At 24.7% G+C, this 838,827-nt stretch overlaps 14 protein-coding genes and 1 long non-coding RNA gene across 37 annotated transcripts in view; 5 read left to right on the top strand and 10 right to left on the bottom strand.

Moving 5' to 3' along the window:
• LOC122719066 (uridine phosphorylase 1) overlaps nt 1–17,835 on the bottom strand; it is a 29,398-nt gene extending 11,563 nt beyond the window's left edge. The window contains exon 1 of one of the 2 annotated variants that reach the window (XM_043944597.1): nt 17,186–17,835. In XM_043944597.1, coding sequence (XP_043800532.1) covers nt 17,186–17,220 — 35 coding nt within the window. In that variant the 5' untranslated portion in view covers nt 17,221–17,835. Of the gene's footprint in view, nt 1–4,533; nt 4,847–17,185 lie in introns of those variants that run through there. The other variant, XM_043944596.1, reaches the window with a different exon arrangement.
• On the top strand, nt 11,579–12,237 carry LOC122719067. The gene is made up of 2 exons (XR_006347494.1): nt 11,579–11,846; nt 11,943–12,237. It is a non-coding gene; the product is annotated as an uncharacterized LOC122719067 (long non-coding RNA).
• A 3,058-nt stretch (nt 17,836–20,893) lies between the features above and the next one.
• LOC122719095 (guanine nucleotide-binding protein G(q) subunit alpha) lies at nt 20,894–72,636 on the bottom strand. Of its 6 annotated transcripts, none has more exons than XR_006347498.1 (9): nt 70,214–72,631; nt 29,613–29,797; nt 29,358–29,512; nt 28,075–28,203; nt 27,098–27,227; nt 26,840–26,993; nt 24,196–24,303; nt 22,150–22,431; nt 20,894–22,020 (listed from the first exon to the last, which is right to left on the bottom strand). XR_006347498.1 is itself a non-coding variant. In XM_043944656.1 (9 exons), exons 1-9 carry the CDS (start codon nt 70,329–70,331, stop codon nt 22,349–22,351), a joined length of 1,191 nt encoding a protein of 396 aa, XP_043800591.1. In that variant the 5' UTR covers nt 70,332–72,634; the 3' UTR covers nt 20,894–22,348. The 6 variants fall into 6 exon arrangements, 5 of the variants coding, with proteins under 5 accessions (XP_043800591.1, XP_043800588.1, XP_043800587.1 ...); XM_043944656.1 differs by adding an exon at nt 28,785–28,913 and having other exon boundaries at nt 20,894–22,431; nt 70,214–72,634; XM_043944653.1 differs by lacking the exon at nt 28,075–28,203 and adding an exon at nt 28,785–28,913 and having other exon boundaries at nt 20,894–22,431; nt 70,214–72,634.
• Nucleotides 72,637–73,555: 919 nt separating this feature from the next.
• Nucleotides 73,556–74,366, bottom strand: LOC122719050 (the record flags this gene model as incomplete). The annotated part of the gene is made up of 3 exons (XM_043944578.1): nt 73,556–73,797; nt 73,868–73,998; nt 74,083–74,366. Coding segments are annotated over 3 exons (504 nt in total), but the record flags the coding sequence as incomplete, so codon positions are not given.
• Nucleotides 74,367–74,427: 61 nt separating this feature from the next.
• Nucleotides 74,428–75,222, bottom strand: LOC122719071. The gene is made up of 2 exons (XM_043944603.1): nt 74,918–75,222; nt 74,428–74,831 (listed from the first exon to the last, which is right to left on the bottom strand). Exons 1-2 carry the CDS (start codon nt 75,152–75,154, stop codon nt 74,529–74,531), a joined length of 540 nt encoding a protein of 179 aa, XP_043800538.1. The 5' UTR covers nt 75,155–75,222; the 3' UTR covers nt 74,428–74,528.
• A 1,051-nt stretch (nt 75,223–76,273) lies between these two features.
• Nucleotides 76,274–144,965, bottom strand: LOC122719027 (amphiphysin). Of its 3 annotated transcripts, XM_043944528.1 has the most exons (9): nt 144,774–144,963; nt 88,948–89,083; nt 80,598–80,788; nt 80,169–80,441; nt 79,961–80,079; nt 79,781–79,824; nt 79,439–79,612; nt 78,523–78,665; nt 76,276–78,301 (listed from the first exon to the last, which is right to left on the bottom strand). In XM_043944528.1, the coding sequence occupies exons 1-9, from the start codon at nt 144,840–144,842 to the stop codon at nt 78,221–78,223; spliced, it is 1,230 nt and encodes a 409-aa protein (XP_043800463.1). In that variant the 5' UTR covers nt 144,843–144,963; the 3' UTR covers nt 76,276–78,220. The 3 variants fall into 3 exon arrangements, with proteins under 3 accessions (XP_043800465.1, XP_043800466.1, XP_043800463.1); XM_043944530.1 differs by lacking the exon at nt 79,439–79,612 and having other exon boundaries at nt 76,274–78,301; nt 78,523–78,701; nt 144,774–144,965; XM_043944531.1 differs by lacking the exon at nt 79,439–79,612 and having other exon boundaries at nt 76,274–78,301.
• A 3,006-nt stretch (nt 144,966–147,971) lies between these two features.
• Nucleotides 147,972–155,778, bottom strand: LOC122719094 (acidic leucine-rich nuclear phosphoprotein 32 family member A). Of its 2 annotated transcripts, none has more exons than XM_043944651.1 (8): nt 155,053–155,778; nt 150,258–150,401; nt 149,873–149,992; nt 149,672–149,784; nt 149,451–149,557; nt 149,296–149,372; nt 149,036–149,126; nt 147,972–148,841 (listed from the first exon to the last, which is right to left on the bottom strand). In XM_043944651.1, exons 1-8 carry the CDS (start codon nt 155,098–155,100, stop codon nt 148,780–148,782), a joined length of 762 nt encoding a protein of 253 aa, XP_043800586.1. In that variant the 5' UTR covers nt 155,101–155,778; the 3' UTR covers nt 147,972–148,779. The 2 variants fall into 2 exon arrangements, with proteins under 2 accessions (XP_043800586.1, XP_043800585.1); XM_043944650.1 differs by lacking the exon at nt 155,053–155,778 and adding an exon at nt 152,349–152,905.
• Nucleotides 155,779–159,365: 3,587 nt separating this feature from the next.
• Nucleotides 159,366–165,202, bottom strand: LOC122719056. 4 transcript variants are annotated; one of them, XM_043944584.1, is made up of 5 exons: nt 164,961–165,202; nt 164,656–164,837; nt 162,617–162,775; nt 161,359–161,587; nt 159,366–161,253 (listed from the first exon to the last, which is right to left on the bottom strand). In XM_043944584.1, the coding sequence occupies exons 2-5, from the start codon at nt 164,830–164,832 to the stop codon at nt 159,770–159,772; spliced, it is 2,049 nt and encodes a 682-aa protein (XP_043800519.1). In that variant the 5' UTR covers nt 164,833–164,837; nt 164,961–165,202; the 3' UTR covers nt 159,366–159,769. The 4 variants fall into 4 exon arrangements, with proteins under 4 accessions (XP_043800519.1, XP_043800520.1, XP_043800518.1 ...); XM_043944585.1 differs by having other exon boundaries at nt 159,366–161,250; XM_043944583.1 differs by having other exon boundaries at nt 159,366–161,587.
• Nucleotides 165,203–169,061: 3,859 nt separating this feature from the next.
• LOC122719032 (aminopeptidase N) lies at nt 169,062–180,393 on the bottom strand. 2 transcript variants are annotated; one of them, XM_043944542.1, is made up of 15 exons: nt 180,193–180,393; nt 179,841–179,922; nt 179,157–179,419; nt 177,516–177,722; nt 177,286–177,441; nt 176,328–176,657; nt 174,514–174,664; nt 174,325–174,451; nt 173,528–173,618; nt 172,705–172,888; nt 171,134–171,341; nt 170,655–170,932; nt 170,330–170,529; nt 169,755–169,931; nt 169,062–169,612 (listed from the first exon to the last, which is right to left on the bottom strand). In XM_043944542.1, the coding sequence occupies exons 1-15, from the start codon at nt 180,225–180,227 to the stop codon at nt 169,180–169,182; spliced, it is 2,922 nt and encodes a 973-aa protein (XP_043800477.1). In that variant the 5' UTR covers nt 180,228–180,393; the 3' UTR covers nt 169,062–169,179. The 2 variants fall into 2 exon arrangements, with proteins under 2 accessions (XP_043800477.1, XP_043800479.1); XM_043944544.1 differs by lacking the exon at nt 180,193–180,393 and adding an exon at nt 180,028–180,151.
• A 1,640-nt stretch (nt 180,394–182,033) lies between these two features.
• Nucleotides 182,034–206,073, top strand: LOC122719033 (thyrotropin-releasing hormone-degrading ectoenzyme-like). 4 transcript variants are annotated; one of them, XM_043944547.1, is made up of 17 exons: nt 182,037–182,284; nt 188,352–188,539; nt 190,472–190,799; nt 191,913–192,324; nt 194,730–194,885; nt 195,816–196,127; nt 197,035–197,212; nt 197,291–197,438; nt 198,251–198,332; nt 199,515–199,689; nt 200,914–201,100; nt 201,243–201,520; nt 202,080–202,258; nt 202,357–202,524; nt 204,143–204,283; nt 204,359–204,440; nt 205,849–206,073. In XM_043944547.1, exons 1-17 carry the CDS (start codon nt 182,236–182,238, stop codon nt 206,017–206,019), a joined length of 3,234 nt encoding a protein of 1,077 aa, XP_043800482.1. In that variant the 5' UTR covers nt 182,037–182,235; the 3' UTR covers nt 206,020–206,073. The 4 variants fall into 4 exon arrangements, with proteins under 4 accessions (XP_043800483.1, XP_043800482.1, XP_043800481.1 ...); XM_043944546.1 differs by having other exon boundaries at nt 194,727–194,885; XM_043944545.1 differs by having other exon boundaries at nt 194,712–194,885.
• A 9,222-nt stretch (nt 206,074–215,295) lies between these two features.
• LOC122719062 (acetylcholine receptor subunit alpha-like) lies at nt 215,296–486,947 on the bottom strand. Of its 2 annotated transcripts, XM_043944592.1 has the most exons (12): nt 486,906–486,947; nt 478,323–478,611; nt 393,392–393,436; nt 379,815–379,924; nt 330,582–330,762; nt 286,500–286,615; nt 285,272–285,440; nt 264,007–264,143; nt 221,318–221,464; nt 220,579–220,737; nt 217,168–217,417; nt 215,296–215,928 (listed from the first exon to the last, which is right to left on the bottom strand). In XM_043944592.1, the coding sequence occupies exons 2-12, from the start codon at nt 478,524–478,526 to the stop codon at nt 215,737–215,739; spliced, it is 1,710 nt and encodes a 569-aa protein (XP_043800527.1). In that variant the 5' UTR covers nt 478,527–478,611; nt 486,906–486,947; the 3' UTR covers nt 215,296–215,736. The 2 variants fall into 2 exon arrangements, with proteins under 2 accessions (XP_043800527.1, XP_043800528.1); XM_043944593.1 differs by lacking the exons at nt 330,582–330,762; nt 486,906–486,947 and having other exon boundaries at nt 478,323–478,443.
• Nucleotides 486,948–492,717: 5,770 nt separating this feature from the next.
• On the top strand, nt 492,718–493,454 carry LOC122719070 (U1 small nuclear ribonucleoprotein C). The gene has a single exon (XM_043944602.1). It carries the CDS (start codon nt 492,844–492,846, stop codon nt 493,354–493,356), a length of 513 nt encoding a protein of 170 aa, XP_043800537.1. The 5' UTR covers nt 492,718–492,843; the 3' UTR covers nt 493,357–493,454.
• A 594-nt stretch (nt 493,455–494,048) lies between these two features.
• LOC122719081 lies at nt 494,049–498,786 on the bottom strand. The gene is made up of 5 exons (XM_043944620.1): nt 498,595–498,786; nt 496,727–498,511; nt 496,445–496,653; nt 496,242–496,370; nt 494,049–496,152 (listed from the first exon to the last, which is right to left on the bottom strand). The coding sequence occupies exons 1-5, from the start codon at nt 498,614–498,616 to the stop codon at nt 494,254–494,256; spliced, it is 4,044 nt and encodes a 1,347-aa protein (XP_043800555.1). The 5' UTR covers nt 498,617–498,786; the 3' UTR covers nt 494,049–494,253.
• A 381-nt stretch (nt 498,787–499,167) lies between these two features.
• On the top strand, nt 499,168–790,337 carry LOC122719085 (CCR4-NOT transcription complex subunit 6-like). 6 transcript variants are annotated; one of them, XM_043944630.1, is made up of 5 exons: nt 499,223–499,338; nt 500,337–500,652; nt 500,745–500,920; nt 788,216–788,283; nt 790,200–790,337. In XM_043944630.1, the coding sequence occupies exons 2-4, from the start codon at nt 500,345–500,347 to the stop codon at nt 788,221–788,223; spliced, it is 492 nt and encodes a 163-aa protein (XP_043800565.1). In that variant the 5' UTR covers nt 499,223–499,338; nt 500,337–500,344; the 3' UTR covers nt 788,224–788,283; nt 790,200–790,337. The 6 variants fall into 6 exon arrangements, with proteins under 6 accessions (XP_043800561.1, XP_043800565.1, XP_043800563.1 ...); XM_043944626.1 differs by lacking the exons at nt 788,216–788,283; nt 790,200–790,337 and adding an exon at nt 546,174–546,415 and having other exon boundaries at nt 499,168–499,296; XM_043944628.1 differs by lacking the exons at nt 788,216–788,283; nt 790,200–790,337 and adding an exon at nt 569,094–569,201.
• LOC122719082 lies at nt 592,946–599,832 on the top strand. The gene has a single exon (XM_043944622.1). It carries the CDS (start codon nt 593,368–593,370, stop codon nt 595,363–595,365), a length of 1,998 nt encoding a protein of 665 aa, XP_043800557.1. The 5' UTR covers nt 592,946–593,367; the 3' UTR covers nt 595,366–599,832.
• Nucleotides 790,338–838,827: the final 48,490 nt, after the last annotated feature.

The following is an 838,827-nucleotide window of genomic DNA, read 5'->3' as shown; positions in this document are numbered from 1 at the left end:
ATATATATATATATATATATATATATATATATATATTGCATATGTTTATTATTAAAATTTTTCTTTTTTTGATAATATTTTAGATTTTTTAAAGGATTTAATAAAAATATTTTTTCAGTATTTAGAAAACCAACAAGTTTTAAAGATAATATAGCATGAGGATAATTAATTTTAATTTTCATTATTCTTTATTGCTTCTCTACCTTGAACTTTATATATCTTATATATCATTTTTGTTATTGTGTTGTTGCTGTTTATTTTTACTAAAAACAACTTTTGATATCTCCAGATTAATTCTTATTCTTAATATAAAAACATACCTTTCTATGTAATTTATTTCTTTCTCTACAGAATTCTTCTTAGTTATCTTTTTTCTTTTGATTCTTTTTCTTCTGTCTTTTTTGTATTATCCATAGTTTTTGTCTTTTATATTGTGCGTTCTGTTTCTTCTGTCATCTATATTTTCTATTTTTTCTATATGTTATCTATATATTTTATCACATCCATATTTTTTATTTTTTTTATATAATTTTACATCACTTCAAATTCTATAAAATTCTTTTTCTATATTATATTTTTAGCTTTTTTATTTAAATAATCTAATATAAAATTATTTAATTCTTTCTTCCTATCAAAAAGATCTATATTACATTTTTCTTTAATCTTAATTTTTTGATAATCATGGCTTTAAAATTTAATATATATGCTCAAGAATAGTCAATTCATAAATGTGAAAAAATTCTTCGTTCGAAATATCTGCCTTTTTTTTCCCGAGATATTTCCGGGTATACAGAAATGTTATTCTTAGACATCGTATATTCATCTTTGATATTTTGCTGCGTAATTGATTTTGATTTTTCTAATAGTTTTTATTTTTTTTCCCTTTTTTTTCATAATTTTTATTCCTTCTTTAGTTTAAAATTATTTTTTAAACTTTTATTTGTAAATATTATTCCTAAATAAAATATATATACATTCTTATCTTTTCTAGCCTCAACTTCTGTTAATAATCTTATTTTCAATATTTTCAAGGTTGGCAATTCTTCTTATACTTCAATAATGATTCTAAAATTTTCGTATTTTCGTCGAAAATAAAAAATACTGCATAATAATAATATTATTAATATATCGTTAATAAATTCTTTTACAAGTTCTATTTCCATTTCTTTCAATTTGTCAATTATATCAAGTTTCTTATATGATTATTCATATCGTTATTTTTTTGCATTTTATAATTAATTGTTTTAGCAACATTGTTTTACGAATGGGATCGATCATCTGATGTAATTATTTTATGTAATTATTTTTTCTTCCATATTTTTTTTATAATATGCAATTCTTTATCTGCCACAGGATTCATCAGCTATAATATAATAATTGATCTTGCCTTGCGATCTAAGTTAAATCCTATTTTTTAGCATTTTTTGCAATTCTAACCTTCACTAGAAACATTCTCATGTATCATTCTTTATTAATAACGCATTATTAATAATGTATTTAGATTTTCCATATATTGAAATTTTCCTTATCCAAAGATTCTATTTTTACTATTGTATAACTCGTTATTATTTTATTTTAATTATATACTTTCCAAATTTTGTTTTCTTTCTTCATTTTTTTTTCAAAGATAGCATACTAATAAACAATCAAGAGGGCGCTTGCATTGATTCGATTATTGTTTTCTCGCTATGATATAATTTGATTCGTTGATGTGAAAATTTTGATCGAATTATTTTATATTAGAAATAATCAATCACTTCTTTCTTCTGTGTATCTTTAACATTACAATTATATTTATTTAGATCTATAGGTTTATGAAAGAAATAATATCTCTTAATTAATAATTTAATAAAATAGAAACTTTATTAATTAACAAGAATTAATTTATTGAAAATATTTGAAGATATTTGAAGACAAAAAGTATTAAACATTTAAAAAGTTCATTATTAATTAAAAATAATAGGATATAAATAATGCTTAAATCAAATTTTGCAATAATAAAATTCAAGTTAAGCATCATTAGAGTAATAACCAATAGAATAAATAATAATAAATAATAAATTATTAATATTAAATATAATTATTATTAATATAAAATAATTTGACATATATGAATAACTTATTTTTAATGTATTATAAATTATTGTTGTTGGGATTTTTTTTAAATATAAATAGAAGTCTTAAATATAAATTTAAATAATAAATAATAAATAAGAATTTAAATCCTTGTTTAATTCAAAAAGAATTATATATATAATTAAAAGAATTTAATTAAAGATATTTATCTAAATTTATATTATAAAAATATAAAATATTATAAAATTAATATATATATCATATTGCTTAAAAGTTTTGAACTTATCTAGATTATATTTATAATATATGAAAAGAAATAAAATAAAAAGCAATATAACAATATACTTTGAATAAATTTATTATTTTATTAGGTTAAGTTATTTTATTTACATGAATGATTTTATATGAATTAGAAATCATTTAACAACGCACTATCATATCAATTTATATATATATTCATTATTATATATATTTTAGAAGAATGTACTTGTATATGGTCGTTAAGTGGTATTTTCATTGAAATATATATATATATATACACATAATAATGAGAATATATCGATGCTGATTCGATCCATTAGATGTATGTAGTTAGACTCTTTAAAGGGCAACAACCTTTAAGGTCTATTTGTACATAATTATATCATGTCTATTCCATCTCAATTATGTTTCGGATTCGAATAAGACGATTAATTAATAAGATACTTTAATAATTTAGAGTTTAATATTGATTCGATATTTAAAAATTATTCCAAACATTTGGTATACGTATATACAAGTATTATTGAGAGCATACAATGAAAAATATTGAAACTTTTATAGTTTTTACAATAAGAATATTTACATGATCTTAGGCATTAAAAATAATATAATTATTTTATTGTCATTTCGCTTGTGCGTACTAGACTTTATGCTTTAAGGCTCAATACACATGAACGACTTTCGTCATTGCAATTATACGATTTCTAGTAATATAATATAGTAATGCACATCATATGATTTCGTTACTAATTGAAAAAATGTCGAACTGTCATTGCAAATCTGCGATGATGTTATATTGTGTGCATGTAGCCTTAATATTGATACATAATCAAAACTTTGTCTTCTAATTAATTTAAATGGACCATTCAATTCACGTTGTATTCTTTATTTGGTCAATTAGAATAGTTTAAAAAAAAATATTTAGGAAAATAAAAAATTAAATAAAATTATTTGAAGACATAATTATTCTTTAATTGAAAATTGATTTCTGAAATATTTAGAATTAATATTGAACATGTTTTATGATATAAATGTTATAATAATCATAATAAGTATATAATACTGTTAATAAGAAATTAATAATAACAAATATTTGACATTGCATCAAGAAATCAGTTAATTTTATCAAAATATCAAAATATCATCAAATAATAAATAATAATAACAAATAACATAGAATTCATTTGAAGTGAAATAATAAAAAGAGAATTATATAAGAATTATATAATAAAGAATTGTATATATTAATTTAATTTTCGTATAAAATTATGTTATTTTAAAAATAAATTGTTTTCCAAATGATTTAAAAAAAAAATAATTTTAAGATAAGAAAATTTATCAAAATGTTGATTTAAAATTATATATTTGTCTAAAATCCATATACACGAATTGATGTTTCTAGAAAATGTCTGCAATGAAAAGTCTTCTTGAAAATGTCTTCTTTGGCGCAAATACAATATGTACGTAATATATTATATACATTTAAACGTTTGCATCTGATACTTATACAAAATCCTATCTTTAATTAATTTAAAGTCAGATAAAATAATATGTAACAAAATATAGAATAAAAACGAAGAAAATATTAAAACGGATGATATATATACAATAAACTATTACACTTAAAACTACAGTAATTAATTCAAATCTCAAGTATTGTATATATATAAACAAATTTCAATTCGAAACTATTTTAATTTTGTATTATAATAGACAAAATTTTTTTTTTTAATTAATTGAAATTTTAATAAAATTTTAAATAATTGAAATGAATAGAAAGAATTAATAATATATAATATATATATAATATAATAGTATAATATAATAATATATACATATATAATTAAATTATTCAAACATTTTTAAATAAATATAAGTAATAATAACAATTTTTTCTGATAAATTTTCTCTGATAATTAACAAGGAATAATATATACATATAATTAAATTATCTAAATATTTTAAATAATAATAGATAATAATATTTATGTAAAGTTTCCTATAAAGTTTTTATAGGTATTTTGATATAAGAACTCATTCATTTATATTTTTATTAATAATTCATTTTTTTTATTAAATAAATAATTCAAATTTTTTAAACGATAATATCATTGACAAATTTATTCAACATTTCTTTTTATCCATTTTCATATATCTTAGTCAAGAAAGAACAAAAAGAAAAAAAAAATCAAATACCTAACTGCAGGATCATATTCTTGTATCTCTTCCTCGTCATTTTCAATCGGCGGTTTCAATTGACATACATGACTCTCCTCGTCCAAGAAACGATTTTCACACGCGCAAGTAGGCATTTTGATCACTAAAGCTTTTCGATATATCGAGTACAAATATTTCCTTAAGCAGAATATTGAAATGACACGATGAATCGTACAGAGAAAAAAACGAAAATTTGAAAAGAATAAAAGCGTGACCGATTTCACGACCTTCGCACGATTACACGTCGGAATCTCGCCAAGAGTAAAGCTCTCTGAACGATGTCGACCAATGCCGGTCTCTGAATAGAATCTTTGCGATGCTTCGGGAGACCTTTATATCTCGATTCCCCTCTGGATCGAGCCTCGACCATTCCATATTCCCACCACGTCGTCTGTTGGCTGCCAAACAATCACGTGTACACGATGTTCGGAACAGGTAGAAAAGAGAAGTCTTAGAAATTAAAACGAACAAAGAAAGTTGGTATACAAAAACATCGATTGGGATTTATGAGATTGCAAGTAATTTAATTTTACGGTAAATGAAAAGAGATAGAATTATGAAACTAAAGCAACATAACATCTTATTTTGTTTAACGTAAAATTAAATCGTTTCCAATTTAAAAATGAAGCCTTGACATAAGTTTTTGCATAATAATTTTTCGTACTTGTTTCAGTTTTTAGAATTATTCTTCAAATTTTATATTCGTTCGAACACTCTATAAAACATTTGCATCGAATATAGCTATATAACTAGCACCTATAATGTGCGAATGGTTACAAATATATGTAAATTGAATATATTGGAGGGAATTGAGATTGTATAATCATTGAACCATTTTTAATGCATGATTCTTTCGGAATTATTGATAGTGATTGACTAATAGTTATGCGATAGAGAAATTTGATATTCTTCTTAACTACATTTAGTTATTCATGTGTTCACCGCGTGCATCACGGATTTAAATCGATAAACATTCAATAATATATGATATTGATTTAAATGAGAGAATATATACATGTTTATATATAAATTAAAAATTACATTTATAATTTAGAAATAAAAAACTATCATAATAATTTATAATATAAAAATAGATTTTATTTTATTTTAGATGGAAAATTATTGTTAATATATTAGAATATAAAAATTTTGTAAATATGTTAAATTGAACGTATCTGATATGTTTGTATCTAATCCTGAAAATATTCCAAATTCAAATCTAGATTACACATTGCAAATTTTGTAAATACATATTATTTATAAATATAAAGATATCGCATTAATCATGATTTGAAAAAAAGAATTATATTTTTTGATAAAATGAATAACTCAATAATATTAATAATAAAAATGATTCATACATACAATTCATAAGAAAAAGAATTAATATTAATTAATTAAAGTATTAATATATTTTTTAATTATTTTTAAAATAAATATAAGCAGATAACAAAAAAATATTTTGAATATATTTAAATTTCATTATCAATCTTTATAATTAATATCATATACTTATTAGTATCATATATTTATTCATTATTAATATATTATTATTACAATTATTTTGCGTTGAATATTATATTATATATGTACATACCTATCTTAAAAAAAAATTAATAAAATGTTAAAAAATTAATATATTTTTTAATTATTTTTTAATATTATTTAGAAGAAAATTATTAAAATTATATTTTTATTTTTTCGATATTTTATAATTAAATATATAAAATATTTTATATAAATCTATAAACAATGTATACTACTTTTTTTTGAATTTCAAAAATATATATATCTATTATCATCATTTTTATTATTAAAAATAAAAATAAGACAAGAAATTTTATTAATTTATTGATAAAATAATTTTCCCAAGAAATTTATTATAGTTTATTTCCAAGTAATTTATCAATAAAATAATTTTCCTAAGAAACTGATAAATAAGTAAATTACCAACTCAACAACATTTAATTCTGAACTAGAAACATAAAACATAAAACTTTTAATAATAATATTACTATATTTTTCACTAAATTTCTTTTTTCTTAAAATAAAATAAAAAATGAAAATAAAGAAATTTTCTCTAATTTATACAATGTTATAAATAACATAAAAATATATAAAAAATATAAAAAAAACTACAATATCTATACAAAAAATAGATATTAATTATTTTAAAAAATATAAAATATATTTGTTATATAATCACGCGCATATAATCATAATTAACGTTGCCAACGTTTATATATATATATTTATATATATACGTATAAACCAGTTTAACCTAAAACGAAAACAAATCTTTCCGAATTAAAATTTGTGAAAAGAAACACTGATGTTACGTGCAAAGATTTAAGAATCTTACGAAATTTCTTTTTTTATCGGTATTCTGCTTAATATCTTAATTTATCTCTAATTATGAACATATTTGGTGAATTAACGTCAATTAATGATACATTGTTTGCATTATATTCATAAAAAATTTATTAACAGCAAAAAAACTAATAAATTAAAAAAATATATAATTCCAGTTTTAATATATTTATATATTTTTACAATATTTTAAAATTTTATATCATTTTATATCATACATGTTAATAAATGAAGTTGATTATTTTAAATTACTTTTAAATATATCGATTTTTTTTCATTAGGATTAAAACAATTATTAATTGTTAATAACAAAAAAAAATTTATAATATATATGTTCATATTTTATTAAGGTTTCGTGGAGTTCGATAAAAATCATATTTTATATTATTTGATTTAAAACTATTTCAGCTATATTTATAATAATTCATGTTATATTTTTAAAAATTAAAATAATCATTAAAAATAATTTTTCTTGAAAATAATACACGAATGAAAATTTCTTGAAGCAATATTTTTCTTTTAAAAAAGTGTTTGTTTGATTAATTATAGATATATATTTTTATTATAATATATTTCATTGAATATTTGAAATAATGATCTTATAAAAAAATAAAAAGTCTCAAAGATTACGAAACGATGAATAAGAAAAAGGAAAATACCATAAGTTCTAAGGAATACTTTAGAATCTAGGGAATACCCTCTAACCATAAAGTTATCTTTAACAAGTTTTCTTACAGTTAAAAATTCGTTAATAGATAATTTTAAAAGTATAAAAAGATAATAATATTTATAATAATGATAAATACCACTTATAAACTAATTGAAATAAATATATATTTGCAGTTTTAATTTTTATCCATTAATTCATTCCAATTCATTTCACTTAATATTTTATTTTTTATTTCTGCAATTATTTATAAAAATAAATAGTATTATGTAAATAATAGTATTATGATTATTATATATTATAGAGATTAAAATATTGTCAATATATTCGCTGATGTTTTTAGAAAGTTGATTCTAAAGACCAAAATAATTACGAAAATTGGTACACAAATCGATTAAGCCTTACTTATTATACTATATTTATAATATTATTATATTATAAATAATTTAAATTTGCGTTAAATGAAGCAAGATGGAAGTAAAAAAAGGTGGCAGTATGATGAAAGAGAGAGAGAGAGAGAGAGAGAGAGAGAGAGAGAGAGAGAGCTAACAAATCTATACATTAACATTATATAAAAAAATATTTTTCGTTAAACACAAAAAATAAAGCTTGGCAAATAAAATCTTTAAAAATTCTTTGAAAATTAATTTAAAATATTCTTATGGAGGATTTATGTCTCGCTAATTTTATGTCTCTTAAATTTATTACAATTATGTCTTGCTAAATTTATGTCTCTTAAATTTCTGAAATATAAATAAAAATTTAATATAAGGACAGATAATTTATTATTATCTTATTAGATTTACTTTCAATTCTTAATACAGAATAAATATTAAATATAATAATAATAATAATAATAAAATTATATATATGTATATATTATAATAAATAATGTAATAATATAATTTTTAAAACTCTAGATATCTTAGCATTAATATACATTTTGAAACATTATGTTATCGATTTGTCTATCAATTGTCTGGTCAGTGATCCAGATTCAAGTTTACTCAACATATTTTCAAGATATATTATTTGTTTAATGTCTCGTGAATGCAAAAAATGAAATCAAAAGTATTTAGATTCAATAAACTTGTTGTTTTAAACATCTGGAAAATGGTACAATTATATGTAAAATTATACAAATATCCTTTAAAATAATATTTTATACGAGAAGATAAAATAAGTAATTTCTTTTAATTTATTTATTGTGATCACATTTAATTTTAAATTTAATATCCAAAGTAAAATATCAAAAAAATATTGATATTTATCTATATTAATATCTACATTGATCATTCATCACTAAAGTAATTAAAATAGTAAACTTGATAATTAATTTTCCTTTGCAATTTTAAATAGAAATTAAAAAATAAAATATTATTTTACAATCATAATAATGAATTTAATATGAAATATTGTTATTTTACAAAGTAAAATTTTTGCACAATAAGTTGCACAAAGATTATTTTAATTTCAATCGATAACGTTATCATTTAGAGGAGTGCCATATGTATACCATCAGTGATATACGTATGTAATCATTGACAAGGTGTGATACATGTCTTAATTGCAAAATATTTTATTATTATCGATAATTAGTATCAATAAATATATATATTTTTCACTTTCTTCAACAATTTTTTTAATAAATAACATAATAATAATAATAATAATGATAAATTTCTTTAAATTACTAGTAGTATTATTTTATTAAAAATATGGTAAAAAAAAGAAAAAAAAAATACTCAATACTAGAAAGAATAAAGTAAAATCGATAAAATGAATCAGTTTTAATTTATATATTATAATGAGATTATTAATGAAAATAAAAAGAAGAAAAATTTTAAAATATCTTTCATTAATGTTTTTTTTAATTAATGAATATTTTTTGTTTCTACAGTTACAAGAAATTTATAAACATATATATTTAAATGGAATTTATTCTGGTTTATTGTGTGATTTTTAAAAAATCAAATAAATAAGTTATTATAAAATAATTATAATTTCAGAATATTAATGGATATTTAGATTTATATTGTGTTTTTAATTCTGATTCAATGAGAAAAAATAAAATAATTCATTGATAATAATATATATATAGATACAATTCACTAACAAATAATTAAAATGGATTATGTTGAAAAATAAAATTGTTATTATAAAAAATTATTGAAATAAATTTTAATCAGTAATTCAGAATTAAGGACAAACTTGAAAAAAAAAACAGACTAACAACTTTTTTATAATTTTTTTTAATTCTATTCCATTACCTATAGTTATTCTGAGATTTCCTACTTAAAAAAAATTAATCTTTTATATTTTTTCATTGTCCAATAATATATTAATTATTATCTATACTTTCTATTTTAAAAATTATATTTTCGTTTAATTCAATATATTTAATTTAATTAATTCAATTAATTTTTATAAATAATGATTTTTATTTGGCGTTTTATAAAATATTATTTATTCGAATAAATTTAATTATATTTATATAAAATAAATATTTTAGTAAAAAATATGATATTAAGATAATAAAATATCCGCAACGAGAAAATTTTAAATAATAGAACGTTTGGATTTTACTGTAGTAAAATATATACTGATATATCATTTGATTTGCTTTGTATAATCTATATGTTTTTCTAAGTTAAAAATAACATTTTATGCTTGCAGATATGTTTCTTTCTCAGTTGCAAAGCATTCCTATTTTGTGAGAAATATAAAGAATGAAAAGAAGAATGCGTGAAAATAACTGTTATTTATCAAACGAAATACGTTGTTTCATGTTTATTCTGAAAAAAAATATGTACACTATTCATATCTAAAAGAATAACATAAGTTCACGTGACACTTCCTTTTTTTTTGTTTTGTTACTTAAGTATACCAAATTATCTTCCAACTTAAAATTCATAATATAATTTGATAAGATAAATTTTAATTAATTTTACTTAAGATGTATATGTTATATAATATATTAAGTTATTCGTTCTTTTATTAAGTTTCATATTTTATATATGCATATACATCACCTATATACATGTATACCTGTATTTTTGTTCTTGTTCAGAATTATACTAGGGTTGGCGTGCTGCTTGTTTCATCGATAATTTCTATGCTGCACGAACAGTTTCTATTTATTCTCTGCTGGAGGTCGATTAACATTTAAAGTAAAAGTCCAACTTTGTATAACATTATCACCTTTAATATATACATATAATAATGTACCTCAATAATTTAATTTTCATATTTGATAATGTAATTTGATAATATATATATATTAATGAAAAATTATATTGTATATTTATGTATTTTAAAAAACGATTAAAATAACGAAATATTTTAACATGATTCACGTTATATAAATTTTTCATTAATTTATAATGGAATAAAGCATAATTTAACAAAAATTGTAATAAAATAATATAGAAAGTTATGATAATTTAATAAAACAAAAAAATATAAATATCTTTCATTTCTTTCTATTAATTTTTATATTTTTATTTTTTATGGAATAAATTCGAAATTATATAACAACTTATGATCGAACGCATAAAAATGCGAATAATAATTCATAATTGAACACTTTATTATATTTCTATTTATATTATTTTTATACATAAAAATTATAATGCTGTTTTTTTTTGTATTAATATCTTTTATATTTTAATTATATTTTATATACTTATAATTAATTAAAATAAAATAATTAGAGAAAAAATAATTAAAATAATTAAATAATTATATTTTCGTATTAAAATTTTATTGCAAAAAAATATGAAATATAATTAAACAAGAAAAGAGAACAAGATAAATATAATAGAAATATGTACATCTATAAAAAATTCTTATGAAGTCAATAAATAAGTGAATGTTGTGTCTAAATGATAACGCAATCAAGGTATGCGAGATAATATCAATTGCAGAAAAGATAATAAAATTGTTAGTAGTTCTTTGAAAATCAAGAGAACAACGTGCAGAATTTTTTCGCTAAGATTTTTTTCTTTTGTAAAATTCTCATTTAGACAAGATGATTAAAAAAGGTAGTTGAAAACAACTTGTGAAAATTTTTTCAAAAAAAAATTTAGAATAAAACACAAAGCCTCTTGTCAAGATTACTTGAGTTCAATGTTTCTTAGTCTTTCTCTGAATCTTAGAAGTCATATTTAAGAGCACAACAGAACAATAATAAAAATTTACTTTATTATTTTATTCTTTTTAATCAATCTTCAGGAAAAAATTATCACAAATTCAGGTACATTACAACAATATAAAATGAAAATAAGCAAAATTACATAAATATGAAAGAAATATGTAATCATAATTATATTATTGTTTTTTTTTTTTTTAGTTTTCTAAACATATTTAGTGAAATTGAGATGATTAATGTAAGAATAAATGATATTCTGTTCAGTTCTATTCAAGTTACTATCTTTTATTCGTTCGTGTAGATTACCTTGTACTTATTCTGTCTGTGGAAATACAACAGAAAGTGGAAATCAATAAGGTTCAGTGAAATCACCATAAAATACTTGAGACTTTCTATTCAGATAGAAAATGATTGTTCGAATACACGCAAAGAGATTTTGGATATTTTTTATTTGAAATAAAATAATAAACGGAAAAAATAATTATTTCAAATAAAATAAAAAATAAATTTATTTAAAGATATTTATAAATAAATTCTAAAATATTTAATTATTTTAAATAATCAAATAATAAAGTTCTTCTTATATACAAATTTCGTTTCAGATTAAAAAGTACATAAAAAAGTAATTAGATTTAAATAATATGGAAAATGAATTCTAAGAATAGATTTCACGTAGAAAAACTATTCTACCTTTATATTCTTGTTGTTACATCAAATAAAAATAGTTAAACGAAATAAAATGATCATTATTCAAATATTATTTAAAGTAAAATAATAAATGACATTCAATTTTGATTTATATATATTTCTTTTTATTTTACAAATTAATTAAAAAATTATAGAGAAAAATATTTTTGATTATTTTAAAATTTTTAAATTATCATATTATATGTATCATTAAAATACAACATTTTATTATTATTTATTCATATTGATTATAGTATTATTATTATCATTTATTTTATTTTTCAGTTTAATAACTCATTTCTCATGCGTCAAAAATACAAATATTTTTCAAATATTAGTATATCTGATTTTTTCATATAACTCTAAAACAGAGCACTTTTCAAATCGGATCATGTCTCATCCTTTCGAAACACAATGAGACAATTCTGACATTCTATCCTCGTCGTCATAGAAACCGAAGAATCAGACACATCAAGGGTGCGGCCAGGTATATATTCAGATATATATTCATGCGAAACAGTGCGAAATAAAATTTTAAATAGAGATGTTTGCTTGCAATGGAAAACATGGAAATTATGATTTATGATAGCCGAAGTATTTAACGAAAACTACTCTTGTCAATATTTTGTTTTTTTTCTTTTCAATAGAGTAAAAATATATTGTAATATTTATACTTTTTTTCAATTAATTTCAATGTTACATTGCATAACTAAAATAATTATCTGTAATTATATTACAGAAAATTTAAATAAATCACAAAATTTTCATAATAAATTCTTTTCATAATAAATAATTTCATAAATTCTCATAATTTATAATTTGTGAATTAAATTAAAAAAATCTGTAAACAAAATATTTCCAAATTATATTAATATGATTAATATTCAATTTTTTATTAAATTATAGAATTGATTTCTTTCTCATTGATATTATCATCGATTTATTAAATCGAGTTATTAAATCATTTAGAAAAATGATGATATGCGATAAAATAAAAATCTTGCTAACAAGTAAAAATAATTCTAACTTGATAAATGAAAAATAAATTTTAAAAAAAATATTTTAATATTATTAGATAATTTTAGATAATTTTTATTAAACAAATCTACATAATCTAAATGAATCTACATAGGTATAATTTGATTAGTTTAAATTCGATAATATTATTTTTAATTGTCTTTGATGTTTATTTATTAATAAATAAATAATTAAATATACGTATTGATTTTTCTTGTGCGCTGTAACAGATTCACGATAGTTATAAATATCCTTAATGTGTGACATAATTTATAAAATTAAGCAGAAATTTTCTAGATATTCTATATAATAATTAATTTCATATTAATTATTTTAGGAATATTATTATATAGTATAATTATTTTACGAAAATATACTATGCTAATTAAATTTATTTTGCAGTATATAAATTTATATTATATGATATGTACATATATATTTATATAAATTTACATTTGCGGTTATAATTAAATTTGAAATTTGTATTTATTAGATAATTGCAAATGCTCGAAAATGCTTGAATTTTTAATGAATTAAGTCAAATTTTGATTATTTTTAATAAAATAAATATTAAAATGTTTGAAATGTCGTAAATTAAAAATTGTAAATTTTTTAATATTTATAAATAACAATAATTTTTAACAATACTATTTCTTTTTTTCAATTATATAATTAAAAAATTCTACTATCGTGTTCGTATAATAGAAAATACAGAAAAAGAAATTATAATCTATATTTGAATAATCTATATTTGAATATCTTTTATAATATCTGAACAAGATTCTTTATGTAACTTAAAGTTCTTAAATAAAATGGAATCATGTTGATAAAAGTTTAATACATGCGTTGTCTATATCCTGGAACATATTAAAACATGCAACCTTCTTTTATTTTTAGCGCAGTTTATGTAGTTTAAGTATCTCGAAAAAAAATTAAAATTCAATTCTTGTTTATATCCAATAGATTTTTAACCAAAAAATTACATTTTTTAAAAATAAAAAATTGGAAATATTTAAAATAATGATATTTGTGTAAAAGGAAAGCAAAAAAAAAAAAAAGAAAACTTGAAAAATTTTAATATAATTAAACAATATATTTAGAAATACAGATTATTTAGAAATATTTAGAAATATTTAGAAACAATATTTAGAAATACACAATATATTTTTTATAGACAAAGTTTCCTTTTAATTATTATTATTAAACAGATATTAATGATCGATTTTTTTATCAATAAATTACGTACTTGAGATTCAAATGCATTTAAAATTTTTAGCACACATTTTAAAATAAATCTATATATACATTTATAAAAAAAATCAGATCGATTTTAACTTTAAAAATCGATATCTATCAAATTAACAAAAATGGTATTTGTGAAATAATATTTAATACATCGCATTTTGTAATTTCAAAAAGATAGATATATTCAAAAGTGTAAAATACTAGTGAAAACAAAAAAAATATATGTATCGAACATAGAATTTATATTTATTAAATATTTTAATACATATAAAAATAAATTAATTGTATTCGTGTTTTAATATCGTTGGACAATTCTAATTTGTTAAAATGTAAATTATTTTGAATAAATTTTGAATAAAATATTATTCATATAAAAAAAAATGATGAATTATAAATGAATTGAATTGTTATATAAAAATTTTTAAATGTAATTATTAACAAAAATAATATTTTATAAACAGTATACTATATTAATTTTTTTATATTGCATATATATAATTAATATTAATTAAAACTATTCAGAATTTTTTTTTACTCTCTCTTCTTTTTAAATTAAGAATTAAATAATTTAACATAATGTAATTAGTTATCTAGTAAAATGATTATCTAGTAAAATGATTTAATAAATATATTAGAAATTATAAAATAAGAATATATTCAATATTTTTTTTAATAATATAAAATTGTATAATATAATAAGATTAAAAAATTTTAAACTAAGGATTCTTTAATTATTTATCAAATAGAATATTAAATATGATAATATCAGAATAATTTAATAGAAAAGAACCAATTTCCAAACTGTTATAGTATGAAAAATAATATATTTTAAGAAAAATAATTTCAATGTAAAAATGAAAATTTTAATTTTTAAACAAAATATTTTAACAAGCAATAGATTTTCAAACAAAATCTATTTTGTAATTAATATTAGAATTATTTTTTAAGATTTATTATTCTATTAAATCTTTTTATTTTATTAAACACTTTAAATAATATTATTATCACATCATAAATTATATAATTAAATTTTCTTAAATTCAATGAAATACGATAATTATATTAAGGATATTAAATTTTTAAAACAGAAAATTTATTTATATATATATACAATTATATATGTATTGAATGCAAATACAAAAAAACATTAATGTATATTTCATATAAAAATTTTGGTAATTAGAATTCAATTATTTTTAATTGAGAATCTAAAAATATTTATTGACTATATTACTAAAATTTGCGTAAAAAAATTAGATTTCTTAAAAGAAAAATCAATAAAAAAAATTATTTATATATAAAAACATCATATTAAAATACTAAAAAATTGTTTAAATGCAACTTCATATTATATACTAGTCATTTAATAATGAAAAGCATATTTTATAAAATTCAAAATAAATTAATTAAAAGTTAAAAATAGTCAGATTATTTAATAATCGTATAATTAATTAGATAATTTAAATAACTTTTATTTTTTCACAATTTAATCAAACGAATACATGGACTTGAGGAAAAGAATCATGACACATGCATGTTATTACAATACATGGTCATATCACATCGATCGTCCATTTCGTTGCTGACCATTGATAGCTAAAATATATATGTATATGAACATGAATTCAAATATTTTTTTTATCTTTCTTTTAATGCAAAAATTTTTTAATATGTTTCAATGTAAACAAATAATAAGTATTTTTCATTGATATAAACTTAATTTTGCATAAATTTTATTTTTCCGATTTAAATTCAATTATACATGCTATTATCTTATAAATTTATATATAATTTATTTATTATATATATTTTTATATAATACAATTTAATATTTCATTTTTTCTTATTTACTTTGACGATATTTTTTTTTTCATCCATAAAATTAAATCTTTTAATTTTTCATTTTATATTAAAAATTTTAAATAAAATTTCATTTTATATTAAAAATTAATATTTTATAAATTATTTTTTATTTCCTATTAAATATCAATTTATTTATACATAAAATCAAAGAAAGATTATAAAAACATAAGAACAGAACTTTTTACTTAAGAAATAATTCTAATTGTATTTATACTATTGAAAAAATTTATCGTATGTATCAAACAATAAAAGAAATATTGACATCACGAATAAGAACACAATGATTTTTTAGTATATTGTATCATTATTTACATCATAAATTATATTTTCGAAAAAGACTCGATTTTCGAATCACATGTCTTCGCAATTATACACTTGTAGCTTCTATAACAATCTCATAAAGTTTCATAGGAAACATAATCATGTAAATTATTAAAACAGTTATTATAAACAATCTATCATTAACAACTATCGTAATGTTACTATTCACGCATCGAAAATTGTTTATTATCTCATAAAATTTTGCGCATAGCCAAGCCCTTTTTTGCAAATTGAACCAAAGGGAGGAAACACTCTCGTGGAGACGAAACTTAAACGTAGAAAATATGATTACAAATGACAGAAACACTCACTCGTCAATTTCTTCCTCTTCTAGCAGAAGACTCATTTTTTCACTGCGTGGTTTTATTCACTATACAAGTATAATTCAGTGACAAAGCTTGACTCTCTCTACTGTAGGGGTGTAGTCCTTTCGATGATCCTCCGCAGGATTATACTTGTATAAACGACACCGCGATCATGTACATACGTTGCGCGCGCGCGCTTTCTCTTCACCGCATCAGACATTCTTTTCACAGTACATTCTCGCCTTAATTCAACGGCATGTTTGGAAATGCGCCGCTAGGCGACCCATTTTCTCATTGGCCTACGTTTTACAACAGTCTTGTGCGCGAATTACAAATTTTTCTATAAGAATCTAATATTATTTTGGTTTAAATTCATAATTCATTATGTATTTTTGATAACAAAATTTATACAATACAATAGAACATAAATTATAAATAAAGAATGAATTATTTAAATTCGATTATACAAGCTAAGTGAATATATATATTTAAGCTATTTAAATTTAAATTAGTATATCTAAAAATGTTTACATTTTCGAAAATGCATTCTACATTTAGTTTGGTGTACTCATAAATTTGGTTCTTATTTTATGATTATTCGAAAAACTGCTTATCTAAGATTTGTCTCTCAATTAATTCGGATAATCGACTATTGTATAAAATACTACAATGAAATATACTTGTTAATGTATTTTTTTATATTATAATATTATAATAATAGAAATGATATATAAAAAGAATATCCAACATATTATATTTTTTAAATAATAAAATAAAAATTTACGATCATTAAATTACATTAATAAATTATTAACAAATATATATTTTTTAATGTTTAAATATTTCCATTCTTAATTTTATTTCATTAAAATGATTATCTAAATAAAACAAAGAATATATATTAATATAACAAATTAATTGTATATAAATTTTATTTCACAAATTCATGTAAAAATGATAATATAAATTCCATGTTTACATTTTTAAACGAAAATATATATATTTTTTTAAATAAAATTATATACATATATTATTTTTGTATATATATATTTTTATAAAAACTATTACATAAACAAAATATAATTGAAAATAAAGTACTTTTTTTATTAAAAGCCATAATTAAACATAATTCACAAAATAGCATGAATAGGATCAAGGATTATTATTATATTCAAGGATTACTATTTTTTGAGGTAAATATACGAGGTAAATGCGGTATCATGCATTGATATTACTGTCACAAACTGCGTTTATTTTTATCATTAATGTATATTATTTATTATAAATAAGTTAGAAACATTGATTTCATTTTGGGCTTGGTAGGTGTTTACATTTTATACACACAGAAAGAATACCCAACATATTATGCTTTCAGAAAAATGTATACTTTTGACAAAAAATGATTTACAAATGAACTATAGCCACAAATTTGCGTGTCACTCGTTCGTTCTCGAATCAGGCGAAAGAAAGCCCGTTCGTCTCAACCAAATTTTTATCTTTTGTTAAAATGTTTCACATGCTGTGCATACATATCATACAGCTAACAAGAGAACGTCAGTAGTTGATACATGTCGATTTTTTAATAAAATTTTGCACAAGTGTCCATTTAAGAATTTAATTTTTGTTTCCATTTTTTAATTTAAGAGAAAAATCATTCTCTTTATCCGAGTTATCCTTTTTATTTTAGTATCTATAAATCATAAACGACAAAAAAAATAAAAAAATATTTAATAAATTGTATCGTAATTCATAAATCTAAAAAAATTTTTGATTATTTAAAATATAGAGATTTAATAATTCATGACATGAATATTCGAAAATAATCTTTATAAGTGAATGAAAATATTGATTTGCCAATATTTTATTATATTGTCAGATAGAAAGATAAATTCATATCGAATTTTTTTAAAAAAAAATAAATAGTTTCATAAAATAACGAAATTTGTAATTTATTGAGAATAAAAAAATTCAATAATGAAATAGATATGATAATTCTATTATAATAATAAAATTGAATATTAATATCGTATTACTCAATACCAATTACTTAATTAATTATTCAATACCAACAAAAATGATGAGAATTGCTTTCATCTCTTTATACAATTATTATTTTAATTATTATTATTATTTAAAGAAAGTAAGTAGTTAATTCGAACTAAATTGAAATCTGCAAAATAATTAACTTGTAATTTTATTTTTTTTATTTAAAAATTTGATTTCTTACCATTTCAAATTATTTAAAAATTTTATTTTAAATGAAGAATCTTGAACTATATATTGTATGCTAGATTTATGAAATAGATATTGTTTACAAAAACACTTATAAGATCTTATTCCTCATAAAAAGGAAGTAAAGTTTTTCTCGCGATATTAAAGAAGACAACAGGAAGACTACACAGTCTTTTAATGTTTTTGGTTTTTAAATATGGAAGAATTGTGAAAATTTTTTTAGAACGAGTTATTTTATTAAATCATGATGTTAATTTACATCAAAAAAATAATATTATAAAACTGCAATTTCTTAGAATTGTCCTTGGTTAAATTTCAGAATTTGTTTAAACATACAAAAGTAAACATATATAGAAGAATCTTCGTCTTAGTATGAAAATTTAATAAATTATATTACATTTTACAAAATAGGCTAGGAAAATTTATGTAATGTAATATATTTATGTAATATAATATGAAGAATTAGCTAACTTCGTTGTGCTTGATATATGAAATATTTATATTTCAAATACTTTTTTAAAGAATTTAACTATTATAATAATTATATCGAATAAATTTTCTTCAATCTTTAATATAATTTATTTCTTATAATATCTCGACCATGTTTTCCATTGTGCTTCCTATTATTATATTTATAGATTATATTTTTATAGATATATATATGTATATATATATTATAGAAAGAGTACAAAATAAACTTTGTTGTAAAACATTACTGATAAATTAATTTTATGGTTATATTTATATAATGTTATGTAGAATATATGAAAAAATTATATAAATTAATAACTAATATAGAGAATATTAAATTTTACAAAATTTAAGATAATAATTTTATACACAGAATAATTATAATAATTATATATTTTAATATTAAATTTATAATGAATAGATATTTTTATTCACAAAAAAATTAAAATTTTCAAAAAAAAAAAAGATTCTTTCAAAAAAATGTTTGCAAAAATTTATAAGTTTTAAGAAATAGTATAATTTATATACATATAATTTATATTTTAGATTTTTTTAATATCTTTTGTCGTTTATAATTTATAAGTACTTAAATAAAAGAGATAATTCGAATAAAAGATTAATTTCTTCCTTAAATTAAAAAATAGTACAAACAAATTATAGCTAGATTCTTAGATAAATCTAATGAACACTTATCCAAAGTTTCATTAAAATTAGTTGCCGACATTCCCTTGTAAATTACATTCTCTCACTTTCACTTTCTCTTTCTTTTTCTCTCTCACTCATTCAATCTATCTCTCTCTTTCTTTTTCTTTCTTTCACTTTTACTATCATTTTTTCTCAGTTTGAGAGAATACACATTTATTTCCTCTCTTTCATTGTCATTCATTCTTTTTAATTATACACTCTCACTGAAAACCAAGCAGTATTATTATTATTATTAATATTATTATTAATATTATTATTATTAATATTATTAATTATTATTATTATTATTACTATTATTATTCAATATTATTTGTTATTATCTCTTAATATTATATTTTATTCAATGTATTTATATATTTTTTCTTTCATATAAACTCAATGTTTCAACCAAAGTAGGTATGACATATGCTGCCCAGTGTGCGTGCAGTGTTAGTAACATCAGGGTTAGACATTCAGATTATATATATCTAAATGTCACACCCTAATTCACTGATTTGACTAACACTGTCAATTGTGCAAGTATTCTCTAGATTTATGCAAAGCAGTTTCTATCATCTTTATACAAATGTTCTTTGCTTAGAACATTAAAAGGTGACACAAACAGCAATTTATTGAACCATTAGAGAATACAAGCAGTGGGCAGCGCGCTAGCCAGCATGAGCGAGCGCAGGCAGTGAGCAGTTCATACATACACTGTAATGTGGATACAATGTGAACTAGGGCCACATGTTCTTAAACCATGTCCCTAGCTACACAATGCTGTGTCAATAAGCGAGGGCTGGATGAAAGGAAAAGTATCATGATAAGACTTTTACATCGTTTGTAACTTGCAGGATTATAATTGTATGGTATGAGATCGCAGCCCTCACATTCCGTACACAGCCTATGGAGAAAAAAGACAGCAGAAGAATCTGCAACCTTTCAACTCCTAATTACCTAAAATCACATCAAACAGATGTTTTCTAATAATTTCTTAATATTGAAGGGTGGTAAAGTTTCCTTCTTGTTGGTTTTATGTTGCTTTTTTCAATGCTAACCTATTTTTCATTTTATATATTATATATAACAATATTTATACGATGAATTATGAATTTGAGTCACATGCAGAAAAAATTTTTACTTGCTTCTGGCACAGATAAAAAAACACTTTGGCTTTTTGCATCTAAGAAGGGACTGCAATAAAAACACCACACTAGTAAATGGCACTAGAATTGCTCTCACTTGTGTCACTGACTATTTGTGATTAAAAAGTATTTGTCCTTCTTCTCTTCAGTTTCTTGCTGAGATCTCTCGATTTGAGATGAACACTTGGACAGACATTGTATCGCATGGCTGCATTCTATCTTATATGTTTATTTATGTGTTGCTCATGGTATCATTATATAAAAATTAGACGATTACGCAGTCAGCCAGGCATGATTGACTAAACTAATCTATAAAAAGGTAATAAATTCAACAAATAGAGTATGAAACTAAATCAATTTGTTGGTATTGACAGTGAGAAGGTTAGGAAAGAACGTATAACGCTCAGATTTAGGTCCATATTTGTTCATCGCTGTTACCTCCGTTATAAATTTTACTAATCAATAGTTGGTACACTTGTAATGGAGCAGCGACAATGTTGATGGCACCATAAATTACTATTCATTTTCTGCTTTTTTCGTCTCTTCTCCATTTCTAACTTAACAGAGTTCACACTGATACCTTGGTCAGGGTATAAGAAAAATTCTTAAGTCCATCCTGAATTTTATGTATTGCCATCTAAACCAGATTATATTCTTTTAAGTTTAATTGTAGAATGGTGTCTTTCACTGCTGCAAATACAAATCTGATGTTTTCTGTATCTGTAAGAGAAAACAGAATTAACATATATAATTTTTTTTAAGCAATAATTAATAATAATTAAGAAATATGACTAATGAATTAAATAAACAAAAAATATTTAATCATCTTTTTATGAAGATTTTTTTTATAAATGTTAAAATTTTCTATAATTAATATTTTTTATTAAATAAGAATATAATAATACACTGAACTTACCTTTAAATTAATAATAAGCTGATGTTGATAGACATGCACATGCAATTTTTTTTAATGTATAAAAAAGTATATAATATAATATAATTCATATTATAAGAATCATTTATTAAATTTTACATTAAATGAAATAGTTATATTGTATAGTGATATATTTAAATTAAATAACTGAAGCACATAAATTTATAACAATGTTTATCAATATCATAATGATTAATTGAACATAACAAATTATAGAAATTATAATTAATTACAGAGATTTTATAAAAGTATATATAAAAGAAAGTTATATGTAATGCAATAGTTATCATATGCCATTAAAGAACAAAGTAGCTTATACACTTCCACAAATATATTATTATTGTATACACTTAATTATCTTTTGTTATAAACAAATTAATAAATTAAATTATTATTAAAAGAATTCATAAAATTATTAGTATTTTTCAGAGTAAAATAAATTTGATGTTAATTAAATTTGCTTTTTAATTAAATTTAAAAAAAAATTATAAGCAAACATTCAAATTATAATCATGCAAGTAAATATGATTCATATAATCCAAGCATTAAAATTTTGTACAGAGCATTATATTTCTTCCAATGATATTAAAAGTAACAATTATAAATTAAAATTAATTTGTTAAAAAATTGTTGTTTCTATATAATGTTCTACATAATTAAAATATTAATATTTTAAAATTCTTTTAAATTTTTTTATTAAATAAATAAAAATACTTTCTTTTTACTGAAATAATATAATAGTTTAATTACTAAAACTTTACTTGATTTATATTAATAAATTTGATAATATTAATAAATATATAAAATATTCTTTTATTTATTTACGAATATATTTATATACGATTATATTATTTATATGTAAATATATTTTTCATTGCATTTCATTTTTTTAATTATAATTGAATAATAAAATGATTTATGTATGAGTAATATTATATGGGAAACAGACTGGCAGTTTTAAAATTTTACTACACAGAAAATATTACTCTATTTTCAGTTTTGATTTACCAATACTTAGTCAAATACAATCATTTCGTAAAAAATCTACGTATATATTTTCAATAAAAGAAACAAATTTTATACATAAATGCAAAAATTGTTCATAATCACATTAAGCAAGGTTGAATTCTTTAAGTGCAGTTTGCATAATTGTATCTTTAACAGCACAAAATACAAGCTTGATGTTTTCCGTGTCTGATGTATAATCCCATAAATGCAGCATGCAATAAATAAATCACATATTGTTATAACTATTAATTTTAAATATAGAAAATCAATCTGATTTTGAAAATAAATATTTACATTATTGTCGTTAAATAATATATATTCACAAAATATAATTCTTACAAATTAATAATAAAAAATTTAAAAATTTTATCAATTCCTTATATTACACACTATAAATTAGATTGATTTTCTTGTAATAAATAAATATTAGAATAAAAATTACGCACCTGATATATGCTGAAGAATATAGGCAACATGCAAATTATCTTACACAACATTAGAAAGCAAAAATAAATGAATATTATCAACTACTAGCAGCCTACCTGTGGCACACGTAAAATGTGAATATATAATCTTCTCAATATCAGGATTCAAGTCGACAAACATCTGTAAAATGAATTCTCTAGCAGGTATGGCATCTCTTTGTGGGCCTGTGAAATATATAAGCAAGCATACGAATTGAATTTACTTCTATTTTTATTCAAAAATATATTATTATCATTTTCTCCCAATTAAATTATCAGTAGGATATTATTATTACTTTAGCATTAGAATAAAATCAATTCAAATAATTAGTATTAATGACAAAATTACAAGATTTATACTATCTACAATAAAATATTTATTTTAAAAAAACATATAAAATATAATATATAAATAACTTAAAAATATAATTAAAGATTTAAAAAAAAAATATAGAAATTAAAAATTATGTTTTCATATAAAAATAAAAAAATAAATCTTTTCAAATATAAAACTATTATTAAATTCATTTTATCTTTTTTACTGAACTAATTTAAATTTAAATTCAATAAATAGGAAGAATAAATTATTTAATTAATTCTATCTTATTAACTTTCAAAGAAACCTTTTAAAAGTTTTACCAATCAGATAAATGTCTTATGTAAGTTTAATATATGTTTTCATTTTGCAGCTTATAATATAATGTAATAGTATATTACATAATATCTTAATTATATACTTTTGATAAAAAATTAAAGAATGTTTATATAAAATGCTTAGATAATTAATTATAAAATAAATAAATTTACCTAAAGGAAAAATTAAATCTAATGATTTATTTATATAAATTTTGTTTTTATATGCTTCTAAAAAGTTGTATTATTTATTATTGATAAAATGAATAATATTGAAATATGAAAAATAGCTGTTCTATAATATGGAAAGGGTTAAGCTTTAAGAATACAGTTACGATTTTATAATTTATAGTTACTGGCTCGATGTAGAAAATTGTCTACAAAACATCTACAATTTTTGCCAGGATGCGTTATACTTAAACCGACCTGTCGCACACGTGAAGTGAGAGTAGCACATGCGGTCAGGATCAGGATTCGAACTAAGATACACCTGTAAGATGAATTCCCTGGCTGGTACAGCTTGCTGTTTAGGGCCTATACCATAAAACTTATTCATTTACTAACAATCAATTGAATAATATATTCCAAAGCAATATGAAATAATTATAAATCTGATCCTCTAAACATTTATTGACAATTCATCCTAAGGTGTTTTTCATTTAATATTTTGTAATATTTAAAGGGATATAGATACCTTTTATAGTTCTGTATTATTTTATAATGAGTATTGAATAAAAAGTCATTTTCATCGCTTTTAACAAATATAAATTACAATATTGAATTAATTCATAAAAATGTAAAAAAATATATTTAATAAATATTTTTTTATCTAAATGCACAAATATATATATATAAGAAATATTATTATAAGTAAGAAAAACTTTATTAGTTGATTAGAAATGTTTTTGTACAGAAAATATTATATAGTATAAACATAATATTCAAGAAAAAATATATTTTATAAAATATTTTATTAATAATATTTTACTCCCTAATTTCTCCATATTCTTAATAAATTTTTATTTTTTATTTTATTTAGGAAAATTTAGATCAAACAAATTTTTTGAAACAAAAAAATAATTCAAGATTTAAATTGTTTTTAAAAATTAAATATGAAAAAATTTTTTTTTATTTACAATTACAAAAAATTTTTCAATATAAGTTCCTCAAGTTATGTTCATTTTTCCGAGATTTATTCAAAAAATAATATTATAAAGTATTAATAAATATTACTAATATCTTTAATATTATTTGACTTATAATTATCTAATTTTTTTAATTTGTATCAAAAAATGATTACATTTTTTGAATTATTAATAGAATATGACGTAAAATTTATGATCATAAAAATAATTAAAGATATTTTATATATAATAATATAATACTTTGTATATTATTATACTATGTATAATAATATATTTATTATATAATTATTATACTATTATACTATTATTATATTATTATATATAATAATATAACTGTTTTAATTTTCGTTAGTTTAATTTGTATATGTAAATTTATAAATTTTATTTGTATAAAATGCAAATATATTAACTGTAATTAGTTATGCAACTTTTTTGATGATTATTTATATCGATGCATAAGATAATATTTATTTGCATAATATAAAAAAATACGTGAAAACTAGCAATTTTCATTAATAATTAAGTTTTGAAATATATTTGTATAACATTTTCTATTAAAAATTTTCTGAATCAACTAATAAATTTTTATTTACGAGTGATACATAGTATTTCATAAATAGATCGCGGATGTTTATGCAAATTTAAATTTTTGTGAATTGTGAATAGAATTACAATATTAAAATAAATATTTGTTTCATTAAATAAAAATAAATAAATATCTGTTTTATTAAATATTAAATATATTTATAAGATATAAGAAAAATATTTTAGATATTTTCTATTTTTAATTTATATTATTTTAAATATTTTATAATTTTTTATATTATAAGCATTCTCTAGATTTTGGATATTTTTTGGATATTTTTCATAAATATCCACAGTTTATTCATAAATCTAAATTATTAATGATTTTCAAAAAAAAAACATTAATGTTATATACCTACCATTATATTCCGGGAAATAGTCAACAAGGTGAGAATACATAATCTTCTCTTCGAGTAAATCTTTCTTATTTAGGAAAAGAATAACAGAGGACTGTTGGAACCAAGGATATGTAATAATTGTTTTGAACAATGCCTTACTTTCTTCCATTCGATTCTGAAAAATAATAATAATAATAATTTATATTATATTAATAATTTCTAATTTCTAAATTCTTCATTGTCTATAGAAAAAAAAATTTTTTTAATAGTAATATTTACCTCATTTTCTGACTCAAACAAAATTTGATCATATTCACTTAAAGCTACTAAAAAGATAATAGAAGTAACATTTTCGAAACAATGAATCCACTTCCTTCTTTCTGATCTCTGTCCACCGACGTCTACCATCCTGTAAAATAAACATTATTTTTATAATATTATTCAAAATTTAACTTATCCTATCAATATATATATTACTACATATTAATAAAAATAAATTCTATTTTTATTTTTATCAATTATTAAGTACAATTTATAAATTCTATTTTCAAATACCATAATTAATATTATTGATATAATTATTAATTAAAATATTTACAAAAATATACTTTGTAAACATAAATTGCATGAAAAAACATGCAAACAATAAGCTGTTTCAAGCAAATGAAAGGTAAAAATTGAAAAAGAAAAGAAAAAAGAAAAAATCGATATAATATATATTAAGAAAACATAATTTTATTCTTTTAAAAAAATATATTTTTATAATTACTCACCTTGTAAACGTATTCTAAGATACAAATATTATTATTTATATCTACTACTATTATTATATGTTACTATTATTATATGTTATTATTATAATTATTTTCTACTGTTATTTTAATTACCTTAGTAGATCTAAAATATTCTGAATATCTTTTATAATAATATGTAATAATTTTTGTACGTATTTATGTATTAATACGTACAAGAAGATGTCAATACTGTTACAGTCAATGGATTACAGTAATAACTTAAAAAATATACGATCGAAAAAATAATTAACAAAAAGAAGCGGTTTTATGACAATATATTAAAAAAATATATATATGTATACAAGATAATACGAATAAAATAAACCAAAGTTTCTATTTTTTTAAAAACACACAGATATTTTTCATACTGATCCACATACTCCAAGTTAGTGTAATATTAAATTAGTAAAGTATACATACTTCTAAACGTATAGTGAAGTTTCAAATAATGTGTGTTAGTACCTAAATATGATGGAGTCCAGATCAAACGGATATTCTATAATGCCAGTAGTAGGAGCTCGAGCCCGAAGAATGTCTTGTTCAGTAGGAAGGAAGTCAGGCTTTTCAATACGGTCTAGGTCACTAAGATAACTGCAAAATAAACGAAGCCACAGTCTGATAGTGCATGCCATGCATGTATTAAAGGTGATTATGAGGAGAGGGATATCGCAAAACAGCTCACACATGCTCTTGTTGTCCCTGCCTGTAAGAATTTTCGAATATTGCAAAGTTCATTGATTTATTCTTACAGTTTTATGACATCCAACCGATAACGGGACAATTTACATTATTTTCCGCATTATTCCTATCATGAAATGGAGAGAAGAACATGTATTCTTTATTTCAAGAAGAAAACAAAACTTCTTGTAAATAATAAAAATACATAATGTATAAATATTTTATTCCAATTACAAATACAAAAGTTTGAGAAAGAAGTTTAAATTTGATTTTTAAGGTTAAGATAAGTCATAAAACCAAAGGGATCAATAGAACTCGCGAAACATCACCGACAAAGGGAAAGAAAACGTAACAAATGATGGATTTCAATGTACAAATGTGAAATCGATGAGTCACAACGCATGCAGCCACGATGCAGAAAGAGTCCAATGTAGTATAAGTAGTAAATCACAGGCACAGGCAGCGTCTTCCTTTCTTTGCATGGCGAGACATACCTAAATCGAATTTCTTCCAAGTCAAAGGGATATTCAATTATACCAGTAGTGGGTACTCTCACGCGAAGAATGTCCTGTTCTGTTGGGAGGTAGTCTGGTGCTGCGACTCGATCTATCTCCAATAGGTAACTGAAACATTATGCTCTCAATACCTGGTACGGCGAGAAATCGAGCATTCTCAAATCATAATCGCTTGGTGGACAAATATCAAGTAAAGCAAAATCATATAATACACTTACAGAAGTACCTATGATGGATCGAGAATTGTTAATTTACTTAATAGAAATTTATCAAGAAGCAACTCGAACAAATATTTTTAATAAAATTTTTAAAAGAAACAATTTAATTTTATGCAATTATATACTCGTACTTAATTGTATTGTCTCGCATCAAACCTGTACTCTTCTTGGCGTAATCGCGTTTGAGAATTGGTTTAGCTGTGCATTTGTGAGAAATTATTAATTGAACGATGGCATCGAATAGTATGAGATGAAAAAAAAGAGATACACTCTCCTCAGGACAAAATAATATGATGAGTTATAACGAAGATACGAAGAAATGCACAATACTTACTATTTAGCGGAATCTGTGAGCTGATATTCTCGCCTGCGGTCATAACACTCCTGGATACCACCATCTGCCCATAAATCTTTAATTGCCTCTACGTATGGGCTTTCAAACGTTGTAACCGTTTCGAAGTCCACGCTTCGCACAAGTTCTGCTTTTTCCTACGATCGGATGGGAAGAACACACACGTTGCACTCCAGTACCATAATTAAACACGGCAAAAAAAAAAAGGGAGCCAGGGTCATCGTTAAAAATACTCACTATATTCGAAGATTCGGTGTACTGGATCTTGAGGAGGTCCATCGCTCGGATCATGGACTGCATGGCCATGAAAATGTTTTGGTATACGAGTTTGATGAACCCCCTCTTGTCATCATCCGAGTAACCAGACCCGTGGATGATTCTCATCTGTTTAATAAAGGTGGATTTGCCGGATTCACCAGTACCTGTAACAAAATTCGTTAATTATTAACGAGTCAATTATTATCTAGCTAATTGATGTTTTTTATTATTTATTTTAAATTTACGTGATTTTAATTTAACTCGATGAAATTGCACTATTATATGATAATCTATAAGATAAAGATATGATGGAACATTTCTCATTAAATATATTTCTCAAATTAGTTTACATTTAATTATAATTAATATTATAGTTTTGATAAAGTTATAAAATAAAATATTCCTGTTTTTTGTTACATGTGCAAAAATAATTTTGTTATATTATATGGACAATAATGTTTTATTATTACACATATAACGTAAAATATACTTATAGACCTGCCATTTTATGCTTTTGTTTATTTGCAATAGTTTGATTTTATATCGATGATTCACGAATTTCTTTTTATATGTATTTTTCTAATTTTACTCATAAAAATTAATAAAATGTATTGCATCAGATATAACAAATAAGATTAATAAATAAAAATTAAAAAACTTATTATATATTTCATAATATATTAATATATTATGAAATATATAAATATTCAAATAATTTACTAAATATTATATATAGTGTTAGAAATATAACAATATTTTTTATTTATTATAAAAAAAGATTTCACTTTAATTATTTTTTCACATCATACTTTGAAATAATTATCATAATTTAATCATGTATTTTATCTATTTAATATGATGCATTAAGAATTATAATTAAATATTTATATAAATTATATTTTATAAAATTTTTACAAAAATTTTTGTTTCTAAAAAAATATTGTAGTATAATAATTGTTCTAGAAATTGTAGTTCACGTAAATTATTCAGTGTATTCTTACTATATTCTTACTATAATTAATATAAAACAAAATAAAATATATCAATTAAAATAAAGTACTAGAATTAAATAATTTAATAAATTTTTATAGATTATGATTGAATGATATTAATTAATGGTTAAAATTAATTACATTTTTTTTGAATCTATTATATTGAATTCATTATTTATGTAGACAAAAGAATAATATGAGTAACTGATTGTAAAGGTCGTCAATTTCAATAGACCAACGATAGTAGTTAAATCAACATACTCATACGTATATAAATGGCATTTAAGACGTAATTTTAAAAGGCATTAACACGTAAATTTAATTATCCATTTGCTTATACCTTGTCAATTGCACCGTATAAACCGCATTAAATCAGAAACTAATAATTTCAAATATCATTGGTACTTTTTCGATCAAAGAACGGGAGAAAGTAGCAATTGTAACAAAGCGTTTTGCATTCGATAATTAATACACCGATCCAATTAATTCGTTTCCGTCTCTATCTTGGACTCAGAAAAAGAAACAACTGAAAAATAGATAATATTGAACCGGCATATTTCTATATTGAAGCCGTTCCAATGACAAATATCGTATTACATTATCGTATTGTTAATACAATACGCTCGAACCGTCTACAAACATTACGAGTTATTAACGATTGCGTAACATGGTTCGTTGGATTGCATATTAATATTTGCATTTGAATGATCCGTTGCTTGGTTCGTAAAAACAAGCAGAGTTCTTGTAAGAACACGTGGACTGAAAAGCCGGGCGAAAATGATTTCGAGGCAATAACGTATTGAAAACCGAATCGACGTTGGAGCGTGCTAGAATTGGCCGACCTCCACCGACCTCCATATCTTTCGTTCGACAATTTCCGTACAGCGCCCGACGCACGCCTCGTGCTTTTCCGGATCGCAACGGAAGGATACGAACATCTACGACGAAAAACGAAGCCACCAACCTGAAATGGGAAACGACACCAAGGAACGTACTACAAGAACTATACCATCCTTTTCTTCATCCTCTTTCATCTTTCTTTTCTCAAATTATGAAATTTAATAGATTTATATAATTGCAATTAAAAATTGAATTATTTTTCTAATTATAGCAACATATAACTGTATTTCATGTTTATAATTCTAATTAAAACTTTCAAAATATTATATATATATTCAACTTATTTTTTTATGCAAAATGATGCATGCGTAAATAAATTTTTTAATAAATTGTAATTAAATACGTAAACATTATTAGTATTTTTCACAATTCAATTTGACAAAATTATTTTTAAATGTTATAAAATTTAATACAAAATTAAATTAAAAAAATAATAAAAAAAATTTGTATTTATCTTTTTGTGCATTTTTTCTTCAAGCAACGTTCTCATAGCGATTATTTAACGATATAGTATATTAAAGAGAATATAAATATAATTATTATATAATAATATAAATACTTTAATAAATATATGCGAAATGACAAATTCTCATAAAACAAAAAAAACATATCTTAAAAATTCCATGAGAATTTTGAAAATTAATTAATATAAATTTTACGAGACAAATTTTCGGTGTTATGATTCTTGAATTTCGCAATGAATTTGATAATCAAATAATAAACCATTATAAACTAATACTATTTTTTGTCACAACTAGTATCATTTCTTTCCTTCTTTATTGCTAATAATAACGCCGACATTAAATAGGTTGCAAGTCGATTAATTCGACCCTTATCGGATCATACGCTCGGAAGTGTGCAAATTAATTTTTTCCGCAATGAACTACTCGAGGTATTTAATCAACCATAAGTGAACTGTTCAATTTGATAATCCATAAAATTCCTTTTATCATTCTTATCACAAGTAAGAAAGTTATTCTCATATTCCTACTTTTCTTACTTCACTTTATTCCTTTCTCCAACAATAAGTTGTACCTATTTATTTAACTTTCTAGAAACATTTTTTTAATTTCACTATCAAGTATTTCGAATTAATCAATTTTAATTAAATCTTAAAAAATCAATACTTTGAAATCCGAAAAAAACAGTGTTTTTTTTTTTTTACTATGTTCACTTGAAATTTATGAATCCTTATTTGCAATTTATTAAATCATATTTGGAAATTGTAACTTCGATTCAATAAACAATTCGTAAAATTCCAACTTCAAATCAAGAAATAATATAAAATATAAGTAACAAGAACATGTTCTTCTTTAAAGAAATTACTTCGATTAATTTTACACAACATGAAAAAAACATAAAAAAGAAGTAAAAATCTTTAATATATAGTTAGTTTTGTGGTACAAGAAAAATTTCACAAAAATCAATAATATTCGATAAATCAACAATATTCGTCATGAAGAATTCCTACTTGCCGCATAAATATATGAATTCGTGGCAGCGAAAATGTTGAAATTAAGAAAGAGAAATCAAAAGGAGAAAAAAGAGAAAAATGAAACCTTAAGAAAAATAAAAAGAAAAAAAATGGAGGAAGGAAAAGAAAACCGAAATCGATCCAGCTCTAAGAGAATTAGACAGCGGAGAGCCGGGTCACGCGCTCGATTCTAATTGTACCTTTTAGCTTTAGGGCTCTTACCCGTTCTCCCTATAAGGAACAATAACACTTGCGCGCGGATGTGTACGTCCCTGAGCGTGGTGGGGCGGCAACACTGGAAACGGGGCAAAAGGTGGGGTGGCTTAACGGTAGCGGTAGTAGTGGCGGCAGTGGCGACAAAGGAGGACGCGCAGGTGGTACACACGGGGGAGCAACGGCGCCAGCATCGCCCTCGCGAAATCATGAATGAAAACGGGCGAGCGGCCAACACTACTGCGTGCTATCTTGCAGCCACCGCGTATGGATTTCTCTCTCTCTCTCTCTTTCGGATACCGGCCAACAACTTCTCTCTCGCGTTCTCTTTAGCGAGCCTCGCACACTAAAGCCGCCGTCTTTTGTCCGCGCTCCGGAAAAGGCGATTCGCTCTTACCAACATGCCCTTCTTCATCGTTGGCTGACTGTCGTGCGCAACGAAGGGCACGAGTAGTTTGTACAACGGTGTGAATGACATCCCTCGATTTAAGAGGTTTATTTAGGCACCTATCTCTCGTCGCGCGTCGGATGAATTGTTCGAATTGTTAACACACCTATTAAACGAAAATTTCATATCTGCCTTTAGATATTAGATATATTCGTATTGAAGTTCAGATTTTCTTTTTAAAATATCTTTTTCTTTTGAATTTTTTTTGCATAGTGCGTGAATGAAATATAATAATTCAGAAGTTATCTAACTTAACCTAACTTAATCGGTATATTTAATTTTTATTCGTTGAAAATTGAAAAAAAAAATATAATAAAAGAAATTGGGTTAATGATGTCATCAGATCGATCATTTTGACGACAAAAGTGACGCAATAAATATTCACATATTCGATTATCGTGAAAATAACTTTCTAATCCAATTCTTTGCAAAAGTGTGACGTTGACAATATAACTTTAATTTAATTTAATTTAATTTAGTTAATTTAGTTTAATTTAATTTATTACAATAAAAAATACCAAATTTAAAATACATATAATTTTTAAATCAATGAATATTTAGATTCAAAATCAATATATTTCGTTTCTAATTATCGACTATTATAATAAAAGGCAAAAAAAGAAAAAAAAATTTAAAGGTAAGATTTAAAAGTAAAAAAATTTTCTATACGATATAGTAAGTTATAGTTTAAAGTTCCTTTCAGAATGCTGTACAACTCGGAAGTTACGTATTTATAGGTTCTATTTCTGTAACCCTCGGTCTTTTATATATCTAAATTTAAATTCTTTTATTGTTTTAACATTTCAAGAAATCTGAAAAAATTCTAGGAACACTAATATAATAAAATTAAATGTAATATTACATTATATGTTCGTTTGTTAAATTAAATGTTTGAAATATTTTTTAATAAAAATAAAAGATCAGTGTAAATTAAAAAATTCGGAGTGAAAATTTATTTTTTGATTTATTAAAAAATTAGGTTAAGCTACAGTATTAAATTTTATTTTATTTTGTTTATTTATTATTATATTATTGCATTGGAATATTGGAATCATTGATATTTTAGTGGTGGTATTAAATCCAGTTACAATAATTATTGATTAGCTTTTAAATTAAAGCAAAACAGTAATTAATTTTGTTTTTGTAAGAAAATAAGCTAATTTTATACATATACATATATAGATATTGTTATGCAGCTTGAACTAATTCGTGATTATTATATAACATTTAAAAAATTTCAACAATTCAATTTATACATATTTCTAATTTTTTTAATCTATATTACATCTCAACTAAATGCAAAATTGTATCTGGTGTAAACTACTATATATTTATAATATTAAATATTAAATATTATATATTTTATAATATTTCTCGATTAATAATAATAATCAATTTATTTTATTTACATTCAAATAAAAAATAGATACAATAATTGTGTATCAAAATTATTATTTTTTATAATTTTAATTTTTTATACTTTACTATTTAGAAAAAATATTAATTATTGATGTTTAATATAAAATTATTTAATCTTTCAAAAGTATTCATTTATTAATTATCATTTTTAAATATTGAAAAAGAGAGAGACAGAGAGAAAATTCTAAAATTTGTATATAATTATTTTATAGATACATTATTATGATATAGGTATATATTTTGCTGCGTATATCAATAAAGTCATCGAATTTAGTTTCACGAATTGTATATCGTTATAATTACGAAATATGTATGTAGAAATTGTACGTATTGCCCAATAGCATACCATTCTAATGAATAGATTATTAGTCATAAGGACATACATATAATGCAAACCGCTAACAAGTAGATATTTGATACATGATATAATCAGTTGAAACATAAGTAATATTTTTTTCATTTTTTTAAATAATAATTACGTTCGACAAATTTGTAAATTAATCTCTTTTGATACATCGATTTGATATCTATTTAATGTTATGAAAGCGGTAACAAAATTGAAAATATTAAAATTCATTCAGTAAAAACAAATTTTTCTTTAAATTTCTAATAAAAATGATTAGCAAAAAGAATTAAAATAAAAAATGGATCGTTAATCAATTTAAAAGTTTTATACGCATTAGTGAATACCAAATAATTTTTTACAACTTTTAGAAATAATTAACTTGTTAAATTGATGAAAAAAGTATAATAACTTTTAATATTTATTATCGTTTTTAATTATAAATAAAATTATTTATAGATTTCCAACTATCGAATTTTTCAACTTAAAATTAACGCAAATATAGATTTATTACATAATTAAAATAAAAATTCCAAAAATAGCATTTTGGTTAACACTTTGTTCGATTATGCAAAATGTAATGGAAAACATAAGAGAAAAATTCTTGCCGAAAATTTTATGTAAAAAAGAATCATATGAATATGTTAACGTAATTTACTTACATCTATTTGTTCTAAAAATATCAATAAACGTTCGATAAAATTTCTAACAAATATACACTTGCAACAAACGAAATGAACGACGATAAAATTTTCTTCGCGCGATCTATGAATTATTCTCGCTCAAATAGCTCGATTCAGAAAAATTTTCAAAACAATTTTTATCCCGTATATATATCGAAAATTGTAAGTGGAAGGAAGAAGTTGGTTCCTCGATGTATGTACGTTGACTTTACGGTCGATGAATGTCGAAGAATTGCGAGTCCGACGGTACGAAGTAGCATGGTAAATTGCTATGAAAGACAGGGCTGCACGAGCCTCGAGCTGGTTTAAAAATAAAGGACACATCATGAAAGGATGAGGGGAAGAAAGACAGAGAGAATGCATCGAATGACTCATGCGAACGAGATATGAGAAAGGAAGTTTGCCCGACCTTTCAGCCTTCTAATAAATGCGAATATCAGATTCTCGAAATATAAATATCTCTTTGGAAAATCTATATATAATGGAATGATATGTTTGAAAATTTTTGATCCGAAATTTTGAAATAAGGAATTATCCAACATTTTGAGATAAGGAAGAAATCATCAGTTTTGTAATGGATCAATAAGATATTGAAGAAACGTTTGCGATAAATATAATGTGAAAATGTGAAAAATTCAAGATTTCTAGGAAATTATATACAATTAACATTTTTAAGTGATAATATTTTTAAATTTCATATAAACTGTATGTAATGTTTTACAATTGAAATAAAAATAATTTAATAATTTAATATATTACTACTTTTATTATTAATTTAGACAATATTATTTGTATGAAAGTTCGTGTTTACTTTATACGATATTACAATCAAACATCGATAAAATTATAATACGCATAAAAGAATTATTTAAAAAATTTTTTTATCATTAAGGTTTCATTTAACATTTATTACAAGAAATTTTCATAAGAAAGAGAAAAAAGAAATTATCCTAAATAACATATCCTATCATTTATTATTATGCTATTGCAGACAGCCGGTAAAATAATCAGCGCGGGATCTCTCGAACAAATACTTCACACTTTTCCCCTATGCACGAAAGAGCAACACGAAAATGGCAAAACAAACCGAGAAAGACTAACGATTGAATAAATGGAGCAAGCAGTTAAAGAAAGTAGAGAAAAATGAAAAGAAACAAGAAGAATAAAAAGAATATTTAAGGGTTGTGCAAAGTGTGATAATCATATATACAATAATATTCTTCATAGTAAAAATGTAAAGTCATCCTTACTATTTTCTTCAACTTCGGCTGAAGTTTATTTTTTATATACCATGTCAAAAAAGTCGGATGTTTTTATCTCATTCAGACTTATTCTCATTAAAGAATCAAAAATGATAACACTGGTAATTCCCAGAACATTTATTTATTTTTCTCATTAGTACATAATTTTAGATAAAACTAATCGCGAATATATAAAACATGTAAAGTATACATAAGAAACTCGAAATTCTAATTTCATTTTTTTTGTATGCTAATTATAAAGAATGATAGCTAATGAAAAACAAAAAAAAATTGAAAATCTGAGTATTTTTGGAAATTCAAAGATTTGTACTGTCTTCATGATATCAATAACTTGACTAAATTCAAGAATCAATGAAAGAAATAACAATTCTTGAGCTCAAGCATAAATACTATAAACGATGTGATTTCAACATGCGTCTATTATCGAGGGATCAAGTTACATACTGTATTTCTCTTTTAATTGACTTAAAACCGAACTCGGGAAGAGTGGCGATGAAACTGCGATGGAGACACCGTAATAGTGCAACTTCGCAAAGAATCGAGACTATGAGCAATGACAAATAAGCGAGACAATACGTGTGAGAAAAAGAAAAAGAGAATAAGGAAAAGAGTCAGGGAAGAACGGTCGGTAAGTGCGAGAGCGGGCAAACATGCTAGCCAGCCGGGCAAACAAGTTAATGAATGAACGAACGAACTAACGGTAGGCGGGGCAGCGACGTTCTTCCGTTGTACATATTTTCCGCGTCGCTGTCACCATCGATCCCGGCATTCTCGCTTTAATCGAATTTCAGAAGAAACCAGTGATGAGAAAAAAACAATGAAAATCGGCGCTCCGTCTTGGGAATTACGCTGACCACGCGCGTATGCGTCGCGTTCGAACCTAACCCCAAATCAACATATGTGCAACCATACCTACTATTGATTTTGTTCGGATACTCGAGTACCCGAGTACCTATGGACACCACCACCAATGATATCGTAATAATCAGACTATATATGCAATTTCTTGTTTATTACGTTGCATGCTAGTTCGATTGTTCCATTAACCTTTAAATGCATGCTTGTGAGTATATTATATGATGGCAAACATGATATGTTTGAATATATTTATGCTGTTATTCGATGGAAAGTCGATCTATATAAATTATATTTCAATTTTTTTTACGAAAATATTTTCATTTTAATTCATTATATAAATGAACATTAGGAATTATTACAATATACAATTAATAGAATTCATTCAATTATTAACTTGTGATTTTTAAATTATCTTTTAACAGTATTATGATACGTAAATTGATATCTTTGAAATAAATATTTTATCATATTTGAAAAATGTATCATTCTTTATCAGAATGGATTGATTGTTCTTTAGAAAGGAAAAATTTATAACCTTAAGATATTTTATCTATTTTTAATAATATCAAACTAATATTTTATAAAAAAAATATTATTTATTACAAATAATAAAATAAAAAATTATTGTACATTTGTCTCAAGAGCTAATAATAAATTGAAATTTTTCGAGTAAATCTTTCTTATTTAAATTCAACACATAGGAAAAAAAACTGTCGATATCGTGTAAATACACGTGTAGAATTTACCTTGATATAAGTGTTCACACGTTATGAAAAATAAATATATGCAAAAAGTTTTATTAATGAAACCATTTGCTTAAATATTTTTTTCTGAATATTTTGCGACGTATTTTTTTATCTCAATCATTTATTGCTTAGTTATTTTATACATTCTGTTCGAAAGATTATTTATCATTTACAGATACATTTAATAGATACGAATAAGAAATTAAAATATAAATAATAATTAATTGTAAAACTGCCTAATGAATAATATAGAAAATATATTTTAAAAAATGAAAATACAAAAAACATCAATATAACCTGGTAAAGAACAATCTTATGATTCAAGAATTTATAATAAACACAATTCATATTAAAATGGTTAATCAAAATAGAGAAACAAAGTTAGAAATATTATAGTTTCAAAGCAAATTTAATCTAAGAATTTGATTATAATTAATTTTAATTTGAGTTTGAAAAAGTACATATTTTTTATTATGAAATTTGTTATTATTATTCATTTACAAATCCTTCGATTCATCCTTTCCTTTTTAAATACACATCTGCATCAATAATTTACTGTATACGTAATATCACATAAAGGCACAAGTGATGCACGGTGCATTCGTATGAACGCGATCAGGATTTTAATTAGATGGACATCGAAATTACCCATCGTAGTAACGTATTCGTATACTGAATTTCTACGATCGTATTCTCCGTTGATTAGAACATATTACACCCAGGAGACTACATACAATAACACTCAATTTAATAATTCATGTCTATATGCATATACTTTGATTTTACGATGAATTTAAACGAAGATACGGTTGAACCAATTAGACGCAATACCCGCAATTGCAATATTTAATTATCGAGAAGAAAAATACTATGAGATATAGACGAAATATAGATCATCGAAATTCGTCCCCCTGGATGTTTAATTAAATAATTATTATTCGCACAAATATGACTGCTGAATTTATACGAGTTAAATCGCATCACCCATATTACTCATGCAATCTTGATCTTGAAATCTCAAGAGTAGAACTCTTCCCCATGTCTATAATTCTTCGAGTTATGGAAATTTTTTCTCATAGAAATTTTCGAATAAAGAGAAATATCTCAATTTAAACAAAAAAATAATGAATTTATTGCGTATAATTATCATTCATATTCCAAAGACAGATGAACAAAGATTCGACTCTAAACATCTTTAAAAAAACGCAAATTTATAATTTAAAAAATTTATAATAATTATTCCATTTATTAACCGCATCTGAAGTGGAACGAACAAAATACACGAGTTTTATCTTTAACAAGCCTTACACTTAAAGATTCGAGTTATCAAGATTCAATTGTACTTAGATGCTGAAGTGCCTACGAGTTTCGTATCAAGAGTTCGTAGCCCATCGATGTACTGCACGAAGGTTTCCAGGGCGGTGGAGGCTCCATCGTCGTCGCCACCACCGCCATCGCTATCGCTACCGCCACCAGCACGAGGGGTGGGTCGATAGATGCCGACGTGGAAAGCAGGAGCGCTTTAGCCGTCCCAGCCGCAGCACCACCGCCCCGATATATTTGCGCGCTACTCTCTCTCTCTCTCTCTCTCTCTCTTTCTCTTTCTGCACTTCTTACAGTTCATTTTTCTCTGTCTATCATCCTCTCGCTACAATTCTTTCTTTTCTTTTCTTTTTTTTTTTGCCTTTTCTTTGCGTACCAATTTTTTCGCAGTGTTGCTTCCGCGTTTTATTTTTAACCTTTCCTTTGATTATCCGGATACCAAAGTTCCTGATATTCTACGTGGCAAAGTATCACGTTTTCGCGTCGGAAGCATCGGAAACATTTCGTTCCATCGAACAGGAAACGAGTATTTTTGGGGAGGGAAATCTTTGATCCGTTTGCGAAGAAATTATAATTCAAAATTTCGTCGAATATAAGTAATTTTGTAACGAGAAGAAAATCGATTGAAGATAAATTTTGAGATTTGATCGATGAGAAAATCATAATTTATGATTTATCGACTGTTCAACGAACGAACGTTCGATAGATAAAGAAACGTTATTTTTTCTCTCTCTCTTTATTCTTAAATATTAATTCGACATAGAATAGGATATATCATAGGGGAAAAATGGCGGATTTTTGTAGAATGCTTGACGAGATAATTTTCTCGATTACAAGCGCACACGTGTCAGCATTGAACGCGACATTAATTATTATGCTCAAATTTAATTAAACAAGTTACAAATTAGGATGCCACGATGGATGCTCGAGGTACTATCGCATTATAATTACGCGAAATTCGATTGAGGCGCATCACCGTTGGGCCAGATTTGTAAAACAGGGAATACATAATCGGTGGAAAGAATTATTACACCCAATGACTAATTCGGTATTGAATGACCCAATTGTGTATTACGGCTCACGATCACGCTCCGCCAGTATTTAGAACGGCCTGTACAAAGTATCGTCGAAATCGTTTTAATTGTTACGGTTAGCGAACGTTTATCCCTAGATTATCTCTATTCCATTTCCTTTTTTTAATCGGGGAAATTCGCTGTAAAAATTTCGTATCGATATCTCGATACGTTTAAAAAAAAAAAAAAAACACAGGTAATGCTCGTTTTTTTCAAGATTAGAACAGAACGTCGATTATTCGAACACAGAGAGTAAGAGTGTGTGTTTCAGATCAGATTTGTTATCTCAAATGATGATAATTTAAAAGTAATTATTTCAAATAATTATTTGCTATTTATTAATTCGATAAGTAATAAATTTTAATCAAAATTCTTTATTTGAGCAATTAGGTGAATATTTTTAGAAAGAAGAATTTATTATGTGGAAATATATAATATATGTATTTCTTAATGGAAAAGTTATTCTTAAAATAATTTTTTAAAATTGAACAATAAATGTGATAATGATGATAATTATATGTATGATAGTTATTAATCAGAAGCAATAAATCTTTGATATTATATGTTGAAAAAAATTATTCATTTTCAAATAACAAGATCAAATAGCAAATAACAAATAATTTATTTCGTATGAAATATTTCTGTCATTTCGAAAGATAAAAATTATTTTTAAAATAATTATAAAAACTAATTTTAAAATAAAACGTTTGAAATGTCTAAGTCAGTTTAAAGTATACCATATATCTAACAATATTTTTAAAATACATATCGAACCGAAAATATCTTGAACGATATCTAAAAGTTTTAATTAATTAATTCATTCTTCGCAATACGTTTCCCTTACCACATATTATTTCACCTGATAAATTATTAAAAAATTTAATCCTTCTTGGCCGATTATCATTCGTTAATTGATTCTGTTTTGTTTAAATTTTTTTTTTCTTTTTTTTAGATAATGACAGAAAATATCCTTTGAAAAAATAATTAAGACGGTGAAAAAGAAAAAAAATTATCTCGAAGAAGAAGAAACGTCCCGACAGAGAGACAACTGAGCAAATTAACACGAGATATTATCGTGTTATAAATCTCAGTTTGTAATCTTGACAAGCATGACAACCGTAGTTGACTAATTCTTTAAACGATCATTCCTAAGATTCGAGAATGACGATTTTCTCTGCTTTCGCGATTTTTTCACGATATAAAAAGAAGAAGAAGAAGAAAAAAATTGGAGTACACTTTTATATAATAATAAACGACAAAGATTGATCGATCGATGGATGCATTTAACATAGAAGACGTATCGCATGCCTATGTATTAGCCAGTTTAGTCGTGTAACGCGATTAATTACATTATTCGCGGAAATCGTGTTACATAAATTTTCATTTCTAAGGATAAATTAATTATTCGAACTAGTTTAATTAGGGGCATAATGAACAACCGAATCGCTTATAAGTAAATTATTTCCCCAATTATTTCAATGTAACGTAATTTTCTTTGTAATGTTTATCTTGTACGTATATTCGATGCGTAACATGTCGTGTATCTTTGCAATTCTGTAGATAGTAGATAGTTAAGTAAGAATTGTGCAATAATTTTTAAGATGTAAAGTTGTGTAATTTATTGCCACGCTATCTATAGCTGAAAATTATCTTTCTCGTTTTGGCTAAATTTACAATTGTTAATATTCTCCTTTTATTATTATAAATAATATTGAAACATAAATGGATTGATTTAATTAGAAAAAAGAAAAGAATAGGAGAAATTAGATTCGGTGAGTGAATTATTTTTATAATTCGAAATCTCTTAAAATCTAGATAAAGAATTTGATTTACAATTCGTATAACAAATAATGCAAAAATGTTATATTACATAAATTTATTTATCCAATAATATAAGTTTAAGTTTTTCAATAGCCTTATCTTAATTTTGTTAATATCAAAATAACAAATGAAAAATACTTTTCGTAAGTGAAAAAGACGAGCGTTATTGATCGATGTTGAAAAATCAAAATTTTGTTATGACGTTAGTTCTCAATAAATTTTCCTTCCTCGAAAGGAGGAATGAAAAGTCTCGAATTTGGAGAGTTAAAAAAAAATCAGGTTTCGATCCATCTCTGATTAATATTTTTGTTTTCTAACAGTGTTTTCAATGTTGTTTATCACTATATACACTCGTGAAAATATAAATATCTTGAAACTAAGATAAAAAACAAGAAATGATCAAACCTCTTTAATCGCATTCTCTTTTTTTTTTTTTTTTTTTTTTTTTTTTTACGCTAATAGACTCGAAGGAAGTAAGTTTATAATAACTCGTTATGCAATTTCTAAATTTAAAATCGGATATGTTATGAATGAAAATCGATACTAAACTTGTGCATTATGTGACAGCGTCAGATGTCATTCCAATGTTTCGTGTTTCTAGCTTCTAGAACGTATTTATAATACGCTGACGTATTAAAAGTTGTATTTTCTCGTCATCGTCGATACATAAAAATCAAATTTCGTATAAAAACAATTAATCCACAATCATATAATATACCGTATAATATTTTTTTTTCGATAATCGAGAAACGTAAATTAATTGATTATTAAAAAATTCTGGAGCGCAAAATAACGTGAATAACGTTAATATATTTGATTGAATTTTTTTTTTTTTAGTAAATAATATTCATTATATTTTAACAAATTATTCCATCAGAATCTTATGCGAAAATGACGAGTGGACAAAAAGTTTAATATATGATATTGAATTTTTTTTCTTTTTTTTTTTTTGATAAATAAATAAAATCATCGAATCAAATTTTCGAACACGAATAAAATGTAATGAATAGAAAAGCTTTCAAAGAGTTCCTTCTAAACAGGACTTTGAATCTATATTTCCGTTTTCGAGGAACTGATATCGAATCACAAATTGTAACTGTGTTGTAAAAAAAAGATAAAATATGTATAAACAATAAGTATCAAAAATATTACTATTTTAAGAATCATATAATAACAATTTAAAATTATTTATTACGATGATTTGAATAGAAATATAGTCGGGGATATATTGCGATATAATGATGAAAAAGTTGACAGGATGATCGATAAATTCGTAATACCTGTCGCATATCTATCTATCAAATCTCGTAGTTTTTACATTTTAGCCCGAGCCAAGGTATTCGAGTATTCAATTCTACGTTATTGTGAAGGAAAATTCTGTTTAGAGCATTTTGAAAGAAATGAAAGAAACGATGGCCACATGTTGGAACAAGATCGAGCAAGGGAGGGGAATATTCCATCTAAGATCTTGAATGCCCTTCGTTAAAATTTTTCGATACGATGCGTTATCGTAGCAGAAAGAGTAGTAAATGTCTTTTCTGCCGATTCAGATGTTTTCCACGGATTGCCGAACCTTGTCCAGTTGTACAATTCTTCAGACAGACTCGTTCAATAATTCATAATTCGTTCGATATTCCAAATTCAAATGTAAACAATAAGATTTTTTTTTTAAGTTTTATCTACTTAAAGTCGTTCAATTTTATTTATTTATTATTTATTTTTTTAAATTGATACGAAAACTATCGTCTTTCATCATCTGCAGTTACGTTGCTCTCAGACTTGAGCAAATTTAAATTATACATAAAATGATTTGATTTGAAATGTTATTTGAAGGAAGGATTTTTTAATTATTTTTTTTTATTTTAAACTTAGAAAAATTGTCAAAATAATTCTAAATAAAAAATTGTGACATATCAAAGGAAAAAATGTATAGATTTAAATATTGATAATATTGTTTCGATTATCTTAAATAATTATAACTATAATTATATGATTTTAATATCTTTTATTAATAACTTATAACTAATTATCTAATTTTAAATGTCCAGATTTTTTTTACTAACATAATAATAATAATTTTTGTCTTCAAACTATAAAGTATTCACATACTTTGCAATAATTAAACTTTTATTTGAATTTGAGGACTCTTATTTTAGAATAAGATAAAATATTGTCAAGATATGCCAATAGTTGATTGTGAATGAAAAATTAATTAAAATTGTATAACTATTTCTATTACATTTTGTATAGTATGTTTCAAAGAAACAAATCAAATTTTAATCTATGTAAAATCATCATTTGTAGACTTCTAATAATTATCAACTTTCAAATCTTTATTATATTTTTCATAATAAAATTAAATAATGTTAAATTAAAAAATCGAATTTTAACCTAAAAAATCACTTGCACTAATCCGTAGTCTACGATTTAAAAATCATTTGATCTATCATATTATATATAAATATTTCACCACTATTTTAAACGAGCTTATTTTATGTTTTTAATCTATTCAAAATTGCCCTTCTTTTTTAATGATTTTTAATGATATTTAACAAGCGAAGTTATCCTTTTGAAAGAAAAATTTCGATGTTTCGCAAGCTTGCAACACATTTCATCAGATCGAAAGATACAGTGATAATGAATTATTGCGAAACGTTGGAATTTTTATTCTAAAAGGAGATGATTTACACTTGGAAACGTCAATAATAATTCCAGATATCGAATCGAATGAAAGTATCTCCAATCTTTAATTTGAAAAAAAAAAAAAAAAAAAAAAAAAAAAAAAAGAATTTTTGACAAAAATTTCTGAACCCTCTTCGTGAAAAATCCAATACTCGTAAATTATAATTTAAGAACAAAATTGCTTCCTTTAAAATACAGAGATTTATAAGAAAGTATAATTAATAAATGAAAAAAAATGTAATTTTTATAGAAATACATTTACAATTAAAATAATTCAAAACGTATCGAATTTTATTATTTTTTTTAATATATTCGATGTATTCGATGTATTCGATGTATTCGATGTATTCGATGTATAGTGTGCTCGATGTATTATAACTCTTTCATTAAATCTGGATGACAGAAAAAATAGAAAATCAATAAAAATTGACTTATTGAATTCTTCTTCCGTGGTCTTCGTATGAAATAGCAATATATTTTGGCGGCTTTCGATAGTTTTGCAATTCCGGTTAAATTCACGGTATAATACAATTTTTTTTTCTTTTTTTTGGAAAAAATGTTTGCTTTTATCCACTTGAAATTCCAACGTGTTATAACGTAACGTTTTATTGTTTCTAAAGGAAAACGAAAAATTAATTGTGATAGTAAAATAAAATATCGTTGAAAAATAAATAAACGAAAGTAAAATTATCCTTTAATATTTGATTATCTTCTTTTTTTTTTTTTGTTTTTTAAAATATAATTTTCTGATGATACAAAAAGATGATGTTCAAATTTAAAGTGTTTTAAAATGTAATGTTCTATCTAATCTTATTGTAAATTAAAATATTTCTAAATAAAATTATATTGAAAATATAATGGAAAAATAATGTAAAAAAAAAATCTAAGAAGCTTCGAAAATCGATTTCACCGTCGAGAGATCTTCATTATACTTCTATACTTTGCATAAACTTTCATTGCAATCAGATAGATTTTTGGATCAATAAAATTTGAAAAAATTCTCTAAGATAATGTCTCGAATTTTTTTATATAGATCTATTAAAATGTTTGTCGATATAGTTTTCCTAGAAAGCTCTCTCAAATTGGCGTATCGCAAGTTTAATTTAGTTCAGAGACATTATTTATCATGTTTATTCGGCTATACTTGTAAAATAATGTACGAAGATTTTTGTATAAATATGCATACTCGGGAAAATAAAATACGATAAATAATATATATAATCTCGTTTCGGAAAAAAAAAAAAAAAAAAAAAATATACTTAATCACTCTGAGATAAACTGCTCGAGAAGACATCGAATACTTCCTCCTATTCGACAAAAATATTATTATCCTCTCATTCGATAAAATTGTTCAAGAATCCCCGAAAATATAATTATACTTAATTTTTAATTCAAAAATACGATCACTCACGTTCCTCGATGAGTTACACTTATTAATAATACAATAATTCGATAATAGAAATTCGAGCAACGAAAAAGAATTGGGTGAAAAAGTAAAATTTAATTAGCTCCATTTATTATTTTTATCTTTTAGACTTTCGGATAACCTTCGACTTTTCGCCAACGGGGTTAGAAACAAATTCTTGTAAAAATTTCTACTCGCACCATCGTTCAATAACATTTTATCGCGAGTTGTTTAAGCGCGCGTGAATCACAGTGTATACACAGAGCATTCGGTTTGCTGGTGATTATCGGTTTTAATGGTAAATAATGGACGAGGCAAATCAGTCAAGATATCTCGCATCGACCTCGTAACCTATGGATCTCTTTCGTTCCTTTAAACGAAGTTTAAACGACGGTCGAGTCGGCCGAGTCGTTGTCAATTAAATGTCATATTACAACATCAATGCAACCGGATACAATACTATTAACGAACGACCGACCTCACGCGATTTACGATTAACTAATATCGCGTCGAGGATAATTCGAGCTAACGAACACGGTTTTTTTATTTATCTGTCCATGTTTCCTCTCCAATTTCAATTCCGTTATCCGTTTCTTCGTATCGGAACAAACAAACTTCTTCTTCTTTTTCTCTCTTTTTAAAGTATCCTATATATATATATATATATATGTATATATATCGAGCAGTTTTTTTTCTTTTTTTTTTTCCTCTCATTTTTCGAGATAAGAATAAAAGTTGAAGAAGAAATGAACTAATGTGAAAAATAGTTATGAATGAATATGAGAATGATAGTGAAGTGGTGAAATTGAAATAGCGATGAATGAATGTGAGAACGATAACGAGGATAAACGAGAAGAGATAAATTGTATATGTTTTTTTTATTTTTTTAAATAGATTAATAAATAAAATTAGAAAACATCAAATAATAATTAAAAGTAGAAACTTTATGGAGAATCTAATTTATTATTATTATTATTTTTTTAAATAAGAACGTTAGAAAAGAAATGATTTTGGTAAAAACGAAACGTGTATCGAATAGTAAAATTTTAAGTACAATTTTAAGAAAAGCAATATTGGTTTCTCTTGATTATGAATTGTTAGAAAGAAATATAAAATTTAATCGACTTTATTCTTTTAATTCGGTCAGATTTTTCGTTTCAATTCAATAGTAAAAAAAAAAAAAAAAAAAAAAAGAATAATATTTAATTGTAAGAATTAATCAGAAACTTTAATATAATAAAATTTACTATATAGAATTTTTCTTAAACGGTACATATTTCTTTGAAATGAATATGAAATGTTAAAACTTACATAGCAATGAAGAGTCATTTTATGCATAAATAAGAATATATTTACACATTGATTAAGACACAAAGTATTAATATGTAGACACTTTGGAGGTTCGATTCTAGAGATTAAAACGAACATAAAAGTTGATACATAAAAATGTAGATTAAGGCTTGTTTGTCAATTAAGATCTCCTTCATATCTTGCTACGTACGACTTAACGAATAAGGTTCGATCGATATTTTTGCATATCAACGTTTTACTTTGTTCGTTTTGGCTTCTCTAAATTCAACTCTCTATTTCCATGGATATATTAATAACCATCTCGCGTATAACAATATTAAAATATTTCTATTAATTTTATAAATATATGCAAAATTAACATTTTAATTGATATAGAAATAATACAATACACTGAACGAATAAATATTCATACGGAAATATAAAATATTTAGATTAGAATTAAAATAACCAAAAGAAATAACCGTATTTCCGATTGAATTTTCTTTTACGCGTTACCCTGACATTTTCTTCAAACTAAAATTTTAAACAAAACGCAAACTTCGTAATATCAAGAATAGCCACCCCTCTTATTTGCCGCATGTATGACTCGAAAATCGATTGAAATAACTTGCAAAACTGCCTCCTTCTCGACACTTGTGCAAAGCGAAAGCGGTGTACGCTTTAATTTATAAAGGAGTCGGTGCAAAGGTGTAAAAATTATTTTTAGGAACAAACTCTCCGTACATTGCTCGACGAGTTTAATACTAAATGGGCATCGATAAAAATAAATAAAAACATTCTCAATGTGTGTAGAAAGCGAAGAGTTATTAGTTTGTTTATAAAAAAAAAAAAATCCTTTTAATCACTTTTGTATTCTTTCCTTGGACAAAACTTTTCGATTTTATTTCAATCGAAATTAAGAAGGCTAATGGCAAAGAATTCTTCTTCGATCAGTCTTCATTTTTTATCACGTTTAAACACTTTTAAAGATTATACCACAAAATATAAAAATGGGATTATTTGTGCGAATTAAATTTTTTTAGATAAAAAAAAATTTATATACCATTTTCAAATTAAAACTAAGAAGTAATAATAAAATAATTTGTTAAACTTTGTTTAGCTCTTACGTCAACAGCCAAAATTGTAAAAATTAAATTTCTGATTTTAATAATTTCCTAATAAAATTCCAAGCTTAAAATATAAATCGATAATAAAAGTAATAAATAACAGGGGTATTTGAAAATCTTTCGAAGAAAAAACAATAAATTTTTAATCTTAAGTAAAACAGTAGCTAGATATTGCTAGATAAGGATCAAATAAATAATTATTGTATTCATTTTTGCGAGAAGTCCATATGTTTCAAGTTCTTTTGAACTGAGAGAAAATTTTGATTTACGGAATAATATGTTAATTTAAACAAGGATAAATAAATATTAAGTTAAAGAAATCGATCGTGAATCGAAAAGAAGTGTACAAAAGCGGAATACCATCGAACAGATTTCTAGTTCGACACGTTTCCGGTGCCCTCGTTGCCGTGGCAGCTATACAGCCGTGCTAAAATTAATTTCGTCGAAAGAAGAAAAAGATTAAGATCGACGAAAGAAGAAGTAGAAAAATTCGCAAGCGATCGGCAAACATTACGTTATACGAAAATAGCTCGTTGCCTTACATCTATATACATAAAAATTTTTCATTTTTGTTTATCTAATTATTTTCTTTTTTTTTTCTTTCTCGCGATTTATTTCCTACGATAAACAAAATAATACTTACCGACGCATGGTAAGTATTAGTATTAGTAAAGTATATCTCACACTTGGCGCGAAAATTTAAACAAAATTTCGATTTTCTTCATTTTACACGCATTACAATCGTGCATTGTCCACGCGTTTTTCTGTGTTTCCAAAATATTTGAGGACGGATTTAACCCTGTGCAACGGTAATGCGCTAGTAAAACTTGTATTCTTTTTTAAGTGATGATTCGATGTTCTTGAAATGTGCAGATAAACGAGAGCAAATAATAGGGGCGAAATTGTATACAGAGTGGCGGACATGAAGAATACAAATTAGTGGCTCTCAATGAAAACTCGTGTAAAAAAAAAAAAAAAACAAGGGAAAAACAAACTGAACAAAACTTTTCAATATTCTCCTTATTCGAATATTTTTAAATGGTAATAATGATCGAAGTTAATTTTTCTTTTTTTATTTTTTTTTTCGCTGTTGCAAATATTGTAACACTTTTTGCATCTGTGTAACTTTTATAATATTTGAAAGTACTGGTTTATAATATAATCGCATCAAAGGCGACTCTCTCTCTCGACTGCTATTATTGGAACGTAGATGATTACAACACTTTGGATTCGATTTGAGTTATATTAAAAAATACTTAAACTTTTATTTACATCTCGCGTGATAAATATCATTGATGGTTTTTATCGTGTAAAATATGTAGATAATAAAAATAGAGCACGAATGAGAATTAAGTGCTTAGCAATTAATTATTTTGTTTTCATATATTTGTGGGTTACCTATCAATTAAGGATCAATTAAAGAAAGAGGAGAAAAATTAAAATCTTATTAAGAACGTTGATTGTAATTTAACAAGGGACTCGAAGGGAAATGATTGTTTTTATTTTAGAAAACTATGAGAATTAAAGTAGAAATAGAAATATTTTGTTGTCAACAGCGATACGATTAAAAAATTAAGTGATTTATTTGTAATGAAAATGATTTTAAACATTTTATTATACGACTGCGTAACAACTATAAATCAAAATTTCAAATTGGAAATGCATATTTTGAAAAAGCAATTTAGAACATTCTAGCAATAAAAAATACAAGTAACAACAATTTTTTTCTGTATCAAAATTCAAAATTCAAAATTTTGTATCCTTGTTATAAATATCCTTCCAAACATTAAAATATCTCAATATAGATTTCACATATAGATTTCACATATAGATTTCACTATATTACATTATATTACAGAAATATACATATCTCTTATTTTTAAATAATACGTACAAGGATATATTAAAATTGTTACATTTAATTGTCATGTATTGTTACGATTCTATTATTTATTTTCCTTATTTATGTAAAAAAAAAAAAAAAAAAAAATAAAAGGAAAAGAGCTCCTTGATCTGATTCCTGAACGAATCTTTACTATATATGAATACTTCTATCTGTACTTTTACGTATTTTCCTGCACTTATTTGCTGTTTAATAAGCTGTTTGTTTTTTTTTAATAACAATAAAATATGAAAAAAAATTAATATAATAATTAAATTGATAAGATTAATTAATTAATTATAAATTGATAAAGATTAACTAATTAAATTGATAAGTTAAATGGAAAAGTATATACAATATAATGTACAGGTATTTGAACATTGTGTATGAGCAACAATGTACATAAAAATAATGGTATATCTCGAGGTGAAAAAGATGGAATAGGGGACATGGAAAATTTATTGCATGAGAAACTGGATATCATGCCGATATACACGAGTGGTCGTTTGCTATTATTTAACACTTTCGCTAGCGTAAGCGTTGATTGCTATCTTCTGTTACGTACGTGTCACCAGGCAAGATAACATCAATCAGTATTCTTTTCATTTTTACTTTTAGTTTCGAATCGCCCCTTTCCCCCCTTTTAACGAAATAAAAACTGTATATTTCAATTGTTATAAAGTTACTCATAGTCAAGTGTAATATTAATTACTCGATGATTATTAATTTCATAATTACTCGTGACATTATGAAATATATTTTTTAAAGATTCTTTGATAATTTCTATCTTATGACTATTACATGTATAAGAAATATTTGAGGAAATTTTTATTTGAAATTTAATTTAATTAAAAAAAAAAAAAAAAAATTGTTTCGTTGTATATTAGAAAATATTTTTTTCTTGAATCACATATTTTTTTCGAATTGTCACCATTCGAATATTGTTAACCAACGACCTTGATAAATTAGATTACAGAACGAAACCTGATCGAGCAGAAGGTTAAATTTCTATTTCGTTAAATTTAATTCTTATTCATCGGTTTTACAGTATTGCATAACAATCACTAAGCGCAAACTTTCCAATATTCTACTTTATGACAAAGGTCACGCATTAGATAGAGCAATATGTTCACATAAGCAGCACGGAAGCGACCGCAATCTTTAATGTCACTACTTCCGGATCTGCGTTTACAAGCATACTAATAATATCCAGTTTTTAATTGTTGTCTTTTGCGGAGATGAATCTGGAAAATTATCGAATGATTATAGTAAATTTTTTTCAAAAACCAACATATATCTATTATTGTAAAAAATATAATTTTGAAAATAATATATTATTATTTTTTGAAATGTCAGAATTTTTGTATTTATTTAATTGTATTTTTTATTTTAAACTGGATTGTTCGTTTGAAAAATAAAATTAATTTTAATTAATTTAATGTAATTGATCGTTATTTTATTTAATTCAAGCTAAGTTTAATTTAGAAAAAGCAATTCAAATTGCCGATAAATGTAATAAGTTTAGAATACTTGTAATTGGTGTTTAAAGCAACATATTAATTATTTACATATAAGATATTTAAATTGACCAGAGAATCTAGAATCTTTTTCTTTTTATTCGATCGAAAATTAAAACGAGTAAGGATCAATAAAACAATTATTTTTGATAAATATACAAAAATATTTTTTGAATTAAAAAAATTCGAAAAAAGTTACTTAACATTTGATGAAAAAGAAAAGTCGAAAAAAATATTAAAAAAAAAAGCTATACAAAAACAGCTCTATTTTTTAATTTTCAATCCAATTTATAATTCTAGAAACGAATAGGATTCCTTTTCATTTCATTTATGTTATTTATAAAATGTGAATCTCACTATTTGAATTAAAATTTAGTTTAATAAAAATATATCGATACGAAGAATCATTGTATTATTTATGAAATAAATTATATAAATAATTATTATAACAATGCATTAAAATTTCGAGGAACATTTGAAAATCGTATTCTGAATATGAAATTTTTTTGAATAAAATATCGAACGTTACTTACGACACAAAAGATTAATTAAAAAAAAGAATTCGATAATTAATAATATTTTATGTGATATTTTTAATTAAAAAAATAAACTTAATTAAAAGTATATATAATAGAAAAATTTTCATTCAATTGGATTTTATGTAAATAAACTTTAAGGAAAGTAGGTATATCACGTTTGATTCTCGATTATCTTTCTAATTACTGAAGCATTTTATCGACAACTTCCGCCACTTACCTAAATGCTTCCTGATTAAATATTTCATGATAATTTTTTACCATCTCTGAGCATATAATTTTTCCAATATCCTTTCACCGAGTAGACATTAATAATTTATTCATTTCTTCAAACTCTTTAATGTCGAATATTAGAAAATATATTAGTTAGAAATCGTAATTTTTTCCACTTAATTTCTATTCTCGATTATATTAGAAATATTAAAGCAAAAATTATAGGATTAAATTTTATTAGAAATTGAAATAAAAAATAATTATTATTATTACCCAATGATCTAATGACTTTAAGAAACAGAAAATATCTATTAAAAAAAACACTTTCATTTTGTTTAAACAAAATATCTGAAATTATCATTTTAATTATTATTCGTAATCAAAAATATTTGATTGGAAGTTGAATGATTTTGATGAAGAAGATATTCTTATGTTTTTAGTTTTATACATTAAAGATTTATAAAAATCAAATGGAATTACATGTTTTTTAATACATTGTTTGATGCAGCTAAAAATTATACATTTAAGAGATATTTTAATTTGAAATGTGTAAACTTATCGTATGAAAGATAAAGAAAGCACGAAGAAACGAATACCATGATTTTTATTTATCCTTCATACAATGCCTAACTTTTACAAAATTAAAATATTTTCTAGACTAATGACTTTTAGATCCATATAGGTTAACTTTTTACAGATAATGTCGACACTGCACGATAAATTAAAAAACATATGATTCCATTTGAAGAAACAAAGTTGACCTTCGTATGACCTTTACATGTCTATGTACAGAAAAATAACACCTCTCGAATATGCACAGCTCTCGAAACAGTTCGACTTACATCCAAACATTTGTCATTACGAATAATAATAACGAGAAAAACCAAGATGATAATTTGAGGTGAGATATTTGTACACAACATGTTTGTGCACGATCGTATAAGTGTTCCATTTTACTCCAGCCTAAAATATTTTCTTTTATCCAACACTCATTTCGAAAAAAGTTTGATATTTACGCTTCAATTTGAGATAAAGAGTCGCTTAAACAACGTTAAAATACAATGTGAGACCTCTTTCACACGGCAATGCAGGTAACATCGTCATATGTTATATATGATGGATACACAAACGCGAACAGGATCTTTCAGACGATCGCCATCTGAACGATCCTATTGAGTTTGTATATGCAATTGGTATCCATCTTACAAGTATGATTTTACTCGCATTGCGAGTACGAAAGAGACTTGAAAATTATTAGAATGCAATGCTTTGTTCCAACTTAATGGTTACTCAATGTCCAAGTAAAAAAGATAGCTGTTTTACGCCATCATTATATTGAAACTCCTACACTTCAAATTTTTTGCATTCTGAACGTACAAGAAAACGTCTTCACGGAACTGTGATTAATTGCAAAATACTTGGACGAATTATAATTCAAATTTATGCCATGCAATATCTTTTCATTTGCATTTTTTGTTTAAAGAGAAACATTAATTTTCTGCTTTATTCCACTTTTCTTTACATTACCGGTTCACGAGAGTATTTGAAAAATACTATATTGCAAGAAAATTCACCTAATCTTAATTAAATGAATATTTGCATGTGTGTAATATAAAATAGATTATACATACATGAAACGATCTAGAAAAAAGTAAAAACAATTTCCAAAGTTTCAACATTATTTTTTAAATGCTATTTTGTCTAGAAATTTTTCCTACGACGGAATAATAGAATATAAAATTCTGAACAATTTGTAATTTAAAATTTTCTCCGTCTCACGTCATTATAAAGTTATATTTAAAAAAAAAAATTAAAAAAACGCACTAAAACTTCGAACACTCATTCCACTCAGTCCTTAAAACGTGATATTTCAGTATAAAAAAAAAAAGTTAAATATTATTATCTACTTCAAATAATTATAAAATAAATAACATTATTAATAACATTGTTATTATTTGAACCTCAAATCACACATTTATTTCTAAGTTAACCATAATAATTAATTTTGTATTTTCCTGATTGCATCAAGGACAGTGAATAACTTTTCCTGAAATGGATATGAACAATTCATGAACGATCAAAAATTCAAAGTAACATATTTCATATAATCCAAGAAAAGAAAAAGTTAAATTAGGACATGAAGCAGACGATTTTCTTTCGTAAAATCTAGAATTAATTAATAATTAAAATTAAGTTATTAATTAAAAAATTAATTATAATTAAGTAAGAAACTATTCCAATTTTTCGCCAATAGCGTACGAGACAGTAACAGTATATAATTTATAGAAAATAAAAGCAATACCATAACCTAACCTAACCTAACTTAACTTAACCTAAATATTGTAAATCGTAAAATTGACATGATCATGGCTCCCTGGATCGGCGCATAATACATATGCACGCAAGGAATCCTCGTATGGCGACGCTAATATGGTAATACCAGTTCGACGAAGGTTAAGAACTTAATCGGTGCACAATGAATAGAGTTATGAGAGAATGTGACCGAGAAAATTATTCCACGCTCGCTAGGCTACTCACGTCCTCATGGCCGGAAGAACAGAGTCCGAGTTAATGCTTGAAACTTATTTCTGCACTTACTCCAAACCCTGAGACTAGAAATACAAACGATCGTAAGAAAAACCGACCGACATTCCGATCTAGTAAGTAATATGCTTTGTTTACGGAAACCGTTTAACGTTCAATCCTAATTTTCGTCAAAACTGGCTGGCCGTATTTGTTTAAAAAGAATTTCGTAACGTAAGCTAATAGTAAAATCAAATATCAAACTTTGTGTTTAAAAATTAGATTTCACAGATGTATTTATCTCTTTTTCTATATATATAATATATCAAAAAATATATATATATCAAAATCAAATTTCGTACGAATACAATTAAAATATTTTTGTTTTGTCAATAAAAAATGTCTTATTATTATCAATTCTTATCATATCAAAGTTTTGCTCCATCTTGCACCATTATTACAAAATTAAATTTAAAAATTGAGAAAATAAAACAACTTTGTATATTTTAATTTCTTTTTTATGATTATACAGAGAATGATACGTTATATTTGAAATAATTTTCCTTCAATAGAATATCATTTTAAGAATATGAAAACACTCAAATTTATATTTTTTAAAATAATACAGAAAAATTTTTCATATGAAAATGTTTAATTTGTTAACGCTTTATTATTCTTGCAAAAAAAATTCAAATCAAGCAAAATGGCATTAAAAGAAAAAAATATTGCATTAAAAAAAAAATATAATTCATTATACCGTACATGCATACAAATTTTCATTAAAATCAAAAATAGATGAATTTGTTTATAACATATATATGATTTCGTGAATCACTGTACTGTACAATATCAAAATTTGTAAAAAAATGTGTGTGTAAGGAAAAATTGATATTTCTTTGTTTTTTATTTTATCGTGATTAATCGTGAATTAAATCATCATTGTCAATTTTTATTTCAAAGCTTTTATCCAAAGGATGAAACAAGTGAAATTGAATGCTGAAATTGTGAACTATGATTTATGTTCAAACTATCTTTTTCGTATGCATACTGCAAGAATTCTTGCGAATTTTCAGAAACGATCAAATACATTGCTGAAACTAAAATATTTTCCTTTCTGCGCCTGTTGAAAAATTTTTGTGTTTCTTGGCATCAACAAATTTCCGATATATGCACTAAGATAACTACTATTAAAATACACATTAGAAATTAAAATTGCATTTTGAAAATAATAAATAAGTATCCTTCGATTCTATCCTTTGATTTTTTTTTTTTACACGTTAAAAAATTTGAATATGTAATTATTATTTAAATGAAGCGTGAAAATTGTATTAAAATTTAATTTTAATCTAAGAAATTATTTCAAAAACATTAATATGAATTAAAAGTATATATTTCTAGATAATTTTGACATTGAACGAAAAATAAATTGTGTCAGTTTAACAAACGAATTAACTTAATATTTCTTTTTTTATATGATCTATATTCATTCTTTTGTAATGTTTTTTTTATTTTTTTTACTTTATGTTTATTTACAATAATAATCAGTCTAAAATTTTTTTTCTTGAGATTTTTATCAATTGATTTCAATTGATTTTGTAAATATGTATTCATTGTCTATATTGACAATTACAACTGTAAATATTTATAAATTCATACATAATTAAAAAGAAATGGAACTTATATATTTTTTATTAATTTTTTTTTAATTATTTGTTGAATAATTTTCATTTTACATTTAATAGTATTTTATAATATGAAATTAAAATTATATTTATATATCTAAAAAAAAATTTTAAATTTAATATTAATCAATTAAATATCATAGCAAATATTCTACTTTAAAATATTGTTTTAAAAAAAAAAAAACATTTAATTTAAATTTCCTGTAAACATTCATAGTCTGTTGTATATAATGACATTACTGGGCAGATACAGGATGTTCACATAATTAATTTTCAATGTTTTTCTCTTAAATGTGATATTATGACAAAAATAAAAAAAAACCAAAGTATTATTTTCTATATGTAATAGGATGGTATAAATTTTTTTACTTTCTTATGATAACACTATAAATGTTTTTAAACTAAAAGTTATATTTTATTATTAATAACAAATATTTTTTTATCAATAAATATTATTATTTCATAACAGTGTATTTATTTATGTTGTTAAAACAGTGATTCAATGGAGATCAATAATCTACAATATATAATAATAATATTCAATGTAAGAATTACATTGCATTTCAATATTATAAAATCTTCAAAATATTTACTTTCTTCTTATTTCCATGATCTTGCATTGTATTGTGGATCATTTAATTTGTCTTGTCGATTTAATGCAAAAAGATCTAAAAAAAATAATGCATACTTGAGTACAATTCTAAAGTAAAAGAATGTACAGAACATCATACGTCATCAAAATGTATATTCATTCTTTTTCCACAAATATGCAAAACATTATTTTGTTTACTTTAATTGTTTATGAATAGTAGTATTTCGTAATGAAGACTAAACATATCTCATTAAACACGATCCTCTGCTTTAAAGAAATTAAAAATTAAAATTAATTTCACATCAATTCGATATAATTTCTAATTCCTTTCATTTCGAAAATTATCTTAAAAATGAATTTCGTTCCAGCATTGACAATGAAACGAAGGAAATAATAGAATTTTTGGATTCAAAATAGATCAAAAATCAAATTTTCAAATTCGAAAATATTTATATTCCTAAACAAATAAATATTTCTATTTTGATTTTCTTTCTTTTCATTTTCAAGACTCTTACATAATATGACAAAAAAAAATTATAACAATCAAATAATTTAGAAACATTCATAATTTCATCATTATACAAAAATTAATTACAAATTTAAAAAATTTATTCAGACTATTCGATATTTCATATAACAAATAATAAAAAAATTATTATTGTTGTTCTCTTCTATTTTTCTTTATTTCATAAATCTACAATTTATAATTGTCACGATGGGAGCGAATAATTTGGACACCCTGTACACACCGAGTTAATTCTATTTAATAATATCTTTTCTTCATATCAAAATAAAATATAAAAACATATAATATATAAAATAGCATTCTATACTATTCAATCATTCGATTCGTATATTTTAATAGAATCTTTCAATTAGCTCTCTTTTTAATAGCGTTTAATCCAAAGAAAAATATACAGTTAACACTCGAAAACTTTTGTTGCTTGCGATTTGCAACAAAAACGGACTTTTTTTCATGAATTTGGAGCTACAAGTTACATTTCATATATACATCCAACACAATGGTTTTTCCATTGGGTTCATTTATGTACATATACGCGAATGAATATATAAATACAATGATTACAAGATATATTTAGATGTGAATGTACTGATTACAGCATTTATATGATATTAGAGACAATTAAATAATAAATAGAATATTATATTTCATGCTATTATTACATTTACTAATGGTCATATACGAATTTGGTATGAAAATGAAATAAGATAATATAGAACATGAAAAAAAAAAATTTGAAAAATACGTGTAAAAATCTTTTGTAACTATTCTATTTTCTTTTCCTCGAGTTTCTCTTAATTAATTTTTTAAACTTATTTAACATACGTGTATGAGTTATGTATACGTATAATGATACATAAGCATAATATATTATGCACGAAAATTATCATGATATGATCGAAAAATTTTAGTTGACGTTAAAATGTTACACGTATTTTCGATTATATAGCACTGCCATTACTATTCCTCGTGTTGATCGCAGGTCAAACTATATTTTTTTTTTTTTTGTGTGTGTGATTTTCTCACATTGTTGAAATTCATTGGAAAACAAGCGATTGCCAAAGAACAAAAATGAACGTATCGTTAATGAGCCATTAAGAATTATTTAACGATTCTATAAGAGTAGTTTCCGGTTCTTCCACGATGTTTCCACGAAGCGATTAAATAATCGAGCATGCAATAATCGAGATGTTAATTATATTCGTGGGACATTTTTAGAGAAAACAGATACAAAAGTTGGTATACTGAAGTGTCGGTCGAGGCTTGTTTATTAAATTACAAGCAATTCAAGATGAAGAGAGACAATAATAGAGATGATCGATGGTTAAAATTGAACTAAAAATTACGATTAAGGTGCGATTTTTTTTTTTATAAAAATATAATATGTGCATAAAATTTAAAATTTTTACACGCAATTCTGCGAACAAAATGATTTTCAATATAGTTACACATCTGATGCGCTTCCATTTTTACTGAGAAAATTTTCTCATTATTTTCGTGGCGTAAAAGGGAAATGCAAAAAAAAATAAATAGAAAACAAAATTCTCTAAAAATAGCTATTCTTAACAAGGAGAATAATTCTAAGTAAAATTATAAAAATCAGGATTGCAGGAAATAAAAAAATTCTTTTTTAACAAAATTTTTTTTCTATTTTTAGTCATAGAGACGATTGTTTTATGATTTAACATATTAAATTATGTAAATAATAATTCAAAAGAAGAGAAGAATGAGAATTGAAAAAGAAAATTTTCATTCACATATTTCGAGGCAACATTATTTTCAGAAATCCTATGTAAATTCACTGTAATAGAAACGCATAATTCTAAATACGATCCATCGAATACGCAATTTTAAATTTTCACGATCAAAGTGTTTATAGAATTGAATTACGTAAATTTTATAAATCATTTTTATTGTTATCGTTCATTCGTTCGCAATTCATAATGTCACATCTCAAAATTTGTTGAGTTATGCAGAAAAAACTACTTTCATTTTTGTATTTACTTTCCACTCGTAAAATTGATACCTCGATTTTTATACAATCTTAAAATAATTCGAAAATATTTGAAATTATTTTCGAGTGATTTTTGAGTTACGCCATTGCAGCAAACAACGATATGTGTGTTTTTCCGTCATAAGAAAAACTTTGGTTACCTAACACAATTATCACTCCGTCAAATCTTATTGAAATCATTGAATGCAAAATATTTTTCACGAGTCGAAACCGTGATCGATGAATGGAATCATTTCCGACGCTAAAATGATATCGTGTTTCAACGATTTCAAGGTTCATCGACACAGGAAAAGGTCACTACGTGTATCGTGAGGAATCTAATGGCAACCAGCTAAACTAATCGATGAATCTTTCGAGTTTCATCAAAAGCTTGCTCAACTAACAATTCGATTAACCCCTCGGTCATCCAACCTTGGGTCATTACGATCCAACTTTATTCTTTTATCAAAAATCCATAAATGGTATAATAACATATAATTTTTGTAGTAAGTTATTCTTGAAAATACAATGGAGCTTCGTTCGTATCAATTTCATTTATATCAATGAAAATTTAATAGTTTGAACTATCATTAATTATATATTTATAATATAATATAATTGGAAATATAAATTGTTTCTTTAATAAAATAAATAAAAAATTAATTCGTTGAAATAATTATTATGTTCTCTTTAACAACACATATTTTATATAACATAATTATTAAGTTTAATTATGTAGAGAATCATAGTATACAAATTACTTGTATTTTTTATTAAATATATAAAAATATTGAAAATTGAAAATTTTTATTTTACACATTATATCTGTAAATAATAAATCATTACTGGTCGAAATAGTTTTTGTGTATCACTTGTTTGTATAACGAATTATTACAAAAAAAACTAGATATACAAATATTTCTTTGGTTATAACTGGTTCATTCTTACTTTATGAACAATTTAATTATACGAATCTGCTTGCTCGACAGCTTTATGAAAGTTCGACGGAGCTCTGCCATAGGTACAGATACTAGATAATAACACAGGTATAGAAGGAGGCATTATAGTAGCATAAATCATAAATAATACAGGATGTCATCTGTGTCACTCTGAATCGGCTAGTTATGATTAAATCAACACCTGGCATAACAAACAATACCTCTGTAATTTTTATTTCAAAATATCAAACATTATCTTTATTCCCAACCTAATTCAATAACACGCAATAATTAAAAAAAGTGAAACATAAATCTCATGGAATAGAAAAAAAAAATGCAAACTTTAAGTTAAACATATACATAGTGTTAATATATTCGTGAGATATGTTTGCAAATTCGATTCTAGAGAAAGCAAACACAAAAGTTGGTATATTTAAATATATACACTCAATTAAGATTTATTAACTTATTATTAAGCAATTTAAGTTTATGCTATACTTAACAAATAAATATCGATCGAAATTATTGTATGCTAACTTCCATCTTTGTTTTGTAAAATTGAAAGCTATGTCGTGAATATATATTAATATCCTGTATAGAAAACGAATAACAACACGACAAGAGATACACAAATTGCGAGCGAATCCTGTCGATAACTGACCGAGAAAATTGCAGCTTTGCGGAACAGTGACAGTCGTTTTCTAGGTCATTATCTCGGTGAAACATGGAATTAGATAAAATTGTATACGCAAACCAAAGTCGGCTGTTTTCATAACGAGACTATAGATATATTGTTCACGCGAAATCTTTTGAACGAATGAGTAATACAGTAATGAAAAACGTGTGCACTTTGAGTCCAAAAATCTATCTACAATGACAAATAATTATTAGTAGATCTTGTCACATATAGTCCATGTATACTCATAGAGAGTTCCTAGATATTCTAAAGCTAGAGAATATAGAGTTCATATAACATTCATATATTTTATTCCACAATTCAATTATGTACAGAATGTTCGAACAAAATATAATAATTAATTGTTGCACGATTGAGATCATGACTTAACTTATTTAAGTTATCTTATATATTAATCGTTAATATAAATATATTTATATTAATTATTTAAATTAAGTGGATGTTTCTAATGAAAAAGATCTTTTTTTCATTCGCTTTATTGTGTCGTTGATTATTTTTGTAAAATCCAACTTTTATGAACACGGAATTTGAATAAAAATTTTCATTATCTTTCAAATATCATGATGCATATTTCGATATTTTGTTGTTCGAAGATTATTGTACATTTAAATTTTGCATAAATATTCACAGTCTATTTATACGTGGATTTAAATATAAAAGATTTCACAATACACAATTTTAAGTTTTTAAAGACATATGCCTCAAGGACTAGAGTTTCATTTCTAAAAATTTATGGAGATAACCACATCCGATAGTTAATCGGGCAGTTGCCGTAGACTTAAGAGAGTATTTCTAGAGAAGAGTAAAAACAGAAGCAAACGTTGATAATATCCACTGAAGCTTGTCTTTCGAATCATAAGCAATTTAATTTTGCACTAGACGAAGATAGAATAAGAATCCGTTTATATTATCCGAGGCGACTCACACGACATTTTTGCGTGTTACCAACCGAGAACTGTTTATATGTGTGGGGCGTGACCAACATAAACAGTCCCAATTGGTGACACGCAAGAATGTTGTGTGAGTCGCGTCGGATCGTATCGTGTCGGATAATATAAACGGATTCTGAAACGTCTTTCCGGTAGGCTCCGTCTTGCTTCATCTAGCGCAAAATTATATCGCTTACAAGTTGAAAAATAATCTTTAACGGATATTTTCGAATACCAGAACGTTTTTTACGTTGTTTTAATCTCAAGAATCTTAAATTTTCTACCTACTTTCTGTATACCACTTTTTCATCGTTTTATTTTTAATATAATACAAATGAAGAAGTGTTCATCAATATATTAAATAATAAAAATACATTATAAACTAGTCTAATTCTGTAAATATGATTATTGCAATTTTTCTAGAGTGAAAAAAAAATGAGTTAATCAGTCAGATACAATTATTTTTCAAGCTACAGAAACATGATCTATAAATAAAATAATAGAAAAAGATATAAAGTTATAAAGAAATGTTAACAGTCTATGCCAATTGTAATTTTAATTTACAAATAAATCATAAGTGTATATTTTCTAAATGTGTAATAATTTATTTAAAGATAATAAGACTTCTTATTTTACTTTTTAAATAGGAAAATTTAGTACGAGTTGAAAATGACTTGGTACTACTTTCTAACTATCCATTGTTCATTGTTAAACGCAACATGAATACATGCGAAATGAGAATTGAAAGCAATTTTCGTAAATTAAGAAATATTATATCGTGTACAGATAAAGTAAAAACAATCTCTTTACATTCATTAAAACCAAATATTTATTTATAATAATGATAATATATTTTATAATTTTAAATCATATATTTCATATACTTCATTTCATATAATACAATAAATGATAATAAAATGAAAATAAAATGATAATCTTAAAATAATAATTTTTATAATAATTATAATAAAATATAAATTGTTTACACAAGACAAATTTACATAAACTTCATACAACATTTATTTCTTATTTTCACTTGTAACCTATTCTGTAAGCTCTTTTGCAGCTTAGATAGGAAACATTATATACAAGATTAAATGTAATATATGATATACATAGTAGATATAATCTAGTATAATTGTTAAACTGTTGACTAAAAATTTACGCGTTTAGAGACAATATCTTTCCGTATGAATCAGATTTAATATCAGTGAAATAAAAATATATATATAAAAATAGATATGTATATGTAAATATTTAAAGATTGAGATAAAATTCATTGAAATCGAATACAATTTTTCAAGGAAAATATAGAAACAGTTAAAGAAATGATAATAAAGAACAAAGAAAAAATGCATACAACTCTAAATCAATGAATTGAACTAAAGGAAGTAAAAAGTGTCAATATTTTTAAATTTTTTGAATAAATTGAAAAATATGAATTTTGATACTAAAGATTATTAAGAATTGAATATATAATTGTATTGTATATGGATTATATGTAATTGAGAATCTTGTTATAAAAAAGTTATAAAAAAGTTATCCATTTATAATAAATTAGAGAAATTAAAAAAAACTGTTTATAAAATTATTGCTTTGATTCAACATTAGAAAAAAAAATACTAATTGAAAAAAATATATTTTTATATAATCATATAATCATCAGTAGTTATTATTTTGATAATTTTTTATTTCAATTTTGAAATAATACTTGATTTGTGTTAAATTATTAAAAAATTACTTTTCCTTAGCAATAAGTAAAACACAATTTATTGATTTATTCTTATTTTATTAATGAAAACGACATTTTTTGTTAGATGCAAAAAAATTACACAAAATAGATCAAAATCTATAGTAAATTGCTTCCTTAAATCGACATCTGCATCTTACATCACATGATGTAAAACTTCTTTATAAATATATATCTCTACGTATATTATCTCTTATGAGATTAATATAATTAAATAGAATATTACATCCCAATTTTTATATATATATTAAAATTGTTATTGTTATAATTTTTCCAATAATATTAACAATCTCATTAAAAGATAATATTCCATTAGAATTAAAATTATTAATCTAATTTTGAAAATAAGATCATTTTTAATTTATTTATTATATTTCGTGCTATTATAATATTGTATTCATTACCAAATAAAATCTATCTCGAAAGCATTAAACGTAATAATTCAAAAACTATCACAAATGGATGTACCCTTATCAATTACATTACAAAATGATAATTCTAATCAATATTTGATAATATCTAATCAAATCATAAAATTACGTTCATCATTGAAATCGAATAAGAGTTCTATTATAAATCTTTCAATTAAAAAACAAGTATACATATAAGCATATATAATAAATTAATCGATATGTATGCATCATCGTCCAAATTTATAAAATTTAATTATTTAAACATCGTATTTCAAGAAGGAGAATGAAATTATCGTAGGTAGCCCCAATTCGATGCACCATAGATATTGCACTGTTTCCAAGCGAGACTCGCATGAAAGAGCACTAGGATACTTGGATCGCTTGTACGCGCTGACACTCGATAAAAAACCGCTTCGAGCACGTTTAGCTCGGGTTTCATTTTGCGGAATAGCTAGGTAAATATGCATACACTAGCCTCGTGTTGAATCATAAAGCCACAAAGGCATGAAAATCTCGGAGAGACAATACTTGGTAACGAGCAGCGACTTCTTAGATCATAAGCAAGGTGAGTTTCATGGTGCGAAGTACGAAGAGTGACAAAGGGATTTGAAACCGACCGGCATGGATCGTATTACCGATTCTATTACGTGTCATGTTAAACACCCGAAGAGAGGAAAGTTTGAATGCGCTAGTTAATCTTACTCGATGATATTTGCTGGATGATTATTTCATGGTATCACTCCGTAAATGCAACCATAAATATATGAATTCTTAACAATTTTCGACGATATGATGATTTTCGAAGATCAAATATGCGATTAAATTCTATGTTACGATTAGGATCTTTCGGAGGAATGAAACGAAGTGCGAAATGATTAAGAAAAATTTTTAAATACATTTCTTTCTCATTGATAAAAAAGCGATGAATTTGATCTTCTGTAGGCAAGTTAGGTTACTGAAAATCGAAGGGAAATTTCAATTGTTAAATTTTTCCGAAATAAATTTGTATTTTTATTAAAAAATGCTTTAAATGTTTTAAACATTCTTAATATTTAAATATTAATAATAAGTTAGTAAATTAAATTAGAAATTTCAAATTCAGAATTTTTTGAAATATCTTAAAATTTTTTAAGATTTTTCAAAGATTAGAATAATATAAAATATTCTAATATCTCTATAATTAAACAGAAATAAAAAATCCAAATTGTTCACTGTGTTCGAAAAATTATTATAATTGCTATAATACTATGATTGATTAACTATATTTCCAATTTTGTATTTGGAAAAATTTCTTATATTTTAATTTAATAAAATGATTTAAAAAAATATCACATTTCTTGTTTATATTCTATTTTTATTAGAAATAGATAAAAATTTAAGTTATAAACCTGAAACTTTATGAGATCTCGAAATTTTTTTTATCTAATATTTATTTTAATAAATTTTGTTTTTTGGAATTCAATTAAAACACCATTTTTCTAAAAATTTTTGTTAAATTTTATTCTAAAAATAAGAATCTTGAAAAAAATCCAAGAAAAGATTCCTATAATTAAATTTATAAAGATAATAATCATCAGGTTAAGTTATTTTTTTAAATATTAATATAATATTTGTATATTAATACAAATATAAAAACAATGTAATTTTAAATTAAATTTTATACAAGCCAATATTGTTTGAAAATGACATATATATAATAAATAAAATTTAAACATTTTCTATATTATTTTTTTTTCTTTTTATATTAAAAATTATGAAATATATAAAGATATCTAAATAGATAAACGATAGAATAATAGATGATAGAATAAATAAGATTTAGAGATATCTTATAATAGGATATTTTTTGTTTTCTGGCTAATATATTATCATTTATATAATTATGAAAAGAAAATGAGATATATAGTTGTCTTAATATTTTCGATTTTATTGTAATATATAATAAATACATAAATAAGTTTCCAAATTAAAACAATTAAAACATTATTGATACTTTTGATTGATTATCTAATTAAATTATTTTATGGATCAATAAAATACTTAATGCTCTATAAATCCCATTATGACATATACATAAACAATATAATGTACATATATATATTTATTATATCATTATTGGAAAAAGAATTTTTTAGAGAAAAGAAAATTTTCTCATCTAAAATTATTCACATTTATTCTATATTTAAAAAGAAATGAAAAACTTCAAAAACATTGATATTAGAATTATATATTGGAATTCCCTAAAATTTACTTTATTTTGCTGTAATATTAAAAAAATTTATCTTATTTTTTAATATTAAAAATAGTGAACAATTAATCGTGTACAATAATCGATTAATATTTCAAATATTAAAAAAAACTAAAAATAATAGTATAATCTAAAAATCAACTTATTTTTCTTAGTGTAAAAGTAAATATCATTCTTTTTATTTTGAATAAAATTTTTAAAAAATGAGATAGAAAAATTCATTATTTAATTTACATAAAATATACGTTATATTATCAAGAAGAAGTAAAAAATACTTTATCTTGTAAAATTTAATAATATCAAATGTTTTGAAATTCAATTCTAAAACAAAAAAATATTTTCAAAAACAATTCAAAATATTTCAATGATAAATTAATTTCAAATATAATTAAAACATCAAATATATTAAATATTTAAAATATTTATAATATTTTACATTTTTGATGAATTTATTCTCTTATATATTCAAAAATATATTGTGCCATGCACAATAATTAATAATTTTATTTTTCAATTATTTTTATAATTTTTGAAAAATATGTTTAATGTAATATAATCCAGAAAAACACAGTGAAAAAATTTCTTTTTAATATAAAATATTAAATAATTCATTTCCATTTGAAAACATATATGTTTAATATAATACAAATCAAGTATTACACGTGATTCATATCTTATTAAAGAACTTGAAGATGATTAGATATTGTAGTTACATATAACTGAACATGTATCTAATTTCAATAATATTTTAGAAATTCATTTCTCATTTTTTTTTTATAAATAGTATGCAGATTCATTATATGATTATTATATGATACTATTTTACATTTATATCTATATGCGCGTTATCTAGATATTAAGATAAGCAAATTTATTTTTTCTACAATTTTATTTTTATTTTTTATTTTATGAGTAAAAGATATTTTTAAAAACTATAATAATGATTGATTATTTTATTAAATTAGTTCAGTAGTATCATTAAGAATTTTAAAAATCTACATAAAAACATCTACAAAATAGATGAGTAAGATATACGAGTACACTGAAATTAGCACTAACTTCACGATAACTATACTAATTTTAGAAAAACGGTTCTCCTTCTGTCTTTTGTAAAGCTATCGTTCTATGGATTATTGACAAGATATCACATCGAATTAATTTTCATCATTGAAAAAAAATTTTCTTACGATATTTCTGTTAATTTCATTAAACTAATAAAGTGCAGTATGAAACGAGAATAAACGTTATAAAAATCATATTCACGATAATTTCTCATATGGGAAAATCGATTTACTCAATCAGCAGTCCACAAAGCAGCGATAATAATAAAACGGCTTTTAATATCTTGGCAATTTTCTAAAAATGTTCACGTCTCTTTTACATACCGCTAAGCTCGAAAAACGTGTGCATGATCGTTAACAAGTACACGACAATGGCAGCAATGTAGCAACGCAAGATAACCTAGAGGGCTCGCGACGAAACTTCGAAAGCAAGAACTACAATTTTTCGTTCATTAATTAATCTCGCTAATGTATTAAGTAAGATAAAATAGACGGAAATAAAGACAATGAAAAATATAAAGATTCTCATTTCGAAAAACTTGTATACAGTAATTGGCCGGTAGAAAAGAAAATGTAGTGTAGCTATGGTCGAGAACTGTCAAGCGCACGCCGGTTAGACTGGGTCAACTACACTCGTGCCCTCCGATCGTTCGTCAATCTTACTCAGAACAGAAACGATGATCTAGTTGAGATTCGTATGATTTGAGACAAGCGTGAATGAAGCGAAAGAACGAAAGAAGTGAATGCATTGTTATCAACGATAAAAAAAAAAAGACGGCACACCCGATAATTCGATCGCGACGGTATGGCAGCCATGGGTCGAAATAAGATAGAGAGAATGGATCGGAACGGAACGGCACTGCACGGTACGGCGTAATTATAGTAAAAAAAAGAATTACCGAACACTAAACACTAGAGTATTGAAATATATAGAAAAAATATAGCATCTCGTAATCGATAAAGATAAAAATGATAGAAAGTGTTTTGAAAAAGAATTTCTCCGTAGATCAATGATTAAACTCACCCAAAAGTAGCAGCTTAAGTTCCCGCCTGGCATCTCGTTTATCCTTTCGGAGTTGCCGCTCGATCTCCTGATTGATTCGTTTCTGCTCCCTCGCCTCTTCCGACAGGCAGCACGCCATAGCTCAGGACGGCAGGATCCTCGATAGATGGAGGAGGAAGAGAGGAGAAAAATGAGGAGGAAGAGGACGAGGAGGAGGAGGAAAAGGAGGAGGAGGGAGGAGAGGGAGGGAGGAAGGGAGAGAGGGAACAAGCGATTTGCGGTGGTAGCGAGCGATTGCCGAGCGGCGAGGTTCGTCGTAGACAGCAGCGGGCTCGACGGCACGATATCGTCGTCGGGCCGATATTACCTTGCCACCGCGAACGAGCGACGACGTCTCGTCGCCGTCCTCGTGGTTTCCTTCTCTTCTTCCTTCCTTTTCGTTCTGGTTAAGCCGATGAAACCGATCGTCTGCACCACCACTACCGCCACTAGCACGAATCACTAGCACTTGTCCACGCTGACGACGACGACGACGACGACGACGACGACGACGACGACGACGATAACGTGTATGAGGACGACGACAACGTAGATGTAAATGTAGACTTGATAGTCGCGTCTCCGAAATCCCCGTATTCTCAACGACGTCGGCACACGCGGCGACGGAGCACTCCTGGCAGGGCTCGACGACGCCAGCGACACATCAACACATGTACGCACACGCACGAACCTCGGCCGGTAGCTTGTGTCTGTCCTCTCGCCTTTCCTTCCCTTCTTTTTCTTTTTCAATCTTCTTCAATTCTCTCTCTAGCTTTACTCTCCCGCTTCTTTCTATATTTTTTTTATGCTTCTCTTTTCTCGTTTTTCTTATTCTTTATTCACGCACGCACGTTCTGCGACGAAACGTGAAACGCACTCGCGAGAGACGTCGAGGAAGCGGGGGAGACACGCGCGCACACGTTTAGCCTTTGCTCACGGCGTGACTTCGACGATTCTGGTAAGAGACGCGAATTTCGCGAGAGCGAGGTCCGTTGGATCGAGATCTAGAGAGTCCCGACTGTACTCCGTCGAATCTCGATCGTCGGTCCCTGGGTCCCCCGCTGTACCCGCGTACTACTCGCGAGAGAGCTCTCGTACGGCTCGTTCACTCGTTCACTCGGTCCCCGGCGCGGTTGGGTGTGGTAACCCACCGGCGCTCTATCTCCTTCTCTCTCAGCTGCTCTCTGTCTCTCCCTTACACTCTTTCTCTCTCACCCCCTCTCTGTTTCGTTCTCCTACCCTGTCTCTTTCTTTCTTCGATTCACGCTTTCTTTCTCTCTCTTTCCTTCTTTCTCTCTCGCTCTGTCTCTCTTTCTTTTTCTTCCTCTCCCTCTCTCTCTCGCTTTAGGGTACTCTTTCTGTACCGCACACGCGACGAAATAGATTCACACTGAATATGCACCGTGTGCGCACACACGCAACCTATACGCGACGTATGCCAAACGACGAACGCGATTACGAGGTAACGTAGACGGAAACAACGAACCGAGAACGATAGAATAGAAGACGATGACGAGGTCGTCTGCTGTTATTGCCGTTGCTGCACGAGCGCCCACACCTCGAGCGGAGCAACTCCTCTTGCGATTCGCGCCGCGCCCGCTCGGTACGCAGCCTTTTATCAACCCTCGGTCGCTCGAGAATCCTGTTAGACCAAACCAGATTGGCGAAGCCCCGACACGGTAGGTCGTCGTATAGTGGTGTATAGGCGCGGGGCGCGCACGTGTCCGCTAACGAGATTAAAATCGGCGAGAAGGAGGAGGTGCGGCCGCCACCCGCTAGGGAGGAGGCACGGAGAATGTAACAGCGCCGCGGTGTTTCGGATATAGGTTATACTCGTTTCTGTACAACCGACCGATTCTGACGGTTTGCAGCGACACGGCCACCGTCGCTGCTCGCTCCAAGTGATCACGCGCGCACTCTCTTATTCTGTCTCTTTCTTCTTCTCACTCTCTTTATCATATCATCTTTCTTCTTTTTTTATTGTCGGATCACCCCCGATTACCCTGTCGTTCTGTATTTCTTTCTATCTCATGTATATTTCACCTCTATTCTTACCCTTTCGTTTTTTACGCCGGTTTCTTGCATGTTATGGGTGCGTTTAAAGCAAACGTCGTGTTTTTCCATCGATTCTACTTCGTCATCGAAGAATATATACATATGTACTTTCTTGAAAGACTGTCAAAGTATCTTCGTGTGAATGCACTTTGTACACCAAATGATACGTGTCAATTGCTGATCACTGAAAATATACCATTGAAATTATTGTGGAATCAATCATGAATTTGTCCGATAGCGATAATATTTTTACAAAACATAGTTTACGGAATTTAAAAATTATTATCGATAATTTTATAATTTTATATTATAATTTTATAACATAAGATATATATATAATTTTTATGTATAAATTAATTTTTATAACATATACACACATACACACAACGCATACAATTGTATGGATACTAAAATATATACAATAAATGCATTCTAAAAATATAATTATTTTCATTTCATAAATGAATACTTTATTTGTATATAATGTATATAATATATTCATAATAGATACACATATCTATTATTTAGTTTCATTGTTAATCGTAAATTATAAAATATTTACTTAATTCCAGTTTCATTTTTTATTTATATGTAATTATATATGTGAAATAATATATTATATAAATAATAAAATAACAAATTAATATTTATTAAGATATTAAAATTCAAATGTATTACATTTAATTAAGATGTCTTTTCAATAATTATTTTAAGTTTTTATTTAAATAACCTTAAAGAGATTTTTTGAGATTTCTAACAATAGATGGCGCTTAAGATATATTACGTTCAAAATATAAATTTTATAAATTTTTTTCTATAAACAATTAAATAATATTTTTTAAAATGTTATATTTTATCTAATTTGTATGATTAATATATATAACTTTTTATATTTTTTCTTTTTTCTCAATCAATTTTCGAATTTTTTCTTTTTAGATTAATAAATTATTAAAAATATAAATGCTTTAAGTAATGTAATCTACTTACTATGCTATTTACATAATTTAAAAATAGATTAATAAATATTTCAATTTTTTGTATATTTTTTTATAATATTATAAAATAGAAACAATTGTCCAATTTGTGTCTATCTAATGATCATATTTGATTAAGATTATAACAAATAACTAAAATATGAATTTCATTTAAAAATTATATGAATTCTTGTACATTAAAAAACGAATAATTGTAAATGTAATGAAAATTATAATAAATGAAAATAAATAAAATATAAAATATAATGTTTAAAATATATTTCTACAATTTAGATTTTAGTAGCATGGTTAAACCTATAATCATTTATAATAGGATTAGTATATATGTAAGGTTTCATGAAATGTATTATTTGTGTTTTCTATTTTCTTAAACTAAGGATAAAACAGTTGCTATACTATCAAGGCCAATGTTATTTTCTGGTTTATTTCAGCATTGTTCATCATCAGTAACATAATTTATTTTACATTTTTGGCATAATTTAGGTTTGGGTGAATCTTCATCATGGGAAATTGTTACTATTAAATATAAAAATAAATCTATGATAAATACAAATATCATTGTATAATTTTATCATATGTCTATTACCTGTATTTGTATCATTTTTATGAAGTTTTTCTCCAATTGATTTAAATAATATTACAATTTTATTATCATCATCTGTATTATTATAATATTTCTTAATCTTTTCAAAACCATCACAAAGAGCCATTAAACGTCTGTAATAATTAAATTATTTATAATTTATAGAATTCTTTTCTAATTTTTTGAAAATAAATCATAAATTCTTATTTATACCATACATGTTTATTACTTTTGGTAATTCCAAGTCTAATATACATCTACTTTGTTGATAATTATTTAAAATATCATCATATTGCTGATGTAATTTCTCTAATTCTGATATAGATAATGTAAAATTAGTAAGAAAATTTTTGAAGTTTTTTGTTGCTCTATAAAAATCTTTTTTTTTTATATAATGATTATTCATCAATTCATTAAAATGTTTTGGAAGTGTTATGAATTTCGAACAATGTTCTATCAAATCTTGTAAGATAATTAATTTATTTTCTTTTTGTGCTTCCAACTATTACATATACATATATATTAATATTTAGTAAATTATGTATATTAGATTATATAAATAATCGATTAAAATATATTTAAAAATATATTGTAATTATTTTTATATACAAATTATGATTACAATTTTCAATCTTATATTTTATATGTATGATAATTAAAATCATTATACCTGTTGAAGATGCATTGTTAAATGTAAAGAATCAGATTTGGAATTTACAGAATATGATTGAGGAAGTGTCAATAAATGACTAATATTGAGCACTCTACATGCAGCTAATTGAGATGATTGCAAAGATTGTCCATACTGTGCAAGAGCTTCAAGAGCAGTAATACTTAAATTTAGATGTTGTAGTAAAGCTGCTTGTTTATCTTCTGCTAAAGATTCTTCTATTTGAGTTCCTGTCAAATGTAATTCTAAATTTTCTCTTATTTTTTCAGATTCTTGACATTTCAAACATTTCAGTTTCTATAAGTAATAGATACAAATATGTGTTATAAGCTTTTTTATTCTATCTTATATACATAAAATATGTAATAAAATATTGCCTTAACATTTTGTGAGTCATAAGATTTCATTTTTTCATCATAATGTTTACGACATAAACAGTAATTTGATGAAGTTTTTTTATAAGATACACATTTTTGTGTTGTTGAAAATAATTGTGATGACAATTCTGATGGATACAGAGAAGGTACTATTTCTTCTTCCGATATTGGTGTGCAATAAAAGCAAGAATTATATAAATTGGGATCACTCCATCGTTTATATTTTTCTTGAAATCTTGACATTTTCTAACTTTTTAAAATAAATTTCTATTCTTTATATCTTTAATATTAATTTTTGTCATTTAAATATAACAATTTACTTACATAATGAAATTATTTATTAAAGAAATATATTATTATTTTAATACGTTTCGAAAACTGAAATTTTTCATAATTGAAATTTCTTCATTCTTATTATCTTATTATCTTATAGAAAGTAATATTTGATAGATCGATATAAGGAAGGAATTTTCAGGTTGAATATTAAATAGAACACATATTTAAATCATTAACACTTATGTTACAAACCAGTAATTGTTTATTATAATCGTCTTCAATTGAAAAGAACAATTAAAGCGATAAATATATATACGCATTATAGTTTATATTAAGGTTATAAAGATATGACTAATTGTTTCGATAAAATAAACAACAAGACATAAAAATGACAAATGATATAACAATTGATTGTTCCACTGCTACACTAAATTTTAGACCTCAGTATTATTACTTGAGTGAATTAAGAATTTTAATATTAACAGATGTTGTTATGTTATATTAATAAATAAATAAATACAACATAAAGAAGATAAGTAGACACAATTATTATTTTTTAAATATAATTTGTTATTTAATTATTTATTTTTTAAAAGTTAAATCGATTTTATATAAATATATTAAAATGGTATATTAAGTATAATTTTTTTTGATATGATTTTTTAATTATAATTTATACTAGATTATATAGAATATTATCAAATTTGTGATATACATTATTTTTATTAAAAATAAGAAGAGAGATATATTTATTACTTATCTTCCTTAAGTTAATTAAATGCATTTGCTTAATTTTCCAATAAATTGAATAATTTATTATATTAAATATATATTGATAAATCTACTGCCAAATAATTAACACTATTTATATTATTGCTAAAATGTGTATAGTTTTAAATATTTTTATAAAGATTTCTGTTTTTAACATTTATAACTTTTTAAAATAATATCAAAATTTTAATTTTAATTCATTTTTTGACTATTATTTGTATAAATGACATCACATTCTTGATATATAAAATACTGTATCAATTTGGCACGTTCATAATATATATTAAAGATATTTGTTTTTTAATTGTTGCACATTATATATAAGAACGAAATAAAATAATTTAAAATAAACACTTTTCATACTTCACTTTTAAGTTATGTAAGTATTAATTGTAGTGTAATATAACAAATACATATATCAAACCCAATGAAACAAATTATGTTTAAATTTTATATTGATTATTGAAATAAAATTTTAACAATTATTATTTATCAACAATTGTTATGTTAACAATTATTTATTTATCAATAATTGAATGGAATGTACTTATGTATTTATTCAAATTATATAATAAATTAACTGTAAAAATAGTGAAGCATGATGTGTTGTATCATAAAATTATTGTTATTATTTTTTTGTATATTAAATTTATTATATATATATTTTTGATATGAATTGAAAATTCATGGAACTTTTGCACGAATTACTAGTCTAATTACTAGACTAGTTACGTTTAGTTAAAAACAGAATACATTGATGATTATTGGTTTATTATTATTATTATTAAAATTTTTTTTTATTTTTTCATATATTTTTCTGTTGGTCCACTTCATAGAATATAAATATTAATCCATATATCAAACATATATTAGTCTGTTCACTATCATTATCATAATTACATAATTGTAACATATAATCAATATATTTTTTTAATCATGCACTTGCAATGTTTCACACTTTAATTAACCTACAATTTCGATTTGTACATGGGGTTAATAGTTAGTGTGACAATGGATCAATCGTTCAACCATAAAACTTTTCATTTATAAACAATCCAACTTTCTTATGTTCTGTATCTTAGATCATTACAATAAAATAAAAGGACACACAACTTAATGGAAGCTGAAATCAATAGTCTCCTTGTACTATTTTATAATCGTCTATTATCGTAATACTAATTTTTATGTAAAATTTTCTTAATAAATCTATTTAACGAGTATTAATTAACACTACAAATTGTTTATCTTGATTGATATTAATTCTATTCTTGTTATAGTAAAGGCAGTAATAATTTAATTAATCACCACCATCCTATTTTCTATACGTATACTGGAAAAATATCATTGAATTAGTCACTGAATAAATATAATGTATACATATTATTAAAAAATATAAATAAAATTTTAGAAACACAAATCTTCAAATATGTATATATTATTAATTGAATATATAATACTCTTGTCAATAGAATTATATAGAAAATTCTGTTGTTCTCTCTTATTATTTAAATATTTTAACATATTGCATTTAACAAAGTATCAAACTAGGGATGTATTAATTGTATGTTTCATTATACACATATTATCGAAAATTTGTTGTTGAAAATTTGGCATTTGTCATTTATGTTAACATTTTAATTTAACTTTCGTTTTAATTTTTTTTTCAATAAACAAAATCTTAATGCAAATAGGTAATTAAATTTTTAAGATTTGATGATTCTCTGCCAAAAGAAAACATTATAATATTTTAAACATTACATTAGCTCTTACTAATAATTTCAGTAGCCACAAAGTTATTTCATAAAATATTCTTAAAATGTATAATTCTATGTACAATTTCATAAAATAATATTAATTTAATATATAAGATTTATATTATAGTACTGCATGATGTATTACAATATATTATTTAATTACTTAAATATTTCATTTGATTATTAATGATGTGTATTCGTACATTGGATACAGGGAGAATAATCCCATATTATAAACAATGAATGTTGGCACAGACAGTGGCTGGGTTAAGGCACTTTGGGGTGTTTAATTTTCCACAGTACCTCCAGCATAACTATCTTATCACACCCCTTTCTCCTTCCCATTGCCCCTCATTGTTATTAATATTAATTATTTTTTTTTTTTATATATATATATAATATCTCAGATGACTGTGTGATTCTCACTTTTAATCTTGTAACTATTCTTAAAATAGAATACGCCGTTTTAGTGAGCATTGGAGTGTAATAGACGAATTTAATAAAGCTTTCACAGTGGTTTCGTGAAATTCGCTGGAAACATACCCTTTTCATTCGTACCTTCTTTGATACCCATTAACCAACCTTGTTCCTAGATAATAAAATATTTTGTTATATTTATTATTATTTTAATTATAGTATTATTATACTTTATTATATATTTAATAATATTATTATTTCTATTATAAGTATTATATCAAAAATTATGTATATATTGTATATTATATACTTATATATCTCAAGATATAAATATATAAAGACATAAAATGACAAAATATAAATTTTAAAATAGATTATTAAAAAAATATAAACCTGTTCTTCTGGATCATCATATTCTACTACACGAATAATATCACCGACATCAAATGACAATTCATCCACATCTTCGCGTCTATATTTGTAAGTAGCCTTGACTCTGTATAAAACCCCAGGTGGCAAGTTGTCAGTCGTTGCCCCTAGAGAGAAATTGGTACCATTTTCATATTCCACCTCTAAAATAATTGAATCCGCCTCATTAGTCATGGACCTGTGATATAGTTCTATTTAAATTCTAACTTTCATTGATCAAATCAACATACAATTATTACAATTTTTGTGTAAAAATTTTTATGCATAACTGAAAGTCAGAATTAAACAAATAGTATTTCATTATTTCAACAAGACCATGCATAAATGGGCAGGCAGCATACTTATATGGACACAATATAAATTTTACATATACATTTTTCACATATTACATATTATGTATTTTGGAAAATTGTTTTATTTTATTTATTTTTAATCTTGAATGAATTTTAATTCTTGTTTTAGAGATATCAAAGATAGCAAAACTAATAATTTATATTTACATTCTATTAGATATTTGTGCTTACATGTGCTTATATATGCTTGCTAAAAGTATGAATGCAATAAAGTATATTATACTTACGAAAGAATAGTTGCGCAATAAATTATTATTATATAAATTATAAGCAAATGAAATTCATTCAATAATATATACTATTATTTTCTTACATTGTATATTATAAATTTAAATCATAATATTGTTTTTTATCAAACATAAAACTGTCCAAATTTTAGATAATCAGAATCAAATTTAATTTATTAACATATTAAAAAAATATTTTTTATGAAATTATTTTTATACAAAAATTCTTAATATTAATGTTCATCTTTAAAAACGAGCGTCGCGTAATCAATGACATTTACTCCTACGTTACATACTTACCAACAGGAATATCATACAACTCTTCTACTCGCTTAGAGGCCGTAACTGTGTTTTGCGGAGATGCATCCTGATTATTGAGAGAATTATCATTGCTGTTAGCATTGCTGTTAGCATTGCCATTTAATTGAGTAGTCGGTGATGTGTTTCTTGCTGCTGGAGCAGAATCATCCACGGCTGTAACATGCAATAAAGCTCACTCAAACTAAACATTTAGCCACATAATTATGTCTGCAGGAACGTCTTATGTGGCATTACAACTACATTACACTCATGCACAAAATATTAGTACACAAAAAATTCAAATGCACAAAAGACGCATATAAATAACAGGTATATATTTACCTGGTGAAATGTTATTCTGAGCTGGTTGTGTATTGATTATTAAACTAAAACATAAAATATCTAGTATGATATATCATAATAATATTGAATAATAATTATATGTATATAAATTATTATTTTATTTTTTATATATAAATTAAGTTTTATAAGTTAAACTTTCTATTCAATTATTGTACTTACGCAGAATTGGCGTTAGGTGATTTTGGAGACTGAGGTTCTGTATTCTTCTTCAGTGTATATGATCCTCTCTGGCTTTCGTTAGCAAGTTTATCGACGATTGCTTCTAACTCAGAATATACCTAAAATATAGGAGCATAAAATAATATTGAACAAAGACGAATAATTTACAATTTAAAATACAATATATTTACAGAATATATATACATACCTTAGCACTTTCAGTGTGAAATACTTGTTCAGCAGCAAACAATGTTTGCAAATTAGTAACAAGAAAAAGAACACGTGAATCATATAAGGCAGGTAGTTCATCATGAAGTTCGGAATTAAGTTGTTCATATGTACGCTTAGCTTCTTCCAATAATTCTTTTCCTCGAGAAACTTTGAGTTCATCCCGTTTCCTTGGATTACATTGTAGTGATTGGAAATTATGTCTTTGACTGTCATAATCTACCAACTTCCGTCCACGTTTGTCAATTTTTTTCTGCAATAAATATAATTATTCCCATTTTATAATTCATATTAATTTCAGATTCAATATTAATTTAAGATTCTATTAAAATAATATTAATTCTATTAAATACTCTGTAAAGAGTTACACAATTTTGGGGATAATTTAGAGTTAGAGTGAAAAGTATACCCTCATTTCTGGAAATTGGCTCTGATATGTGTTGAGAGGCACGAGAACTTGATCCGCAAGTTTGTGAGTAAAATCTTGCCACAACATATCGAGATTTTGAGCTTGCACATATAAAAGATCATGGCCAGTCCATTGACTTTCGTAAATTTCGTTTAAAGAATCCATGAGAGTTTTAGACGCTGCTTGCACCGCTGTTAACATAATTAATAATTTCATAAATATTATTAAATTACATAATATTTCTACAATAGTTTTAATTTTAATTAGGGATGAATTCTCAATTTCCTGATTCTCAATTTCAGATTCAGATTTCGTGAAATTTGAATCTTAAAGTTAAGGTTTTGAAACTTTTCGAAACTTTTAAAGTTCGAAAAAAGTCTCGAAACATTTTTTTTTCCTTTTTTCTCTGTTTTTGAGAAATGCTATTTTGTCAAGAATTAAAATTTTAATAAATTTCTAAAAGTTTTTAAATTCAAGTTTGCAATTAGTACAACAGTAATGATAATGGGCGAATAAATTTAACCATAAAATAAAAATGAGTCAACAATTTAAACACAAATTATTATTAATTATATAATATATTATATAATATAATAATTTACATAATATAAATTATTCTTTCTATAATTTGCACAATTATAATTCTTTTGAACTTCGATTCATCATAAAAACTACAAATAAACTCTATGAATTTCAAAAGATCGAGCTTCACTAAAAAAAAATATTCAAAAAATTAAGTTTTCGGAACAAGATCAAAAATTATACGTTTCAAAACTTGAAATAGAATCGTAGTAACACTAACTCGTCTGTCGAAGTAACTTCAAGGTTACATAGCGCGTAATCGTTAAATTCCTTTTTCATTTAAGACGTCAACGTTGCGTCGGAAATAAGGAATTGTTGAGAAATTGTAATTAAACGTGTAGGCATAACCAAACCACGCAACTGAAAATTTTTTTATATCGATTTTTTATTTTTCTATTCAGGAAACTATTTCTTATTCAGGAAACACGATTTTGTTTCCCTAACAAACGTATGATTAAAGTTAATCGCTTTATTAATCTACTTTCGCTCACAAGTGCATTCACTTATTGAGGTATGACAATTTTACGATATTATTCATGGATTCAAATCGTGGAAACTCAGAGCATGTTAATTTGTTTGTGAAAAATCTATTTTTGTTTATGAAAAAAAATATCTTTTTGGTATCATTGAATGCTTTGAAATGATTAAAATGAAGTGTTCGAAGGATTTTATTTTCATTGGAGTTTCAATTGGAAAAGATATGAATGAATGGATAGATAGATGCTCAAAAATAAAATAATAGATTCATTCAATGGCAATAAATAATGATTGAAAATTTAACAAAAAAATGAATATATAAATATCAGTAAAAAAATAAAGAATTGAGAGAAATTATATGAATTTTTTTAATTTCAAATGTTTCTTCAATTGTTAATACGAATTCTAATCGATATCGATATATTACAATATGGCAAGTGTATTGATAAAAGTTTCAATGTTTTGATCAATTAATATAATCATCATTTTTTTCGTCACTTATTTAACATAAATTTAATATTTTTTTAATATCATGATTTTTTTTTTATTATTGTGATAGTGAATTAAATTTTATTATTTTGTGCAGACACATGGTTTTTTAAAATTGATATCAAATATTAACATTTTCTTTTGTTCAAACTATGATAACCTATGTTGAAATAATTAATTCTGCGAAATATTATCAATAATTGGAAATGTAAATAAAAAAATTAATTCTGATAAATTGCAAATATCTGTTTCAATTATGTTTTAATGTAATGTAAATTGTACACTTTATGAAGTAAATTGGAATATTTTAACGAATCTTGCATATTCATTTTACAAAATTTCAATGCAATTATTTATAAAAAATTCCAATCTTTAAAGTTTTAAAAAATCTGAATTTTGAATAAAAATCGAGTACTCTTTATAGTAAAAAAATTCAATGTCATAACAATGGAACAAGATCGTCAAGAATAATGACGATTATATAAATACTTAAACGAAAGTTATATATTTGAATATTTTAAAAAAATCAAATATTTTTTATAATAAAAAAATAAAATTTGTATAACAATGAGAAAAGATCATACAAATACAAAACTTTTTATCACTAATTAAGCCATCAAAATTTTTCTAGTTATCTAATAAATATTCTCCATGCTTCTTTTCCCAATGTTTTTTTTCAACACAATATATTCTAAATGAATAAAAGATCTTTGCATTTTTCAATTCGCATCGATAATTCCCACCGTGAAATTTTGCTTCGTGATTAGACTTCCGTCAAATTTTTACGATTCTCCTCTAATGCATAACAAGTAAATATGTCTTTAATAATTGTACATAGATATTTGCTTTAGAATTTGCGAGAAATACGATATCTTGAGTTTCAAGATCGGAAAAAGATTTGAAAAAATTCTCGATTTTTAGGAAAAAAAAAAAAAATCAATTCTCTAATGGAATTTCGCGAATTCTTGAACAACGCGATTTATCAGAAAAAGCAGAAAGAAGTCGCGAACGTGCGTATCTATCGACAAGTTTTGCGTTGGCCAACCATTGGTACAGCGCATGCGGGTATTTATGTGCGAATGCTGTTATGTGCCGTCTCGACTGATAAAAGGAAAGGTAAAAGGCATCGGCGTAGAAACGAATTTCCGTGAAAACTTACGAACGCGGCACGATTCTTGAAAACTGATCGTTTCCTTATTGCAAATCCTGTCAGTGTAACGAAATCTTTCCTTTCTTTTTTTTTTTTTATTTTCTTTTCTCTCTTTTCATGAAACTCTTTTCTTTACTACGCTTCAGGCATAATATGTTAATAGTACAGTTTACAAGGAAAATCTATAAATCAATAACACAAGTTCAACAGGATATGTTTATCGCTTATGAATGATGTAGACAAATTTTACGATCATAATGGTTGAGGAGGAATTGAGGACTTTGCCAACAAGGAGCGGATAATCGTTTATAATGATTTTAAAATTAGAAAATTATTGTTTGGATTTGTAATTTTTATAATTACTATTTTGACTTAATATTATCAGAAAAGTTTTTAATAGCTGGAAAAATATGTATTTATATAATTTTTTTACAAAAATTTGATACATATTAAGAAAAATATTGTAATCTTAGTTTTCCTGTAGATTCTTTCATTCTTTAAATGGAACTTCAATTTTTCAAATGGAACCGTATAATTTTTAATGCGCTGATCGATGTAGTTCATTATTTGCTATAATATAAAAATATTTTAAAATTGTTTATATCAAAAAATTATTTTATAAAAAGATATTTAAATTGAATATTGTTTACAAAACTTATTGTATGAAAGATAAAGAAAGTATAAATATATCACTTCGCGTGTTTTTTTTATTTTTCATACGTAAGTTTTATAAACTTCGAAATAAAAATATATTTTTTAAATTAATGATGTTTTAGATAAATAGTTACTTAAAAATTTTTTTAAAGGAAATAAATTATTGTTCTATCTCTATTTGTAATTATAATAAAAAACAATAACACTTCGATTTAATTTATGATAATATATAATTTATAATAATAAAATGGACAAATTTAATCATGAACTTGTTTAAATTTAAAAATATTATAAATTATGATTTACAATTTTTATATTATTTTAATATAAAAAAACATTATATAATTTTAATCAATTTCAGAAGCTAAAATATTAGTTGAGACTATTTATTAAGTTATAAGCAATTTAAATTTTCATTAAATGAAGCAAGACACATATAATATAACAAGTGTATAGACGTGAGACAATTTTATTCGCATCATACCATCATTATACCTTTTTTCATCTAATCTTAAATCTTAAATTTTTTATAACTAATTATATAAATCTTAAGTGATATTTTTATACATCAACTTTTATGTTTGTTTTAGTTTCTAGAATTAATCTAGGTTCTATATATTAAAAAATATGGAAAAAATACGATATTATTATTTTTTTAATATCTAATTATTAATTTTTTTAATTATCTAATAATCTTAAATTGGCTTTACCTATCGTAAAGTAATGTAAAATTATAAAAATAAGAAAAATTACTATTTGTTGCGAACTACGCCATTGATACAGACGAACAAGAGGTTCAAAGTGCTCGATGCTGTAAGTATGTGCACATCCTGATATGTAAATTTTTTCTGTTCAACTGTGATTTATTTGAATATATTTGCTTCTTTAATGCAAATTGCTTAGAAGCATACATTTGTGCATTTTGAAATGAAACTAATAAAAAGATCATAAGATCGATGTGTTCATCGATATTTTTACAAATTGCTTAAATTTTATACTGAAATTTCTTAAAATTATTCGTTTGATATTATTATTTGTCCTATTTTTATGTCTTCAAATCGAAAGGAAATAAGATATTTTATATTTCTATTCTCTCTCCTACCTCCTGTCTCCGATTTCGTTAATGCTCGTAATTCGTAATAAACGTTTCTCTCGAAACAGCGCTATTAAAATGTCAGATATGTTTCCCTCAACGATTGACGTTTCTACGAGTGCCGCGTAGGGCCTGCGCAGAGACGACGGTCGTTATTCAATGTCTACTATGTTATTCATCCAACTGTCATTCATCCACGAAACTTGTTGACGAAATGGAGTAGCGCACTATCCACAACTTTTTTCCAACGGTATTGTAAACGGAGTTGTAAATTTAATTTCGCCGATATCACGACCAGAAAACTATGTATCGGACGTGATTTGTCCCATTTATAACTCAAAATGGTCGATAGGATTTGATCTGCAATAGAATTAGAAATTCTTTCTGAAAAATTGTGACGATTTTTGATCGTCGAGTTTGAACATTTGTTTATTTCATATATAATTCCATCGTTTTATGGTATTAACAGTATCTCACTGATTTCTTTAACAAATGAAAAAGGGAGAAAGAAGGGAAAAAATGATTATCTCACTAGAGATTCTGAAAGCGTGGTCGCCATTTTTTCGATTTTAATTTTTCATTATTAATTTAATCTTTTTGTTTTCTAAAAAAAAAATACTGTGATGAAAGAAATTTTGGTCAGTGAATATTTTGCAATAAGTTTAAATATGAAAAAACAAAACAGAAATAGATGAAAGAAGATATATTAGAAGAAGATTATATTTGATTGGCAAAAATATCAGAAGAATAAGCATTATTTTTTGTGAATTCATAATAACAAATATTAATAATCTAATATTTCTTGATATTTCCATGTATATTTATTTTCTTTTACGTATATTATCATTACAGTTATTAATTATATAACCAAAGTTCTTTTTATTGTTTTGATAAAAAAAAAAGTTTAAATTATTTTCTTTTTTTTTGTATATTTTTTTTCTTAAGACTAATTTCTATAATATTTATATTATATAGCATTTCAAATATATAAATTTCTATAAATATAAATAAAATAAAATAAATAAATAAAATATAAATAAATAAAAACTATAATCATTTTTTAATAATAATTTTTTTAATAAATTTTGCGTTTTACTAAGGACAAGATATGGAAAAGAAAAAGTTGCTCAAAATAATGTCTTTAACAATATTTCAAATTAATTAAAATCGAATAAGAAGTTCGATTTTTCAATAAATCTTACTTTCAATATAGATATATTAGTATTATTAGGTCGAATAATATCATTCATTTCTTTGATTCTTAATATACCAAGATATAACGATTCAAGTTCTTTGATAAGAGCTCTTTAAAAACCTTTTGACCCAACTTTTTTCCATTCCGTTTTTATTCTTCCTTTTTATTGAAATTTATAGTACTATACATATACTAACTCTGATGACGTATATGCATAAGAAAGTTTAGAAAACTTGAAATTTCAGATATATCTTCACTTCTGAAGTAATAATACACTATTTGAAAATACTTAAATTTAAATTAATTTAATGAAATTTTTTTTCTACTTTCTTTTAAAGCCGCGATTTGACCTAATTGCAGGAAACAAATAATATAAACATGTATAACAAACATGTATAACAAATCTCGTTATTATATTTTTAAAAAAAATGATAGAATGATAAATGTTTATAATTATAATCTTATATTAAACTTCTATCATAATTTAAGTTTTTTCTGACTTATTATTAATTTAAAAACCAAAAATCTTTTGAAAGGTGTTATTAGATTGTGGAATTTTATATAAATATATAAATTTATCCAAATATATAATTAATATATATAGAAAATATATCATATCATTTAAAATAAATATATATTAAATAATAAAACTTATATATATATATTTTTGCAAAATATTAATAATCATATTATTTAAATTTATCTATTCTAATTATAATTTGCATTTTAGTATATAATATTTCTTTAAAAAAATTCTTTAATTAATTAAATTAAAGATACAATATATTAATATCGTTTGTGAAAACTGAATTTCATTATATAAGAAGTAATGAAATACATATTTTGCATTAGTTAAAATTTTTTAAATTTTTACAGATATTATGATAATTTTTTTATTTAGAATATCATCTTTTATAATATATTTCTTCATTTCTCTTCTATCTAACTATAATGTAACAGAATTGAATATAAGAAAAAAAAAACATATTCATTTATATTATTTATGCAAGATATGCAAAACATATGAAAATATAAAAATATATTTTCGCATAAATATCGGGGATATTAATGCAAATTTATATTATAATGAATATGATAAAAAATAAAGCATAAATAATAATTTATTTCATTTAAATATAATTAATATTTTTATATATTCCATATAGATTTTTGATCTTTTATGTTTCTTATAAATACATAATTCACAATGTAATGATAAAATTTTATAATAATTTAAATTGTTATTGAAGATATACCAAAAAATTCATACGATATCATTATTGAATGCGAACTTATTTATATTCGAATGAGAACTGGTTTTCATGTCGATATAGGACTCCAATATTTATACTAATTTGAATAACTTATAATTAAAAAAAAAAAAAAAAAGCATATATGAATGCATATATTAAGATTATCAACGAATATTTTGATAAATAATATATAATATAAAATATTCTTATTTGATCTTGAAAAATATCTTAAAATTTGTTAAATTTGACAATTATAACATACGATATTTTACCAATATTATTTATGAAAAAGAAAAATAATATTCATTTTCACATATGAAATTTACATTTTTTATATGAATAAATTTATAGTATCAAGTATTATTATTATTCATTTTTTATTTGATTATTTTTTTAATAAATATTAAATATGTACAATAATTTAATGAATTAAATTCAATGAATTTAATAATTTACAAAAAATATATAGAAAAATTTAATAAAACAAGATATATGATTAATAAAATGAAAATGTACAATGTACATGCAAGTTTTTCATATGCTAGAAATTTAATCTTGTATATACATATTTAGAAAATGTATGAAAATTATAAAGCACGAATATTCAATGAATATTATGAATAGGTATTTGAGCAAATCGATAAATTGGGACTAAATGCAATTCACGGAAAATCAAGGTTTATTCCTCACGCCCATCTGTTAAATATTTAACTTATCGTAAACATTCATTTTTATTACTAGATTCAGTATAAGCGATAGTTGCTAATATTGGCAAAATTTCATGCATGTTTGAGATAATAAATAAATTATTTAGAAAAAAAAAAAAGATTATATTTTTAAGTATCAAAGATATATACTATGAAAGTATTTGAACGTTATTTTGAATAAAATTTAAAATTTTTTGAATATGAGGAAAGAATTTGTCATATATGGAATAATTTTTTTTTACCAAAAGTAAAATTACTTTAAGAAAATAAAATTAACATTTAAATTTTCACTGCACTTTTTTGTTTTTTTATATATAATCTATATTGATGTAAAATAAAGCAAAAACTTTGAATTACAAAATATATAGAATTTAGTATTTTTAACATTCTGTGGTAAAAAGAAATTCCAGGCATGTACATACGAAATTTTATTTAAAATTTAATGAAATACTGGAATTTTGGGAGTTGATTTCATTCCCTCAAATAAATTTTTCGTCGATAAAAAATTGCTTCATAACTCATTATGTTTCACAAATTTTCAATGCAATCAAAATTTTTATAAGAAAATTTTCCTATAAAATAATATTCAAATGCTTTTGCATGAGTCATTGTAAATAAAGCAATTTTATTTCACGTCCCTTTCTTGATATGAATTTCAATTTATTAAAAAAAATTATATTTATATATAATATATATAATATATAAATATATTGGATAATATACCCCAATATGATTTTCAATCGAACTTACCTCGAACACACCTGATGTAATTGTTGAACTCTTTTTGCAACCTATTCGCGGCATTTTGTTGTCTCATGAAATTCTGCAAATGTTCGTCGAATATGTCATCTGCGGTTCTATCCACTTTGCCCAAATTTTGAAGAAACTATAACGAGAAAGAATAATCTATTGCATTATCAATTGCATTAAAATTATTACATATTTATTTAATATTTTCAGAAGAGAAATAGTCCAATTGATATAAAATTACGTAATTAATAACCATAGAGGTTTAGAGGTTATAAACTTCAATAATTTAAATGCATAATTTCATACAGCATAAAACTATTAAATTTTTATTCTAATGATCTTCTTATTATAAGGAAATAAGAAAATTCGTATTAACATTTGAGAAGTATTTTCACCTTGAAAAATCGAATTAAATGTTAATTCCAACTATTACACGATAATGTATACGTTTAACCTCTTAAATGATTATACTTAAATGTTATATATCTTTATGTTACATGACTTATTTTATAATTTGTCATGACCAAAGATCACATAGCAGATTAATATAATAATGTAAAAATATAATAATAATAATAATAATGGATCATTTATATCGTTAACAAATAAATCTTCGGTGATTATATTATTTTATAAAACATTATTTTACACGATAAGACTTATTTTAATATCTCTCAAATCTTATTTCTAACCATGAGATCTGCCTCGAATAAGAAATTAGATAGATATTAATTAGCATCGATAGATATAATATTTTTTAACACTAAAATTTATTATTTATTTCACAAATGAATTTTGTGAAAATAGTTATATATGGTGTAATATTATTTATTCTATGCTGAATTTCAAAAAGTTTATAAAATTGAGATCGATTATAAGAGAAGTAAATAACTTATGCGAATTCAATTATAATTATAATTATAAGGCCTTCTGTTACAAGGCCACATATGTTTTCATAGAATGGTACCAAGAGGGTGGCAGCATATTGAATGTATACGTGTATGCGTGTGATCGATCGTATAAATCGATTACTAATTGGTGAACTTATCGAGAAATTTCTCGATTTTCTTCAAGAATTAATGTATTTATATATAGACGAATGATTGAAAGTTGATCATTATAAAAATAATTATAGATAAAATGAAAATAATATACGTTTATATATTTGAATAAAAAATAACGAAAAACAAATATCTTATATAAAATAACGAATATAATTAAATATATATGTTTCTATTTGAATAAAAATTTGATATTAATTTTGTCAAAAGCGCATTTTTAATAATTGCGAACAGAAAATAAATTTAATAATTGTAAAAATCTGAAATCAGTCAATTTGATTTGATTTGATGGTATATAGTGATTTTGAAATATATTGTATAAAAAACGAATATGTGGAAAAAACGAATATATTCATTTTGAATCGTTTGTATAGTAAATCTAATGAATATAATTCAAAAAAGAGTATAATTTTTTTTAGAAAAATTCAAAAATTCTTTATGAACGTATAAATGAATTATGAATTTATTAAACATTAAAAAATATTAATAAAAATAAATGAATAATTAGCAAAAATTCTTAAAGGGATAAGATTTATGTTAGATTTTTAATTCAATATAAAGAAATTTATTGTTGTACAGTGTAATGGCAAACATACAATCTAAAACAAGTTCAACACGTGTTACATTAAATCTTGGATACAATGATAATCTCATACTAAGTTAAAATAGATTGTGTAACACATATAATAATAAGAAGAATCAAGATCATTGAGATTTAACGAATTTTTTTTATTATTTTGATATAAGGAATTTTAAGGAGATTTATCATAGATGATGGATTCAATTTTAATTAGCTCGAGTAAAAAAATTAAGTAGTATCTTGTTGTAAAATGATCTGAGATATAGAGTACTTTCAATGAACTGGCACAGATTTGGCTAGACGAAAATGCCAGACTACAATCCCTATGTCAGAGCTTATAATATCTCAGAACTATGCCAAAACATATGCATAATAATATATGATGTGAAAAATATTTTTGAGTATATATCTCGAAAACTGTCTAGTGCTTATATAATAAAAAGTTAAAAAAATATTCGAAAAATGAGCCTGACTTATCGAAAAGAAGATAAATCATAGCGATAATTATATAGAATATCCAATATATCTATTTTTTAAATTTTCATAATAGTATTTATATGTATCATAATATACTTATTGTTATTAAATACATAAGCGAGAATCGTAGCGAAAATTAATAATAAGATACCCTATATATTTATTTATTTTCATCATACAACTTTATTTATTTTATTTGTACATATAATATGTTTATATTCAACAAATATAAGTAATACAAAACGAAGATAAAAAAGAAAGATAAATCATAAATAAATGTAGATAATTATATTTATTAAAACATTTCATATATATCTAATTATTTTCACGATAATTTAACTTTAATAATCGGTGCATAATATTATTAAGTACAACATAATAGATAATAACAAAAAGAAAGTAAATCTTAATTATATGGAATGCTCTATTTCTTTAATTATTTTCATAATAGTTTAATTTTAGTAATCCATGCATAACTTACTTATTCTTAAATACATAATCTTAAATATAAATAATATGAAACAAACATAAACAAATTAACAGTTACATAGAACATTCTATATATTTGATTTTCAAAATAGTATTCTATACATAATTATTATTAAATATCTAATCACGAATGCAAATAATATGTTAAATATAAATAACAATAATATTTTAATTTTATTTATATCATTTGTGCATAAATATTCTCTAGCTAAACATCGAAACATGGAATATCCTAGAGTTATATCTAGTTATTTTCACAATCATATGTGTAATACACTTAGGTACATATCATAGGTTGGTAATTCTAATATTAATACGCCCTCTAGATTGAGACTGTGCACGGTTACTTTGTCTCCTTACTGTCGCTTCCCATTTTATTTCACGGAATCATTCTCGTGTTCTAACGTGACTTTCAATTCGTTTTAAAATAAGAGCTGCCATTCATCTTTGTTCAGTATTAAACGTAATAGACGCTAAATTACACGAACGTCGCCATTACCTTGTCACTTGTATCCTACACATTGCGCGATCCATTGCCGTTAGCTCCGCGAAGATTTGCATTGAAGAGAATCGTGATAAAGGGGAGCTTTATGAAGGTGCTGCGAATTACTCATGAGCTATCATATATTCGTGACTTAAAGGCGGATTTTTATTGAAATTTGATGCATGAAATAAATCGTTCTTAATTACTGATGAACAAATTGAAAATTTGTTACGTTTTTTTTTAAATTTAAAATTACTTTGAATTAAATTTTGTAATAAACAAATAATGTGTATTATGTACAATGGCGAGCATATAAAAGAAAATGCTTATTTTTAATTCAAATAATATTATCAATTACTGTTTTGTAACAATAATTTCATTTTAATTTCATTATATGGTATAATATAATATAGAATTAGAATGATATGTATGAAAAAAAAATTGAAATATAAAAATGTCGCTTAAGTCTTATATTTGTAACTTATTTATTAAATTATAAATAATTTAAGTTTGTATTAGATGAAATAAGATAAAGAGATAACATAACGAAGATAAAATTATATCGCTATAATATAACTCTTTAAAAATGTTCTACGAATATATTATATATAATAATATATATAAATATATATAATAATTATATATCAATGTATAAAATATTACAAACTTTTTTTTTAATATTTTAATCATTAATATTCTGACTATTGTACATTGTTTATTTATTATAGTATGATAAATAATCTGCAATGCAAAAACTAATATTTTTTCTTTTCAATATTAGTTTTCCTTTAATTCAACATGAGTGTCCTACAGAATTCTTGGATTTTGTACTTTAATTTGTACTTTAATTTTTAATGAAAAAAAAATATATATATTTTCATTGTATATTGTATATTTCATTGTATATGTATTATATATTTTTATTGTTAGTTTTATGAGTTATAAATTATCATTTTACTAATTTTAAGCAAGTTTAATGTTAAGCAAGTTTTTCTTGTAAAAATGAAATTTTTACAAGAAAAGATAAAGAATATTCTAGAATATAATCAGAACATCAGTTTTGTAATAATTTTATACATATCCACAGATGTATTAATTATATTTATAATTACATATAACTAAATTAATCATTGAAATGAAATCATAAATGAAACAATATTATAAATTATTCTATTAGACTTATCATATTTTTTGTGTCAACGTGTTCGTGTAACATTGCAATAATTTTACAGATATCACTTTTCCTCAATTACATATATCCATCAATTATACTGAATTACTATGAACAAAGATTATATCTTGCACGGAACAAATAAATAAAGCAGATATAAAGAAAATTATTAAAATATTCGATAAGAGAACAATCAGGATTGAAACCAAAGAATTCAATATAACAGAGATTTTATTACTTAAACCTAAAAATTTTTATTCTTTATAACGCTTAATATATAAAATTAATTTTCAGATTACAATTTTTTTTTTATAGATAATCAAAATTCACTAATTTCGTCATAAAAAAATAGGTGATTAAAACGGAAAAGCAATTATCATCCGTATCGATAAATGAAACTGTGTAACGTATCTATTAAATATAATCTTATCCATAATAATTACAGCATAATGATGCACTTATGTTTACGTCATTTTGATAACCAGCAGTTGGTACGATATCTGTATCCCGCACCATTATCCAGCGAACCTCCTCCAACGCTATTTATAAATTCAGCTCGTCAAATAGCAATTATTTCCAGTAAATTGGTCTAATATCTTGGCAAATTTCAAATGAAAATAAAATAAAAAAAATTTCACGAAAAACGTACGCGCGTGGGCAACAATCGCAATGATTCGATTTTGTTACATCCATATTTGAAACGAACAACAACAAATTTGACATAATGTGGTTGTGTGTGTGTGTTTTTTTTTCGTATCATCGATCAATTACGGTTATTTTTCTTTTTAACTGTGACTCAACTAAATTTGAAGTTTGATAAATGACTGAACTTTGTTTTGGGACAGTGAAGAATCCTCTATTTGTTCAGAATTGAATTTGAAAAATATTACTATTATAATAATATTACTAAAAAAATATTAAATATTACTAATATTTGGAATTAGAAAATGTTAAATTTGAAAAAAAAATTATTGATTTTATTTTTAGAATGCGTAGATGTAGATAATGATAATTATATGATAAAAGATATTTTTATACGTATAATTGCTATTCAATCGTATAGTTTTCGAGATATCTGCAAAAAGTATTTTATATATATATTTTTCAGTTTGTTTATATGAAATTTGATAAAAGATATTTTCGTTACTAAGTTTTCAAAATATATAAATTATAATATTTTTTCAAATTAAAAAATAAATTTGATATCTTATCCTTAATTTTACTCTAATTATCAAAGTGATTAATAAAAATGTATGAAAAATAATTATAATTAAATTATAATATAACTTAAATGTTAGAAAGTAAGGACTTACTTAATAGAGAATGTAAATTTTAGTTTAGTTAAAAATTATTTTTATTTCCTTACAATTATTATATTTACAGATGGAACAGATTTATAAAATTACTACAAGGTAAAGATATATTATAGTTATAAAAATACTAATTATATATTTAACGAACAATAAATTAAATAAATGATGACATAATTGATTTAATATACACATCTCAATTTAAAATAAATTTTCATCATTAAATAAAGTTTCATTGTTTTCACTCTTTTAACTTATTGCCTGAATTTAACTTCTTGAAGAACTATTTGTGTAGTAGACTATGAATAGGGGCAGATATAAAAGATACACGGATCTTATGTCCGTTGATTGCAGATTATACACGTCAATCAACCTGCTAAAGAAATAAAATGTTAATATGACTAATAAAAGCGCTAAAGTTTTGTGTGTATAGAATGATTTTTAGACCATTGACTTGATGATTATACGCAATTATAATAATAGATTAATAATGGCATTGATAAACTAAAGTTTTTTTCAAATTTATATCTCAAATTTTTTATTTTTTTGATTTGATTTAATAAAAAAGTTTTCTAATCTTTCTCGAATCTTTGCGAATAGCTAAATGTAATAATTTTTGTAAGATGATTATACGTAATATAATTAAATATTTACATCAACTCGAAAACTCTTTGACACTTATATTTCTCTACATAAAAAAAATATATTGACATTTTTTCTAACATTTATTATGGTTATTTTCTTTATTTAAAAATTACAATTATTGTTAAAATGTTGAAATAAATAAATGGTGAAAATATAATGAAATATTTTTAAAATTTTTTTTTAAAAATAAAAAAATAAAATTCTAAAGATTAAAACAAAAATATCGCTTATTTGTTAAATTATAATAAATAATGCAATTGAAATCAAATGAAACGAGATAAAATTAGAGCTATTTCATTCTGTGCTTCATTTTGTGCTTTATTCTATGCCAGAAAAGATAATCTTTTATTTTTTATTTATTTTTTAGAGTTAGTTCTTAGATCTTGTTTATTAAAAAATTTTCATAATTGTTTTCATTTTTTATTGGTCTCAATAGTATGATTGATTTAACAACGATACGACTAATGGAATAATTACCATATACCGACATTTAATGGTATAGATATATATTATATACATATATGAATGTTCTTTCAAAAGAATATTAATCGCAAAGATTTGACAATTTATTTGAAGCTTTTTAAAATCGAACGAAGAGACAACTTTTCGACAAGTTATCTAAATTTATGAACTCAAGGTCATTAGATATATAGAACGCCATCTATCCACGAATCGTAATTCTAAATGTATTTTTCGATATTTTTAAAAGTACTTTTCAACATTTTTTCAAATAATTCAATGAATCAATAGATCTAAATAACTAAATCTTCTTACAATTCTTTCGTGTGTTTATAATTATTATAAATATTATAATAATTATAAATACGTTAAAATAAAATTCTTGAAAAAATAATATTGTTACAATCATAATACGAGTCAATTTTTAATGGAACGAAATGGAAATAACATTATTTAAGATAGCACAGACGTAGCTTTTGAATTACGGTTTGTCATCGACCGATAAGAAGAGAACACACGTTTCCTTGATTCGAGATCGAGTGGTACTCGAGTTAAAAGACTTGACTATTGTCGGCTCATTATATCTAAGGATATAATTAGAGTTACGTCACGAATAGTACAGCTGTGCAAAGTATAAAAAAAAAAAAAAAAAAAAAAATATCAATTTATATATGCATTTTGCATCGCATCAACATGAAAGAAACAACGCCACAACACGGTTCTGTGCCCCTGTTTTATCATGGGCATTGTTTCTTTATGCTATTTCCATATGCTTTGCTAGTACAGTAAACAAAGAAAGTAAGATAATTACTTGGGTGGTATTTAAACTCATGAATAAATGGAACGAAGCGTAAATTGTTAGTTCAAATCGTTAGTCATCGAAATTACTAAGTATAATTTTCTTCGAATTTAAGTATTTATTTTGTAAATTTTGTGGAGTTTTTTTTGTAATTTTCAATATAATGAAAGAATCATAAATATTAATTTTTAATCTTTATTTATTATTAATTTTATATATCTTAATGTACTTATTCTTAATCTTATTTATTTTAATTTATTAATATATGCAATTATTTGATAAAGAAAATAATTTAGCAAATATATATAATGTTGACATATATTTAATTTAAGTTTCAAATATATTTATTTATTATTATATTTATTATTATTAATATATTATATTTATTATTGTATATATTTAAATTTTAAATATAAGAGAAATATAGAATGAAATGACAAAATGATGGGGTAAGATGATGAATATTTCTATTTATTAATAATATATATAATAATATATAATAATATATAATAATAATATATAATTATAATGTAATTTAGCAAGTAAAGTAGACCAATTAAAAAATGCAATAAAAAATTAAGAATACAAACATATAATCATTTAAAATTTGATAGTTTAAATAATGATAAGTTTCATATGATGTGCAGTCAATATAAAAATGCAGAATTGCATATTAATAATTTAAAATAAATTTGATATCAATAAATTTCATCACAAGATTCATTATGATCTAAGTTGAATAACAGTTTAATATTTTTGTATTCTTTTTAATTTAAAAAATATTACAGATTTTAATTTTTAAATTATTTCTGACTTAAAAATATTTGTTATAGTTTTCAAAAATTCACCAAGAAAGTGAGTTTTCTTCTCAACAATTCTTCTTTTCAAGTAATTTTCCACTACTGTAAATAACTTAATAAAAATCTTTGCATTAATCTCAAGAAATCTTACAATTTGTTTAATAAAGATATTTAATAAATTTATTTAATTTTATACTATATTTATATCAGACAATAGATGTACTAAATGAATTCTTTAGAATGCATTTGTATTAAATAATTAAATATTGTTGGGAAAAAAACTTATTAGGATATTTTTTACATAGTCTTCTCTTCTTCTTCTACAGATTTAATTCCAAGATTTATCTTTCATCTTTACACAAAGGCATGATGCATCAACTACATGAATATTCCTATCTAAATATGGTATAACTGTAATGCTTCTAATTTAATTATATAGTTTTTATTATAGTAATCTTGCCTCACAATTTAATCTGATATAGATTGATGATTTATATATATAGATAAAAGTTGTTAATACATTCGTGGAACATTTTTGGAGAGTTAATTTTAGAAGCCAAAACAAGCAAAAAAGATGATATACAAAAATGCTTGTTGTTATTAAGTTATAAAGTTTGCACTGGATGAAAACAGAAATTCTATCTCCATGATCTTAAATTATTTATAACTTGATAAATAAACTTTAACTGACATTTTTACATAGTGTAAAATTATTTAAAGAGAAGAAGAAAACTTGTTGAGAAAAAAATTTTCTTAATGAATTTTTGAAAGTTACAATATCCAATCTTCATTCTTGCTTTGTCCTTTACAGAAAATCGATCTTTCAAAGATGTTCCAATATATTAACATAATAACAAGATGTTCCTCTATATTACAAGTTTGTTTGTGTTTAATTTCGTATCGTTGGAACAAATATGCATCTCTTCTTTTATAATACAAATTTTATCTGTCCAGTATTAAGAGATACACGATCGTTGGTTGTTACTGTATGTAGGTTCCATCATTCCGCGCAATAAGGCGTGACGTTACGAAAGGGTATCTAGTGACGAAACAATAGCCATCGACCGCGAAGAAATTTCGCATTGTGAATGTAACCTGTTCGATACATAATTCTTATATGTATATAAGATACTTTTCTTCCAACACCTGTTAAGTATTAGAAGAATTATTCATACAGAACATCAGTCATTATACACTGAAGAGGTAAAAAATCTATAATAATTATTTTTGAAAGGAACATGATCAATAATCTTTATTTATAAATATACTGTATAAGTATTTATATAATATGTGAAATGTGTCTTTAATTGTAAAAATTATTTAAAAGAAAGTTATGAAATTATTGTTAAATTCGATATTTACATTTTATACAGATGTTTATTTTTTAATGCATTTATTTAATATAATATATTTAATATTTTTATCTGAATAAAAGGATAAAATAGAAAAAAATTTCAAGTAAACTAAGCATTCAAAAAGATGGATGATATTACAATAAAGATATGCTGTACAAATTTAAAATAATTATTTGAATTACTTAATTTAATATTACAAGATATCATTAGGTATATAATACACTTTAACAATAATTTTATAACGTTTAAATGTTAAATTTAATAATATAATAAAATTTATATTTAATATTAACAATTTACATTGTATAAAATTAATAATCCACATATTTATGAATAGGAGTGTATGCATATAATACCTAAATCTAGAAATTAGATTAAAGTTAAATTATTAAAAAATATCTCAATAAGATAAAATTCAAGATGACCTTTCTTTCCGAAGAATGAAAAATCAATAATAAAAAACTGTTTATTTTATCACATGATTATATATTTAACTTTTGTTCGTAACTATTTTTTGCACATTTCAAAACGCAATGTCACTAATTACGAAACTATTAATTTTTTTTTTTAACGATTTCTAGTCTCTTTATGCGATGTGATAAACTTCAAGCAAAATCGAATCGTAAGTTTACGCGAGATGACAGAATACAGTTGAAATAATTACATCAATTATATGTTAATCGAACCGCGTGACAAGTCGCAGTTATACTCAGACTTCACTTTAATTATTAGTTAAAGTGAACACAACGAGTTGGAAGATGTATAATTCGATCGAAAGTTTACAAGAATTATCATAATTACGGACAATTGTAAATTTAAACAGTCTTCTAAAATATTAAAATATTAACAAAAATTATTGCTATTACTACATTTAATTTATATACGTTTGTAACTGCGTATGAATCAGTATATGATTTGTGTATTATTTTGTTTATAAAAAATGGTCTATATTTCACGTGGTACAAATATGGTTAGGAAGATTTTATGGCTCGAAATAAGACGAAAATTAAGAATAACGAAATTGCATGAAAAATTTAAATCAAGTTTGAAAATTTTTGAAATACAAGTTAACGAATTGTTTGTAAGATATAAATGAATTGTTATTCTGTAAAATAAAGAATAAAAAATGTAGAATACATTTAAGAAAAATTATCAAGGAATCGAATTTGAAAATTCACCAATACGTTTATATATTCAATCTCGATTTTTTAAAAAAAAAGAAAAATTTAACGATCGAGAATTATACTTGAAAAATTTTTAAACTTGATTTTTATTTTTTATATTTTCGTATTATTTGTATCATTAATTACAGTCCACATCTACTGCATCCTTTATAATCCTCAAGACACACGCTTTCAATCAAGCGATCACATGTTCTCCACAACTCTCTCCCTTCTCCCTCTAACTAAACTCGTATATCTATTGTTTGTGCTGCGCAAAAAACGTGTTTACTCTCAGGCAACCGGTAACGTGCGCGTGAAGAGGAAAATAAGGTTGGAGGAAGGCCAAAATCCAAAGAAAATGAATCCATTGAAAATCGATTCTTCACATTCATCTTCTAATCTCCAATTCTCCGTTTCCAATTCTCGATCTTAACCATCGCATAATATTTTTCTCGAAAATATCCTATTATTCTCGTTCCATCTGCGGATGATCGCGAATATCGTGTACGATGTTCTCGGAGACGACGATGGAAATCGCTTATACGCCATTACGTAAGCTTCTCTACCGACTCTATTTGCGGAACGGTCGTCCGTGTTCGAAGGTGAGAGGTACGCCGACCTTCTCTACAATGTCCCACTAGAGGCGAGGATCGAATAGAGGCAGACCAGACACCAAGGCGGCCAGGGCCGAGATACCGTTCGATTTTCGAACGATGACCATTCTTTGACTTCCATGATCGCAAACAAACTGGTCACCGCCACGAGCCGATTTTTTTGATTCTTTTTTTTTTTTTTTCGTCTTTTTTTCTTTCGTAATAAGGCGCATGAATCTCGATAAGGTCGTCGCTCGCCATTTTATCTCATTTCTCTCGATGAATGCAATGAATGCATTAACGTTGAAATATAATAAATCGATTAAAAATGAGTCGAGTTTAATTTTTAAAATTAATAATGTTATAATCTAATATTCTGTGTCGATAGACCTTTCGTCAAGTCAATCAGAAAAATCGTAATAAATCGAAAACCTACGAAATAAATTACTTTAAGAATGCATTAACGTGAAATGTAAGAAATCGATCAAAAATGAGTCGAGTTTAATTTTTAAAATTAATAATGTTATTTCTAATATTCTACGTCGATAGACCTTTCGTCAAGTCAATCAGAAAAATCGTAATAAATCGAAAATCTACGAAATAAATTACTTTGAGAATGCATTAACGTGAAATGTAAGAAATCGATCAAAAATGAGCCGAGTTTAATTTTTAAAATTAATAATGTTATTTCTAATATTCTACGTCAATAGACCTTTCGTCAAGTCAATCAGAAAAATCGTAATAAATCGAAAATCTACGAAATAAATTACTTTGAAACGTAATGTGTTGTTATTAGTTTCAGTTAAAGGATGTAATTTGTAGTAACTATATAATATGTCTTAAAAACATGTTCGACTATGATTTCGTGAAAAACGATAAGTCGAGAAGAAAGAATAAAATTTCTTTGCCTGAGATTTTTGAATTAAATCAAGATTTTGTATTCATTTTTCGAGTACAAATAGATAGCATATTATTATCTACATATATGTAAAAATAAAAGATGTAGAATAAATTTTGTTAACCTTTTTGGCACTTTTTAAAATAGATATATTATTTCATATGTTGAAGAAACATTATTGCAACAATTATTGATTTATGCAGATAAACGAATATTTAAATTTTATTATAAATTTATAGTAGTTTTAATTATGTTGTGCTCCTTTTCTTTAATTTTGAAAAAAAATTAATCGATCGTCTGAAGTTAAGAAAGTTAAGAAAATTGAAGAAAGGCATCAGGTCATTTACATTATTTTAATTATGTTTTGAAATAGATTGTACATTATTATTCAAAAAATTATAACACTTATATAATATTGAATGATTTGCGTTACGTGTATAATTTATAAAAAGTTTATTTATATATTAATTTATTTATATATAATTATTTATATATTAATTATTCAAAAAGAATTTTGTTTAAATTCTAACATTTTTCTCTTAAATTGTATTCAACAGCATTGAATTTAAATAATTTTCGAAAAAAATTTTGATAAAAATGGTAAATAGGTATGAAAGAGAAAGAGAGAGAGATAAAGAAAGAAAGAGAAGAAGTATAATTTTTCGATCTAGTTTAGAATTGTCAAGGACGATTCGATTCGATTCAATTGGATGACGTTAAACTTAATTAAATAAAAATTGGATATCAACATGCGATTAATCTACGAGTATTATCTGGGACAAACGTTTCTATCTTCGGTTATTTGTATTCTATTATGAATTGAAATCAATTTCTTTCTTAATTAATACAAATTAAAAATAATGTATTAAATAATGTTAAATGATGTTATTTGTAATTTTAAATATATTAAAATACATTAAGAAATTTTTTCTCTCATTCTAGCATTATTAGTTATAATAGTAATTTAAGAATTATAAATATTGATAAATTCGAAAATTAATTTTTTGGTTCACGAGTTCACAAGCTTTATTGACAAGTTGATATATTTTATTACGAATGAAATATTTAAGCAAATAAGATTATTTTTATTATCATATTCATTAAAAATATAAAAATTATTATATTAAAATTTCTTTTTGAATATAAATTGTAATGTATTATGGATGTGTTTACATTCTACTTGATATGAAATATGTGCATCAAAGTTTCGTAGAAGACGAGTAAATTGTTGTTGATTAAATTTTTTTTTATAAAATTATAAATGCACATGATACGCAAAAAGAAGATATAAAATATTCGATGCAAGATACGTATTATGACATTTAATAAGATAAAAATCTTTATTTCAATTCCATTTTTGTTCAAATAAAAATTTAAAATTGGATAAACATCTGTATCTAGTTAAAAAAAATTTTAATTTTCTCAATCACAGTCATATTGTGGGTAATCCAGAGTTAAACTTGGCTAAAACTACTTAACGTATATAACCGTTATCTAACATCTTGAGCACTGGAGAAAGAAAATGTGGGATCACCGAGAAAATTCTTGTAGCCATCGTGTTTTATAAAATGTTTCAAGAAAGAATACAAAAGAATCTTCCTGACGGTTTTTTTTTATATGATTGTTGCGCATTTAAAGAATACATATAATTTTCAAAAAGATAGTTATAAAAATAAAAAAAATCAAACGAATAAGAGAAATTTTCAAGAAATTTATAAATCTTGTAAAAACCTTAAAAAACTTGTTTTTATGATTTCCCTAGATTTCTTAGATTAAATGAAAATAATAAAAATTCGAATAATGTAAGATACAATAAATGTGCGTTAAAAATGTTAACAAATTTTAATGACAATTTTAATTCAAGTTTTAAATACAATAATATATTTACACAATTTATTTTTTAATAATCATATATGTAAAATTCATTCTGTACAATAACAATAGTATCATAATAATGAAAATCTCATTAAAATTGCATTTATAGTTCCAAATTTTTGTTTTTTTATATCTATATTTCTTTTTTCAAATTTATTTTTCCCATACGAATAATCAAATAATTAAAATTAATTAAAATTAAAATTAATATAATTAAAATTATTTTAATTAAAATTAAAATAATTTTATTATTTATTAACAATTTTCAAGAATCTCTATTAATGTTAACTCACTTACTTTTATTTTATTTTATTTTATCACTAATCAAATTATAATTATTCTTAATAATATTTCTTAGAATATTCTGAGAATAAGATTACAAGATAGAATAATTGAAATTCTTTAAAATTTTATAAAAATCATTAAATAAATTAGAATAAATTCAACTCGTAAAAAGTTTGTAGTTGTGGAAAGAGAAATGTGCATTAAGAAAACAGCTGTGAGAGATCATTATAATCTTTATTTCATTTAAGTTTTAATCATTGTTAATGATCTCATTACAATCTATATTAAATCTTAGTATCTCATATTTCTACTTTCTCCACTATGTATCAAAATTATTTAAGATTTTATGGGAAACATATGAACTATTTGAAGCGAATACTGGCAATGATAACTGTTTTACCAGTAAATAAATGTACTGCTAAATTTGCGTTATTAAATTTATCGTTTTTCCTTATGAATCATCATTCATATTTATATCTAACACATACGTATCGAGACAGAAGATAAGCTAACGACTTCTATTAAGTTATGAAAATAATATATTGTTTATCGAAATGAGTCATTCTCGAGTTCTCAGATTAATTTTCTTGCTTCCTCTTTCTGATAATGAAAAAAAGAAGTAAAAATTAAAACTTTTTCAAATATAAAATATTTCATTATATTTTTACTTCATGTGTTTTCATAGCTGTGTTTCATATTATCTCGATAATAACATAACATTGAGTTGATTGAAAATTATAAATTTAACTACTACACGGTATCCAACTCTTAAATTACCTGTTGTATAAAAATTAAATAGAATTTACAGTATTTGATATTGAAAATGAAAATAAAATGAAAAAACTATTATACAATTATATTTAAAAAATATATATATATATTTTTTTTAACAAAAGTTGGATTTGCATAAAGAATCGATATGATCGAGAAAACATTCTAATAATTTGTATTAATCAATTAATTTCACGTATAAAATGATTTTTATTATATAACTCTTACTATAATTTATAAAATAAATTAATTTATATTACAACTTCTATTATATAATTTTTATAAAGTAAATTATTTCGTATTAAAAATTTAATATATTTAACATTTGTGAATTCGTATATATTTAAGGTCATTATAGAAAGATACAATTTTTTTGTCACGGTGTTCGGGCGTGTATCCCGTTAGCCAGTTAACATGTGTTATACCGACCGAGGAACGAAATATAAACCCGTTTACGTTAAAAGCTGACCTGCATATGCAATGTCTGTCTTCACTCTTCCACGTTAATTTGCTTTCATATGGATGGCATTGAAGCAGGTTTTTCTTATTCAATTACACGGTATATTATAAAAGCAAATTATCCCTTCATTACAATTGACATTAACTGATCTCGTATACAAATAATAGTCAAGATTATTAAAATTAAAGGAAAATATTATAGCAATATTTATATCTGTGGATTGTAATTTTATAATTTATAGTTTTTCTTTATAAAAATTACGACAATATTCTTTTCTTGTGAGAATGATACTCAATGTTAGGAATAATCCATGTTAGGAATAAGTTTTATTTTACTTTTTTTTATGCGTGTCGAAAGAATATGTCATAAAAGAAAATATATAAAATATTATAAAAGCTGATTTGACTTTAAAAAGCCAACGAAGGCGAGGAAAAAGAAAAAGAAGAAAGAGAATGGAGAGAAAGAGAATAACGAAATCGTTTGTTCAAAACCATAAAAAATAAATAAAAAATTAAAAAAAATTAATGAATAATGAAATTATAACATGTTGATTAAAGATAGATAAATTTTTAATACATTTTTTAATTTATATTTGTAATGTATATATATATATAATAATGTTCCTTACCAGATATTTACTTTCGATTTATTGTTATTGCAATTTGTTTCAATTATAAAATAAAAAATAAAACTAAATAATATTGAAAACATATCAATTATTATAATTACACCTGTTCTTATACTTATTCTCGAGTATATATAATTAAATAATTTACATTATAATATTTTTAATTATCACGTTTCTTGTGAATCATGCTCGATAAACAAAAATGTAAAAAAAAGTACACAATTCTTTTTTTCTTTTTTTTTTTTTGAAAAAAAATATTTTAACTTGTAAATGTGAATATTTTATACTTATATAATATATAACTTTTAAATTTTTTAATTTTTTCAAATTTAAAGAGTAGAATTTATATATAATTGATCACAAAAAAATATCTAATTATATTAAATAGTTGATACATAAAATTAATTAATACATTTGGGAAAATCAATTCTAGATATTAAAATAAAAATTAATATACAAAAATATCAGTTGAAACTTATTAGGCTATAAACAATTTTAATTGCTTATAATTTAATAAATAGAAAACAATTATTTATTTATTTATTAATTAATCAATTAATTAAAGTATTATGTTACATATACATTGAGAATTATATTAATTCTAAACTAATAATTTGTTATTACAAATAACTTACTTAAAAAATATATGATTCATAGATTTTGCATAAAACATTTTTTCATACAATAAATGTTCTCTATTTCCTGTATGAATAATGAATATTTTAACTAGAAATGGCTACTGTTGCAAATGATAACGAATAATTCATTCTTTTTTTTTTTTTCCACTTTGACGAAAGAAGATTCGTGTCTTCACGAGTTCTCGTCTTCCACGATGATAGCCATCGAAAAATGCTACCATCGTGGAAGAATGCAACAATGTTCATCGGACAGTGGTAGTACGTCGGTTCGAGCGAACATATCGTTTCCAAAATAGATGGTCCTCTTCTTAATTTATTAATAGACGAGCAAGACGACGCGAATCCGCCGTTGCACCGCTATTATTGTGCCATGATGGCCCCATTTCGCCATTTTGTAAATAGGTACGTATGCACCCGGACAAAATCATCGCAAAGGTGTTCAAAATTCAAAATTTCTATGCAACGTGATTAAAAATCGTATCATGTGAAATATTATATTCGATAAAATATGAATAGTTCCATAGGTAAACCTTTGAAATAATTCAAAGGCTTGTTTTTAATGAAAATAATTAAATACGTTATGTGCAGTTGAAAGTAGAAAATAAGATAAAACATCTTTTCATGAGAATAATTACATACTAAAAAATGTATAAAAATAAAATGTGTATAACACCATTAATCGATTACCTCCCTATAAATGTACACTTTTGTATTTTTCATGCAATGATACCTTATTGTCCTTTTATGCTATCTATTTCTAGCTATTTTATGTATTTCGTTAAAATTATATTTTTATTTATTACGTGTCTTTAAATCCGTGTAACGAATCTTTAAACCTGTTCTTCTTGAAAATATTAGAGATGGACGTACAACATTTAAGCATTAAACATAATCCAAATGATGAAACTGACATTGAATTTGATATATTTTATATGATGTTTATGTAAATAAAATTAAAAAATTGTATATATATATCTTTGCTTAAAATATTAGAACATTATTTATCAATTGATATTGATATAAAAATTAAATAATTAATATAAAAATTTTATCTTAATTGCTTCTTATCTACATGAAGATATGTCCTAAATTTGCGAACATTTTTAATTTTTAAAAAAAAAATATTATAATAATTTTGAAATACTACATATCCATAATTCACAAATAAGACATTTAATTCATATATTCGCTACATTGAATCATAAAATAATATCCATATAACGTATTGCATCATATTATCGGAAGTATACATGAAGGATTACAACATTTGAAATATCAAAAGATGACTTTTAGGAAAGCTCGTACTCAAAGCTCTTGCGACATCTTAACTGTCTTTCTTGTACAGTCTCCGAGGGCTACGTTATTCCCCATTATGGAGGCCAATATATGAACGGGTATAGTTTTAAAAAACTTTTAATATTCCTTCGAAAAAAAATATAAAATATTATTTTTCGATAAAGGATACAAAAAAATTTTCATTTTGCGGATTAAATTATTTATATTTATATGCTAACTCTAACTATTTCTCACTTTAATTAAATAAATGAAACAGGTTATATGAAACATCATGTTTATGCAATATATCTTTTGTTATAAATATAATATAATATTTCATTATAATATATTTTTATTAATTTTTTATTATAATATATTTTTATTAATTTTTATTATAAATATAATAAAAATCATAGGGAGGCTATTTATTAAAGATTTATTATTTATTAATTTATTAAAGAGCTACCATATGGTACAATCGAATGTTCGATACAATTATTTGCCCAATAAGTGTTCAAAATTTATTTGAAAAAAATCATTATTTCAAATTAATTATTCCTTTCTATTTTCGATCAAATAATATCCAATCTTGATCAATTATGAATTTTTCTTAATCGAAACGAAACAAAAAGCGAGCGAACGGTTTAAAAATCGACCTATTTATCACTTGGCACGGAAGAGCCGCGAGAAGAGCAATCGTGACTCGTCGTCTCTCGAGTGCAAGCAACAGCTCTTAACGAAAGTGAGGCCCTTCCAGTGTGTTTGTCGTGTATTCCTTCGGCCTAAGCGTTCTTCCAGAACTGGGAGGGGCTATCAAGAAGCACAACAATTTGAGAATTATATGAGAAAATTGAAAAATCAATTGATTAAAATTTCCATAAATAATCTATTCGTGGCCGCTTATATACTTCTGATATTCGTATATAACTTGTCCGCCATAATTTAACTCGATGCTGAATGATAAATTGTCAATGAGAAATTCGCGAGATTAATTCTTAATTTCAACCGTTTGAAATTTTCCCCCTTCCCCCAACTCTGAAGAAAGGAACGAGAAATTGGAATGTTGGCGCTTGATTCGGACATCAACCTCGGCCACCTCGTTTCACACTCGTCGGTCAATCCATTTCTGTGCCGTGCGATTCGTGATACCGCCATACAAGTACAGAATCCAGCTGAAGGGGAAGGCTTGCTGATTGTTTCCTCTTATGCTATTATCGAGTCTTTCGAGTTGGCATTTTGAAGAAGAAACGCGTGGGGTACGAAGGCGCGAGATGAAGCGAAAGATATAAGAGAGGAGTGGGAAGAGAGGAATGCGGGAAAGAGAACGAATGAAATAGTGACGATCGAGCCGTACGTTTCGAATATTCGAAACATGATGCGTAGTGTATAAAGGGTGTGTTCCATTTTTGAGAATCATTTATTTTTTGGTGAAGATAATTTTTTTACACGTCGATGAATGGATTGAATAAAATTAGAAAAATATTGAGCATTAATATATATATATATATATATACACACAAAAAAATAAATTTAAAAATAGAATTAAATAAGAAAGAAAGATCATTTCGAAAATATTGGATGCATTTGGAAAAGATCTGTGATCATCATAAGATATCTTGAAAAAGTAAAGGTTGTTGACCATTTGATAACACGGTATCTGCAACAACGATCGTAAGTGATTGGTATTCGCAACTATCATTCATGATAGACTGATACAGCAATTCTATACATGAGTGAGGCATCATATATGCATCATATTTTATAATAAATAAACCTTCGTTGTAAATGGAATTATATATCTTGTCAAATGATATGTGATTGTGTATAAAGATTCAAATGGAACACCCTGTATATGAAGAAGAATGTTACACGTACAAAAGTAAATTGCTTAAAATTCGATTTAACAATCGAAATGAAATACGAAGAGAACGAAGATTTGCGGTTACTATGTATAATATGATGAAAGATAAAAATAATAAAATTAATGTAATCATCGAGATGGAATATTCAAAATGTTTGTTGATAAAAAAATATAAAATTGATAAAAAAAATAATATACGTTAACTTTAATATTATAATTTAAGAATTTTGATCTTCTATATTGAATAAAAAAAACAATCGTTTATTATTTATTTGGAGAATCAATAAATTATATACACAACAAACGATGATTTATTTTTATAAAATTGCCAGATAAAAAGATCAGATAAGAATTTTGAACACGAGCACGATTTGTTTCAAACAAACAGATGATATTCTTTTGTTCAAAAATAAGAACAATAACTTTCGTATAAAATATCATATTCATTTAAAAGAAACGATATATCTTGCTTTTACTTTTGCAAAGATAAATATTGTTTCCTGTTAAATATGCATATATGTACAATTATTCGTGAAAATATTCGAATGTATGTGTATATAAAATTATTAACAAAAATAAAAATAATGTAAAATAAATATTATTGAACACAAATATTGAGATTAATGTCAATTTTTTTTCGCAATTACTCTGAAAGATGAAAATGATTTCTCAAAGTTGTAATCCTTTTTTCGTTTTTTCATATATAACTTTGTTATAATACGAGATAAAACAAAAGTTTAAATGTACAGTAATAGACTAAACTTTATATATATATATGTATATAGTTAGAAAATATTCCTAGGAGAGAAAACAGGAAAAAATTGTGGAACTTTGAGGCTATATTTCACGTCCTCAAAGAAACTTTCCAAAAAGATATTACTAATATATTTATAATTTATTACGTGCACACCAAGTTTTATTATAAGCCAAGATTTTTGGGTTATGAATTTTTTCATACAATAATGTTAATCATGTTCAAATACTTTTGTGAACTAGATTATATTATACATGTATATATGTATATATAATGATAAACTAAAACCTATGAATCCATGTCAAATATCTTCTTTTGATTGTTGATGAAACTCAAAGCGTAGCTTTTATCATTGAAAAACATTTATTCTTTGAGATATTGTTCAATGATTATACAGACGAGTCGAAACTTGATTTTCAAATTTGTGAAATTGGAAATTTAAAAATTTTGTAACATTTCGAAAACATTTATTAAAGTTCTAAATTTTTTTTAGAAAATATTCAATGAAGAATTCATTTATCAAGAATTAATAATAATTTTTCACGCTTAATATTATTTTAAATATAATAATGCGATATAATATTTTAATTAACATTCGATTAATTACGAGTTATTATTAAATAACTTTTTGGCTCGCAAGAAAAATTAAAACTTTCTAACGTTTGCATTTCTAATTAATCTGATTCACGAACGATTTAGTTTAAAATGAAAATTTAAACAAAGAGAAGGCAGCAAATAGTGGAAAAGAATTTTCGAAGTGAATGGAACAGAACTAGTCGAGTCTGGTCAAGTTACATGGTAACATATTTTCTCCGAATAAGGTGTCGAATTATCGGACAAAGTTATGTCATGGCGAACGAGAGCACGGCGAACGATAGAAAGTGGAAAAAATATAGTAATGCATAATAGACATATTCCGTGTTATCGAGATTTCGTGCAATACGAAACTAAAAGCGTAAAAAAAAATTGAATTAAATTAGAGTTAGAATTAATATAACAGAAAATAACATGTATTTTAATTTTATTATAATTATAAATGTTATTTTAATTTCAAAATCTTTGTTCTTTATTTTCTTCTTCTAGAATTTCACTTCTATACTTATTTACCAAAGCTTTCTTAATCGTATTATAAGAGTATATTAATTTATATTAAAAGTATTATCTTATTAATAGTGACGACACATTTGAATTGTATCGATATTTCTTATAGATATAAATAATGTACCATATTATCGATATCAATACTTACAATTAAAGATAATATCTCACAATGAAGATAAATCATTTATTTAAATTAAATGTTTTGTTAAAAATGTAACAGCACAATTATAGAATATTTATAAAATTATAGAAATTTTCCGAATAAACGACTAGAATCTAGAAAACAACAACTGCAAATATTCTCTGCTCAAACAATTTCATATTTCTTCTCCACTGATTCTACTTTCCTAAATTCTATCTAACCAAGATATTAAGGCAGATTCTCATGTCAACGTATCAAAATACACGTATATGCGTTACAAAAGAAATTAACCACAATTAATCACAAATTTCAAGGAAAATTGGCGTTACATCGAATGCACCGAAATTAAATTTCGATATTTGGATTTGAAAAAGAATCGATGCCCGAAATTATCGGCCACACGTATTTGGAAAACGCGAGGAATTACGAGGCAACGATATTTATCCAGAGGAGCCGCTACATCCGTTCGGTCTCCTTCCTTTCCCACCTCGACCACGAGGGCATCTCGACTCGGCTGGTCGAGCTAACGGAACCATCCCAGGACGTTTTGTCCATCTTTTCTTTCGTCGAAACCGCCTCTGGAAAGTTGGGTATACCGAAACAGCTGACCGACAAACGGTGATCGGCCTTCCTGCATACAAGTGATATTCGAATAGATTTCCGTTCGTAAATACTACGCGTGTACTCGCCGCGTTTAACGACTCGACGTTGTACAATGTAAATTATTATTATTATTATTATTATTGTTATTATAAAACGATTCTTTTACTAAATTTTAATATAGATCTATAACTAATGTAACAATTTCGTAAATAAGTATTCGAGCGTGCGTATATATAATATTAAGATGAAGGTTATATATATATATATATTAAGTATATTATAGGTATATTATAGGTATATTATAAGTATATATAAATATATTATACGAGATGTACTTCGCGTTGAACATTTTTTTCGGGCTCAATTAAGTGTTATTAAAATAATATCTTGCAACTATTACTTCGTCACGAATAAATATTATTTGAATAATAATGTATTTAGAAAAGAAATTATTTTAAGTTTTAAATTTGCACGTACTTAAATATATTTTATTTAATTTCACTATAAAAAAAGTATAAAGTTTGTTTGTTTTCTGTGCTGGAATACTACTTTCAATAGTCTCTGTGTTATAGGATATATGTAACGTTCTTTCTGTATGATAATTATATAATTAAATTTTGTTAAAGTATCATTTTAAGATCATTCATCTCCATTTCAAATATTCTATTCTTCTTCGAATTATAACATGCGAATATAATATGCAAAATAGTTTTCTCAAAAATATTTATCCAAAGAAAATGAATAATTACATGTTATTCATCAAAATATAAACATATCAAAATATAAACACAAATAAAGACAATTTGCAAATTAATTTGAAAGATTTACAAGAGTCATAATTTTATAAAGAATAAAGTATTAAATTTAAGAGGGAAACAATATTGTTATAGAAATCGTAAATTTTTGCTTCGAACGAATGAAGATGAATGAACTTTTGAAAGAAATTCCAAAGTATATAACTCTTTCTCAAAACGATTAATAATGGGTCAATGGTGTACGGTAAAGGCGTTTATATTGCGCAAGACCTGTAACTTCCCTTATTTACAACCGAGTTGAACGTGGTTACGATAAATATTCGTGTAGTATCCAGACTTCCGCATTCTCTTTAACCCAGCCCTGACCGCAAAATTCAAAAAATGAGCTGAACTGTTTCGATGCACAGCACTCGTGACCATCGTTAATAAAGCAGGATATCGGCTTCGTTAACGTCACTTGTGAACTTAGTAACTCGGCTTAATGGTGCCTTATAGATGTATTCAATCTTCCACAAGGTGTTTCTATATAATATATATATAAAAATAAAATAACTATTTAAGCGGAAATTGTATCTGTAGAAGACGCTTTGAGATCAATTATTAGATTGATGAGAAATTAATTTTTCTTTTTTTCCTCTTCTTAGATCGATCAAATTTCGATTTCGAAATTTCTATTTCTAACATAACTTCTAGTAACATAACTTGACAGGAAACGTTTATTGTTACTTCTGTGACTTCCTTCTATCGATATATTCTCACATGACTGTTATTAAAAATATAAACGTTGTTTCTAGCGTATTATTTTCTGGATTTTATTAAACTATTTTATTAAACTGATTCCCCGATATTTTTATTGAATAAAACGAAAGATGGCGCTACTTTTTAAATCAATCTGTTATTTTTTGTTTTAAGAAGAGGATCGAATCTTTTATTAATAATTATTAAAAATTATTTATAATATTATAAACGAATTGCGAGAAATATTTTTCGAAAATAAGTTATCTATCAAAGTGTTTATTATATATTCAAAATGAGAATAATTATTTGAAAAAAATAAAGAGTAAAAACAACGATTTTATATCACGTGTGACATCTGTTCATGTTAGAGTAACAAAAAGATCACGAAAGGAATATGTATATGCGTTGCATCTGAAAGATATCAACTTTTTTCGAAAAATAAGTTATGTATAAAGATGTAAAAATTGTTAATAGAGATAAATCACTAGCTTCTATTTTTTTTCCTTTTTTATCTTTTGAATAGATATTTTCAATTGAAGGGAAATAAAAGGATTTCGAAATGAATATTTATACGCGTTGCATCTGGAAGAAATCAACTTAATTAAGCAACGAATATAATTTCAACACTATGATGTTCCTGATAATTATCATCGTGCAATCCGATCTACACTTAAGGACAAGTTTCTCAATTGTTAATATTGTAATGCACATATAAATGAACAGTGATTATGTATAATTAAAATTATACAAATTATACAGTTTTTGATCTTATTTTTAAAAACCATATTTTTCTCAGCACAAGTGATTTGTTATTCTTCTATATATACCTACTTGAGAATGATGAGGTATACTGATTAATGTAATAAAAGAACGTTGAGCTTTATTTTACATTCTACATACACATTTATTTATTAAAAATTTAATATCGGATAATATTATATATATATTCTACTTTATTTAGATTATTGATTTATTGTATGTATCTTGTGGAAAGAATCAAAACAACATCATTTATTAAATAAAGAATTAATTTTTATATGAAAAAGTTTCCTTTTCTCGATACAATATAATTAAGTTGATTATCTTTAAATAAATTATAGAAATATATATGTTTAATTTATTTGTAAATTACAACTGATTCCACAAATTTTTATTTGTTTATTCCAATACACATGGACCGATTAAAAGAATCTACTGTACATTAATAATATAAAACATGTTCATATAATAGAAACTCATTGTCGATTGGAATTCAGATAATCAATCATTATTAAAATTTCGTTCGTATAGATCTACATAAAATAGATTTGTTATCATGTTTCACTATTTAAGACAAATTATAAAAACAATTTAAAATTGATATCATTAGAAAAAACCTATTTTCAATATTTTTAAACTTTCTTTTTTGTGATCTAGAATAAATAAAACAATCCAAGCAAATCTGTAAAAATATCTGCATAACATAATAAATAATTTTGTTTCTCTTTTAAACATTGAATTACCTACTTCTATTTTATTCCATAATTAGCTGGATGAATCGTATGTGTACGAACCATGACCTATCTTACCATTTCCCATTTCTAACTTTTCTGAACTCTTTAACACATCTGGCATTTCCCCAGCTACAAATCTGTTCAAGCTCCGTCAATATCTGTGTCACGTGCTGCGAATAAAATTACAGAACGTTAATTTCAACGTATTCGTTATAACTTCGCAAACTTTGAATATATCATGTCAAAATTTATTTTATATTTTAATATTAAATTTGTTTTATACGTTGAATAAATTTGTAATATATTTGAATAATCTATCAAATAAAACTAAATTTCTCAATCTTTATTAATTTAATAATGAGATTAATGATAGTATTAAAAGTTAATCGAAATTAATATTAAACAACGAGGTCGAGTAAATATTTCGATTAAAACGCGAGGAAGGAAATTCGTGCAGAAATCAATGTTCCAAGAATCTCGAATATACCGATTAAATATTTCATTTCTAGATTTATTCCACGTTACGTAATGTCCCCCATTCTTCTGAATGAATGGTGGCTCGAACAGCTTCTAGGAATGTGATTTCAACAATGAAAATCATGGGTGGTGTTTCTTGCACGGTATCCTTGTAAATAACGGTCGTCCGTATTGAATTATACCACAGATTCAATAGAGGGTATTTGAAATGTACAATCTCGTATAACAATAAGTAATTATATATTCCAGTCTCGTTTAATTGATTCCATCAACATCTGTGTCCAAACATCAAACAACACCGAGGAAAATTGAATTGCGAGTTAAACGGTAGGAAAGCTATTTCTTATCTTCTTATGTATCTCTAATATATTCTACAATTCCTTTATTATTAGGGAATGAAAATTTCACAGCGAAAATTTTAATCGAAAAAACGATTGCTGCTCTTCATATCATTACTCGTTGATCACAAGTAAAAATATAGTTTAACAATTTCGTACAAATAAAAAAAATATAATTTAATAATTTCGTCAACAATCAAAATTTTCGTGTAATATCCAGTATTATATTTTTAGAAATTAAACGAATATAAAATTGAATTTTTTAAAACATTTTTATAATCTTGACGTAATTTGGAAACGACATTATTCGATCAAAAATCGATTTTAATTAATCATTTTGAGAAATAAAATATTGTTGTCAAAACTTATGAAATTTTTTATGAAAGCAAAATATTTCTGTGAATTATACACGTATATATGAAACAAACGATAAAATGTGAGATGTATCATACAATTTATTTGAACAATCTACATGAACTGAACAAAATTCGCGTATCTTATTACGTCATCGTAACATTATTTGTCCAATATTTAACCACCCACATGATTAGATAAGACTTTATTTACCAAATCACTACTTGATTTATTACCTTTACGAGAAATCTTGGCAACAATATTCTGCACACCAACGATGACAAGATAAAATATCTTCTTTTAATCCATATAACATTCGTTATTAATCGATACGACACTTAAATTTTTCTATTTACTTTCAATAATAATTTGCACGATCAACACGTTACTTTGCACGTTTCTGGTTCGTTAGGGGAAAAAATTAAATCACTAGATGATAGAGGGAGCTAAAAACTGAATTTCACGAGTGTCAATGGCTTGCAGTTGGAAGAACTGGAAGTCATGTATGGTGAGAAATTAAATGGAAATCGGAATGACGTACTTGCGTGTTTGGAATATATGAACATGTTCTATAGTTGAAACAATGATCGAACAGTGGACAATTGAGGAAGAAAGGAGTGGCTCGTATAAAGCGTATTTGCGACATTGTGTTACCTTGCTACGTATAAAACATCATTTTCTTGGATAAAATTTTTAATACAAATAATGTTTTTCGTAGAGAAGATAGAAATATGAGATAAGATAGAAATGCGAAACATTGAACTTTTGATACATATAATAAGACAATTATCTGAATATACATATAAATTAGCATATCTGAAGATATGGGGGCGTATCTAAAAATGAGTAATTTATTTTTTATAATGCATTTCTCTTGAGATTTTGATATATATGTTTATATATATAATTAATTTTATATTTGAAAATTGTTTAATTTGTTTTGTGTATATATTTATAAATTTGGTTTTTTTCTAAAATAATTTTTTTATTATTCAAAAAGATTTATTTTTCAATTAATTTGATTAATTTATATTCTATTATATATAATCATTGACTATTAAATAACTAAAATTATAATTTAATAAATTAAATAATAAATTAAATAACATGAAGACATATATAACAATTTATCGTATACAACAATAATTATCGTTCATTAATATTTTTTATTTAAATATCTTATAATAACGTTTCCAAAACATCATAAGTATATATATCATAAGTCTATATAAAGATGTCAAGTTTTCATCGTAAATTTTATTATATTTTACATATAAATAAATCTGATCGAAAATATCGATAATTCTAAATATATTTTCATCTCTTTAAAATTTCATTTTGATTGATTCATGATAGTTTTGAACGAAATATTTGATGAACGAAATCTTGATCCAAAGATTTTCAATTAAAGGCAAAAAATTAATAAACGTTTCTTGTTTTTTATAAATAAGACTTATAAGAAATTCTTAAGCGACTATATTTATTACTAGAATTTGTTCTGGTGATTTTTAAAGAATAAGTTATTACGCAATAAGTTATATTCTTAGTTACTCAGAATACTAATTGGAACTTAAAATATATTGACAATTCTTAATAGTTTCAAAATATTAATTGAAATTTGAAATATATTTACTATTCTTAGTAAACCTGTAATTTCAGAATATTAATTGAAATTTGAAATATGATAAGATATTGTTCTTGATTGTGATAAATTGATATATATATCACAAGATGCTTGAAATTTGTTAATAAATAATGAATGTCAATCACTTTTTTTAGTTTAGTTGTTAAAAATTTGAAGAAAGAAAAAAATTGCAAAAAAAAATAAAAATTTATATTTATGTTATCTTATAAGGAAATTCATCTATCTTGAAAAATTTGATTTTAGTGAAAATTTAAATATATATATAAAATATAATGGATTGTACAAAGCAATTTATCTTTCGACTAAAAATCTTTTCAAATATGTAAAATTAATCTCCAAATTTTTTCATGTTTTATGTATAATTTTGTTTGGAAATATTTTTTCAACAGGATATTTCATAGCTTAAAATTTTACTCATTACAAAATTATGTAAAAGGAAATTATATTAAAAAGAGAAATAATACTTTATTTCACTCTTATTATGGTCTCATTAATAAGCCAATAATTATCGGTTTTAATAACATATTAATTGAATTAGTATAAATGTATGAAAATTTCTGTGATATTTTTTCAATACTAAAAATTAATTTCATTATTTTAGATGCATATGAGAAATTACATGAAGAAATTAGGTAAAAATAAATTTAAAATTCAAAAATTTTTTCAATAATATTTCACAATTTTAAATTATTTTCAATTTGATTTCTTAAATAGTTGCTTATATATTTATAAAATACGAAATTTTATAAATTAATTATAAATAATATTAATAAAAAATAAGAACAAAATTTCATAATCTGGTCTTTTCCTATATTAAAAAGATAAAATCTTACGTTATTGTAAAACAATATTACTTTCTACTTTTTTGCCAACGCAAATTCTTTCTTTTCACATGCATTTCACTTATTTGCTTACAATATCTATCTAATTGTATGTAATTGTATATAATGTAGTTATAATACATATGTAGTTATAATACATATATAGAAAATATTAATGAATATAAGTTTCAAATGATTATTAAATAGTCGTCAGTATTTTCTATGAATAAAACATATTCAAATATTTTAGTTAAAAATTTTATTATCATGGAAAACTTGATAAACGTACTTGTATACTTACATAAATATTATTTTGAAAGATTGACTCGTATCTACCGCAATTTTTAGCGATGTCATAAGTGTTACACCAAGCAATATATTTTTACTTAAACATTCGATTCGAAGAATTTTGTTTTACGCATCTTATCTTATAATAGAAAGTGAGATGATTGAAAAACATTTGAATTTGAATTCTCATATAGGGCGTGGCCGCAATAATAATATTTTAAAGTGCACTTTCTTTGTAAGAATAGAAAATTATAAATTTTGGATAAATATAATTTTGATCATTCGTAATTTCATTTTTGGGAAAATAAATTTTCACAATATTGTCATTTTCATTTATGTTACTCGTTACAAAGATATCTATGTAATTAATTAATTTAAATTTTTCTTAAATGTTTTATTCATAAGAAAATCAATTATCATGAAATAAATTTTAATTTTATTCAAACAATTCTAAACAATTTACACGAGCAACTGAGTATTTATATTATATATATTTATTAAAAAATTTTAAACATTTCAAAAGTTAAATTTTTATATTATTCTTTTTTTTTACGTCATAAATAGAGAAAAATTTTTTTTTTTAATTTCGTAAAATATAATATTTATTTAAATGTATAGTAACAGAAGCAGCAGAGAAAATATTGCTGAGAAATATAAAATGCAATGAAATAGAAAAAATTATTATATGCAATATAATCTTGCAACATAATCTTAATGTATAATATAAGCTGCAATTATGACATTAATAAAAATAAGATAGAATATAATAACGCATACAATTAAAATCACAGGTATCCGCCAACGTGTATGCTAATTGATAGAGTATTAGATGGCCACCATATTAGGTACGATGGAATCACTGTGACAACATCGTGGAAGACGTACTTATTTGGAATTCAAATTGTGGAAGAATATATTCTATCACTTCGCAACAATTTACTCGTTGAAAATAATATTTTTCTCAAAATTTATCGATATAATTTCACAAAATTGAACTTAATCATTTGTAAATATTAATAAATACGAAAAAATATTAATAATACTATTATTAACAATGTCATACAATGATATTATTACAATTTATTATTAAATATTAAAACTTTTAATTTAAATTTTTAGAATTTCCTTATTCTTTTAATGTAACTGTTTCAGCAAAGATATAAAATACTGTTCAAATAGTATTCAACTAGTTTCAAATTGATGAAATAAATATTTAATAAATAATTTAATTATTAAATTTTGAATGGATTTGCAATAATTTGTAAGATTAAATATATTTCATATTACAACAACCTAATAAATATTAATAAAACTGTTAGTTTTGTTTCTTCTTCAATTAGCTAACCAAAATATTCGCTTGCTACTAAAATTTTAAACAATAAGTATATTTTATTAAAGTTGATCGATTTTTCAAATCGATATATATATATTATAATTGGAATAAGATATCAAAAATATCAAAATTATGTGTATAAAGTTTGAAGCGAATTGGACGATATTTATCGAACGTTAGAGAACATTCGTTGGAGAGATGTGATTTTAGTAAGTAAACAAGTTGGCATTTTGAAAATGTGAAGAATGATATAAAAATTAAATTCGTATATATTATGCTTAAAGGTTAATATTAATTAGACATCGATGCATCTTCCTATTGGAAACGTGTTGAATGTTCTCAGCGAATGTTATAATATAATGTTATGCAATGTCTCCCATGATGAATAAAACTCTCGCAATGAGTCACTGCCTCGTGTATACACTTATGCGCATTATTGTGCGCAATGTAGAGAGAGAGAGAGAGAGAGAGAGAGAGAGAGAGAGAGAGAGAGAGAGAGAGAGAGGGAGTTATATAGATTTTCGTATTCAGAACGATATTCGTGAAAAGTAACGAACAAGTGTCTATTATGATTGTAGCGGTCGTCAACATTGACAGAGCATGAATAGCGTCAGTGATACCAGTGGAACAATACACGACAACTCTATCACAACATGGACATTAGTCCTTGACAGTAAATAATGTTGTGCCCGATAATAGATAAGAGTCAATTTAGCGTCTCTATTGAAGAGTGAATTGGAACAATTTGTTGAACGCTTTTGTTCGAATACTTATAAAAGCGTTTAACACAATGGTGGTAATTTATTAATAATTACGTATTAGTTAAACGACTATTGAAATTTCAGTAACTTGTGGAAATAAATTTTTGAATATATATGTACGTGTAAAGTTAAACTTTACGTAAGAATAATATGAAAGGAAAAAAAAATAGAGAGAAATATTTTAACGTTAGAATATATGATTAATATTTTTATTTTAAATTAAATCATATAACGAAACAAATCAAGTACATGTATGCAATCATGTATATAGATATAATTATACATGATATTTGATAAATATATATAGATGTAATTAAACAGGAAGAAAGATATTTTACAAGATAAATAAAACTTCACACTTTCAAGTTAATATGGTTGATTGTACGTAATTCATGAGGATACTATAAAATTTTATTTGATTTTATATTTTATATTATCATATGTATTTAATTTGTATTATATTTTGCGTGATAAATATAATCGATAAAATCGTACAAAATAAAATTCTAATTTATATATAACGCAACTTAAATCTTAAAGTTTTGCAATTATTTATGATTTAGCTTTAAGAGAATGAAATTATTTTATTTTATGAAGGCTAACTTAATTAGAATGTTTCGAATAAATACACAACTAGTTGAGTCAGCAAAGTGAAATGGAGATTACAGCTATATGATCTGAAATTCTATATTCTCATATGGCAACAAGGTTATGTTTGTATAAAATATGCCATGGACAAATATTTTAAAAAATTCGAAGGTAATTTAATAAAATAATTATTATAAATATTTGACGGAGAAATCAAGTATTAATTTATCATTATTTAAAATTAATTTAAGAAGTATTATAAAACAATGATATATTGTTATTATGATATTCACTGTAAGTACAAAATATTATACGAACGAACTATTATATTTCTTTAGATTACTTGTTTCTTGCGATCATCTTGTCACGCTATAATACGATAATAATGAAGTCGTAGTAATTTATGATTTCCCACGAGTCACTAAAGCGAATTTAATATTCTATGAAATATATATGTTATAATATTCATAGAATATTTATGGAAAATCGGTTTTAGAGGTCAAGACAAATATAAAAATTGAGATACATAAAATAATAAATTGAAGCTTATTTATTAAATTATAACAAATTGAAATTTCTATTAGATAAAGTGAGATCAGAGAAAAGTGAGACAAAATGATATGATAGAGAAGATTTTCATCTAACGTAAATTTAAATTGCTTATAACTTAATAAATTGACCTTAACCTCAACCTAATATTTCTGTTTATTAATTTTTATGTTTGTTTTGACCTTTCAAAACTGTCCCATGAATATATTAAAACAATAATATGTATAGTACAAATATGTATAGTTTATTAATAATTATTATAATATTATATATAATATTTATTTTAATCTTATATTATTTGTTATTTCATTTGTTATTTTATTTGTTATTTCATTTAAATAAATTAATTTTTTATCAAAAATATATATTTACACGCTAGAAAAAAGATTATTTGATAAAATTTTAATATATTTTTTTTTTAATATTATTTTTAATGTAAAAGAAAAAAACAATGGTCGATAACAATACTACGAAATGTGAAATACTAAAATAGCAAGGCGAATATATCGGTGACCCAGTAGTTACGTAACGTCTTATAACAAGTGAAACTTTCAATATGAATACGTTGTATAAAGATTTATTTACCTCTGTTTATTGCGTTTGACAAAAGAAAATTTTCTATCAAAATCATTTTTAAACTTTTTTCAATTGTAAATTTCATTTTCTTAAATTTTTAAAATTACGATAGGAATAAAATAAAGAAATTTTCAAAAAAATGATTACGTCGTTAAAATTTGTTATTAATTTTCCAATTATTTTAAAAAATTATCGTTTCGTACAAAATTTTTATTCTTTGAAAAGTGAAATTATATCATATATTGATAAATATTTGAATTAATCAATAAAAACTATTTAAATTATAATTAATATCTTCATATAATATAAAAATATAACATAAATAAATATATAAATAAAATATTTTTTTGCTTTAAACAATTTATTTACAAATAGTCAAATTGTATATATTATTTATATATGTTCTTTAAATTCTATATTTTAAATTCTATAAATTCTATATTTTAAAATAAATTTTTAGAAATCTTTCTTATATAAGAGATGTAAAAAATATAAACAATTCTATTTCTGGGAATGTGTTTTACCAATAATTACGAAGAAAAAGGTTATATAAACATAATGTTTTGATTCTAATGAATCATACATCTTAAATATCGAAAATAGTTTTTAATTGAAGTTTAAAACTTGCTCTCTATTTAACAAAATTATATCAAATATTTGTGCATAATTTAGAAAAAAAATTGACAAAAAATAACATTTTTCAAATTTTATGCAAGTCAAGTTTGCAAATATAGAAAAATGCAAATCATTATTTTCCTTTTAATACATATAAAAAATATATATATTAATGAAATTCTGATTCTAAAATATAATTTGTATTACAAATATAATTAATTGCACCTGAAGATGTTTCAAAAGAAAATATTTAATTAATTTTAAATAAATATTAATTAAGTATATTTTTTAAATATATATGCTATATATTGAAAGACAATATCTTGACATTGAAACTCTTTATTAAAATAAAAAAAATGAAGATTTTTATTAAAAAAAAAAAAAAAACGCGATTTACTCGTTTAATTCTTTTAAATTTTTCCTTCCCTCCTGTCTTTCTCGAAATAACCGTACAATTAATCAATATTCTCGAGCACAATGTAAATAAGATACGACAAATGATAAATATATAATATAATATAATATTATATTATAATATTGTCTTATAATATTTATATTTTGCAAAATATGCGATTAATCAAAGACAATTTTAGATTTGTAAACTCTTTTTTTAGAGAAAGCTTTTCAATTAAAATTATTAAAATCGCATAATTGTCAGATGTTAAAATTTTCGTGCAAATCTTTCTCTAAATTTTTTTGTATCTTTAAACACGATACGTTTGAGAAGTAGTCTGTATGGGTCCTTAGTACCCTAACTTAACGTACCCTATAGTCTCCAGTGCATACTGATCAAGTAAAATTGCCGTGACGACGTGCCGTAATCGGGTGGCAACCGCAACGAAGGTCAATTCAATTATGCGCTTATCCGCAGGACAAATTATCCGCACCTATCTCTCCGCAAACACATCTATTTTAAAGTTTTCGTAACGAAACATGATACATTGTGTATTCTGCTTCGAGTTAAACGGAACATACGAATATACTTGTTTCCTCGATACGTATATGTTTATGGTAAAGACGTATTAAGATGTAATACTTTTATCTCATCCATTCTTAACTCAAAAAATTGAAATAACAAATATGAAATAAAACATGATGTAAATATTGGAACAAACAGAAAAAGGAATTATATATGTAAGAAGATTAATTCTTCAAATGTTATTTTTCTTTATATCCTTTCTAAAGGTAATCGATAAATAGAAACGAAATATTCTAGTTTCTATTGGTTTAAAAATTATATATATTTGAAATTTGGCACTTTTATCGGAAATACTATGTAGAGTTTAAGTTAAGTCAGATTAGATTATTGACATTACATTGGCGTTGGGTTGGAACCGTATTTAAACGATAATAATACACGGTAATAAAATACACCTTATTTCTTTATTTCTATTTCTAAGTAATATCACTATTATTACACTTTTTTTTACTTCTCCAATAGCCAGATCTTTTTCTTATAATCGTAATTAATATTTTATAAAGAATAATGAGAGAAATTAATTTTCATATTGATGAATTTAGAGATTATGGCATCAAAATGACTTCATGACAATTTAAAATTTTTATTGTATTTTCTTATAGCATTCAACGGACAGAAGTGAACAATTAAGTTAGATTAGATTAAATAATTTTTTAAATAGATTAAATAGATTCGAAGTTGTTATATTTTGTTTCTATTCGTCGAAAATACAAAAAATTTTAGGAAAAATTTAACCGAATAAAAATAAAAAAAAATATATAATATCTTTATTTAAAATTATAATAATTTTAAATAATATTTTCGAAATGATTTCCAAATCTATAAAGAAGAAACATTAAATTAAAAATTCTACAATATAAAAAAATATAAAAAAAAATTATGATTATCACATCTTACAAGCAAGAATTATTATTAAGAAAATAAAATTAAAAAGAAAAAACCAATTCTACTTTATTGTAAATTTAAAATTCTCAAGATGAAATGTATCGCATATTTTCGCACGCAACTCCTAAGTGAAAGTATAATAACGAGGAAAAGATTTTTACCGTAACAGATATCCTTCCAGATAAGTATTATATCGTATACATAATTTATAATCGCGCTAATTCGTGACTAGAAGAAATAATTTCTCCTTATATTTCGTGTACTTTCATTTCTCCATATTTCCTATCAACTTTTCTCCATATTATATCCTTTTTTCTTCTTCCTTTTTCTCGATTGTCCTTCCTATTTTATCTTGTATTTTCTTATCGATTTTGCAGAATCACGGAAACACAACTTAATTACCATTAAAATTAATTTTGCGCATCAAGATACGAATAAAACAAGCGCGACTCGATTTTCTTAATTGGATGCAATTAAATTCTCTATCTGTAGAGATAGATTTAGAAACAAACTTTATTCATCAATCCAAATTGATAAATTAACCGACTTGTATTTCTTTAAATGTTTCTCCGAGTGAAAGGCACTTCCGAGTTTCAACACTTGTCAGATTGGAATATTTTGTGACGTAATATCTTCTAAGCAATTTCATGGAACGTGAATATTAACCCTTTAATGACTCAATATTCTAAATACAGCATCGAATAACGTTATTCTAGGTTTGTATATTTCTTCGCTATGATAATAATGTTTTTAGATGTTTTGAGATAAAACATTTGAAATTTCGAGAACTTGAAATGTTTTGAAACTCAAGTTTTATTTTTGTGATTCGAAATTTTCGAAAGTTGAATAAATAATAATTGATAATAAACGAATTGTTTATATTAAACATAAAAATTTTTTAAACCATTATGAATCTGAGTTTGAAAATTTTCAGAAATCAAAATTTGTTAATATTTTAATTTTTGATAAAAATAAAAAAAACTAGAAAAAAAAGAAAAAAAATATTTTGAATTTTAAGAAAAATCAATTTTTCACCCATTTAGTTTTTATTTTATTTCAATTAAAACAATAATAATACGTTAATTAATATTAAATTAAATTTATTTATCGTACATTTTCAATTCACGAAAACGCCTGGACAATTACATAATCAAAATTTATGCGCATATTTCATTCAAATCTTGGCAGAATTACATCTCTAAACAATACATTCCACGCATTTCTTTCTCTCGCTGGATAACAAGAAAGAATTCAAACCCACCTAACTTAATTTATTTTCAGTTCAAGGTAGCAGAATCACGTTCGAAAAAATTCCAACATTGCTCGAATGTATTTAACCAATATACCGGTAGTTAGCTACTTAGAAATGTGCGAATTTTGTACCAAATCGACTCGAAATGAGAAAATTATGAGAAACCGCTATTACAGGGAAGGAAAATAACTATTCTATTTATCACTTAACGAGATCATAATGGAATTATAAATTTTCGTTCGGTCGCGTGACTTCCACCGTGAAAATGATTAATACGTCCGGGCTAACGCGTATCTGTTCTTCTGAGCATGCGCACGTGCAAACTTGCGAATATTTAGCTGACGTAAATTAAATTCACGTCTCGCAACGACGCAAGATCTCAGATTTCATCAGAAGGTTTTAAGTTCAACTAGACTCTGCTTCTTCGGCCTCGAGATTTTTTTTCTTTTTCTCTTAAAGTTGCCCACCATGATTTCTGGAGCACATCTTGCGCTTTATTCTTTATTCTCTTACGGTGATCATAAGAGCTTTTTACCCGAGAGGAAATTGTAGATTGATGTAGGCAGAGAAAGTGAATTAAATGTTACCGACGGATTCAATGAACGAGATTTTTATTGGAGGAAATAAATCATTGTTACTATTAGTATTATTTTGATGGAGGATAATTATAATTCGGATAAATCCGAATGAACCAAATCATCCTTTGTGTTTTTTACTTTTCTGTCGATCAATCGTTAATTTTTTCATTTTAATATCTGCATTTTTTCCATTGAATCTTTGTTTCATAAGTAGGGAAAATGTAAGGCAAAATTAACTATCTAATAGTATTCTTCGTGCAATGAAAAATAATAATTCAATGATAAAAAAACTTTTAGGCGTGACAAGAAATTTTAATTTTGGATCTTGAAGAATCGAGAAATGAGAATACTTTTTTTAAAAAAAAATTATTTGGTTCAAGGGAAACAAGATTGACTGAAAGTATTTAAGTATATATTCTTCTACTTTATGAATATAAGTGAAAAAAAAGAACGAAATATCAAAAATATATAATTATAAAATCTTTTCTTCTATTGTTTAGATTATTATAAGATTAAAAAAAATTATTTCAATTGATTTTAATATAATTGACTTATTAATTAAATATACTGTAATAAATAATAAATAAAAATAAAAGAAAATAATATATTCAGCTTATTTTCAATGTAATTTCGTAATGTAAAAATTATTATAATTCACATGAAAGATAAAAATCAGAAATAAAAGTCCCATTGCAATTGTCTCGACATTAGTGGAAATTTGATAAGGTCAGCTGTGACATGAAAGCAAACTGGTTACCCATTTTCACTCTACGCGAAGTAAATTAGTAAACATTAAATGCTTACATTTCAACATGCAATAAAAAATCAAATAAAACGTCAAAATATTATGTAAAAACTGCAAACTATAGTTCAATATTTATCGTGATAGATATCTTTATAAACGGTACATAAAAGTTACAAATTAAATTTTTAACTCGAAATTTCTTTGAATATTTTCCCCTTTATGCTTGATCTCATATTACATAAATGACTATTACAATTCTTATATTATTATTACAAAAACAATGAGATTCTATCTCCTCTAATATTCTCCAAAGCCAAAAAATTAAGAAGCATATATATATAAAATTTGTTAGTAAATTAATAATCCAAAAATGATTTGTTACTTGTACTTTTTATATATAGAATTTTATAAATGCGAAATTTCTTTGAATATTTTAAAAAATTTATAATTTTAGAAATATCTTTTTCAATTTAACATTATTAAGACTCTTACACAATCTCTTAAAAATTCCAGAAAAGTCGCTTTTCTTCCCAGAATCGAATTTAAAATTTAAAATTTCATTTTAAAATCGTAATTTTTGCAACGAGATACATTCAAAAGGAAAGAAATTTAAAGACCTTAAGTATCGCGACAAACGTGTAAAAAAAGAAGGGAAAGGCCGAGGATCGATTAACAGGATCGATCACAGGAATCATAAACGGAGTAAAGATTCTTAAATTCAGTATTCGACGATGATAACTTGACGGAACTGTTAATTAAGTATCATAAGTAAAACCAGACAGCGTGTTGATCTCAATTTTGAAACATTCCCCGAGATATCTGATCACACCTGGTTCACCCTGAGACCGAACCAGGACAGAGAGATAAATCGGCTGTGCCACGCAATCACGGGCAGTGCAATGTAACATGGCCAAACGTGGAGAAATGCAACGCTCGAAAGAAACGCCTTTTAATGAAACGTGTTCCAATAATCTGTCTGCGCGCGAAAACTGTATTCTTCTTTCTTTTAACGATCTGAAAATCTTGGTTCTTTGTTCTTTGTTCAAGGAGTCATAGATATGTGATAGGTAGATAAACTGATTTTTGAAAAATTGTCTATTTGAACGTATTAGAGTATCTAAATACTTATATATTTATTTTTGATAAGAAATATGTTTCAGAAATTAATGTATACAGGATATCTGAATGCAAGTGAAATATTTCTTAAGAATTGGGAATGTTATGAAAAAAAAAAATGTTCCTATAAAAGTTATTAGTGTTTATAAAGAGACATTTTAATTTTTTTAAATGAAATATAATTTTAAATAGTAGTTTGGTCGATGTAATTCGTTATTTTCTACAAAATATATTTAACTGTTTACGAAAAATCATTAGTTTAGAGGAAGTTATAACTTGAAATTTGTAAAACTGTATTAAGAAAACAGAAATTAATGTATACAGGATATCTAAATGCAAGTGAAATATCTTTTAAGAATTGAAAATATTACGATAAAAAAAAAATGTTCCTACAAAAGTTATTTTATTATATAAAGAGATATTTTAATTTTTTTAAATGAAATATAATTTTAAATAGTACTTTGATCGATGCAATTCGTTATTTTTTACAAAAAATATTTAACTGTTTATGAAAAATCATTAGTTTAGAGGAAGTTATAACTTGAAATTTGTAAAACTATGAAAAACGAAAAAAGTATCGTTCGTTCCTTACAACATTCTGTAGAAAATTATTATTTGCAATAATTTTATTCTTTATTAATTATTTATTAATATTACATCTATAATACAATGTAATAGAATACATTGTAAAATTAATTTGAGAAACTGGATTCTTTTTTCAAAATTTTCAGATAATTATCAAAATATATAGAGCGTTAATATATTGAACGATGTTTGAAGACGTTAAATTAAATATAATATTTATTTATATTAAATTATCATTTAATTTTACACCAGACGAAGCGAAACGAAGATATAACTATTTCATTCTTTTTTTGTCTCGCCTCATTTAATTAAATTATTTATATCTTGATAGCATCAAATAAACTCGAACTGACCGATTTCTATATACCAATTTTATCTTCAGATTCTAGAATCCACTTCGAGTCCACAAATATATTAACATCTAAATTACAGTATGAACTATTTAATTGTAAAATAAAACAAAATTTTATAGCGATAAAATTCAGGTTAAATCTATCTATCTGGCATAATTAAATACAAACCGCTTAGATTATTGCCGTTAAATTTTGTAACAGATAATTTTAATCGTTTGTCTCTTAATTCCCGTTAGGAGGATTGAGAAAATAATAAACACTGTCTTTGATCATCTCTCTATCTCAATTCAATTTATCTTTTATACTTTAAATAAAATTCATTAGCATAAATCGACCAAAGTGTTTACAAACTTATGAACATATACGCATAGTATATATTTAATTACAATGTTTCACAGTTAGATCTAGTTCTCATTCTAGGACAAAGTGGCGCCAGCAGGGAAAAAGACGCGACACGTAAACTGTTTAAACGGCTGTCCAGATCCGCGTACCAGATTATTCCGAGAAATTTAATTAAATCCTTTGCACTGTAACAACGTGAGAATGACTGGGCCGACAATAGGCCTAGAACGCAACGCGGCAATTGCACCTTGGTTCCGAAGCATATCCGTCGGGACACGAAGAATAATAGTTTGGCCAGGAAAACTCTTTCTAAATCTGTACCCAGCCATCGACCCTGTTCGAAATCTGCGAAAACTTCGAAATACGTATCTGTGCGAACTATATATCAGGACCGAAAATCGTACACCGTACCTATTTCGGTAATTATCTTTTTTAAATCGCGCGGGCATTCGCCATCATTTTCCGCCATATTGAAATATCGTTTATCGCTCGCATCTCGTGGAAATGTTAAATTTAATTCGTTTCATTTTTTTTTTTTGATCTTATCGCTTTAAAAAGTATACTGTATTGCTAGAATTTTGATAATTTCGAAGATCGAGAGAAATAATAAAATGATTTTTGTTATTATAAATATATAATGCGAATTAATTAAAAGTGAGTGATGAATGAATGATTTTAAAAATATCGTTGTTATAATGGTTAAAAAAGAGATTTATACATATCATTATGTTTGAACTTAATTAATTGATATTGTAATAAATATACGATATATCTATCAAAGACTATATTTTATATTAGATTTTGTTTGTTTATATACATACAGAATAAAATTAAAAAAAGAAAAGATATTGGATATCTTTAAATTTAATAAATTATTCTGATTATTTTAAAAAAAGTATAAATTTAAAATTTTAGATATTTTTTTTATAAGAAAATTATAAATAAACGAAAAATTCATTGAATACGATACACCAAGTGTCGACTATTAAAAGGCATAAAATATGAATGTTTAAAAGAATAGTTTAAAATAAAATCTATTTTTAAAATTGCATATTTTCTTTTCTTTCCATAATTTTTAAACTGTTTTTTAAAAAGTTTCATTGAAGAAATATTTTACATAACTAAGAAATCTTTTCAGAAGGTTTTTCAAAGTATAAATTGCGACTCGATTATCGAAAAAACTCACGAGTGCAAGGAAGGCAATCACAAATGACTTAACACATTACATAATTTAACCTAAAAAAATGCGTGAAAAATCACCGAGCATTAAACTTGAGAAAAATGATAAATAATTACCTTGTAAATGATGCATGTACTTACAAAATATACGAATACATTTGAAAGTATTTTTTGACATATAATAAATAGATACTAATGTTAAGAGTGATTATGTATCCGATAGAAATTTTCACTGTAAAAACTAACTCTATTGCACCATCAATATATCATATCCATTCGTGAAAAATAAAAGTGGAGAGTTTTTAAGTTTCTTTTTCACACAACAATATAAATATTATCATATTTATATGTAAATCTTTGAAGGATCAATTCTAAAAGCCATACATAAAATTAAACATCATAAACAATTTAATTTTAAATAAAACAAAATAAAGATAGATTGAGATAGTTTTATCTCCATCTCGCTTCATTTTTCAACTTTACTTAACTTTTACGTAACTTAATAAAATAAACCTCGATCGACATTTTTGTATTTCTTTTGATCCCTAGAATCGATTCTCCAAAATTATTCCACGTGTTCTACGAATATATCAACACTTATATGATACGATCGATAAAAGGATCGTGTAAAAGAGGATAAAGGCAAACGAAATAACGATTAATTATATCGCATTAATTTGTTTAGAGATATTCTAATTGGAGAACATTTGAACGACAGATATGCCGACATTAACCTTTTTTCTGGCGAGGAACGAAGTGTCTGCCGTAGTTTCGCTGAGAATAGCAGAACTGGGTCGTAACCCAGTTGAAAGAATCGCGCGGCCAGTTTCAATCGCTAAACACATTTACCGTTTGTTTTCCCCTAAATAACTGTCATTTGTTTTCCCTGTTCAACAGATCAACCTTTCCCTCCAATTAACCGCTATCTATCGTTTTGCATGCACAACCGGCAAACTGTTAATCAGCAAACCGGGTGCGTGCGTTTCGTAGATTGGCGTGAAACTGTTCGACGAGAAATTACATACATTTATTGCAACGGTGAACTAAGAAATTACGAAAACGTTAACTGTCAATCATTTGTTATTAATTCGCTTCTTGTTTATCCGAATGGATTTTGAATATCTCGTTGCCATTTATCGATAGATATATGTCAATGATTTTTTATCGAATAGCGATCTTAATAATCTTATCTTAATAAATTATAATTAAAGATGGTGCATCGTTGGAGATAAATCAGTAAAAAATTAAAAAAAATTTTTTAATTTTTTACAACAATATTTGTCGATGAAATGAAATCGAATACGTATCATGAATATCAAGTGATTAATAATTATATTTTAAAATTAAATGATTTTGAATGTTGAACATTGTACCGGATATACGTAAGAATTTTTTATTCAGATTAATATTGTTTATCATATAACGTTATATTTATAAATCTTTGATAATATCTTTATTTATAAATGAATATTTTTAAATAATAATTTTCTCATAATAAATTTCCATTGTTAATAAATGAGAATTAAGAATTAAAAACGAGATGAATAATCATTTTTCAAGATAAAATTTTTTCAAACTAATTATATATATATTTTAATGATATTTTGTATGAGTATCCTAATTTCAGAATTTTATTTCCTTAAAACTTTACTAATTCATTTATTTCATTTTATTTTTAAAATATATTCAAAATGATTTTAATGTCAAGAGAATCGAGTTATACGATTTTTCTATTCGATGTAATTGTGATAATTATAAAACAATATTCATTCTCCAATATTATTAAATTTTGCCAAAGAATCCAGGATTTAATAAGAAAACACGCGCGCTTTTTTGAAAAGTGGTCTTAAATAAACATCGATAAAAAAAAATACGTCAAAGATCATCGAAACTGAATAGATCACTTATTAGATCACCAATAAAAAAAAATATTTTTTATACAACAATCTAACATTCAAACTCGTTTATCGAACGTCCGAACGAAGAAGCAAAAAAGAGAACAAAGTAAAAAAAAAAAAACTCCAATTCAACTCTCTCGCTTCAAATCCTCGTTTTTCTTCTCTGGAAACGTCTAAACTGGAAAACGATTTGACGCTGGGCAGCAGGTGATCTCGACCTGAATTTCCAATCTAATTGAACGAAACGAGGCGAGCGAAGATTACAATAGGGCGACGATGATTCGTCCCATTTCCGTTCCGCTGCGAATAAACCGAACACCGTCTACGTCCCCTTCCCTTTATCTTTCTCTCCTCCACGCTCGTCCACTCTTTTCTCCCTTACCGACCGGTGTATAGCGTATTTCCTGCCTTCGTCGACTTGTTGCATTTCGTATGCAATGGGTGTTGCACCGGTTGACAACGGCACTCCAAATCCTTTTGCCTTCGTGAAAGCTCCCGTTACAAGTACAAGGATAACAGACCGGTACCGGAGGATCCTGTTCCTTGGCCAACTTGGAACTAACCTGCATTTCCTTCTCGCGCAATGAGGTTGCGAGATTGTTTTACGGCGCGCCGCTTCGTTCGGGTCTTTAGCTGCACGGGACTATTTAACGAGCATTTAACGATAATTGAAAAGTTTTTGAATAATTTTATAGATGTAATTCTTAATTTTTAATGGATCAGTGTCAGTGCGAAGAATTGATTGATTATATTTCGTTAATTTTTTCCACGTTGTTTCTTTCTTCCTTCTTTGATAATTCTATTGGAAAATTTTAACAACATGTCGAGATTGTTGCGCGCAGATCTTCACGAATTCCATTTAATCTGCTTGTATTTCTTCGTGTTTGGATAAAACTATTTAATGGCGATTGAAAAGTTTTTGAAAGATTTAGAAATAATTGTTAACATTTATACAGGATGTTAATACATTCGTGAAATATTTTGGGAGAGCTTGTTTGGTAAATTATAAGTAGGCTGCGGATGTTTATTGCGTTTGTAGAAAATTTGACTGTATTAAAATAATGTGTACGTAATATACGAAAAATTTGAAATATTCAAAATGTGATGTTTCTTATGATATTTAAAAAAAAGATCTCTATTTAAGTTCCATATCTAATTTTATAAATCAAAATTTACATAAACATCCGCAGTCTAGGTATAAGCAATTTAAATTTATTTATAGAGTGGAATAACGATAGAGTAAAATGTTCTATCTTTGTCGTATCCTTGTCTCATTTTGTCTCCATCTCACTTGATTTAATGTAAATTTAAATTATTTAACGAATAAACTTCAATCAACTTTTGTGCTTAAGCAGTAATATTATTGGTAATAAAAAACGAGTCATAGATTTCTTTTTGTAAATTTCTCTTTCACATAAATAATTTCCCTTAGGAGATCGTGATCATTGAGAATTATTATTCCGAACATTTTATTCAATTCATTTTATAATCATTTTATAAATATACTTTAATTTGAGTCTTTGTTTGAATAATTTAATAAAATTAATAAAAATTATATATTAAATATTTATCAACATCATATTTTAATTTTACTTATTTTAAATTTGGTAGAATTTATTTTTTTACTTGTCCCCATGTTTACGAAATATATGCAACAAATTATGTCTGAAGAAAAAGAAAAATGAACGCAACAAATTATATCTACTTAAAGAAAAAGAAAAATGAAAGCTCTCTCTAAAATAAAGGTATTCATTGCCACTTACGCAATACTCCATTTATTTTTCTTGAGAAGCCTCGTTTAACAAGTGGATAAATATACACTACAAGTTTATTACGAGCAACAAAAAAAAAAAAAAAGAATAAACGAAACAAATCGATGAGAGTATATTAGTCGTTGCACCTGTTCCTCAATACGAAGGCAACATGGTGCACGGTATACAATTCTTGGCACGATTTCAACTCGATCTTTCTATCTTTTTTATACTTGCGTGAAAACGCCAGAATTGTTTCGCAACAGAGATAGAAAACATATCTTGCTCATATAATCTCACAGATAAAATTTTTAATAATAATCGCTTCTTTCTTTAACATTGTATCAAAACTAACACAAATACGAATTAAAAATTGGATTAACAAATAGATAATAATTTATTATATATTTTAAGTTATTCTCATTTTTCTTTCTTATAATTAACCAGAAAATTTTAATAACCAATTATTCAAAAGAATAATTTTCTTAAAAAAAAAAGAAAAAAACTTTACTTACTTGAACAATGATATTTACCTTACGAATTTAAAAATATTCGATAAAAAATTTATAAGAAACTATTATAAGCAAAACTGATAGTTTAGCTTGGAAATTATATCTCAGTGAAGATTCCCCTAATCGTTGGATTAAGAAAAAAAAATCAAGTTCGCGGTTTTTAATGGGTGGTTATACACTTGTCAGAAAGGCATTTACGAGGAAATTCAATGGAAGGGGAGGTAAAGTGTTACGTAACGTCTGTTCTCCATTTGCTAGCCGTTTCACGAATGCGCGATATCAGTGTGTTCTGCTCTTTCTCTCTCTCTCTCTCTCTCTCTCTCCACCGATGACCGCCTTTTCTGTCTTTTTACTCGGCCGGAAAGGACGATGGAATCGGCGCCGTTTATTAATATCTATAAGGTTCAACGTCATCCTCGTATCATCGAGCTCGTGTGACGTTTGTGCTGTAACGCATATAGCCCGCGGTGAATGATGTAAGAAGAAAACGTTGCCGCTTACGTACGAGATCGGCGTACGATTTGGCTCTAAACGTGGCGCGAACAAGAAGAAAAGAACGGAAAAAAGAAGGAGTTGAAATGTGCGCGGTAAAGCGAGAGAAAAAGACAAAAAAGATGCGCGCGGTTCAGTTGAAGAAACGCGAGAAAGAAGAGGTCTCTGCATTTATCGTTAGGCGTTCCGTATTTATACCCAGTTAACCAACTGTGTTGGACCCGAGCCAGCGTTTTTCCATTTTACCTCCCTTTGATTTGTCTAGCTGATGGAGAATCCTTCGAAGAATAAGGTCTCGGTTAGAAATATTTGTCGTTGAGGTAAATTGTTATGATTATATATGAGGTATATGTTGTGGTCAGATTGTTCCAAACGAAGTGACCGAATTCTTAACACTTAATAACTATCAATCATAACGTGCTTCTGAATATTTAGGAAATAGATAATAGAGATTATAATGATAATTAATTGAAATAAATAAATTGTAGAGCGAAAATATCTAATATCGTTCAGCAAAAGTTCTGTCAAAAAAATAATTGTCTAATATTTAATCGATCTCAAACTAAATTATTTGTACTTTATATAGAATAGATTAGAATTGTTAAAGTCCACACATTTTTAATTAGGATTCAAAAATAAATAATGGAAAAATTAAGATCCGAAAAAATATCTAATATAACCTATTGTTCTAAAATAATTTTTACACATATCTTTATTATTTATTATTATATAAATATTATGTAAAATTCCTAACATTTTTATTATTATTTAGAATTATATTTAAAATTTATATTATGAAAATACTATAGATAACATTTAACTATAGATAACATTAAGATTTTAAAATATTTTATTTTTTAAGAAAGTTTGGATTTACATGCTGGACAACAACAGTTTATTTTTTGAATTTGCACAAATTTTATGCCCTTGAAAAATCAATTATTGAAACCACAGATCGTACTAAAAGCATTTATATTGACAATTAATTTGCTCAAACACATTATTAAGAAAGTTTTAATAGATATAGAAGAAGAATTTCACAGAATTTATAGATTTACTTTTTCGAATGTAAAATTTTTCTTATTTACTTATTAATTATATGACACTAATTTCACCATTTTCTATGAATGCTTGAATATTAATTTTTAAACTTTTACATACGTACTCTTTAATAAAACACATGAATTAAAAATTACAATATAAAGATTATAAATACTCTGAAGAGTAAGAAAAAAAAAAAAATAAGTAATATAATTTATCCGCTAAAATACCGTTTTTCAAATATAACGAAAACGACGTCAATTAACTTGAATTTGTGCTTTCCTTCCCGTGATTTAAATTGGACAGCATTCAAAGATATTGAGAAAATTAAGAAAGAGTAAAAATATCTCTGAGGGAAAGTTACTAATACTATAATTTATTGCTTACAAGTGTTAACACAGATACAGAAATCGATAAATTTAAAATATAAAGATAAAATATTTATCGACATAAGATTTTCAAATTGGATATAAAATTATTCAAATTGAAATAAAAGTATTGTACAGTAATTTACTGCATAATAAAATATCTCGACAATTTATGAGATATACTTAATGAATATTATAGATAAGCATTATTTTAAATATTATAATATTAAATATTATGTAACATATAATTTAATAGCGATTATTATTGAATTGTTTCGTTCCTATAACAATAAGTAAATACTTTCTTTAATTCATTAATTTAATAATATCAATGAATCGAAAACTTAAATGTAATAGACTTTTATTATTTTATATGAAATAGAACAATAAGCTATTTAAATCGGATGAATTAAAATTTATTTCCAAACTTATTATTGTTATGAAATTAGATTTACATCATTTGATAATAATAACTTATAATATGTAATTTGTAAAATTTCACTAACAATGTTAAGAAATAAAAATAGATCTTATACAAATTATGTTAGAAATACAAGAAATTTCGAAATTTTATCGATTAATATATATTAACAATATATATTGATAATTTTTATACATATAATAATGTTTAGAACTTTAAAATATTGATAATATATTAATCATCTAAACTCTTCTTATATCATAGTGTACTCATCGTGTACAAAAATTCGTTTTCGCTATTTAAAATTTATATATAATCTCCTAAAATTTAGATAAAATAAAAAACATTGGAATAACTGCAAAGAAAACCATCAATATTCAAACATTTAATAAAATTTCAAGTTTTCTTCTTCACGAATTTTTTAAATAATAAAATTTTTCTATTTCTAAAAAAACAAAACAACTGGAAAAATTTATCATTCTGTCACAATTTATTTCAATTCTACGATACATTTCCTCTGTTTCCGTCGATTAATATTCGCTCAAAAATAATTAAGCACATTTTCAAAAAAGGATTAAAACGCTCTCATCATCGCTTAAAAATTAATTAAATGCACGTTTTCCTAAAAACGTTCCATCCTAAAACACAGTACATCGTCCGCCTTGCGGCTTACGTTTCACGGAAATTGGGATATAACCGCGAAGGGAGAGGCGCGGTATCTCTCGAAAGCTAGAAGCTCGTAGATATATTTGCCGACAGTCACGGAGCAAAAGCGTCCGGGACACGGAGACGAGAATAGTAACTGGTAGGCGAAGTTGACACGATAGAAATCGTAGCCTAGGGAGACTATGAGCATCGAGGACTTCCGTCTCCACACTTTCATGCGATTTTCTCGGTGCACGATCGGTTGAAACAAGCAGAATCATCGCACGGTGATACGGCTGTCCAAAGAAGAACGGCAAAACTGTTGAATAAAAGAACGAAGAAGACAGAGAAAGTTCGATGCAATCCATTATGTTTACTTTCACGATTCGAAATCACCTTCATCACTCTCCTTAATTTTTCTAACTGAAACTGCTTCTAGGAAAGATCTTAGACGATTAACTTGCTCGCAGATGTGAAAAGAAAAATATTTATTATTAATGAATTCGCGAAATAAAATTTATATGATAATTTTGGTGATTTTAAATTTTATTTATATTTATATCAATTTTGACGAATATTTGTTCGATTAAATAATAAATGTTGTGACCAATTATTCAAATATAGCATGTCTTAATTATTAACTAGTTGTTGCTAAGTGTCTAATAACGTTTTTGAAACGTTATGAATTTCTAATGCTTAACTGGATGACTTAATGTAGTTTTTAAAAGGTATTATTACAAATTTTATCATAAATTATGAAATTATCAATAGTTTTGAATATTCTTATCTTCCTCTTTTTTTTTTTTTTGATCGATTAGTACGAAATTTTCATACGAAATTAAACAATAGATTTCTCTTATTAAAGAAAGGTGTTAACAGTACAACAAGAAAAGAAAGTTTAATTTTACATCAAAATAAATCAATCCCGATTTGATACAAATGAATCACTTGGTAGTTATTTTATAAATATAGAATATAATAATATAATAAAATATAAATATAGAATAAAATTGTTTCGCTATTTTTCGAAATTAAATTCATTTAATTAAATATCTTTTGACAGTATATATTTAATCTCGATTTTCTCGACAATAAATGATAAAATTTTACTCTATTTTTTTTTGTTATTTTTACATATAGAATAATTACGTTTCCATAATTCATTGTATTAGAAAAATTTTCAAATTTAATTTTTTTAAAAATATTAAATATTTTTCTATATTTTCAATGTATTATTATTTTTTCCTCTCTAAGTTATCGATATTCTGTTCATCATATATGGAAAATATTAAAAAAATATTATCTATAAATTATCGAATGAATATAATTTTAGATCTTTGTATCAATTAATTATTTATAGTAAAATTTATTCAATTTGATACACGAGCTCGGCTAACATTATAAATAAGCTACTTTTTATCTTGAATTTTATTTCAGTAAAAATCTCTTTGAATGTTTACTCTAATCTGTACAGTGTTGTGCAAATCTTTTCAATAACTCATTATTCCACGTTTTCAAGGTATGATCAGAAAACAAAGTGTACAAAGTGTACAATACAATACAGAAAAATTTTGATATCATCTATAATACTTTCAGTTAGCGAAAAAAAAAAAAAAAACAATTTATTTTATATAAAATCCTTTATTTTACCAATGATATAAATCTAAAAGAATTACAAGATAGATCGGTATTTTAGATAATAAAATTATGTGAGAAATATCTTTTATTCTAGTAATCTTGAATAAAAAATGGAAATGACATTCAACTATAAATATTCAAATGATGACTCATGTATAACAAATGTAGAACAAAATTAAACTTGAAATAAAATACAACGAAATATCTAATATTTCATTAAATTTATTATTTTCTAATCTTTTTTTTTTGTAAAATTATGATACAATCCTGTGCGTTTTTTTTTATACAATAGAACTAATTGAGAAACAAATTTATGCAGATTAAAAATTAAACAATTTTTAAATATAAATGTTTATTATTGAGAAAAAAAATTTTTAAATTCCAGAAAATATGTTAAATACGCTAATTTAAAAATATGTAAATTCATCCTCTGATCAATCAATTATTTGAATAATCAAATAAAGAGAATTGTTGTAACATCAATGATATATATATAATTTTCGTACAATTCTGTACGTTTTAATTATTATCATTTAAGAAAAAAATCACAGCCCAAGATGCAAAAATCATCGTTTACTTATCCAAGAAAAAAGAAAATGTTAACGTAGAATAGAAACATCTCTAACAAATCATGGATTTATCCTCAAGAAATTTGAAAACACGTCATGTTTATGTATACGTGTGTTTTAGTACTGGACTCTGAAAAGTTAAGATTCAATCTAAGCAAAAAAAATATATTATTCAATAATAAATAATCTTATTTACATTCTTCTAATTTTTAATTAAGAAATAATTATCCAACAATAATTTAAAATTCATATAAAAGAAGAAAAACAATCAAGCACACGAATTTCACCAATTTACAGAGTGATCATACGACACTTTCATTTCTAAGCTCGATCACAGAGGAATACTTTCGGTTTCACCAGCAGTCAGGCAAATGCGAACGTAAATTCCGATATAAATGCACGATACCGCAGCTCGATACGCTGCAGTTATACGATACGAGAAAAGGCACGAGATCTTTTGCTATCTTAATGGTTTTTAGTTTCTCTAGTACATAGAAACACTGGCTTTCCTCGCCTCAAGTGATTTGGGGAATTTTTTCACGCGCGAATGTTTTTGCAGATCTTTACAATTGATTCGGTTTATATATATATATATATATTTTATCATATGAAAAAACATATAAGTCGCTCGAAATATCGAGATGATTAACATTATAATCTGTAGGAGTGAATTTTCTTAGATTATATATAAGTGCAAGTCATATTATAGATGATTTTAATCAAATATTTGGATAATTTGAAATTATTAAAATTCATATGTAAAAAGATATAACGAGAAGCTCACGGAACTTGCTCGAAGAGCTAGTCAAAAGTCTTAGAAGGGTTTCACGCAGAATACCTTGAAGAGCTACTTTAGAACCATTTGACAGCTCGTTATCTAAAAGCGGGAGATAACACATTTTCAAACCAGACATTTCATCAAACCTTTTTTTTTTTTTAGAATTCACTTAGAATTCCAATCCTCGACAATCTTTACGAAATTCTTGTAACGCAAGATTTACGAGGAGTTAAAATGTTACAAATTATTATAAATTTTTAATTATAATTGTTTAAATTTTTTAGGTCATGTCAATGTCACGTTACATTGGTACAACTCTCATTTCGAAAGTATGTCAAATTCAGTCTCGAATTAATAATTAACTTTCCTTTTGCAAAAATTGACTGCACTATATACTAACTAAATTGACCTATATAACTTCTTTTATTCATGATTAAAAAATTAAAAAAAATTTTTTTTTTTTTAATAAGGATTAGCAATGAAATTTCTGACTAATTTTTTTTTATACTGGATTTACATTAGCTAAGTTACACAATTTCAATCGTTTATTTCATCTAATTGAAATTTAATTTACATTGTAAAACAATTCGAGTTTGATCTATTTATTTGATCAAAAATTGCTTAATGCAAATGCATAATGTGGTTTTAAAAGGAATAATATTATATTTATTCAACAATTGTAATAGAACGTTAAATAATTTATATTTATAATTAATATAAAAAAAGATATATATAAGATATATATATTTATAATTAATATAAAAAAAGATATATATTAGATATATATAATTTTCAGATAAATATTTAAAGACATTAAATTATTAAATACACCTTAAACAATTGACAAAAATAATTCCCTTTTCTATTGTTAATAAAATCTTTTTATTTAAAATTTATTGTATTAATTAACAATTCATCATTAATCCATTTCAATTTCATTCCATATGTTAAAAAAATTAATCATGTTAATCATGTTTAATTGAATCAAAGATATTGCACCGTTCTTTTAATTATAGATATTCAAAGGCAGTCAGAAAATACATTGAGTACCATAGGTTTTTAAATTGTAAGTTTTCAATTGGATGTTTGATTTTATTTATTTTCTTCAATTTGAAACTATTCGTTCGTTTGGACGAGAGTGGTAACTCTAGCATAGCAATACCTTAGACCGGTTCTACCAGATAAGTCTGTATAACCACCATCAAGAAAGCAACTTGGAAACACCTACGAATTAAACGATCTTACGGTATATTGCACAGACTATCGTGTTTTCCTTTACTGAAAATCAAAATAGAAGAGAAATGTAGTTTCTTGTATTTTGAGAGAAAAATATCTTTGATTCTTTTACTTTTGTACTCTACGCGATGACTCATTTTTTTATGATTTTGAAATAAAATGAGAAATGTTGTTATTATTTTATTATAAATTTTGTTATATATTTTAACCCAATATAATGCTAATGAATAGATTGCAGATTTTTATGCAAAAAATATATATGTTCATATTTTATATATCTTAATAAATAAATATGTTTTTTTCGTATGATAGTTAAATAGTATAAAGAATCATATTTTGAATAAAAATATTACGTTTAAATAATAAAGACGAAAAAAAAAAATTCAATTATTACTGAACTACGGATGTTTATCATAAATTGAGATCTTCTTGATTATGAAAATGGAACTTAAATAAATATTGTTAAATATTGTTAAATAAATATTGTAATATGTTTCACCAATGAAATATATATATATATATATATATATATATATATATATTATAATATAATATATATTAATAATATATAATATAATAATATATATTATAATATATACTTTACTTTGAATGTTTTGTATCACATGTGTATTATATATATTTTTGTTCATTTAAAATTTCCATAAATGTATGAAAATCCGCAATCTAATTATTATTTTTTGTAATGTAAAATAATCATTTTCAGTCTGCAAATTAATATTTTTAGATGAATGATATTAATTTATCATTAAAAAAAATGTTATTGTATATTATAATGCAAATTATGATAATAAAATAATTATAATTATAAATATATAATAAAAAAAAATATAATAAATAATAAAATTATTAATATTTTGAAAAAATTCTATTTTGTTAATATCTTATATTGTTTAACATATATTTATCGTCAAACATGTCTATTTTAAATAATTTTAAATAATTTCAAATAATTTAAATTTAATATTTTAAATAATTTTCTACATATTAATTATATATTTAAACATATTTTAATTATATAAAAATTAATAATACTATAATTTATTTATTGTTGTTAAGTTATTGTAATTAATTTCAAAAATATTTTTAGGATATGGTATGAATTATTGATTCAAAATAATTAATCGTAGTGCGTTTAATAAAACTTGTACGAATATTGATAAACTTTCTTTAAATTTTAAATATAAAATATATATTTATAAAACTTAAATAAAAAATTTGAATGATAAAATTTGATAAAAATAATTATTACTATATTAAAAATAATTTTACATATTTAAAATTTCTATTGTTTGAATATATTTATAATTATCTTGATCATAATTGATACAAATTCGAAAATCGAAAAGTATGGTTTGAGTAACACATTCTAATTCATTAAAATTAGTACAAATGTCATATATTATAATATATTACGTAGTCAACTATTATGTAGGTAATACAAATATAAACGAAATGATGTGTCATTTTTTTTTCTCTTCAAAAGTAAAATATACATGCACCTGTTAAGCGCTATTACATAATAAAACATTGAAAAAAAAATCAAATTGCAGTGAATATGTATAAAAAAATTTAATGTATACACACACGCGCGCGCGCGCGCACACACACATACACACACATATATGTATGTATAATGAAGTATATATATCATAATCACATTAAATTATATGTCAATCAATTTTGTATAATTTTATGATTTGCATTGTAATTTACTATTAATATCCTAATAAATTGTTGCATTGATGTATAAAAAATAATTTAAGTTTAAACGAAAATTCTAAAGAAATTAAAATATTTTTTTGAGAAAATTACAATTTATTTTAAAGAAATTATATTTTAAAGAAATTAAATAGAATATAATAAATAGAAATCAAATATTTGACAGATAGTGAAAAATTCATACCACGTGATAATCTAGGGTTCACAATTATTTCATTTAGGGATATGCTAGTAACTAGCATTGAAGATACATCTCTATTTAATATATGCATTATTACACTGAACCAGGTCCAAGAGTTGCATAATTGTCATTTTAAATGAAACTTTGCTACACAAGTGATACATGTGTACCGCTTATATAAGTCATCTTTATAAAAGTAAAAAAAAAATCTAACGAATTACCGACTTATTCGCAAAATCGAATATGATCTCTTAGAACAGTTGTCAATAACAACTATTGTGATATGTCAAATTTTACCATTCATAATCTTATATGAAAAAAGCAAATTACCTGAAGGGTTATGAGACTATATATTAAGATATTTAAATGATAACATTTATTTATTGGATCATACAGAAATATAGAATATATAATTATAAGTGTAAAATTTAGATGATTTGTAAAAAAACAAATTCGTTCCGAACGTATGAACGACTGACATGCTTTTTGAAGAAACCTGTTACAAATATGTATATGTCTTTTCGTGGTACTTACCTTCTCTTTTGCTCTGCCTGCATGTTTTTGCACTGTCTTCGCAATCAATGCACCCTTACTTTCAGCCATTTTCTTCAAATTATTCGAAAGGCGATGACTTATAACTTCTCTCCGCAAAACACAATTTCAACTTCTAAGCTTAACCGACTCTCTTTCACAACGAATCACAACCAAAACGCACGAACGGAAGCGCGGAGAAACACTGAAGACTCGACACGAAACTGCGCGCCGAGGTTGGATTATCACTTTTACAAAGCAGTGCCTACTGGCAGCACTGTACACACTCGTAAATATTTTACCTATCGATATAGTAGAGTAAAGATGACAATAACAGTAAATAAATAAAAAAAAAAATAGATTATATTAAAATTCGCTTAAACTGATTTTGAAAAATTTTTTAAAATTCATAATTTAAAATAATTTTCAGTTATAATTAACATTTAAAGAAAAAGAAATTTCAAAACAATTTCTTTAATTTTTAAATCCATCTTTTAAACAAAATATTAAAAGATATAATTTAATTCATATATAGTTAAATATAATGTTGAGTATAAAAAATTCGTTATTTATTAACATAATTTCAATAAATATATGTATTCTATATGTATTCTTAGAATTACAAAATGATTTATAAAAAAAAATTGCAATATTTATATTTATTATTAAAATATTAATATATATATTTTATTTTTATTATTAAATGTAATTTATATAATCATATACATAATATAAAATAATAAAAATATACAATTAGTAAATATATAATTGGTATTTGTATAATCATCTTTCATTAATATATGATATAAATATTATAATTTGAACATGAACATGAAAACAAAAATTTATTTAAAATATCACGTGTTATAAAGAGATGTAAAATGAGATAATTATGAATTATCAAAAATCTTAACAATGCAAAGATCTTAATAATGCAAAGAGTAAAAAATTAGTAAACATAGTAATTTTATTATTTCTCCATTAATAAAAATAATTCAAAAATAATTTGAATACTAAAAAATAAACTATTTATTAACTAATATTATATGCCAATTTTGTATTAAATCAAATATATCATAGTAAAATAATTTATAAAAGATATTACATAAATAAGAAGATTAAACAAGAAATTATTAATATTACAATTTACAAATACGATTGAATAAAACAATGAGGTTTCAAAATATTATAATAATATAAGTATTGTAACATTAAAATATCTCAAATTTATTTTCATCTAAATAAATTAAACTATAAAATTTTATTGCATACTTATGTATTTTTGTTTTATTGTTAAATAAGTTTATATTTTTTTTATATTTTCAAATTATAATATTTATGAATAATGAAGTATGACTATATGAATAATTGTGCATATATTTGTGCAATTTTTTAAATATTTATTAAGTATATCAAATATATTGTTAATTAATATTATACACACACACCACACACACACACATATATATATATATATTATATATATATATACATGTATATGTATATTTCACATTTTTCATTTTTCTTTTTGCAAATTATTCTATATTTATAATATTTATAATTTCTACAAGAATATATATTTATTTATTGAAATTATGTTAATAAATGAAATTTTGTCTATATTTTTGTTGAAATTAATTACTGTACGAATACTTTTAATATTCACATAATCAAGTTACTTGATTATAATTCAATTGCTAATTATAAATATGAATTTTTAATGATTTAGATCATAAAACATTAGTTTGTATAAAACAAAATATAATTAATAGAATTTTTTAGTTTGTAGAATATTAAAAATTGTAATTAAAATCATGAATATAATAACTTCATATATATATGAATATTAAAAAGTGAAAAAAAAGGATAATAATATATATAATCACACATAATCCTTGATTTGTAAATGATTTTATTAATAAATTATTTTTTCTTATTTTGATGAGGATTGTTCGAAATAAACAAACGTTATGATAAAAATCCACTTTAACAACGGAACAGACAGACAATACAGAGATGTAATAGTTCTGATAATAGAAGGTGATAGATTCCCTTACATAAATGGTCTATCCAAAATTGCAATTGACAAAAGTGTATGTGTCGCGGGACGCGCGGAATGTTTAATTATTTATAATTTAATTTTTTAATTATTTATAATTTAACTTTTAATATGACATCCGCGCGAGCCGCAATTACAAATTGCAGATTGGAAATTTACAGATTGGACCTGTACATGTCATATACTCATTGTACCTAATATAAATTTGCTTTAGTCTTGGAAAAATTGGATAAGGCCATAACCAAACTGGCGACAAAGAGGCGCCAGATCCTCGACTCTACCATAATTTTTTTCTTATAAAACCGATCCTCTCTTGCACTCTCACTCGCTATTTCACTCCCATCCATTCTCACGATCACGTAGTTAATTGGTAGTCCGTCCAGTAACTATTTACCACAGTCTCACCATTAACTACATTGACTGATCCATCTTTTATTTTTGCGCCTATTTCTCGAGATTTTGTCTTTCCATTCTAATCTAAATTTTGCGTTTCTGACTTTTTTTTAAATATAATTCAAAAGTGCGAAAGCGCAAGTGTAAATATTTGTTTTTTCAAATCATAATTGTAATTTAATATTAATAATAATATTAATGATCATTATCCATTAACTTCGCACTTCAATCATCACGAGATGTGTCAGCGCTATGGTAACTTCAGAGACAGAAATTAAAGGTAATTATGATTTATAGCAATTTTGATTTTTTTTCTTTTTATTTAATATTATGTTCCAAATATTTAAACTTGTTGTTATGTATAAACGATACAAATGCAACAAGTAATTCTATTGTTATCGTATAAAATCGTACGATTTAGTGATATAAAAACATCTAACTGTTATAGATGAATATTTATAATTTGGTACAGGAAAATATTACAATAATTTTACTAATCAAATGAATTTGTTATATTATAGAGCATAACACATAAAATATGGAATGCCCAAAAGTAAATAACAGTAATCTTAACAGCCATGTTATGCATGGCATATTGCCATTATACACATAAACATTTGGAACTTAAAATTTATAAAAAATTACAAAAAGTACCACAATATCAATTGTGTATTCTTATATTATTTCGCAGTTTCGTTCAAGATTTCTTGAAATATTAAAACTTTTTAACTTATATCAAAATAATGAAATTGAAAATACTAAAATACTTTTTATGTGTTAAACTGATTTGTTTTTTTTTTTTTTTTTCATATCAATTATACATTTCAAATATTATTATTCTAACAAACGAAACTTCTTTTATTTTTTCATTCTTATGATGTAAATTCCTATCTTAATACATCTTTCATAGATATAAGCTCAATATATGAGCAACATATATTTATCTCTTTATTTTCTGTCCCAAAAATCACAGAGGCATAATGCACCTCAATGTATGGTGTAAACCTGTACAAAAGTTGTTCCTCATTTACTCTATACTTATTCATGGTACAATAATAATGTATTTAAAATGTAACTTATGTAACCTTAGTACTGATTAACGATGACTGCATTCCAGCGTGACCAGCCTTTGGCCGACTGGAGCTAACAGACAAATATGCTCCTTCAAGTGTAAAACTTCACTGTTGCTTTTTTCCGAGTCTTTCAATATCTGATCTTTCACCCACTATGCAACACCACTAATATTCTAACTATATACTCTATATAAAATATCGTTAGTATAACTAAAACGCGCTGTGTCCAGCTGGAATGCAGTCCTATTTTATGCCATCATTATCCTCTTTTTCATTTTCATTCACATTCCTCTTCAATGGTATTTTTTTGTTATCCCACAGACAATTTGTCAGTCAATGATTTAATGATATATTCACACCACTAACTGTAGTCTGTCATTGGTCGGTCAATTAATTTGATTCCCAGATGGTCACATCTCAATTATTATTATTTATATGAATTTTACACTCATTCAACAGTATCAGAAGCCTGCTCTTTATGGTTCTAATTCCCTGAATCTCCACCGTCTTCATGTTTTCTCTTCTTACCTCTAGCGGGAGACGATTCTATAAAAGGCAATAGAACTATATAATAAAATCGATAGTATTACGATTCTTTTGATTCTTAATTAATTAATCTGATCTTTTTTATAAATAACATTAGAAATTATGTTTTAAAATAAAAAAATATAGTTATATAAAATATTTTTTAGATCACAATAGATATATTTTAATTCAAACATATTTATAAATTTATTTACCTTCTTCTTCATCTTGTTCATCATCTTCATTATCATCGTCATCCTCTTCTTCTTCTTCATCACAAAGAAAATCATCTTCATCACTTTCATCCTGTTATATGAATTAAATAAATACAAATTCATGAAATTTATAATATAATAAATAATTTAATAATTAATAAATAATTTATTAAATGTGAACAATACTATTATTTTTAATATTACAATAATATAATTATTTTTAATATCGTTATAATAAAATTTATAACATGATGACTTACTTCAAGACCATCTTTGTATACAGCTTCTAATCCTACACCACCATCATCAAAATCTTCTTCATCCTCTTCATCTGAAACTAAAAATTTTATATTTATAGTTAAAAATGTATCATTTTATTTTGATAAATATTTTTAATTGTGAATTTCTAACTAACCTTCCTCACTATCTTCTTCATTGGCATCACCATCTCCATCTTCATTTCCATTTACTTCATCATCTTCCCCTTCACTATCATCTACTTCACAATCATCTGTGTCAAATCTGTTGTATATATAACAAAATATTTAAAAATTTATATTTTAATATATACAAAATATAGAAAAATATTAATGAATTAAATAAATGAAACATATACATTTCTTTTAAATTACATACCCATCAAGACATCGAAGACTGGGAATAAGGCTAAAAACTTTCTCTCTATAATTGTCCAAGTTTGTCACTTCATTGTTAAAAAGATCAAGATTTTTCAAATTCTTAAACTCTTTCTACAAAAAAATTATTAATACTTAACTTACATTTAACACTTAAAACAAAAATATACATATAATATATATTAAAAATAATAGAACTTACTAAAGGTTGAAGTGTATCAAGATCTTTGATCTTGTTTCCACTAAGATTAAGATGAGTTAATTTGGGACTTGATTGAAGAAGATTTAAACCTCCAGAAATTCTGTTGTCGCTAAGTTCCAACTATGCAAAATAATAAGAATAGTTTAACATTATTTTAATGAGTCTTTTATAAAATTTTATATTGCATTCATAAAATATTAAAATATAAACTAAAATATTATATAGTAATAATTAAATAGTAATTAAAATAGTAATTAAATAGTATATATTTAAGTATTATATATATAATATATAATATATATACAATATAATATATAATAATCAAAAAATAATTACACAAAATATATTTCATATTTTTTTAAATTTTATTGATATATTTGTTTACCTTTTTAAGACTTGATAGTCTTGGAAAGCCTTTTAGACTGGTAAGACCCACATTAATGAGACTTAGTGATTCTAATGCAACAAATTCATCTGTTAGACCAACTATATGTGTACTTCTGCAATTGTCAAGAACAAGTTCTTTGATCTGAAAAAATAATAATTTTTATATAAACAACAATTAAATTTTTTTTCTAATATTTTTAATATTCTAATTTTTAATTTTAAAATAATTACACATTTTATAAAAATAATAAATCACATTTTATTCAATTATACAAAATAGATAAAAACTACTTTCATTTATTAAAACCAAACATAAGTAATCATGTTTTACAATAAATATAATTTTATATACAATATTAGAAATAAAAGTACATAAAAATAAAATTTAAAAACCAAAATTAAAATCTTTTTTAATTAAAAATAATCAATTTCTAAATATATTGTTTCTGCATTAATTATTTAAATTTTAATGATTTGAATAAAGATTTTCGAAAATCATGAAACATTTTGATTAAAAGAATTATTTGTGAATAATACTATTGCATTTTTAATTATATAAGCTGACTACAATAAAGATGTGAATGAAAACTTAGTGATATAGGTGAAAAAGGTGATAATAATCGCTAAAATTCAAACGAACGATAAGCTTTCGCGGGAGATGGGCTATTTTATTGATCGGAGAAAGAGAAAGGTGAGAGAGAGGGGAGATAGAAAGGAGACAGGAGAAACAGGGGAGAGAAGTGTGAAGGGGTGTTCGGGATACAGGGGTGATGGTAGTAGAGTGCACGACGCGTCTTGTTTAGCGGCATCAGAAAAGCCGGCAAGCGATAAGTACTGACTGTGGCACGCGACAGAAGCGAATCCGAGCAGTCTCAAGTTCTAATGTTATCGAAATTCATTTTATCTCAACTTATCATAAGTTAAAATGAATTTCTATACAATTCATTTTGTTTGAAATTAAATATTATTTGAAATCAAATATTAAAAATATAATTACGCTATATTATTTACTTTTTTAATGATTTGAAAAAATTTTACATAATAAATTAAAAAATTAATTTGTTAATTGCTATTTCATAAAATTTTGATTTAAGCCGAATAAATTGATGCGTAGCAAATTTTAGTGGCGACAAACCGCTTTCACACGAAGCCTCGAAGTCGTCACATGTCCTTATCTTAGATTCACTGCCCGACATTCCGACCGGCCGGCTGATTGGTTGCGTCGTGCGTTGCACTGATCGTAGTGGAAGCGTTTATGAGAAGTTGCCGTGGCTTATAGGAGCGGATCAATGACAACTACAAGTTAACTGATAATAAGAGATGGATAGAAGGAAATATTTCACTTAAATTTAACATTAAATAAATGAAAATAAAAAATCTACTTTTATTATATATGCATTTTATAGAATAGGTATAACAGATTCGTATAGATATAATATTCATAATAGATATATAAATTGAAATGAGATAAAGATAATTTAGAAATAAAAAAAATAATTTAGAAATAAATATTTTTTCAAAATAGAATTTAAAAAATTATTCTATATAATAAATATTTTATATTAATATTAGATTAATAAATAATTATATTATATTAATAAATAAATAATATTATAATATTAAATAAAATTATATATTTTTATATAATAATAATTTACTATTTATTTTTTTAACATATCTATTTAAAATTATTAATAAAAAATATTTAATAATATTAATTTTAATATTTAAAAATATATTTAAATAATATTTAAAAATAATATATAAAAAATATTTTCAATTTTAAAATAATAATAATAAGATAATATAATATAATTTTTCATATTAATAAAACATGCTACTGTATAATATTGTAGCTTTATATACAATAGTTTATGAAGTAGTAGCTACGGCACTGCTGAATGAACTGCATCGCAACGCCGGTGGTTTACGTGATGCAAACGCCCACGCATATATATTTTATATTAATGTATCAAAAGAATCTAAATGATAGTGTTGAATGTGATTCAATTAAAATAATAAAATTCATTATATAAGATAAAAATGTGAAAAATGATTATTTTGATTTTCTTATTGCTTCGAAACGTACGCGTGTCAGTTGGTGACAGAGTGGACTCGTCCAAGATGGCTGCACAGTGATCAGTAACACGCCATAAGACACAGTCATAGATTAGATATATGAGAAATCTTATGATCAATTCAGCATCAATTATATACATTATAATGAGCGAAAATAACTTTAGAACATAAGCTATCCTAAAAGATGTAGCGAAATTTAATTGTCAATAAGAATACACCCGCGCGCACCGGAAAACAATGGCGACGTTCACTCGCACGCGCATCTCATGGCAGCACCTCATGGTACACACAACTCTTCCCGCTGGTAGTCGATTTACATAATATACTTATGCTATTTGTGAAAAAAATATTTAAACCATATAAAATATAAGTTGAAAAAAAATATCACAACATTAATTATTACACACGAGCACAATTATATTTTTACGTATGCTAAGATCTATATTAAGACGTAAAAGAATGTTTATCATTAAATGATTTCTAGCATAAAATAAGAATAATAATTTGTTGCTTTTTTATATCAAATTGTACATAATAAGCATATCTTTTAATTTTTACACAATAATTTATAAATAGAAAGAGAATTAAATTTTGTAATTATATTTAAATATTGTATCATATGTCACTTAATTACAATGTTTTCATAAAAATAATAAATCAATTTATATGTATATGTAACAAAGAAATGAAATACGAGATAAAATTACGATCTTCAGATCTTATTGTCCCATAAATTCTTTCAAGTTCAAGTTTTCATTTGACCTTGATGGATTTAACGTTCTTAGAATACCGAAAATCGCGGTCAAAGGACTGTTAACTTCTGACATAATACTTTATATGTAAGCAACTGTAACTTGTCAGCAGATGTATATGAGATTGCATATGTTTCAAAACTTGTTCGAAAGGGGCACCATCTTGTCAAAGCCTTTTTGTACTTCGTTATTGCGTTGTACATAAAATCAACGAAAAACAATGAGAAAAATATTTTAATAGCTATATGTATTTAAAATGAAGTCTTCTTATAAATGAAAACACCTTGTAGACAATCTGTTAAGATGTGGTTGCTCCTGTTAATAGGAACACACATACGATGCACGGTAGTTTAAAAAGAGGGACTCCTAGAGACAGCCACGCCACGCTATAATTTGATCACACGACTTGCGTATAACACGGCATTTAAATGAGAAATGATTATGTTTGAAATTATTTGATTCTCAAAAAAATTTAATTTTTATAATTTTTAATTAATATAGCGAATACAAATATTAGTACTAAAACTTTTTGAAATATTATTTTTATATATTTCTAAAAATATCTTTATAATGAATCTTTTATAAACTTACTATATTTTATAATATATTATACTATATATTATAAAATTACTATATATTAAAAATATTTATATTAAAAAATGTTCTGTTTAATTCTTTTTTATATTTTGAAAAATGATTTTTATATAATATTACATTAAAATTTTTCTATAAAATTAATATAAAAAGTTACTAATTTATTAATTTATTAAAAATTTATTAAAAAAATCTTTTTACTTGACTGTTTTCCTTTAATTATTTCAATTTAAAGAAAAAAATTTAAGCAATATAAGTAATATATAAATTTGCATAAAAGTTTATTATGAAATAATTTAGAGATTTAGAAAAAGTTTAGTAATTATTAGTATTGTAAATTATATTATAAAAATAAAAATGAATTTACAACATATTTAAATATTTAATATTTATAAATATAATAATAATAAATAATATTTATATAAATTTATATAATTTATATAATATTATATAAATATATTATTTCACTAATTCATTAAATTGATTGAAATTCGTACAGAAAAAATCAGCCATTACAAAGAGTAATATCTCCATTGATTAAACATGTTTTACTTTCTATGCCAACGACGCTGATTCTACGATGTATTACATCACAAATCAGCAAGATGTAGTATATATAATACTATATATTTTGTAGTAAATGAAATAATTCAAGTTCAAATGTATTTAACTGTGGGTTGTATGGTGTTTTCTCTATAAACGTAATAACATCTGCGGCGCGATAAGGGACACTTTGTAATTCAGTAGAAAGCTTCATATGCTAGAAAAACTTAGGAAAACTTGATAAACGATTGGTTGATCAACTATTCGTTGAATTCAGTCAACCAATCGGATCTCGAGTTTCTTAGTTTTCCAGCTAATAGGATACAACTGGCCTGGCAATGTTCTTAACTGGATCGGTTTCTTCGAGTTTTCCGCCGATCTGGTAAGAAAACACACACGATAACAGAGTACAAATTCTAAATAATAAAAAGAAAATAAAAAGGGAAACAATAGAAAAAAATGCGTCATGTCGAGACGAAGTAATGAAAAATCAAGGAGACAGGCCATTTAAGCGAACCACGCCATGCCTGTTACTCTTGTGGCAATCATAGCATCTCGTGTCGGCATCGAGAACACGTCTTCTTGTCCGATAAATCGTCGAAGCCACGCGGTCGCCGTCAAGAAATCCGAGTTCTCGTGCGTCTTCGAGTAGCCAGTGGCGTGCCGCAGAGCGAGTGCGTGGTGTCGGTGTCGCGCGAGGGAACACGATTCTCTCTACACTCGCTCTCAAACCTGCACACGATAGAACACCAAGCACGCAACAACCCGCGGTATCGTCTCGTGTCGAGCAAAGCAATATAATAAAATAAATGGGGTTCGGCTTACTTCACCGGGGTTTCTTCCCCGTTTTTCGAGTTCTATCCGCTTCTCCATGGCCGGCAGACCCGTTCGTAGCTCTGTACACAGATCACTACACCTTCCTGCGTCGCAACAACTAGTCGCAACCTTGCTTTCAAACCCGGAATATGACGGACGGACCACGGTCGGTCACTAGTCGGACAGAGCCACCACCGTACCGAGGAGCCAACCCAACGGCGGTTCGATTCTGGCCTAGGCCCTATGCTCTCTACACTCGACTCACCGGACTGGCGGAGCCCCCACACAATAACAACCCACGAGGCGGGAAACGAAACACATGTCTGGCACTACTTTCGAAGCGACCAATCCTGTTCTTTTGTTCGCTCGCGGTACCGATCGACTTGACATCTTACGGTCTTTTAGACAACTTTAATTTAACGCGCCTAAATTCATTTCCTTTATATAGCTGATTAGAATGATAGATTTTTCGTTTATACAATGATCGAGCACTTTTATAGTTAATACTTAAATATTTTATTACGATCAATCCAAATATTAATTTTATGAAAAAATATTTCAAGACTTTCGTTTTTTTTTATTAATGATGAAAGAATTTAGTAGTTTGCACCCGTTACCGCAATCATTTTGAAGCTTCCGGCGCTCGTGTTAGACTATGAAATTTCTTATGCTTACTTTATTTTATATAACATTACCTAAGAAAATCCGTCGTAATTTTATGAGTAACTGACAATTTGACATAAAAATGAAGCAATACTCTTTACTCTAGTATTTGATCATATTAAACAATTGCATATGCGAGGTATCGAAATTGATATCGAAATTCAAATATCGATAAAAAGAAATAATTTGAAGTATATTTCATACTTTTTATCATTTAATTACTAATTATTATTACTTAATATTTTAATTACATATTTTTTAAAATAACAAAATTAAAATATTTAATTATAATATATGGTATTAAAATATTTCTTTTAATATAAATATATATTTATGTATATTATGAATATAAATAATATTGTAAATTTTATATTATTATAAAAAAATAAATTAAAAATTTTGTTTTTTATATTTTATTATATTATTTCATTTATAGATTTATTTTTAATATTGTTATTATTATTAATTAAACATTATATATAAACATTTTTTTAAGACAGTATTACTAATAATTGTTAAATATTTTTAATAATATAATTTCTGCTATAAAATTATTTAAACAAATAAATATTAATTATTTAAACAAATTTTTAAAACATAATAAAAAATAATTATGCTATTACTTAATAATAATTTTAAAATAGAAAAAATTACCTTTATTTGTAATGTATGCATTTTAATATGATATTCTTAATCAAATCATGATATTTGGTGCTCATGTGATCCGCCCCTGCAGGTATAGAATCCGTGAAGGGTTGAGATCAATATGCATTCATTGATTGCTCTGTAGCTGCGCTGCGTCGGTCTCGTCGAATTTATCTTCTTTGTAACACTAAACATTAAGCATGTAGTACCTATCTGTTTGCTTGATTGCATCTTGCGTGCATCTTTTAACATTTGTATAATTGAATTGCAATAATTAAAAAATATGCGTTATAAGATGCTATGTAAGATGCCGTATGTTTTTCATGTTGATACAGCCCCTATGTGGTAAGCAAAGAAGATTTCATAATTTTAAAACTACCTGTTTCATCGATCATCACGTTATGTACAAAGAATTCATGTAAGTTTAATGTATTTTTTAATTAACAATGAATAATTTAATAGTCAAATATTTTAATATAAAATTATTTTTTGATTATTAATTTTATTTAATGATAGTATAAATAGTAATATAATTTAATATTATATTAAAATTTTAAATTGAAAATATTTTAAGAATATTACAATATACTACATTGTATATATTTGCATGTTATAGATTTAAATGATGTATATATATTTTAGTTAATTCAATATTTAAATTAATAATTAATGAATTAAATTATGAATAATTAAATAAAATTAAAAGTTACGTATATGTATAATATATTTTATAATGTATTTTGATTAATATTTGTATTTATCCGATTTTTTATTATTTATATATATATATATATATACATGTACAAAAAAATATTTTATACATGATATAGAAGGCATCTATGATTCGTCAATGTTTACATATAATATAGATCGTATATTAGTTATGAACAATATATATATTGTTCATTTATTAAAAAAACACTATTATGAACAAGATTATTTAAATGAAACATAATGTTTAAAGGTTTTAAATATTTTTATAATTTTTAATCTCTCTTTAATCAAGTATATTTTATTAATACATGAGCATCAATATATTATTTTAAGATATTTAATTTTATAATAATAAAAAACAGTTTATTGCTCTTTATTTCGCTGACTTCTGTCAATTCTATAAGAAATCAGAGAACTAAATTTATGAAAACTACACTTTTCTTATATTGATTGTATATGTATGTATCATAGTGTATTACACGGCCAATCAAATTACTAGTTATAAATAAACATGGCACTCTCTCTTTATAGACTGTTTTCGTCCTCTACGCAGTGTCAAGAACATATTGAGTATATTATATATTTCTATACAGATTATAGTTTCTTATTATGATCATTCAGGTAATATATAATGTATTCAGTCTATAAAGTAATAAAATATCGAATGAGAATATGAAGCATAAAAATGTAACTACGCAATTCGATATAATTTAATTATAATTTTAACTATTTTATCTTATTTGTAAAAATACAAATAAATTCTATAATAAATATAATGAAAATATAAATATTCTAAAGATACTATAATTATATATCATATAATTATACAAAAATTTTATTAGAAAAAAAAAAATATATTTCTTTGTCAATGTATATGTATACATAAATTCATGTAAAAAATACTTATATATTATTGCAATAAACAATCCATTTTGTTACATTGTGCATTAGTTAGCTACATCTCAAAATACTATAATATATATATATATATATATTATATAATACATAATATATAATATATATATAAATATAAATAATTTTATTTCAATTTAATAACTATTTAAAAAATATAAACAATATAAGAAAATACATAATGAACTATTATACAATTTATAGTTTTGAAGTTTCATAGTAATCGCTTTTATAACACAAATTATTACACTGGATTATTATGAATTAACTTACTTATTAAATGAAATAACTATAATGAAATATTAATTATCATGAAATAAAGATATTAACCCTCTATAACGATATGTCACTTGAAAATTATACATATTCACATATTTATATTTTTAAATCTTATTTGCATCTTATTGCATTCATATTTTTATGAATTATGGCAGTAAATAATTCATTTTACATTGTTATATTGTGCAATAAATTCAGAGCTTACATTTTAAAAGTATATATTATAAGTAATAATATATATATATATATAAATATAAATAATAGCAAAATTATTAATTTTTTAATTTTCAATAAAAGCAAAAGCACTACAGAGAATTATAACTTTTTCTTTATAAAAAAATAAAATTCTTAGTTATAGAGAGTTAAAAAAAATATATTGATGAATAAAATTATAAATAAATCATTATATAAAATATATAAGATTTCTTTCTCTCCTAAAGGCATCTATAACAAATCATAATTTATACTATTAAGATATTCACATTAATGTAAATGATATGTATGTATTTTTCACACACAGCAAAAAAAAAATTTGTTAAAGTTTTACTTAAATACAATAAACTAAAATTTTCAAAATATTTATGTACAATATCTCTAGAAATAAATCATTATATGTATATACATATTATTTATATATATATATATATATATACATACATATATACATATAAAACTATACGTGTATCAAATAATGCGTTTTTATTTCAAATATTTATAATAAAAATATATTATTTTATATTATTAATTAAATAGAATACAGATTAATTAATAGTCTTATTTCAAATATTAATTTAATTAGATATTAGAAACTTTAAAAATATAATAAAAAAAATATTATTTTGTAACTATTTTATATTAATTCATTATAAATAATTTATAATTTATAAATATGTTGTTTATGTCCAAAATAAAATTTTATTTTCGAATTTCTTCAAAGAGATTTTTATTTTTGATGATAAATCTTTAAACATTTGAATGGATTGAACAATTGTATAATGAAGTAGAGTTTTCAATAAGAATAATAATAACAAATATCACAGAATTTTAAGAAGCTATAATAAAGAAAAGGAATTATGAATATACACAATTCAAATTATTTTCGGAAGTTACAAAAAATATATTTATTTATCGAGAATTAATATTTCTTCATTCAATGAAGAAAATAATTATATTTATTTTCTTAATAGTATTTAATACACGTATAGAAATATTTAATATAAATTAAAAAATATGGCCAAGTAAGCACATGCGCGTATACATACACGCTCAAATAAAATAAAAAAAATATATCTTGAATTCTTATAGAAATCAAGGAACTACATGTACCTAAATAGTTTATCGCATATCTATTTTTTATATCTGTGTTTTATATACAAGAAGTTCCATATTAAAAATATGTTTTTTAAAATATAAAATAACATGCATAAAATTATGCGTTCTCTTTTATCCTTTGACATTCACATTCAAGAATATTATATTGAATTATTATCATTATGTAATTCTTTAATACTTATTAATTTTTATTAATTATAATCGGCGATTCCAATGAATTTATATCTGTCGAAAGATATTTTTTACGAGTTCGTACGTACTGTGATGGCGCTGTTCTAATTTGAATATGACAAACTGCTTTTGCATTTTCTTTTGGATCATTAATACACATATTTTGTTTTTTTGAATCTGTAACTTTAACTAAATGAGTACAATTCTTTCTCTTAAGGTTATTAATTTCTTGTCTTATTGGTGCTACAGATGAACGAGTTTTGCGAGGTTGATAATCTGGTGTTGCTTGCATTTTTTCTAAAGCAGTACGTAATGGTAATAAACCAACTGCAAATGGAATTTCTGTATTTGGTGAATTTTCTAGCAAATTTATTCTATTTTTATAATCTTCTGCAAAATCTGTCATATCACCCCATAATGCACGATTTATATGTTCTATTGTATTTAATTTAGGTAACGTAAAAATGGAATCAATATTTGCTGTTTCTGATATGCCACATTTTAATTTACTTGTTATTTTAACTGTTTGCTCATTTTTTTCTTTATTAGATATTATACATTTATTTTTTTTAACAATTAATTTTGTATTTCTACGAGAATTATTAAATGTTTTCTTAATAGGTTGTATTACATTATTAATAACTTGTTCTGGAACTTTACGATCTATGTCCTTTATTTTACGTTTTCTTTTAATACATAATTCCGTTTTATTTGAAAAATTTGATTTTTTAAAATGTTCTTTTCTTTCAGTAGAAGTTTTAATAGTTTCATTATTATTTATAGTTTCTTCTATTTCTTGTTGATTTAATCGTAAACTTCTTCGTAATATTGGTTTTGAACAATTAGAAATTTCAGTATCTTGAGTATTTAATTCTGTTTTATTTATATTATCTTGTTGTGCATTACATTCAATAATTTCTTCTAGTTCTTTACATTTGCTTAATGAATGCTGTTCTGTTAAAGTAGCTCCTACTATAGATTGAATATTTTTAGTATTTAAACTTATAATATATTCAGCACTCTCCATATCTAATGATGTTAAAAGTGTAACTGGTATATCAGTAGTGGACGGCTCATCCAATAAGTCTATACAATCAGTAGATGGTGGATTCTGAATTATGTTATTCATATCTGTTAATTTATTTTTTATTTCATCTATAGATTTTCGTCTTTTATGAGTGTAAACTTTAATACATTTTCCTACTTTATTAGGAACATCAGCACCTTCAAATTTATATTGTGCAAAGTCTTTTTCAATTTGTTGAAGGCAAGATTGTGATAATGACATAGAACTTTCTTCACATTCATCAATATCTGAAAGATCACAGCATTGTTCATATAATATAGGTTTTAATTCGTTATTTGTACACAAAGTATCACTATTTATTATTCTATTTCCAGGATATTCTATTTCCTCATTTGATATTTCTTTCATTTTATCATTTGTTAATAGAATTAAATTTTCATTTCCCATTAATTTTGTAGAATTACCTACTGAAAATAATGTATTAGTTTGTTCTGCATTAGTTTCAAAATCTTGTAACTCTTCATACAATATATGTTCTAATTCTTGTTCAGGAGAATCACTAATTGTATTACCTTCTGAAGATTGATTTTCACTTGTATTCACATCACTATTACTCTTATTACAAAGTACAAAGCACTCGTTCTTAACAAGTTCATTACACTTTACATGTATATAATCTGTATTATTACATGTATTGCTTATAATCTTTGTTTTAGTAACTTCTTTGTCCATGTCATTGATTTCAAAACTTCCTACATTAGAACTCATCATGGCATCAACCACAGTTGTCAATTCTTTAACCTATATGTATACAAAAAATTATTAATATTGATATTGATAGTTTTTTTAATTCATAAAAAAAATTGATTTTTACAGAAAAATTTTATGATTAGTTCTCTAAAAATTTAAATGAAATTATAGTAAACATCTAATAAGTTCAATAATAAGGACACATAAAATATTTTATTCTAATATAGATTTTTTACAAACAAAAAATAATTGATATATGTAATAAAACTTCTTATGTTTAACCTATATATAAATATTAAATAAATAGATTAATTGAATGAGATTACAAGATGATATATTTTATAAACAGAAAATCAAGTTCTAATCTTTATATAGCTATTGATAGTGCTCTTCTAATATTATTTTGTTAGAATTTTATATTTCATAAATTTAAAAAAATATTATTATTATCATTTATTAAAGATTCTACAATTTTTTTATAATAAATGTTTATTCATTTTTATTCAAAAATAATTATGAATTTAAATTTTTTCTAGTATACATTAAAATAAAATTTAAAAAAATTTTTTCATTTATTTTATATATTTAAAAAAATTTATATTTTTTATAAGAAAATCCTATTCTTTAAAAATTTTATAATAATTTTTAGAGTACTAATTATTTATATCAATGTTTATTTTAAATATAATTATATTATACAATATATAATAAAATATTATAACTTTTCATTATTATTTCATTTTATTTCATAAAATATTTCCTTTCATAAAAAATATTAAATATTTCAAATATTAAAAAAAATTAAAACAATTTAATAATACAATTAAATACAAGATGAAACTGATTAAAAAAATAGAAATAAAAAAGAATACATTAAATTATAATTTTTATAATAAATAATATAATATTTGTATATAATAATTATATAATTTATATAATAATATAATTTACTTAATAATAAATATTATAATATGCAATATAAATTTTTATTTTTAAATGTATATTATAATTTTATTTGAAATAAAATTTATATTCAAAATAATTTTTGTTAATAATTATAATATATATTATAATACCAACCTTAAATTTTTTTGTGGCAGTTAACAAAGGTGATAATAATTGATAAGGAATTGTTGTTTCTCCACAATACATGAATTCAACCATGGCCTTCAAAATTTCAAAGTTTAAGTCTTTCAAAAATATAACTGGTTCTTGACCCAAATCTTGTTGTAGAATCTCCTATTACATCAGAAAGTAGAGCAAACAAAACATATTAATAGACACAAATTTTTCATATATATATTTTTTAAATTATGATAAAAATAAAGTGATATTCTATTATTACCTTATTATTTTTTTTATTAATTGTTGTTTTTATAATTTATAATATATTTAATGTTACAAAATTTGATACAATATGCAAAGAACACTTTTAATAGTGTTTAATTTTTTTCTTAGAAAAATTAAAAAATATTTTTATTAGATATATTAGATATATCAGATAGATTGATATTTCATTTAAGAACAAAACATTAACTTTTTAAAACAAAAATTTTATGTATATAATATAATGTAATATAATATAAATATAAATTATAAATAAATACATGCATATTTTAAAATATATTTGATATTATTTTAATTTATTTGGTAAATAAAAAAAGTTAAATATATTCCTAAGAAAACTATTTATTTATAAAAAATTATACTATATTTATTTTTTTATTTTATTTTATTATTTTGATTCCATACAAATTAACTCTTTGATACCTTTATATTCAATAGATCTTCTTCATAAGTTGTAAAAATTATATCCCACAAACATGGTTTCTTCAAATACTTGTAAATAAATAAGGAAATTCCAATATATAAGGTTTTCTTTATTTTATATGAATATTACATAATCCCTGTAAAATTGTCCTTTTATAAGTATTTTATATCTTCTATATACATATATTACTGTATTTATATATATATATATATATATATACACATATACATGTAATACAATTATTATATAGAAACAACATACATGTTATGTAGAAATAATAGATTAAAATTTGAAATTGATATTTAATTAAAATATATTGTAATATTAATAAACTATATATTGATAATTATAATGTAAATAAAATGAAAAGTATTTTCACTATTGTATGTGTTCTTTTTCAATCATTTAACTTAATATTAATTATAATAAAAGGAATTTTTGAGACTAAAATTATATTTATAATAATTAAATATATATTAAATATATATTTAATAATATAATTAAATATAATTAAATATATATTTAATAATATATTAAATATTAAATTTGAAAAAAACTTAATTTCAATTTTCTAAAATTTTTTCACAATTCACAAATTTTTTATATAATTTTTAAAAATAATGAAATTTTAATAAATAATTCCATATATGATATATATAAATCAAAAGATAAATATAAATGTAATATGATTTTTATATATTTGAATTAATATTTTATTAAATTATAAAAATATATAGATTTTTATTATTAAATATAATAATATAAATTTATTTTGAACAAAATTATTTTCATTTTTCAAATAATTTAAAAATTATTTTTAATTAATTTTAAAAAGATATTTCTGTAAATTATAATTACATAAGACAATTAATATTTATTGATTTAATTGATTATTTTTAAAATATAATAAACTTTGAAAATGAAAAAAAATGAAAAATAATATTTATATTCATTATAGCAAAATAATATATAAAAACATAAAATTGATATTAATAATATTATTAGATAATTAATATTCTTTAATTCTATTATGATAACTATACATATAAGTAATTAATTATACAAATAATTTGAGAAAATTAAATTATATATTTTTATTAATCTTGAAATAAATAATATTGAAATTAAAATAAAAAGCTGTATTAATAATATAGCTTTAAAAAAATACATATTTATTATTAAAAATAACTATTAAATATTGAAAATATTTTATCAGAAATTTCACTCATAAATAATTAAATTACATTTTTTGAGCATACTTCGAAATATATAAAATAACTATTAAATATTAAAAATATTTTATCAAAAATTTCACTCATAAATAGTTAAATACATTTTTTGAGCATACCTCGAAATATATACTATTTGATGCTAAAATCAGTTTATGAACACGTAGCTTCTGATCTTCACATACGAGTGTTACATCAACAAGTGCTTGACGTGCCAATAGTCCACTAAATTTTTCTGTAATATATTTTGGATGATCAGTCCATTGTAGGACACAACATTTAGCATTTTCAACCATTGTGTCTATAAATTTTGAAACAGAAAACTATTAGAATTGTAATAAATTAAATAATATAAAAAATCATAATTTTATAATATTTTAATCAACAAATTATATTATATTTCATAAATAATAATATTACATACCGAAATATGATTAAAATGTTAATCTTCCTCTATCAAGAGTAGTTTGAAAAAAAGCACTGAAACCTTTGATGAAATGTATGCAATCAATTTCGATTAATGATAAATAATGATATAGCGCCTTTATACATTTTCTAGTGACTTTCATGAAGCACCACCGGGAATGTCGGTTTATAAAATCACCGAGTTTACACAACATTTGCTCACTAACGTACTGAAATGTACAAAATTAGGACGTAAACGAAACTCAAAAATTAGCCATCTTACATTACGATATAGATATTTTAACCTACGAATATATTGTTTGACATAGAGCAATGATGAGATAATCTTGAACAATTTCAAATTAATTTAATGTGGTGCCATCTTACGTCTCTTAACAGAATATATAATCGTACATAATGAGTTATGAAATTATTTCAAAAATATTTATATTTTTATGTAAAATACATTATATATTTAATAATATTTATGTAATTCACATAGATCAAATATTCATAAATTTAATTTTAATAATAATAAAATTTAACATATTATTTATAATTAATTGAAAAAAAATAATTTAAAATTTAATTTAATTAAATTTTGGTTATAAGTATAAATAAATGAAATAAAAAAATAAAAAAAAAGAATTATTTTAATATTTGTTTATATTATATGTATAATAAACGATTAAAATTAATGAATTTAAAAATAATAAGTCATATTTAATCTATACAATTTATAATTCATAGTTTTAAGTTTAGTAAATTTGGGTAATATAATTAAAGATATGTTCATACATTGCATATAATAAATTTTACTATATAATATGCTATCATATTTTATTATTATATTTAAAATTGCATTATAAAATATAAAGAAACATATTATATAAAAACAAATTTTTAAAAATTTAAAAATAATTTTTTTATTTATTACTTGTTGAAAAAAAAAGATAAAAAAAGATTAAAAAATATTGTAATGTAATATATTATCAATTAATACAATATACTTATAAAACATTTGTATCGACTCTTTATCTTTACTACTCTCATACCATACACTATTTACAATGTGTATGCTTTGAATTTGTCTTTTAATTTTATTATTTCAGCCTTAATAGAAATATATATAACAAGAAACATGAAGAGAATATTTCTAATATAATTATAAGACGCAAAATATTACATGTGATATATTAATGGATTCATTTTGGTAAATAGATGATGAAATTAAAAGAATTAATAAATTATAACAAAAAATTGTTTTTATTTGTAAAACATTAAAAAAACATTAAAACATTAAAAAATTAACCTTTATGTTTGTAGTTATGAATTAATCATGGTATCTATAGTAGAAAATTGATACATTTTTATAGAAAAAAATATTATTAATTACCATATATTTCAAAGTTAATTACAAAAAATTAAAAAAAAAATTTAAAAAAACGTAAAAAAAATTGTTCTAATTTGAATCATAAATTATTTCATACGCAAATTATCTTGTCAACAGCTAAATATTTATTTAGTTAATAAATAATAAAATTTGTTTATATTTTTAAAAATTATATTTTATATATATATATAAATATATATAATAAAAATTAATTAAAAATAAAAAAAAAGAATCAATTGGATTTTAATTATTGATAAAATTGAAAAAAATTGATTTAGCATGAACAATAATCTAAAAGATTGATTTAATAGAAAATCTTATTTTTTTCATATATATATATATTTTATAAAATTAAGAGTATATTATTATACTTAAATATGTAACTAATTTAAAATACAATATATTATATATTTTATTATTTGCAAGTCCTAATAATATCTTAAATATAAATATAATAAATAATATTTTAAATATATCAAACATTTCATGAAGAAGTAAAAAAAAATATATTTAAGTATACTTTAATCTTTATTTCATTTGATGTTATAAAATTTTATTTTACAATGTTTTAGTTGTTTATAAATATTTTTATTCATAATTATTTTCATTAATTTTTCATTGTATTAATGAATATGAATATGGCATAATAATATGAATGAATGATATGAAGTCTCTTATTTGCTTTTTATAATATAATATATGTATTTTATCTTAAGAAAATTTTGTAATATAGTTTAGACAAATAATAAATTTCAATGTTTTATGCTTTGTGTTATATTGAAGTGTTTTTGCATTATATTAATATGAAAAAATTGACAAATTATTTATAAATATATACAGCTAAAACTTTGCATAATAAAACTTTGTAATTTTAACTGAAATAAGTATCAAAGTATTTCTGTAAAATATATTGAAATATTTTTTATATTAATTATTTATATTAATTATTTTAATTTAATAAATTAATATTTTATATTAATTATTTATATATTAATTTTATATTAAAAATTAGAATTTATTTCTCATAATTTTCAAATATCTTATATAAAAAAAATGAGATATTTATATAAATTAGATATTTCTATTAAAATTATAAATAGATGTAATAATATATTATATTATATGAAATACTCTTCATTATAATGTAATTATTTAATGTATATATATATATATATATTATTTAAAATATAATTATTAAAATATCTACTCTATATTATTTAAGAAAAATGTTTAATTGACATTAATATTTAAATGTAAGATATTGGTAGATTATAATTAAATTCTGAAAATTCAAGACATTTTTAAATAATAAAAGTATTAATAATATCGTGCTTCAAGTTAGTTAAATAGATAAATATACTAACAGATTTATAATTTTGTAAAATAGATATATAAAAAATATGTTTTGTTTCATTAGATCAGCGATTTAGATCATTATAATAGTATTAAAAGTATTAAGTTATGATGGAAAAAATCTAATATTTGTAAACACAATCCATTCATAAAGTGTTGTATTACTATAAATTAAATTTTTTTATTTTTTTTAAATATTAATATATAATATGTTATGATATATATTTTGATTTATGTCATATTTCTACTATTGATAATAAATATGATTATCATTTCTAAAATTTTTACTTTAGAAATGAAAAAATTAAACAAAAAAAATTTAAAGTGAAATTTTTTAAAAAAGAAAAATTTTTATAAAAAAAATAATTTTATAATCGATTGATATTTTATATACATATAATAATACTAAATTGCATTTTAATATTATATATTATTAGAAATATATTTTTATTAAGATTTGGTATCATAGAAATATATTATAATAAAAAAGACATAATAAAAAACATTTCACTTTATAAAATTCTTTTTTTATCTTTAAATCAACTAGCAATAAAACATAGATTTGTTAGATATATATAAATTGATTAAATATTAGTTAAATTTATCTGATTATAACGATTTTCAATCATGTTTTTTAATTTAAATGAGAAATTGCTATTAACAAGTTACTTAAAAATATTAAATTATTACATTCAAAGAAGTTAAATTTGATTAAAAAAAAGAATTTAAAATAGTAAATATTTTATAATTTACTTATACCAAAAATGTAACTTATGCCAAAATTTATCTTTATTTTGATATAGTCTGTCAACGAATTGATTAGCCAAGTTTTATAAGTCAATTGATTAAATCAGTCATTTAATAGACACACAAATAGAAGTTGGCTTATATTAATACTTTTAAATTATGTTTAATATTATGTATTTTTCTAAACAATAAAAGAAATATTTTAAAGGAATAGGAGTTTTCTTATAATTAAATTGCAAAAATTGAAATTAAAATTGCTTATTGTATTATTGTTAAAGTTTTATTTAATTAAGCAGATAATTAAATTGATACAAACAATATTATATACTTTAAACAAAAATTATTTAAATAATTTTTTATATCTTAAATCAATAATAATTGATATAATTACATTGTTTATTCAAATTTAAATATATTACATATCTAATAATAATTATATATTGTATAAACTTTATATTTTTTTGATAAATAAAAAAAATATAAGCTATGACATTAAATTATTATTAAACTTTCAAATTATTAGTTTGATTATTTCAAATATTTATTAATTTGATAAATTTTTTATTTTATTTTTAAAAGTTATTTTTGCAACAATTTATTTATATATTTAAATTTCAAGCAATGGATGATTGATATAATATATAACTTATAAATATTTTAGAAATTGTAAAATTTTTTTTCAATTTCTAAATTTATATTTAAACATTTTCATTTAATTTTCAATTATGAGTCTTCTTTTTTTAATTTATTCCGTGCTAGGAACTATAGTAGTAGTGACTACATAAGGTTGAATACCTTCTAATTCTTCTTTTGGCAGATTTTCCATAAGCCAAGCATCAATTACTGGAAGATTTTTTTCACTCCATTCTTTTATTTCCATTTTGCAACATTTTTGTGTCATAAGATCGGGTGGGAATTCATCTGAATGACTTTCATACAATTTACGCAATATATCTAAACCTTTTTGATTGCTAAATGAGGAAATTGCAGATTCCACTATGCGGTACCAAATATGTTTTTTATCGTCAAATCTTTCTTTCACAGTATCCCAATTATCTGTTAAAAAGTTGAAGAGGGTTGTATAACCAGCTGCACCACCACTCAATGTAACAAAAATTAATTGGATGTCTGAATCAGTAAAGTTTCCATTTTGATTGAGAATTGTTACATTTAACAATCTGTAATATTGTTATTAAGAAAATGAATAATTATTATTTTTCTAAATGAAAAAAATATAAAATATAATTTTTATTATTCAAATTTTTTTAAATGTTTTAATACATTTTAATGAATTAATCGAACATAATTATTTATGATTACCTTTCGATTTTATATGTGTCTTTTGGACAACCAGCTAAAGATTTTAAAAGATAAGTTCGTTCATTTTGTTTCCTTTCTGGACTGTTTTGAGGGAAATTTATAACACGTTGAAGTCCAAATTCCCATTCTTCTTCGGTACCCCATTTGAATACCGGACAAATAAATTCATTGGCAACTCTATAAAATAAACAATATTAATTTTTGTATTATTATTATAATAATAATTTATTATCATAATCATAATAATAATTAATAATTAATAAAATTTAATCTTTAAAATATAATAATATTTGATTGATAGAAGTTTTAATATAATTTTAATATAAAATACATAATTTTCAATCATTTATTTAAGTTATTTTATAATATAATATTAATATTGCAATTGAAATCATAATTATCTTTTAATTTTTAGGAAAGATTGTATACTTCTATTACAAAGAATTATTTTCTGAATAATTAATAGCATTAAATGTAAATACCTATTAAAAATTAAATATTTTAATTATCACTTGCGATAAAATAATTATAATTTTTATTTTCAAAATAATAATAAAAATAATAAATTTACGAACGGATTTCCTTTATCCGGTTCCTTATCAGTCAACCATTTTTTGTATTGATCCCGCGCTTCATTAACACATGGTTCGTATCCAGCACGACAAAGAAAATTTTTTGTCATTCCTCGCATGTGAGTTTTCCAAGATGGTTCATCCGTCTCAATATTTTTATTAAGTTCCTCGTACAAAGGCTTCAATAATGTCCGTATGTATGCCTAAATGACAATAAATTTCTCATTCATTAACTGATTTTATGAAAATTTCACATTTAATTTTTTTTTTGTTGCAACAAAAGTAATTTATGTTAAATATCATATATAGAGAAATAGAAAATATTTACCTCGAATTTAGGATATACTTCAGTTCCCTCTATACGTCTACCTATGTGATCAATCATCATAAAAACTGGCTCCCATACAACGTGGCTCCTTTCTTCTTTCAAAAAGAGCGTCATATTTAAAGCGATTCCGAAACAAAGTTCTCCGGAATATGCTAAATTCCAAGAATCATGAAGAAGTTTTGCTCTAGTTAAAACAGGAATCTTTTCTCGATTTGGACTTTGTAAAAATTGTGATAGCATTTTCCAATTACAGGAATCATAGTTTACCGGGAACATGCCTATAAAATCATTTCCTTGAATATCATACGTTACAATGAAATTGTTTTATTAAATCGATTTAATTATCCAGTAAAAAATTATCAAAGAAAATTGAAATTTATTAAAGAGAAAAGCGATTATTTAAATTATTTATCGAAGAAATGAAACGGATTTAGATTTATATATTATTTAAATTTTAATTTATATTGCTATTTTCATACCTATTTCCTCTGGATTGACAATGATAAAATGATTTTCGTTAGTATTATCTGGAACAGTGAGATTTTTTGCTGAATTTCCTTTCGTCAACCACAGGTGACAAGGCTCTTGAAATGTTAATTTTTCTTGGGTCATTATCACTATCGGTATATCCCATTCATAAGAAACTTTGGGTGCGGAATCTCGTGTAGTTTCTCTGAGGTAAACTTTCTATAAATATATCTCAATGTGAATAATATTAACTTCAATTAAATTAGAAATGAACAATATATTGAAATATTTGAATAATAATGAATTAAGTTCGAATTAAGAATAATTTATTATTTAAAATATTAAGAATAATTTATTATTTTGTGTATTATTTACATATATAACTATCATGATAAATATATTATCATGTACAAATTATATATAACTATTTGTGTTACTGTTTCTTTCATAATAATGAAACGATGTTATCTCAAGAACTAAAGAATATCCACCATCAACGACCTAAAATAGTATGTAAATGTATTCTATTGTACATTTTTATTTGGATTATACCGTTAAGATTACTTTAATGGTTTTGTTAAAGATGGAACAGCATTTTTTCGTTCTTCAAGGGTAAAATCTTTATTGTATTGTTATGCTCATGCAATAATTGCACATCCGTCCGGTTTAAATTATTTCTACATTTTAAAAACTAATTAAGTATTTTTTATTTAAAAAAGAAACGAACCTTGGAATTTATACAGTCACTTGTAATTCATATATCATATATATATATAAGTAAAAAAAAAAAAAAATGCTTTTAAAAATTACATTAAGATAACATATCTAAATCTTTTTTTATGATATATATTAGATTACTAAGAAAAAAAAAATTATATGTCAATACAAAATATCAATAACAATTAATTTGCAACAAAATATAATTTATTTATTCAAATAAACTATAAAAAAACAATTTAAAATATAGAAATATATTTAATAAAAATATTTTATTTTTAAATGTACAAAAAATACTTTAAAGGAATTAAAAAATAAATGATATGTATGATTTCCATGATATTTTCTGCGAATTAATTAATATACATTTTTTGTATATTGAAATAAATAAAAATGTGTTGAAAAAATTGTAAATAAAAAATTGTGTAAAAAAAATCCTATAAAAAAATACCTCATAAAAAACGACCTAAGTGTATCATATTTCTTAATGTTTTTTTATATACATGTAACATTTTTTTAAGATTAAAAGATACGAACAAAATTCTGACTTATCGAATGATTTCATTATATAAAATTTAAAATTTATTTAAAAAATAAATATTATTGATCGTGCAATTAATTATATTATTCTTTTTTTTTTGTTGCGTTCATTCTCGATTTGCATATCCACATCGTTACGTACTTATGCAAGAGGAGAACCGATTTCATTCAAAGCGTCCATAAACAAATACAAGATTGCATTTCGTATTCATTGATGGTTTTATCCGTGTGAAAATCACCACTATCTTTATGCTTTTTTGCGTCTCTGAGGTAAGCAACGTTTTTGCTCGGTAAGATTGTAAGCAATAATTATAAGTATACATACCTGGCTAAGTGTAAGAGTTTGTGTTTCATAATCGCGGATTACGGTGACTAATGGTACCCTATCTCGATTGGTCCACGGGCCTGCAATGCTATTCACTGTCAAACCTTCTGGCAAAATGTTCATTTCTTTCGCGACATCGTTTAATCGGCTGTAAATGTCATCTGCAAAAAAGGTTCGTAGGTTCCTGAAAAAATTGTATTTGGTGGGTGAACAGAGGTGAATAAAAAATTCAGTCGAGAAAAATAGCCGGGAAACAGTGTTTCTGAAAATGATTTATAGTCTAATAAAATGGGGGAATTATTTTCGAGATAAAATTATTTTTCTTTTCAAATGTTTATTGAAATAAGAGGATGTTTGAAGATAAAAACGAAAATAAAATTCAAATAACTAAAAGTGCTTCTTGTATGAAAATTTTGAGAAAATTTGTAAAGTTCAAAATAATGCCAATAAATTAAATGATATATATATATATAGACTAATATAAAAGATAATATAAACTATATAACATAATAGAAGAAATTAAATTCAAGATAAAAGTTTTTCTATAATGATTTTTTCTATAATGATTTTTCTAAATGTTTATGAAATAATAAATTAAAAATATTTTTAAAATGATTATTTTGTAAATTATTTGACATTAGAATGTAATTAAAGAGATTGCAAGAAACATTAAATTTTCTGTTTTTTCCATAATATATAAATATAAAGAATATTATTATAATTTTTTTAATAATCATTAATTTAAATAATATTTATTAGAATTTAATTATTAAACTTGCATCTAAAATCTGCTTCCCGGCTAACTGATAAAAACAATTACTACTCTTCTGAATTCTGTTGAATGAAATTTCTAACGCCTTTCTGGAATAATTTCTCTCCAAGGGTGTAATTGAACATCCGGAATACCAGTTCCGCTATAAGAAGAAAAAAATAATGTGATTAGACTTACATAATTAATAGAAATTTGATGTGCTAATTACATGATAATTTTTTTTCAATAGTATATAAAATTGTTAAAATTTTCAAACTGATCATTTAAATAAAAATTATCAAGTTTTTTATAATCTTAAATATCTTTTATAATCTTTTTTTTATAATATTTGAAACTTTATTACATCATTTATACATCATTTTTAAATACTAATAATTAATATTTCTTTATTTATTATATAATATATAATATACGTTCGAAAAGTTTAAAATATTTTATAAAAATTTTCGCATATATTAATATTTTATATATATTTATATATTCTGAAAAATCAGTTTATCAGTAAAAGAAAAACGGAGTCGTAAAAAAATACATCTGCATAATTTGGTTTTATTTTTTACAATATTTTTTATCTCTAAAGATTAAGTTAAATAAAAAAAATCTAGTCATAATGTATAACTTATGTTATAGAATATGCTTTAAAATTTATTAGAAGAATGTATTTAATAAATAAGATATATATACTATAAAATATAAATGAATAAATTATTCTGAAGATATCTTGTTCAAAATACTATCAAGAAATTATTAAATATAATTGTTTTAATGCATTGTATTATATATTAAATTATATATTAAATAATTATTATTAATGATAGCTTTTATAAAATAATTTAATTAAAATTTACTTTTCGCTGATGTAGCTTCATTCCTGATTCCCCCAACTCTCGAAAAAGGTTCAAATTTTCCAAATTCGTAATAAAGAGAATATAACAGAGTCATTGGCCATTTTCCTTCCATTTCATCTGGATTAAGCTGCAATAAATATATCATTTTCATAAATTAATTTTCGTGCGTGTACGAATTATAATACGTACATTTACGGTCGTCATTGAAGCTAAGAACGAATTAAGTGCTTTGTTAATTGGTGCATCACTCCAACGGAATGGTGTAATATATTGACCGATCCATTGATAAATTAGTTCATAAGCTGTATTCCAAATTGAAGAACTGCTTATTTCACTTTCCCTATTAATAATCAAATTATTAAATACTTAAATAATTATTTGTATATTTGTACCTGCAATAGGTAACTTAATAATTTTTAACTTATTATCATATGAAAATTATTTTGGTCAAATAATTAGAATACAAATATATAATATTCAGATTTATATATAGAAATTTAACAGAAAACGTGATTTATCATATATTTTTTTCTATAATTTTTATTTGTAAGTAAATTATTAATATTTATTTTTGATTAATGTTTTATAATACATATTTAATAGTAATACAGTATATCAAGTAATTCATAAAATTATATGAAAAGAATTAATATCGATTTTAATAATATTGAGAATTATTTATTTAATTACAAAATTATGTGCGAGTTATCGATATTTTATATTATGAATCGAATGTAGATAATTTTGGATACCATAATTTCAATGGTTGATTCATACTTGTTGGTAATTAATCTATAATATAGTTATCGATAGCGTTATTCATTAAAAAAATATTAATAGAACTAATAATTTAGAAATTATAATAGATTCAACGAATCAAAAAATTTGATATGATTTTTTTGTAAAATTAAATGTTAAATTTTACATTTTATTCAAATTTTGAATAATCTGCCGAATTCTATTACTCGACGGTCGGTGATATCAAATCCTTTTTATCAACGAAAAAAAAGCTTTTTATATAATACTTTATTGATTATTTTCCTATATACATATGTATATATACTTCGTTTTTTTTTTTCTAATTTTCAAAAAAATGTTAAATATAATTTTATTTCATATTTTAATATTATATTTCATTTGATATTTTCTCTATAAATAATCTGCGAAATATACCATTTTAAAAAAAATTAAATATGAATTTTGAAGATATATAATAATTTTTAAAAGATAAATTTCTCCACAATTATCTTTTTATTATAATTAAAATTTAAATTATAAAAATTTTTTTATTTAATAAAATTTTAAAATACACATTACTATACAGACATACATTATATATATATAATATATATAATATATATATATGTTTTGTATATTAAATAATTAATATATAAAATTATAATCCATAGATTATATATTATTATTTTTTAATAGGCTTAGATTCATATCGATAAATTTTATTGTTAATAATTTATTTAAGTAAATAAAAAATATCTACTTATTAACATATCTAAAGTCAAGATCATTTATGAAGAACGAATATTTGGAAAATTAATATATTTGATAATATATATGATATATTTAAAAAAAATATATTTAAAAAAAATATATTTAAAAATAAAATATATTTAAAAAAAATTATTAATAAATCTAATTATGTATGTATGTAATATATTGTAATCTATCTATAACTTAGGATAATGATTCATGAATGAATATATGTATCAATATTTTTAAATAAAATTTATAATATAATGATATTAATTTTAGCATGCAAATAAAACAAACAATCAAATTTTTCACTTATTTTAAATTTTGTACATTATCACGTAAGTAATTTTCTCTTAAAATTTTTATTCGTTTCTTTATAATTTTTCAATAAATTTCAATAATGTTGCAATAGAAATAGTTAATAAAACTATTATTGTTTACAAAAAAATATATAACACTCAAATAACATTTATTTTTTCATGCTCGAAAAAAGTGTAATAAACGATACATACTTGAAGAACATCAAACCCCAACTGTCAGATGCTTTGGTAGCACTGTACAAAGGAACTGCTACCAAGTCGAGTTTTGGCAAAACAATCGAGCTGTTGAAGTATTCTTGTAAATAATTCATAATCCTGACAACTTTGTCAGGTACGTCCTTTAAAGAGTCCAAATACTCCTTTCGACCCCACACTTTAATCTCGAGCTTTCTTCCATCCATTTCATTGATTTCCTGTGTGGGCGAGATACTCTCGAAGTCCGATACTATCAAAGCCAATTGATACGTTGATATTTCCGGTGTCTTCGAGAAATGATCCCAGATTAAATCCGGCTCTCCATCTCTGAGTAAAAAAAATATATTTTAATTGTAAACTTTTTTACACAATTGAAAAGAATTTCGAGCTACTTTAATTTAATTAAAAACTTTGAACACTGATTGTGTTCGATAATTAATGACAAGAATATTGTTCGTATAAGAGATTTAAGATATCATGCTTTATATATACTTTAATTAGATATTAGCCTATCAATTTAAGGGCACAATTAACTGATATCGATTTTTTTACAATCTAATGAATCGAGCGCAAGAACTTGGGGAATTTTTTGTTTCAAATTTTTAGATTTTATCATTGCAACAGAAAAATATAATAATATAAAATTATAAATATATATATTTAATATATTTAAAATTTTGTTTTGAATATTTTTGATTCATAATCATTTGCGGGTGAATATCATCGATATCAAAGTTACAATATTAAAATTAAATCAACTTTTAATACAATGTTCAATTTTTAAAATGAATTTTCTTAATTCAATATTTTTCCTTATTTGAAATATTTTTTAATTTATAATTTCGTCTCGTATAAAAAAATATCCTCAACTTGCCATTAAACAAATTTATTCATTCGCAAAAGATTAAATAATTAGGATGGAGGAAAAGAGAATATTATGATACAAATTACTTACATTTCCGTACTGCTCTCGAGAGGTGTGTTCGAAAGGGCGATCATATTTTTCGGGCGTAAGACGCTCAGTTTGAAGGTCGCTTTGTAAGGAGGTTCATCCATACAAGGGAAGACAGTTTGCGCGCTATCCAATCTGAGATTGGTAGCCACAAAGGGACTGGAAAAGAAAATATATTACGCACGTTGCGAGATTCCTTTTCTCTTAGATTACGTGTAAAACATTGCAATTACTGTTTCTTTCCATTGGCGTCGATGTATTCGTTTTTGAAGAAACCGCTACTCTCATCGGTGGTAAGGTTTCCGGTGAAAATGAGATCTACTTCGCAGCTACTTCCCTTTTTTAGCATCTGCTGGAGATGAATTGCGTAAGAAGATGGCCATGAATTAGGACGAGTGATTCTCGCAACGTTCACATCCATCAGTGGCAAACCTTTCTCCCTTTTTTTTTTTTAATAAACAGATATTAGTTTTGAGAGATAATTTAAACAACCAAAAATAGTAATAATAGTGATAATTAAATAATGATAATTAAATAGTGATAAAATTAGTTAATTATTTGGAATTAAATTAGTTTATATTAAATATAAAATTATATTACGTATATAATATAATTTAATTTATATAATTATTACACGAATTAAATTTGATTGTATATAATTCTTTCGAAAAATTATGTATTAAAGATTTATTTAAGAAAATAATATTTTTTAATATTATTATTTATTGATAGCATATACTTTTTTACTTTTTTTTGATATATTTCATATACTTGATATTAATAATGTAATGTAATAATTATTAATTTTAGTTTTTAGTATTTGTAAGTAGAATTTTATTTAATTAAGTCGTATTTCATTTCTTCTATTTTATTAATTTGTGACTGAAAATTTCTTAATAACAATTTCATCTTCGTGAAATATAAAAGTCAAATAAAGTAAAAAAAGTATATATGTATTTTGATAAATTTTTTTATTAAATTTTTAGAGTATATTAATTAAAAAATTTCCAATGATTTCTATCCAAAATATGTATTTTCACTAATTATCTTTAGACTGAATTCATTTAATTATTAAACATTACTTTTTAATTTTTTATTTTAGAGAAAAGTATTGCAATTTTTATTGAGCACTGTTAATTTAAAATTCGTTCAATATATTACATCACGAGCAAAAGACTCTATATTTTCTTCAATTAATAAAAGATGTAATTAAATCTTAAAAAAAAAATTCGATTCTCCTAAAAATCTCCTATATTATTTAATCTTATTTATATATTTTTTAATATTATTATTTTAAATACATAATAATATTTTAAATACATAATATTATTTTAAATACATAATAATATTTTACAAAATTGGACATTTTTTAATAAATATATTATTCTGATATTACTATTAACATATCTTATTCGTATTCTGTCATGTTCCAAATTTAAATTTCTCTAATTAAATTCGCTCCACAAAGGAAAATTCTCTTTAATAATATATACTATAAATAATTAATATAAAATTATCATTATTAAAAAAAATTAAACATCAATTATATTCGTATATTAATAAAAATTATCCAATAGAGAATATAAATTTGAATCAATAAGATGTAATAATTTATATTTTTATCTTTTTAAAAACTTTTCGAAATATCTATTTCAAAATTATTGCATGAAATATAAATAATATATAATAATAAATATAATTCAATTTAAAAAAAAAAATGATTCATTTCTAGAATTATTATTTTATATATAATCATAACTTGTTTTCTATCATATTAATTAACCAATCATTTAAAGTTTTATTCAAAGTTAAATTAATTCTTGTTTTTCAACTTTAAGTTTACCGTTTGCTATTCATTCATTCAGTAAATTTACCTTTCCTCCAACGACATCTCCGTGGCCCTAACATTATACCCCGAGATGTCAAGATGTGGGTGAGCATTTAAAATAATTGTGTCGCTGGTATCTGTCCAAGTGACATTGATCTTAATTCGACCTTTGAATTTATCGTTCCCAATAAAAGGTTGAAGTTCCAGGTGGTAGCTGGTCGGCACCACTTCCGTTGGCAATCTGCGCTGGCTTGCTTTCGACAGATACACGTCGTTCAGATCTATGCTTCGTTTTGATTTCCATGGTATCTGTAAATTATTTTCTATTTCTCGATCTCGAAATTTATCGCGATATCTTTTCCTTGTATTATTGAAATACGTAGATTGGAATTAGATATATATTTTTCAAACAATTAATATATATCAATATTATGAATGACGTTCTATACGAAGAAAATAATTTTTCCTACCGAAAATTTCAATCATGGAAATAGTGTATGTATTCCAAATGATTAGTGAAACAAAAAAAAAAAACGAATTTAATTTTAAAGAAAGTCAATAAACATAAATATATATATTATTTCAAATTATAATTATTTTCCAAAAGTTTTATAATATCTAAAATTTATTTTTATTTATTACATGAATAAATCTAATAAAATATAATAAAAATCGTTATTTTATTGCACACACACAAACAAGAAATTATATTAATAATAAAATTACTTACACTAGAAAAAGCTTTGGTATCCTGTGGAAAAATGAATATCAGGAAGAACCCAGTGATAGCTGCTATCCACCTCATAGTTCTCCTGTGGAGTAAGTCGAAACGATTATTCAACGGGAATGAATCGTGAAAGATAATATAACTGGATGATTCGCGTGAAAAAATAACGTTAAATACAAATAATTTTTACATCGATGAAACGAAACACTTCGGAGTTACTACAATTTAAAAATTTTCCATAAACACATAAAGATCTTCTTCCCACTTTATCTCTTATTATCGGGCACCACGAGTTATCAAGCATCGATCTCAATCAATCGAACGGGATCTGCCTCTATCGAATTCGAACACTTACTTCGCGATCCTTATCCAACACGTCCTTACTTGCATACGGTGGACAACGATCTAACCGATGCAATTCGCGTATTTTCGAATATCACCCACTTCTACCCGTAGCCAACCAAGGCTTGTTGACGTTTGACCTTGATACCGCGATCCCAATATCCGTGTCACAATGCCACCGAAAGACCAGGTCCGAATGTAGTCGTTGGCCAACTGTCGTCCAACATTCCGTTCTTCTTCGAACCAGGATCAGGCCTGGTTGGATTGTGCGAAGAAAAGGTACAAAAAAGATAAAAAAAAAAAAAAAAAAAAAAAGAAAAGGAAAAGAAATTGCAACAGAGAATAGAGAGAAAACGTGGACGACCACGTGATGGAAGGAAGATCATCCCTCCCTCCCCCCCGTGGATCGGTGTCCGAAGCACGATGTTCAAAGCGCTTAGATCCACTTAGCCGCGTAATCGGTGGATCGTCCATTATCCAATTCCATCGGGCAAACGTCACAAAAGGGCCTAATCACGCCTGCACCCGTCGGTGACGGACGGAGAGGCGTAACGTGAATGGCCAATCCCGAAAGCATCAATGGAAATTGAGATGCCACGAGCCTACTCTGTGGCATCTATCCGAGTCTGGTACCGTTTCTGCAACCAGGAACCCATTGTGTATTCGTTTAATGTTTGAAAAGCGGCCAATTCAGCGGCCTCTGGGCAACCGACGAGTTCGTTTCCGATTTGGTGTCAATTGGAATTGATAGAAAGAAAGAGAAAGAGAGAGAGAGAGAGAGAGAGAGAGAGGTTTTGTGTATCGCGTTTTTTTCTTCTTCGACCTCAACTTCAACCCGTGCCACTCGTCAACTTGTCTCCTCCGACTTTGAGGGTGGGTCGAGCGAGGGAGAGACCTCCTTTCATTCGGATTCACGTCGTATGATCTGGAGCAACGACGATCATTCTAATTCCCTTTAACCGTGTTGCGTGCGTACCGTGTGTGTACGAAATCATGCCCTCCCTTTTGGATATTTGCGACGCCCCAAATAAATTGTATTGAGCAAAATAAAACAATTATGTGCAATTGTGTTACACAACAACGTTCGTTTCGTTGTTTTCGAATTTGTTAAAATTAAAGTTATTAATGATAGTAATGAGAATGTCATGCAAATAGTTATATAGTGCTTCCTCTTTAGGTTGACGATGATTAATTTTTAAGATAACATTTTCTTGAAATATATTTGCTAAAATTGTTATGTAAAACGGAGGATGTATATATATATTTTTTAAGTATTTTATATAAATAATTATCCTTTTTTGTTATTTATAAGTTGTTTAATTTTTCGATTTTCTAAAATTTTTAATTTTACATGCACAATGTTTAAGGAAACATCTTTCAGATTTTAGAAATTGAAACGAAACGTAGAAATTGATATATACGAAGAAATGTCAATTTGATGTTTATTTTATCAAGTTATAAGCAATTTAAGTTCGCTTCGTTAGATGAAGCGAAACAGAAATAGAATCAAATGGGAAAGACCAATTATTTCATTTCACGCATATACCACTTGTCAAGAAGTAACTATTGGTGCAATTTGTTTGTAGATCTCATTGAATTTTCCTTCGAATAGATTTGATAAATACGCATATATCCTAATAGAACCGCAATTATTATCGATAAATCAATAAATTTATTTTCTAGTTTAACTTCAAACTTCAGCTCAACTTGGACGATGATGGAACAACGAAAAGAAAAAAAAAAAACGAAGAATTACACGCGGTGTAGAAAGAATGAAGAACAATGCGAAGGCAATGATTGAAAAAAGTGGGGGTACAACGTGCATTCGAAGAGTTCTGGCCAGTATTCGCGTGTTGCACTGTAGCTAGAACTACTAATTGCGTTGCACCTGTACGAACGAAGCGCGCCATCGTGGGCATATAATTTTAATCTTGCTTTTCGGGACGACTCCTTTTTTCGCCACGGTTCCTCCCGCTTTCTTCCGTCCGCGATTTGTTTTCACGTGTAACGATATCGTTCGTTGGTTTCGAGACCGAGGAAACCGGAAGTTGTTCACATGAGCCGAGGATCCATTTCCAGTTGGCAGGATTATGGACGCAGAAATTGTGAGTGAATTGTGATTTTGTTTTCTTTTTTTTTTTTTAACTCTTTTCATTTCTTATATCTGTTCATTTATATCCATTAATTTGTACGTTACTTATTTATATTTATTTATTATGTATCGATGAAGACGATGAAGAATTAGATTTCAAACTAAAGTTTTTACGAAAATTTAATACGAATGGTATCTGTATTTATTGGATTATTTATTTCGATGTTATTTATTTATTTTTATCACGTTTTAATACGAGCGAAAATTATTTTTTGAATGGATAATTATTAATTAAAGAGTAATGTGTAAAATTGTATGTTATGATCATTTCTTTTATATTATTATTATGATCATTTCTTTTATATTATTATTATTACTTGTAATTTTGAATACGAAGTAGTAAATATTTTAAATCACTGTTCAATTATAATTATTAACAAAGTATCGTTGAAATTCTTTTATTGCTATTCAAGGAATGTGTATAGTTACCAGAATATCTATTTTATAGGTAGCTATTAAATCCTATCATCAAGTAGTTAAGAATGTAATAACGATGATTGCATTTTATCTTTCAATGATCTCTTTATATTTTCATGATCTCATGTAACAAGCACGAAACGATTGTTTTTTTAACGAGTAAAAAATTTGTAACAATGGATGGGAACAAAAAAAAAAATAAATATATTAATAAAATGATAAAAGTATAACAACCTTGAAAAGTTATTTGAACCAAATGAAACATCACATTTATTTTGACACAAATATTTATGGCTTGCAATATTTCTTTAATTCTTGAATATATATTCAAACATGACTGTTAATTTAGTTTTTTTTTCTTCAATATTTATCGTTCCATAAATTTTCAAATTAACTAATAATAGAGATCTATTAAATCTTATAATAATTATAAATTTTTTTTATAAGAAATGCATGCAAATTTTATTGAGAATTTAAATAATGTAATATATTAAGAAATTCTTTTTCATAAAATATATATTCATTACATGAAGTATTAAACGTTATTTTTAAATTTATTATTTCACAAAATATTATGTTGATAACTTATTATTTATATTTTACAACTAAATAATATATAATATATTAGGTTTATAATTAATTTCATTTTTTAAGTAAAAAGTAAAAATAAAAGGAAAATTGAATAAAGAATTTTTATATACAGGATGTCTCAACTAAAGGAAACTAAAATCAGTTAATTATTGCATCAATTTTTTTTCAAACTCATTGATATTTTTTTTAAAGAAGAAATATACCTATTTATAATACAAAAAACTTTTTCTTTTCTATTATTTTTCTTTCAAAATTATTTAAATATCATAAATATTTTTTGTGTTATTAAAAAACAAAATATTTAAATGATTTTTAGCTAGAACATTCTGTGTACATACAATAATATATGAGCTTTGACTTCAAGTTATTTTTTTAAGAAATTCTTGGTTCACAACACTGTACATATATTTTTGTTTTCTTTTCTCATACAAAGCATTAAATATTTTCACAATCAAAATTAATCACTTTTTGTATATTATAAAATTATTATTTTTATTATATTTTGTTTGTTTTTTTTATTATTTATGGATTCATAAATATCCATAAAAATAAATGGTTTCTTGAAGTAGAATCAATCAAACATAAACATTAGTCAAACTCGTGAACAATTTAGTTACTACTTTTTTACGTTTTGATTGCTTAAGTATATTGCTTTTCGTGTCTCTGAAGCGTAACTAATACCAGTGCCTATAGTAACTATCATTAAAAATCGCTTCTTTTTTTCTCCTATTATTCTTTTCATTTTTTACCAAAATTAATTTTGATTCTTCTTTGTACAAAAAGTGTGTATGTATGAAAAAAATTATGAATTAGTGGAAGAAATTAGATTTGTGATACATAATACGAATTGTATATAATCATGAATCAGTGGAAGAAACCAGATTCATAGTACATAATACGAATCGTATATAATCTTCAGAGGAAACGTACGATCGTAGTTATTATGGCATAATTTGTAAGTACTTGTGATGATCTCTGCGTTACATGTATATGCGAGTGGAAGAATTTTCCTGTGTACTCGATATCAAAATACTTTAATATCTAATGTAATCTCCACAAAATCTCTTTATTAAAATATTTTCAAATTTAAAATGATATTTTGAAAGTAAAATTGAATGTGCCGTGAAAAGTTACTGTAAAAATTAAAAAAAAAAAAAATAAATTCTTTTTTCAAATTTAATTACATACAATATTTAATTAAATTAAAATAAAATAAAGTTAAAATTAAATTATTTCTTTTTTTTTTATTTTAAGATTATTAAAATATCATAGTTTTCACTTAAAGAAATAATTACAATTATTGTAATAATATAAGCATCAACTAATTGAGATTCTATTAATTCAAATCTTCTTCGTGAAATTTAAGTCTACAGAGTTTATGTAGAAGAAATATAGTTCATTTAAACTAACTTCAATACGATTCTCATAGTTTTGCCATTCTCAACGTTATCCTTGTTAAAGTTTATTAAATATCGATGTAAACAACTAGATGAACGTGAATTGGAGAGATTTTGAGTTTCGTTTGTTTAGAGATTGATCACGTACTATGTGACATAACATGTAACACAATCTCATAGCATATATATGCCATGAAAAACTATACATCCTATTCGCATACGTAATCCTGTGAAGCACTGTAGTAACCTTCAGCCATGTCGCGTGCGTTATCGCTGTTGATGTATCTTTGGTTGAAGTTATTCAATGTCATACGAAAGTACACATTTCTTTCCTCACAAAATTTCTGCTTATAATCTATGAATTATGTTTCTTATACGATAAATTTTTATTTTTGTTGAAATTTAAAATTAAAAATAACATTTTAAATTATATTCCTAATATTTATTTTTTAATATTTATAGATTTAAATATTTATAGATTTGACTTGAACTAATTAGATAATTAGAAAAAATTAATATATTCGTGGAAAAATTAATGTTAGAGATGAAAATAAATATAAAAATTGATAATGCAAAAATATATAAAAATATTGAAACTTAGAATAGTTAGAATAATTAATTAAAATAAATAATTTTTATTAGATAAAATTTGATAAATAAACTTCAATTGAATTAAAATCAATCTTTCAAAGATATCCTATAAATATATTGTATATATACATATTAATATCTTATGTATCATCCAAATGAATACAGAATATTAAAATTTCGAATATGAAAGCATGGATCGATCGATATTATAATATTTTATGGTGGATTATATCTGTAAATTAGGATTAAGAAAATAAAATATTAGCTGTAGAAACGAACTAAAGGAAGTATATTAAGTATAGTGATATTAGTAATCGCGAATTTGATTTATGGCTGCTCGTAATGATTAGCACTAGGTCATGTGATACATTTACTGCATAGTTTAGAAAACGAAAATTGTTCAATAACTTAGTATTGAGTGAATTTCATACAAATATTAAACATGCATCAAGCACTTTATGCAAAAAAATCGAATTAATCTTGTGTGACTAATGTATCACTGTATATAATTGATTAAGTACATGCATGATAAGGTACTCAGCATAATATTTGATTATGTAAAATTTGTTGCCAATTATTTTGAAGTTTCTTATTAGTTATGTATTTTCATCTTCATTTCTTACGAATATGAATTGTATGATTGCGTAAGAAATAAAATTTTTAATTTAACATTCGTTTTTTTAAATCAAAATATATTATAAGTAATTTATTATAAATAAATAATAGAATTAAAATGGAATAATGAAAATTAATATTTTTATCTGTTAAAATTACTAATAAAAATTAAGAATAATTTTAGCATTAATATAATTGCAATAATAAAAAATCTGGAAATCGCCATTTTGACAAATTTTGAAAGTTTTAACTTGGAAAAAAATTCGATCAATATTGCATTATGAAAAAATTTTTTTATCTGCTAAGTAAATTGGCAAATGAAGTGCGATAATAATAATAATAACAAAGTATAATATTATTTATTTTATCATATAAATAAATTTATCATTTTCAAATAATATAAAATTTAATATTTATCGAGAATTTAATTACAAATCGTTAGTTATGTCAATTTACAATTCGATTCGTAATTCAAAGATTATGTTATTTGAAATATTGAAACGTAATCATGAGGCATTATATGATCATTATACAGGCCAATAATCATTCATAGTATTCAGGATTGTACATGCACATATATATTGATTAATAGTTGAACACGTGCATCAACAATGTTATGATATATACTCACATTCTTGAGAATTGAATATTATGATATTAATGAAACAATATGATATATTAATGAAATTGCGAGTCAATGTACTTTATTATAGATTAATTTCTAATAATGAATTATTGAATATCAATTACAATATTTTATTTATAAATAATAAGATGCAACAGAATCTTTTATACATATTTTATTTTTTTAATGTAACGAAACTTATATGTAAAATAAATTTATTAAAAAAATTCATTTTATTAGAAAATATCTTTGTTTCTTAAAAGATTCTATAAAATGTTATTCAATTCATTTGATGATTTGATTTATTCTTAAAAGATGTAAATTAGCTATTTTTATGTACAATTTAACTGTGACATTCCTTAGACACAAATATTTAAATAACATTTGAATGGTAAATTAATTTTTGCTCATCTTTATGCAACATCCAATCTGTGCCTCAACTTCTCTTAAATATGAATACATGTATAAATGACTGAATATAATTTCTTAAATATTAAAGGAAATAATTGACATAACTTGATCTTTAAATACATCTCTAAATATATAAAAATGAAATTATATGATTATAGTAAAGTAAAAGAAAATTTAAAAAATATTTTTCTCCATAAGATTGTATTAATTAGAACAAATTTTATATAAACAACTTTACATTATTTAAAACATTTTAAAAACATTTGATCCATAAACTTTGTAGTTGTAATATAACTTAGCCTAATAATGTTCAAGTGTACAACTACAATTCTAAAGATATATGCAATCCAATATACCAATTTTATGAATATTAATATACATATTTAATATCATTCTATAAAATATTACAACAATTATTTAAAAAAATCTCTATTTCTCACGACAAATAAAATTCTTCTTATCGTTAACATATATAAAGAAAAAAACTATAGCTTTGTCAGTTTGGTAAACGATTATGCTGACCAGTTAACGTGGATATATACGGCGGACCTTGAAAGCCAAGGTACGTTTCTCGATTTACGAGCGTGCACAATCGGACTACCTTATGGGATGCGTATGCAGAAGTCAATTTCAGCAATGACGCTTCATGTCCTCCCCGAATGTTATGATAACGCGAATTCGTCACGATTATGACAACGTCGTTTCGAACTGTCAACGTTATTTCTGAATATCGATTTATCGGATGACTTTTGACCGATAAACGAAAATTCGAAGCGGAACGTTTCTATGGATTTCTATGGAAGAATATTTCGAAGGATGTATATTTGTTTTGATTTGAATGTTTTTAAATTATTTTTTTTCAATGTCATTTGTGAAGAGTATAAATATTCGATGAAGTATTTCGTACAAAAAGGAAAATAATGTAATCAAACGATTTATTCGTTACTTTATTTCATTTGTCACTTGCTTCATTTATTATTTTATTGCTCGTTATTTGATTTTAATGAAAATAATCATTTGTTGGTTTCTTGATATAATATTATTATAATTATAGTAATTAATATGCTGTAATAGTAATAGTAATATAGTAGGATACTAATTAATTATTATTTGAAATTATTTTAAATTATTACTTGAAATAAATTTTTCCCAGGTTTGAATCTATGATTGTAAATGAGATTTATTCATACCGGAATTTCTTTCCTTTTCCATTACAAGTTAAAGATTAATCAATTTTAAGTATATTAAAGATAAAATACGTCCTCTACTATTTTAAAACTTCTTTTATCGATTTCTTTTTTTTCAAATCTTCTCGATATGCGCTATGGTATTTTTGCGAGAATTTATACCTACTTTTCAAATATTTCTTGTAGCTCAAATTATGCCACAATTTAGTGGCGCTCCCGTGGAATTTATGACTAGCGATGACATCGAGTGTAAAAGAGGCGATGGTTGGTTTTTATCGTACACAAAGATAGCGGGGATCGTCGTAGTTTTTATTATCGGTGTCGTTGCCGCAGGATTTCTTGGATGGTACATCAATTCGTTACCCAAGAAAAAAGTAAGTAACATGGGAAAAAAAGAAATCATAATATTAATCCATTAATTCATTGTTGAACTTGGAAAACATTGTAAATAATTCAAGATTTATTGCAGCTGTTTTTGAAAATGTGTAATTGAAATATTTATATTTTAATACTTTGGTCTCCTATATACTATTTTTTACTATATATTACGAGGACATTAGTGACATCTGTTCGTTTAAACATAAGCATATAAATTACGGATTTTTATGCAGAGGTATATCTTGCATATTACATATAATTTGCATATTTTATAAAGTGTCCTGTAACTGGTGATATGGTAATTATACGTGAAAAAAAAATAAGTCGAAAATATAAAATGAAATTATTTTATTTGAGGGTTTTTTTTCAAATAAATAATAATAAATTCTTAAGTAACTTGAAGAATTGATTATTTCTTGATTAAATACGAATTAATTATCGTGATTATGATTATTTTTACTCTATATAAAATAAACAAATAAATTTTATCATTTAAATTTTTGTTTTTGAAAAAATCGAAATTGAAACAATAATCGATAAATTTTCAAATTTGATTTTTTCGAATACTAAATAATCTTCTGTTGATAATTTATTCTGATCAAGAAATTTAATTTTCAAATTTAATTTTTAAATTTCACTTATGCTTATTATTTGATTTGCTTATTATTTTATTTTATTCATTGAAAAACGAAACTTTGAATGAAAAAATTTTATTCTATGTATATTTTTGATTTATTTTTTCATGTAGAATTATTTCTGCTTTGTTGTATATCATTTCTATAAAACAAGCAAAATGAATATGTTATATATTTTTCTAATGTGACATAATATTGCAAAATTATGGACATATAGAAGAATCAGAATACAGAATATAATATGAATGAATATAATATTCCATTATATTTTATGACGAACAATTTTTTAACTTAACTTTTTCAGATAAAGTAATAGATCAAAAAACTAATATTGAAAATATATCATAATTATAATAATTAATATATTATTATAATAAATATACATTATAATATTATAATAATGTATTATATGTATAATATTATAATAATGAATTATAATAAATAAATATACATAATAAAATTATTGATATTTTTCGTATAATTTAAATAATATGTTACATTTATTATATATTAATTGAATATTTGAATATATTTATAGCTGTATATATTAGCTGCATAAAAATCCACAGTATATTTAATGAATATAATATAAAAAATAATATTAGTCCCTTTGATTTGTGATTATTACGAATTAGTTATTAATTTTAATTATTAATTTTCTAATTCATGTGAGTAATCAAAGCGTACTTATTTAATTATAGTTTCTCGATAATTATATGCTATTCGTATCGTTGAATATTGATTGAACTAAATGCGATTAACGAATCGTATTTCACGTGCAGGATATGTCACTATTTTATTTTTCATCAAACAGTAAATACGTTTTATTAATATCGATAAATAAGAGAAAATATGATATATAAACAATAAAATGCACTCTTAAAAATATAAAATAACAACGGAATAATATTTTGTGCTCTGTCCAGCAAAGGCCAATATTTTATAAGAAAAAATAAAAATATTGGAGCAAATTTTAACTTTTTTTATTTCTTTTATTACAGATATTAATATTTAAATATAATCAAAATAAAGTGAAAATCGAACAATTTTTCAACTTTTAATTTTTTATTGAATATTGAATTAAAAAATATAATATTTTAATTTATATTTATATCACACAAATATACGAAATTTTTAAAAAATACAACGAGAAAAGACAAGTAGTCTATTTGCTCCATTTTAGCTACGCCTATGCAATACATTTAAATGAATAATTATCTGAACGATGTATAGGTCGAGAAATTCCAATTTCCAATTTCTTAACTTAAATATAACAAAATCTGTATTTGTTAGCCTTTCACGACTCTAGATTTGCTCAACGATGAAATCGAGGATACTGAGGGCGTCGGTGAAAATGCGGTTTCACCTTTCATTCATCCCTTGAAATATCGTCTCGAATTAACACCGATTATCGATATTAACGGTCCATCAAGGGTAATGGGCCGGATGGTTATCGATTTTCTCGTAAACGATACAGCGGGTTTAAATAAATTCTCTCTAAATGCGAAGAACATTACGGTGACGAGATATAAATTATCATCGTTGGATTTAGGAAAAAAGACGACGAGAAAAAGACGAAGAAGAAGACCCAATGATGTTGTTAATGACAACGCGATGTCTGGTAATTAATTTTATTTGTTATAATTGTAATTGCAGTGATATGTTGCAATCTTTTTTTTACAGTTACAATTTTTTATAATACAACATGCATGTAATACGATTGCTTCAAATGAATTCTAAATTGTTATTTGTTGATATATAAAAAAATGCAGTAAGTAATTATATATGAAAAAATGCAGTAATTCAATGTAATTCAGTATTATTAATTTTTTTGGAAATGAAGATATAGGTAATGTGTGAAGTGCAACTTTGTTTTAAGTTAAAATTATTAAAAATATAACTTTGATGGGATATATTGTATAATAGTCAATCTATGTTAGTTTTAGAGAAATCTCTTATTTCGCATATCTGAATTGCATTTTTTAAGAGAATCTTTTGTATTGGAAAATGAAATGGAAAATTAAAGGTAATTTAAATAGAATCATGTATTTTTTTAAAAATTATTAAGTCACTTATAATAAAAATATTAATTAGTTTTTTAATTTTATATTACAAAAATTTTGTGTTATAAAATTTATTGTGTAAATTTATGTAATTTTTATTTATTTATGTAAAGAAAGCAAAGATAAATAAAAGAATTCATATGATAGGTTTTACAAAATTTAAATTAAAATATTTCCTATGTAATAATTTTTTACCATAAATGATTTAATAATCTTTTTATAGGCAATAATCTGCAATTCTTGACCAATGCTTAATGAAAAATAGATACATGCCATATTTTCATAACTTTAAAAAAAAATTTTATATACTCATAAAAATCATATTTGTTTTAAGCTTTTTTTTCTATTGAACAAAACAAAAATTCATGTTATTATACTACAAGAAGGAATGATTGAAAATTTGAAATAATAAAAACTAATAAAAAGTTGAAATTGAAGTACATACATGTCACTTGTTTTGCATTGTTCTTTTCAATTACATGATTCCATTTAAAAGACAAAATTGATCTCTTCATATGACCTTTTATATATTTCATTTGCAAAAAAATTAATAATTGTATTCCCTTCTATATCACACAACTTTTGCACGAAATATTTCTTTCCTTAAATAGTTACAAATTATTTGAAGTGATCACATCATATGAATCATTCTGTATTCAATTTATTTCCAGGTAGTAGTGTATATTCCATAGAAAATGACGTCTTGGTAAGCTTGACGGAAAACGAAACGATTCTGTACGAGAAAAATATTGAGCATCTATCGAAAAACGTGTCCTCCATTGAAAAAACCAAGCTTTCCTCGTTAAATTACGCCTCTGTTTCCAATATCGATAAAATTAAAAATTCGAACGTGGATGATAAACAATATGAATCCATGATGACATCTGATGACTCTTTCAAAAGTGTCTCATCGAATGAAATACAGATTGCAGAATACAATATAGACGAGGATAAAGAAGTTCACACAATTCAATTAAAAACTCGGATATATCAAGGAGTTTATTCATTTGAGATCGAATACGAGGCGTTAATCGACGAAAATGTATTCTTCATCGCAAATTATAGCACATCTGGCGAAGAGAGGTAAATATTTTTTATTATTATTTTCTATATATTTATTACTTTTTTTTTGCTATTCTTAGACATTTTTATTTCTCTTTTATTAATTGTAAATCGAGTGTTGAAACTAGTTTATTTTTAAAATTTTGTTGAATATTGCAAATTAGGAAAGCTTGATGATTTTAAATTGAAGCTTTTTAAAATTTTAAATTTTAACATTCATTCAAAAATGATCGAAGAATAGATTAATTAATCAATAACTCTCCCCTTCCTTTGAAAATCCTTCTTGGATCGATGATTACTTAGTTCATCAAAGGGTTGGGAGTTCATCAATGGAGAAGTCAGTCTCTAAAGGGAATAAGGTTTACAATAGGTTTGTCAATACATCGTGTTTATTGATATGAAACTTGTGTATAGGGTAATATAGTCGTATATCTTTGATAATCGATCGAAATAAATTTAAAATTTATTATTTCATTAATTTATTCATAAACAATTAAAGATACAATAAATCAATTTTATTTTTGTACGTTTTCGATCGCGTATAATTTAATAAATAAATCTTACTATTAAATTAATATTTTTTATTTCTTAATATTTTTTTATAGTTTTGTAATTTTTTTTGTAAAAAAAAATTGAGATTGAATTAAAATCTAGATTCATTTTCACGACGATTAGAAAAATAGAAACTTTTTAAATAATTTAAAGATATTTTTTTTCGAATTTCTAAAGCATTGATTATTTTTCTACATTTATTATATTTTTTCTGAATAAATTGTTAACAAATGAAAGAAACAAAAATATCTCAATATTAATCAAAACATTAAAATAAAACATTTTAATAATAATAATTTTACTCATTTTTTCATTCATTTCTTCTTAATTTTTTATAATATAGAAATTTAATACTTCTTTTTTAACAACTTTTTGCATCGTAACTTGCATCGTAATTAATCTTTGTTTCTTAATACTTTCCATATCGTGAAAACACTTAAATAACTCAATTTCAGTGGAATAATATTTTCAGCGAACGATTTAACGATTTTCTACGTTAAAAATACGCAAATAGTAATTTAATCACTTCGCGTTCTTTTCTTAATTTTCTAATTAAAAAAAAAAATAAAAATAAAAAAAAAGAAGAAGAAAAAATTAATCGTCCAATGGCTCGTTTATCTCGTCTGCTGCAATCTTTGAAAAGAAATCTTTTTCCAAAGCGAACGAAAGAGATATATCGACCGTGATTATCTATTGGCTATATATATATATATATGTATTTGTGTGTATATTTGCCTGTGTGGGGGTGCAAAGTGCTCATGGGCAACAAACAATCGCGAATGATTACAAATATTTGCGTGTTTCCAGATCCTATATCGGTATAAAGAAAATTCCTTTATATTCAATAGGGACAAATAGATAGGTATGAAATAACAATACTATGGATCGACACGAATGCTCGCGAAATATGATTTCATTTGAGAGCATTTGGTCCGTGGCAATATTCTGTAACGTTATGACCATTTCTGCAAATGTTTAGCAGAAATACACGTTTAATGGATATCCCGGCTTTTAAAATAAACAGTCGAGATTGGTCTAAAGCCTGGTATTTACCAAATGGTGTTATGCTAATGATGGGTTGCATTTAAACAAAATTCATCGTCTCTAGAACAAAAAGCAGGAACGTGTAAATTGTTATTATAATAGTTAATAAAATTTATTTGATTTATTGATTTATTGAAAATATAAAGATGTCTTTTTTTCTTATTATGAAATTTCTGTTATCTAAAATATATAGATTTTAAGTATTAAGATGATCTCATAAGCAATACTATTTTATGAACATAATTTTATGTAATATAAAAATAATATTTATTTGTAAATATTTTTAATCGATATAAGTAGAATTTGCGAGGTTTATTTTTTTTTTTACGATCGAGAAAAATTTTTATTTTTCCTTTTAATTAAAAATTTTTGCTTAATTTTTTTTTAACTTATATTCTTAAAGAGAAAGATTGCAATTAATAAAAATTAATATAAAATTTGTTTTCAAAGCTGCATATCGTCTATTTAATTTTTTACTTTCAATTACTTTCAATCATCATGATTTAATTTTGTTTTAAAAGCTTGTAATAAATGATTCTTTGCAATTTCAATTGAGCTTTTAACACACGACATTATTTAGCGAGTTAAAACATATTACATTTGATAAATTATTTGAAAATAATTATGAAATAAAAATCGATGGAATAGCTAAGAAGTCAAAAAATATTTCGGTATCAATTACAATAATATGAAATATTTAAGTTTCTATATACATGTAAACATTCTTATTTAATCCATATATCTAAAATTGCTTTATTATTCCGATAGATTTGCAAGAAAAAAATTCATGTCATGGAAATTTTTATTAACAGTCCACGTTTTCACAGCAGATGGTTAATGGGGACGAAATTGAAACACTCCGGTGCTCGATGTCTTTTCCCAGTTTTCGACGATACCGTGCACAAGTCAGTTTTCTCGGTATCCATAACACGTTCCAAAGAAATGATAGTCCTCTCAAATATGCCCCTCAGGACTTTAAGGGATGTGTAAGTAATTCATGCTATGCTTCTCGCAAGATATACTTTTAAATGATCTGCCCTGAAGATACGTTTAAATTGAATCTCTATATATCTATATATATATATGTCTCTCTCTAATAGATTATGAAAATTTGTTTGTATTTTTTTTATTTAATGAAAAAGATTCGCTAATATTTATTTCGAATTGTGTATATTACAAAGTTTTATATTTCTATCTCTTTACTATTTATTTTATAGATAAATTGAATTTTAAATAAGGTGAATTTGAAATGAAATTTGCATGCGTTTGTTTGATGTTCGTATTTCTTATTCTTTTTATGATCAATGTCTCTCTAGAAGATTGGTCGTTGAAATTTTGTTTACAGAATTATAATGCATTATATATATATATATATGCATTATTTTGATTTTTAATAAATATTTGAGAGAATTTTCTTATATATATTTAATAAAATCAAAAATTTTGAATTTTATTATACTTGTTGGTATTTGTGTTTTCGCATTGAAATCATATAAATAAAAAAGAACTTTTATATATGAATAAGAGAATTACTCGGTTTTAATTTGATTTAATTATTATTCAAGTTCTATTTTTTATAACTAATTTTATTACAAAGATATAGGAATGGAGAAAATAAAATAAATAAAAACATTTTTTTAATTATAATTTTATTTATAAATTTATGTTTATAAGAAATCTTGCTTAAACTTATAAATCTTAAGTCTGTATTAAAAAATACATAATTGAATTAAATATTTGAAATAGCATTTTATTTAATATAAAAACAAATTTATTATTTCAAATTAATCGTATCTAATCAAATATATATTTGTTAGAAATTGAGATAAGATATTCTTAGATAGAAATAATTGATTTTGTTTTCAAATTTATTTCCATAATTTTATCTTTTCTTTTTTTATTTTTTTTTTTTTAAGGACAAATACTTTAATGGCAGTTAATATTTTTGACGATTCTCCGCCTATGTCTCCGCATAATTTGGCCTTTATAATGGGTCATATCGAGACTATAAACGCGACGTTTGTAGGAGACACTGAAGTCTTGGCAACGTTCTGGTGTGATTCGAACAGAAGCTCACAAGAGACTTATTTAATCGACAAACTGAACACAGTTGTCGTTAACTTAATCGACGTATTTTCGACGTCTTATCCCTTGCCTAAGATAGATATAGTAAGCCTTCCTCCAGGGATTGACGAGAATATCGGAAGTTTGGGATTAATTGCACTGAAGTAAGAGATTTGTGCTTTGTATTTAGTTCTAAGATAAAAAACAATTTCTAATTTTTTTTTAATTTTTTTTATATTTTACAACATATTTATTCTCTTTAATTTATTGCAATTATTTCATAATATATCTGTAATATTTTTACAGTAGAGAATCTTTTATTAATAGTAATTTTTTAATCACAATTTTGTCGAAATGATATAATATTTTGAAAATTTAATCTATGTTATAATTTTTTTAAAAATCTATTACAAATAATTATTTCAAATAATATTTTATGTAATTATTTTAATTATCATTTCTTGTGATAATTATTTAACAAAGAAGAGACAAACAGAAACAAAAAATATTTATTTAAAGAATTATATTCTTTGATCAATGTATAAATTTATGTTATTAGTGTTAATATATTCTTGAAGTGCTTTTTCAGAGTAAATTCTAAAAATCAAAACAAACATAAAAGTTATACATTAATATATAGTATGAAAATCAAATATCAAATTAAATATAAATTGAATCTTATTTATTAAATTACAAATTTAAAATTAAAGAGTGAACCCCAAATATCAATTTTTCAAACATATCTCATTTTATATATAACTAATACATATTGATTATTAATATACATTAATATTAAATATAATTAATGTACTATAAATAAAAATTTTTAGATATAATCTCAATTGCTTTATAAACAGATATTTCATTAACGAAGAAATTTATTAATCATTTCAAATTCATATTAAAAAATTAAAATATTTATCAAATAATTCTTTCAAAGATCATTTAACTTAACAATAGAAACGATGAATTGAAACGAACATTTTTATGCAAATATTTTTATCTCTCATTTCAAATACTAATACTATCAAGGAATTACCGAATCTAACCTAAGACGATTAAATTTTCAAGGCAGTCGATATTCTATACGACCGATGAATCGCCACTAGTCACGAAGAACAACGCTCTGAAGATTCTAGTCACCTTAATGGGGCAGCAATGGCTCGACGAATTTATGAATGCGAATCGAACGGATGCTTGGATCTTCGAAAGTTTTCTCATATACATCCAGCACGAGATCGTTCCAAAGGCAAGCAATTAAATTGATACCCGAATAAAAAGGAAACCGTTGGTGTCGTAAACCGTTGTAATAAAATTCCATTTTCAGATAGATTCGTCATTGGGCTTGAGCAATTCTTTCATCGTGGATGTCGAGTTTCAAGTGATGGACACCGACGGGTACAGCATCTCGAGGCCTCTTCACGAGAACATCAATTATCATCTGTTGCAGAATTTTAACGACGAACACGCGAAAGGTAAATCAGGTTGATTCAATCGTAGACGAAATGCAGCATATTTGGAATGTCAATCTGTTTAATAAAAAGAAAAAAAATTGATTAAATGAATTAATATATTTTAAAGTTTGAACAATATTGTAAAGTATCTGAAATTTTGGTTTAATTAAAAAAATAACGCAAAAGGATAAGGATTTCGTTAAGGTGCATCTTCATTTTATAAAATTATAAATTTTAATTATAAAATTAAAACAAAAAAAAATAATATTAGATAAATATTGGTTTCTAGTCTTTATTTTCATAAAATTTATTCTCCATTATTACATTACAATCAAGTTGTCTTTGAAATTAATGAACAAATTTATGGTTAATCACTTTGTTTATAAGTTGATTATCGATATTCTCCTCATCATTTATTAATCTGTATGATGTAACCTTTGGAATATTCCAAATTACTTTGGCATTAAAATCTGAAATCTTGTATCACGTTTTATATTTTAAATTATATTTTATTTGTAAAATTAACATACGAAACTTTATTTTAAAGTGTTATATATAATAACTATGAAATTTCAACGCTGGAAAAATTTTTTAAAATTGATTTATTTTCTTCTGCAAATTAAATCAGAAGCATCGAAATTTCAATTTTTTTTTTTTTTTAGATAAATGTTATTCCCTCTTTGTACGAATTAGATAATGGTTTTTTTTTTAGATTTTTTTTAAATTAATCATCAATAATATTCCAAATATGCTGTATTTCCTCTACACGTTTTTCAAAATACTCGCGGATAGCCGAAGAGAATTGTTTCTGCATTTTCAATTCCTTCTTGTAGGTGCATGCCTGATACGCATGTTGCATGGCGCGATAAACGATACCGACTTTAGGAACAACTACAAGAAACTGATAAACAGGTGGTGGGTATATTATTCGCGTTTTATGATCTCGATATTGATGATTAGATATCGCTTGAACGGGCATGGGTTTTAATTAGTTGGAGATTTGATGGGAATTGACGGTTAAATAGGATGATGGAAAACAAGTTAAATCGATAATCAAATCGCCTCGAAGCTAATTGTGATTAATCGCCTGCCTCGAGATTATCAAGTTTCTTATTTACGCCGTTTTTCTCTATTCTCTTTTGCATTTATATATGTATATTTTTTCCTAATATTCTATTAAAGATATTATTTTGTTGTTCTGTTCTTTGTTGTATTAAATAAATACAATTGGAGGAAATGAAAATAATTAGGATCATAATTTTTTAATAAATTGAAATAAATTTTTATCTCTTAGATTTTGTGATAATGATAAAGATAGATTTCGTAAAAGCTAATTTCTGTAAAATTAACTTTTGAAATATAGAGATCTCATAAGAGATTTGAAATTTTAATTTTTTGATTTTTCGGATTCAAATTCTGATTTTTATTATTAATTGTAATGTTTTTTCCTTAGTTGTTGTATTATAAATTTATAAAAGATAATTTCCTTTTATATATAAGTTTAATTCAAATTTCTTTATCATCAAAAATTTTTATTTTTATTTTAGCAAGAAATATTATTTGTTGAATGCAGAAATTAAATTATTGAACAAGTCAATGAAAATTGATAAAGTCAATGAAAATAATAATCCTTAAGTTATTTATTGTTTTAACATGTTAAAAAATTTACTAATCAAATTTATATTTTTGCAATTTTAATATTATATTATAAAAAGTGAATTTGCTATTAGGGAGATCGAGAATAAAAGAATTTTATCTTTCTGCAGTAATATTTCCTTAATTTATAAAAATTATTTTATATTATTTTATTACAATAATGCAACATTTTTCTGTTTTGTTATTTCATTTGGTGAAAATTATTTTTAGACAATAGAATTAAAAATTTAAAAAAAGAGAATTAATTGATTTGGTTGAATTTAATGAAATATTTTTAATTCAAATAAATACAATGATTAAAAAGCGAAAGATATCTGAAACGATAAATTATCAATTCAAAATATTAGTGATACATAGGACAAAATTAATTCGTTCTTTCTTATTTATAAGTTAATTAGAACGAGTTTCATTGTATTAAAAATTACTTCATTATTTGATCAGGAAATATAACAGCACGGATGTAGCCGATTTCGTGAATATTCTAGCGGAAGATGCGATTAAATTTCCATTTGAAGTCTCGTTGGAAGAAACAATAAATTCTTGGATCTTTCAAGGTGGATATCCACTCGTAACTGTTATAAGAAATTACGAAGAAGAATCCGCCATCATTTATCAGGTAATTTTAATAAATAACGCATAACAATTTTTACGTATTATGATTTTTATATATTATTTATTTTATGCATCTTTCTTATATTTCATAAATTATATTTATATTATATATTGACATTACATTACAAAAAATTTTTAGGTAAATATATATTCTATATATTACAAATGTTTTGTATATTTTACGTGAGCGATATAAAGATATTCAATTATCTGATTTTTCAAAATTTTTAACATTGTTTTTGATTATTAAAAATGAATTTAAATATCCTTGAATACAAACAATCATATTTTATCATAAATTTGATTTAAAATTAATATTCAAAATTAGAACAACTTTGAATTGATATAACTTTGAAGATTATTCCAATACGATTTTAATCATTTATTTTAAATCTAATAAAATTCCATTAAAATTAGAAACAATTTAAATTGTCATAACTTCAGAAATAGTAATTTCTGATTAACGGATAAAAGGCTATTAAAAGTGTGAATTTTTGCCCTTTAAAATGCTTTTTCATTTATCTTAATACGACTTCCGGTTCCCGAGATATCATCGCGTAAATAAAATAATAATTTTTGATCGTTTTCTATCTCTATCCTTGTCGGACACTTGGATCTCTTATTTATCTATTTATCTTAAAACCTCGATTAAATCCTATTAAAATTAGAAAAAATTTAAATCGCTGAAACTCCGAAGATAATGATTTTCGATCAATGGATGAAAGATCATTGGCAGCATGGAACCTTGCCCTTTAAAATGCTTTTTCATTTATTTCGATATGATTTCCACTTCTCGAGATATCATCGCGTAAAGAAAAGGGTAATTTTTGATCGTTTTCTATTTTCATCCTTGTTGCTCTTTCTTTGTCTAACTGACTATTCTCAAAGTTTAGACAAGTGACAGATGTAATTCTTGAAAAGACATAGTACTCATTTCCAGGAAAAAAAAATAAATTATTACGTCTCATTCATAATTTGCATTATTTCAACCAAATTATGAATAGTTTAAATCCTTATATTTCAGTATTTAATTGAAATATCGGGATGAAACAAAAAAGGAACTTCAATGGCATGATTTCAATGACATATATGCGATGTATTTTCTATATATCACTCGAGTATTTGAATTTTACGCAATTTTAGCTACAGCTAGTAATCTAATTATAATTGAAATTAAGATTTCTAAATAATTGAAGTAAGAAACGTGGTAATCGAATAATTGTTTTAGGAACAATTTGCAATCGATCGACCATCAGAAAGTGTTTCCAAATTCTGGAATATTCCATTGAATTACGTTAATGAAGACGGGGATTGGTCGAATCCAATAAAAATATGTTTTCCATCTGAGCCTAAAATCGATTTGCATGATATTGGTTCCAACGAGTCTTGGATTCTTTTTAACATAAATAAGACTGGTACGTGACAATTTAATCATTGTATTCACTTTTTTTAAATTTTGCTTAAAATAATTATGGAAAATCTTATGCTTAAAATTTATTAAATTTTAATAATTTAATAATTTTAATAAATTTATTAAAATTTATTATGCTTCATAAGGATATTATCGTGTTCATTACGACGAAAGAAATTGGATGCTGTTAAAAATGGCTTTTTCGAAAAATCACGAATCGTTCCCACCGGAAACAAGAGCCTCGATCATAGACGATATTTTTAATCTAGCTGCGATAGGTTTAATAAAATACGAGACCACCTTCGATTTTATTAAATATATGCAAATGAAAGAGAGGCATTATTTACCATGGAACGCGCTTATGAGACACTTGTTCAAATTAAATAGGCTTTTATATGAAACTTCGATCTTCAATGATTTCCAGGTGATTCATATTAATCGATTTCAATTTTAATAGTATATTATAGTATATTATTTATGAGATTTTCTATTAAAAAAGAAGTTCAAAATGTTAAAACATTTATAAGTTTGTATTAATAAGATAATAAGATAATTAATAATAGAAAATATGTAGGAATATGTAGAAATATTTTTTGTTTTTCAATGTATGTAATTATTACAAATGTTATAATAATAACTTTAAGATGGAAAAGGATAAATATATTACAATAGTAATCTTTTTTATATTTATTAAACATTGTTGTTTTATATTCCATTTGACAATTTTTCTTTTATCTAAGTTTTAATCATTATTAAAGATCTTACTGTTATATATATATATATATCAAAATTAAGGTAAAAAGTTCACTTTTTCATTATTATTTTATTATTTATTTATTACTTTCTTTTATCAAAATTATATATATATATATAATATATAGACTTTCTTTTATCAAAATTAAAATTTTCGTTACTCTCTAAATATGATTGTTAATTAAAATAATTTATTTAAAAATATACGATATCATTAATGTTCATTTCAGGAATTTGTAGTGAGATTCGTGTCTCCGTTGTACAATGAAGTAGGATCAATGTTGCAGCAAGGCTCGCATTTGACAATGATTGCTATAAAATTAGCATGCACGTTCGAGCATACGAAATGTTTAGATTGGTCGAGAAACATTTTCGAAAATGCCAAGTCCAATAACGAGATCCAAGAAATGTAAGTGAGATTTGTGAAAAATTATTACAAATGTTATCTCTTTCTCGGCTAATTCGAACCAATCAACAATTTGTAATAGCAGGATCGAATTGTTCTAGAATCCCTTCTTACATTCGCGAAACGTTTTATTGTACTATCGCTCGTTACGGCACAAAAAAGGAATGGAACTATTTCACGGAAAAATTATTTTCCACAGTCGATGAGGAGGAAAAGAAACGTTTGTTATCGTCGTTCTCTTGTTTCCAAGCTTCTTGGATTTTACAATCGTAAGTTTAAAAACTTTTCTAAAGCGATATTTTCCTTTCGTATTGACGTTGTTTGCACAGATTTCGTCTTCAATTCTTTTATTTTTTTTATTAATAATTAAATTAAGAATTAACGGTTATTAATGTTATTTAAAAACGTGTACTTTTTTTTGATATCTTAAATTCTTGTATTATTAAATAATTTTTATCTTTAGTTATTTTTATAAATTTGTACAGCGTTTTATTAACAGCGTTTTATTAATATGCTTTTTAGAAAATGCTTTTTATCAAATTTAAGACAATATTTTTTGACAAATATTTCTGACAAAAATAATGTGTTATTAATTATTAATTTTAGTTATTATTTTCAAAAAATTCAGAAAATAATTTTATAATTCAAATTACAGTTCTTAATTTTAATATCTCTCTTTCTCTTTTTCTTATCAACTGAATCAATTTTCGAAAAATTCGATTTGATTGAAGCAATGATTGGAATTCCTTTATAATTTTTTCAATAATTTGATAAAAAAAAATTCATTACAAATCTCTGTAAGTTTTTAACTTTTTGCTCTTTAACGAACAAAAGCGGTTAAATGGAAAGGAATACATAAAATGGAAATGATGTGAAAGGAATATCCCATTTTATTTGGAAGCGCTTTTTCGAACATTTATTGCTATACATATATTCGTTACGATTAAGGATTCTTTAGTATATTTTAAATAAAGCAAAGATTAAATTATTATTGTCAAAAACGTTTATTTACAATTTATTTAATCAAGAATATTTTATCGCAACTGTCTTTTAATAAAAATAGGTTTTATAATTAATTCAATTCACGTTTTAATCTTTCAACCGTGTTAATTTCCGCGGACAATACGATTATCACAATGTCGCAACGAGTTTCAAGTGTAATTAAACAACGTCAATATTTCTCAATTTTATTTTATACTCGATATCATATAAAATCATTATTTCGTTAATTATTCAAGTTTTCAAGAAATGTTTATACTCGTGTTTCGAATTGTGAAAAATAATTTTAACATTTCGTTGAACGCGATATTTGCGATAAGAAAACAAATAAAAGTATTTCGATATTTTTTTTTTTTTTATATTCCAAAATAAAAATTTCAGTTTTGCAAGGAAAATTCTGAAAATTGGTTGTAGTTGGAGATTTAACGTATATCTTTTTTTTTTCGCATTAGCAATATTTCCTAAAAAAAAAAAAAAAAAAATTAAACAACAAAATATATATTCCACGAATGAAATTGTATAAAATTCTTTGTCCGTCTCTCTCTGTTTTCATTAATAAATTGGCATAGTATTAATTTAATCATTTTAATAATGTTAATAATATATAAAATTTGAAATTAAAATTTAAAATTAAAATAACATGGAGATATTGTTGCTAGAAAATTATGATATTTGTGTAAAATAGAAAAACAAAAAAATATAAGGGAACGTGGTTGATTTTAGAAAATCTTATATAAATGAATATTTGGAAAATTTATTCGTATAATTTGTACGATATATTTAAGGTACTGTATTACATTTAAAAATATTTTAATTTATAACTTGTATTTCTTTTACACATATCATATTGTATTGACATTTGTAATAATGTTTTCTTTTGGAAAACAGTATTTTCAACGAAATACTTCATGCGGAACGATTCAAAGAGGACGAAATATCAGTAATTTTAAAGGCATTTCCACAAAATCCTGCCGCGGCTCAAGTTGCATCTCGATTCGTTCGAGCAAATTGGCAGGAAATTGCGCAGAGGTACTTTGGATTCTTTTGTGGAAAAATTCATTGTAAAAGATAGAACGTGGTAACGAAATCACTTTTCTGATCTAGGTTTTCAGGATCTTATACGATTCTAAAATATTTCGTACTATCTATGGTTAATGGATTAACTACCGAACAGGATTTGGAGGACGTAAGAAATTTTTAATACTTTCACCATATATATCTTTTATATAGAGTGTTAATACTTTGAGACGTTATTTTTAAGAAACACAAAACTTTCTATACAAAAATATTAGTTCATATTTATTTATTAAATTATAGATAGACTGTGGATTTTCATGAAAATATTTTTTATGTTACATATAAGAATTTGGCGCACTTTATATATTTTATAAATTATATAAATATTGTATATTCGGTTACAGATATCCAAAAATTAAAAAATTGTTTGATTATTTAATATAATTAATATCGAAACCAATCGATTAAAATAACGATATTTTATTTCTTCAAGCAAGTACTTTTTAAATCAATATTAAACTTCTAATATTATTAATAAGATCACTATAAATAATATTCTTTCAGAAATAAATATATTTATTCTATAATTTACCTTAAAATTCGATTATACGTTATTATACACTATTAAAATTAAGAAAAATTTAAACCTCTATAATTTCGATTTAATAATTTTCTGTCAATGAATAAAAAACTATTAGAAGCGCGGAACTTTGCCCTTCAAAATGTTTTTTCATTTATCCCGATACGACTTCCGGTTTCCGAGATATAATCTTGTAAAGAAAATAATATTTTTAATCGTTTTCTATCTCTATCCTTGTCGGACACTTGGATCTCTTATGTAATTTATCTTAAAACCTCGATTAAATCCTATTAAAATTAGAAAAAAATTTAAATCGCTGGAAGTCCAAAGATAATGATTTTCGATCAATGGATGAAAGATCATTGGAAGCGTGGAATCTTACCCTTTAAAATGTTTTTTCATTTATTCCGATACGATTTTCGATTCCCGAGATATCATCACATAAAGAAAAGTGTAATTTTTGATCGTTATCTTCATCCTTGTTGCTTATTCGGACCTCTTTCTCGCATCTCGTTTAACTGACCATTCTCAAGGTTCAGACAAGCGATAGACACAATTCTTGGAAGTAGTATTCGTTTCCAGGAAAAAAATGTAGATCATTGGATCATGGACCCATTTATAATCTCTAGATGGTTTTTAAATACTATGACACTTTGAGTGCTTATATCTCGCTAATGGATTGTGATATCGGAATAAAACAAAAAGTGACTTTAACAGTTTTTTTTATCTTCTGAGTGGATTTTAATAACAAATTTTTTTCTCATAATTTTTGTATAAAAAGTTGAAGTTTTATTTGTGATTTTGAATGAATATAATCTGATGTTACAATGTAAGATATATAGGGATTTAATTTTATATTTATTAGTTGTATAAATTTTAGATGTATAAAGATTTTTTTGTTTTGACCGCCAGAAACAATGCTTCAAAGATGATTCACAAATGTATTAACACTATATATGAACGCATGTATATTATAATGCATTTGTTATTATTTTAGCTTCAAATATTCAGAGAGAACCATTACGACAGTATGAAGGGAACGAGATACGCTGCTGCGCTTGTCGAAGCAAATGGAAATTTTGTAAGAATATGGTTCAAGAATTCTTTACCTCAAATTGAAAATATATTAAAAGAAGAAATGCAAAAAAATTCCAGTTTAATTGTATGAACAGTACTGCGTAAAATACGAAAATAAATATTTCCAAGAATTTTATTTCGTAAAGCTCAAACAAATAGTTTTTGAAAGACTTATAGTCATGTTTATTGTATTGTTGTAATGTAATTAGATCTTCTTAGATTTACATATTTTTTAAAAATATTTTTCAAGTATTTATTTTCAAAATTAAAAATTTTTTCTTATTATTAATAATTCATTAATTTTTTCTCAATTATTAATGACAAAAATACATTTCTTATGTTTTTTTTTATAAAAAGAATAGAATATATTAAAATTTAAAATCTTTTACTTAAAATAAATATGTTTATTGTTTAGTTATTTAATGATAATAAAATACTACATTGCATATACATAACTTTAAGCATGAAACGATATTGAACTTTTTGTTTTTTTTATCTATTATTAATTTTTTATTTCAAAATATAATTATGAAAATGTATAAAAGAGCATACTTAAAGAAAATTGTGAAAAAGATTAATTGTCTTCATTCTTTTGCATAATAACATATGTATATATTATATAGTTAAATTTGAATGATACATGTTGAAAATTTTATTTAAATTAATATTAAATATAATAAATTAATATAAATAACGAAATGTATTCTAATACATTTATCATTTATGGATAGTAGATATACTGCTATGAAAAAAAATAATATTTGAAATATTCATATATGAAAATTATATGGAAATTATATTTCTTTTCCAATCATTAAATGTTTTACTATTTTTCAATATTCGATATTTCTTAAAATAAATGCTATAATCCTCATTCTTTATAATTAATTATTATATAAATAAGAAGAAACATTCATAAATAAGAAGAAACAAATAAATATAATAAATAAATATAAGTGAATGTGAAATTTAGAGAATATTGAAACTTACAAGAAAAATATTTTTAAAAAAGAATATTTTACTAGATAATGTAAAAAAAAATTATTTAAATATATCCATAAATATTTTTTAACATATTGGAATTTTTCAATTGTATGATGTATGTACTTTCAAATATCTATTTGAAATTTCTTTTTTCTATTTTTTTTTTAACAAAAATAATTATCTTATTGAGGCAATGAAAAAATTTTAAAATATTAAAAACATTCAAAATAATTTTTACATGGATTTTAAAATTATTACAATTATGGTAATATTACTAACAAAAGACTTATTGAGATATAGTATTCCATTAAAAATGAAACTATTAATCTTATTTTGAAAATTAAACAATCTATCAATCTATTTTTAATTAATTTACTATATTTCATTACAATATTTTATTTTTTAAAATTTGTTTACAAAGGATTAATACAAAATAAATTTTCCTTTCTTCGTTTCATTGACTTTGTTATAAATATAAAAATCATAAGAGGACCAACTTACCATCAAGATAATACATAATAAATATAATCTTTCTCTCTATCAAGGAATGAATAGGTTCTTAAAAGAATAATCGAAAAAGGATTTTTTCTACGACAACAAGTTTTATTCTTCGAATGCTTTTATCAAGCATGATTACAAAACCAAGCAACAAGAATTCTCGTTCTTACATCGTGTAGTCTTAGAACGACGGTCGTCAATAATTTATAGGTACATATTTAACAAACGATATACATAGTAGTTGTATCTAACGATAGTAGTCCAATATTCGGATAATTTTCATCCTTATTTATTTTCTGCTTGTTATCTTTTCTTTCATTTTTAAATAGCACTATTGCTATACAGTACATTTTTTCTTTACTATTAATTATCGTTATAATGTAATCATATCTTTTACTCATCTTAGCCTAAGTCGCTAATATTTCTCAATTTATGGAATTTTTTTTTTTGTTTTTTTTAAGCTACCTTTTTATTAAATGTTACGCATTAAAACGTGTGTCAAGTGTCTCTGGTCAAAGATCGGGACGCGGGTGTCGATTGAAATGATCATTTTACTGTCAAACTTACAACGAAGAAAGATAAATTCGATTAAAATTTCTGGTAGCGACAAATTATTTTTATATCCATCCGTTGAATATCTTCTTAAAATGATTTTACAATTTTTTTTTGTCGCTTCCAGAATTACAAATGATTCCAAAATTTACATCTCGATTTTTTTTTTTCTTTTTTGAATAAATGAGAGAATCGAAAAGAGCAGATTTCACGATGACTGATCGATTTGGTTGTTCTTTATTGTCATTATGAGATTTTTATGCTCGTCTACTTGGCACTGTAACATACGAGTACACGTAAAAATGAGGAATTAATCGATGTATTACCATTTTAATCCATTTTATGGTATCAGATATGGAAATTCGAATCTTTTTAAGTTAAAATGCGATGTCTTATTATTATGTTGAAAATGTGTATACATACATTTAAAATTCAATTTATCCGCTCTTCCTTAACTTTAATAATAATAATAATTATTTTTCCCCCGTTTACTTAACAATGGTACGATACTTCTAATGAGCTTCGATTGGTTTATTTAATTCCATGGCATTTTTTTTTTTTTTTTTTTTATTAGAAGCTTTCAAGCCTTCTAGAGAAACGTTTCTTTGACATTTTGCCTAATCAACGCTTGTTTATCATCGTCGAATCTTTACTTTTCATAAACTTAAATTTTACAATAGAAAAAGATGTTAAAAAAATCTTAATATTTTAAATAAGGAAATATTACAGATTAATAAAATATATCAGAATAATTATATATATAAATTAGTGTATCTCTTATTCATTATATATTATTCATAATATTCGCTTTTATTATTTTCATTAGTAAAATTTATTAATTTAGTATTTAATAAATTTTTTTTTTAATTAAATCAATTTAAGAACATCTGAGAAAAATTTATTTTTCTTGAAAAACCAATCAGAGATTACATTACATTACTATCTTGAATTGCAAATGAATTGAATCAAATGTCTCGAGGATACTCGAGAAAAATTCGAATGAAAACAATTTTCGAATTTCGTTAAACGAAATTATATACAAAATTTGCAAAGTTTCGACACTAAAATCCTCTCGTAACACCCGCATAACGATCGTTTTTCGAAGTATATGCAGTTTTATTTAAATATCGATCGAGTTACGGGCAAACAAGCAAGCCCGTATTCCATCCTTTCGAGCACTCCCTTTAAATCCTGTATAAATTGTGCTTCGAGGAACGATTTGAATCTGCGTCGATTTTTCTTTCGTCGGTGACACGCCACGTTATTAATTTTTTTTTTCTTTTCTTTTTTCTTTCTTCCTTTTTTTTTTTTTGACGCTGGAAAAAACCTTTTATATAGTATAAGTTCCAGGCGAAGGCCACGATAACCAATGATCTCACTTAGCGAATTATCGTCTGCAGCATTGCGATTTTATTCTAGGATTATATAGTTAAACGAGACCCGTTAACGTTTACATATATATATTTTTGTTGCGTGAATGAAAATATACGATACGTGAATTATAATTAATCGTCGAATCAACTTAAATACAGAAATTATGTCGCGAGGAATAATTATTGGCAGACTGCAGATTTTTATGCCGATACATATTTTTCGTATTGCATTTTATTTTATATTTTACGTATTGGAGTATAATTGAATATTGTAAATAAATTTTTAAAATCATATTTTAAATAAAATTTTTTGATTACGATTTAATATCTGAAAATTTTGAATAATTTTTTCAGATGAATAATAATAGTTTAGTTAATTATGAGAAAATTTTTTTATACGCATAAACTTAATGTACATTTTGAATAATAAGATATATTTTGTATATATTAGAGTTTGAATATCAAAATATCTTATTTCAATTGCATAAAAATCCGCGGTCTAATTATTAGATAAACTTTCAGACAAATCTTATCCAATGAACCATCGTTTACTGTACAATTATTAAAGTGGATCTTTTTCTCCTTGAATTATTCGTGTATAAAAACTTGAAAATATTACAATCGAATCTCTATAACTCGAAAATTTCAATAAAATTATCTTTAATTTTTCAATAAATTTTTTTTAATTTTCTTTCACTTCACTATGAAAATCTTTGTAAATCGAAATTTAAATTTTTTATAACTTGAACTTATTTGCTATATATATTTATTGAGATGTATTTTATCTCTATAATAACATAATCATAATTAAATTTTCTTTTCAATTATTATAATTGTTTCTTGCACAATATCTCTATATATCAAATTTTTGTTTCTTGAATTTTTCTTTTATTCAAAAATAAGCCATGAATTCACAAAAATTCGAGAATTTTAATTGTATCTTTGAGATTCGAATTAAGATTCGACTGTATATTCGTAATATTAATTTAAACATCGATTAAAATTTTACACGCAAACGTAGAAATTTATATTATATGTAAAAAAATAGATGACGAATTAAAATCTCAATAATGAAAATTAAACAAAAATGATACATTATATATTTATTATATTTATTTTACGAAACAATTTCGAACGAAATTATCTCGACCAGTTCGTTGTCATTGATAAATGAAATGACATTCACTTCATGAATCTCATCTATCGACCATCGTCGCGTTACAATGATTTTTTTTTAAACAATTTCATGGGATTCATCTGTGCAACATGTGATCCCAGTTTTTTTCAATAGTAAAAAAACTTCAATCGCTTTATAATCTTTGGCTTACGTTACGTTTAGCTATGTACACGTTATTTACACCTTAAAATTACAGGTATATATATATATGTATAATATATATATATATATTTATTTCTTCTATCTCGCTATTTTCTTACTAGATACCGCGCACTTATTCTCCCATTCAAGAACGTTTAGTTTTTCCCTTCGATTTTGGACAATTATTATTTTGATCGCCTCATTTCACGTGTTAATGATAATCAGACTGCGGATTTTTATGCAAAATCAAATCATTCTTATAAATGTAATCAAAGAAACGGAGTTCAACGAATATTTTTTTTTTATTCCTCAAATAATCTCTATCGTATTTTAAATATTTTTTTTTTTTTTTTTGCATTTTGCAGATTTTTATACGTTTAAATTTTACGCAAATATGCATAAATATCCGCGGTCTAATGATAACTAAACAACTACGATTTAACAACTGTTAAAATATCAGAGTAACAATAGCCGACTATCGATGAAATAATCTACTATTGTCGAGGTGAGACTTTTAATATCGATGGGTTGCGGGAACGAGACCTACAGATCGAATACAGCTGCTTCGACACACTAATGCGTTTAATAATACGGTGTAAATAAATAACTGACTCTATCATAGAAAATTGTGTGCGTTCTTCCCTATCGTTTTAGTGCAAAGTAAAATTTCTTACTTAGTCTCGTTCGTTCCTCTAAAGGAGGCTCTTCTAATCGTGTGTGGCTTAAGGGGCATTGCAGCGACATCTGGGATCGACTATGCGAATATCCCATTCGTTCTAACGTACGTTCGGCGTTCACTGGACGATTTTTCAATCAGGTAGCAAATACGTTTAACTTGTCTTCTGACACTACGAGCTCGGTTCTTCGATCAATCAGCAACTGTAATTACATCTTAATCGTTACATCGATTTTAATCGTTGGTCAAAAGTTGAATTTGAAATTTTAATCGATCGAATTTTTTTCACTCGATAGTATTCGAGAGTAAATTTAATTAAGAATGATTTCTCGAATAGATACGAGAGAGTTAGTTACCGATTGAGTAGGAACCGTAGAGCTTATCGACGATTCAAAAAACGTCTTTCACACTAACAACGCTTTCTAATGGCAGTATTTACGGAACCCAATACTTCTCACCCTACGAATTTATTTACAATCCAACGTGACGTAAGGCATCGTACCTTGGATGCGTTAAAATTATCATTCCCAGCTATGAATTACGTCTAACGATAAGAGACGTCGGAGAATTGGAGATTCATCGTGGAGATTCGATCAGATTTTTCTTCATTCTTTTTTCGTCTCGAAAGAAATTAATCGTAATTGATTTAACGATCATCATCGTGTTATTAATTTTGCCGAGGGATCGCAGATTCTCCGACATTGAGTTTATATTTCTCGCGAATATCAGTCCGCTCGCACGAGGCGTAACTAACAATCGTTTTAACCGCGATAGTACATGTTTATAAATAGCGCGTGATTATATTAAAGTAAGAGGAAAAAGAAAAAAAAAAGAATAAACGAAGGAATAATGAAAGGAAAAAGAAAAAAAGAAGGAAAACGAGAGAAAAGAATATAAGACAACTCACAGTGACATCAACCACGTACTACAGCATTGAACAACAACGTCAACGGTTGTTCAATCAGCTACTATCTATCAGCTTTAGAATTCGTATGCTTTACTTGTTCTTACAGAACTATCGGTTATTATTATCGTAATGTTTCGCGGGTTTCGACTCTTGTTACAAAATACAATATTTTTACAGAGGCGAAGTATAACACGTGTGCAACGAAATGTCCCTCGAGATCATCGAATTTGTCAAATGGTTAATATAAGAGATATTTAACATGACCATTTCGATTATTTTCATTATTAATAGATCGGTCGATAAATTTTGTTTCTCAAAGATTATTTCGAAAGATTTTCAAGATTATATATATTTTATAATTTTTTTTTATTATTTTATATATATTATCCAATATATTGATCTAAATATATATGATATATTATATATATTATCCAATATGTTGAACCAAAATATTGAATAGAAAAAAATAGAAAAAAAAATAATAAATAATAGCAACGATAGATATTAAAGAAAATTTGTCTATTTTACGAAAAAAAAAGTATTATTAATAAATATATTACAAAAATAAAATTATGTCAAAACTAATATTTAACTTTTATAAAAAAAGTTATTAATTATTTTAATATAAATTTGTTTCTTATGATCTCATTTAATTTTTAGAATTATTTTATTAAATCAAATTAGTTAAATAAATTGCATATATTTATAAAATATAGATACTTTATTGAGAAAACTTATGAATTTTCAAATTCAATATTTTTATATATATAATATTTTTATAACCATATTGAAACTTTTTTCTTTAATATCGTTTCGATTATAAATTATAAACTTGAAAAAATTGAAGGTGATTTCGAAATTTAAAATCAAAATTTACTTCAAAAGAGACTCAAAAAAAAATTTTAATTGATCTATTAATAACGAAAAATTATATCGTATTAAATAATCCATTTTGTAAACTATATATATTAATAATATAGAAAAAAATCCATTATATTAATTAATTATATTGAAAATTAAATTTGATTATTCAAAGATATTTTTCTTTATATTTTTTATTCATTTTATATTAAATTATGTAAATATAGCACTATACTATTCTATGAGATATCAAAATAAACATGTTTAATAAAAATATTTTTTATTTCATTATTGCATGCTTTTTGCAATATCTATAAATATATCATATTTTTTATAAATATTCTTTTGCAACTTAAGGTAGTTAACAATTTTTTTATTTCCACAAGAATTTTAAAAGAAAAGATTTTTCTATTTTTAATTATACATTATTTAGACAAAAATAGTAATAAGTTATTGAACATATTCTTCTCAACTTTTATTCTAAAAAAAAAAAATGTTTTTATGATTCATTTGTATTAAAATTACTTAAAATTGATTTTAAGTAATTATTATTAATAATTAATATATTGAATTTCATTAAAAATTACTATTATATTGTACATAGAGTGACCCAAAAATTGACAAGATTTAGATTCCTAAATTAATTTCAAGCAATTTTTTGAAATTAAATCCAAGAATCATCAATTCAAGTTTTAAAACACTCTATATATGCATATACATTATGAAGTAATTTTCTAACTTCCTAAATTGCATTATTTTCTACATATTTGTAATAAAATGCTTTTCAAATTATTTAAAAATCAAAAATCAAAAAAATATTTTTCTTAAATTAAAGATCAATTGTTTCAAACTCATTATATGCATATTATCTTTTCACAAACATCTCAACGATGAAACGTGACAAACAGTAATCCCAAGTGACATTTCGATGCACATACATTCAAATCATTGCTCTTTCCTTCTCCTCTTCCTCCTTATAGATACATTCGTACAAATGGGTACGTTTTCCTAAATATTTTAAAACTATAATCGATTATACGATAAGTTACACGCTAAGTTCGTGTCGTACAACGAGCTACCTACGATCGTGATACCTAGAATAATTTCTCTTAATATGTCGGGTAAACAGGATATATAAAACACGCGGCCGCACGACAGTTTATTCGTGAAAGTTTTAACTCCTAGTCCGGGACCAATCACTTCGATCCTCTTCCCGTCTCCCTTTCTCTTCTCTTCCTCACGTATTCCCCATTCTGTCAGACATCCCGGTAGTTTAAACCGCCAAGGGCTTAGCTAAATTATTATTACAGTTAATTAGCTTGTTGTTTTTAATTTAATCCGATTTTTAAGTAGTGGCAGCTTCATTTTACGATTTACTTGAGCATACTATGTAGATATACGTTTTGTTTCAATAATTGTTCGCGATGTATCGACGCGTCGATGGTTATTTCACAATTGCGACACTTGAACGAAGCTAGGAATGGATCCAAGGTTTTGAAACGGCCGACAGGTGTCGCAGTAGCTCGTTCGTTTGCTTATATCGGTGATGCACTAAGTCGAACTTAGGAAAATTTCGAGGAATATTTTTTCTTTTCTTTTTGAAAATAATTCTGATAGATATTTTTTCGTATTTTATGTAATAGATAGAATTTAAGTACGATAGAACATCGATTATTCGAATTAATTGGGAAATCATAAATAATTGAATAATTTTTTAGATATAGATGTTTATTAAATGTATAAAGAAATACCTAATAAAGAAAATGCATCACAAAATTAATATTGTCTCAGAATAGAATGTAAACATTAAATAATATCATATATTATGTTATTTAATTTGATGATTCTGATTTTAATGAAATTTTTTATGCATATAAAGAATAATAATTTTTCTTTTATTAATAAAAAATTGAAAGAATCAATCGCTAAATTTTCAACATCTTTTCATGTTTTCAAATATAATTTTTCCTGGGAATTCATTTTATAATAGGAAAATCGAGCATCTTATTATTTTAATTTTTTAAATATAATAGTAATTTTGTAATGACGTGAGATACAGCAAAATTTTTTATATAAAAAACGTTTCGTTTTTTTAACGCTCTTTTATCCTGTTGTAAAAAAATTCTCAGGCTACATTGAATTCAAAATAAACGAAAGAATGCTAAAATTTTAACAATTTTAACAACGAAAAAAATATTTTATTTATAACTCGTTATTTGTTCTATTCATACAAATTTTCATTAAAATCAGAATTTTCTTATACCATGGATTACGATCAATTTCATTTAATACATATCGTATTCAATAATCAATCGTTTGAATAACCTAAATTCAAGTAATCGACGTTCTATTATATTGCTCGTTTGTCAATTCCGTGTCCAAACGAGAATGCAAAGATTTCGTACTACTACTTTCCTCGAACCATTCGTCGTTCCATTTCTTTTCGTGAAACATTTATGTGCATGTCGTATACTTAACAATCGCTTCGTGGGAATGGAGCCCTTTTACCGTAATTTCGTTATTGGACAACGATGGAAGTTGAAAGTTCCTAAGACTAGGGTGGGATTCCGGGTTGATAGCAAATTACATCCGGATGTTGGTCCTTAGTCTTTCTCTACGGTGCAGGGCTCGGGCATGGACTATTGTGGCGGACAATTTACCACCGCCGTGGTTGCGAATTCGCTGAATTTTTTATCAATTGGTACCCGGTCGTCGTAGAGGGTCGGTGCCTGTAGGATGATCCCAGCAGTGCCTACCAGCACCGCCAACGTGAAGATCCAAAGGAACAGCCTGTCTAAGACCATCGCCACGTATTTCCAGTCTTCTTTCACCTTTTTTTTTGCAAATTGTGCGTATTAGATTCTACAGGTAAATCCTGCTATGATACGGAGGGAACGAATCTTTTATCGATAAATTAATGATTTAGATAAAAATGTGCATAGATATATTTCTATTTATAGAGGATTTGTAGATGCATACATTTGATTGTGCAAGAAAGAGAAAAAAAATTAGGGATGCGATGTTCGAAATTATGAAATTTAAAAATTTTCCAGTTCTTTCTCTAAAGTAAAGAATATTAATATAATTTGTTCGTTTACGAAAATTTTGTGACGATATGAAATTATTTTTATTTAGATACAACTGAATTGTTTAGACTTTTGATTCATTTCAATCAATATGATATTACATTATGTGAAATAACAAAAAAAAATAAAAAGATAAAACGTAAAAATTTGATTCTTTATAAGTCAGAAAAATTATTGAATCTAATTATAAGTTACACTATCTTATATTATTACTTGAATTTCTATTTATTCGATATCTTTTTCATTTAAAATAAAAATAAAAAAATTCACAGGTTTTTTAAGGTTTTCAATATATCCTCGAACTTCGAACAAATTGAAACTCGAACAAAAAATTGGAGAAAATTCAGACCGCCAAACTAGAACAAAAAACTTAAAACTCGAATAAAAGAGTTTAATAACAATGTAATGGAAAGTTTCAGAAAAATTTAAAAAAATAGAAAAAACAAATAAACATTGCTAGATATTTCTCCAAAGAAAAATCAATATACATAATATCAATTAATCATAATCTTCAAATGTATTAAATTTCTTAAACTGCAGATAAAATCTATTAATCAATTGTTATATATAAATAAAAATATTTATTTGTTGAACTTATTTTATCATCGTTTATTAATATGATTTTTCGAAATTAAGCTCTTAAAATGTCATGTATTATATACATTTAATTTATTTTAATTCGAAATTCGAGAATCTATTTATGTTCATTCACATCTTTTTATATTTTCAGATTCCTTATATCAGAAAAAAAAACAAACAAACAGAGTATCCTCATATTCCTATTTTTTTCTCCAACAATATTTTTTTTCTTGAAAGAAGTTTTTCTTTTTTCTTGAATAATTCGTTTCGTAATCATTGTTACGAATGCAATTCAAGTTTCGTTTCGTTTATTTCATCGAAACTTCTCAATTGTTGCAATTATCTTTATCTTCAATATTTGATTTGATTAATAATAAACTTTTAAGGAAGCTCGATTAAAATTACCTTTGTCGAGTCTTCGAGCATTTTCGTGTGTTCCGCGATGAAGCGCACACAGATGCAGGATTTGTGAATTTCGGGAGGGCAGCGCGAATGCGAGAAAGCAGGAGGGCTTCGAAGAACAGGACTTTTAACCTCCTCGATCCCTGCCTCGCCGGAAACAGATAGGTCTTCGCATTCCGTGTGAAGAGGAAGCGGTGGTAATGGCGGCCCGTGGATTAAGCAACTTCCGCCGAACCTTGCGCCATCAGCGAGACTAAATTGCAAACAAGATAATGGTAGGTGAGGGTAATAATAGTTTTGGACAGGTATTTTTTTTTTTTAATGAATGAATCAATTGCATGTCTTTCTTTTGTATGCTGTTTTTAACAAATTTGTATCGTATTTGTTTTTATTAATTAAATTTATTTTAATATAAATGATGATTTCCTGACTTTTGTCGAATTGCAATAATTTTTTTTCACAATATAGAGAATTTATTATTTATTGTTAAATCAATAAAACAATTTTTGTAGCATTATTTAATATATCTTTTACAATTATTATATTATTTTTCTTAAAATACAGAATTATAATCACAAGAAAACACGAGTGTTCTGAAAATGTATCTGTAAATTCTTTCATTTCAAGTGTTTACTAATTAATTTGGGATATTGAAATTTCCATTTATGTTCCAATTATATGTTATAATTATAAATTTAATTAAATTATAATTAATAAAGAAGTAAAAAATAGATTAAAATGGTAAAATAATTTTTTCAAAAAATTCTAATGTAATATTTAAAAGGCTAAGAATATTTATACATTCTTATTTTCCAATAAGAGTATCAATGTCAAATTTTAATGATCATAGTAATAAGAAGTTTAATATATCTGGATTTAATCAATTAATATATAAATATGGATTTTTTTTCTTTCATGTTTATTTTACAAATTTTTAACAATCATAATATATATATATATATATATATATATATATATATATGAAAGTACTATTAATTAAAATATGATAAGAAATTTAATATATTTGGATCTAATTAATATATAAATACTGTAATAAATATAATTGATGATCAAATATTTTTTGTAGCCATTTTATATATTTTTTTATTATTGTATTGGTAGATTTATTAACTGATAGATTTGTTATGCATACTAGATATAAAAAAACTATTTGACTTTTAAGATATTTTGTATAAAGGAGAAATCCCATTGTATCTAAAAGTTGCTGGTAGTATAATTTTGGAGAATAATACAAGTTTCATTCCACGTCATGATTCATTAGATTTTCAGTCTGTATGTACTTGATTATATTCATTACAAACTCAATTTATGCCTTATGCAAGTTACAGAAGTTTCTTTATGGTACTCCAACTTTATGCTACTGTTTGAACTGGACTTTGATCGTGTAATCTTGTTAGTTAAACCTCATAATATTATATCTCTTTAATACAATAGATCATCCTGCCAATTAGTTGGTTAATTATCTTTTAAAAGTGATTTACATTGAGAGAATGTAATTAATAATGTATGATTATTAATGAAAATCCTTAATTAGTAGATCAGAGATCAGTTTAAACAATATTGAAACAGAATAAAAATTGGAAATAAAAAAATGGAATAAAAGATATATATGTAGAAAATATATATATGTGTTGTTTCAATTTATTTCATGAAACAGAAAACAGAAAAAAAAAAATTTGAAAAATTCACAATCAACAAATAAAAAAAAACAAAATAGTTATATGATAAAATTTTAAATTAATTTTGGAAGATAAAAATCATTGATGAATAAAAAATTATTCACAAATTTACAAATTTGTTTGCAATATTATGAATATATAATTATATTATAAAAATAATTTATAAACTAATAATTAATGCGAGTATCAAATTATTACTTTATTAATATATATTAAAATTATATTTAAATAGAAAATTATTAATTTATTATTATTAGAAATAGTTATTTTGTTAATAATATATAATACCTTTTTACAAATATTCATAGTACAAATAGTAATAGTTTATTATAGTTTTATAATTATTTATTTATAATACCGAAATTGAATATAATATGGAAAAATATCCCTGCTCGGTATTAATAGAATGTAATTTAAAAAATTTTAAATGTATTTTTATTGAATATAAGATTTATATTATTCTATTTTTATATAATGATTTATTAATATAGCAAAATCATAATAATTCAATAATTAATAATAATTAGTAATTGTATTTAGTATTTTCAAAAATATAAATTTTAAAAAATCTTTTTTTTAAACCAACAAATACAAAAATATAATATTTGAAATATTGTATGATTTTATACGAAAAAATTACATATTATTATACATTTAAATCATTTTTTTCATATCGTTAAAACTATTTGTTATATGAAATAATGTTTCAAAAAAATTGTATGACTTTAAGAGAAAATATTTTAGTATAATGAAATTTTTTATTAATAAATCTACAGAGAGTATTTGAAAATTAATTTTTTAATTTTTTTATTTTCTATAAAAATTATATGATTTCAAAAAGAAAATAATTATATGATTTCAAGAAAAAAATAATTTGATGTAATGAAATTTTTTGTAAACAAATGTACACACAATGTTTGAAGATCAATTTTATATTTTTCAATATTATCGTATTTTTTTTAAATGCATCAACTATTATTCTATACTATCAACTACTATTTCCTATAAAAAAATATCCAACTAATTACATCGAGAAATTATTCATTAAAAGACATTTGAATATAATAAAATAAAATAGAATTCCATTTATTGGAACAAAACTTATATCAATATCTGACTAAATGAATTTTAATCGAATTCTTATCTGAATAGTTTCTTCGATTATATGAATATTTGAAAGAAAATAAAGACATAATACAATTGATGAGTTACAAAATTGAAAAATGAGCTAAATGAACTTAAAGTTTACTTATTTGAACGAAAAATCATAAATAGCAGATGAAATTAATAATTTTCTGACATATGAAATATTTTCTGACCTATTTACATGAACTACTTATCTTCTAATTGATTCATATAAATAAAGTTCTACTGTATTACATTGTACTTATTATAATGGCAATAAACGATCCTTCAATATTTTCAAAAGTATGTTCTTCAATATGAATACGAAATTACTTCTGATTATTTCCTAATAATTTGTCTCATACAACTTTTAATATCAACTCTTTCAAGTATTTTCTACAATCATATATCATATAATAAATTATTTCTTTTTAAACCATACAAATTTGAAACGTTTTTAATGATATTAATAATAAATAGTTTAAAATATAGATTTATTTAAATGATTCATCATTTTCAAATATTCATATATATTTGAAAATACAATAATAAAGAATAAAAATTGTAATAATGAGAATACGATTGATACCTGGAAGGTGAAAGATCTTCTTTTGATGCGGCACGACTATGAAATCGTTTTGGCGTTAGATGTTCTTCGCTATCCTCTTGAGTAGATGGATGATAAGGATAATAACAGGTTTTTTCCTTTCCTCTGACTGTTCTCATTAATACTCTGCCAGAACTATATCTGTGAATATAAATTACCAAATTTAATTCTTTTTTTTTTCTTGATATAAAAATTTCTTTTTATCCTAAATATTAATAGAATATTAATAGAAATATTAATAGAATATTAATAGAACTCAGAGTAACTTTTACAAAAATTGAAGGATTGTTATAATTTTTCTGATATTGTATTCAAATCTATTTTTTTCGATTTAATTTAATGATTTGAGATATTTTATTATTTTGCAAAGCTATTTCCAAATATGTAATGTTTGGCACGTGATTTTAAAAAAAAATTTTTGATGAATGAGTATACTTTTATTATATGAATAATTTGGTTGCATAAACTAATTATTTTCCAATATGTTCATATAAACAGAATTCTATTTTTAAAATATTATTAAAATGAATTAAAAAAAAGTAAAAAAAATATAATTTTTAAAGTACGACTATAATATGTCAAAGCAAATATATAATTTCTATTTAAGATCTTTTAAGATATTGCTATAACATATTATTAACTATAATTAATCCAATGTTTATGATAATGATTTATTTTTTTTTTACTTCTACTGCTAAAATAGACAATTATAAATATTCACCTATTTGTTTCGAATTTATATTGAGGCCTTCGCATGACCAACAAGCGAGGAAGGATATGGATGAAAACCCTCTTCACCCAAGGAGCCATTTTGTGAGTTTGTGGTGATCGGAAATGGACATTAAGTACAACCACTGTCACGCATATACTGTAAAAAATAAACAAAGAAATAAAAGATTTAATAAGTATTTTTTAATCGTATCATATTATAAAAATAAAATTATTTGTTTAAAAACAAAGTCAGAAAAACAGAAGTTTTTAAAAATGTTCAAAATAATTATCGTTCATTTAATTATCCTTATTTTATTTCGAGTGTTTTGATTACGAAACTGTGTACGTTAACAAGCGTTCCGACCTTTTCATTAAAATTTTAATAAGCGCGCAGGCAAGTAATTGGAATTTTTGACCGATGACTTGGTGAACACTGTTTCATATTTAAGTATTTTATAAATAACGATGCAGTGTTTCCGGGAAGTTTTGCAATATTTATTCACTTTAGAATCAATGGAGAAAGATTTTTTGATTCAATATCGTTTCACGTTTCGTTATAGAAATAATTAATATTTTCATAATGTATAATATGTATAATGTTTTGTTTCAATCAAATGATATATTTATTTATTTCATCAATTTACCATCAATTCCCTTGCAAATTTAGTTGAAAATAAGAGTTTTTTTTAAAATAGGATTTTTAATGATCTTTTTTTGATATTTGAAGAAATTCTTTCAATAATTTTAGTATTAAAAAAATAAATATTCTTTAATGCATTAAAAGTGAAGAATTATATATATAATAATATATATATATATATTTTTAATTTTTATTTGAAATGTCTTCTACATTTTTGACAATATTCGATAAAAAAGTGAATAATTTAAATTTTTAATTTCGCCTATGAGAATGTTACAATCTTTCTTCTTCTCGTACTCGAAATTCCTTCAATCTTTCTTTCTCTTGACATGTTATCGAAACGAAAGGAAATCTTTGAAATAAGGCAAATTGCCATAACATATAACTAAGGATGGTTGCGGCGGAGCGACAGAATGTAAATCTCACGAGGCCATTCATAATGGAGATCCATTCAAGGATGGCTGGGCTTAGCAGCAGATGCTAAGGGACAAACTACGATTTAAATTGAACCAGCCTCCTTTGAGTTTCTCGGCTTGGAACCATTTATCGGCACCGAACTCGCCTTTCTACGTTTATCTTCGAACACCTACCGCCTTCTTTCTACCGCCCTTTTCTGTTTCCTCTTTGTCTTCCTTTTCGAAATTGTATTAGCCGATCGGAAGTGAATTAAACTTCCAATGTTTCTCTCACACACGATAAATTCGTGTAATCGTAATGGAAATTATAATAATAAATATCTTCTTTTTTTAAGAAAAGATGGACAGTATATTCATTTTGTATGACTTGTAGAGGAAATTTTATTATTAATATTGTCTGAAATTTATATGCAACGCGGATTATTAAAGGTAGTAACGTGTAGAAAATGAGATTTTCGTGAGGACAAATGAAATTAATTAAAACTTTTTCTAATTAGATTTTATATTCTCGAGATTTTGTTTATTGTTTATCTTGCGAATTGGATTGTGGTAATTATTCTATGTACATATAAAAATAAATCGAAAAAAAGGGAAGAATTAAAATTATACGAAAAAAATATCATTCCTACTTTTTCATATAGAATTTGTCTGCTCTTACTGTAATTATTTTGTAAATTGTATTTTGTCATTTGATATTAAAATTTTACGCTAATATTTTTTGAATTATTAAAAAATCAAAAGCTCGATGATCAACTTATACAATATCAATATTATACAATACTCAAAATTAAAATGGATAAATGAATAATTTTGATAGACTGATAATTGATACATTTTTCATTTTCAGCTTTTATGATTTATTCCATATACTTTCTCTTGAAATGAAATAAATCAATAAGTTACTTATTTTCAGACAATTTTTAATTTACATTTTAAATATATTTCCTTAAACATTATAAACAAAAAATAGTTTCTCTCAATCTCGAAAACTGATCTCATTTAATTTTATTACCTTGATAAATATTTTTATCTGGTAGCACTTATAAAAGTTTTATTTATGAATTATATTTACGACTCCTTGAAAGATATTTCATTTTTACCTTCACTAATCTTCACGTCACCTTTATTCATTTCGGCTCCAGTATCATTAAGACGAAATAATAATTCAGAGGAATAGGTCAGCTGTTTTAATACTTAAGAGAAGTACTCGACAAGAACATAGGGCGGTCGATCTTGGCTTTAATAGCGGCACAATGCCTCTGCCTTTCTTGGAAAAAGCAATAACGGTGTGGCTTAATGCACGAAGGAGCCGGCCATCCCCTTGAAATTCAACGAAGAAAAGGGGTCGGTTTCTTGGTTGGCCTCCGCCTTCGGTGGAGGCAAGTCTCGGTCGATGCTGCTACTGATTAATGTGTCACACCTACTGCATCTTCTCGCCCTTCGAATGTATTGAAAGGGTTAATATATCGTCGCGGATATATTAAACAGAAAAAAAAAAAAAAAAAATTAAAAATTGTTTGCTTGATGATGGTGGAAAATCGTGGAAAATTATATTTTTGAAGTGTGACAAGGATTTTGAAGTTTTTTTTTAATATAAAATTTTTATCAATAATATTCACAATACAAATAAACGAACGAATTAAAGAACTTTTGTTGTTGAATATAATAATATAATTGAATATAATTTGAATATAATTTTCTTGAATTTATTTGATAGTTTGAATTAGTTTGTTAAAAATAAAAATTAAATTACGCGTGAAATTTTTAAGATTGGTTTAAGATTAAAAAATTTTTTAATTATAAATTAGACACTTTTATGCATAATTTCAAAATGTAAAATGGTATAATTAAACTCAATATTATTACATTAGTACTAAGATCGTTGTTTATCAAAATTGCATGTCATTCGTTTAATATTTCAATGTAAATTACAACTGTGCGTTTCAAAATATTTTAATAGAAAAAATAATATGAAAAATTGCTATAAATAATATAATAATGCCTTTTTTATACGAAATAAGAAACCATCAGATTACCAAATATTTAATTATTAGAGGATGTAAACAATTACCTATTCCGATACATCATTTTCTTTTAATCGTTTATCGAACAAAAGGAACACCAACAATTTATCGTTGAAAAGCAAAAACTTCTCTATCCAATCTATTACATAATACTTAATTATTCATCAATACAATCACTCTGTTCTTCCTGGCTTCTTTATCTCCTCTCTCCCTAAGGTCTATCCCCGTCTATTTCCTATCGGTCGTTCCTCTCTCTCATTCCCTCTCTCTCTTTTTACTCATTACCTCTTCCACACTTTTTGCAAAGCTTCGCCACTGAAGAGTTTCTTTCTTGATGACTGATGGGCAACGATGATGAAGCGACTTGGAAATTTGTAGGACACCGCCTCTTCCCCGTGACGTGGAAAATTCCCTGGGCAAGGAAGGTAAAAAGCATTGCGCGATCGAAAATGCTGAATCGAGTGTCCAGATCCATCGATCGCTTTATCACGGGTTACGCCCACCTAGACGATTTATGCATAACAAGCGGGCCTCGATTCTGCATTCATGCGTCGATTCCTTTATTATTTTTCGGTTATCAAATTCGGTTTTATATTTTTTTCTGCTCGAATCACGTTGATAATAAATTTGCAAATTGAATCGATTTTTTAATGCTATTTCGAATTGAAATTTATCGGGATAGAAATTTCATTATTTTCGTGTTGTAAGTTTTGTATGTCTTTTTTTTTATAAATTTTTAATAAATTTTTATAAATCGGTTAGATAATTTTGAGATTTTTTTAATTTTTGATTTTGGTTTTGTATTTAGTTTTGTAAAGAAGTTAAAATGGATATTAATTTGGAATTTAGAAATTTAGAATTTAGAATTTAGAATTAAGAAATGGATTTGATTTATACAATTAACTAAATTTAATAATAAAATTAATTTGTTTAATTTTAATTTTTGTTTATTTTTGATGAATTTTATTTTTATAAATAAATTTAAAAATTTAATTAATATAATTAAATTTATAAATAAATTTAATAATGATATTATTTCGTTTAATTTTTGACTGTATTTCTATATTTAATCTGTAAATTGAATGGATATTAATTTGATAAATATTAATTTGAATTGAATAAAAAATTGATTTAATAATAAAATAATTTTAAATCGAAATTTAATAATCTTAATTTTTAATTTTATTTCCATATTTACTTTGTAAATTACATTTATTTTTTAGTTTAAATATAATATTATATTTCATATTAGTAATGTAATATATGTAAATATATATCTCTTTCATTTATTTTAATACTATTTTGTTAAAACAATCATTGATAAATAATGTATAATTTTATAATATTTTTATGACGAATGAATGAATAAAATTATTTTTGATAATTGATATATTTAAAGAATCAGTTTTCATAATTTATTATATAATGGCAGTTTTCTCCCTATAAGAATATTTCAATTTTTTTTAAGAGTTCTCAAGATTTAAAAAGGTTTCTTCTGTTTCAAAGAAATATAGAACGCGAAGTGGGTTCATTCAAAGAAAGAACTGTTAAGTTTCGAACGTATATGCTTGCTTTCTTTTTAAAAAAATAACTTTTAAATATCTATTATATTCTATCAACCATTATTATTAAAAAAAATATGCATATAAATATTTATTACGTATTATTTGTTTAAAAAATATCATCAATTAATTTTTCAGTTTGTAACAAGAGATTATAACTATATCACGAATCTCATGCTACGAAAAAAAAGAAAAAAAAGTTATAAAACGTATTACAAGCATGCTAGCTAGCTATTAAAAATTTCATTTAGTATGTAATTACAAAGTGATTGAAAGAAGTCCGAAGAACAAATAAAAAGAGAGAGTTCTAATATCTTTGGATCGTTGATTTTAATGAAATTTTTAGAACATGTAGCAGGCTTCTTTCTCTTTTAAAATTACTTTTATATAATGGGAAATACTTGTAAGTTTTCGGGTTATTTAAGTACTTTCCAAGTTCTGTACGTGACTTTAATATAAATTGTGCAAGATTACCACTACATCGCATATCGTCCTATTTCAATTCTTACGAAATAAAAGATATTGATTAGATGGGAATCTATAAATGTTCGTTTGTTATATATACATTGTTTGATTAAAATATTAGAAATATATCAGTATTCATATAAATTTAATCTTATAATTAGATTAGTCAAAATATTTTTTTTATAAAACTTTTGAAATAAATATCACGAATGAACATTCATTCTTGTATAGAACAAACAAATATAGTATAAATTTATACTTTAAACTTTTTTAAAATTGGAGAAAATGATTTGAATTTTTTTTTAAAATTATTAAAACCTTAATTTATTATATGATATATAAAAATTGAAGTTGCAATTGATCGAAATCAAAGAAGAAAATAGCAAAGATTTTTATCCGAGTTAAAATTTAAAAGATACATTTTATGTTAGTTATATAATATTTCATTTTATCGAAAAATTACAGTTCTTAAATTTTTTGTAATAAATCTAAAGATTTTTAGATATCTGCCGCTTGTTTCTGACTAAAATCTACAAAATTTCGATTGATTGCAACATTTTAAACATTTATTTTAAATCACACGATAAACTAAACTTTCTAACTTTTTCAAAAACGTTTGATTTAATTTTAAAATACGAACTTTTCTCCACTAATTATTTTTAACGAATATATATCGAGGATTCATACTAATCTTCCTTATACTCCATAATTTTTTTCCATCGCCGAAATTTCATTTTCAAACTCGTGCGTTGTTCGAGAAAACCAATTCACGAGCGCCACACCGAGAACCTCGGCCAAACAGGGAACTCATGGCGATAACAGGGATTGGCAGCCAGCAAATCCGCGAGATGTTTCTCGACAAAGTTTTAACGGTGTACGGATAAGCAGGCTGCACTTTTGTTTTCTTTTTCCATCCTCCTCCATCTTGGGTAAGAAAATGGAGGGCGAGGAACGATTACAGCGCTTTTATCCGGATTGTTTCCCGATACTTGTTACAAAAGGGCTGGCCCCTCTTGCTTTAAAATACAGTTTAATTAATGCGATCGATACAGAGAGGATGTAGGATTGCAAATGACGTGTTAAGTGTGAATTAATTATCCTCGAAAGTAGGATAATTGCAGTGATTACAGTGGTGTTCTTGCCATTAACGGGATACCCGTTTGCCTCCGTATTTTGTCAATGGAGAAACGTTGGAAACGTTGGTTGTAAATTGAAGCACGTTTGAAATTGCTTTCTCACGTGTGAGCGAGCTGCATTCCCTTTTTGTCCAGGAATGGAGGTTATACGTTTTATACAAGGTGTCCTATTTTGACATTTTAATTTTCTCAATATTATTAGTTACAATGAAATATTTTTCGGATGAAAGTTTGAAAAATGTTGAAGGGAAATATATATTATGGTGTTATTAATTCTTATGAATGTCAACTTTGGTTTTTTAAATGGTTTTTTAATTCTATATTTTGTTAATATATCAATCTCTCGATTTTAACAAAAAAAAAATTTATGCCTAAAAATTATTAATTTGATAAATAATTCTAACAGTTTTAAAATTTATTTGAAGTAATTGTCGTCTGTTCATTTTTTTTTTTTTTTTATGAATTAACATGTTCATTTCAATATTATTCAAGTTTTTCATCTGAAAACGTTTTTTTGTTGCAAGAAAATGAAGATGTCAAAATTGTAAGGCGAGACATACTATATATTTATTAACATATTTATTGCGGAGATTATTTCGACCCCATTTATCATCAATTGTTTACTTATATTACTAACATTACTTTATATTAAAATTAATCATGAAGTGATTTAATATAATTAATTTTATTTCATTCCCGGATTGATTTACATTTTGTCATACATTACACGTTTTTCAGTTATTGTTAATTAAAATTAATTATGATTGTATAAATATGTAATAAGTAATTGCGTGTCAATTTTTGACTCATTAATATAATACGTGAATGAAAAATTTTATGTCCATCATTGATGAAATTATTATGTTTGATTAACACACTTAATTAGGAAAATTAATTAACACATTTATTTTCTTATGAAGATTAACGATACGAACTTTCATTTTTAATCATTGATCAATTGATAATTTTAAACAATAAATTTATCAATTTATTAATGGTTAATTTATAAATTTGTTTTCTTAACAATAAGTAATTAATCTTATTAGAATATTTCAAAGAAGGCTTAACTGAAGATTTTTGATAGACTTTAAACGTCTAATTCCTTTCACAAATATATGATATAAGAATTCTTAGGAACATGAAAATTAAATTAAAATTTCATCAATCTAAACTAATCCATAATTATTAGAAACAAAAAACAAACAATTTTCAAAAGAAGACATTTAAAGTTTAATCAAATTTTTGAAAGTCAACCAAATTGCTCAATTGAAGGATGAAAAGATTTAATTAAAGATTAGCCTGGTATAGAGAATATGGAATTCAAAATATAAGGCATGCAAAAATTCTATTGCACGAGACTGTGACAAGATGTTCTTTTTTTTGCTTTTTTTTGCATCAATAAGCGAATAGAGATTCACAGGAGAACATCTAATGCGTTCAGGTGTCGAGTGAAGAAAAAGAAGTTTTCAACTACTTAATTTTATTTGATGTAACGGATTGGAAAGTACAAGACTGTAAATCTTGAAAGTTCGTTCCACGAACTCGTATAAATTGATAACTGCCACTGTTGGAGAGTTTCTCCACTTCTTGTAAGGGTGGTCTCTGTGCCAGACGACATTCTTTCAATTGAGAGTGATACTGGTTCAATAGAATCGAAAGCCTTGATATTTCTGCCCTTATTCTTTAATAATATTTAGCAATAGCAATGCAAGAAAATTGTTTGTAAGAGTGCTATAAATATAGATTATAAATATAAATCAAATTCAAGACAAATTCAAATACGAAAAACATAAAAATTTTATACTTCTTATAAGATTGTGTAGATATGTATGAAATTGTATTTTATACATATTTCATAAAACAAATATTTATGGATAGTAGTCTATATTCGATTTATCATATTTTTCAATATTTTTCAATTTATGAATCAGATAACCGGATCCAATATCGGATCCCGTTCAATTTTTAATGAACCGCAGAATGATAGATGTGTGAACTACCCACAAATACATCCAGATCAAGCTCAAATATGCATAATTTTATTTATTCATGCGATGCACAGTGATTCGAGTGTTTTTAAAAATTGTAGATAATAAAATATTTGGATCAGTGACAGTGTCAACAAATATATCGAATCACGCGTTGAAAAGGATTGAAAAACATGAAAACATGCACAAAAATAATTTATAGAATTTTATCATTTCATTAATTGTTATATACGTTTTAGATTCACTTTAACGTTTCAGATTCACTTAACCCTTTTACGGTTAAGCATTCGTCTAGATAATATATTGTCTTTCACTTCACAAAGTGACCACCGCAATGATATTACAAGGGAAGATGATCGTCTGACACGAAGCTTTCACTAAGAAGCTACAATGCACACAGTTTGTGTTTTGTCATAGCTACAATAGAGCATAGATCAAGGCAAGATCCATATAGCTTTCCAAAGCTAGTTGATTGACACTTGCCAATGCTAGAATTTCATCGTGAAACAGGCTAATTTGATAAGACAAGAAGGGCTCGTTGCTCTCTGGATAAAGCATTTAAACGGAAGATGGATTAGGTTTATTTAGATTTCTGAATCTATCATAATTAATAATGTAATTTATAATTGGAATGGAAACGATAGAATTATAGATACAAATTCTAGATTAGACAAGACCTGTGGAGCAAACTTCAAACAGAGTAATGGAATATGGTTTGGAATAAACCGAATCGAATAAATCACAATGGTACGATTAATATCAAAGGGACAATTAAGCTCGAGACAGTATGGTGTAAGGAAGGCTTAATGTAGTCGGATCACGAACTTGGGGAACCATCATTAGGATCATTAAGTTTGAGAAGTATAGATAGATAGTATTTAGATTTGGTGACTTAACTTGTATTATGTCCAACCAATCCATGTATACACACAGGTATATGATTGAATAATATGACAAGTTGCACATGATGAATCTTTATAAATATAGAGAAGAAAAGATTGTATTTCTTTTAAGTGGTATACTTTTTTTTAAATCAATTCTAGAGATTGATATTCATTTAATAAGTTACAAATAATTGAAATTTACGTTGGATAAATGAAAGTTGAATTTCCTTTTTATTTAATAACATATATATTCAATTAAATTCAAATTATTAATAAGATTCATGACATATAGATAGAAATTAAAGAAATGTATATGTTTATAGAAGAAAATATATTCACTATTATTGTTATATATAAAATTCATGTTTCAAAAGATGAATATCTTCTGTTATTAGATGGATTATCATTTTAAATATTAATTTCTTTTTTTAAAACGTTACACAATTTCTATACAATGCATCTATGTCTTGCTCTGACTTGTTTGAAGCAAATCAATTGCTTCAATAATTTAATGAATAAGCCATAAACGATATTTTTCTTTTTGATCTGTTTTTGATTATATTGTATTAGAAATACAATGAATTGGTATAAATTTATGCGTACATTGCTCATATTATATTCTTCAATTGTATTATTAATTATCTCAAAAAAAAAATAATTTATAGCTCTAAAATTTAATTCCAATAATTGATCGAACTCCTTTACTAAGATATTTCATTATGACGGAAAACTAAATGTAGCAAATACGAATTATGTCTTGCAATCTCGTGCAAAACAAATAATTTTTATCGAGAAGAAGGAACAGGAGCATGAGGAAGAGAAAGAGAGAGAGAGAGAGAGAGAGAAGATCTAACCGAAGCATGAAAGTTCGTGCTAAAAAATTGTAAAACTTCGCAACACCTTCGTCTCACCATTTAATACAACGAATGACGTCCGAACAGGTGCCATGGCGAACATTCAAGTTTCGAACTTGTTTAAAGTTCGGATGCGGTCCTATCAATTGCATGAAAACTTTCTTTTCACTCTTTTCCTCCTTTTTCTGATCTTCGTTCTTCACGCTTCGCTTATGTTCCCTGCCATAAGTTCCTTCTTCTTTGTTTTTTTTTTTAAACAATCTCTTTCATGCGCCATTTTTTTAAAACTATTTCTAATTTTTTTTTTAAAACTAGTTCTAAAAGTTTTTAATGGCATGTACGATAATTCTTTTTCAATAATTTTAATTTACTTTTTAGGGTTCTTTACAAGTGATTTTTTATAATAAGAAACTATAATTGTTGGACAGAGTGCTTTAGAGAAATAATTAAATATATGTATACATATATATTAGTTTTATATATAATAGTTTTTAAATATTATATTCTAATGATGAAGAGAAGATATATTTAAACGTAGATCTTTGAAATATAAACACTTTTTTAATTTGAAATTTTTTAAAAATAATTATTATAAATTACAAGTATTATCAACACTCCTTTTTATTAAATAATTTATTAAATAAATTTTGTTAGAACGTTGATTATCAAATTAATTGAAGCATAAGTTTATTGGATAATTCATTAGAAAAAATAAAAAAAAGTTATTTATTCCTAATTGAATTTATTTTATTATTTCTTTAATTTATTTAATGTAATACTTATATAATAATATGATTTATTTCTAATTTTTCATAATGCAGAAATTTAATATTTTTGGAATACGTAATTTTTGTACATTATACTACAATTAAATCTTTATTTTTAGCTTTTTAAAATATTTTCTATCATAAAAATAAATAAATTACAATTACTTCGCCAAATAATAATTTTAGCAAATATTTTCCATAAATTTAAAAAAAAAGTAATTTATAAATAAAAACAATTTTTGTAATTTTATCTTAAGAAAGAAACAACTATCTCAACAAATATCTTTCATATCTTGAAAAAGACTCGAGTTTTATCTTATAAATGTATAAATTGATTTAATTACTTTATCTTTCATTTCTTGTCCTTTTTCTGAAAAATTAATCGATCATCGTAATTGAGAAAGACACTATGTTTGAATCGTTAGTATCACATTTCGAATAAAAAAGTTTTTAGATTTTTGGAGCACCCTATATTATCATTATGTACAAAGTACTCAGGTAATATTGTATAATGCGCTACTTGTACAGAGTTTTGATATAACTATATGATATTTTTAGGATATAAACCGATTGAGTCTTGCATAATGCGATTTTTATTATGCGGTCTGAATCTAACTGACATCGTTATACGAGGCTCGGTATGTATTATGCATGTGTATTCGCTCGTTTCGTATCGCGCAAGCTATCCTACGCAGGATAGGAATGGCGATAGTTGTGCGAATGACAATTGACAGGATGGAGTGGATAATGACGTTGTTTTCCAACTTTTGGAAATCCTTGAACTATCTATATGGAATCCTATATGACAGGAAAATAGAAATGAAAATTTTTTTTTCATGTAATTGCAATTTACAACGGCATGTTTTCGATTTTTCCCTTTATTTTTTCCTTTTCAACTTTACTGACATCTCGCGACAGAACGATGGAAACACTACGGATTTTTGCATTTTTCGAAGCGATTGCAATATTTAATCATTTTAATAGTTTAATAATGTTAGTGTTAATATATAATAATAAATAATAATAAATTATTATATTGATAAAATTTAATTTCTTTATAATTAATTAACACGATTTATAAATAATTGAAATATAATACAAATTATTTCGAATCATTGTAACTTTTATTCATTTTCAACAAAGAAAATTTTTCTCTAAACTAGAATCTATTTATCATTGAACAATATCAATTGTAAAAAATATTTACATTAACGAATTACTATATTATTCATTAAGAAGGATGATGAGAATCAATAATATATACTTTCTTATTTTTCCTTTAAATTAATAAAAGATTGCAAAAAATCTAAAATACAATAATTCATAAAATCAATTATATATATATTACAAAAAAAATTCATCTTGTTCGATAATTTTGATTTTATTCAAATTTTTGTGTGCATATAAAGAATAATCGATTTTTATATTTTCTCACGTTTTAATATTAAAATTTATAATTTTAAAAATGAAAATTACAAATTTTTCTCATAAGAATAATATAGCGTTAAAAATTCACCGTTTTTTTTTTATATGGAAATGTTTTGCTTTATTTTGCACTATTTAATTTTTTCTTACACAAAGCTTTGTGACCATATAATTAAGAAATGTATAATTTTGCAGCAAAAATTTTCTATAAAAGAAATTTTATTTTTAATGCTCTATCATCCTATTGTAAAAAAAAAAAAAAATTATCAAGCAAAATTGCATTCTAAATAATTATCTAATGCTGAGACATTCAGATTTGATTTCACTTCCTCAAAGATATTATACTTGATAGATATACCCACAAACTATTATTAACTGACCCATTAATTACCAAGTTATTAAAATCAGAATTATTGGGTCAAGTAAATTTTTTCCCCAACGCAATATACGATCAATTTCATCCCTATCACTACTTTCACTTTTCCATTACCTTCCAAACCGATTAATTCACGAAAGCTTTTCGAATAATGATAAATTTAGCATTTGTATTCTCGAGTTAAAGGAAGATTAGTTTTCTTACGGTGCGGAAAGGGGGGGGGTGGAGGGGAAAGAATAAACGAGGCCGATCTTGCTGTAACCATTTGAAAGTTAAATCGTGTTCAACTTGCAAATCGTTCGTTTCGGCTCCGTTGGGAGGTGGAGTTCGTTGATTACTCTGCACCACCCCTCGATTGAATCTTAACCGGGACAGTGACCGGATCAGAGCTCGATTAGCCAGACCTGCGAGTTTTTTCTTCTTTTTTTTTTTTTTTTTTTTTTATCTCCACTTTCAATCGTTATTGCTGTATCGAGATGGCATTGATCACTTTTATACCGTTTGTTATGATATGGAAAAAGAGTCTATGCCAATGGGTCGTGAATACATTTTCAGGAGAGAAGTGGCCGCGAATCGATCCTCTGAACGAATAAAATATGGAGGGAATCGAGATTTCGTAATATTGAATTTAATAAATTAACGGATTATTGACGTAATATTGATAATTGTTAATTGAAATATACGAATTGTTCAATATCTCAAATATTAAGATGCTATTTTTTCTTTCTTTGTATTATTATCGTACGTATGTATGTATATATCAGACGATAAAATAGAAAATTAAAACACAAAATTACGATTTCAGGTTTATAAAAAATTTGACGATTTAAATTTATTTAAAATTTATTTAAAAGAATTGAATATCGATATTAATTTAAAATAAATTTGATATAATGAATTTATCAGCATGATAATTGATTAGTTTTATAATTTGCATATTTTATAATTAATTATTATAGTTAAATTGTAATTAATATTAATTTCTATGATATTATTTTAAAAAATTTAATAAAAATTTAACTTTATATAGATTCATAGTAAGTGCTGTACAGTTGAAGTAAGATGGCAGATTTATTTAGTTTTTAATTTTATAAGAATGTCAATTAAAAAATTATTTTTATTTTTATTTGTATCATTGAAATATGTCACACGATAAAATGTGATATCATTTCTTTGTGCAGGAATAATGAAGTTACATTTATTTTTATTCAAGTATCTTTCTTCATTCAAATTATCGAAATAATTCAATTGCTACAGAATTCAAATAAAATAATAACCTCTTTGTAATATCATTGAAATTGAAGAGTCTTTATAAATTTCAGTACAATTATTTAATAAAGACTGACAGATACGAATGATAGATGTAATTATTTTTATTCTTAAACTGATTTTCAAATGAAACTCGAACATTTATCTGGTCAAATTGCTGTATCTACAAGGTATTTTTTTTTATTTCAATATAGTCAAATATCTTCTAAATATTTACTAGAATGAAAAGTTTTTCAAAAAAATATTCTTACAAAAGATTGTTTGAAGACATATTAAGAAGATATTTTAATATATAATATTAGCAATTTTCTTGTAAGTGAATACTAAAGTCATATTAAAATCGTATGAAGGTCGATTTTATTTTCCTAAATAAATAATAATTTAATATCATCAGTTTAAAAGATATTTATAATTTGAAGTTTATAAAATTTCAAATCATATAAAAGACGAGGAATATGACATTCTATTCTTATTAATTCTATTCTTATTAATACTTATCTTTCACATTATAAGTTTTACAAATTTCAAATTAAAATATCTCTTAAACAATTTTTAATAATTTTCCATAGAGAATAAAAACTTGTATTTTTAATTCCACTTAAGAAGAGAGAAGAAAAAGAATAAAAATAAAATCCCTTAAAAGACACACACGCTTCTGTATTCAAATAAACGAGACACGATGCTGTACGATCTTCATGGAGGAATTTTTTAATTGCTCCATAATCGTACTCGACAGTACACTATCGACTCTTTATCGTTCCTCTACATTCACACTTACATCATCGCGATCCTTTTAAATGTAAATGCCACTCATTGTCCTCTACCCCTTGGGGTAGATCCAGCGCATTTCCAGCGAGTGAATGCGCCTTTGTGTCGACTTTTGTGCCTCCGTCGCCACGTTTTGACATCGTGATTCTAAATCGCTCCCGCTTAAATCGTGACAAGTCGAGAACCAACGAGGTAAGTACTCAAGGCGATGAAATTTATTTAGCGAGAGTAACGACGTCACTGTCCACTCGAACATGCTATTGGATGGAAGAGTGGAACGCCATCTCTTAAGAAACTGAAGAGAGCGTGGCTCAATAAACATTTTTTTTTAGGTTTCGATTTATCGTGCTTCACCCGATGACTTTTAATTTAGGCGTTTTTTTTTTTAAATTTTTATTCTTATCATTGATTCTGCAAATATCTTATTTTATCTTGTACAAATTCTACTTTGTTTTAATATACATATAGTTATGATTATAAAGTTTGGATAATTTTTGAGCAAATTTTTTATGTGCAATAAACAGTGTTTAATTTTCCAATTATTTTATTTGTAACACTATTGTGGAATGGAAAAATAAAATATAAACTAGTGATCAAAAATATGATAAATTAACGTGCAATCATTAATCAAGTTTGATATTAATGCATTGATATATTATTATTTGTTGCACATGTTGTATGGATATATAATAAGTAAACATAAAAAGCAACTTTGGATCGGTGAAGATCTGTAAATAAAAATGTAAAGATGAGCTTGACATGGAAATCAAAATTAAACCATAGTTTTCTTTATATTTATTTTTTATTACATTTATTACTCTGAATATATGATAAAAAAGTATTAATAAATTTTTTAGTTGCATAAAATTAAATTAAATTTCATAGATAAATAAGTTTGTATGAAGAAAATAAATATCTTTTGACGATAATATATATATATATAAACATTTATTTTTGTTTAATTTATTATTTTTGTTTAATTTTAATTTAATTTTTATTTAATTTTCTAGATGAGTTTTTATTAAAAGGAAAAAATGAATTTCTTTTTTGATAATAATTTCTTTAATTATTTAGAAAAAGAATTCTTTTTTCTTCTATTTAACAAGTTAAATAGCGACGTGCCAGTTAAATATTGATTCTGGTGAAAAGAAATTATTTTTCGATTGATCACTTAGTTTGCTCATCATAAGAGTATTTGAACACGGTATTCATCAAAGGAATATTTCATTGGAAACGTGTAAATTTCTTTTCAAAGCTTTTTTCTTTAATTGGGAATGTTTTATTGGAAAAAAAGATTGATCGAAACGACAGATATTCCAATCTTTTTAAAAGTTTGAGATTTATGCTTTGTGTAAATATAAAAACATAGAAATTCTTTTTATTTTTTTTTTCTTTTACGTATTATGAATTTTCTAACAAATATTATTCATATAAATTATTATATTCAATATGTTTTTACATATTAAATATATATTAAATATTTTGCATATAAAAGATATATTATAATACAAAAATTAAAAAGAATTATTTAATGTTTGTTTCAATAAATACTTATAAATACTTATTTATAATTTTATAAAATTCAAAATTTCTATTATAAGTTAATCATAATAACATTTCAAATTTATATAACATTTTATATTATTAATTTTTATATTATGTTAATATATAGACTTATAATATATTGACTTTATAATAAAACAATATTCTATAATTTTATAAAATTCATGAATTAACAAAATATTTTTTTAATACTTTAAGTTTTATCTCTGCAATATATTAGATATAATTAGATTTTATATATTTAATTCTCATTAAAAAAAAATTCTTATAAGATGAAAATAAATATATAGATTTTTCCAAATACTTGAATATTACATTTAATCATTTTTGAATAGCAAAATAATCGATATTTAACGATTACAAAATACCTACATAACCGATTTTCTATTATTTATATCTGTTTAAATTATTATATCTTTCGTTTAATCAATACAAACAGAATTTTGTGACGTATTTCATCCTGGTTAAGTGTAATGAAAGCATAATGGATGTATAGTCTATGCAGCCGTTAGTTGAATCGCGCCTAGTGAAGGGGAACGACTCTTCGAGGTGACAAAATTTACTTGTTAGCACGACTAACGACGTTATTGCCCACTTGAACCGGAATGCCAGTGAAAATGACAGAGACGGTGGCCTGAATAGAGACAATAGGCGAGGAAGAGAGAGGAAGAAATTCACGGTATTAAGTCACGTGTCAAGGCATTAATATTTACGTGGTTCATTTAATACGGTAAATTAGATTCGAAATAACTTTGCCTTGATCTCTTAATAGGAATCGATTTCGTTTAATCTTTACAATCTTTCCACAATTTACGAAATTTTATCTGTATTGTTTTAACATATTTTATTGAAAAAGGAAAGATTTGAAAATTTAATAAAAAAGAATTTTTTTAAAACATATCTCAAAATCTGTTAATTTTTATTTAATGTGAGATTTTTATTAATTTTTCGTTAATCAATTAATTGTAATTTTGTAATCAATGATTTTATGAATGATTTTTTGAATGCCCTTTCTTAAAATTCGAGATATCTTCATCGCACGAAAATTTCGAAAGCTATGTTTAATCATTATAGTATTTTCTTTATTGTATTCATTGAATTATAACTATGGAACTCGAAACGTACAGATTTTGATTTTGTATTATTTAAAATGCAATATATCGAAATGAATATCAAGATTATTATTACATTTTGCTTTAAATAAATTAAAATTAAGAATGGGAATTCTTAAGGAAGAATGAATTAAATAAACTACGATTTAAATAATATAAATATTTGTACAAAATTACTGGAATTTTTGAAACGTGTAAATTTAATTCACTTAATTTAATTTCGTATAATGTAATATTTCATCCTCAGGTCATATAGATATTATAAACTAATATAATGTTGTTGTTAATGACTCATGATGTAAATGTAAATTTAAAAATATATAATAAAAATATTTCGAATGAAAAGCAAAGTTAAAACGATTTTACATGTAAATAAAAATAAATAAACTTGTATATCATAGATATATTGTTACATTTTTAATATTCAAAATCATACTTCAATATAATTTTCAATAACATTTTAACAAAAATGAATTTCATCCAATATTAATAATCCTCTCTATAAAAATATTAATCATCAGAAGCTTTATTTCGTTATTAAATTTTTATATTACGTAGAAAAAAGCTTAGTTAAAACTTTCAAAGTTTAAAAAAGAGGAGTATTTTAAAATATTAATATGACGCAGTTTTTGTCGGTAATGAAATATATTCTAAAATACAATTTCTTCTGTTAAAATATTTACACGTTTCTCATCCATCACTTTTAAACGGGATAGCGCATCTAAAAAGTTCAAGAGTTTCAAAAACTTTTATATTTTTTTTCTTCTCAGATTAAAACTTCTTGTCTTTTTTTCTTTTCTAAAATTTTTAAAATCTTAAATTCTATAGGTAAGTTTAAAGATTTTTTAGGTTCATTTATAAATAAAAAGACAAAAAAAGAACCATAAATGACATAAATATGATTCCTTCTTTTTAATTAAAAAATATTTATACATTTATTTATTCACGTAGTTCACAGAAATTTTCATAATTTCATGATAAGGTTAATTTTTTCATTTCAATGTCAAAAAAATCTACAAGATATTAATACATTCGTGGAATACTTTCGTAGATTTATTCTAGAAGTCAAAAATAAAGGCGTTCGTATGCAAAAATGCAATCAATTAAAGTTTATTTATTAATTACAATTTAAGATAAGAAAGACGAAGAAAGACAGAGATAAAATGCGACGGTGGTGTGACGGAGATAGAGCTGTCACTCTATCTGTGTTTCGCTTCGTCTAACACAAACTTCAAATATTTATAATTTTATAAGTAAACAAAAGTAACAAATTTTCAATTGAAAATTTTGTATAACAACTTTTTTGTTTGTTTTGATCTTTAAAATTGATCCTTTAAACATCTCATGAACTTTATATTATATTACTTTATATTAACATTATGTATGATTTAAGGTTTAATTTGAACACGAGCTACTTTCTGAAATTGAGATTACATTAATTTATTAGATTTATATAATTCATTAAATTTATAGAAGATTAATTTGATGAATAACAAAAAATTTTTTCTTATTTATCGAGATCTTATCATGTATCACGTATGTATTTAATTAATACATACATACATAATATATAATTTAATACATTGTCGAATTGGTTATATTGGGTGTATATTTAGTTCCATTCGATTAAATTTGTGATAATTATATCTTATATAATTCATAGCAAAATATAGTTTATTGAAATTGATAAATTTTTGAAATTGATACTTTGATACATTGGACATTAATATGATAATGATATGGAACAGATTGAATTATTTTAAGTAAGCTAAATTAATTCTATTAACAATTGATAATTATTAAATTACATTTGATAGTATCTTATTATTCGATAAACTCGATTATTTGATGCTGAATAATATAAGGAAATTTCAAATTTGTAACACAGCGTAATTAACATTTAAATATATACATATAAAGGAAGCAAACAAAATTGAGATCGATGAGGTATCATTGCAGTTCATCGATTTCAATAAACCTTGAAATATGTTATGCGAAGGATATTTTGAATAATTTCTCTTTGTATTCTATGGTCGATTTAAAATATTTTTCACATTAAGTATAACGTATTAAAGTAAGATTTATTCATAAATAAAAAAACAACCAATAAGATATAAATGATAATTTTTAATTAAAAAATATTTATATATATATATTCTTTTTATACAAATAGAATTTCCATAGATTATAATTTTAATATCATAAAGAGAATTTTTACAGAATTTTTTTATCATTAATTCATTATTTGCAAACTAATAATGTGATATTTTAAATATAAAATTAAATAGTTATAAATAAACTTTGAAAAATTGCCTATGAATTTCAGCAGTACTCATAATTTCAATTATGAGATTCACACATCATATATACATATATAGATAATTTCATAATTAATTAGACACAAAAATATTTCTTTTTCAATATGTTCTATTCCAATTTAATATGATCTTAACTTCAAAAACGTCAAACGAAGTTGCCACAAAAATTCTTTATTTCCTCCATATTGAATAATCTTTCTATAATATCTGGAACGATCAAAGGGAACAATTTTCTCCACCCACGCAAAAAAACGGTGATAAACTGGCAAGTTAAAAGTACCTGCCTATAAAAGTAATGTATTCCAAGACATAAAAGATGTATTTCAAGTTGAAAGAATGTCCATTTGTGACAGAGATTGACTCATCTTTATCACGATTCGACATAAAACTTAATAATATTTACAGATCAGAGACGGATATCTCGTTTTCCAGTCCTTTCTCCAGATCTTGAAATGATCTTCTTCGAAGATAGCTATCTTTCCGCAAAAAATCCGCTTAAATGTAATCTCAGAGTTATGAGAAAAGTTACGCCACGAATTACCGAATGGAATATTTTTTACTAAGTATTCGATGAAAATTAGATTTTACTTTTATCCAGTCCCTTTTAAAAGAGAATAATAAATTACTTGAAATTTTTCGAGCAAGAAGTAATTTCGTTACATCGAATGATCGTATAAATTATTTATCGTAAATTTTTCGAAAAATATTTCATGTAAAAGTTGCATGATATAGAAAAGGATATTATGATTTAACGTTATTGATTTTGTGATAAACTATATGATTCTACGTTATGATTTTTTCCATATTGTGTGGTTTTATTTTAATTGCAAATTATACAAATAAATATTAATTAGTATTTATTATTACTATTTATTATTACTATTTACTATTTATTACTATTTATATATTACTATTTATTATATATATATTACTATTTATTATAGTATTTATTATTAATTAGTATTTATAGTAGTATTATTAATTAGTATATCTTATAGTCTTACATAAATTTTTGCAAATAAGTACAACTTTTAATAATAATAAGTTACAAGTACAAGTACAATAAAGTACAATTTTCAATTGTATTTTATCATTCAGTTCTTTCGTGTATTTTAGTTTAATGAAGGAGTATATTTTCACTGTGAAAGAAAATAATCATTTCGTATATTTGTCTTATCAGAGAGAGAATTTTACGTTCTTTTGTTAACCATGGGAAACGTCAGTCATTTACGATATAAAGTAAAGTTGCAAGGGCATTCAAGGATTTGTATCGTGTTCTAGATTTGTTGCTAGAGAAATTTGGCATAGTTTTTGAGTTCAATTAATTCTAATATAACTATTATATTTATATAATAGTATAATTAATAAATAAATATTATATTATATAATATTGTATTTAATATATTAAAAATTAAAATCTAGTATATTAAATAATTTTTAAATGTTATTCTTGGTAATACGTTTCAAAATTATTGAATGATATAATATCGATATAATTATTTAAATAAATAAATAAATGGCAATATATTAGCAATATATTATAAATAGAAAGAATATGTAGAATTGATATATCGTTATATGTATATTATCTGAATTTATTCGAAATATTGACTTGACAACTATTTACTAAAATAATATTTGAATTTTTCCATTCATTTTATAATTACTTAAAATTAATGATATTCAATTTTTCGCCATTTATAATAAGTAAAATTTTCAATAAATAACTGTGTTTTTGCAATTCGACGAGATTTATGGAATGATGTTGTATTATTTAATACTCCAAAGTTATCATTTAGATCATTTTTTATCATTATTCTTGAAAATTAAATTTATCTTCGAATATATACATGTAAAATCAAGATAGCTTTAATATTTTTCTCAATTTTTTATTTTTTCCAATTTCCTTTCTTTTCTTATTGCACATAATTATATATATGTTTAATTATAATATAAAAATAAATAAAAATATAATTAAATAAATTAGCAAATGCGGAAGATAAATTATTTCACAATTGATTATAAAAATTTCATTGAAACTAAGTAAGATTAGAAGATGTTTGTAAAAGCCTTTTTCCTCTTTGAAACGCCATTATCATCATTATCGAGAAATTGTCAAAGATGGTCGATTGAAATTGCTCGAACGAATTCCTTCTATTATCTGAACGATCGATCGAATACATAGTAGCGTCTAAGAATTCACTTTCAATTTTTTTAATTTTATCGAAGAAAACGATAATTGTTCTTTGAATTACATCCTTTAACATTTTGATCATTATATTTTTTTTCGTAGTTTTTAAGAAATAATAAAAATGTAGTAAATTTCATATGTATTAAATGATAAGAATATTTAGAATTCATAAAACTTCAAACTTAATTAGTTAAATATAAAAATACTGATAAATAATAGTAACAGTAAATGTATTGGTTTTGATAAAAAATATTTTGTGCCAAACACAACAATAAAATATTTTTTAAAAATATATATTTAGTAATTTTTAAAAAATATGATATAAATATATCAATCTAATGTGAAGAAAAAGAAAATTTTTATTTATTATAAAAAAAAAAAAACATATTTTTTGTTAAGATTTTTGTCGATCAAATATTTTTTTTCAATATTCCAAAAATTTAAATTATTCTTTTTAAAAGAAATTTAAAAACAAAAAAAAAGTAATATTAATATTTTATTAGTATACTAGATATGTATAGTAATTAAAAAAAATATTAATAATAAAATTTTATATCATATATAATTATTTTTTTTTCCTTTTTACAAGGAGATATATTACAACTTTCAAAGAAAGACTTCTTTTGAAATATTTATATTACCAGATGTATTAAGATTTTAAGATTTTATTACAAGATGTCTCTGTACTCTCCTATTTCGTTATATTCGTGAAGCCGGTATGGAATAATTAATATCTCACTTTGTATTATCGTTATTATATCGTTGCAATGATATTATTTAACGATATTCAATCATCGATTCATTTATTCACTAATCGGTCAAAATTAATTCGATGGATGATTGTTCACAATAGGATCAAGTAACAAACATTGTCTCAAATTTTGTGCAAAAACAAAAATCCCCATAATTTAATTCGCCATTTCGTTTACGCACAATATAATTACACCAAGGCAATGATATTATCGCAACAATATTACCAGTGCATAGATATACACTACACAGAGTGACATTATTATCGATTATTTATAAACACGTAGACGTTATTTATCAGAAATAATTATTAATAATTATTAATCAAATGTATTGTATCGATTTATAATATTACTCTAAAAATAATATTACTCTAAAGATATTAATCGATTTTTGAATACATAAAAAAAAAGAAAAAATGTTAGAAAACGCTTGATTCGACGCACTGAATAAAATTATACGATGTTATAATACGGGACAGAAGTGACGAAAGGGAAGAAAGCACGAAATTCTCTCGTTCAATTTTACGATAGAGCGAAAGCACGTCGAATAATCACAGATTTTACGCGAAACGATGTTATTTTCCGCCTGCTAGTCTCTACTTCCTTCCAATCATTCTCTCCGCGTTTCGTGGAAATTAAATTCAATTATTATTCTATGACTTCGGTCCGCTAAGCTTTATGGAAATTCCCGCGTATTATTTCCTTATTCGTTTCACTCATTTCACGTTTCACTCATTTCAGATGTTTCGAGAAAACTTAACATACTTGTCTCTTAATGCTCATCGTAAGTCATGATGGTTTTTTTTTTTTTTTTTTTTTTTTTAATTGAAATATAATATCGTATATTTTATTACTATTCTTTTTAATCAAATAACAAATTCAAAGGTAGGAATGCGTTCTAATTATTGTAAGTAAAAGAGAGAGATGATAGAATGATATTTTAGATTTGTATGTTCTTTTTTTAAGCTTGAAAACATGAAAAGATGAAACTTTGTAAGATAAAATTCGAATATTTTCGTAACTTATTAAATATTGTTAAATTAGAAAGAAATAGATTTGTATTTATAACAATTTAATATAAAATTTTTATTAAGTATTAATTGTTGTAATTTTTCATTTACACAAAAAGTTTAATATATTCATTGTTGAAATGATATTTTTAATGCAGCTATTATTCTAAATGTAGATTATAGAGAAAGAAGTAATATCAAGTTTTATATATTTTTTAAAAATCTAATTTAAATTATTTTAAATGTTTGTTTAAAGTGTAAGTAAATTCATAAAAATAATGTGCTAAGAGATGAATATAAGAAGAAAAACAATTGAATTGAAATTAACACTTTATTGTGAATCAACTTTGAATTTCCATTATTATAATAAATAAATATATATTATAATAAATAAAAATCATTTGTATTTACATAAATCATAAATAAAGGATTTAATTCATAATTTGCCATTGGTTCACAGAATAATAATATATCCATACTATATATATTATATAAAGAAGTTGATCAGAAGTTGCACAAAGAATTATTAAATGTTCAAAAAAAAATAAGTTTTGAGATTCTTCACTTATTTTTGATTAAGCTGCATTAACATTATTCAATTAACATCATATTCAATAACATAATTCAAGTAACATCTCAATTGTTCTTCTTGGCCTCCATTATAAAAAATCCATATATCAGCATAGTTTTGGAAATTTTATTTTATATTTGAAAATATGAAATATCAAACAAACTTACTTATAAATATATCCCAACAGTAATCAATAGCTGTTTAATTTATTTAATTTACAAGAAATATTTATTTTTTCAAACTTTAATCATAAAAATTTTCATTTTGTAAGTTAAGTTATTTATATCCATAAGAGATATTATAAGAGATTATTCTCCATTTAATTTCATGTTTTTTTGTTTAACTAATTGATAGATGAAATAAAAAAATTTTCTATATATGTGATATCAATAAATATTATATTTTTACTTTATATTTCATATTTGACAATGCATTTTAATCAAATCAAAATATATAGCGAGTTCAATATCCATGAAAGATATTCATCATGACAATAGACTTCAACAAAGAATAGAATTAAATTAAGTATCAAAAGCTATTGGATACAAATAATATCCAAAAAAATATTAGAGATAGAAATCGTGCAATTTCTGCCATCTTGGATGTTGTCAAAAGTTCCAAAATTTTAATCTTAAATGAAGGAAAGTATAACAGAAATAGAAAGAATGGAAATACAAAAGCATACGACTACATTTTGGTGCATAAAATTACATGCAATGTATTTCATAATATGCAGAATATACAACAGATGCAATCTCTGCATGTATTAAAATAAGAAAAAAATAGATGACATTGTTTTTCGAGTTACAGCTTATTTTATGTTGATAAAAATCTATTTTATATACAGGGTGTCTCATTATATCTTTATAAAAATAAAAAATATATTAATCTTATGCTTATTATCTTATTCTTGTATTATTAATCTTATTCTTGTATATTGATTTGCATTTGCAAAGTAATCGTACTTTTTTAAAATAAAACTATATAATTTTTCTTATGTATACAAATGTTAATAACAAATGTTAATAGTGTTGATAAACTAAACAATCTATAAGATATTTCAATATTCTGCTAGAAACAGTTGAATTTTCGAGCTATGTTTATTAAAGCTTTTGTATAATGTGTCTTATACATTATACGAATCTTAAACGATTTTTCTTGAACACTCAAAGGAAAGATTCTTTTTAAATTGTCGCCTTCAAAAGATGCAGAGAATCTCTTTTTACGTCTGTTCGACAATCACGGAATTATCATCATTAACCGTGCTGGAATTCGTGGTAGGGTTCGTCGTTCGCAATTTGAAATTCGTCGAGTTTCTCGTCTTTGAAGAAAATCGTGTAATCGTTCGAGACTACGAAGTAGATTGTTACACCGGAACTGGAAAGCTCTCGAGTTTGACAAACTTTCCTGTTCATTGAAATTCTGCTCGATCTCTCCCCTGAATCAAATTGTTTGCTTACTTTTTTTCCTTACGAAGATATATACATTTAAATATATTATTTTATGATAATTCATTTACATTAGTATTTAATTTTATTTATTGATAATTTGTTGATCAAATTTTTTCCACTTTCTAGTACTTTTGTACATTCCATTTCGTGATTTACTTTACATTAATAATTCCAAACAATCATAATACAATTCACGTATATTGGTAATGTTATGAATTCAAATAGTGGATTTAGGAAGTCATTGGTACAGATTTATCATAGGTCATTAACTTGTGCAGTATAAACTCGGTTGAATTACCTGTATATACGCAATAATTGAATATAATGAATTATGCATATATTAGCTAGGTAGATATAGGTGGCTGTCGTTGTTATCAAGTATAATGAACGAGAATAATATGTATTTCTTAAGATCGATGCATTGATAATTGCTTCGAACAAATAAAATTTCCGAGAGTATTCCAATTCGATCTCTCTTGAATAAAAACTGAATTTTTAAATAAAAATACGATGTTAGAGACATACTTATGATATATATACCTATCAGAAGATAGAAAAATTGATTTTAAATTAAAATTATTCGAATAACGCTTGAATTTCTTATTTCTATTTACTCATTTCTTTCTTTTCTTTGAATCAGCTAATATAGTAACTTATATACAAATTCTAGTTTTAAGATTAAATTTTAGAGATTCTCAATTGGTATCTGAAATAAAAATAAAAAAATAATAAGATATAACATGTTTGTAATTATTAATATTGTAAGGATTTTGATTAGTTATAAAATAATAGATATTCTCAGAATTCTTTTACATAGAATATTTCAAAAAAAAAGATTTCTATTCCAATTTTGCTTCTCTTCTAACTTTTACTATAATTTCTGATTATGCTACGATTCACTTTATCTCATATCCTTCGTCAGGATTTTCATGAGCAAGTCAATTATTTTCTTACAAAATAATATATTAATAATTAATATTTTAAGTTTTATCAAAAACCCAAGGAAAATATTAAAAATCTAAAGTGGTTTCAATTTTTTCTTTCTTAGAAGCAAGAAACTTAAGACGTATGACTATGCAAGAACAATGACTTCAAAGCATTGGCGTAGACTCATAAGCAGAATATTAACTAACCGACAAAATATATTCTAAAAAATCCGAAGAACAAATGAGGATCAAAGGATTTGAGGGAAACTCGAGGAAACTCTAATAAAAGAAAAGAGAATCCATTATTAATGATTATTAATCATAAGCAATTGTTATTTAGTAACTATATATATTCTAAAAAATCCGAGGAACAAATAAGGATCAAAGGATTTGAAGGAAACTCGAAGAAACCCTAATAAAAGAAAAAAGAATCGATCATTAACGATTAATAATCATAAGCAATTACTATTTAGCAACTATTGGTATGATCATGTCATCAGATAAGGGGAGAAAAATTTTAATTAATTCACCCTCTTACTGCCGAGCGAAGCAAACAAAGATTCCCCTCAACGCATTAACAATTAATAAAATTTCCAATTAAATTTCATCGCTTCATGGGCCGAAAAAACGTGTTTAATGCTCCCAATATCGTCTCGACCAAATATAATAATTCGCTTTTCATTGTCGCGCGCGTTACATTCTCTCCCGAGAAGCGAGAATTTCAAGACGTACACACACATACATATATATATATATACAGCAAATTTCGAGCTTTCGCAAAAGTAACCGGGCTAGTGTGCGCGCCAGTTAGGCCGAGTCGGTATCACGACTTGGGAATCGTGCCATGCTTAAATTGGATTCTATTCTCGAAGGGGTAGCCGAGCTAACGGGTTCGCGGTTGGCAAACGGAAGTCTCCTGGCACTTCCTTCGTCTTCGTGGAATTTCCAATCCCTCTTGCTGGGGAGGGGAGGGGAGGAGGAAGGGGAGAGGAAGAAGCCGCCATATTTAGAACGATCCTCGTATATAGAATTCAGGATCCGTGGCTGGGTCTGTTGCGCTGGAGCCAGCGATTTTGGAAACCGCTCTCGACTTCGTAGTATCAACCGGAACCGACCGGCGACTGATGGCGTTGATGGCAAGGGACTGGGGGGAGTGTGTGTGGAAATCTAGAGTTGCTCTCTCTCTCTCTCTCTCCCCTCCTCCCTTCTTTCGTTTTAATTGCGTATACGTATGTGCACACCAAGTGGAATAAAGGGAAATTGATTTTCTGGAGTGTATTAAGGGGGAAGGGGTTTGATTCTGCAGGTATTTGTTTTTTTTTTTTTTTTCTTTGACAAAGGGAAAACTTTTAGGCGGTGAAATTGAATTTTTCGTTACTCGTCGATTCGTTTTCGATGATTGTCAAAATTATTCGCGGAAAAAATCGATTCGATACTTTTCATGTTGTAATGTTTTTTTGTTTTTTGTATAAATAAAAATGGTAACAGGCTGTTAATGGGTAATAGGCTGTTAAAGAAATATTCTTTTAAATCGAAGTTTGTTATTCTCGCGTTAAAAATGTAGAATTGTTAGGATCGAACAAAATAGGATAGAATTTCGATCGAATCGAAGTAATAGAACGAGTCACTTCTAATCAAAGTGAGATGGAATAACATATTATACGTTATAATCAAGAAAACGAATAGAACGGGTCAGTTTTATTATGATCAGGACACAAGTAACAAATCAGGATAAGCAAGTGTAGTAAGCCAGTTCTAATCAAGCAAGTAGAATAGATCATTTATAATCATAGAAGTAAACTGGGTCACTTCTAGTCATACAAGTAGAATAAACTAGCTTTTACCGGGTAAAGAGAATAAACCAGTCACGTACTGACAGTAGAATAGACCAATCATGACCAGTTGTCCATGTCTTAGTTTACGCAAGTTATCGAGGAAAATTTCAACGTTCACGAAAAAAATATTTTATTACTTCGATATGGAAATAATAATTTATTTAATTATATTGAAATATTGAATTTTAATCCATCATTTAAATTATATCAATTATCCCAACCGTTGAGGAAATTATGAATGTTTTGCATTGATTAAAAGTTATCTCTTATCAATTTTACGTGTAAAAGAGAGAAAAAAAAAATAGATAGTTCGATAAATGTGAAAGTTTCGAGACTACTGTACACGAGATAGAGACAGAGTCAATTTTTACGAGCACGTTAAAATCACGACCAAAGTCTATTCCACAATTCTTTCATCAAACTTCTCCTTTTTACGATTACGAAAAGAGTCTCTGGCGGCTGCACGGATATTTCAGTTGTTTCGTTTCCTCTCAGTCAACAATAATCTTGGTAGATACGGAACAGGAACAGGTTTTTATTACATTTCCGTGATTCACATTGCTTTGTCTCTCTTTTCCCGTTGACGTTTTCTACTTTCTATTATTTTCTTATATAAATCGTTGTAGTTTTACTTTTTTTTTTTAGGTTGAACTTTGTCAACAGTGCATAAATATTAAATGAAAATTAATAAAGATTTAGAAATTTTATTATAAAAAATTACAATAATAATAATAAAAAAAAGTATCGAAGGAGTTATTACAAAGAGAAAAGCATATTCTTTTCATTAATAAATATAAATATTTTAATATATATTAATATAATTTATTAATAAATAATATATATTATATAATAATATAATAATATATATTATATTATAATTAATATTATATATAATTATATTATATAATATATATTATATTTATAATTAATATTATTTTAATATATATTAATATTTTAATACATTATAATATATTTAAAGCGTTTAAACGATTTTATATTTATCATTTTTTTCTTTCTCATACTTAATAAAGTATAGAAAACACAAAAATAATACTGAGAAAGTAAATGACTAGAAAGAATGCATCACAATACAATTGCATACAATTGCAATACAATGCATACATTTGCTTCTTTGTAACAAGAAAATTAATAAAATAATATCCAAATTGCATTCAATTATAGTGTAAAAAAATTAAAAGAATGATTGGAGATTTCAAAAGAGATTTCCTTGCTCCACATACACATATTTTTCACATAAACACAAACATTTCAGAATTTTTCGGATAAATTTCAGATAAATGAAAAGAATATAGAAACATTTTTGATTTATACTTTTGAAACTTCAAATTTCACTTTCAACTTAATATCTTCTCTTTCATCTCAGTCATGTCAATATCCTCTCGTTACTTTCAACTTGAGCTACGTGTACGCCATCGCGGCCTGGCACGAAGAAGATCCGGATAAAACACATCGCTGCGCTTTGTTTACGCAGTGTGTGCGTGTGCGTGTACGTGTAATGCAACGTGGCGAGAAATTAAATTGCGAAAACTCGTTAGAAGGGATGAATTATCATTTACATTCTGGGAATTTTAGGATAGGCGTTTCCCCGCCTCGCGTGTTAAAACGTTCGTGTTCATTCCTGCAACCGTTGCGCCTCTCACGGAGACCGTTGAACAATGCAGTAATCAGAGCGATCTCCCAGGAACGTGAGCAGAGTATTTAACGCTAATATGTACGTACGCGCGTTAAACGAACGACTCGTGAACGTAGTCGCGAAACATTCTTCGATTAAGCCTCTATTTATCCCCTATTATGCGGGCTATTCGAAGGATATTGTTACGATACGATGGTAATTTTTTTATTTTAATTATTATACCTTCACTGAAACGTTTGAAACTTGTTTATTCGAGAAATTTTGTATAGAAGAAGAAGGAAAGTGCGAAATGTTCTTCTTCTTTTTCTTTTGTTTTCAGCCATATAGATTAGGAGAGAGAAGGTATAAAGAAAATGAAAATAATTTTGAAAATAATATAAGAGTGGTGTAATTTTTGAAATAAGTTATGAAAATGTGATAAAGTATTTATAAACATAAGTTTTGATGAAGCTTTAAAGAAAAGGCAATTATAATTTAATTAAGTATATCATAATTTTGTATTATTTATTTTGAATGAATAAATTCTATTTGAATAGCAACTGATTATTTTATCCATTGTGTGAATAAGTATTATAATTCGATATAATTTTTTTCGATAAAAAATTATGTTACATTCACACTTTCTTCGACTTATTTGTTCGAGTTCGACCACGACACATACCTATCGCTACCGCTTTAGCACAAAAAAGAAAAAGAAAAGAAAAATATTTTTGAAATTGAGAATCTCAAGAATTTACAGTTAATCGATGGTTTCACATTTTTGGAACACTCTGTATAATATAAAAAAAAAATTCCATCAAAGAATTCATTATCCCGTGGATTAATGAAATAGAAAATTGCTCTTCAATGCCACGTGTATATAAGGTGTTAAAGAAACAAAGTCCAAGATTTTAAGGGCTTATATTATTCATTGATTGATTCCAAGAAAAAGAAGATAAATCTTGCAATCGATCCTTTCAATGTAAAATCGATTTTTATCGTTGATGATTTGATCATCATGGACGAGTTGACAACACATTGAATATAAAGAAAGATTGATTTGATTCAAAAGAATATTATATCAACATATTTGTCTAATATTAATTAATATTAATAGAAATCTTATGGAATATGGAAAATGAATATTCTCGATTCACATTTGTTTATTATTCGTATCACGTGATAAATATTTTTTCTTTCCAATCATATTTATTTTATTAACATCTACTATTACATCTATGAAGTAATCTCTCTTGCTCTCCTGAAATCTAATATCTATCCAATATTTTCAATATATCATTATATCAAAAACTCACGATAACGTCTCTTCATCAATAATAAAATTAATCCATTTTCGAAACGATTGATTCCAAGAATACGAAGAATTGAATTTTTCTCCTCTACAGGTAGAACCATTGTAAAAATCCTTTTCAACACCCTGTACATCGATACAAATGCGCGCGATTCAATTTCGAATATCGACGTGAAACAATTTTCATTACGAACTCCCCCTATTCCCCCCTTCCTCCATCCCTTAATTTAACCTCGGCGCGAGGTTAAAAAAATTCCAGTTAAGTACACAGATTTGCGTTCGATATACGGGTCAGCCGGTCGTCGACATTCCGGAACATTAATTTCAGAAGTGTTTCTATTCACACCCCTGTATAGGTTCATTGGCCCGTAAGGGGCTCTTTTCAAAGGGCGCTGCCTGCCTCGCACGAGAAGGGAAATCTCTTTGAAACTGGCACCGGGCCCCGTTTAATATTAATAGCAGCATTTGCGGGCTCTCGTATGGACGATATTTAAATAACGAGACGAGCATCGATTCGGCCATATTCTTCTTCTTATTACTCTTTGCTTCGTTTTCTTTTCCATTCTTTTTTTTTTCTTTTTTTTTTTAAACGGCTCTTTAGATATTATCATCTATTATGCACTATAAATTTTTGGACGGAAAAATCTTGGAAATTTTGATTAATTCGAAAAGTTTGAAAGTTTGAAAGGAAATAAAATGAAATTTTTAATAATATTTAAAGCGATGGTATGATTTCATTTACAGTCTTGTCTTGTATTACAGATAAGAAGAATTAAATAATTTACCTCGAGAAATTATCGTGTTTTTATGCTTAAAAAATCGTATTATATCTGTCTCTAAATTGGCAATATTATATTGCAATAATTTATTTAGATCTCATTTAAAATTAAATGATGCATCATTAGTTTTGTCTATATAAAATTATGTGATTAGAATAAAAATAGATTAAAGATTATTAATAGTTTATTATCATTTCTTTACAAAAATTATTCAAAATTAAATTTTAATACATAAAAATTTATCATTATTTTTTCTATTTAAAAGATATTTAAAAAAATCTCTTATCTCTTTTTATATGTAGTTAAATATATAACCAAAATTTGTGCTTTCAATATGTATTTTCATGGGAAAATCTGATGTTTTTGAAAAAAAATCTTCAAAGTAATTTTTTTAAAGTTTTGTTATTTTTTATTAAAGATAAAATAATCGATCTTTTTTTGTATCATTTTATTGTACATTTAATAAAAATAAAGTTTATAAAATCGTATATTTCTCATTAATATCATGATTCTAATTAATTTTTAATTTTGAACATTTCAAATTTTTAACATAGGCAATAATTTCTCAATTAGAAAAAAGAAAAATTCAAATATTTAAATAATACGATAAAATATTTTATATTTTTTTTAACAAAAATATGTATAAATTTTAATAATTTTTATTTTAAATTTTTATTTAAATTAAATAAATTTATTTTGTACAAAACTATTACAATTTTAAACATCATCGGTGTAGAAAGCTACAAATTATTTCCAGATAATTTAATATCACTATCATTACATATCACTACATTGCATTTTTATTTTAAAATGTTTTTCGTAATTTAGAAAATTCCACGTATTCCACCCTACTTACCGAAACGTTGTAAGATTACAGATTTTCATGAATTCATGAAAAATATAAATGTGCAAAAATCTAGAATGCACATAACATGAAAAAAAGATGCAAAAATTTTAAAAATATTTGAAAAAAATTCGATCTCGCATAAACATTTTCTCTATTTTTATAATTCGTAAATTAAAATTCGTTGAATAAAAATGTTAAAATTTTGTCATGATTTGAAAACTTGATATATCGTTATATTTGAATTACACCTTTAAAAAGATATGTTTAAGTAAGCAAAGGTATTATACGAATATAAGGGTGTATACTCGTTTATTCTTCACTTTTATAATTGAAATTCCGAACAATAAACTTTCAGTGAATTTAACGCTCGCCAATACGATTCCACTAAAAAGCGTTATAATGAGAGCAATGTGGTTTACCTTATAATGGCATGCCATTGTACCGTATAAAATTTATTTCTGTTGTTTGCGTTAATAAAGCGGCGCAATTGAGAAAGAAACACATGCACACATATACAAGTTAAGTATCAGAAATTTGAATTATTATCAAATGAAGTTTTTTCACACGGAAACGATTTTCTTAAAGCAAAAATATTATATTCCAGAGTCGCATTAAGAAATTTGTTAAAAATTCAATGATAAAATAATACTGATTTATAATAATAAATCAATTTTAAATTTCATGTAATATTTTTCATTTTTTGGATATTAAAGAACTTTATATAATTATTGCCAATCATAAATAGATTAATAAATTGTTCCTTTTGCTTTATATTGAAACATGTATTTTATTAGACAGATATTATTTTAACAAATTCTTCAATATTTAATATAGAATAATTTTAGAAGATGTAGATTAATTAATTCAATATTCAATTATAATTAAATGGAGAAATTTCTTTTTATAATAAAAAAAATAATATTGTTTTTGAAAATGGACATCTGAATTTAAATATAATAATAATAAAGCAACTAAATATGAGTAAAATGATTTTTAAACTCTTTCAAACAACTAAATAAACGATGTAAACATTATATTGTTTAAAAAATTATTTTGATAGAAGAAGATAAAATATCTGATTATTTATCTCTATCAATCTTTAATTAATAGATTTAACCAATCCTTTCCAATCTGATTCAAATAAATAAATTATTTAACAAGACAAATGTAAAAAGTTTAAAAATGCTTCGAATCAAAGAATAAAATGATTGAAAATGGATATCTAAATTTAACTATAATAATAATAAAGCAACTAAATACAAGTAAAATAATTTTTAAACTCATTCAAACAATTAAATAAACAACGTAGACGTTATACTGTTTCAAAAATTATTTTGATAGAAGATAAAAAATTTGATTATTTATCTCTACCAATCCTCAACTTAAGAATTGGTTAATAAAACTAAAAAACTAACCAATTCTTCTCCTTCCTCATAAATTTTTCCCCGATTCAAACAAACAAATTACTTACGCAAAGCAAATTTAAGAATTTTTAGAAATATTTAGAAATCCTTCGAATCAAAGAATAGATCTAATCTAGGAAACATTTACTAACAAAAACATTTACATAAAACAAAATCTATCATCTACAATCTAAATTAATCTAAAATCTACCCTCTAAATTCGTTCAAACAACATATTTATTCTCTCTAGGCCAGAGAACAATTCCGAACGCTTTCGAACGAATGAAAAAAAGCGACGAAGGAAATTAGAAGAAATCAGCCGGAAGAAGTACAATAATAATAATTCTAATAATAATAATCCCCGTTCAACATGAGTACACATCATCCACGGGACACCGTGAAAATTAAATAAGATCTGAATAGAGTAATAGAGGCGCGGTTTCATCGTGCCCAATCATCGATCCACGTTTCCATTGGCGTTCGACCGTTTCGGATCAATTCGCGCGGTAAGCACGCGGCAATGCTCATAAATTTTTTCCTGCCGCGGCAGACACGGCTTCCGTTTCATTTCCATTGTCTCAGAGCGTGAGCGTAGAAGCGTAACCGGGATGCACGCGCGATCGATCGGGGCCGGCCCCCATTGTTTCGCTTTAGCGTCGGTATCAGTCGCGAGGGGCGTTCATTATAACGGCATTAAAACGCTTTCTCAAGGGGGAGGGGGCGATCTCCAGAGACGGAGAGGAAATTGCAACGAAAGCGAGGAATGGAGGAAGAAGAAATAAAAAAGAAAAAAAATAAATAAAGGAAAGAACGTTGCGTTAGAGGTGGCACAATTTCACAGGAGTGAGGAGGGGAAAGAAGAAACGAACGAGAAATAGATGCTGGTCTATTTGGCGACAAGTTTGAGTTAGGAGTTGAAGTTGGATGATGATAAAACGAGGAAGGAGAGGAATGAATAAACGGAGGAAAAGGATTGTCGTTTATTAGTTACGATAACGTGTAAAAGATAAAGGATTTAGAAGAATAACGGAAGAAGAGAAAGAGGATTGGATGATATTAGAAGGAATGAAGAATGGCAAGCGAGCAGGAGGAATTTAAAAGAGGAAAGAAAAAGGAAACGAAGGAGGAAAGAATCCTTGTTGATGGCGAGATAGCGTGTTAAGGATAAAGAGTTGGAGGGCTAAAAAGGGTGTAGCTAGGAGGAAGATGAAAAGCAGCCGGAGACATTTAGCTTCTTCGACGTACGAAGATGGCGAAGAGACGACCTCGAATCGTAAAAGCGGTAAAACAAGACATTAGCTTTATGGAGTGGAAGGCGGTGTGGAGGGAGGGGAGAAAGAGAAAGAGAGTGAGTAACCATAGAGCTGGATCTTCTCCAAACCTACAGAAACTACCGGTCGTGTTTCTCGTTGTTAGAGCTGCTCATACAAAACTAAGATTTTAAAGTCGGCAACAAACTGCCGTAAACTGGGGCGCAACGATTTCTCCGGTTTCCGTGTTCACTCGTTCGTTATTAACGTTTCAGGACTTTTCAGAGGATTCTATCGTCGTCCTTTATTCCCTTTCTATCTCCCCTCCTCTCCCAATTTTATCTCTTTTATCGTCTCCTTCTTTGTCTCCCGCGACGGATGTTTATTTTACTGCACCCGTAAAAAGAGAAGAACACCCGTGTAACACGTTCAAAGTCCCTGATACACGCAACGAAATAACTTTCTCTCCGTGCTATGAAAACTTTTGTCCCTTTTTCGTCTCTTTTCCCTCGTTCAGACGCTTTTAATTTCGTTTCGAAGCGGTGATATTTCACTAATGCCCCTACTTTCCTTTCGAAATAAATCCATAAATCATTTCCTCCATTAATTGGAGGAACATCTGCTAAAAAATGTCTGCTCTTGAATGGATGTAAAATTATAACGTATGATAAATTACTTAATTTGACGAAAGAAAATGAAGGGATATAATATTATATATAAAATATTTTTCATATTGGATATGCAAGATTTATGTTTTTAATCCGAAATAAGGAGGCTTAATCGTTGTAAATGCTTGGGATATTTACCGCAGGCATATTCGAGGCTCGAACCGTATCGTATTATATATCCTTTACATTAATAATCTCATGTGAAACTAACACGGATTGTAATGTGTAACATTACAAGTTTGCAATGTGAAGAACAAATATACACGTATATACGTGATGAAAATCCATGAAAATCCATGATGGTGAATGCACTAGACCAGAACAAAACACGTGATAATAATGTATTTGCTTCTTTTCAAGATTTTAAATACAATCTAATTCCTTTTCTTGTATCTTGCATTGCTACATTACAATACAATTGCATTGCATTGATACATTAAATTTAATTAATAAATTTAAATAACAATTTGATTTAAAATATAAATATCATTTTATTTATTCGTTATAACAATGAAGAAATTGATGTAACATACGTTCTTCTTTCTTCTTGAAAAATAATAATCTGGAGAAATTGATTTATTGATTAAAAATAAAATTGGAGGATTCTACGAACTAATTAATGATTTAGTTTTGTTTCGAAAAGGGCGAATATTCATGAGGAAGAGCAAAGCGATTGATGAATGGAAAGAGAGTTAATGAGGAAATTACTCGATTCAGAATTATGCATTGAATTTCTCAATTGTTTAAAGTTCATTGCAATTGAAAATGAAGAATATTAATGCATTGGTATAACATTTTTTGGTAACTTCCTTATCGATATCAAGTTAAAAAAAAAAAAAAAAACTATCAGATATAAAGAAAAACTTGAAATTAAAAAATTATATGTTTGACAACATATTTCGAGCTCATTGAAATCAATAAATTGAACACAGCTCTGATCTCGAATTTGCGTATATTTGGTCTTCTCTTTCTATTAGATCATATTAAATAATTTAATTTAATCGAGCAAGCAAGAAAATGCCTTCAAATACTTTAACAATTTAATAAATAAATTAATGGAAATAATTTGCTTCACACGAAACGATACAAGTCGATTAATTATCACATTAATATTGCGATTTCAACAATTCGAATTTTACATTATTAAAATTTTACGAATTGTGCGAGATATAAATTATCATTTACATACGATGAGAGAATATTTTTGTAATTCATCGAATCAACCATGATACGTACGTAATAGTAAATTCCACGGAGCAATTGTGGCCCATGTTCAAATCATGGCTCTGTAAATTACGGCCTGTAATCACCTTTAGGCGGAACTAGCATGAAACTAATCCTAAAACTTGTTTCTGGTTGGATGAGACGCGTTTACTCTATAGCAAAGGTAGAACGTATTTATCTACGTCTGAATTTATAGGTTTCAAAAGTAACAAAATTGAACGTATGCTATATAAAATAATATTATTTATTCATTATAATTTGTTATTATTATAATATATTCTCAATTTGTACGATTTGATTGCAATAAGAAAATTAAGAAAAATATATTTGTATCGTTTCTTTTTGTTTTTTATTGTTTGTAATGTTAATTCTAATGAACGTGATTGTTTTTAATAAAAACTTTGGAGGTAAGATTAAGAAAATTGAACAAATTTTATTGATTAATAAGTATTATATCTTTTTCAGAAAATACATAATTTTTAATAAAAATTATTTTTAATCTTTCAGTTCTTAATTATTCTCATATTAAATAGTAGTTATTAAATATAGTATATTATATGAATATCAATGATTGATATTGATGATAAAATAAGTACTTATATAACGAAATTATTAAATATTCTTTATAATTAATAACAAATTACAAGTTAATTAGAATAAATTCTTATCTTTTTGTATAACAATCAAGTAAAAATAATATGTAAAATTAATTATTAATTAATATGTAAAAATTCTTTCAAGATGTATAACACTTCTGTTAAAATGATTTCGAATTTTGAAAATAATTCTCTAAAAGTGATAAACGACAAACAAATAGATATAAAAATTCTAGAAAGATAGAGAAGATCAATAGAATGAGAATGAAAAGAATTTTTCGAATAATATTTCTGGAATGGAAAATAGTACATATGCGACCTTTAGAACTCGATCATTGACATATCCATGTTGAATTAATATCGGCACTGCACATTATAAACGTTCCACTCGAACTAGCCTGCCTACCTGTTCAGAATAAGGCTCGTATGGTCCATTTGTGTGTGATAACCCAGATCCGAAAACAAAAACCTTTTGTTTGGCGGTTGAATATCACGATGACGCACTTTGATAATCAGGAAGACTTTCGAGAACTTCGATAAGGTGCGAGGAAATGAAACCTTGAATGGTTTCAAATGAAATCGGGCCATTTTTCTCTCCATAAATATATGCATATTTACATTTCTTTACATTTTAATCAAAGCTTTTTCGTGTATCATATGTCGTGAAAATAAAGAATTCTTTTTTGAATATGTGCGATTACATATTTTATTATATATATATATATCTTTCTTTGCATTTTAATCAGTATTTTTAGCTGTGTAAGATTTACGTTACAGAAGTGGAAAAATAAAGTAATATTATTCTAAATATTGCACAAAGAATTCTTTTTTAAATATATACGTATGATTAGATATTTTATCAAATATCATGTATGTGTATGTATTCTTTGCGTTTTTAATTGCATTGCTGGAAAAGAAAATAATAAATAAAATGGAATTATTCTAAACAAAAATTTTCTTCCTTTAAATATATCTTATTTATAGATATTTAATTTATAAATATCTGAAATGTATACAACTTTGATATTTGATATACTATTTTTTTAAATTAAAAATATGACAAAGCGTAACAAATTTTTGACAAATTTGATGTATCTTACTTTCTACTATTTTCTTTTTTCTTTTTATATGGAGAAAAGAACTTTTTAAAAAAATGTGACACATAAATTCTCTATAAAATATCCTTCACTATAAATCTTTTAACTAAAATAAAGAATTAAAGAACAATATTCTGAAGTGAATGAATATAAACAATAAAAAATCGACATACCATTCCATTTAAAAAAATTAGAAAATGTTAAAATGTTAGAAACAGAAAATGTTAAGTCTCATTAAGTTAAGATATATTCTAGTAATTTATTATTTAATTTAAAAACGAAAATATGTTACTTTTAAAGAAAATAGATTATTAACACTTTATAAAATTATTATCATTCAAATTGATAAAATCGTATCTTTAAATAGTTTCATTATCACAATCGTTTCTTTTTATACATTCAAAATGATGAAATTGAAGTTCCATGTTCATGGACATGGCACGTTTGGTATCTTGTTTAAATATTATATGGTCGAGATTGAATCGTTTCGCTAGAAACAGCGTGTGCATGGAAAGTAGAAAGATCACTGTAAAATCTGACGCATTTGCTGTGAAAAGTTTTGCGGTTTGATTATTCGACGTGAGAACGTTGTGCCATTAAATTGGAATTGCGTCGAGATACGTACAAATTATTTCATGTAATTGAACCAAACATCTTGGAAAAATAATAATAATTATAATAATAATAATTTAAATTTTGCGAGGGAAAACAATATTTCAAATGAGACATCATTGATGCATGCGCTGAAGTGGATGATATTTTAGAGATTATTCGCAAGATTATTTCTATTTTTTAAATGGAATTGTACATTTTTTAATATAAAATATATATTATGATTAATCATTTACGAATTTATTTATAGTTTTTCTTTTAACTTAATATGTGGATTATTAGTTTCTTATATTTCTTTTTGTTAATTTTATTTTTCTAATCTATTTTCATCTTAAAGATATTAATTATAAAAAAACTTCACTAATTTCATTAATTTTTGTAAGTTTTTCTTTTGTATAAAAATTTGATATATTTTTGTCGATATAAAAAGTATTTGATATATATATATAACTTGAAATAAAATTTATGTTTATACAAATACAATATTATTCATTTACATAAATAATTTTAATCATATTTACCTATAATATGCATACTTTTCCCATTAATAAGTTACTGACTCAAAGAGATACAAAAGATACTCAATCTTCTAAATTTGCAAAATTTAGAATTTTAAAAAAAATTAAAAATGTAAAAATAACTCATCAAGTAATCAATAATATCAATATAAGTTCAATTCGTTCATACATGAATATAAATAATCTCAAAGAAGCATATAATTCAAATTTTGAAATCTTTCATTTTTAGATTACATATCGTGAGGAATGCATCGCGTTTAATTTGATTTCGTCCCATGAAATTTCGTTCTATAAAATCACGTCTGGACCTAATTACGCGTGACAGAATCCGTACATCTGGCGTACGACGAAAAATTTCAATAATAAGAAAGGCGAATCTATGCAGGAGAAAACGTCGTAGAATGACGAATGGCGGAAAATCGAAGGGGAAGAACTCGGTCATAAATCCTCCCTTGTAAAAGCAAATGACTATCGTTGTTACGAAACGCAAACTTCACCTGTGTGTATTGTTCCTTTCTTACCAAGAGGAATACCAGGACGAATAATTGTTACGATTTGCATAGTTCTCGTGCAATGCAAATTTGTAATCTTTATTTTACAACGTGTTGTAATTTATATCACGATGAGAAATGTAATTGCAGTTGTAAAAACACAGAAATGCGAAAATTAAAACGCAGAAAAAATATACACAGAGATGTATAAAATATAGTAGCTCGCTAAAATTAAAGAAAGTTTTTTGAATGATATATTATAGAGAAATTTATTTTAATTAACTCAAAAATTCTTTTTTGTTGATCTCTGATTTTTGTTGATCTTTTTAAAAAGATGGAACCAAATTTTTTCATTAAAATTTTGCCTGGAAATTTATTTTATGACAGAGTGATAAATTCTGAATATTTATTGTAATTTAAAATTTTTTTCTACTTTATATCTTTACAGAATTATTTAAAAAAAAAATATATGAAACTGAAATTTTAAACATTGTTTTCATCACTTTAAAATGATATTGTGATAAAAAAAATTGTTCTATAACAAATTATTTTTCACAAATAAATTTCATGAATAATAAACAATTTCTTTAAACGATTAAAAATCTATCAAGATAAACGATCATTAAGAAATATTCTTGAAAAATTGAGAAACTTTTAACGTTAAAAAATGATCCTTTTTTTGCGTTCATAAATTTGAATTTAATCGGTCAAACTTTTTTTCGATAATGTCAATTCAAGTCAAAGAGCTTATTATCTTTGCTCTTGGTAATTCCAAGTTTGATCTTCATCTTAAATATTAAAGCAGACTCCCCTAAGTACTTTGAGTTCTCTTGACCCCTTACGATATCTTCTGTGGCGGACTTCATATCGAATAATGAGTTACAAAATTCAAACATGACTGTGCAAGAAAATTTCAAAATAATTTCATGCTCTTCTTGATTTATTTAATATTTTAAAATAAACATGAAATTTCATTAAGTTGAAGAATAAAACAAAGGAATATAGAATGCAACATTCTATGAAAATTTACTTCATATTCGATAATCTCGACATATAAAATCGATGATTTAAAGATAAATAGCAATTTATAGAAATAAATAAACAAGTTATAGAAATAAATATTTTTATTAATTCACTATACTCGATGCTATCATAAGATCAAAAAATATCTGTTTACGATAAATTCAGACAGAAATCGACTAGCAACACAGAAATGTATATTACTTGTTTCTTCCCTTTGGTAATTCTAGAATGTTTGTACACGAAATATGTACATACGTATATAGAAGTTTGTTTCTGAGCAAGAAGATGAGCGACAGTTATGAGAGTAGGAAAAAGGATGAAATAAATTGAAGATTATTGGTTTTTTTTAGAGATAAATTCGATTTTAGATATTTGCAAATCATTATAAATATTAATATTAAAAGATAATGATATTATGTACTCTTTCAGATTGAATAAAATATGGTACATCATATTATATAATATTCCATATTATACTTTCTTCTAATCCCAATATTAATTTATATAAAATTTATATAAAATTAGTTAAAAATTAAATTATATCCATTGAATAAAAATTATAAATATTGTACAAATTGATTTTACATAACTAACAAAAAAATTTTCTTAGTAGCAAATTTTTTTTTTTTGAACACTTTAATAAAAATTACGTAAAATAACTAATCTTACGTGTATTAATTCTTTCTAAATAATATATATATCTTAATACAAAAACAAATTTTTCAATTTGTCCACGACTCGTTCGACATTCGCATCTTCATTTAAATGGTAAGAACGAACAAGTGTCGAGCTCGATCGATTTCAAGCATTTCTTAAAAATCTTCATCGTTTCTTGAAAAACACTTTGGATTTTTTATGCATATTTTTTATGTGATATACCCGAGAAGTATCTTCGATAACAGATGGCTGTTTGAGTTGCTTCCAATATATCTGGAACACTTACCTTATCGAAACGAGTATCATGGCGAATATCAGGTACTTTCCAAGCAGCGGCACGACCAGCGACGTAGGTGGAATGATCTCGACGACCAGCAGGAAAAACACGTGAAGACTGATGAGAATGGAAATGGAGAGCGTGACCTGTAACGATGAGTTATTCGATTAAAATTTATCCTATTTGAATTGTCCAACGTTAATTGTGGAAATATTGACAGATTTTTGTAATAATTTTCCATAAAAAGAGATGTTTGTTTTATTACATAAGCACAATGAAATACTATTTTTAAGAAAAGTGTGTTAGAAGAAATTGTTGTTGTTAACAATTTTCGAATATTTAAATATAATAATGATAAGTAAGATTATTGTGTATTATTATATAAAAAAATTAAATTATTATTCTTCTCTCTTTTCACGAAGTAGGTCACTGATCACGTTCAATATAATATTTTATATTTAGAGTTATAAAAAAAAATTTGTTTACAAAAGTTGTATGGTAAATAGAAGGTAATGATATGGGAGTAATATTTTTTTTTATAGATAGTTCAAAATAAAAGTTTATTTTTTTATATTTATTTTTCTATTTTTAGTTAAATAGCAGATGTTTATACAATAATTTCATTATTCAGCGAATTATGCCTTATTTTTATTGATAAATTTTGAATTAAAAAGGGAAAATGAAATTCTCATTTATCAAGAATATCAATTAGATATTCAGTGCTATATCGATGTGAATGTGTATTTTTTCACATATTTATTGGTGTAATATTATTAGATTTATTTTTTTACTTGTTGCCAAAGAACTTTGACTGATTATTAGAAATCATTGAGTGGATTAGATTCTTGTTATTTTATTAATAACAGAGAAATATTATATTTAAAGTAAACAAAGAGATGGTATTTTCTTGGTATTTTCGAAAATCCTTCACTCACAAAAAAGAATTATTTTCGTCTCATAGCTTCTTTTCTACCATGTAATTTTTTATAGACAAAGTTTCTTTATGATTCTAAAAATAACGGAGATATTCAAGGTGATCAGAATTATTGCCCCACTTTATATATTAATTAATAGTTAATGTTATAATCACTATTTAAATTTATTTTTTCTCATATAATTACATTCTCTTTTCATTTCTATTTATTTATTTTGATAAATTATATTTTATATCAATTTATTTTATTCATGTTTAATAAAGATTAATTATTGTAATGAAAGATTTTATTTCATTTATATTTTAATTAAAAATAATAACTAGATTTATATTAATGTTATCTATTACTTTTATATTATCTTGATATTAATATGATATGAAAATATTAATATGAAAATATTAACATGAAAAAAAAATAATTTGAATTATTCAACATATAATATAACATATAATAAGTATGTTGAAAAATATGAATAGATATAATATTGTTTCCTAAATTATTTTTGTAGCATAATGTTTTTAAAGACAAAATATTTATTATACTCTTAATACAATTTATTTCAAGAAGATATTTACTTTTATAATTAACATAATGTTACCAGTTAAAAATTAATTTAAAAAAGAATATTATAATATTTAACTATTATTATTTATTATTGTGACTTTAATTTTATTTTCTATAAATAGAATGTATATAAATTGAATATTTAATTTGTTTTTCCTTTGAGAAAAATTTTTTCAATTATATCAAAATGAATTTTCATTCTTCTTGTTTTGTCAAGATTCTTCTGACAAGAGACAAATTAAATTTTATTCAAACAAGACATTGTGGATGTAGTGGGCTGGAAAATTTGATATGAATAAAGAATATGAAACAGGAATAAAGAATAAATAGATAAGGATAAAAGAAGATGAAATATTAAGTAAAGTTATCAAGTTATTAAAATTACAATTCAATTATTTAATAAATAACACTATAATGTGAAATTATTATTCTGTATATTTATATATAATAAATATATTATTGTTTTTTAATGTATTAAAATTGTCAATTTTAATTAATAAAACCAAAAATTTTATTTATTTAATTCGTGATAAGCAATAAACAAAATGATGATCAACTTTATAATATCAAATAAACAATAAACAAATAAATAACTTAAATTTACGTTATAATGTATTTTAAATTTAAATATTCAGAGAATCAGTAAATTGCATAAATTTCATATTTATATTGCCAAATGCTATAAATTAATTATATAATTAACTGAATACAACAGCTTATTATAGTGGCTTAATTACTATTGCATTGAAGTATTTTCACATTTTCATGTTAAATTTTGCCATTATATATTGCTTATTGTAGAAAAATTTATGTCAATTAAATAAATATTTTCGTTTTTACTAATTATAAATTATTATAATTCAAATGCGACAATTAAGTAATTGTCAGAAATTGATAGAAAATAATTGACAAAAAATTAAAAAACAATTAAAGAGTATTATTGCATATATCAATAATTATCAGCACACAATGTATTAATATCAATCATTACATTTCATTTATTAAAGAGAATTTTAATCTTAATATCTTTACGTAATATTGCTAATTTTCTCGGTTTCTCTCATTAAATTCACTCATTTATATTCATTCAAATTCATTATTCTTGTTTCATATTCTTTATTCGTGCCATAAATACAAATTTTATATTAATGAGAGTTGTTGTAAATAGATGGCTAAAAGAACGAGGAAAAAATATTGCAGTTATAATAGAAAATTTTGTAATTTAAAAAAATTTCTTGATTAATGAAATGTTGCAAACTTCATATGATATTTCATTATTTTAAGGCTAGTTATTTTCACAAGAGAATATTATTTGTTATAGGGATATTCTGATGAATATTCATAATATATTGATGATACTTTTCATAAAAATAATTTTTGATTGCAATTTTATGATTTATAGAAAGACAGAGTTATTTTTATAGGTTTCCAACATATGTTATACAACAGATTTCTAGATTTTTTAGATTTTTTTTGTCAAATTATGTTAGCATTTTTTGCAATTATTAAAATCTGTAATTATTTAAACAAGAAATTTACTAAATTTATTTTTGCATAGATTATTATAACAAAAAATATTTGTTATAAACATTTATTATTTTTATTTTTATTTTTTACTTCAATGGGACTTTATATTATATCAATGTTATTTATGAATAAATTGTAAATTTTGCAATTGTCAATTTATGCAATTAAAATAAACTATAAAATATATGATATATATTTGCAAAATATTATTAATTCCATTATATTCATTTATTTGCTCTAATATAAAATTAATTTTTCCATTTATTCTTTCTAATAAATTTTTTATCATTTATCTGAAAAAAATTAAAAAAAATTGTTTTTTACGCAATATATATCATTATATCATATTAGAATCTCTCTTGATTCTTTTATAAACAAACCTATCAGAATTTTTTTAGTTTTCAATCTTATATCACAACTAAAAGTTTCATAAATATATATACATATTTATATTTCATTTAAATGAACAACAAATGTTATCCTAAATTATTTTCATTAATTTATTATACCATTTTTATTAAAACCTGTTGTTTATTCAAACCCTCGAACATTTTAAAAAATGTGTCTCTTCTCAGAATTATTAAGTTAAAAAGTCATAAAAAAAGGAAAAAAAAAGAAAAGAAATGTTTGCTGAAGAAATAATGCCGCGGTCACGAAAACACGAAACTTCGAATATCTTACACAGTTACCTCGTCGCGACACGTTTCGCCGTTATTAATCCAGAATTTCCGAGTTACGTTTCCGGCCACGAACAACAGAATCCATCGGGTTTATAATACGTTAGCACACAGAAGTGTCTTCACCGTTACAATTGGGTCAATATTGTTCTATATTGATAGTTGACACACCTTCCGAACTCACGGTAAATTGGATCTTGTCTAATATCGGGAATAAAGAGAACGCCATCACCACCACCACCACGATTCTGCTAAACTTGAACGTATGACACATTTGCGGGACGGTCTTGTAATTCGATTTATCGGCAAGATGTGCTCCTTATTCGATGTCACGGAATAATTGAAGCGTTTAGCTAAAGGAAAGAAGAGCAAAGGAGACGTTCAATTTCCCCCCTCCCCCATTTTTCGAATGTTTTTTGATTCGATGTTTTAATCTTTTTTTTCGAGAACAAAGTAAGAAGAGAAAGTAGTAATAAATGGGAAGAATTGAATTCGATGATTAGTGAATCTTATTTCTCTTATATCTCCGTGAAGAGATATTTTTTTTTTATTTTGTTATTAAATGAATGAAATGAAAACGTTGAAATCGATAATTATAATTTTGTCGTGAAAGAGTATTTTAATTTTTGTATCATTATTGTAATTAAATAAAAAAAATTTATTATGTTATGAAAATAAAAGTACGGAATTAAAGTAATTTTACATGTTCTTTTAAATGGATTAATTGGAACGAACGATTTAATCATTTCTTTGCAAGATAAATGAATGTTGTACCATTGAGAAGAAATTTTATTTGAAAGTAGTTCGAGTATGTAATTGGTCAGACGCGTAATATTGGACATAGAATATATTTTATGAAAGGATTAATCGATATTAATTTTTAAAACATATATTCACTATACAATTGTAAATATTAAAAAAAAAATAGAATAAGAATAGAAAAAATAGAATAGAATTAAAAAAAGTTTATATTTCCATTGATTGATATTCAATTTCAATTATGTTTTAAATTGTCTCTGTTTATAAACAAGAATAAAAAATGAAATAATATGTTATTTAACATAAAATTATTAATTTATTGTTATTATTAATATATCTAAATTATATATTAGATTAGATTTTAATTATTAAATTAATTTATTGCTTTTTTTTTATATACAACAGTTTTATTTCAGAACTTATCCATTTTATTAGAACACGAGAAATAAACATCTATTATTTTTAAAATGGATGATTTATAAAGAAATTTTTATTTCATTTTTATCAATTTTCATGAAAAATAACTTTATATCACTTTTACAATAAACATCATATAATTTCACAAATTATTTTTAATTATTCATATTACAACGAAGAAAAAGAAAAACTTACAAATTTTATCAATAAAAATGAAAAAAAGTATCCATTAAATTTACATTCTTATTTACACTTTTTAAAGCAAACATTTTCTTCTATCTTATTACATTTTCCGTGCTTTTATGCACGATGATATACGAGGAACGTGTCAATGTGAAGAGTGAACGCAACTAAATTAACCTGAAAATTACCAATATCTATATATTCTCATATTCAAGGATTATATATGTCGCTACGTGTTATGGTCGGAATCGCCATTAAATGCTACGTGATCATCAACTGCAATGGTCGTTAACTGACAGTGCATTTTGTACATGGGTGTGGCACGATATTGCGGAACGATTGGTGAGCCTTCGCGTGATAACACCGCTGTCTATTTTGCTCTATTACTAGTTAATCAGAACTCACGACGACCGATTGATAATATCATAACATTGCGTTCTTAGTTCTAGTTAGTTATTATTAATTAGTTATTATTAATTAGTCAGAACTATGTATGTACAATTTGAATTTTTTAATATATATTTTAAAGATATATTTAAATATTTTTTTCTTATTTAAATATATATTAAATATATATTAAAATTAAAATATATAAAAAATATAAATATAATAAATATATAAAAATATATAAATAAAAATATATATAATAAATATATAAAAATATATAAAATTAAATATATATTATATATTAAAATCTTATTTAAATATATATTAAATATATAAATAATATTTGTAATACGTTCAGAATATGATTTAATAAAATTTGTATAAATCTTAAAAGATTCTCATCTTAAAAAATGTTCTACCTAGATCATTGAATTTGTTCATTGATCATTGATTATTAATATTAAATGATAATCATTGATATTAAATGAATTTTTGTAAAATGGAATTGTAAAATGGAAAATTTTGATATCAATAATATTTTAATTACATGGAAGGTTCAGAAGCCAATCAATTTAGCTGTATTAAATAAAATGGGTCACATAATTCAAGAATATCTTGATTTTTTGATTTCAATTGCCAAACCAATTAAGTCATTACCTAATTAGAAAGTGAAATTGAAGTAGTTATTTAACTGATTTATTAATTTTAACAATAAAACAATTTTTAAATTATGAACATCAAGAAAATCGTTTCTTTTATAATAGAAATGAAATTATGAGAAGATAAATTTTGATTATTTATATTATTAAATAAATTTTATGATAGAAGAGAATTTATCAAATATTTTCTTCATTATTATTTCTTTTTTCTCCTTGAAAAGAATAATTTGTTCTTCTTTGTCGTATAAATTTTACTTATTCTTTATTCATTTAAGACATTTACTAATGCTATCATTTTTAAAATGATATAAATGATATCTTTTAATAAATAAGATATATTAATATTAATTTTAGGATGTTTAAATATTCAGAAAAATTCTTATGAAATTGTTTGAATAGTCAATGATATAGTTCACATAAAAGATTACATTTTGTACAAGTTTCGACTTAGCCATAGTGTAACATGTCGCAAAACATACATATTCGGTTTACACTTGACAAAGTATATTGTGACAGTTTGTATTTACTATCAGAGTTTACAGAGTTTCTCGTTGAAAATTTTAGACTTTGAAAAGAACGTTCAACATGTTTATACATACAGGAAACTGAGTTAAATGGGGAAAAATTTAGAAATTTAGAAGAATCGACATGTATTTAATATTTAGTACAAGAAAAGTTTTTAAAATAAGATTCGTTCGCAAAGAAGAACAATATCACGATCATAATAAGATTATAATCAATTATACAACAGATATAAATATTTTTGTTTGATAATTATAATAAAATTTATTTTTATAAAAATAAGTTAAAATAAAATATTTAATATCAATTAAAATAACTTTTTTTATTATTTTTGAAATAACAAAAGAAGAAATTATATATATATTTTTGATATTTTGAACAATTTTATCTACGTGTATTTTTAAATAATTTTTTCAATCATTCTCACTTTTTGATATAATTCAATTAATTCAATTAATGAAATGTATATATAATATTATTCATAATGTTATTCATGCTATATATTTTTTAATAAAATTAAGAATATCTTATCCAATAATTTGAATAAATAAAAATTTCTAGCAAATCAAAGTTTCTTTTATTAATAAATATATATATATATATATATGTATATTAAATGAGTTAGATAATTATTTCAATTATTTTATTTATCATTTCTTATACAAAAAGATTAATATATTGTTGAAAAATTATCATCGATAATAACAATATAATATATCTAAAGATAAATATAACAAAGTCAATGTTGATAAAACGACAAAAATACTATTAGTAGATAAAGATTCTTAAAAAAGTCATCAATTCATTTCTAAAATTATTTATCATCAATCTACATTACATACTCGATTTTCCCATATTTGTCTAGATATTACAAAACTATGCTTTTCGACACAATAATAATTGAATCAAATTAATCAAAAGCATCGTGTACCCAAGCCGAAACTCCAATTGGCATATACGCGGTTATATTAACACAGTCTCATACAAGTCATTAAACTTATCAGTGGCCGATTCCAACTGATTAATCAATGTAACGACATTCCTCTATCAGCTTTAATGAACGAACTCAATTATCCATCGAAATTCCTATTCCTATTCGCCTAGGTTAGGTTAGGCCACGCTCTACGAATACAAAATGAAACCAAGCGCTAACCGCAGCCACGACGTTATCGCGGATGTAATGGCTACACGGTGTAGCGGTAACGAAATGGAATCCATGAAATGTTGAAACGTTAATAGGTTAGAATTGGCGGTGACGGCGATAGAATCCGGGCGATTCGAGCTTTTGTAAATCGAGCGGTCGTTAAGACTAACTATTGGGGTGGCGCCAGTGTCGCGCTTCTTGCGCCACGTTTAATCAACGGCGATTAGCGTAAACGATCGTAATTTGCGATAAGCGAGTTCGAACGCCGAGGATGTTGAAGACACTTGGAAGACGTTGGTTTGGTAAAATGTCGTGACATTTGACTCGTCTGTTCGGAAATGTCAAACGATTCGACGCCTGACTGCACATTCGAAATCTTTCCTGCATTTGGGGTGTGGCCATTGATCGAGATCCCTTTTCTAGAAATTTATGGAATCAGGACACCGAATATATGATTATTTTGAGAATTGTTTCGTTACTTTGTATGGACAAAATTATTTTGTATTTTTGTTCCGATTGAGTGGAATATTTCTAGTGTTCAAAAATTCAGATCTTTTTTTTTTTTTTTTGCGTCTAAATATATGTGTTTTATAAATAGTTTTTTTACATAATTAGTTGAAATTGTCTTTTTTTCATATTTTGTATAATTCATTAAATTTTTTTGCTTTAATACATTTTTATTTATAAATAAGAATAAATTATTGAGAATAAATTTTATTGATTTTCAATTAAGGCGAGAACAAGATTTTTTGATTACTTTTTTGGAAATTTTAAAATTATGATTAAAAAATTGACTAAATAACTAGAAAATTTCATGAATTTGTATGAAATATGAAATAAATATTAAGGAATTTATGAATTTTCTTACTTTTTATAAATTCAAATAAAATAGGATAGAAATTTGGATATAATATGAAATATATAAAAAACATAAGAAACTATGTATTAATAAAAATAAAGTTTTAATTTTATACAAATACCAAGTATATAATAACATGACCAGAATTTATTTTTTAATTATATATGTTCTACACAATCATAACAAATTACAATAATAATAGCAATATTTTTCACAAATTTTAGTTTCTTAGGATTTTAGTTTTTTTCTTTTTATATTTTTAACATCTAAATAAGTAATTGAATTTTTATTATTTTATTTCACTAACAACATATTGATTAGAATAAAACGACTAAATATAATATATTGTATAACAACATAAGCAAATATAATTAATAGCAAATAACTTAATTTCATCTCTACGTCTTAATGAAGCACCAGACGAAATATGTATGTTTAATTTCCTGCAAATACAGTAAATATATTATCTAAACCACGAAACAGAATTTCTAGAAATGGATTGGAGAAAATGAAGAATAGTTTCATCAAATTATCGTTTCATAAATTAGGCAATATTGTTATATAGTCAGTGCAAAATATACTCCTATTCATCTTTTCCTCTTTGTTTAAATATTATATTTAACACGATTGTTTTATGCATGCTATATTGTATTTTGTAATAATAAAAAAAATAAGTTATTCTTGTCTTGATAAGAAAATAAATTCAGTTTGATTTAAAATAATGACAGAGAGGAAATTTATTCCAGATATAACCAAAGCAAAATGGCTGAAGAACCAATATCCAATATAAAATAATCTCCCAGTCTTGAAAGATGAATGAAAAGGACATTTGACGAATACTTTTTAAACTTCTGTTATGCAACCATAAATTACAAAGTTCATTTTCTATTCCACTTTCTCAATGAAAGACATTGTCATTACTAGACTGCAGATTTTTATATATATTTTTAATATTACATATGTTTTGTATATTTTATATTTTATATTATATATTTTTGTCTATCATAAATTCTTTATATACGATATATAAATACATTATATTGATAATATTTAATTCATATTATTTACATTATTTTATTAATTTACGTAAATTTATAATTTACTTTATGAATTATATATTATGTTATTGCAGTTTTGACTTTTTATTATGACTTATTTAATAATATCAATTGTGTAATAAATATATTTTCTATGATAAAAAGTTATAATTAATTCATTAATTCAATTGTGATACAAAATTCAAAAAGTAATATAATACAATACTGAAGAAAATTTAAATATATTTTAAACGATCCCTTTAAAAAAAATACCATTTTATTGTTTGTTACAAAAAACCTTGAAAATTTATTGTATTATATTAATGTAAATTATGATAAAGTGTATATTTATATAATAAAATTATTATTTCACAAATATATATACATATTCTGCAAATATATTTATATTATGTGCATACTGATTGACTTCTTAAACATAAAGTATTCTTATCACGACTTGCACTATATTTCTAAAGTTACACCACATTCACTGAGTTTCTGTACAATCATCATTTTGTACGAAATTAAGGTCTATGTATAAAGTAGACAATTTCATTTCAAGAGTATGTTTAACAGCTGAACGTCGTAACGAGAAGGATTGATAACGATTTTCTTCTCTCTTTCGATATTCCTTAGCTCAGCATAATGCTTTCTCGAATAAATTATATAAAATAATAAACATTTCTCCTCTTTGATTACGCGTTTACAACAAAAGTTTAAATAATATCCATGATATCTTTCTCATTTAACTTCCTATTTAACTGGAAAATTATTTTGTTACATTCTACGTTTATATTAATCCTAAACTATATTATTATTAATCATATCAATTAATTAAATAATCATATCAATTAAATTCTTATATTTAATATTTAATATTATTATATATTATATAATAGAAAATTTAATTTATCAATCTAATGAAATTTATTTATTTACTTTTATTCAATTTTGAGAAGATTAAATATAAACTCGGTTACTTTAAAATTTGATTTTAAAATGAACACGAATGCAAATGCTATCTCGTTTCAATGGAATATCACTTTAAGGGGATGAAATCAGCGCTCAAAGTTTCAATACTTTTTCTTTTCTCTATCCATTTACATGTAACTTACGTAAGATAGAACAGAATTTTAAATCGTAAAATCTTTAACTTCTTTTTTTTGCTATTCTATCAGTCTGAAATTGTGAAGAATATTCACAGATAAAATTGTATTTAAGATTGAAAAAAATTGCCTTGAAACTTTTGAGAATTGATCTCGCTCTCTCAAAAAGAAACTTTCCATCGATGAAAAGATCGCTCCGCATATTTTCATTCAATAAAATCAGAATTTTCGAAATTTCGAATTCCCTTGTAATGCGAATATTTCTCTACGGACTGTACATCACGAGCAAATAGGGGACAATCAGAGGTTATTAACCATTGAACCAGCCATGATATTGTATCCTTTGCATCAGGAGTATCGCCATAAAAACGAAGGTAAGTATGGTGCATGCAATTTCGACGACCGTGCTGACTATGGGTCAATCACCGGACCGCGATATTGCTTATCGATTCTCTCGAATTGATTGACATGCCTCGAAGGGCCAAATAGCTACGCGTTCGATCCTCCATCTTTTTTTTTTTCAGAAAAAATCCACCATCACTCCCAATCTTCTCCACGTCTATTTCCAATCTTATTTCTATCTATAATCGCCTTTTATTTTATCATTTATGCTAGTCTATATTTAACGTTTATTCATTAGAATAATAAATTACATAAATCGTAGTAGAAATCAGAAATTATTGTGGAAAGTGAATTGTATATTGAGTGAATAGAAATAAAATAATGTTAAAATATAATAAATAATTATTTTTATGGTAATTTCACACGATCATATTTTGTTAAAAGTAAATATAAAGAAATTTATTTCCTATGGATAATGGAGAATTTGTCTTCCCTAGATAATAATATCATATTGTACATGCATTTATGAATTCTATGTGTACATCAAGATGAATTTTTTGAAATATATGAAATTATTATCTACGTGTATATAATATAATTTCATATAAAAACTTTGGAATAACTTTGGAGAATTTTAACGAAAGAATTCTGTGAGAAAAATAGATAAACCCATTGATTGTTGCCTCGCTACAGAAAATCTGTTCTTTAATCATCACTGATGGTTCATCATCAGTAATCCTTTGAGCTCAACAGCTATTCAAACAAAAGTTAGTTTCATGAAACTTTAATATCAAACGCTGTACATTAAATCTTCTAAATTGATACACTTTGAGAGAGAATTTTGCATTAATTGTTGTAAAAAGAAAACATACCACTATGTAGTTAATTGAGACATAATATACATTCAAATGAAATGAAGAAAAGAAAGTTTATATTTATATGTGTAGCAACAAAAAAATATTTAAATATGTGTAAGAAAAAATAATTCAAGGAATGTATAATAAAATTTCATTTGTACATGTAAATATACATTCAATGATATGTAAATAAATTACATAAAATTTTTCACTAACTAAATATACATATACATAGATACATATAATATATAAGAAAATACTGTCTGTGCACAATTTAATAATGACTGTAATAATTATTTTAATATATTAGTGGATTAAGATTGTTTAGAGACACAAATTATAAAGTTTATTACGTTATTATGTAAAAATACTTTTGCTATGAATTATATGCATTTAATTATTAATTATTGCACAAATTTAATAAATTTATATACTATTTATATACTATTTATATACTATACTATTATATACTATTTATATACTATTTTTATACTATTATATACTTATATACTATATTTATATACTATTATAAATATTGTTAATATTATTGTTAGTAAATTAAATATTTTAATAAATTTTGATCATGTATATTTTTCATTATATATTTTAATAATTTTATAAATATATTCTTTTAAAAATTTATTATTTCATATAAATTCATTTTCTACTTTTTATTAAATAAATAACAGGTTTGCAATAACTCTAAAGTTAAAAAAATGCAAAAATGTATAAAAAAATAGCGAAGATTGATTCAAATAAGCATAAATTAAAATTGAAATCTTTGAAAAGTTTACTTTAACCCGTTATCCTATTAAATTTATTTCCACCATCATTTCCTCTTTTTCCACTCTTTTATACGTCACTTTGAGAAGCCAGTTTCTTACACTGGAAAGAAACTTCATTTCAATATCTAATCATTTACCCCGATCTTCAATTCCTCCTCTTTATTTCCCCTATATTCACCAACCATTATTGAACAGATATACTAAGAAATCATTTTCTTCTCTACTTATGTATTTCTCAAATTTTACATATAAAGTCAAAATTTCATAAACCGTTTAGTCTCACAAATACATTTTTCATTAATCTTTATAAAATCTTTCACAAAATTAGTTTGACATGCATTAAAAATTTTATAATTCTACAATTTGTATAAAACAAAAGAATCCAAAACTTTAAGTTATTTATAATAAAATAATATTCAATATTATATTGAAGGGAGTAAAATATCAAATCAATCCTGACTGCAAGCTGCGATCAACCCTTTTTAAAATAAATTTTCATTATATTCGATATTATATATTATTATATTCATTATATTCGATATTATGAGTGAATTTTTTCGCAACACATTGTATATAAATGAAGGAATTAGTTTATAAGTATATTCAAAATTGTCGATTATTAATATAGAAAAATATTATTTAATACATGTAGTAGTTTTTAGTATTCATTTAGTATGATAATTTTTGCGAAATATATTTGAGATTCTTTTTATAATGTACTTGCTTTATATGATTCTTTTTCACATAGATTTTTTTTGAATATGTTTTATTCGTTTTTACACCGAATTTTTTTTTCACTTTCACACGTTCTTTTTCCACATTTTATTCATCTTTACACGATTTGTTTATTTATTTACACAGTTTTCTTACTGCCTTTTCTCTTGCTTTTACACAGATATTTTCACAGATTTTACTTCTTTTTATCCTCAAACCGAGAAAGCTAACAAATATTCAAAGAACAATTTTATTATCACTGTGATAATATAGATAAAGGAAAGTTGTGTTTCAAAATTGGAGTAAGAATGTAAAGATATCTAGATGGTGTTGTTCATTTGCTTAATAAAATTTTGTCAAAATTCTGAACATTCAGAATTTTATTTGAAAAGATATATGTATATTTTTTTTCTTTCTTTTTTTATATAGTTTCTTTTTATATGCATCTATTGTAAATATACGTATATTTATACACAAATATAGTAAAATAGAATATGTACAAATATAGCATATTTGTATTAGTATTTATTGAGCGTGGTGAGCGTATTATTCTCATGCAATATACATTACATGTTTATCTATGAATCGAACAATGATATATTGAACATTTACATACAACATACAACAAATAAAATTTATATTATATTTGCATCTATAAAATAATCAATATTGACAATTTAAATTAACTTTTAAATATATTTTTAATAAAATAATTTTTCTATTTACATTCAATGTACTGTGAAAAATAAATATTCGAATATTTAATTAAACAATAAAAACTGATTTTATAATAAATGGATTGATTATAGAATCTATGTTAATTAAACATTTTTTTCTCATACAAAATTTACGTGAAATAATATAATATAATAATATAGTATAATTTTTTAAAAGAGTTTTGTTGTATAAAGAATATATAACTATTTATATTATTCACATATTATTTATAATATTATTATATCAGTAGAAAAAAGATTTCTTATCAAAATTAAATAAAAATTCGATGATTATAATAATTTCCTGCCATATCTGATACTGTGATATTGATGAATTTATACTTACAATTCATGATGAATATTATTTTTGAAGTCTTAGAAATTTTCTTTAAAACTTTTGTATTGTAACTTATGTAAAAGTTTAGTATTACAAAGAATTAAGAGAAAAAATTCTGTTATCTAATCCCTTATCAAGAACAATATATAATATAATTTGTAAGACGATATATCTCATTCATAACATTTTATGAACGATTGTTTGACGAAATATATTATCCATAGCATCTTATGATAATTTCATTGATAACTGAAAATCAATATGAACACGATAAAAGTTGAAATTTTCTTTGAAATTATTTTTTTCAATTGAAAGTATTGTATTTGTCGTTTCTTTCATTTAATTCTTTTAAAACTTCAATATGTTTCATGGAACATAAAACTCTTGAACGAGAATAAAGTACAAACAATTCTATTTTAAAAGTGTTCCAAAAAGTGTCAAAAATATCATTTTTCCTTGGAGTTGAGAAATTTATTGAAAATTTACAACTAGAAAGATAGAGTAGAATAAAAAGAAGAATAATGCGAAAGCGTGATCTTTCGAAGCTTTTAAAGATTGGAATTTGTTTTTTCCTGTTCAAAATATTTTGTAGAGAATAAGAGAAATAAATAATACTTTGACAGAACTATCTCAGAATATAACGAATGTATAAATAATATTCCAATTCCAACTTTACAAAATTTATTTTGGATTGCAATACAAGTATAGAACTTGATATTATTTTGATGAAATAAAATCACTTTATTTTATTTGTCAACAATTTTTTTGAATCGAAATTTTTATCAATTAATCACAATTACAAAATGAATTGTATTATAATATGAAAACGTACTTGATGCAACATAGAAATTTTAATTTTTGGAAGCTTTGAAGAATCAAAAATGTCAAATCTGCATTTCTGATTCTTTTTGATGAAAAATAGAATATTTTTATATTTATTATATTTTATATATTATATTTATTATATATTTTTTTCATAGTAAAAAGAATTTAATTGTTTATAATATAATTTATATTAATACAATTTTTTTAACGAAATCTATCAAAACTACATACCAATTATTTTTAAATCAATTTATTTATCATTACATTCTACAAATTTTTCAATTTAAAATGAAGAAATGTCACAATCCAACAATATATAATGGAATAAATCTTTAAAACAATAGCACTACAATGTGAAAATTTTTCACTAGCAAAATTTCAATATATCAACAACAAAACTCTCTTCTCTCATTCTTTAAATCAAAAAAAAAAAAAAAAAAAAGTTTTTTCGAGCTACATCTCGAACACAGGTATTTTTACTTTCAAAAAATCAACGAATAACTTCGACAGCGGATTGATTTCACGAAAAACGAAAAAGAAAGAAAGAAAAAAGAACAAGAAAACAAATACGAAAAAGCTAGGGTGACGCGTGTTCCTTCGTGCAAGATCGAGAGGGGATGGAGAAAGAAAGGTGGAGGAGCGTCGAAGCGCGCGCGGAAAAGCGTTCTGCAAAGCGTTCCTCTCGCCGAGCACGTCGATAAAAACCACGCGGTTTTTCCTTCGAAGAATCCAGATCCGGAGATAAGAGTCTGTCGAAGGGTGAAGATGAAAAAGAGCATCAATGACGGAACCGCGTTCAGCGGTTCCTCCTCTTTCCTCTATTTATTCTGTCGCGTATTGGAGGAGGCCTCGTACAAAGAGGATCGTTGCCTCGAGGGGGGCAACGATTTTCGAAGGAGAAAAGGAGAAGAAAGAAAGAAAGAAAGAAAGAAAAAAGGAAAAAAGGGGGAAGGGGTGAAAAACGGACACGAAGAGGCGAAGGCGAGAAATCCTTGGATGGATGAAACGATGAGGCGAGAAGAGGTCGAAGGTGAGGGGGATGAGGAGAAAGAGAGAGAGAGAGAGAGAGAGAGAGAGAGAGAGAGGAGTCGGCGGTGGAAATGAAAAATAGTCTCGAGCCAAAAGTAACTACTAGCTCCTACCTACAGATAAGGGAAAATAACGAGGCCGACAGCCGCGTGGAGGGGAACTAATTCGGCGCATATTTCACACACGTCCGCTTTACGGACGTTAAGTATAGGTAAGCACGACCGTTCCTCGGGATAAAGGAATTAATTGCATTGCCCCTCCGTTCCCCATCCGTCTTTTTCCTTTCAACCTTTACCGACTTTTTGCCCTCGGGGCGCCCTCCCTCCTCCTCCTCCTCCCCCCTCCTCCCATCTCGTGGCTCGCACGAATCTTTGGTGACCTAACTGTCCACGGTGGGCGCGTGACTGGCATCTGACAATTTTTCGCTCGATATTTTTCTATGTCTATGTTTACGCGGTGGTTTCGATGCCTCTCGTTTCCGGGAGAAACCAGAGACCTTGTTTCCGCGCGTTGCGTTAAATAAATACACGATATGTTTGCTTAGGTGATCCTCGACGTTGATCAAATTTTTTGTTAAAATAAACGATTTTGGAAAGGGGGCCTTGTCTCGTTTTTTTTTTTTTTTACGGTTGCTTATCTCAAGAGAAAGTTTGTACTTTTTAAAATATAATTTTGACTGGAAATTTTCCCTGTAACGACAAAGTGCGAATAAAGCGCAAAGTAAATTCTTCATTTTGTGATTTAAAATTTTGAAATTGTTGATTTCTCACATCTGCGGCTTTATGCTCTATATACATTACTTTAAATAAAAATTTCGTGAAAAGTAACAATTTACGTTTATTAATGTTTCATTAAAAAAATAAAAATGTATTCGGATTAAAAAATTTTTTTTTTCTCTTTTTCTTTTTTTTTTTGAGTCTTGTACTATTTAAATCCTATTTCGAAAGTTCGAAAGTTATGAAAGTTTCAAAATCATGGGTAATCCATATTCGTCATTGTTTGTTGCTCGTTTAACGAATAAATTTCATCTTATATAGAAGAAAATATTTTATATACTTACATATTATAACAGAATGTTTTTATGAACATTCGTTGCTCGTGATAGCACAATGGATATTCATAAAGAAGATTCTATTGTAGACATTTTTTACCAAGCAAAATATTAAAATAATTTTAAATGATAATGGCAATAAAAAAATATTTATGAGCCAGTTTCAAAAGGTAAATTAATATGTTCTAAATACTATGCTATCTTTCTATTAATCTATTATTTTTATATACATGATGTATATAAAGATTTAATAGAATTTATTTAATAGAAATTTTTATTCAATAGAAATCGTTATTATCCAAGCTCCGAGAAATTCCAGTATCTATTTCAGAGTTCAATTTCACCATCGTTGTAGTCTAAAGTTAAGAGTAAAAAAAAAAAAAAAAAAAAAAAAAGAAGAAAAAAAAAGCGATGTTCCTATGCTTACTCAAAGAGAGAATTTGCACATTCATGTCGCTGGCATCACTTTGAACCTCTTTGAAATCATATTATCTATAACCAGAAAGTCTTTGATCGTTCCACTAATAGCAAAAGTAATTGAACCGGCTTTATAGAGTATTAATACATTCGTGAGGATACTCTTGGAGGATTCAAGAGATCAAAATAAATGTAAAAGTTGATACAGAAGAATTTTTAATTGATCAAGCTTATTTATCAAGTTATAAGCGATTCAAACTTTTCTTAGATAAAGCGAGATGAAGAGAGAAATGAGAGTGCAGGACACAATATATTGGAATTATAAAATTACGGATAAAAAGATCTAATGATTATTATTAAATATAAATTGATATTCGTAATCGTGAAATCTCTCTTTAATTTTTAAGAAATTTGAAAATTTGAAAATTTGAAAACATGTTTATTGAAATTTTTATTTCATTGTACAAGACAGATGCTTAAAAGATTTTGTCAATAATAATTCCTTCGAAGGAATTGAGATGGCGCTGCGACGAAGATAGAAAGTTGTCTCACTTCGTCTAATGCAATCGAAATTTTCGTACCAACTTTTGCATTTGTTTTACCCTATAAAATCGATTTTTCAAAAGTACTCCACGTATCAATACAAACTGTGATGAAGAAAAAACGTTTTTAACGCTTGTCACATAAAAATCGAATTATTTTAAGGAAATCGTGTATCAACGTTTGAAAAAAAATTAAAACAAAAATCGACCACAAAAATCGTATTGCGGATCTATTCGAAACACATGCAGATCCACACCACAATAGGATTCGGTTCAATAAAACTTGCATTCCACGAAAATGCAGTTCTGCCAGTGAAACTTTTAGCGGGATGATTAACGACCGCCATAAATTCAAAGTTTCTCCATCGGGGATTTATATTCGTTGCACTGGTTCATTCTCCCGCAGAGAACGCGAAAAAAAACTTAGGAAACAAGCAATTACTGTCTTTTCGTTGATTCGTCGTTGAATACGTTTCGCTGTATCAAACCTAACCTAACTTAACCTAACTTTACGATACATTTAAAACCTGAGCCGAGCCTTGGCGATATCCTTTCACGAATGATTGTCCGTTCCATTCGAGACTTTTGTACCAAAGATTGAAGGGCTATCCGCCTGACGGATATTGATTTTCGCTTTGGAAGTGCAAGAAACAGTTGTAAAATGGCGAAAAATATATAACGGGATGCAAAATGGCTGTGCCATGACGAATCTTCTGCTTTCCAAAAAAAAAATCGAATGTGCGAATAATTCTTTTTCATCTTCTACCCTTTTTTTTTTTTTTGGAAAAGTTTATGACGCATATGTTGCGTCACAGGTTATATCAATGTTTATTAATAATGGCTATTTTAATAAATTTCAAATAATTCAAGTAATTATATATTTTCTATGTCTTCACTTGAATAAATACAACAAATACATAGGAATTGAAAAGAATCGAATCTCAAGATCGTATATACGTATTCTGTACAGCGATATATCAAATATTGTGCGATAAACAAGAATATGGAATGAAAATATCACGCTTATACTTTTGGTAAATAGATGTGAATTGCGAATATACCAATTCCTTTTAAAATTTACTTACGAAAATTCGAAATCGATCATTAAAATTTACAATTAATCGTTTCTAAAATAAATAAAATAATTACAAATAAAACATCCATTATTCGAATGCAAGAAAAGTATGTATTTAAATTGTTATTTTATAACAATGTCTAAACATAATTTATTCTTTCCAATATATTTCTCTTATTATGCATATATTCTTTTATCTAATAAACATTCATATTTGAAAATTGTTCATTTTTTACTTTATGATGGATTGATGAATGTGTCTCTTCCTGATAAATTATTCAAAAAATCGCATGTTCATATTTCTCTCATAATTAGTTCAGATGATCGACGGATTTCTATTGTAATATTGTGAACGACGATCATTAATGGTTATGATTGATATTAAGTAGGCATAGAGATTGGCTATATCTTTGAATATTTGTGTTTTAATTACGATCGATACTTTTTAATGCAGCCTTCCTTATTGTTTGCCAGAAATATTGAAATATTCACTATTGCAAATTGCAAACGATCGTTTTTGATGAAAACTTTTCGCCTGTCAATTTAAAACCTTGAATTGGGGAAATAGCAATTCTCTATTCGATGGAAGATGAAAAATTGTGCGGTGTTTCGTGATCAAGATTAAAATTTTTAAAAGGTTTATAAATTCATGAAAATTATTTATTAAATTTCGTATATAGTGTCTCTAATTAATTATTAAGAGATGATTGAAAATACATAAGATATAAAATTTTTTCATTCGAGGCTTTTTTTTGAGTATTGAATTTGAATTTTCAATTTTTCAAATTGGCTAACTTTTGATTAAATGAATTATTTATAAATAATTCTACACGATAAAAATAGACAAAAAATGTGGAAATAAATTTTTCTTATTTGAAAATTAATTTTCGAAAAAATTGAATTTAAAAATTCATTGAATATATCTTTGACTTTCAATTTCACTTTCAATTCCAATGGAAAAGGTATTAAAATATAAATAAAAAATTTTTATTCTTTCTTTGAGATTTATTTCTTTAGGAATCATCTTTCGTTTGATTTGATTACAAATAATTAGACATCCTGTATTTAAACTTTCATTTTTCTCTGTATCATTCCTCCATTTCAGTGAAAATATCAAAAAATTCCCTTTCAACTTATACATTTCAGTAATGAGAATTCTTTTCTCTTCATTATATACATTCTTTACATTATTTTCAACTATTATTTAAATTTCATTTCTTTCTTTTTTTTTTTTTTTTTTTTTGATCAATTCTTTTTCCCACGAAAATATCAAAAATTTTCGTCGAAATTCGTATTTCAGTAATGAGAATTCTTTTCCCCTCTTTATATACATTTTTCACGTTGTTCTCAACTATTCAAACAACCCACTGTTTCTTCGGTTATTTTTCATTCTCGTTCGTGCTTTCCATTTTAATACTTTTTCACATGCACGCGCAAAAGGATTTAGCAGCAGAATATTTATCGTTAGACGACAACATTTTCAAGTTTCTCACGTGCATAACGATTAAACATTTTGTACAGGAATTGTACGATGTACATTATTGAATTTAATACTTTTAACCTATTAGACACACGTTTCATATTTACGAATTTATATATATATATATATATATATATATATATTTGTTATAAAATATGGAAGAAATGAGAAATAGAAATTCTGCCGTTAAAATCGCAAGAAACACGAGAGATAGTTAAGGGTTTAAATCAAAATAACATAAAAATGTTTGAAATTCGTGCTTTTCGCGTCTTCTCGTGATTTGAACTCGTTCGACATTAAATTTTCATGAAAAAAACATCACACTTACCTTTTCCCCGCTGTCGCTAGGTAGATAAAACGTCAGTACCGTAAGAAAGGAAATTCCCATACATGGAATAATTATGTTCACAGTGTAGAAAAGTGTTTTTCTTCGCATTGTTATATTAAATGTAATATCCAGGTACGGCTCGTCGCAGCAGGTGTAAAATTTTTCGTTTCTGCAGAAAAAGAAAAAGAAATGGGAAATTTAGAAATTAACTCGATACAAGAGAGTAGTAAATTGGTATTTAAATTATACTCATCACTTTAAATATATCGATGAATTACTTAAATTAAAAAAATTTTAAATTCACGATAAATTATTTTCATATTTGATTTTTCGTATTTATCATTTTTTTTCTAAATTGAAGAAAATTTATCGAAACGCGTGTAAAGAAAATATTGTTTCATCGTTTTCGTAGAAAAAAAGTAGATAAACGAATTTTATATCGAAAATTTTTCATTAATGCTTCTAACAGACGGCGATTTTTTTTTTTACAGCGAAATTCTGTCAAACGACAAGCAAGATGTCCATTCCCTCGTCCATTCACTCGATCGATTGAAATTCCGGTTGCAATTTAGAAGCGTCTGACCATTCCTCCGACTGTCTGACCATAGCAACGATATTCCACTTACGCGACGAGTCGTTTAAATATCTAACAGAAACCTATTCGACCGAATGTCACGTCATCCTTCGAGAGAAAAAAAAGAAAGAAAGAAAAAAAAAAACTCGCAAAAATATCAGACATTGAATTTTCCTTGGGTCCAGACACGTTTAATTGCTTGTGACAATGCCCGCCTGCCCGACCTGCTTGATAAAGGACATTTAATAAACGCCAAACTGTTTTCGTAAAAATTTCAGCATTCGCATTTTTATACTTCTTTTTTAATCTTTTCTTATTGTTATTATAGAATTATTTTTTTCTATACACAGTGAATAACAAAAGTATTTGACATATTATTTCACTCGTTTACGAAATTTCATTAAAATTATTCATTGAAATTAGGGAAATGTTCTTGTAAAATGATGAAAAGATATGAACATTTTCGTAACTGATTTCAATATTTAAAAATTCGATTAATTTGAAATAAGTGAATATTATTTTTATTTTACGTGCAATGAAAGTTAAAAAATCGTGGAATAATCGAGCATTGAAAATACGTAAGAAATATCGAGAAACAGTTAAAAATATATATATTTGGAAAATTTTTATTTATGAATAATGTAATATGCTCACCGTACTGCAGGTACTTCTAAAATATCCCATTCTACCGACATGTAGAATTCGGAGAGGTCGACTCCGACATCCACCACATTGCTTCCCGATTTCTCATCCATATGCCTTAGATCGACCTGCTCGAAACAAAAGAGTCGTCTGCATTAGCATCTTTCTCGCATAGACTTTTTTCTAAATTATTAATTTTCATGCCCACGTAGTTTACTTTTTAACAGACGAACCTGCAGCCTAGATGACAACACTCTTTTCTTACTTTTTGATTATTAATATGGATTAATTAGAGTAGTTCGATCGATTGAAAGATTGAAAAAAATTAAAATATTTGAATTTTTAAAAAATTTTTTAAAAATAGCATTCTTTTTTTTATTTTGATTTCTATAATTTTATTATTTTGTAATATCATTATGAGAGAGTGAGAGTTTAACAAATATTTTTATTCGAAGGGAAGTTTATTTCTTTCAATTCATCAAAGGCAAATATTTGTAATTTTTATATATATTTATTTTCCAATGAAATATTTCTTTTATTTTACATTCATGGTATCAAAAATATTATTAAATAAAATATAATAATAATAATCGAATCTACTTCATTAATATTTAAATGCTATAACAAATACAACAATAAATAAATATTTTTTATAGTTTTATATATTTCTTTCATATTTCTTTTAATATATTAAAATAATAAGAAAATATGAAAACAAATTTTTCTAATTTTTCTAGTTATACGATGAAAGGATTATCAAATATTTTCTTATTAAATAATTAACTCTATCGTATTGTTAAAAATATCAATTTCCAATTCTTCGATCCAGAGTATCAATATCATAATTCATTACGAAAAAAATTTTAAAAAGTGACAAATAAATTAATTTACAAAGAAAGAGACACAGAAACCAGCTTTCAGAATTCGGCTAAAATTCTTGGTATCGAATTAATGGAACCTTATTAAAAGGTGTTTCCTTGGCTGCAAGTTAGTTGTTACGGGCTAAGTACGAACAATAAATTCCGAAATGAAAGTTAAAGTGCATGTCTCGTGATGCACTTAGTGTTCGCAAAAGCGCAACGGGAGCAAAACACTAATAAATAGTCTGGATGAAAATGGACCGCTCAATCGTGAAGGCCCAGAAAGAATCTATATAATAATCAACTATCAGCAGAACGTCCTCATTAACTATGCCTTCGCTTTCAACTATTGTGCAGCATGACGAACAAACAAATTCGACACTGAAAAAATCAAACTAATCGCTAAGCAGAGTTCCTAATTTGTTGTTGTCGGAGAAACGAATATTATTATTTTTTTATTTTCATTTTTTTTTTTTTTTTTTAATTACACGACAATTTTAAGACTAAATCCTCACTTTATTTCCATTCAATCGCGAGATTTGTATCGCGTGAACGAACCGAGTTTACGCGGCAAAATTAAACTAAATGTATCGATGACTACATGTTACATGATTTCTCAGCGTTCGATTTGATCTCTTTTGCAAGAGCTTTTTTTTTTTTTTTTTTTTCTCTCTAAGCGATTTCAAGCGAATGCTTCGAATTTAAAGCGGTAAACTTGGATGCACAATACCGTGCAAAATTATTGCTGTTTATCTTCGTTGATGTTTGAACGAGAAACAAGTAGATATGAGAGTGGTAAGAAATATAAATATCGTAATTCGTTTTATACGCAATGCAAGATGCAATTATCATTAAGAAGGAATATTTACATTTTTTAATCATTAAATTGGTGCAAAATTAATTAAATAATAATTTAATTTAATTAAAAAGTGCGAATTATCATTCGTTTGTCATTGAAGATAGAAATAATTATAACTAATGAATTGAATCAATATAGTGGATAAAAGATAAGAGTTTATCATGATAACGTGAATAATTCAAGATTCCAAAACATTCCGTAAATAATATCAGTGCATCATTCAAAAAGTATTTTACAATTATTATTTTACAAATATTGTCATTTTTTTTTAAAATGGAATGACATGTATATCTTTTTATCGATTATGTTTTTGCACGGTATTGTTGTTCGCTAACTGTTTAACTCCTTCAACGTTGCACATTCAGAAACATATTTGTATGCACGTAAACGGTGCACACAAGCAAAACTTCATACATAAAAAAGTATCGACAGAGAAATCTTAAGCAACGATAATACACAAGAACGTCTGCACAACTAGCGCAATATATAATATTAATAATTTGTATGCAATTGCTTGGCTATCGGCGTTCAATAATTAAATATAAACGAAGCGGTGTGCTTCATTTCGAAACTAAGGGAAATTCGGATGGTGTATGATACATGTAAATAGAATTTAAAAAGAATATTTCGAACAAATGTAAATTTTCGTAACGATACGTATTTAATCATGAATGTCATGTATTCATAATATACAGAGTTACCGACTGATGGTACAAAGGGATGAATCTATATATAAAAATAAGTCAAAAAAAAAAAAAAAATAACAAGGCTTCATTTTCGAGTAAATCGATATTGGAGATTATTCGTGCATTTGGCTATATCGTAAAAAAGTTTTTGTTGCGTTTGCATTCATGAATGCCATAAATATTATCAAAGTCAAATTTTTATTTGTCATTCTGTTAATATGACAGATAATCAACATGGATCTTAAATACATCTAAGTACATCTAACAATATATTTAAAATCTCTATAATATATCTTTATTATGCATAGAATGTTATTAATTGATTCTATTTTTTCGATTTATTTCGCATATAGAATCATTTCTTTTCAACTTATACCATCAGTTTGGTAACATCCTATATATTTCTATGCAAAAAATTTTTACTAAATATTTCAGGACGCATGCGAAAACGCATAATTTCCTAAATAATTCTTATTTTTTTTATTAAAATTTCGAAATATCGAAATTTAAAGAAAATAAATTCTAAATATATATTTATATTTATCTATTAACGATTAAATATTAGATAAATAAATTATGAGACACGAATGAATTGTTTTTTAATGGCCAAATTGAAATTAATACTTTATTTTAATAATTAATGATGTATTTAATATTTATTTTTACTTTATTATTTTTAAAAAAAATTTAATAAATTTATTTAATATATTCATATTTAATTAATTCTCAACATTCTATGCAAAATATGAAGAGAATAGTATTTTATCAAGAAAGAAATTATATTAAAAAAAAAAATACACTTTGAAATAAAGGTATTTTTATCGAAATTAAATTTCTATCCAATTTATCGACAGTTTTTGTTCAATTATTTAAAGGATATAACTTGAACGAAATTACGTTAGAAGTAATTAAATTGATATCTGTTAATTTACAATTCGGTTGACCTTAATTTATTTCATTGAAGAGTTTAAAAATTACTTATTTTGAGGACAAAATCATGTTTTTAAATTTTCAATTATTAAACATTTTATTATTTTTAAATTTATTCTTCCACTTTCATTACTTTATTATTTCTTTGATATATAGAATATATATATATATGTATTTTTATCAAACATTATTTACAAGTTACATTTATTAATTACAAAAATCTTCGTATATTACAGAAAATTCATTTTAACTTGAAATTTCTTTTAACAAATATTTTTTTAATAAAATTACGAATCATACTCTTGACAACATATTTCAAAATTACTGAAAAAAATAGAATTTCTAAATAATAACTAAAAAAACTTCTATGTTCTATATGTTCATAATACTTCATTAAAAACAAATTTTTTTTTCTTTGTTAGTTTGAATAAATTATGCAAAATTTGCGTCAACGTAGAAAAATATACAAGATATCTCACGAATGATACAATCGTGAATGAAAAAATAAATTGAATATATTTTTCATGAGATTTCGAATAAATCAAATCATTTTTCAAAAATTTTCAAGTACGAATGAAATTATCTGTTTGTCAATTTTGACATATAGTCACTTATCAAATTTGACATATGAATCGATAGAATTAATATAAAATATATTAAAAATATAAAATAAATTTTTTCCATGTAAGAATTAGTTTCTCGAAAAAATTGAAAATTTGGAAAACTCGAAAACATAAAAAGTAGAGCTTCAACGATAAATAAATTTTGTTCTATATTTTTTGCTTATTTTTACACGTAGAACAATTCCAATATCGATCTCTATCCAATCAAGAAATTAATTAATTTTATTTCCATTTGAAAAACTTTCAAATTCGAAAACGAATTTTTCAAATAAAAAAAATTTATATTCTATACTTTCAACTTATTTTTCCGCGTAGAGATCCCTTCTTCCATGATCGTGCCATCATCCGTGAGACATTCTGTATATCTATCTATCGACGAATTCTTGGATTTCTGTTCAATCGTGATGTATCCGAAGAATGGATTCGCATCAGCAGCGCGGAAGCGAAGTCCAGAATCTCGCAACGAATCGATATTGGAGATGAAACGGTAAAAATATTCGGAATATATTCTTTTCACAGATTTTCCGCTAAGATTCGAAAAGCACTTTCATCTTGGGTGAAAGCACTTGGAGCCCGACAACTTTGCCAAATGTCTTTTTTCGGTGCCTGCAAATCTTATCGATTGTTTCGTACCAATATTCTTTCCAATATTTCTCCCTCTATTCTTCTTTTCTTTTCGCACAAGATGTTCTATTTTAATCTCGCCATACCATATAATTTTTAAAATTGTTTCTTACAAAGAAATGATTTAGTGACAATGAGTTATTTTCGATGAAATCGCGTCTCTTCTGAGGTAAATTATTGTAATAATTTAGGAGGTAATTTAGGAGATAGTTGAAATGAAAATTGAATTGAAAGATTTAATATGTAAATAATATTAAGTATAAAATTTTATTCCATGCTTTGTATTAAATCTTTCATCATATAGTCGATCGCTATGTAGAAATTAATAGTTATTATTGTATATTTAGTTAATTAAATATCTAGTTAGTTGAATGAAGTAAAATGTTTTTCTGGAATAAAATTCTCTCATAATTATTTGAATATTAATTGTTTTTTGATATTTTTTTAGTTCTAAAAATTCATTAAAACAATTTATTGAAATTTATGGAAAAGTTATATCATTTATATTAAATCATTTTCATGAAATGTAGAACAAAAAATCCATTTAGTGATTTAAAAATTTGAAGATATTTTTTTAATTTCTCATTTGTATTTAGATCTATAAAAAATTTATAAAGTTGATAATTATTTTTCTACAACAACTTGTTGCAATTATTTGATATGTTAGTAAATTATTATTCTATTTATATATTCCCTAATTTCATTAATTTTTGATCAAATTGTTAAATTATATTTTAGCATCTTCCATAACATAAATTAAATTATTTGATCATATTATAAAATTTTCACTAAATATTTCGAAAAAACGTTATTGTAATTTAATACAAGTAAATGAAGATTTAAATTTTATTTTAAACAATATATATTTTTTATACTTTAATTATTTTTAATTTCCAATTAAAAAATTAATTAATTACCAGATAACTGAGAGGAGGGCAGATACGCTAATCATTTTATAAACTACAATATAAATTTTTTAATATTAAATGCCAATGACGATAATTTTACCGACGTAATTTATATTAAAATTCAAAATTAAAAATAAAATACATTTTATATTATTACTGCCTTTGTATAAAAATACGTCGATATTTTTATCTCATTTATCCTTTATAAATTTCAATAATGATAATAATCATTCATTCGCGATAAATTTACTCGATGAATATTTTCAATATTGACTTATTCAAAAATATATTATTCTACATTTTCATTTTCTTTTTTATCTAAATCCCAAATTGACCTTCTTCGGATTATTTATAATTCAGAAACACCTTGTAGAATTTTCATTCAAAATTTTTCCTATAATAGGACATCGAATATCCTAATTGATGCCGACTTGCCCAAGGGTCAAACCTTTATCTTCTTTTTTGGCAGTCATAACGAGTGCTTAACTCGTACCTTTAAGCTGCCTTTTCCTGTCGCTCATTTACATTCTTTCAATCTAGTCGATCGCTATTTTTCATTGTCGCTATTTTAATTTTCCTGCCAATTCCAATTTTTTTTTTATTTTGCTTTATTATTTGCTCAAAGATAATTCGTCTTTAAAATTTGTTCAATATTCTTTTGCTGATGTTTCTTTGAGGATAGATACTTTTTCTAACAACGGCCAATTATATTTATAATCTATTTTAATTCTTTTTTGCTAAGATGTATAATAATAATTTAAAAGTAATTAATAATAAAATAAATTTTTTAAGGAAAGATTTCGTTGTTGATAGTCCAAGTTTGTCGATCGACCCTTTAAAATAATCAAAAATATGTTGCAATATCAGATAATTTGTGCTGTGATGTATAAAAATATCTCTAATGAAAATAAATAATATATTATGCATTTATGCATGATGAATAAAAGTGAATTTAGTTTCTCATAATGATTCAAATTTAAATGATATATCACGTATTTTTTTAAATTATTTAATTATTTTTCTTATTTGTTAAAGCGAAAACAAATTTTAATCATTTAACAATATTCATATTAAGATATACAATTCTTTTGATCAGATTCTTTTTGTAATGTACATTAAAAACGATGTGAAACATTTGGAGATATATAGAATATAGAAAATAAAAAAAAGATGATTATCAGATTGGAAATTGAGTTTTTTTTTGTACATCGTGAAAGCAGGAATGATCGATGTTGCCAAACGATTATAAATGCTGACAGAGGAATATGGCGCATAAATCATTTCGACTGAAATTTCGACATTCGTCTTCATTTTATGATGAATAAGGAAATTTTTGTATGACGTGAAAGTTGTGCTTCTGAGAAAAATGAATGAAATAAGATAAGTTTGAATAGAAATAAACATTAATATTTTTTATTATTTCATTAATATTCTTTAATGTAAGTTGCAGCAGTATTAAATTATGTGTTATTTTTTTGGATTTTTCAATTTTTCTTTTCTTAAAATGAAGTGATAAGAAGCAATTAAACAAAAATTAATAAGATAAAAATTTTATTGTGTTATGATTATAAAAATTTATACGAATGTTAAAAGTATTAAATAATTTTCTCAAAAAAAATATAATGAATGTAGAAAATTAATAGCGAGAAAAATAATTTAACAATCAACTCTTTGTAAATCTCAATTTCAAAAAGAAAGAAGAAAAATTAAAAAATATCTTTTCCGATCTTTTTCCGAAATCATTTTCCGATTCAATTTATTAAATATTTATTAAATAGATTATTTACATTTATTATTACATTTATTATAAAAGTAGTTAGAAAGCAACATAGATATATATATATATCTATACTTTGAATAAATAATGGAAAAAGCAATAGAGAAACATAAATATAAAACATCGATAAAAATTGAATGAATTATGATAAAGATTAAAATATAATGTATCTAGAATATGAATGTAACATAAATACTTTATAATATATATAATATATATATATTTAAAATAATGCCATTTGAAATCGATATTAACTTCAATATTAATTCTGATCATTCTATTAAAATTTATTTCTATTCAATACTAATTACAAACTTTATAAACAAATATATGCATTGCAAATAATTTAATTTAATTATTTTAATCTCCACCGCGATTTTATCACAATTTCCAATCGTAAATTTTACTTTTTCACCGCTTACAATTATCAAATTGACCAATATATTGTAAATATGCATTAAACTTCAATTTCCACCCAATTTAAATATCCTGATATTTATTATCCGAATATCTTCTTCCCGACAATTCGAGAATTTCGATTCTCATCGAAATAAAATAGCCGAATATCGCCGATTTCTCGTAATGGCGAATAAAACGCTTACGGATTATCATTTTCGGTTCATTGCCGATAGCGAGATTTTTCGACGAGGCGAACGTAACGAGTTTCGCGAGTTTCCATTATCACCGCTTTGTCGCTATCATTAGGCGAAAATTGCGATCTCTCGTTGAAGTTTGGATCCTGGGTGCAATCTCTGCCGGTCATGGCCGCACACTGCACAATCGCCTGTTAAATGGAACATGCGACCGCCCCGGTGAATATTTCACTTTCACTCCGTTCGAGGAGTTCAAATACGTTTCTCTCGAGCATCAGGCGAATTACCGTGAATTTCCATCCTTCTCTGTCGCCCCCACTCTCGTTCCATCCAGCTCGATCGTCCGTTCCGTTTTCAGTGCGGCGTGGCGCGGCGTCCACATATTTACAGTGTTGTTCGCATTGATGTTAAACAGGGTATAGATTGCGCGAAATCGTACGGCCAATAATGAATCGATTGTTCCAAACGTGATATCGTGGAATTAAACGTTTGTGCTTGTTCAACAATACCGCGCGATATCCGAATGTTTAAATGCAGAGACATTTGCCATCGTTGGGCAACGAGTTTTGAGTGTTGATGGGAAGAAATTGGACCAAGTTGAACCAAATATCAGGATTATTTTAAATTCTTATCTTAATTTTTGAAATAATTCGAATGAAAGTTTTATTTTACGTTATGTCTGCTATACTGGCTATCTTATAGTGGTTATCTTAACGTTTTAGTGCATATCCTTTTAAAAGGGTATTTTAGGTTAGATTTGCTCTTTTAGGTTATCTTAACATAGCTTTGATAGCCCAATATTCTTTTAAAATAATATTCATATTTATAGATATTTACATTATTGAAAAATATTTTTTCGCATTTATCGTTCTAATAAATGTCTTATGTTTTTTAATGATAAGGTTCAAAAAAAAAGAATAAGATTCAATGAATAATAAAGGATTATATTTATTTATGTTTTTATATTTACTTTATACCTTTCTTAGCCAAATAAACATCACAAAAATATTTGAAATAATTAGTGCAAGTTATATAAAAAATAATATTTCAAATAATTTTAATACATCTTAAAAAATTATTATTTCAATTATTATTTCAATTAATAATTTTATTATTATATTGCAAATAAATATTTTCCATAGATGTATTTTATCATTGATTAAAAGTGAATTTTTGAATGAATAAATTTCATTTTAATTAAATTGTTTCAATAAGATTTGAATTTATATAGTTCGAACAATATTGATATTCGACTTTTTTATTAATCATTTTCAATATTTGAAGTTTCTAAAGTGTAATTAAATTTAGAAGTATTCGTTTTATATATTCAAAAGTTTTCTTCGCATTCATTATAAATTCAAGTTTTGTCAAGTGCAATATTGCATGCGTTTTCAATGTGGATGGGACATTTTTTATTCTTCAAAAATTCAACAATTTAATTTAGATATTTATTTAAATTAATCATGTTTTGTTAAAATGAATAAAGTAAATAATTAAAAATAAAAAGAACTTTTTTAAAATTATTACATTTTTTTATTTTTATTCATAAACATATTTTGAATATTCATTATCAATTTATTTTCTCTTCATTTACAAATTTTTTCGATAAAAGTGAAAATTAAAATTAACTTTGCATCTAATGAAAGGCAATATTTACATTTCATTGGTAAAATTTAAAAAGCTATGAATATATTATGAAAAACAAAATAATAGCATATATGCCATATATTTCAATATATAATATATAAATATATACGTATATTTATTGGTATTTACAACAATGTAAAGCTAGTTTATATTTTATTCATGCTTATGTTATGTTCCTATCAATGAATTAATAACGAGATAATTCAATTGTGAAAAAAATTCATTTGTTTTAATAATTTATAATTAAAGTTTAAGTTTATTAATTGTAATATACTTTTTAATTATGAATTCATATTAATTATAATTCTCCTCTTTTAATAATATGATCTTCTTGTTAAAAATTATTAATAAATATATACGTATATATAAATACACAAATTATTTTAATATTTCTTTCCATATTTCTTAAATTATCCTATAAGTTATAAAAAATTTTTTTTTTTTGTTAAATAAAAATAGAAGATAGTAGTTAAAATATTGTCAAAGCATCTTCTAATATTATTAGTTTTTTTACGGAAAAAATAGTTTTAAAAAACTTATAACATTGTATATACTTCTTTTTCTTTACTTTATATAAAAAGAAGGATGGTTGATTAAAGTATTATAAAAAAGGAATTGCAATTTAGAAAAACATTATATTGAAATATAGAATTTGTCAACAAATATTTTATAAATAATTGTGAAAATATTTGATATAATTTTTACAATAAATTAATTTTTTTTTTGTTTCAAATTTGCTTCAAATTGTTTTAAACAATTAAATAAAATAAATAATTGTTATAAAGAGATAAATAAAAGTTATATTCATTTAGGAATATTTCAAAATAAACTTTATTTTAAATATCAATTTGTAGAATATATTTTTATTAAGAAGAAAATTGAATATTTCTGCTCAATCAACTATTATTAATCGATATGTTCGTTGTATTGTATAAAATTTTTTATTCAATGAAACTTCGTTAATAACTTTACTTTCCAAGAGATTCTATCTATTCTTTAAAATAATATGAAAATCAAATGAAAAAATTGAAATTATTGAGGAAATTATAAAGATAATAGTTCTATGATACAAAATAATTATATAATATTATAATTTATAAATAATATAAAAGTGTTTTTATAAATTAATTTTTCATTTTTTAAAACTACTCACATAGAATCAACAATTCAATTTTTTAAAAAAATTAAACCTTATAAAGAAATTTTATTTTACAATTTCTATTTTTATTATAATAAAATAGTCTCCAATTAATTATTTACTTACATCTAATTGGAAATTAGACTTTAATTAGTTGTTCATTTATTTTCAAACGCATTTCTCTCAAAAACTATGCATCCAATTCAATTTTCTTATCCTAACATCATGATTTTTCAATCATAACATCTTCCTTTACACCATGAACCAAACAATCACATTTTAATAATAATAAGTACAATAAGTACAACATTTAATAATAATAAGTACAATTAAAGTACAATTCTTCGAATTTCTTCAACATTTCAATCTTAATCAAAAAATTGATTAATCGACCATATTTTTTTCCCCTTCATCAATTATCGTTAACGGAGTTAAAAATACAGAACGATTCAATTTCAGGAGGGACCTATACAGAGATAATTTGTCCAGATCCCGGTGCCAAAACCCTATAGGAAACCGCAAAAGTTGGCAGACTTTCGCGCAAGATTCACATCGGTGTGAATTTTGCCTCGCAAGTCAAACCGAAATTAATCGCGTTCCTTTCTGCCAGGAACCGCAGACGTATGCACGTCCGTAGTAAACGTAACAAGCCTCCTGAGACCACTCAACAGGTATATACTGCTTTATGAGCCACATCACAGGCTTTTGGTTGAATGACGTCGTGTAAATAACATATAGAGGCTAGACATTCCATATTTAACGCTTACGTATCAGCGTTATAATTTTATGGATACACGAGGCTCGAAACACTGCAAATAAATGAGATTACACGTTCATCTTCGATTTCACGAATAATTAAATCGACTTCGCGTCGCATTGTTTTACAATTACACGTAAGGTGAGGTTACTTTTCAAAATAATGCAAGTAATATTATATAGTATATATTATATACATCTAATGATATGGAATTTTGTGAATAAAAAAAAAAAAAATGGAATTTGAGACGAATGAAAATTTAAATCAAATATAAATCTTCTATGTAATTAAAATTATATAATTTTTTAAAAAATATTTTCTATCATGATTTATCAAATCATGGGATTATTATTTTTAGTTTATTTATAATAGTAATTAATATAATTAATAGTATTATTAATATAATAGTAATTAATTCAACTTTGTATTTAATTAATTCTTTATATTGATTTGTTCTATGATAACATGATTACATGATAAAGTTATCTATTTGCTTTCAAAATATTGTAATTAATATCAAGGGAGATGTTCTATGTGTTAATTTTACAAAGAAACGAAGATTGAAATTTAGTTTTATTTACTTTAATATGTTTTACAAATTTGAATTATGGAAAATATATGTACTTTCTATAGTCATTATATTTTTAAAGACCATAAAATATTATATATTTCCACGTGTATGTATATTCGTACAATTTTATAAGTATGTTTATAAGTATATTTATGATAAAGTTATCTATTTGCTTTCAAAATATTGTAATTAATATCAAGGGAGATATTTTATGTGTTAATTTTAAAGAAATGAAGATTGAAATTTAGTTGTATATATTTTAATATGTTTTAAAAATTTGATATTATGGAAAATATATAATATATATTTTCTATAGTCATTATATTTTTAAAGAGCATAAAACATTAAATATTTCCACGTATATGTATATTCGTACAATTTTATAAGTATGCTAGAATAAAAAGCAGTTTAAATTTCGAGTTTTGAATAAAAAAAAATATTTAACCCAAGTTTCATTTTCTATCTCAATTATTTTATTTGCGTGTATCTAAAAAAATCTTTAAAAAAAAATTTATTTATATCTATTTTCAAAGCCGTTTATAATTTGAACGATATCAAATTTTCGAATTCAATTTTAATTTCAAAAACAATTCCAAATTTGTATTGTCAAAAAAGTCAAAGCAAACAGTATTTTAGAAATAAGACACATATATTTTAGAAATAAATATTTAAATCATTAGAAAATTATTTAGAAATAAATTTGATACTCTCTATTTTTTCAATTCAATAATTAAAACCAATTTTAAATTTGCTTCTATTATTGTTCTAGTTCCAAATGATCAAATTTATATATTCCTCGTGAAAAAAAAGTTTTAGTAAAATATAATTTCATGTAATAAGCAAAAAGTGTATAGAACATAATATGCAATAAAAAAGCATAATAATTGAACAATAGTCTTCCATTAATTGGTTCTTCTTTTATTTTCATTATGAATTTATTTTAACATTTAACTTGTAAAACATTTCCAATAAAAAAAGATTACATTTTGAATACATTGGAAAAAAGATATTCTATTAATAAAGAAAATTGCACCTCCAATATAATTAATAAGTAAGAAATGAAACACTCAAATTCGTTTCAACAAAAATTCTGAAAATGAGAGTGTTATAGAATACCGGTTACGTCATAAAAAATGATAAAAATAGCTTTACATTATGCACCACTTTTTTCATCTCATTATCTATTTCACAAACTAATTAAACGCAATTTGACGTTTAAAAAATGATAAATGTACCTACATCGCTACCTCTCCATGGCGTTTGTCGCGACGATTTAACACCGCGTTCGCTATCGTATGGTGAACTAAAACGCAGTGAGACGGATTGAATTAATTAAAAAGGCTCGCGCATGAGAGATTGTTTTCATCGCAGTGAAAATTTTAATGAACTTCAACGGTGGTCGGCCGCCGTCATAGAGGCTTAACACGCTAGAAAATAGCGTCAAAGTTGGATTTAAGGCAACGGTGTGTGCAATTAATCATGCCGCGATTAATCGCCAAAAAAAGGAACTAAATTCAAAAAAAAAAGTGTTCAGAAATTAATCGAGATTGGGTGTGATCAAATATTACGAACACGTTGATAAAGACGTTTCATCCGATTGAATGAACACATGGATATATGCTGTTATTTTTCTCTTGAAAAATAAAATAAAATGTTGAAGTTTTCGAAAATTTCTCGACACATGAATTGATTATTAATAATAGAATTAATTTAATCGATTTTCTCAAAGGAAATTTCTTAAACGATATAATTTCGTTCGAAAAAATTTTATTATTCTTATTATTTCTTCTTTCTTATTTTTTAAAAAAAATCGTCCTGTTATTCTACAGATATAATATGATGAACGAATTTAATAATTTCGGTTGAAAAAAATATATAATGCACGGGGTGTATAAAAAGAGTTTTCGGTGAAGTTTTTCGGACTGCATGCGACTCACGTGGAATCGATTCGGGGCGAACGAAAAAAAAAAAAAAAAAAGAAAGAGATAGGAAGAGGTGAAAAAAAGGAAGGAAAGGCTAGGGCAAACAATTAAACTCCGTATGGAGGCACGTAGAGAGAGGCAGTGGCTGGCTGCGTGCCTCGAGAAGAGGGAATAAAGGGCGCTATTTTAGAATTTTAAATTCGCTTGCATCACGACGAACGACGAGTCAACTTCCGCCAAGTATTGTTTACGTGTTACGCGTCTGTAAATAAGCAATAAACTTGCTGTCCTTTGTCGCTGGAGCGGAGAGAAAGAATGCTTCTCGCGATAAAACATTTTTCTTTTTCAATAATAATTGCTACTAGTTGAACTAGTGAAAAAGTTTTAGTTCAAGTGAAAGTTATTTGTTAAAACGTTTTAAATAACATTTATTCGTAGTTTTGTTCTTCGTTATTAATCTCGTTTGAAGTTATTAAAGTTATTTGCGGTTCGATGCTTCGAATAATAAATTATTCGAGATAACTTTATTATTCTTAATTATCAAAATTTTCAGCCTAAAACTCTGCTTATAGGTTTATTAGTAGGATCAATTATATTTATTATTTTATTATTACGTTTGTCGAGATCGCTTGAATAATTCAAGAATCTCTTTATTTAAACTGTCCATTGATAAATCAATTAAATAATTATTTCAATAATTTAATTGATTTGTCAATTGAAAGTTTGAATAGTATAAAGAATTAGGTAAATAATTTTCAGAAAATGTGAATTAAAAAATACAATGACTCGTTCGAATATCTTTAGAGAAATTCATCTAATCTGATTCTGAAATGAAAGTTTGTAAAGTGCAATAAATTATACATGGAGCAATTTTTTATCGACAGGAAATCTCTATGAAATCAATCCTCAAATTTTTAATATGTATATTTTTGAATACAATTTTAGTTAAAATTTTTTTTGCAATAAACCTTTAAAACGTTTGTAATTTTATAATTTCGTAATTGAAAATTCGTGATTCCACATCGCAATAAAGTTATATTTAAAAAAAAGAAAAATCCAGTATTGATATTACTTGTTTAAAATAATATTTCAATAAAAGAAAAATGGCTTCACGTAAAAAATCCATTATATTCTATATATTTGTAAAATTTCATTCATAAAAAAATAAAAAAAAGAAATGATTCGAATATTTTTACGAGCCACCGTATCTCTGTATAATTATCCTTCCATTTTAAGTATTACTTGAAAATAAAAAATGCTTTTAGAAGAACATTATAAAAGAGAGTGATAATAAATTATTTTAAATTATTTCACGTTTTTAGATAATTCGAGGAAATCGAATTCGATGCAAACTTATTTTATGAAAAACGATTGGATTTCAATTAAAATTTTTTTTGACAAGTTTAATATATTAAACTTATTTATTAATACATATTTATTAAGATATTAAACGCGAATAGAATATTTATTTTAAATTTTTAAGTAAATTATTGTAATTACGCGACAATACTCGTTATATATCGCATTCGAGAATAATTATTCAAAAAGGATTTTTATCAGTTTTTGCTCTTTAATTATTCACAGCTGATTAAAGCTCCGATTCTCTGGAACATTTTCATTCCCGCCGTTGTTCAAGAGAAATCATGTAAAAATTTAAAGCGTATTTGCATCGTTTTGGATCAAAATGAGCTCTTTTCCAGAATCATTTTTTTTTTTCTTTTTCACTTCGCTCACGATGAATGAATACGCGGCGACAAAGAATGGTTTATGATCTCTTGGCATTTGTCATCGGTACACTAGGTCTAGTGGAATAACTCTGGTGATGAATTACAGAAAACAAATGACGGATGTGATTTCGATTCTGCCACGGTTTCCTATTTTTCTGCGAAAATTCATGATAAAATGCTCATTATTAAATCAATATATTCTTTCTCTTTATTCTGATATATAATTGCGAAAATATTTTAGAAATACTCGTTTAAAACGATAGAAAAATCTCTCTCTTACTTTTCTATCGAAAAGTTTTTACAAGTCAAATGTAAAGAAATATTAAAATCTTTTTCTAAAATAATATCGTTTATTAACACAAATGAATTAGCAATCTTTTACAAGAATATTTATAAAAAAAATTATTTAAAAAAGAATAACTTGAATAGTTCTATTTAAATATGACATATTCATATATAACAATTTAAAAATATTCTTCCAATTTACGGAAGATTAATTTGCGTGGAAATGACGTAAGAAAAAATAAATGAACGAATAAAACCTCACAGTCACATTTTTCACAGTTTAAATCTACTCCTATAACCAACATGTTGTTGCCTACTACATTAATATATATGATGAATCATCATACAGGATATCACGTCTATATATGCATTTTTAAAAGTTTTATGAATTTTAATTCTCGCACAGTGACGTCTACAACTAAACCGTGGCCAAAAGCGTAAAATCCATTTATAACGAGAATTCTAAAAAAGTCGTTATCGGTTTTTCCTCCCAAGTCCACCCCTATCAGTTTTCCTCTTAGTTTCAACGGGGGACAAATTGCATTTGATGGGTCGATCGAGTTCCGAAAATTGTATATTCTATGAGTGAGGGTAATATTCGTATTTATTACCCTCGCACGAATCGAGGAAGAATAAATTTTAATCCACCAAAAATGGAAATTAACTTTAACGATCTTCTTCTTTCACGACGTTTTCATTCCACAGCCTACGTTTTTCACAATTCCCCTCCCCTCCCAAAAACGATGGAATTTAATTTCGCCTCCCTTAATTCGAAGAAAATACAATTTTTTCTTTTTTTCCATTCGATCTCGAACTTTTCAATCTAGCCCCCACCAGAGCCGATAACACGTGATAAATGAGAGATCTGCGAAACGCTGCAATGCTCGCAGCATTCCAATAAAATTACCGGCACAATCGAGTTAATCTGTATTCCTTGTAGCAAGAAAGAAAATGGGAGGAGGACACGTTTCTCAACTTAACTCGATGTTTCCTCCACGATCCCTTCTCGCCACTACTCGCCTTGCACCCTCAAGAGCTTTTTAACGTGTGTGTTGTAATATGGCGCCAGATAAGCCAAGCCTTCCAGTATCCCTATTAATGCCTCTACTTTGTTCACATCACGAGTACAGTACGATCGAGATTAACGTAAATTGCTCGACTATAATCTCTGCTTGATACACTCTTGCTCTTGGTGGACGAGTATTTAAGTGATTTTTTTTTTTTTTTTTTTGAAATCGTTTTTGAAACGAAGAATCAAAGATTTCTTTACTTACGAGTAAAGATCAATCTCTGACAGATTCGGTTAAAGAATGGTTGGTTGAAACGATATTCTGAGAGAAGGGAGAATCCTTCGTTTTTCGTTTACTAGCTTCTTTTAAGAGGCCATCAATGAAAGACATTCTAAGCCCTGTTTTATTGAATCGCTGTGCAGCAACGAACGAATTTAATGTGTGCTAGGCTTTATATGTTATCTTTCACACGAAATTTCTGTTTAATTCGTATAATATAATTATTATTGCTAGACAAATACATAAGGAATCTTTTAATGTTTGTTATTTAGATTTTGTATGCAGAGGATAATTTCTTTTTTTTTTTTTTGTAAAATTAATTTTTGAAATGAACTAAAGATTGTTTTTACATCAATGGATTTATTTTGAAAACATTTTTCTTTCATTTATTTCTATTCTAATCCAAATTTCTTCATCCTACATTATTTTTACATAATAAAACGTTATTTTTTGAAAATAAATCATTTTAAATTTGAATTACATGGAAAGCGAAGGAAAATATATAAACTTAATGAGAACAATAATTGTTGATTGAATTTAATAGAAATTAGTTCAATAATAAAAAAGAATTATTCTTATATATGTTAATTTCATACACAATTATTTATAGATACGGATATTTATATATTTATAGGAAATTTAAATGCGAGAAAATCTACGAAATACATATTACAATATTTTAAAGATGATTTTTATTTCAGTTCCATTTCTATATTTATAAAAATTTTAATTAGAATTTTCTTCTTGAATTCAATATCAATAATTATATCATAATTGATGATAATATCAACTTGCAATTATGTAAAATTGCAAAAACTTTTTATGCGACAAAATATCAATTATTTATACATTTAGATTTTATTTAAATATTATTAATTTTTATTAATTGTCGAAGAAAACCTAATTATTTAGTGGATATTCGAAAGAGAGAGAGAGAGAGAGAAACAGAGAGAAAGATAAGTAGAGATAAGTAGATATAGTACCGAAAAAGTTTTAGTAATAAAAATGAGGAGAGTTTAGAAACGAAATACGAAAAGTTATGAGGGAAGAAGACTGAAAAGTCGAAGAGACGAAAGAAAAATCCGTAGCAAGGTGCCACAAAGCGAAAGTTTCAGCGCGTCCTTTCAAGAGGGATGAAGAATACTCTATCTGGTTTTGAAAGTAACGGTCTACTTTGACATGGATTTAATATCTTTCGATGATAAATAAACCATAATTGAAGTATATTTATTTAGAAAATTAAAACTTCTTTGAGCAAAAGAAAAGTGAAAAAAATTTTTTTTTTTAGGTAAAATTAAAAATTTGCATATTATCTATTACATTATACATGTTATTTCAAAAATTATTGATAGTGATTTGAGTATATAATCTAACTTGTCTTTCATATTTTTGATATTGAAACATTCAATTTTTCAAAAAATAGAAAAAAATATTCTTTTGCAAACCAACTAATAATATTAGAAAATTAATAATAAATTATTAAGATTAAATTACAGATTACTATTATATTTTGTAATTATTATTTTAAATGAAAATAATCAGATGACATAATTAAAACGAATATTGAATATTTCTTTAACAATACTTAAAATTTTGAAAAAGTAGAATAATGAATATTTCAAGCAGATAATAAATTTTATAAAATAACATTAAAATTACTTATTATTATTACATAAGTATGATTTATTTCAATCACTGTTCGATCAAAAAAAAAAAAATAATTTATTCAAATTCTATTAAAACATAAGAAATTATAAGAAAGTATTTTATAGAAAAATATATAATGGATTTTATACATTTGTATATTTGATGAAAGTTAAATTTAAAATATTTTCCACGAAACTTTAACAATTCATTTTAATGTTCTTCGCAACATAATGGAATTTACTTGACATTCGCATATTTGTTTCTGAGTTGGAGTTTGTATTGTACCATGTATGTGCTAACTGCATACCACATATGCATGAACATTTGTTGGTGACATTCATTTCAAACAGATTAATAAAAAGCAACCTATATTTTTTTTCCACTTTTCCTTTTTGTTGAAAATAAAATTTCTCATTTAATTCTAGACACATATCAACGCGTATTATATCAATAATAAGATTATAATTTATAATAAATTTATAGTAAGTCTAAACATAATAGTCTGAATATATATGTACGGAATTAATCAATTATAATAATAATAATAAGAGTTAATTAGAGTTTCATTCTAAATATTTTATCTAATATATGTTTTTATTGTATTTATTATTATTATGCATTATTATTATTATGACAATAATCTGACAGAAGATGAAAATATCAATAAATCATAAATCATATTATATAATGCAATAAATCATATTATATAAAAAATAAAAGAAAAATTGTTTTCATCAATGGATCAAGAATATTTAAATTTAATTATTGTTCAGAAATAAAATGTATATGTCTGTATGACAAAATGATTATTCTCAAAATGAAAACTTACTATCTTGGTTATTTGCATTGGATTTTCTTTTTTTATACATTTTGATTCATAATAAGTATACACAAATAGTATGGAATCATATGATTCCAAATGTTGTGCAAGAGATAACTAAATTAAAATATGATTAAAATATGATGTAAATCATTACTGCAAAATTATACTTGCACATTTTTCATTTTCATAAAAAGTATGAGAAAAATAATTGTATATATAACACGTTATAAAAATTGTTACATAAATCTTATCAATTTACAATTCAATTCAAGAATTTTAAACAACTTGAGTTACGAATCAGAAGAAATATATTTGAGCATTGGTGTCATTCTACGACATTCTTTGGAAAACAAATATTTCTATGACAACAGATCTTATTTTTATTAACGTTAGAGAAACTCGACGACTTTCTATTTGAAGTATGAAGAACGGGACATGCATCACTGGGAAGAAAAGGAAGTAACCTGCCGGAAATAGCGCTGACAGAAGCTGCAGATCGAGATAAATCGAGTTAATGAATTCCACATTGAAATAGCTTCGTCCGATCAAGCGGAATTATCGAGCGACCTACATTTTACTCTTGTTATGGAAGATTCACAGATGCTAAACGTCTATGGCTTGGTTTTTACACACCGTGAAACGTGGACAACGTGTGTCAAATGTGAAAGCTGTTGATTAACGATCACGTCACATTCACCTAGCTGCCTTTCGAATATTTATTTAATTTATCTCCCATTATTATGGAATAATTGAAAATAAAATAAAGGTAAATATTGTTATTTGCGTATACAATATTAATAAATAAATAATCGATTTCAAGAAGGTATCGCAAATTAATTGAGTAAATTTAAAACGATAGAAAATTCAATCGAAATGAGTGACGATAATTATTTATTCAATTTGTCTTTCTCAATATTGGAATAATTGGAAATGAAATAAATGAATATTGTTATTTTGTGTAGTTAATAAATAGATTAGTTAATATTTAGAGTGACAGAAAGTTTAATAGGAAGAAATAAAAGCTTGGACAATTATTTATTTTATTAAACTATTTGTGTAATAATTTTTCTTTCAATATTAAAATAATTGAAAATAGATAAATATTACTTTTACATGTAGTTAATGAATAAATAATCGATTTTAGGGAATATTGTAAATTAATTAAATAAATATTTAAAATATTTAAATTAATAAATTATAAAAAATCAAAATATGTGAAGACAATATTATTAAATTGAATATTTAATTGGATAAAATATAAAAGAATCGTTATGAATGATTCAGTTTATTTTATATTATTTGTTTTCAATCAGTTAAATCACTTTTTAGGAGGAAAAGTTTAATAGATATATTAAATAAAAATATATATATTATATATTGTTTCATTTTCTGAAAGTTATATGAATGAAACGTAAAAGTAAGCAAGAAATAATAATAGTTAAACAAGAAAAGTTAGATGCAATTATAATCATTCAACCACCAACTCGACACCAGAGAAACAAATTTTAAATTATTTTTCTTTTTTCATTATAACCACGGTATTATTTTACTATATTATATTTTATAAATTATAATTCAATATTTTATTATCAAATGAATTAAAGATCCAACTGATAATGATAATTAAAGATAATTGCAAGACTAAATAGACCTACAAATACCGAAAACTAATTTTGGCACAAAGTCAATAGAGCAGATTTGGCAGATCGCCTTAGCATTCTATGTGTTAAGGAAACATAATAACATAAATAAAAGAATAACATAAACTAATAAATGCGATTTTTTTAAAGTCATCAATATATTATATAACGAGTTTTCTTGTTAGATATTTTATTTTATACACATGTCCAAATATATTATTACATAATTACAAAAAAAAATTAATGTGATAATATATATTTATATATATAAAATATATATATAATATATATATAATATATATTAATATTATAATATGTATATATAAAATATATATAATAGATAATATATATATAAAAATTTAGATAATATATATTTTTAAAATAAAAAAAGTTTTATTTTTGATACTTCAAAAATTCATGAACATATTTATGTTTGTAATATATTATATTATGTATTGTACATATAAATATATATCTATTTCAAAAATGATAAATATCTAGTTTAGTAATTTCTCTCAATTAACAAAATCAATCTTTCTTTTTCTTAAAGCTTTCTTAAAGTTTTTTATTTCATCACTAAAACAAGATTTTAATCGAAGAAGCTTGAAAAAAGAAATATTTTTATTTATTTTACGAAATAATTTGATCCTTATATATTTTGCTACATTTTGTGAATGAATATTCTTTTAGTGAATATATCAATACAATTTATAAATTCAAATATCAAAAAACTTCTGATTATTAATATTATAATGATTATGATTTCAAATATTATAATGATATATGATTTCAAAATTCATTAGAACATATTCTTTATTGTAATAAGTTTTGATTTTTTTCTCTCTTTTTAATTTTTGAATAATTAATTTCTTAATTCCAAATCTTTTTGACGATTAACATGTGACTAATACGTTCTTTTTTAATTACTTTTCCATATTAAGATTCAATTCTAATTTTTTAAAACTTTTCCATTAGTGCATCAAAAACTAAATAAAACTTGAAAAGAAATTCTATTCCACTTTTCTAACCTTACCCTCTCCAATTATTATCTTTAAAAAATTTAATTCCTCAGAAATAAATAAAGCTCGATTAAAAATATTGAATAAAAAAAAAATAAGAAAAGAATAATTTTTCAAACATCTAACACTTTTTCTCAACATTTCAATTGAAATTTTCTTTTAATCATAAAAGTAATCTTCAAAATTAAATTTAATTTTTGTCAAAATCTGTCAGAAATCTAAATTAGACCTATCAGATTTAAAATTTTCCAGCATAACATTGCCAAGGTGTCGGTATTATTATAGTCCTAATTGTGTCGGTAGGTCGGCGACCCGGGTGTACAAGTCCGCGTGCACGAATCAGATTAGATCGTAAGCACCTGGCGGGATGGTGCTGTGAGATTGTAGGGAATTCAGATACGAATGGCAGACGGTGAGCTTCGAAGCTTGGTCTTGTTATGTGTATATGTATAATCCGTGTTACGTTATTTGCCTTGGTAATCCTGCCTTGGTCGATATTCACCATTTTTCTTCTCCACTGAATAAATAAACTCGCATTATTCCACTGAGCTCTGCCATTCACGGTTGTATACATAATCGAACCTTGAGAAAGGCTTCCATCTTCAGCGAGAAGACGAAACGATTTCAACCGTTTCTCCCTTTGAGTTTGATTAATTGATGGATTTATTTGAATCCTTTCTCGATTCTCGATATCATCGTGCCTTATGGGGAGATTTGGAGAAGATTTGGAAAGTACAAAACTTCTGGATATTTTGTATGATGTAAATTTTAATTCTGATTTATATATATATGTATATATATAATTGAGTGAATAGTGTAAAAATAAATTTTGTAAACAAATTTTAAAACAAAACTTCTAATTTTAATAAAAATTTGGATATATATAAATATGAAATAATTGTAATATTGAAATAATTTTTTGAAGAGGATGAAAACAATTTTCAAAGCTTCATTATTCTTTCAATTTTTGTATGTAATTATGTACTGTAAATAATTTGTGTAGAAATTTTTTTTACAATAATAAAATAAGATAGTATAAGAAAATTTAATAATATAATCAATAAGAAAATTTTTTATTTAAAAAATTTTATTTCTACTCATTATTTTATTACTTATGAAATAATTTATAATATATAAATAAATATAAATATATTATTAACATATAAAAAGTCAAAAATAATGAAAGACTAATACTATGTATTATAAAACTCATATCTAATGATTCTATATAAAAAAATAATTAGCGGATATCCTAAACAAAATTTGAAAATTGAAATAACATAAAAGATAATAACATTTGTTTTTCCAGTCGTCTCTAATTTCAAAACAGTCTCGTTTAATCAAACCGACACAAACATTGAACAGAATAGTTCACAAGAGAGCATGAATTTGAAGAAGATTCACCGAAATGTGATATACGAAATAAACAGAAAAGAAAGAAAGAATTTTGAAACTTTGGGATATTGAGTCCTCAAGTTGTTTACATTGCGAATTTCTTTTCCTGTTCGTTGCTGTTTATCGACCTTGAACGAAGTTCTCTCTGGAAGCATTGCAATACTTCCTCAATATCTACAGCTAATATAATTTTGATGTTTATTGGTCATTAATTCATTAGTGATTATATTACGATACGATTCGTTGGTCACCAAATATAAAATTATAATAGATAATGATACAATTGCTAAATCATGATAAGATTATTGATCATTATGACATGATTCATTGATGATCAAATATAGAATTATAGATGAAAATAAAAAAAAAATATATAAAAATATTATTTTATTTGTTTCATGTAAAAAAGATATGTAAAAAAGATAACATAAGATAAAATTAGGAAAAATAGATATTAAAATAGAATAAATAAATTTTTCAACTCACATACCAGACAAGTAAAAAAAAAAAAAAAATACAAGTATATAATAGATGGATGGAGTACATATATTTTAATTTGAACTTCATAAAAAAAAAAACTAATATTAAATGATATTAATTAAAATTGTCATTACATTTAGAACTTTAAACGTAAAATTTATGAGATAAATTATTACAAGAAATACTTTTAAAAACTTTAAAAGCTCTTAAAAACTCTAAAGTATTATCAATTTTACAAAAAGATATTGTTTGTAATAGCAATGGAACAGTTACAAAAAGACACGTAAATAATGAAAGAATAATAAAAGCTTGACACGATATTCACTTAACCGAAGTTGAGTGAGAATCCGGTTCAAAGGATAAAGAAATGTCATGAGATTGATCGAAAAATAAAATGACAATCGAAACCGGAAAACTAAAATAAAATATCAATCTGAAAAAAGTTTAAAGAATTTTCTCCTTTTCCCTATATTGTTAAACTTGGCAACGATTGAGCCAAGTTTTCAATACAGAAGTGATACATTAAGAACAGATTTCCTATATATTTGTACAAAAATCATTTTATACTCGATACATTTCTTCGTCAAAATACAAATTAATTATAATAGAATTTCCATTATACAAACTAATAAAGAGGCAAAATAGTTTTAGATAAAAGAATTTTTTTAGAAAAATTATTCTACATTTTAAGAGGAGAGAAAATATGCTTATTTACAACAAAATTATGATAATATGGTTTTTATCATTCTTTAAAATTCTTAATTTTGTTCAATTAGTTTGTGCAGTGAATAAATAATTCTCAATTAAGAATAGTTACGAGTAAAATTAAGGATTCCATATTTTTTTTTAAACTGCCAAATTGAACAAGTTCCTTAATATACAAAGTACTGAATAAAATTGCATTTCATTTGAGTTTCAAACCAAATTTATTTTTGAAGTGCTTTTTTTCTAATGCCTCGAATGTTTTAAAGTAAAAAGATATATTTCGTTTCGAATAGTTAACAGTTTATGTTTCATTATTATACGTATGTATATTTATGAACGTGTCCAATATCATTTTCAAATTACATTTTGTTTCCATTGTTGTGATAAGAAAAGGTGTTTTGTTTAAATTATGAGAAAAAATAATACCAATAATTTGAATATTCGATTATTAAAATATTCGAATAACGGAGATTTTACTGTAAATTTATTTTAAGAAAATAATTTCTCTTTGTCAATTAAAATAAAATTTTATGGTTTTAATTTAAAAAGATTTTGCGACGAACAAAATGAAAAATGAAAAAGAGAGATTTGATCAATGTTATCAAAAAGGAATATAGTAAACATTTTCGTTCAAAATAACTTCTAAGATAAAAAAAATTCTTTTTTATGTTTAGATTTTATTAGATGTCACTATTTTTAAGATATTATTTAAATAAATACGATAAATATAATTTAATAAAATATAGAATTTTTATATCTATCGTATTATAATTTATATTTTTATACAACTTTTATTATCTATGTTAAACACGCGATTAACTCAATGTTTAATTGCCTTAACAATAATAAATATACGAAAGAAGGAAGCAGCTTAAGGCGAGTTAGAAACGTACAAAATTAATCCGGTCTGGAACAAGTTACAGGGGAGCAATTCCATTAAAAATGAATTTCATACTTTTGCTCGGTACAAGGGAGATCCTTGAATTTAGCTTCAAGAATAAGAAATACCAGAAACAACACCCCATGGGCTTATGAAACGAGATAAAGAAACGAGGTTAAAGCACAACAATTATTAATGTTTACCAAATTTACAATATATTTAAATACTAGTAAATATTAAAACAATAGTAATACAATTATATGTAGAAAATTTTCGTTAATTATTTCTCTGAAAAATGGATAGAATTATATGGAGATTATTTTGATTAAATTCGAAGTATTCCACAAAAAGTATTAAGATTAAATTCTTAATACTTTTCTGAAATCTCTTTTCTGAAATCATTACAATTATCGACTTAAATTATTATTATTATTTTTAATTCAAATGAAAAAGAAATTACCATTTTAGAATGCAAAAATTTTGAGATTATATAACACATATTTGAAATATTTTTTTTTTTTTTTTTGATTTTGTAACGAATCATATTTTAATTTATAAGAATCACAATTAATTTTAAAAAAGGATATTCAAAAAATAAATTTCCTTTATATTTCATCTAACATATAAGATACAAATGATTTGTAAAATTTTTTTGGAATACTCATGAGTTGACAATTTTTATTTTAATAGATATCAAAATATATTAAAATACCAAAGTGACAATTTATCATGTGACACCAATTTATTTCGTTATATTTCTCGATAACTAGCTTTGGGATTGTTTTTCCAGCAGATATATCCATTATCATCATATATTGCCTCATAGACAGATAGGATGTCGTAGAATTACAAAATAACGATCTCATCAATTCAGAAATAGCTTGAAATTTAATAAAAATTCAATAAAACAAATTATGGAATACAGCAATACGAAATGATTGATTTATTTCATTACTGATTTTGAAGCTCATTGAATACTTGAATTTATTTAGAAGCACGTATTTATGCAATAAAAAAATTTATACAGCGTTCCATTTAAAAAAATTGAAGATCAAAATCAAGATCCAAAAAAAAAATACAATTAATGAATCATTGTTGTTTATAAAAACCAGAATAATAATAATAATGCGAATACTCTGTATAGAGTAAATAATACGTATAAATATTTGTATAAATGTACACATTTATCGTAATGGCTGAAAGTAAAACAAAAATTAAAAGCAACAAAATTAGTATCGTTTTCGAAAAAATCAAATTTAAAAATTGATCAAATACGCATAAAATGATTGAATGTAATTGAATAATTGGTAGAAGGACATATCTATATACCTATACGAAGATAAAAATGAATTTTCTGTACGTGGCATTTAATAACAAGTGGGGCAATGCTGCTGCTATTTATTAAATGAATACAACACTTGACGTCAAAATGCTATTAAAAAAAAAAAAAAATTTCAAAGTACTGCCTAGCAATTTTCGAGCATTCGCGTATTCGAATAAATCATTTGAATTGATCGTTACACTAAAATCAACAACCGTGATGTAATTTACGTACGGATGTTTACGTTGATGTTACAATCTATTCAAGTGAGAATGAGTAAATGTTCGAGAGCTGATGGACAGTCGTTTAAATACCTATTGTATTACATTGTAGATATTCAGCATTTAACGAGTATCAATAGTTACCATTTACTAAATTAATCGTATCAGTAAGAAATAATGTAGACTGTTAAAATCATTTGTTCACTTTTGCATCTGATAGTGTGAATTAATGGTAATTATAACAATATGATCATTTCCTATTGAAAACCTACATTTTATAAATTTTAAAATTAAAAAATTTTTAAACGTTGGTATTTTGATATTTTGCTATATAATATAAAAATAAAAATGTTTAAATAATCTATTATATATTATAGCACTTTTATTTAATTGTTATTATTTAACTGTCAATTGATGTAATATTGGCATAGAATTAATATTAAAATAAAGATAAACAAATAAAAATATAACATTAATATAACGTTAAAATAGTTGAAAATAAAGTAGTTGAAAATTTTTTTTTACATTTAATGTATTTTCTTTTTATCTTATTTATTTATTTGTATATTTAATTTATTTTTAAATTAATAAGATATAAATAAAGATGTAATTAAAAAGTACCAAATGATTAATCATTATGATTTAAATTTATATATATATATAGATTTTTATACAAAATATTAAATAAAACTAATATTTTAATTATTTACATCTTAACAAAAATATAAAATTGTCAATTTATAATTACAAATTAGTGTAAATATAACTTTTATTTTTACTAATGTTATCTAGTACATATAGAATAATACCAATATATTTAATTTTCATACTTATTATAAATTACGTTTATAAATCCATTATTCTTTCCTCCTTTTTCAAATAACTTTCATTTAACGAGTGTAAAAGCCAACACTTTTCCAAAGTTAAAGAACTTTTTAACATTTATCTCGTTCCAAATCTAAACACGATCGTTTCAATGAAAATATACAAATTCATAATCGATAATCGATAAAAATAGCACATGCCATTTCAAAAGAAGCCTATCTAGAAAATAACTTTTTAGTGGCACGATGCGAAGATCTCCTTTAAGAGGCCCTTAGAGGAAAATATAGTGCAGTCGCGGCTTTAAGTTGGCAACGGCAAGTCGCTGACTTGTTGAGTGGTTCGTGTCAACGTGACCCGGTCACAAAATGGACTGGTATTCGCTACATCTATGACACGCCACTCTTACATTAATCGAGCATATGAAATATACTCGACAATGATCTTCCAAATTGTATAAATATACAGTGACTCAAAGATTCGTTGAAGCCAATATTTTAACATGAATCAAGAAAAATAAACGATAAAATCGTGAAATAATTATAATGTGACAATATTTTTTTCTAAATTTATTTAAAAATAGGAAACATGTATATTTGTTAATTTCAAAAAAAAAAAAAAAATAAAAAATAAAATATAGATAAATAAATTCTTATTCGTAAACTGAATTTTTGAATGATATATTTCGAGTGACATATTGCATTTGATAATTAATATAAGTATTTAATTAGTGAACAGTAAAGTATTTATTTTGTTAATTAATAAGTATTAAGATTGGATCAGGAATTTTTATTTGAAATATAGAAGAAATAATTACTTGAAATAAAATAAAAAATGAATTTATAAATTCATAATAAAAATAAATTCTAAGAAAATTTAAATCAAAATATGTTACGTTTTATCAAAATGATATCAAATCACATTTCTTTAGTAACACAAAATAAAATTAAAAAGAATATTTATGTGAATATCTTGATATATTCCCTAATTTATATGATTATGATTTTAATACTATTTTAATATTATTATTTATTTTATTTCTTACAAATATTTTTTTCCAGAATTTAAAAAATTTAAAAAATTACATATTTATGTATTTTAAATGAATCTAATATCTTTCAAATTTTTTCAATAAAGAAATTCAACTTCATAATGATAAAAGGATCATCAAAGCTATGACGAGTATATAATTCACATATTAGATTATAAAGAAATTGATTAAAAATTTTTTGTACGCATTTAATGTTAATATTAAAAGAGAATTTCTTAATCGCAAATTGAACATCCTAGAAGATTTCTCAGTTAATTTATAGATACTTAAATAAACAATTATATTATCTGCCTTAAATTTAATACTAGAGATTGCAAAAATTAAATACTAATCCTTGAGTTATACAATTTAAATCAGAATCGTAAAACGTATAATTGAATTCTAGAAGAAGATTACTAATTCGTTATTACTAACAATTGTTTTCTCGTTGAGAAAAATAAAATAAGATCCTTAACCTAAGAAAAATTATGTCAATTTTTGATTAAGGAATTCCATTTCGCATTATCTAATGATATTAAAGAATTTTTTGCAATATAACTGTTTTTAATGAAGTAAATGAATTTTAAAAAAGAATTCTAAATCATTCATTTGAAAATTCAAATATAAAATATCTTACATTTTAATTCAATTTTAATTTCCATAAAAATGAAATCTTAAACGTAAAAATGTTATTCTTTCGTTTTTTTCATTCATTTTTACATAAAATCTGCTTTGTTGAAACATACTATATAGATGTTTGCCTGGATTATGTGTTTTATTATGCGTGGAATTAATTATTTTTGAAACTTGTATGTTTATACATTCTTATTGTACTTTAAAATTCACTTGAAAATTCTCTTGCAAAAAAGTAAAGTGTTTTGAAGAACGCTTTATAAATTGATAATACATTCACAAAATGTTTTTTACAACATGTTTTTTACTAACTATTTATAAAATAATTTTCAAGAAAAGATAAAATAAATATGTAATTATACAAGTTTCAAAAACAAGTTTAATATTTTCTACATACTTTTGTAAAAGATTAAAAATATTTAGTATTATTTTATAATTCATTGAGATTGCAAAAATCTTCATCTTAAAGATTTATAATAGTAATAACTAATAATATTACAAGTAATTTTTCTCTATTATTCTAATTTTTCTTCTTAAATATGCATTATATTATTATATATAAGGATTTTTGAAGAGTTGATTTTAAAGATTAAAACAAATAAAATGCTGGTTAAAGCTTATTTACTAAGCTATTAACAATTTAAATTTGCGTTAGATAAACAGAATCATCCCTATCTCCCTTACTTCATTTAATGCTCAATTATTAAAACTCAAATTATAACTCAATAAATATGCTTCAATTAATATTTTTGTATATCAACTCTTGTCCTTGTTTTGACTTCTAGAATCAACTTTCCAAGATATTCCACGAATAAATTGTATAATATCCTATATATACAAACTTTAATGACCTAAGACTTTCTCTTTTATTATCCAAAGAACAATATCACAATCGTATATTCTTTTTTCGTTTCATACATAAGAATAACAGAATCGTATTTCAATATATCATAATGAAAAGAGTCCACGTCGCATACGATCGACACAGTGTTACATAGACACTGCCTTTTGGAATAGAGCAGCGAGAAAATCGCTCTGTATTTTCGGTTAAGGCGCTTTTCTCTCATTGACCTAAGTGACTGCAGCTGCAAAAGTCCCACATTGCAATTGGTCGATCGACAGTTGAAAGTACTTTATAAATCCTTCTGTCACCCATTTTCCGATTCTTACTCCATTTAAACCAATGTTTTTCAATTTTTTTTTTTTTTTTTTTTTGCATTTCGTTTCACTTTAACGCTTAAAAGATTTTCACAATTATTCGTTCTTTCTACATATTCTCATATATTGACGAATGCAATAATCATTTGTTAATTGCTCTATGGTTAGGAAAAACTTTAGAAACTTTATTTTTATCCATCGTTGGATAAGTTATATATATCACTCAAATACATATAATTGAAGATATTTTACAAATTTTTTGGACCCAATCACAATATCTCTAAGATTCTGATTCCTTTTCCTTTTTGTTTTATTGAATTACTCAAAAAGAACTGATTTTGATTAAAATTTGTTTACTTTTGTTTTTATAATTTCAAATAAGATTTTCATAAAATCATACATTAGATAAATTGTACCTTTTTTATAGAAGGGATATATAAGAGAGAAAAATAGAAATACATTTATAAAAGAGAGAAAGTAGAAAAATGTTTAAAAAGAAAATCCAAACACTTAAATATCAAAAAAGTAAAAAATTGAAATATCACATCATTATTAGAGAAAAGGATCTGATTAGAAAGAAATACCTATGAATATTGTAAAAATTGGTAAATTACAAAAATGCCAATAATAGAAAAAGTTACTTAAAAAGAAACCGAAAGGATTTCTGCAGGAAAAGAATCCTGCCAGAATCTGACACGTGAATGTATAAATATTAATGGAAATGCTTCGACATCTTTTAATGGACGAAAGCAATGTCATTGTTCAAATATCGTAATAATATTTGTATATTAATGATGTATTGATAAATATTGATATCACGATATCACATTGAAATAATTTACATTCGTAGCGATATTTTGACAGTGCTTTCGAAGAGAGAATCAGGATAATAATCAACCAATGAATATATCACTGATGAGGCGACGAATGCAACATCAATTAACTAATTATCCCCTGTAGAGAGTGTGCTCCACGTTGGGGAACACTGGCCTAGATTTTAGGTCGAGTTTCCACTTTCGCTCACAATCAATCAAGTTGTACACGTATATATGAACTTCTGAACCGATTAATGTCACAGTTTCTGAAACAAAAATGTCGCAAAGACGCTTTCCAAGATTTCGAAAGTAAAAATTTCGTGATAACAAAAGAAACTTTTTCAAAATAAAGTTGCAGAAAAATCATCCCTTTTCTTCGATTTCGATGACTTTTCAAGATATTTGCAAAAAAGAAAAAAATGCTACATGGAATATTCTATATGTACAGACAAAGTGTGTGTATTAGTATACGACTATCAATTGTTTATACAAATGTACATATCTATTATTGGTATCCAAAATGCATAAGGATGAGCTAATATTTAGTATTCAATCATCATATTGAATTGAAATTTTGAAAATAGAATCTCAAATATATTTATTAATTTCTGAGATGTGTACATGTATATATGTAACGAGTGAATTATTACATTGAATTATTATATTGAATTAGATTAATATCTGTAATAATTCACTATTATTGTAATTTCGTCCAACGATTACTTTATATTTTATTTTTGCATTCTGCGATTCTTTGGATGATTGGATAGATCTCTAAGAATAAACATCGAGAACACTGATAAATGTGATAAATTTTATCAACTGATATAAAAGGAATTGAAATATTTTAAACCTGTCACAATTCATCCATTTTGTATATATAAAATAATCATATGCTACGTAATAATAATAAGAATCTTTTGTTTTTAAATATTTTTATGTGATCTTTAAAATCTTTATAATATCAGTCTTCTATAATATTAAAAATTAAAAAATTAAAATTAAAATTTAAAAATTATTGAAATCGAAGAGAAGCTTTCTGCAAGTTTACAAGAATTATTTGTTCGTTATTATTGTATTAATTTGATTACTAATCTTAACAGGATCGCTACGTTGTCGATTATGTACTTTGTTACACTGTTTAGAGGATAAAGCAAATGTTGCTGCAGCAAGCAGTCTTTGCTTGCTCACTTGTTTCGAAGCTTCCTTGTTCCCTTTGCACTCGATTCTACCGGTTGCGTGTATTCTCATGCAAGGGCTCGCATGATAGATTGAACAGTTTCAAACTACATTAGCCCTTAGATCGACGAACTTAATGATTTATCGATCGATTAATTGAAGAGGAAGTTATTCGAGAAGTGTTTATATTCAACGTATGCGAAAAGAAATATAGACACGTGTGAAATTATTTGGAAAAGAATATTATTATTGTATAATTTTATTGTAAATATTAAATTGCATATGAAACGAATGATTTGGTGGCTAAATGTATTTTTTAGTAATATCTTGCACGTCAATTTTAAAATGCTTTCAAATTCGGATATCTTTTTCTTTTCTTAAATTTAAAATTTAAGATAATTTGTAAAAATTTTTAATGACATTAATGGGGTCTTATCAGAGGTTATGTTATAAGAGCTAATAATAATATTTGATTTGGCTAATATAGAAATAAAAAATGAAACAATGATTTATTAATTATAATAAATCAAAGGTTTTAATTATAATATAATAATTTTATTCTTGTTCTTTAATGGATAATATTTGTTGAATCAACAAATGTTAGAAATTTAAGAATTCTATCAGTTTATTTGCAATTTAATTTAGAAAAGAATATGAATGAAGATAGAAATATGAGATATCAAAATTTTAATTTAATAATAAATGTAAGTAATTAATAGCTGAAGAAAACATAATTTCAAAAATCATATGACGATAAGATAAAGACAAAAATTATTTAAAATTAATATAATGTTGTATAATTATAATTCTTAAAAGAAAGAAATTTTTCGTTTCTTTAAATAATTTCAATCATTACCATGACTAATTTCAATGAAAAATTCAACTATTTTATTATTGGTAATGATATCTTCTAATATATTAAATTAAATAATAGAAGAAATGCTTCTCTTTTTTTTTTTTTTTTTTTTGAGTGATTTGGTATCTTCTGTTAAGAAAATATTTATGAAAACTATGCTTGATATTGAATGTTATTAGAGAAAATTAGCAGGTATTCCATTGTTATTTTATCAGATCTTAAAAAAAGATAGTAATTCTTAAAATAGAAATATTTTACGTCATGCATTCATGGAATATTTAAAAAAAAAACTTTGAATCTTTGTGAATGATTTTATTAAAATTTTCAATTTATTTGTTCGAAATTCAAAATACACGCGAATTAATATTCGATTTGCAAAAAAATACTGTTTCATATATTTGTTTATTATAATTTAATTGAATTGATTATTTTGTAATATATTAATATACTCTAATGAAAGAAAAATGAAAGATAAATTTGTCGAGAAAAGAAATAAAAAAGTAAAATCCATTATTGATAATAAATGATTGTTAACTTTTATAATAATTATTTTAATTAACTTAAATTTATCAAATGTTTGAATATTCTTTCAATGTTAAATTTTATTATCGTTTAATTCATCGATTATTGTGCATTAAACAAATAAAATCATCTATTAACTAGAACGAACGTGTTTTTATATATTAAAAAACAATCAATTCAATTTATTTATTGAAATATAATGAATATATAAATTCGAATTACTGTAGAAGTAATTAAAAAAACATATACGTATTTTCTCGTATGATTTTGATATAATTTGACATTCATGAATTTTTGTTTCCAAAAAAAAAAAAAAACCATTTGGACAATTTTATGACAGCGAAATTGTAATATTTATAATTCATAACAATTAACTATATTCTCCGCTATAATTATTATTTAAAGTTAATTTGTGGTTGCAAATATTAATGCTGTAATTACGTAAATCGTGATAATTACTGAATTCAATATTAACATATGATTCTAACATAGATATCTATAACAGATGTTATGATAAAGATATTGTAAATATTAATATTTCGAGAGGAAATGTTTATTTAATATTATAAATTAGAAATAATATAATATAATTTTGATTACATATCCTCGTTAATGAAAATAAAAATTTAAAAATTTCTAATCGAATAATAATTAAATTATTTATTGTCAAATAATATAAAATATTATAAAATTTATAAAATTTTATCAACGCGATATATTATATTTTTGGAATTTTCAATTATGCAATATGAATATATTTTAATGGTATATTACAAATTAAATGAAAAATTTTTAAAATAAATTTTGTTTTTTATTGGCATTACAACTTGGATAATATTAATAGAATCGTTGAATATATCGTTTTTTTCACAAGATTATAAAAGATTAAATTCAAAAAGCACATTACATGATATTTTTATTATCTCGACATTAAATTTACATAGAAATAATGATATAACATTTGTTAATATATTTTATTTTGAAGCTGTATAAACATATCTAACCAATCATTGAATGTAAACATTAAAATATCTAATGAATGTTTCTAAACTTTAGCAAAAGAGAAGCATAGTACACAATTATGGAAAGTAATATGTGATTTGAATAAATGTTAAAATAAATAAATATTGTAAAGCTAATATTGATAATGAAAATATTAATAAAAATATCGTGTAATATATTTTTTGAATGATTGCAAAATAATTCTACAACCCGATAAAAATAATAACATATCATCTTATTAACGATTAATATCTTTAAACTTCTTTTCTCTTGTTATTTATTAATGCATTCTTCGAAATAAAAATTCAAAATTCATTCTCTTTGGATGCATATAAACAAAATCGTATCATATTACTTTTTCCATCAGGGTTACAGAACAACATTCGACCTTAAATTCAAAAAACATATCACACGATATTTTCATCAATCAAATTTCTTATTACGCTTTGTTATAACGTTTACGTTTGAACCGATGCATATTTTTTTCATAAAAAAATGAAAAGCCCGGTTATAAATTCGAACTGATAAATGAGCCGATCAATTTTCCCTTTAACAAGTTGCAAACATATGCACAAGGCATGGAAGCGGAATTATTGCACGTTCGGAATAACTGCGTAACGGAGGTTGAAATTATTCACGAGAACCCACGGGGGCTTTTGTCGGGGGATTACGGTGTTCCGGTAAATTTAATAGAAAACCCTCGATGCGAAAGCCGAATTCGAGTGTCCTCCCACGCGTGGCCAAAACTTTCAAGCCTCGACGACTGGCAGTCTGGTCGGAAGAGATACGCTCTCGTACAAGTGTATAGGATTCCCTCGTATAGGTACGTGGCGGAATATCGATTTTCCCTTTATTGCGCCGCCAGGAGAGACGCGAGAAATCGCACCTACAGCCGTAAAGTGTGCAACTTTTACTCCTTCCTTCCCCTGATTAAACGTATACATTAACCGATACCTTTATGTTATAAGCCATTAAGTAACGTTCTAAGAGCCTAGACCTTTTAAATAACCTTTTTGCTTGAGTTTGCTTTTGTTTGAGGAACTTGTAAAATGAAATGCAAATGTAATGTAAATGCAAATGTAAAAATTTTAAAATAAAAAATATTGGAAAAGTATAGATTCGATCTTTTCGAGACGAAAGTTTCTTTTTTTTAGCAATGAGGATGATATTATAATTAGAAATAAGTTAAATGTAATTTCGAAATAGGTAATGAGCAACATCGATATAAAATGTAAATTTAATCAAAAAATAAAAATTTGTATTCAATAAAGGTAATATTATAATGGCGTGAAATATAATAAATTAATAAAGTTAATTCATTGATAACATTTAAGTCTCATTTATTTTTTTATCTTTTTTTTTATAAGCATTATTATAATTTAGAAAACATTTTTTGCATGCTCGTTATTACGTTATTAAGATCGTATGTTATCTATTTAATGCTTCGCATAAATTACCATCGTGATTTGTTTTTATTCCAAAGGCTTGTAATAAATGATCCTTTTATTTATGGGATGACATAATATCATCGGATAATATAAATTTCTGGAAAGAAGCACATGTACGCACATCATTAATTATAATCATTTATTATATATAACCATATATATAATTATTTAAATTTTATGAATAAAATATAAATATCATCTTTTAATAATATGATATGTAGTTGTTTATAGTATAATTTATAATATCCAATTTCAAGTCAAAATAATTTGTAAAATGTACAAAATGAGGAACAATTATAAGGGAATTTTAATATATTCGATTTAAAATTTGTAACCTCATAATGAATGTGTTACATACAATATAATATAAGGAAAATTATATTTAAATTACGCATTATTGTTTTAATAGCAGAACTCATTAAAGCAAGAATTTCGTATTAAATAGGTTGCATAGTACACTGGATATATATCGTGCTAATATTTCTCATGTAATTCTATTATATCTCAACCCTATTAAAGGATCTAATTACACTATTATATAATTAATTCAATTGGTATGTGAAAGTATAACACTATTATTTAGTAATTTTTTGCGCTTAATAATTGATTATTAAATATTAACATCTACACAAATCAAGTTTTCATAATTTTTAATAAAAATAAATCATCTCGATATTTCTCTTCTTAAGTAAGAATGATGCTTTGAATTATTTAATTTTCAACTCTTAAAAAGAATATCTTTAAATTTCATTAATTTTTGTAATTTATAATAAAAAAGAAAAAAATATTTGTGAAACAATGATTCTTAAAAAAAATATTTTTAATCCTTATTATTTTAAAAATTCGCAATAATAATTTATTTAAACAAATTACTTCTGAAGTTTTTTATTCTAGATTAAATTTAGAATATTCGAAAATGTCATTTAAATTTTTCCAGATTTTTTTCAAAGATCTTTATTTATTGAAAAACATGTTAAATATAATATAATCTCTATTTTCGAGGAAATTGTAAAAATGTTTATTACAAAGTAAATATAAATTTCAAGAAAAATTTCAATTTGTAATTTATACTTTTTGATAACATTGCATCTCATTACAATTATTCTTCTTTTATATCAATATTACCTACATGAACAAAGCCACTTGTTATTAAAAAAATAAACTTTAATGAATTTCAATTATAATATAAAATCTGTACAAATCTGATTCTACGTATATACCTCTTTGATCCTTATTTAACGCGATATAGTAATCCAACGAATTAAAGGAATTTTTACTGTGCCAATCTGTGTGTTTAAGTGAGCAAAACGAGCTCTTAACAAGAGAGCATGAAAATCTGTCTAATTTAATTTAACCGCTTCATTACGTACTCGCGTTTTAATTTCTATCCTTCGTGTCTCGTTAATCGAATAATGCCAAAAAACGAGGAGGAGAAAATTCTTTAATCGTATCGCGCTTCGTTGAACAATCGCTTTTGTTGGCATGTTTAATTACGCTTTCCATGGTTGACAGAAAAGTTACGAACGAATCGGTGTTGATAATATAACAGATCATTCGCTTAGATTCGAAATATAATCGAGTTGTTTAAACTAAATGACATACGTTGAATCTTTTCGTTACCACCATTGCCGCCATTGTGAAATTTATGATTGGGAGCTGCGTGGGATATATACGATTGCGTATTCGATTCATCGTTTGTTCTCCGATATACGACTGCTTGTGTACAAACTGAACGTAACTTTGCCTCCGATTGTTTGAGTTAGAACGTTGCAAATTATGAAAGCCAATATTACATATGTATGTATACGTTTCTTTAATGCGATATTTCGATATATATATTGGTATAAATAATTTTAAGATAATAATAAGTTAATATATGTTAGATTTGTGCATGTTTTACTTGAAAATAATAATGAATTAAATGATGAATTATTTCAAGTATAATTTTTATTTTTATTTTTATTTTATAAACTATGGAAAGGAAAGTATGTTATTTTGTGTGAGATATAAATGAATTGTTTCTAAATAATTTGTTAATTTTTTAATTCACTTAAGTAAAATGAAAAATTTTATTTTAATCACGATAAATAAATTAATGAATAAGTAAATTATCTATCAAATAGTTTAAAATTTGGAATTTTTTTGTACAATGTAATTATATTTGGATTTAGAATTATTCTTGATTAATTAAAAAGATTTTTAGATTATAATAAATCTATTATTGTAATTATTAATAAATATATATATCTGAATTTGAATACATGAAATATTATAAGAAAATTTGTATTTCTGAAATAAAAAATAATTTTATTTGAGAATAAAATAATTCAGAGAAAAATTATTTGTCTGCTCAAGTAAACTCATTATTTCCAATCAAAGTAAAAATATGTATATTTTTAATAATTATTTTTCAAATATTTTATCTCAGTCTGAAACCCATTCTCGATTATTTTGATTTCATAAATAAATTATAAACAAATAAACATTTCTGAAATTTAAAATTATATTATTGTATTTCATTATATGTATGTATGCACATTAGCATATTATTTAAAAAGTAATTAATAATAAAACTTGTTTTTAAATATTTAAACAAACTATGCTATATATATTTTAGAAAAATTTCTCAGATATAAGAAATTTAACGAAATTTTTCATAAATGTGCATCCTTTTTTTTTAAAGATACAACAACGACCAATGATTATTTTATATTATTTATTCTACACTTTTAATGACAATCTAGAAGTAATTCCACTAATTTAAAACAGTCTCATAATTGGCAAATATAAAAGCTGCAACTCGCAAAAATATTCTAAAGCATAATCCACAATAGGCATCTTTTTTCTAAATCGAAATATCTTTCACGCCGCACATTTCTCCTCTATGATACAATTTTTCATCAACAACATCGAAATCTAATTAATTGGAAATACACGTAAATACGAACCGCTATACTACCACAGATGACATCAAATTAAAAACCAAGATAAATACTTTACGAGCTAAAAATACTTCGATCGAAGAATTTTCTGTAATTCGATATTTTATCGTATATACTATTTCATGCTCCATCCTTATTCTCTTTTCTCTCGTTTTTATACCATATTTACATGCAATTTATACTGTGTTATGTTATTATCATCGAATATTTCAACACATTTCTTTCCTTTCATCCTATTCGAAAACCCGATCGATAATTCATACAACGCCATGAATATTTAATTCCATATTTTATAATGGTGAAGGAGATTAAAATTCAACGAGCATTTCATAATCACAATCCGGTATATTTTCAAAATGCGTTTGAATGGCCAAAAGGTTACATTTTTCTCGTAATAAATGGCAATCTTTTATTCTTGCAAAATGGCCGGAAACCGAATAGGGAACCACGTTTCGTTATCCTTATGGTTTTGTCATGGAGATCGTTTTATCTCGACCTTTAATTCGTTCACAAATGGCGGAAGAGATAAGTGGNATAATAAATATTTAAGTTAACTTTTTTTCATTAATCTCTTATAAAAAATGTTTTGGCATACCTTACTTTATGATAAATATAATATATAATATAAGTATAGTATCTATTATACGATGTATAAAGTGTTAATATAAAACAATTTTGAAATTTTGAATCGACTTTAAATATCAAAAGAAACATAAAAGTTGATATACATAAATGTTATTGAAACTTATTTAGTAAGCCATTTAAAATAATGTTTGTATTAGATAAAGCGAGATAATTGTATCTTCGTCATTATTGTCTCACTCTGTTTTCGCCTCGTTTCATCTATCTTAAATTGTTTTTAATTTAGTAAATAAATTTCAATTTTAATATTTTTCTATATTAAATTTTGTTTACTTTTATTTTATTTATTTTGTATATTATTATTATTATTATTATTATTATTTAATTCTATAATTGATTTTATTAAATGTCTCTTCCTATATCTTTAAGTCACAATATATTAAGAAACAGCACAGTAACTGATTCATAAACTTTTCTTATTATTGTTATTTGAAGTTTTTTTTATTTGCAAGAAATTTTTTATTAATAAATAAAACATTGAATTATAAAAATAATATATACAAAAATGTTTATTTTAAGAAAATTATGTTAAAGGACAATAACTGACAAAAATTATAATAAATTATAATATACTTGTTAAGTCTAAAGATTAAAAACGATAAAAATGGCAAAATGTTTTAATTGATTGTCATTCTTATGACCATTATTCTTATGCCATTTTTAAAATATTGTTGAATTAGATTAAAAATTTGAATATTTGCAATACTTGGTTGTTCAAATATTATTTATTTTACAAATTTGTATATGAGCGCAGATCAATATTCAATTTACATTAAATTTTCGTTAAGATTCAATTTCTCTTTATTTCAAAAATTAATAAAAATATGATATTTTTAAAATTTTTTTCTATTAAAATCTTGTTCCAACAATGAAATAATATTTTTACAACGAAACTAAGACGATATTGTCAAAACTGAAAAACTTATAAACAAATTTATCAATAAAATTTTTATAAAGAACAATAGAATTATTAATTATAGAATAATTCACTGACAAAATTTCTATTAAAAATAGAAATGGATTTCATTTTTCTGGATTCGTCTAAAAGTCGAGTAAACGAAATGGACATTTTTCTGTTAAACTATCAACGTTGCTTTTATCAGATGCACAGAGTTAAAAAATTTCGTGAGAGCGACCTAATTATGATTCTTCTATCTTTATAATAATCTTGATAAATGGAAGCGGAACTAACATTATTATACAGAATGTTAAGAAAAAGGTTCCAATCTTCATTATACAATTAAGAGGAGTAAAAAATATTCTATCAACATACAAACCTGTAACCAATTTTTTCAACATAAAATTTATTTTTATCATTCAACCAATATTCGATATCATGAATGAATTTCTTCGCAACGCCATTGAATGTAAACAAATTCAAGATTGTCGTAATTATTATTGATATTAATTCATATTAACAAGAGATCATTGTATACACGTAAAGTGAAGAAGTTTTCATTAATTTAATATCGTATGTGGAAAACATTATTCTCATCTAATCAATTCACATCTGTTTATTATTCGAACGTTAAAATTAGCATGAAATATTTCATTTTGTGCATAGCCTTACCAATGGTTTTTACTTTATTCTACAATCTCTGTTAATATTAATAATTTTATTAGAAATCTCGAATCAATCTCTGTTCACATTCAATATTAGAAGAAATTCATTCGCATCGAATGTTCGTCAATGATGAAAAATCAACTTTACATTCGACTGTCGATAAAACAGTTTTTCCTCTTTTTAATAATTATTACAGGTTTTTAAAATCTTGGTCCCTTTTTTTTAACCGCACGTACGAATTTTGAACCGATTAGATTTGGGATGTGATTTGTTACGTATTTCACAGAAGGTTTTACGAGCACGAAAGGAACGCGGAAAGAAAACGCGCGTGATTTTGCGATAAGTTTTTCAACAATAAAACCGGAATCGAAAGAAGACAAAGGGAGCGAGAATAGATTCATTTTGCTCGAGATTTCCTCGAAATTCTTTTTTTTTTTTTTTTTTTTACATTCAATTCTTCATTTGGCTACACAGTTAGCTTATAAGCGATGCTTCCATGAAACATGCTCGATCATTTTCATGCGATGTATGCATATAGATATGTATGTATATGTGTGTGTGTGTGTAAGGATATATAAATTGACGAATGAAAAGAACATCGAACTTCGTAGCGTTCCTTTTCACATTTTAGAACACAAACTTTAATTCAATAAAAGTTATATTCAATTATGAAAAACGCTGTGATGACACATATTTGAAAAAAAAAAAATTCTTGAAATAATATAATATGAAATAATATAAAATTTTATATTTCTTCAATTTCTGTTATATATATATTTTTTTAATTAATTCGAACAACAGTTATCATATAGTTACATGTGTGTTATATACCTGCTATATATAACCGGATTATAAATTTAATCAGATAAATTGATACGTACTGTACAAAATCTTAAATAAAAAAAAAATCAAAACATTTCACACGAAATATGAATATTTCTTTAATATCTAATTTAATAAAAAACTGTTAAGATCGTTAAGAAAATTTTTATTTTTACGTATATCTCAATCTCGTTTATTGGATTTTTCTTTCTAATAATTGAAAAGAAAAAGAAATACATTAAAATACATTTCATATAATCAGCGTATCTCGCTCGAAAAATGTTCCATAATTTTCCCTCATGTGTCATGTACAGTGGCAGCCCTAAGAAACTTGGAAACCTAAATTATTTGACGGATAGTGACGGTCAAAAGAAATAATGAAATCCCCGCGACAAAATGTTTTGATCATTCGATCGAGGTGCAAGTGTCAAAAGAGGCGCCTGACCGGGTTTGGATACGCTCCGAAGCAGATTCTTTTCACCTCGATTCAAAGTTGGCGATCGAGGCATCCTTTGAAACCTTCGACGTATCGCTCTTTCAAGTCGTTCGTCGAAGCGAGGATCGGACTAACATTCTTAATAAGAAACATTCACACAAGATGAAAGAAAGGCGGAAAGAAAGAAAGAAAGAAAGAAAGAAAGTAAAAGGGCAGGCCGGTATATTTCAACTAATAATCGCGTATTTAAGCAAAAAAATACGTAAACACCGAACGACGAGAGGTCTGTTAAGAAAAAAATGATTAGTAAAAAACATTATCGGGGCACAATCCGTCTGAATTTCCTAATTCAGATCCTCGCAAAAACGACGACGCGAGCCGTTTTAATAGATCGCGTTGAATATAATGCGAGCCTGTAGGATCGTTCGAGCACACCGCAGAAAGTATATATGTATATATATATATATATATATATAGTATATAAATATGTATATATAAATATATATACATATACATATGTATAAAAACGAGCTGACCGTACGATATCACGACGAATTGTCAATCAAAATAACACTGCAGTCCACATCAAGTAACAATATTAAAATATTATATATATATATTTATATATATGTATAATATATATATATATAGATAATATATAAATATGACGTATGACGTCCAAGACCAGCGCATCGCAGAAACGATAACGGGTAATTAAGGTGGCATTCTCATTGATCGAACATATATATATAAAAAAAAAAAAAAAAAAAAAAACAAAAGTGGTAAAAAAACGAAAGGAAGATAAACTGGGAAAGACCGATCATATATATATATATATATGAGACGAGCAAAAAGGTTCAATCTTGGCGATCGTGCTCGTTGCTGTTGCGTGGCACCTTAAAACCGTCATAGGTCCAGGAGCCTAACTTCAAAACACAGGTCTGTACGTCGTACGGAAAGAACTCAACGTCGATGGAGCAGGAGGATTTATATACGGCCGGCGGTTGCCAGACGACCAATCCCGAATAGTAGACCGTGGCCTTGGTCATCAGCGTCACCTCGTAGTTCCCGTCGGCGCTGGAATCACCGAAGAAACGAGCCGAGCGTGATCACGATTGGCTCCTCTTTTCAAGAGCGCCGGATGCTGCCCGGCTGCACAACAATTCTCTGCCTCTCTCTTAACATTCGCAGAATCATTCCCTCACTACTCCTCTCCATAATTTTCGAACATTTCCCTTAGCATTCCGTTCAACTCGCTCGCTGTTAATTTCTTGTTCTTAAATCTTCTGTCTCCTCCGTATTTCTACGTATTTTTTTCTTTTTCGCGTAAAAAAAAAAAAAAAAAAAAAAAAAAAGATTGGAGAAAAGCTGGCAGCATCCGTCTCCTGGCGTGGGTTTCCCCCTCAACGACAGTCGAAAATTAGGAATGTTCAAGAAATTGCACCGGGGAGGAGTTTAGACGAGCCGATCGTTCGGATCTAATCTAAAAATCTTAAGGGCTATGATAAGGCGGATCCGTCCCCGACGCATCACGAGCGGTCGTTCCACGTCGCGGAGGATCCACCACCGTTTCTATCTGCCACGAACTTAGCGGCTACCATGCAAGTTTACCTTAAAGCCGTCATAGGTCCACGAACCGAACTTGAGGACACAGGTCTGCTCGTCGAATGGGAAGTACTCCACGTCGATCTCGCAGGATGATTTATAAATGGCGGGGGGCTTCCACTCGACCAATCCTTGATGGTAGATGGTGGCCTTCGTGGCCAAGGTCACCTCGAAGTTGCCGTCCGCGCTGCGAGCGAGCACATTAGTGGTTCTGGGCGCTGCGGCGGTCGAGCTTACTTTGTACTTCCGATTCGATACCAAGCCGTATTTTTTTTTTATTTTTTTATTTTTTTTTTAATTTTTCTTTTTTCTCCACTTTTTTTCTCCTTTCCCTCCCTCTTTTTTTCTCTCTTTCTCTCCCTCTCTCTCTCTCCCTCTCTCTCTCTCTCTTTCTTTTTCTCTCTCACTTATTCACTGTTGCACATGTGCTTTTTCTTTTTAACATTGCGACGTGGTAAAATGAGAAATACGCCCTTTTGCACGATTATTTCGGGATATTCGAGAGGAAAAACGAGGAAACGAAACTCGAATCGCGCGAGAAATATTCGTTTCGTACGCGCGAACGCGAAGGGCTTTCAGCGGTTTCGAGGTTCTATCGGACAAATAACAAGCGCGCGCATTGAACACAGGATCGAGAGCAAATTATCCGAGAGTGTTGCAGAATTTTCAAGCGTTCACTTTTTCTTTGTTGTATCGATGGGTAAAAGTGACTTTTCGCGTGTTTATCTCTTTTCGAATCGGCGCCAGATAATAGGCCAATAAAATTATTTCGCACCGTGAGTGTCGAAATGTATACTCTTCTAGATGAATAGATACATGCAAATATATTGCGATACGTTTCGCTGTGATTATTTACTTTGAAACTTGAATATATTTCGAATAAATGGTAAAATTGGAAGGATTTTCCGATTGAAAAATACGAAGTTAAAAATTCGTGTTTGATTTGATTTACTTTTTTTTTTAATTCGAAAAATACGTGTGATTAAAGATTTTTTTCGATATTTATATTAATTGTAAATATTATAGAAGAAGGGCTCTTATTTCGATCGTGTTTGACTAGAATGATATGTTTAAAATTTATAATAGAATTTTTTTATAAAAGTAATAAATTAATAATATGGTAATATTTTTTGGATTTTATTATAGCCATAGATTTATTAACATATTATAAAAAAATATAAAAAATATATTACATAAAATCATGTTTTTATTTATAATTAGGCACTCGTATGAAATTTAGAAAATTCTCATATGTAATGAAATTATTTTTGACAAAAGTACAATTTATTTACAATTTGTTCAAAAGTATTAAAAATTTTTTTTTAATACAGTTATTACATATACATACATATAATAACAAAAACAAATGCTGTTATTTAAAAATAACATTTTAATAATAAATATATTAATAATAATAAATTCGTAAGTATCTCAAACTGTTTTTTAGTTATATCCTTAATTAAACTGAAATTATTTTAGTTTTATATTATCATCATGTTTTCTTTTTCTATGTTGTATGATATTATTATAGTTATTTTATACTCTTTTCATTTAATATAAAAATAATTATAATATAATTTAATATACTCAGTATTATTCCTTAATAATTATATCATATTATAAAATTATATTATTAATAATAAAATGATCATACTTTTCTATTGATAAAATAATAAAAATTAGATATTTAATTAATATTAAAACAAATTAATTAATATTAAAGTAACACGAAAATAATACAATTAAAATTTTAAAATAAACTTTATTAATTAATTTTTATTATTAAAAATTAATTTTTATTATTAAAAAAATATCAAAAATATTTTTAAAATAAATATAAGTCTATACATAAAAATTGGATAGATTTTATAATTTAATTTAACGTTCAACAAATTATTTTCATATTTGCATTACAATATTGCAAATATTGTAAATATATATGAAACAATTTTTTTATTAATATTATAATGAATCTTAAAATTTCCAATTTTTTTTCTATTTTTTAAAATATAATTTTATAACGATTTTATAACGAATTTTATAACAAAAAAAAATTTTAAATTATAAAATATTCACATTTCAATTTTCTATTATCCTAGAGTTAAAAACTATTCCCAAATGAAATTGTATAACGAAAAAATAATGAAAGTTTGAAGGTCGAGTTCACACACTCGAAGAGACGTAGCAATAATAATCAATGCACTATATATACATAAACTTTCACTAAATATAGAATTTCTGGATTAGGTAAATTTCATAATTTTTTAACAATTTTTTAATATAAGTTTTATAATTGTATTGTTATTGTATGTATTGTATTGTTATAAAATTTTTTCATTTTCTACAATTTTAGAAGAAAGATGGAAGTTTATTTCTGTTTTTCTGTTGAATTATACATTCTTTTCGTATTCGAAACGCGAGAGAGGACTCGAATGCTATCCTTTAGGGCATTCATGCCTATTAACAATCTAGCTTGAACTGCCTTTGTTTACCTACCGGCTCTAGTGTACACTCAGTTTCGTTGAATATTTCAGTGTACAAACAAACATCGATGCATATGTGCACATGCATCGTGAAAACAAACGAGAATGTATCGATCGCGGTGCGTAAAATTAATAATATCTTTTTTGTCTATTATGTATAATATTTCTTTCCCGTTTAATAGCAACAGGTATGTCAATATATTAAAAGAATCGAGGTAAGTAGTAAAATGTTTATGTAGACTGAATGGTAGACGAAAAAGTGGAAATGATTTTATGTGCAACAGTGAATCGAAAAGAAAAAATAAAATTTTTTAGTTTTTGAATAAATCATATTTTGAAGACGATTTTTCAGAACACATGTGAAATTGGCTAAATTAATTACGTGAGTGAACATCGATAGAAATTTATTTTATATTTGAGAATGAGCAAAAAATGTAGAATTCATCGATTATATTTATGATTTATTGTATACACGTGTTGAATCTCGATTTTCTCAAAAATATGAATTTAAGTGATAAAATTTTATTCTATATTTTTTGCTTATTTTCATATGTAATAACCTTCTATCGATAGTATCCAATCAGGTAATCAAATATTAACCAATTCATTTTTTTCATTTTTATTCAAAAAATTTCCAATATTTGAATAAATTTTCAAGATTATTCAAAAAAATGGAAAAATTGTACGTTTTTTTCAACTCATTGTTGCATAAAGAATAATTTTGAAGAATTGATTGTCCTTGATTTGCAAAACACCCTGTATGTGAACTAGTTTTCAGAATTATTTTGTATTAGTTTGTTCATTTGAAAGTAGAAAGGCAAAGATATTTAACAAATATGAGAATAAACTAACATAAATTGCACATGAAAATACGTAGATTATAGATAGAAAAAAAAAACGAAATATACATATAATTACACTTCAATGGAAAATTTCTAAATAGAAATAAATAGATACTTCTGAGTAAAAATGATGCATTAAAAAATAATATACAAATGTGCAATATGTAAATTCTACTAGCATAACTACTAAAAAAGACATAAACCATCAAATTCGAAATAGTAAAACATTGAACAAAAAACAAAAATACATAAATATATATTTGTGTATTTATTTGTTTTTTTTTTTTAGTATCAAAAATAAAAATTCATTTAGTATATTAATTGAAAGTAAAACTTTTAATTAATTTTAAATGCCTCACAGACTTCTTTTCATTATTCAGAACCAATAAAAGTGAATATAAAATCTTACTAAATATTTTCTTTCAGAGAATTTGAATTGAATCATGAATTATTTATTTCTTTATTCGAAAAATTTAATTAATTTTTCCATATAAATCTCATTCATTTTATTGTTATAAATTTATTTTGATTTAAGTTCTTTCGAATAGAAATTAATAAATGAAACTGAAAGAAATAAAATTTATCATCCGCATTAGAATAAGCAAAACCATCAATTGTGTCATATGCAATTATTCTAGGTTACTGATCCATCATTATACATGTTTGGTGCATGTAATAATATCAAATTTTTTCAAATAACCAGATTTTTCAAATAATCCAGATTGAAGTGAAAATTTTTTAATAAAAAGATAATAAATTTTAAATAGTATATTACGAAGAGCGTCCAAATCAAAGATTTTTCTTTTTTTTTTTACAAAGAATATATAATTTGGTTATCATTTCTATTAATGCTACTATTAAAGCTATCGTTGATAACCTTATGATATAGTTAATTCATTTTATATCGTATTAAAATCGTATTGAAGCAAAATTTAGAAATTTAAAAATTAATATAAATTATGTGTTGAAATATATGAAAAAAATATTGCTATAAAGTTAATTATATCAAGTTTAATCATATTATAGAAAGATTTCGACAAAATCGCAATTTCTACATTGTATTATATCGAAATCATGTTTTCAAAATATTTATTATATTATATACATATAAGAGAGATAACTGTAAATAATAAATTGATGAAATTTTATCCCATTTTATTGCCTTTAATTTAATATCTATTACATCGCGGTCCATAGTACACCTTATATTCTGACAGGAATTTTATTTCACTGAGACTTTCAATTTCTTCGAAATCATCGATCAAACATTCTACCCTACATTCTGTAAGTCCTTTATCAAAAGAACACTCTACGATCGTTGAAACCTATCTAACACGATATGAAAGATTGCGAACACGCTAGAACTATGATTATTTCTCGACAGTGAACGGTTTCTATTTCATAGAATTTTCTTTTAAAAGAAAAATAGCGCTTCGATGCTATTAACTTAAATACCGTTAAATACCGTCATATCATATGAAAGTATATTTAACAGAATATTTTATGTTTTTCCATTTGCGTTTAAAATATATTCGTATATTCAAACAAAAAATTATTAAAGAGATTAAAAATTGAAATTTTATTAATATATGTATATATCATATGTAAAATATTGAATGGTTAATTATATCTCTTTTAAAGATACGATATGAACGTTATAAAGTTTATTGTAAATATTGGAAAAAAATAATTTGCATAAAGGTTATACGTAGAATTTATTTCAAATGTAAATATCATATCGTATTTTGTATGTGTATAATAATTTACATATTATCTTATGGTCAATCGAGTTCGACAAATGCATAGGATTTGCGCAAATATATAATATTTCTTAGTATAGTTATGAATTTTTTTTCAAATAAAATAAAAATTCTTTAAAAAAACTTATTCAAATATTTTAACAATTATAAAATTGATTTAATCATATATCATATGATAAGGAAAAATTGTAACTATGAATAAAAGAGAATGATTCGATTTTGCCATGAAATATGAAGATTTGATATAATTTTATTTCTATAATTAAAACACAAAAATTTGCTAAATATTGAATAGATATTGGAAGATAACTAAAATAATATAGATGTTTGACAGAATTAACAAAAAAAAAGTATATAAAAAATATAATATTTTTTTTAAATCTATGTTACTTGTTATATATATGTACTTATATAAATATATAAAAATATATATTTTTCAACTAATCAAGGAACTCAATAAAAAAATCTAAATATTAATATAACTTTTTATGAATAAATAATTCATCAAAATTCATATTCAGATATTTCCATTAAATATACTGACAAAATACCTGACACTATGTTGATATCGGAACACAGTAATAAATCGTGTATGCAATCATACCGCGTTAATCCCCATTTATATTGTTCGTGGTATACAGTATCTCTTAAATGGAACGTTGAAAACGTCCGGGAAACAACAATGGCCGGTCCAACACGTGCAAACTTATAAATCATTTTCCAACAATGGAGAAATTGAACCAATGCACGTTCCCTTCCTAGAAGTTAGCATGGTTCGATTAACGAATCCTCGTTTCAGTTTTTCTCTTTGCTTCTTTACGGTATAAGATTAACACAACCACACGGAAAAAACGCACAGATTCGCGTGCAGGTTTCTTTCAACTTGCTTCCTCTGTTCGCGAAAAATGGAAGCGGAATTAACAGTCTTCCCACTATGGTTGGCAGAGACCCCTACCGAGATTAAAAGGAAACGAAACTATTGCGAAGCAGACCCCCGCCACCTTAGATCCCGCAAGCTGTTTTCATCAGTGGGTTCAACTTCAATTTCACTTAACCTCTGATCTCCCTTTCTCTTCACCTATCTCACCGCCCTACTCGTCTCCTTTTATCCCCACCACGATTCTTCAACGCTTTCATCGTTCTTTCGACTTCGTAACGTTACTATTTAAATTGTCGTTGTGTCTGCCACGAGATTCGCGGTATTATTTCTAGAACTTTCTTTACTCTTCGAGAAAGAAGGAGAGAAAGAAGGCTTGAGAAATTTTGATCGTTTCGTCCGGTTTATTTTCTTCCTTCGTCTTAATGGAAGAGCGATATGAACGTGTTCGTGTCGAGTGTTGAGAGCTTTCAGCAAGAGAATCCCTTGTGGAATTTTTCTCTCTAGAACGCGTGTGTTGTGTGTTTGTATGTACGAAAAAATTTGTGATTTTAATGTTACAGAATACATACAATATTGTATATTTATAAATTTAGAAAAAAAATAAAGTATACTAGAAAATATGAAGTATACTTTTTGTTTTTTGAATTGAGAATATTTATAAATGAAAGGAATTGAATGAAATTTTTACGTGAAACATGCTATATAAATATACAGAGAGGTTCATAAAAGTATTTATAAATGCTATTTTATGAAATCTGATTTCAATAAAATTTAAATTTGTGTATAGAGCATAATATATTATATATAAAGTACATTTTTATTTTGACTATAATTCTCAATTCTGAGTCTGATTTTTATTGTACATTTCTAAACATTTATTCTACTTACATATTTTTTTCAAAATCTATTTAAAATCTAAAAAGATTATACATTCTAATCTTAAATAATTAATTCAAATCTTGTTATACATTTCGATCAATTTAGATTCTAAATCAAATATATTTTATTTGTACATTTATTGTTTTAATTTAATTATAGTAGAGTATATTATTTTATCATTTCAATACATTCTAGTATTAATTATTTATTAATATTTTTATGATTTTTAAAAAAGAATTTTAAAAAATAATTTTAAAAAAGATAATCAAAATTTCTAGTTTTAGATTTTTTATTAAATATATTTAATTAAATTAAATATATATAAGTAAATCTTCTATGTGTAATAGCACAATTTATACAAAGTATACTTGCTTTCCTAATTATATTAATAGTGTGGAATATTATAAATAATGCATATAATATAATATATAATTTATAATTTTAATATAATATTATAATTTTTATACGTGTATTTCTAATCTGAATGTGCAAATCACAAGTGGACAAACAGAAAATTTGTATCAAAACAAGATTTAATTCATATCCGCGGAAATGAGAAATTCTGAACTCGTATTATGCAATGAAAGCAATCGAAATTTGCGAAATTTGCAAACTATATTATAGATAAAGAAAAAATTAAGTTTGTTTAAGAAATTCAATAATTTTTTACAATAAAGAGAGAAATTTTATTAATATTTTAGAATATTTTTTTCTTTGTAAATTATCTAATGATGTTTAAAGTGTTTATACTTTATTTGATCAAAAAGTTTATTATATCACATATGTTTTCATAAAAACCTTTTTTATATTATATTTTTATATCTGTAATTATAATGAAAAAATAAATATAATAATAATTTAGTTATTTAATAATAATAATAATTTAGTTAATTTAGGAAAGAAAAGCTATAAATCCATAACCTAGATCTATGATCTAGAATCTCTCAAAAAAGTTAAAATCAATTTAAAAATAAATATAAGAATATAAAAGTATGTTGTTGTATTATACATTTGAAAATTATTTAAAGTGCATTCTTTAATAAACTAAAAATAAATTCTAAAAAATTAGTAACTTTCCTAAATTATTGTAAAAATAAAAATTATTGAAATTTATTAAATCTCATTTTAAAGTTAATTTATGTAAATAATTTACTCACTGATGTTTTAAATTAATAACGAATATAAAAATAATATCGATATTATAGCAATAAAACATTTATATATTTTTTAATGCTTAAATTACGTCATTTGCTTTATCATATAATATAAATCATATAATTTATATTAATTCAAATAAATTATAACGTAATAAATAAATTATATCTTTTGCACAAATAAAAAAAATTCCAAATAAGCATGTTTCTCGTTCAGTCGAAATTAGAAACAATCCAGCTTAAATTTTAATCCGGATTTGTACGTGACAATCGTACTGTGACTAATACGAAATATTAATGAATTTTGACGAATGAATATAAATCAATACGATTCGTTATTTCGTTAATAATACAAAGGAAAATGTTAGCTTGTTTCCGTTTAATAAAGTAGATAAATATTTGGTTTCTGTATCTTTTTGCTTGCAATCAATTTAATTTAATTGCTCATGAATCAATCATAACTAAATTCCAGTAATTAATTCCATTCATAAATTTATATTCGTTATCATTCATCATCATGACTATAGATATACTATAATTGAAAAAATGTAAAAATATAACATAAATATAAATAATATACAAAAAATATTATAATATAAATGTCCATTTATATTATATTAAACAATAATTTAATAGAAAGTTTTTAGTAAAATAAAAAATTTGTTTAAAAAATTTAAAAATAAAAATTTCTTTTATCTTTGAATGAAATTTTCTAAATATATAAATGTGCATATCGAAAAAATGAAATTGAATTTTTGAAATTTTGAATTCTTTTATATTCCGATTTACAAAAATTTTCACAATAAATCATGAAAGAAAATGAACAAAATTAAAATCTTCATCAATGTTTTCGAATTATAGAAATCTAAATTAAGAAGATTAGATTATATAAATTACAAAATTCCAATTTGCTTCAAAATCTATTTTAATAACGTTCAATATTGTTTTCCTGATATTCATCCTGTTCGACAACGATATATTTCAACAGTATAAGTACAACTTGTGCCGCAGATAGAAAGAATTCGATTTTAAGAAATCGCGTCGTAGAACAAATTGGTATCTTCCAATCGAAGTGATTGCCCATGGTATACGTGTATACTCCCCAGGGAAATACTCGTGTCGTTACCTTGAAAATCCGGATTGTAGACCTTGTTCACTGATTTCCAGCGGCATGGCCACGTAATATTTTTCAGTGACATGGGACTTGAACTCCCTTGAAATTCTGCTCGTTAATCTTGCATGCAAATAATAGGTGCCGGTATAAGACACGAGAAGAGGAAAAATGACGGCGAGTCGATATAATCAAAAGTATTAATCACGCCAAAATCCAACCGGTAATGACACACTGACGTTGAGCTTGACTTTGCTATAAATATTCCGTTGAATTTTTCCGTTGAATTAAAATTTAAAAGAAATATATTAGAAATATATTTAATAAGATTTTTCGCATTTTTTTAATTCTTTATAACTATATATTTATTCTATTTCCTTATAAGAGAAAATATTTTTGATTGCTCAGTTTTAAAATAGAAAATAATTATAATAAATGAATTTCGTTAATATAAATATAAATTGATAAGATATTAATATATTCGTGGAAAATTGATTCTAGAGATCAAAATAAAGATTAATATATAAAAATATCATTTAAAGCTTATTTAATAAATAATACCAATAATAATAATAAACCAATTTAGATTTGCATTAAATGAAAAGAAATGAAAAGATAGAATAAGATTGTTTCTGTCACTTTTCAATTGCTAATAATTTAATAAATAAGTCAATAAATAATTCAATTAACATTTTTGCATTTATTTTTTTATATCTAGACTCGATTTTCTAAAAATATTTCACGAATAAATTAACATCTTATTTATATATATTGAACATTTTTATCTTTTTGGTAAATTAAAACGAAAATTTGTAAAAATTTTGCAAATAAATTATTCTGTCATTTACATAGAATATTTATTATAACTATTTCTATCTAATTTATTTAATTTCTTATAAATTTTGTAATCGTATAGAACATTTTATGCAATATCGAAATCAAGAGTGTACCACAAATTCCATACTACACATAACATTCCTTTCTTTATCATCGAATCGACATTGACGATAAATCTGAACAACGAATCATACGCCTTTATGTAAATTCATAGAACGATAACGATACAAGGTACAGTATTAATTTACAATTTGCTTTCTGTATTTCCTGTATCAAATTTATCATTCCACATCCGTATTTATTGATGTATTCATTTTCTCATATATTACGCCCTTGTGAAATACTCCAATACACAGCACGATATTTAGCGATAACGGAAAAGCGATTAATTTTGAACGAAATATATGGCCAAATAAATGTCTTTGAATATAACATCCAACTCGCATTTGCAGATTTGATTCAATGCTTACTTTACAAAATTATAATTGTAATTTAAAAACTCGAAGATCATAGAAAAGAAATTTGATAAATAGATTTTTTATGTAATCTAATAGCTTTATCTAGACATTTTTCAATGCATCGGTGTTGAAAAGATAGAAAGAACGTAGCCATTTTAATTATAAATGTAAAAAAGAAACAACTTCATTATTTTTATAATTAATTTTTTATAAAATATAACAGTGTTTCTCAATACGAATCTATTTATTCTGTTGAAATCTAAATTTGATGAACAAATTTTTCAAAATGCCGCAATTCATTTAAAAAATTATTTTTATTGATTTATAAATTTTCGTCCATTTGGTAATTTATAATTTAATTTTTGTGTCGAGCAAATAATATTTCTTACTTTGTAAAGATAATTTTTGAATTAAAAAATTGGGAATAAATTAAAGAAAATTATCATTTGACAAAAATTCTTAATTTATTATTCTTTATATCATGAAAAATAACATAAAAAATATTTTTTAAATCTGAAAAATTTTGAAATTTTAATTTCTTGAGCCTTTTTTGCATCTAAAATCTCGAAGAATTAGATGTAAATTTTTCTCAGAAAATAATCGCACAAACTTTGAATATTTACACGAAACTTTTTATCCTAGCACCCAGTTTCGTTTAATTTGTTTCCATACCTAGAAAAAGAAAGTATCGTTGGCGTGAATTTCAGGCCATTGATCGATTTCGCCAAAGGGAAAAAGTTTCAAGAAGTAAAGTTTAAAAGTAGGAAGGGAGAAGGTTGAGAACAAATTGAGATGCTAGCCTAAAAAAGACGAATAAAAAAGTTCCTCGAGTTACGTCGTAATTAAGAACCCTTGTAATCGACATCGCTGCTTATACTAATGACCACCGAGACTTGGAGATAATTGACGGAGGAAAGAATGAGAAGGAAAAATTCCATCGCGTTCTGACGATATCAAAGTCGTATCCGAAATTTATTCTTCTTGATTCTTCTCTTTTTTTTAAAAAAACTTTTATATATTTGACGTTGTCAGTCGGTTGTAAATTAAACGTGGAACGTTACACGGTAAAAATGGCAACTGTCATGAAAAATTAATACGGTGTACTGCAAAACAATCTCTCGAATTTCAACGTTTATAAATAAAAAGATATGTTGCGAGGTTTTTAAAAAAAATATTTTCAGAATATAAAATACGCGTAATATTTCATTTTCATCTTGTTTGTTTCAAATTTTCGAACTTCTTATCTTGATAACTTGAATTTCATTGAGAGAGATTTATTGAAATTTTCTAATAAAAAACTAAATTTAATAGATTCAATGAAAATTGATATAGAATATTTTGAAAAATATCGATATTGAGATAATTTTCCAAATAACAAAGAAAAAGAAATTCAATTTTCGAATGTGAATTATTCGTACAAATAATGAATATAACAAATATGTTATTGATATCTTTTCTTACTATATATTTAAATATTTATTTTTTTGAATATTTTTTGATCGATTGTGTACAAATATCAGTTTTTATATAATTCGAGAGAAAAAATTAGGCTAATTAATTTGATATTAAGTGATTTGAAAGTTCTCTTAAAATGAATGCATCATTTTATTATATATAATTTGTATAATTTGTTTATATTATTAAATAAATGAAGGAAATTTTTACAGATGGGTAAAATTAGACGATAATATGATTCGTGAAAAATAATGAATGAATAAAATTCATATTTATTATTTGCATTATTTATTCAAAAATTTTGAAACATTTAAGATGAATAAAAAAAAATTATTGTTAAAGTACAGAAATTTAATATTTATAATTCTAAAAGTATTTATTTCATTAATCTATTTGATATGCAGATTTCGAGAAATGCTAAAATTTATTATATACAATATCAACATCAAAATAAATATCGAAATTATAGATTTTACTTTTGCATTTTCAATACAAATAAACTATAGTAGAAGTTTTCCAAAGTTCAATTTGATCTTCGTAAAAGATTATTCAGAAACAGATGAATTTTCGTTCTTAGTTTCAAAGTCGATTATAAAGTTTAGCATCACAGACAAAAAGCTCTGTCATTGCAGCAAGCAGTTTGAAAACACTTCTAATCTTTATAAATATGAAATATTTAACGAACAATTCCCGACAATTTTTTTATTTTGCATGTTATACAATATGCATGTAAGTTAAATTTCTGTAATATATTACAATGAAATCTTTATTATACGAATATTATTTAATCCAAATATTTATTATTCGAATATTTATTAATATGATTTATATATATAATTGAAATGCAAGGTGTAATAATATTTGCATTTTGAATCTTCCTTGTTATGTAATTTGCAATTTGAATTGTGCTTTAAATGCTCGAATGTCTGTAGTTCTAGTAAGTTTGAAGTTGCAAACGATAATGATAGTTATTTCTTCGTCTTGCTAGAAAATAATTCTTATTTTGTAGATAGAAAATGTTTGAATTGTGCAAGAGAATTGATATTTTATTATTTAATCGATATTTTATTTATTCATTGTTTATTTGATATTATGCATTTTGAAGAAAAACATATATCATAACTATGATACAAAATGAATTTATTAAGCGTATTTATTGCGCTTGCACAATTATTTCTAAATTTATAATATTTTATATGTTGTTTTAAAGAAAATCCTTTCATACGAACTCCTTTTAATTGAACGAAAAATCATAGGTTAAAAAGGTATTAGATGCACTTCTATTATAACAACCTGATTATACGAACATACTTTTCCTCCAAATTCATAAAAAAAGAGTGCTGTAATGCCATTTAATCTCGTTTTATGGAATTTCTTCTATTTTTAATAATTTTAAGAATATTATTCTACATAAAACATCTATTTTTAATATATAAAACGGTAAAACTATTTTTAAAGATAAAATTTTTATCTTTTATCTATTTTTTAAGAAAAAATTCTAGATTATTTTGCAATTGGTTTTAAAATTACATCTATCGTTAGAGATAACTCTTTCCATTCTAGAGAAATGCTCTAGAAACTTCGATGGATTCACACAATTTTTAATTAATTCAGTCATTAATTTTTTTTTTTTTGTAAAATAAAACATAATCGAAAAATTATACAAAAAAATAGAAAATAATATTGCATTATCTTATCACTGATATGATTAATAAACGAGAAATTTTATATTAAATTTTGTGTTTATATAATGACACAAACGAAATATTTTGTTATTTGTTAGTAACAACAATAAAATATCTGGAAATTTGAAGAGATAATTCCTCTTACAAGCAGACAAAAAGAAAAAAGAACTATAATCTGTGAATCACAGGTTCGACATTGCTTTTTTGTTTATTGTTATTTATTCCTATTTATTTTTTAATACGAAAAGAGATAATACTATAGAAAGAAATAGCAATATATAATCTTTATTAAGGTCATCTTTTTTAAAGTCACGAATAAAAAATGGTGGATTATTATATAAATAAAATACTTTCTAAAAAAAACTTTAAAAATATTGTCGTCAATCACAAAAAAAAAAAATATCAAATACTTCATTTTAACTTTATTTTAACTTCAGGAATATATATATGTATAAAAAAAATTAAAAATCATTGAAAAATTTTTCACTACAGAACCTTTTAATAATAAAAAACTCAGTTTCTTAATATTTTATTTTATAGTTTGACAACTTGACAATCATAGTTTTAAAAGTATTGCAAAGATGTTTTTGATGTCTTATAATATCCCTAAAGAGGTTAAAGAAGCAATCATCTTTAGCAATATGATAAAAAAAAAGGAAAGGAAAATATTCTATATCCTCAGAATATTTATCAATGGAAGAGAATCGAAATTAGAGTGAAATTTAATATCCAAGTTTGAGGCAACATTCTCACGTGTACAATTTAGAAGTCTTATAATCAAGAGTTCAGCCAATAGTTATACATTCAAGACGACGATTCACGATACATAGATAGCTTGAAACAAACAGCACACAGTCGACTATAGGTTATCATTCGCTATCCCTCTGTTCACAACTAGTTTCTCAAAATTAATTCGGTGGCAATCCTTGCGATAGAATCGTGTTCCCAGTAAGGTCAACTGGGAATTTACAAGCCGTTGCTCGTTGAAATACTAAAATGTTTCATACGCAAACAGGAAAGATACACGTACGAAAATCAACTTCTAATTAATGAGAAACAAATGGTCAAGAGATTGAAATATAAGGAATTTCATTTACGATAGAGAATCAACGATAAAAATTATTTAATTAAATATACATATACATTGTGTAACGACATCGAAATGAAAGTTGTAAAAAAAAAAATTAATTACTATTATTACAAGATATAAAAAAAGTTTTATTTACAATTTCTTAATAGAAAAGTTTGAAGAATTAGTTATTTGGACAATTACTAATGTTGTATCGAAATATTTAACAAAGAAAGCAATAGATACATTCTCTATTGAAATTAAAGAATGTTATAAATGATGGAGAAACTTCTTTCAGCGCTTGATAAAATCGTAAATTTAACGCAACAAATAGAAAAAAGTTGTACAAAAAATAATAGCACATCCTATAGTTTTCAATGGAATAGTTTTGAAACTGTATATGTCAGCAAGAAAAAAAAAAGATTAATCATCATGATTACAAATCAAATTTGATTTTATAAAAATTTTATACGATACAATTGATAAAAATATTGAAAAAATTACTATTTTAATATTCTAAATAAAAATCCATTATTTTTTTTCTATTTACCTTCTAAATTTAATATAAACAATTTTTTATAACCATTATTTTTAACACATGTAAGAAATATTTCTATTCTCAAACAACAAAATTTTGATGTATTATATTTTATCTGCTATTACTTTTTCTGTCTATTTTCATAAACAGTTAGTGAAGTTAGTCAAAACAACAATAAAAAAGAAATATATAAACTGCTATTAATCTGTTTTCATTAAAGAAAATATATTTTATATGATATATTTTATATGATAAAATATATTTTATATGAAAATATTTGAGAGATTGATACATGGAACAATTTTTTTGTCTTTTTGAAAGAAGAAAGAAAGAAAGAAATCTTTTTGAAAGAATAAAATTTTTAATATTTTTTGAATTTTTGATACAATCTTTCTATCTGAAAAATTTTTGGTACTTTTATCTATGAATTTTTTTTTATAATGAAATAAAAAAGCGAAATAAAAAATAAAAGAGCACTAAAACATTTTATAATTTAAATTTTTGCTCTATTTAAAAAAAAAATGGAAAACTTTAATTTCACCTTTCGAAAATAATATTCGACCAGGAAAAAAATTGCTCTATATACGCAAAAATTTTTTTTTTTTAAATTAAAATTTTCAAATTAGATTAAGTTTCTTGCAAAACAATCCAAATATCACCAGTATAATTTCCGTATAATAAAGTTTCACATTTAATAACAACGTTTTTTTATTTCTCAAAGCAATCTTCTAACAAAAACAATCGAAACGTCTCAATAACAATCAACACAACAATAGTAATTCGACCAATAGTGTACTATACAGAATAAATGCAAGTTAGCTATAAAAGAAGAGCGGAGAAGTACTTCCGGCGAATAGTAACTGTTCACAGATACATCAGGAATCAATACGGACAATTTCCCTTATAAGTATATTACGTGCAACTTGGAAACAATACGTACTATCTCTCCTCAGAGATAAACGAAACTAAATGTTAAGTGTATTGGAAAAGTGCATGGTATATCCGTCCATTTCGCCGGGAATGAATTGGAACAAGCTTTTCCTCATCGACGGAAAACTGCTCGCCTTTAACTGCCCGTTCACGAGGTAACTATAAATTTTTCTTACGGCCAGACACTGAGCGAGCGTATTGGTCTCGATTCCAGCTCACGATTTATTTCCGGTGATCCGCAAGGTGCACGTTTCTTGTATCTCCAAGTGACACACTTTCTATATCTAAGATTGTATCATGCGCGAGCGTTATTCTTCTTTTTTGAGCAGTTTGACGCGTCTCTTTTGTTTTGAACCGATTGTTGTGATTACATCATAGATGGTGCTTGAATCATCAATAACGTCAAGGCAGATATAATGAATATAAGATGTTAATGAATGGAATATTAAAGCCTTATTAATAATGTGTTTCATGAATTTTTAATTATTATATTGTTATTATTATGAAATATTACGATTAATAATAATAATAAAAATTGAATTTATTTATTTTAGAAAAATTTTAATTGTAGTAAATTTATTTGGAGTATTAGTATTAAGATTAATATGTTTAATACAATATGATATGAAATCAATTATTGCAATTTCTTCAATTGTTCATATGGGTTTAATAATTATGAGAATATTAACATTTTTAAAATTAAGATTAATTGGTAGATATATAATAATAATTTCTTATGGATTAATATCTTCTGGATTATTTCTTTTAGTTAATATAATTTATAAACAAACTAATAGTCGATTAATATTTGTAAATAAGGGAATGATTAATTTTATACCTTCTACATTTCTAATATGATTCATATTATGTTCATCAAATATAGGATCTCCTCTATCATTATATTGTTATTATTATATTCAAACGTTATATAATATATTATTATATAGTTTTTATTATATTAATTTTGTATTCTTATTCTTATGGGATTTGAATAAAATAATAAGGGAAAAGTCTCAAAGATGATGTGAAATAAAATTTGAAAATAATTCAAATATAAATAATAATTATAATATGTTTATACATCAAATTATTTTATTTTTTTGAGCATTATATAGAATTATAATAATTAATACAGAATATATCTCGCTAGATCTTTGCTCTAGGAAAATATTAATATTACATGTAACAAATTCTTTGATATTTGTCTATAATAATTATTTATTTTTTATGTTATATTTATTTAATTTTCATATAATTTATTTTTTTGCAACATATTTTATTTTTCAAAAAGTTTATATAGATTGTAAGCTATAATAGCAATATAAATAGTTTTATTATTATATTTTAAACATTCTTTTATATTTTTTTTTTTATAAAAGAAATTTTTATAATTTTATTAAAGAAAATATTTTAATAAATTAGTTCATTAGTAAAAAAAAAAAGATGATATTTACTAAAATAAGTAATAAATGTTAATAAATTTTTCTACAATTTTTCTGCAACTTCATTTGAATAGAAGGATATAATTTGATGAAATATTTTGTATAACAAAAGTAAAAAAAAAAATAGTTTGAAAAATAAATTTTTTTTTAATAAAATAAATAATTTTAGCAAAATAAATTATATTCGATTTCTTTTATAAAAATTATATATAAATTATAAAATGACGTTTATGGATTTCATGATTACAATATCACGCGTAATTAATCATTTCGTTATTTGAAGGTAATATATCAATCTAAATGACTTTGCAAAAATATGAAAAATATAATGTAATAAACGAATGTAATTAATATAGATTTAGATTAATGATTTGTTTGGTACAAATATTGAAATTTAATTAATTATTTTTATTAAATTAAATTTCTTTATTTAAATTTTACAATTTTTTCATTCTATATTATAATATTTTCAATGTTTTATTACTTTCATTATTTTAATTTGCTATAACATCCTAATAATATTCTACATATTTTTAAATTTAATCCTTAAATTTAAATTATATATTATTATTATATATATGAAATAAAATTGTTTTCTAAATATATTGAATATTGGACATACTAAAATGAAACCCATTACGCTGAATATAAGATTACAAAAAACATTGTATTATCTTTTATGTTTGATCACTAGAATCCATTTTTTAATGAATATATTAATGCTGATGAATATATTACCATCAGTATTACCTTATAGATATATTTGCTATATTCCATAATTTTATTTAATCTCTCCAATATCTAATTAAATTACAAAAAATAAACTTTCAACATGAATAATTATGCATTTATTAACGAATTTTATAGATCAGATCAAAGAATATGGATATTATAAAATATGAATTCCATATCGTTTCTAAGTAAAAAGTTCACATTAAATAATACATAAATTATTTTTTTTTTTCATTAAAATTTAAATTTAGAATTATTACATTAAAATATATAAATTTCGCTCGAGGACAAACGAGTTAGTTGCAGTTCTTCATACACGGGACAAATTTCTCTATCGATAAAACATTTACCACCATATTAACCACGATAATAAGCTCCCCATAATAAGCAAGACATCTTCGGCTGTCTGTAAACTTCTCGCGAGTAAATTAATTTCCGCCAATTAAGGGAGTTAATTTCGACAAACGTTGCGCCCCACGACAATGCAAAGAGGCAAATACAGAATCTCTGACGGTAATTAAACACTATGGCAGGAGGGAGGGGGAGGAGAGAGAAGGAGGAGAAGATACGTCGCCTCCTTTTCTCGCGTCCCATCATTCGTGGCCTGAAAGGATCCTGTCTTCGTCGGCGTGATCAACATCGGCGTAATTAATCACGTAGCGCCCAATAACGATGGCGGTGGTGGTGGAAATTCGATTTCCACGTTGTAAGCAGATTTAATTCTCAGGATATCAATTTTCGGGAACAAGGGAGGATAAAAGGGGCACAATGGGGCGACATGGCACCTCGCATGGCCCTGTCACCGAGACGATAAACTTTTCGAGCTCGAGCGTGGAAAACTTGGGAGAGGAGTTTGCTGAGGCGTGCGAAAACCGGTTCTCGCGCGCTTAAAACGAGAGCAATCGGGGTTGGAAGATTATGTACAAGGAAGGAAGGAAGGAGGCCGTCGAACCTGGGGAAAAAAAAATGAGAAAAAAGGACTAAAAGAGACGTCTCTTAGGGGAGGGGGAGAGGGAGGTATCTCGTTACCTTCGGTCTCGCTTCGACATTCCGTCTTAGCCAAGGTTACGTGCCAAAGGATAGATTGAAGAGGAACCCCCAGAAGGGATGGAAAAGGGAGGAGAAAGGAGAGAGAATGAAAAAGCGCGACACCAAGCGAAGGTGAGGCGGAAAGAAGCAAAAAGTGAAGAAAAGAGCGGCTGATTTAGCAGAGAGTGCACTCTGCATCGTACAATGGGTCGATGCTACAGCGCCATGCGGTATTCCAACCCCTTTTCTCACAGGTGTGTCCATGTATTTTCGCGTATCCACGCGTCTACAAACACGTGAAATGCTCGTAGGTCGCGACCGTATACCGTGTATACAGGGTGTCCCAAAAATCAAGGATAACAAATGAGTATTTGGTGAGCGAAATGAATACGATAGGTATATTGATTTGATGATATTAATGTCATATGGAATATAGAATTTTTATATAAAAAGTTTATTGTTTATTATTTGAATACTTTTGAAAATTATTTAATTAAAATAGATAATATCCAATGTCTATTTTACAATATGGAATGTAGAATAGATAATATCCAATGTCTGTTTTTACAATATGGAATGTAGAATTTTTATATTAAAAGTTTATGTTCAATATTTTTGAAAATTATTTAATTAAAATAGACAATATTCAATATAATTCTTCCAATTATAATTTCTAATGAAAAGAGAAATAATTCCAAACTTATGAAAAAATCTTATGAAAATCTGAAAGATTTTCGTAAATAGAAAAAATGAGAGGATTTCATGATCAATTTTGAATAATTTTGTTTCTATATAGTTTATAAGAATGCTTATTAAAAAAGCTTATTGAAAAAAAAATAATAAAAAGAAAATATATATAACAATCAAATAAATTAAATATTGAATGAATACAAATTTCGATATTTTCGATACGATTTAATACATTGCGTTTGTGTGTATTACTTTTCGATGATATTTTATCTGTAATCAATTTAATGTTACGCGGAAATCTATCAAAAATTAATTCAATGCTAAGAAAGAATATCCAGAACTGTTTTATCTACTTATTTAACTTTACTTCCTTACTTGACAAATTGTTTTCGATTTATTCATCTTACAATAAGTAATTAATTTATTCATTGTTTCCTGAATAAGATATAATTCGATATAATTTTTTTCCATATTAAACTTGTTTGTTCGAACTCGACCAGTGTCGATACCCAATGCTACCAGTCGCGACTCGACGCGCTCCGTGATTAGTGGTCAGTGGTTTTTTGTCAATAATTCGTTAGCAAAACGAAAATTTTTGCAAAGGGAAATTTTGCTCGAAATTATCTCATATAATCGTCAGTTAACCAATGTTCCATCATTTTTTAAACACTCTGTACACCTGATCGTACACGATTGTGTATATTTCGTATGCAGGTATACATTCGTGTCGGTGGCCTACCCATTTCACCCGTTTGCTCCTGGTCGAAGGCAGAGTCCCGCTTTTGTTCCCCTTGTCACTCAGTTTCCACTCTTGTAAAAGGCTTACTTGGTGAATCTAATACACTCCGGCCTCTTCGACCGATTCTCCTCTCTGTTGTATATCCGCAAGAAGGAAACAGTTGGCGGTGTTTTGTAGCTTCAAAGTCGTTTGTTCACGAGTTACGTCTCCTATTCTTCTCTTGTCGGAATGAAATGCAACTTCGTGTTCTTTTTTTTGTCTCTCTCTTTTTTTTTTTTTTTTTTTTTGGTTCGGACCTGATGTAATTATTCCACGTACTCGTGGCTCGACAATAATTGCGTTGCTTGTTTCTGAGAGATTGCTTTCTTTTCCTTTCCTCTTTTTTGCATTGAGTTCTAGAGTTAGTAAGTAAATGTATCTTCCGAGTATTTTCCGTGTAATATAAGTTAATATTCGATTAATCGTAATTAAAAATGGATTCTTTCTTTCGTTTTTATTTTTATTAAGAAATAGTTGATGGATCGATCGATAGATTTACATAAGGTGCATTTGCATAAGAAGATTTATTTCGTAAATCTTGTAATATGTACATTGTAAAGAAATATAAACTTAGATTGTGTTCGAGACAGGATACGTTGTACTATATCTTTATTTATTTATGAATATAATAATAATATAATATGAAACTAATTTTAAGATGGATTATAATGTATGACAATAGTTCAACATTTATGGAATTATTTCATGTGTGAATATATATTGATATAAGTCACAAAATTCATAAGTGAAATAAATTTGTAGGAAAAATATATAGATTTTTCAAAAAAATATACTTAGACAAATTTTCTTCATTGGTATTATTTTATTATTTCGATGTTAAATTCTAAAAAATATCTGTCAGTATTTTTATTTAATTCAATAATTTATTAAAAAATGATATAGAACATAATATGATATTCTTTAATAAATTGATACTGATTATATCAGAAAATGCAATTATTTTAAGAATATAAAATTACGTATGTAAATATATGATTTGAGATTCGATTCTATAAGTGAAAATAAACACAAAAATTGAGATTCACTTATTAAATTAAATATAACCAATTTAATTTTACATTAGATAAAGTGAGACAAAGATGAAATAAAACTATGATAAAGATAAAATGTCTTACTCTATCGCTTTCGTTTTATCTAACAAACTAATTGTTTATAGCTTTAACTGTTTGTAATTAAAGATATCCCATAAATATATTAATACTTTGTACATATATAATAATACATAATATGAATAATATTTTTGCATATAATTCAAAAATTAAAGTTAATACTTATATAAAGAAAAATTGTCAAAATGTTGTTCTTAACAATATATTTTAAAATTATTAAAATCAATGAAAAGATAACTTTCGACAAGTTATCTAAATAAAAAAAAAATTAATTAATATAGATACATCTTCAGAATAGTTCTACAATATTAATAAAAAAATCAAAAAATGGTACTGCACGTATAGATCAAAATCAGTATTATTTTTTTATCAGAATTAGGGACTAACTTACTAAGAAAGTAATTAATTAAAATTTCGAATAAAATTATTTTAAATAATACACTCCTCATATAATTTGACGCTTTTAATAAATTTTCTAATCCTTCATTTTTTTGTTTTCAGAATTATATTCTATTTCGTTTTTTTAAAAAAAAAATTCTCATTCGTTTCAAACAACAATACATTAAAACACAAAGAAATGATCACACACGACAAAATAAATAACACGAACTATTCCCACGAGCATTTCCCATTTCAGAGGATCAAAATTTATATTATACTTGCGAAATTGGCAAAATTTTAACGATTGAAGTTAAGAATAAACTTATTTCAATTCATCACTCAAAACATCCAATAATTGCTGACAACAATAAGTATGAAATCAGTTACGAATAAATATAATTATAAATTACATAACTTTATTCGAAATTTTAAGTGTTTCAGATTGGTGGCCAATTCTGGTCTCACGGAAAGTGAGCGATTACGAGAAGGAATTCTGGGATCTTTCCCTAGGGAAAGTTGCGCCCTGCATCCCTCTCGAATCGTGGAATAATACACGAGGAGCTGAGTTCTTCGCGCTCAGAGGAAACTACACTCGCCTCGTATATTCGACGAGTTGGCCTCGCGATACTGCGAGTTGAAGATTTTCCGGATGACCGAGCATCTAGGCTCCAGAACTAGAACTGCCAATGGGATTCCCTCTGTTCTTTCTTTTCACTCGACGACACGCCGTTTCGTTTTCAATTTCAGGTGGTGACGCGACGGATATGGTGGAACTCGAGGGAGGGGAGAGGTGTGTGAGGATTATGGGAACGAAGCCTATTTTCAAGTATCTATGAAATATTCCTCGTGGAAAGAGAATATCTTTTCTCGTAACAATGGAGTCGCGATTTTGTCGTTCCTTTCTTTCTTTCTTTCTTTCTTTCTTTCTTTCTTTCTTTCTTTCCTCGAATGCAATTACATCGCGCTGAGAAAGATGGTTTTCATTTAAAAAAAAAAAAAAAAAATGGAAGAAAAATTTCTGTCTAAATATATCTTCCTATTATTTACAATTAAATGTTCAACAAAGATTCTTTTAATATGCTTTGTGTAATATTTTAAGTAAAATTTTTACGAAAGGATTTTTCTCGAGAACATGTTTATCGAGATTTTAAGATTATCCAAGTTTTCTTAAACAGATTTATATATTTTTATTATCTCATTATGATTGATAAATTATATAATGTTTGCACATTTTTTATCATAAAATTATAAATAATATTCTTGTTATTTCGTAGAAAAAAAAATTTATTTTCGGTTATTTAATATATGATTTATTTTATTTATTATAAAATTTAATGGTGATAGAAATATCCTTGTGAGGAATATAATACAAAATAAAAAACATATCTTATCACAAAACAATATTTCTTCACCTGACGAATATATATTATAAATTTTCTCGCCAATAAAAAAAGACATTGCATTAAATGAACGATAATTCATTCGTATCTCGAGTTAAATATTATTTGCTTTCTTTCACAAAATTTGTTATTCAAGGCACCGCCTCGTTGAAAAGGAACGAACTTACGGTTCCCGATCATCAGAATGCTTAGCGCAGCGAGAATTTAACACGAGAAGAAGATAGAAACTGAATTTCACAGGAATGTTTCCACTTCATTTGAAGTATCAATATCTACCATCCAGTGTCTTATGGAAAGAGCCGAGAATCGTGGGTATTGAATCGGAATGCGCGCACCCTTCGATCTCATATTCGAGATATTCCGTACGGAGTGACAGTCACCTGGCTCCCGTATCCTTCCCTATATACAGTGTGACGAAAATAAAAGAGAATGGAGATGTCCGCCCGCGTGATGCGCCTCCCACCTCGATGAACTTCGAACCTCAACTTTAAGGGAAGAGAAAAGCCGTGGTACAAGTAAAGTCCTTTGTAAGTTAACGCGACCTCTTTACGGGACGATTCCCTTTCCCGCTCTCTTTCTCCTTTTCTCTGAGGCGCAAGAATGCGATAAGAAAGGTGCCAAAAGTTACATTTGGTACGTTACATTGTCTTCTTTTTTTTTTCTTTCTTTCTTTTTTCTCCCTATTTCTTTTTCTTTTTTGTCTCAAGGGGGAAACAATTTTGAGATGGGGAAAGAAGAATCACGTAAATGGAAACACGCGTGTGAAAGGGGGACGTCGCTTTTCACTGGAATTTACGTCGCGCATTCGAAAATGACACATCCAAACGTTTTTATCGCGAGCATTGTTCCTTTTTCTTCTATTGACCGCCTGTTCTTTTCTGTGCAAATTTTTAGATAGCTCTCGATAAAGATTAGGGCGGAACGAAATGTAGAAAGGAACGTGAAATTTGAGAATTATTTGAGAAAAGGATACACGTCAATGTCGAGGACATGATTTTTTTTTTATAAACATAGATATTTAATATTTTCGTAAATATCTTTAATGTGATATTTAAAATTTGAATATTTTTTTTTAAGTGTAATGATTTCATTGGTTTCTGTTCAATAATATACGATAATTCAAGTTTTTTTTTCTAAATAAGAAAATATTGTTTCTTATTAAGTGAAAATAATTTAAACGAAATACAAATTTATTTACAATAAAAAAAATCGTTATTTTATAAAAATTCCTAGATTGCTCATTTACATACGTGCATTCATCGTTTTACATTATTCAATTTAAAATATCGACAATTTAATAAAACTAAAAAAATATTATAATTGATAATATATTAAAAACAAATAGTAATTAAAAAATAATGAAATATTTGAAAAAAGAAAATTACGAAACTTTTGCTTTTGATTTCTCAGAAACTATTTTTTACATAAGAAATCTGGAAAATAAAAAGCAAGTTTTTTTCATTATTACAAGAATCGTAGAATTTTGTCGTTCCAGTCTATAAACGTAAAACTAATAATAAAATCTAAAAAAGAAAACGTGAAAAATGAGAATGCAAATAAAACTAAACAAGCAAATTATAACAAAAGAATTTATAAATAATAAAATATTGCGGTTACAAAACTGAGGCAATGGAAAATTGATGACATATATTATTTTTCCGTTAACTTTGAAGAGAACAAGAAAATCTAAGACATTTCTAGGGATTGTCATAAGAATCACTGTAACATAAAAATATAATATAAATTATAATTGCAATAAATAATTAAAAAAAGAGAGAAAAAAATGTACATACAAAAATATATAATTATATTAAATATAACTTTAAAATAAAAAGTATTTTTGTTTTTTTGTTTTTTATAAAAAGCATACTAATTTTAGTGTTGTGATGATTATCCTTTTGCTCCCAGGCTTCTTCTTAACGAAGTATAATTTTCAAGCTTGCAGAATACTATGTTAATAAACTATAGATTCCAGGATCGAATTCATAAAATAGAATTTATTAATGATGATTTAACGATCTTCTTCAAAACTTGTTCTCAAAATAATATATTAGAAATTTCCCTATTACTCGAAGAAATCATGGTGAAACTTTTGTTAAATCTTAAACGATAATTGAAGTCATTAATATCTGCTGTTTGGGAATCTTCAAAAGATTTCATAGATCTGTAAGTTTTGCTGTACATTTCACTGTCACTGTACCGTTTCTTACACATATACGTCAGCCACAGATTACGATTGGTTTCCATGTTCGCTGACCTATTTAAAATAAAATTATTTATTAAAGAAATAATTATTAATATTCTAAACATTAATTCAATTTATATAAATATAAATTCATGTATGTATATAAATATAAATATATTGTCTATTTTTCAATATTTTGATTATTTAATTATATAAGATGAATTTTATTTAATAATTATTGATTGATAAATAATATGAATAAATTTAAACAATGTTAAATTCACTTAAATTTTTCTATATGTGAAATAACATGAATGAAGTGATGAAAAATGTAAATGAATTATCATAGAAAAGAATGAAATCAATTGGAAAAAATAAATATGTATATTAAGTGTAATATAATAAATAATGAAAATCAATTAAATATATACGAATTTAGAATTGAATACTTTATCGTATTTACACGAAGAGAGAATAAAAGTCGAAATAATATTACGTTCCATTTTACATGAAGCACGGATAAGAGAATCAATACAAAATGGATGAGATTTTAAAATGATTCGACCTTTGAGAAAAATATACATCCTTGCTTCTTTCTGTATTCATCGGGAAAATCTAGCTAAATTTTCGATACATTTCGTCTAAATTTCAATCAATTTGGCATTTGATCCTGTTTATTTCGTATGAATTTCGATACAAAATAAATATGTTATCACCAAACTTTTCCACTTTGTCTCAAAAAAATATATCAAAAAAAAAAAAAAAAAAAAAAGAAGAGAAAAGAAAGAAATTCTGATAAAATGTTGTACATCTCAAAATTTAAAAGTGAATATCGTAAATATCGAGAAATATATTTTTTCATATTATGATAATATTATGAATTTTAAAAAAACTTTGAATATATAAATATATTTCAATACTGATTCTTTAATATCACTTTTTTCAATAAAAATAACTTTGTAGCAATTTTAATTTTATGTAATAATTTCAAATTACTTTATACTAGCTCACGAAATTATTCGAATACTTTACTTACAGAGAAATTCATCTAATTTCAAAATCTAGATTTTAATGAAAGTTGTAATGAAATTTTGTGTACAATTTTTTCTCAGTATCCTAAAAATACTTCATAATTTCATGGGGTGAAATTAGCCCTCAAATATTCTTTCATTTTTTGTATAATTCCATCTAAAAACATTTTAGAATAATAAAGCATTAAAATCTGAATATTTTATATGTTTAAATTTTAAAAATCCATTTCACTCTCTCATAATCTCGATATCCATATCTTAAAGTAATTACAAATAATATTATTAATTTAATAAAATTATTAATAATAAGAAATATATTAAATTTATGAAAAATATTTCTTGAAATAATATTCTGAATTTATATTTATATTTTCATATAAATTCAAATTTGAAATAAATATTTTATTGAAATATAAGAAAATAGTAGTTAAAATAAACAATTTTTAACTTTAACATTTTATAATACGATATTAAATTCTTAATATTGTAATAAAATCTATAAAAATCTTAATTTATATATATACGAACTAAGATAAGATTTCTAATTTTCAAATTTGTTTCTTGTGATATTTACATCTCCAATTTCGATAATATTCGATAAATAGTAAATTAATAATATTTTTAAAATATTCATATAATTATTTATTCAATTTATTTCAATTTTTTCCCAGCTCTGAACAATAAGCATCCGAATACTTTCGCGAGCTAGTATAATTCAAACTACATATCTAACTAACTCTAATCTGCTTGTCCGACCGAGATACAATTGCAGAAGTTAACACAACGATTAAAAATGAATCGATACGAAATAAGTGATGAACTCTCCTTTCGCAAAGCGCTAACAATCCCTTTCAACTCACGTGAACGGCAAAAATAATTCGTTGATTGCCGTGAGCAATAAAACTATTTTCCCCGTATAAAAGTGCATAGTGTGCGTGTTCGAACGTACTTGGAACGCGGTAACGATCGCTCGTGTTTGGCATTCCTCGTGACTGGCCTTTCATGCCGGTAAGCGTTCACGTTATAGGCGGTTAGATGGTTCTTTGAGCAACGGCAGATCTCCGCGCCGATCCTCCGCGAGCGTGGCTCCTCAATCGAGTCAATCGTATTCTCGAAGGCCTGAAGGGACCTCACGAACCTGGACTTCACTCTGTTTAGATCAGCACAACAGATCGCCTCGAGGTCGTAAATTTTCCTTTTATAGAAGGCGGTCGTCGCCGATGTTGAAAGACGATGCTCGAACGAGTTCAGCTCGTCTTGCAACTCGTCCACGGTTCTCTGATACATGGAGCTGCCGAGGCATGCGAGGTACTTGATCTTGGCCATGTTCTGATCAACCAGATTTCAATATGGATTATCGAACTGGGCTAACGGGGAGGGGAGGCGCAACTTGCACAACTTACTCCTTTCGAGCTCACTCTCTGATATAATTTCGACGGGGTTGCCAGAATCCATGAGTTATATCTCGTGTGATCTGCGGGCCGAGTAATTGTTTCATACACTTTCCTATCGGGCAAATCGTTGGTCGGATCAAAATGCAACGGTTTAATTCCTTTCCAGCTTTATTATTGCTCGATAAGGCAGATCGGCCTTATCGAAATTTCGTCTAACTTTAATATCGACCGAGTTACGTAATGCTCGCGTGTTCTTTTAATAACGATTCGCGAGAATGGATATATTATATCGATTACTGCGCGTTTGTATCCTTTCGCGTGATGATAAATCGAATTGAAGGTAATGAATTTTTAAAATAAATTCTCTAATATGTCAAATTATTTGTATCATTAATTAATTTTTATAATTAAGGATTTAAGAGATATTTGTTTTTTTTTCCTTTTTTTTCTTTCTCTAATTTCAGAAACAATATTTCAATTTTGTAATGCTTGATTTGGTATGATTTTTTTTTGTAAATTTTGTAAAAAGGTTAAGAACAAAATGGAGTTGCAGAAATAGGAAAATTGATTAATTTTGCAGAAAATAAAAATATATTTTAAATAATCTACTATGTTACAAATATCTAATATAAAATTTAAATATAATATTTAGAACATATCATAATTTCTAATAGCTTCTGATCTTTTGAAATCTGCAATAATTGAAACTAACGTTAAAGAATAGAGTAATCGATACATATATCTCAAATTATGAAATTTAATTAAAAATATATACGAAATTAATATAATACGAATTAAATATAATAAATTGATTAATTATCTAATTTTTATCTTATAAAATTATTTTGATTTAAAAAATTCATTATAATATTCCTAGAAACGAATATTAGATATATCAAGTAACCAAGAAAATTTAACATTTTTTTATGATGGAAAAGAAAAATATAAATTTTTACCTATTGAATTAATTACTAATATAATATTAATTACTAATAATATATAAATTCTCAAAGTTACTAATAAAGAAAGAAAATATAAATATCAAATTTATAAAAGTCACAGTTTTGAGAAATAAAAAATTATTTTATAACATATTTTTAATTTTGAAGATGATTATCCAGATAGAATCGTTTATATAACAATCCAAAATATTTATTCATAAATTTTATGAAAACTTTTTCCAAAAATTTTTTCATTAACATAAACATAATAAGTATGCATAATTCTAAATAATATAATAAAATTAATTTTAAATTATTTGCAGCTAACTACAATGCTATACAAATTTTATCAATATTTCTTTCATCATAAAAAAAGGAATGATAAAAAACTTTCTTGGTTATGTCCAATTGATTATAAAAAAAAAAATTGATCATAAATATTCTCGTTAAAATTTTTTATAAAATTATTTAAAAATAATATACACTTTTACCTCAACTGTGTTCACTACAAATTACAAAATTAACAAATTAACTAAATAAATCGTTATTAATAAGAAAAATTATGAACCGATATAAAACATATTAAAAAACATAAAAAAAATTCTAATTTCCATTTACTAACTATGTACAAAAAAGTTTTATATTTACATAAGAGGAGGAAATAGATAACCTGCTAAGCTATCGTATTTACGTTGCAAGTCGATAAACTTTTGCAATATTGTCATTTCTATTTCTTGATGAAGATTTAATCTCTCTTCTCGAAGAGCATTCCGCAATTCTCGAAGAACCTTACGAAGATTCCCCACTCGCGAGATGATGGATGTGGCGTATTCTAGGTTATCTACCATTACGTGATCGTCGAGACTGGTCATTTTTCTTTGGAAAAATCGAAACGAACTGATGATATATAGAAAAAAAAATATATATATATATATGTATGTATGTATAGTATATACACTAGTGTCGTAAAAGAGATAAAGAATTCGAGATTTCGTGTCACTGTGTTTTTTCAAGATTTTGTCATCTTTAAAGCGGTGTTCTTCGACTCGATGCAAGTTTCAACCCCTCCCCCTCTCCCCTCTTCCCCCTCTTTTGACGTTTCTCGAGAGATCGACGCCTCTATTCAATCGCGAAAGGTTATGATCGCCCTCTTCTGACACTTGCATCGCGTTTCGTTTAACGATAAATATTTATAACGAGAGGCGCGTTTTCGATCGATCACACAGCTTTATGCCCGAAACGTCGAGCAATCCGTACAAACGTGGGCTAATTAAATTATTGTTTAAATACACACGCGACATCCCGTCGAAAAATTTAAACAAGTTCGCGGGGAAAGAAATATGGGACACGTTCCACTTTACGCATTGTTAATTTCGCCGTTTCAAACATCTCGTGTTTTTTATCCGATATATATTTTATATTTAAATCCGATTTTATTCGATATTTTTAACGGATATTTTTTTTTTTTTTTTTTTTCATTTCCATTGCGATTTTACGTAAGTTTTCGATTGAGCCATTGTATCCCTTTGATAAATATTAATTCGCCATGTTTCAACGCGACATTAATAAAATTAATTAAAATCCGTAGCCGCCTTTAACCTGTCAGAATCACGTATATACGCACGCTCGCTCGCGCATCCTCGTTTTCATCCTCCTGGCAATTGAAAAACTGTTGAACCCCTTCATTACGTTTCCGACACGTTCGTAAAGCAATCGATAAGAGCGCTGAGCAGATGTATTATCTACGAAGAATTATAGCATCGTATTTATAGGTATTACGTTCAACGCGTGAAACGTACGTGATAGTACGACGAATCAGTGTGACGAACTGTATTGTTGTCAGTGTAACGTATCTGTATTGTTTCGTTTAATTGGTATGATACTTTAGTAAAGATTTTTAATAAGATTTTTAATAAGATTTTTTAATAATAATAATTAATAATAATTAATAATTAATAATAATAATTTTTTAATAATAATTTTTAAATAATATTATGCACATGGATACAGATAGATAGGTATCTCTTAAAGAATATTTTGAATAATTTATAACGAAGAATAATTGATTTTTATTTGTAAAATTAGAAAGATACTTTTTTAGAGAGAAATTTTAATAATATTAATAATTGTGGATTTTCTATAGATATCGTATAGCTTTGTTAATTCTCTAACATTCTTATAATATAGATTTTTAATAATTATTCAACTAATTGAGATATATCGTGTCGAATTAAATTTTATTTTTATTTCTATGGTTAAAAGAAAAATATTTATTTTATTATGTAAGAAGAAGAGATTCTATGTAATAATTTTTAACAATTTCTGTAAAATATATACGAGTTCAATCTAAATTAATTTAATTTTATTAATCGTTGAATTTTCATTGCAATTCTACAAAATCGACTAATGAATAATAATCACTTCTCGTGTAAAGGATTAATATAATACCTGTAATAAATTCTCAACAAATATCAGAAAAGAAAAATATTAAAAAAAAAATAATAATAATAATGGTAATAATAATGATTTTCCAATTTACATTAATACTGGAATGATTTAAAAACTGGATCCACAATTACATTTATTTCCAATGCCGACATAAAAATACAATTTTAATTTATAATTACAGATAATAAAAATCAAGATATAAATGATATAAATTTATCGAAATAAGATTATATAAATAAAATAGCTGATCCTTCGATAACATCTATTAATATTATAAAATAATGTATTAAAATATATTCTACTATATAATAATAATAATGTATCCCATAATGTTAGAAGATAAATATTACACAATTTGTACTCATAATTGGCGAGTATTGTAAAACTTTGAGAAACACGAAAGCGTTTCACAAATCGATTCACAATTACTCTCCCTTCCTCCGTGGGTAAATTATTAGAGATTAAAATCCCTGTTGAACTTGTTCGAAATTCAGTCGTGTGGCACGTACTCAATTTTCACGGGAACTTTTCATGACAACAAGGAAGTGCCAGGTATCGATTGATTCGATATGACTAATTGCATCGAAAATTCACAGGGCGTGTTCCAAGTTCCCGATCATCGCCACTTTGCCGATCCGCCGATCTGCTTTTAACAAGTGGACAATTTTTAATCAATGCTCGTGATTAGATCGACATAAAAAAAGATAAAAAAAGGACTGATATCTTATTAATTTTCAAAGTGCGTCTTTATTTTTATACTTGAAAAAGATGACTATATTGCTCAAATGTGAAGTAAATATACTTGTTGTAAAATTGAATTAATTATATAAAAATAGAAAATATTATGAATTTTTTTAAAATAATCAGTAATTTTATTGTTTAAAAATTCATTAATAACAAATATTATTATAATGTTAATATATTTGTAAGACATCTCTCTATTCTAGAGATCCAAAAGAAAGATGGTATGCAAAACTGTTAAAACTACATTCAAAATATAATACGCATTATTATATTTAACGAACAAAGTAATTTCTGTTTAAGCTTCATTTCTTTTGTATAAAAATCTACAATAATTAGATGTAAATTTATCAATTTGCATTAGATAAAACGAAATGGAGTAATTTTTGTAAAAAGTTCAACTTTCATCCTCCTGTTATTTTTTTTTAAAATTAATGCAAAAATATAAATTATATAATAATACATATTATTGATTGAGTCTTATCGTAATCTAAATATCATAACAAAAGTGCAATAATAAATTATATAATGCAAATGAAAAAAATCAGAGAAAACGTAATAATAATTTTCACAAGAAATGATTTCAATTCGACTACACAATAATCGTTCCACAAAAATGAAAGAGATTATTAAAATAATACTCATCCTTTTCAAAAATTTCAATTCTCATAACAAAAGCCGTTTTATTTATTTATTTATTTTTCCACGAAAATACTCGTCTTTCGGCCGATCCAAAAGATGATCATTTTCCTATGACTCGAAAAAGATTATTAAAATAACATTCATCCTTTTCAAAAATTTCAATTCTCATAAAAAAAGTTTTATTTATTTATTTTTCCACGAAAATACTCGTCTTTTGGTCGATCCAAAAGATGATCATTCCCCTATGACGTATACTCGTTAGAGGGTTAAACGGTAAGTCGATAAATCGATACGTCGCATCCATATGATGCAGTACGAATTTTTAATGGCTGCAGTTGATTGTCTACGTCGCCACCATATTAACGAACCGGTTTTTCTTGGCAATGGATATCGTTTAATCGACCGGGAGAAGGCCTCGAATGGTCCGCCGAGGAATGAAAAGGACAACGGCGAATGTGGGGCGTAAAACGGAGGCTATGCGAGTGATTTTCATCTCGCTAATGCATGCAAGAACATCCACGAGTGTAATGAACGCTATTACGCGGAGTGGATGCTCGCCTTTCGCGAGGTGAACAAAGAAGGTGATGACAATGATGATGGATGACAAAAGAAGACAATTGGTATTCCATTGACACGTACCTTCGTTAAAACGGTTCCGATATATTCTTTTACCTTCTTTGTATACAGAGAGATTGTTAACTCGTGGCTCGATTCCAGGGATAAAAACGAAAAAATTGATATATACAAAAATGTTGATTGAAGCTTCTTTATTGAATTATAATCAATTTGAATTGAAGAGAGATGGAGCTGTTTTATTCTATCTATTTTTGTGTTTGTGTTATTCAAATATTCTATGAATATATTAATGTATATCTATAAACAATTTTAATCTATAAACACAATTTCCAAACTCTCAGAAAAACGTTTATTAAATTATGTTAAATTATTGAAAAAATATAATTTATAAAATCAATTATTTGAAAAATGTTTCAAACTCTCTATTTCGAAGGAAAAATATTTTAATGTGATTTAAAAATTACACATTGCCATAACAGTTTCATATGTAAAATAATTAAAGGAATCGATTTATGCAAAAAAAAAAAAAATCATATTTTCAATTAATTTGAATTAATCATTTACCTTCAAAAATGTACAAGAGTATAAGAACAATATAAAAATATAAGAATTTCTTCTGATGATCCTTTAAAATTTTTGTCTTTAATAATTTTAAGCTTTGTATACATAAATGATGATTATGGAACTCTTCAGTTTCAAGTGAACGTGTATTCATAGCTTGCATAGAATTTGCATAAAAGTCGCATGAATATTTATAATTAAGTGGATTTCAGAGTATATAGCGGCAAAATTGTTTTTCTGGCAAATGCAAATACTATTTCTTGAAACAAATACTATTATCTCTGTCTACCACATAATATAATATACCAATTCTATTCTATGTATAATATATAACCTAAATATTTACATGTTGAAATATTCCGTATTTTTTTTTTTTCTATTAAAATCAGATTAAATTTCTTTTTAATTTTATTTTTATAAACGTGTATTTGTAAATTATCAAACGTATAGGTGATGTATCCTAACAGTAGCAGAGTAATCAGAGCTGAAAAGCGGCCAATTTGATATTGAAATTTTAATCGGTTTGCACGATACGAATAATGCAAATTGTTCCCATTGATGTGGTAGAAGGGAGTCAAAGGATGACGCTTAACTCCCTTAGCCACCATTAATCTGCAAACCTGTAATTACACTTGATTATTTAGGATAGCTATGTAAGCCATGCGAATTAGACGAGATCATCTTCCATCTGCAACTTGTCATTATTCTCGAAATATTGCAGTTATTTTGTTATGCGATACTTTCAATCTTTATCTAAATTATTAATAACGAATAATATTAAAATTTCTAATTTTCTATTTTTTGTTTTTTGATATGTAGAGATGACTTTTTAACATATGTATATTTATTTAAAATGAGAATTGTTTTTCATTTTTTATTTTTTATTTTTTCAGTTTTCATTTACAAATAACAATTTTAAATTAATTTTCATAGGATTTTATATTAAAAAGATTGGACCAAATGTCATTCATATATCAATGTATGAGAATATTATATACAGAACTTAATATATAGATGAGTAAATTAATTTTATATTTTTAAAATGTTTTAAAACTATTTTAATTCAAAATAATAACTATTCTTAATTTTCTGTCTTCAAGAGAAATTATTAAATTAATGTGTAATATTTATTATTAATATAATATATTTATTATTAATATAATAAAATGATATACATTTTTTCACATTTAGTGAATACATTGAATAATGAATGATATATTGATTTTTATATTCATCATCTGAAATTGTGAAATTGTTTCATGATATTTTCTGTTCAAAATAATTTAATTTCTAAATTGGTAGATATAGAAGAGAATGAACAATTTATATCTTTTAACTATTTTTTGAACATATAATAATAAAAGAATGACAATTGCTAAGAACAAAAAAAAATGATAGATATAGAAAAAAATGAATAATTTATATCTTTTAACTATTCTTGAAGATATAATGATAAAAGTGAATGACGATTGCTAAGAACAAGTATTTAAGAACAAGTTTCAAAATTGTAGATTTACGTGAATTATAAATCACACAATCTTGAAATTTGAACTAATAATAAAAAATTAATAATCTCATCAATTTTTCCATAAACTTTTTGTCCATACATTATCTTTCAATTTCATACTAGTTTATTATGAATATAATTTAATTATTAAATTACAAGTATTAAATTATAAGATAAAATAGAATTGTCGAACAATTTCGATTAATGTTATAATCCCAAGTGTTCCATCTATCTTACTTCTACAGCTCAGAGATTGTAAGGTGGTGGCGCAGATAAATGGAAGATTTAGATCCAAGGAGAAGCGACACACGATTTGCTCGTATCCCGTGTAACGAGTTTACGACTATCGTTATCCAGGATGAGGACACAGGTTTCAATTATTTATATTCTCAAAAATAATTTTTCTTCTTCGAAATTGATTTCTAAAAATGCATAGAGAATATAATTGTGAAATAGTATTATATATAGTATTGAAAATAATTATAATATAATAATATAATTTAATAATTTAATAATAAATTAAATAATATAATTTTGGTATTAAAGTATTAGAAATAAGAATTGAATTATATTCTATTCGAGTAAAGTAAAAAAAATTTTAAAGTAAATTCTTTATTGATAAGATGATTTTTTTTCTATATCAAGTTTCTATTGTTTATTTTTCGTTTTCACTCGATTGATATTTCTATGTATAAAGAATTTTATTAATTTATAACTTATTGTAATAAGTTTTTTATTATTTATTTCATATTAAAATAATCAAACATTCGAATAAATTATTCGAAAATAATTTGTTTGCAAATAAATTTTTAGAAATTATTTGCAAACCTTTTATTATTTCGAAAAAAATTTTTTTTTCTTTCAAACAATTATTTAGTTTTACTTTTATCTTTCATTTTTATTTTAAATAAAAATATTTATATATGTATATTTAACACCAGAATCCTTTTGCACAATTTAATCAATATCATCAATAATATTTTATAAAATGACAAGTCATTATTGTAATCTTATTGTATAATGTAAAATTGCAAATAGATTTTTCTTCTAAGAAATCCTTGTGTTTATATTTAGACTCAACGTTATATTTACATCACAACAGTATCATATTACTCTTTCATATATTTTATTTCATACTTATTTATATACATTGAATATAATAATAAATCACAAATTATAATAATTTTCACCGCAATGATACCAACGAATGATATTTTTAAAACCAATCCGACCAATCTGCCCGATCTATAATTACATAATAACGAAATTCTCGTCGCTCCTCAATAACATCTAATCGACAAATTATCATGCAAATCGAGCCGTATTCTATCCAGTGTAAGAAGAAAAAAAAAAAATCACGTATTCAGTCGATGTTTAATAATTTAGAGCATATATAGATCGAACGTCTTATCATTAGTGCTGGATCTGATTATCCGAGGTAAGAGGATTTTCCGTAGGATTTGAATTAACTGCAGAAGATTAAGTTAAAGTTAAGCGTCTAAGAAGGTTCTCGTGGAAACTCGATTGCCTTCTTCAGAATTCAGGAAGCACTTGAGGGAGGGAGGGAGGGAGGGGGGGGGGGAGGGGAAAAAAAAGCAAATCCTTATAGCGATCTCGGTGTTGGTTTCGGCGTCTCCCGTTTCCTTGAGAGTCGGCTCGAGAAACGAAAGGGAAAAGGACCGATAAAAGGAGAAAAATCTTAATTAAAAAGGTATATCGGTCCGGAGCGAGCCTTGTTCTCTCCACTACCTCTTTCTTTTTTCTTCTTCTTTTGTCGAGGAATCGATGACGCTCACTTCTCGATGAAGAATTAATAAAATGGAATATGGAATGGGATCCAGTCCTTTTCAATTGGCAAAACAAAACGTTGGAGGGGGGAAGGGCTAAAGTGTTACATCGGGGGGAGGTAAAATCCCGGTTACGAGGTAGCAATCGTGAAGAGAGCTGTTGCATCTATGGAGGAAAGTAGGTCAGCCATCATTGAGGAAGACATGTTTGTTATTATTGAAATGGAAAGGAATGTTGTTCCACTTGTTATGTAAATACTAGTAGTGTGAAATAATCATAGAAATTGAGTTACGTTATTTTGAAATTCGTAAGATTTCGTTACTTACTTTAAAATGTGGGAAAGGAAGAGAGGGAAATAATTTGTCTTCGTCATCGAAACATTATTGAGGTTATCGTTTCTTTCCAAATTTCTACGTACAAATGATTTTTAAAATATCTGACTTTTTAAAATATTTTTTAGATATAATTCCGCAATAATTTCCATTATTTAAGGCGAATTATTCTTTCTTTCAACATGATTATCGCTCATTGTACTTGATTTAATAATGCGAGATATCGTGTTAAAGTAAAATAAAATATTTCAATCGCAAAATCTCGCTTTGAATCGATCCCTCGATGCATGTATAAGTTTTTAAGACTCAGAAAATGTTCAAGAAAATTTCTAGAACAGATTTAATTCCATGCTAAACGAAAAAAATTTATGCCAGAACTTTCATTCTTGTACGAGAAGCTCGAATTTATTAATGCGAAAAGATTATTTGTTAATGCTCTTATATTCAAACAATCTCGTTGAAATTTATAATGAGATCGCAACTCTTCTCGGATAATTATGACCATTTCTATACAGAACAGATATATAAAAATATAAATTTAGATAAAAAAAAAAAAGAGGAGAAAATAATGAAAATGAAAAATCGTTATATTTTTATTTTATAATATTTTATATAATTCATTTCATAATAATATATATTTTTGTATTTATATTTTGCAATAATCAATGTGCTGTGTTATATTCAATGCAGAGAGCATCAAAGTTATTTCCAATAGATGTAAACAACTTTTTATTATTGCAAATTTTACCATCTTTGCGATTCATCTGTTTTTATTATTAATTGAAAAATCAAAGAAAAATATGATATATAAGTATTGATAAATATAATCTTTCTATCGAAACAAATAATACTTATCAATCAACCTAAAAATAATAAAAAGATCTTAAACAAAATTGTAAACTTTTCTTTATTCAATATCTTCTTTAAAATACCTACTTTCCAAACAAAGGGAGCATATTTCTCCAAAATCCACCTATGAATTCAACGCCAATTGAAACCTTTCCACAAAGGAAACGTCGAAAAAACGAACGGCCAATTTTCCCCGATAATCGCCACTTTAGTCTTTATTGTCGAGTCGGAACAAGATCATCGCGAACGGGCTTGGAAACAACATGGAGAGACATCGACGGCAGACATGCCGTACTATTCGATGGAACACGTAGCCCTATGCGCGACCATGCAGACGAATATTCAGGTCAGTTGGCCCTTAATCGATATATAAGCGTTCCAGAATGACCTTTGAGCGGTCAAGTGAACGTGTGTGCACATTTCCGTATGCAGTCGAGGATGCGTGGGCGTGTTATCTTTCGTACGTGCGCCTGGCACCGCCACGTACCGTCAATCCGATTCTCGAGGTGGTGGTGAGCTAGAGAACTGTTCATGTTGATCTTCCTAACGATCCACACCTTCGTTCCAAGTTACCAATAAACCGATCCATCAAGATCCATCAACATCTATATCATTTCGTTTTAATCCTCTGAGAACAGAACGTTCTCCATGCGAAATGATCGTGTTTCACAGCTTGGAATATTTGGAAAGATGTCGATGGAGGAGAGATGTCGAGGATATGTGAAAGGTGGTTAAATTGTGATATAAGATAGAATATTTTATTTGCAATATTTTTTTTTATAATATAGCAGGTATTTGTATTATGTTTTTTAAAATTATAATTAGAGAAAGGAAATTTTAAAAATTTGTTGGATATTTTTTTCATTTTTATAATTTCTTTCTATTATTAATTGATCTTAGGCGAGAAATTTGTCATAATCGTATCCATAAGAAAAATTAATTTCAATTAAATTATACTTCAAGAGATTAGATTTATTAAGTTTTTTCATGGATTATAAAAAGAAACAATTTACGCAGAACATATGAAATTCATGATATTTTAGATAATTTTTAATAAATTAATGTTTAGTTAAAAGATTCGAGATAAAAAAATATTTGAAATATACGGTCACTTTATTTGTAGATAAAAAGTTTATTTTTATGCGAAGATTTTTATAGTTGGTGCTCATAAAATCTTGTATAACTGATATTAACTGCGCAATATTGCATAACTGCGCAGTATCGATACTGTTTTATAAATTATATTTCATTAAGTAAAGAAAAATTTTTATTTAGGATTTAGAAAATAATTTTAAAAATAATTTTAAAAAAGTGAAAAAATTACACATAATTTTATGAAAATCCAAAATAAAATTCTGCTAATAAATTATATTCAGTATACAGAATGAGACTTACTCTCAGACAATGATGAATGAATATAACAAGATTTATATCTTAAAACGTATAATTATAAAGAAAAAGTTAAATTATTCAAAATTATAATTGTTCGAGGAAATTGAAGTAAATTAAGTAAAAAAATGGATGAATATAATTCATTAAATTAAATAATATTATGAAAATTATTATTATATTTCATTGATTTCTAACCTTTATTTATTTACGTTTGATATGACATTTGATTGATTACATATATACATTTTGATTAAATATAAAATACACTGAAATGTAATAATTAAAAAAATATTGTATTTTTATTGATTATGTAATTTATTATGTAATTAATTATGTAATTTATATAATTTTGTAATAAAATCATAGTTAGTATAATTTCTTCAATACAAAAGCAATTAATATCTAATTTTTTAAAAATTTGATTTTAGATTTCAATGATTATTTATTTATAAAAATATTCAAAGTCTTTTATATTCAAAATCTGATATATGATTATCACGTTATTAGTGATTAATTCTATTTTTTCATATGTAAATACATTACGAATATTAATTTCTTTTTATGATTCTGAATTACCAGTTGGAAACGTAATAAAAAAATTTTAACTTTCATTATATCTAATATTTATCTTTATTCGTTTATTTTTCATTATATCAGATTGTTGAGAAACTAGTAGAAATGTTTGAAAATTGTCCCATATAATAAAATAATCTCGCCTATCTTGGCGCATAGAAGTAATTAGCGAGGTTATGAAGTATCCATTACGCGTATACATACTGCATAGCGAGTTTATATTACTTCAATTACTATAAATAACAAAGGAACAAGTTTGTTCGTAATCAAATAATCAGTACAAGCATAAACGTTTTCGAATAGTGGATAATTCTATGTTATAATCAATATAATATGAAACTTTTTTAAATATCATTTAAAATATGCAAATGCTTGACCATTTCCTTTGTACAAAATAACGCGTATGTTATTCTATAAAAATGAAATTTCATTTTACACATCCATACGATGTATATATTTCCCGCGTAAAATTAGCTGCAAATGGATTAAAACAGAAAGCTTGATGCGATCGTTTCCTTTGTACGAAACAATGCATATATTATTCAAAAAATGAAATCCCATTTCATAAACCTATATAATATATTCCCATCTACAAAAAATTATTTAAAAATGAGTTATAACAAATACACTTAAATAAAGATATATATATATACGTCATAAATTATCTTCTCTGACAGTGTACAACGAAATATCTTAAAAGCAGAGTAAAAAAAATACAATTTTTCTTTTATAAATTATTCTACTAACAATTTCCAACATCTTACAAAAAAGAAAAAAAAAAAAAAGAAAAATACAATTTCCTCCATAAATTATTTCACCAACAATACACTGTACAATGAAACATTTTACAAGAGAAACAAAAAAGAAAAGAAACGCAATTTCCTTCATAAATTTCAATTTTACGTTGTCGTCTCAATAACAAGAGATTCAAGATAATACGAATTACAATTTATTACATTTATAAATCGTAAATTATGTAAATCGTATCGCGTAGAAAAACATTAACGGCGGCAATGCGTGCGTGGTGGTGTGCATAATTTGCATTATGGCGGCGTATTAAATTACGTTAATACACGAGGGCTGAGCTGAGGGCGCGTTTGGCGCTGGCCTGATAGGAGACAACTGTTCCACGATACACCACACCACGATACAATACCCCGTATACAACCTTTACGAATGCTTTTCGAGCCACTATTCCATTTAACGGAACATCGATTTCGAGAAGACGACCAGTCGGACAGATTGGCCGGTGTCGTTTGTGCCGCAGGCCGTAAAGGCAAGTGCCACGTTTTATGTTTTACATAGTTGCGCATCCATCGTGAACAAACGCGATTCCCTTTCGTCCCTGCGTTTTAATTAAAGCAGAATTGCGCCTTTGTACATCGAAAATTTCGGAAATGAGAAACTTATGTTTTTCATATTGTAATTACGGCACTGCGCTTCGCTTATTTTCGCGTGAAAGCTTGATCCTTGGGGCAAAGTGCGCGGATCGTTCTTTTTTTTGAAAAATTTATAAGAGAATCCGTATTTGGGATCTTAATGTAGAATTTATTCGTTTTCAATAACGTGTAGATGAATGTATTATTTGTTTTATATATATGTGAATAATATTAGAGTCGTTTACGTTGGTGAAAACAAATTGGAAAATACCACTAGTGTCCTCTTTAACCGATTTATAGAACTTAATTCGATAGCTTGCACTAGATCATTGATGTTAGTTAAAATTATTCGAAATAAATTTTTTTCTTATATATACGTTATTTCTGCTTATTTTCAAAAAAGATATTTTCAAAAAATTTTTACAAAGCTTGTTAGGTTAGGATTATACTTGATTGCAGTGCAATGATCTAATAGTTAATATATTTATAATTAGGTTAAGTTTTATTGGTTTGTTATAACCATGAAAATTATTTATATTAAAAATATATAATAGAAATAATATATAATATGTTAAATATTTTTTCTTTTTTGTCTATATACTTTTTAACTTTCTTAAGACTAATAATATATTCCAAAATAATACAATCGTGAAACTGTTATAATTTTTCTCACATCAGAGTTTACGTATCTCATTTATTTTTCAATATATTTCCATTTTCATTGTTTAATTACAAAAAAAAATCAATCCTAAAAAGATTCAAATTCTTCAAATTAAGAAGTTCTGATCTTGTTCCTTCCCCACCAATCAATTGGATATTCCAGATATTCATCAGCTGTTGCAAAGTTAACGATTTCATTTTCAGGTTTTCATTCGTTTTTCTTTTTTTCGTTTTTTTTTTTTTTTGGCCCGATATCAATCGATGAATCTCGTCTCACGTTGACGCGATAAATCTTCGCCTTTGTAGGCGGCGAAAGTCGTTGGAAAAAGTGGGGGGAAAAAAGAGGAGGAAAGGATGAATGCGATGAACGTGAGACAAGCAATAGTGGGTGAAACAGAGACAGAGAGGAAGCGAGAAATAAGGAACGTGAATGTCGAGAGCAAAAGGAGAAATAAGCGGGAGACTAATGGAACCGCGAGAAATCAAGTTAGTAGGAATGGTGGAATCTGTTGCCAGAGAAATTCAAGGAAGGAAGTGTAGACCGTGGCATATTCCTCGATCGGGAGAAAAAAGAATGATCGCCATTCGAGGACCATCGAAGAAGAAGAGTTATATCGAGAACTTGAGAAACTTTATTTCTATCGGATCGGATAGAGTAATAAACGGATACAGGGTGATTCTTTGTGAAAAAAATAAGGGAAAAAAAAAAGAGAAAGAACAGGATGAAATCAAAAGTTTTGAAATTGGAAAATTGGCTAATTTTAAAATTGGAAATGAGAGAACTATCGATAAAATTATTCAAAAAAATTGTATAATCGACGATTTCTAAAATTCGCATTTTTGAAAATCAATTTTTAAATGAAATTAATGCTACATTTTTTGCTTATTTTTATATGTAAAATATAATTATATGTAAAATCTTTTATCGATAATTTATTTATATTCAACTGGAAATTAACTAATTAAATTTAAATAGAAAAACTTGTTAATTGGTCTGGATCCTAATGAAAAAAATTTCATATTAATCAAGAACAATCGATAATATTATTTGATTTTGTTTTTGTGAAATTTAAGGAAATTTAAAAGTAAGATAATTTATTTGCTTTATTTGAAGTTAAATATTGATTCGAGAAGAAGAATTAAATATTTATTTAATTTGTTATAGATTGTGTAGAAGTTTGTATCGTGTTTGAACTGTAAACTTTGTGTAATTTAGGGAACCAAATTGATATTTCTTGTGTAACTTTCTTAACTTTATTAAAATTAAATTTTCAATAGTAAAATATAATATTTTTTGAATTATCTTAAAAATCTGTTTTTGTAAAATTCATGTAAAATATTTTTATATGCCTAATATTTTTATTATCTTTGATGAAAATACGAAAAATCATGGTAAATCATCATTTCTGATTTATTTCTAACAATTATTATCAATTTAAAAATTAAATTACATCCAAAAGGAAGACATGAAGCAATTATAATTATGAAAATTATTTTATACGATATATGATTTTTCTTTTTCGATATATAATAAATTTTAATATTGTTCTATAAATACAGAAATTTCTAAAATTATCTACTTATGTTTTACTTAGTATTACGTATCAATTATAACAATTAATAATAGAAATTTATTATAGAAATATTAGTAAAACTTAATATCTATAATTTTCAATTTTGATTACAATCTAACATACTCTAAAGGTAAGATATATATTTAACATCTAAAAAAAAAAAAAAAACATATCTAAAAAATGTCAACGAAGAATCAAATACTAATTTGAAAAAAAAAATCAATATATGTGTATAATTTTCAATTCATGAATATACGAGAATACTAAATATATGTATGTCTGTTTCTTCAAAAATTTTTTATTTAACAGATCGAAATAAGGGCCCATTTCGTATTCATTCACTTTTTACACAATCCAACCTCATCCAGAATAGTTATCGAATGATCGATGTATTTTAATTTTACATATACCCACCTTATCAAATTTAATATCGCGTAACATCGCATCGAATTAAAATAGAAACTAGACTGCGGATTTTTATGCAAATAATATATTTCATAAATGAATACATTATATATTTTTATTCTCAAATTAATTCTATTTATATAAAAATTTAATATCGTGAAATTCAATATTCTTTATTCTCTGAATAAAATTGCTGGTAATAATATTGAAAATTGGAAAAATTTTTTCAAGTATCGATATCCAATTTGATATTGAAACAATGTATCGTATGACTTATAGAAAGATTTCTTTTTTTAAGTATTTTAAAATAAACAATTATTTAAATTATTTAAAAAAGCATGAGAATTAATAATATGCAGAATAACAGACATATCTTTATTTTTAATTTTCAATTTTAAAACACATTATCAAACGAATAAATAAATAAAAATAGCTTGAAGAAATTGATTTATAATTGCATAATATGCAATATTCATGTATTTTGACTGTAAATATTTATTCTTAAATTTATTGAGAAATAAAATATTGAGCATATACGAAAATATTTCGAAAATTAAAAGAGTCCGCCCTTTATGATAATAATATTTCATTGAAATTTTCATTAGAGATATTATTCCGTTATTCCGCACAATTCGAATAACACGATATATTTTGCCAGTCGAATATAATTGAACGTGTTTTTAGACTGCACAAAAAACCACAACCTAATTACAACAATTACAAACTCCGCAATTCGAAGAACATGGAAACGGATAAAGAAAACGACTTTTTCCTCGTTACCATTCCATACGTAAGATAATTTCACGCTAGAGATCAACAATGAATGTCAACGATATCGCGTTACAACTAATCCCAATGGTTACCCAGAGACGGTCAGCTGAAAAACAAGTTCGAATCTCGAAACGTACTGTGCACGATCGTTAAGAGATTCTCGGAAGTGACCGCGGCGTCGAACGAGCGGAAACGGTTTCTCTCGTGACCTCGACCCGTTTGTCAAGAACCATTTACACGAACATTCGCCGCAGCGCCCATGTTTCATGCGATATGAATAATAATCTATCCGGTAACTACATCGAGAGCTCGCCGTGACTGTCGAACACCGAGCCAAAAACCGAGGAAAAAAAGAAGACTCGAACAAGCTCGTTGGCTCTGGCTCGTTTATCAGCGAACAGGGCAAAAGTTACGCAAATATGTGCAGATTGGAGCAAAAGGAGAAGATCACGAATTATTATTTAGAATTGGTGCCTTTGTTCCTCCTCGATTTGCTTTATTATTGTTCCTTTTTTTTTCTTCTTTTTCTTCTCTGTGTGTATGTGGGTGTATATATATATATATATGTGTGTGCGTTATTTTGGTGTTCGTTGAGAGATATTCATTGGAGTAGACGGATTCAGGGCAGAAGTGTGAACGAATTGTTCGAATCTACGATATCCGTATTATCGAGGCCGATGGTTGGTATCAATGATAGCTGCATAAAAGGGGCGTTCTCGAGCTAGATAAATATGCTGGTAATGGGAAAATAATGATCTGTAAAGCGTATTTCAATATTCCAGCAGATAATTCGCTGCATCCGCATAGCATTGTAAGTATAGTTTATGAATTCTCATTGATGCAACGCTGAAAATGAAATTTTCGTAACTAAAAAAGAATAATTTTGAGTGAAAATAAGATATAAATGTTGTAAAGTTTGTTATTTTTTATATTATGAAAGTTATATAATTAAATATTTTGAATATGTACATAACACATTCGATATTAAAAAATTTGCTTTCTCATTTCAAAAAGATTTTATATTTTCTAAAATTATTATTGTTATGTATAGTATATTTAGATTCAATTTAAAATTTTTCTATAATTTTGTATCAAAACTTTCATAGATAAACTTTAACTTAATAACATGTTTTTCTTATTTTTATTTACAATTTCTATAATTTGAAATTTAAGAAAATTAGAAAATATCCTGTACATTTATCAAGATTAAGCTTCGTTTCAGGGCATCAATTTTTTTTAAACTTTTTTTTTCCTGACAGGAACGAAATAAAAATAAAATACATTGATTTTTGAATTTAGAAATTTGTTGGTCTAAAAGTTAAAATAGGTTCAAGTTTAAAATTTGATATTCTTAGCAAACTGTGTGATATAAATTAAGTGAGATTAGGTCATGTTATGACGCCATATTGACATTCCGTAGAAAACTGAACGAGAGGAAACCGATTGTTTTCATGATGATGAGATTGACTATGTGAATATTTATGGCATCACTTCTGTCATTAGAACGATCGATCTGATTATTAAATGATTCGAGCTTTTTTCAAAACTTTTATTACATTTTGTGACATATTTAATCAATAGATATAAAATAAATCTCAATGTATTTCTAAACTCAAAATCGTTAAATTTCATTTCTATTTATTGTATGGAAAAATATTTGTGATATCATTATTATCGTCCAAATCGATCTAGTAATATTATTAGAAGTAAACCAGGCTTTCTTTAAACTTCTATAATAGTAGTTTCTAACAATAATCGGTGGATTCAGACAAAATATATTTATTTTGTTATATTTTTTTTCGAATATTAATATAAAATATTCAAAAAAAAAAATTTAAAAAAGAATCGTGCCTCAAAATGAAACTTAATTCGCTTCAATTTGAGTTAATTATTAAATATTTCAGTTTTATAATACGTAATAAAATAAATAATTGGCAATAATTTTATATTCGATATAAAATTCTGAAAGTAAGAAAAAGAAAATTAAATTTCAATTATTTTATCATTTTACAAATTTTTAATCTAAAATTAACTATTTTATTCAACGAAATATACAAATAATTGATTTTTTCCCGATAATCCACGATATTTTAGATAGAGATACAATATAAAACGTAATATATATATATGTATATATATCGAATGTAAACAAACTCGAGTACATAATACGGATATCATCAACAAGACTCGATTGGATTCGGTCACAAAACTAGTTCTTTTATTTCATACAGTAAATATTTACGTAGAAGTGTTTCGTCCTCTCCAACATTTTTCAAGCAAACGAACACCAACTTTAACAAACTTTGGACAGGGTAAACAAACAATAATAATGCTGGAAATAGATGAGGGACGTCGATAAATCTGAGATTCACCATTTAAGGTGTAAATCTTCACGAGGAGTTTGAATTTGGAAAATCTTTCTCAAGACAAACAATATAACACATTTTTCCGTAACTTTCGAAACAACGTCGCGATACGAGATGCACTCTGACATCAAATAGACTGTTCTACTTTGAAATGCAATATGCACGACGATGGTACCTCTCTTGTTAAGTCGAGTGGACACTCGTTTCTCTTTCCGTTTGTTTGTTTGTTATAATCTAACATGCGCGCAAACACATATTAAGGAAAAAGATATATTTACACAGACAGGCAAATTTTCATTCTCTCCTTTTTTTTTTTTAGAATAATTGAGAAATTGAGATTAATTTCGCACACAGCGGAAGTAAATATCAGTAAGAGTTTCTAATTTTTTTTAGAGATATTAAGTTGTTTTTCATCTTTATTTTATCTTTATTTATTTATTTATTTATTTTTTTTTTTTGGTCTTTTGACAAGGTCTTTTACGAATATCAGATATTTTTAGAAAGTGAACAATGTGAAGAAGAAAATTCTTCTTCTTTTTCTTCGATCTTAGCTTGTTTTCGTGTTGAACAAAGAAAATTACATCATAAACGACGACACGACGACTTCTCAAAGAAATGAATGTCCAAACTGATTCCAATCTCTTGGCAGCATGCTGTGCCACTACTATATGTATAGAATGTATGTAATGTGGAACTATAGAAGATGTAATTAGAATATTGAACAAAGAAACGGCAGACAGACTCACTTGTTGTAGAGGACTATATCGGGCCGCCATATGTGATCGGACGGCACGTGTAACATGTGAACTCCTCCATACTCCTTCGGCTCCCATCGTAGCTTGTAATCGTACCATGACTTGAAACAGCCAACACAAAAAATATAACCATATTATTGTCTCTCTTTTTTATTGCATTTAATTTTAAATAAAAATTTTTTAAAAATATTTATCGATATCTTTGTACAGTCGTTGATTCGAAAGAAAATATTTTTCTAAAAGTTTATGAAAAACGACTTAGATTGTCCGTGAAGCATAATTAAAAATTGAAATCTTATGGTCCAGTGGAAGTAATTTTTTTTTAAAATGTCTGATATTATGGATTATTTAAATTATATTTATTTTGTTATGTTTATGCATAATTATTGTTAATTATATTTCTATAATTTATTTTTTTATTTAATAAAATGCAGTAATATGATAAATTCTTTTTTAATATATTCTAATTTGAAAGATATTTAAACATTATCAGACATCTACATATCTTCTTACTTAAACATTTTATTTCCTCGTTCAATATCAATAATATGTTTCATAGTTTATATTTAATTTATTAATTATGACAATATCATTCTTTAATTCATAAATGCATAATATATTTTTTTATTATTCACTTTTAATAATTTATTTTTAATTTTGAATAGAGCAATCAACCCTATAAAGAAAAATTAATTAAATTATATTTGTTAACTTTTGTGTTTGGATTAAAGATTCTTAAAAGATATCAATCCTTTAAAGATATTCCACGATATACTAACAGTATATCGATAATTTATAATAAATTAATTTATATTTGCATTCACAAAACCAACTTTATTTCTCATCAATTCGATATAATTTACATTTAAGAAAAAACACATAATAATAAACCGTTTAATATATATTTCGAACTCACTAATAATCGTAAACAAGTAATGTTAATTATAAAATTATTAATTAATTGATTTAAGAAAAAAAAGAGAAAATGATAATTTTAATGATACAATTCTATAATTGTAATAAATTTTATTCATGCACTTTTTGTAAAATTAACTCACGAATATTAATAGGGAGCAAAAGAAAGGATATATGTAATGGTGATTACCCAAGCAAGACTTCATCTTCCACGAAAATAATTTAATTTTTGGATGGGAAACGACGAAGTCGTATCGCTTACTCTTATGCACGCGAAGGGAGAAAGTTGCTGGAAATTCGATTGCCTCGCGGCCATTAATTAGTGGCCAATTATCCCGCAGGGGTTCACGGGTACGAAACTTCGCCCAGAATTTCTTCACAGAGGATCCAATCAGAGATTCTCTTTTGCCAAGTAATTCTATGCCGCGCGTAGAAAGCGTTCACCTGTAGCGATTGCATTTAAATTTTCTCTTTTCAACATTCCTTGTGTTCTTATTTTGCAAAATTTCTTTTGGATAATGCAATCCATAATGCACATTTGGAATTTGAGTTTCGACGTGGATGTTGCAAATTTTTATCGCGTTAGATCTTTGTATCAAGTCTGATACTAAGTCTGATACTTGCTCTAATAGATAATTTCAAATTATATGAATTTGAGAATAATAATTATAATCAGATTTATAAATTATAAATAAATAGTACTTCTTTGTAATATTGTGTTATAATATTATTAAAATAATTATTTATTGATTCTATAAAAAAATGTTTTAAATATTATATTTGAAGATAGTTATCACTATGGATGCAATTTAATTTTTTATATCTATTTTTTAGTGAAATTTCATGATAAAAGAAAGAAATTCATAGGAGCTACAATGAAATGAGTTTGACTTGATTTTGAATCTTAATATTAAACAAAATATTGATATTATCAATTACTTTTTGTTCAAAGAAAAAATTAAATTAAATGTAATAAAAATTAATGTTGTGATAAGTTCCTTTAAGCATAAACATTTTTTAATTCAAATAATAAATTATTAATTCAATAATAAATTAACAAATTTCAACTAATAATTCTTATTTTAATTTTAATTCTTAATTTCAATTAATGATTCACCATGTATATAATGCAATTTTCAAAACAATATTTTCCATGATTTTTCCATTATTTATTTAATTCGAATTATGAATTGAAGTTGAATTAATTATCTTAAGGAAATTTTTTTGTTATTAAAGTAATAAGAATCCTAAGTGCGTTAAATTTATTCTATTACAAAAAATTCCTTCTAGTAAACTCGAGAACAAATTTCTACTTTAAAATTTTTATCGATCCCTGAAATACTTTATTAGAAAAGTAGGTTAATGAAATTAGTTGGGAAGATGGTAGAGGACAGAGCAAAATATCTATCCGGATGGCTGTACAGATAAATGCGAATCATTTTTTTATGTCGAATAAAAATGTAATTTAAAAAATATATTCGAATTATAAATAAGTTTTCGTTAAAATTATATTCGTAATAATTTAATTTCCAAGCTACTATTACATTAGTACTTATATTTTACTCGAAATATAAATGATTCGATATTCGAATAAAAAATTATCAATAATTTCTTACTACTATAAATTAATTTTAATTAAAAAAAATTAAGAGTTACGAACAGCATATATACATTTCATTCAAAAATATTCGTTTTATTAAAACTTCATGAAGTTTTATTATTTTCACTACCTCTGGAAAGTTTTAGGAAGTTAATATCACAAAAGTTCCAGTATCGAATAAAAAAAAACCTTTATATAGTTATAATAAAATAAAAAAAATCCATGTATTAAATAATTAAATATTTCCATGTATATAAATGAAAGGGGAAAAACGTGAAAATAATAAAATATCAGAGAAGCAATTATGTACGTCAATTTAACGCACACCTCCAAGACAAGGAATAAAATATCATATTACATAAATATAACTCACTTAATTAATTACTCGAACGTGCAAGAACATTTTATCGATTTATTTCACTTGGAGGGAAACAAAGGCGTTCCCTGTTTCTGCGATCTAGCCGCGGAACAGCAGCGCAAACACATAAATCCAAGTTTCATTTTCGTGGCCTGGTGGCCAGAAAAGTGGAAGAACCATTAGTAGAAGTTGGTAGATCATAAACAATCGCGAAGTCACGTATCGAGATTTATTTCTTTCGTCAATGACCCACATACGATATGAATTTGTTATTTCTTCTGCAACGAAGGGAGATAAGTGGAATAAACCCGAGTCAAGGTCAGGAAAATGGAAGAACGCAGTCATGGCCAGGCCAGTGGAATAAGTCAATCGTGATCGTATAAGTAGAAAAAAAATTATGTTTTATTTAAGAAGTTGTCGAAAAATTCGATTTTTGTAAAAAGTATGGATGTTTGTAAACAAAACTTATTATTAAAATTTTCTGTGCTGCACGTAATATTATGCATGCATGATGGAATGGAAAAATGATATGTATAATGGATGTGTAAGGAGAGATCGTTAAGGAATGCATGGAAGAGTGAGATATAAACGTGGAAGAAAAACAGAAAGAAAGAAAAAGGAAGGGAAAGAATAAAAAGAGAGAGAGAGAAAGAAAAATGAAAGGACAAGAATATATGGACTAAATATTTATATGTAAATAAGATTTGTCTTTTCTTTTTAACAAGTTTTTGGAAAATAAATCCAAAATATTATTTAATTTAATTATTAATTATTATTTAAATGATTCTAAAAAAATAATTCTAATAATATTTTATATATATTATTTTTAATAAATATATTATATTATTATTCATGAATACATATTTGAATAAACGAGAAATCCTAAGATATAATTAATTGTATAAAATAAATTTGAAAAATTAAATGAAATATTAGACATAATAAAGATTAAAAAACATCATAATTTGACTCAAGAAATTTATTGAATTTCGAAAATAATTTAATATAATATATTGTATGATTACATATGATATATGAACTCGAATTATCTTTAACTGCAATCTTTCACATTGTTTACTTCATCATTAAATTTGATACATAAAATATTATACATTTACATGTAATGTATCATGACTTTATCATTATATTTTGTCAAGGATTATAAATTAATCCAAGGATTATAAATTACTTAAAATTTAATTAAATCCCTTAAATTAATTAATCTCATGTAATTTACATATAAAATAGAAATTATAAATATTATTATAAATAGGATATGTATGATTTCAATTACTTTTTATAATTATGATACTATAGATATATCAAATCTGATCTGAAAATAATTCTCGATAAAGAAAAGAATTAAAAGGTGTTTTAAAAAAAGAGAATGATATAGATTGAATGAAAAATTTGAATTATTTTCATTCTTAGAAACATTTTAAAATACGTGAAAATTTGTTGGATCGAGATTTCTCGATCTTCACTTCGTAAATTATAAAAAAGCCCGGTTCATGGATTAGCACTAGCTTTTTTTTCACAATCTATTCATAAAAATACCAGAGAGAATTTGCCAAGTTTTCTTTCCAAAGATATTGCGCGAAAGCTATAAAAGTAGTCGAGGTGTGAAGAAACCGATGAATAACATGTTGACAAATTTTGCGCTCCTGACATCCAAATTTATTACTATGTATATAAATACTCATATATCATAGCCACGATAAACATTACCAATATATTATTCAGAGAGAAGAAAAAAATAAAAGAAAAAGAAATTAAAGGAATAAAAATTTTGATTAAAATCAATCAACAAAAATTAATCAAAATTTGTAATCAAATTATCGTTTTATAACTCAAGTGAAATAAGTGATTGGATATTAAACTGGAAAGGATTAAAATTGGAAAGTATGAATTATCGATATGTAAAAAAAAAAAAAAAGTTTACGAATATATTTTAAAACTTTGATATACATCCTGAAAAAAGTGAAATGAATAAAATTCTGTCGATATCGTACGTGTCGATTGCTATTGTAAGTGACACTCGACCGCAATCTTGAAACATTATATTTCGAGAAAAAAGCGATGAAGATGATACCGGTTTCGTTAAAACGTTGGACAATATCGATAATAACATTCTATTTTATTTGTTAAATAAATTATTTTTCTCTGCAAATTTAACTTATATCTTTTAGCAATAATAATTCAAATATCATATATATATATTGTAAGATTACTATTTTACAAAACCAATAATTTTGTAATTATTATCATCTGCGGATTTTTATGTAGCTAAAACATTTTTTTTAAGATATATGTACATGTTATAATAATTAAGAAATATCATTTAAAATATATTTAAATTTTCTCTAATATCATTTTTTTAAATAACATTATATTACTACAAATTTCTTTTATGTATTGTAAAATTTAATCACTTGTAACATTTTATTACAAAATTACTTGCTCATTACTTTACTTAATATTACTTTATTCATTACGTATATACAAGTTAAAAATTTGCGAACGATTCTCACCAATAAAATAATTACGTTTCTCAATTATTGAAAGTTAAAAATCGACAGACAAAATATCTTTATTCGCGTATTCCATTAGTATTTCACCAGACTTTCTTTAAACTCTAAACGTTGACAAAGTGCAATTCTCTTCTCTTTGACAAGTGGAAAAAAAATAGAGAGAGAAAAAGAGAGAAATCGAATATCGAAAAACGGACGAGAGATGCGATAGAGCCAAGACGGTTGAAAAAGCAAGAACTGAGACGCGAGATTCAGGGCGATGACCAAGTTCAAAGGGGAGAGGCAACGCAGTTGGAGAGAGAGAAAGAGAAAGGTGAGCAAGCGGTACAAAGAGGGAAGTAACCGATACTGGTGAAAAAGGAAACAGAGATATCAAGTGGAAAAGGGAGTTGAGATATGTCCATAGGATAGAAGGGGCACCGGTGTGCTACTATTGTTATCAATTTATTTCCGATGTATTGACTGCCCGCTAAAAGGGATGCCGTCATCGATATGTGATTGTGAATCGTCCACCCTCCCCCCTCCCTCCCAGAAGCTTCTACGAGCTATCGATTCCACCACCTGTCGACCGCAGATACGACTACTTACATCCACTTGCCTCGAGAATCGTGTCAAAGATTTTCGATCGTTTCACAACTCGGCGAAACTAAATGTAATTAAGGCTCGGTGAAATATTAATTTCCACGTACCTCTGGATCACGAAGATGGGGCGATGTCTAACGAAGAAATTCATTTGCGCTTGGAGGATCAATTTACGCTCAGACTACCCAACGAGAGATATTTGCACGAAATGAGATTTTTAAGTTGTCGAATTTTTTCTTTTCTTTCTTTCTTTTTTTTTTTTTTTTTTATTTAGTTTTTTCAGGTTTTAGGGAAGAATTTGATAGAATAAAAGCATAGACAAGTTTGGTCAAAGGAAAATTTAATTATTAAGTATTCGTTAATTTTTATCAAAATGATATATAATGATATAAATATATATGTAGAAAATAAAAGGAACAATTCACAGCGGATTTTAATCTTTAAAATGTAATGTGAGGTTTCAATCGATCGACTTAAACGAATTTAAATTTTCGAAATAGAATAAAAATCAAATAAAATTTTATAAATTTTATATTAAAAAAAAAATTGTTTTCTCCATCGATTGTTCGAAACAAATAGAACGTGGAATATCTAGTTTTTATTCAGTCTTGAAATTTACATTAAAATGATATCATTCATCTAATTTCCCTCTCTTTAATTATTTACAATTTTGAAATTTACGAATACCAATTAAGAAATATCTAAATCGAAAATTCGAATAAAAATTCGTATCAATCTATCGACTTAAACGAATTTAAATTTTCGAAATAGAATAAAAACCAAATAAAATTTTATAAATTTTATATTAAAAAAAAAATTGTTTTCTCCATCGATTGTTCGAAACAAATAGAACGTGGAATATCTAGTTTTCATTCAGTCTTGAAATTTACATTAAAATGATATCATTCATCTAATTTCCCTCTCTTTAATTATTTACAATTTTGAAATTTACGAATACCAATTAAGAAATATCTAAATCGAAAATTCGAATAAAAATTCGTATCAATCGATCGATTTAAACGGTCGAATTAAATTTTCGAAATAGAATAAAAACCAAATAAAATTTTATAAATTTTATATTAAAAATTTTATATTAATTTTATATTAAAAAAAAAATTGTTTTCTCCATCGATTGTTCGAAACAAATAGAACGTGGAATATCTAGTTTTTATTCAGTCTTGAAATTTACATTAAAATGATATCATTCATCTAATTTCCCTCTCTTTAATTATTTACAATTTTGAAATTTACGAATATCAATTAAGAAATATCTAAATCGAAAATTCGAATAAAAATTCGTATCAATCGATCGATTTAAACGATCGAATTAAATTTTCGAAATAGAATAAAAACCAAATAAAATTTTATATTCTAAAAAAAAAAATTTTCTCCATCGATCGTTCGAAACAAATAGAAAATTGTCCCTTATACTGTATCTTTCATACATGAGCCACAAATTAGTATTAGCATTGCACACAAACAATTAATGTAATATATAACTTATTTAATTAATTTAATGCAATTAGTTGTGCAATTTTGAAAGCAATTAAGTGTTCCAAATTAGCAAAGTTTAATTCATACTGTATAATGCGAAACCGGGACCTCTGCGTCATCCATACGAGGGGTAGGGAAGAATTGTGCAAATTAAATAGGGAAAAGCGCGTAATTGTCAATTTTCTACCAAACAAGATAACAGGCGGGATCCTATTGTCGTTTTATCGACTTTCAGCGCGCGCAATGAGAAATGAATTTGTCACCATTTCCGTTTTCATGGTTAGGAATAGACTCGATTTTACAGTGGATTGCAACGAAATTGAAAAAGTTAAGGGAAAGGCCTTTCAAATTGGCCATCTGAATTACTACATTTCGAATAATAGAAAATTTCAATGGGAATAATTCAAATGATGTGATTCCTTCTTCGTTGTTTACGAGATCAGATTAAAATTTCGTCTCGATTATCTTCTTCTCTTTCTCGTAATCCGTTTCTAATATCTATTATCTTTCAAATTAATCGTTCGTTATGTAGAAATGATGTTCCAAACGATGATCATACTCGTTACATGAGAATGCTTCAACCATTTTCAGGAACTTTGGTTATGGTTTGGTTCGGATCGATGAACATTTCGAAGAACATTAGATCTTTAACCTATCGACTAATTTAATCTACATTATACGCCGAAGATTGTACTTGGAAAGTTTACTTTCAATCGATGTACTTAGCTGCTTGTTAACATTATATGGATTAATTCACTGTGTATTAATTCACTGTTAAGATATAAAATATTTTTTAAAAAATATTATTAGGAAAGTTTCGTCGATTGAAATCAGATAAAAAATAAAAAATGACGAATATATTTTTCTTTCTTTTCAGTTTGTGTTACAAAATGATAAATATAATAATTTATAGCAGCGGATTAATCTAATCTAAAGCTTTCTTGATTTTATTTGTTCTTTGATTGTGAGAATTGTGAAAAGATAACCATTTTAATCCATTTGTAAATGAAAAACATTTATAAATCTGGTGGATTTAGAATAGACTCTGAATGTGAGAGAATGAAAAGCTTAAGGGAGCTTTAAGAAATTACAGTTTAAGTTAAAAAATTAAAAAATGCAGATTGCAGATTGAATTAAATATAAGAAAATGTTGGATATTGTCTTTAAGAATCTTTAATTTCTTAATTCTAGAAAAAGAATTCTAGAAAGGAATTTATAAAAGTATTCTATTTTTATTTGTAAATCAATGTGAATTAAACAATTGAAAGAGTGAGATTTAATAATAATATTTTCTATTTTGAAATAAATGTACATATCAATAAACAGTCCAACAATTTTGTTCAAATTTTGTATTCGAGAGAATACAGAAAAAGAATCTTTCTTTAAGAGACTAAAACAAACACAAAAATTTTAATTCACATTTATCTATGAAATTTTAATCAATTTATCTTAAACACTCCGCTTTATTTTATTATTTTACATTTATTCCAAATCTTTCAGAAAAATATGAAACAACAACACAACATCAATATATTATATTATACAATGAATTGCAACAATATTTAAATATTAAAAAGATTCAAATAATTTAAAAACCAACAATTGTAACACAAATATTGACATTACTTTCTCACCACTATTGTATTTCACACTACTATCCATCGCAAAAAACGATTTTTCCATACGACTCTTCGTAACAAATTTGACAGCGATGTGTAAGAAGAAAAAGAAGAAAAAGAAGAAATAGGAAATTAGGAAACGGAGGAGAGCGCATCGTTTCGAGGATGGACGAGGTCCGTGTCATTACCTTGTGTTACACGTGCAACGCGTGTCGAGTGCTGGCCGAAGGCAAACCGGTTGTACGTAGTGGCTGGTAGGTTGTCGCAAACGGAGGGTTGGTCGGAAGGTAAAGAGGGTGGTTTCGACGTTGAAGGATGGCGTGTCGCTGGGAGACACGTCCAGAATACCTCACAGCGCACGTACACGCATAAGTACACACGTAGAAACGGATGTGACTCTTGTCGGTGTAACGATCTGTAACATTACTCCCCCTCCCCCCGCCCTCCTCCCCTCCCCTCCTCCCGCTCGCACTCGCTCGCCCACGTCTATTCTCGATTTCAGATCCTGTCTTTATCGAACGTCACGGCACCGACGCTAAACAAGTGTTCAGCGTGTGGTACGGCACGGTTATATGAATCGTCAACCGGTGACGATGCTTGCTTGTCGCCTGTGAAAAATTGCAGGTGGAGGGGAGAGATGTCACGGAATGCCGCGAGACAAGTTTGCCGTGTAAACGGGAACGATTAAATTTGTTTCCGTGCAGAAGGAACGGGGGAAGGAAAAGGAAGAAAAATGGGAATGGAAAGTGAATGGGAAAGGGAACGAGGAAGATGGATATATTAAGGATGGAAGGTTGTATAATTAATAATATGTAATATATATATAATAATATTTATAATAAATGGATACATTATTTTCTATAAAAATTAATGAGCAACATGTATCTAAGAACATTTTTTTTTTATTATTTTAGTTTTAACTTTAATTTTGTAAAATTTAGCGTGTGAAGGATAAGGAAGATAGATAAGGATAAAAACATTGATAGTTTCAATTCTATTATGAGTCTATATTCTATTACATTTTTCCTCTCTCGATATTTCTCTAATATGATTTTACTTCCAGTTGTACAAGTGTTTTATTTGTTATGAATGGGGGCACGACGTATAAGAAATAATCTTTATTTTTCCAATATGTACTATTTATATTTTTATAGTAATAATATATCTCTTCGAACATATTTCTGATAATTTTTTTAAAAATATAAAAATGATTTTACAAGGATATAGAAACTCATACTTTTTTTCTTTTTTTTATTTATTTTACGTTTTTTGAATCATCGAAGAAAAGTTAAAACTTTCGATTTTCGATTAAACGTTTATTTATATTACATATCTTTATCTTATAATTATGTAAAAAAAAAAAGAAATAATAGAAATAAAGGTAAAATAAATAACACAAATTTTACAGGGAAAATAAATATGTAAAAAGATGAAAAATGAAATACACGAGGAAAAATAATACGAAAGTAAAAGAGAACGAGTAAGGCAATACGAAGAAAGAAAACGAAGTGTGCATCGGTAATGAGTGCAGGAGGTTGGTTTGCAGAAACTATGAAACAGTTTATCAATGTTGGAATAGAAAATAGAAAACAGAAAGCTCGTGCGTTAAAAGAGATATGAGATCGATATTCTTTGTGCTTTCAGAATAATGAGCTTTTGTATGAAAATATTCTATGAAAATATTGTTTGTTGAATCATGTATGTTCTTCCCGTTACTGATTAAATTTTTCAAAATAAATCGAAAACAACTTTCCTCGCCATATTTTCTCTCCTTCCCTTTTCCTCATCGCAACTTTAATACGTTTTAATAAAAACACAGGAGTAGGTAATGCTGACAGAAACTTTTAGCTTGGAAAGTAATTTTTCAACTATGTAACTTGCTTCATGAAACTTGTCTTGGCGTAAAAGTAATAATTAACACGTTCTCCGTTGTTTAAAGATAAACAAAAAAAACTTGTTAAGAAGAAAATGTAAACTAAATGTAAACTTTGAACTTTGTAATTATTCACTTTTCTATGTTTTAATTTTTATACTTAAATTCTTGTGAATAGGTAATTTTCTTCTGCTTTATATATTACACAATATACTTTTTTCTAGAATTTTTATATAATACTACTATAATTATATAATTTTATATAATTATATAATTATTTAATTATATAATTTTATTTAATTTATTATTATAACTTATTGTGTAAGTTATATGAGATTAAGTTTATAAAAGAATAAATATTTAAGTAAGCTATGTTTTTTTTTTTAGATCTAATGCATTTTTTGTTCCATATTCGAATTTCAGAGTATTTTTTTACTATTTTCTTAACTTTATTAATTCAGCACATAATAAGATCGCAATATTTCTGGTTACAATTAAAATTAAATAATATGAAATTGTAAATGATAAAATATCCTATGAGGAAAATTTGAAAAGAAAAAAAAGAATTAAGAAAACAACTTTTATATTTGAAATTACAAACTTTTATATTTGAAATAAATTCTTTTCTTGCATTACTAAAATAGCAGTTTGCAAACAACTCACAAACAGCCAATGTGGCCAATATAGATTAACAATGCTTTAAAAATAAATAAATAATGCTTTGTATAAGCTAGAATTGTTCACAATTATTAACTTATACGTTTATCTTATTAAATAATCTATCACGTTTCACAAGTTGCTCATAAAAAATAAAAACAAGCCTATTTCTGAACAAACGCTTTATTTTATGAAAATAGATAAAAACATTTTAACAAAAAATTTTCAAATCGACCTCAAAAATTTAATACAGGAAAAAATTACAACAACTTTGCAAAAGAAACGAATAATAATTTCTCGAGTAATTATTCGCGTTAAGACTCTTAAAGAGTCTTAAGATCTTGACCAAGAAATTAAATTTGCTGTTAAGAACGTGAACGTTTCAAGGGTGTAAATTCTATGTTTATACGAATAAGTTAACGAATTTAGCAGGATTTATCTTTGAAGACATTTTTCAAGTTGGCCACGGAACGAGGAATAAGATGTTAATTGGTCTCGCTTAATTATCCTTCAATTACATTTGCCACTGCAACTTACTGTCTCGCCTCTCGTTCTTCCTTGGCTTGATTCTTTCCGGCAAAAAGCCGTGTAACGATGTGCAGTTACACGAGTACGTATTACTTGGCAAGCAATTTGCAGTTACCGCTACGAATGACTCGAAACAGCTAAACGTCTGTTATTTCCCATGTACAAATTATACCCATCTTCATTCTGTTCAGTTGGTTCGTTTGTTTTCTTTCGAATCTCTCCCAAAATCTTTGATCGACAAGTTTATTATTTATTAACGTTTGTGACATTAGAGAGTAGATTGCCAATTTAAAGGCAAATATATATTTTTTATATTTTCATGTATATTTTGAATAATATAATAACAAATGAATGTATAGATTTTTTTAGAAATAGAATAGAAAGAGATCTTTATGTTTTGAAACACAAATTTAATAGATCTTGTATGAGATAATTCAATTAAGATTTCTTTGTAAAAGAAAACAAAAAGAAAAAAAAAAAGAAAAGAGAAAATGAAAGTTATAAATTATCAAAATTATCATAATATTGAATACTAGTCAAAGTTTATAAAGTGAAATTGTTTACATAAAGTAAATAAGAAAGATTAAAAGAAATTTTTTCATTAATTTCTAAAAAATTAACTTTGAAAAATGAAATTGGCTATTCTAAATTCTAAAGTAATTAAATATGAATGAATTAATGATAATTTTATGTGTGAAAATAAGTAAGAAATATAGAATATTTTTTTCATTTAAAAATGAATTTTATGGATTATACAATTTCTTGACTATAAGTATTATACTTCTCAAAAATATTTTTTGCTTATTTCTACATGTTTCATCTAATATATATATATATAATATAATATAATCTTCATAAATTACTCGATTTTATTTGAAAAATTTTAACAGATATTCGAATTTTAATTTTTCTTTTCGATTTATTTTTTTATAAAAAATATTTCTGAATAATCAATCAATAAGTTAAGTACTATATTTCATTATATTTCATTTATATTATATTTCAATTTATTAAAAAAAAATATAAAAAACTATTATTGCATACATATATATATAATTTATAAATTTATATTTAATATATATGTATCGTATAAATTCTACATAAATTTATTTGATATATTTTCTACGATTAATTAAGTACATTTCAATTATATAAAAATTCCCAATTTGCTAATGAGCTTCATTTAGAAATTATTAATGATTATTAATATTTCTTCTCATAAAATTGTGAAAATCTTGAATACATCATAGTAATTAAATTTAAGTCACTTCGCTCTGAAAAATTTCAAATTTCACGGTTAATAATTTGTTCCACAACAGATTAAGATATTAATCTAATTTATTTACTTTATTAATAGATATTAATACTTTATAATAGATATTTCTTAACGAAGTAAATTAATATCACTCACCTGTTCCACCCATAGGTTCGTCGTCATGATTTGATTCTTCAAATTCTGTAACACATAAAAAATAATTCATTATATTCATTATCTGAGTTTTTATCAATTACATACTAACTAAATAAGAATTAAATTTGCTCTTTTTATTTTGTTTTATTTATTAATTATTATTATATTGATTCGAAATTCTTCCTTTAAAAGATAATATAATATTTGTAGGGAAATTAATTACTTAAAAAACTTATTTAGAACATTCTTTCTTTAGTTAAGAAATTTTATTATATCCATTTCATTATTGCTTATATTTATTATTATTTTATAGAATTATAATCTACCTTAAATATTCTAATAAGTCAATTAATAAAAATTGAAAATCTAACTGTTAAGTTTGAATAATGGCAAACAAATCTCAACAATTTTGATAAATGTATCTTTATTTTCTTTTTAAAATTAATTCAATAGTACTAACTGTTTACTAAAATCGATTTATTCTATGATGCATATTCTATACAAAACTTAACTGTTACTATGGCTTATGGTATATATGCTTAACATTACCATATGCATACAGGATCAAGCTTAGTTTCCTATGAACAGTACGCAATTGGCTTTTCGAAAATGGATAATGGTGATTTGTTAACGTTAAAATTATACTATAAAAAATATCTTTATTCTTGCTGTAAATTAGAATTTACAAAACCAATCAATCTTATCAACCAATCAATTTATCTGATCAATTTTAATAAAAATATTTTTATTTTCTTTCCAAAATTAAATCACTTTAATTCTAACTAAATTAGTTACTATTAAAATCAATTTAATTTATGGCGCATATTCTTCACAACAGCTAGATATTACAACTACATACATAATATATATTATTGCATAAAATCAATCTTACTTTTCCATACAAATGCTTTTTTGATAAATGACAAAATTGTGACTTATTATTACCATGTTAATCTTATATTAGAATGTATAACCATTTACTTATCATCTACAACACTTACGCCATTACGCCACACTCATTTGTGCAGTTCAGTTATATTTTCTATATATAAATAATGTTAACGAGAATCAAGGTGGCGCTCGAGACCACTTAATGGTGAGTCAGTATTATGATAATATCGGTATGCAAACTTATCACAACTTCAATGTGGCACGATACTTTGATCATGATCAGAGCTACCTAGTAATAATAGCATATATTAATGACAAATTGATCAATTGATGTCAGCAGAGCATGATGTCACATTATAATTAAAATAAACAAGTTAAAAACAATTCTAATGGAAAATTAAAGAAGTTTTATTTAATGATACATATATTATTGATTGTATTGTTGGATGTTTTATTTATGTTTTATTATAATTTTTATTAAACAATTTTTAAATTTTACTAGTTATTCGAATGTCAAATAATATTGATTGATTTTCGTTTTTACACGACTTTTAATGATATTAACAATTGCATTCGTATTATTACATATACAATTCCGCCAATTGCATTTGAAATTGATGGTATTGGAAATTGCGTATGAATTGCGTGATATTTTCAAATCCAATCAACACATGATTATTCCCTTTCTTTTTAGATCGTGAATCATCAATCAGCGACTCGTTAATTTGACATACAATGTACCAAGAACATTGCGTTGTGTAATCATTCCAATTATATCGGTATCGATACAAATTGGAAACATCACAAAAATTAATAACTAGTATCGTATATATAAAAAATAAATGCAATAATGTATTTTTTATATAGGAAAAAAATATTAATAAATTCATACATATAAATTAATTATATTAATTACTATACGTTCCAAATGAGTCAAATATTTCGAAAATTATTAATAATATTAAAATTTTTGTTTTGAAAAATTAAATGATTTGAAGAAATACATCATTCGATATAAAAAATTTTAATAATTTTAATAATAAAAAAAGCATATCTCATTTTAACATTTTGAACAATATATATATATATATATATATATATATATATATATATTGTTTGTAATTAAATTTAAGTATAATATATATATATAATCGTCATTCGATTTTATTTTTCGAAATATTAAAAAAAATATATTTAATACTATATATTGTAAATAATTATACAGTTTAAAGAACTCAGCTTTCAACAATCTTGATCTCGACATATTAGATATATTATCTTCCTAATTAATCTGTAGAAAGTTTTAATCGCCATTCATTGTTTGTAATTATTAAAAAATAATTAATAAAAAATGTTTCAATATATTGTGCAAAAATATTAAGTTTGTATTAATTATACACAGTTGACATAGCATACTATATCTTAATATTATAATTTAATTTAAAGGAAAAAAAGGAAGAGAATAAATTATTTTCATGATATATATATAAAATAAAATATTCAGATTTATTTAAATAATTAATTTAAAAGATATCACATATAATACTCCTACGTTATAAAATATATAGCATTATAAAACATTATAAAATATGTAGCAATAAATCGATAAAATCTTATTTATTATTCTGATTAAATACATAATTACATAACATTTATTTAAAGTTTAATTTTAATTATAGAATTAAAACAAAACGATATCTAATAAAAAGGGATTTATTTGAAAGTTTAATTTGAAAAAATACCAGATTAGATCAAGCGAAAAAATTAATGTGAGTAATTTTATATTTTGAATTAAAATGAACTATTTCTATAATTAAAGTGTAACATAATTTATGTGAAACGAATTATAAGATATAAGTTACTTTCAATTTTATTATTAACCATAGAATAATTACTAAATTAATAATAATAACAGTATTGTGCATCTTTAAAAAAGATACAAAAAGATATGTTTTAATGAAATAATAATTATAAATTTACGATTAATTAAAACTTTACTATAGATTTAACTTCATTTGTAAATTATTCATTCTTTGAATCAGTCTTTACGAAACATTTCAAATATTTTTTTGGTCTGCTAATTTAAATCCGTCGCTGTTCTAAGTTTTAACGAGTTCGGTATCTGCTCAAGAAAGTGAACGACAGCTGTGAAATGTAAATGCCGCAGAGACACCAAAGGAACAAGAATCATGTAAAGACATTGGTTCAATGAATGAACTATAAAACAATTTAAGATACTTTCTTCTTTTTTATTATTAATTTTTCACCTAAATATTTTTTACATTAAATAATTTTATGAAACATATTACAAGAAAATTTTTTTCTCTGAAGTATAATTATTCTTTAAATTCCATAGATAAATTGTAGTTATTGTGCACATTCTTTGCAAGATTAAGATCCCAAAATCATTTCATCTTCAATATTTTTTATTGCTGCGTCAGCTTGGAAAAGGAACAAATATTCTTCTAGTCGACTAGTTACTTATTCAACCGAAACGTTGTAATATTTGATTTACGATAAAACTTCTTCCTCGATCGTCAACGCCAAGTCATCGAATCTTAGGTTATGCTATTTTAGTTCACTTTCATACCAACATACTAGCTCAAATCCTAAGAAACAACTCAACTCTTTTCTTTTTTTATTTTCTCAAGAGAAAAAAAATTTATTAGAAAAAAAGAAAAGAAATAGTAATTCTTTCTCATCTCAGAGATAGTATTTGAAAAAAATATTTATACCATAGGGTTATATATCTCTTTAAATATTTATATATATCTCTATAAATATTTTAATTTTATCTTGAAAAATTTTTTAGCAAGATCAAGAATAATATTTTAGAATATTTATATTAGAAAAATTTTTGTTAAAATATATTTTTTTATATCATTTCTTTCAATGCAAAATACAATTGTTCGATTGTACAATTTAATTTTTTTTTTCTTTTTGGTAAATATTTTTCGCAAATAAAATGATAGATAACAGGTAAAATGACATAAAAATAAAAAAGAAGCTATGCTGATGCAAATTTTAAAAAGCGAAAAAGTTACTATACGTCAATTACTCTTTTATTGGATATTTTGTCCTAGAAACTGTGCTTCATATATTGTTTACTTACTATGAAGTAAGGTTATGTTTTACTAAAACATTTTTCAAGAGATATTGTAACTGACATATCATGAAAAATTCAAATATTTGCTGTACGATACAGTAATAGAAGCGAATCTAAAATTAATTTTAATAACTGGATTGCTTAAAAAAATAATTGATTTTAGCTATTTAAGAAAAAGAATTTTATTTTTTAAGCTTTATTTTCTGCCTGTTTTTTAAATTTTCTAGAAAGATAAAGTTTATTGAAAAATCATATAAAATTTGAAACCCTAATTCTGTAATTGAAAAAAAAAATCGTATAAAATAATCGTAAAATATAAATTTTAATTATAATAAATAAAGTTAAAATTTTTTTAAACATTTATTTTATCACAAAAAATAAGTCAAAGTACAGTATAATAAAATGTCAATTATCCAAATATATTATATTATTTATATCTATAATATGTTTATGTATTTAAATTAACTTGTAAAGATTATTTATTAAAAAACAAACATGTAATTAATCTTTTATAATGTCTTTACCTTATTGAATTTTTTTACGTATAGATAATAGAACAATTATCCAAATTATTTAATACTAAGTATCTGCCAATCATTAAGCATCAACAAAAATTTTTATTTTTATTTTTAACCACTTAACCTAACATCACACGAAATGTCAAATTTCTTTAAAAAAAAAAAAAAAAAACATTACAAAAATGAGACAGAGAAGCATAAATGTAAAACCTGTCACCATAAATTTCATCATCTCTATTAAAATCGATCCTAAGAATCGTTCATCGTCCAATGCTCCCCCGGTTGCATCGCAGATCAAATTACATTTCTATCGGCGAGTAACACGATTACGATGACTACATGTCGCACGTTTCAGGGGATGGCGCTCGAAATAGTTTCCTAGCGAATTTTGATCGAGCTCGCGAATCTCATTGTCGCTGGTTGGTCACCGTTAACGACGTTCGATCGATCGATTTGAGCAGCAGTTACAGCTTATCGTTCACGGTAAATGTATAGTCTAAGGGTTTTAAATCAACATCCACTGCGTAAATAATAAAATCAACGCGAGCTACGCGAATCCAATCGTTTGCATTACACAAACAATATAAAAAATATTCGTTCCTTAATCTACACTAAATGTAGCTTGAATTTTATACAGAATTTAAATTTAAAAATTTTACAATCATTGGAAAATATATGTGATGATAAAATTTATTTATTTATTTTATGAATAATATAAGATAGAAATATGAAACATGAAGTTTTGATAATAATTATATTTATTATGAATAGTATAGCAAATTTATCAGAGCAATTTCTTTTTTTTTTTTTTTTTTTATTTAATGAACAAGAAGATTCTAACGTTAAAGTGAAATTTATTTACGTTTCTCTTGTGATTTGTGAAAAGAAATTAGAATAGATAAATTATATTGTAATAATCATAGTTTTAATATTTTAAAATATCGATTGGTTAAAATATTGGTTAAATTATTTTTAGTGGACATTTATCATTTCAGTCATGGCTACGAATGGCTAGGATTAAAACATATAAGAAGATAAATTAGTTATTTATTTCGAAAATCGAATTAAGTGATTTTATTTAAAGGAAAATGTGGAATCTGTATTCAATTTTTATTTAATTTAATTTAGGAAGAAATTTTATTTAAATTAGGAACTTAAGATTTTCTTCTTTTATGTCACGCTCTCGACTTATTTTAGATAAATATTGTTAATAGACTATTTATTTCTGAATAGAATTACATGGAATAACGTTTAAGAAAGTTAACGTTTAAGAAAAATTTGGAGTTAAATCGTGAATTTTAAAAAATTAATATATTTTATTATTGTCACACTCTTTGAAAAAAAAAATCATCAAAAATAAATGATTTATTTTTAGAGATAGATCAATATTGAAATTCGAAATTGAAATCTCGAAATTCAAGCAATTTTAGTCTCGAATCTCGAAATTTGTTTATAATTCTTCGAAATTCGTGAAATCCAAATAAATAATAATTTATCTAGATTGATTAAATTTTTTATAAATCAAAAGAAGAACTACTGACTGATTACGAGTTTGAATTTGAAGAATTTTAGAAATCAAAATTTATTAAAATTTTAATTTTTGGAGAAATAAATAAATTAATAATCTTTGAAAGTTTCAATTTTCGAGACTTCAAATAAGATTTTGATTTATCTTTATTTATTTTTCGAAAAATAATTTTCATATATATGGATGCTACACAAATCCATGAAAATCGATTCATCACAATGGCTCAAAGAAAGTATTCGAATACTTTTTTATTTTTTGGTGAAATGTTGATGATCATTTTTTTATTTTTCAACGAAATTTTTTAACTTAAATGATTACACAGAACAAATTGTATATGAAACAATTGTTTTCTTTAAGATGTCATTCAAGGGAAAGAAAATGAATCAATTTTAATGATAAATTTTCGTTTCTTATATAAATATAATCTTACAATGATATTAAACAAAGAACAAAATTTTAAATTAACAAGTTTCCAAAATTTAATTCTCTATTATCTTGCCTTAAAAAAATTGTATCAAAAATTGAAAAAAAATGATAAAAACTTAAGGGATTGATTTTAGTTTCTGAAAAAGATTTTTCATCGACAATAAAGTATTCCATGTGTTACATATTATATTCTATATATTTCTACAAAATTTCATTAAAATCAGAATTTTCAAGTTAGATGAATCTCTCTGTAAAATAGTTCATGATATTCATGAGCCATTGTACGTGTGGCTGATAACGTGTTAATAAGTCAAAGAGATCAATCGAAGCTTTAATAAGCATTATCATAGCAATTTTGTAAGTTAATCGAATAAACTTGAATCGCAATTAATTAGTGATGATCCTTCGAATACTATATATTAAACAATTGTACACGTGATGAATATTTATATATAGAATATCAAAATTATTTATTTAATTCCAAATAATTTCAATATTTTCGATAAATTTATTAATATAAAACGGAATCACGGATATTTATATATTCATATTTATATATTCATAAACCGTACAACCGAATTAATTTAAAACGTTCGTATCAATTATAAATTTATTCCTGTGTTAAGCAAGTGGCAAAAAAAAAAAAAGGAAAAGGAATTTTATACGTGATATTTAATTTCGAATGAAAATTAAATCGGAGAAAACAATTTTAATTTATTCACGTAAAACAAGTTGCATGTTTATATAAATTGATTAAAGTTTTGCGTATTTACATATTCGTTTCAATTCGTTTACACACTTTGAAAATAAAATACGCCTGTAATTTAAAAGAAAAAAAGGAAAAGAGTATTCTCGTAGAGGATTATTCGTTTATAACGAAAATGGTTAGAAGGAAATAACCGAGACGAACAATGTTTCATGGAAATCTCAGATATTAACGTCATTAATCTTCGTGGATTAGGAAAAGCCTTTGTGTTCACTTCATGTAGAAGATTGTGAACAATACCAAATGAATATGATTATATCTGTACTAATGCACTGACAACATGTATCTAGTTGTCTGTTAGATTCCTTCGAGATTGAAATTATTTCTACGAAACATTAATCTTATATGTCTCTCTACATATGTTCATACTTTTTGTATTTTGTTTTTATTATTTGACAATGTGATAATTCGTGATTATTGTATATTGTTGAGAAAAAATTGAATGAATATTTCAGGAAATTAATTAATATGTTCTATTATTAAATATAAGTATAAGTTTAGTTTAAAAAATATTTATTAGATATAGGTTAAGACTGGATTTTTAGATTTACGAAACTCGAAATTTTGAAAAAAAACCTTAATACTTTTCTTGAAATCCAAAAAGCTTTGTAACAATGGCTTACATTTCTTCGATATGTAAGAGATACTAATGAGCAATTAGCTACATTAAGATATTTTTGTAATAGAAATTATGATTAAAATTTCAATATCGAAATATATCATTACTTTTCTTTAACTACTTTTATACCATATAAACTGATTACTTTCTACTTAAATTAATTTATTTTACAATAATATGATCTATTATGATTAATGATTAGATTTATTGTATAGATCTTGTAATCGTTATTCGACTTAGGTTTTCATATAAAATACAATTTTCATTATTCGATGAGTAATAATATAATTTCGTTTAAATTGGTAATAGAATTAGAAGTCCGGAAAAATAGGAAATATTAAGATTAATCAAACCATTATCGCTTTATTATACGATGAATCAGTCAATTGTTTAGTCTGATGATTATATCTAGCTAATAGTGTAAATAATACCAACGAGAAACATGATAGTGCTTGGTACCACCTAGTGGCGGTGATTGGTACCACAAATCAACGTACAGACTGATTACAATGGCTTTTGTGTGACATTTGATCATGATAATAATCACCCAGCGGCAATGCTCAATTGGTCGATCAACGTATCTACAGAGCGTGACATTACATTATAGCTTTTTTTTTTTTTAAAAAGATATTCATCTATTTTTTTTAACTTAAAAAAATAGCTAAAATTTTATAAAATTTCTATATCTGGAATTTTTCAAATTCATTATTCAGATTTGTAATTAATGATAATAATTACCATTAAAAATCATTAATGATAATAATTATTTTTTCATTTGAAAAAAATTTAATATTTATTTTTTATTTTTACTATTTTACAATTAATAAAGTATATTTAAAAGTTTAAACACAAATTCAATTGAATTATTATTAGTTTTTATATTTTTTTAATATTACTAATTCAATTTGGAGGTTTTAGTTGAATTTATTTCTGAATATATATAAAAATAAAGATAATGGATAAAGAGTATTAAAATCAATTTTTTGAAAAGAAGAAAAACAATGTATAATATGATAAATGATTTATTCTGAATTACACTAATGATTTCAATTTCATATTTATATTTAATCATATAAAATAAAAAGATACCAAAAAAAGTTGAAAGCCATTACGATATAAAAAGCAATCGTCATTTATAAATAAGTAATCAACAAAAATAAAAGAACTGTTACTAATTTACGGATTGTCAAATATGACGAGCATTCACATAAAAAATCCTCGATACTGATTATGAATTGAAGAAATCTTTCTTGTTGTCAGGTATCATATATATTCTAAAATGATCAAAATACTTCTTAACCTAGTGGTAGAGAATGCTAATACGAATTAACTTCTTCAGAAACTTGAGAATAAATCAGAATATGTATATACACACATATACATATTCGTGTAAGTATATCCTTGAAAAAGAATCAATTTATTCTTTAAAACAAACGAAAATTCGTAATACAAAAATATCGATTGAGGCTTTATTTATTAAATTTGTAAACAATTGACACAGAAATAAAATTATTCATTTTAGTTTCTAAAATCTTTAAGAATATTTTATGAAGTAACATCCTGTACAAAGTGAATAAAATAATAAAAATCATTTTCTTCCTAAGTATTACAGATATCAATTTCTCTTTTATTTATTATTAATTAAACTAGAGCAAAAAAATTAGGATACAAAATTTGTCAGATCAGATGAGGATGAAAAAGTGCCACTCATTTTTTAATATTTAAATGTCATTAATTTTTCTGCAGATAATTATTATCTTACATTTTCTTTTAATGCTGCATATATAATGAATTTCAGTGAAGAATATTATGAATAAAGAAATATAGAGAGAAAAATTTATATTCTATATTTTTAGTGATATAAATTCTTTTCTCTACTTCTTAAGCAAAGTATTTTTCGCTATTGTTCTTTAATTATACAAAATATTACTAGATTAGACAGTTATTTGTATAACAAAAGATTAGACATTTTCTTTAAAAAAATGGGATAGACAGCAATCTTCTCAATCTTCTAAATTAAATTTATTGCATCCCAAATGATTAGATTCTATACGATTTAATTTAAAAACATCATATCGATCCAGTTCATTTATTCACTCTATTCAGCGAATATTCTCTGAAGAAAAAAATTTGCATTTAGAATACCTTCGAATCTACCTTCTATATATTGATACAATAAAAATTTCAATTAAAATCCTTTATAAAATAGGCATCATGTATAATAATATAATATCGACGTGTAACAATTACTTCTAATAATAAAAAAAAACAAAATAATATATGTTGATGGAATAAATGTAAAATTATAATGCATAATTCACTTATTTCTGTTCCTAATAAGGATTATGTATCAACCCGTGCAAAAATAATTACAAGTTACTAAAAGCGTACTTGATAATACGATCCTCGAGATAGCTGATTACAAAAGTAAATTTAATTACGTCGATACCAAACTCTCTCACAGAGAAGGTACCACGCGATTATACCATTCGTTAATTAATTTCGTTTCCGCTTTCTGATCATAGCAAATCGATTTTCCGGCGAGACGTGTAAATGCTTTTACTGAATTCTTCGTTTAACCTGAAATTAATATAAAAATATTTTGAATGAATAAGTAGGACAAACAAGTGAAACAATTTTAAGAATGTTTTCTTTACGACAATATTTTAAAAAAAACTCATTTAAAATTGAATTTTTCACGCGAATTATTTTCTTTTAGTGTCTGTGATTAATTTCTTGCTAATAAAAAGTAGTATTTTTATAAATTTAATTATGTATTTTTAAAAATATCAAGAGAACAGAATTTCAATGATGGAGAGAATCATAGAATGCAATTTGGAATTTTGTAATAGTAAATAAATTTTTTCATCACATAAATTTAATCACCTATTTTTAAAAATGCCAAGAGAACAGAATTTCAATGATGGACAGAATCACAGAATGCAATTTGGAATTTTGTAATAATTAGTAAATAAATTTTTTCATCATATAAATTTAATCACCTACTTTTAAAAGTGTCAAGAAAACAAAATTTCAATGATGGAGAATCATATAATGCAATCTGGAATTTTGTAATAATTAGTAAATAAATTTTTTTTAATGAAGAATTTGATCAATGCTTTATTGCAAAGAAAATCTTGATATTAACAAACAAAATGATCTATAGATATTTTTTTAAGATAAATCCTATATTGTTCATTTATTCTATGTATCTAAAAAATTTATAAAAAATATTAAATATAAGAAATAAAATTAAAATATTAAAAGTTAATTTATATACCATTACTAGTATTTATAATATGAATGTAATACTTAATATAATAGCAGAAATTTAATTATAAGATATTATTACACGAGTGTATAAAAATAATTAAATACTTAAAATAATTAAATGCTGAAACAATCAAGTATCTAATAACATTCGTTAAAAAGTTTCATTGCATCTGTCGAGATATCTCACGAATTTTCAAACCTGCAAAATAATTAGAATTTTCGAATTGGCTAAGTTCCCTTGTGGGCTGTCACAATTGGCCATTTAATTCGAATGCGTTTGATCCATGTCCTGTTACCAACTCAATTCGGTTTATGCCATTAATGGCACATTGATTATATGGTGCCCAACTGTCCAATTGGAAACTTTGTCATGTGTTGTAACAGATGTTTCGAATCTCATATAATTTTAATCCCGCTAACAAAATTCCTAAGGCCTTTGTCACTTGACTTTATTCAACTGATTATGTTATACAAATTTTTATCTTTAACGTTATTTATATTTTTAAATAAATAAAATTATGGATTAAAATAATGAAATTTCTAATATCTGAAGAAAAATATGATTATTTGATTAAAGGAATTTTTGAATAGTAAAATTTTTCTCATAGTTATTGTATATTTCAAAAAGAATAATGACAATTACAAAGAGTAAAATATAATGAAATATTTTCCTTCTTTCTGATTTGTAAAAATTATTGATAGCAAAATCCACATTTTTATTTTTCCATTAAATGGAGGCATTATCTTATTTATGGAGGCATCTGAATAATTTTCAATTACATTAAAATTAAATTTTAATAACATTAAACGTTTTCTCTTCGTTGTCATTCTATATGAAATTATTATTAATGTAAATAATATTAACTTGTATAATATAACAATAGGGAAGATATGTGTATAGATAGATAAGAATGATATTCACATACATTATAATTATAATTTGTTAATACAGGTAATGTAGGTAAAAATCATAGATAAAAAAATATAACATTCGAATAATGAAACATTTGATACTGAAATGTTCAGATACTAGAATATTCGAAAAGTAGATTTTTGGATACTAGAAGATTTCAGTGTAATACAGAAATATAGAAAGAATTTAAATTCTGTTTCGATATTTTCAGAAGTTAAAATTTTTACTTTATAATATTAAACTTTTAGAAGTGAATTAAACTTATTCAAAAGTCAAGAAAGAGAATACCAAAGTTTCCAATTTACAATAGTAGAATTTGGGATACTACTCTTAAAACTTTACCCATAAATTTGAAACTTCACGGATAATAAAAGCAGAAATTTTCTTCATTTCACGAATTCTCAAATCAAAATTTATTTTTTGTTAATCTCAGCAATCGAGCATAACTGTAACAACAAATTTTAAATTTTAAATAATTTCATAATTCACAAAAGAAAAAATTTCGTTAAGAAAAATTTAATCAATTTTAAATGTCTCAATCGATCGATCAATTATTGATAAATTAAATATATAATTAATTATATATTAAATATTTAAGCAAAGAATTGGTGAAATGGCGAAAAATTTGACTCTATCTTATCACACAATAGAGTTGCAATAGAAATCCAATTATCAATGCCGAAATTGAACAGCAGCAATTTGCAAACCATGAAGCAGATTGATTAATGGGCACATTTCCGTATTCGAACTTCGTAGTCTGAAACTTGTAAAGCTGCCACAATATATACCTGAAGAAGAAACTTGTTCGGCAAAGTTTAATATCCATGGAACTGGCACGCGAGTCTCTGTGAATGTCGCGACTTGTCTACGATCTGTTATACCGATACAACTCTTCAACGCATTCTACACACATACACACACACACACACATACACACAAAATTTCATATCGTGCAACAAATTTTCAATGAATCAATTCATTATATACCCAAGAATAAAAACAGTAAGTTAATAAAAATATACACGAACAATTACAAATTTTTTTATATATGTGATAAATTATTATTTTGAAATATTTCGTATTTTGATGAATATAATTAAATCTTTCTATATTTTTTTTTAGAATGGATTGGTGGGTGATTTTGAATGTGATGCTGAATTTGAATCTGGTCCGTAAAAATTATATCAGCTTTAGAAAATGAATAGATTCAAAAAATTAATTTTTGCGAATTTATTTCGTGAATATAGCCAAAATTTATAAAAATCAACCTATTTTTCACATGAATAAAATTTTTATAAAGAGAAAGAAAAAGAGAGAGATTAATATCTTTTCCTTTTTTATATTATACATATTGTATTTACAAACGTTGAAAATATCACAATCGTAAGATTATTTTTTTCATTATTTTTTCCAGCACCATATGCATGCATGCATTTCTCCATATCTAATAAAGATCAATGTCAACTGTGCCACGCGTAAAACAAAAGTACAATACACAAGCAAGAATATCCAAGAAGATGTATACTCCCGCATTGTCACATATTGAAAGGCAGAACGTTATTCGAGCAATATTCCATAAAAGTTAGTAAATCGCAGCCTTTATACGGCCGGATCTCCACCACGGTGTACGTCAATGCGCGATCCGCAACAAATGTACCATGTACCAAGGATCCATTTCAAACGTAGTAAACGGAAAAAGTAGAAAGAAAAAGAAAAAAAAAAGAAAAGAAAAGAAATATAAGCAATATCCCGAGTTCTACAAGGCGATGGAATCGTTCATATCCGGATAAAACCACGGGAAAATGGATCGAAATAGGATCGATACAGGATGGAGATACGAAAGCTGGTTCGATAATATCAGACTTGTACGATGTAATTTATGGACAAAGGCAGATGCATGTGTGTCGATATGGAATCGTTACTGTATAACGACTGACCCTGTAAACGTGAAAGCTGTAAACTCGGAAAGAGCATAATGAGATGATACTCCTTTCACACTTGCAGATACGATACGTGGAAAGCGCAAGGAGCTCATGACGGGATTAATTTCGACATGCGAATAACAGCCAAATCAGATTAAATCCTGTACAAAAAGTATAAGATACGTGTACAGCGATTGGAATTAATATTCGTGTATCATTATTGTTTTAAAATTTTCTCGTTGGAACTTTGTGAAAATTTTGAGAAAATCGAGTTTGAAAATTTTTTGAAAATTTACAAATGGAATTGGCTGATTTAATCAATTGTATATATAAATTATCAATACGAGATTATTCTATATTCAATTCTATGAATTGTAATAGAAAATATAGAATTAATTTTATTTTGTTAAAAAACTAGTTTTCGAAAATACATTAATTTTATATTAATGCGATTACGTAACTTTTGTATGTGTTCGATTTCAATTTTCTTAAAAACAAGAACTCAAGCAATCAAATATTTTATTTCATATTTTTTGCTTTTTTCACCTATTATTAAAAATATTCATTTGTATCCAAAATTAGCCAATTTCGTTCATAATTAAAAAATTCAAACTTAGTTTTCTCGAAAATGAAGTTAAAATTTTATTCTACATTTTTTTCTTATTTTTTTATAAGAAAAAATCGATATTTTGCATAACTTTCAGATATTTTTGTACAATAAATAAAATTTTTTCTATAATGAGTGTTTTAATATATTAAAAGACAATGAATTCGATTAAATTATAATAAACAAATATATAGAATAATAATTTCTTGCAAATTATATTCAAATATTGAAATAAATATTTATTGAATATAAATACTTTGAAAAAAATTTGATACATTTGATAAAATTGAATCTTATAAAGTTTGTATAAAAACTTTGAAAAATGCGATTTTGCTTGAATTTATTGTTTAAAAAAAATGTGAATAAATTAAAAAACAATTCTTGTAAAAAATAATATTATATTATATTGACAGTGATTAATTAAAATTTCAATATTTTTCTTGTTATAATATTCATAAAAAATTCGATTATTTTTTTTTTTTGTTTCCTAATATTTAAATAAAATGACTTATATTAATATTCGAATATCACGTTGCTTTACACATTTATTTCATATATTTTATGAATATTATTATTAAAATTGTTTTTTAATATGTTAAAATTAATAGAAACTTGAATTCACATAGTATTACATTTTTATCGATTTTTGAATTTGAAATGCAAATATCTGATACAATACAATTTTTACAAATTTTTTAAAACTTATTACTTATAATTTCTTTCTAATGGAAAATTTCTAAACTTGAAATCAAGAGTTAGAAATTTCTCGAATGGAATCTAGCTAGATAAGTTATCTAGCTTTTGCCTTCACATGTTCAATGGCGACGATGTCATAAACCCGCAGCTCAGCACTTCGATGCAATCAGTGGCCATAGTATTCTCCCTTGGGTCTGACTTACACCCTTAGCTTACTGACTTTGAGACAGATTCGTGAATCGGGCAAACTATCCAAGGGAATAAGATGGCCATTGATTCGTCAATCGTGTCAACGCCTTTATTGAACATTGTTACAAAGACAGTTATATTGAAAGAAGAGCAGAGGACAGAAATTGATTAGAATTTTCGAAACAAACAATTCTTTTTGCATATTTGTATTATAAACATTTTCACATTGTAATTAAATAAAATTAAATACTTTTTAAAATACTCGTATCAATTACTGTGCATTTTTCCTTAAATAAATATTTTTATCTCTCTATCGTTTCCTTTCTCCTAATCTATTTAAAATGTAATTTTCCAAATAGAATATTTATAAAACTTCAAACAAGATTGAAAATAAGAAATCAATTAATGCTATCTTTTTATTCAAATTGTTAAAATGAAAATATTTTATCCAGAATTTTACCTCCTGTTTAAAATACCATCTCATTTAAATCGAACAAAATCCAAGATATTAAATAAGAAAAATATTCTTCTCACCATTACCTTTGTAATTTCCTTAGCAAATTTTACAATTTTGCCCCGCCGATTTTCCCACGTAAACCACGTATATTAAACAAGTGTACTCGAAAGTGTACTCGTTCCAGGTTTTCAAAGTACTCATAAAATATTCGAGGCTATCCAGCCAGATTCGGATCTCGTATTTGATCCCATCACTGGAGACGACCCGACGCAACGCGATACAACACAGCGCGGCTGGCGCAACGTTACTCCAACGACCCAAGCCTATGAATAATGCAAAACGAATCGAGTGGCGTGACGCGTTGCTTTCGTTTACTCGTATGCGAAAATCGAAAAACGTCATATCCTATGAATCGGTAACGAATTCTATTCGCGATTCTTAGTACGGCTTTTCGTGGACGAGCTTACAGCTTTGCGAAACGGCCGCTTAGAAATTTGTATTTCCTTTCTTGTAAGCGAGTCGATACACGCTGTGTGAAATCCACGTGCATAGAAGAAGTTTTGAAAAATGTTACATCGATCGATCGAGGTGGATGTAACGATTCTTTGTTGTTTTGTTCACAAGAAATTATGTATAGGAGAAGATAGAGATTGTTATAAGAGTTAATTAGTTATGAATTTTATTAGTTTTGATTTTGGATTAAATAATTTTGTTAATTTATTGCATTCTGTTTTTTAAGAAAATCACTTGATTTGCAATTGGTATCTCATATACTTTTCTTGTAAACTTATATTGATTAATACCAATTTTATTTATTTTTGAAAAGAGAAGTTTGATAGTTATAGGTCGTCATTCATTAGCTTGGCTCTCAAAGAAAAAAATTTATAATATAAAAATGTTTTGTTGAAAAAGGATGTGAAGGGATTAAATGAAGTAGTAGTTTTTTAAATTTTGTCATACACTATCATATATGTAAAAGATAATTTGATCTCCTATATCTTTTGTCGATAAAAGAAATCTTTATATTCATATAGCATTTTTCTTCATGTTAAACAATTTTCGTCGAATTTTTTTTATTTTCATTATTTTCTGAGATATTTGATTGTATGTAAATAAAAAAATCATTCTATGTATATGGAAAGTTAAAAGTTTAAGAAAAAAAATCGAAATGGCGATCAAAAATCGATATTGAGCTACCTTTCGATATTATATTATATTTGTATTCTGAGGTACAGATGATTAGAAAGCGAATAAATATTTGCTGTTAAATACATTTTTTTATTTATTTATTTGATCATGTAAACTTAATCGAAAGAATATTTTATCTTTGTCTTTTACAAGTTTTTTTAGATTTAAAATTTAAAAAATAAAATTATTCAATAGTGTGATCATGTTACGAATTGATTACTTTTTAATATATTAAGGTAATTGTTATAGTAAATAGGAAGAGAAATTTTATTTAATACATGTATTTTTTTAATAAGATAAATTAAAATTCACGTCAACATGAAAAATATTCAGACAACGAATAAATTAAATAAATATTATATTTAGATATATTTACATAAGTGTACAGTACATATCAACGATAAAATCAACTTAATATAATAACTTATTACAATAAATAAATAGTTATATCCGAATTTTATATTTTCGCCAATATTATTAATTTATCGCTCAATATCTCATGTGAATAATTAAATGAATTAAATAAATAAAATTCATATTTCTATTAAATAAAAAAATTTTATTTTAATGCATTAAAAAACAAATATATAAAACAATAATGTTTCATAATGTAATGCACTGTTCGAATATTACTGCAAATCATTGTAATATTTTATAAAGAAATTCCGATTTATTTCTCTCATATTTATCATTCTTTACCTAAAAATATCTGGAAATAACATTTTTTAAATATTAGTTCAGATATCAATTTATGTGTCACATGACAAGAATTGGAAAGAATTTGTAACGTTTTTCTATTCCGTGTTCAACCAACACTTTGGAAGTTCTCCCAAATGTAGGTAAAGAACCATGCAAAATGTTGCTGACACCTCAGGCATAAAAGTCAAGTGATATCCCGGCTGTTTTGGTTTTCATTTAAATTCTGTTTCCGTATAACATAAACTATATTTTTCCAAGGAAACATGCTTTCGAAATCTACACGAATATAAATTCTGTGTTTGCAATATATTTCTTGTTAATATCAAATTCATTTACAGGATATATAAATTTTTTAAAATATATAACATTTTGCATACACATATAATCATTATAAGATGTGTGTATTTTATATTATTTTCTTAAAAACGATTTAATATATAGTACAATTTGTAACTCATTATTTTTCTTCATTGAGTTTTTAAAAAATTCTTTTTTTTTCTTATTTGTCTATTAAAAATTTTGTTATAAATTTAAAATTAAATTAATAAAGATAATAAATAAAATAATAATCTCACTTGCATAAATTTTTCGTGAAATCATTTTTTGAGGTTATTGAAATTTTTAATTAGTTAATTTTTTTTTACACGTTTCACAGATTTCAATAACCTTAAAATATGGAAATAATCAGGAACAACATTTTCTTAAAAAAAATTGTAATTTTTAATTTTTTTATTACTGCAGCGAATGTACAAATATATGTATATGACAAATGCAATGTGTGTATTTGCATATCTTTATTATAGTTGCAGATACGAGTTGTATGAATGCTGAGGCAGAGAATTTCTGTATAGCGTATAGTATTGTACAAGGCACAATAAAATCACGTCTTCCATGCATTGAAATCCGTTAATGTTACGGTTTTGATAAAGGAACGCTCGATCATAACATATCTAACCGACATAGTTATGTATGCTTATATATATATGCTATATATGCTTTGTCATCATTATCTTACAAGAAAATCTTGAAACTCGAAAATCCTAATTTTAAAGAGAATGTATTATATGATGCTGCAATTTCTTTTGGAAAATTTTTTTTATCCTAATTTTTTCATATTATGAAACATTAAAATTTGAATATTTTTGTTTATTTAAAATTTAACTGTGTTTTGTAATATTAAATATAAAATTATACTTATTTAGAAAAAAACAAAAGAAATATCGAAATTTTAAAGATTAATTTTAATCCTTTAAAGTGATATTCTGTTATTGAAAAAATTGTTTTATATATATATTTATAAGTATTGATATTTGTAGAACATCTTTGGAATATCGATATAAAAGCTAAAACAAATATAAATAAATCTCGATATTTTTATGTATCAAGCTTTGTATTTATTTTGACTTTCAGAATCAACTTTCCACATATTGTATTGGAATATATTAATTTTTTGTATAATCTATTTTACATACAATTGTAAATATGTTTTGTATAATAAAAACAATTATTGTTAATTTTGATAGTATAAGTTATTAATCGAACTCATAAAAGGATATAAAAATTCTTTTGACTATTTCTTTTCTATAGAGATCTTCATAATGCATTCTTAAAATTTTATTTCATAATTATAATAATTATTACTTATATAAAATAGAATAGAGGAAATAGATGATTTTGAAAAAATTAAGAATTTTTCTTAGTTTTTATAATAAAACAATAGATTTGTATAAATTCTAATAAGAAATAAAATAAATTCCACATTTAATTTCATCATTCAACTGTAAACTGTATACTACTCAAACGAAAAATCTAAAATAAAAATTAAAATACAAATTCATTGGTTAATATACAATGAGAAATATTGAAACATTACAAAAAAAAAAAAAACAATTTTACCATTTCACTCCACAGTTTTCCGTTTTTCACTTCACTGATATTTCGACGAATGTATAATCGACGTTCAATCGTCAGTTTGAAGTCCTTGTAAATCGTCTCAAAAAAAAAAAAAAAAAAAGGAAAAAAGGAAAAAAAGAAAAATCTCCAATATTGCTTTGCATAGGAAATAAAAGAAAAGAAACAAAAACATGGAGAGAGTATCAAGTTAGCCGAACGTACACGTTCACAACCTGTTTTCCGCCAGCTTTCTCGAGTGCCTTTGCAACGTACAAATACTTTCTCTCAAAGTCTCGCAAACGGTACAAATCCACCGAGATCGGGTGGTCTAATTAATCGTAATTACGAGTGCTCGTGGCAATAAGAGCCCGCACCGGCCCCACCAGCTGGCTGTAATTATCACTATAAACCACTTAAGAGTGCGTTGGCATCGTGGAAAGTAGTTGCTGGTGGGTAGAGGTTAGGTAGAGACAAGGTGTAGGAACGAGATTACAACGAGTGTCGATAGCAGTCAGAATAAGTGGAGGAGGTTTAAAACAAGGTATACACAGGGGAATGAGCATGAATGGGCAGTGTTTGATCAATGAATCGCAGGACAGAAGGAGATGAAACAGTTTCCAGGAAAGTAATGTTTGCAGAACAGATAGCAGGATTTTAGATTGTTCCAGAGGGAGCCAGAGGAGTTACACGAAAATCCACTCAACGATTGATCCGGCTATCGGTGACGAGGCTACGGATCCTTCTCGAATTTCTTATCATCCAAAACAAAACTGGTCTCTCTGATTGAGATATCGCGCAAACAAACTTTGACGAACTTCGATCAAAACCAATCACGTGTGAAACTTTTTATGATTATTATCCTTTTTTTGAGACAATGTGAATAACATTTAGTTCAACTTCACGCTGACATTTTTAAATTAAAATTATTCTAAGTAAAAGAAAAAAATTTTTTTAACGCATTGAAGAACGTTTCGCTATAAAATCTTTTAATAATAAAAATAAAAAACTCGAAGGTAAATTGTTTTACAATTTTTTTACAATCACTCCTTTGCAAGTATTGTAATGGTGCCTTTGATGTCTTGTAGAGGTTCTTGAAGAGGTTAATGACTTTTTGAATTATGTGTTTAATGAATTGTTGATGGAAAAGTAATGTTAAGTAACTTGTGAATTAATGAATGCAAAAGTAAATTAATATAATATAATGTATTTACATGATCTCTGAAATTTGAAATTTCAATATAATTATTAATTTATCATCTTTTAATCCTTTTACTTATTAATCCTTTAATAATCAAGGTCAATTTTTTTAAAGAGTATTCATATATATGAGTTATTTAAACTATTATATAGTAATTTGGTAATTATTATAATAATTACTTCGCAATAATGTTAAATAAATTCAGATAATTGAATTGTTAAGAAATTAAAATAACTATTTTCGTTTCAAACAAAATTTTATGAAAATGAAAAAAGTTATAAAAATTGTTCAATATTAGAAATTAAAATTTAAATTCCAAAGATTTAATAATAATGGTCTAGTTAAATCAAAATTGATCTTATAATTTCTTGTCTTACGTTTTCTCGCATCAATTGATATAATTAATTATTTTGATAACATAGTAAATATTTTTCTTTTAGTAGTTTTATTTTGATTTACATTGATTAATAACTTCTTAGAACAAAAGAAGGATAATCTGTGAACATAAAATATTATCCTTAAGAAAATAAATTTATAAAAAGTTATCAATTATTAATGCTATAAAGATGATGTTTTATTATAATTTTCACGATTAATTTGGATTTGTACATTATATGATAAATTAATATAAAAGACTTTAATATCTGAAATAACATGTTGTCCTATATTTCTGTTATTTGGTATCGACAGATGAGACTTTGTTTTATGTAACATTCAACAGAATTTAATTTTCAGTTTGAAAGGTTTATCATCATCATAATAACATCATAATATCATCATGTGTTTTATTAAAAAATGGATTAAATACACTTAATAATTAAAATATTATTACATTGTTTCGAATTTGTTAAAATTGTATTAATTAAAAATCTTATATTTCTTGTAAAATTAGAGTTTCCAAAAATTAAAAAATTATTTGCAAATACGTACGTAATTTCCAATACAAAACTTATTATCATAATATTCTAATATCTAAATATCTAAATCAAAACATAATATTTAAACATTTTATTAATTAAATATTCTATCCCAATTGTGCTTTATTTCTTTTCCCAATATTGATATTTCTTTTTCTCATAGAAGCAAAAATAGAATTTAATATTGAAATCGATGAGAATAGTATATGTAACTGTAGTGTTAATTGTTAAAGTGTCGAAATCAGAATGTGTTTTTTCACTTTGAAGCATTCGAGGAATTAAAAAAAAAAGATTTGGAAGCTCAAGATTTGGAATGCAATTTTATTTAGCTTTGTGTATTAAATATCTTGTACAATTTGATAGTTAAAAAAATAAATAATTCTTAATTTTATCATAAAAATTTTTTTATATCGTTATCCCAATTTTGTTATAAATAAATCTATTGATACTTATTAGTATTATCTATTGAAACGAAATCAGGAATACTTAAAGAATTAAAATAAAGTGAGAATAGTGCAAAATTGACAAAAATATTTATATAATATTGGAAAATCCAGAATGATTGGATTTACATAAGAAATAAAAAATGAAATTGAAAATTATTTGCAATATTTTATAATATATATTTTATAATATATAATAATATTTTTAAGATATATTATATAAAATTTATGCAATTTGATAATTAAAAAAAGTAAATAGTTTTTATAATAAAAACTGTTTCTTATATCATTATTCAAACTTTGTTATAAATGATCATATTATTTCCTTCAAAATATAGAATAATTCATCTAAGAAACTATATCCTATTATCCAAATTGTTTTGTTACTCCCTATTTAGTTCAGATGATAAAGATTCTATTCAAATTTCTTTAAATATTGATTATCTTTGATTTAATAATATTTACCATGATGACTTTATATAAATAAACAAAAGATGCAAATACAATACAAATATTTATTCCTATTTTTACTGAAAACTGAGGAAAACAGTATTTTAAATAGTAAATAATCCTATTTATTTTAAAATATATGTTTAATTTTGAAAATGAAACATTTTATCCAAAATATCTTTATCCAAATTGATAATGAAGATTTTCAATAATTAAAAATATTATCAATTTTTATTTATCTCGCATAATATTAGCAATCAAATTAACACATTCAAAATAAAACGTGTTATAGAAATTTTCTATTCTATAGTAGTACAGTCACGAACTTTTCCAAGTAACATAAAAGATAAAACAGAATTTTCCACTTACATATCCTGCTTTCCTTTTGCATATACGATTTCAATATCAAGCCATCAGTATGCACAGCCATTTGCGATTCCGATTTTTCGCCGTTTTACGACTATTTTTTTACACTCATGAAACATCAATATTCTCAAACATGTTAAATACCATATTTCTACATATATTCTGTAAAATTATTTCTTAATATTCGCCGCCCCTCAAAAAAAATGAGATTTCTTAACAGAAACTTCGCACCGTTAAATGAATAAGCTGAAAGAAATATGGCCGGAGTTTGAAATTATATCTACGATTTTTCCAAGTAGAGTGTAACTGTAGTTCGAAATTATTCCGAGCAAACAAAAGCAGCTGGCTTGTGTTCCTTTAACTAACGTAGAAACTCGGATGGAAATTCATTCAACTTACGGACGTCGTGCGTAACCGCAACAAGCCAACGTAATTCCAACGGTGCGAGGCTTTTTATGCTTTCCACCACGATTTTTCTTTCTTTCATTTTTTTCCGTCTCCCTCTCTTTCTTTTTTTTTTTTTTTTTTTTTTTCTTTATTTCGCCACTCTAGTCACGCCTTTCGTTTCCTTAATTGATCGACATGTATGGGCGTGGAATGATTTACGAGTAAATCACAGCCAGTAAAAGTTTCCTTTTTTCGTCGTATCGTTAGAAGTTTTTCTGGCAAAATATACGGCCTCGATGGGATTTCGTATCGATCCTTGTGAAACGACACTGTCCACGTGTGCAAACGATACGGATTTCGATTTATCGACTTTTCGTCTTTTAAAAAATTATTCCTCTTTCGAACAAATGTATGCAAAAGATATATCACAATAAATGTTACTTAAATATATAAATATCGTGATTAAGATTAATTTTTATTACTTTTTTAAAAGTCACGTTTTATTCAAATTTGTATTTATTAAAATTGTATTTATAAAATTGTATTTATTTTAGAATTATTTATTTAAATTATGTATTACTTATTTATCGATTATTATAATTATAGTTAATTATGTGTTTTATCGTGATTAGATATTGTTGCTTGCATTAAAAACAGGGAATTTTTCTATCAATTTATTATTTCCATAATATTAACGTAGTATTAACAATTATAAAAAAAGAAAGTGATTGTAAATTTTCTTTGAAAAAACTCAAACTATTTTTTGCGATAAAATAAAAAATTGTTTAGATATTTTTAAGAGCTAGTAAATGTAATTTGATTTCGATTTGTTTAATATTCGCCACAATTATGATTTGTTTGAAGAATAAGAAAGACACGTGACCTCATTTAATATTTCGATAATTTCATAGAAATTAATAATAAATAATAATAAAAGTGATAATAAAAGTTTTGTATAATTTATTTGTAAGATGATCAATAAATCATAAATTTTTACGCAAAATCAGATTTTAATAAATGTTATATAAAAAATATTATATAAAAATATAAAAATTTTAAATAGAATTATTTTATTTTTATGCAGCGTATGCGTACTGCATATTCAAATTTTGCATAAATGCATAAATATTTACAATTTATCATATATTATATGATTAATCTCATCGATTTCAGTAGTATTTGTATTATCACCGTCGAGATTCTGAATAATTTTATATATACATATTGCAAAGATATTTAAATATTTATTGGTTTAGAGATTGAAGAAATTCATTTTGAATTTATTTATTTAGCATTGAGTGTAGTTATTTTTGCATATTAATGTGCATTTCAATATGAAGATCGAGAAAAATAATTGAAATAAAAATGATCCATATATGTAAATTTTGCATTGCATCGAAAGAAAAAGAATATCGAAAATTTTCTATATATCATATTATAAAAAATAATAAACAAAAATTGATTTTATAATCAATTGATTGTAGAACTTATGTTAATTAGAAACTTTTCATTCCTCACGATCAATATTATAAATGCTTCCTGTTTGATATAATTGTTATAAAAATAAAAAATGTATCTGATTCAAAACTGTTATATTCTATTGCATATTGTATTTCTTTGAAATTGATTTTAAAATAGAAACATTTAAGATTAAATAATACATTAATTTTTAAAGGATATATTATAAAAAAGAGATTTTGATTTTTAAATTAATAATTTGAGTTGAAAAAGAAATAAAATCTCCTTAAAATTGTTTAATTTTATGATTGATTACTTACAATAATATAAAGAAAGATGATGTAATTTATTTATAATATAGAATAATGTAGAATCCTCGTAAATACTAACATCAAGAGTTATAATTGAGTATAATTTCCTTCTATGATAGTAGTTTGTAAAATTGAAATTGTTGGTCAAGTTAAACTATAAACTACTATAGGGAAGTAAATATTCATTAAACACATCGCAACGCAAACACGCTTAACAAATTTCTCTTATTTATATATTCTACTTATAATAAGCTAATATTAACAAATCAATTTTGTTATAGAAATCTTAATTTATAATATGCAGTTTAAAAATGTCATTAAAGTAGTGTTTTTAAACTTGATCAAGTTTTGAAGATAAGATTAAATGGATTTTATGTCACCTTATTCAGGCTTTTGCATACATGAATTTTCTTGACGTGGGTAAAGGACACTTAAATGACACGCGACTGAAGCATAACGATTTTAATATTACATTCAGATAAGTACTTTATCAACTTAACGTCGCATGATATATCTGTCTCTCTATTTATCATGCACAATTACTCACAAAAATATTCAGGTATTATAGCATACGTTTAATTTTAACGATTTATATCTTTGTTAATTATAGAAGAAATGAATTCAAATTTGTTTCTTTCCATTTTGTTTTACTTTACTTTTAATATGAACAATTGTTTGTTGTTGCAACTAACTTGACAAAATAAAATAATATGAAAAGATGAATAAAATCATGATTATTTTTTATTTTAACTTAAAAAATTTATAGTGAAAGAAGTAAAATAAGGAATCATTTATAAAAATTAAATATTTGTTTTGATATCTTCTTGACGAATTTATTATATTATCTTATATTATATTTATCTTATTTACGAATTTATTATTTTTCTTTAATATGTTTTATTTTTAGATAATTGAATTGATTGCAATTTGTAGATATTCGTGCAATTGTATAAGATTTGTTAATTTACAATATTTGTATATTTGTATATTTTACAAAATTTTTGATTATATTTATAAATTAAAAATATATTTTCTTTTTATTTATATTTTAATACTGAAACTATAAATCAGATTTGTTTAGTATCTATATATATACAATATTGTAAGAATATATTATATGTCATTTTACAATAAAAAATATAGATAATAAAAATAAAAAGTTTGTTGATTTATTATTATTGCCAAAAATAAAAAATTTGCTGATTTATTGTTACTGTTTGATTTATATCATCAAAATTTGCAAATAAAATTAATACAAGCAAATTATTTATAACATCATACATATTTGTATTTTTTTCAACCAATTTTCAAAAATTTATTTTTTCTACTATTTAATCTTGACATTCTTTTTTTTAAAAGACATATTGAAATAAATAATTAAATAAACAAATTATTAAATAAATATTAATTTAAAAAACAAACAGTGATATAAAATAACATTAATATCATCTCTCTTACTCGAAAACTTTGATAAAACAAAACTTTCACAGTTCGAAAATTTCCCCTCTTTTTTCGAGTCATCAAGATTTAACTACACTAATTAATTAGATTATAAGAAGATTCAAGATGTAACTTTTTTCCAAATAGAATTAACGAAAAAATGTTTTTAATATTTCCAATTTTACGTTATATTTTACAAAATGTAGATAATTATATTTCTCTTTATGGAACAACATGTAAATCAAAATGGTAATCCAGATTTGTATAGATTTAAAAGTTAAAAAAAAAAAATACAAAAACAACAACGACACGTAAAAATATTCAACGTCATTTGACGCAATATTCATTATATTCCATGCACGTATCATGCGAGTCATAACAAGTTAATTTGTTGCATGCATATACGATTAAAAGTTTGTATTCGTATTCGAAACGCGATATTTATTCCGAAAACAATCGGGACGAAAGGTATGTGATTGAAATTTCCATGGTAAAAATTCGCAGACGAAATCGATTCTTGCATATAGGGAGGTTTCAAACCAGAAGCGTTGTACTGTGGGATATTTGCCCGCCAAACGTGATAAAATATTCTCAATATTCTAAATATTCTAAAATATTCTCAATATTCTAAAAAAAAAACTATAAAAAAAGTATATATATAGTATATATACTCAATATTCTAAAAAAAAAACTATAAAAAAAGTATATATATAGTATATAATACACTTAATTCATCACAAAAAATTTTAAACAATAATTTCAGTTTCGATCATTTCATAGCTGTGAAAAGAAATCATATTACGATCCTCAATGTTTAATCAACTATACATATACAGGAATATTTAAATGCGAATATAAAAATATCTGAGATATTTTTGATTTTAACAAATTTGATTAATAATAAAAGTACATTTGGAGAAATTTCGAAGATTTCTCTGTTTTTTTTTTTTTTTTTTATGAATTGAAAAAGACAGTAAAAATGACTTACTGAGTTACTAACTAAAATTAGACACGATAAATTTATTTAACCGAAAAATAAAAAAATTTTACTAATTTTATTCCGCAACGAAACACGATCATACATGCCTCAATTTAAAGAAAATAAAAACGAGGGACGAGCAAATATACATATATATGGTTTCAATCAATGAAACTAATTTTCACCGTGTTTTAAAAAAGCAAATACTCCGCTATTGCGGATGAAAACGATAAAACTCCACCCGGTATCGATGCGGTTATTAGCCAGGAGAACTAATCCTAGCCGGCTTTTGCTCCATAAACGTGGTGTATTAACTGTCCCATAATGTATAATCCCGCCTATGGGCCACTGGAAGCACGCGGTGCCCACCAGCTTTCCATTACTACTAGCCTTTGCACATTCATCTGTGTACCTATAACTTCGGCCAGCAACCGTACAAACCTGCATTAGGTATTCATATCGTGAGATAACATCACCGAATTCTCTGCCTTCAGCCTTCTAGGATCAGCCTAGCGCATTCACCCCTTTTAATACTCGCCGGTTTCTACACGCCGGGTCGAAAGTTCTTACTTGGGAAAATGATTTTCATTTATGCACGAGCACGTCCGTATATCATCCCGTTCGAGCTTCAATTTTCAACTCTGTTACGATTGTTCTTCGATCGAGATTGTTCATCGAGGTTGTTCGTTTGATAAGATGAATTTCATCGAGTCGGTATCGATGGATAAACGGATAAACTTACGCGTTTTTGGTTCTTGGCTTATCCAATAAAATTTGAACGCGAGATGGGCCATGCATCGTTGATAAAATGATAAATTTATTTTATTGAGCGTGGTAAATTTCCGCGGTCGTAAAATATCGTGGTATTGTCTGAGCTTAGAAATCAATACACGGGGTGTTGATATATTCGTGGGATATTTTCCGCAGGATTTAAAATCCTAGAGAGGGTTTAAAACAAACGCAAAAGTTGGTATACATAAATGTCGGTTAAGGTTTATTTATTGAATAAGACAGAGACAACTCGTGTTCTCGTCTCGTTTCGTCAAATTTCGATTATTTATAATTATATAATAAGATTCATTTGATTAATCAATATAGTTAAATCCGAGTCAGTCGAATTAATTGAATAAAGATTTAAAATTTTTTTTAAATCAATTTAGAGTCTTTAATGTATCATTGATAAATCGTTATGAGTAATATTCTATCAGAAATAAAAATATTTATTTTAAGACTCAATTAAATTGTATTTAAATTAAAAAAATTTTGATTCGTTACAATTTAGAGTGTAAAATATTGCCCTTTGAAACGTTTTTTTTAATTATTCTTATACAAGATCCAATTCTCGAGGTATCATCTTGTAAAGAGAAAATAATTTTCAATCATTTATTCTAAACGAAATTAAATTCTATTAAAATTAGAAAAAAGTTTGAACCGCTATAACTTCGAAGATAATGACTTCCGGCCGATGAGCGAAAGATCATTAAAAGCGCAGAACTTTTTTCTTTGAAATACTTTTTTAATTATTCCGATACGATTTCCGGTTCCCGAGATATCGTTGTGTAAAAAAAAGAAATGATTTTTGATCGTTTATTATTTTCATCCTTGTCGCTTATTTGGATTCCTAGAAAAATGATATATATATTTTCAGAAAAAAATATAGATTATTGAGTCGTTCATTTCTTGAGTTGTGAACACTTATATCTCTGTAATGGATTGAGATCGGGATAAAATAAGAAACAATTTTAATGATATAATTTTTTTTATCTTTTAAATAGGTTTTGATAATAGAATCTTTTCTTCTCGCTCTTTTTATGAGAAAAATCAAAATTTCATATTTGTAAATCCAATGAATCTGTTATGTAACATATAATAGTATAAAATATATGAGGATATATTATATGATTTAACAATATGTTTTATTTAACATGATATATTGTTATTATATATATATATTATTATATATCGTATATATATTTAATATAATTATTATATATTATATATATTGTATATTAATTGAACACGTTTTAACTATATATCATATGTATTAGTTAATTACTTTTATTTTGATATGTGAAGTTGCAAAATGAATTTTTTTAAATAATGAAAAATGTTTAAAAAAACAAGCTTTTATAGAATAATATAGAGATAATAAAATCATGTTGAAATTCTTAAAATATGTGATAATTATTGAAAATATTTTACAATGTCTAGAACAAACATAAAGCTTAGACACTTATAATTAAAACAAAATATTCTCTAAAATATTCATCTACTGCGTAGATATTAAATCTAAACAATTATGAATTCAATTAATATAAATTAGATATGTACATGTATGTACGTTGCAATGTATCTTTCACTAATCAATAAAATATGTGTACAGTAATGCATGTGATTGGAACTAATCCTGCAACTGTTAAGCATGCAGATACTGTAGTAGGAATTATTCCTGTTATCTGTTTCTGGCTGGCTCGGTTTAAAATACACAGGAGATTTCATTGGATAACAGTTGGAATGAATAAAATCCGATAAAACATTATTTAAATAATGCTAAGTTTTATTTTTTGAACGAACTGTTTAAACTTTATATTTCAACGTTATACTTTTAATTATTAGATGATAAAAAAAACAAAAAACCAATAAAAATAAATTTATCAAAATGCTTTAAAAATTAATAAAAACACAGTATTGAAGATTTGTGAAAAAATAACACAGATTTGAAGCAATTTTTTTTTTATTATTTTAAAAGCAATACTTTATAATGCATTATTATCCTCTTATTCACTAAAGCAATATTATATAAGTATTTTATTCATCTTTCTAACAAAATATTATATTTTGCTACTGTTAGAATTAAAATAGTAAATTAATTAAAAATTTCGAATAAAATTATTTTAAATTTACTTATTAAAATGCTTGAATAACATTTATTCCTAGCTATTATAATTAATCCTCTTTTCATATAATATTTCGGTCATTTGCCCATTTGACACAATTATTACGATTATTATTATTATGTTTTGAACAATAAATTATTAATATAACTTATCAAAATAACTTTATTATTTATATATTTAACTTCAATTTAAATTTTAATCGCTGTACAGCATTGAACAAAAATTTTAAATTATCCAAAAATATAGAAATACGTTTTTTATTTTTTACAATTTCTTCTTCCATATTTAAACAGTATAGAATGTTTTTAATGTTTTTACGTGAAAAATATATAAAACAAACTCTAATAAGCTTAATGAACATAATGGTTCTAAGTACATTCTAGTCATTGATCGTATAAGTAATGGTAGTCTAATGATGATACATAAACCACGAGGTAATGTCGGAGAACAGTTGCAGGTGGATAGCACAGAGAATGGATAGCCCAATAATTACGCAAATATCAAGCATGCTCTTGTACCTTTTATAATGCAAATAATGCAAGGAATTTTAATCTACAATATAATATTTTACGAACCCTGCATTAAATACTCTAATTTTTCACAATGATCTATTAATAAATTTTGATTACTTTTTTTTTTATATTTGCTCAATTATACGTCTAACTTAATCTTTATAAAAATAGATTTATACTTATTCTATATAGAAAAATATTTAATTCGAATTTATATCGTCATAATTGAAAGTTGAAACATTGGATATTATTATTAACATCTAGATTATCAAGTAAAAAAAGAGATTGATAATATTTAGAGTAAATATGATTTCAAAATCCAAGCAGAAATAAATAATTAATATGCATGTTTAAAAACAACTATCGATCATATAATAAAACAATATGAGAAGAAGATCAAGTTTTATACGATCTCAAAATATAATATAAATCTCATATTTTTGAGACTTCTTGAAATTGTAAAATCTAGCTACTGGCAGATTTTACGACAGCAGTATATCGTTTCCACTATTATACGCGAAGAAACATCACTTGTTGTTCGCTTTCATGTAACGGACAATGTGAAACAATAGGTATCCGTTTCGTGAATAGAATGTATCTACACATATGCCTACCCTTTTCTACAGCAAGTGAAACAATTGGAAAAGAAAAATCGAAAATCTTTAAAATGGAAAATTTAAATTTCTTTATCGTGTTTCGTAATTATTAAATAGAATGAAATATCTATATTCATCTTCTATATTGTATTTTTGTATTCAATTGATATAAATCTAACAACAAGAAAATGCTTCGAGATTCTTTTAGAAATCCAATATTCGTAATTCAATCTTATTGATGAATAACTGATTTTTCAATGAAAGTTAAATTTTTACTCAAAATTTTTATTTGAGTCCCGACTCTAAGCTGAAAATCGATTATTTCTCCTTTCTTTTTGGAAATTCTTATTGGAAAAATTAATTCTATGTTTTGTCTAATTCCATATTCGCTCATTCTTCAGGATAACAGATTGATAACAAATACGAAAGTTCTACTGTATTATTAAATGATATTAAAATAAAATTAACTGTAATGAATTTTTATAGATGATAAGAAATGAGAAAAGTAAAGTGGATTGTGAAAAAATGGCGAGCAGAAATGGCGCTGTAGTGCACAGATAGGTAAATGCTTACGATGAGCATTAAAAAGATAAAAAAAAATTTCAGGTAAGATAATTCTAATTAAATAACGATTAGAAAATTAAATGAAAATTTTCTAGTAATTCTATCTTGATAAGAATTTCCAAATTAAAGAATTTCCAAAAAAATTATTTATTTTCATTAATTTAATTTCTTATCTTTCTTTTTATTTTATTCTACTTTCTATTTTTATAAATTGATATAAAATTTTCGGAACAATAATCTTTGTTTCAAATATATTTTCAATATATTAATGGAATATGCATACGGAATATATATATATTATATATAGAATATATATACAGAATATTATATACAGAATATTATATTATTTTTATAAAAGTTGTTCTTATATTTCTTATACGTTCTTTTAGTGTTGTAATTGCTTAATTTTCGAATATTGTATATTTCATTTTTTAGAAACATTGTAAAAAAGACAATTATTAAATTTAAAAAATCTGATAAATAATGATAATGAGTGTAATAGAATTCTTTATTTTTGTTCCAATTTTGCTATCATCATTTACGATATGTAATCGAATAAATTCAGACATCATTTTATTTTTTCGTGAAAAACAATTAAATAATCACAAATAACAACTTTATAAATGAAAAAAACATAGAAAAATGATATCAAAATGTGAAAAAAAATTTAAATCATTTATAATAGAATCGTAACAATAATAAATTCATTTTTATTTATTCAAAAAGTAATAATTTTATATGGTACATCTTAATCAAAAAAAAAATAATCAAAGGTTATTAGTTCATGTGCATTTATACTTTTAAAAGTATAAAGAATTTTAATTTTATAAAAAATAATAATAATAAATAAAATAATAACTAAACAATTAAATTTAAAAAATTATATAATTAAAAGTTATTATCTCTTGATTTTTTATTATTAAAAAGATAAATATTATTCTATTTTTAATTAATAATATGAAAAGCCAAAATTTTCATAACAATTTTATTACTTCATTATTTATTATTTCATTCGTTTTATAATAATTTTATTTGTATTAAAAGGACTATTATTATTGAATATATAAATTTTGCCAATAAGTTCTGAATTTAACGAGCAAATAATGTATCTCATCCCATATAATGTATCTCATTAATGAAAATACGAAATTCGATGCATACATCCCTATGAGCATAATTTCCAGGAGGCATACAGATTTATATACTATATATACTACATCGTAATTATAGCAAACTTTAAAAACTATATACAATATATATTTTATGTATATAATATAAGTATTATTTATAGATTTAAATTTATAGAAAAAAGAATACGCAAAAATTGAATTTAAATTAATTTGATAAAAATTCTTATCTCCAAAATATCTCTCTAAGATTCGAGATATATCCTGAAAGATTTATTATATACATAATTTCGCAGAATCTCTGACGTAATTTGCACCGTGACAGAGAGACATAAGAATGAGTTACTGTTATTTCGATCCATTTATATTCCATATTTCGAATTGTTCTACGTAATGAAATTCTCCAAGAAGCATGGCACTTTCTAATTTAACAATTGTCAATTCATATATCAGATAATACTCTTTAATTATTACATTTGAAATAATTTTATCGAATTATGAATTATGTTTTCATTATCTTTATCAATACAAGCAAAAGGAAGATTGTGTTAAAATATAGAAATAACTGAATTTCCTATTTTTTCTTATTGAAATTATTAAAATATATAAAAATCTGCATCTGTATAATAAGTTGCAACAAAAATAAATAGACTTTATTGAAAAACTTAATTCTATTCGATATCTTAAGGATATTTTAAATATGTGTATAAAATGTATCTAATTCGATTTTTGATACAAAACATTTAATATTCATAATCAAAATCTCACTTCTTTATTTCAATTATTTTATCTTTAAAATAAAAGTGAAAAAAATTAAAATTAAAAATTATTAGAATATAGAAAAAAATAAAGAATAAAAATATAGAATATTATAATTTACAATATATACTTATTTTTTTTAAACTAATTAATTTTAAAACTAATTAGTAGTTTGAATAATTTATTAAACAATTTTCTAAACTTCTCCAAATATAAAAAGCAACAGATTCAAGGAATTTTTTAATTCTAAAATTAATAACAATGAAATTATTCAATTTTTTTTAAATGTAATATTATATGAAAATTATTTTGATTAAATATATGATGCTTCGAAAAAGCTGTGATTAAAATTTAATTTGAGATATTTGAACAATATTTCATATGCACCAATAACAATATTTTATCTCATTTTATTTTATCTTTATTCTTATTTTATTTTTTAAAGATAGTGTTTAATAATATAAATAATGAGGAACTCCTTTCCCTTATAATAATCGAAGAATAAAAACCTATAGTGGATTTATATCGAAGAAGAAAAGAAGATGTTCCCCTCATTTCGTAAATGAAGGAAAACTTATAAATCCTTTGTCATTTGCATCACAAACATTATACCATGGAATATTCAACGACTGCAAAGTGAAAGAAAAAGAAAAAAAAAAAGAAAAAATTCCAGGCAATTTTTGTGTAAATTGGATGTCGGCGACTGTAACAAGAGGTTAAGAGCGAGGAAGCTTTCAGCAGGAAGATTTTTCAAGATAGTTCCGGCTTCTCTCTGCTCTACTCTCATCCTTTATTTCGAATATTCTCTATAAAAAAAAAGATAAAATGTAACAAGGTGAAAAATAATTTATAATTTTTCAATCTTTATTTAATATCAATTTGAATATATATATATATTTCAATTAATATCAAATATTATAATATTATTATAATTTTACGTATATCAGAATTGAGGAAATTTTTTATTGAAAATAAGGAACAATTATTCGAAATAATTTATTTTTCGAACAGTCATTTTTAATATTTGGTAAAATAGATAATAACAATTTCATTTGAAGCAAAGAATTATTTTTTGATTGTTAAATTATCAAAAGAATAATAATAAGAAAAAGAATAACGAACAAGAGAAAACATGATATTATACAATATAACAATAATGAATGATGTGTAAGTACAAATCAGATTCTATTAGAATCATAAACTCTTATGAAATGATATTATTTAAAATAATAATTTCAAATGTGCTCAGATTTGTTTCTATTATATAGGAAAATTTCAATTAAAATTAAATTAAAATATCCAATAATTGTTAAAAAAAATTATAAAAATTGCAGCATATTAGAAAAAAAAATAATTTTAAACATAAACTAATTTATATGCTCATTTTATATTAATTAAATTTCAGTTTCTAGTAACCTAAACGAAGCATCTAATCTAATCTGGGCTAACCATGCCTCCAATTTAGGAATGCCGAGAATGCTTCTAGTTACCTGCATATATAGACGCAATATCCTGCATGTATAAATTCTCATGCGGTTATTTAATCAGTTACATGTAATCAGTCTGATATAATTGAATATCCTCACATCAGCAATCCCAATCAACCACATTCAATAGTTTAGTAAATACATAGTTTCTTCTTAGATAATCAGAATTTTCACAGTCAAATAATAATAATATAAAAATATTTGGAAAATAAATATTTTTGCATAAAACATTGTTATTAACGATATAATGACTAAGAGAATTATAATGATTTATAGAGATATTATATATATCTTATTTTTCTGACATGAATAAAAAAGATAAAATCATGAAATATAACAATTAAATGTAATGATATCAATACTTCTCTATATGTTTACTTAAAAATAACTGTATTTATACATCATTGAATTTATTATACTATTCAAATATTAATTAAATTTTTATATCTTTTTGAAGAATTCTTACATAATTAGAAATATTTAATACTGTAAAAATGAAATACAAAATTCGGTAAAAAAAAATTTTATTTGAAAATAGGAAAATATACAAATCTATTTCTATTAGTCATCATAATGTTTTACTTGATATCATATTATTATGTATGTATTTATCTAAATAATTCTAATATTGAATTGATAAATCTGATATTAATAAGAAAACGATTCTACGACACTTTATTAGAAAAATCAAGTACACTAAATTTATTTCGAATAATTTGATGGCTCCGTTATATCAAAATCCAGTATCTAGAATTTTCAAATGGAAATGTCTCTTCAGCACATAAATAATCTACAAGCGCCCTCATATTTCGAATGTTCACAGAAAAATTTTATACGTATATAGCCTGCCTGAAAAACTACGATATTATACCAGAAATATTCGTGAAAAAATTTACATATATTATAGAAACCCATCAAAATGCGTCCATAAAATTTGACACAAATTATAATGACGTAATAATATTTAAATATCAATAGAAAATTTCATACGCATTATACAATTCATTTAAAATTCACATATGTATATTACAATTCTCGATGAAATAATATAATGATAACGCGCATGCAACTCTACGTAAATAAAAATGTAAAAAAAAAAAAAAAAAAAAAAAAAAAAAGAATACTCGATCACGGTGCATCATTTTACAAATACATTTGACATTTGAGGTGAGTTATTGTGTCACCATGTTAAAAGCATTTCGATTCAATGTATCGTCCTTTGTTCCGATGTAATTTTTACGATGCATAAAGTTTTCACAATTTTCATATAAGAAATATATAGATTTTTCTATCGATTACTTGTACATGAATTGTTCCACAAATAATTGTGTTATACGTTGACCTACTTAACGAATGAACGATTTTATTATGCAAAGATTTTGTAAACATTATTGATATGTTTACTTGTATATATATATATATATATATATATATACAAGATTTTATTCATTAAAAAACAGTAATTTGATAGTAGTGAAAAATTCTATCAAAATAAGAAAAAAATGTCGTATAAATATATATATAACATTATGTGCATTGTTTTACAAAGTATATAAATAATTATATGAATATAAATTTATTATATTCCTGTTAATATAAATTTGGAAACGATAAAAAATTCAAAATTCAAAATTCTTTAAAATTTATTTTGAATTTGTTTTCGACGAACATTTGTTTAACAAACAAAATGGTAGACATTTTGAAATAGAATTAGAATTGTGTACTGATCTCCTAATAAATAATAATTTAATATTTCCAATGATTTTTTTTATTTTGATTTATGATATATATTAATATCAATTCATAATTTCATCTAAATTATAAATGTAATTATTGAATAATTATTAATATCACTTTTTTTTCACGAATCGTTATGTTCACAATATCTTATTTGCCTCTGTATAAATAAAAAATAATGTACATTTCATTCCGAATAAAAAACATCATATGCTCTATGAAATATTCGTTCACTTCGATTTATTTAAAAAAAAAAAAAAACGATTCTAAAGCAATTTTATAATTTTTATATATTTTCCGATTTTTATTATTTATACATATATTTCGAAACTGAGATATTCATAGGTTTCTCTGGTAAACATTACTCTTATTATTCAACGTAGAAAAAAAATTTCATTTCAGCTTGAATCAGTGCCCAGTATCGTAATTTTTCACATGTTCCAGGATTACCATTGCTTTACGCATTTCGATTTCATATAATCCCAGAAGAACAACGGGATTAAATCCAATGAACGAGGAGATTTCCTATCACCCTCCTATCATCTGTCTGGATGATGGATATTTAAAAAGTTGTGACGTTTCTTCCGATACGTGATGATACTTCATCATATTGGAATCATATTTTTCTTCATAGAGGGCGAGCGAAATCTCGATTGCATAAGAAGTTTTTTCTTTTTTTAAAAATCTTTTTTTCTAATTTTTTTCGACATTCATACAATACGTGTAATCATATGGTGATGCTGGCGACGGAATCAGAAATAAAATTTCTCAAATGCAGTGGCAACACTCATTAGAAGGATGAATAAATTTACATACGTTAAAGAGGATCTTCTTTTTGAATATCTCGTTTAAAATATATTGAAGATAAAAAATTATCGTTTCGTTCCAATTATGCGTATAAAATCTCTTCTTTCTTTCTCATTTTCTTTTTAAATTAAGTACACTAACTAAAATCTATAATGAATTCTCTTTTATTTAATGTAATGTGTCAGATATGCCGGTAAAATTATTTGATTTTTATTTGAATATAAAGATAGGATAAAATATTACATTTTTTATTAATAGCTTTTATTCGTACGTTTCTGATATCTCTATAGAAATATCATTTATTATTCTCTATTGATATTCAGAAAATTTTTACCTTGATGTACAATTTTCACGTTTTTCTATCTCTTCTATTAGTACGAGATATTAGAAATTCTACGAGAATTGTAAATGTAATATCGCGGAAAATGTTATCCGTTAATGTCTTACTTTGAAACTAAAATGCAAAACATAAATTACTTGAGATACAGGTAATCGCTGGTTTAGTCGTAAGTTAATTAAGGGAAAACTTATAATTATAAAAGTGGATACTGTAGAATTTTTGTTACGATTAGTGTCATTGAAGATGAAATCTTGGAACGATAACGATGACGAATAGAGTCATCTAGTTTGAAAATAAGTAAATAATGGCCTTTCAAAATTCGCAATAAACATAATTGTATTCATACTAAAGAAAAATAAATTATTTTTAATTTATAAATATATAATAAAATTAATAATTTATATAATTTAATAATTTAATTATGTTACAAATAATGATATGTTTTTAAATTAATTCTTGAATTTCCATACCATTTCAATATCAAATTACCATATCGAAATCGAAACATTTTTCATTGATTATTTTGATCCAATCCATTTATTTCTATTAATTTTTAAAACGATGAAAAATATACGATAAGAGAGAATTGAAACATTGGAACAAAGAAAATTTTAGAAAAAAATTACATTTGCAATTTTTACAAGTGTTGCAATCTGAATAATTCATTTTGCCACATATCCAAAATTCATTTCAATTTCTTCCAAGAAAAAATTTATATGTGAGAAATATGAATCCAATTTTGAAATATTTTTTCTAAACCATATTGATTTTATTATCTTTTATTTTTATCTTTTTTAAATCACATTTTTTTTTCTTTTTCTAAAAATTCAAAAATACTTTTCAAAATATGTTTTCACGTGAATTTTGACAAGGCAGATTTTCAAATAGTTAATTAATGAATTCTATTTTCATTGAAACTTCAATTTTAACGTTAATTTTTCATTCAAAAGTGTAATAAAACGATAATATAAAATCATATATCGACTTTTAGAGAACTGTTAAATTTCTGATCCATTAACTTTGCCAAGTTATATTTGTTATCGAAACAAAAGAAAAGTTAGCACCTATTGCTCACTTTAACATCCTGAACACCAATTAACTCTCCACTCTTACTTTAGGCAAAATACGAACTACTAACGAAATAAAGTTTCAAACTTCTTGCAAATATTCCTTGGCAAAGAAAAACCATACTTTAGAATAAACGAAATACATTTATACGTTGTTTAAAAGTAAATTTTATGAATACTTCAATTAAAAATTTATGGATCCATATTCTTGCAATTTTAATTTTCAAATATTTAAAGATTCAATTTTTTCGAAATATTATAGTGGAATATTTATAAGTACATTTAAATATATATACTTAAAAAAAAATATTTATATACTTTGTGTGAATTCTAGTAATAAGCTAAGTGTCATCAAAACCAATAATAATTTTATTTATATGAAACGTTGATATAATAGTTCTATTATATAAAGAATAATTTTTTTAATAGAATATCATTTCGAGAAAATAAAATCAATTCTCGAAGTATTATTTTTTTAAATATAATTTCGTAATAGTAGATAGATATAGATGTTTCATATAAAATATTTGGCAATTTATATATAGAAAAATAAATTTATATGTAATATATTATGTTATAGCCTGGTATTTTTTAACATTTTTATAATATTTAAATAAGTATATATGTAATTCTTATATACTTTTCATAATAATTCTTTTATAAAATAGCGTATATGAATAATTTTGCGATTAATTGTACATGTTTTCAAATAATCATTAGTTATCTGAACGAAACAATAATATAATTCAAATAATCAATATTCTATCATCAGATTTTCAAAAAACTAAAGTTTGTATGGAATATTTTTTAATTCTGTTTCGATTTAATAAATGTTTATTTATAAATTTATTAACAAACTTCACATTTAAAAATTAAACTCGCTAACAATAAAATTTTATTTATTTTCGAAACAAATTCTACGTTTACTTAAGAATATTTGTTTTTACCCAAGCTTATCGTTAAACCAAGTTTCAAGCACTTGGAAAATAAGTTTTAAAAACACACAAATATTGGCATTATCTCGTGGAAATGAATTTTAGAACATGATAGGTGTTTGAAGTTAGTAACTGGTTTAAAAACTTAATACACGTATATCCAATAAAATACAACCATTTCGCACATGAACAACGTGTATACAAGTTTTCAGAAAAAAATATTATTTAAACTCGAAGAACAATTTTCGAGATATTTTTGTTAATATGATAAATGTAAAATTTGATACCAAACTATGTTAATACCAAAATATTTAAGTATGGTCTGGAACGTGTATTTTCATTATAGATTTATATTATTTACGATTTTATATTTCGAGCACAATATAAATTGTTTGCCATGAAAAAAATTGTTATTATTTTTGAAAAAATCGAAATTTATTTTATCGAAATACAAAAGAATCCTCTATCAATCGCATCACTGGGTCATACAGATGGCGAACAATCAGACAATAGCATAGTAAATCAATATCTTTCGCCTTCCAAACTTGTGAAATAATATATTTTTTAAATTTTTTATAAAATTGAAATTATAAAATGCTATTGTAAATATTGTATGTACAGATATTATAGCGTTGAATAATATATTCTTAAGTGTCATTTAATATAGAAATATATTCAAAATAGACACGAAAGATCATATAAACATAATTTGTTATTATCATAATATGTTATGTTATTTATTATTAAGATAATATATTATTGTTGTTATTATCAATTATGAACATATAGAGAACATATGATGTTCAATTTTTTATTTTCATGTATTTTTCAATTTTTTAAATTATTCAGTGCAAACTATTTCCTGTAAAAGAAATGAACTATGTCACTCATAATATAAAATTATTAAATTCACTTGAAATTAATTTATTATTTTAATTAAAATTTTATAAAACTTACAAAGATAAACCAAGTATTTTTTTTCCTTGAACTCATACATTTTTTTTTATTATATAATTTTTTATCACATTTTTCATACCATATCTTCTTACGTAAAAGTACTCTTTAAATAACTTTGAAAATAGATACATATTAAAAAATCAAAAAATTCACTCGAATCCTTTCTCAAAATCACACCTCCAATTTTAATTAATTGTCTTCGAGATGTTTCATTGAGTCGATTTAAATAACACATCCTTATTAAATTAAATTAATTTACTGTGTTTATTAAATTAAATAAATACGTAAACAATCAAAGAAACGTTCAAAAAAAGAGTCAAAGAGAAATCTTAGCAACAGCGCCTTTTCAATATTAATAGATCGTGCAATAATGTTCACGCATCCAACGATAAAGATAAAAAATTAAATTCGTTGAATTTATTATTTTTATCGCGATTAAATTACAAAGCAATTATCCGTCGTTCGTTATTTCTGTCGATAACGTTACGTGTATGCCAAGCACGAACTCGTCCCCCTTCAATCATATTCGGATTAAAATTATAATAATACCCTCGATATAAAATTCGACATGGAATAATTTCGATTCGCGAAAAAGAAAGACAACGGAATTGCATCCCTCGTAATAATAACACTTCAATTAGTACATTGAAACAGGTCCAATTATACGATGATTCGGAACATCTCCGATTGATCGCGTCGGTAAAGCCGGATTTCCATGTATATATATATATATATACGTATCGTCGATTTTTAATATAAATTCAAATAGCCGAACCGAAGCGCGCTTCAGAGAAACTGGGGCACAGATGCACGAGGCGCAGAATGAAAATTGTTAACAGACTCGAGCAGAGTTTTTAATACCGTCGCATCGTGTCTCACGTCGCCGATGTTCTCGAAACTTTACCACTCGAGTTTTACACGAGGAGACGTTGTCGAGTCCTGGTGTATAGGATGGTCTTTCATGAAATATTAAAGCGGCCGTTGCAATATCGCTTGGATAAAGGATTTAATTGCGTCGAAAAACATCTTCTTCTAAATCGTTTAATGACCCCCTCCCCTTAAAGCTGGAATTAACGAAGAATTAAAAACAGATGGTAAAGTCTGTCTGGCTGAGAGAATCTCGTTAGCTTTCATTGTGTTTATTCAACATGTTGCTCGTATGTTTATCTCTGTTTCTCGTATGTAATAATTTTTATTAATTCGATTTATTAAGTAATGTATTTCGTTTATTTAAGATATTTATATACAATTCACCATATCTCGCTGATGAACAAAAAAATTCTGGATATTTGATAAAATCGTTCAAAAATAAAAGAAATGATGAAGCAAAGAGACATGTGCATTAATAATTAATAATTAAAATAATAATTAATAAATCAAATTTATTAAATATCGTATTAAAAAAAATACGAAAAGTAAATTGAAAATTGTGGATGATTCTAACTTGTTACCAGAAACTGTACATATTATCCATTGAGAAGAATAATCACGAATAATAGTAAAAGGTAATCGATAGATCAATAATCAAATCATTTGAGTGTCGATTCGAACATTCCAAGAATCATCCACCAATTTTTATATTTTATAACTATTATAGTATCATTCGATCATAAATCGAACTCAATCTCACGTTATTAAAAAAAAATATATGAAAAGTATAATAATTTAAATTTAGATAAATAAAACGTGTAAATTCAAATTTCGTGTCAACGCGTTAAATCATATTCCTTCCACCATTAAAAAAAATAAATAAATAAACGAGAAAGAAACCTATTTTACTATTTTGATATATTAATTTCAATTTTTCTCGTAACCTCTTTTCCCCTATATTACATCCGCGCGAAGAACGTTCAAAAACGTTTCGTACAATAGCTCAAATTGAATTCATCCAGGGATACTATTTTCGCGACAAAGACTCAGCTCCCCGAAGGGAGCGAAAGGACGTGTGAAGCGCGATGAAGCGCGATTTCAAAGAGAAGCCGCAGAAAGAAAATTTGAGTATGTCTCGCGAACCTATCCTCTCCCTATGAGGATCCCACGGTTGTCCTGTCACGTGGCGAATGGCCGGCCTGTCTGAGAAAGTGTGTCATCGTTGCTCGTCCCTCCCTTGAAAAATACGAACAAAAGAAAGGGCAAAAGTGCAGCGCCGCGTCTTCGCGCAAAGAGAGAAGAATGAAACGACGCCCATCCTTGTTCAAGATGCATGACTAGCACGTGAAAAGAAGGGAGGGGAGGGTGTGCGCACATCAGTTGGCTCGAGTCCCGACACAGAAAAGAATAAACTACCGATACCTTTGGATTTGACCGTTTCTCGCGAATTAATTAATTATGAAGACAAACGAAATTAAAGCTTGTCTCTATAACAAAGAAATTAAGTTTCGTAATGTTTAAGTAACGTGCTTAATTTTATTTATGAACTGTGAAGAGAAATTTTTTAATTTGTTTTCATTAATTGGAAATTATTAAGGAAGAAAAATGAGATAATCTGAGAAGTGAATTGGTGTGGCTATGATCAGACATGTAGAAAAAATGGTAGATGGAGAAAATCAGTCGTAATTAGATAAAAAAAAAAAAAAGATAAGAAAATAATTGAGACAAATGAGAAAAAATAGATCATGAACGGACAAGTAGTATAACTGAATCACTTTGGGGCAAGTGAAATAGATCAATCATAGTCGGAATAAGAGAATCGTGATTTTATCAGTGGTATAATATAATTGTGATCAGACAAGTAATATAAGAACGTCATAGTCAGACAAATGGGATAAAATAATGAATGATGGATAAGATAATATGTGATGATGAGCCAAGTGGAAACTTTATACAGTCCAATTGTCTGAATATATATATTTATCTGATTGGTTAAAAAAATAATCACAATCAGATATAAAAATTAAGTTTTCCAAAAATATTTAAAAATATATATATATATAGTCCAATGTATAGAATTCAAAAAATTTTAAATACTATTAATATAATTTAATACAATATATTTAATCCATTTAATAATATTTTCAATACAAATTTTTATTGCAAATTCAAGTTTTCTCCATTTTCTCCGATATTTCACAGAATGCTAATTTATTTTTACATTATTTTTACATTAATGATAAAAGAATTATTTTAAAATTCTTTTTAAATATATTTTAAAATTTTCGACGAGTAAAACATATACAACGAAGTTCTCGAACAGATAAAATGCTTAACACGTTGATAACAATTTGCCTTTTGAAATAATACGATTAAGTGTTATCAATACTTTGTTAAATATTCCCCAAGAGTCATTTTCTTTTTTAATCGAACCGAAATTTTGAATTTCATTTTTATTTACCGTGCAATTGAAGCGCATTGAATATAAACGTAAAATCGAGAAAAATTTTGTTGAAACGTCTCGTTTCACGGCTTTAACTCATACGCATTGCTTTTAATATACATTAAAAAAAAAAAGTGTATCGTTTTATCCCCTCACCGAAATTCAACACAGATGAAATGGAACGTAATACGAATGATATTTCACCGAATATTTATTACAAGTGAAGGTACAGCTGACTACTCGTATTTCAATATTAGCAGTGTTCGATACTTATATACATTGGTTACCATTCCACCTATAATTCCCAATGGAAACATATTGAATGAAACGAATGCGTAGTCAAAAATTATTTTCCTGTTGTTTTTCATTCCAGAAAAAAAAAATGTCAATTTTAAAACTGTTCAAATTGATATTACACAAAATATCTCTTAATGTGACTATTTAAAATAATTATCAAATAATATCATCATATACTATTGACTTAATCCATTAATACTTGTTATACTCAAATATAAGATATTTCAACTACTATTGTCATCTGTGTGAAATTTCAAGATACTTTTTTACTTTGAATTATTTTCTTGCTTGCTATTTTAACAATATAAGATTCAAGAGCTAATCGTTGAGCTATATCAGATCAACGACCAATAGCATCAACTCTGAATCTAAGGAGGACCATCACGTGAAAAATGTCCTCTTCAAGAATCTCCAAGCCTCCTTCTGATAGAAAAATTACGTGAGAGAAATTATTCTTTTTTCTGAACCTTTAGAGAGTATCTTAAGAGATGACTCTTCAGAAATTAATTCATTTCGATCAATTTTTTTTTCTTTTTAAATAATAATTTATTGTCTTCAAATTCGGCTGAAGAGTCAGTCAACTACCAATCATGATAATATTATTGAATTCTAACATAGTCAATTATCGATTTTGACATTTGATCACAATACATAATTTATCAATCATCATCTATCAAATATAGTTAACTGTCAAATAGTCAACTGTCAATTTTGACATAGTACTGTTGATCGATCTCGAGCATAGTAACATTTGCCAACCTCAAAACAAACTAGTAAATTTGTAAAAGCAAGTGTTCAATAGTCAGCAAATTTTCACCATAAAATAAGTCAGAACAAACTGAAAATCGATCTTATTAAAATGCTCTTTGCTGATATATATATATACAATTACTTATTTACTTAGTTATTATAATACTAACTGTTTAAAGAACGCTTTTGATGAATATTAGGCAGAATATCAAGCATGAAAGAAAATTTTATATTAAATATACACTTTTTTTAACAATAATAAAAATATGTTTATTTTTAAATGTACATTTTTCATTTAAGATTTTTTCAATGAAATTTTGCAACAAATGCAATCGCACTAATTTATAGATTTAAAAAATGGGCGTTAATGGATTAATTACACGTCAGAGAAAAAATATAGATATAAAATCAAGCGAACATGAAAGCCATCGAGTACCCACAATCGGAATTCACGATCGATCCAACGGAAATTTGTGGAAATTTTTGGTTTAATACTTGACAGACTATTGATGTATTACGAGTGAAACATTCTTCACGAGTTGAAACTAGATTCGATATCTTTGAAGTGCGGAAATTTTTTTTCGTTAAGCGGTCAAAAAAATTTTTGATTATTTGAAATGGCGTCGATAAAAATAGTCGAAATATATATAATATCACCACGTGTGTAATTATTTGAGCAATTTTGGATTCTTAATGAATCTATGTATAAAACGTTATGTGTACTTACATTCTGTAAAGAAAATTTTTATTCTTTTGTATATGTTCTGATAAAATAAAAAAATGTAACGATTCTGAAAAAAAACATTAATATGAAGTTTTTGTTACAAAAGTGTTAGAATATTGAGTGGATAAAAATTTATAAAATATTCAAAAAACATTAAACAATTTAAAACTTTTCTTCAATTTACACTAAAATTATTTATTATTATGCAAAAGATACTGGAATCTGTACATATTTTTTTATTCTATTTATTTTTTATTTATATTTTTCAATATTCGTATAAATATTTATCATATTTTTCATTTATATCTTCGAAAAATCAATCTAATTATTGCAATGTGAAAAGTAACAAGACAAATACAAATTTTGAAAGAAAATTTCGAAGATTTCTATATTTTTGTCCGATATTAACATTGAAATGTATTCTCAGTGTGAAAACGCATAATTTCGCTATAAATTAATGCAATCAATGCTTGTTACGGAATTGTTACGTAAATTAGGGCAGTGATTCAACGAGTAATTATTTATGCAAATAAATCACTGAAAACAGATCGCAAACGATGTTACGGTTCACTGTACTGTTTCCACGATACAAATAATATGTTTCGTTACAATTGAATATAAAGCATCGTAGATGGTCTATTATTTGTTCGATGAAAATTTACAGAAATTTTGTGAACGTATTATGCATTCCAAGAATTCAATACGAATTTGCTTTCATCGACAATTTACGCTTCAATTGAGCAGATAATATTTTACCAATCGTATTTTCCACATCTGTTGCATTGTAAAATAACGTGGCTATTTTCGAACATGAATATTATATATTTTTTATGTGATAAAAAAATAGTAAATACATAGAAAATTTTTCACAAATAATGTTTATAGTTCTAAAATAATAAAATATAGAAATTTCACAGACAAACTGTGTACTATATTCTTACATATTAATACTTTTAATATCAATATCTTTTTTTATTCTTTAATTATTAAAAATGTATTACATTATAATAAAAATATACATATGCATAAATATATATGCATAAAAATGTATTATCGTTATATAATGAATTATCACTAATCACGAAATGTTTATTAAAAAATAAATTAATTTAAAAGAACAATTAAAATTTTGAACAATATAATATCTATGAAAAATAAAAAAAAAGCACGAGCATAAAAAAATATATTTATGCAAGATACGCAAACATACGAATAATACGAAAATCTGCAGTTTGCTAATTAGTATCTAAGCTGATTTAATTTTAAAAGGTAGTTAAATATTAAACAACGTCGATATTATACAGAGTACTTAATCAAGCATTACGTACACTCTTCCTTCGTTACAGTATATGTGATATATTCTTCTTGAACCGCATCAATCTCTATGGCCATCATCTTCGCGTTTCCCTTGAATAGATCATCAACCTTATCTTCGGTCCCGAGGCCTTATATGCATAAACCACATTTACTCTCGTTGTTCCAGTAACATTTAATCCTCAAGACTTGATAGCACAAAGACTCGTTGATACACGAGTAAGTATAAGAATTTTTCTTTATGCATTCATTTATCCATACTCTAATAACACTTTTAATTAAAGTTGAGAACTTGAAAAGTGTTTAACAAAAAAAACAAAATAGTTTAATTTTACGAAATGAATAAAAATAATAAAAAATTGTAAAAAATGATTGTAAAAAACCATTGGCGAAAAATGTAAAAAAGTGTATGCTCTACGTACTACTGATGACAACATTTTTACATGTGCAAGAGGGAAACCAGAAAAGTGAAAAACTTTCTTTTTCCCATTTCTTGAAAATGTTCGTGTCACGACTGAACTAAGATAGAAAATTCCCATGACACGTATGTTCACGTTATCCATATTGAGAATATGTTAAAATATAATACATATAGAATCTTTATGAAAATGTAAGACATCTTTGGGGGAAAAAGGGAGGAGAGGTAGATTCTAGAACCACGATTCGAAATGATGAAAAATGTTCATACGCACATATGTCTGTTAAGGTTTAGTTAACGAGCTTTAAGCATTTTAAGTTCACATTAGACGAAGCAAGATAGGAATAGAATACGACGGCAGTGTAACGAAGAGAGAGAACGGTCTCGTTCTATTTCTGTCTCGTTTCATCTGATGCGAACTTAAAATGCTTTAATAACTTGTTAATTAAATTTTAACAGATATATACGTGAACTTTATTCTTAATTTCGATAGAATCTATCTTTCAAAGATGTCCATATTTTTCTAAATATTCTGTATAAACTAATTTAAATATAATTTTAATGGAACAATTCCATTAAAATGGAGGATATATATGGATTTTTAATATATATTTTTAATATAAATTTATTTCTTCTATTCTTCTATATCTTTCTATTTTCGTTTAAATTACAAAGATAAAAATATGAATTGCGAGGAGAATAAAAATTTTATGTTAAGCTGATATAAATTATATTTCAAAATTTATTGTAGCAATTTCCCGAAATGTAACCTTATCACTGATAATAACAAAGTATAGTAATATATTTTTATTTTATTACCTTCATATTCACATATATATATATATTTCTAAATAATAAATTTATTAAAACGAAACTATAAATATAAAATTATTCAAAAAAGGAACATTTATATTGATTGATTTTAAAACATAAAATTTGTTTACCCATGATATTTTGGAACGTAAAATTTTATTATAATCTTATATATATATATTTATTTTATGTATATATACAATTTGTTTACAATTTTTATACAATTTTTATACAATTTGTTTTATAAATTACATTATTATAAAGATTCTTTTAAGGATACAATTAACTTAAACAACTTGAACAACTTATTTTAACAAATACATATAATATTTATTTTATCCAGTGATCGTACCTCCATTTTATTTTATTACATATTATAATATCATGCAGAGGTTAACCACAAAGATGAATAATCTGTAGTGAAGTATGTCTGTCCAATTATAGTCAGATAAAAGTGGGATTTCCAAGAATAGTTAGGATCTTGGTCAGTTAAAGGATTGGATTATTAACATGTTTATTGAAATTCATTGTTTGATTCTGAAGGACTGGGATTTCTCTCGAGTTTCATCAGGGATTTTTATTAAATAGCTATTTATGCTCATGCCATCTCTGTAATCGTGCAATTATACTGATTTCTCGTTATGTTGTGATTATATTAAATGTCTTACAATTTAGGATATAATATATTGAATACTCAGTTACAATAATTTTTTCTTCAAATTTATGTAATTATTTAACAAATAAAATCAAATATAAATACAAATTTTTTCTATGAAAAATATTATAAATTTCAAAATTCTATAATGAAAATTCACTCATGCATAAGATAAAATACTTTTCTTTTTAATAGATAGTAAAAAATAAAAAGAATGAAATTATATTAAGCAGTAAAAAATTATATAATATATTGTATTTTTTTTTAGAGTGTTAATATATTCAAAAAACATTTGATTCTAAAAAAATAATTATTTATTAAGCAATTAAATTACCCACATCTTATTTCATAATTTTATTTGTTTACAATTCACTAAATAAGCCATAATATTTTTACATTTTCATTTTTTTAGAATCAACTTTTTCTGAATTATTATAATATTAATATCACGTAATATATACAGTAACACTACATGAAATAATAGAATATATATTATTTAATAAAAAGAATAAAAAGAAAAAGAGAAATTGGTTTCATACGAAGCTATTAATTTTCTCACACAGATGGAGGCAATTTAATCATCTGCGGAACGAGAATCAGCTAATTAAGCGAATATACATGATGACAGGTAAACCTCTACTCGGCATGGCATGTTGTACCGTGTGCAACTTGTGTGAATCAAACAGATGCGATACATGTTATCTGGGTAAATCAAAAGCACTGTAATTCGTATTTCTCATACAATAAGAAGAAATAAATATTATCAAATTTCGAAATTTCTTATTCGAAATTTCTTAAATAATTATATTTGCCACGCGTTTCACGATTTTCGTGAAAAATAATAACCGATCATTATAATAGTAGAATTAATAATAGAACGATTATTAATACAGCGGAACATCGATTTTATCCGAATTTCCAAAATGACTGAATATTCCAAACGCAAGGATAATTCATGTATGCGCGTATTTCAATTAACAACGTATCTAACAATGTTTACATTTTGAAACACATATATCGATAACATCTACAAATGATTAATTTAATTATTTAATTTTTAATTGTTTCACGAAACATTCACGAATTTGATTTCTTCCTGATCGATTGTCCAAACGAATTTGTCTTCCATTTAGATACAAATAATCTTTAATAGTAAATTCTAATACTAATAAAACATATGAAACAAATTTTTCATGCTTTTTTTAATTCTCGATATAAAATACGAAAAAAAAAAAGAAGTTCCTGTTTTGAATTTTTAATTACATTTTTGAAACATAGTTTAATCTTATTCTCTAGACCGCACAATCGAAATTGTGCAATGATAATATTAGTCTTTTAGGTAACCTCCTTACATTCGAGAAATTGCATTCGATGTTCATAGTTTTGTATGGCGAATAAGAAACAAATCTCGTTAATAGACACAAGTACGATACTTGAGGTAGATTCTTGTAAATTTCTGATCAAAGTTAAAACTTCTGCTTCACGAAATCGTTGTTTAATGAAGAATTGGAAAAGAATGTTTTTCACAGAAAACTTTGTGACAGTTCACTCGGGTTCGCAATGTTATTTATAACTTTTTCGCTGGTTAATCTTTTGATCTATGGCAACGTTGCACAACTTAATCTTCAAAGCTTGCAGAGTTTGCCACTATGGCTGCCCTATACACGCACGCGATCGATACAATGTTTTCATCTAATATTTTCCATCTTAACTGGAAGTAAGTGGAAAGTAGAAAAGGAAGAAAAATGGAGAATCGCGTTAAATCCATTTGATCTCTTTGTTTTATACTGATAAGAAGTTAGTACTGGTTGGTAATGTTGATTCACGGAAAGGTGAAGGAAGAATGAAAGAAAATAATGAGAAGAATGGAAATGGTGACCAATATTTTTTTTTTTTTTTTTTTTTTTTTTTTTTTTTTTTTTTTTTTTTTGAGCTTAAGAACACTACTTCTCGTTTAATGATTCATTGAGAGTACATATTACAGCTTATGGTGTTTTCTTGGAAAAAAACAATGCTTTTCCACTTAATTATTTAATGTTATACATTTTTGTGTAACTCTAAAAATCAAAATGAACACAAAAGTTTGTAAAAATCTTTTGTTTGAAATTTATTTATTGAATTATTAAAGTTTTTTAAAGGAAGACAGAGTTTTGTTTTCGTCTAATATTAATCGATATTCATCTAAAGCAATCTTCAACTGTTTATATGTTATATGTATAAACATATTTTCAAAATCAAAGCTACTTAAATAATCTCTAACATATTATTGTTTTCAAAAATCAATGCTAAATATCTGTAACATATTTTCAAAATTAAAAATACTTAGATTTTACACGTTATAAATACAAATTTTAGAAATTTATGCGGAATATTTTTCAAAGTTAAATTCAAATAAAGAAGCATCGTTTGAATCGCGTCGAAATGAATCATGTAAAAAAAAATTGGATTTTTTTTAAATCGTGTTAAATTGAGGAAATAGAATTGGATGTATTGTTGAGTGATTGAAATGTTAACAAAACCTATCTATAATATCTCGACCTACGTTCCATATATATTCTAAATTCAGAATTTCTATTTCTATTCTCTGCACAGATATGTCATTCAAAATTAAAAATATTTCGTAAGAATAAAATTAAATTGTACATATTATTAAAAATTACATATTTAATATAATTTCTTTAATGTTTATAACTTATAAATAAATATTGTTCAATTTCAAAGAAATATTTATTTTGCTATAACAATGATCAAAATTATATAATAATGCGTAGAATAAATTGGATTGCGTCAGAATCAATTGATTTTCTGAAAATTCATAACAAAGGAGAAATAGAAAGAATTAGCTTTTACTTGTACTTTATGTTACTACTTAACATAAAATCGTTTCTCTTAAATTATAAAATAAATCATTCCATATTTATTTTGCATATGAACATTATTTCAATAGTAATTAAAATATTAAAATTAATAAAAATACCAAACAATTATTATATATATTTAAATCAAATTTGTTGTAATTTAAATCCGAAAAATATCTTTATAATTCTTTTTTACGACCATAAAAATATCTCATTCACAAGATTATAGTAAAATAAATTATTTCATGTTACAACGATAAAAAAATAAGAAAAAATATAAAAAGATAAATAATTAATCCCTTTTAGACTCTATATACTGAATCGTAATAGAATCCGTTGTTAAATAACACTTCCATCGATTCAGTGGTACCAAAGTAATAAAGACTCTATATCGAAATAAAAGCTCGAAACAAGGGCGAACGGGGTTAAAGTAACCGTTAAGAAAAATTATTACTTCGGTTAGACATCAGGGTCCATTTTAAGAGCCATGAACTATGACAGGAAGGGGAGATTGTTCCTTAGTTCTTTTTTTTTCTCCCCAGATATACGTGACCACAATATGGTGCTGTAACCAGAATATCTTCCATGTATCACTTTCCGGCAGTGCATTTTTCATGGTATACGTGGGAACATGCTTCTTCTTTTCGATCACAAATCTTCGTCAAGATTTCAAAGCTTTCTACGTTATTCTTTAATCCTTTGGATATGGAATAACTTCACTTTTTTCATCTTTTTTTAATTGTTGTATTTTAAATTCGATTTACATAAATATAAATTTCAACGATACGCTAGGAAAGACAAAAATATGATTGATACATCTCAAAAATTATTTTTCTTAATTAAAATTAATTATTGTCATTTTTAATATGCTATTATAAGTAGATACAATTGAAGATTACGCAGCAAAAAAAGATCTATTTTTGACAATTTCTTATTATTATTTTATTATATTATTGTTATTATCTGATATATAAATTATAATTATAAATTACAATCAATATAATAATATATAGTTATATATTGTGTAGTCAATTATAAATTATGTTCATTATAAAATCTACTTTATTTATAATTCGATCTATTTTTATGCTTGAAAAAAAATTATAATCTTGAAATTTTGTTTAATAAATATTCCGATATGAGAAATAGAAAATAGGAGATATTAGAAATAAACATTTGGTTATAAAGAAATAGTATAAAATTTTTAAAATTTATTCTTTTTATATTTTAAATATAATTTTGCTTGAAAATATTTTTCATAATCATAACCATATTTTTCATAGTGATAATATGATAGAACACTGAAATCTGAAAAATTTGCCAAAAATAGAAGCCAAAATATTGATTAACTGAATAATTAATATTTCTGTATAAAAAAACATATTTTTTTTTAATATCACATCAAAGCAATAATATTTTACAAAAAAATTTTTGTACATTTTCATTCGTTTATTACATATTCATTCTTTTATTCTTACATTTTTATTACTTCGATAATTCTTTGATGTATCAACAAACTGCAAAAAGAAACGAAACACGAAATACATTCATAAATGTCACGATTCAAAACATTTCGATATATTAGACAGCGTAAATATCATAAAATTACTTGCGCTAAAACGAAAAGCCAAATTTACTTCAATCTAGATTTATTAACATGATAATACTTCGCAATGATCATTATATATACAGAATTTTCTGAACAAATATAATTTGGTCGTAGTGATCGTAGCTTTCTAGAATGCTCGCCCAGATCTCTTGATTTAAAGTCCATAATTTTCCTTCTCTGGAATTATACGAAACAACAGTTTCGAAAGAGCGGATTACAAATGCATTCCACGATATCGCTCTCTAGAAATCTTTCGATATGATCCTTCTTTTTGCAATAATTATCGAGGAAAATTCCTGTAAATTTTTCGACCACTCTTGAATCGCGTTAATATTTACATTCACTTTTTTCTCATCCAAATTCGTTCAAAAAGAATTTTTTAAAATTAAAATCACGACACATCGTAACACAATTAAATCTATTTAAATTTCCATTCAAATTATACATACGTATTATAATATTCCGAAATTTGTCGGCCCTCGCGTCTTCGAGTCATTAACCAGAAGAAAACCCAACTCCCCCAAACCGTCGAAGAGGGGAACTCGATTAATCGTGGGGATAAGAGACGAGGCAGGGATTAAAAGAGGAAAGCAGGCGAGAAGGATTAGAATATCTCGACTCGAGTCTCGAGGCCTCCTTACTTTCCGAATCCTCCTCATTCTCGCCATTTCTCTCGGCCTCCCCACGAAATTATTACACGCTCAAGTGGAGTTTTGGCGAGTGTCCGCTCGCAGTAATTAAATTTCACTGTGTATATGTTAAAGAGGGCCAAGGAAGGATTCAGGCTGGATGGAGAGAAATTGCGTCTGACGAGGGGGAACAAGTACAAGGAAAATGACTGCGACTACCTCGACCTGCTTTATTATCGACTTAAATAATTTCAATGGGAAAAACGTGTACGGATAAAACGTGATGTGTTTAAAGTAAAAAATGAAAAGGATGTGTTAGCTGTCAGGAAAGAGAGTCTATGGAATTTTATATTGGGTATTTTTGAAAAATTATCCATTTTGGAAGAATAATCTGGTAATTTTATCAGTATTTTGTAAGAACGTTTCAAGTTTCTTATAAGAAAATTTATTTGGAGAGATATTTGGAGGATAGGGAAAGTTTCTGTGATTTATAAGAAATTAGGTAAATTTGCAGAACACTTGGGGAAAAAACTCGTTTGGAATAAAAGTAAAATTCATTAGAAAAGAGAAAGAACAATCTCTAAATCAAAGAATAGCAATTGAACAAACTAACGTTGAATCAACACGATATTTCGTGTGATATAAATAAAAATTAGAAAACAAACTACATTAGAATCTTAATTAATCGCGATTATACAGGATCTGTTTTCTGTTTCAAGAATTATTTTTTAATTTACTTTAATGAATAATAATTTTTCAGTATTCATTAACAAAAAATACTTTCTTGAGATAGTAATTCTCAAAAGTTTTACTCACTCGTCGTTTTTTGAGATTGATAATTGTTAGAGAATCATTATATCTGATATATATTATTATTTATATATATATTCAATAAAGGAAAGCAATTTTGTATAAAAAAAATCCAATAAGTTTCAATTTATTTGGATTACTTATTGATTAATTATTTAAATTGGTTAATAAAAGTTCTATTATATTGATACACAATTTTAAGATTATCTTAAAATTTGTTTGGATTTATGATATTATATGATACAATTAAAATACAAAAATTTAAAAAATTAAGTGATGTTATTTTATAGTAAGCTTTTAAAACAAAATTAAATCATCACAATTATAGTTTATAACGGAAAATTAAATGTGCAATCCTACATTTACGTTCTAAAAAAAAAAACGAAATGAAATATATATTATACATATATATGGCAGAATCAGATTTTAGTCAATTAATAAACATGGTTTTATAAATATAATCATAAATAAAATATTGCAGACAGATTATTTCATATATAATATTTGACACATAAATACGAATATTGTTAATGTTGATAAAAATGTTAATAAAAAGATACGATTAAATGTAATTAAATAATGTTATTAATTGACTAATTAAAATTAATAAAAAAAATTAATAGAATCTAAAAATTTAAATAAATAATACGGATTGATAATATTTTTTAATTTATATCGTATAACTTTTTTTTTTGTTATATATTTTTCGAGAGATGATTTTGAGAGATTGAAATATTATATTAATCGATGAAGACAACTTCAACTAGAAAAAATTATATTATATTGCTTTTTCCATCAATCACGAGTCTGACTTTGATCGATGAAAATTCTTTTTTAAATTAAATTAAATGAAAGGTGAATATTAACCTATTAATAACAAAAAGCTAATGATAGCGAACGGAAGAAGATATTACCTTGCCGATAAAAACAAAGCAACAGTTAATTAAGATTCAAACGTAATGGAAATAATTATCTTGCTGCAAATAATTTCTCATAATTAAAGCAAAAAATGGAATATTATCTCCAAAAGAATCGCCAAATCAATTTAATAATTTGTTTCGAATTAGCTCTGGATATTGCTGAATGAACCATTAAAATAATGATAAATTTAAAAAATTTATTTGAAAACAATTTCAAAAATTTTCTGCTTAATTTCTCCTAATGGTTAAATAAATATTATAAATCGCGAAAAGCTGGATATCTATAAAAATTTTAATCGATGTAACTAATTAAAGTTTATTCGAAAGTATATATTGAAATTATCGAAGAATTTTGTAACGAATTAAGCAAATTGAGAAAATAAAAATTTTCGAAACGAGATGTGTCTTCTGAAAAGATAAAAAACAGAAAGGAGTAAAAGGCGCATGGGCAAGGGAATGACGAGATCATAGATATTGGAAATTACCAAAGAGGAGATCTTATGCGACAATTTTACGAGCTTTGCAACTCGGTCGTTCGTTTTCCGTTGATTTAGGTCAGTAAAACCCAGAAAATGTTTCCGGTTACCCTCATGTGCTTGAGTCAAAAGAACTGAGTCAGCGAAAGCGTAAGAGTGCCAGTCGTAGTAAAGTCTCCTACAAAATGAAAAAGTTTCAATCTTTTAGCATTTAAATTTCAAATTAAGCCATCAGGGTTAAAAAATAATTTTCGTAAAAATACACATGGTTTCAATTTATTTTTCAAATTCGTTCGAATTTAACGTGAGATATTTCTCTGAATAACGTTAACATTTTTTTTTTTTTTTTCACGAAATAGAATTACTTTCTTTTTAAATGCAGACCTATTTGAGTTTTGCAAGTTTCACAAATTAAACGAAGACAGGATTTCTACTTCAAATTTTCAAATCAAATTTATCCTTTCGAATTTATCACATATTCACGGAAAATTCTCTTTCCTCTAAGTGAGAATTTCAAATAAATGTCAATGTCTCTCTATCTTAATAAAAAATTTTACTCTACATTGCTGTAAAGATATTTTTCTCCTCGTGCAAAATACGTAAAGTATAATCGTTATATCGATATTTATCTCGAAGAGGAGTTAATTTTCTAATAAAAATACTGATTTGAATTTATGAGGCGAAATGGTGTGGACAAAAAAAATTAGAAAAGATATAAATAACACAAGATCACAAGACAAAGGATTATCAGAGGCAATCCACGAGTACGAATGAACTTATCCCGAAACGATGTCCTGCAATTCGATTCGTATCGAATATCTTTAATACCAATGAAACGCTGATCCCTATAGAAAAGTGTGCGATTATACGTGTAGATATTGATATTCACGTTGTTCCCAGATTCTCAGTTAAATCGGTTGGGATCGTACCCTGGATAATTTCCAACTGGGACGACAATAACACGATTCAATGCGGGGTGATAAAAATGCTCAATAGTAAATACGCGGTTTCGCCTTAAAGCATAATCGGAATCAACGACAGATGTACGATGAAACCGGGCTCGTTTACGCAATTATCGTTGAGCGAAATATCAATCATTTTCATTTGCTATTTTGGGGGACGAAAGAAGGCTGAATCATGGAGATAATCACGAACTCGTAATCTCAGAATTTACGAGCGAGAGATTGAGAAATAAAAGTTGGGAATCAAGATTTGAAATGCAGAATTCGTCGAAAAATTCAGGAAACGTATATAAAGTGGTGTTACGGATATTTTTACATTTTGAAGTAAAAGTATGTAAATAAGTTGTGATTTCGTAATTATAAATTAGGCATCTTTATGGTGTTTATGTATATATTAATTTTTAAATTTATTATATTGAATAGGATTGAAAGGAATTTATTTTATTTATTAAAAGTAGATATAGAAAATATAATTAATGATATGTAGCTTATCGATATATCGATATTTCGAAGAGAATTGATTCCTTTTGATAGTTTTGATTTTAATGTCTGAATCAAATCGAAATAATTCGTAAAATATCATTAGTATCGATACTATTTAGAATCGATCACATTACTAATTATAGCTATATATAGTTATATTCCAATCTCGATTTCGTTCAAAAATCAGAACTATAATTTACTAATGGAGAATTTGATGTATTCTCTTATTATTATATTTATTATTATAATTATTATAATAATACTTGATAAGTCATTTGACAAATAACTTTTCGAAAACAAATTCAATCGATTCTTTTTTAAATTACAATTTTCTATTTTTTAAATAATATCTTTTATATCGAACAAATAATTTAATTGTAAATTTTATTTTTAAACGAAAAATTATATTATCACTTTAATTATATTATATTAACAATTAATAATATGTACAATAACACGATTAAAAAATAAATCGATAATTTTAGATAAATTTTTAAAAAGTAATAGATGAAAAAATTCGCAAGTTAATTATTAATTATTATACAGAATAAATTATATAATGTGTTATAATTTTTTGTATCAAAATTATTAAATATAGATTTGAAATTTGGACATATTAGAACTGTATATTAGTTTTCCATTATTCTCATTCAATCTGAAACATTTTTTTTATTTTCCATAATTAAAATAAGTTTACGATATAAACATCAATTATATATTGATAAATAGGATTGAATTCCATTTCACTGTAAGTATCATTTTATTTTTATGAAGGAAAGCATGAATTCTTCATCAAAATTTACACTAAAATGTATAAATTACACCAAAATATAAATTTTCGTCAAATCGAGAGAGAAAACAGATTGTAATACATACACTCTTTTCATTCTGTTGACAACATCATAATGTATACAAATATTTTTCATAATACTTAATAAACATAAATTTTAAAAGATTAACCACGTAACACGAAAAAAAATTATATTATTCCAATGATACTCTATAAATTCAAATTTATATCATATTCCATTAAATATTGATATTTGTTTTGAAACTTTGAAATTCCATATATTCCATATAGAATATTCAGTGGACGTTACGTATTTTCTTACACAACTGACACAAGGATATTACAAACGTGCGAAAACTGTCACAATTCTGGAGCAAATACCGAAACATTATTCCCGAGGCAAGTTGAAGGAAACATTGGCCTGAATGGTTGGAGCTACATACATTCGATACACACTAATACACTAGTACAGGCGTGCAATAACGTAACGCCACGCCATGTCCTTTTCGTGGTCGAATGCATGCCTGCATTTCTACAAATATTTCACGCGTGTTTATACCGGTATCCCTTTACCTAACCCGTTTCTGTAAACCCAATCTCTTCTACCCGTTGACTCGTGTACTCCTCCATGTATTCACGTGTTTCTGTTTGCACAAGCGTAGATTGCGCTTCACTACCAATTTTCAAACACCTCTTTTTATAGCTACGATTTTATCCCATTCCGTGGTATATGCGAGAGGGAGAAAAATCAAATAGGGAATTAAACGGATAGAAGATGAGATAGATAATTGAAGAAAAATAGAAAAAGTTGTGGATATAAAAATTTTGGAATTTAGACGAAATTTATATCAAATAATAATTTTTAATTAATTATTTGAAATATATTTTAATTAATGATCAATAGTATTAATAATTATAATTTATGAAAAATTATACTTAGAATTTATGAATTTATTAAAAAAATAATTATTTCAATATTTGATAAGTAATGTATTTTAATTGAAGTTATGATATTTAATTAAAAGAAATAATAATAATATGTATTTCTTAATGGAAAGCTTGTTTTTAAAATAATTTTATATTTAATTAGTATTGAATAAATATGATAATAATCGTATTAAGTGTATACTTCAGAAGCAATAAATATTTCATGCTGTACATTAAAAAGTTAATCAAAATCATTGAATCAACAAGAATATTAAAAATTCATTTTCATCGAAATAATAAATAATTTATTTTGTGAAATATTAAATAAACTATTTAATTGAAAATATATTTATTTACTTTTCGTATGAAATATTTCGTAAAATATTTGTATCATTTCGAAATAAAATAAAATATTTCTCAATTTTATTAATTTTAAAAATTAATTTAAAAATAATGCAATTTGAAAATTTCTTTAAAATGCCTATCTCGTTTTAGAAAAGAATTCATGGAAAATAAAATAAAAACCAAGAAAGAAAAAAATGCGTGATGCACGGATATATGGGACACTATAGAATTTATACTGAACAATATCGAGGACAATCTAATTGTCCCATTGCCAAGTATGGAAATGCATATATTAACATGTGAATAACTCGAAATCTAAATCAGTGAATAGTTTATAGACACTATTAGCAGTGCCCACTTTCAGCGTCTAGACTAATCCGGATGCTTATTTGGACTCTGCAAATTCAACTCGAACGAGAGAAAATGAATATGAATAAAATGTGAATAATGAAGGATCAGTGTCAAATTTCGTTCAGCAATTTATCACATTCGGCACACTTGAAGCTTATTCTGAATTTTCGTTTCCAAGAATTAGTGAAAACAGTACGCTAAAACAGATATTTATTGATTCTGAAAGTATTCAAATATTCTATAAATAAAATTGTTAATAATATATTAAACCTAAATTCTAAAAATTCTGTTGTAATTACTATAAATATGATAAATAAGTCGCAATCATAAAATCAATTATTTAGTCAGCTATTTTTCTATGCAATTACATACTGTCATTTTAATTGACTAATCACTTATGTCACAACTGCTATCTATTATTAGATTATATATTCGAGATATGTAAATTTTTTTAGCAAAATATCATTGCTTATGTTAATATCCAGATATTTCAACTTAAGGTAAAATTAAAAATTTATCTTTAAAAAATTTTCAAATTCAATCATTATTTTGATTTATATTCTTAGCAAAAAAATTATTGAAATCAAAAATTGAATAATGTTAAAAATTTTGATTAACGATATAAAAGCGAAGAGGATGAAATAGGTCCTTAAATTTTCCAAATTTTCTTCACTTTTCTTGAATAGAATTTTTTAATATTGAGCAAAATTAAAATAAAATAAAATATTCAGGCTTTAATACTCTATCATTCTGCTGTAACAATATTTCTAGAACAAAATTATATTTAAAACATGAAAGAACCTTTGAAAGTAGATTTCACCACATCAAAGAGACATTTTACCATAAAAGATTGCTTCACGTGTAACTCATTATACTCCGCATGCGCACAAAATTTCATTAAAATCGGAATCCTTGTAAGACGATGTATCCATAAAGTAAATTGTATACAATTCATTAACGATTATTATCACAATTTTTTTTAATTACTTAGCTCTTAACGCTTATTGTTATGATTAAATTAAATTTTGCCCGAGAATAAACACGAAAAAAAATTTCTGTGTTCCTAGAGGAGCAGAGAATATTCCCTGAAACAAAAAGCAATATTTAGCTGCTGTCTGTACGTTTCTTCTATCACTATGCACTTCGAAGTGCACGTTGATAGGCATTCGCCTTGTGATAGTTGTTGGCCTCTCTCATTGTTCCAACCATTCCCATTACATTGCATTGTCTTTTGACCATGCTGGTAATCAGTATGCTTTGTTTCTGGGCTTCATTTTCTCGAACGACGCAGAGGTCCACTTCAAAATAACTCTGAGAAAATTTTCGATTGTCGAGGAATCACAGAATAAGCTTCTAACTTTCTAATATTTAACGTTAATATATGAACTATATCATCGTTGTATCATTTCCAATTGTAATTTGTAATTATAAAATTGAATATAATGCTCTAATCCAAATTGGAAATCAGATATATATATATACGTTGAGAGTTGAGAAACATAATTTACAAATAAAAATAAAAAAAAAGATATATAAAATTTTTCTAAATAATTCTTTGTTAGAAAATTCGATATTGAAGATATTTTATATAAAAATCTATACTTATATTTATCTAATATTTCTTATAATTTATAAAGATAGTTCAAATTTATATTTCGAAATGAAATTTCATATTCTCTGACCAAGAATATTTATACATGTAACATATATGTTTAATATTTATCTATATAAATTTTAAAAATTTACAGATAATTTATGAAATATTCTAATTTTCTTTTTTCGCACAATTGTGTCAAGAAAAGATCATATATCTAATATATTAAATAGCAATTTATTGCAGATTGTTTTTCTCAAAAATTTTTTTTATTCCAATGTTTAGATTACTTATCAGCAAGTCTAGAGAAAATAAATTTTTGAAGTGAAGAAAAATATTTTTATTTCCTGGAATGATACAAAACTTGGCAAGTAAATTTTTCCTTGAAATAATAATTACATCAAAAAAATATTTCAAATATATATTTTATATATATTTTAATAATAACTGATAAAAATATTATTTTGAAACTCATTGTAATATTTTTTATAATTTATTATAATATAAGAAAATAATATGTATTTTAAATAATGGTATTTTAATAATAAGTATTTTATTTTAACTTTTATCATATATTTTATTATAATGCAATATATTAAACTCACTATTGTATATAAAATAATTAAATAAAGAATTGAAAGAATCATTTTCAATGTTTATTATTTCAATTATGAAAAATAAATATTTTATTTAAATTTAAGTAAATAATAAATAATGATTGCTTATAAAAATATTTTATTTTTCTAATATATATTTTAATTCATATCAAATTTTCTCTAATTCCATTTTTTTTTTAACAAAATAATATGTACAACTCTGTAATTTTTGATTTAAGATAATAAAGTTTTCTAGTTTGCTTATTACTTTTTACACTCGTGGTGGATTAAAACTTAATAACCAAGATTCTCTAGAACCTCGTAAAATTCAAATAAAAAATACGATCTTTGAAATAAAATATATCCAAGTGTATTGCAGACTTGTGCAAATATATTCAAGTAATATTGTATTGCCTGAAGTAATAAACTTTTTGTTACACAGCTTGTTAGGTGAAATGCGCAAGTTGGTTAAGAATGCAGTGACTTCATACGTGCCTCCATGTTCATAACTCTGCAAAGAAACATGTGACATCAGAAGGAAAGTTTCTTGGGAAATAAATAAATAACATTAATGGAATAAATAACATTAGATACTTATTTACTTACTTTATATATTTATTAATATGAAATTATATTTATTATTATATTTATATATTATATTTATATATTATATAATTATATTTATAATATGAAATTATTTAGGAATAGAAACAATAGATTCTATCTGAGCATAAAGTTACTTCTCTTTGAAAATTATTCGTTCAATGATTATAATTTAAAAATATTTAAAAATTGATTATTTTTTTATAAAAATGTATAAAATAAAAAATAAAACAATATGAAAAAAAGAATTTTCTTATGATTTTTATTATAAACTTTGAACAAGTATAGGAGATACTTAATTTTCTTATGATTTTTATTATTTTTATTATAAGCTTTGAGCAAATAGAAGATATTTAAGAATAATAATAATAATTAATAATAATAAAATATTTGAAAAATTATTATTATGTGATAAAAAAAGCTGTAGTAGATATAATTAGGAAAAATATTATTTTTTATGCGAAAATAAATAAAAAAATTAAAAGTGGAAATTAGAAAAATTGAGTAGAATAAAATTTTTTTATTTAAAATCTCGTTTTCAGAAAAATGGAAAAAAATTAAATTCATTCTGAAATTAACGAAATTTATGCATGCTTGACGAATTCAATTTCCTTGAAAATGAAGTTTTAAATGAAAAAAATCTTATTCCACATTTATTACTTATTTTCATAGAATGCTTCCCTTCATTATTCATTCATTCACATTCGAAATTCATATATATTTAATAAATTTTTAAAATAAATTTTCTCGATAATAAAGCTTCAATTGAACAAATTTTCAAATATTTTCAATTTATGTTTACATCACGTTTTTACAATTTATATTTAATCTCTAATATATGTAATAATTGTCCATGTTAATAATAATCTTGCATTGAAAATTTTAAATCAATGTATTATTTAAATCAATTTACATTCTATTCTATTTCCTTACATTCTTCCTTATTATTATTTATATTCATGAATTATGAAGCAACTCAAAACATCGAATATTCATAAATAATAAAAGTCGATATTACAACAAAAAGATTGATTGTAAGATCTATAGTGGATATAAAAAATATTCAAAAATTAACAAAAATATATATATATAATAAATATTTGTAGAGCCATGTGTTTTATGTTATTTATAAATTTGACATTTTTTATTTCTCATAAATCCTTAATCTCGAACTTGTATTTTAATTTTATTATATACTTTTATCTAAAACTGTTTATTTACTTATTCTCAGATGTAAATAGTTCTCAAAATGAGATTCCCCTTGAATCTAGTTAACTGATATATATCTATCTAAAGAAAAATTTAAGTAATAACAAAAATATTATGCATAATCTTCTTAAAATGGGCGACAGGCTAATGCGTACATAGCGTAGAAATGCAAAACCAATTTTTTAAATTTATTTTAGCGCAGTAGAAGAAAAGTATGGTGGAAAGGGAGGCGCATATAATAAGCGTAGAGCGAAAGGAAAACGAAGAGATTTCACGCGGTACAACTGCGGCTTTAAGCGCGAACATTTCATTTCTCTTTTGCCACCTTTTTTGCCTGTTCTTTCTCGACTGCCTCACGGCTATCAAAAACGTAAAGAAGACAAGCGTTTAAAGCTCGCTGGCTTAAGCCACCTAAAATATTCGCTTTGAAATAAAAAAAATTATTAGAATCTTTTTCCAAATGTAATTTATATAATTTTTTTTCATAAAAAAAGAAATTAACTCTTATAATTTCAATCTCCATTTCTTGACTTTCGCTTAAACTAATACATATGTATTTAATATTAATTTTTTCGAATACTTTTATTCGTTTTAAAATGAATAAATATATAACAGTTAAAAATAATTTTTATTTGTCGACCTTCTCAAATATTCATTTAATGATAATTTCTTTTAAATATTTAAAAAATTATTTATTATTTAAAAGAAAAATAATTAAAAATGTATAAAATATTCATTATTTTTTTTTTTAAAGAAATGTAATTTACTCTGTGAAAGGATACAATTAACATAGCTCTCCAATGGAATTGCACACAAAACAGTTTTCCTTAAATCCTATTTCCTCGTGTAACGCTTCGTTTCCAATGCTTCTCACTAATCTACAAAATTAATCGTTTGCGGGCTGAAGCAGTCGTCGGAAATACTCGTTCATCACGTTGATCACCGATTCGACTTTACCTGTTATCTATCTTGCCAGCGTTGATTAATTAAATTGTCGCAATTACGAGTTAACTAATTCGAAGGAGGAGATAAAAAAACTTTAACAATTCCCGTTACAAAAAATTCACTATGTTTGTAAATACTTTTATTGTATCGCCATTGATCTTTCGCGCTCCTTTTTTTATATATATTTTTTTATTAATTTATTTATATTTATTTTTTTATTATATATATTTTTTAATTATCTGTTATATTTTATTGAAAATATTGTCGACAAAAAAATTAATGTCGAGTCAAAAAGTTCAAAGAGTTAATTATCTTGCCAAAATAAGATTAATAGTGTAAATCTAATTAGTATTAATTATTAGTATTATTATATATTAAATATCTGTATCTAGTAACATCATCTCAGCAATATTAATATTATGAATATTGATAAAGCATTATAAGCATTACAGTTGTAAAAATACTATAAAAAAGAATATTTAACATGAAAATTATTTTTATACATATACATATAATTCTTAAATTAATAATCTGATGATACGAATATTTAATTATATATTAATACTTGAATATTTTCTATTAAAGAAGAAAGTGTATCAATTACAGAACGAAAAATATATAGTTCCATTAAAGAAAATTAGATTAACTTTAATTCTACGACAGTCATGACTCTTGTGAAGGGCTATAAAAGAATACATGTGCCACTTTAATATTTTCATTTTTACTTTTTTTCTTCGCAATTTTATAAAGATAATAATAAAAATATATCGATGTAATATAAAATTATTTATTACATCGATTAAAATTTCGTTCGAACAATTGGAAATTTTTATTAATATCATTTTAATTTAATTCTAATTTATTGAAACTTAAATAAATTCGTTTTCTAAAAAGCTAGTATTATTTTCGTTTAACGTTAATAATTAACGTTAATTAATAATATTTTTTGGATGCAATTTATAAAAAACTTTTAAATTTACAGAGAGAGAAAACTTGATATGAATATCTCATAGCTTTTCCCTATTTTTTTTTTTGTTATAAAAAATACATAAATTTTTTCCTTTCTCTTTTTTCAATGATTTTAAGATAAAATTTACTTATTCTTAGTTATTCTTTTCATTTTCTGAAAGACAAAATGTTTAATTTTTAATTGAAATTTGAAAAATTGAAACAAATCTTCTGATTTACTTCTTTTAAAAATTTTGGATAAAAGTAATTCAACTATTAACCAAATAAATATGATAAAAATATCAAATTGAACTTGATACATATCAAAGAAAATTCTTCTTCCCAAATTCCAATCTAGTACTCTTATTAGGACAGTTAGAGAGTGAAATGTAATTTATGTTTTATACTTTTTTTTCCTACGTTGTATTGAATGTAAAATTTTGAAAAAATCAGACATATTCTACTCCATAGGATACATGTTTGTAAATTTTTTCAGAATGTTTACTTACAAAAACAAAATTTTACAAAATTCAAAAAGTTTAAAAATAAAATAAAGATTCCATGGTGAAAATATCGAATGACCAAGTTTATTTTCTTCATACTTATAATCTTATCGAAGTTATTAAAATTATATTCAAATTTTTCAAGAAGGAAACACAAGGTTAAAAAAATTAAATATCGGTAAATATTTCCGAACGCTATCATTTTCTGATCAATTTTTCTTGTGATTTGTGAACGAAAGAAATGCGGTTTAAAATATTTGTTTTATATACAAAGCACAACGAAAGTATTTACACGTTGAAATTTCACCTATTCGAAAGTTCCGTGGAAGGATCTATTTCTATTTGCCTCCCTGTCTCCGATTCAGGTCAAACTTCCGGGGCAGTCGGATATCGAAAAATAACGAGAGAGTAAGAGCACTTGAAAAAGATTACGATACTGGGCCATTTGTTCAGAGAAATGGATATCGTGGCTCACGTGGAAATTTCTATCGATTCTCAGTTAACCAGGATTCCCAACTGTAGTTTCCATCTCGAATCTCCTATCTTCTTCTATTCCGCTTCTCTTCTGCTCCCATGTCCATCGATATTTCCTCAAATCGGTTATTCGCATAAGGATTTTCTCACTTTTTTTCGCCACTCGCTTCATCAATATCTATTTCTTCCTATTTTTATTTATTTATTTATTTATTTATTTATTTATTTATTTCGTTTGTTATTCCGTTTTTAATAGAGAAAAAGAAGTTTTCAAGTTGTACGAATAACAATGATTTTTATCCTGGATGAATGATTTTGTGAAGCTAGGATTTTTGAGCTACGTTATTTTACTATGTAAAAAAAGATGAATTTTGATGAGAAGAATGATTAATCAAGGTTAGAGTCGAACGTTATTGGTTGGCGAGGAAAAATTATTTTACCTTTATTTCGATGCATATTAAGTAGAAATAATATGAAGGTATAATCTATTGTATTCTTTATATTTTTTATAATATTGGTTATAATAAATATTATGTAAATATTAATGAATCCTTTTGTTATTAATTAATCGAGTTCTAATGATTTTTAGAATAATTGAACATTTGATTCTCATTGAATTTTTTTTCGATTTCTTTTCTTATTAAGAATACTTAAGGATTAATAAATTTACATTTCTCTTTATGAACAATCTTTTGAAAGATTCATGTTAATTTTATTTCGTTTCATATCTATTTTGTGTTTATTTATATGTATTATAAATTATAATAATGTAATGTAGTGTAATGAGTAGTAGTGTTTCACTTTTTCGATATTTGTATTGTATTTGTATTGTATTGTTTGTAACTGACTTAGAAAAATATTTAAGTACTTATCTGTTTAAGGAACACATTAAACTTACATATAATTCAAAAAATTGTTTAATAGTTTATTATAAAGGCAAGTATATATGTCAAACATTTTCGACACAATGCAAATTATTAATATTTTTATACAGTTTTTTTTTTAAGAAATTAATATTTTTAATTTTATTAATCTTTTTTAAAACATATTAGGATTAATTCATGAAAACAGAATATTACAAAACCACAATGAAATTTTGAATTACTATTTCTGTGCTAAAATTCAAACTCATATCTAAATTCTCTGCATTCCAAATTCTAAATTACATATTACGACTGTATAAAACTTATGTGGCAAAGCTCGTTGAAGTTGCAAAAGTACACATAAGTACACAAGTAGATTACTCAACTTTCTAATTTCAAAAAATATTACGTTTGAGTATCTTATTTGTTAAATTTACATAATTTTTATTATTTTTCATACTTTATTAGATAATATTCATGTTATATTAACTTAAAAATTAACTTAAAAAATATTGGTTTTCTGAATGCTAAAAATTAATATAATAAATCAATGTATCTTCGTCCAAAAAAATTTATTTCAAAAGTATAATTAATATTTTATATTATTACTTTATTATAACAAATTTTTTTTAAATTCAAATGATACGAGTAACTGAAAACCAAAATTTTATAAATATCTAATAATTGGTCTATCTACATTGTCTTCTAAGTTCGAATGAAAGTAGAATATTTTTTAATGAAATATTATTCTTATAAAATGAATTTATTCTAAAAAATAATATATTAAACTATTTGAAATTGTTATATTTAAATCAAAAACTCATATAACTGTATTAATCAATACTTATCAATCAATACTTATAATATTTTACATGTAAATTTATCAATTGATTTTCATCAATTCTTGCACAATTCGTTAAAAATCTCAAGATATAAAAAAATAAAAAACAAAATATATATAATAAAAGTACAACAAAAATAAATAAATAAATTTATCTATCGTATAAATTTCAATATCGAAATTTCGATTTCGAATTTTGTTTTTTAACAGAATATGTAGAAATTATTTCGTGATAAAAGAAAAACGAAGACTTTTATTATTATTTTTATTATTACTATTATTATTATTATTATTATTATTATTTACTTTTAATCAAATAAATAATTTAACTTAAATAAATAAAAACACTTTCAACGATTTAATAAACCATACGTGCTATCTTTTAAAAAGTAAGATTACATTTGCAATGTATTTTCTGGACTTTTCAAGAATCAAAGTGATCGTATTCAAAGCAGTTCTCTTGGGAAACGATACAACGATAGAGATATTTTTCCTTATTTCTTGGAGCAAGGTTGGAAATTTCCATCCCTTAAAAGTCTTACTTGGACGATCACAGCTCTTCAATCGTATGAAAAACGATGAAACGAAGATTTTGAATTTTCGAAAATAAAACGAAGTTCAATCACGCAGATTGAAATGCGAAAAACGGATGTTATTGCATGCGAAACGATACAGGATTAATAAATATGCAAATTTCTAAATATAAAAAATTTACAGTTTATGCAAAGTAAGATATTTTCGAAAATTACACACGATTTCGAAAAGAAAATAATTTAGTATATAAAATTTTTTAAGAAATACAATTTTGTTTTTTTTCTCCATTAAATTATGTTTTTAAATAAATAAATTTATATCATTAAAAATTCATTGGAAAAATATTTCAATTTATTACTAATATCAAACTTTCTTAAATTCTTCAAAAATATGCTCTGTAGTTTGAATACGAAAGATTATTCGATTCGTCAAAAATCTATCTATTTTTTTTTTTTTTTTATAATCATATTAGAAAGAATTAACAAATCATTTATTAAGAATAAGTAAATTTTTATGATTGAAATACTTTGAACATATCTTTGAACATTTATGTAAGAAAATAAAAATTGATTATTTCTAGATCTATTAATAAAAGTTTAAATTTACATAAACATCTTATAACGAATCCACTATTTTGAATAATTTTTTTTGACATAAACAGCTTAATACTTTTTTTTTTAATAAAAAAAATAATAAGTTGGATTAATACATTTCAATTGAAAAAAATGAAGTTCACTTTCAAATACTATTTACAAAAAAACTCTCTTATATCAAATAATTTCTTCTCAAAAAGTAGGCAATTTTTATTCGAAACATTTTCTGATATAATAAACAGTTTAAAAAGAAGATTTTGAAATCGTTTTATCCTCGTATAATAAACTTATATCTTATCAACAGCAAAGTCAGTTTACTTTTTCTTAACCTTTATCACGACTTAAGCGTAAACTATCTGTAACAGGAAGCAAACACCGCATATATTCTTCCATCATATTGCAAGTACGACGTCCTTCCTTCGTTCTCCCTTATAGTAAATGGCGTAGAGTGTTAGAGTACGATACAGGGTTATCTCCTTGCCTCGTATGAGACGTTTCAGAGGCAATTTAGCTGTGATAAGTCTTCGGTGCGATTCTAACGCATCCTGGTGTAGACACAGAAGGAGTTGGCATCTAATGCGATTTCACATTGTTATACAGTAACAGTTGCTATGATTTCAGTGCAGAATATTACGTTAAATATCGAAGAAAATGTTATTTTTGTAATTTCATTTCATAAGATTCATGGATTAATGATAAAAATGTAATAAGATAAAAATATTTAATTTGGCAAAAATCTTAATTAAAAATCAGTATCGATCGAAAGATGCATGTAATTGATATTTTTGTATTTAATTGGTATCAAAGATTAATTATTTTTTATTATTTGCATTACATATTTTTAATTGAAATTTAAATAATATATGTATCAGAATCTGAAAAAATTATACGTTAAATTATGCTTATGCAACAATTTATGTACATATGAATTTGTACGTAATCATACATTATTTCTTGATATGTGAATGTTTTAAACAATTTTTTATTCAGATTGAATATTTTTATTATAAAAATCTAGAAATAAACAAGTTTTATTTTTTAAAACTTAAAAAATTTACATATTAAACAAAGTTTATTTCTTGAATTTTATCTATTTCATATTTCATATATCATTTGTAGCATTGTAAACATTGTAAACTTATATATAATATTGAAAATACGAAAATTTCATAAAGATAATCTCTTTACGATTTATATATCTGGATATATATTTCCAGAAAACACGTCGAATATATAAAGAGTAATTTAACTTTGATAGAACAATTTAGGTTCCCTGCATGTTTATCGCGTTTCACCTCGTTTTCATGTACGAAAAATGAACAAGGTAACGTTCACAACTCCCGATAGAATTTATAAGGTAATTATCCTTTGAGGAATACCTAGAATACCATCGAGTTAAAGGAAACCACCTGTAAGTAACTAATAAAATAGAGTAAAACATGTGCTGCCTCTTTGACAAAAGAGAATTGTACATAATTTTCTGTGTTGCCCTATGTAATTAATAAAAATTAAGAAAATTCTTTTCGACAATAATCTCAAATTATTGTATTTAAAAAGATATGCGTTATATAACGATGATAATAATTATTGACATAATTTAGATATAAAAAAATTATCCAATAAATTTAAACATTGAAATACATATTCATTTGTAATATTGCAATCATAATTAAGTTTTAATCGAGATGTCGAAAAAGAAAATTATTATTAGAGCATGTTATTAACGAAACCAATCTCAAATGTTGATATAAAAATATTAATCGACGTAAAAAGGTACAAAATTAAAGTTATTGTTCCTTAATTGCAAAGCAATCTTGATTTTGTAGCAAGCTCAAAGGAACAGTAATCAAAGCAAAAACAAAGTCAAACGACTAAAATAATTCTGTACATATATAGAAAAGATTTGATTGCAAGCATTCCACAGCTTTGAGAATAGTTCTCGGCAAGCGATCACTCCTTTAAGGGTTCTTGAATGGCAGAGCATGCGATGTGAATCTCGGCTAATTAACGTGAGTTCGGCTGTTCGGATCGTTAAAGTGGACGTAGCCATCAAGGTCTACTTGCGATAAAGCAGCGGTTACCTTGTCGTACTTTTAATGAAACAAAGTGCAATTACCGATTAAATGGCGAGTGGTTCCCATATTTAAATTAACTTACTCTATTATTTTGAAAATCGAGATTCCATGTTGGAAAATTATATGTGAATCTATTGAACGATGTCTCGAAAACATATATGTACATTCAAAACGATTATGAGAGAGATCATGATAATTTACGATTTTTTGAATATGATATTTACGGTATGATATATTTGATGAATGTAATATTTATGAATAATATTTACGAAAGATGAATGAAGATTAATTATTAAGTTATCTTATTAAGTAATGTTCGTTGTTTGTTAGAAGTTTAGTTGCAATTTATTATCAAGTTTTAAATGCTTATATTGAAAAATTAAACAATGCATAGTTTTGATACACTGATTTTTTTTAACTATGGCAATAATCGGCCATACATATGAAACTTTTTAATAGCAAAAATTGGACATAACTCGTATTAATATATTCAATCCATTATATATTCTTCTAAAAATTAAAATTAAACATTAAATTTGAAAAGGCAAGGATTTTTGTAAAAGAAATCAATTATCTCAATTATACGAAATAATTCTTGTAAATAACAATTAATAGATTAAAAATAAATATAATATTGTCTTTACTTTTCTATACATTGAGAATTATTTTTTTAAGATGACATTTGAAAATATTCTGGAAAACAAATTTTATATATGTATATATACTTTTACATAATAAACGTTTCATGATTGAAAATCGTTTAACTTCCAATTGTTTCGTTTCACATTTTCACAATTTTCTAACTGACTATTATGAAAGGATTTATCTCGCGATTAATTCGCATAATCGATGTTTTTCTAAATTTACACGATAACCTAATGTATCCTCAAACTTGTAAACCTCTTTATTCCCTCGAATCATCGTGTTTTATTAATATTTAATAATATTGTAATGGCTCGCCACAATTTGAAAGAAGAAACAGAGGAGGAGGTTAAGTGGTCGCTTAACTGTATTTGTCAGACGACTTTTCTGTTTGCATGTCGGCTGCTCGTTTGTTCCACGTACAGGCAGTCATTGTTCTCCCAGATTATTTTTCCTCTTTCGTTTCCTGGTTATCCCCTTGTGCACGTAGGCGGCACAATCGAACGTTTTTTTTTCTTTCTTTCTCCTCCCCTTCCCCCTCTCTCTTTCCCTCCCATGTCTTCCTAAGCTCTCATTCGAATTGCTACGTAACGAAATTGTATTAATCGTGATCTCATTTCGAAACATTTAATTAAACAACTTCGGTAGCAATTCTTATTGTACATTTTATATTTACTTTATTTCCCCACGTGCAGATGAAATACTTTTGAATACGCAAAAGAATACGATTGAATCAATTATTGTTATAAATTATATTGGCATAATATAATTATTTTCTTTGGAAATTATTCGAAGATATTTAAATCAATTCGAATTTCTTTTTATTTCAGAAATTGAGAAGAATACGATGAATTTTTTAAATATATTTTAACATGTTCGTATTTTTTTAAAAATTTACAAAATTTTTTAAAAAAGTCTTCTTAGATCGAATCATCAATTGTTTTGCAAATTATAAATTTATTAAACGATTGAATAAAAAAAAATTTTCAGATAATCATAAAATATAAAAATTTCAATAAATTATATTTTATCCAAATTAAAAATATAAAATAAGTGTTATCGTTACAAAATTTTCGAATATTTTAATCTACGTAACGTTCTGTAATTTATGAAACGATAGAAGAGCGGAAAAAATCAATTTGCAATTTAGCATTGATTCTGTTAGGAAATCGTTTCAACGATTGCAATTTTAATAGTGGATCGTGATCAACCGTGATATTTACATAGCCATTTCTCAATATCAAATATCGCACGCTATCCTCTAATAAATGATCGTCGTAATAATGGAAATAAATTTGTGCCAAGTTTATAAATCTTGGGGCTGAGGATCAAAATATTGAAAATTCGATTATTCTGCCCTACTTAACGTTAATAAGCTATTAATAGGGACAACTGCCAATATTGACGTGCGACAGTTTTCAACTGAAACTTCGATACATTGACCATATTGACAATTTCTACAATTTTAATCGATACACTGAGAAGATTCTTATGAATAATGTAAATATTCTCAATAAGCATCTTCTTATTACGAATATTATATTAGGAAAGAATTTTTAACAGATGAAACGAACGATAATGTGTATTTATAAAATAATATAATCACTTGAAATATTCTGCTTGTTTATTGTGATAATATTAAAAAAAATTTTAGAAAAAAAAATAATAAAAAAGACTATTGAAAAAGAATCGTGCAATTTTAATTTTTTCATTTTAATGGTCATATCTCCATAAAAAAGTTGTTATTTTAAAATATCGATAACGCTTATCAAATTTAATCGAATTTATTACATTAAAAGTAATCGATTTTTTAGATTAGTTTTTTACAAGTTTAATCTATGGTTAATATTTAACTTTTCAGGAATCAAATAATTTTTATGAAGTTTGATAAATTATTACGAGAGTTGAGAATTTTTGTTATTAAATGGTCGATGGTAAACGTATGTAAACACTTTTTATTTAAGCGAAAGTAATTAATTAACTATATGCAAATATAGACACGCAAATATCTCTTAAACGATATGATTAATATCCGCAAAACATGTAATACTTTTCGTACAAGAAATGTTTATTAAATCCAATATTATATTTACAAACATGTTATAGAAATATTATAAAATAAGCATGACTTTAATTTTTACACATTACGTAATAAAATAAATGAGAACAATAGAAGACCATTGTTTCGTGCATTCCTTTATATATTCTTTTATATATTATAAATTTTACAATTTTACAAATTTTGAAATAAAATATCTCTAAATTTTAACGATTTTCGGATATAAATAAATTATTTTTTTTTTTGTAGAGAGTATCAAATTGTATCAATTAATATAATACAAAATTTATGATTATAAAAAAATTATTAATCTGACAATGTGATAATCAACAATGATGAAAATCGAGATGGTAATGTACGAACCATCCTCATTAATTGATCTGTGTGTGTAAAAATCACGATTGTGGTTTTTTTAATTGACTAGAGAAAAATTTTAGAGACGAGATAATAAAACTCCGCGACAAAAATTATGTTCGTTTCAGATGTGTGCTTAAAATCCCTTGAAAATATGCCGACACACACACACACGTGACGACACATGGACGATGAAAATGCATGCGTGAGAAAATTCGGAGCGGGGGGAGTGCGTGGAGGGAACAGAGAGAGAGAGAGAGAGAGAGAGAGAGAGAGAGAGAGAGAGAGAGAGAGAGAGAGAAGTAAATTGTCCAGGGAAATATAAACAAAGAACGTTTTCTGTACGTGTCAGCTGAATGAACAATAGTTATGGGGAAAGTTCTCTAACATATATGGTACGTTACTGCGAGTATCACGAATGCGCACCTGCATTTCTAGATTGTCAACTATTTGTCAAGGAAACCTTCCTTCGTTGAGAATCAAGTATCCATTTCTCGTAGGGAAACTTATGATACGCGCGAAAACTGTATCTATAAAGTAAGATTTTTATATCGTGAAACAAAATATTTACTCGAATAAATTTCCGCGGATTTTTTTTTTAACCTCTTTCCCTTGAGAGTAATTTTTTATCGCATTTTCCTTACACTGATTTCTTTACTTTTTTGTATTTATTTTTGTTATTATTTCGTGTATCAAAAGATATTGATTGTGTTTTGTGTTTTGTTTTTTATTGTGTTTCTGTGAGTATAAATTATATAAATATCATAGCAATATTCAGATGCTTATTTTAAAAAAATAAAAATAATATTGAAAGTTTAAGGAAATTCGCTCACTGTAATAATATTTCATTAATAAAAAGATTCAGATTTATATAAAATTCATATTATAATCTATATACTTAGAATTCCATATAGAAATAGAAATATTGTTGATTTTGATAACTTTTTGAACTTGAACTCGAATGAGATATATAAAGAATTGTATATGTATGTATAGAAATCGAATTTAATCTAATGAAAATGAATAGAAAATTAGTATTTTTTTTTTGTTTCTTAACATTATTTTTTATCGACAAAAATAGTTTTAAAAAATTGAACAATATCAAATATCTTTGTATTTATTTTACAAGATATTTTATTGTAAAATTTCTATTGTAGAGTTATTAAAAAAATATAATATGTAAGTATTATAGTATTATATTATTAGTAAATATTATATTATTCCATCGTATTTCAAATTACATAAATGTCGGGAAATATAAATTGAAATTATGTGCCTTAATGGAATATGGAATTATGCTTGAATTAACTAAATTAAATGAATTTTCCAAAATGACAATTTAATGAAATTAATTTATCTTCATTGGTTAATTATATATCTGTCACAAATGTTGTAGATTTTTTACGCAATTTCTGTTGTTTTACTGCGCAAGAGATAAGAACCTGCGCAACAGTTGTTGAGTTAAGCTAACGATCTGGAAATTTTTTGATTAATTGAAAATTAAATAAAGAGTGAATGAGATTGTGTATTTTTATTAAAACATCGAATAATAATTAATCGATAATAATTTATTTGTACGATGTTTTGAAAAATTATATGCAATTTTAAAATTTTATTTGCAAAAATAAAATATTTGATTTTAATATGATTTTTTATTTTTTTAATATGAATAATATTATTAACCTAAATTATGAGGCATGTTTTTTAATAAGATGCATTTTAAAATAGAAATGGAAAATTACAATTATATAATATCTTTTTCTAATTTTTTTTTAATGCGAATAATTTATGATGAGAGCTATAATAAATAATATTACTAATCTTGTAATATTTGTACAATTTATCCATTTCTTTATACTATTAAAACTTATTTAGTAGTATTACTAAAATTCATAGATAACTTTGTGAGGGCTTATTAAATATAATTATATAAATACAATTATGATAAATGGTGTTATTGGTTAGTATAATATGGTGTTATTTAAGAAAAATAAACAAACACGATGAAAAATGAAGTACTTGATCAACAATGATGACGAATAATTTAATATAGAATGAAAATTTAAAAAAAATCACAATATTAAAATTATCTATCGACTTTTCCAATATTTCATATTCAGCAATTGAAATCAAAAAACAATATGCATCAATATATGATATAAAGTTTTCGTGGCAAAATTGATTTAGATAGAAAAAATTATAAATATATTAATATTTATATTTTTTATAGTTTTTTTTTTTTATTTATGAACTAATCTTCTTCTTTTAAAAACAAGTCTCGTATTTAAAATTTCACGTATTTAAAAAATATATATCATAGTTTGATCATCTCTGTTTAGAAATAGATATTTTTTCGACTTTACATTTTCAATTATTTCTTCTGATAAACTTCTTCGACTCAGAATCGATGGATCATTTCACCATAGGGATTTCGTAATACGTCTTAATGAACTCTAATGGAATTCAATCGGCAGTCCTCGAGAACTTCAACTCCGACGACACATTCGTGTTGCGAATACCTGGCCCATATATTGCGAGGATAAAGCACAATGCTTATGATAGATCATCGTGATAATAGAGCTTCCCAGTACCTTGCCAGCATCATAAATAGCTCTGTGTGAACGTGTGTGAATTGATATGTTCTTCGTAAACCCCATAGAATTTCTCGAAAATATCTTCGACGAATTTTCCTATTTTTTTGCACTTTAGAAATTAAATTTTCTTTCTTTTTCTATATAATATATAATATATAGAATGTGTAGATGACTGATTTCTTTGAAACTATTGTAGATATCGACATTGATTATTTTTATTTTATTTTAAATTAAATAATATAATTGGAGTTATATTATAATTATTATAGTTTAGGATAATAGATATATAATACAAATTTTAAGAATAAATATTAGAATAATGAAAGAATCGTTGCTGCCATCTTTTAAATGGAATATATATTGATTTTCTGCTATTTAAATAATTGCTATTTACTTGAAATATTTCTTTCTATTTATATAAAAGTATCTGAATAACAAAAAATTAATATACTTAATAGTTAATATTAAAATTTCATTTAGCATGAAGATAGTTCTTTTTCTATTTCAAAATTCATTTCTTTGCACCTAAAATAAAAATTATCTTCTATATTGTTTAATTTTATAATTTTTATTTAATTTAAAACAAGAAAAAATCATATCTATAATAGTTTTAAATAAAAAGATTTGTAATTATACTATACTACATTATATACATGTATATTTAATAATATAAAATTCATTAAATTGTACGATATAAATTATGTAAAATTTCTTAATATCCTATGCTATTTTTATTAATTTATATATTTATAAATTTTAGAATTATATAAATAAATGAATAAATAATAGATAACAGAAGAGTAAAAGAATAACAATTAATATAAAATTTCAAGCATTAGAAATTTTTTAATAATATGAAAAAATATTTCCATTTTTTTTTTGAATTCGGGAAAAAACAGTTCCCATAATAAGAGTTCACGTTCAGGTAAGTAAATTCAATCGATAAGGTTTCGGTTACCAATTAAAATTAATTAGTTCGGTTACTAATTAAAATTTCATTTCAATAAATGGAATTCCATCGTATATTATTGTTTTATTCATGATTCGAAGGTTTTATATTCAGATATGCAACAAATGTCTTTTAGAAACTAATATTTATATTTAATTTAATCGCACACCGATAGATTAATTTTTATACGTAATAAAATAAAATTGTTTTCTAAAAACAATCTTAAAAATGATTAATTTCTAATAAATTAATAACTATAATAAATAATTGAAACAATTATATGTTACGTTTATATATTTGTTTTCTTATGAAATAACAATAATAATAATAATAATTGATTAAATTTCATTTTTGAAAATTATCAAAAAAAAATTATTAAAAAAAAACACATATGTATATAAATATATATTTTAAAAATTTGAATTCTTTATACTTATATATATAAAAATGAATTCCAAATATTTACGATAAAATATAATAAAACAATAATTTCATTCTATTATATGATTTCATTAATAATAATTCCAAAGTATACTGAATAAATATAATAATTTAATAAATCAGCTGCTAATTTAAGGTCAAAATAATATCCATTTCTAATCAAATTAAAGCTAGTTAATGATGCACCAACAATTATTTTATAAGTGGAAAATTTAATAGAGCATATGAACTATAAACATTTTTTAAAAATAAATTTATAATAAAACTATATGAATGAACTGAACTGAATATGAACTATATATGAACTATAAACATTTTTTAAAAATAAATTTATAATAAAACTTTCCTTAACAATTTTTCTTTTGTTTCGAATTTTATTATTATAAATTTTCACTGTTATTTAAATTCATATAAATCAAATGTTATTGTGAAAGTTCGTCAAAGTAGAGAAATATGTAAATTTTAGATGATAATACATACTGCGAAGAAACTTCTGCAAAACTTGAAATACAAAATCGTGAAACTTCAGAGTGAACTACCAATTTCTCTATGGGAAGAATATAAAACTTTTCGCATTTTTTAACATGTTTAACTTATATTTAATCAATTTAAAAATGTATGAATAACATACAAATTCTATTCAAAAATCATAAAACTATAAAACAAATGATAGAAATGATTTTAATACATACATTGTTTGGCTGGATGATAGATAGAAATGATCGATTGGCTTTATTCTCCAAAAAAATATGAAAATAGAAACATATAGCAGATATATGTGACAAAAATTCTAAAATTTCGTATAAATCATCTATTATACAGAAAATTGAATTTTATACACTTTGACAGCGAAATGGAGATATGCAAATTAAGTGTTAAAAGAATATTAAATATTAATAAATTGTTTATGCAATTATAACATTTCAAAATTTGAAGATATATGTGAAATATATTCAAATATATATATATATAAATAAAATGTAATATAAAATATATGAATTATTTTACTGATGTTATTTATTATTTGTATTACAATAGCTAATTATAATTTTTTCTATATTTTTATAAGTTAATAATAAATTTAATAATAAATTGTGTAATAAAATGTATAATACAAAATATGTATAATATAAAATTATTTATAATTAATTATGTATATATATATTATTTATAATTAATTATGTATAATATAAAATATATATAAATTATTTTACTGATGTTATTTATTATTTATATTACAATAACTAATTATAATTTTTTCTATATTTTAATTTAATAATAAATTGTTATGTTTTATCCGAAAAAATTAATTTGTAAAATGTTCGTTCAGAGCATAATAAATGTATACCTTTATTCTTTCCAATATCGTGACAATTTTGTTTTTCATCAATAACTGAAAATTTTGCAAACATTGTTAATTACATTTTTATATTTCATTTTAACTTTTTAAATGTGGAACAGAAATTCTAAATTTTTACTCATATCTATGACTAATTTAACAAATTCACACTTTTTTTCCAAATTTTTTTTACAATTCATAAAATTTTAAAATTAATTTTAATAAAATTTATTTACATTAATATGAGCAAAATATTCTAAAAATATATGCAAAATAAAAAACCCCTTTTTAGAATCGTCTAATAGTAAAACATTTCTTTTTCAAGTTTCATTTCTTTATCTATTTGCTGTTAAAATACAATAAACTATAAAACAAATGATAAAAATGATTTTAATACATTGTTTAAATGGATGATAGATAGAAATGATCGATTGGCTTTATTCTTCAAAAAAATATGAAAATAGAAAAATATAGCAAATACATGTGACAAAAATTTTAAAATTTCGTATAAATCGTATAAATCGTATAAATCTATTGTACAGAAAATTAAATTTTGTATACTTGCATAAAATCTATTTCATTAATATTATATTTTAAAAAAATATAAAAACGAAGTAACATAATTTCCTTATTAAACATCACATCAATTTCCTACTTACTATATCGTATACGTTACTATATCGTTTCGAAGATTTTAAATGTTGAAGTTGCGCATAAAAATCGGATAATTTAACGCAAAGTTTGAAGAAAAGGGAAAGAAAAATTCCAAGGAAAGCTATCAGAACTCATGCTTTCCTCAAATCGACGTAATAGCAAGCAGAAACCACGCAATCTAGCTGTAGAATTTACACGTATATATATGGCATATAGCCACGCAATTTGCTGCCACGCCATCCGAATAACCGGCACATGCTAATGGAAATAATTCCACGACTTCCTTTAAACTTAGTACTTCATAAAAGGATCGTAATTCTTCTTTGATCCACAATTTATTTTCCTTTCGGCGCATTCAATGTTTCTTGAAATACTCTTTGTCAACGATGGCATCGAGAAATCATTAAATTTTTTCAACATTATATTGGTCGTTTAATAAATTAATACGTTTTATATTAAAATAATCGAATATTAATTCGTTAACATTAATACGTATTTGGTTAATCTATGAAATTAATTTTGCAAGTATTATTAAAACAAATATAATTATTTATTTGTTTTGATCTAATCTATAATAATAGTTATTTTCAATCAAATTATAGAAGTATAATCTACATACAGAGAAAAAATAGAAAAAATGTTATTGCTGTATGCATGTATTATAATGTTGCTTAATGGAAAATTTTATATAACAATTTTTTTATTTTTATTTGCATTATTCTATCTAATTTAGCTGGAAAAATAAATTTAAATTTATACAATAATACAATTGATGTATGATATACTTGATACGATAATTTATTTATATTATGTTATTAATTTTTATTAATTTATTTATTATGTTATTATGTTATTAATTTATTTAATATGTTATTAATTGATAGTAGAAATAACAGTATAAGAAAAATCTATTTAAATCAATTCATCCAAATATCTCAGAAATTGTTAATGAAAATATTAAAAAATATTTTAGATAAAAATTTAATGATTTAAAGAGACGTATAATTTGATGTAAAAGATATTTTCGACATATACAGAACATTTGAGCATCAATTTTATCTTTTTAAATCAATGAATCGATACAGTCAGTCAATGTCTATAAAAAATTACGAAGTCATTTGTGCCAAGAAATCATTAATTTAGATTATATTTTAACATAAATTTTAAAAAATAAGAAAAACACGAACAGAAAAGTAAATATTATTTCTTATATATTTTGTCTTTCAAATTTTAAAATTAAAGTTAAAAAAAGTAATTGCATCAATTCATGTGTTATTAATTAAAAATAAAAATTACATTTAATTAAAACGTTAAGATAGTATTTAAAAATATAAAATTGACATCCAAATATCGTCTATAAATCTACATAAAAAATTACATAAAAAAAAAAATCTTTTACATCAAATTACATGTCCTTTAAAACGATTAGATTTTTATCTAAAATATTCTACAGAACTATTATCGATAATTCTCGAGATATTTAAGATTAATTTAAACATTTTATATATTTTTATTTATTATTAATGATAATTCTATTTTTTATATATATATTTATTATATATATTATATATATTATATATTATATATATATATTTTTTATATAAACTTATATTTAATATTTATTATGTAGATAATTGTTATTTATTACAAGTATTTTCCGACATTTTTCGTCGAAAAATTATGACCAATTCATCAGTGAAAGTATCTGAATCTTGAAGACTCGTGATTTTGTATCGAGAAAAGTAAATAGGTTGACTTCCCCCTGTCGATTAAACCCCGATAAAACCTCTGGTATGCAGCATTTCATCCTCGTGAATTATGAAAATCGTATTCAAGTGGAAAATTATTACGAAATGAATACTAGAGATCATGCAATCTAGATAATCTGCGAATTTAATTTCTCCAACAAGAAATAAAAGTATAATGGAAATTGACAATAAGATTGAATAAAGAATCGGTATAAATGACATTATTAATATTAAGAATATCTTTTTCATTAATATCATCATTATAATTATTTATTTTACAATTTATAGCGATATATTGATTCAATGAAAATAATAATAAAATATTTTATATTGTACTTTAATTTCGTTTTCAATATTAAAATTTAACAAATATATTATTGTTATTAGAATGAAGTACATTATTGAACACATTAATTTGATTAATTTTATTATATTAATAATTTGATTATTTTTTATTTTTAATTTTACACGATATAAAAAAAATAAAAAAGTATGAAAATATAGTTAATTCTTCTTTTCAATATGCATAATTATTCATAATTAAGTACAAAACAAAATTTCATAAAAATTAATAAACAATATTCGTTAAAAAAGACATATGGTAATGAACTTATTAATAATAATAATAACAAAATACAATTTAAATAATTTCAATAAATATATATATAATAACAAATTCTACGAATCCGCTACATTTTATAAAATAATTAATAAAAAAGAAACAATTATTCATCACGTATTCATCATCATCAGATCATAAATATGTAAAAAGTTACGAAGGAATCTATTTGAAAGAAAAAAAAAATTACGCAATAATGGATAACGTCACGTAATTTCCAATCAATTTTCAATATTTAGTTAGTCTTCACCGACCAGACATCATATAATCAACGACTAAATTCATTTCGATGAGTGATGACATAATAACCGTGTAATCGAATAATCGTATCTATCCATTTTAACCCAAATACGGAAATGTTATGTACGATTTTAACCACAGGACATCGTCACGATTCCTCGTTTCCTCTCGTTGGCGACCGATTATATGCATGATAAATTGCATATCAGCCGACAGAAAACTTTCTTCCAATTTTTCTTCACTCTGAGATGAACACTCACTTCTTCGATATCATTATGGAGAAATTAATTGCACAGACATTAATGCGCGATATTATTCTACTTATAGAAACCACAAATACGAATAAAACTAGTAAAGGCTATATACATCGAAATACGTTTCGATCGATGCATCGATGGATTTAAATCGATAGCTCGTATACGTATCAGAGATGGTAACAAAATTTTAACGAATAATTAAATTTGAAAATAAAATTATGCTGAATAATTTATTATTATTTAAACAACCTTTATTCCTTTTAATCGATTTAATTTTTCAATCCATGTCCAATTTCTAAGTTCATACGACGCTAATGTTAAATTGTGCGAGCCATAAATTAAATCCAATTACTTGAATCGATGCCTTAAGAATGAGATTTTTACTCACCACGTCGATGAGCTGGGAGAGTTTTAACTTGATGCACACGCGTAGCACGTCCGAGGTATTCACAACAGGGCGCACTAGTTTGTTATAGTTAGAGAGCAAGTCGTCGTAAAGGCGTTTCGCGTCCGGATTGCCAGCGACAGCACCGTGAACCACCAACGCCGAGAGGAACCATACACGCAACGTTTCCCCTATTATGGGGGGCATCGTGGACCCCTGTCTCCTCCACTATGACCGACGCACTAGTCCCCCTCGAGCCCCCGCTCGGGTACACTAACCGCGGACCACGAATCTGTGAAATACGTACAATGTTAATTTCTAGAGATTTTTAACAGTTTTCATTTCAAATTGTAATTTTGTAGATCAAAAGTTTCATAATAAAGAAACGCATATTTTATCTCGAGGATGGAAAAAATTCATTTAAAAATATAATCATTTTAAAATATTAAATACTGATTGTATTGATTCTTTTTGAAAATAATATATTTTTATAGTTAATATTTAAAAAATAATTTCAAATAATTAAGAAGACAATGTCATATTGCGTAGACTGTTGAATAAAAAATAACAAAAGAAAATTTTGTTATTTAAGGCAAAATGAATATTATAAATGTAAAAATATGATGGATAATATATTGATTCATATATAGCTATTGAAATAAATATAATAGATATTGTTATACGATAGCTCCTTAACCATTTATTTATTTACAATAATTAATTTAATCGTATATTCAACGATATACAACAGGCAGAAACAATCTAAGAAACACGACATTAGATACAGAGTGCCGGAAACGCCTCTCGCTCCTCCAGTATTAAATCGATATCCCTGATATTGTTGAGGACTGTGCTTCACACTATGACTATGTGGCTATATGAAAAACATTCGCAACATGTACAAAGTTTTAATATTATTGGTGAGGCACCTTTGGAGAGTCAATTCTAAAACGAATACAAAAATTGGTAATACAATATAAGATAAAAATATGGATTTATTATAAATTATAAGCAATTGAACTTTGCGTTGAATGAAACACAATGCAATAACGATGTAACAAAAATAATACAGTCTTATTTTATCTAATAAAATTAATAAATAAACCTTAATCGATATTTTTAACCTCTATCGATTTAAATTAAACTTCCATTTTGATGAATATATTATAACATCCTGTATACGTATATATCGCTGTATATTATGCAAAAGCAAACTATATTTTTAGATAAATAGAATAATTAAAATTGGTTTTATAAATATTTATATTATATCGTTGCATATAAATATCCTTTATTTTGAAATAAAACCTTGTTTCCTACAGTATTAATCTATGCAGTTTATTATACTTACTTACTTTATTATACTTACTTACTAGTAATTAATAATAATTATACACGAAACAATACACTTATATATTTGTAAAGATATATTATAGAGAAAATTTGCAATAAAATTTCAAAAACGAATATACATTTAGATTGGAAATAATAACCGTTCTACATATCTAATATCTATCTCAATAATATTAGACGAGATTCATAGACAAGAGAGATAGGCAACAGATATAGAGTATTTCTCCAATTATCTGAATTGTCATGATTCCAGATTGTATTGGTATGATGGGTGTGCGATCAATCTAACCGTGGAATGTATTGAAGTATCTATGAAATGCACGAATTTCAATGCCTTTAAATAGCGCTGCAATGATATTGATTGTATCGATATCTTCACTTTATGAAGATATTTCATTGATCTTACATATTCAATGAAATATAACAATATAACATCGGAATGTGTATTTGACAATATGTATTGTACAATAAAATAATAATGAAACTTCAAATTTATATAAATATTTATATAAATATATATAAAGTAAATATTTTATAATATCTATTTATATTGCATCATTATATTATAATGTATTATCAAAAGATAATCCACATAATAGTTAGATACATCTGTTATATGTATCCTATAATTATTTGTCTCTTAAACAAATTTTGTAAAATGATCTGATAAAATATAAATTAAGTTATAAGTTTATTAGATATTAACATATAGTATAACATCCTGTAGTATAGTATAATATACATAACTATAAAACAGACAATTAATTGAATATATAACTAATTAAAAATAGACAAATTTATCAATTTATTATTCATAATATTTATGGTGTATTTGTAATATAATATGATTTTATATCATCGATTTTTATCCGTAACTTTCCGGTGTAGAATGTTGACAACATTTTTCTGAAAGTATTATTCTCATATTTTATGAGATAAACTGAATTTAAATCTCGTACAGGATAAGTGAAAAAAACTTGGCAAGAACTATCGAATGGTTTATCTTTTTTATTGGCCACGGCACAGGCTAAAAAAGTACTAGATGAACTATCTCAATTGAACGCTTTATCTTCAGAAATTAAAACGTTTCATTTTTAAGATCTAAAAAATTTTATCCCAAATATCTCTAAAAACTCATAAAAAATAATATCAAAAATAAGAGAAAAAGAGAGAGAGGGAGAGAGACAAACAGAAATATTAAAATAAATAATTTTAAATTTCAATCCACAATAAGAAGAAAATATATAAAATTTATTCATAAATGAAATACACAAAAAAAATATTTTGTTTATAAGATCATTAAAAAAGATTATTTTTAAGAGGTTTAACTGACTGACAGAGTCGTATATATTGACTTATACTACTTATACTTCTTTTAATGCCTTATATATTAATATTTATAATATGAATAAATGTATATTATACATAATATTTTTAATATTACATTATATAATAATATTTACAATTTCTTTCCACTTCCTCTTTTTTTTATCATAAATGCATTAAATTTAATATATAATACGTCATTTAAGAAATAAATAATGTAATAAGAGAAATATTTTACTGTGATCTGTTATTCAATTATAACAGGTAAATATATTTCTCCAGATCATCCAAATATTAAAAAACTACTTAATAATTACTTAATAAATTAAAAATAACATTCAAAATGGAATAAGAAGCGAATACGTTAAGATCTATTAAAGATACTTAACTTTATTTACTTACTATATGTACATCAAAGATTACCAACTAATTAGGAAAGCATACTTAACATAAGAGCAGCAAACACGATCTTAATAGCTGTTCTATTCTTATCGGCAAAGTATGTGATGTATTATATATTAAAGATGTTATCATATCAAAATCTATATTTATAATGTAAATATAGATTTTAAGATATTTTCAAAATGAGAATTATATTATACTCGTCAAAATCAATAAAAATGTAATGTCACCATATTCCAATGACGATTCAAATTCGAAGCACAAGATGAGATAGAAGAAAATTGTCTTCGTGCTGCGAAGAGAAATAAAATGATGGAAGGGCGAGTGAGATTAAAAGGAAAGACAAAATACGCCTTCGCCTATCGTTGAAAGGTACAAAATTAGATACCTAGCACGCTCTAAAATATAATTTAAATAACTTAATTTATCGCACATCGGGTTCGCGTTAATGTATATTAGGAGAGTTGCGGTAATCATATTTTCCCTGACATTAAAAAGCTATTAATATTGTCGTGCAGCTTACTTTAAGTTTCAAGACTGCTCCATTTGCTATGCATCTGCGCCATAATAAAATTTCCATGTTTCGCACAATGGCATGATACTTGGAATCAACTTGGACGCCATTCGTAATTACATTAATTATTTTACAAAGAAAAACTATAATCATCTAAGTTATTTAAAATTTTTTTTTTTTTATACTTAAAAAAAAGATGATTTGTCAATCTGCACGAATGATTTATTATTTTCAATTCAAATTTATATACAATCATTTTTTTAAATTCGTATATTTCAACTTTGTTTTGAAAACACAAACAATTCTATATATTATATGTATATATATATATATTAATAACAATCTTACATATTTTCTTCAAACTTAAGAATTCTCAAACTAAGAAAGATAAAAATAAACAATTTGATCGAACTAAGTTAAACTGAAACAATTACAAATAAACAATAGATGTTGAAAATACAATATACATATTTTAACTGATATTACATTCATTTTTAATATTATTTAATTATAATTAATACATTATTTGAATATTTTTATTAACCTTTAGCATAAATTACCTCTTAATTAATAAACACTGTCCATATATAAAAATGATAAAATTCCTAGAAACCACAATGGCAATAATTTTTATTTAACCTAACCTCAAATGCAATAGGAATTAACATTTTCTAAATTACATCTTAAATAAATGATTCCTCGATTGAAAACAATTATCGCGAAAAATTATGGAATGAAAACGAAGGTTGGAAAGGAAGATAATTTATCATGAAGCAAATAAGAATTTAAGCGGTATTAAAGGACAACGAAGTGTTGTGCTCGTCATTTCCGAGTGCTACATTGCGAGTTGGCAAGCGATTGATTGATTCGCGTATTTCGCGAAAGGCCATTAGAGGAAAGTACGTTGCAATTCAACGAGATAACCGCTGGATGTAAATTCAAGCCTATACCTGACAGCATTTAATCCGATTTTCAACGATCGTTATGCAGGTAGTCTGATCAGTCCAGGTGAACCACTCATCGGTGCTGGGATTAGGATTAACTCAATGGATTTTCCACTTGAATATCAAGCTGGCAACTCGTGCATTTTTCACTTACAAATTACACTACAGATTAGCATTCGTGTAAACGAGAAAACAATATCGAATCATGAATAACTACTTGATAGATAGATAGAGAGGATGATAAAATGATTGCTAAATGGAGATTCTTAAATAAAAATAATAGAGAAAAATAAATGATATGAAATAATATATAATATGAAATAATATATAATAATGTAAAATGGTTAAGAATCTTAAAAGAATCTTAAAAGAATATTTGACAAATATTATTATATATTAGTATGAATTCATATTAGTTATGAATTGCTCCACTCAATTTGGAATTGTGCATTGCTGCGATTTGTCAATCGAAAAAATTAGAAACGTTGAAAATGAAAGTTCCCAAATATATTTAATATAAAATATTTATAAAGTTACATATATTTTTTTTAATAAAATATTGATGTGTTTATAATTCTATAATTACATTACATTTTTTTGTTATAGTTTATTTATTATTAGAAATCCAGTGCAACGAAGCATTAGCAAAAGCTATGGAATGAAGAAAAAACGGTTGAAGCCATAAAAATGGTCCGAACAAACATACATCATGTGCCTAATATGTACGTTAACTCTAACACAACTAGCTGGTGCAAAGTTTAAAATATTTATTACAAATAACTATTTTTTTATTTAATTTCATTTTATTAAATATTATTAAATGTGATATATAACTAAAATTTTATAATAAATGTTGTAATAAAAAGAAAAATTTTTTGTTTGTTTTTTATGAAAATATTGTTATTTATTATTAGTATTCTATATTTAGATAATTATTTCATTTAATTCAATTTATCTTTCTTTAATATTAATAATTATTTATAATGTTATAAACTTAAATTGTTTTAAAATGAAAATAAAATTTTATATAAAATAAATATGTGATTAAACTACAAAAATCTTTTATTTCTTGCAATTGATTTGCAAGAATTCGAAAAACAATATATATATTCCATATTTATTCTATATTTGACTATTTTCTTCTGCATTGTCATTTTTTACAATAGCTCAAAAAAATATTCGAAGATTTTTTTATTTTTTATTGAAATATAAATTGATTTTTGACAATTTTTTATTTTTAATAGAATTTTCTGATTGTGCAGAGTATAATGGATTGGATATGAAGCAATTTTTTTATCAAAGTATCACTTTAATAAAGGAAAATATAAAAAAAATTTCCAAACAAAATGTATATGAAACTTGACAATTTTGAAACTTTAGGGATTGATTTCATTTTCTGAAAGATATTTCTCATCGACAAAAAAATTGTTCTATGTAATCTATTTTTTCTATAACGTATAAACTTTCATTAAAATCAGAATTTTCAAGTTAGATGAATTTTCTTGTAAAATAACTCTTAAATATTTTCATGAACCACTATATAGTTCTAGTATAAAAAATAAATAATAGAAAAATAAAAGTGAACAAGTTTCAAGCGTAATTTTCTGCAGCGCTTTAGTATCTGCATTAAATTAAGAAATTTTCTTCAAATTTTTTCAATAATATAATTTTTATTTATTATCTTGATAAATTATAGTATATTTAAAAATTATGATATATTTTTATTTTATGCATTCATAGATATCAAAAATATTATCAACTTTTATACATAATTATCTTATGTTTTTATATATAATAATAAGTAAAATTATTAAATACATATATATTTAACAGAAAAATTAAATTTTTTATTCATAAAAATTAAATTTCATATTATCTCCAAATTTTTTCAATATAAAAATATATTTTAAAATAAGATATAATTTTTTAATTAAATTAATAAATGAATTTTCTAATAAAGTTTATTTAAAATTCTTAAATGTTTATTTAAAATTCTTAAAAAAAAATATGAAGATTAAATTAAAATCAAATTTAAAATAATCAATGTAATTTTTTAAAAAATACTGAATAAACAAATATTTCATATTAACACTTTCGTTTAAATAATAATAAATATTTTAAAAAATCATATGATAAATTATATATATGATAAATTTTTATAAATTTTTATAAATTTTTATATAATTTACTCATATAGTATTATATATGAATGCATAATAAAAAATATAATTTTTTCAGTAAAAAATATAATTTTGAAACAAATTTATGACACAAAAAGAAGAATATATATATATATATATATATATATGTATATATATATTAAATTTTACGAGATTAATAATTATTATGAAAAATAATTTCTATTTACCAACAAATCATTTGTCACATATCGCGATTTTGTCATAAATGAAGATTATCTTGAACAGCTGAAACTTCCATGCGACTAATTTATGACGTTTGATGTACCAATTATGATTAAACTAATTTCGCTTGTTACATTTAACATTTGAAGCGTATCACGGAAATACAGTTCAATTAATCAACACAAATATATTAACAACTAATACAGGTAAAACATTGAATAACATCTTCAATTGTTTAACATAGATTTTAATAATTCAACTTTTCAAATATTTTACGTTTTGCATCATAATTATAAATTATAAGTGATTTAGAAAAAGAGAAAATACATAAATATTATTTCAGATAAATAATATATTATCTCAACTTAAACACAATTTTAATAAAGTTAACAAATTATCCAAATTTTTATTTTTTCATATAAGTAAAGAAAAAATAGATATAAAATTTTTCGATATTAGAAAAAAATATCATTATTCAATTACCAAAATTATAAATAAAAATGTCTTTGATCGATCTGAAAACACCAAAAGACTTTTAAAATACGCAACGTAAAATATCATAATGGAAATCGAAAATGCATGATCGATAGTGGAACGATCAGATGAGGGAAACAAGATTTTACTATCAACCGTCGAGAGACAAAAAGAGGTGAAAAACGAGAGAGCGAAGTAACGAATATGAATGTCGTTAGCAAGAAAATCCGGCTATTCATTCGCGTCTCGTACTTGGTTGGGAATTTGAATTACCCGTACGAGACTAAATTTCCTCCTCTTCTAGGCATCGTAACTTGCCGATGGGCGGCCCGCGTGCCGTATTTCAAGTCGATGTCACCGCACGCACCGATACACAAGTGGAAACGTGAATTTACGATGGATCGTGTACATGCGCTCGACAACGACGAAGGATCGATCAACACTATGCTCTCACCTACGGTCCCTGTTAGTCTACTCCACCACGAATGTCTAATTACTTTTGCGCTGCTAACTGGGTCAATGATATTTTATTTCGGATAATCGCAGTCCGCAGAAAAGATGACCTTCTTTTACGAGGACCGCGCGATGACTTGGTTCATCGTAACACAACAACACCAAAAATCATACATTTCAACAATGTTCACACGAATACGCTGCAATTCGTTCTAACTTGTCTCACGCGAACACTTTACGTTATTTTCTTCCGCCGTGTTCCGATTCCTGAACGCCACCACGTAAATATACACGTATGTTAAGTTTATGGCGCGCTTCGCTATTCCACAAATACACGTATCGCGATTCTTCAAAGAGATTAATGGATTAACCGAAAAATAGATGAATAAAATTTTCGACAAATTTGATTGATCGTTTAAAAAATCGTGATTCGTAAAGAAATTCAATTTTTATCAAATTTTGACGATTTAACAACAATTTTTCCATTCTCGAAAGTAATCGTTGCAAGTATCCCCATCAAGAATGAGTTACGCGGTTATTTGAATCTCCCTCATACAAAAATAATAGTTATATATTATCAAGTTATATACTATCAAACACAAAATTTTAAATATTCCCTTGTCATAAGTTGTATTTGTACACTTTTAGAGAAAACGAATGGCAAGTGACAAAAAAATAATGTTAATACCGTGAAAAAAATCAGCGAAAGTTCGATGTATGTACGAATGTCAGCGATGCTTGACAATTTAACACTGACCTAACCTCGCGCGCTGCAGGCCACGCCGGTTGTTGAAGCAGCTCCCGAAACCACTGCACACCCGCACGCACTGCACCCACGACTGAACAACGGGGGGTATCCAAGTCTCGGAGTCTCTCGTTCTAGGGTTCGAGGATTTTGCCCGATCGGCGGCGCCACTAGGCATGCACACGTACCAGGAGAATCGCGGAAGAGTAACAGGAGAACACCAAGAACCAGAGAAAGAGAAAGAGAGAAATGGAAAAGGACAACGAAGACTCGGGCAGGAATCTGGACCAATCTTGCGCGCGCATAAACGATCCCTCTATGCATGCACGCAAAACGAGATATGTATTGGTACAATATACGATAGTCTGCAAGGTGTGATCTCAAAAAAAGGTGTCGATGCTCCGCCCACGAAAGGCTTCGTTGTTGAAAGGATTAGGCTTTTTCTTTGATCTATAGAAACGACACAAGTAATTGAATCACTAATAAGTGAAGAATAAGGAAGAGATAATGGGATTTAGTTTTCGCAGATATTCTGTTATTAGAAGCAAGAATTCAAATCTTATTAGAATTAGAATAAGTGCGTTTCTTCATTTCAAACGATTCCAATAGATAGATGGTTTCAAAAACAAGATTTATATTTTCGCTTAGATAAGTAAATAACTTTCAATATTAATAATTGATTTTTTATTATTTAATTTGTTATATATGATTATTTAATTAAGAATGTTTTTTTGTATGATCAAAAATAAAAAAATACCTATCTTTTATTTTAAAAATAAAATTTTAAATAAATTAAGATTTTAAATGATAATTAAAAGAAATAATAAATTATAAAATATTAAAATATCTACCGAGTAACAAATTGAAACAATACAGAAACAACTGAATATCTTAAACAAATTCCGCAAAAGTTATAATGTAAAGACATAATTATAGTTTTATATTCTTTGATCTAATTTTTTATCTTGGAATCTAAAAAACTAATCTAGGTACTCGCCAATTACCTTTTATTTTCTTGTATTAATAACAAAGTTATATAAATAACTTTAACTTCGTATATTTTATAAAACTTGAAATAATTTTTTAAAACTTGAATCGCATTATCTATAAAAAATTGTTTTATATAAATAAATAAGCTTTAGATGTTTTTAAAAGAAATAAAAAAAAAAATTCGGAATAATCATTTGCTTAAATATAAATTCTTATAAGAAAGCATAGATTACATTACATTTTTAAAAAAAAAAAAACTTTAAACAAAGACATTTTAAAACTAAAAATTTTCAGCTTCAAAATAATAATATGCCGCCAAGCCAACAAATTAAGATGAATAGAAAGAAATGAGCAACAAAGTAAGAGTAGTTCATGAAGTGAGAGAAAACTCTAGAAGAGAAAATAGCAAGGAAGGGTCGTTCCAATTCAGCGCAGCTCATTTATCATTGAACCTCGAATGCCAATCTCCTTCTCCGCGAATTGAGAAATAGAAAAAAAGAGGGTAAGCATAAAATGAAGGATGGAAAGACTTGGGAAGTTCGACCGAATTATTTGTCAAGTATTAAAGTTCTTTTAATTCATCCGGCGTCTATTGTACTTCGAAACTGCAGAATAGGCCTGGTTTGACCTGAAAATCGATGAGTTCAAATTCGTAAATCAATCTGCAGCTTTTAATTGGGTTGGAACAATTAGAGTTTATTTCATTTCAAGCGTCGTTTCATAATTGGTAAAAATAGAATAATTTTCTTTTAGATCTTCTTATTTTTCTTATTTTTTATCCTTATGTTTCTATATTTCTATTAAATACTATATATACAAAATTTAAGATATCCCATTATTATATATATGTAATTTTTGTTACATACAATAAAAATATTAAGATTGTTTTATATATATATATATAATACATACATACATAATAATATATATAATACATAATACATTATATATATATAATATTATACATAATAATATTATATATATAATACATATATATATAATACATACATACATAATACAAAAATACATATATTGTTGTAATGTAATAAAAATACTATAAAAATGTTGATAATTCTATTATATTCTATATATATATATTCTATATATATATATTCTATATATATATATATATATATATATATATTATATTATATTCTATAAAAATGTGACTAAGTAATAACATAATAAAGAAATTTTTATATTTTTATTTATTTTAAAATAGAAATAGTTCATATATTAAATAATTTCGAAAAATTTAAAACACACAAACTATTATTATATGCATTTTTCATTATTCGAAAATTCAAATGATTATGGATTGATAAAGATATTGCTTTTAATGTGAGCGGATATTGAAGAAAACTTGGCAAATTACCAATAATCCTTGAATCATTGTTATCGATAACATTGTTATTCTACATTTTGCAATTCAACTCAAAAATGAATTAAATTATGCTATCAATTCAAAATGATTTTATTTAAATATTAAATGTCGTAAAATTATTTATTATTTTATTATTTATTTTAATTGGTTCCATCATAATAATTAATAAGATTTATAAACAGAGAAATTTAAAGAAAAAATTATCTTATAAATTTAAGTTAATTTAATTTTCTTAAATCTTTATTAAAATATTTATATAATTTAATTGATTGCATCTATTTATTAGACTTATTAGATTTAATTAAATAAACAATCAATATAAAATTGCTTATCAAAAAATACCTAAAATTATTCATACATAATACTCAAAAATTTTAACTTCATTAAAATTCATTCTTAACTGTGAAATAAAATCACAAATTTTTGTCTATCTTATAATTCGAATAATAGTTAAATTGTTCAGATCAATTTGCCATATAGATATAACTTAATCTAACCAAAAGTTAAACTTCTGTCAGTGAAATACATAACATGCATTTGAAATTAATAGTTAGTCCTATGTTCACAGAAGTAACCACTAGATACTTCAACCGAATATACGAACCAAAATCTATCTGAGTGTGATATGCACTATTTTCTAACAAACTTTACTCTCAAAGTTACATTTGTTATGTGAATGAACAGATATATACATATACAAAATTTGAAGATTAAAAGATTAAAATAATTGCAATATAATAAAAAGATATTTGAAGGTTTACTAAACTGAATATAAAATATGTTAGGAATAATTACAAATTATGTGATTTTATTAAAATTAATACTAAAATTTTAAAAATATTTAAGAAAATAATACATTTTATTATTATAATATATCTAATATAATATATCTTAATATATCTTAATTGTAATAAACAATTGTAATGTAATTTTAATATAAATATCCTAACCTAATATAACTTAACCTAACTTAATTAAAAAATATAATATCTTAATTGAATAATTTTCACGTGTTTAATAATAATAAATATAATGATATAAATAATAACGATATAAATAATTTTTAATTTTAATTATTCTTCAGGTATAAAACATTAAAAAAAAAAATAAATCAACATTAAAGCATTGCTGCTAAAGTGAAATGCGCGTTTTATATATATATACAATTTATTCTGTTAGGAAAGAGAGATAAGAAATGGCATTTCTGCAGTGATTCGGCAATCTTCGAGAACTGCAGTACGAGTTTGCACGTGCCAAGCAAAGGCTACCGATAAATTACTAGTAAGTTCAGTTTTCCCAAAACTCTTGCAGATTTTAAGAATTCAAGAAAAGCCAATATGCTATCGAAACATGTTCATAAAGAATTTAATTTTATAATTTCGATACAATTATTATTTTTCAATGTCGTTATATACGTAATAATTTTAATATATATATATATTATAATATATAATTTTATAATATATAATATATAATTTTAATATAATATAATATAATATAATTTTAATATATATAGATAATTTTAATATAATATATAGATAAGCATACTTTTTATTTTTATATTATATATATATAATAATGAATAAAATATAATATTTTTTTAAACGAAAATAAATATAACATAATATAACACTAGAATGTTATAACATTTTTAATAAATTCGTATTCTTTATATAAAATTATTTTTTTAAATACATATAAATATTATATAAAGATTCGTTCAAATTTCATTAATATTAATACAATATGTTTATTAAATTTTCGATATTAAAAATCTTTGTTTATAATGATTATATAATTAATATAATAATTAGAATTCAATTAAACTTTTCAGAAATTGATCTAAATATCTAAAAATCTAAATATAAAACAAATTTTATATATATTTATATTTGTTTAATAATATTTGATCTTGTTTATTTCTGCAGTGATAAATTATTATTTATAATAATTTTTACAGAATGTTAAAAGCCAAAATAAACACAAAAATTAATTTACAAAAATATCGAATGAACCTTAATTAGCTTACAAGCAATTTAAGTTTGCATTAGATGAAGAAAACAGTGATAGAAATAGAACTAATTTACTTCATTTCGTTTCACAAACTCGTTTTACAAACTTAAAATTTATATATCAATGATTCTGATTCTTTCATTTTGATTTCTAAAAATACATTAATACTTGTATATGCATGTCCATATTTTTATAAAAAAAATAAAAATAAAAAAAATCAACGTAAACAATTATTTAACAAGATATAAATCTACATTACGAAAGTGATAAATAAGATAAAAATATTTAATTGGATTTTTCCATCATAATTGATTCTGAATAATATATATTATTTTATTCTTGTCTATCTTGAAATGTTCTATCAAAATATGAATAAAAAAAATCATTCTTTTAAAAAAATAAAATTTTCATAATATCTTTTTTATCTATAAAAAATCCTTATCTATAAAAAATTATATATATCGGATTATTATATTATCAACATTAGATTAAATTGAAAACAAATAAGTTTAATCTAATAATTTTTTGTTATAAGTGGATTCAAATAATAAATATCTGATTTTATATAATTATACGAACTACATACTAATTAAATACAAATTTCCAAGTTTGAATTTTCCGTAACATCTATGTTTTTTATTTATATATTTATCTTATAATTTTTTGTTATGTATACATACAAATGAAATATAAGTATGAAATATATTTCACAAGTGAAAGTATTATAAGTGTAAACAATATAGGTTAACAGAATAAATATAAATACAATAGGTTATAAATATTAATTACATATATCAATATTTCTTATTTAATCCAAAATTTTGTATAAAATGCCATAAAAGAAAGGAAGTAAAACAAATTATTTAATTTTGTAAATTATTTATATAATGTTATTAGAAATCTTAGTGAATTTTAAATTAATAAGAAATAGAAATTTTTGTGAAAAAATGCATTTAATTATATATATATATAAAAAGTAAAATTTTTAGTAAATAAATTTATCAATTTTTAATTCAAAAAACTTATATTTTATATTATGTTGTTTATTTTTATACTATGCAATAAATCCATAAATAAACTAATATATAGATAAGTATACTTTCTATTTCATATTTGAAGATTATAAAACCATTCTTGATTCCCCTAGATTTTGATCACGTGATATTACTTACTTGTTCAGTGATTCACTTCAATAAATGTAATAGTATATGGATATGAAATATATTTTTTTTTATATTTGATTATATATGAATAGTTATATTGTAACAATTTTTTTTATTATTTAATATTAATATAAAACATTAGTAAAATATAAAAAAATTGTCATAGTAATATATTTATTCTACGAGTCGATAGATGGAGCTAAAAGAAAAGATTTTCATATATAATTTGTTCGTCTAAGTTATAATTATAATTAAGGTTTGATTATAAAAGACGCATGTATATAACCTATAATTAATCATTAAGATTGAAAAATTGATACAATAATAAAAAATTGTGTAACATATTGTAAAAAAACATAGTTTTTACGTTATTTAGTTAATTCATTAATTCAAATGAACAATGCCAAAATATTATTGTGATTATTGTGATACATATTTAACACATGATTCGCCGAGTGTACGAAAAACTCACTGTCAAGGTCGTAAACATAAGGACAATGTTAAATATTTTTATCAAAAATGGATGGAAGAACAAGCACAACATTTAATTGATGCAACAACGGCAGCATTCAAAGCTGGAAAAATCGCCTCTAATCCTTTTGCAGCAAACAAAGGAGCAGCAATTCCACCACCTCCGAATCTTGGCCCACGACCTGGGGTACCACCTCAGGGTCCACCAGGTATGATGCCACCTCCAGGCATGCATCCTGGTGGTCCAATGGGTCCTGGAGGTCCAATGATGATGGGACCACATGGACCAATGCCACCTATGATGGGTATGAGACCACCTATGATGGGACCTATGGGACCAATGGGACCAATGATGGGTCCTATGGGACCTATGGGTCCAATGAGGCCTCCAATGAATGGACCACCACCACCTATGGGAGGACCTCCACCAATGAAGAAATAATGAAGAAGATATATAATTTTAACTATTATTTTAATTATATTGATATAAATAATTCATCAATTCATTATATATATTAAATAGCATGATATTAACATGTATGTAAATATGATTCATTAAAAATTTGAATTCCCTTCCATAATACGTAATATATTTTTGGAATATTAAGATACAGAAGATATTAATTTTAAAAACTAAAAATAAAGTTAAATATAAATATAATATTAGTATTATTTTTATAATTAATATAATAATTCATTATATGTATTAAATAATATTAAAGTGTCCTATTATAATATAATTATAGGATAAGGAATATAAAATACATATTTGTTTAAACAAAATTTTTTTATTTACAAAAAAAAATAGACAAAGATATAATTTATATGTACTAAATTTTTTAATACATATAAATATTTTAAGATATTATTAAATTATTCTAAATAAAAACTAATATTATAAATGTATTATAATTGAGATTATTGTTACTGTCAATTAATAATAAATTCTTAAAATTTATATTTATAATACCTATTTTAAACTTATTATTTAAATATATAAATTAAGCATTATTGAATAATATTATTTAATTAAAAATATTATAAGTATAATCTTTAATAAAAGGTATTTAATTGTAAAGATATTAATTTAAATGAGAATACAATTATGATAATTGCATATAATGTAAGGCTTATTGCAGTTTTATATAAAATTATTTAAAAGTGGATTTTATTTTTTATTTAATTATGAATATTAATAATATTAAAGAATATTTGAAAAAAAAATTATAAGTTTATTTTATTCAAAATGCCAATAGATCTTTATTTCATCCATTTAGCATATCAGTATATAATGAAATCTTTTAATAAAGACTATTATTTCTTATTTTAAAAATAAAATTTATTGCAAATAATTACAAAATGAACTTACATATTTCCTGTGATCTTTTTCCAAATTTACTAGTCTTATTAAAGTATCAATATGTTCTTGTTTAAGATTTTTATCATTTATTCTTTTCTTAATCTCTTCAACAGCTTTATTCATATATGGTACATTAAATTCAAGAGCTTCATTTATAATTTCATTAGCTTTATTCTCTATAGATGTACCAACATTTGCTACTTGATCTTCTATAACATCTGAATTATTTTCAAGATCTAATTTTGCTTTTTTTGCTTTCTTAGATTTTTTCTTTTTGAGGATATTTATTTCAGAATCAATTATATTATCTTCTTGTTGTAAATTATTTGTTTTTACTTTTTCATTACTATTATTCATTATTTCTAAATTTTTTTCTGTACTTCCTGAGGGTTTTATTTTGGCACAAGGTACATTCTTAGATGTCCTTGATGTTACATTAGTACATATAGATTTTTGAAGAGTTATAGGAATTAAATTTGATGAAATAATTTTTAAATTTGATTTTTGTATAGGATTTGTTATTTCATTATTATTTGAAATATCCTGATTATGTGGTAATTGTATAGGCTTATCAGTAGATTCTGTAATATTATTTCCTACATTGTGTATTTTAACATTTTCTGCATTATATGTTTGCATCTTATTTATCAGAACATTTTCTACAGAAAGAATGGTAGGTATTTGTTTATCTTTTATTTCAATATTTTTTGATGAACATGCATCATTATTTTTTGTGATATTACATGTTTTTTTAGAATTAAATTTTTGTAAACTTTCTATGAATGATTCATAAGAAGAAAGTTTCTTGTCTTTTTGCTTTTTAATTTGAACCTTTTTTTTTTCATTTTTAAGTTGTTTTTCTTTATGTTTATAATGTACTTTAAGAAGACGTTTTAATTCAATGTCTGTCAATGCACGAGGTACAAATATTTGATTATAAATAGCAATAATATGTAAATATATTCCTATACTTACATCATTATTTGGTGATCTATCTAAATATCTAATCATTTTTTTTAATTTTTTAAATAATTGATTATAATTAGGTAATGTATGAAACACTTTTAGCAATTCACTTCGAAGACTTATGATTTTTTTTGAAGTAGAAATCGATATTGCAGAATCTTGAATCTCAGTCATTGATTTCTTTAATTGATCTATTTCAGTACAAAGATGATTAGGATCTTTTAAATTTCTTTTTATTTCACCTATTTCTTGTATCAAAAACTTAAGTAATTTCTTTCTATTACGAGGTAAATTTATATGCATCTTTAGACTCTTATCTTCATCATTAAGTTTAAGCCAAAAAATGAATATTTTTATTATATTTACAGCATTATTTGCTATAGTACGAACTCTTAACATTAGTTCTTTATTTGAATTATAATATATTTTAATTTCAAATTGAATTATTTTTATTAACTCATCTAAGAAATGTGGAGAAACTCGACCTTTTAAAAGATTTGTTATATGAGAAGGTTGAATTTGTTCACCCAAAAGTTTTCGTTTAATTTCCTCGCCGTTAGGCTTTTTTGTATAAAATTTTCCATATGAGTATACAACAAAAGAATTTTCTAGATCATCTTTACCTTCAAGAAATATCATACATTTATTTTTTTTATTAGTTAATGGTATTATATCTTCATTTTCACGAACAGAAATTTGATTGGTTGTTTGTTCTGATTGACTGGATTTTTCTTCTGGTTTTCCTGTATAATCTGATACAAATGCTGGTGTCGGAAAATGTTGTGACCATCGATATTCGTTACATGTAGAAGAATCATGACCTCGCTTCGTACAATTACAACAATACAATAAGTCTGCAGGTTTCATAACTTCAGATAAATTTTGTGGTATATTTATCTCTGATGTTCGTGTCTACAATATATAAAATTAGCAAAAATATTAAGACATTTAAATTATAATTGTATAAAGCATTTATATATAACATTTATATGTAAACTTACTGTTTGATGAAATCTTCTCCAAAGATCTGGACATTCTGTTGATTCATGTCCTATAGCATTGCATGTATTACAATATAATACAACACAAGACTCACAAGTTTTTCTAAATGTATTTTGTTTTCTACCACACTGCAAAGAATTTATATGTTATTATTATAATATAATATATTTTTTATATATTTTTTAATATAATATATTTATACCGTAAGACACATTTTTTGAGGACATCGAGTTTCTATATGTCCTTGAATACCACACATATAACATCGAAGAGGTTTGTATGGTTCTGGACAATTATGTTTTTGGTGACCTGGTTGATGACAATTAGTACATTTCATATTCCAATATCTTTTATTTTTTAATAAATTCGGCATCAGGTCTTCATCTAAAATAGCCCAAAGTCTTGGGTCCTCTATAATTTATTTAAAATATAAAACATTCAAAAATAATAAATTTATAAATAAAATTAATTTTTAATAACTCACTTGACATTTTACTTTGAATTTCTCCTATATCAAAATTTTCTTGTCCTTGGAATTCATAAAAAGCTTTAAGATCTTGTGACATAGGGCGAAAAAAATATTCTGCCCATGAGTCTTCATTAGTTTTATCTTTACTATTATCTTCTTCACAACTTAATTTAGAACGTTTACTTTCACTTGTGGAAGGTTCACTATCATTTTCATGGTGTCTTTTTCTACTTGAAGTCAATTCTTTGGAATTAAGGAAATTTGATACTACTACATCTTTTGCAAAATTATTTAATTCTTTCTTATCTCTTTCATACATAACATTCTTATCGTTAATTGTTTTTGATGGTGATTGAAAATTAGATTTATTGTCTTTATCATTGTTAGATATGAATAAATCATCAGATTTATTAAAATCTTTAATATAAATTTCTTTTTCATTAGAAGAATTATGTTTCTCACAAGAATTTGTATCTTTGTTAAAGTGTTGATCTGATTGAACAATTTTACTCATTTCCATTATTTCTTTTATACTTGAAGCACCTTTCTGTACTTCTGTACAGTTAAGTACTATGTTTTCTATTGTTGGTGTATCATCAATAAAATCTATAACTGAATTACTACTATCTGAATTCTGGTCAATTACAACAGTTTTCTTTTTGGTATTTTCTACCAAATCATTTTTTTTTTCTATAATAAATGAAGATTCTTCATCTATGTCACTATTATCACTTGATGTTTCAGAATTTTCATCTGAATCTTGTAAATTTATGACAGGTGGTTGAGGTTTTGGTGGAATAGGAACTTCTAAAATAGATTCTTCAGAATCACTTTCTGTATCTGATGATAGCAATGTTATTTCTTCTGAATAATTAGCTTTCTTTTGTAACTTGTCAGATCTATTAAGTATTTCATATTTTGTATTCGCTTCTACGTCATTTATAGATTTTGCACGTAATTCTTGTTCAATAATGATTTGCCGCTGATTTTCTTTGTTTTCTTTAACACGTTCATTTTCTCTTAAATTTTTTTGTTTTTCTTCTTCTATTTCTTGCAGTCTTTTTTTTAGATTTTCATATTTTTTTAAATACAAATTATTAATAAATGATTTGGAAAACTCATATTTTTTAAAAATGTTATCAATTTTTGTTTCATTATTCATAATTTCATGACATTTCTCATTGTTATTTTCAATATTATCTTTTGTAGAATGTAAAGTATCTTGATTTGCAATTGCTTCGTTATTTAAGCATTGTAAAGGTTTTAATTCTTCTTTAATTTCATTTTCTGATTTTGGTCTTATATTTGTATCTTTTTCAATATTATGAATGTTTTGATAATCTGAATTATTTTCATCATGTTCTATCTTATGACATGTTATTACTTGTCCATTATCTTTTAAAGGTTCAATATTTTCTTCTTTCAAAATTTTCACATGAGATATATCTGAATTACTTTTGTTATTTGTATCCTCACATGTTTGATTAATTTCATTTGTAATGCAAATAGATGCAATATCTGGTTTATTATCTTTTTCTATTAATGTTGAATTATTTGCTGATTCATTTATTGGACAAGTTTTTTTATCAGGATCATTTTTTATGCGAATATCATTAATTTGACTGCTATTTGTATCTTTATGAAATGTTTTATCATCATTATTAATATCTTCTAATTTAATATTTGTTTTTGTATCCACATTCTTTGTATCATTTGAACTATAATAAATTTCAGCATATAATCGTGACTGTAGATCATGATTCATTTCTTCATCTTCACTATTTTCAGCTTTACAATAATCTGCAAATTTCACATTAATTTATTAAGACTGTTTTATTTTATTGCGTGAAATTAATAAAGGTTACATTGGAAAATATTCTTACCTCGAAAGGCATTATATTCCATCTTTATTCATGCACTTGATACGCGTGAAAGTTTTATATTGAGTAAAAGTATATTTTGTAATAAGTGAAATGAAAAAATCAATGTTCTTAACAAAACATTAATGCATTTTTAACAAAAACACACGTGCCTATCTTCTGTAACATTAACATTATACTTACATACTTTTTCTTTGTATAAAATAGCTGCTATCTAGTAATATAAAGATAAAGTTCACAATATTTGAAGTAAAATAGTATCTTAATAGTTCCTATAGAGAGCACTTATAGTAATCTTAAATATATATATATACACACATATATATAATATAGCGAAGTAGCTTAATAATAAAAGTTTTTATATTCTTTATTTCAATATGAAATTATTACTTTAACTCACTTTTACAATTGTATTAATAGAAAAAATTTAAAAAGTTATGTATACATATTGTGAATATGATATTCATTAAAATCCCTAGATGTGCTCTGTTTAGTACAATTTTAATGTAAGATGGTCATTTGGTTGTGTCGGCTGCTTCGCGAAGATTCGGAGGTAACGCGACCAATCACGATCACTTATAGTTTGCGATCAGTGCAGTTGATAAATGGAGGATTTGTGTTTGTCAAGGTAGTTTTGTTTACGCGTAAATTTTCATTCGGTATCAACACATCGTGCGTTTTGTGTGTGCTAAGAGGTAGATGAAGGTGCGTAACAGTTTCCTTCGGGTTTCGTATTAAATTTAAAAGGTAGGGAAACTATCCGGTTAGAGAAATGTATGTTAATGCGAAAATTTGTCGTGCATATGAACTGTTTAGAGATAAAAGATTGTTCACATTAAAAAATACATTACTTTTTACAGCATTATTTAAAAATTATATAGTATTTCTCATACACTTTTTGTTCAATACGTTCGTAAGAAATAATACGGTTATCTTTTGAATATCAAGCACTCAATAATCTACATTTTTACTTCATAGGTTATGAATGTACTTTCGTAGTATTATTAAATGATGTATTTCAAATTGAATAAATTATTCTTAAATAATATAAAACATTTAGTTATAAATGTGAAATACTTTGTATTTCTTCCCTGTAAAAAATATAATTTAGTTATATTAGAGAATATGAACAAAACAAATAACATGTATGTATAATACTTTATCTTTCATGAAAATAATTTTATATTTAGTTTAATGTATGCAATAAGAAATTATTAAATAATTTATCATATCAATAATCAAACATTAAGCAGTTTTATGTATTATTTTTAATTAATTTTTATATTATTAAATAATTTTTTTTAAGGTCATAATATTCATAATACTTATGAAATATTGAAAAATATATATATATATATATATTTTATAATAAAATAATTTGCATATTTTATAATAAAAAAATTTTGCAGTTAATATAATTATAATTTTATTTATTTAACATATAAAAATATTATTGTATATTATTTTAATATTATTATATTTTAATTTTTATAATAAATTATATTTCATATATTGCGTATTTTCTTTAGATTAATTAATTAGATTAGATTATTTATTTTAGATTAATTAATCTATTTATAATCTAATAAATTATATTTATATATTAGTACATAGCAAATAAATTAGAAGTTTTATCTAAATATTAAAGAAATCTATTTAAATGATTATATTTATTATAATTTATATATTCCATAGCTAAATTATAATATTCGATTCTTTTAAATATTATTTTGATATCTGTCTAGGATTTAAAATGTCTCGCAACCATAAAGACAAGTATGAAAACTCCAACCCACGACGTACACATACTTTTATGTCTACGGAGGATGCAAATTCTGGAAAAAAATCTTATTGGCCAGAGTTGGAGATAACAGGCAGTATAAGAAATTTAAGCCCAAATTTATGGCAACTAACTCATCTAACAGCTTTGTATCTCAATGATAATAGTTTACAAAGGATACCATCTGAGATTGGACGTTTAGTCAATTTACGTGCTTTAGATCTCAGTAGCAATAAATTACGCAGTTTACCAGCTGAATTGGGGGACCTCATCTATCTCAGGTATAATTTATATTTGCATTTATATAAATATATATAAATATAATGAATTTATATCTTTCTGTATACTAATTTATATTTTGTTTATCTTTCAGAGAATTGTTATTAAACCAAAATTACCTCCGAGTGTTACCATATGAATTAGGAAAATTGTTTCAATTACAAGTGCTTGGACTTCAAGGTAATCCACTCAGCAAGGAAATATTGGCGTTGTATGGAGAACCATCAGGGACTCACAAGCTGCTATCATATATGCTGGACAATTTACAAGGTATGTGATTAAAATATTTGTTTATTTAATTAATTATTTTTAATTTTACAAAGAATTTATAATATTAGAATTATATTTAGAGTTTTCTCTGTCATTAATATAATATGATATTATTTACTATTAACATTCAATGATAAGTATTGTAAGCGATGACATTTTATAGTCATCGTTGATCGATATTAACCGTTCTTACATTTGAGTATTGTACCGCTAGATGGCTGTATATGTTTACTTCTTTGTAACTTATTAATCGTGAATTATAATTACGAAAATATAATATATAATATAAAAATTAAATAGATATATTTGAGATTATTATTGTGATTTATTTTTAAATTTTATGCAAATTAAAAAATATGGTTTAATATCATAAAACATGATATATTTATTTAAATTATAATTATTGAAAAAAATTTTCAATAAATGCATCCAATAAATTAAACAAAAATAAATAAAACTACATGATGAAAATTGAAAAATTCTCTTATGTGGGGAAATTATATTCATTGATTTAGATAGAATAAATATATTTGTTTCAATTCTATTCAATACTATTCAACCAAATGTATCATTCAATTTATAAATATATTTTCTATAATGATAAAAAATTATATTTAAAAATAATAATTCATTAGTAACCAATAGTTGGTACTGTTGCATGCATCAGGTGATCAATTTTATTTATCTCTTAGATTCGTTGGACAAATTATATACATATATGTAAATTATTTTAATTAGTATGTACGAAATTTGAATAAAAAAATTAATTTAATTTTATACAAATTATTAATTAATCCATTTATTTTTTTATATATAATTTTATATTTAATTTTTAAAATAATATATAATAAATTATCTTATTACATATAATAACAAAATCCTATTAAATAATACATTTGATTTTATTAAATACAAAATAGAAATTTTTATAATTTTTATATTAAATTTTTAAATATCTTCTAATGTAATTCTAATTTAATAATTTTAAATCATACTATTTATTTATTTATGTTTGTAATCATTGCTTATTATAATTATTGATCATATTAATAAATAATTTATGATAAACATCATCGTTATCGATTGCAAAATTAACATAAAGATTATTACGCGATGATAAAACATTTTATTTAATTTATTAGAATTAAAATATTGTTGATAAAAAACGGTCCATTTAAAAAATCGTAAATTTCGCAATATCGATGGAATTTGGAAGTTAACCGGGCTTATGGAGATCATTTAGGGGCTTGGAGAACACATTAGAGCCTACATAATTTAATTTCTTTCAACTTCGGGGTCAAGTGGGTGTGCCGGGGCGCAGGCGCGTTAAGTTGTACGAGTGGTTACGTTAGGGAATGCTCGGTGAAACGTGGGGGAATTGCAAAGCGGACCAGAAGGGAAGGCGTTCTTCTATCCATTGTGTTTCACGATTTTTGCCAGTTACCCGTATTGCCTGAAAGGTCTCGGCTGCACCATTCCATTTATCCATTGTTCTCCGACTTTTACTATTCGGCACTATAGTACCTATGCCTGTCATTTCCTCTTCCAGAGAATACTACCTCGTCATTATCGTCCTCCACTTTCTTCGCTTCATCTTTCTTTATGTCAAGGGTCGTTTTTCGTATCTAAAATCGTATTAAAAATATAGATATTGTTTATTTTTAAGAAGATTATTATTAAAAATTAAAATTTATTTAAATTATTTTCTTAAAAAATATTTGACTTGAATTTTATAATAACTGAAATGACTCATATTAAAAATATGTCAATATAATAAATTGTATAATATTTATGGATTCGCATTTTTTAATTCTTCATATTTGAAATTTGTTTTGTGTCAAATATTTATCTATATGTATATATGAAATTTTACTAATAATGATTTTCCGTATTTTACACGATATCAATATTATATGCATATTATATTTTATGCAATCTATGTTACAATTAATTTTTTTTTTAATTCGAGCTATTTATTCACAAAATATATATTTTAAGTTGTTATCACATTCTATGAGCAAGTTAAAAAAAATTAAAAGTTTACAAAAGTAATTTTCAATATTTAGAAGAACTAGCTACTTGGAACTTATAATAAACTCTATAAAAAAGTTGTAAAAGTAAATTGATTTGTTATTGTTTACTTTTTAATATGGTAAAGTTGCTCACTAAATAGGTTATATATAGGTTAAATCCATATTTTGTTTTGTACGATAATAATAAAGTCAAGTTTTTAAAGTAGTTTTCTTCTAAATTATTCAAATGTTTTTTTTTTAATTAAATTTGTTATTGTTGAAAACATTCAAATTTAAAAATTTTTTTACTCAATAAAAAATTATATATGATTAATATTTATTATATTATAAAAAATATTTAGTACATTTTTATTAGAATATTGCGATAAAGTTTTAAGATTAAATTTTACAAAATATCAATTTTTCTTAAATATAACTTTAAATATATAATTTTATTTTTATAAATTATAATAAATATAATTTCATATTTTCACTTTTAATATTCATACATGAACGTAGTTATGCAAACTTTATTTATTTTTGACTTACTCAATCTCTTTGAGATAAATTGAAGAATTGTGTGTACGTAAATTTCCTTCTTCCGTAATTCTCTGTAACTCATGTGTACCGCAATGTCTATATTTGTTTCTCAACAGGAAAATCAAGTTGAAAGTTTAGTTCTCAGCCTATGATGAAACTTTCGAATAGACATTACAAACAGTCATAGAATAATTAGTGCGAGTAAAGTTAATTATTTTCGTTATAATTGATTCCTTATTATTTTAAAAATGATAAATTATTATAATATTTTATGATAATAAATATTTCTTTTAAAACATTAAATTTTAATAAAATACTTATCAAAATTCTTAAAAACTTTTGTGATTTACTTAGATATATCTACATAATATCATTTAATTAATTTTAAAAATTTAAAAATATATTTTTATTGTGAATAAATTTCAATTTCTCTTTGAACACATTAATTAAGTTTTATACAATGTCGTTAATGTCGTTAATTATTACTTTAATATTTATTTTTAATTATGAAATAAATTCTTTAAAAATTTACTAATTAAAAAAATAAAACTTTTAAATTATATTATAAATTTAATACAGAAAGATGTAGAAACATTAGAAAGAACTCTCTTTTATAACAAAGTATGATTTATATCATGACAAATTATTAAAGTTATACAAATTTTAAGATTATTCACAAGTTAATAATTTACATGATTAATCCATCTTTATTTCACGAATTCATTTTATTTCATTTTTTTCATTTCGGTTCGCTAATATTCGTTTTATTTTTTTTATCCTCTTTATCAAGCAATGTTGCTCAAGTTTCAATATTTGTAGTACGTATAGTGGAACACGCACGGAAGATATTCAATTCATAGTGGGGAAATAGAAAGCAGAGAAACGCTTGTCACAAACAAATAAGAAAATGTTCGTTTTAGTCTTTTCGGGAAAAAGAAAACTAGGTCTCGGTGACGCGAGACGAGTGAAAGGGGTCTCTCCCAGTCTGAAAAAAAAAGAAGAGGAAAGAAAAAATATATGCGCGATTCACTAGGTTGCCCGGTGCTACCTCACCCGTATAATTACACGAGGCCTCGGTCTCGGCTCCGTGTAATTGAGGACGACTCTGAGAGGAGAAAGTGAACCGCGGTTTCGTGTGTACAGCGTGGCGAGAGTTCCTATGATTCATTCGTTATTCGGTGTATACGGTGTGTACTCGGTTAGCCATTGAAACACACGAGCTGTGAATCGTGATGACACGCGTTGCGAATTCGTCTCGATGCCTTCTTGTTGACTCCGTTATATCCTTCTTGACAGCTTTTTTTCCCTTACTGGGGATGCGAATAACACAATGTTTCGAAAAAACACTTCCGGGTTGTATTGAATTTGAAATGAATCGAGATCAAAAAAATATATGGTATATATTAATATATTACTTAATATAATTAAACATATTATATTATATATTAATTAAATATTAATTAAATATATTAATTGATTATACATATTTCATTCAAGCTCTTAGAATTCTTAAATAATTCTTAAATTTTGACAGAGCCTCTCAAATCCATATTTTTTTGTTATACATTTATTCTACGGATAAATAGATTTTGACTGATAATTGTTTTTTTTTTTTGAAAATTGTTTTTTATTTATAATTTATAATATATATAATTATGATATATATAATATCTTGAAAAATTGTTTTTTGGAAAATAATTTATAATCAAGGCAGTATATGTTTTGACATTCAGTGCAATTTATTTGTACTTATAAAAGTACAAATAAACTGAAGTATATTATAAAATAGAATAATGTGAATTTGATTTTTGTGACTTTTTTAATGATAAAGATGAATGCAATATTAAATGAATATTTTTTATAGATATGATTTTTACATTTATAATAATTAAAATTTGTTTGTTATTTTGAGATTGATAAGTTATTATATTTGTTACACGTGTCAAGAATTACTAAGAATTACTGAATATCAAATTTAAATATAATATTGAAAAATTATTTAAAAAAAATTTTTACAAAAGAGAATTTTAATTTAAAGTTTTTCAATTTGTAGATTCAAGGAATTTTAGTTTAGAATTTTTCAACATTAAACCATTGAAGCTATCGATTGAATATTGTTTAAATTTATATTTTTTTTCTTTTTTCAATTTTTAATATTCTTTTTTTTAATAATCCATTAATAGTACAATAACATATAATTTTTTTAAACAAAATTATATATATAGTAACATGGATTAATGTATATTTGGTACATTTAATTTAATTTAATAGTTTGATTTTGAATGTTAAAATACTGGATACAAATTAAATTAGACGAAGCAAAAGCTTAATGTAATCTCATTAATTAAATTATCTTCCGTTATTATGCTTATGGATGGATGAATTTGAATAGATTTGGATGATAGAAATGCAAATATCGTATTTATTTGATTTTTATAGATGTTCCGCGCCTCTGTATTTCGCATCGAATCGCATTTGCTGTGGTTTTTGCGATTCGCTGAACGATTCAGTCGTGGGAAAGCGTGGAGTGTTTTCAGGCGGAAAACTCGTTGCACGTTCCTTGGTGGATACTTCTTTTTGAAAGTTGAACGCTTTTTATTGCCTCCTTCCGGAGGTCGTTCAAAATTACTTCGTTCGTTAAGTTGAAAGGTTCATTTCAAATAAAATTACATCGATTCTCGCTCACGTTACATGCTAACGTGGTTGCTTCTTCAAACTTTGCGTAATGTATCGATCTTGCTCTTCTTGAACGAATAAAAATTGCTTCACAATTAAATCATTGAAATCTTCAAATTGAACGTGATATATTTTATACATTCAATGAGAAAACTATGACTATTCGATGATTTTTAATATTTCTAAAGTAACTTCCAAGCTGTATATTTAAAAAGAAAATCTTATGATGATAAGTCAAATTTAATTTCAATTGAGGATATTACCATACTTGAAAAAATTGAAAAAAAATATATTTTCTTTGACTATATTTTGTAAATTTTTGTATTCATTTATGTTTCATTTAATGAGATAAGTAATATTTTTTTGAATTATGAAAATGTCAATGTAAGAAATCATTCTATTCTCAAATAATAAAACTTTGTTGATATATTTTATCAAACTTGTCTTATAATTTCATCTTATCAATTTTTCGCATAAAGAAGTTAAATTTATAAAAAAAAAAATGTAAAAAAACTGTAGTTAACTTTTTTCTATATTATTAAAAAATATTTATATTTATGTATTATATATCTATCTATAGTGGAATGTATTTATATATCTATTATAGTGGAATGTATTTTAAAAGAAAAACATAATTTTACATAAAAAAATCTTGCGTATAATTTTTGGGAATAAATATCGAACAACGCAAAAGTCGATCTATCAACGAGTATATATATTTATTGTTTGCTTTGTTAAAAAGAATCATGTGCTTGGGCTTTCCACTCGAGCGATTTGTACAGATCGATGGGTTTGAAAACTGACCCCTAATAACTTTCATTGAAGCTCGCCATATAGAGGATTATGCATTTGCATGCCATGCAATGCAATGCTTATAGTTATGTTTTATCTCGTCGACGAATTGTAAGTTCATTGAACGATAACGAAACGATTAGTTCGTTACGTGTACGTCGAATTTCTCTATTCGTCGTAACATTTCCTGCCGATCATTGGCGGAATCATACGACGGCTGTAATAGTGAGACACGTTTCGATAGCAACGCCAACTAGACGCAAGTTGTGTTCACGTTCTCATTCTTGTTCTTGAGTTCCAAGTATACAGTTCACTTTCTACGAGCCACCTGACCCGTGCCACCCAATAGGCTGTCCAAGTACTTTCCTTGCTCGAACTATTATTAACCACGAGTAAATTCGCCGTTAAATCGTTTCACGGAGAGTAACCACTGGCTCGTTTTCTTCGACAACTTATCGCCGTTCTCAAAGCCGCCGACGTTCGTGGTTAAAGGGCATTCGTGCATTTTTTTTTTTCTTTTTTTTTTTTTTCTTATTGTCGTCGATCTATGCTGATTCCTTGTTATTACTATTCAGCAGTTTTTTTTTCTCTGGAAATTCATTACTCTGTTAATTCAGATTGCTTTTGAAATGTCAATGAATTATTTATATCGAGTTTTTTACGAATAGCGTGTATCGTGGACGATGCAAAAGATGCCCTTTTATTCGATACATTATGAATTGGATTCATCTATTTGCAACTGTGCGTTTTTCGATGAAGCGTGAATTGGTAATAAGTACGTGATGTTTTGTGTTCATTTAATCTTTTAAGCGGTTGTGCTTATATATATATATATATATATATATATATATCTACTTATGTCAAGATAATTATAATAAGGATAAAAGGATATAATGTATGTAATAATATAATATAATAAAGATAAAGTATTAATATAATAATAATATAATGTAATAATATTAATAATATTATAGCGATAGAAAATTCGTGTCATCATGGAATATGCATTAGTGATAATCTATGATATTAATAAAGAATCATATTTGATTCTGATGTTAAATTCATTATTATCATAATATTATAAGAGAAATTTTATGTGATGTAAATAGAATTCAAAAGAAAAAGTAGATTTTTTAAAATAATTTTTTATGCTGTTCAAATATACTTTCGTTTTTATCAGAGATTACTTGGACAATGAAATAAAATGAGCATGTATCTGACCTAGAACTTGACATTCTTTAATAATGTTCCTTTTCATAACGCATGAAATTAACTCTAACTGTCAATGATTAATGATGTTAATGATTATTTTTTGTTTTTTATTATTTTTACATTTTCATTTAAAATATAATCGTTCTAGAATAGATTTCAACGTTTTGAAAAATTTTTAAATTTCATTATTTCGAAATTGCTTTTTTTAAAAAATTATTTAAAAAATAACATATTTTTGAAATAACAATAATTGAAATAATAAATATTTTATAAAATCACTCTATATAGAAAATAAATTGATATATTTGCAATTAAATAATTTATTTATCATTTCACTAAATAAATTATTTATTATTTATTATTTATCATTTATTATTTATTATTTATTATTTATTATTTATTATTTATTCATTATATTGTAATATTCAATACTTATTCTGAATGGTTTATTTCAAAAATAAATTTTCAATTAAAAAATAAACGTTTTTTCCTATCAAAAGAAATCAGTTTTTCGATTTATTATTAACTTATTTAAATAAAAAACATAACTTCAATTGAAATACATTATTTATCGATAATTCTTGTTATTTAAAATAATTATTTTCAAATTATCATTTGAAATAAATTTCGCTCAGATCTGTTTTAAAATTCACTATTTAAATTTGCATCTTATATTTCATTAAATAAACTAAAAGGAAAAAATTTACAAGATATTTTAATTTTGTTTAATCGCAGAATATAAATTCAAATTTGAAAATATATATTGTATTAAAACTTAATAACTTGTAAGTCATAATTCATCGTTTAATCTGCATTTTTCTTCTATTATTATACTTATCAATTTTTTTTAAATAGACTTTCATAATTTCAATTTGAAAAAAATTCATATTTTTATATTTTTTTTCTTATATTAAAAATAACTAAAAACTAATTGTATTTAAATTTAAAATACATTTTCAGAATGTGTATTTTCAGATATGCTAATTTAAATATTAAACTCGTTTTATATTTGAATAATTGATTATTGATAATCTAAATTCGAATAACGAATTTTTTAATCATTCTACTATTTATATTATTATTTTTATATTAAGATTAAGTAGTATCTTAGTAGTATCTTATTAAGTAGTATCTTAAAATAAGAGACGATCTAATATAATACAATAAAAATAAATACAAGATAAAAATAATTTTCAATAATTATATTCGAAACTTTTGAAAGAATATGATATTTAATACTATAAAACAAATCCGCTTTCTGATTGTTATATCTTATCCATAAACTGTCACCAACGCCATGCAATTAATGTCGTTCAAATTTTCTCCCGTAATGAAATCGAATATATGGTCGATTAGCCCGCTTCTGTTAACTTTCTCAAACTGGTCACGGCATAGAGATCGGCTTGCCGTGATGCCGTGCGATCTATAACATCGAATCTATTCTGTTCAACAAATTCTGTTATGTGTATTCCCCGGGTCATGTGCCGGCATATGCGCGCGCACGTGTGCCATGGATATAATCACACGCGATTTCCTGCCTTTCTCTACTAGCCTGGCGAACCCGGCAAACGAAGCGAATCAAACGATAAGGCATTCACTTGACATACACACTCCCATACCAAAGACGCGAATGTGGGCAGTGGGCAGTAGCTATTATAAACGAGACTCCTTATCTCTGAGAACTAACCGGCACCGTTCTTTCCCACGTTTTGTTGCTCTTGCGATCAGAGAGGGCGTTTTCTTCGTACTGCACGAACAACACCGAAAGATAGCTTGAATTTTCGTATCAAACTCAACACCACGCGAAGTTTCTCTCATTACCATTTCTCTTTTCTTGGAATCTTTCTGATTTCAGCTTTAGAACCGACCACCAGTTTTGCGTGCCACTGATTCTTTTATCGTCTCGGTGAAGTTTAACGAGGGGCTTTTCTTTCTTGGCGTTTTTTAACCGCGACTCGACCCGTGGATACCTCCTTTCGATTCTTCCGCAAGAATCGCTTAGACGACGATTATTTTTGTATTAAAGAAGATTTGAACGCTACGTAATTTGTTAGATGTTTAAATATTTTAGATTTAATAATTTAAATAATAGATTTAATAATTTTAGTAATGCTAGATTTCAATGTTATATATAATGTATACGTTGAAATAAATTGTTTAATTGTGATGGAGTTTTATTTAACCCTTATGTCCATACCCAAAATTTTTAACGTCATTCAACTTTTGATTTCATAATTTTTCAGTGAAAAAATAACATTAGAATTAATAATCCGAATTAATAACAGATATGTCAAATAATTTGATTAGTTTGAAAATCTTTTAATGGGAAATTTAAAGTGTAAAATCTTAAAGTATCTGGGTATTGATATAAGGGTTGAAATATTCGTATTTAAATAGCAAGACTTGATATATGCAATTTATAGTTTTTGAAAATTATTAATTATTTTTGTTCAATTAAAAATTTTTTTAATTTTTGTAAGAATTTTTTGACATGTTAAGTATTGCCACCTTCTTTTTTATTGATATTTATATATTCATGGATCACAATGATATAAAATTCCTAGGAAATGCAATAAAAGAGAGAAATATTATAAAAAAATTAATTTTTTATTAGTTTAAGCTAATTTTTTTAAAGTAAATTTTTTCCAATTAATGGAGAACATAGATTGTTACGAATAGGATTCTGAAAATAATATTCGCAGACAAATTCATTAATCTTATTTCTTCGCATGTATGTACATGTATTGTAACGTAATTTTATTCATGCCACGTTATAAATGAGATATTTTTCTATGATCTAACATCATTTATCTGAGCATCATTTGTTGTAACGAAATTTTAGATAGTACTCGATTAACTGAAATCCTACCGATTGAATCCACTTATCCAAACATTTGTGCTATTTGAACGAGAAATCATAGGTAATGGAGGAATTGCAAATTATATGAACTCTAGTTATATGAACTGACCCTCAGTGATTCCAGATATGTAACTAGTTCTGCTGTATATAGTACGTGATAAATGAAATATCTCGTATATTTATTTTCCAATATTTAGAATTCAATTTTATAAAAGAAAAATAAAAGAAATTAATTTTTACAAATTTATTCTATGTTTAATTTTTTCTTCTTATTATAAATTATGCATAAATATTTCAAATTTTGAGAATGAAAACACACGAACGATATTGATTCATGAGATATCTATTCAAAGCGTTATATGAGTGATATTTCATTACGAGATATGTTGTCTAAATGTAAATACAACAAAGTTAAAAGAGTTTATAGTATATAAGCGAATAAATAACAAATTACTATAAAAATACAAATATTAATGTAATTATTAAATATATAAAAAATTTATCGCTAATTATTTAAATATAAATTCAATACAATTACAATATAATTTTAATAATAAAGTCTTAAAATTGGAAGAATATTGAGATATTCAGCGAATTATTTCAGTTACCACGTATATAAATCAGAGTTATTATGCTGATCCAAATTTTTCCAATAAAAAGATAAAAAGCGTAGCAATAGAATTGAATAATTTATTAGGACATTGAACATGGATATTAAACGAAATTTTTTTCTATAACATGTCGATCTTCCATTAATAATTGAGATGTCGATTCGATAGAATTTAATCGATTTCATTCTATACGCTTGTAAAATGAACTTTATTAAGAAATTGCATCATCGGCAAAGGTGAATATGAAAAATGTATGTATGTAGTTCAGTTTTACGAGGGGACATATTTAAATTCCTTTGTCTGCGCGTCCTGTTCTGTTCATTTAGAGAGGCGCACAGAGATAAAGTATTTCAGACGAAACTTAAGTGCACTTCTGTATTTAAACCCAGACGAGATTGTATCGGTGATGGAAAATAATGCTGACTGTAAGGTGTACACGAATGAATTTGCACGGGTGCAAGTTTCTCGCAGACCGTTCGGTTCAATTAAGCCGCGATGAAAAACCTTTGAAATCCAGCTTCCATTCGAGCTATTTTTTCTTTTTTTCTTTCTTTCTTTCTTTCTTTCTTTCTTTTTTTTTTTTATGCAGATTTTTTTCTAGCAATTGAAATTACTCAAATACTGGCTCAATAAAAATGGAAAATGGTCTTCGTATGCTTAATTTTATCGTTAAAAAAAATATTTTTTGTTTCTTTTAATATTTTCGTTTTGTTAATTTAGTTCCTTTATTTAGTTAGTTGTATATTATTGTTTAGACTAATTTATTATCTTTTTAGATAAGGTATTCTACGTAGTATTTTTTTTATTTTTCAAAATATTTTATTATTAGAAAATTTATAATATATTAGAATATTTTAACTTTTAACAAATTGCCAGTTATTATATTGAATAGCATAAAAATAATTTTAAATAGCAAAAAATAAAATTTGTTATTTTTTAATATTCAATAAATTATAATGTTATAAATATTGTTACTATTTTTATTATTATGAATATTTTTTTTATAAATTTATCGAAAATTTAATTTATTCTTTTCTTTGATAAAATGAAAAAATATCGATTATTAAAAGTTAAATTTTACTAATTTTAATTTTTAAATATTAAATTTGAGAAATATAGGAAACTCTATATTCTTTTTGAAGGTGAAAAATCTTTATAAAGATCTGATTTATTTTTCCTAGCAAAAATGATACAAATAAAATAATAAAAATTTTAGTTTTTTTTAATATATATGAAATGTTAAACAAGATAAGAATTAGAAGAATAAGAATTAGAAGAAATTAAGATAAAATTTATTTAGAAGAGCAATTTTAAAAAAGTTTAAATTAGAATAATGTTGGGAGAAATAAATCTTCTTTTTAAAATTTGAATTACATTAATTAACGGAGAAAATTTAAAGATTTAAAGACTTTATAATTTGAAGTTTTTACCCTAATTATTCCAAATTTTTTTTTTTTTTTTTGATCTTCATATTTTATGCAATTTTCATATAATGATTAAGATGAATTAGATGAATTAGATCGAATATTTCATTCTCATAATTATTTCATCCATTTTCTTCGTTATATTATAATCTGTCCAACATATTCTTTTTCATATTAATTTTTGTTGTTATTTTTTTCCAAGAATTCGTATGTTCTGATTCAGACTTAACTAACCCTTCATTTGTTCATTTAAAATATTTTAAATCGATATTCTATACAGAAAAACATAATAAAATATTATGTATCTATTTGTATATTTCATGAAGATAAAATTTTAAACAAATTTTATAATTTAATGAGAAATAAATTTACAATAAGAAATTTTTGTGTTCAATTGAAATTAATAAAATGAAATACTTATGTGTTACGTAAGTACAATTTAATTAAATAAATTTTTATTACACCATATGGAATTGAAATTAATTATATCAATCAAATATTTTCAAGTTGTGCATATAGGATTCATCCATTTTTAAAGCTTTGGAATAATTGATAAATGTAATTAACTATCTCATTGATTATTTTGATCAGATGTGAATGAATTATAGGTTCGAAGTTAATTTATATGTGAAAATACATAAAAAATGTAGAAAAAAATTATTAACAATTATAAATTAACAAATTAAATCTTCATTTCTGAGAAAATCGAGATTGAACATATATGGTTAAGAGATAATTATGTATTCGTATATTCGACGAATTTTAAAATTCAATTTATTCGAAAATTAGTTTTTAAATAAAAAATTTTATTTTACATTTTTCGCTTATTTCCATATGTAAAATAATCTTCTACGAATAATTTATTCACATCAAATCAAGAATTAATTAAATTTACTTAAACTGAAAAAGTTTTCAAATTTGATTTACTTAAAAATGAAAAAGTTGTATTCTTTTCTTTTGATTTCTTTTTGCATGAAGACTGTCTCAATTGTTGTACTATTTCATTTTGAAACATTCCATATCAGAAAACAACATTTTCTGATATGAAATATTTCAAAATGAAATATATTTTAAAATATTAATAATATTTATTAATAATTAATATTTATTAATATAGTATTAAATTAATATTAAATATTTATTAATAATATTTTAAAATATTATACAATGAAACTTCTATATTCGTTCGTTTCTATATTTGCTAAAGATTTCTTAATATATAGTTTGTTTTCTGCCATAAGTTTTCAATAAATTTCTGAAAAATAAATTTTTATTGATTCGATTCGAAACTAAAAACTAATTATTTCTTTTTTTCATTAATTTTTCAAGTATAGATATTCTCGAATAGAAGATATTCTTTGATAATTGATTCTATATTCGATCATTTTTCAGGGACGAATATAAAAATTCCGATTCCATATTTTAAACTTTATACTTTATATAAATATATAATTATTTTTATATAAATATATAATTATCTTTATTTCGATGATTATTTAATTTCATTATTTCTCTTTCTATATTTATAAGAATTATCAAACGTGAAATCTTGCTTTTTTTAATTGTAGTAAATAATAGAAAATATACTGTTTTATGATTTTTTTTTTATTATAAATTTTAAAATTATTAGTGTTACATAAAAATTTTCTATTTATATATATATATATATATATATTATCGTTATATATATACACATATGATGAACTTGTAATTAATTCTCAATAGTGTTAAATGATCTAACGATTATTGCTAATGAATATAAAAGAAATAATGTAAAAGTTATATTAATTATATAAATATATATATGTATTACATAAAGTTATTACATACGATATTTTATGAAATGAATTACTAAGAGAATTATTTTATTTGTCTTATATTATATATAATTAGAATTAATCATATTTCTTTTAATGTGGCCAACTTAAACTATATTGGAGATATTATTGGAGAAATTAATTAACTATTATATTATACAACAATTTATTCATGTTATCATGGATAAAAAATTAAATCATTGATAATTAATTAATTAAATTAAAAAAAATATTCAAAATTTGAAATAAATTTTCTTATTTTTAGAATCGAATAAAAATATGCATATTTTTCACTATATCTTCTCTCTCTCTCTCTCTCTCTCTCTCTCTCTCTCTCTCTCTCTCTCTCTCTCTCTCAGATCAGATTAGATCAGATCAGATCAGATCAGATGTTTCATTCCCGATATCTGTGAATTTAAAATTATTTTAACAAATCTTTAGGCGTTAATCTTTCTCATTAAAATTCTAATGAGAGAACACTGTTTAATCAAATGATACTTTTTTTCATCTGTATATAATTTTGAATTAAGAAATTGTTAATTAAATGTAAATTTTAATTGAAACACCATTCCAAATTCACATTTGGATAAATTCTAATTACAGATGCATTATATATCGCATTATTAATGGATTCGCCAATGTATAATCTAAATGTGGATCAAACGTAGCTATAATAGTGGCCATAATATATATCGAAGATATGCGATTACCTTTAATATTCGCTAACACCTGTAAATAACGATCGATTATCAGAGTAGATCAACCATCATTTGTAACTATCGATTAAGCAAGTTCTCGAATCGACTGACAGCCATGAGACGAGGACAAACACGAGTTACATAGGGTTGAGAAAGCGAGGCGAAACCTCATTTATAATCTGCACTCCTTACTGAAGCGATTTTACGACGCTTTGACAGAGTTTCACCTGTCACGCTAACGGCTTGTCAGGCAACAAGATCGCTCTTCCAGCCTTACAATCGAGCCACTGAACTTTCATGCCTTTGCCGAATTTCCTGCACAAGGGATCATTGTTCTTACGCGATCTGGAATAATGAATGTATCAATTTTGAAATAGTACAGATTAAAAATCAAATTAGAAATAGTACAATTTTACACTAAATTTTATTATAAGCAAGTAATATTCCTAGTGAAGTGATTGTGATATCCCTATATCCTAGGGATCTTAGTGATATCTTTAAGAACAAGGCATAATTTTTTAGAGCATCGATAGAGAAATATATAAATAGATAAATATAATAATGATTTTGTGCAGAAAATCAGAAAAATTTTATTTATTATGTTTAATTTAGATTTACATAGAAGAGTTTTTTGATAATTTAAATCGATAAATTTCATACTCAATTGTGTGAGTATTTTTATTAGTTTTTAAAATTATCGTTATGATTGATAGTTAAGTAATTTTTAATCCAAGTTCAGTCTATGTCTTCTAATATCCTTTCCGTTCATAATCTAATTTAAATTTAATCTAACTTAAATCAGAAGTTTTCGCACGAAAACATATAATATTTCGAATTTAAAAATTAGATTTTTCTTTTCATATTTAATACCTAAAAACATCTTATTACAAGATTTATCAGACCGGTAGAAATCGAAAATTATTTATCGAATTAGTTACGACAGAGAAATAGTAACGAGCAAAAAATGTAACAAGTTAGGTAATAACAAGGGAAATTGTAGAAACGAAACAACTGAAAGGGAAAGAAGAAAAAAAAGTGATCGTTAATTTTTATTAGTTTTATTTTACGTAATACGCTTTGAACAATTTAGCATTTTTTTCTCTTTTTCTTTTTTCTATTTTTATTGTTAGGTATGGCAAATATTTATTAAATTATATTCATTTCATGTACATGACTAATAAAAGTTGCATATTCTATTTTTCTGATGAATGAAAAAACAATCAACAGGATTAAAGTAAAGAAACTGTCCAGCTAGAATTATGGTAATGGAAGTTGGAAGGAAATTACATTGTAGAGATAGAAAACTACAATTAAAAAAGAAAAAATAATAATAATTAATCTAGAATTCTATGATATTAAAAACTAATTTTTTCCGTAAATGGTGTACATTAGCTAGATTGTTTTTTAAAATCATATTAGATAGATTTTGATCATAAGTCAATAGATCTCAAGTCGTTCAAAATCATCTTGTAAATTGAAAATTTCAATCTGTAAAATGAATGGAAATTTTATTTGTAAATTGCTTAATATATAAAAGAAAATTAAAATATAAATTCAAAACAATAATTTTATTATTAATCTTTATTGAAAAAATATTTATGTAAGATACTATTTGTATTATTCGAACAAAGAATGATTCTTTATCAGCACTCAAAAGAAAGCAATTGAAAAAAAAAAAGGATAAAATTTCATTCGATTCTTTTGAATAAAATTTGATTAATTAATTAATTGACAAACTGTTGATAAATATCTAGATAAAAATAAAAAAAAATAAAAGTTTATCATTTAATCATTTATCATTTTTTATTTTTGAGAAAATCGAAATTAATCATTCACGCTCAAAAAGTCGTACAATCATTAAATTTAAAAATTCAATTTTTTTGAAAATTAATTCAAAAAGAATGAAAAGAATTATTAAACTTTTTTCATTTTTATGGGATACATTTTCACATTTAGAATAGTCACACAATATTTGGTTGTATCACGAATAACGATACACCTTATATATATTTTGTTGTAATTAAAATACTTGTACAAAAGAAGCTGTGTACAGTTAATTATCGTAAAAAAAAAAAAAAAAGAACATAATCCAAGATTAAATTTAATACTCTTTCTTTACCGCAACACGAAGCAAATTAAATTATGTACTTGGTACATCTATTCTTTTGACAATGATTGAAATAATAGACGTTAATAAAGAGAAATTAAGGATCTATTAAAAATATCACAGTTTTATGTAATTTTCATAACCTGAATCGAGGTTAGTTAGCGATGTCGTTCATTTATCGCGTTGAAGCCACATAAAAAACGGCTGCATCCTGTTCTCGATTAAAATTTACGAGAGACTTCTGTCTCGCGTTGCAGTTGCATCGATTTACCCGTTCTTTACTGTTCAGAGAGTGCTTTTTATCCCCGTGCACTGATTGCGCTACAACACCGGGAATACGGTTTATGGAACATTCTTTTCTTTTCCATCGAACCGTTCTTCCCATCTTTAGAAGCAACACATCAATAATAATATTCGTATTTGATTGCATCGATTCCTGTGAAATTAATTATCAATTAATGTGTCGATGGCCGCTCATCTGGATATTCGTGATACACAGTGATTAGCTTCACGGAATTTACAAAAAAAGGAAAAAATCGCTTTTGACGTATAACATAATACGAGTAATGCTAAAGAAAAAACAAGGATGTAACAAGGAGTCATCGTTTAAATATTATTTGCTCGTATTTAGCTTAATTAAAATGGAGAGGAAAATAGGCATCCGTCGCGGCTATTTTTTTCCCGCGTGGACGTTAATTGAATTGTCGAAGATTATACCGTGCATAGTGATTAAACAGTGAATATTAACATGGACGTTATTAAATTCTGCTAATAACGTCCCTAAGAGATTTTAATCTTCGGTTTAATTGCACGGTTTGTTGCGTTGTAAATGCTACGATGAAGTCGAGGATGTTATGTGGAAGTAGCGCAGGATACAGGTAAAATGTTAATATTCGGTAAAGGTAAACCGATCGAACGTAAGGTTGATGATTCAAGAGGGACGAACATTGGTTGGTTGAATTGGATCGTAAATCACTCGTGACTGTAGAATGTTGCAATGGTGGAAAATAAGGCTGTGTTCGAACGCCCACGCGATTTGAATCGATGACTTCTTTCGCAGTTTATAGAAATTGGAAATTGGAATTTGTAACAGAAATATTTCAATTTTTGTTTCCTTTCGAAGAACAAATAAATTTCCTTGTTTTTCCATTCGAACAAATTTTAATCCATTAAAATTTATGCGATTGAATGTATACGAGTTAAATTAATGTTTATATTGTGTCTTTTTGATTTCAATAATCCAAATAAATCTCATATAATTACGTTTATGGTACATTTTCAACAAAATATTTCGTGCTTGGAAATCGATGATAGATTCTCTGAGAAAAATAATTGTTAAATGAATGGATAAAAATAATATTGTAAATGAATGGTATTTTTCAGTAAACAATTTTTCGGAATTTAATCGAATATACAAAGAATAAGAATATAAAATAATATCATGTAAGAATAAATAATAAAATTATTAATATACATAAGTTCTTAAATATTTTAAAAAATATAAAAAAAAATTATTAATATATTATATACACATGATATCATAAATTAATTTATTTTTACAATCATAAAATTGACATTAATTTTCCATCAACTCAATTTCTCTTTATCTATGATTTTTAACTTCTTCATAAATCACCAATATCAACTTTCACAAATTCTAGATTAAAATAATTAATTCTACGTTAAAATATTAGATTTGTATATGTACATAAAAATTGTTATACGTTAAAAATTAATAATATTTAATTTAAAAAATTCATTGCTTTTTAACAGAACAGTAGATTTGGATTATTCGTAATTAAGAAAGTCATATATGAGAGGAAAATTTTTGTGCAATACATTCGTTGAAAATTCTTCTATATTTATCTGCACAGAAACTAACAACATTCAATTATATTCCTGTCCAAATCACATTTTTATACTGTAAATAATAACGAACTTTTTTTTTAAAAATCGCCATATTAAAATCAATCATATCGTGATAATTATTATACATTGATTATCATATAATCACAAATTTACGAACCTCGTGATTGAAATTGAGCAATGATTGTTTCCGTTAACGCCTCCATTCCTTTCTAATTCTCAAGATTAATTGCACTCAAATATGTCGATAAATTTTAAATTTAAAAAAAAAAAAAAAAAAAAAAAGAACGAAAGAAAAAAATATCTGGTATCCTTGGAAGTTCTTTTTGTCAAACATGTAGCGAAACCATTGGTTTTGCAATATCATAAATTGTATCGAACATCAGTCGAAAAGTAACGCGAGACCTGTTTTTTCTCAGTAGCTGACAAAATCGTGATAACGAATGGGACGGGTGTTATCAATCACGATAAATTTCCGGCCGCGTGCTATCCTAAAAATTTATCGGTAATTTCGTATCTCGTTTTACGAGGCTAACGCGTATCTCATCGGTTGTTTCGTTTTTCCACCTGTCCCCTTCTCCTCTCCTCCCTTCCTCCCCCTTCCCTTTTTATGGACACACTTTCGCCCCTCCTCCGCTTCCCTTCACCTTTCTCTTCGGCCAATTCCACTGCCGTGACGCGAATCGATAATCAGCGATCGGCAACAAAGCTGTCTCCCGCGCACGTTTCGGCTAAGATGAATATTCATTTCTCTCTCCCTCTCTTTCTCTCTCTCTCCCTTCGTGCGTGTCATCCCGGATATGGCACCGATCACCTTTATCACGATTTCGATGAATCGATTGAAATTTCAGTCGCGAAATTATTGTTGCCACCAACGAAACTTGGCCTCGTTTATTCTTGTACTGCTTGTTGATACATCGATCCTCTGTATATGGATTAGATCTCTGATTTTGTCCTTTTCGGTGTAGCGTCGAAAGATCACGATCGATACGAAAGTATCGAAGGTAGGGAAAAAAGGTGGAGAATTCAAATATGAAATTTTAAAATGTTAATAATTATATTTACGATTGATAAAATATTTTTATAAATCGAATATTACGTGTATAGAAAATAATAAAATGCTTGTCCAAATGTTATTAATTGTCTTTGGTGTTTTAGTTATTAATTCATTGTCGAATATTCGATGCTATTATAGTATTATAAGATGTAATTCTATATAAAATTTCAATATCTGATCATCCTATTACAATTCGTCGATCTTTCGTGTATCTTGTCGAATTTTCTATTTCAATGATTTATTATTTTTTTTTTTAAATTTAATTATTCGTTGTTAAAGAATTAATCATACTTGATCAAATATCGTTACTCGCGTAAATTTGGATTAGAATTATTTTCATCACAGGAAACGTATTAGAAAGTTTTTTTATTAATATTTTGGAAAATAATAATCTAAAATTTTATATTTGGCATCCATCTTCGATCTTTCAGAACTTTTATATATTCTTTTTTTTTTTTTTTTTCAAATCAGTAGACTATCGATTTTATGCATTTATGCAAAATTTAAACACATCTAATCTAAAAATCTAAAACACACATGACACGCGAAAAAATGTAAAATATTCAAACTATAATATGCATTATGATATTTGAAAAATCTCTGTTCAAATCCCATTTCTTCATTCAGTCCAGAATGTTTACGAAAGTTTTTTTTTTGTATAAATATCCGTAATGTAATTATCAGTGATTCATGAAAATGCAGATAAAAGTGGTCACATAGTTATCAGTGAGAATTTCATCTATTTATATGCAGATACACAATTTCGATCATAAATAAATAGATAAAATATATTTACTGTTAGGTGAAGAAAAGTAAATGGGAGATATACCAATAGAATATCATTTAAATCCTTTTTTTTTATTATTATTTCGTGATAAAAATCGTATCGATAGACATGTTTATATTGCTCAAATATGGAGGAAAGCACCTGTTCGTGGCAAATCAGTAAATTTCGAAATCCATTAATATTTTAAAAAAAATAATATTTTATAATTACTCTTTTTATTTCTACACAAAAAAATATATCGTTAATTTTTTTTCTGACAAAATATCACGTTTTATTACAGTTTAGCATCAAAGCAAAATTTAAAATTTAAATTAACTATTTAATATAAAATATAAAAACATATTCATTTTATATTTTTTGCAATTACTATCTTCTTCCATTCAGTTGAAAACGTGATATTTGATTAATATAACATGATAAAACAGTAAAAAGAAATGTTCGAGATATTTTTACGTTGCATTTTGTAAATAAAACAGTACAATGATTTTATGCCATTGTGCACAAATTTTCTTTGTTATTGTGTTATTGTAGGAATCATTATTTCTATTTTGAAAACACGAGTTTTGCTTTTCTTTCTTCTTACGCATTCTATATGATATTTTGATGAAAAAAAAATAAATAAATAAAAAAACCCGATATTTCTACACTTAAAAAAAAAAAAATTATGCGAAATATTTATATAATTTATATATAAAGACTTGATTAATTAATCTGAATAATAACGAAATACTAAATATCACTCGAGTCATTTATAACAAATATTTCTTACATAAGTAAGCTTAAAGCACTATGGTAAACGTTCATTATTTGTTAATTGTATTTGGTAAACGTACAATATAATTAAGAACAAATGTATCCTTACTTGGCATTACAGAAATGCACGCGAATCTATGAAATGCATATATTTGTTCCAAGAGCGGTTAAGAGGATTGCGATCTAATCCTCGTAACACGATTATTCATTCCTCTTTTCCTCTCTTCCCCCTTGTCTACATTGTGATCCGCAAGAGTTTTGTTTGTCGCCAACTGTTTCTCCAAATCTTTCCGCCCGCCTGTGAAATATGTACTCGAACGTTTACAGAACTTCGGCTGTTTCCGATTGCGTTTATTCCGCGAAAAGTTTAGATGCATCCATCGTTCGCGCGTCGACACGAAATTCATTCTTCTCTCCTCTGCTTTTTCCCTTTTTTTCCTTACGTCTTTCCACCATCTTGTCCAAGTATCGATTCGTTTCTTCGCCCTTTATTTCGTATTTTCGTTCGCCATTTTTCGACTTTACTTTCAACATCCCTTGGATATCCTTGGAATATCCTTGGATGTTCACGTTTCGTGATTTTTTTTTTTTTTTTTTCTTTTTATTTTTGTAACCACGCGCAATCATCCAAATTGTTCGCAACTCGTAGGAAGATTGTTGCAAATTACTTCAAAATTTCGATTGTTAGATCCGCTGTTGCAGTTGGAAAGTTACGAAGCAATCCGTGAACTTGTTATAGAATATAACTTTTAACATGCCGCCGATCCTTGAGCGTGGTTAAACTTGGTATTTCACGTTTGCAAGTAGATTGCTATTATTTGATCAGAAACAATGTTATCGGCTTGGTCGATCGACAGATTTAACTTCGAACGCTTAACTTTTAGAAAGTTTAAGGTCGGATTAAAACGCGCCATTTTTTTGTTTGAATTTTTACTTATGCATAACTTGATAATACGAAAGAAATTACGAATGTATTTATTGATTGAAAAAATAAAATATCGAGAAATGCAAAGCGATAACATAACAAGCAAAAAATTTTTCCATTAATTAACTGATCGAAAAAAATGATCTATCTTTTTTAAAATTATCCTAATTTTATTTATTTTTAATTATTTTAATATCTAAAATGAGAGACAAAGATATTTATAATTTCAAATATGTAATTTATATTGATTAAAACTAAAAACTTGTCTATTCTCAAGATTTTTGAATAAAATTTGAGAATAAACGCCATTCGTATCAGTCAACAAACAATTTTGAAAAAGGTTGACAATGAAAAGATGACTGAAACATTTATTAAAGTAAAAAAAATTACCGATAACGAGCAGATTAATCTGTACAAAGAGAATTTATATTTGCAAGAAAAACAAAAATAGTAGACTAATAAAAACTTTTTATTTCGTGTAAATATATATCTATATTATAATATATTAATTCAAAAATATATTCTATCTATATACTAAATCTATATATTAAAATAATTAAAAATATGTAATATTTTAATTTTCGTTAATTATTTTAATATCTAAAATGAGAGACAAAGATATTTATAATTTTTGAATTGGAATTTTGGAATTATTTATTAATCTAATTATATTTGACTTATTTAAGATTGAACTTAGAATTTACTTTCAAATTGGATCATTATTATGTGCTATTGATTAGATTTGAAGATTACAATTTTATTAATACAAATTGAAAATAATGTCAAAAATTTTAAATATGTAGGTAGGATTTTTATACAAAATCAAATTTTTATTAATGATTAAAAAACTAGAGTTAGAAACTTATTTTATTCTTTAAATATCATATATATATATATAATTTTAAATATAATAAAAATATATATATAAATTTATATTTAAAATAAATGAGTTTACTACATACAGCCACTCTGATTTAATTTCAATTCATAAATTTCTGAAATTTTAAGAAAAAATATAAGATGTCAAGATTATTCAACAAATAACTAATATTTTTGAATGAATTAAACAATTATTGAAAAGTGAACACTTCGAAAATATAGTTTAAATAATTCAAAAATTAAGATATATTAATATTACATATTTATATTCAGGAAAAAGGATAAAAAAGATAATCCTTTCCTTAACTAAGTAAATATATTTTAACAATAATATTAATCTAATAAAAATAATAATGACAATATTAATTATATTTTATTATATTTATTAATTATATTTTATTATTAATTATATTATATTATATTATTAATTATATTATATTATTATATTATTAATTATATTATATTAATTATATTTTTTTAATTAATAATAAATAAGATTTTAATATTACGCATCGATAGATTGATACAAAATTGAAAAATGCAAGAGATTTTTGAAACAAAGATACGAAAAAGACTACTAAAGAAGAAAGAAAAAAAAAAATAGACATGCAAGGAAAGCGAAAAAGCGTAAAGAGAAAGTGAACTCACTGGGGATAACTCCGGTTATCGTCTGGATCCAAAACTGGAATTTTGTAAAGAAACATTGAAGACAAGACAGGAAATAGAAACAAAAAAATAGAAATAGGATTATGGAAGCAGAAATAGAAATAGAAAAACGAAAAACTCGTGAGAGGATTAATCGCCAAATACGCTTTAGATAAAACATGCACGAAATTTTGCAAAGAAAGTCGCAGAGTTATGGAACGAACACGATGATCTGTAATTGCTATATTATTATTGAAATATATTGTACAAATTGGAAGATCGAAAATTGGTTGATAGCACCGCTTTCCATAAATATTGATGTCTGATACAATATGGAAATTTTAGATGTGCATACATATAAGTTTGCAAATCTATATGTATATCAAAATCTGATATGAGAATACCACCAAGTGGATACGATGATATGTATTATTTATTTCTTAAAGTTACTTTAACTCGAATTATTTGCCTAATGTCCAATCATTTTATTATCTTTGCAATTCGAGTAATTAGAATAATCAGACTTCTAGAAATTGAAGTAAACCATCTATAAATTTACTATCGAATTTAAATATATCTCTCTGCAACTCGAAATTTATAACTCATGTATCATATCCTTTTTTTCAATCATTAATTTCAGCTCTTTTATGCCTACTATTTTAATAAATAAGTTTTCTTAAGTATTTATATATATATATTATATTTATATTTTATATATATTATATATATATTCATCTCAATAATTACTTAATATACATGTATGAATATGTGCTAAAAATATTTATTCACGTCGTTAAAATGGAATATTCGGCCATTTAGAGATTGTACTGTAATTATAAATATATTTTCCATCCTTTATAATCTACCAAGTTTTCAAGAGCTCCAAGAGCCAAATTACTTACTGTTTTGTCTTCGAAAACGCGATAATTTAAGCCGTAAAATCTGGGAGGGGAGGGGGGAGACAAAGTTCGGCAAACTTGCCCTCCCCCGCCATAAGACAATACCCGTTTGAATTTCTACGACTGGATCCGCCTTCCTCCGATTCCCGATTCGAACCGAGAGAATTGTTTACCGAACGTGACATCTTTCTTGGGCAACTTCCTACGGCGGTTGATACCAATGGGGGACCAGTTTTTGCGATCGGCTGCCTCCGAGAATTCGAAATTTCTTCGATGGATTCGCTTTTCGTGCCACGGCATAAGCCTTTTGGAAAGGGGGCGAACCGTTTCACCTCCGGGCTATATGAATGCAAAGGATTTTGCCTTCCGTGTTATAGAAACGTTGAATAGATTCTTTGATACTGTAGAAATCACTAGGGAAGCAATTTGTATGTAAAAGAGAAGAGGGAACAATTTTTGATGGATAGTGATTCCCATTCTTCGAATTTCTTTCAATGATTCTTTGGATGATGAAAGAAGGCAATTAGACTCGTCGTGAGAGAAATATCGATGATGATTGGTATATTTGACGGATGGATATCGTCATCAGTATGGATTGTGTTTTATTTTTCGTTGCTCGTTAAAAAAATGTTAACAAAAAATGTATTTTCGAAAAGCAGTTTAGATGAGGTCGGTTTTAATTTAGGTTTATTGCTACGGACAATGGCGGCCGTATTAAGATAACTAGCTTAATTATGCATAACATTAAATCGATTAATAAGTTTTAAATGAGTTTTTATTTAATTTTGAGATGAAATTAAACTTAGAATTAACATAAATTAATTCAAACGAAATGTCAAATGAAAATTTACTTAATTTCTGGTTTCGTGGTTTATATTGGAATTAGGTTAGGTTAAATTAATAACTTTTTCAATAAACAACAGCCATCAAGTAAAACTTTACTATTCGCTGTAATAACGAGATATTAAAAATTCATCGAAATTGGAGAGTATATCAATTTATAAATATCTACCATTGATTTATTATTTATGGATTTTTAATGGAGGAGTATTAACCGCTGATAAAAATTAAAAAAAAGTTCTCAGATATGTCAACACTCTAAACAGTTTCAAGGGAAGATTATTTAAGTCAATGGAGTCGCAAACTTTGAGGAATGGAAAACTTTTGTAATTTCCCAATAATCTCTTTCTAAACCGCGACAATTCCAAAGTTTAATTTTCTTCGTGACCCTCGAGAGACAAAGCAATATCACTTAGAGAAAATACGGTGAAATACGATAAAAGTGTTATTTGTGCTGCAAATTTCGATTCGAAACTTTATAATCTTCTTTACACACTTATACAGCTCGTTTAGAAGGTGAATATTATTTTAATGATCTTTTTAATGCGTTTTTTGAAATGGCATATTGACTTATGCCAATTTATGAAGTTAACATAAAAACAAATTTTATACAAGTATTACTCATAAATATCATTTAATTGATTATTAAATTTTTTTTAATATCTGAATAATAAAAAAATTGTATTTATTATAAATTATTTATTTGATAAAACTAAATATGCATCGTAAATTTATTTTGATAAATTTTAATTAGATTTTAATCTTTTTAAATACAATTTAAAAAAAAAATTTAATAATTTTAAATACACTCGAATGAATGCAAAAGAATTAAAATTTACAAATAATTTTACAAATGGAAAAAAAAATTATTCTAAGTACAAATGAAAATTGATTAAATAGATTTGAAACTTTATGAATATCTTATTATTAGAATTTTCTCGATTGTCTTTAAAAATAATTCTATATCGTAATTCTCATGAAACTATATTATAAATGAAGTACTATTTTTAAACAGTATCTTTTTTAATTCTAATAATCCAATTACTACTATCTTATAAATAGATTTTCAAAACTTTAAAAGTACGAATCAAAAATTATTATATTTGTAGCAAATGAATTTTTTCATATTTTTGAATTTAATTTATAAATACACATAAATAAATACACATTGGATTTAATTCCATGAATATATTGCAAGAATTGAATATTAATTTTTATGAAATAGATAAAAAGAATATATTTCATAATTAAATACCGCATCAATACCAACCATGTACACATTGATGTACAAAACGATAATTTATTTTTCCTTTAATATTTCCTATTTTCTGGTCAATATAATACAATTGAAGGCAAAAATCAAATTGAAGAAAAGTGTCAAATCTGTATCTTTTATCGCGTACTCTGTATTGTATTACGATTCCGTTTCTAAAAGAAAGCTCATCCCAGAATTGGATTTCGATTTCTCGTCGAGTGGAGAAAAAGCGGCGAAACGAGGGAGAGTGAAAGCATCCACGTGTCCTTCCGTTTCTTTTTCGCGACTCTGAATACGAATTACGGCACGTGGCGCTCAGAGTTTGTAGCTCCGATTGCGACGAAACGTTCGACGACGGAAGGATATTTTTCCCCGTGGAAACAAACGTGCTACGTGATCGGAAATCGCGAGCTTCGATATTCCATCGTAGATTTTTCCAATTAGCCTGTTTAACGATTCATGACGATGCATCTTGTACTCGACCGGTTTCACTCTCTTTTTTAATTTTTTATTTTTTATTTTTTTTTTATTTACAATTTGTTCAGATGGAAGATTATAGCCAAATTATTATAACAGTACAGAATATAGAGAAGATATTTGGAATATTATTTCACAAACTGCGTTAAAACGTTATTTGATTATAAAAATGTAAATAATAAAAGGAAATGTTAACGAAATTTGTAAAAATTTTAATTTTTTCTAATTTAATCTTTCAATTTTCTTTAGAAAAAAAAATTGATTACATATCATGATTAAAATATAAAACTGAAAACTTTAAAGTAAATTGTTCGATCTATTCATTTTTATTTTCATTTTATGATTTCGTGTGAATTTTGTTAATGTGGAAGATCGAAGATGAAGGTAATTTGAAATATTCTGTATTATAAAGGTTATATTATGAAAAGATATCGATTAAAATAAAATGATTGTAGGTAGGTTAATATTATGAATAATTTAAGAAGATTTTGAGAAACAGAATGGTTGGTTGATTATGTTGTAATAGAGAGTAAATTTTATGGAGATTAAAACTGGGAATCAAGATCTTATCTAATGTTTTTTATATTTGATCGCAAAAGAGAATAATTTTAATGAATATTTATTATTATTATTCAATATTTTTAATTTTGTAAAATGAAATTTTAGCATTATTTTTTAATGAAAACAAAGTTTCAAATTTAAGTTTTTTATTGTAATATTATTCAGAGAATTTTAAATATAATAATTTATTAATTTTCTTACAATTTCATATAGTTTTATTTATTTTCAATTTTTTCGATAATTTTTTATTAAACAAAATAATATTATCTGTCTTAAACAAAGTAATATTCCAAATACGCTACATTTCCTCTATATGTATACGTTTCCTCAATAGAAAGCATCTGTATACTCTTCATCCAAATACTCTTTACAACTTTGTTACAAGTTGTAGAGATAGTTGATCAAAAGAGATAGCTGGTATATTTCCTGTAAAGCCTTCTACGTAAATTTTCCGAATATAGACTCTTGGCCAAACCGCTTAGCTATCTTTTAATCTTATTTGGTTTAAATATTCTATTTCTTCAGCAATAGATTTGATCATGAAATCTTTGAGACTATCTTAATCATTACACATATTATACATTTACTATTCTGAGTTCTCTATAATAATATATTATTTATTTGCTTTCAATTTAATCATTATAAAATCTATATAAATCTATATAATTTTATTCCACAAGTCCAGATCGATTTAATAATTATTTTATTTAGAGAAATTTGTTTTCCATTTTTGATGTAAATTTATGATATTTTTATCATTTTGGTTCGAATCTTATATCGTTATATCGATATTCTGGATTTCGATTGATTAAATTTGTCGAAAAAGAAAAGAAAAAAAAAATAAGATTTTAAAGGGTTGCGGTTAATTTCGTTAGAGGTTCCGTAATTTAATTGAAAAAAAAAAAAAAAAAGAATGGCGAGGCAGGCAAGCGTCATTAAGCTTTGAAGTACCTCTCTCAGCTTTCGCTCAGCTTTCTATCTTCTTCATGGGAATTCTAGCGGAGTTTTATGTCGTTCATAAAATTCACTGCTCTCCACGTTTTTATTTTTTCCTTCTTTTTCCTCTGTTATGAAAACGCAGAATTTCACTCGTACATTTCTCCTTTTTCGTCCTTTTTCTCCCCCCCCCCCCTTTTATATATGCTCCAAATGAATTTAATAAAATGATCGAGCGAACATTTTTGAAGTTTTAAAATACACATGTATTTATAAATTTGTTAAAACGATACAACGGTGAAAGTTTGTGAAGAAGTAACAAGTGTGGTATCATTGGTTTCGATCGAATTTTTTTCTAGAAAATTTCGTATGAATTATGGATTTGTTTAAAAAATAAAATCTTATTTTTATTACTTATTTAATTTTTTAACAGATGAAAATAGTAAACAAATATTTAATTTTATTAATTATAAATTTATTTAAAAAAAAAAGATCTCGAAAATATATGTATACTTTTATTATTAACATAATTATTTTATTATTTTATCACAAGAAAATATTTCTAAAATAAAATATAGTTCTTCATCGATTAAATTGTATTTGACAATATTTTGACAAAATATTATTTTTGTCGCAATTTTATTCCATCGAAAACTTTAGCATTTCCTCGAAATATGATGAATTAGTTAGGAATTTGAATATATATGTTAAAATAGTATATCCATTTTGATTTATTATATGAAAAATCATTATAAATTATATATAATTTAAGGAAATGGAACAATATAAGATAAATAAAATATAAGATATGTTTAAAAATTAAAACAAACACAAAAATTATTATGCAAAATAAATCTTATTTTTCATAAATTATTAACAATTTTTTTTAATTTGACTTAAAAATTAAATTTGAATGAAATTTTCTACTTCATCAAAGTATTCTTTTTTGTATATATAAAGAATTATTGTAACATTAAATATTCACATCGAATTAATTGTTTTTTCAAAAAATTTTAACAAGTCCTATCCTACTATTGTCAATTATACGTGTAAATATCGTTTTTCGAAAAATTTCAGCTTTCTCATTGTTCTTGTCTCTTCGATAACAGAAAGTGTTTAGACAGAATACAATGTCTTATCGATTCACTAAGACCTTGTTCAATTTAGATTACATTTAACGAAGTATGAATAGGAAACCAATGTGCACGTAATTAAACATTATCATATATATATATATATATAACACGTATTAAGTTAAAATGCGATTGAAAATTATTTTTTCAATAATGTCGTTTCCAATTTTATGAGTCCAATTTTTAATAATTTTTTATCTTGCTTTAGTGTTTGGTAATATTCAGAAATCAATTAATTGTTAATCCAGTTTTCTGCACAATTCATGTGATTTTTTTTTACAAAAATATAAAATTAGTTTTCGATAATTTTTACATTTAACAAACTTAACAAATTACAATCACAAAACTTCGTGTCTTTTTGGATTTAATGCAGCATCAAAAGAGGATCTCTCGTGAATATTGATTTTCGATGAATACAAGAAACAGTCGTAAAACGGCGTAAAATGCAACGAAATTCAAAATAGCTTTGAATACTGACGACAATACTTGTACTGAACATGTATGCAAAAGAAAAGCCGGATATGTGGAAAACTCTTTTACATCTTTCACATTTTCTGGAAAAATTCATGACGCGACCGTTCACGTCAACCGCCATAGAATAGAAAATCCATGTAACATGTATATTCGCATTGAATGCGTTAAATTTCTTTGTATTTTTTGATAAAATTCAATAAATAGAAATGAAATACATCGGTTTTAAATTCATTGTTTCAAAGATTATACGAAATTTATTTAAAATTAACTCTTACTATATCGTGTGATTTAAGTCAAGTTAGATTAGGTCAAGTGAAGTTATTGGCATTCTGAATAAGGAAGAGGTTTTCACAAATGATGGATTTATATTAATGAATTTATAATTATGCAAATATTTAGCATCACTTCCGTCGTCACATCGAATGACGTAATGACATTATTAAATGATCTTTTTTTAAAATATTTCTTATGATACTCGATCGATATTGATGAGATAACTTTCATAATTCTTAATAACATGTAATTCTTAAAATCATTAAGTTTCGTTTCTACGTTTCGTGTAAAGAAGATAAAAATACCAAGATTTTAATTTATGTAAATATGTAAATACATAATATGTCATATTAATGATTAAAATAAAAATTAAGATTTATAACATCTTTCATAACATCAATTACTGATTAATGTTTCTTTGATGGTTATTTTTTTTTTGTTTCTGCAATTACAACGAAGTTTTATGTATGCACATTTCAATGAAATTCCTTTATTTTATGATTTTTAAAAAATTAAAGAATGACAATGAGTATTTCAAGTATATTGTTTTCTAAAAAACACAAATAAATATTGTAATAAAATGACAAAATGGTGATAATATTTAATATAAGGTACTTAAAATTTATTAATAAATAATGAAATAGGATTTCTATTATAATTATGCAAATTGGAATTTACATATCATGATTATAAAAAACTGATGATTATATATAAAACAAGAAATTGTAATTGTATTAAAAAAATATAATATAAAATAAAAATATAATATGTTTAAAACATTTATATCATTAAAACTGTTATTTTTTATTAACAATTTAATAATTTTAATAACTTTTTTCTCCCAAAAATTACATTGTCTGTTATTTACCAATCTACTTCTTGTACTTAATATCCAATTTCTATTTATCCAATTTTATTTTAATTTGGAAAAATTTCTTAAAATTTATAAAAAAAATTTTTAAAATCATTCATTCAATTATTCCTAAATTTTTTAAGACAAAAGAATATCTTATTTTCTCCCTTACCATTTCTTTCTTATCATCAATGAATACAAATAACAACTTGAAAAAGAAGCGGTAACGAAATTTAAACATTCCTCAAGTTTGGATTAGATCTTCACACTTAAGTTTAACAAATTTGAAAATTCAAACCGCATAATAGGTATTTCTCAGGTTCGAGATGTATAAAACTCATTCCATTTAAATGGAAACGGAGCGTTTCGAGGTACATAGAGTGAACCGTAAAAGGAGGGCAACGGGAGACGAGAGCGGAGAAGGTTTCTGAGCACACAGGAAAGGAGCCAGGTCAGTTAGGGACGAGACAGGAAAGGGGGAGGTAACTTTCTCCGGTGATCGTCCCACTAACCGCAATATTATCGAGTCAAAGATTTTTATGTATTTCTACTATATTCCCGGTTCGCTCATAGATTTCCTCTCTCTATGTATTTTTATCCTCTTTTGATTCGACCTCCATTTTCCGTCTCTTATCTATTTATCGACTAAGTGAAAGATTCATGTATATATTGAAATTGCTATTCGAATGGATCTGATAGAAATTTGTGTCACAACTGTAGAAAATATTATTACTCGTTGTAATTTACATAAAATAAATATTAAAATTGTTACATAGAGTTGAAAGTGATGCACATTTCGTTTATATTTCAAAAACGAAAAAAGATATTTCAAAAAAATTAAAATAGGAATGAAAGTATTGATTCATAAGAATTGTAGTATAGAATATACAAATTATATTAAATTATGGACATATTCTGAAGCTGATAAAAAATCCGAAAAATATGATTGGAACTTAATTTTAAGCGATTCTGACAATGATTAAATTATAATTTTACCTACTTTTCTAATGTTTAAGTTAATCTATAATGTACAAAATATTAATACAATACAAATGAAATGCATGGAAATAAAGCAAAATGGAAATAGATTGAAATTGCTATTTTCGTCCTGTTTCATCTAATATGAAAATTGCTTACAACTTAACAAAGAAATTTTAATCAACATTTTGACATATCAAATTTTGTTTTCGTTTTTAGAATTAATCCTTCAAAGCATCTCAAATATATTAAAAATATATTAACATCCAATTATACATACAAAAAATGTATTAATAAAATGTTTTATCATTTATCGATGTACTTAATTTTGACATTTTGATCTTTTTATTCTTTTTTGGGATCCTACTATATATATTTATTTTTTAATATAATCTTTATTTAAGAATATAAATTTTCCGCGTGGCAAGTTTATTTATTCCATTACTAAAATATATGTTCTTGCATAATGTATAAAATAATGTACAAAAAATGTAATATTTACTTTTTCTTTTATTTATAAAAGAAAATACATTCTCCATTTAATTTTATAATAATCAAATTATTTTACATATATGCAAGATTATATTTTCTATATATTTAGCATGAAAGAATTAAATAAATATTGATATAAGACTTTCATGAAAAAATTCATTTTTTTTTATGCATATCTGTCCATCCGATTTTTATAACAAACTAACTTCAATCTGTTTTCGTTCATAAACGTAAATAGCAAACAAAACGCATAGAAAAGTTTTCACTAAATTACACATCTATCAAATCGTTAGTTTCACTTGTCAGTTTCTCTCCAAAAATAGATTTACACGGCTCTCATAAAAAAACGATCCACGTAAGGATTAAAAAAAGAAGAAGGTAAGTCGACAATTAACGAAAAAAGTGCTCTCGTCTCTGTTTTAATGTTTGCTTTGTTGAGCAATTGTTGAATTGCCACCGGTTGGACGATAGTTTCAAGTTAATTCCCCGGCTAGATCAAAGACGACCAGAGCGCGGTCGCGTGTAATCCCATGCAGCTTCCCGGTTATACACTTATATACACACATACACACACATTCTCGAAATTGCGGCTGCTCCGACTATTAAAGTGAAGTGCGAACGTGGTCGGAGAAAATAAGTAGGTTATTCACGCACGTTCTATAATCGTCAAAGCGGCAGACACCGCGAAGTGCCTCCGGAGCCCTGTGTTATTTCCTGCGACACCGCGATGGAAGACGGAAATCCGGCGGTGTCGTGAGGAGAGAAACTAAAAAGGGATGGTGTGTGTGTATGCGCGGAGGAAGCGCGATTTCACGAGGTGACAATTTCTTTGAGTGTGGAACGTGCAACGGGAGTTGGTCGAGGCCGTGTATTAGGCGTGATACCCGACGAGTCTCGTGGAGGATGCCTTTGGCTCCCGTCATAGTTGCCAGACGACGAGCGTTATCCCCACTCAAGTGGATTCCCCTGTGGCGAATTTCCGCAAGAGGAGAATACCGTGACGTCACGTTATCCCCCCCACTGCGATTAGGCATGTCACGTGACCAGACGTTCACCAAAGTCAAGCATCGCGTCACACCACGTGACATGTAGCGGTGGATGAAAATATAAATCTAAAACGGTGGTAACTTTCTTAAAATTCGATCAAATGAGTTAAAGTTTTGTTCGAGAAATCGAAAGGATTATTATTTAATTGATCAAAATTTTTATATTATTTTATTCTTTTTATCTAAGCCTGTAATGAAAATTTGAAATATATATTTTGTAGATTTATAGTCAGTTATATGTATGATGAAAATTTCGTTAAAATAAAAGAAATAAGCGATGGACATTTAGATTTATTAGGATAATTTTGAAAAATTACAATTTTCATCATTTTTAATTATTTGTAACTCATAATATCATTAATTGATAAATAATTTCGATGAAATTTTCAATATATAGAGAAAAGAATACGAATATTCAGAATATTTATTTTATTTTTTTGTTGAGCTATAGAATAGTAATAAATAAAAAAATTAAATAAAATATTTTGAGGAATTTTATACATAATGAATTTTGCTTTAAAAATAAATATTATGGATCTTACAGAATTTTTGATTTTTTATTTTTTTTAAATAAAGGTAAAATTGTATTGTTACAAATTTGAATAATAATAATAATAATAACACTGTTACTTTTGAAATAAATTATGAAACTATGTTAAAATATTAATAATAAGATTTTATTAATATATTAAATCTAATAGATAATATCAAACATAATAAAATAATCTTAATTAGATAAACAATTTATTTTATTTTGTAATAATTACATATATAAATTATACTTTTTGTCATTCATACCAATTTATTATTTCATTTGCTTTTATCGTATTATCATCAATATTATAATCAAAAACTAAACTAAATACTTTAAATCGTCATTGATATATTAAAATTATTATAATGCAATTCATCTATTACTTTAAAATTTCACTTTAATAAACGCGCATAAAAACTTTTTATTATTATATTTTTATTATTATATATAATAATTAGAATAGTATTTTAATTATCATAACATTTGAAATATAATCATTGTCTCTATCTCATATTCGATGCTCTTTCCTCTATATAATTGATATAAATCTACAAAATATATCTTTTTAATTTTCATTACTAAATAAGATAAAAAAATTCTAAAAAGCGATCTATTTTACGATTAATTGCAACTTCTTTAAAATTTCTTTTATACGACATCTTTTATAATAAGTAAATCAATCTAACTTTTCAACGTAATTCAAATCATTTGGTTCAATTTTAAGAAAGATACGCCGTTTTAAAGAATAGATTTATATTTTTATCAGCTACTGTACCTCACGTGACATAATGCGACGCTTAGCTTTAATGGATGCTTGGTCACGTGACGTACCTAATCTAGCAATGGTAGCGGGGATAACGTGACATCACGTATTCTCCTCCTGATTCATCGCAGGGGAATCAAGCCACTTTCGGTGGCAGAGATTGTGGTCCCCGTACGCGTTCAAGGACATAGTCAAACGTGTGCATAATGGTTGACTAGAGAAAAATGAAGGAACGTACGGCTGCAAAGCGCGTTATTCAGGGATCGTAGCGCGTTTTGCTACAATAGGCCAACCTATTACAAGATGCAGGCACCGTTTCTGAAATAAATGCGCTTCCTTTTGAACGTGTGCTCAGAGGAGATCCACTCGGCCTGTTCCGGGTGTTTTGTGCCTGTTACGGCCTCGCCATCCTGCCCCCTTACGAGGTGAAAAGCAAGAAAGCGAGAGAAAGCAGACGAAAACGTTCGGTAGGAGAATGCTTTCTCTCTCTCAACCCCTCGAGATTTCCATACTCCCGGCCTTCTATCTCTGCAGCTTCTCTTTCGTACGAATTATTTATTGTGATGGATACCTTTGTTCGTGATATTCGAATGATGTATTGTACGTTTTCTAAACTTCGCTGTAATTTCTTTGTGCTGTGTTTCTTATATTTCAACGTCCGTGGAATACTTTCTTTATTCTTGCTTTTTATGAAGATTTCCTTGTAATGTACGTTCGCTTGTTATTTTTAATATTCTCTCCTTTTGCTGATATTTCGATATTATGGTTGAAATTTATGTTGATTTTATGTGCAGATATTTTAATAGTTTTAGAAATTTGAATTTGGTGAGTGATATCGTTCGTTAAATTTTAAAAAATTTTCTTTTGGAAATGATATGTTTATCGCAGAGTAAATAATATATTAGTTATAGATTTTCGTTTTTTATAAAATTATTATTAATTTTTTTATATTATTTTATAAAATTATTATTAATTTTATAAAATAAAAAACGAAAATCTATAATAAACGATTTATAAGAACCAATGAATTACAAATTTTTCACTTTGAGATCAAAAAGATTAAATGAATATCATATACTAAACTAATAGCATTATTCGAAAATAAAAAAAATTAATGAAATATTTTATGAAAATTTTTAATGAAATAATTTTGAAAAATTAGAATTTATCGAAAAAAATAGATTAAAAAATTGCTTGGATATATTTATCAATTGATTATTCTGACTATCTATAGGAAAGATGCCATTAACTTTTTAATTTTTTAAAATATTAGATTTAAAAAATTCATTTTTCTATTTTTTTCTGTAAAGAAATAATTTAGTTTATTAATATAATAGATATTTATCATTTTATTTTTTCCAATTTAAAAATCAGAGAAATATTGATTAATTAAAATAAAATTGGCAGCGTATGCTTATTTATTTTTTATCACTTTGCATAATTAAATAATTATTGGAAATAATATTTTACAAAATATCGAATGAAAAAAGTCTCTTCTACTATTTTCGTACTCTTATTCTTTCATCTCATCCTCTTTCTAATTGCACCACGACTAAATCATTCAACACGTAACAACTCTTCTCTTGCAAATAAATACGCTCTCGCGCGCGCGCGATAATTCGAACTCCATATTTCAGCATAGTGCAATGTAACGACACGATACATTATTTTACACTCCACATTATTTTATACGCGTGTAATACTATCACGAGTACTGGTTATAATCTTGAACGCTAAATTAATGACGATAGAGTTCATTTGGTATGGGAGGATAATGAAGGTAGCTGCGGTATATCTTTGATTCACTGTATTCGTTCATTATGTATACGCTGCTGATCAAAACGTGTAAGATATATGAATTTTAATCTTGCAACAAGATTTTCAGATTTACAGTGGAAAATTAATATGGAGATTTTAATTTTTCAATGAAGTAAATATTGATAATCCATCCATAATTTACCTCTTCGTTTATTCAAAATTGGTTCATATATGTGGAGTATTATATCGCTACAAATTGATTCGAGCAGTTTCGTGTCACTTCCCTTGAGGAATATTCTATAAACACACTCTTGAGAGTAAGGAGCATAAAGTGAATTTGCCTATGCTTCCATTTGATCGAGAAATTTTAGAAAATGTTTGATTGACATATTAGTTAAGAAAAGAAAGATTATAAAAATTATAATAAATATTTACTGAAAGATAAGCCAGTCGAAATCTTCGAAACTTTTTATTATTAATAATTTTTTGTGATTCGAAACTCTTGAAATTAAGAACGAGTTATTTATTATATATTGTTATATATATAATCTGAATTTATTTTTCTTAAGTTATAATTCTTATATAATTCTTATATAATTTCTTAAGTTATAATATTTTTCTTAAGTTTATAATTTAAATATTTATTTTAATTGTTACGATGTCATGATACATAATAATTAAATTTTTTTGTGAACCAAAAAAATGACTTTTTAGTCCATATATTGACTAAGAACTAAATTTGAAGATTTTCAGAAATCAAAGTATATTAAATTCTTGATGAAATAAATTAGTGTAAAAAGAAAAAGATATAAAAAAAGAAAATGAAAAAAATATAAAAATAATATAATAAGATGATGCTCTTTTCGATTCTCTTACTCATACACTGTTGTTAATCGATTTATTGATTTTTATAAAAACATTCTCGATGTACATATGAAAAAATGTCATTTTCAAAAAAAATTGGCAGACATCGAAATCTTCACTGACAACCAAGACATTCTATCAATTTTTTTTAAATCACATAATTTAGATACTTGTAGACATCAAAATATATTGCAATGTATGTATCAAGTGAGTTTAAATAAAAGAAAAGTGGTTTTAGTCTTAAACTATTGACTTATTGTTTGAATTAATGCATAAATCATAACATGTTTCAACGTATATAAAGAGTTTTTTTCGCTTCTTTTTTACATTAAAAAAAATAAACATTCTAAATCTTGAAAGTTGTAAGAGTTTTTAAATCTTAAAAATTTCGAAATCACGTGATTTTTCATCAAAAATCAAATTTCAATATATCTTTAATACTCAGTATTGTCCAGAAAATTTTGTTGCAGATGTATAATTTATTATTTCTTAGAATGAATCGATTAAAATGAAGTAAACAACAGTAAAGAACAGTAAAGAAGTTAGTAATAATGAAAGAACGATAAAGAAGATCATAAAAGATATATTTACAAAGTGTTATTACATTCTCTACAATTAAATTTTATTTTCTCACGACAAATTTACCAAATTTTCAGAGAAGGATTTTTATTTTTTTACGATCTAAGAAGGAAAAATAAACATTGAAATTTCTTAGATCATTCTTTAGAATTCTTTAAATTTAATGATATTAAATATAACTATGAAAAATAAATATTAAATCAAAAGTAGGTCAATATAAGAATAAAAAAGAATAAAAATAAGAGAATAAATTTAAAATCAATAAATTTTAAAATATTGAAAAATTTTTGTATATCTAAAATATCTATTATTATCTATTATTATAAATTATAATTTCTCTTTTGTCAATTATTCTTTTCTGTAAAAATTCTTCTTTTGTAAAAAATTAATCTTCTAAATTAATTTGATCTTTTTTATTTGAATTATTAAAATTGTTTTAAATATTCAAAAACAAAGGAAAAACAAAGAAAAATGGAAATTTTTTTTCTATTGTAATTAAAAAATTATTAATGCTTGTGTAAAATCTCTGTATATTAAATTTTCATCTATTAAATCTCTTTTACTTAAAAACTTTAATAAGACGGAAGCTCTTTAATTCGAAGATATTACTTGTTCTTCTGAGATTTCAATTACTGATCTTCCATTGTATCACCAAATAACGTTATCAAAGTTTATGAATGGAAAATAAGAAAAGTAAATATCCAACGAATGGAGAAAATTTGTTTTAAATATGCTTAAATTTTCATTTCATTATTGCCAATTTTAATTAATCGTTTAATCCTTTTTTTTTTTTTGCCATTCAATCCTTCAATATTAACTCATCCTCAAATTGGATATCATGTTAATTAATGTTTCTTCTGGAAATATTTTACACAATGCAAAGTGCTATTATGTCGAAAATCTATCAGAAATTTAATTCAGAATATCGTTTCATTGTTCCATAGAATTTACGTTTAATAATATACTATAGACAACCCATCATTTCTCGACAAAAGAGCTGGGCAGCTATTAAATACACGCCATCTAATTAACCTACCAACCCCAAATCTCCATTTTCCTCCGAAATTTTCCTTAATCATTGCCGAGAAAATTAATATTCACGGTCCATGTAACTTTCTCCTTTCTCTGACAGGAAAAAAGAGAGAAAGGAACATCGTGATCATCTGTTCGAGTTTCGTCATTACTTTCGAATTTATTTTTAATTATAAACAATCTATCACAGTGGAAATTATCTTGAGCTAAATTTCGCTATATGCAAGAATAGAACGATCTCTGCGAACAACCATTCATTACAGCATTAATAAAGAAATGCAAATATACTGATGGCTTTGTGCTAGACACTGTAATAAATTAAAAAACAAATTTTGTTTATTATATTTCACTCAGGTTTACATTCATTTGTTTTTTAATGATTTGTAGTTGCTAAATAGATTTATCAGTTGCATCAGAAAACATATTTTTATGAATGTTGCATTTCTAAATTTCTCTCCAGCAGATCTCAATTGTCTGAATATTTGTATCAGTTTCAGAACTAACAAAGTTATTGCTATGATTAACAATATTAAATGAACGTAATCCAATAGGTTTTAATCTTCGAATATTCTTTTCATTCATAATCTAACTTAACCTAAATTAGAAGTTTTTGCACAAAAATATATATATATTATCACAAGATTTTGCATGCATAAAATGAAAAATCGAATCTTCTGCTTAACACATCAGAGATCGATGATGCAATATATGCATCATGATTTCTTATTTTATTGAGGATTAACGTGTACGATCATAAACTTTCCGATTTTTCTTTCCATATGTGTCAAAATATTGTCAGTATTTCATTTTTCAATTATTTTATTCTTTACTTGTCGAAAATCAATATTCGCCATTGGAAATCTCCATTCAAATTTTGGCTTCGAATGTATTAATATTCACGGTCGACGTAATCTTCTGTGACAATGAAAAAAGAATTGAAAGAAGTGACAGCTGAAAGCAGTTATAGCAGAGATAGCATTTTTATGCAGCAACATTCTGTTAACTATGTATTATTATAGATTGCGACATATTGATAAAAAATGCAAACGAATAATTTGCGAATTTAAGGTGAATAATCGAAAATGCAATAGCTGCACATATTTGTTCTAATCTTAAACAATAATAAATAATAGTAAATAATAATAAATAATAAATAAATAATAATAATTAATAAATAAATAATAATAAATAACAAATAAATAATAATAAATAATAAATAAATAATAATAATAATATAATAATAATAATAATAAATATTGTATTTAAATACATACACTATAATACTTATTAATATTATTATTTTAATTTTTAAACTCAAATATTTCGATATATACGAATCGTCATTGCCCGAATCACGAAACAAAATGTTCTAATGACTTTTTTTTTTAATTCCGCCGCTGTTAAATTTAATATATTTTGATCACGATGGAAATTGTGATGAAGATCCACGAATATTTATTTCATACTATTCAACGATAATAAATCATAAGTCAAGTAAAGAGATTTTATGCTTAATATTCACAATCTCATAATAATACGTAACTTTTCCTCGACTGCGATAAAAAACAAAACATTCGCGCAGAGAAAAGCATCACGGATCAGATTTATTTTTAATTATACCCAGTCCATTACGGTGGAAATGGTGTCGGCCAAGATCCGCGAATACCGAGTTGATGTTATTCAAAGATTGCGCATTCGTCGAATAGGAAGAATCTCGTGCTCGTGATAAGTTCACTGAGACGATATTACAGGCGTAGCTGGTGCATCCAGACGTATGCTCCGTTCTACGGATGGAAACGTATCTATTCGACTCTGGAATTTCATATCACACGGCAGAAGGGATAATACGCTCGAGCATTAATTTCAAAACGTATCGTGCTGATGGGAGTTTGAGAGATGATGATGCATTCTGGGACATCTTTTGAAATTTCCAACTCGGCACTTTACCAAACCGTGTTTCAATTTTGGAATTATTCACGAAGATCCACCGATATTTTTATTGGATGATGAAAAGATTTAACGTAATACATATAATTTTCTTTCTTTCATATTGAAATAATTAAAATCTTTGACAAAATTTGTATGAAAAGTTAAAATATGAAAAATTAGTAAATTTAATTTTTATTACTGTTTTTTTTTTTTTTATAATTTTTAAATGTTTTTTGGTAATTTAGTGTAAGTAAAGTATTTATAACTAAGTATTTATGTGTATAAACGCTGCATGAAGTTCAAAAATAGGTAACTACATTTTGATATCGTATTTTATTTTTTCTAAGGATAGAAAAAAATCAAATAAACATAGATTCGAAAATTATTCTATTTTTTAATTGCATTTATTTATTTCTATTTTTTGGATGTCTATTTTTTACACGTATTTTTGCAATTTCCATAAGATACTTGAATTCTATACCACGAGACTGCGTACAATGATAATGTGTAAAAGTTTAGCATGCAGAGAATTTAGAATGCGAATGTTAGTTCGAATTTACGATAGTATAGAATAGTTTGAAAACCTTGTTGTAGTTTTATACTTTTCTGTGTTTCTCTTAGAAAATTATGTAGCCATTTGTACCAATTGTTACTTTCAAACTTTTTATTGAAATAAATATTTTTCTATTTCATTTTTATTTTTCAATATATTCAAAGTAGATTTCTAATAATTAGTTTTATTAATAAAACTTTTTTTCACAAAATATTAAAATAATTTTAAATAACAACAATGAAAATAAGAAAAAAATTATGAACAAATATTAATTTCAGAAAGTAAAAAACTAATTATTGTTCTTCTAATACTAGTATGATTGTATATATCCATACCAGATACTATATACATTTGCATATAAAATAAGATTATGCTTTGTTAAAAAGCTTTTTATAGAAGGCACAAAATAAATTGACAAATCAAAAAATTTGAGAATTTATTGTACAGCAGTGATAGAAGCAGAATTAAAATTTATTTAATCACTTTAAGCTTAATTCCTTAAAAAATATTAAATTTCTAAATTAATTCTTTTTCAATGATCTAAACATCTCATGGAGATCAAAAATTTCACAAATAGATTCGAAACTTTTATTAGCCTTTTCTTATAACCTTTTAAAAGATGAAATTAATAATCCATATTTCAAATATAAATTCTCGAATGAGTTTAAAACTTTTATAAATACTTTATCAGATTATATTAACTTTTATATGTAATTCAACTCTACCATTCTATTTTTTTACAATGATTTTTTTATATAATAATAAAATATTATAGATACATTTAATTATATTTTAAAATAAAAATTCTGGTTATGATATAATATTGAAAATAGAAAAAAATTTTGAATAGTTTAAAAGTAATAGAAAATTCAACATATGTAAAACAATTTCTTTCCAGATAAACAATGGCAATTTATAAGAAAATCATGAGAAAATTTTTTTATACAATATTATAATTTTATAATTTCATATTTTAAATCTATGTAATAAAATTACCTACGTTTTGTAACTACTATATACTTTAACATATATTTTAAGTATATATAACACGACATATTTTTTACGTATTAATTAAAATTAAATACGTGTTAATTAAATTTGATCTTGTTTATGTGAAAATGTAAGCTAAGAATATTACTAATTAATCAGAGTATAATAACTGATTGTTATACTATAAGAATAACGATTTGCTGTTACTACAGCACACTTTCTATACTCTCCACTCTCTCTCATTAAAGATTCGTATTTATTCAAGAAGCAGAAACACTTGTACGTCCAATAGATGTATCACATGATTGATAGGATCGTGCTAACGCTTTATTGCGAATTAATCGGTACCGTTATGTCCAGCTACGATTTTGATATCGTGGTACCAACGTTGTTAGCAATAGAAATGAAGGATTAGAAGCGATGGAGCGTCATCTTCAACGGTCTATAAATGAATCGCATTTCTTTTAGACCTGTTTCGCACGACCCTTTGCACTCGATACCGTACGCTTCTGTCTTCAACCATGATTCATGATCTTAGCTTTTCTGACTAATGAAACTGCGTATCTATTGAGAAATTATATTCTATTTTTTTAAAAGAATCGAATAATTGAATTGAGAAATGGATTTAAAGAAATTATTATTAATAATTGTATTAATATATACATATAAAAATAATAATTGAAATACAAATATTTTTATTATAATATCTAATACTGTAAAATTTATATTATATTAAAGTTACTTAAAAAATAAAAAAAAATAATGTATTGTTATATAATTTATATTTATAATGTATTGTTATATATTATAACATAATAAATAATCTGTTGTAAAGATCTCATTTAAATTGATCAATTGCCAAAAAATAAAAATTAAAAAAAAATAAAAAATAAATAAAAATTACGTGATTACAGTTAAGAAATTAAAATTGTTCTTTATTTATTCTTTTTATATTGACCTCTACTTACAAAAAAAACTAACCACGTCGAATTATATGTCTTTTGAAACCATTCAATTTTTACTCGAAGCATTTTTTTGTATCTTCAATAGTTTGATAAATATTCGAGTGAATTTAAAAACATTCTGTATAAATATCATCATAATCATATCGAGTTTTGTAATGTTAAATTGTTTTTAAATTTTAAATAATGTTAAATTTAAATATAAATAACGTTCAGTAATTTTTCCATTTTCCATTTAAGATTACACTAGAAAAAAATAACGTAATCATTAATATTTAATTTTAATTATAAAATAGAATGATCGATCTAGCTATAATTTTATTACGTTTATATTTAATAATAGCGAATAATTTCCAATTACTAATGATACCGATAATTAATAATGATTAATAATGATACCGAAATTAATAACTGAAGAACAGTTTGTCACAACAGATTATGAAATTTGTGCAATTTGTTAAAAAGATCGGTCACAGGTGTTCGACCCCGATCAACATGTAGATGATGCATTTGTTCCAACGCATCGTTGATTCATCTATTAGATGTTGCTGCTGGCCGAACATTACGCCCGTTCACATTCATATTAATAAATGGAAATTAAATGGAAATTTTTCATATTATTTCGCGGATATTGTCATCATCTGAACAATCTTGTTCTATTATATCTTTCCAAGAATACAAATAAAAATGGAAGACGTATAATTTGAATATAATTATAAATATATAAATATTTATGTATAAAATAAGATTAATTTTGTTTAGATATATATCTTTTTTCTATTTTATTAATATGTATTAATATTTTAATCTACTTAATATACTAATATATACTTAATATATTAATCTACTTAATATTAATATCTTTAAATTTGAATTACATCAGTTCTGTATTTGATATATTCTTTTTTTATATTTTTTTTATTTAAAGAATTTAGGATATTTATAAATCACTTTATAAGCATAAAATAAAAATTTCATCTTTCTTAGCAAATTTTTAATTTGAAAATTTAAATAACATTATTATATAAATATGGTAGTTGTAATTTATTTTTTTTGGATTTTAAACAAAATTTATTATACATATATTTATATTATTATATAATTGTATATATTTGTATAATTGTATATAAATATTTATATAATTGTTTAATATTTTTTTATTATTTAATTTTTATAAAATTAAAAATATATATTAATATTAATATCATTATAATAAATTATGATTTTTCAAATGATAAATAACTAGAGTATAATCATAAGTTCTAATAACTTAAATAATATTTTTTTCTTAAAATACTTGTATGTGCATATACTTGATCTAAAATGATCTTAAATTTAGATATAATTAAACACACACAAATGTTCGTAGATGTAATGTTGAATATAAGTACTGTTTCTTTCTTGTTTCAGGTAAGCTTTCTAAAACCAGAATATTAATGATTGAATTCGTGTCCGCAAAGATTGATACGGTGAGTAAGCAAGTTTTACAGGATGTATATAATTTGAAAAAATGTGAGGGAACAATTACGTTTTTAATCAAGTTATTTCTATCGTGTTTAAATTTCTTGCGATCTAGTTTAAATTATTTTATTTTCTATTGCCTTTCACGTTTAAGCTTTTACATGTACATTACTATTATCGATTATTCTTGAAGATAAAATATTTTAACATACTTTCATAATGATAAATTACTCTTTAAATTTATTTATTTCGTAATTTATTTAAATATTTGCTAAGGGAAATGGTATTTATCATATAATGTTCCATATTTATCATATAAATAAGTTGGTTGATGAACATTCAATTTTAGTCATTAGCTTGATAATTCAAATGAAATTAAATATTCGTTAAATCTTTTAGCTAAAAGTAATTATATGCAGTGTATGTCGATAACATTTTACGATAATTAACTTTTTATTTATTTAATATGCGTGTGCAAAAGTTTTAATCTCTTTTTTCTTCAGCATTCAGATTATATAATTATCCAATTATCGAAATATTTTCCAGCCTTTTTGTGCATTTGAAAGGCTGATATCGATTTATTTGAAATGCAATATTTTACAGTTGAATAGAAAATAATAGTGAAAGAGATTAAAAAAATTAAAATTTGCACACAGTTTAAAAAATAAGCAAAAAACAGTTCCTCAATTTTACACGTATAAATATTTATAATTTTTAAACATTCAATTATCTTTAAATACTCATAACAGATATCCCTTGTTGAGTTAGCGAATGATTGATCGATTCAAAAGCAATTACTTGCATCTTGGGCTAACTATAGCCATGGATTTGTACCAATTTACAACGTGATTAAGTCCACTCAGTTTTGGCAATAATTTAACAAGATTAACAGGTTAACGATGGTGCTCTAAGTAGAACATTTACGTTCAAATACATGTATTCAAATTGCCAATGTCAATAAATATATTAATAAAACGTATGATAAAATAAATTTGAATATGTGGATTAAACGTATCATATATTTTACTACAGATAAACAAATAAATAAATAAAATATATTAAACTAGCTATGATTATTGAATAACTTTTTTTCCATTTTCATCATTTAATGTTCAAAGTTCAATAACGTAAAAAAAAAAGCATAGAACAAATTTTGAAGAATCATTGTAAAAGGAAAACTTCATTTTTCAGTTTATTGTATATTTTACAATCGATTAAATTTTTCAAATTTTTCAGATCGAGCATTGATTCGCTTATGCTCTTTATCGTATATTCACTGAACACATTAAACCACATTTTTAACTTCAAATCAAGTGTCTTTATATTACTGATTGATTAAACATTTCATCAAGGATCGATTCATTTATGCTCTATATATCGCATATCGACTTGAACGCGTTTAAAACACGTTTATATTTGATAACTTTTAATCGATTAACCGAATCGATCAACTTCAAATCGTACATTTCGAGTAATCTTTTTCGAAAAAATGCAATCTATCGATCGATCGATCGAAAAAAAAAAAAAAATTTCCTACTGAAAATAAGCAACTTTTGCTTATTCGTCGAGCTACCGATCGACACTCTGTGAATTATTTCTGCTCGAATGGATTGACTCTAGGCCTATAACGGTATATACGTTTTGAAAGGAGAAGGAAGAGGCTGCACGCATCATTTGCAACTCCAGAGAGAATTTTTGAAATGGCTATTTGAATTTTTGAAAGTTGTTTAAAAGCGTTATTGAAAAGATACATTTGTCTCATTTGGCGAGAGACAAGAGAGTTGGAACGCGCCCTGTCACAGGCCCTGAACATGCAGGAATGAAGCTGGGACGACGACTGTGCAACACCAGCAACGCAACAACAACGACAACGTCGAACGAGCGTGTCCCGTTTGCAAATGGCAAGGCATTTCGTGCATCCTTGGATAATATGCGGCGCAATGCCAAATGCCAACACGTCCGCGGCCAGCCTTCCAATATGCATGTGTGCAACCTGCGCTTCGCACGCGCATCCTGCGACTATATGCACTTGTATCGCAAAAACAGCTCGCACATATTGATGCCCCCAACCCTCTTCTCCCAACGTGATTTTCACGAGCGAGATATCATCTGAAATCGAAACAAGAAGACTTAGAGCTTTCTTTATTAAACCTCGATTGATCTGATCCTATCGAATATTTGTTGTTTTATCTTTCTGCATTTATTTATATTAATCGAAGAGACAGATCCTTTTGAATTAATGATTTCTTATTGATTTGATTTGACTCACGTATCAAATTATCGAATATTTATGATCGTCTGTTCACAATAAAACAGGTGATTATTCGAACAAATTGGGGAACAAATGTTTTGAAATGGATATGCAGTTTATACAATCGGTTAGGAAGAGTCAAATTTCGTAAATACGTCACGAAGTAAATAGAAGTAATAAAATATGGATAAATATAATTAATATATATAAGAGAATATACAGGATATTTTGTTTAAATAACAATCAAATATTTCATTAAGGGGTTATTAAAAAAATTGTTTTAACAAAACAAAAGTTGTTTGGTTTAAAATATTTTATTATGCAAATAATTATTTTGCAGATCAATTAGTGAGATTTTCGAAGTTAACTTCATTTTTTTTTTTAAACGAAACAATATAATTTTGAATATATTTATTGATTTATTTTATATCGAAGAGCTATCATCCTTGTGCATTATTACATGCCGAATGATCACATCTATTATTGTTCAATCCGTATATTATAATTTCGTGTTTTGTTTAATTAAAAGAGCTGTTTTGTTTAATTAATAGCCAATAAAGAAAATAATTTTTATTATTTGTTTATTAGAATCAGAATATAAATTTTATGAGTTAATGGCTTTGGTACTTAACTATTTGTGACGTGATGAGAATTCATTTATTGATGAGTTTTTCTTAACCATTAATTAAGTCTATCGGCCATAATAAAAAAAAATAGATGTGTTTTATGTATTGAAGATTGTTCTGCCTATTCTAAACTGCCAATCAAAAGCGATTATCTTCTTGGGTTTTAATAGCATGAAACCATTAAATTTAGATTGAAATATCTCCTAAATCAATAGTTTTTCATTGATGTATATAAATAGATTAATATTTTTTTTTATAGAAAATATTCAAATAAATAAACTAATACATTCAAAATATATGAATGGTTCCATTTAAAAGAATGAAATTGACTTTAAAATTTACTTGCAAAAAAAAATAATTTGTTAAAAATTTTCTTTTGTGTTAATTTCAACCCTTTATATAATTATAAGATGTTCTTTCTTCTTACTCAAAAGCCTATATTATATGAGCGTTTATAATATCAATTTTAAATTAAATTCCATTTCTACTGTGCTAAGAAAAAACATTGTTAATATTGCAAATATTAAGTGCAGTTTGGATAATAGATTGTTCGATTAATATAACTTTCGAATATTAGAATATTTAAATGATGCAAATTCTATCGTATTTCTGTTTTTATAGCTCATTAAAAATCAATGAAACATTCCTGTTTGATTTGACTTTAATTAATACTTTCACTAACACGCATCAGACATACGTGACATATTAATTGTTTTTCCAGCATCACATTTAGTATGAATAATTTATTTGGAAACGTGTAAATACCTTGAAAATAACATTTCATATATTTCTTCAAGGTCATTACAAAGTCAAACAAATATCACATCATTGTGCTTTTCGATACCCTACACATATTTTTTTTTTATTTGTTTCAAATATTTTTCTGTATCATTCATATTTGTTCGTTTCTTAGATAATGTTACGTATATCTGACCTATTTTGCATTTTAATTTTCTTTAAAATAATATATCTTATTTTTTATTATCTTTATATTATATTATAACATTATCACATGGTGTTCAAATATATTGTTTATGATTATTTTAAAACTATCTTCTTTTAACAATTTTTACATTTGAACGATTTTTTCCTAACCTAAAAAACGAAAGGATTAAATTTTAAGCAAATAGTAATTCTCCTATCGTACAAACGTATTTAAATACTCACTTGGATTCATCTTCTCTGACGATTTCAATCGAACTTTCAAATTACGACGTAATGCGTACTTAACGAACACAATGACATTCGTATGAAACGATCGCATCATCGATCACGCACACTTAGCTACTTGCTCTCTGTTCGGCACTTAAGTTTATCCTTTTTTAAAACACCTAACTCTCGCTAGATGACCACTTGACACCGAGAGGATCGTAAGCTCGATGGAGTCGAGAACGAATGGCCATTGGCCGTTACGAAGTAAGCTTAGTCAGCTACTCGAGGAAGCACCTGCACGTAATGTCTTGTGTCGCAGCATAGATGTCGTAGGTAGTTGACTTCGTCTGGAAAATTCGGAATACTCGATTTCACGGACGACGAAGCAAGCGGCGCAACGCGATCCTCGCTTTTTCCTCGCCTAAAATCGAGAAATGTCACTCTTGTCTCTTATCTTATGACCACTACACTTGATTCTATTGACTTCCTTTACTTTTTACCTTCAAACTATGTTACGAATTTTACTTTATATTTGATATTCACCTTTATCGGCAATTTTGTTTCTTTAAATATCTTGCTTTAATTTTGCTTGTGGATTAGCGATGATTGATATGTGATAATTCGTGGACAATAGAGATCTTGATTTTGAAAATATAAGCACGTAAGTGCTATATTCTTATTCGTAACGATAATTTTTAAATTGAAATTAATTAAGGGGATCGAGATTATATTTTCATAAATTATTGGAAATATAGAAAAATTATTGAGGATATTAATTTTTATTTAATTATTATTTATTTAATTTTTAATAATCTAATTGAATTTATATTTAAATTCTAAATTTATTAAGCGAAAGATACGATTTTACGAAAAAATAAAGCGTAAAAATTGAATTTTGTAAGCATGAAATATTTGAATCTTTTTGTAATTCGAAAAATTCTCGAATGTAAAAAATAATTTAGATAAATAACTTAAGAGAATATTTTAACAATGAATTTATTCTTATTTTTTTAATAACAATTTAATTTAATTTAATAATAATACAAAAATTAAAATTTAATAATAATACAATTTGTGTTTAAGATTTATTTTGCTAAGATTTTAAGATTTTTCTAATCAATTACAACGAATGCTCCTTATTTCTATTACAAAGAAATGCTATTGTGAAGATTTATGTATATTTCACCATATATTTTTTATTCCTTTATTTATTTTTTTGATAATATGAATAGAAATTTTTAAGAAAAAATATATTAACATATATTAAATTTTGCACTTACATAACTTTATCCATAAGAAAACTTTTTGTGTCCTTTTAGAGAGAACAATTCAATATTAAAAAAATTATTAACAAAAAATTAAATCTTACTATTATATGTGAGTTTGTAAAATCCCAACAATCATAATTTTTTTTTGAAATTTAATCCTTAACAGAATCATTGTTTTTATGTCTTTCAAAGTCAGGTTTCGATTCTTCGACATTTTTACATTTATTGCAATCGTTCATTGAAAATCTTTGGTCTTCGTTCCCGTCAAAATTCCTGTGAAAGGACGGTAAAAAATTCAATTTCATTCATCGCGTAGTTTTTACACCAACAAAGTTGCAGTGACAGAGTCGTTTCGAATTCTCGAAAATTTCGTCACTTGATCATTCGCCCGGTACATGTTTTCACATACTTGTACAGATCAAAGGTTTCGAAACGGCTCGTAATTTTCTAAGGTATGCTGTTCCAATGTAGCAAGTGGGTGCTACACGTGGGGGTACACATTTATAAGCCTGTCATTTAAACATTCTAACCATTTCGCGTGAGATATTTCTTGGTAGTATTACGAATTATCAGGCACGCGTAATGGGGAATATTGGTAAACGAGATAACGTGGAAACGGTTTTGCTTGAAAGTTGCATTAAGCTCTGTAAATTCGATGCGGCTTGAATTAATTTTAAACAGTGATGGTAACGCGTGCGATTAAAGTAATGAAAACGACGCGATAGGAAATAATTAATCGTAAAAAGTGTACAATAGAACGTGATCTATTAAAATAAATTGTATTTACATTGGCGTATATATGTAAATTTAAATGTATGCAAGAAGGAAAAATTCAACGTAAAAAAGAGAAAAAAGAGAATTGTGCAACTATGCAATTTATTTAAATTAAGTGCGTATGATGATTAAACGTTGCTTTGCGAGTTTTTTATGTAATTTATTATGTAAAAGCAAAGATAGTCAAATAGGATATTAAAACGCATTACGATTATTAAATTGCACGTAAAAATCTTTTGTTATATGTTATGTCTATATTGTCTATAAGTTATAGACTACGAATTTTCATGTCATTTAAACAGGTTTTATATATTCAAGAAATTAATGTAAAGAATGTGTCGTGTTATTTAAAATACGTGTCATACGTAGTACTTGTAAAATATTAATTTTTTATTCTACGTAAATATAACATTTTTAATAAATTGCTATTTACTTAAAAAAATTGAGTTTAAAAAAAAAAGATTTTTTACAAGATGATATCTATTCTTTTTATACATAAATTTATTCAAAATTTTTCCATCTTTCGATATTATATAATCAGAAATTTTATTTAAAATATAGTTTATAACATTCAATTATCATATATAATAAATAAAATATAAATATCAGGTTATTATTGTATTACTGGAATATCTTTGGATTCTACAAATCAAAATAAATATAAAAATTTATATATTATGAAATATAATACGAATGTTTGTATAATACGAAAATATCAGTTACTTTATTTGTTAAATAATTTAAGTTCACATTAGATGAAGTGAAACAAAAATAGAATGAGATAGATGATATGACGGTCTCATTCTCACTTCATCAAAAATTTTCCATGAATATATTAACATCTTGTATGTGATAGTATAATTTGTTTCAATAAATATCTATTATATGATCAATTATAACGTTATACGTATAACGTATATACATTTATTAATTTAAGTATTTATTCAATCGTATTTATCGAAACAATTTACTATATTTACTTTTCTCCTTTTTAATTTTTATTTTCACGCATCTAATTTCTATTAAATTATTGTATCACGTTGATAGAACAGAATCGAGTTATACAAAAATTGTTTGAAAATCTCTTTGAAATCCTTTCGATATTTTCCGTTCCGTTTTAATTTTAATTCAACTATATCTATCGATCAAACATTCAGTTTTGGTATCCGTGAAAACATAATAGCGGTACGTAATAAGCACGAGGAAAACAATGAAATGCAAAGTAATACAGATTTTGATCTTGAACGTGTCCCGATCCACCATGAAACATTAATTTTCCAAGTTTGCAGATTAAACGGATAAAACGTCCTTTGATATCCGTGAAACAAAAGGCCATACGGTAGCTCTTCACACGTTTTGACACGTACTTTGCAAGACAATGTTTTTTGCATGTCATTATCATAAAGCAAATCGAAATTTTACCTCGATGTATCTTTTTCAATTCATATATCACGAATGTCATGCATCACGGATCACGTGTACATATATCATTTCCAATAGATTTTCTCAAAATATCTTTCTCTGTACGCCGTCGTGCATCATGAATTTCACGCATCACGAATTTTCTTTGTCCACTATTCGCTTCATTCGCCGATGGATGGATGAACCTCATTTATTGGCGCACACAAGTACACTTATTAAAGGCTGTATTCCCTTGTATTCGAGTTGTGTGTTTTCTTGTGACTTGCACGTTCTTCTCCGCATTTTTCAGATCGATAACGAGACACGATGATTCTGCGAATTTTTTTTTTTATTTTATTTCTTTCGATACTTGTGTGGTCTTTGCTTGATCGATTTATCCTGAGATTTATCTGCTTTCACTGCTTGCTCAACAAATCCGTTTCAGTTTTTATAATTAAATAATTGTGAAAAAAAAATATTACGTAAAATACATTAAAATTGAATGTAAAATATATTAAAATGGAAATTGTTGCATAATTTGTAATAAGTATTAAATAATTGTGGAATTTCGATATTCTATGACTTTATTCAAATTTTATTCAAATTTTTATGAACAGAAAAAGCAAATTATAGTTTGAATTTTGTTAAAATTATTAAATTTCTTATTCTTTTATTATATTTTATATTTATAAGCCGTTAAATAATAAGTAAATTTTTTTTAAATGGAATTTAATTTCTACAAATTTTTTGTTCATCTTCTTCTTGCAAGATTATTTGTATTTAATATTTCGAAACATATGTAAGTGGAAAATGAAATTTTTATCATTGTATATATAATGATGTATATATAATTTAATTAGAAAAATTCTGATTCTAAATCCTTAAAAAAGGATATATAGGATTTTTTAACTTCACTTAAATGTTAAAGAATGTATAGAATTTAAAATATTTCAATATATCTTGAAAAATAAAAAATACTAGGATATTTTAATTAATTAAGACAAATCTGCATGCAACAAGTTTCACAATTTCTGTATATAGTATCAAAAAGTTCTTTATCTTTAGAATAAACGAAACTTTTATTTATAAGTTTTTATATCTTCTTATTTATAAGAAAAGATTTTTTTAATAAAGTTATAGCCATTTAAAAAAAACTTCATGAATATACACGAACAACAATATAATTATTAATCGTCGAGAAAAGTTCCTGTTATTCTTTAAGCTAAGGATTAAATCTCTGATACGAGCTTTAAAAAGCTTTATCAAGGCAATGTCATCTTACTTGGCATTAATTATTTTTATCGTTAATCTTAAACTTTCATTGAATTACAACATTCGTGCACTAAATTTATTTTTATGAAGTAAAGTTTATTTCAAATCTTGTAAACATGTATTGCCTTGCAAATATACTTTTTAAAATTGCAAAATAACTCTTGACTCTTATGGTAAGAATTTTTAAATAAAAATGAAAATTTCGATTTTTGAATAATATTTACATGATTTTTATATTTCTTTTATACGTAGGAAAAAATTATTTATAATTGTTCACGAATGTATTCAAATTTTTTTTTATTTTTTATTGAAATTTTTTATATATGTTTTTCATTTTAATGAAACTTTATGATTTAGAACACAATGAGTTGTAAATGGATGCTCATTTATCCATACAATTTTAAAGAACTGAAATTAAAGTTTAAATTTCGTATTTTCGTTTTTTTTTAAATATAATTTTGTAATCAGATAGAACAAGATTTTAGGTTAAAATGTTTAAAATTTAGTTGCAAAAAAAAATTTCAGGCAATTATATTTAAAACTTATCACCATGCTAAAATTTTGGGAGTTAATTTTACTTTCTGAAATAGAAACAAAGGAATTGCTCTGTGTAATACATTCTACATACATACAAACTTTCATTGAAATCAAAATTTTCTAATTAGATGAATTTTCCTGTAAAATAATGTTCAAGTACTTTGTAAACCATTGTATGTAGCATATCATATCCCTCTCGAAACAAAGTAAATTCTATTTATAATATATTTTGGAATAATGAATATTTTTGATAATTACCTCTAAATATTCAAACATTCTGTATGTATATATTTAACTATGATATAAAGTTTGAAACAACTATAAAACGTAAATATTTATTATTTAAATTATTTAAATATTATGTTACTTATGTGCAAATAAATATAAAATATTAGTATAATATAAAACTTCTTATTCAGTTAAAATAAGAAAGTATTTGGCTATTTCTATTGAAATATTTTACAACTTAAGACGTTTTATTTAAGAATGACTGTTCCTGACTTTGATCCTGTCAGTGGTTTTCTTCTTTGCATTGAAATCACGTCGTGCGCGTTTAAAGGGGTTGCTTGATATAGTACATGTGATGTCTTACCACAATGGATAGACAACTAAAATATAGTTGCAGACAAAATTAAATGAATAAATGACACAAATGCTTGTTATGCAATTTTAGTCATTGAATAATATTAATTAATTTCTATTGAAATTTTATGCTTTATAGGATATGTAAATTATTTAATTATTCCAATCTTGAAAGTTATATTGAGTATATAAAGATAAATAATTTGATAAAAAAAACAGTGATATATAATAATTACAAATTACAAATAAATATATTTTATTTTTCTAAGATTAGATTTCTCCGTCTTAATATTATTCTTCTTGAAAAATAGAAATTTTGTAAAGACTATTAGTTCATTTTAGAATTTTAGAAAAAAGTGAAACTATTATAAAAGTGATATTAATTAAATGACTAAGAATTGTGTAATCATTAAAATTGATATACTTGCAATATTAATCCTTTTGCATTTGCAGATATTTATTATGAGAATGATAAAATTTTTTGAAACTAATATACAAATAAATTCAATATTACATAATAATGCAAATAATTTTCTATTAAAATTTTAAATATAAATTTTGTAAATGTAAAATAGAAAAAAATTTTTTGGAATACGAAAAATTATATATATATCAGTGCTAAAATTTGTGAAAATGCAAAAAAAGTAAAAATTTAAATCAAAGTTTTGCTAAAATAATTAACTGTTAAAAAAAATATATTTACTCGCCTATTATTCAAATTAATTTATTCTTTTGTAATGCATTTCTCTTATGAGATACATCTTTTTTCATCGCTAATCATTTAATTTCTACTTCTTTCTAATTAACATATTCATAAATTTCTTTTTTCAATCAAATTGTTATTCAAAACAATCGTTATATAAAGGATTTATCTATCTACGATTTATTGCATTGCAATATTTATTAATTTTTCCTCTGAATTTTAATTTGAATCTTGTACGAAACTAATCAACAAACAATAATTATCTTTCGAACATAAAACATTAATTTACAATCCATAAAATTTTTTCTACCATTCAATATTTTTACCGAGAACAGTACCTATTCAAATAGTAATGCTACAATATTCTTTCCTTCTTTACTTGCTTTTGCAACGAATGGAGATTTATATACAAACGAATATCTAAAAATAACGTTAGGCTTTAAACTTTCTTCCTTTCTCCTCGAAAGAATTGCAACACATTATACATAACAAGTCGAAGGTTAGAATATTTTACTTTCAACTTTGCTTATTTCCCTTTGGTGTATTCGCCAATGCCAAGGTTGTAAGACAAACAAACGCACCGTATACGCAAATCCGAGCACGTACATCTTGTGTTTGCATATGCGCGCCCTCTACGACCTCACAAGTTGGCATGCTTGGGCGCTCGCGTCGCTTTTATGGCTTACAATTTGTCCGGAAAATCGCCCTTACCAACATTTTACTAGGAGATGCACGATTTTCGACTGATACCAACAATTCCTTGTGAAATGTTTCTTCGTCTTAAGGAGGAAAAAAAAGTAAAAAAAGAAAAAAAAAAAAAAATACAGCTCTATTCTGTTATGCCGGTTGCATTGTCCACTGTGTTCTTGCATGAGAACGACTTATCGTTGTTCTAAGCGAGTTTTTACAATCAGATTCCTGGAAAAAGGAAATTTGCGTTTGCCCTATGGCGGTTTTGGAAGAGAAGAAAAAAATAAATTTGAATCGATTTAAATAAATTTGTATCCATTACCATTTTAATCGTAATAGTTCTGTTTTTCGTTCGCTATACTTTGAATTCATTTTAAATTCACATGTTCAAATTATACGTTTTGTAAACAAACGTTTGAAGATCATATCGTCTCGTGAATGGTCAACACAAGGAAACAATATTAAAATAAGTGTCAAAGTTTAAATATTGTTATTCATAGATTTTATACGTATCATGTTTTCTGTAAAAATTTACCCTTTCTTAGTATTATAAGATTTTCAAGATGTACATTTTATAAAAATATGAAAATTAAATTCATATATTTTTTCAATACAATATTGAATAATAAAAATTGCAAATTTGAATCAGATCCCGATACATATTAAAATTTGTTTTTGTATTTTTGTATTCTATTTTGATTTTCAAAGAAATAAAGATTAAATTTGTCTTAACACGTTTCACACACACACAGAATTTACATGATATGAAAAAAGTAGAAACTAATAATTTTTTATAATATATATAATTGTTTTTATTGAATACGAAAAAATTTCGTAAAAATTAATAAGTAAATAAAAGATCTGAATATGCATATGATGTATAGTAATAAACATATTAAACGGTTATTACTATCATAATACAACGAGGATATATAATGCATAATGCATAAAAATTCTTATATTATTTTATTCAATGTATATGTAATATAATGAATTAATATAATAACATTTAAATACAATAATAATAAAATTAAACAAAATAAATATTAATAATAAAGTAATAATAGCAATGAAAAATTTATATTACTGTAAAATACATTTTCAGTGATGAACCATAATACTTGAAGGATTAAAAAAACTATGAAAAATATTGAATTTTTTTAAATAAAACCAAATGAATTCAAAAACCAAACTTCATTTTTTTTTTAAATTTCTAATTTTTATATCAAAATATCAATAATATTTTTCAAATATTTAACTTATGAAATGATTGATTAAAATTGAATAACAACAATTAAAAACAATCAAATAACTCTTGTATAGTTTAATTATATTATATTAAGCTACAGCATATAAATTTTTTTCTTTTTTGGAATTGTTAATGTGAATTGTTAATGTGAACCAAGTAAAGATGAATAATTAATAATCAATTTTTGATTAATATTAATAATTGATATTGATTAGAATTAAATTAATTACTAAACAAATTGGTAGAATGAACGTGTTAATTTTCGATGGACAATTAATGTCATTATCAACGTTCAAATGCTGGATTATTTTATATCATATAATCGTTAAAACAACTCGATTGTCTAAATATTAAATTTATGAATAACTGTTTCAATTAAAAAATCTATCTATCACTTTTTCAGACTGATTGCTGTCGAAAACATTAACTTGAATTAAAATAATCGTAATATCGTGTAGATGTCACCAGTGCTGAATTTGAAATAAATTAAAACAGATATTGGAAATCTGAAATAAAAAAAATGTTAAATTATGATTTCCTTAAAATCATTCAATTTTTGTTTGAAATTGTTTTCATATAATTAACAATTTCAAAATTATTTCAGCATTTATTTTTAGATAATTAGAAATTTTGTATAGTAAAACTGACTTTATATGCATATTTTGAGGAATAAATACGTTCATATGAACAATTTATATGAACAACTAAGTTGTTCATATAACACGAATTCATGAACTGATTCTCCTCCTCTTCTGCTATGATTTTTTATTTATTTAATAGCAGTTATATTCATATAAATGATTTTAATTTCAACAACATTTTTTTTAATATATAATTAATATATATATATAATTATTATATTATATTATATTAATTTATATTATTAATTTATATTAATAATTATGATATTAATATAACATAATTAAGTGAAGTGATGTTCAGTATTAATTAATAAGTGTTCAGCTAGAGTTCATATAAGTGGAGTTCATATTTTTATTGTATAGATTGTTATGTTTCATTTACAACTAATTGAAATAAATCATGAAAAATCATGAGCTAATTATAAATTAAAAAAAATCAAAGATAAATGAACTTTTCTTATAGAATAATTTCAAAATAAATTTAAAGAAGTTTCACCTCGAGAAATAATTTTATTAAAAATATTGAAATAATTTGAAATATGTTAAAGTTTTCTGGAACAAAAAGGATCTTTCTGCTCGTTTTATAGTTACAAAAGTCGGGATTACAATCAACAACAATTCGTAAGACCCGACAACTTCTAAAATCCAACTCAACTGTTAAATATCAAGCTTGAAAAACAAAAGTTGCGGTAACTGCAAAACACATCTGTCAGAAAATGAAATTCGCCAGGATCACAATCTTGGACCATAGAATGGAAAAAAGTATTATTCTCTAACAAGAAAAAATTTAATTTCGATTGTTTCGCTAGTTTTTTTATTATCATGACTTAGAGAAAGATGAATTCTATAAAGAAGTTATGTTGCTAGCGGATAATTTAGAACATTTAATTTAGAACAACATCATATTGTGCTCTAACAAATTCAATAGATTTAAAAAAAATCATTATTCATTTTTATGAATTGTCGCTTTATGAACTCTATATTATAGTGTAATATTAAAATATTTTATATTTTAAGAATTAATGATTAAAATTAATCTTTTATATTTGGAATGTCCATCTGTATTGAAATTATGTAAATTTTGATATCTTAAAATATTGCGTTGATGCAAAAAACTTCTTTTTGAAGTTTTCAAATATTCTTTATGAATTTTTATATATTATTAAAAAAATGCAATAAAAAAAAAAGATCACATCTAGATTGTAATATATAAAATATTATATAAGATATATAAGATATTAAATATAAGATATTAATATATAAGGTATTATTGTTTATTGTAGATTCTTGAGTACTTACTGATATTGAACAATGCCTCAATAATTGCAATTTATTTTTCAATTAAAATATTATAATTATAAACATTATAATTATATATTTCAAATATTATAAGCCTAGAGAAAAAAGAGAAAGTAAAAGGAATTGATAAAAGATTCAAATTCTATCTAGAGAATTTAAGAGATGCTGTACAATAAAATTATTAGATTATAAAATTGTAAATTAATTAGAGAAAAAAATTAATAAAGATATTAATAAAGAGAAAATCTCTTGTTTTTTATTCATATTAACTTATTAATTATATATTATACTATATTAATTTATTCTAAGTTTTTTTTTTGGTATATACTACAATAATTAAAATTTTCGAAACTATGGAAATAAATTTGTAGTAAATTCAGTAACATAAGTAAATTCATTAACATACATATTATTATTTTATTTTATTATAGAATTTCGATATAAATTTTGCAAAACGTTTTTATATAAATAAAACATTGCAATTTTATAAAATATAAAGAATTATAAGTATTATTAAATTTTCGACAAAAATGATCTTATAGTTTTTGAAAAATAATAAACTTTATGAAGAATCTCTGTGATGAAATGAATTGACGGATAATCGACTCTCGAGTGGAATGAATGAATGAACATAATTGTATAATTTTTAGCCTAAAGATCTTCAATTACAAATAAAACGCTTCCAAATGCAAAATGTCAATTCTTCGGTACCAATTAAAATTATCCGATTATTTAAATAATTGCATTACTGTTAAATTTTCATTGGTAAAACGAATAAAATACGAAATGCAGAAGAATCGGATAAAAAATAAAAAATTTAAAGTATTCATTCTGTAATCCATTAACGATGCAGCTTTGCAAGCATTTACGTGCCATCGAATATTCGACGTACAGATAAGGCCTAGGTTGGCACGACGCTACATTTCCAAAAGGATGGTATTTAGAGGATGATTTCGAGGCACGTGCCAGTACGCAGTAGCGACCATCGATACCTACGTTCGGTATTTTCAAAGGAGTTATTCAACGAGGTATGCTCCAACCTGCCCACGAAACCATCTGAATAGAATGCCAAATCTCCTATTCCCTTTGCATACTATGCTTCGTTCTCTCTCTCTATCTCTGTATTTGACCTTTCTGTGTCTCTTTCCTCTTCATCCAACTCTCTTTCATATCTACTCCGTTAAGTCTTAGCATTTAGAATTTAATTAGATTTAGAGAAATTAATTTTGGCCTTTTTAAAAATGAAATTATCATTTACAAAGAAATCATATAATTTATTTTATATATATAATTATTTTTTGGAATATTTGTTATTAATTTCGTGATCCTATTCTGTTTATTTATCTTAGATAATTTTAGATAATTTTCTTCTGGCTAGATTTTGATAATGAAGTCATTAATATTTTCTTATATCTTTTCTAATATTTGTAAAATGTCTATTAATGTTGGAACCTTCTTTTTGTACGATAATCAAATAAAATAAAGTTATGAATATATGAATTATTCACATGGATGGAGAGGATTTCTTGGTTTGAAGTACAAATATTTTTTTATCTTTTTTCAAGTGTATTCGAAAAATTTGTGTTATATGATCGATAAACTATCTTTTTCTCTCAAATTCATCACTTTTACAATTTACAATTACAATTAATGTTGGAAGTAGTTTCTATTGATAATTTAAAGATTGAAGCAAATCTTACTATATTTATTTAATCTAACTTTTACTTTATTTTTTATTACATCTTTTATATTTCATATCAAATATATTATTGCTATTATATATAATATTTAATCCAGAATTATAAATTATTTAATATAAAAAATATCGAATTAAATTCTAGATCACTAAATAATACTTTATATCTGATCCTTCATTTTCTATTTCTATCTTAATATCCTTAAATTAATATCCTTAAATCGAACATCGAAGTCCAGGATACGTAAACTCGGTTGCATTTGAATATAGCATGTTTAACGATCTATATCGATCGATTTTATAATGATGTAACGCGAAAACGCAAAAATGGTATAAGTTTTGATTAAGTGACGAGCTTTATTGGATAATAACACATGCGATATAAACGTTTCGTGAAAATATACGAATCGATTGTAAAGTGAATTTTCTGCTTTCTTAAAGTGTATTTTTTTTCTTATCTCATTTTATCTCTCTTTTTTTTATCGTCTGTCAATAAAGATTTTCTATTGAAACGATGTATCACTACGAAAATATTTTATAACCATAAAGAAAAGAAAATCTATTAGTCATAAAAATTTTGATAGATACAAGATATTGGATGATTTGAAAATGAAACAAATTCATTTATTTTTATATTCTATTTATTATACAATTCATATTATATTATATATACTATATCTTATATATATCTTATATATCTTATATATTATACTATATCTTTTGACAAAAATTATATTTTAAACTCTATTTGATATTTTATTGCATTTTTAATTAATTAATTAATATTGAGGTAATATATAATAAATAATATATGCATTATATAAAATAATAATTAAAAAATGAATATTGTATGATTATTTTTTAATAATGAAAGGTTCTTTCTTATTTTTTATATTTGGTATATAAAAAGTTTAAAATTAATTTTTGAGATGTTGCAAAAATTTTTAAAACAATTTTATTTTTATTATCAAATATCTAGAAATCTGTTCTTTCCAATATTTTTTTAGATTTTAATTAAAAACGATAAAAATTTTAATGGATATCTAATATATTATCAGTTATAATATCTTTTTCTTTTAGTCTTATATTACAAATTTATTAATATTTCAAAACAAATATATAAAATGACATTTACATTCACAATAAAGAAATTAAGAATTCTTGTAAAGTGATAATTTTCTTTGATTTGTTTATGTTGTTAAATCTAACCGAAATTTCTTTCGAAATTAAAAGTTATTTTTCAGAAACATTATTTGCTGAAAACTTGAAAATTATTGTAAATTACAAATAAATAATAATAAAATAAGATATATAATTTTTAACTCATGTCTCAAAAAATTTGTTGATCAAATTTAATAATTTTTTTAATAATTTAAATATTACTACAAAGAATAATAATAGTTTAAGCGTTTCTATATTTCACTTTTTTACGAAATCAAATTTTTCCACATGAAACTTTTACCAAATACACTTATATCTAATTAAATAACAAACAAATACGTATTGCACAAATATTTTTGGTAATCACTATACATATAATTCCACCGAATAACGAAAACTATAAATATAAATTGGCGTCGAGAGATCAAAACCTGAAAAACGAACTTGTATTTACGCTACAATTCAACTACAATTGTCGAGGAAAAACGAAATTCGAACAAAAATTTTAATTCAACATTTATGACCGCGATTTAGATCGATGATTCCCCGCCATCTGTCTTTCCATAACATTAAATAAATGTTAAGGGGTGATAAAGCACTGTGCCGGGGAAGAACACAAAGCGTGCAGGGAAAGAAACTCTCAGTCCATAAAGTGCGAGCCTGATATGGAAAGGCAGCGCGATGCGTTAAACTGTCCGCGAGTTTTCGATTTACGACGTGACGGGATCGAAGTTTATACAAGTATTGGCTTTAAGACACCATCGTTTTTCCGCGGTCGGCCCTTTTTATTCGATCCCCCCCTCTATACACGTTAGATCCTATTTGCATAAGTGGGTAGAATAATGGCCGATAAACGACGTGCGCATATAGAGTTAATGCACCACTCTTTTGCAATATTTTTCAGCGCGGAGAATATCGTCGAGGAGGGAGAATGCAAAACACAACCATGAAAGGTGTATTATTTAAATGAAAGATTCCTCCCCCTCGTCGAACGTTTTATTGGGATAGAATTTTCATTAAAGGGTTTCGTGTACACGAACCTTCAACGGGAAATATTTCTAATAAATGTTACAAAGGAAAAATCGATGGCGACCGGTATGTATGCAGTCGGTGGCTGCCTGTTAAATTGCTACAAACATTGCATAGGCCGGCAAAAACAAGACGTGGGATGGCCAATTAAATCGAGTGCTTTGGGGCTCTAGTTATTTTCCACTTACACTTGTAATCCATACATGAATATTTTAGTAAAGTATTGTATTATATAGGCGAACGATTTTCAGAGAAGACGAGAGAAAGAAAAGTTTTCCTTCGATAGATTTTATTTTTTTTTTTTTCATTTTAGTTTTTATTATGATATTATTTAATTAGAAATTAAACTATTAATTTAACTATTAATGATAACTATTTGATTTTTGAAAAATTAAATAATAATTATATATCTTGATATTGAAATTAAAAAGTTTTCGAAAAATGGATCGATTTATCAGTCTCTGAATGACTCATATATCAATTATAAATATATTTTTTATTTTTAAAATATATAAATATTAAGTATTTAATGAGTTTTATTCGAGGAATTAATCAATGAAATCGAAAAACGTGCAGTATATTGCAATTTTAATTCCAATTATCTAACGCAATTATGATATTGAAAAAAATTGAAATTAAAATTTTTTTTTTGTGAAATTGAAATTTGAAAATTGTTAAAATTTCCGTGAAAAATAATAATCTTACAAAAAGCAACTCGGATAAAAAGAAGTTTTTTATTTTAAAAATTTTTAGATCATTGCAAAATTCCATTTTCTATCGAAGCAAATCTAAGTAAACAAATAAATATATTTAACTTCGACGTTTAATTAAATTCTTATGATATCTCTATTTTCTAACTTTTCTTTTATTACTATCATTTAAATGTTGTTTTTAAAACAGTGGAATTTTATAAGAAACGAATAAAAGATTTCTTTCTTAAAAATTTATAGATAGTTCGAAAGCACGTTATGATAATGAATTACATTTATTTGCAACTTCAACATTTCATTAAAAAGTTCTTAATAAAAATAATATCTTATGCTCACATTATTTTAACATATTTTATAAAAATATTTGGATAAAAGAGTCAGTTTTTCTTTTAAAAATTTATAAATTGTTCCAATATCCAGCATTACAACGTTCAAGCATCAAAATTGTGTACACATTTTTCTTATCAAAGCAACTCTAGTTTATCATACGCCTGTTGCTTTATACGTTATATTTACCTTACATTTGCAATGCTGACATTCGATTAGGAAATTCTAATGAAAACGATATTCCATCTTATCTTTTATATAAGATATTTATATTTTATATTAAAAACAACAGAATCTTGCAAGAAAACGACTCGTATAAGAAAGATAATTTCTCCATTCCAGAGATCGTTCCAATGGATGCATAACATTACCAAAAATTCCACCAAAAACCAAAGTATTTACATAATCCCTAATACATATTTTCTTTATCACTAAAAAAAAATATATCAAGTATATCCAGTATACTTAATTACCTCTAATTTTGCTCATTTACTTGCACTTATCCTCGCAACTTTGACGCTTAATTAAGAAATTCTTCTGAAAATTATTAAATTATTTCGCATACGTTGTAAGTATGTGCGGTGGTTGGTCAGTAACGCGAGATGAAACAGCATCACGGAAGAACACTCATTCCGTAATTCCAACGCCTCTCCATAATGCAACACGCCAACTTCCGTCAACCGAAGACACGTAACCAACAAGTTAAGCGCAAGGACGTCAGGTATTTTCTCTCCCCGGCCATAGTTTTCTCATCCTCGTTATGCATTCCCCTGATGGCCGTTTAAACCCCCCACATTTCACGGCCGCGGGACAAAACTTTGCGCCACCTGAAAGTTCAATGAAATTAACTCTGCTTTGCATACACTTAATAGCCCGTATCGCGCTACCGCGATCTATGAATGTGGTGGCGTAAGGTCTCGACCTCGTTCTCTCTCTCTCTCTCTCTCTCTCTCTCGCTCGGCCCCCGTTTCTCTTTCTCCGTCATGATTTTCCATGCGAACGAATTTCCTCGAGAACAACGAATTTCCTTCCTTCCTGATGGCATGTGCGAACGTTGTTAGCGCTCCATCTCCATTTCATCCCGTCCCTTCCTTGACAAGTTGATTAAACTCCTCCTTCCCTCGAATTTCCTGTCATTTTAATTGATTCGATTTACCTCCGTGATCCAATCTCTCATGCTTCTATCGAATTCCATTGATTATTGTATTTATGATTTTATTTGTGAACACGTTATGATATTTCGTTGTGGTCGATATATATATATATATAATTTTTCTGAATTTGTTTGAATTTATTATGCATGGGATATCGTGGATATCTTTATCGTTTCTTTTATTATAGGGAAATGTATCGAAGTGTATTCTGTATATCAAGGTTCAAGCTTCGGTAATCGTGTGCGATTGCAATCGATGAAATGGCAATGAAAAGTCATATAGCGAGTGGAAACCGTTGCAAAGAGAGAATCGATTTAAAAATTTAAATAATAGTTCGTAAGAAAAATTGGTCAATATCCGTAGAATTATTTAAGTGTGAAAAATTTTAAAAAGGAAAAAGTATTTTCGATTTTCTATCTTTCTTATATGATGAGAAAAGAGAATTGTGTTTGGAAGAATTGTCATAATATTCTTAGAAAAGATTTTACTTAGTTTTAAAATGAGTCCGTGCTATGATCGCTGCATGGTTTTTTATTATAAAATTATAATAGTTTAAAAATCAACAATTTTTCAGCGAAAATTTAGTAATTAGTAAAATTTAGCAATTTATAAATAAAATTTAGTAATTTAGTAATCTTTTAATTTTATATATTAGTATAATTTATTTTAAAGTAAATCACGATTATATAGTAATAAGTAGATAAAATGTATTTTTTATAAACAAATCAAAAATTCTTTTCTATTATATTATGAAAATATTTGATCATACATAGTAAGAACAATAATATAATTAATACAAAATGTATTAAATCCTAACATCTAAGAATTTATTATTTTAAAAAGAAAATCACAAATCACAAAAATTATTACTAAACAAATTTTCTAATTGAAAAAACAAAAAATTTATTAAGAAGGAAATTAAAAAATTGCCTCATTTGTAAAAAGTAAAAATTACTTATCTAATCTACATATATATAAAAGTTTATTATATTTATTACATAACTATGTTTTATTATTTTTGAAATTATATATTGAAATTATGTTTTTAAAATAACATTACTTAAAGGAATATAATGAAATAAAAAATCATTTATAAAATCTATTCTACAGACAACTGCAAATGTTTATTGAAAGTTAAAATTAAATATATAATGAATTATAATTATATTGAATTCAAACATTTTTAGAAAAATTTTTATCACAAGATAAAATTTCTTGTTTATTTCTAATTCTTCTAAGATATATTAAACCTGAACTATCATTTTCTAAACTAAAAATGGAGGTCATTAAGAAAGAATAATTTTTATTCTCAAAAAATGACAAAATTATTCTGATTGATATTAAAATAAATGAAGATGTAAAACATTAATGTATATGTATATACGTATCTAATTTAACTAACTCTCCTACAATTAATTGGTTTCATGTTGTATCGAATTATTACAAATCAGGGAATGTCGAAAATGTCAACAAAAATAGTGTAATGGAAACATTCATGCTATATTGTCGACAATTGTCCAATTTTATTAAATCGTGTTATATAGAAATTGTATTATAAAAATGTCATATAGAAAATTATCGTAATTTTTGCATCATGTTACATCGAAATCGTGTTTTCATTATCATATATTATATTGTATCATTAAAAGAGGATTGATTATACATAATATGATATAATTTTTCAAAGATAGATATAGAAAAAATTTTAAAGATATGTTTTCAATAATATTTCGATAATGCGCGCGAAAATATATATTTATATTATAAATATTTTTTAATGAGAAATATTTAGAATGGTGAAATATTTAAACACAATTCCACTATCATGTGTTTCTTTTTTGTTTCATTTATTTATTATACAATTTAACAATTTAACAATTCCACAAAAAAGTGAACGCTTATATAACAAATTTGAAACTATTATACAACTATTATACAACATTACGAGATTTACTATTAACTTACAATCATGTATGGTGGAAATTGTTGTAAATGCGATTAACAACCTATATCAGATGGATAAAACAGAATAGCATTTACCAACCGGTTTCCCATTCTTTTCCCCAATATTCATAGCTTTAAGTTTTACGTAATTAACGACGAATCCACATCGTATTTTCAAAGCTTTAACTTTCTAGAATACTTTTACTATTATATGTGCGAATCTTGAATAATTTCCACGCAATTATACAATAGAATTTAACATTATAGAGGTCTTAAAAAATTTATTCATGTATGCCGATTATTTACAGTGTGTTGTATAAAATTCGCGTTTTCATAATATTTAATTAAATCTAAAATAATTCCAGTGCGCTCGATCTGATTTCTTTTTTTTTTCTCGTTACAGGTAAGTCATTTATTTGTTTCAAACGGTGCTTTTTGTGGCTCGAGAATTCCATGATTAGGAGCAGATGAACGTGTAATAAAAAAGTTTAATGACCCCTCTACGTGTCGCTTGTGTATCGATGTTAATGTCCCATATCCTGAGAACTCGTCATTTCTTATATCAAAGAACTAGTTGTCCAGATTTGTATTTAATCAATTTCGATCAATAATCATACAATGATGTAGATATAATTTATAATTGTAATGTATTATTATATATAATTATAATATTATAATTTATAATTGTAAAGTACTAATTAAATTAAAAACTTCATGATTATACATTAGCATAAAATCATTAGTAAATATAAATCTTAAAATATTTATATTATACGTTATTATAAATACAATTATTTATTTTTCTTAGCATTTTAAGACGTCAAAATTATTTAATTAATCATTAACGTAACGATTAACATAATTAAAAATATTATTTTATTATAATTATTTCAAAAAGCATTTAATAAATATATAAATATATATTATTTAAATTAAAATAATCTAATCTAAATTACTATTTTATATTCATTTTATTACATTTATATTACATTTATTATATTTATTCCATTTTCGCAATATTTGCGCAGCACACAATAAAGAGTTCGCATCCAAATTGCGAAGAATTTCTCATTATCTATTTCTAGTGGCAATTCAAAAATGAAGTCTACTTTAGTAGACTCCAATATGCCAATAGCTTATAGGAAACTCTTGAAGAATTTTATGTTGCTCTTATGAATGCAAATTCACGATCGATAATTTTTCCAAAAATTTGGATGTTTATGTACTCTTTTCACCGAGACAAAAAGGATGGGGCTTCGTTTTATTGATTCAACCAATCACGTTTGACCACGTAGCATTATCTGTACCAATTACATAGGAAAATCATAGTATAAATTTATATATTTATAATTACAATTATTTATACGTTATATACATTAAATTAAAAGTTCATTAAAAGTAATAAATTCTTGAATAGTATATGATAATAAGTAAAAATATTTATAATTTTGTTATATTGGATATAATAATTTCATAGTAGATAATTAAAATTTCTTATCGATTTCGATCGCTTTCGATTTCTTATCGCTTCACAACTTATGAGAACCAAAAATGGAAAACATTTCTTATGAGTTAGAAAAAAAATGTTTTTGTTTTTTTATATATGTTATGTTTCTAAAAACATATGCGTATCTCAATTCTTTCCAGGAATTCATAGAATGCCTTTGTATCATTGTATTTTGTGTTCTTCAAAGCTTTTTTTCCTTAAAATATGGATATTTCCTTGATATTTATGTAAGCATTATATGTTTATATATCATATTATTATTTTCTTCGAATATAAATATAATATCTTTTAAGATTAAACTTTTATTTTTAAATTATTGATATAAAAAATTATTAGAATTTAATTAAAAATTTATTTCTTTAGAACTGGAAATTTTTCATTGCAAATAAACCATCAGAAAATTTATTATTAGACTCATAGAGAAAATTTACAATTTACGGCACAAATATTTATTTATTTATTCCAACATGGTTTTCACCATTGAAAGTATTCTCTTTGATCCCTTTTTCATCGATTGTCCTTTTTTATGTTTGGCAAAATTCTATAATAGTGCAATAATTAATTTTAAATTTCAGTATTTCACATTTAAACGAGTCAGATAATATTACAAGATAATTCTTTCGTCAATGAAATATAATATCGTCTAAATGCCATAGGAATAATCCAATGTTTCCACATTATCAAATAGATGCTTTGTTGTCATGGTTTTGACTTCAATCTCTTCAACCGACAAATCAATGTATACAAAAGCAAAATTATCGCCGACTATTTAAACGATGATGTCTTCAAATTACTGTTTGTTTTAAGTTGTCTGGCAGAGAAATATCTTGTAATTTTAGTCCAGATTTTACGTAGAAATATTCCACAATCGTATTAGGGTATATATCATGAAAAATTTTTTTAAATTTTCTAAATATTTCCAAAAATTGTTTTTGCATCATATATAGAGATATTCGAATATCTTTAATTTGGGATTATAGTTATTATTTTTAATTTAATATATATTATTTTTATTTTTAATATTGTTAGATAACAAATCGTTAATTGAAAACGGAATGGAGATGGCGTGATATGGCTCGTAAAGTTTAGGAGAGCATGAACAATTTATTAGTCATCTCGATCGAGTTATCTCTTACCTCAAACTACAATCGATTAACAATCACCGTTGAACTTATAAAGCACACCATTTTAATCAACATTGCAAATTTCGATTTTAAATTATAACGTAGTAAGCAATCGCGTTATTTTATGTCAAATTAGATAAATAAAATATAAAAAGCGATGATTCATACATATGGAAAGATGATCGAATCTAGAAGCCAAAATAAATATAAAAATATTTATCGAATAAATTTATTAAGTTAAAATTTAATATAAGAAATTTAAATTTGCATCAGATGAAGCGAGACAGCAATATGGTAGTATGATGAAGATATAATTATCTCATTTTATTTTCTTTCGTTTAACGTAAACTTTAATTATCTATAATTCAATAAACAAATTTCAACTGAAATTTTTGCATATCAATTTTTGTGTTAATTTTCTAAACTCGATTCTGCATATAGTAGTTATATAAAATTCGTAAATACTAACTATTGTTTTTTTAATTGATATTTAAATATTTTTTAATATACCTATTCACCATTTATTCAATATCAATATATTTCTTTTTTATTTTTCATAAAACTTTCATCACGAGTTATTGTCATCATACATTCTAAAGCAAAGGATTGCCGAGAAACCAAATTCATTTGTGATAATTCGTCGATATTAATCAAACGGTACGATTGTATATATATTCCTTTGTGGAACAAGATCTGTATTGAAATTGTCAATTGGTATGTATATATATCTATACATATTCTATAGTGTATCGTTATTTTATTCACAATTTACAATGTCCTTACCATTCTCTTCTCTGGTATTCGATAGTTATATTCTATAGAAAGTCTATAAAAAGTCTGATTCTATATCGTTGAAGTTATATCCATTAAAATATTGTATATAGATATTGCACTCACTAGTTTATGGATAACCAATTTTCGACTTACTTTTAAGTCTATGTTGAAACTGTATTGATTACGTATACACTTGACGCTTAAACAATATTATATGCAGATTTTTTTTTTTCATGTTAGATTTTATAGTATTTTATAATATTTTATGGTAATTATTTCGAATTAACTTATTAAAGATATCTGTCGTGAAGTGATATTTGTAAGATAAACAGACAACTGGTCTGATTTCTTTGTTATAATTAAATTGATATGTGAATTCTTTCTTATCGCCGAGTGAAGTCATAGATTTGCATCATGCAAATTTTCTTTGTTCCGTAAAACTGATGTCACTATGACCTATTTTTCTTTTGATACGTGCATATAAAAGTTGTAATCAATCTATCAAAGTTGTAATATTATCTATCGTTTTCAATAATTTTTTGTCAGGATTTCCAAGATTATTTATCTGCTTATATGAAAACTATTGAAAACTTGATCTTGCTTCACGTAAAACAAAATCCAAAATACACAGGATTCGACTGAATAATATATGCAATCACGTAACGATTTTTTATAACAACAAAATAAGAAAAAGAAATTTTTTTTTCCAAGATTTCATTTTCGAGGAAATTAAAGTTATAATATTTTGGAAATCTTTCGAGTGCAATTAAAATTGGTTAATTCTTGATACGTGAAAATGAAAAATAGAATTAATTTTATCTTGTTTAAAAATTAATTTTCGAGAAAAGCGAATTATAGAATTATATTTCTTGATTACACATATTACACTTCAATTTTCTCAAAAAACAAGGACTTAAGTAACAACAAAATTTCTTTTTTATTTTAATTTTTCACGATTGGAATAATATCCTATCGATCATTATCTTTGTATCCAATTAAAAGCCAATGAGTATACAATTCAAGAAAATTAAATATGAAATAATAATTTAATATGAATAATCTAATTTCTAAATAAAGAGCACAATAAATAAATTGAAAATATAAAAGATACTTAATCGATATAAATAAATAAATAAAAGTAAATTCTTAAATTCCTAATTAAATTAAAAACTTTATTATTATGCATTGCATAAAGTCAATAAATACTAATTTCTAATATTCATATCATATATTATTCTAATACAATTATTTATTTTTCTTAGCGCTAAGATGTCAAAATTATATTTAATAACTATTTCTTAAAATGTAACTTAACTAAAAATGTTATTTAAATACTTCAAAAAAATTATAAATATATTTAAATTTATAAGATCTTAATCCAATCTAAATTAATATATCATATCCTAAAACATTTACGAAATTTTTTTATTTGAAAAACTACTTACTTTTATATTATATAAACTCCATGTTGCTCCGACGAGTATCGAAAAAAATTCACGATTGATAATTTTTCGAAAAAATTCGATGTTTATATACCCTTTTCTTTGAGACAAAAGGTGCGAGGCCTCGTTTATTGTTTCATTGATTCAACCAATCACGTTCGACGACGTAGCATTATCTATACGTAACCATTTGATATCTTTTTAGAAAGTAATAGATTCTTGAATTGTACATGATAATAGGTAAAAATATTTAAAATTTTTTTTTTCTTATATTGGATATAATAATAAAGTTTCATAATAGTTTCATAATAGTAGATAATTAATTTGAAGTATTTATAAAAAATTAATAAAAAATTATTTGAAGACAATAATATCACCATCTTAATGATAATATTGTAGTAAAGGAACATACTATGTTGAACAATTAGTGTTAGCAAATGGAAATAGTAACATTCAATTTTCATTTCAATTTCCAATTAGCTTTGATTAGCTTAGACTATGATTTTCAATTACAATTATGATGATTTACAATTAAAATAAATAATTCTTTGATTCTTAATTAAATTGAAATCTTTATTATTATGCATTGCATAAAATCTATAAATAAATATTATTTAAATAATATTATAAATTTATAATATTCGTATCATATATTATTCTAATACAATTATTTATTTTTCTTAGCGCTGAGATGTTAAAATTATATCTAATAATAACTAATTCTTAAAAATTAACTTAATTAAAAATTTTATTGAAATAAATTTCAAAAAATTATAAATATTATTAAACTTATAATAACTTAGTTTAATCTAAATAGGATATATCATATCCTAATAGGCTTACGCGATTTTATTCTATTTGAAGAAGAATGTCTACTTACATATTTCTCGGTGGCGGGATCCTAACTCTAGTAGTAGCTCTATTACCAAAGACTACTGCCGCTTCTAATCTTACGTTTGCTACGTTATATTGCTTTGCGTATTTCCTCATCTCCCTTATCCTTCTTAACGATTCGATCCTTGACGGTGAATCTCTTCCCAAAATCTGTTGCCTCATTTTTCTTCTGATTTCCCGTTTATGGCGCCTTGCAGTTCGTTTCAAAATTTCATCAGATTTGCAGCCATTTTCGCGATACTCGAGCGGCACGCAACAAAGACTCCGCATCTAAATTGCGAAGAATTATATAATACTTCCAATGGCAATTCAAAAAAAATGAAGTCTACTTTAGTAGGCTGCAATATGCCAATAGTTTGTAGGAAACTCTTGAAGAATTTTATGTTGCTCTTATGAATGCAAATTCACGATTGATAATTTTTCCTAAAATTTTGATGTTTATATACCCTTTTCACCGACAGACAAAAGGGGCGGGGCCTCGTTTCATTGGTTCAACCAATCACGTTCGACCACGTAGCATTATCTGTACCAATTACATAGGAAAAATAATATAATATAAATAATATAAATTTATATATTTATAATTACAATTATTTATACATTATATTATAGTTATATACATTAAATTAAAAGTTCTTTAAAAGTAATAAATTCTTGAATAGTATATGATAATAAATAAAAATATTTATAATTTTGTTATATTGGATTTAATAATTTCATAGTAGGTAATTAAAATTTCTTATCGATTTCGATCGCTTTACAACTTATGAGAACCAAAAATAAAAAACATTTGAGTTAAGAAAACTTATGAGTTAGAAAAAAAATGTTTTTGTTTTTTTATATATGTTATGTTTCTAAAAACATATGCGTATCTCAATTCTTTTCAGGAATTCATAGAATGCCTTTGTATCATTGTATTTTGTGTTCTTCAAAGCTTTTTTTCTTAAAATATGGATATTTCCTTGATATTTATGTAAGCGTTATATGTTTACATATCATATTATTATTTTCTTCGAATATAAATAATATCGTAATATCTTTTAAGATTAAACTTTTATTTTTAAATTATTGATATAAAAAATTATTAGAATTTAATTAAAAATTCATTTCTTTAGAACTGGAAATTTTTCATTGCAAATAAACCATCAGAAAATCTGTTATTAGACTCATAGAGATAATTTACAATTTACGGCACAAGTATTTATTTATTCCAACATGATTTTCATCACTGAAAGTATTCCGTTTGATTCTTTTTTCATCGATTGTCCTTCTTTATGTTTGACAAAATTCTAGAATCGTGTCATAATTCATCATTAATTTTAAATTCCACTACTTTACGAGTACACTACACTTGAACGAGTCAGACATTTCGCCAGTAAAATATAATATTGTCCAAATACCAGAAGGATATGATGCCATTCATGACCTGTAAACATTATAAAATAGATGTCTTTATTGTGTGGTTTTGTATTCAATCTTTACAACCTCGACAGATCAGTGTATACGAAAACAAATATCGAGTATTTAGATGATGATGCCTTTGAATTACTGTTTGTTTTAAGTTGCCACAGACAGAGAATTATCTTGTAATTTTAATCCAAACTTTACGTAGAAATATTCCACAATCGTATTAAGATATATATCATTTTTCTTAAATTTCTAAATATTTCTTTAGAAAAATTATTTTTGCATCATATAGAGATATTCGAATATTTTTAATTTGGAATTATAGCTGTTATTTTTAATTTATTACATTATATTATTTTTATTTTTAATATTGTTATATAACAAATCGTTAACTGGAATAAAAACGCGATATGATTCGTAACGTTTACAAAAGCGTGAACAGTAACATTTATTAGTCATCTCGATGGACTTATTTCTTAGCTCAAACTACAATCGATTAATAATCATCGTTGAACTTATAAAGCACGGCAGTTTAACATTGTAAATTTTGTTTTTAAATTATAATGTAACAAGCTATTTTATGTCAAATTAGATAAATAAAATATAAAAAGTGATGATCGATTCATATATATGGAAAGGTGATCGAATCTAGAAGCTAAAATAAATATAAAAATTATTATTTATCGAATAAATTTATTAAGCTAAAATTTAATATAAGAAATTTAAATTTGCATCAGATGAAGCGAGACAGCAATATGTAGTATGATGAAGATAGAATTATCTCATTTTATTTTCTTTCGTTTAACGTAAACTTTAATTATCTATAAATCAATAAACAAATTTCAACCGAAATTTTTGCATACCAATTTTTGTGTTAATTTTCTAAATTCGATTCTGCATATAATAGTTCTATAAAATTCGTAAATATTACTATTGCTTTTTTAATTGATATTTAAATATTTTTTGATATACCTATTCACGTTTATTCAATATTTTTTTTTATTTTTCATAAAACTTTCGTCACGAATTATTGTCTTCGTGTATTCTAGAGCAAAGGACCGCCGGGAAATTAAATCCATTTGTAATAATTCGTCGATATTAATGAAACGATATGATTATATATATATTCTTCCGTGGAACAAGATCTCTATTGAAACACATGTCAATTGGTATATACATACGTCTGTACACATTCTATAAATTATCGTTATTCTATTCACAATTTTCAATGTCCTTATCATTCTCTTCTCTGGTATTCGATAGTTTAGCTATATTTTATAGAAAGTCAGATTCTATGTCGTTGAAGTTATATCCATTAAGATATTGCATATAAATATTGCACTCAGTTTATGGATAACCAATTTTCGACTCACTTGTAAATCTATGTTGAAACTTTATTGATTACGTTTACATTTGACTCTTGAATAATATTATATGCAGATTTTTTTTTTTTAAAAATTTCGAGTTAAATTTTATAATATTTTATAATATTTTATGGTAATAATTTCGAATTAAAGATATCTATTGTGAAGTGATATTTATAAGATATAAACATACAATTGGTCTGATTTCTTTGTTATAATTAAATTGATATGTAAATTCTTTCTTATCGCCGAATGAAGTCATAGATTTGCATCATGCAAATTTTCTTTATTTCGAAGAGCTGATGTCATTATGACCTACTTTTCTTTTGATATGTATATGTAAAAGCTGTAATCAAAATATTATCTATCGTTTTCAATAATTCTTTATCAGGATTTCCAAGATTATTTATCTGCTTTTATGACTATATTGAAAACTTGATCTTGTTTCACGTAAAAAAAAAATCCAAAATTCACATGATTCGACTGAATAATATATGCAATCGGGCGCAGGATGATTTTTTATAAAAAAAAATAAGAAAAAGAAATACAATAAAATTTTTTCTTCCAAGATTTTATTTTCGAGGAAATTAATATTTTAGTATTTTGAAAATCTTTCGAGTACAATTAAAATTGGTTAATTCTCGATACGTGAAAATGAGAAATAGAATTAATTTTATCTCGTTTAAAAATTAATTTTCGAGAAAAACGAATTATTGAATAATCATCTATATTTCTTGATTGTACATATTTCATTTCGATTTTCTCAAAAAACAAAGAAAAGCTAAAAAAAAATAAATAATTTTATTAGAATAATATATGATATGAATATTAGAAATTAGTATTTATTGATTTTATGCAATGATAATAAAGTTAAGAATAATAATAAAGTTTTTAATTTAATTAAGAATATAAGAATTTACTTTAATTGTAAATCATAGTTACATCATCAAATCAAAAATATACAAGAAAAAAATTTCACATTACAAATATTACAAGATAATTCATCACTTCATTCTATTTTTCAATTTTCGAAATATATCAAATTTTTGTATTTGTCTTTCCAATTTTCCATAAATAAATTAAAAATTGAAATAAAAATTGAATGTTATTATTTCGAATTGATTCGAATATTAATTCTGAAACAGACTGCAAGGCGCCATAAACGGAAATAAAAGGAAAATGAGGGAACAGATTTTGGGATGAGATTCATCGTCAAGTATCAAATTGTTAGAAGGATAGGGGAGTTAAGGAAATATAGCAAGTATAAGATTAGAACCAGCAGTAGTCTTTGGCAATAGAGTATCCTCCTATCGAGAAATATAACAATTACATAGTTAAATTAATTTTCGAGAAAAACGAATTATAGAATAATCGTCTATATTTCTTGATTATACATATTTCATTTCGATTTTTTTCTCAAAAAACAAAGAAAAGCTAAGAAAAATAAATAATTGTATTAGAATAATATATGATATGAATATTAGAAATTAGTATTTATTGACTTTATGCAATGCATAATAATAAAGTTTTTAATTTAATTAGGAATCTAAGAATTTATTTTAATTGTAAATCATAATCACATCATCAAATCAAAAATATACAAGAAAAAAATTTCACAAATTACAAAATATACAAGGAAATTCATCACATTCTATATCTCAATTTTCGAAATACATTAAAATCAATTCCTTGAATTTGTTTTTTCAATTTTCCAAAGAAAATTGAAAATTTAATGTTACTGAAAATTTCCATCTGTTAATATTAACTGTTCATCATAGTATGTTCCTTTACTATCATTAAGATAATTAATATCATTAAGATATTATTAATATCATTAAGATGGTGATATTTTTGTCTTCAAATAATTTTTGAGTTAAATATAAATACTTCAAATTAATTATCTGCTATGAAATTATTATGAAACTATTATATCTTATATTTTGTTATGAAACATAAGAAAATTTTAAATATTTTTATCTATTGACATGTACTATTCAAGAATCTATTATTTCCTATGTTATAAAATGTTTATGTACAGATAATGCTACGTGGTCGAACGTGATTGGTTGAATCAATGAACTGAAACGAAGCCCCACCCCTTTGGTCTCGGTATAAAAGGGTATATAAACATCCAAATTTTTGGAAAAATTATCAACCGTGAATTTGCATTCATAAGAGCAACATGAAATTCTTCAATAGCTTCCTACAAGCTATTGGCATATTGGAGCCTACTAAAGTAGACTTCATTTTTTTTCAATTGCCACTGAAAGTATCTCAGATAATTCTTCGCAATTTAGATGCGGAAAAATTATTAATCGTGAATTTTTTTATTAAAGCAATATGAAATTCTTCAACAGTATCCTAACCAAACTATTGGCTATATACTACTTTAGTATATTGGAATTTACTAAAGTAGACTTCATTTTTAAATTGCTATTGGAAGTATCATAGATAATTCTTCGCAATTTGGATGCGGAATCTTTGCTGTGTGAAATTGCAATACTAAATTTAAAAATAGGCCAGATATTTTTTATTAATATTTTTTTCCTTCTTCGTTTTGAATATGATGTGATTTGATTACAAATAGCGAATACTCAGAACAGATTCGAAGATTATTTGATCAAACAAAATAGCGGAATGGTTTTAGAAATACTAACATTACAAGTTCGATAAATCTTTGTGTCAACGAACGGCAATCGTCTTCTGCATGTGTCCACAAACTTATTATTAGTCATCATAGTCTAGCTTCTAAATTCTACACTTTCTTATTCATTTATGTACACAGCCAGATGATAATGACATATACAATTTAATTTGTTATTTGATGAAAATGGGGACAAAGTGAGTCGATAATATAATGAAAATAGTACTATCTTTCTTACTTTATTCTACTGTTATAAGAACCGTTTATAATGTTATAAAGCTTCGCTTGACACACAACTTTTTTATTGCATTTCTAATATTATATATTCTCTAAAATATATATATATTCTCTAAAAATATGTCGAGAATATATTAACATCCTGTAAAACAATGTTCGACAAAAAATCACAAAAATTGAATCGGCAAAGTATAACGCTGTAAAATTACAGTGAGAATAAATGATTTTGTTGGAAGTATTTACGGCCTTGTTCGAAGTTATATTTTAAGTTGGAGAAATTATACGGAGTGAAAACTTTCATATTTTTGCATTCTTCGATATTTTTCACTTGATCAAAAATTTTGTTACTTTCTCGATACTATTTACTTTTCTTCTTTTAGCTTTAAGCTATTAATTATAATATTTATAAATAATAATTCCAATATATATAAATTAAAATTTATAAATTATTATTTTTGTGTTTGTATACGGAAGAAATATTTTTAACATTGAAGAGAATAACGAATAGTTCAGTTTTTTTTGAAACGAAAAGAAATGAAATAATTAATTTAACAAGTAAAGTAAACAAAACTGAATGAAATTTAAAATAAATCTATTGAATTTAAGTTGATTTATTTCTTTTCAAGACGTGTCTAAAATCTTATTATATATTTTATTAATAAGATATTATTATATCTTATCTTATTGTATTATCATATACACATACACACAAAGGAATATTTTTTGTCTAGTAGAAATACTTTTGATTTTGTCTAGTTACTGTACGTTTGTTACTGTTTGAGCGTGAACTTAGAATCTTCGTCAATCAGTTGGCTAATACTCTGGAGAAACGAAGTTTTCCCTCGAAAGAGGGTAGTTAGAGTAATAGGAGAATCGTTGGAAAGAGAGGAGCATCTAAAACGACAAAAATAGAACACTAGATTGGCGTTCATCGATTTTCTGTCGCTTTGAAATGCAACGTCTGCAGTAAACTGCTTTGTAATACTTGATCAACTGACCGAATTAAGGAAAAATTACAAACGAATTATATTCTAACTATATTCAATATAACGACACGCATGAGTTGAGATTCAGAATAAATTATTGAATAGAAAAGGTCTTTAGAATTAAAACTTTTGATTTTGTAATTTATTTTACCGTTTATTTGTAATTAACATCAAATTATTAATTAAATAAGAATACCAGAATTATTTTGGTATCCTAAAATTATTTTTCATAACATAATTTATTAGTTAGTAAGTTATTAATATAACAATTAATTCAATATTTCATATTTGCAATATTTACAAGAAAAAGATGAAAATGTTAATAATTTGTTTATAAAATTATATATATTTATGTAAATAATTAATTACGTTACGTTATTGTTGATAAATATGAAAAAATTTATTTTTATCTTTTACTTTTTATTTTAGCAAAGTGTTCTTTTCTCAAATTTCTCTTTCCTTTCTTTTTAGTAAAATTGTATTTTTTATTTTGTATGAAGAAATAGATTTTTATTCTTTATTCTTTATTTCTTATTTCAGTACATTATTTTTCTTTTTCTTTTCATTGAAATTGTATTTTCGTATATATTTACAATAAAAATATCAATTTTATTATCGAGAAAATGTACGTATAAATGTATAATTAATAATTCAAAGTTATTTGTTATAATCAATAATATATTCAAGCATATCGATTAGAAAAATATTCATTTTGTAATTTCAATGTATTATAAGATATACATATATTTTAATGGCATTGTTTTGATCGAGCTGTAGAGCTAGGAACAATCGTATTTATTTTAATCTGTTCTATCGTCGGTCGATATATAGGCACGACCTTTTATTTTCCCGACGAGAATGGACGAATCGAATCACGAGTTTTATACGGTGTTCATTCATTTCTTCCAATTAAACCAATCGAAACATCGAACGGATTCGAAATATTTAGTAGATCCGAATCCGTTCGTTGTTCAGATTTTGTTTGCACCAGTTTCCCCCAAGTTTGGAAAACGTTCCAATGCGTTGACACGAATCTCAAAATTCGATTGGTATCGAAGCAAACACAATCTTAGTGTAACGTAAATTAGATTTGTGACTATTGATTTCCTTATCGATAAATATCGATGTATTGATATTCGATAATTCAATATGTTGGTAATATCATTAAAATATCGATAACAGATGAAAATAATTAGAATTCCTTTTTTTTTTAATTTAAACTTACTAAATTTAAAAAAATTAAGAATAAGGGATATTTCATTTTTGATTTTTTTATTTTTTTTAAAACATGTTTAAAATCTTTAAGATATAATACGAATAGAAATGTTAAAAATCTATTTATTTTTACTGCAACTTATTATAAATAATATTTTTACATGTCTTAATAATAATTTTCAATAAAAAAAAAAAGATAGAAATCATCACTTTCATATATCAATAAAATACCGATAATCGATAATAAAAATTTTAAATAGATCCTTTTGCCTGGTCAAAAATGTTATTTCATTTTCAATGATCCTCGAATCTTTGATATATACCTGTCGAATGGCCGGCTTTCTCCCGGTAACACGTGTCTCAACTCGGTCAGAGCTTTCTAACGTGATGGAAATCGAAATCCATTCAAGATACTTGTTTATACATTGTTCAGAAATATTCGAATATATCTGTTTTTTTTTTTTTTTTTTTTTTTTACAAAATATATTTTAATTACAATACAGTATATAGAAGAATTTATTCTTATATTGTGAATAATGTGACGTTTGTAAAATTAATTAATAATAACGCGGAAAAAAGCTTTATTTTTTTTTAAATTATGTTTTTTCAGGTGTTTTTATTATCTACATGCAGTTATATAAGTTTTTGTATGTATTTTATAAAGAGGTGATTTTTATTCAATTAAATTATAACATAGCATAATAATATAATAACACATTTGTTTTTTAATATATGAAACGAAATAATTTTCATTTATATTTATGTAGAATATGCTAGCTTCGCAATGAAATGTTGCAAAATCTTATTGTTTAATGTTTAAAAATGTTTTATTAATTTAGAAAAATCATGTTGACTTTTGTTACTGATTAAATGAAGAATTTTAAATGATATATAAATATTTTATTTACGAATATATCGAAAATTTTACAATAGAAGAAAGCAAATTTATATTTGAGTTATATAATGTGTAATATATTTAAAAAAAGAAATGTAAATTTTATAAAGAACATTAAATTCAAATAAAAACATATGATCTTTTTGGGGAATAAAACTCAATTCTAATCTTTTTTCGATCTAATAGAAAATTTTTATTATTAATAAATTTTATTATTTATTGCTAACATTTTGATAATTCAATCAATATCAAAAATAGTTTTAAATTTGAAAAACTTAATAATTATTAACAATCATATCGTATGAAAATATATATTGTTTTATTTAATGTTTTTTATTTAATTAAATTAAAATAATAATTTTATAAAATTTAGTTTTTTTTAATTTTCTTAAAATTGTTATAAATGAATTTGTTATTTTTATTATGAGAATAATTTTTTATTTATTCTCATTTTATTTATAAGACGATAATATTTATTTATAAATATTCTATGTTCAAAGGATGGTATTCTATCTTGTTTTAATTTAGAAATCAATTTAGATGAAGTAACTATTGCAGTTAGATATAAAAGAAGATAATTTTCGTTTTCATGTTCATATTATATATTAAAAAAGATATAAATACAAAAAAGAGAAAAATATATTTGCTACATTTTTGAAATTAAAAATATAAATAAAAGTAAAGCGAACACGATATTATATATAATATTATATCTCAGAATGAGTGGTGAAATTATTAATATACATATTTAAATTTAAAATTTTCCAAAAAATCTCGAAAAAATATAAAGAACATTTACTATTAGATTATATAATAGTTTTCACAATATTCATAATGAATAAAATTAAATATATGGACGTTATAGCAAATCAATTGTTTTTATATTTTTAAAATCTATATATATATGTATATAAACATATAAATATAACTTCAACTTTTGTAATAATTTCAGTTTTTAATTAGCAAAGAAAATTCTGGTTTTCATTTCTTTTATCAAATATTAACCCTTTCTTAAAAATGTAACATGCTATACAGGATTTCATACGTATTCATGAAATATTTTTAGAGGATCGATTTTAGAAATTAAAAATATAACAATTGATATACAAAAATTAAGGCTTATTTATTATATTATAAATTATGTTTGCATTAGAAAAATGGAGAAAAAACAAAATAAATAAAATGAAATCATTCTGTCTCTCTTGCATCGCCATCGTATTCTATTTCTGCCTGACTTCATATACAATATCATATATATATATATTTCTTATTTAAAAAAAAATAATTTTATTAATATAACAAAAGCAATAAATTGATCGATACTGCAAGCTCAATATTCGATAATAAAATTCTTTCTTAATTCTTTAAAGAAACGATAATATTGCTTCTAGTCGTCAATTAATAAACACACTTTTAATAAAGTTCAAATACCACTAAATAGTACGTAATTTGACAAAGTATCCGGATACTCGCAAACAGTAGTTTCTCGTGATACTCTCCCTCTCTTTCTTTCTCTTCGCGAAGTAGTTGCATTCTCTATACTGTCGACCGTAAACCCGCGAACAATCACGATAATGGATACCTTCTAGGAAAAGTTATAGTCGTTTCGGTGTAATAATCGTCCCTCGAAAGGAGCAAGCGAAAGAGTAGGAAAAGAAAAGGGAAAGAAGGGGGGGGAAAAAAAAAAGATGAAGCTTTTGGCCGGTCCCGTGGAGACAGATCTGAGAAAGTGTGCGGAAACGTATCCCACGGTGGTTGTTTTCGGCAGTACAAAAGGTAGAAGGTCTGTGTTGTTTTTGGCGCGGAACCGAGGCATGTGGTCGACACTTCTCGTAATCGATGTACTAACTTGCCCAGCTTTCTTCCCCAGGATTGGTCCGCGTTTCCCCCTATTCGTCTTTCTTTTCTCTTATTTTTTGCGCCCATCTTCCTTCTCCCCCCTCCTACTACTTTTTTCTCTCGACCTGAAAAACAGCAGACCGTGTGTTCAGTTAATGGTCAAGCGTTAAAAAATTATTCCTAACGAACGAATCCATTTTTTCCCGGAATAAAACCGATGAAATATTTTTGTAATTATTGGAATACTATAAATCGTTGGTTCGGAAGTTAGTCAACGTTTTGAAAAATAAAATGGCAAAAATTCGTGAAGTGGTTCGACCAGTTTTCAAGCTGTAGTTCACCTGATGTATAGGAATGGGGGTTGTATTATCGGGAAATGGATTACCGTGAAGAGACCATGGATGGTCAATTTTTCCTGAAATCACCTAATATTTAAATGCTTCGATAGTGAATGACGGTTAATGCCATGGAGTATTTATTTGTAAAATCGAGATATTTATGAACGATAAATCAAATATTTTATACCTGCAAAAATATATCGATGCTTATTCGTTTTTTGCGTATGAATCATTCGACAAACTATCTCTGGTTTTTGATTTTTTATTTTAATTTTTACGTATGGATAGATTAATTCTATGCATGAATTTTAATAACATATATGAGATTGGTTAAAACTAGTAATTTGTAAAATATACAAATCTTTTTTTACACATTTATTTCTTTTTTTACACATTTATTTTGCCTTGTGATAATAATATATTTGGTTTTTCTCTTGCATCAAATGGAGAAGGTTTAGAAGTCAATCAAGTTTATTTTTGATGATAGTTCAAGAATCTTTATTATTTTTTTTTAAATTATAATTACTGCGTTATTAGTTGATTCCGAGTTTTGATTCAAAATTGTTTAAATCGTTAAGATCACTTTGCAACTATACTTCTATAAAATATGATTATATGAGCGTTTCATTTACATTACAAATGTTTGATATTTATTAATAAATAATATCAAATATTAATATTTAATATTTATATAATATTAATATTTAATAAATAATAATTTACATAAAATCTTATTGCATATTGACGCTTTGATTGTGAAAATTCAAACAAAATTCAAACAAGATATCTATTTGTTAATAATTAATATATATCTATTTGTTAATAATAATATAGTATGATCATAAATAAAAATTTCAAACAATAAATTCTCTATTCTCTTTAATTATTATTCAATATATTGATAATTCTATAAAGTAAAAATATATTGATAATTCTATAAAGTAAAATTCTATAAATTAAAGCATTCTATAAAGTAAAGAGTAATTCAAATTTTTGAACTTGAATTTGAAATTCCTTGCAAAAATAAATAAATTTAAGATGCGAAGATGTAAAAACTATAATCTTTATGAAAATTGATATACAAAAAAATTTCTCCTGATAATTTATTTTTTAAGTTAGAAGAAATTAATTTTGCACTTGATAAAGAACGAGACAAAGATACAATACAAAAATAGAACCATCTCGTTCTATCATTATCTCAACTCACTTAATTCAAAATTAAATTGCTTATAACTTCATAAATAATTCTTAGTCAGTATTTTTGCAATTTCACTTTTGTCCAAATAACATACATGAAATTTCTATTTTATGCTCTTAAAATATATATAATACATGAATGATTTTATAATTTTGCTATATTATTTACATTATATTAATTTGTATAATATCATTTTGCACGAGTAAAATACGTCATTGTCATATTATTAAATCTTCTTACTTTCTCCAGGAAATGCACAATTCGATAAACAAAGTTTGTTATTTTAATGAAATAGGATTCAGTGTGAAGAAAAAGTAAAATGAATTAATATTTGTTGATCTAAAAAATATAGAAATATTCATAGCTTTTATATAATTTTATTAATGTATGACGTTAATTATATTAGATTCTTGTATATGAAATAATATATTTCATTCACAAATATATAAAATTATTCAAAATATAATGATTAAACGTATTGTCAAATAAAATTTATTGCATGTTGATCTAATGCTTGAAGCTAATGATAATGAATATGAGTTAAATCATAATGTATTGTATCAATTATTTTTTTTTAAAATGATATATTCAAAATTATTATAAATATATTATAAATTATATATAATTATATAAATATATTATAAATTACAGATATTTCAATATCAAATTCAATATTTTTTACATAAATAAAGTTAACATAATGCAAAAAAAATCTGAAAAATTTAAATTGACAAATATGGAGATAAAAAATAAATCTAAAACTTTATTAATATCAAAATTTTAATCGTTAAATAATAACTTTTTTACTTTCAATGGATAAGATTAAATTTGTTAAACTAAATTTTTAATGCTATTAGTTTTAATAAACCGATTAAAAATCTTAGAATTCGATCATTTCATTTGAAATAATTTATTTAACAAAACGAAAAGAATATTGAATTTCATCAGGACGATTATCGATTATGAAATTCTTCGTGATTCCATATTACTAAAACCACATTCCATAAAAGATTCCATAATTATTTACGTAACTTATATAACCATAAACGCCATATTTCGTGAAAAGAATACTGTCGTCAAGTTTCTTGACATATCTCACAATCTTAATCGTAAAACGCTTTAATACTCGCAATAATAGAGATGAATTAACGACTAACTACAATATTCAAATTATCATTGTTCGCTAATCGGTTTCTAAGATTGCATGGAGAATTATCGCCTGCGATCGTGCCTTTTGTATAGATATTTATCACGTTTCATTTGACAACTGCATTTAAGTGCTGATTATTTATATATAGTATATATTTTCCGGTTAATTTATTGTGTTTATTTATAGTGTAATAATGATTATTTTTTTTGAAAACTTCCAATATATTTTGTGTATGATACATGTTGTAACGTTTGTTATAAAAAATAATAAAAAAATATTTTAATGTTTAATTTGATTAAACTTTTGAAAGATGCAAATTTTTTTTAGTTATTTTATGTATTCTGATAATATATGATGAGTAAAATATAAAAATGTAAATTTTAATTTCATAAAAAAAATCATAATTACATTGTAGATTTTTATGCAAGTAAAATATTTAAATATTTAATTAATATATAAAATGTCATGTTATTTAAAATTTTCAAATATATAAGATACATGTACATGTTATTTTATTATGTAAATATTTTTATAACTTGCATTAATTTCTTTATTGATTCTAATAATTTAAATATTTAAGTTAAAAAAGATAATTATATATATAATATATTATAATAATAAAATTGAATTAGAATTCTTTTATTTTATGAAGTTCAAAATTCATTTTTGCAATTTTTAATAATATTAATTTTTAATATTTTACCATCAAAATTTTTATTTAGAAAATGATTAAATTTGTTTATAATATTGTATATATTTAATTATAAAAAAAACTAATATAAGATTAGAAAAGAAAAATATATATATTTATATAAAAACATGAATTTATAAAAATTCTGAATCTAATTATATATTATTTTATAATATCAATTTTATAACACAAATAAATAAAATTAATGCTGTCTTAATTAGTAGACGCATAGTAGACGCGAAATAGTAGACGCATTTTTCCTTTCATAATAAACATAGAGTCACTAGTTTTTTGAGCATCAGTGTTGGGAACAGTCAAATGTCGCTATTCTTTCTATCTCATTCAAGTTTATTGTTTCTTGTTTTTACAGAAGAACGAGATCTTAATTCTAAAAACACTTACCTTTTTTAGCATTAGTAAACGAACAATTCTCGATGTAAATATATTATTAGAACACTCTAGTAAATAATACATTCTAATACATCACAAAATATTTATCCCAAAAACAACTTCAGCATAAATGCATGAAAAAAATAATATAAGTTCGAGGAAATTTTCCAATAAGATTTTAAAGATCGAGGTTCTAATGTTAAAATTTCGAGATTATTTAATTCTATCAATCGAAGAAAATTAATTTTCTGCTAATTGATTAGCAAAAATCAATTCTTTAAGAAATCTAATTGTTCTTTTTTATCATATCGAAAATAATTCATTCAAATTGTAAACCACTTTTTCACATCTTATAAAATATGGGACAGCTAAGAAACATTTGATCGTCGGTAAATCCGAAGCGAGAAACGAAAGCGTTTCGCCATCGCGTGGTATTGGTGAATATATTTCAATGTATCGCTTTCACCGTAAAATCACTCGTTCAGAGACGTACGTATCGACCGAGATTTTCACAACGGTCACGCGGCGCACTTTCACGTAGCGCTTGGCCGTCTACTTCTCTGCTCTCTTTGATATGCGTCATTTCTCTTTCACAAAAACGCCACGTATCGCTGTTTCGAAGGCGTACGTTTCAACTTGGGGGCCGATAATGTCAGGCATGATTAGTTTCTTACACGGAATACCCGTTAGGAAAGTGTGCCAAGACGTCCATGAGTTTCACGACTCGCGTGGCTTATAAAATTATGATAAATTTCATAGGAAGAAGTACATTTATGACGAACCGAGAAAGCTTTCTTTACAAGTTCACGCGTCATCTATACACCTAAGAAATGTATCGTGTTTCATTAAGGCCGGGTATTTTTACTTCGCTCGAATTTCATGTCGAAATTAATTTTTGCTGTCAAAATGTTTTGTTTTAAAATTTTTGTTTGGAAATTTTTGTAGCAAATTTGAATATATTAATATAAACGAGCAAGTCATTAGACAACCAATTAATTTTTTAAAAATTAGAATAAATAATATGAAATAATTAAATTATTAAATTTTTGAGATAAAACTTTTTTTTAAAATATGGAAAAATGTCTTTTTTGTAAAATAGTTTTAATTTATCCAGAACTAATCAGAATTTACTAAAATAAAAATTATATATTTATATTATACAAAATTAGAAATAAATAAGTAAAATAATAATTTATTATCGGAAGTTCATAATGTATGGTAAATATATCAAATATTTATTTTATATTTTGATTAATATTTAATTTTTTTAGCAATTTTTTTAGAAAAAAATGAAGAGAAAGAAAAAGATTATTAATTATTTCTTTATCAATTTTAATGTGAAATAAAATTAAAAACTACTTTCAGATTTAAGAGTGTGAAATTCTTTTTAAAATTGAAAGATAAATCTTCGAATTTAAGAGCATTTAAAAAATTTGAAATCGTCATTAAATTTTTCATTAAACGGACCATTTATTCTAAAATTCTTAAAATTTTCCCCTGATATCGCAAAAGATGATTATACCACGTAATAAGACGAACAATCATTACATGTTACAAACGCGAGATTTCCATCTGACAATTGTCGATCCCAGTATCGTATGATATATTGCATTGACTTTCATCGATATTGATTATCAATCGAAACTAATGAATAAGACATAAATTTGTTTGATATACTCAATATCAAACAATTTATTGCATCGAATACTCGCATGCAAAGTGAAGTTTATTGAAGCACAACAAAGTTTGCCTTGGCTCGCAAAAGAAATTAAAAGATCGTGGTTTGTTTCGTATTGATTTCTTATGAATTACAAATTGCTTGGATACATTTACAGGAATCATGTTGATCAAAGTATCGAAGAATTCAACGAATAAGCATTATTATTTTTACTTTTTCTGAGCATCAAATCAATAATCACTATTTATTATTCACTATTATTCATCGATAAAAGCGTATCTCGGAATTTATTTGCATGATTATTTTGTATGACTAATTAAACATTGTAATTGTATTCATGTAATTAAATTTTTAACATAGTTTTTAACATAGTTTCGTAATTTTCTTAAAAACAATCACATTATAATATCAAATTTCTTTTTGTCCGATTTTTAAAAAATTTAGAAGTTTTTTAAAATTTACAATATTTATATATGCAATATTTTTCGTATAAAATTTCTTAAAATTATTCATTTGATTTGTTTATTTATAGCTCTTTTAATAAAACCTCTCTAAAAGTAGTATTCTTACTATCCGGATATTCATTACAACCTGAATTCCGGTTCGAGAATATAGCTTTTTAATGAATACTCGCTACTCCCTAGATTAAAAAACAGAAGGAATATTCCTATTTTTTCCTCTATCATAAATGGAAAATGAATACATTAAAAATAGAAACATTTTTCTATAATAAACAGAACTAAATACTTTTCTCTAACTATTGATATACATCCGTGTATAAGTTTCAAATATATTTCACAAAAAAGTGAAAAATATACATAGAATTCCCAGAAAATATAATAAACTATATAGCTGCGCTGTTGCTTGGTAATGTGTTAATTTCGTCGCCGTGTTTCTTGGCGTGGAATCTCATGATCGTGCTTTCTACTATTGGCGAACAAGCGTAGCGTTCGCGAGAAGAAGACGATAAGAAGAGAAGGAAAGGAGAGGGACCGAACGTCGCGTTACTTAGCTCTAGATGAGTCGCGAGGAGAATCGTTCTAGAATAGATGGGTCGTATGCGAGGGTTCAACTACGAGTTGAGGTAGCGTGCCGCAGGCGATTGATGACTTGTGACCTACTTTTAAAGGCTTGTGACCTAGATGCGAGGGTGCCATAGTCTAATCTAAGATATCAGACTTCCCTTCTCTCCTTCCTTTTTTACCAACTGACTATTTCCCCTCGTTTTCTATTCCTTTACTCTTTCCAGTCTCGTCGCTGTCCCATCTAAGTAAGTTCACGGATGAGGATTCTTCGGAGAGTTGAGATATAACTCGTGTTCTCGCAGAATCCATGTTTTATCCTTCTTTCTCGTGTTTTTTTTTCCATGTTATTCTTGAAGGAGCCGCCTTTCAGAGCTCTGAGCTTCTAACAGAATTTAAATGTGATAAATCATTTTAAATTACTTTCGATTGTTTTCTTCCGTTGTTTAATGATTATTTATACATAATTTCATAATTTTTATAATCTTTTTTTTTACGATTTTTTCTTTTAGTTTTTCACAATGTGAGAATTTTTATATGAAAATTATATAATATGTATGTTATTTTTTATGTATGTTTATTTATTATGTATGTTCTTTTTATCTATATGTAAATTATATGTAAAGATATCATAACTTAAAAATCGAAATTTGAGAAATATTGCATGAAATAATAAATGCATTTGAAATCAAAATATGTACATTTATACATATATAATTTAATACACTATTTATTTATTAAAAAGCATAAGAATATTGAATATAATATATATTCATAATTTTCTAAGTAATAACGACCATTAATAATTAATACAACAAGAAAAAGATCCTATCTTATCTTTTTTCATAGACGATACATTTAAAATATCATCATATAAATCACTGAATGTAATTGAATTATTTTCCAATTATTTCAAGCTATACGAATTTAAGATGTAAAAATTTGAAAAATCATTAACTTTTATTTTTCTTCAACTTCTTTTAATTTACTTTTATAAAATATAATGACAATATATTACTAGAAATACTCGAATTATCTATCATATCTATCATATATCATAATAAAATGCATGTCAGTCACGAACAATGAAATCGACCGGATGAAATTTGTCGTTACTAGTCGATGCCTTCGAAAAGCTTCCAGCGACTAACGCTAACCACGACGCAACTTACACCTTCCTTACTCAGCTTTCTCCGATACCTTGCTAAATTGTGACAGACTCGTCCACCGGAAGGAACAATGTTATGTGTATATAAGCGGTATTCGCGCATGGTAAAGTTGAACAGTGTGGAGAGGTACATTGTAAAGAAGGTGGTAGCAGGAATAGATGGTGGGGATATATCTGTCGGTGGTGAGCGTGGTACAGGTGGTGGGAGTAGTGACGAGAATAGTGGGGGGAGCTCCACGTCGCAGACCAATTCGAAAGACGGTGTAGGCGCGTTCGGCAGAGCGAGCTTCAGTGTCGTTTCAGCCGCGGTTCTGTACGGTTGTTTGACTTTTGATACTGTATTTCAACTACATAACCGTCGTCTCTGTAATTACCGGTTATTTTCGTCGTCTGGAACACAATCGTTCATATGCTACGCGTATACACAAAAAGTCATCATTTACATTAGCTAAAATTGGCCGAATCAGTGTCCAAGTTTTTTGTTTGTTTGTGAAATCGATATGAAGAAGTTCACCATGACAATGGGCTAAACCGGTGATATTCAGTTCGAGCGTTGAGAACGTTATCCGGATTTGGGTCAATGGAATAACGTGTTAATGTGACGTATTTCATATCGATTGGAATATTTCAATAGTGAGGTGAAGAATTTTGCCGATAATCATAATTGAGAATATAACGGTGTTGGTAACATAAGTGATCGCGGGTTTTTGTAAGATGAGCCCAGCCTCCCAAGGTGGCGTGGAGGTGGAGCGATACATCGGTAGTTGTTTGATATCGTCAACCATTAGACCAGGACCGCATAAACCGATCGTCGGTAGGAAACAGGAACCTGTGATTCGCGGGAAAACGCGAGGCTGTTACGGAAATCAAAATTTTCCGAATGGAACCGAACAATGCCAGGTGCAATATGGGCCTGGTGGTTGGACGGGCGCTCCTTTGATATCGATGACATCCAGTCCACGCAGATGTAATCAAAGATCATCACCGTCGCTTGGGCAACAGCAGCAACAGCCATCATCGTCGCAGCAACTACAACAACCTCAGCAACAGCAACAGCAGGCTTGCGAGCAGCAAGTATCAGCTCATCTACACAAGAATCCACTTTCTAGATTAGCCATTCACACGCAGGGAGCGCCGTTGATTCTAGCCAATCGGTTTCACAATCGCGGCAAGATACATAACAACGGGAACGCTAATGGCATTACTAATACGATTTGTAATAATACAGGCGCGGTTAATAGTTACGTTCACAATAATGTGAATACCCTGACATCGAACTGTACGATGAGCAATACGGTCAGGTGTCCACCATCGCGGCCTCAAAGGCCAATAGAACTTGCGAAGAAGCAACAAACGAATCAGAAATCGTCGGACTGCACGACGACCAAAGACACAACGGGAACAGGAAACATTGCGAATATCGATTCGTTGAGTATCGCGAGCGATGAAAGTTCGGGATCGAATAATTCTGAGAACAGTTTGCCACGTATCATTAAACCTCGAAAGCGCAGGAAGAAAGACAGAAAACCGCCAAACAATGCGGTCACTTCTGCGGAAGTAACAAAACACGAGGAGCAGCAACAACAGTCGAATTCGATTACCGAACAATCGAACGCAACTTCTTTGAAATCATACGTACCAACTTGTTACGAGCAACGTTACGATGTCGCACCGCCTCACCTTAGAAATCACAGAAGGCCACCCATAGCGAGGGAAAGCAGCGTATACGGTTGTAGAGTGCAAACAACTGGCATGTCAGTGCAAGAGATAGACGCGAGGCAAAGGTATCCACATCGGCACGTGGAAGTGAAAGTGTTGGACGACAACAGAAACGTCGTGCCTGCGCAAATGCGTACCGTTCCGCCAAAGGGTTATAGACATAACGGTCATCATCATCACCATAACCACGCCGGTAGTAACAATGTTCCGCGCTATCTGCATGAATATAACGATCTAACGGCGACGACGACGACAACGACGACAACGACGACGACGGCAACGACGACAACGGGTTGTGAAGAGGGCATCAACGAGGAATTAGGGCCGTGTCAGTGCCGGTATTGTGATCCTTCGGCTCTCATATGGGACGTGGATCAGAACTGTTACTCGCCCTTCTTGACCCCGTCACCGTCGACCGAGTTCTGTCCCGGCCACTTTTCTCAGATGCCGCTATTCTTGTCTCGGCCAAGTCTCAGTTGTAAGGAGCAAACTATCGAGAGGCTTTTCAACGGTGATAATTCTCGAACCCATCAAGAAAAGGACAGCACCGGTAGCACCGGTGTTGTGTTAAGGCGCAGCTGGAGCGACCCGACCAGTTATTTCAGCGAAGAAATCAGCACGCCTAGCAAAGATGTTGGCGTGATCGGTGATAGGGGACAGGCAGAGAGTGGGAAACGTCGAACGCTATGGCGCGGTGAATCTATCGGTATACCTGTGAATAACATTGGACTATCCGGTATGGATGTGAATGGTACCGTACAATCGCCTAAAGAGCTTGAAGTTTCTACAGAAATCATCACATCGCCGAACGGTCACAGAGATTTGGAAATCAAATTTTACTCGCCTTCGCCGAATGCACCGATGGCCGAAGAAGAGAAAGGCATGTTCGAGAAAGAAGTGGACGAGGACGAAGAAGATTTCAGCGATATTTGGAGCTATCACGAGTCAAAGCTGCAACAGGATTTCCGCACGTTACTGCAAGCGGAAGAATGAACACGGAACGGAGATTCTCTTTCGATGTGTCTGCTGGTCCGACTTGTATGGTGAAAAGAGAGAACATTCGCGTCTGTCCGTGCTTGAATACAATTCTTCGACAGATTTGTGTGTGCGTTACGCGAGGGGAAGAAAAGCAGTGGCGTGATGAATACACGTCGACATGAGAGAGTGAGCGAGTGAGAAGGACGGAGAGAGAGAGAGAGGGAAAATTGTAAGTGCGAGCGAAAGAAAGGTGGCTCTGGAAATTCAATTAGTTTGTCGATAGAGGGAACAAAGTTGAAACGGACTTGCGTAGACGCGTGCGCGACCGCGTGAGACAGGAATTGGTCGCGTTTAACGATCCGTGTTCCAAAAATCATCGATTCTTTCGCTTCAACGTATCGATGAGGTGTGTAACGTGCGTGTGATTAAATACGACGACATACACTCCCCTTCTTCCATGCCTCTTTCTTCTTCTCCCTTCTCCTTGTCCCTCACAACTTGTCTTCACGATGACGCCCTCGTTGCTAGCACACCTCGGTGATTAACAAGTGTAACTGACGGTAACGAGCAAAACTACGTGTCGAACGATTCTTCTTCCTAACGGTGTACGTTGTATACACGTAGTATACGTGACGTGCGTGCACTCGTGAAGCACGCACGAGAGTAGGTTTAAAGGATTGTACCTTGACGTCGGGAATACACGCGGTCTGCTTATCGATGACAACATACTACTAATAAACGGTGGTTGGCTCGCGTCGTGAAACGAATCGACTTGAACGATAAACTCGGTGTTTGACTATCAACCTAAAGTTCTATACGAGAGAAAGATTTCTCGAAAAATATAGCACGGGCCGATATGTATAAAGATACATTACTAATTAAAGTAATCGTTTTCGGATATCGACATATAATAATTAATTTAAATTGTAGAGTACAAAACATGAAAATATCATTCAAGTCAATTTATTAACATTCTTTTTCTCTCAATTTCTTGAATTATTAATTGATATTTACATTTTCCTTGCTTGTAATTTTTTTTTTATTTTGTTGAATTTTAGAAAAAAATTGTACAAGTCTAACATCTTTCGATACCGTTACTCGATTTAATTTACGATCACGCTATATCTTGGCTCGTGCTATACACGACTGCTTTAGTTTATACACGACTTTTCTATGCACCTTTAATCATTTCCCTTTTCTTTTCATATCTTTCTTTTTCTCTTTCTCCGACTGTTTATCCGATTTTACTGTTTTATTTTCGGTATCGTTCTAACTTTTTCAACGTCACCGTTTACAATGAGATAACGCTTCTCTTCGCCGCCAACCATCGTGAACGGACAAATAGAGGAGATGTGACTGTTTAAATCGTAACGTAGTAATCAAACGACGCAACGATGAATCATACGCCGATCAAAGGAACTCGTATTCTATATTTTTTTACCACAATCACGCGATGCCCGTCTGTATTTGGTTAACTTTACTATATCCTTTTTTTTTAAATCTTTTCATCTTTATTTGAAATTTGTGTTCAACATTATTCAAAAAATTATATTACGAATATTGCAATATTTAAAAATATATTGAAATTTCCGTACTTTGATGCTATTTTCAAGAAAATCTAGAATATTTCTTTTAGTGATTAACAAAATCTGATTAATTATCTTTTATTCGCATAACGACATATAAATTCATAGACGAGAATAAGTTAACTGATTTGAGATTATTTCAAAGCTTGTGCACAATTTATATTTATATAGTTCTAAGCATAAAGTTTTGAGTAAATCATTTCGAATGATCAGATTGCAATATTGATTAAATTTTAGTTGTGTTGACAAATATATGTATCTTTCAATTATACAATATATATTTTATTTCTTTATGATAACACAATTTTCAATAATTTTTGTTATTTTAACAATATTTAATTAAAATTTTGTGATCTTTCTCTCAAAAGTTTTTATATGATCATGTTAATTGGAAATACTTGCGTGTTTCTGAGCTTGAGTTTGTATTTTATTCATAATAAACAGAGAGCAACTCTTTATTTCTTTGCAATACGTTAAAAACTGAAACTGAAAAAATCTGCTTGATCGATATTAGAAAAGAGATAGATCTTTTCCTTTTAGAATCAAAACAATAAAATATGAAAAATTATTTTTAATGCCAATTACAATTTTTATTAAATCAAAATAGAATACAGATTCTGTGAAAGTTTACGTTAAAATTTAATTTTAATCGTTTCGTAATTATTCATCGTTTATTATTTATCAAATGACTTTATTTCTAGCTAGTATTCTTTATAAATTGTTTTTCACGCAGAGATCGATATTATCGAAACGATCACGTAATCAAAAATATGGAACGTGATCTAATTATCAACGGTGATTCAGACATGTAACCTTGAGACTTTTATTTATTACGACAAAAGGATATCGCGCGAATTTTCATGAATTATAAAACGTAAAACAGTAGAGCTAATCAATTAATCATACTTGAGCATTGTATCGATCGAATCGATTATATGGGCATCGCGTGATGATGTCGCGATAAACCGAGCTACGCTTCTCGGTTTACAGCCGAACGATTTCTTGACTTAGGACGAGGCCATTACGGATTCCGCGAACTTTCATCGTTTCGTACATGTGCAGAAACGTGAAGAAAAATGTATGACACGTATACATATTTAACAGACACATACACACAGAGGCAAACATGTCCTACCACCCATCATCTTTTTTTTTTTTTTTTTTTTTTTTTTTTCATTTATATAAGCCTAGATGATAAGGCGATTCACTTAGATTATCACCATTGTCTATATGTGTATAAGAGAAATCGCGTATTAAATCGGTCCGCCTTTTATTTACTACTTAGACCGTTAGGAAATATTAAGACGATGCGGCAATTTCGAAGGCAACGAAAGAGCGAGCCGCGAGAATTACTGACGACTAATTAGGCTTAACGCGCGTGCGTGCTTCGTTTCGAAAAGGTTTAACCAACGAGATGCAAAGTCCTACACGAAGAATCATATTGGCAATATTTCTCTCTTGCTGGCTCTCATCAATACGTAGCAAGTTTTATTGCTAAGTAGCAACAGATAAATATTGATGTTGACACTTGTTAAAGCAGCACTAACCGCGTATCAAATACGAAACAAAAGATAATTGTTGCTGCTTTAATAACATCGTCGTTGATATTTTTCTTCGAGTATAATGTCGTTCGGATGATATCACGTTCGCTCTTGTGTAACCAAAAGCGTGTGTTACCCTATCGTATAGCGTATTTACTAATAAATTTGTGTCGACGTTTCTCTCTTAATTTTTTTTTTTTTTCTCCATTAAAAATATATCATATTTTTCCTTCTTTCTTTCTTTCTTCTTTTTTATATATATATATATCGAGATAGTGCATTATTCGTTGGCAGCGTTTGTCGAAAAACGATCAGATTGCACTTGTAATCCGTCTTTCCGGAAGAAAGGTTTTCACTTGAGAATGCATCGTCATCGCCGTCGCTACGGATACACGTTTATGGAACGAGTTTTCGTAGCTCGATACAGTTCAAAACGATAATACTATTCGCACCCGAAGCTTGTCCATTTATAGTTTTCACGAACGAGAAAATGTTTAATTTATTCGTTATTGAGTTGTTTATTTTTTCTCGTTCTTTTTTTTTTTTTTTTTTTTTTAAAGGAAATCGAGCGAGCAATGGTATGCAAACTTCGTGTTTTGTATTATTAAATGTTTGTAGAATGCAACTGAAATGAAAGTTGGTGAAAATGATTTCAACGTATAGGGATGAAAGAATCAATGGTATGCTTTTTAATCAAACGATCCAGCTCTTTACTAAGAAACGAAGAGATGAAAAATTATATTCGATATTTAGTTCCTTTTGTAAAAATTCGATTGCAATTGAATCAGAATTCAACGAAAAATAAATTTGACTTTAGTTTATATCGATCATATTGAATTTCGATGAATGCTTTTTCTCGGTTTTATTTTGCTTTTTGTGTTTGTTGATTGTGATCATTTATCAATTGTGCTTTTTGCTATCTGATCTTTAAAAAAAATGAGAGAGAAAGAGAGAGAGAGAAAGAGATTTGAAAATTGTCGAAAATGTTTTGAAAGAGATCTCACGTTATTTTATGAATAATATTTCGATATTTTTTTTTACTATCTGTTTTCATGAATGATTATTTTTTCTTTTATTCGATTCTTTTTTTTTTTTTATTTATTTTTTTCACTTTTCATCGTTTTTATTTCTGTTTTTGATACTTCTCCTTCTCTCTCTCTCTCTATGGATGTTTTTATTTTAAACGTTGTTGTTTGACGATACAAGGTATTGTGATAACGAAACGATGATACACTCAATTTTGCTTCGTCGTCCAGACTGATCAACGCCGATCAACCAATGTCGCTATAGTGCTTTACTGCACTAACTCAAATTGTTTGAGAAATTCAATAAAAAATGTCTTTAATTTAATTTTACATATCTCAGAATTTTATTGGTACCCATTGTTTTAATACTCCTTCAAATATTACCATAAAAACACAACACAGATAATAAACAGTAATAAATCTATTTCATAAAATGATTTATGATATTATGTATATTTCTATTATAATTTAATACTTTTTTCATTGCTTATAAATATAATATCTTTGATATTTCAAATTTTTGTGAAAATATTAATCATTTATTTATGTATTTTCTCATTTTATTAAGAACAAGTTTATTAAGCATTTTATATATTAAAGTAAAACAGGATATATGTGTGTAAATATTCATTGAAAATCTCGTTTAAACGAAAAATTGAGATAAATTTTTTGTATTTGTTTTCCCCGCAGTTCGAAGTAACGATCTGATTAATAATTTCCGGAACTCTTGCTTTCTTGGTAATTATCGAGTTCAAGTTTTTATTTTTCGTTAGATCGTGATTAATGATATTAATAATTATTTTCATTTATTCAAATGCACATCTCTTTGATTGCAATAAAAGTAAATTTATTATCCCTGTCTAGGTTAGATTATGCATTAGATACTGTCGACCTCTTTCTTATCTTTCAATTGAGTAATGGCGCCTACGTAGATTGCGTGGGTTGTAAACTGTTATAATTCTACGTTGTAATATATCTACTTCATCTGCATACTTTTCATCGTCTCTTTTACTATTTCTTGAAATTTTTCAAACTTTTTTCGAGAACGTGTGATTTATCCTTTAAAAATAATATTCGTTTGATCTGTGCACATATCGTTGTTTTACAAAAATTACTAAATATGGACAATTAAAAAAGAAAAATAATTTTTCAAGAAATCAATTTCATAATATTTACGATTAGAAAATTATTAATTATTCAATGATTTTACATTAAAAAGAAATATAATATTGTTTATCGAATATAAAAACAATTTTATTTTGAATTATAATAAATATTTTGCTGCCTGATAAGAAATAATATAATTTATTTTCTAGTAATTTAATAATTAATTTTTAAAATCAATTTTTGTACATATTATATATACATATTATAAAATTGCTGATTTTTAAATTGTCATTCTTTTATTAAATCGATTATAGATAAAAATTAAAATCTTTTTTCTGTTTATTTTATTATCATTGCTTGATGAAGTTTTTGTATAATTTTTAATTATTATTACATTTATACATAATATATTATTATTACGTTGTATTTTAATGTTTATTTTATCTTTTGTTAAAAAAATATGATAACACATAAATACATGAGGAAAAATAAGAAAAACAAAGTTAACACTTGTGCTGCACGATTCATTACCTCATAAGTGTCTCCCATTTTTCTTTCAAATTATCTCCTTATCACTTTATCTTCAATTGACATCACACATTACGATATTTGTTACTTAGAAATATCTTTTTTTCGTTTTGTTATAATTATACATCATTTTCTACACAATTACTTCTTGTATATTTGTTTTTTTTTTTTTTTACGAATTTTATCTTTAGAAAAAAATAATTCTTTGAAATATAGGTCAAAGCTAATCAGCTGCCGAACAAATTCAAATCGAGAGAACAGAGTGTCCTTTTGACTTAGAATTAACGTTTGTAATGAGTGATAGTTAATTAACTGATCAACGTATTGTTTGACAGCATAACCTTTCAATTAGCTAATTACTCTGTTTGAGAATTTACGACGATGCGTCTAACAAGAGAACATTGAAGCAAACAATACAATACTAATCTTGAACAGTCTGTGATAAAAATTCTTTTTGTCAGAAACCATGAAAATTTAAAGTTACAACAAAAATTTCTTTTCTTAATTCGTTAAAATTAATTATTCATTTCATATTCAATTAATATTCATTTTGTCTTATTTTTCATTGAAAAAAGAAAATAAAATAGATAAAAGCAAAAAAATTGTAATAATTATTATATAATTATAATTATAATTATATAATTATAATATATAATTATAATTAAATAATTTTTGCTTCTTATAGTTTTGTAATTATATCTTATAATTTTATGATTTTTTTTATCTTTCTATTTTAGCTATATATAAATTTACCTTAAATTAATTATATTTAAAAAAAATATTATTTCATTTTTTTATTTTTTAAAAATATTTTTTCTATTCTTAATTTGTAATATATTTTTCGATGATCGATGTTGTTATGAAAAATAATAAAATTAATATGTTTGCTGATTGGATATGGATTTCACGTTATCGTTATCAAGAATCAACGCTGTAAAAATAAAGAGAAAAAGAATCGTTTAAAAGAATCTGAACACTTGTAATTGGAAGTTATACGATAGTGTGCTTGTTAGTAGAAGAATATTTATTCAGTAATTTTTTTTTTTTCTTGACATTAAATACTTGTACCCTTCTACATATTTGACTTGGTTTTAATTGATATCATATGACATGTTAAACATATGTATTTAATTTTATGTGAAATTTCATATCTTGTTATAATTAGAATTAATAATTTTATTACAAAAAAATTCTTTCAAAATTGTATAAAATTATTTATCAAGAAGATTAAGAGATACGTAATAGTTGAAATTAATTTCTTACGTATTCGAAATTATTAATAAATAATAATTATGTATTAAATTGTTCCAAAAGTTATTTTCATTATTTATATATACAGTTGCGATTTGAAAAATATAATCTTTTTTCATTAATATATGATATTGAATTTTCCTCTGTTTCCAAAATTTATTATATAATAATATTAGAGAATTAACAAATCACAAATTGATTAAATTATATATAATTATATCAGTTAATTCAATAATTTTTCATAAAAGAATGATTCTTTTAAACGATATTAAACCAATATGAATATCTTGTAAATAAGTCAGTCATTTTAGAATAGTGAAAGTTCCAAGGAGATGAAACACTAGACCACTCAGATATAAGATAAATAAAAATTTATAAATAATAAAATATTATATCGAAATATATGAATATGATTCTCCTTGATCACTATTCTAAAAAAAATAAAATCGAAAATATCATAATAAAAAAAAATATAAGATATTTATAAAATATTATAGCGAAAAAAATATAAAAATATCTCTCTCTATTAGTAAAAAAAACTTTTGGAACAATTTATATATAATTCGTTAATTTATCAGAAAATTTAAAAAGAATTTTCATTTTAAATATACGTATTTCAGCTTCGAAATGTGTATGCGTCTATGTGTTTATCATACATGACAGGCTCGTTAATTGCGAAAATATAAATGTCTGGTAGACGAGGAACAGCGCGAAAGAAAGGATAAAAGGAAATGATATCTAACTTTTTTCCCTGAGACATTTTGCCGTTGAGTAAAAGTTGCGGTACGAGCGGGACCGGAAACGCGTGCGTTTAACGTACTACAGCGATTAATCTTCACGTTTGTTGAAGCGGAGAGAGGCGATTAAACTGGCAGATAATCCTCTGTAATGGCTCCCTTTCCGTTCTAACGATGGGGTATGTGCTTTCTGCCGACGAGTTATTCCTTATCTTTAAAGTAATGTACACTTTTATCCTTCTATTTGATCTATTCTATCCTTCTATTTGAATTACTTAATATATATATTACGCGCAATTACTTGTAAAAAAAAAATCATTTCCCTTCATTTTCAATTTCTTAGGATTTTCAATTTTCTTGTTCACAATTTTCTTGTATTTGAATGTTAACAAATGCCGCGTAATTTTGGAAATGAAAGGTTTTGTAATAAATTCTACTGTCATTAATCTCTTGGATTTTTTTTTTTTTTTTATTTTTTTTAATTACGGAAATATTTCTTCCGTTATTATATTTGAATATCAAGGTGATCCGGTATTAAAATAATTAATAAATATTAATTTAATTTACCATATTTGAATGGATATTTTTGTAATAAATCTTGATTCAAAAAACTTTAATCTAAAGTAAATAAAAGAAAAATGTTAAAAAAAAGTGGAAAAATATGAATAATTATTTATAAAAAGATTTTAAATAATCTTCGATTTTTATAATAATTTTTAATATAATTTCATCATATTAAGTAATATTGTGAAGATTTTATTTGACAATCGTTGTTCATTAAGTAGTTATTAACAAAAACGTTTTTACGAAATAGTTTAAAATAGTTTTAATCAGGGTTATCGTATAATTACACAGATAATTAATGACTGATTGTTTTACGATGATCAAATTAAGAAAACTAATCCAATGTAAGCTATTAAGTTGGCTGACTTTGAATGAAATGAATTTTCATTTAATTTTGATATGATTGAAATTAATCTGATAAATTAATCGAATTGAAATTATCAAATTGAATGATGAAAAATTGATTTAATTTTTGTGATTGTATGGTTTACATTGGATTTGAATTAGATTAAATTAGATTAATAATTTTTTAATAATGATCTAATCTAATCTAATATAAACCAATTTAAAAAACTCAACTAAATTATTTTTATTAATTACTTTTTAATAAACAGTCATTGTCAAGTAAAATCACAATGCTATTCAATGCGATGACTTCGATATTAAAAAAATCATTGGGAGAAGGGTTTTTTTGTAAATATTTACCAAAACATGAAGCAAAAATGAAAAATTTGCAAATACAAGATTGAAAAAGCGATTATAAAAAAGATTTTTTTGCGTGTTAATACAGTGAAGTTCGTAACAACATACAGTGACTCATAACCGGACGAAATCGGTGCGAACGAAAGTGAAAAGTTTCGAGAGAGATAGTTTCGTAACGAAGAAAAACGTATTTTAAATTATGACTAATAGTAGTGAGGACTATCAATTGTACGGAGTTGATGCGATCGTTTTGCGAGCGTAATGTATTGGATCATAGATTTTATAACGGTATAGATATCTGTGATAGTAAATAATTATGATTGTAGAAAATGCAAAGACATGGGACGTGTACAATCGTAAAGTGACAAATCGAATAAGCGTATTTTGTGCTGAAAGTAATTTTACAAAATATTTTTTTTTCTTCTTTTGTCCATACAAATGAAAAAATAAATACTTATTAAAAATAAAAAAAAGATCATACCTGTGCGTTCTCTTTCAAGAGAAACAAATGTCGAATAATTTTTAGTTTCACAAAATTTTTTTACTTTTTTTTTATTTCCAACTTGTTTTTTTTTCAATTTTTTTTTTATAACGATGTTTGAAGAATATATGAGAAAAATTTGATAATTAATAAAAGTTTTTGTTATTAAGAGGGATCGATTTAATAAAAATTAGAGAAAATGTGACTTATCATAAATCTTCTTTTTATTATAAAAGTTTCCAAGGAATTTGGCGAAAGAAGGAAAAGTAATCAAGAATATCCAATTCATCTTCATTTTCGTCGAATCCCTTTTCAAGGAAATTATTATTAAAAAAATATATTCTTCTATAATTTCTTAAAATTATTATTATATCTTTGTTCAATTTTTTTATTTCTTCGTTATTTTAACAAGATCCTATTTTATTAAGATTTCTTCGAAAGATTGTTCCATAAAGGAAATGTTTCTTCGAAACGGAATGAAAGAGAACGCCAGGGGTGCGTGGAAGAAATAAACATGAACGGCCACGGACGAATTCATCGGAGACTTCGATCGATGGCCCGATGTGATCGATTTGAATTTGCGATATTGAAACAGATATGCGCACACTGGTTTTATAATATCTGTTTTCGTTGATGAAACTATTGAAATAATTGAAATTTTGCATTCGTGTTTTTTACTTGTTTCACGATTAGATTCTTCTCTCGATCAATATAAATTGTGAAACGTATACCAAAATAAAACGTACTGTTTATAAATAACGATTATTTCTTTCTATACCTGGTATCTTCAGCGAATCGAATTAAAATATAAATATAAATAAGGAAAAGAATAAACAATAATTTTTATTCATTAGATAAATGCGAAAGTTGTAAGTCTTTTTAGATATTAAAGATAGATTTTAAAGTTTTTATTTTAATAATAAACGGTATGTTATAATAATATGGATTATAATAAATCAAAAAAAAAAAAAAAAAACTATGCTGATTCTAATTTTTAAAATCGGTTTCATGCAATTCCATTTATAATTCTGTTTTCATAAAATTTCGTAAAATGTTAATAATAATAAAAAAACAATTTGATAATTCTTAAAAAATTTATTTTGTGACATATTATTATATTAATTTTTAAAAGGATTAATGGATTTCGTTATAAGTGAATAGATTGTCATTTTACAAAAAATAATTTATGTACATTTTGAATTATACATATTGAATCTTTAATCGTTTTTGTTATTATAATAGCAGTTGAATTCATTTACTATAAAAAAAACATTCGACTTTTATTCAAAATAATATAATTTTTTTAAAGCTTTCAAAGACTGGAAGACTTTCTCTCGCCCGTTTAAATTATTTCGTGGAGCGAAAAATAAATCATAATCCGATGGAAGTGAATGTGAGAGACACATTAAAATATTTCAATTTATTTTATAAAACTTATTTTATGCCGTTATAAAAGTGTGTAATTCGGCATAAAATCATGAGATTTAACAAAATTTTATTTCTTAGATATTTGTGACTTTTCTTTTGAAACTCTTTTCCAATTATTAAAAATACTTTACATAATCAGATAATATAATTTAAGCAAAAGGAAATTTTAATCTTTGCAGGATACGATTATAAATATTACACAAAATATAATTATTCCTCTAATGGTCCTTTTAGTATCACTAAGGTACTCTTTTTTTTATTAAATTATTATACATAAATTCGTTGCAAAAATATAAAACTTTCGTTGAAACATTTGATTCAATAAATATCTTTGAAATTTTTTTTGCAGAATGCAAATAAGCGAAAGATACGTATCAAATGAATGGAAAAAAATTACACGCTATTGCAGGCTTAAATTGCACGATTCATTTTTATAATCCAGTAGAACGGAATGATTATTAAATAACTATGCCATTTTTATATTCATTTTTATTCATTCATTTAAAACTGGGTAATTTGGGGCAATCCTATTTTCAGATTGTTATTTTTTTTTTCTCTTCGCCAATATTACCATATTCCTTGCCAACGATTCGTTAAAATCTTCGTTTGAATCAACAATCTGATAATATCAACTTAAATTATTGCATCATCATTAAGCAGGCTGTACACCCATTATTCCTGTATCGCGCATCGCATTACTTTCCCATTTTCCGTCTACTGACATAATTGTGTAATAAATAGTATGCAGAGAAACATGAATAATTTTATCATAATGCATTCGTTTCGTTTGTTTGTTTCACTAAACTTTGCATACATATGTTGTAACGTGACATAATGCGTGGATGAAAATTACTTATAATGTATTGTATTTTTAAATTTGGTCAAATTTATTCGTTGTTCGAGTTTTGGATGATACCTCAATCCGGAGATAGATAGATAAGAATTTAATTTTTTTAAATTTAAGAATGATGAATGAATTGCATGAAAAAAAAAATTGGAATTATTTTATCATCTGTTTCATTTGCAAATTTTTACTATATTATTTATAGATGAAATGAGATATATTCGTTAATAATTGATAAAGAAGAATTTTTCTCTTAATAAAATAGTTGTTAAACGGATTAATATGTGAATAGATATATTTTGTCATTTTTTTCATTTCTGAAATTTTTTTTCAATGAATTCTTTGAGCTTTGATATGAATTTTATTTAATAATCTTTTAAAATTCTTGAACATTATTAAAATTTATATAACAATAGTTAATATTTATAGAAATTTCATCGATTTATATATTTAAAAAGTTAAAATTAATTTTGAACAAAATATAAAATCAAATCTAAATATTTAAAGTTTTTCTTTACCTTGTATTCTGTACTTATATTATACAGTTATATTTGAAGAAAAAAAAAGAAATATTGAAATTTTAAAAGTCCATTTTTTAAAAAAAAAGTTTATATACATAGAATTTTGAAATGTATGGAGAATGATATCAAAAGTATTGACCACGTCGTAGTTTTCTATCGAATAATTTGAAAATTGATATTCATGGTGAGCCGAAATTATTTAAAAATGTATTGCCTTAGTGCTTGCCGACAATTCGGCAATGTTTTTAATCTAAGAACGCGGTTTCCGTTTAAGAGAGCGGCTTGGCTTTGATGTCTAACATCCTTATTCGTCGGTTTCTTTCATCATTATCTTAATATATTCGTGGAACATATTTTGAGAATTGATTCTAAAAGTCAAAACAAACATAAAAGTTGGTATACAAAAATATCAGTTGAGGCTTATTTACTTAGTTATAAATAAAATAAATTTGCGTTAGATAAAGTGAAACAGAAATAGTGCGAGACAATGGTATGATAAAGATAGAGTAATCTCACTCTTCATCATGTTTTGTCTAAAGCAAATTTCAATTGTTTACAAATAAATCTTAATCATAATTTTTATATACCAATTTTTATATCAATACATATACGTATAATCTCGATATTTATGTTTCATATTAATTATAAATAATATTTTCAAAAGTCTTCTCTAATATATTTTTATTATCTTGGAATAATCTTCAAATATATTCGTGATATACAATACAATACGTATACAAAATATATATCGCATTGCACGAAGGTTACCTATGATCTAAATGAGTCTAATTACATGTCGTTTTATAATTTTGTTTTACATTGTTCTTTGCCAACGTATCGATGTTTACTTAAACGTATATGTGCATGTATTTCACGAATTACGAATCGGCCTTCAATTTATTTGCATTTGAAAGAACGTAACAATTTGTAATTTACGTACATAACCTTGCTACATCGTTTATTTCCCCGGCTGAATGTGTCGAACGAAGAAATATCGTCGGCTATTTCTCATCGATCCTCTTATTGTATCCTATTTAACGAAAATTACAGTAGCAATAGTTTTTGTTCGGAATAACACGAAAGTCGGTTGGCTCGTTCAAGTACGACCATCGTCAGCCCTGAACACGAGCAAAAAAAGTAATGAGTACTAGTAATGAGTACCAATTACTATAAGAGCGATAATGTACGCTACTCGCTCGAATGGATCTTAATGCGTTAACAGCGTTAAAAGAAAATATTCGAGTATCGTAAAACTATTGTCGAATGTTATTTTTGTTTAAGTTTAGGATGGAATTATGTTTCATTAAATGGATACATTTTATTAAATTTGACATTTATATTTCGTTTTGAAATTTTACGATTTTTCCTTTGTCTTTTTCAATTGTGAAAAAAAATTTGAAAAATATATTCGTGGAACATATTTAATATTTTAAATATTAGTTAGTTTCAAGTGTGAAATGACGCGTATTATACATGACATAACAATATAAAATGATTTCAGTGATTTAATATTTATTTATTATAATATTATTTATTTATTATTTATAATAATTTATTTATTATTAAGGGCATGATTTTTAACATCTTTCTTACATATACAATTATATATATATAATTCATGGATAGTCTTAAATATTCATAAAAACTTTTGATATTATTTATTGAATTCTATTTATATATTCGTGACAATATATGACCATTTAAACTCTTCAATTGTAAGATATCAAAGATATTATTATAATATTTTTAAAGCAATAAAATATTTCGAATTTTTTTATTAAAAAATTCTATAGTAAACAATTCTTCAATAGATTTTAATTTTTTTTTAGAATAATTTTAATTTAAAAAAAAATATTTTGATAACTCAAAAATTAAATATAATCATACGTACTTACATATAACAAGCAAACTTATCGAAAATTTGTTTTCTTAATTTAAATGATTTTAATTTTTTTAAAGATTTCTTTTATGATGTGTATACAATATATTTCATAAAAAATTCATATACTCTATTTGACTTGTTTTCCAATTATAATGAATTCTTTTCTAACGTATTTATATCTGCTTATTTTGATCAGAGATGTTCAAAATGATTCGAGCACAAGTTTGAATTGGTTTCACTATTGATTTATCATTTCCAAATATTATTTGTATTTTCTGGATAGATTATTAAGTTTGCTTGTTTAATTTTTTTTTTTTATGCGAAATATATCAATGGGCGTTATATGATGGGCGTATAATATTGAATTCCGTTTGTAGAGAAATTAATTTAACACTTTTATCTTTTGATAAAATTATATTAACATATAATTCACTATAATTCGAAATTACATAATGTGAAAGAGATCAAATAAAGCATATGTTTGTATTAATTTTTTTTTTATTACTTTCATATATAAATTTATTCATTGAGATAGTTTCTCCATGACACACGTACATGTATATATAGAAAACTTTTGATCATTGTAATTTCAATCGGCTATAGATTGTTTTATATTCATTTATTATATATAATATATAATATAAATATATATATATATATTTTATTTTCACATTCCACGGATTAGTGGAGATTCGTGGAATGATCAAATATACCATTTGGATAAATACTAAGTGTAATGATATTTGTTCACCAACTAAATCGTGTTTATACAAACAATTGAGAAGTGACAGTTGTATATTGTAATACGTGCTGCTGTTAATTCGTATAAACAGAATTCAGTATAATAGTAATCGAAAATTTAATTCAAAAATAACTCAAAAACTAAAAGTAATTAGTGATTACGTATACAAGAAAAAATTGTTCAAAATAGTAATATATTTCCTTTGTGATATATTTCAAAATCATTAAAATCGGTAAAGAGGAAAATTCACCTTTTGCTTAATAAAAAAAAAATTTTGTTTTTAATTTTTCATCATAACTTCTACTTTTCAATGTATTTTATTTATGTATTTTTCGATTACTTTTTTTTTTGAAATTTTTTACTGTTGTAAAAATATTTTGCAATCAAAGTGTCTTTCATTCTGGACTGTATGTAACAAACATACCAGGTTGAATTATAGGGCACCGGAACGTGCATCGCGATGTAGTAATTAACACGTTTGTTTGTAGCAGAAAGAATCTCGAATCCCAAAAGAGTAGATTTGTAAATGTTACTCTGTCGCGATAGAACAATAACATCGATACATTCACGTTTTTAATTGGAAGGGAACAGTTTATAAAGAGTAAATACATTGCGATAAAAAAAAAAAAAGAACTTTCCAGTATTTTTCCATAGAAGATACATAAAACGCTCAAAAAATATTTTCGTAAAATTATCTTAATTATTCATAAATTTGGATAATAATACGAGGCATTGTGTATTCAGAGAGTTACGCTCTATTTGTTATGTTCTAAATTCTAGAACATTGTTTCGTTCTTCGACTTCTTTGCGTCATGTTGTGTCACATTATTCACGAATATAAGTAGAAACAAATGCGATAAAAAACAAGAGCGCATGTAAAATGAGTAATTACATTTAAAAAAAAATTGACCTTCATGTGTCTTCTATATCTCTATTTGTAAAAAAAATTAATTAAATCCCCTTTTATATTCACGCAACTTTTACCTAAAATATTTTTTAAATTCACTCTGATTACGATTTAAATATTTTAATGTTATTAATTTGCTATTTATCATAATTAAAATTTCCATTAAAATGTCTACTTTAATATTTTATATGTATAGAGTAGAAATGTACTACTGAAACTAATGGAAACACTTTTCCAAGTTTTATAGAGTTTGATAAATCTTTACTGATTATTAATGGGGCACTGATATTTCGAAATATATTATCGCCAGTACTTGGCGGACTATCTAAAAGTATTACTGGCATCGTTTATATGAAAGTATGCATCGATTATACGTGTAGTATTACAATATCTTGGTAAATAGATGGATGTATGGAATTACCGAATGACTAGTCACGTTGTGTCGTTATTCTTTCCACGATTATACAACCGTGTTATCATGTTACACGACGTTCTAACCTTTTATGTAAATCGTGATATATGAACATACATGAGAACGAATATATGACGTATTCAACATCACTGATAATGATAAATAATGTTCAGTGATTTTTTTAAATTTTATAGTCACCATTAATCATCATTCATTCATAGTTCTTGATCATCGAATTATTAAATTTTTTTTTGTAAAATTTAAAAAAATAAGCGAGTTTTGATAATAAAGTTGATTAAATTAATTTCTTTCTTTTTTTACTTGAAAATTAAGAATAAATGATTGTTTTAAAGAGATAATAATTCTATGATACTCTATTATAATGTGAGAAGTTGTATCTATTTAACTTCGTAATTATTTAGTAATAGGATGAAAATTTTAGCCAAACAATCATAATCAATATATAACGATCATTAAAAATGAATGTTTACGCAAAATTTTCTTAAACACGATTAAAAAGTGAAATTTAAATTCACTTTATTTCTCAAATATCATAATATATACTTTAAATATCTTATGTTTTTTTTTTCATATAATGTATATTGTAAATTTTTACATAAATCCATAAAAATCCGTCCAACGATTATATATTCATTGTATACAAGACAAAGATTGAAAAAGTGATTACAATCTTATTGTTTGCAAGAATATATCTTAAAAAGTCATTTTTATCATACTAATTTAATCATACTAAGGTATTAGTTAAAGCACATTGGAATGATACAAATGTCTAATTTTGATCATTTAAAAAAAAAATATCATATGACAACTATTTAAATTAAAATTTTCAAATAAAAATATGAATTATCAAAATTAGAAAAAAAGATCATCAAAGTGGAAAATTATTATGAAAAATAAATCAAGTACAATATATAGATACAGGTGAATGTCGTTTCTGTACAGTTCGAACGAAGTTACAGAAGGTTAACGATTGTTAGTCCATGTCTTTTCTTAAATCGTTCCGCTGACAGTGTTTATTTTCTCTCACCATAACGTATATTATAACTCTCGAGTTTCGGTTTAACGTAAATACGTGCGTGACGCATCAGCCATTTTTTGAATAAAACTCGTCCTTCCCGCTATTCCTGCACGTGACGACCTTTCGAAACATCCAGCTTGGAATGTAACGGGCAAACATCAGGAAATCATTGATCATTTTTACGCGGGAAACGATGCATCTGAATTATGAAAACGTGACCTAACCTATACCTTGTTTCTATGTGAATCTTCGCTCGAGTAATACTCGCTTTAATTCATTGAAACATAAATTTTTATAAAGAAACAAGAATTTTATCTTGATAAGATATATAAAATAAAATAATAATAATTACTTTAATAATTAAAAAAAAAAATAATAATAATATAATAATAATAATAAATAATACGATTGAAAAATGAATTAAATAAATATTTAATTTTTTTTTTCGTATTATTGGAAAAATGAATTTCGATATTCCTGTTTCTACAATCTATATTTTCGCTTATCTTATCTTTTCTGTATGTTATTTTTTGTTTTTTCTTCGCGCTAAAATGCAAATGTTCGTTTTTTCTTTGACGCTATATATTTCTTAATTATCAGAAAGATGTGAAAAAAAAAGGATATAATATATGAAACACAATATAGTTACTGGTTACAGCATTATTTAGTATTAGTACTAGTTCTAGTACAAAATGTTAGGAATAGATAGAAGATTTGAAGGATGATTTTTGAAATTAAAAAAATAGAAATATTGATAAAATATTTGTTAAAACTTAATTTATAAGTTAAGTAAATAAATTGAAGATATTTATATGAAATTAAATTTTTATGGTTGAAAAACAGGAGATTAAATAGAGGTATTATTATATCTTATTTTTCAAGTGTTATAATATATATATTTTGCATATTTTGTGTTTTTTTGAACATACATTTTCTTGATTTTTATATATTTAAATTTTGCATGCATTTTGCGAATAAAAACGTCCGGATTTTAATTATAAACAATTTAATTTTATATTAGATGACAGAGCTACATTTTCATACTCATGTTATCTATATTTCATTTCATTTAATTTTAAATGAAATTGCTTATAATTTAATATATTTTGCATATCAATTTTGTTTTAATCTCTAGATTATCTTAAATTTTCTATTTACTTCGTCTGAAATTTATTTATTCACATGAAACATTTCTGTTTATATGAATTCCATTTGAAAGACGTTAATATATTTGGAATATTATGGAATATCTTCGAAAGATTGATTTTAAAATCTGAAATAAACGCAATAGTTGAATTGAGGTGAAAACAGTAAAATAATAATGTGACAGAAATAGAATCATTCTATTTTTTCTGATTTAAATTGGTTTAAATTGCTAAACTTTAAATAAAATTTGTCGTTTTTACAATCAATCCTTCAAAAGTATTTCATAAATATATTAACTGTATGAAATTTTACATAGAATCTATATTTGAACTTTAGCTGTTATTATCTAAATCATTGTCTAAATGAACATCTATTTATATAAACATTTTTATAATATGTGATATAATTAGAATTGTAATTCTATATTATATTTTTAATATTTTAAAGAAATTAATTTATTAAGTTATACTTATCAAATTGTTTCATTATAAATTTCCAAATTTATAATATTTGATATGTTATTATGTATTTTAGAGAAAACGTTTTGTGAAATTCTTTAATATGAAATTTGTATGTAAATTTGAAGGTGAATTTCGATTAACTAAAATCATAGTTGGAAGAATGAGATAGAATTAGATTACATGAATATATATATATATATACTTGTCCCTCGATGCTTCATGTAAATGAATTTCTACTGTAATACTGTCTGTGATTAGTTATGAATGGTTTAAATTAATGATATCATCGATAATGTAAAATTGAATTGATTTATTGGTTGAAGATTGATTAAAAAATAATTAGTATTATTACTTACTGTTAATGTTTTTAGATATTTAGATTAGATGTAGATTAAATAAAAAATATCGTTTTTTTTATAAATTGTATTTATGAATGTTATTTTTTATAATGTGTTAATATCATAAATTCTTATTTATCATTAACTATTCTGAAATTATTTTTTTTATACATAAATATTTATTACATAATATCTTATAGTTCATGATTAGAAAAATGAATATTTATATTCATTAATAAAAATTAAAAGAATTTACTTTGCTTATAGATATAAAAATATTCTTTTCATTTTATATATTATATATTATATATTATATTACATATAATATTTTAAATGTATGTATATTGATTAATTAAAAAAATGTTTAAAATTATATAAATATATAAGACATATTTTAATAAAAAAATTTCATTGCATAAAAATACAAAATTTAAATAAGTAATAAAAGAGTTTTTTTTAAATATATGCTTAAAAATTATATCGCAAAATAGTAAGAAAAAAAAATAGCTTAAAAAAATAAGTTAAGTATTCCACAGTCATTTATAAAAATCTTTATATATCTTACGTGAGTTCAAACAATAAGTTGTGTTATCAGAGTCAACAATAATTCTGTCCAACGTGAAATATTGCGAATATATAGAGCATAATGGATTATATGTAAAGTTTTGAATCAGAAATAGAAAACTGAAAGAAAATAAAACAAAAAATGATACAAAAGATTAAAATTAACATTAATCATTTGTGGCTTATAAAATTATAAATAATTTAATTTGTTATTAGATAAAAGGAAATAGAGATAGATCTATTTCGTTTTATCTAATATAAAATTAAATTATTTATAATTTGAATTCCAAAAATAACTTTCAATAAATATTTTTTTCGGATATATTTTCACATATTTACTTTAAGAATTATCCTTTAAATTTTCTATTTGTTTTGACATTTTGTGTACAATAATTTTTTTTGTAAATGTAATATGTAGTTGAACATTATTTCGAGAGGATGAAATATTTTTAAAGTTTATTTTTTTCATTTTTTAAAATATAACTATGTTCAAGATAAAGCAAAATTTTAAAAATAGTTAATATATACAGTTAACATATTCATATACATATAATATATTCATATATTCACGTTGAATGTCAATTTTAGAGACAAAAGTTGATCGACATAAAAATGTCGATTAATTTATTAAATTAATTAAATTATATAAAATTCAAGTTTGATAAAGAGATAAAGAGATCATCTCAATCTATCTATTTCTTTTTAACTTCGATTGTTTATAATTTAATAAATAGCTCTCATTTTTGTATATCGATTATTGTGTTTACTTTGGCCTCTAAAATCGATCATTCAGAGATCTCACAAATATATTAACATGACGTATAAAATATTCTATTATCATGTTGAAGAAAATATAAAAAATTTTAAAAGATGAAAAAATTATGAAAATTTGAAGTTTGATTTCACTCAAATCAACTCGATATTTTATTTAATGTAAAATTAAATTATAAATAAATACATGATTTTTCATTAAAATTAAAATTTTCAGATTAATTAAATTCCCTCATAAGATAACTTGCAAAGAATATTAGCAACGTTTGCACTCGTGAACAAATAATATTAAGTAATAGTTGCTTGAAATTAAAATTACTCGCAAGTTTGATAAGAAAAAGGAAATGAAACAAAGGAATATAAAATGGTAAAGGGAGTGGTTTGGGCGAGAAGGAGGGAATACGATATCACGGAGTTAATTAAATAGCAAGATTGCACCAAAGGTTTAACCGAAGCGTGGGCGCATTGCAGTGGATTCTTAGCTGCTTCTTGGCAAGTGTAGCTCGTTTACTGATGTACAGAGTAGACTGCTGCTAAAGCAAAGAAAATCGTGTTGAAACAGAAGTGGCGTATTAGAAACGAGGCGGAGAAAGGAGAAATACGGGTTGATGTCGAAGGAAGGTGCAGAAATATAGCGTGGTTGAATGATTTCGTGCCGTGGCCAACGCTGGTTGTGCCAACATGTGCAAGAAAACGGCCAACCGGCTAATTAAGTGTATGAATAATCGGTAAACTAGATTTGACGTCCGGTGATTAACCTCTGATATAAGAAGCCACCTTTATTCTACATTTATATTCTATATTTATTTATTCTATTTAACAAAACTATTATTTAGTTGTTTGATAACATTTTATTATAAAATATTTATAGAATTATAACTATTTTATAGAGGCTGAAATTATTTAAGATTAGAAGCGTAACTATTTTTAAAATAGTTAATTGTACCGAAAAAAATAAAAGTTGAATGGTTTCGAGAAAGACATAATTTAATGTAATTCGTTTCTTTTATAAATAGATACGTGAGATATATATCAAAATCAAATTTTGCTTTTTTTTTTTTTTTTAAAGAATCGAATATTTTTCAATGAATCAATCTATTCATTTTTTGTAAGGAAAAAATGTTAAAATTATTTTAAAAAATGTTAATTTTATGTATCGAGAATTTATTTTAGAAAATATATTTTTTTTATTTTTATTTTTTGTATATTAAATTTTACGAAGTTAAATTAAAATTTTATGATTAAAATTCAATAAAAAATGTGTGATTCTATTTAAAAAAATAAGCTTGACCTTCGTATTCAACAATAATTTTAAAATTATTTTTGATTCTAGGTAACTCACTTTATATAAAAATATTTAATTATATTATAAATCTTTTAAATTAACATTAAGTGTAATTTTTCAATTTTTCACAATATTTTAAATATATTTTATATATTTTTTCCAACAATTAATTAGTTTCATTATATTAATTTCATAACAAATCGTCCAATTCTCTTATAGTTTCTTTAAAAACAATTTATTAATTAAAAAACATTTTCAAAAACTTTCTTGGGATTTTTTCTAAGTATTGAATTCAAGTATCATTTTCAGAATTTATTATTAACATATTTAAATTTAAAAATATCCATTATAATAATATAATTTATAATGAGAGAATTAGCTATTATTTTTCTCATAAATTACACGTATTTACGCATATACATTTTTTATGCGCTGAAGATGTATTACGTAACGATACACAATGGTACACAACTATTCTATTCGGATAGACTCGGTTATTATTCGTACGAGCAGGTTTTACAAAATGGTTTCGCCCGTGATAAATCTTCGTGTATAGAGATTTCGTTGTAAACTGGTCGGTAGTGGCCTGTCGGGATTGTTAATTTCGCGTACACACGCGGAACGAATCAAGCGTGGAGAGATTGCAGAGCAAGCGTCTCCTACTGTCCGATGTAAACAGATATCTCGCCAGCTACCTAAGAAATTCAACAATGTTCCGTTATTTTTCACTTTTCGTCTAGAACATTAACGAACGTTTAATCTTCGATAACGGCCTTTAATCTTCGATGAAAGTAAAAAAGAAGTAAACAAATGTTTAGATGAGAGAATAAATTGACGAAAAGATGCGGTGAATGGAAAGCGAATGGAAAAAGGACAAGTAAATAAATACTAAAGAAGGTATGCTTGAGAAACAGGAAGGTGTATAACCATAGACGAGATTTTAACACGGTCTATTGCGCGCAAACTCGTTGCGCTAATTCATAGACTTGGATTATTTTCCTTATTACCTTTCTTGATTATTTTATAATTGAAACTAAATGCTCACTTCAAGACAGTCATGCACTTTTCAAGTTTCATTGTATAGTTTATCATTACTTTACATTCCAATTCATTTTATCGTTTCTTTTTTTATTGCTTTCTTTTAAGAGAAAATAAAAATCTTATTATCGAAGTGTGATTATCGGAATTACAGTCGCACTGTTATAATTTTAATCTCTATAGAGGGACAATTTTATTCGTTTTCTTCCGTTTATATTCTGAATATTACATTTAAATGTGTTATTTTATATATATATATATTAGACTGACTATTTCGAATTATATATATTATATATATATATATATATATAATTCGAAATAGTCAGATTTTTACAAATCAAAACTTTTTATAAATCAAATTTTTATTACCATTGTTTTTTCAATTTGAAATGTACAGCTATATTTATTGAAAAAATTAGAAAAAAATTAATAAATTTAGGAATTTTTGTTATCCTTTGAGATGAATAGTTTGGATTTAAAAATAATATAAGGAGATAATAATTGATATATTAATGAGCAATAAATTTTTTCGAATATGATCAATAAAAAATAAGTAAAAATAAAAAATACAGAGAAATTCGCAAATGAGTTGCTCCATTTCTATCAAGAAACATGTATCAAAATATCAGAAACCTATTATTCTATTTTATCTTCTTTCTTCCAATTATTAGAATTGTTTAAAAATGATATGAAACGGCACGGTTGCATTTTTATTTTTTTGTTCTTTGTATATATTTATCCATGAATAAACTAATCGAGATTAATTTTTTGTTAGTCTTATAATATTATTATATTATTTTTGCAATAGATAATTAAAAAAAAATTTTTTTCCTTCTTTAAACAGTTTCAATTATTTATTTAGTCAAAACTTGTGTAAATGTAAAATTTTTGTTTATTAAATTTCTTTTACTAAAAATTTTCAGTGCGTACGACAATTATTATTATTATTAGTTGATCCTTGAGATTCAACTAGATAATGGAACAAGAGAAGAATTTTAATTTTATTTTAATAAAGTGACATTTTAGTTTGCTTGAAATTCAAAAGAAATTCAGAAGAATATTAAAATTGTTATTAAACTAAATATTAAAATATTATTATTAAAATATTAATATTATTATATTAAATAATATTATTATATTATTAAAATATATATTCTCGGTTTAAAAATCTTTTTATTCATACAGAAGTATGTAGGTAGCAATGTGTGTCGATTCTAAGAATAGAACTTTGAAAATAAATTCTTTTTTATTTTTAATCAACGAGATGACGATTTGCTCTTATGCAATCACTAATTTATTACATAGCAAGTACCAGAATAAACGAGCGGCTCGAAATTTTGTAAGCAAAACTTAAACTTCATTTTTATATATTTTTTATATTATCGTTGTTTTCTTATTTTTTATTTCTTATAAAAATCATAGTACGTAGATGGAACGAATAATAATAATAGAAATCATATTACAATTGAAATCATATGTCCTTTAAATGATATAATTCCTTGCATTAGATTCTTCAATTCTGTAGCATAATTGTATATCTGTATAGCATAACTTTTCTTTGTACACAGAAAAAACAATTATTCGAATATATGTATAGTTATATTCAAAAGATAAAAATTTTATTACATAGTTATAAATTAAGCAATAATAATTAAATATCAAGAAATAAATAAAAATCTATTTTTTCAATATTTTGTGGAATTGCACATTTCTCTTTTGTTTTTTTATAGTTGAATATAGCAGCTATATTAATTAAATGAAATTAAATTAAATTCAAATATGTTCTTTTTAATATTTATTCAATAACAAATATATTATTTTTAATATTATTATAATATTAATATTTTTACGTTTAATTTATTATCTTGTTTTATATTTTCATTCATCGATAATATTATTATAGTTCACAAATTTCTCAATTTTACACGATATAATTCTTTTTTGTAATATTAAAATGCATAGAGGAAACAATCGTTCGAATATATATAGTCATAGTTATATACATATATACAAACAGTATATAATACAAACAGAAATTTTAATTATATTAAATATACATATACACATGATTGTACATCAATAATAATTAGATATCAAAATTATAAAATTATAAAATTAATAAAAATCTAATTTTTCAACAATTTATGGAATAATTCCTTCTTGCATTAAACTTCTAAATTCTATAATTGCACACAAACCCTTTCTTACAAACAATTTTTTATAAAAATTAAAAATGTATAATAACATAAATTTTGCTATATTATTATAAATTATGTAACAATAATTAAAACTGCCAAAGTTAATAAAAATTCAACTTTTTATTATGTAAAATAACTTTCTCCTGCATTGTACCCCCTCAATCGAAGAAATTGCCACGCGAGGCTATATCGATTAATATCCGTCGTGTGTATCGAAACAATCGATAAGCACAAGTCACCGCTAACCAGACAAGAATTTCTAAACGCGAAGCAGTTGCTTAAGTTATTCCGTTTAAGCTGTCTCGTTTATTGTATTCGACGCGTGTCCTCGCGTCGACAGTGGACTTAATTCTTTGTCTCCGGTCGAAGCACGTGCGCGAACATCGCGGTGCGAGGAATCTTGAAATCTTTTTATCCTGTCGAAAATCGATACGAGTCGAAAAAATTCTCTTATCCGTCCTTAGTATCGTTTCGAACGAATTTCAAACCAAAATTCTCAACATTAATGGGAGAGAAACAGCGTTTCCTCCGTCTCGAATCCTTAGCGATACAACTGTGCATGTATGGCATGCATTGGTAAAGATTTATGCTAATCCATCGTCCTCTTTGCATCGATTTTGGCACGCCATTCGATACGTTTGTCGATTTAATCGAACGTCTCTTATGTATATAAGTAGATATTCCACTTTTTCATAGAAATTTTCCATTGCTTTACATTTTGAAAATTGTACATATCTTATGATAATTATGATATATGTTATTATGATATATGTTATATTGATAACGAATTGAGGAACTTTTTAGAAAAGAGATTTATGTGAAATTCTTATTTGATAATTTTTTTTTAATTAACTGATATTATAATTATTACTATATCGTTTTTTTCTTTTTATTATTTTTAAAATGTAAAAACTGAATTAAAAAACTGAAATTAGAATTTTTGATATAATTTATTTAATTTACTTTTTGTCTCATAGACCATTTTTTTAGAAAGTTTCTGAAGTGATTAGTTATAAAAATATCATAATCTATATGATTGAAGAAAAAAACAATGAATGCTGATTTATATTATATATAAGATATTATACATAAAGATAAAATATAATGTCTTTTTTTATAGCGAATCTTAAATTAATATATATAAAGTTCAATTTAGCAAATATTAATATATTTATTGTATTAATAATTATAATAGTCAAGATCTTGAATAAAATACTTACATAAATTTCTTTAAATTTGTTTAAAGAAAAAGTTTTAATTATAGTTATAAAGTTCTTTTTATAATAAATTAATTATGTGTAAAGATTAATAAGGTATATAATATACATACATATTAATAATTAGCTTATAACAATCTCAAAAACGACATATTATATTAAGTACTTCAAAATCGTTCATGTGAATATACATATATATATATATATATATATACGTGCAAGAAAACATGTTGCACAATGTTTCAGCACTTCTGGCATACTTTCATACATAGAAAAAACATACTGGAGTTATGTCCTTCGTTGTAATTCTTGCTGGGAGCGGTTAAAACTCCACGGTTTAATTAATCTCCTCCCTTCATACCACCTTCTTCTCACGTGCATGGGTATAAACCACACGCGGAATTCGAATTCGTCCCCGCGGCTATTTTTTCTCGTTACGATATTTCAAACAATACGCGCACGCGTCGCTCGTGTGTTACACGTGCGAACTCACCGCTCAAATAATCATGCACGACGCTTACCACGCTCGGTTTTCTCGCCACCAACACGGAAAAAAAACAACGGATACGTGTTTAACTTTCGTAAGTTGCAACCTACGATATGCCCATTCTTCTCAAAATTAAAATGCAAGACACTTTATTTTTGCGATAAATTTTGTAAAGACATTATCATTCGGATGTTGAATTCAAATTTGGTAAATGAATGAGGAATGTAATATATAAGTTGTAGAAAATACAACTTAATTGCAAATTGTAAAATTTTTTGTAATATTTTGATATTAGGTATTATATTTTTATATATGCTTCTTAGGTTAGGTTAAATCAGGTACAAACTTTCATCGCGCATGCGTAATTTATATATTATAAATTGTAATATATATATGTTATATAAATAATTTTTTTAAATTGAAAATAAATATTCTTGGATAAATTATTTATTGGATAAATCATTTTTATAATTATAAATAATTTTTTGAAAATATCAATCACATTTGTAAAATAATCGTATTAAAAGCAGAATGAAGGTATAAATATAAGGTATAAAAATTATGCATTAGGAAAATAGTTGTTATATTTTGAAATAAATATACATGTCCATAATAATTCTATGGAACTATCAAATTAAAAAATAAGATCATTTAAACTGAATAATAAAATTATTAATATATGTTATTTCTTAAAAAATATAAAAAACATTTAATTCTAAAAAATAATAATTTTGTAATATTTATACAATGTTTGATTGAAAAATAATTTAAAAATTGAATATATGAATACTTTATATATTTCTATATTTCTTAAAATTAATATCATTTTCCAATAAATTCATTAATAAAAATATAGATATAAATATTAAATAAAATTTTTAGTTTAAAAAAATAGTGTTAAAAAATTATGTATAAATAAAAATTAAAATAATTTTATAATTTAATTCGACTTTAAAATATAATAATATAAATGATTATAGTCTTTTCCATGAGATTTGATTAATAAAATTAATTTTCGAAAATTTCTACAAATATTTTTGATACATTTATATGGTAGATACATATATAAGGGGACAAAATAAAAAATTCTTTATTTTTTATTTCTTCATCATGTAGAATTGTCATTGATCTTTTATACACTTTGAATTTTCTTCGAAATAGAATCATCTTCAACAAATATATTCAATATTTAGTGGAATATTATACTATTAATTATATACTATTAATATAATTATTATACTATTTTTCATATAATAGTTTTTCAAGTGAAACCAAAAGAGAATATTTGCCTCTAACTTTCTTCAAAATTGATCATTATAGTTCGATGATATTAAAGTTTGGCAATTATGTTGGAAGACGTTTTATTTTTTTTTTTATGCTTCTCAAACCAAAATTGTATGGCTGTGGATAGGAGCATTCTCGTTCTAAAAAATTCCATTATCTTCAGGAAGTATTGTTTACATCATTGGATGAATTTGATTGCCCAAAATATCCACATATTCCTTGACAATTAAATGACTTTTCAGAATGGTAATAGAAAACGTAAGTAATAAAAGAAAGAAAATTATGAAATGAATATTGCTTTAATCTTTTATCTTGTAACATGTCATTTCTAGTGCGAAATTTTAAGAACTACTTTTTGCAAATTTTATTCTACAAAATTATCATCAATTTTTTTTTTATCTCTCAAATTTATTTTTTTTTTTATCTATCAAATTTATCTCTTTAATTTTATTTTTAATTAATTCATACATAGAGTTTTATTTAATTCATACATTTATGAAATTAATCCTCTCAAAAGTACTCGATTAAATTGTAAAGTAAGAAAATAATATATATCAAAAATATATTTCTGGTTAAATCACCATTTTTTAAAATAGAATAATTTTTGGATCAAACAATATGAGTTTTTCAAGAAATTAGAAATATTAATTTACTAAATGACATGTAAAGTAAAAAATTTTGAAAAATTATAATTGATTGAAATTTCGAAAAAAAATAAAGCTCACTTTTTCAATTTTTTCATCTGTATGAAAAATTAAAAATTAAACGATGTTTTGCAAATTTATGTCAATTACATATACATGTTGAAAATCGAAATCTATTGAAATAATTAGCCATCAAAAAATGTAACAATCTATAAATTTTAAAGAATGATCCAATATTTTCTGTCAAAAATAATTGTGTATTTTAAATCGTTCTCTTGTATAAACACAAAATTCCAATTCATTAATCATTCTCTTCACAATCTAGGTCGATTATCATTTTTCCTTTATCCTAATATTTACGAATACGAATTTATTATTGTATGTACCATATACACGGATATTGGCAAACAGAATGCGAAAAAATCTCCAGATAATTTCCATCGCTTTTGACTCTCGTATAAAGCATTCTAATAATGCATCGGTGCATTCGAGGGCATTATGCATATACAGTTATATACCGTCGCATTATCAAGTGATTGTATGACCCGTCTATTCTCCAACCGTGCCCTGTCCTCCTTCTATCATATGGAATCACCTCCGTTTCATTACCATTCCATTCAGTTGCAATTTCATCCTCCCCTTTCCTTTCCAACCCCATCATCCCCCTTTACATCCAATGGTTGTCGCATTCCTTACAACCCACTAAACGATGACAAATCCAAGCCTCCTACGCTTAATTAATCGTGTACACGTAAGTATCTAGATTTTTCGATCATGTGTTTCGAATCTTCGATATGTTGTAACACAAAATGTTAAAATACGATCATTTATATTTATCTGTACTTGTTATTTTCTGAAATGAGTTAGTTGATGGGAATAAACATAAAAGATGTAAACAAATTTTTATTAATTAGTTTATATTGGGCAATTTTTAGGATTTTAGGTTCAATTCTAGTTCATAATCAAAGTAAATATAAAATTATTAAGTTAGAAGATTTAATTTTACATTTTACGTTACAAAATGGAAATGGAATTAAATAGCTTAATAGTACTGGTTTTCTTTTGTAAAATGTTATTCATAATTGTACCATTCAAATTATTTCATTTTTAATGCATATGATTTAAAATAGAGACTTATTGTACTCTGTTTTGCCTTGACATTTAAAAAAAACATAACACGTATCTTCATTCTATTAACTTTCTACTTGAAAAAAGTAAGTTTGAAGTTTTGTAAACTTTTTTTTTAATAGATTGAAAAATGAAGTAATTTTAAAATACTACTTCTTCTATAACATCAAATATGATTTTTCACAAGTTTTTTTTTTTTATCAAGATGTAATAATATATTTGATTCGCACATTTAATTTTATAGGAGAAATACAATATTAATCTATAACTTATCCATATATATCTTAAACCTAGCGTGATTTGCAATTTTTATCAGCTTCATATTGAACATATGTGAGAAATTTCCATTTTCAAATAACAAAATCTCATTATCTCTGTTTATTTCTTAATTATTTCTGTCATTTTTCACATAAATAGGTTAAATTTATAAAAAAAAAATTATTAATTTTCTTTTACATTGTGGATTATGTGTATACAATATAATTTAAATATATTCCATGAAGTGAATAATCATTTTGTTCGAGAGTATATTCGTACATTTTTTAATTCATTATCAATAAATACAAAATTCATTAAATAAATTTGTTGTTTCGAAAAATGCATATCTAATTTTTTACTCTCTTTATGGATAACACAGAATCATATTCGAATATTCTATATTTGATAAGTTACATCGAATCGTTATAATATATTTTCGAATGATAAGCTTATCTACGTTTTGAAATTCTTTATAATTGGTAAAATGTTAATTTATATGCACTCGTTTTATTTCGGTTTGTCTGATATAGTAAAAATTATTTTCAGATAATATCGCGATGTACGATTCCGAATAAAATTCTGGTCAAATTCTGTTCAAATAATTATACATATCTATGAAGAAGTAATTGTTAAATAATTATTTTGTGGCAAATCGATATAAATTTTCATTTTAAGAAATAATTTTTAAAAATTCGTTAAATGGCAACATTTTGCATAAATGCAAAGTATTCATTACTATCTAAAAATACAAAAAAGTCTTTATTTTCATCTATAATTTAGCAATATATTATTACTCTAAAAAAGACAACAAATGTCTACTCTAGATGAGAGAGAATTAAATATACCATTCGATTCTTCTTTGTTCTCGATGAAAGAAGACACGAAGAACGAACCAAAAACGAACGAAAAAGAATCCAAATAATAGCAAATCATAAAATGGTTGATCGAGCAAATGTTATTTTCTTTAGAAAAGAATAGAATGACATGTCATTCACTCTGTCACTAAACGATTCTGAACGAATGTAAAGATTTATGATTTCTTGTTTTCATGGACTTCACTGGAAATTTTCGTATGATTCTTTGTGGATAACTTTAAATGAAAGAAGTGGAGATAACAATGTGCCTCTTTTTTTTAATCAGAAGATTATTTTTTTAGAATTTTTTTTGATTATGAATTCTCTTTAAGTAATTTTTGACTTTGAGAGAGATATTCAAGATTTGTAAACATCTATTCACATATGTATATTTAAAATCCTTATCAAATATATCAACAACAATCTTCAAATTTTGAAAGAAAAGATTTATTATAAAAAGATAAATACATGTATTTCTATTAAATACTTTTTATTAATAAAATAATAATTCTAATTATAATAATCAGAATACATTAATAATAATATTCCTCTATAATATTAAACTTTATAGCAACAAATAATACTGAGAATCATAATGGTGTAACCGATAGAAAATGAAAATTGGATACTATAATTTTATATTATTTTAAGTTAACCAGTATCAATTTTCTCAATTTATTTACAAATTAAATACATATTGAAATGAAAAAGAAAATACAAAAATATACAAAGAATATTATTATTTTTTTTAAATATTAGTTTATAAGTATAAATTTCTCAAAATAATTTCCATATGCGGACTATAATATTTCCAAATATCAGTTGCTTTCTCTGTTACTCACTTGACTCTATATATACAAATTCTATATAGAATTTTGCGGGCCATAGTATGTATATTATTATTAAAAGTGTGAAATATTATATATTTTTGTATTCCTAATAGAATAGAAAAATTTCGGATAATATCGACAATTTTGCAATATAACGTGATTCGACAATATCTATGTGAAGAAGTGACTCAACGAATTTTGCATGATAGTAGTGAAGTGGTGTCCGTTTCGTTGCAATATTGCAATCGACGGATATCTGAAACCCGTACATTTGCCATCATTTCCGCATTGATTGTAACATATGTTGCAATATGTCCTTATTTCGTACTTGTGGCATTGCCTCTGATCAGTAATGGCACATATATATATTTGTTATGTATTAACAATGGAAATAATTCATAAAAATTTGAAAATTAATGAAGAATCAATAACGCCGCATAATGCGTGAAAAAATGAAATTAAACAAATCATGAATTATTATAAATTTGGAAATAATATTAAACATATAAATTTAAAAAATCAGATAAATTAAATTTTTCCACAAATGAAGTCCATTGTAAATTTTTTCATAAAATAATTCTTTTATTTTGTTTTTTATATCTTATAATTTTTTTTTATGTCATTTAAATAATTATTGAAATCATCAAAGTTTTATTATTGTAAATAATATTAGGAATAAAAAATTATAGCCTTCAAAAAAAAAAAAAAGATTAAGATTTCAAAATCTTAGAGGATTCTCCTTTTAAAAAAATATTTAAAAATCTATAAGTACTATATTATCATTAATTTACAATGATTCTTTTTGTACTATTTAATAATTAAGTAGATATAAAGTTTTTCTTGAAAATTGTGATTTAAAATTATTTAAAGTTAATAAAATGATTCAATATGTCAAATAGATCGATTATATTAACAATGAATCTTAAGTTTTTATAATGTAATTACAATAAAGATGTTAACACAAAAAATGTAAACATGAATCGATATTTGGACAAAAAAGATTCCATTCTTGCACTTTTTGTTAACTATAGGAGTGATCACTTTTATATATAATTTTTAATATATTTCAATATAGAGAAATTATTTTGCTATCACAATAAGATTACACTTCTTTCTAATGATGATAGAAATTACTATAATTTATGATATTAAGATTATTTTAATTTATTTCATTTAATCTTCATTTTTTAAAATATATAATATAAAATCTTAATCTTTATTAAACAATTTTAAGAATGTAGAAATGCATGTATCTAAAATTGATAAAAAAATTAAAGATTGTAAAATGATTGAGTAAATAAGTTAAGCCGCTCATGACTAAGTATAAATATATATTACGTTAATACGTTTGTATTACCTATATAGATAATCGATTAGATATATTTTATCTATAAATAATTTTTTATCATGAAACTAACCATTTAAAACAAAAGGCAAAAATAGCATTTATTCTTAAGAATCTTTAACTATGAGAAAATAAGATTTAAAAAAAATATTTTGCAAAGAAAAAATCATTTTTCAAAGCTATTGAAGTGCTTTGACGAAACATAAAACACTTAACGGTACGATAACATAAAACGCTTAAAATTATTTAAAACTACAAAATCTTTATTTTCTTCAAATGAAAATTATCGATTTATATAAAATAACTATAAATATAATAATAAATGTTATAATTAAAATAAATAAAATAAGTATATTAGTATACTTATATATTCAGACTATATGATATATAATACATAATTAAAAATGTAATATGAAAAATATTAAAATAAATTCAGAGATAGATTTTATATAAACAAAAATCACAAATATACGAATAATTTTTTTTTCTATTCAAAGAAAAATTGTTCATTAAAAAAATATTCTTTTTTTAACTATCATTCTAATGAATAAAAGTTTGTTTTCAAAAAACCAGCATAGAATGAAATCATTTCTCAAAATTTAACAATGGAAATATCGTGGATATTCTCACATGCATAAGAAATATTAGTATTCGATAATTATATTATTTATTATAATTTAAACTAAATTTAAATTAATTTTTTGAAATAAAAAAAATATACATATTTTAAAATAATTAATTCTATAATTAATTATAATATTAAATCATAATAATTAATATCTGAAATTAATTTTTTTAAAAACTAAAATCTAATTAACATATTTAATATTCAATAAAAATTTTACAAAAGAATAAATATACATTATAAAAAGCAGCACTTTTATTTTTCTATGTATTAGGTATTAGCTTAAGTTAAGAATTCCATTTTGTTTCACACACACATAAACACACACAACACATACGTGCATGCAATATGATATTTTAAAAAAATTGCCAAAATGTAATATAAGAATTTTAAAATTCAATGTTTTTACTTATTATAATGATTCTTTAATAATTGAAAGAATAATTATGCCTCTTTCGAAACTTTCATTAAAATTTCTTATATTCTAATATTTGCTAGAAAATATTTTTATCATAATAAAATAATCAATTACAAAATAACAGATTCATGTCATATTTTTTAGAGTTGTATTAATATCTTTTTATTCATATTTTTTATTTAAAAGAAATTTTGATGTTTCATTTCATTTCACCAAAATACAAATATCTACATTCTTAAGTACATAAAGGATTAGATCACAATAAAATTCGAATAATATTGGAATTTCAATAAAAATTAATATTAATCTTTCGAAAATAACCGTACGATTGTAGCAACCGCAAAAATATAAAAATTGGACAATAAACATCATAAGGTAAGTACATTTATCTCCACTGAAATTGCAAAAATTAAAAATTATTTAATCGTTGAAACATTCGAAAAAAACTACGTCAAATTGCAATCCTTTATTCGGCAATCATATAAATCTCCGTCCAATTAAATTCGTTACACGCTCCACCAAATTTTAACTTTAACCAAATGCATTACATTTTAATCTACCCGAGTTAAATCGTTTTTTATTGCCGATAAAACAGGGCGCGATCTTTTTTTTTTTTATCTGGATTCCATTTCGACCGAGCGAACGAAATTTGTTAAAACTCGTCTAGAAAATGAACATTTCGAAACGAATTCCCATCATATTTTACAATGGTTACGAACGTGACGAGGCCGGGGAACGAAAATTTTACGAACACGCGTAATCTCATCGTTGAAATCGGAACCGTGTAAAAACATCTCGTATAGTAATTTAAATTCAGTTGATTAAAGTTCCGCCAACTCGAAAAAAATACGTATCAGCCGGTAGATGGAATCGCGCGTACGTCTATATTTCGAGGACCGATTAAAAGTTTCTTTGGGTCTGGAGCTTTATCGGCCGTTTGCGGAACACACGTATTCGTCTGAGGTATACGTTCGGTTATTAACAGAATGTATCAAACGGTGATTGGATATCGCGTGATTTAAATCTACTCGCTCGGGCTGTGATCAGCAATGTAATTATCGAACGCATGCGAACTGAAATTGAAGCGGTTCGTTCACCACGTTGGGATCTCTATTCGCGATTCTTCTCGACTTATCTGCACGGCACAGCACGCCATACATTTCCACGCTATGCTGCCCTGTGCCGCCGGGTATACAGGGTGTTCCGTAAATCGCGCTACCATCGACAGGAAAACGTAACGTAAATTGAAAATATGGGATGTGGATGGTGTAGAATCGAGAAATGAGCGATTTTATGGAAAAATGTATAATATGGGAAACTATGAAATAAAATTTGTTTAATTTAAAAGTTTAAGAGAAGATTAAATGTGAATATGTATAATACGTAAATTTGATTCTTGATTGAGCAGTTAATAGTCGATGATTCTACAAAAATAAAGTGAAAGTACAGGTAACATTGAATGTGAAAGTATAAGGATATTAAATACATAAAAACATACGTAATTTCAGAATAAAAATATCTGAGTATCTTAGTATTTGCATTATTAAAAAAAGAATAATTTTATTTAACATAAATATATAAATTTGATTATTTCTAAATATAATATAAATATAAGTTAATAATACGATAGGCAAAGGAATAAAAAGCATTTCATGTGCAAAAATAAATTGAAAATATAAAAGTAGAATTCTTTCATTTTAATGCAAAAAATTGTATGTAAAAGTACACTAAAAAAACTTCAATAAAAATATTATTCTATATATAATTATTTTTATTGTTCTATCAACGATTCATTTGTTTTTTTTTTTATTAAGAATTAAGAATGAATCAAAATTATATAAATATATATAAATTTTAAAATCTGACATACATTCACTTTACACAAACAAATTTTATTGCACGTTTTCAATTTATTTTTTCTATTCATATTATAAATATTGGGACATTGTATAATTCCCAAAACTTAGCATATAATACAATTATATTAAATGGTAGATATATAATAGAACGTCGAAGATTATTTGAATTAATTGGAATGAAATCTGTTCAGATAAATGTTCATCGGATAATCAGTCAGAAAAAATAAAATTTGTTTACACATATGTGAATCAGTTAAGCAGTTTTCAAATATGAATATTTATTATATAAAAGAATATATATCTAGTTATATATCTGTATTTATCTATTTAAAAGAATTATTAAAAAAAATTTTATTTAAAAAAAATTAATCGCATTTAAAATATCGTCTCAAATATATGTAAACATATTTAAAGTTTAAATACATATTCATTCCTATATTCGAATAATCAATCATTTGAATATAATCAAATATTCGAATAATTGACATAATTTGAAATAATGTCTCATATTTTTATTCCATTTCTTTTTTTTTTTACTTATTTTTTCACATTCATAATTACCCTTTTTGTATCATAAATATTGAAACACCCTGTATAATTTCCAAAGAACGACGCGTAGTGAGTACGATTTATTATAATAAATGATCATGACGAGGTTTTGATTTTTTTGTTAAAAAAACAAGGTGATATCGATTCACGATCGGAAATAATGGTAACTGTTCGACCGACCGGTCGGCACACTACACCATGTGCTGTACGCGTCTATGGTCATACGTTATTGAGAGCGCAGGACCGATCCTGATTGGTCGTGCAGGTGCATCGACCTGGCCGACGATTGATTTCACACTTGCTTTGACACGGCACGTTTTCATCATTCGCTTCGAGCTAATGTAATGAGCGATGATGTTGATGCGTCATTAATCAGTCCATTCCGTACTTTTACGCATAAACAGCTGCCTCTCTTCGCTCGATTAACATGTTTCACCGGTTCGCATCTCTTTATTTTGTATTTGCATTGAAACAATCGCGAAATTACGAGATATGTTGTCATCATGACCTCGCGTAGATAGGATGTAAACTTTGTTGAAAATTCCGAATGTCGAACCGCTTATGCCTTTATTTCCTGTCGTACTACGTACGCTCGTTAGTTACGTAACTACCAATTCCGATTAAATCCGGATAATCCGATAAGATTGTCTACCGCGAACACGTTTATTTCACATTGCCGTTCGAATGGCGGATAATTTAAGAGATACGTCGTTTTCAGACAAAGTAGTTTAAAATTTTTTTTGTGATTCCAAACTCTCGAAAATAAATAATAACTTAAATGATTTTTTATAATTTGTAATTTAAAATTAAAATAAATTTAGGAGAATATAAATTTATTTTTATTGAATTAGTAATAATATAATTGAATTTATGATTAGATTTATAACAATAATTTTTATGAAAAAAATAAACGTCTCATTTTTTACAAAAAGGGTATTATCGATTACAAACTGGATTTAAAACTAGTATTGAAATTTCTTGATAAAATAATATTATTTAGAGAAAAAAAAAAAAATAAACGTTCTAATTTTTTAAACTTTTCAAAATTTCTAATTCACAAATTTTTCATGAGTCTTTTCTATTAAAAAAAAATATTATATAATAATTTATTCGCTATAAAACATTTCTAATCAAATCAAAAAATCGCTATTTCAATTACCGAAAATAAATTTTTTAAATCAAATTATCATTATTCTTTATTTTTGAATTTCTGAAAATTTATTATTATTATCTATCAACAACTATTAATAAAAACGAATCTGATTGGACCTTATATTCGCCCGCTGAAGGTTAATCATTATGGATTTTAAGAATAATTATTTTGCATTATTATTTATGGATGTCACGGTTAACGGTGGTCACATATGCGCATATGAAAATTGTCCGCACGTGACGATCCGTTGGCACGTTTGACTTTCCACCCACGAAACCTCCGGTATTATTGTCCATTAGCCGTTCCACTACCGCAAATCTGTAGAAACATCGAGCAGAGACGGTTAATATTCGGCACGCTTGCATGTAGCCTGGAATTCTAAAAATTTCTGCATCGTATGATTCTTCTTATGTTTACTTTGCGCGCATTTTATTGGGCTTTAGAAAAAATAATTAATTAACAACATGCAAATAAAAATAAAATAATAGAGTATAGCGTATTTTTGAAAAAATAATAAAAATAAAATAAAGATAAAAAGAATGGAGTATAGCGTATTTTTGAAAAAATAATTTATTTACAAACGTGAAATCCATCAACTTATTCATGCTAAAATATAAATAAAATAATATAATTCGTTGGTTTAAAAATTTCAAACATTGACGCACAGTTAATTTTAGAGATAAAATTACAATTTTCAAGATAAAATTACAATTTTATTTAGAGAAACTAAATTAAATGGATATAATTAAATAATAAAACAATTGATTTGTTCGTGATTGAAAATGTTTAAGGTTTAAAAATTTAGAATCGATAATAGGTAATGAGAATTAATGAGATATATTTAAAAATCAATATGTAATTATATATTTCGATAATAAATATATAATTGAATATGTACAAAATGCATCAAATTTTGACAATAGATAAATATTTTGTTGAGAAATTATATCAAAAATGTGAAAAAAATTAAAAAACACAATAATAAGATTTTTTCAATTCAATGCAAAATATATATTATTCATGTTATTTGTTATATGTATTAGTTTATATAGATTTATAACAATTATAAACTACGAAATTAATTTCAGTTTCGTTTCTTTTTAAAAAGAAGAAGAAATTAGACAAAACAAAATTTCTTAATAAACTTATATTACATAAAATTTTAATTCTATTTTTATTTGTAGAAATATGGAATTAATTAAATATGGAAAAAATATTCAAAATGTTCGTCCATACGTGCGCATAATTCTGAAATGTTTTGCAAAAGAAGTAGCGTATTATAAGTTCGCTTATTACGTTGCAATGTCACATTTGTACCATGTATCGTTGAAAGTCCTTGAGAGAAGTACTATTCGACTGCGACGAAAGTCAAGGCTATCACATATACAAAGGCAACGAAACGCGTATATAACAATGCGCCGTTTAATAATCCTTGTCTCTTTATTACCATCGCGGTTATGTTCCATCTTTGAGAATTATTGCAATCGGTCAGCTCATTGTGAAATTTTTACACGAGTCTGCTATCCGTTTCCGTTTCCACTCGTGGAAAATTCAACGCGACAGGATTTATCGTCCCACCATTAATGATATTCCGCACGTTTTAAAACGAGAACACCGACATGGTTATAGGGAAAGAAGAAAGAGAAATTTCAATCTTCTCTCTTCTCTCTTCGGTACATCGTTTCAGACAAGGGAATTCGCGTGCTCGGTGGTCCGTAATAAAATTAATGGAGCGTAGTAAGCGTCGCGGGGACGTTCTCCTTCTTTCGTTTCCCTCGGCGATTTGTGCTTAAGCAATTCGATGTTTCAATTTCCGCGCGTTCATTGAACAGCTTACGCACGCAAATGCACCCAGTTGCCGTAACGATTACGCGGTCACGAAACACGCACGCGCCTACGCGCAGTCATTTTTCAACTATTTCTTTCTATTGTTATATTTCTATTGTTATATCTTGTTACGTTGTTATATATAGGGTGTTGATATGCTCATGGATAACACGTCGATTTATATATAGAAAAATGATTAAGGATTATTCATTCACTTATAAGCGATTTAAGTTTTAATTTTAAACGTTGGATAAAGCGAGATGAAGAATGAGGCGTAAGAAGAGTGATCGTAACTCGATATTTTTATATAAATACTTATATAACTTTTGTATTTATTTTTGATCTATAAAATCGACTATCCCTAATATCTATTAATATCTTGTAAAGAGTGGTATGTATTATCGTTTTGATTTATGGCATTATAATATGTAATAATAAAAAATAATTTGAATAAAAACTATTAAATGTTATTAGTTCTGATAATTATCTAATCATGTTTAATGATATTTTTCAATTTGACGATGTTATTTTAGATTTCTTTTTTTTATTTCAAAAGTATCATATTTTTATTTATTTTTATGATTTTCAAGTAGATTTTAAAATATATTTTGGCAATATGAAATGAATGATAACAGTGGAATATTAATTAATTATAATTATTAAATAATTATTAAGATTAAAAATTGTTAAAAATTGTGTTTATGATTTTTGGGAATTTTTATTCTAATGTTATTTATTTTCTGTATTGGATTGTTTCTAATTTCTATATAATGGAAGGAATAATACAAAATATTTTTTTTGAATTGAAATCTCATCTTTATAATGAAATAAAAAAATGTTATAATAATATCCTTAAAATTAAAAAAAGTCATTAAAATAAATATTTTACCTTAGCATTTATTTTTTATTGATCTACAAAAAATTAATAAAATCCAATTTTGTGTTTTTTTAAAACTACTCGTCTTTTTTAATTTGGATAATAATAATGATATAAAATAAAGTGAACCACTTGCATGTTATACAAATTTTTCATTCAATCTTTATGATTCGATCATTTTTGATCCAATCCATTTAATGAAGATAAGGTTAATTAGATAATGAATATAATTAGAATCAACTAGTGTGAGCTATCTTTAATCCTACTAAACTTTTGTATTTAACTATTGTATTTAACTGTCTATGCTCGAGAATAAAATACGTAAAAATCAGAATTTATTTTTTTACAGTATTTCTATCCTCGTTCTGCATATTTTAAATATTTGTTGTATACGAACAATTTTTGTTCCGTACAGAGAAACTTTTCTTTTTAAAAATATGATAAATTGTATATTTAACATTAAGTTAATATTCACGTGTATACATTGTTTTATTCACTCTTTTAACAAAATATCTCTAGCATTATAACAAAATGTCACGCGAGTTATCTCGCTCGAAGCAGCAAGTGAAAAGATTAAAGGATTCTCTAAATAAAAGAAGATTTATATACGAATGGAAAGACGGGAAATTCCACTTCATCAGTATCTACCTTGTGTCCCTTTTAATTGTAGATTTATTAAAGAGACTCTCGTTATCTTGGTTTAAGAAGAAAAAACAAGCTGTCTCCGCGATTTCCAAAAGTAACAGATCGTTTTGGAACAATGGCGATAAATTTAAAGGCTTGTGAAAACTTGTGGGAAAAAGATTTAGAGGCCGTGGAAACGAGTATAAACGAGGTCCCATGAAACTTCATTTGAAACTTGGAAAAATGTTTAAGCGAAAACGTTACTCTTTGGATTAAATTGTGATAGTTAAATAGGATGACTGCTGCAATCTTGCAGAAAGAAATATATATTACAAACTGAAATACAATTATTATAAATATTTCATTGAAAATCTTGACAAATAATAGTATAATATACAGAATGTTAATATATATATGAATGTTAATATTTGTAGAATATTTTTGAAAATAATCGATAAAATCACAAACAAAATTTGATATAAAAAAATTATTTATTATTTATTATGAGAAGTTTATTATTGAAATTTATGTTAGATGAAGTGAGACAGAAAGAAAAACTACTCTGTCTTTATTTCTACTCCATTGTCATATTTTGTTTCATTTTATTCAACGCAAATTTCAGTTGCTTGTAACTTAATAAGTTTTAAACGATTAAACTTTTTATTTTTATATATTAATTTTTATGTTTGTTTTGATTTTTAAAATTAACTCTTCAAAGAATATATTCTGGAGATATATTAACACTTTATATATACGTATGTATACATATATTTAATTAATATTAATTAATATCTATCGGTCTATTTAAATCAATTGGCAAGTTCAGAATCAAAATAGAATAAAGTCAATCGAAAATGTAACAATTTCATGTTATATTTTTGATATATTCGATGTGAAAAATCGAATAGCCTTTGGATATTTTTGATAAATGTCAGAAAACAATTGTAAAAAAATGCAAATAGTCTGGTATATATAATAATACACGTATTAAATGCGTATGCAAAAGAAAAGCCTGATACTTGGAAATTCTTTTACATTTCTTAAAAGAAAATCCATGATGCGACTTTTCTTATACGCGTCACTCTCTGTAGAAAATTCTCATGACATATACGTCAGATACATTGAATATGTTAATTCACCTGATATAAGTTGTTTCATCATGATTTATATAAGTGATTTCAACTAGATATGATTTAAAATCAACACAAATAAATCAAAAAATATAAAAATATATAGAAAAAAAAATTGTTCCTTTTTTTAAATATGAACTTATATAAATATAAATATAAATCAAAATTTATCATACAGGCTATTACAATTTTTGGTTTGAATCCAAGTTATATTTCGACAAGTCAAGATATTATAATACCCGATAATTGTATTTCAATCTGTACGTAGCTTTAGTTTAGCTTTCATCATAAAAGGAAATAAAAGGATGGGACAACGAGTGTATTGAACTTGTCGCGCGTGTCTTCCTCTTTTCACAACAAATGCAGACATGCCGGATTACTCAGGTTCGAAAACCTGTAGAGAGAATTCGATTCTCATTGACCGTAACCGGTATTGACGACCTCGAGACACTCAACGTTTTCACTTGTCTTAACACACATTTCCAAAAGATTACGCAGGATTATGTATTACAATCATATTATCGACAAGATATCATTATCTGCAGATCGTTTATGCGATATATATATATTTTTTTTTTTTGGATAAAATTATTTTGAATATAAAATTTAAATATGGAAAAATATAATACGATTTTTCATTTAATAATAAAGTACCGATAATTTTTTAAAGGATTAAAATTGCATTAAGGCAATTAAATTTCATTTTTAATTTTTGTATCGTTTTTTTTCTAAATTATAATTTTAAAATAGCAAAAATTTGGTTAATGTTTTTCTATCATCGTTTCTTCCTTCAAATAAATTTAACCTCTTGAATTAATTCTTTAATTCTAACCTGAAAAATGGTAAACTTGTTATGCTAATATAGCAGAAATACAACAATTATTTGCATTATTTATACAATGACAATGCAAGAAAATTAAATTGTGCATATATGAATAATAATTTTAATTAAATACAAAAGGTAAATTAAATTTATTCAAAGTTATTATTGAATTTCAATGAATAATGAAAATAATAAAATAAATAGACAATTTACAAGAGAAGATTTAATAGATATTAATTAAAAATGTGAAATATAATTGATTTTTAATGTTAAGATTTTCGTCGTATAAAAGAAATCGTTTTGAGAAATCTATAACATACATCTTAAATATTCTTCTTCTAAATATCCATTCACTTATTTTTCACATTTTTGCAAAGATTTGCAATAAATATCCAAAATGAAAGAAATTTCTCAGTCTAAGTTAAATGAAAATTTTACTTATTATTAAATTTCCTTTTTTTTTTAAGTAATACGAAAGATTTTAATCATTTTGAATTTAAAATTAAAAATTGGCATTGTCAATTAACTATGTTACTTTCAACGATCGTGATATAAAATCGCATAATTGATTTAACCCTTTGCACTTTTTAATTTTTTTTTTTTATCTAGCAACAATCCTTTAATTCATTTATAAAAAGGATTTAAAAAGAGGGTCTCAATAAAATATTGTGTAAAATATTACAAAATATTTGAAAGAAAAAAAAATATTTTAAATTATTTTAGAAGTTGCGTTGTATAATGTCGAGTCTAGTTGATGTAAGAAATGTAATGTCGAGCTACACTCGACATAGAAGTTCTAAGAGTTAACCTACCATAATTTTTGCCAATCCTGGATAGGATAAAATCACTTCCTGTTATACCGCTCGAGTTTCTATTTCAACCGAATTCGTTCATTTCGTTTACACGAAGAGATAAAAATACGTACGCGATTATATATATATATATATATATACGCGTTATACTTTGTGTTCGATGGATGAAAAGAAGCGTTAAGGCAACAAGAGAGGTGTACAAAGCTGTGGTGGAAGGGTAGAGAGAGGAGAAAAGAGAGGAGCCATAACTGGAGAGCGGCACAGTTATCGTATATGGGCACAGATCTCGCTTATAATAACCGCATGTACAGCTACGTACGTTCTACATAGGCTATCACGTACGAGATCCTACTTACCGGTCCCAACGCTTAAAGATACGTCGCCCTGTGGTGTGCGGCCTGTGTCACTGATGACGATGATGGACGACTACGACTGTAATTTCCGCGGTAACGCCCCATTGGCTTGCAATTACTCGGACGAAATGAAGCGGTCAGTTTATATGTGTACTTCCAATGATGGTGCTTAGCGAAATTAAAAGACACGAAATCAATACACGTTTGTGTCAATTCTGGGCCTCTAGAAATTAAAAGACCTCTATATTAGAGGGAGAGATATTGACTTTTGTGAAATTTCTTTAATTCAACTTCTTTCTCGTTATGATGGTTTATGATGGTATTTTTTTTTTTTTTATAAAAAGATTCGATTGTATGACAAAGATAAATCCTTTTATACCTTTAATATCGATTATAAAATGATCTTTTTTTTTTAACTCTTTTTGGGATTATGAGGATATATAATAATGATCTAGTAAGTTTCACGAGGATTGTAGAGTTATTATAATTTTTCTGGCACGGTTGATAAAAGAGTTTGTTGGAATATAAAATTCTGTTAAAAATGAGATTACATATTCCGTTTTGAAAGTTAGGTTCAGCCCATTTTTTTCTCTTTCTTTTATTTATTCCATATTATTAGAACATTCTGTATAATAAAAGATTAAATCTCGATTGTGAGATCCACAATAAAGTTCTCGAGAAAATTTAAATCTATTTTTTTCTAGAAAACGAAAAACAATTGACAAGGAATTTCAATTATATTTAATAACGCATAATTACACACAATTAGTCTACTGTCAATGTGTCATTAATAAAGTCTCCATGCCTATTTTAGCTGAATAATTCACATCCTTATTGCCTTGTTTTTCAACGTATAACGGAATCCGGAAAAATCTCTCAACACTATTAAGATTTTCCTGTAAAAATATCGCGTTTCTTTTTTTTTTCTCTCTCTCTTTTTTTACTTCAATTATGTACAGATTTATCAATACCTATAATCATGTGATTCAATTAATGTAATAAAATTTCTTTGCTTTATACTCATGAATGATCACGTTGTAACCAGCTGTGGTTAGAGATGCTTTAGATGCGTCGGATAATTATCGTACACGACGCGATAAGGGTGTTTGAGAACGAAGTTACGGAGCGCATGTTAAAAACTAAATTAACACGTGATGATTTTCCATGAAAATTTTCCAGGAGCACCTCTCGCAAGGATGAGTTTTGACACGAATGAACATTTTGTTTGACATGGTTGCCTTAGAATATGCAAAGCAGTTAGCCCTGTCCGTTATGTTGATACCGTGTTACCGAGTGCAGTATACACGCGCCTCATAAAATGCCATGTACAGCTTATGTACTGTTATGTAATTACTGAATCTTTGCGATTACGAATATTCTATGCATGTGTGTATTATTTTTATCTCTCGAAGTAGTTGCAGTATGCTTAAAAAAAATAATAATAATAATAATTTTTCTTCCAAATTTTTCTCTCCAAATCGTGAAATTGTATCGCGAAAAATACGAGCTCATTGCACAATTGAAGAGGAGAAAGATCGAGCATATGTATATATATTTTTTTTTATATAAAAAAAGCAGTATTATTAACGCTTAATTAATAATTGGGATTCCTTTATTATCGATTTTGTTGTTACACATGGTTCTGAAAAATTCGGATGTATGTATATCTATACGCGGAATATCTTGTTAATACACGCAAGAAATGGCTAATTAATTTTAAATATAAAACGATTCGATTACCGTGGTTTCTATCAGTGCTATCGCACGATTAATTAATTTTTTAAAAATTGGAAGCGATTTTTCGTGAAGAAAAATTAAATGAATACATTTTTCAGATAAAACTTATTTATGTTAATCACGATAAGAATTCTTTTCGATGTATGGAAAATATTTGGAGATATTATTTCATGATACAGCACATAATTTATCCATTTTCTAATTAGAGAAAATATTGAGAAACGGATATCATTAATAAAGATTTCATTATAATACAGTATAAAAAGTTAGAAATTTTACGAATATTAAATTTCTATGAAAATTTATAAATAGACAAGTAAAATATATATTAACAAAAGTTCATAGTATTCTGTAAATGCAATAAAAATTTTCTTTTATATTTTAATTAATATTTCTTTTCAATTTTTAATTATTTGTTCAGATAAAAGATAATGAAAAAAAAATAAATAAATGAAGAAAAAAAAATAATCAATTCATTTACAAATCTTAATTAATTAATTAGTAAAACATTAAAAACTTTTAAATCGTTAAATATTTTATTTTTTAAAAACTATTAAGAAAAATAAACCATTAAAAAAATTGTTTTTCTACAGTTTGAATTTTGCTAATTCGTATGAACGTTTCAGATAGCTGATCTCTCTCTTTATTGCGTTGCAGATGTTGTAATTGACATACTCTGACATCAGGTCAATCAATTATGCTCAAATTATTGTTCTGAATATTTTATTTCTTTCTTCTTTTAACTGTCTTTTAATGTGACTAATGTTTATTAATGTTTGCACCAGTTTACCATGTGACATTCAAATCTTGTAGATGTAAACTATTAATTAATTTTTGTAAATCAATCTTTACGAATTATGTATTGAATTATCAAAGCATTGAGGTAATAGAAAAAATTATATCGATTTTTAATTTTGATAAAATAAACAATTTTAAATAAAATATAAATATATATCGTATCATTGTTTGTAAAAAATTTATTTCTAATCATCCTTTTTAAATTCATTTCATCTTATTCCTATTCATTTCATCCTTGCTGAAGATAAAAAGAAGGTTCAAGTTTATTTTCTTTAATTGTAAGACTGATAGAGTGAAAAGGTGAATATTATTTTTTGAACATCAAGATAAAATATTTTTTAATGAATTTATATGCGTTTCTTTCATTATTCTATTCTACAATCATTCTTCAATCAATCTAAATATAAATCTTACAATAAAAATGAAAATAATAAAAATGTAACAAAAAAATTCATATACTATATTTTAATAATGAAAAAACTATTCTAAATCAAAATAAGAACGAAAAGAAAATTTATTTATTATTATTATTATTATTAATTTTTTTATTATTTATTATTATTATTAATTTATTTATTATAAAAATTATTAAATATATAATTATTATACTATTAACTACCTCTAAAAGTATTGTATATTGAAAATTAATTATTTTTTATCATTATCGATAAGATATTTAATATCATCATTAACAAAATATATCTTTTAATATATTTCAAAATAAAATACACAAAGTTTTGTAGAGTTCATTAATAATTTAATAATTTTCTTTAAATAAATTACATGATTAGACTATACATTTTTCATATAAATATATTTATTTCTGGAAACTTGTGAATAAGTGTTGATGTAACGAACAAGTGTTTACTTGATATTTCAAATCAGAATGTGACGATGAGTATTTTTTCCAATGTTGCCAGCAATCTGAGACACGAAGCGTGGGCAGAGCAATTGCAGTTGTAGCTAACGCTGTCGCAACCACTTTAGTCTCATGACTGCACCGTTAATCGTCCTACTGGTAAATTATCAAACTCGAAGCTGTCTTTAATAGCAATAACTAATTGGAAGACTATAAAAATTAGATATCAATAAAAAATCTACAAATGTATAAATACTGATTGTCAATGACCTAATTTCTAACGTCGTATAGATAATATTGGATATTTTTCATTATATTAAGATATTACTATTTTACAAGAATACAAGAAATAATATTTGTTAAAAATAACAGATTCGAAGTGTAATGTTGTGAAATATATTTGCATTTTACAGAGTCGAGAACAAAGCTTTTTTAATTTTTTAATTTTAAACTTTAGAAAATTGAAAAACTTGAATGTACAAAAATTTATAGAGTGCATATGATGTGCAAAAATTCGAAATATTCGGAATATAATATTTATGGTATTGAGAAAAATGAAATAAATCTCTATTTAAATTTCACGTCTCTAAATCGTATTTCGAATTTGCGCAAACATTCGCAGTCTAATGATTACTTTGATTATCCCATATTAATTTTTTACATCATTTTTGACCGCGTAATAATAACGTGGAACATTTTAAAAGAATGATTAAGTGCATGCATTGGCATAAAAGATTACTTTAAATGGATACGGTATCGCATTACGTATAAATTATTATTATTATTTTTTTTTTTTTTCAATATTACGGTATAATCGACGTTTCATACGTAGTGAAACCGAGTGGTGTACGGTTAAAAATTCAAGTGAATTCGTAAATTTCCGTATCACAGCGCGCAAAAGCACGATGGTTTATTTTAAAATGCACAGGCTGGTGGAGAAATACGGCAGAATGCAGGAAATGAAAATTATCCGAAGCGTTTCACACACATTGAACGGGGACGGTCGAATTCCGATTTAGCAAAAGGAGTTTTTCATCGTTAACGAGCTTTTCCACGTAGCAATTTAACGTTTTGCATCTCTCTTTTCTGCATATGTACATATTTTATATATACACGTAAATACTTATATATGTATTTATATTTACACTTTGAAAATCGAAAGTTGTGCGATAATGATTTATAACGATTGAAACCCGATCTTAAATTTAGTTCAGAAAATAAACGCTTTGTAACAAGTTTCTTGATTTCTTAATTGGCTGAGTAACAAGTATATATAGTATGTATTTATGTATCCATCGATTAGATGTATATATGACGAATAACGGAATTGATTAAAATTTTTAATTTGATTTATTGATTATAATTAAAAAAATCGTTGTAAAATCGGCAATCGATATAATCGATTTGACAAAATTAATCGTCAATTTCTGATTGAGGAAATGATTGATTGGTTTAATCGATTGATCTTTAAATGAATCGTTAACGTTTCATTTAAAATTATTTCTACGATATTTATCATTTTATAACATTTTTGATATAAATAATTAATAGTAAGAAAATTTTATTTCAATGCAAAGTATTAAATGTATGATTTTTCAAAATCTTCATTTTTTGTTTAATGAAAAGATTAAATTATTATAGGAAAAAAAGAAATATCTTTTTGCAGTTAATCAGTTTTTTTCTATACTCGTATATTCCTTAATCAAATGTCTACATTCTTCTTTCTGAAAACTTCTTTAATTAATCGTCTTTTCTTCCTTTTTTTACTTTGAAATAATGAGATGCGTTATGATACATCAATTAATTCTCAACAGTAATGCATTTCACTGATTTATTGCGATGACCAAATTCGTCAAAGTTTAATGTTTGATGAAATGAGATAAATATTAGAGATTAAACACGTTACATATCACTATAATGTATCGATGTTAATGTATGTATTAAGCTACGTTTACATTAAACAATTTTTTATTAAATTTGTGATATACCAATTTAATATATACAATAATTTACTAAAAATGTGATTAATTTATTATAATTTTGTTATAATATAAATGATAGAATATATATTAAAAAATATGAAGGGAATTAAAAATCTAAAAAAAGAAATCAAAACAAAAGTTGATGTATAAAAATATATTGAGATTTGTTAATTAAGTTACAAACAATTCAAGTTTAATGAAGCGAAATAAAGATATTTCGATATGAGTGTAACAGAGATAGAGCTATATTATTCTAACAAATAAGCTTTGACTTTTGGTTTGTTTTGTTTTCTATAATCGACTTTCCAAAGATATCCTACGAATTAACATATAATAAATATCCGTGATTGTAGTCAATGAATACTTGAATTCGCAACTAGAATATTCAGATAGTGAATGGAGAGGTCCAAAAATAATCATTTTATTTATCGTCTTCGTGATGTCATTGTAGATTCTTTTGTCTCAACGATATCGATATCCACTCGCACGTGTGTTCAGTGCTGCTGCACCGGCCAAATTCTTCTTATAGGTTGAACAATTCAATTTATAAACGTTAAATCGTTCACAATCGGCCGTCTAAATGTCAACCAAATTGAAACGACTTCTGATCGTTCAATCCGAACCAAGTAGTCCATTCGTCTATTTTTATCGACCCGATCTTTCAATCAGAAGTAGCCCATTTGTCTATTTTTGGTCGAGTTGACTAGAGTTACCACTATCGTTAATTATCGATAATAAATATCGTAATGAATGAAAATAATTAAGGATTCCAATTTTTTCTTTTTTAAATTAATCGATTACACGATATTGTTAACGATTAACGACATTTCGTCGTATTTTCGATTATTCGAAAATTATCGTTACGTAATTCGATATAATTTTTCGACACTCTAACATTTCTACATACCTTAATAAAATAAAATACTACACAATTCTCCCTAAAATTTCCATCGACATTTGCCCAATGTAAACACGCTTTTATTCACCAATAAGAATATCAACGCGAGCCGTGCAATCTCCTCTGAGATACTGATTAAGTGCTAAGATTTACGAGGGGAGGAGAGAGATAGAGGGAGGGGGGGTTCACTGTAAACCAAATAGATTTCGCAAAACTGTACCGATTTGCGCTTTGGAGGATTGCCCTTTAACTCGATCGGGCTATAATAAGCGAGTGAGGCCGTGTCGAGGCACATTGTGGCATTATGGCGAAACCTTTCGTGATATGTCACGAGAAAACCAACGAACGGGATCGCGTTGCACTTCTAGACCGCTTATGTCTCTCCAACGTATATAACACAACGTATATATACGTGTAGTTACTCGTTTGATAGAGGCAAGGATTTTCTGCCTCTATTATTGTTTCTTTCCCGTGATTTCTCTCTCATGCTCGACCTGTTCTGCCAACTTGTTCAAAGAGGGCGTTGCATTATTTGTAACGAGATATCTGCCTGTGTCACGTCAGGCATTGATAGCTTCCCCCGGTGGTCACAGCATACTCGCCGTTAAATTGGAATTGGAGCTATACTAATGACGCTCCCATAAGGCGGTATCGCGGCTCGGCACATTTAGGTCGGTTGGATAAACTTAATTGCCGGAGGTAATATTTTTCTCGTCGTTTTGAAAAGAACGAAAAGGATATTGTCATAATTCCGATATCGATGAATTTCATTTGTTCGAAGAGGGGAGGGGGGAAGAGGAGAGGGAGGGGGAGTTTTATTTGAAAATGAAAATGGGAAGAGGAGGGATTGATTGTTTAAAGGATGACATAAGGAATAGATTGATATTTGGAAAGAGGAATGTTTTTGAATAAGAAATTTGTTTCTAATTAAATTTTAAAATTTTTGAAGAAATTGATTATTTTGTTGATGTTTTGTTTCAACTAATAAATGAAATATGAAGGATGAGAAATATTTAGTTCTTTGTATAAAGAAATGTAACATATGTCAAGAAGCAATGTAAATATCTTTTTAGATTTAAATGAAAGTGGTTTGAGTATAAATAAGGAAATTTTATATAGGAAAAGGATTTTGTTACATAAAAAAATTGGCGTACTTTCGTAGTTAAATACAAAAATAATAAATATTAAAATAATTTATCTTTCAAAATATAATTATTTAAACTAAAACAGAAATAAAATAGAAATTTTATAGTTGTTAATAAGAATTTACAATATTTCAATAACGTTCAATCTTTTGGTTTGGAGTTTGGAAAATTCCAATTTCTTGGCGATTTTTATTGGCTTATTGTCTCGATTTTATTTGCATTCTCAAGATGTCGTATTTATATTTGTATTTTTACATTTAACAATCTATTTAAAATGTAATTTTCGTGAATATGGAGTCTGAGTTATTCGTATTAATTATTTTTAAAACGATATTTAACTTATTTACTTGTTTAATTTATTAATCGTCTTTCTTCGTCCAATAAATTATAAGTTTTATTTACGTTTTGGACTATTGTCTTCATTTTCACTTATAATTGATTTATTTTTGGAATACGTAGAGGATAAGGAGTGTTTGAGAAAGATTCAAATACGAATTGGAATGTCATACAAAAACTGAATAATTTAAATTATTTGCTGGTTATAACCAAAAATAAACAAATAATATTTAATTTAAATTACCTTAAATTAATATTTAATAAAATTTCTTAATTTAAAAGATTTAGAAAGTGTATTTTAGCGATTAGTGATTATTACTTGAAATTTGAACTGTTTCAACATCCAATAATGTCCATTTTATTGCTGTTACATACATACTTTAGAAAGTAATAGAATTTGCAGATGGATATTAGAGAAGTATCGTTTAAGCATTTGATGAATTCACAAATATATGAAAATATTTTCATAAAATATTTCATTAAAAAAGAGAACAAATATGTGTATCAATATCAACTTTTGTCATTAAAGTGATACATATAAAATGATGATAAAATATGGTTGCAACGATGCCAGAAAATGTTATGTCATTCTCAAAATAATAATAAATCTTAATTTTTACCTTTAGCTGATTTCAAAATACTCATACTATCTTTTTCGCCCTTATTCATCATTCAAATATTACATGATAGTCGTGTTTTTGTTTAAAGTTCCATAGATCAGCATTTCTCAACTTTTTCGTCGTGTGATCCAATATATTAATTTGTAATGATCTAAATATTTAGAAACTTCCTAACAATTATTATATTTTATTCACCTTTGAATTTTTATTTTTTTTATTTTTTTTTTTATAATCTTTTAAATATTTTGAATCATCAATCATGTAACAAAACAAAGATTAAAAAATAAGTATTTCTGAATTTTTTCAAATACTCTCTTTAAGTCTTTTTAACATTTAATTTTCAAATGTCTGAAATGACTTGATTGTAGAATTTTATTTAAAAATCAAAATCAAAAATAAAATGAAAGAATAGAACAAGTTATATTATTTCAGAATTTAATTAATTATTATTAACTTATTCCAATTCTAGAGGAAACAAAAATCTTCAAACCAAAAACATTATTTACAAACGATTAAGGATATACTGATCTAAAACAATAAAAATATAATCATAAATATATACTCAGATTATTCATGGTAAATATAAAAAAGAAAAAATGATAAAAAAAATCTCTAAATTAAACTCAATTAAACTTGTATTAGACTTATATTAATTATTTCGTAGCGAAAATCCACGAGATCCGTTAAAAATTTATTACGATTTAATATCGTGTCCAGGTTGAGAAACGCTGCCATAGACAACAGAAGTCATCCTTCAGGGATTATTTTTGTCTCTCGTGAGTCACGCCCAATCTGCGTTTTGATTTCACGGCGTGTTGCAGCTTGTGCAAAGTGTATCGCGGATCTCGTGGATTTTCGCTACGAATAAGCCGCCGCGTTCTCGTTTCTCCCCTTCTATTTTGTCCCTATTGTATGGATGCGCGCGGACGAGCACGAGAGGATCTGGCCCGTGTTAGAGAAAATCGGAGTGACTGGCGGACGAGGCGCACCCTTTACCTTAATCAATGTTATCGCGAGATTAAACGCAGGTTGGCTCTGTGTCCAGGCTGACATCGACCGAACGGGGCTTTCAGCCTTGCCTCCTTTATCCGACAATCCCTATACAATCCTGATATCACTCGTATGACTGGACGTCGGTCGATATGGTCAATTGTAAAATGTTCGTGTAATGCTCATTCGCCCTCTATTTTCGTTCCCTGAAACCCTATACAAGATACGCGCAGATACACGGTATGTATGTATCGAGTCGGTGGATTATGTATGGATTATGTAATTAATTACGTAATTGTTACTGAAATCGTGTAGAATTGTGTACAGGATGAGTTACGTAAAGTGATCGTTTCGAATACTAGTAATGCTTTTGTAAGTGGCAATTCGATCAATTATACAGGCAACAACAGATTTTTTTTAATCAATGGAGCGATAATTTTGCGATTTTGTTCGGCGACTGGATCGATTTATTCTCGAGTTTTATCGATATATTTTAATGAGCTTGAAATATATATATGTAATAAAAAATTTTTCATTAAATTATGACCAAATTTCATTATTTCCTTGATCAGTATTTATTACAGCAATTTTATTAATTATATCATTATCTGTTTTAGCAGGATTATTAGTATGTTATTATATGATGTTATTATTTGATCGAAATTTTAATACTTCATTTTTTGATGCAATAGGAGGAGGAAATTCAATTTTATATCAATATTTATTTTGATTTTTTGAACATCCAGAAGTTTATATTTTAATTTTACCAGGTTGGTTTAATTTGTCATATTGTAATAAATGAAAAAGGAAAAAAAGAAATTTTTGGAAATTTAGAAATAATTTATGCAATATTAGGAATTGGGTTTTATTGTTTGAGTTCATCATATATATATATATATATATATACATACTTGATTTTAGTTTACGAGATATTTACAAAAATATTTTTGATAATTTGAATTGGATTCTATATTTAGTATATATTATTATGTTTATATAAATATATTACAGCGATTTATAAAATATATAATAGATAATATCATTAGTAATTATTAATATCTATCCAGAGAGAGATATTTGAATTCGAGAGTACAATATGAGAAATCTAAAATAATCCTTGGTCGAAGTTATAATTGATATTAAGTGTGATGTTAATATTGCTATCGTTATATATTTCAATCTTTGTAATTTTGATCGTTCAATAAAAAATAATAAAAATAATTACTAATTATAATAATTTTTAATATAAATTTTTTTTATAGAAAATAACAAACTATATTGATTGATATTATCTATTAAAAAACAATTCTATTAAAAAAAAAGAGAAAATCCTTCTCTATAACTCTTTTATATTCATATACAAGAAAAGTTAATAACAGTAAATTGTATCCCTTTCTGCAGTTATGAGTTATTTGAAATAGTCACGTTATATGACTCATTGTATACATTCTCGTTCAAGTTGCGAAAAATTTAAAATCGATTGATAAATATAATTATAAAACGAAATTGAAATATTCTTTATAATAACAAGAAATAAATTATATACTTTTAACAAAACGTAATATATAATAATATTTATAAAATTTTATTACAAATTTATTTTAATAAATATTATATTTAAAAATTTAGCAAATATCTCATTATTAATGGATGGAAGTATATGTATAATGAGAATTAACATTTTTGTCGCATTGTTTCTTACCTTTTTTACGAATAATATGATATGACACAAAGCCAAGAAAATAAAAGTTAATGATAGTCATAATTTATTTTTTAGATTCATAATTTATAACTTTATTACAATTTAAATAAGATTTAAAATTTTTTATAATATATATTTATAATTTTATATGGAAATTCTTTATTATTTTATTGAAATTAAAAATTTTGCATATAAAAAAAGAAGAAATAAAAAATACTAAAAAAAAAAATAATAAATATTGTTCATAGGTAAACAAAGACATTTTAATTTTAATCAATAGTAAAATGAAAAGACAAAATTATTTTTCCAAGTTGTTGCTAAATATTTAATGATATTTAAAATATATTAACACTATAAATGATATTCTGACAAAATATTCAGCTTTTAAAATTTTGATATTAATGATGAAGAACTTTATTACAAAATGAAATCATATTTGAATAATTGATATTCAACATAAAAAAGTAAAAAAAGAAATTTTTTTTCGTTTCATCTTATGAACACGTTTTTTTATCCAAGTAATGTATGGTACAACTTATCTTTTTAAGGAATATTCACTGTCAAGCATATTTTTTCATCAGGCAGAAATATTAACCGTTCATTGAAGATTAATTGATGTCAGTTGGTAATTGATAAATTGTTATGTTTTTTTCGTCACTTTGCGTTATCTTACAAGGTTAGATAGTGAAAAATATTAACCAACAAAATTTCATTATGTTCTCATAGAGGAGAAAAGAGAAGCGTAAAAAATATGAAAAAAAATTTCATTCATAAAACGACTATTCTTAGTTCGTTTAATAGAAAAAATTATAATTTTATTTTTCTAAGAATTAATATATTGATATATAAGAATTGGAAACTTTTTCAATATTCTCTATTTTTCATTTTTTGGAAATAATTAAAGAAAAAATTATATACATAGATATTACATATATTTCTTTAGAAGATGGAAATCTAGAAGCTAAAAATACAAATACAAAAATTAGGATAAAAAATTTTGATTGAAGCTTAATAAATAATATATAAGTTATAAGTTATAAAGAATTTAAGTTAAGCATTAAATAAAGTGAGATAAAGATAGAATAAAACAGATAACTCTATCTTTGTCATATATATGTCGTAAGCAAAATAAAAATAGGATGATAGAATGAAAATTAATCTATTAATAATCAAACAGTGAAATAATTCTATTTTTACCTATAAGATCATTTATTTCTTTAAATGGATTAATATAATTACTTATAATTATATTTTATATATGAAAAAATATAAAAATTTTCATAAAATATTTTCGAATATTTATTTATAATATACATAACAGAATTTTCAAGGAATCAAATATATTTGAAAGTGAAATTTTTCATTTTTCACAATAAAATTTATTCTGATTCTGAAAAAAATTATATAAAAATTTAGTTTTTTAAATTTTATTGTCTACAATCTGATCATTATTTTCAAACAATAAATCATTTTTAATATTTTATCTCTACAAATAATAAATTACTTCAAAACCAAAAATAAATTATTATTATTGCATTCGAATTCTTTCTTTATATTATTATTAATCAATATGAATATTGATAAATATAATGATATATTGAATATTACGGAAATAATATAAATACAATATTATACGGATAAAGGAAATCTTTAGTACGTGTGCAACATTTAAAAAGGTTTTAGATTTGAGAATTTTCATATCTGTATTAAAATGTGTAAGTAATTATAATATGTTATACATTGCGTTTGCATAATATGAATATTCTCAAGCGGATCTACAGTTTTCATTTCAGTAATTTTGTATTTTATTTTATTAATTTATTCTTATGCAAAACATGCTTGGCAAATTTTGGCTGGCACAATAAATTTAGTACAGAATGTAAAGTGTAACAAGCTATTTTCTTTTAAATTCGAATAATATCGAACTTGCTTTATTTTAGTAATTCTTAATTAACCCTGCACATTATGCCACATTATTCTTCACGCTAGGTCCATTAAATAATATATTGGATTTTTAATAATTGTAATGTATTTTTTTTAAAAATTTGTAAAAAAATTCTGAAAAATTTCATTGATATGTTCCCAAATATCTATTTTTAAACTATATGATTAGATGTTTGAAAAAAAACTTACACATTAACGAAAATAATCATCTATTATTTTATTAGCATTATGTAAAATTATGATGAATATTAATGTTATATTATTATATTGTATGTTTATATAATATATATAAATTAAGGTATTGGAAGATTTGTTATATTTCTTCCAAATTAAAAAAAAAATTAATCTATCATTTAATTTGATATTTTATATTATATTAAAAAGAATATGTGTTATTAACATATTTTATTTATCATTTTTAAAATTTTTACAATATTTAAACTTTATAGATTACAGAAAAATTCTATTCAAAATAGAAAAAATTCTTAAAAAATTATTAATATTTAACTTTTAACCATCCTTTTACAATATTCTATTTCATTCTTATTTAAATTTAATTATTTTAACAATAATGCACTTAGTAGTTAAGATTTTATTCAAAAATATAAAAAATTATACGTAAAAAATTTAAGTGATGCTCATCGATATTAGATTATTAGATTAAAAAAAGAAATTGTAGAAGTATTATTCCAAAAGAAAGTTATAGTCTATATTTAAACTCGGGATTTTCCTTATTTCAACTGTTATCAAGCTTAATCAACCATTTTTGAGTCTAGACGGTAGTTTCAGTATTTTTCTCTGCTCATCTTCAATTCTTTTATTCTTGCTTTTAGTTTCAGCTAGAACTTCTTTCACGTTCAATTTGGCATTTTCTTTCGTTTCATCTGGACGGTGAAAATATTCCTCTTGGTACTACTTTTCAGTTCCTCGTGCAATATTTTTTATAGTAGTCTTTCTAAGATGTGGAGATAAAAAAAAAAACACATTTTTCATACATATAGACTTCATTATTTTATCAAGAAATTTATCTAAGTAAATTTAATGAAAATTTTTGTATATATAAATAATATTCTTATAATTTTTTCATCTTTTGAATATAATTTCTGAAATTATTTTTTAATAATGAAAGATAAAAATTTGAACATTTTTTTAATAATTAAAATTTCTACTTTTATCATTATGAAATTATATTTAAAAAAGCTTTTTTAAGTTTTTAAAGTTTTAAACAATGATGTGTATAATTTAATTTTATCTTTTACAACACATAAAATAATTTACTATTACAACGATATTTCGTTTCTACTTTGTCGACAATTCGTATATCCAAAAAATTATACTTAATATAATTTTTACTTAATCAAAAAATATTTCTATGTTGGATAGTTATTTAAATGCAAAAAAATGAGGAAAGAGTAATGTTTTAAGCTTGATGCAGATTCATTAAAAATATGTTATAATAATCTGAAATCATTTGATTTAAAGAAACAAGCATGCCAACATCCGCAATAGTTTATGAAAAAACAATTTGTCACGCTTCATGCGTTTTATATATAAATAATAGTTCCAATAGTTTTTAGTTGCTTTTTCTAAATGCTGATACACATATATTCGTATAAGAGCATAATACGAAAAAAAGTAACTAACGGAACATATGTTTTGAGAATAGAGAAATATCCTATCATATAAAGGAAAATTGGAATTCGTATTTTATATATATAAGTGCTTAACGGTTAACTAGTTTCTAATTGCAATTTTAATGGACATTTAACTAAGAGGTTACTGAAAGTTCATTCTCTTGATATAAAACCAGAATGAAAAATCAAACACTTGTGTTTTAAATGAAAAAGTTGATTGGAACTGCTATATGTTCATATATGCATATAATTCTTTTTTCAATGTAATTGAATTTCAAACTAGTCAATTAAATAAAAAAGAACAATCTTATCACGAGATTAAAATCGAGGGATCGATTTTCCAGTTTAATTATAGTTTAATAAATTCTTTTGAATTAAAACTTTTGATGTTATAAAAATTACGAATTATCGATATTTAATCTCGATCTTTCTCGATCTTTTCATATCGTTAAATCATACTTTGATCCATCTATATTTTTGCAACATACGTTAAAAAAGAACGTGCTAGATTCGTTTCGACTTTCCTTGTGTGAAAATTCATCGTAATAGTAACAATAATTTTTATTATCATATCTCTTATTATATTTTTATAAATTTGCGAAAATTCGGATCATTGTGATGATTATGATACAAGTTATCGATCGAGTTATCAATCTAATTGCTTAAAATAAAATTAAAAATTTCTTTTATTTGAAAATGTTTTAAAAAAAATAGTTTGTCTCAAATGTGTAGAATCCTGCATATATACTATCAAGAAAATAGATAGAAATAGCCAAATTTTAGCATCTGTAAGAATGAAAATTGTCATGAATATAAATTCGAAAATTTTTCCTTTTCGAGATATAGAGATTTTTCTATTATTTTGGAGGATTTTTTTTTATAGGAATGTTTAAAACTTATTAAAAGAAATTGGTGAAAATGATTTCTTTCTTTCTTTCTATATTCTTTCACATCGACGTTGTAAAGACTCAAAATATATTCAAAAATTCAAAAGGAATTTTCGCAGAAGGAAATTATTTTCAACAATTTCTTTATCATATCTCGAAAAGGAGATATAATACGTTTCGAAAAAAACGATTTGCATAGAAAAAAAATGTCTTTATTATTTAAACTTTCTGTTAACAAATCAATTGAATAACAAATTCAATAATTTAATATTTATTTAATTGATTTATCAACTAAAAAAATTTAAACAATAAAAAAATTTTTGAATCACATACATTAAATTTTCATCATTGTGAAGTATCTCCCAATATGACACTTTTTCATCCTTCCAATATGATATCAAAGTTTGTACCATCTATTTCCTCGACATCCTCTATATCGCTTATCTCCTCACGTAGCATCCCCTCCATCGTGATTAAAAGAATGAAAAACGGAAACGTCGAAGAATGCATGTAACGTTGCTTGAAAATTCAAACTTTCTTCTCACGGATCACTGTGTAATGGATGTTTTAGTCGTTATTGATAATTCCATGCGGGAAATAGTGGCCCTCGCAACGGGTAGTTTCGATAGAAAATAACAACTGAGCGGGATGCGTAGGGCCGGCTAAACCGATTTATTTATTGATTTTAACTAGGAAGAGACGAGCGTACTAAATCCTTTCGAACGATAGCTCGTAACCATATTCGCATCCAGATAGTTTACGACACGGATCCATGCTATTTATCTTGACTTCTACCTACCTGGTTGTTGCCGAGACACGGATGGAATTCGAATTGCACTCTCCTTCGAGACGGGGAGAACTTTCTAACGGTTGGGAAGAGAGCGTCTACGCGATCAACCACACTTGGTTGCCGCTACTGGAAAATCCCCTTGTGAAGCTAATGGAGCAAGCTATTACGTGTCTTCTGGCTTTTCTTGTCCCGTTTTTTTTTTTTTTTTTTTTTTTTTTTTNTTTTTTTTTTTTTTTTTTTTTTTTTTTTCTCTTTCTTTTTTCGTAACATCGTGAAATTTAATCAATGTATGAACAGCCGTAATGCGGTATCATCGAATGCCAAACAGCTGTGTTCGAGTTGAAGGAATTGCCAATAATCGTTAACGAGTTGGATTCTCTGATTCATTGGTGGTATTTTGTCGTCTTCCGCAGAATTTTAATTTAAACGTATCGTGTACGTTACATATCAAAAATGTATGTATTACGCGTTGTACGACAAATATTTTTTATTTTATTTAATATACGTATATACTAGAATAATAAAGATGGAGGATTTATATAATGATATTTGAATGTAATAACAGGAATGAAAAATTCGTATTATTGTGGAATATATCTTTAGCGATGAATATTATATAAAAAATTAAATTAAGAATTAAGAATTGAAAAATTATAATATTTCTATTAAAATGTAATTTAAAAAAGTTAGTGATATTTAATATAGATAGATTCAAGGCAATCTATTGAAATGCATAATAAATGTATAATCAAATACATGATTTTCTATCCCATTCTCTTGGCATTTAGAATAATAAAACGTTTGAATAAAATTATTATTAAACAATCGCCAAATATTAATTGGTTGTCAAAAAAGATAGGATAATATAAAATAACACTATTATTTAAAATATTTGATTGATTTAGACTATTTATATAATTCTTTAATTAAATCGTGTTACTTAAATGTTCTGAATATAAATCAATAACAGACTCAGAAAAAAATATACGTATATTTATTGTTTGTAGATGATCAATGTATTTATCATCATAGGCAAAAATAACACTGATGCCATCGTCTATGATAATTTTAATCATTAACTGTCATTATAATATCACTTATTTAAAATTATAATATTAAATCATATATAATATATCCATTGAGAACTGTCAATTATAAAATAATTGTTGAACGATTGCGAATATTATGTAAAGAATTTTTTTTTTGTATTATTTTTTATACAAAATATAATAATTTAGGAATAAATTATATACAAATTTTTATACAAAATATAATAATTAAAGGAAGTATTTTTTTTGTAAAGTTTTCAAGATCGTTTGAAGATCATACATTTTAAATAGAATATCATATTTTAATTTTGATGGACAAAATATTGATATATTTGTGGGAGGAAGATTATTTCTAAAGATTATATTATTGAAAATACAAAAGTTTATATTTAAAAATTATATTTTAATTGAGGTTTATCAAGATATAATGAGACAGCTCTATCTTTCACTGTGTGTCATTTTTTATTTTACTTCTTTTAACATAAATTTAAATCGTTTTTAAATATAATAATTAAATCTTAACTAATATATTGTATGACTAATTTTATTTATCAACTTTTGTAAAGTTTCTGTCCTTCGGATAATTTTAGAATTATCAACTTTATGGCTTTATCTTTTTTTTTCATCTAAATTAGATTTAGCAATTTCAAGTTACATAAAAGAAAAACACATTTATTATAAGTAATACTTTATTAATCTATATTTTTTTGACATCATTTTTTACAAAAAGATTATTAATATTGAATTATCGTAGTCTGAATTATATAAAAACATTTTTCATAATGTTTTTTCCTTAAAAATATTTCATTGTATTTAGATGAAATAACAATTTAAATAAAACAGACATAGTGTGTTATAAATGATAATACAGGAGAATCACGCCTACTTACAATGCATCAGACAAAACAAATCTGCCATATTGAATAAATTTGAAATATTGAGGAAAAACAATATTTATACGTTTCGTTTTATAATTGTTAAACAATTGTTAAACAAATCAGTTTATTCTTTTTTTCTTCAAGGTAAATTTAATCCAAATTTTATCAGGAAAATTTAAATATGTATATTTTTAAAACTATTTCAAATATAACATTTCGTTTCCTATAGATTATCAATAATATTTATATGAAAATTGAATATTTTAGATTTCATATTTTGTTTCATAGTTTAATAAATAGAATACAACAAATAGAATAGTTTAAATAAAGTTAGAATAGTTTAAAAAAAATAGTTCAAATAAATAAAGAAATATTATATAGAGAACTATGTTATATTAAATTTGTCACGTTCAAAGAAAAAAATTTCATTTTCGAATCAATTTGACCATGAACGAGACTTCCTTTATAAAATTCGTATAATAAATAATTACAAAAAAAGCTTTCTCTTATATTTTTCGTTGAATAAATATCATGCATTGATACATTCAGCATAAAACGCCAGCGGTTCGTCCATAGATGTTGATGTAAATGATGCATTGAGAATATTCGTTAATGCACAGAAGCTTATGAAAGTATTCGAACAATGTTTTACATTTCAGATTAGAAAAAAACTCCTGATTTTAATGAAAATTTGAATGTATATAGAGCATAATCGGTTATACATAAAACGAAAAATCTTTTTAAGATGAAATCTTTATAGTTTCTGGATTTTTTTATTTTTATAAATTTATTTATGCAAACATTTTATACAAATTTCAAGTTTTGATGACTTTGCATCAATATTAATGATTTACGTATTTAAATATTTACGAATTATGTTGATGTTAAAACGAAATTGGAAATATTTGAAAAGTTAGAAAGTGATAAAGTTGTTGCAAAATTCAAAAATAGAAGATTGGAATTGAAAATTATTTGCAAGCTGTATATTCTTTATAATAAAAAATTCGTAAAATTTGATAATTATAGAATTTTTAATTATTAATTTTTACAATAAAAACTGTTTTTTTTTCACCATTATTTCAATTTTTCGTAAATGAGTATATTATTTTTTTTTCAAATTATAAATAATTTATTAAAAAAAAATCTATCCTCTATTATATCAAAACCATCTTTAACAGATTGAAATGGCTCCCTATTAATTCGAATAATCGACGTTTATTTTATATATATTTATAATTTTTATGTTCTATTAATTATTTTGTAACAGTTTTATTTACGACAAATGTTCACGAATATTTTCACAAGTTATTGTATATTATACGTAATATTAAATATCGTTTACAAAAATTAAAATATAATATATTATAATATAAAAAAAATAATATTATTAACATTAATTATATAACTGTGTTCATTATTATTGGAAAATTAATACTTTATTTTCACATGGTCAATTCGCAAATTCGTAATAAAAAATGTTAATTGAACGATCTATCTTGTATGATATCATCGAATTATTTTTGACCTACTTGGCCATGAAGATATTGAATGAAATATCTATTCCGTAACAAAAAACGATATAGATGACTGTATTCGAGATGAATTTACATTCTCGTATGTTTTCTGTATGTTTTTATGAAGCAATGTAATTAATATTTAATATTGTACAGTCATCATGATAATTAAGAAATGTTTTTCGTGGTTAATATAGATAGCTTCTATATTAATATTTCTTTTGAAATCGATACAGATCTGTTAAAAAAATAGATCGCAAAAAATTGACCTTGACTTTGATTTTCAAGATCAAATTTTTTACTTTCTAAATTGTATCGTATAATACTTACGAGAAAAAATGTTTATCTTAACGAAATATTATTTTTTTTAAAAATAAATTTGCAATTTATAAATTGTTTTTATTATATAATATGATAATTTATATGCTTTTAAATTTTCTTTCTCAAGTTAACGTGATAGTTAAAATTTTTAAAAATTAATTATAAAAAGATATTAATATTAATAAAAAAAAAATTTATATTCACGTAGGTAGAAAATGACTTAATTGATTTTTCAATTTTTGAAGGTTTCAGTAAAGAAATTCCCAAAAATAACTATAAATTATTTTCAAGGAAAATTTGATTTATATAAATTGGCTTTTGAATTTATTACATAATAATAATGTAATATTCGTGCTTTAAAGCAATATGTATCACACATGAAGTTAACATTTGTAATACAAGATTCTAAACGTATAACTACTAAAAACATTAATTTATTTCTAGGAAATTTAATAATAACTTTAATCGGTAACACGAGAATGCTATTCCGGTCGAAAATCACAAGGGAGGAAGAACAATTTGTGAAAGAGAGAGATTGAGAATATTTGAATTAGAGTTGTTAATATAGGCTACCAGCTTTGAAAATTGGAATCATGATCAAGTTGTAAATGCCAGAATCATCTAACTTCGAACATTAACACATTATTACGTAGTTGAATATGTGCCACTAGAGAATATGTATATGTGATTCTAACTTTTGATGGAATCAAAGTAAGAAGATATTATCAAATGCATTTATTGAACAGATGAAAAACTTTATTCGTCTTTTACTTTTTTTTTTTCTTATTACTTTTTAAATTACTTAGCATATGTATTTTGTTCTATTTTATTTTATTTTTCGATATTAATGATTTTTAAAATTATTTAAAAACTACTAAGGGAAGATAATTAGATGATAAGAAATGATAATAATAATTTAATTTTTTAATTTGATTTATATGATATTAATGTAAAACGTAGTGTTCCAAAGAGAATACGTTTTTTTAAAAATAATCTTTATTCATTAAATAAAAAAATATTTATATATTCTGGGGAAAAAAAGTTTTTGATTTTTTTTTTCATGGATAGATAAAATAGAATACGATATCAAAATTTGATCACCTATTTGAAACACTTTTTATATTTTAATGTCAGATAGAGAAAACTTTTTAGAGAAAACGATCATTATTAAATTTAGGATTCTATAAAAATATAGAGGAAAGTTGAACTCTCAATTAGTTTTTCTTGCATAACTTTTTTAATGTTAAAGTAAAAATTTAGAAAACTATTATTTTCTCTAGAATTATCTATTATTTGTCTCATATTAAAATTATTTAATATAAATATTTTATATAGAAAAAATGAAACTTTAGTTACGTAAAAATAAATTTATTTAGAATAAATTGTTAAAAATTTTTTTAATTTTCAAAAACTGTATAATTTTTTTTATTTTTTTTATCGTTTGTTCTTTTTTGTCTAAAAACGTTAAAATATTCAATGAATGAATGAAAATATTCAAGTCATTATATGATTTCGAAATTCATGTTTCTCAATATAAAATTCAACTTAGAAAAAATAATTATTTTAAGAACATATCGTTTTTTTATTATTGTCTTTAAGATATCTCAATTTAAAGATTATTAATAGATCATTATTTTATTCTATGTCCGTTTTTTCATATTAAGAAGAAAGAAAAAATAAATATCTGTCACTTAATTTAATTTAAAAATCTAAAAATATACATTGTCTAACTTATTTACCAAATATCTATATATATATATATATATATATATATATATATATATATATCTAACTTATTAATTTAGAAATCAAATAATCGAAGAAAAAACATAATGAAATACGCATAGACAGAATTCAGCAATCTATTACAAAAATTTTGTGCAAATATAACTCAAAAAATAAAGCCATAACTGTAAAAAACCGATATAAAGGAGAAAGATGTTTAAAATAACGCTTCCTCTCTCTTTTTCTCTACGCTTCAAGATTAATAAAATTTATAACGGAGAAAGATTGACCAAATATTGAAACTGTTTTTTATTTATTCATAACAAAAATAAATAAATTTCGAATAGAACGAGAGATAATTACGAAAAAGTATATATTTGCCTGTCGATCGAAGCGATTCTGTTGGTAACATCGGTCACCGTAGGCGGAAGGGTCCTTGAATAGGATATATTACACAAGCACGGGTGCGCAGCATCGATGGGGCGGAGATTGAAACGTGTTATACGGGATAGAGGGTTTTGCGGTATGCGAAGAAGGTCGCTTAACGGGGCGGGAGTTCGATGACGTAGAAAAAACATTATGTGACAGGCTGGCCGCTTTTATAACAAGCACGATGGTTGGTATGTGTTGATCGTGGAAAAACGAGCTTGAAAAAGGAACACATTCACCGCACACGCTCCCCAACGGTGTGTAGGAAAAACCGATACTGTCATTTATCTCGTTCACTTTTCTGAACAAGTTTCGGAAAATCCTGTTAGCCTACAATATTGCCCGAACTTACGATTCAACTTTCTATCGAATTTATACAGCCCGTGCTTCGAGATCGCGCGATTTTCTGTATGTAGATAATTTTTCTGCTTAATATAAAAGTTAAATCTGTTTATAGTTATGATATTTGCATAAATATGCATATATACAAAAGAATTTGGATTATATTGAAATGATGAATACATGAATGTATAATATTTTCCCCTTATACTAAATTCTCTTATAATAAAAAAAAAAAAAAATTGTGTGATGTATACTCAGTATTATTTTATTTTTTCTTAAGTGAAAATTGTTGTTAAAATCACATTTTTTAATCCATGCTGTTGAATAATAATGAATTTTAAATTTAATGTTTATTTTAATAGATTAAATGTTTTTGTAATTTTTCAAAAATTTATATTTTAAGAATGAAAAGAATAGATATATTTATAAAATTCACTAAACTTGATGAATTTTTTTTATTATTAACAACTTAATTTTTAATAGTTATTATTGACACTTAAATTTATTACAAATATTTACTTATTTTTACAATGCTATTTTAATTCTAATTATTCTGTGTATAATACATATTTAAATTTTTACATTTTAGATTCTTTATTAAGATTCTTTTTAATCTCTCTTTAACATTGAACAAATTAAATTGTTTCGAATAATTAAATTGTGTCCATTTTTCCTATTATTACGAAGATACCAGCATTTTTGCCAATATGTATGAATAAAATAAAAAAGAAAAAGATAAAAATGGAAATTACTTTTTCTGTTCTCTAATATGTGAAGTTTTTATCGTTTTATGAAGTATTTCAACTTGTTCCTGTTTACCAGATGTAATATTCCTTAAGATGACTTTGATGTAAAAAGAAAATACAGTAGTGGTTTTCCCTTTCATTTTTTCTCCACCGTTATAGAGGAAACCGTATAATTTGCACAGAAATAATGCTTTGTTCCCAGAGATATATATATAAATGATCTCTCTAACGTTCTTCAATCTCTATGTCGATCGTTGTATCAAATGTTTTGCTCATTATGGAATCAGATAAAAATAACGAAGCAAAGTGCATGGAAATTGCAGATCGATTCGTGACAAGAAGAATCAACTTTTTAATTTCAATTTTTAATTGTTTTGATTCATTTCAATCGATATTTTTATATGTACTTTTCTGGATTTAAAAAAATTATCGTATGTGCAATGTTATTCTAATTCTTTGCATTTTAAATATTGTTTCGTGTAATATTTGATTGATGTTTTATTATCGATTTAATTTTAAAGATAAAAGATGTATTGTTATTTCTTTCCTTTTCTTTAATAGAAGTTAAAATTAAGACGAAGCATATTATTCAATGTTTATAAGAAAGAAAAGGAAAAATATTTTGTTATTATAAAATTAAAATATTATTCTACTGCAGATATTTATTTATACAAATTTTATTTATACAATTTTTTGATATTTTATTTATACAAATTTTTATTTTGAATAATTATAAAAAATGGAACCTTAATAGAAATTTATTCAATTTAATTAACTAAATATTACAATTATATTTTGGATACATTCTGCGTCATATACTTATATATTTTTTTTAATTTTCTTTTATAAATATATAAATACTGGAAATTATAAAAATCTAAATATCAACGTTTAATTTTATTCTTAAATCATAATACATTTGTACATAAATTTGCATTCATTTGATCATTACATTCATATAAATTAAATTCATCTGCAATCAATAATTAATAATTAATAATTAATTTGTTAATTACATTTGACAGATATCTATAGGAAAAGTTTGTCTATAGAGATACATAATTAACTAGTTATAAATAATGTTGCATCTGCTATAAAGAAAAATATGACTTTCATTATTCTATTTGTTTGATATCATGATTATATGTTGTTATTAATGTATAATAATATACAGGATAATATATGATATATATAATTAACTGAAAGTTGCTAGTCAATATCATACTGCTGTTAAGTAAACAATACAATAAATAAATATACCGATGTCAATCAATTGTCCATTAGTTATTGTGATACTTACAGTCAATAATCCTTATTTTTCTTTAAATATTGCTTTCTCTCTTTTTTTTAATTTTATTAGATTTATAAATAATAAAATAATAAAATTAGTCCAAAAGAAAAAGAACAAAAAAAAGAAACGCGTGTACATGTGAAACGTTTAAACCGCGTGATACATATCTTAATAACGTATCAAAAAGGCGGAGGTACTGAGGAAACCTTGTCCTCTAATATGAATCATGGAAGCTTAGCTGTAGGCTGAGCGAGATCGTTCCATTGTGCGCGGTATGTAGTCTCAGTTCGCGGCGTACATAGTTGCGTCCACGTATCATTATGTGAAAACCTCGTGGAATCCAGGAACAATACGTCTCGGGTATGTATGCCGAGCATGCGAGAGGGAGAACGTTAGGTACAATAGAATTACTGGGCTACGCGATATTGTTAATAACCCCGCCGCTCGTTCACCCCGCCAGTATTTTCCATATCCTGTAGTTGCACATCGTTCCATGGTGTTTATCCATTCTCGGGATAAGGAGCGTGTTCAATTTTTTGTGAACCGCTTCGTCTATTATTTTACCAAGCTCCGTATCATTCGCTTGTTATTAGAAAAGCGTTCGCTCTTTCGTTCATTAATCATGCCAATTGTGTACCACACGTGCACGATGGATGTTCGTAGTGAATATGGAAATTTTCGAACACTATCTTATCAGAGAGATGAATTAATTAGAATTATTAAATAAATTACCTAATTCGAAAATATTGATTTTAATGGAAGTTTGTGTTCGCAATTTTTTTTTGATGGTAAATATGATGATATTTTTGATGATATTTGAAACCTATTCTTTCGATATTCTTTACGTTTTGAATACGATTTTATTTGGAAATATTTTTTATAACAAGATGATAAAGCATTAAAATAAATGAATATATTAAAAATATATATGTATCAATATATAAGAGAGAAAATATGAATAGAATAGTATTCTTGTTGTGTGTTCTTTGTCTTTTATATATGTTATATATAATTCAAGTTGAAATATCTTTTAAAATAATAATTTTTTATTTTAAGTTTTTTTATTTTAGTATTTCTTTTTATAATAATATAAAATAATAATTTATATTGATTTATTAAAAAAAAATAAATTTTATTTTCATGTCTAAATATATGCGCAACAAAAATTAACAATATCAAATTATTGTCTTCTTCTATACAATTTTCGTAAAAATATTTTTTCATAAAATGATTAATTTTATTTGAGATATATATTATTTATTAATTAATGAATTTTAATTAAAATAATTATATTGTATTTTTATATAACACAAAAATGATTAACAACTTATCCTATTTTTATTACATTTTTATTTCTTATTTTCTACAGCATTTTCTACAATATTTAAGGCAGAAAAGATATTTAAGTATGATGAAAGATATTTAATTTAATTTTGTTTAGGTGAAAATACACATATTATATTTATAATTGACTCTAATGATATTTAGTTTTTCGACTAATTGTAATTATAGTAATCCTTGTGAATTTTTGATTTAATTTATATTATACAATAAAATATATAAAGAAAAGAAAATATTATCAAGAATATTCGAATCAAAATAATTGAGAATATAAATCAGTATGATATATATCTTTCGATTTTTTAACAATGAATATCTTAAAAATTACAACGACTGAGAAATTCTATTTTATTTCTTTTTCTCTTTCTCTTTTTTTTTTATATAGACGATATTACTGGTGTAACGATTGAAATTTATAGTTTATAAATGTCATCTTTGTTTTTTTTCAGTTTTTTACTCAATGTAATAGAGTATAATGTAATAGATAATGTAGAGTATATTCAATGTAGAATATATTCAATGTATAGTAATGTAATAGAATTCTCAATTGGACTTACTTATGTCAAGATTAGGTTAAATTAAGATTAGATTTACGATATCGATACTATCATTACAGTTTAAAACTTTATACAATGCTTCTTGTATCGTTGAGTATTTGATACATTCGGTGACAACACGTGCAACGTAATATCACGTTTAAGATATTCGAGAAACCATCGTCGAATTACGCTTGAATCTTGAGTTGCTCTTTATAAGCTTCCATTGGTAACCTAACCTCCAACCTTCCATCCAACTCGTTCATGACATTCGAGCAAGCTATTACGACTATCTTGCCTCTGTAAAGAAGTCACCAAACTAACGTGAAATTTATGATTGTTTACACCAAATGTAAAATTTTCGTCATTGCATGTCGAAAACATGTCTATTTAAATAAAATATGTAATCATGTAAAATTCAAGGAACAAATTAAATTCTATTTCAAATAAAATTAATTTCTGGAATAACTACGATTCATTTTCTTGAAACAATAAATAACAAAAAAATTCAAATAGAATGAATATATAATTCACAATTACGAATCGCCGCAATCATTTTATTGTTTTGAGAATTTTTTCAATACGATTTTTTTATGTGTTCAACATTTTCCTTTTTATTTTTACTTAAAAAAAAACAATAAATCGTTAAATGAATGGGATCCAATAGACCTTTAATTTCAATGGATTTGACGAATGGCCACGCCATGGATTTCGCGAGTTATTATACCCGCAAGGCCATTTTGATCAAAATCCAACAGCGAAACTGTAGCAGGCTCCCCCATACGGTCAAATCCCCAAGTAGAAGTAACCATCTGTAAAATTACCTACCGCCGAAGCTCGTTAGTTCTTTATAAATAAACCTCGCGTGTGGATTGTGAGCCCTGACACGCAAGCCAAGGGGAGAACGAAAAAAAGAGAGGAAAAATTATTACGGTATGTCATTATGTTACCCCGCAAAAAATAAACGAACGGATTATTAGAACGAATCGCATGATCATCCACGGTGTATTTTCTCCCTTGTGCGGTTCGCGGATATATGGTATATATATATATATGTATACTTACTTCCTCTTCTAAGAAGATATTTAACGGTGCTTTTTTACTCGCGTGTATGCGGTTACGTAGATTTTTTTTTGCAAAATAAAAAAAAAATAAATCGATAAACTTGCGAATCGATTATTATTAACGTTTTTTGTTCGATCACGCTCGATGTCTGTCGCATTTTTAACGATGTTATTCGCAACGACGTTCGTTTTCCATAATATAATTTAAACATTATTATTAAATATTACGTGGAATGATGTAAGAAGATAGATAATTATTTCTGATTTTTGGTAAGAGGATATTATCGAATCATGCAAGTATAATATAATATAGTATAGTATAATTAAATGTTCGATTATCCGAATTAATTGAGAAATACATTTTTTTCGCATAATCGGATAGGAAAAATTAAATTTACGAATATATTACGAAATTACTTATTAAACGATTTTAATTTTAATTTAATTTTAAAATATGGATATTTATTATGTAAAAGAGTACATATTTCATAAGAGAATTATAAAAAATAAATTAATCATTTTTGTTATTCCAAAATATAAATATTTTCACATTTTAATAATTTGGAAATAAAATTGTCTTGTGTTTAAATAATCTGTATTGACAATCGATATTCAAATAATTGATTTATTATATATTTACATATAATAAATATTGTAACAATTAAAAAAATTTTTTATTAAATAAAAGAATTCTTTAATTTTTTAATATATTTTTATGTGTAAAAGATAAATTTTCTATTCATATTGTGAATAAGTAAACATACAAGTATGTATATATTTGTAAGTATGTAAGAAAATTATTGAAATCGAATCACAATTTTTGTTTGATGATTTATATTTTTATGATATTAATATTTGAATTTTATTTTTAAATTTTTCATATATTTAAAAAAATTTTAAATTTAAAAAATTTTGCAGTATAATTTTTTTTCCATTGTTTAAACAATATTATATCTGTTAATGACTTTATAAAAAATATTTAATATTTATTTCTCATCTTTATAATAGAGACTGTAATTGATCATCATTTTTGTTAAACATGTTGCATTCAAGTTTTGTCTTTTAAATTTATTGTATGACAACTAATCCATTATCTTCTGAAAGAAGATTAATTAGTTTCATTCAATAATTGAATTACAAAACAAAAAAAAAATTATTTCTTAATTAAATTAACTAAATTATTTCTTACACAGAATAATATCTTAATTTATATATTATAATTTTTTTATGAAAGTAATTTAAATAAATTTTATTTAAAGTTTAAATAAAATTTAAAGTTTTTAATTTTCTTTATATATTATAATACTCTTTATATATTCAAACAATTTATTTTTATAATTATTATGATAAGATAAATCTACTAAGATAAATATCAAATATCAAATGGTTTTTAAATGATTGTTCATGATAAATTTATTTTATATGAATATTTTCATATTTTCATAAAACATACTTTTATCTGAATTTCGAAATCAATATAAATTAAGATATAAGACAAGATAATTTCTTGGAAATAGCTATTTCAATTAATGCATTAAAAATTATATGATTTAAAAAATATTCATGCGTTTATTTATAAAAAAAAATAATTTTTATTTGGAAACCATTTAATTTTTATTTGAATTTTTTTTGTACAATGAATAATTAATAAATAATTTATATTTATAAATTGAGATTTAACATTCTCTATATAGATGAGTCATTAATATTGATTATTAGTATCAATTATAAGATATTAATTAAATACAAATTAGATATCAATTAGATATTATTAATATATATTAATTTTTGATAAATATTTTTTGTAATAAAAAATCTAGCTTCAATGTGAATATTCAGATATATAAGAAGAATATATATTAACAAAATTTTTTATTAATATCTCGGAAATTAATAAATAATCAAAGCTAAAATTTTATATTTCGGGATTTTCCTCTATTATTTCTCCAAATTCCGATTGATCACTAAGATCTTTCGATATTTTATTCATAATAAAGCATTTAAAATAATTACATTATTAATATATAATTAATAATTAATTTATATCAATAATAGATTTTGAATTAATTATTTCAAATACAATAATAATAATATTTCATTAAATATAACTAAAAATTCGAAAATATTTAAATTTCGCGCCATTTCCATTTTTCTCAACTTCTTTTATCTGATTTATGAGAAGCAATTTCAGCAGAGAGAAAGAAAGAGAGAGAGAGAGAAAGAACAGAATCTATCGATTTCCCATAAATCGTAGCCGAGCTCGAATTTTGTTGTCACATTAAAGGGCGAAAGAAACAGCTTGTACAGGCGCTGCAAACCTGTGGTATGCAACACACGACTCCGCCCTGACAGGAACAAAGCCTGTGTGCGCCGTCGTTCGCCTGCTACCGTGCCACGTTCTAGTTACAACTGACGTGGAAATCCTCGGTGGCCCGCTAAGTGGGACTCGACGCCGGAACGGGAAATTTGCAATGTCCCGTGTCCTGCTACCTCAAGATCTGACGTGCTAATATGTCGTTAATATCTCTGCGCTGCGTGCGTGACTGCCGGCTAGATTGATATTTTATCGTCGCTCGTTAACGTCAGTTAAACGAATTCGCAATCTTTCCTTGTTGACCAGATGGAACGACAGGATCGATCCGTATAGATAATTTGCGCTTGCATATTCAGCGCTTTGCGACGTCGCTTATTCGTCACTTATCGACCGAGTCGTGCTGATGGGAATCTACATATGACCGATTTCGTTATTTATTTTCGATCTATTATTCCTTTTTATAAGTAATTTTTACGTAGAGACTAGTAGATATTTTTATGATTTTAATTATAAAAGAATTTGTTTAAATTATTTTTTGCACATATCATTGTGTCATTAATGAATTGATGTGTTTAAATGGAAAATGAAATTGATTATACATAGATATGTATACATGTATACATGAGATGAAACTTATTGTATTTTGTAACATTTAAACAGGTAGAAACATTAGTAAATTATACATCAAAATGGTTACAAAATATTAGATGAAAAATATTAACAAAGATAATATTTATTTCTTTATAAGTTGACAATAAAGATTATTTTTTTCAGAATTTCTTCCAATCAAACCACTATCTTTTAATTACCTTTTTATTTTTCATTTCTTCATATAAATATAACTAACATATAAAATTATTTTTATTTAAATTATTATTACATATTAGATATAATTATCTTTATTTAAATTATCTTTTTTTATATTTACTTCATATTCTATTCTATTTTATATTAATTTCACACATTCTATTCTATTTTATATTAATAACATAGTATTTTATATTTTAAAAATTACAGTATTTTGATAATGAATTTCATATTATAAGTTTATGCAAAAACTTTCTATCAAACGTAGTGTAAACGTAGCTTTCCAAATTCTATTTAAGAATAGTTAAGGATATTTCATGATTATTAAATATTTGAAAAATTTTTTCTTCTGGTAAAAGCTATGAAGTACATGAGTACTCAAGTAATTCAAAGACCCGATTCCAGCTACATACAGCGACGTGCTAATATGTCGTCTGCGATGATGACATACGCATATGGGGAACGCAAACGAACCGCTGCGAGGCTGAGTCCATCAACACTTACCGTTTCAATATGTCCCCATGCATGAACGTGACTGGACTCGAACCTCAAGTAAGGGAAGATTGTATTCCGTATTAGTTTCCTTTCACAAGACAATGAGTATACTCCTGAATAATTAATAACATTTCTGAAATTTCATAGCTCTAGTTACGAAAGTTTGATTATTAACGAAAAGAATTACCTACGTTTATCATAAAACTTTCTATTGCAATTTATTGGATTTTTATTTGAAATTAGATTTTAAATTAAATTCTTTTCTGAAATTTAACTTATTCAATTATTATGATTTATATTAATATTACTAAATATTCATTATATTATAGTTCTAAAATCTGTTTTACATAATTATAATAATAATATATAAATTTAATAAGATTTTTCAGATGATTGATATCATATAAATATAACAATTGAAAGGGCTTAAAGTAATTATATTTTTCTTTAACTTCAATAACAATTTATTGAAAGATGATCTAGAATGTAGAATGTTATCTTTAAATGAGTTATATTAGATAAAAATATGTTGTAACTATGAGGCTGTTATATATGTCAGAATATATGATACCATAACATAAATATAATTCATAAAAAAATTAATCCTGAATTATGTATAAAAAAAAGATGTAAATTAATTAATTAAAACGATATCCAATTACGAATAAAAAACTAACCGAAAATTTATTTGTATAAATTTAAAAGTTTTCTTAATAGAATAATATTCTCATAGAAACTTCTCATAAAAAGATCCATTGAGAGATAGAATTTTATTTTAAAAATCAGACTTATCTTTTTCTTTAATTCCATTTGTTCCATTATATTCTTCATATTCAATATCTGAAAGTGTCAAGCTTATTCGTAAAATCAAATTAACTGCTCGATTATATCCGCAAATTATATCATAATTTATCCACAAAGAAAGAACATACGTCGCTTGTTTTTCCAAAGATTGCATTCGAAGGAATAACAATCATCGATAAAAGAAAAATTCTCACAAAAGTCTGGCAAAAATGAAAAATATCGACTCGTCGCGCAATATCTCGTATCAACTAAGCTCGTTAAATATCTTTTTTCTTTAATTCCTTCGATACATCGATCTTTTAAGTCCGCAAAACTAGGTCGTTCGTGAAGTATATATATATATATCTATATCGCTATAGATAGATTACGAATCGGGATTTGTCACGGTTATCTCTCCTTTGCGATATCCGCCGACAAATCTTACCCAAGCCACGAGGTACGGTATCAGGTTTAGCACCCAAGGGATCACGGATGCTTGTAACACGCGATTTCGATACGCACGTGTACGACTCGTGCCATCTCGAAGGTACACATACCAGTTGTCATCTTTTAAGGTCATCGGCTGACAGAGACTCATCGTCAAGAGACGTTCCCCTGTTTCGGGGCGGGGGGGCTATCGGTTGTGCGAACGTGCTTGCACACCTCGGCGTTGCGATTTGACGGCTAAACAACATCGATTACCAGCGATAAATCGCACGTTGTCAGGCTTCTTTCATCTTGGAACGCAACCTCGATTTATGGCGGGCTTATCCAGCTTCGTTAACGGTCCCGATCGAAACCTTCGCCGCGGGCATCGGATCGACACGACCACGCTTATAAAGTCAGTCTTTCCAGTTACTTTGTGCAACATATTGATACAGCCTTTGAACAATTTTTCTACGCGTACGCGTACTCCACGCTGGGGAAAATTAATGATAAAATTTCTGTGATATATTCTGTGTATATAGGGGATCTGTCTGATTTTAATACGCGCAATTATGCATTATTAAAAAAAAAATGTTTCGTACGAAAATCAAGGAAGACGCTTTGTTTGCTTAAATCAGATTTATCTACAAGAATTTGTTTTTTTGAACTATATATTATTATTTAACAAAAATTGTAATCTATTCATAATGAGAAAAATCATAAAAGATAAAAAAGTATGGATATAAGTATGGAAATCTTTTTTCTTAATATGTTCGTTATTTAAAGAGAAATCGATTATATTAATTTTATACAATATGAAAAGAATTAAAAAAAAAAAAATGTAAAAATATAATGAGGAAATATAACTCTTATTAATCTTTCTTTTTAATATGGATAATCATCTTCGTTGAACACATAATAAAAATTCTTCAAGAATTAATGACCATTAAGATTATACAATGTTACGTAGAGAATGTCTCAATGATTTTGACATCATGTTTCAGATAAAAGTTGAATATCAAGACGAGCATATTTTATTAATTGCGTAAGATCATATAAAAGTCAACTTTTGAGGTCAACTGAAATTCTTAGCTATATATTTCAATTTGAAAAACAAAGTCTTGAAAAAAATCTTATTTTTATTTTTTTTTTTTTTTTTTCATTAAGAAACCATCCTATGTTGGATGTAATAAAATTATTGACATGTACATATTCTCAACTCGAAAAATATAAAAAAAAGCATTTACCAGTAGACCAAATAACGGTTTTACAATGGCTATACAAGTTCAAACGATTTAGAAACAAAAACATACGTTTAAAAATTGATTTATGTCTACACTCACAAAACCCACTTTCCAATCAACTCAAATATCATTATTTTATATATATACGAACATTTATCATGCATCCGTTATACCATATTATTCTTATAACATATATTTAAAATAACCGGTTGCACGTTACATTGTATATAATTTAACAACAACGCATTATTCTCGCTTCTCATATAAATATATTTAACGATAATATCCTGTTCATCCTTAATTTTCTTCAACGTATTGTTATCTCGTTCAACACTTTCAACGGATCGATGTTTATATTGGAAAAAATTCCATTTATTACATTGGTGGCTTACTAGTGTTTTTTTTTATATGCTTAATATAAGCAAAATCGAAGCAAGAAATCTTTGAGAAAAGATTGAGGATCCATGAAAAAAAAACGAGGAGGGTTGTTCCGGTGCTTCTTCGTTGATAGTCGAGATGGGTCAATTTCCTGAATGGGTATTCCCGACATTACCTACAACTTGCTGGGAACCAAGCTGAAATGTTCTGAATTAAGGGCGGAAATCGCTTCGTGCCTTGCCCCTCTGTGTCATCTCTCTCTCTCTCTCTCTCTCTCTCTCTCTCTCTCTCTCTCTCTCTCTCTCTCTCTTTCTCTCTCTCTCTCTCTCTCTCTCTTTCTTTCTCTTTCTCTGTGTCGTTCTAATTCGTTCATTCTAAAGAATTGGATTCACGATCTTAGATTGAACCGTGGAATGGAATCAGAGTAGCACATGTGTAACAACTTGTCCTGATTTTGTCGTTGTATTTTCGGATTTTATTTTTTTACGGAGAAAAGCAACAAATTTGTAAAATTGTGCACGATTGATTGCGGTGAAATGTTTCATAATAGATCTCTTTGTAGTGAGTAAGTTCTGAAAAAAAAAAAACAAAAGTATTAAGAATAATTAAGAATAGATTTTGTGTTTTAAATTTATTGATTATTAAAAGAAGATTGTTTGAATAAAAGAATTATCTATATTTTGACAAATTCGAAAATAAAATGTCTATAAAAAATTGGATATAACAATAATAATATAAAAACAGTTTTTATTATAAAAATTATATTCATTATATAAATTTTTTAATATACAAAGGAATATATCTTGCAAATAATTTTTAATTTAAAATTTTTTTTTTAATAGTAATGGTTTTTTTAATATTACATAAGTAATAATTTTGTAGTACCCTTATCACTTTTTAATTCTTTAAATATTTTTGACTTCGATAGTTAACTTAGTTCGATAATAATAATAAGAAATATTTCTCAAATTAGTTTTAAAAAAAATAACATTAAAATTCGTAGTATTCTACTTTTTAGTATTCTACTTAAAATAACTGAAATGAACCATTAAATTTAATATCTTTTGTCAAAAAAATGGTGTCAAAGTTCAGCCATTCAATTTCGAAAATGAATATAAATTACATTTTTTCATAATTTTTTTACCTTTTGAATTTTTCTAAATACACACAAGTAAGTGAAACAGATAACAAATTGGATTTCAGATTTCAATTCTAGCGTTAGATATTAAATATTGTTTTTCATCTATACCATCCGTTCTATTATAATTATTATCTAAATTGCCTGTTTTAAATTTCTTGTGTAATTTCATTATACATAAGATTTGATTATAGTTTTTTAAGATTTTTATTTTTTTTTTTTATGATTTTTGTGTCGGGAACAAATCCATTTCAAAAACGGATTCATTTGATGAGAGAACTGTATTGTAGCTTGCTACTTGTTAGTGCTAGGAATATGCGGGTAGCGTAACGGAAATTACAGCATTGAATCAGGAGGATGCGGACAGTTTGTAACTATATAAATAGAATATCGCGAATCCTATAGATTACTAAATGGGTTATTCGAAAATGCAATCGAATACGATTTCATATGTTAGCAGAAACAATAAGGCAATATTATCTCAATATTCCTACGATACAAGCAAGAAACGGATTATTTTCTGATGCTCGTAATATTCTTAGTCGCAAAAATAAAATTAGTATTAAAAAAAGTATTTTTTCTATTATAACTTAAAATAATATAATATTTTTTTTTTAATTTTACAGGTATGTGTATGCTTATATCTGAAAGTGATTAGATATGCCGCAAATAGAAATTTTAAGTAAGTAGAAATTTTATTTTAAATTTTTAAGTCTAAATTGAAAAATTAATGGTAAATTAATCTGTTTATTATATCTGTATTTATATTATATCTGTTATTTATATCTGTATATTTATATCTGTTATATTTATATCTATTTATATTAATCTATATATTTACATAATTATTTATAATTATTAAACACATTACACATCCTTTTGGGATGGTCTCTTCGTGTTGGCAAAATCCTGTTATTGATTTGACAACGGTATACTGAAATAATTGTCATTTAATCATACAGGCAATAATAATATCAGTGTTATATCCAGTTTTTTCTATATAATTAAGCATTAACTTTTTGAAAACAATTATTTAATTTTGTGATGATAAATATAAATAATTATTAATTATATATATATAGATTAAATTTATTTGATAATAACTAATAAATATGCTACAATATATAAATGTATAAGCAACATAAAATATAGAATATTATAAAATAATATTATAATACATGTAAATTTTTGCATATAAAATATTTTATCGTAAATTTATCAACAAATTATTAGAAAAAAAAAAAAGATTTAAGAAGATTATGTTTCGTAGTTTTTAAAGATATTATATTTATCATGTAAAAAATCTTGAATTGAATTTTTTTTAATAGAAATTATTATTAAAAAATTAAAACTTGAAATTTCTACATATTTTCCTGAAAAAAATCTAATAATCGCTAGACTATTATTCGCTAGATATTTATACATTTATAATGCAAAATTTATAAAATAATATGCAAAAACACATCAAATATTATAAATATACTTTAAAGTATAATACTAAGTATGATATTTAAAGAACGAAGTAAATTTCTATTTAAGTTCCATTTTTTTAATCATATTTAATGAAAACTTGATTTTGCAAAACATTATTACATAACATCTTCATCACAGTTGTAGATGACACATGAAAAACATTCGAATCTGTCGCTTTTTATCAACGTGTCGCCACTTATATGACTAAAACAATACAGGATGTTTCATCAGAATAGGAATATTATACGATTTTCCCTCGAATTTTCATTTTTATTCTTCCTTTCCTTTTTTTTTTTTTCAAAAAAATTTTAGCCCGTTAGATAGATCGTTTTATACAGATTCGCGAGTCCATGTTAAAGCTTTAAACTGGCGACATCAATGATACAGGCATTTTTCCGCTTTCTATTCCACTCGGTATGACATATTTTGCACGTATGTATAGGGAACATTTTCCGCTCCGGTAAATGCGGAAAGACAGAAAGGGAAAAATGTTTTGTCACGCTTACAATGCGGCCTACGATAATATTGCACGGCGCAGAAACAATTACTTGACGTTATCTATTGTTACTCGAACGTAGCAACATTCCTCATTTTGCGCATTCGTTTATGCAAATTAATTGAAGTTTCTTCTGTTGTGTCTTGAAGATATCGCGCGATAACACATGTTTGGAATTATTGCGATTTTAATTTTCTCCGATGTACATCGTTTTACCAATTATCTGAATTTTATACGATAAATCTGTTTAAAAGGTAATAAATGTTTCGTATCTCCTAATTATTAGATTGTCGTGTTTGATTTTGCAAAATCATTCAGAGTTTGAAAATGTTTTTGATTAATATAATTCTGATAAATGGTATTTAATATTCATATTAAAATGATAAGTAATTTTTTATATTTGTTGAACTTTGAAACTAATCTAATGTGAGATTTTATCGATATTTTAAAAATAATATAATTTTTTAAATAATGTATCCTGTATAATATGGTCCTATAATATATTAGATATAGAATAATGTTAAATCGATTTGTGATTTGCAATGAAAAAAAATTTTAACTTTGTATTATTATTAAGAATATAGTAAGAAAACAAATATAATGATCGAAAAGAAATATTTGACCCTCGGAAGTATTAGAAAAAATTAATTTTTATTCACAAAGAAATAAACATCTTTGAAAATATTTCCTATTTAATATTTTATAACGTTTTTATATCTAGTTTTTATGTATGTTGGCATTGAAATTATTAATTATACTATTTTTTCGTTGTTTTTCTCTTTGATGAAAAAAAAAAAAAAAGATTACTTCCATTTCTTGTATTATCAGATATATCAGATTGATTTATATTTATATGATAGAATTTTAGATTTTAAAGTTAATTTTTATTTTTGAATTTGAACGAATTTCCTATATTATTGTGTTTTGTATTATTTCAAAAATATTTTTTTTTCTTTTTTAATAATTCAAAAATTTTAATTTTATGACAATATGATAACAACATTTATAGTTTTCGAAAAGACTATCATTGGCATGAAACAAAAAAATATTATATACAATTATAAATATTCGTATACATAATCTAACCTAATCTAACCTATATAAATCTATATATAATTTAATATATAAAAAATATATATAAAAAACCTATATATAAAAAATTTTTGATTCTCACTTTGGACAAAGTATCTGTTTAATTTAATTTAAGTTTATTAAGTTGTTTTGCAATCATAACTCAATTGACTTTAATAATTTCTAATCGAGTTAAACTTCTTAGATTTCAAGTATTCCTTGAAATAATAATATTATTTATATATTATTCGAAGTAATATTATTCGAAGTTTACCTTTGAGATAATTTATAGATATCCTTGATAGATTCAAAATAATCTAGAAATAATATAGAATCAATGTTATTTAATTTATCGTATATATTACTGTAGCAAGTGGACGTTGATCAAAGATCGAGGGCATCAAGAATACACTCGTTTCGATCCTATCTTAAAAGATGTTCTTATATATTTAGAGAGGCAGTAATTGATGGTTACCAAAGATTCAGGTCGATACATCTGTACGGTTTTAAGAATCTTGCATAATTACGATCAAAGATTACAGAGTTCTTTTGACGTTATTACAAGCTCAGATTTGTTGTGTTCTTTTTATGAATGTCAAAAGGTGAAGCACGATAAGGAAGCGACTCATCGTACTGATTCGTGATAAGTCATGAATTTCGTTCTTTTGAAACTTGGAGACAAACGTTTAGATGATTGAGCAATCTCTACTTTATTCTTCGTGATATTTATTGTTTTATATCTATTTTATATTTTTATCGTGATTTAAAAAACTTGAAATGGAAATCGTTCAATTATCTTTTATGTAACTAATCTATGTATATAATCTCTAAATTTTATGTTTCTTATTATACGTTTTTAAAATTTAACAAAGAAGAGATTATTACGTTGCGATTTAAAGCTTGAAACGAAAAAAAATTGTCTAATTATTTTTTATATAAAATTTTTTTTTATGAATTAAAAGGAGAAAAAAATATATAAGTTAATGTTATTAAAAATATTGATGGAAGTGTAGACATATAAAATATCTATTTTATCTAGATATCTTCTTTAGAATTAAAGAAAGTATAAAAATATTTAAACAAAAATTATTTGATATGAAGAGGTATAAATATTCTTTTTCGATGAAAGATTCTGAGAAATTTCAAGTTCAAGTTATATTTTTTTTTTACACATAATATATTGATTTATATTTATTATATTATTATTTATTTATATTTCTTTTAGACGTAATATGATAATTAAATTCACGAAGCCATGATAAATTTACAAAATCGTCATACCTACATTTATTTCCGCTTAAACACTGACTATTATTTTTTAAAAATATTTTTATTTAGAAATCTCGTGATAATAAACATGTAAATACTCACATGTAATAAAGTTTACCAATTTTCTACGAAATTTCAGTTTCGTCTAAGTTTTCAAAGAATCAAGAATGATTATCGTGTAGTAAACATATTTTTCGTTTCACACGTCACACGCGTGTGCGTCAATATACGATCGCCATTTCTCAACTGTTTGTGTAAACATGGTTATAACGGATAAACAAATATCATCACACTTAGCATTCATTCACAGAGAAAAACACAAAATACAAAATAATTCCTGATCGACCGAAATTATAATGATTAAAATTAATTTCTCTTTAAATATATATATATATATAGGAAAAATGCAAGAAAGTTATACAAAAGTCTTAAAAAAGATTCCTTTTAAATTCATAAGAAAATAGATTTTCAATAAGCTCACCCATATATATGTATGACTATTGCCAGTCGTCCTTAATTGATGATTGTATATATTATCACAGATTCATGTGTATAAGAAGAATTCATTTGATATAGTATCAAAAGTTTTTTTGCTAATAACTCGAAAATTAAAGTTGACCGTCATATTTAAGGAGAAAGTTGTTCAAAATGAAGCCCTTTTCAAGCTCATTAAAATCATACCGTGAGTTAATCATACCAAACTATATCCTCTTTATAAAAACTTTTTTATCAAAAAACTTTTTGAATGAACATTTTTTATACTTTTTTTTTTAAACTTTTAATCTTTCTTGAAATATTGTTGTGTACATATAAAACAGATACACTTTATGTACACAAAAATGTAATAAAAATATTGTTAATCTCATAGATTTTAATAAAATACGATATGATTCAACATATAGAGTGGAAGGAAAAAAAAACTTCAAACATAAAATTTTAGTTGTGAATATTTATTAGTTTCAAAGATATTAATAAAAATTTTCCATATTATATGTTGAATATTGTCTGTGACCACTGTTTATCTACTGTTTGTATAATACAAACATTACTGAAAATGCACAAATGAATTAATATCATATTCGTAAAAAGCTTAGATATTCGAAGAAAAATAAAATAACTCTTGAACGCTTGAATTTATAATGGAATTATGACGAATTAATTTCATTGAATTATATTGAATTAATGTTTTTGTATAAATAATATATAAGCAATGATCAAATACACTGTCACAGAAAGGTTTTCATTAATATTAAAAACTAAATACGTTCTCAACTAAAATTTTATATTTGGAGTTCCACTCCTCTCTTCTCCACCTCCTCGAAAATTCTATTCAATATAATGATTGGATCGTATCATAATTGGATCGAAAATGCAATAAAACTATGCAATGAAACGGAATAATTTAAATCGATGAAACTTTAATTAAAAAAAAAAAAAAACAAAAAACACGATATCGGAAAAATATTGTGCATATCTCCTTAATCTTGGTGGATCATACTTACCGTGACGATTAACATGTCACGAACGTGGCAAAGATAAGTGTAATAAATATAATCTGAACAGTTCTCCATAAATACCGAATTAGAAAATCCGTTTCGCGCTATTGGTCGATTTTATTATCGCGACCCATTTTTCATGTTACACTCTTCAAGTGTGCAGATCAAACAAACGAGTATTCGCAACGGTGATAAATCCCTCGAGCAAAAGCATAGAATTGATAACGAAATTACGTTTCGGCCGTATTGCCACGATTATAAAATAATCACAACGCCACGACGTACGAAATTGATTATTCAGCGATGTACAGGGGAACTAGGTCAGAAATTACACCCTATTAACGTTGCGGCCGTTTAAACTGGATCTTCAATCCGGCGGCGTTCAAAGTGCAGCGTGGAAGATCGACTGCTAACGAGAATGTCCCGAGGATCCTCTCCAACGGACTGTCCCCCCGGGAAACATTGTTTCCCGCCAAGTTTCTCCGCCGACCGGTCCACCTTCGATTCCATTGCGTTGCCTCTCTTTCTGTCCGCGTATAAATCAGCGAAACCCGATAGAGCAATCGAGGACGACGATCGCACTTGTCCGTGGTCTGCTCCCAGTGATGGACCGTGATGCTTATCGAGAAATAACGATTCTTGGTGAGAAAGGAATCGCGAGAAGATATGATTTTCTCGTTTTGAATCTTTTATGTTAAGTGGAGAAAAGTAGCCAAATATGGGATATAGTTATGGATCAATAAGTAAAATTGTTCAGTCATGTATATTAATTCATGTATTTCTTATGTTTTAAACAACTGTGTCGATATTGAAGGAAGGTAAATCAAATATGAAATAGAAATTCAAATATGGAATACTGATAATAGATATAATATTTTAATAACAATAAAAAAGAAACAAATAAAAAATTATTTTCTTTATTTCTTTATTTGCTGTTATAGCAGTTTGTTTATTTTTGATATCATTGTTTACTTTTAATATAAAGTTAAATAAAAATTTAATTAAAAAACGGTAATTTTTGTAAAAAAATAAAAAATATTTTTTCTTTTATTAATCAAACTATTTTTGTTATAATATCATTTTTCAAAAATAATATAATTACTTGCAATAATATCTAATAATACTCAATGTCCATTAAGCTTTGAACTAGATGTGTTTAAGAGTTTATACACATTATTTCTATGGCTTCTGTTATTTTTTCTTTATCCTATTTCGCTGATGCTTCATTACATCGAAAAAGAGCATTTAAATAATAAATAAAGAAAATGTAAGAAAAAAATATAATTCCAGTATTCTATAAAAAATATTGCTATTTTTCTTTATAGTTTTTTTGAGAAACTATACAATTATAAAATGGATTCTTAATTTTGATAATTATGCTGTAATGTTGCAATTGCTTTTAATTAAATAATTTCGATTAATTTATAATATTTTAGATGCGTTGTTTATGAGATGCCTTTTGATTTTCGAGAAGAAAAAAAATTTGTATAGATTTAACCAAAGAAAAATTGCATAACGCTGCTCATTATTTCATGTTATTTTATTTCTGCGTAATAGTACACACTCTCATAAAACTCGTTATCAAATCATTTGTAATGTTATCCCAATCGAATTGAAATTAATACTTGAATAGAGTAAAGATATAAATATTTTAAATAACAAAATGGCGTTTGTATAATGTTAGATGTCAAGAACCAGGATCTCATTATTTTTTACATCTTCTATGCATTTACTAAATCTTTTAATATCAAACAAAGAATATGACTATGTATGTAAAATTTAGATATTGCATTGCATTAGTCATAAGAAACATTGAAAATCATTTATTAAATATTCAATTTCTAATATAATTTCGATTTTGATTCATTTCTTCAATTATGGAATATTCCATTTTTCGTATAATTTATTTATCGATTCTTATTTTATCTCGCATCATGAATTTTCAAATAATTATTCCAATACTGAATTGTTTGAAAATAAAAAGAAAAAGGTTGATATCGCGCTCTAGTCCATGGAAACATAGCGATGTTGCTTGATGCACGAACACATGAAAGGGTGGACGAAAGCCAGGAGGCGAATCGTGGCAGAGTGTTGTTGCCTGGAGTCCTTCTGCTCTCGAGGCCATTCCATAATTGAGCGGTTTGCATCTCGGTCGACGGCGGGTAGCGGACTTTGAATTGGCCGTGAGCATCCAGCATACAACGGAGAAGCGTGGCTAAAAATGGGAAAGACGATGCTATATAACCACTGCCGTTTGTAAGTGAACTGACTATGTTCGTTTCGTAGGAAATGCAAAGTGTATTTAAAGATATAAGAATTTGATTTTTCAATTCTTGCGAGTAATTATTTTTACGTTTAAATTTAATAATAAATTGAATTGTTATTTTCTTAATAAAATATATTGCAAAATTCCTAAAGATTTTCATTTTCATTATCATCAACCGTGGAGTCTAAAGCATCTAAAGAATCTATTTGACAAAATGATAGGATTTAGATATTAATATTTTTAAGAATAATGCAATATTTTATTGCTTTTCTTATTGTTATTTGATATGTCTACAGACTGTAAGTTTTTTAGTTAATATTTTTAGTAAAATTTATTTTTATTTTATCATTATTTAACATCAAAGTAATATATTGACAAAATGTCCCCACTGTTTAAGAATATAAAAAGTTTTATTTCATATTTTTTTGTAATTACCTTCCTTCTTTGAATAGTACTGTTCTTCTAGAGTACCTCTTGTTAATATTCACTATTCATTTTCACGTTTTTTACAAAAACAATTCTTCTTCTTTCTGTGAATGTGCTTATGTCTTTGAAGCAATTAAAAAAAGACATTTTGCATAAATATCAAAAAGTTTGTCTTGCAAAATCTTTTCAACACCAAGATACTTAAAGATATAATCTTTAGTTATAAAACTTTAACTTAAAAACAATACGTCGTTACAATAGTCATAATTTGCATTTTATTATTTGCTTTCTAAAATAATAAAATTTTCTCGTGAATAATATTAAAATTTAAGTAAAATTATTGAAAACATATACATAAAGATCACGATGAGAAATATGAATAAATGAACGTATCATATAACTTTATATTTTAATATTTAATAACATATAATTATATTTCGTTATTTATTTATTACATTTATATTTATAATTTATATATTTTATCTTACATTAAAATCAAATTAATATTTGGTTCCATACAAAAAAATATACGTTTATTATTGACGTTAAAATAATGATTTGCAAGGAACCAATTCTCTAATGAGATTTCCTAATAATTCGAATAAATCGGTATTCGCGTGATGCAAGAACAAGATCTGCGGAAAAATAGCTCTTATTAGATTGCTCAACTACTACGAAGAATGCCGGTGATTACATAAACGAATCTACACTGTTCTGTGCTTGGATGTACTGTGGAAAATAGATTAAACCCGGTTACATTTATTCCATACTTATCCGTTCGTGACATTTATTACCTTACAGTAATACAAATAATTACTTTCAGAATGAACACAAATATTTATGGGCGGCAATGCGTGTGTGTTTGCGCGTGGATAATTATTGTTGAGTCCATAAATTATTACGTATATACGTGCCGATTAACTAGCGCATGTTCTACGTTACACGAAGATTTAAAGTCAATTGTTCTATCTTCTCGTTTAAGTATATTATAATTAACCTTATTAGAGAAGTAGTGGTATCTACCAGAGGGAATCAGTCTGAAGTTACGATACTTTCTGCTTGTACATTTTCACGGAACAACGCGATAAATTAATGTAGTGTAAAATTTTTTTTTTTTTTAGTAGTTGTTTCCCTTTTCTTTTTTTAATGTTACAAGAAATGTGCATTAAATGCATTGATATAATAATAAAAGATAATTGCAAGAAGTGTATATTAATTAATATTGTGTAATATTAATTAATATTATAGTTGTTATAATATTGTGTAATATTAATTAATATTATAGTTTTTTTTAAATATTACTAGTACAAGGTGTTTCGTATAATTGAATAATCATAATTTTAAAATGATTCTAAAATTGGAAATGGAAATATTTCAAAGATTTTAAGATTATCTTTTTTTTTTTTAGGTATATTATATATAAATTATATAATTTTTTATATGAAACGCTAATGAAAATGTTATTTTGATTACTTTTATTTTTTTATGAAAAAAGCAAGAAGATACTTATGTTGAAAATTGATTACTTTAAAATTATATTTCAATTTGTGTAATATCTCTTGTACGAAAGAACAAGATAATATAAAGTATATTGACTAAAAAGAATATTCATTTGTCTTTTTTTTTATCTCTCATATGCTATTATTTGTAAACTTAAAACTAAAATATCATTTAAATTAATATATTTTCAATATAAACACATAAGCAATTTCCATATCAAATATATGAATTATGTGATACATCAAAATATATCATAAAACAGATAGAACATAGAAAACTAATTAATTTTATTCTAGCTTAATTGTTAAATACTTAATTAATGATAAAACTCTGTATGAATGATTATTCTTCAAATAAACTTAATCTATTCTCAATATAAACTTTCAATAAATTTAAAATAAGTGGAAAAATTTTGTACCCCTTATTCTTTTCTTTATCATTCTTTATTTAGAATATTTTTAAATGTCAAAAATATATCGTTCTGACATGTTGTTAAAGTTCACCTATAAATTGTCGTAGATTAAACTATGACATTTTAAATTGTATTTTTCCAATTAAAAAGAGAATGGTTATTTCAAATTTATAAAAGGATATTTTCGAACGTGACAACATAATGGCTTGAGAATGCTTTATTAATATTTTTCATAAATTATTACATTTTAACATGCATGTGATTTAAATATATTATTCACTCACAGTAACACAATTAAAAAAATTGCAATCCTTTATTATTGACACACAGAGAAATGACCATTTTTACTTTTATATTTTAATTGAATTCTGTGAATGAGTTGTTAAATTCTGATTTTGACAACTTAACATATTGATATTTAAGCTAAAGACACGATTATTCGATTTAATATTCGAATTAAAAATACAATATTTCAGAATCGAAAATAGGATTTTTTTTTTTTTTGATATTAAACCAAAAGATACGATTAAATAATTCCATTGTATTAGTATACGATAGATAAGAATTCTCGTGTTTATGCACAATGTCTACGCGACATTTACGAGTTGGTAGATACAAGGATGTGCGAAGAAGACGTTTAATCAAGACGATAATTTATTGCGCCAATTACAGAATTGTTGAAACTGTTGCCCTCGCTCCTGTATGCAAATCTGCGCACGTCTGATTGCGAATTCATGTACCGTACATTTGCCATTTAGTTTGTTATACTATAACTTTTCCTGAATGAATATAGAGGGAATAGAAATGAGGCATTATAAATGGGTCTTATTTTTCTTTTTTTTTAAATTAGGAGTTTTATTTCGAAATAAAAATAAAAAAGAAAATGTTATATAAAATTTCTATTAGCGCATTATTTATTCTGCATATAACACGAATGTCTCTGATTTTAATTCGTGAGCGCTCTGTAGAATTAAACATTTTAGACGATTTTCATAAATTAAATTAAAAAGAAAAAAACATCATTCGTATTTCGAATGTATTCAAGTATTTACTTATGTATTCAATACTTATCTATAATTCTATTAACAAAATACACAAATATAATAAATTCTTGCAATTTTTATTTGTGGATTATGCTCTCTACTTTTAAGCTAGAAAAATTGGAAACATCTTGTATAGAAATTGATAGACGAAATTTGTAGAAGGGTAAGGTTTGATAATATAAATTGAGAGAACACGAGAGAAAAAATAAATGTTTGAAATAAGACGAGAGATGTTTGATTTATTGGGATGATTAATTTCAATATTTTGTTTAAATATTTTAAATTTTATTTGGTTAATGGTTTCATAATGATCAATTATTTATCTCATCACGGTATTACTTAATAAACGAGTAAAATGGATGTTTATGTAATTACATGTGTAAATACATGTTACCCTGAACTGAATTAAATTGTTTGTTCTCTTAATGCCATAATATGCATTCATTACGATATAATATGCTTACTCAAAAATGAGTAATTATGAGATCTAACCCGATATAATGTTGAATACAGAACTGTTTATTACGTAAAATGATTAAAGATTGACATGCATTACCGCTCGTGAATATGCAGAATGTATACATTTACGCGTCTTTGTGTTGCGCGCACATATTTGCATATATGTATAATTAGACCGTTTATTATGAAAATGGTGTTAACCCATTTCTTCTCGTATTCGAATATTTAAGAATTTGTATTGACTCAAAGATATCAATAAATTTGTTATACAAGTTTTTTCTTTATGAAAATTAATTATTTTTAATCCAGTTTAAAAGAAACAAGATATTTTATTTTAAATAATATTTACATTTACATATTGATAACAAATTTGCATATTTTTTTTCTTAAATTAGATTGTACATACTCTATAATTTTTTTTTATTTTACAAGTATATATTTAAGTTCTAAACTTCGAATGATTTTCAAAATCATTTTCTAATAAATTTTTAATTGGCCAAAGAATTTTTATAAATAAAAAATTCACAAAATTGAATGAAAATTATATATTTTCTCAACTTTTTTTTAAAAATAGACATAACATCATTAATAATCGATCCAATCAATTTACAAAATGTTAATGTATTCATAAGACATTTTGGAAATCATTTCTAAAGGTTAAAAGTTGATATACGAAAATGTGGATTGAGCCTTGTTTAATAAATTTATAAGCAATTTAACTTTTCATCCGACGAAGTAAGAGGGAAATAGAACAAGACAATCTTATATAAAAATTTAAATCCCAGAACTTAGTACGATAAATAATCCTTAATCCACCAATTTTTTGTATACCAACTCTATTTCAGTCTCTACAACCTTTCAAAGATATTCCACGAATATATATCAGCATCCCAATCGTGTTGTATTTCTATACGATTCCATGAATACGAACACTTAGATTAGGAGAGGAGAATGTACAAAGCAGCGGGAGAAAGGAGGCAAACGTTGGCGTTGAGGGAATGGGATGAAACGAGTTAATGAAAGGAGAACGCACGAGTGCAAGTGAGAAACGCGGATAAGCCAAGAGAGGTGAGGCAGACATTGATTGAACTAGGAGCACTTGCCCCCGCATACCAAGATAATGCCACTAAATTATAGGATGCCATACCATAAAATGCTTGACGTATCGCAATTAAAGGTAAATTCGAATAAGTTAACCGGCACGGCCGTGGCCCTAAGTATTCTCGTTCCGCTCTATCGTCGGTGAAATCGCGATAAACTTAGAAGTCCCTGACCAACGCTATTTAAGCTCCGCTTCCGATCCTATCAGGTGCCAATGAGCAGGTGTGCACGAGGCACGCCTCGATCTTCGTGTTTCACCTTTCCACTGTAACTGTGGACCACGCATTTGTTTGACTTTATTACGAAATTACTTACACCAACATTGCTTTGCTCTCGATGTTAATTCTGATCTATCTGTGTATATATATATATAAGGAACGAGCCACGGGTTAATCCGTGCAATTATTGCTTATCGATAATGATGTTCCGGTTTGGCGCCTGTGCATCCGTTGCAGAAGATGCGAAAAATTTGAAACGAGTAAGATAAATGATGGAAAATTGAAATATTTCCATGAGCAAATATGTTGTTTAAAAATGATATTTTATTTAATGTCTGGATGTTAATATTGTGAATCGATCGATCAATGTGAATCTGTGTAGTTATAATTAATGATTTGGTGGCTATGGATCTGTTGTTGATATATTTAAAAATAATATATTTATTTAATGTCTAGATCATTTAAATTTATTATTTCTACTTGGCTTCTGTAATGTAAGTGAAATATTTATTTTTGTTTTATTTTTTTTCTTCTTTTATTTCTTAGATATCGAAGATAGATTAAGATTTTTTTATATGTTGAAAAATAAATACGACTTCGGTATGTTGTAATAATGCTAAAATTCAAAACTGTTCATTCAAATATATATTTGATATATTTGAAATATTATTTTCTTATATTTCAATGAAATTTTCAAAATAATATTATTTATTATTTGAAAATAATATTTATATGAATTCGTATTGATGAATATAATTAAAATACAATTTCTTTGAATAAATACGATTGATCGAAATTAAAATGAAGATAATTATAAAAATAGAAATTAATTTAAAACATAATATTCAATATAAAAACCGTGTAATTTTAATAATCCTCGATATTTATAAAAATACTTCAAGAAAAAAAATTCTAAAAAATTAATTATTCTTTAATTTCTTAGATTCACTCTCTTAAATAAACAAATATTAAATTAATTAAAATTTCTAGTTTTTAAATATTTTTAAAAAATATAATCAACGAATATTTTTTTTTGTTACAATTAAAAAAATGAAAAAAAGAAATTGTATACAAAAAAATATATATATACAAAAATATAAAGATATGTAACATCATTTTTCTCATTTTATATTTTATTTTTAATCTAATTTTACTCGCTATAATTACGTATAATTGAACCATTGCGCGCGTCACATTGATTTCAGATTACTTTCACGTATACTACGCGCTTATCCGTACCTCTTTGTGCACACTCGACTATTATGTTTTGATTGCGCCAAATTACAGAACGAACCATTACGTGTACGTATATGGTTTCCGAGTAAATCTCGCACAATATAATTATCGATATTTACGATATTCTTTTTACACCGTTTCGTCTAAAAAAATTGTAATTACATTTTCATTTGTTTGTATCTGTGAAAATACAAACAAATGATTTTAAATTAAAGATGGAATTTAAAAAAAAGTTTTTAGTTTTCGAAAATTATTTATTATTTTTTTGAAATCCATATATATATATATATATATATATATATAAAGAATAATTTAAATAAATATATATAAATAACAAAAATAAACGAAATTTGTTTTAATAATATGAATTTATTCTTGGATTTTAGCATTTTAATTGATACGATTTTGGTATCAATTTATTGTTACAATTTATGTGGAAAAAAAAAAATATAGATAAAATTTTTTATAAGCTGAAAGCTATGTCTTCGATATATTTGTATATTTACTTCTATCCTTGTTCTATATACTATAACGTTCAATGCTTGTTTATTTCAATATAACTATTCACACGCGAAAATGTAATAAAATATAAAAATTCATGATTAATCTCAACGTATGTTAAAAAATATTGATGATTCGTCGTATAATCATTTCCTGCGACAGATTTTATATATATATATATATATATATATGTTTTTAATTTCCATTTTTAATTCACACTTTTAAAAATGAAATATCATATATATTTTATTTTATTTTATTAGAAATGTATTTTTATCTGCAAATGATAATAAAGGGGGATAAAAGTTATAACATATTTGATTGTATTGTAAAAAAGATTCAAAGTAGGTTGACAAACACTGTTATAAAAGTTCAACGAAGAAAAAGTTTCATAAACGTTCATAAATGGTCTTGAGTGATGGAAGACCAACGTGTCATAGGTCAATGAATTTGTCTCGGAATGGCCTACATGCCTAGCTAAACGATAATACTTATAATGTATTTTTATAACAGAGCTTCCTTTGAAATCTCGAAGACATTTCTAACTTCTTAAAATTAGATAAAACTTTTGTACTGAAACAAAGTGAGTTTTATTTGAAATATTTTTCGAATAATTTGGGAGATAATTTTATAAGAAGATTCAAGTAATCTTATATATTTAAAAATGAAATGAAATATAATACAACGATACACAATGACGAAATATAAAACTGAAATATAAAAATATAAATGAAAAATTGAAATGTAAAAATATAAATTTTTGGAAATATACATGTATATTAAGTTGAAAAAAAGAATTTTCAAAAAATTTTACATACATTCATGTTTAATTTAATTTCATAAAATCTACTTTCTTAATTAAATATTATTTTATATATCAATATATACATTATGGAATTATTATTCTCTTATTGAAAACTTATCTATATATTGTAATTAATTTTTAAATATAATATATCCAATGCAGTAACAAAAATCGAAAGGGATCCACAATATCAGATATCGATACGAAAAATCCAAAAAATCCAAAATATAACGACGATACATATATTAAAACATATATGCAAAAAGAAAGTTGAAGTATGTAGAAAACTATTTTTTATCTTTCACATTTTTTGGAAAAATTCATAACGCATCAATCGCCATTGAATATAAAATTTTCATTGGCACATACATTCACAAATAAAATTACAGTATATTAACATTGAAAATTATCAATTTCAATTATTAACATTGAAAAAATTACGAACTTTATTGTTTTAATTATTAAACTAATCTGTATATTGCAATTTTTTTAAAGAAAGAATTCTCTGGAGAAAAAATTCTTTTAGATTATTGCAATAAATACAAAGTACAATGCAATATTATTCATTTTTTGAAAAAATGTCATAAATGTCAATGTCATGTAATATTATTATAGTTATTTCAATTTAAATAACAAGAATATGTCTATGTACAATTTTTAAAACTTTATTATAAAATAATACTTATACAAAATTGTATTATCTTATAATATGTAATATAATTTATTGAATGTAATAATTATTTAAATTTTTGAAATAATAAAAAGTTTATATTGTAATTTATATCTATGATCAATCATTTAGACACATAATATACTAAAATTTAAAGAAACATCTATTTTTTATGAAATAAATGACAAAATATTATATTAGCTGTGAAATAATGAAAAAAATAATAATCAAGTTAATTAAGACTAGTATAAACAGTTATAAATAGAGAATAAAATATTAAAATCTTCAATTAATTATGAAAGAATAGTAATTTTTCGATTATTATTTTTTCATTTCAAAAAAAGAAGTTTTGAAATTAAGTATAATTACTAAAACTTTCATTTTGTATATTTTTGCATAAATATACAATAAAAGATATATAAAAAATTTTTATTTTCTCAAAAGTAAAAGGAAGATATATTTGGATAGATCGTAACAAACATTTATTTCAAGGAATATACGTATATTGATTTGAAATTAAAATTCCATTGGACCTATTAATTATTTGATTTTAATCTTTAACATTAATACATTAATGTTAAGTATATTAATATTTTTAAAAGATCGATTATAGTTAAAACAAATATAAAAATTACAAATATTTATTATAAATCATAATTATTTAATTTAATTTGAAATGAAACACAAATAGAAACAGATTCCATCTTTGTCATATCCATTCTGCCTCTCTTCATCTAATACAAATTTAAACTTATTTATAACTCAAGATTTTTTTCATACTAATTTTTATATTCGTTTTAATCTCTAATCCATTAAAGATGTCCCCAAAGTGCATTAACACTCTGTACATAATAATTTCAACTCTATCTTATATACCCAGTATATATATTATATATCCAGATAAAACGAGCCCCAAATTTACATTATCTCCGAACGAAGTATTCATAAATTTTCGAAAAACTCGTTTGATGATACTACACGACAAACTTGTGTGAAACTGGCATGTGCCACACAGATGAGAACACACAAACGTGGACTGGTCATGACCGATAAGTAGGAGTGGCTGCATCTTCTCTCGTACCGTTTCATCCTTACCAGTTTATCGATCGCTGGCTTGACACATTTAGACCAGAATTCATCTCTAGAATATATAGTTGACTTTCTCGTCAACATTGATGCGTTTAATGGAGCGTTAATCATACATATACTAATTACAGAGAGCAGGGAAGAACAAAATTGAGAAAAACATGTGTCGATTTCGTACGTTATGTTTATCGGATTGATCGATCTCGAGAGAAAATTTTCCACTTGTTGTATTTCAATCATTACGAACGATTCTTAATTTTCCTCGTCTTAATCTTCCTCGGAAGATTTCAACACCATTAACCGTGGCGAATCTGGTTCTTACTCTCGATTGATCTCACGGTCGATCGGTTTTATAAATTTTGCACGTGATACACGTTGATTAATAAATATCTGGAGAATCATCTTGATCGAGAAATATTATTATATGTTGCTTAAAAGTATTACATATATTGGTCATTTTTTGCACGCGCGGATTTTTTTTCGTTCGAGGAATGTAAAGTTTGCTGGTTATTTTTCATCGATACTAGGACATTCCATCCCCCCCCTCCCCAACTTTTCAATTTTTTCGTTAATTTTAATTGAATTCTTAACTGAATTCTTTTATAAAATTAATAATTAATGACTTATATAAATCGATTAAATTATTGTTCTTTTAGAATTACATGCACGATTTGATAATTCGTATGTAAACAGAGGTTGATTCTTTCGATGATGTTAAAAGTCACGAGTATTTTTAAAATATCTAAGTCAAAATCAATTTTGAAAAAAAAAGAATATTCGATTATATTTCGATTATATAGCAATGGCATATGGAATCGACATGTTATAATATCGAGCTGTCAAAACTATCGAAATTATTTGAACTGGTATCGAATATTTAATGATTATATAAAAATCGAAAAGAATCGAAGAAATTGTACTTGTATTATACATAAACGCGAGATAAGATAAAAACATTAACTGATATTTTCAAAATAGTAACAAATCATTCGATAATATCGTACAAATATCATTTACCTTGTCTTCACTGAGTAGATATAAAATATGCAAGAATATAATAATTTTCTTGACCGCGTCATAAATTTTAATGGCAATTCTTAATAAAATTAAAAGCTTCCGCCATATTAGCAACCAGTTCTATTCGATCCTATTTCCGCGCCTTTCCATAATCAAATTTTCGATAAATATTTACCATCTTCCGATTTCGATAAATATTTTTAATATATTGTCAAAATTTATCATATTTAAGTAGTGCGTGAAGATTTTACTTGGCATTTGTTGTTTATTAAAAATTTTATTTACAAAAATCGTCTCGGTTAGATTAGATTAAACCAAGTGATTATTAAAAAGTGATTAACCCAAATCCAATATTGATTAGGAAATAAATTTTTGTTTGATATCAATTAATTTATGCTAATTCTAAGTTTAATTTCATGTTAAATCAAAATTAAATAAAACATTTAACTGTTGGCCGATTTGCATTTAATGATTTGCATTAGGTTTGGGCTAATTTTCATAATAGCCGTTGTGAGATAAGCGATTAATTTGATCAAAATTAATTAATGATTTAATTTAAATTGTATCGAAGAAATATAATATATAGTTTTTAATAACTTTTTAATAAAGAATCATCAAATAAAATCACACATTGTTTAAGATAATGATGTTGAGGAGATATTAAAAAATCATCAAGATCAAAGAATATTATCTTTTTTTATTAAACAATTATACATGTTTTTTTCATTTTTTTCCTCATTAACATTTTCTCTTTATTTATTTTGAATTAAAATTTTAAGAATTCAAGGTTATTAATATCTATGTAAATACGTGTGTGATAAATTGAATCAATATTCAATAATCATTTTACTTTTCATTCGAATATCGGATCGTATTAATATTGAAATATAACGAGAAGAATGAAAATTTCTATTATTAAATAAATTTCTATTATTATTATTAAAAAATAATAAAAAGATCCAAAAGTTCAACAACAGCGAAATTTATTATAAAATCTTTTGTTCTCAAATTTATTTGAGGAGTTTGAAAGTTGATTCGAACACAATTTTGTAACAAGAAAATTGAAAATTATCAGAAATTTAAAAATTAAGAGAAATGATTTTTTTTTACAATTGATTGCGTATGTATATCAAAAATAAGATAAAATATAAAATCTTGCTATTCAAAAGAACAATGCTATTCAAAAGAATAATCTTAAAAATATATTAAAAAAATTATCAAAATCGAAGGATGGTATCTTTCTACAAATATTTATCGAATTTTCTTCGAAGGCAAACAACAAGATGGAGAAAAACCATTGCACTAATATATCCTAGAGATCATCAAATCAAGAGAAATTATTTTTTGCAACTGATCTATTGATCAAATAGAAGAAAAAATATACATTACTTCAAAGATAATAACTTACTAAATAAAATCTTCATAATACTATTCAGGCTATGTAATCTTGACGACTTTACATTAAAAAAATTGATCAAGAGAAAGATCACCAATGTATCCTGGGGATCATCGAATCAATTTAGATATTATATTTTGCAATCTTACTTCAAAGATAAGAAACAAAAATTTCAAAATTCTATTCAAGCTGATAAACTTGACATATCAAAAAAAAATATCAACATCTAAATTTCGATTTCTTCGAATTTTCTTCGAGAGGAAGTGACGAGATGGTGGAAGACCAGTGTACCATAATCACCGCATCAATGTGTCCTCGGGATCAATATCATTTTTTATCGTTATCGTTATCACAACGAGATAGACAGGAATCACGAAATATCGAGGAACCTCTTGGTACCGTTTTCTGCCAAGATGAATTCCGCGAACAGCTTCCTCCCGTGAATATATATCGTATTCCACGGTACTTACGTGCGCGATGCCACTACAATCTGGTTAGCTGGCACGAGATTGCACGGAAATAGCCCGGAGATCGCTGTTCAATTTCAAAGTAGTCCACGAAACTCACTCGAGATCCACTCGTTCTCGAGTGTGCGCGGCGCTACCCGCTTGCATACCCGTACGTGAAAACGTTCCAACTCATTCCTTGGACGCATTTCCTATGCCGACGAATTATCCTCGCCTCAATGGCGAATTCGTGTGCATGCGACACCGAGTGGCCCACCGATGATTGCGCGTCATTGTGTGCAAAACTAACCAACTTCCCCTTTTCTCTTTGATTGTCGAATTTCGAACGCCGAATCAACGAAGATGCTACGAATGAATTTCCAATTAGAGATCCGTTTCAAACGTTTATGACGTCTATGAAAGTAAGAAAGGGCTTATGGGGATATCTCTCGTTTCGAAAAAATTGCGGATGGAATTAAGTTCTAATAAAGGAAATATACGAGTTTGTTAGAAAATCGGGTTATTTTATTGGGGATATCATGTGAGAGTATGAATATCGAGTGTAAATATCGAGTGTATTTTAGTCAGAGGAGAAGATAGGAGAACAAGAGATCGTATAAGTGGCGATATATATTCGTTCTGAGAAAGCTGTGGATGGAATTAAATTTTAATAAAGGAAATTTTAATAGAGTCTGTTAAAACGAATTTGTAAAAAAATCGAGATATTATTTTATCATAGGAGAAATTTTTTTTATAGAAGTTTATCGAGTATAAATATCGGATTATTTTATTAGAGGAAAAAGAGATTGGGCATTATAATATATATATATATATATATTTATTCATTCTGAGAAAGTCGTGGATGGAATTAAATTTTAATAGAGGAACGTTTGTTAAAAAATCGAAATATTATTTTATTAGGAGAAAAGTATTTTATAGAAATATCGAGTATAAATATAGAATTATTTTATCAAAGGAAAAAGAGATTGGGAAGGTAAGTGGCGATATATTCATTCTGAGAAAGTTGTGGATGAAGTTAAATTTTAATAAAGGAAAGTCTGAGTTATTTCATTAGAGGAGAAGGTGGGAATATGAGATGGAGTAGACGTGAGAGACATTAAGTATAAATCATATAATATGGTGAGACCATTAACAATAATTAAAACTTAAATAAGATGAAGGTTTATAACGACTTTTCATAACAATCATTGTAGTTCATTAGTGTTTTTTTCTTTTTCTCGTAACAAGAAATTCTTAGACATATTTAAGTGAAACTTATTTTGTAATTTTTTAAAAAAAAATATATATAGTTATATATAATAATTATGGTTTCACTATATAAATTTGAACAATATAAAGAAAGTTGAATTTTATTAATAAATAGTACAATAGATTTTTATGGATGTTAAAAATAAATTCGAAGAAAGAAAAGAAAAATATAAAATTATTGAAATTTGGAGCCACGAGTTTAATGTTAATGTTTATTAATTTTTTACAAACAAAATAAAGTTTTATTCTATTTTATATCATTTAAATTTATTTGTTAACATTTTAATATAGTCTCGTAATTTATTTCTCTCGAAAATTGCATTGTCTATTACTATCATATTATTATTTGAATTTCTACTATTTATCTAATTTTTTTTCTTTCTTTCAGAAACAGTAAAAAATTCACAAGTTTCTCAATATTCGATGTTCATGTTTATACGATATTTCTCATATTCCTATCTTTTTCTTTATTATTGAGAAAAAGTTCATGACATTTTTTACTTTATACAAGTAACTTTTAATATAATTTCACTACTCTCTTATTTTCACAAGATAAATCGGATAAAGTATTCTTTTTTAATGATAAAAATCATTTCAAAAAAAGTTCTTGACATAGAAACTATGTTTCTTATTATATTTGTTATTTCTTTCTTTTTAATTTTTTTCTTTTTGATTGAAACGAAGACCATTCACATGAAATTTTCAATATGCAACTTTTATTCGCCACCAATAGATTATTATATTGAGTCGAAGAGATGTAAATAATAAGCAAAGTTCTATTCAAGAATATACAATGTTCGGATGGAAAATGTTTCCACAAGAAAATGGTACAGAACTTTCGCGAATTCGAATAATAGAAATATAACACGTACTATATAAATTTTTGTACAATATTATTTAACTGTGATATATTACTAATTAATGATCATAAATCGATATTTAAATAAAAAAAAGAAATTAATGATCAACAGTTTAGCAATTAATTTTGTAATATATTTCTTCTAAATTTCTCTGAATCTTACTTATAATATTTTGAAGTTTTTCTTCTTAACGTTAATTTGTTAATAATGTTAATTACAAATTGAAAGTGAACGAAAAAATTAATCTTTTCCGTATGAGAGAAAAAGAAAAAGAATTTAGAAAATTGAATTATTACCATTGCGCAGTATTGAAAAGCTATCAAGTAATTATACATGTATCATATTCACTAGTGGGGATCATATATAAAATGTTGATATGCGACCTTACACCTATTGACCCATGTGGCCTGATTTTCAATATGCGAAGGAAAAATATGCGGATACGTTCTCACAATCAATAGTATTATACATTAATGATCCTTGATCTAAGTAACCCCATTTTCTCTTGCATAAAATATTTTTTTCATGGATAAATTAATTATGCTACTACGATAGATTTTTTATTCCAAAGAAAAATCATGGTTCATCGTAGGAATCGTAAATTGTTTCATTTATATTTCAATGATATAGACGCGATATGATATTTTTCACGTTGTCATTGTATTTTATTATAATTCAAAAAAAAATCACGATATGATTTTTACATGTAAATTCATATTTCTCATATTACACGCGTTTTACTCCGATGAAACTACTAGTCACAACGTAATAACGAAAGCTGGGAAAATTCTAAATTATTTATAAGAGAATATATTCTAATATGATACTATATGTACATTGCTTCTTTTTTTTCTTAAGTAAACACTACGAATTACGAATTTTTTATATTTTCATATGCGAATTTCGTACGTTTAAAATTTTTGTATCGCATCACTCACTTTTATCATCCGAATTTCACGGAATTTATATGATGCGATAACAAAATCGAAGTTTTTAATTACAATTATCGCGAAATGCGTAATATTTTTACATATTTTGCGAAATGTGAAATGTTAATTTTCGCGTGAATTCATTGTTAAAATCACACGCGGCGCTATGCGCATTCATCATGAGGTCAATCGAAGAAGTATTTTCGATTATTAATTCCCGGTTATCGGCGAACAAAAGGCAGGATGCGTCGAGGTATTATCGCGTGTAAAAGTTGCGCGGAACGAGCGAGCTATTCGTTCGATCGAAAGTTCATCGGCCTTTCACTTTACTCCTCCATAAATTGTACGGCGAAATAACTCGAGATCCTTTCCAGCTATTATAGTACCTTTCGACTACTTTGCATCGACGATTCCATTTATATTCGCGTCGGGTCTCACTCGGGGAATGAGTCGCCGTGCTCCTTCGTGGCTTGCATTTATACTCATTGACAGGGATGATGGATGTTTCGATTTTACCTCCCCCAACTAGTATGATTATAGTTAATAGTTGGAGCACGCAGCAACGAAATTCAATCAATCTTTCTTTCGATCCATCGCCGGTTCGTATTAAACGATCATTTATTGTCCTCTCGCGCGCCGATATCGGATCATCCCCTAATGAAGCTACGATCTTTTTATTGTTAAAACCGATAAATCATGTTCCGTTTATTTTTCCACTGTTGCCGGAACATGTCTATTTAGCCATTGTAATAAATGGTCATCGTTGGAAACGGATAACGGCTACAACGTAATATTATTTTACGCAACGTAGGAAAATACCATTCGAAATTGGCGCACTAACCTTGCCTGGATATGTGGCAGGCATGTGCGCGCGCATGCGTATGCGATACGTAAGCATTTCTCGTTATAGGTTCGTTTATTATTTCTCTATTCTCGATAGGAATTGCATATTTGCCAAGAAACGTATCATTTCCCACTATAAACGTCCTAGTGCACGAGCATTAGCAGTTAAATCTTAGGTTAAAATCGATTTCTGCGTGCACAACATGGCGCCAATCGAGGAAATCTGAAAACGTCGAAATTGATGGCTCCTAATTACAATACGGAGGAAATATTTTTAGCCGCTATATCTAATTCGTTCTCTACCGGATGCAAATGGAACGCCTGCTTCCTTTATATGGAATATTTTAACACCGGGTCTCTAAGCCAGCTATTGAACTGTAATGTGAATCTAAACGTATTATGCACAAGTGTACAAATATGGAATAAATATTAGGAACGTGAAATCATGTTTATTCAACGCAGATGTAAATTCGAAAATTTTTATGCAAGTCGAAAAGTGATATACGAGTGAAAAGTGACGATAAAATATATTATTGTTCATTTAGAATTACTAGAAGAATATTATCGTTAATCATTTTTTTTTTCTTTTTTTTTAGATAAAATGAATTATTATATGGAAATTGAATGACGATAAATAAAGCAAAGATATATATTTTATTAGTCATATATATTTTATGTACATACGATATATAAATTTTTAAGATATTATGATACATGAAAGATTTATATTGTATTATTTTAATAAATTTTCCTCAAAAGACAAAGGAATTAGAAAATTAAAATGAATAAATATTGATTTAGTATTCTTCTTCCTGTGCCTTGTTATGATTAATTTAATCGCATGGGGCAAAGATCAGGAAGAAATTGCACGAAGAAGTATAAATTAAACGATAAAAAAATTTAGTTTTCTTACACATCGATCGTTTTTTATCGATTTATAAATAATTTTGTTACGTGAGAACGTTCTTACGTGGAAAAAACTATTACATTTGTGCACATGTTTGCAAATTGTTTGATGAATCTATTAATGCTTAATAGTCAGTAAGAAAGATTTATTGAGATAATAATCGTTTACATATGATATCGTCAATTGTCTGCTCCGTTGATTCTATCGGAGAAAGTGAAGATTGTATGTGCATTCATGTATCATGTATTTTTTATAAAGGAAAAGTTGTCAATATGATGAAATATCGATTCCAATTTTGCACTTTTTTCTACAATCTAAAATTCATAATTTAAATTGTTATAAATTGTTATAAATTTTTCTTTAAAATGTTGATAAATTAATAAGATTATGTAATTAGAATTACCATCTGTCTGGCTTTCCTTGGATTTGTTCCAGTTTCTAGAGCTAGATTCAAGGATATCCGGAAGGATTATTTCCTTGGATATATACATATAGTATATATTTGAATTTATAATATATTGTTTATAAATTTATAAATAAAGTTTTGTATTGTATTTATATATTATATTTTTACATTTTATCTTTATTTTTAAATTGTTAGAATAATTAGAATTCATTATAAAAAAACATAATAGTCCTATTTTTCACACAAACTGCATTTGTGCCCATAATTTATAAATGAACCGTTTAATTCATATTTCAAGTTGATTCATAGAATAATATCTGCCACCTATAACGTATATTGAAGATATTATTAAAAGTTTCGTGAAGTATTTTAATGTTTGAAAAATCCTTTTTAAATCCTGACCCATAATTTCAGAAACTTTCATACTTGAAAATATATATCTCCATGTATCTTTTTACTAAATACGCTTTATAAACAACCAGTAGCTATAATTTTTTCAATTCGTAAGAAAAATATTATTTTTCGATAGAACGAAAAACTTTCGTTATGCAAGTGAGATTATTTTCTGATCATTAATAATCAAATCGTGCTCCATTAAATGCAAAAAAGCTTTTTTCTTTAATCAATAAATGAAGCTATTTAACACGATATAATATCATTTGCTGTTCAATGATTTCGTTTTGTATATGAAAATTAGAAGAAAGCCAACTTGCCAGCAAAGGCCCATAATACCTTTCCTCCACCAATATTTTATCACATTTATACCAGGTTAAAATTTACTTCCCAGAATTAGTTGGTAATCCTTCTGCTTTAGTTTTTGTACACTTTTAAACCAATCTATATATTTTATAACGTGGTAATCGCTCTTTTTCGTTGTGAAACTTTGCAAAGAGATTAAGCTAGATTTTCGCGCATTAAATATATCTTTTCAGAGTAGACTCGTATCTGTGTGGCAATAAGTAAAGTATAATTTAATGCCATCAAATGCAATTCAATCGTGCGTTAGTTTTACATGCGTGTCGTGCACTTAGCGGTAACGGTTTTATTTCTTTGATAGACTTTTCCGTTTTCTTAAGCTCGTGAGCGGCCGTAGTAATTTAAAACGTTGTAATTCGTCTTGTCAATCTGTGCATACAACTAAATGTTTGTCTTTACATGGAAGAATGCTAAGGAGTCGTTGTAAATTTTAATTCTTACCTTGTAATGAAATGTTGAAATGTTTGATATTGAATCGTGAGACGTTTAAATTATTAATTACGTGTGAAATTTTATAATTTTAATTCAAAATTCAATTTTATTTGAAACGATTCATTCCAAAAATTTGATTCAATTCGTATCTCAAAACGAGATTTTAAATATAATTATTATTTTTTTTTTTTTTTCACTGTAACTTTATTAGCTACGAAAAAATTTCCAAACGCTCGTTACTGAAACTTTGAACACGATAAAAATATATATTACAATTAATATATTCGCTTTTTTAAATATCATAATTATAAAAAGATAGAATTGTGAAGATTAAGTTATTAAATTCGTTCAAAATATTTCCTATATTTTTTTTAACAGAATCAAAGATAAGATATTCAAAATTCAACTGTCTCACTCGTACTGAAAAATTGCTTAAAACTCTTCCAAGATCAATACGCTTATTTTCAAGCAACCTATCAATACTTCTTGAATAAGAATAAGGTCGATGAATTCGAAGAGCGGAAGTGAAGATTTCGCCCGTGCACAAAGAGGTTCTCGAGTTCGTCATCGGCAATAAAGTAAAACAGAAACGCTCCAGTTGGATCGTCGTATTTCCCATCAGTTCGGTTTCACACAGTTTGCTCAAATTTCGCAACCAGTCAGTTTATAAATACTCGGGCGTAATGTCACGGAACGCAGAAGTTGCAGCCAGGGGAAAAGTTTTGAGCGCGCTCGAGCTGGTTTCCGGAAGCGGCGGGGGTGCCGTGAGGACGTGCAGCAAGACGAACTTTCCGGCGGAGCATATTCCCGAGATTGAATTCAGAGGGGGCGACCGTCTCGAAGTTGTTCGGTGAGTGATGCGCGTACGTCAACCGCCCCGAGTGAAACATCGAAACCGTGTAATTTCTCTGACAGCCGGCCTCTCCGGAAATCTGCACGACGATATTTTCGCGAGAGAAAGATAGAGAGAGAGAGAGAGAGAGAGAGAGAGAGAGAGAGAGAGAGAGAGAGAGAGAGAAGTTGAACACGATAAACAGACGATATTTAACGAATGACATTTAACTAGTAAAACTTCCTTCCTTTTTTAACAATTTAAGAAGGAAGAATTTTTTTTTGGAATTTGTAAAGATTTGTTGGCTATTAATTATTTTTGCTCATTTGATAAATTATTGGAAAATGAACGAAATATTGGTCAAGTTTTTTCATGAATGTTGAATAATTTCGAAGAAATTATTGTTTGCATCGAGATTTCGGGATATATTGTTAAAGGATGAAAGAAATATTAATGATTCTAATGTTTTTAAGCAATTTTTCTTTATATTAAAATTTAATAAACAATTGTGTATTAATTATTCTATATTCACATTCTGTTTTTTTTTATTTCTTCCTGGATATATTAATAAAAAATGAAAAAAAGATTTCTTTATATATTTTTTATTATATAATATTAATATTAATAATTATAAAATAAATAAATATTATTGATTCAAAAATTGTTTTTAAGCAATTTTTCTTTGTACTAAAATTTATAAACAGTTGATTATTATTCTATGTTTGTTATTTTTTGTAGACATATTAATAAAAAATGAAAGAAATAATGTGAAACGTAATTAAAATATGAAATGGTGTTTAATGACAAATTGACAAAAGACTTGTAAGATGTTGATTTATATTTTTCTCTAGACATATTGTTTAAAAACATGAAAAAAGATTTCTTTATATAACATTATATAATATTGATATTAATAATTAAACGATATATCGTGAATCGAAATGTCGACTAAAAACAATATTTATTATGCAACGATTCAATAATACGTATTACGAATTTGCACATGAAAAATATTTCGCAATTGAATTTTACGATACGCTGTTTCACACATTGTTATTTCATGTACAATTTCTCAATAAGAGTATTTCTCGATGACAATGTTACGTATTGATTATTAGTTTTTAATAATACGCCCAAATCATGAACAATGAGGGATGAAGGAGTATTGTGTTAAAAAGACTATTAACATAAACGATGGAATTACATTTATCGTGTCCCTTGTCAGCGGAATTCAATTTTAATTTCCACTTGAAAACACTTTTTAGACTACAGAATTATTCACGTGATTTTAAGCGCAATAATTCCAGCCCAGAAAAGCAGAATAACATGCAAACGTTTAATTTATCGTGAAATAAATCTTTTGTTTAAAAAGATCATTAAACGAAAACAACAAAAATTATTTTAAAAAATATTTATAAATGTTTTAAATTTCAAAATATATAATATTAATAAATTCATATTCTTAAATTCGTTGATAAAATTCAAATGTGAGTGCAAATTATAAATAAGTTTTATTTCACTCATCATTTTTTATAATTTCGGTTTTTCTCATTAAAAATATTCCTTCTTAAAATCAAACTCTTAGAGAAAGATATCTACGCATACAATTACAATCAATTACAGAATTTATTTATATATTACAAAGAAATTCAATCGAAAATTCTTTATTAAAAATTTATATATAATGTATCACGGATTATACATGGATGTAATAGATATATTTCTAGATATATTTTTCACAATATCGTAATAGTAAAGATTGAACGATTTATAATTTTTTCTTTGTTTCGTATCGTTACAATATATGAAAGATAATATCGAATAACATAAAAACCATCTAAAAATAAGAAATACATAACATTACCCAAACTTGCACGAAATCTTGTCTTCTCTTTTCATCTTCTCAAATCATCACACACATATATACAATCTATCATACTTGGAACATTCACATAATTTCGTTATAAAAAAATACAAACAAAAATATTCAGAAAACGACAAATTTTCGCATGAACTGTACCTGAAGCAAGTGCCTGTGCGCACGTTCACGAACGCACAGATAAGACCCCGGATAAGAAATTTTCCCGATATCGTTCCCGCAGCGTGAAATTTTCAAGAGGGAAGTTCAACGTTACAACGAACGGTTAAATCGGAGAAAGTCGTGGAGAAATAACGGCGATCATCGTCATGCTGTCGACAAATCGCCAGACACAACGCTGGCTGCGACGCCGGGCAAAAAAGAATGGAAACAGCAGGAGGAGGTTGGTATCGCGAAGGCGCTCTCTCACGTATTCCGGCCGAGCTTTCGTAAGCTGGAACTCCACTCACAGGTTATAAATAGGAAATAGATGTTCACGGTGGGATCTCCCCTTCACTTGCAGTTTTCTCACCGTTTGTTAAGCGAGAGGGCCGAACGGAACGGAACACGGGCGCTCGCTCGTGCTCTGCGTGTAGTACGTTCTACCTAATCCATTTTTCGCGACCTCCTTCGCGTCTCTAACGAGAGAACATCTGCGAAACGAGGTTAACCGTGCAACAGGAAACCGCATTTTGACATAACGCAAAATCCACTGCGCTAAGAAGCGGACGATATGTATATATATATAAGGTTTATACAAGGCTGCGAAAAAGGCGGTTGTAACAACGCGTATTCTTATCTACCGTTATCTACGAACGCACGTGTTTCCCCTCACGGGAATACAATTTGCAACTGTTTAGATCGGTGAAACGGATGCTTGAAACCGTGGGCCTTATTATTTTAAAACGCCGGCCGTGTTATTGCGCGTGACCGGCCATCACCGCGATTCCGAATGTTACACGGTTAGGCGGGGCATCGTGGTCGAAACAGTGTCATTTAGATCGAGATAATAAGGGAATCGATTTACGAGCACGGTATTTCCTTCGTTAAACGGTAATTCATCGTTTAAAAAAAAATATGAATAACCGGTCTGTCGCGTTACAGACAGGCCTTATGCTTGTGTGATTAAACGTGATACGCGTTATATTTATCGTTTATAATATGTATGTAAATATAAATTTATAATGGTACAAGCGTGGTTTGGCGATTTTATTATTGAAATGAGAAATCTAGTTTTGAGGTAGTGGAAGTGAAAAAGTAATAATATAGTTTTTGAAATATTGAATTTTGAAATATTTTGAACAGATAAGCCAAGAAAATTATTTTTAAATAAATAGAAAGTTTCTAATAAAATTTTTGATTTTATTTGATGAAAGTTTCTATTCTAATTCTACTTGGAAGTGAATATTTACTTCGTTTCATTTTTGAATTCATAAAATGCTTGATCATATTCTCAAAGTTCTGCTTCTTTTTTTCGAGATGCTTATAAAAAAATTTCAGTCTCATCTGTTAATGTTTCAATTCACTTGCGATACTTGATTTCTGATTTATAATATAGTTTCATTAGAAATATATGTTTCTAAGGAAATTAAAAAAAAAAATAATATTGTTTTATAAAACAAATATATAGTTACAAATCATATCTGAATACGTAAAATTACTTTTAATTTACATAAATTATCAATTCTCATGTGTTGACCATGTGATTTTAAATGTGATCGAGTATTTCTAATACTTATAAAAAAATTGTGTTCATTAATGTTCGAATCTACTCGATCCCATCACTACGATACCCATCACTACTTACAGCAATACTCGAACATAATTTTCGTTTATTATTTCCCCGTTTATTTTCACTTTATATTCCTTTTTATTCTTTAAAAAGAAACTTGTTAAAGAAATTCGAAAAGTGATCAAAATTCCCGTTGCAAACTTCTCCATTCTTCCCACAATATACAAATTTATTCGAGCAAACTTGCAAATGTTTTCGCGTCACATCAAGAAGATTGTTTTAAGCGAAAGAAAATGTCGAAACGCGCAATATTTTCGTATTAGTATGTGTATCCCTCGTCAGAAACGCATCTCTGGTCTTTAAAGTATACGTAAAGATGTTTGCTCGTTTCTATCTATCGCCCCTCCCTTCTCCTCCAAATGAATATAAACCCTATGCGTTTGACGAGATACTCTCTCAACGTCTGGCCCATTGTTCCCCTTGCTGCATCATGGATGCACTTTAGAAAGTGAACTTTAAAATGTTTACGCGTTTGAATGTGTGTACTAACCGGTAAGTGTCAGCGAATGAGTTGTAAAGCGTGCTCTCCGTTCATAAGTATTGTTTACCCGATGCGTTTGATCCATTTTATCTTTTCCCCTTTTTTCCTGTTTTAAACGTCGTTTACGCAATGTGAAATATACGATATGTCATTGCGAATAATAATTGGTTTTAAACTTATTTTGAACTATTTTTCAAATCGAAGGGATATTATAAAATTTGGTGAATTCGTGAAATGTCCAAGGTTTGGTATGAATCAATACAATCAATAATATGGTTAATTGGTTAATGGTATTTTATCGAAATCTAAAAGTAATCAGAGATGGAAACATTCGTGTTATATGAGGATGTTAAAATTTTTGTATTTTGTTTAACTTTCAGAATATTCGTGTTGAAGAAACGTGATGAATTATGCGGAATGATCAAACTCGATATAAGTTGGGATTGAGATATTTATAATTGATGAGGAAATAACTGTTTAACTGGTTCTCTCGTTGCGATTTGTTTATATAACAAACAGAGATCGAATGTTAATTTTTATAAATAAAAATTATTTATAGAACTTTTAAATTATATCTTTTAAAAGTTGTAATAAATTGTACATTAATATTCTTAGTTTGTTGCAATAATAGTTCTGCAGAATCATATACTTTTGAATAGATGTTTAAGGATGTTTAAAATATAAAAGTTAGATGTTATCAAAGTGATTGTTTAATTTAATTTTCGTTTTGTTTATTCAGAAATATAATTACAATTATAATATTTAGAAAATCTCTCTTCGAATGTAAAATTTAAGAATATATTTTTTGTAAATTTTAAGAAAAATATTATTTCCAAGCATTCTCACTCTCTTTACGAATATACAAATACAACTTCATCAACTATTCAAAGTTTCAACTTCAGATCTATTTTCATTAAGATTTCTCGGAAATTTGCATGCCATCATAACAATTCAAAATCTTCTTCGAATCGAAGCGGCTGATGAAACATAGAAACAAATGATAGCATGCGCATAGCAAACTATACTCGTTCGTGGTAAAATGAACAAAGACGATGCTACGAAATTAGATATTGCACGACTATATTATTATGATCGAACGCGTATATCAACGTATGAATCATGATTCATGAATCATCGCATAAAAGAATAAGAATACACGCATAAGCGCTGTTACGATATCACTTTTTTACCTTACATTTATCCTCCGTGATTGGTCGAAATCGAATCGACGAAGAAAACGAATGAAACATATTAAATGTGAAACGAAACGATGACCATGCATTTCGAAGTCTTGGTACAAAATATGTTCTACATTTGCAAGAATTCTACTATATCAACGTGCTAATTATTACATTATTAGTATTGTTACAAATGCTACGAGTAACCATTTACATGAATCGGTACAGTAAAAGAAGATTAATCCGAAAACTGAAGCCAACCCATTAACCATTTAAACACGCGTAGAAGAAAGTTTCCCAAAGTGTTCGACGATAATTCGAAAAGAATTATATGCGTCAATCAATGAAATCAACGAAAAGAAAAGATAAATTTCTCATCGAAGTGTTTTCTATGTTTATTAAAATAATATAATAACTCAGTTTATCGCGAGAATTGTTATTACGCGCGATGCATAACAACGTCTTTGCAAAGGGGCTATTGAATAATCGCATTCCGCACTGAATTCCAGGTTTTGAAAAACGAAGTAGTAATTCGGTCCCCACCCGAATCGATTTGTCGACTTGTACGAATTGGCCGAATTCCATGAATGCCAATCGGGCCGACCAATTCGCAGTTAAAATTTGACGCGGATACACGACTCGGCTAAATGATTTTCACATCCGTGGCGCAGGTCGTGATCGGGTTGCACGGGTTGGAAAATGCACCTATTGCTCATGCATGTGTGCGGCTAACTGGCAATCTAACTCTGAAATAACTAACGTCGTTGATTTTATACTATACGTGTGTGTATATGTATACATATATATATATGTATATATACATATATGTGTCCAATGTTCATCGACATCCGGTAAGCGAGCTCGACTTTTCGACTTTGGCTGGTTTCGATAGGAAATTCCACCGTTCCCACGCCTTTTGCTGGTTAATAGAATGACGAAGTGCTCTCGAAAAATCTATTTTCCTCTGTTGCCCTTGTTTTTTCCCTGCTTTCGAACGGTGTAACGATTTTGTCCAAGCACTTTTGGCACGCGAATTTTTTTCTGTGACATTTATCTCGTGTGTATATAAGATTCGTAAAAATGGAGGAGTATATCTGATTCGATTGAATTTTTGTTTCTTTTTTTTTTTTTGAATGAAATATAAAGAAATGGTGAGTATAATGATATACGTATGTTTCTTCTGATGTAATAATCTTTATTTTGATCAGATATATTGATATATTGTATTTCTTATAAGAGATTAAGATTTTTCTCTATCTCTTTCTCGATTAATTTGTAAGAAAGATTTTGAGAGATGTTCTTGGATTAATCGAGTATGAGTAATGTTAATTAATTATTTTACAAGTTTTATATAAGTATAGTTTTATATATTTATATAAGATAAGTATAATAACTTTAATAATCACAACGATAAATTATCTGTTATAGAGAAAAATATTTCATCGATATTTTGTTTAGAAAATTTAGAGTAAGTAACATAAGCATCAATGTTTCTATTGTACAAGACAATTGAAAGATGCAAGAAAAGTATTCTATAAAATAAATCGATAAATTTTATTCGAAAGATTTTTATCAATTTTTATTAATTTTGCCATTTCTTCTTATTCGTTATATATTATTGTGTATTATTATTATCTGATTTATAAGTATGCAATAAAATTTTTATTTGTATTATAATAATGATTATGCATTGATGATGTATTCGAATAATTGTTTTCTCTATGCGTTTTAATTTTCGTACAAAGAAGACTTGAATGTCGTATATAATTGAGGTTTTAGTTGAAAGATATAAATACTTTTCGAATTATCATTTATTTCACTTACACACTTACTATGATTTTTAAAATAAACTCAAATGTAAATCACAAAAAGATAATGATAATGTAAAAGATGTATAAAAATAGAATTTAAATTTCATTCGCAAAACTGAATAAAATATACATAAACATATATTTTAAATGAAGTGAAATAGTGTTAAATAAAATATTTTGTAACAAAAACAATTTTTGCAAAATATTTTTTTCAATTCCATTTTCTCTTCTATTATCTTCATATTAATAAATTTATATTAAAAAATTACAGTTATTATCAGAATTATCATTGTAACTTTGTATCAGATGTCGCTCATAATTTTGTCATTCAATTTGAATCTGATCGTGAAATGAAATTTTCGAAAATAATTTATAAATTGAATTTTTACTATTTTTAAAAGTTAGATTATATATATATGCGACTTATAATACAACATAATACAACTATAAATTTTAACAATAGATTGTTCATTTGTTGGAATATCTTGTATTTATTATTAAAAAAAATATAAAAGATACGATGTACGTGTTCTTTGTTTGTTCATCATTTGCTTAAAAATGTATAAAATTCTACAATATTCTATTCTATATTCCGATAATTAAATCTTTTATTCCACGATTGAGCTTATTTTTTACGCGAAATAGAATGATTTATTGCCGAGCAAGTAAAATAATTAAACGTAACACACGAATGATTCAAGCGCAGTATACATACGTACATTTGAATCTCCTTTCATATCTATAAAATACTTTACATTCTACGGGCAGAGCGCATACTGTTCCCAGGCTAGTCGTGAATATATTATGTAACATTATTTATCATCAGATCATCAACATTAATTGTCAGTTTTCCTTGCGTGAAGAATTCAATTTAATTCTTTCTTCGTATTTTTATCATTTTACACCCATTATAAATCAATGTCTAAAATATGATATCTACATCCCCATCTATCTATCATCAAATTGTTACTCATAACCGAACAATTATATTTTCTCCTCGGTCGGATTAATCTGATCCAAGTGCATAGACATCGATATCGGATCAATCTAAAATGAAAAAAAAAAAAAAAAAATGATATCTATGATTTCTTATCTATCGTCAAATTATCACTCGCAGTTAAATAATTATTCTCGTCTCTCGTCGATTATTAATCTAATCTAACAACGTGAACGCAATAACATCGGTATCGGTTTAATCTTAAATAAATAAATAAATAAAAAGAAAGAAAAGAATTGTTGATTCTGAAACGCAACGCTACCCGATTTCTCGAAATGAACGCAATCTCTCTTGGCTCTTGAAAGACTTCGACGCGATGCCATGAACGATGAGATTTCTCGCGACTACCTCTTGGAATTTCGCTCCCTTTCACCGGACCTCGAGCTTACGCTCTCCTCTTTTCAACTTATATCAAATCTGATACGTGGCTGCCACTTCTTTCTCCCGGGAGGTTGTTACACCGACTTTTTCTCCGCGGTGTATTTTCCAAAGGTGGTTTAATTCTTTAAGAGGTTATATCCCCGCCGAGGAAAGGTAAAGAAAGAAATTGCATTGTTGCCCTGGCTCTCTCGCGCATCACGGTTAAAATTCGTCAACTGGGAAGATGGAAGCACACGGGCACTGAAACGTAAAATAAACAGAATGAGAAGACAGTACACAAAAGGAGAAGATTACAAGAAATAACGAATCGTTCGTTTATTTTATAATTCATTTTTTCCCGTGAATTATATATAATCGAATTAATAATTTTAATTTAAATTGGTTAAAGATATTATCTTTTTCTGCTTCTCCTTATTTCATATTTCAAACTTTTCTCATCTTATGTCGTACGTTTTTTCTATTATCAAATCGTTAAATAGTGTCAATAACGCTATATTAATACTAGATTTACGACATTGACTATATATCTTTTTTTACTAAAATCCATCTTTTTGACGGGTATATTAAAATGCAATTTTTTATAAATTATTTATTTAAAATCTATAAATTTTTATTTACTGTTGTCTTCAATACGTTTTTTACATGTAAACTCTATCTTGGATCTTGGTATATTTTCTGCATACATACTTGTTAGATTTAATGTAAATATAGTTAGACCTCAGATACTTAATTGAACTGAATTCTTCAGCTAAGAAGAAAGAGAAAATTCTTTTGAATTTTGTTTATTCCAGTGGTCTCTTTGTATAATAATCCAGGCATTAATGGCTGTCAAATCTAAAAACAATTATACAATACATGAAGAGACCATCTATTCTGCTTTGACAATATTTTCTTCATTATCAGCATTGTTATTTCATTTTCGCTTTCAATATTTGAAATAATACGCATTCTTTTTTTTTTTAAGGTATGTATTATGATAATTTTCATTCCCACTTGTCAAAATCTTTAATTTCGTTTATATTGTCAAATTTTTCCTCGCTTTCGCATAATTCGTTTATATCAGAATCCGATCCAGATTGGTCTTCATTTATGCTGGTTATTCTTTTTATTCTTCTTATTATTCTTTTTTATCAATTCCATGTTTTTTGAAGACTTGCTTATAATAATATAAACATAAAAAAATGAATTTTTTTGAAAATATTTTGAAAAATTCAAATTTTCATTTACGAAAATAAATTTTTGCTAAGCTTCTTAATACAGTACTTATTATTTTTTTATAAAACTGTTAAAATTATCTCTGTTAAAATTATCTCTTAGGTAAATCTACAAAAATCACTTCTTTTCTCTGTTATTTGTTATCATATCATAATTATAAACAATTTGTTTGATTATGTATTTATTGCTAAAAAGTTGTCATTTGCTTGGTATTGTTTTTTCTTATTCATTTTTGTTATTTCGCAATAATTGATCTATATAAATTAACCCATCAAATTGACGGATTTTCGTAAAAATAGATATATAACATCTAGAAATAATAAAGTATAAATGTTCCAGAGAAAACAAATAGAAATATATATTTGTTACACTATATCATTAAAAACCAATATATAATGTTTAAGGAATATTTGCATATTCAGAATTTTTAAGCATATCGAAAATCGAAAACCCGTCAAATTGACGGGTTCCGTAAATCTAGTGTTAAATTATTTCAAATTCTTTATATCCGTCGATGGCATCGTTCAAAAAATTTTAATACTCGACCAGAGAACATCTGCAGATTTTCATTGTTTTATCGCCATATTTTCTCGCGCGCGTTCGTTAGTGTTCCTCCTTCCCTTTCTTTTCTCTCTTTTTCTTTATTTTTCTTTTCTTTTTTATAAGCCATAGCATTTCGTCCTCGGCGACGCTCCATCTCGCGAAGCGACACGAACATTTTTATCTCGGCCATCCTCCATCTTCGAGCTTTCATTTCCGCTTCCCTCATTTACATATTCACCAATCTCTCCCGCCAGATTACCTTCTTACTTTTGCTTCCGTTTCGCGTACGACTTCTCGTTCTTCGATGGAGAGCGCAAGGACACCGGGTTGTGTTTCCGCAGCGACGAATTGGAATAAATATCTTCACGCTTAGCCACAGACGACCCCCATCCCATCGATAACGTATCGCCACTCTTAGAAAACGAGTTCTCGAAAACGCATTAGCATCCCCAGTCACGTGAAATGATTCCTTTCTATTGCCTCGTGTCGCAAAGGTTTCATCGTCGATTTAGCGAGTATTGTATTTAAAAATCGTATTCTTTTTTTTTTTTTGGAAACGTTTATCTGTACACGTACAGATGTTGATCTTATTTGATGTCGATATCGTTCATGTCGATATTATACTATCAATAGGCAAAAATGTATGTTTCGAATGAAAGTTGAACGGTTTGAATATGGAGGAGAGCTCGTATATTGATATGTAATTACATCTTTGGTGGAGCTAATAAGAGATAATAAGCTCTTTCGTAAGTGGACACGGGTAAAATTGCAGAAATCGTGAACAATGAAATTTTTGTTTAAATCGATGTGTGTACATATATGTATATATAATTACAAAGATTAGTGTCACATGAAATGATGCCGATTTCTTTTTATTGTTTCATGGTGGATTATGCATTATGCGAAAGCTTGTATTTAGAAATCGTTATGTATCGAATTGGATATTCGTTTTTTTTTTTCAGAAACATTTATCTATGACATATGTCTTACTTGATATTGACATCATTCGTGTGGTTATTATTATCAATGGAGAAATTTTGATGTTGTCTTTTATTAAGTGGAGAGTCGTGTGAAATTGTACGAGTCATCAATCTCCGTTGACAATGAAATTTTATGTTTAATCAATGTGTGTGTATGTGTGTGTATATATATATAATTGCGATTAACGATTAAAATAAGATCATTAATGATATTAACTTGATTAATTTATAATTTTAATTTGTCGTATATTGTAGAGGAAGGAATTAGATATAATTATTTAAAACATGACGTACACAAGATAATTTTCTTTTTTTTAAATAAGTAACATTGATGAAAAAATAAAAATATGGACGAAGGCCTATCGATCTTTTTCTTCGTAATATTAAAATTTAATGTTTATCAAACAACATAATCCATATTTAAATGTATCTTATATGTAGCGCTCGATGCCAATCAATCATGCTTTCTTAAATAAATAAAAAAAAAATAGAATGTTGGTCTCCGAGTATACTATGTTCATGATTATATAGATAATATGGACATGAGATGTGGGAATGAAACGATGACAAACCTGATGTTTCATATGACGAGCACAGATGTCGCATCGCCTCCGTTCTTCTGGACTTCGTGTTCCTTATCTATGTCACTGCATTCTGTAGGATGATATAAATAACGTTCACATACCAGACAAACGTGATATAGAAAAGCTGAGCCGTCGTTGTTGAATCTGCATATCTGTTTTTCTTCTTTTTTTATTTATATTTAACGTATTTGTAGATATAAAGTATTTCTTTTTTTTTTTTTTTTTTTAAATTTAAATCATAATACGTTGAAATATTATGAGAATTATTGATGATTGGTGTTCAACTTTGAGACTCGAAAATGGAATTAATTTAATTAAATGATTTTTGATATCGTTATTATTTTTATTAAAATATTTTATTTTGATGAAAATTATGATATATATAATATATTATATATAAAATGTTAAATTAAATTCCGTTTTTTTTACTAAGATATATTATAATTATATCATAAATAGTTGAAATAAATACTTACAATCAAATTTTGTAGTATATTGTAGAAAAATATAACTGCATGTTATAATATAAATACTCATTACTTATGATAATATTAGCTTGTCTCAAAAATTTTTTTCGTTATCTACACGTGCGATTTTTGTCAATATTTGAGAAATATACATTTTTTTCTGGTTTATTTTTTATTGATATTGAGACATTTAGTTTTTTTTTATCTCTCTCTGTGTTCTAAATTCTTTTGCAAAATTTAATTTATTAAGAAATTAACGATTTACAAGTTGATTAGATTATAATTAATATTTACAATTACGCAATCAAATGGAATAGTTGGATGATTTGATGATTCTCTATTCAGAAAAAATTATTTTTTAATTAATAAAAGCCATCTCGACTATTTTTTGAATATTTCAGTCAAATATATTTTGAAAAATCATCGTATTTCAGAAGCATGAAACTAGACTTTATACATAAAGTGTATGAAATTTTATAAATGATAAAATATCATTAAATTACTATTTTAGAAAAATTACAAAGATTTTAGAAAAATAGATTTATATAATGAAAAGCGAAAATTTTTAAAATAATCTATATACGAAATTGATTAGAAACATAGAAAAAAATTTGGACATAGCATTTGCTTTCGAAATTTAAAATTTATTTAATTAATAATTTAACAAAGTTTTTTAATATTAAATTATTATTAAAAACACTACACGATTATAGTATTCTACATATGAAATGATGATCAAGAATTCGTATATATTGCCGTTATGATATGAACGTGATATAATAATATATTGTACAACTGAATATTATGAATTTTTTTCTATCGGAACGAACAAGAAAAAAAAATGATACGTAATAACAAAGCGCAATGATAAAGCATAAATATGCAGCACAAGTGCAAATTATTGCTTATTAAGGTTTATAGCCATGCGATGAACTATATATTACTACAGCAGTGGAATGCATTGTGATGTAATCTTAACAGCATTGTTACCAGTATCGACAGTGCGGATTGTGTTGGAAAGATATATGTAGTTAACTTCAAAGTTGAAATTGAAAGCACATATGCTTACAATGGAACAAGAATAAATACGTTTGAAGATAAGATTAATGTAAGCAGATAAAATTATTCATCAAATACAATATTATTTTTGTAAGAAAAAATTATTGCTTAAATTTATAAAATAATTTTAAATTTGTGTAATTATTAATTAATAATATAATATAGTAATCAATTTGATTTTAATTGTAATTATTAATTGTAATAAAATTAAAATGAGGCGATAATGAAAAGCTAATATTGCAGATATGTTATTTATTCATTTTATTTCTTAAATGATGTTTCAAAAATTTAATTGTAAATAATCATTTATTACAAGTTTTTTAAATAAAATTGTAGTTTAATGAAGAATTATTAAATGGGCAAAATGCAGTTTTGAAAATAAATTTTATGCAGAAAAATAATAAAGATTTTTTCTACTATGATAAGAACTGATTATAATATTAACAACAAAAATTTCAAATATTAAATAAATCCTCTTAATTAAAAAGACAAGAAATTCATTCAAAATAGAATCAAAATATCTCAATCATAGATAAATATTATTATTTTTCTATTATAATTATGTTTTCAAAATGACATTATTCATGAAACAGTATTGTACTTCAAGTATTCATACATATATTGTATAATTAAATCCTTTTGTAAGATGTATGTATCCTGTATTGTGTGTGTGTGTATGTGTGTGTGTGGCACATATGTTCTTCACTTAGTTTCGTCAATTAGTAAGGTATAACGGTATTTCATTGTACGGTCAATTGTAATACTTGGCTTAATCGAGCACGAAGGGAGTTAACAGGGCGGAAAAGATAATTAGAGCTTGATCGTTATCCTATTAATTACCGTAGACAACCAAAATCTCGTTTCATACCAATACACTAATATTAAATTAATTTAATACTATAAAATCTGTTAGTTTCGTTCTAATTCGTTAAATTTATACATAAAATTATATGTAAAATCATAAATTTTCGTTTATCTCTAGTTTACACATACAGGGTGAGTCAGTTAACTTTATCATCTAAATTTACTTGGAAATTATTTCCTGTATAAAAAAAAAATATTTCGAGCAAAAGTTTTTTATTATTAAAAGTGTATAATGCAATAATTAATATTTTTTATATAAAAAAAACGATAATTTTTTTCTATACCAATAACTCAATAAATGCAAATTTTTATTCATTTATTTCCAACAAGTATATATTTCGTTTAATTGGAATTGCTGGAAATATTTTATGAAGAATTAAATTAGAATTTATCAAATGATTTTGTAAAATTTTTTTTATTCAAATATTAATTGTTGAATAAATAATTTTCTTGTAGATGGAAGAAAATTAAAAAGGATTCGAGGTCACAGTTGATCTTTCTTCAATTTTAGGAGTGTGTCTTCATTGTTGGAAATAAGTTTCGCTCGTTACTAGTTGCTTGTTATTTCAATATTGCCATGCCAGAAATATTTAATCGATTAAATATTCTGATACAAGTATCTACATATGTAGCACAATGTGTGATTCCTTGAGATCTCGCTAATTTGTCTTTCTACGTCATAGAATGATCTCACACGGCAGGTTTTTGTATTCATCTCGACAAATGCTATCATATTACACGTAAAAAAATATAGAGGTCTATTTAAAAAAATTAGCCTGACCTAGAAATTCTTTCCTGCCATTCTAAATATAGGAAAATTATTTCTATCGTATGATTTTTCTTTTTATTATTAAACGAAAATATATATATATATAATCTTGTCTTCATGAAATATTCCTAGTATTTCCAGTTAAACGAAATTATATACGGCATATTACAAATTTTTCTGAAATTTTTTCGATACGTTGAATGATTATAAAAAAAATGTTATTCAATTATCGTTTCGTTATTCGAATCGTTTAAAATTTCATTAAAAAATTATAAGAAAAATAATATATACAAATATATACAAATGCATGTGATTGTGATTTAAAAGATTTATTTATTAAATCTATAAATTTATTATTTAAAAACATAGTATGTTTATATTGTATTTAAAATTCTATTTTATTAAAAATTAAGGTATAATGATTAGTTAATTTTATTTATTTATTATTTTACTTATCACTATTTATTAAAAATTTTTTTTATAATTTCTTTTATAAACAAAACAAGCAATTGTGTGTTTGCAAAGTGAAAAGCTATTCTAAAAAACAATTTTTTTCCTTGTCAATAAGTCTATTGTACTATATTTTCTAACAATAAATTGCCTGTAAATGCTTTTTAATTAAATGCTTTAAGGCATATAAAACTACAACATTTAATTTTCAGAAAAATGTATAAATATAAAAATATTAAATACTAAATATTCTATTTTATTTGATTTATTTATTTTTTTCTATTTTTTTTTTATGAAAGTTTATAGCGTTATGAAATACAGAGTATTATTATAGAAATTTTTAATCCTTAAGATGATTTTTATCTTAATTAGATTTTGCCACCATTAGAAAATTTCTTGAGTTTAAAGGAAATAACTATATACGAATTCTTATACGAATTTTATGCAAAAGTGGTTCTTAAAGTATTAAAATTTTCTTTATCTCTTAAAATGAAAGTGAATTTACGATATTAGTTACATATAAGTGAAATAGTTTAAATTATATTTTCAATTTTCTTCTTCCTCCATTTTTGTATGTCTAATTTTATCAATAAAAATGCAAGAACAAAAAGACTTTTATATTACAAGAATTACAAATTTGTTGAAACGATAATCGAAATATAGAAAATTTTATACAAAAGAATTAATATCTGGTTATTTTTCGTTTTTTTTTTTTTTTTTTTTTGATTAAAGAATTTGCAAAATATGCAAATTTACAATACACATTTTTACAAGTAGATATATTATTACACTTTGAATATATTATATATTTTTTACATTTTCGACAGCAATTTCAACAATTTGTGATGAATGTACATTTATAAAGGCGAAATTTTTATTATTCATGCATTAACACTCGAATTATTTTAAAATTATTTAAAGACTATTTTAGAATTATTTAAAGCCTGTTAGAATTTCGTTCCATCATGTTTATCTACATTTTATCAGAATGTTTATCTATTGACAAGATTGCGTTTAAATATATAAATATTTCTGATAAGAAGACAAGCTCAAAAGAAGGATAAATGAAGCGATAATACCGCTAATCTTATGAAAATCAGTTATTTATATACGCTTGCTTTGCAAGTATTTGTATTTAAAATGATAACTAACGGATATGTTTTTCGATTTCTTTTTTTTTCACGTTGATTTATTAAACATTACACTTTATTTTTCCATCATCATTAAGGCTAATTTTTGCTTTAATTTTATATAATAATATATAAAATGTGTGCCATGAATCATAAATAATCGTTAAATTGAAAAGGAAGAAGAAAAATTTATTTGAAGTTTTTTTTTTCAAAGTTCAAATCAAATTTGAAAATTTTTTAAGTCAAATATTTTTTAATTGTCAAGTATAAATAAAAATTGACTAATTTTCGATTGGATAAAAAATATCTACGAAAATAATCGAAAAATCCAGAATAAAATTTTATTGTTTAATCGTATGTTTGAAATATTTGATTTCACACAGTAATATAAATATCAATTTAAAAAAAGATTATAGTAATATCATTTCATAATCATAATAATTTTAAAAAAAAGTTGTGAAAAGCTTCTTCATTTTTTCTAAAATTTATTACTGTTGTTGTAAATTATTAATAATGATACATTATATATATTTCTGTGAGATTATTTGTATCGTTTAATGGAAATAAAAATACATAATATAAAATATTTTATAATATTTACTAGCAAAGAATTTTCACATAGAAAATTTATGATTCTTCTGATATATATATCTTTATCTCAGAATATTTTATTTGTATAATAAATTTGAAAAATACATATATAGAAAATTTAGAAGCTATTGTAAATCACAATCTATGAAAATAGTTCAAGAATTGCTTAAACTTTCAGTTAATTAAATAATTAGTTTGAAAAGTTTAATAACTATTAAAGCTACTTGATTAATTTGTTAAACTTTACACGATAAAAAGATTTTTAAACTTACACTGATTCTTACTTTTAAATTCTTAATATAAACTTAAATTAATTTATAAAAATAATTCAAAGATGTTCCCCATATTTTTCAATATTCCATATATATTAAATTCCATTCTTTTATCTTCCATCAAAGATTTATAAAATAAACGTTGCATCATTTATTTTCATTAAATTTTCATTAGAAAAGAATAAAAAAAACGCCGCCGATTATCATAAAGTTTCTCGAAACGTTATCGTAAATATCGCCGGTAACGACATTCGTTTAACGTTGTTTTTATCTCTTCCTGACACGAAAAATTTCGGTAAACTAAGAATGACAAAACAGTAAATGTCGCGCTTAACACGCTTTTCCGTTGAAAACCAGTCTCCGCTCATTAAAATTCATAAGTTCCACACAGAGAAAAACAAAATCCTCAACTTGTACTAGGTTGCTTCCTATCGAGGGATCAGGATTACTTTGATTGCATTGAGTCCTCTCCTCGGGAAGTAGAAAAGACTTACAAAACCTTACGAAATGGAACGAGACGATGGAGGAGGCGAAGGACAAAGGGGGGAGAGGAGAGGGGTCTGGTCGAGTATCGAGGTCTTAATCAGAACGGTATCATTTATCTTCGTTGTTACAACGCTTGAACCAGGTGACACAAAACCGAGCGGAGGTTGATACGTATACCTATATACACACACATAACCTGGGGGTAACGATCGAGATATGAGAAACTCTTACAGGAGATGGCTAGAGGAGACCAGATGCGGCTCCCAACCGCGGCGATTCATCTTCGTTGCTCGCGATATTTGTTTCGCTTGTTTGTCTCCGAAGACGAATAACAGACAATGAACGTGAAGACGTTCCAGACGTTCTCTGACGTTCGCTTCTATTCCTCGTTTTCGAGTGTTTCGCTTCTTTTCGTCATCTTTTAAATCTTTTGAAATGGTATCATGGAGGATGGAGGGCCTCGACCATTCCTCGATATCAGATTTTGTCCATGCTACGAAAGAGTTATAAAGATTTGTTATAGACGATGATCGAGTGGTATCGCGATTGGTAAATAGGCTGTATCGTATTCGATAATGGAAATGTTTAATGATTATTCATAGAACTATCTTAGGATTTTTTTGGATTTTTCTCTGTTTTTTGGAATGTTTGGTGATCTTTTGTAACGATGCAGATTTTATTTAAAGTATTTTTCTTGTTAATAACTCGTTAATAAAACTTTGCAAAGAAAGATGTTTTTTAAAATTATTTCAGAAATTTTTATTTAATCCATGTTCTTACATTTTGGAGATACTGTATATTATATGTCAATTACAAAATTCTCCATATGTTTATAAGAAAATTTATCTATTTTGAAAAATTTAATTTTAATGAAAATTTATGTATATATAAATCATAATGGATTATACGTAGAGTAATTTATTTTTCGACGAATCTGATGTGTATGAATTGAGTGTATGAAATTAATCTTCAAATTTTTATAATTTTTTTTTCATATTTTATATGTAATCTCAATTAGAAACATGGTAACAGAGCATTAAAACTTGAATATTTCAAAATTTACACTATTTCATATCGTCACGTATACATTTTAAGAAACGAAAATAATATTGAAATTTTAATTTCATCCTTTCAAAACAGTAATTTCTCATTAAAAAAATCATATAGTCTACATACTTATATATATTATCTAAAATATTAATTTTAATATTATAAAATATTAATTTTGATATTATATATTATAACTTATTGCTTGAAACTTATTGCTCGAGTGTTTGATCATAAAGATTTTGTAATATATTGATAAGATTCCAATTTTTTTTTAAATATATATATAACTGGCAGTTATTTTTAATTCTCTCTTTATAATTTTTATATTTTTATATTTTTAGTGTAAGATTTAAAAATAAAATTGCTACTTTATATCTTTTATTCTAATTTTTTAGTTATATTCAAAATCTATAATTTTTGTCTTCACATTAGCATACTTAACATGCTTGAATGTTAATGAAACAATTATCAATAGTAATACATATACCAATAATAGTTTATAACAATTATCAATAGTAGTATATATACCAATAATAGTTTATGTACATTAATAGTTTGTCAGTATTGGCCTATGCGTATTAACGTTAGCTATTACTCGCTTTACTATTAGTTTTGGTTTTCTCAGTCAAAAGACATTCGAAGATAATAAATAATAATTATAAGTGCTAAATAAATATAATGAAAGAACTGCATTATTGATTTTTTATATCTGTTATGATTAATTTTTAGATAAATGTCCAAATGTTCAAATTGTGGACATATTTCGATATAGTGATCACTGGATACATTGATTCATGTTGAAAAGTTGGCATTTTTGTTCCAACACGTAAAAATAGCATAAGAAATAGTTAAAAATGTTTCAGACAAAAAAATTTATTTTAATATTCTTTTCTAGGTTAGTGATCTTACAAATGGTAATCTTAGTTATTAGTATTTCATGTTGTCTTTGAATTTGCTATTTTATACGTGAAAGGATTATTTAATTAAATATCGTGATACATATAATATCACGAATTTTAATGTAAATATATAAATCATTTTTTTTTAATGATATATAAAATTTTTGCTTCAATATCAATTCTTACAATTTAAAAATTCGAAGGCAAGATGAATGGATGTGTTATGATAAATATATTTTTGTATTATTTTATAAAGTTTATATTTTTATAGTATTCTAAGACTATTATAGCAATTGTCGAAAATTTCAATAATATCTATAATTTTCTTATATCTTAAGATATTTCTTTTTTTAAATCATAATATTTATTTTATCTTTATAGAAAAGCTTTATAAAATCGTTTTTTCAATAACATTTTATAAAAGAATAATATTCATGTTATTAATATAGAATTAATAATATTTCTATATCAGTTCCAAAAACTGTTATCATTCTTAAAAATATATTATAAGTCTCAAAGGATTAAACAAAATAGTGTATAATGTTAACAAAAATGACAATAATATGAAATGTTACAATGCAAGTACAATTAGGAAAATACAAAGCTAATGAAATTCGTAACTGCTTCTATAAAATTTTAATTTAAAGTTCAAAGTTTCAAAGTAAATTAAACAGAAATTTGAACAGAATATATATTCAGTTATAAGAGTAACACAAAATTAAGTTAAAACTTTGAAAAAGTAAATGCATTATACATTATTTTATTTCATACATATATGTTTCCACAATTTTTTTTAAAAAAAGCAATATGATTCATTGGAAAAAAAAATAATAATATATAATTATTTTTAAATATAATTTTCTATAATTAAAAAAAAATAATAGATAATTTTCGTTATTTATATAGTAAGGTAATGACTAATGATAATTAATGATAAACAACAAAAAATAAGTATGAATTGAACTAACAATAATTCACTTTAAATTAGTATAATATATAGTTGTAATATATAGTTGTATAATGTAATATATAGTGTAATGTATAGTTAGTAAATAATTATTATATATACATAATATATAATATATATTATTATTATATAATATTCATGATTTTTGCAAAAAAATATTCTTTGAATCATTATCAGTAAAATTATAATTTTTATTTCAGAATAATTCTATAAATACAGTATAATCCACGTAATGAAAATAAATAACTAGGATATAATTTCTTTAGAATTATTGAAAAATGGAAAAAAATCATAAGTACATGTTATAAATATTTTTTTAAAGAAAATATAAGAAGATAAAGATACAAGATAAAAAAAGATTTAATATTTTATTTTATTGATATGAAACAATTTTTAATGGCATAGATATCTCGTTATTATCATTAATAATTAAAATTCTTATATCGATTAATTTTTTATCATAAATATATATTTTTTATTATGTATTTATTTTTAAAATTATTAATTTATATATATTGATTATATATGTCTTCCATATATATCTATAATTGTTTAAACGAATATTTTTTTTTACTTCAAATTTCTTTATAATTTATTCAATGTTCTTTAAACTATTATCGATATCATGATCTTTTAATAAATCAATTTTTCCATAATTAAATATTTTTATTTTAGTAAAAGAAAAATTTTATTCTGATATTAATTTTAAATAAATATGATTTATTATAATATTATTTTTATAATATAATACAATATATTATGTTATGCTATTTATAATCAGAATATAAAATATAATATTTAATATTTTTAAAATTTTTTAAATTTATATTATAATATTTTATTTCGTGCAACTATAAATGTAAACATTGTTACTTATCACTTGTTTGCAATATCGAAATTTTTATTAAAAAACATTCGATTGAGGGAAAGACATACACAACAAATAATTACTACATCATATATTATAATACATATGTTTTAATACATATTATATTTTATATTGTTAATATTATAATTATTTTTTAATATTTCACGTATTGGAAAAACTGATATTAAAAATATGACATTTAATTAAAAAAATATTTACATTTTCAAACAATAGAAGAATAATATGAAAAATTTTAAATTTCAATTTGTCTTTTATAAAATAAATTGCTAATTTTACAAAGCAATTATTAATTATTAAAATTTATTTCATTTATCTGTTTTAACCAATTAATAACATATGATAAATAAAAATCAATATAATATTATTTTTATATTGTTTCAGGTATGTGCATGCAGTTTTCCTTGATCTATGATACTTACATAATTATTGTAAATATATCTACAGTATATATTATATATTTCATCATATAATAGTAAGTATATATTTTTATTTTTTTTTACTTTTTTTTTATTTTTATTTACTTTTTTTTATAATGATTAGATTAAAGAATATAAAAAATATTATTTATAAAATATAAAAAATTTTTATAATACAAATTTTTTAATTTTAATTTGAACAATTGATTTTATATTCAAAACATACACAATATAAAATAATATCACTTTTTCCATTTTAATTACAAAATTAAAATACATAAATGCTATTCTCTATATAACATATAATTGCTAATTTGCTATAATTTGCTATAATTGCAATAAAACTGACAAAAAAACTTCAATAAATTCAGAACTTATAATTAAAAAAATTATATAAAAATTACAAAGTATTATAAATAAATTATTTAAAAAGGAAAATTATTAATATTAAAGATACTAAAAATTATTAAGAATGTATATATATATATTAATATAATTATAATAAAAAATATATGATTAACACAATATAATAGTTAATAATTAATATTACTTAAATTGAAAATAATTCTTATATCATGTGTCTCTTATTATCCATTATTTAAATTGCTGTTAAAATAAAAAACATAATAGGTAAACACAAGACATATATTGTATTTTCTATTTAAAAAAAAAAAAAACGTAATTAGCATTCAAAATATATCTGACGTAAACTTTATTGGTAAATTTAATTTTCAATTTTATTTTATTCGTTTGATCAAATTGAATTAAATTCGAATAAAATCGCGATATCTTCAAAACCATTTATATACATTCATGTATATTCATTTCTGCATGTTTTATGCTTCATAAAAATGGAGATCGATCTCGCGTGATTATTTGGCCTTTGAATGCCGGATATTTTTGTAAGAGAATAGAATTGATAAAAATCTATAAACGTCCGTTTAATTCAACAAAATACTTGACAACTATGTCAAATTAGCATCGTGAAATACACGATATTCATTGCGTATTTTTTTCTCATTGAACGAATTATATTTATTCTTCCAATTCCACTATCGCGACATTAGTAAGAATATTGTCAAGCATAGTGGACTCCTTTAAAATGTTCTTTAAAACGAAACAAGCAATGTACATTTACAAACTATCATATGATATAAAATAAAATCACGTTTCACTTGCTTCTTTGTCCATTTTTATACATTTAATCATCGATATTTTATCGTATTTAATTTTCTTTAGTGTCAGTGCATGTTATTTATCGTGCTTTTTCACTTGTATCTGTTCGCGATATTTGATATCACTTTAAATTTATGGGCTCGATTATATCGAACTGTAAAATTTTCAATTCAAATGTGTCATTATGTCACATTCATTTCAAAGGATAAATCTATGTGATTTATTGAGTGTAACTTTAGATTTTTTTATTTATGTTGAAACATTAGATTACAAATATTTTTCATTTTTTTGTAAATTTAAAAAGTTTGATCAGCAATTAAATTTTCTAAATAAATAGAAATGTTCTTTATTTATTTCATTTAATTTTATTTCTTTAATTATTCTAGATCAGTGTTTGTTAATCTTTTTACCAATATATGATTCAATCGATCCAAATCCTCATAAAATGCGATTTTTAAAAATTTAGAAAATTTGAATCTCTGCATATATATATAAATCAACGGTTCTTAACCTCTATAAATATGTACTATTAACGCCAAAATTTAAAAATTCTAATATTATCAAGGTATCTCCTATATATCTCTTTTTATAAGTACTTACGGATATATCTATATGAGAACTTGAAATATAAAAGATTCATTTTTCTTTTAATAATCATTTTTAAAAAATCTTGCATATCAAAGGATTATTCTGTACGTATCATTTAATTATAGAAAAAAAGAAAAAATTAAATTTAATATCTTTATTAGTTTTTGAAAGAGAGTAATTTAAATAAAAATAATTTAAATTTTGTTACATTACATACAAAAATGAATGTGAAAAAACAGTTGAATGTGGAATAATAGAAAGATAGGTAATAAAACTCATAGAAAAAATATTCATTATGAATCCATAAAGAAATAAATATTATTTTTTTAAATATTTCATATTCATATCATATACAGTGCTTTTATTACGTATATACGTATTCAAGTCATTAATTATACATCCAATTATAGTTTTATTTTTAAAATTAAATTTTCCTTTTTATATTTATTTCATATTGGATCGATTTAATATCTTTTAATATATTTAATATTTATACCATAACAATTTTAAATACAACTCATACAATCTACAATTATTTTCAATGGAATATTAATGTTATTTCATATATTATTGCGTTTAGTCAACAACTTTTTTATAGTATTTTTATAGTATTTTATCGCTATTCCAAATCGTTAGATTATCTTTGCACTATTTTACATTAAAACTATTTTACATTAATTTTACATTAAAAATTTTTTAGATATTAGATCTTTCGTAAGGTAGGTAAAAAGCAAACTTAGAAAATTAAGCGTAGCTAATGCGAGAGCGAAATGAATTCTTAGAAACGATTGGAAACAATGTCGTGGGGAAGGGGGAAGTCTGAGCATTAAGAAGAGAAAAAGGAAAAAAAAAAGAGAACTGAACGAACCGCAGCGCAACGCTGGCGCAATGCGCAAGTAGAATTGTGATTCTATCGGAAACTTAATTACCGTTTAAATTGTAATTAAGACCGCGAACGTACGTGCCCGATACATTTGTTTTTCTGCCTTGTTCTACTGTCGATAAATTGTTACGATGCGAACGTGAACAGTGTCAACCTCTTCGCTTGCTTCATGCGTTTTGTTCGAAACTGTTTTAAACGATTTATCTCGGATTTTATGGGAGAAAAAATTTCGCATGTTTCGTATGTTAAATTGGAAGTAAAATTGAATTGTTTAATAAAAATATATCAGGTTTATTAAAATAATATTCACTATATCTTTTAGTTGGTTAATATTACGCGATTAAATATTATATTGATACATTCGAAACATTGTTTCTTTAGGATTTAGCTTTACAGTTGTTTTCAGTTTTCCTTAAGCATCTATATGTACATATTATATTATGACTTCATTGTTAATTCTTTGACTATTGACTATTGACTGAAATTTATGCAACCACTATAAGAGGAGAATACGTTAATATTTATAAAGTTAATATTTGTCAAATCAAATTGTTTTTATTTTGTAATAATGAGGAGATGACTGAATAATTGTAAATGAATTGAAATAAATAAGTTTAATACTTTTTTTTGTAATTTTTTGTAATTATTGTTATTTATATGATTTTTCAATTATGATTTTATTTTATAGATTGTTTGTATACAAAAAATAGTCTATAAAATTTATTCTCGCAGTGCTGCATAAGTTTATACAATATAAATCATTAAAAGCAAGTTTTTTTCATTATACAATTTTTTAATTTTTTCATTTTATTTAACATAGAAATTATATGGTATTTAATATATGTAAGTATGTCGATATAATTCCATTAAATAAATTCCATACATTCAATCGCACTATTCTTTTCATCTTTATAAAAATGTCATTCACGAAGTTCTAAAAATAAAAATACAATCAAATATCATTACGTTGTTTTCAATTTGAACAATATTACTTTACTTTTCGTTTCACTTTAATATTCATTATTAGAAAGAAGAATCTCTTTCTCCATTTCTAAAAAAAAATATAATATAACCATTCCAATTATTATTACTTAGAAATAATTTCAACTAATATAGAAGAAAAAAAATTTATACAATTTTATGAATTCTCTTCCAAGTCTTCTACAAAAATTTTTTTAAAAACCTCTACTATCAAACAATAAAATAAAATAAAAAAATAAATAAAATTAAATTTTTCAAAAAAATCAAACCTAGAAAATATCCTCTTCGACGAAATCACAAGCGTAACCGAATACGTAAATATTCCTCCCTGACAAGTATAATTACAAGAAACAGGTAAGTCAGGTTGATTTATTTATCTTTAGTTAATACATAGGCTGATACGCACGTATATTTACTTATATTTATAGGTGTCACCGGAACTTGTTCGTAATATGGCCGCAGTTATTGCGATTCGAACGAGGGTTCCCGATGCCCTGTAGACCCCTTGTCGCGTTTCCTGCGACCGCGGAGAAAATATCGCGATTACGTAAGCGCGAAATAAATTCCGCGTTCTGAATTGTGACTGAATAAATTTCATCCGTGGAGAAATTTAGCGGGTGCGTGGTAGGTTGAAAATGTTTCATTATGAACACGCTTGTTATTTATCACCTGTAAACTGGTGAATTGTAACTTTGATAATTTAAATGCGTGATCAACGTTCCGATGTAATCGCTATCCTATGCGCCATCTCTCTTTCTCTTATCCGCTTATCCGTTTTCTCTCTCTGTTTCTCTCTTTCTCTCTCTTTCTCTCTGTTTCTCTCTTTCTCTCTCTTTCTCTCTGTTTCCACGCTTCCGTTAGCACTTTCTCATATTACGATTCGCAGCAATTAAAATGGCGTGCAGATTACCTGCTTCGAGTTATTCCTTTTTCGCTTATTATACATTTTTTTTTTTTTTAATAAAACGTATTATTAATGATACGCCTTTATACGCGTCATTAAGAGGGAAATAGATTCTTAAGGAGATAAATAGAAACGAGTATTTCTTTGGAAAAATACTTCTTCGGATTTTGCTGTATAATACTTATATTAATAAATTTTAAATATATATTTTAATATCTATTCAATAATTTGCTTGCAAATACTATTTATATTAGTAATTAATACTATTATTTATACTTTATATTAACTTAAGTATTTTATTGAAATAAAATAAATAAGAAAATAGTATTTCAAATAATCAGTTTTTAATTTTAACATTTTATAGATATAATGTATTAAAATTATATTATTATATTGTAATAGTTAAGATATATAAAAAACTTAATTTATGTTTAAAGAAATTAAACATAAGATTTTTATATTTTATTGAAATATATATCTACTTATATCTAGTAAGTAGTAAATAGTAATAAGTAGTAATATATCTGTGATTTTAAACAAATAAAATAGTATTTTCAAATAATAAAATTAGTAAAATATAGTAAAATTATATTAATATAGTATTAATCTTATAATTAATTATAATTAATATTGATCTTATAATATTATAAAATATTATAATCTCTAATATTATAAAATATATCAGTATTAAATAATAGTAAGTAAATATATTAGTAAATTATATTAAATTAAATATATTAGTAAATATATTAAATATATTAAATTAAATTAAATATAATAATAATAATTAGTATTAATTATTAATAAAATGAACTAGTATTTTCAAATATATTTTTAAAATTTGTTCATGGAAATATTAATATTTTGCTTAAAATTATTTCAATTATTTTTTTTAACTCATTAAGTATAAGTATTAAATATTTTTCATTGGATTGGATAATATTAAAATGTATATTTTAATTTGTTATTAACAAGTAATGAATTATGTAATAATTTTTTAATATAATTTAGATGTCAGAAATGTTCATGGAATGAAGTTTTCAACATTCTTTTTTTTTTTTTTGAAAATTCATGTTATAATTACGAAACCATTAGACGTCCTTCATGCAAAACATATTTGATTACAGTTAAATTAGCTTAGATACTATGATAAAACATTTTTATATTGCTTAATGTACATTGCTGACACATTAATTAATTTTTAATTAATTTTTTCATAAATTACAAAATATTCTCTAACATTTCTAATGCTATAAATTGCAATTACAGTAATTATTCATTTGTTAAGAATTTCATTAATGATTCAAATTAAAAAAATATGTTTTTTAAGAAAGAATATAATAATTAAAATTGATGGAATAAATTTTTGTAAGATACTTAGATATTATTGTACAAGAACAAGATATTTTTAGAAATTCTTTGTGTCATAATATGTACTATCACAATATGCATGCAATATATAGAATATTTATATAAAAAAAACGATATTCGTATTAATTGGTATCAAACATGATATTTATGTCAAAAACTATTTCTCGATTCAGAATTTTTTTTGTAATATTTTGAAAATTCCATTGACACATAGATATTTTTACTATTTCTTCTTTCAAATTTCAATTGTATTTTATAGCTCATTTTTAATTGTTCTCATTTTTCATATAATTGATCGATGATTTCTCAATATTACATTTCATCATTTAAATTTATTATTCACTATTTTTCAACTTCTTAATTTTACATTTCCTTTCAATTGATACTACTATATATTTTTATTTTGACGACATTTCTGAATGTTTCGAATGGAACATAAATTCCATATTGGGATATTGTTATAAAATTTTGTTTTGTACTTAACTTCAATAATTTTAATAGAAGAAAATAAAAACATATATAGATTTTATATATAGATTATTGTACATATATAGATTATATATGTACAATACGCACATAATAGGACTGTACAACAATAGAACATATAGATAGTATATTCGAATAATAGAGAATACAGATAATAGGTTTTCATTTATGGCAGAAGTAGGTTACATAATATCTGTTAAACTGGTGATGTAACTGGTTGGTTAGAGGAAGTAGAGAGAGAGAATTAAAAATCGGAATATTGATATTGGTATAGATGATTGGATATCGAAATGAAATTTGTAGGAGGAAGTGAAGTTTGGAAATGGTCTGCAGAGGTACAGGATATGGGAAAATCCCAGGAAAGGGAAGAATAGCAATGCATATAATCTGAGGTTTGCTCGACGTTTCATTATGATTTCTAGCTTGTAAAATTTTTACATATTTTCATTTTCAATTATTTTATGATTTTTTCATTCTATTAATCAATCTTAATAAATTTGATATATGTTTTTTTTTTAATTAAAATGTACAGAATAAATGTACTTCATTAAATCGAAAATATTAATTTGATAAATATAATTGAATACGATAAAAAATAAAATATGAAATGTTAAATACGAAAATATAAATAACATATGTAAAATGATTTCTTTTAATACGATAGAATATTTCACGAGAAATTAATGCTATTAGAAAAATATTTTAACGAAAATTATTTCATCCGAAAGGTGATTTCATATAGTACAAATTATCTGCAAGATGAATAATGGGTGAAATGTTAAAGTAAATTTTATTTTTTTAAATGAGATCATACGATTTCCTTTATGAGCTTTGCTCCATTGCCTTTTCATCGCTTCTAGTTAAACGAAATACGAATTAAACTTTAAATGAGACCATTTGTTCAATAAAGGAAATGCGTGTGTTTCATTTTTATGTGTTTGCTTGCAAAAATTATCCTGAACTATAGCCAATTACAGGTGATTGTCATTTTCTCAGCAACCGAACTTTTTAATTGAAAAAGCGAATTAAAATAAAATAAATCGATTAATGTATTCAAAATTGTTTCTATTGAAAAAAATGAAATTAATCTTTAAATTTTCCTTACTATTTGATCTACAAAAATATAATTTACATCATATGTGCTTCTTCAAAGTAAAAATATTCTTTTGTAAAAATATTTTTTGTAAAGGAAAATCAATTTTTTTTCATCGTTTGAAAGTAAAGGTTTTCTAAAATAATTTATGTGAAAAAGTTGAAAAGAAATTCGCAGAATTAACGAACATGTACATTTTTTTCTTTACACATCTTGCAATAATAATTATGAATAGTTATTATTTTTCGAAATAGAAAAAGAGATTCTTTTTCTTTCAATAATAAATATTAGAGGAAAAAGAAAGAATTAAAATAATCCGATCATTCAAATTGAAAATAATATCGTAGATATTTTTATTTTTAGAAACTTGGTGATTGACATTTTTATAAAGATGGAAGGAAAAGTTATGAAATAGCTACTTTGATCATGGTACGATACTTTGCAACGTATGGTATTTATTAATAAAATTATATTGGTATAGTTTTATTGGATATCGGTCGCTGACAGTATGTGCGTTAAGGTGGAATGAAAAGATTAAAATTATATATAGATTATTTTTTCTAGTCTAATAGAAAGAAGCTTATCTTTAATCATACAGATTTTTTGTCATATCCCAAGATCATTCAAGTTTTAATCTTTTCATTTTTCATAAATATATTTTTAAACATGTTTTTTAACGATTTAATTTTTATTCTTTATTATATTATTAGTTATAATATATCGTTTCTTAATTTTATATTATGAATTTATTCATATTTCCAAATGAATGTATAAGATGTTTATTTATTTATCATAAGTGAATAAATTAGATATTCTTGCAAAACGATAATTATTTTGTAATTTATTCTAAATCTATATAGGAAGATATACTGTTTTCTGAATAACAAAAATGTAAATTACGAAATAAAAATCTACTATTACAAATTATTGAAAATAATAATTTCTTAAATAAAAAACGATAATTATTTTATAATTCATTCTAAATCTAATATATATAAAAAGATACACTGTTTCTTGAATTAACAAAAATTAAAATTATTGTAAATTATCGAATAAAAATCTACTATTACAAATTGAAAATAATAATTTCTTAAATTGCTGTATATAAGCAATTTATCTTAAAATTTGAATTAAGAATTTAAATAGTACTCTTTTCTTTCTTTCTAGAAATCATAAGTAGTAAAAGCAAATAATTTTCTTTCCTATTCCTATCATGAATATTTTTATTTCTTGTTATAATATTTCTTGTTATTCAATTTTTATGTTTCGCGATACATTCATCGATGCAGAAGTGACAAATTTTAATTACACGAAAAATGGCAGCAACGGAAACTATATAAAATTTAACCGAGCAAATTTCAGTAAAAATTAACCGAGTTACGAGTACATTATCCCTTTTTCCATCAATATTTGCACAGTTGGCTTGTTTCGTCACAACTGTACAAATTTTTAACCTGTGTTACGGTCGGCGAATTTTAATGTTTGACATTTTAATATCGTTATGAAATATAAAAATATGATGCATGAAATACGATTGCAACGATACGTGATGCGATATAAAAACACCAATTTCGGGGATTCAAAATCATGGCGTGTCTAACACTTTTACAACATATTAACATCGAACTGCAAGAGTACGTCAGAAATATCGAATAAATAACAATATTCAATATATCGAGTGATAACAATTATTCCTTGCATTGAACTTTTCCCTTTATCGCCATTTACAACTTCATCTGTTTTGTTTCCAACTTGCGACAGATTTTAATTATTACGTCCAGAACATAAATGTGAATGTTCTTTTGTTCCCCGTATATACTCCCGTTGTGTGGAATGAAACTATTATGTCCTTTTGTTTTTCATCGAACGAACAGAGTTTACCCTTCTTGCATATTAATCATCTCGTATTATCTTGCACCAACTATGCTTGATTTTAACGGCGTGACGTTTCAGTGCCGAGGCTCGAACGAGTTTGCGACGTTTACAAATGAAAAATACTTGCACACATTGTCACTTCAAATGTTTTTTTTTTTTTTTTTTTTTTTTTATTTGGAAATTTACAACTGGATGAATTCGAAAAAGTATGTGGATAAAATTGTTTTATAAGGGATAATATGAAATCCAAATAAATGCAAATAATGGTTAGAAAAAATATAATGTGAAAGGCATGTATATTGTTTATATTATTCAATTATATATATAACAGGAAGTATTTTATCGAATGCTAATTTGTTGTTTATTATAAGTTATATTCGATAACATTGATAATTTTATTAGCTTAATATTCTTATTAGCTTAATATTCTATTCTCTTCATTTTTTATTATGTTTTTATATTTATCACAATTTGTAAAATAATTATATTCTTTATATAAAATATAAAATAAATATCAATAACGTAAAATTATTTCTATTTAATTGTTCCAAGAATATCTCATAAAAACTTTTCTATTTCTCTAGAAATCATTTTTACATATATGTATATATCATATATCTTCTTATATTATTTTCTTACGAATTTTTTCGTATTTATTTCCTGAATTATATTATTATTATGAATTATATTATTATTATTTATCACATTAACTGCGAATAAATATCAATAAAAAGACAAATATATTATACAAATGAATTACTTAGAATGTAAAATATATTTAAAAATTGATTTTTTCATTAAAAAACATAATTTTCGATTAAATTTTTTTTAATAAATCATTAAAATAAGATATTCCAAAGTTTATTTTTAAGAAAGAATTCTCTGAAACTTGATTTTTCGATAATTATTTCCAAAAGAACGTTGTTAATTATTAACAAAAATGATTAGAAGAGAGAATAGTTGATGTAAAATGAAATAAAAATACCAGATATCAAGATTTTGTACATAATTTAACATAATGATTAAAATTTAAATAAAATGAAGGATCACAACAATTTTAGATAATGACCGTCTATTTTTTCTGTTTAATGAATATTTACTGTTTTCACTGCAACATAAACTTTATGCTTATTATATTCCATTGTAATTATGTAAAACGAAATTAACATATAATTATTGTAGAACAAATTAAATTATACCTCCGTATTTGATACTTGTATGTCATTAAAACTTGTTTATCAACGTGGTTTCATAATTTATTTAAAAGTTATCTGAATTATTGAACTTCCACTTGCTCGATTTTATTTTAATATAGAAAAAAAGGAAAAAATTTAAAGTTTTTTTAAGGTTCATATTACAGTGTTCATATTATATTTTATTTCATAATTATACATCTCATATTATTTCATTCTATTTTTTCCTCTATTATTAACAGTAATTATTGTTCGATAACGCGAAAAATGCGAATTTCGTATTACACGAAATCAATAATTTAGAAATGCAAAAATTTAGAATTAAATAAAACAATTTTTGTTAATATAATAGAAAATAACATGTGTTTTATTTCATCAAAATAATATTAATTACTTTCAAAATTGCTTAAAATTGCTTATTAAATTCTATCGATTATATTATTTATTAGATTAAATTAAATCGATATTATTTTTTTGGATACAGATTCAATTTCTCTTCCAGTCCAATTTTTTTTAGCTTCAGAATTTATCTAATTTTTATTTGAATATATCTTTAATTTTATTCATTATTATTATAACATTCATTTATTATTCCTGTTAAATTTACTAATAATATTATATTTTATATTATATATATTTATCACAATTTGTAAAATAATTATATTCTTTATATAAAATATAAAATAAATATCAATAACGTAACATTATTTCTATTTAATTGTTCCAAGAATATCTCATAAAAACTTTTCTATTTCTCTAGAAAAATCAACAAAGGATTTACGTCATTTTTATATATATGTATATATCATATATCTTCTTATATTATTTCCTTACGAATTTTTTCGTATTTATTTCCTGAATTACATTATACGAGAATAGTGGCGCGATCTTTAATTCGTAATATAGAACAAAGTTGTACGAGACTTTATCTATTTTCTTTACAGTAATTCTATCGCATATACGCGTGTATATGTTTGTAATGTTTTTCTTACAGAGACAAGGCAAGATCGTAAAATGCTTGATCGAAACGAATCGGGGAATTCCTCGATTAAAGAAAACTTCGTTCGCTCGAACAAGACGCACGAATATGAATTAATTCGTTCCGCGCACGTGCTAATGTATATATATATATATATACATACACATACATGTACATATATATATATACACACACACACATACACACACATTTGTCGAGTTACACGTTTGATAACATAATAGGATTCGTTCAAAGTGTTCCGCTAGACTAACTCTATACGACGTGACGTTCACATACTTGGAAAGAGTATTCGCGCCACTTAAGCCACTATTTTGTACGTAGGAGGAGGGGGGAGGAGGGCCACCAGTAAAAACTTGAAGCGTTATTCGAGACCTGACAGATTTACTGCCCTCGGTCTACTTCCATTTGTTAATTACGAGATTTCACCCTCTGTCCCGTGTGTTTGCGACGATGATTACGAACCTAACAGCGGCGTAACTTTGCCTTCATTGATGATTTCATGGCTATCCCTCCTCTCCATTTCTCGAGGGTAAGTCGTAAAGTAATGTGCCAACTTTCACCCGTTTCCATCGACCTTCAAATTCTGCGCTGCTCATTTTTGGCATTCGCGTACCGCGCATTGGCGCAAAACAATTGGTCTTTTATCGACGATATGTTTCTTACGAAAGTGGGAAAGTGTATTGATCTTATTGTTATGAACATAATTCGTATCGTCTTTGATACATGTGACCTTGGTAAATTCAAAATAATAACACAGTGACTGTTTGAAAGTAGTTGAACAAGGAAATTGTTTGAACAGGGAAATTTGTTTATTTAATTTGGTGATTCTTTTATTTTCAATTCTTATGTAAATAACCAATGTTTTTGATCATTCTTGATTTCGATAATTGGTGATAAAATTCTGAGCTTTAGGATATAAAATTGATAAATATGCGAAATAATAATGATACAGGTGAATTTGAAAATTTTTTAAAGGGAAGATTTATTAATATAAGGCTTAATGAAACTTCGTATGCATATAGAGTACAATAAATTTTTTTATCAATCAAAAAGGAAATTAACCTTCAAAGTTTTCCAATATCTTTTTATATTTTGAATAAACAAAAATTATTGTTTTTTGCTTGGAAGAATTTTTCTTTAACAGAATGAATAGAATAGTAAACATTTCTAAATATTTTATAAAATAAAATTTTGTCTATTATAAAGTTTATTTATATCTGAAAAGATCAAAACATATTGAAATTTTTAACGTTGATTTTAACTTTTTAAAATCAGATTACATATTTAAAAAACAAATAAAAAGTTGTTTATCAATATTTCATCAAAAAATAAGAAAGTTCAAATATTTATAATTTATATTAATTATTGTTTGCACTTTTTAATACTGCAAACGAATTTCTAATTCTGAACTTTCAAGTTTAATATTTTAATATGATGTTTTTATATGTTTTCACAGTAGTATTATTAGAGATATGCCTTAAGATACATTTAAAATGTCAGTTATTTTTTCTTTCTTTGTTTGCTTTCATATTCAAATATATTCTTTTCATTCATTCACTGATTTATGTATAATTAATAACCATTCATTATATTTCACATCATTTTCTATTTAATTATAGTATTAGAATAATAATAATTTGAAAGATAACAGGTACAAATCATTCGAACAACGTTTTCCTATAAATCATATTTTGTTTTTATTTTTAGTTGTGTCATTTTTTGACATGAATCATTTAGAATTAAAATTAATTAAATATTATTAAACTTAATTATTATTTGATTTTTAAAAAATAAAAGGCTTGGTGTACATAATTATTATCGATATGATTTAGATACGATCAGATTTCTATCATTTCTGTTTCTATTTATAATGTGCAGCTTTTCATTTTATACTTTGACATTAAATTACCATAACGAGCTACCAGACTTATCATTTGAGATCAAGCAATTAATATATCATACATATTGATGCTAAAATAGTTTACACTATTTGCTTAATCATTATATTTCATTCCGTGTTTTTGTAAACAAATCGATAGAATATAAAGATATCGATTAAAATTATTAAATTATTAAAATATTATAAGAATCAAATATTTTAATACGAAAATGTGAAAAAATCTTTATTCTTAATGTTATGGAAATAAATAAGTAGAGAAATGGTAATTTTTCTAAAATTATTATTCCATAAAGGAATTTAAAGAAGATTTTAAATAAGAAAATTGCGCTTTCTACCAAGAGATTCGTGCGAGATTCGTCCAAACTATTTTCGTCGATTTTGATGATGCAATCGTCTTCGAGTACGCTTTTCATGAAAATCCAGGTGCCGAATCTTATTGGAATTGGCGAACGATCACGACTGCGTTTCGATATCGTTCCGTAATTTATAAATCGAGTGGAAAATAGCACCTCTCTGAATGAAAAGTTCCTCGACGAATTTCGCACGAAAGTCGAACGACGTTTTAGTGGACAATTTTTTTTAATTTTATCGTTGCAATTTTATTTTTATAATTTTATCAATTCGTGAAAAATAATCATTAATAATTCGAAAAAAATTTCAATTTTTTGTTATTACATACTATTTAATTTAATATATTGTTATAAATTGTTTGTAAACAATATTTATTATCGAGTATTAATTATGTATTGATTGTTAAAACATTTTTTTTTTAATTTTTATTAGGAAACTACATTATCTTTGTATTTTTAAAATTCTTAAATGTTTATTTTTGTAACGTGTGTTGTAAGTAATATATATATATATATAATTAAAAATAATTTTTAATAAGTATTTAAAATTATAGTATTTCTATAATTTAAAATATTTAAAATCTATTATATGATCAAGGAAATATTTCAATACTTAGCTTTATAAAAAATTCCTTTAGTTTTTTTTAATTTTCTTTTAATTTAAATTTCTTAATTAAATGTCTGAATATTTTCTTATATTAAATTTTAATATTATTTGATGTATTGCTTAGTATATTAATTTATTATTTCTTTTCCAAAAATCTAAATGATATGCATATTAAATTAACAATTTATAGCGATTGTTTCAACATATTAAAAAGACCATCAATAAAATAAATTTTTCTGATTTTAAATTTCGCCTAGATAAATAAATTTTTTACTAATTACAATAAATATTTCAATATATTGATATAAACAAATTATTAGAATTAATAAAATAAATAAGTACGGAATAATAATTTCTATATAATAATTTTTGGCGCATAATTTCGCAGATCGAATTGAATGAAGTAATTATTATCTACGAAATAATATATTCCAAGTATCAAAATTTCAATAACTTATCGTCGATTATTAGCCTTTTAATTGCGTTCGATTAAGTTGCGAAAGATTGGAACGATTATCGTGCTCAATTAATTCGTTCATTTCACCGAGAAATAAAATAGCGCGGATGTTTAGCCGTTGAATGTGGTTAGTTGTTTCTTGCATAGTCACAGGAATCCTTTGTTTTTGTGGGAAATAACCTGTGGAGTGAATTCAATTGAAGTAGATCAGGAACGTGGAAGTGGTACACGGTAATCGGTTCGGCTTGTTCGCTGGTAGAATATATTAAAATATTATGATCGTTGAAACACTCGCGTAAGAAAGTTTATCAATATTTCCTTCCTCTGAAATTTACATTTAATCATTACGAATTTCTCATAGTGCAGTTTGTAGTGATTAATCGATGTTAGAAATTAGCGATTAATAAATTTAACAATTGAACAAGATTACGTATTTAATCTTGTCGCAACAAAATATTTTTTTGAAATTAAATAAAATTATATTTTTTTAATTTTTGGAAATTTTCTGAAATATATAGAAAAATTTATGATACATAAAATTTAGTGATATATCATACATACATATGATATATCATATGTACAGAGATTTGAATTGAATGAAACTTTAATATTTTTGGAAAATTTTTTAAGATATAAAAATTATGGTATGTGACATTTTATGATATACGATAGTATGCAATAATTTGAATTGCACGAAACCATAATATTTTTTAATACTTATCAATGATAAAAAAGTTACACAAATCAATGGATTTTTTTAACTCTAAATATTTATATTTTAAAAATTTACGTAAAAGCTTACCATTCTAGTTTTTAAATAATTAATTGAAGTATACGTTTTACTATATGTTAAAATGTCTTTCAAAATTTTATTCAAAAAAGAGCTAAATGAGTTCTGAGATAGGGAAAAATGTAATATATTACAATATAATGATTATATTGCATACATATAATTTTATTTTATCAATCGTAGTCTCAAATAATTATTAAAATTGAAATAAAATAATAATTATATATAATTATACATAACGCTGATATAATTTAATCATGATTAATGAATAGAAAGTCTTTACATAAGAGCTGTCTATATTAATAATATATATAATAAAACATTTAAGGAATATTAAAAAATAGAAAAAATAAATACAAATAAGAATCTGGCTGTTAAAACATTAATTTAAAAAAGATTTTCTAAAATTATAATTTTTGAAAACTTTCTGTATATAAAACGTTTCAAATACTATTGATTTTGAGTGTTTCAATTGCAATGGTAGACGTCCATTTGACTGTAACAATAATTTTAAAATTGAATTCAGAATACGAATTGTTTGACGTTTCCAATAAATAACATTAGTAGCGTTTGCTTATAACTAAATCAGTTAAATAGCGAGGAATATGCAAGCTGCGAGAAATGGCATAACGATACCTCATTTAATTTAATTTCCAAAATGGCCGGAAGCGGGATAAGTTGAACGGCTGTTCCATGACCGAACTTAGAAACTGTCATTAAAATTTAACAGAAAATGTACCTTCAACGCCAGCGGCATCTACATACATAGATCTTGATGTCTGTTGCGCAGAGAGCTAATAGTATCCTGAAACTTCATCATACGGTCATAGTTAATTAATAGTTGACGCTTGAATCTTGCTTTTTAATTTGAGGTGATAAGATATTTTGAAAGATGACAAGTTGCTGTTCTCAATTAATTATTCCAATTAATATTCGGATACCGTAATATCTTTGAATATATTATCTCGTATGCGAAACAATTATTTGAACATCTTGTTGCTCACAATGAAAATGAAAATATTAATTGTTTAAAATATACATGAATTGTATTATAAATGAAATGTCTAAATAAATAATAATAATTTTAATATACATATATACTTTTACTTATATACATATATATTTTGTGTAGTTTTATAATTTTAATGAAAAGGATATTAATTTTAATTAACAAGGAAAGTTAAGATTATTATGATTGAAATATTTCATCGATTGTTATTAATTACAATGATATCTCTATTCTTAATATTTATTTTTGTTTGTAATTTAAATTGTTCATACTAATGACAGAATATTTATTTTTAATGTTTTTGAACTTTATTAACATTGCTCATAATTTTTCATCGAATTTATATTATCGAATTTTAAATTTGTATTAGAATAATTAGAAATTTTGAGATTCATTATATTAATAGTTTTTTTTATAATAAAATAATTAATAAAATATTATCCATATTATATTTGAGTTTCAAACTTAACACGAAATAAATATTATTTAACAATATTTCAATTATCCAAGATTGTAATAACTATTTCTACAAAATGTTAAAAGAATCTTACATATCACTAATATTTTATAATCTGTTAAATCAATTTTTTTAATTAAAATCGTGATAAATAATTAATTTGAAATGAATAAAATATTAATTACTGAAAATGAAATACAATTTTTAAATATCTTTTTTCAGATTAAATTTACAATAGTGATTAAACTAAATTATTTATTTATAAAAAAATAATTTGTTTCTTATCCAAAAATAAAATAAATAAAAAATTAATATACTATCAATATTCGGATATTATATAAGAGAGTCCAATTTTTACTACTTTTTATTCAATAACTTGAATAAAATTTCAATTAAAAATATTCGAATCTTTTCCTTAATAATTCAAATATTCACATAAGAAAAATCTAATTCGTATAAGAAAATCACGCTATTTAAATTATTTTTCACTCGATATCGCGCGAAATTGAAATTAAATTTCAATGAGCATCAATATTATTTTCACATTTAGAAAAAAAAGTTACATTTAATGATAGATCGATCCATCGAAATCTATCTTTCCAATCAACAATGACCTTCTTTCATTATTTATGCACGACTAAACTATAAATTAGGGAAGGGAAGGAAGAGAATAAAAGATCCCCGAAAAAAAAGGTCAATAGGTCACTGCGGAGATCTTTTTCCTCGAGATTTAAATGTTACCGGATATTAAACTGCTTGGACGAGATAATCTTACTTTTGGAAAATGTCAAATCGTTTGATTTTAATACCGCGGCGATGTCACTTCCAAGCAGTTTCTTACGTAATTCAGACGTAAGTCAAACGACAGCATTTTCAATTTTATCCCTCCAAGTTTAATTATCTTTCAGTTTTATAATATTAATTAATTTTTTGTACAATACGTTTTAAATAATCATACTATTAATGGGGATTTCCTATTCTATGGTGGTTATATTGTACATACACATCACAAACTTTTCAAATATTCGAGTTTCCTTTTTCACACGCATTCATTATTGTCGTCAATCTTTACAGAATTTTTTCTGCTTGATCAAAAATCAATATCCGCCACAAGGAAATTCCTTTTAACGATTTTTGACGAAATGTTGAATCGTGTTAAAAACCGTAACACTCTTTTTTCCATATTTATATTCCATTTTAGCTACAAAAATTAAGAATTGGATTGAAAAAGTAAATCAATTTTTCAGATGTTGAGAAATTGGAAGATGTTGAAGCGAGAACGAATCGATGATCAATATTTTTGACTCATATCTGAATTATAGATACTAAATATCGTTTGCATAGGTAGAAACATAGGTTAAAACTGAGCGAGGATTAATTTCAATTAGATATCGTTTTTAGATATTATTTTCGAGAATATTATTCAATATATTATTCTCAATTATGAATTTTGAATGAAAGAAAAAATGATTATATAATAACAAAAAAAATTGATTATTCATCTCGTAATATATATGCTAAACATTTCATATTCGTAATGATTCGTGATGAAATCCAGAGTAACAATCCAACATATAATTTCATCGCTCTGATTGGATTGAATGAAAGTTGGCCTGTTAGAATAATAACGGATTAAAGAGCTCGTTACCCGTCGAAATCGACTGGTAGCCATGGCTTTGTTTAAATGGCGGATTTACATAAACTTGTTAATATACATTTTAAGCTCTTATTGCAAAGAAATCAAGATTTGTATGTTGTTGTTACGCATCGTATACGTGTTATTAAATGAGATCATTTTTTTTCCCCTTTTTTTTTTCTTTCTTGTTGTTCGTTTAATCACTTGATGTCGCATTTTGCACCATTAGCGTGATGTCGACTGGCTTTTTATGTAACGATGCATGAGTGTAACGCGTATGAATAATCAATGCGCCGTTTATGGATAATAAATTGAGTTAAATTACGATGGTGCGTAATATGATATAGTATAGTTTGTGGACAAGAAAATATAGCATATAACGTATGCTATTATTAAATCTTGTTTTATATGTATATTTGAAATTTTTTGAAATATAATTTATAAATTAATCATATTTAATATTTATGTATATATGTATATGTAATAATATATATATATATATATATATACATATACATATATTTAATTTTTTTTTCATATCGAGTTTTTAATAGTAGTGTATTTGTTTTTATTTCTAATGCAGAGATATTGCGTAAATAGAAATAATTAGAAAATTATTAATTAGAAAAAAATTTAAATGTTTATTTTGAAATAAAAATAGTGGAGAATAAAAAAATAGTAAAGAAAGATTCAAATTATTTTAAAATTAATCTTTGATTAAGTAATCTTGATAGAGATTAAGGCAAACTGTTAATAATTCTATAAATTCTTCTATTTAATATACTGAAAATTCTGTTTCTCTTTTTATTACGTACAATGCAATTATTAACTTATTTACAATAAAAAAATAATATATAAATATATAAGTATAATTTTTTATATCTGATGTCAACAATTTTAAATCTTGATTATAAAATAATAATTATTGTCTATATTGCTTGTCTTTAATTTTTTAAAAGATCATTTATAATTTATTGGAATTTTTACTTCTGATAAAAATTTATAAAAAAAAAAACAATCCAAATATTCTATCTTATCCAAATATTCTATCTTATCCAAATATTCTATCTTTTCCCAAAAGACAAAAAAATATTTTATAAAATTTTTTATTTTTAATCAATAAATTTTTTTTAATATAATATTCATTGTATTACAATAATACATGAATGTATCATATTATAAAATAAATGTATCAAAAAAAAATATGAAATTTGCAGCTTATATTATCATATATAATGAAGTTTATAATAAGAATTTTTGAAAAAGAAACATTTTTATATTAATATAATACAGTGAACGATGTTTTCTCATTATCAATAAGAGACTTTCATTTGATTTTTAATACTTAAATGATTGTCATTATGCGAAAAGAAGAATCAACAAAAGTGTGTCGTCGAATCGAAGTGAAGAACATAATCACTTTGATGAGCATTACTACAAAAAAAGACTGACATCGCATTTCAAAACCATATGAATAGTCCTACTTATCTTAATTGAATATGAGAACAAATTAGGAAGCGTGTCGTGCACATTGCAAGAGATATCTTCATTTTTCAAGAGGACAATGCCACCGTTCACATTACAGAACATCCTTAAAGACTACACATCTCTCACGTGATAATATTCTACTTATGAACTGATGGGAGGAGACATACTCACCTGATTTCAACTTTATTGAGACACTGAATGCTACATTTAAATAAGAGAATCAAAAAATATCATTGAGTTGAATCAAATTGAGAAATTATTATTATTTTAATCTATAATTTAATTTTCAATATATATATATATATATATATTTGTCTTTAAGAAATCTTTAATTATTATTTTCTTTAATCGAAAATATTCGAAAATTCAGTGTAAAGAAAATTGTAAAGAATAAAAATATGTATATTATATTTCAGTTTTAAAAATTGTATAATTAATTCTATTGTAAAATATTAAAATATTAAAATACATTAAAATATTAAAATATCTATTATTGTGAAAGAGTAAAACAACCGTTATTTTTCAATACTTTTTTCATTTTTTTAAACTATTTAAATTGTATGAAATAGAACAAAACTTGAAATTTATATAGGATGGTTCACCTAACTGTTAATAAATTGGATTATAAAAATTAAATTTTAACGAAGTTACATTTCAATATCATTATTTTTTTTATAAATAAATATATAAAAATTGAATCTATGAAGAAATTGATTCTATAAGATTTAATATTTTTTAATATATTAATCAACTTGTTATTTTTTACAAATATTGAGTAAACTATTTATGTCGAAAAATTATTAGTTTAAAAGATATTTAAATTTGAATTTTATTATGTTTAAAATTTATTATGTTTTATGGTATTCAAGTTAAAATCACGATAAAATAATATTTATTAATGCATTAAAAATTATATGATTTTGATTTTTATTTTAATTTTTGATTTTTAAAAATCAAAAATTATATATGTAATCTTTATCATATTGATCTGTAGAAAAACTAATTACACCAAAATATGCACTTTTTGAAATCATTTAATAAAATATTTAATTTAATAAAATATTTTTTAATATTATAAAAAAAACAAAGGAAATATTCCAAATGAGTTATAAAATTAGATGAATTATTCTATAAAATATAAATAAATTTTAATATTTTATCATTCTATTATAAAAATTATTCTAATTGTATTTAAAAATTGTATTTAAAATATGAAAGAATGTTGAAACATTAAGAATCATTTTATTTCTTTAAAGATATTTTTTCGCTGAAAGAAAAAAATTATTATACGTACATAAACAATTTATTAAAATCAGAATTTTTATGAATTGTTCCATAAAAAAAAAATAGGATAATAGTTCGAATAATCTTACAAGTATATTAAAAATTGGATAATTACAAATTTTATCGAAAGCAATATTATTTTTTGCCTTTTGATCAAGCGTAATTTCTTTGCAAATGCGAAACGTGTGTATTCTTCAATTACACGAAAATTTACTGATAAAATTATCGAACACTGCGCAATAATAATCCGTTATTGATTATTGATAATTGATTAATTACGTAATATTCAATCGCATAACTTAATACGAGATAGATACTGATCGATACATTCCACTAATCGATAATCGAAATTGTACCGTTGGATGCAAAAAGAGTCTCAGGAGAATCTTTTTGAATAAAATTGTGAATTTCATCATATTGTATCCTCAAAACTAACAAAATTGCAACATTGTTTTATAAGTCAATATTGATCAACTCTTACTTTTCTAAAAATATATAAACTGAGGCCTGTTATTGAGCCCATTTCTGCATTTAACAACACAATTATAGAAATAAATGGGATAACTATTTACCGAATAAAACCGAAAGAAAACAATTTTTTTAATTTTTTTCTATTCGTTTCGGTTTCGATAGCTTCGAATGTTCATATGTTACATGAAATTAAAAAAAAAATATATACAAATACATATTCGATTTTTAGACAAAAACTAGCACGATTTTATAATGTTCAACATATTGTAACGAACAAGCAATGTGAAAATGTTTTTGGAATCAAAGTGAATAGTATCGATTGTAATAGAACGAGCTTTTTTCCAGTTATTTTTTTTCTTTTTTTTTTTCTCCATTCATTGAAGTTGCTCCATCATTTTTTTCCTTTTTCAGAACAAATCAATAGGGGGGAAAAAATGGCGGATTACCTTGCCCGTATCGTTTTCCCACTTCCATATGAATATATTCGCAAATGGCCAGAGCTATTTACTTCCATGGTACACTTTCGAGCATATCGGTGGGATTCGCTGGAACTTTTGAAAGGAAAGCTATTCGAAACTGTGTAACGTCTCGAATATAAATGCATTCGTTCCGCAGAATGTTATGAATCAACGGTTAACCAGGCCGAATGCATCGTAATACAAGAGCTGGGAAAAATGATCCGAAGAAAGGCCGTTGTATCGATAGGCGAATACAATTGAATGTTTGATTTCTTAGAAAACAATTGCGGGTTGGATACCTATAATCGATTCGATGTTACGTGATAATTGCAACGTATTACGCGTATATATGATTCAGGAAATTATTTGACACACAGATATTCTTTCATAGATTGGAAATTCTGATTTTGATAAAGATTTTTGTACGTACAAGATATTTTTGAAGGCCATAACAAACGCAAAAATTCGTATACAAAGATATCAATTTATTAAAATGTCTTAGTCACACTTACTATCAAACTCTATTTCCGTCTTGTTTCATTTAAGGCAAACTTGAATTGCATGTAACCTAATAAATAAATTACAATCCATATTTTTGTGTTTGTTTCGGCTCTCAGAATTGATTTTCCAAAGTTCCATAATACAAACATAATTATACATGCAATTTTTTTCGTCCATCTGTTTGAAATTGAAGATTTGCAATTGTGATTAATTTTTATTTATAGGTTTTTTCTCGAATCGATCACCCATATTCGCTTATTTGACTTACGAAGGATCTTCGTAGGTATTTGGAAAGATATTCCATCACAGGATGTAATAAAATTATTATTGTTATAAAAGTAAAGAATTGTTATAAAAGTAATTGGTTTAAAAATAGTTTATTAAAAAAATTATTTAAAATATAAAACTAATATGATATTTGACCTCAAGAAAGAACGTAATCGATAAATGCTGCTGCTATTCATTAGTAAAATTATAATTCCAATTTCTCTATTTAATGGTTTATGCATTATATAAATAGAATTCAAGATTTATAAATATACTATGGAATATTTTATGTCATACCTTTTAAAAAGATTAACATTCTACAAAGCTGAAGTTGGTCAAGATCAATTTAAACAAGAAGTTGTTGTCTGTTATATATCTGTTATACGATTCATATAACGTAACTCTTCCAACACCTAAGCCAACACCTAGGCGCATCTACATCTTCCATTTTTCTTTTCGACATTGGAACGAATTAAAGCAGAAATTTTAACAATTATACTATTCGTTATTCGACAAAAATTCGAACTGTTCGTGTAGAATTGACAAGTAAGGACTTGAGATTGTTTCATTACTAGCGACTCACATTAGTAAAATATGGAAGTACTATGCAGAAACACGCGTGGCAATCAACGTGTTGAACGTTTGCCAATATTAGAATGATCAACGAATCGATAATACAATCGAAAAAAAAAGAAAAATATTCATGAAACTACATATTCCTCCAATAGTAGACGTGCCAACACCTAGGCGCATCTGCATCTAACGTTAATGGGATCGTGGAGCGGATCAAGAACCGCATTATACTTTTCCACAGATACGATATTAACCGGGGAAATTCCATGTAAAGACGATGGAATAAGGGGGGAGTGACATCGAGGATGGCCCTTTCCTTTGCACTGATCCGTAAACAGCAAACGAACCGACGCACTTGTACGTCTACGACAAAGCGAGTCCGGGCTCGAAGATGCAAGATCCCCTCGTTTGCTCGGTATAATGATCACCCGAGTTTCAGGATGCATGCAGAAGGCAGAAGTGCAAACACGCCAAGTTCCTTCATATCAATTGAAAACAGTGGCATAATGCGCCGTTAATTAAATCCTAACAAACTTCACCCCCGTGGAGGAATTCGCAGAGAGGAATGGATTGCATCGGTGGTTCTAGCTGTAGCCTGTTCAAATTTATAGCGTTGTTGTCGGTTATAAATCACGTGAATAATTTCAATTTTACTTAAGGGGAAAGAATAAATGGATACCTTTTTTTTTATGTGGAATATATTTGGAATGTATGGGTATTGCGAACGAGACGAACCGGTTATGGTTAAAAAGAAAATAAAGAAACATGGACGAAATGGATATTGCGTTGGAAGAATATAATTGACGAGGCATATTGATATTGGATGATTATTATTTATTCTTTTCTATGCTTTTGTCATATATAATTGAATATTTGGTATAATGGAAAGGAATTCTTTAGTAGCTTATTAAAATTACGTTTTATTATTCATCTTATTTATCTATTATAAATTGCAATTGCAATTTTCTTATTTTTACAATTTTACAAATTTTGTTAATAAATGATTCTTTGCGATTAAAATTTAAATGATAATAAAATTTAAAATGATATTATTTATGTGAATAAAATTTAAAATGATATTATTTATGGAATGAAAATATGTATATCCGATGATACGTAACAAATGAATGATGATGACGATGAATTTAAATTTTACACATTTTTCTTAATGAGAACATATGATATGGCATAGTAAACAGTTATTTAAAAAAATATCATGAAACCATTAATGAATTCCACTAATCTTTATGTATTTACTTTATATTTTTAATATAGAATATATGTATCAATATCATTATTATAATGTACATATAATATTGATAATGGCAATAGCTTTGATCATTTGCCAGAATATGTATCAATAATATATTTAATAAATCTTAATAATGATAAAAAATACTTTTTAAATAGTTTTCACTAGTTTTGAAATTTTATTCATTAATTTTTTTCAGTATTTTTTTGATATTTATTTTTCCATTCAATATATAAAAGTTCTTATTATTTTTCTATATCCTCCGATTTAAACGATTTCTTCGTTTCAATATTTCAATCGTTCCTTAAAAACATCCACGTACTTACTCGAACTCGATTATCAATCCATCGACAAATACGTCGAACTTTTCAAATAATTCCAAAAGAAATTTTGTTACAAGATTCAAAGCTGCGATATCATTCCATCAGATATTTCGCGAATACGTAACTCGAACCATTCCATTCAACCCATCCCATGCACGCACGCGAATCAATTTCTGGATCAGAGCGAAGATGATCACGGAACGATCGGGGCCCGTGTCGACTCGTGAAAAGTGATCAGAAAGATTCATCTGCGAGGGCTATTTATTACTCTATTATTACATTCGGCCGGCCGATACGTTGTAATTGCCGATCCCGCGATATCGAGCCGCTCCATTGTTTTAAATTGCAAAAGGATTCCTCACTCTGCCCGTAATAATGGTACCTCGGCGCTCTGTTGATTGTTGCGGCTGACAACAAGTGTGAGCCGCGAGGAGGAACGTTCTCAGCACGATTTCTCATTTTTACGTTCTACTTCCGATTCTTCGACCGTTGCACGGGAGGGAGAGAGGGAGGGAAGGGCATCAAGCGTCGCTCACTTCTCCACCACGGCAATTGAACGTGCACCGTGAAAACAAAACGGGCTACAAATATATATATGTATATATATATTTCTATGAATATCGTTCACGGTCTCGATGAATCGGTATCGAGGATGAATGCGAAACGAGCGAGCGGTCGTGTAACGGGTTGAAATACTTAATCGAGTTAACAGATTTGAGTAACAGGAGTGCTTATGATATTCGAGGTTAATTCTTAATATGATTTAGGGGAAAGATGTTCGATTACTCTGGAGAAAAGGTTGCAGTTGCGCAATGATTTGACGTAGACTCGTAGTATTTATGATTAGTGAAGGGACGAATTAGATATTGGATTCAGCTTTCACTTCGAAACGAGTTTCAAGTATGAATGAGATAAACGAGATAAATTGATGAATGAAATTTTACACCGATCGTTTATCCGATTCGCGTTCGTTTCCTCAAAATTGCGAGTGAAACGAGAAATACTATGTCATGTAAGACATTTTAATTAAAAAGTAACGGTATGCATGATTTTGATGATGATTGATGATATAGATATTTTTGCTACCTATTAACTGGGAATAATATATACATGTAAATACATGATGTAATTAATCATATTAAAAATAATATAATAAATATTATGTTTATAGTGACTACTGTCAAAATATTATAATATTTTTTCAAAAAATTTAATTAAATCAACATTTTTTTATGTTAAAATTCTTAATATATGATGTTTATTTAATACAAGTAATTATTTATTCTATAGCTTGATGATGATTACAGATTATTAAAAACAAATATATTTTCATATTCATTTTAATAATATACATTTAATAATAATTATATTTATTTACACAAAAATATTAAATTTTATTCATCTATTTGGCCCAAAGGGCATTGTTGAATCTTATGTTTTAAATTTTTCTCCTCTTTATTTTTTTGAACAACTTTCTTTACTTTATTAAAATTTAAGAACACAAGTCACTGATCTCAAACTGTGAATTCATAATAAAAAAAATATTGAGGATATAATGCTGTTCAAAAATAATACTGTTTTTGAGAGAAGTTAGAGATATACGATGCAGAAGAAAATATATGACGATATTTATCTCTATATGACACTGTTACAAAGAGAACAGAATTTTTCTTGTGATCAAGAGTATCGCATAATCAGAGAATTAAGAGGCGATTCCATATCAAACGAACGCGATTCTTTATTTTTTTGATCTTGATCTCTTTGATTTCGTCTTAGAAAATTTAAAAACTGTGATCATTTTGGGAATGTATTCTTTTGAATATCGTATATGATAAACATTTTGAACTTTGTATTTTTTGAAAATATATACTCTTTTTAAATAATATTTATGTGATTATTAAAAAAATAATCGCAAAAATCGTTATTTTTAAGCCATAATTTTATGCGATTTGTTTTTTTAATTAACCTTTACACGAAAAAATTAATTAGGATCTTATTTTTACTTTATTTTTATTAATGCAGCAAATTTTTATTTTATTTTTACTTTATCTTTATTAATGCAGCAAATTTTTATTTTATTTTTACTTTATTTTTATTAATACAGCATGACTTAATATAGTTTATGTTATTACGACTATTTCATTTCAAAGTATTTCAATATTTTTACAACAACAAAAACAAGAATTTTTATTAGAATTATTTCTAGTTTTAAGTATTTAGTATTCTAGTTTTAAGTATTATCCAACTTAGTTTCCTATAATATATATATATATATATATATTATAGGAAACTATCAAATCGTGTATCTTAATCTATTCTAACAAATATTATAAGCAAATACACTATAATTTATTACTTATTTATTTATTACTATTTATATATTTATTACTATCTATAATATAAGAAAATTTCGGTGATTACACATGATATTTTCCATAGCGTCAGACTAACAATATATCAATCTTCTATTAATTCCAATATTTCGTATAAAGTTCTATTATACAATAGAATTCCATTTATTTATTGAACTATTTATTGAACTTTATTTATTGAAACTAAATTTTAGCATTCAACAAGTAAATTAAAAATTCTAAAAACTAATTTAAATTTCTATTATTTGAATTGATATGTCAAATAATATATAATAATGTCTCACTTTAAATTGCTAAATTTTTTCTCAATATATTCTCAATATATTTCTCAATATATTCTGTGGATTTAAATAAGAAAAAAATTTTATGTAAACATAGATTGTTTAACGCTTTATTAAAAAGTTAAAAAAACAAAAATACGAAATACAAAGGGATATTACATATAATTTTATGCAAACTATTTATTATCTACTCATTAAATTAGTACCAATTTTTATTTAATATTAATTATTAGTATTAATATTAATTTTATTATTTAAATATGTAAATTTAAATATGTAATATTGCTGATCTATATTTTATTATTATATTACTGTTAATATAATATATTAATATAATCTATTACTGTTCTCTTTGAATTCAATATTTTTGTTTATAATTTTTTTATAAATTTGTGAATCTATGCTGTCTATATTTATATTATAATATTTTTATATACTTAGATTTGGGACTTTAAACCTAACTCTATCTAGGATGAAGTATTAATTGTAATACAATCAAACAAAGAGTGATTTTACGTGAAAAAATAAAATTAATATAATATTTTTTCTTCGAGGTTTCAATCTTTAAAATCGATTTTTTCGAAAATGAAACTTCAAAAAAAAAATGTTGCATTTTTTCTTATTTTTTCGCACAAATTAATCTCTTGTTTAATTGTATTACAATTACCACCTTATTCTGTATAAATAAAAAAAAATATGTAACACAATAATCATATATCATATAATTCAAAAAATTGTATTAAATATAGGATTAGATGCACTCGATTTAAATTTGGATACCAATTATTAAAAATTAAAATAATTGGGAATAATTGGTAAATTTCTGTTATATGAATCTTTGTTATTTATAAGATGTTAAAAAAAAAAAGAATTCAAAACTTGTAATAGTATTTATGAAAAAAATATCCAAAAAATAGAATGAATTTTTGTGTTAAACAAAAAAATTTGTTGTAAATATTCGATAAATATTTTCCTTCCATTATAATCCAAAACTTATATTTATCATAAATCATCATACATCTTCAAATACAACTTTGAATTGAATTAATTCCTCTGTTTTTATTTTTATTTCAAACAATTTTTTTTTTTCAACCAACCCTGTATAATACTTTCTCATTCGTACGTAAATGAAATTCACTTCACTCTCTAAAAGATAAAAGTCAATTTTATTTTATTTTAAGAATACCTACTATTGATTCAACATTTTTTCGCCCCTCTCGACGAATTACCATAAACCCTCAAAGTCTCAAATATCTTCTACGATATTTGTCCCCTTTCAAAAACTTCACTCTACTTCCCACCATCCCTATTACATTTCCCACCTACCCGCAAACGATTCATCCTGGCTACATTTTATTCATCAGTTTTAATCATCGAAACACAAGGCGACATTTATCCAACAGCATCGTAAAATCCGTTGGCAAGGCGCAAGAAGTGAGAGTGCATGACGGGCGGCTCGGTTTGCCGCTCGGGTGTGCCGCGTTCCTCGTTGGACCAGGAAGTAGCACGATGGTACACTAACCGCATCGACTTTTTTTTCCCTCTCATTGCCTGGTACTTTACGTAATTGACTTCCTGGTAGCGGTCGCGGAGCGGCAAGGATGGCACGGGTCCGAAAAGAGGCGTGCGCAGCCAGCGGACTCGGGAAGTTTAGAATCTCATCCTCTCGCCTCGAGCGAGCTCGAACGTGCTCCTCGCACGTGGGGAGAAGGTAGCACCGGCTTCGCGGTGCCCCTTTTTACAGTAATCACATAATAATGGGAGTGTAAAATTCATAAAGCCGAGACTGAGGTAACACCCGAGGAATCTTAGTCGTTTCCAGCTTTCCTCTCTCTCTCTCTCTCTCTCTCTCTCTCTTTTCAATTTTTCACAATTCCTTCTCCGTTGTTGGCTGACGCTCTCGTCAGGGGTCCACCTGATCGTCGTTTCCGCACTCTCCCCCGTTTCCTCGACCCGAAACAGGGATGACGGGGCATTTAGCGCAAAATAAAGAGCGACATGCCGACCGTTTTACGAGGTTTAAGTATCGGTGGGAACGTTTGACTCCGTTATGCTTCTTGAGGAGGGACGAACGTACAAAGTCTGTTGTTTCGTTTCATTACGCTCGCCGTGGTATGTTTGGGCGGAAGAGGGCGATTACGAGAAAAATTGTGGGATGAAAATCTTTTGTGCCAGACTTTATCCGTTCATCGTGAAACTGTAAAATTTCGCGCCTCTTTTCTTTTCTTTCTTCTCTCGTCTTGGAAAAAGAGTTTCTTAGAAGAGAAGAATTTGAAGTGTCGTGAGGAGATTGAAGTCATGTTTGATCAACTTGTTTCTTTGTTGCGATTAAAATTTGAAAACTTGGAAATTTTAAAAGATAAAAAATGATTATGAGAGAAATTGGGATGTTGGAAAAACTTATGTGCTAGATTTTATGTGTTTATTGTGAAAGTCTTTCAATCTCTTTTTTTCTAACTTGGAAAAAAACTTCTTAGAATTTAAAATCATTATTATTAAGACAAGAATTTTAAAATTTGATCTTTGTACCAGACTTCTGTACCAGACTTTATCTGTTATCATGGAGATTTAAATAGAACTAGTCAACGTGTTTGATTAACTTGTTTCTTTACCAATATGATCTTTAAAACATAACAATCTTTTGTGGTAAATGGAAAATTTTTCAAGAATACGTATATGAAAAATAAATAAAAAAACTGTAAGATTAAATTTGTTTTAAATTTCAAAATTGAATTGAAAGATTTTTATACGAGGAATATCAAAAAATATTGAATAAGTCACATCAATTTTTTGCAATGAAAAACATACGAATATGCTTTACACTATTTAAATCTATTTGTAAAATAATTTTTTCAAATATTTAATTATTTTCATGTTAATATATAAATTTTTATTAAAGTATATACATTTGTAACTTATTTGGCTAAATGAATTTAATTATCATAATTAAAACTTGATTATAATTAATTAAAGTTAAATATTAAACAATTTAATTTTGCAGATTACAAATATAACAAATGTTATTAATATCTCAGAGAATAATTAAACGAAAAATAAATCAGATTATTGTTGAGATCGTAAAATTGATTTGTAAAATTAATTTTATAAAGAAATTTCAAAAATCAAAAATGGAAGAGGACAATCTCTACTTCTTAAAATTTTCATTTTACTATATCAAATTTTTTTTATCTATTTATTATATTTATATAAATCAAACTTAATCCATAAAGGAGTTATGAACCAGATGAAAGAGCAATTAATACATAATTATTCGATAATCGCCGATCCATTATTCCACTATCTTTGTTATGCCATATCTTTGTATAATCGAATCCTCAATTTCTCAATCCGTCGATCTTCAAACGAAGTGCACGGATCCGGAGTTTAGACTAATTAGGCTTGACTCCCACTAATTGGTGCACGCAATATCGTTTGTATTTCTAATCATCCCTAATAATAAGATATGATTAAGAGCATGATAAATTCATTCGGAAATATTTCTTCGCCTCTTTTTGTTAATTGCGTAGGATTATTGTGAGGATAATTATTGAATAAAATATAAAAAAATCACACATAAAAGAAATTAATTTTATAAGTCTTTCAGGTCTATGATCATTAATGTAGATTATATACGAATAAATTCTAATTTTTTTTTTTTTTGGAACACACTAATTCTTAATTTTCAATTACAATTTATAAATTTAACTTAATGTAAAATTTTTATCTGCAAAATTTAAAAAAATATTAGATTAAATAATTTAGTAATAATATAATATAATAAAAAATAAAGATTTTTTTAATAATTATCGCGTATCGTAAATGTATCTTGAGATATTAATCACATTCACATATTTCATATTCTTTGAAAAAAACTTATGTGGTTCAAAAATTTCTTAAATAACATTTAAAATTATTTAATTAAATTATAATTAAATTATTGAAATAGTAAGCTAATCCAAGATATGTATATCCATTATTATATAAAGACTATATTCGAAAATATATTATTAATAATTATATATAAAACAATGTTTATAAATTTTTTTTTAATTTTCTTTTATAGTATGCAAATTATCTTGCTCTTTATCTAACTCTTTCTAAGAAAAAAATTTAATTCTTATATATATATTATATATCATATATTTCTTAATGAATGCAATATCATAATAACTCGAAATATAAATATAATATAATATAATATAATATAAATATAAAAATAATTCAAAATAATTTTAATTTTAATAAGTTACAAAAAGGAATTAATAATCTTATTCTTAATGAAATACTATGTTTCGATAAGTCTCTTGTCACATACTATTAGGAAAAAAATTATAACAATTTTAAAATCTATATAAAATTATTTTCAATGTTCTATAAATGTATAATATTTCATATAAAGAATTAATGAAGCATTTCGATTTTCGATATCGAAATTTCTATATAGAAAATCATTCTGTATTTCCTTTGTTTTTCTCTATTCTCTCTCTCTCTCTCTCTCTCTCTTTTATTTGTAAAATATCGGAGGTAATTGTCATAAACCAATGTAATTATATTAAAATAAATAAACCGACAATTAGTCGACATGATCCTCTTGGGAACTATCTCTTGGAAACCAGGATTATAAAGCACGAATATAAGATTATAATTAAATTATAATTAAATTGTCCACAATACCTTATTTCAAATGTTCTGTTATAATAAATAGATAATTACAGATTCCACAGAATAATTTTTGAGTAGACATAAATATTATATTGTCTCCTGAAAAATAATTTCAATCTGTATAATATTTATGTCATGTTATGCCATTATGTCATGTTGTGCCATTGTAGAAAATTAAGTAGCAAAAATGAGCAAAAAAAATATAAAAATTGAAATTGATCCATTAATTTTAAATCAATCATCTCTTAGTAAAGCGCTGATGAGAAAAAGCATATATTGTGCGAGCAGGAGAGTATTCATTTTGAAAATGAATGAAAAAGCGAGAATTTTAAGCAGCTTGGTTATAATTAAAGTACAGCAATGGCCCATTGTATAGAAAATTAGAATGATGAGTTTACAACGATATTTTAGGAGCTAAGGGAAACGACTTTTGTAAGTGCTCATCATCCATTATTGTGTCATTATTGTGTCATCGAAAACAAATTACAGAAAGTTTCGAAGGATTTTGAACATAAGATGGAAGTTTTAGCTGTCTTAAAGGGGGTTAAAGGTAATGACGCGGAAATTTTATCGCGGAATTTTATCGGAAACTGGTTAACGTCAATAGAAACTATGTTCTGTACTTTGATCTTTCGATCAAGAATTATACATTTTTTAAGTATTTTTTTTAGTATTACGATAGAGATTGAATATTTATTTTTTTAATCTTTAAACTTTTTTTTTTCATTCTTAAAAATAAACTGATATTAAATAAACTACAAAATAAACTGCAAATGTGTATATTCATAGAAAATGAATAAAGAAATAAAATCAGGATAATAAATTTAAAAATGACGAAATGAACAAGAAAAATTTAGATTATTCAAAACATAACTAATAAAAATATTAATAACTATAATAAATTATATATTTTATGATAACAATAAAAATCATATTCGTAATATATTGTACAAATTATTTTTTAATTTTGCATGTACTTCATATTGCATAATGACTCACTTGCAAGTGTTTAATTTAATAAAGCAAAGTCGTTCAAAGGCAATGAATTATCGAAATCAAATAATATTAAGATGATAATATGATTTGCATGTGAGTTTGCGTTGTGAGTTATTTAGATATCAAGCTTGACGTATAATGGATTATAAATGAAAAATTAACAAAATAAATTGTTCGATCAAAATTCTGTAGAAATATATAATAATTATGATCAGATTTAAAAGAATTTCTTGTTAAAAAAAATTCTAACATTAATCGATGAATTAACAGATATCTAATATAAAAATTTTCAATTTAGAAAAAGAAAAAATTTTATCAATATATTTATATATTCATTATTCTTTTAATCTTTTAACTAAAATGTAACATATCATATTTCTCCTATTTTTTTTTAAAAACATTCTAGTTATTTAATGATATGGGTATATTTACAATACGTAAATTTTATTTACAGACGTAAAAAACATTTGTATATTAATTAAAAAATTTACAAAATTATAACATATATAGTAAATTAATTAAAATATGACTGTGTGAATATTCATTACGCGTTTATTTTTAACGTTTTATGTTATTTCTACTGATTATTTATATAAATAATATCTCTTTTGCTTATTTGATATATCTTTTATGAATATCAAATGAATATCACATTTTATCTATAATATAATCTATAAGATAAAATGTAAAATAAATAATTATAATATATAATATAAATTATTTTTTTTAAATATTATTTTTATAAATATATTTTATACAATGTTTTATTTATCTCTACTTATTGTAACTACTTATTGTTTGATAAAATTAACTTTAGTAATGTTACTTTAGCGTAATTACGACATCATACGTACTTAATGTTTATATACGTTATATACGTAAACATTATCATTAATTGTAATGCAATTTCAAGTTCCATTAGTAGGTAAATTGTATATTGCTCTGGCATTTACGATGTTTCAGAATTAAATGAAATTATTAAATAGATTCAACATAAATAGCCGAATGAGATTACACGTTGAATTTTCAAATTTTGTTCAACAGTCAGATATGTTATACACATTTGCTCGATAATATATGCCTTGTACGGAGTGCAACGATTGGTGAAGAGTCCTTAACAGGTACTTTATGGGATGATGAGAATACTTCTAATCTTGAGTGACTCATTGTCGTCGACGAGGCACCTTTATGATATTATTGCGCTAACATTTGTAGAGTCGAACTGAAGTATCACAATGCATGTTTAAAATGCGTCATAAAAATTTATATTTGCCATACATTTTTTTGTGTGCAAAGTAAGCATTAAAGATAATAAAAAAAAAAAATTACGCTAGAATTTTTTATTTATTTTCTTCAAAGAACAATATTACAGAATACAACGTTACATAAATTATTCGCATATTTTAAATTATTATCTCTTTCTGAAAGATATTTACATAAGAAACGACATGTCGGAAATTCTTGCTCTAGATTGATAACAAATTAAAAAAAAATGCAAAAAGGACAGAAATATATTGTATAAATTAATTTAGAACGATATAACTTCATATGAAATTACAATAATATTATATTATATATACTAAATGTAAAAAGATATTATATATTATACATATATATATATTATAATATATATATATATTATACAGATATTATATATTATATATTAAAAAAAAACTATTAATTATTTTCATATACATTTATCTGTTTTTATTATTAACTTTTCAACGATGTTGGAATTTTCTTTCCATGTAGAGAGGTTATACATAAAATTTTATGAAACTATTTTTTTTTTTAGAATCATTAGAATGTCATAACTTTTTCTTTACATATTTTTGCTTTTTACACATCGTATGGATTGCCGTTTCTTCACAACGTTTAATTATTCTGTGAGGTAACTAGCTAAATAGAAAATTAAATAATTCTTAGTATTTACCTTTCTAAAGTATTCACTTTCTTTGTACAATAAAAAGTGATCTTGAAATAGGAAATTTCTGACACACACAATATTTATACTTAAATATTTATTGGTATTAATTTGAAGAAGAGATAAAAAAAACTGAATACGATAATAGAGTGTGAAGAAACAGTTTATGCTGAGGAATTGAATAATGCATATTATTAATGAAAAATTTTGCAAATTAAAATTAAAATTAAAAGTAAAAGTAAAATTAAAATTAAAAGTATAAAGTCCAATTTTAAAAAATAATTATCATATATTTTTCACGAAAAATATAAGTATCGTTCAAATTTAAATTTAATTTATATGACTATTAATGTAATATTATCATATTCAATATCAAAAAAAAAAAAAAATGCTAAGACATTTCCCACTAAATTGAATAAAAAGATTAAGAATTTTCAAACAAGAAAATCTTGAAATTTTATTCCGTGCAATAATATTCTCGTTTAACTTAAACACCTAATCATGCTCAAAGGTACGTATTTACTTTGTTGTTTAATGGACTTTACGGCGCGCATAAAACCGTACATATCTCTTATAACTGGCCGTGTAATGTTGGAGTTACGCATAAAACTGAAATGCAAACATCGCGTTTCCTGAACCTCGTTTGAAACGCGTTTTTTCATCTTTAACGATTGATCCGTAATAAGCACCTTAGTATTATTCGATTAACGAGTATACGTATATGTAATGCATAGATGAGAATTACATTTATCATGTTTATTACATTGTCGTGGAATGGAAAAAGGAAAAGGAAAGGAAAGGAAGGATCACTTGTCGATTGGTGATAAGTAAACGCGTTTTTGCTACTTTTCTTTATGTTTAATTTCGTCTTCCGATTTCGAATCTCTCTTCTTTTCATTTTTCTTTTCGTCGTTCACTCTTTCTATTTCAATTTTTTCTTCTAAGTCTTAATTATACTTCCATTTGAATAATTATAATTTCCAGTATATTATACATTATATTTATTATTAATATAGATAAATATGTACATTATTAAATAATATATTTACATCATATTATCTATACGTTATATTATCTTCGTATAATTAATATATTAATAATTATAATTATATATTATACATACATAATTAATAATGATAAATGAGATATCAGTGGAATTTTAGAGATTTATTTGCGTTTATTATTTTACATCTCATAAATTTCTTTCGTATGTTAGGAATGATTTTAAATGGTTATTTATATAAACATGCAGGATTATAAAACTTTCTTTAAATTTAATTCACTAATTAATAACCAATCTGTAATACATTACTTTCATTATAAAAATCTTTTGAACACGTAATATAATATCATATTTATACACGATTAAACAAAAAAGATTCTATTTATCTTAATTGTTATATATATTTTATTATTATATTCGTTATGTAAATATTATAATATAATATTTAGAATAATTATATATTAAGTAGTTACATTTAAATAAAAAAGCTCGTAAATTTATAATCCTCTTTATTCCTCAGAAACGTCCTCAATTGCCCCTATCTTAAAAAACCAATATATTCGAAACTTATCATTTTTGTCATGATCCCTTTAACAGAATATATTTTCATTTTTCCTTTATCTCTAATTAGTCTTTCATCGATTCTCGCCTCCCCCCTCTCTCTATAATATTTCTCAATTTCTTACTTGTTAACATCCTTTCCTTGCGCGTCTTCTCGCGCATTAATCTTCCACTCTTTCCCTTCTCGTCACCGCATGCCCCCTTTTCGTTTCCCCTTCGGCGGCTTTGTTATCCCAGCTCTTTACTTCCTTCTCACTCCCCTCAACCCACCCGCCACTGCGAACATTTTCTGGTTAACGGTCCCCCGCTATGGGATTATGCAAATTAAACGAGCGTGATGTCCGCGCGAGAACATACTCGCGTTTGCATGGTCGGCCGATTCGCCCTGGACCACGATGCACGCCAGTATGTTATCTTTTTGATTGCGCCGCGCCACCGTCACAGAAGCCTTCAACTTTTCTTTTCTTTTTTTTTTTTTCCTCCTCCCTCCTCTTCTTTTCCTTTCACCCAAAGTGCTCTCTCTAACCGACCGACAAGGTGTAACGACGGCGTTATTCTTCCCCTTCGCTCTGTAATCTTCCGCTCCTCCGGGGAGTCGCAAAGTATGCTTCCTCGCTCCGCTGTGTTTTCGATTCTCCAACCTGAACTTTCCATTTAAGGTTTTTTACCCGATTCCCGTTTTATAACTCCCGCTCGCGAACAACGTTAAAGCGTTTTTCTTCATTCTAATTGGAGTCTCCTCTGCATATCCGCCTCATAGATAGTTTACAGGCTTCGATTTCGTTCCCGCAGAAACCGTCTTTTTGCGATGTACCGGCCTGTTACAAGTGTGCGTATTCGGACTGTGTTGTACTTTTAAGAGAGGCTCACGAGAGGGCGTTGTGTATCACGAGATGGTGTTATAGATTAATATTTTTGAAGGATAGCGGAATTTGCAAAATGTTTTGACGATTGATTAGTTTCAAATAATAGTAGATATATTACAATAGTAAATAATTTTCGTGTCGAGAATTGTTTTTGTGGAAAAATGTAATGATTCGAATATTGGAAAAAAGAGACAGAAGTAACGGATACAGTGAGATATGTAACCTATATTCGATAGAAAATTATCGATATTTTAAATTGTTATAATTTCGTTAAAAAAAATCATATAACAATCGAAATGTAGCAAATAGGAAATCAAACATTTTTTTTCTTAAATTTAAAAAATTCAATCGGCTGTAAATATTATAAAGAATTAAATTCTCTTTACTAAAATTATTATATATTATTATATTATAATTATGTAATTTCTTTTTCAGGAAGTTATTGAACTTTGAATATTAGAATTAGACAACGAAAGTTCAAATAACGTTAAATTTTCATCTTCCTCGACTCGAACATTCAAAGTTCAATAATTTGTTGAAATTATTTATTTTAATATATGGAAAACAATTTAATCATACTATATATTTACACAATAATAATATAGATTTTATTTTCGTTCCATAAATGTATTTAGATACAATCGATGTTATGCTCGTGAAACCAAGCGAACAAATATCTAAATTTAATATCACGAAACGAGTTATCGAATCAATTTTTCGTTTGATTGACATGGCTAATCGAATAATTCCAATACATGAAAGAAATGTATGCGTTTACTTTAGGTATTTGCCATTTTACATTCACGACAATTTTCTTTTCTTCTTTCTACCTTTGCAAAATCATATACAATTATTTTAATAGAGAGCAACATTCTATTCGTTCGAGGACTGCAGCTTAGTTCAAACCTAACTTAAATTTACTTTTCGAAGTGGTTCATTCCTTACAATTATGTCATCACTTCTGCAATTTATCTGTTTCCACGCGAACTATGCGTTGTCTATTAATCAAGTCATCTCCGACTCTCTCACAAGTTCCTCCACTTGGCGGATACAAGCAGGTTAATTAGTATTCTTAGCCTACTCATTGCTGGCCACGTTGAACCCCAATTGGCGTATTAACAGCATGCGTTACACGGTAATTTCGGTATCTTTCTCCTCCCCTCCACTATCCATTTCCTCCTCTTTCTCCTACTCGTCCCTCTTCGCAGCCACTTCTCTCGACCTGCTATTTACTACCTTCCACTTGTTCCGCGATATTGCCACGCACGTTTCCCTTTTTGTGCCACGCGAGTAACACGCGGGAAACAGATTTCTGAATCATTGCATGCTTCTCAGTCGCAGTCCAATTCCGGTTAATCAATTATAATAATGTCGTTTTTTTATAGTGATGCGCTCGAGATTGACTCGTGCTTATTAGTGGTAATGCTTTAAAACTCGAAGCTCGTTATAGTATTCATCTTAACACTGGAACTACCGATCTTTGATACGTGGTTAAATATTTTGCATATGAATGAGTGGAATTAATGTGACACATTGGAAATAAATGGATACATATAACTATATTTATAATAAAATTCAACGTTAATTTTTTCTAAAAATATTTGTATCTTTTTAATAAAATAAAAAGCTTGAAGTTCATTATTTCAGTTTCATTATTAATTAAAAATAATGTAAAAAAAATAAAATCAAATGTTAATATTAAGTAATATTAATTATTTTATAATAGTAATTGAATATTTGATTTAATTTAGAGTAATTATTAAATTTGCAAGTTCTTTTATAATAATTGAATTAACTAATTTGCAATTTTTTAAATTTTCAATCTTTCAATAAGATAATAGAAATGTAAAAATACTATAATCATATTCCTGGATATTCATTTTTCCTAGATAAGAATTTTTATTTTTTTAAATAAAAAAGTATTTTCATTAATATTTATTATAAAATTTGTTAAAACTATTTTCAGATGTTACCAGTTTTGTTAGTTTTTGAAATTTTCTGAATTTAATAGCGTGAATTTAATAGCAAATAAAATAACAATAATTGAAACACTATATCCACTCCATCCGTTTTGTAATAAACTTTTAAACGAAAAACCAAATAGATACTGAACTATATAATTGTGTTTGATAGAAGAAAAACAAACGATTGATAAGAACGATAGGTAACAATTGTACTGGTAGAATGTAACGATTTTCGATACTCGAATTAAATTCAAATAATATATTTTCACAAAAAGATAATTGTATAACATAATTTATTAAACTTTATTATAATTAAGTATATAACTGAACAAAATAATAAGTAAAGTTTGAATTTATAATATATAAATTAATTTTTGCTATGATAGAATCATTCTTAAAGAAATATTATCGAAGAATTGTATTAAATTCAAATGATATTTTTATCATAAATGTAGAATATAATTTGTTCATTATTTTTTTATTTTTAGATTTGTGAAAACAAATACATATCTATAAGCAAAAATTAAATTCATAATATACAAATTAATGTTTGTAGTGTATAATGTAGTTATAGATTTTCAAAAAAGTATTATCGGATACTCGTGTTAAATTCAAAACAATGTTTTTTTATGAAAATACAATTTATTAATTATTCAATGATGATATTATCTCTAGAAAGTATTTCAGTACAAGTGGAACTCACCAATCCAAAAATTACAATTAGAGATTAAAAAAACTACATCAATTTTACATTAATTCTTTTACTTATGAACCAATTCCCAGAAGATACATCTTGTGAAATAATTACATATAAAACAATAAAAAATTAAATTATAATGAAAGAAACTATATAACGTGGTAACAAAATTAATCACATACATTTTCTTATTATTTTTATTAAATTTTTTAATAATGATTGAAAATATGAAACGAGATATAATAAAAAATAATTAATTACTCGTTTAGATTTGCGAACACACGCACACATCCTGTAGCTAAAGATCGAATTTATAATTTAGAATTTATAATATAGAAATTAATATTTGCCGATAAGATCGAATCAATCACTTGGAAAACCCATCATTTTATCCGGTAATCTCTATAATCACAATTAAACGCTCTCATGCGATAATTTCATCGATCAAGTTACAAGATTTAATTGATATTTTCCGTAACTTCCTGATTCCGTATCATACCGTATAAAATTTCACACTTGTATAAGATTCTTTAAACCGAGTGATTTTTTTGATTTTACATCGAGTTAACAGAAAATTAACATCCTCACATAATCCGGCGTTGAAACAGGTTCGTCCGCTTCCTAGAATTCCTTGATTTTTATGTCAGAATTATCATTCGTATATTTTTCAAACATCAAGTAAATCCTCGTCTGATTCATCTTCGTATTTTCCAGATTCTGATAGCTTCTTGATTACTTGATATATTTTCCAATAACAATCTGTAATATAAATCTACGGCTTATTTAAATTATTCACAGTATTGAGATTTTATATATATATATAAACTTTACTAGTTGTACCAGTTTATGCAAGTAAAAGTCAGATTAAAATATCTTGCAATGAAACTTCCATGAATGCTTCATTAAGAAGCTATAAAGAAAATATGAAAAATAAAAAGAAAATAATTAAAAGCTATTTTGTAAAAAGTATATTTTGATTATAAAATAATTTAATTATTAAATTCATTTAATTTCAATTGATAATAATATAGTAAATAAAAATAATAGTATATTAATATATTATGAATTAATAATATTTTCATAATTTTCATTAATTCTTATTAAATAATAAAAAAATAGTACAAATTATCATTACATTACAGAAATTAAAATAAATAATAAATGTCATCTAATCACAATTTTTGAGATGTTTTGATACATTATAAATATTTGTTATTTGATTAAATTAATATTTCAGATTATTTAAATTCCAAAATCTTATTTATTTAATATCAAAGAAATCTTTTTTCCCATATGAAACGATAAAATTCTTCATCATAATATTATAACAATAAGAATTTATATAATGCAATATTATAAGCGATATGAAAAAATAATAAATGATAATACCGAAAGCCAATATATTCAATACACAATTTGACACATAAAGATATTTTATGATCTTAATATTATCAACGATCTTTTTCTTTTTTTATTTCTCTTCAATAAATATTAAATACGAATTACGAATATTTTTCATATTTTCAATAAAGAAAAATTAAGGAATAAATTAGACATATTATTAAGAAAATAAAACAATGAATTTTATACTATTTTGAAATTCATGACTTCAATTATTTAGCAAAGAAAATATTTTACCATTGGATGGTCACATTGGATTGTACAAATTACACGCTTAAAGTCAATGTATCTAAATATTTTAAATGAAAGCTTTAAATAAAAGGCGAGAGATAAAATGGGAAAAATGTCAAAAGCCGACAAAAAATACTAAGAGGATTATGGATAAAAAGGCAAGACTAATAATAAGAGTGTATTTATTCGAAAAATGAAATGGAAATAAAGCAAAAATGGAAAGAAGGAGGAAAGGGTGAGAAACAGGGTTAATAGCAGGAAAGGGAATTGTGAGAATTCTCAGCTTGCCGCGATGGCACGTGCTTTGGTCTCACGACGTAAATCAGCGCATGTGCCTCTTCACTCGTAGAATTCTCTTTAGTGAGACTCTTCGAATCGACTCGTTGGATGATTGATGCTTTTGCCGATAGCAACTGTTATTTTTTAAAATAAAAAAAAAAAGCTTATAAAAAAAGCGCTTATAAAAAAAGCTTTGGAAATATTTTTACAAAGTTAAAAATTTAATCGTCAAGAATCGAAGGATATTATTTTACACAAATATCAATGTGAATATATTAAAGCATCGATTGTAATAATTTGTAACATGATAAATTTCATATATGATAGATTATGCTCATTATGCAGACAATTATCACGTAGGAATTCTCATGTGCGAATTTAATTAACAAATTGTATGATTTATGAAACAATTGTATAATTTTTTTTAGCAAAATATGACTTTGAAATTAATTTTTACGATTTCAATGTTCTTTTTATTTTTGTTAAATATAATTTTATAATGGTGCAAAATATGGAATATGAAATTATAAAATATTCAAATTTTAATAATTCAATTTTATCACTGGGCAAAATTATATTCAAAATATGAAATATGAATAATATTGAAATATTAAAGATTTTTTTTTGTCAAAAAAGACAATTGATAGTGTATATAGTTATTATACTCTACATGTTCAACACAAGAAGTCAGAATTTTTAGATTTTTAAATTTTTTAAAATATGAAAAAAATTAATTGTTACGAAAATAAAATGTTTTGTCAAATATTTTATCTTATATTTTTACTTATTTTGATACAAACAACTCTTTCTCTTTCATTTATATTATACGTTACACTCCACTCTGTATAATTAAGCAAACAATACGTAATTGAATGCAACGTATTTCGAATAATTGAATTTTGAGCTGCCGTAGAACTGAAATTTCAATTCAAATACACAGTCAAATACCTATGACATGACGGTCGATTCACGTTCATGAAGCCCATTTGCTTATCGGAATAATCCAATTTTGGCTATGATGTTGCATCGCGATTCATCTCCTCCACTCCGCTCGATTTCGAACACGTAAAGCGTTCCAATGTAATAACAGGCTGCAAACAAGCCGGTTAAACTGTTAAACTGTTACGTTCACCTTCTGCACGTGCGTAATTGCAAGAAAACACGCTATTCTTAATCAATTTACCGCAACGGAATCGATCTCATAAATTATGTTACGAATAGAATTCGATAAAGTAAAACTAGCTATAATGAACTTTTATTTTTCAATCGCACGAAATTCAGTATTAAGTTGTAAGAGGAATTTTAATTTGAAATTGTCGAGTAAAAAAAAGTTGATTGAGGCTTGATTGAAACGAAAAACGTTCTCTTTTAAATCGAATAAAATTTCATAGTTCTCTTTGACTTTTTTATAATTCCAATTTTAGAGAAGTCGGTATTTTTCTGCAATAGTTTTTCGTTTTTCAATTTTCAAAAGATATGATAAATATTAGATTGAAAATTGTGTCGGTTGTTGACTTTGATAAGAAAGAATTTTATAAATGGTTCGTATATTACTGTTTATAATAAATTCATTTTATAATTCTATTTTGTGTTCATAAAATATTCTATTGTTGTTTGAATTGAGAATTGTAACAGCTAGATGACAAAACAATTTCTGTCTACAAATCTATAAAGTATTTTTTTTTTAACAGATTTTGAAGTAGTCAATTTAAAAAAAAATGTTAACTTTCAATTTTAGAAATGTTTTGTGCTTTTACAATGATAATTGTACTGTAATCTGGATTCCTAACAAGTCTATGGATTCTTCTGAATAAGAGAAATAATTTATAAACATGTAAATATGTTATATATTAATAATGGTCAAGATTAAAAAGATACTCAAAATCTATTTTTGCTGATATTTTACAAAAATTAAATATCTAGAAAAAAATGTCATTATATTATTTTCAATAAAAAAGCAAAGCATACAGTGATAACACTCAACAATAGCATCTTATATACTCCTCAGTATATTGGAATTATAATAAATTCTTTTTTTGAGAAAAAAAAAAAAAGAATGGTCTGCTGCAGATTCATATTAATATCAATAGGTCTTTTTAGATCCAGAAATTAAAGTTTGACTAGGTTTTTTTCTCATTTTTTTTTGACTCCTTTCATTGGTACTATTCTATTCATAGTATCATTGGTAATACAGAACATTTAATAAATAATGCACCTTTTCTTATCTCAAGTTTTCTTTGTTATCTTACTACATTCTGTAGTTTTTTAGATTCTGATTCTTTTCATAAAATTTTTAAAAATAATGTATTTTGATATATAATTTTGTTGACAAACTAATTTGTCAATTTGTTTTTATCCAAATTATCTTTTTTGGTACATGTACTTATAGTATTTATCTCCAATATATATAATTATCAGTAATAATAATCATTAATAATTAATGATAACCAATAACAATTATATATATATATATTATATATTTGTTATTATTGTATTATATATTTAACAATTATATATATTATATATTTATAAATTTTCTCTTTAAATGAGCAATAAAAAGATCAATAATTAAATTATATTTCATATTTTTTAACTTGAAAGAAAATAAATAGTAAAATTTTTTCAAATCATGGTATTTTTCTATGCTATTTTTCTTATATAGCATAAAAATATACAAACCAGAAAAAACTCACCAGTTCTAAGAATCCAAAAAATGCATGTAATTTTTTCGCCAATAACCGTGTTAAAATCTATAAAAAATTGTTTATATAAATATTGTACACTATATCGAATTACGTTTTGTAACATCTTAATTTTTAATAGTTCGTCCCACGTGCACGAAGAACGAAACGGCAAGTAGAGACGGTCGTTGAACGAAGCGCAGGTTGCACGTGCGGTGCATGTCGCCTGTGGCGCGCTTCGCTCGAGCAGCCGCAAATGGCAAGAGCAATGCTAGCACGGTGCACGACAGCGAAGACTGTTATGTAAGAGATGTGTCAGAGCTGGTAATACGATGGAGGGAGAGAGAGAACACGGTGGGACAGGTGAGAGTGGGACAAGGAGCGTGCGAAGAAAACGCGAAGGACATAAAGTGGCGGGCAAAAGGTAGTTTAAAAGTCGGCGGAAAATAAAATACATTCGCTCTTAAAGAAGAAACTGTCGCCGCTCACGGTAGTTCTTCCTTTTCAGGTTGTAAATTTAATACGGTTTAAGACGGGCCCCTCTTGGATTATGGTATAAATTGGAAAGTTTTCAGTTTCAAAATAGAGGCGTTTAAATTTGCATCAAGTCACATGATTCGGCTCAGATTTATAATGTGACTCGAATGTGTCACATAGTTACATAATCTCGAAACTACGCGAGAACGAAAGTTACCGATAGAAGATATGATAGGAATGTGAGGCTTCAAAAAATAAATAAATAAGATAAATTAAAAAAAATTCACTGTAAATATTTTGGAAAATATCATGTGAAAATAATTGTATAAATATATTATATTTTAAAGAACTTATATATTTTTTATTTTTTGAAAATTAATAAATAAAACATTAAAAAAAAAGTTTTAAATGGCATACAAATTCTAAATATAATAACATGATTATAATTTATTTTATCTAATAATCATGTACATATTTTAAATTGCATTCTATACAATTATAATAAATTAATAGTAAACATAATAAATAATGGATTAAAAATTAAAAATTTTATTTTTTTCTAAGCATTTTTTCCAAATTTGTTCATGACATTTAAACGAGTAAATGAAATTTAATTTATTATTTATTAATAAATTTCAAAGTATCAAAAACATGAATACATCAAACAATGCCAAATATAATATTTTGAAACTATGATTGTTGTATAGTAATTTATATTCTATGTTTTTTTTTAAAATCATAAAATAAATCAAAATAAATATTATTTAAATACGCCAAATTTTTAACTTTTAAATGAAAAACATTAATGACAATAATTATTATAAATATTCATTGTCGATAATTTTATTATTATATATAGATGAAAATCTTAATCTTAATCTTTTCTATGTTCTTACGAAAAATTCTTAGAGAAATGTAAAATATATGATTATCATTTAATAAATGAAAAAGAAATCCAATATTCTTATTAGATACTAAATTCTAATATTAAATAAAATCGGTATATATACTTTTTTATTATGAATATTTTATCTTTTTGCAAAACTAAATTTTTCATTAATTCCTGATAAATTTTTATTTAATATATTCGTGCAAATTTTTTTATTTTCTTATGTAATATAGGATATCTTATGAATCATTTTTTTATTTAATACTTTGTTTTCGAATAATTTGAAAACGTTTTAAGAAACAATTTTTTTCATTCATAAATTAGTTTTTGAGGAAATAAAATTTTGAAAATTCATCGATTACAGTTTCTTAAATATATGTATATATTCATTTTCAATTTTTTCAAAAAATTTAATTTAATTTAAAATATTTTTTCCATCCATTTATATTCAATCAATTTCTTTTGTGAAAATTTCAAATCTTAAATGAAAAAATTTTATTCTCTTTTCATCACATATAGAATCCCCGATCAATTATCCATGATATAAACTTTCATATTTAACACCGATATTATTTTACTACATGAAAAATTATTAAATATTTCAATAAATCGAAACTAATATCACAATTGCAACAAATACGTCCAATAGCTCGAACAATATACACACATTTTTACAATTGGATTCCAGATAACCAATCAAACTCGCATTCCTATAATGCACTTCTACATACTACGCTCTCCTTATAACAAATTCGAATCTGGTTTTTTACGAGGTTAATAGAATCTACAAACTATAGGCGTGACAGGAAAAGGGTTGAAAGTAGCGCGGTTGAGAAAGAGTGGAAAACTTATAGAACGAGGAAGACAGAGAGAGAGAGAGAGAGAGAGAGAGAGAGAGAGGGAGAGAGAGGGATTCGAGGGAAGTGATTTACCGCAAATTGCTCGTTCCTTGAGCAGCATTAAGCATTGGGCAATCGTATGCATGTTGCAACGTCATGCGCGAACGAAAGAGGTTGTGCGTCCTAAGGTGGAACGCAGAGGATACATTGGCGCAAATCGCCGAGGCTGTCGAGAATCATCTGGGGGAGAGGAAGAGGACGCCGAAACGCTTCCTACTTATGTTGCTGGATTATTCCCTGGCGAGTGTTCTCCGTGGCACGTCGATGAGCACAGCCTGATTCGCGTACCGGCGATCGATCCGATCGATTCGCGTGGCGAAGGATGTGCGAACGATTTCCTCGCGTAATCGTCCAATCACTGCGGCGCATCTTATTTATGTAACCATAAGTGTTCCTCCTCGCCTCGATGGGATACGTGGCTTGGCACGGCATTAACACGATGAGAAATCCTCGTGGAGAGATTGAAGATTGGAGAAAACCGGGGCGAATCGCGAGCAGAGATATAACTTTCGCACTCATTGCACAGGAAAATATTTAATTGCCGGTTGCGGATCGAGGAAAAGTGAGGGGTCGAAGAAGAGAAGAAATAATAATAGCTATCGTTGTTTTCTCTTTTGAGGAAAGAATTTTTTTTTTGTTATTATAAAGCGAAATGTTATCTTTTTATGGAAATTCTTGAAATAATGGATCGTTTATTTTTTTATTCAATTTTTATTAGTGAATAGTGGATCGATTTTTATATTTGTATTTGTGAAATTGTTTCATCATGTCTTTGATGATATATCGATTTCAAGATTGGTGGAGAACTTATTTCTTGTGTTTAATTTATGGAATTCTTAAAAATAATAATAAGAAATATCGACATATCATTTATTTTAAAATAATTTTTTTTTTTATGTCGGAATGAATTCTTTGCATTCCAATGTCAGATATCATGTATGTACTTCGAAATTAGAAAGTATTTTGTCAAATATTTTGATATAATCAACTTCAATTAATTTGTATTAATTTAATTTGTGTCAATTTTTGTTAATTTAGTAGGTTATAAATAATGAAAAACAATAAGAGAAATCTTTTTAAATTGAGTCAATTTCAATAAAATAGCACAAAGTATTGAAATATGGTATATTATAATATTTGAGAAATAAAGAAAATTTAATAAATTTCAATTTTTTTATTATAAAAATTTGATTTTATTTAAAAATTCGTAATTTAATTATCATATGATTAAACTCTATTTTAGTTTTTCTTATAATTTCTTATTTATATTAAGCAATCTCAATATGTAAGAAATAAGAATTGGAGTTTTTTTTAATATATAATTACTTTTTTATGATAAATAAATAGATTTTAGAATTATACTTTAATCATTTTTTGACAATTTCTTATATATTAAGTAGTTATTTGAGATTACTTTGGTACTTGGTACTTAAATATTTTATTATTTCTTACTATCTTTAAGCTTCAGGCGGAAGTTTAAACTCGTAATATATCAGTTAATATGAAAACTTTGTCCTCCAGCGTGACATCTTTGGTACAAAATCTTATTGAAAAACGTCTGTTATTATTAATACTGTTACTTGTATGTATTTTATATCTAAGATTTAAAAACAGTTTCTTGAGGCAATTAAGAAAACTATAGAAATAGAATTCTTTCACTATTACCGTTTACAAGGCAAATCTAAAATCCATCTTCTAATGATAGATGTATACTATTTTGTTAAAAAGAAAGAATTATAATAACTAAAAGAAATGTTCTAATGCTAGATCAGTGACGATTTGTCATTATCTATAATGATATAAAAATATCTATTATAAAAATAAAAATAAAATATCATGCATAAAGAAAATTAAAACACAATATACATCACATATTAAAAAAATTGGAAAAAAGTCCACTATTTTTGGTTTCAACAACAAAGCTTTATTATTACATATAAATATTAATACAAAACATAATTCTCTTCTTCTTTTAAAACAATTTTCCATTTAGTGATCCATTTTTTTTAAAAAATTAACAGATTTTTAATTATATATAATTATATGTACATGTAAATAATAACAAATTTTTTTTCCTCTAATATATGTGACATCGGTCTGTCAAGAGCAACTTGTGTGCAATTGCAGATGCATATATGTGTAACGTGTAGCGAAAGCATAATTGTGTAAGTATTGATTCTTAAAGTTACTTTGGTACTTTAGAAAAGAATTGAGGATTAGAAATTTATCATTGGCTCGATAATCTACAAAAAGAATATTCTAATATAATTATAAAAATATATGCTAAAAATAATAAATAATATATTAATAATAATGGAAAATATATCAATAATAATTTAAAAGATATTTTAAAATATACACAAAATTTAAATTGAAAAGCAATTTTCAATATGAAAATGATAAGGATTACAAAATAACAAGATATTAGCGAAAAAATAAAATTGAAAAATGAATATTTCATGATTATTTAATGGAAAAAATTAAAAATAACGTAAAATTCTCTTATATAGTAAAAATTATGCTAGAAGAATTTTTGAAATTTCGTTGGAAAACTTTAATTAATCTTACTTTAATTAATTAAATTTAATCTTCTTTTAAAACATTTTATATCATTTATTCACGTGAAATTTAATTCATATCTTTCATATGAAATATTTTAATCTTTAATAACTTTATATTTTCTAAACTTTTCATTTTCTAATCATAATCTATTTTTGTTCATATAAAATAATTTAATAAAAATAATATTTATAAATAAACTGTAGATATTTATACAAAATTAAATTTTTATGAACAAAAAAATAGAGCTTAAATAATAAATTGCTTCATTCTTAAAATATTGTATGAATACAGTGTTTTGTGTTTTTTTCTATATCATATTCGTACATTCTAAAGATTTTTACACATTGAAATTTTGCATAAATGCACAAATATCCGCAGTCTATTTGTAAATTAAAACCATGTATATGAAGTCAAAGTTTTTACTACAATTTTTTTCATCATATAAATTTTTATGAGAGTGGAATATTTCTAATAATAATTAAAGAAATTGAAATGATACCAAAATATATCTCTATTTCAATGCTATAGAAACCACATCAAACTTTTTGGGTCACCTAATTACTTTAGTTTGTACTTTTAGAGTTGTATTTAGGAGAGCATGCAAATTTATGTTTTATTTCATTTTGAAAATAATAATATAGTTTTAAATTAAAACGATGATTTTACATATCTCAATCCACGTGAATATTTAAAAATGTTAAAAAGAATTTAGTCTTCTTTTAAAACATTTTATATTATTTATTCACGTGAAATTTAATTCATATCTTTCATATGAAATATTTTAACTTTTAATATTTTTAATGATTTATTTGTGATTTTTAAAATTTTACTAATATTATTAATTGTTCAAGAAATTGAACAATTAATGAATAATATGAAACATGCTAATAAAATTATAATCTTAAAAAAAAAAACAATCAACATTGTTCAAATATTATACGATATTTTTCATATCCTTAAGATAAAAAGTTTGTATAAAAAAGTCATTAAAATTGGAGAATATTTCGCCAAGAATGTTCAAGAAAAATATTCACTTAATATTCAATTAAACAATTTTGTATATGTAATTTTTAACTTTTTTTTATAATTCATTTAATACATAAAGTATTTAGATAAAATAATTAGAAAATTTAAGGGATGGTTTTAGAGACTAAAAAAAAAACACAAAAGTTTGTATGCAAAAATATCCGTTAGAGCTTATTTTTCAAGTTACAAGTAATTTAATTTTATATTGATGATGAACTGAGACGTAGTTACAATATGTAAAGATAGAGATAACTCGCTTTAATTTCTTTCTTTTAATCTATCTATCAGGATTGGTTTAAATCATATCTTTATTTCTTTACTCTTCAATTATTTCATGAAAACTAATCGGTTTTTATCAATTTTATTATTTATTTATTTATTTATTTATTTATTATATCTATATAATAAATAATTCATAAAATTTAAAAATGAATTTTTTTTTCTTCATCATTAAAATTGAAAAATTATTGTATATAAAAATTATACGAAAATTATTATATATTTTTTTTGTTTTTAAATTTAAATTATAATATTTTAATGTTATAAAATATATAGCTATACCCACAAAACATTTAATAATCACAAATACTATTAAATAGTAAAAAAAATTTATAAACCAAATAACAATATAAACTGTTTAACAATATAAACAATATATTTTTTGTTTAATATCTAAAGTATTATAGAACATAGATTAACCAACATGAAATAATATATCGATATACCCAACTTTTTTTTGACAAACAATATAACATTTATGATTTGAAAATTATATCTATATAATTATATAGACAATTTATAACTTCTACCAAAGTGTAATCTTCGATTTCAAGGAACAGCTATACGAAATAACATCTTAAGATGTCATAAAGATGGGGGAGCCATATTGGTGCAATCGAAGTTTTGGTCGATTCATTCCCTCCATTTTGATTCTTATGTCTTTCGCGGCATTTCGAACAAATATCGTCGACGTCCAACGACGTTTTTCTATTTTATTGTTCTTCGTAAACATTTGGTTGGTTCGAAAACGATTGTTCTCGGTATTTCCGAACAATAGTTAATCTAATCCCGACTATCTATCTATTAGTTCGTTTATGGAACATTTATCGATGCAAATGGTTCTTTTCTTTTTAATTGCGTTGTATATTTTCGAAATTCGAATTTTAATTGATTTAACTTTATTTATCGATATATCACGGATATGGAGGAAGAATGACACAGGATTGGAAAACAAATATTTTTCGGAAGAAATTTATTTTATTTGAATAATCTTAAGTGATGAATTTTTGTATAATTGTCTTTTAAAAATATCACAATTAATTTGTTATTTTATTAAGGTGATATCCTTTATGCCATCAAGAATGGTCGAATCTCGAAAAAACTTTTTCGAAAAAAATTTGAAGCAAGTACTGGAAAATAATAATATAATGATAAATATATTTCACATTTTTTATATAAACGTAAACATCGATAAATTATAATAACATCATGTTAATAATTTAATTCAACGATGAAAATCTTCTAGAAAACATAGAACAAAATTTAAACAATTTAAAATGATCTAGAATAACTTTAAAATTTAACGTAATTAGATAAATGAATTGCAATTCTGGCTAAATAAAAATAGTTTCATTTAAGAAAAAAAGCAAATATCACTTTTAGATCTCGAAAACGCTTAGACAAATTTGGTGGTTATCATAAGACAATTTTAACACAAGAAATTTTGTGTAAAATATTTTTTTGAATTTAGGAAATAATTGTATTAAATTAAAATAAGATAAAATTTTTGCTATAAAAAAATATAGTAAAACAACGAGGAAACGAAAATGTGTTTCTACTAACAATATATATGATAAATGTGTTGAGATGGAGGATGCTGAGCTTGAGAACCGCTCATAATAATATTTGGGTTGAGGATAGAGGTCTCTACTCGACCATAAAAATGTATCACACCGTTTTACTAACTTTATTATATAATTCTCTTTTCTATTCTCATTTCTCACTATCCTCGATCCTTCTCGCTTTTTATAAACGCATTCTTATTTGAATTAATGTACGTCATTCTTATTGTATAAACATATATGGATGAAAATAAAAACGTAATACAATAGGTTAGCATTTAACATAATGTTATATAATTCGAAAAAATAAATTATATGAATGATTAAATCTATTTATCTAAATAAAATCTGCTATTATTCGAATGAAAAGTTAAAAATAATAGAATAAATAGATATTAAATGAACTTGCTATTCGATTATATGAGTTATTTGTCCTTCATCGAGTTTATATAAATGGATTTTTTCTATAAGTCTACAATGATGTTAATTGCTGCTAAGAGTGGCGTGACTGGAAATCTTATGATCATAATTGCATATTAAATTGAAGTATTCTAAATATACAATTCATGATAATGCTTTAAATATTTCTCTGAAAAGTGATATTGTTCTTTCATCGTTATCATAAATTATTCAATTATTGCTTTAACAGTTAAAAAAAAAAACTTAACAGTTAATTATATTTAATATAATCGATATAATTTGAATTTTTCGAAATGAATTTAAATTCACAAATTAATTTACAAATTATGTCATTCGCATGTGCGTTCATTAATTCGCTGGTTTACTGTTTTCGATTTCATATGGTATGCACACCATTCCGTAAAATGTGAAATCTGTACAGAATAACCTCGTAATGGACACTGTAAAATTAATAAAGATAAATTTACAAAATGATTCTTCCTTACTCGTCATTAATCACAACTGGTCATAATTATTTCTATCCTGTGAGCGAAATCTCTCTCTCTCTTTCTCTCTCTCTCTCTCTCTCTCTTTCTGCTCTATATATTTTTTAAATTTATAGTATTATTCGAAATTTATTATTATTTTTAGGATCCTTTTATTATTTAATATATTTTTAAAGTTTTCATTTAATTGCCAAGAGAAAAGTTCGATATTTTTTCTTTTTAATAGTATTTTAATCTTATCATTAGAATTGAGAATTAGAATTATGATTAATTTCAATAATATGTTATCCATATTCTATAACTTGATATATCAATCATATTATTAAGATATTATTAAGATATTTATATTATTAAGATTATTAATATATTATTAAGATATCGATAACATGAAAATAATCATAATATATTCTTAATGATTATTTATGAATAAATATTTCATTGATTTTTTCACGTTTTTATTTAAAATATTGTTAAGATATAATAAAACATGAATAAAAATAGCTTAAGTAAATTACCATATAGTTTTTCAATAAACTCTATTTATTTTTATTATAACTTATTATAAGTAATATTTTTACGTGTCTTAATAATAACTTTCAATAAAAAAAAAAAATAGAAATTCCAATTAGTTCTATTCGTTAACGATATTATTAATATATTAATAAAATATCGATAATCAATTGAACAACAATCTGTCGTTGATACTGTTTTGAATTTTGTATAATTTCCATTTTTAAAATTATTTATCGTTATCTAAATAATATAATATAAATAAATTAATGTCTCCTTTATTTGTTAAATAATCACGAACTTAGTATTCTTTCTTACTCCCTTCTTCGTGAAATCGTTCGTTTCACTTCCTAACCGAGTAACCTGTGTCCATTTTGCGCGTAAGGAATTTCGTTTATACGGGCGGAAAAAAAGATGGCGCGCGCGCACGCGTTTCAGTGCCGTACCGTGGTGTTCGCATTCCTGCGTAATTACGATTAGAGAGGCTTGACGAGGGTTCGAATCGCGCTCGGGGATCAAAAAGTTGTCGCCGGGAATGAGAAGAGGCAAGGATCAGGATGAGCGTAGAAATGAGGATGAAAACTGACAGCGGAACGAGTCAAGTAGGATCGCGGCGCAATTTTCCGCGGTTCGCCGCTGAGGACCAGCCGCCATTATCCTGAAAGCTTGATATATCGCATGCCATAATTACGGGTAATTAGCTGTTACGCGCAATTGGTAATAATGGCCTCCTGTCATTCCGCTCTTTTCAAATGTGCGCACGGTAAAATATCGACATTTTCGAGGAACAGTTGCGCCCCGATTTCGTTGCGGTTTTTCTCCCGTTAATCGGTCGAATTAGAATCTCTTGTTTTGCTCTTTCGAGAGAATTAAAGAGGGGAATTACGCGTTACTTAATTAACGTTGTAAAAACATGCGTTTATTATTTTGATGAAATGATAATTGAAATTAAAATTGAAAATAATTGGAAATTGAATATTAAATATTTGGATTAAGTATATTGGATTATAAACTGTTTCTAAAATTTCTTTTATTATATATATATATATATTTATATTTTTTTTTATTTAGAATGGAGAATGGAGGAAGATGAATCATCCTCGCATATATTTCAATATTATTTTATTATTTATAAAATTTCATATATTGGATAAAATAATATATCATAATATGATCGTAATGTCGTATAAAGTAAACAGTTTTGAGCTAAATAAGTATTTATTACTAAGTATTTATTAATAATGTTATTAAGCATAAAAATATTGTAAAAATGTATATAAAGATACTGAAATTTCAATATCATATAATTAGCAATGAGAATAGTAAAGGAGAAGTATTTTAATGAATTAATAAATACATTATATTTGAGTATGAATATAAATAAGTATGAAAATTCTTTGAATGCATATATGTTTATTACAAGTATGTGTTTATTATAAGTAATAATATGCTTAAATAACTTAATTTATTTAAATAAAATAAACTTTATTCAATATATAAAAAATTATGCTTCTATATTTTTAAATAAATAAATAATAAATAAATAAATGATAATAAAAAAATTTTATAACAATATTTATATTATATAATATGTAAAATGAAAAATTAAATAATAGGGAATAAATTTAATTTTTATTGATACATTTATTTTATAATTATATATTCTAATATCTTAGTATTTGAAATAATATTCTAAATAAAGAGAGTTTCATTTCTTTTGATCTTCCATTACTTTATTTTTTCAAAATTACTTTGATTTATTTATAAAATATTTGAGATTTGTAATTTTAATGTTATTTAAAAAGTCAAATTTTTTTATTTAAAATCATTAATTCCTTTAATTATTTTATTCGATATAATTGTAAAATAAGATATTATAATCTAATCAATTTATAATTAATTAATATTTCAATTACTAGTTAGTCGATTTTGCAAAAGTTATATAAATAATTAGAAATTGAATATTTTAATATTGATGGAAAAATAAATGTGTATTTTTTAAATCATGATTATAAAAATTGTGCATGAAAATAACTAAACAATCTAATGAAGAAAAATGTAAATACCATAATAAATTTTTTTATAAATTTCCATATTTTCTTAATGTTTAATGAGATTAAAATAAAATATAATGTACATAAAAGATAATTTTTTCTATTTTTTTATCAACAAATAACATTTTAATTATAAAACTAATTAAATCCATAAATTCAAATTCAAATATTCAGATTTGTATAAAAGGATAAAAAAGAAGCAAATCTTAATCAAAGATATCGAGTTAATTTTCGAGGAAAAAAAGGATTTCACTTAATCTATTTAGCTGTAATAAAAGGAAAACTAAACAGCGCGAGAAGAAATTGCCAATGGACATTCCAGTGTCGTATCAACTCCAATATTTGATAATATTGCCAATTACTTTTTAAAGTTGCAAAGTTTTCGCGAACGAAACGCTTGAAAACTTTAGCTCTGTAGTTACGCTCTTCTGTTCTGATTCTTGCTAATTGTTTTAACGGTGCTTGTGAAACTTTTGATCGTTACGAACAATTGTCGAAGATCGTACGCGTCAGAAAACATTTTGAACAAATAATATTTTCAATTAGAAAAATATATTTTTAAATTTACTTATTTTTATACACGAGAAAGATTTTAAATATCGGTACTTGAGTGATAGATCAATGCAATTCTCTAATTATTCAACTCATTAAAAGCGTAAAAAACTATAAAGATAAAAAACTAGTACTCGAAGTATAATTTAATATTCAATTTCCAATTGCTTTAAATAATTGATAATAATTATTGGACAAATAAATTAATAACTAAATAATACAACACATGTAGTAATTAATATTAAGCACTTGTCTACTATATTTTCACGTTTAATTATTAATTATTATGAATAATTAAATTTAGTTTCCGTAGTTTCCAAGCAAGTCGTGTAGCGTAGTTGTTAAGCAAATGTAAATGTTAATGTGTTAATATATTTATGAATTATGATAATTGATTACTTACTTTTATACATATATGGAAAATTAAAATATATATATATATATCAATTTTTAAATATTGACGTAAAAAATTGAAAATAGTATATATTATTACATAATATTTAACCTTCATATCATCGAATGAGATACAAATTTATGTATCTTAAACATTGTATTTCATTATACTTATACTTCATCATGTATACTTATGTTATATTATTTATATTAATGATGCATTTTTATTAACGTTAAAATTAAAAGATAAATGGCTTTTTCTTAGAAATATATCAGAAATTAAAATCGAGCAATGGTAACATGTAACTTTAATAGTATATATTTCAATTTTATCAAAATCAATAAAAAAGATACAATTTCGAACAATTTTTTATATTGTTGTTAATTATTGTTATTGTTGCCGTGAATATATTTATTTAATTAACAAATCGAATTATTTTCTATATTTCCAATTATTATAACTTATATATAATAGAAAATGCCAAGAAGACGATATCGCTGTCATTTCAATGATAATAATAATATCGCTATTATTTATTATTTAATTATTATTATTATAATTTACATCTTTCTTTATTTCATATTTTATTTTTGCACTTTTTTAATCCAATGAATTATTAATCGCATATAAAAAAATGTAGGATTCAATAATGTAATAATACCGAAAGTTTTCTATAAATAATTCGAAAATTAAGAGACAATAGTCAATTCTCAGTTTCTTTTCGTAATAATAAATAACATTACAAATATTATCGTAATTTAGTAGACTTTTTAATATTTTTAATTCATATAAAAAGTAGTTGATAATGAATGAAAATATATTATATTATATGTTGCATTGATTTTAGGAATGAAATCGGAGTCAGTGTCGTACATAAATGTTGAAATTTTGAAAAGTTAAAATCGATTATATATCAAGAAAAAAATTGTTCAAAAGAAAAATGCCTTTTATAATTTATTTCTTTATAATTAAAATCGGTAGCTAATAATCAACAAATTAACTATAATTTAAAAACTATGAAAACTGGACTTATTTCTTTTTTTTTGTAAAATGCCAAATTATAAAACGCAAACACGATGATTAAAAAATACCAAGAATAGAGATAAACACATTTGTGGTGTAATAGTTTAAGTATGAGATTAAAGTAAACGATAAATTGTAAATTTAACAAAAATCACGAATAACTAATTTACTCTTAAGGAAATAAAATACACTTGCTGGCTACTTCGACATTTATCGTTACAAGCTTTCAGCTTTATATTATTGATACTTATTTCATAATATCAATAACATATATCTAGAAACTTTTCTATGAAATAGCTAATAGTAAATGTCGAACATTACTTTCCTTGCTGAAAGAAAACGTGAAAGGAAATCAATACTTGATTAAAATGTTCTTTTTTTCTTTGTATACAGAAGCTAGCACAATTTAAAACAGTTTAAAACAATTCTTTTTGTGGTTTTTGTGTTTCCTATAATTAAGTGTACATGTAAGTTTAATGATATATTTTTTACATAATCAACATTTATAAATTTAGTTGTTACATTATTATTTATTAAATGTTATATTGTTTACTATAATTAAGAATATGTACCATTTTTACAATATATTTTTGAAGTGAAAAATTACGCTTATTTATTAAATTATTTTTCTTATTCATTTATCTTGGATTTGTCTTTGTTATACATTATTCAAATTTGTGTGAGATAATATTAATTATCTTGTAACATGATCGTGTCATGTCATTTAGAATGCACGGAATATGTTAAAAAAAAAATAAAATTTTCAAAATATATACGTTATTATATTTAAAGAGTGAAAAAAGAATCTTTATTTCAGTTTTATTTCTGTTGCGTTTATAAAAATTTAAATTTATATGCAAGTCCACAGTTTAGTTATGGTAATAAAATATGATAATAAAATTTTTATAATTAAAAAAATATGAAAATACTCATTAAAAAATTCATTAAATGTCAAACAAGACATTAACTTACGAGTTATTCGTGCTTATTTGCCAAAATCATGTTTTGAGATATTCTAAAATTTCTTTTTTTTTTTAGAAACCTGTGACAATAATCAAAAGCAGTATTTTATTTAACTTAATTTTCAATATAGGAAAAAATGATATCAAAAAGAACAATTATTTTATTTTAAAAAAGTGATTTTGATGATCTTTTTCAAGATATCAGATCTTCTTGTGATATTGCATATCGAAAATAATAATATTCATATTAATGTAATATATTATTAAAAGCATTTGGATTTATACATAAAGAAATAAACAACGATATAATAAATTTTTTTAAATATTGAACAGAAAAAATGATTCTTTTACAGTTTAATCATATTACAGCTTATCGTATTAATAAAAGAAAATGTAATTATAAATTCGTTTTTGCATATTAAAAAATAATTTTGAATAATTTTTTATAATTTTACAACATTATTTTCATCCAGAAATATAATAATAAATTATTAATATAAAATCCTTAATCTACTTTATCATATAATTATGTAAACAGAATTAACGAGTCATTAATTTTGAACAAGATCAAATTTATTACAGTATAATATTATGCAATAGAATTTGAAGATAAATATAATGAGATTAAAAAGAATTATTATTTAATTAATTTTTGTAATACAACATATTACTAACAAAATTTAAGAAACAAACTAATCATTTAAAAATTTATCTATAATTTTTATTCTTACTTAATCTTTATGCAAACAAATTTGAAAAAAAAAACTTATCGTTTATAATGTATTATCTTCTTCCGTTAATTCCAATTTATTCATCTTAAAGAATAAAAAATATAAAAAAAATTCATAAACGATTAATTTGTTTCTTAATTTTTCTAGTGCGTAGATCGTAAAAATATATCAATAATAAAATATATTTTTTCTGAATAATCATCCCAATTTGTCATTTTATTTTTCAATAATTTTAATTATTGAATATTTAATTAATATTCATTTCATAAATATAATTAAAGAGATGAATTAAAAGGACGAATGATCTTATCCAAAAGTTATTTGAGACACTTGTTTCAGACGAGGCGTTAAAAATACTACGGCATTCAAAGTTCAATTGCGAAAAATCGATGTAACAGCGAGCGAATCAAGATCAATCATACTTTCGCAATTCCCACCATTTTAGCGTAGCGGCGACTTATCGAATGGCATTTAGGTCGGAGCGAGTAATTAGACAGCTATATGCGTAATTTGTTTACGAATGAATGCATATCATGCTATAGAGTGTCAAGTATTCTGTGTCATCCTCGTTGCATTATCCGGTCGCTTCCTCAGTTTTCAAAGTTAGTCTATTACATATTTCACGGTCCCCTTTTACCGTTACACCTTGCTCTAATTCATATTTCCTTTTCAGCCATATTAGTTGTAGCGTGGAAAACAGTACTCTATTATTTCCGGCCGGAACTATTTATGACACAATTTGTTGGAATACTTTTTTTTTTTCATCTTGGATACTTTGATTTCGAATTTTCAATTTTTAAAAAATTTTTTTTTTTTAATATTTCAATAATTGGCGTAATTAAGAAATGGAAAATTAATTAATATAGATATTGATATACTTAATTATAATTCAATTAATTATGATTAAAATGATAGATGAATTGTTATTTTATTTAATTGAGTATGTTTTATTTCTGTTTTTATTTTGAATCATTGAATCATCAATTTAACTGAAAAAAGAAAATTTTTTAAATTATTTCATTATTTGGATTTTAAATGAAATAATTTCTTAATTTCGTTTTTTTGAATAATTTTAAGAAAATTAGTTTTAGAAAAATTTTTCAAATAATTTTTAATTTTATTTATGTCATCTGCTCTTGTTGAGAGATTATTTTCATTTGCTATAAAAGTTGATTTTTAATAGGATGGATATCTTTTTGATTTTAAGCAATAATAATTTGAAGAGAAAAATGTAGTTTGTGTTGTATATCGTAAAAATTTCTAGATTTAAAGTTTAATAATTTATATTATAATTATATTATAATTATTATAATTTATAGTAGAAAAATCAATGATTCATATAAAATAACAAGTAATCTCGTATAATATATGTTAATTTATAATATATAATATATAACTTATAATTTTTTTTAAATATAAAAAAAAAATTATTTAAAAATAATTTATTTATATCTTATAAGAAATGAACTTATTTTCTTTATTTTATTAGCAATATGAAAATAATAAAAAACTTGAAATAGTTTATTTCAAATAATATTTTAGATTGATATTTTATTCTATTATTTTATTCTATTAATAAAGATTAGATTATATATTAAATATTATAATTATAGATTATAGATTATATATTAAATATTATATATTATATGCAATTAATTATATATTATATGCAATTATTTATTATTATATAAGAATAAAATTTTATGAATTTTTTGCTTTGTGAAAATACGAATTGTTTAAATTTTTGTGATCTAATCTAAACTCTAATTTAAATCTAACTTAGACAATGAACTTAGAAAATTTTTCTGTAATAAAATAAGAAATTTGTGGCATTAAAATAAATTTTCTTAATTTAATAATAATTAATACTTTAAATTTGATAAATTTGAGAAATAAATGATTTTGACACTAAAAATTAAAAAAAAAAATTAAAAATTAAAAAAGTTGTAAAAGTTTAAATTAATGATATGAAGAACTTCATTGTTATAATGCAAACGTGAAATCCAATAAAATAAATTCTTATTCTTAATAAAATAAAATAAATTCTTATTCTTACAAAATACGATCTGCTATGAGTTTCTGAATAGACGAAATTAGAGAATAATATTTATTACAAACTTTCTGCGCTCGAATTTTAAATGACGGTGCTATAATTGGAATTCGCTCGCATTACATATTCATTTCGTGACTTGTGTTGAATACAAACTTATTAAATAATCCGCATGATTGCTTACTCGTTATTTTTTATTTTAAAGATAAACATATGTCGTCATATATATTTATATAAAAATAACATAATAAAGAATATTCCATATAAAATCTCATAATTTATATTTTAATAACGTTGTATTAAATATTTTAGTAAATAAAATATATAAATTGCCTTATAATAATAGTTATTGTTATACGTATACTATTTCATTTAATCTCAAATGGTCAATAGAAAATCAATTTTAATATAATTTATTATATTCTATTACGTTTGAAATAAAGTTTATTCACCGACAGCTCTTATCGATAATTTCATCAACAAACTCTTCTGTATCTCTTCTATAAATTGGCGTGCAGTTTTCTGGTATTATCTCTCTCCAGGCAATCGTTCTTTCGTGCACCTGGAAATATTGTTTATTTTTCCTTAAAATGTATCCTCTCTCGAACTGAAATGATGGAGAGTAATAATAATAGTATAATAAAAAGTATTAGAGTTATATTCACGACTGTGCTTCTCTATTTCCTGTGCATTAAACACAGAAAGTAATACGCATGTATTTCTGTAATACATGAATTATCAAGTATAGAATTCTCTTCTTGGAAAGGATGAATTGTCTATAATTTCTTTCAATGTGTATATCGTGATAACTGGTCATGTTGTTTTCAAGCTTATGTACATACGTGCAATTTTTTCGTACATACGTTTTTGATGAGTTTTGTTATAAATAAGAATTACGTTATGTTACAGAAATAATTTATTTATAATACAATCATTTTTATTTTCGATAATGTTTTCTTGTCGTTATATGTATAATAATAAAACTTTTTTTATTATCATCTATTATATTTTTCGTCAATCAAAATATGCAGACACATGATTTTTTTAAGCTTCTAAAGAATTTTTATTTTAAAAATAGAGAAATCAAAAATTGTTGTGATTTTTTTTATAATAAATACTTTTTATAATAATAATTTTTATTATAATTAAAAAAAGATAATAAATATAGTAAAAATATAGCAATTCAACAATGAGAGAAAATTATCGAAAAAAAATGACAATTATATTGATTAAATAAATTATTTTTTATAAAATAATATTATCTTTTCTTTTGTTTATTTAATAAATTTATTATTTTATTTCTATTCATTTATAATGAAATTTTTGCATATATATATTATATTAAATTTTGGATTTTTTTGTTCATATTATTTCAAAATTTCTTATTTTTCTTTTTTTGTGATTTTTTTTTTTAATTTTATTTTTCTTTAAAAATTAATTAGCTCATATTTCAATATCAAAAAAATATAAATAGAATAGAAATAAGTTTTTTAAAAATTTATTTTAAATTTTCACGAAAGCATAAACATTCAGATAAAATAAAATGTAATTGATGAAAACATTATAGCTATCGACGGACGAAAATTAATTATTATTTTATTTTTGTTTCAGGTAACTGACTGCTTTAATGATTACAATTGAATTTTATTCAAGATATTTCTCTCGTCATCAAACATTCTGTAAGTTCCAATAATTGTTGAAGCTAAGTTAAACTTATTACCATCTCGACAGTTTTAGTGTATGAATTCGTACTAAAAATTTATAATTGTATAGAAAAGAGAATAAATAGAATAGAATAGAATAATAATAGAATGAAATTTTTAGCTTGGTTTACTTTATAACTATGTGCAATTAATCTCATCATATTTAAAATTCAATCTTTAATTTATTTATTTCATGGAATTATTATACGTATATAAAGTATTAATATATTTGTGAGACATTTTTGAAAGATCGATTTTAGATATGAAAACAAATATAACGGTTGATATATAAAAATTAATTTTCGATTAATTTGATTTATTAAATTATAAGCAATTTTTGTTAAAACAAACAAGACAGAGATTGAATGAACCAATATATAGTGTGATAAGAAAAACAGAAATTTCTCTCTTTGTACAAACTAAAATTAAATTGCTTTTAATTTAGTAAATAAACTTCAATATTTTTGTATAGAAACTTCGCTGTTTGTTTTGAACTCTAAAATTGAACCTCTGAAACTATCTCACGAATATATTACGATCTGTATATTTTCGCTTGATTTACTATATATGTATAATTATTTTTATCAGTTTGTGATGAACGTTAATGGTTTTAATCTTATTATATTTGAAATTCAATCGTTTATTTTTTTTCAATTTATTCAAAGATTAATATTTTGCAATCATTATATAAATATCTTATTATATTTTGTTATATGAACTATATTCCATAAGTATTAATACATTTAAGAAGGATAATTTTATATGAAAAAATAAGTATTGAAAATAGAATTTTTATTTGAATTTTATTTGAAGATTAATTTTGTGAAAATTTCTCAGATTTTATGATATTTAAAAAATAATTTAAATTTCATTATTTTTACGGATTTAATATTTAATATTAAATAAAACACAAGTATTGCAAATCTGAATATTATCATTGTTTATTGTTGTTGTTTGTTTATCATTGTTTATTGTAGTTTATTTTTATATAATAAATATATTCGTGTTTTCAAATATTTATCTATATTAAATATAAAATATTGTTTTCTTTAATAAAATATTATGCATATATATTTAATTGAAATAATTTCAATATGGTTATATGTTAATATATGTCAAATAGTTTTATTGTACAAAATCTATAAAAATTAAATTCAAAAATTTGAATTTTTTCGAATGCAATTTTTATAGTTTCTTTCAAAATTTTTATTTTTATTTTTAATCTACTATTTAAAATAACTAATTATCTTATTAGTTGAAGTAGTTAGATGGCTATAATAATAAAAATAAATATAATTTTTTAAAGCAATTTTTATTGTAGTTTTTATAAGTTTAATATAATAAATTCAAATATAAAGAAATCAAATATTAATTATATTACAATTATACTACAATTATATTACAATTGATTGTTTTTATATATTGAAAATTTTTATTATATATTTAATCACATATTGATGTTTTCAATATATATAATGTATGAGAAACTTATTCTTTAATGCACAATATAAATATACATAATATTTACTTATATGGTATTAATAGAATATTAACCTCTATAACTAAATTACAATAAAAAAAATTTATTTATTTTAATAATTTCATAATAAATAATTTAATATAAAGCATAAATGATATATTATTTGGCATTTAATATATATGATATAATAAATATTAATACATTAAAACCAAATTTAACGATAATCATCTAATTCAAACATCTATCGACATTTCATATGCGATCAATGTAATAAAAAGTGAAGTTAAGACTTTCTTTGTACGGTTTCCAATAGCTTTAATCGAAAAAAACTTGAGACACTTTGTGCACTCGGTTATGAAACAACACTTATCTTTTATCAAATGAAAATTGTTCAAATTTTTTGCTTTTCCAGAATGGATCCGTTATCTCGTAAAATAATTAAAGGTAGCATCGTCTAGGCTCAGATCGACGCCAGTTTTAAACGGAATCTGTTGACTCTCTCTCTCGAAAGAATGTAAATGAACCAGACATTATTAAAGTTGCCTTGCTGAAAACACAGCTCAGCCTACTATACCACTTTCATTAATATCATTAAACTTTCCGCATTAAGAGCACCTCTCTCATCCTTACCTTTCTCATTCTTTTCTTTTAAGTTTGCATTGAAATTGCACCGTATTTCTCCCTATTTAAAAGACAACTAAGCTCGTTTATAGAGCTCTTTGGAACGTCCGCAAATTGTTTCTTTTCTATAGAAACTTTACATCCTTTTTTATTGCTTCTCTCTATTCTATTAATTTTCATTTGCAATTTAATTTTTTTCAATTTTCATTTTCATTTCTATCATCGTTAATCTTCGAAGTGAAGTGGTATGGAATATCTTTTGAAATTGAAATATCTCTTGTATAATTTAAGAAAATTATGTCAGTGATTTTATTTGTGAATGTGTATCAGTGAATTAGTAAGATATTTTCATATATCTAAAATAAGAAGTTATACATCAAGTTATCATTGAATTATATTCCTTCATTATTATAACTTTCATTATTCGAAGACAATGACAAATTCATTCCAATTTTCTATTTAATGAAAATATTCTAAATAATACATGATATATAATATAATTATTTATAAATTACAATTATAATTTGTAAATAAACATCAAGATTAATTATATTCTATTTTTATCAAATGAAAATTGTTCAAATTTTTTGCTTTTCCAGAATGGATCCATTATCTCGTAAAATAATTAAGGGTAGCATCGTCTAGGCTCAGATCGACGCCAGTTTTAAAATAAATTTACAATAATATTTATATTACAATTAAAATTGTTTATTCAGAATTGTTATTTATACTGTTATTCTTAATAATTTGAAATATTTGAATAATTTGAAATGAAATACTTATTTCAATGACTTGATATTAAAATATAAATTTTAATTTCTTCATATAAGTAATACTTAAAAGAAAAGAAAAAATATTTTATCGAAATAATAAAAATAATTATTTCTACTTTTTTATTTAAAATATGAATTTTCTCCTTTATTCTCTTTCTATTTTAAATATTTTAACATTCAAAAATCTTCTATTCTATTTTTATGCGTAAAAACTTCTCATAGTGAAAGGTCTAGTAACTGAGTGTTTTTGAATTCCAATATAACTATGGTAATAATGATTCAGCAAAGTCTCTGGACAATAGTAATGCATTTATAACGATCGTTTCGATTCTATCCTCATCTCTTTTTCTCTTTTTTCACTTTACCATTCGATTTCTGTCCATCTTATATACGATCTTCTCTTTTCCTTTCCTCGTATTTATGCTCCGATGAACTGTGTCGCTCGTAAACAAGACTTCCTAGTCTCGAACTCCATTAATTCGCCGCTCATCGTGAAAAGTACCGTAGTCCATTTTCCGTTACTGTTTTAGTAATTCATGGATAACTATGTCCGCCATTCTTCCATTCATTCGTACAGTGGGAAATGGTTAATTGCTTGTCCTACCGATAATAATGATTTCCTTTTTTACCGGCTTAATCGTTCAACCTGTGTTCCGTGCTACGAACAATACCGATCGCATTTATAATTTTGTTCCCTTAATTTTCACGATAATCTTTCAAATAAAATGCCATTAGGAATGTTATTGTCCCAAGGAAATCATTTATTGGAATATTTATCGCGATCGGATTTCTATTATATGAGATATTGAAAATGAGATATCAAGAATGAATTTTGAAATGAATAAAATGTGTTTATAATTGTATTTATAGAAATTGATTGTTTCATTATTGTTCACTTTTAATTTTTTATTTCCAAATTTCAATATTGTATCAAATATATTTATTTTCTTTGAAATGATAATTTTTAAAAAAATATTTTTCGTCCTCACAACATAATAAATATCATGTCGTTTATAAATTTTAGCATTTCTATTATTTTTATTGTCTATTTTTGTTGAAATTCACGTAAGAAGATGGATATTTAAAACAATTATTTATTTATAAAAATCAATTTTATAATTTGATAGATTTACAATGAATTTTGAAAATATATTAAATTGAAGCTTATTTATTAATGATAACTCTATCTTCTCTTTGATTATACTGTTATCTCGCTCTATTTCTATCTTGTTTTATCTAACGTAATTTAAATTGCTTATAACTTAATAAATAGGCTTCAACTAACATTTCTGAATAAAAATTTTGTATGTTTTTGACATCTAGAATCGATTCACAGATATATTAACATTCTGTATATATTATACATTATTGTTTAATTCTTAATAGCCCTTATATCAAAAGATAGAAATTTGAATTTTTTTCAATAGAATGAAGATATATTTTACTACTTATAATAAAATAATATTATATGATTCAACTGATAAATAACTGATCATCTTTTTTATTAATAATTACTAAATAGATTCTTCAAATTACGAACAAAAAATTATTTATCAAATAAAATATTTAGTGTTCAATAAAACATTCAATAAAATATCAAGTATTCAATAAAACATTAAAGATTTTTAATAGCTTATCAAAATCGTTGTTTTAATGTAACCCATATATTAAATAAAAAGTAAATAATTAACTTATATTCAACTGTAACTTAATTTTGTTTTTAATATTGTTGTGTTTAATGTTAATTTCCTCGTCAAATTTCTATAATACTAAATTACGTGCTAAAAATAATTATATATAATTTAAGAGCTACATACATTCTCCGTTAATTAATATTTCAATGAACATAAGACAAAATCGGGCCAGTAATATTTGTCAAAAAGTGATACTAAGATTGATTGAGTCGTCTGAGTTATTAAGTTCTTTCTCATTGGATGCATATATGTGTTTTTTCGATGGAATAAATTATTCATGATCTTCTATATTCGTGATATCCAAGGTATTATTTGAATTGCTTGCATGTGATAAAAATACACGAAGAGAATTTTTATTAATTTATCTTGAAGTGAAAGAAAGAAAAAAAATGAGAAAAAAAATGTAAATAAATGTCGACCAAAGATTAAAAAGAAAATAATTTTTCATATAAATTCTCTCATCTTTTATTTCAATAGAAGATAATAATATAATAGATAGTAGTGGTATAGATACTATGTAGTAATAGATATTCACACATTTTCTTTGACTCGTTATTATTGTGGCTTGACTACGTCTACGTGCTCTATGATTGCTTTTTGTTAACAAAATCGAAACGAAAGTTTTTGCAAAAGAAAATATTGTTCGAAATTACTTCAGAAATTTCCAGTTAACCAACGTTCCCACACTTTTTGATATAATTGATATAAAAACAATTGATAAATATTATATAAGTTCATATTTTATGATTGTTTCATTAAATGTGGTAAAAAATATATAGATATAATAAGTGTAATAAGTTTAGTGGAAAAATAATATATTCATAATATTTTATGAATAGACAAATAGTATAATAATAAAATGTATACAGTTTTTAAATTATTTAAATTTATATAAATATAGTAAAATTAATATAATATATTAATAAATGATTTTTTATATTTATTTGAAACGCTTATTGAAAATTTTCGCATATTAATAACTTTATCTTTTATCTTTAGATCGATGCTCAATCAAATTTAATAAATTTGATTTGTATATTTATAATATATATTTATAATATATATAATATATATATTATATATGTATTATATTATTTATAATATGTTCATTCATATTTATTTTAAAAGTATAACAAATGTTTTTCTGAGAAATAATTTTACTTATATATTTTCTCTAAATATATGTATATTATAATTTGAGCAATAAATGTTTAATTTATTTATTTGAGCAATAATTATTTAATTTATTTAACATTATTTTCTAAAATAAGAATAAAATATTTTCTTATAGAATTTTATCTTTATAAAATAAATTTGTCAATGATCTTTTTGAAATTGTTCATTTTCAAAAACTGATGTAATACTTTATTTTAATCAAAATACTTTCTGATATGAATTATCTATATTTTATTAACTGTTTTATTAACTGTTTTATTAACTCAATTCGAATAGAAAAATATGATTCAACACTTTTATTACTTTAACTGCTGAATATTATTTTAAATGTGCAATTTTTTTTCATTAATTTAACCTTTCTACATAATATATCTTCTGTTTGTATTTGTATTTTATATTAACTTTCAGTATTTCTTTTATGAGTGACTTATTTAATAGAAAGAGAATTAAAATATTATTTTTATATATTATACAATTATTATATTAATTTTTTAAAATAAAACTACACATTAAATTGTTAAAAAAAATAAATAATTATTAATAATATAATAATATTATAATAATATAATTGAAATATAAGAATGAAATATAAATAATAATGTAATACATTATTGTTATGTAAAAATAAAAATTATTGCTGTTGCATAAAATTATCAGTAATACACTATTTAAATTAATTTATACTAAATTCTACATTCTAATGCATTTAAAATCTACGTACGCACTAAGTACATACTTATTTTACCACTTCTTAATGATATCCTTGGAGATATCTTGGTTTCAACATTGTAGCTATTTCGAGTCTTTCCTGTTCTTCTTCTTTTTCAATTTATATATTTCTATACATTTTTCTTGTCAATTCGAATTATTGGTTAATGTCTTAGAATCTGTTCTCTCATTTTCCTTATCAGTTGTCGTTTTTATGACACCTTTTGCTTTATTTTAGATTATTTTAGCAGATCTATTTCCATTTTTGCAATATCTGTGCAGTATACGATAAGGATTCTAAACGCATGTTGCGAAATATTAATTGAGGTATCTTTAGAATGTGTTCAGGAATGAAAATTATATTGGTAGATTTTAACATACTAATGGGAAGAACTTGAAAAATTCAATTACTGCAATGATCAATTAGTAAAATCGTTGTTTATTTTTTATAAGAAAATTGATCTGAATCAAAAATTATAATTTTAAAATTTCTGTATATCTAATGAATCATATAACAATTTTTTCGGATTGAAAATTAAAATTTAATTAAAATTTCTGTTTTTTTTTTTTTATGGATTGAATACAATTTTGTTTAGAATACCTTTATCTTCCATTATTAATTAAATTATATTTTAAAAAAATTTTAAAAAAATGAAAAGAATAGACAATCTTAAGGATTAATTTCATTTTCCCAAAATAATATTCTATTAATACATAACATTATATTCTATATTCTTTCGAATTTTTATTAAAATTAAAATCATTTTTAGTTTTAATAGCTAATGATTAGTTAAAATAAATACTGATAATCTCATTTTATTGAACTATTCATTTAACTTTTCTATAAAATATGCTCTGTAAAAAAGAGAAGTAGGAAATTCTCATGTAAAATCAAAATAAAATCAAAATAATTAATAATTAAATTATAAATAAATTATAGATACACAAATATTTTTGTTACAAAGATATTAAAATAATTTACATTATACCCTAAAAACCTAATAACTTATAATCTAAAAATTTTATTTATTTGCCAACAAAAAATCATTATTAAATAAATATACTGTCAAAATTAATCTAAATTATATTCTAATAATTTCGCGATATATTATAACTCAAAAATTACTTATTTTCTTGAAATCTTTGAAAATGTCCTTAGTCATCATTGCTTTTAATTTTGTAAATAATATTTCTCTTCCGTAATCCTTTCGATCATTTGATTTTTGAAAATATAAATATTAATATTCACATAAATTTATTTGAAAGATCATTAATAAAGATTTTTATTTGCACATGTTGCCTAATAATCCACCTTTCAAACGTATCGATAATCCAAAAGCGCCGGAAAATAAGAAATTCGAAAATAAAAAGGCAAGTCAATCTAGAAATGGAAAAGAATCATAGAGTTCTCGAGGATATTGGATCTTTTCAAGATTATTGATCAATGGAACGTCTTATCTTGGGAAAGATTCGAGGAAGGAAATTCTTGAGTTGAAAGCGGAAACCGAACTGACGGTCTTCGAGCTAAGAGTTTTTCCGCGTCGTACACGACCCACGAGAATCGATCGGAACGAAACGAACGATTCGAAAGCATTGTCTTTCGAAGTCGTTTAACAAACTCATCCTTACTTGTCGCGAAGTCCACGGCAGTTTCTTCAATGGAATCATCGACAAGACGAGAAAAACTCGGATCTTCGTGGATTAGCTGAGTTGGTCCACGAAGACGGAAGAATCTTTGAGTCAGCAGTCGCTTCCGGCGCTACGGTGACTTGGAACATCTTGAATCTTGCATCTGGACGATGTTCCTCCTTTTTTTTTCATGCCGTGAGAAAGATGTTCTTTGTCGGTTGACGAGGATTCGAGCGGATTAATTAATTTCCCAAATGTGATCATTTTAATTACCATCAATGAACAGCGAGGAAAATGAACGTGTAAAAGAGAAATTGAAGAAAGAAAAAATAAGATTTATGAAACTGTAATTTTCATTGTAAAATTCAGAGGAAATATATTTGGGCTTATTGTTGGTATAAAATTAACATTATTCGGAATAAGAAAATTAAAATAAATAGAATAATAGAAATAAAATAATGTTATTAATCATTTATTTCATATAAAATTTTTCTAAAATAAAAAAAATCGAACAAATTTAAAAGTAATATGAATAAGAATTTTTCTAGATTAGAAAAAGATTAGAATGATATGGAAAACATTTATTTTGAAAACAATGTAAGTCTTTTTTTGTTTCAAAATATTGAAAGAAATATAAGATATTTGCATTCAGATTTCAAAATTCAGATAAGACTATCGATAATCAAAAACATAAAGCTTATTTTGTAATATAATTCAAAACATCTAATTATTCATATTATTATAATACAATTATTTTTAACGCTAAAACAATTAGAATTATTTAATTAAATTAAAAATTTTATTTAGATACTTGCAAAAAGTTATTAGTAAATAAATTAATTTATCATTAGCATTTAAATTAATTTATCATTATTATATTCTAATTCAACAAGAAATTTTACAGTTGAACAATTATTTACTACGCTACATTTTTTAATGATAGTACAATTTTGGTCTCAAATACAGGAATCTCATTAAATTTTTATTTTTTTTATTCATGTTCATAAATGACTTAATATTTATTTTTTTATTATTTATAATTTATATGTTTATAATTTTGCTGTTTTTTTTAAATTTATCTGATTTACAAATTTTCATCCATTTGACACTTGCACACAACAAAGAATCTTAATTTAAATTATGCAAAATTAATTAAAACATTTTCATTTAGAAGTTGAGAATGAAATCTATTTTAGTAATATGTTAATAGTGGACAGAAACGATTTGAAGATTATTGCTCTTATGCAGAAACACATTTGATAATCATATTTGATAACACAATTGATAATCTTAAAAAAAAAATTAAAATATATATCATGATCTATATATCATGATACATATTAAACTAATATAATGAAACTTCTTGTATCTTAATATTTAATATTTAAACATTCTATTTGTGATATTTTTACATAGTAATTTTTACGTTTATATAGTAATTTTTACGTATTAAATAATTTCTAAAATCATTTCTTAAATTTTCTATTTCCTTCTTTTTATTCTTCAAACATTTTATATATATTTTATATATTTTTTATATGTATATACGTATATTTTATATTTTATACGTATTTGTATTTAAATTTTTATTAAAAAACAAAAGAATTTTTCAATAATTAAATATATAAATATATGTAAACTGTTTAAATATCTGTAAACTATTATAATTTAATCTTTTTAACTCTTAAATAGTTACATAAAAAGAAATTTTAAAAATTTGTAGTATTAATTGAATTTAGAAAAAAAAAACGTATATAATATTTCATAAAATTATTCATTCACTAACAATATAACATATTTCTTCTTCTACTATCTAAAAATAAATAATGTTTTAAAAATGAAAAATTAATTTCAATTAAATTGCAAATATAAAATTCATAATATAAAAATCACTATTTTTAACAATGTTATATATTAATTTTCCAAAATTATAAAAATTAGACTAAATTTTAATAATATCTTCTCTTCTTTCACTCTCTCGTTACTGTTCATTCTCTTTTTCTTCTTGTCTACTTCTTGTCTTTTAACGCCTTTCAGTTGCCAACCACTGAAAACTTTGCCAAAACGTCATCTACATCGTAGCGATTCTTATTCCATGTAAAAACTTTTTTTATTCCGTAAAAATTTACACCCTTCTTTCACATATACCCATTCAATTATCCATTCACATTATTCAAAAATTTCCTTCGCCACGTGCAATCGATATATTTACCACTCGATCATTTATTGTTAAAGCAATGGCAGAATAAAGATCATTTGTAGCTCGTTGCGACGTGATCCGTAAAGACGAAAAGAAACGGATAAACCGTAACTTGGTATATGGGCATAAGAGAAAAATAGCTTCACGTGTAATTACTAATTAGCCGTTTAGCGAATGCTTCGTCGACTCGAGCGGAAACAGCGCGAGGCAAGAAACGCAAGAGTGAAAAGGAAAATGGAGGTAACAGCAGCAACCCTGTAACGACCTTTTGTCCTAATGTTTCTCTACGACGTCGACCGCTCCTTTTAACTCGTTCTCCTTATGTTTTCCTCTCCTCTTCCAACTTGACTCTCTCGACGAAACCATCCCTCCTCTCCTTGTCCCTCGTTCCACCTCGGTTAACCCGATCTTCACCTATCTACGAGGAAACACCTCGCGCTCGAGAGATTTATGGGGGCCGAGGAAGAAATTCTGTAGCGTTTACCCGTTCCATGGAATCTTATCGAGATACAAGATTTCCGTGAGTTTTGTGTAACAAACGTGTTGATGGAAGTATGTATTAATTGCTGCCATTTTATTACGGCGATGAAATCAAGGGATGGACTTGTGAAATTAAAAAAATATTGGATAGAATATGTAGTGGTAAATTAGAGAAGATAGAAGTTTTTTGTTTATGGATATAGGAAGTGTCAAGATGGTTATTAAAAGAAAAATTAGGAGAATAAATTTAGGGAATTTTGTGTAATCTGTTGCGTAAATATAAATAATTAAAATTTGAAGAAAATTTGAATTTTTATATTAAGACGAAATTGAACAAGTTGAAATTCAATATAGTAGAATATATTTATTTGGACAAATTATTTTATATTTTGAAGAAAACAATACATTTATTTACAATGAAATTGAGATAATGATTTAAATAAATGATTGAAATCTATTTTATTATGTATTAGTAATTTTTAACTACCACATATTATTATTAATTATTATATTATTATATTATATTATATATTATTATATTATTAATTATATTATTACTAATATCTTGAAATTATGATTATATTTCAATATTATTATACAATTATAATTCGAAATCACAAAATGAATTAGAATAAATACCATTTAAATATATACATTCAAAAATTTTTTGTTGTAGAGGAAAAGAAAAATATTCATATTCAACAAAAAAAATTTATTAGTTACATAATTAATGGTTATTATAAAAGATTGTTGTAATATTTATTTTATTTAAAACTTAATCATTGTAAAAATAAAAATCTTAATATTTCATATTTCATATTTTCTATTTTCTTTTCTAATTATTTTCATTATTAATAGATCGAATATTCTTTTATAACAGATTATATAATTTTTTAGAGAAATCTTTAAGATAATTTAATCGTAATTTGATCTTTTACCTTAGCATTAGATAATATCGTAATTTAATTTTTGTCTGTGTTGAAATTTAATTTATAACTTGCAACATGATTTCTTTACCAATAGAAAGGTAAGATTGATTTCACAAACCGCTAAAAATATAGGATAACATTTTTAAATATTTACTGTTATTTGATCTAATATATCTGTTGTATTAAACTATGAATATATTGACTATGAATATAATCGCGTGAAATCAAATAATTTGCTGATATTCCATTGAAATTTAAGATTCTACATTTTTTCTTTTTTTCTTCTATTTTTTCTTTTTTTTTCTTTCATGAAGAAAAATACAATTTTTGATAGATAATTTATATTTATTATTAATAATGTTATTAATAATATTTATATAATCTATATTGAAAATATTGAAACTTAATTTAAGTATTATTTTAATTTTTAATTAAAAAGAAGGCAAGCTTTGCATATTATATATTTTTATATTTATATATTTTTTATTTTGTATATTATATAATTAATATTTTTATAGAAAATGAAACGAAATATTGAATATAATGTAAATAATATAATAATTTAATATGTACACAATATGGATTCACATAGGGGATTACAATATAATTATTTTAATTAACATATTCTAATTAAAATACATATATTGTGCGATATTATACGATAATATTACAATTATAGTTATACCTCAAATTATTATTTTTTTATTTCTAATATATTGATATAATATATTTTATATTTTATAAGAAATTAACGTTTATCTTTGAAGTGTTTGTTGAGATTTGTAGAAATATGTATTTATATAAAAATAGAATTTTTATTACTACTTATATTTTTATTAATAGATCATTTGAAAAAATATATTTTCTGAAATTTATTTGATTATAAATAATTTTTCTTTGGTCGAAACAAGGTTATATATAAAGATTTTTGAGATTTAAATATATCAATAGTTATTTAATCTTAGTAACATTGCAATTTGTTCGATAGTAATCCTGATATCAAGATACATAAAGATTAAACGAGAAATGAAGGATTCAGAGACTTCCCTTTCCTTCACGTCAAAAGTCAATTATAAAAGATTTATGATAGTATAAGTTTAAAAGTTAATTTGCATATCTTGTCATCTCATTAAATATTTCTTATTCTTAATATATAGACAATATATTTACTCAGATATTAAATAAATAATTATATTTGAGTTAATATATTATTTTTGTTTATCTAATTTATTGATAAACAATAATTTATTATAAATTTATTGTTTATTTAATTTAAAGATCAAATGATGATAGATTTGTATGTATAAATAAAAAAATTATATTTTTTGTTTACAATAAATTAATTTCTAATTATTATCATGTTAAGAAAAATAATTTTAACTTTTCTATTATGATTTATATTATATGTTAAAAATCATGATATATTGGATAATTTTAGAAAATTAATTTTAAACATTAAAATGAATAAAAATATTGGATAAAATACTATATTGTATATACATGAAAATATAATAGAAATATAGGAACTACAATGTAAGAATTAATAGGATAATTTTGAATTTTGATCAATTTTAGACAAATGTAAAAATATTGCTTATTTCAAATTATAAGCGATTTAATCCGTAAACTTATATTGTGAATAGAAATTTATACATTTTTTACATAAATTTTGAAGATTTAAAAAGAATCACATAATTTTCTGAAAATTCTGAAAATAAAAATTAATTCGAATATAGCTATATACATATGGTAATATCATAAATCATTAAAATTAGTGTTCTTGAATAAAGTATTTTTATTTAAGAGAAATTTAAACTTAATAATATCGAATTTTTTTAGAAAATTCTCTAAGAAATTTTTTTTGTATAACAAAAATGAAACGACACAGATTACAAGTTAATTTTACAAAAAAAAAAAATTTATTTTTTTCCTCTTTTTGCCTCATTTTATGAATTAACTCCTGTATCTGTATTTGATATCTACATATATATAATGAAAGGCAACATGTTAGATATATTTTTTTCTTCGCACAATTGTATATAGTACCTTTACATTCACGATAGCTTATAAATTCGTACTATGGAATCACGATGAAATTATGAAGGAAGACATGCACTATAATAGTTCCAGGAAGTGGTTGTTGCGTGTTGGTTTGCTTCGATGGTACCGTATCGTCTGTTACATCATATTCCACATTTAATCTCCTGTATGATGCATTTCTGCTACAAAGATAGTCTACTTAATCGTACGCGCATTCAGTACTGATTTTATACCGCAAGAACCTTTGACTATTCTCCTAGTATCGTTAAAAAGCATTAGGAAGTTGCATGAGAGCGCAAAACTTGCTCCCTAGGCAATTTCGTTGAACTATGGGAATACTTGCTTGTTGCAAAATTCTTGTTAAAAAATTAGTATCAACATGCACAATTGATATTATTTACGCGAATAGATTTAATTTCAAACGAATAAATTTTGTTGTATAAAAGTTGTATGTGTTTTATTTAATTTTATAATTATTTTTATTTCAATTTCATACATGTGGAATCAATAATATTTCTATGTGATGTTCAATTTAAAATTATTATATACGAGATGTTTCATTTTAATAGTTAGAATATCTTAAAAGGGGTTCAAATTATCAAAAAAATGTTTTAATAAAACATTTTAAAAGAGAAAATCATATGGCATAAATCATCTTGTTTGATCAAATCAATTAATTGAGAGAAATTTAAATTCATTTTAACGAAACTATAAAATTTTTAACAGTAATCGATTTATTTAAACATTAAAAAAAATTATTAACAAAGAATAAAGTTTCTATGAGATAAAAAGATTAAAAATTGCTAGTATGATTATTTATATGATTATATATTAAAAAAGTTAAATAAAACACTAGAATATATAAATATATTTAAATATTAAATTAATTAAATTATTTAAAAATTTTTTTGAAAGAATATAATAAATAAGAATTAATAAAACATTTTTATTTTTAACGTTTTTATCTTAAAATGAAATTTAAAGTCACAATTTTAATATTTTCTTTTGAAACACTAATAACATTCTCTTAAAAAAAAAGTTCACTTTAAATTTTCTAAAATTCAAAGTATTAGAGATAAAACAATTGATTATTAATTAATTTTAATATACACACATAAAGCAAATTAATCATTAAATTTCTAGTAGATGTGAGATGAAAAATTATATATAATAAATATATACATTGTACTGTATTGTATTGTATAAACAGTTTATCATCATTCAATTACATATATATTCAATTTTAACTTTACTTTCTAATAATTAGTAAATTAATTAGTAAATATAATAATTAGTAAAATAAAAGCAAATAAATAAATAAAAGTAAAAAAAAAAAAGAAAATTATATTATATTTTGAAGTGTTCATAGAAAATATTTAACAATGTATTTAAATGTAATCGAATATTTGATTAATGCAATTATAAATTTGAAAAAAGAAAATCTAAAATTATTATATCAAATTTTATAAAATTTAGTAATATAGTTGACTATAATTAATATTTGATTTATAAACTAATTACAATTTATTAATAATTATAATAAAAAATTAGAATCACTTACAATTTTAATATCTTGTTTTTATTAAAATTGAAAGTTTGATTTTTAATGAAATTTAATTACGAAATTTTATCATTTATTAATTTCATGTATTAATAATTTATTAATATTTTATTCATTATTATTATTCATTATTAATAATTTATATAGTAATATCTTTTTCTCTTTGTTTTTTTTGTTTTTATTATACTTCCATAATTAGATAATCCTCTTAGATAAATGATTTAAAGAAAAAATTTATCATATTTAAATAAATATAAAATTATTCAAAAATATGATAAAACGTGCATGATGCAAAAGACATGCGCTATAATCAATGCAAAGTAAGAAAACACTAATTATTAATATCTATATAAATAATCTATATAAGTTATATCTATAATAGTTAATAGAATTTAGTAAATAATAAAAATTAATATTAAATGCCATTCAAACCATTTTACTAAATCACGAAAAATGTCGAAATGAATGGTTTTAATTTTTTAGTCATTTTTTTTGACTATTGTATAAATAAATAAATTTGAAAGAAAGAAAAATCTAAAATTATATTGAATAATTGAATATATTACATTGAATGATGCGTTTACGAAAAATATTTAGTAACACGCTTAAGTGTAATCGATATTTGACTAACCTTGGATTCAATTGATCCTCGGAATATCGAGTGTATCCGCATCTGTTCTGTATGCGGAATTCCTCACTGATCTTTCATGCGACATATCCGGTTCGCGTCATAAGACGATTTACGTTCGTATGAGTAAACTCGGACTTTATTTTGAAAGAAATCGTTGTTGGACGATCCTGATACGAATGTATCGCTTCGTGCTTTTTGAACGGAAGATCGGAAAAGGTCCTCTGTTATGTAATACTTTTTTCCCTCTTTTGTGTAAGTTATGCCCCAGTTCAATCGAAACTGAATACGTGTTTACAACTTGAATTGCGTCACAAAGACTTTGATTTTTAAACATAAATATTTGAATATAATTGATCTCACGATATTTTTTTTTTTATAATTATTAATTTCAATTTTTTATCATGCATAAAATTGAAATTTCAGATATAAATATTTGAGACTAAACTGATTTGAGTATTTTTTTATTAATAATTTTAATTTCTTGTTGTATTAAACATAAATATTTGAACAAACGGAGATTAAAACGGAAATTTTAACGAATTTCTTATTTCATGTAAGATATTTCAAAGAGTTTTGAATATTATATGAATTGAACTTTGAATTAAATATTGTATGAAAATATGTATGAAAATATGGTGAAGAAAGTATTGAAATATCATGTAATAAAAAAACTAATTTGCAATATTTCAAAATATAATATTTAAACAAAATATATTTCTTTTGTTATGTTTATATGAATATTATTTTTTATTCTCGATTTATATTTATACGAATATATAAAATCATCTCTAGACTAATTGTATTATAAATTACGATCCTATATATTCATAACATAAAAATATATGAATATAATATTTAAAATTCAAGTCATTCGTTCATATTTAGTAGACAATTAATATACATATATATTATGATTTTGAAAATATATGAGATTATTAACTACTTTCTAACCAAAATGCAAAAACGTAATTCACAAATGAAAATAAATAAAATAACAAAAAACTATATGTAACTATGTTTTATGTAAATTTTTTAATACAAAGAAAGAATAATATAAATATTATAAATAAAAATATTTTAAATATCTATATATTCATAAATTCTACATCAGAAAACAGGAAATTTGCATTTTGAAATTTAAATATTTTAAGCAATTTTTGTAAATTAAAATCAAATCTATTGATATACATATATATTATTTGCTTATACATATAACATTTCTTTTTTATTTTAAATTATAAAAATTTATAATTCTGCAATTAACCAGAAAAGTAGAAAATATTTTGTATATACGTTAATTTGATTTTGCATTTCTTTTAACATAACATGTTGCATAACAATTGATAGTAGTCAGAACAGTAAGAGAGAACATTCAAGGGTACTTGACGGGCAACTTACGCCACTGCAGTTGGTTTACGGTAGTCGCATTCCGCCGCGTATCTAATAATGTTCAGTGAAAGTTCTCCTTATGCATGGTCGCCCATGTTTACAAGAGTGAGCATGCAGACATGCCTACAGTTGCGCCGCCGTTTTCTCACTTGGCTATACATCGATGTACTGTTTTACTGATTAGCATGAGAAAGATGGTGAATATTTTCTTTTACATTCTTAAGTGACATATCGTATTATTTTCTTAATTGATAGTCTAATTTCGTATTGTTATTCTATACAAAATTTACTTTAATGGATCGTGTTTTTGTTTGATTATTCACAATGAAATAATTTCCGACTATAATGATTTATGGTTATTATAGCTTAAGTATTTTGTTGAAATAAAATGAGATTCTTAATAGATTGTTAAAAAATTCTAGTTTTTTTTTAATCCTTGGTCGATATAATGGGTTGCTGAATTCCAGTTGAAATTTTTATTGCCTTTGACGTCAAATTTTTATTTTTAATGCAAAAAGATTTAAATATTTGGACAAAGTATCACTTGTATAGTAAATTAGAGACTATAATAAATATCTCAGAATTTTTTAAAGATATTTTAAAATTCAAAATAATAAGAAATTAAGTCAAAAATGAAAGATCTCTTATACAGATTATTATATCTCTTATACAGATTATATTGGTGAAAATCATATTATCGACGGAGGAAATTAATATAAAAATGTAAAGTATTGATAAAGATGACTGATAAAATAAAGTCTAATAGATTCTTTTAATATTTTCGTGACAATTCGGAGAATAGTTAATGTGAGATTGATTTATAGAATTTATTTTTAATTTTTATCGGAAAATGCTTAAGTTTAAGTAGTTTTGAAATAAAATACATTAATAGCCGATTAACTTATGCACTTTCTGTTCATTTAAATATCGCAAAATTATTTCTATTAATTTTTAAAACTAGAACTCCAGTTTTTGAAGCACATATATATTTTAGAAGTTTAAGATGCATATCGTGAAGCAAAAACAGAAATATTTCTTTGCAGACTTATAAGAATATTTTTCTCATCTTTCTAGTGAAAAGAGTGAAATTGAGAAAGAAACCATAAATTCTTAGAATACCTCCATTAAATAACAAAGCATTATCAAAATAGAAAATTATTGAAATATGAAATATTATAAATATGAATATAGAAATATGAATATAGAAATCAATATGGAAAATTATATTAGAAATATTATTTTGACTCAAAAGATGACCAACTAAATATTAATATAAAATAAAGCATAAAAGTAATAAATTGTGTATATGAATATTTCTGATTCTTTTTTCTTATATTCGATAAATTTTCTCTTTAAATTTTATAAATATTGTCTGATTTATTTCAAATTTTATATACATAATTTTGATACATTTATATTTTTATTGTTTTCTAATATTATTATTCTAATATTATTATTCTAAAAAATCAAATGTAAAACATATATATATATATATATACTTTTATTATTTAAAATATTATTAGTAAGTGTTCAAATACTTTTGTGAGTTACTGTACTTGCTCAACTTTATAATTGACACATTCTGCCACTTTTTTAATTATCTTTAAATTTTTTGTTTTTTATTTTTAAAAGAAATTTTTTTTGAGAGAAGCTATAGACTTCATTATATTGTCTATATGACAAAATTATCATTACATAACAACCTGTAATTGTTATGTTATCGTTTCAAAGAAAATTAAAATTTTATTTATAAATCATTATAATATAAATTAATTATTGCGAAATAGTTTCAACTATTTAACTTTTGTGTAAAATTATGTAAATGGCTTTCTTTCAAAATTATTACAATTATAAAAAAATAAATAATAGTTAAAAATATTTCAGTCAGAAATAAAAAGAATAATTTAAATTCATTAATTTAGTTCACACATGTATATTAAATATAAACGTATATATATTAAATATAAAAAATTGGTTTTATTATATATAAAGAAAAATTTTTTGTGAATTATTTGCTAAAATATATGAATAAAATATATATATTAATGTATAATGTAATAATATATATTAAATTTCTATTTTTGAAAATGTATATTCATTTTCATTATCAATATACACAATTTTGATAATTAATATGCCAAAATTACTTAATATTATTTATTGTAATTAATGAAGCTAAATTAACAAATCAAATTAATATTCAATTTGATTTTAAATAATTTAGGCATGATAAATATAATAAATCGTTATAATAGATGGTTATGTATAAATGTATCTAAAATAATATATTTTAATGAATCACATTACAATCAATTTACACATTTCCATAATTCTTTCTTAAAATATAGTTTAATTCATACAATCATAATTTACATAGTTTTATAGAAAGTTTTTATTCAAAACAGATTTAATTTAATTTATTTATTCAAAACAGATTTAATTTAATTTAATTTATAAACAGATTTTTAATTTATGCACAGATCTTAAATCATTGTATCAAAAAACTATAAATTATTTGGAATTATTTTATTATTTTTTCTTTAATAATATAATCTTTGATATAAAATAAATACAAAAAAAAATATTAAAATTTTTTGTTTATATTAAAAAAGAACATGATATAAGATGGTAATTGGAAAAAAAATTTTTGTTGACAAAAATTCTGGAAAAATTTATATTCTTTATTATGAATTCACAAATAGATATTATTTTATTAAATATTCATAATTATATAATTATATAATAATATTTCACGATGTTTCCATGTTCACATATTATATATTTATATAATTGAAATTATTATATTGAAATTATTAATTATACTTTCAATTACTGTTTTTTCTTTTTTTTAAAATGTTTTTAACACATCCGAAACCATATTAAAAATCAAAATGAATTTTTTCGATAGCGGATATTTTCGATAAATACAAAAAATATACAATTGTGAAATGCTAAAAAATGTAACAAAATTCAAAATCATTTGTGCATTGACAACACTTGCACTTAAATTTTTTTTTATCTTTTACATTTCTAGAAAATTTTATGACGCGATCATACATATAAACTGCCATAAAATAAAAAATTGCTACAACACATTTACATCACTAATCTCGAATGTGTTAATAATAGACAAAAATTTAATTATTTTATATTTACAGTAAAATCTTGATTAACCAATTAACTTACCATTAAATAAAATTGTTATTCAATAATATCATATGGAGAATTGTAATATAAAAATTTTGTTGTACATATAATAATTTGATAATTATTTACAAAAAGATATTTTAATCTTGATGATTTTCTATATATATATATGTATGTATATTTTTATATATATTTTTATATATTTTATATATTATATATTATATATTATATTTTATATTTTATATATATATATATATATATATATATAATTAAATTTTAATATATATATATCTAATAATAAGATTGATATATTATCAAGATTATCATTCATAGAATTATAAAAATTTTATTTAATGATAGTTATTCATCAAAAAGTTATTAACAAAATAGTTTTTTTGAAACAGTTTTTAGTATATTATTCAGATTTATTACTAAATAATTGATGATCAGTTAGATTAAAAAAATTAATCCAAATATAATGCAAACCATTAAATCAACTAATAAGTTAAATAAATTTTTTAAAAATTTTGATTTATGATGAAATTAAACTTAAAATTAATATAAATTAATTGATATCAAATAAAAATATATTTAATTCTGATTTTATGACTACATTAGATTAACAATCTTTTGAAATAATTTATATAATCAACAAACCTAATCTAAATAAAACTATTTTTATTAATTAATTTTTTAATAAACTACAATTGTTAAGTAAAACTTTTTTAACATACCATTCATTTGACATATAAATATAACATATTAAACAATCATCGAAATAAGAAGATGATACTAATAATTTTTACATAATCATTATTCAAAATCAAATTATTACTTTTGTCTCTCCTATTACATAATCTTTGACAGGGAAAAGTCAAATTACAATGATTCAAATAGTTTAATTATAAAGAAATTACCGTATTTCAATGTATCCCGATTAAATATAACAATTTCATTAATTTCAATGGCATCCATTTTGTCGCTTCCGATTAGAGACTTAACAAACTGATCGGTTGCAAATGTGCAAATCGAATCGATTTAATTACGTGGGTACCGAATGAAGCAATTAACGCACAAGTAATTTCAATAGTCGAGGTAATCAGCTTCTCTGAAATCGCCACGTGCAAATGTTGCCCTCCACGTGACTCAGGTTCGGAATCACCATCCATATCGACGGATTGAGGAAGCTAATAATGATTGCACACTTGAGTATTTTTGAATTTTTAAATCGCATTATTTTAAAATTAATTTTTTTTTATTATTTGAAAAATAATAAATTTTTTTAAGAAATACAAATTTTTATGAACTATCTCGTACGAAGTAAAGGAATTGAAATTAAATGATTTATTTATTATTTCATGAAATAAATTATTTTCTATAATTAAATATAATAAAATATTAAATATAATTAAATTTCAATTAAGAAATAAATATTTCTATATTATAATTATATAATAATTAAGAAATAAATATTTCTAATTGAAATTTAATTATATTTAATTATAAAAAATAATTTATTTCATGAAATAATAAATAAATCATTTAATTTCAATTCCTTTACTTCGTACGAGATATTTCATAAAAATTTGTATTTCTTAAAAAAATTGATTATAATAAATAAAAATAATAATAAATAAAAATTTCCAAATAAATAATGAATAATAGAAGAAAATTTTTGAAATTACAAATGAAAATAATTTTGAATATAAATTTATTAAATGAATTAAAAGAAATGACACAGAGAAAATATAATTGATATAATATAATGATATTTAAAAAAAAAGAAAACGAGTCATCAAGTCAATATTCATAAGATATGATATTGAAAAAATTAATAATCTTAAATCAACGTCAAGAAATATCTAATAAATAATTTTTCTCTTAACAAGAAAATGATATCGAATTTGATATCATGCAAGAATTAAAATGGAAACAATTATAAAATTGGTCAATCAATGCTAGTCAAATATAAACTTCTTCATTAAAAATTATTTAATGTTAATCTATAGATAATCTTTTTAATTTATTATTTAATCTATTATTTTCGATAATTTTGTATACTATTATTATTTAGATTTATATATTCTCAATTTTGAATTGTTTTTAATTTTTAATTATTATCATTGTATAATAAATTATAAATAATTATTTAATTAATTTATGTCCATAATAAAGGAATTTTTATTACATTATATTGTTGTTTATTCATTTTACATATTATTATTTATAAATTTTTTGTATATTTAATTTACCAACAAAATATCGCTTTCAATTCAATGATAAAATCGACTGATGCTTCAACTGTGCAGTTATTTCGAGCTCGGCTCGTGCTCGATTCGTCAATGTGGGCGATGACCTTTATGCAATCATTTCCGTAGTATCGTCCCTTGCATCCGTACTGTTCTCTATGTGACATGTGGAAACGAAAGAAGGACGATATCGCATTCAGTTTTATCCCACATCCTCTTGTTATCAATGGACTTTACCTCGCCAACGTGCTTGAAAGATGAAAGTGTGACGATACGCAATAGTAGCGGCTATTATCTGCCCTATCGTTCTGGGTAACGTGAATTTTTGCGGTTTGGAACACAGGTGCAACGCGTACAAACGTATTGTTTCGAATGGCCATTGGTTAGTGGTTGCATCGATACCGTGACATATATCATCGAAGTGAATTGAATAATATGATCTTTCGTGCCATAGTTTGCGGTAAGTGTGGCGAATAATTTGGATTGGAAAATCATGGAAACGAGGTATCATTTGCTTGATCGATCGTTTTGTAAAATATTTAATATAAAAATACATTGTATTTTTTCCACATTTTTCTTTGAAATTGTGCTATTATCTATTTTTATTTAAATGGTTTCTTTTATATATTCTAGGAACTTTTTAAAGATTAAGAAGCTAGGGAATTTTAAAATAATTAAATAAGTAAAAATATTGAGGGAAATATTATGATTTTAAGATTTCTTATATAAAAAAGATTGTAAATATATATTGCATAAGTATATTTTGAGAAACTTGTGAATTCTTTATTTTTCTTAATTAATTTGTAATTACTAGAAAGAAATAATTATTGGAATTTGAGAAACTCCAATAATATTATTTTTGTAACAGTTCGGAAAATACTATTGACAGGAGCTACTAACTTTCAGAGTTTATTTTTAGTTTTCTCTCAAGAAATGTAATTTAACTCTTTTCTAAATTAAATGAATATAAACACTGTCATTTTTTTTTATTTTTTTAATTATTTTAAAATTTTTTTAACTAGTTTTCGCGAATCTTATAATATTATCTACCCGAAAAAGTAATCACCATAGCAATTGCTACTTAATTTTCTTAAATTAATGTTATACAAATAATAATAAGTAATGAATGAATTTAGTTTAGCAAATGAAATATTCTTTAATATCTTTAAAATTTTTTTTCTTTTGCTTTAAAATATGTAAAAATTTAATTATGTTTATTATGCTCATTGTTTCGTTATATTCGTTAATTTTTGTGAATACGTTGTTAAGAAATCAAAAAAATTATTAATTAATCAAAATAAAACAAAATCTTTATTTCATTTATTTTCAAATCACCATAATATAATTTGATTATTCCATAATCAAATGGTAATTTTGCCATACTATGATATAATACTATGATATAGTATAATGTAACAAAATTTTTCTTTTATTAATCTCTAATTAAACTTAATGTGGTTTATTTAGATTTTATGTGACGAATAAATTATATTGTTTAATGAGTAATTTTCAGAATATATTTTTCATATCTTGAAAAAAAATTATCATAATAGTTTATACACATAAATAAAGATTTTATTTATAATAAATTACCATATTTTTAAGATAAAACTTAATTCATGTTTCTCTTTTAAAAAAAATTAAAAAAAAAAAATTCACTGATTCCATAACTGAAGAAAAACATGATAATTGAACTATTCATTTTATTGAACGAAAATGATTCTGAGATATTGTTATAGTAAATACATGAACAAACGTATAATCTGAAAAATATTCATGTACCAGTGACTTGATTATATAACGATTGATGTGCCCTTGTGTCAGAAGCAAAAAAGTTCGTCACAACATAAAATCAATCTTTCGAATCGGACGCAATCGTAACTACTTACATACATAAAGTCGATCTGACATACCGATGTCATATTTCATCATATCGCTCTCGTTACGTACATACATTATACAAATGCAGTCGAAACATGAATCATTTGTTCCTAGAATGTGATAAGAATTTCAGTATTCGACAGATATACAATTAATCATCAAGTATTGGTAGATAATTCAAGTGATCGAAATATTTTAGTTACATTTTCATAAGACAGTTATATCAATTTAACGTGTATTATATCGAATAAAGCGAATTTCTATATTGAAAATTGACATAATTTCAAATTTCGGTTGCTCGATACGAGGTATCGTTATTAGTATATAAAGCAGTGTCGTCGATCTATAACAGAGTATATAGACAATAGATATCAGTCGTAGAATATTCTCGAGTATGTTCACCAATAACGACGATGGACCATGGGTCGTCGATCGATATCGACGTATCTTCATTTTCAACAGAGATGTATCTTTAAGCTTAGCTCACATGGATCATATCACAATTATAAAATGACGGTTACTTTAGCAGAGTAAAGTTACTTTATAAAATTTCAAAATGTCCTGGTATGATACGAAATTTATATAATACGAAATTTTAGAAGTAGTAGGAAAAGATGAAAATTTTAGTTTTGGATATTTACTTTTCGAGATATTAAAGAAAAACTTTTAATATTATATATAAAATTTCTGTCGACATTTATAAACATGATTAATGCAATTATCTTCGCTGTGATTGTCATCAAATATTTAACAATTAATCTTAATATTTATAGATTGCAATATGTAAAATCTTCAGATAAATAAAAAAATTGTAAATAAATTATAAATAAAGAAATAAAGATAAATTGTTGAACGTTTCTTATGATTGAAGTAAGAAGAATTTTTAAATCTTAATTTAAAATAAAAATAAGAAAAAAGACAATATAAAATAAAGAAATAAATAATAATAAGTAAATAATACTAAAAAAAAAATTATTAAAAAATATTAAAGATATTAAAATATATAATTAAAAGATTATTAAATTTCGATCGACATAAAATTTGATACAAGAAGATAGAAGACGTAGAATGGACAGCAAACATAAAATTTTAATTTATGATATTTATTATTTTTCAAGATATTAATGAAAAATTTTCAATATTATATAATTTTGCCTATATTGACTAATATAATACTTTGTGTAATATGACAAATATAATTGTCAATTTATTAAGTAATCCCGCGATCTTGATTCTTTTATAGAATATCGCATGTAAAACTTTCAGTTGCAAAATCGCAAATATTAGTAACTTTCTAATGGAAACCGCTTTTAAATTTTAATCTAACCTAATATCCATTATAGGATCGCTTCTATTCGAAGTGTGCAATGCATACATTGCAACACTAATACTGGCAACTAAACTTTGAAAATTAATAATTCAACAACAATTTATGAAAAATGTGTGATAGTATTTTAAATATTAATTACAAAAAAATATAATAAAAAATATAAGATTCTATGTAGAAATATAAATGTGATGTTCAAGAATCTAATGTGAACTATACTTATCTATCCTAACCTAAATCAATATTCATTACAGAATCATTTCTATTCATGTATACATTGAGTAATATTGGAGGCAAATAAACTTTGAAATTTACAAAAATATACAACAAAAATTATAGAATTCTACTTAAAAATTTAACGTTTTTCAATATTTCGAAGTCAAATTATTATTATATTTTTTTCGATATCACAAAACTTTCAACATTTCTAAACTTATAAAAATAATCACATATAAACTTAAAACGAACATATAAAATTGCTTATTACGATACTGTCATACTATTAAATGGATGACAACCTATATACAAAATAGCTATCCAATGCAATATCTAATTTTGTAACATTATTCTTGCTCAACCTATTTTGAATTAGCAATTCGTCATATAGCTATTGTGCGAATTGTTTCTATATTTCGTCAGTCGCCTCTATTCGAAGTGTACAAATCGAAATTTTAATTTTGAATCTTATGATTTTACATTCAAACGATTTGGCTAAAAATTTTCGGAAAATTTATCTAAAAGTATTTTATAAAAAATATTAGCAATTTTTAATCTATTATTTCTATAAGATTTTTACTAATTTATTATTTAATTTAAGACTTAATCTAATTAATTAACTTAAGATTAAATAACTTATCATTTAGATAATAATAGTATCATTTTGTTGTATATATAAATATATATTGTTGTATATATAAATATATTTTTTTTTCTTCTTCTTTATTTTCCATTAATATTGAGAATCTTTACGATTTGTCCAGATAAGATAAATTATTATAACAGTAAGAATAAAAAAGAAAAAAAAATAAAAAGAATCTTATGAGAATCAACTGAACGCTTCTATCAGTATTCATTATATATAAATCAATGTGTGAAAGAGAGTTAAAGGCTTGATACGGACGAGCAACGTTTTGTCGCACGGTTGTAATCTGTCTTTGTTGTTTTCAATGGAGAAAACAAGGAAAGACATATGCTTGCGCGGTAAAAAATCGTTTATCTTGCATCGAGCCTAAGCGTTTCTCACGACCGCTTGCTTGAGTTATTCTTGTGATTAATTACTATCAGTTAGAAAAGCGTATCGAATCAATTTTTACGGAATACCTCGCGAAATTGCCTTCCGATCAATGTAAACACGATGCATGCCATGTTTTTACACGGAAATGTTTTATAATTGCTCGGTAAGTAATCGTACAATAGAATTGGATTGATGCAGCGAATAATTATAGTTTCATATTATTTTTGTCATTTATTTCTTGTTTTAGGTATTACGAAGTGTAATTAAGCATTGAATTTTTGAATCAATTTTTTTTTGTAATCCATCTAAGAAAAAGAAGAATAAAGAAAAACGATATGATCGTTTAATATTGTAAGTCATTTGGTAAATACAGTTATTTTATTCGCTCTTGTTCTCTTTTTTTCATCGTTACTGTGATATTTCAGATTTTAAAAATATAATTACTTTCATTTCTTGCACTTCTATAATATATGTAATTATTAGTAGGAAAACAATAGTTGATAATAAATGGTTTTACAATATATCGATTTGCTATAAATATTTACATGTTTTTAATTTTTTAAACTTTGTATAATAATGTATAAATATTGTATAATATTGTAAAATTTATATAATATATAATATATGTTAATAATTTTATCATTTAGATAATAATAATATCATTTTGTTGTAAATTCCAAATTTGCTAAATCACTTATTTACAACATATATTTTAAAAATATAACATATAATAAATGTTTTTTTCAGAATATAATATGAGCAATTGAAAACAAATTTTTTTTTTGTCTTTAACTGTTTATATTGATTATTAAGTTCAAGAATATAATAATATTTTATGAATATTAATATAATACTTTATGAATGTAAAATATCTTTATGAAATAAAATTATTATAAACAAAGATATATATTCAAAAATTATTTATCTTATTAAGATTTTAAAAATCTTAACCATTCCATCAGTTTATAAAAAAAATTATAAATGAAATAATAAATATATTATATATATATTTTTTTTAATTTTAAATAATTATATTCTATATAAAAATTCTAATTTCGATATAATACTGCAAACATTTTGTATGGCATATAAACAGAGTGAAGAATATCCAATATTGCAAATTTAAATACATTTTACGTTCCATTACATAATGTGACATAGATTGATTTTACGATGATTTACAAATTAATTTTATTCGAATAAACAATACGAATTTATCAAAAAAAATCAAGATTATTGTCATTATATCAATTATTGTCATATATTATAATGTCATATATTAAAATGATTCATAAATATACATTTAATATTTGCATATATCTTTGTATGATTAGAAACAACGTGATATTTCCTTCGTTGTAGTTCCATAAAAATTTAAAATATTTCAGTAATAAGAAAAATTACGAAACTCAATATTCAAAATAAAATTCCCACAGTTCCATCATTAATATCAATTCATTTGTCAAAGAAACCAGATATTCTAAGTTTTTTTATTTCTAAAATACTCAACACTCCATTACATTCACCATCTTTATTCATCACTCAATTGTCGGTCAATTAGTTAAATGACGGGGATGTATCGGTGCGAGGAAGGAAAATAAAGACGTTCTCGAAACGCATTCTATTGAAATCGAGGTCTATTACGTTGGTTAATTGCATCAGCCAAGTCAAAATACTTGGAATCGTTATTGTGCGAGGTGCTTACGGAAGGGAAACGTGCAACAAGTGTGACTGCTTCATCATTCCCCGCGTGCGTGGGTAGGCGTGAGAAACTGGGCGCAGCTCGATCAACAGAGACAGAATGGGTCAACGAGCGAGAGAAACAGAGAGAAGGGGGTTAAATGTTCGAAAGGTCGCATTTCTGAGATTTTCTCGAGTTCCCAGTGACCCGGAGTTAAGAAGTTAGGTTGGTGCAAACAAAGGGAAGGGAAGAGTTACGCCCATACGATTTTGCTTTAAGTTTGCTTTCAAACAACTTTTCCGCTATTGTGCTTGGAAATTTATCTTTTATTTATATATCTGAGTTTTCGTATTTTGCTCATATTTTATAAAAAAAGCATTTTTTTTTGCGATCAGTAAGAAGTTAAAAAGATTTATAAACTTGTAATAATCATTATATAATAATTAATATTATTATTAATGTGCTTTTTTTAATTATTTCATTAGATTTTTAAATTTCTATACATATGCATAATGTATAATATATCTTTAACGATCCTTAATTCTTTGCATTTTTTATTTTTTTTTTTTTTATCTAGCAACAATTCCTTGATTCATTTACAAAAAAGATCTAAAAAAAAAGTCTTAATAAAATATTGTGTAAAATATTACAAAATATTTGAAAGAAAAAAAAAACATTTTAAATTATTTTAGAAACTACTTGTATAATATCGAGTCTAGCTCGATATTGAAGTTCTAAGGATTAATAATAATTGTTTTATTTATGTATATATTCAAATATCATTTGTGCAATTTTAATTCATCATAATTCATTATTTTATTATTCGATACTTATCGTATATTGTGCATTCTTGATATGCATAAATATTTAAAATTCTAATAAAACAATTAAAACAATTGATTATAATAATAATATTAATTATATAATAATAATTATATATTGATTATTATAATATTTTAATGATCTTCAAATTGATATTCTAATATCTAATTTTTTAATTGATAACACTGAATGTGAATGATTTTAAACTTAGCAATAATATACAAATTATCTTATATGCATAAATTTTAAAATGCACAGTAACATATATTATAATAAATTTTGATTTCTTTCATAAATGAATTTATATAAAGTCAATTTTTTTCTTAAGTTAAAATAAATTTTGTTAAAATTTAAATGTTGAAATGAAATAAAATTTTAAATTGAAATAAAAATTCGTGTCTCCATTTATAAGATGTTGCGTTCAATTTAGACTAATAACTTATATAATTTATACAAAAAGAAAAAAATGAATTCTGTCAAATTGTAGCAAATATTTAAAAAAATCTAAAATTATCATATTACATACAAAATAAAATTAGAAAATCTTTTTTAAAAAATCAATGCAACGATAGCTACAAATATATTTCTGCATGATTAAAATGTTTCTCACGGAACGGTACTCGTGTTTGCAGAGTTGTAAAACAAAAAAAAAAGTTCATAGTTGATCTTTTTTAGTAGCATTAGGAAAATTGAGTTTCTTTTATGCTCAAGATTAAATCGACTTGCAAACCTAGGTGCGGCGGAACGAAATGATTATATCTTCAGTGACGTTTATGAGGATCACGAAACGGCTTTAAACGAACACATAGCATGATGCATTGTCGTGTTATCCATGCAACTCTAACAGTAAGTTCTGACCTGGCAGATGTTTCTTCAGGTCATTGCATTATATTCTGATGCATTCAGGTACAAAAGGTGGGTCTTTTGTCTTATGTGATCAGACATCGATAATTCATTGCTTCCACAAGTTCATTGCACTGTTTCTGTTTCTACAATATTTATTTTACTTATTACGAATGATACGAATAATAGCCTTTGAAAAAAATAAGAATTTATTTCAATTTTTAATATATTGAAATTTAAATTGTTTATATTTTGGAATTTTATTTTTAGATATTTTAGGAATTTTATTATAAGTAAATTTTTATAAATGTTTATAAATAATGATAGAATTAAATATACTGTTAACTTCAAAGATTTATTTTTAAGATTATTTATGTACGTAAAAATAAAAAATTCATAGAAACAAATGATATAATTAAAAAAAATATCTAATTATTTATATAATACATTATTTATTTTTCTTATTCTTTTCAGCAAGACGTCATAATTATTTAACTAAAAATTTTATTATAGATATAAATTGTTATAATATCTAATAATGTGTTCTAATAATTTTCGAAATATTACAGCTGAAGAATTATTTACTAATATTTACTCCATTTTTTTAGTAATAGTATTTTTAATTTGATTCCAAAAGTATGTTTATTTTTTTTCAATATGTTCATTTCTTTCATTTTTTTGACGATTTGATTCTTCATTCTCTTTCTCTTTTCGCGAATGATAATTTAAAATCTCTTTCGAAATCGTTCTTTCATTATTCGTAACATCTTGCTATTTCTTTTAAAACTTTATGCGATCTTCCAGTTTTCTTCTCCCAATTTTTCCATTTTTCCTTTCATTTGACACGCTGCATATAACAAAAATTTCTATCTAAATTTCTATCTAAATTATGCAGAATTGTGCAGAATTAATTGAAACAGATTTAATAGTAGTTTAGAGAATGAAATCTATTTTAATCGGTTTCAACATGCCTGAAAAATTCAATATTAATGCAAGAATGTAATCTTTAAAAAATATCAGAGTATTTATATATATTCATTATAAATGCTAGAAATTCATTCTAATTTATTACTTTCAATCATATTTGAATATTAGTATTCAATATATGGATATGTTATTGTAATATAATACAATTCTCATGACCTATTTATCATGGTATATATTTTAAACTAATATAATAGAACCTCCAATATCTAAAGACATCATGATAGTATTCAAACATTCTATTATTCAAAGTTCCGTTACCTAGGATTCCATAATATGTTTTCCTATCTATGTTTTCACTTATCAAAATAAGAAGAGATGTAGAAATACACAAGTACATCCTTTCTACAATCTGATATCTTTTCTATTATTGTAGTATGTAATTAATATTTCAGATAATATTTCTGGTCTCGTTTCGGCTCATTGATTCGACTAATCACGTTAGCGCATATATTTATATATCGGTCATTTACGTAGAAAGGCTCATTACATAGAAAGGCTCTTAGAATGAAAATAATGCTAAATCAAGAAAGTAAAAAGAGTTAATTAAGTATAAAAATTCTTTTTCTATCTAAAAATTAGATTTATATGCATTGTTGCGCGTTATCTCAAACCTATACATACAACAGTAATTTTTAATTAAAAAAGAAAGAAATTCCTCTATTTAATATTTTATTCCTCTATATAATATTTTATTTATTTAATATTTATTCTTTTTACTTTTTTAATTTAGCAACAGTCAACTTTCTTTTTCTATTTCCATAATTAAAATTCAAAATGAATAGAAAACAATTCTAATTCAAGCTTGATATATCCAACAAGTGTAACAAGTAATTAAACACAATTCAAATAGAACTCTTTAAAAATTACTTTGAAAGAAATATATTAAATATATATGCTCTCTATATAAGAGAGAAACTAAGAATTAAGAAAAACTTAATATTGCCATCGACTTTATAGCTATCGACTTCTTCTTACTGACTGAATTTAGTTTAACTCTTCTTTTGTGTAGAAGTTATCTTTATATATAAAGATCAATTTGAAGCAAATCGAATGCTGTTCGCAATTTTCAAGTTCCATTAAGGACGCTTAAAAAATTTAAACGTCCATGGTATATGGATCTTTCTTCCCGTAGGATAGCGTCAGTGGTGGCACTCCCTCGTAATCCGTTTCTGTCATATAGCTACTGTAACGATCGATAGAACTGCTTTGATTGACGTTCAAAATCTAATATTTGAAATGTGTCAGAGAGAAGAGTGTCTGGAAGTGTACAGGGGATTACCCATGAGAGTTAGGAACTTTATATGGGTTGGTGCGATGTCGATAGACGCCAACAAGGTCAATAATAATCAACTTTCGCGTCATTTTCTTCGTAGGAAGCGATGCTATGATTGGATCAGCGAATTTGATTGAATGTGACATTAATTTAGTTTCCACGATACGTGTAGCTGATTTCTTATTATGAACACACATATAAAGAATTTATATTTTATATATTTGAGAAAAATTTATTATATTTATTTATTTTATTTAATAAGTTTTTAATTTTTCCAGAAGAACAAATTTTAAAATTGAATATGTAATGGTTTTATCTTGGAGTACTTTTGGCAAGTATTTTGTTCTTTTAATTTTAAATTTGTTTTGCAATAAATTTTAATTAATAGATATTACGAAATTGTAATTTGTATAAAAATGTAATTATGATGTAATTATCAAAATTATAAAAATTGTCAAATTTTTCTGAATTAATAATAAAAATAACAATTTTATATAGTTTTCTTCTAAAAAGTGAAAATAATTTTATTCAAATTATTTATGTGATTTAAAGAATCATTTTATTTAAAATGAAAAAAGATAAGACTGTTTGGATGAGAGAATTCGAAATTATTCTACATTTTGAGAAAAATAATATACATATAATAAAATTGGAAAAATTTTTTTTATAAAAATTAGACATTTTTTTAGATGTTAAATTCTACAAAATTGTCTCTTATAAAAATCTTTATATACTATCTTAAAAGAAAATTCATCTCTTGACAAATTTGATTTTAATTAAATTTATATGTTGTATATAATGGATTATATATAAAGCAATTTATTTTCTGACAGAAAATTTCTTTGAGCATGTAAAATCAACTCTCAAATTTTAATTATTTTTTCATGTTTTATATACAATTTCGCTTGGAAATTTTCATTATAAAATCTAAAACTTTTATGATTCAAAATTTTACTTTATTTAGTATTAGCATTACGAAATGATATTTAAAAATATAAATTAAAAATAATATTGAAATTATAACATTTCACTAATAAAAAAAATTGTTCCGTATATGATCCATTATAGTTTATGTACTCACAATGTTTCGTGCAAAACAAAATCATTGTTAATGTAATAACACAATTTATTAATTGAATTTCCATAATAACTATATGAAGATTTTCGTTATTGACCATATATCGTTATATACCATATCAACATGTTCAATTTCAAATTAAATATTTATTATCACTGCTAGCAAATAAAATACATGTATATTATTGGGATTTTTTTAGGAATAATAGATATTTTATTAATTATTATTATTAATAATGGAAGTTAATTTTTAGTTCCGTAAGAATATGATAATTATATTAATTTTTAAAATAAAAAAAAAAAAAAGAACTCTTTGCTAGCACTGCTCGAAAAGGTTGATTTCCGAAAAAAGAAAGTAAAAGAAAACGAACAGCGTGCAAGTAAATGTTCGTTTAAAGAAACGAAATAGGTACGTGTGTATACTTGGAGAGCAGGTCTGGCGCTACGGAGGAACACCAAAGGAGGGATGAAGAGCGAAAGAAGCGTAAAGTAATTCTCGCCGTAGCTCCAAGAATCTCAGAGTTCGCAAATGGATGAATTTCAAGCAGATCCGTGACACATATGGGAAGACCAGCTGCCATGCCAAGACATAAAAGAGGAAAAGCTAGCTATCAAAAAGAAAAAGCGCACGGAAGGGTAACTTGTCGATTACGACGGATGCGACTTTACGGAGATCTTTTGCTCCGGGATTCCTTTTAACGCTATTCGCTGTGAATGCTCACTATCTTTCACAATTCTTCCTTTTTCTTGCTTTCGCATTCTAGTCACTAGTAGATAATGATTTGCAAGCAAAAAATTTTGTTTTGTTTCATATTCGTTAATTAAAGGAAGTACATATTTGAAAATTGGACTATTCCGTAATATTTAGGTGAAAAGTGTAATTTTAATATTTCTGATTTGATTAGAAATAATAGTAGAAGAATGAATTTGAAAAAATTTTTCAGTGAATGTTATATCATTGATATCATGATTAAAATATTACTTTAAAAGTTTAAAGTAAATCATTCAATCTATTTTAAATCTAATTTGTATTTTAATTTTACGATTTCCATGCGAATTTTTTAAAATATAAGAATTTTAAGAATATAAAATGTCATACGAGATTTTAAGTTTCAGTATAATAAAGTTCATGTTGTTAAGGAATACTGAAGATGAAGATAATTTAAAATATTTCATATTATAAAAAATATTATTTAAATTAAAAAAAAATTAAATGAAATTTTATTTACAAATAAATAAATAAATAAATAAATAATAAATAATAAATAATAAATAATAAATAAAATTAATATTCGTAGATTCACGTATTTAATGAATATTTTGAGAAACGATTGATTACTTGTTTTTTATTATTGTTTAGTATTGTTGTAACAATGGAGAATAAATTTTATTAAGCCAGAAATTAATATTTATTTAATATTATAATATTCTTCTCTTTTTGTTTTTTTTTTATAAAGTGAAGATAATTTGGAATATAACTATTCTTCATTTGTATTAATTAAACCAATATTTTATATTTTATGTTTTTTAATGTTATTTAAACTTTGAAACATAGTAGTTTATTAGTTTTCATGTATAATTTTTACAATCCTACAATTCCATGTACAGTTTTATTTATTTTCAATCTGCAATGATTTTTTACTTACCTTAAACAAATTGATATTTCAAATATTTCGTATTAATTGAATTCTAATTTATTATTGAAATGATTTTGATATATATTTATGATATAAAGAAAGTTGAAAATTATATACATACACAAAATTATATACATATACATATACTATACAATTTAATTAAATTTTAAAAATATTATTAATATTGAAAAAATTAATAGTCTGTGAATATTTATATATTTATAGAAAATTTAAATTACAAAAGTACAAAAATCTGCTGAATGATATGTAAAGAAAAGTACATGTTATGATATTTAAAAAGTGAAACGAATCTTTATTTCAATTTCATTAAAACTGTGTTTCATTGTTTTGTGTTCATAATCTAATAATAAAGTCATAAAAATAAGATTAGAAAAATATGAACATTAAAGTTATATATTATTTAAATCAGACAGAATTAAATTATAGAGTTAAGATATATTATTAATTATATAATTTTTCATTAATTTTCAATAATTGTATAAATTATCTTTTTCTTAATTTGTCCATTGAAAAATTTATTAAATATAGATTATATTAAAATAAATCAAATATGTGAATGTATTAATAATTGATTTTTATCATTTCATACATAAAACGGAATATAAAATTATATTTTATATCTAATTGTAATATATAGTCAATAACCTATACATAATAAAATAAAAAATTATTATTTATTTATAGTAAATAAATTTGGAATTATTGAAAATAAAATTGATAATAAAATTCTTTTATTAATCTAATTTCTTAATTCTATTTAAATTTTACAAATTTATATTGAACTATTTTATATTTACGCTTCTCTAACAATTAAATTTCCAGCATGTTTTATGTTTGCTTTATACGTATTTAGGAAGTTTGAATTCGCGATGAAGATAAAAATATCTCAATCATTCATGACATTATCATAAAGTTTTAATAGTTATTATAAGTTATTATAAAACATTTTAATATTTAAAATTTGTGTATTGAAAATTTATGTTTTATCAATAATATATATATATAAAGAACAATATTGAAAATTCGATATCTATTTAATAATTTAAAATTAATGATTTTCAAAATTACATTTTACATTTAAAAAATGTAAGTAATGTAATTTTAAAGTTTTATATTAGGTAGAAAATTGTTTCATGAGAAAATATATTTTGTATAAATTATGCAACAGGTTGCTTGTTCTTGACCACGTTTCGAGAAATATATAAATACTTTTCGAAAAATATATAAATAAATATATAAGTAAAATATAAACTTTGAAAATATTATTTGAGTTTTTTTTATTTTTCTTTTTTAATGTCTTAATGATATATCACATTAAGTACATGAAATCTTCTTTGCACGATTTCTTGTAATCATTTCTATTCTCAATTTCTTTTAAATGCAAAAAATAATTAAAAGAATTGGAATAAAAAATCTGTATTTTTGTTGTTTTATTACAAATATTTTAATTTACGTATTATTTGATTTTGATATTTTTTTTTTACAATTTAATTATAAAGTATTTTTTCTTTGATTAATTTATTTAAGAATATTTAAAAATATTTATTTTTGTTAAGAATATTCTGTTGTAAATTCCTATTTGGAATTGTAACATTTTAACATTAAATTGTAAATGTTTTATTACCAATTACTATAATATATACTTATATACTATTTTTTAATTTTATAATTTAAATTTTTTAATTTTTCTTTCTAATATGATTATTTCAAGTAATTATTAAATTATTCATTTTGTAAAAAAAAAGAAAAATTGCATGCTCTAAAAAAATACATAATTTGATATTATTAATTTTTTTTGTAAGTAGACATTCTTCAGATGATAATATATATCAAATTTATTTTTTTTTCATATTTTAATTTGATTTCTATACATTCATCTATTTTTTAATAATTATTTATTTTAATAATTTATAATTATTATTTTAATATTTAATAATTATTTCTTATAAATTCTACTAATTCTGCTTTTTTTTAATTAAAATGTTCTATTTAGCATCTTTTTATTTTTTACATGTTGCAATATTTTAGATTTTATACATATTTTATCTTTTAAGTAAAACGCTCATTATTAACTTTATAAAAATTTAATCTTTTTAATTTATTTATTCTAAGAAGAAATATGCAAAGAAAATCATGAAATTTTAAATTTCTCGAACGTTTCAAAATGCTGGAAAAAATATTATCATTAAAGAGGATAGCATTTACATTAATAAATTATTATTTTATGAAATATTTCAATTTAAATTTTATAAAACTCATAAAAGAAAGACAAAGAAATAATAATACAATAATTAAAATTATTTCTTAAAATGGTAATTTTTTATTACAACCAACTTATTATCTTCTTTTTATAAAGAATCTGTATTTATTAAATAATTAAATAATAAAAAATATTATTAAATAATTTTATTTGAAAAAATAAATTTAACTTTTTAATGATTTATAAATGTCCACTTGTAAAATAATATAGAAATATACTCCCTTTAAAATTAAATAATATCTTGTAAGTAATAATTTGCATAAATAATTTAAAAAATTTTACGAATTATTTTAAACGATGATTAAGATTTCTTAAAAATTAAAAGTTATTTTAAATTTACTCCTAGTAGCCTATTAAAAGAATATACATTTAAAAATGTGAATAAAATTATTATATTCAAATTATACAAAATTTTGTCATTCTTTAAATGATCTTTCGCAAATGATACATGATATATTATAATTCTATCTTGCAAGCGAAAATCGTAAAAAAAAAACTGAATATATTAAAAGAACCTGTTCACAAACTGTATAATAAATTTGGAAAAAATCAAATGGTAGCTAATAAATCTGACTCAAAATCGATTATCCGGGAAAAATTGGAATTTATTGCTATTTCAAAAAAAAATTTCTTATTTAAATCGAAAATTACAAAAGAATTGAAATTTTTTAAATTTTAACAAATAAATGCTTCCTTGATTTTTATATCCAAAAGCAGTATGAAAAAATACCTCGACATTTCTTTTCTATTAGATTTTAAATAATTCATAGTCGATTCTGGAATGGAACGGAATGGAGATTGAGGTAAAAGGGATTTGAAACGAGTCGAATAAATTTTCGAGAAGGTTACTATCTTGGGAGAAGCGTCGAACTTGATTGGAAGCCGATTAGGATTTATAAGATGGCTCGAAGGAGTATCTCAGCTTTGCGTATCTAAAACGATGTTGATTTGGAGGTGAAGGAAAAGGGATCAGCCGCGAGTAAGCGCAAGAGACCAGAATAAATGATGAAAGCATAGGTGAATAGGAGAGAATTGAAAAGGAACGTGTACAGAGTGGTTTGTAATTCATAAAAATAGAGTCAGAGAGATTTTGTAACACGAAATAAGACCAGAAATTTCATGGAAGCTTTACTTTTTGAGTAAGTCCAATTTAAAAATTTTTCAAATTAAATTAACTAATTTTTTGTGGCATATAAATGTCATAGAAAATCATTCTAAATGTGAAAAAAAATACAAATGTAGAATGTATTTTTCAAAAATTAGTTTTCAAGAAAAAAGTCGAATTTGAAAATTCATTATTATTCTTGATTTGCGTTTTATTTCGAGCCACCCTGTATATTCAATCACACGGATAACCATTAGAAAAAGAATTCTTAACAACCATGCGAATTGTTAGAATTTGCATAAACTAGCCTCGGCTCGTTTCTCAAAATAAACTTGTTAATGCCAGGGTGGGTATTTCTATTCTATGTTCGAATGTTCGAAGGTGACATGTTTAGTACCTATAGCATCGTGATTTATTTACAAGATAGAGAAACGATGCCAGACTTCCTACGATAAAATGGGATTGAGAAAGGAGAAAAGGGGACGACGCGGAAGTGAAATTAATAAAAGAAAATTTGATTTTTCAATTCTAGAAAGGAAAGGACTGCTCGTGAAAACTTTCATTGAGATTTATAATATGAATTATTAATAGTCATTCCATGCGAAACATTTGTACAAGAAGTATGTATGAGATAAAGTTATCTTGGTGATATAAAGATTAGGAGGAAAAAATATTATTAAAAATTAAAAAGTGCGAATAAAAATATATAATTAATAAATTGTTTAAAAAAGAGTGTTTTTAGAAAATCTTTTTAGTTATCAATATATAAATTAATCAATTATTATAATCTATAAGTAATATTAATATATATTAAATTAAAAATAACAAATGTACAAATTATAAAATATGTTAATGCATTTGTAAATCAGAAACTAAGAAAATTAACATGATTTATAAATTATGTAAAAAGTTAATGTTAATGAAATACATCTATTATGTTCTTTTTTTTATTGAATTTATAAATTATTTTTCATGTTTATTGAAAAAGTTAACATTGATAAAATATATTTATTATATTCCTTTTTTTACTGATTTTATTACTTTCTTACTGAAATGTATTATATAAGATATTTTGCTTAAAATAATCATCTAAATGTTTCCTCTATATGCAATGTTAAATGATATTCAAAAAGAAATCAAAAGTTTCACAATATTGTAATTAAAAAATTTTAAAGTTCCAGGTTATGTCAAAATCATACTTTTATACATGAAATAAATACATAATAATTTATAATACAAAAACTATATAAGTAAAAAATATTAATGATCTTGAAAAAAATGATATTCATAAAAAAAATTCTATTTGATTTGTCTTTGGAAACCATTTAAATTATATGAAAAACATTTATTATGTAGATAGAAAAAATATGAATCTCTCTCTTTACATAATATATATTGAAAAAGATTAGAAATCTTATGATTAATTTTTATTTTTTAATTCAGATTATTCATTTATTCTTTTGTAAAAAAATTTTATATTGTTTTTGTTAAGAAAACGAAACGTAAAATCTATTTCACGGTAAAGAAATATACTTATTATTTACTTTTTGATTAACAAAAATATTATTTCATTAAAAAATATCTACTATATTTTTTTATACTTGATTCATAAAACTTCTTCGTATCAGAAACTGTGTTGTAACTATCACGTTTCGCTCAAGGTAATATGTTTCAAGTTTCAAAATCTTCGATATCAAAACAGGCAACCTTGAATCATTTAAAGAATTTCTAAAAATTTTTCGTCCAATCTTCCTCCATAAATCCTTTTATCGGCAACGATTTATACCAGAGGAACAACATGTATTACGACACCTCGTTATCCAATGATATAAAGGCGAGACTGATATCTGGATGAAATCTGCAGCAAGTGCGGGGCAGCAAAGCGAATAGAATATAGCATGCTGTGTATTTCCAGATCTGGAAGGAGGTCGACCGTGCGGTAGCCGATTAGGATTTATAATGTGGCTCGTGCGGACATACTTAGCCTCGTGTATTCTCAAGGCCTGATAGGTGCCACGTAGGGATTTGTAATTCCCATAAAGGTGTATCGTGTAAAACGTACCTATGATGCAACGCCCTTCTTCCTAAGCAACCGATTTCCTTCACTGGCTCAGTAGCGTATCGGTTCCCTACCGCGCTCTTCTTTTCAGCTTAATGGCATAAATGTATTCCCACAGCGTGTCGCCTTTGAAATAATTAACTGCGATCACTATTGACTAAGAAGGTACGATTCTTTCGATTTATTCCAAGATTTAGTTTTAAAGATCGATCAATGTGAGATTTCAAGATCGAAAGAAAAGATGTGGAAGAAGATTTTATTAAATTTTGATTAATAACATTTAAAATTGTGATATTATAATATTTGAAATGTTTATTTCATATTACGCAAACTCTTTTATCCTTGCAATCGTCTCTGAACATAAAGTTGTACACGAAGCCAGAAAATGTTTTTGATACTTACTGAATAGGGAATTATTATGTATTATGCGCATTTTCTTTCAGGACAATAGTGTCGTAGCTGAAACGATATGGGGCACGTTTTATATTTTAATTAACCTCGTATCGCTCGTGCGAATTACAAATTTGCTTTAATCGTACTTGTTACACAGCAACGATTCTGATTGTGAGCGCGATATACGCAGGTGAGTACGATGTCCTGATAAATATTAACACTTCGCTGACTGGCCCCGCATTCGAGCGGCTATTTCAGTGTTTTATAGCCAGACTGCAATTGCTGTTTAAGCGGATTTAAGCATTCGTTGACACATAATCGTGGATAAACTCGGTATCAAGTTTCAGACATGATATAATTCAAATATTCATCGTACTGTTTATGCATGGTTCCTAAAAGAAGAAGAATAACATTCGTATTATAATTCACGAATACAGTTGCTTTGTTCAGTAAGTTTCTACAGTACATTAACTTCTTGTATTTGAAACTTTTTTTCTGCCTCATAATTTAAGTAAGGTAAATTTAAATTTTAACTTTCTTGTGTATTTAGATGTGTTTTATAAAAGAAATGAAATAATTTACACGAATGAAATATTCAAGAATATACAAGATGGAGCTATTATATATGATTTGACGATTTTAAGTAAGTCGAAAATTGTTTGCTTAAAAAAAAATTGGCAAACAAATTGATGTTATTATAAGAAGATATGAAATAAATGTTTTAAATAAAAATTATTACACTATATGGTTATAATAAATCTTTGTAATTGGAATTTTTATAAAAAGTATCTGTAAAATTTTATTTATTTCCACTCTGAAAATATTATAAATCGAAATATAATAATTGGAATTATTTGTCTAAGTATTAATTGCATCTACAACTTCGAATTCAAAGTAATTTAGACAATATTAAATTTTTTTTAACAAACATTTTTAACAAAATTTTTGTAAAATTAAAATTAAAATTAAATTAAAAGTAAAATTAAAATTGATTAGAATATTTAAAAGCAAAAGAAGATATTTACGAATTTTTTTTTTCTTTAAATTCTTACAATGAAAAAATTTTTAATCCTGTTTTTTGAGCTCTGTATTATTGTTAAAACTATATTTCTTTCTGTGAAAATTTAAAAATTTTGATAAAACAAAACTTTTACAAAAAGATTTTTTGAAGATTTTTGTAAAATCTTTTTTCTCTTAAGATTCGAGTTTAATTAGATTATAAAGAAAAATTTCTTTTCTCTTTAATTTTATTTCGAATAAAATAAAAAAGAAAAATTTAAAGATATATATATATATATAAATATTTAAACATATATGTATAATAGTCAAAATTCAGCCAAACAATATGTACAAGTAAATATGAAATAATTTTTTTGAAAAAAAAAGAATCTAATTATTTTGTAATTTAAGATTTTGTTCTATTTTATATCTGAAGTTATTTTTTAAAAAATAAAGAAAATAATATTTTAAAGATTGATTTGTTTTTAAAGTGATATTTCACTAGTAATCCATTATGATTTATATACTAATATATGATTATATATAATAATGATTCATATAAATCAAAATTATTGATTTTGATGATTTATTGAAGTTTTTGTGATTGAATTTAAATTCTGTTCGGTTTAAATAAAATGATATTTTAAACAAGATATAAAATTTCAAAAAATAAAATATTTTTATTTTAACAATTTTTTTACTTATAAAATAAATTTTATTTCAATAATCTGATGTAAAATAAAATACTTTAATTTTGTTTATTAGATTATCTTATAAGTAATACAATTTTTTCAATTTATTTTTTTATTTAAGATCTAAGATTTTCTATTGTCGAGATATTAGAAAAATTAAGAATAAATTATAAATATTTTTACACATAGGAAACTTATCCATTATATCATGATTTTCGACAATATAAAAAAGGAAACTTATTTGTACACACAAACCATTATTTCCAGCAATATTCAAAGTAAAGAAAATAAGATAAAATAAATAAAATTTTTCAAGATAAAATCCAAATATTTTCGATATTTTTCAAATAAAATATTTTCATCAAAAAGTTATTTTATCAAATAAAATATTCTATTTTCAAAATTGTATGCATATTTCAAAATAGAAATGTACTACTTGAAAATTATTTATAATTATTTTATGTAAATAATAAATTAATAATAATAAATTAATAACTAGATATTAAGAAATACCAGAATAATCTTATTTTTCAACATTTTGTGACATAATTTCCTCTTTCATTAGATTCCTTATTTGATCACGAGGAGATATTATCATATTTCGAGACATACTGTTAAATATTCACTTACTTATGGATGAAAAAATATATTTATGTTACTTTTGAATTCCAAACTAACATATATGCCTACATTGTCACCAGTCTTGTACACATATTTGTATGAGGTAAGATTGGTTGGCCAACGTAAGATCCATAACTCGTCAGCAACGTAACATGTTAACCTAATCGCGCTCACACTGTTTACATTAAAGACACTTCCGTGGATTAGTTTTATCATGCAGACATCATCGCGTAACTATTTCTAGAACCCTTATACTTTTATATATAGTTATATCATTTGTTATTAGACCATGATATCGTTTTATCAATTTCGATTAGAATTTGATTATTGATATTGCAATTATTTGAATAATTAATTATAAGATGAATAATATCAAGATTTTCACATTTTAAAATCATAAAATGTGTAATTGCTAGAAATAAATTTGAAATTTTATTTTTTTATTTATTCTTTATCTCTTTTTCTTTTTTCTCATATCGAGAATATTTTCGTATATTTTTATTAAAATTCATTTTTTTCGCACGTTTTCTTTTCGCAGTCATGATCAGGTGAAATTGTTATATTTAAAAATTAAATGGTACCAAATAATAACAAAAAATAATGATTGAATAGTAATAAACAATATTGGTTGTAGTGAAATTTGTAGTAATCTCTAGAAATAGAAATCTAGAAAAATGGAACTTGAAAAAATATATTTTTTATCATTTTTTTCGGTTATATGTATTTTAGAAATATATATATATATATATATATATATATATATATAATATAATTATATATATAATCAATATATATATATAATATAATTTTGATGAAGATGTAATTTAAATAAATTTAAATTTCACATTATATATAAATTTCAAATTTTAACTGTAAAATTATAAAAATGAATAAAAATATGATATTTCTTTAAACTTATCTGTTTGAAATTTAATTTCATCGATGACATAAAGTTTTTAGCAAAACTAAAGCCATATTTTCAAAATTGACTGAAATCTATTGAATTAGACAATTACCTCATACATACATAGTGTTAAATAAGAATCAAATATATAATCAATTTCCAAATATTTTTAAATATTATTCGCATTACAAAATTATATTGTCATACATAGAATACTTGTAGCAATATAAGCAATTAAACTTTTAAAATATCATTTATATATTACTCATCATTCATTTAATTCAACACGTTTTGCAAAATGTTCTCACGTTACTTACAACTAGTTGTCGTGAGAGAAGTTCGTAAACACGCGAAGCGATTCAACATGAAAGCCGCAACAATTGTTTTTGAACCACTACAAACAATGACTAACCTAATTAAATTCTTCAGTAAATAATTTCCCAACTATTAAATCAGTGATCTCGAATGATGAAATTTTTTTGACTAAATATTAAACTTATGTTATTCTTTTTTTATCACTAATGATTAAAATTAATATTTAATAATTAACATTTAGTAATGTCTTAATAATTATTTACAGAAAAGTACTATCTTCTGATCTTAATGATTTTTTATTATGTTCTCAAAGTCATTAGCTTAAGTTATACAGATTTTATTTAATGATCGTTATTCATTAAAAATTAAATTGTTTATACAAAAACATTTCTTCGATAGTTTATAGATTTAGATTAGGTTAGGTTAATTTTCATTAAAATTTATTATTTTATATTTATTATTATATAGATAATTGATGTCTAATAACATAGGTCATTTCATAGTAATTAAGAAAATTAAACCAAATCTAAAAAATGCAAACCATTAAATCATTAATAAATAGTTAATATGAATTTTTATTTATTTTTGATTTGAGATTAAATTAAACTTAAAATTAATATAAATTAATCGATATCGAACAGAATTTAACATTTTAATAAACAACGATTGCCAAATAAAACTTTTACAACGTTATTCAATGTAATGAAGATGATATCATTTTTTAAATATATTCACCTATGGTTTTAAAATTAAATTTGATCACAATTTTTTTGTTGAAAAAAATTTACAAATAATTATGAAGAGTAATTAAAATGTTAATCTAAAAAAATACTAACATTCTAAAAATCCAAAAATTAATATAACAGGATGGATAATCGTAAATATGATCGTATGCTCATGTAGAAATGATAAAACCTAGGAGAGTTTTTCTCGCGTTAGCCTCATTCGTTGTCGTCGTATTTCAGTTTCCCTAACGATGATTCATATTAATTGGCAGGTGTCGGAAGCGTTCAGTGCATGTTACTCATTTCAGTATGAAATATACGACAGACATTCGCTATTACTTTGAAGCAAAAGCCTCGTTTCCCTTTCCACGCCGTGTCGTTAGAAACCGCAAAATACGATAATAAGTTATCGTCGGGTTGACCAGCTGACGGAAAATGAATATTATCCCAGCACAGGTGCCGTTGACATTCGCATCAGCCAATGAGAAAATTTCTGACGTATAAACGATGTAATTTTAATCCAAGGGAATAATACTTGCGATCGAGGCACGTGCATTCTCCAACTTATCAACTTTAATAATCAGAATAATTGAAAGGAACAAATATTAGTTATTTAAATTAATAGTACATAAAGACTAATATAAACTATGAAATTTTGCTTAAGAAAAAGATCTGCTTAAGAAGATCATCAAATAAAATAGATAAATTTAAAAACTGAAGAAAATTGAATAATCTTAAGATATTTCGACAGCGATTAAATTATAATTTTGTCTCTACTTTAAATTATTCTATAAATGTAATGAAAAGATTTTACGTTTTTGTTGTTTTAAAATAAAGTAAAATTTACATTATGCTCTGTTATATAACGAGTTAGAATGCACACTGTGCGTAATTATAAGATAAAAAGAAATGTAATAAGTATTGTATGTTATCAAAATGTATTCTTCTTAATATATAAAATATCATTATGTTCATTTTAATTGTTTGAATAGTATATTTTAAAATGGAAAATATCATATCATTAATTATATACATTGTACTATATACATAAGTACAATATGATTACATATATATACATTAATAAATATACTATATATATTGCAATTATTGAAAAAAATTAGAGAAGAACAAGAAATTAATAATAAAATCAATTGATCATATTTGCTTGATTCGATAATCTATGATTTTACTTTCTTTCATATTTTGAAAAAAAGAATATTTGTTTCATAAATAATAAAATAATTTTGAATTTAGAATCAATTAGCAGAATAGTTCAGTGACAAAATAATAAAAATTTGAAAAATAGGAAAAATTTATATTATAACAGGAACTATGTTAAAAAATAAATATACAATTCTCAAACTAATGAATTATAATTTCATTCCTATTTTGATTTTTTTAAATGTTTTTCATTTTTAAAAAAATTTTTAAGGAATATATATTACTTCTCAGTCAATTGTTATTAAAAAAATCTGTTTATTTAATTTTTGCACTTTACTGTAGATTTGGTATAACATGTATAACACGAAATGTATTTCTCATATTACAAATAACCCCATTGTATATATTTTATAATTATTTTTAATAAAATATTTTATAATTTTTTCGTGGCATAAAATATTAAATATTTTATTAATTGAATATGCATATCAAAATTTGAGACAGGAATTTGTCAACAAATTTTAAATATAAACAATAAAGAAAAGAAATTATGAAATTAGATTTTAAAAATCAAATATTAATATCATTAGTTATTTTATATTTTTCTCGAAAGATTGTCACCTCTAAATAAAAATAACACGAAAGTTGCACACACATTATTTGAAATTTAAATGTTACGCGATGAAAGAATTTATGATTTCTTTTTGTACGGTTTCTTCTTTAGAAGAAAAAATTTCTTTAGAAGAAAAAGAAGTAAAAATTTTCAAAATTCCTACAGCGTTGAATCTCAGTTTAGTTAGAGCAGGCTGATTTGTTGTACGATCTTTCGAAATACTAACATTATTTGCGATTTCGATAGTGATCGTATGCCGTGGCTGTGATAATCATTTGTGAATCAGGTTTGAATCAGGTTACCAAGGTGCTCAATGACTAGTTGATCATTTACAGTCGACGAACCACCTGTTGTAATGTATGTATATTTAGTCTGAAAGCAAAGAGCTGTCGAGACGCGTGCACAGAATGCGTTACGCAAGTTTGATATGGGTTAGACTTATTTCATTGGCTGTCCCTGTGAGAGACAAGATGCGATCTCGTATACCTAGAACACTGTGGCAACTGTTACATGGGATTTGTCCTTCTCATTTGAAAGTCGATCTATAAGCAAGATACAGCTACGAAATAATTATTTCATGGAATAAATATCAAATGGAAATAACAATATGGAAATTAGAGTTGGATATTTTAAAGAATTTTTAAATTAAATTGTTTTTAAAGTTTTTTAACAACTATTCTATGAAACATTCTATACGAAAACTAAATAAATATATTTGCAATTAAATTATTCATTTAATATTTTGTAAAATAAATTGTTTATTATTTGATTTTAATGAAAAGTTTCTTGATGTATGTTAAATGTTTATATCATTACTAACATAACTAACATTTATATATTTGTTGCAATTATATTTTTTGAATCTATTGTTCAATATGTTGTGAAAATTATTTAAATTTATATGCTGTGAAACTTATTTTACAAACAGAAAATTTTAAAAAATTTTGAAAATTCTTTAATTTATTATTTTTCTAAATTACTTAAAAAAAACCTAAATTACTTTAAATCCAAATAAAAAATATAATTTCAAATAAATCTAATAAAAATACGAAACTTGTTTTTAAAATAATAAAATCCTCTCGCAAATAAACAAAAACTATATAATAAAATATAAATGATTTTTTTATTAAAAAAATATTTGCATATACATTTCCATATAGTCATAGTATTTAATACGTTTTCAGTATTGCATCACTAATTTTTTCTTGTTTATTTTATAGCATGTATTGATGCCATTTTTTCTAATCTCTTTTCTAATCAATTATTGAACGTGAAATATTGAGCGGGAAATTCCATAAATAATTTTAATATTGTAGATCAAATTTTGATTTTTATTAACTCTCTTTATTAAATCATTTGTTATCTTCATTTTATGAACATTTGTTTATTCTTGAAATAAAGCATCATTGCCATGTTTTACTATTATTAATTATGGCTCATAAACCTTACAAAACTGTCCATGAATTTCAAGAACATTATTATTTTTTGCTAAAAAACAGATAATTGCATGAACATCATTATTGGCGGGATTATTTATTATATATTTACTTTCATCGTAAATTATTGGAATACGATAATAAATACGAATTTAATTGATAATAAAATTAAATTGTTGACAATTAATTAAGGAATTAGAAAAGGTTACTACATAATTATGATTTTGTTTTTCTATTTTTTTGGCAATAACTTTGAAATAGATTTTTTTACTTAAAAAATATAGATTCATCATATGAATGATTTAATATATTTTGACAATTTTATTGTTTTGTAATTGTTTAATGAATAAACTGAAATAAATTGAAAAGTAAACTAAAAAATAAAAACAAATATTTTTTTCCTTTCAATAACAAACCAATTAATGTATTTCTTAGCAAATTGCAACAAAATTTTTTTATTCCTTCATAAAACAAATAAATGAATAAAATTATATGTTGTGATATCATACAAAATATATTAATTGCCAACGAAAAAATATTAACAGAGTTATTTCAAGACCATAATATGCCAAAATATTCTTCCAAATTAATTCCTTGTTTCAAGATATTTCTTGTCGAACAAAGTACATATACAATGAAGTGACGAAGTCAGTTCTCTTAAACTCAATTAAGCACTTATAGTATTACATTAGACATCAATTAAGAAATAATTTTTTAAATTAAAATAGAATTAATACAAAACGTTATTAAAATATAATCAGAAATTTTATGTTTGATTAATGCTGTACAGGTGTTATGTTTGGTGCAATCACCAAATTCAAAAATTATGTATCATTTTACTAAAATATCACAAAGATTACAATCATTTACACACATTTTTTAATTAAAAATATTAAAAATAAAAGATAGAAAATTTGATTAAAATTTATTTCATAATTTAAATTAACTTATTTCATCAATCTTATTATTTTTTTGACTCAATATTAATAATAAAAAAAATATCGATGCATGAACTACTATTTCCCAATATTAATTTTAATTTCATTTTATATATCTCAAAGAATATAAAAATATAAATTTGCTAATTTATTATTTCTTAATTTTTATCATTAAATATATATCATTCTATGCAATGATTTCACAAACATAATCACTTAAAAAGTTAAAGGCGAGATTGATAAAATATTGAAACAATTAAATCTTTAATCTCAATTACTTTTTCCTAAATATAACCAATATTTTTCTCGACATTATTTTCTTCCATAAGATACTTCATCAACTTAAAGCATTTCAAACATCCCGGTAAAAAATTTTAGCCCGAGGATACTCATCGATCTTACAATTATTAATTCAACCTGAACCAAGTTCACCGTAATACAATATTCTCATTGTGATTTATAATATTGAAAACAATATCTGGCGTTTGCTTGTTGAAACGTCGATTGGATGAGGTACGCCGATTGTACGTGATAGCGCAGGACATGTATCCGATGGTACATCGTTATAGAGGAAGGTAGCCAGTTGTAGGCCAGGATAAATTGGCGGACGTCTCTTTTGAAATGACTTTCGTGAGTCTGTGCTGGCATGTTATTCCTTGGCAAAGGTAATACCAAGGCGTATTCACTTCCGGCGCAACAACCGTTGTTAAAGTACAACCGAGGACCACACATCCGTTGGAAAAACAAAACTTATCCAAACCATCCTCCTTTATTCTCTCTCTCTCTCTCTCTCTCTCTCTCTCTCTCTC

Source organism: Apis laboriosa, unplaced genomic scaffold (genome assembly GCF_014066325.1).
Source record: "Apis laboriosa isolate Shangri-la unplaced genomic scaffold, ASM1406632v1 scaffold69_cov144, whole genome shotgun sequence".
Taxonomy (NCBI): domain Eukaryota; kingdom Metazoa; phylum Arthropoda; class Insecta; order Hymenoptera; family Apidae; genus Apis; species Apis laboriosa.
The sequence above is the reverse complement of the archived record's forward strand: the minus strand, read 5'-3'. Positions and strand labels throughout refer to the sequence as shown.

Coding starts and splice junctions, on each gene's coding strand:
- LOC122719033 (XM_043944545.1), top strand. CDS start 182,236: ATGAGCCGAGGATCCATTTCCAGTTGGCAGGATTATGGACGCAGAAAT. Junction 194,886..195,815: donor CTCAGGACTTTAAGGGATGT/GTAAGTAATTCA, acceptor TTTTTTTTTAAG/GACAAATACTTTAATGGCAG. Junction 201,521..202,079: donor CGATCTTCAATGATTTCCAG/GTGATTCATATT, acceptor TGTTCATTTCAG/GAATTTGTAGTGAGATTCGT.
- LOC122719071 (XM_043944603.1), bottom strand. CDS start 75,154: ATGTCAAGATTTCAAGAAAAATATAAACGATGGAGTGATCCCAATTTA. Junction 74,832..74,917: donor AATCTTATGACTCACAAAAT/GTTAAGGCAATA, acceptor TATTACTTATAG/AAACTGAAATGTTTGAAATG.
- LOC122719095 (XM_043944656.1), bottom strand. CDS start 70,331: ATGGCGTGCTGCCTGTCGGAAGAGGCGAGGGAGCAGAAACGAATCAAT. Junction 28,204..28,784: donor TTGGAAGAAATTCGATTTAG/GTATGTCTCGCC, acceptor TTTATTTTGCAG/TTATCTTAGTGACCTAGACC. Junction 22,432..24,195: donor ACATTTTACGTGTGCCACAG/GTAGGCTGCTAG, acceptor TTTCTCTTACAG/ATACAGAAAACATCAGATTT.
- LOC122719056 (XM_043944583.1), bottom strand. CDS start 164,832: ATGGTTGAAAATGCTAAATGTTGTGTCCTACAATGGACTGATCATCCA. Junction 162,776..164,655: donor CAAATAGTATATATTTCGAG/GTATGCTCAAAA, acceptor CTGATGTAATAG/GAGATTCTACAACAAGATTT. Junction 161,588..162,616: donor CTGCCACAAAAAAATTTAAG/GTTGGTATTATA, acceptor GTATACATATAG/GTTAAAGAATTGACAACTGT.
- LOC122719070 (XM_043944602.1), top strand. CDS start 492,844: ATGCCAAAATATTATTGTGATTATTGTGATACATATTTAACACATGAT.
- LOC122719081 (XM_043944620.1), bottom strand. CDS start 498,616: ATGGAATATAATGCCTTTCGAG. Junction 496,654..496,726: donor AATTCAAAGTAAAATGTCAA/GTGAGTTATTAA, acceptor AATAAATTATAG/AGGACCCAAGACTTTGGGCT. Junction 496,153..496,241: donor GGAGAAGATTTCATCAAACA/GTAAGTTTACAT, acceptor TATATATTGTAG/ACACGAACATCAGAGATAAA.
- LOC122719094 (XM_043944650.1), bottom strand. CDS start 152,426: ATGACTGTGTCTTATGGCGTGTTACTGATCACTGTGCAGCCATCTTGG. Junction 149,993..150,257: donor GACTATCAAGTCTTAAAAAG/GTAAACAAATAT, acceptor TATTTTGCATAG/TTGGAACTTAGCGACAACAG. Junction 149,127..149,295: donor TATACAAAGATGGTCTTGAA/GTAAGTCATCAT, acceptor TTCATATAACAG/GATGAAAGTGATGAAGATGA.
- LOC122719062 (XM_043944592.1), bottom strand. CDS start 478,526: ATGCCCCCCATAATAGGGGAAACGTTGCGTGTATGGTTCCTCTCGGCG. Junction 330,763..379,814: donor GATATAGTCCTCTACAACAA/GTGAGTCTGTCT, acceptor CGGTGATTCCAG/CGCCGACGGGAACTACGAGG. Junction 220,738..221,317: donor TATAAATTCGAAACAAATAG/GTGAATATTTAT, acceptor TTATATTCACAG/ATATAGTTCTGGCAGAGTAT.
- LOC122719027 (XM_043944528.1), bottom strand. CDS start 144,842: ATGGCTGAAAGTAAGGGTGCATTGATTGCGAAGACAGTGCAAAAACAT. Junction 80,442..80,597: donor GCCAATTTCCAGAAATGAGG/GTATACTTTTCA, acceptor TATTTATTGCAG/AAAAAAATTGACAAACGTGG. Junction 78,666..79,438: donor GTTGTATGATATTCCTGTTG/GTAAGTATGTAA, acceptor ATTTCTCTCTAG/GGGCAACGACTGACAACTTG.
- LOC122719082 (XM_043944622.1), top strand. CDS start 593,368: ATGAGCCCAGCCTCCCAAGGTGGCGTGGAGGTGGAGCGATACATCGGT.
- LOC122719085 (XM_043944626.1), top strand. CDS start 500,345: ATGTCTCGCAACCATAAAGACAAGTATGAAAACTCCAACCCACGACGT. Junction 500,653..500,744: donor GGGGACCTCATCTATCTCAG/GTATAATTTATA, acceptor TTTATCTTTCAG/AGAATTGTTATTAAACCAAA. Junction 500,921..546,173: donor TATGCTGGACAATTTACAAG/GTATGTGATTAA, acceptor TTCTTGTTTCAG/GTAAGCTTTCTAAAACCAGA.
- LOC122719032 (XM_043944542.1), bottom strand. CDS start 180,227: ATGCAAGTAAGGACGTGTTGGATAAGGATCGCGAA. Junction 179,420..179,840: donor ATACCAAAGCTTTTTCTAGT/GTAAGTAATTTT, acceptor AATAATTTACAG/ATACCATGGAAATCAAAACG. Junction 171,342..172,704: donor AAACTCTTACACTTAGCCAG/GTATGTATACTT, acceptor ATATATTTATAG/AAAGTTTACCTCAGAGAAAC.